Consider the following 1,153,433-nt stretch of genomic DNA (forward strand, 5'->3'; position numbering starts at 1 on the left):
TGGAAGTGAGGAACTACAAATCTAAAACAGATGTGTACATGAACGCTAAAGGTTCTTATGGTAAAATGTCTAAGAGGAATGAAAAAGCGCAACATGCATGAAGATATCAGCAGTTAAATTTCCAGCTATTGTGAGAACTCACACATCATTGTATTATAGGTGTTAGAAACTGGGTTTCTGGTTGAAAGGGGTGTGCACCTTGATTACAAAGGAACCACAATCCTAGTCAGGGTAATTCACAAACTCACCCTACACTAACCTGTGCTCAGTCTCTAGTAGCTTGGCACAGAGCAGTCAGGCTTTACTTAAGATGCGATGTGTAAAGTCCATGTGTAACACTTGAAACAGTAAAAAAAATAAACACCACACAAACAATACCACACCTGGTTAGAAAAATAGAACTTAATGTAATGAATAAAACAAGATCAGAATGATAAAAATTCAATACATTTTCAAAGAATAAACTGTAGAAAAGAGCATCAAAGCAAAAATCGCTACCCAGGGCTATCTGTTTGAGCCAGATTGGGACAAAGTAAAAATTTCAGGCCGACTGGGATGGAGCACCGGAAGGCAACAGGGACCCAGTGAGGCTGGCTGAACAAAAGTACCTTAATCCTGGATTTGTTAATGTCCTAAATACAGGGAGCAGGTGGAAGTGATGCGTCTGTGTTGATCTACACAGTGGAGGCGATGTGTCAATTTTCTCCATGCAACAGTGGCGATGCATTGGTTCCGATATGCTCCAAGGTTGATCCATGCTGGAGAGGCGATGTAGCAACTCACAATGGGGCTGATGCACTGGTTGTAATTCACATTATAGGAGCGATACACCAGTTCTGTTCCATATAGGGCCGGTGATGCATCATTTCAGTTGCAGCAAACACCTTAAACCCGCTTCCAAGGCGCCAGGGCTGGGGTAGCGCCACTTGGCAGGGCAGTCTTACAGATGGCCAGGTGTGGATCTAGATGAGTTAGAAGTCTTTTTATTCTCTGATACTTCAGAAAATAGGAGACCTGTCAACTGACCCTTGGAGTCACGCTGGGTTCTGGGTTATAATGATGTGGGTCCATTCCTTCTTACCCAGGCAAGAAAGATGGCAGGCAGCAGGTCAGCACAGCAAGAAATCAGTTCTTCCAGAGCAGCAGCCCAGCAGAATGGCAGTCCTTCAGCAGCACAGCAGGCCTTCTTCCTAGCAGAGTATCCACAGGTCCAGACATGTACTGACGTGGTAGGATCTGAGGTCCAGGTTTTATACCCAGTGGTGCCTTTGAAACGAGGAAGACTTCAAAGGAGCTTTTGAAGTGCACAGAAGTAATACCTTTCCTGCCATGCCTCCATGCTCTCTACAAGGGGTATGTAGCCCTTTGTGTGGAAACAGAACACAGCATATTCAGCTGTAAGAGTGAGGCTGTGACCAGCTTCTCCCTTCCATCCTGTCCTGATGGCCAATAAGGAACCATCAGGTCTCACCTAAGCTCCCATGTGTGTGTGGCTGTCTAGAGGGAATACACAATGTCTATCTGTCACCCACCCCAGAAAAGTTATCAGAGACAGGCTGCAAACACACAGGGCTAAAACCAGGGAACTGCCAATTTTCAAAAAGTGGTATATTCAAAATTGTAACAATAAATCTGACTTTACCATTGAAAAGGATTTATCATTACAGTTCCATAGGTACTAAACATGACAGATCTAACCACTCACAATCAGAAATTTTAGCGTATAAAATATAATATTGAATCCCCAAACTTATCCTATCATAGGGGTAGGCCTCACAATAGTGAAAAACAAATTTGGAAGTTTTTCACTACCAGGTCATGTGTAACCTAAAGTACAAGTCCTTTTAATTACACAGCACCCTGCCCTAAGGGCTACCAAGGGCCTACCTTAGGGGTGAGTAATATGTAATAGAGGGGGAGTTTAAGGCATGGCAAGAGGTTTTAAATGCCAAGCCTTCATGGCTGTGTGACACTACAAACAGGCTGCAATGGCAGGCCTGAGACATGTTTTAAATGGCTACTTAAGTGGGTGGCACAATCAATTCTGCACTCTCACTAGTAGCATTTAATTTACAGTCCCTGGGCACATACAGTGCACTTTACTAGGGACGCATAATTAAATTAAATATGCAATTAGGTGTGTACCAATTAAACCGTGTTTAAGGGAGTGAACACATGCGCTTTAGCACTAGTTAGCTGTGGTAAAGTGCACAGAGTCCTAAGGCCAACAAAAACAAATTCAGCAAAATTGGAGGCAAGCAGACAAAACTTTTAGGGAAGTCCACCCTAAGGCTGACGGGCTATACCTGATTGTAAAGGGAGTCTCCATTAATGTCAGGTCCCACCCTCACACAATGCCATCTCCGAGAAGCAGGCACATTTAGACCAGTTTTTTTCCCAGTTTATGAGACAGGTGGATTTTAAATATATTAAATCATAAGGTAACTCTATTAGTAATTGCTAAATAAATCTACATCACATTTTACAGGTGAAGGCACCCTACACATTATACAAAAAATTATTACAAAATGTTTTATTATTCACATTCAAATTCTTGCATATGATGTAAATAAAATAAAATATCCAACAATTAAAACCCTAATTGAATCATACAACTTTCTTATCTGCATACACACATCCATTCACTCTCTAATCACTCTTCATTCTCTAATCTCTCTAACACAAAAATGTATGTTCTCCCCAATTTACCCAAATTGTCCAGAGATATAATTGTGTATTAATACATAGAAAGAGCATCAGTATTTACTCAATTCAACTTGTGAAATCGCTATATCGTCTGTCCATTTGCTGGAATACAATGCACAATACTATTAAAAATATACAGGTAGGGATATAATGGTGTAATTAGTTGCCATTTCTTTGAAATTAAATTGCACATTGTTGTTGGATATAAATTTAAAGAGATACTTTGATGTCAAAAGTTGCTGCCTTTTGATGTGCGTTTCGGCACTAGTGCGACTTTTTCAGAAGAAACAATACATGATCATAATATGAAAAAAAAAATACTACATTAAAAACCCCGCCTGTACCAATTGCACACAGAAACAGCAATGTTATCCTAAAGGTTTGCAGCCCATTCGACAAATAAAATCCTGACTCATTCCAGAGACTCAAATCCAAACCCCCCTGTGCAAACAGAAGAAGAAAATACCTTCTAACCACCTATTCATGCTACGATAATCGGTGTGAACCTTAATCCCGGCCATGACATGTATGACACAATCAAAGTGCAAACACCAAAGAATAGTGACCCCTTGAAGACAAACACAGCTGATACTGAATCATAAAGAGATAAAGAAAAAAACATGCGTTGGATGCATTATTGATCATGCAATATGGGTGAAATCTACAAACGTAGATCATACAATCATAAACTCTCTCACCCTCCAGGGTCAGATCATCAACACGGGTGGCTTTTAAGACATAAAGGGGGCGATTCTGACCCCGGCGGTCCAGGGTCGGCGGGAGCACCGCCAACAGGCTGGCGGTGCCCCGCAGGGCATTCTGACCGCGGCGGTTTGGCCGCGGTCAGAACAGGAAAACCGGCGGTCTCCCGACGGTCTCCCAACGGTCTCCCGACGGTTTTCTGCTGCCCTCATGAATCCTCCATGGCGGCGCAGCTTGCTGCGCCGCCATGGGGATTCAGACACCCCATACCGCCATCCTGTTCCTGACGGTTCGCCCGCCAGGAACAGGATGGCGGTATGGGGTGTCGTGGGGCCCCTGGGGGCCCCTTTTGTGCCCATGCCAATGGCATGTGAACTGCAGGGGCCCCCGTAAGAAGGCCCCACAAAGAATTTCAGTGTCTGCTTAGCAGACACTGAAATTCGCGACGGGTGCAACTGCACCCGTCGCACCTTCCCACTCCGCCGGCTCCATTCGGAGCCGGCTTCCTCGTGGGAAGGGGGTTTCCCGCTGGGCTGGCGGGCAGCCTTCTGGCGGTCGCCCGCCAGCCCAGCGGGAAACACAGAATAACCGCAGCGGTCTTCTGACCGCGGTGCGGTATTCTGGAGGGGGGAACTCTGGCGGGCGGCCTCCGCCGCCCGCCAGAGTTAGAATGACCCCCAATATCATTGACAACAATATTGCAATACAAAATGTTGCCAAAAATATATCGAGGACATGAATATCAACATGATATTATATCTATATAATGTTCAAAAATATTGACTACAAAAGTAGTGGACTTAAATATTATCGTTATTAGTGTAAGTATATTTAGTTTAAAATGGTTTAACATGATATCAACTTTAATAAATACATGAACTTTAAAAAATATAACATTTAGAAAAAAATATAGACATATAAAATAAAAAATATATACATAATTTGCAAAACTTGTAATGTTGAAATAAAATAAGAACAATATACATATGTGAATAATTTAAGACCATAATTCACACAATCAATGATCTAATTGGCCAATCAACAGTTGCAACAATTAATTGACATTTTAAAAAGTATCTATTAAATAAACTCTAAATAAAATAATCTACATAATCAAAATAAAATACAGGCTCTATTTGTAGACAATTATAGAATAAATATAATATACATTTCACATCCTAATCCACCACAAATCCAACAACCCGCCATTAAATGAATGAATACATTCAAATAAAAAATCCTTACCTATATTATCAAAGCAAAAATAAAATAACCTATATGAAAAATAATTGAATATAATCAAGATTTAAATAATAATTTATAAAATAACAGGTAATAACACATACCAAAATATGTTAAAAACAATATTATATACAACCATATAAAAACAAAAGTTAAACACTTAAAAAAAGATATTCTTACCTGTGATATTTTGTCTCATGATACTTTTGACATGATATCTGTGTCCAACAATATTTTTACAATGATATTAAGGTTGTGAACCGGCAAGTGTAAGCAGAGGTCAGTGATGGCTCTCTTGGAGATCTATCGGTAGGTTGGAAGGCCTTGTTGGATCTATTTACCCTTGCAGAGATGTGCACAGCTACCCATCGCCAACAGGGGAACAATACAAATCTTTCTTATGCTCAATCAAGAGGTTTTTGACCGGTGGTTTCATGGAGTTCTATGGAGAAACAACGAGGGAGATTTAATTTGTCTCAGTCGCTGTAATTATATTTGTGTTTTGACCACTGACTCCACGTTGCATTTAGCCTAGCAGCACACCGTCGCATTAGTGACCACCAACTTCATATTGCCTATTGACTTTATTTTAGCATTTGTGCCGCCATGTTAAAAGCTGCAAGTAGTTTTCCACGTCATTTTTTTTCTGCTTGTTTTCATGTTCTTTCCCACCAAGGGCTTGGGCTGATAAGAATGTACTAGGATGGCAGGGAATGGTTCTGTTTTGAAGAGGCACCTTGGGATTGCGGCCAAGTCCTGATGTGTTCTTTTCAAAGCTGGCCTAAAGTAATCAGTATTTTTTTAAATAAGAAACCTATGAGGAGGGAGTTTCTAGAATTTTCCTCTCTTGTTTGTTCAAAGTATAAGAGGCCAAGACAGATGGACCGGGGTGTGAGTGATTAAGATCTCAGACATGCTCAAGATGCTGTAGTGTGTCATCCTTCCCATGAGGATAATTGATCTCTCTCTCTCCACGATTGATTCTGGGATCTGGTGATCTGATGCTGATAGGAGGGAGATGAAGCAGATGTTCTCGTGCCTCATGGTAATGCGTATTTTTTAATTCTTGTTATCTGCTTTGCATTGTTTTATATATATATATAATAATAATATATTGGCTGTGTATATAGCAGTGGAGATAAATTTGTACATGTTTTCATTTCATTGCTGTGACCATTTTTAAAAGTGTGCTTTCAGCATGCTGACCTTCCTTTACGAACCTTGTGAAGTGAATTAATAAATGTCTTCTTTAAACTAAGAGCGCATTCTAGAGATTTTTGTCAGTGCATGAGTGTTTCTGCTTGGTCATTAGTGAAGCAAAACATTTTGGCGTAGTCAGACAGTATAAAAGGGGGGTTGGAAGTTGAAAGTGGACGATTTACAAGTGAAAATATGTGTGGCAGAGTTAAAGGAAGCACCGCAAACCTTTTCTGAAAATGCATGTGAAATAAAAATGCCTTATGATGTCTTGGCAAATGTGTTTTCTTGTTTATCAGGATTTTCTAAATATTGGGATGGGTGCTTGGATAAAACAAAATTATTGAATGTTTTCACATGTTTAGAAAAGGTGCTTTCTGAATGTAATGATGTCCCTTTTGTTCTTAGCAGGAAGGTTTGGATACTTTTGCCTGCTTACAGAAAAATGCATGAGAGATGTAAGCAGTTAAAATATGAAAAAAAGAAATCAGGGAAATAATGTACATACACACTAAGGGGGTCATTCCAACCCTGGCGGTCGGTGATAAAGCGGTGGCCAACCTGCCAACAGGCAGGCGGTAAAAAAAATAGAATTCTGACCCTGGCGGGAACCGCCAACACAGCCCGCCACTTTAACACTCCGACCGCCATGGTGGGACAAACAAACAGCGCGGCGGTCACCGCCAACAGGCAGGCGGCAGACAATGTACCGCCCATCCTATCACAACTCACCAATCCGCCACCTTTTCCGGGGCGGGAGCCCCGCCGATAAAAACACGGCGGAAACAGACTACGAACGGGAAAACGCTCACCTCTATACACTCCACGAGGAATCAGGACAGCATGGAACCCGAATTGAACATCCTACCAGCTATTGTCTACCTGCTCCTCTACCAGGAGCACGAACGCCGGCGCAGACGACGACGGTGAGTACTGCACCTACGACACAGGGGAGAGGGGGCGGAAAGGTTACGGGCACACACATACGCGATACACCCCCCCCCAACCCCCCCAAATACCTACACACCAATGCAGAGCAACAAGTCAGAGTGACACCCCCCAAACCCCACGGAATAATGCAAAGACAAAATAAAATGATCATTAAAATTGAAGTATATTATAGCACATTTGAACTAATGTGAAATATGAAATATATAAATAAAATAAATAACATCATGAACAATATATACATAGGCCAAAAGTCCGGCACATTTTGGCAACCTTCCATTGTTCGTGGGCCAATGTGCATAAACACATGGGCAAAGCCCACACACGAGACCCGATTCCATTGGAGAGAACACTGCTGGGGCATCAGATAATAAAACAACAGGCACCTCAGGGGGAAGGGAAGGGGGGGCACCTCAGCCACATGAGTCCACGACGCCAGATCCACGAGGGGCCTCCATGCCCACTGTACCATCCTGGGAAGTGCAAAGCCACAGTCTCTCAAGTCTCACAAGTGGGTGGGTTGCCCACTGCTGCATCCTGGGGAGTGCCAAGCCACAGTCTCTCAAGTCTCACAAGTGGGTGGGTTGCCCACTGCTGCATCCTGGGGAGTGCCAAGCCACAGTCTCTCAAGTCTAAACAGTGGGTGGATTGCCCACTGCTGCATCCTGGGGAGTGCAAAGCCACAGTCTCTCAAGTCTAAACAGTGGGTGGGTTGCCCACTGCTGCATCCTGGGGAGTGCCAAGCCACAGTCTCTCAAGTCTAAACAGTGGGTGAATTGCCCACTGCTGCATCCTGGGGAGTGCAAAGCCACAGTCTCCCAAGTCTAAACAGTGGGTGGGTTGACCACTGTTACATCCTGGGAAGTGCAAAGCCACAGTCCATCAGGTGGATTACAGACTCCACTGGTTATGGAGGAGGCATGATGGCCAGAGTGCTTCGTGAAGCCCTGCCCGACACAGATCCGGCCCTGCCAATGGGCCAGCGGTGCTTGAGATGAAGGGCCCAGCCGAGCGGTGCTTGACAGGAAGGGCCCAGCAGAGCAGTTCAGAGACGGCGGTGCCCAGCGGAGCGGTGCTTGAGATGAAGGGCCCAGCGGAGCGGTGCTTGACAGGAAGGGCCCAGCAGAGCAGTTCGGAGACGGCGGTGCCCAGCGGAGCGGTGCTTGAGAGGAAGGGCCCAGCGGAGCGGTGCTTGACAGGAAGGGCCCAGCAGAGCAGTTCAGAGATGGCGGTGCCCAGCAGAGCGGTGCTTGAGATGAAGGGCCCAGCGGAGCGGTGCTTGACAGGAAGGGCCCAGCAGAGCAGTTCAGAGACGGCGGTGCCCAGCGGAGCGGTGCTTGAGATGAAGGGCCCAGCGGAGCGGTGCTTGACAGGAAGGGCCCAGCGGAGCGGTGCTTGACAGGAAGGGCCCAGCAGAGCAGTTCAGAGACGGCGGTGCCCAGCGGAGCAGTGCTTGAGAGGAAGGGCCCAGCGGAGCGGTGCTTGACAGGAAGGGCCCAGCGGAGCGGTGCTTGAGATGAAGGGCCCAGCGGAGCGGTGCTTGTCTTGCCGGGGCCCTGTTCAGCGGTGCTTGTCACGGCATGCCCTGTTCAGCGGTGCTTGTCACGGCGGGGCCCTGTTCAGCGGTTCTTGTCACGGCGGGCCCTGTTCAGCGGTGCTTGTCACGCCGGGGCCCTGTTCAGCGGTGCGACTCACTGCGGGCCCTGTTCAGCTGTGCGACTCACGGCGGGCCCTGTTCAGCGGTGCTTGTCACGCAGGGGCCCTGTTCAGCGGTGCGACTCACGGCGGGCCCTGTTCAGCGGTTCGACTCACGGCGGGCCCTGTTCAGCGGTGCTTCTCACGGCGGGGCCCTGTTCAGCGGTGCTTGTCACGGCGGGGCCCTGTTCAGCGGTGCTTGTCACGGCGGGCCCTGTTCAGCGGTGCTTGTCACGGCGGGCCCTGTTCAGCGGTGCTTCACGGCGGGCCCTGTTCAGCGGTGCTTGGCACGGCGGGGCCCTGTTCAGCGGTGCTTGTCACGGCGGGCCCTGTTCAGCGTTGCTTGTCACGGCGGGGCCCTGTTCAGCGGTGCTTGTCACGGCGGGCCTCGTTCAGCGGTGCGACTCACGGCGGGCCCTGTTCAGTGGTGCTTGTCACGGCGGGGCCCTGTTCAGCGGTGCGACTCACGGCGGGCCCTGTTCAGCGGTGCGACTCACGGCGGGCCCTGTTCAGCGGTGCTTGTCTTGTGTTCCTAGGGAACCAGATCTGGCCAATATTTCCCGCTCAGTCGCCATCCGACCTTTCGCTTGCGGGGCCCTCCTGTGCTGGAGTCCTGGGCCCGTGGGTGTCCTCTGTCACACCCCAAATGGGGCTGGTGGGGCACTCCTGGGCAGCTCGCCTGCTGCCAGACTTGTCCGCCCTGCTGCCCTTGCCCTCCTTCGCAGAATCTCTGGGGCCCTTGCCTCCCTTTGTGGATGTGCCAGGTGACGGGGCAAGGCTAGTGTCCTTGGGGGCAGCCGTCTCAGGCCTGTCGCGCCGGCCCTTCACTTTTTTTGTTCTCTTCCCAGGGGGTGGGCTGGCTGTCCCCTTGCTGCTGGCCGATGTTCCTGCCCTAGGAGCTGGTGGACTCCAATAGCCCTGAACTATGGTCCTAGTAGATGCAGGGCTTGTGGTGGCTGAGGTGCTGATTGGAGTCTTATGAGATGGAGGGGGTGGGTCAGTTGCTGGAAAGAGGTCAAGGTTGGAAAGGAAAATCAATTTTGAAAGACAGGGAAGGGTAGTTGTAGTGGGTATGGGAGTGGAGGAAGAGGATGTGGTTGTGGTTGTAGGAGAGTCAAGTGTGCTGTCTTTGGGTGCAGGTGCTTGTGACGGAGGCTGTCGTGAGGTGGATGTCTGTTGGGTGGGTGGCTGCCTGCGTTTGTGTAGTTTGGAAGAGGGGGTGACAGACACAGTGGGAGAGGACACAGGGGACGTGTAAATGGCAGTGGGGGTGGTGACTGCACGTGTGCGGAGTGTTCTGGAGGGTGTGCTGGTGATGGACGTAGTGGCTGATGGTGGTGTGCATGCAGGTGTGAGTGGAGACGTCACAGGGAGGGAGGAGGGAGACGAGGAGGAGGGGGACACAGAGGAGGCAGTGGCTGTTGGCATGTCTGCATGTGGATGTTGCTTGTGTGAATGCTTGTGTGATCTGTGGTGCTTATGTCTGGATGAGCTGCCCTTGGGTGTTGAGGTGTGTGCATGCTGGTCAGTAAGTGTGGCTGGGATAGGCAGAGGAACAGGGGAGTGGGACTGGGTGGAGGGAGTTGGAGGAGGGAGGCTGGAGACAGGGACAATGGCTGCCGTCAGTGCTGAGGCCAGAGCATTGAACGATCGCTGATGGGCAGCCTGACCCGAATGAATGCCCTCCAGGTATGCATTGCTCCGATGCACCTCCCTTTCTACACCCTGGATGGCATTCAAAAGGGTAGACTGCCCAACAATGAGCGTCTGGAGGAGGTCAATGATCTCCGCACTGAGGGCAGCAGGGGTAACTGGGACAGGGCCTGAGGTGCCTGGGGCGAAGGAGATGGCCGGCTTCCTGGCCGAGCGGGCACGGGGCGAACGCTGAGGGGCTGCTGGGAGGGCAGAGCTGGTGCGCTGGGTGGCGGCTGTACCTGTTGTAGTGGTGGGCACGGATGTTGCCGCCACCACAAGGGAGCTCCCTTCCGAGGACGTGTCGGTGTCGCTGACGTCTCCACGGGTCCCCGTTGTGGAGCTCCCCTCGCCCTCCGTCTCACTTGTGTACTCGGAGTCGGTTGCATGGCCCTCCGGGGCCATGTGAGATGCAGCTCCCTCGTGCGCCGATGCCACTTCTCCTCCGCCTGATGATGCTAATGCACACATGAACAGGAAGACCAAAAAAAAGGGGGGGGGAGAAGAAATAAAGACATGTTGAGTGCATACATTGGCGACACCGTGGCGGAGAGGACAGACACAGAAGCCCACTGCACTACGCCGCGCACTTGTGGTACACTACTCAATCCCTGGGACATAGCCTACAAGCCTATGGACGACAACTGCACACATAGATGACACAGGGCCATCAATAGCTGTACTAGACACCCTACAGAGGTGGGGGGCGGGGGCACAGGGCCATGCCTCACGGAGGGGCCTAGCCTACAGAAATCGCCCTGGCCTAGGGTTACCCACAGCCCTCCTCCCCCACCGAGGCACCTCCACTGCGCGCAAAGATAGCAGAATGTGCTGGTACTCACCCCCTTGTGTCTGCTGTGATGTCCTCACGCGCCCATCCAAATCGGGGTAGGCCACCGCCAGGATCCGGGACATCAGGGGGGTCAATTGCCGTGTGGCACCCCTCCTAGGTTGGGAGGCCATCCCCAGCAGAGCCTCGGCGGTCTTTCTGCTCCCGCGGCGGATGTCCTCCCACCTCTTGCGGCAGTGGGTGCCCCGTCTGTTGTGGACCCCCAGGGCCCGGACGTCCTTGGCGATGGCACGCCAAATGTCGATCTTCTGATGGGCGCTGACCTATGTGACATGTACAGGGTGGGAAAAGAAACATCGTCACTTTTCTGCATGGTCGATGTGAGTGGCCCCCCCTCCCCAACCTTGCCATGTGGCACATGCTCTCATCTGTCGTGCAATGCATTCCTCATTCGCTCACCTCCCCACCATCGTTCATTCACCCCACTCAACCCAGGCATTGCCCACTGAGCATGGTCCCAGTGTACTCACCTGTTGGTCTGGAGGACCGTAGAGTAGCGCATACTGGGGGAGGACCCCATCCACGAGTGTCTCCAACTCTTCTGAAGTGAAGGCAGGGGCCCTTTCCCCAGTCGCAGCAGCCATTGTCTCTTCCAGACCGAGGTCACAGCAGCACTTGCAGTATAGGTCCTCTCCTGTGGATGATCAGGTCTCGAGTGATTAAGCAGATAGAAAATGGCGGTTACGCCCGCGGCGGTGCGTACCGCGACCGCCGGCGTACATCCTCATTGGCTCCTGAAACCCATAGGGTTCAATGTTAACCAATGCGGCTTTGCACCGCGGTCTTCGACCACCTACCGCCACGGTGTGCCACGCCAGCGCAATGAGCTCACATCACATGGTCACACTTCACAGGTCAGGCAGCTGCCATTTCAAAGGCCCACATGGCTTAATTTCTACTGCGTCACACAGGCCTAGACCTTGCATTGCCACTCATACATGCCATTCAATGCATAGAGAATCGTGTACAGTGCAAGCTGTGTGAACGTACTTGTGGGTTGATTGACTCTGTGCTCCATGTTGTCCTTCCTAGGCACCGTCCGCTGGGACTTGCGAGGAGATGGAGGGCTGTTCCCGTGTACAGACCGCTGGTGGACCTGTCGACAATGGAAGAACGACATGTCATACTCACCTACAGACTTGACCGTGCCACTATACAGGAACTGTGTGCCCAGCTGGAGCCAGACCTGATGTCACCCATCCGCCAACCCACAGGTATTCCCCCTCTAGTGCAGGTTCTGTCAGTACTCCATTTTTTGGCTAGTGGATCATTCCAAACAACAGTGGCCATTTCATCTGGGATGTCTCAGCCTATGTTTTCTAAGGTTTTATCCAGAGTGTTGTCTGCCCTGATGAAATACATGCGGAGCTACATTGTTTTCCCTGAGGTGGAGGATTTGGCTACAGTGAAGGGTGATTTCTATACCCTTGGACATATTCCCAACGTCATTGGTGCCATTGATGGGACCCATGTGGCTTTGGTACCCCCCAGAGGAAGTGAACAGGTGTACAGGAACAGAAAAAGTTATCATTCGATGAATGTCCAGGTGGTCTGTTTGGCTGACCAGTACATCTCCCATGTAAATGCCAAGTTCCCTAGGTCAGTGCATGACGCGTATATCATGCGAAATAGCAGCATCCCTTATGTGATGGAACTACTTCAGAGACACCGTGTGTGGCTAATAGGTGACTCTGGTTACCCCAACCTGTCATGGCTATTGACCCCAGTGAGGAATCCCAGGACCAGGGCAGAGGAACGGTACAATGAGGCCCATGGGCGTACTAGGAGGGTGATTGAGCGGTCCTTCGATCTCCTGAAGGCCAGGTTTAGGTGCCTGCATATGACAGGTGGATCCCTAATGTACTCACCAAAGAAGGTGTGTCATATCATTGTGGCCTGCTGTATGCTTCACAACCTGGCTTTGCGACGCCAGGTGCCTTTCCTGCAGGAGGATGGTCCAGATGGTGGTGTTGTGGCAGCGGTGGAACCTGTGGAAAGTGAAGAGGAGGAAGACAACGGGGACGACACAGACAACAGGGACACAGTGATACTACAATATTTTCAATGACACACTGGTAAGAATCAACCCCGGCATTTTACAGTTACTTACAGTCTCCTGCCTCTCTACTGTCTGACCTATTCCACCAGTGTATGTTAACTGAGTTGTGACTTTCCCTTCCAATTTCAGAGATGTGGCCCCCACTGAGTGACCTCTGCTTTGTTTCCCCATGGACTACAGCTGTATGACAGTGGTATGTTGTCATCACTGTGTAACTGGACATTTTGGCAGCATTATGTTCAATACATTTGTTCACAATACAGGCAGACTCCAGATTGTTTTTGTGCAATAAGTGTTTTTATTAAAATGCTGAATTTAGGGACATGGTGGGAAATCGGTGATGGGTGATGGTGGAGGAATGTCCATGGCAGAGTCCAGCTTTTCAGTCTCACAGGTGCATTGTCCATATGCCTGTGGAAGGTGGAGCAGGGGCAGTTAAAGGTTGGACAGGGTGACAATGTGGGACAGTGGGATGACATCAGGGGGTATCCTTTGCTGGCGGGGGTCTTGACATCCTGCTCTGCCTTCTTCCGAGATCTCAGGCCCCGCTTGTGGGGTGGTTCTTCTTCTGCAGGAGGTGGGGTTCTGGTGGCCTGTTGTTGTGTGGGGGCCTCCTGTCCACTAGCACCGGCGGAGGTGGTTGCCTGTTCTTGGTCCATGCTAGTGACAGGGGCCCTTTGTGGTGCCACATGGTCCCGCAATGTGGTGACAATCTGGTTGAGTGCCCCTACGATGGTGCCCATTGCGGAACTGATGGTTCTAAGTTCTTCCCTGAACCCCATGTACTGTTGCTCCTGCATGACCTGGATGTCCTGGAACCTGGCCAGTACGGTCGCCATCGTCTCCTGGGAGTGGTGGTATGCTCCCATGATGGAGGAGAGGGCCTCGTGGAGAGTGGGTTCCCTTGGCCTGTCCCCCTCTGTCGCACAGCAGCCCTCCCAGTTCCCCTGTTTCCCTGGGCCTCTGTCCCCTGGACAGTGTGCCCACTACCACTGCCCCCAGGTCCCTGTTGTTGTTGGGGTGGTGGGTTAACCTGGGTGCCCTGTAGTGGTGGACACACCGCTGATTGACGTGTCCTGGAGACAGAGGCATGGGCCCGCTGGGTGGGAGCTGTGCTGGTGTTCCCAGAGGGGGTTGGGTCTGCTGTGGCCTGTGGCTGTGTGAGGGGAACCGACTGTCCAGAGGTCCCCGATGGTCCGGGCTGGTCATCTGGGTCCAGGGAGACAGAGCTGCTGTCATCACTGGTGGCCTCTTCTGGGGGTGGGATGGACATTTCTGGACCCTCCTGGGCGGTGTGGTGGCGTTCGGGTCCTGCAGGGGTATAGAGGTATGGTTATTGCTTCAGTGTGTGCCATATCAGTCAATGGGTGGGTGCCCGTGTACCCCAGGGCTGGCATTCCTGTGTGTGGGCGTTTGTGAGGGTGGCTTGTGGGGGAGATGTGTATGTGCAGTGGGCATGCTTTGGTGATGGGTGTCCATGCTTTGTGGACGCATGCAGGTCTTGGTGTTGGGATGGGTGGGTTGTGATGGTGAGCCATTTGCAGGGAGTAGGTGTGATGGGGGTGGGGTGAGGGTGGGGGTATGTGCTGGCATGCAGGTGGGGTGGGGGTGGGAAGAAGTAGTTAAGATTTGACTTACCAGAGTCCATTCCTCCAGATACTCCTGCGAGGCCCTCAGGATGCAGGATGTGCAAGACTTCCTCCTCCCATGCTGTAAATTCTGGGGGAGTAGGTGGGGGTCCGCCGCCAGTCTTCTGCACCGCGATGTTGTGCCTTGATACCATGGAACGCACCTTCCCCCGTAGGTCGTTCCAGCGCTTCCTGATGTCATCCCGATTTCGTGGATGCTGTCCCACAGCGTTGACCCTGTCGACTATCCTTTGCCATACCTCCATCTTCCTGGCAATGGTGGTGTGCTGCACCTGTGTCCCGAAGAGCTGGGGCTCTACCCGAACTATTTCCTCCACCATGACCCGGAGTTTGGCGTCTGAGAACCGGGGGTGTCTTTGGGGTGCCATAGGGTGATGTGGATGAGGTGTGGGGTGGTGTATGTGTTGATGAGTGTGGTGAGTGTGGTGATGTGTGGTGTTTTGTGCGTGGATATTGTGTGGGTGATGGTGTGGTTTGCCTCTGTGTGATGGTGTTGTCTAAGCAGTGCTGTCTATCTCTCTGGCTTTCTGTAGATTTTTTTTTCGAAGGGGTTTGTGGGTGATGTGGGTGTGTGTTTTATATTGTATTGGGTGTGTGGGAGTGTTGTTTGTATGTGTATCAGGTGTGTGTGTTTCAAATTGTCCAATGTGGTTGTGTTTTGTAAGGGTGTGTGTATTTTGACCGCGGCGGTGTGTACCGCCAATGGAATACCGCGGTTGAAAGACCGCCACGTGGATTCGTGGGTCGTAATGGCATGGGCGTTTTTCTGTTGGCATGACGGTGGAGGTTTGGTCATCGCCAGTTTTTCGCTGACCTTTGGTGTGGCGGACTTTTGTGGCTGTCGGGTTTTTGGCGGTTGGCCAGTTGCGGGTCAGAATGACCATGGCGGTTTACCGCGGCCGCGGCGGTGTTATGGCGGTCTTCTGACCGGCGGTAAGCGCCTTTTACCGCCGAGGTCAGAATGACCCCCTAAATACTGTAACAATGCTGTCTTATCAGAATAAGTTATTACAAGATAAGGCTGATATCTACCAAGCCGTCGCAGGGAAAGATGACTTTTTACATTCCAGTAATGAGGAGGTTAAAAAAGGTGGGGGCCAGTGTGAGCTACATGAGCAGAACGTAGTTCGTGCTCAGCCAATACTTAGACGTAAAATACAGAGTATCCCCCAGATTTTGGCAGGAGTTGGAATGCATTATTTAAAAGATTACACCCAGCAAGAAGTTACGAATGTTAAAGATTTCATGGAGCTTTTGCAGAGTAAAATGTGGACAGGAAATAGAGAGATGTTGCTACAGATAAAAATAGAAGATTTATGAGTTTGCTACTCCTCGGACTAAGCAAGAGACACAGCGATTCATGGGATTGTTTGATTTTTGGACACAGCATGACCCTCATCTGTGTAAAATCTTAACTCTTTGGTACTAAGTGACAAGAAAAAAACATGCGTTTGAATGGGGTGAAGAGCAGCAGTTTGCTTTTGATTTGGCAAAAGAAATAATTCAACAGGCTTTAGACTTGTGGACAGTGCAGGAAGGAGACATCCAGGGACAATATGTAGTTTTGAGCAGGTGGCAAACCAGAGAAGAACAGGAGTGTTCCTGGGTTTTGGACTAAAAAATTATCTGATAGGACTCTGAACAACTGGAAAGAGCATTTAAATGAAGCCCTCCAGATTCCGAATAACAGACCATTACAAAGTGCTGAAACTCCCCTGATACAACCACATATGGCCACCAACACCATTGTGTACTGGGAAATAAAACCTAGAGTTTCAGCTCCTTACCGAGCCACACCAGAATCTGCAGGTCTTGACCTACATGCTTACAAAATTGCCCAATGTGTCATAAGCCCAGTGTGTGGAGGGTTGGTGAGGAAGGAGACTGCCTCAGCCCTTCTGATAGTACAAGGAAAGGGAGGTTTTAGTTCAACTCAACTGACTAAAACCCTGTTGCTAAGGTATGGGTGGATTCCCCAAATGGCCCTGCAGAACCTGCTGAAATTATATTCCAGGGCCCTAATAATGTCCTGCTGATCATAAAACTAGGAAAGGAAAATGGGAGCGCATTTCAGCTGACAAATGTTATTTGCAAGAAAGATCATACTTGATTCTTTTACAGATCATACTATGACTTGCCTCTGACCATGAGTGGGCTGTGTGGTCTCCCTTCAGGCGTGTGCGGTCGGGAGGGATAGCACCCTCAACCTGAACCTGATTGATCAATCACGTTGCGCAACACTCCTGCTGCTTTTGAAGTGCAATACCTATGGATATGTGTGGGGCAAGTTGTGCTTCACAGATCAAAGTTCTGCATGGGAATAGTGCAGAGTGCCATGGATGTTCTATCAACCTGTTTGATTGCAATTCTAATGGAACCAACAACATAGCTTTTTATCACCTTGTGACTGCTGCCAGTCACATTAAGGCCCATATTTATACTTTTCTATTGCCGCGTTTGTGTGATTTTTTAACGCAAAAGCGTCGCAAACTTGCAAAATACAACTGAATTTTGCAAGTTTGCGCCACCTTTGCTTCAAAAAGAGGCGCAAATGTGGCGCTAGAAAAGCATAAATATGGGCCTAAATGTATTTAAGTTGCCAGTTGGCTGACTATTCTCATTTGGGAACCTCACTTTTACCTACTTTCCATCAAACATTACAGGTGGACAGTGTACCTTTACATGATTAGGACTCATGATGTATCCATCTAACTCTATACCAACTCGTTATCCTAGATACACTATTTAATTACGTGAAGACTGTGATTCAATTATCATCCCAATCAGAGTGTCTAAGCTTATGTCTTTTTATTGTAGGTGTGTCTGGTTTACATGAATGATAAATAAGTTAATCCCACTTCAATTTCTTTATGGTGATTGCTCTTGTCAATTCATTATGTTGCTGTGTACAATGCATACCTAGTTTGCTTGTAATGTTTTAAAAGAAAAAAGAAAAGAGAAGTTGATTTTAGGACTATAGGGTATATGGGTCATTGGTCAAAAGGGTGGAGGGTAATGATATTTGTGTTTTGACCACCGACTCCACGTTGCACTTAGCTTAGCAGTACACCGCCACATTAGTGACCACCAACTTCATTTTGCCTATTGACTTTATTTTAGCATTAACCACCGTCATGTTAAAAGCTGCAAGTAGTCTTCCAAGTGGTCATCTTTTTATTCTGCTTGCTTTCGTGTTCTTTCCAATCAAGGGCTTAGGCTGATAAGAATGTACTAGGACTGCAGGGAACGGTTTTGTTTTGAAGGGGCACCTTGTGATTGTGGCCATGTCCCGAAGTGTTCTTTTCAATGCTGACCTAAAGTAATCAGCCTTTTTTGAATAACAAACGTATGAGGAGGGAGTTTCTAGAATTGTCCTCTCTTGTTTGTTTAAAGTATAAGAGGCAGAGACCAGATAGACCGGGGTGTGAGTGATTCAGATCTCAGACATGCTCAGGATGCTGAGGTGTGTCATCCTTCCCTTGAGGATATTTGATCTCTTTTCCTCCACAATTGATTTAGGGGTCTGGCTGATAGGGAGAGATGAAGGAGGTGTGTCTGTGCCTCACGTTGATGCATATTTTTGAATTCTTGTTATCTGCTTTGCATTGTGATATACATATATATATATATATATGTATATATATATATATATATATATATATATATATATATATATATATATATATATATACACATATAGATACATATATTTGCTGTGTATATTGAAGTGGAGAATCATTTGTACATGTTTTCATTTCATTGCTGTGACCAATTTTAAGCGTGTACTTTCAGCATGCTGACCTTCCTTTATGAACCTTGCAAAGGGAATTAATAAATGTCTTTTGACTAAGAAGCGCATTCCACAGATTTTTGTCAGTGCAAGATTGTTTCAGCTTGGTCATTAGTGAAGCAAAACAGTTGCTTGCCAGAAAGGGATTACGTTCTTTGATTCAAGATCAGTGAGTCCCAGTCAATAAATGAAGAATTCTCTCTGCAAACCTTGATATTATTGTTTCAGAATGGTGGCCACCTAGTAAGGAAATGTCTGCAGAGGCAAGTGTTCTGAGACCCCCATTTGACATCAAATTAATAGACCAGTTGAGAGACAGGTGGAGAGGGCAATCTGACTTCTGCTATTCTCCAACTGAATGAGTTCTCATTTACATACCTCTAGGAGGTTTTTTTTCAATTAATGTGAAAGCTGGCTCACCCAAAGGGATTTTCTAGAATCATTATGCTGTTCTGGAGAGTATGCTGCCGTAGATAACAAAATTATATTCCTGATACCAAGATATGCTCCAAGATAAATTGGGCCTGCCATTGATATGGGTGGCACACAATTATACCAGACCCTCTACTAGAGGTCTAGTTCACAAAAAAAAAACCTAGGTGCAGCATGACAAGGTCCTATTAGATTATTTGAAGACTTTGACATACAAGAGGCTGATGACCAGAAAGGAGTGAGTTCTAATTCCATTCATCAGTGTACAGAACATTTTCTCTTAGGATTTGCCCACAGTATAGAGATTATGCATACAATTTGAAAATAATTAGGACAATTAGAAAATAGATCTATGGAAACTGGAACTATACAAACACTACTCAGCACATCAGAGAGTTTTGCCTTCGCAGACTCATTTCCTGGATGACGGCACACATCTGGACCAAAGCCATGGTACAGGAAGCACAAACCTGGCAACATGTTGTTTAATTGTTGTGGTTAGGACTCCCCATCTCTCCTGCAATGTTTCTATATTTTTTATGACTTGGTCCTTTTTGGTATGTTTACCTTTTGTCTTCTCATCACTGGTTCAGCTGGTCTTCTTGGTGTTCTTAGGTCTCTGGCTGGTATCAAGGTTTATTGGATGTCAGTAATAGTGGCTTCGTCTGATATGTCTGGTAGCCTGATTTAGCTTTTCACTTTACTATTAGCGCTTTGAAGGGCACGTGGTATTCGTCTCTGTGTAACTGTCTTTTAAAGCTGGTATGTTGGTTCTCAAAGTCCATTACCTTAACTTGCCTGAGCTAAATCCTTAGTCCCTAAAGTCCAGCTATTTAGCCTGTGTTTAAGACAATTCCATCAGAATGAGATTCCAGTCCAATATAAATATCAAAAAGCAAAAATATTATGAGCAGAATATCGACTTACATAATTCTGTGAATGTAAGTGTATAAAAGTAAGTATAGATTTACTATACTTAACTCCACATATAGACATCTTCAGGATGTTTATTTCAGCAATTTATGTAGATATGGAATCAGGAAGAGTAAAACTGTGTTTATTTATCAATATTTACGTAACTTCAAGATATTCTGGTTGTTGATATCTTGGCCACATTTTTTGAAGTCCATATTATTTTACCTGATGTTCTAATACTCAAGAAGATTGGTATGGTACCAGAATATCAAGTTTAAAAAAATTACAAGCAAAAATACTGTTGAAAGAACATTGGCTACCAATATAACGCATGCAAGGTAGAAACCAGAGTGCTTTGACCACGGAAGACTGGAGTGGGGCATTGACATTTGTCTACCTTGCATGATTATATATATAAATGTATGTATTATTTATTTTATTATTATGAGATTCTATCAGACAGCTAAGAAGGGATTTTAACAGAAATTATTAAAATGCAAACCTTCTCCTCCTAGGATTTGTCAGAGAAAGTTACTAACACAAATTACATATCCAGTTTCTCTGCAACCTTTTCACCTGACAAGCAAAGCAGCCGTAATTGTAGCACACATATCATTCTGTATCCAAAATTAAAATGGTAAACTTTATTGCTGCAAAGACATTAATCGGGATGCATTGTGCCCACAGGATCATACAGGAGCACACAGAAAAGAGGTTTCATAATCATGTCACCGTTGTAAGAACTGATAAGCCTGGATACAATGCCTCAGGTATCTGGACGTCTTAACTGAGGTTAAGAACATTTTGGTAAATCTTTTATAAAAAACACAAAAAACGATAGTTGTAACATTGGTTGCCCAGAAATGTCATTGCAGTGGCACAGACTAGGTTCAAGATTTCTCCGACAACAAACTGGAAAGCTAAGTAAATATTTATACCCTGAAACAAAACAATAAGGAGTGTTCCCATCTCCCTCTGGTGTTGAGGGAGTAGTTGCTGGATGAGCTTTTAGGGCTCAACTGCAAGTAGGCTGCAATGGTGGGTTTTAATGTTTCTACACTTGGCCTCATCTCATGTGCTTGGGCTAATAATAGTGTTTGAATGTGTTTCCTCCCTACATTGGCACTCAATGCTGTATTAAGAAAGACTTGAGCAAAGCCAGTCTGTTAGAAATGGGGTCTTTGGTTGGCAGTCAGGTTCCCCCCTGTCCAAGCAAGGACCCCCACTCTAGTCAGGGTAAGTCACACACAATCCAAATTATTCTGTGCCCACCCTCTGGTAGCTTGGCACTGAGCAGTCAGGCTTAACTTAGAAGCCTATGTGTAAAGTATTTGTGCAATAAATCATGCAATAACACAGTATAGCACAACAGAAATACACCACACAGTGTTTAGAAAAATATATAATATGTATCTGATAAGATGCGGGTCAAAACGATTAAAATGGAATAAGTATATGTTGAGGTATCACTGTAAACGTGATATTAAGTGCCTTTAGTCTTTAAAAAGGAATAAATGTCTCTTTCCAGGACAAAGTACCTGGTTTGCATGCAAAATCTCAGCAAAGTACCGCAGAGGAGGAGATGCGTGGAAACAAAGGAGGTGTGCGGCGATTTCTCTGGCTGCATACTGCAATGCGTCATTTAGTTTTCACGCAGGGACGGCTGTGCCTCGATTTCCGACGCTCGGTCGTGGATCCTCTTCAGGTTGCAGGGTTTTCGGACTTTCCGGGGACTTTGCATAGACTTCCAGTGCTGACAGGATGAAGTCACAGGGGCTGCGTTGATCCGGTGGGCGTTATGTGGACATTTCTACCGTATGGCAGACGCTGCATCAATTACTCTCTGGAAGTCAGGCTGCGTCATTCCGGCTCGGCTGTGCGTCGATCCAGTGGGCCGTGCATCAAATTTCCGGTCGCTCCACTGGCGCTGCGTTGATCTTCTCATTGCAAAGTCAGGCTGTGCCCTTCCGGTTCAGCGTGCAGTGAATTTTTCACCGCAGTGCAGGCTGTGTGTCATTTCTGGCAGGCTGTGCATCGATTTTCGCTGCACTAGGAGTCCTTCTTGTAGAGATGAAGACTCTTTGGTCCTGAGACTTCAGGGAACAGGAGGCAAGCTCTATCCAAGCCCCTTGGAGAGCACTTCTTTACCACAGCCAGAGAGCAGCAAGGCAGCAGGGCAACAGCAAAGCAGCATTCCTTCACAGAAAGCAGACAGGTGAGTCCTTTGGGCAGCCAGGCAGTTCCTCTTGACATGATGCGGGTTCTGGTTCAGGTTCTCTTCTCCAGGAAGTGTCTGAGTTGGCAGGGGCAGAGGCCCTGTTTAAATACCCAAATGTGCCTTTGAAGTGGGGAGACTTCAAAGAGTGGCTTAGAAGTGCACAAGGTCCCTTTCCAGTTCAATCCTGTCTGCCGAGGTCCCAGTAGGGGGTGTGACAGTCCCATGTGTGAGAGCAGGCTATAGTCCTTTCACATGTAACTGTCAGGCCCTCCACCCTCCCAGCCCAGGAAGACCCATTTAAAATGCATATTTATGCAAGTGATGCTAAGTATCCTGCGTTTGGGGTGTGTCTGAGTGAATGCACAAGGGAGCTGTCAACTAAACCCAGCCAGACATGGATTGTAAGGCACAGAAGGATTTAAGTGCAGAGAAATGCTCACTTTCTAAAAGTTACATTTCTAAAATATTAATATTAAATCCAACTTCACCAGTCAGCAGGATTTTGTATCACCATTCTGGTCATACTAACTATGACCTTCCTACTCCTTTCTGATCAGCAGCTACCACTCAAACAATATATGAGGACAGCTCCTATGTTAGCCTTTGAAGGGAGCAGGACTCACAGCAGTGTAAAAACGAATTTAGGAGGTTTACACTACCAGGACATGTAAACTACACAGGTACCTGTCTTGCCTTTTGCGTATACAGCACCCTGCCCTATGGGTTACCTAGGGTATAACTTAGGGGTGACTTATATGTAGAAAAAGGGGCTTGGCAAGTACTTTTAAATAGCAAGTCGAATTGGCAGTGAAACTGCACACACAGGCCTTGCAATGGCAGACCTGAAACAAGGTTAAGGAGCTACTTAAGTGGGTAGCACAATCAGTGCTGCAGGCCCAATCGTAGCATTTAATCTACAGGCCCTGGGCACATATAGTGCACTTTACTAGGGACTTATAAGTAAATAAAATTATCCAATTGTGTATGATCCAATGTTACCATGTTTAAAGGGAGAGAGCATATGCACTTTAGCACTGGTTAGCGGTGGTAATAGTGCGCAGAGTCTTAAAACCAGCAAAAACAGTATCTAAGAAATGGAGAGAGGCAGGCAAAAAGTTAGGGGTGACCACCCTGAGGCTGTCAGGTCCTGCAAAATGTAAATAAATACCTGTTTATAGCCTGTAACACAATGTGCTAATAACCAACTATAAAAGGCTTACTGACTTTAACACACACTTTTCACAATTAAGAAGCTAATCTAACTGCCTTTGTCATAATGTTATTTTTGAAAAGCAGACCAGATCTATGACATCGGGCACAACATTTCTATTGCACCACACAGGCTTATAGCTTGTCAATGTAACCAACACACACCTACTGTTTTGAGCATAAACCTTTCCACAAGTCAACCCTCAAACACATAGGACCACATTTGTAACGGATTATCCCATCTGCCAAGGTTGAATCAGGCCCGTAGTCACAAAATTGGTATACATATTTACAGTGGACTAAGCAAAATATTATCTGTCCTAAAACAGCTTAATAAGGATTCCCAATGAACAAACCATCTATATCCTCAGCTTTTCACACTGAGTGACCAACACCAAAACAACTGCCTACTACGGTAATCTATGAGAATCCATGTGGCAAAATAAATATCTGTAGGCTTTATTATCGAGTAATAATAATCTACTCAGGAATGCCTTTCAACTTTCAAAAGCCTAGTGCCTTTATAATAAAACTTCATGATAAACAGATCAGATCTATAGCCATGATCATTGGCTTACCACCATAACAAACTCTCCTGATGCATTGAGTATAAACTTTTCCACAAGCCAATAAGTGCAGTTCACACAGTTTTTTAGTAGAAGCAAATTCAGCCCAACCACATCCAGGACTCAGGGCAACCAAAATGTGGTTTTCAGCCTAACCCTTCTGTAGGACAGTGGCAGCTCTTTTTCAGCTTCACTGTCAAGCCAGTCCTAAAATCCATACAGATTATCGTATGCCTGGGCTCGCTAATGCAAACATGCCCTCTGCAGTATAAACTTTATGATTGCCCTCCTCCTATTCGTGCAACTGGCATAGAAAAATAAACACCATAAATTAAATAGCTATTTAAGACACTATAATGGCATTAAAATATCATACGTTTGTCCATGAAAGTCCAAGCTCAGACAGCTGAATAGACAAAATGATTACTGCTTCGTGGAGGGCAAGCACCTTTTTATATAAGCACACAACGTCTGTCCAATCAAAACATACTCCTGACTACCAGCATGGGGGAAGAACCCTATCCCTGGAGTGCTTCTTAAACATCAGCATGAACAGTGCATTAGTGTCAATCCTGCAGCACATTGTCCACAAATCCATTCTGTTATACACAGCTGTCACAAAGTGGTAAGCAATCTATCTGGCTAAATGTTGTGAAGAGGTTATGTAATCTGGTGTTCAGGTATGTTGGAGAGTTCATAATTGAAGGTTTACCAAAGCCAAGTCACTTTCAATGACTCCAGCAACCTTGTGGTAAAAGATTACAAAAGAGAATGATGACAGATCAGACCACTACAGCACCACAGTACACAAGGGCCTGTTAAATGTCAGCATTTGAAGAAGCCCTTCAAGGTAGCCGGTGTGAATACCTTCACTGTGGTTAAGAGAAAAGGTATATAGGAAACATTTAAGGAGAAACACCTGGCATCTGTCACAAAGACTAATAAGGGACGCCACGAAGGTGAAACAATACCACCAACAGGAACAGCCTAACTTTAACATGGAACTGATGAAAGTTAATCCTCACTTTCAGACTAAGCAGAATCTACTCATGCCCCAATCACTGAAGAGAGGAAAAGCTGTTGATCTGTAGTGACTTTGCGGGATGTGGCCTTCCTTTGGTGATACTCTAGTCTTGCCTTAAAACTGTCCAGGAGCCAGAGCTACACTCCCTGGGTTACTAAAGGCTCACAGACTCCTGTTTGACTACACTTTGGCCCTCATTACAACCCTGGCGGTAAATGCCGCCTACCGCTGTGTTGACGGCCGCCAACATACACTATACAGACACCCACACAAGTCCACCACACCAAAGGTCAGTGACAAACTGGCGATAGCAAAACCCACACCGTTACGCCAACAGGAATAAGCCCAGAGTATCACAACCCACGAATCCCTGCAGGGGTCTTTCAATCGCGGTGAGCCATTGGCGGTACACACCACTGTGCTCAAAATACACGCACACTTACAAAACCACACCACATTTGACGACACACATCTGACACACATACACACACCACACATACACACTCACACTGCTATAAAACACCCACCCACATTACCCACAACCCCTTACAGCAACAAAATAGACATCAGGTAGAGAGAGACAAGCCAGGAGCACCCACTCAATCATAGCCACAGAACACCATCAACCATACACCATTCACGCACATCACAGCATACACCCCAACACATCACCCCACCCTTCATCCCACACATCCTCACACATATCACACACACCACGCCCATGGTACCCCAAAGACACCCCAGGTTTTCTGAGGAGGAGCTAAAGGTCATACTGTAGGAAATCATCCGGGTAGAGCCACAGCTACTCGGATCACAGGTGCAGTAGACGTCCATTGCAAGGAAGATGGAGCTATGGCAGAGAATCGTGGACAGGGTCAATGCCGTGGGACAGCACCCAAGAACCAGGGATGACATCAGGAAGAGGTGGAATGACCTACGGGGGAAGGTGCGTTCCGTGGTTGCATGACACCAGGTAGAAGTACAGAGGACTGGCGGTGGACCTCCCACCTCCTCCCCCACAACTAACAACATGGGAGGAGCAAGTCTTGGTGATCATGCATCCTGAGGGCCAGGCAGGAGTAGCAGGAGGACTGGATTCTGGTAAGTCAAATCTTAACTACTTTATCCCCCCCACCCTACCTACATGCCATCACAAACTCCTACCCCTACCCTCACCCCCATCACTCCACCACCTCACATATGCCCCACTAACACAACCCACCCTTCCCAATACTAAGCCCTGAATGCAACAACAATGCATGGACACCCATCACAGACCTGCATGGAGACCCCAGCATGCCCAGTAGAGAGACTCACCCAGCCCACAAAATTACCACTCACAGAAGGCCAAGCTGAGAGGGAAATCACAATTATACAGGGAGACACACCCAAGCACAAGATGGCACACGCAGACAATGCATTTGCCTTCCCACATGACCCATACTTCACGTCACTTGAGAAGAGGTGCCAGCCACATCCAGTCCCCCACCTGAAGAGGCCCACAGTGATGACAGCAGCTCTGCACGCCTGGATCAGGATGACCAACCTGGCCCATCCGGAGACTCCAGACAGTCGGTTCCCCTGCCACAGTCCCAAACCACCACAGAGCCTCCCCCCTCAGGAACCACCAGCACAGCCCCCACCCAGCGGGCCCATGCCACTGTCCCCAGGACACATCAATCAGCAGTGGTTCAACAGGGAAGCCGGCAGGACTGCTGTGCGACAGGGAGAGGACAGGCCTAGGGAACCGACTCTCCAGGAGGCACTCTCCAACATCCTGGGAGCATACCATAATTCTCAGGAGACGATGGGCCAGATACTGGCCAAGTTGCAGGAGACCCAGTGGCTGCAGGAGGGTCAGTTCCCGGGGATCAGGTAAGATCTAACAAAAATACACACCATCCTGGTCACCATTGCAGGGGTGCTGGCTGACATGGGAAAGAACATGAGGGAGGCAGTGGCACAACAACGGGCGCCTGACACTAGCCAAACTGAGGAACACCCTTCCACCTCCACCGGCGCTAGTGGGCAGGAGGCCCCGCCACTGGAACAACAGGCCACCAGCACCCCACCCCCTGCAGAAGGAGAACCACCCTGCAAACGATCCCTGTGATCCAGGCAGAAGCCAGAGAGCATTGCCAAGAACCCCACCAGGAAATAAGACTCTCCTGATTGTCACCCTTGTGTCCCACTCTGTCACCCTGTCCACCTTGAACTTCCATTGCTCTGCTTCCTATGCCCACTTGGACAATGCACCTGTGATACCAAGAGACTGGACTCTACCATGGACTTTCCTCCACCATCACTCCAGCCCCTGGCACATCCCCCTATACTTATGAGCACCTAAATAAACATCCTTGGAACAAATACCAATCTGGAGCCTGTCTAATGATTAACAAATGTATTAGTACAACATTATCAAAGCATTGCAACTCAAATGTACAGTGAAATATACTTTAGGATGACCTTTGGTGGGCAGTACACATAGCAGGAGCCAGATTGGGGCACAGAGATCTGAAAATAGAGATTCCAAAGGGAACAGTCAATGGCTATTGACATAGGGAAAGAGGCTGCCTTGTACAATGTCCAACAGATAACTGAAATGTAAAGTGGAGTTGCAGAGTCTTACCTGTGTGTCACTGGAAGTACTGCTGTATTATATTTGTTCTGTTGTCCATATCTTCTTTTCCTGCCTCCTCTTCCTCACTGTCCACAGGCTCAACCGCTGCCACAAGACCATCTCCAGGCACATCCTCCTGCAGAAAAGGTACTAAGGCTACGAGATGGACCACGAAGGCCAGGTTGTGCAACATGCAACATGCAATGATGATCTGGCACACCTTCTTGGGTGAGTAGTACAGGGATCCACCTGTCAGATGGAAGCACCGGACCCTGGCTTTCAGGAGGCTGAAGATCCTTTCAATGATCCTCCTCGTACGCCCATGTGCCTCATTTTAATGTGCCTCTGCCCTTGTCCTGGCATTCCTCACTGGGGTCAGTAGCCATGAGAGGTTGGGGTAACCAGAGTCACCTGCAAATATCGAGGAATACCTGTTAACCACACACTCACCCTTAGGGACAACCCCATACTGTTGGAAAATGGGTTATTGGTAAGGGCAGGTAAGTACCTAAACTTAGCAATAGGCCACAAACCTCCACATAGGTCCAGTTAGGTCTCAGTAAATTAAACCTAGCTCAACCCTTGGTAGATTGGCTACGAGTGACAAGGCTTAACTTAGGAGACAAAGTGTAAAGCATTCAAATATCACAAAACAGTAATTAAAACAAACACAGGAAACAGTTTAAAAATCCAAAATCAATTTATAAAAATAGATTATATTTTTATCTTTAGAATGACACCAAAACTAATAAACTCGGATGAGGGGAACCGGAGATATGAATTTTTAAAGAATTAATTATTTCTAGCGCATAGAAGCAACTAGCGCTCAAAGGGTTAAAAAAGGTCACACTGGAAAGGAACAAAGTCTAGAGTTGAAGCCACCCACGAGATAACACCTTCACACTTACTTTCAGAAGTGTTTGATTCAGGAAAGTGGTCCACAGCACCAGCCAACGGTTCAGAGGCTCTGGTGTGCCTCTTGGGGTCTGGGACTACAACTCCCACAATGCACCTCTTCAACTTATGGAGTTGCTCCAAACGTCTCCAAACTTCTGGATCTTCTTCCAGAGGTCCTTTTTGTGTCCTTGAAGTGTCCACAATTTGATCCAAGGTTCCAGAAGCTCTGCGTTGTTCCTTGGGAGTTGGGACTACAATTCCCAGAATGCACCTTGTCAGAATCCTCAAATGGCCACTGGATGCTGGTCAAATGGGCTCTGCTTGCAGGACTTGATGCAGGGGACTCTGGGCAGCTCCTTTGTACCTGTAGCAAACAGGGAGTCCCTTCTTGAAGCAGTATAAGACAGGTAAAGTCCTTTTAGTGGTGAAGCCCAAGTGTGCAGCTGGTGCTGTCCTCCAGAGTGCAGTGTCCAGGTACAGGTCAGGGGTCCTGCAGGGCAGTCCTTCTTCTCCTGTTGTTCTTCCTTGTTGGAATCTGATAGGGATCTGGTAGGGAACTGAGGTATGGGTGCAGTTCTGCCAGTTTTATCCTTGCTCCTGGGTGAAAAGTTGGGGGGTCCTGGTTCTCCAATCAGGGGCAGGGTCCTTCCCCCCGTGGTGACCACTTCCTGGGAAGTGTGACAAAAATAAATCCCAGGGAGCAACATTTCTCAAAAATCCATCTTGGCTGAAAGTGATTTTTGGAGGTTACATCTGGCTGAGCTCACCCACTGGTGTGGCTAAAAATGCTAAACACACCCCTCTCCTGCCCTCTCCTAATCTAATCAAGGGGGCACCTAATTGCCTGGGTTTGCAGGATGTGAGGGTGTTGCTGGGTTGCTCCAAATGTCCTTTCCTGCCTTTGAAGACCAGTTTGGCAGCCCTCCCCACTTCCTGCTTCCACATCTGCTGAGGGGAGATCTCCTCCCCCAGGCACATCTCTTTGTGTGGAGCCAGGCCTCTTCAAACCTTATCAAGGCAGCCTGGCCAGGCAGCCAGAGGCTGGCCAATCAGAGCACAGCAGCAAAAACACTGCCGGGCTGAAGTTGACAACTTTTCAGGTAAAGTTTTAAACTCTTTACCTGAACAAGTTATATTAAATCCAACAACCAGAAGTTGTGGGATTAATTATAAGAATTAATTTGATACCAAACCTCTGGTATCTGTTACTTAAGGGGATTTTAAAAATTAAAATAAAGTCTCCTCATTCTAGCCTATGGAGGCCATTCACTACAATGGGGGAAACATTAATTTGTCTGTTTTACCTCCCCAGGGCTTATAAAACTATTTTTATAAGGTCCCTGCTTACATGGCACCCAGCCCTAGGGGCACATAGGGCACACCTTAGGGGTGACTTATATGTAAAAATAAGGTAGTTTAAGACATTTGAACTACTTTTAATTCCAAAGTCGAATTTGTATGTAACTTTAATTTAAAAGCAGCCAGCAAGGCAGGCCTCCCTTTAAAATGACACTGGGCACCTCAGCAGTGCACCTATTGGTGCACTACCTATGCTAGGGTCCCTAAACCTACATGCTCTTTCATATACTAGGGACTTATAGGTAGGTTGACTGAGCCAATTATAATTAGCCTAATTTGCAAAAAGTTGTCATGCACAGAGCCAGGATATTTGGCATTCACATGGGAGATGTACTGGTTTGCCAAACACACCATCTGCACATTCATCGAGTGATAGCTTTTTTAATTCCTGTAAACCTGTTAATTTCTCCGGAGGTGGGGGGGAACAAATGTCACATGTGTACCATCTATGGCACCAATGATGTTGGGGATATGTCCCAGGGCATACAAGTCAGCCTTCACTGTGGCCAAATCCTCCACCTGGGGGAACACTATGTAGCTATGCATGTGTTTCAGAGGGCAGACAACACTCCGGTCAACACGTTAGAGAACATTGGCTGAGACATCCCTGATACCATGGCCACTGTTGTTTGGAAGGAACCACTTGCCAGGAAATGGAGCACTGGCAGGACCTGCACTAGAAAGGGAGATTCCTGTGGGCTGGCGGATAGCTGACATCAGGTCTGGCTCCAATTGGGCACACGGTTCTTGGAATGCGGCACGATCAAGTCTGTAGGTAATGATAATGTGTCTGTCCTCCATAGTTGCAAGGTCCACCAGAGGTCTGTACACCGAAGGAAGCTGCCATCTCATATTCTGCCTCAGCGGTTGAAGCCTATGGTAGAGAACGGTGGGCAGAGGGTCATATTCCCACATCTATTGCACTAATGTTGATTTATTTACTTTACAGAAACAGTATATGAACTTGAGAGTCAGTTGATGTGCCAATGTCTGCTGTGACGCAGTTAGGTGCCATGCCCTGTACTCCCCTGAAATGGCGGCTGCCTGACCTGTGAGGAGGGACAAGTGGAAATGAGGTAATTGCGCTGGTGTTGTGTGCCGTCGCGGTAGGCGGTCGATGACCGCGGTGCAACTTCGCATTGGTTATCATTGGGCCCTATGGGTTCCAGGAGCCAATGGTGATGTACTCCAGCGGTGACAGTAGGCACCGCTGCGGACGTGACCACCATTTTCTATCAGTTCACTCACTTGCTACCTGACCTTCAACAGTAGAGGACCTACACTGCAAGTGCTGCTGTGACCTGTGTCTGGAACCGACCATGGCTCATTTGTCTGGGGAAAGGGCCCCTGCCTTCACTGCGGACGAGTTGGAGAAACTGGTGGATGGGGTCCTACCCCAGTACATATTACTCTACGGTCCTCCAGACAAACAGGTGAGTACACTGTGAGCATGATGCGTGGGTCATGAATGTATAGCGTGCTGTGTATTTGAGACACATGTTGGGGGGTGCTGAGGCGTCCTGGCCAGAGTGCAGCATGTAAGGTGGTCCATGTATGTGCATCAGGGGATGGATGGGAACTGGTGGGCAATGAGTCTGATGTCCGGACGGGTGAATAATTCCCTTTTCTTCTGTCTTTTCCCTCCAGGTCAGCGCCCACCAGAAAAAGGGTATTTGGCATGCCATCGCCAAGGAGGTGCGGACCCTGGGGGTCTTTGACAGGCAGAGCACCCACTGCCACAAGAGATGGGAGAACCTGCGCCGCTGGGCAAAGAAGACGGCAGAGGCCCAGCTGGGGCTGGCCTTCCAATGAGGAAGGGGTGCTTGTCGCACCATTACCCCCTTGATGTTCCGCATCCTGGCAGTGGCCTATCTGGAGTTGGACGGGCGCTTGAAGGCATCACAGCAGCCACGAAGGGGTGAGCACAGATTCTGAAACTTGACTTTGCGCGTGTTAGGATGTGCCTGGGTGGGGGATGTGGGCTGTGGGTGCCCCTAGGTCAGGGTGAACATGGCAGGGTAGGTCCCTTGTTGGGCAGGCTCTGGAGCACTCATATCCCAATAGTGTAAGTGGGCATCTACTACTGGGCAGGGTCCTGTGGGTTTCTGGTGTGCAGATGCTGGCATTAGGCATTGTACCCCTTGGGCTGGTGACTGTCTTAGTAAATGGTTGGGCATGGCCTAGTGCATAGGGCTGCTCCCTGTGTGTTGTGTTAGCCAATTGTAGTGGTGTTGTTGGCATTGACCAAGTGTTTCTTTGTCTATTCCCCCCCTATTTGTTTTGTCACCTTGTCCTCATGTGCATTAGCATCATCTGGTGGAGAAGCAGAGGCACCGGTGACGGAGGGTGCTGCATCCCACATGGGCCTCAAGGCCAAATCCAATGAGGGTGAGGGCACCAGTGGGATGGAGAGCGAAGGAAGCACCACGACGGGGACAGGAAGGGAGACCACAGACAGCAACTCCTCCTCCGATGGAAGCTCCACCTCAGTGGCGGGCACCTCTGTTCCCACCCCAACAACAGGTACAGCCGCCACCCCCCCTACCAGCACTGCCCTCCCAGCAGCCCCTATGCGTGTTTCCCGTGTCTCCTCACCCAGGAGGGTGGGCATCTCCTTTGCCCCAGGCACCTCAGGCCCTGCCCCAGTCAGCCCTGCTGCCCTCAGTGAGGAGGCTATTGACTTCCTAAGGTCCCTCACTGTCGGGCAGTCAACCATACTGAATGCCATCCAGGGTGCCGAGAGGCATTTGCAACAAACAAATGTATACCTGGAGGGCATTCAGTCTGGCATGGCTGCCCAACAGAGAGCATTTCAAGCTCTGGCCTCAGCACTGATGGCAGCCCTTGTCCCTGTGTCTATCCTCACCCCTCCAACTTCCTCTACCTAGACCCAATCCCCTCAAACCCAGCCTCTCCCAAGCACACCTTCAGACCAGCATTCACCCAAATCACCACACAAAAGTGGCTCAGGCAAACATAAGCACCACAGTTCATCTCACAGGCACTCACACAAGCACCTTACCCATGCAAACACACCAACATCCACTGCCTCCACTATGTCCCCCTCCTCCTCTTCGTCCACCTCCCTCCCAGTAGCATCTACACTCACTCCTGCATGCACTATATCTTCGTTCACTACCTCCATCACCAGCACGCCCATCACAACACACCCCTCACGAGCAGTCACCACCCCCACAACCATGCACAAGTCCCCTGTGTCCTCTCCCAGTATGTCTGTGACCTCTCCTCCCAAAGTACACAATCGCAAGCACCCATCCACCCAACAGCCATCCACCTCACAACAGCATCCAGCCCATGCACCTTCACCCAAACTCAGCAGACAGACACCTCCTACAACCACACCCTCTTCCTCCACTCCCAAACCCTCTCCATCTTCCCGGCCCAGTGTGTCTAAAAGACGTTTCCTGGCAAACATTGACCTATTCCCTCCCCCCGTCCTTCCCCTCAGGCCAGGGAGTCCAGATCCCAGGCCAGCACCTCAGCCACCAAGTCCGCGTCCGCTTGGGTACCTGAAACACTCAGATGATCAAATGGGGCACCCATCAGGCCAGGCAGTGTGCCACCGACCTCTGCAAAGAACCAAACCATTCCGCCACCTGCCAAGGTGAAGAAGGGGACAGCATGCAGCAAGGGCAAGGAGCATGACCCACCCAGCAAGGCCTCCTCCAAAACTCCAGCTGCCAGAGCCAAGGTCCCAGCAGCATCTGCCAAGTTGAGGAAGGGGCAGAAAAGCCAAGCCAAGGCACTTCAGGCCTCGGAGGCTCCAGGTGAGGGCCTGGTGGCCACCATCAGAACCGACAGCCCTGCCACCTGTACCGCGGCCAGCACCGCCAGCATCCCCGCCGCTGCCACCACTACTGTTAGCAGCAGCATCCCCAGTGGGCAGCCGTCCAAGGCTGCAGGAGACGGGCTTGTGCCTCCCTCCACCACTGGCAGCACCAGCACCTGCACCACGGGCAGTACCGCCAGCATCCTTGCCTCAAGCACTGCCGCAAGCACCGCCACTTGTACCGCTGACAGTAGGACCACTACCAGCTGCAGAAGCCCCAGTGTGCATCCGTCCGAGGATGCAGGAGACGGTCTGGAGCCGCCCACCACCACTGGGAGTACCCCCACCAGCACCAGCAATACCACCAGTTTGCAGCCTTAGTCGCCGCAGGATGGAGTCTGGCCCTGCCTCCATGGAGTACCATGCTACCTCGTCCCTGCAAATCTTGTGCCTCAGACACCCTGGTGAGGGAATGTGAACTGCCACACCCCAAGTGCTGGGGAGCAAAGCTCCCTCCAGAACTAGTGGAGATATGCATCCACTCACCCTATCCTTGGCAGGATGAAGCACACTGGGCACAAAGCCTCCTCCAGGACCAGTGGAGAAATGCATCCACTCACCCTATCCTTTGCAGGATGAAGCACACTGGGCACAAATCCCCCTGCAGAACCAGTGGCAAAGCCATCCAGTTGAGAGACTGTGGCCTTGCACTCCCCAGGACCAAGCAGTGGGCAACCCACCCACTTGAAAGACTTGAGAGACTGTGGCTTTGCACTCCCCAGGACCAAGCACTGGGCAACCCACCCACTTGAGAAACTTGAGATACTGTGGCTTTGCACTCCCCAGGACCAAGCAGTGGGCAACCACCCACTAGAGAGACTGTGGCTTTGCACTCCCCATGACCAAGCAGTGGGCAATCCAACCACCAGAGAGACTTGAGAGACTGTGGCTTTGCACTCCCCAGGACCAAGCAGTGGGCAAACCACCTACTTGAGAGACTTGAGAGACAGTGGCTTTGCATTGCACAGGACCTAGCAGTGGGCATGGAGCCCCCTCAAGGAGCAGTGGTGTTATTCCATCTTCGGGCTGAGGTGCCCCCACTTCCCCATCCCCTTGATGTGCCTGTGTGTTTTCGACCTGATGCCCCTGCAGTGTTCTCTCTGTATTGAGGCAGGAGCCAAGTGTGGGCTTGGCCCATGATTTTTGGCCCAGTGGGCCACAGACATTTGCAAAGGACAATGTACGGCCTTCTGTACATATTGAAAATATTTGTATATACTGTTTTTCTATTTGTTACGCATATCTGCCTATTTCTAATATATCACTGGTTTCACTCAATTCCTTTAGTTGTTGCGTTCTTCCAGGGGGTTACGGGGTATAAATGTAATGTTGTTGCATGTGTTTGTGTGTATGGTGTTGTGGGTGAGGGTGGGGGTGGGGGTGTTGCGTGTTGCGTGTGTGTGTCAGTCTCTTTTTCCTTCCCCCTCGCCTGTGTGCTAGTGCAGTACTCACCGTGGTCGTCGCTGCCACCTTTGATATTCCTCGTGTATGAGGAGGTAGAAGACCATCATGGGCAGGACCTGCAACTTGGGGTTGAGTGTTGAGAGGTGAGTGGTTTCCCTTCTGTGTTCTGTTTCCGCCGTGCTTTTGATGGCGTTGGTACCGCCCCGGAAAAGCTGGCGGATTGGCGGGTTGTAATGGGGTGGGTGGTACATTGACTTCCTCCTGCCTGTTGGCAGTGAACGCCGCGGTGTTTGTTGCTACCGCCGTGGCAGTCGGAGTGTTAAAATAGCTGTCTGTGTTGGCGGTTTCCGCCGTGGTCGTGATCCCCTTTTTTTTACTGCCAACCTGTTGGCGGTATAACTGCCGCTTTAACCCTGACCGCCAGGGTTGTAATGAGGACCTCTGTTTCTTCTATCCTTGTAAATGTACTATTTGCCAAAATAAGTTACTGTAGTGCAAGACAGGAGGGCTTCATTAAGTAAAAACAAGTGTGACAAATATAGTCAGCTTTTGTGATTTGATAGCTGAGTGTAGGATGGCATTAGGTAAAGGGCTGAAAGCTGGACCCCGGCTCAATGAGAAAAGCTCTTTTCGAGGGTAAATTCTCCTTATGTAAATACCAAACTTTTGATTACAACATGTCTGTATTTCAAAAAAACATTGTATAATACTCAGCATTATTCATAATGTCCACAACATCTGTTATGATGAAAACTGATGCTAGAACAGAGCGTGTGAGTCCACACAGGCAATTTGGCTTCTAGAGTTTCATCGAGATTCTACTTCTCATAGCTGATGTTGCTGCAGAATTTCTTCAGGCTAATGAAGTCTCCCTGGTCTTACTGACTCCAGGTTCACATGCCAACTTCAACAAATGCTACCTTACCACTTTTAAATTCCAGGGCCCTTGATAGACACATGGCTTCCAGAAGCATATGGGTTTAATATTTCATATCGCGCTTGATACTTTTAAACCTCAGATGTTCCGGATGTTTCCTTGTGTAACATACCATCACGGTCTACACCTGAGCTGACCCTGCTGCTGCAGGCCCCGGGCTGCCATAAACCATTAGAGACCCTTACGACAGACTATAAAAGCAGGCTTCTGATGTTACAAAGGTTACAGACGTGTGTTCTTCATCTGAAGTATTTGTTAAGCATTTGGACTACCTGTCGTCTGCTGCAGCAAAGAGCTAAAATTTCACTCTCCGGTCCTCCAGGAAAATCATTTCCCCCAGTTTTACAGTTTTGGCCATTATGCAGAATTATAACAACCAGATGTTGGATAGTAATTTGGAACTCAAAACCTCTTAATTTGTGACAATACTAGCAGAAAAAAACGTACGCCGTCGCAAAACGTTTCTCTTAGGATCGCTGTGCACGCATAGCAGGCACTATTTTGGCATTTTTGCTGAGTACGACCTTCGATGTTTCTTCATTTATGTTTTCAGCCACAACATGAAGAGGTTCGAGTTGTGGAAGGTGCATATTATCGCAAAGTGGCATTGAGCAAAGACTACAGGGTGCACAGCCTGCCTTGGGTACACCTGGCCTTTTCCAGATCAAGAATGTTTGCTATCCCCTACAGTGGTCTTCAAACTTTTTAATGCCGCGCCCTCCCAGTTGAAAAATAAAAATCATTGGGCCCCCCCTCAGAATTTTTCACAATTATTTTAGAAAGATGGCAATGTTTAAATATGTCTAAACCTATTTAAGCACTGCAGTTAAGTACTGTTACCTTTTTAAAACTGCAATAACATGCTTCTGCTTAAAACAAAGGCCTGTTATCTGTATAATACTTCTTTAGGCCCACCCCCCAGTTTGAAGACCTCTGCCCTACAATATAACATTTGGTCATAAAAGCACTTTGCCTGTCAAATCAGCAAAGCAACTTTGTAGTATTGTTTTGCCATCTGCCACCCCCTTGCGGCCACTCACGTCTGCACCACAAAGGAGCTGCCCACAGTGACTTGAATCTGGCCTCCGGCTTGTGCATTCAGGCACAGGGTAATATGTGGGAAACGGATAGAGAAAGGAAGCAGGGCAGCTGCTCTTTACAAGCCTTCAGAAGTATGGCTGCAAACCCTGAAGGACATATCCCAAAAGGGATCATGCCACTTAGACACAACATGAGGGCCTGCCTCTTCCAAGCGTTCTGTACTCTACGGGACTTCTATTCATTCAATCACTACTGGTATTTTTTGCATAAATAACTATGGAAACGCTGAGAGCCTCTTTGTAAGCGTCCGTCAAATATTTGTTTGAGGGGCAAACAGGAGTATCCGCACGAATCAGTTTTACAAGTAATTCAGTCATTCCACATGCGGTATCACCATCCGTGGTTTCCCAAGGACAGCTTTTGCCTGGTAAAACCTCTTGGACTTTGTCCCCAGAATATGGCATGAATTCATGAATTACCTGCAGTTTTCTCAGTAATTCCATCTTCCATAGGGAAAACGTTGTAATACTACAGTAATGTCCTATCTCGAAAACACCGATATCCGAGGTGTGGATACTTTCTATGATAAATTACCAAAAAGGAAAGGCTGACAAAATCAGAATGAACATCCCTCAGGGTGCTTTGCTAATATGAAGGGGCGGAGGAGCCTGTGGTGGCGGAAGTGGAGGGGCAAAAAAACATGGTGAAATGAGGGAGAGAAAACAGGGTAGAGAAGGTAGAATTAGTTAATTGTCTGTAGAGTGCAGCCAAGAGTGATTGCTAGTGGCTGAGATCAATTCAAGCATTCCTTCCATCACATTGTTGTTTTTGCAGTAGACCACCTAAATGTGATGGGCATGGCCAGAAGTGAGTCCTGTGCTCCCAATGCCACAGGACTCAAGCTGTACCTCACTGATGAGACCCAAGTAGGTTGAAACCAGTCTGGGGTTGCTTGTGTTCCCCTCCACAGGGAACCTGGTCTGGTAGTTTGGGTTGGACTACTCCTTCTGCTGCATGACCAAGACTGATTTGCATAAGACAGGTCTCAGTCTAGAATGGCACAGTGGGAGAGAAACTGTGATCTCAAATGCACCCCAAAGCAATTGCCATTGGCTGAGATTAATTCAAGCATTTCTTCCTTCATCTTGTTTTTTTTTTGCATGAATCATTCTGAAAGTGGTACATGTAGAATAGTAATTTAAAATCTGTCTTTATCATCAAAGAGGGTTTCAAATTACAGTTAATTTAAGCATTTCTCTATATGTTCCCAAACTGAAGTTATTACTTATTAAGTGTAACAAGGTAACCCCTTGTTAGTCTGTAGGAGATATAACCTTCAATAGTAAAAATGACTAAAGGAGTCCTCCACTTCTAGGAGACGTAAAACGTAGGTACACATGTCCTATTTTTTTAATACCACAAACCCTGCCCTGTGGGGGCCTATATGAGGGATGCTGTATTAAAAAGGAAGGTTGCAGCCTGCCAACATGGTTATTTTGCAAGGTTAAAATGCCAGTTTAAGTGTTTACTACAGGGGCAGGCCTGAGACAAATTGACAGAGCTACCTTAATGGGTGGAAAAATTAGTGCTGCAGTCCACTGATAGAATTTAAGTTACAGGGCCTGGATATGTGTAATACCATTTATCAGGGGCTTAGTAAAATAAATGAAATAATCAGGTGTTCACCAATTTTACCATGTTTGAGGGAAAGAGCACAAGCACTTTACCACTGGTTAGCGGGGTAAAGTGCACAGAGTCCTAATGCCAATAAAAACAAGTTCAACAAAAAAGGGGAGTGAAGGCAAATAGTCTAGAGGAATACCAGGACAAGGATGTTGGGTCTAACAATCAATTTCCTCAATATTTTGCATTTTTGTAAATTTGTATCCTTCTGGGGCAGAGAAACAATGGTCAGTGCCTGGGGCCACCTTTTCTCAGATTTTGCAACACCTTCACCATTCATTGATGTAACACATGCATCTACACAAACTCCTTTCCACAGAAAAAACAACTTAAGAAAGGCAACATCTGGATTCTATGTTGTTATTGGATTTCCAAATGTGATTGGAACCCTGGGTCATGCTTATGTTCAGCTAATGCCTTGTTTTATTTATTTTTTACTGGAGCAGGCTTTTTAATTGTTTTAGTCACAACAAAATGAAAGCTAAGCCTGTTGGCTTTGCCAGTGCTTGGTGTATCAGCCACCATTTATCATGGAGTGCACATACATCGCTATTCATCTTTGTGTGAACTTTTCAAATGTTCACGTCATTTTTTAAGAGTGCTGTAAATTAATGTAATATTATCTTTATCTTTTCTCCAAAAGAGACCACAGAGTGCATGTGCATTAATGCTACACGTTTTGACACAAGCGTTACACCCTTAAAGTGCTGCAGATGAAAAATACGGTGTGGTAATATCTTCATCACCAATGGTATTGAAACAGTTTTTTGACTTCTGGAGAGTTGAAATACCTTCATGTGGTAATTTCATGTATTCTTCACAAAAGGTGTGGAACATTTCAGATATTTGCTGTATGCAATACAATTAAGGAATAACACATTGTTCACCAAGATCTCTTTTCCTAGCTGATGAACACGATCAGCGTAAGTGTGCAGATTCACAAGAAGGCAGTGACTCAAAAGAAAGGCAAGCAACAAGGACGTATCTGATCAACAGCTACTTTTAGTTACATGCCAATTAGCTCAAAAGTAGTGTCCAGATCTGACCTGATAGCTCAGCTGTCTTCGAGACGTTTTGTTAATTCATTACAATATGACTCCAGCTTGAAGAGTATTACTCTTTCACCACATACTATTCGGTGTATCTTTACGCCTTTCAATAACTGCTTCCTTTGGAATACATGAACTACTATTTCACATCTGAAAAATAACTAAAACATGAAAATGTTTGTCACATTCAATCGCTTATCTTGCATCTGTTTTCTATAAAGATAACATTTTTTTTGTTATTTTTCGACAGCCCTAGGAAAGTCACTATGACATGTTTTAATCTGATAAACAGCATTTGCGCATGCATGGTATGTAACAGCTTTTGTGAATCCCTGCATTTACAATGTATTGTATTGTAACTGCATTTATATAGTACCTATTATCCCTAGTGAGGTGTTAAAGCACTTTATGCCAGGAAGGAGGCTTTTCCAGAGCCAATGATTGGTAGTCTTTTTTCAGTGCTTATTGTAAATGGAATTAGTTGTGTGCTCTTAATGAAATCATTCCATGCATTTACTACACTTTATATGTGGTAGATTACATTAATTGGGATTAGGCGTGATCTTCAGTGAGAGGTGGGTATGTGAATTCAAGTAAATGGTTGGCTGTATTAACAAGTGAGTAAGAGATTAATTATTGTTAGGTTTTGGGAGTAAGGTTTTTTACCTTTAAAGGAGAGGTTGTGATCTTTGAAGTGAGGTGTGGTCAATCTGTAGAAATACAATAATAGGGATTTAGGCAAACATGCATGTACCTTACAGTAAGCTATGCTCGCAGAGAGGAAGCCTACAAAGGATGGAAAGGAAGAGGAGAGTTATTCAAAAGGCAAAGGTGAGTTGACAATATGAAGTTTTAAGTGAAGGTTACGTTTTTTATGCAGGGCTTTTAGTATTATTATGGACGTTTTTTGAACTACCACAATCTGAGGATGCAAAACTTCCAAAAACTGTATTTGTAAGCAAGATAGTGTTATATTAGATACTTCTGAATGACGTCAGAATCAGACAAGCAGTCTGTCCACTGCAAGGCTACTGCTAGTCTATCTCTTCAGCAAGGACAGCTGATTTGCTCAGGGGTTGGAAGAGTAACAGCATTTACATGGAAATATTGGGAGTTTTGGGCTGTGCTGAAAGGAAGCAGTAATCTCATGATCATATCAATTTGAGATTATATGCTGGGTAAATAATACAACATCAAGAAAGAAATTCTGCAAATGCCGGAGTGGATATTTTATTCTGTTCACCCTTGAAAAGTGGGGCACAGTATTAATTAGAAAGGAAACGTGAGGCGAACCGCCAGACAAGACGGCCACCTGAAATCAGATCTCTGCGCATCAGTGGACGTGTTTTGCACACCGGAATCCTTTTTTTTAATTTAATGGCGTTTTGAACATTTGCATGTTTGTTGGAAGACTTGGTGAGCAGATTACTCTTTTAGAAGCCGTCTTGTTCCTTTTTTTTTTTGTTCTTGAAATGTTTTTTACATTTTACCTCACAGGGCGGCCATTTTAAATCTCAACTACTCATTATTATAGGTGCTCATCTGACTGGATTATGGCTTTTTTGTGAGCAAATTCCCATTTCCTTTAACTAACGCTTCGTCTTTTTGCTGTTCCATCAATATATTTTTAGAGTTTTTTTCCTTTTTGAAGGCTTTTTACCTTATATGGGCAAATTAAAGAAACTTAAATCTTTGTCACATCAGTCCTCTTCCACCAATAAACTCTCACAATTTTTAAAGCTGGATACTTTTGTTACAGCATCTTCTTCTACTGCGTCAAATATGTCTTTGTTATTTTCTTCTCCATCTAAGGCTTCTCAGAGTACTTCTTCAACTCCTCATAAGAGGATTAAACAGGATCCACCTTCACCAGTAAAATCTCCTTCACCGATTTCTCTTGAACTTGTGCTTGATGAAATATGCGAACTGCGTTCTTTTATTGAAGAAACGAACTCTCGGATGCAGAATTTAGATAATAAGTGGTCTCAAATGGAAGTGAGAGTTTCTGATTTGGAGCAAAGAGTTAGTGATGTGCAGGACGAAACAAATAAAATAAAAATTTTGGAGAAGGAAGTAACAACATTAAAGTCACTTACTGAGTGTTGTACCTGGCTTTTTGACAAGGTCATCCCCAAACTTTTTGCCTCCTTCCTCCTATTTTTTCTGACCTGTTGTTGTTGGCTTTTGACCTCTGGGCACTTTACCACTGCTAACCAGTGCTAAAGTGCATATGCTCTCTGTGTAAATTGTACTATTGATTGGTTTATCCATGATTGACTATTTAATTTACTAGGGCCTGTAGATTAAATGCTACTAGTGGGCCTGCAGCACTGGTTGTGCCACCCACTTCAGTAGCCCCTTAACCTTGTCTCAGGCCTGCCATTGCAAGGCCTGTGTGTGCAGTTTCACTGCCACTTCGACTTGGCATTTTAAAGTACTTGCCAAGCTTAGCACTCCCCTTTTTCTACATATAAGTCACCCCTAATGTGCGCCCTAGGTAACCCCTAGAGCAGGGTGCTGTGTGGGTAAAAGGCAGGACATGTACCTGTGTAGTTATATGTCCTGGTAGTGTAAAACTCCTAAATTCGTTTTTACACTACTGTGAGGCCTGCTCCCCTCATAGGCTAACATTGGGGCTGCCCTCATACACTGTTGAAGTGGCAGCTGCTGATCTGAAAGGAGCAGGAAGGTCATATTTAGTATGGCCAGAATGATAATATAAAATCCTGCTGACTGATTTAATATTACTATTCTAGAAATGCCACTTTTAGAAAGTGAGCATTTCTTTGCACTAAAATCTTGTTGTGCCCTTCAATCCACATCTGGCTAGGTTTAGTTGACAGCTCCTTGTGCATTCACTCAGACACACCCCAAACACAGGGTACTCAGCCTCACTTGCATACATCTGCATTTTGAATGGGTCTTCCTGGGCTGGGAGAGTGGAGGGCCTGCCCTCACACAAAGGACTGCCACACACCCTACTGGGACTCTGGCAGACAGGATTGAACTGAAAGGGGGCTTGTTGCATTTCTTAGACACTCTTTGAAGTCACCCCCACTTCAAAGGCACAACTTAGTATAAAAGAGGGCCTCTGCCCTACCTCATCAGACACTTGCTGGAGAAGAAACCTGAACCAGAAACTACATCCTGCCAAGAAGAACTGCCTGGCTGCTCAAATGACTCACCTGTCTGCTTTTCTATTAAGGACTGCTGCCTTGCTGTTGGCCTGCTGCCTTGCTGAACTCTTGTCTGGCTGTAAGAGTGCACTCCAAGGGCTTGGATAGAGCTTGCCTCCTGTTCCCTGAAGTCTCAGGACCAAAAAGACTTCTCTCTTTCACTTGGACGCTTTGTGCGCTGAAATTTTCGACGCCCAGCTTGTTCAGCGGCGAGAAAAACGCCGCACACCGAGGCTGATCGACGCAACGCCTTCGGGACGACCGAAACTTTGACGCACGGCCTCGCAAGGACATCACCACCCGACTTCCAAGGAGAAATCGACGTGACGCCTGCCGTGAGAGTGAAATTTCGACGCACAGCCCAGCGGAACGACGCGCAGCCAGAAAACAAGCAGGAGAATCCACGCACAGACCCGGGACATCTGGTAATCCTCGCGACCCATAGAAGGAGACGGTCCGCGTGCCGGAAAACGACGCACGTCTTCCCCGAGTGAAAAATAACGACGCAAGTCCGTGTGTGAAGGGGCGCAACCGACGCACACACCATTTTTCCTCCCGTAGAACGACGCACGTCTCCCCGCGTGAAAAATAACGACGCAAGTCCGTGTGTAAAGGGGCGTAACCGACGCACACACCATTTTTCCACGCATCTCCTCATCTGCGGCCCTCTGCAGAGATTTTCCACCAGAAACCAGGTACTTTGTGCTTGAAAGAGACTTTGTTTGCTTTTTAAAGACTTAAGACACTTTGGGGGTCATTCTGACCCCGGCGGTAATTACCGCCATGGCGGAGGTTGGCGGTAGCACCGCCAACAGGCCGGCGGTGCTCCGCCGGGCATTCTGACCGCGGCGGTACAGCCGCGGCCAGAAGCGGAAAGCCGGCGGTGTACCGCCGACTTTCCGCTGCCCGTCAGAATCCTCCATGGCGGCGGAGCGCGCTCCGCCGCCATGGGGATTCTGACACCCCCTACCGCCATCCTGTTCATGGCGGTTCTCCCGCCATGAACAGGATGGCGGTAGGGGGTGCCGCGGGGCCCCTGGGGGCCCCTGCCGTGCCCATGCCAATGGCATGGGCACGGCAGGGTCCCCCGTAAGAGGGCCCCACAAAGTATTTCAGTGTCTGCCTAGCAACTGCACCCGTCGCACCTTCCCACTCCGCCGGCTCAATTCTGAGCCGGCATCCTAGTGGGAAGGTTGATTTGCCCTGGGCTGGCGGGCGGTCTTTTGGCGGCCGCCCGCCAGCCCAGGGCAAATCTCAAATCTCAGAATCACCGCTGCGGTCTTTTGTCTACTGCCGGTGGTGTACCGCCGACTTTCCGCTGCCCGTCAGAATCCTCCATGGCGGCGGAGCGCGCTCCGCCGCCATGGAGATTCTGACACCCCCTACCGCCATCCTGTTCATGGCGGTTCTCCCGCCATGAACAGGATGGCGGTAGGGGGTGCCGCGGGGCCCCTGGGGGCCCCTGCCGTGCCCATGCCAATGGCATGGGCACGGCAGGGGCCCCCGTAAGAGGGCCCCACAAAGTATTTCAGTGTCTGCCTAGCAGACACTGAAATACGCGACGGGTGCAACTGCACCCGTCGCACCTTCCCACTCCGCCGGCTCAATTCTGAGCCGGCATCCTAGTGGGAAGGTTGATTTGCCCTGGGCTGGCGGGCGGTCTTTTGGCGGCCGCCCGCCAGCCCAGGGCAAATCTCAGAATCACCGCCGCGGTTTTTGACCGCGGTGCGGTGTTCTGACGGCGGTACCTTGGCGGACGGCCTCCGCCGTCCGCCAAGGTCAGAATGACCCCCTTTATATCACTTTTCAGTGATATCTTTACAAATTCATATTGGATCTTTAATCGTTTTGACCTGCAAATACCCAGATAAATATTATATATTTTTCTAAACACTGTGTGGTGTATTTTTGTGGTGTTATATTATGGTATTGTATGATTTATTGCACAAATGCTTTACACATTGCCTTCTAAGTTAAGCCTGACTGCTCGTGCCAAGCTACCAGAGGGTGGGCACAGGCTGATTTTGGATTGTGTGTGACTTACCCTGACTAAAGTGAGGGTTCTTGCTTGGACAGAGGGTAACCTGACTGCCAACCAAAAACCCCATTTCTAACACTGAGGAGTTGGAAAACAGAAATAGGTGAAACAATCTTCGCCTTTATGGATTACCGGAAGGTCTTGACGGAAGTGACCCGCTTTCATTTTTTGCTTCATTCTTTTCACAGTTAGTGGACTTACCATCTACTACAGTTTTGAACATTCAAAGGGCACATCGTATATGGCATCGTCCTCAGAACTCTCCTTTATTTAGACCAAGAGGAGTGATTATTTTCTTTCTTGAATTTACTGATCTCTTGAAAGTCCTCATTGCAGCAAAATCCCAAAAACAACTTTCCTGGCATGGAAAAAGGATCTTCATTTCACAAGATGTGTCCAAGGTTACAGCAAATAGAAGAAAATAATTTTTGGATCTTCATCCACAGCTTTGTGATTTGGGAGCTCGTTTTGGATTATTCCATCCTTGTTTCTTCAAAGTGACATATCAAAATAAGACAACTTCATACACATCTCCTGCAGCTCTTCGTGATTTTCTGAGATTATTCTCTACAAACTCTATGGAAACAGCTGGGCCCTCTAGACGTTGATTATACAATTCTCTTATTTTACTATGCTTTTGTTGCCATTATCGAGTTGCAGTTGATGGTCCTTCATTTGGAGTTTATATATTACATATATTGATGTTATTATATGTTTTATGTTTATGTTGTTAATATAATTGTTCTTTTTTACAGGCTCCTGGTGTTCTCTTTATTATTACTCTTGCATGTATAATTTGTCCATTGATGTGTTCCGTTTCCTTGCTGTGCCGTCTTCAATCTGTGCTGTCTCCACCCCGTCCCTATTGTTCATTCATATCAGGTATGTTCTTACAGTCGTCTTTATTTGGTATGTACTGTCTTTTCTCTTTCTGTTGAATATATTCCTTCCTTTTTCTTATTGTTTTCTCTTCACTCTTTCTTTCCTTCGTTATTCCTGTTTTCCTATCCCTTATATATTTTCTGCAGTTACTTATTTTACAAGACCTTTAGTGTGTACATATAGTCATGTAACGTAAATTCAGAGTTGTTTCCTGGATTGTCAAAGGTTTCATTAATCCGATAAAAAGGCAGAGAATTTTATCCCAATTAGCTAAATATAATCCAGACTTAGGGGGTCATTCCGACCGCGGCGGTCATTCTGACTTTCCCGCTGGGCCGGCGGGCGACCGCCAGAAGGCCGGCCGCCGGCCCAGCGGGAAAGCCCCTTCAACAATGAAGCCGGCTCCGAATGGAGCCGGCGTAGTTGAAGGGGTGCGACGGGTGCAGTGGCACCCGTCGCGATTTTCAGTGTCTGCTAGGCAGACACTGAAAATCGTTATGGGGCCCTGTTAGGGGGCCCCTGCACTGCCCATGCCTGTGGCATGGGCAGTGCAGGGGCCCCCAGGGGCCCCATGACACCCGTTCCCGCCATCCTGTTCCTGGCGGTTTTTACCGCCAGGACCAGGATGGCGGGAAGGGGGTCGGAATCCCCATGGCGGTGCTGCAAGCAGCGCCGCCATGGAGGATTCTTTGGTGCAGGGGTAAACCGGCGGGAAACCGCTGGTTGCCCTTTTCTGACTGCGGCTTTACCGCCGCGGTCAGAATTGCCCATGAAGCACCGCCAGCCTGTTGGCGGTGCTTCCGCGGCACTCTGCCCTGGCGGTTTTCAAGTCCTTTTACAAGAGACCCATTTGACTGATCCTGAAGCGTTGAAACTTAAAAGAGATAGGGTGGGTAATGTTTTTACTTCTCCTACATCCACAAAGAAAAATTGAGTAATTTTGCTTTGCCATAAAAAATTATCAGTCAATGTTCTGTCTCAGGATTCAGATTCAGATGGTAGATGGCTCTTTGTGAAACTAATTATTAATGGAATTACACAGACTATTGGTAACATTTATGGACCTACTCAATCAGATTATCTTTTTTGGCCTAGCGTTACTAAACAATGTATGCAATGTAATGATGATTTTTTTCTACTTGGAGGGGATTGCAATCAAATTATTGACCCTTTTATAGATAGGCAATCCACAGTCAAATTTTCTCCCCACAAAATGCATTAACAATTCAAGGCACTTCTATCACATTGCAATTTAGTTGATTCATGGAGAATTTCTAATCCTGATAGCAGGGATTTTTTGTTTTATTCTCCACCTCATGGCTCCTTATCTAGACTTGATCATATTTTTATTTCAAAATCACTTTCCCAAAACCTTATTAATTCTTCTATTGAACCCATGGTTATATCTGATCATGCTCCAGTCATTACGGATTTTGATTTACTCCCGGTGCATCCCAAGCCCAATAGATGGAGATTTAATAATTCTTTGTTGCTTGATTCCAAATTTTCCACATCCTTTATTGCTTTTGCAGAGGAATTATTTTAATTCAAAGATGATTCACATATCTCCCTGCAATTGTTATGGGATTCCTTTAAGGCTGCAGCTTGTGGGCATATAATTATTTTTGTTTCTAAAAAAAGAAAAGCTTATAATGCACAACAAAATCTCTACTTCTAAAAATTAAACGTTTAGAACATCAATATTATTCCTCTTCCCCTCCCTTTAATTTGCGAGAACTTATCCAAGCAAAACTGCAATTTAATAAATTGTCCTTGGATAATGCCTCTTGCTTTCTTTTACGCAGTAGTGCCTGCTATTATGAAGGTCGAAATAGATCAGGAAAACTTCTTGCTAATTATTTAAAAGCCCGGAAGCAATGCCACACAGTGAAGTCTATAACTATGGATACTGGTAAATCTCTCTTTAAGGATGATGATATTTTAGCTGAATTTGTCAATTATTATCAAACACTCTATACTCCTGAATCGGTCCTGTGTTCTTCACAGGTAGGTGAGTATTTAAAGAAAATTCCAAATCCCAATATGAAGTTATTTGATGTTTCTTCTCTTGAAGTAGATATTACTTTGCCAGAAATTCTTAATGTTCTTCATTCTCTTAAAAAAGGTAAGACTCCTGGCTCAGATGGCTTTACTGTGGAATTTTTCCTTCATTTTTCAGATTTTCCACCTCCCAAACTTTTATTGCTTTTCCAGTTTTTCTCAGAATCAGGATATACGGGGGCGTTTCAAGAAGCCATTATTTGTCTTATCCAAAAGGAGGGTAAGGATCATTCTTTTTGTAAAAATTATAGGCCAATTTTCTCTACTTAATACAGATTATAAAGTTTTTGCTAAATTGTAAGCCTTACGCCTTGATCCTCTTTTGCCTGCTATGATAGGGAAAGAACAAACTGGATTTGTTAAAGGTAGACTTGCTTCTGATAATTCTAGAATATTTTTTTATATACTTAGTAAAGCATCCACTCTTTCATGCTCCCTAGCAGCAATTTCCATAGATGCTGAGAAAGCATTTGATAAAATAGACTGGTCTTTTCTATTAAAAGCCTTAGCTTGGCATGGCCTAGGGTCCCGTTTCATTTTGTTTATTTCTTTGCTCTATCATTCCTCAATGGCATTGGTTTCAGTTAATGAAAAATTGTCTAGATAATTTTCATTAAGTCAGGGGGTTCGTCAAGGTTGTCCGCTTTCTCCTCCCTTATTTATCTTAGTTCTAGAGCCATTTTTATCCTGTATTAGAAATAATAATAAAATTGAGGGCTTCCAATATGGTGAGAAACATTTAAAACTAACAGTATATGCAGATGACATACTTCTATATATTTCAAACCCTGAAATCTCGATACCATCTTTACTCCAGGAGATAGAAGATTTTTCTTTGAGTGCAGGTTATAAGATAAATGTGGATAAAACTTAAATCCTCCCTCTTACAAAATTTGTTTTGAATTACCGTTTGCTAATACTGGCTTTCATTGGAATTCGTTCAAGATTAAATATTTAGGTATTTGGTTTACCTCTTCCATTAAAAAGTCTATTGAACTAAATATCTCTGATGCTTTAGAGAAAATAGATAGATCCAATCTATTATGGAACCCTTTATTTTTATCTTGGTGGGGCCGTCTTGACTCGATCAAAACGATGATTTCTCTTATCATTTTATATATTTTATCTATGATTCCAGTCCCTCTTCCTGTTACTTTTTTCAAGCAACTTGATTCAAGATTGTCTAAATTTCTTTGGAACAATAAGAAATCTAGAATATCTTTTAGTCAACTTCGCCATCCTAAACAGGAAGGTGGTGCCAACTTTCCTGATTTTCGACTTTACCATAAATCTTTTTATTTGCTTCAAGCTTCTAGATGGATTGCCTTGTCAGGTTCTCCGTTTACCCTTTTATGGCTGGATATTGAATGTTCTTTTCTTCTACCTTTTTCTCCTCGTAAGGTGGTGTCTTTTTCTTATAATATTTCGCTTATCTCCTCCCCGCTTCTTAAACATATTTGTGCTCTTCTACGCTCTCATTGTTTATCTGCATCTGTCACTTGTTCCTCATTTTTTAACTCCCCTCTTTGGCATGATCATCTTATGACTATCAATAAAAAACCTCTATTTTGGAAATCTTGGAAACCAAAAGGCATAGTATGGGTCAAAGACCTATTTTCCAATGACACTCCACTTTCGTTCTCGCAATTCCAACTTCTTTTTAACTGTCCTAACTCCTTCATGCGTAAATATCTTCTTCTTATTAATATTATCCTTGATATTTTATTTTCATTGCAAAATTCCCCTTCTTCTGCGGAGTTGCCGTCTTCTTTGGCTTCCTTTCTTACCTCTTTTCCTACGGCATCAAATATCTATAAAGTTTTTCATTCTCCTATTTTGACAACACCTAAATCTAAAATTGAATCTTGTGGGAATTGGATTTGGGATGTACCTGGACTATTCCTTTCTGGAACAGGATATGGGATAGGTCATACAAAATATCTAGATCAGCTTCTACTACACAATCATTGTTTTTTCTTTATCACAGACTTTATTTTACCCCCTCCACCATAAGTAAATTTTCTGTACCTTCAACTTCATATTGTTGGTCATGTGACAACCAAAAGGGAGATCTTATGCACATCCTTTTTGGATGTTCACCCACTAGCTCTTTTTGGAGGAAAGTTTGGCATCAGCTCACCTCCATTTTTCATTTGTGAACCCCATTATCTCTCTCTGCGCTCTTCCTAGGCACTTTATCTGATGATATTGCTTCAGACGATAACAACTTAAAGTTGTTAGATCTTAAGTTAGCTTTAGCTTTTCGGCAAATTACCCTTCATTGGAAAAATTCATCCAATATTTCCTATAAAGCTTGGTGGTATAATGTGTGCCACTACCATAGGTTTGATACTGCATTTACCTCTTTATGCTCCCCTTCCATTAAAAGAGATCTGTATTGGTTACCGTTGACTACTTATCTTGATGCTTCTGCTTGTAAACCTATTAATTGTTCTCTATCTGAAAATTTTAGGCCACCATAATTGGTTTGCTTTCTCCATGATTGATTGATTTTAATTTTAATTTTATTATATGCTTTTAATTATAGCTAATGCTCTCTAGTTTTTAATATACATTGTACATCTTTTCTTTTTATTGGTGTTGTTCCTTTTATTGTTTCCCCTCGCCCTTCTTTACCTGCTTATCACCCCTTATATTTAAAATGTTAAACAGCTTTTTTCAGTTACCTCCACATTATACTGTTATCTTTGAGATTGACATTTGTATTGTTACTATGCAATTAATATGTATTTGATTTCAATAAAGCTGATTTACCTTAAAAAAAAAGAAAGGAAACGTGAGATCCATTTTAGCTGCCCCTTCTTTAGCATGGCTCAGGATGGGGATGAAGTTAGCCTCTGTTGAAGTGGAAGTGTAAAGCCTGCATTTCTCTGAATTGAGGGTGAAAACCAGACACTGAAGTGAGATAGAATGGATACAGGACTCCCCTCAGATATTCAGGCTCATATTTATACTTTTGTAGCACCGCATTTGCATCGATTTTTTTTGCAAAATCTGCGCAAACTTCCAAAATACAATATTTTGGAAGTTTTCACCGATTTTCCATAAAAAACAACACAAATGCGGCGCTAAAAAAGTATAAACATGGGCCTCAATGTGGATCTTGTTAGGGAGAGGCTGCTGGTTACATGTTTGTTCTGAGCACTGCACGTTTGGTAGGTGGTATGTTTCAGGGGTGGGGGTGCAGTTTCTATTGTTCAAGATAAAAAGGTTTCTAGGCACAGCCTTTCACTTTGTGTCTCTGATTACTGCTACCGCAAGGCTCATGACAACCAGGTGAAGGGATCTCACACTTCATTGTGCTTATGTTGTGGGGGATCCAGGTGTATCTCAGTTATACCTGCTGCAAGAAGCATTACTTAACACAAAGGCTTTATCTGAAAAGGAGTCTGAGAAGGTTTGCGGAATTTCCGGATCTATTTGTGAACTTTAGAAATTTAAAATTCTATCACTCATAAACGTATGAATCAGGATTCTGGGAACTTATATAAGCAAAGTCAGTTTTTTTGCTAGTCCTAGTTATCCAAAACAATATTTATGGATCTATTCCCTTGAGAATGATAAGTATTTAACAATGTTCTATGAAGCAATGTGCACGTCATATCTACACATAGCAAGCGGCTTTATCTTAAAATATCTTAAGATACACTAACCAAGCTATTTAATTGTTATTTGTTGTATGCAAAAAATATGTATCACAGTGAACATTTGCTAATTTTAATTCATCTTAATGCAGCATTTTCCATAAACAAGACAATTGTATAATAGGCTACATATACTCATGTCACATTCCTGTTGAGGCTGCTCACTAGAGAAGGCATATTAAACTGGGTGTGTGGGGTATCAGCGTAGTTCTGCCCTGATTGCTTCTTGGTTAGCAGGATATCACAAATTGGACATTATGGTTGAACAATCCTCCCCCAGATGCGATGCCATGCCTACCCGGCAATCATGTGTCCAGGAAACTATCAAGAGGGCTCCAGTAATATCAGTGAGGAAAATCTTGTGAAAATCAGTGTAGACTTGCACTTTCTCAGAAAATGCTCTGCAGGAAATGTGCACCGTTTTACTCTTCATTTCAGGGGATGGCACAGACCCCCATCAGCCTCACGGGAACAGCAAAAAATATGTTAATGACATAAGAATAAGTGTCGCCTTTTAAGGGGAACTCATGCAAATGCTTTGGGTTACAATGAAAATGTCCAAAACTGCACCCATAAAGTGTAATTAAAAAATGCAAAATTCTCCTTAGGGTTAGCACATGATTCTATCCTAAAGTACACCGATATTGAAGAAAATTGAACATAAGAGTGGAGAACTGTGACTCATGCATTTCATTCCTAGTGTGTGCAAAGAAAAGTTCAGGTCAGGTCAAATTGAAATTCTTGCATAAACCTCGATCATCAAAGAGACCCCACCTGTCCCTCACAGTTTGCAGTAATGTATACCCCTGCATCTCCACTCATTAGTGCCTCAAGGTTTGCACCCAACCTGTGCTTCATGGTGTACAGTAATATATGCCCCCTGCACCTCCACTCACTGGTGCCACAAGATTTACACCCTACCTGTGCCTCACAGTGTGCAGTAATGTATGCCCCTGCACCTCCACTCACTGGTGCCTCAAAGTTTGCAATTGCACCCTACCTGTACCTCAAGGTTTGCAGTAATGTATGCCCCCTTAGCACCTCTACTTACTGATGCATCAAGGTTGGCACCCTACATGTGCCTGAATGTATACAGTAACATAGACCCCATGCACCTCCACTCACTGGTTTCTCAAGATTTTCACCATACCTGCCCTTCATGGTGTGTAGTAATGTATGCCCCTTGCACCTCCTCTTACTGGCGTATCAAGGTTTTTGCATTGGTTGCCACAAGTGGGAAGGGTATGCCCAGACGTGGGTCCCTTGCTCACCATGCCACTGGAATCAAGCTAGCCTGGCTGATGAAGGGTGATACCCTGAAACGGGTCCTAGGATGCTTGTTTTCAGTCCAGGGAGGACCTGGCTTGGCAGTTCGGGCTGGACTGTTCCCATGGAGAACAGGGTCAAGACTGATTTGCATATGGCTGGGTCCAAACTGGAATGGCATGGGTGGCAAACAAAACGATAGATTTAGGCCCAGATCTCTGTACTGGGGTGAATGTTTGACATTGTTCAGCATTCCTTCCATCCCGTGTTCTTTTTGCATTGGTTGCCCCAAGTAGGAAGGGTATACCCAGACATGGGCCCCTTGCTCCCCATGCCACTGGAATCAAGCTAGCCTGGCTGATGAAGGGTGATACCCTGAAACTGGTCCTAGGATGCTTGCTTTCAGTCCAGGGAGGACCTGGCTTGGCAGTTCGGACTGGACTGTTCCCATGGGGAACAGGGTCAAGACTAATTTGCATATGGCTGGGTCCGAACTGGAATGGCCTGGGTGGCAAAAAAGCAATGGATTTAGGCCGAGATCTCTGTACTGGGGTTGAGTGTTTGACATTGTTCAGCATTCCATCCATCACTTTTTATTTTTGCATTGGTTGCCCCAAGTGGGAAGGGTATGCCCAGACATGGGTCCCTTGCTCCCCCTGCCACAGGAATCAAGCTAGCCTGGCTGATGAAGAGTGATACCTTGAAACTGGTCCTAGGATGCTTGTTTTCAGTCAAAGGAGGACCTGGCTTGGCAGTTCGGGTTGGACTGTTCCCATTGGGAACAGTGTCAAGACTGATTTGCATACGGCTGGGTCCGAACTGGAATGGCATGGGTGGCAAAAAAACGATAGATTTAGGCCCAGATTGCTGTACTGGGGTGAATGTTTGACATTATTCAGCATTCCGTCCATCACTTTTTCTTTTTTCATTGGTTGCCCCAAGTGGGAAGGGTATGCCCAGATGTGGGTCCATTGCTCCACATGCCACTGGAATCAAGCTAGCCTGGCTGATGAAGGGTGATACCCTAAAAGTGGTCCTAGGATGCTTGTTCCCAGTCCAGGGAGGACATGGCTTGGCAGTTCGGGCTGGACTGTTCCCATGGGGAACAGGGTCAAGACTGATTTGCTTATGGTTGGGTCGAAACTGGAATGGCATGGGTGGCAAAAAAACAATGGATTTAGGCCCAGATCTCTGTACTGGGGGTGAATGTTTGACATTGTTCAGCATTCCGTCCATCACTTGTTCTTTTTGCATCAAGGTTTACACCCTACCTCTGCTTCCTGGTGTGTAGTTTGGGCCCCAGTCTAGGCCATTCTTTTAATACTGTCTGCTGCTCTCGGTGCTGGATGCGAGTGATGACCTCCCCACTTCAGACACCCTCCTTAACACCCAAACCATTGCAGCACCACAGTGACAAACCACCTGCATCACAGACAGCAGTGGTTCTGGCAATCCAATTCCCAACACCTCAGAGCTGCCACCCATGACAACGCCACTGAACTGAAGCACTAAAGACTCAGGCCCTCATTATGACATTGGCAGTAAGTCCCGCTTACCGCCATGCCGACTGCCGCCAACATACAGCGACCACGGCGGTACACCGCTACCCATATTATGACCCACACATAGCAATCCGTCACTATACAGACACAAACACAAGTCCGCCAGCCCAAAGGTCAGTGATAAAATAGCGGTACCAAAACCCACACCGTCACGCCAACAGAACTACGCCCACAGCATTATGACCCACGAATCACCACGGCGGACATTCAACCGCGGTAAACTTTTGGCGGTACACCGCCTCGCTCAAAATACACACAACCTAACAATACAACAATACATTGGACAATTCAAACTACACACACCTGACACACATACACACACCACACCCACACCACTACAAAACACACACCCACATTACCTACAACCCGTTATGACTCAAAGAAATTGACAACTGAGAGAGAGACACACCAAGAGCACCCACAGAACCAGAGCCACAGAACACCATCATCCATACACCATCCACACACCTCACAGCACACACCCCAACACATCACCCCACACACCACACACATGGCACCACAAAGACACCCCAGGTTCTCAGAGAAGGGTCATGGTGATGGAAATCATCAGGGTAGAGCCACAGCTATTCGGATCACAGGTGCAGCAGACATCCATTGCAAGGAAGATACTATGGCGGAGAATCGTGGACAGGGTCAATGCCGTGGGACAGCACCCAAGAACAATGGATGACATCAGGAAGAGGTGCAACGACCTACGGGAGAAGGTGTGTTCTGTGGTTGCAAGACACCAGATAGCTGTACAGAGAACTGGCGGCGGACCGCCACCTCCTTACCCTCAACTAACAACATGGGAGGAGCAAGTCTTGGCAATACTGCATCCTGAGGGCCTGGCAGGAGTAGCAGGAGGACTGGGCTCTGGTAAGTCAAATCTCTATTACTATCACCCCCCTACCTGCATGCCATCACATAACCCCACCCCTACCCTCACCCCATCACCACACCACCTCACATAAACCCCACCATCACAACCCACCCATCCCAGTACCCAGCACTGCATGCACCACCAATGCATGGACATCACTCACAGCCCTGCATGGACACCCATCACCACAACATTCACAATAGAGAGAGCCACCTAGCCCACAAAATAACTACTCACACAAGGTGAAGTTGACAGGGCACTCACAACCATACAGGGCAACACACCCATGCACAAGATGTCAGACGCAGAAACATTAACACTGCATTTACATCCTCACAGGTCCCACGCCCAACGTCACCGGAGAGGAAGTGCCAGCAACAACCAGTCCCCCCCAGAAGAGGTGCACAGTGATGACAGCTGCTCTGCTCGCCTGGATCTGGATGACCATCCTGGCCCATTAGGGACCTCCGGACAGTTGGTTACCCAGCCACAGTCCCATACCACTACAGAGCCTCCCCTTTCAGGAAACACCACCACAGCACCCACCCAGCGGGCCCATACCTCTGTCCCCAGGACACGTCAATCAGCAGTGTCTCCACCACTACAGGGACCCCAGGCAACCCCACAAACGCAGGACGATCAGGGACCTGGGGTCAGTGGCAGTGGGCACATGGTTCAGAGGACAGAGGCACAGGACAACAGGGAAGCTGGGAGGACTGCTGTGCGACAGGGCGAGGACAGGCCCAGGGAACCGACTCTCCAGGAGGCACTCAGCAACATCCTGGGAGCATACCACCATTCCCAGGAGACGATGGGCAAGATACTGGCCAAGTTGCAGGAGACCCAGCGGCTGCAGGAAAGACAGTACCTGGGGATCAGGGAGGACCTGAGGGACATCCACACCACACTGGTCACCATTGCAGGGGTGCTGGCAGACATGGCCAACACCATGAGGGAGGCAGTGGCACACCAACGGGCCCCTGACACTAGCCACACCAATGAACAGCCCTCCACCTCCACTGCCGCTAGTGGACAGGAAGCCCCGCCACAGGAACAACAGGCCACCAGCACCCCTCCCCTGCAGAAGGAGATCCACCACGCAAACATTGCCAAGACCCCCGCCAGGAAATAAGACTCTTCGGATTGTCACCCTTGTGTCCCACTCTGTCACCCTGTCCACCTTGAACTGCCATTGCTCCACTTCCTATGCCCCTTTGGACAATGCACCTGTGATACAAAGGACTCAATGGACTCAATCCTGGACTCTTCTCCACCATCACCCAAGCCCACTGCACATCCCCATTAACTTTTCAGCAATTAAATTAAACACAATTTGAAAAAGCCAAGTCTGTAGTGTGTCAAATGATTTAAGTATGTATTCCTTTCACAATCTGTAGACATTGCAATTAGACTGTACATTAATGTATACATAGGTATGACCTGTATTGTGCTGCAGTTAATACACCAGGAGCCAGAGTAGGGCAAAGATATCTGTGAATAGACATGTCAAAGGGTACAAAGGGTACAGTATGTGGCCATAGTAGTGGGAACAGCAGCCTGCCAGTGTAAATTTACAACTCAAAACTGCAATGGAAGTTGAAGTTACAGTGTCTTACCTGTGTCTCTGGAAGTACTGTCGAATGATAGATGTTCTGTTGTCCACATCCTCATCCTCTGCCTCCTCTTTGTCACTGTCCACAGGCTCCACCGCTGCCACACACCCATCTCCAACCTCATCCTCCTGCAGAAAAGGCACCTGGCATCTCAAGGCAAGGTTGTGCAACATGCAATGCCACGATCTTCTGGAACACCTTCTTGGGTGAGTAGCACAGGGAACCACCTGTTAGATAGAGGCACCGAAACCTGGCCTTCAAGAGGCCAAAGGTTCGCTCTATAATTCTTCTTGTTCGCCCCTGTGCCTCATTGTAATGTTCCTCTGCCCTTGTCCTGGGATTCCTCACTGGGGTCAGTAGCCATGAGAGGTTGGGGTAACCAGAGTCACCTGCAAATATCGAGGGATACCTGTTAGCCAGACACTCACCCTTAGGGCCAACCCCACACCCATATACCAACACACACTGGGTGGGGACCATGGACTCACCTATTAGCCACACCTGGTGCCTCTGGAGTTGAGCCATCACATATGGAATGCTGCTATTCCTCAGGATATAGGCATCATGCACAGACCCAGGATACTTTGCATTCACATGGGAGATGTACTGGTCCGCCAGGCACACTATCTGAACATTCATGTAGTGAAATCTCTTTCGATTTCTGAACACCTGTTCATTTCTCCGGGGGGGACAAAGGCAATATGTGTACCATCAATTGCCCCAACAATGTTGGGGATATGTCCCATTGCATAGAAGTCAGCTTTCACTGTGGCCAAATCCTCCACCTGGGGGGAATACCATTTAGCTGCGCATGTGTTTCATCAGAGCAGACAACACTCTGGTCAACACGTTTGGGAACATTGGCTGTGACATTCCTGCTGCCAAGGCCACTGTCCCTTGGAAGGAGTCAGTTGCCAAGAAATGGGGCACAGATAGGACTTTCACAAGAGGGGGGATCCCAGTGGGCTGACGGATAGCTGAGATCAGGTCTGGCCTCAATTGGGCACACAGATCTTGGATTGTGGCCCTATCAAGTCTGTAGGTGAGGATAATGTGCCTGTTCTCCATTGTTGCTAAGTTCACCAGGGGGATGTCGCCATCTCCTATTCATCCTCAGCAATTGTAATCTAGGGGCAAAGCAATGAGCATCTGGTCAGTTTTCAACATTTCCTCAATGTACAATGCATTGCAAGTTGTGACCGAAACAGTATGTTGATGTTTAGTCCCAAAATGTGCTTATGTCTGCTGTGACACAGTTAGGTGCCATGGCCTGCCCCCCCATGAAATGGCAGACATCTGTCCTGTGTGGAGGGACAGGTGGAAATGAGTTAATGCCGCTGACGTTTTGCACCATTGCGGGAGGCGGTCGAGTACCGCCTTGCAACTCCTCATTAGTTATCATTGGGCCCTATGGGTTACAGTAGCCAATGGTGATGTACGCCGGCAATGACGGTACGCACCACCGCGGACGTGACTGCCATTTTCAATCTGTTCACTCACTTGCTAGCTGACCTTCAACAGGAGAGGACCTACACTGCAAGTGCTCCTGTGGCCTGTTTTCTGGAAGCGACCATGGCTCGAGTCACTGGGGAAAGGGCCCCTGCCTTCACCGCTGCGGAGTTGGAGATACTGGTAGATGGGGTCCTACCCCAGTACCGATTGCTTTATGGGCCTCCAGACCAACAGGTGAGTACACTGTGTGCACGATGCATGGGGCAGGAATGCATGGAGTGCTGTGTGTGAAGGCCTCGTGTGGGGGGGTGGGTGAGGGGTCCTGGGCAGCGTGCTGCATGTATGGTGGGCAAAGTATGTGCGTAAGGGGATGGGAGGGATATGGTGGGCCATGAATGTAAGAGGCCGGACGGTATGACTGATACCATTTTCTATTTTTATTTTTCTGCAGGTCAGTGCCCATCAGAAAAAGGGTATATGGTAGACCCTGGGGGTCTACGGCAGGCAGAGCACCCACTGTTGCAAACGGTGGGAGGACCTGAGACGCTGGGCAAGGAAGACGGCGGAGGCCCAGCTGGGGGTGGCCTTCCAATGAGGAAGGCGTGCCCGTCGAACCCTGACCCCCCCTGACGTTCCGCAAACTGGCGGTGGCCTATCCGGAGCTGGATGGTTGGTTGAGGCCATCACAGCAGCCACAAGGGGATGAGTACAATTCCCAATATACTACTTGCACGCGGAGGGGTGGTCTCTGGCTGGGGGATGTGCGCCTGTGAGTGCCCCTAGGCCAGGCTGGACATTGCAGGGTAGGTTCCATGTTGGGCAGGGGCTGATGCACTACAACCCCAAACATGCTAGTGGGCATCCACTACTGGGCAGGGATCTGTGGGTCTCAGGTATGCTGCAACTGGCGTCAGTTATTACTGTCCATGGCCTGGTGACTAGCATTGTGACTGGTAGTGCATCGCCTAGTGCATAGAGCTGTCCACTGTGGGTTGTGCACGCCAACGGTGGTGTTGTTGCTGGCATTGACCAAGTGTATCCTCTGTCTCTTCCCCCCCTTTTTGTTTTGTCACCCTGTCCTTCTGTGCATTAGCATTATCTGGCGGAGGAGCAGAGGCACCGGCGATGGAGGGAGCTGCATCCCACAGGACCCATGAGTCTGACTTCACTGACGGTGAGGGCACCAGTGCGATGGAGGGCAAGGGGACAGTTCTGAAAGTGATACCTCCTCTGATGGAAGCTCCATGGTGGTGGCGGACAGCTCTGTGCCCACCCCAACTACAGGTACAGCCGCCACCCCCAGTACCAGCACCGCCCTCCCAGGCACACATTCAGACCAGCATGCACCCAGTACAACACACAGGAGTGGTTCAGGCAAACACGAGCACCACCGGCACTCACACAAACACCATCCAGAAGCAGACATAGCAACATCCATTGCCTCCACTGTGTCCCCCTCATCCTCATCATCCACCTCCCTCCCAGTAGCATCTACACTTACACCTGCATGCACTACATCCTCATCCACTTTCACCATCATGACTATCAGTACACGCCCCTCACTGGCAGTCACCACCCCCACATCCATGCACACGTCCCCTGTGTCCTCTCCCACTGTGCCTGTGCCCTCTCCTCCCAAAGTACCCAAACGCAAGCACTCAGACACCCAACAGCCATCCACCTCACAACAGCATCCAGCCCATGCATCTGCACCCAAACACAGCAGACAGACAACTCATACAACCACTCCCTCTTCCTCGACTCCCAAACCTTCACCCTCTTCCCGCCCCAGTGTCCCTAAGAAGATTTTCCACTCCACCCTTGAGCTCTTCCCTACCCCTACCCACATCATTCACTTTGGGCCAGGGTGGGCAGAACCCAGACGAGAACCTCAGCCACCCAGTCCACAGCCACTGTAGTGTTGGCAGCTACTGCAGGTGTGAGGCCATAAGGAGACATCCATCAGCACTGGCAGTGTGCCTGCACCAGCTGCCAAGGGGAAGGGCAAGGAGGCACCACCAGCTGCCACATGCACCGCACCAGCACCACTGGCAGCAGCAGCACAGCTGTCCGAGGCTGCAGGGGAAGGGCTGGAGTTTTCCCCCACCACTGGCAGCACCACCAACAGCACAGCCACCTGCACCGCCATATGCACCACCACTGGCAGCAGCAGCCCCAGTGGGCAGCCGTCCGAGGCTGCAGGGGAAGGGCTGGAGCCTCCCCCCACCACTGGCAGCACAGACAGCAGCACCGGCACTGCCACCACTGTACAGCCGTCGCCGCCGGCGGATGGACTGTAGTCCTGCCTCTGTGGAGTGTTATGCATCCTGCCCACTGCAAATCTTGTGGGTATGACACACAGGTGAGAGACTGTGACCTTGCACTCCCCAAGTGCTGCATCACAGGGCAAAAAGCCCCCTCCAGAATCAGTGGAAGAAGGCATCCACTCACCCCTTCCTTGCCAGGATGAAGCACGCTAGGCACAAGCCCACTCACCCCCTCCTTGCCAGAATGAAGCACACTGGGCACAAGGCCCCCTCCAGAACCAGTGGAAGAAGACATCCACTCGCCCCCTCCTTGCCAGGATGAAGCACACTGGGCACAAGGCTCCCTCTAGAACCAGTGGAAGAAGGCATCTACTAAAGACTGTGGCCTTGCACTCCCCAGGACCAGGCAGTGGACAGACCACCCACTTGAGCAACTGTGGCCTTGCACTCCCCAAGACCAAGCAGTGGGCAAACCACTCACTTGAGAGACTGTGCTTTGCACTCCCCAGGACCAAGCAGTGGGCAAACCACCCACTTGAGAGACTGTGGCCTTGCACTCCCCAGGACCAGGCAGTGGGCAAACCACCCACTTGAGAGACAGTGGCTTTGCACTCCCTAGGACATCACAGAGGGCATGTAGCTCCCTCCAGGACCAGTGGCTTTGTACAATCTTCCGGCTGAGGTGCCCCCCCATTCGCCTTCCCCTGAGGTGCCTGTGTAGTTCTGACCTGATGCCCCAGCAGTGTTCTCTCCTTTTTGAGGCAGGAGTCAAGTGAGGCCTTGGCCTATGTGATACGGCCCTGTGGCCCACAGACATTATGGACTGGGCAGTGTCCCTCCGATTGTATGTATATAAATACTGTTTTGATTTTTGAGGACGTATTTCTAGTATTTTATCTTATTGCACTCACTTTAATTTATTCCTTTTGTCCTTGTGTTATTCCTGAGGGGTACGTGGTGGATATCTAATGTTGGTGCATCTGGTTGTGTGCATGGTGTTAGGGGTGGGGGTGTTGCGTGTGTGTGTCACACTGTTTTTCCTCCCCCCTCCTCTGTGTGCTAGGTGGCAGTACTCACCGTGGTCGTCATCACTGGCGTTGGTATTCCTGATGTAGGAGGAGGTAGACCAGCATGAGGAAGATCTGCAGTTCGGACTCCATGGCATCGTGGTTCTACCTTGAGCATCCAGAGATGAGTCTTTTGCCTTCTATGTACTATTTCCGCCGTGCTTTCAATGTCGTTGATACCGCCCCGGAAAAGGTAGCAGATAGGCCACTTGTAATAATGTGGGCGGTACATTGTCTTCTGCCTGGTGGTTGGCGGTTATCGCTGCGGTGCTCGTTGCTACCGCCGTGGCGGTCAGTGTGTTTAAGTGGCTGTCTGTGTGAGTGGTTTCCGCCGTAGTCATAATTCCATTATTTTTACTGCCGGCTTCTTGGCAGTATTACCTCCGCTTTATCAAGACCGCCAGGGTTGTAATGAGGGCCTCAGTTGCTTTACACCCCCAAATTCCTCCTACCTTCTGGACTTATCAACAAGAAGCTTCCAGGCAGTTTCCCCAATGCTTCCATAATTACTTTAATAAAAGTCACCAACACTTAAGACTAAATAATAATGTTAATCTAATGAGAGATGCATTCTAATCTTAACAGAAATGTAGTCAAACTTAGAGACATTCTCTGACCCAGTTTTGACTACAATAGATAAAGAATATTCTTAGTACTGTTTTGTCCATGCCCACAATGTCAGATAACCAGGACTTCAGATTTACCACTGTTTCAGATGCCATAAAGTAGCACAGGTAAGCGCAACATGTGAAGGGAGCAGTAGAGAGAGACAAGATTTTACCTTTTTTTTTGTTTGAAAACAATTTTTTCATGTTTTCATTTTATTTGTTTAACAATGAAGAATTGGAGGTGTGGCTTGGTAACGAATCAAAATGGCCACCTGCTAGCTAAGCTCCAACAGGTGCAGTGGCTTTTATTTAAAGAAAAACAGCTGAAGATGTCTGACTGAACCAAGTAGAGAACCTTCTTTCAGTATCATGGCTTCTCTTTGATGCTTTTTTTCCTGTGGCTAAGCACTGCACTACCATGCAGTTTATTGTTTTTGCCTTCTCTCTTAAGGAGCACTCGCCATCTTAGTTTTGGATGCGCTTTCTCCTCAGAAACGCTTGCACATGACATGTCTTCGGGACTGCTTGTTGTGTTTTCACCTAGCAAAAGACCTTCTATTATGCCCATCATGTTTCCAAGACCCAACCACATTTTTATATAAAATGAGGCTCTCAAGATGCTTTTTGTCTGATAACCTTATCTCCTCTGTATCTTCATGTTGCCTTAGAATTTGAAAAATTGATCAGATTGTGCCTTTTGTTTCTGGTTTGTGATTTGCATTGCATGGGGAAGGTTAGAATACACAAGTTAACTGGCAATTTTTTTCTTTAACTGTCTTCAAAGACTCTTCTGATCATTTCATTGATCCCTTGGTAATGGATGCCTCTAGTTCTTCTCCCATTGACAACTTCAGTATTAATTCCTAAATCTGGGCATATGGTCAAACCACCTACTAATGTTAATAAGAGGTCAAAGAAGAATCCACCGTCACTCACTAAACCTTTCCCTGCGTCCTCCATGGATTTACTTGTAGAGGAGATTATGGCGCTCAAACCCTATATGGAAGAAACAAATATATGTCTCCAGGCTCTGGATGATGTGTTTTTTTTATGGATAAGAGGGTGGCAAAAGTTGAGGACTTTGTTAGTGACATCCAAGACTCTTCTTTCAAGTTTGATTCCATCCAAAAATAGATTGATCTTCTTGAGCAACAAGCTGAAGATTTAGAGCATAGAAATAGACAGAATAATGTAAGAATCTATGGATTATCAGAAGGAGTCGAAGGTCCTGACCCTGTCATGTTCTTTCATTCCTTTTCATCTAAAATACTTTGTATGGAGGGTGTTTTGTTCAATAAACAAAGAGCACCTTGACTGGGCCACTTATCCAAATTTGTTTCCTCTCCTAACCCTAGAGCTGAATGCCTCAATTCTTGGAATTTACCCATTTGCCTAAAGTTCTTTCCATCGCCAAGTCCCCCAAAAATTGTTTGGTCTAGTAACACTCTTTCGCAAGATGTCTCCAAGATTATTGTGGATCGTAGGGAGAGATTTTTAAATGTGCAACCTGCACTTAGAGCGTTGGATGCATGTTTTGGCTTGGTACATCCATGTCGGTTCAAAGTCACATACAAAAATAAGACTACTACCTATGATGATCCGGTTAAACTGCAAAAGTTTCTAGATGATTGTAAAGGAGAAGCAACAGAGACAGCTAGATCTTACTTTTCTTAGTTTTACTTACCTATCTATCAATCAATCAGAGAATTTGTAAAGCACACTACTCACCCGTGAGGGTCTCAAGACGCTGAGGGGGGGGGCATGTCCTAAGAAGTCTCCTGAAGGTAAGTAGGTTCTTAGTCTGACGCAGGTAGGTGGGAAGAGTGTTCCACATCTTGGCGGCGAGGTGGGAGAACGATCTGCCGCTGGCGGTTGTTCTGTGGCTGCATGGGATGGTGGTGAGGGCAAGATCGGCAGAGAAAGCTGTCGGGTCAGGGTGTAGAAGGAGAGCCGTCTGTTGAGGTATTCTGGTCCAGTGTTTTGCAGTGCCTTGTGAGTGTGGGTGAGGAGTTTGAACGTGATTCTCTTGTTGATGGGGAGCCAGTGTTGGTCTCTCTGGTGGGCTCTGGTGTGGCAGTGGCGCGGTATGTCCAGGATGAGGCATGCTGAGGCATTCTGGATGCGTTGCAGTCTTTTCTGAAGTTTGGCCATGGTTCCTTCGTAGAGGGCATTGCCGTAGTCCAGTTTGCTGCTTACAAGAGCTTGGGTGACCGTTCTTCTGGTTTCAATGGGGATACATTTGTAGATCTTCTGAAGCATGCAAAGGGTGTTGAAGCAGGAGGAGGAGATGGCGTTGACTTGCTGGGTCATAGAAAGTGAAGAGTCCAGGATGAATCCCAGGTTGCGTGCATGGTCGTTGGGTGTCGGTGCGGTTCCCAGTGTGGCAGGCAACCAGGAGCCATCCCATGAGTAGGGGGTGACGCTGAAGATGAGGTCCTCAGTCTTGTCGGAATTCAGTTTCAGGCAGCTGTTCTTCATCATTCGGCAATGGCCTTCATTCCTTCGTGGAGGTTGGTCTTGGCGGTGGCGGGGTCTTTGGTGAGGGAGAGGATCAGCTGGGTGTCATCAGGGTATGAGATGATGTTGAGGTTGTGAGATCGGGCAATGTTGTCGAGCAGAGCCATGTCGACGTTGAAGCGGGTCGGGTTGAGGGACGAAACCCGGGGTACGCCGCAGATACTTTTGGACGCGTCAGAGCGGAATGAAGGCAGATGGACTCTCTGAGTTCTGCCGGGGAGGAAGGAGGTGATCCAGTCCAGGGCTCTGTCGCGGATTCCTGGGTCATTGAGGTGCCTATGTAGGGTGTGGTGGCAGACGGTGTTGATCGCGGCTGTGAGATCAGGAGGATGAGGGCCAGTGTGGTCCTGATGTCATCAGGTAGTGACGATGAGGGCGGTTTTGATGTTGCGGTTTCTGTGGAATACGTATTGGGATGGTCTATGCCATTCTTGGTGTTTGTATTGCTATTAATATGATTTTGATTTCAAAATTTGCCATTTATATATCTTTCATTCCTTCCCCTTTTAGATTTGCCCTACAGCTCGTTAATATACACCATTTGTATTGAATGTCATTGCCCAACCTCCTGTGGAGTGAGGTTAAGCATTATCATCTTTCGTGTATGGCAACAAGATTACCATGTCCCCTGTATTGTGTCGCAGTTATATGTTATTAATTTTCTCTTATGATACTCTTAGTATTGTTTTGTCCTCCTTTCTCCTTTACTGAGTCATTCTTTCATCTTATCTATCATTTCTCTTTTGTATTTTTTTACCTTATTACTAATATTTGTATGCTTCAATAGTTTGTTACAGCTGAAGTTTTCCTAGTTATTGATGCTCTGATTCTTCAATATATAGCTATTAATGGTGATTTTGAGATTATTTTCTCTATCTATATTATATCAGTTGTTTTTCATGTTCAATATCGTTCCTGGGAATATTAAAGGGCTTGATACCCCTATTAAGCAACAGCATAGTCTTTCACATTTAGCACAACTTAATTCTCAAATTGTCCTCTTGCAAGAATCACATTTATCTTCAGAAGAATTTGCGAAACTCAAAAAACTTTGGATAGGTCATGTTTTTTGTCTCTGGCTTTTAATAAAACAATGGCACTAGTATTCTTTGCAGCAAACATTTAGATATTTCCGTGATATCTCAAGAATCAGATAATTTTGGGAGGTAGAAAATTGTCCAATTAATTATTAACCAGAAAGCCATTACTATTCATCAGATGATGTCTTTTGGAGTAATGCCATCCAAAAATTGATGACATATTTAGATGATTTTTTTGGTGGGGATTGTAATCAAAATTATTCCTTCACAGGAATTCCTCTTCTAAATATATTCCATCGCCATGCAGAAACAGTTTCATAACACGATTAAGCAGCAGTGAATGGTGGAAGCTTGTAGGTTATGTAATCCATTACCTAAAGAGTATACATTTTTTCTCTGGCTCATCACTCTCAATCAATAATTGATTATATATTTGTGAGTCCTGCCTTATGCCAATCCATGATGCATGCAGAAATTGGAGCTGTTAGCTTTTTAAATTTCTGACCATGCCACTGTTCTTGTCTCCTTAGCCCTTGATTTTGTTGACAAAAAAAAGTGGAAGGTGGCGTTTTAATACTGCACTATTGTCAGACTCCAATTTTGTTACCTCATTTGCATCCTTTGGAATTCCTTAGACTTAATATTTCAGATGAAGAATCATTTGCGACCTATTAGCCTTTAAAGATTCGAGATGTATCATTGCTCATGTAGAAAGTAAAAAAACAATCATCCATTAAACATTTATGTCAATCCACTCACCAGATTAAACAATTAGAACACTACCAACTCCTCAGAAATCTTCTATAAGTTAATTTCTGCCAAATTTGAACTTGATGAAAATACTAAAGAAGTAGCTTCTTCCTTTCTGTTAAATACTAGTTCCAAATACTATGGTGGTCAAAATAGATGTGGGAAGTTATTAGTCAACTACTTTTGAAACAGTTCTTTATTAACATTTTAGACATTAACATTTGCAGTAATCTCCCTGCCATGAGCAATGATTATTTAAACACAAAACAGCACATTATGAAGCAACAAGGAGATAGGATAGGCAGGGGTAGGGGGAAAGTGGGAGAAACAGGAGTGGCGAAGGGTAGCTAACAGCCGAATCCAAGCATGTTCATTCAGGCCAGCATACAACCCTAATTCATCCAGTCTATATCACCATGTCCTCCCCTACCACCTGGGGGAGGCCATTGTCAGGTAGTACTGCTTAACTGGATGACATCTGTTGGGGGGAGGGGGTCCAAGCATGATCTGGCTGCTCCTCGTGAGGGTGAGGGCCACCCAAAACTCACCCCACTGTTGTCCCCTACCCAATTCACCACCTCACTCCATCTCTCAAGAGCTCTCTCCCCCCGTTTGTCTGTGCGGACACTCTGGAGGGGCACTCCCTCCATCACTGCCCATTCCAGCACATCAGCCCTCCATCTGTTGCATGACGGGGGCGTTACCTGTGCCTAGTGAATGGCCATACAACACCTGGCCAGCACCAAACCGAGGAGAGCAAATCTGCAATTAATTTTTTGCCCTCTGGGGGCTGCGGTAGAAGGCTGTTTTGGATAGACTGGGTTAGTCGTGTCTTTGTCATCCAGGTCAATGAACAAGTAACTTGCATGTAACTAGTGAGGATTCCCCACGCCTTGCACAAGCATCCTATGAAGTCTCTGAGGGGTCAAGTAAGATCTATGGCAATAATAAAATTGTGTCAGTTTAAATTTAGCAATGCTGCCTGACTCCTGCACCTGTGCCCTAGCCCGCGTTCACTCACCATCCATGATGGTAGAGTCAACGATTCCTTTTGGGACCCCTTCCTGTTTGCTAATGGGTTAACACTAATTTGAAATTGGTGTTAACTATGATTGTTTTGGACAGCATTCACGGTCTCAAAACAATCATACATACCATTTGATTCGGTATTAGGAAAGGATGCTCTGAACACGCCGCTTCCTAATACCAAATCACAAAACCCAAATTGCAATTTGGTAACAAGTTACTGAATCGAAATTTGGGCTTTGTACATCCCCAAAAACATTTTTCTTGTCGCAAACGGGCTGTTTCTGCGAATTGGCCCATTTGAGACTGGAAAAATGCTTTGGAAATGTGGCCCTATGTGTACAATGATTTAACAATAGTATCCTAAATGCAGTCTTATCTTTCAAGAGCAGGACAGAAGCCAGGACCCACCCCTTACAAGTCCAGTCCCCGTCAACCTCTATGGAGTGCCTAACACACTGGTAAACACACTAATCCCAGCCATCCATACACACATACACTAGCATGCACTCCTATATCCTCATAGGAAGTGTGGTACCACTCATTCTATGATGGGTTCATGGGGGGGTGGTGTTTGCAATCAGATGCAAATAGGATTCCCAGCCTGCCCAATAGGTAATCCCTCCCAGGGGACCCACCGTGGTCAAGAAACAACACAGCACAATATTAACTCTGAAAAACAGGAACAATGTTGAGGAGTAAATGTATCCTTCCCCATAAGGTAGCCCATAAAAAGTCACACACTGTTCCAACACTGTGCATAAGCCCTCAGAAAAAGGATGCAGTTTCAGCAATGTCATTCCAGTGGCCTGTGAGGGTCAAGAGAGGCTCCCTGGGCCTGGCAGTGGCTCAAGCAGTGTCACTCCATGAGTGCCAGATGAGGCCAAATGAGACACTATAAGTGTAATGTCTATTGAAGAGCTGTTCAGTGGGCAGTGTCAGTGACTCCTCCACCTGGTCCGATCCGCTCTCAGCTGAGTCAGCTGATTTGACCGACTCCACCAGGGCTTTCGCCTGTTGCTGTTCGTGTCATTGCTGCTCCAGGTGTAATGTGCCATTACTCTGCACCACAATTCTCGTACCAGACGTGGTACTCTGCCGCCTCTGGATTCTCTTCCTGGGAGTAAGTCCTGACTTACATCCTTCTCCAGACCCACCTCAGGCATTCCCAACTCCTCCAGTAGGATCTGGCCATCACCCCTGACCTCCAACCAGTCTCAGACATCCTCCAGTGGTGTGAAAAAATGTGAGCTTCATGAATCACTTTGAGTTTGGGTGGGTGAAGGAGCATATACTGGAGTCCCATTGCCTTCAACTTTTGTTCGACACCAGCAAAGGTATGGCATTAAACTGATCAGATTTAATCTGGTGTCACCATTCCTACGTACTCCTTGCAGGATTGCAGCTCAGTCGTTCATCAGTAGTTAGCTAGCTTTGTGATGATGGTTTGTGGAGTACCCCTTCAAGGGGTGGTGGGGGGGAGTAGCAACCAGTGGGCACATTCTACCATAAAGAATTGAGACAGCCCAGCATTTTAAAGTTGCTGTCTAATCAAGTCTTCTGGAAACAGTTCTGGTGTGGTGTACTAGGTCTTTTCTGGAAATCCCACAAATCACAAATTACATCTGTGAGCCCTTCCTTCCACATAGTCGGCCCTCAATTCCAGTTTGCACGTCTGTGCTTCCAGCACCATCACCATGGCCTTCAAGGACTTCAGTTCCGTCTGTGGCTCGCCAACCTGTCACTCCGTTGTATCAGACCTCTCCGTCACTTTGTGGACATCAGCATGCAAGAGGTTCACATCTAGGGCTATAGCTTCAATATTGGATTGCACTGCTGTGCTTGAGACCTCAATGGCCACCAGAATTTGTGTACCCATGGGTCGTTGTGGCTTCCACAAATCAGTCAGGTCAGGAGTCTGCTGGCACCCCCCAGCTGCCCAGGGGCCGCCAACTGATCTACAGTAGTCTGCTGAGTGCCTCTGTTTTTTTTGTCCTTAACCATTTTTGCCCTACAGAGGTAATGACGCTGGTCAGGATTGTCTACCAGGACTGGTCATATAAAAAACTGCAGCTCCTCCACAAGTATTTAGTGGGCACTCCCACCAGTCTCCACGTCAAGGTAGCAGAGTGCTAGAGGCAAATGTAAGGGAGGCTGAGGCAGTGTTCCCCCACTCACTTTCATCCTCACTGAGTGGGGTTATCGACAGTTGTCAAGAGGCCTTCACTGAGGACCACTCTGGCTGTGGGGAATGGCTCAGTTCATCTAGGGTCAATGTAGGGCCACGGGGGTACTCCAACAGTAGGTGGTAGTTACCGGGGTAGTAGTTACTGTGGCCCCCGCTAACACCAGATGACTGGCTCTCCCCCAACTCCTGACCTCTGCAATAATGGTGCCTGAGTTGAATCCTCCTCTGCCTCACACCAGTCGCGGCTTCCTACTCATTCTGGGAGTTACATCCATGGCACCGTAGGGGGGGATCAGGCGGGCCAAGTAGCAAAGCACAAGGTAACAGCCACAGTAGCACCACGTCCTTTGGCCACCGAACACTTCCCTGCAGGTCACAGCACTACAACTTACAGCTTGGCTAGGGCGGCCTCTCCCTCGCTTTGCCAGGGCTCAGTACTTCAAGTATCCTCCAGGCCTCATAATGGCTGCATGACGTCCCTGCCACATTGGGTTGACAGGCGAGGGAGGACAAAATCTGTACTTATGAGGGGCTGGGTCCCAAGCAGCTCATGCACAAGGCACAGGTCTCTGGCTCCCACAGGTAAGGGCCAGGCTCACTGAGCACTGATGTTCACCATGGACCAGGAGCAGTACGTCAGTCTCCGTCCTACATCGGGAAGCATTTCATTTCCACTGGGGTTGAGTGCTTCATCCAAGTGCAGGCTCAGGCGTGGAGCAGCACCTTCCATGCCCGGCGCCTTCAGGCCACAACATCACCCTGTATTCAGAGCCTGAAAGTGTGGTTCAGAGCACATAAAGGGTAAAGGGCTCTACACTAAGTGCTCTGGAGGGTTATCAAGCAATCCGGTGTGTAGAAACTAACCAAGGAAGGAGGATGCTTAAGGATTCTGCCGGCAGGCTGGGAGCCCTCGATTAGTGCGACGAGTCAACCATCTTGTTGGCTACGCCCCCTATTAGCAAACTAATTGAAGACCAAAAAAGCATTAACCAGAATTTACAGACTCTAATACTCTAGTATTTATAGATACAGATATTTTACATACCTTTACTACATTCTATACAACTCTATATGCTCCAGATACAGACCCTTGATCTGCAGAGTTTATGAACTATTTAAATTCTGTTAAAAAAACCTTTTTCTGTTAAAAAAACCTTCTTGAACGATATAAATTGTGGTACCTACAAAAGGGATATTACGATTCAGACCCTCTACCGTTTGAAACATAACAAATCCCCTGGCCCTAATAGCTCCCCAGTTGAATTCTATGTCCACTTTTTGTCATGACTTCTCCCTCATTTATTACACTCATATAGAATGTTTTTCCCACAAAGAAGCATTCCAAGGCTCTTCCCAAGATGCCTTAATTTCCCTAATTCCAAAAAAGGGTCAAGATCAGTATCGTAAGAACTTTAATCCAGTTTCATTAGTGAATGCAGATTATAACATTCTCTCTAAATGTCTTGCACTACACATTGATCCACTTTTTTGCAAAATTCTTAGGCAAAGAACAGCCAAGTTTTGTTAAGGGTTGTCAGATGTCTTTTGGTAAAATGAATTGGAATTTTGGGCCTGATTCCAAGCGGGAACCGCCAGAAGACCGTACCGCGGTCAAAAGACCGCAGCGGTCATTCTGGGTTTCCCACTGGGCTGGCGGGCAACCGCCAAAAGTCCGCCCGCCAGCCCAGTGGGAAACACCCTTCCCACGAGGAAGCCGGCTCCGAATGGAGTGGGAAGGTGCGACGGGTGCAGTTGCACCCGTCGCGAATTTCAGTGTCTGCAAAGCAGACACTGAAATTCTTTGTGGGGCCCTCTTACGGGGGCCCCACGACACCCCATACCACCATCCTCTTCCTGGCAGGCGACCCGCCAGGAACAGGATGGCGGTATGGGGTGTCAGAATCCCCATGGTGGATTCCCATGGGCAGCGGAAAGTCGGCGGTACACCGCCGGCTTTCCGCTTCTGGCCGCGGCTGTACCGCCGCGGTCAGAATGCCCGGCGTAGCACCGCCAGCCTGTTGGCGGTGCTAACGCCGACCCCGGCCCTGGCGGTATTTACCGCCAGGGTCGGAATGACCCCCTTTATGTTTCTGCCCGTAGATGGTTTGGCTTTGGTCCACGGTTGCTTAACTATATTTTGTTGCTTTATTCTGCTCTTGAAGCCTCTCTATTTCTAAATGGGTTACTATCTCCATACATTTGTCTCTTTAGAGTAGTTAAACAAAGATGCCCTCTTTCTCCACTGATGTTTATTTTGGCCTTCGAGCCTCTTCTTTCCAATTTGTGACAAAATACAGAGATTCAGGGGTTTAAGCATAATCACTGTGTATACAGATGATATTATTTTGTAGGTAGCTAACCCGGAAGTTACTGTTTCAGCATTTTTGTTATAAGCTCAGCGATGGCACATGTGACATTTTACCATTGAATACATTCTGTCAAAAATATATGTTCCAAACAACAACCTTTTTATGGAGTCCCACAAAAATTGTCCTGTGCTGGCAGTGTGTCAGGGGTAGGCCTATGAGGGAGTGAGTCCATCGCAGGACCCATTCAGTATAGTACCATGGCTGTGGTCATTGGTTGGATGCCAGTAGGCAACACCTGTTACAAATTGGACAATTGTGGACACCTGCAAAGCACACTATAAAACACACTCCATTGCAGACCATGACCCTATGCCATTCCACTGCAGAAGACCAGACAGCCAGCTAAAATCACAACATAGGAGACAGGTTTTTTAAATTTTGTTAACCTCTCCCTATGTGTCTTTTTTGTTAAATCCATTTTTTTATCAGTACCCTTCATTTTTTTTAGCACTAGGTTTGTTTAGATGTATGGCAGGGAGAAGAAATCCCTATGTCGCAGTGGGAGAATTATCTGTCATGGTGGATGAAATCATTAGAGTAGAGCCACAATTGTATGGAGCACCAAAATACTACAATTTCCCAGAGAAGGCAAATGTGTACCAGAATAGTTGACAGGGTGAATGCAGTAGCCGACAATCTGTGCACACAGGAGGAGATTAGGAAGAGGTGGAACAACCTACAGGGGAAAGTTCCTTCACTGGCCTCCAAGCGTCACTTGTAAGCCCAGAGCACTGGTGGTAGTTCTCCTCTACCTCCATTACAACTCTTTGCCTTGGAGGAGAAGGTCCTGCAAATCCTCCAACCTGTAGGCTTGACTGAAATCCTATGTATGGCTCCCTAATCACAAATAGAGTCCTGCCTTTAAGGTAGACTTTTAGAATGGAGCAACAACCTTAGCAACACATATATTGCTAATTTTGAATAAACAAAATCTGTTGTTTCATACAAATTACCAGCAGCATGGGTGTAGCTCTCCTTATAACATAATGTAATATGGATAGACAGATTGTGTGTAGTTCCCATGGATCAGGCCTTGCATGGGCTCTGCCCATTAATGTCTATAAATGTATGTTGTTGTGCTTACAAAAACAAGTCCAAAACGACATCCATTTTCACAGGAGAGTATGGTGTACCTAAGTTGTTTTTTCTCCTGTCACATTAAATCCATATGTGAGTATTAGTTGCAAATGTGGTTTCAGCTTTGATAGTCTTTGGAAGTGAACTGTGGAAATGATTACTCAAACAAGTATTGTCCATAGTGTCAACAGATGACAACTACCATCTTATTGGATCTGAAAAACAATAGCGGAATGTACTGTTGGTACACTGTTCTTGACTTCCAAATGCACACACATTTAAAAAACTAGTGCATTTGTCAGTCACCATGTCATGCCATGGATTCAGATATCTCTTCTTGTGTATCTCAACCATGTTGACACCTGCTCATAGCTATATTGACCTGATGAAAATGCTCACAGCATTCATTGTCTGTTGAATCCAAGATCTCCAAAACTGTGTTGTGGTATGCCGAACAGAATCGGTAGCCACACACAACTTAAAATTCACTGTCCATCTGATGACTAATTACAGTTTCATGTGCATTATGAAACCACTTTGTATCCAATGTTTTGCTGCCTGTTAGACCTTGGAATGGTCCAGTACTCCAAACAACTCACCTCTGTGTTGGGTTCAATGCCTATTGCATGTAACCAACAAATATGAACTAACACTTTGGCATTTCAGGACATATCTATAAGGTCAGCACTGGGGTTGTTGTCTGTGTACATCAGGCTGCATGGGTAAAACAATGAAAATAACACAAAGGCCCAATCAGTCAATCTCACTCTCTCTAGGTTTTAGGTTAGCCCTTTTGTAGACAAAGACACATGAAATGCACAAACAGTATTTTAAACATATATCCTCTGTAACCTTCACAGATGCAACCACCTGGTCCAGTGACACATCATCTGCCATCCAAGACACCTCTCCTCCAGCCCAGGAACAAGCCCTAAGTGAGGAGCAAGCTAGTCCATCTGGTCTGTCTGGCCACAAAGATCCAGTGAATCACACCCAGGCCACAGCTACACCTCCTAACACAGTTGCAACAAGGCCTCGGCATGAGGAACCCTCCACTTCCTTGCACCCAGAACCAACACACCAATCCTGTGCTCCCCAGTCCTGGCTGTTGTTGAGCCACCAACCTCTCAGCCTCCCGATCTTCCAGGATGCAGTGGTTTGGGGCATACTTCAAGGGCATAGGCTAGTTGGGGTAGGGTTCATGGGAGAGAAGCAGTGGACCAGCCAAGGAAGGCCACTGGGGTATTAGTTAGCCAGACCACCCTTGACCAAGTCTTGGGATCCGTCCAACAATCCCAAGATGTGATGGGTCAAGTCCTAAACAATCTCCAGGTCATTAAGCAGGTGCAGAGGGAGAACAATGCGGAGATGCAAAACATAAATGCCAATTTGTACTCCTTGACTAGGGCGATGTATGACATTTACCACATCATCTGCAGGGCTTTTCCTATTACGTCTGCTCTCCCTCCTCCACCCTTGAGGGGACAGTCATCTGGACCAGCAGCAGAGATTGGCAACACCACCACCTCCAAGAGACAACAAACCTAATTTACTCCTTGTGTGCCTACCATTTACTCTGTGAACTGTTTCATGGACACATTTACCTTTGCACACAACAGTAGTATTTTGGACATTGGACTTCAAACTCCATTTGGCTCTGCTACCATGTTTCCATCCACTATGATAGATTATTCTTAGTTTAGTTCATCTTATTTTATTTCAACTCACACTTGTTTTTTCATCAGAATAAATGTAATGATAACAGAGTACAACACTCTTGTTTGATCATTTGTTGCATTTCCTATGTCATGCTCATCTCCCACCATCATGTTGTGGAAACTATTAAACCTCCATTTAGGAACAAAATATTGCAATTACAAAGAGGAAACGTGTCATCAAATTTATTGAAAGTAAACAAACAAGACTCAGAATGAATGTGGAACATACTAATGTTACAAACAGGTCCTTGTAGAAATTGAGTCTGGGTTACAAAAACCGCTCCTAAACCCAGTATCTGTAACATTCACAGTTATATGCTTCACTGCTGTTGCTAGCCACTCACCTGAATGCCAGGTGGTTTCGATGGGGTGACGATAATCCTTGAATCCCAATTAGAACTGACAGGGCAGCAATAAAGGACACTGCAACCCTAGGAGTTTCCAAGAGGAAGTGGGGTTGGGATGAGAAAAAAGATCGAAATACCAGGACTTTTGAGTATTCATATTTCACAACTCTGGGTACTGCTGGGCTCAAGGATATCTGGAATTTGGTTCTGGATTCAGGATACTAGGAATCAGGATTAGTCGGATACAAGGGTCTGGACTCGGATTTCTCTGTAACCAAACCACACTTTAAAACAGGAAAAATTAAACAGATCTTTGGAATTAACTAATGGCAAATCAACATACCAATAATTCACACTAGAAACATTCCCCAAAGCTATTCAAGTATTATCCAGGAATTATCATGTACAAGGTTTTCCACTGAGAGAAAATAACTTGGTTAATCACAACAAAACTAGTTCAAATTCTTCAGTAGTTCAAGAGTCTCAAGAGTTCCAGGTTCATATGCAAATATGGAATGGCAATCAGATTATAGTTCTCAATTGTTCCAAAAGTCTTTAGAACACCAACATCTGATTCTGATTGAGAAAACACAGATTGAAAATCAACTATGAGCATAAGATCCAGAAAGGCGCAGCTATTACAAGAAATAAAACTTTTATCTTATGTCTTTTCAGTCGCAAGATTGATCCGAATGTTATTGCTGGCTTTATTGCTGGCTTTAGATAAGTTTGATTAATCAGCGCTGATCAAGATCCCAAATTAAACATAAAAACTTGTGTTACCTTATTTGGGATAGCTTGTGTCTTTGCCAGCGAAAGAAAACGTGTTGGGAGAGACGAATTGCAAGCTGCCTGCCTTTTACAGGTACTGTGGTAATTGAGGAGAAAAATGGAACTACTAGGTCAGAACTCAGGAAGGGCATCACTGTGAGGAGAAGCCTGTCACTGTGAATGTATGGATGCAACTGTGAAGAGAGGGCTGCCACTGCGAAGGGAAGGCTGCAGAAGAGTGGAGACAGGTTAGCATTGCTTCCAAGTTAAACATGGCTAAACAGGATTAAGGGCCAGATGTATGAAAGCATTTTGCATTCGCAAACGGTGTGAATGCCTCTTTGCGAATGCAAAATGCCATTTCAGAATGTATGAAATACATTCTGAACGCAATTTTAAGGAATCGCTAAAATAGCGATTCCTTAAAATTGCGACCCTGTTTAGAGAGTCGCAAATTGCGACTCTCTAAAATAGAAATCGCAAATGAGGATTCCTTATTTGCAATTCCTTAGCACATGTATGAAGCAAATCCTAAATGCGATTTGGGCATTTAGGAATCGCTAATTACCACCAAGTTGAACTTGGTGGTAACCATGTGCAAAATGTAAAAATGCATTTAAAATGCATTTTTAAATTGTACTTGTAAAGCACACATGCCCTTTTGGCATTTGTGCACCTTACATGTCCCATAAAACAATTTTGGGGTGCAGCAGAGGGGGCCTTAGGCCCCCAGCACCCTGGGGTTTTGCATTTCCAAAATTGCGATTTCTGGTTCAGAAATCGCAATTTTGGAAATGCAAATAAATCGCAGATATGGGCCTACAGGCCATAGGTGCAAATGGGGGCCGGTATTGCAATTTGCGATTCGGTAACAGCATTTGCGATTTTTAAGAAAACGCTATTACTGATTCGCAAATGTGATACATGGCACTTTGCGAGTCGGAAATAGCGATTTCTTAAAAATCGCTATTTCCGAATCGCAAAAGGCCTTGATGATACATCTGGCCCTTAGTCTGAAATGCCAGCTTTTATAGCTGGCCCGAACCAGTTGCAAGGAAACACATGGTGAAAACAGAGGAACTCTTTAGTCATTATTGTAATTACATATGTTTCTCAACTGTCTTTTTTCCATTAGGAGGATGAATTAAAGAACCAGCAGTTGTCGACAGTTGACATGTGCTTCCTGGATTATCTGGGTGAGGCCCAGGTGGTTGTAGACAGTTGACATGTACTTTCTGGATTACCTGGGTGAGGCCCGGGTGTTCAGAAGTTTTCTTGACAACAAACATTGGTCTACATCTGATTTAAACATTGCCATTATGAAAATAACTAATTTGTCAAGCTACAGAAGGTTTCAAAGGCATAACATGATTGAAACTGGTACTGTGTTAAGAAGAAAATAAGAACATCTCTGATATCACTTATAAGGCATGACTAGGGCATGACTAGCCCTGCTCAGAGCTGGAACCATGACAACTACCTTGATATCATGGAGGAAAGGGCACATGCAATGGGAACAAATTATATAGGCAAGCTATCCCTGATTCATGACCTCAGTTGGAGTTATACATCCTGTCTTCACAAAAGGAATCCTATATCAAAAACACCAATAGTTTACAACATGACAGTGACAACATTGATTTTTTCTGGGAACTGGGGAATTGTTTTCCTTTGAGGGCATTATTCTCTCTTTCTCTGTCTATGTACTTTTTAGCGTTTTAAGTATTTTAAATAATAAGCACAAGTATTTTATTTTTCGAAGGTTGAGGGCCTGTTAGAGCCCTTCCTTCACTAACCACTCTCATTTGGTATAGACTGTGGTTAGCAGTCCAGCTGCCGGTGGTCACGTGAGCCTCTGCTCCCCTGATCCGGCACTGTTGTATTTTAGACCGAATGCGGCCGCGCAGCGGATGTGGGCGCGCCGAAGACGCGCGTAAGGCAAGCCCGTCTGCCCCTGTCCACGTCCGACCGGGGGGCCCTCACCTGGTAGCCCCTGACCGCCTTTATTATTCAGCCCAATTCCTCCATTTGTTAGCTGGCAATCCGTACTCTCACAAAATAACCCTAGATAATTTGAATGAAAGGAGTTGTGAGCTGTACAACTTGACATCCCAGACCTTAGGTGACGCAAGGGCTCCCGGCATACTCCCATCTATGGCATGTAAAAGACGATAAAAGGGTTTGATCCTAACCAGGGACATGCTGACCTGTGCTTTAATAAATGCTCGTTCTTTGTTTAAGCATAAAATGGAGATTGAAGATTTAATTGTGCAGCACAAACTTGATTGCCTTTTTATTACGGAAACCAGGGCAAAAAATCCTGACTTCATAGAGGCTACGCCTTTGGGATAAGCATATTATACATTGGATAGAACCACTGGCAGAGGAGGAGGATTATCAGTTATTTGTAAATCTCATCTCACATGCCAATGGAATGGGATTATTCCTTCTTCTTAGATATGTGAAGCAATGTATTTTAAAATACGCTAAAACTATTCCACATTATTGGACGGACTTCTTGTTTATCGGCCACCTGGCCCTTATTCCAGCTTTTTGCAGCATTGGCCAAACTTACTAGAACCTCTAACTATGTCAACTAAAGCTATTATTTTAGGGGATTTTAATGTCCATTTTGACGACATCCAGAATGCACATATTAAGGAAATTTTAAGTTTCATGACAGCTTTAGACTGGGAACTAAAAGTTACTTCTGCCTATCTAGCAGGCCATCTGCTAGATGGGATATTTACTTGCGCCAAGGATCAGCTACTGCTGACAAACTCCCCGCTTAGCTGGACAGATCATTATTTATTAACCTTTAGATTTACTGAGGTGTACTTATCCAAGCAACCCAGTTCCAAGGGGAAATTAGTCAGCCACTAGAACCGTATTAAGAAGCAAGAGTTAGGACCAGCTTTGGAGGCAGGCTGGGCAGCCACTAATAAACTGTCTGTGCCAGCCACAGACAGTTTTATTCAGGGAATATTTATTGCTATCAATCAATTGGCCCCACTTAAACCATCTGCTTTGCATGTAACTAAAAAATACAGTAATTCCTGGTTCACTAAGGACCTCAAGATACTTCAAAGGAAATATCGTCAACAAGAACGGTGATGGAAGTTAGATCCCAACTTGGTTGAGAAAGAAAAACTAAGAGATGTTCTTAAAAATTATAAAGAGGTAAGTACTAAAGCTAAATCTGAGCATTTCACTCAGAAGATTAAGGAGGCATCTAAGGCCCCCAGAGAAATTTTCAAAGTTATAAGTTCCTTGACAACCCCTATTCCCCCTTCGGAGTTGGAGAACTCTCAAGAGTTTTGTAATAAGGTGGCTTCCTTCTTTGAAAATAAACTTCTATAAATATACTCTAGCTTTAATCATGCTGAAGGGATGGATGGTGTATTCGATACTGTCAACAGCACATCAGATGTTGACTATCCTCGGTTAACTAATTTTCATCCACTACTTCCTGAGACAATTAAAAAGTTAATGTTAGGAAACAAATCAGGTTCCCCTAAAGACCCTTGCCCCCCCCCATATTCTTCAACAGGACCCTGATCCCGTATCTATTGCTCTTACCCCGGTGTTTCGGAAAGTCTACCCTCCATCTTGGAGGGACGCAACCGTGGTTCCTCTGAAAAAACAAAACCTGATGGAGCAAAACAGGATCTGAGCAATCTGCGGCCTAGTTCTTTATTTCCCTTTCAAGCTAAAATTTTCGAAAAACACATTAATAAGGAATTAGCAAATTTTCTAATTACCTCAGGAGGATTGGACACCTCCCAACATGGTTTCATGCAGGCACATAGTACTGAATCTGCACTTATCACCACCTCAGATACGATTCGCAGGCAGGTGGATGTGGGACAAGGAGCCATATTAGTCCTACTGGACTTATCTGCAGCATTTCATACTATCTCACCCCAGATTGTGATATCCCACCTCTATCAAGCAGGGATTAGGGAGATTGATTTGAAAATTCTTGAATCTTTTTTGAAAGATAGATCGATCACGGTGAGTTGCAGAGACTTCAAGTCACCAGCATATTGCTTACCATGTGGTGTTCTCCAGGGCTCCTCACTTAGCCCCACATTTTTTAGTCTGTATGTCGCACCTTTAGCCAGATTAACTCGTACATTTGGTTTTACGCCTACCTCCTTTGCTGATGTCACACAATTGATCATCCCTGTCTCGAAGAACTGGGAGGAGTCGCGGACCGCTTTAATAACTGTATGCGAAAAGTCAGTAGGTGGATGGACCTAAACTGGCTTAAACTAAATGGCAACAAAACCGAAATTCTGTGCTTCGGTTCTGGCAAAGAATTATGGAATTCACGCTGGTGGCCGCCAGATTGTGGAGTTCCTCCTGCACCTATTGTGGGCACTAGAAATTTGGGTGTCATCTTTGAAAATTGTCTCTCTTTTAAGTTGCATGTTAACCATGTCGTTAAAACCTGCTTCTGGACTTTGAGAATGTTGAAAAAGATCTTTTCTTATTTATCAAAGGAGTGGAGAGGTATAGTTATATTGGCATTGGTAATATATAAATTGGATTATTGTAATGCCTTGATGCTCAACTTGGATAATGCATCACTGAAGAAGCTTCAGCTCATTCAGAACACAGCTGCTCGTTTCATACTTAATCTCCCTTGCTCGGCTTCTTCCAGTGGCAGCTTCAAACAACTGCATTGGTTACCAATAGCAAAGCGCATTAGGTTCAAAACTTTATGGCTGACCTATAAGGCTGTGCATGGAAGTGGATCTGAATATCTAGCCTCGTGATTATATTGGTACAGACCCAGCCGGCAACTTAGATCTTCAGAAGCCTTTCGGATCCAGGTCCCTCGCACCTATAGGGTTAGATGGGGGGACAAGGCTTTCTCGATAGCTGCTGCCAAATGCTGGAACTCACTTCCCCTGTCTATAAGGGAGGAACACAATTTCTTGGCCTTTAGGAAGTTAGTCAAAACTTTGCTCTTCCTGCGTTAATCCATTCTTCTATTTCTTTTCTTTTTGGTTACGGTCAGTCACTTACTCTGTTCCTTGGAGCACTTCGATGCTTTGACCGGAACGCGCTTTATAAATATCAAATACAAATACAAAATACAAATACAAACATTTGAGGCCACATGGCCAGTACAAGACACTGTGGCAATATATGGCACAATGACACATTCACAATTCAGTGGTGTGCCAAGTCAGAGTCCTATCACCTGTGATAAAACACATCACCAGCTACCTCAGCAGACCACAAATTGACAATTTAGCCAATGTGAAGGGAGAACAGTATGCTAGGGCTTGACATACACATCCGGTTTGAGCAACTCAAGTGGCACATATTGCCTTGATGACACCATCACACAGGTAAAAGGTCAGACACAATAGTCAGAACTTCCATGCTATCAGAGTTTAAGTTGTCTTTGGAAAAGATGTGTCCATATCATGTGGGTGTCTGTGCCAGTATGTACACTTTGTACTTCAAAACAGCAACATATAATAGCAAATGTCACAAGGTTGAAAATGTCCAAATGATGATGATATGGTCAAGTACCCTGAAACAAAATAACAAGGCAAAATGTATTTTATCACATATTAAATTGAAATCACTTGACAATTAATAAGGACACACAGACTTTGCACAAGCACAGTTCATCTATGTCATTGACCACATAACTCAATGTAGGATAAATCTGATCGAATAACATATTTGCCATGAACCTTATGCACTGACATTTCTAACAAATTACATAGCTTTCAGATGTGTACCCAGGGCACAAGTTGTACTGATATTGGAGCTTAATATTTGTAAAGGGATACTTACATTCAGGTGAAGAAGTGAGCAATCATTTCTTAATGTAGGTCAACTCCTTCTTTACCAATGACATCTTCATGGGCATTTCAACGTCCTCACCCAGGTGCTCATCAGGGTATCCTGCCTCTGCAATTATAAGGATGTCTTTCCTCAGGGCAATGTTATGGAGAATGCAGCAGGCATCCATGATTTGGCACACCTTATCGGATAAAAAGAGGAAGGGTCCACCGGTCTTGTCTAGGCACCTAAATCAAGCCTTCAGGAGCCCAAAAGCCTGCTCCACTGGCCTCTATGTTCTTCGATGGACCTCATAGAATCAGACTTCCCCTGGCACTGCTGGCTTCCACAGCGGTGCCAATAACCATGGTCGGTTAGGATATGGTGTGTCTTCTACATGGAAGCAACAAATTAACGGATCAGTCACATATCAAATCATTGTCTCTTCCTAAACTAGGATTCAGGTAAAAGATCAACAAGTCATGTTGTACTTACCAACAAGCCAGGCCCTCTCTGGTCTATGTTGTGACATCTCCATGGGTATATTGCTGTAATGTAGTATGAATCAATCATGTCTGAAATGTCTGTGCATGGCAATGTTAAGTCACCCAACAGTAATATCTATAATGTGTGTCTATGTAACACACAAATCCTAATTCATCACAACTGCAGGCCACTGACTACCAGTGGGCTGCATTGTGAAAAGACACTCATTTACCTCCTAACCCTGCGGCCATCAAGACCGCCTTGTTTTTTGTTGCAGTTACCAACCTCTAGGAGCCAGGATGCAGAGCAAAGCAGGTGACAGGGCCCCTGCCTTTTACCCAGAGGAGCTGGAGCTCCTTGCCAGAGAGGTTCTGACCCTATACAGCCAACTCTATGGGACCCCAGAGGAACAGATACACGTCAAATTGGTGAATGTCTCACTGAGTAACCTCTGCCTTTCTGATTCACAGGGTATGTAGTTACAAAATGCACCAATAAAAATGAAGCATTGAAGATGAGCACAACAAAGAATGAATAGCATGAGTGGCTGTGGGTAAAAGCCAAAAGAGAGATTACAACAGGCATAGAGTGCTAAAAATCACTCATTGCTGGATGAAGGGGGGGAAACTGATTTACTGGTTGTCCAAGTGCCTCGACCTAGATAAACAAAGATAATGCATTATTTGAAAATTCATCCACACATTAGTCGAGTCCACTCTCAGAGTTCATCAAATCTTAGATTTCCAGGATTCCATTCATAAATCGATATTGCATGTTACTTCCAATTGTGAATGTTTTATTTATACAAGGATTAAAAACTCTGAGGGATGAGTAGTATAATTACTTTTTTAGTGCAATGCTGCCGTGAATATCATTGACTGACCATATATTGGATGACAACCGTTTTGCCTATTAGCACCTAATAATTAGATGACCGATGGCAAATAAATTGTTGCAATGTTGAATATCACACTTGTGACTGTACAATTTCATAATAAATACTTTAATAACATACCACACTAGCCCTGATAAACTTCCACTGGTTACTGCCATGAGAACGAAACGTGTTGGCAAAGAAGTTCAGTTGGCAAGAAGCTTATTAATTCTAGAATGAATAAACAAAATGGAAATCATATTATGCTTTGGTGGAGGACGCTGAAATTTGTGGTAAAAGTTTTTTTAGTCATATTAGGTTTATTCAGCTGGCCCAAAGGGTTCATAATGTGTAATTTTCTACAGATCGTCCCATAAACTAGAACATGATATTCCACAATATACTAGGTGTACAGGCCCAATGAAAAGAAGCATTTGCCATTCGTTGTGATAACTTTCGCTGTAGGAAAACCCCAAAACCTCTGTGAATGGTATTTAGTACTGTTATACTGAGAGCGCTACAGACCTAATGCTTCAAAATGCATGTTGTCCAGTACAATAGATTCCCCACGTTATGCATTGCACCAATATTGGGAAGGGAGCAGTGCTTAATTTGTGCTTGTTGTTTCCGGTGCTCAGCACCGGCACTTATTTTTGAGGGCGGCGCTTATTCTTCCGCCCCAAGCATTTGCTGCGAGCAAAAGACACACTTGGGAAAGACAGAGGAAGAGAAAAACAAAAAAGCGTCACAATTGGAGAAAGCTGAAAGCTTCAAGAGTAAGTTGAAGGGGCAATGAATGGCTTTAAATAGATTGAAGCGGCCCGAGATGACTTCAGGATCACGCTGCCTCAGTATTCAGTGTTCCCATATTTAATTGCAGCAGCCCCGTGTTTAAGAGGAGGGTTTTGAGCACCAGCGCGGTTCTATTTACAAATTAAGCACTGGAAAGGAGTCCCCCGAAAGTGATTATTCGATCCGAACTTTTAGGGTTATTCTAATTTTGGAGGAGTGTTAATCCGTCCCAAAAGTGACGGTAAAGTGACGGATATACCACCAGCAGTATTACGAGTTCCATAGGATATAATGGACTCGTAATACGGCTGGTGGTAAATCCGTCACTTTTCCGTCACTTTTGGGACGGATTAACAGCTCCTCCAAAGTTAGAATAACCCCCTTTGTGTCTGGTCGGGTCCCTGTCCAGGCCTTCTGCATTATGTCGATTCAACTTCAGTTTCTGTCAGTGAAAGTGCGTCTTCTGAAGTATAGCATACACTCCTGGTAAACTCGGTTTAAGTGCGCACCCTTGAGCCGCCTCTGAAGGCCCGGTGCCCTGCTCGTCCGAGGGCCTGCCCAACAGCTATACCTAGAAGCCGCAGCAGCGCTTGTGGGAGTCAACACGTCCTCAGGAATGTAACATAACTCCGAAAACACAGCCTCTGTCAATAATGGTCCAGGCCCCCGCTGGGCTTGCCAAATTCGCCAGGTCAGGTCTGGAGACTCAGGTGGTCATTCTGACCCTGGCGGTCTTTGACCGCCAGGGCGGAGGACCGCGGGAGCACCGCCGACAGGCCGGCGGTGCTCCAATGGGGATTCCGACCGCGGCGGTAAAGCCGCGGTCGGACCGGCACCACTGGCGGGGTCCCGCCAGTGTACCGCCGCCCCATTGAATCCTCCGCGGCGGCGCAGCTTGCTGCAACCCCGCGGGGATTCCGACCCCCCCTACCGCCATCCAGATCCCGGCGGTCGGACCGCCGAGATCCGGATGGCGGTAGGGGGGGTCGCGGGGCCCCTGGGGGCCCCTGCAGTGCCCATGCCACTGGCATGGGCATTGCAGGGGCCCCCGTAAGAGGGCCCCTACATGTATTTCACTGTCTGCTGCGCAGACAGTGAAATACGCGACGGGTGCAACTGCACCCGTCGCACAGCTTCCACTCCGCCGGCTCGATTCCGAGCCGGCTTCATCGTGGAAGCCTCTTTCCCGCTGGGCTGGCTGGCGGTCTGAAGGCGACCGCCCGCCAGCCCAGCGGGAAAGTCAGAATTACCGCCGCGGTCTTTCGACCGCGGAACGGTAACCTGACGGCGGGACTTTGGCGGGCGGCCTCCGCCGCCCGCCAAGGTCAGAATGAGGGCCTCATTTTCTTCTGAAACCTACAGGATAACTCAATTTTTAGTATTAGGTGTGTGTATAACGTTTTACAGCTTTTAGAAGAATTTTTTGTTTATTTGAACCCTCTTTACGAGTACGAACTGTTTTAAATGCTCCCTGTCGTGGTAACCTGCAGCTGTGTACTCGGTAATCGTGTTTTCCTTGTTGGATGCAATTCTGAGCAGTGCTTGACAGTGAAGAGAGGGACTAATACATTCCGTTCAGAACAGCTCAGTGGGTTGAGAACCTGCTGCGCAGATCTGCGCCCAACATACTGATAACAGGCAGGAATAGCCACAGAGATAATTTCGTTTTCACAATACTTAGGAAAAAAAGAGTGCCAGTCACATAGATAACAACAATTTCTATTATTGGGATGGTCAATATTATAAACAAGCATTTGCAATGCAATAGGGTCTCGCATTTCTCTGAGTTACAGCTATTAGCAGTTGTAAACTCCCAACCGGACTTTTCTTGCCTCACTAAATGGAAAAAAAAACAGCACGATCGCGCTGCTACAGTTCACTCGTATGGACAGTTGAAGACGGCATCCAGGGAGAAAAAAAAAATTCAAAAAAAGAGCTTGATCACGCTGCTACAGTTCACTCGTAGTGAAACCTATCAGCAAAAGTGCCCTGGCAAAAGTGCAATTAACTATGTAACAAGGTCGATGTCATGCAAACCGCTAGACTTCTGCCAAGCGAGATCGCGCTGCGAAAAAAAGTATTCCACAAACCTGACGGGAAACAGCGAGCCTTGCATGTTTTCAGTACTTGGTTGCTGCACTCGAGGAGGGCTAACCACTGGAAAAGGCATGACGTATGCGTGCCTTCCACTAATGAAAGCAAGCAGATTTTGAAAGGCAAGCCCAATGAAAGACACTGACGTAACGTGGATGGGGCTCCGAGCCCTTTTCTATCTACCAAAGCGTCTTGCTTGCGAAGCGCATGCGATGCAGACTCGACCCTAAAAATTAGTTACTTTTTCCATTTGCAGATTCACAAAAAATAAAATTCACTTTGCATTATTCATTTCACAAGAAATATCAACTCTCATGTGCCTTCATATTGAAAACTCTTTCTCTTCTGCCTGATACTTCACATTCACCCACACCTGGAAACACACTTACAACATTGTTACTGACTTGTTCTGAAACTTCTTGCATGTATAAGTTATTTAATACAAATCCAGTTACTCGTGCTAAATTTAAAAATCAAATGTGTTCCAAACACTGCCGCACAGTTCTTAACATAACAAGCATTGGCACAGCTTGTAGGTCTCACTTTTGGGGGCCAGTGGGTTTGCCAGTACCATTTGGTGATGCTGAACGGCATCATCAAAAATAATTTTTTGATGATGCTGTCCAGCATTATAAAATGAAAAACTGAACAATGATGGGGCCATCAATGACTTTTTCAATGTGTAGGTACCTATACACATACCATGCCTACAAAATGATGCGTAATCTCCCATAATTTTGCTGTAATTTTGCATAATTATGCTATAGGAAATTAAGCGAGTTACACTCACCGCTCTTCTACTACCCCTCCCCCCAACCAAGGTTTACTTTGTATTTTTTAATTGTCATTGTCTGGACCCATCAGTTGCATATTGCAAATGGGCTACTAGCTAGTCCTCGGGAATGCTTTCATCTTTTTTAATGGTTGTGACGTAATCAGATACTCATTTTTACATCACCCTCAAGTCATCCGCAATTACCTTAGGCCTGATTCATAAAGGTAAAATTAGACGTTTGGTCTAAACTTAGACCAAACGTCTACGTTTATGACTTTGGGAATTCACAAAGGGTATTTATGAGAAGTATCTTTAGGTCCTCCCTCGGGGCAGATCTCCGCCAAGGAAACAGGAACTGGTCTCCTATCTATCATCCCCGCTGGCCTGCAGAACCCCATCAGTCAGTAAATGGTTCAGAGTACAAGAGCACAACAGATCAAATTTCATCTGTATCTTCTGGTAAACCATATCTTAACTTACTGGGTACGAAGCTCACCACAATTCGAGCAAGAGATTCTGGTAACTCTAAACTTTCACAAGGCTCTCCAATGGGTGCTGAAGGACAATAACTTATTCAAGACCAGTTTACAAATTCACCCAACAGGCTAGTGGCACCAGATGCCTGCAAGTTGAGATGAGAAACCACACTGGAGGAGGAGACAGTCCAATGGAGGTGGTCCAGTCAATAGACAGGATGTTCATCCAGATAGAAAGAACTCAAGTCAGTGTAACTAGCCCGTCTGAAGTTTGCCCCAGCTATACAGGACCGCAATGTTCAAGATAAGATGGACATTAAGGTGGTTGTGGGATATATAAATTAGCAGAGGGGTTCTCTTCGGCTTGTTTGCTCAGCAGATCAGAATATGCACAGAATACATTCTACCATCTCTGAGGGCAGTGTTTCTACCAGGGAGGGGAAATCGCCCTGCAGACCACATGAGCAGAATCTTTCCTTTGTTGGCATCACTATCATTCACTCTCTCAGTATTCCACCAAATTGTGAAGAAATCTGGCTCTCCAGAGAAAGATTTATGTGTCAAAGGAAAATGCTTGCTTTCCTTGCTTAGGCACAATCACTCCACATCAGCAAACATGGACAGTAGATGTAATTTCCTTTCCAAGCTGCATTGTTCTTCATTATGCCTTTCCCCTATACTGTTGATTCCAAGAATACTGCTGAAGATCAAGAAGGATCAGGCAAAGGTATAATTGGTATTTCCTTCTTTAAAGTGATGTCCTTGATTCCCTCTTTTTCTTCAGTTAGCAGTTCGACCCCCATTGGTCAATCCCTCTGTTTCTGTATTCCAGTGGGCCGGGGGAGGGCAGGGGGTTACAGTTGCCTCAGGCAATAGTATCTGGTCTGCAAATAAGGGTATGGTTGTTGAAAGGGTGAATCTGGAGGCTACAGGTATTTCCTCAGATTAGCTTCCTTGATTCAACAATCCAGACAACCATCTACATTAAAGTCTTATTTCAGGGATAAAGATTACACAGATGGAGATTACCATCTGGACGGAAGTATATGTACTACCTCTAGGGAGGGAAGGGGTTACAGCGACTGCTCCTAGCCTCACAGGCAGCCATAACAGCATGGGAGAAGGCCACAAAATGTCCGGGATGGTCCCGCAAAATTACAAGAGAAACGCCCTCGTGGGAGGGTGCCTGGTGGGGAAGCTACAGAGGTTTGGGTTGTGGGACCTCATTGGCGGGGGACCTGTTGGAAAATGGAGATCTTATGCTATTTCCCTCATTGCAATGTGAATATGGTATGCATGCCAACCGGTTCCTGAGATGTGTGCAGATTCGGCACAGTTGGAGTGCAGAGGTGCTACCAGGGGAGGGTATCCTGGAATATGCACCATTAGAAGGGTAGCTTCTCCTGGAGGAACTGGGGAAAGGAGAAGTGTTAGAAATGGGGTCTTTGGTTGGCAGTCAGGTTACCCCCTGTCCAAGCAAGGACCTTCATTCTAGCCAGGGTAAGCCACACACAATCCAAATTATCCTGTGCCCACTCTCTGGTTGTCAAGGTTTACACTGGGCTTACCGTCGAAGTTGATGAGAGTTGGGGAACGACCCCGGTTCCGGCAGGTTCTGCTCTGGCCGAGGTAGGGGCGACCCCTTCCGGTAGCCACGGTGCTGTTTGACAATAGCAAGCCACTACAGTCCGTGCCCTCCAGAAGGAGTCCCAGAGGAAAAACCCCAAAAGGATAAAAAACCTCCAAAAGGAACTCCCTGAAACAGAAGGAGGACACAAGGACGTTAGAACTGAAGATCCGAGAGTACAGGAATACTGGAGACGAAAGACAGGTCAAGAATAACTGGCTCCACAAGAGGAAACCAGCCGGAGCGTGACTACCACCAAAGGAGTGTTGCAACGCAATGAGAAAGAAGCTAAAGTCCCCTTATATACCCATAGACAGGAAGTGAAAAACAGGAAGTAGAATTACCACCATCTTGGATTGAGGAAAAGGTCATGTTTAATGATAGGGAACATGTGCATAGAAAAGGAAAGCAATGCATGCAGGGAAGAGAGGATGTGAACAGCATGCTGGGAAAGGAGGAAGCATGCATAAAAAGAAATCATGTGTATGCAATCGGCTTTTGCCTTTGTGACCGGTAAGTAAGGGACAAGAGGGTTTCTACATTATGTAAATGCACCTAGAATGTTAGGCGCACTAAATGCGCTATACGCGGCAGGTTCGAGACCCGACTCGGAGTCTCTTCCCCTGCCGCGTCTGCCCTCGAGGTGATAAACAAAAGAAGGGAGCGCGGCGAGTGGCGCGACCCCTGACCTGAGTCGCGGCTTCCCCCACGGCCCGCCTGCAAACCGCGGCTTCCCCCGCGGCTTGCCTGCGGGCCATGGTGTTTAGCGAGTGCCGTGTCGCGGCAGCTCATGCTTGCGGCCGCGGCGCGACAGTAGGTCCCCTCCCCGAGGCCCCAGGTTTGTGAGGGAAGAGCCGGAAAAATCGACGGACCAAAAGAGGAGCATCAACCGAATGGGCATCTTCCCAGGAACAGTCACTCATAGGATAGCCCTTCCAATGAATAAGATATTGGAGGCGTCCATGGAAAAACCGAGAGTCACAGATTTCTTGGACCTCGTACTCAGGCACATTATCAATCAACAGAGGGGGAGGACTGGAGAATTGTCTGTGAAAAGGATCAGGAAGGTAAGGTTTGAGTTGAGTTGAGAGACATGGAACACAGGGTGTATCTTCCAAGTCTGGGGCAGGCGAAGACGCACAGACACTGGGTTAATTTTTTTGAGAATCAGGAATGGACCATAATAACGGGGTTTAAATTTGTTCTGAGTAAGTCGGAGAGGTAGAAATCTAGAGGAAAGGCAAACTTTATCATGGACCTGATAGTGAGGAGCCTCACAACGTCTCTTATCAGCCATCTTTTTCATGTGTGACTTAGTGGCCACAAGGTTGGAATGGATAACACGTTGGACACCCCGTAGCTGTCGAACATAGGAGGAGATGGCAGGAAGATTGGAAGTATCTTTCAGGGGAGTTGGGAAGGCCTTAGGATGGAAACCATAAGAGCCATAGAAAGGGGAGACTTTCGAGGCACTGTGTATTGAGTAGTTGTAGGAGAATTCTGCAAGTGGTAAATAGGTAGACCAATTACTCTGCGTAGCATTGCAGAAGCTACGTAAATATTGTTCGAGGCCTTGATTTAGTCGTTCCGTCTGTCTGTTAGTTTGAGGATGGAACCCTGATGATAAGGCCACTTCGATTCTCAAGGTCTTACAGAATTGTTTCCAGAATCGGGAGATATATTGAGGACCCCTATCCGATATAATGACCTGAGGTAATCCATGAAGTCGAAAGACTTCTTGTGTAAACATATGACTTAATTCCTTTGCCGTTGGTAACTTTTTTAAGGCCGTGAAATGAGCCATTTTAGTGAAGGAGTCCACGGTTACCATAATTACTTGATTTCCCACTGAAGAGGGTAAAGCGCACATGAAATCTGTGGAGATAGTGTGCCTTGGACCTGGGGGAACTGGTAATGGGCGAAGTAACCCTACTGGTTTAGTACGGGGTGTCTTGGCTTGAGCACATACAGGACAGGATGATACATAATCTTCAGTATCTGTCTTGAGAGTTGGCCACCAGAAGGAGCGAAGCAAAAGTTCTTGGGTAGCTTTCATTCCTCGATGACCTGCGATGGGGGAATCATGGCACATACGTAAGACTTCAGTCTGTACTAGCTTAGTGGGTAAGAACAGGGCCTTATCATGGTAATAATACCCTTGATCTATATGAACTTGCGGACGCAACTTCTTCCGCTCTGTATCTTCTAGGTGGGAATATTCAGACTTGACTTGGTCTAAAAAAGTCTGTACTAAACCAATGATCTTGTTATTGTCAAATAGGTTCTGTACAGGAGAATCGTTACACTCAGGATAACGTCGAGACAAAGCATCAGCCAGGATGTTCTGAGAACCAGGGATGTATGTGATATAAAAGTCATATTGGCTGAAAAAGAAAGCCCATCGAGCCTGCCGGCCATTTTGACACTGAAAGTTTCTCAAGCATTGTAGATTTCTGTGGTCTGTTCGGGCTTCAAAGGGTTCTTTCGAGCCCATCAGAAAGTGTCTCCATTCTGTGCACGCGGTCTTCAAGGCGAGTAATTCACGTTCTAGCACGGAATAGTTCCGCTCTAAATCGGATAAAATGTGTGACAGGTAGAATACAGGGTGCTCTAAATCATCATCGTCTTGTTTTTGCAGTAAGGCAGCCCCAATGGCTCTTTCTGAGGCATCTGCGACAACAATAAATTGTTTGCTGGTGTCTGGGTGTCGTAGAATAGGAGCTTGAATAAAGGCTTTCTTTAAGTCTTGAAAGGCTAACTCTGCGTTTTGTGTCCAACAAAAGCCCTTCTTTAGATGGTCTTTTTTAAGGGTTTGAGTAATGTAACTGGTTCTCTGGGCAAAGTCTGCTATAAATTGTCGATAGAAATTGGCTAATCCCAAAAAACACTGAGGGGGTCATTCTAACCTTGGCGGACGGCGGAGGCCGTCCGCCAAGGTTCCGCCGTCAGAACACCGCACGGCGGTCGAAAGACCGCGGCGGTGATTCTGAGATTTGCCATGGGCTGGCGGGCGGCCGCCAAAAGACCGCCCGCCAGCCCAGGGCAAATCAACCTTCCCACTAGGATGCCGGCTCAGAATTGAGCCGGCGGAGTGGGAAGGTGCGACGGGTGCAGTTGCACCCGTCGCGTATTTCAGTGTCTGCTAGGCAGACACTGAAATACTTTTTGGGGCCCTCTTACGGGGGCCCCTGCCGTGCCCATGCCATTAGCATGGGCCCCCAGGGGCCCCGCGGCACCCCCTACCGCCATCCTGTTCATGGCGAGTTTGCCGCCATGAACAGGATGGCGGTAGGGGGTGTCAGAATCCCCATGGTGGCGGAGCGCGCTCCGCCGCCATGGAGGACTCTGACGGGCAGCGGAAAGTCGGCGGTACACCGCCGACTTTCCGCTTCTGACCGCGGCTGAACCGCCGCGGTCAGAATGCCCAGCGGTGCACGCCAGCCTGTTGGCGGTGCAACCGCGGTCATTCGCCCTGGCGGTTTTTACCGCCAGGGTTAGAATGACCCCCTGAGTCTCTTTGATGGAAGAGGGAGATGGGCAATCCAATATAGCTTGCACCTTGTCTGAATCCATGGCGACCCCAGTTTGGTTAATGCAATATCCCAAGTATTTTACCTCTGTCTGATCAAACTTGCACTTCTCGGGTTTGAAAAATAAATGGTGTTGTCTGAGTCTCTCTAGAACTTGGAGAACATGTTTAGAGTGTTGCTCTTAGTGGACAGAAAATATTAAAATGTCGTCGAGATTAACAAGCACTGTTTGTTGTAGAAGATCGGAAAAAATAGAGTCCATGAACCTTTGAAAAATGGAAGGGGCATTGGTGAGTCCGAATGGCATTACTCGATATTCGTAGTGACCAAAAGGTGTTCTAAAGGCGGTCTTCCACTCATCCCCTTCTTTGATCCTTAAAAGATGGTATGCTCCTCTGAGATCCAGCTTGGTGAATCTCTTTGCCCCTCTGACCGCTTCCAGAATGTCCTTAATAAGGGGTAACGGGTACCGATCCTTAATAGTGATCTTGTTTAATCCTCTGAAATCAATACAGGGACGCAAATCTTTCGTCTTCTTAGGCACAAAGAAGAGACGAGCCCCTGCAGATGAAGAGGAGGGAGCAATCAATCCGCTCTGTATGTTCTCATCAAGGTATTCCTTAAGAATCTGCTTCTCAGGTTCTGTTAGAGAGTACATTCGCCCAAAAGGAACCACTGTATCTGGTTCTAAAGGAATGGCGCAATCGTATTCTCTATGGGGTGGCAGTTCAGGTTTTTCTGGCTTCTGGAATACATCGGCATATTCTTGATAATGACTGGGTACTCCCTGTAGGACGTTAATAGAACATGCCACCTTAGGGGGTGCTGCTAAAAGACCTTTTGGGGACCAATAATCACCTGCTAGGTAGCAGTGCTGTTGGCAGAAGTGAGAGGATAAAGAAATAGTTCTTGTTTCCCAGTTGATGTAAGGGTTGTGCCGTTTGAGCCATGAGATTCCCAGGATCATGACGTGAAGTGGTGATGAAATTAAGTCAAACAAAAGATTTTCTTGGTGTTTCCCAAATTGGAGACAGAAAGTAGGGGTGGTATACTGTACGGGTCCTGAGGCCAAGAGTGATCCATTCACCGTGGGGACTTGTTCTGGTACTTCCTTAGGTATTTGTGCTATCTGTCGTTCTTTTGCCCATGCTTCATCTAAGTAGATACCACTGGCTCCGCAGTCCAATAAGGCCAGAGTTCTATCTTCCCGGCCATCAGTTAAGTGAAGGATAACTGGTAAAAGGAAAAGAGCAGTCCCTTCCTCCCTGGAAGAACAAATGGAAGGTATTTCACGATATCCCGTCCTCACCCTTCTCACTGAGGACGGGAGCTGGCGTTTCCCAAAGGCTTGGCTGGACGAACGGGGCAGGTGCGAATTAGGTGACCAGCTGCACCACAATACAGACAAAGGGGGTCATTCTGACCCTGGCGGTCTTTTCGCAAGACCGCCGAGTTACCGCCGCGGTGAAGACCGCCGGCCGCGGCGGTATGCCGCTGCGCGTATTCTGACCGCTGGCAGCGTTCCGCCGGAAAACCGCCAGCAGCCACACTGGCGGTCGGCGGGAAAGTGGAGACTGGTCAACCTCCACCGCCACGCCAGCAGAACACCGCCCACAGAATTACGACCCACATTTCTGTGTGGCGGTCTTCTGTTGGCGGTCTTCTGTTGGCGGTCACGTCCCTATGGCTCCCGGAGGACCAACGCACAAGGTAAGTTGATCGTCCGTGAGGGGAGGGGGTGGGGGGGGTGTTGTGTGATGTGTGCGTGCATGGGGGTGTGCGTGTGAGTGTGTAGAGGGGGTGTGTGAGTGCGTGTATGCGGGCGGGGGGTGCTGCTGTGTCAATGGGTAATGTGTGCAGTTCGGCGGGTGCACATGTCTGCATGTATGTGTGCGGGTATGTGTCCCCGTCGTGTATGTGTGTGTGTAGGGGGTGTGTATATGTGCATATTGGGGGTGTGTGCATGTCGGGGTGCGTGTATGTGCATGTCGGGGTGGGGATTTGTAACATCTCTGAGGGTGGCAGGGGGGTGGAGGGTGTGGGGGGAGGACTAGTGGGGGGTGGGGGAGACCCCTATCAGTGCCAGGGAAGGAATTCCCTGGTCCCGATAGTGCCTACCGCCATGGTTCGCATGGCGGTTCCCGACCGCCAGAAACCGCGGCGGTAAGCAGGGTCATGATACCCTTGGCGGTCTTGGGTCGACCGCCGGGCTGGAGAGCGCAACCTCCAGCCCGGCGGTCATGACCGCCGTGGCGGTCGGAGTGGTGAAGTTGCGGTCGATCGCGGCGGTGACCGCCGCGGTCAGAATGCCATTTTTTTTACCGCCGGTCTGGTCGCGGTCCGACCGCCGCCTCTCCGCCGACCGCCAGGGTCAGAATGAGGGCCAAAGTCCCTTCCTTCGTCTGTGTTCTCGTTCACTAGCTGATAAAGGTCCTCGAGCCGTATCGATTTGCATCGGCTCTTCCTTGGTAGCCCCCTTAGGTTCAGGACGCACTTCTTCGGTACGATGAGGGAAGGTGCGAGACCTCACTGAGTTTGATGGCAAACGACTCTTCTTTTTCTCCATTCTTCGCTCATTCAACCGATATTCTATCGTCAGGGTCTGATCCATCAACCCTTTAAGGTTCTCTATTCTAGCAAAGTGCACCAGTTCATCCTTAATGTCCTCTCTGAGACCCCTGCGGAACAGAGTCACCAAGGTACGTTCCACCCAGGAGGTTTCTGCTGCCAATTGTCTGAAACGGGTGATGTATTGTAATACATCTTGATTTCCTTGCTGGATATCGCAGAGAGCTTCTTCTGCTGAAGACTCGAGTCCAGGGCGCTCAAACATCTGTTTAAAGGTAGTGACAAAGTTGGAATAATTAGACAGGCAGGGGTCATTTCTTGTCACTAAAGGAGTGGCCCACGCCAAGGCTGGCCCAGATAGGGCGCTAATCAAATACCCCACCTTGTTCTTGTCTTGCACAAATTGTGAGGGGCGAAAAGCAAAATAAACCGTCAAGGCATCCAGGAATTCTCTCAATTTGTTAGGATCCCCGGAGAAACGAGGTATAGTGGCAGATACCGAGGGAACATCAGTGGTCCTGGATGCAAAGGCTTGTCGATAGACGGTGTTTTCAGTACGTAGCTGTTGGAGTTCTTGAGCCTGTTGTTCTATAGTCATGAGCAGGGTCTGGCTGGTGGGTTCTGTATTCCCCACTGGATTATCCATGGTTCCGGACTGCAACTGGATTTTTGGGCGTTGCAATCTGTCAAGGTTTACACTGGGCTTACCGTCGAAGTTGATGAGAGTTGGGGAACGACCCCGGTTCCGGCAGGTTCTGCTCTGGCCGAGGTAGGGGCGAACCCTTCCGGTAGCCACAGTGCTGTTTGACAATAGCAAGCCACTACAGTCCGTGCCCTCCAGAAGGAGTCCCAGAGGAAAAACCCCAAAATGGTAAAAAACCTCCAACAGGAACTCCCTGAAACAGAAGGAGGACACAAGGACGTTAGAACTGAAGATCCGAGAGTACAGGAATACTGGAGACAAAAGACAGGTCAAGAATAACTGGCTCCACAAGAGGAAACCAGCCGGAGCGTGACTACCACCAAAGGAGTGTTGCAACGCAATTAGAAAGAAGCTAAAGTCCCCTTATATACCCATAGACAGGAAGTGAAAAACAGGAAGTAGAATTACCACCATCTTGGATTGGGGAAAAGGTCATGTTTAATGATAGGGAACATGTGCATAGAAAAGGAAACAATGCATGCAGGGAAGAGAGGATGTGAACAGCATGCTGGGAAAGGAGGAAGCATGCATAAAAAGAAATCATGTGAATGCAATCGGCTTTTGCCTTTGTGACCGGTAAGTAAGGGACAAGAGGGTTTCTACATTATGTAAATGCACCTAGAATGTTAAGCGCACTAAGGGCCAGATGTAGGTAGGATCCAAATTGCGAGTTGCAATTTGCGAGTCCCAGCGACTCGCAAATTGCAACTCGCAATTTGGAATGCAGAAAGGTGTCTCAGACACCTTCTGCGAGTCGCTATGGGGTCGCAAAGACCCACCTCATTAATATTAATGAGGTGGGTCGCAATTTGCGACCCCATAGCGATTCAGGGCACTCATGGGGATGGTGGCCTGCTGGGAACAGCAGACCACCATGTCCGTGACTGCTTTTAAATAAAGCAGTTTTTTTTTTTTCAAAGTGCAACCCGTTTTCCTTAAAGGAAAACGAGCTGCACTTTGAAAAAAAAAAAAAAACCTTTAGTTTCGGTATTTTTCAGGGCAGGTAGTGGTCCATTGGACCACTGCCTGCTCTGAAAAATTATTTTTAATGCCAGACACAAAGGGGAAGGGGTCCGATGGGGACCTCTTCCCGTTTGCGACTGGGTTACCATCCACTTCAAGTGGATGGTAACTGCGAGTCCATTTGCGACCGCATTCGCGGTCGCAAATGGAATTACATCGCATTGCGAGTCGCAAATAGGAAGGGAACACCCCTTCCTATTTGCGAGTCGGAAATGCATTTTGCGAGTCGGTTCCGACTCGCAAAATGGATTTCTACATTGCAAAGTGGCTTTAGCGACTCGCAAACGGCGATTTTCGCCGTTTGCGAGTCGCTAAACCTTTGCTACATCTGGCCCTAAATGCGCTATACGCGGCAGGTTCGAGACCCGACTCGGAGTCTCTTCCCCTGCCGCGTCTGCCCTTGAGGTGATAAACAAAAGAAGGAAGCGCGGCGAGTGCCGCGACCCCTGACCTGAGTCGCGGCTTCCCCCACGGCCCGCCTGCAAGCTGCGGCTTCCCCCGCGGCTTGCCTGCGGGCCGCGGTGTTTAGTGAGTGCCGTGCCGCGGTGGCTCGTGCTTGCGGCCGCGGCGCGACACTGGTAGCTTAGCCCTGAGCAGTCAGGCTTAACTTAGAAGGCAATGTGTAAAGTATTTGTGCAATAAATCATGCAATAACACAGTAGAAAACCACAAAAATACACCACACAGTGTTTAGAAAAATATATAATATTTATCTGGATTAATGCAGGTCAAAACGGTCAAGATTCAATAAGTATACGTTGAGACACACTGTAAAAATGATATGAAGTGTCTTTAGTCTTTTAAAAAGCAACAAGTGTCTCTTGCAAGCACAAAGTACCTGGTTTGCGTTCAAATTCTCCGCAAGGAACCGCAGACGAGGAGGTGCGTGGAAAACGGGGAGGTGTGCATTGATTTTTCCGGCGCACACAGACGATGCGTCATTGAGTTTTTACGCAGGGCAGGCTTTCCGTCAATTTCTGGTATGTAGACTGAGATCCTCTTCAGGTTGCGGGGTTTTCGGTCGCCCTGGGGACGATGCGTTGAGATCCTTCGTGTGCGGGACGAAGTCACAGGGGCTGCGTCGATCTGGTGGGCGATGCGTGGAAATTTCTGCCGCACAGCAGGTGCTGCGTCGACTCCTCTCAGGAAGTCAGGCTGTGTGGTTCCGACTCAGCTTTGCATTGATCCAGTGGGCCGTGCGTCGAAGTTCCGGTTGCAACGCTGGTGCTGCATCGATCTTCTCTTGCGAGGTCGGGCTGTGTCAATCCAGTTCGGTGTGCAGTGATTTTCTCACCGCAATGCAGGCTGTGCATCATTTCTTGCAGGCTGTGCGTTCAATGTCCGCTGCACAAGGAGTTCTTTGCAGAGATGAAGTCTATTTGGTCCTGAGACTTCAAGAAACAGGAGGCACGCTCTATTCAAGCCCTTGGAGAGCACTTCTCAGCACAGCCAGAAGACAGCAAGGCAGCAGGGCAACAGCAGTTCAGCAGCCCTTTGCAGAAAAGCAGTCAGATGAGTCCTTTGGGCAGCCAAGGCAGTTCATCTTGGCAGGTTGCAGGATTCTTCACCAGTGGTATCTTGTCCAGAGTGTCTGTGAGGTAGAAGTGTCTACCTCAGAAGTGTCTAAGTTGGTAGGGTCAAAGACCCTGCTTAAATACCCAAATGTGAGTTTGAAGTGGGGGAGACTTCAAAGAGTGGCTTAGAAGTGTCCTCTCTGCCAGGGTCCCAGTAGGGGGTGTGGCAGTCCTTTGTGTGAGGGCAGGCTACTGTCCTTTGACATGTAAGTGCCAGGCCCTCCACCCTCCCAGTCCAGCAAGACCCATTCAATATGCAGATGTGTGCAAGTGTGACTGAGCATCCTGTGTTTGGGGTTGTCTGAGTGCAATGCACAAGGGAGCTGTCAACTAGACCTAGCCAGACGTGGATTGGAAGGCACAGAAGGATTTAAGTGTAGAGAAATGCTCACTTTCTAAAAGTAGCATTTCTAAAATAGTAATATAAAATCCAACTTCACCATTAAGCAGGATTTTGTATCACCATTCTGGCCATACTAAATATGACCTGTCTACTCCTTTCAGATCAGGATCTACCACTCAAACAGTGTATGAGGGTAGCCCTGATGCTATCCTATGAAAGGAGCAGGCCTCAAAGCAGTTTAAAACGAATTTAGGAGTTTTACACTACCAGGACATGTAGAACACACATGTTCATGTCCTGCCTTTTACCTACATAGCACCCTGCTCTATGGGCTACCTAGGGCCTACCTTAGGGGTGTCTTATATATAGAAAAAGGGGAGTTTAAGGCTTGGCAATTACTTTTAAATGCCAAGTCGAGCTGGCAGTGAAACAGCAAACACAGTCACTGCAGAGGCAGGCCTGAGACATGGTTGGGGGGCTACTTATGTGGGTGGCACAAACAGCTTTACAGGCCCTGGGCACATGTAGTGCACTTGACTAGGGACTTACAAGTAAATTAAATAGGCCAATTGGGTATGAGCCAATGTCACCATGTTTTAAGGAGAGAGCATATGCACTTTAGCGCTGATTAGCAGGTAAAGTGTGCAGAGTCCTAAAGCCAGCAAAAATGAGGTCAGAAAAAGAGAAGGAGGAAGGCAAAAGGTATGGGGGTGACCCTGCAGACAGACCATTTCCAAAAAGTGGTTTCTCTCAAAACATTGAATAGTAACATACCTGTCACTTGGGCTGGCTGCGAGAGAGGTGGGAGCTCAACATGGGGGGGCATGGCGGATATAGACTGGGAGGCCGCCTTGATGCACCAGAGAGAGGTAGCGATAAAGGTACAACTACGACTCTACTATGACAGACAGAGATTACCATGAGTATTGTGTGACAAATATTGAGGAACGTAGTAATAACCTGGGGGAGATTATCCCAGCTGAGCCAAAGTCTATTCTTCTGGGAATCCCTAATGATGTGGACCTTCCGTGAGCCAAATTACTGTTGTATGAACTAGGTCTTATATTGGCTAAGAGGGATATAGCTAGGTACTGGGGCATGAGTGAAACCCCAACAGTACACGAGTGGAGACGTGGTATGGATTTCTATATGGCAGTAGAGAACTTTACCTACCCTAGTAGGGGTTGGCCACAAAAAGTTTACATGGTGTGGGGCAGTTAGCTCAAATATTACTCCCTGGGGTCTCAGGGGTAAGAGGCCAAAAAGCTCTCTGTTATATCAGACACCCAAAGCGGGGTGACACTCAGGGTGTAGCCCAGATAGCTGTTTGTAGGATTCAGCTATTGTCTAATCGGCAATCTGAAGCTAATGTGCATTGGCTATCTGACATCTGGGAGAGGGGGAAAAGAGGGTAGAGGGAGATGCTTTTTCCCAGATTTCCTTATGCGGGCACATGTTTGGTGCCCTATTGGATATTTACTTCTGTTCACACTGCAAAAAAAAGAGATTACTATCTGGAGCACTAATTAGTTCTCTTAGTGTTTTAGATTTTTTTACATATGGTTTCTGTTAGGTCTGGTAACTGCATTTAAGAGTACTGAGTTGGAATCAATAGTACCATTGGTTTGTTAAAGAGTTGTTTTTTTAAAACGAGAACAGTTATTCATTGCCCGTTACCAATCTGGGATCGGATGTTAGTTCTTGTAACCTTACAGGAAGTGCTTTTTGAACCATTAGGGCAGGCATCTTAGCAGTTTCTTCCATATAAAGCTTTGTTTTTGATAGTTGTGAGAAACTGGGTTGTTGGTTGAGGGAGATGTGAGCCCTTCTCAGAAACAACCGCAATCCTTGTCAGGATGAACCACAGAAAGTCCCTAAAATAGCCTGTCCTTAACGCTCTGGTTGCTTGGCATTAGCGAAGTCATGCTTAACTTAGTGGCAACATGTAAAGTATTTATGCAGCATTCAAACAGTAACACATTGAAAACACAGTATAAGAAACCCCCCACGCTAATTTAGAACAATAGAGGGCATTTTCAAAAATTGTTTGACATCAAAACAACAAAAATCCAATAACTAGAACAGGAGTCATGAATTTTTTAATTTTAAAGGGAAAAATAGGGCCTAAAAGATCAAAGCAGCAGCCACTAACTACTAGTCGGACGAGACACAGGCAAAGTCCAAAGTTATGGCTGACCGCAATGAAGCACGGGTCAGTGACAGAAAGTGGATTCGGCCTGATCTTAGAAACTTTTTTGAAGAAAAATGTCTGGGACGGTAAAGTTCAGTGGGACAACGCAGCTGGCAGTGTCTGAGGAGGAGGCGTCGGCATTGGGGAGCCGCTCAATGAGGTCACGGTGAAGATTTCTTTGCTCAGACATAGGCCTCCATTATGAACCTAGCGGTCGGCGGTAATGTGGGGGAAAGTACTGCCAACAGGCTGGCGGTACTTTCCACCATGTTATGACATTGGCGGTTTGGCTGTAGCCAAACCGCCAATGTACCACCCCAACCGCCACAACGGTAACGGCCATGGTTCTTGTGGCTTCCTTACCGCCACGAAAACCATGGTGGTACGCACTTTCAGCGACAGGGAATCCCTTCCCTGTCACTGATAGGGGTCTTCCCCAGTCCCCCCCCAGATTCCCCCATTCCACTCCAGACCCACCCTTCACACATGCCCCTTCCTTCACACATGCACACACGCATACACACACCCATTCCCACATTCACCCACGCATGCATACATCCATTCACACACACATTCTCACACACTTACATACATACACGCAGACACGCATTCACACAACACAACATACACGCGCTCACACCTCCAGACATGCACACACATACAACACGCAACACACACCCGCATACACGCACGCACAGACATACACACACACCCCCACACTCACACACACACCTCCCTCCCCTGTCGGAGCATACACTTACCTGTGTTTAGGGGGTCCTCCGGCAGGAGGCGAGACAGGGCGCTGCTGCCAACAGCAGCGTCCGCCAGCAGTAAACCGCCAGGCTGTATTATTTCTCATAATACGGCTGGCAGCGGTCTACTGGCGTGGCACTGACCTTACCGCCATCCTCTGGCATGGCCACAGCTGGATTTCCGCCATTCTTCTGGCGGAAATCCGGCTGTGTTCATAATACGGCGGACGGCTGGTAGCCGCTGCGACGGTCTTTTGGCGGCCGTCGTCGCGGCAGTAGGTGTTTTTTACCGCCAGTTTCATAATGAGGGCCATAGTCTCTTTTTTGGAGGTCAAAGATCTCCAATGGGGCGAAGCTGCAGGCTGTAGCTGACAAGGGCTCCACGAGGTCAAATACCCTTTCTGTGAGGACCTGCTGAACAGAAGTTTTCTAAGTCCCAAGTTTTGGGCTGTCTGGGAACCTTTAGCCCCACTTCCAAGGGTCCAGGACTAGAGGCTCAGGACCCTCTCAGTCTAGGTCCAGGTGTAGGTTCAAGATGGTTGGAGCCTTTTTTGTCCCCGAGGCTCTGATTAGGATACCGGCTAACTAGCCCTTGGAGTCACTCTGTAAGTCTTTTTTTCAATCATGGAAGCAGGACTCCAGAAGGTGGACAATCGAGCATAGGACAGGCTTCAGGCAGCAGGGCAGTACTCTTGGAACAGCAAGGCAGTCCTCTGAAGTACAGACCAGGCCAACAGTAGCCAGGCATTCCTCTGAGAGTCATTTCACAGGTGCAGAAGTGAACTGAAGAGTGAGTCTGATGCCAGCATTGAAGTGGAATAAACTTCAAGAGTTTCCCCCCCACAGAAATACATGGAATTTCCTGCCTGCTTGCCCTGGTCCCAGGCTGACTGCAGTCACAATTGGCTAGTGTGATATGCTTTGTGTATGACTTGAGGCAGCGTCTTTGAAGTGCAAGTGGGGCTGTGCACAGCTCTGTCACTCATCCTGCTTTAGATGGCCCATCCTGCCAACATCCAGTCTCTCTACTTTATTGTGTGACTGTTTAGGAGGAATACACAAAGGCCAATTGCCAACTACACCTATCCATGTGACACAGAAAACTGACTGCAGGCACCAAATGATTAGGACAAGAACATGCCAACTTTCCAAAAGTTGCATTTTCAGAATTGTGACTCAAAATCCGACTTTACCATTAAAGAGGTTTTTAAATTACAATTCATTAGGCAGCAAAACATGAAATATCTACCTACTCTCACTTATTAAACTTAATAAGGTAACTCAACGTTATCCTATAGGAGAGGTAGGCCTCACATTAGTGAAAAACACATGCAAGAGTTGTTCACTACCAGGACATGTAAAACTTAAAAGTGCATGCCCAATGTTTTAAATACAATGCACCCTGCCCTATGGGCTGTTTAGGGCCTACCTTAGGGGTAACATATATAATAAAAAGGGAGTTTAGACATGGGAAGCGTTTTATTTTACCAAGTTCAATTGGCAGTTTAAGACCGCATACAGGCTGCAGTACCAGGCCCGAGACATGTTTAAGAAGGCTACTTAAGTGGGTCGCACAATAAGGGATTCATAAGTAAATTATGTTGGAGGTGGCACGTTCTGGTTGGCTTAGACAAGGCCCTATCCAGGAAGAACCCACCACTCCCATCAGTGGTGTGTGAATACACTTGCTGTACAACCTGCGCTCACCCTTGTGTTGCTTGGCACAGAGCACTTAGGCTTATCCCAGAGGCAATGTGCAAAGCATTGGCACTGCACTACCATACAACAATTACACTGAGCGTCACAAAAGAGACTTCACAAGGGGGTATATAAATAAAGTTAGCATTTAGCACATACATTAATTAACACAACAGGAACATGATGTTAATCTGGGCATCAATCACATTTAGAAATATAACTATTAGTATTAGGCCCAACTGTGTTAATACAACATTAGCAGTTCATGTGAGAAAAAAATAATACTTTCCCTCCCAGCACCATCATGAGGTGCAACCACGTTGGCATCATGAGATCCACCCTAGCGATCACCCCAATTCAATATGAAACAGTTGCATTCTGGTTATCAACGATAGCAGCAATGTGTACATACAGAGAATCTCTGTACCCTTTAAAATAGGTCCGCAGCCTAGGCTGCACAGGTACACTTCAATGTCAACTGTAATAGTAAACATTGTGTATGGCACCCCCACCATGCAGTGTAGTCAATACCAGGCAATCACTCCCACACACTTGCTCCTCACCACTATGTGGCACCAAGGATATCAGTCAGGCTAGTGCACATGCACTCGCACACACTTGCTTCCAGCACCCTAATGTAGTGCTCTGACATTCGGCAGGTGAGTTGTCAATGAGTTTGCAGACCCCTCTTGGACCCAAACCTTCCTCCACTCTCCAACCAATTCCTACCCCCAAGAACTAGAGATATAGTAACCTTTCCTCGGATACTAGGCCACCCACAGCCAGTGGTTATACTTATTCAGGATCCCGAGGCAAAGGTGCGGTGGGGAGAAAGAGAGAATGGCTGATCAGGCAAGAGTAAACACATGAAGGTTTGGCCACAGCACAGAAAGTTTACTGAGGGGTCTCCACACCAGCCTTCTGGGGTGGGCCCTGTTTGGCAAGGCATGGGGGAGGATCGCCTTGGGACACATGCTGTTCACAGTGGCACGAAGCCAGACATTCCAATCCAAAAATCCCTACCATTTTTGCATCTCCCAGGAACAAAGGCACCATGTCTGGGACGCAATGACTTGGGCCGTCACAGGTGTCCTGGTTGCACACAAAAGTTACCAAATCCACAGCTCCCTGAAAGGAAACACAACGTCGGGTGCACGATGCCTTGAGTCGCACCAGCCAATTCTGATCACCCATGAAGAGTTACCACTTTCTTTGCACTCCAGGAATGGGCACAATGTGCATGATGACCTGAGTCGCATCAGATGATTCCGATCACACACACAAAGTGACCAATACAGTGCCTCCCTGGAATGACACACAATGTCTGGTGCAGGATGATGTGTGTCGCACCAGACCATTCAGTGTGCACACGAAAAATTACCAATGCAGTGCCTCTCTGGAATTAGGAACAACATCTGGTGCGCGAAGACTTGAATCGCGCCAGACAATCCTGCTTGCACAAAAAAAATTATCAATGCACTGCCTCCCTGGATGAAGGCACAGAGTCTGGTGCATGATGACTTGAGCAGCACCAGACAGTTCTGACCATAGGATTAGTTGCAATCCCATACCTCCCTGGAATGAGTCACAATGTCTGGGGCACGATGGCTTGAGCCACACCAGACAAATCTGGTCACACTCAGAGTTAAAAGTTCAGCGGTAGTGCTCAGGATATGTCCCCCACATCCGAACATCGCAAACCAGTGACATGGACACCCCACACAATGAGCTTTCAGTTGGTTGTCACACAAGAGAAATGCAGCACACTTGAAAAAAGCAGGCCATGAGGGGTCCTACACCTGGTGAATCCGCTCATTACCAACCAGATGCTTATGCATGTCGTGGCACTGCAATGAAGGGCTACACTCCTTGAATGTGGGAAGTACGTTAAAGGATCTACACCAGGCAAATATGGTCTCCAGGTGCAATACTTAGTTCTACGCTCACACTGCTGCTACCCGGTGGAATCCAGCAGAAGACATAGACACGTACGAGGGCACCACTCTCTGATACATGTAGAAGGTGTAGGTCCCTCGCATGAGGTCTTTGATGCTCCTGAGACCTCTGCAAAGAACAGAAGGCAAGCCAACAAGCCCTTGAAGAGCACATTTCAGGGTGCCACACTGTAGCAAGCAGTTTGTTCAGGCCAGCCATGATGTAGAAAGGATGCACGGTTCCTCCCCAGGGCAGTAAATACTCCTGTGCACAACAGATTCCTCTGGCAGTGTGCAGCACGCAGTCCAGTGTCTCCGTCCCACGTTCCTGCAAATGTATCTCTCAGTTGCTGAAGTGTGGTACCCTTATTTATACTGATGTGTGCTTTTGAAGTTGGGGGTGGTTCAAAGGGATCTCCTTAGAACCACAGATGTCTCCCCTAAATTTAATTCTTGTCTGCCATGGGGGCGTGGAATGCAGATCTTCATCTTTAGCAGGGCCATGATCCGGCCAAGTCTCAAAACCTCTCCCTTTAATCTATCCAGCCAGGCCTTCAAATGGCAGAGGTCTATTGTTCCAATTACCCAAATTTTATAGCTGTCGCTGGGAAATGCAGAGATTTGTTTTCCCCCAGTCACCAGAGGAATGAAGCTAAATTAAAAAGGCACACAAAAGGAGTTTTAGAATATAGAAATGCCCACTTTCCAGAAGTGGCATTTCCAAGGCATTAATGACAAAACCACGTTTACCATTGGAAAGAGTTTGTCATTGTGAATCCAATGATAGTAAACATTATGAGGCTGCTCCACTGTAATCCACTAATGCAGCTAGGATTAACTGCAAATTTATCCCTGTTAGACTTTTCATCCTTGGCGTGGTCTCCCTTAACTTTTTGCCTCTGTACCCCAGGTTGTTAATGTGTGATGGACTCAGATTTTACTGTTTTTGTTACTCTGGGCACTTTACCACTGCTAACCAGTGCTAAAGTGCAAGTGCTCCTTTACAAAATGTGTATGTAATTGGCTTATCTATGATTGGCATATTTGATTCACTAGTAAGTCCCTAGTAAAGTGCACTAGAGGTTCCAGGGCCTGTAAATCAAATGCTAATAGTAGGCCTGCAGCACTGGTTGTGCCACCCACATAAGTAGCTCTGTAATCATGTCTCAGACCTGCCACTGCAGTGTCTGTGTGTGCAGTTTTAACTGTAAATTCGACTAGGCAAGTGTACCCACTTGCCAGGCCTACACCTTCCCTTTTCGTACATGTCAGACACCCCTAAGGTAGGTCCTAGGTAGCCCCAAGGGCAGGGTGCAGTCTATGGTTAAGGTAGGACATATATTAATGTGTTTTACATGTCCTGACAGTGAAATATTGCTATATTAATTTTTCACTGTTGCAAGGCCTGTCCCTCTCATAGGTTAACATGGGGGCTACCCTTAAATCTGATAAAAGTGTAGATTCCCTTTGGGAGCGGCTGGACATGTGGAGTTTGGGGTCTCTGAGCTCACAATTTAAAAATACATCTATTAGTAAAGTTGATTTTAAGATTGTGTGTTTGAAAATGCCACTTTTAGAAAGTGGACATTTTCTTGCTAATTCCATTTCTGTGACTCTGCCTGTTTGTGGATTCCCTGTCTGGGTCAGTTTGACAGTTGGGCTGGTTGCACCTCACACTAAACAGTGACACAAAGGGAGCTGGGGTGTAGTCTGCATATCCTGATGAGCCATCTGTGCTAGGAGGGGGAGGGGGAGGGGGAAGGAGATGTCACTCACAACTGAAAGGACTGTGCCTGCCCTCACACAATGCAGTCTCCAACCCCCTGGTGAGTGTCTGGGGCCTTATCTGGGCAAGGCAGGATTTCACATTCAAAAGAGACTTTACTTTGAAGTAGGCCTATTTCAAAGGAGAAATTGGGTATAAGAAGCGTACCCAAAACCACAGACTTTAGAAACACTTCTGGAACCAAGAGGAATCTCTACCTGGAGAAGAGCTGAAGAGCTGAGGAAGGAGAGCTGGCCTGTCTGTGACTGTTCTTTGTGGAGCTATCCTGCAGTTGCTGCTTCTGCCAGAGTAAGTTGGCAAAGACTGGACTTTGTGTGCATTCCATCTTGAGAAGAACTCTCCAAGGGCTTGATTTAGAGCTTCCTCCTGTTGTTTGAAGTCTCAGGGACAGCAAAGACTTCTCTTTGTCAGCACCTGGAGTCTCTGGAGAGACTCCTACTCTGCCCTGTGGTGCCCATCTAGTTCCTGGGACCCTGAAAGGAGAAGCTGGCAGCCTCAAGAAAAGGAAATCCACGTACAGAGCGCAGTGCGGGGAAAAGATCGACGCAACTCTGATCTGCCGCTGAAGAAACGACGTACCGCCAGCTCTGCAGCTGAAAAACAACACTCGCCGGAAACGCGACCGAAGAATCGACGCATGGATCAGGAGAAACGACGTGCAGCATCGCTGACTGAGGCTGGGAGATCGCAACCCGTGCTGCGTGCTTTTCGGATCATCGTGCGGCTGGATTTCCGACGCAAGTACCGCTGGGTGTGTGAAAACAACGCAAGGCCTGCCCGGACCCAAGAGTGCTGACCGGATCGACGCATCGCTGTCCTGCAGAGAGAAGAAATTATGCTCCCGACCCGACGAAAGGAGAAACAACGCAAGGTCCAGCTCGTGAGTGGAATCGACGCATCGCAAGCCCTTTTTGATGCACAGTCGCCCATGCGGGGTTATTTTTGACACACCCAAGGTACTTTTCACACTAACAGTGTTAGGGGGTCATTCTGACCCTGGCGGCCGGTGGCCGCCAGGGCCACCGACCACGGGAGCACCGCCAACAGGCTGGCGGTGCTCCAACGAGCATTCTGACCGCGGCGGTTCAGCCGCGGTCAGAAGCGGAAAGTCAGCGGTCTCCCGCTGACTTTCCGCTGCTCGTTTGAATCCTCCATGGCTGCGGAGCGCGCTCCGCAGCCATGAGGATTCTGACCCCCCCTACCGCCATCCTGTTCATGGCGGGAAAGCCGCCATGAACAGGATGGCGGTAGGGGGGGTCGCGGGGCCCTTGGGGGCCCCTGCCGTGCCCATGCCAATGGCATGGGCACGGCAGGGGCCCCCGTAAGAGGGCCCCGCAAAGTATTTCAGTGTCTGCCTTGCAGACACTGAAATACGCGACGGGTGCCACTGCACCCGTCGCACCTTCCCACTCCGCCGGCTCGATTACGAGCCGGCATCCTCGTGGGAAGGGAGTTTTTCCCTGGGCTGGCGGGCGGTCTTTTGGAGACCGCCCGCCAGCCCAGGGAAAAACTCATAATACCCTCCGCGGTCTTCTGACCGCGGAGCGGTATAATGGGGGCGGAATTCTGGCGGGCGGCCTCCGCCGCCCGCCAGAATCAGAATCACCCCCTTAGTGTGTGTTTAAAACTACTCAAAGACTCTTTTTGCATTTTTATTGATAACTTGACTTGTGTATTGTGGATTTTTGTTGTTTTGGTCTTGTTTTGTTTAGATGAATATTTTCAATTTTTCTAAACTGGTGTCATTTTGTAGTGTTTTCATTAAGTCACTGTGTGTGTTGGTACAAATACTTTACAACTAGCACTCTGACGTTAAGCCTACTGCTCTGCCAAGCTACCAAGGGGGTAAGCAGGGGTTAGCTGAGGGTGATTCTCTTTTACCCTGACTAGAGTGAGGGTCCTTGCTTGAACAGGGGGTAACCTGGCTGTCAACCAAAGACCCCATTTCAAACAACCCCCATATTAAGCTATGGGCAAAGCAGCTCTCAAGGATAGTGAAAACACACATGGGTATTCTTCACTGCCTGGGAACATGTGCCCTGGGGCATGCACAAGTCTGCGGGGGCAGGCTGGACATAAGTTTTAAGAACACCACAAAGGTACAAGTGTGCCATTTTGTTCTGGCACGTGAATTAGTGAGGTAGGGGCTATTTTGTGTTCCAAAACATTTTTGAAATTCTTTCCTGTCATGGTGGTTCTTCATCCTAGTCCCAACTTTGTTCTTAAACTTCCTTCAGGTTTCATTTTCCTGTATATGTTCCCTTCTTCATCGAAGGAAGAGCATTTACATTCCCTGCAAGTTCATAGAGCTCTTAGGATCTAGTTAGCCAGAAAGCAGTTGTTCAGGGAAGTAGATTTTATTGTTGTGACCCTTAGGGTTTGCAGGAGAGGGTTAATGCAAGTAAATAAAAGCCTAAGATTGATAGGGTAAGACATTTACAGGGCATGTGGATTTTCAGTCGACAAGAGGAATTTCAGCTTTCTTGGTTGCATTGAAAGAAGCATCACTGTTGGACAGTCGGAATTAGGCAACATGGCTGTCCCTTTTTTTATGAAATTCTGTGTAGGCTGCAGCTGAAAGGAAGTAATTCTGATGCGTTTGATGCCCTTGTTTTGAATTCAGTTTTGAAAGGGTAATTTGATGTATCCACTATAGTTTATTAATAAATTCTTCACAGCATATATAATATGTGTGATGCCGAAGCATATTTTTTAGCTTGTGTATCATCTCATTAAGAAGGGACAGGGGCGAGCAAGTCTGTCTTCTTTGAAACAGTCCAGGTTTCCCATCTCTCCCATCCCGTATTAGGGCCATCTTCTCGGAGAGAGGAAGCAACCATAATGGAACGATAGGAAAGAGTTTATCTTAGATTGGTTAATGTTCTGTCCCTAGGAGCAATTGCTCTGAACTAAGGACTGTAATTAGGAATTCCAGGATTCAGAGTAACGAAGGATACTGTTAAGAAACCGTGGCGTTAATTTGCATCACGTAAAAGCAGTGCAAACGCTCACGCCATCTCTGTCAGTGAAACCTCACAATGAAAATAGGCCCAGACGGGTCCAACGAGAATTTGGCCATGGCGATGGCCTGTATTTGGAAATTCAACTGAAACATCGTTGTGGGAAAATTAGATATTGGAGATGCGGTTTTGCAAAAGCATCACACGTATCATGAATTATATTTCATTTATAGTTTATGAGGCTCAGGAGCTATATCCATTACTTTATTCGCAGCTGATTCGTGCAACAAATACTTTGTGTCTCTTTTGGACACCTTAAAATATTACATAAACCAGTCTTGTCCGTATTTTCAGAACTACAACCTGAGTCGCGCAGCAAGTGAGCCAGAAGGAAGAAACTGATCAAATAAATTTCACTGGTTCCGAAGCATGGAAACAGGAAAATTATGCCAAAGATTGGCTGCCAGATTCATCACACTTCTTTCGCGTTTACTTTATGCACATCTTTCTTTCTCTCCTCTACTCTTTCTTAGATTTTGTCTTCTCCTTTTTTTCTAATCTCAACCTTGAACCTTTTTTTACTCTTTTGTCTGATTCTTCCATGTCCTCTGGCTCGCTTCTTTCCCTCCTCTTTCAGAATATTTTTTGTCGTTTCTCTTTAATGTATGTATAATATATATTTACATATACATGTGTGTGTGTGTGTATATATATATATATATATATATATATATATATATATATATATATACCCAAATCAATGAGTCTTAAGCAGCAACGTGCTCTGACTGCAGGCGAGGAGCTAAGACCACAGCCCTCTAAAGTGTAAACCCAAAAAAAGAAGCACTGCACTCCCCAAAGCTTCATAAACCAACTTCATTTATTTCATGCAGACAGATTTCCATCAGACACCACGACACGTTTCAAAACCATGTTTTTTTCAAGTGGTTTTGTCCGCTGTTTACCAACTATTTCCTGATAATGAAATATAATACACTGTTCCAAAGCTGATACAAGGAAAAAGAAAAGGAGTCCTGATAATCAGGAGCAAAAGTCCTCACACACCACATATGGGTCCGAAAAAGAGGAGGACCCACATTTGGTTCCGCGGCTTCATCATTAATAAAAAGATCTCCGGCAAAGAGCCCCCCTTCGGGGTGTGCCCGTCAGGCATTGCAGCGCCGGCCTGACGAGGAGCCGTCCGATGATGAAGCATGACACCATATGTGGTGTGTGAGGACTTTTGCTCCTGATTATCAGGACTCCTTTTCTTTTTCCTTGTATCAGCTTTGGAACAGTGTATTATATTTCATTATCAGGTTGACTGGAGGTCATACACTGGACCAGATAATCCTCCAATCCCTCCTCTTTATTTGACATACCAACTATTTCCACCTTCATGGATTTTATACGATTGTACGACGAAACAACGACTTCAAAAACAACTACTGCCTTAACAACGAGGTCGGAACACCGACCTCGTTGCTACTACTAATGATTTTACCATGAATGCCTTAACAAGGATATTTCGTTGTAAAGGAATATATGATAAAAGCATTAGCAATAGGCACCATTCACCCTACATCCCTCACCCCACCCCCCCAACCCCACCCCAAAACCTAAAACCCCCTGACCTCCCACCCACTCCCCAAAACCAAAAACGCCCCACCCCCCCAACCCCAACCCCACCCCAAAACCTAAAACCTCCTGACCCCCCACCCCCTCCCCAAAACCAAAAACGCCCCACCCCCCCAACCCCACCCCAAAACCTAAAACCCCCAGACCCCCCACCCACTCCCCAAAACCAAAAACGCCCCACCCCCCCAACCCCACCCCAAAACCTAAAACCCCCTGACCCCCCACCCACTCCCCAAAACCAAAATGCCCCACCCCCCAACCCCACCCCAAAACCTAAAACCCCCTACCCCCCCACCCACTCCCCAAAACCAAAAACGCCCAACCCCACCCCAAAACCTAAAACCCCCTGACCCTCCACCCACTCCCCAAAACCAAAAATGCCCCACCCCCCCAACCCCACCCTAAAACCCCCTGACCCCCCACCCACTCCCCAAAACCAAAAACGCCCCTCCCCCCCAACCCCACCCCAAAACCTAAAACCCCCTGACCCCCCACCCCCTCCCCAAAACCTAAACCCACCACTTACCTTCGCCAACTCCCTTCTTTGTACCTTAACCACGCATGTTCGTTGTTCAGAACATACGTAGTTAAAGCACAAACACCCGGAGTCGTGGTTAAAAAAAGCATTGTTGCGCTTTCGTTAACCACGACTTTCGGAAAAAAAAAGTCGTAAAAAAGGATGTTTCCCATTTTATACTGAATTCTGGGAATGGTAGGTAATCACTTTTTACAACTGAACATTATTTTGACTTAATTCTAACACTTCCGCACCATCCCTTCACTCTTATTATAAATAAATCTTGATGTCATTGAAATTTAGTATTTCGTGATTTATAGCACTTGTGGCAATTCGTGTATTAAAACCGTCATCAACATCACTCTCCTAGATGAGTTGTCATTGTTATCATTCCCAACCCGTTTCCCTTCATGACGTAATTTCATCTGTCATGCATGCACTGCAACCAGACCCCAATGTACATGTGTTCATGTTCTCTTCTTTTTTCCTGCTGCTCTTTTTTGATTTTTTTCTGCTCTCTTTGCTCCCAATTCCTGTACACATCCGACTCATTAGATATCTCCTTATAAGGTTAGGCCTTGCAATAGTGAAACCCGAATTTGACAGTATTTCACTATCAGGACATGTAAAATACTCCAGTACATGTCCTACATTTAAAATTCCCAATACCTTGCCCTTGGGGCTACCTTGGGCCTACCTTAGGGGTAACTTTCAGGTAATAAAAGGGAAGGTTTGGGCCTGGCAAGTGGGTGCACTTGCCAGGCCGAAATGGCAGATTAAAACTGCAAATATAGACACTGTAGCAGCAGGTCTGAGACATGGGCTACTCATGTGGGTGGCACAATCAGTCCTTCAGGCCCACTAGTAGCACAATTTGTATCGTTTTGGTCTTGTTTTACACAGGTGTGGTGTCCTTTTGTAGTTTTTTCACTTATTACTGTGTGTTATGTGCAAATGCTTTACACACTGCTTCTGAGATAAGACTGACTGCCCATGCCAAGCTACCAAGGGGGTGAGCAGTGGTTATCTGAGCAGGTATCTCCCTTATCCTGACTAGAGTGAGGGTCCCTACTTGAACAGGGTGTAAACCGACTGCCAACTCTAACATTGGTTGTCAGTGGCGAGGATAGGACATGCATTTTTCACTTGACTTCCTGTTTTTATGGTGTACTGGACTCATTTTTTCCAGTTTATTGTCTATGCGCACTTCAGAGGGCACCCCAAAGGATCCATTCAAACCCTAAACCCTACTGATTTTACTTTTGTCTCCTTTCTCCTGCCCTCTTTTTTCTTTCTCTTATTTAGCAGGAGAATTTTAGATTGAGTTACAGAAAATAACCTCTGATCAGCATCTTTCGAAGTTTTTGAGGCTTCTGATGAGTGCAAAGGAAAAGAAGCAATATACCTTTTAAACATCAAAAAAGACGAGACCAACCAAAGGAAATTATGAATGACGGGAACTGGAAGCAAATGAGGATGTTCAAGAATGAGTTTAGTAGTCTAATTCGTCCCTGCCAGTACCGGAAATGCTATATTATGCAAACACTGCCTTTGTTTCACATATGAATTTAGGAAGGGTCACACTGAGGTCCTCACAGACGTCTAGCGAAGAGTAAATTAATTGAAGCTGCAGAGCATTGTGCTCAGACATAGGCAAAGAGGGGGCCGCAGCTGTAATTCAAAGATTTTGTCACAACCTCAATCAGTGCACCATAGAAGCACTCTTCATCGATCTCCATGCCCTTGTTTGGATGGAGACTGGGGGTACATGCAACACTCCAGTCCTGAAGTCAGGTATCTAGGCCTGTTAAAACTACATATAAGAACATCAGTCTTTCTGCTGTTCACCCTAAAACAGGTGCTTCACGACCTGCTCAGAGGGCAATATGTGTCAATGGATTAGAGGTAGTAAGGGGCATATTTACAAGCCTGTAGCACCACCGGAGTGTCACAAAAAGTGTACTGTGCATTGCGCCGTATTTGTAAGGCTTTTTGTGGCTTAACTCCATTTTGTAAATATGGCCCCTTCACATGCAGCACTTTGTGTGGAAGGGGAGTAGAATGGGTGTTGCTGTGGGTGTTCCAAAGCAACACCCATTGCATTTTGACACTGCCCCAGATTTACAACAAATCGTAAATCTGTGGCAGCGCCAAAATCTAACGCCACACCAGGGGTGGCATTAGTATGGCGCAATGAGGAGAAATATTTTTATTTCACCTCATTTTTTGCTCTTTCTATGTGTGCTGCATTTTGCAGCACATATAGAAACAGAAAATAGCCATAGACGATTGTTTTTGTGCAGGAAGATGTAGCTTCCTGCACAAAAACAATCTCCCCCACAATGCAGTCATCCTTGCACCATGGGGCAGGGGTGGCTGCATTGGCGCTAGGCAGCTAATTTAGCGTCGGCGCAGAGGGAAACACAGGGATGCACTGTATTTTTACAAATACGGTGCATCTCCGCCTTTCAGAATTTACAGCGCGGCACTGCAAATTTTCTTTGTAAATATGCCCCTAAGTCTCAGAGATATGTGTGTAGTTGGTGCACGTGTAACGCTACAGACAAAGCTGGAAGTAAGTTCATTTAGTGGGTAACATACACATTACATAGCACTGAACGTAAAGGAATACTTTGGTAATTTCTGGTGGCGGAATACATGGGCCGTTGTGTGGGTAATATCCTGTGCCTGAGGATATCCGTATGCCCGTCTAGTAATGAGAGCCTTAAAACTTTCACTAATGTGATAAGCAGTGACTTGGTCGCACATATTGTATGAAAAAGAAGTGGCTGTAGGTGCATAGAAATTAATGCTGTTACGGATATTTTTAGTCTGATTTATCCACAATCCTTCCTCCCTTCTAGTGATTCATAATTATCTAAATTATCAATGCATCTTGCTCTTTAAAACGTATTTCACCCTGCCTTCCTGTGTAGTGAGTGCTGCATACTTTCTGGAGCCTCACAGTAGCTGTCACTGTGTTTTTAAACATCCCACACAGCAGTTTACCTTGTGGGACAAAACATTGCTTCATCGCTAAAAATTCAATCTGAGAAGTATTTCTTTGACTTTACTTCTGTTCAGGCAGACGTAGGAAGAGAGGGTGGGAAGCATACGTGGTGTCGTGGGCAGAAACATAAAAGATGTGAAACCACATTGAATTTTCATTCTCCTTTTCACGTCAATCCCAAATGATGGAGGTAGCTAGGAGACCGTGAAGAATGCTGGCAATAACCGTGAGTCACAAAGCATGACATATACAGTTCCTTGATGATTTACTGTATGAGTAACTTGGCATTTGTTGGAGGCCGGTGGGATGTGCGATGCCCTCTTCTTCTGGCAGTTGGAAGAAAACGACTGCTGCATTTTACAAACGTTTTTATTTTTTACATTTTTTCACGTATGAACGTGGTGGCCATAATGCTTTCATATAAAATAAGAACTCATATTGTGTTGCGTAGACGGATTATTAGTCACTGGCACAAAAAAACTGGCAGTCACTGCTGTAGCTTCCCCAACCACATAGGCATGAGGTTCATTCTTTCGCCATCTAACCAGGGTGACCACAAGACTCCATTTCACTGTCACTCAGCCTTTCCTGATCTGGGCTTCCCTTTTAAACAAATCATTGTTTTCAGGTGTGTTGGTCCAACTGATTCGACTGAACTGCACCTAAGACCAAAACTCGCTGAGTGCACTGATTTGTAAATTTGAGTACAGGACTGAAAATAAAGATGTAATGGCTGACATAAAACAAATATCAGTTTTGTATGCCATGGAGTAATGGACTAGTACAGAAGGAGGCACAATTGATAGTTGTATAAGGACATTCCAACACTGCTCCACCAAAAACCGGGAAGTGAAGGTGGGATGAAGAGAATACCTCATTCCAGGACTCCCTCGGCCACAAACAGCCTAAAAAAATCGTAACCTAGAACTATGAGACGTTTGGTATCTAGAGAAGCACTAGTCCCTTTACGTATTGCTAAGGATTTCAGAAAGGAAGTAAACAATATATCGCTCCTAGAGACACAAAAAGAGGAATGAGACACAAATCATTCATGAATGTACAACTGGAAAGGTTTTTTGTAATATATTGCTCTTTATTATCTTTGCCAATAAATTATAATTTATGCAAAGGTCCTTTTTGCACATTAACAACCTACTGCTGTGCATTAAATCAGCAAGGAATTCATAAAACTCAGAATTTGCCTCAGCTCCCCCTTCTTTACATTTCACCTTCATGTGTGTGACAGCCATGCCTGTTAGTGTTGGTGGGGGGTCCATATGTGTTTCTTCTATACAGATTACATAATGACCAATGAGCTTCAGCTACTGCTTCTCCCTTCATAGTGGTCTCATGTCCGATTTTGCCTCCAGAGCTGTTATGTGCTCTTCCCTTATCATACCTTTTCCCCGCACCCACATTTCTGTTTTTGTAACAATGTCAGCTTCTCAGCTTCAGCCGCTGCCCACTTATGCAATCAGCTACTTACGAGTTAGTCGATTCCCAAGTCATGAATATACGTCATTTCAATAAAACTAATGCTATGTATATAAACTTAGGACCTGATTATGAGTTTGGCAGTAGGACCGCCAGTCCGCCATGTTGGCGGTCTCAAAATGATCACTGCTCTGGCAGGCCATATACTGCAATATTACAAGTTATACAGACAGGACTGCTGACTGCCAAGCAAAAAAGGCAGACCTCCAACAGAGCGGTCAAATGTATGTAGGCGGTCCGACCTCCAGTGCTGTCAGCGCCGGGGCCAACCACCAAGACTATTACAATCACACAGTCACCGTATCAGTCTCCTGGTGGCGGTTAGCCAATGACGGTCGATTACTTCGGTCCATGGGCAGCAAAGTAATAGACAACAGCACTTTGGATGAATTAAAAAACAACACAGCTGACACACATTGCTCCAATGGACAAACCTGCAAAGCACACTATAAAATACACCCCTTCATAGACCACAATCCTTTTCATTTCCAAAGGTAGACAAAGAGCCCAAGCCTCTTCTTTTGTATCGTACATACATTAGGTACCCCTTTTTCCACTATCCCATGGAACACCCTGCACAAACCTTTGTCCGTTCACTCCCTATTCAATTCCTCTGTTCAGTAAGTCTCTATCACCCATTACTTTGTCCACCATGTCACATTCCAAAAATCTCCATTTCTCAGAAGATGAGTTGAGAGTCATGGTGGATTAAATCATAAGAGTAGACACAGTTGTTTCGAACCCAGGTACAGCACACCCCTTTCAGTTGGGTAAAAGAAATGTGGAACAGGATCATCAACAGAGTGAATGCTGTAGGCACCACCCTGGGCACAAAGGAGGACATTAGAAAGAGGTGGAACGACCTCAGGAGCAAGCTCTGTTCCCTTGTCTCCAGCCACCAGCTGCAGGCCAAGAAGACTGGTGGCGGCCTAACCAGTGCCCCATTACAACTCTTTCTGTGGGAGGAGAAGGTCTTAGCCATCCTGCATCCTGACGGCTTGACAGGAATACATGGGGGAGTGGAGTCTGGTAAGTTACAACACACACCATGTCACAAAAATGTATTGTCATGCATGCTCACAGCTCAGCTTTTGCCACTGTCTTGTTCATGTATTTCTCCAAGATCCAACACCCAGAGTATCTGAGATATAACACTGTCAATTTGTATCACTGGACCGAACATCACAGTTACCAAGGGCCATCACATGCCATATGTCCAAATGGTGCCTGTAAATCTCACAATACCAAAAATCACATTCCAGGATCCATGTTATGCCCCAAAATGTAAATGTATGCTCAAACCTGAAAGCACCCTGTATACAGATGTTTTATACACATCAATTGTCAAGTGTTGGGGAGTAGAGGGAATGACCTGACTACAACTCCCAGGAGGTCCTGTGTCTGTATCTGTACTTCCAAACACCATCCCAGTGTTCACTTGCCCATATACTCCTGTTTGTCAACTCTCAAATGACGTTTATTCACCTTGGAGTTTGCCATTTGTCAAGTGTTGGGAAGTAGAGGGACCTCGCTGCCAAGCCCAATAGGCCCTGTTGTTGTAACTACAAACATCAGCCCAGTGGTCACTTGGCCCAATAACCCTTGTGTCTGTACTCTCAATTGCAGGTTACTCACCTGGGAGGATACCATTTCTATAGTGTGTGTAATAGAGGGAGTGATCTGACTGCAACTCCCAGGAGGCCCTGTTGTTGTGATTCCAAACACCAGCCCAGTGTTCACTTGCCCATATACCCCTGTTTGTCAATTCTCAAATTAAGTTTACTCACCTGGGAATATGCCATTTGTCAAGTGTTGGGAAGTAGAGGGACTAACCTGACTGCCAAGCCCAATAGGCCCTTTTATAACTATAAACACCAGTCCAGTGATCACTTGGTCCAGTTAATCCTGTGTCGACTCTCTCAACTGAAGGTTACCCACCTGGAAGGATACCATTTGTATAGTGTGTGTAGTAGAGCGAATGATCTGACTGCAATACCCTGTCATTGTCACTCCAAACACCAGCCCAGTGTTCACTTTCCCATAACCCCTGTTTGTCAATTCGCAAATGAAGTTTACTCACCTGGGAGTATGCATTTGTCACGTGCTGGGAAGTAGAGGGACTGACCAGACTGCCACGCCCAATAGGCTTGTTGTTGTAACTCCAAACACCAGCTCAGTGTTCACTTGCCATTATATCCCTGTTTGTCAACTCTCAAATGAAGTTTACTCACCTGGTAGTATGCCATTTGTCAAGTGGTGGGAAGCAGAGGGACTGACCTGACTACCAAGCCCAATAGGCCCTGTTGTTGTTACTACAATCATCAGCCCAGTGGTAATTTGGCCAAATTGCCACTGTGCCTGCACTCTCAATTGAAGGTCACTCACTTGGGAGGACAACATTTGTACAATGTGTGTAGCAGAAGGAGTGATCTCACTGCAACTCCCAGGACCTCTGTTGTTGTGACTTCAAGCACCAGCCCAGTGTTCACTTGCCCATATACCCATTTTGTCAACTCTCAAATTAAGTTTACTCACCTGGAGTATGCCATTCGTCAAGTGGTAGGAAGTCGAGGGACTGACCTGTTCTGTGCTGTGCAAGCCACTAACCCGAATTTCAGGCGTTCCGGTGGGACGATGACAATTCCCTAATCCCGGTGAGGACTATCATGACTGCGAGGAAGAGTACATTGTCCTCTCGCAAGTCCTTAAGGGGAAGAGGGTTTTGGGAAGAGAAAAAGAGAAAATACCAGGTTCTGCTTCATGGACTGCAGAATCGGACTGCTGGGGATCTTGGTTTTTTTAGGATTCTGGGCTGCAAAAGAATGACTTAATTAATACTTTGAACTTGCATAAACTATTGTACATTGCATACTGTCAGTTATTGTTGACATATTGTGCATACGCTTCTATAAGGCTGAACAAGTTTTTTTCCTCTTTTTACAATACTTTCAGAGTCTCAGAAGCAATGTCCAACCTAAAAACAATAAACTTGACTAAAGGGCTTCTTTGTGTTCTGATGTAATCTCTTGCCAATAATAGCTGTGATAAACTTGCTCTATTTCCAACCTCATAATTCTCAGGGGAGTGCTTGTAACAGGAAATATGTTTTTCCTTAATGTCTGATTAGCGGTATCTTGGATTCCCACCCAAACGATAAATCACGCTAGTTCTTATTGTCATAAATTATTTAAAAGACTGAGCTCTGTTTTGTTTCATTTAAGCAATTAATCTTTCTTTACCTTGAAATTAAGTTACTTGCTTGAAAATTTCAGAAGAACCCAAACTGGGTTTTTTCACCTTTCTTATTTTCTCTCTTTTACAGGAAATACTGGATTGTCAGCAGAAGATGAAAAAGGAGAGCCGGGACTCTGCAGGAAGCAGACTGGAGGACAAGGATCACAGGAACTCGACTGGGGGCTGTCCGGAGGACAAGAAATGCTGTAACTCAACTGGAAGCTGGTCAGAGAACGAGGAACACTGGAACTCAACTGGAGGCAGGCTGGGAAACAAGAAACTTGACTTGCACTGGAACTCAACTGGATATTGGCTGGAGGACAAGGAACTTGACTTGACTGGGGACAAATGAGCAGAGCAATAGGTATGAAGCCAAGCAAGGCCTCAGACTCACAAGTATCCTTAAATAATCAAATATGCACATGTGTCTTTTGGCAGTGGATTGCTTGTTAAGGAAATGAGCAATTAACCACCTGATTGTGGCACATGTTCAATATAGATCACATTGTGAAGAGCACATGTTTTGGAAGTCACATTTAGAGCAGGTGGAAAGGCAGTTGGTTGCTTCTTATGGAAATGCTCAATTATCCTCCTGATTGTGGCACATGTTCAGTGTAGATCACATTGTGAAGAGCACATGTTTTGGCAGTTACAGTTGGCGTAGGTGGAATACAATGTGCATACTCAACAAACATTGGTTATAATAAATGAGGCATTTAACAAGCATTGGTTATTGCAAACTTGATATTCAAGGATGTCATGAATATACCCAAATAAGTCTCAATGTTGTAAGCAGCAGCATCTTACTGTATTCGAGCAATTGGATTTGCTAATGTACCCACAATGTGACCTGACTGCCAAGCCCAATAGGCCCTGTTGTCATAACTACAAATACCAGCCAAGTGGTCACTTGTCCAAATACCCTTGTTTGCCAACTTAGTAGTGAAGTGTAACCACCTGAGATTATACCATTAGTGTAGTGTTGGGTATTAGGGAGAGTGACCTGACTGCCAAACCCAATAGGATCTGTTGTTGTGACTCCAAACAACAGCCCAGTGGTCACTTCTCCGAATACCCTTGTTTGCCACGTCTCTTTATAATTTTACTCACCTGGGATTGACCAAGATACAGATCATGCTCAACTCTGAGACGTGTTTGTCTAGCTAGCTCCATCTTGACTTGCCAACTCAAGATGAAGAGAGTGAGGGCAGGAAGGCCACCTTACCCAGTGTGTTCAACAACTATTTCTAAGGCCTCAATCTGCATCACCAAATTGGTATTGGCAGCAGACACATTCACACAGCACTGTGCACATTATGACTCCAGTCACATGTACAACATCCTGGGTTTGTCTGCATCCCACTCAACTAGACCTCCAAATGGTCTAAGCCATATGTTGTCTCTCCACTGTGTTGGCTGCACTGGTGGTAGGATGTCATTTTCATTCCATCATCCAAAGTGCAACTGAACTGCACATCTCATCAGCTGCTTAGTTTAGGCAAGCTTCACACATGTCATGTTAAATCACCCAATGCCTTGGTTACTTGGCACAATTGGATCACCTACAAATTAACTTGGTCCAAGGTCTCTGCTTACTGTACTACAAAACCTTTGGTGGTAGGTGTCACAAACAACCAGTATCAATGAACATCTCTCATCAACAGGTGGATCTGCCGCTGGGCACAAGGAGGCCACAGAACAGACTACCACTAACCCCCTGGATGAAGCCCTCAGTGACGACAACACTCCTGGACTTGTGCATGTGGAAGAAGGTTCTAGCCCATCTGAGCAATCTGGTCAGATGGCAACAGTGAGCCCCACTGTGCCCACAACATCACCTCCCTGCCCTGTTGCTTCAACATCACAGCAAACCATTTGCCCCCCAACCTATGTCCCTAGCACAGCTTCAATCATCTTGTGCCCCCCAGTTCTGGATTCTGAGGTGCAGCTGCACACTTTGGACACTGTGGTTCCAGGACCCACTTGGGGAGGGTATCCTGTGTCAAGGGCACAGACTTGTGTGGGTAGGGTGCAGGGAGGGATGCTGTAAGTCAGCAGAGTGAGACAACTGGGGCTGCTGTCGGCATGATGGGCATGATGGGCCAGGTGTTGACTGAACTCCGTGAAATCAAGCAGCAACAGAGGGACATGTATAGGGACATGCATGAATGGATGGAGGCCCACAATTCCAACATGGCCTCCCTAACAGGGGTGCTGAGGGACACACACGCAACCCTGAGCAGGGCTTTTCAATACCAATCTCCCCATTCCTTTGGCTCATCAACTGCAGGCCCATCAAATTCGGCACTAGCCCCAGGAAGGGAGGCCCTGCCTCTGTTGCAGCTGATTCCCCCTCCCCCTCAAGGTGGGACGTCCAGCAAATAATCCAGGAGTTGCAGATGACAAGATACCCACCACTGACAGCAACAGACCTCTTCCTAAAGGTCCTCCTTTTTTTGTTTCATTTTCACTCTGCGAACTTATCCTGAACCGACTCGCATTTTTAATGGGAGAAGTACTCTGGACTTGGGGCTTCCAATGGTGTGGCATCTACTACAATGATTTCATTCACCCTGACTGACCCCATCGCATTTCTTATTTTCTGTTGATTTATGACACATATATCTTCTGCTAGTCATAGCTTCACAATAAAATCACCAATCACTGTCTCATTGTCTGCTGATTTTGATTTCATATGTAGCCATGTCGCGATGTCATATGATGTGAACCATATGATGATAATCAAAGGTACTTGTTCAAGATGGGATATGTTGCATGTACACAGTGTACAGCTCAGGATCACAACCATCCCATACAAACAGATACATACAAGTGTCTGGTCAAACTAAAAAATGTGTTACAGTGTCTAGCACATAGGCTGTCAATGTGTCAGAAGTATTGGAAATCAGATATGTTTGAGTACAGACCTCCAGACCACGGAAGGACCGTTGATGTCACCAGCTTGAGTCTTGCCACATACCACATAAAAGTTATCCAACATCACATAATCCAAGGCTCAGAAAGATAGCAGTACAACAGTTTCTGATCATCATAATCCAATGCTCATGCATCTGATAGTCTAACACAAACATATGTCAGTTTTTTGGCACAGGCACTATAGCCTACAGTGTTGAAACACATCTACAGCTAAATGCAGGTCATACAAAAAGAGTGGTTAGCTAATGTGAAGGGGAACTGACTTGCTTGTGGGCTAGGACTACATATATTAAGACCACATGATGACACACATTATGCATCAGGCTCACCAGAGGACAGAAAACAAGTCCAATGGGCACTTCTGAACTTCCATCCAAACAGTGTTCAAGCAGTCACGGCATAGGTCTCCTACACCAAACTCCATGAACTACATTACATGTAATAATCCATGTCCACTTCATATGTCAGAAGAGCATCACATACCTGCCAACGTCACAATTCTGAAATGCCCACATGAAGATGTCATGGTGAAGGTACCTGTACAAAGGATTGAACTAGGAGGTTAGGCTTGAAAACATACATATGACACAAGTCACATAGCAATCATGTGGAAACAAAGTACATTGCAAGGAATCTGAAACAATCAAAACAACATCATCAAGGTGGTGATGTGTCAAAAGCTGGCTAATCAATAAGCCTTTGGCTGATTTGTGCAGCGAATCAACTCCCTAACTGTGTAAAAACACTAAACTCCATATTATCTCACAACTACAGTGTGTTGTACAGTCACAGTCATGAAATCACATGACATACTTACACTCATGAGAAGTAGCTGTGGATGAGATCTTCGCACAAGTCAGCTCCATCCTCTTCACCACTATCATTTTCAGGTGGCATGTCAGGATTCTTACCCGGTGGCACTGTAGGCTCCCCCTCCTCTGAGATGTATGGGATATTCCTCCACAAAGCAATGCTGTGGAGCATGCAGCATGCCACAGTGATGTGACACACTTTCACAGGTGAGTAGAGGAGGGCTCCACCAGTCCTGTCCAGTCAGCAAAATCTGGCTTTCAGGAGCCCAAAAGCCCACTACACTGGCCACTGTGTTCTTCCATGGGCCTTATAAAGTGGACTTCCCATGGTGTAATTGGATTTCTCAGCAGCGTCAATAACCAAGGACAGTTTGAATATGCGAAGTCTCCTGTTAAGGAATGGGACATAAGTGCAACAATGAGTAACTCATTTCATGATTGTAGCACCTGACATTGCTCACACACAATCAGGACTCACGTGATTTACCAACCATCCAGTCCTTTTCTGGTTGCAGTTGTGACATCAGCTGGGGTATCGTGCTGTTACACATAATAAAGGAATCATGGGCTGATCCAGGCAAACGGGCACAGATGTTTGAGATGTAGAAGTCTGCCAAACAGACAACTTGCAGGTTGATGGAATAAATGTTATTTCTGTTGTGATAGACTTGCTCAGTGGCCTGCTGTGGGACCAAACCAACATGTGTGTCATCAATGGCTCCCACCACGTGGGAGGTGAGCAAAACCATAGAAGTCAGCCTTCACACTGGCTAAACCCTCATGTCGGGGGAACCTGATATAGCCATTGATGTGTTTCAACATTGCTGAGACGAAATCGCCCAACACCAGACTGAACATAGGATGGGACATATCACCAGATAACCAGATAGGGCCTTTGTGTGTTGGAAGGACCCTGTGGCGGTAAGTGCAATACTGACATGACTTGAATAATGGGTGGTACGCAGTATGGATTCCTGATAGCTGCACATAGGCTTACATTGTTGCCTGTGGCAGTTATGGGCCAATAGCTGTGTCTGTCGGCGGTGGTGACTGCATATGTTGAGTACGTGTATGCTGCGTTTTGCAAAATCAGTCACTTGACTCCTGACACTGCTGCCAGCAACACCTCCACCACTTCAGCTGCTGTGTGCCGCGTCTGGAAGCAATCATGCCACGTCCAGCAGATGAAAGGGCCCCTGTCTTCTCTCCAGAGGAGCTGGAGAGGCTTGTGAGCGAGGTTCTTCTCATGTATGATCAGCTTTATGGCACACCAGAGGAGCAGGTAAGTATCTGAAATGCACAATTGGCTCCACCCTTTCCCTCCTCACAGGCTACAATGTGCCCCTGTTTGCCAGTTAAACTTCTTGTGTGCCTTTTGTTGCACTTTATGTGGCTTCAATGGTGCAGGTTTTGGAGACCAGTACTATATGTTGTGTTCAGTCACAGTGTGTTGTGTGAGGTTTTTTGAGGCCCTAGATCTTCCTTGGGTTGGATGCACACTACTAGGCAATGAGACTTTACTGCCATACAATGACATTTCTTTGTTTATGGTGGTTGTAAATGTTAAACAATATGTATGTGCATGACAGCATGACCTGGGTATGCATCTTGTCTGAGTCATTTGAGGATCGTGTAAACAATGTTTATTGTGCCACAAATCTTTCACCCCACATCTGGTCTTGCCAAGCTGTTGTCTGGAAGGCATTTAATGACTCACTGTGCCCTTCATATTATCACACAAGCCACATTGCTGATGTCCATATGATGCATTGTCATGTATGGAAGTGAGGGAAATGTGAATGTCATGTGGGTTCTGTATGCTCAGCCTGCAGAGACCATAGCCAGTCAAATGTATCCCCCAGTATGGGACTTACTCTAGGATGTGGGAGAGTCACTGTGGCTATGCTGATGTAGCACTATGCCCACTCCCTGTAGACCTGCAAATCCTGTCATGTGGTCAATATGAGGTTCTAGTGGCAAAACGTGCATTGAATGCCTCAGTCCATTGACTAGATTTGGAATGGGTGCTGAGGTGAATCCATGAACTAGTCCATATGTGCATTTTTGCATCATTTTCAATGTATTTCTTTGACTCATGACAGGTCCCTCACTACCATAGCTCTGTTGTCACCTTCACATAAGTCATATTTGTCCTGTATAGGGGTATTGTACAAATGACAAACCCACAGTGCAGACAGTGTGTAGATTCCTGAAAGGAAATGCCATGTGACTCAGTAGCTTGGTGACATAGCTGAAACTGAACAAAGCACAACTTTCTATGTTGTATGTCAACTCTGTAGGTTAGCAACATATGTTCAAAGGTGTGTTCTATGGTACAGGTACATACCACAGAAACCCACCCTAAAGTGGCATGAATCTACATTTGGTAGGCCACATGTCCACACATGCACATGGAAGACACTTTCCGACCCACCATGCCAGCCCTTTCACTTTCACTCAAGTGTAAAGGTGAAGTCCGTACTATCATAGTTGCCTGCAGGCACCGTTTGCATTTAGTCAATGTTGCAGAATGCAAATGTGTTTGTCCAGTCAGGAGTATGGAGTTTACCCTTCAGAAGCCATTTTGGCATGTATTGTTTCATTGTGGCTCACATAACACTACATGTTGCTGAAGCATGGTCTACCTGATGTCAGTAGGCTTGGTTAATCATTGTACGCCATGAGCAGGGTAGTGGAATAGTCTGCAGATGACTCCAAATGTGTGTAATCATGTCCCAATACGTACTGGCATGTGTCCTTTACACTTGTGATGCGTTGACAAATTGGCCAGTTTGTGCTTGGTGTTTCTGACATGTGTGTGACACAGCCATTTGTGCAAAAACCTATGTTTGTAATTGTTTGATTTGTCACTTGCATCCATACAAGTCAACACCCATCAGAAGAAGGGGATTTGGAGAGCCATCGCCCGGAAGGTGCAGACCCTGGGGGTCCATAGCCGGTGGAGCGGCCACTGTGGGAAGAGGTGGGAGGACCTGAGACGTTGGGCCCAGAAGATCGTGGAGGTCCAGCTGGGGCTGTCCTCTCAATGTGGATAGGGTGCATGTCAGAGCCAGACACCCCCCCAATGGCCCGTATTCTGGCAGTGTCCTACCCGGAGATTGATAAGCATTTGAGGGGAGCACAGCAGCCACAAGTGGGTGAGTACAGGGCATATTCCTGCCTGTCACATCGCCAAGTTGAGGCTCTGCCATCTCCCCCTTACAATAGGGGATGGGTCAGGTGTGGCACACAAGATAAGTAACTGTTTGTGTAGGGATGGTATTTGGTGCATACTGATGTGCCTTACCTATTACCCCAGGGACCTCTGACACAGCCGAGTACACTCCACCATGAAATTGTTGTCCAGGGCCAACACATGGCTGTGTGCATTGATCAATTAAGTAATGTTTGTTATTGTAGTGGGTCTAAATTCTATGGAACACACCACTACTCCTCAGTGTTACAGCCCAAAGAAAGAGAGGTGATGGATTACTGTTCTCATCCATGTGCCTGGTCAAGTGAGTAATTTGGTATCTGCCCCACAGACGCCAATTGTCTTCAGTGTGTGACGAGTGCTGGTACCTCAATACTGTCTGTCATGTGAAGGTGGACAGAGCATACATTGTTCTTTGGGTGCAGCTACAGATCAATACTTTCCCTTAGGAGGTAGGGAATGTCCATTGACATGATTTATGTGTCATGCCTGTTGACAACATTCATTGTGAGTACATGTTAACATGACTCCATTAGGACAATTTTCACATGGTGAAGTGTGCATAATTGATATGTTTCCAGTGTGCCATGAATACCTATATCAGACTATTGTCCTGCTGTCAGCAACATGGCAGGAGTTTGGAGCATCCATTCTTATTATTGCAGTATTATGTATATGAGAGATAGATGTATGCATGACCTTGTGTGGGATCTGTGGGAATGAACTTGGCATTGTTCTACTATTGTATGACAACAGGTAACTGAGGCATGCTCCATGAGGCAAAGCAATGAAAGGGATGAGGTCTCCTACTTGTTCAATGGTTATTGTGATTGCACAACTTCAACCATGCAATTGGAGTTGTCTGAGATTCAGATTTTCCTGTAGGCAACTGTTGACAGTTGATGTGCAATGCATGCATATGGCGTGGTACATGGTGTGGTACATGTATCAGCCACATTGATGTAGTTTGTTGCTGGGGCCTACTTGATGTATTGATAATGTTTGCAGCTGTTGTTCAAGTGTGATCAGGAACATGTAGTGACCCAATTTCTCTTTGTATTTTCAGCATCATCCCAAACAAGTGAAGGAGATAGGGCGGATCCAAGTGGGGAAGCATCTGGCCACGGTACCTCCACTCATGACACTAATCATGACACCACCAACGCAGAGGGATCCAGTGGCCCGGGGGTGAGGAGAGTGCCACAGAGGATACAGCTGAGGACACAGGATCAACATTTTCATCTTCAGGTTCTTCCTTCAGTGGCCACTCCCTAATGGTGGCGGACCCATCAAGACCTGCTCCTGTACCATCCATGCCCACCACCCCCAGTTGCTCCCCACCCAGTTTGCCGTGCCTGCTCACCAAAAAGGGTGGGCATCTCCTTCACCTCAGACACCTTACCCCCAGCCCCTGTTACCCCTGCTGCCCTGAGTGAGGAGGCTATTGACCTCCTTAGGAGTAACTCTGTGGGGCAGAGTGCCATTGTGAATGCCATTCAGTGGTTGGCAAGTCAACTTCAGTAGACAAATGTGTACAGGGAAGACATTCATAGTGACATGTCTGGCCTACAGAGATCTTTTCAGGCTCGGGCCTCCTCAATGACAGCAGCCAATCACCCCCCACATTCCTCCCCCAACCTTACTAATCCCACTCCAAATTCCCTGTTCCCCTACCTGTCCCAAGAACACAGTCACATCCGCATGCACCCATTTCAAAACACACAAGGAGCACACATAGACTCAAACACCACAAGACACGCCAGCATGCAGGGACCCAATAGTCACCCACAGACACCATATCAGCCACCATTTCAACAGACACCCCCACCATCCCCACTGACACACTCGCCACAACCATGAAACCCATAAACCCCACCACAAAAGCCAGTGACACATCCACCACACCCACCATACACCCAGACAATAACTCACAACTCATGGATCCACACACCTCAGACACCATAAACCAAGAAACCACCACAGCACCCACAGACACATCCACCACATCCACTACACCCCCAGACATCACTCTAACACACACAGACACATCCACCATATCCACCATATCACCGGACACCACCCCAACACACATAGACAAATCCACCACATCCACCTTACCCCCAGACAACACCCAAACACACACAGACACATCGACATCATCCACCAAACCGACAGACACCACCCCAACAGACACACACATTCACAACATCCACCAAACCCACAGACACCACCCAAACGGACACACACATCCACCACTCCCACATCACCCAGCACCTCCACCTCACAGCCCCATGCCAATACCACACTCACACACGCAACAGACACCACCCAAACACAAGCATACCTCACTTACGCACACACTCAAGGCATCTACATCCACAGACAAGTCCCTCACTCCCTCAACCTCCAAATCCCAAGCCCCTTCTGATGCCCCTACCCATTTTCCCAAGGGAAGTTACATTTTTGAGCTTGCCCTTTCCCCTGTTCCATCCACCGCCATCCCAAACCCAAGAGGTCCCCACCCGCATCTCAATCCATCCCTTCCACATCCAAGTCCTCCCCTGCCACACCTGCGGCCCTGCAAGCATCCATACCCCTCCCCCAAAGAAGAAGTCCACCCCTCTGAAGAAAAAGCACCTCCCAAACCCACCCTTCCGATATCCGACCCCACCCCACCCATGAATGATCCCTGAGGTGCCTACCTGTCCACTTGATGCTCCTTCCTGTGGAGGTTCCCTGGCAGTGGCTGGAGTCAAGGTTGGGCACAGTACTGTGCTTGGACTTTGTTATGGACTGGGCAATGGCCTCTGATCATAAATGTTTTGGTTCAGATAAATCCAAGCTCTTGTTTTGTTGGGTACACATTTGTCCTGCCATTACATTTTTACCTTTTTGTTGTTTCTGAGTAACTTATGTTGTGTGCATATAGTTGTGTGTGTTTTACCCTGAATGCTGATACATTGGCTGTTGTTTGCAAAATGTGGGCAGTGCTGGTGTCACTCAGGGGACGGGTAGATGTTCGTTGTATGGATATGTCATTTCATTGTGTTCTGTTTGCTTTGGTAAATATTTCATCTTGTGTTGGCCAATGTCAGCATATATGGTGTCAGAATTGTTCCTCTGATATGGATTGTACATTTGTCTTATTTGTCTCATGTGTGGAACCTAGAGTTTTGTTTGTCCCCACATGGAGGGTGTTCAATTGTGCTACCTTCCTTTGCTTTTGACTGAGCATGTGCCCATTTTGATGTGTGTACCTTGCAGCTACATCATCTAGGTGTATAGCCCATGCTGTTGCTGCTGTATTTGCTTTATTGACTTGCACTTACACATTTTGCAGATTGACATTTCACTTGGCTCTACCATTGTTTGTCCTTGAGACAGCTGAAAGGCCAGTTCCTGTAATAAATATTGCTTTAGGGTCATGCACAAGTGTAATGTGTCCCATGGCAGCATCCTTCCATGAGTGCTCGTTAAGCCATCATCCCTATTGTGTAGCCAGTGTTTTCACTATGAGCTTTGGATATTTGTTTCACAAAATATTGTGTATCCAATTGAGCTTCAATTGTTTTGCACAGTGGGTGATGTGTGGGTCCATTACAAGGATGTCCAAGGGCAGGGGTATTTGTGTTCCATGACACAGCCATACATATGTGTCTTCAATCTGACGACAGTCCAAGACATGTGAGGAATGTGAGGGTGTCAGTTGAATTGGTAGATGTAATGTTGCTGTGGTGCTGCTGTTGTGTGACACAATGTTCTGTACACTCCACTGTCCCTGTGCCTAAGATGAGCAGACGTGTGTTTTTGTGAAGTGTGATAGTGCAGTGTCAGTGACCTGCCCAAAGGGGACGTTTGATAGCCGTGTATGTGTCATTCGCTGTGAATGACTCCAACTGTGAATACAATGTCAGGTATACTTGGTGCCGGTAGCATATGCCCCATATTATTTGGATGAGGCACGACAATCTGTTGTTGAGCTTCATGCCACAAGTAGGTTTTTTGTCATACTGTCAGTTGCATCCACGCTGGCATGGATTTTGGACTCCATGGATGAGCAGCAGCGGTGGCAGGATGTGTGTGTTGGGCTCCATGGCAGCACAGGACGTGTAACGCTGCCTGCAGGTGAGGTTCTTCCTTTATTTTCTCCGTTTCAGCCAGCTGGGACATAGCAGTTGGACAGCCACAGTCATGTTGTTGATGAGCAACATCCTAATGTGTCTGGTGGAAACACTGGCTGTGTCGGGCTGTTTGGCCTCCCTCGCCACCATGGCGGTTTGCGCTGCCTGTCGGTGCCGGGGGGACCACAGGGGTCTTTCCTTTATGGGTCCCCGAATGTTGTAATATGGTGGTCCAACCGCCAAGCTGATGGCGGTCGGACCACCGCCATGGCAGCGCACAGACCTCCAAACTCGTAATCAGGCCAAACTCATTATTAGGACATGTTTAGTTTTGTTAAATCTGGCCATGATGCTCAGAAGACACAGAGAGGGGCTCCAGCTTTAGTGTCTTCCCAGGGATCTCCATCAGTTCCTCCAGAGCTTTCTGCCAGTAGTGTTTTATCATATGTCACCGACACAGAGCATGAATAAAATGCACTTCCCCCATAGCAGAGTGGCTATCCATAGGTAGCTCCCTCAAACATGCATGCAACCCATCTGGAGGACAAATAGGTCTGATGTAGGTAATTCAATTGTGTGTATTTCAACCCAGTGTTACAAAAGACCTATCTTACCCTTTCCATGGCTTCTGCACAAGTTTTATGTACTAAAGCATTATATGTAAGGAAGTGTCTGGGGCCTAAATTAAATGTAGCTAGAATACCCTGACAGGTTTTCAACATACCATGAACGTATAAGGCTCCCAGTGTCAACACCCCAGCCTCATCCAAAGGCTTTTATCATGCTTGTTACCAGTCAGTCTTATTATTCTTATTATTATCTTATCTTATCATTATAGCCCATAGCAGGGTATTCACTGCATAACAGAGTGCGCAACCCCTTTGCTGAACATAACGTTTCAAACAATATTGAGTTATTTTTGCAGATTTGTGCAGGTACTTCTGCTTGGTTTTCCCCAACATCAGTCAAGGCAATATTTTTGCTATCCTTAGTTTCCCAGTTATTTTCAAATTGCTCTCAAGATTCTGGCCATCACCCAACCACCTCATTACCCATTGCAACTGGGCCACCACGGAATACATTTAATAAGTGGGGCTACAAGCCCTTTGTGTTCTATTGGGTTGTATAGGGTTTGCAAGGCCACCCCTTTCCTCCCCATTTCCCATACCAAGTCTGTGAAAATACTGTTCAGGTCTTTGAGGAGCCTGCACAGGGGCACACTGGGAGTGCAGAAAAAAAGTAGCGCAACCACATCAGCACAAGCATCTTTGTTATGGCTATCCCACCCATTGGGAACAGCAGTAGCGTGACCCAAAATTTACTCAACCACCTTATTTCTGCCAGTACTCGCCCTAGATTACCTTCTATTAGTGCATTGTCATCATGATAAGCATTCACTCCTACATATATAAAAGAGTAAAATTGCCACTCTCGTCCTCCCCCTGAAGCTGAAGTGCTTTTGGGTTCCATCACGGGGTCTAAGGGAAAAAAGTAGGACTTACTCCAATTTACTCCAAAGTCAGACTTCCCCAAACTCATCCAAGACGTCAATAACCTTAAGGCACTAAGCCACCCCCGGAGAAAAATTAGGGCATAATGCAAGACTATTTGCCCCCTGTCTCCAAACCTGATACCTGAGCTCACTTTTTTGCCTCTTAATAGACAGGCAAGTGGTTTCATGGTAATGGTAAAAATAAGGGGCTATAGCAGGCAGCCATATCTAGTGCCCCTGTTTATGGAGACTTGCTTTGATATTGTTTGAGCAGAGCAAACTTTAGTGGCTGGATTAGTGTATAGTATTTGTAACCACCTCTGGAAGTAAGGCCCCACTCCCGTTACCTCAAGATCCTCATAAAAAACAGCCAACCAAGTGTATTGATTATCTTTTCTATATTGAGAGAGATTGCCACTTGGAGCAATTCTCCTCCTCGTTTACTGCCCATCAAGCCAAAAAAACGGCATATGTTCAGGAAAGTTTTCCTACCAGTTCTAAATTCATTTTGGTCAGGGTGGGCCATAGAAAGTATCATCTCCAACAGTCTGCTTGCGAGCATTTTCCTCAAGAGCTTGATTAAGCAGGGACATGGGCCTTTCTGATCCAATATCAAGGGGATCCTGCCTTGTTTGGGGGATACCACAATTAGTGTCTCTCTCTCTCATAGAAATAGATGTGTCCCAGCTGGGTAGCCAATTCATATGTGTTAAGAATTTTGGGGACCAGCAATATCTTGTACATACTGTACAATTCAGCTGGTAGAATTTCAGCCCCAGGGGTTTTGCTACATGCCATTTGTCCTATAGTATATTGGAAATCCTCTATCAGTAGAGGCTTATCCAATGTTTGCAACTGTCGTAAGTCAAGTCTCAGCACCACTATGCCTGCCAAGTAATCTTGGTAGTTACCCAGATGACTCTCTCTAAGTTCTTCATATAATGTTCAGCAAAGGCAAAATTAGTTTCAGCTAGTGAGATTAGAATTATTGCCTGAGAAGCTCTTACTGTCCATCTAATTTAATGTGTGCGTCCACCATTAGTGGCTAAGCTAAGAGTAGGACTGGTCTATCCCCTTCTGTGTGTTGTCTCATCATTTACTCCCTGTAGTCTACCTGCCCGGGTCTGTCCATCAGGTCTCTACATCTCTCTTTCTCTCTCCCTTTCTCTCAAATAGTTGATTGAGTCCTTGAGTGTGCCCCACCCTTTTTCTAGAGCTTTCTTGATTCTGTGAACCCTCTCCTCTGTGGTCAGAATATCTTTATTCAGCCCCTTCTTCACTCTGTAGGCAGACTTCATAAATACCCTCCTTATTACCATCTTAAAGGCCTCCCATTCTATCATGCTTTCACCAACTGACCCCTCATCCTCTGTGAAATAATCTGCACTAGCTTTACCCACTGTGTCTTGGAAAGAGGTGTCTGCTAGTACCCGGACACTTAGCTGCTTGGTCCTTGGCCTACCACATCCTATTGCCATCTTGAGTGGTTAATGGCCAGACAACGTGAAACCTAGATACTCTAAGTTTAGTGCCTGTGCACCATATAGGAACTACATTAAAATTAATCTAATCTGGTATGTAGGCTATGCACTGCAGAAAAGTATGAGTATTTTTTTGTGTTGGGAAAATGTACCTGCAATTGTCACACAAGTCCCAAGCCTTCAGCCATTCTAGAAAGTATGGTGTCACACAAGTGAAATGGGTCCCCGGTATCGGAGGTGTGGATCTATCAGCATCGTGGTCGGATACACAGTTGAAATCTTGCCCCCATATACTAGAAGACATCACCTCCTGTAGCAGTGAGGGAGTCAAGGATTTCCTTAAACCTGAGTAGTTATTATTAGTAGTGTAAATCATCAGCAACTCAAGCATTCCTCCATCAAGCACTTCCTCCACAATCACATACCTGCCCTACAGGTCTACCTGGCTAAACCTGATCACATACACATTGGCTGGCCCTATCCAAATGAATACCCTCCTAGCAAAAGCTGAGTATGTAGTACCAATAAATTGATCCTTCCACCTTCTTGTCAACTGTTGTAGCTTCACAGCTTTAATGTGTGTTTCCTATATGTATGCAATTGTACTGTCTCAATGGTGTCATTGTGGGGTCTCCTCTTAGCTCCATACCCACTGAAATGCTCTATTTTTCTAGTTGTGCCAGAGTCATTTATGCTCGACCATTAGAACATGGAGTAGTGAGGCACTATATGTATATTGCAGGAACCAAACAGTGGCACTATATAATAGTGTCTGACGATCTGGGTGTCAGGATGGGTCTCTGCATTGATTCCATGTACATGTCAACTGAGCCACCATCTCCAGAATCCGACTTTACATCCTTTTCAGACTGACTGGCATTTGCCTAATTATGACTCTGGGTCAGCATCTCAGCCAGATGTGTAGCTCTGTCCTGGGCTGCCTGTTCTTTCGTGGACCCACTTTTCACTTTCCTGTTTCTACATTTCCTGGAACGTTCAGTAGAATAACCCTCTCTAGGATTTTGTTCCTCTTGGGACACCTCCACATCTTTTCACTGCAGCCATAGTATAGCATCTGAGGAGTGTGCAAAAACTGGGCTCCACTGTTGGTTGCAACCTTAAGTTTAGCTTAGTAAATGACGGAATATCTGAAGCCCATTTGTCTCCCTTATTTCTTGACTACCTTACAATAGTTTCTCAAGTTTTGGACCTCAAATGTGTAATCCAGGAATCTATTGTCCTTCTGCCAGGGTCCTTTTGGTCTGGAGAGTTGCAGAAGGATATATATATTTATATAGTGAAATAGGTGTGCTACCACTGGTTGCAGAGGTGCACAGGGCGTGGTTGGATGTCCTGGGACACAATGTGTCCTCTCAACTGAAAAGTATCTTACTTTTTGTTGCCAGACCATGCAAAAACCAATGTTTTAAAAACAGTTCCATGTTGGGGACCTCCATGGATTCAGGCGTGCCAGTAATGGGTACTCTTTAGCTGTGATTGTAAGAGTCCGAACCTTTTCTTTTAGTTTTGACATTTGCGCATGTAGCTCTTTCACTGTTGGGCAGGGCGACGTGAGAACGATTCACTGTTCTCAACCAGGTCGATCGACTCCATGTGGTCTGCCTTCACTAGGCCCAAATCTAGTGCTACTACATCTTTCTTTACTTCCAGACCATTTTTTGAGTCCATGATGGCTTGCAGTATTTGGTCACATTTACTTGAGTGTTTTTCCAGTGTCAAGCTCACCTGTGTGAGGTGTTTCGTCTGGTCTATAGTTGTCTGTTCCTCTATTTCTCTGACCCACAATTGTTTGGGGATTTTGGGTTTCACCATTTTGGTCTGAATGCCAGAGGTGCTGTCATCTTGTTGCTAAATTATATAAAAGTGTCAATTATTTTTTGTGTTTATGCTACCCTGGCAGGCATTCCCACGCAGTTCTCACGCACTGGACCACCCTTTTTGTATGAATTAGTCAGACCTTGGAATTGTGGTGCTCTATTGTTCACGGGGTAATTGACCTCCTCAGAAACCAACCTGTTTCTGTCTAACTCCAGTTAGACATCTACTTTTGTTTCATGATGTTGCCTGTTTAGTCATGCACTGTATCCTGTGCACTTTCCTTTGTGCTCTAGCTCTAGGGGGCGTGCTTACTGAGCTTTGCTCACAAGGCTCCCCAGTCTCCGTATAGCGTTGTTGCTGTCCAGGAGGGGGCAGCTCTACGTGGAAGGTACAAATTAATGTCTTGCTCTGATGTTATCAAATTGTTGCATGGGTGCAGTCTTCCCTTTGTCTAGCTACTCCACCGGAATACCGTGTACTCCAAATACCCAAACACCACACTGACGCATCACTTTGTCTTCCGTAATTGCGTGAATCACTCTCCCTGCGCGATCTGTCAAGTGCAGCTCTGTTCTGTAAGCCTGACTCCTGCATTCTCTCCATTAGGTGCTCTATTTCGCAACAGGATGCCCGGAGAGGCTTCAAAGGGAAGGAAATGTATTTCCTTTCCTTTGAAGTCTCTCCAAGCGTTTCAAAAGCCGGATTGCTTGCAATCCGGCTTTTGAAACGCCCACTAGACACCAGGGATTTTTTTTTTTTTAAATTGTCATAAGGGAGCGACACCTTGGGCAAGGGTCGCTCCCAGGGGTGGCATTTTTTTGGAAGGCCGGCCTATTATTAGGCCGATCTGCCCCCAGGGGGGCAGAAACCTCTAGGCACCAGGGATAATTTTTTTTGTTTTTTTTGTTTTTTGTTTACTTTTTTGTTTTAGGTGTGGGGAGCGACCCCTTAGGCAAGGGTCGCTCCCCTAGGGGGGAAATTATATTTAGGCCATTTCTGCCCCCCATGGGGGCAGATTGGCCTATTTTGATGAGGCCAATCTGCCCCCAAGGGGGACAGAAACCACTAGACACCAGGGAGTTTTTTTTTAACGTGAATTTCACGCAAGGGGAGTGACCCCTTTGGCAAATTTATTTTAGGCCATTTCTGCCCCACTGGGGGCAGATCGGCCTATTGTTATTAGGCCGATCTGCCCCCAGTGGGGGCAGAAACCTCTAGGCGCCAGGGCAATTTGTTTTTGTTTGCCCAAGGGGGCAGAAACCACTAGGCACCGGGGATTTTTTTTGGGCGCCAATGTCACGTAGGGGGAGCGACACCGTAGGCAAGGGTCGCTCCCGGTGGGGGCTTGAGGGGGGCAAATTTATTTTAGGCCATTTCTGCCCCCCCGGGGCAGATCGTGCTATTGTTATTAGGCCGATCTGCCCCCAGGGGGGGCAGAAACCTCTAGGCGCCAGGGCAATTTTTTTTTGTTTGTTTGTTTTTTTTAGAGATGGGGAGCAACCCATTAGGCAAGGGTTGCTCCCCTGGGCGGCAAATTGTATTTAGACCATTTCTGTCCCCCTTGGGGGCAGATTGGCCGATTTTAGGTCAATCTGCCCCCAAGGGGGAAGAAACCACTAGGCACCGGGGATTTTTTATTTGGCGCCAATGTTATGCAGGGGGAGCGACCCCGTAGGCAAGGGTCGCTCATGGGGGGGGGGGGGTTGGAGAGGGTGGTGGAGCAAATTTATTTTAGGCCAGTTATGCCCCCCCGGGTGCAGATCGGCCTATTGTTATTAGGCCGATCTGCCCCCAGGGGGGGCAGAAACCTCTAGGCGCCAGGGCATATATTATTTTTTTTTGCCCAAGGGGGCAGAAACCACTAGGCACCGGGGATTTTTTTTTTGGCGCCAATGTAACGTAGGGGGAGCGACCCCGTAGGCAAGGGTCGCTCCCGTGGGGGGTTTGGGGAGGGCAAATTTATTTTAGGCCATTTCTGCCCCCCGGGGCAGATCGGCCTATTGTTATTAGGCCGATCTGCCCCCAGGGGGGGGCAGAAACCTCTAGGCGCCAGGGCAATTTTTTTTTTGTTTGTTTGTTTTTTTAGAGATGGGGAGCAACCCATTAGGCAAGGGTCGCTCCCCTGGGCGGCAAATTGTATTTAGACCATTTCTGCCCCCCTTGGGGGCAGATTGACCGATTTTAGGTCAATCTGCCCCCAAGCGGGCAGAAACCACTAGGCACCGGGTTTTTTTTTTTTGGCGCCAATGTCATGCAGGGGGAGCGACCCCGTAGGCAAGGGTCGCTCCCGTGGGGGGGGATGGGGGAGGGTGGAAAATTTATTTTAGGCCATTTCTGCCCACCCTGGGGGCAAATCGGCCAAATTGTTATTAGGCCGATCTGCCCCCAGGAGGGGCATGAACCTCTGGGCGCCAGGGCATATTTTTTGTTTGTGTTTTTTTTTGTTTGTTTGTTTGTTTTTTTAGAGATGGGGAGCGACCCATTAGGCAAGGGTCGCTCCCCTGGGGGCAAATTGTATTTAGACCATTTCTGCCCCCCCTTGGGGGCAGATTGGCCGATTTTAGTTCACTCTGCCCCCAAGGGGGCAGAAACCACTAGGCACCAGGGATTTCTTTTTTGGCGCCAATGTCACGCAGGGGGAGCGACCCCGGAGGCAAGGGTCGCTCCCGGGGGGGGAGGGTTGGGGGTTGGCAGGGGCAAATTTATTTTAGACCATTTCTCCCCCCCTGGGGCCGGCTGAGCTAAAGGCCAAAAACCACAGGTAGGCACTTTGCAAAAAACACCTCTGTTTTCGGTGAAAAAATTTGATGTGTCCACGTTGTGTTTTGGGCCATTTCCTTTCGTGGGCGCTAGGCCTACCCACACAAGTGAGGTACCATTTTTATCGAGAGACATGGGGGAACGCTGGGAGGAAGGACATTTGTGGCTCCTCTCAGATTGCAGAACTTTCTGTCACTGAAATGAGAGGAAACAGTGTTTTTGTGGCCAAATGTTGATGTTTGCAAAGGATTCTAGGTAACATAACCTGGTCAGAGCCCCACAAATCACCCCATCTTGGATTCCCCTGTGTTACTAGTTTTTGAAAATGCGCTGGTTTGCTAGGTTTCCCCAGGTGCCGGCTGAGCTAGAGGCCAAAATGCACAGGTAGACACTGTTTTCTATGAAAAAATGTGATGTGTCCATGTTGTGTTTTGGGCAATTTCCTATCGCGGGCGCTAGGCCTACCCACACAAGTGAGGTATCATTTTTATCGGGAGACTTGGGGGAACACTGGGTGGAAAGAAATTTGCAGCTCCTCTCAGATTCCAGAACTTTCTGTCACCGAAATGTGAGGAAAATGTGTTTTTTTAGCCAAATTATGAGGTTTGCAAAGGATTCTGGGTAACAGAACCTGGTCAGAGCCCCACAAGTCACCACATCTTGGATTCGCCTAGGTCTGTAGTTTAAAAAAATGCACAGGTTTCGTAGGTTTCCCTAGGTGCCGGCTGAGCTAGAGGCCAAAATCTACAGGTAGACACTTTGCAAAAAACACCTCTGTTTTCTTTCAAAAAATGTGATGTGTCCACGTTGTGTTTTGGGGCATTTCCTGTCACAGGCGCTAGGCCTACCCACACAAGTGAGGTATCATTTTTATCGGGAGACTTGGGGGAACGCTGGGTGGAACGTAATTTGTGACTCCTCTCAGATTCCAGAACTTTCTGTCACGGAAATGTGAGGAAAACGTGTTTTTTTAGCCAAATTTTGAGGTTTGCAAAGGATTCTGGGTAACAGAACCTGGTCAGAACCCCACAAGTCACCCATCTTGGATTCCCCTAGGTCTCTAGTTTTAAAAAATGCACAGGTTTGGTAGGTTTCCCTAGGTGCCGGCTGAGCTAGAGGCCAAAATCTACAGGTAGGCACTTTGCAAAAAACACCTCTGTTTTCTTTAAATAAATGTGATGTGTCCACGTTGTGTTTTGGGGCATTTCCTGTCACGGGCGCTAGGCCTACCCACACAAGTGAGGTATCATTTTTATCGGGAGACTCGGGGGAACGCTGGGTGGAAAGAGATTTGAGGCTCCTCTCTGATTCCAGAACTTTCTGTCACCAAAGTGTGAGGAAAAGTTGTTTTTTTAGCCAAATTGTGAGGTTTGCAAAGGATTCTGGGCAACAGAACCTGGTCAGAGCCCCACAAGCCACCCCATCTTGGATTCCCCTAGGTCTCTAGTTTTCAGAAATGCACAGGTTTGGTAGCTTTCCCTAGGTGCCGGCTGAGCTAGAAGCCAAAATCTACAGGTAGGCACTTTGCAAAAAACACCTCTGTTTTCTTTCAAAAAATGTGATGTGTCCACGTTGCGTTTTGGGGCATTTCCTGTCGTGGGCGCTAGGCCTACCCACACAAGTGAGGTATAATTTTTATCGGGAGACTTGGGGGAACACTGGGTGGAAGAAAATTTGTGGCTCCTCTCTGATTGCAGAACTTTTTGTCACCAAAATGTGAGGAAAATGTGTTTTTTTAGCCAAATTTTGAGGTTTGCAAAGGATTCTGGGTAACAGAACCTGGTCAGAGCCCCACAAGTCACCCCATCTTGGATTCCCCTAGGTCTCTAGTTTTCAAAAATTCACAGGTTTGGTAGGTTTCCCTAGGTGCCGGCTGAGCTAGAGGCCAAAATCTACAGGTAGACACTTTGCAAAAAACACCTCTGTTCTCTTTCAAAAAATGTGATGTGTCCACGTTGCATTTTGGGGCATTTCCTGTCGCGGGCGGTAGGCGTACCCACACAAGTGAGGTATCATTTTTATCGGGAGACTTGGGGGAACACTGGGTGGAAGAAAATTTGTGGCTCCGCTCTGATTCCAGAACTTTTTATCACCAAAATGTGAGGAAAATGTGTTTTTTTTAGCCAAATTTTGAGGTTTGCAAAGGATTCTGGGCCACAGAACATGGTCAGAGCCCCACAAGTCACCCATCTTGGATTCCCCTAGGTCTCTAGTTTAAAAAAATGCACAGGTTTGGTAGGTTTCCCTAGGTGAGGGCTGAGCTAGAGGCCAAAATCTACAGGTAGGCACTTTGCAAAAAACACCTCTGTTTTCTTTAAAAAAATGTGATGTGTCCACGTTGCGTTTTGGGGCATTTCCTGTCGTGGGCGCTAGGCCTACCCACACAAGTGAGGTATAATTTTTATCGGGAGACTTGGGGGAACGCTGGGTGGAAGGAAATTTGTGGCTCCTCTCTGATTGCAGAACTTTTTGTCACCAAAATGTGAGGAAAATGTGTTCTTTTAGCCAAATTTTGAGGTTTGCAAAGGATTCTGGGCCACAGAACATGGTCAGAGCCCCACAAGTCACCCATCTTGGATTCCCCTAGGTCTCTAGTTTTCAGAAATGCACAGGTTTGGTAGGTTTCCCTAGGTGCCGGCTGAGCTAGAAGCCAAAATCTACAGGTAGGCACTTTGCAAAAAACACCTCTGTTTTCTTTCAAAAAATGTGATGTGTCCACGTTGCGTTTTGGGGCATTTCCTGTCGTGGGCGCTAGGCCTACCCACACAAGTGAGGTATAATTTTTATCGGGAGACTTGGGGGAACGCTGGGTGGAAGGAAATTTGTGGCTCCTCTCTGATTGCAGAACTTTTTGTCACCAAAATGTGAGGAAAATGTGTTTTTTTAGCCAAATTTTGAGGTTTGCAAAGGATTCTGGGTAACAGAACCTGGTCAGAGCCCCACAAGTCACCCCATCTTGGATTCCCCTAGGTCTCTAGTTTTCAAAAATTCACAGGTTTGGTAGGTTTCCCTAGGTGCCGGCTGAGCTAGAGGCCAAAATCTACAGGTAGACACTTTGCAAAAAACACCTCTGTTTTCTTTCAAAAAATGTGATGTGTCCACGTTGCATTTTGGGGCATTTCCTGTCGCGGGCGGTAGGCCTACCCACACAAGTGAGGTATCATTTTTATCGGGAGACTTGGGGGAACACTGGGTGGAAGGAAATTTGTGGCTCCTCTCTGATTCCAGAACTTTTTATCACCAAAATGTGAGGAAAATGTGTTTCTTTTTGCCAAATTTTGAGGTTTGCAAAGGATTCTGGGCCACAGAACATGGTCAGAGCCCCACAAGTCACCCCATCTTGGATTCCCCTAGGTCTCTAGTTTAAAAAAATGCACAGGTTTGGTAGGTTTCCCTAGGTGAGGGCTGAGCTAGAGGCCAAAATCTACAGGTAGGCACTTTGCAAAAAACACCTCTGTTTTCTTTAAAAAAATGTGATGTGTCCACGTTGCGTTTTGGGGCATTTACTGTAGCGGGCGTTAGGCCTACCCACACAAGTGAGATATCATTTTTATCAGGAGACTTGGGGGAATGCTGGGTGGAAGGAAATTTGTGGCTCCTCTCAGATTCCAGAACTTTCTGTCACCGAAATGTGAGGAAAATGTGTTTTTTAGCCAAATTTTGAGGTTTGCAAAGGATTCTGGGTAACAGAACCTGGTCAGAGCCCCACAAGTCACCCATCTTGGATTCCCCTAGGTCTCTAGTTTTCAAAAATGCACAGGTTTGGTAGGTTTCCCTAGGTGCCGGCTGTGCTAGAGGCCAAAATCTACAGGTAGGCACTTTGCAAAAAACACCTCTGTTTTCTTTTAAAAAATGTGATGTGTCCACGTTGTGTTTTGGGGCATTTCCTGTCACGGGCGCTAGGCCTACCCACACAAGTGAGGTATCATTTTTATCGGGAGACTTGGGGGAACGCTGGGTGGAAGGAAATTTGTGGCTCCTCTCTGATTGCAGAACTTTTTGTCACCAAAATGGGAGGAAAATGTGTTTTTTTAGCCAAATTTTGAGGTTTGCAAAGGATTCTGGGTAACAGAACCTGGTCAGAGCCCCACAAGTCACCCCATCTTGGATTCCCCTAAGTCTCTAGTTTTCAAAAATGCACAGGTTTAGTAGGTTTCCCTAGGTGCCGGCTGAGCTAGAGGCCAAAATCTACAGGTAGGCACCTTGCAAAAAACACTTCTGTTTTCTTTAAAAAAATGGGATGTGTCCACGTTGCATTTTGGGGCATTTCCTGTCGCGGGCGCCAGGCCTACCCACACAAGTGAGGTATCATTTTTATCAGGAGACTTGTGGGAATGCTGGGTGGAAGGAAATTTGTGGCTCCTCTCTGATTCCAGAACTTTCTGTCACCAAAATGTGGGGAAAACCTGTTTTTTTAGCCACATTTTGAGGTTTGCAAAGGATTCTGGGCAACAGAACCTGGTCAGAGCCCCACAAGCCAGCCCATCTTGGATTCCCCTAGGTCTCTAGTTTTCAGAAATGCACAGGTTTCATAGGTTTCCCTAGGTGCCGGCTGAGCTAGAGGCCAAAATCTACAGGTAGACACTTTGCAAAAAACACCTCTGTTTTCTTTCAAAAAATGTGATGTGTCCACGTTGCGTTTTGGGGCATTTCCTGTTGTGGGCGCTAGGCCTACCCACACAAGTGAGGTATAATTTTTATCAGGAGACCTTGGGGAACGCTGGGTGGAAGGAAATTTGTGGCTCCTCTCTGATTGCAGAACTTTTTGTCACCAAAATGGGAGGAAAATGTGTTTTTTTAGCCACATTTTGAGGTTTGCAAAGGATTCTGGGTAACAGAACCTGGTCAGAGCCCCACAAGTCACCCCATCTTGGAAATCCCCTAGGTCTCTAGTTTTAAAAAATGCACAGGTTTAGAAGGTTTCCATAGGTGCCGGCTGAGCTAGAGGCCAAAATCTACAGGTAGGCACCTTGCAAAAAACACCTCTGTTTTCTTTCAAAAAATGTGATGTGTCCACGTTGCATTTTGGGGCATTTCCTGTCGCGGGCGCTAGGCCTACCCACACAAGTGAGGTATCATTTTTATCAGGAGACTTGTGGGAATGCTGGGTGGAAGGAAATTTGTGGCTCCTCTCTGATTCCAGAACTTTCTGTCACCAAAATGTGGGGAAAACCTGTTTTTTTAGCCACATTTTGAGGTTTGCAAAGGATTCTGGGCAACAGAACCTGGTCAGAGCCCCACAAGCCAGCCCATCTTGGATTCCCCTAGGTCTCTAGTTTTCAGAAATGCACAGGTTTGGTAGGTTTCCCTAGGTGCCGGCTGAGCTAGAGGCCAAAATCTACAGGTAGGCACTTTGCAAAAAACACCTCTGTTTTCTTTCAAAAAATGTGATGTGTCCACGTTGCGTTTTGGGGCATTTCCTGTTGTTGGCGCTAGGCCTACCCACACAAGTGAGGTATAATTTTTATCAGGAGACTTGGGGGAACGCTGGGTGGAAGGAAATTTGTGGCACCTCTCTGATTGCAGAACTTTTTGTCACCGAAATGTGAGGAAAATGTGTTTGTTTAGCCAAATTTTGAGGTTTGCAAAGGATTCTGGATAACAGAACCTGGTCAGAGCCCCACAAGTCACCCCATCTTGGATTCCCCTGGGTTTCTAGTTTTCAAAAATGCGCTGGTTTGCTAGGTTTCCCCAGGTGCCGGCAGAGCTAGAGGCCAAAATCCACAGGTAGGCACTGTTTTCTATGAAAAAATGTGATGTGTCCATGTTGTGTTTTGGGCAATTTCCTATTGCGGGCGCTAGGCCTACCCACACAAGTGAGGTATCATTTTTATCGGGAGACTTGGGGGAACACTGGGTGGAAAGAAATTTGTGGCTCCTCTCAGATTCCAGAACTTTCTGTCACCGAAATGTGAGGAAAATGTGTTTGTTTAGCCAAATTTTGAGGTTTGCAAAGGATTCTGGATAACAGAACCTGGTCAGAGCCCCACAAGTCACCCTATCTTGGATTCCCCTAGGTCTGTAGTTTTAAAAAATGCACAGGTTTGGTAGGTTTCCCTAGATGCCGGCTGAGCTAGAGGACAAAATCTACAGGTAGGCACTTTGCAAAAAACACCTCTGTTTTCTTTAAAAAAATGTGATGTGTCCACGTTGTGTTTTGGGGCATTTCCTGTCACGGGCGCTAGGCCTACCCACACAAGTGAGGTATCATTTTTATCGGGAGACTCGGGGGAACCCTGGGTGGAAGGAAATTTGTGGCTCCTCTCTGATTCCAGAACTTTCTGTCACCAAAATGTGGGGAAAACCTGTTTTTTTAGCCACATTTTGAGGTTTGCAAAGGATTCTGGGCAACAGAACCTGGTCAGAGCCCCACAAGCCAGCCCATCTTGGATTCCCCTAGGTCTCTAGTTTTCAGAAATGCACAGGTTTGGTAGGTTTCCCTAGGTGCCGGCTGAGCTAGAGGCCAAAATCTACAGGTAGGCACTTTGCAAAAAACACCTCTGTTTTCTTTCAAAAAATGTGATGTGTCCACGTTGCGTTTTGGGGTATTTCCTGTTGTTGGCGCTAGGCCTACCCACACAAGTGAGGTATAATTTTTATCAGGAGACTTGGGGGAACGCTGGGTGGAAGGAAATTTGTGGCACCTCTCTGATTGCAGAACTTTTTGTCACCGAAATGTGAGGAAAATGTGTTTGTTTAGCCAAATTTTGAGGTTTGCAAAGGATTCTGGATAACAGAACCTGGTCAGAGCCCCACAAGTCACCCCATCTTGGATTCCCCTGGGTTTCTAGTTTTCAAAAATGCGCTGGTTTGCTAGGTTTCCCCAGGTGCCGGCAGAGCTAGAGGCCAAAATCCACAGGTAGGCACTGTTTTCTATGAAAAAATGTGATGTGTCCATGTTGTGTTTTGGGCAATTTCCTATTGCGGGCGCTAGGCCTACCCACACAAGTGAGGTATCATTTTTATCGGGAGACTTGGGGGAACACTGGGTGGAAAGAAATTTGTGGCTCCTCTCAGATTCCAGAACTTTCTGTCACCGAAATGTGAGGAAAATGTGTTTGTTTAGCCAAATTTTGAGGTTTGCAAAGGATTCTGGATAACAGAACCTGGTCAGAGCCCCACAAGTCACCCTATCTTGGATTCCCCTAGGTCTGTAGTTTTAAAAAATGCACAGGTTTGGTAGGTTTCCCTAGATGCCGGCTGAGCTAGAGGACAAAATCTACAGGTAGGCACTTTGCAAAAAACACCTCTGTTTTCTTTAAAAAAATGTGATGTGTCCACGTTGTGTTTTGGGGCATTTCCTGTCACGGGCGCTAGGCCTACCCACACAAGTGAGGTATCATTTTTATCGGGAGACTCGGGGGAACCCTGGGTGGAAGGAAATTTGTGGCTCCTCTCAGATTCCAGAACTTTCTGTCACCGAAATGTGAGGAAAATGTGTTTTTTAGCCAAATTTTGAGGTTTGCAAATGATTCTGGGTAACAGAACCTGGTCAGAGCCCCACAAGTCACCCATCTTGGATTCCCCTAGGTCTCTAGTTTTCAAAAATGCACAGGTTTGGTAGGTTTCCCTAGGTGCCGGCTGTGCTAGAGGCCAAAATCTACAGGTAGGCACTTTGCAAAAAACACCTCTGTTTTCTTTCAAAAAATGTGATGTGTCCACGTTGTGTTTTGGGGCATTTCCTGTCACGGGCGCTAGGCCTACCCACACAAGTGAGGTATCATTTTTATCGGGAGACTCGGGGGAACGCTGGGTGGAAGGAAATTTGTGGCTCCTCTCTGATTCCAGAACTTTCTGTCACCAAAGTGTGAGGAAAATGTGTTTTTTTAGCCAAATATTGAGGTTTGCAAAGGATTCTGGGCAACAGAACCTGGTCAGAGCCCCACAAGCCACCCCATCTTGGATTCCCCTAGGTCTCTAGTTTTCAGAAATGCACAGGTTTGGTAGGTTTCCCTAGGTGCCGGCTGAGCTAGAGGCCAAAATCTACAGGTAGGCACTTTGCAAAAAACACCTCTGTTTTCTTTAAAAAAATGTGATGTGTCCACGTTGTGTTTTGGGGCATTTCCTGTCACGGGCGCTAGGCCTACCCACACAAGTGAGGTATAATTTTTATCGGGAGACTTGGGGGAACGCTGGGTGGAAGGAAATTTGTGGCTCCTCTCTGATTGCAGAACTTTTTGTCACCAAAATGTGAGGAAAATGTGTTTTTTTAGCCAAATTTTGAGGTTTGCAAAGGATTCTGGGTAACAGAACCTGGTCAGAGCCCCACAAGTCACCCCATCTTGGATTCCCCTAGGTCTCTAGTTTTCAAAAATGCACAGGTTTGGTAGGTTTCCCTAGGTGCCGGCTGAGCTAGAGGCCAAAATCTACAGGTAGGCACTTTGCAAAAAACACCTCTGTTTTCTTTCAAAAAATGTGATGTGTCCACGTTGCATTTTGGTGCATTTCCTGTCGCGGGCGCTAGGCCTACCCACACAAGTGAGGTATCATTTTTATCGGGAGACTTGGGGGAATGCTGGGTGGAAGAAAATTTGTGGCTCCTCTCTGATTCCAGAACTTTCTGTCACTGAAATGAGAGGAAAATGTGTTTTTTTGGCCAAATGTTGATGTTTGCAACGGATTCTAGGTAACATAACCTGGTCAGAGCCCCACAAATCACCCCATCTTGGATTTCCCTGGGTTTCTAGTTTTCAAAAATGCGCTGTTTGCTAGGTTTCCCCAGGTGCCGGCTGAGCTAGAGGCCAAAATCCACAGGTAGGCACTGTTTTCTTTGAAAAAATGTGATGTGTCCACGTTGTGTTTTGGGGCATTTCCTGTCACGGGCGCTAGGCCTACCCACACAAGTGAGGTATCATTTTTATCGGGAGACTCGGGGGAACGCTGGGTGGCAGGAAATTTGTGGCTCCTCTCAGATTCCAGAACTTTCTGTCACCAAAGTGTGAGGAAAATGTGTTTTTTTAGCCAAATTTTGAGGTTTGCTAAGGATTATGGGAAACAGAACCTGGTCAGAGCCCCACAAGCCACCCCATCTTGGATTCCCCTAGGTCTCTAGTTTTCAGAAATGCACAGGTTTGGTAGGTTTCCCTAGGTGCCGGCTGAGCTAGAGGCCAAAATCTACAGGTAGGCACTTTGCAAAAAACACCTCTGTTTTCTTTAAAAAAATGTGATGTGTCCACGTTGCGTTTTGGGGCATTTCCTGTCGTGGGCGCTAGGCCTACCCACACAAGTGAGGTATAATTTTTATCGGGAGACTTGGGGGAACGCTGGGTGGAAGGAAATTTGTGGCTCCTCTCTGATTGCAGAACTTTTTGTCACCAAAATGTGAGGAAAATGTGTTCTTTTAGCCAAATTTTGAGGTTTGCAAAGGATTCTGGGTAACAGAACATGGTCAGAGCCCCACAAGTCACCCCATCTTGGATTCCCCTAGGTCTCTAGTTTTAAAAAATGCACAGGTTTGGTAGGTTTCCCTAGGTGACGGCTGAGCTAGAGGCCAAAATCTACAGGTAGGCACTTTGCAAAAAACACCTCTGTTTTCTTTAAAAAAATGTGATGTGTCCACGTTGCATTTTGGGGCATTTCCTGTCGCGGGCGCTAGGCCTACCCACACAAGTGAGGTATCATTTTTATCAGGAGACTTGGGGGAATGCTGGGTGGAAGGAAATTTGTGGCTCCTCTCTGATTCCAGAACTTTCTGTCACCAAAATGTGAGGAAAACCTGTTTTTTTAGCCACATTTTGAGGTTTGCAAAGGTTTCTGGGTAACAGAACCTGGTCAGAGCCCCACAAGTCACCCCATCTTGGATTCCCCTGGGTTTCTAGTTTTCAAAAATGCGCTGGTTTGCTAGGTTTCCCTATGTGCCGGCTGAGCTAGAGGCCAAAATCCACAGGTAGGCACTGTTTTCTATGAAAAAATGTGATGTGTCCACGTTGTGTTTTGGGCAATTTCCTATCGCGGGCGCTAGGCCTACCCACACAAGTGAGGTATCATTTTTATCGGGAGACTTGGGGGAACGCTGGGTGGAAGGAAATTTGTGGCTCCTCTCTGATTCCAGAACTTTCTGTCACCAAAGTGTGAGGAAAATTTGTTTTTTTAGACAAAGTTTGAGGTTTGCAAAGGATTCTGGGCAACAGAACCTGGTCAGAGCCCCACAAGCCACCCCATCTTGGATTCCCCTAGGTCTCTAGTTTTCAGAAATGCACAGGTTTGGTAGGTTTCCCTAGGTGCTGGCTGAGCTAGAGGCCAAAATCTACAGGTAGGCACTTTGCAAAAAACACCTCTGTTTTCTTTAAAAAAATGTGATGTGTCCACGTTGTGTTTTGGGGCATTTCCTGTCACGGGCGCTAGGCCTACCCACACAAGTGAGGTATCATTTTTATCGGGAGACTTAGGGGAACGCTGGGTGGAAGGAAATTTGTGGCTCCTCTCTGATTGCAGAACTTTTTGTCACCAAAATGGGAGGAAAATGTGTTTTTTTAGCCAAATTTTGAGGTTTGCAAAGGATTCTGGGTAACAGAACCTGGTCAGAGCCCCACAAGTCACCCCATCTTGGATTCCCCTAGGTCTCTAGTTTTCAAAAATGCACAGGTTTAGTAGGTTTCCCTAGGTGCCGGCTGAGCTAGAGGCCAAAATCTACAGGTAGGCACCTTGCAAAAAACACTTCTGTTTTCTTTAAAAAAATGGGATGTGTCCACGTTGCATTTTGGGGCATTTCCTGTCGCGGGCGCCAGGCCTACCCACACAAGTGAGGTATCATTTTTATCAGGAGACTTGTGGGAATGCTGGGTGGAAGGAAATTTGTGGCTCCTCTCTGATTCCAGAACTTTCTGTCACCAAAATGTGGGGAAAACCTGTTTTTTTAGCCACATTTTGAGGTTTGCAAAGGATTCTGGGCAACAGAACCTGGTCAGAGCCCCACAAGCCAGCCCATCTTGGATTCCCCTAGGTCTCTAGTTTTCAGAAATGCACAGGTTTCATAGGTTTCCCTAGGTGCCGGCTGAGCTAGAGGCCAAAATCTACAGGTAGGCACTTTGCAAAAAACACCTCTGTTTTCTTTCAAAAAATGTGATGTGTCCACGTTGCGTTTTGGGGCATTTCCTGTTGTGGGCGCTAGGCCTACCCACACAAGTGAGGTATAATTTTTATCAGGAGACCTTGGGGAACGCTGGGTGGAAGGAAATTTGTGGCTCCTCTCTGATTGCAGAACTTTTTGTCACCAAAATGGGAGGAAAATGTGTTTTTTTAGCCACATTTTGAGGTTTGCAAAGGATTCTGGGTAACAGAACCTGGTCAGAGCCCCACAAGTCACCCCATCTTGGAAATCCCCTAGGTCTCTAGTTTTAAAAAATGCACAGGTTTAGAAGGTTTCCATAGGTGCCGGCTGAGCTAGAGGCCAAAATCTACAGGTAGGCACCTTGCAAAAAACACCTCTGTTTTCTTTCAAAAAATGTGATGTGTCCACGTTGCATTTTGGGGCATTTCCTGTCGCGGGCGCTAGGCCTACCCACACAAGTGAGGTATCATTTTTATCAGGAGACTTGTGGGAATGCTGGGTGGAAGGAAATTTGTGGCTCCTCTCTGATTCCAGAACTTTCTGTCACCAAAATGTGGGGAAAACCTGTTTTTTTAGCCACATTTTGAGGTTTGCAAAGGATTCTGGGCAACAGAACCTGGTCAGAGCCCCACAAGCCAGCCCATCTTGGATTCCCCTAGGTCTCTAGTTTTCAGAAATGCACAGGTTTGGTAGGTTTCCCTAGGTGCCGGCTGAGCTAGAGGCCAAAATCTACAGGTAGGCACTTTGCAAAAAACACCTCTGTTTTCTTTCAAAAAATGTGATGTGTCCACGTTGCGTTTTGGGGCATTTCCTGTTGTTGGCGCTAGGCCTACCCACACAAGTGAGGTATAATTTTTATCAGGAGACTTGGGGGAACGCTGGGTGGAAGGAAATTTGTGGCACCTCTCTGATTGCAGAACTTTTTGTCACCGAAATGTGAGGAAAATGTGTTTGTTTAGCCAAATTTTGAGGTTTGCAAAGGATTCTGGATAACAGAACCTGGTCAGAGCCCCACAAGTCACCCCATCTTGGATTCCCCTGGGTTTCTAGTTTTCAAAAATGCGCTGGTTTGCTAGGTTTCCCCAGGTGCCGGCAGAGCTAGAGGCCAAAATCCACAGGTAGGCACTGTTTTCTATGAAAAAATGTGATGTGTCCATGTTGTGTTTTGGGCAATTTCCTATTGCGGGCGCTAGGCCTACCCACACAAGTGAGGTATCATTTTTATCGGGAGACTTGGGGGAACACTGGGTGGAAAGAAATTTGTGGCTCCTCTCAGATTCCAGAACTTTCTGTCACCGAAATGTGAGGAAAATGTGTTTGTTTAGCCAAATTTTGAGGTTTGCAAAGGATTCTGGATAACAGAACCTGGTCAGAGCCCCACAAGTCACCCTATCTTGGATTCCCCTAGGTCTGTAGTTTTAAAAAATGCACAGGTTTGGTAGGTTTCCCTAGATGCCGGCTGAGCTAGAGGACAAAATCTACAGGTAGGCACTTTGCAAAAAACACCTCTGTTTTCTTTAAAAAAATGTGATGTGTCCACGTTGTGTTTTGGGGCATTTCCTGTCACGGGCGCTAGGCCTACCCACACAAGTGAGGTATCATTTTTATCGGGAGACTCGGGGGAACCCTGGGTGGAAGGAAATTTGTGGCTCCTCTCAGATTCCAGAACTTTCTGTCACCGAAATGTGAGGAAAATGTGTTTTTTAGCCAAATTTTGAGGTTTGCAAATGATTCTGGGTAACAGAACCTGGTCAGAGCCCCACAAGTCACCCATCTTGGATTCCCCTAGGTCTCTAGTTTTCAAAAATGCACAGGTTTGGTAGGTTTCCCTAGGTGCCGGCTGTGCTAGAGGCCAAAATCTACAGGTAGGCACTTTGCAAAAAACACCTCTGTTTTCTTTCAAAAAATGTGATGTGTCCACGTTGTGTTTTGGGGCATTTCCTGTCACGGGCGCTAGGCCTACCCACACAAGTGAGGTATCATTTTTATGGGGAGACTCGGGGGAACGCTGGGTGGAAGGAAATTTGTGGCTCCTCTCTGATTCCAGAACTTTCTGTCACCAAAGTGTGAGGAAAATGTGTTTTTTTAGCCAAATATTGAGGTTTGCAAAGGATTCTGGGCAACAGAACCTGGTCAGAGCCCCACAAGCCACCCCATCTTGGATTCCCCTAGGTCTCTAGTTTTCAGAAATGCACAGGTTTGGTAGGTTTCCCTAGGTGCCGGCTGAGCTAGAGGCCAAAATCTACAGGTAGGCACTTTGCAAAAAACACCTCTGTTTTCTTTAAAAAAATGTGATGTGTCCACGTTGTGTTTTGGGGCATTTCCTGTCACGGGCGCTAGGCCTACCCACACAAGTGAGGTATAATTTTTATCGGGAGACTTGGGGGAACGCTGGGTGGAAGGAAATTTGTGGCTCCTCTCTGATTGCAGAACTTTTTGTCACCAAAATGTGAGGAAAATGTGTTTTTTTAGCCAAATTTTGAGGTTTGCAAAGGATTCTGGGTAACAGAACCTGGTCAGAGCCCCACAAGTCACCCCATCTTGGATTCCCCTAGGTCTCTAGTTTTCAAAAATGCACAGGTTTGGTAGGTTTCCCTAGGTGCCGGCTGAGCTAGAGGCCAAAATCTACAGGTAGGCACTTTGCAAAAAACACCTCTGTTTTCTTTCAAAAAATGTGATGTGTCCACGTTGCATTTTGGTGCATTTCCTGTCGCGGGCGCTAGGCCTACCCACACAAGTGAGGTATCATTTTTATCGGGAGACTTGGGGGAATGCTGGGTGGAAGAAAATTTGTGGCTCCTCTCTGATTCCAGAACTTTCTGTCACTGAAATGAGAGGAAAATGTGTTTTTTTGGCCAAATGTTGATGTTTGCAACGGATTCTAGGTAACATAACCTGGTCAGAGCCCCACAAATCACCCCATCTTGGATTTCCCTGGGTTTCTAGTTTTCAAAAATGCGCTGTTTGCTAGGTTTCCCCAGGTGCCGGCTGAGCTAGAGGCCAAAATCCACAGGTAGGCACTGTTTTCTTTGAAAAAATGTGATGTGTCCACGTTGTGTTTTGGGGCATTTCCTGTCACGGGCGCTAGGCCTACCCACACAAGTGAGGTATCATTTTTATCGGGAGACTCGGGGGAACGCTGGGTGGCAGGAAATTTGTGGCTCCTCTCAGATTCCAGAACTTTCTGTCACCAAAGTGTGAGGAAAATGTGTTTTTTTAGCCAAATTTTGAGGTTTGCTAAGGATTATGGGAAACAGAACCTGGTCAGAGCCCCACAAGCCACCCCATCTTGGATTCCCCTAGGTCTCTAGTTTTCAGAAATGCACAGGTTTGGTAGGTTTCCCTAGGTGCCGGCTGAGCTAGAGGCCAAAATCTACAGGTAGGCACTTTGCAAAAAACACCTCTGTTTTCTTTAAAAAAATGTGATGTGTCCACGTTGCGTTTTGGGGCATTTCCTGTCGTGGGCGCTAGGCCTACCCACACAAGTGAGGTATAATTTTTATCGGGAGACTTGGGGGAACGCTGGGTGGAAGGAAATTTGTGGCTCCTCTCTGATTGCAGAACTTTTTGTCACCAAAATGTGAGGAAAATGTGTTCTTTTAGCCAAATTTTGAGGTTTGCAAAGGATTCTGGGTAACAGAACATGGTCAGAGCCCCACAAGTCACCCCATCTTGGATTCCCCTAGGTCTCTAGTTTTAAAAAATGCACAGGTTTGGTAGGTTTCCCTAGGTGACGGCTGAGCTAGAGGCCAAAATCTACAGGTAGGCACTTTGCAAAAAACACCTCTGTTTTCTTTAAAAAAATGTGATGTGTCCACGTTGCATTTTGGGGCATTTCCTGTCGCGGGCGCTAGGCCTACCCACACAAGTGAGGTATCATTTTTATCAGGAGACTTGGGGGACTGCTGGGTGGAAGGAAATTTGTGGCTCCTCTCTGATTCCAGAACTTTCTGTCACCAAAATGTGAGGAAAACCTGTTTTTTTAGCCACATTTTGAGGTTTGCAAAGGTTTCTGGGTAACAGAACCTGGTCAGAGCCCCACAAGTCACCCCATCTTGGATTCCCCTGGGTTTCTAGTTTTCAAAAATGCGCTGGTTTGCTAGGTTTCCCTATGTGCCGGCTGAGCTAGAGGCCAAAATCCACAGGTAGGCACTGTTTTCTATGAAAAAATGTGATGTGTCCACGTTGTGTTTTGGGCAATTTCCTATCGCGGGCGCTAGGCCTACCCACACAAGTGAGGTATCATTTTTATCGGGAGACTTGGGGGAACGCTGGGTGGAAGGAAATTTGTGGCTCCTCTCTGATTCCAGAACTTTCTGTCACCAAAGTGTGAGGAAAATTTGTTTTTTTAGACAAAGTTTGAGGTTTGCAAAGGATTCTGGGCAACAGAACCTGGTCAGAGCCCCACAAGCCACCCCATCTTGGATTCCCCTAGGTCTCTAGTTTTCAGAAATGCACAGGTTTGGTAGGTTTCCCTAGGTGCCGGCTGAGCTAGAGGCCAAAATCTACAGGTAGGCACTTTGCAAAAAAAACCTCTGTTTTCTTTCAAAAAATTTGATGTGTCCACGTTGCGTTTTGGGGCATTTCCTGTCGTGGGCGCTAGGCCTACCCACACAAGTGAGGTATAATTTTTATCGGGAGACTTGGGGGAACGCTGGGTGGAAGGAAATTTGTGGCTCCTCTCTGATTGCAGAACTTTTTGTCACCAAAATGTGAGGAAAATGTGTTTTTTTAGCCAAATTTTGAGGTTTGCAAAGGATTCTGGGTAACAGAACATGGTCAGAGCCCCACAAGTCACCCCATCTTGGATTCCCCTAGGTCTCTAGTTTTAAAAAATGCACAGGTTTGGTAGGTTTCCCTAGGTGACGGCTGAGCTAGAGGCCAAAATCTACAGGTAGGCACTTTGCAAAAAACACCTCTGTTTTCTTTAAAAAAATGAGATGTGTCCACGTTGCGTTTTGGGGCATTTCATGTCGCGGGCGCTAGGCCTACCCACACAAGTGAGGTATCATTTTTATCAGGAGACTTGGGGGAATGCTGGGTGGAAGGAAATTTGTGGCTCCTCTCTGATTCCAGAACTTTCTGTCACCAAAATGTGAGGAAAACCTGTTTTTTTAGCCACATTTTGAGGTTTGCAAAGGTTTCTGGGTAACAGAACCTGGTCAGAGCCCCACAAGTCACCCCATCTTGGATTCCCCTGGGTTTCTAGTTTTCAAAAATGCGCTGGTTTGCTAGGTTTCCCTATGTGCCGGCTGAGCTAGAGGCCAAAATCCACAGGTAGGCACTGTTTTCTAGGAAAAAATGTGATGTGTCCACGTTGTGTTTTGGGCAATTTCCTATTGCGGGCGCTAGGCCTACCCACACAAGTGAGGTATCATTTTTATCGGGAGACTTGGGGGAACGCTGGGTGGAAGGAAATTTGTGGCTCCTCTCTGATTCCAGAACTTTCTGTCACCAAAGTGTGAGGAAAATTTGTTTTTTTAGACAAAGTTTGAGGTGTGCAAAGGATTCTGGGCAACAGAACCTGGTCAGAGCCCCACAAGCCACCCCATCTTGGATTCCCCTAGGTCTCTAGTTTTCAGAAATGCACAGGTTTGATAGGTTTCCCTAGGTGCCGGCTGAGCTAGAGGCCAAAATCTACAGGTAGGCACTTTGCAAAAAAAACCTCTGTTTTCTTTAAAAAAATTTGATGTGTCCACGTTGCGTTTTGGGGCATTTCCTGTCGTGGGCGCTAGGCCTACCCACACAAGTGAGGTATAATTTTTATCGGGAGACTTGGGGGAACGCTGGGTGGAAGGAAATTTGTGGCTCCTCTCTGATTGCAGAACTTTTTGTCACCAAAATGTGAGGAAAATGTGTTTTTTTAGCCAAATTTTGAGGTTTGCAAAGGATTCTGGGTAACAGAACATGGTCAGAGCCCCACAAGTCACCCCATCTTGGATTCCCCTAGGTCTCTAGTTTTAAAAAATGCACAGGTTTGGTAGGTTTACCTAGGTGACGGCTGAGCTAGAGGCCAAAATCTACAGGTAGGCACTTTGCAAAAAACACCTCTGTTTTCTTTAAAAAAAATGTGATGTGTCCACGTTGCGTTTTGGGGCATTTCCTGTCGCGGGCGCTAGGCCTACCCACACAAGTGAGGTATCATTTTTATCAGGAGACTTGGGGGAATGCTGGGTGGAAGGAAATTTGTGGCTCCTCTCTGATTCCAGAACTTTCTGTCACCAAAATGTGAGGAAAACCTGTTTTTTTAGCCACATTTTGAGGTTTGCAAAGGATTCTGGGCAACAGAACCTGGTCAGAGCCCCACAAGCCACCCCATCTTGGATTCCCCTAGGTCTCTAGTTTTCAGAAATGCACAGGTTTGGTAGGTTTCCCTAGGTGCCGACTGAGCTAGAGGCCAAAATCTACAGGTAGGCACTTTGCAAAAAACACCTCTGTTTTCTTTCAAAAAATGTGATGTGTCCACGTTGCGTTTTGGGGCATTTCCTGTTGTGGGCGCTAGGCCTACCCACACAAGTGAGGTATAATTTTTATCGGGAGACTTGGGGGAACGCTGGGTGGAAGGAAATTTGTGGCTCCTCTCTGATTGCAGAACTTTTTGTCACCAAAATGTGAGGAAAATTTGTTTTTTTAGCCAAATTTTGAGGTTTGCAAAGGATTCTGGGTAACAGAACATGGTCAGAGCCCCACAAGCCACCCCATCTTGGATTCCCCTAGGTCTCTAGTTTTCAGAAATGCACAGGTTTGGTAGGTTTCCTTAGCTGCCGGCTGAGCTAGAGGCCAAAATCTACAGGTAGGCACTTTGCAAAAAACACCTCTGTTTTCTTTAAAAAAATGTGATGTGTCCACGTTGTGTTTTGGGGCATTTCCTGTCACGGGCGCTAGGCCTACCCACACAAGTGAGGTATCATTTTTATCGGGAGACTCGGGGGAATGCTGGGTGGAAAGAAATTTGTGGCTCCTCTCTGATTCCAGAACTTTCTGTCACCAAAGTGTGAGGAAAATGTGTTTTTTTAGCCAAATTTTGAGGTTTGCAAAGGATTCTGGGTAACAGAACCTGGTCAGAGCCCCACAAGTCACCCCATCTTGGATTCCCCTAGGTCTCTAGTTTTCAAAAATGCACAGGTTTGGTAGGTTTCCCTAGGTGCCGGCTGAGCTAGAGGCCAAAATCTACAGGTAGGCACCTTGCAAAAAACACCTCTGTTTTCTTTCAAAAAATGTGATGTGTCCACGTTGCATTTTGGGGCATTTCCTGTCGCGGGCGCTAGGCCTACCCACACAAGTGAGGTATCATTTTTATCGGGAGACTTGGGGGAATGCTGGGTGGAAGAAAATTTGTGGCTCCTCTCTGATTCCAGAACTTTCTGTCACTGAAATGAGAGGAAAATGTGTTTTTTTGGCCAAATGTTGATGTTTGCAACGGATTCTAGGTAACATAACCTGGTCAGAGCCCCACAAATCACCCCATCTTGGATTTCCCTGGGTTTCTAGTTTTCAAAAATGCGCTGTTTGCTAGGTTTCCCCAGGTGCCGGCTGAGCTAGAGGCCAAAATCCACAGGTAGGCACTGTTTTCTTTGAAAAAATGTGATGTGTCCACGTTGTGTTTTGGGGCATTTCCTGTCACGGGCGCTAGGCCTACCCACACAAGTGAGGTATCATTTTTATCGGGAGACTCGGGGGAACGCTGGGTGGCAGGAAATTTGTGGCTCCTCTCAGATTCCAGAACTTTCTGTCACCAAAGTGTGAGGAAAATGTGTTTTTTTAGCCAAATTTTGAGGTTTGCTAAGGATTATGGGAAACAGAACCTGGTCAGAGCCCCACAAGCCACCCCATCTTGGATTCCCCTAGGTCTCTAGTTTTCAGAAATGCACAGGTTTGGTAGGTTTCCCTAGGTGCCGGCTGAGCTAGAGGCCAAAATCTACAGGTAGGCACTTTGCAAAAAACACCTCTGTTTTCTTTAAAAAAATGTGATGTGTCCACGTTGCGTTTTGGGGCATTTCCTGTCGTGGGCGCTAGGCCTACCCACACAAGTGAGGTATAATTTTTATCGGGAGACTTGGGGGAACGCTGGGTGGAAGGAAATTTGTGGCTCCTCTCTGATTGCAGAACTTTTTGTCACCAAAATGTGAGGAAAATGTGTTCTTTTAGCCAAATTTTGAGGTTTGCAAAGGATTCTGGGTAACAGAACATGGTCAGAGCCCCACAAGTCACCCCATCTTGGATTCCCCTAGGTCTCTAGTTTTAAAAAATGCACAGGTTTGGTAGGTTTCCCTAGGTGACGGCTGAGCTAGAGGCCAAAATCTACAGGTAGGCACTTTGCAAAAAACACCTCTGTTTTCTTTAAAAAAATGTGATGTGTCCACGTTGCATTTTGGGGCATTTCCTGTCGCGGGCGCTAGGCCTACCCACACAAGTGAGGTATCATTTTTATCAGGAGACTTGGGGGATGCTGGGTGGAAGGAAATTTGTGGCTCCTCTCTGATTCCAGAACTTTCTGTCACCAAAATGTGAGGAAAACCTGTTTTTTTAGCCACATTTTGAGGTTTGCAAAGGTTTCTGGGTAACAGAACCTGGTCAGAGCCCCACAAGTCACCCCATCTTGGATTCCCCTGGGTTTCTAGTTTTCAAAAATGCGCTGGTTTGCTAGGTTTCCCTATGTGCCGGCTGAGCTAGAGGCCAAAATCCACAGGTAGGCACTGTTTTCTATGAAAAAATGTGATGTGTCCACGTTGTGTTTTGGGCAATTTCCTATCGCGGGCGCTAGGCCTACCCACACAAGTGAGGTATCATTTTTATCGGGAGACTTGGGGGAACGCTGGGTGGAAGGAAATTTGTGGCTCCTCTCTGATTCCAGAACTTTCTGTCACCAAAGTGTGAGGAAAATTTGTTTTTTTAGACAAAGTTTGAGGTTTGCAAAGGATTCTGGGCAACAGAACCTGGTCAGAGCCCCACAAGCCACCCCATCTTGGATTCCCCTAGGTCTCTAGTTTTCAGAAATGCACAGGTTTGGTAGGTTTCCCTAGGTGCCGGCTGAGCTAGAGGCCAAAATCTACAGGTAGGCACTTTGCAAAAAAAACCTCTGTTTTCTTTCAAAAAATTTGATGTGTCCACGTTGCGTTTTGGGGCATTTCCTGTCGTGGGCGCTAGGCCTACCCACACAAGTGAGGTATAATTTTTATCGGGAGACTTGGGGGAACGCTGGGTGGAAGGAAATTTGTGGCTCCTCTCTGATTGCAGAACTTTTTGTCACCAAAATGTGAGGAAAATGTGTTTTTTTAGCCAAATTTTGAGGTTTGCAAAGGATTCTGGGTAACAGAACATGGTCAGAGCCCCACAAGTCACCCCATCTTGGATTCCCCTAGGTCTCTGGTTTTCACAAATGCACAGGTTTGGTAGGTTTCCCTAGGTGCCGACTGAGCTAGAGGCCAAAATCTACAGGTAGGCACTTTGCAAAAAACACCTCTGTTTTCTTTCAAAAAATGTGATGTGTCCACGTTGCGTTTTGGGGCATTTCCTGTTGTGGGCGCTTGGCCTACCCACACAAGTGAGGTATAATTTTTATCGGGAGACTTGGGGGAACGCTGGGTGGAAGGAAATTTGTGGCTCCTCTCTGATTGCAGAACTTTTTGTCACCAAAATGTGAGGAAAATGTGTTCTTTTAGCCAAATTTTGAGGTTTGCAAAGGATTCTGGGTAACAGAACATGGTCAGAGCCCCACAAGTCACCCCATCTTGGATTCCCCTAGGTCTCTAGTTTTAAAAAATGCACAGGTTTGGTAGGTTTCCCTAGGTGACGGCTGAGCTAGAGGCCAAAATCTACAGGTAGGCACTTTGCAAAAAACACCTCTGTTTTCTTTAAAAAAATGTGATGTGTCCACGTTGCGTTTTGGGGCATTTCATGTCGCGGGCGCTAGGCCTACCCACACAAGTGAGGTATCATTTTTATCAGGAGACTTGGGGGAATGCTGGGTGGAAGGAAATTTGTGGCTCCTCTCTGATTCCAGAACTTTCTGTCACCAAAATGTGAGGAAAACCTGTTTTTTTAGCCACATTTTGAGGTTTGCAAAGGTTTCTGGGTAACAGAACCTGGTCAGAGCCCCACAAGTCACCCCATCTTGGATTCCCCTGGGTTTCTAGTTTTCAAAAATGCGCTGGTTTGCTAGGTTTCCCTATGTGCCGGCTGAGCTAGAGGCCAAAATCCACAGGTAGGCACTGTTTTCTAGGAAAAAATGTGATGTGTCCACGTTGTGTTTTGGGCAATTTCCTATCGCGGGCGCTAGGCCTACCCACACAAGTGAGGTATCATTTTTATCGGGAGACTTGGGGGAACGCTGGGTGGAAGGAAATTTGTGGCTCCTCTCTGATTCCAGAACTTTCTGTCACCAAAGTGTGAGGAAAATTTGTTTTTTTAGACAAAGTTTGAGGTGTGCAAAGGATTCTGGGCAACAGAACCTGGTCAGAGCCCCACAAGCCACCCCATCTTGGATTCCCCTAGGTCTCTAGTTTTCAGAAATGCACAGGTTTGATAGGTTTCCCTAGGTGCCGGCTGAGCTAGAGGCCAAAATCTACAGGTAGGCACTTTGCAAAAAAAACCTCTGTTTTCTTTCAAAAAATTTGATGTGTCCACGTTGCGTTTTGGGGCATTTCCTGTCGTGGGCGCTAGGCCTACCCACACAAGTGAGGTATAATTTTTATCGGGAGACTTGGGGGAACGCTGGGTGGAAGGAAATTTGTGGCTCCTCTCTGATTGCAGAACTTTTTGTCACCAAAATGTGAGGAAAATGTGTTTTTTTAGCCAAATTTTGAGGTTTGCAAAGGATTCTGGGTAACAGAACATGGTCAGAGCCCCACAAGTCACCCCATCTTGGATTCCCCTAGGTCTCTAGTTTTAAAAAATGCACAGGTTTGGTAGGTTTACCTAGGTGACGGCTGAGCTAGAGGCCAAAATCTACAGGTAGGCACTTTGCAAAAAACACCTCTGTTTTCTTTAAAAAAAATGTGATGTGTCCACGTTGCGTTTTGGGGCATTTCCTGTCGCGGGCGCTAGGCCTACCCACACAAGTGAGGTATCATTTTTATCAGGAGACTTGGGGGAATGCTGGGTGGAAGGAAATTTGTGGCTCCTCTCTGATTCCAGAACTTTCTGTCACCAAAATGTGAGGAAAACCTGTTTTTTTAGCCACATTTTGAGGTTTGCAAAGGATTCTGGGCAACAGAACCTGGTCAGAGCCCCACAAGCCACCCCATCTTGGATTCCCCTAGGTCTCTAGTTTTCAGAAATGCACAGGTTTGGTAGGTTTCCCTAGGTGCCGACTGAGCTAGAGGCCAAAATCTACAGGTAGGCACTTTGCAAAAAACACCTCTGTTTTCTTTCAAAAAATGTGATGTGTCCACGTTGCGTTTTGGGGCATTTCCTGTTGTGGGCGCTAGGCCTACCCACACAAGTGAGGTATAATTTTTATCGGGAGACTTGGGGGAACGCTGGGTGGAAGGAAATTTGTGGCTCCTCTCTGATTGCAGAACTTTTTGTCACCAAAATGTGAGGAAAATGTGTTTTTTTAGCCAAATTTTGAGGTTTGCAAAGGATTCTGGGTAACAGAACATGGTCAGAGCCCCACAAGCCACCCCATCTTGGATTCCCCTAGGTCTCTAGTTTTCAGAAATGCACAGGTTTGGTAGGTTTCCTTAGCTGCCGGCTGAGCTAGAGGCCAAAATCTACAGGTAGGCACTTTGCAAAAAACACCTCTGTTTTCTTTAAAAAAATGTGATGTGTCCACGTTGTGTTTTGGGGCATTTCCTGTCACGGGCGCTAGGCCTACCCACACAAGTGAGGTATCATTTTTATCGGGAGACTCGGGGGAATGCTGGGTGGAAAGAAATTTGTGGCTCCTCTCTGATTCCAGAACTTTCTGTCACCAAAGTGTGAGGAAAATGTGTTTTTTTAGCCAAATTTTGAGGTTTGCAAAGGATTCTGGGTAACAGAACCTGGTCAGAGCCCCACAAGTCACCCCATCTTGGATTCCCCTAGGTCTCTAGTTTTCAAAAATGCACAGGTTTGGTAGGTTTCCCTAGGTGCCGGCTGAGCTAGAGGCCAAAATCTACAGGTAGGCACCTTGCAAAAAACACCTCTGTTTTCTTTCAAAAAATGTGATGTGTCCACGTTGCATTTTGGGGCATTTCCTGTCGCGGGCGCTAGGCCTACCCACACAAGTGAGGTATCATTTTTATCGGGAGACTTGGGGGAATGCTGGGTGGAAGAAAATTTGTGGCTCCTCTCTGATTCCAGAACTTTCTGTCACTGAAATGAGAGGAAAATGTGTTTTTTTGGCCAAATGTTGATGTTTGCAACGGATTCTAGGTAACATAACCTGGTCAGAGCCCCACAAATCACCCCATCTTGGATTTCCCTGGGTTTCTAGTTTTCAAAAATGCGCTGTTTGCTAGGTTTCCCCAGGTGCCGGCTGAGCTAGAGGCCAAAATCCACAGGTAGGCACTGTTTTCTTTGAAAAAATGTGATGTGTCCACGTTGTGTTTTGGGGCATTTCCTGTCACGGGCGCTAGGCCTACCCACACAAGTGAGGTATCATTTTTATCGGGAGACTCGGGGGAACGCTGGGTGGCAGGAAATTTGTGGCTCCTCTCAGATTCCAGAACTTTCTGTCACCAAAGTGTGAGGAAAATGTGTTTTTTTAGCCAAATTTTGAGTTTTGCAAAGGATTATGGGAAACAGAACCTGGTCAGAGCCCCACAAGCCACCCCATCTTGGATTCCCCTAGGTCTCTAGTTTTCAGAAATGCACAGGTTTGGTAGGTTTCCCTAGGTGCCGGCTGAGCTAGAGGCCAAAATCTACAGGTAGGCACTTTGCAAAAAACACCTCTGTTTTCTTTAAAAAAATGTGATGTGTCCACGTTGCGTTTTGGGGCATTTCCTGTCGTGGGCGCTAGGCCTACCCACACAAGTGAGGTATAATTTTTATCGGGAGACTTGGGGGAACGCTGGGTGGAAGGAAATTTGTGGCTCCTCTCTGATTGCAGAACTTTTTGTCACCAAAATGTGAGGAAAATGTGTTTTTTTAGCCAAATTTTGAGGTTTGCAAAGGATTCTGGGTAACAGAACATGGTCAGAGCCCCACAAGTCACCCCATCTTGGATTCCCCTAGTTCTCTAGTTTTCAATAAATGCACAGGTTTGGTAGGTTTCCCTAGGTGACGGCTGAGCTAGAGGCCAAAATCTACAGGTAGGCACTTTGCAAAAAACACCTCTGTTTTCTTTAAAAAAATGTGATGTGTCCACGTTTGCGTTTTGGGGCATTTCCTGTCGCGGGCGCTAGGCCTACCCACACAAGTGAGGTATCATTTTTCTCAGGAGACTTGGGGGAATGCTGGGTGGAAGGAAATTAGTGGCTCCTCTCTGATTCCAGAACTTTCTGTCACCAAAATGTGAGGAAAACCTGTTTTTTTAGCCACATTTTGAGGTTTGCAAAGGATTCTGGGAAACAGAACCTGGTCAGAGCCCCACAAGCCACCCCATCTTGGATTCCCCTAGGTCTCTAGTTTTCAGAAATGCACAGGTTTGGTAGGTTTCCCTAGGTGCCGGCTGAGCTAGAGGCCAAAATCTACAGGTAGGCACTTTGCAAAAAACACCTCTGTTTTCTTTAAAAAAATGTGATGTGTCCACGTTGCGTTTTGGGGCATTTCCTGTCGTGGGCGCTAGGCCTACCCACACAAGTGAGGTATAATTTTTATCGGGAGACTTGGGGGAACGCTGGGTGGAAGGAAATTTGTGGCTCCTCTCTGATTGCAGAACTTTTTGTCACCAAAATGTGAGGAAAATGTGTTTTTTTAGCCAAATTTTGAGGTTTGCAAAGGATTCTGGGTAACAGAACATGGTCAGAGCCCCACAAGTCACCCCATCTTGGATTCCCCTAGTTCTCTAGTTTTCAATAAATGCACAGGTTTGGTAGGTTTCCCTAGGTGACGGCTGAGCTAGAGGCCAAAATCTACAGGTAGGCACTTTGCAAAAAACACCTCTGTTTTCTTTAAAAAAATGTGATGTGTCCACGTTTGCGTTTTGGGGCATTTCCTGTCGCGGGCGCTAGGCCTACCCACACAAGTGAGGTATCATTTTTCTCAGGAGACTTGGGGGAATGCTGGGTGGAAGGAAATTAGTGGCTCCTCTCTGATTCCAGAACTTTCTGTCACCAAAATGTGAGGAAAACCTGTTTTTTTAGCCACATTTTGAGGTTTGCAAAGGATTCTGGGTAACAGAACCTGGTCAGAGCCCCACAAGTCACCCCATCTTGGATTCCTCTAGGTCTCTAGTTTTTAAAACTGCACAGGTTTGGTAGGTTTCCCTAGGTGCCGGCTGAGCTAGAGGCCCAAATCTACAGGTAGGCACTTTGCAAAAAACACCTCTGTTTTCTTTAAAAAAATGTGACGTGTCCACTTTGCGTTTTGGGGTGTTTCCTGTCACGGGCGCTAGGCCTACCCACACAAGTGAGGTATCATTTTTATCAGGAGGCTTGGGGGAATATAGATTGGCAAAACAAGTGTTATTGCCCCTTGTCTTTCTCTACATTTTTTCCTTCCAAATATAAGAGAGTGTGTAAAAAAGACATCTATTTGAGAAATGCCCTGTAATTCACATGCTAGTATGGTCACCCCGGAATTCGTAGATGTGCAAATAACCACTGCTCCTCAACACCTTATCTTGTGCCCATTTTGGAAATACAAAGGTTTTCTTGATAGCTATTTTTCACTCTTTATATTTCAGCAAATGAATTGCTGTATACCCGGTATAGAATGAAAACGCACTGCAGGGTGCAGCTCATTTATTGGCTCTGGGTACCTAGGGTTCTTGATGAACCTACAAGCCCTATATATCCCCGCAACCAGAGGAGTCCAGCAGACGTAACGGTATATTGCTTTCGAAAATCTGACATTGCAGGAAAAAGTTACAGAGTCAATATTTTTCTTTTTCATTTGTTATTTTCTGTAGTAAACCCTTGTAGGATCTACACAAATGACCCCTTGCTGAATTCAGAATTTTGTCTACTTTTCAGAAACGTTTAGGTTTCTGGGATCCAGCATTGGTTTCACACCCATTTCTGTCACTGACTGGAAGGAAGCTGAAAGCACAAAAAAATGCAAAAATGGGGTATGTCCCAGTAAAATGCCAACTTTGTGTTGAAAAATTGGGGTTTCTGATTCAAGTCAGCCTGTTCCTGAAAGCTTGGAAGCTGGTGATTTTAGCACCGCAAACCCTTTGTTGATGCCATTTTCAGGGAAAAAACCACAAGCCTTCTTCTGCAGCCACTTTTTCCCATTTTTTTGAAAAAAACGATATTTTCACTGTATTTTGGCTAATTTCTTGGCCTTCTTTTGGGGAACCCACAAAGTCTGGGTACCTCTAGAATCCCTAGGATTGTTGGAAAAGAAGGACGCAAATTTGGCTTGTCTAGCTTATGTAGACAAAAGTTATGAGTGCCTAATCGCGAACTGCCCCAAATAGCCCAAAAAAGGCCTGGCACAGGAGGGGGAAAAGGCCTGGCAGCGAAGGGGTTAAGAGGCCAAAATCTACAGGTAGGCTCTTTGCAAAAAACACCTCTGTTTTCTTTAAAAAAATGTGATGTGTCCACGTTGCGTTTTGGGGCATTTCATGTCGCGGGCGCTAGGCCTACCCACACAACTGAGGTATCATTTTTATCAGGAGACTTGGGGGAATGCTGGGTGGAAGGAAATTTGTGGCTCCTCTCTGATTCCAGAACTTTCTGTCACCAAAATGTGAGGAAAACCTGTTTTTTTAGCCACATTTTGAGGTTTGCAAAGGATTCTGGGTAACAGAACCTGGTCAGAGCCCCACAAGTCACCCCATCTTGGATTCCTCTAGGTCTCTAGTTTTTAAAAATGCACAGGTTTGGTAGGTTTCCCTAGGTGCCGGCTGAGCTAGAGGCCAAAATCTACAGGTAGGCACTTTGCAAAAAACACCTCTGTTTTCTTTAAAAAAATGTGACGTGTCCACGTTGCGTTTTGGGGTGTTTCCTGCCACGGGCGCTAGGCCTACCCACACAAGTGAGGTATCATTTTTATCAGGAGGCTTGGGGGAATATAGATTGGCAAAACAAGTGTTATTGCCCCTTGTCTTTCTCTCCATTTTTTCCTTCCAAATATAAGAGAGTGTGTAAAAAAGACATCTATTTGAGAAATGCCCTGTAATTCACATGCTAGTATGGTCACCCCGGAATTCGTAGATGTGCAAATAACCACTGCTCCTCAACACCTTATCTTGTGCCCATTTTGGAAATACAAAGGTTTTCTTGATAGCTATTTTTCACTCTTTATATTTCAGCAAATGAATTGCTGTATACCCGGTATAGAATGAAAACGCACTGCAGGGTGCAGCTCATTTATTGGTTCTGGGTACCTAGGGTTCTTTATGAACCTACAAGACCTATATATCCCCGCAACCAGAGGAGTCCAGCAGACGTAACGGTATATTGCTTTCGAAAATCTGACATTGCAGGAAAAAGTTACAGAGTCAATATTTTTCTTTTTCAGTTGTTATTTTCTGTAGTAAACCCTTGTAGGATCTACACAAATGACCCCTTGCTGAATTCAGAATTTTGTCTACTTTTCAGAAACGTTTAGGTTTCTGGGATCCAGCATTGGTTTCACACCCATTTCTGTCACTGACTGGAAGGAAGCTGAAAGCACAAAAAATTGCAAAAATGGGGAATGTCCCAGTAAAATGCCAACTTTGTGTTGAAAAATTGGGGTTTCTGATTCAAGTCTGCCTGTTCCTGAAAGCTGGGAAGCTGGTGATTTTTGCACCGCAAACCCTTTGTTGATGCCATTTTCAGGGAAAAAACCACAAGCCTTCTTCTGCAGCCACTTTTTCCCATTTTTTTGAAAAAAACGAAATTTTCACTGTATTTTGGCTAATTTCTTGGCCTCCTTTTGGGGAACCCACAAAGTCTGGGGACCTCTAGAATCCCTAGGATTGTTGGAAAAGAAGGACGCAAATTTGGCTTGTCTAGCTTATGTAGACAAAAGTTATGAGTGCCTAATCACGAACTGCCCCAAATAGCCCAAAAAAGGCCTGCCACAGGAGGGGGAAAAGGCCTGGCAGCGAAGGAGTTAAGAGGCCAAAATCTACAGGTAGGCACTTTGCAAAAAACACCTCTGTTTTCTTTAAAAAAATGTGATGTGTCCACGTTGCGTTTTGGGGCATTTCCTGTCGCGGGCGCTAGGCCTACCCACACAAGTGAGGTATCATTTTTATCAGGAGACTTGGGGGAATGCTGGGTGGAAGGAAATTTGTGGCTCCTCTCTGATTCCAGAACTTTCTGTCACCAAAATTTGAGGAAAACCTGTTTTTTTAGCCACATTTTGAGGTTTGCAAAGGTTTCTGGGTAACAGAACCTGGTCAGAGCCCCACAAGTCACCCCATCTTGGATTCCTCTAGGTCTCTAGTTTTCAAAAATGCACAGGTTTGGTAGGTTTCCCTAGGTGCCGGCTGAGCTAGAGGCCAAAATCTACAGGTAGGCACTTTGCAAAAAACACCTCTGTTTTCTTTAAAAAAATGTGATGTGTCCACGTTTGCGTTTTGGGGCATTTCCTGTCGCGGGCGCTAGGCCTACCCACACAAGTGAGGTATCATTTTTCTCAGGAGACTTGGGGGAATGCTGGGTGGAAGGAAATTAGTGGCTTCTCTCTGATTCCAGAACTTTCTGTCACCAAAATGTGAGGAAAACCTGTTTTTTTAGCCACATTTTGAGGTTTGCAAAGGATTCTGGGTAACAGAACCTGGTCAGAGCCCCACAAGTCACCCCATCTTGGATTCCTCTAGGTCTCTAGTTTTTAAAACTGCACAGGTTTGGTAGGTTTCCCTAGGTGCCGGCTGAGCTAGAGGCCCAAATCTACAGGTAGGCACTTTGCAAAAAACACCTCTGTTTTCTTTAAAAAAATGTGACGTGTCCACGTTGCGTTTTGGGGTGTTTCCTGTCACGGGCGCTAGGCCTACCCACACAAGTGAGGTATCATTTTTATCAGGAGGCTTGGGGGAATATAGATTGGCAAAACAAGTGTTATTGCCCCTTGTCTTTCTCTACATTTTTTCCTTCCAAATATAAGAGAGTGTGTAAAAAAGACATCTATTTGAGAAATGCCCTGTAATTCACATGCTAGTATGGTCACCCCGGAATTCGTAGATGTGCAAATAACCACTGCTCCTCAACACCTTATCTTGTGCCCATTTTGGAAATACAAAGGTTTTCTTGATAGCTATTTTTCACTCTTTATATTTCAGCAAATGAATTGCTGTATACCCGGTATAGAATGAAAACGCACTGCAGGGTGCAGCTCATTTATTGGCTCTGGGTACCTAGGGTTCTTGATGAACCTACAAGCCCTATATATCCCCGCAACCAGAGGAGTCCAGCAGACGTAACGGTATATTGCTTTCGAAAATCTGACATTGCAGGAAAAAGTTACAGAGTCAATATTTTTCTTTTTCAGTTGTTATTTTCTGTAGTAAACCCTTGTAGGATCTACACAAATGACCCCTTGCTGAATTCAGAATTTTGTCTACTTTTCAGAAACGTTTAGGTTTCTGGGATCCAGCATTGGTTTCACACCCATTTCTGTCACTGACTGGAAGGAAGCTGAAAGCACAAAAAAATGCAAAAATGGGGTATGTCCCAGTAAAATGCCAACTTTGTGTTGAAAAATTGGGGTTTCTGATTCAAGTCTGCCTGTTCCTGAAAGCTTGGATGATTTTAGCACCGCAAACCCTTTGTTGATGCCATTTTCAGGGAAAAAACCACAAGGCTTCTTCTGCAGCCACTTTTTCCCCATTTTTTTGATAAAAACGAAATTTTCACTGTATTTTGGCTAATTTCTTGGCCTCCTTTTGGGAACCCACAAAGTCTGGGTACCTCTAGAATCCCTAGGATTGTTGGAAAAGAAGGACGCAAATTTGGCTTGTCTAGCTTATGTAGACAAAAGTTATGAGTGCCTAATCGCGAACTGCCCCAAATAGCCCAAAAAAGGCCTGGCACAGGAGGGGGAAAAGGCCTGGCAGCGAAGGAGTTAAGAGGCCAAAATCTACAGGTAGGCACTTTGCAAAAAACACCTCTGTTTTCTTTAAAAAAATGTGATGTGTCCACGTTGCGTTTTGGGGCATTTCCTGTCGCGGGCGCTAGGCCTACCCACACAAGTAAGGTATCATTTTTATCAGGAGACTTGGGGGAATGCTGGGTGGAAGGAAATTTGTGGCTCCTCTCTGATTCCAGAACTTTCTGTCACCAAAATTTGAGGAAAACCTGTTTTTTTAGCCACATTTTGAGGTTTGCAAAGGATTCTGGGTAACAGAACCTGGTCAGAGCCCCACAAGTCACCCCATCTTGGATTCCTCTAGGTCTCTAGTTTTCAAAAATGCACAGGTTTGGTAGGTTTCCCTAGGTGCCGGCTGAGCTAGAGGCCAAAATCTACAGGTAGGCACTTTGCAAAAAACACCTCTGTTTTCTTTAAAAAAATGTGATGTGTCCACGTTGCGTTTTGGGGCATTTCCTGTCGCGGGCGCTAGGCCTACCCACACAAGTGAGGTATCATTTTTATCAGGAGACTTGGGGGAATGCTGGGTGGAAGGAAATTTGTGGCTCCTCTCTGATTCCAGAACTTTCTGTCACCAAAATTTGAGGAAAACCTGTTTTTTTAGCCACATTTTGAGGTTTGCAAAGGTTTCTGGGTAACAGAACCTGGTCAGAGCCCCACAAGTCACCCCATCTTGGATTCCTCTAGGTCTCTAGTTTTCAAAAATGCACAGGTTTGGTAGGTTTCCCTAGGTGCCGGCTGAGCTAGAGGCCAAAATCTACAGGTAGGCACTTTGCAAAAAACACCTCTGTTTTCTTTAAAAAAATGTGATGTGTCCACGTTGCGTTTTGGGGCGTTTCCTGTCACGGGCGCTAGGCCTACCCACACAAGTGAGGTATCATTTTTATCAGGAGACTTGGGGGAATATAGATTGGCAAAACAAGTGTTATTGCCCCTTATCTTTCTCTACATTTTTTCCTTCCAAATATAAGAGAGTGTGTAAAAAAGACATCTATTTGAGAAATGCCCTGTAATTCACATGCTAGTATGGTCACCCCGGAATTCGGAGATGTGCAAATAACCACTGCTCCTCAACACCTTATCTTGTGCCCATTTTGGAAATACAAAGGTTTTCTTGATAGCTATTTTTCACTCTTTATATTTCAGCAAATGAATTGCTGTATACCCGGTATAGAATGAAAACGCACTGCAGGGTGCAGCTCATTTATTGGCTCTGGGTACCTAGGGTTCTTGATGAACCTACAAGCCCTATATATCCCCGCCACCAGAGGAGTCCAGCAGACGTAACGGTATATTGCTTTAGAAAATCTGACATTGCAGGAAAAAGTTACAGAGTCAATATATTTCTTTTTCAGTTGTTATTTTCTGTAGTAAACCCTTGTAGGATCTACACAAATGACCCCTTGCTGAATTCAGAATTTTGTCTACTTTTCAGAAACGTTTAGGTTTCTGGGATCCAGCATTGGTTTCACACCCATTTCTGTCACTGACTGGAAGGAAGCTGAAAGCACAAAAAATTGCAAAAATGGGGTATGTCCCAGTAAAATGCCAACTTTGTGTTGAAAAATTGGGGTTTCTGATTCAAGTCTGCCTGTTCCTGAAAGCTGGGAAGCTGGTGATTTTAGCACCGCAAACCCTTTGTTGATGCCATTTTCAGGGAAAAAACCACAAGCCTTCTTCTGCTGCCACTTTTTCCCATTTTTTTGAAAAAAACGAAATTTTCACTGTATTTTGGCTAATTTCTTGGCCTCCTTTTGGGGAACCCACAAAGTCTGGGTACCTCTAGAATCCCTAGGATTGTTGGAAAAGAAGGACGCAAATTTGGCTTGTCTAGCTTATGTAGACAAAAGTTATGAGTGCCTAATCGCGAACTGCCCCAAATAGCCCAAAAAAGGCCTGGCACAGGAGGGGGAAAAGGCCTGGCAGCGAAGGGGTTAAGAGAGGCTTAGAGTTGCCCCACTTACCCCGCATTTACAACTCCGGTGTCCTCATTAAGGGGATCCTTATGTCCTGTGATCCTGTGCTGGGCTGCCGCACCCATCTTAACCCCTGCTATTTGTGCGAGGAATCCTGCCTGAAGAGCGACCACCATGCTTCCCAGCAAGCTCCTGAACAATTTTGCCCAGAAATCACCAGTGAGCCATTGCTGGGATTAAAATTGGTTGCAGTTTATTACACACATTCAAGAAGCATTACATGGTGCATCAATATCACATTTACTCGTCATCAAATGCCCCATGCATCCCCTTTATCATCATGAACCTCTTGTGCTACTCTGTTTGTCTGTTGGTCTGATTTGATCTTGGTAGTGTTCAAGCACTGCCTCTATTCATGTTTGCCTTTATGTAGGCTTCTCGGTCCAGCTGTTGTTTTTGCTGGCCTTCCGTGGCCCTCCCTTTAAATTACATCCTGTGTGCCCAGATTGGCCAGTTTAAAGGTCGCCCGCCAATCCAGGCACACCATTTTCATAGGCTTTCTTTGCCTGATCTGGGCTTCCGTCCCACCCCAAGGGAAGCATTGCATGTGGGCCCCAAACTTGTCCGCCTTGCAGACCGGCCCGCCCTTCAGACTTACAGTTACTTTCAGTTTGCACTGAAATTCACTGCTATACCACCATCCAGCTCTTTTCAGGGCTTATCACAGGGGAAGTTTAAGGTCGCCCTGCTCGTCATGCATTTACACCTTGGAGATGTCAGAGGCCACTCCACAGCAGCAGCTCTGCACTGCACGGGGCTGCCTCGATCTGGGGGCCTGCCTGGCCCTGCAGTTACTTTCGGTTTGAGCTGATGTGTAAACCTTCCTCTCAGAGAGGCATTTAGGGTCTCCGGACAGTCATCCCACAACTTGGAGTGATGCGCCAGGTCACCCCCGCCTGAGGTCAGTCCAGCATGCAGGATTAATTCAGATTCTAAACGGATGAGGATTTCGTCTGCAACTTCTCATAAATGCATTTTATATCACCGCCATCTTGGACTGTGTACAACTTGAACAATCGGGCGCTTCTACTCCACTTCATGCCAATCTGCAATTTATAGGAGCTCAGGTGGCACCCCACCCTGAAAAGACTTTGGGAGAGCAAAAACTGTACCGAAAATTAATTAAGGCAGTAGCATTCCTGGAGTTCAAAGGAGTAAGGGGCATATTTATACTCTGTTTGCACCGAATTAGTGTCATTTTTTTTAACTCTAATTCGGTGCAAAACTAACTCCATATTTATACTTTGGTGCTAGACCCCTCTAGCACCAAATTTATAGAGTTAAAGTCATTTTTTGAAAGTGGAGACCTACTTTGCCTTAATGAGATGCAAGGTAGGCGTTCCTGTGCAAAAAATGACTCTATGGCCTTAACGCCATATTTAGGGGCAAATTTATACTCTGCGGCATATTTATACTCTGTTTGCACCGAATTAGTGTCATTTTTTTTAACTCTAATTTGGTACAAAACTAACTCCATATTTATACTTTGGTGCTAGACCCATCTAGCACCAAGGCCCTGATTTAAACTTTTTTTGCACTGCATTAACGTCATTTTATGACACAAAAGTGGCACAAACTTACAAAATATTGCCCCTTATTTATATTTTTTGCTGCAAAACTGCACTAACTCAGTTTTGCACCAAAAAGTTTACCACCGGCTTGCACCATTTCTGTGCACCAGCCGGGCACCATATTTATGGAATGGTGCAAGCCGGTGCAAAGGGTAGGCTAGATTTAAAAAAAATGACTTTAGTCGGGTGGGGCTGGCAGTGTAGAAGAAGAGGGTTTAGCACCAAAAAATGGCTTTAGGCAGGTTAGAGTAAAAAAAATGACTCTAACCAGATTAGCGTCATTTTATGGTGCTAAACCTACCATGCCACATGACTCCTGCCTTAGAAAAGGCAGGAGTCATGCCCACCACCCCAGTGGCCAGCACAGAGGACAGGGGTCCCCTGGGCATGGCCATTGCACCCGGTGCCATGTATGGGGGCCCATTTCAGGGCCCCCTATGGCACTTTCAAAAATAAAATGCACTTACCTGTACTTACCTGGGATCGGGTCCCCCATCCTCGCAGTCCCTCTAGTGTGGGTCGGGGTGCCCCTAGGGCCTAGGTAGGGCACCTCTGGGCTTATTCCATGGTGTTCCACCATGGAAATAGGGCCACAGGTCCCCTAACACCTGCCCTGACCCAGGTCTTAAAAAATGGGGCAAAGCAAGCTTTGCCCCATTTTTTGACCCCTCCTCCCTCCCTTGCACCATTTTTACATGGGAGTATAAATATGGTGTTAAGGTCATAGAGTCATTTTTTTGCACGGGAACACCTACCTTGCATCTCATTAAGGCAAGGTAGGTTTCCACTTCCAAAAAATGACTTTAACTCCATAAATTTGGTGCTAGACGGGTCTAGCACCAAAGTATAAATATGGAGTTAGTTTTGCACTGAATTAGAGTTTTAAAAAAATGACGCTAATTCAGTGCAAACAGAGTATAAATATGCCCCTTAGCGTCAAAAAATGATGCTAATCTGGTCAGAATCATTTATTTTGACTCAAAACTGCCTAACATTTTTTTTTAAGCTAGCCTACCCTTTGCACCGGCTTGCACCATTCCATAAATATGGTGCCCAGCTGGTGCTAAAAAATGGTTCAAGCCGGTGCAAAACTTTTTGGGGCAAAACTGCCTTAGTGCAGTTTTGCACCAAAAAGTATAAATAAGGCCCTTAATCTATCAAGAGGGAGTTTTTAAAAGATTGAGGACCTGATTTAACACGCACTTGAGTTGCCCTTATGTCACGCAAGGTGATGCAAAGAAATGCAAGTGCTGAAGTGATATTTATAAAGTCCAATAAACCGAGATTTGCATGGCTTTGCATCACCTTTCCGCCGCAGCACAGTGCGTTGCCCTACGTTACACTGTTTCAGGAAAACGTAGCATGGGAGGGTCAGTGGTGTTTGCATGCAGCCACTCATGTATTTTCACACAAACCCGGATTTACTAAAGCCCGTAAACTGAGTTTGCATCAAAAAGGTGCACCCTCTCTAGAGAGGTGTAGCCCGGGAAATATATTTATTTCTCCTATTTATTTTGTCTTTGTACGTGTGCTGCACAAAGAGGAATATGCCTCTAAGGATTGGTGTTGTGGAGGAACCACCAAAAACAATTCTGACTACAACGTAGGCAGCCTTGCATCATGGTGCAAGGGTACCTGCCTTGGCACTAAGCAGCCATAAGTGTGCCTGCGCAAGGAGAGAGCATAAGAGCGCCATATCTTAGTAGATATGGTAAGTATTTTCCTTTTCTTCTCTCTGTCGTTCTCTCACTTTCTCATTTTCTGCCTTTCTCTTCTATCATTTGCCTTTTCTTTTCTTTGTCTCTCTTTCACTTTTCGCATTTTCTGCCTTTTTCTTCTATCACCCCTGATTTTTCCCCTAATGCTTTTTCCTTCCCCCCCTCTTCCTCTGCACCCCTCCCCCTGCAAAGCACCTTTCCCGCCCTCCCGCCTCCCAGCTGACTGCTCCCCCCACTCCCCTCCCCTTTTTAATGGCGGCCGCAGCACTGTGAAAGGACAGCTGCACTGACCTCCTAGTCGGTGTCTGCTGCCGCCTCTGCTCCTCTGGCTGCTGCTACTACTGTCTCTGCCTCGTGCCTGGGACGAACTGAGAGCCTCCTGACTCTCAGTTCGAGGCCCTCCTCCACCCGCAGGCTCGGCCCTTCCATCCATGAGGGACTAGTGGCCATCACAAGAAAGTATTTTCCTTTTCTTCTCTCTGTCGCTCTTTCACTCTTGCATTTTCTGCCTTTCTCTGCTATCATTTGCCTTTTCTTTTCTTCTCTATCGTTCTTTCACTTTTGCATTTTCTGCCTTTTTCTTCTATCACCCATCATTTTTCCCTAGTGCTTTTTCCTTTCTCCCATCTTCCTCTGCCCCTGCGAAGAACCTTTCCCGCCATCCCAGCTGACAACTCCCCCCACTGCCCTCCCCTTCTTAATGACGGCTGCAGCATGGCCACGTCTCTTGCGCGCCACAGGCGTGCCAAAGGTAAGCCCGTCTGCGCCAGTCCTTGCCTGGACCGTGCCCAGCGCCAGGAACCCTGGTGGCTTCAGTTGAGGTCCCCCCCCTTCCCTTACCCATCGCCTTGAGACCCTCACGGGTGAGTAGCCGCACTTTATAAGCATTGATTGATTGATTGATATGACACATTTCTGTTGTCTCCCTTTCACGCACCCCAGCAGCAAGTTCCTTTGATGTGTTGCATTGTGTGAAAGAATAGTAACTCTGGGCCCGAGTGAGCCTCAGCCACATTTAAAAACATGTCATAGGAAACTAAAATGCTAAAACGTGAAATTGATCTCAATGAATTAGAAGACCATGGTGGAATAGAGTAAATACAAAGCCAGAAAGCACATTCTGCAACAGCTCCTCATCCCTTAGTACCAAATTCTAAGGGTAAATAAATAGCTCAAACAAAAGTAGGTCTAACCCTGTGCAGAGCGATAGAGATCTTACAACATTGCTGTGACACCTCCTTCACTGTGTACACATTAACTACATAACTCAATATGAAAGGTAGAGACAAATATGCACATTTTTAAATCGTTCCCCTCAACATTTTATTCATCAAAAACCTGATTTCATTCCATGCCTTTTTTGAACAAGAAAAATACCAAGATACCGAGACACGCTTATCTAATTTCAAGCCCACAGAGCAAGAAGAAAAATCCCAATGGATATTTAAGTTTGTGTTTTCAATTTAATTTTCGTTCATGTTTAGTTTGTATTTTTATAGAATGTTTATAATATTGTAAGCCGACCAGCGGTGGCTCCTCCTTTAGAGCAGAGGAGCGTTGCCCCACTTTAATTCCCCCCCAGAAATGCCCCAGAGATGAAAAATATTGTAATGAAGATCATTCATTACCATTTTATTTTTTGCCAACCCGTCCTGAACTGTATCAGGACGGGGCGGAGCCTGGTGCGTGGCAGTAGTGGGGAGCTGCCTGTGCCCTAGTTTATAGGGCTCATGTCCCTTTGGCCAGCCGTTTTGCGACGGCTAACCTGACATGCGCACTATAAGCCTCTCAACCCAGCTATGTTAGGCAGCTGGGTTGAGAGCCTGCATAGGCCTCCAGTGCCTCAGGAGCACCAAGAGAGGCTTCTCCCTCCAATCCTGGCACTGCTGTCATGCTAGTTAACAGCATGACAGCAGCCCCAGGATTGGTTAAGTCAGTTAACTGGGGCCCTGGACGTGACGCCAGGAGAAGAGGATCGAAGCGAAGAGGACGTGTAGGCGGAAAGCATGCCGAGTACCCTTTTATTTCGTTTATGTATTTCATTTAATGGATGCATTTTTGTATATATTCCCCCATTTGCCCGCCCCTCCCATCGCCGTACTAGCCAGCTACTGCTGCAGAAGGCCACATGTTAAAATGTAACGTAATTAATTCAAATAGATCTAATGTAACAAAAAATGCATCAAGCATTAATGGTGTATAATCCACATAGAGAAACAATCCCACTGCACCTATCAGTCAAAATTATACACCAAGTTTAGCTTCCTGCTGACGCAGGCTCTGCCCTCTTCTCTAGTAATAAAAGACTAATTGGTCTGGCTACAACACTGCTACTGGAGAGGGAGGTCAATCACAATTGAAGGGCCCCTGGACGGCCACCCTGCACAAACCCTTTTGAAACATTAATGCAATACCCGGGTGCTGAGCTGCCTGTTGAGTTACATGCAGAAGAAGGGGGCTTCACCTGCAAACCGGTTCCTTGTGAGGCCCAGCAGGGCGGTGGGTTGCCTGTGGAAGAAGGGGCTCCCATCTGTTCACTGGTCCCTTCTGATACCAAGCAGACTGGTTCCACTGAACTCTTCACGGATGACACCATTGGTTCACACGAGGGGCAGGTACCAGGAATAACTTGCACAGGCCATTACTCTCCCCCCTTCACACAGCAGCAGCAGGAAGCAAGTCCACTTGTACTCATGACTCATACAGAGACATCAGAAGGTGCAATATCTCTGACCACTGGATCTCTAAAGGTTGTAAATCGTTGCCAAGCGACTGATGAACACCTACCCAGGAGGCATTTCAGGAGGCTGTAAAATCAGACCATCCCGCCTGCAAGCGGGCCATCTCACTTCTCATCAGCAACAAAATAGACCACATAGATCTGGAGGATCGGGAAGGGGTGGAAGGGGAGAGCAAAGACCTCGTGAACCAGAAACCTCAGAATTGGAGGAGATGCTTACATTGTATGCGCAAGCCCCCCTTCCCTGAGAAACCTTCCTGGTAGCTGGGCCGCAAGGTTCAGAGGTTGAACTAGGACAGGGTAAAACACCACATATGGACAGTGTTTGGGTGTCTCTTCTGAAGACGGTGCAACTGTCAGTCGAAGCACTACAATATCAATGGAATAAAATGGATAACCAGCTGTCACTTCTCAACACACTGGCCATTTTCGTCACCTGCATCAGAGAAATGCTAAGGAACTTAAACTTGCTAATCAAGCGAGCTTCATTTGACACTTTGCTGGTGCAAGCAAGCTGCACCTGCACCCCAATAGTAGATAAATTATCCTCACTCCCTTCTGTGCTTAATGACCTGCTTAGTGACCTTAAACAATCTCCCAAGTCATCACAGAGAGTGTTATTCCAGACCACAACTGCCAACTCTGAGGCACAAGGCCTGCATCATCCCTATTTGTCAACACCTCCTGCTGAGAGCAGTTTAAACCAAAATGTCAGCAGTCCACTACTAAGAACATTGCCACTTTCTTTGATGGAGCATCGGCAGCTAGTGAAATCAGTTTTCAAACTGGAGACTGCCTCGGAACTCAAAAATCACACTCAATATAAACGGAAGCAAAGGAGGAAAGGTCGGAACAAAAAAATTGCTGCAACAAAACAACTGGGTGTTTACCACCAATTCAGACTAAATGCTAGAAAATCAGAAACAAAACTCTGGGAGCCGGCTCTTCATCCTCAAGACACACCAGTAGCAGACAACCAATCTATTAACGATGCTGATGAAGGACATTTTACTCATTACATCCAGACAGGGCAATATTGCCCCAACTTGGGGGTACCGGAAATGGCTGAAGTTGGAAGATACAAACAATCTTTCATCAGAGTTTGCACTTCAACACAGCAGACGTGCCCATGGCATCGAAGCTGCAGAAACAACTAAACTCTGTGCTCCTCTCAGCAGTACACAGCAAGGCACCTCAGGTGACAACTCTGTTACAGTGACAAGGTCTATCACACAAGGGGGGGGGGGCTTTGAGCAAGAGTACGATAGGATAGTATCAACTTGCCCTCCAGCCTCAACAGCTGGCTCCACTGGCTCATGGAGGTTCAGACTCCACCCACTCAGTACCACAGGGGTTTCAAACACGCTTCACAGGTATTGTCAGTTGCACTGGAAGAAAACAAAACAATAATCCTCACACCAGAGTATGAATCAAAAGGCAACTGGGACGTTCTAAACAGGGGCAACATCCTACGGTTATGATAATCAATTCCAAATGTAACTGACCTAAGTTCAACGGACCTCATGTCAATAGAATTCAACCACGCAGAAAACTCCTCAGAAGCGAAGCCACCAAGGCCATTTATAACACAACTGCAACTGCCCAGAAAGTGCTGACAGAATGCCGGACTTTTAAGAAGTGGGGAATAAAGCTCACCCCTCACTACGAACCAGGATACCCCCCATTCCGACAGAACAAGAGCAGTGGAATGGAAACACAAACCAACTTACTCTGTGCTCAAGGGGGCTCAGAGCAACTTATAATCAAAATCGGTAGCATCAAACAATCTAAAAGGTTGGAAGCCAAATTGACTTGGAGCACTGGATTCCGACTCGAGATGGATCTTGAGAACAATAAATTGTTCACCTCGAAGCCCATGACAAACCCTCGTTCACCCTTTAAGGATAGTCAAGGCCTTCTAGGACTGTGCTTCTGGAATGTCAAAGGCCTTGCTAGCACATCATTAGTCCCTGAATCCTTTCAGTGTGTGCAATCCTTCAACATCATCCTATTTCAGGAGACGTGGCTTGCCAAGACATTTTACTTGGAGGGCTTTATGAAGTTTGTTACTCCAGCTGGCAAAGGAGCAAACATGGTCACCTTCTAGGTGGCCTAAAAACTTACATCTCCATAACAAGAGTAGCCTCAGTAAGGGCAGTTTATTCTAATTCACCAGCAATTAGAGCAATCAAGATCTCAGTTCAGGATCACAATTTTGAAACAGAGGCTGTAATCATTAATGACTACATCTACCCCAAAGGCAGAACAAAGGTTTCTAGATTGCTAGTGGAGGAGCTGCTGAGGTACATGGAGGAGTAAGAAACCTCAAACTTTGTGCTCTCAGGTGACTTCAACATGCATCTCCTAGGGTCCTTCATGTGTTGCCTCAGGGCAGAAATGGCCACGGCAAACTAATTAAAACCCATAGGCAATTACTGGATGACTTAGAACACCTAAGCTTCAGAACTCTCAAAGGAAGGTTCATCTGGGATAATTTTCCGGCGGCCTCATTTTACTTCACTATAGCAGCTCGACATTAGATTACACCTTTGTTACCTCTCACTGTTTCATCCGGTCCACTCGTATCACCTAAGGGATGAGGCAGATAGTAACCACCTCCTGCAAGAGGTGACCTTCTTTGCAACTCTGCCTGAATTTAGTCGCACAGTGTTCACTGTCGACTACAAGAGAATCAAATACTCACAATCTACCAAAGATGGCATGTCAGCAACAGCAATGGAACTGCTACAACAAACAAAGGCAACATCTGACAACCCTTTGAAAATGTGGAAGTGTTTTACTAAAGGGCTGACAAGCACACTCACCACCACAATCAAGATAAGGCCCTAACACAAGCACAATGGGAAACAGGGCAGCACATCTCAGCACAACTAACACATTTAATTCAACTCAAAAGGGTAGTAAATAACACTTTAAGAACCCTACGCTGCAGTCTGGGGGACAGTAGTCTACAAATTGTACTGGGACAACAACAAACGTCGCCCAGGAAGATGCAGTGGGCTATAGAAAGGTCCCAAAAAGACCATCATGGGGCCAAGCTGCTCTCAGATATAAAGCATAACTGCACAATTCTGAGCTATGGCCAACAAGCTATTGCGTCCAGGCCGTGGAGGAGTAACCTCTCACATTTCTGAGGAAATCTGGGCAAACTTTCTTGATAACCATTTTAACAGCAACTATCCAGAAGAGCCTCGAGGCAGGCAGCAGCAGCACTTTTGTCAGCAAATTCCAGCAATACTAATCTGGAGGCAGTCGTCCCAGCAGCAGCCCTGTTTCTCCCTACAGCAGGCCAACCATTTAATTGTTAAATAAAACATGCCAAATTAATTAGACGTTAAATAACAAAGGGCAGAAGAGAATGGGCTCCAGGCCCAAACATCATCCCCCCTGCTCTCTTCAAGTATGAAGTAGAATATTTGTCAGAGGTACCAGAGTCTGTCTTTTACCAATTCAGGCTCGAGGGTGTATCAACTGCCTCATGGAGAAGCTCTACAATCTTGCCCATCTACAAGAGTGGGGATAAATCCGCAGCAAAACACTACAGCTCAGTGGCACTCACTGACAACGAAGCCAAGTATTTTGCCGGGACATTGCTTGAAGAATTAACAACCTGGGCCTCCGACAAAGCTATAATCCAGCTCAACCAGACTGGATTCTCTAAGTTGTTGGGTACCACAACTAACTCCCTAGCCTTATCTCTCCTGATTGATGTGGCAAAATGCTCAAGGATGCCTCTGCACCTTTGCTTCATCGATTACAGGGCAGCCTTTGACCACGTAGACCATAACAAACTATGGCACAAGCTGGCTCACTGGAACATCCCGCAGGCCTTATTGCAGTGGTTCCCAAACTGTTTTGACCCTTGGCTCCTTTGACCTATTGGCCATTGGCTGCGGCTCCCTGTTATGTCACTTTTTTTGATGGGTGGGGGGGATGTAAGCCTGGATTCGGGAGCCCTTCCATTTTTTTCCCTAAAAAATAATTGGGATGAAGCCGATAAGGGGCTTCTGTCATAGGGACTTGTCTTGAGTGACTTGGAGTAGGCACTGACAGTAATCTGCTGCTGCAGGCCAATGCAGAACATTTTTGTCATGCTTTTTGTGCCTGCCACAGCTCTTTCTTCTTGTTCCTGGCAAGTTACAAAAAAAAAAGGCACATTAGCATTTTTGATCTCAGATACTGCAGCACCACACTTGGAAGTCCCACATATGACAATAGATCTGATTCAGGCCTCAAGGGGAGAAATACATTCTTTCCTCTTAAATGTTGACATTTTTGTAATTTCATGATTACCCTCTTTCTTGAGTAGCTGCAGAACACGAACAGAAGTAACGCTCCATCACTGTCCTGATTGTGCCTGACCCTGCTTAAACAAACACCCTCTTTATTTATTAGGCAAGACGTCACGCGCTGGTCCAAACCATTCCAGATGCTGACAGCTGTGGCTTCCATAACACCCCCACATCGGTTACTCAGGGCTGCAAATGCACATTATAAAACCCTAACAAGTTTGATTTTTGCACTGTAATTCTTTCTTTTTCATACTATTGTATGGCTCTGTTCCAAACATAACATCTTTAGAATGGAGCCGTATGGCAGTATGAAAGAGGAAGAATCCCAGTGCAAACTGTGCTTAATTTGAGCCAGTGCTTTCCACAGGGCTTAATTTGAGCAGGTGGTTTCCGTTTTTCTGTATCAAACATTTAGTAAGAGCAAAAGATACATATGGGAAATGTGGAGGAAGAGAAAAACTAAAAAGCACCACACAGGGAGAAAGTAGAAAGCTGCATGAGTGAGCTGAAGGAGTAGGGAGCGGCTGTAAATGGATTAAAGAGGGGCCAGAGAAGGCTCGCACATTTAAATGCAACATCCGCTTGTTTCAAAAGAGCTTTGAGCACCAGCACATTTGTATCTACAAATTAAGCACTGGGTTTCCAGTGGGGGGCACCAACACTTATTTTTAAGGACTGGCACTTAGGCCCATATTTATGAAACGTTTGCGCCGCTTTTGCATTTTTTTTTATGCAAAAGCAGCGTAAATTTACAAAATATAATTAGATTTTGTAAGTGTGCGCCACTTTTGCATTAAAAGAAAATGATGCAAATGCGGCACAAACTTTTCATAAATATGGGCCTTAGTTTTCTGCATCAGGCATTTACTGCGAGCAAAGGTACATATGGGAAAGACGAATGAAGAGAAGGATGGAAAAGCTCCACATTGGGAGAAAGCTGTAAGAGTGAACTGAAGCGGCAGAGAGAGGCTGTAAATGGGTTGAAGAGGCCCAAGATGGCTTTAGGATTACCACTGCCTCAATGTTCTGTGCATGCATATTTAATTGCAGCAGCCATGTGTTTCAGAGGAGAGCTTTAAGGTGTGTTTTTATTTTAAAATAATTAAACACTGAGTGGAAACAAAACAAACAATGGGTTTTACAATTTACTATGTAACATTGCAAAACCCTAACAAGTTTGATTTATTTCCACTGTGATTCTTTCTTTTTCATGCTACTGTTCGGCTCCATTCTAAACGTAACTTGACTTTAGAATGGAGCCGTACAGTAGTATGAAACAGAAACAATCGCAGTGCAGATTATTCAAACTTGTTAGGGTTTTGCAATGTTATGATGTCTATTGTAAAATCCATCAAGTTTGCTTTGGTTCCACTGCAAGCCTTTCTTTTTCATACTACCATGCAGCTTTGTTAGCTGTAGGGTAGTACGAAAGAGACTCACAGAGGAAACAAATCAAACTTGATGGGTTTGACAACTTACAACATAAAATTTCAAAACCCTAACAAGTTCGATTTATTTCCACTGTGATTCGTTCATTTTCATACTCCTGTACAGCTCCATTCTAAATGTGATGTATTTTTAGAATGGGGCCGTAAGGTAGTATGAAAATGAAAGTATTTCAGTGTTCCCTAGAAGTGTGCGGCGCCCCTGGTGAGTTCTGATGGCGCACCAGGGAGCCACGGCGCACACTTTGGGAAACACTGCCTTATTGAATATGCTTATTTAGTTTCACACTGACACATGGGTTTAGGTCAAGATGGACGCCGGAACACATCTCTCCAGACAAATACCAACAACTAAGGGGCTGAAGCAGGGATGTGTTCTCATGCCCGCACTGCTCAGTCTCTTTCTCGTTGATGTGATAGAAAAGGTAAATTCCCTAAGACTAGGGGGCAAGACACTTTCCAGCCTCTTATATGCTGAGGACATGGTCCTGTTGAGATGCAACCAGGTTGGATTGTGATGCCTGCTCAAAGCAACACATGAGTAGTCAACTGAAAATGTCCAATTTAGGGAAAACTAAAACTATGGCAATTATCACCAGTAAGAAAAGAACAACGTCCTGGTAGTGGGCCAAAACATGGATTGATACAGTTGATGAATACAATTACTTGGGATAATCATTGACAAAAATGGCTCATTTGTCCCCCAGAAATAAGTAATAAAACAGAAAGGCCTGGGACTCGTCATTATGCTAAAAAAACTCAAAAGGAAACTGACTTGACCAATGTTGACGGCCCTCCTTAGGGTAAATCAACCAAACTACTACCAACCATAACGTATGGGAGCGAACCACTGAGAGGGAGATACACCAGTATTCTGGACAGCACAATGATGAGAGCATACAGAATATCTTCAATCTCCCAAATTAGACCTCTTTGGCTCAAATCGGGCTGGAGTTCCACCTACAAAAGCAGACCCTGGCCAGACAGTGCGCCTACATAAACTGTTGTAAAAAAATCAACAAGGCATATTCCAACACTTTGAATGTCTTTCTATAACAGAAGCTGCAGAGCAGAGACACGTTGGCTGCTAAAGACTATCTCCAGGAATCACTACTAGTTACCGGGCTAACTAAACCAGCTCTGGGAAACTCCTCTCAGCCAACTGGCCTTCAAAATTCTGGCCAGAAAAAGAATACATTCTCTTTCACTGATTGAAGACAAGGCCACCTTAGCATGCATAGCCCATGCCTGGCTAACCCTAAATATCTACAGGACAATCGCACCTGAACAATATTTCAACACAGGGTACAAGAAAACAGTTAAGTAGAAGTTCCTGAAGTACAGCTTAGGCCTACTCCCTTCCCTGTTACATCTCCCTCCTTGGCAGTGAAAGAGCACACTGAAAGTTTGTTGCCTGTGCAGCAACAGCAAAAAAGACATGGCACATCTAATATTCTCTTGCAAGGAACTAGTGGGGGAATGGAGGCAGCTGCTAAAAGTCCCATTTGATCAAAGAAGTATACACAAGCAGAGGCAGGCAGTGATGGACTAATTCGCTCCAAGGAACCCTCAGCTGAACTGCCAGCTGGTAACATTTCTCATGAAGGTAGAGAAGGAAATGGCAACACAGGACAGTTTGGCACCTATCACCATGACCACCACCAAATCTCAGGGAAGGCCCCTGGCTGATGTGTAATCGCCATTGGGTGGACACAGCTAGAATGTGCATGTGGCTTATAGGAGGTACACACTGTAAGTCGCACAGTCGGACTGCAGCTTCATTCTGCTGTAACCTCCGACTAACTCTTAGGAGGGCCAGCTCAATCAATTGGGCCTCACTAGCGGCTATTAGTCCGACAGCTATGCACTCTTTTAGCACTCTAGAGCTTGCCCTGCCTGCACGTTCTTGATCTGTTGCTCTCTGGCTGCTTGCTTTCAAACTCTTTCTTCACTGCGTGTGAGGGGACCGCGTATCAGCACTCTTAAAACCCCCTCTACCCAGTCTGCAATTTACTGATCTGTTTGCACATTGGCCACTCGCTATGTCCTCTTAACCTTTTCGCTGCAAGAAAGGGTAGTCAAAAAGGTCTGAATCTGCTTGGTTGCACTTTTATGTACTACTTGCACCTTATTCAACACAAGTTTTATTATAATTATTTTAACACACCCACAGCTTTTATTATAACTTGCTTGCTTTAGAGCCAACAACAAGGGTGTTTATACTCCTTTAAACCCATTTACAGCTGCTATAAAACTTTGATGTAAAATGTTATATCTTCTCAAACATATGTGCATGGTAGTTCTCCCCCCCAATGGACATTATGCTCTTTTATGCTCCTTAATGGTTTACTGTGGTCAAGGGTGATCAACACACTAAAACCTAGCTTGCATTTTTCTGTTTGTTTGCACATCAGTTGATGATGTAGATCTATTGAAGTCCTTCAGATCTGCTCGCAGTCACTGCAAGCCTTTATTGTAAGTTTTTAAATTTTTCTAAATTGTTGGGCATTTATGTCTTTTATTGTCTGTTGAACTTTATTGCAAGCGTTTTTAAGTAATAGAGTACATTTAAATAAACGTGTGTAAGAAACTGACCTACCTTGCAGATGTCCCCCAATGTTTGCCCCCTTTAGAACTACTAGATGCTGGTTTTCAACTTTGACAGTGCACTGAGGCCGGCTAATCAGACCTCAGTGAGGGTGCTCTTTCCGCTAAAACAAGTAAAGTGTAAGTGTAAGCCAACTGGCATAGAATTAACACCCCTGTAAGTCCCTAGTAAATGGTACTCCTAGTACCTAGGACATGGGTACTAAAGCAGGTTCCTAATGGCTGAAGCATGTCTTATGCAATCCTAAGGAACCCACTCACAAAATTATACACAGACTGCCACCACAGGCTGTGTGACATGGTGCAAACCATGTCTGAAAACATGGCATGGCTCACTCCAGTGTGCAATGCCAAGTAGACTGCATGGGTTACGTGTAAGGCAGCATGCATTATGCTACATGTGTGGACATATCTGCAAGAGCAGATATGCCTGTGTGATGTCTAAGCCAATTCCTAGACATGACAAGTGAACATGGAAGCTGCCTTAAGGTATGTATGGGCACTGGTCAAAATTAGTTTCACAGCTACATGATGGCTTCACTGAAAACTATGGTCCTTGGTATCAAACACCTGGTATTAATAAAGCCACACTGATTCCAGTGATGGATTTAATAATACACCCAGAGGGTACATTGGAGGTCTCCCTGAAACCTTGTGTGCTGGCTGACTGTCACTGTCTATTCTTCCACCACAGACAGGTTTCTGACCCCTTGCATGGGAGAGTCTATCCTCTTGGAGGCCAGGAACAATGCCTGCTCCGGAAGAAGGTGTTCGCAGCTTCTCCAGCAGGATGGCTAGTGATTTAGCATACCAAGGCCGAGGACTTCAAAGTCCCAGGCACCTTTGATATGCAACCCCGGATTCCCCCAGTCCTGGGAGATGTCACCCCCTGTCCTGAGGCCCATTTGACACCAGGACAGGCAGGTAATGTTACAGGTATGTTGCATTACCAGGCTAGTCACAACCCTAGGGTGGGCTACCTGAAGTGAACATGAAAATAGGAATTTCACCGTCTTGTGTGTAGTGGAATTAGGCACTCTGGGACATGGTCATGTCCACTTCCCACAGGAAGTGGTCATATAGTGGGTATACTGAATCCAAGGGTAAGTAGCCCATTGGCTACTACCCTTCAGTCGCCTTAACACCCCTAAATTCATTATTTAGCTTACCCCCTGCGCCAGGAACTCAGATGCATTGGAGCAAAGAAAAAGGAGGACACAGAAGAGCAGCAAGAAGAAAGAACTGAAGAGTAACAAGTGACTTGGTGCCAACCCAGCAGGCCTGCCTGCTGTCCTCGACAATTGCCACAAAGACAACTCGTTGATCAGCCTCCAAAAGTCTTGGAAGCTGCCAGCACTACAAGAAGCAATCACCATGTCGCTTGGGTCAGAGGAACTGCTTCCCTGCAGGTGTGCTGCTCCAATGTCTGACATAAGAGTCTCTGCCAGTGTGACCCTGCCTGACAAAGCAACAGTGGAATGGAGCCCCACAGCCCGAGGAGGAGTGAACCCACGAGGTCCAGAGACCCTCCAGAGCTGAGCCCCCATTTGGGTTTAGCACACTGGACCCCCCCGTCCATGCCTGCAGCCCCTTTGTGCAGGACATAGAAACCACAAGAACCTTGGACCACAAAAACCTGACACCTGAAAGCATCACTGCACCCGAGCCCCCCACCCCAAGTCAAAGAAGGCCAACAGTTCCAAAGAGGTCCTAAGACCCTTGAGACCTGACCCCCCACTCCCTCTTTGGGTTCAGCCAAACTGGTCACCAGTCCCCACTTGCAGCCTCTTTTCCTCAAGTCCATTTCCCATTAAAGTGAATAAGACACCTGACGCCTCCCAAAGTGCTGCCTTGGCCCTTGCTCCTATATTTACCGTAAATCCAGAAGAACAGTCCTGTAAGTCATTGCCAAGTACCCTTATGCATTATATGCTTCTTTTCCTATAGGATCAAATTAAAGTCAAAGCAAGAGAAATTTCTGTATACTTCAGAACTGCTAACTTAAAAAGTACTTACCCAATAACGAAGTTCTTGGTGTCAAAAAAATATATAAAAATACGTCATTTTTCTAAATTGGTGTGGATGTTATTGAGAGTGTGTATGTCATATATTGACTGTGTGTATGCAGCAAATGTCTAACACTAGCCTAAGCTGCTAGACCACTCTTCCACAGTTAGAACACCTGGGATTTTTAAAGAAAACCCTCTCCACTTCTAAGGGATTATCTGGACTCTTTACACAGCATATCTCTTTTTGGTACACTATATAAAGAGCCAGCTTCCTACAACTTGAAACTTGAAACACTAGTTTTACCACTTCATGGTAACTTTATTCGTTCATGCTCACAGGTGGTCCAAAAAGGCTGTAACAATTGTTTTTAGTTAATTAATGATAAGTGTGTTCACAAATTCTCAAAACTAAGGGAGTCAGATGCAAGGACAACACAATCAGTAATATTTACAAAACCAGGCAGGGGACTATGTGAGCATAATTGCATGGCTTTGGAAAGAAATATAAAGAAACTCAGTGGCTTGTGGAATGTTACATTACATTTGAAACTGGAAGGCATTTCACAAGTGGCGCATAGGTGGTCCCATGCATCCACCCATGATTCTTTTTTGTTTCAGAATTCCTTATTCAGATTTTAGTAATAAAAAAAGACTGTTTAGGGAATATGGTGCAGTAAATGATACAGTAAATGGTACATGGTCACTGTAGCTCGCTAAACACAAGGGTACACATAGGCCTCATGGTGACGAGGTAGGGCAATAGTGAGCGCATGTGGGGCAGCCTGGGGTGGGCAGCAGGGGACATGCTAACTGAGGGGGCCAAAAGTGGGAGGGAGGCCAGGAGGGTTCGAGGTGGTGGGGAAGGGATGGGGGAGGGTGAGGCTAAGGCTACAGAAGGGAGAGAGGGAGAATAAAAAGGGAAGAAGAGGAAAGAGAAAAGTGAGAGTAGCACTGATAGAAATGGGGTCTCTGGTTGGCAGTCAGTTTGCACTCTGTCCAAGCAGGCACCCTCACTCTAGTCAGGGTAAAGGAGAAACACACCTGGGTAACCCCCACGAACCCCCTTGGTAGCTTGGCACAAGCAGACAGGCTTAACCCCAGAAGCAATGTATAAAGTATCTGTACCAACAGACACAGTAATACAGTGAAAACACTACAAAATGGACACCCCACCAGTTTAGAAAAATAGTTAATATTTGTCTAAATCAAACAAGACCAAAACACCAAAAATCCAACATACACAAGCCAAGATATTAATTTTCAAAAGAATAAGAGTCTTACGCCACAGAAAACAATGGAAATGTTGTTGTTAGACAAAGTACCTGATTTGCATTAAAAATAAAGCTGCACAGGCGAGCGTGCGTCTGAATAGTCAGAGATGCGTCGATTCCTTACTTGCAAGTGAGGCCGTGAGTCGTTTCTTCTCCAGTTGGGTCGGCGATGCGTAATTTTTCTTCCTCACAAGACAGCGATGAGTCGATTTCCGGATGGTCACCTCGGGTCCGGGTAGGCTTTGCATCGATTTTTCATGCCCAGCGATATTGCGTTCGAAATCCGCCCGCACTGTGTCAGAAAATGGCACTGCGTGGGGTTTGAATCGTTATCAGCAGCCGCAAGCAGGTGTTAGGCATAGTTTCTCCAGCCTTGATGCATTGATCTTTCAGCTGCGATGCAGGTGAAGCGTCAATTTCAACAGCGAGGCCAGCGGTGCATCATTTATCAGCCACATTGCAGATGGTGCATTGAAAATGTCCCCACACAGCAGTCTGTGCATGGATTTCTGTCCTTTTCCACCAGCTTCACCTTTCAAGGGCCTAGGGACTTGATGGGGCACCACTTGGCAGGGCAGGAGTCTCACCAGAGAGTCCAGGTGCTGGCAGGGGATGTCTTTGATGGCCCTGAGACTTCAACAACAGGAGGCAAGCTCAGTTCAAGCCCTCGGAGATTCTTCTCAAGCAGGAATTCACAACAAATTTCAGTCTGTGTCCTCTTTCACAGACATAAGCAGCTACTGCAGGGTAGCATAACAAAGCACAGTCACACACAGGAGCAGCACTTCTCCTCAGCTTTTGGCTCTTTTCCTTGGCAGAGGTTCCTCTTGAATCCTTGAAGAAATCTGATTTTCAGGGGTTTTGGGTCCAATACTCATAACCCTTTCTGCCTTTGAGTTTGGCGAACTTTAAAGGGAAGTCTCTCTTGTTTGCAAGATCCTGCCTTGCCCTGGCCATTCTCCAGACTCACACCAGGGGGTTGGAGACTGCATTGTGTGAGGGCAGGCACAGCCCATTCAGGTGTAAGTGACCACTCCCCCCTCCAGTCTAGCACAGATGGCCCATCAGAATATGCAGGCTACACCCCAGCTCCCTTTGAGGCACTGTCTAGAGAAGATTCACAAACAGTCCAACTGTCAGCTTGACCCAGACAGGCAATCCACAAACAGGCAGAGTCACAGAATGGTTTAAGCAAGAAAATGTCCACTTCCTAAAAGTGGCACTTTCAAACTAACAATCTAAAAAACAACTTTACTAAAAGATGTATTTTTAAATTGTGAGTTCAGAGACACCGAACTCCAAATTTCTATCTGCTCCCAAAGTGAATTTGCATTTTAATAATATTTAAAGGAAGCCCCCATGTTAACCTATGAGAGAGTTAGGCCTTGCAACAGTGAAGGTCTGCAATCGGTGCCATTCATACTCAATTACTGTGTTGGGGAAACCTAATTATTGTCACTCCTGTGGTGGGAGCCTGAAAGATAAACACATTTGGCATGGTAATATAATTATGTTTTCACTAAATAACTATTCCTATGCAAAATGTCAAATATGCAGGAGTAATCAGGGTAATTTCTCATTCTTCTTTGATGCAGAATTACCGATAATAGCCGGATTATTCGTGCTTGCATAGATACAAGTAATTTTGGGGGCCTCCTACCATAAAAGCACATTTAACGAGTGCGAACGGCAGCTCGCTATTCATTTTCTACTGCATTTAGCACTATTCCTTAGGAGAAAATGCATGCATGTGTCCGTTTTGGAAGCAAGGGTGCATTTTCTGTTAAGAAAATAGTGCTAAATGCCGGGAGTAAGTTGGGGGAAAATCTACCCCAAAAGCACATTTAGCAAGCAGGAGCAGCTCCCCTTGCTCGCTATTTGTGCTCTGTTACATTTAGAGCTTTTTCTTAATCGGCCTAAGAGGGCATTTTTGTGCTAAGAAATAGAGTTAAATACAGAATTACTCTTCTCTCGCATAATTTTGAATAATCTCACTGAATTCTTTGTTAATTCTCTGTGATTATGCTGCATGAAATTACTCAAATTATGCCCACGCCTATAAATAAGACATTGAAGCTGAATATTTCAGTCCTTCCTTCAGCCAAAATATGGGGATGTGAGTTATATACTAAAAACAAGCTTTACATTTTTTTTGTGTGTTCCAGTCTATGCAGTAAAAAGCACTTTTGTGCCATGCAGAGACATGACAGTTTCATGTTTGACATGGCTAACTTCTATACATTATGCACTGGGCTTTGCGGACTCCAGTACATACTTACAGGTCATCTATTTAAATACTTTTTAAAAAGGTCATAGGAGTTTATTTTGATATGTGCCTGCTAAAGCTTCGACTTCAGTCAATCAGGGTTGCAAGTATGATGCCATATTTTAGATTCATGAACACACTTAGGGACAACCCAGTATTCCCCTAGGATCTGGGTACAGACAATGTCTCACTTAAAAATGCTCCTAGAGGAATTGTTTAGATATAGTTTGTGTACATATGATCCAATCTTCAATTAATGAATAAGACAACTCCGTACTGTTAAAATCTAATATATTACTCAATAGAATTCAGGAAGTTAAATTTATTTTTACAACAAATCCAACGAATGCCCATCTCATAAACAACAACACTGTATATAACCCCCCAGATCACAGGATTGAATCCCAACAGAAGATCCAGAAAGGGGTTATAACCTTCCTCATGACACAGTCCTGCACAGTAATTGTCTGGTTTTCAGTCCCAGTTCAAGTAATATCAAGTAACTACAAAATGGACACCCCACCACTTTAGAAAAATAGTTAATATTTGTCTAAATGAAACAAGACCAAAACACCAAAAATCCAACATACACAAGCCAAGATATGAATTTTCAAAAGAATAAGAGTTTTACGCCATAGAAAACAATGGAAATGTTGTTGTTAGACAAAGTACCTGATTTGCATTAAAAATAAAGCTGCACAGGCGAGCGTGCATCAGAACAGTCAGTGATGCATCGATTCCTTACTTGCAAGTGAGGCCGTGAGTCGTTTCTTCTCCAGTCGGGTCGGCGATGCGTCATTTTTCTTCCTCACAAGACAGCGATGAGTCGATTTCTGGATGGTCACCTCGGGTCCGGGTAGGCTTTGCATCCATTTTTCATGCCCAGCGATATTGCGTTCGAAATCCGCCCGCACTGTGTCAGAAAATGGCACTTAACGAGTGCGAACGGCAGCTCGCTATTCATTTTCTACTGCATTTAGCACTATTCCTTAGGAGAAAATGCATGCATGTGTCCGTTTTGGAAGCAAGGGTGCATTTTCTGTTAAGAAAATAGTGCTAAATGCCGGGAGTAAGTTGGGGGAAAATCTACCCCAAAAGCACATTTAGCAAGCAGGAGCAGCTCCCCTGGCTCGCTATTTGTGCTCTGTTACATTTAGAGCTATTTCTTAATCGGCCTGAGAGGGCATTTTTGTGCTAAGAAATAGAGTTAAATACAGAATTACTCTTCTCTCGCATAATTTTGAATAATCTCACTGAATTCTTTGTTAATTTTCTGTGATTATGCTGCATGAAATTACACAAATTATGCCCACGCCTATAAATAAGACATTGAAGCTGAATATTTTAGTCCTTCCTTCAGCCAAAATATGGGGATGTGAGTTATAAATTAAAAGCAAGCTTTAATTTTTTTTTATGTGTGTTCCAGTCTATGCATTAAAAAGCACTTTTGTGCCATGCAGAGACATGACAGTTTCATGTTTGACATGGCTAACTTCTATACATTATGCACTGGGCTTTGCGGACTCCAAGACATACTTACAGGTCATCTATTTAAATACTTTTTAAAAAGGTCATAGGAGTTTATTTTGATATGTGCCTGCTAAAGCTTCGACTTCAGTCAATCAGGGTTGCAAGTCTGATGCCACATTTTAGATTCATGAACACACTTAGGGACAACCCAGTATTCCCCTAGGATCTGGGTACAGACAATGTCTCACTTAAAAATGCTCCTAGAGGAATTGTTTAGATATAGTTTGTGTACATATGATCCAATCTTCAATTAATGAATAAGACAACTCCGTACTGTTAAAATCTAATATATTACTCAATAGAATTCAGGAAGTTAAATTTATTTTTACAACAAATCCAACGAATGCCCATCTCATAAACAACAACACTGTATATAACCCCCCAGATCACAGGATTGAATCCCAACAGAAGATCCAGAAAGGGGTTATAACCTTCCTCATGACACAGTCCTGCACAGTAATTGTCTGGTTTTCAGTCCCAGTTCAAGTAATATCAAGTAACTACAAAATGGACACCCCACCACTTTAGAAAAATAGTTAATATTTGTCTAAATGAAACAAGACCAAAACACCAAAAATCCAACATACACAAGCCAAGATATGAATTTTCAAAAGAATAAGAGTTTTACGCCATAGAAAACAATGGAAATGTTGTTGTTAGACAAAGTACCTGATTTGCATTAAAAATAAAGCTGCACAGGCGAGCGTGCATCAGAACAGTCAGTGATGCATCGATTCCTTACTTGCAAGTGAGGCCGTGAGTCGTTTCTTCTCCAGTCGGGTCGGCGATGCGTCATTTTTCTTCCTCACAAGACAGCGATGAGTCGATTTCTGGATGGTCACCTCGGGTCCGGGTAGGCTTTGCATCCATTTTTCATGCCCAGCGATATTGCGTTCGAAATCCGCCCGCACTGTGTCAGAAAATGGCACTTAACGAGTGCGAACGGCAGCTCGCTATTCATTTTCTACTGCATTTAGCACTATTCCTTAGGAGAAAATGCATGCATGTGTCCGTTTTGGAAGCAAGGGTGCATTTTCTGTTAAGAAAATAGTGCTAAATGCCGGGAGTAAGTTGGGGAAAAATCTACCCCAAAAGCACATTTAGCAAGCAGGAGCAGCTCCCCTGGCTCGCTATTTGTGCTCTGTTACATTTAGAGCTATTTCTTAATCGGCCTGAGAGGGCATTTTTGTGCTAAGAAATAGAGTTAAATACAGAATTACTCTTCTCTCGCATAATTTTGAATAATCTCACTGAATTCTTTGTTAATTTTCTGTGATTATGCTGCATGAAATTACACAAATTATGCCCACGCCTATAAATAAGACATTGAAGCTGAATATTTTAGTCCTTCCTTCAGCCAAAATATGGGGATGTGAGTTATAAATTAAAAGCAAGCTTTAATTTTTTTTTATGTGTGTTCCAGTCTATGCATTAAAAAGCACTTTTGTGCCATGCAGAGACATGACAGTTTCATGTTTGACATGGCTAACTTCTATACATTATGCACTGGGCTTTGCGGACTCCAAGACATACTTACAGGTCATCTATTTAAATACTTTTTAAAAAGGTCATAGGAGTTTATTTTGATATGTGCCTGCTAAAGCTTCGACTTCAGTCAATCAGGGTTGCAAGTCTGATGCCACATTTTAGATTCATGAACACACTTAGGGACAACCCAGTATTCCCCTAGGATCTGGGTACAGACAATGTCTCACTTAAAAATGCTCCTAGAGGAATTGTTTAGATATAGTTTGTGTACATATGATCCAATCTTCAATTAATGAATAAGACAACTCCGTACTGTTAAAATCTAATATATTACTCAATAGAATTCAGGAAGTTAAATTTATTTTTACAACAAATCCAACGAATGCCCATCTCATAAACAACAACACTGTATACAACCCCCCAGATCACAGGATTGAATCCCAACAGAAGATCCAGAAAGGGGTTATAACCTTCCTCATGACACAGTCCTGCACAGTAATTGTCTGGTTTTCAGTCCCAGTTCAAGTAATATCAAGTAACTACAAAATGGACACCCCACCACTTTAGAAAAATAGTTAATATTTGTCTAAATGAAACAAGACCAAAACACCAAAAATCCAACATACACAAGCCAAGATATGAATTTTCAAAAGAATAAGAGTTTTACGCCATAGAAAACAATGGAAATGTTGTTGTTAGACAAAGTACCTGATTTGCATTAAAAATAAAGCTGCACAGGCGAGCGTGCATCAGAACAGTCAGTGATGCATCGATTCCTTACTTGCAAGTGAGGCCGTGAGTCGTTTCTTCTCCAGTCGGGTCGGCGATGCATCATTTTTCTTCCTCACAAGACAGCGATGAGTCGATTTCTGGATGGTCACCTCGGGTCCGGGTAGGCTTTGCATCCATTTTTCATGCCCAGCGATATTGCGTTCGAAATCCGCCCGCACTGTGTCAGAAAATGGCACTTAACGAGTGCGAACGGCAGCTCGCTATTCATTTTCTACTGCATTTAGCACTATTCCTTAGGAGAAAATGCATGCATGTGTCCGTTTTGGAAGCAAGGGTGCATTTTCTGTTAAGAAAATAGTGCTAAATGCCGGGAGTAAGTTGGGGGAAAATCTACCCCAAAAGCACATTTAGCAAGCAGGAGCAGCTCCCCTGGCTCGCTATTTGTGCTCTGTTACATTTAGAGCTATTTCTTAATCGGCCTGAGAGGGCATTTTTGTGCTAAGAAATAGAGTTAAATACAGAATTACTCTTCTCTCGCATAATTTTGAATAATCTCACTGAATTCTTTGTTAATTTTCTGTGATTATGCTGCATGAAATTACACAAATTATGCCCACGCCTATAAATAAGACATTGAAGCTGAATATTTTAGTCCTTCCTTCAGCCAAAATATGGGGATGTGAGTTATATACTAAAAGCAAGCTTTAATTTTTTTTTATGTGTGTTCCAGTCTATGCATTAAAAAGCACTTTTGTGCCATGCAGAGACATGACAGTTTCATGTTTGACATGGCTAACTTCTATACATTATGCACTGGGCTTTGCGGACTCCAAGACATACTTACAGGTCATCTATTTAAATACTTTTTAAAAAGGTCATAGGAGTTTATTTTGATATGTGCCTGCTAAAGCTTCGACTTCAGTCAATCAGGGTTGCAAGTCTGATGCCACATTTTAGATTCATGAACACACTTAGGGACAACCCAGTATTCCCCTAGGATCTGGGTACAGACAATGTCTCACTTAAAAATGCTCCTAGAGGAATTGTTTAGATATAGTTTGTGTATATATGATCCAATCTTCAATTAATGAATAAGACAACTCCGTACTGTTAAAATCTAATATATTACTCAATAGAATTCAGGAAGTTCAATTTATTTTTACAACAAATCCGACGAATGCCCATCTCATAAACAACAACACTGTATATAACCCCCCAGATCACAGGATTGAATCCCAACAGAAGATCCAGAAAAGGGTTATAACCTTCCTCATGACACAGTCCTGCACAGTAATTGTCTGGTTTTCAGTCCCAGTTCAAGTAATATCATGGACTTTCAACTCAGATTGCCAAATGAGGAGGTAATGTCGACGTGTCGGCCTGTGGTAGCAGTCAGAGGTGCGTAAGACCATCATCAGGACTCAGTGTTGGTAAATAATACCCACACTTAAGGAAAAGTAATTATAAAACAGTATGTGTACCGCCTGTTGAACCCAAGAAAACACAACACACACAGGTGTGGATACTAGTATAAGTCACCACCTATATAACAAAGAAAGTTAAAAAAATATTTTAAAAGCATAGCAAACGTGCACCATAAACTACACTGTGTCAGGCTCCCAATCAGAATAGTTATATTCTGCTACTTACAACAGCCTGCAAAAATAGTCTGTAGCAACACATAAGGGGACTTCAACCCACATGCCCAAGTAAACAAATCCACAAAGATTAAAATATTTAAATTGCTTAACCGTCATACAACATACACTCTAGAAAAACAGTGCCTCCATTGCAGCATATTCATACTTTCTAAATATGGGACCGCTAGCATCTGTCTCCATTCACATCCGCTCAACACATGCGAGTCAGAATCAAACATTGCTGGCCTTCCCGGCGAGTTTAAATAATAAAGTGATAGGTTATGTTTCCATTCCAGTGACAATGGCGGCCATCTTAAACTGGTAAAAATGCTTAACTAATACCCAGAATTTAGAGACAGTTGTAATTACGGAAAGTATACTGTTGTGGACCTCAGTAACTTAATAAATAAAATATCCATCTAGGCCGTCAGCTCATTCCTTGTTAGTAAGATACACACGCTACTTGTATCCCTATTGCAGGGATATTCAGGTAGTAACATGTCACATGACCAATGCAATACCTGTGGCGGGCATCTTTAAATGTAATAATGGTCCATCTAAATGCTCTCCGATACTAAATCTACTTTCAAAACCCTGCTGTAGGTAGCCCCAGTGTTTAGCTTATCCACAGAACAGAAAGAAAAGATTGACCCAACCAATTGTTTTCACAGCATTATTAGCCAGCAGTCACAACAACCAATACAACTAAATATCAGAAATGAAAGTACAGATAAAGGGACTCACAGCCCTCAGTCCTGTTTCAACCACAAGAAACAAAAGGACACAATAGAAAACCCTATAAGGGACCAGACCCTCTCTAGTAAAACTGCTAGATATCGATTCAATGTCAGCAATAGCAGGCACAGAACCATGAAAGAAGGTTAAGATCCATAACCCTCTATGTGGAATACTTTACATTAACTGTTCTGTTCAAGACAGTCCATCTATGACGTTGCCAGTATTTGCCATTCCACCTTTTGATTCAGACCCTTTTTAACTGTATCTGCAAGCCAAATCCATCGGTTCTCTTTAATGGTCAACAGGTTGCCCACATTTACACGTCTTTTCGAGGGTTTTATAACATCAAGTACAAACCAGTGCATATCATTGGGGGTATGTTTCATAAGATTGTAATGTTCAACCATAGGAGCATTCACAACATTACACCGTATTCGTGATTGATGTTGAATAATCCATTTTCTGACCTCCTGAATTGTTTTACCATTGTAAAACAAAAAACATGGGCATTGAATACAATAAATAACATTTTTAGAACCAAAATTAGTAAAATATTTTGGCTTCCAAGTTCTCTCATTTAGATGTTTTAACAATTCTAGTGGAAGCACATGCACAGCAGTTCCCACATGGGAAATGTCCAAAGTTTGGTGTTAGTCCCCAGATGTTACTCAGTGTGGATGGTTCTAGTTCAATGAAGGCCCTCACTAGACTGTCTCTCAAGCTTTTTCCCCTTTTTAAGGCAAATAATGGTTCCTCAAGTGGAATGTCAAGAGATACTAATAAATGCAAATTTTTTAAAAATAATCTTTTTATTCCATTTAACTCTGAGCCAAAAGTTGTAACACAAGTCATACAAGAGTGAACAGCTTTCTCTTTGACCTGGAGTAAGGCTTGTCCATTGTAATACTAGGCACGTTTCAGGGATCTTTTATCCAGTCTATATCGAAATCCTCTTTTAATCAATTTGGACATTAGAGTCTTGGCTTCCAAAAAATAGTCGTCTTTCTTGGTGCAATTACGCTTAATCCTTAAGAATTGCCCAAACAATAAATTGTCCCTTAAATTCCTGGGATGATGACTATTATATCTCAGTAGAGTATTTCTGGCCTGGGTTTAGTATATAGGCCTACATACAGCTCACCCTAATCAACTGAAATGTTTAAATCTAAATAATTAATGGAATGGGTATCACACCCCTGGGTAAATTTTATGGTTGTATTTTGCTTATTAATCCATTTGTGAAACTGTAGTAAGTCACTTATTGCACCATGCCAAATAAAGAAGATGTCATCTATATACCGGAGCCATTTTATCATGTAACTGCCAAAAGGATTGCCCTCCTAATAGATGGTATACTCTTCAAAAGTGGCCACATATAGATTTGTAATATCAGGAGCAAAAATAGCTCCCATTGCTAATCCCTTTATTTGTGCAAATAACTCATCCATGAACAGAAAGTAATTGCATTCCAGTGCAATCTGAACACTACTTGTGATAGAATCAATGGGGACCCTATGAGGTCTTGGTCTAGAGTTAAGAATGGTGGTAATTACCTCAAGTGCCTCACCTTGTGGAATATTGATGTACAAGTTTTGTCTATCCATCATAATCAAGATGTCAACCTCAGGATTGAAAGGAGCGCCTTCTATTTGAGTGATCACAGACAGACTATCTCTTGTGTATGACTTGGTTAGAGGTTCAAACGGTTTGATGAAAAAATCAATATATTCTGCAAGTGGTTGTAAAACCGACTGCAGCCAGCCACAATGGGTCTTCCTGGTGGCTTCTTTGTATCTTTGTGGATTTTGGGTAAAACATAAAAGGCGGGTAAGGCAAAATCATCCTTATTAAGGCATATTCCATTTTGCTTAACCACCCACCATGCAGACCCTTATTGGTCACTTCACGAAGTTCACTTCTGATGGATGGTGTTGGATCTTTCTTTAATTTATTGTAATGTGAAGGATTATGTAGTTGTCTTAAAACTTCCTGTTCATAATCTGTTCTATCTTGAATAATGATGCTTCCTCCTTTACCAGCAGGTTTGATAAGTATATTGTTATTGCTGGATAGGGAGGATAAAGCTTCATTTGAGCTCTAGTAAAGTTGGGCTGCACATATTTATGTTCCTTGAATACTTTCTCTACCCCAAACAGAACTGCTTTCTGAAACGTTATGATTTCCTTTGGCATCAAGTTAATCGGAGGAAAAAATGTAGAGGCACATCGCAAGCCTGTGATACTTTCTGGACTCACATGTGGATTCTTGGTAAACCAAAATTTAAGCCTCAATGTCCTAGAATATTTATATAATTAGATGTGAGTAAAAAATTGGTCATTCCTGAGGAGTCGGCACAAGGGATAGACCGGTACTCAAAACTTCAATTTCTTTAGAACTTAACGCGTGGGAAAACAAGTTGAAAATCAGTACCTCTTCCAAACCAGGATTATGTGCCATATTGTCTACCACTCGTAATATTGATTCCTGGTTTGTCTGATCTCTGGGGTGTATTGATTCCTGAACCACCCCGCCTGAAGTTCCTTACTCTTCCATGTGCAGGTCTCTGGCCTCTTTCTAGAAACGTTTGTCTAGAGGTGGAGGGTTCAATATTACGACTTTGGAAGGCCCGCAGTAGAAACAGAGTTGTCACTGTCAGAATCACTAGCAGTATCTGAGAAAGTAACAATATCTTTCTGAGTACCACCAGTATTTACTGTAAAAGTATTTGTTAAAATATGGATATGTGCGCTCCTTACTGTATCTCCTGATGTCTTTTTGTAACGTATCCGTTTTCTTTAGGATATGAGTTCTTTCAAAATCAGAAATGGTAGCTTCTACCTTTTTTAGAGTTTCCTTAGCATTGGTTATAGTTTGATCCACCAAGAACTTTTTTCCTAGCTCTTTTTTTAATCCTTTCTATATGTTTTAGATCCTTTCTGTATGCTCAGGACTATCCAGCTGCTTGAGCATTTGTTTGAAATTTGTTTGAAACAAAACTAAACCCAATTTTAAATTCCTGAACCCAACTGAACTGAACCCAATTTTAAATTCCTCATCATCAACAAAAATAATGTGAACATTCCGTACATGTAATCCCACCAGGATGATATTTGCATTTAAACAATCTGTTAAAACCTTGGCGTGTAGCCCTGTACTTACCAATTTCTTATGCAATTTTTCTAGTTGAGCCAAAGTGGAGTCTTGTTGTGTATTTAAAATTGATGCCCTCTGTTGTCGCAAAGACATGGGCCGCTGGCTATTCTACCAATGTAATCATCAGTGTAAGATAATGTTTCTTGTTCAGACATTTATCCAATTATAACTTCACTCATATGTATTGTGTGAATCTTCACTATAGCCCAAATTTATCCCTAAAGGAGGGCTGTTGGAAGGCAGATTATTAGTAAGGGTTGTGGTAAAGTCACTCTTTTTGGCATGGTTACCCCCAGTTTTTGCCTGCTATCAGTCTACTTAGACTGTTTTCACTGGTATCCTACTAACCAAGACCCAGTGATTGTGCTCTCTCCCTCTAAATTCGGTTGCCTAGGTCTTTTGTGCACTCCACAATTGGTATACTGGTGCCCCCTTCTAAGTCCATAGTATATAGTGCTTAAGTACCCAGGGCTTTGGGGTACCAGGGATCCCCACGGGCTGCAGCATGTATTATGCCACCCCTGGGAGCCCATGCAAAATGTGTCTGCAAGTCTGCCATTGCAGCCTGCATGAAAAGGTGCATGCACCCTTTCACCACAGGTCACTGCACCAGGTTACTGAACGTCACCCCTATGGTAGGCCTTCCTAGCCCGAGGGCAGGGTGCAGGTCCCTGTGTGCAAGGGCACCCCTGCATGAGCAGAGGTGCCCCTATGAACTCCAGCCCCATTGCACTGGACCTCAAAAGTGCGCGGAAACCATTTTTCCAGTGACACCTGTGTCCAGCTACATAATGGGCTTGTTTGGTATCAAACATGTCAGGATCATACCCCAATACTGTTACCAGTATTGGTTGTATGATCCCATGCACTCTGGGGGCTCCTTAGAGGGCCCCCAGTATTGCTCCTACAAGTCTTCTGGGATTTTCCAGGCAGCCCACCTGCTGCCACCCCTCAGAAGGGTTTCTGCCCTCCTGCTGCTCATCCAGCCCAGACAGGGAAAGACAGAACAAGGGATTTCCTGTGGTAGAGGGAGGCAGCACCCTCTCCCTTGGAAATAGGTGTTACAAGGCTGGCGAGGGGTAGCCTTCCTAAGCCAACGGTTTGCTTTCAAAGGCACATTTGTTGCCCTCCTTGCACAAACCAGTTTGCACTAGCCCAGGGACCCCCTGTCCCTGTTCTGCTGAGAAATTGGACAAAGGAAAGGGGAGTGATCCCCCCTTGTCCATCACCACCTGAGGGGTGCCCAGAGCTCCTCCAGGTGGCTACGCTATTCTGCCATCTTGAATCCAAGATGTGTAGAGGCCCCTGGGAGCATCGTAGTGGCCAGGTCAGACAGGTGACATCAGAGACCCCTCCTGATAGGTGGTAACCTTACTAGCGGACCAAACCCCCTTTTAGGGCTATTTAGTGACTCCCTTGAAGGTGGGTCCCCAGATTTGACATGCAAGACTACACCAAGACTCCACTGCATTGTTTACTTCCACTTCTGGCCACTGGAACCGCAACTGAACTCTTCAGGAACCAACAAGTCTGCAACTTTTGCGACGACCTCGCTGTGCAACATTGTTTCTCTGGCTCCTTCCAGCAACTGCAACATTTCCCCAGCTGTGCATCCTCTGACGTTGGCAAGACTTGAGCCTGCACCAAGAAGAAATCTCCTTTGGAGTGAAGGCGTCACTCCCCTGCATCTGCAGGCATCTACAGCAACAACATCCGGCTGCATGGATCTGCTCTCCTCTGTAACTGCGTGGATCCTGCATCACAGGTGGATGTCTGGAGTGCTTCCATTGGCCCTCTCTGCCAGTTGTCCAACTATGGAGATGGTAAGCCCTTGCCTCTCCTTGCAGGACAGTATCCCTATGCACCGCAACTCTTGCAGCTACCAAGGCTTGTTGTCTACTGCTCCAAGGGATCTTCAGGATCAGAGTACTCCCAGACCCCAGCACTTCTTTTTGCCAAGCATAGTTTCCTCTCTGCTGCTCCAGCGGCTCTTCTTCAGGTGTGCTGACTGGGCCTCACTGCGACTTAATGAGCCTGCTGCCAATAAGTTGCCAATGGGGGCTACTACTCCTTCTGCTGACTCTCCTGACCGATGAAGGCCACCCCAGACTCCCCTCCAAGTGTCAAGTCCCCTGGGCCTTGCTGGTCCTCTTCAGCCTTGTAACTCTTCTTTTGCTCCTCTTGCATTTCCCAAGGCTTGTTGGTGGTTCTCCAGCACCACTGACCATTTGAAACCCGACAACTGACATGGGACACCATCTGCACCACTCAAAGGACTTCTCTTCAGCTTCTGGGCTGTACAGCTGGTCTTCTTCTTCCCCCATCAACATGGTTCTTCATCCACAGAAGGGAGGGTAGTAACTTCTGCCCCCACTGGACATTCCATCGTTGACTGGACTCTGTCCCCTTCTTTCTCAGGTCCTCCTCTACTGGAATCCACCTTTGTTTCTCTTAGTCTTGTTCTGTTCTTGTACAATCCTTTTTCCAAGTCCTCCTGTTAGTCCTTGAAGAGACCAGGTACTTACCTCTGCTCTCCTGGTCCATGGGGGTCACTCAAGTACTCACCTCTTAAGGTTCCTAGTTCTTCCAGCTCCCCTCTAACAACTCCATACCCTTGGGTGGGGGGCTTCACTTCACATTCCACATTCCACTTTCTTAGTATATGGTTTGGCCCTCTCCTGGAGCCCTCCCTATTTTCACTAAGTATTGCCAATGCGTGTTGTTTCTATGCTAATTGCTATTGTGTATATAACTAGTGTGTATTTACCTCCAATTACGGGGGGCATGCCTATAAGTATTCTAGTGTTGTTTTACTATAATAAAGTACCTTTATCTTTGTAATACTGTGTGGTTCTTTCATGTGTGAAAAGTTGTTGTGTGACTATAGTTGTATTGCATAAGCTTTCCATGTCTCCTAGATAAGTCTTGGTTGCTCATCCACGGCTACCTCTAGAGAGCTCTGGCTTCCTAGACACTGCCTACACTTTACTAATAGGGTTTGCCTGGACCTGGTATAAGGTGCCAACACCATAGGTGTCCACCACACACCAGGCCAGCTTCTTACAAAGGTAAGTACACACCTACCAGTAGCGACAAGGCCACCAGTCCAATGTTAGTATTCTAGTGTTGTGTTACTATAATAAAGTACCTATATTTTTTTTGTAACACTGTGTGGTTCTTTCATGTGTGAAAAGTTGTTGTGTGACTATAGTGGTATTGCATAAGCTTTGCATGTCTCCTAGATAAGTCTTGGTTGCTCATCCACAGCTACCTCTAGAGAGCCTTGGCTTCCTAGACGCTGCCTACACTTCACTAATAGGGGTTGTCTCGACCCGAAATAAGGTGCCAACACCATAAATGTCCACCACACACCAGGCCAGCTTCTTACAAAGGTAAGTACACACCTACCAGTAGCTACAAGGCCACCAGTCAAGTGTTAGGTCAGCTCAAGGTCTCAAAACATTAGCTCCTGGCTCAACCCCTGGTAGCTTGGCAACGAACAGGCAGGCTTAGTTTAGGAGACAGGTATGTAAAGCATTTAAATACAGCAATATAGTGAATAAGTAAAGCTTAACACACAATAAAAAACCCACACCAATCTATGAAAATAGGAAATATTTTTATCTTTAAAATGATACCAAAACGACAGAAAACAATGTAGGGAACCAGAGATATGAATTTGTAAAGATTAAATAAAAAAAGGTGGTTTCTAGTGCTCAGAAATCAATAGCTCCAACCACGGGTGGGCTAGAGCAGGAGGCCTTGATCAAAATTTTACCTTTGTACTTAGAATCTTTTATGGAGCTTTTCTCACTCGAAGGTGTGCGGTCCTCTCCAGCAAGCCGATTTTGATGCAACGTCATCGGATTGCTTTTCCACGAGGCCCCAGTCAAATTCTGGAAGTCTGAAGCTCGGAGTTTTCATCAGGAAAAACCTGAAATTCAAGCTGGTTTGCGGTTGAAGGTAGTCGGCTTGATTCACGACATCAGGTCGGTCCACTTATTAAGATTTTTCACAAAGTTGCTCCAATCTTCTGGAACTTCTTCCTGAAGTTCCTCTTAAGGGTTAAAATTGTCCGAAACACAAATCTAAGGGTCTAGAAGCTCTGAGATGGTCCTTGGAAGTTTGGGACTACAATTCCCACAATGCACCTGGCCAAATCCTTAAAACTCCACTGGATGCACTTCAGGCTGGGGACTTTTGTGACTGTTGGTAGAAGCAAGCTCTGTTAACCTGTTGCTTTTAGAAAGTCCACTCATGACTCCTTTCTGAAGCAATGCAAAGTCCTTAAGACTGTTGGTCCAGTGTGCAACAGTTACAGTACTTCAGAGTGCAGTCCTTTGGGTTGCAGACCAGGGTTCCAGCAGGTCAGTCCTGCTTCTTCTTATAGTTTCAAGCAGCAGATCTGAGATGCTATGCAGCACCCAGACATTTATTCAATCATCTTTGGGGCCTGGCATGGGGGCACCCCTGTCCGATGAGATGCAGGATGCCACGCAAAAGCATGACAGCTCACTCCAAAGTATGGCATTTGATGGTCCCACAAAGCACTACACTTTAAAATCCAATATCGATGATTTTTCTCCAGCAGAGAAAGACCTGGCTAAACCAGCCTACTGGTGTGGCTCATTCCCATTAACACTCCCCTTCCAGACCATCTGCAAATTCCATTCCTGGGCCTGCTATCTGTCTGTGGGGAACAGGGTGAGGGGGTAGGCCTGGCTGGCATTCCTGTCTGTCCTGTTCTCTTTGAAGCCCGGTTTGATTTACTGATACCCCTTCCTGATCTGGCCGCTGAAGCTGCTGAACTCCCCCCATCAGATAACCTCTGTTCAATGCAGTCCACTTATCACCTCATCAAAACAGGCTGGCTAATCCTGTTGAGGGTGACTAATCAGGAGAGGCCACTAGAAGGCTGGATTTGGGCTTACAGAAAAGAAAGTCCTATAACTTCTGTATTAGTTATGATAAATTCAACAGCGGCAAGTTGTTGGTTGTAGCATTACCAAACTTTTGACTCATTTCATGACTCATTTAGCTCCTTCCTAGCAATATTTATGCTTATATGAAATATTCCAATGTTAACCTGTAGAGCTAAATATATACAAGTTTTTATAATAGGGGAAAATGAAATGGGTAGTTTTACCTTCACCAAGGAATATAAAACATATTTTATTATGTCCCTGCTTATAGTTACATGACACCCCACCCATAAGGTAGATTATCACTTTGGAAGTACCTTTAATTCCAAAGTTGAATTTGCACACATTTTACTGTTTAAAGACAGTTTTTAAAAATGGCATCAGGCAACACAGTAGTGCACACTCCAGTGCAGAAAGTCTACTAGGCCTCTAAATGTCCCTTCCCTATTATATACTAGGGACTTACATGAGTCTGTCATTGCCAATTGTAATTGCGCCACATTACCATATATCTTTTGATCAGAGCACTGGCCCTGGACCTGGTTAGCAGAGCCAGGGGCACAGTCAGGGTCAGTTACCATGAGTATCAGTCAGATAAAAAGGGGCTGAACATACTAAAAGTATGGCTTTCACACAAGGGCTTTAACAAAATAAGCCTTATCTCACTTATTTTGAAGAAACACACACTGGACAATACCATACTGAACCTCTTTCATTCTATTAGTAATCTTCAATACATTAGCTAAATTATTGAGAAAATTATTTTGCTTAAACCAAGACAATCTCTTCGACCTTACTAATCAGGTTTTTGCTTCCACCAGCTATTTTGAAGGGGACATTTTCCTACAAGTTCTGATGAATATCTCACTGGTTTCTGTTACTCAGATCATTGGGCAATGTTGAACATTGTATCTGCTCATATAGGTGTGGTGGAAAAGTACTTAGTTGATTTAAATTATTTCTGTCTGGGCTCATCTAATGCATCCAGTTGGTTATGTCTATGTCTTCTTACAGTGCATATATTGTAGAAAAGGCTGTGGCTCCATCCTTTCACCTCCCTTATTTAAGTGCCAAGGTTTGGTGTGTTCATCCACCAGTATGCAATGACACCCAACTCTAGCTATGAGTGCCACCACAGGCACCACAGGTGGGCATTCAAGGCTTGCAGAGTTGCCTTCTAGGTAGAGACACCTTAATGCCAAAAGCGAGTGTCAATATTCAATCTAAGCATGACATAATTGTCTTGTTTTCATATTGGAAAAAATGCCTGCTTCAGACATTGCTTTCCACACTTGCTACAAATGATAGTGTCCATTAGGTTGCTGAATTTTGGAGCTCACTGGAATATCCCTTAGGTTCTAAAATCCATCCATCCAAGTGCAAATTTCCCAAAATAAGACACAGACAGTTCACTTTCAACTATCTCTTCTCTGCCATGTGAAACCCTTCCTTCCAGAACTTGCTTTTAGGACTACCTGTCAAGAACTCACAGGTGGCCACACTGCTGACTACCCCCCGTGATAGCTCCCCTGACATCTCCTGGGTATTACCACGAGCCCTGATTACAGCACTTAGAGCCTCCTCTGGCATCTGTGCACCCCTGCCACTCGCATAAGGTGTGACCCCCTTTATTTCTGGTCTTCCGCAGATGCCCGACACATTACGTTGACTGCCTGCCAGCCTGCTCTATGGTGCGATAGGGGGTTGGGTTATTTATATGCTGGCAGGTGTGATTACAGCTGTCACATATAAGTGTGCTAAATGTTACTCAATGAGATTCTAAGACTCTGAGATTCACATCTTGTGAAGAAGAGCCTCAGACTCGCGTACAGACAAGCCTGCCGAGGCCTAGCATGAAATGTCGGCTGCCACAAGAGTTCAAGATCTCAGCGACCATTTTAGTTATTCATATTGAAGATTCAGAACGCTTGGCAGGCACCCATTAAGCACTTGCATTCAAGGAGGGAGGACTTTTTGTTTTTACGGTTGGTGGGGAGATCAGGTATATTTCCTAAAAGGGTTGGAGTTATGAACATTACTCAGAGGGCTGACCACAGGCAACAAAGTTTGCAGTTCTATGGGCATTTTATGGGGCAGGTTGTGGGATCCAAGGGCTTCTGTTTGTCTCTCTCTAAGACTATCTGTTGGGCTTCCAATTGTTAGCACTTGAAATCTGTTATTACCTGTCACAATACATAGTAGTGTGGCACTTAGAACTTTTGTGCCGGCTCCTGATGTGGTAATCTGGTGCCTCCGGTGAAAAGCCAAGAACATTTCAGACCTTCACAGTAGAAACATGAGCCAAGGTACCCGACTCAGGGTTGCATGTGGCGCAACTGCTATCTCGCTCAAAGCTAAGGTGACAGCAGCACTACACTAGCGCAAATGATTCAAATTCCTTTATGACTGATCTAAAGTGTTCAATGTGAGGTGCACTACTCTGGGAAGCAGGAGTGCTAGACAAAATTGAAAAAAAAAATACTTAACTGTGTGTTTACCATGCATGTATGCATTTCTGACACACTCTGGCCCAGATTTACTATAAAAACTTATGTGTTAGACTTTTCATCCTTGGCTTGGTCTCCCTTAACTTTTTGCCTCTGTTCCCCAGGTTGTTGATGTGTGCTGGACTCTGATTTTGCTGTTTCTGTTACTCTGGGCACTTTACCACTGCTAACCAGTGCTAAAGTGCAAGTGCTCCTTTACAAAATGTGTATGTAATTGGCTTATCCATGATTGGCATATTTGATTTACTAGTAAGTCCCTAGTAAAGTGCACTGGAGGTGCCAGGGCCTGTAAATCAAATGCTACTAGTGGGCCTGCACCACTGGTTGTGCCACCCACATACGTAGCTCTGTAATCATGTTTCAGACCTGCCATTGCAGTGTCTGTGTGTGCCGTTTTAACTGTAAATTCGACTGGGCAAGTGAACCACTCACCAGGCCTAAACCTTCCCTTTTCTTTCATGTAAGGCACCCCTAAGGTAGGCTCTAGGTAGCCCCAAGGGCAGGGTGCAGTGTATGGTTAAGGTAGGACATATAGTAATGTGTTTTATATATCCTGACAGTGAAATATCGCTAAATTTGTTTTTCACTGTTGCCAGGCCTGTCCCTCTCATAGATTAACGTGGGGGTTACCTATAAATCTGATTAAAGTGTAGATTCCCTTTGGGAGCAGATGGAAATGTGGAGTTTGGGGTCTCTAGGCTCACAATTTAAAAATACATCTTTTAGTAAAGTTGATTTTAGGATTGTGCGTTTGAAAATGCCACTTTTAGAAAGATAGCATTTTCTTGCTTATACCATTTCTGTGACTCTCCCTGTTTGTGGATTCCCTGTCTAGGTCAGTTTGACAGTTGGGCTGGTTGCACCTCACACTAGACAGTGACACAAAGGGAGCTGTGGTGTAGTCTGCATTTCCTGATGAGCCATCTATGCTAGGAGCAGTGCTTAATTTGTGCTTGTTGTTTCCAGTGCTGAGCACCGGCACTTATTTGTGAGGGCTGGGGCTTATTCTTATGCCGCAAGCACTTGCTGCGAGCAAAAGACACATATGTGAAAGACGGAAGAAGGAAAAACTAAAAAGTGTCATAAAGAGAGAAAGTAGAAAGTTGCAGGATGAGCTGAAGGGGCAGGGGTGGCCGTAAATGGATTGAAGAGGCCCGAGATGGCTTCAGGATTACGCTGCCTCAGTATTCAGTGCTGGCAGATTTAATTACAGCAGCCTCGTGTTTAAGAGAAGGGCTTTGAGCACCGGCACCTCTTAATTTACAAATTAAGCACTGGCAAGGAAGGAGGGGAGGAGTGGTCACTCACACCTGAAAGGGCTGTGCCTTCCCTCAGACAATGCAGTCTTCAACCCCCTGGTGAGTGCCTGGGGCCTGTCCTGGGCAAGGCAGGATTTTACATTCAAAATAGACTTTACTTTGAAGTAGGCCTACTTCAAAGGAGAAATTGGGTATAAGAAGGGCACCCAAAACCACAGACTTTAGAACACTTCTGAGAACCAAGAGGAACCTCTGCCTGGAGAAGATCTGAAGAGCTGAGGAAGAAGAGCTGCCCTGCTTGTGACTTTGCTTTGTGGAGCTAACCTGCAGTTGCTGCTTCTGCCAGAGTAAGAGGGCAAAGACTGGACTTTGTGTGCCTTCCATCTTGTGAAGATTTCCAAGGGCTTCATTTACAGCTTGCCTCCTGTTGTTTGAAGTCTCAGGGACAGCAAAGACTTCTCTTTGCCAGCACCTGGAGTCTCTGGAGAGACTCCTACTCTGCCGTGTGGTGCCCATCCAGTTCCTGGGACCCTGAAAGGAGTAGCTGGCAGCCTAAGAGGAGGAAATCCACACACAGAGCGCTGTGCGGGGAAAAGATCGACGCAACTCTAATCTGCGGCTGAAGAATCGACGCGCACGAAGGTGGAGAAACGACGTACAGAATCGCTGACAGAGACTGGGAGATCGCAACCTGCGCAGCGTGGTTTTCGGAACATCGTGCGGCTGGATTTCCGACGCAAACACTGCTGGGCGTGTAAATGCAACGCAAGGCCTGAGAGTGCTGACTGGATCGAAACATCGCTCTCCTGCGGAGAGAATAAACAAAACGCCTGACCCGACCAAAGGAGAAATGACGCAAGGTCTCGCTCATGAGTGAAATCGACGCATTGCAAGCCCTTTTTAACGCACGCCCGCTCGTGCAGGGTTATTTTTTACGCACCCAAGGTACATTTTCATGCTAACAGTGGTAGTGTGTGTTTTAAACTATATAAAGACTCTTTTTGCTTTTTAATTGCTAACTTGAGTTGGGTATTGTGGATTTTTGTCGTTTTGATCTTGTTTTGTTTAGATAAACATTTCCTATTTTTCGAAACCTGTGTTGTGTCATTTTGTAGTGTTTTCATTAAGTTACTGTGTGTGTTGGTACACATACTTTACACCTAGCACTCTGAAGTTAAGCCTACTGCTCTGCCACGCTACCAAGGGGGTAAGCAGGGTTTAGCTGAGAGTGATTTTCTTTTACCCTGACTAGAGTGAGAGTCCCTGCTTGAACGGGGGTAACCTGACTGTCAACCAAAGACCCCATTTCTAGCAGTATGCAACACAGCATAGCAAATAAAGTCACTGCACTGCATTGCACGAATGGGAGAGAACAGAACAGTCCCATATTTGCTAAACTGTGGTGCTGTTCTGCTCTCTTCCTGTGCTGGCGCACTTCTCGCAGTCATACACCAATGAAAAAAGCCTTGGGCCACAGTTCTAGGGTGTCTGCATTGTGGTAATCATAGTTTTTGTACAGAAAGATTCCCTTCCTGTACAAAAACTATGCTTGAAGGAGTTTCCCTTTTCGTATGAGTGCTGTAGAATGAAGAACACACAAAGTGGGAAAACGAAGAGAAGTGAAAACATTTCTCCTTTTCCCATCTGCCTCAAGGAGTTGCAGGATTTTGGGGTGAATCCCTGTCTACAATTCTTTGTAGCTAGGGAGTTGCGTGAAAACCCTTTTATGGTTGCATGGGAACACCTATGCACCATCCATTGAACGCCCCTTGAAGCAATAGGACGCAGGGCAGCACTTTGCGCAGCTTTGCATTGGATCATAATTACCACAACTACACTTTGTGTCAGATTTGAGTTAAAAAAAAGTAACTCAAACCTGACGTAACATGAATGTAAATTTTAGCCCATGTGTGTGTGCAACTGTGTGTGAGTCTATCTCTTCGGCCTTACAGCCTTGGCTATTGCACATGGAGTCACTTCTTTGCAGTACGCAGCTAAACAATTAGAGGGGATATTGGGTATAACTCTTAGACAATTCCCATTTGTATTACAGTGAACTCACCTGAAACAATTTGTGTTCACCCTGAAACAACCTATTGGCTACTACATTTAAATTTTTTCATATGGACAAAAATACTGTATGAAACTCTTATCTCCTGAAACTCTTTACCTTTGCTATTCACATTTACTCTGCTTTTCTCTTTTCCAAAAGACACGTATTCCTTGCATGGTCCATCCAGTCTTCCTTCCAATCATCAATGGTCACAATTCTTTCCCCTGGCTCCAAATGTGTGGTAGGAGGAGATGCAGACAGGTTTTCATTTTTTCTATACATTAGTAAACTATTTGCAGACCTGATACGTGTAATGGTCTTTCTAAGCAACATTCACCCTGTGACCTGTAAGTTGCGCTGATTCAACGCATCAGCCTTTCCTGCTCTATGAGTTGAGCTGAGTTGAGTAATAGTATGTAGAACAATAGTAACACCTGTTATTTACAGCAACTCACAATGTTGAAAACTGTGGTAGCAAGCTCTACTAGCTATGTGTTCAGCATTTGATAAAGTGCTGCTGTTGCCTTTTAGGCTCCTCAATTCGGTTATTCATTAGTTTTTGCAGGGATATCAAAGCAATGAGAAGGTACAAAAAAGTCAACGTCTTAGTGAATCTGAGATAAGAGCTGCAGTTTCTCTTGTAAATTCATGCTCCCATGAATATATCCATTTTTATGTGTTTTCTGAAGTCTGGGTCGGGGACCTGGAACTCCTCATATTGGGAGACCTCTACCCTTGCTTAAACTGTATGAAGACTTGCTGCTTGAGCAGTTGCATGGTTGCAAGCCTTTAACAGTGTCTGTTGCATAGTGGGGTACCACTTTATGCAGGTACCCCAGCCCTTTGCTCCAGCAGGCCTCTTCTACGATGCAGAGAACCGTTAATGTGATATATGCATCCACTGGAAGCAAGTGGAGTACAATCAGAGCCGGGGATGGTTTAAGACATGGCAAAAGTGGCATCCTTTCAGCCCTCCCCCCCCCCCCCCCGCCCCACCCGATAGAGCCAGCTCTGTTCTGCAAAGTCTTGCCTTGATGACCAAAAATAATTTTTCAACAGATTTTTTTAAACACTGTTTTCCTTTAATTTATTTTTAATGTAGGTGATGTGTAGGAGTCAGTTACAGAAGTTTTGCAAAGAAATGTTGCGTTTATGTTTCATGCAACCATAAAAAAGTTTATTTTAGACTACAACAGGACCTCACATAAAAGAAATGGAGGGGTTCTCAGAAATTATTTGCGGCATTATTAAGAGCTTCTGTTGTGTTACAATATTCAAAACACGTCACTATCCCTACATATTACATTTAGAAGTTTGATCAGTGTGCCTGTGCACTGTAAGCTACCTGGCCAAAGAGGACAAGAAAGAGCTGAAACTGGAGCATAATTTTAAAGATGTTCCGAAAGGTGGCCCCAAAATTACATTTGTCCCAGGGCCCCCAAAATCCTTAAGATGTCCCTGTTCAGAACTGGTTTCATAAGGTTGCATTTTTTTAGATGCAGTCACATTCTGCTGACCTGTGTCTGTTACCTTTGCAGCCTGTCACCAAGTTTCCTTTGGGTCCAGCCTACATAATGTTGAAGTACTAAAGGTTTGTTACTCCGAGGGCTATCAGACCTCTTGTTAGCTCTATTGAATAGCCAATGTGAAGAAGTGAGACTAAGAAAAGCTGCTAGAGGGTGGGATTGACCTAAGTGTACAATGAATTCCGTTTCAAAAAGCACTCTCAGGGTTTTGACGCTTAGTGAAGTGACTTGAGGTGCTCCTGAGTTCAGGAACTCACAAAGGACAATAAGTTTGTATTTGCCCAGCACCCACCAGAGTCTCTGTCTTGGCTCTATTTGTGCAGACAAAGCACCCTTTCAGCTAAAGAAAGACATGGCCTGGATACGTGAGGCCAGATTTAGCAACATTTGGCAACAGTTTTGAATCACAAAATTGATCCAAGCTGGCATAAAATGTTTATTTGAAATTCACTTTCCAGATCGAAACTTTACTTGCTTTGGAGAGTAGACCTAAAGTAGCACGAGGACTGATTTGCTTTGCTTTGCATTAAGGGATGTGTTAGAGTGGTACTTGGGCATTTCATGGTTTTTGATACAAAGCCCTATCTACTAACATCTGTAAACAGAGCTTTGGGAAAAAATATATAACCTTTTTTTGGCATCTCACTGAGGTACACAAAGTAGTGATGGGTGGAATTCTTGAATTAATCTCTGCAACTGGTAGTTACTCTGGGCGCCATTCCAGTCCATCATTCTTTTGCCCACCATGCCACGTTAGACAAGAACCAGACATATGCAAATATGTCTAGACCCTGCTCCAATAGAAACAGTCCAGCCCGAACAGACAGACAAGGTCCCTTCGGAAGTAGAACACATGAAACCACAAACCAGTTTGCCCTCTTGGTAGTTTGTTAGTGTGTGCAGCTTGTTTCCAGTGACACACACTTAGCATGAAACCCACACCTGGACATACCCACCGCACTTTGGACGTTACACTATGATACACAAAATAGTGATGGGAAGACTGATTAATTTAATCTCAGCTTCTGGTAATTACTGATAATAGCTATATTGCAGTCCATTGTTCCTATTAAATATGGCATTGTTCTTCTCTCTAATGCAACACAGTGCACCACAAACACTTTGGTTGATGCATTGCTTGACAACTTTTAAATCTGTCCTCTAATGTTGTTTAACAACCAGTAGTAGTTTTGGTTATCATTGGTACACATTTCGCAGTGCACCATCTACTCTCCTAATATCTGACCCCACGGGTGAAGCTTAGTTACTGAGACCATGGGGGTGTGGTTCTCAAAGTTTCCAACTTAAAAATAGTGGGCAACAGGGTGAATGTTTGAGGTGACCATGTTTCAGGATGGACTGTTGCCATGTGGGGTAAGGTCAGTACTGATTTCTATTAGTTGGACTCTGGAGCTGATTCAGAGTTTGGCGGACAGGTACTCTGTTGCAACAGTAATGGAGGACCCTGGCCCCCTAGAATCAAGGTCAGTTCATCCTATTTTGAGTAGTGAGGACTGCAAGGTTTACCCCAATGGAGTAGGTACCATTGAAAGTAAGCCATCTAACTGTCCATCCTGTTTAGAGTGTATAGTCAGGTGGCCTTGTGTGTTATTGCCGTCACCGCCAGGTACATCCTGATGATGAGAAACAGTAAAAAAAAAAAAAAGAAAAGAAAAATAAGCCCTACACCATGGGCGAAAACTGTTATGGGGGCCATTAGTTTTTTTTTTTTCAAAAACGAACTCCTGCGGACATCTGTAAATATGGCGGGCAGAGCAAAGGCAGTAAAGTCCTACACTACTCTGACTGTCTTTATTCCGTCTGCCAACTCCTAATTCAGGCCCTCCACTCAGAATGGATGGTTTGGAATGCTACAACGAGGAATTACCATGGATTAGACTATTTGCAAGCATTTGTCCAAACACATTTTGGGATCTTGATTGTCAGTAGTATGCCCGGAAACCTGAGAATGGTGTACTTTTCCAAGACTACTGCTGCTAATATTTGTGAATTCTAAAGAGTAGTAAATTTACAATGTAGCAAATTGGGTTATTAGTTAAGGGGGGTGAAACCCTACTCAAGCAGCACCCATAGTTCCTCTCAGGGTGAAGTCACAAGCAAACCCCAAATTAGGCTGTGCTTAACCATTTGGTAGCTTGGCACAAAAGCAGTCAGGCTAATCTTAGAGGCCATTTTGCAAGTATTTATACAGCACTTTTAGCAGTAATAAAGTGAAAACTTAATACAAAAAACAAATCTCCCACCAATTTAGAAAATAGAGTGAAGTGTAGTAAATTATTCAACACCAAAACAACATCGATCCAATTAGTAGAACTAGAGATATGCAATTGTAAAGATTTTGTGTCAATCAAGCACTAAGAATCAAAAAGCATCTACCGCGGTTATCTGGTTGGGGTAGACCAGTTCCAGATCCCAAGTTCAGGCCGACCATAATGGCTAACGGGCCAGAAACAGGACTGAGTTCAGTCGGCTGACGATGTACCTTGTGGGCCTGTGCATCAAGGTGTCAGGTCCTTGTGTTGAGATGCACATGCTGCCATAGAGGAGCTGTCAATGAAGCGGTACGATCTGAAGTCCGGTAACGAGATACAACTCACAGTGGCAGAGTCGGTGACAATCCACAAGGAGCTGCAATGCAAAACTTGCATTATCGTCAGGAAGCTTTTCAGAGGGAGAGTTGCGCTGTGATGCATTGCGTAGGGGGCGAGATGCATTGTGATGAGCCATGTCAACATCAGACTGCATTGTAGAAGCCACCCATGCTTGTGAGGACTTGCAATGACATGGGCTGGCATCAAGGACAAGCTGCTTCATGCTGGGCTGGAGTCAATGGTGGTTGTGTTGCTCTGCATTAAGATGCTTAGAGATGCCTCAATCTCAAAGAAACCTGTTCTGTCTTTGAACAGGGGCCCAGCCAAATGTTGCTTAGAGATTTACTGTAGTTGTGGGTCCAAACAGGCAGGCTAAATTCAGCAGGGCAGCCCACAATACAGGTGAGTCCTGGTGTAGCAATAGTAGGCCTTGGGCCGCAAAGAAGTCCTTGGTCAAAAAGAAGGTCAGAAGGGCAGACTTCATAGCTGGTCAGTCCTTTCGTCTGGCAGAGTCCACAGATCTGAAGTGATCTCAAGTTTTGGCTCTGAGGGTCCTCTATTTATACCTGGTGAGCATTTTGAAAAAGAGGAAGCTTCTGGAGTTCTTCCCATATGGAGGTGTCTGGAATTTTCTGCCTCCCTGCCGTGGCTCCAGCTTGCCTAGGGGTACAAAAGACTAGTGTGAAACCTTTTGAGAATGTGCTGAGGCAGAGTCGTTGTGATGTGCATGTGCGGTAGGTGAGAGCTCTGCCTTCCTATCAAGTCAGAGATGGCCTATCCTGCCAGCATCCATTAACCCTTTGTCCCTCTGTCTGGGAGCAATAGACGAAGACCCACTGCCAGCTACACCTAGTCATGTGACCCAGAATACAGGCTGCAGACAGAAAATGGTTGGGATACGAAAACACCAATATTCTGAAAGTAGCATTTTCAGAACTGTGACTTAAAATTTGACTATATCATTGAAGGGGTTTTTAAATTACAATTCTTTAGACACCAAACTCGAGATTCCCACCTGCTCCTTACTGCATCCATCACTTATTAAATGCAACAAGATAATCCTGTGTTATTCTATGGAAGCGGTAGGCCTTACAGTAGTGAAAATCAAATGTAAGAGTTTTTCACTACCAGAACACGTAAAGGTTAAAAGTATATGTCCCACTTTTTATCTATACTGCACCCTGCCCTATAGGCTGTTTAGGGCCTACACTAGTTGTTACTGATATCTACCTTAGGGGTGGTTTAACCCTTTGGGTGCCCAGGACATAACGGTTACTTCCTTGGCTGCACCGCTCGGGTGCCGAGGACATAACCGTTACGTCCTGCACCTGGCCCACAGGGGAGGGGTAGCGCCAGCACTCCCCAGTGGGCCTCCCACCCCCCTCCGCTGGGCAGGGATGGAAGGGGAATCGCTTGCCCCTCCCCTTACACCCAACCCTCCCCAGTGACATCTGATAACGTCAGCGCACGATCGTGCGCTGACCGCATCAGAGGTCGCCCCCATCACGCTGGAAGCTCAGCTTCCAGCATGATCGGAAGAGAAATGCTTGCATTTCTCTTCTGATCGGTGGTAGGGGAGATCAGAGAGGCATCAAATGAAAGGAAAGGCTTTTTCCTTTCCTTTGATGTCTTTCTGAGCATTCCTGCAGCCCAATCGTAAAGTTATCGGGCTGCAGGAATGCCCACTAGACACCAGGGAGTTTGTTGTTTTTTTGTTTACATATAAGGGGAGTGGCCCCTTGGGCAAGGGTCACTCCCCAGGGGGATCATTTTTTTATAAGGCCATTTCTGTCCCCCCTTGGAGGCAGATCGGCCTATATTAATTAGGCCCATCTGCCCAAAGGGGGGCAGAAACCTCTAGACGTCTAGGATTGTTTACTTTTTTCTTTTTTTGTTTTTACAGGTGGAGAGCGACCTCTTAGGCAAGGGTCGCTCCCCTGGGGGACAAATCTATTTTAGGCCATTTCTGCCCACCTTGGGGGCAGATCGGCCTATTTTTCGTAGGCCTATCTGCCCCTAAGGGGAGCAAAAACCACAAGACACCAGGGATTTTTTTTATGCCAATTCCACGCAAGGGGAGCGACCCTTTAGGCAAGGGTCGCTCCCCTGGGGGGCAAATTTATTTTAGGTCATGTCTGCCCCCCTTGGGGACAGATCAGCATATTTCTATTAGGCCCATCTGCCCCCAAGGTGGGCAGAAACCACTTAGGCACCAGTGATTGGTGTGTGTTTTGTTCGAGGGGACAGCCCCTTGATAAAGGGTTGTTCCCCAGGGGGGCACATTACTGTTGGGCATTTCTGCCCCCCTTGAGGACAGATCGGCCTATTTTTGTAAGGCCCATCTGCCCCCAAGGGGGCACTAGACACCAGGGAAGAATTATTTTTTTTAAAACAGGGCGTGGGTAAGGCCATACCCCCACCCCCAAATAAATGGGGACAAAGTTGTTCTGGCCACCAGTGGGCTGATGGGGCAATTACCCCTGATTCACTCCCGGGGGGGGGGGCAGAAAGCCTACTACACGCCTGGGAATTAAAAAAAAAAAAAAATTGTGGGGTGGTGTCTACCAACCAGAATGGGCATGGTTAAACCTGCACTCCAACTAAAGGGGATAACAGTTTTTCAGCTCTCCCCCTGCACACTAAAAGATCTTATCCCAATGGCAAGCAAGAGGACATTTGATTATTTTGGGGTTTGGTTTCACATTTGGGCCATAAGAGCTTGGCTAACTCTCAAAATCGTCTCACTTGTAATGGTGAGGGCTGCACTTTTCGGACTTTGGGACGCTGCCATGTAGAAAAATCTACGAGACCTAGACACATCTGAAAACTAAAAATCTGGATGAGTCCAGGGTGGTGTGCTTCACATGCACCCCACACCATTTTCTTACCCACAATGCCCTGTAAACCTCCAACTTTGCTTGAAATCATACATTTTCCCCACATTTTTGTGATGGAACTTTCCAGAATCTGCAGGAATCCACAAAATTCCTACCACTCAGCACTGTTGCCTCTATACCTCTGAATTCTGCCCCACTTGTCAGCCTAAAAACATTTTTTTTCAAACTGCCCTTCTGGACCCCCTCAATTTTGACATGCTTTTCTTCCCTGTCACAGGCACTTGGCCCACCTACATAAGTGAGGTATAATTTTTATCAGGAGACTGAGGGGAACGTTGGGTGATAGGAAATTTGTGCTGGTGTGGTGATCCCACACAGAAATGTGGGGTAATGTGATTTTTTAGCTAAATGTAAGGATTGCTGAGGATTCTGGGTAAGAAAACACTGGGGGATCCACGCAAGTCACACCTCTCTGGACTCCCTCTGGTATCTAGTTTTGAGAAATGTCTGGGTTTGGTAGGTTTCCTAGGATGACTGCTGACCGCAGGACTAAAAACTCAGGTGCCCCCCCTGAAAAAACAGGTTGTTTTGTAGTTGATAATTGTGATGTGTCCACGTAGACTTTTGGGACATTTCCTGTCACGGGCACTAGGCCTACCCACGCAAGTGAGGTACCATTTTTATCGGGAGATGTGGGGGAATGCTAGGTAGAAGGACGTTTGTGGCTCCCCTCAGGTTCCAGAACTCTGCAGCACCGAAGTGTTAGGTAAAAGTGTTTTTTTTTTAACCAAATTATTTGGTTTGCTAAGGATTCTGAGAAACAGAACCTGGTGAGAGCACCACAAGTTACCCCATCCTGGGTTCCCCTAGGTGTCTAGTTTTAAAAAATGCACAAGTTTGGTAGGTTTTCCTAGGTGCCGGCTGAGCTAGAGACCAAAATCCACAGCTTGGCACTTTCCAAAAAACACATCAGTTTTCAATGTAAATATTTGATGTGTCCTTGTTGCATTTTGGGGCGTTTCCTGTCGCTGGCACTAGGCCTACCAACACAAGTGAGGTACCATTTTTATTGGGAGACTTGGGTAATGCTGGGTAGCAGGAAATTTGTGGCTCCTCTCAGATTCCAATACTTTCTATCACCAAAATGTGAGAAAAAAGTGTTTTTTTTGCCAACTTTCAAGGTTTCCAAAGGATTCTGGATAACAGAACCTGGTGAGAGTCCCACAAGTAACCCCATTCTGAATTTCTCTAGGTGTCTAGGTTTCCAAAATGTATAGGTTTACTGGGGTTTCCAGTTTGCCAGCTGAGCTTGAGGCCAAAATCCACAGCCAGCAAAAAACAGGTCAGTTTTCTTTGGGAAAATGTGATGTGTCCATGTTGTGTTTTAGGGAATTTCCAGTTGTGGGCACTAGGCCTACCCACACAAATGAGGTACCATTTTTATCAGGAGACTTGGAGGAATGCTGGGTGGAAGGAAGTTTGTGGCTCCCCTCAAATTCCTGAACTTTGAAGCACCGAAATGAGAGGGAAAAGGGTTTTGTTGTTGAATGTTGAGCTTTGCAAAGGAATCTGGGCAACAGAACCTGGTGACAGCCAAACAAGTCACCCCATCCTGGATTTCCCTAAGTGTCTAGTTTCTAAAAATGCACACGTTTGGTAGGTTTCCCTAGGTGCCTGCTGAGAAATGTAAGACAGTGTGTAAAAAAGAAGTCTATTTGAGAAATGCCCTGTAATTCACATGCTAGTATGGGGACCCCGGAATTCAGCGATGTGCCAATAACCACTGCTTCTCAACACCTTATCTTGTGCCCATTTTAGAAATACAAAGGTTTCCTTGACACCTATGTTTCACTCTTTATATTTCACCAAATGAATTGCTGTATACCCGGTATACAATAAAAACCCATTGCAAGGTGCAGCTCATTTATTGGCTCTGGGTACCTAGGGTTCTTGATGAACCTACAAACCCTATATATCCCCACAACCTGAAGAGTCCAGCAGACATAATGGTATATTGCTTTCAAAAAGTCTGCCATAGCTGGAAAAAGTTATAGAAGAAAACATGGACAGAAATTGCTCTTTTTTCACCTCAATTTCAATATCTTTTTATTTTTGCTGTTACTTTCTGTAGGAAAACCTTTAAGGATCTACACAAATGAGGTCTTGATGAATTCAGAATTTTGTCTACTTTTCAGAAATGTTTAGCTGTCTGGGATCTAGCATTGGTTTCACATCCATTTCTGTCACTAACTGGAAGGAGGCTGAAAGCACAAAAAACAGTAAAAATGGGGTATGTCCCAGTAAAATGACAAAATTGTGTTGAAAAATGTGGTTTTCTGACTCAAGTCTGCCTGTTCCTGAAAGCTGGGAAGATGGTGATTTTAGCACAGCTATCCCTTTGATTATGCCATTTTCAGGGAAAAAACACATTCTATCTTCTGCAGCACTTTGTTCCCATTTTTGTTAAAAAACAAAATTTTAGATTTATTTTGACTAATTTCTTGGTCTCCTCCAGTGGAACCCACAAACTCTGGGTACCTCTAGAATCCCTACAATGTTGGAAAAAAAGGATGCAAATTTGGCCTGAGTAGCTTATGTGGACAAAACGTTATGAGGTCCTAAGCACGAACTCCCCCAAATAGCCAAAAAAAGGCTGGGCACCTGAGGGGGAAATGCCTGGCAACGAACGGGTTAAAAGTATTAAAAAGGAAGGTTTAGGCTTGGCAAAAGTATATATTTGCCAGGACAATATGGCAGGTTAAACTGCACAGACAGGATACAGTGGCAGGCCTAAAACATGTCTATTAGGCTACTTTAGTGGGTGGCACAATGAGCGCTGCAGGCACACTAGTAGGATATAATTTACAGGCCCTAGGTACATGTAGTACCACCTTACTCAGGACTTCAAAGTAAATTAACTGTGCCAATTGAGCCAATTCTAGAATGTTAAAAGGGAGATCAGAAGCACTTTAGCACTGGTTAGTAGTGGTAAAGTGAGCAAGGGCCTAAAAGCTAACAAAAGTGGGTAAAGAAAACAGGGGGGTGAAGGCAAAAAGTTTGTGGACGGCCCTGCAGAAAGTGCTAAATCCAATATGCATCCATTCAAGGAGAACTTCTATGGGTTCCAATTTGCTACTTTTTTGGTAAATCAGTCACTAAGTGGCACATTTTCAAAGAAGTAGATTTACTGCTCTGCTTTGTGTCACCTGAAGTGAGCACAATTACTGCTTCACTTCAAAGAAATGGCACATATCTGCTTTCCCCATACACTGGGGCACTTTAGGATGCCTAGCGCCAACACAGGCTTCTTTGGGCCATAGTGCAACAGTGTTATAAATACTCAGTGAATCTTTAAGGTAAGATTTATTTGGATAGGCAGGAGGATAATGCACAAACAGAAACGCCTTTCATCACTGGGCTTTCCTTCCTCCCTCTTCCAGGCGCTCCTCTTCAACTGCCCCACATTTCAATCCCCACATTCCAATCTCACTCAGTACTTGTTCATACATCAACAAATACTGAGACCCAACACATCTTCCCTCTTAATATAACAACTAAAAATATAATAACTGAAATAGAAGATTTACACAGGAACAATATGATGAGAAAATAAAAGAATACCTATACATAAGAGTTGAAAACACTACATTAGAACATGTGAATAATATCTGAAAACCCATTCACATGAATTTAAGATTGTACATTAAAAATCTAATTTTAAGTTCTTCTATGCACATTAAGTAAATAATCTTGATATTTGTTCGGTATTTTCCTTTTCCTTGAGGAGACTCTTGGTTTTAGTCCTTCCTCCTTACTGATTGAAATCTTGTTGTTGCATGCACTTATTCCCTTTTTATCTTTATCTTTCATTTCTTGAGCTCTTGACAATTTTTCCTTGTTCCACCATTTTCCATCATCCAATTTAAGTGCATTTTTGCAAATCCTTACAACCATTTTAGGTGCTGAAAATTTTGAGTCTTATTTCTGAATTTTATAGACACCTTTAACTTTTACATAATCCCCCTCCTTTACACAAATTGTCTTTCTCAGCTCCTCTATATACCTGTTCTGAGCTTGTACTCTCCTTTCCCCTACCTTATCTATCATGCCTTTATGAACTACAAATTCCCCTATCCATTGTCTTGTTAATTTGGTTGCTGGAATCCTGCCTCTCAATAATACAAATGGTGAGACTCTTGTATCCGCAATGGGTGTTGTACGCACAGCCCACAACACTTTTTTAAGCTCCAATTTGCAATTTAAATCATTTGCCATTGCTAATTACACATTCTCTTTTATGTCCCTATTGAATCGTTCCACAAGACCATTGCTTCTAGGATGATACAATGACGTTTTTCTATGTTTGATGCCCATATGTACCAAATAATTAGAGAGTTGAGTTGATGTAAACTGACAGCCTTTCTCCATCAAGATTTCATCTGGGATTCCTTCCTGAGCAAAAAACGATTCAAGGAATTCAATGACTTTTGTAGTACTAGGCACCTTTACAAATTTTAGTTCAGGTCAACAACTGTAATAATCTATTAATACTACACCATATTCAACTACCCCACTAGATAGCACCATGGGACCAATAATATCAGTTGTGATCTTGCTCAATGGTTTGTTAGGTACCCTTATTGCCTCAACAGGACTAGGTAACATAACCTGAGATTTATCACTCACAGCACACATTAAACAGTCTCTCACAAAGAGTTCAACACTTCTATCTAACCTTGGCCACCAAAAACTTTCACAGATTCTCCTCTTCATAGCTGACATACCTATGTGTCCTTCATGAGAAAGAGTTAGTACTTTGTTCCTTATGCTCTCTGGTACAACCAATACATTTGATCTCATTAAAATATGATTGACCCCTGGTAATTTTCCAAAAACTTGTTTGTATGCCTCACTTATTTTTCCATTGGGTTACCATTCTGTCCATCCTTGTGAAATGTCATGTTTTATCTCACTTATCTGTTCCTCAGCATCACATGCTTTCCTCCACTCATCTTCTGACATAACATCTTCCAGATGGCAGTCTATATTGCACACTTATTCCTCGTCATCCTCAATCTCTTCTTCACCCTCATTACTTATGCTCAAACTGGGAAGGCGAGAAAGCCAATCCGCAAGTACATTTCTTGCTGCTGGTACATATTCAATATGATAATCAAATGCTTGCAATCTGTACTGCCATTTTGCTATTCTGGGAGTAGCACATTGTCCTCCTTTTGTAGAGAACAACTGCACTAAGGGTTTATGATCTACTGTGACTGTAAATAGCACACCCAACAAATAAGCTTTAAAATGCATAATTCCCCACCAGCACGCAAGAGCTTTTCTTTCTATCATCAAGCAATTAGATTTAGCACCCCTCAAACTACGAGAAGCAAATGCCATCCCTTCATCCTTACCTAGTTTGTGTTGCAATAAAACAGCTCCTAATCCCTTTTGACTGGCATCTGTCATAATTATTGTTTTATCCTTAGTGTAAAATGATTTTAATGGAATGGCATGTGCTATTTCTTTTTTTATTAACTGGAACTCTTGTTCACAATTTAAACTCCATTCAAATTTGACATTCTTTTTCAAAAGATTCCTTATATTATAAGTCTTCTCAGCACATTTAGGGACAAATCTACCATAAAATTATATTAATCCCATATAGGACCTTACTTGATTTTTGTTTCCAGGAGATTGGAAATCCTCTATTGCCTTAACTAACTTTGCCTTAGGTTCTACTCCTTTCTCTGATATTTGATAACCTAAGTAATCAATACACGTTGCATTGAATTTGCATTTGTTTGTCCTGAGTGTGACCCCCTTTTCTTTTAAAATGGACAAGGCTTGTCTTAACCATTCATCATGTTGTCTTTGATCCTCTCCAAAAATCATCCTGGAATGCAACAATTCCATCAAGATCTTTAAATAAACTATCCACACCCCTCTGGTATGCAACAGAGGCTGAAGCTAGACCAAATGACATGTATTTAAATTGGAACAAACCTTCAGGTGTGATAAATGAAGTTAAATGCCTAGACTGAGGGTGAAGACTAATCTGATGGTATGCAGAAGCCATATCCTATAAACTAAATCTACTTGCTTTCTTTAAAGTGGATAACATCTCAGTGATGTTAGGTAATGGATGACGATCTATCCAAATTTACCCACTGTGATCTCGCAAGTCAACACACATATGAATAGACCCATTAGCTTTACGAGCAATAACAATTGGAGTAACCCAATGAGAAGATTCTATTCTTTCTATTACATCTTGTTCACATAACTTGTCAAGCTCTTTTCTTAATTCCACTCGTAAAGCTAAAGGCACCCTATGTACTTTAGGACCAGCATTTTCTCTCAATTTGATTTTGTGGGAAAAGCCCTTGAATTTTCCAAGTCCTTCCTGAAATACTTCAGGATGCTCATTTCCCCATTTATTATTTTTAATGGAAGGTACTTGCGTGTAATCCTTACTTAAAATTACCTGGGCAGGATTGTTAGGATCAAGTAGTATTCCTAATTCTTTTGATCATACCACCCTAACAAACATATATCGTCTTTTGCAACATGCACAGTTCCTTTTACAATACTTCCTTGAAAATTAAATTCAGCTTCATATTCACCCAATACTTCTATTGGTTCACCCCCATAACTCACAGGTTTTATGCAAGAATCTTTAAGTGTAATGTGATTAAAACATTCTCTCTATTTTTGCTCATTCCGAAGAGTGAATGGTGAACCTGAATCAGCCGTTACTCTTATTTCCCTTCCGTCTATAATTAAATTACAAAAATGTCTTTTGGCTCTATTAGACGTTACACCACATATATTTTCTTCCTACAGTCCAAATAAGCTAGTTATAGTTAGAATTTCATCTTCATCACTGGTACATTCCTCGTTACTACTTACATTATCATTGACTACTCTGAGAATTTTGCTAGATGCAGGTTTTCCTTTTGATCTACATACTGTAGCAAAATGTCCCTTTTTCAACACTTTGAACACTTCTTATCCATTGCTGGACATGTATTTGCTTTACCTAAATGGAACATGCCGTCACATCTATAACACTCTAATTTTCTGAAATTTTCGTTTTTGCCTAATGTCTCAGACACTTCTTTCATTCTTTTCTTATTCTTCCCTTTAAGCAATGAAACACTTTGTTGTGAAGATTTTGCATCTGAAATGTTTGTGTTTTCCATATATGACGTTGTGTTTTCTATTTTGGTTAGCTATCTCAACTGCTTCCTCAAGTGTTAAGTTCGGGGTTGACAATAATGATTCTTGCACCTTCCTGTTGTTTGTTTTCTCAAATAGTTGATCTTGTATTATTTATTCTTCACATGCTTTATAATCACATGACGCTGCTAAAATTCTCAAAGTGCCCACAAAGCTTGCAACAGGTTCACCAGATATCTGAGCTCTTTTATAAAATTTGTGTCTTTTCATAATGACATTCTTACAAGCCTTAAATCTAGTATCAAGAGATTTAGTAGCAGAAGAATACTCATCAACATCTCCATCTCCCTCTCCTTCTCCTAACGGAACAATTTCTTGGGGAATGTGTTTTAAAATTTCCCGACCTTCTGATCTCAAACAATGCCAAAGAATGACAAAAAAGTTTTTGTGCGTGAAGGAATCACCATCCAAAGCATCAAGATATGCTTCAAACCCTCCTTTCCACAATTCCCAGTCTGATTCAGAAGAAGCGAGATCCGGTGAAAAAACAGAAGGTGGAATTATTGAATGTTGAATGTTGGAATCTTCAAATAGCTGTGAATTGCAGAACACAATGTCTGTAAGTTACAATCAATAGTGTGAGATTCTCCGTTCTTTATGTAAAATACGTGGCACATTAACCGTGTTATCAGCTGATTCAACAAGAATCATCACTTAATGTATGTGACACACTTGTTATGACAAAGGTGTGCGCATCAACTTTTATATTCAAGGGACAAATGCCGAAAAACAATAATTAGCAACGCATTAGTAGATCATGAAGGTGCGTACTTTGAATTAATTAAAGATGAAAGATGCTCAACACGCTTAATATAACAGAGGTGTGCGTGTCACCGAATAGGAATACCTGAATGTTTACTCACGTTGCTAAGCATCCAACGACACTGCGTACGTACGTTGCTTAGAGCAGAAGAGGACACGCTTAATATAACAGAGGTGTGCATGTCACTGAATGGAAATGTGTGAATGAAATAGTTTACTCATGTTGCTAAGCAACCAACAACACTGCGTACGTGCGTTGCTTATAGCAGAAGACAACACTGATGTGGGGTGCGTAGATGAACCTGATCCTTGGACTCCACGTGTATGTATAACTTTGCTGCGTGTGCAGAGGAAATGACAGTGCTTCCTGATATAATAACAAAAACTTTGTAAATTGGAGCACCGAGCTCCCTGCCGATTCCAGCCACAATCATAAAACAGATCCAGAAGAACACAGCTTCACCTGGAACGAAACCCTGTTCGAACTGCACAGACTGCATACATAGAGAATCGTCCTGCCTGTGGAGTCCCTCGTAACTAATACAAAGACTCCATGAATCTTTAAGGTAAGATTTATTCGGATAGGCAAGACGATAATGAACAAACAGAAATGCCTTTGATCACTGGGATTTCCTTCCACCCTCTTCCACCTGCTCCTCTTCAACTGCCCCACATTCCAATCTCACTCAGTACTTGTTCATATGTCAACAAATACTGAGACCCAACAAGTGTCTGCGTTATGGTCAGGATAGTTTTTGTGCAGGAAGGAGAACCTTCCTTCACAAAAACTATCCTTGGATGTTTTTTCTTTTTGTATGTGTGCTGCAGAATCTAGCCCACATGCAAAGAGGAAATAATAAGGAAGAATAAAAATAATTACTTCTTGTTATGCCAGCCTTAGGTAGACACACCATTTTGGAGCAAAGCCATGTCTGTAACTCTTTGTAAATATGGGTTTGTGTCAAAATCCATAGGTGGATGTATTAATGCTCCTGATAAAAAATAAAAATAAAACTCATAAGTAAAAACCTCTAAGTGAAGGCAAGGTGACAGAAAAACTGACACAGGCATAGCTAACCTAAGTCAGTGTCTTCAGACCTAACTACTGAGTCACAAATGTATTTATTTAGGGATAGAGCACCCAAAAAAAACCCTAAAGCTATGGCACTGCTGAGCCCAACAACATACATAGATGTTGAAAACATACAAGATATACATTATCACTCTTGTGCTCTGCATGGCATCAGATGCCTTGATTACTTTGCAGACATAGGGGGTCATTACAACATTGGCGGTATAAGGTGCTTACCGCCGTGCAGAAGACTGCCAATACACCGCTGCGGCCGCGGTAGACCGCCACAGCTATTATGACACACATCACGGAATCCGCTGAAATTCAGACAGACACACAATACTGCCACACCAAAGGTCAGCGAGAAACTGGCGGAAACACATCCTCCACCTCCACGCCAACAGAAACACGCCCATGCCATTACGGGCCACGAATCCACGCGGCGGTCTTTTAACCGCGGTATTCCATTGGCGGTACACACCGCCGCGCTCAAAATACACACACATCTCCAAAACACCGCCACATTGGACAATTTGAAATACACACACCTGACACACATACACACACCACTCCCACACAACCAATACTATATAAAACACACACCCACATCACCCACAAACGCCTACTACCAAAAATTCAGAGAGAAGGCCAGAGAGACACCACAGAACAGACAACCCCATCACACAGAGGCACACAACACCATCATCCACGCAACATCCAAGCACAAAACACCACATACCACTACACTCACCACACTCATCAACACATACACCACCCCACACATCACCTACACCACCCCATGTCACGCCAAAGACACCCCTGCTTCTCCGAGGAGGAGCGCAGGGTCATGGTGGAGGAAATCATCCGGGTAGAGCCACAGCTATTTGGTTCACAGGTACAGCACACATCCATAGCCAGGAAGATGGAGCTATGGCAAAGAATAGTGGACAGGGTCAACGCTGTGGGACAGCACCCAAGAAATAGGGAGGACATCAGGAAGAGGTGGAACGACCTACGGGGGAAGGTGTGTTCCACAGTATCCAGGCACCACATCGCGGTACAGCGGACTGGCGGCGGACCCCCACCTCCTCCCCCACCACTAACAACATGGGACGAGCAAGTCTTGTCTATCTTGCATCCTGAGGGCCTCGGAGGAGTCGTTGGAGGAACGGACACTGGTAAGTCTAATCTTAACCATCATACCCCCCACCCTACCTGCAAGATATCACACACCCCCACCATCACACCCTCCCCTATCACCCCAATTCCTCACCTATCTACCCATGACACCAACCACCCATCCCAACCCCAAGACCTGCATGACATAACTAAGCATGGACACCCATCACCAAAGCATGCCCACTGCACAGACCCACAACACCCCACAACCATCAGCACACAAGCCCCCACACAGGAATGCCTGCACTGGGGTTCACGAACACCCAACCATTGCACTCCATGAAACACACACATGCAATAATCATGTACTTATACCCCCGCAGGAACCCGAAGGAACGTCACCACACCAGAGGGTCCAGACAACACCACTCCACCCCCAGAAGAGGCCCACAGTGACGACAGCAGCTCTGCCCCACTGGATCTTGATAACCAGGCCGGACCATCGTGGGCCTCAGGAAAGTCGGTTCCCCTTGCCCAGCCACAGCCCAACACCGAGCTTACACCCTCTGGTAACACCAGCACAGCACCCACCCAGTGGGCCCAAACCTCCCTACCCAGGACAGGTCAATCAGCGGTGTGTCCACCACTACAGGGCACCCAGGTGAACCCACCACCCCAACAACAACAACAGGGACCTGGGGGCAGTGGTAGTGGGCACACGGTCCAGGGGACGGAGGCACAGGAACACAGGGGAACTGAGAGGGCTGCTGTGCGACAGAGGGAGGACAGGCCAAGGGAACCAACTCTCAACGAGGCCCTCTCCTCCATCATGGGAGCATACCACCACTCCCAGGAGACGATGTCCACGGTCCTGGACAATGCAGGAGACCCTGCGTCTGCAGGAGGAACAATATTCGGGGTTCAGGGAGGAGCTCAGGACCATCGGCTCTGCCCTGGGCACCATCGTAGGGGTGCTGACTGACATTCAAAAGACCTTGAGGGACACCGTGGCACTCCAAGGGGCCCCTGACACTAGCCAGGACGATGAAATGCCCTCCACATCTGCCGGCGCTAGTGGACAGGACGCCCCGCCACAGGACCAACACACCAGCACCCCATCCCCTGCAGACGGACAACCACCACGCAAGCGGGCCCTGAGATCCAGGAACAGGACAGAGCAAGAAGGCAAGACCCCCACCAGGAAATAAGACCACCCTGATTGTCCCCCCACTGTCCCACTTTGTTACCCTGTCCAAATCGGAACTGACCTAGCTCCACTTCCAATGCCCAGATGTGCAATGTACCTGTGAGACTAATAGACTGGACTCTGCCATGGACATTCCTCCACCATCACCCATCACCAGTTTACAACCCCCCATCATTTTTTGAGCACTTAAATAAACACCCTTGAAACACTAAAAACAAATGGAGTCAGTCTATGATTTGTAAATCTGTATTATCAATTACAGTTTCATCATGGGTTACCCATTGGAAGGCTAACATACCTATGTCACACATCACAAGCCCTTCAAAGATGCAAACAGTTGACACGTAGGTTACCACATTTGTGAAACTGAAATGGAAGGGGACAACTCAGTTAACAAATAGTGAGTGAAATGTCGGTACAGGATAGAGGTAGATGTGTGAAAGTTAATGTAATGGTAAAAATGAAAATGTTCTCACCTGTGTCTCACTGGAAATATTGCTGTATGACTGACTCCCTGTTGTCGTTTTCGTCTTCCTCAGCTTCATCCTCATCACTGTCCACAGGCTCCACAGGCTCCACAGCTGCCACAACACCGTCATCTGGATCATCCTCCTGCAGAAAAGACACCTGGCGTCGCAATGCCAAGTTATGGAGCATGGAGCAGGCGATGATGATGTCGCACACCTTCTTCGGTGAGTAGAATAGGGACCCACCTGTCATATGGAGGCACCGGAACCTGGTCTTAAGGAGGCCGAAGGTGCGTTCAATCACCCTCCTAGTCCGCCCATGGGCCTCATTGTAGTGTTCCTCTGCCCTGGTCCTGGGATTCCTCACTGGGGTCAATAGCCATGAAAGGTTGGGGTAACCAGAGTCCCCCAATAGCCATACACGGTGCCTCTGGAGTTCACCCATCATATCAGGGATGCTGCTATTCCGCATGATGTAGGCGTCATGCACTGAGCCAGGGAACATAGCATTTACCTGCGAGATGTACTGGTCTGCCAAACAGACCATCTGGACATTCATTGAATGATAACTCTTCCTGTTCCTGTACACCTGTTCAGTCCTGCGGGGGGGACCAGAGCTACATGGGTTCCATCAATAGCACCTATGACGTTCGGGATATGTCCAAGGGCATAGAAGTCACCTTTCACTGTAGGCAAATCCTCCACCTCAGGGAATATGATGTATCTCCTTACGTGTTTCAGCAGGGCAGACAACACTCTGGACAACACGTTGGAAAACATAGGCTGGGACATCCCTGATGCCATGGCCACTGTAGTTTGAAATGACCCACTTGCAAGGAAATGGAGCTCTGACAGCACCTGCACGTCAGGGGGGATTCCAGTCGGATGGCGGATTGGTGACATCAGGTCTGGCTCCAACTGGGTACATAGTTCCTGGATTGTAGCACGGTCAAACCGGTAGGTCACGATTAAATGTCTCTCTTCCATTGTCAACAGGTCCACCAGCGGTCGGTACATCGGAGGATTCCGCCATCTTCTCATATGTCCCAGCTGACGATACCTAAGGAGGACAATAGCGAAGAACCAGTCACTATTCCTCCAGGTATGTACCCACAGTTACACACAAGACTACAGCAGACACAAAACCCTTCCTGTATGTGTGTTGAGTGTAGGCCTCAGTATGTGTGATGCAGTTGAAAATGAATCCATGTGGGCCCCTGAAATGGCGGCTGCCTGACCTCTAAACTGGGACAATGGGATTGTGGGGTAACAGCGCTGGCGTTGCACACCGTCACGGTAGGCGGTCATAGACCGCGGCGCAATGCTACATTGGTTAACATTGGACCCTATGGGTCCCAGGAGCCAATGAACAGGTGCGCCGGCGGTGATGATGCACCCTGCCGCGGACGTCACCGCCGCGGACGTCACCACCATTTTCTATCTGTTCAATCACTAGATACCTGACTTTCGACAGGGGAGGACCTACACTGCTAGTGCTGCTGTGACCTCGGTCTGGAAGCGACGATGGCTGCTGCGTCTGGGGAAAGGGCCCCTGCCTTCACTGCACAAGAGTTGGAGAAACTTGTGGATGGGGACCTCCCCCAGTACATGCTACTCTACGGTCCTCCAGACCAACAGGTTAGTACACGGGGAGCACATTGTAGGGGCTAGGCCTGGGTGGACAGGGCTGGGTGGAAGAGGGAAGGGGGCAGAAGTCATACTACAGTAAAGCATGGGAATAAATGGGCCACATGGTCAGAGTAGGGAGGGGGCCACTCACATTGATGGTGCAGTTGGTAATGACTGTTCCTCTTTCCTTGTGCATGTCATGTAGGTGAGCGCCCACCAGAAGAGGGACATTTGGCGTGCCATCGCCAAGGATGTCTGGACCCTGGGGGGCCACCAGAGACCGGGCACCCACTGCCGTAAGAGATGGGAGGACATTCGCCGCTGCAGCAAGAAGACGGCGGAGGCTCAGCTGGTGATGGCCTCCCAACGTGGGAGGGGTGCCCGTCGTACCAAGGCCCCCCTGATGTTCCGGATCCTGGCGGTGGCCTACACGGAGTTGGATGGGCGCTTAAGGACATCACAGCAGACACAAGTGGGTGAGTACACTCTCATTCATCGGACTTTGCGTGCAATGGAGGTGTCTGGGTGGGGGAGGTGGGCTCTGGGTGTCCCTAGGCCAGGGCGAGTTAGGTAGGCAAGGCCCCTCCGTAATGTAGGCCATGTGGCACTCTACCCCACCTCAGTAAATTATCAAGTTGAGGTATAGTTGCCCCTGTGGCATCCATGTGCGCAGATTTCCACCAATGCCATGTAGGCCATATCCCAGAAATTGCATGTGCAGAGGGCAGGAGCGCGGCGTTGTGCATGGGGCTGCTGCGTCTGTCTTGTCCGCCAACGGTAGCGGTATGCCATGCACTAAAACTCTCTTTGTTCTGTCTCCCCCCCTTTTCCTGCTCTCCCTGTCCTTTTGTACATCAGCATCAACAGGCGGAGGTACAGTGGCACCGGAGCACGAGGGAGCTGCATCCCACATGGCCATGGAGGGCCACACCACAGACTCTGAATACACCAGTGGGACGAAGGGCGAGGGGAGCTTCACGTCGGCCACCGGATCACCAACCAGCGACACAGACTCGTCCGCCGATGTGAGCACCCCTGTGGTGGCGGCACCATCTGTGCACCCCACTTCTACAGGTACAGCTGCCACCCCCCCTACCAGCACCCACATCCCAGCAGCCCCTCAGCATTCGCCCCGTGCCCGCTCACCAAGGAGGGTGGGCATCACCTTCACCCCAGGCACCTCAGGCCCTGCCCCAGTCACCCCTGCTGCCCTCAGTGAGGAGGCCATTGACCTCCTCAGGTCACTCACTGTTGGGCAGTCTACCATTGTGAATGCCATCCAGGGTGTAGAAAGGGCGTTGCAACATGGTAATGAATTCCTGGAGGGCATTCATTCTGGTCAGGCTGTCCTTCAGCGAACCCTGCAATCTCTGGCCTCAGCACTGATGGCAGCAATTGTTCCTGTGTCCAGCCTCCCCCCTCCAACTTCCTCCACCCAGACCCAATCCCCTGTACCCCAGCCCATCCCAAGCACACCAACAGACCAGCATGCACACAAGGCAACACACAAAAGTAGCTCAGGCAAACATAGGCACCACACATCCCACAGGCACTTACACAAGCATCCCACCCATACAGACACAGCATCATCCACTGTCTCCACTGTGTCCCCCTCCTCCTCTTCTCCCTCCTCCCTCCCAGTCTCATCTACACACACACCTGCATGCACCACATCTACAGGCACTAGGACTCGCACCAGGACACCCAGCACCACACGCCGCTCACCTGCACTCACCACCTCCACTGCCATTTACAAGTCCCCTGTGTCCTCTCCCAGAGTGTCTGTGACGCCCCCTCCCAAAGTACCCAAACGCCGGCAATCACTCACCCAACATCCATTCACCTCACGACAGCCTCCAGTACCTGCACCTGCACCCAAAACAGCTAAAGTGACACCTCCTACAACCACCTCCTCTTCCTCCACTCCCAGACCCCCTCCAGCTACCCATCCCAGTGTTCGTCAGAAACTGTCCCTCTGTCAAATTGACCTTTTTGCCCCCACCCCCCCTCCAATTCATCAGTCCCGTCGTAGCGCCTCAGCAAAAAAGCCACCAGTACCAGTGGTGTGTGTTCCTGGTTTTTGGAGTGCACCGTCCACCAGGGCAGGCAGTAGGACCCGGAGCCAAGGCACTGGCAGCCCACCCCCTGTAAAGGCTCCGAAATTGGAGAGTGGACGACGGGACCGTGTCAAGACTACTGGTGGGACAACAAGTGAAATGGGATCGAAGGCGATTGGTGAGTCAGCTGTAACTCCAAAAAAGGTGGGGAAGGTCCCGAGGAAGTCTGCCCAGCCTGTTGTGAGTGTCACTGCGGAGAAGTGCGCCATCATTTCCGGCGGTCCAGACACAACCGCCAGCACCGTCGTCACTGGTCCAGAGCCCACCGCCAGAGTCAGTGCCCAGGAGGGCCCAAGTATCGTAACAAGTCCAGAGCCCACCGCCAGAGTCAGTGCCCAGGAGGGCCCAAGTATCGTCACTGGTCCTGAGACCACCGCACAAGACACAGCCCAGGAGAGCCCAAGTATTGTCACTGGTCCTGAGACCACCGCACAAGACACAGCCCAGGCAGGGCCAGGATGCCACAGCCCCGCTGGGCAATGATGGAATGTCATGCCACACACCAATTTCCAGTATGGAGATCGTCATGCCACACACCAATGTCCAGTGTGGAGATCGTCATGCCACACACCAATGTCCAGTGTGGAGATCGTCATGCCACACACCAATGTCCAGTATGGAGATCGTCATGCCACACACCAATGTCTAGTATGGAGATCGTCATGCCACACACCAATGTCCAGTGTGGAGATCGTCATGCCACACACCAATGTCCGTATCAGAACCGCCATGTCAAAGCACCGCTGAACAGTCCAGAGACCGCCATGGCAAAGCACCGCTGAACAGGGCAAAGACCGCAATGTCAAAGCACCGCTGAACAGGGCAAAGACCGCCATGGCAAAGCACCGCTGAACAGGGCAAAGACCGCCATTGCAAAGCACTGCTGAACAGTCCAGAGCCGCCATGGCAAAGCACCGCTGAACAGGGCAAAGACCGCCATGGCAAAGCACCGCTGAACAGGGTAAAGACCGCCATGGCAAAGCACCGCTGAACAGTCCAGAACCGCCATGGCAAAGCACCGCTGAACAGGGCAAAGACCGCCATGGCAAAGCACCGCTGAACAGGGCAAAGACCGCCATGGCAAAGCACCGCTGAACAGTCCAGAACCGCCATGGCAAAGCACCGATGAACAGGGCAAAGACCGCCATGGCAAAGCACTGCTGAACAGGGCAAAGACCGCCATGGCAAAGCACCGCTGAACAGTCCAGAACCGCCATGGCAAAGCACCGCTGAACAGGGCAAAGACCGCCATGGCAAAGCACCGTTGAACAGGGCAAAGACCGCCATGGCAAAGCACCGCTGAACAGTCCAGAACCGCCATGTCAAAGCACCGCTGAACAGGGCAAAGACCACCATGGCAAAGCACCGCTGAACAGGGCAAAGACCGCCATGGCAAAGCACCGCTGAACAGGGCAAAGACCGCCATGGCAAAGCACCGTTGAACAGTCCAGAACCGCCATGGCAAAGCACCGCTGAACAGGGCAATGCACCGGGTAGGAATGAATGGCCCACCACATCAGGCATCCTTATCCCATGTGCAGCTGGGACAGTGACAGGACACTACCGTTCACAGGGAGACTCATCCAGTCTGGGCACCAGTCACCCCCCAGTACCAGTATGGACCTGCATCGACTTGAGAGACTGTGGCTTTGCATTCCCCAGGATGTAACAGTGGGCAACCCACCCACTGTAGAGACTTGAGAGTCTGTGGCTTTACACTCCCCAGGATGGCACAGTGGGCAACCCACCCACTGTAGAGACTTGAGAGACTGTGGCTTTGCACTCCCCAGGATGGCACAGTGGGCAACCCATCCACTGTAGAGACTTGAGAGACTGTGGCTTTGCACTCCCCAGGATGGCACAGTGGGCAACCCACCCACTGTAGAGACTTGAGAGACTGTGGCTTTGCACTCCCCAGGATGGCACAGTGGGCAACCCACCCACTGTGTTGACTTGAGAGACTGTGGCTTTGCACTCCCCAGGATGGCACAGTGGGCAAGCCACCCACTGTAGAGACTTGAGAGACTGTGGCTTTGCACTCCCCAGGATGGTAGAGTGGGCAAGCCACCCACTGTAGAGACTTGTGAGACTGTGGCTTTGCACTCCCCAGGATTGAACAGTGGGCAAGCCACCCACTGTAGAGACTTGAGAGACTGTGGCTTTGCACTCCCCAGGATACATCAATGGGCATGGAGCCCCGTCGTGGATCTGGCTTTGCATTCATCTGGCTGAGGTGCCCCCCCCTTCCCTTCCCCCTGAGGTGCCTGTAGTGTTTCTATCTGATGCCCCACCAGTGTTCTCTCGGATTTTGGTCAGGTATCTATTGTGGGCCTCGCCCATGCATTTTTGGACTGTTTGTGCACGGACATTGTTGTGTACATATCTGCAATACTTATCGGATTATTTATGTAAATATGAGTGATTTTGGAATACATATATTTGGATATTTTTGTATGACATGTATATTGGCACATTATAATGTTTGCCCGAAATTCGCATTGTCTGCATTCTTCCGGGGGGATTGTGGGTTGTTACTGTTCTTTTTGTGACTGCATTGGTGTGTATGTTGTACTATGCGAGGGTGGGGGTGTTTGGTGGGTGTCCCCCTAACTTTTGCCTCCCCCCTCCCCGTGTCGTAGGTGCAGTACTCACCGGTATCTTCTGCGCCTACGTCGCTGTTGGTCGTGAAGGAGCAGAAAGACAAGGGCAGGTAGTATTTGGAGTCCGGCTCCATGGAGTCGTCGTTCCTCGTGGGATGTGTAGAAGGTGAGCGTTTTCCCATACCAAAAGCTGTTTCCGCTGTGTTTTTATCCACGGTGAATCCGCCCCGGAAAAGGTGGCGGATTGGCCTGTTGTGATACTGTGGGCGGTACATTGTCTCCCGCCTGTCTGTTGGCGGTGACCGCCGCGATGCTTGTCTGTACTGCCTTGGCGGGCGGTGTGTTAAAGTGGCTGTCTTTGTTGGCGGTTTCCGCCAGGGTCATAATTCCCTTTTTTTGTCCGTCTGACTGTTTGCGGTATTATCGCATCTTTAACACCGTCCGCCAGGGTTGTAATGACCACCATAATGCCTTTTGATTTAGAAGAAGTTGATCCACTCCACCACTGTTAGAGAAAATTCAGTCCAGTGCTTCAGCCTTTTTAGCATAATGCTGGTAATTATAGCGCCTTAGGCTACCGAAACACAAAGGCAATATAGGACTGCTTTCTTGTCTTCAAATACAGAGAAAAATTATTTTCTCAGTCAGGGTCACACATGTCCTGAAACCTGACCAATGACTGTGAAGGAAAAATGTTTTATTTCATATACAGTATTGCATATACAACTGATCGACTATCTGCTTTTACAAGATTTTATTGAGATGAGACTGACTATAGATTGGTGGCCATGGTTTCTTCAAAAGAGGACAGTGACGGCATGTTTAGGAGGCCAGAGATGACCCTTAGTTAAGAAAAACTGTTCCGAAAGTGTACTTATAGAGACAAGAGTAATTATTTCATGTATTCAGGGGCATGGTACCATCAGAATACAAAATTATTTCGTTTTTTTTAACAGTCGTGTCACCTCCTTCTTCTTCTCAAAGATTTTAGAAGGGCTAAATGCAGATGAAGAAAGAGGTGAGATAGAGGGGGATGATAATGTGATGGTAGTATGTTGTTAGACTTAGAATTACTGATTTTTATTGTTTTGGGCTCAGCGAACATCTGAAGGTTCAACATATGTGAGGGCTTTCTAATGAGATATGTCTAATTTATAGAAAAGAATCTGCTTTCCTTGACAGGAGTCATCATTCATGTGAGTGGTGAGGTAGATTGTATTGATTTTAGTGACTGCTCTGTCACAACCCCTTCTATGTCTCATGAAGTAAGCTTTTTGTTTGGTCAGCAACTTCCACCATTGACAAGTTTTGACAACTTTGTTCAGTCTTGTCCAACCCACTTTTGAACCACTTGTTGATGGTCTTAATAGCAAGCTTTAGATTTCTCATTTATGTAGGGCCAGTTTGTCCAATAACGTCATGGTATATGTTTACAGTAGGGCTTTATGGTCTTCACTTTACGGTCTTCAAGATTGATTGGGCTGTTTCCCAAAGCGTGATTCACAAAGATAAGCTTACTCTCTTGTGTAAGTTTAATCTTTTATGGTATTTTCAAACTACAATTTAATAGTAACTTTACAACTGTGGAAACTCCACAGTCAGGGCACAGAATTTGCATTCAAAGACAGAACAGGCCTACCTTTTTGCGTGTGTATTTCTCCTGCCTGACTGTTTGTGCTTTATAGGATGTGTTCAATGTTGCTTTTCTACGATTTTTTGACTGTCTGGCTTGAGTTTTACAAACGTATGGTACTTAACATCACCATCAAACGTGTAAAAATGTGGTTGTACTGTAACAATGTTGACGAATAGAACATATGCAGCAGTTGGGAATGGTAAGATCAAATAAAAAGCACTAATAGAACAAACACCAAAAGAGTGGGAGCAGGGGTCAGGACTTAACTGCAACAACCCCCCAAAAACCATACAGGGTTAACTGGATAGACAAATTCAGATTGCAAAAATATCAGCTATTCCTTTGGACTGAGCCAATACAGATCGGTAGGATCAGTCTGAGGCCACAAGAAAGGCATTAAGGGCCTGATTACAACTGTGGAGGAGGTGTTAATCCGTCCCAAAAGTGACGGTAAAGTGACGGATATACCACCAGCCGTATTACGAGTCCGTTATATAATATGGAACTCGTAATACGGCTGGTGGTATATCCGTCACTTTAACATCACTTTTGGGACGGATTAACACCTCCTCCAAAGTTGTAATCAGGCCCTAAGTCTCCACATGGCAGTATGATAGCAGTAAGTTGTTTCTGCTGATCCCCCAGAACCAGGAGATTTGAAATAATATGCTTAGGTTTTTACCTGCATGAATAAAGAAGCTCTCTCGCTTTAGACCACCCACACTTCAGCAGGAAACAAAACACCGGCTTGAGCTCCTTGCTCCACAACATCCTGTTGCAGGTCCTGCAGAACTTTGCTCTTTTCACAGTCACTGGCAGACATTGGAAGTCCACAATCCAGATGTATGATAGGCTCCATAAGATCTGTCCTCAGTTATCTTTATTCTTCAGTGTCACTTGCCCTTTAATCGTTCCCTCACTGACTTGCCCCGTTTCACCTCCACGCAGCCAATGCTGCAGTGGTGCATCTCAAATGCAAAATCTCAAGACATTGTTGCTTCTATATTAGCCAATAACCTGAGGTTGGCAGCTCTTTTAAGATAGAGAGGTCTTTGACGTCTACACTTAAGTAAAGTGATGGAGATGTCAGCACAATTCCAAAAATTTGTAATCTGTTCAATTACATCTTTCTAGCAAATAACCAAGACTTCCATTTTGGTAGTCCTCTTTTCCAGGTTTGGCACAGCAAATTCCATATGTAAATTCAAGTGAATATGCCATCCGACTTGCCTGTCAACGTAGTGATGCTAGATGCCACGCCATCCACTTTCGGATGCAATCCTTTAAGGGAGGCTATTGACCCCTATGTATCTCTGGTCATTTCCTGTGTTGAACTATTGTCCTCTCCAAAAGTTAGGATTTTATGCCTTTTTTTTTATTGACTCATCATTTCCTTCCCAGGTTCGGACACAGGACAGGGTTCACCTCGGAACCCAAAGACATCATCTGTGGCATCCCTCAAGGCTCATCCCTCAGCCCTACTCTGTTCAACACCTCCATGACCCCCCTAGCCAACATTGTCAGAACTCATGGACTGAACATCATATCCTCTGCAGAAAAAACCCAGCTCATCCTCCCTCTATCAGAAGAACCATCCACTATGAGGTCGAACTTCCGTCTGTCCATTACCAGCATCGCCAACTGGATGCAAGACAGCTGCCTCAATTTCAACACAAACAAAATAGAAGTATTGATCTTCAGGAATAACACCTCCCCATGGAACGATTCCTGGTGGCCTGCTGAACTAGGACCCTCACCCACTCTACAGACCACGGCCAGAACGACAGCATCATTCTCGACTGCAAACTCAACAAGAAAAACGAGATCAACGCAGTCTCCTCCACCTGCTTAATCACCATTCACGTGCTCTGAAAGATCTTCAGATTGATCCCTGTCAGCACCCGACGTACCGTCACTCAAATCTTCATCACTAGCCGCTTGGATTACAGCAACACATTCTACGCAGTAATCATCACCAACCCCCTAAAGAGACTGCAGACCACACAGAACTCGACAGCCAGACTCATCCTCGGCCGCCCCAAATGGACTTGTATCACAGCTCCACTGTCTCCCCATCCACAAGAGATGTCAATTAAAGATGTTGACCCATGCCTATAAAGCCCAGCACAATCAAGGACCAGCATACATCAACCAATGCATGAGCTTCCACCAACCCTCTAGGTTCTCCCTCCCTTGCTCCAACTCCTTATCCTACCTTGCTGCGAAGTCCTGGAACACCCTCCCACACTACTTCTGTACCTCACCCTCTCTCCAGGAATTTGGAAAAGGACTCAAGACCTAGTTTTTCAACTGATTCCACCCGAACAGATAGCTTTCAGCGCCTGGTTACCCTTGTGGGTGAATAGCAGCATTTTACTAATTCTGTTTCGATTCAAGGTGTCAGTGAAAGTACTCACCAATGTCTGTGTCCGTAGCTACTCCCGCAGCCTGTGGTAGAAGGGGGGAGAGGTTGACCATTTTGACCATGTTGTTGCTTTTGCAGGGCAACGTAAAGTGAGCAGTGCCCATCAGGGCACCCATACCTGATTGCTAAGGCTAGAGGCTTTTGCCAGTTGCAGCTGTCATTTCAGCCACAGGACCTCTACTCATTACTCCTCTCTGACGTCTGTGCAAAGGCTTTTATCCATCAGATTCTGTCCTGTTGTGGAATTTTTGGAGGACAGATTATTGTAAGGAAGAGGGAGATAAATTGATGGTTTTACCATGAGAGTAGCTGTGACACTTTGTTTTTGATCTCCATGTTATGTGTCAACACTAGATTGAACCGGTGTCCACCCTTGTGCATGATGAAGCTAAAAGTTTCAATTTGGTTTTCATAGAGGAAGCCACCTGATGGCTACATTTCTAGAGGGCAATCAATGTAAGGCTGCCAAAAAGATATTTTAAAGTAAAAGGCCAAAGTGCCCAAAACATATAACTTGGCTTCTTTTTAATCTAAAACGTTATTATCACATCTCAGAACTTGTCACTAGTTTCCCAATCAAAGAAAACATCCCTTCGAGGTACTGCAGTTCTTGGCAAAGACAGAACATGGCAATCAACATGGCACCTATGGAACCCTGAGGGAGGACAGTCAGTGTTTCTGAAGCACAACACATCAATGATCTGTATGTTATGATACAAATTATCCCCTTTTGCTGAAATAATCAAAGAACTTTCTCATTTTTAAAGATAACGAGTTAATCAGTTGTAATTTTATATCGAAAAATAATTTTTGATAAATCCAGAACTCTCTCTTTGCAATGAAATCTTATAGCGCCATTCAAGAGACTGAACTGTAAAAGACATTGCAATGCAATACATCAGGCTACCTTGCGAAAATGTCCAGATTTCGCAACAGTCAAAGAATTTGAGATCAATTAAATCTAAGTTTTTTCTCACAGACCCATGTATATATATTTTTGACTCTAACCTGACTAGCGCCATTTTTTGACGCACAACCTCCATGGAAATGCTAAGCCAGGAGTCATTCCCCCGCCTAATAGCCATGCCAAAGGGAGTTCTGTCCCCTGGGCATGGCCATTGGGCACAGTGGCATGTAAGGGGGGCCCCCATGCCACTTAATAAAAAAATAAAATTCTATTTACCTGCAATTTCCAGCTTTCGCAACAGTCAAAGAAATTTAGATCAATTAAATCTAAGTTTTTTCTCACCCACCCATGTATATGCAAGTGAGTTGTTGGCAGAGGGGAATTACTCTCTGGCACATGTTATAAGCTACCTGTGCACATAATGCTTGAAAAAAAACTTAAAATTCGAACATGAACAGAAGGCATTCCTTTTCTGCTCACTCTATGGTTAACCCTTTGTCATTCGTATAAGCCCCTTTAAGATTCTATTTTACACACCTTCATCTGGCCAAACGTATAGGAAGAGAACCTCCACTTTGATGGTGGACGTCATGGTACACCGAAAGACTTTGATTATTGAAGAAGACTGGGACCGCATCACATAAACTGAGCACTCAGTGTGTTAAGACTTAGGCCCATATTTATTCTTTTTGACGCAAATCAGCGCTAGCGCAGATTTGCATAAAAAAGTTTACCGTCGGCTAACGCCATTCCAACGCACCGGCTGGGCACCTTATTTATGGAATGACGTGAGCTGGCGTTGCGGCCTGGTTAGCCTCAAAATAAATGACGGTAACCGGGCAGCGGAGGCGAAGGGAAGACTGGGGGTTGTGCGCCAAAAGATGGTGCTAGTCAGGTTAGAGTCAAAAATATTGGCTCTAACCTGACCAGCGCCATTTTTTGACGCACAACCCCCATGGAAATGCTAAGACAGGAGTCATGCCCCCCGCCTAATAGCCATGCCCAGGGGAGTTCTGTCCCCTGGGCATGGCCATTGGGCCCAGTGGCATGTAGGGGGGCCCAAGTTAGGACCCCCTATGCCACTTAATAAAAAAATAAAATTCTACTTACCTGCAATTTCCAGCTTTCGCAAAAGTCAAAGAATTTGAAATCAATTAAATCAAAAAAAAATTCTCACCCACCCATGTATATGCAAGTGAGTTGTTGGCAGACAATTCCCTCCAAGGGGAATTACTCTCTGGCACATGTTATATGCTACCTGTGCACAGAATGCTTGAAAAAAAAAACTTACAATTCTAACATGAACAGAAGGCATTCCTTTTCTGCTCACTCTATGGTTAACCCTTTGTCATTCGTATAAGCTCCTTTAAGATTCTATTTTACACACCTTCATCTGGCCAAACGTATAGGAAGAGAACCTCCACTTTGATGGTGGACCTCATGGTACACCGAAAGGCTTTGATTATTGAAGAAGACTGGGACAGCATCACATAAACTGAGCACTCAGTGTGTTAAGACTTAGGCCCATATTTATACTTTTTGACGCAAATCAGCGCTAGCGCAGATTTGCGTAAAAACTTTTACAGTCAGCTAACGCCATTCCAACGCACCGGCCGGGCTCCTTATTTATGGAATGACGTGAGCCGACGTTGCGGCCTGGTTAGCCTCAAAATAAATGACGGTAACTGGGCAGCGGAGGCGAAGGGAAGACTGGGGGTTGTGCGCCAAAGAATGGTGCAAGTCAGGTTAGAGTCAAAAATATTGGCTCTAACCTGACTAGCGCCATTTTTTGACGCACAACCCCCATGGAAATGCTAAGACAGGAGTCATGCCCCCCACCTAATAGCCATGCCCAGGGGAGTTCTGTCCCATGGGCATGGCCATTGGGCACAGTGGCATGTAGGGGGGGCCAAGGTAGGCCCCTATTTGGCACTTAATAAAAAAATTAAATTCTACTTACCTGCACTCACCATGAATGGGTCCCCCCATCCATGTGTGTCCTCCAGGGGTGGGGGAGGATGGCAGGGAGTGTCCCTGGGTGCAGGGAAGGGCACCTGTGGACTGCCTCCATGGTCTCCCACCACGGAAATGAACCCACAGGTCCCTTAACGCCTGCCCTGACCCAGGCATTAAAAAACGGCGCAAATCCGGCGGGGCACCATGTTTTAAGGCCAGCCTCCTCCTGTGCGTCATTTTGACGCCGGAGGATAAATAAGGTGCACATGCCTTAGAGTCATTTTTTGCATCCGAACGCCTACCTTGCATGTCATGAACGCAAGGTAGATTTTCACCTACAAAAAATGACTCAAACTCCATAACTTTGGCGCTAGACGGGTCTAGCACCAAAGTATAAATAGGGAGTTAAGTTTGCGCCTAATTTGCACCAAAATAAATTATGCAAATCCGGCGTAAACAGAGTATAAATATGGGCCTTAGAGTCCGATTTAGAGTTTTGCAGTGTGGTTATTCCGTCAAAACAGTGATAGTCGAAATATATTTCGGTGAACAAGATATCCGTTACCGTTGTGATGGAGTAACCCTCTCCCCAACATCATCACAAAACAGGCAATACAAAACGCAACACAACAGCTGCAAGACCTGCACTACAACATAACAAAATCACATTGCCTCTGTTATATGCCAAGCTGTTTATTGCTAAATGATAAATAAAGTTAAAAACAACTAAATTACATTGCCATAAGGTACCACAAAAAGACAGCTGCAGAAAAACACACCACCACCACAGCAAAATGCATACAACAAATAGGCATAAACGCTCTTATAGCTCATTACCACCTGCTAAGTTCTAACTTCATAATACAGTTGTAAAATATGTTTGGAGCAAGCACTGCCATAACATACCATCAAGAACTTGAACTAGAGCCAGCCAAGCACTTTTTCTGATCCACCCCTGGAATTCCTTTCACTTGAGCAAACTCTTGTTCTCCCTACCATCTCTTTTATCAAGATCCTTTATCGACAGAACTCTGAAGTGGCATCCTGTAGTGTCACATGGTTTAAAAAAAAAAACCTTTAAATAAATAAATATCATTATTATGAAAGCTCAACCAAAAATCCTCTCTGGAAGTTTACTACCTTGAAGAGATGTAATATTTCTGAATGTTAGCAATTCCTAAAGGTTTCCAAGAGCATCCTTACAAACATTTGTGAATTCTTACTAGAAGGTACTGTGAAAGGCTTTCTGCACGTAAAATTGTACAAATTATACAATTGCACCTGCATAACTGCCTGAGTATGATTGCCCCTTTTGTTAATCCTCGAACAATGATGGTGTTTGTTACCCACTCCCACCCTGGAGAGGCATATAGTACCAGATGTACAACGGTCAGCTTTTGCGACTTTCAAATTGCGATTTTTTGTGATTCGCAATTTGCGAGTCACAAAAGCAGATGTGCAACAGTGGGTTGCAAGGGACCTGCCTCATTTATATTCATGAGGTAGGTCGCTATTTTCAGTCCATTTGAGAATGGCCAACACTCACAGGGATGGTGGCCTGCTGGGGTCAGCAAAACACCATGTCTGTGCCTGCTTGTTAAATAAAGCAGTTTTTTTTTTTTTAAACGCAGCCTGTTTTCCTTAATGGAAAATGGGATGCATTACGAAAAAAAAAAAGGTTCCTTTTCATTTTTTCAGAGTAGGCAGTTGTCCGTGGGATTACTGCCTGCTCTGAAAAAATGTTGGTGCTCCCATTCACAAAGAGGAAGGGCTCCCTTGGGGACCCCTTCCCGTTTGCGAATGGGCTAGCATCAATTTGAAATTGATGGTAACTGCGATTGCTTGGTGACTGCATTACCTCTCATGGGATCCTCCTCGTGCCAGTCCTAACAAATGAGGCTTGTCCTACACCCAATAGTAGTAACACTGAAGTCCTTCTTTTATTTTTATATATATATATATTTTTTTAATATAAAACACCTCCTCCCCTCTGCTTCGTCCTGTTTTGTTTCCTGTCCCAAGCAGTGGGTTCGCTGGTGGTCCTTTCTTTCGCACTCTCCAAACTGTGAGTACATTTCCCATTTGTGTTTGTGTTCTTTTCGTGTTTTTCTTACCTTCTAGGTCCATGCTGTGGGAGTGCACAGTGGTTTTCTGGTCCCGCTCCAGCAAGCTCCTTTTCCATGTGCAGAGCTGGGTCAGGGTGCTATCTTGCCATATGGAGCACCGCAGCAGCGATTGCCATACTTCTGGTGTTAGGTGTATTTGGGTCACTTTTTCTGCTGTGAGGCTAGATTTGGTTGCCATTGTAGCCTATTTAAAAGGAAGCAACAGTGCTGCTGTAGCTGTCGTGTTGCTTCCCTGTTGTTGGACTTGCCTTACCGACGTTATGGCTAAGCAAGTGGAAAAGCGACTCCATTCCCAGGTTCCTGTGCAGGACAACACTGAGGAGATCATGCATATTTCTAGGGACGATTTGCATTCCTCAGTTAAAGAGGCAGTTGATGCTGCCTTGTTGGAGAAAGACCTTCCTGCTAAGCGCCAAAGGTTGAATGAGAATGTCCTTGATCAAGAGGACTGTAGAGGTTGCTATATCCAGTCTGATCAAGTAAAAGAGGTTCTGTCCCATATTCGTGCTCAGTTGGGATTTTCTGCTCAGAAAGTGGCTGAAGTGGAATTTTTGTCTCAGTACAATGCATCTCCTTCTGACCGTTTGCCCTTCCATGAGGTTATTCACAATCTCCTGCTTAAGGAGTGAAGTGACATTGACAGATCGGCTATTTCTTGTTTTCTTCATAAGAGGTATCTATTAGAGGGCTTTGAGGATAAGTTCCCTCAGCTCCCTAAAGTAAATACGATTTTGGCTTCTATGTCCTCTTCTTCTGCTTTGGCTTCTGAAGATCCTGTCCTCTCTGATGCAGCGGATAAAAAGGAGGAGTCTGCCTTGAAGAAGGCTTATGCTGCCTCTAATTATGGAATCTGCTCTAATGCATATACTGCTTATACTACGCAGACTCTTCTGAAAGACTTCCATGCCTTGTTTAATTGTCTCCAGGCTAATGATGTTCCTTCGGACTTGTTGGCCAATATGGAACTTTTGTCTCAATTTTTGTCTGAAGCTATGTTTTTGGGCCTCCACTGCTGCAAGCTGGTGCTTCCATTGCAGGATGGCATTCCTTGTGTTTGAAATCCTAGCAGTTGGAATCTGGACAGTGTTCCTTTATTTGTAAACTGCATTCTTTGGGACACAAGTTATTTGGTTATTTGTCCGGAACTCAATGACATGATGGAGAAGGCAGCTGAGGAAAAGAAAATTATGCGTCCTTTCAAACAGGGTGTGGATAAAAAGCTAGGGTTTTTCAGACGTGGTGCTTTTCAGTCCACAGAGCGTGGCCCTTTTGTGGAAGGGCTATCGCCTTCGATAATAAATCCTGGCTCTCTTTCTCAGGTACCTCTTCTGGCCAGCAACACAAGTGACTATATGGTAGAGGGGGTCGCCTCAGGGCTTTTCTTCCCCACTGGAAGCAAGTCATCTCCAATGCCTGGGTCCTTTCCGTGGTGAAACATGGTTATCAGATGCTGTTCAAAGATGTAATTCGGCCTCCTCGGTTCCAGCTTAATCCTTCTCCAAAGTCACCAGATCTGTGTCGCAGTCTCCAGGTGGGCATAGAGTTGCTGTTGTTGAAACAGGCAATTGTTCCAGTTCCGGAGTTGCAGAAGGTTTTGGGCTTTTACTCAACTCTGTTTGTGGTCCCAAAACCGGACAGTTCATTTTGGCTCATCCTCAACCTCTTGGCTCTGAACAAATTTCTGCTTGTGGAACATTTCAGGATGGTGTCCCTTCCTTCAATCATTCCTCTTCTCATGAAGGGGGATTTCTTGGCCACGTTGGATTTTCATGATGCTTACTTTAAAGCCCTGATCCATGTGGAGAGTCAGCCATTCCTGAGATTCATGGTATTTGACCAGCACTTTCAGTTTCAGGTCCTCCCTTTCGGCTTGGCCTCTTCTCCCAGAGTGCTCATAAAGGTATTGGCCCCTTTTGTTGCTTTCTTGCATTTGCAGGGTGTTGCCCTTTATCCTTATTTGGATGATTGGTTACTTTCTGCTTCATCTCTTTCAAGGATCAGTGAAATGTGGAGTTTCTGCTGGGAGCCCTGCACGACTTCAGTTTCCTGGTGAATCTTCCAAAGTCTCACCTTGTTCCCTCCCAGTTGAAGATGTTCATCAACACTCGTTTGGATACTTGACTGGGTGCTTCAATTGGCAGTGTCAGACTTTTTGACTCGTTTGCACAGTTCTGTAAGTTGCTAGTTGAGGGTGCAAGGCCTGTTGGCGGCCTCCACTGCTGTGGTCATCTGGGCGGGGTTTCATTTGAAGCCAATTGTGAATCACATCCTCACTCACTTGGATCCCTGCTCCAAGGACTACAAAGTTCTGATTCCTCTTTCGGATCAGGTGACTTGTGTCCTGTCCTGGTGGTTGGTCAGGAACAATCTTTTGAAGGGTGTCCTTTTCCAGTTTCCACCCTCTGTTCTCTTGACAACGGATGTCAGCGAATGAGGTTGGGTTGTGGTTCTGGGTCACCTATAGAGGAGGGCCACTTGGTCTCCGAGAGAGAGTCGTCAGTCCTCGAATTGGAGGAAACTCATGGCAGTGATGCAGGCCCTCCTTGATTTTCAGCATCATCTGCTGGGTCAGAATGTGGTAGTCAGGACAGACAACCAGGTGGCCAGGGTTTACCTCAACAGACAAGGAGTTACGAGGTGCGGGTCCCTCAATCAGGTTGCATCCCAGATTTTTGCATGGTCAGAGACTCATGTTCTCCTCCTGAAAGCGGTGCAAATCAGGGGAGAGATCAGTATTGGGCGGACAGTGTCAGCTGGAACCTTCCGTCCCCTGTGATGTTTCACCTTGCCTGGCCTTTGTTCCTCTTGATTTGCCAGAGGTTCGTGGTCCCTGGCTGGATCTATTTGCATCCCGCACAATGCCCATTGCCATCAGTTTTGCACAGAGCTTCTGTCTCCTCTGGCCTGGGCAGTGGATGCTCTGTCCATCCCTTGGCCGCCGGGGTTGCTTTATGCTTTTCCTCCCATCCCTCTCCTGCCCCGCGTTCTGCAGAAGATCAGGGTAGAGCAATCTCATGTGATCCTCATTGCTCCTTACTGGCCTCGCCGTCACTGGCTTCCTATCCTACTTTCTCTGGCGCGGGGCGCTTTCTGATTCCCCCTTACAGGCCCTCTCCCCTTCATCTTCCTCTCCTGAGGGGCTTGTTGGCATCTCGGTTATGTCTGATGGCTTAGCTCTTGAATGGGTAGGTTTGGTTCAGTTGGGATGTTCTTCTCAGGTTACTTTGGACATTCAGTCTTCCAGGAAGCAGTCTACTTTGAAGTCTTATAATAAGCATTGGAAGTCTTTTACCTCCTGGTGCGATTCCCAATCTGTGGATTCTGCTGTTGTTGCTTCTTTTCGGATCCTGGACTTTTTGCGGATGGGTTCTTGAAGGTTTGGGCCCCCAGCACTATTTCTGCGCAGTGGGCTGCTATCCGCGCTTGTCGCTCTTTTTCTGATGACTTGTCTTCCTTGTCCCCCTTGGTATTACTCTTGCTCCATAGTTTCCGGTAGCAGCGTTGTTAGACCTGACAGCATTAGGGCGGTCACACCTAACTTTTTGCCTGCCTCCCTCCACTTTTGAGATACTGTTTTTGCTGGTTTTTAGACTCTGCGCACTTTACCACTGCTAACCAGTGCTAAAGTGCATATGCTCTCTCCCTTTAAACATGGTAACATTGGATCAAACCCAATTAGGCTATTTAATTTACTTATAAGTCCCTAGTAGAGTGCACTATATGTGCCCAGGGCCTGTAGATTAAAAGCTACTAGTGGGCCTGCAGCACTGATTGTGCTACCCACTTCAGTAGCCCCTTAACCTTGTCTCAGGCCTGCCATTGCAAGGCCTGTGTGTGCAGTTTCACTGCCAATTCGACTTGGCATTTAAAACTACTTGCCAAGCCTAAAACACCCCTTTTTCTACATTTAAGCCACCCCTAAGGTGAGCCCTAGATAACCCCTATGGCAGGGTGCTGCGTAGGTAAAAGGCAGGACATGCACCTGTGTAGTTTACATGTCCTGGTATTGTAAAACTCCTAAATTTGTTTTTACACTACTGTGAAGCCTGCTCCCTTCATAGGCTAACATTGGGGTTGCCCTCATCCATTGTTTGAGTGGTAGCTGCTGATCTGAAAGGAGTAGGAAGGTCATATTTTGTATGGCCAGGATGGTAATACAAAATCCTGCTGACTGGTGAAGTTGGATTTAATATTACTATTTCAGAAACGCCACTTTTAGAAAGTGAGCATTTCTCTGCACTTAAATCTTTCTGTGCCGTACAATCCACATCTGGCTGGGTTTAGTTGACAGCTCCTTGTGCATTCACTCAGACACACCCCAAAAACAGGATACTCAGCCTCACTTGCATATATCTGCATTGTGAATGGGTCTTCCTGGGCTGGGAGGGTGGAGGGCCTGCTCTCACACAGAGGACTGCCACACCCCCTACTGGGACCCTGGCAGACAGGATTGAACTGGAAGGGGACCTGGTGCACTTCTAAGCCACTCTTTGAAGTCTCCCCCACTTCAAAGGCACATTTGGGTATAAAAAAAGGGCCTGTGCCCTACCACCTCAGACACTTCCTGGAGAAGAAACCTGAACAAGAACCTGCACCCTGACAAGAAGAAGTGTCTGGCTGCCTAAAGGACTCACCTGACTACTTTCTGAAGAGGACTGCTGCCTTGCTGTTGCCCTGCTATCTTGCTGCTCTCTTGCTTTTCTGCAGAAGTGCTCTCCAAGGGCTGAAGTCTCAGGACCAAAAAGACTTCTCTCCTGCAGTTGAAATCCCCGTGCGGTGAAAATTCAATGCACCGCCTGCCAAGAACGACGCACAGCCTGCTCGTGGTGAAAAATTCACCGCACGCTGAGTCTGGAATGACGCAGCCTGACTTTGCAACAGAAGATCGACGCAGCGCCAGTGACGCGACCGGAACTTCAACGCACAGCCCTACTGGATCGACGCAAGCCGACTCAGAACGACGACGCCCGACTTCCTGAGAGGAATCGACGCAGCGCCTGCCGTGCGGAAGAAAATTCCACACATCACCTACTGGAACCGACGCAGCCGATGTAACTTCGCTCCGCAAGCCCAGGATTCTACGCATAGTCCCAGGGGCGTCTGAAAACCCTGAAACCCGAAGAGAATCCAAGTCCGCGCACCGGAAATCGATGCAACGTCTTCACCATATGGAAAATAATGGTAGTAAGGGTGATGCTGCACATCTAGGGAGTAAAACCAGTACAGTTAACAAATGTAAATATAGTCAGAGTCTGGTGCCAGATGGTCCATAATCCTGAGGCAAACTGTGCCTACAATTAAAGACACTGTTCACTACAAATTTGGGATCTTCACGTTTTGTTCTCTCTATCCTCAGCTATACTACCAGGGATACATATCCTTGCTACGTGATTAGACTATATATTTCTGTATTCTGTGGTCACATTGTTTTTGTGTGGAAAATAATGACGCAAGTCCGTGTGCGAAGGGGTGAAACCGACGCACACTCACCGTTTTCCATGCATCTTCTCCTCTGCAGTCCCTTGTGAGGATATTTCAACGCAAACCAGGTACTTTGCCCTGCAAGAGACACTTGTTTTTCAAGGAGAACTTAAAACACTTTTTATTGCTTTTACAGTAATACTTTAACTTTAAAGACGTTTGATATCACTTTCAGTGATATGCCTAGATTTTTTTACTTCATCTTTAATCATTTTGACCTACATTTATCCAGATAAATATTATATATTTTTCTAAACACTGTGTGGTGTATTATTGTTGTGTTATATTGTGGTATTGTGGGATTTATTGCACAAATACTTCACAGATTGCCTTCTAAGTTAAGCCTGAATGCTCAGTGCAAAGCTACCAAAGGGTGGGCACAGGATAAGTTGGATTGTGTGTGACTTACCCTGACTAGAGTGAGGGCCCTTGCTTGAACAGGGGGTAACCTGACTGCCAACCAAATACCCTATTTCTAACAAGGGTCCTCCTGTCTGTCAGTTGATTCCTTCATGGGATTTGTCCATTGTCCTGAGGGGTCTGCAAGGGGCTCCTTTTTAACCTTTGGAGGAGGCTGATTTGCTTTGGCTTTCGGCTAAGGCGATTTTTCTGGTGGCCATTACTTCGACCAGACAGTTGGGGGAGTTGGGTGCTCTTATGGCTATTTTTTCCCTACCTGAAAGTCTTCCCGGATAGGGTTGTGCTCCAGTTGGATCCTTGGTTTGTTCCTAAAATTTATTCGTCATTTCATTTTTCTCAGGAAGTAGTTTTGTCTGTTTTTTTCTGATCCTCTTTGTCCCTTTCTTCCACCTTGGATGTCAGAAGGGCTTTTCTGATTTACTTGGATCATACGAAGCAATTTCGGTTGTCTCAGTCCCTGTTTGTGGCTTGTGGTTCTGTCTCCAGGGGTTCCAAGGTTACCAACCAGACTCTGAGTAGGTGGGTCATGGGCTCTTGCCCGTGCTTATGTTGCTGTGGGGAAATCTCTTCCTGCTGATATCCAAGGGAGGTTCACTCGGGCGGTATCCACTTCCTGGGCAGAGGCTGGGGGGTTTCCCTTTTGGAGATTTGCAGGGCAGCCACTTGGTCGTCTCCTCTTACGTTCCACACTCATTACGGTTGTTAGACTTTTCATCCTTGGCGTGGTCTCCCTTAACTTTTTGCCTCTGTTCCCCAGGTTGTTGATGTGTGCTGGACTCTGATTTTGCTGTTTTTGTTACTCTGGGCACTTTACCACTGCTCACCAGTGCTAAAGTGCAAGTGCTCCTGTTTAAATTATATGTAAGTGGTTCATCCATGATTGGCATATTTGAATTACTAGTAAGTCCCTAGTAATGTGCACTAGAGGTGCCAGGGCCTGTAAATCAAATGCTACTAGTGGGCCTGCAGCACTGATTGTGCCACCCACATAAGTAGCTCTGTAATCATGTCTCAGACCTGCCACTGCAGGGTCTGTATGTGTATTTTTACACTGTAAATTCGACTTGGCAAGTGTACCCACTTGCCAGGCCTAAACCTTCCCTTTCCTTACATGTAAGGCACCCCTAAGGTATGCCCTAGGTAGCCCCAAGGGCAGGGTGCAGTGTATGGATAAGGTAGGACATATAGTAATGTGGTTTATATGTCCTGACAGTGAAATACTGCCAATTTCGTTTTCACTGTTGCCAGGTCTGTCTCTCTCTCATAGGATAATATGGGGGCTACCTTTAAATATGATTAAAGTGTAGATTCCCCTAGAGAAGAGATGGACAGGTGGAGTTTGGGATCCCTGAACTCACAATTTAAAAATGCATCTTTTAGTAAAGTTGATTTTGAGATTGTGCGTTTGAAAATGCCACTTTTAGAAAGTGAGCATTTTCTTGCTTAAACCATTCTGTGACTCTGCCTTGTTTGTGGATTCCCTGTCTGGGTCAGTTGACAGTTGGGTTGTTTTTCACCTCACACCAGACAGTGACACAAAGGGAGCTGGGGTGTGATCTGCATTCCTGATTAGCCATCTCTGCTAGGAGGGAGGGGTGGAGTGGTCACTCTCATCTGAAAGGACTGTGCCTGCCTCTGACAATGCTGTCTCCAGCCCCCTGGTGTGTGTCTGAGGCCTTGCCTGGGCAAGGCAGGATTTCACAAGAAGGTGTGAGTCCCCTTTGAAGGAAGGTGACTTCAAAGACTAAAATGGGTATAAGAAGGGCATCCAAACTTACAAACTTCAGAAACACTTCTGGAATCAAGGGGAACCTCTGCCTGGAGAAGAGCTGATCGCTGAGGAACAAGTGCTGCCCTGCCTGTGACTGTGCTTTGTGGAGCTTTCCTGCAGTGCTGCTTCTGCCAGAGTAAGAGGGCAAAGACTGGACTTTGTGTGCCTTCCATCTTGAAGAAGAAATCTCCAAGGGCTTGATGTAGAGCTTGCCTCCTGTTGTTGAAGTCTCAGGGATAGCAAAGACTTCTTCCTGCCAGCACCTGGAGTCTCTGGAGAGACCCCTACTCTGCTCTGTGGTGCCCTTCCAGTTCCTGGGACCCTGAAAGGAGAGGCTGGCAGCCTAAGGACAAAAATACACGCACCGAGCGCCGTGCGGAGAAAAGATCGACGCGAATCCGATCGCGGCTGAGAAAACGACGCGACGCCGGCTCCGCAGCTGAGAAACGACGCCGCAGGAAACGCGACCGGAGAATCGACGCCCGGAGCAGGAGAAACGACGCGCAGCATCGCTGACGAAGGCTGAGAGATCGCAACCTGCGCCGCGGGACTTTCGGACCGTCGCGTGGCTGGCTGTTTCGACGCGCATCGCCGTGCCGAGTTGTTTTCGACGCATATAACCGTGCAGGGTTATTTTCGACGCGCACAGCCCGTGCGGGGTTATTTTTGACGCAAACCAGGTACATTTACACGCTAGCAGCGCTAGTGTGTTGTTACAACTACCTAAAGACTCTTTTTATTTTAAACCTTTAAAAAATCATAACTTGACTTGTGTATGTTGGATTTTTGTCGTTTTGGTCTTGTTTTGTTTAGATAAATATTTCCTATTTTTCTAAACTGGTGTTGTGTCATTTTGTAGTGTTTTCATTAAGTTACTGTGTGTGTTGGTACAAATACTTTACGCCCAGCACTCTGAGGTTAAGCCTACTGCTCTGCCAAGCTACCAAGGGGGTAAGCAGGGGTTAGCTGAGGGTGATTCTCTTTTATCCTAACTAGAGTGAGGGTCCTTGCTTGAACAGGGGGTAACCTGACTGTCAACCAAAGACCCCATTTCTAACATTGGTGACCAGCGGTCGGGATTTGGACTTGTATTTGTACTTGACATACAGTAATTGAGTGTACACTACTGTTTTTGATCTCAGACCACTACGTGACCACATACTACTAGTCTTGTGATTTTTGTTTTTACTTGGACTGTTTTTCTCTGCATTCAGTTTCTTTTTTTTCACTGATCCCGGGATTGACTTTGCTGAAACTTCATTTGAGAACTTGCTTTTCTGTTTTTGGAACTGTGCATATTTTTTTTAACCTCTCATCATGTCTCAGTCTGGAGATGCCCTAGCTGAAACTGCTTTTGATTTGGAGAAATTGGAGAGCTACAAGGTGGCTCAGTTGAAGCAGTTTTGTAGGAATGTTGGCTGTCCCATTGAGAGCTCAGCCAAGAAGGTTGAGCTGCAAAAGGCGCTGAGGGCCTGGGTGGCAGCCAAAGCAGCTGAGGGGCACACAGATGAGGAGCCAGAGGGGGAAGAGGAGTTGCAAGTCACTCACACTGATGTAGTGGGTGGGCCTGCTATGTCTCAGGGGAGAATCTCTAGGGCAAGTAGCAGTGTATCCTCCAAGGGTCTGACACCTGAAGAGTTACAGGACAGACAGGCAGAAAGGGAGTACCAATTGGAGCAGAGAAGGCTAGCCCTTGAGGAGAAGAAGATAACAATGGCTCATGAGCTTAGCTTGAAAGAGATAGATCATAGAAACCAGTCCAGTAGGGATGGTGGCAGCAATTCTACAGTGCAGCCTGAGAGAAGGGTACACATCCCAAAAGACCTTGTGAGGGATTATAAGAGGGAGGATGATATCTACTTGTGGTTCAAGGGTTATGAGTCAGCTCTCCACATGAACCTGGTCCCTGAAGCTCATTGGGGGGCAGCCCTGTGGAAGCATTTTGAGGCAGAGGGGAGGGACACACTGACGGCCTTAGGGGATGCTCAGAGTCTCACCTACCCTGCCATGAAGGAGGCCTTACTTACCAGGTATGGTCTCACCCCTGAGCAGTACAAAGAGAAGTTTAGATCCTACAAGAGAAAGGAATCCCAAACATGGTTGGAATGTGTTGATTCTTATTGCAGGTCACTGGATGGTTGGGTGAAGGGCAGTAAGGTAAACACGTATGAGGGGCTTTACAATTTAATTGCTTGGGAGCACTTGTACAGTTTATGTTTTCCAGAGCTGCGCCAGCACCTCATTGACAGCAAGCTGACTGACCCCAGGAAGCTTGCACAGGAAGCGGACCGCTGGGAGAGCACCAGGGTCCAAAAGAGGTATGGGGGAGACCACGCCAAGGGTGGGCAGGGTCCCTCTCAGACGAAAGGGGGGGGTAAGGGCAAACAGGATGAGTTCTCTAAAGGGCCCCAAACTGATTCCCAGGGTAAGAATTCCCAACCCCCCAGTGAAAACAAGCCATGGTTCTCCAGAGGGAAGCCAATGGCAGGTGGTCCCCTACGTAAGTGCTATTCATGTAACCAGGTGGGTCATGTGAGGGGGGACCCCAAATGCCCCAAAAGTACACCGGCACCCACTGGTGCACCGTCCCAGGGTTTGGCCAGTGTAGCGCTTGGGGAGGAGTTGGTTTCAGGTGGGTGGGAACCAGCAGAAATGACCCTTGTCTCACTAGGGGACAGTGAGATGGTCCAGAGAAACCTAGTGCCTGATAACACTAAGAAGTACAGGCAATGGGTGACCATCAATGGACAGAGGGTGGAGGCTCTGAGAGACACAGGAGCCAGTGTGACTACAGTGAGGAGTCACCTGGTGTCTGAAGAGCAGATTGATCCCCGGGTACTTCACCAAGTAGTTGCAGTAGACAACTCTGAGCGCCTCTGCAGAGTGGCGCAGGTTCCCTTTGAATGGGGGGGGGTCTCAGGTTCCTGGAAAGTAGCTGTGAGTCCAACCATGCCTGTTGATTGTTTGCTAGGCAACGACCTGGAGGATTCCCCTTGGAAGGAGGTGGAACACAGGTCTCACTTGGAGATGTTGGGTCTGCCTGGGTGGGTATGCGTATCCACCCGGTCTATGGCAGCCAATCAGGGTAGTCAAGAGCCCCTGGAGCCTGAAACAGTGGCCCAGGGGACCGCCAAGAAGAGGAAAGGCAGGAGGCGCGGGAAACCCGCCCCAGAAGTTCCCACGGTCCGGGAGGAGGCAGAGCCTGAGGGTGATGCCCCGGAACCTACAGGGGAACAGGTGGCTGAACTGGGGGAGGTCCCTGAGCTGTCGCAGTGGCAGCAGGAAGGGGGACCCACCAGGGAAGTATTCTGCACAGCGCAGAAGGAATGCCCTACTCTTGAGGGACTGCGGCAACAGGCTGCAGCCCAGGCGGCTGGCGGAGCGCCAGGTACTCACCTGATTTATTGGGAGGATGGCCTCCTGTATAGTGAGCCTAAGGTTCCTGAGCCGGGGTCAGCTCGTATGCTGGTGGTACCCCAGGGCTTCAGGACCTTCCTACTGGGTTTGGCTCATGATGTGCCTTTGGCAGGACATCTAGGGCAGGACAAGACCTATAAGAGGCTTGTCTCCCACTTTTACTGGCCCTTGATGAACAAGCAGTCAGCTGCTTATTGTAGATCTTGTCAGACTTGTCAGGCAAGTGGCAAAAGTGGGGGGAAATGCAAAGCTCCCCTCCAACCTTTACCGGTAGTCAGTACTCCCTTTGAAAGGGTAGGAATTGACATTGTGGGGCCTCTGGATCCCAAGACAGCCCTGGGCAACAGGTTCATCCTGGTCTTGGTGGACCATGCCACACGGTACCCAGAAGCTATTCCTCTAAGGACGGTCACCGCCCCCGTGGTGGGACGTGCCTTGATGGGGGTTTTTACCCGCATGGGGTTCCCCAAGGAGGTAGTATCTGATAGGGGTACAAACTTCATATCCACTTATATGAAGTCTCTGTGGAAGGTGTGTGGGGTAACCTACAAGTTCACCACCCCTTACCACCCCCAAAGTAATGGTCTGGTTGAGAGATTCAACCGCACCTTGAAAGGCATGATTCAGGGCCTGTCAGAGCCCTTGAGGCGTAAGTGGGACGTCCTCTTGCCATGCCTTCTGTTCGCTTACAGGGAGGTGCCTCAAAAGGGACTTGGCTTTAGCCCCTTTGAGCTCATCTATGGCCACCCTGTGAGGGGGCCGCTCAGTCTGGTGAAGGAGGCTTTGGAGAAAGCTCCTAGTAAACCACCCCAGGATGTATTTAGCTACATGCTGGCACTAAGAAACCAGACTGCCCGCTTCAGGCGTCTCGCTCAGGAGAACCTGGAAGCAAGCCAGGAGGACATGAAACGGTGGTACGACCAGAATGCCACTCTGGTTGAGTTTCAGCCTGGACAAAAAGTGTGGGTCATGGCACCAGTGGAGCCTAGAGCTCTCCAAGATAAGTGGACTGGGCCTTTTGAGGTGGTGGAAAGAAAGAGCGAGGTCACCTATCTGGTAGACTTGCAATCCCCCAGGAACCCCTTGAGGGTCCTACATGTCAACCGCCTCAAACCACACTTTGAGCGAACTGAGCTATCCATGCTCCTAGCGACAGATGACGGGGTGGAGGAAGAGAGTGAGCCTCTTCCTGACCTCCTGTCTGCAGGAGAGAAAGATGGGTCTGTGGAGGGAGTGATCCTCTCCCCCTCCCTGACTGAGGAACAGCAGAGGGACTGTCGCCACGTGCTGGGACAGTTCGCCTCACTGTTTTCCCTGATCCCAGGAGTCACACACCTGTGCACACATGATGTGGACACTGGGGACAGTACACCTGTTAAACATAAGGTTTACAGGGTGACTGACAGGGTGAGGGCTTGCATTAAGGAGGAAGTCTCCAAAATGTTAGCCCTAAGGGTTATTGAGCACTCCAGCAGTCCTTGGGCCAGCCCAGTGGTCTTGGTCCCAAAGGCTACTGCTCCTGGTGCCACTCCAGAACTTAGGTTCTGTGTGGACTACCGGGGTCTCAATGCGGTCAGCAAGACTGACGCACACCCCATCCCCCGAGCTGATGAGCTCATTGATCGGTTAGGAGCTGCCAAGTACCTCAGTACGTTTGATTTAACATCTGGGTACTGCCAGATTGCCTTAACTGAAGGGGCAAAGGAGAGGTCAGCATTCTCTACCCCCGATGGGCACTTCCACTTCAATGTGATGCCCTTTGGGATGAAGAATGCCCCTGCCACCTTTCAGAGGTTGGTCAACCAGGTGTTGGCAGGACTGGATGAGTTCAGTGCCGCCTACCTGGATGACATTGCTGTGTTTAGTTCCACATGGGAGGAACACCTGCAACACCTCTGGAGAGTGTTAGAGGCCCTGCAGAAGGCAGGCCTCACTATTAAGGCGAGCAAGTGCCAAATAGGGCAGGGTTCTGTTGTGTACTTAGGACACCAGGTGGGGAGTGGCCAGGTGGCACCCCTACAGCCTAAGATTGACACGATTCTGGCTTGGGAGCCTCCCAAGACCCAGACTGAAGTGAGAGCCTTTTTAGGTCTCACAGGATACTATAGGAGGTTCGTTAAGGGATATGGTACCATTGTTACCCCCTTAACTGAGTTGACTTCTAAGAAGCAACCCAAGAAAGTGATCTGGACAGAGGCCTGCCAGAACGCTTTTGATGCCCTGAAGGCTGCCATGTGCACAGCACCTGTGCTGAAGGCACCTGACTACTCCACGGAGTTTGTTGTTCAGACAGACGCCTCAGAGCATGGTATTGGAGCAGTACTCTCACAGCTGAATGAAGAGGGCCTAGATCAACCCGTAGCCTTCATTAGCAGGAGGTTACTACCCAGGGAACGTAGGTGGAGTGCCATAGAACGTGAAGCGTTTGCTGTGGTCTGGGCACTGAAGAAGCTAAGACCCTACTTGTTTGGGACTCACTTCCGAGTTCAGACCGACCACAGACCCCTCAGATGGTTAATGCAGATGAGGGGTGAGAACCCAAAACTGTTGAGGTGGTCCATTTCCCTACAGGGGATGGACTTTACGGCGGAACATCGACCCGGTACAGAACACGCCAATGCTGATGGTCTGTCCAGGTTCTTCCGCCTTAGTGATGAGAACTCCCATGAGGTTGGGTAGTTGCTCCCCACTTTTAGCTGGGGGGGACACGTGTTAGACTTTTCATCCTTGGCGTGGTCTCCCTTAACTTTTTGCCTCTGTTCCCCAGGTTGTTGATGTGTGCTGGACTCTGATTTTGCTGTTTTTGTTACTCTGGGCACTTTACCACTGCTCACCAGTGCTAAAGTGCAAGTGCTCCTGTTTAAATTATATGTAAGTGGTTCATCCATGATTGGCATATTTGAATTACTAGTAAGTCCCTAGTAATGTGCACTAGAGGTGCCAGGGCCTGTAAATCAAATGCTACTAGTGGGCCTGCAGCACTGATTGTGCCACCCACATAAGTAGCTCTGTAATCATGTCTCAGACCTGCCACTGCAGGGTCTGTATGTGTATTTTTACACTGTAAATTCGACTTGGCAAGTGTACCCACTTGCCAGGCCTAAACCTTCCCTTTCCTTACATGTAAGGCACCCCTAAGGTATGCCCTAGGTAGCCCCAAGGGCAGGGTGCAGTGTATGGATAAGGTAGGACATATAGTAATGTGGTTTATATGTCCTGACAGTGAAATACTGCCAATTTCGTTTTCACTGTTGCAAGGTCTGTCTCTCTCTCATAGGATAATATGGGGGCTACCTTTAAATATGATTAAAGTGTAGATTCCCCTAGAGAAGAGATGGACAGGTGGAGTTTGGGATCCCTGAACTCACAATTTAAAAATGCATCTTTTAGTAAAGTTGATTTTGAGATTGTGCGTTTGAAAATGCCACTTTTAGAAAGTGAGCATTTTCTTGCTTAAACCATTCTGTGACTCTGCCTTGTTTGTGGATTCCCTGTCTGGGTCAGTTGACAGTTGGGTTGTTTTTCACCTCACACCAGACAGTGACACAAAGGGAGCTGGGGTGTGATCTGCATTCCTGATTAGCCATCTCTGCTAGGAGGGAGGGGTGGAGTGGTCACTCTCATCTGAAAGGACTGTGCCTGCCTCTGACAATGCTGTCTCCAGCCCCCTGGTGTGTGTCTGAGGCCTTGCCTGGGCAAGGCAGGATTTCACAAGAAGGTGTGAGTCCCCTTTGAAGGAAGGTGACTTCAAAGACTAAAATGGGTATAAGAAGGGCATCCAAACTTACAAACTTCAGAAACACTTCTGGAATCAAGGGGAACCTCTGCCTGGAGAAGAGCTGATCGCTGAGGAACAAGTGCTGCCCTGCCTGTGACTGTGCTTTGTGGAGCTTTCCTGCAGTGCTGCTTCTGCCAGAGTAAGAGGGCAAAGACTGGACTTTGTGTGCCTTCCATCTTGAAGAAGAAATCTCCAAGGGCTTGATGTAGAGCTTGCCTCCTGTTGTTGAAGTCTCAGGGATAGCAAAGACTTCTTCCTGCCAGCACCTGGAGTCTCTGGAGAGACCCCTACTCTGCTCTGTGGTGCCCTTCCAGTTCCTGGGACCCTGAAAGGAGAGGCTGGCAGCCTAAGGACAAAAATACACGCACCGAGCGCCGTGCGGAGAAAAGATCGACGCGAATCCGATCGCGGCTGAGAAAACGACGCGACGCCGGCTCCGCAGCTGAGAAACGACGCCGCAGGAAACGCGACCGGAGAATCGACGCCCGGAGCAGGAGAAACGACGCGCAGCATCGCTGACGAAGGCTGAGAGATCGCAACCTGCGCCGCGGGACTTTCGGACCGTCGCGTGGCTGGCTGTTTCGACGCGCATCGCCGTGCCGAGTTGTTTTCGACGCATATAACCGTGCAGGGTTATTTTCGACGCGCACAGCCCGTGCGGGGTTATTTTTGACGCAAACCAGGTACATTTACACGCTAGCAGCGCTAGTGTGTTGTTACAACTACCTAAAGACTCTTTTTATTTTAAACCTTTAAAAAATCATAACTTGACTTGTGTATGTTGGATTTTTGTCGTTTTGGTCTTGTTTTGTTTAGATAAATATTTCCTATTTTTCTAAACTGGTGTTGTGTCATTTTGTAGTGTTTTCATTAAGTTACTGTGTGTGTTGGTACAAATACTTTACGCCCAGCACTCTGAGGTTAAGCCTACTGCTCTGCCAAGCTACCAAGGGGGTAAGCAGGGGTTAGCTGAGGGTGATTCTCTTTTATCCTAACTAGAGTGAGGGTCCTTGCTTGAACAGGGGGTAACCTGACTGTCAACCAAAGACCCCATTTCTAACAACGGTCTTTCTGTGTATGAAGATCTTGATGGTCATTTTGGGTCGGAATGTTTGGTCTACTGCTGCTAAGTAATTCTGTTTACTTAAACACGTTTGCTGGTGACAAAGTATTGCATCCATGTTTTCTTTCTGCTTGATTACTTCCTCATTTGTTATGACTGGGACAAGGAGGACCCCATGAGCTGTTCCGTTACTTACTGGTAATATTCATTACCCCAATTAGTGGTCCTCCTCGTCCAAGTCCTATTCCCTCCCTCCCTGTTGCACCTTCTTGGTAGCATACAGGATGAGGCGGGGGAGGAGCTGTTTTATAAAAATAAAAACGTATATATATATAATAAAAATAAAAGAAGGACTTCCGTGTTACTACTGTTGGGTGGAGGACAAGCCTCATTTGTTAGGACTGGGACAAGGAGGACCCATGATCGGGGTAATGATTATTACTGGTAAGTAATGGAACATTCCCTGTCGCAAAACAATCATACATCCCCTTGCAACTAGCTATTAAGAAGGGACGTCCTTGGCACACCCCTTTCTAATAGTAAACCACAACCCCTATTTTGCGAGTTGGTAATACGTTACTGACTCGCAAAATAGGGTTGGTACTTGGTAGAAGGCCATGTAGCGGTCGCAAAAGGCGAATTTCATTGTTTATGACCGCTCAATAGCTTTGTACATCTGGCCCTTACTTCTTCCTTGACCACAAACTAAATTTCAGCACATTATCACCCTGCAACCCCCGCTGTTCATCACTGGGTAATCAATTTACTCACGAGAACATTTTCGAGCGATTGTATTTTTTTACGCTTTTTTACGACACCTGCTATGAATGTCGAAGTGGTTTTATTTGTGTAAATACGATTAATTGCACGTGTAAGCTTATTTTCACGTGCAAATAGCTTTGTAAAGAGAGTCTTTACTAAGGTCTGTAACTACATCTACAGTCAAAGCAGCAGAAGCAACGGGGGTGATGGAAACTGACGAAAAAATGGCCAAGGAAAACTATAGCTCAGCATTCGGGGATAAACAGCATGTTTTGTTTGCTGGCAGTATCATCTGGAATAAGCATGTCAGCCAGCCAGAAGTATGGTTTACACCTTTACGATGCTCCGTGTCCTCCGCCAAGGACATACAAAATAAATTCAATTTGACACAGTGTAGTAGAAAATAAGTCCTCCTCTGCTACTTTATATCATTAAATAAGATGGATGGAAATGTTTCGACTGTCTGTTTATTTTCCCATCTGCCCCAAACTCAGTTCTGTGATTAATAGCTAGATATGGCTGGGAAGCCTTGGGGTCGTGCCAGGGAGTGTTTGTGAAGGCAGTTCTCTGAAGTATTGTGCACTTGTAATAAACAGACCCAAACATTGCAAGAACGCCGGACCGCAGAGTGTGCAGGGACGGGGATTCCAAGTGCAACCAGCGGAGGGGTGATTACACAGCCTGATTAACACTCTGTACATAATTGCTCACAGCCGTAGGAGCCTGGGTCAGTTCTTTCACCGGGCGTGTGTTTACCACATTTCAGAACTAGAACTGTTTAGACAGCATCCAGTTCTTGTTCACGTATCGCGCTCTCGCTGTTCGGCTGTCTTGATTTTGTCGCGTGTCCTGCATATTTTAATCGGTTTGAATGGCGCAGGTAGTTTTTCGCTGACACTTTTGTGGCCCTCGCATCGCTGGCGCCTGATCGTTTAGTTATCAGTTGCATGTGCTGATCGGTGTGGCAATACATCAGAAAACGTTGTCAATGCTTGGAAAGCCGGGGGTGCCTTTGCTCCCCCTAACTGACCTGCGTTGCCTGTCACACTCACCTTCACATATCCACAGGGCTTTGTTTACACATAGCTTGCATAATTTCAGCACCTGTAAAGGCCCCCTATGCCTGGGTAACACAGGTGTTGCGGAGGATTGTCAGCAAGTGTTACCTGCAGGAATAAGATCATATCAGGAAAACATTCGTGACACTTTGTTGCTGAGAACTATGGGAGCAAGGAGGCATCCTCTTGCCCCAAAGCCCCTTCCTGTTCGATAGCGCGAATTTAGACCTATCAACACAGCTTTGCTTTAACTAAACTGTCAATAAGTCCATGAAAAGGTAGCAAACAATGTCCTCCAGTCAAGCTTGAGAGACTAGAAATAGCACATGTGCATAGCGAAGATATCCCATAGCCAGGCAGACCCATATTTAATACAGTGGATACATGCATGCAGGAATCTTTCACAAGCATATCACTGACACCACACCAGTTTAATTTGGAGAAAATTATGTTGCTGGTTTATTTGGTGAGATAATGGGTTAACTTACAGGCGATCAAAGGGAAGGCAGAAACTATATGATCTAAGCTAATTGCCCACCTGATCAGCCAGCAAGCACCAGGAATAAGAACGTCTGGTGCAGAATCTTTAGGGTTCACCCACATCTGGACCCCACAGTCCATGAAAATTGATTCACTCCCAAAGAGAGAGTGTTTCCAGGCAAGGCTTCAGTTTATGAGGCTTACATCCGCGTGGGACTAATGGGGCACCACCTCTCTGAATGGCCTTGCTGTAAGGACTCTGAGGGATATTGGCATGAAGCCGCCTTTGGGCTCCTTCTGGTTGCTCTCCACAGCACAATCGTCCTGTAACTCTGTCTGCAACGCAAAACCATAGGACATCACATTATCATCATCACCACATCATCAAAACATCACGAAATTTGTATTACAAGAATATCCACAAACATGACGATCGGGGTAAAGAGTAGGATGGCTTTCGCTGCACAGCATTGACCAAAGAGGAGAGATGTGCAGCATGGCAGGGGAACGCTGCACTAAGCTTCTTTTTGCTCAAGGTGTTGCTCTACATGTGATGCAGGCAGCAACATATGAGCTGAAGAAGGGGCGCAGCACCTGGGACATGAGCAAACAGCTACATAGGAATGAGACAACCATCCTTGATAACAACCAGTGAACACTAGCATCGCAGAGTTAAACCATTTTATTCGCAAATGCTTTTACTTGACATTAGAGACAGTATCAATTTGATTACTTTTTAAAATGTGAACCAGTTATAAATTATTTAACCAAACCCTCGTTTTTAAAAGAGCAGCAACTTAGATAAAGATACCATTTTGGGGCTCCATTACTCTGTGGTTTGGAGGCTGTTTCCCTTATCCACTTGTTGGCATCCTTGCTATCTTATGTCAGGAATGAAAACTGCATTTATATTACTATTAAGACAGAACTTTACATCCTGACAATATATGTCCATACATGCATCACATAGGGAACACCCTTTCCCTGGTCTATGGGTGCACATGCTAGCTCTATTCACTTTACAAAAGTCAGTCAGTTTGGGCTTTCTGGTTGATGGCTGAGGAGGAGATGGTAGATAGTAAGAACACGCATAGGGATAAAAAAAAAGGTAACTTCATCTTATTCTTACAACTTGGCTCGTTTCCTTTTTTCAGCCTGTGAGGAGATTTACAGAACTTAAGAACAAGAAAAAGAGGGTACAAAACAGCATCTGACAGCTTAGATTAGTCAAAGAGGTTTGTCAGAGCTTCCTGGACAAATTTCACACTGCTAAAGGAGAAATCCTAGAAGGCAGGAAATGTATGTAGGGTAGCCCATGTCACCCAGCACATACTTTTGACAAGTGCATGCCTGGAAAATGCCACTGATGCTGGTTTTCCCTGATGGATTATGCCCTAACACCAATGGAGGGGTGGGCTCCCTGCTTGGTGTAGCAATGAGTGAAATACCAAGTTGTCTATCTGGCCTGCGGTGGCCCTAACATCAGAAAAAGTTAGCATGATGAACACAGAAAAATGGTTTGGTCTAGACAAAATGCAATTTAGGGTTAAAGTCCAAATTTTATAGTCTCCCTAGCTGAGGGATGGAAACCTCGGAATACATTTAGAGATATCTTCTTTCAGATGGAACACCAACAGCACTTTCAGAATGGAAGATAATTGAGTGCAGAAAACCACCCAAGGAATATCCAGTTCAATGTCAGGCCATCCCTTAGGGAGTCAGACAAATGCCTCGCTCCACAACCAGATGGCAGGTCTGAGGGGAGTAACTGCCCCCTTGTTTCCTGTTGTACAAAAGTGCTGTGGTGTTATTTGCGTGGATCACCTACACTCTGGATTTCACAGCTCGTAAAAGAGCATTCACTGGCAAGAAGATTGCCGACAACTCCAACACAGTTATCTGCAGGGACATATTTGATGTGTTCAAAAGGCACTGACACAGACTTCCCTGCAGTTTACCCACACTGTAGCACCACTTCAACTAGTCATTCACACAATTTCAGTATTCCAGTATTCTGCCAGATGGAGGTGTACGGAGATTATGTCCATTTTGGTAAGCAGCACCACAACTATGCAGAAATGTAGGAATCGCAGACGCCTCTGCATCTACAAGGCTACCATGGTCATGTTGAGCAAGAAATTGCCTAATGCATTTCGAAAGGATGCTACCCTCACGAAAGGCATTTGCCTGTCTGGACCCAAAATAACTTTTGACTTTGGTCAGAATGATGCCAATGACCAAAGAGGTGGCATTGAAAACAAATGGCATTGTGCTCCAATGGGACTGTTTGCATCCTACCATACACTGGAGGTACTGAATGTGTTCATGTGTTCATTTTAGCACCATATATGAAAGTAGGCAACTTGAAGATGTGCTAAGCACATCTAGCCATTACTTTGGACAGATTCTAATATCTAAAATAAAGTTTGCATTTTGAACTTCTGCAGAGGGGATCTTAAACATCTAAAATGGGCAAAGTCCTTGTTGGACTTTTTTGCTTATGCAGGGTCAGGTTCAAGGAGTTGAGGATGCAAAGGGAGAAGGAGTTGGAAGAAAGGAGGAGGGACTTAGAGATCAAAAAGAGGATTTGGGCTTATGAGCTCAAAATAAAGGAGCTGGAAGTCATAAGGGCTGAGTCCAGCTGGAATGGTGGCAGCAACAATTTTATATCCAGTGCTGCTGAAGAAGTGCACATGCCCAGAGATGTGGTGCCCTACTTGAGGGAGGGAGTTAGCACACGCCAGGAGGTTCAGGGGTATGAGGTAGCTCCAGTGATGCACAGCGTCCCTGAGGTGGATTGGGGAACTGGCATGGGGAGTCATATTCCTACTGGTGGGAGGGACACTCTACTGACTCTAGGTGAGAGTGACAGGGAGAGGGGTTCCCCCCAGGTAGAAGTCCTGGTTATGGAGTGTGAAGACATCCCAGAAGAGTGTGGGTTGAGTGTCAGGGAGAGTCAGGTACTGTCTCACTAGTCTCAGGAGGGTAATGTGGGGTGCTTTTTCAAAGCAGAGTCACTGGATGGTTGGGTGAAGGGTACTTTGGGTAATTCATGTGAGGGGCTGAGTGATGTAATTGCTGGAGAGCATATGTCTAGTCCTTATTTTCCAGAGCTACGACAACACCAGGTGGATTGTGAGTTCTCTGACCCCAGGGAGCTTACAATGGAGGCAGACTTCTGGGTGAGTAACAGAGAGTCTGAAGAGGCATTTGGGGGTGCCCCTGAGAGGAGTGGTCTAGGTAGTTCCCAACCAGGTGAGGTAGGGAAGGATTGTAGTGTCCCAGGTAGGTCCCAGTGTAGTGGGATGGGTGAGGGACCCCATGTGCAGTCTCAGAGGAGAGGGAATGGGGATGGGTTGAGGCCCAAGGTGCCCGAGATCCGGTCCCAGGTCCTGGAGGGTTCCATGAGGGAACACCAGGAGGGGAGCCTAGGCTGTACCATAGGGCCATCTGTTGAGGGAGACCCCACAGTGTCAGGAGAACTTGGGGGGGGGGCGGCTGTAGCCAGCGTCCCACCAGTTCAGGTGTCTGGCAGTACCACTCCTAGTGAGGGGGTGCAGAAGTCCAGACAGAGGGTTGAGAGGGGGTTGCGGACCCAGTGGAGAATCTGGAGGGTCAGGGGTCAGCTCTGAGAGCTGAGCCCCCCATGAATGATCTTGGTGAGACCATTTCTGGGTAGGGGGGAATCCAGACTCTGTCAGAAGGGCAGAGGTCAGGAGACCTGCGCCAGCCAGACTCTTGTGTGGCCCTTGGGGACGGTGTGTCCCTTAAGGGGGGTAAGTGTGCCCCCCTAGAAGTCCTGGTGTGCCAGGCAATGGTTCAACTGCAGGGTGGTGACTCTGGGTTGAATGATCAGGTTCAGGGGGTAAACTCTGACCTGATGGGGGGTAGGTGTGCTCCCAAGGACGTCCTGGTGCTCCAGGCAGTGGTTCAACTGCAGGGTGGTGACTCTGGGTTGGATGATCAGGTTCAGAGGGTAAACTCTGACCTGGTGGGGGGTAGGCATGCCCGCCAGAAAGTCCTGGGTTGCCAGGCGGTGGCCAAGTCTGTGGGTACAGACCCTGGACTGGAGGATCAGGTTCAGGGTGTCCCCCCTGACCTGGAGGAAGGGGCTACTGCTAACAGTGCCCATCCCATGTTGTCTTCTGAGGGGGTCACTCCTAGTTGGGGGGTGCAGGACCCCAGAAGGGAGGGCAGGGGGAGGGAAGCCTCACCCCTGGCCCTGGTCCAACCTGAAGGTACAGACCCCAGGTTGGTGGACCAGTTGCAGGTTAACAGCCCGGCACTGGTGGAAGAACTGTGCAGGACTGCTTCTACAAGCACCCTGACAGTTTTTGACTCTGGGGGTGCCGCTTCTGCAGGAAGGGTACAGAGCCCCAGAGGGGAGGACCAGGGTCAGGTTGTCATCCCTGACCTGGTCGAAGAGAGAGTGGTCAAAGGGTGCCAGGCACCTGGGGCTACCGCCCCCCACTCTCCGCAGTCACAGTGGTTGGAGAGCCCTGAGGTCGGGCTCTCATCCCTGACAGGGGATGTCCGGGGTCAGGGGTTGTCCGGGGCCACCGTGGCTTGCTGTCCTGGTGGACAGAGTTGCCCCTGGGGGGGGGCGAGAGTCACACCCCGGGGTGGAGTGGGCAAAACCACTGTGTTGGCCCTGGTGGTACTATCTGCCCATTGGGATACATCTGTGAGCAAAGTAAAGTTAGGTGCTGCACAGATGGTGTCTGCAGATGTGGAGAAGGGTTCCCCATGGGTTAGCTTAGTGGGCCCTGAGAGTATGGACAGAGGGATCCAACTGGAGTCAGGAAGGCGTAGAACTAGAACATGTCCCTGCTGTTGTGGGCCTGGGTCCTTGTTCTATCGCCCCAATCAGGGAAGTACATCAAGGTATTGATTGTTCTCCCCTGGCTTTAGGCTGGTAGGGGGTCGTGTTGGACTTTTTTGCTTATGCAGGGTCCTCCCCAATCTTTTTGCCTCCTGCCTCCTATTTTGTCTGACCTGTTGCTGTTGGTTTTTAGCTCTGAGCACTTTACCACTGCTAACCAGTGATAAAGTGCATTTGTTCTCTGTGTAAATTGTAATGTTGATTGGTTTATCCATAATTGGCATATTTGATTTACTAGTAAGTCCCTAGTAAGGTGCACTAGAGGTGCCAGGGCTTGTAAATCAAATGCTACTAGTGGGCCTGCAGCACTGGTTGTGCCACCCACATACGTAGCTCTGTAATCATGTCTCAAACCTGCCACTGCAGTGTCTGTGTGTGCAGTCTTAACTGTAAATTCGACTTGGCAAGTGTACCCATTTGCAAGGCCTAAACCTTCCCTTTTCTTACATGTCAGACACCCCTAAGGTAGGCCCTAGGTAGCCCCAAGGGCAGGGTGCAGTGTATGGTTAAGGTAGGACATATAGTAATGTGGTTTATATGTCCTGACAGTGAAATATTGTTAAATTCGTTTTTCACTGTTGCAAGGCCTGTCTCTCTCATAGGATAATATGGGGGCTACCTTTAAATATGATTAAAGCGTAGATTCCCCTAGAGAGTAGATGGACATGTGGAGTTTGGGGTCCCTGAACTCACAATTTAAAAATACATCTTTTAGTAAAGTTGATTTCGAGATTGTGCGTTTGAAAATGCCACTTTTAGAAAGTGAGCATTTTCTTGCTTAAACCATTCTGTGACTCTGCCTTGTTTGTGGATTCCCTGTCTGGGTCAGTTTGACAGTTGGGTTGTTTTTCATCTCACACTAGACAGTGACACAAAGGGGGCTGGGGTGTAACCTGCATTTCCTGATTAGCCATCTCTGCTAGGAGGGAGGGGTGGAGTGGTCACTCTCATCTGAAAGGACTGTGCCTGCCTCTGACAATGCCGGGTCCAACCCCCTGGTGTGTGTCTGAGGCCTTGCCTGGGCAAGGCAGGATTTCACAAGTAGGTGTGAGTCCCCTTTGAAGAAAGTGCGCCGCTGGTGTCGGCTTGTTGGGAACGACTTCGTCACGACGCCGTGTTAACATCTTATCGAAGCATTTTTGTTTCTAAGCGCTATTTTTTAGTTTAATCTCTAAAAATTCATAACTTGACTTGTGTATGTCGGATTATTGTCGTTTTGGTCTTGTTTTGTTTAGATAAATATTCCCTATTTTTCTAAACTGCTGTTGTGTCATTTTGAAGTGTTTTCATTAAGTTACTGTGTGTGTTGGTACAAATACTTTACACCTAGCGCTCTGAAGTTAAGCCTACTGCTCTGCCAAGCTACCAAGGGGGTAAGCAGGTGTTAGCTGAGGGTGATTCTCTTTTACCCTGACTAGAGTGAGGGTCCTTGCTTGAACAGGGGGTAACCTGACTGTCAACCAAAGACCCCATTTCCAACAGTCCTCTTCCCCTTTTTCCTAGGGAGAAGTAGTGGATCTACTATCCCTGTCCTCTTTTAGGGGCAGGACCAGATTAACAGCTTCTAAAATGATGGGCCTATTTACCTCTTGCATAAGTTATGCAGATTGCTCTATGGCAGCTTAGGTGTCGGTGGCCACGGCAGCCGTACAGCATAGCTATTCTTTTCACCCAGGTGTGTTTGGCGATATAGGTCCAGTGATAGTAGTGGGGAGAAAGCCCCCAGCCATGTGGCATGTAGTGAGCCTCCCAAGATAGTGCTGAGGTGAATGCCTTGCCAAGGTGAAAATCATTGGCATGTTTTAAACTTGGTTGAGGCAGTGTGTCATGAACTTCCCAGTTTAGGGGGGGAACACCCAGTGAGATTACCTCAGCCAAAAGGTGAAAATGCATGTTTCATCCTGTAAGAAATTAGGATAGTAATTGTAATAAAGTAGAAAAATGCAGATCAATAATAATAAAAATCTTCAAACAAATTAGAAAAATAGAGTAAAATTTCATTAACTGACACCAAAATGACAAAAATTCAGTACAAGAAACCAGGAGTCTGAATTTTTAAAGTTTTAAGTATGAATAGCGCCAAAGAGCACATAATGCCAGTGATAGTCAATGGTCATGGTAGAACACTGACTGCGATGAAGCACGGGTCTGATACACCAACCAGGTTCATCCTGGGAAAAGATTTTGCCTTCTCAGTCCTTTAAATGAAATCCACCACAGGAGAACACTTCTAAAGCTTCCCCAGGACCTAAAGAGAGGACTTGGAGACTCACAGGTTGACTGGCAGAGGCCAAAAAGAGAGTCCAGTCCCGGTTCAGTTGCCACTGATCAGCTGGCAGTTGCAGGAAAAGGCCTTACGAAGCTTGTTGTGTCCCTGTACCCTTAACAGGAGGTCAGCCTTAAGACTCTTGTGTTGTAATTCTTTATTCAGAAAACCAATAAGACACTACACATAATCTTTCCACAAAGCAAATTATACGAGCCTGACGGTACAAACATTGCAATACAGAAATGCAAAAATGCAAAAATACAGAAACAGTTGGGCATTCTATCAGGTGAAGGTGAACACGAGGGTCCACCATGTCCTGTAGCAAATCAGAAGCTCGATGAAGTATCAGATATACTTGACCATGATGCAGTGAGTGACACCACCCGTATTCTACACTATGCCAGTCTGAATTAGGTGCAGGGCCTTTAGGAATTCGGGTAAAGTGCTGTCAACTGACCCTCCTCAGAACCACCCGAGGCTCTATCGTGCTTTGTCTAGGCCTAGATAGAATTAGCATGGCTGGGACAGGCAAGGAAGTAGGTATAGCTCGGATTGGTGTTCTGTACCTCCAGGATACTCAGAGCCTTCAAATGTGGCACGGGATGATAGGGGAGAGCCGTATATGTATATCCATTAAGGGACGTTGGTGCAGTACCATGGACCTCGAGGATGGAGGTCATGAGCCAGTGGCGGGTAGGAAGAGCCAGGACTCTAGAAGGGGGTATAATGAACAAACAGGACAAAGAAGGAGGGGAAATGGGGGAGGGGAGGGAAGAAGAAGAAGAAAGAGTCAGCAGAGTACATGCAGGGGAGCGGGGGTGCAAGGGAGAGAACCAGGGTGTCGGGAAGTCGGGATGAGTCCGCGGGGGTGGGTAGAGAGAAGGGCAGTACTAAGCAAAGGATAGAGACCCGAGGTGGTCATATTATGTGCCACGGGCATGTACCAAAGGATAATCCGGAATGCAGTGATGGTAAGGGAGGACGGGAAGAGAGGAGGGGGGAGAAGCTAAGAACGAGGGGGTAGCAAGAAGCAAGGGTACTCATCTGGTCTCCGTCTAAAATTAAGAAAAGGGAGGAAAGTGGAGGAGTGAAGGTGGAAGTGACCGAGAGGGAGGGGTAATGGGGGTGGAAGGGGAGGGGGAAGGTTTGGGAGCGTATTTGATGTAAGTGATAGAATTGGGGCAAAAAAAGGGGGGTGGGGGAGGAGAGGGGAAATCTGCCAGTGATGAGGTAGGGTCAGGCCCGAGCGTGGCTATGTGTACAAATGTAGCTAAGACACATCAGGTGGGACGGGCGATGCGTGTGTGTAGCCCCCGAACGGGGTAATTACTGCAATACACCCTGGACCAAGCCGTTAGTATTGGAGCACTCAGTCCTTCAGTGCTGAAAGGAAGGGGGCCCACATCTGAAGGAATACATCCACCTTATCCTGAAGACTATAGATAATTCGTTTATGAGAGGCAGCTTGATACATTGCAGTGAACCACTCTACATAGGAAGGGCAGTTTCTGAGTGCCAGTGTCTGTGGATACACAGTTTGCCCATGGCCAGTGCTCCGTGTAGCAAACATTGCTGTGGTCGGGAAAGGTCATACAAATCACTGGTATCATGCAGCAATAAGAGAGAAGGAGTGAGAGAGGGCGGCAAGGGTAGTGTTTCCCTAAGGGTACACTATACTGATCGCCAGAAATGTTGGATGGCAGGACAATCATGCATGATGTGAGGTAAATCGCAGCGGGTGTGGGGGCACTGCCAGCAGGAGGCGTGAGATAGCAACCCTGCAGACCGCAGTTTCTGGGGAGTCCAGTACCAGTCATGTAGTGTCTTGAAGAGACTGAATTTCAAGCGAGTCTCCCGAGCCCCACGATTCCTTGCCTCAATCAGGTCTGCCCAGTCTTCCAACTAATACTCTTTCTGAAGTCGTGCCTGCCACTTGTCCTTCAGAGGGACCAAGAGGGGTAGGGCGAATAGATGATGGTTCAGTAGGGCATGCATTCCAGGTATGACTCCTCGGAAAAGACCCCAGGTTACCAAGTAGTCGAGCACTGGAGATTGGGAGAGCCGCCAGGGACGTATCCCCATGTGTCTCGCAAGACAATGTTGGAGACGCCACGAGTGATGGGCGGGTAGATCAAATTCCTCCCGGAGATCTGCAAAAGACTTTAATTGGCCATCAGTTAGAAGTTGATCTATTCGCAGAAGGCACTTCGATCGCCACTACTCCCAAACTATAGCATTTCCCCCTATCCTGAAACCTGTGTTGCCACAAAGCTGGGCTCGGTCATGAATCAGGGGATCCACTCCCAGTAAGCGGTGCACTTGCCGCCAAGAGTTCCGCATGGCTCTGATCATGGGATTAATCGGCCGAGGTGGGGTATGTCCTGTGTTGTTGAGCACCTTAAGGCCCAGTAGGGAGTGCGAGAGTGTCTTCTCCACCTCTACCCACAGCGGCGGATCCTGGACTCTCGGAAGAAGGAAGGGCAGTTGCGAGAGGTGTAACGCAACGGCGTAATGTTCCACTGAGGGGAGACCCAGGTTGGATGGTAATGTGGCCCTGGGTAGCCGGGGGAGTAGCGACCCCCAAACAAAGGCTTGGATGAAACGATCTGTCTCTCCGAGGAGGGTCAAGGGGATCTGTAGAGGCAGCATACCAAGAACATAGAGGAATCTCTGCAGTATCACCTTGCGCACAGCCTGTGCTCTGCCCCACATAGAGAGGCCCACATGTGTCCATTTGTAAAAATCTCTTTTCATGCCGGCTAGCAGCGGATCCAGGTTGTCAGCCACCATATTCTCCAATCCTCTGCTGATGTGGATGACCAAATATTGAAGACGCAACTGCTTCCACTTGACCGGTAGGCCCTGCATGGATGCGATTACTGTCACAGGGGATAAGGGCAATGCTTCGCTCTTGTCCCAGTTAATCCTGTAACCAGAGAGAAGTTCAAAGTCAGTTTAGATGGTTCGGAGTGCCGGCAAGGACTTAGCTAGGTCAGTGAGAGTTAGTGGGATATCGTCGGTATATATGTAAATGGTGGAGCTACCACCAGGGATGGGTACTCCGGCAATGAAACGTGATCAGCGGATCACTGCCGCTAAGGGTTCTACGGCCAGCAAAAATAGTAACGCGACAGGGGGCAGCCATGACGGCTCTCCCTCCTGATAGAAACAATGTCAGATGGAACCCACCCCAACTGACCTGTGCTGTCGGCGAATTCTATAAAAAACACACTTTATTGATAAAGCTAGCCCGAGTCTAAATCGTTTTAGAGTTTCAAAAAGGTACCACCACTCTATATGATCGGATGCCTTATCGGCATCCAGGGAGAGGGCAAGGGCCTCCTCCCGAGAGTCTTGTGTCACCCAGAGAGCTTGGAGCAGGGTATGTAAATGGTTCCTAGAAGAACAGGCGGATACGAAACCCACTTGCGTATGATGTATGAGAGATGGGATGACCTTCTTGAGACGGGCCGCTAAAATTCCTGCCAGTATTTTGATGTTTCCGTTGAGGAGGGACATAGGGTGGTAACTGCCGCAAAGGAGGGGGTCCTTACCAGGTGTGGGTAATACTATTATGGAGGCTTTGTTGGAGAGGGGGCAAAATGAACCTGACTGGTCCGCCCCACGGAAGGCCTCATATAGGGCGTCTACCGTATCCACCCCTGTCCATTTATAGAATTCTGTTGAGAATCCATCCTCTCCGGGGGCTTTGTGGTAAGGAAGTTTGGCTATTGTTTGTTGGATCTCTTCTTTACTGATATCCCCTGCCAAAAGAACCCTGCCAGCCTCCGAGAGTTTAGGTATGTTCGCCTTCTCAAAGAAGGTGGTCAGCTTATCCTGGTTTCCCACTGTTTCGGGGGTCATCCGCGATCGCCTGAGGGTGTGTAATAAACGTGCCATCAGTGCTATGCAAGGCCGGAATGGCCAGCGCCGCCTCTCTTTGGTGGAGTTGAGCAGCTAATAATCGTCCTGCCCTCTGTCCATGCTCATAGTGCCGACCTTTCAGTCGCTGTAACGCGTATTCCGCTTGTGATGTAAAGAGAGTATTAAGCTCCAATTTGGCCTGTTCCAGGCGACGTCAGGTGGAAGGGGAGAGAGCTAGGGTGTATTCATGGGTAATCTAGGCTATGCAGTCTTCCAGAGCTTGCTGTTTGTCACGCCACTGGGCATTAGCAATGGCAGGGTCCCTCATGAGTTGCCCCCGTATCGTCGCCTTCACCGCAGCACACAGCAATTGGGGTTAGGAGACCAAGCCACTGTTGTTGAGTAAATAAGTGGTAACATTGGATCACAGTTGCTCTTTCCCCCTCTGTGTTCAATATCTAGAAGTCTGAAGATTCCATGGGTTACGTCCCGGAGGCGCCAACCCTACCTCTAAGGCCAATAAAACCGGGGAGTGTTGGGACAATGCCGCCGGTAAGATCTGGGACTCCCTAGCCGTATGTAACAGCCTGTGGGTGATGAGGAAATAATCTAGTCTGGATTGGGTCCCATGAACTGGTGAGACAAAAGTATAGTCACAGTCTGATGGATGGGAGAGGCACCAATGATCCAGAAGACCATGATCTGAAAGGATATTACCAATAAGGGCCCGGTCAGCATTGTTGCCTACGTCAAGGCCCCCGGACCAGTTCAGAATGGCATCTTGTGCAAGGTTCCAGTCCCCACCTACTAAATACTGAGAGGCTCCAATCTCCGTCAGTAACCGATTCAGAGAGGGGAAAAAAAGGTGTTTGGATCCTGTAGGAGCGTAGATAGAGGCAACACAGACCGTGGAAGCACCCAGTTTAAGCTTGGCAAGGCCATAACGTCCCTTAGGGTCAGACCACGTTTTGAGGAGTCTGAACTATAGGGATTGACGAATGAGAATCGCTACCCCGCATTTCCTCCCCGAACCCTGCATCTCAAAGTGCATGTTCCCAGGACAGGTAAAAAAGACATTGGTTGTGGGAAGTTTTTGTTGTTGTGCCCTTGATAGGATTGCCTGTGGGCTAGGCCCAGGAACTTGAGTAACTTCAGAGAGGCCTGCCCTGTCACAAGCAGATGTAGCTAACACCCAGGCCTACAGCCTTCTTTGGTCCCCTCAGCCAGATTGGTCCCAATCACAGTTGACCTTTGCTGACATCACAGTGTTAAGTCCAGCTGCATTGTCAAACCCTGCTTGACAAGTCTGCTAGGGTTTTTCAAAGTTCGTAAACAGGATGCCAAAACAGTTCTTTTGTGTCTACTGTCTTTTTGTTAAAACCTGAAATTTATCAGGTCAAACTTCTGTCTCTGAGGTTGCTGTGGGTACAGGATCTGCCTCAAATGGGAGTTTAGTGTTAGATGTGGGAAGACAATAGGATTACAATAGTAGACTCCCCATACACACACCCAGCCACCAGAGCCCACGTTTAGTGTGGGGAAAGACTTTCACCATCTTCGAAATGCCCACCATCTTCGAAATGCCCAAAGTGGGCAGGGTTAGGCCCTATGAACCATTACCACATTGGTTAGGGCATCCTCAAATGTCATTGCCACCCACTAGCATGTGCCAGGAATAAATGTGACATCTGCAGGCATCCATTTCAGAACACTTTCTGGACCTGTGGAAGCACAGAAAAGGACTGGAGCTGATGTCTGTGATCTGAGAAGAGCCCTGGAGACTGAACCTTCTCTCTTTCTTGTACCCAGTACTAAGAAATGAACTTCAAGAGTCATAAGGCTGGGGGCGTGGTCTTGCCGCCAAAGAAAATGGCTGCCTGATCAGTGAGCTCCGCGTGCCGGACTGGGGTCGGGGCACAGAGTGGCTGTCGATAGACAGGGGTGCTTCCCCCTGCTGAGTGCTGCCAGAGGGGGTCCGCTTCCCCTATTTGGGTGGCAAGAGGGCTGCTGCAACCCTGCGGCCCTCTGACGCGAGAGAAGCCGCGGCCTGAATTTTCCCCTTGTGTGGAGAGCACACGAGGTGAGAGAGGCAGCCGGGACAGATCCCGACCGGTCACGTGAGGTGAATTGTGGCCCGCCGACATCCAACGATCCCCGGCGATCTGATTGAGACACCCCTGCTCCCGGAGAACACTAGGGAGCAGGGAGTGCCGGAAAGAGGTTGCCTGCAGTCTCCCTCCCCGTGCTGGAGTGGGCTCTATGCTTCAGAGGGAGGGAGACGGACCCCCGGACACTGCCAGAGCGCATCTATTCACCAGAGGGCCACGTGGGGCCTGCGGCACACGAGGAGGGGTGCGCTACAGCTTCCTGCCGCACCAGCTCTATGGACCTATTGCCACCCTCGGGCACGCATGGTCACATATGCATGATTTAACCTACAATAGACTGTCCCCTGGAACAGCGGGACCCGAAGGAAGGGGGCTCGCCATTGTGGAGTAACTGTCAGTGTAAACTGGGTGTTGCTGAGGGGATAGATCTTATGCCCTGATTCTTTGGGGGTGCCCCCTGGCCCCAGTGCGGAAACATCACCCTCGACAATGTGACCGGCCCATATCTAGAGCTGTCCCCCTTGGCACACCCCACCACATAGAGCCAGGACTGGAGCCGCACACCGGGATTGGGCTTGATTGCCACAGGCCACAGTTGGGGAGTTGGCGACGCCTTGGGCCCAACCGGCTCACTGGCACCTGTGAGGCATGCTCAGCCTACCATTTCAAAGTGCAGCTACGACCACATAGTAGTATCGCTGTTGCCAGACCTACTTCGCAGAACACACAGAGGGGTCCCTATGCTGGATTTTCCACTACTAGGAGATGTCTATGCCCCCTGCACAGCCACGACATAGCACAGTAGCCAAAAGGATATCCTGCAGTTCCTCCCCAGGGCCCCTTCTCTCCAGGTGGTGATACCAAGCGGGAAATCATCAGGCACACTCGCTGAGCTATTTTGTCTTAAATTCGTTGTTGACTTATGCTGTGGGGTGTGGACCCACCTTTTGGTGCCTACCTCCTTTCTGAGGCTCCCCCACCCGTCATGCTGGTCCGAGTCTGCTACTGACCACAGATCGCTGGAGGCCATACCATGAGGTCCAACACAGGAGACCGCGTGGCCCACTCCCTGCTTCCCCCCCTCTATAATCATCCATTACACTAGGGAGTTCCTCAGGCAACACATCGTAGCTCCCTCCACCTCCCGCATCCCGGGCCCCCAACTTAACTTACCTCAACTTACCTTAATGTTCACTCTCCGTTCCTCATCTGCCGACCCCAGCTCGAAAATATATACTCCCCCTCCCCTTCCTCAAGGATCTCCACAGGGCTGAGTAGAAATAACGATGCAGAAGTCTCATAATTTCTCTCTGGCGCCATCGACTCCGGCGTGGCAGTCGCCCTTACTTCTCCAACCTGAGACACAATGAGACACACTCATCTTGGTTCTACCACAGATCCCCCCGATCCTCTCTCAGTTCTCTCCCCTGACACAATATGCTCTTCCCATGTCCGCTCTGAAACGTCTGAACATTCCACCTAATGTTATTCACCCCTTGTTGTCTGTTAATGGCCTCTTTGGGTTCCCCTCCTCTCCCCCTTCCCCACCGTGCTCGTTCGGCCCACGGGCCATGCAGGTCCAGACCCGCAGCTCAACAGGGCTCACAGTAGTGATGTATTTGCCTTGGTTACTATAGACCATGAGTCTGTGTCTTTTTTTTTTATCCTCTGATTTCTATTCTATATCCCCCACCTTCCCTCCCCAGCCTCCCCCTTCACTCCTTTCTATCCTACTTTTTATATATTCTGAGTTGGCCTGTCTGCACCCTACTTCCCCCCATGTATTCTGTTCTTTCCTGTCTTCCCTCTCTCTTCGTCTCTTTAATTGCCCACTTGTCCTTATCCTCTTCCCTGACCGAGGTCACCCCTACAGCCCCTCCCTTACCCCACCAGCGCCCACACGCCCTAAGCATTACTGCTACCATAGTGTCTCTTCATTAGGAGCGCCATTGTAAAGAGCACCTCACACTCACTGAGACCTGATAGACTAAGCCTGAAAATTTAGTCTTATCCTACCTACGATCTAAAAAGACAGTCATCGGCCTTCTACAGGAAACACATCTTTCTCCCTCAGAATCAGAGAAACTGCATAGAGACTGGGTGGGGAGGGTGCTCTTACACCCCATTCACACCTATTCAAATGCTAATTACAGGCTAGCAGAAAAGGGAGTGCAAAATGCAGATTAGCTTCCAGGGACTGAAAGCAGGGCTAAGGTAACTTTCTTAGAGGTAACTTTCCTACAGTACGTATTCCTTTACAGTGATAAAAAATTCAATGTCACGGTTTAATTGGATGTTGAATAACAATTAAATAGAGCTCTTGAATATGTTTCTAGCTGCTTCCAAACCGAAATTAGCATTATTAGCAGTAGTAATTCAACCAGTGTTTTTATATGGAGCAGCTAGCCTTGCTACAGTGAAAATAGCAGAGGTTTTAGTCATAGTTACTTAACTTAACTATAATTGGTAATTTGCAATGTTTTTAGAGTTAAAATTTAAAAGTTTACGTGACAGCTTCACCTAATTATAATATTATGTCCTTTAACCTTAGTTTTTTCAGTGAAAAAAAATCTACAAATATAGGTGAAATTATAATTATTTGAGATAACTATTAATGTTAGTGGTTTTGTACGTTTAAAACTGTATGTTTTAGTTGACATTGTTACCTAACTATAATGTCCCTTTAACCTTTGTTTTTTTTCAAAATGAATTTCTAAGTTTTTTTTAAATGTTACATAAGACATTATTTCAGTTCCTAGCCATAACATCACTATAACCTATTTTTTCAGTGCATTTCTATGTTTTTTTTTACCTATAGTAAGATGTTCATTGCAGAGATTTTTTTATACTTTTTTAATACTTTTTACAGGACATAGGACTGAGTCCCATAGATCTAAATTGTCTCCTGCTGCATCTGTGTTGATGGGGCAGCTTATCAGATCATATCTTTCGATCTGTTGGATCCTGACACAGACTTTCTGTGTCTCTGTATACATAGGTTTTGAAACTTAATTTCTCAAAAACTACTGAATGGATTTACACTAAATCACAAAACGCAGACTTGTGCCAAACTTGGACCCATATTTATGATGGTTAGCGTTGCTTTAGCAACATTTATTTTGGTTCTAAAACTGTATATATTTCATATATTTATATTTTGACGCTAGACCCATCTAGCATCAAAATATTGGGGTTAGCGCCATTTCTAGGATGTGCAAAACCACCTTACGTCAATGAGATACAAGGTAGGGGATCCAGTCCTAAACATGGCGCTAACCCCCTAGCGCCATATTTAATTCCCAACGCAAAACAACACTAATTAATGAAGCATACTCAAAAAATGGCGCTAAGTCTGATTAGCATAAAATTGTAATGCCTGGTCAGACCAGGTGTTAAAAAGAGGCTCACACACCACCATTCAAGGAAAACACACAGAAGGAGCTTTGGAAACATTGAGAACAACATGGAAGTTGTACTGCTCCAGCTTGGTACACGTCGCAGATGTCTGTGAAGACAGCACATCCCTCTACCACCACCACCACTGTAGTAACCCCAAACACCACCACAGCAGCCATAAATGTGGTACAGATGTATAGACTCAACCAGGAGCCTGCTGCACCATATTGCGCCACAAATCACGGCAAGGGTGCAAACTCCCCATAACATTCCGCCCATGACAAAACTCCTTACTGTCCTCCATATGATGGCATCTGGATCATTCCAGATAATGGGAGCACAAGTGGCTGGCATCTCCCAGTCATCCTCCTCCGTCCTCCTACCAAAGGTCCTGGGCACAATCCTAAGCCTTACATCCGCCTCTCAAACAATCAGCATCTGCCGCAGCAAACTAAGCAAGGTTTCTATCAAACTGTTGGGTTTCCGCATGTGCTGGGTGCATTTGACTGTACCAATGTGCAACTGGTACCACCCTGCACCAATGGAACACCTATATCAGAACCGCAAGCACACATTCTATCAATGTGCAGGCCATCGTGTTCCACCGTGGGTTCTTCAGCAACATCCTGGTGAAATATCCCAGCAGCGTTCATGACGCATTCATCTATCGTCATTGCACCATCAACCAGCGGTTCCAGGATGTCCAAATGGCGATGGACTACTCTTAAGTAAGCCACCATACCAATCATAACACACAACACATCAGCCATCTAGGACAAACAAGACAAACCCCAGACTACATACACATGGCCAGGGCCACAGAGATGTACAGGCAACAAAACATATGCAACATCCCACACTACACTGCATACATTGCATGCCACAAACATACACCCAAATGTTCATAACACAGCCATACCCTGACTGGCACACCACATGTGGACAGGTGGAGCCAAGTGTCAACATCAGGGCAGTGCGCGCTCTACGGGCGACTAAAATGCAAAAACCCAGTCTTTACACAAGAGCATAATTCATGCATTGTGTTTATATGCATATGTTAACCTTTTGCATTACAGCATTTTATCTTGAAACCACTGTAATTGATGTTTGCAAATAATGTTCTTTTGCAAGGTATTGCTGCAGGCTTACAGAGTGTATCAGGGTGTGGTCCCTTTCTAGGACCTTCTAGAAGCTTTCCCTGCAGCATGACTGGGTGTGGTTTGTGGGCTGGGCCAGACTTTATATAAGGGAGCCAGCCCAGCTCCACATGCTCACTATTCAGAGGTCCCGGTGAAGAGGAGCAGAAACTTCCTGAGCTCTTGTTCTGGAGGCCTACTTTGACCTTCCAGGCCTTGCCCTTCATTGTATTGGCGATCCTTGAACAGGGCGGTAAGACGGAGGTCGGGCTGGGCCCGCGATCCCGTTTTCAAAGGGATTCGAGTTTTTGTGCCTAGCTTTCATGTTGAAAGATTTTCCTTGTGCGTGTGAATGTGTGCTTGTGGTTTTCTGGCATTTACATGTTGGTATTCGAATCAGCAAGACGTGAGATTTATTCTTGCCATTTGACTTTTGAGTTACGGGTTGGCAACAGTGTGCGCGACCATTTCTTGACATTTGCATATTGGTATTCGAATCGGCAAGACGTGCGATTCATTCTTGCCATTTGACTTTTGAGATTCAGGTCGGCAACAGTGTGCGCAACCATTTCTTGACATTTGCATATTGGCTTTTGAATCGGCAAGACACGCGATTCATTCCTGGCATTAAACTCTTGTTATTCAGTGTGCGATACCATTTCTTGGCATTTGCATGGTGGCATTCGAATCGGCAAGACGCGCAATTCTTTCTTTGCATTTAACTCTTGATATTCATTGTGCACTACCATTTCTTGGCATTTGCATGGTGGCATTCAAATCGGCAAGACGCGCAATTCATTCCTTGCTTTTAACTCTTGATACTCATTGTACGCGATTCATTCCTGCATTTAAACCTTGATGTTCAGATCGCTTACAGAGTACGCAATCATTTCATGGCATTTGTATATACTTGTTGGAATCAGCAGTGTGCGCGATTCATTCCCGCATTTAAACCTTGATGTTCAGATCGCTTACAGAGTGCGCGATCATTTCATGGCATTTGCATATACTTGTTGGAATCAGCAGTGTGCGCGATTCATTCCCGCATTTAAACCTTGATGTTCAGATCGCTTACAGAGTGCGTGATCATTTCATGGCATTTGCATATTCTTGTTCGAATCGGCAGTGTGCGCAATTCATTTCCCGCATTTAAACCTTGATGTTTAGATTCGCTTACAGAGTGCTCGATCATTTCATGGCATTTGCATATTCTTGTTAGAACCGGCAGTGTGCGCGGTTCATTTCCCAATGTAAAACTTGGTGTTCAGATCACTAACAGTGTGTGCGATCATTTCATGGCAACTAAAACTTTGATGTGTAGTGTTTCCTGAAGTGCACACATTTATCCTGAGCCTATGGATTTCCTGTGAAGATGATAAATTCAAAATGTGCCGTTCTTTGAGCATATTAAGGGGGTCATTCCGACGGGCCGGGGACCGCGGAAGCACCGCCAACAGGCTGGCGGTGCTTCCTGGGCCATTCTGACCGCGGCGGTATAGCCGCAGTCAGAAAAGGGCAACCGGCGGTTTCCCGCTGGTTTACCCCTGGCCCAAGAAATCCGCCATGGCGGCGCTGCTTGCAGCACCGCCATGGGGATTCCGACCCCCTTCCCGCCATCCTGGTCCTGGCGGTAAATACCGCCAGGAACAGGATGGCGGGAACGGGTGTCGTGGGGCCCCTGGGGGCCCCTGCACTGCCCATGCCACTGGCATGGGCAGTGCAGGGGCCCCCTCACAGGGCCCCATAATGATTTTCAGTGTCTGCAACGCAGACACTGAAAATCGCGACGGGTGCCACTGCACCCGTCGCACACCAGCAACTCCGCCGGCTCCATTCGGAGCCGGCTTCATCGTTGCTGGGGCTTTCCCACTGGGCCGGCGGGCGTCCTTCTGGCAGTCGCCCGCCGGCCCAGCGGGAAAGTCAGAATGACCGCTGCGGTCATTTGACCGCAGTACGGTCTTTTGGCGGTTCCCGCCAGGTGGGCGGCTTCCGCCGCCCGCCGGGGTCGGAATGACCCCCTAAGTCCCTAGTACAACTCCAATTGTTTTTCCACGGAATGTTTCAGATTGTCTTGTCCTCATGTTAAAAATGCAGTGTTTGTTCTGAAACAGTATTCTAAAAGGCTCTTGTATTTCTAGACTGTATGTGATATTTCATGAAAAGCTCATATGAAACATTGGATTAACCCATTCTTGATTTATTCCAGGAACCTAGATTTCATGAGGCCTAGTTCGAGTCTAGTTCTAGACCATTCATATTTCTTCAGTCTAAGTGTTATTTCATGTTCCGAGTATCATTGAACTCTAGATTCAACAGAGTGTTATTTCAAGTTCCGAGTAACATTGAACTCTAGATTCAACAGAGTGTTATTTCATGTTCAGAGTATCATTGAACTTTAGATTTAACAGTGTTATTTCATGTTCTGAATATCATTGAACCCTAGATTCAACAGAGTGTTATTTCATGTTCTGAGTATCATAGAACCCTAGATTCAACAGAGAGTTTTTATGAACCTCAATGTGATTATATCTTGATATTGTGTTGTTTAACCTTTTGCTTCCTACAGGTCTCCTTCCCAGCTGTTCCCTTCCTAATTCACTTTTCCGCACTTGGACTCTCTCAGGGTTTTGGAGCTGTCTAGTGGTGGACATGTTGGGAGTGTACGCAGGCCCCAAGGATCTGGTCTCCCTGACACCAAGTCCTCTTTACATACAGAAGCTGCTTACAAACCACTACAAGTGTCCACAAGTTGACAACTAAATACAGATCTCACACACACATTACACCAAACAAAGTAGCGCACAGGCATGTCAATGGCATAGGCTATAGTCATTTTGAGGAAGTCACACATAGGCACAGTCCTACGTAAACCATGGTGTGCAAGCCTCTGACAGAACCTAAATCAAATGCCACCCAAGTGATACCATAACCTAATATATATCAGCTACCCATACCTGACATACTTGTAGTGTGCACATACACCTGGATGCTGCATTGTGTTGCACACATTCAAATACAAAAGTACCTGCCATTAAATACCATGGGGCTAAATCATGTGAAATGGGCAGCACCTACTCCAGTGCCACCTCATATGCGCCCTTAGTGCCCCCTAACAACACCATGTCCGTTGCAAATACCAGAGATGGTCCACCATGATGCTGAGTCTATAAAAACAACACTAACAATCATGGATGTCATAGTAGGACTCTGTAGGAGTATAGAGGACATAGCTGACCTTACATGCACCATGTTAAAAATAGCTGTGCCCCCTCTCAAAGCCTGCACTTTGCATTTGTAGAAAGTGTCTGTCAGAAATCATGTATTGGAAGTTAACAGATACAACTGCACCAAATTACATCATCCTACTGATGTGTTTTACACACTCATGTACACTCGATGGCTGGCACAGCCATCATCTGCCATAAAGGGTCACAAAGTGTCACACTGCATGCGTAGTGCCACATGGTAACATGGACGGCAGAGTCTGGCTTTGTATGGCACTATGGTGTTTCAACATCTGACACCGTTGTGGTTCTAGGAGGTGATAGGTTCCATCTAACAATAGAACACCGCTTCAGATAAGGACTACACAACACATTTACCTAAATAATACCCATCAACATAAAATTACCCAGGCCCTTGAACCACTAACCAAGAATTTCATGTCCATCAACATGGTCCAATTCAACCATTTCACAAGAACAGGAACATACACTATACCACAATCAAGTCTATGTCACCACTTCAACTAAAAAGTACAACTGCCATGGTATGTCCCAAACCACTATCAACACTTACCAACATATATTCTCTCAATGCTTTGCGGCTGATCAAGTATATAGCCTTGGGTGATGACCCCATTTTCAAATTCCACAACGGTGGAAGAGAGGGCTTACAACGAGGGACACAGGAAAACTTGCAATGTGGTGAAAAGGACATTTGGTCTGAAATCCACGTTCTGGTGCCTGGCCGTGACAGGAGGAAGCCTCTTGTATGCTCCACCACTTGTTTACAAAATCATTCTGGCATGTGCAATCCTGCACAACATTTGTGTCTGGACAAATATCCCCTGGGATTAACAGGTTGATGTCCCTAACAAGGAGGAGGATGACGATGGAGCAGATAATGTGGAGGGGGAACAACTGAACACTGCTGCAGGAGTTCAGAGGAGACTCCACATTGTTGAGAACATCTACACATAGGGGGTGATTCTAACTTCGGCGGGCGGCGGAGGCCGCCCACCAAAGTTCCCCCACCAAAATACCGTTCCGCGGTCGAAAGACCGTTGAGGGTATTTTGGGATTTGCCCTGGGCTGGCGGGCGGCCGCCAAAAGGCCGCCCGCCAGCCCAGGGCAAATCAACCTTCCCACGAGGACGCTGGCTCAGAATTGAGCCAGCGTAGTGGGAAGGTGCGACGGGTGCAGTGGCACCCGTCGCGTATTTCAGTGTCTGCATAGCAGACACTGAAATACTTTGTGGGGCCCTCTTACGGGGGCCCCTGCAGTGCCCATGCCATGGGCATGGGCACTGCAGGGGCCCCCAGGGGCCCGCGGCACCCCCTACTGCCATCCTGTTCCTGGCGGGAGACCCGCCAGGAACAGGATGGCGGTAGGGGGTGTCAGAATCCCCATGGCGGCGGAGCGCGCTCCGCCGCCATGGAGGATTCTGCAGGGCAGCGGGAAACCGGCGGGAGACCGCCGGTTTCCCGCATCTGACCGCGGCCGAACCGCCGAGGTCAGAATGCCCTGCGGGGCACCGCCAGGCTGTCGGCGGTGCTCCCGCCGACCCTGGCCCGCCGGGGTCAGAATGACCCCCATAGTCACTATAGTATAAACATCACATTGTAAATAGCACAAATAAATCACTTTGAACCTGATTCTCCTTGGTCTACTCATTCTCCACTACATCCACCGTGGGAATGTGACTCAAACCTCAGCGAGCAGGTAAGTAACACAAAGGTGACCAGTATGGTGGCAACATCGTTTGTGACATAAGAGAGTCTACTGCCACCATCTCACATATCAAGGACACGCAATTTGCCCCCAGGTGGCGCCTAAAGGTCTAGATCCATGCACCAATATATATCTTGTTCCATCAAGTGGGCAAGGTGCTAATACCTAGCCCATTCACCACAACAACACCATGCAGAACAGGATGAATGCAAGGGGGGCACACATAAGGTAGGTGTTGTCAACAACTGGATCTCAAGGGAGGTAGGAACTGAACACTGTCACAACTAATGGTGACAGTAGCTTTGCCTGGATGGTACATTTGTGATAAGGGTGAAACATCATTGCCAACTGTGGTCCTTCAGTAAATGTCCAGGGATTGTAACCAAGGTCTGATGCTGAACCTGCACAATGTATCTGTGTCCAGGAATGTGTCCTGGCACTGCCATTGGGCACAATCCTAGCACATGGAGGACTATTCCTCACTTATGGCCCACACATGTTGGCTGTAGAGTGTGCAATGGGTTGCCTGACTAAATTATCATCTATGGGTGCAGAATCACTATCCAAACACGTGACCCATAGTCACGATCAATGGATTTATTGGGACAATGCACCAACAAATTGTTATCTAGACCGAATGTAAGCAGAGTGTCTAATTTTCACTATGTACACGAGGTGCACACTTGGCACACAAATCTGCTGTCTTGACACATGCCTAGAGCAAATTCAGGCAAACATGTGAGGACCGATATACGGGTGTATGTCCTAGATAGCAAAGGGTTTGCCAGTATCAACAATTCTTGACATGTCTGCATGTGTACCTAGTATGCTGTGTATAAAGACATCACACAGCACAAAGAAATACACACCACTCATTGTCACTCACATGACAGAATAAGTACATGATAGCAACAGTAAGAAATTGTTCCATACATGTTGTGGCCTCCAACATCGCAATCAGGTGTGGGATGTGCTACTATGTTCAGCATTGTTGAAAAATGTCTGAGACAAAACACCAATCTGAGTGTGAGTAGACCTAGCCTTATATGTAGCATTTGGCAAATGTACTGTATAGCACTGAGATGATTTCACACCTCAATATCATACAGTCATGGTAAGAGTTACCGAGGTTGTGGCATGCTGGAAGCAATGCATACCATATTCAATTGAGGTTGTGGATGGACAGCTTCGAGACACCCACAGATACTTGCAAATACAACACAGGAGGAGAAATGGAAACAACACAAGTGCTGTGGCATGAGTATTGTCATGTGTGTGTGGAACTCATGACATCTGACAAATTCCGTCAATGGAACCACAACTATTAAGTACCGAGTAGAAGGAGATGTGTACATCTTCCAATTACACAAGTCACGTGTTGCATCATGTCCATGTATGACCAGACAATGTTGCTGTAGAAGATGTGTACAAAGTGCAAGAAGTCTAAAGAACAGGAGCAATCTAGGTGACAATAGATGCCTTACCAGTAGTGCAGGAATACACAGAAAAGGGACACACATAGACCAACACTGGCTGTACAACACATCAACAGATACATGTCAACATTTAACATATGTACAGAGAGTGTGGGCAGGTCAGTACAAACCCAGTCATGTTTGGCAGTAGCATACTATGGTATTTGCCCATCGCACGCCACCACAACAAGAGGTTGTGAGAGACAACCTCATCTGTACCCTGACACTTTTCCAAAATTGAAGTCACAACTGATATATAAGCCCAACAAGCTGCCCAAGGAAACAACTAAGGACATCAAATAATGTCACACGTCCCACATGTGCAAGCACGTGGGCTCTATACATGAGAGTGGAAAGCTGACATCAAGTACTGCAGAGGAAAATGTGATATCCTGGTCTGTATGACCACAATTGTGCATGTGTTTGTCTGCTCTGCTGGGAAGTGTGCATAGTTCTGCTGAATAGCAATCATGAAGAGGCTAAGGGCCAGATGTAGCAACCCGTTTGCGAGTCGCAAACGGCGAAAATCGCCGTTTGCGACTCGCAAACGTGGGTTTGCAATTCAGAAATGCATATTGCGAGTCGTTACCGACTCGCAATATGCATTTCCGACTCGCAAATAGGAAGGGGTGTTCCCTTCCTATTTGCGAGTCGCATTGGGATGCAATACCATTTGCGACCGCATATGCGGTCGCAAATGGCATCGCAGTTACCATCCACTTCAAGTGGATGGTAACCCAATCGCAAATTGGAAGGGGCCCCCATGGGACCCCTTCCAGTTTGTGACTGGACCCCAAAATATTTTTTCAGGGCAGGGAGTGGTCCAAGGGACCACTCCCTGCCCTGAAAAAAACCCGAAACTAAAGGTTTCGGTTTTTTTTGAAGTGCAGCTCGTTTTCCCTTAAGGAAAACGGGCTACACTTAAAAAAAACAAAAACTGCTTTATTTAAAAGCAGGTCGCTAACATGGAGGTCTGCTGACGTCAGCAGGCCTCCATGTTAGCGAGTGCCTATACTCGCAATGGGGCCGCAATTTGCGACCCACCTCATGAATATTCATGAGGTGGGTCATTGCGACCCCATTGCGAGTTGCAGTCGGTGTCTGAGACACCGTACTGCATAGCAATTTGCGACTTGCAAATTGCGAGTCACAGGGACTCGCAATTTGCAAGTCGCAAATTGCTTTTTTGCTACATCTGGCCCTAGGTCCCTGCTCAATAAACCCACACAACACTGCTCTCACTACATTAACAAAATACATTGTCAGGGGCCTGATGCATGTGTACAGGGGGCTGAGTAACTGGAGCTCCATTAACTTGTCCATTTACATTCAACCATTGGTTTATATTGCCATACAAATTCACACAGTTGTGTTGATGAGTAGGCTAGCCTGCCATCTATGCCAGACTGCAAGACTGTTACACAGTGGTATGGCATTGTTTGTGACTGTCAAAACAAGCATGATGTGGACAAATTTGAGTACCTAGTTGATGGCATGCACACATATGCCACATATCTTAGCACACAAAAGCCACTGTAATGGCTCAGGCATGGCAATGTGTATGGATTCTGAGCAAAAGGTAACTTAGCACAATAGTAAGGGCATAGGTATCACAAGATCAGTGACTGTAAGAAATGACCTTCAAATGTGTTCTGACATACGGAAACATAGGTGACACTGATGTGACAAGGCATGCATTTGTCAAATGCCAACATGTGTCCATGCAGGAAGGTAGTAATATGAGGTTTCATATCCTATGAACACACCACTGTCGTCATATGTTACAGATATTACAAAACACATGTCAATACACACACTTGGCATATACCAGTCTTCACCAACACATGTGTACATAACATCTCTTGCAACTGAGGTGCATGGGGGTCCAAATGGCACACATGTAGCACAGCAACACAAAGTAAAATCCAACAACACACCACAGAGTGGACACACATGCACACACAAATTGGCAGCATTTACGTGATGTCATTTCAGTCCAAGTTCACTGAATACTGTGAGTAGAAACTGTCATGGTTGTCACATGCTTTACCATGTGTTGGACATAGGCCACCATATATATTGTGTTGTAGGTATGTGTAAATTTCTTTCTCAGACATAACAATGTAGTCCACCCACAAATTAGCATACATACACATGTGTACACACATAGCACACATGTGCCAACATGTATGTGGACATAGTGTAGCTACACATGCACCTATGCACAAGATATGTCTAGTCGCATTCAGCAGGCTCATAAACAAACCTATAGGTTCTACATACCATTGTCACCGTAATGACAGTACTGGACATACATGTACATGTTGCCATAACACATATACAACATTCTTGCACAGCCCATGTAACATGTTAAGTTAATCAGGGTGCACTCAAAACTTATAATGCAAAACTCCATGCAAATTTGTCATGCATCAAAAATTTATGACGCAAACGCATAAATTAAACATTGCAACATTTAAAAAATGACGCCTGGGCCCTGAGCGGCAATTATATATTATATATACACACACAGCTCTGAACGCACCATTGTTTATAATCCACGCATGACCGTCATGCGTCAAAATGTTTCATGCATACGCATATACCATACAATACCCCTAAGCTAAAAGACGCCTAGCCCCTGAGTGTCTATTGCATGTACACAGGCCTTTTCATGCAAATGGTGAGAAAAAATACGCATGACGGTCGTGCTATAAAGAAAATGACGCATGACTGAAAACGTGACGCACACAGCCAGGAAGTGATGAAACAGGACATGCTGCCTCCAAACATGGTACAGTGAGTTCACTTCACAGTCTTATTGTCTGTGACTGAGTGAGGGTGTGTGGAGGTGGTGTTGTAGTTGTATTGGTGCATTCTGGTGTGTTTGTAGTGTTTCTTCTGCTGTGTCTTCTAGGTGTTGTCCTACTGAGGTACTGGGTTTTTCAGAACCGGTACTGATCCGGTAACCCAGCGGTGCCAGGGTACACCCAAAGACCTCGGGTACTTTCCTGATTCAGATTACAGAAACTCAGAGTTCTTCTAGGTGAAGTCAAAGATCGAATTTATTGGCTGCAACCAATTGACAAGTGTCCTAGAAGTACAACAGCATGATTTGTATGTTCTCAGGAGACTGTGTTTCAATGCAAAGTCAGGTTTCCTTATATACAGTTTTTTAAGCTTCAGGCAAACATTCTTGACATTTTGGTTGGTCATTCACATGCTTTCACTACAAAGGAAAAAACAGTGTCATGATGAAACCTTATATTTCATGTCATCCAACCCATAATAAATTACCCGGCAAGGCCTAGTATTTTACATCAGATAAGTGTGGACCCCTAATAAAAACGGGCACCTCCCCCTCGTAAAGTAAGAAGAAGAAAAGAGCAGGTGCAGGTGTGAGCAAGTTAGGCAGGGTGTGTGAGCGATAATAAGGGTTTTATGGCCTGGTGTGCCTTGATGCTATCTGATTCGGCCACTGGGAGAGGGACTGACCAAACAGGTTTGGCCTGAGGCAATGGTTCCAGCTTGCCCAGGTCAGAGAAAAGTCAATCAAGGTGTACGTGTCCTTGGAATCAAATCTGACTGTATTATAAGCCTATGTGAGGGCAACTTTTAAAAATGGCTGCCGTGTATAAAATGGGAGCCACGAGTGCAGGACGAAAATGGCGATTTCGAGGTGAAAACGCTGCTGGAATTGAGCGAAAATGCTCATGCTTAGTGTACTAGTCATTATCGGTCTTTTGATACTAAAATCGTACTGCTGTGGCAAAGTAAATTACATGGGTCCAGAATTTTTAGAACCACAAACCCTCCTTTTGCCCTTACATAGGTAATAAACCTATTCTCATGCTAATCTGAGTCCAGGTCTATGTTTATAAGGCCATGGAGATGTTGCTGGAGCAAAATTCTAGTACTTGGTAACTCTCTCTGGACAGGTCTCCTCGAACATGAAGTAGCACAAAAGGCCACATATGGCAGGACAAAATAAGGAATACCTCTATCTGCAGTAGGTGGCATAAGATCACACACCCAACAATTAGTGATGTTCACTACTAACTAGTGTTGATGCAGAAGCTGTACAAAAGAATTGCTTACAAATTCTGATCTTCTGACCTGCTCATGTTCAGGAAAAGGGTGAAAAGAGTGCAAAGAAACAATAGTAGGAAAAGACATAGGTTGGGAAGTGGGTGCAGAAGTCAATTGAGTAGAGAAAAACAATCCCACCCATAAATGACAACGTCATGTTTAAAAGACACTAGAAAACACGTTATTAAGAACATATAGACAACGGGAGAAAGTAGTGACCACTATTTACAAATGAAATAATAATTTTTCACAACCCTAACCAAAAAGCAAATCCTAAAATTATCTAGTAACATTTTTAGGGCTACTCTGCATTTCAGTAATTTTTGTATGTTCAGGTGGAACAGTGGTGACTCTCATCAATGCTCTAAGGTGAAAAGGGGGTACTCTTTCCACAGAAAATGGACTTTATTCTGCTTTTACTAAACAGAATAGTACTTTAAAACAATGCCAGCAAAACAATCAGTCTCCTAACACCTAGTCTATACAATCACACGGAAACCTCTTGTGAAACCAACTATGCCCAGAGTCCGTTCAAAAAGCCTCTCTGGCAGGCTTCTATTGTCCATCAAATTTTCTTTTGTTGTTTTCTTTCGCATGGGCCTCTCAATTCAGGCCTCTTCGTGAGAAAAGTACTGCTTAGTTGGAGTGCCCTCCTGGCAAACACCCACAGCTCACTCGAAAGTCTCAATGTCTTAAAGCAATGCACCAGTGTCTCTCCTCTGTGGCAGACACTACAAACAATGTGCTCTTCATTGATCAAGGGCACAAATCATCTCGTGCAGACGCAAGCACCATTAATTGGGAAATAGCTCAAGCTCAGCAGCACTTTCAGACTCCAACACTCATTATTTAGTGTCAGAGGACGCTCAAGCTGCTCTTTCATGGGCACCACAATATAGTGCCTTTTTCCAAACTTGAAATCTCCGGTGCACTGCCCTTCTTCCGTTGGAGCAAAGAAAAGGGGGGGTGTGGCCAAAACTCAGGCCAAGGGGCTCAAGGGATTGCACACTGTCAGAGGTTACCAGCACATGACAGGTAGAGAAATGAAACCTCAAAACAGCTCTGCCATCAACAACAGGAATCCTTCTCTTTAGTTCTTTTACACTGAAACTTTGGTTTTGTGATGTCCAACGCCGTCTGATGGAGCAAGTACGATATCATGCGCTGGCGATCGCTGTCCAGCTTTGCTACTTCCTGGGTGCTGAGACTGTAGGGCCAAGACGTCCGTCTTTCATCTGTAGCTGTCACTGATGGGAATTAGGCTTAAATCAATGTCCTGCAGGTTATTATGACTTGATACCCGCAGAATCTAGTGACGTAGGAAGTGTGCCACAGCTGTTAGTTTCCTTCAATTTAGTACAAAAACAGTTCATGGTTTTTAACAAGGGGACTGCAAGCAGGTGGTCTGCAATCTTCAAAGGAGTAGCCATACACCATGGGCATAAAATACAAAGACAAAGGCAGAAGGGCAAAACAGGGTCTGTAGCATCTTTAATTCAGTTCTCTCCATTATTCTCTGCATCTATAGCTACATGAGAATTCTATCTGAATGGATTTCCTCACAAAGTGGCATTGTCTAATGGGGTAAACACATATTTGCCTCAATGATTAAGTCTAGGTGTTCCTCCTTACCTTAGAACATCTCAATAGAGAAATCACATGATACCGATTATCAGGGACATGTAGAAACCTTCCTTTAAAAACTGTGCATCAGGTGCACTATGCAATACAAAGGCTAATAGTCAAATGTGCAAACAAAAAGACAAGAACTAGAGGGTCCTGATATTTGCATGATTAGGACACATCTTATCCCACAAAAAATTAAAGTAGCAGGAACAGAAGGGAACCGAAAACCAAATTAAAATAGACATTGAAAATTCGTCATGTTCAAAAAGGTAAACATAAGATATCTCCTATTGAGATGGAAAACTTGTCTTACTATAATATTGAGTCAGTTAACCAGTCTATCGCTACCCTGACAGTCAGGCTGGAAAACATTGAAGCAGGCAAATTCTTGAAAACCAGTCTGGTCATACCAAAGGGAATTATACATAACATGGGGGTCCCTGGTACATCACTGCAGTCTGGAAATGTGAACCTGAACAATACATCAATAATAATAAAAGGGCTGACTGGTGAAAGGAATTCGAAAAAGAGAAATGGGACTAGGACATAGCTAAAATCTCAATAACTAAGCATGGTGCGACATTGGTCAGGGGAAGTAACCAAAGAAAAAATCTATAGAAAGAACAAAAAAAATTATTTGGGTGATAGTCAGGCATGTGACACAACAGCAAGAGTACGGGTGATACACAAAGGCCAAAGTTACACAAATTTTAACTCTACCGTTGGCGACTACACCATATACGGTACTCCTAGCTAATGTTTCAGTTCCTTCTTCAGGAAAAAATGAAAACCTGGTTTTCTTTTAAGGAACGAAAGCCATATGCTACTTAGGAAACAGAACATCATTAACTAATGTAATATAGAAATTAGGCCACCTTGAGTCACAGATCTATAATTTCATCCTTAGGTCCAATCAAGGATACATAAATGTAGGTCTGCCTGTTCCTTTACGGGAAGGGGCAGTAACGTGACTAACTGCAGGTGACACACTTTGATCCTGTATATCTCTTTTTATTTTCCTTCAATACCATTATAGCCAAATAGACATTCACTGGTGAAGTGTTGTCTTTTATGTTCACAGCATGAAATATCATTATCTGTGGAATTTAGTAACCAGAACAAGTTCAACCAACTGTTGCGTAGCGATGGGCATCGTCATGACCATCCCCTCACAACACAGGGGAGCTTGTAATAGTATCAAAAGCAGCAACAAACATGCAAAAAACAAATAAAAAATAATAAAAACGCACAAAACGTCAAGCCATCAGATATACTAGCTGTGTATCAAGCACAAAAAGCATAGACAAAACAATAGCATGTGTGAATAAGTGGTGACACACAACACCATGTCATGTACTTTATGCACTGTAAACCTGCAGCCCAAAACCCAATATTTGGGCCTGTTTAATTTGTCAGGTTTAAAATCCTTACTCTCCTTTTGACAGTAGATCACCAAGCAATGGAAATCTGCTGTCAAATATAACTTTACTGTTTCTCTTCTAACATACAGGACCAGCAAGAACAATTCATGATAGGACCAAATACATGAAAATAAATTTCCATTACTTAACTGTTACCCTCTTGTCAGTTACTTTGCAACATCAAGCCACCTTAGTTTTACCTTTCTAAAAGTAAAAATTGTTACACTGACACTCCATATTAATTTGGCACCTACAATTTCCACTGTGAAAAATAAGTCTTAATTGGCAAATCGTTCTCATTAAGGCATGTAGCCTTCAAATTTTTTTAAAAAAAGGCTGCATCTTATTTTCTGTCTAAGACTTAATGCAACACTTCGTTTTCTGTCAAATAAAAGCAACTAGCAGGCATCATTTTATTTTTTTAGAGCAGAGACACAAATGTATCAGTTCTGCAGAGCATTTAACATGATGTTGGGACATTCGAAGAAACCCCTTTTTTTTAATATTTTCCCTTTGGAATTAAGTTCTTTAATTGTATTGATGTTCTTCTGGAGAAACCAGAAATCCCACTTTTAGAGGCCCGTAGGGTCATTCTGCATTTCACAGAGACAAGGCCCTAAGTTAAAAGGTCACAGGTGTCAACATGACAGCCTCCTCCATTGTTTATGGGAAAACTAAAGATAGCATCTCAGCAGCGTGACTTGAGCCAGCCTCTGTAGCTCTCCTAGCTTCTGCCACTCTGAATCTGTCAAAGACAGTAGGCCTTCCTATTTTCCTTCTAACCTGCAATAATTCACTCTATTTAAAAAAAAAAAAAAAATTCTTTTTAGGCGCTAAAAAAATTATCTCTATTTCCAGATTATTAAACTACATTTACTGTGAATAATTCACAAACCTTAATAACACACATACCAGTTGTTAGAATAAATGCTTGTTGCAATCCCATGCAATGGTACATATTTCATCAACCTCGAATGAATGAACGTCTCAGTAGGCCCAGCTGAAGTTAGAACCTTCAACCTTGATATTAAAACAAGCCTTTGTACTGGCACATTGACTCATTGAATCATAAGAAGGCACAACCTGCAAATATATATCAAACCTAAATGTATGCATTTACTGAAGCCTGAGACACTTTAAAAAGTACTCTGAATGAAAGAAAATGCAGTTTAAACAGTGCTTTTGCCCAAAATCGACTTTGATATTTTAGGCATTAAAAAATCAATATCCTACAATTTTCTTGCATAATATGCATTACCAGAATGTCTATTACACAATCCATGAGTCAGCCATTGAAAATATTAACTTATACTTTATAGAAATGAGCTTGTTTGCTCCTGCGCCAAGGGAAAATTGCACATACAAATGTCATTTTAGCGGTGCAACATAACTTAAATTAAATTTTAATGTTAGGAGGTCATAGTATAGGTATTAAGCTTTATAAATATTAAAAAACGATTTTGAAAGGCACTTATTTTTTAAATAATTTTTCCATAATTCATAATTTTCTTTAAAAAAAAAAAGAAGAAGCCAAGTATTCTTTTTTTTTTTTTTGATAATTCCACATATAAAAGCAAGCTGCATCCCTTGCCTATTATTTGGGATACATTAACTCACAAGCCTAAGCGCATAAGCCTAACTTGAAATGCGTCACATTTTTGCGCCACTTTCATTTAAAAGGAAGGTTATGCAAAATTCCACCAATGTTTAACTGGGAAAGTGCTGGCTGAATTGAAAATAGATAATTTCGTTTTTTTTTGGGGGGGCCCTATTTATATCTATTGAATGTGTTTTCTAATTTATTAAGTATTTAACGGCAGTTTTGTATATGTGCACAATTGCTCATTCTATAAATTAAAGAGCAACATATAGCTATGTTAGCACATCAAATGGTTCATTTGAGGATTTTTTCTAAGTTTCTACTTAATATTAATTAACCAACATTTTACTTAACAAACTGAAAACATCAAGAAGACCCACAAACACACATTGAGCTCATTTCAGATATAAACAGAAAACACTCAGGACACACAATACAGCGCGCTTTAGCCATTTTTCATAAATAGCGCTGTCGCAATTTACTTACAGAACCGTTTGCAGATCCTAGTTGTAAGTCATATTTACAAGAAAAAAAAAAACTTTTCTCAATTATTTCAGAGAATAGCGGACCCATACTTTATTAAACGTGATGGGGCCCACTCCGTGCTTCACATATAGTTCAAAGGTTGGAGTTCCAATCGGAGGAACCGGACATGATTCCTCCAACCGGGAGTCCCTTTTACAACCAAGACAAAACAAATTTCCAAGTCTGCTAAGACCAGGCATCTTCGCTCACTAGTCTAGCTTCAAACTTCAAAGGATTATCGTTTACGATAGTCTCGTGAATACACGAGTCCTTCGGCTTTGGTACTTGCAAGTTCCAAATCAAAGTGATCCCAAAGGGATACCAAACCAAATGTCCAATTAAGGACCAAACCAAGGCCCTCATTCTAAGTCTGGCGGGCGGAGGCCGCCCGCCAGACTTCCCCCCTCCAAAATACCGCTCCGCGGTCCAGAGACCGCGGAGGGTATTCCAAGTTTTCCCCTGGGCTGGCGGGCGGCCGCCCGCCAGCCCAGGGGAAAACAACCTTCCCACGATGAAGCCGGCTCGTAATCGAGCCGGCGGAGTGGGAAGGTGCGACGGGTGCCCTCTTACGGGGGCCCCTGCAGTGCCCATTCCATTGGCATGGGCACTGCAGGGGCCCTCAGGGGCCCCGCGACACCCCCTACCGCCATCCTGTTCCTGGCGGGCGAACCGCCAGGAACAGGATGGCGGTAGGGGGTGTCAGAATCCCCAAGGCGGCGCAGCATGCCGCGCCGCCTTGGAGGATTCATTTGGGCAGCGGGAAACTGGCGGGAGACCGCCAGTTGTCCCGGTCCGACCACTGCGTTACCGCCGCGGTCGGAATGCCCAAGGGAGCACCGCCGGCCTGTCGGCGGTGCTCCCGCCCCCGTTGACCCTGGCGGTTCTGTACCGCCAGGGTCATAATGAGGCCCCAAGTGTCCAACTAAGGACCAAACCAAGTGTCCAACTAAGGACTGGGAGACGCTCCACTTATACTTAACTGAAAATATCAATGACGTCACCAGAAGACTCGTCTTATCGTTTCGCTCTACCAAAAATCAAGGGTCCAAATCAGGGCGATAGCCAGGGCAGCAGTCCTTCATAGCCGTCGGGAAGCGGGGAACCTCGCAACAAAGACTTTCGGACCACGTCGACATGCAGGGGTCGATGAAGTGGCGGCCTTCCTCCAGAATTTTCCCACGAAGCTCCCCACGGACCTCAGGCTTGGACCGGTACCGCTGGTATCGCCCCACGTTTGGGCGCCAACTGAGGTACTGGGTTTTTCAGAACCGGTACTGATCCGGTAACCCAGCGGTGCCAGGGTACACCCAAAGACCTCGGGTACTTTCCTGATTCAGACTACAGAAACTCAGAGTCTTCTAGGTGAAGTCAAAGATCGAATTTATTGGCTGCAACCAATTGACAAGTGTCCTAGAAGTACAACAGCACGATTTGTATGTTCTCAGGAGACTGTGTTTCAATGCAAAGTCAGGTTTCCTTATATACAGTTTTTTAAGCTTCAGGCAAATATTCTTGACATTTTGGTTGGTCATTCACATGTTTTCACTACAAAGGAAAAAACAGTGTCATGATGAAACCTTATATTTCATGTCATCCAACCCATAATAAATTACCCGGCAAGGCCTAGTATTTTACATCAGATAAGTGTGGACCCCTAATAAAAACGGGCACCTCCCCCTCGTAAAGTAAAAAGAAGAAAAGAGCAGGTGCAGGTGTGAGCAAGTTAGGCAGGGTGTGTGAGCGATAATAAGGGTTTTATGGCCTGGTGTGCCTTGATGCTATCTGATTCGGCCACTGGGAGAGGGACTGACCAAACAGGTTTGGCCTGAGGCAATGGTTCCAGCTTGCCCAGGTCAGAGAAAAGTCAATCAAGGTGTACGTGTCCTTGGAATCAAATCTGACTGTATTATAAGCCTATGTGAGGGCAACTTTTAAAAATGGCTGCCGTGTATAAAATGGGAGCCACGAGTGCAGGACGAAAATGGCGATTTCGAGGTGAAAACGCTGCTGGAATTGAGCAAAAATGCTCATGCTTAGTGTACTAGTCATTATCGGTCTTTTGATACTAAAATCGTACTGCTGTGGCAAAGTAAATTACATGGGTCCAGAATTTTTAGAACCACACTACGTTGTCTTTAAACTTGTCTTTTGTAGTGTAATTTACTGTATTTTGTCTCTGTGTTGTGGGGTGCTTGTCTGGGGTAGAATAGTTGTTGAGGTACTTGGGGTAGTTGGGTTAGGTTTATTTAATTTTTTTGTTTAGGCAGAACTGCATTTGCAGTATGTCTGGGAAGGGGAGGATGCAGCGGATGTCTGCGAATGACCGGGGGGGTCATCTGGTTTGTACAGCACTACCTCCCTTTGATGCTGCAACTGGGTGTCCAGGTTATCCTTGGACACCCCACAGAGGCAGGGCGGCTGCGGGGGGGCAAGATGCTCAACTACCTCACCAGGATATTCGGCACTGGATGGAATGACCACCAACTAAAACATCGATGGACAAATCTGGTGGCAAGGGAGCAGACTCTGCTTGATCATCTTGGAATTGAGATTGGTGGAGCAGTTGGTAAGTCTCACATTTCCATACAAAGTCCTTACTTTTGCATGTGCATGACAGTCGCAGATATGGTTGGATGCTGCATGTCTTGCCTGTGGATGTGGACATGTCATATGCTACCTGTGTGATGAGACCCGGTGCCACCTTAGGCCTGCAAGTCAGATGAACAATGATGAAGCTGATGTTGGGCAGATAGACCATTTTCACTGCACAACCATTACAAGTGTGGTGATGCATGCATAGGGCAACTCGGTAATGAGCAGCATCAAATGAGGCCTGCCCCATGCATCATGTATGGAAGGGGGTCCAAATACCTGTATGGGTGCCATATATATAAGCCACTGCGTAAGTTGGGAAATCCCTTTCTACAATTATACAGGCACTCTGAATAGCTGCTGAGAGCAGGTGTGATATGGGGGCGATGAAAATGTATGAGATGGGCCCCCAATGTTCTCAGTAGAAGTCGTGAGGATCTATTGCAACTCCGGCAGAGTACATCATTTACCTCCGCAAAATAGATCCATTTGGACCCTACCTGCATCATGTTGTGCCTTAATTCTCATTAGGCGCACACATGGCGGGGTTAAGGGGTGCACTGAGGGCCAGAAGGGCTGTATTAATGTGATTTGTGCTGACCCCTGTTGTTCTATTGGCCCCTTTGTGTCATTGGCCAAAGACATGTAAGAGAGCTTGACCATGCACTGCGTCCAGAATACTAGCACTCCCCTGTTACAGTTCCTTGTATATCACATACACCCTACAGTATGTCTATTACCACACACAAGTGCAGAGTCAGTTCCACAGGCCTGCTGCTTCTCATTGACAGTATGGGGCTGCCCTGTATCTGTTCCTTCACTGGCACATCACTCAGTAACCTGCACCAACAACTGCATCCTTGCACCACAGAGCAAATGTTTCTGTGTTGAGGCATTTTCTATGCCCATGTCCTTAGCCGTTCCTGGACAAATAATGGTATACCATGGCAACAAGGCCTGGCCACATGCTATTGGCAAGACATCCATGATTTCAATCAGTCAATGTGCAGGTAGGTACAACTATCTTCACATTAGTTTACTCTCATAGCATTATTGCTCATGTGTATGCCTTGTGATGGCACACATACATTACTTACTTCACTGAAGGATGTATCATGTCATTCCTCAACACCTTGTAATACCCACACAACCCTGGGCAGTAGTTTGTCAGTTTGCTGTGACAATGAGGTAGATGTCTATGACATCCGAGGCAGCTCCAATTGCGAAGGGTATCACAATGGGACAGCCAATACAACAACCATTGCATGCCCTTCAGATGCAATATACAGTGTCAAGCAGTCCCATATGGTCATGGAGGTGTAGAGCTAACAGACCCCTTCATGACAATGCCGTGTATAAATGGTGCAGTGAGAAGCACCACAGGAGTGTCAGGGATAGTTATGGTTTCTAGGCGTGTGAGTCTACATTATCTGAGACTATGTGTGATTGACTAATTACACGTGTTTGTTAGTTGCTCTGCCCTACCACTAGGATGACGTGCTCACTCGGCCTAACAAGTTAACAGTATGCAATGTTGTCCATTTGCTGAAGTGTTCAAATCACACTAACCAATGTTTTCCATCCATGTCTTGCAGGTGGACTTGCACACTGCACCGTGGGAGAGGTTGCCCAATTCGAAGACCCTGATGCATCCGGTAAGTGTCATCTGGTGTGTCATGGGTGCTACTCCAGGGTTTGATGTGAGTCAATCTGAAGTGTAGAATGCCATGAAAGATGGTTTGGTCTGACCAATGATTTGATATCATTGGAGAATGAATGTTGACATCAGGTATGTTGGAATGTTGTGCAATGAGAATGGCTTGCATGTACTTCAAGGGGCATAGTGTGCTGGCATGGAATTGTGTGAAATTGAAATTGTAATGGCTGGCCAGTTAGTCATTTGTGTCTACCATGATAGGTCTCAGGGCAGTTGTCTATACACATAGCATGCCTGTTTACAGATGCTTTGTCACAGCACTATTGCCAGCACAGTGTGCCACACATAGCTTACACTGACTGACCAGATGGTACAGATGTGGGGGACATCTGCAGAGGTCTCAAGGGGGTTTATGTAGGAGACACATACACTACAGGTATCTCAGTACCCTGCAGATGTAATGAGTATGCAGTACGGCAAGGAGACATATTGTGCTGTACAACAATCATTAGTGTACACATTTAGCAGAAAACTAACCTCCAGATAGTTGTGTGAAAAGTCTATGATTCTTCCCACACTAGATCTGAAGCAGTTTTCACAACATGGTCCTGCCACCATGATATTTGTGAGTGATGTAGGTCACATCACATATGCATATGATGTGAATGCTGTTTGTGTACCTGGTACTTTGATGATGTCTGACATGCATGTGCAAATGATGTACAATATTTCTGGATACTGTTGCAGCACCCTCTGCAGGGCCAAACTCACTGTGGGCCTAAGGGCACCTATACAGGCACCATGTGTGTGCCGTTTAACACATGAGCACAATAGTTTTCTCTCACACAGAATCCATTAAATAGCGGCAGAGTAAAATCACAGTAGAACACACCACAATTCCTAAAATTAGTATGGTGCCATCAAGAAATGATTTATATTGTTCTTGAAAAGTATCACCCTCTACAAGTTCTCCTTTTTGTGACCCTCAAAACCTGCCAGTCACTACAATCCATTTCAATGGGGTGTTATCATGTATATTGAGCCCAAGATGGTTGCCATCAACTCTGTTTGAAGTGCTGAGTGCCAATCAGATCTCACAATGCCATCTGTGCTTAGGCTCCGTCCAGATATACAAATGTATTTTTCCTTTAATTTCTCAAAAACTACTAAACAGAGTTACACCAACTAACACAAAGCATTCTTTCTGGACCAAGGACTAAGTTTCTTTCAAACAATTTGTGTCATTTCATCCAGCCTGTATTACAGGTCCTGCCCATGCTGGTCTACCTCCTCATCTACCAGGAATATCAAAGGCAGCGGCGTCAACCAAGGTGAGTACTGAACCTAGTACACGGGGGGAAAGAGAGTGACACACACGCATGCAACATGCAACACCCCCACCCCCTCCCACAACACCACACACACTAACACATGCAGCAACATTACATTTACACACCGTAAACCCCTGGAAGAACACAAGGACAAAAGGAATAGAGTTAAATCAGTGATATTTGAGAAAATAGGCAGATATATGTAACAATTATAAAAACAGTATCTACAAAAATATACAATATGTACATAAGGCCGTACATTGTCCTTTCCAAATGTACGTGGGTCACTGGGCCAAAAATCATGGGCCAGGCCCACACTTGACTCCTGCCTCAATACGGAGAGAACACTGCAGGGGCATCAGGTCAAAAACACACAGGCACCTCAGGGGGATGGTGAAGGGGGGTACCTCAGCCGGAAGATGGAATAACGCCACTGCTTCTCGAGGGGGCTCCATGCCCACAGCAATGTCCTGGGGAGTGCAAGGCCACAGTCTCTCAAGTGGGTGGTTTGCACACTGCCTGGTCCTGGGGAGTGCAAAGCCACAGTCTCTCAAGTGGGTGGTCTTCCCACTGCTTGGTCCTGGGGAGTGCAAAGCCACAATCTCTCAAGTGGATGGTCTGCCCACTGCTTGGTCCTGGGGAGTGCAAAGCTGCAGTCTCTCAAGTGGGTGGTTTGCCCACTGCTTGGTTCTGGGGAGTGCAAAGCCGCAGTCTCTCAAGTGGGTGGTTTGCCCACTGCTTGCTCCTGGGGAGTGCAAAGCCACAGTCTCTCAAGTGAGTGGTCTGCCCACTGCTTGGCCCTGAGGAGTAGAAGGCCACAGTCTCTCAAGTGGATGGCTCCTTCCACTGGTTCTGGAGGGGGCTTGGTGCCCAGTCTGCTTCATCCTGCCAAGAATAGGGTGAGTGGATGCCTTTCTCCACTGGTTCTGGAGGGGGCTTGGTGCCCAGTCTGCTTCATCGTGCCAAGGTTAGGGTGAGTGGATGCCTTTCTCCACTGGTTCTGCAGGGGGCCTTGTGCCGAGTGATGTAGCACTTGGGTTGTGGCAGTTCACATTACCTCATCTGGGTGTCTGAGGCACAAGATTTGCAGGGACCAGGTTGCATGATAGTCCATGGAGGCAGGGCTAGACTCCATCCTGTGGCACCTAAGGCTGCAAACTGGTGGTAGTGCCGGTGCTGGTGGGGGTGCTGCCAGTGGTGGTGGGAGGCTACAGCTCATCTCCTGCAGCCTCGGATGGCCGCCCACTGGGGCTGCTGGTGCTGGTAGTGGTCCTACTGTCAGCGGTGTAGGTGGCAGTGCTTGCAGCGGTGCTTGCGGCGGGGCTGCTGACGGTGCTGGCCGTGGTGCAGGTGGCGGTGCTGCCAGTGGTGGAGGTAGGCCCCAGCACTTCTTCTGCAGCCTTGGACGGCTGCCCACTGGGGATGCTGCTGCTGACAGTAGTGGTGGCTGCGGCGGTGCAGGTGGCGGGGCTGGCGGTGGTGCCTGTGGCGGGGCTGCTGGCGGTGCTGCCTGCGGTGCAGGTGGAGGGGCTGGCGGTTCTGCTGGTGGGCACTAGGCCTTCATCTGCAGCCTCTGATGGCTGAAGTGCCTTGTCTTGGGTTTTCTGCCCCTTCCTCACCTTGCCAGATGCTGTTGTGACCTTGGCTCTGGCAGCTGGAGTTTTGGAGGAGGCTTTGCTGGGTGGGTTGTGCTCCTTGCCCTTGCTGCATGTTGTCCCCTTCTTCACCTTGGCAGGTGGCGGAATGGTTTGGTCTTTTGCAGGGGTTGGTGGCACACTGGCTGGCCTGACAGGTGCCCCCTTTGAGCCTCTGGGAGTTGCAGGTACCGCAGCGGACACAACTTGGTGGCTGAGGTGCTGGCCTGGATTCTGGACACCCTGGCCCGAGGGAAAGAACGGGGGGAGAGGCAGGGAACAGGTCAATGTTTGCCAGGAAAAGCATTTTTAGACACACTGGGGCGGGAAGAGGGAGTGGTGGTAGGAGGTGTCTGTCTGCTGAGTTTGGGTGAAGGTGCATGTGCCGGATGCTGTTGTGAGGTGGATAGCTGTTGGGTGGGTGGGTGCTTGCTTTTGTGTACTTTGGGAGGAGGGGTCACAGACACACTGGGAGAGGACACAGGGGACGTATGAATGGATGTGGGGTTGGTGACTGCCAGTGAGGGGTGAGTGGTGATGGGCGTGCTGGTGATGGAGATAGTGGGTGAGGATGTAGTGCATGCAGGTGTGAGTGGAGACGATGCTGGGAGGGAGGTGGACGAGGAGGAGGAGGGGGACACAGTGGAGGCAGTGGATGTTGGTGTGTCTGCATGGGTATGGTGCTTGTGTGAGTGCCTGTGGGATGATGTGTGGTGCTTGTGTTTGCCTGAACCACTTCTGTGTTTTAATTTGGGTGAATGCTAGTATGAAGGTGTGCTTGGGAAAGTCTGGGGTTGAGGGGATTGGGACTGGATTGAGGAAGTTGGAGCGGGGAGGCTAGATACATGGACAATGGCTGCCATCAGTGCGGAGGCCAGAGCCTGAAATGCTCTCTGTTGGGCCGCCACACCAGAGTGAATTCCCTCCAGGTATACATTTTTTTGTTGCAAATGCCTCTCGACACACTGGATGGCATTCAGAATGGTTGACTTCCCAACAGTGAGAGATCTCAGGAGGTCAATAGCCTCCTAACTGAGGGCAGCAGGGCTGACTGGGGCAGGGCCTGAGGTGCCTGGGGCAAAAGAGATGCCCACCCACCTGGATTAGGGGGCACAGGAAACATGCTGAGGGGCTGCTGGGAGGGCGGTGCTGGTAGGGGGTGTGGCAGCTGTACCTGTTGTTGGGGTGGGCACAGAGGTGTCCACCACTGCCAGGGAGCATCCATCGGAGATGGAGTCGCTGTCTGTGGTCTCCCCTCCTGTCCCCGTCATGGTGCTCAGCTCACCATCCCTCCCACTGGTGCCCTCACCGTCAGTGGATTCGGCCTCCAGGCCCATGTGGGTTGCAGCTCCCTCCGTCGCCGGTGCCTCTGCTCCTCCGCCAGATGATGATAATGCACATAATGACTGGGTGACAAAACAAAAAGGGGGGGAAGAGACAGAGGATACACTTGGTCAATGCCAGCAACACCACTACCGTTGGCGGGCACAACACACAGGGAGCAGCCCTATGCACTAGGCCATAGCCAACCAGTTACTAAGATAGTCATCAGCCCATGGGGTAGAATGCCTAACACCATCAGCTGCACAGCAGAAGCCCACAGGACCCTACCCAGTAGTAGATGCCCACTACCACTATTGGGGTGGGAGTGTTTCAGAGCCTACCCAACAAGGGACCTACCCTGCCATCTTCGCCCTGGCCTAGGGGCACACACAGCCCACATCCCCCACCCAGGTACCTCTTAATGCGCAAAGTCAGGAGTCAGATTCTGTACTCGCCCCCCTTGTGGCTGCTGTGATGCCTTCAAGTGCCCATCCAACTCCGGATAGGCCACCGCCAGTATGCGGAACATCAGGGGGGTCATGGTGCGACGAGCATCCCTTCCTCATTTGGAGGCCAGCCCCAGCTGGGCCTCCGCCGTCTTCCTTGCCCAGCGGCGCAGGTCTTCTCACCTCTTGCGGCAGTGGGTGCTCCGCCTGTCAAAGACCCCCAGGGTCCGCACCTCCTTGGCGATGGCACGCCAAATACCCTTCTTCTGGTGGGCGCTGACCTGCAGGGAAAAGACAGCAGAAAAGAGAATTAGTCACCCATCCAGACCATCAGACTCATGGTCCACGAGATCCCTCCGATCCCCTGACGCACATACATTGTCCACCTTACATGCTACACTCTGGCTAGGACGCCTCTGCCCCACCCCTACATGTGGTTTACATACACAGCACTCCATACATTCATGGTACACGCATCATGCTCACAGTGTACTCACCTGTTTGTCTGGAGGACCGTAGAGTAACGTGTACTGGGGTAGGACCCCATCCACCAGTTTCTCCAACTCCTCTGCAATGAAGGCAGGGGCCCTTTCCCCAGACACATGAGCCATGGTCGGTTTCAGTCACAGGTCACAGAAGCACTTGCAGTGTAGGTCCTCTCCTGATGAAGGTCGGGTAGCAAGTGAATGGATAGATAGAAAATGGCGGTGACGTCCACGGCGGCGCGTGCCGACACCGCCGGCGTACATCGCCATTGGTTCCTGGAACCCATAGGACCCAATGATAACCAATGCAAAGTTGCACAGCGGTCATTGACCGCCTATCGCGATGGCGCACAACGCCAGCGCAATTACCTCATTTCCACTTGTCCCTCCTCAGAGGTCAGGCATCCGCCAGCAACTGATTGTCAGGTTTACATTTTGTTTCTGTAAAGTAAACAAATCATCATTAGTGCAATAGATGTGGGAATATGACCGTCTGCTCACCGTTCTCTTCCATAGGCTTAAACTGCTGAGGCTGAATATGAGATGGCAGCATCCTCCGGTGTACAGACCTCTGGTGGACCTTGCGACAATGGAGGACAGACACAATATGATTACATACAGACTTGATCAGGCCACCATCCAAGAACTGTGTGCCCAAACGGAGCCAGACCTGATGTCAGCTATCTGCCATCCCACAGCTATCCCCCCCTCTAGTGCAGGTCCTGTCAGTGCTCCATTTCCTGGCAAGTGGTTTCTTCCAAACAACAATGGCCATGGCATCAGGAATGTAACAGCCAATGTTCTCCAATGTGTTGACCAGAGTGTTGTCTGCCCTGCTGAAACACATGTGCAGCTACATCGTGTTTCTCCAGATGGAGGATTTGGCCACAGTGAAAGCTGACTTTTATGCCCTGGGTCATATCCCCAACATAATTGGTGCCATTGATGGTACACGTGTGGCATTTATTCTCCCCCCCTCCCCCCCCCCCAGAGAAATGAACACGTTTTCAGGAATAGAAAAAGCTATCACTGTATGACTGTGCAGATGGTGTGTTTGGTGGACCAGTACATCTCCCATGTGAATGCCAAATATCCTGGCTCTGTGCATGATGCCTTTATCTTGAGGAATAGCAGCATCCCATGTGTGATGGGCCAACTCCAGAGGCACCGGGTGTGGCTACTAGGTGAGCCAAAGGTCCCCACATACTATGAGTAGGTGTCTGGGTATGGGGTTGTCCCTAAGGGTGAGTGTGTGTCTAACAGTTGTCCCTAGATATTTGCAGGTGACTCTGGTTACCCCAACCTCTCATAGCTACTGACCCTAGTTCGGAATGCCAGGACAAGGACAGAGGAATGTTGCAATGAGGCACATGGGTGTACATGGAGGGTTATTGAAAGGACCTTCGGCCTCCTGAAGACCAGGTTCCGGTGCCTCCATCTGACAGGTGTTTCCCTGTACTACTCACCCAAGAAGGTGTGCCAGATCATCGTTGCGTGTTGTATGTTGCAGAACCTGGCCTTCAGATGCCAGGTGCCTTCTCTGCAGGAGGATGCGCCTGGAGATGGCCTTGTGGCAGCAGTGGAGCCTGTGGACAGTGAGGAAGAGGAGGCAGAGGAAGAAGATGTTGACAACAGAATCAATATAATTCAGCAGTACTTCCAGTGACACACAGGTATGACACTGTAAGTTCACTTTACATTTCAGTTATCTTTTGGACATTATACAAGGCAACCTCTTACCCTATGTCTACGGCCACTGACTTTAACCTTTGGCATCTCTATTTTCAGATCTCTGTGTCCCACTCTAGCTCCTGCTATGTGTACTGCTGCCCACCAAAGGTCATTCCAAAGTATAATTCACTGTACATTTGAGTTGCAGTGCTTTGATAATGTTGTACTAATACATTTGTGATTCATGTGACAGACTCCAGATTAGTATTTGTTCCAAGGGTGTTTATTTAGGTGCTAATAAGTAGAGGGGGATGTGGAATGGGCTTGGCTGATGGTGGAGGAAAGTCCAGGGTAGAATCCAGTCTCTTGGTATCACAGGTGCATTGTCTAATGGGGCATAGGAAGGGGAGTAATGGCAGTTCAAGGTGGACAGGGTGACAGAGTGGGACAGAAGGGTGAGAATCAGGAAAGTCTTATTTCCTGGTGGGGGTCTTGGCAATGTTCTGTGGCTTCTTCCTGGATCGCAGGGACCATTTGCAGGGTGGTTCTCCTTCTGCAGGGGGTGGGGTGCTGGTGGCCTGTTGGTCCTGTGTTGGGGCCTCCTGTCCACTAGCACCGGCGGAGGTGGAAGGCTGTTCATCGGTTTGGCTAATGTCAGGCGCCCGTTGTTGTGCCACTGCCTCCCTCATGGTCTTGGCCATTTCAGCCAGCACCCCTGCAATGGTGACCTGGATGGTGTAGATGTTTGTTAGGTCATCCCTGATCCCCAGGTACTGTCCCTCCTGCAGCCACTGGGTCTCCTGCAACTTGGCCAGTATCTGGCCCATGATCTCCTGGGAATGGTGGTATAGTCCTAGCATGTTGGAGAGTGCCTCGTGCAGAGTGGTTTCCCTGGGCCTGTTCTCCCCCTGTTGCAAAGCAGTCCTCCCAGCTTCCCTGTTGGCCTCTTGCTCTGTCCCCTGAACCCTGTGCCCACTGCCACTGACCCCAGGTCCCTGATCGTCCTGTATTTGTGTGGTTGCCTGTGGTCCCTGAAGTGGTGGACACACTGCTGATTGACGTGTCCTGGGGACAGTGGCATGGGCCCGCTGGATGGGTGCTGTGCTGGCGTTTCCTGAGGGAGGAGGCCCTGTGGTGGGTTGGGACTGTGGCTGGGTACCCGACTGTCCAGAGGTCCCTGATGGGCCAGGTTGGTCATCCTGATCCAGGCATGCAGAGCTGCTGTCGTCACTGTGGGCCTATTCTGGCGGGGGGGCGGCGGCTGGATGTAGCTGGCACCTCCTCTCCAGTGACATTGAGTATGGGTTCTGTGGGGATGCAAATGCAGGGTTAATGTATCTGCATGTGCCATCTTGTGCATGGGTATGTTTCCCTGTATGGTTGTGATTTCCCTGTCAGCTTGGCCTTGTGTGAGTCGTGATTTTGTGGGCTGGGTGAGTCTCTCTACTGGGCATGCTGTGGTGATGGGTGTCCATGCAGGTCTGTGTTGGGGGTCCATGTTTTGGTGTTGCATGCAGGGCTTGGTATTGGGATGGGTGGGTTGTGATAGTGGGGTATATGTGAGGTGTTGGAATGATGGGTGTGAGGGTAGGAGTTTGTGATGGCATGCAGGTAAGGTGTGGGGGGTAAAGTAGTAAAGATTTGACTTACCAGAGTCCAGTCCTCCTGTGACTCCTGCGAGGCCTTCAGGATGCATAATTGCCATGATTTGCTCCTCCGATGTTGTTAGTTGTGGGGGAGGAGGTGGGGGTCTACCGCCAGTCCTCTGTACTGCTACCTGGTGTCTTGCATCCACGAAACATACATTCCCCGGTAGGTCGTTCCACCTCTTCTTGATGTCATCCCTGGTTCTTGGGTGCTGTCCCACGGCATTGACCCTGTCCACGATTCTCCGCCATAGCTCCATCTTCCTTGCAATGGACTTCTGCTGCACCTGTGATCCGAAGAGCTGTGGATCTTCCCAGATGATTTCCTCCACCATGACCCTTAGCTCCTCCTCAGAAAACCTGGGGTGTCTTTGGGGTATCATGGATGTGGTGTGTGTGATATGTGTGAGGAGATGTGTGGGGTGATGTGTTGGGGTGTATGCTATGAGGTGCGTGGATGGTGTATGGGTGATGGTGTTCTGTGGCTCTGATTGAGTGGGTGCTCCTGGCTTGTGTATCTCTGTGTTGGCAATCCTTTTTTTTTGTTGAAAGGGCTGTGGGTAAAATGGGTGTGTGTTTTATAGTGGTGTGAGTGTGTGGTGTGTGTATGTGTGTCAGGTGTGTGTATTTTGAATTGTCCAATGTGGTGGTGTTTTGTAAATATGTGTGTATTTTGAGAGCAGCGGTATGTACCGCCAATGGTTTACTGTGATTGAAAGACTGCTGCAGTGATTCGTGGGTCGTGATACTGTGGACGTATTCCTGTTGGCGTAACGGTGTGGGTTTGGCTATCGCCAGTTTATCACTGACCTTTGGGCTGGCGGACTTGTGTGGGTGTCTGTATTGTGGTGGAATTCTCAGTGTGAGTCATAATACCCGTAGTGGAATACCGCTGTGGGCACGGTATGTTGGCGGCCGTCAGCACGGTGGTAGGCGGCATTTACCACCACGGTTGTAATGAAGGCCTAGGTCTTAACCATAACATTATCTACTGGCGATCACCAATAGGTAACACACACACACATATACACATATGTGTGTATATATTTATATATATTTATATATATATATACATATTTATATATATATATATATGTATATATATATACACATACTTTTGTTTTTACAAGTATTGAATGTAAATGTGTAGATTAATGGCTTGACCGCGTACCAGCGCAAGCAAGTGATATACGAGGTCATCATAGTAAAGCTTTCAATCCCTGTTTTTGTGTGGTCCACTTTTTCGCTATGATGATCTCATATAGCAGTTGCTTACACTGGTACACTCCCAAGTTGTTCTTTTCGCTCTCAGATTATATTATGAGCTATAATTTGTTTTTTTTACAAAGTTGCATTGTGGATTTAGAACAGCACTTCCCACTCAAAAAGTGTTCCAGTGGAACACTGCCCCGTAGGTCGTCTCTGCTTCTTTGATCATATTAATATCCAGCCTGCATTGGAAATATCTTCTTTAATATGTAGATGAAAAGTGTCTGGGAAATATCGCTTGGCATCAGCAGACCTACTCATGGTTTTCCAATGGCCTGTATTGTCACAGAAACTCTTCAGTCAAATTGCTGTGATGTCAGATATTCTGCAGATCTCGTTCTTGGCCTGTGTATTTGCTTTGTCTCTATAATTCACTTGGCTCACATTATTGAGGAACATTGCCTTAAATCTTTCAGTGTAGTTGAAAAAATACGCCCATTTATCATTTATCACATGCTTTTGTAAAGGAGTTTCTGTCAGGACACTTCACGTTTCTGAACTTTAAGATGTAGAGGACGTTTGTTGTACAATATGCTTCACCCAGATCTCAAAATACATTAAACAATTCCACAATATTGTGCAGTAGGAAGTCGAAAATAATCAGGATCTTCTAAACAAAGCAACCCTTTTGCAGTTTTGTATCGAGATTTTACTCCTAAATGATGGCACAAGCAGAAGTTATTTGTATGTACATTTTCAATGTTAAATGTGTACTTAAAATATTGAGGGTGTGGTTCAGAAGCCCAGAATAATAATGTATTCCGGCATTATTTTAAACTGAAATTGCTGTAAAACTGTAAACAACTAACAAGAAAGGAACACGAAGAAATAGTGAAACTGGCATGTGCCGACCAAAGAAAAGCAATGGAATAGAAGTGACAATGAAACCACCCAAAGATAAGCAATGGGTGGGATCTTAGCCCATGGCAAGCTATCAAATTGTCCTAAATTACAGTGCATGCGCTGTCCCAGATGAGACCTAAATATCACCACAACTCTATCGTGCACGCTTCACTGAGATTCACGATGCCTAATTCTACCTACTAACACTAACTATCTTGAAGATACCCTGTGCTCTGCTTTTAATGGCCACTCCCACTACCATGGTCTACTTATTCATCCTTCCATTTTAGGATATGAAAATATCTCTGTATTACCTCTCTATGCACCAAGGAGCATACCTGACTCCAAATGGTAACAATTAAACACCACTGCCACTTATCAGACGAGCAGAAAGGCACATAACACCCTTATTGTCACCTTTGCTAAAAAGCAAAAGGGAGATACTATACAGCTGTAACCATGTCACTCCAAACCCATGCAAAGAAGTTATTTTTCAATATCAACAAACACCTTAATCCCTCTATCAACACAGCAGGTTTCCATAACCTCATTAACGTCTTTGCTACAGTCTTCCATAATCAGGTAAGCAATATTATATCCACACTTGCTACTCTACAGTATTAGCCTCAACCCCAATCATATTCAGTGCACTCTGTTCACATCAACTCTTTTGTTCTCACATTCTTTAATGGCATTTTACTATCTTTAAAAATTCCAACATCTCTGATGCCCCCTCAGAGACCTTCTGGTCTGATATTGTCAAATCTACATCCGGTCGCCTCTGTTACTCTTAATAACAGTTCACTCTCTCCATCCTCACTAGAGAATATCAACAGTCTTTCAAATCGGCTGTTGTTTTGCCATGCTGGAAGAAAAAGTCACTTGCCTATGGTGACAACCTTTTTGGTGGATGCTCTATAAACCTGTAGCTTTCTTACCTTTTGAATATTCCCAGGCACCAGACTGTATCCTTAAACGCTTGTCACAGCCCGCTTTTGCCAGTAGATGGCACTGACTTCATCTCAGTCCTGGAATTGGGGCAGCTGTAATGTCACTGAAGCCATTTAACACCACCACAGCACACAATTGTCAGATCCTCGTTCAGTTTTTTAACCCTCAGAGACAGAGATAAGAATAGCATCAGATCAGTCATGGTTGTGCAATGCAACAAACTAACTTGGAGGATTATTAATAAAAGCTAATATAGCTATTATTATTACCCTTAAGAAATCTGCTGGTATCCATCAGAAAAATTGTCACAGAAGTTAAGTACCTTTGTATCTGATTGAAACTTTTCGCCCACAGAATCCTCACCTTTTGAATAGAAGGCATAGCAGTACCTCTTCCCAGGTGGTAGTTCTGAAGGAGTGGCCCATCCTCTTTATTTTCTTCACTTCTGAATCTGTGAAGACAGATTCATATTGCTGCATGACAAATCTCAGCCACAGTAACACCCCTAAAAGTGAAGTTGAAGGCTTTGCTCTGTGTACTGAGCGCATATTCTCTCCACGACTTCCTTCTTTGAAAGCCTTAGCACATTTTAATGTTCAGGTGTGACAATTGGTTTACTGGGTAATGGTGTTGAATCCTACTCATGCAGCAACCACAATCCTTGTCAGGGTGAGCCACAAGCAGCCACACATTAACCTGTTCGCATTCCTAGGGTAGCTTGGCACCAAGCAGTCATCTTTAATTTGAGGCAATGTGTAAAGCATTTATGCAGCACTTCAAACAGTAATAACATGAAAACACAAGACAAGTAAAATCCCACACCAATTTAGAAAAATAGAGCAATGTTTAATAAAAAAAATCAAGACCAAAAGAACCAAAGTCCAATCAGTAGAAATGGAGACATGCAATTTTTAAGATTTAAATGAAAATAGTGCCAAAAAGCCCAAAGCAACACTTGTGGCTATCAGGTCGTGCAAGACCAGGGAATGTCACAAGTTCAGGCCGACTATGATTGAGCAAGGAACAGATACAGGGACCTGGATAGCGCCACTGAAAAGATAACTTCTCAGCTCAAAGCAAAGAGTTCTGTTTGCGGTGGTGCTGGCCACAAGGAGCAAGTGTCAAAGACGGTCATTGATGTACCGCAAAAAGCAAGCCCGGTGTAATGGACATTTGTCACAGTAGCATGAAGGTGGTGGGCTGGAGCTTTGCAGCGGCACTCCCGATGAGAAGGCAGTGCTGTAGCACGAAGAGACAGGTTGATAGAACTTTGCACTGGAGGGCTGTATAAGTGACTAGGTTTTCTCGCCAGGGGGCCCCTTCACGGTTGCAAATAGCCCAAAAACTTAAATTCAACCTTTTTGAGGCCACACCAAGAGTCCAGGACCTGAGGGGTACCACTTGCAGCATCATAGATGCACCATTTGGATCTGGGTGCTGGTTCAGGTGGTTGGGAGCCTGTTAAGTTCTTGTGGCTCTGACAACCAGTAGACAAGCCCTTGGAGTCATTCTGGGAGTCCTGGGTTCAGTTGCAGACTCAATCTCTCTGACTCAGGCATGACGGTAGCTGGGCAGCATGGTAGTAATCCAGCAAGGTAGCTGTCCATCAAGGCAGAGGTCTCCCGGGTCAGTAGTCCAGCAGAATGGTAGTCCTTCCAACAGCGCTGCAGTACTTCTTTCTGGCAGAGCCTCCACAAATCCAGAAGTGTTCAGAAGAATTGGTGTCTGAAGTCCAATATTTATACATTGGTCTTCCTTTGAAGTGTGGGAAGCTTCCAGAGGTTTCCCTTTGATGTGCACAGGCGCCTGCCTTCCCTGCCCTGGCTCCAGACTAACTACAGTGGGTATGCTGCCCTTTGTTTGGAGACAGGTCACAGCATCACAGCCTATTCAAGTGTAAGTAGGGCTGTGCCTAGCTTCACCCTACCATCCGACCAGTGATAGCCTATCCAGACACACCTAAGCTAAGCTAAGCTATTGTGTGTGGCTGCCTAGGTGGAATACACAACCTAAGGTGACCACAATTGTCAGCTACACCCAGTCATGTGACCCAGAGTCAGGCTTCAGGTACTAAATGGCTTAGACAGAAAAATGCCAACTTCAGAAAAGTGGCATTTTTTTAATTTTAATGTAAAATCTTACCTTACCATAAGAGGATTGTTCATTACAATTCCAAGGACATCAAACATGAACTGCTTACCCCTTCTCAATTGGAAATTTCAGTATATTAAATTTAATAAGGTAACACCAATTTTATCCTGTGGGAGAGATAGGCCTTGCAGTGATAAATGAATTTAAGAGATTTTTACTACCAGAACATGTAAAACCTTTAATATATACTGCATCCTGCCTTCTAGACTGCCAGTGCCTATTCTACAGGTGACTTGTATGTATTAAAAAGGAAGGTTTGAGCCTGGCAAAAGGTTTGTTTTGCCAGGTGGAAATGGCAGCTTAAAACTGCACACAAAGGCTGCAATGGCAGCCCTGAGACATATTTAAAGTGCTAAGTAAGTGGGTGGCACAACCAATGCTGTTGGTCTACTAGTAGTATTTAATTTACAGGCCCTAGGTATAGGTAGTACCATTTTACTAGGGATTTATAGGTCAATTAAACATGCCAATTGGGTGTAAGACAATTCTGGCATACTTTAAGGAGAGACCACAGGCACCTTAGCACTGGTTTGCTGTTGAAATTCATGCCAAGTCCTAAAGTCAACAAAAACAAAGTCTGCAAAGCCAGCTGGTTCACCCCCACACTCCAGGAATCTAAGCGGCGATGCAGGAGGCTGGAGAAGAAGTGGAGAAACAGCAAGTCCCCGCAAAACCTGTCAGCCTTCAAAACCGCCACAAGATCCCACCACAGCCTGATCAGGTCCACCAGGAAGGATGCCCTACAAGACTGCATCAACTCCGCCTGTCACAACACTTTAGAACATTTTAACAACATCAAAGAATTCTCCAAACACAAGCCGAGACCACCAACATCCCTCCATCTCAGGAACTCTGCAACAGACTGGCCATCTTCTTCCACAGGAAGATCAAGGACATTTACGACAGTTTAGGACCCCAAGATGCTCTGAACCCACCAAAACCCCCCCTGCTAGGAGCAGCCAAACCCCATTCATTCCTCCACACCTGGTCCTCCCTCACGACAGACGACACCCTCTCCATCATGAGCAGCATCCACTTTGGAGCCCCGACCAACCCCTGACCACACTACGTGTTCAACGCTGTGATCGCGCCAGAACTCTGCAAGACCATCAACTGCTCTATTGAAGCAGCAACTTACCCTGAAGACTGGAAGCACGCTGAGATTTGCCCACTTCTAAAGAAACTCACAGCTGACCCGACTGACCTCAAGAACTACTGCCCCATTTAACTGCTACCCTTCCCAGCTAAAGTCGCAGAGAAAGCAATCAACACTCAGCTACGCCAACATATAGAGGACAAGAACATCCTAGACGTCTCCCAATTAGGATTCAGAACCAACCACAGTACCGAAACCACCCTGCTCTCAGCCACAGATGACATATGATCCCTCCTCGACCAAGGACAGACAGCAGTCCTCATCCTCATCGATCTCTCAGCCGCCTTCGATACAGTATCTCACCGTACACTTTGCACCAGACTCCACGCAACAGGCATACGAGGCAAAGCACTTCAATGGATTCACTCCTTTCTGATGGATAGAACACAGAGAGTCAGTCTCCCTCCTCACCTAACAGAACCCACCAACATCAGCTATGGAGTGCCTCAAGGATCATCGCTGAGCCCCACGATGTTCAACATATACCTAATCCCACTCACCCCCATCATCAGGAACTACGGGATCAATATCGTCTCCTATGCTGAAGACACCCAGCTGATCATCTCCTTGACCGAGAACCCATCAGCAGCCAGGAAGAATTTCAGAGATGGGATGGAAGCTCTAGCCACTTGGATGAGGGAAAGCTGCCTCAAACGGAACTCCAATAAAAATGAGATCCTCTTCATAGGACTCTCATTATCTGTCTGGGATGCCTCCTGGTGGCCCTGTACATTCAGCAAACCCCACTCCCTAACAGACCACGTTCGCAACCTAGCCGTCATCCTCAACTCAGCGCTCACTATGACCAGAGAGGTCAACTCTGTCGCCTCCACCTGCTTCCACATCCTCTGACCCCTATGAAAGATTGTCAGATGGATAGCAACCGACTCCCAGAAAACCATGACACACGCCCTTGTCACAAGCAGACTTGACTACGCCAACGCCTTCTATGGTGGAACATCCAAGAATAACCTGAACAAGCTGAGGCAGCTCCAGGATGCCGCCGCCAGACTCGTCCTAGACATACCCGACCAAGAACACTTCACAGAACACCTGGGAAACCTCCATTGACTCACCATCTAGAAGAGGATCACCCCTTCTAGACCTCTGCGCTTGTCCCAACAGTCACTCACCAACGTACTCTGCATAAAGAAGTCCTCAGCGGGTGGAAAATCTTTTTCATACCTGGCAGCAAAAGGATGGAACACCTTATCACCGCACCTCAGACAGTCCCCATCGCTGCCTCAGTTCAGGAAAGACCTAAAGACTTGACTCTTCATCTGATATCTGAGGTCAGCCCTCAGTGCCTTGAGACCCTATGGGTAAGTAGTGCACTTTACAAGCTTGTGATTGTTTGGTTGATTACAAGATGGAAGGCAGAAAGTTAGGGTGAAAATCTACACCTACGTGACACAAAGCACTTCATATTTACTAAACAACAAAACCAAGGAAAGCGGCTTTTCATTGCTTAGTAAATGGCAAAAAGGATTTTGCTTCAGAGTTGCCCCACAAAAGTGACACAACCAAATGCAAAATCATTGTAAATTTGGGTCCGTGTGCTTGCAACTCATTTATGCGCCTCACAAAATTGTTGCTCTCAAAAACTGCAGTTTTAAAAGTCAATAACTTTGACTGATAAATGTGTAGGGGTTCAAATGAGATCCCCATTAAACTGTCTAAACGTGATTCAGGTCCCATTGAGGCATCATAAAGTGTATAGAGGGGAAACATTTATGTGAGCCCTTTCAAACATATGGCGATAATTGGGGGCTTAAACAAGGGAGGCTGGTCAAGAAGGCAAATAAGGGCAGCAATGTAGCCATTCCCAGTACCCACACCACAACTTTGCTTGGGTAGAAATAGAGCAAAATATCAAACATCAGATAGCTGTGCCTTCAGCATGTCTATATCTTGTTTTGTTTACCATGTGACAAAGCATTTACACTTTCCTGAATAGACAGATTTTGTGGAGGCGTGGTGAACCGACTATATGACATTGACCACTTCTCACAGCAAATGAAAAGACAGAGTTGTTCCCACACAATCTCCACACATGAAGGTGGAGGCTCTGGTGGTTGAGATGCGGCATCTGCTTGTTCAAATGGAAACGGATGTCTGCTCTCATAGTAGGCTGAGGGGGGACACAGAAAGAGTTGCTGGAGGTCTCCATTCTACACCTTCCTTGGAAAGTCTGGGGTTATCAGAATGGGTTGGGCCTAGCCCTGGCTCAGCTTCCTCAGTACTCAAAGAGTTAAGGTTATGGGAGCAAATGAGTAGTGAAGGAGAAAATACCATATAATCTGAAACATTTACTTGTGCAATGGAAACCAGAGGGCAAAGAACTGCATACAGTGCACATCATGAGTGGCAAAAAGGTACACCTGAGGAGTGCCCCTCAGGGCAAAGATGTCTTGAACCACTTCCTGAAGCCCCTGCTTGTGTTTAGCAAAATTACTCTGACTCAGCGTTGGTGTTCAGAGAGTACAGGTGGGTGGAACATGTGGAATTTTGGTGACTCTGGGTTACTCTTTAACATGAAGTTCTGGCCAAATTCCGCAAATCACCATATGGTGGATTTTTTATCTTGTGAGACTCCAGAAAATCGGACCAGCCACAGAGATTTGGTGTCCCGTATCGTGATCCTATAATGTGGGCTTTCAAGGTCAGAGGGCTGCTACTCGAGTAGATTTGCTGCTATTTCAGTAGATTTTCCACTCGAGTGGCAGAAAACTGAACTTGAATAGCCACACACTCTTGTGCAACATGGCACCAATGTGCTGATTTTTCAGCACTGCTTGCTCTATTGCCACTAAAGTGCAGTGCGAACAGTGCAAACTGCATATTTTCCACCTGCTGACAGAACACTTTGGAATCTTGCTGAGTTTTTATGTAAGTCTGCAGAATTTCACAGAGTCCTGCTCACCTCTGTCAGAGCACCCCCAAAATGGTTGTCAAACAGCCTGATTCCATATGTCTATGCTCAGGCAGAGAGCTCCATCGTTCCTCAGTAGAGAAGATAAGATCTTACTACTCTCTGCCTGTTGTCATACCACGTCAGGGTCATGTTTTCAGTCAAGATATGGGCAGATCAGTTGCAAAGGCATGGCTGGAAATCCTTCAGTGCCCAGCTTGAGAGGGTTAATGGGCAAAATGTGTTCTCCAGAGAGAAGATGCCTCTCATTTTAAGTTCTTCCACATACGCACCCCACCCCAAGGCAGATGCATCTGTCACTACTGTGTTCTTGTGGAGGGCAGAAGGACATTCCTTGTCAAATTCTCTTCTAATAACCATCAGGAAAAGTCCACTGCAGCATTCATGGGGTTTCTGATGGCATCCAACAAATCGCCCTTGTGTTGAAAACACTGATTACAGCAACAGCACTGGAGGGCCTTTATGTGCTGCCATGCATGTGTGCCCAGTAGAATACAGAAACACAGTAAACCTAACAACTGAAGAACCTTCAGGACTGGAATGTGAGCCCTACTCTAAAAACATTGGTATCATATGCTGCATTTTCAAGCTCCCCTTGAGGAGGAAGGGAAACTCTCAAAAAAGCTCTGCCCAGTACTGCCTTAATGAACAGGAGACACTGGACAATGGGCCAATAATGTGGCAATAATCTCTAAGGGCCAGATGTAGGAAAAAACCAAATTGCGACTTGCAATTTGCGAGTCCGTGCGACTCGCAAATTGCAAGTCGCAATTTGGTATGCAGAAAGGTGTCTCATACACCTTCTGCAACTCGCAATGGGGTCGCAAAGACCCACCTCATTAATATTAATGAGGTGGGTCGCAGTTTGCGACCCCATTGTGAGTATGGGCACTCACGGGGATGGTGGCCTGCTGGAGTCAGCAGACCACCATGTCCGTGACTGCTTTTTAATAAAGCATTTTTTTTTTCTATCTGCACCCCGTTTTCCTTAAAGGAAAACGAGCTGTACTTAGAAAAAAAACCGAAACCTTTTGTTTCGGTATTTTTCAGAGCAGGCAGTGGTCCATAGGACCACTACCTGCTCTGAAAAATTAGTTTTGTTACCATTCACAAAGGGGAAGGGGTCCCCTGGGGACCCCTTCCCGTTTGCGAATGGGTTACCATCCACTTCAAGTGGATGGTAACTGCGATTTCATTTGCGACCGCTTTTGCGGTCCAAAATGAAATTGCATAGCATTGCGAGTCACAAATAGGAAGGGAACACCCCTTCCTATTTGCGAGTCGGAAATGCATTTTGCGAGTCGGATCCGACTCGCAAAATGCATTTCTGACTCGCAAAGAGGCTTTTGCGCCTCGCAAACGACGTTTTTCGCTGTTTGCGAGGTGCAAACACTTTGCTACATCTGGCCCTAATTGAGCAATTTGTTCTAGGTTAGAGGAGTACAGTCCAATCAAGTACAATGCTCTGCTGCCTAATTGACCATATACACACACATATTCCTTCTTTATCCACAAAGTGCCCTACCACCATATATGTCACCCCCTAGGCATATCCATATTAAAACACTGGTTGCATATGTAGAGAAAGCTATACTTTAGAGCTCTCCTTCCATCTATGTTGCATGTTCACACTCTCATTTTGTGTAAGATGTGTCTCATGTAATATTGCTACTTCATCACCCTTGAGTTTCAAATAGGAATATTTCTAATGCCTCTTGGTATGATTACCCAGGCACAGGACATTCAAGGGAGTAGTGTATAACTATACAGCCCTGGCACTGTGTGCTTAATTTGATGAGAACCTATATGTCTCTGCTCGGATACTTTTGTCACTCTCGCAGCCCCTTCATGGCGGCTCATGTCATCTGCCATTCTATGTGCTGCAACTGTGACTCACTCATAGGGCCCCACACCTCATAGTCTATTGTGCTTTTGTAGCTGCCTATGTGGCAAACACCACCCCCCTAACTTTAACTACCTCCCAAAGACCTGGCCTCAATCTTCCCTCTTCCAATGTATGCATAATGAGGTTGGACACACAAAACAATTTTCCTGATGTAACCATGCCCTATCAGTAAAGAGTGAAAATTAAACCATTGTGGCTACATGCTGCATGGGATGAATAAAAAAATGTGCACCAGAATGGGTTAGTGCCACACTAATGCCCACACCCAGCTTCTGTGAATCCCAGTCAGTATGTTTACCTTGTGGTCTGTGCTACCTTGTGGCCATGAAAGGGCTAGCCTTTCAGAGACCTGGTCACACAGCCAGGTTATTCAAATTAGATGGTTATTCATCTATATGAATTTATTTGTGGAAGGTGATCCTTGGACTGTTCTGGATTTTATCCAACATTGTGGCTTTTTTGCTGACTGTCTCATCATCAGTTTCAAGGCTGGAGGACTCAGACAGCTTCAACAGAGCTGTAGCTGTTGCTACAGCTTCTTTACACCCTGCCTGTTGAGTGTGAGTTCACATATGGGTTTTGAGACTGTTTGGGTCCCTCTAGCAGAACTATTTAGGATCTGGGCAGCCAGAGGAGTATAGTTTCACCTCTCTCTTTTCTACACACGCCCATACTTCTTTTGGGTTGGTGAAGGACAGAGACACCTTTGAATTGTCCAAGAGGCCCCAGTGACCTGGCTTCTGCAGGATCTAAAATGGAGTAGTTTGGCTGTGACTTTTCCTGGTGGTTCTCCCGGCCTACAGTCTTGCCAGGACTCTATATACACTTTCAATTGAGAAGAAGTTGGTCTTTCAGGGTCCTTATAAGTAAACCCAGAATTTGTAAAGCATGGCAAATCACCCATGAGGGTCTCAAGACACATAATTGTAGGCATGAGAAGATTAAGTGATTTGCCCAGAATCACAGGACATGGAGCTGACACGAACATGGTTCCCCCAGCTCCAAAGTCAGCAGCTCAGGCTGTTATGCCACATCCTCTCCCTTAGTCTCCAGATCCGAATCCATTCCTTCTTGGCCTCAGGAAAGCCAACAAACCTTATTTTGTTATGCTGGAATCTGCCTTCTGCATCTTCAGCCCTACACTTAAGGAACCGGATGCTTTCCAGCATGTCCACAGAGTTCATTTTTAGTTCAGAGAGCTCCAGGGTGAGCTCCGCAACACAATCCTCAGTACTTGGCAACCTTTCATCTAATTTTCAATTTTTGCCCTCAAAAGTGTCAGGTCTAGTGCAATGGTATCTGTTTTGTGTCTAGGACTGTTTTCTATCAATTATAGTCTTTAGGATGGAATCAAGTTTGCCAGAGCCTTCCAGGCGCAAGAACCCAACTGACTCTGAGCTTTTGGGTTTCCAGTTGTGTTATTACCCAGAAGGGGTGAGATTTAGCAGTGGAAACCACAGCACAGGTCCAGAGCATGTATAGGCAGGAATAAAGAGTAACGTTTCTGCTTTTGCACTAACCAGGCACCCTCGTCTATGATAGTCCATTCACTCCTCCTTGTAGGGTAAGGGTGGTCAATAATGTACCAGATTCTGGACTGATTTAGATTTTGTCAGATGGGTTACTCCATCACAAACGTGACGGATATTCAGTCTGCCATATTATGATGTCCATTGATTATAATGGAATCGTAATACAGTGGATGGGATATCCATCACATTTGTGATGGAGTAACCCCATCCACAACCTCTAAATCAGTCTGTTAGACTGTGCTGTGCTCTCCAACAAATGCTGTTATAAATGAGTGTAATATATCACTCGGGCAGCCCTCTGCACTTACAGGAACCAGGGTCAGTATTATTATGTACACAATGTACTGTGGGTCTCACTGAGCATGTAGGAAGCCCCATAGGCTATTATGGAAAGTTCACCATTCAATGTATTCATTCAACAACCCAGTAATTAACTCTTACTTGAATTGCATACATGTTAAATGAGACCAAGAGAACACTGTATACATAGTGAGCTATAATTAAGTGGGCTTGAACTCCAGCTGATAACGAAGGTGTGCAGAACTGTTCTCACAACACTTTGCCATGGAGTGCTACCTGCAGATGAGCCCGGAATAGTTGTGTCCCCATCAAACCAGGCTGCTGCCTACCTCCAGACCTTTAGAACTTCATCCTCTCTTTAATCACTGCCACATGGGCTGCGGAGCAGGATACCCTCTCTCTGCTTGGGTTATCCTTTACCGAGGAAGCTAGCTGGTCAGTCTTTACTACTACGGGCTCTCTGCGCCCAGCTTGCAGGGTTGGACCTTCCTGTATGTCACATCAGAGCTTGTTGCTGTCAGATAGAAAGATCAGTGTCCTGCACAGCTCCTCAGCTTGGGTGCCCGTCGCGCTCATGCCTGCCAGCTGCAGTGCACCATTACTGTGCCCCGGACCAGGGACCAAACAAGGTGCTGTTGTCTTCTGCCTAGAGTATGCCCACCATTGCAATTGCTGGGCTTTCACATTCAGGAGCCTTGCCCAGACACCGCATCAGTGAATCTTTGGTACTGGCTGCTTCCTGCTGTTTTCTTGCACGTGGTAGGCAGCAATGGGTCCAGTTAGGCCACAGGATTATTCAGATTTGAGGCTGCTGTTTAGGGAGCCAGTGCAGATACATCTCACGCCATCAGCTCCTGGACACCTTTCCCCATGTGAGATAGCTCCATTCTGAAGACTCTATAATAAGGTTGTTTAATCTTTTCAGGACTTAAATGCATGAGACAAATCACAAGATGTTTGCAATTTGTTTCGATCATTGGCAATTGCTCAGAGTAGCATCCCAACCCATCGTTCTTTTGCTTACTGTTAGACTTTTCATCCTTGGTGTGGTCTCCTTTAACTTTTTGCCTCTGTTCCTCAGGTTGTTGATGTGTGCTGGACTCTGATTTTGCTGTTTCTGTAACTCTGGGCACTTTACCACTGCTAACCCATGCTAAAGTGCTCCTTTACATAATGTGTATGTAATTGGCTTATCCATGATTGGCATATTTGATTTACTAGTAAGTCCCTAGTAAAGTGCACTGGAGGTGCCAGGGCCTGTAAATCAAATGCTACTAGTGGGCCTGCAGCACTGGTTGTGCCACCCACATAAGTAGCTCTATAATCATGTCTCAGACCTGCCATTGCAGTGTCTGTGTGTGCAGTTTTAACTGTAAATTCGACTTGGCAAGTGAACCACTCGCCAGGCCTAAACCTTACCTTTTCTTAAATGTAAGGCACCCCTAGGGTAGGCCCTAGGTAGCCCCAAGGGCAGGGTGCAGTGTATGGTTAAGGTAGGACATATAGTAATGTGTTTTACATATCCTGACAGTGAAATATTGCTAAATTTGTTTTTCACTGTTGCAAGGCTTGTCCCTCCAATAGTTGAACATGGGGGCTACCTTTAAATATGATTAAAATTTAGATTCCCTTTGGAAGTGGATGGACATGTGGAGTTTGGTGTCTCTGAGCTCACAATTTACTAAATACATCTTTTAGTAAAGTAGATTTTAAGATTGTGTTTGAAAATGCCACTTTTAGAAAGTGAGCATTTTCCTGCTTATACCATTTCTGTGACTCTGCCTGTTTGTGGATTCCCTGTCTGGGTCAGTTTGACAGTTGGGCTGGTTGCACCTCACTCTAGACAGTGACACAAAGGGAGCTTGGGTGTAGTCTGCATTTCCTGATGAGCCATCTGTGCTAGGAGGGAGGAGAGGAGTGGTCACTCACACCTGAAAGGGCTGTGCGTGCCCTCACACAGTGCAGTCTCCAACCCCCTGGTGAGTGTCTGGGGCCTGGCCTGGGCAAGGCAGGATTTCACATTCACAAGAGATTTTGCTTTGAAGTAGGCCTACTTCAAATGGGAAATTGGGTATAAGAAGGGCACTCAAAACCACAGACTTTAGAACACTTTTGGGGCCAGATGTAGCAAAGGTTTTTACCCATTCTGTGTCTATGGGAATAAGTGTTCGTAAATATGGCCCTTGGAAACAAGAGGAACCTCTGCCTGGAGAACAGCAGAATTGCTGAGGAAGAAGAGCTGCCCTGCCTGTGACTGTGCTTTGTGGAGCTATCCTGCAGTTGCTGCTTCTGCCAGAGTAAGAGGGCAAAGACTGGACTTTGTGTGCCTTCCATCTTGTGAATAACTCTCCAAGGGCTTGATTTAGAGCTTGCCTCCTGTTGTTTGAAGTCTCAGGGACAGCAAAGACTTCTCTCTGCCAGCACCTCGAGTCTCTGGAGAGACTCCTGCTCTGACAAGTGGTGCCCTATCCAGTCCCTGAGTCCTTGAAAGGAAAGCTGGTGAAAATCCAAGGAAATCGACTTTGGACAACTTCGGACCGACGCCGCTGCTGAATCCGGTGATGCCGCCTGCAACCGACTCGGTGAACTTCGCTGGAACACGATGACCTTCGCAGGCCCGACATCGCTGCAGCCCCACCGAAGTCCGTGACTCCGTGGAAGTCGCCGCACCACGTCATGACCGACGCCGCTCGAAGTGCGCGGATACAAAGTTCCGCACAGACGCCGCGATCCCCGACTTCGTGCATCGGCTCGTTGTAATTTCTTCACCAAGGTACTGTACCTGGGGGTCTATGCGACTCCGTGTCCCGTGCTCCTGGCATCAGATTGTTGGGAACGACTCCGTTACGACTCCGTGTTAACACCTCATCGAAGCATTTTGTGTTTCTAAGCGTTATTTTTTAGTTTAATCTTTAAAAATTCATAGCTTGACTTGTGTATGTCAGATTTTTGTCGTTTTGGCCTTGTTTTGTTTAGATAAATATTTCCTATTTTCCTAAACTGGTGTTGTGTCATTTTGTAGTGTTTTCTTTAAGTTTCTGTGTGTGTTGGTACAAATACTTTACACCTAGGACTCTGAAGTTAAGCCTACTGCTCTGCCAAGCTACCAAGGTGGTAAGCAGGGGTTAGCTGAGGGTGATTCTCTTTTACCCCAACTAGAGTGAGGGTCCTTGCTTGAACAGGGGGTAGCCTGACTGTCAACCAAAGACCCCATTTATAACACTTACCATACCAATTTAGTTTGGACCCAGTCATATGCAAGTCAGTCTTGACCCTGCTCCAATAGGAACAGTCCAGAGTGAACTGCTAGGCCTCACTGAACTGGAACACAAGCAACCCAGGACCGGGTTTGGCATGATCCATCCCAGATCTAAGAGAGGGTGATTCATAGTGTTGTTTGTCATTCCCCTTGTGTACTTTAAGTGGCTTCTTATACTCCTCAGAGTACAAGGTGGGTGAGAAAAGCAACATTGAAGTCCAGCCCTGAGGTAGAAAACTGACCCGAGGACAGCAGACTCAATCGCTCCCTTCGGTTATCAGGCCTTGTTACAACTGCCTTTGCTCTAAAAAACCTGGAATTTGTGTTCTTTAACCAGCTTACCCAGTAGCGGTCCTTTAACAATTTACTTGAGCCCTTTAAACATGATTCTTTCTCTCCATTCCACTGAAACAGGTCTCTTGCTTCACATACTTTACTACATTGGGACATAACAACTGCTCTTGGTTGCATCTGATCTAATTAAAAACATCCTTGCCTTTCTAGTTTTTCTGAAACCACTCCTAAAGAGTTCCCCTTACATGTGTATATCACCCAGCACTACTCAGTATGCTGGGCCTCAATCACCATCCACTTGTCATTCTGTAGGCATTAATCAAGGCTGCCTTTCTATGCTTGTTACACTCCTTACTCTTAGCCACTTTCTCTGTGCAATAATCTTTTCATTTGGCTTCTATTAACAACTCTATTTTGAAGCACAATTTTTCTTCCACTTTCGATCTCTTAGGGTCAGATGTACTAAGAATTTCATTGGTTGCAAATATTCCAGTTTGTTGTTTGAGATCAGTAAAATGCTTTTCACTATGTAATAATGCCTTTTCAATTTGGTATCTGGAAGGGCCGTATTGTAGGCATTCCTTCCGAATACAAAATCTGTCTGTTATGTATCAATATTTTGCAACCACAATCTAGCGGTAATATACTGAAATTTTACCGACTTCTCAATGGGGGTCATAGAACATTCACAAAACGTAAAACAAACAGTTTGTTTAAAATTAGTCAGTGGTCTGGAGAACCACTGCCAATTCTTGAACACAACACTCTTTTTAAACACAGCCCATTTCCTTAAGGAAATGCCGACTCATCTTCCGTTTTATCCCCTGGAATGCCCAAGGCTCTCAAGTTATTTCTTCATGACCTATTCTCCAAATCTTCTACCTTGGACAAGAGACTGAAGAGCTGAGAATCATGCTGGAGGATAGATGATTGGTTCTCTCCAAATGCCGTGCGGAGTGCGGCCTGGGATGTCTCCACCTCACAGGGGCTGGTTTGAATAATATCCAGGTTCTTAGACAGATTTCTCAAACCTACCTGAGTCTTTCAGTGTGCTGTTTTCAATGCAAGAGACTCTTTCCTATAGTCCTCCCTATGAAGCAGGAGAAAGTTGTAGATAGCAGCCAAATAGAAGCATCGTATCAGATGATATCTCCCTCACTGAATCACCACTAAGGCCAGAGCAGGTAAGTTGGCAGCTGAAGAGGTAATAGAAAGGATAGTGGATGAGAAAAGAGTTAGTGGGTGTTAGCTCAGTCTCATCAGTGTCCCAGAGGAACTCACCCTAACCTAGTGAGAAATTAGGGCTGAGGACCCCACCTTCAAATGCTGACAGAAATATGTCCTTCAGCTGAGTAGTTGTCAGACCCCCAATACCACTTGAGCTAGACCCGACATTCAGAGGAGCAGCAGAGCCTAAAGCACACAGAGGTGGGGGGGGTCTCGTCATATGCTCTGCCCGGGCATTATGGTCTTGATCATCAATGTTCAATAGGTTACCAGAGTCTAAAAGGGGGTAAAAGGCCTCCTCGGTTTCCATCTTCATGGCAGCAGTAGCCAACGGGGGTGATACCCCCAAGAAAGGTGCCCTCCCCCACAGAGAAGTCTGTAAGATATGGGTCTGTACATTTCCCAGCTCATGCTCCTTCCTTAAGTCCACACAATCCCTTAGTTGAGGAACAAGACACTACCTCTGCTCCCAGAACAAGAGGCTCTGACAGGGAAATATTTTACACTATGTAGACAGACTTGGAATTAACAGATAGATCTGTCCCCCAGGGCAAATATGAGCATTTGAGAGGGCAGCCATAAGCCTATATGTATCCTCAGGGAGTGCTGCTTTATTGCAATTACTTCTTATAGCAGCAGGACGAGGGGAGATATAAGAATCCATAGTATTCCAAGAGCGTGTGGACACCCCTCCAGTCCCTGTACCCCTCATATTCACATCAGGTAACACTAGACCAGGCAATTCAGATTCAGCTCCTTGAGTCTTACAGGCAGATCCAAGCAGGCACAGATCTTCCTCAACAGTGCCTGAGGTGTGGTCGACGGCAGTGGCTAGCTGCGCCGAACTTCTGGGCCTCCAAGAGCCAACAGCATAATTGACTGCAAACTTACTTGGCAGAAGTTGCTTCTTTACAAGCCTTTGTGAGATGAGAGGGATCAACCACCCCCCTTTGCTTCCCCCCTTTGACCAGCATCCTAGCCAAAACAAAGTGAATTAATGCCAGTTGAGGTTCCCAAAAGTTGTTATGTTCACAGGAGTTCCTCGCATTCATCTCTTGTTGGCATTGATCCTCTGTACAGCAGTCCGCCTGGCTGCAAGGGACACAATATAGTAAATACAGTCTAGCATGTAGTCCTGCGTTTTCCTCAAGCCCACTGCCGGCGTAGCAGCAGCTGGACGGCTCACTCAGTTCCTCCTACCTGAGCTGCTGAGAAACCACTGGCTGCAGAACAGAGACACCACCCTCCCTGACATGCTGGGGATCATGGGAGAACACTGACTCTGCTTCCTGCTCACAACACTCCAGACCACCCATCACCTGATCAGGCAGCTGTACCAGGGCAGTAAAAAGAAAAAAAATCAGCTGGGGTGCAGTCTCCCCCCACATGGGGCAGGTGAGTGAGGAAGCAGGGTCCCTAGTAAGCTGATGCCTTCCAATACATTCCAAGAGGGCCCGGGGGCCAAGTGTGCCTAGTCACGAGATGCCATCTTGGTGGTTTATGGTTTCATCTCTTTAGGTAATCTTTCCCCATAGTAAGTGATTGGGACATGGACTGCGGTATACAGAGGGCACATTGTTTTTCATTCAGGCCTCCCAGCAAGGGTGGCCTTCTTGTTAACCCTGTGCCATTCTCATCTATGTTGAAAACTCTATACTGCGCCAGGAGATCTATTGAGTGGCCCCACCCAATTCACCTATTGGGGCCTGTGGGACTGAATGCTTATTTTGACCTGAATTTTATCATCAAACAGTGGTTCTGCGCTTGCAGCACCAGGAATATATCCTGGCTCTACAAATGATAGATACAACAGTCTTTCTCATAGAGGCAGCAACTCTGTGGATCAAATTTGATGGCTAAACGTACTCTTGCTATGATGGTCAGAAGGTGTCAGAGCTGTTAACCAAATGCAAGTCAGGGAATTGAGCCATTTTTCCTTTTTTTAATTCCCATTTTTCCATTCCTTCTTCAGTGCCTGATGGCTCCCGGGTCTTCTGCCCTCTGAAATACGATGTTCTTTAAAAAAAATAATCTGGGCAGCACACCTACTTGTATTGATGTGGGGGTTCCCTACCTGAGGATTGGGTGGTATTACACACTGGTTAAAAATTGAGTTTGGCTATTTAGTGGGTTCATAGTGCTCTTTAGGTTAAGATACATTTGGAGAGGCCCTGGCGTTGTTGCTACATGGAAACATTAGCCATCTAGTGTTTACTGTTTTTTTTTTACTGATGGCCTTACTTTTAGGGCACAGTTCGAGCGGGGTGGGGAAATTTCTCAGGGGAGGGATGGGGGTGATTTGGTGCCAGCATGGGTATGTGGCTCTGTTCTTTGGTTGAGGGGTTTGAAGGGTCTCGGGGTACAAATTGGAGAAGAAACTGGTGGTGAAGAAAATTTGGAACAGTTGATTCTGGGGATCAGTTTCAAAGTATAGGATGGCAGAGGTCTATTGGAAGTGTGTGGGTTTTGAATTGCTCTGATAATGGCTGATGATGACAGTTTTCTTGGCCAGCATCTGTACATTCTCTCCTAGAATAATAATGATGTCAAGACGCCGCATTGCCAGGGAAGAACTAAAATACTCTGAAACCACAAATTATTACCTTCAGGAGGCACATCTCCCGCTGAAAAAACATCACTATTAAAGGGGCTTGGATATAGAGTTTTACTTTGTTTTTCACCTCAGCCAATAGGGGTGTCGCATTTCTAGTGTGGGATAGTAAATGAGTGATGGTGAGGCAAAAGATTGAATCCCGCAGGCAGTGGCCTATTGCGACCATTCGGAAAGATAGTATGTGTTGCCCTACTTGTGTAGTATATGGCCCGAAAGAGGATGACCCGACCACTGTTGACTTCTTACTAGCTGAGCTTCACTTTTGGTTGTCACCCCTTATTATCTGTGTGGACTTTAATGTTTCACATTGCCATCCAATAGTTTCTTCGTATCAGAGTCATGGGAATTTGAATCCACCCCAGTGAGGAAAACAACTCAGGAGGGGTAATGAAACAGCTAATGTCCGCCTATTCACTTGTTGATGCATGGCGCTCTGAGAGAGCCAATGAAGCTGGTTTCACCTTTTATGTTGCTCTCTACAAACCTCTTGTGTATTGATATGTTCTTAACAAGCCACTCTCAGAGCTCGCTTTTGAGGATTCATGTTACCCCAAAAAGTATTTCTGATTACAATTCGTTATCCCTGTTTATTCAATCGAGAGGGCTCCTTCAGTCTCCAGGGGTGCGATGGTGGATATTTGATCGAAGACTGCTCTTGGAAGATGATTATAGCCACTCAATGAACTTGCTACTGAGGGAGTATATGGAGGGTAATATCAAATCGCCAGCTATCACTGTTGTCTGGGATGCGCTTAAGGGTTTCTGCTGGGGACATACGCTGAGGTTTGCTGCTTACCAGTAGAGGGTAGCACTTAGCAGCCAGGGCTGCTGCATTGGAGTGTTAAAGGGGAGTGGCCCCACTATTCATGAGAGGGGAGAGACAAGATAACTAGCAATACAGGAGCTCAGTAGCTCAAGGACTGGCTGTTCTATTTTAAAATACTCAAAATTTGTTTTTTTTAACATGGTTGAGCAGTATTCATGTGTCAGGCGAGGGTCTCTGTCGTCCTTTAGGAATAAGTGATGATAGTTATGTCAGGCGTCAGGCAGGGCCTTGTTTTAGCCTCTTCAATCTTGTCTGCCTCGGGGCGCACACTTAGGTGGCCTGTGGCAGAGTCACCAAAACTCCATAGAGGACCAAGACCTGGACAGGGCGGACTGGCCGATCCTGGTAGGAGTGGGTAGTTCTAGGCTCCTCCCCTCCTTATGTTTTCATCAATGGTTTGAAATTGGGAAGGAGGAGTCAAAAGCAAAACCAATCTGTAGCTCTGACCCATTCTTCACTCATGTGACATATAGTTCTATTCCTGTACTGATAGAGAGTCACTTGCTCGTGTAGTACTGTTGAGTGTTCTAAACTTTTTGTCATGCCTGCTCCCATCCTTCTTGCTCCGGGCTTGCTGTGAACATATCCCTTAGACTGCCCAGTCATCCACACCAGTTGGTCTTCCAGTTCACTGCTAAAGAAACAGGAGCTCACCTCTTTCCCCCTAACTGACTGCAGCACAGAGTACCATGAGGTAACAATAAACAGTGCTATATTTGGCGCTGCGCTTCCTGCTGCTGTTGTCTCAGGATCGGCTTAACCTTCTGTAATTCTGAGCAATTAACTTGATCTCCTTCACCTAAAAAATGAATGTGACCTTGTGTTATGTAACTTGGGCACATGTAAAGTGCTCCAATAACTTCTGGTCAAGTGTGTGCTGTATAAAACTTTGAAAAAGAAACAAAACAAGAACCTGCCCTGACTCAGTGAATTGGACAGCTTATTGGTGTTGGTGTGTTTTTGTGTGTGTGTGTGTAAGAGAAAGAGTGTGTATATATGTTTGTGTCTTGGATGGTGGCGTTGGGCTGAGTGACTGGGAAAAAGGTCTCTGGCACAAAGCATGAAATACCTGAAACGCACATACTACCTACTTCTTAATCTACTGCAGAATCAATGATTTAAATATAAAAACATTACAGAACTTTTAGGGCCTGATTACGACCTTGGCAAATGAATTACTCCGTCACAAACGTGACTGATATCTATTATATCCATAGGATATAATGGAACTTGTAATACGGCAAATGGGATATCCATCATGTTTGTGATGGAGTATCCCATCCGCCAAGGTCGTAATAAGCCTCTTAGGGCCAGATGTAAGAAGGCTTTTGCGCCTCGCAAACGGCAAAAAATGCCGTTTGCGAGGCGCAAAAGCCCCTACGCGATGCTGAAACACATTTTGCGAGTCGGTACCGACTCGCAAAATGTGTTTCAGACTCGCAAATAGGAAGGGGTGTTCCCTACCTATTTGTGAGTCGCACCGCGATGTAGAGTTGATTTGTGACCGCGAAAGCGGTCGCAAATCAACTCGCAGTTACCATCCACTTGAAGTGGATGGTAACTCATTCGCAAACCGGAAGGGGTCCCCATGGGACCCCTTCCCCTTTGTGAATGCTCACAATAATATTTTTTCAGAGCACTCTGAAAAAAACCGAAACAAAAAGGTTTCGGTATTTTTTCCATTTGCAGCTCGTTTTCCTTTGAGGAAAACGGGCTGCAAAGAGAAAAAAAAAAAAACTGCTTTATTGCAGAGCTGTCACGGACATGGAGGTCTGCTGTCTCCAGCAGGCCACCATCCCCGTGAGTGCCTAGACTCGCTATGGGGTCGCAAACTGCGACCCACCTCATAAATATTTATGAGGTGGGTCTTTGCGACCCCATAGAGAGTCGCAGAAGGTGTCTGAGACACCTTTCTGCATAACATTTTGCGAGGTGAAAATTGCAAGTCGCTTGGACTCGCAATTTGCACCTCGCAAAATGTTTTCTACCTACATCTGGCCCTTAGTGATTGTTTTTTTATATTCAAGTAAAGCGCTAAAATATTTTGGAGTTATTACATAAATTTCAGCCTGCATAGTGACTACAACAAACAACTTATGCCCCTCCACTTTCTAAAGTCACCAGCTGGCACTGGCTATTATGGAGGAGACTCAAGCACACTCATCTCTTGGATGCATAGACACTAGCCTGGAGTATAGTATAATCACTACGGATAGGCAGGGGATGGAATTTCTGTCAGTTCAGTTAGCTATTCTGCGAGCATCTCTTAGGGGGAAACAGCCTTAACAACATGGGTCGAACCATGCCGTGCCTTTACAGCGTGGCCCGAACCATGAATGCATCTTTACAATGCTTTACTTAACCACGCAAGTCATTACAACGACTTGCCTTAGGGAAAGCTTTGTTGGACTGATTTTGGACTTTAAGTCCAACACTTTCCCTACTGTGGTGCAGACTGGAGTTGGAATAGTAAATTATACTATTCTAAACTCCAGCGCTTTCCCCAAGGCAAGTTGTTGTAATGAATTGCATAGTAAAGGAATGCGTGTAGAGAAGCATTTGTGGTCTGGGCCGCGTTCTTAAGGCAGGCTTCATAAATGCCTGCGTTGTTCCGACACACAACCCTCTCAGGAAGAGTATATAGGATAAGATAATTAAGAAGTGCCGTGACAGGCAGCTGATAAGTTTTGAAAACAGCAAGGAGATGGGCCAGCTATTCTCCGTTATGGTCAATGATAGCTTTAGTTCAGAGGATTAAGAATGAAAAAGGGGAGACTGTGGCAGATCCTTCTGGCATTAGGGTGGTATTCTAGTTGCTTTATCAAAATATTTATCAGGAGGACTGCTCTACTTCCACAAAGGCTGTGTGTCAATTTATAGGGGGCACATCCATCGTAAGCTGAGGAGGGCTCAGCAGGTGAGATTCAAAGAGCCCATAAAATTGTCTGAGGTGGAACCAGCTATTGGGTCTCTAACTCAGTGCAAGGCCTCCCGTCCTTTAGAACTCTATGTGGTCTTTTCACATATTTGGGATCTTTTCAATTCTCTCAATGTGCTGGGTCAGGTCCTGGGGTCTTGGAAAGAGAATAGTATTGTAATTTAACTCAAAAAAGGGAAGGATCCTACCGTTTGGGGCTTGTATCGTCCAGCCTCGTTAATTAACACTGATTCTAATATCTACACTTGTGTTTTGCCCAATAGACTATCCACAGTGATCTCAGGGCTTGTCGATGCAATCCAGCAAGGATTTGATTCCTGGACATGATACAACATCACATTTCAATACGGCTTATTCAGCTCTTGAGGCTGCCTCTGGGGATGAGGGTCAGTTAGTATGATTATGCTTGATTGAGAGAAGGCCTTCAACCTGGTCTCCTGGCATTTCTTTTGGGTGTTCATGGAGGCTGCTGGATCCGGCCCTCTTTTAATATCTAGAGTCCATCAATGTATGTTGGCCTGAAAGCTGTGATCCGCTGCTCGGGATCTCTCTCAGACTTTATTGACATGTCTCAAGGTACCACGCAGGGTTGTCCCCGAACCCCTGAACTTTTTGTATTATATATCGAGCCATACATTCAAGAGGATATCGATCTGCTGCATATCCATTGATTCATGGTGAAAGTCTTAGCCTATGCAGACAAAGTAGCAGTATTAACTCCAATTCTGGTTACTGCAGATAGGATAGTAGAGGCTTGCATTTGGTTAGGTCTCAGAATAGAAGCTTAACCTTGACCAAACACAGGTTCTGTCAAATATCATCTTTCCTGCCCATGATAAGAGGGGGGTACACTTGGTCACTTATCTGGGAGTAGAACTGGTCCTATGAATGTAGGTCATCATTGAACACAATTAGCGCAAACTATATGAACAGACAGTTAGGGGGTCATTATGTCTTGGTGGCGGTCTGACCGTCGCCCAAGTGGTGGTCCGACCCCTTTGGCGGTGGCCTGACTACCACATTACGACCATTCTGGTTGCGCCACGGTCAGACCACCAGCACCACCAGTTCTCCTTCACAGGAGGGACTGGTGGTGCTGTCGGTCCTAATCTGCCAAGGCAGCACTGCATGTATCCCCGCCGGGTGGATTATGACCCCCGTCTCACCAGCTTTTACATGGCATTGGGACTGCCATGTAAAGGTTGGCAGAGGTGGGGTGCAGGAGGGTGCACGTGAAATGGGCAGTGCAGGAGCCCTCATGGCCAGGCCTGTTGCGCTGTTCACTGCCTGCATTGTAGACAGTGAACAGCACAATGGGTGCTGGTGCACCCTACGCACTGCAACATTGCCGCCAGCTCAATTATGAGCCGGCATCAATGTTGTAGGCTGTTACCCGCTAGGCCAGCGGGCGGAAACACCATTCCCACCCGCTAACCCAGCGGGGAACTCGTAATGGGGCCTGTAGGAAGGCAGCCGCCCTGGCTGCAACCTGAATGTGGGAGTTTGGCGGATGGCCTTTTCTGTCCGCCAAACTCATAATGACACCCTCAATGTCTTCAACAAGTGGAACCACCTGCATCTTAGTCTTATTAGCACGTGTAATCTCATTAAAATGATTATCTTGCCCAGATATTTGTAGTTTTTGTGGTGTATTCCCTTCTTTTTTTCTATGGCTTTTAATAAATAAGATTCCGGCATGCTGGCAGAAGTTCGTCTGGAGCCTTGCTGTAACATACAGCTCTTGCAGCTGGCTCGGGATAAAAGATGAGTCTCCCTTTTTGTTCTGTAGTTTTACTACCTTGCTTCATTTCTGTTTCATCTCCGTCTGGTTGTGGGTAGGAGAACGTTGATGCAGGGCCGCATATTTAAACTGTTTACCTCTGAGGGACTTGATTGCCTCTTCTGTCGGCATGATCGATAACGGTTTACTTCAAAAGAAACTGGTTTAAGATTCTAAAGGTGTTTCATCTATGTTGGAGTTCTCTCAGAAAGATATTTTCACATATCACTTTGTTTAACTGATATAACTGATAAGCCTAATTAGGACTTAATCCTAATTTACCTCTCTGTATTCATCCTAGCTTTCGGGAGAGCTGGGAATTGGCTAAACATTTTACTTTGGGACAAATATTTCACGGAAATGTAGTTGTTTCTTTCGAGACAATGCAGTGGTGGTTTTCCCTTCCCCATATTGGATTTTTTACGTATCTGCAAATTCGACATTTCAGAAGTGGTATTAGCAAAGATGAGATTGGTTGCTCTCAACACTCTCTTAGATTTCCTAATGAGAGCTCCGAAGAAGGGGAACATCAGTCTGGCCTATAGGTTAACTGTGTTGGTTGAATTGGATCATCTAACTGATTTTTTTCAGGTAAGGGCAAATTGATGGAGCAGGTACCTCAACTTAGTAGTAACATGGGGCTCAGTAATTCTCTTGCACAAAGCATTCCTAATGCCTCGCAAACTAAGGTCCAAATGATTAAATGAGTTGATGATTTTTATTATATTCCTCACCGTTTAGGGGTAATGAAGCTTAGAGGGATGATCATTGTTTTCTATGCGGGTGGACAGAGCTAATGCAGTTCATGTCTTTGTGACTTGTACAGTCCTATGTAACCATTGTTCCTTTGCTTTTTGGAAATTCAACAGTATGTTGGATGGGACCCCAAATTAATCTTGTTGGGATATTCACCTGTTATTCCCCAAAATTTCACAGGGCTATATTTTTTCTCTATCTCTCTGGCCAGACTTGTTCTGGCACAATTTGGGCTTGCAAGTGCTGCCCCAAATTCCTTGGTGTGGTGGCATGAGTTTTTGAATACATGTGTTTTGGAAATGTCTCTGTTAGATGATGATGCTTGTAGAAGTAAATTGAGAAAGATTTGGGATCCAGTTCTGCTCTGGATGAGTGAGATACTGTCTGGCCAAGACAACTGGTATCTTCTTTGATGGTTCTCCCATAACGCTTCCTACATTATTTTATTTTACCATCTGTACAACCCACTTCTTTTTTCCCTGCTGCTTTTCAGAAATTATGTAATTTTGCTATTTTATATGTATTACGTTCTCCAATTAAAAAAACTGAAATGCAGGCTTTATTTTTTTTTAAATGAATTATTTAAAAGGAATCACAGACACGTTGGTCTGCTGACCCCAGCAGCTATCCCTGTGTTCTCTAAGATGGCCTGCAATCATAGTGAGCTGCAATTTGTGATTTAATATTCATGAGGTACAATAATTTGCAAACAACTATGATTATTTTTTTGAGACTTGACCTCTTAGTACTCAAGTTGGTTGTAAAAATATTTACAAGTTGCCAAAATTGTGGTCACCAGTATTTTACAACCAGAAATTCTCACATCAGGCTCATCTATTGCCAAATTTGAATGGATTGATGGTTACCATTTGAAATAGGATTGCTCTAAAATTAGGCCTCAATTACAAATGACCTGGAAAAGGTTGACATATTTACCTGATCCAATATCTACAGATACCACGAGTTAAGGCATTTACTGTTTCTAGTAAATACTTAATATCCCGAGTTTCCCCTAGAAAATAGGGAATTACATGCAGAACTGATGGTTTTCAGTCCAAATCCCACAAGCATCGGAATTTACTAAGCATTTAATGGTGGAAAAATGCAGGGTTTTCAGTAAGGACCACACCACTCATAATTTCGATATGTGTGATAGCTCCTGAATTTAAAGTGGCATTCGTAACTGTGGTCTTAGAACCTAATTTGGAATTTGTCAGGCGGGTACCCCATCAGAAACGTGACAGGTATCCCAGCAGCTTTATTACAAGTGAAATATGGCATATGGCACTTGTAATAAGGTGGACAGTACATCTGTCACGTTTTTTTAAGGGAGTACTCATTCATCAAACTCCAAATCAGGCCTTTAGCCTTTCCCTCTTGTGGTACTTGACTTGTGTATGTTTCTTATTGTTTCTCTGTTTTCATTCTAACACACCTAGATATTGCTACTTCAATGTAGATGTGCATAGGTATGCACATAGATTGTGACTAAAGATTAGGACCACCAATCCAGAAGTTTACCAAACTCTCAGTCATTGCTTTAGAATTGGCTCTCTCCCTTGGACGACACTTATACTCAATATGTCATTCTTGAAACCCCATGCGCCAAATGCCTCATGTCAATTGCAAATATCCCCTTCTTACTAGAAAAAAATGTTAAAATTCAATTGCAACCTTACCTATAATAAGATCACCAGTTAAGTGAACAGCAATCTAGTTTGATATCCAAAAGAGGCTCAAAACGTTGACACAACAGACGAGCAACCATATAAGGTAGTGTGATGCTGCGTCCTCTGAGAAGACACTAGCACAGCACCATTGAAGAATGTCACAGAAATAAAGTTTAATGTAGCACATAGAAGAATTCAATAGCATCCACAAATGGACCCACAAAGCGCAGGCAGGAGCCTGAGGTGGTAGCTGTGTCCAAGCAAGCAGTCCAGATGGAATGACTATTGAACAACAGCTAAAACCATAGCAACAGAACAGACTGCATCACAAGGTTAAAAGAAAAGAACTAACTTCAAAGAAGTATAAAATACAAACAACGCTCAGTCAATATAATAAAATAATAATCCCCAATACAACTTCTCCCTTTCATTAACTAAGCAAACTTACAAGCATAAAAGCAATAACAATTCTCTATACATATAATATTCACTATACTTTGAGCACAATACTACTTGAGCACAATACTACTTTCATCCTAAAACAATTAGCTGTGAAATCAGAATTAGATAAGTTAGCATCATTAGGTATTGTCTTCATTGATGTCTTCGAAAATACAATATTTTGATAAAGTAGTTACACTTCTTGTTACTAATTGGTCATTGGAAATACCCATACTATTACTTACATTGTCACTCATATTTAAATCTCAAGGGACACAACCATTATCTTCATTTCTCATTCTACGTTTCTTTTTGTTAATTATCTCCTTCTGAGAAGATAGATCTGAAATCAACAATAGCTCCCTTTTCTACCAACCACATGTTTTATAAGCACACAGAAGGTGTGACTCTTACAATTTGTGGAGGATCAGAAAGGTGAGAGTCACCTTTGGTTGCTGTATTAGGTTTCTTTATCAAAACCCATTCCCCTATTTCAAATGTTTTGGAGCAGGATTCCTTGTCTGTAATGGATTCAACCTGAACATTTTCGTACTTGGGTGCAAAATTGTCTCTAACACACTCATCAATACTGAAACATTCCTCAGTTTTCGTTAACAAAAACGCCTCATGTAGTAAAATCATTCCAACTGGGAGCAAGGGTATTTGTGGAATGATGTTTATTAGGTTGCTGCAAACTTTCTCACACAAATACGCACATGCATCCAAATTAGATGCTAAAGCCGTTTGTATTCTTTCTTTAAAAAAATGTTTTGTAGCTCTGAACTAGACCTGTGGTTCCCAACCTTTTGACATCTGTCGACCCCCACTTTATGATTACTGGAACTCGGGGACCCCCACTGACTCATTATTGGAGTCTGGGGACCCCCGCTAAGTCATTAATGAAAGCTAGGGACATAGGGGGTCATTCTGACCCCGGCGGTCATGGACCGCCGGGGCCAGGGTTGGCGGGAGCACCGCCACAGGCTGGCGGTGCCCCGCAGGGCATTCTGACCGCGGCGCTTTGGCCGCGGTCAGAAGAGGAAAACCGGCGGTCTCCCGCCGGTTTTCCGCTGCCCATAAGAATCCTCCATGGCGGCGCAGCTCGCTGCGCCGCCATGGGGATTCTGACACCCCATATCGCCATCCAGAGCCGCCAGGAACAGGATGGCAGTATGGGGTGTCGTGGGGCCCCAATGGCATGGGCACTGCAGGGGCCCCCGTAAGAGGGCCCCACTTTGTATTTCAGTGTCTGCTTTGCAGACACTGAAATACGCGACGGGTGCAACAGCACCCGTCGCACCTTCCCACTCCGCCGGCTCCATTCAGAGCCGGCGTCCTTGTGGGAAGGTTGATTTCCACTGGGCTGGCGGGCGGCCTTTTGGCGGTCACCCGCCAGCCCAGTGGAAATCCCAGAATCACCGCAGCGGTCTGACGACCGCGGTGCGGTGTTCTGGCGGGGGTACTTTGGCGGGCGGCCTCTGCCGCCCGCCAAGGTAAGAATCAGGGCCATAATCTGTTAATATTGTTTAATTTTCTAAGCAGTCGCGGACCCCCTGAAGAGGCTTTGCGGACCCCCAGCGGTCCCCGGACCACAGGTTGGGAACCACTGAACTAGACCATTTGCTGCTTGGAACCAAAGGGGTGTCTTCTAATGCTTTCTGCCCCATGTAGCCAAAAACGCAGTCATTTTGTTAGACACAAAACAAGTGCCATTGTTGGATACTAACATTTGGACTACCCTCAGTGGTAAAAACTTTCTTCAAACACTCAACTACTGCATTCATGTGGGCACAGCCACAAAATCATAGCAAATCCACTTCGAATAGTAATCTGTGAGAACAATCAGTAATTTCATATTCTTTGAAAGTATATGAAAAGGTCTATAAAAATCTATGCCAATATGAACCATGGTCCCTCAGTTATTGGTTTAATACTTGTTTTGAATTTATTAACCTTCCAATGTTTGTCTGAAACCAGACATTCTGGACATTTGTTGAAACGTTCCACACAGTTATCCATAGCAGGCCACCAATAATATTTCCTTAGTAATTTCTTGGTACCAGACGTTCCAGAATGCCCTTTATGAGCAACAGAAATTAACTTGTCTTTCAAAGATTCAGGTGGTATAGATAGTCATTTCATAGTAACCAGCCCATTTTCAAGAGATAACTCTGCAGAGACTTGCTCATAAGTTGTAAGACCCTTATGCAAATTTCTCACTGGTGGCCACCATTCCAACAGGTTTCTTTACATCAGTAAGTACAGGATCTTCGTCATAAACTAAAATCCAGTCATCTACACTCACACAACCTGAACATTAAAGTAATGCATCGACAGCAGAAGCTACACATTCCGGGATCGTGACTACTGTCAGACTGACTTTCACACTTTATTGGCATACGGGATAAATAATCTGCTCTGTAATTGTTACCACTAGATATGTATTTACACTTGAAGTTGCATTCTTGTAATTTAGACAACAGCCTTACTAACCTGGCTGAATCATCCCCATGTAATTACTACTCATCAGATATTTAAGCGATTTATGATCTGTGATTAAATCAAGATCATGGACTCATAAATAATATGTAAATTTCTGACCCATGCACCAGTCAATGCCCATGCACCGGCCAATGCCTCCCTTTCTATTGTGCTGTAATGAGATTCCGCTTTGGTCAGAGATCTTGTACTGAAAGCAGTGTTGTTTTCCTTGCCTAGATGTGACTGCATGAGAATTGCTCCAAGGCCAATAGAACTAGCATCAGCTATAAATGCAAATCTATAAGTACTACAAAAAGGGTGTAATTTAGGTGCTGTTATATCATGTTTTTGATTAACTGAAAAGCTTTATCATTCTCTTCGGTCCAAATGAACTTCTCTTTCTTCCTCAGGAGATTTCGCAATGGCTCCCCCTAGATGGCATATCCCTGGACAAAACAATAATAATATTCTCTCAGTCCTAAAAAATATCTTAACGAATCTGTATCTTTAGGACCAGGTGCCTTCATGATTGCTTCAATCAAGTCCTTTTTGGTTTTATGCCGTCAACTAGAAATTTGCATTTCTCCTTTGAAACCATCATGCCTTTGTAATTGAGTACACTTGAAATGCCAGAACACTCCTTTTTAATAAAGAATCCAGCAAATTCTGGAAAACGCTAGTGGCCGATGCTAGTCCAAAAGGCAATCTCATACATTTTAAGGCACCAAATGGTGTGACAAATGTAGTAAGATCTTGAGAACATGGTGCAAGGCTACCTGGTGGTATGCCGATCTGAGGTCTTTGGTAGTAAAATATATTGTGCATCACCAATTGCCATCAACATTTCATGAAACTTGGGCAATGGGTGACAGTCTACCATTATTTTATTATTGAGTGAACGCAAATTGGCTCAGATTACGTAATTTGCCATTTTTTTTGTTAATACAATAGCCAAAGCCCACTCTAATGAATCTGTTGACTTAATAATGCCGACTTTGCATAATTAATCCAAGAGTGTTTTCAATTTGTCTCTCACACTAAGAGGAACATGCCTTACTTTATGTTTCACTGGGGTTACTTCAGATATCAGCTTAATCTCATGGATCACATCTTTTACACAACCTACTTTAGGAATCAAAACATTTGGATACTTATCAACAATTCTTATGACATCCTCCAAAAGCTTATCATTAACAACTTCAGTGAATGCAATAGGCATTTCACTTAATGCGATAGGCTTGTCACTTCCAGGTTTCAGTATAATACCCATTTTTCCCAGGTCTCTCCATCCAGCTATGTCACGTCCCTCAACAGCAACATAAATGTTGGTTATAATTTTTTGTCCTAATACAATCAACGCATCTTCAAAATAAGGAAGGATATCAATACCCTGACCCCCAAATGGTGTACATCAGGATCAGTGAGCTTCTTATTACATTTTTTAGAGAAAAATGTCACATCAGACAGTATCGCGATGGGTGACCCAGAATCAGCCATGACTTTTAATGATTTGTCCCCAATTAGTGCAATTCCCTGCATAGCTTTGAAAGACGTAGGATTTGTTTCACTGTCAATGGTTAATTCTAGATTACTGATCATGTTCTCCTGAAACTCATCCACGCCTGGTTCCAGTGTGCTTAGACAGTCTACTGTTCGATCTACAAACACTTTGAAAATTACTCTGTTTTTCACATTCATTGCACTTCCTATTGCCTTCCAGACAGATAGGGTTATTTTCTAGATGCTATTTGGATCCATATCTGTAGCACATTGTTTTTCTTGCATTGACTGTAACAAATGTTCTTTACCACTATCCTGTTGACATTTGTACCCAGAAAGTGCATAAACCGCTTATCATTAATGTCAGTTCCTGTCATAGCTTTGGTAGATATAGTACTATTGCTCTATGCTTTTGGCAATGTCATGGGCCTCGTTAAGAGTTGGATTTCTGCATGCAAGCAGTCTTTCCTGTATTTTTCTACTCAAGCAGTTGAAGACAAACTGGTCTCTTAGATATCTAGCCACATTTTCCCCAATTTCACAATTAGAATCCAGTATGCGCAGGATATATACTCTTCAATGGCCTCATCTTCAAATTGCTTCCTTTTAAAAAAAACTATGATCATTATGTTGGGTTGCTCACAAAATCTTTTCTCAAGTCTTTTTACGGCCTCTCTGTATACATCCCAGGGTTTGTCCTGACCTGGAGGCAGTTCACTCCTTGGTAAATTATCAGAGATCTCCTGTCTAGCGTCTCCAAGTGAACCAAATAGAAGCGCTTTTTTTTCTTTCACTAGAGTAGATTTTACTATCTATAGCCACAAGAAATTTTTCAAAAACTCTAAACCAATTTGGCCATTTAATTAAAGGCTTTCTAGGATTTTGCAGAAACGGGTTAATCTGTACTGGATGTAAGTGATTTACCATTTTAAAATGTAGACAGTTTTCACAAGAATAATATTAAGGAATAAAAGTACGGAATGACATAGAAAAACTAAGATTTATTTGAAATCAAACAAAATGGTTCACTTGCTTACAACGTGTCTGTGGAGTCTTTAAAAATTGTAACTTGTAGTCTCCAAATAGCTTCAATTGAGCCTGAGGTAAAATGTTTATAGGGTGTAAGGATCGGGCACAGAGAAAAATATTTCTGCATTTAATGTGTCCAAGAATGCTTTGCGATGTATGTGAATAGATGTACAAATGCCCCCCAGGATTCCTTGCGTGTCCCGCAAGCAGAATCCGATGCGAGGTGAGCCGGAAGCTGTCCATGCAGTGAGCATGGTGAATCCGTTGCACGGTGAGCCACAAACAATGTTCCACACGGACTGCGTTATAGAACTGCCTCGAAGCAGGAAGCGTTGGTAAATAATGAGAGTTGGTGAGTGCGAGTTTTAAATTAGCATGTCGACGGTAGTAGGGCTGCATAAGGAGGGTGAGCCACCGATAGAATGTAGCTCCTACAGACCAATCTCTTTTTTGAATATCGAGGTCAAAGTATTGGCCAGGGCTCTGGCATCCAGACTTCGAGGGGTGATTACCTCACTTATCCCTCCCGATGAGTTGGGCTTTATGCCCAATAAGAGCGGTGCTTGACAGGAAGGGCCCAGCGGAGCGGTGCAGAGACGGCGGGGCCCAGCGGAGCGGTGCTTGAGATGAAGGGCCCAGCGGAGCGGTGCTTGTCAGGAAGGGCCCAGCGGAGCGGTGCTTGACAGGAAGGGTCCAGCAGAGGGGTGCTTGACAGGAAGGGCCCAGCGGAGCGGTGCAGAGATGGCGGGCCCTGTTCAGCGGTGCTTCTCACGGCGGGGCCCTGTTCAGCGGTGCTTCTCTTGGCGGGGCCCTGTTCAGCGGTGCTTCTCACGGCGGGGCCCTGTTCAGCGGTGCTCCTCACGGCGGGGCCCTGTTCAGCGGTGCTTCTCACGGCGGGGCCCTGTTCAGCAGGGCTTCTCACGGCCGGGCCCTGTTCAGCGGTGCTTCTCACGCCCGGGCCCTGTTCAGCGGTGCTTGTCACGGCGGGACCCTGTTCAGCGGTGCTGCTCACGGCGGGGCCCTGTTCAGCGGTGCTACTCACGGCGGGGCCCTGTTCAGCGGTGCTGCTCGGCGGGGCCCTGTTCAGCGGTGCTTATCTTGGCGGGGCCCTGTTCAGCGGTGCTTCTCACGGCGGGGCCCCGTTCAGCGGTGCTTCTCACGGCAGGGCCCCGTTCAGCGGTGCTTCTCACGGCGGGGCCCTGTTCATTGGTGCTTCTCTTGGCGGGGCCCCGTGGGGCCCTGTTCAGCGGTGCTTGTCTTGTGTTCCTAGGGAACCAGATCTGGGCAATTATTCCCGCTCAGTCGTCATCCGACCTATCGCTTGCGGGGCCCTCCTGTGCTGGACTCCTGGGCCCGTGGGTGTCCTCCGTCACACCCCAAATGGGGCTGGTGGGGCCCTCCTGGGCAGCTCGACTGCTGCCGGACTTGTCCGCCCTGCTGCCCTTGCCCCCCTTGGCCGAATCTCTGGGGCCCTTGCCTCCCTTTGTGGATGGGCCAGGTGACGGTGCAAGGGTGGTGTCCTTGGGGGCAGCCATCTCAGGCCTGTCGCGCCGGCCCTTCCCTTTTTTGGTTCTTTTCCCAGGGGGTGGGCTGGCTGTCCCCTTGCTGCTGTCCGATGTTCCTGCCCTAGGAGCTGGTGGACTCCAATAGCCCTTAACGATGGTCCTAGTAGGTGCAGGGCTTGTGGTGGCTGAGGTGCTGTTTGGACTCTTACGAGATGGAGGGGGTGGGTCAGGTGATGCAAAGAGGTTAATTTTGGAGAGAAACAACTTTTTAGGAGCAATGAGAAGGGAAGGTGCAGTGGGTATGGGAGTGGAGGAAGAGGATGTGGTTGTAGGAGAGTCAAGTGTGCTGTCTTTGGGTGCAGGTGCTTGTGCTGGAGGCTGTGGTGAGGTGAATGGCTGTTGGGTGGGTGGCTGCCGGCGTTTGTGTGGCTTGGAAGAGGGAGTGACAGACACACTGGGAGAGGACACAGGGGACGTGTAAATGGCAGTGGGGGTGGTGACTGCACGTGTACGGACTGTTCTGGTGGGTGTGGTGGTGATGGACGTAGTGGCTGATGGTGGTGTGCATGCAGGTGTGAGTGGAGACGTCACAGGGAGGGAGGAGGGAGACGAGGAGGAGGGGGACACAGAGGAGGCAGTGGCTGTTGGCATGTCTGCATGTGGATGTTGCTTGGGTGAATGCTTGTGTGATCTGTGGTGCTTATGTCTGGATGAGCTGCCCTTGGGTGTTGAGGTGTTTCCAGGCTGGTCTGTAGGTGTGTCTGGGATAGGCAGAGGAACAGGGAGTGGGACTGGGTTGAGGAAGTTGGAGGGGGGAGGCTAGAGACAGGGACAATTGCTGCCGTCAGTGCTGAGGCCAGAGCGTTGAACGATCGCTGATGGGCAGCCTGACCCGAATGAATGCCCTCCAGGTATGCATTACTCCGATGCACCTCCCTTTCTACCCCCTGGATGGCATTCAAAAGGGTAGACTGCCCAACAATGAGCGTCTGGAGGAGGTCAATGATCTCCGCACTGAGGGCAGCAGGGGTAACTGGGGCAGGACCTGAGGTGCCAGGGGCGAAGGAGATGGCCGGCTTCCTGCCCGAGCGGGCACGGGGCGGAAGCTGAGGGGCTGCTGGGAGGGCGGAGCTGGTGCGCTGGGTGGCGGCTGTACCTGTTGTTGCGGTGGGCACGGATGTTGCCGCCACCACAAGGGAGCTCCCTTCCGAGGACGTGTCGGTGTCGCTGACGTCTCCACGGGTCCCCGTTGTGGAGCCCCCCTCGCCCTCCGTCTCACTGGTTAACTCCGAGTCGGTTGCAGGGCCCTCCGGGGCCATGTGAGATGCAGCTCCCTCATGCGCCAATGCCACTTTTCCTCCGCCTGATGATGCTAATGCACACATGAACAGGAAAACCAAAAAAAAGGGGGGGGGAGAAGAAAGAAAGACATGTTGAGTGCATGCATTGGCGGCACCGTTGGCGGAGAGGACAGACACAGAAGCCCCCTGCACTACGCCGCGCACTCGGGGTACACTACTCAATTATAGTGACTTGGCCTACAAGTCTATGGATGACAAATGCACACATAGGTGAGCCCGGGCCATGGATAGCTGTACTTAGCACCCTACAGAGGTGGGGGGCGGGGGCACAGGGCCATGTCTAACGGAGGGGCCTAGCCTACAGAAACCGCCCTGGCCTAGAGATAGCCACAGCCCTCCTCCCCCACCCAGACGCCTCCACTGTGCACTAATATAGCGGAATGTGCTGATACTCACCCCCTTGTGTCTGCTGTGATGTCCTCACGCGCCCATCCAAATCGGGGTAGGCCACCGCCAGGATCCGGGACATCAGGGGGGTCAATTGACGACTGGCACCCCTCCTACGTTGGGAGGCCATCCCCAGCAGAGCCTTGGCAGTCTTTCTGCTCCCGCGGCGGATGTCCTCCCACCTCTTGCGGCAGTGGGTGCCCCATCTGTTGTGGACCCCCAGGGCCCGGACGTCGTTGGTGATGGCACGCCAAATGTCGATCTTCTGATGGGCGCTGACCTATGTGACATGTACAGGGTTGAAAAATAAATATCATCACTTTTCTGCATGGTCGATGTGCGCGGCCCCCCCTCCCCACCCTTGCCATGTGGCACATGCTCTCATCTGTCGTGCGTTGCACTCCTCATTCGCTCCCCTCCCCACCATCTTACATCCACCCCACTCAACACAGGCATAGCCCATACTACGTGCTCCCAGTGTACTTACCTGTTGGTCTGGAGGACCGTAGAGTAGCGCATACTGGGGGAGGACCCCATCAACAAGCTTATCCAATTTCTCAGATGTGAAGGCAGGGGCCCTTTCCCCAGTCGCAGCAGCCATTGTCTCTTCCAGACCGAGTTCACAGCAGCACTTGCAGTATAGGTCCTCTCCTGTGGATGATCAGGTCTTGAGTGATTAAGTAAGTAGAAAATGGCGGTCACGCCCGCGGCGGTGCGTACCGCGGCGGTGCGTACCGCGACCGCCGGCGCACATCGTCATTGGCTCCTGAGACCCATAGGGTTCAATGTTAACCAATGCTGCTTTGCGCCGCGGTCTTCGACCGCCTACCGCCACGGTGTGCCACGCCAGCGCATTGACCTCACATCCCGTTGTCACACTTCACAGGTCAGGCAGCCACCATTTCAAGGGCCCACATGGCTGCATTTCTACGGCGTCACACAGGCCTAGGCCTTGCATTGCCACTCATACAAGCCATTCAATGCATAGCGAATCGTGTACTGTGCAAGCTGTGGTTACGTACCTGTGGGTTGCTTGACTCTGTGCTCCATGTTGCCCTTCCTAGGCACCGTCCGCTGGGACTTGCGAGGAGATGGAGGAATCCTCCCGTGTACAGACCGCTGGTGGACCTGTCGACAATGGAAGAAAGACATGTCATACTTACATACAGACTTGACCGAGCCACTATACAGGAACTGTGTGCCCAGCTGGAGCCAGGCCTGATGTCCCCCATTCGCCAACCCACAGGGATTCCCCCTCTGGTGCAGGTTCTGTCAGTACTCCATTTTTTGGCAAGTGGATCATTCCATACAACAGTGGCCATATCATCAGGGATGTCTCAGCCTATGTTTTCTAAGGTTTTGTCCAGAGTGTTGTCTGCTCTGATGAAATACATGCGGAGCTACATTGTTTTCCCTGAGGTGGCCGATTTGGCTACAGTGAAGGGGGATTTCTATGCCCTTGGACATATCCCCAACATCATTGGTGCCATTGATGGGACCCATGTGGCCTTGGTTCCCCCCAGTGGAAGTGAGCAGGTGTACAGGAACAGAAAAAGTTATCATTCTATGAATGTCCAGTTGGTCTGTTTGGCTGACCAGTACATCTCCCATGTAAATGCCAAGTTCCCTGGGTCAGTGCATGACGCGTACATCATGCGAAATAGCAGCATCCCTAATGTGATGGAACAGCTACAGAGACACCGTGTGTGGCTAATAGGTGACTCTGGTTACCCCAACCTGTCGTGGCTACTTACCCCAGTGAGGAATCCCAGGACAGGGGCAGAGGAACGCTACAATGAGGCCCATGGGCGAACTAGGAGGATTATAGAAAGAACCTTCGGCCTCCTGAAGGCCAGGTTTAGGTGCCTGCATATGACAGGGGGATCCCTAATGTACTCACCAAAGAAGGTGTGCCACATCATCGTGGCCTGCTGTATGCTTCACAACCTGGCTTTGCGATGCCAGGTGCCTTTCCTGCAGGAGGATGGTCCAGATGGTGGTGTTGTAGCCGCTGTGGAGCCTGTGGAGAGTGAAGAGGAGGAGGACGACGGGGACGACACAGACAACAGGGACACAGTGATACAACAGTATTTTCAGTAGCACACAGGTTCGAATCAACCACGCCATTTTACATTTACTTAAAGTCTCCTGCCTCTCTACTGTCTGAGTTCCCCCCCAGTTCCTGTTAACTGAGTTGTGACTTTCCCTTCCGTTTTCAGAGCTGTGGGGCCCACTGCGTGACCTCTGCTTTGTTTGCCCATGGACTTTAGCTGTGTGACAGTGGTATGTTGTCATCACAATGTAACTGAACATTTTGGCACCGTTATGTCTAATACATTTGTTCAAAATACAAGCAGACTCCAGATTTTTTTAGTGCAAGAAGTGATTTAATTAAAGTGCTAAATTTAAGGAACATGATTGTAAAACGGGGATGGGTGATGGTGGAGTAATGTCCATGGCAGAGTCCAGTTCTCAGTCGCACAGGTGCATTGTCCATATGCCTGTGGAAGGATGGAGCAGGGGCAGTTCAAGGTTGGACAGGGTGACAATGTGGGACAGTGGGATGACATCAGGGGGTGTCGTTTGCTGGCGGGGGTCTTGGCATCCTACTCTGTCTTCTTGTGAGATCTCAGGTTCCGCTTGCGGGGTGGTTCTTCTTCTGCAGGAGGTGGGGTTCTGGTGGCCTGTCGTTGTGTGGGGGCCTCCTGTCCACTAGCGCCGGCGGAGGTGGTAGGCTGTTCCTGGTCCAGGCTAGTGACAGGGGCCCTTTGTGGTGCCACATGGTCCCGCAATGTGGTGACTATCTGGTTGAGGGCCACTAAGATTGTCCCCATTGCGGAACTAATGCTCCTCAGTTCCTCTCTGAACCCCATGTTCTGTTCCTCCTGCAGTACCTGGATCTCCTGGAACCTGGCCAGTACCATAGCCATCGTCTCCTGGGAGTGGTGGTATGCTCCCATGATGGAGGAGAGGGCCTCTTGGAGAGTCGGTTCCCTGTGCCTGTCCCCCCCCTGTCGCACAGCAGCACTCCCAGCTCCCCTGTGTTCCTGGGCCTCCGTCCCCTGGACGGTGCCCACTACCACTGCCCCCAGGTCCCTGTTGTTGTTGGGGTGGTGGGTCAACCTGGGTTCCCTGTAGTGGTGGACACACCTCTGATTGACGTGTCCTGGGGACAGAGGCATGGGCCCGCTGGGTGGGAGCTATGCTGGTGTTCCCAGAGGGGGTTATGTTTGGTGTAGCCTGTGGCTGTCTGTGGGGAACCGACTGTTCCGAGGTCCCCGATGGGCCGGGCTGGTCATCAGGGTCCAGGGAGACAGAGCTGCTGTCATCACTGGGGGCCTCTTCTGGGGGTGGGATGGACATCTCTGGACCCTCCGTGGCGGTGTGGTGGCGTTCGGGTCCTGCAGGGGTATAAGAGTATGGTTATTGCTTCTGTGTGTGGCATTTCGTGTAATGGGTGGGTGGCCGTGTCCCCCAGTGCTGGCATTCCCTTGTGGGGGCTTTTGTGACGGTGGCTTGTGGGGGTGATGGGTGTGTGCAGTGGGCATGCTTTGGGGATGGGTGTCCATGCTTTTGGGACGCACGCAGGGCTAGGTTTTGGGATGGGTGGGATGTGATGGTGAGCCATTTGCAAGGAGTTGGTGTGATGGGGGTGAGGGTGGGGGTATGATTTGGCATGCAGGTGGGGTGGGGGGAAAGGAGTAGTGAAGATTTGACTTATCAGAGTCCATTCCTCCGCCTACTCCTGCGAGGCCCTCAGGATGCAGGATGTGCAAGACTTCCTCCTCCCATGCTGTGAATTCTGGGGGAGTAGATGGGGGTCCGCCGCCAGTCTTCTGCACCGCAATGTTGTGCCTTGATACCATGGAACGCACCTTCCCCCGTAGGTCGTTCCACCGCTTCCTGATGTCGTCCCGATTGCGTGGATGCTGTCCCACTGCGTTGACCCTGTCCACTATTCTTTGCCATAGCTCCATCTTCCTGGCAATGGTGGTGTGCTGCACCTGTGCCCCGAAGAGCTGCGGCTCTACACGAACTATTTCCTCCACCATGACCCTGAGTTCTGCGTCAGAGAACCTGGGGTGTCTTTGGGGTGCCATGGGGTGGTGTGGATGAGGTGAGGGGTGGTGTATGTGTTGTAGAGTGTGGTGAGTGTGGTGGTGTATGGTGTTTTGTGCGTGGAAATTGTGTGGGTGATGTTGTGATTTGCCTCTGTGTGATGGTCTACTCTATGCAGGGCTCTCTCTCTCTGTCCTTCACTCGCAATTGTGGTTGTAAGGGTTTGTGGGTGATGTGGGTGTGTGGTTTATATTTAATTGGGTGTGTGGGAGTGGTGTGTGTATGTGTCTCAGGTGTGTGTATTTTGAATTATCCAATGTGGTTGTGTTTTGTAAAGGTGTGTGTATTTTGACCGCGGCGGTGTGTACCGCCAATGGAATACCGCGGTTGAAAGACCGCTGCAGGGATTTGTGGGTCGGAATGGTATGGGCGTATTTCTGTTGGCGTGACGGTGGAGGTTTGGTCATCGCCAGTTTCCCGCTGACCTTTGGTGTGGCGGACTTTTGTGGATGTCGGTTTTTTGGCGGATTGCCAGTTGCGGGTCAGAATGACCGTGGCGGTTTACCGCGGCGGTGTTATGGCGGCCTTCTGGCCGGCGGTAAGCGACTTTTACCGCCGAGGTCAGAATGACCCCCATAGTAATGTGGTTCAAATGTACTGACAGTGAAATACTGCCAACTTCGTTTTTCACTGTTGCAAGGCCTGTCTCTCTCATAGGATAATATGGGGGCTACCTTTAAATATGATTAAACTGTAGATTCCCCTAGAGAGTAGATGGACATGTGGAGTTTGGGGTCCCTGAACTCACAATTTAGAAATACATCTTTTAGTAAAGTTGATTTTAAGATTGTGCGTTTGAAAATGCCACTTTTAGAAAGTGAGCATTTTCTTGCTTAAACCATTCTGTGACTCTGCCTTGTTTGTGGATTCCCTGTCTGGGTCAGTTTGACAGTTGGGTTGTTTTTCACCTCACACTAGACAGTGACACAAAGGGAGCTGGGGTGTAACATGCATTTCCTGATTAGCCATCTCTGCTAGGAGGGAGGGGTGGAGTGGTCACTCTCATCTGAAAGGACTGTGCCTGCCTCTGACAATGCAGACTCCAACCCCCTGGTGTGTGTCTGAGGCCTTGCCTGGGCAAGGCAGGATTTCACAAGTAGGTGTGAGTCCCCTTTGAAGAAAGGTGACTTCAAAGACTAAAATGGGTATAAGAAGGACACCCAAATCTACAGACTTTAGAAACACTTCTGGAACCAAGAGGAACCTCTGCCTGGAGAAGAGCTGATAGCTGTGGAAGAAGTGCTGTTCTGCCTGTGACTGTGCTTTGTGGAGCTTTCCTGCAGTGCTGCTTCTGCCAGAGTCAGAGGGCAAAGACTGGACTTTGTGTGCCTATCCATCTTGTGAAGAAATCGCCAAGGGCTTGAGTTAGAGCTTGCCTCCTGTTGTTTGAAGTCTCAGGGACAGCAAATACTTCTCTCTGCCAGCACCTGGAGTCTCTGGAGAGACTCCTGCACTGACAAGTGGTGCCCTATCCAGTCCCTGGGCCCTTAAAAGGAAAACTGGTGGAAATCCAAGGAAATCAACTTCGGACGACTCCGGACCGACGCCGCTGCTGAATCCGGTAACGCCGCCTGCACCCGACGCCGTGACCTTCGCTGGAACGCAACGCTCTTCGCAGGCCCGACCCCGCTGCAGCCCCGTGGAAGTCGCCGCACCACGTCGTGCCCGACGCCGCTCAAAGTGCGTGGACTCAACATTTCGCACAGACGCCGCGATCCCCGACTTCGCGCAGCGGCTTGTTTTCACTCTTCACCAAAGGTACTGTACTTGGGGGTCTACATCTCATCAAAGCATTTTTTTGTTTATAAACGCTATTTTTTAGTTTAATCTTTAAAAATTCATAACTTGACTTGTGTATGTCGGATTTTTTTAGTTTTGGTCTTGTTTTGTTTGGATAAATATTTCCTATTTTTCTAAACCTGTGTTGTGTCATTTTGTAGTGTTTTTCATTAAGTTACTGTGTGTGTTGGTACAAATACTTTACACCTAGCAGTCTGAGGTTAAGCCTACTACTCTGCCAAGCTACCAAGGGAGTAAGCAGGGGTTAGCTGAGGGTGATTCTCTTTTACCCTGACTAGAGTGAGGGTCCTTGCTTGAACAGGGGGTAACCTGACTGTCAACCAAAGACCCCATTTCTAACATTGGTGGCAGCGGTGGGATTTGGACCTGTATTTGTAATTAAGTGTACACTACTGTTTAAGTTCAGACCACTACGTGACCACATACTACTAGTCTTGTGTTTTTTGTTTTTTTTCTATTTGGACTGTTTTTGCTCTGCATTCAGTTTCTTTTTTCGCTGATCCTGTGATTGACTTTTCTGGAACTTCATTTGGGAACTTGTTTTCTGCACTGGGAACTTTGCACTCTTTTTAACCTTTCATCATGTCTCTACTTGGAGATGCATCAGTTGAAGCTGTTTTTGACCTGAAGCAATTGGATAGTTATAACAAGGCTCAGCTAAAGCAGTTTTGTAAAAATGTTGGTTGTCCCATTAAGAGCTCTTCCAAGAAGGATGATCAGAAAAAGGCGCTGAGGGCCTGGATGACAAACAGAAGCACTGGACGGCACACTGAGGATGAGGAGGAGGATGAGGATGAGGAGGGAGAGCAATCAGTACATAGTGGTATAGTGGGGGACCTGTTATTCCCAGGGAAAGAGTCTCTAGGGCAAGTAGCAGTGTATCCTCCAAGGGTCTGACACCTGAAGAGTTACAGGACAGACAGGCAGAGAGGGAGTACCAATTGGAGCTGAAAAAGCTCAGTCTAGAGATGGAACAGAGAAGGCTGGCCATTGAGGAAAGGAAGTTAGCAATGGCTCATGAGCTCAGTTTAAAAGAGATAGATCAGAGGAGTCAGGCCAGTAGAGATGGTAGCAGCAATACTACAGTGCAGCCTGAGAGAAGGGTACACATCACAAAAGACCTTGTGAGGGATTATAAGAGGGAGGATGATATCTACTTGTGGTTCAAGGGTTTTGAGTCAGCTTTCCACATGAACCTGGTCCCTGAAGCTCCTTGGGGGGCAGCCCTGTGGAAGCATTTTGAGGCAGAGGGGAGGGACACACTGACAGCCTTAGGGGATGCTCAGAGTCTCACCTACCCTGTCATGAAGGAGGCCTTACTCACCAGGTATGGTCTCACCTCTGAGAAGTACAAGGAGAAGTTTAGATCCTACAAAAGAAAGGAATCCCAAACATGGTTGAAATGTGTTGATTCTTTTTGCAGGTCACTGGATGGTTTGGTGAAGGGCAGTAAGGTAAACACGTATGGCTTTACAATTTAATTGCTTGGGAGCACTTGTACAGTTTATGTTTTCCAGAGCTGCGCCAGCACCTCATTGACAGCAAGCTGACTGACCTCAGGAAGCTTGCACAGGAAGCGGACCGCTGGGAGAGCACCAGGGTCCAAAAGAGGTATGGGGGAGACCACGCCAAGGGTGGGCAGGGTCCCTCTCAGAAGAAATGGGGGGTAAGGGCAAACAGGGGGAGTTCTTTAAAGGGCCCCAAACTGATTCCCAGGGTAAGGATTCCCAACCAACCAGTGAAAAGAAGCCATGGTTGTCCAAAGGGAAGCCAGTGGCAGGTGGTCCCCCACGTAAGTGTTATGCATGTGACCAGGTGGGTCATGTGAGGGGGGACCCCAAATGCCCCAAAAGTACACCGGCACCCACTGGTGCACAGACCCAGGGTTTAGCCAGTATAGCGCTTGTGGAGGAGTTGGTTTCAGGTGGGTGGGAACCAGCAGAAATGACGTTTGTCTCACTAGGGGACAGTGAGATGGTCCAGAGAAACCTAGTGCCTGATAACACTAAGAAGTACAGGCAATGGGTGACCATCAATGGACAGAGGGTGGAGGCTCTGAGAGACACAGGAGCCAGTGTGACTACAGTGAGGAGTCATCTGGTGTCTGAAGAGCAGATTGATCCCCGGGTACTTCACCAAGTAGCTAGACAACTCTCAGCGCTTCTGCAGAGTGGCTCAGGTTCCCTTTGAATGGGGGGGGGGGTCTCAGGTTCCTGGAAAGTAGCTGTGAGTCCAACCATGCCTGTTGATTGTTTGCTAGGCAACAACCTGGAGGATTCCCCTTAGAAGGAGGTGGAACACAGGTCTCACTTGGAGATGTTGGGTCTGCCTGGGTGGGTATGCGTATCCACCCGGTCTTTGGCAGCCATTCAGGGTAGTCAAGAGCCCCTGGAGCCTGAAACAGTGGCCCAGGGGACCGCCAAGAAGAGGAAGGGCAGGGGCACGGGAAACCGGAGCCAGAAGTTCCCGCGGTCCGGGAGGAGGCAGAGCCTGAGGGTGATGCCCCGGATCCTACAGGGGAACAGGTGGCTGAACTGGTCCCTGAGCTGTCGCAGTGGCAGCCGGAAGAGGGGCCCACCAGGGAAGCATTCTGTGCAGCACAGAAGTCATGCCCTACTTTGGAGGGTTTGCGGCAGCAGGCGGCAGAGCAGGCGGCTGGCAAGGAGCCAGGATCACACCTGATTTATTGGGAGGATGACCTCCTGAATAGCGAGCCTAAGGTTCCTGAGCCTGGATCAGCCCGTGTGCTGGTGGTACCCCAGTGCTTCAGGGCCTTCCTACTGGGGTTGGCTCATGATGTGCCTTTAGCTGGACATTTGGGGCAGGACAAGACCTTTGAGAGGCTTGTCACCCACTTTTACTGGCCCCTAATGCGCAGGCACTCAGATGCACATTGCAGGTCTTGTCAGACTTGTCAGGCAAGTGGCAAGAGTGGGAGGAAATGTAAAGCTCCCCTCCAGCCTTTGCCTGTTGTCAGTACTCCTTTTGAACGGGTAGGAATTGACATTGTGGGGCCTCTGGATCCCAAGACAGCCATGGGCAACAGGTTCATCCTGGTCTTGGTGGACCATGCCACACGGTACCCAGAAGCCATTCCTCTAAGGACGGTCACTGCCTCCGTGGTGGGACGTGCCTTGATGGGAGTTTTTACCCGCATGGGGTTCCCCAAGGAAGTGGTATCTGATAGAGGTACAAACTTCATATCCACTTATATGAAGTCTCTGTGGAAGGTGTGTGGGGTAACGTACAAGTTCACCACACCTTACCACCCCAAAGTAATGGTCTGGTTGAGAGATTCAACCGCACCTTGAAAGGCACGATTCAGGGCCTGTCAGAGCCCTTGAGGCGTAAGTGGGACGTCCTCTTGCCATGCCTTCTGTTCTCTTACAGGGAGGTGCCTCAAAAGGGACTTGGCTTTAGCCCCTTTGAGCTCATCTATGGCCACCCTGTGAGGGAACCGCTCAGTCTGGTGAAGGAGGCTTTGGAGAAAGCTCCTAGTAAACCACCCCAGGATGTATTTAGCTACATGCTGGCACTAAGAAACCAGACTGCCCGCTTCAGGAGTCTCGCTCAGGAGAACCTGGAAGCAAGCCAGGAGGATATGAAATGGTGGTACGACCAGAATGCCACTCTGGTTGAGTTTCAGCCTGGACAAAAAGTGTGGGTCATGGCACCAGTGGAGCCTAGGGCTCTCCAAGATAAGTGGACTGGGCCTTTTGAGGTGGTGGAAAGAAAGAGCAAGGTCACCTATCTGGTAGACTTGCAATCCCCCAGGAACCCTCTGAGGGTCCTACATCTCAACCGCCTCAAACCACACTTTGAGCGAACTGAGCTATCCATGCTCCCAGCGACAGATGACGGGGTGGAGGAGGAGAGTGAGCCTCTTCCTGACCTCCTGTCTGCAGGAGAGAAAGATGGGTCTGTGGAGGGAGTGATCCTCTCCCCCTCCCTGACTGAGGAACAGCAGAGGGACTGTCGCCACGTGTTGGGACAGTTCGCCTCGCACCTGTGGACACTGGGGACAGTACACATGTTAAACATAAGGTTTACAGGGTGACTGACAGGGTCAGTGCATGCATTAAGGAGGAAGTCTCCAAAATGTTAACCCTAGGGGTTATTGAGCACTCCAGCAGTCCTTGGGCCAGCTCAGTGGTATTGGTCCCAAAGGCTGCTGCTCCTGGTGCCACTCCGGAACTTAGGTTCTGTGTGGACTACCGGGGTCTCAATGTGGTCAGCAAGACTGACGCACACCCCATCCCCTGAGCTGATGAGCTCATTGATCGGTTAGGAGCTGCCAAGTATCTCAGTACGTTTGATTTAACATCTGGGTACTGGCAGATTGCCTTAACTGAGGGGGCAAAGGAGAGGTCAGCATTCTCTACCCCAGATGGGCACTTCCACTTCAACGTGATGCCCTTTGGGATGAAGAATGCCCCTGCCATCTTTCAGAGGTTGGTCAACCAGGTATTGGCAGGACTGGATGAGTTCAGTGCCACCTACCTGGATGACATTGCTGTGTTTAGTTCCACATGGGAGGAACACCTGCAACACCTCTGGAGAGTGTTAGAGGCCCTGCAGAAGGCAGGCCTCACTATTAAGGTGAGCAAGTGCCAAATAGGGCAGGGTTCTGTGGTGTACTTAGGACACCAGGTGGGGAGTGGCCAGGTGGCACCCCTACAGCCTAAGATTGACACAATTCTGGCTTGGGAGCCTCCCAAGACCCAGACTGAAGTGAGAGCCTTTTTAGGTCTCACAGGATATTACAGGAGGTTTGTTAAGGGATATGGTACCATTGTTACCCCCTTAACTGAGTTGATTTCTAAGAAGCAACCCAAGAAAGTGATCTGGGCAGAGGCTTGCCAGAACGCTTTTGATGCCCTGAAGGCTGCCATGTGTACAGCACCTGTGCTGAAGGCACCTGACTACTCCAAGGAGTTTGTTGTGCAAACAGACGCCTCAGAGCATGGTATTGGAGCAGTACTCTCACAGCTTAATGAAGAGGGCCTAGATCAACCCGTAGCCTTCATTAGCAGGAGGTTACTACCCAAGGAACGTAGGTGGAGTGCCATAGAACGTGAAGCGTTTGCTGTGGTCTGGTCACTGAAGAAGCTAAGACCCTACTTGTTTGGGACTCACTTCCGAGTTCAGACCGACCACAGGCCCCTCAGATGGTTAATGCAGATGAGGGATGAGAATCCAAAACTGTTGAGGTGGTCCATTTCCCTACAGGGGATGGACTTTACGGTGGAACATCGTCCTGGTACAGAACACGCCAATGCTGATGGTCTGTCCAGATTCTTCCGCCTTAGTGATGAGAACTCCCATGAGGTTGGGTAGTTGCTCCCCACTTTTAGCTGTGGGGGACACGTGTTAAACTTTTCATCCTTGGCGTGGTCTCCCTTAACTTTTTGCCTCTGTTCCCCAGGTTATTGATGTGTGCTGGACTCTGATTTTGCTGTTTTTATTACTCTGGGCACTTTACTACTGCTAACCAGTACTAAAGTGCAAGTGCTCCTGTTTAAAACGTGTATGTAACTGGTTCTCCATGATTGGCATATTTGTTTTACTGTTAAGTCCCTAGTAAAGTGCACTAGAGGTGCCCAGGGCCTGTAAATCAAATGTTATAGTGGGCCTGCAGCACTGGTTGTGCCACCCACACAAGTAACCCTGTAATCATGTCTCAGACCTACCACTGCAGTGTCTGTGTGTGTATTTTTACATTGTAAATTCGACTTGGCAAGTGTACCCACTTGCCAGGCCTAAACCTTCCCTTTTCTTACATGTAAGGCACCCCTAAGTAAGGCCCTAGGTAGCCCCAAGGGCAGGGTGCAGTGTATTGATAAAGTAGGACATATAGGGGGTCATTACAACATTGGCGGTAAAAGGCGCTTACCGCCGTGCAGAAGACCACCAATACACCACCGCGGGGGCGGCATTCCACAACAGCTATTATGACACACATCTTGGAATCCGCCGAAATTCAGACACCCACACAACACCGCCACACCAAAGGTCAGTGATAAACTGGCGGAAACAAATCCTCCACCTCCACGCCGACAGAAACACGCCCATGCTATTACGACCCACGAATCCACGTGGCGGTCTTTCAACCGCGGTATTCCATTGGCGGTACACACCGCCGCGCTCAAAATACACACCCAGCTCCAAAACACCGCCACATTGGACAATTCGAAATACACACACCTGATACACATACAAACAACACTCCCACACACCCAATACAATATAAAACACACACCCACATCACCCACAAACCCCTACGACCAAATATTAGACACGAAGGCGACAGAGAGAGAGGACAGAATAGACAACCCCACTACACAGAGGCACACAACACCATCACCCACACAACATCCACGCACAAAACACCACACATCACTACACATCACCACACTCATCAACACATACACCACCCCACACATCACCCACACCACCCCATGGCACGCCAAAGACACCCCCGCTTCTCCGAGGAGGAGCTCAGGGTCATTGTGGAGGAAATCGTCCGGGTAGAGCCACAGCTATTTGGCTGACAGGTACAGCACACATCAATAGCCAGGAAGATGGAGTTATGGCGCAGAATAGTGGACAGGGTGAACGCCGTGGGACAGCACCCAAGAAATAGGGAGGACATCAGGAAGAGGTGGAACGACCTACGGGGGATGGTGCGTTCAACGGTCTCCAGGCATAACATTGCGGTAGCGGACTGGCGGCGGACCCCCACCTCCTCCCCCACAACTAACAACATGGGAGGAGCAAGTCTTGACCATCTTGCATCCTGAGGGCCTCGCAGGAGTCGGTGGAGGATGGGACACTGGTAAGTCAATTCTTAACTATCATATCCCCCACCCTACCTGCATGCTATCACACACCCCCTCCCTCATCCCCTCCCCTATCACTACAACTCCTTACTAATGTACCCATGACACAAACCACCAAGCCCTGCATGACACAACTAAGCATGGACACCCCTCACTAAAGCATGCCCACTGCACATACCCAGTACACCCCCCCAACCATCACCACACAAACCCACACACAGGAATGCTTGCACTGGGGTACACAAACGCCCACCCATTGCACACCATTACACATACACATGCAATAATCATGCTCTTATGCCCCTGCAGGAACACGAAGGACCGTCACCACACCAGAGGGTCCAGACAACACCACTCCACCCCCAGAAGAGGCCCACAGTGACGAGAGCAGCTCTGCCCTACTGGATCCTGGTGACCAGCCCGGACCATCGTGGGCCTCGGGACAGTCGGTTCCCCTTGCACAGGCACAGCCCAACACCGACCTTCCACTCTCTGGTAACACCAGCACAGCACCCACCCAGCGGGCCCAAACCTCCCTACCCAGGACAGGTCAATCAGCGGTGTGTCCACCACTACAGGGCACCCAGGGTAACTCACCACCCCAACAATAACTGGGACCTGGGGGCAGTGGTAATGGACACACGGTTCAGGGGACGGAGGCACTGGAACACAGGGGAACTGGGAGGGCTGCTGTGCGACAGGGGGCGGACAGGCCAAGGGAACCCACTCTCCACGAGGCCTTCTCCTCCATCATGGGAGCATACCACCACTCCCAGGAGATGATGGCGACGGTCCTGGACAAGTTGCAGGAGACCCTGCGCCTGCAGGACGAACTGTATTTGGGGTTCAGGGAGGATCTCAGGACCATCAGCTCCGCCCTGGGCACCATCGTAGGGGTGCTGAAGGACATACGGAGTCACAGCCCAGGAGGGCCCAAGTATCGTCACTGGTCAGGAGACCACCGCCACCGTCGGAGTCACATCCCAGGAGGGCCCAAGTATCGTCACTGGTCCAGAGACCACTGCCAGAGTCACAGCCCAGGAGGGCCCAAGTATCGTCACTGGTCCAGAGACCACCGCCAGAGTCACAGCCCAGGAGGGCCCCACTATCGTCACTGGTCAGGAGACTACCGCCGGAGTCAGTGCCCTGGAGGGCCCCGGCTGCCACAGCCCTGCTGGGCAATGATGAAACGTCATGCCACACACCAATGTCCAGTGTAGAAGACGTCATGACACACACTAATGTCCAGTGTAGAGAACGTCATGCCACACACCAATGTCCAGTGTAGAAGACGTCATGCCACACACCAATGTCCAGTGTAGAGAATGTCATGCCACACACCAATGTCCTTATCAGAACCGCCATGGCAAAGCACCGCAGAACAGTCCTGAACCGCCATGTCAAAGTACCGCTGAACAGGGCAAAGACCGCCATGTCAAAGCACCGCTGAACGGGGCAAAGACCGCCATGGCAAAGCACCGCTGAACAGGGCAATGCACCGGGTAGGAATGTATGGACCGCCACATCAGGCATCCTTATCCCATGTGCAGCTGGGACAGTGACAGCACACGACCTTTCACGGGGAGACTCATCCAGTCTGGGCACCAGTCCCCCCCAGTACCAGTAGAGACCTGCATCAACTTGAGAGACTGTGGCTTTGCACTCCCCAGGATGGAACAGTGGGCAACCCACCCACTGTATAGACTTGAGAGACTGTGGCTTTGCACTCCCCAGGATAAAGCAGTGGGCAAACCACCCACTGTATAGACTTGAGAGACTGTGGCTTTGCACTCCCCAGGATGGAACAGTGGGCAACCCACCCACTGTTGTCGACTTGAGAGACTGTGGCTTTGCACTCCCCAGGATGGAACAGTGGGCAACCCACCCACTGTAGAGACTTGAGAGACCGTGGCTTTGCACTCCCCAGGATTGAACAGTGGGCAACCCACCCACTCAAGAGACTTGAGAGACTGTGGCTTTGCACTCCCCAGGATTGAACAGTGGGCAACCCACCCACTGTTGTCGACTTGAGAGACTGTGGCTTTGCACTCCCCAGGATGGAACAGTGGGCAAACCTACCACTGTAGGAACTTGAGAGACTGTGGCTTTGCACTCCCCAGGATGGCACAGTGGGCAAACCACCCACTGTTGTCGACTTGAGAGACTGTGGCTTTGCACTCCCAAGGATGGAACAGTGGGCAACCCCCCCACTGTAGAGACTTGAGAGACTGTGGCTTTGCACTCCCCAGGATGGAACAGTGGGCACCCCACCCACTGTAGAGACTTGAGAGACTGTGGCTTTGCACTCCCCAGGATGGCATAAATGGGCATGGAGCCCCGTCGTGGATCTGGCTTTGCAGTCATCCGGCTGAGGTGCCCCCGCCTTCCTTTCCCCCTGAGGTGCCTGTAGTATTTCTATCTGATGCCCCGGCAGTGTTCTCTCCGATTGTGGTCAGGTATCGTTTGTGGGCCTCGCCCATGCATTTTTGGACTGATGGTGCACGGACATTGTTATGTACATAAATGCACTACTTCTCGTACTGTATATAATTATGACTGATTTTCAAATATATATCTGTAGATTTTTGTATGACATGTATATTGGCACATTACAATGTTTGACCAATTTTCGCTTTGTGTATTCATTCTTCCAGGGGGATTGTGGGTTGTTACTCAATCAATCAATCAATCAGTGAATTTATAAAGCGCGCTATGTACCCGACAGGGTTTCGAGGCGCTGGGGAGGTGGGGGGTGCTGCTAGCGTTCGAAGAGCCATGTCTTGAGGAGTCTCCTGAAGGTGAGGAGGTCCTGGGTCTGGCGTAGAGAGGTGGGGAGAGAGTTCCAGGTCTTGGCGGCGAGGAAGGAGAAGGATCTGCCGCCAGAGGTCTTGCGCTGGATTCGGGGGACGAAGGCGAGGGCGAGGTTTGCAGAGCGGAGTTGATGTGTGGGGACGTAGAAGTTGAGTCTGGTGTTCAGGTAGGTGGGTCGGGTGTTGTGTAGTGCCTTGTGTGCGTGGGTGAGGAGTTTGAAGGTGATCCTTTTTTCCACAGGGAGCCAGTGGAGGTCCTTCAGGTGGGAGGAGATGTGACATCGGCGTGGTATGTCGAGGATCAGGCGGGCGGATGCGTTCTGGATGCGTTGGAGTCGTTTGATGTCTTTCGTTGGGATGTCTGTGTAGAGTGCGTTGCTGTAGTCAAGTCTGCTACTGACGAGGGCTTGAGTCACCGTCTTCCTGGTTCCTGTTGGAATCCACTTGAAGATCCTGCGGAGAATGCGATGGGTGTTGAAACAAGAGGAGGAGACGGCGTTGATCTGTTTGGACATGGTGAGAGCAGAGTCGAGGACGAAGCCAAGGTTTCGTACGTGGCTGGCTGGGGTGGGTGGGGGTCCGAGGGCGGTGGGCCACCAGGAGTCGTTCCAGGCCGAGGGGGAGCATCCGAGGATGAGGACTTCCGTCTTGTCGGAGTTGAGCTTCAGGCGGCTGTTGCTCATCCACTCGGCGATGGATTTTAGTCCCTCGTGGAGGTTGGTTTTGGCGGTGAGCGGATCTTTGGTCAGGGAGAGGACGAGCTGGGTGTCGTCGGCGTAGGAGATGATGCTAAGGTTGTGTTGACGGGCCAGTTGTGCGAGGGGGGCCATGTAGACGTTGAACAACGTTGGGCTAAGAGAGGAGCCTTGGGGGACGCCGCAGATGAGGTTGGTGGCTTTGGAGCGGAAGGGTGAGAGTCGGACTCTCTGGGTTCTGTCGGAGAGGAAGGATGAGATCCAGTTGAGGGCTTTGTCTTGTATGCCGGCTTCGTGGAGACGGGTTAGCAGGGTGCGGTGGCAGACTGTGTCGAAAGCGGCTGATAGGTCGAGGAGGATGAGGGCTGAGGTTTCGTCGTTGTCCATTTGTTGTCTGATGTCATCTGTGGCGGCGAGGAGTGCGGTCTCAGTGCTGTAGTTTCGTCTGAATCCAGATTGTGAGGGGTCTAGGATGGAGTTGTCTTCTAGGAAGTGGGCGAGCTGTGCGTTGACGATCTTCTCGATGACTTTCGCTGGAAAAGGGAGGAGAGAGATCGGTCGGAAGTTTTTGAGATTGTTGGGGTCAGCCTTGGGTTTCTTGAGGAGGGGTTGGATTTCTGCGTGCTTCCAGCTGTCCGGGAAGGTGGCGGTGTTGAAGGAGAGGTTGATGATCTTGCGGAGCTTGGGGGCGATGGTGGCGTCGGCTTTGAGGAATGCGTGATGTGGGCACGGGTCCGTGGGAGAGCCTGAGTGGATGGAATTCATGGTTGTTAGGGTTTCGGTGTCGTCTACTTGGGTCCAGGTGGTGAGGCGGCAGACGTGGGAGGAGTCGTCGGGGGTGGGGTCTGGCGGAGGTGCGGTGTTGAAGCTGTCGTGGATGGCTGCGATTTTCTGGTGGAAGAAGGTGGAGAGATCGTCGCTGAGTTTCTGGGAGGGAGGGACGTCGTTGACGTTGGCGTTAGGGTTGGAGAGTTCCTTCACGATGCCGAAGAGTTCTTTGCAGTCGTGGGCGTTGTTGTTGAGGCGTTCTGTGAAGTGGGTGCGCTTGGCGAGTCGGATTCGTTGGTGGTGTTCACGGTTGGCGTCCTTGAGGGTAGCAAGGTTGTCGGGTGTGCGCTCGAGGATCCATTTCTTCTTGAGTTTCTGGCAGGTGCGTTTAGAGGTGGTCAGTTCGTCTGTGAACCAGGCTGTTTTTTTCTTTTCTTGGTTGGCGGTGGGTTTCTTGAGTGGGGCTAAGGTGTTGGCGCAGTTGAGGATCCATTGATGGAGGTTGATGGCGGCGGTGCTCGGGTCGGTGGGTTCGGGTGGTGGGTATTTGGCGAGTGTGCTGGTTAGTTGGTCTTTGGTGACTTTTCCCCAGCAGCGGTGAGGCGGTAGAGGGATGCAGTGGTGTTCTGTGTTTTTCTTGAAGGTGAAGTGGACGCAGTGATGGTCGGTCCAGTGGAGTTCGGAGGTGTGGCTGAAAGAGATGTGGTTGCTTGAGGTGAAGAGTGGGTCAAGCGTGTGTCCGGCGATGTGGGTGGGAGTGATGACCAGTTGACGGAGTCCGAGGTTGAGGAGGTTGGTGGTCAGTGATGCGGTGTTGGCGTCGTTGTTGTTTTCCAGGTGGAAGTTTAGGTCTCCCAGGAGGATGTAGTCTGGAGAGGCGAGGGCGTGGGCGCTTGCGAGGTCGGAGACGGTGTCGCTGAAGGGGGCTCTTGGTCCTGGAGGGCTGTATATGAGGGTTCCTCTGAGGGTAGTGTTGGGGTCCGTGTGAATCTGGAATTGGAGGTGTTCGGCTGTCTTGAGGGTGTCGTCCGTGTGGGTGTGGATCTTGAGGGTAGATTTGTGGGCGATGGCTATCCCTCCGCCGATTCCGTTGGTGCGATCTCTTCTGGTGATCTTGTATCCGTCAGGTATGGCGATGGCGATGTCAGGGGTCGAAGAGTCGTTCCACCAGGTTTCGGTCAGGAAGGCCACGTCTGGGGCGGTGGTGTCGAGCAAGTCCCAGAGCTCGATGGCGTGTTTTCTTGCGGAGCGTGTGTTGAGGAGGATGCAGTGCAGGTGATTTGTGTTGGTTGTTGCTGGCTTCGTTGTTCTGTTGCAGGAGAAGTTGCAGGTGCGGCAGGAAAAAGGTCCTTTGGTGTGCTTGGGGGTGGCCAGGAAGCACTCTGTGGAGGAGCCAGGGTTGAGGGCGAGGAGTTCGCGGGCCGAGTATCGAAAGCAGGAGGTGCGGGGGCGTGAGGACCAGGGGGGGTGGCGCTGGGCGCGGTCCAGGCGCAGACGGGCTTGCCTCTGGCGCGCAAGCGGCGCGCCCGCTGCGTGGACGCGCAGCACCAGCCATTAAGAAGGGAGGGGGGAGGGAGGAGCAGCTGGGAGGCGGGAGGCGGGAGGGAGCGGCGAATGGGGGCGCGAGGGGGGCGGGGCCGCAGGGAGGCAGCGGCAGGGAGCGGAGAGCAAGGGGGAGTGCACAAGGGGCGAAAACACAAAAAACAAGGCAAAAAAAGTCGGGCACAATTTTAAAAAACAGTCACAATTTGAAAACAGTCACAGAAATACACTACTGGCACAGTATACAATCAGGGAAACAGCAATCAGAGGGGCACAACAGGGGCAGATGCGCAGGAGGCGAGGCGCTTGAAAACAGTAAAAACGCACTTACAGGATGGCGAAAAGTGGCACAAACAGAAGGGGCACGACGGGGGCAGAAGCGCAAGGAGGCAAGGTGCTGAAAAATGAGAAAAACACTTACAGGACGATGGCGGAAAGCGGCACACGGGTCAAGTGAAGCTTACTAGAGCCCACTAGACACCAGGGATGAGGCGCAGGAGGATGCCTGCGGGTGGAGGAGGGCCTCGAACACGCTAGCAGCAGCGTGGGTCAGAGGCAGGAGACAGCAGGTTGGTGCTGCGGATGTGGGGGGCGAGCTCTAGACCTAAAACAGGTCAGAGGTCGCTCACTTGTGACGCGCAGCGCCAGCCATTAAGAAGGGAGGGGGGAGGGAGGAGCAGCTGGGAGGCGGGAGGCGGGAGGGAGCGGCGAATGGGGGTGCGGGGGGGCGGGGCCGCAGGGAGGCAGCGGCAGGGAGCGGAGAGCAAGGGGGAGCGCACAAGGGGCGAAAACACGAAAAACAAGGCAAAAAAAGTCGGGCACAATTTTAAAAAACAGTCACAATTTGAAAACAGTCACAGAAATACACTAATGGCATAGTATACAATCGGGGAAACATCAATCAGAGGGGCACAACGGGGGCAGATGCGCAGGAGGCGAGGCGCTTGAAAACAGTAAAAACGCACTTACAGGACGGCGAAAAGTGGCACAAACAGAAGGGGCGCGACGGGGGCAGAAGCGCAAGGAGGCAAGGCGCTGAAAAATGAGAAAAACACTTACAGGACGATGGCGGAAAGCGGCACACGGGTCAAGTGAAGCTTACTAGAGCCCACTAGACACCAGGGATGAGGCGCAGGAGGATGCCTGCGGGTGGAGGAGGGCCTCGAACACGCTAGCAGCAGCGTGGGCGGGGGTCAGAGGCAGGAGACAGCAAGTTGGTGCTGCGGACGTGGGGGGCGAGCTCTAGACCTAAAACAGGTCAGAGGTCGCTCACTCGTGACGCGCAGCGCCAGCCATTAAGAAGGGAGGGGGGAGGGAGGAGCAGCTGGGAGGCGGGAGGTGGGAGGGAGCGGCGAATGGAGGCGCGAGGGGGGCGGGGCCGCAGGGAGGCAGCGGCAGGGAGCGGAGAGCAAGGGGGAGCGCACAAGGGGCGAAAACACGAAAAACAAGGCAAAAAAAGTCGGGCACAATTTTAAAAAACAGTCACAATTTGCAAACAGTCACAGAAATACACTAATGGCACAGTATACAATCGGGGAAACAGCAATCAGAGGGGCACAACGGGGGCAGATGCGCAGGAGGCGAGGCGCTTGAAAACAGTAAAAACGCACTTACAGGACGGCGAAAAGTGGCACAAACAGAAGGGGCACGACGGGGGCAGAAGCGCAAGGAGGCAAGGCGCTGAAAAATGAGAAAAACACTTACAGGACAACGGCGGAAAGCGGCACACGGGTCAAATGAAGCTTACTAGAGCCCACTAGACACCAGGGATGAGGCGCAGGAGGATGCCTGCGGGTGGAGGAGGGCCTCGAACACGCTAGCAGCAGCGTGGGCGGGGGTCAGAGGCAGGAGACAGCAGGTTGGTGCTGCGGACGTGGGGGGCGAGCTCTAGACCTAAAACAGGTCAGAGGTCGCTCACTCGCGATGCGTAGCGCCAGCCATTAAGAAGGGAGGGGGGAGGGAGGAGCAGCTGGGAGGCGGGAGGCTGGAGGGAGCGGCGAATGGGGGCACGAGGGGGGCGGGCCGCAGGGAGGCAGCGGCAGGGAGTGGAGAGCAAGGGGGAGCGCACAAGGGGCGAAAACACGGAAAACAAGGCAAAAAAAGTCGGGCACAATTTTAAAAAACAGTCACAATTTGAAAACAGTCACAGAAATACACTAATGGCACAGTATACAATCGGGGAAACAGCAATCAGAGGGGCACAACGGGGGCAGATGCGCAGGAGGCGAGGCGCTTGAAAACAGTAAAAACGCACTTACAGGACGGCGAAAAGTGGCACAAACAGAAGGGGCACGACGGGGGCAGAAGCGCAAGGAGGCAAGGCGCTGAAAAATGAGAAAAACACTTACAGGACGACGGCGGAAAGCGGTACACGGTCAAGTGAAGCTTACTAGAGCCCACTAGACACCAGGGATGAGGCGCAGGAGGATGCCTGCGGGTGGAGGAGGGCCTCGAACACGCTAGCAGCAGCGTGGGCAGGGGTCAGAGGCAGGAGACAGCAGGTTAGTGCTGCGGACGTGGGGGGCGAGCTCTAGACCTAAAACAGGTGATATTTGTGAATGCATTGGTGTGCATGTTGTAATATGCGAGGGTGGGGGTGTTTCGTGGGTGTCCCCCTAACTTTTGCCTCCCCCCTCCCCGTGTCGTAGGTGCAGTACTCACCGTTGTCTGCGGCGTCTACGTAGCTGTTGGTCGTAGAGGAGCAGAAAGACAAGGGCAGGGAGTATTTGGAGTTCCGGCTCCATGGATTCCTCGTTCCTCGTGGGATATGTTCAGGTGGGCGTTTTCCCATAGCAAAAGCTGTTTCCGCCGTGTTTTTATCCACGGTGAATCCGTCCCGGAAAAGGTGGCGGATTGGCGGGTTGTAATACTGTGAGCGGTACATTGTCTCCCGTCTGTCTGTTGGTGGTGACTGCCGCGCTGCTTGTCTGTACCGCCGTGGCGGGCGATGTGTTAAAGTGGCTGTCTTTGTTGGCGGTTTCCACCAGGGTCATAATTCCCTTTTTTTGTCCGCCGGCCTGTTTGCGGTATTTCCGCTGCTTTAACACCGTCCGCCAGGGTTGTAATGACCACCATAGTAATGTGGTTTATATGTCCTGACAGTGAAATACTGCCAACTTCGTTTTTCACTGTTGCAAGGCCTGTCTCTCTCATAGGATAATATGGGGGCTACCTTTAAATATGATTAAAGTGTAGATTCCCCTAGAGAGTAGATGGACATGTGGAGTTTGGGGTCCCTGAACTCACAATTTAGAAATACGTCTTTTAGTAAAGTTGATTTTAAGATTGTGCGTTTGAAAATGCCACTTTTAGAAAGTGAGCATTTTCTTGCTTAAACCATTCTATGACTCTGCCTTGTTTGTGGATTCCCTGTCTTGGTCAGTTTGACAGTTGGATTGTTTTTCACCACACACTAGACAGTGACACAAAGGGAGCTGGGGTGCAACCTGCATTTGCTGATTAGCCATCTCTGCTAGGAGGGAGGGCTGGAGTGGTCACTCTCATCTGAAAGGACTGTGCCTGCCTCTGACAATGCAGACTCCAACCCTCTGGTGTGTGTCTGAGGTCTTGCCTGGGCAAGGCAGGATTTCACAAGTAGGTGTGAGTCCCCTTTGAAGAAAGGTGACTTCAAAGACTAAAATGGATATAAGAAGGGCACCCAAATCTACAGACTTTAGAAACACTTCTGGAACCAAGAGGAACCTCTGCCTGGAGAAGAGCTGACAGCTGAGGAAGAAGTGCTGCCCTGCCTGTGACTGTACTTTGTGGAGCTTTCCTGCAGTGCTGCTTCTGCCAGAGTAAGAGGGCAAAGACTGGAGTTTGTGTGCCTTCCATCTTGTGAAGAAATCTCCAAGGGCTTGAGTTAGAGCTTGCCTCCTGTTGTTTGAAGTCTCAGGGACAGCAAAGACTCCTCTCTGTCAGCACCTGGAGTCTCTGGAGAGACTCCTGCTCTGACAAGTGGTGCCCTAACCAGTCCCTGGGCCCTTGAAAGGAAAACTGGTGGAAATCCAAGGAAATCGACTTCGGACGACTCCGGACCGACGCTGCTGCTGAATCCGGTAACGCCACCTGCACCCGACGCCGTGACCTTCGCTGGAACGCGACGCTCTTCGCAGGCCCGACGCTGCTGCAGCCCCGCTGAAGTCCATGACTCCATGGAAGTCGCCGCACCACGTCGTGACCGACGCCGCTCGAAGTGCGTGGACTCAACGTTTCGCACAGACGCCGCGATCCCCGACTTCGCGCATCGGCTTGTTTTCACTCTTCACCAAAGGTACTGTACTTGGGGGTCTACACGACTCCGTGTCCGGTGCCGCTGGTGTCGGCTTGTTGGGAACGACTCCGTCACAACGCTGTGTTAACATCTCATCGAAGCATTTTTTTGTTTCTAAACGCTATTTTTGAGTTTAATCTTTAAAAATTCATAACTTGACTTGTGTATGTCGGATTTTTGTCGTTTTGGTCTTGTTTTATTTAGATAAATATTTCCTATTTTTCTAAACTGGTTTTGTATCATTTTGTAGTGTTTTTCAATAAGTTACTGTGTGTGTTGGTACAAATACTTTACACCTAGCACTCTGAGGTTAAGCCTACTGCTCTGCCAAGCTACCAAGGGGGTAAGCAGGGGTTAGCTGAGGGTGATTCTCTTTTACCCTGACTAGAGTGAGGGTCCTTGCTTTAACAGGGGGTAACCTGACTGTCAACCAAAGACCCCATTTCTAACAGGCAGGCTCTGTGGCACTCCAACCCCAATAGTGGTAATAGCCATCTACACCTAGTCGGGCTCCTGTGGTTCCAGGTGTGAACCAAATGGGCTTAGGCATCGTCCCCCATGGGCATGTGAATTTCCTAAGAACTGTTAGTGCATGGCTTACTGCAAGGGCTACTCCCTGTGTGTTGTGTCCGCCAACGGTAGTGGTGTTGAATGTACTGAACATGTGTTTCTTCTGTCTTCCCCCCCTTTTTGTTTTGTCACCCTGTTCTTGCGTGCATTAGCATCATCTGGCAGAGGAGCAGTGGGACTGGAGCAGGAGGGAGCTGCATCCCACATGGCCCTGGAGGGTGAAGCAACCGAGTCTGAAGCCACCAGTGGGACGGAGGGCGAGGGGAGCTCCACGACGGGGACAGGAGCATACACCAGCGACTCTTCCTCTGATGGGAGCTCCCTTGCGGTGGCGGGCACCTCTGTGCCCACCACATCAACAGGTACAGCCGCCACCCCCCCATCAGCACCGCCCTCTCAGCAGCCCCTCAGCGCGTGTCCCGTGCCCACTCACCCAGGAGGGTGGGCATCTCCTTTGCCCCAGGCACCTCAGGCCCTGCCCCAGTCAGCCCTGCTGCCCTCAGTGAGGAGGTTATTGACCTCCTGAGATCCCTCACTGCCACTACGTCTTCCTCCACTACCAAACCCCTCCATCTTTCCATCCCAGTGTGTCTAAGAAACTTTTCCTGGCTAACACTGACCTCTTCCCTACACCTCCCCCCGTCCTTCCCCTAGGGCCAGGCTTTCCAGGTCCCAGCCCAGCACCTCAGCCACCAAATCCCCAAGCACAGTGGTGCCCGCACCTCCAATCTCATCGGGTGCGCCACCCATCAGGGCTGCCAGTGTGCCACCTAGCGAGGCAAAGGACATTTTGCCACCTGTCAAGGTGAAGAAGGTGCCCACATGCCGGAGGGAGAAGCCACACCTACTAGCAAGCAAGGGCCCCTCCAAACCAAAAGGGGACAGTGGCAAGACACCAGCAGCAACATCAAAGGTGGGGAAGGGACACAAGACGAAGAGCAGTTCAGGACAGGGCATGGGGGCTCCGACTGAGGGACTTGAGTCACCCCTTCTGTCAACCATCACACCAACCTGTAAGGCGTGGACACCGCCACCTGCACCACCACCTGCACCTGCACCGCCACCAGCACCGCCACCAGCACCTCCACCTGCACATCTGCTGCCTCAGCAACAGTCTCCAGCATCATCCCCAGGGTGCAGATGTCCGAGGCTACAGGAGACGTCCTGCTGTGACCCTCAACAGGTGCAGACACCTCCGCCACAGACACCGTCGCAAGCACCACCACCAGCCCTGTGACGTGCTCAGACAGTGCCACCACAGCTGACGTGGCTATCATCCACAGTGGGCAGCCGTCCGAGGCTGGAGGAGACGTCCTGGACCCTGCCCAGCTTCCATGAGGCATGACTCTCATCACTGTTTGCACCTGCAGCTGGCAGGCGAAGCTGCAGCAGGATGGGGTATGTCTCTGCCTCCATGGTGTATCATGCTACCTGTTCCCAGGCAATCTCGTGGCACACACACCCATGTGAGGGAATGGGACCAGCCACACTGCATGTGATGCACTCTGGGCACCAAGCACCCTCCAGAACCAGTGGAGATTCACATCCACTTCCTCAGTCCTTGGCAGGATGAAGAACGCTGGGCATAAAGCCCCCTCCAGAACCAATGAAGAAAAGCATCCACTTCCTCAGTCCTTGGCAGGATGAAGCACTCTGGGCACAAAGCCCCCTCCAGAACCAGTGGAGATTCACATCCACTACCTCAGTCCTTGGCAGGATGAAGCACTCTGGGCACAAAGCCCCCTCCAGAACCAGTGGAGAAAAGCATCCACTTCCTCAGTCCTTGGCAGGATGAAGCACTCTGGGCACAAAGCCCCCTCCAGAACCAGTGGAGACTGTTATCCACTTGTGAGACTGTGACTTTTTACTCCCCAGGATACAGCAGTGGGCAAACCACCCACTTGAGAGACTTGTGAGACTGTGGCTTTGCACTCCCCAGGATAGAGCAGTGGGCAAACCAACCACTGTAAAGACTTTTGAGACTGTGGCTTTGCTCTCCCCAGGACAGAGCAATGGGCAAACCACCCACTGTAAAGACTTGTGAGACTGTGGCTTTGCACTCCCCAGGATAAAGCAGTGGGCAAACCACCCACTTGAGAGACTTGTGAGACTGTGGCTTTGCACTCCCCAGGATAAAGCAGTGGGCAAACCACCCACTTGAGAAACTTGAGAGACTGTGGCTTTGCACTCCCCAGGATAGAGCAGTGGGCAAACAACCCAGTGGAAAGACTTGTGAGACTGTGGCTTTGCACTCCCCAGGATACAGCAGTGGGCATGGAGCCCCCTCGTGGAGCACTGGCATTGTGCGTTCATCTGGCTGAGGTTCCCCCCCCCTGAGGTGCTTGTTTAATTTCGATCTGATGCCCCTGCAGTGTTCTCTCAGTTTCGAGTCAGGTATCTTGTGTGGGCTTGGCCCATGCATTTTGGGACACTGATCCACGGACGATGTTTGAATACTATCCGGACTTGTATAGTTGGTGTACATAATTGTATATAGTGATTTTTGAACTTGCACTATCTGATTTTTCTTGATTACAATTGTTACAATCATTTAATTTTGTCCTTGCGTTCTTCCAGGGGGTGAGGGGGTGTACATGTAATGTTGCTGCATGTATTTGTGTGTATGGTGTTGTGGGTGAGGGTGGGGGCATTGCGTGTTGCGTGTGTGTGTCACTCTCTTTTCCCTCCCCCCTCCCCTGTGTTGTAGGTGCAATACTCACTGTGGTCGTTGACGGCGTCTTTCATGCTCTTGAAAGAGAAGGAGGAAAACCAGCATGGGCAGGACGTGTAGTTCGGGCTCCATGGTGTCCTGGTTCCTCGTTGGGTGTCGAGAGGTGAGTGTTTTCCCTTTCCAGTACTGTTTCCGCCGTGCTTTTGATCGCGTTGGTACCGCCCCGAAAAAGGTGGCGGATAGGCCTCTTGTAATAGTGTGGGCGGTACATTGTCTTCCCCCTGTCGCGGTCGGAGTGTTAAATTGGCTGTCTATGTTGGCGGTTTCCGCCATGGTCGTGATTCCATTTATTTCTGCCGGCCTGTTGGCGGTATTACCGCTGCTTTAACACCGACCGCCAAGGTTGTAATGAGGGCTTCAGTCTTTTGGACAGACTCCATTAATGAAGGAAATTTCTCTGAAATAGGTATCCATCCTCACCTTCTACCTGTAGCCATAAAAAACACTGGGTGCGTAAATTGCTATTCTATGTAAAGTGTGCTGCTATCCCGAGGTCAGATCCATATTAGACAGACACGTCTACAGAGAAGCAGTGGTGTCTCAATAAAGGAATATAGATCTGGCAGCAATATCTCATCTTCAGTTTGTTGTGTGTTTTAATTACAGAGATTTTTGGGGAGTTCAGCATTCTTGCTTGACCCTTATCACATGTTCTCCTGTAATGAGGCATTAATGACTAAGGAAGACAGAATGGTCTCAGAAGCAGGCCTAGGGCATCTGTCCATCATCAAAAGAGGAATACATCTCATGCAGATGGGAGAGGAGTCTGAGCAAATGCCTTCTAGTAATTTACAAGGAGGATCCCTCAAATGTGTAAGGCTTCACAGATTGCTGAAAAGAATAATCAGTTGTTAGAGTGATTGTCTGGCCCTCGGGTGAGATGTCAAGTAGGGTAAAAATCGAAGGTCATCATTACATAAACCAGACAAAAACTAAACGGGGAGGGGGTCATACTTAGACTGTTCGTGTAGCCCCACCCCAGTTAGGTCTTTTTATGATCCTTTGAAAAGTGATTGGTCCAAAATGAAGGATAGAAATGGAGAGAATAATGACCCAATGAAGGGCTACTGTTCTGTAAGAGTCAGAGGTTAAGATAAAGGAAGATCTGGTAGGTTTATGCAATGGAGAGTACAGAGAATATGTGTTTTCGTACCTACTAGGCATACAATCAAAGCCCAAATCCATTGTTTAGTCATAAAAGTTAAACATCTGCATCTTACAATTTCATTGTATGATTGTTTACAGCTCTTTGGGAGTCACCATGTATGGTGGGCTAGGTCTACAGAGGATATTGCCTTCATATGAAAGATTGCCTATGATCTAAAGAGATTTGTGCCAGGCAGTGGGGGATCTCTACCTTTAGTGGAGCCACCCTGCACTACCTTCACTGAGGACAGTGAAGCTTTGCCAAGGAGGCACAATGTTTGATGGGCCTGCTTGGCAGCAATTTTTTCAAGATTAAATTCCCAAACCAAGAGATGATGCTTGAAAAACACATAAAAGCAATGACCCAACATACATGGTGCTTTTTTTCTGTGTATGAGGGTCCTTGAGCAATAGCCCTGTCCTGGACCACCAGTACGCAGAGGCTTCTGACAGACCCAGCACTTTCTTTGACTGCAAATAGGAGGTGGAGGGCACACGTTTGGATCTTCATAATCATTTAGAACTACAGATTTTTCCAGACCTGACCTAAATAGAGACTTATTTGTAAATCTGTTAGAAATGGGGTCTTTGGTTGACAGTCAGGTTACCCCCTGTTCAAGCAAGGACCCTCACTCTAGTCAGGGTAAAAGATAATCACCCTCAGCTAACCCCTGCTTACCCCCTTGGAAGCATGGCAGAGCAGTAGGCTTAACTTAAGAGTGCTAGGTGTAAAGTATTTGTACCAACACACACAGTAACTTAATGAAAACACTACAAAATGACACAACACAGGTTTAGAGAAATAGGAAATATTTATCTAAACAAAACAAGACCAATGTGACAAAAATCCACAATACACAAGTAAAGTTATCAATAAAAAAGCAAAAAGATTATTTATGTAGTTTAAAACACACACCAACACTGTTAGCGTGAAAATGTACCTTGGGTGCGTCAAAAATAACCCCGCACGGATGAGCATGCATCAAAAAGGGGCATGCAATACGTCAATTTCACTCACATGCGAGACCTTGTGTCGTTTCTCCTTTCGTCTGGATGGACGCGTCATTTCTTCTCTCCGCAGGAGAGCGATTTGTCGATCCGGTTAGCACTCCCAGATGCGGGCAGGCCTTGCATTGTTTTTACAAGCCCAGCGGTATTTGCGGCAGAAATCCAGCCGCACGATGCTCCGAAAACCACGCAGAGCAGGTTGCGATCTCCCAGCCTCCGTCAGAAATGCTGCGTGTTGTTTCTCCAGCTCCGTGCGTCGATTCTTTGGCCGCTTTGAATGCGAGCATCGATTTTCAGCCACGAAGCTGGCGGCACGTACATTTTTCAGCCGCAGATCGGAGTCCCGTCGATCTTTTTCCCGCATGGCATTCTGCGCGTAGATTTCTTACACTTAAGCTGCCAGCTTCTCCTTTCAGGGTCCCAGAAACTGGATGGACACTCGAGGGCAGATTAGGAGTCTCTCCAGAGACTCCAGGTGCTGCCAGAGAGAAGTCTTTGCTGTCCCTGAGACTTCAAACAAAAGGAGGCAAGCTCTAAGTCAAGCCCTTAGAAAGCTCTTCTCAAGATGGAAGGCACACAAATTCCAGTCTTTGTCCTCTTACTCTGGCAGAATCAGCAACTGCAGGATAGCTCCACAAAGCACAGTCACAGGCAGGGCAGCTCTTCTTCCTCAGCTCTTCCGCTCTTCTCCAGGCAGAGGTTCCTCTTATTTCCAGAAGTGTTCTAAAGTCTGTGGTTTTGGGTACCCTTCTTATACCCAATCTCTCCTTTGAAGTAGGCCTACTTCAAAGCAAAGTCTCTCCTGAATGTGAAATCCTGCCTTGCCCAGTCAGGAGGGCTGAGTCCAGCTGGAATGGTGGCAGCAACAATTACATATCCAGTGCTGCTGAAGAAGTGCACATGCCCAGAGATGTGGTGCCCTACTTGAAGGAGGGAGTTAACACACACCAGGAGGTTCAGGGGTATGAGGTAGCTCCAGTGATGCACAGGGTCCCTGAGGTGGATTGGGGAACTGGCATGGGGAGTCATATTCCTGCTGGTGGGAGGGGCACTCTACTGACTCTAGGTGAGAGTGACAAGGAGAGGGGTTCCCCCCAGGTATAAGTCCTGTTTGGGGAGTGTGAATACATCCCAGAAGTGTGTGGGTTGAGTGTCAGGGACAGTCAGGTACTGTCTCACCAGTCTCAGGAGGGTGATGTGGGATGCTTTTTCAAAGCAGAGTAACTGGATGGTTGGGTGAAGGGTACTTTGGTTAATTCATGTGAGGGGCTGAGTGATATAATTGCTAATGAGCATATGTCTAGTCCTTATTTTCCAGAGCTACACCAACACCTGGTAGAGTGTGAGTTCTCTGACCCCAGGGAACTTACACTGGAGGCAGACCTTTAGGTGAGTACCAGAGAGTCTGAAGAGGCATTAGGGGTGCTCCTGAGAGGAGTGGTCTAGGTATTTCCCAACCAGGTGAGGTAGGGAAGGACTGTAGTGTCCCAGGTAGGTCCCAGTGTATTGGGATGGGTGAGGGACCCCATGTCCAGTCTCAGAGGAGAGGGAATGGGGATGGGTTGAGACACAAGGTGCCCGTGATCTGGTCCCAGGTCCAGGAGGGTTCCATGAGGGAACACCAGGAGGGGAGCCTAGCCTGTACCATAGGGCTATCTGTTGAGGGAGACCCCACAGTGTCAGGAGAACTTGGGGGGGGGCAGCTGTAGCCAGCGTCCCACCAGTTCTGGTGTCTGGCAGTACCACTCCTAGTGAGGGGGTGCAGAAGTCCAGACAGAGGGTTGAGAGTGGGTTGCAGACCCCAGTGGAGAACCTGGAGGGTCAGGGGTCAGCTCTGAGAGCAGAGCCCCCCAGGAATGACCTTGGTGAGACCATTTCTGGGTTGGGGGGAATCCAGACTCTGTCAAATGGGCAGAGGTCAGGAGACCTGCACCAGCCAGTCTCTTGTGTGGCCCTTCGGGACGGTGTGTCCCTTGAGGGGGGTAAGTGTGCCCCCCTGGTGTGCCAGGCAATGGTTTCACCACAGGGTGGTGACTCAGGGTTGAATGATCAGGTTCAGGGGATAAACTCTGACCTGATGGGGAGGGTAAGTGTGCTCCCAAGGAAGTCCTGGTGCGCCAGGCACTGGTTCAACCGCAGGATGGTGACTCTGGGTTGGATGACCAGGTTCAGAGGGTAAACTCTGACCTGCAGGGGGGTAGGTATGCCCCCCAGGAAGTCCTGGGTTGCCAGGCAGTAGTCCAGTCTGTGGGTACAGACCCTGGACTGGAGGATCAGGTGCAGGGGTAAACCCTGACCTGAAGGGGTGGACGGGTTGCCCAATCACCCTCCCTAGTGTGATTTCAAGAAGTACTCGCCCTGAGGGGGGTGCATAACCCTGACAGTAGGGGCAGGGGAGAGGGAGCCTCACCCCTGGCCCCAGTGCAATCTAAGGGTACAGACCCTGGATTGGAAGGCCAGGTTCAGGGTGTCCCCCCAACCTGGAAGAACGGGCTACTGCTAACAGTGCCCCTACCATGTTGTCTTCTGGGGGGCCACTCCTTGTTGGGGGGTGCAGGACCCCAGCAGGGAGGGCAGGGGGAAGGGAAGCCTCACCCCTGGCCCTGGTCCAACCTGAAGGTACAGACCCCAGGTTGGAGGACCAGTTGCAGGTTAACAACCCTGCACTGGTGGAAGAATTGTGCAGGACTGTTTCTACCAGCACCCTGACACCTGGGGAGAGGGTCTCCAGGAGTGGTAGCAGTAGGTCCTCTAAGGCTCTGACTCCTAAAGATGTGCAGGACAGACAGGCAGAAAGGGCTCGCCGGTTGGAGGCAGAAAAGTTGAGGATGCAAAGGGAGTTCGACGAGTGGAAAAGGGACTTAGAGATAGAAACTATGATTTGGGCTTATGAACTAAAACTGGAAGAGCTGGCAGTCAGGAGGGCTGAGTCCAGCTGGAATGGTGGCAGCAACAATTACATATCCAGTGCTGCTGAAGAAGTGCACATGCCCAGAGATGTGGTGCCCTACTTGAAGGAGGGAGTTAACACACACCAGGAGGTTCAGGGGTATGAGGTAGCTCCAGTGATGCACAGGGCCCCTGAGGTGGATTGGGGAACTGGCATGGGGAGTCATATTCCTGCTGGTGGGAGGGACACTCTACTGACTCTAGGTGAGAGTGACAAGGAGAGGGGTTCCCCCCAGGTAGAAGTCCTGTTTGGGGAGTGTGAATACATCCCAGAAGTGTGTGGGTTGAGTGTCAGGGACAGTCAGGTACTGTCTCACCAGTCTCAGGAGGGTGATATGGGGTGCTTTTTCAAAGCAGAGTAACTGGATGGTTGGGTGAAGGGTACTTTGGTTAATTCATGTGAGGGGCTGAGTGATATAATTGCTAATGAGCATATGTCTAGTCCTTATTTTCCAGAGCTACACCAACACCTGGTAGAGTGTGAGTTCTCTGACCCCAGGGAACTTACACTGGAGGCAGACCTTTGGGTGAGTACCAGAGAGTCTGAAGAGGCATTGGGGGTGCTCCTGAGAGGAGTGGTCTAGGTATTTCCCAACCAGGTGAGGTAGGGAAGGACTGTAGTATCCCAGGTAGGTCCCAGTGTAGTGGGATTGGTTAGGGACCCCATGTCCAGTCTCAGAGAAGAGGGAATGGGGATGGGTTGAGACACAAGGTGCCCGAGATCTGGTCCCAGGTCCAGGAGGGTTCCATGAGGGAACACCAGGAGGGGAGCCTAGCCTGTACCATAGGGCTATCTGTTGAGGGAGACCCCACAGTGTCTGGAGAACTTGGGGGGGCGGCTGTAGCCAGCGTCCCACCAGTTCTGGTGTCTGGCAGTACCACTCCTAGTGAGGGGGTGCAGAAGTCCAGACAGAGGGTTGAGAGTGGGTTGCGGACCCCAGTGGAGAACCTGGAGGGTCAGGGGTCAGAGCCCCCCAGGAATGACCTTGGTGAGACCATTTCTGGGTTGGGGGGAATCCAGACTCTGTCAGATGGGCAGAGGTCAGGAGACCTGCACCAGCCAGTCTCTTGTGTGGCCCTTCGGGACAGTGTGTCCCTTGAGGGGGGTAAGTGTGCCCCCCTGGTGTGCCAGGCAATGGTTTCACCACAGGGTGGTGACTCAGGGTTGAATGATCAGGTTCAGGGGATAAACTCTGACCTGATGGGGGGGGGGGGTAAGTGTGTTCTAAGGAAGTCCTGGTGCGCCAGGCACTGGTTCAACCGCAGGGTGGTGACTCTGGGTTGGATGACCAGGTTCAGAGGGTAAACTCTGACCTGCAGGGGGGTAGGTATGTCCTGGGTTGCCAGGCAGTGGTCCAGTCTGTGGGTACAGACCATGGACTGGAGGATCAGGTGCAGGGGTAAACCCTGACCTGAAGGGGTAGACGGATTGCCCAATCACCCTCCCTAGTGTGATTTCAAGAAGTACTCGCCCTGAGGAGGGTGCATAACCCTGACAGTAGGGGCAGGGGAGAGGGAGCCTCACCCCTGGCCCCAGTGCAATCTAAGGGTACAGACCCTGGATTGGAAGGCCAGGTTCAGGGTGTCCCCCCGACCTGGAAGAACGGGCTACTGCTAACAGTGCCCCTACCATGTTGTCTTCTGGGGGGCCACTCCTTGTTGGGGGGTGCAGGACCCCAGCAGGGAGGGCAGGGGGAGGGAAGCCTCACCCCTGGCCCTGGTCCAACCTGAAGTTACAGACCCCAGGATGGAGGACCAGTTGCAGGTTAACAACCCTGCACTGGTGGAAGAATTGTGCAGGACTGTTTCTACCAGCACCCTGACAATTTTGAACTCTGGGGGTGCCGCTCATGCAGGGAGGGTACAGAGCCCCAGAGGGGAGGACCAGGGTCAGGTTGTCATCCCTGACCTGGTGGAAGAGAGAGTGGTCAAAGGGTGCCAGGCACCTGAGGCTACCGCCCCCGATCTCTGCAGTCACAGTGGTTGGAGAGGCCTGAGGTCGGGCTCTCATCCCTGACAGTAGTCCGGGGCCACTGTGGCTTGCTGTCCTGGTGGACAGAGTTGCCCCTGGGGGGGTGACGAGAGTCACACCCCGGGGGTGGAGTGGGCAACACCACTATGTTGGCCCTGGTGGCACTATCTGCCCATTGGGATACATCTGTGAGCACAGTAAAGTTAGGTGCTGCACAGATGGTATCTGCAGATGTGGAGAAGGGTTCCCCATGGGTTAGCTTAGTGGGCCCTGAGAGTATGGACAGAGGGATCCAACTGGAGTCGGGGAGGGGAAGAACTGGAACATGCCTCTGCTGTTGTGGCCCTGGGTCCTTGTTCTATCGCCCCAATCAGGGAAGTACTGTAAAGAAATGGCTCCCTGTTGCAGTTACCCCCCACTTTTTGCCTGATACTGATGCTGACTTGACTGAGAAGTGTGCTGGGACCCTGCTAACCAGGCCCCAGCACCAGTGTTCCTTCACCTAAAATGTACCATTGTATCCACAATTGGCACACCCTGGCATTCAGATAAGTCCCTTGTAACTGGTACTTCTAGTACCAAGGGCCCTGATGCCAAGGAAGGTCTCTAAGGGCTGCAGCATGTCTTATGCCACCCTAGAGACCCCTCACTCAGCACAGACACACTGCTTACAAGCCTGTGTGTGCTAGTGAGAACAAAATGAGTAAGTCGACATGGCACTCCCCTCAGGGTGCCATGCCAGCCTCTCACTGCCTATGCAGTATAGGTAAGACACCCCTCTAGCAGGCCTTACAGCCCTAAGGCAGGGTGCACTATACCATAGGTGAGGGTACCAGTGCATGAGCACTGTGCCCCTACAGTGTCTAAACAAAACCTTAGACATTGTAAGTGCAGGGTAGCCATAAGAGTATATGGTCTGGGAGTTTGTCAAACACGAACTCCACAGCTCCATAATGGCTACACTGAAAACTGGGAAGTTTGGTATCAAACTTCTCAGCACAATAAATGCACACTGATGCCAGTGTACATTTTATTGTAAAATACACCACAGAGGGCACCTTAGAGGTGCCCCCTGAAACTTAACCAACTAGCTGTGTAGGCTGACTGGTTCCAGCAGCCTGCCACACTAGAGACATGTTGCTGGCCCCATGGGGAGAGTGCCTGTGTCACTCTGAGGCCAGTAACAAAGCCTGCACTGGGTGGAGATGCTAACACCTCCCCCAGGCAGGAGCTGTGACACCTGGCGGTGAGCCTCAAAGGCTCACCCCTTTGTCACAGCCCAGCAGGGCACTCCAGCTTAGTGGAGTTGCCCGCCCCCTCCGGCCACGGCCCCCACTTTTGGCGGCAAGGCTGGAGGGAACAAAGAAAGCAACAAGGAGGAGTCACTGGCCAGTCAGGACAGCCCCTAAGGTGTCCTGAGCTGAAGTGACTCTAACTTTTAGAAATCCTCCATCTTGCAGATGGAGGATTCCCCCAATAGGGTTAGGATTGTGACCCCCTCCCCTTGGGAGGAGGCACAAAGAGGGTGTACCCACCCTCAGGGCTAGTAGCCATTGGCTACTAACCCCCCAGACCTAAACACGCCCTTAAATTTAGTATTTAAGGGCTACCCTGAACCCTAGAAAATCAGATTCCTGCAACTACAAGAAGAAGGACTGCCTAGCTGAAAAACCCCTGCAGAGGAAGACCAGAAGACGACAACTGCCTTGGCTCCAGAAACTCACCGGCCTGTCTCCTGCCTTCCAAAGATCCTGCTCCAGCGACGCCTTCCAAAGGGACCAGCGACCTCGACATCCTCTGAGGACTGCCCCTGCTTCGAAAAGACAAGAAACTCCCGAGGACAGCGGACCTGCTCCAAGAAAAGCTGCAACTTTGTTTCCAGCAGCCTTGAAAGAACCCTGCAAGCTCCCCGCAAGAAGCGTGAGACTTGCAACACTGCACCCGGCGACCCCGACTCGGCTGGTGGAGATCCAACACCTCAGGAGGGACCCCAGGACTACTCTGATACTGTGAGTACCAAAACCTGTCCCCCCTGAGCCCCCACAGCGCCGCCTGCAGAGGGAATCCCGAGGCTTCCCCTGACCGCGACTCTTTGAATCCAAAGTCCCGACGCCTGGGAGAGACCCTGCACCCGCAGCCCCCAGGACCTGAAGGACCGGACTTTCACTGGAGAAGTGACCCCCAGGAGTCCCTCTCCCTTGCCCAAGTGGAGGTTTCCCCGAGGAATCCCCCCCTTGCCTGCCTGCAGCGCTGAAGAGATCCCGAGATCTCTCATAGACTAACATTGCGAACCCGACGCCTGTTTCTACACTGCACCCGGCCGCCCCCGCGCTGCTGAGGGTGAAATTTCTGTGTGGGCTTGTGTCCCCCCCGGTGCCCTACAAAACCCCCCTGGTCTGCCCTCCGAAGACGTGGGTACTTACCTGCAAGCAGACCGGAACCGGGGCACCCCCTTCTCTCCATTCTAGCCTATGTGTTTTGGGCACCACTTTGAACTCTGCACCTGACCGGCCCTGAGCTGCTGGTGTGGTAACTTTTGGGTTGCTCTGAACCCCCAACGGTGGGCTACCTTGGACCAAGAACTGAACCCTGTAAGTGTCTTACTTACCTGGTAAAACTAACAAATACTTACCTCCCCTAGGAACTGTGAAAATTGCACTGTGTCCACTTTTAAAACAGCTATTTGTCAATAACTTGAAAAGTATACATGCAATTTTTTATGATTTGAAGTTCCTAAAGTACTTACCTGCAATACCTTTCGAATGAGATATTACATGTAGAATTTGAACCTGTGGTTCTTAAAATAAACTAAGAAAAGATATTTTTCTATACAAAAACCTATTGGCTGGATTTGTCTCTGAGTGTGTGTACCTCATTTATTGTCTATGTGTATGTACAACAAATGCTTAACACTACTCCTTGGATAAGCCTACTGCTCGACCACACTACCACAAAATAGAGCATTAGTATTATCTATTTTTACCACTATTTTACCTCTAAGGGGAACCCTTGGACTCTGTGCATGCTATTCCTTACTTTGAAATAGCACATACAGAGCCAACTTCCTACATTGGTGGATCAGCGGTGGGGTACAAGACTTTGCATTTGCTGGACTACTCAGCCAATACCTGATCACACGACAAATTCCAAAATTGTCATTAGAAATTGATTTTTGCAATTTGAAAAGTTTTCTAAATTCTTAAAAGTCCTGCTAGGGCCTTGTGTGTTAAGTCCCTGTTTAGCATTGTCTTTTTAGAGTTTAAAAGTTTGTTAAAAGTTTGAATTAGATTCTAGAAACAGTTTTAGATTCTTAAAAAAGTATTCCAACTCTTAGCAGAATAATGTCTGATACAGAGATGCAGGTGGTGGAACTCGACACCACACCTTACCTCCATCTTAAGATGAGGGAGCTAAGGTCTCTCTGTAATATAAAGAAAATAACCATTGGCTCCAGACCTACCAAAATTCAGCTCCAGGAGCTGTTGGCAGAGTTTGAAAAAGCCAACCCCTCTGAGGATGACTTCAACGAGGAAGAAATTAGTGACTTGGAGGGCAATTCCCCCCTTCCAGTCCTAAATAGGGAGACCAGGGCCTCTCAAGCCCTGTCTCCAAAAATGATAGTCAGAAAAGTGGCTTCCCTCACAGGAGGGTCCAGCATTTCTGAAATCACTGAGGATGCTCTCAGTGAAGATGACCCCCTGTTAGCCAGGATGGTCAAAAGATTGGCTTTGGAAAAGCAGCTCCTAGCCATAGAAAGGGAAAGAAAAGAGATGGGCCTAGGTCCCATCAATGGTGGCAGCAACTTAAATAGGGTCAGAGATTCTCCTGACATCCTAAAAATCCCCAAAGGGATTGTAACAAAATATGAAGCTGGTGATGACATCACCAAATGGTTCACAGCTTTTGAGAGGGCTTGTGTAACCAGAAAAGTGAACAGATCTCACTGGGGTGCTCTCCTTTGGGAAATGTTCACTGGAAAGTGTAGGGATAGACTCCTCACACTCTCTGGAAAAGATGCAGAATCTTATGACCTCATGAAGGGTACCCTGATTGAGGGCTTTGGATTCTCCACTGAGGAGTATAGAATTAGATTCAGGGGGGCTCAAAAATCCTCGAGCCAGACCTGGGTTGATTTTGTAGACTACTCAGTAAAAACACTGGATGGTTGGTTAACTGGAAATGAAGTGTGTGACTATGTTGGGCTTTATAATTTGTTTATGAAAGAACACATTTTAAGTAACTGCTTCAATGAAAAGTTGCATCAGTATCTGGTAGACCTAGGTCCAATTTCTCCCCAAGAATTGGGAAAGAAGGCAGACCACTGGGTCAAGACTAGGGTAACCAAAACTTCCACTGGGGGTGACCAAAAGAAAGGGGTTACAAAAACTCCCCAGGAGAAAGTGGGTGACACTAGAAACAAAGAAAAAGAGTCCTCTGTAGGCCCCCAAAAACCAGAACAGGTGGGTGGGCCCCAAGACACAACCCAAAACAAAGGTGGGTACCAGGGTAAGAACTGGGATGCCACTAAGGCCTGGTGCCACAACTGTAAACAGTCTGGGCACCACACCAAGGACACTTCTTGTCCCAAAAACAAACAGCCAGAACAAAATTCCTGGGGTAACCAGTGTAGCCATGGGAGATGACTCCTCAGATGAGGAGGTCTTCCTAGCCTTCAACTGGAAACAGGGCCCAACAGGTGAGTTGGAGATTCCAGAGGGAAGTAGACACTTCCACCACCTACTGGTGAATGGAATCCCAACCACTGCCCTGAGAGACACTTGTGCCAGTCACACTATTGTGCATGACAGGCTGGTGCTCTCAAACCAGTACATCCCAGGTGAGACTGCCAGGGTAAGAGTTAGCCTAGACAGGGTCACTAAGAGGCCTGTGGCTTTAGTGCCCATAGAAGTGGGTGGCACTCTTAGCTGGAGAAGGGTAGTAGTCAGTACAGACCTCCCCCTTGATTGTCTCCTTGGAAATGACTACCCAGAGGTTAGTCAGAGCCCAAGAGAGAAACTGGTCCAGTGCCAGTCCTCTCCCAAGGATTCTGGAAGTCCTGCCTCTGCAGTAAATGCAAGCAGGCCCCAGAAGAAGAAGAAAAGAAAGCAGAGTAGGAAGGGTGGACAACCTTTAGCCAAGGTTACAGCAAGCCAAGGAGATTTTGCTCCAGTAGGGGAGAACTCCAAAAATGGCCCTGATAAAGTCCAACCTGACTCACAAGAAGTCCTGGCTAGTCAGGCAACTGTTAAACCTGAGTGGGTGGCTCCTCAGCTAACAGAAGAAAGAGTGGAAGAAGGGTGTTTACTACAAGATGTGGTAACCCCCCACTCTAATACAGCAGACAGGCAACCTGAACCCAAAGAAGCCTGTAACTTAGCCCCTTCCCTTTTAGGTGAAGAGCTAAAGGTGTGGTTCTGGGCACTGACAGCTGTCAGTGGCCTCTGCTGGGTGTTAGCCTTTATGGCTGCACTATCCTTAGCATGGTGGTCTGACCCCATGCCAAATAGCAAGTTAGGCCCCCTGACCCTATTGGTCATGGTGGGGTTACTCCAGCTCTGGGTAACCTCTCTGGGTAAGCTAGGGGTAACCCTGGCCAAGATAAGGTTAGCAGAGGTGGATACCTCTAAGACCAAAATAGAAAGAATGGGTGGAGACATTGAAGAGACAGACAAGAGGCAATTCAGACTAGGTCCTATCACTGTGGAAGTGGGTCAGTTCCCCAAAGGGAATGACCTGAACAGAAGGATGTAAGGCAGAGTAGGCCCTGCAACTAACCAGCCTATTTCTCCTACTCTTCCTCGCCTGACAGACTAGGAAGACTCTCCCAGCTTGGGCTGAGTCTCCTGGCCTGTAGGCTGGGGGGGGCTTGTGTAAAGAAATGGCTCCCTGTTGCAGTTACCCCCCACTTTTTGCCTGATACTGATGCTGACTTGACTGAGAAGTGTGCTGGGACCCTGCTAACCAGGCCCCAGCACCAGTGTTCCTTCACCTAAAATGTACCATTGTATCCACAATTGGCACACCCTGGCATTCAGATAAGTCCCTTGTAACTGGTACTTCTAGTACCAAGGGCCCTGATGCCAAGGAAGGTCTCTAAGGGCTGCAGCATGTCTTATGCCACCCTAGAGACCCCTCACTCAGCACAGACACACTGCTTACAAGCCTGTGTGTGCTAGTGAGAACAAAATGAGTAAGTCGACATGGCACTCCCCTCAGGGTGCCATGCCAGCCTCTCACTGCCTATGCAGTATAGGTAAGACACCCCTCTAGCAGGCCTTACAGCCCTAAGGCAGGGTGCACTATACCATAGGTGAGGGTACCAGTGCATGAGCACTGTGCCCCTACAGTGTCTAAACAAAACCTTAGACATTGTAAGTGCAGGGTAGCCATAAGAGTATATGGTCTGGGAGTTTGTCAAACACGAACTCCACAGCACCATAATGGCTACACTGAAAACTGGGAAGTTTGGTATCAAACTTCTCAGCACAATAAATGCACACTGATGCCAGTGTACATTTTATTGTAAAATACACCACAGAGGGCACCTTAGAGGTGCCCCCTGAAACTTAACCAACTAGCTGTGTAGGCTGACTGGTTCCAGCAGCCTGCCACACTAGAGACATGTTGCTGGCCCCATGGGGAGAGTGCCTGTGTCACTCTGAGGCCAGTAACAAAGCCTGCACTGGGTGGAGATGCTAACACCTCCCCCAGGCAGGAGCTGTGACACCTGGCGGTGAGCCTCAAAGGCTCACCCCTTTGTCACAGCCCAGCAGGGCACTCCAGCTTAGTGGAGTTGCCCGCCCCCTCCGGCCACGGCCCCCACTTTTGGCGGCAAGGCTGGAGGGAACAAAGAAAGCAACAAGGAGGAGTCACTGGCCAGTCAGGACAGCCCCTAAGGTGTCCTGAGCTGAAGTGACTCTAACTTTTAGAAATCCTCCATCTTGCAGATGGAGGATTCCCCCAATAGGGTTAGGATTGTGACCCCCTCCCCTTGGGAGGAGGCACAAAGAGGGTGTACCCACCCTCAGGGCTAGTAGCCATTGGCTACTAACCCCCCAGACCTAAACACGCCCTTAAATTTAGTATTTAAGGGCTACCCTGAACCCTAGAAAATCAGATTCCTGCAACTACAAGAAGAAGGACTGCCTAGCTGAAAAACCCCTGCAGAGGAAGACCAGAAGACGACAACTGCCTTGGCTCCAGAAACTCACCGGCCTGTCTCCTGCCTTCCAAAGATCCTGCTCCAGCGACGCCTTCCAAAGGGACCAGCGACCTCGACATCCTCTGAGGACTGCCCCTGCTTCGAAAAGACAAGAAACTCCCGAGGACAGCGGACCTGCTCCAAGAAAAGCTGCAACTTTGTTTCCAGCAGCCTTGAAAGAACCCTGCAAGCTCCCCGCAAGAAGCGTGAGACTTGCAACACTGCACCCGGCGACCCCGACTCGGCTGGTGGAGATCCAACACCTCAGGAGGGACCCCAGGACTACTCTGATACTGTGAGTACCAAAACCTGTCCCCCCTGAGCCCCCACAGCGCCGCCTGCAGAGGGAATCCCGAGGCTTCCCCTGACCGCGACTCTTTGAATCCAAAGTCCCGACGCCTGGGAGAGACCCTGCACCCGCAGCCCCCAGGACCTGAAGGACCGGACTTTCACTGGAGAAGTGACCCCCAGGAGTCCCTCTCCCTTGCCCAAGTGGAGGTTTCCCCGAGGAATCCCCCCCTTGCCTGCCTGCAGCGCTGAAGAGATCCCGAGATCTCTCATAGACTAACATTGCGAACCCGACGCCTGTTTCTACACTGCACCCGGCCGCCCCCGCGCTGCTGAGGGTGAAATTTCTGTGTGGGCTTGTGTCCCCCCCGGTGCCCTACAAAACCCCCCTGGTCTGCCCTCCGAAGACGTGGGTACTTACCTGCAAGCAGACCGGAACCGGGGCACCCCCTTCTCTCCATTCTAGCCTATGTGTTTTGGGCACCACTTTGAACTCTGCACCTGACCGGCCCTGAGCTGCTGGTGTGGTAACTTTGGGGTTGCTCTGAACCCCCAACGGTGGGCTACCTTGGACCAAGAACTGAACCCTGTAAGTGTCTTACTTACCTGGTAAAACTAACAAATACTTACCTCCCCTAGGAACTGTGAAAATTGCACTGTGTCCACTTTTAAAACAGCTATTTGTCAATAACTTGAAAAGTATACATGCAATTTTTATGATTTGAAGTTCCTAAAGTACTTACCTGCAATACCTTTCGAATGAGATATTACATGTAGAATTTGAACCTGTGGTTCTTAAAATAAACTAAGAAAAGATATTTTTCTATACAAAAACCTATTGGCTGGATTTGTCTCTGAGTGTGTGTACCTCATTTATTGTCTATGTGTATGTACAACAAATGCTTAACACTACTCCTTGGATAAGCCTACTGCTCGACCACACTACCACAAAATAGAGCATTAGTATTATCTATTTTTACCACTATTTTACCTCTAAGGGGAACCCTTGGACTCTGTGCATGCTATTCCTTACTTTGAAATAGCACATACAGAGCCAACTTCCTACAAGTACATCAAGGTATTGATTGTTCTCCCCTTACTTTAGGCTTGTAGGGGGTTTTGTTGGACTTTTTTGCGTATGCAGGGTCATCACCAATCTTTTTGCCTCCTGCCTCCTATTTTCTCTGACCTGTTGCTGCTGGCTTTTGAACTCTGAGCACATTACCACTGCTAACCAGTGCTAAAGTGCATATGCTCTCTGTGTAAATTGTATGTGATTGGTTTATCCATGATTGGCATATTTGATTTACTAGTAAGTCCTTAGTAAAGTGCACTAGAGGTGCCAAGGCCTGTAAATCAAATGCTACTAGTGGGTCTGCAGCACTGGTTGTGCCGACCACATGAGTAGCTCTGCAATCATGTCTCAGACCTGCCACTGCAGTGTCTGTGTGTGCAGTTTTAACTGTAAATTCGACTTGGCAAGTGTACCCACTTGCCAGGCCCAACCCTTCCCTTTTCTTACATGTAAGGCACCCCTAATGTAGGCCCCAGGTAGCCCCAAGAGCAGAATGCAGTGTATGGTTAAGGTAGGACATATAGTAATGTGTTTTATATGTCCTGACAGTGAAATATTGCTAAATTCGTTTTTCACTGTTGCAAGGCCTGTCCCTCTCATAGGTTAACATGGGGGCTACCTATAAATCTGATTAAAGTGTAGATTTTCTTTGGGAGTGTATGGACATGTGGAGTTTGGGGTCTCTGAGCTCACAATTTAAAAATACATCTTTTAGTAAAGTTGATTTTAAGATTGTGTGTTTGAAAATGCCACTTTTAGAAAGTGAGCATTTTCTTGCTTATACCATTTCTGTGACTCTGCCTGTTTGTGGATTCCCTGTCTGGGTCAGTTTGACAGTTGGGCTGGTTGCACCTCACACTAAACAGTGACACAAAGGGAGCTGGGGTGTAGCCTGCATATCCTGATGAGCCCTCTGTGCTAGAAGGGAGGGGAGGAGTGGTCACTCACACCTGAAAAGGCTGTGCCTGTCCTCACACAAAGGAGTCTCCAACCCCCTGGTTAGTGTCTGGGGCCTGGCCTGGGCAAGGCAGGATTTCACATTCAAAAGAGACTTTATTTTGAAGTAGGCCTACTTCAAAGGAGAAATTGGGTATAAGAAGGGCACCCAAAACCACAGACTTTAGAACACTTCTGGAAACAAGAGGAACCTCTGCCTGGAGAAGAGCTGAAGAGCTGAGGAAGAAGAGCTGCCCTGCCTGTGACTGTGCTTTGTGAAACTATCCTGCAGTTGCTGCTTCTGCCAGAGTAAGAGGGCAAAGACTGGACTTTGTGTGCCTTCCATCTTGTGAAGAAATCTCCAAGGGCTTGGTTTGGAACTTGCCTCCTGTTGTGTGAAGTCTCAGGGAGGGCAAAGACTTCTCTCTGCCAGCACCTGGAGTCTCTGGAGAGACTCCTGCTCTGACAAGTGGTGCCCAATCCAGTTCCTGGGCCCTTGAAAGGAAAGCTGGTGGAAATCCAAGGAAATCGACTTCGGACGACTTCAGACCGACACCGCTGCTGAATCCGGTGACGCTGCCTGCAACCGATTCTGTGATCTTCACTGGAACGCAACGACCTTCGCAGGCCCGACACCCCTGCAGCCCCGCGGAAGTCTGCCACTGTGTGAAAGTCTCCGCACCACGTCGTGACCGACGCCGCTCGAAGTGCGTGGATTCAACGTTTAGCACAGACGCCGCGATCCCCGACTTTGCACATCAACTGGTTTTCACTCTTCACCAAAGTTACTGTACTTGGGGGTCTACATGACTCAGTGTCCGGCGCCGCTGGTGTGGGCTTGTTGGGAATGACTCCGTCATGATGCCGTGTTAACACCTCATCAAAGCATTTTGTGTTTCTAAGCGCTATTTTTGAGTTTAATCTTTAAAAATTCATAACTTGACTGGTGTATGTCGGATTTTTGTCATTTTGGTCTTGTTTTATTTAGATAAATATTTTCTCTTGTTATAAACTTACTTGTGTTGTGTCATTTTGTAGTGTTTTCATTAAGTTACTGTGTGTGTTGGTACAAATACTTTATACCTAGCACGCTGAAGTTAAGCCTACTGCTCTGCCAAGCTACCAAGGGGGTAAGCATGGATTAGCTGAGGGTGATTCTCTTTTACCCTGACTAGAGTGAGGGTCCTTGCTTGAACAGGGGGTAACCTGACTGTCAACCAAAGACCTCATTTCTAACAAGAGGATTACAGGATATTTCCATATTGGCTGGAGTGGTATCAGACCAATCACTACAACCTTAGATTTTTCAAAAAAGAGAGAGGGCTGGGAGGGTTGGGGGCTAGATGCATGGGAGCTGAAGAAGCCAGAAACAATGGCCCACTTACTGAAGGCCATGGCAAGCTGCAACAGTGAAAATGTTGGTTCAGTGGAATCCAGTATAGCTTTATGAGAAGCCTACAAACCTGTACCCTGGGTGAGGCCATCTTGAAAATTGCAGGGACAAAGAATGCTCGGTACAGCAAATGAGGGACATAAAATCAAAAGTATTTTGAATGGATGAATAAAGTTGGTAGAGCATACTTTGAAAATTTCAAAGCAACTGATTGCTAAGAGCGAAAATCCTGGCAGAGAATGATGCAAGAAACATGTACCTCTGTAAACAGAGGCAGTTTGGTGAGGTGGGTATCAAAACAACCAGACTGCTGGTCTTATTTGTCAAAAATGATGAGCTTTTGATAATGGTCCATGAGATAAAAAATATGGAGAGTGTTATCAAATCAGGGGACAAGGAGATTGCTAGTGTTTTTGCCACTTATTTAACAGACCTTTATCAATCCCTACTTTGACGCAGTAGGTTTGAAGATTGATAACTTTGTGAAGGACCTCACCATTTCTGCATTACGTCGAGTGCACCAGATAGAACTAGACTCTTTTATAGAGGTCGAGGACATTACCACACCCATATCAAAGCAACAGAGCTAGAAGGCCATCTGCACCATAGGGTTGCTGGGCATCTATTGCCCCTGTAAACTGAGGCCATCGAGGTGGAGACTTGCAGCACTTATTTGTAAAATAATGCTGGTGCCCAAAGCGCTGCTCAGACCCTCCCAGCTGGTGCTATTAAATATCAGCACGCTGAATACCAAGGCTGCCTATGCCTGAATCCGTTTCCGGCCTTTTTAATCCACTACCAGACGCTCCGCATCCCTTCATCTGAATGAGGTTCCTGCTTTCTACTTGCTGACAGTTTTTCTTTTCCTTCTTCTTTCCCGATTGTGTGTTTTCCCCTCTCTTGCTCCCAGGAAACATCAGATAAGGGAAAATAAGTGCTGGTTCACAAAAATGAGTGCTGATGCCCCCAGCCAGCAACTACCAGCTCAAATTAAGCACTGACGAGTTTCCCCCAAACTTAAGAGTGGATACATTAACCCTAATAAGGAACCCCAGAAACCACTAGTGGAATGCGTCTCCTGTAGGCCAATCTTGTGATTGAATGTTGAGGCCAAGTTTCTAGGCAACAGGTTGTATATCTGCATAGATACACTGATACATCCGGACCAGTTTGGATTCATGTTTGGAAGAATGACTGAACATAATCTCAGGAGACAGCACTCAACCCTAGAATACATGCTTTCATGATGCAGCCAGCAGTGCTTCTATCGCTTGACGTGAAAAATGCAACCAACACTGGTGAATGATGCTTTATGTTAGCCGTCCTTCGAAAATTGGCTTTGGCAATAACGTAACTATTTTACACACTTATGACACCTCTCTGATGGCACTGGCTACATACAACTTAATGCTATTGGGATGTTTACACTTATCTGGGGTGCATCTAATTTGCACTTGAGGACACTAACTGAAGGACTGGAGCAGGAGAGAGATTGGGGCTCCAGGATATCAGCAGGATGACATAGCTCTATAAATAATGAAACATCCAGGATTTGCAAAGTGTCGCAAATCACCCCTGGGGTCCCAAGGCACTGAATTGTAGGCATGGGGAGATTAAGGCGGTCACCGCCAAATGGCCGCTCCACGGTCAGGAGACCGCGGATGCCACTCTGGCTTTCCCGCTGGGCCGGCGGGCGACCGCCAAAAGGCTGCCCGCCGGCCCAGCGGGAAAGACCCTGCAACAAGGAAGCCGGCTCCGAATGGAGCCGGCGGAGTTGCAGGGGTGCGACGGGTGCAGTGGCACCCGTCGCGATTTTCACTGTCTGCAAAGCAGACAGTGAAAATCTTTATGGGGCCCTGTTAGGGGGCCCCCGGGGGCCCCACAGCACCCGTTCCCGCCATCCTGGTTCTGGCGGTGAAAACCGCCAGAAACAGGCTGGCGGGAAGGGGGTCGGAATCCCCATGGCGGCATGGAGGATTTCCTGGGCCAGGGGAAAACCGGCGGGAAACCGCTGGTTCCCATTTTCTGACCGCGGCTTTACCGCCGCGGTCAGAATAGCTCGGGAAGCACCGCCAGCCTGTTGGTGGTGCTTCCGCTGCCCTCCGCCCTGGCGGTCAGAGACCGCCAGGGTTGGAATGAGGGCCTAAGTGATTTGCCCAGAATCTCAGGATGTTGAGCTGACGCCAAGACTCGAGCCTGGTTCCTCCAGGTCCAAATTTGGCAGCTCAGCCCATTACTCCACTCCCTCTCATCCCTATGTCTATAGCTATATGTAGTGGAGAAGAAAAAATGACTGACAGGGTACCAAGATATTTCACATATATGTGGAGTACCCTGGGTCTCTGACTAAATGGTCCAAATCACCCATATTCTGTTTGACTCCATGGATCCTAGGGGCTATATGCTGGTGTCCCATTGGCTCTCATTGTACCAATGAGGCTCCTGGATTTGGGCGGCAGCATCACCTGAATTGTGGGGAACTGAGCCCAATCCCACACCATGTGACAACTGAGTGTGTGGTAAGAAATGAATTGCTTTCCTAGATGAAAGAACAACTAGATAAAGAAAATAAAACACCACCACGAATGTAGCCAATTCTAAAATAATAAAATGGAGCAGAATAAAATGTTGCTAGGCTAAAAGGCACAAGCAGCAGGCCTAGTTGCTAAGATTACCTGCCCAGATACAACACGAAAATGGCTCTACAACAATGGTGCCTGTTGCAAGTCACAGAGGAAGGATTTCAGAATCTGGGGATGTATATCACACGGGATGATGGCGAGTACTACAGTCATAACTTGCAGGAGGCAGTGGAACAATTTTTAGCAGGTAATGTGATTAACAGGCAGAACCTCCGATGTCATTCAAGGGAAGGCCACCATCTACAAAATGGTGTCCTTACAAGGCTCCTCTTTGTACTTCAGAACATGCCTTTCCTTTTTGGGTGGCAAAGAAGTTCTTCCCACAACTAGGTTATGTATGTCACTACTGTGTAATGGGAAAGCCTCACATATATCACTGTCAAAGTAGAATAAAGAAGTTTGTGATGGGAGAACATGACACCCCGATATAAAAAAGTATTACTGGGATGCCCAAGTGGTGCTATAGAAGACTGGATATCAGTGGTGGCTGCTACCAGGCAGGGCTGGTGGGGTAGGATGTAGAGTGGGAGGGGAGGCGAATAATAAAAGAAAAATTTGAACTTAGCTGCCCCCTCGCCTTAGCGTCTCCTGCCACCTCAGTGCTTGCTTTGCTCCCTCCCACCCAATCCAGATGTTTCTCTCATGCTGTTACACAGCATCAGAGACGTGCCAGGATTGGCCTGAGTGGGCTAAAATGCTGCTCAGGGAGGAAGTGGCAGCCTGCACTCGGTCTCCACCTGACTGTGAAATATAGCTCGGGTGGAGAGTTCTAAGAGCACATGTCAGTTTGGCTGGCCTCAGCAGCTGGCCAAACTGACATGCGCACTTAGGCCCAGATTTATGGTGGCCTAGCACCATTCCAATGCCACATTAGCGTCATTTTGTACGCTAATGTGGCGTTGGAAGGGCAAAAACGCTGCACCATATTTACAAAGTGGCGCAATGCTTGCATTGCGCCTCTATGTAACCCCTTGCGCCATATTATGCCTGCGCCAGGCATAATGAATGCAAGCGGGCGTTCCGGCATGAGGGGGGCTGTAAAAATGGCACAAAGGAATCTATGATATTCCTTTGTGCCATTTGTATCGCCATTTGCACTCCTGCTAAGTGCATTGTGTTCAATGGGCCTCTGGGTGCTTTGCAGGATTAGCCTCAAAATATCTGATGTTAGTCCTGCAAAGCGCCGGACTAGCGTAAAAAAATGATGACGCTAGTCCCCTTAACTACTGCCATGGTAAGCTGTATTTTGAGCATGGCGCACACATGGTGTCGTTAGGGGGGCGTTAAGGGGTGCAAGAAAAATGGCGCTGCAGACACTTTTCTTGTGCCCCTTAGCGCATGATAATTTAGCAGTGGGGCGAGGATATTCTCCCATAGATGGCCAGGTGCTGAGAATACATCGCCATGTAATGAATATGAGAGATTGACATACCTTGATATATAGCAGAGGCCTGCCCCCCACCTCGCAGGAGCCCACATGAATGGTGAGACCAATATGGTAGGCATCTATGTATATGATTAAATGATGTAATAGCATGAGGCTGCCACCAGAAACACTCCAAACTGGCACAGTCACATCCTAATTGAGCTGGATCAGTATGTGGATTCTGAAAATAGGGTACAATAGGAATCTCCACGTTTGGAGCTTTTTACATTGCGGATGCCATGAAAACATATGTGAGGCCCGGGGAGGGATATGCCATACACAAATCTATAAATACGCACAGTGGAAATGTGCGCTGAGTAGGTACAAAGAACTGCTGTTCAACTAACAGGTAATACCCCCCTTGAAAACAGAGTTCTGAAGGAACGCCTGGAAAAGGCGACCATTGCACAGGTGTATGAAAATGCAATAAATACATCTCCAGAAGAGATGCTGTCAGTGAAGGTAAGATGGGGGGCGGATTTGGGTCCTCTGGGTAAATGGGAGATGGAAAACTTGCTCCCCATGGAGGTGGCAATTAAAGGAGGTGTTCGCCTAGTACGGAACATATTAGATCATGGTCTAGCTCACAGCAATCGGATTCACACAACTTGCCTTCTACCTGAGAGGGTATGGCATGCATGGTACTCTAGTTCACATTTGGTGGGAGTGTCCAAATATTGCTAAATTCTGACAAATGATTAGAATACAGGTATCAGAAGTATTAGACATACAAATATATTGGGGTTCCATCATTTTGCTATTAGGAATTTGGTGGGTGGAGTGTTACAGGGAGCACTGCAGTATCAAAAGTTGCATTGTGGCACAAGACTAGTTGTAGCTAGACAATATATTGCTAAACTGTGGGATGGTAGGGCAACACCCACGTTCAAGGACCAACATAGAGACATGGACCAGTGTATGGCTGCTAACAGGGAAATATACAAAAGCTGGGGATGTCCCCGGAAAATCTCAAAGGTATGGGATAGATGATGCGAGCTACATGATATGAAGTGATTTATGCCAGCACAAAAGGACACATGGGGTTGAGAAATGGCAGGGGAGAGGGGATGAACAGTGTGCAATCTTACTCCCATGGGTCACCAGCCTGAAACTGTGACTGCAAAAGTGTGACCAATCTTACCCCATTGCTATAGTTGTGCACTGTAATAATTTATAACACCATGTTACCCTGTGCCTACTGCAAAGTAAGATACCAGATACCAAGGGTTCTGTGCACTGTGTGTCTAGTGCCGACGCACCATGGTTAACCATCTTCTAATTCTTGAAAAAAATATTAACTCTTGTTCAAACAACCTGCGAGTGAAGAGGTGCTGACCAGACATTCATTCTACCGAAGTCACTGTTTGTGGGATCTCTCTTCATGTGTTCCGTCACCCCAGTGACTGGATATTACAAACAAACCACGCATTGACAACATGTGCGATTTTAAAACGTCTAATTGCATGACGTGCTTGTGTAGCTGATTGTTCCATAATTCACAAAATTCGACTACGATATTCTCTATCAGGCACAACACTATGGACGTTCATTAAAAGTTTATTTAAACATACAATGTTTTTTAATCAAAATTAGACATTCGACCAGTTAAATGGACAAATTGAAGTATCAGAGGGCAATGTGTGTTCAGCAGGATCAAGGGAACGAAAGAGAGGCGTGCGTTGAAGTGGCAGGTCTCATCCTTTTTCTGGGCATGTTCTTATTTTCATTTCTTGCCTATCTGGCAATACAGGATCATAGAAAGGACCAGACCAAGCACCTGGAAAAAGGAAACATGACTTCACTCTTAGGAAACCAGGCTGGCCAAAACCTCGCCTGCGCACGTGATATACACACTGATGTAAGCAGAACTATACATATCCAATATTTATGTTCAAATGAATGAGAGGAAAAAAGACTATCAGTGCTCATTTCCGTACTAAGCTTGGAAAGCTGTGACTGGCATAGCTTCCCCAGCATACCACTGAGAATGTATGTGAAGCCACAGCTGTACTACTGAATATCAACAGCCAAAATGGAGAGATACATTAATATCGAGGACAAGATATTGAAAGAATATAGGGAAGGGAAGATATACCAACGCTACATCTATATCCCTTGAAAATATATATAACACATAAGTATATATATATATATAGGTGTATATATATATAAATATATATGTATATTTATATATATATATATATATAAATATATATATATATATATATATATATATATATATATATATATATATATATATATATGCAGTTAGATATAGAAAATGTACTTACATACGTGATGACATTTTATTTTTGATATTCTGTCCTCAAGAATTTATCTTGTCGAGACTCTGGTGTTGACATTTAGGGTGCACACCATATTTACACCTGTGTGTGAGTGTATGAACATTTTCCTGAACCAGGCCCTTTAGTTCCATTTCTGGGGAATGCCTTAATGACAAGATGCACTGCCACCTGCCGTCTACTTGAAAACTGCCAGCTGTTTGCTTTCAGTGAACAGGAATCGGCAATCAAACTCGCTTGCAAATGGTGTGAGAGCAGCGATCGGCTTTGCCAATGTCCCACTGGCCATTTTAAGAGTATGGAAAGCAGTGAAAACATTGCCTTCTATACTTTGAAGGTGTCCATGACCTTGTGTCACACAACGTGAATTATTCCGCCCCAACGGCGACGTTAAAAGTGAAAAAAAAGCAATGCAAAACGTCATCGGCAGCTCCAATGATTATTTGGCATAATCTGTATTTAAGAACACTGAACACATTACTACACGTATTAGCAAAGCCAAAAGGCCTGGCGTCTGTATGGCATGCAGGTCAGCTTCAACTCACCCCAGGTCCATTTCCACCTGGACATGCATCGTGAGAAGGGTGTGCAAGTTACTAGCAAGATCAGATCTCCAGGGCAGCAACACTCCTCTGCATTTGAAAGTATGAAAAGCACAAATTACAGAAAGGGCTTCGGTGTCTAACCTCATAGGAAGGCCGAGTCAACTTCTAAAGCCTTCCATATGAAGCAGAAGGGCACAGCTGCCGAGGTATCAGTTTGCTTATGACTGACATTTCCATGTCTGCGGAATGTTATGTGTGACATTTCAAGGCCTCATGTGTGATAATTTCAGCCACACTTTACTTTGAGCCAAAAAGACAGTTGTATCTGTTTAATTAGATTATTTTCAGAAATGATCTCCTTTTACGAAATGTAATTGTCCAAAAAGGACCCTTAAAGCATCAGAGGGCAATGTCTTGTGTCTTAATACAAATGAGTGTCCAACAGGATCAAGGGAAGGAAATGAGAGGCGTGCCTTGAAATAGCAGGTATCAGCTTTTTTTGTTGGCATGTTACAACAGTCTGCAACAGATAAGCACAAGTGATGATTATATTGGAATATCAGACCGAATCCTATGCACCATAAAATACGCGTAAGCTGATACTAGCTGCCTTTCCAGTTGCATCTCAGTCTTTCAAGGCTTGGCCTGTGGGAAACAGCACAGGGGCACTTTAGAACAGTAGGGCTCAACACGTTGGCGCCTGGCACAGAGGACAGTCAGTGAACAAACTACACTTATAGCCTGACACTCAGAGTATAAAGGTGGTAATTCCTCCACCATACTATCCAGATGGCGGAGGATATTCAACTAGTAGATGCTCCTTCGCATTTAGCACTTTTACCAAGAATCTGTGAGTCTCCAATACCAGCTACCTCAAAATGAAGGCCATGAATTACTGGCACGTGTGGGAACTAAGGTAGTGAATGTGAGGTGTTATCTGCCCCCCCCCCTTGTTACAAACCAGCATCATCTCTCATTTCTCATCCCTCCATCTTTCAGTCAAACTTTTTTCATCCTCTCTCCATCCTTTCGCTAACTTTCTAAGACATATCTTTGTCCTCTTTCCATGCTTCACTTTGGCATTCACCTTTCCATCCCTCGACATTTGTTGTTATTCTCCTTTCTAGTTCCCCCTCTCCTCTTCTAGCACGCCGAGCAAGTCCTGCTCCCTTCACTCTCTTTCTATCAAAATCGTTTGCCTTCCTCCTCCTCGCCACTTTACTTTCTTACTCTCTTCCATCTTTTACCTCTTGTCTGGTCCTTCTGTGAATTGTCTCATCTTTCTTCATCCCACCAGCATCTTTCTCTTCTTCTCTATCTCTTTTTCTCCCCCTTTTGCATTTTTTCCTGTTGTCTCTTCCTCCTTCATCCTTTATTCCCCCTTTTGTTTCCTCACCACCTCTTGTCCTTTCTCATCTCACTCTGCCTTCTCAGTCAAACTTGTTTTCATTCTTTTTTCTCCCTCTCCCTTACTCTCACTTTTACTCTCGTCCTGCTCATTTCTTTTTCTTTCTCTCGTCCAATTTTATACCTGTCCATATGTCTTTCCTCTCCTTCCATCCTAACTTTGCTTCTCTTTCCTCTCAGTCACTCTCACTCCCTGTGCCTTCCTCTGACTCTTTTTCTTTTTCCCATTTACTCTCTTCCTGTACACTTTTACCTATTTGGCTGTCTTAATCCACCCGTTTCTCACCTTCTCTCTTCTCACGCTACTTTTGTGGCTCTATTGTTTTCTCAAGCCACTTTTCCCCCTCTTTCGCTCTTCTTCTCCTCCACTCTTCCGACTACTGGTAAATCCTGTTAAATGTTTGGTGTTTTTCTCTTGTGTACCATGACACACCCTCTGTTACATAACTTTTAATTGTTTGCTGTAATGACTGCCGAACCCATGTGTTAGAAGTAGGGTCTTTGGTTGGCAGTCAGGTTACCCCCTCACTCTAATCAGGGTAAGTCATGCACAGTCCAAATTATCCTGTGCTCACCCTCTGGTAGCTTGGCACAGAGCAGTCAGGGTTAACTTAGAGGGCAATGTGTAAAGTATTTTTGCAATAAATAATGCAATAACACAGTATAACACCACAAAAATACACCACAGAGTGTTTAGAAAAAGATATAATATTCATCTGGTAAAATGCAGGTCAAAACGATTAAAATGCAATAAGTATATTTTGAGATATCACTGTAAAAATTATATGGTGTCTTTAGTCTCTTAAAAGCAATAAATGTCTCTTGCAAGCACAAAGTACCTGGTTTGCGTACAAAATCACCCCGAGGAACCGCAGAGGAGGAGATGCCTGGCAAACAGGGAGGTGTGTGTCCATTTCTTGGGCCGCAAACGGCGATGCGTCATTTACTTTTCACGCAGGGAAGGCTTTGCATCGATTTCCGGCGCTCAGTCTTAGATCCTCTTTGGGTTGCGGGATTTTCGGACACCCAGGAGATGATGCGTTGAATTTCGGCGCTGGCAGGACGAAGTCTCAGGGGCTGTGTTGATCCGGTGGGTGTTGTGTGGAAATTTCTACTGCACGGCAGGTGCTGCGTTGATTCCTCTCAGGAAGTCGGGCTGCGTCGTTCCGGCTTTGCTGTGCATCGATCCAGTGGGCCGTGCATCGAATTTTCGATCGCTACGCTGGCACTGCGTCGATCTTCTCTTTGCGAAGTCGGGCTGCATCGTTCCGGTTCAGCGTGCAGTGATTTTCTCACCTCGATGCAGGCTGTGCATCGGTTCTGGCAGTCTGTGCATCGATTTTTGCTGCACAGGGAGTTCTTCTTGCAGGAATGAAGTCTTTTTGGTCCTGAGACTTCAGGGAACAGAAGGCAAGCTCCATCTAAGCCCTTGAAGAGCACTTCTCAGCACAGCCAGAAAGCAGCAAGGCAGCAGGGCAACAGTAAGGCAGCAGTCCTTCACAGAAAGCAGTCAGGTGAGTCCTTTTGGGCAGCCAGGCAGTTCTTCTTGGCAGGTTGCAGGTTCTGGTTCAGGTTTTCTTCTCCAGGAAGTGTCTGTGACAAGAGTGTCTTGTCAAGAAGTGTCTGAGTTGGTAGGGGCAGAGGCCCACTTTAAGTACCCAAATGTGCCTTTGAAGTGGGGGAGACTTCAAAGAGTTCACTTCAATCCTGTCTGCCAGGGTCACAGTAGGGGGTGTGGCAGTCCTTTGTGTGAGGGCAGGCTACTGTCCTTTGACATGTAAGTGTCAGTCCCTCCATTATCCCAGCCCAGGAAGACCCATTCAAAATGCAGATGTATGCAAGTGAGGCTGAGCATCCTGTGTTTGGGGTTTGTCTGAGTGAATGCACAAGGGAGCTGTCAATGGAACCTAGCCAGATGTGGACTGAAAGGCACAGAAGAATTTAAGTGCAGAGAAATGCTCACTTTATAAAAGTGGCATTTCTAAAAGAGAAATATTAAATCCAACTTCACCAATCAGCAGGATTTTGTATTACCATTCTGGCCAAAATAAATATGACCTTCCCACTCCTTTCAGATCAGCAGCTACCACTCAAACAGTATATGAGGGTAGCCCTAATATTAGCCTATGAAAGGAGCAGGCCTCACAGCAGTGAAAAAACGAATTTAGGAGTTTTACACTACCTGGACATGTAAACTACACAGGTACATGTTCTGCCTTTTGTCTACACATCACCCTGCTCTATGGGTTACTTAGGGCCTACCTTAGGGGTGACTTATATGTAGAAAAAGGGGAGTTTTAGGCTTGGCAAGTGCTTTTAAATGCCAAGTTGAATTAGCAGTGAAACTGCACACACAGGCCTTGCAATGGCAGGCCTCAGACATGGTTAAGGGGCTTCTTAAGTGGGTGGCACAATCAGTGCAGCAGGCCCAGTAGTAGCATTTAATCTACAGGCCCTGGGGACATATAGTGCACTTTACCAGGGACTTATAAATAAATTAAATAATCCAATTGGGTATGATCCAATGTCATCAGGTTTAAAGGGAGAGAGCATATGCACTTTAGCTCTGGTTAGCAGTGGTAAAGTGTGCACAGTCCTAAAACCAGAAAAACAGAATCCAAAAAGTGGAAGGAGGCAGGCAAAAAGTTAGGGGTGACCACCGTAAGGCTGTCAGATCTAACACCATGTATCAGTCAGTTGATTTGCGGCCATCAATAAATGTCATGGACTTTACACAATATCAAGTGCAGACACTAAAGCAACTTCTCGCTTCTACATTTATGATGGCAAACAACTGCTCACGTAGGCAGGAGTGATGGATGCGTCTGTGAGACACAGCAACATCCAGAAGAAGGCCCGCTTCCATGGCATCACAGAAAAGTGAAAGTACACTCCTCAGCTGTCACAAAGCAGAACATCTGGGGCTCATACTCTTCATGAAAAGGGTACATGATTGCCATGTCAAGGAGATAATGAAAGACTTCCCATCGTTTTTTGAGAGGCTTGTGTGAATTAAACTTCATATAGACAAATCAATCAGGCCAACAGCTCTCAGAAATAGGTGCGGGTGCCATTTCAACTTTGGTCATTGGTGGAGCAAGAGTTCCAGAGACCAGAGAAGCTGAGGCTGAATGTTGATGCATATGGGCCCACCCCTTTGGTGTCACCCATATTGTAGTTGTTGCCCCGAAGCTGAAACTAGCCATGTGCTAGTTCATCAATACTGACTGCTTAATAACAATACACTGAAAAAGACACCTGCCACCCACAATGAATTATGTCATCACCTGTTTAAACACAATGTTCTCCAAGTTGGACTTAATTTCTGGATAGGACCAGCTCCTGCTGGACCTTGCCAGCAGGTATATCACTACATTCTCCACATGCTCAGGGCTGAGGAGGTATCAGCATTTCAATATCAGGATATCCTCGGCTGCCGAGGTATTCCAGAATGCCATTAGGGAAATACTTTCAGGTCTTGTGGGCATCTTGAACATTACTGATACATTCTCATGAATTTAATCACCCAAAAAGAATCAGTGTCAGCTAGAAACAGTGCTGACCAGACTGCTTGAACACGGTCTCACCCGTCCCCAAAAGAAATACTCATTCTTTAAGAACAAAATTGACTCTTCCGTTAAGTATTCTTGAAAGATGGCCTCTGGGTTGATCCACAGGAAGCCAAAGCCATACAAAATGCTCTTTTTCCTCAGAATGTCACAGAGACGAGGAGCTTTGTGGATATGGCAAAACATTGTGGATAGTTTGTACCTAATCTTGCCAAGATCTGAGAGCTGCAACGAGCCCTGATGAAGTGAAACAACTGATGGAACTGGAGTGCTCAAGCAGAGGCAGTATTCAAGAAAATAAAAGGGGCACTGCTCAAGGATGCACAATGACATATTTCAACCCTGAAATATCCACTGAACTTATTTGCCAGCTCCGTGGTTTGGGGACATGCTAACACAGGAACATGAGCTGGGAGTGTGGGCACACAAATACAGTGGGAGTTTCTTGCCATTAAACGGGGTTGTCTTCACTTCCACCTCTACCTTTGCGGGAGGAAGTTCTGAGTGGTGACACACCACAAGCTGTTGATCCCTTTGAATGCAGGCACCGCTCAGCATCCCCTAGAAGATGAGCCATCCAACTACAGATCCCCAGAGCAGAATAAAAGATGGGCCATCCAACTACAGCAGTATGACTTACAGTTTTCATCAGACCGGCATTACCTTGTATCTCCCCCGAAGGAGAAGAAAGACTTCATCGGGCTCTAGAGCCAGAAGAGGTCATTGAACCTGAGGGAGAGAAAGGTTAAAAAATGCTGCAAAGGCAGAGATGTGATCATCGATCAAATCCTGCCCTGAACCAAGCCCTGCAGGAATACGTGTGTAGGCTCCAGCAGAGAAATGGCACATTACCCAGCCAAGAGAAACAAAATTACCATGGTTGGAAGGAATGTAGGGAGTCCACCGTCCCTATGTGCTGGGAAAAGCACACAGCACGCACCACGAGGCCGGGCATAAAGGGACAATCCCGTAATGAGACACTGATGAGCTGAGCTGTTACTTTTTGGGATGAGGGAGGGCTTGTACTGAGCCTGGGGCCAGATGTACAAAAAGTTTTGCATGGCACAAACTGCGATTTTCGCAGTTTGCGCCATGCGACTCGCACATAGGAAGGGGTGTTCCCTTCCTATTTGCGACTCGCACCGCGATGCATAATTGCTTTGTGACCGCGAAAGCGGTCGCAAAGCAATTTGCAGTTAGCACCCACGTGAAGAGGGTGCTAACTCATTCGCAAAAGGGAAGGGGTCCCCTCAAAGAGTTTACCTCCCACCTTTTCGCTCAGACCCCACCGAGATCATCTGCGGCGTACCTCAAGGCTCCTCCCTCAGCCCGACACTCTTCAATGTCTACATGAGCCCCCTCACCGACATCGTACGCAAGCACAACATCATCATCACCTCCTACGCCGACGACACCCAACTTATACTCTCTCTCACCAAGGACCCCGCCAGCGCTAAGACCAACCTACAAGACGGCATGAAGGACGTCGCAGATTGGATGAGGCTCAGCCGCCCAAAGCTGAACTCGGACAAAACGGAAGTCCTCATCCTCGGCAACACCCCGACCGCATGGGACGATTCCTGGTGGCCCACGGCCCTTGGCACCGCACCGACCCCCTCAGACCATGCCTGCAACCTCGGCTTCATCTTGGACCCTCTTCTCAACATGACCAAACAAGTCAACGCCGTGTCCTCCGCCTGCTTCCTCACCCTCCGCATGCTCCGCAAGATCTTCCGCTGGATCCCCGCCGACACCAGAAAAACCGCGACCCACGCCCTCGTCACAAGCCGCCTGGACTACGGCAACACCCTCTATGCTGGGACCACAGCTAAACTCCAAAAATGCCTGCAACGTATTCAAAACGCCTCGGCCTGCCTCATCCTCGACGTACCCCGCAACAGCCACATCTCCGCACACCTGAGACACCTGCATTGGCTCCCAGTCAGCAAAAGGATCACCTTCCGACTTCTCACCCACGCACACAAAGCCCTCCACAACAAGGGACCGGAATACCTCAACCGTCGCCTCAGCTTCTACGCCCCCACCCGTCTCCTCCGTTCCTCTGCCCACGCACTCACTGCCGTCCCTCGCATCCGCCGCTCCACGGCGGGTGGGAGGTCCTTCTCCTACCTGGCAGCCAAGACCTGGAACACCCTCCCCACCAGCCTCAGGACCACCCAGGACCACTCCGCATTCCGGAGACTCCTCAAGACCTGGCTTTTCGAGCAGCAGTAACCCCCCTCCCCCCTAGCGCCTTGAGACCCGCACGGGTGAGTAGCGCGCTTTATAAATGTTAATGATTTGATTTGATTTGAATGTCACCATAAATGTTTTTTCAGAGCAGGCAGTGGTCCAATGGACCACTGCCTACTCTGAAAAAACGAAACCAAATGGTTTCATTTTTTCTTTTGTATTGCAACTCGTTTTCCTTTAAGGAAAACAGGCTGCAATACAAAAAAAACAAACTGCTTTATTAAAAAAGCAGTCACAGACATGGAGGTCTGCTGTCTCCAGCAGGCCACCATTCCTGTGAGTGCAGGGAATCGCAAGGGGGTCGCAAATTGTGACCCACCTCATTAATATTAATGAGGTGGGTCTTTGCGACCCCCTTGCGATTCGCAGAAGGTGTCTGAGACACCATTCTGCATATGATTTTGCGACTCGGAGGTCGCAAAATCATATCTTGCTACATCTGGCCCTAAATGTACACCTGAAATGGAAATGCACAATTATACTGCCACTTTGTAAACTTAGCCTGCTGCAAAACAATTGTGAAGCCACAGTATACTCACATACTCCATTATTTAACACCTGTTCCGACCACTACAGCTGCTTGCAGGACCACGGACACTACATCACTGAAAAGCGTAAAATTCCAAGACCATGATTTGCTACAAAACACCTTATTGCAACTTACATGTGAAATTCACCTCCTTCCCTCATTGTGGACAGTACCATATTATATGATCTCTCTCCAAAAACAGAAATCACTGACTCTCTAGCACTTACCTCAGCTGGGAAAATGCTGCCTCTGTCTGACGTTGTGTTAGTAGTTTCTAAGCTGCAGTGGGGAACTCACTTTGCTGACACCCGCTCTGTTCAGTGCTGCTCAAACAGCGCTGTGCTCGAGTCATTCGGACAGTTTGGAGACCTCAGGGCTTAGGGCCAGATGTAGCAAAAAGCGATTTTGCGATTCGGAAATTGCGAGTCGGTGCGACTCGTAATTTCCGAATCGCAAAATCGTATCTTGCTACATCTGGCCCTAACTCACTTAGAGAACAACAATTTGAAATAAAACATCACCCAAATGACTTTTCTTTAAAAATGAGTGACTGGCAATTTAAGAAACGAACACACAAATTATTTTAATTTTTCCAACTGTTATTCATCAGAAATGTAATTAAGGAAAGAAAAATGCAGCAAGTCCAGTCACTGCTTGCTTTACATATGCACTCGATACTCCATTGCAAGATGGTCAACATATTTACAAACATTGCAACGCAAATTGACTTGCGCACAGTTCATATTTTTACATATAAACACTAACAAGTAACCAGTCACCAAGAAATGGAAGGAGTACTTCGGGCACGCTCCAGCAATGGCAAAAGCAGAGAAGAAAGCGGCACAGAAGAGCAGAAGAGTAGGAAGCGACCTGCTAGCCAATAAACAGCTAGCAAAATCAAGCGATGTTGGAGTGACGTTTGAATGAACGGGAAGTTTAGCTAAGTAAGGGTGAGTAACTTTACTACTTTTTGCTCATTCACAAAATCCAAGTCTGAGTTGCTACGTGAAATAAACCAGTAGTGAAACCAGTATCACACATAGCCAACCACTTATACAGCAACTTCCTTTCATAGCAAATAATGGAACTCCAAAATTAAAATAAAACCCCATAGGAAGTAATGTTAAATTAAATTAATTATTTCAAATGGTTAAAATATAAAAACATATAATTTAATGTTAAACAATTTGTACAAAAGTACATACGTATTATTTAATTAAAAAATAATTCTCTACAATATTTTTCATGTTTATAAATGCATAATTAAGAATGTATTTTCCTTAGGTGGGAAATTATTTTTTTAATGTAAAGTTCAAAACAAGTAATTTTAGAGACTTATTTCAAAATGAAGTTAATAGAGCTGTGATATATTTTTTAATACTGTTCTACATTTAAAATAAATATATGATCTTAATTTACGTGAAGATTTAATATAAATTATTTTTAACGTTTATTTTTGTGTTAACGTTTTTTAGTATACCCTATACTTTACGATTAGGATGTCTGCATGGTAAAGTACAGGAAAAAAAAGGTTATTTAACTCAAAAATAAATATTTAAATATTTTATGTTAAATATTGGTGGAAATTCTCTTACATATTTTATACATTTATTTTCTCAAACATGTTTTATTAAGTCACAGCAGCGGGTCAGCTTTTCATCTTAAAAATCACTGTAAAATGAATTTAAAACCACCCACAAGATATATATCGTAACAATAACCTATTATCACTCTTTCTATCTGCAACTTTTTGTGACTCTCCTACCATGACTTTCACTATCGTGCGTTTTAGTGGGCCTAAAATGGCAGAGCCTTATCCTGCAAAAGAATCCAACAGCCGTTCTTACTGTAAACCTCCACTTTTAATAGTCCCATGGAAATCACACAATGTTACAAATAATGTTGTGGTTCCCACCCAAAAGATTCTTATTTACAGTAGCAATGTTATCCAACGGGACAGCTCTACCAGGTAGGTATTGACCAGGGTGAAATCAGGCCGTCGACTTAGTCCGGAGTCTTAAGAAAAAAAGCGAAAAAAACACATAGGGGAAGGGTAGGGATACCTTGTCTCCCTTGGCCTGGTGGTGGGTTCTCAGAGAGCCCACACCTGGACCAAAAACATTTTCTTTTTAAACATTTGCTGCAAATCTGCAGCAATATTACATATAAAAACCAAAAAGTGCGGGCTCCCCACTTGTAGGCAAGGGCCGAGGGGGGGACAACCTATTTTTGTTGGGGGAAGGGGGTCCATGGCACCCCTCCCTGAGCCTCTGAGAGGCCCCGGGAACTCCATCCCCTGGAGCCGAGGGGACAAAACAAGAGCGGTAGATGCGCAGCTCTTCTTGCAAAGTCTAACAAGGCCCCGGGGACCCCATCCTTTGAGGCTGACATATTAAAAAGGTGAGGAGGGGGAGTGCCACCCACTCCCCAACCTTAAAAAGGCCCTGGGACCCTATCCAACAGAATCCCATGTATAAAAATGTGAATTAGAGAAGAGAGAGGCCCCACTCCCTGAGCCTTAAAAAGACCCAAGGGACTGCATCCACTGGGGCATTCACTTTAATTAAAGGGGAAGGGCGTGTGCAGCCCCCCCTCCTCGAGCAGTTAAAGGGCCCAGTGACTCCATCCCCTGGGGCCAGCTCAGTGACTGTGTCCCAGGTCGGGAGTCCACCCCGGGACATAGTAGTTTCCTTACCAGAACTGGTGTGGGCAGAGAAACATGTGTGCTCCATCTGGGGGGAGTATTTTAAATCTCTTGCCAAATGAAAGCAAATACTTTTCTGATTACGAGTCTGACCGCCAGATTACAAAGATGGCGGTCGGACTGCCACAAGAACGCTGCTATTACCAGGATCTTGGATCCCATGGCGATAGGGAAAGCCATGATCAATTGCGGCAGTGCCAATGCCACCCACTCCCCAACCTTAAAAAGGCCCTGGGACCCTATCCCCCAGGACCCCATGTACAGAAATGTGAATTAGAGAAGAGAGAGGCTCCACTCCCTGAGCCTTAAAAAGACCCAAGGTACTGCATCCCCTGGGGCATTCACTTTAATAAAAGGCGAAGGGCGCGTGCAGCCCCCCTTCTTCGCACAGTTAAAGGGCCCAGTGACTCCATCCCATGGGGCCAGCTCAGTGACTGTGTCCCAGGTCGGGAGTCCACCCCGGGACATAGTCGTTTCCTTACCAGAACTGGCGCGGGCAGAGAAACATGTGTGCTCCCATCTGGGGGGAGTATTTTAAATCTCTTGCCTAATGAAAGCAAATACTTTCCTGATTACGAGTCTGACCACCAGATTACAAAGATGGTGGTCAGACTGCCACAAGAACGCTGCAATTACCAGGATCTTGGATCCCATGGCGATAGGGAAAGCCATGATCAATTGCGGCAGTGCCGATGTCAGCACTCCTGTGCTGATCACAACCTGCCTTTCCACAGAGCTGTTCATGGTGGGCACCCTGCCATGAAATGCTTAGCAGAAAGGCAGGGTAGGGGCCCCAAACAGGGCCCCAGGGCGGTTCTGCCCATCGGACAGTGTGGCTGGGGCATATGTTGTGCCTCCTATGCATGCACTGTTGGTGCAAACTGTTTGCTGTGCATAAGATTGTGGCTGGCAACTGTGTGTCTGAAGTGTATCTGGTGCTGCACTGCGGCAGCATGTGCTTCAGGCTCACTTCATGAGCTGACCCGTGCTGCTGCGGTGCCACAGCTGCAGACACACCACCAGCCCGGTGGTAGTGTCATAATGCGGTGGTTGAGAGGCCGTCGGCTTGGCACCCTCCTCCTAATTGCCGCATTGGCCACTCACCTATAATTCATGGTGGCCACAAGGGATGGAGTCCCCAGGCCCAAAATATGCACAGGGGGCTGTGAGTCACCCACCCTTTTAAAAAAAAACACACAGCTTTGGCCTAATAGGGCTCATGGAGAGGGACAATGTGGTCAACCATCCTTTTTTTTGTTGAATTTAGCCCTGGGGTTTGCCCTGGTGTATGGGGACCCCAAGTCCCCATGAGGTTGGGAGAGGAGTACCCCATGCCCCCTCCCCTGTTTTCTAATAGAATTTGGCCATGGGGATGGGGTCCCCAGGGACTAATGAGGCTCGTGGGGTTGGTTCCCCTTCCCATTTCATATTTAATTTAGCCTTGGGGTATGGGGTTCCTGGGACCTAATGAGGCTTGAGAAGGGGGGACGCATGCCCCCTCCCCTTAGAATTTGGCTTCAAAGGAGGGTGTCCTTTGGGATCCAAGAAGGCTGGGGGCACACCCCATCCCCTGTTTATTTGCAATTGTCCACAGGGATGAGTACCCTCCCCTTTTTTTAAATGAATTTGCTCCTGGGGGATAGGGTCCACAGGGACTAATGAGGCTCGGAAGAGGGGCTGCAGCACCCCCCATTTTTTATTTGAATTTGGCCATGGGGGAATGGGTCTCAGGGAGGGGGCCAATAGGCACCCCTTTCCTTTTCTTACACAATTTAGTCCCGGAAATGGCTTTCCTGGGACCTAATGAGGCTCAGGGAGTAGGGCCGCATGCCCTCCCTCCCATTAGAATTTGGCCTCGGGGGATGACCCTGGAGTTCAAGAAGACCTGGGGAGGACCTCACATACCCTGCCTACTGTTAAAGTCCATCTGTCTATCTGTCTCTGGGGGATAGGGTCCCTAGGGCCTTTTGAGGCCTTGGGGGGTTGCATAGGGAACTCACAGTTCCCCCTCCCCAATTTATTTGAAATGGCCCTGAGGGATCGGGTCCCGGGGGGCTAATCAAGACTCGGGGAAGGAAGTTGCATGTCCCTCTCCTTAATATATACGTTTTGGCCATGGGGTCCAAAAGCCACCCTTCGCTGTGCAAGCCACAGGATGTGTACGGCATGGGGCTGGCAGCATGCTGGGCGGTTGGCCATAGGGCCTGGCAGTGATGGAGGAGTGGCTTTATGTATGGTAATAACATTTTACATTGTTTTTAAAAAGCCCTAGAAATTCACTGAAAAAAACAATGGTTAAAGTAACGTTATAGTTAGGTGAAATATTCAGTAACCACATAACATTTCAAACAGTTATATTTAAATTTTTTCTCAACTAACTATTACTCAGGCCCTAAGGTAACTAACTATACCTTGCTCCTTCGCCACTGCTAATTCCTCTACATATTACATCACACATGACAACTTCTATGACATTATTTAATTAAATTATTGAGGAGAAAACTATGCATGGTGGGGTGCACTTTATAGGTACCTTATGGTAAAAGTTGTGGTTACTTGAGATAACTGTAACTATAGCTCGTGAATTACTGTGTTATATAGGGTTTAAAATCCTACGTTGTTACTGGGATTCCACGTATAACGTTATTTTAACATTTTTTTTTTTTTTAGCATATTACCTACTGGCGGACACTGGTAGGTAGTTATTGTTAGGACCTAGTTTCCATAGTAATTGACTTATTGGCTGTCAGCTCATCAACCAGGAAGTGCTGGCACCCATCTTTGGACTCAGACTGAGAAAAATATAAAATAAAAAAGAAGGGGACAGGGTAGGAATACCTTGACCCCCTAGGCCTGGTGGTGGGGTCCACTGTGCCCCCGTTGAGGGCTAAAAATGTTTTTTTATTTTTGCTGTGAAATCGTGATGGATCCGTGGATACACAGCATATTTGTTATAAAAAGGCCCAGCTCTCTCCATGCTACTGTACTGCTATTGCTTCTGTCATCTCCCTGCTTTTCCCCCTGTTTTTTGAGGGCCTTCTCCTTGCTTTTACCTCATTTTCACTGATCCCCCCTTGTTTTTTCCTCATTTTTTGAGTGCCTTCTCCTTGCCTTCCCTCGTAGAGAGGGGTTGGATGGTTGCGGGGGATTAGCCACAGGGCCTAGCTGCAGGCCAGGCTCACCAGCCAACCCCCTGCTGCATTAAAAAAACATATAAATTCACTGGAAAAACAAATGTAAAAAGGAAGTTATAGTTAGGAATTAACATTTAAAAACCTTATTAATTCACAAAAAAAAAAAGGTTAAAAGGACGTTAAAGTTAGGGTCAGCATTTAGACACACAAAACCAGAGGAATTCAGCTGTTATAGTCAGAGTTACTTCAAGTAACCATAACTCATGCCCTAAGGTAACTATACCACACACCCTCGCCATGCACTGCTTATTACCCTACATATTACATCACTATTTGCACCATCTATAACATCATTGATAATATCATTGCAACATTTGCAGTAAAAATATTGGTCTGAAAACAGTGGGTGGTGGGTGTGCAAGTTATAGTAACCTCTGAGCACCTGATTCTTTTTTAATCAATGATCGAACTCCCAGAGTAGAACCACAATGGGCTGTCATGCTGCCTCCATGCGTGGCAGCAGACAGTGGGTGCTGCCTTCTAGCACCGTTCATGAGTCAACAGATGGGCAAATGTTGTAAAAGTTGCCAATGGTGGATCACTTTTCTTGCATATCGATGATCAACACAGCGAGCTACTAGAATTAGTATGATTTGCTGGACGCGTTGATCATCAACAGTTTGAAGGCTCCTGGAGCCCCCCGCCCCAGTTTCTCCTGGAAATATCCTCTATTTCATTACCAGGGGCCAGCAGTCACTGAGGCTCTGCTCTCATCATTCCTCCAAGGTCATACCCTGGTCTCCAAACACAGGACTCCTAGTCCTGGCGCAGAGGTATCCTGCTGGTATACCTGGCCTCCCTCCAGGCTGGGATGGGCAGGTGCCCGGTTTGCCGCAGGCATGGAACCCTGGGGCCTGCGTGCATGCTGCATCTGTGGTGCCCCCAGGCTGCCTGCATATATCAACACAACTGGGATGAGAAGGCCACTGAGGGGTGCTGATCACCCTTTAGCCTAGTGGGATTCTGGCTCTGATCCAGGATAGAGCATGGTGCCGTGGCCCGTTGCATCAGCCAATGCCTAGGAGCTGACTTAGAATTAGTGGTGCAGACCAGGGAAATCCAACTGTTCAATTAAAAAAAAAAATTGTGAAGGCCCAAAGTGGGTGTTGTTGAGACGGGCCACTCACCTGAAAAGTAGGATGTCTGCAGGGGTGATGGTATGCCCCTGACCTCCTGGAACACCTCTCAGCACTTCCTGGTGGACACAGAAACCCCATCAGGTGTCCCAAAAGGAAAGGGGGAGTGGAAGAGAAAGAGACAAAACACTGCCACATCTTGCCAGTCCAGCCAGGCACCCTGTATCTTCGTGGGGGCAGGTCGTTGTTGACAGAGTGATAGTAGAGTTACTGCACTCAACTTCCTTGAAACTGAATCTCTCTTTCTGATACGGGTACGGGAGCAGTAGAAGAACACTGGGATGCTCCAGCCCTTTTCTTGGATAATAATAACTGTTGGTACAATTACTAACACTGCATTACCAAAATCCCAAACTGAGTACCATAACAATAAGTACAGTAACACTAGGGGTGGCTTCACAGAGATTCACTGTTGCATACTACAATTAGAACTGTGGTTGCACTTATCATGCACAAGAAAGACAAACAAGGGAATTAATTATACCACGTATAACTTTCCTGCAAGCATAGGGTTAAACTAAAAGGAACAAAAACAATCCAAGAAATACAAATGTCCACTCTGGGTTTATACAGTTAGGGTGGCACAGTTTGGTGCGGTTTCACTGTGGGTGTGAAAACCCCCACAAAAGCAAATTCCTCAAACCTGAAGCACAGGCATGAATGACATAATTTAAATCCAAGAGTTATGCTATTAGAGAAAGAAAAGTCACGTAAATGCTCTTTTAAAATTGCACTGTCACTTTTTGTAGTACTTGAACTCAAGCAGATTTCCTGAGGCACATTTAGGCAAGTAACTACAATAATAATGTAGAATGTTCAGAAATGCATTTTTCTCTTCAAGATAAGCACTCTGCCAAAATACGAGGTCTGAAATACACCAGCTGTTCTAGGAAAGCGCGGGGCTCAAAAAACAAACTCCCTGGAGAATACTAGTCACTTAGCTGCAGTCTTTTCCAGAGTACTGGAGGAATGCCTGGTGACAGCTGGTACAGGAATGAAGAAAATAATTGCCTCAAAAAAGTCCTGAATATGAGGATGACAGCAGGGGCTGGACTGCCAAATCAGATGCTGAGATCAGGAAGCAAAACAAAGCCAAGCAGGGAGGCATGCTTCACTCTGCTATTTATAGCCAATCAGGAAAGCAGTTGAGTTTCCACATGTAGATGAGTCACCACACCCAATTAGAAGCACATGTCTACACCACACCCAATTAGAAGCACATGTCTACACCTGCTCAGATTAGCAAACAAGCATTGGCAAAACAAGCATTGATAAAATCAATTGTGTAACACAGCACATTATGTTTACTTAGAAACATGATGGTTTAACCAAGAACAGAGATATGATTTAACCCTATTCCCTGGGGATGCTGACAGATAACGCAGGAGGCACCTTGGGGATTCCTGACAGGTGTTTTAATGATGTCATTCAGGCCCGGTGCTCTGAATGTCAATGTAAAGAAATGTAATGAGGCGTGGGTAAACGGCCATAGTAACTATGGCTCTCTTATTCACTTCTCGATCACAGTGCCCTTTTCCCCCAAGGGGTCCCGCTAGTAACTATCTCTATATGACAAGTCTTGCAAAGAAGAGTGTGGCAGAGATAGGCTATAAAAGGTTGCAATCATGGTCATTGCTAGGAAAGAGAGAAATAGCAAAGCTAATGAAAAATATGCCAGATGGGGTAGTTCCTCAATTAAAAAACCCTGTTAAAGTGGTGAAAGGAGGTGCTGTCTTTCCCACAAATCATTAACCTCCTCACTAACTTTGTGAATTCTACACCTAGATTCAAAAGCACATTTAACAACAATGACATGAATCACAACATAGGGGGTCATTCCAACCCTGGCGGTCATCGAACGCCAGGGTGGATGACCACGGAAGCACCGCCAACAGGCTGGCGGTGCTTCCCTGCCCATTCTGACCGCGGCGGTAAAGCCGCGGTCAGAAAAGGGGATCCGGCGGTTTCCCGCCGGATTTCCCCTGTCTGGGCTGAATCTCCATGGAGATTCCGACCCCCTTCCCGCCACCCTGTTTCTGGCGGTTTTTACCGCCAGGAACAAGAGGGCGGGAACGGGTGTCGTGGGGCCCCTGGGGGCCCCTGTACTGCCCATGCACTGCCCATGCCACTGGCATGCATAGCAGACAGTGAAAATCGCGACGGGTGCAACTGCACCCGTCGCACCCCTGCAACACCGCCAGCTCCATTCGGAGCCGGCTTCTATGTTGCAGGGCCTTTCCCGCTGGGCCGGCGGGCGCTCCTTTGGCGGGCGCCCGCCAGCCCAGTGGGAAAGCCAGAATGGCCTCCGCGGTCTTTTGACCGCGGAGTGGCCAAATGGTGGTGACCGCATGGCGGGCGCGGTCAGAATGACCGCCATAGTGTCTTGTTCACCCTTCATACTACCTGAAGATGAGGAAGACATTGATCTCAGTGACATACTTCAAGGAACAAAAAGCAGTGAAACATCCCAAAAAATAGCAATGGAATCTTGAGTTAAAAAAGATGTGTCACTATCTCCACATTTGCTTTAATATTAACATTGACCTTCTATTGTTTGACCTTCAAACAAATGGCAAAGGCTTTACATTTGGCTCTTGTGGACCCAAAGAAAAACATGGCAGTACTCAGCAAAAAATGAGAAGGTATGAGTACTCGTGCGAAGATCACTGAACAATTCAGCAAGGCACCTAAATGTCAACAAGACACATGGGTTATTTATAAGCCATCACACAGATAACCTATAGAGAAACATGGCAAACAAGGTAAGTTGACAAACAAAATATCGAAAAGAAACAGCAAGGTAACTGTGGAAAATATCTTTGACTGAACTGTGAGCATCACAATGGTCATACAACAAACTACAAATAATATGATCAGAGCATGGGATAAAAGTTAGACAATTTACCACTTAAATATGCTCAAACGGTTGACCTACTCTGTAAATTCTTGATTCCTAAGCTGCCATATAAATTAGAAATTGTAAACACAAAATCAGAAACTCTGATAGAACTCTATAACAAATAAAGAAAGATCCCAAGAGTTATTCACACCTATCAGCCCCTACATGTAACAGATTGTTGTACTTGAAAATATCAAATGGTGGATTTGCAAAACCAAAGCTGTTTACCACAACAGGAATTGTTAGACCTGGCATCCTTGGCGTGGTTTCCCCTGTCTTTTTGCTCTGCCTCCTGTATTTTTGACTGTGTGCTGGATTTCACTTTTGCGGGTTTTGGTACACTGGGTACTTTACCATTGCTGATCTGTGCTAAAGTGCAATTGCTCCCTGTGTAGATTGTGATTATGACTGGCTATCTGTGATTGGCATATTTGATTTACTAGTAAGTCTCTAGAATAGTGCACCATGTGTATCCAGGGCCTGTGAATCAAATGCTACTAGTGGGCCTGCAGCACTGATTGTGCCACTCACATGAGTAGCCTTGTAAACATGTCTCAGACCTGCCATTGCAATGTTTGTGTGTGCAGTTGTAAACTGCCATGTCGACCTGGCAAGTGCACTAACTTGCCAGGCACAAACCTTCCCTCTTAGTACATGAAAGACACCCCTAAAGTAAGCCCCAGGTAGCCCCATGGGCAGGATGCAGTGTACTTAAAAGGTAGGACAGGTACTGATGTGTTTTATATGTCCTCATAGTGAAATATTGCCCAATTCAGTTTTCACAATTGCAAGGCCTGTGCATCCCATAGATTAACATGGGGTTTCCCTTGAAATATCTCTTAAGTGTAATTTCCCATTGGGAGCAGATAGTGATGTGGAGTTTGGGGTCTCTGAACTCACAATTTCAAAATAAATCTTTTAGTGACGGTGGTTTTTAACTTGTAAGTTTGAAAATCCTACTTTTAGAAAGTGGGCATGTTCTTGCTTAACTAGTCTGTGCCTCTGCCTGGCTGTGAAATACATGTCGGGTCAGGATGACAGTTGGGCTGGTTGTGTATTCATTCTAGACAAAGGGAATTGAGGTGTGACCTGCATACCCGGATGGGTCTTCCTGGGCCAGAGTGGTGGGAGGAGCTGACACATGCACCTGAATAGGGCTGTGCCTGTCCTTCCACAATGCAGTCTCCAACCCCCTACAGTGTGTCTGGGACCGGAGCAGGAAAGGTAGGGTCTTGTGCACTACAAAGACTTTCCTTTGAAGTTTGCCTATTTCAAAGGCTAGACTGAGTGTGAGTATTGGACCCCAAACCCCAGGGTTTTACAACACTTCTGGATCAAGAGGAGACTCTGCAAAGGATAAGATCTGAAGAGCTGTGAGGAGGAGTACTGCTCCTTTGGTGTGTGTAGTTCGCTGGGTTGGCCTGCATTTGCTGCTTTTGCTTTGGAGAGGACATAGACTGCACTTTGCTGTACATCCTGCTTGTGAAGTTTCTCCAAGGGCTTGGACTGAGCTGACCTCCTGTTAAGAAGTTTCAGGGACATCAAAGACTTTACCTGCAAGTCACCCTGGACTCTCTTGCTGAGGACCCTGACTTGCCAAGAAGTGCCGACTCCAGTACCCGGGCCTTGGGAGTTACATTTGGCAGTAAACAAGAAGAGACAGGCACAATGACTCTGGATGACTCCAGAAGCGGTGCCGCAGCCTGAACCTGAAGCCATGGTCCCCGCTGAAGTGCGACGACTCCGACCGACACTGCAAGCCTGACGCCGCTGCAGTGCCTCTAAAGTCCTGCAACATTGTGAGTCCCGAGTGCTGTGCCACTGATGTCTGTGACACTCGAATCTGTTGCTGCGCCTGTGGCCCCGTGGTGTGACCGTAACCCTGAGAGGTCGTCCCATCGCATCTTGACCCACTGGACTCATCAACTCCGCCATCTTGTAAGGAACCGCTGCCTCCCAAAGCCATCTCACCTACACTGCCTCCGTAAGGACCCAATGCCTCACCTCCCTTGCTTAACAGTAAGGAATTGATGCCTCACCTACTGGGTAGCAGTATGGAACCAACACCGCACCAGCTACACCCACTCCTCACCTCCCCAACTATGTGCCACGTCTTTAACTCTGCCTCGTTTCTAAGGAACTTTACCTGGGGTCCATGTGACTCCATCATCGGCACTGCACTCCCTTGTGAGTAGTGCCAGACTGTTGAAAACAACTCCATCATGATGCAGGGATAGCACCAGTTGGAACTAGTGTGTTTCTAAGCGCTTTATTGGGATTTAAGGCTTCAATTACCAGCATGGAGGTCACTAGACTGCCAGACTCTCGGTGGTGGTCTGGACCACCGCAGCTTTGACTGTCTGACTGTCAAATTAAAAGTTTGGCAGTCGGACCGCCAATAGACTGCTGTCTCTGATCAGTGATCCCGACAGGATGACGACAGTTGTGGTTGTAATCAGCCACAGTGGCACTGAAGTCAGCACCACCATGCTGATTGCAACCTTGTTCTACTCCCAGCCTTTTCACTGCATTCTGACCGCCATGAAAAGACTGGCGGAAAACAAGTGCAGGGGGCCACAAGGGGGCCCATGCATTACCCATTCAAATGACATGAACTGCGCAGGGCCCCACTACCTAGCACCCTTGAAATGCACACTGTCTGCCCATTTCAAGGGTGCTGGTGTACCCTGCGTGCAGCAGCATTGCCGCCGGCTCAATTATGAGACAGGAAAAATGCTGCTGCACCTTTCCCACTGGAAAGGTTGTAATGGGGCTGGTGGGGAGACTGCCAGCACTGTGGCGGTCTCCTCGTCGGGAGTTTGGCAGACTGATATTTCCATCCACCAAACTCCTGACCCCCTTAATCTTTTAAAATTCATATCTTTGCTTATGTATGTTGGATATTTGTCATTTTCGTCTTGTTTCACTTATGTAAATATTAGCTACTTTTCTAAACTGTTTTGGTGCCCATTTGTAGGTTTTTCACTGTGTTAATATGTGTGTGTGGTTACAAATACTTAATGCATTGCCTCTAAGATAAGCGTGACGGCTCGTGCAAAGCAAACAAGGGGGTGAGAAGGGGTTATCTTAGGAGTGTGACTCTCTTACCCTGACTAGAATGAGGCTCCCTATTTAGACAGGGTGTAAACTGACTGCCAACTCGAGACTCCATTCCTAACAGGAATCAACACAGTTAACAAACTACTATGTCTAAGAGAGCTTCAGTCTTTTATATTGGTCACACCTTATTGTATGCTTGTTATATAATAAATAATAACAAAATACATTCTATAAAAACAAACAGTTAAAAGAGGGAGGACAGCAGGTTTTGGAATTCTGAATTACTCTTTGCAATTATTTCCACTATCTGACCGTAGGAAGGATGAGCTGATAAACAGGCACATAGCCCTATGCAAGGAGATGGCTCAAATTACTTACAGAAGATTCAAAGCTCAGATTTCTGGGGAATCAAGCACAGGAAATTAAAGGTAAATTAATACATTGCATTGTTTATGTTGAGAGCAAATGTTGTATGTGCAAGAGAGATCTCACGATGGAGGAGTCGATCATTTGCTACTGCCAATTTTGCAAAGATGTTTGTGAGATGATTCCATCATATATCAGGACCATGTACCGATACAAGGGAATAAAGAATAAAAAGCACATGAATACTGTGGAGTATTGTGGAGACAGAACAAACCAATTTGGGTGGCTAGCATACAAAGAATCTCATTTAAGGAATAGCCAAGGGGAACTAACAAAAGTGTTCACCAAAGATGCTACATCTACAGTGAATGATGTGCCAATCCATTGTGAAAACTCACAGGACTCTCAGGGACAGGAGTATGAAAGGAAAGTTAGTTAGTATAGAGAAGTAAGGCAAGAAATGAAATCTCTCACTAACTGCCCCACTGTCAAACTTCGTGTTTCATCATAGGTGGTCAGAGAGTGTAGCTCCAATGTAAAGATTTTGACAAAGAAGGTTTAAGCTTTCAAATGTCATACGGAGGTATGTTGGATCTTATAACATTTTTCTGTCTGTTCTAAGCTCCCATACTCCACACCCTTCCTCCTTTATCTTTCGCAGTCTGTTTGCTAAGGATCAGAGCAGAAAGCGTACAAAACTGTACAAAATGTGAGGCAATCTTTCAATCTCAGATGGACTGTCATTGAAAATAACCCCTTCCAACTCTTTCCCTGTCCCCTCACAATGTCGTTGCTTAAACCAAAGAGCATTCATAGTAACAATCTATGGAGGAATACCTGGATTGTGTCCTGTGAGGCTCAACTGGAAAGCCAATGTAAACTCTTTAGTTTCCTATGTAACCCCGCTGATTAGCTGAAGATATATATTATCACCTCTTTCTTAGATGATCTGGAGAAGATTTTACAACCTCTGCTTGAGAGCACTGACAGGAAGATTGCCATTTCTCCCAGGTATACTCTGATTTGATTTCCAGAGTTTGTGTGGTATTTCCTAGAAGAGCCAAACATTCATATGCATTAAAGTGCACTATTGAGATGTGGGCCTACTTCCAAAGCAAACATTGCTCTCCTGGCCAAAGCTCACTACCAAGAAGATCAGAGGTGGCGAGAACGTAAAATTGGGGAAGTGGATGCAGGCTATGGTGGCTGTTAAAAATATTTGAGGCAAGAACCCTTTAGAGGAGCCCTATCTGCAAATTCTAACTGAGCTTGAAAACCAACAACCAAAATCCAGGATGAAGCAAAGATGATAATACTCAAGTACTGTCAGCTTACAAAACAGCCACAGCGGTTTGGCATAAACACTAAAACACTGGGCTCTACACAAGTACCAACTGTAACAAATTTGGTAAAAATAGAGACCACAATATAAACATTTATACATTGGCTAATTACTTGATGGTCGTTGTCGGAAGGTAGCATCTTTATGGCATAGTTACCCCCCACATTTGCCTGTGTCAGTACATTGGGAGCCTGCTGACCAGGACCCCAGTGTCAGAGCCCTCTCCACTAAATTTAGTTGTAAGGTAATATTTACACCCCAGAATTGGCATACTGGTGCACCCATGTAAGTCCCTAGTATATGGTAGTTTGGTGCCCAGGGCATTGGTACACCAGGGGTCCCCCATGAGCTGCAGCAAGTATTGTGCTACTCATGGGGGCCCATGCAAACTACGGCTACAGGCCTGCCATTGCAGCCTGTGTGAAATGGTGCATGCACCTTTCACTCTAGATATAAGGTTTGCCTTATACCATGGTCACTGCACTCTGACCCTGTAAGTCACCTCTAAGGTAGACCCTTTAGCTCAAGGACAGGGTGCATGTTTCTAAGTGTGAACGCACCCCTGAGCAGGGGTGCCCCAACAAAGCCCACACTCCATTTCCTGGGCTTCATAAGTGCGGGGAGGCCATCATAAGGTATATAGTGGACACTGGTCAGCACGAGGTGTCCAACTACATAATGGCTTCACCAAACATAGGCATATTTAGTATCAAACATGTTGGAATCATGCAACTACGCCGATTCCAGTGCCAGTTGCATGATACCCTGTACTCTGGGAGTTCTCTAGGGGCTTCCCCAAAGTCTATCCCTACAGCCTTGCAGGGTCTGCATGCCAGCCCGTGCTGCTACTGACCCCAGACACTGTTCTGGCCTCCTGCTACTGAGCCAAACTCAGGCAAGAGAAGGCAGAACAAAGTATTTCCTGTAAAATAGAGGTGTGACCACCTCTTTTTTTTAGAAATAGTTGTCCCTGGGCTGGGGTGGGGGTGCCTCTGAGTGCCACCAGACTGCTGTGAAGGGCACATTTGGTGCCCTCATTGCATAAACTGGTTTGCACCACTGCAGGAACCCCTGGTTCCTACTCTGGCATGAAACTACACAAAGGACAGGGGACTGACCACCCCCCTGCCCAGTTCCTCCCCTGGGGAAGTGCACAGAGGTCTGCCAGGTGGCCACTTGAGTTTGCCATCTTGGAAAGAAGATGAGCAGAGGCCCCTGGGAGCATCTGACTGTTTAGTCCAGCTGGGTGACGTCCCTGACCCCCACTGATAGATGGGTCACTGCAGTAAGTGTCCAACCCCCTTCCTGTGTTACTTAAGGACTACCCTGAGGGTTGGTCCCAGATCTATCTGCATGGCATCAGGAACCAACTGCAAATCTCCTCTGCAAGATACTTCTGCAACCTGAACATCAGAACCATTGCTGTTCTTCACTGGAACCAAGTGCAAGACTGTAACGAGTAGGAGGGCTCCTACTGCAGCTTTGTTTCCAAGTTAAGCAAATAATTCTTTATCCCTGTGCCATGCATCCTCCAGAGTCACTGGGACTCTGCCTGCACTTAGGAAAGCAAGAAGGAATCTCCCTTCAAGTGAAGGAGTCACTCCCCTGCATCAGCAGGCACCTCAACAATGATGACCAGCTTGTGGATCATGCTGTCCCACAGACTCTCCAAGGCTCTGTAACACAAGTGGAAGTTCTGTGGCTCACCAGAGGTCTGAACTATCTTCCTTTCAACTGCTGCAGCTGTTTGGCTGGAACCCTTGTGCATCCTGTCTGCTTGTCGTTGAGAAGGCTTGTTGGTTCTTCAGCCCAAAGCCCTCCTAGGTCCGAGAAGCCCTGGTCTCTAGCACTCTCAGCTCAAAGAATGACATCCTTTCTGCAACGTCTACAACATGGGCCTCCCTCTTTGCTGTGCTGTTAAAGTCTCCGTGCGACTCCCTGTGCCTGCTGCCAGAGGGTCCTGCTGGGGATTCCAATGATTCCTGCTAGTTCTCCAACTTGCTGAGGGCTGGCCCCGACCTACCTGCCAAGGTTGGGTCACCTGGACCTTGCTAGTTCCCACAAATCCTGCAAACCCCTTACAATGCTTCTCTGCATTTGCCAAGGCTTGTTGGTGGTTACGCTGACCCATCAGCAATTCAATGACCGGCATGGGACAGCCCCTGGATGACTCCTGGCATCCTCCTGCATCACCTGGACCCCAAAGCTGCACTTTTTTGTCCACTGTCCTACAAGAAGCATCACCAAGAGGGGTGGGCATTACCCTCCTGCACCGCCTGGGCACCTCTTGGTGTTCTGGACTCTGTCCCCACTGTCCTTAGGTCCTCTTCCTCTAGAAACCATGCTTGAGTTCCACCGACTTGGTCCAGGGGTCACAACAGCAGCTGGACTACTGAGATCTCCATTGACTTCTGCAGGAGATTTTGACACAACTTCACCCCTATGAACCTCGGCTCCCTGGTGTAGGTACTCCACGGTTCTGGGTATCCATGAATGGAGGCACTATCCAACCTCACTTGCCCAAATGGGGGTCCTCTGGGAAGGGTCCTGAAACGCGACAATTCCAACCAAGACTTACCCCTGTTAACCTATGGACACTGACCCGAGATTTCAGCTCTGCTAACGGGCGTCTGGAGAGTCATACCTAATTACCTTTGGGGTTTTAGTACTTCCCTAGTCCTAGGGGTCCTTAGCTGGTAGTGTCGGTTGGGAGTGAGTTCTGCATTCCATTTCTATAGTATATGGTTTGCCCTCCCCCGATAGGGGCCCATGTTATTTTATGCCTTTACTTACCTGTTGCTAAGTGTCTTTTTGTATAACCATATCTGCGTATACGAGATATATCAAAGTTTGTTCTAGAGTGTGTGTTATAATAAATATTACATCTTTTTCAAACACTGGTGTGGTCCTTCCCTGTGTGTACACTTCACTGACTGACGTGTGTGGTATTTACAACTGCTTTACACACTCTTAAAAAAGCCTTAGTTACTCTCCAAAGCTACCACTATGAGAGCTCCGGTTATCTAGAGCCTCCTACACTATCAATAAGGATTGCCTGGACTTAATACAAGGTGCCTCACCTGTAGGTGTCCACCATACACTGAACCAACCTCCTACAGTCTCACAGGAACTACCTGAAACTCAAAGGCCTTTCGCACCCTCATGCATTAAAAGCAGGAAATGCAATCCTTCCCACGCGAACCAAATTATTTATTCATAAGCTACTGCACAAAGTTTGTAAATGCTGCCTCAGAAATACCTTTTTATTAACGTTGCCAAGACGAAGGTCATTATATTGTGCACAAGATATTCTGTGAACAGTAAACTTAGTATGATCAAAATTACCAAGGAAATAGATAAAAGATATACTTATTTGATTTTTCCAAGTATTCTTGGATGGTCAGTGCATGTCCATTAGTCTTTGAACTTTTCCGAATCTGCTAGTGCCTTTGTCATGTTACTAAGTATGTCTTGTTGAGATCTTTTAGTTAAATGCTAGATGCCTGAAAAGCAAACGTATTGACAGCCATTAGAAATAAGACAGAAATTTGGGGGGGTTAGTACACTGTCTTTCCAAGTAGAAGAAATCATGCTTCTGAGAAGTTCTTTGTCTCTAGGATCTAGTACTCGTGAATACTGTTAAAGTAGGAGCTTGAAATTAAGTACATCTTGTTGCTTTTGTTTCCCTGCAACCTGTCCTAGTTTGAATTAAGTTATATGGCAATACCTTTGACTTTTCCTAATTATGAGCAATGAATTATTTTGAAGAGTGGTGCAGCCAAGTTCCCATGGTTTTCACACAGAGAGCCGCCAATGAGTTAGTAAAGGACAAGTGCTGGGACTGGAAGCTAAGCAGTCTACTGAGCTCCGTCTCTCTAACAACGAGTTGGTTGTTCAGCTACATAGAATGTAAAGACAATGTAGGGATGGAAGCCTTCCAATTCACCACAATTCTTTCCCAATAGCATACTTTATGCTGCCAACACAGACTTCATATTGTACCGCCGAACCAGTGCTTAATTTGTGCTTGTTGTTTCCGGTGCTGAGCACCGGCACTTATTTTTGAGGGACGGGGCTTATTCTTCAACCTCAAGCATTTGCTGCGAGTAAAAGACGCATATGAGAAAGAAGGAGGAAGGGAAAAATGAAAAAGCATCACGAAGGGAGAAAGTAGAAAGCTGCAAGAGTTAGCTGAGGGGGCAGGGAGTGGCTTCATATGGAATGAAGAGGCCCGAGATGGCTTCAGGATTACGCCGCTTCAGTATTCCGTGTTCGCATATTTAAATACAGCAGCCGCGTGTTTAAGAGGAGGGCTTTGGGCACCGGCACCTTGTTAATTACAAATTAAGTACTGCGCCGAACCGTTATAAATTATAGTGGAGGGAATCTTCTAACTAAGATCAGTGGCACGTATGTGTAACAATGCTAACATAGACAACCAAGGTGCCTCTTGCTGGTCCTACTGTGGCCAAACAGTATGTAAACCCCTGTATTGCAATGTCATTCCAATTATCAATTCAGCTCTTCGTTTGTGAAGCTGGAACATCAACTCAAAAATACGGAATCCCTGTCATGCGAGTTAGAGGGACATATGTACAATGTTATTGCATATATTTATAAGCTTACATTGCTCTGCAATTTCAACGCTGATACTTCTAATTCAATGTAAACTGAAGAATCGGTTATACTTTGGGAACATTTGCATAAACGTTTTTTTCTCTTGAACTAATGTCATTGATCAATTTTCTGTGGTTTTCACATTGTTCAATAAGATTACCTTTAATTGACACGTTGTTTATGTAGTTTATAAATAATACATTTGAATAAACATTATCTATTTGTGAGGTCAAGCTTCGAGCCCTATTTGATTCTGATCAGTCTATTTATATTATCAGTACGTCACTCTTCCATGTATGGTGAAACATATCTAGTGGTTTAAATTTTCCCTCAGAACTAAATTCTGTGCTTGGTTCATTCATCCCCCAAAATGTCCTCCTAGCTATAATTTATTTAAGGATGTGTCCACCAAAGATAGTTTTCCTTTTTATCGCGTACATAAACATTACTTATAAAAACATCGTATTTGACAACATTAAGGTTGTTCATACATTCCAGAAATAGATTTTTTTCTAAAACACATAAGGCAGTTCAGTATAACATTTGCACTATCAACTACAATTCACTGTATACCTCAAGAACTGCTATGTTGAATGCTACAATGATAATTATATTGAGATGATCTTCGACAGCTTGAAACATCACTGATACACACGACTGTAAAACAAGAAAAAGAGTTAGTTACAACTCAAATCAGCACATCCTTGTAGAAAAATACGGCAGTAATCCAATATTGCCTCATTTAAGAGGGCTTATATGCTTTTCTCTCACCTTGTATGTATATCGAATCAAAAAAATGTTTTCCTGCTTTGCTCACATGTAGCATACTTTTTAGAGAGAGAGGTCTTTTATGACCAGACAATTTCAGTTGGCCAATATTTTCAAGCCACTTAATTAAATTTACTCATTGGTTCTACAGCTTCTTGTGAAGGAGAACGTATGTACCCGATTCATAAAGGTATATATGCACCAGAATATTTGCTCACCTAAGCGTAACTTTACACTTATTTGCTAGTAACCATTTCCGAGCAGAGATTTACACCTAGATGTGGACTTATGCATCTTCACCCTCTCACATCACGGAATGGCACCTACTACAATAGAACTTATGAGTGTAAAAGTTACTACCAGTAACTTTTCAACTGTTGATGTGATCTCTGGAACGAAGGTGGAGATTTGTTTATGGGAATGCATAGGGAATATAGTTAACGTTAAAACTATTTCAATGTACAAAATAACTAGAACTAATACAATTCCCCAACACATTAACTCATCTAAATTAATGAGTATTAAATAAAACATCAACTTAAATATATTACTTAAATGAATAAATAATAATTTTTAAATAATAAGTAAAAAATACCCACCCTCATTAACATTTTTACTTTTAGTTAATATCTAATATTTTGTTGAAAGTTATGTGCTTGATTAATTTCAACAAGTTTAGTTTTTCAATTAAAAGTTTCGTATATATAATTTTACTAATTAACTGCTGAGGCTTTGCAACCCAACTCTGCCACCATACTGAATAACCTTTTATTATGTTTTGGGCACTTTTCCTTTAAGCCTTCATAATTTACTTTCAACAAAATGCATCTAGGCTAATTTTGCATCCTTTTTTCCTCAGGTTGTGGATTCTAAATGTACCCAGGGTTTGTGGACTCTCATAGAGGGATCATAAATAGTCAAAATATAGTAACATTTTGGGGGCTTTGGAATCATGGGAAAAACTGCTGTTCAAGAATGCACATGTTTTTTTTCTTCTAAAACCTGCATTAACAAAAGATTTGCTGTGCTGAGAGAACCCTCCTTCCAGTGACTGTTGTAAGTGAACCATTTTTACCTCAACCTTTGCATGTTTCTAAGTGATAATCAATGTTTCATACTTTTTGTGTGTTTTGTTCAGGCTGTAATGCATAGAAAGGCTTTCCCAAAATAACTGATGCAATAAAAGCATAAATGAAAATAAACAGGAAAAGTAGAAATAGGCCACAATGTTTTAGTCTGTAATTTTTTGGATCTGTGGCTGATTTGCAAAAGTTATATAAAGTTATGTCCAACATACCCTTCTGGCTGCAGTGCTTTCATGGCAATGAAAAGGCTGGCAGAGAACAGGTGCAGGGGGCCATAGAAGGGCCTCTGCACTGCCCATGTACTTGACATGGGCAGTGCAGGGCCCCCCTTCCCAGCACCATTGCAATGTTCACTGTCTTCTCTGCAGACAGTGAACATTGCGAGGATGCTGGTGCACCCTGTGGGAAACAGCATTGCTGCCGGCTTAATTACGAGCAGGAGGCAATGCTGTAGCCTGTTTCCCGCTAGGCGGGCGGGAGGAAGCAGAAGTTTCCGCCTGCCGACCTAGCGGGAAACTCCTAATACCTCCAGCGGGGTGGTCGCCACGAAGGCGATGGGCACCCTGTCATAAGTTTGGCAGATGGGCTTTCCCATCCGTCAAACTCTTAATCAGGCTCATAGTGTTTGTTGGTTGTCCTAAAGCATGCGATACCAAGAACCAATAACTAGGCTGCAGCGTATAATGATTTTTGATTGTGTGTTGGCCATGTGTGAATCCGTGTGGTAAATTCTCATGAATGAAAAATAGGTATGAAAGAAACCAATGCACTTATTAAATGTGCTCAAGATACTGAATTTAGGAGCAATGGTTATTTGTACAACCTAGAATTTAAGGTTACCCTTACTATCCTATGATTCAGAGGACATTTTCAAAAATGTGTTCATTCACTGGGTAATAACAAATGTGCCACTATTCTGTGCACCCACACTTCTCCCAATAAAATTAAAACCACACCTCTGTGACTGGACCAGTCACCTGTGACAGAAAAGACCCCAAAATGCATCGTGGAGACATCAAGCTTTTAAAAAAAAAAAGTGAACTATTTTGGTGATGTGGGTATCTGCAGTATTTGGGTGCAGACCCGGCCACCACCCACGGAAACCTATCAAATGCAGACATTCCTGAAAATTAGGCTCCCAGGGAGCTCCAGTCCAGTGTGACTTGTGTGGATCTTACTATGTTTATGTTTCGCTACCGATAATGCCCTGCAAATGTCAAATGTTGGCGAAATGACAGCTTTTCCTCAAATCCCTGTGACGTATAGACCAGGAATCTGTAGAGATCCTCAAAATTCCTATCACCCAGCATTCCCACAGTTTGGATAAAAACAGTACCCCACATGTGTGGGCTTGCCTGTCACCTACGACAGGAAAGGCCTCAAATCCTAATGTAGAGACATCACATTGTGCCTCAAAAATCACACCATTTTGAAGAAATCTGTAGTTACAATAGTTATGCCCTGACTTGGCCACTTTGTAGGTAAACCAACCAAAATCAGACAGTTTGGAAAACTATGCTCTGCAAACATCAAACTTTGGCTAAAACCACACATTGTCCTGACATTTCTGAGAGGTAAAGTCATGAAGTCTGCAGGGATTCACAAAATTCCTAGCAACCAGTGTTTCCACGCTTCTCCCAGTAAAAATTGTACCCCGCTTGTGTGCCTAACATCCAGTAGAAAAAGCCCCAAAATGCCACTTGGAGACATCTTGCACAGAAATTGACCCATTTTGGTGATGTGTGGTTATTGAAATATTTGGGCCCGGGGTTGGCTACCACCAAGGGAAACTGCCAAAGCTAGGCACTTGCATTTATCACTCTACATATTCTTATCCAGAATAGCCTATAAATGTCAAACTTTGGCTGAAATCATGCATTTTCTTCAGATTTTTTGGAGGAAAAGTTCTAGAAACTGTGGGACTCACAATGTTTCTGCCACCCAGTATTCCCATACTCACCTGTGATAAGAAAGGCCATAAAATGCAATGTGGAGAAATCAAGTTATTGGCATGAAAACTGCCCCATTTTGGCAATGTTGGTAGCTGCAGTATTCAGGACTGGGCTCGGCAACCACCAATGAAAACCTACAAAGCCCAGACATCTCTTAGTAGTGGACATACAAAAGAGTCCAGTGTGGTTTGTCTTTAGTAGATCCCACCAAAGTGTCATATTCAGAATGCCCTGCAAACATCATACTTTGGCTAAAATGACAGATTTCCCTCACATTTCTGTAAGGGAAGCTTCGGTAATCTGCAGAATGCACAAAATGTGACACAGAAATCACACACTTCTGATTTGGAGTGTGTAAAGTCAATGTGGTATCAATGATTTTTCACATAGTTACAGTTTTGATCTGCTTCAATGATGTGTTTTGGGTCTATCTTGGCATGGGAGGCAACCTTTCAATAGGGAAAAAATGAATATAGGATGGTAGGACTTGTGCTACTGGCTGGAAGCGCACTCAGTTTCTGTGTATAAATATAGGAATAATAGTCTTTTTTTACCCATATATTGATGGTTGCATTGTATTCTGCGTATGAAACTGTGATGAGATTCACTCGAGCCACACCACCCTGTATTCCCCTGGGTCTTTAAGTTTTCGGAAATGCCTATGGTTGGCAGGGTTTCCCGAATGCAGCTGATCCAGAATCCAAAAAGTGCAGCCATTCACTGTGCCAGGTGAATTAAAATTAGGATTTACCACCTCTCTGATGGCCCTGATATCAAAACTACACTAAAAGGAATGCAAATTTAATTCCACTTGCTATGGAGATGAAGATACTGTAGGTCCCAACTGAGGAGAGGTAGAAAGTCTGTAGGGGGCGTGATGGTTGGTGGTTTAGCTTAATGCAAGTGTGGACAAGCCCATCTCCAGATATTGTTTGTGAAAAAAGATCCCTGGAATCTACTGGGCTTTCTGCCTCCCTGGGGAACAGGTTTGGGGTAGTCCCCACAATTAGCCCATGGGGGGGGGGGAATCTGCTGGTTCCTTGAGGGATTGTGGACAAAGCCCAATGGATGGGCATGTTGTTCTGAACTCTTATTTTTCATTTGGAAAAAAATTGCTTGGTGTCCAGTGGACTTCTCCCCACCCCTGAAAACCCAGGGCAGGGTCAAACATGGAATAAACACCTCATTCATTCCGCCAGGGTAAGAAATATTGTGGCATCATCTGAGCCAGAGAGGCATGGTTCATTTTTTTTTAAATTCCTAGAGTCAAGTCCCTAAGCCTCCCAGTGGCTGATCCCAGGGAGGCAGAAAAGCTGTTTTTTGGGGGGGCTCTTGCCCATGTCCAGGGAGGGCATCCATGCTGCCTAATGGGTAGATCTATTCTTTAGGATCACCCTCCGGAGGTGAGTCCAAACAGGGATCCTCTAGACCCCTTTCCAGTGTTACATGTCCCACAATGATTGGTGCTCTTGTGGTTGAAATGTGCCTCGAGCACCAATTAAATTAAATGCTGTCACCATCTAATGGTATGGACTGCTTTCACTTGCATTGTGTAACTTCAGCATGTTGATTGGCAAATAATAGAAAAAAGTAATACATTTGGGATCCCAGGGAAGCTCTTCCCTCATGTCCTAATATTGTTTCAAAAAAGGAAAAACCTTCTAATGCTCACACCAGAAGGATTTTCTGAAGGGGCTTCTGTGTGGAGGGCAAGATGTTCACGTCCTCAGCACAAAAAAGGAGAACTCCATTTTAAATAATTATATATTATACATACTTTTTTTTTAACATTAGTTACCATGAGGTCTTGTTTTATTTACTTGCCTTTGTTATTTTCTATGGGAGTGTGTTGCAGCATTAGAGGTTGGCCATGTGTGGTGAATGATCACCCAAGGTTGAGTTTGAGTACCTTTACAGCTATTTTGAAACCTTTATGACTATGGTAACTTTAGCAGTGTAGTTTGTGAATAGCAATGGTTTTGCTTATTTGTTAGTGTTTGTATTGACATATACCCCTGGAAACCCTGCTTTAAATTTCCCTAAACCCCCCTCATTTAATAGTCACCATTTTCCCAACACTCCCTCGGTCATTTTCACATTTACTACTAAAACGAATACTTATATGCATAGATCTTTGCACAGGAAAGATAGGAGAGGGAGATGTGGAGGTCTCCAGCACTATGTTAGTTTCATTTTGTAAAACATGAGTAGTACTAGTGTGGTACTACATTATGAATTAGGCTCAAAGAGGCCCTAAGATGCCAGGAAAAAGGCCACTATACTAGTGCTTCATGGCAAGACCATAATTATTGTAAGAAACAGCAGTCCAACAAAAGGCAAAAGCTTTTTTTAATGGTTTAGAACCTACTGCCATACTTGGCTTTGCCACAGCTTTTCAAAGACTGCCTCAGTGGGAATAACCACAGTGAATTTGTACAGGGATAAGTATGTCCAGTATAGTTTAGTAAGTGGGAGCTTCCACTGTGGTTCCCTAGTGGAACCCTTTGAATATTTGGCATTGCCTCATGCGTATTTGATTGCACAGTACTTTAATTTGCTCCAACAGGCCATTCGTCCTATTCTCCCCTACCACTTCTCTTACCAGCAAAGGAAAGTGACATTGCACAACCATGACTGCAGTTTGCACAGCACATTGTCTTAACTTGTTGATGCATCCATTTTGCATCAAAACCTTTTAACTAATTGGAATTGGTTTGCTGGGCTGGATTTGTGTGTTGAAGAATAAAAATGTTTTGAAGACTCTACATTATGGCTCCCATGTATCCATGGACTGAATGAAAAACCTGCCCCCTTGACAAACTGAATGATTTCCTAGTTTATGGCTATATAATCGAATTACCCAGGTGCCCGGTTGTGCTTTGATAGCACTCCCTTCTCTGTTGAGATAGATTGAAATTTTATGTTTAGATTTAATTTTCTTTTGTATGGAAAGCACTAATATAACTGCTACAGCCCTTTGATTGGTAGTAGAAACAAAGGCTCAAGCCAAACTCCAGCAATAATCTGTTGCAATAAGAAGCAAAGCTCTGAATACCCTGCTTCGTGTCTACTATCATTCTGCTGTATTTGGACTGCAGCAACCATAGTTCTGCTGATCAAGAAGGAGAAAATGATTTGTAAAGCGTGGCTTGTCACCCCAGGGGGTATCCAGGAGCACTGTGAGGATTATTGTACGCCAGTTCCTACTCCTCAAAAAGCCATGTCTTGAGCTTTTCCTGAAGTCAAAGGGTGTGCGATGTGCGCAGGTGGGGGGAGGTTGTTTCAGGACTTGACGGCGATGTAGGAGAAGGAGCAACCTCCACTGTGGCTATGTTGAAATCTTTTTTAGAGCGAAGCATCCTGGTAGGCTGGTGGAAGGAAAGTCTGTGGTTGATAAGCTTGAGTCCGATGTTGTGGAGGGCTTTGTATGCAATGGTGAGGACTTTGAATTTTCCTCTCTTGTGCACTGGCAGCCAGTGTAGCTCTCTGTGGTGAGGTGATGTGGGCCCTTCTGATGAGGCCGAGGACAAGTGTTGCAGCTGCATTCTGAATGTTCTGAAGGCGGTGGAGGAGCTGGGGGAGAGTCCGACGTAGAGGGCATTTCTGTAGTCTAGTCTGCTGGTGATAATGGCCTGGATGACCGTCTTTCTGGTTTTTATGGGGATCTATTTGAAGATCTTATGAAGGAAGTGGAGGTTATGGAAGCTGAAGGAGGCCATTGTGTTTATCCGCTGTTTGTAGTGAAGTTTGCTGTTTCGGATGATGCCAAATTTGCGTGCATGGGCCTAAGGGTCGGAAGTTGTCAGAGCGTGGATGACTGCCAGGAATCATCCCAGGGGTGGGGTTGCTTCCGAAGATGATCACCTCCATTTTGTTGGTGCTCAGCTTCAGGCCGTTGGATCTCATCCATTCGGCGATGTGTGTCATGGCGTTGCTGAAGTTGTTTCTGGTGGCATGGTCTTTGGAGAGGGAGAGTATTGGTTGCATGTCGTCAGCGTAGGAGATTATGTTGAGTCCATGGGAGTGGACAAGCTTAGATAATGGCGTCACATAGACATTGAAGAGGATGGGGCTGAGGGAGGATCCCTGCAAATGATGTTCTTCGGTTTTGACATGAAGGGTGGAAGGCGGACACTCTGGGTGTGGCCTGTGATGAAGACATGGATCCAGTTGAGGGCATTGTTTCATATCCTGATGTGGTGGAGTCTTTGAGGTGAGAGGAAAGTAGGAGATGGTGTTGAACACAGCCAAGAGAACTAGGAGGATTGGGCCACTTTCTCTCAATGGTCCAGGAGCATCCTAATGTCATCCGTTGGGACAATGCGGCAGTCTCTGTGCTGTGTCTGGAGCAGAAACAGCATTGGGAGGAGTCTGGCAGGTTGTGTCTTTCAAGTTGTTCGGAGAGTTGTTTGTTGATGGCTTTTTCCAGGACCTTGGCTGGGAAGGGGACAGAGAGATGAGGCAGTAATTTTTTAGCTCACTGAGGTCGGCTGAAGGTTTCTTCAGGAGCAATTTGACCTCTGCTTGTTTCCATATCTCTGAGATGATGGCAGTCTTGATGAAGGTGTTGCAGATGGGAGAAAGTTTGAGATGTAGTGTGGGCAGGGGTCATTGTGTGTGCCAGAGTGGGTTAAGGTCATCAGGGCGGCCATTTCCTGTATGGATAGCATCATCCAGTCTGTGATGAGGTGGCCGTTAGGGTCTTCAGGTGGAGTCAAAAGGTGATCTATGTTGGTGAGTTGCAGAGGAAAGTATGATGCATGGGGTCGGGGTGACAAAGCACTATACTGTAGACTATGGCCTTAATTTCAACCTTGGCGGTCTTTTCTCAAGACCGTAGAGGTTCCGCCGGGATGAAGACCGCCAGTGTTGGCAGTCTTCCACCAACCACATTATGATTGCTGGCAACCCTCCGCCCTTTTTTGGACGGAGAGCCGCCAGCAGCCATACTGGCGGTGAAGTGGAGGCTGCTCCACCGTCACCACCACATCATCAGAACACTGCCCACCGTAATATGACCTAGTATTCAGCGTGGCGGTGTCCTGGTGACAGGGTGCTGGTGGCGGAGCAGCCCCCATGGATCCCGTTCCCTCTCGGAGGATCACCGGAACAGTTGAGGTGATAGTCCGTTAGGGGACGGGGTGGGGGGCGTTTTGTGGTGTGTGCATGCATGGGAGTGTGCGTGTGCATGTGTAGAGGGGTTGTGTGAGTGTGTGTATGCATGCAGGGGTGTAATGTGTGTAAGGGAAATGTAACATGTATGTATGTGTGCATGTGTGCATGTATGTGCACGTGTATGCATGAGTGGTGTGAGCGTGCGTGTAGAGAGGTGTGGGGGGTATGTGTGGGGGTTTCAATGGGGGTGAGGGGGTCCTACTACCTTTGGGGGTTGTAGGGGGGTCGTGGGTGTTGCGGAAGGACTCCGGGGAGGGGGAAGGGGAGACCCCAATCAGTGCCAGGGAACAAATTCCCTGTCACTGATGGTACATACCGCCATGGATTTCGTGACGGTAGAAAACCCCACGAAATCCATGGCAGTATGCGGGGTCCTGATACCGCCGGCACTCTAGTGACGGCCGCCGGGCTAGAGACTGTTGTCTCTAGCCTGGAGGTCGTTACCGCCGTGGCGGACGGTGCAGGACATTGGCGGTTTGGCATATGCCAAACCGCCAATGTCATAATGGGGCGGTAATGACCGCTGGCCTGTTTGCGGTCTTACTGCCCTTTTTCCACCGTCCGCCAGGGTTGGAATGAGGGCCTATGTCTTGGCTTTGTGCAGCTTAGGGGATCATATCTCTTGTTATCAAGTAATAGCTAGTGAATTTAGTGTTCACAATGCCTTGGTTTTGTTATTAAAGGGCTTTAATCAAGTTGTTTACCCTTGTGAATCATATAATGAGTACCCTCCTAAGGGCAATAGGAGACGGTTAAAATGGAATGTGGTGAACCTAGACACTTTAACATTTATTGGATAAAAGGATCACTGAAATAATATAGGAACTAACAATATTGTGTGCAAATATGACTTACAAATATATTGTTTCTCTATCCTTATAAAGGTAAGTATAAAATAATGTATCCATTTGTTTCACACTAATATTAGTGAAAAACATACAAATATATTGCTTCTTAATATATATGTACAGGGAGTGCAGAATTATTAGGCAAATGAGTATTTTGACCACATCATCCTCTTTATGCATGTTGTCTTACTCCAAGCTGTATAGGCTCGAAAGCCTACTACCAATTAAGCATATTAGGTGATGTGCATCTCTGTAATGAGAAGGGGTGTGGTCTAATGACATCAACACCCTATATCAGGTGTGCATAATTATTAGGCAACTTCCTTTCCTTTGGCAAAATGGGTCAAAAGAAGGACTTGACAGGCTCAGAAAAGTCAAAAATAGTGAGATATCTTGCAGAGGGATGCAGCACTCTTAAAATTGCAAAGCTTCTGAAGCGTGATCATCGAACAATCAAGCGTTTCATTCAAAATAGTCAACAGGGTCGCAAGAAGCGTGTGGAAAAACCAAGGCGCAAAATAACTGCCCATGAACTGAGAAAAGTCAAGCGTGCAGCTGCCACGATGCCACTTGCCACCAGTTTGGCCATATTTCAGAGCTGCAACATCACTGGAGTGGCCAAAAGCACAAGGTGTGCAATACTCAGAGACATGGCCAAGGTAAGAAAGGCTGAAAGACGACCACCACTGAACAAGACACACAAGCTGAAACGTCAAGACTGGGCCAAGAAATATCTCAAGACTGATTTTTCTAAGGTTTTATGGACTGATGAAATGAGAGTGAGTCTTGATGGGCCAGATAGATGGGCCCGTGGCTGGATTGGTAAAGGGCAGAGAGCTCCAGTCCGACTCAGACGCCAGCAAGGTGGAGGTGGAGTACTGGTTTGGGCTGGTATCATCAAAGATGAGCTTGTGGGGCCTTTTCGGGTTGAGGATGGAGTCAAGCTCAACTCCCAGTCCTACTGCCAGTTCCTGGAAGACACCTTCTTCAAGCAGTGGTACAGGAAGAAGTCTGCATCCTTCAAGAAAAACATGATTTTCATGCAGGACAATGCTCCATCACACGCGTCCAAGTACTCCACAGCGTGGCTGGCAAGAAAGGGTATAAAAGAAGGAAATCTAATGACATGGCCTCCTTGTTCACCTGATCTGAACCCCATTGAGAACCTGTGGTCCATCATCAAATGTGAGATTTACAAGGAGGGAAAACAGTACACCTCTCTGAACAGTGTCTGGGAGGCTGTGGTTGCTGCTGCACGCAATGTTGATGGTGAACAGATCAAAACACTGACAGAATCCATGGATGGCAGGCTTTTGAGTGTCCTTGCAAAGAAAGGTGGCTATATTGGTCACTGATTTGTTTTTGTTTTGTTTTTGAATGTCAGAAATGTATATTTGTGAATGTTGAGATGTTATATTGGTTTCACTGGTAATAATAAATAATTGAAATGGGTATATATTTTTTTTTGTTGAGTTGCCTAATAATTATGCACAGTAATAGTCACCTGCACACACAGATATCCCCCTAACATAGCTAAAACTAAAAACAAACTAAAAACTACTTCCAAAAATATTCAGCTTTGATATTAATGAGTTTTTTGGGTTCATTGAGAACATGGTTGTTGTTCAATAATAAAATTAATCCTCAAAAATACAACTTGCCTAATAATTCTGCACTCCCTGTATAGTTTAAGGTAATAAATCTTAAATATTTTATGTATATATACCATTAATATATTGTTAAATAAATCTGATTAATATTTAACACTATGGGCCTGATTATGAGGCTGGCATTCTTCAGACTGCCAGTCTCGCGGTGGCAATCAGGACCGCTGCTGTTGTGGTGGTCCAACCACCACATTAAGACCCTGGTGGTTAGACCACCAGGCTTCCGCAGCACCACCAGGATCTATGATCCCGGCTGGTGGCAGAGATCATATTCCGCAAGGGTAGTGATTCATGCAGTGCTGCCCTGCAGATTACAACCTTGTTCTCTGACAGCCTTTTCACGCAGTAACACTGCCATGAAGAGCCTGGGGGAGAACATTTGCAGGGGGCCACAGGGGTCCCATGCACTTCGCATGGGCAGTGCAGGGGCCCCTCTGTCCAGCACCATCACAATGTTCACTGTCTGCAGACAGTCAACATTGCAAGGGTGCTGGTGCACCGGGCGGGCTACAGCATTGTCGCCGGGTCTATTACGAGCCAGAGACAATGCTGTAGCTTGTTTACCCCTAGGCCAGCATGCAGAAACTCAGGTTTCGGCTTGCTGACCTAGCGGGAAACTCTTAATAGCTCCGGCGGGTGCTCCCCATGAAGGCGGTGGCCACCCTGTCGAGAGTTTGGCGGATAGGCTTCCCTGTCCGCCAAACTCTTAATTAGGCCCTACATAAAATATATTCTTATATAGACACACACATATATATGCATGTTTATGTATACATATATAATATAATAATATTACATTAGATGATTTGCTTTAATTCATTAAATATACTACTGTGAAAAGCACATTCTATATCTTTCTATCTGTCTGTCTATCTATCAGACTATTATCATAAATAAACCTGTGATCTATATGATTTGTCATTATCACAAACCTGCATAGCAAATCTCTGCTTCATCTATTATTATGCTTGCAATTATTTATGCATTGCTAGTGCTACTAATAATGTCTTCATTAAGTAGTTAACAGTATCATTTTTTGTCATTATTCTATAAAGCAGACTAAGGGGGTCATTATGACCCTGGCGATCGGCGATAATGTGGCGGTAGTACCGCCAACCGGCTGGCGTTACTTACCGCCACATTGTGACATTGTACCACTTCAACCACCATGGCGGAAGCAGCCGCCGGGCTGGAGATAACCATCTCCAGCCCGGCGGCCACCAATGTGTTGCCTGCGGGATTATGACCCTGCCTACCCCCATGGTTTTTGTGGCATTCGTAACACCACGAAAACCATGGCGGTATACCCTATCTGTGACAGGGAATTCCTATATACATCTGTATGTATGTGTGACTGAGTGTCTGTATGCGTGTGTGTGTGTGTGTGTGAAAGGGGGGTGTGGATGTAGGATGGGGTGGGGGAGTGTTTGGAGAGGTGGGGGGTATTTGTGGAGGTGGGAGGTGGGGGCTTCCTATCAGTCACACTTTGACTCTTCCTTAAATTTGGCTTACATGTATTCATGGCACTTCTTTGGGTCTTATCATCTTCTGGTGTTCTTGGTACTCCACTCTGGGCCATACACTCACCTTGGCTACTTTTTTCAAACATATGTGGTGCACTGCTTCTGTTAATCTCCGTATCACTGGGTCTATTCATTCATTTTGGTTATGGTATTGTGATCCATTTGTAAGGATGGCCTGTCTTATATAATGTATTGTAATTTCCTTTATACTTGATGTAGACTCTGTACTTTGCAGCCTTGAAAAAGTCACATGGTGTGACAAAACACGTGTTGGCTGTCGATGAGTACATTTGTTTGATATATGAATCACTGGTTATTACTGGATTAAGACTGTCAATGTCTGTTCACCTTGTATGGAGAAATGGCAGTCGTCTATTAAAAGATTGGACCAAATTTGAATCTTCATGACTTCTTTTCTTGTAAACCTGCAAAGATTGGACTTCTACTGAGGGCCGTAGGTTTACCTTGTTTTAGTCATCAGTTGTACTCTGTTGAGTAAACATCAATGCCTTGGGGTAGTAGGGCATAGGTAACCCTTCAGCATCACCCTTAAATGTTTGGTTGAACATAACTGCCATTTCATTCATGTTACTACATGACGCTCACAGTATGTGACTATTACCCTCTTTTTTGTTGAGTAATTTGAAATCTAACCTAATGGTCAAGTCAAGTTTTAAATTACTAATTTGTAAATAGCACTTTTAGAAAGTTTACATTTTCCTGCCTAAGCCAAATGTGACTTTCTGCCAGTGTCAAGGGTCACCGACTGTCAATGGTTCTCCTGTAGTGTGACGTGTATTGTTCCCAGACAGAGGAGAAAGGACTTGGGTGAAGGGAGGTGTGGGTCTTCCTGATAGGACGACTGGGGAGGAGCTGTGCCCATGCTCATATTGCACTCTAAAGGGTAGCCTGGGGCTGTACCCATCTCTTCCTGACTTCAGAGGAAGCTTACCTTGTCACTGGCAGATGCAGCTCACACCTGAGCCTCCCTGCCCTTTGTTTCACTAGCCAGGCTGAGACCAAACCCAAGGGAAAGGGAAGAACTGACCAGAGCAGTTTCAAAGTTAGATAAAGGGGTGTCTACCACCCACAGGTTAGCACTGGGCATAAAAGTGGCTTTCCCAGAACCTGAAATCAGAACACTTCTGGACCTGTGAAGATCAGAAGACAGACTGATCTGTTGTCTGAAAATCTTGAAGGAAGACTAGATCTGCTTGCCTTGGACCCAGGGCCCCAGAAGTGACTCCAATGTCAGTTGTTGGATCTCCTGTTTGAGCTAGAGGGACAGGACAAGCACCCAGAGGCCCGTCATGTTTTCCAGCAGACGATATTCAACTGGACCTGACCTAGTCCCCTCTGCCTCTGTGGAAGTGAATCCTGACCCCCAAATGTTGTCCTCAGGGTCCTGGACCATTTCCTGTAGTCAGAATGCACTCCTTGCTACCCAATTGAAGGTTTCTACAGATGCAACACAGCGAGACACCAAGCAATGCACGGCTCTGCAATTATGCAGCTTCTCTCCGAAGGCTTCCCTGGATCTGACACTGAGTGAAACAGAACCCACTAAAGCAGCAGAGCTCCAGACTGAAAGTCTCACTGGATTCAGTATAGTGCCGCAACAAGTGGCACAGAGCTGCGCAGCTCCTTACCAAAGGTTTCTCTGGTTCCGACACCAAGCCACACAATGTCCCACAAAGCCACGCAGTTCTCTACCGAAAGCCTGACTGGCTCTAACACAGATCATGCAGGACAATGCAGAGCCCTGCAGGGTCGAGCCACACAGTCCTTGCTTCAAAGTGAGAAGGGAAGACAAAAGGTAGAACTTTTAGTGGGACAAACCTGGTCCAGTATCCGGCCTGTGCTCCATTGTGGTCATTGTGAACCTGTGACTTTGTCAGGGGCTGGAGCAACGAAATACCAGCAGTTGGCGCTCTGTGACTTTAGATGTTAATTTTACCTAAGACTATAAAAACTCTGAAACCCAGTTCTACCAATTGGATTTTTGTTGTTTAGGTGTCATTTTATTTATTAAAATGCACTCTATTTCTCCTCTATCTTTTTGAGATTTTTCTTGTGTTGTGTTTCCTCTTTATTTCTGTTTGAGTGTCCATAAATACTTTAAACATTGCTTGTAAGTCAAGCCTGACTGATTTTGGGCCAAGGTACCATAGCGTTAGGCACAGGTTTTTGAGAGACACTAGTGGTTCACCCTGAACAATACTGTGATTACTACTTGAAGCAGGTTCTCACCCCCCTTCAATCAATAATCCAATTTCTTGTACACACAATGCACAATCCCACCATGATATGCACCCTGGAGTCTTGAATGGGATTCACAGGCAATATTCTTTACTAGTTCTCCTCCTATCTTTCCAACCAGCATCAGTTTATGCAAATGAGTACTTCCAGGTCATAAAAGATCCCTATCACCTGAGGATTCTCCAAGGTTTTCATACTGTTTCCTGACATCTTCAACTGCTATGTTTAGCCGCCTAGTCCTCTACTTACAGGTAAAAGCATCAAGATTCACCAATATGTCAGATGATACATAACTCTACTTGACAACCTCACCCCCAAAGAACACATTGCCAAAAAAAAGATGACTTGGTACCAGCTATCTCATCTAAAGAAAGTTCAACCATTTCTTCCAGATTGCAATGTCAGAATTGCTGTTAGGGCCCTCATATTATCACATCAGACCCTACTCCACGGCCTCCTAGACTCCACAGCACATTTCACCCAGGGCCTGAAGAAACATGTTCACATAATCCCTATTCTGATGGAATTCCATTGGCTTCACTTGCCAGCTCACATCATCTTAAAAACCAGCCAGATCACTTAAAATTCCATCACGACCAGCAAACCTGCTTATCTTACAGGCGATCTCACTGTATCTGGGAGTGCTCAGGATAGCAGAAGGCAGGACACCATCAGACTGCAGACTATGAATTGTAAAAAAGAAAAAAACAGGATAGAAGGCCTTTTACTTCTAAGCACACAGGATCTGGAACAACATGCCTGTATTCATCAGGACCATCCAAACACTATTCCAATTTGGGAAAGAATTGAAGACTCACCTCTTTACAGCACAATACATTACAGTGCATTACCAATCCACACCCTAGCTTCCTCTACTATTACTAGTTGACTTTATGCTTGTCTGTGACCATGTTCAGGGTTCTGCTCCCTTTGGACTAGGTTTGCACTATAGAAATATCATACACATTCATACAAACATACTAGGGGTGTGATCTTTGACAGGACCTTTTGCTGCACAACCAAAGGTTGCTGGTTTTTTTACAGAGCCAAGGTGCTAAATTCAACTTTGACAGTAAATTGGGAAGCAAACAACAGAATGATATGATAGATTTCCATTTTAGCAAGTGTGCGTGGGCCGTATCTCATGGTGCAGGCATTTGGATCCACATAGTTGTTCAACTTTGCAGAGAGAAGAAAAGAACATTTATAGGAACTCCCAAGCGGTCCTCAAACCATTTTGGTTTGTATATGTCAAGAGACGGATAGGCCTAAGATATCTAGCAGATTGTATCAAAATCACCCCACTAGTCAATATGGAGAAATACTGCTTCCAAGCTAAACCTGAAGATATTATGTGATTAGATGGCTTTCTGAAAACCCAGTGTTTTAGCTATATCATTAAGCTTTGCAATGACCTGGAAAGAACAGGTGTTTTTAACAGTCCGTGGACAGTTCAATGAAAGTATGTTATTTTAGCTAAGAAGTAATTTGCTCATTTCCGTAATCTGGATAGAGAACATCTAGAAGTAAGAAAACCTTAAGTAAGATCTCACATAACAATAGCATCTAAAATGGGTATAGAACCATATTCAACATACATATTAGATACTTTTGATCATTGACTGATGATAAAAGTTTGCCTGGGGTGCCTTTATTTTAAATTAGCCTTTCCCCAAAGGGTAAGCCTCCTTAATTATACTAATCCCTGTCCATGTGACCACTTGTTGATCCAACTCCTATTGCACATTTTACATTAGTGCCCAGAGAAAATATCTTGACCCTTTATTGAGGTCTTGTGGTTAGTTGCAGGCAGATGCAGACCAGCCTTCCTGTACTCACAGCCGTTGCAGTGTCCATTGGTTTGTCCTTTGCCAGTTTTTAATGGCTGCCAAACAACAGAGGTACTTATCAACCTTTCAAGGTGGCACATTTAAAGCTGGTTAAACCTTTTGTTGCCCCATCGGCCCCAGGAAATAATCTTTTAGAATGTTGTCATAACACTGTTTTTAAATGTTATTGTGTGTTTTTAGGATTGTATGCACTGAAATAAATGGTTATGATTATTGTACCAAACCCTATTAATTGAATACATTTTTTGATTAGGATTAAATGTATTTGTTGAAAAGGACAAATATAACCTACGTACAACTCTTTGCCCAGTAGGAAAAAAAAGAACCAGATAATAAGCGAATGTGCAATAAGAAGCAACATATTTGGGCAATACAGAGTTGCTTGAGTTGCTACAGTTTAATTCTTTTCACAAACTGACAATTACAGCTCACTAATCAGGAACTCTGGGTCCAAACAGCAGAACAATGAAGGAACTTCCAGCTCAGGAATACCGTGTTAACATCCCCTGAAAGAGTCCTCCTGGGTCTGCATATAAATCAGTTATATGTGCCACCCTACATCACCTCAGGTCAACAAAGACCTACAAACCCTCACATTACTCATCCATACTGCAAAAACAGCATGCCAAATCCACCTGAGAGAAATGTTTGCCTCCCTGTTCTCAGTCCCACATGGTGGCCCACTAAAGCTGGTAGCACCCATGTCAAAAATTCATCTCAAATAAACATCTTTTTTGGGCCAAGGTGCCAGGACATACATTTGGAAAGAAAAGGAAACAGCTCCATTCTAACAACACAATTTTCACCTGGACTGCCACTCCAGAACTTTGCCTGCGTGATATGATGAGCAAAGAATCACCGGTAATATGCCCTCTCCAGGCTCTCTTTTCCACAGATTTTGGTGAGAGTCTTTAGGTTTTCATAATTGCATCACCATTTGAACAAATCAATGTAATATACATGTGGATAATTATGATGATCCAGTAACATTCAAACAGCTACTGTGGAGAAAATAATTTCACCATTGATCCTAGCATTGATTACACAAACCCACACCCCACCTATGCATGTGAAATTCAAGGACTGCCTTTCTTCAAATGAAGTGTTTGTTTGGTCTTGCTTCCATCACAGTAGCCAGGTTTCACTTTTTACTCAGCTGACAAAAACTGTGTACTAGAATTGATGGGTTTCGGATGCCTAATAGTCTAATTTCCTAAAAATCAATTTGGTGGCATCCACTAGTAGTCTCAGATTATAACCCAATAACATTAAGCATTCAATCAATCTATTTGTAAAGCGTGCTACACACCCGTGAGGGTTTCAAGGCGCCTGGGGGGGGGTGCGGGTGGAGGGGTGCTGCTACTGCTCGAAGAGCCAGGTCTTGAGGAGTCTTCTGAAGGAAAGTAGGTCCTGGGTCCGTCTCAGGCCAGGCGGGAGGGTGTTCCAGGTCTTGGCGGCGAGGTAAGAGAAGGATCTGCTGCCGGAGGAACTGTGCCTGATGCGGGGGATGGAGGCGAGGGCGAGGTTGGCGGAGATTCCGGGTGGGGGTGTGGAAGCTGAGTCTGCTGTTCAGGTAGGTCGGTCCGGTATTGTGGAGAACCTTGTGTGCGTGGGAGAGGAGCTTGAAGGTAATCCTCTTGTTTACGGGGAGCCAGTGAAGATCTCTTAGGTGGGGGGTGATGTTGCTGTGGCGAGGGATGTTGAGGATGAGTCGGGCAGAGGCGTTTTGGATGCGTTGGAGGTGCTGTATGTGTTTGGAAGGGATGCCGGCGTAGAGTACGTTGCCGTAGTCGAGTCTGCTGCTGATGAGGGCCTGGGTTACTGTTTTTCTTGTTTCGGTTGGGATCCATTTGTAGACTCTGCGAAGCATGCAGAGGGTGTTGTAGCAAGAGGAGGAGACGGCGTTGACCTGTTTTGACATGGAGAGGGATGAGTCGAGGATGAAGCCGAGGTTTCGTGCGCTGTCGGTGGGTGTCGTGGGGGAGCCCAGCGAGGCCGGCCACCATGAGTCGTCCCATTCGGAGGGGGTGGGCCCAAGGATGAGAACCTCTGTTTTGTCCGAGTTCAGTTTTAGCCGGGCTGTCTCTCATCCAGTTGGCGATGGCTTTCAGTCCCTCGTGGAGGTTGGTTTTGGCGGTACGTGGGTCCTTGGTGAGGGAGAGGATGAGTTGGGTGTCGTCGGCGTAGGAGATGATGTTGAGGTTGTGCTGACGGGCCACTTGTGCGAGGGGGGCCATGTAGATGTTGAACAGCGTCGGGCTGAGTTTATGAGCCCTGGGGTATGCCGCAGATGATGTTGTAGGCCTTGGACTGGAACAGGGGAGGCGGACTCTTTGGGTTCTGCCGGCGAGGAAGAATGTGGTCCATTCGAGGGCCTGTTCTTGGATTCCTGCTTCGAGGAGGCGGATTTTCAGAGTGTGGTCGCAGACAGTGTCAAAGGCGGCCGATAGGTCTAGGAGGATGAGGGCTGATGTTTCTCCATTGTCGAGGTGGCTTCTGATGTTGTCTGTGGCGGCGAGGAGGGCGGTTTCGGTGCTGTGGTTTCGTCTGAAGCCGGACTGGGAGGGGTCGAGGATGTTGTTGTCTTCGAGGTACCGAGTGAGCTGTGTGTTGACGATTTTCTCGATGACCTTTGCCGGGAAAGGGAGCAGGGAGGTGGGCCGGAAGTTCTTCCAGTCTTTGGGGTCCGCCTTTGGTTTTTTGAGAAGGGCGTTGATTTCGGCGTATTTCCAGCTTTCTGGGAAACTTGCAGTTTCGAAGGACATGTTAATGACCTTCCGTAGGTGTGGTGCGATGGGTGTGTCTGCTTTGTTGAAGACGTGGTGTGGGCAGGGGTCTGATGGTGATCCGGAGTGGATGGAGTTCATGGTCTTGCGGGTTTCGTCGTCGTTGACTCTGGTCCAGGAGGTCAATCGGCTGGAGCGGGTGGAGTTTGTAGAGGGTGGAGTGGGGGTGACCGAGGTGTGAAGGGTGTTGAAGCTGTCATGGATGTCCATGATTTTTCGGTGGAAATCGGTGGCTAGGGCGTCGCATAGTTCTTGGGAAGGGGTGATGTCGTTGGCGGTGGCGCTTGGGCTGGAGAGTTCTTTTACAATCTTAAAAAGTTCTTTGCAGTCGTGGGCGTTGTTTTCTAGGCAGGTTTTGAAGGAGGATCTTTTTGCTAGCCTGATAAGTTGCTGATGTTTGCGTGTAGCATCCTTGAGTGCTGTGTGGTTGTTTGGAGTGCATTCAAGAAGCAAGTTCCTGAGTGGAGCAAGGTGGTTGGCGCAGTCGTTGATCCGTAGCTTGAGGTTGTGTGCGGCGGGTGTCAGGGTCGCTGGGGTTGGCGGGGCGTTTCTGGGCTAGGGCGTTGGTTAGTTGGTCTTCGGTGACTTTGCCCCAGTGTCGGCGGGGTGGTTGTTCGGTGAGGTGGTGTTCTGTCCATTTCTTGAAGGTGAAATGGATGCAGTGGTGGTCGGTCCAGTAGAGTTCAGTGGTGTGGTTGAAGGTGACGTGGGTGCTTGTGGAGAAGATGGGGTCAAGAGTGTGACCGGCTGTGTGGGTGGGTGTGTTGACGAGCTGTGTGAAGCCGAGGTTGGTGAGGTTGTCGGTCAGGGTGGTGGTGTTGGTGTCATTGTTGTTTTCGAGGTGAAAGTTAAGGTCCCCGAGGAGGATGTAGTCCGTGGAGGCGAGTGTGTGGATGCTGGCAAGGTCAGCGATGGCGTTGCTGAACGGTGTCCTGGGTCCTGGAAGCCTATAGATGAGTGTTCCTCTGAGCGTGGTTTTGGGGTCGGTGTGGACTTGAAAGTGTATGAGTTTGGCGGAGCTGAAGGTGTCGGCCGGGAGGGTCTTGACTTCGAGGCTGGCTTTGTGGACGATGGCTATGCCTCCTCCGGTTCTGTTGGTGTGGTCTCTGCGAGAGACCTTGTATCCGTCCGGGATGGCTATGGCGATGTCGGGTGCTGAGGAGTCGTTCCACCAGGTTTCGGTTAGAAAGGCCATGCCCGGGGTGGTGGAGTCGAGCAGGTCCCAGAGTTCGATGGCGTGCTTGCGCGCTGAGCGGGTGTTGAGGAGTATGCAGTGGAGGTGGTTTGTCTTGGTCCTGGTAGGTTTGTGGGCTCTGGGGCAGGTGAAGCTGTAGTTGTGGCAGGAGAAGGGTCCGTGCGTGCTCTTTGGAGAGGTCTGGATACAGGTGGCGTCTTGGCCAGAGTTGAGTGCGCGGAGGGCGTCTGCGTCGTAGTCGTAGCGGATGCTGGGGATGTGGTTGTTGCAAGGTCCAGGGGGTCTGGCACTGGGCGCGGACCAGGCGCGGACTGGCGCAGACAGGCTTGCCATCGGCGCAGTCGCGCAGTGACCGCCATTAAGAAGGGAGGGGGAGGGGGAAGGAGGAGCAGCTGGGAGGCGGGTGGTGCGGGCGAATGGGGGCACAGGGGGGCGGGGTAGCGGGAAAAAGGAGTGGGAAACGGCGCAAAGAGGAAAAGAGGGAAAGAGGGAAAAAAAGGCCCAAAAGAGCAAGAAAAAGATAGAAAAGTATGAAATAGGCTGAGTGAAATAAGTATGAAAAGTGGCAGAGAGTGGAAGCCGAGAAAGGCAGAAAAAAAGGCAGAGGAGAGCAGAGAAAAGCTTGACAGAGCAAGAGGAGCTAATCAGAGGAAAACACTCTAGCAGATCGGGCTCAGGAGGGCCTCGATCCCTAGAAACAGCGAGGGCAGGGAGGGGGAGACACGGGCACGGCTTGGTGGTGCTGTGGGCGCGGGGAGTGAGCTACCTGGCCAAACTAGGTCAGGAGACACTGTTAAAAAGAGCTGTTTTATTTATGCCGTAGCCCTTCACACAGGACATTTACTAGACCTCTTCTCAATGATTTAAATTATAGGTTACATTTTCCCAGGATACTGGAGGAATACATGAACAATAATATGCACACTGATTCTACTAATGAGGTTTGGGATTGCACAAAAGTAGTTACTAGTGGCTCCACTTTTACACATGCTATTTTAAAAGAAAAAAATGATTGATCCAGAGCAGATGAACTGAGAATCACATTACAAAAACTGGAGTCAGAATATGCACTGTAAACTGGGAGACAAAATGACCAACTTACTCAAGAATTGTTATTAAATCAGCTCAATACAATCACAATGCTCATAAACAAAGAACTGTGATATAAGGCAGCTTGTCGACCAAAATTGACTACATTACATTGTTAATAATGATTATATATGAGCAAAATCATCACTTTAAGATTAAAGGCAGTAGAAATCAAGAAGTACATTTCTGGGTTTTCTGATTATCAGGGAAATGTAGCTCACGAGAAAGCACAAATAATCTCCATATGTCTGAAAAACTATGAACATTTGTATGAGGAAGACCAACTGTCTACTGAGGAAGAGATGTTCAAATACGTTAATGAATCAAAATTTAAATATATCACGTCTTTACAGTGCCATATGATTGAAACTCCAATATCCAAGGAGATAGATCAGGCAATTGATAGATTATCCTCTAGTAATACAGCTGGTCTAGACTCTATCACTATAGAGTTTTATAAAACCTTTATTAGTATTTTGTCCCCTCTTTAATCATATCTATTTAATTCAAACGATAACAGCAATAAGATACCCCCTTCATAGAAAGAAGCTCATGTTGTTGTATTCCAAAAATGAATAAGAACCCAATGAACTGCTGCTCATCCCACCCAATCTCATTGATGAATTTAGATTCAAAGATTAATACTGAAATCATAGCCAACAGAATACCTCCTTTGGTTGAGAATTTAGTGGAGCCCATGCAGCACAGCTTTGTACCACAGCAGAATGCCACACTAATCTAGCTGTCTCCATTTTCTCCGTTGTCTCCAGTGTTGCTCCTATTCCTATATGTGGCTGCTTGGCCAGGATGATCCTGCTGATGCCGAAAAGACATTTGACCGGGTCTCATGGCCATTTTTATTCAAATTACTAAATTATAATATATTATGGCGGGACTGAGCCGCTGCTGGGGCCGGGAGGAGGAGCCCCCTTCCTGTTTTTTTGCGCGCGCCCGTACCGCAGGTCGCACTTGATTTGCTGCACAACAGGGAGGCTCCCACAAACGCCAGGGAGCACTCCCGCATGGCGGGACTGAGCCGCTGCTGGGGCCGGGAGGAGGAGCCCCCTTCCTGTTTTTTTCGCGTGCGCCCGCACCGCGGGTCGCGCTTGATTTGCTGCACAACAGGGAGGCTCCCATAAACGCCAGGGTGCACTCCCGCATCGCGGGACTGAGCCGCTGCTGCTGCTGGGGCCGGGAGGAGGAGCCCCCTTCCTGTTTTTTTGCGCGCGCCCGCACCGCGGGGTTGCGCTTGATTTGATGCACAACAGGGAGGCTCCCATAAACGCCAGGGAGCACTCCCGCATCGCGGGACATGCGCGGGCGGCGCCCGGGCAAAGCCCGGGCCAAGGGCGGGCCCATCCTTCGCCCGTCATCGCCAGGAAGAGGCTGGGCTGGGCCCCCCTCTTTCAACTGCTTTCTGAGGGCCCCTGGTTATAAAGGAAAGAGAAATACTAATTGGAATCGAGAAGACAAAGGAACCACTGCCCATCCTGACCCAGACGGCGGCTTCTCTGGGAAACCTTGGAATTTGCTTTCAGCCCCTGGTGGGATACCAAGTGTAGGAACATCTTAGGAGCTACCATACGCTGGACAAACAAGTGACAATTTATCTTTTTCTCTCTTTTCCTTCTTTTCCTTTTTAAATTCTAATTTTATATTCGAACAGATTGCTACCTGGCGGTAAAGTGTTCCTCTCATATTTCACTTTTTGCCAATTTGTTTAATTATTTTAATTGGGGTGGTGCTATTTTTGGTGCACGTAATACAATTAACTAAGCGTACCTTATATACAAATATCTCAATCTTCCCACACCGGACTTAGAGTGACATCACACAAAATATGGGGAAAAGGAAGCACTCAACATTGAGTCACCCCCCAAGCTTAAAAGACAGTACTTCCATATTAAAATACATCTCAGGGGCTATGGGTATGATAGATAAACAAATCGCCAACGTAGAGGGGAAAATCCTGACATCCAAAGATCATACCACCCAATCTCCGATGTGGTGATAACTGATGATTCTACTCGGTGCAATAATGAGGCACTGAATAGAGATGCAACAGATAAAAATGGATGCATTCAAAATATCTCAGATTCAATTCTCTCATTAGATGACCTTTCACCTGTAGCTAAACGCCGAAGAAAGCCGGCGCCAGAGAAGGCAGACAACATCTCTAAAAAATGTCCTAAGAATGATTCGGTACCTACACTCGATAGAAACCCTTCAAAGAAGTCATCTCGGAAGAAACCTCCAATTAAACCAGTAGATACGACTTGATCTCTCCTAGTCAACCTCTGTGACCTAATAAATAGCATGAAATCATCATTCGGGGCCAAACTGGATTCCCTGTTGGAACGCTTAAAAGTGGTGGAGTGCAAGGTTGAGGCAGGCATGGGAATTATAAAGTCTTTACACCCAGAGGCCTCACACGGGCCAAAACAAAACCCAAGCTTAATATTGCCAAATCTAAATTCTGAGCAAAACTCCCAATCCATACCGCTAGATAGGGCTGATGACTCACACTTGTTCCCAAAGCTCCTGACTAAACCACAGTTACCACTCATATCATCAAGTACTAGTCATATACACTCTATTCACAAGCCTCTGACCAGTACACAATCATTTCCACCAGTACCAACTAATAATCATAATCTAGCTACCACATCACCTAACACTCCTTCACTAATTAGGACAAATATTCCCCGAATAGACAAAGGAAGGTCTCAATATATTGAAACAAAACCCCCGAAGTCTACATACTCACAAAGTGATCTTTTACATCTTCCTCCGGAGGCAACTCCATATGTCGTGGTCCTGGTAAATGTTCCCCCTATAGGTGATCAACACCGGGAAACGTGGCCGGCATTGAGGAACAAGGCCCTGAACTGGATAGGAACACGTTTGGGTCCTGGGGGGGTGGGGGTCCTTTTCAATGATATAAAAATGGCTAGAAGAGTCAAGTGGATAGGAAACAGGGAGAAAGTAGTGGAAGGAGACTGTGTGGTTCTTTCATTTAAGACCCCAGATTTGGTGCATAGTATCATCCACAAATTAGGCGTTAGACAAGCCACTTGCCAAGGAATTTCACTGCTACCCTTGGGTTTCTTTTATCCAAGATCTTCGGGGCGTAACTTTAGGAATCTACAATCCGTAAATGAACAAGTACCAAACACCCCGGACTTCAATCCTCTTAGCAATAGATTTCAACCTCTTACAACGCTAGAAGATTTGGATTGACTAACCAGGAACAAGATAGATTTTCCTTATGAATTGGCCCCGGATGTAAATATAGAAAGGCCTACTAAGAACAGGGGAGATGTGTCCCGCGAGATGGTACCTGATAGGAACATCAAAGACACCCATCTGAATCAGGGAAACCGACCCCCTCCAATAACTTATACTCCAGATGACGTACCACCTTTACTACCTATAGAGAAGGCGCATTCCCAACCCCATCAATATATGGAAACAGGCATACTCTACTAGAATGTGGCAGGCCTAACTAATAAGATTAATAACGAGCTTTGGGTGAATTTCATTGAGGATTTTCCTTGTATCTGTCTTCAGGAGACCTGGACATTAAATCCAGTCCATATAAATGGGTACAAGACATTTCATACACCAGCTGTACAGACTAATCACGGCAGGCCAAAGGGAGGCCTATGCACATATATCTCAAATAAGGCGTGGCTACACAACCCAAAAATGCAAATCACGAAAACCTATTATCAAATGATTGAGTGCAATTTGGATCAGAACACGCACCTAGTACTTATCAACTTCTATAATAATGCAACGCCTAGAGAAGTCCCCAAAATTTTTACAGAGATGGGTGAGGACCTAGAGAAAATATGTGCAAGTAATAGATGTGAGACTTTCATTATATGGGGGGGCGACTTTAATGTACATCTTTGCAAGGAACCCACAGGAAAGGTGTGCGGTTGGGATACCGAAGATATCAGCATAGGGCCGCACTTTTCACATACTATCCAAGGAGAGGCAATGAACTCAGTGGCCCAAAAACACAATCAGTCTCTTGTAAATGAATTATTTTTCAAAGAACTACAGTTTAAACCAACCTTTAATGGAAGGGGTGGCAACACAGTTATCGATTATATTTTAATGTCAACACATTTTGCACACTATTTTACTAATTACATAATTCACGACATCGCAATAAGCGACCATTTCCCTCAAAGCCTGGAACTTTCACTAACTCCTGCCACACAGGCTAAAGCCGGAGAGGTAATGATGGCAAACGATATTGTACTAGCCCTGGGTAATGGCTACACACTGAGATGGACTCAGACCGACCCACAGGTATTATTGAAACATATATTACGTGAACATACCCAAGTGTTCCTTGATTGCCTCAGTGATGATACGGCCCCAGGAGAATGCTTAAGTGCTTTCCAACAGATAACCTATGCCATAAAAGAAGCCCTCACGACTAGGACGGGAGGGGCAGGGGGTAAAAAAAGGGAAACCGTCTGGTTTGACCACGATTGTACGAAAGCGCACACGAGATTAAAAAAAGCCCTAAGTGCCCCCATAAGATGTCCGACTGAAATACGTACCTGTAGACTGGCATACAAGACAGCCATAAAAAAGAGGAAATTCGCCTTGAGAGGAAAGTCATGGGACAACTTACACAGAGCTAGTCTGATGAAAGACAATGCCCTCTTCTGGAAAATAATAAATACTCCTGTTCTAGGTGACAATGATACCCCTAGAATGGAAATTGCAATTTCGGAAGAGGACTGGATCATGTACTTTTCTAAGATATATTGCCAACCTAATGACAGAGTTCCTCTGGACCCTTTAAAGGTTCCAGACTTTGAGGAAGATCCACACCTAGCAGTATCACCTCAGTTTACCCTAGAGGAGGTAGTGGAAGCTATAAACACAAGCAAAGCCGGGAAAGCGCCAGGGCCCAATGGTGTTCCAATCGACCTATATAAAGCTAACACCCACTTATGGGGCCCTCTATTGACGCAGGTATTGAGGGCCATTTGCACACAAGGCCCACCATCAACATGGCGTCATTCTATCATTATACTATATACAAAAAGGGCGATTGCCTTAACCCAGCTTGTTACAGGCCAATTTCTCTCCTCAATACATCAGCCAAATTAGCGGGGAGAATAATTTTAAATAGACTCCAAACATGGGCGGAAGGAAATAACATCCTATCCCCAGTGCAGTATGGCTTCCGCACAGGACTAGGTACAGTGGAACAGCCTCTGAATTTAACTATCCTAGTGGGGAAGTATACGAAGACCAGAGAGGGTAATTTGCACCTGGCCTTTATAGATTTATCCTCAGCATTTGACTGCGTTTTGCATGAAAAGTTATGGGACATTCTAACAAGTATGGGGGTTGAACCAACAATAGTCCATTTTTATAAGGGATTTGTATACTGGGTGCAGAGCAAGAGTAAGGTAGGGGAATGCACTAGGTCTTTTGGAATATACAGAGGGGTGCGTCAAGGCTGCGTTCTCGCCCCACTTCTATTTTCATTATACATAAACAACCTAGAAAGTGAATTGATAAGTAAATGTAAAGACCTTCCACAAATAGGCAATCGCTCCGTTCCTGCACTCCTTTACGCAGATGATGCAGTACTCATGGCCAGGACACCGCTAGCCCTCCAGAAACTCCTAACCACTTGTATAAATTACATGACAATCCTGAGCCTCACAGTCAATCGTTCGAAAACTTTCATAATGAACTGTGGCAGGAAACTGAGCAAGTCCTATAATATCACTATTCACGAGGATAGGGTGAAGATAGCTCCCACCTTCTCATACTTGGGCATAATGTTTGACAAACAGGCCACTTGGGCACACTGCGTGAAAACAAAAAAAGGATTATATGATGGAACACCGAATTAAAAACAAATACTAACCTTAACAACGAGGTCGGAACACCGACCTCGTCCTTACTACTAATGATTTTACCATGAATGCCTTAACAACGATATTTCGTTGTAAAGGCATTCCTGATAAAATCATTAGCAATAGGCACCATTCACCCTACATCCCTCACCCCACCCCCCCAACCCCACCCCAAAACCTAAAACCCCCTGACCCCCCACCCACTCCCCAAAACCAAAAACGCCCCACCCCCCCAACCCCACCCCAAAACCTAAAACTCCCTGACCCCCCACCCACTCCCCAAAACCAAAAACGCCCCACCCCCCCAACCCCACCCTAAAACCTAAAACCCCCTGACCCCCACCCACTCCCCAAAACCAAAAACGCCCCACCCCCCCAACCCCACCCCAAAACCTAAAACCCCCTGACCCCCCACCCACTCCCCAAAACCAAAAACGCCCCACCCCCCCAACCCCACCCCAAAACCTAAAACCCCCTGACCCCCCACCCCCTCCCCAAAACCAAAAACGCCCCACCCCCCCAACCCCACCCCAAAACCTAAAACCCCCTAACCCCCCACCCCCTCCCCAAAACCAAAAACGCCCGACCCCCCAACCCCACCCCAAAACCTAAACCCACCACTTACCTTTGTCAACTCCCTTCTTTGTACCTTAACCACGCATGTTCGTTGTTCAGAACATACGTATTTAAGGCACAAAAATACGAAGTCGTGGTTAAAAAAAGCGTTGTTACGCTTTCGTTAACCACGACTTTCGTAATAAAAAAGTCGTAAAAAAGGATGTTTACCCAAAAAAAGATCAGATCATTAAAACAATGGCGGCCTTGAGGATCTTTTCCAAAAAACTAGGGGGGATTTCCCCGTCAAACATGGTAAAAATCTACAAAGCCAAATGTATACTTATGGAGCATGCATCTGGGGGTATACCAACTGCCATGCGGTTCAGTTAGTGGAAAATGACTTCCTCAGATACCTGCTAATGGCACCAAACAGCACGTCATCATATATTAGCCATGCGGAACTAGGGGTCCACTTTGTAATTGATTTGATTAAGATACAGCCTCTATTATTATGGCATAAAGTGTGGACCTCTGAGTACACCGGATTAAACAAGGCCATTCTATCCGACTTCATGAGCCTAATACACTCGCTTAGAGTTCCCTGGCTGAGATATATTATGACCTTTTTTAAAAATATGGGTTGCAAAGACTATTACCAAAACCCACAATCACTGGAAAAAATAACCAGGAGAGAATTGAGGGCTCTGACACTGAAGCACTTGGATGAACAGAGATGGGAAGTGGAATCAAAAAAATCTACAGTAATGTCTAACCAACTAATTCTGTCGACGGATGCCATCCAGCCTTACCTAGTAAGCGTGGTAAATCCTCGACATCGATTTGTTCTCACAAGATTCCGCTTAGATATCTTCCATCGGCTAGTAACTTTTCCGATCATGAGTGACTGGAGTACAGTTTTAAGAGCATGTCCTTGTGATGCGAAAGCTCCCCAATCCACAATGCATGTGGTCCTCTTTTGTAAATTTTATGATATACCTAGAAAACGTTTCTTATTGCCTTTTTTAAGATTGATTAATTTGCGTCAGTGCCGTGACGCGTATTTTATCTTACAGATTTTATCCTCTATTGAAATGTGTGGAATTTTAGCAAACTTTTTATGTACAGTACTCTCTGTCAGGAAGTCTATGGGTGTACTGGATTAATTTTATTTGAACATTTGGAATCTCTGGCAAATTCCTTACTCTTTGGAAAATACTGTAACGAAACTCGATTTTGCACTGATGTAAATTTACCAAGTTTTATATACCTGTCCTTGAACGAATTAAGGATGTGCTTTATTACCTTCCCTATTTATTTATAATTTTCCTTATACTTTTTTATTACTAAATGTGTTACTATTTGATACTTTTAAGGCTTGTTGAAAGTCGAATAAAGTTTGTTTGATGATATATTATATTATGCTATATTATATTATATTATATAGTTATTATATTGTTATATTATACTATATTAAATTATATCAAATTATATTATATTTGGACCCAGGAAGACTAAATGGATCCAAGCTTTATGTAGGAACATCATGTCCAACGTGATCTGTATGAGCACACAATCTAAAGATCTCTTGATTATGAGAGGGACACTCCATGGCTCTCCCCTTTCACTCCAGCTATTTGTGCTCTATCTTGACCTTTACATCAAACATCTTAATCAATCCATTGATATACCTCCGATTTGTATTAATGCAGTGACTAGGACAATTACAGCATATGTTCATGATGCTGCAGTGTTTATATCTTACCTTCTTGCTGCATTACTAGCCATAGAACAAGAAGAAATAGATTTGGTGAAGTTTCAGGGTATCTACTAACCACAAACAAAACCTAAATTGTGTATAGCAGGATGCCACCTAATCAGCAGAGTAGATATGTTACTCCCACCACATATATTGGGTCTAAATTTCATCTTCCATTACAGAAATATTCTAACTTAACCATGTAGCATTTTTTAACACCATAATTCTTAGTTTATCAAAATGGAATAGACTTGCTCAACTGCAATCCCTATTTTACCACAATGTTTGTTTCTTTTCTGAGCCCTACCACTTGCAATTCCCAGCTTTTTTTTCAATAAGGTTGAAGCATCATGCTCCTAATTTATCTGACAATTTAAGAAACCACACAGGGCAATCACCCAGTTGCAACAACTCCTAGGTAAGGGTGGATGGGCTCTGCCCCTTTGAAAATTGTATTAATGGGTATGCTTCTAAATACATTTATCATAGGTAGCTGGTCTTTCAGCTTTTCTTTGGTGCCTTAGAGAACTTTATGAAGATCTAACTCCAGCATGGGGCTTTGAACTAGCATATTTTAAGAAAAGAAGATCAGAAACTTTATTGGTATATTCACAGCTATAGTCGGCCATTGACGGCAATATACCACCCAAGGATAGATTTGTGTTTTGCGCAATTATATGTCATTTTCCAGAAATGTTCCTCAAATTTCTCATGACAATGCAAAAAACACACTCCTTGATTTAACCCAAGCTTGGTCCATCCTGGACAAAATGTCAGTGAAATCATGCAATTCCTGAATTAATTTCTCTAATATTAATTGATCTTACGTACATGAACACCTCAATGATTTATCAAACTTTTATTAAAAGGAGGCTGTATTTCGGACCACTAGTGTTCTGTGGCAAATAGTTGCTGCAACAATCGTCTTTTGACAGTCAGCTGCATTCCTTCCATTTTATGCCAGTCTATGGCACCATATTTGCGACGGTGACAACGTTTCTTCCATTACTAAATCATGGAATTCCCAGTGATGTTGTCTAGGATGTGTAATGCATTGATTGTATTTGAAGTATCGGTAAGCATTTATAAAGTTAGTAACATGAACGTCAGTGCGTTCAAGGAACATGAGTTTCCATTGGAATTTAGAATCCAAAATGTCTTGTCTTGAACAAAGTATAGTTGACTGAAGAATATCTGTTTTGTCTTGGTTAAAACTTGCAACCTGAAACGTAAAACTGTTTTTCAATAATTTCTAGAAGGGTGAGCATTTTATGTTCTACCCAGAAGGAGTTTTCATACCTGATAGTTTTGAATCTGTGGTGAATGATTAGGATCCCTGGTACTATATTATTTTTCTTATGTTTTTATTAATATTTCACATGTGAGGATTAATATTAAGGGTGAGTGGGAACCTCAGAGAAGTTCTCTGTAATATAAACTGTAAAATGGCGCTCCAGTTAATAGAAATAGAGGCTTTGTGGCCATGTAATTTAGATAGAATATGTTAAGCAAATAATAATATAGGGTATGTAAATTCCAGTCTGTCATGGTATTTGGCATGAAGACATAGGTGGATGTGGTCTGCATCATATGCTCATTTGATGTTGATTATGAACAAAAACTTGAAGAGTTTGGAGGAGATATATTTTGCCTTATCTTAACTAAATGTGTTTTGTACTTTATTGAAATCTTCAATCAATGTTTTTATTCTTCACCCATTTCTTTATTTTGTGTGATGAAAACGCCCAACTAAGGGTTGCTTTGTAGGCATCATGATTGTTTTTCCTGATAGGTCAGAAACTTTGGTAGTCTTAAATAAGTCCTCTGCAAAGTTCTTTATGTACCTTACAAATTCATAGTTGCTCCAAAGAGAGACTTTGTTATGCTTGGCAGATGACTGATTTGCCCTCTGCGTTGATGGATATTGGTGCATGGTCTGAAGAAGGTTACATTTGACTTCACTATTGTTTGGGGAATTTAGCCTCTTTTAGAGCACATAGTTAAGGTTTAATGAAAGTGAAATCTTGTGCTTCAGAAGGGTTGTGTTGTGGTTGATGCAATTTTCTTCATAATTCATGTTCTTTACATTAGCTTCTGGTCTGGAGTGGTTGTAGTGAGTTCTTGATTTCTCATCAAGAGGATTAAGGATGGAACAACAATACCTGCCTTTCATTATATTTTTGTGTGGTGGCTCTCTAATAAGGTCTTGAATTTCAAACTTGGTTAATTTAGTCCTGGTGGGGTTCCTGGAAGGTCAGTGGAGGCCATGAACTATGCCAAGTGGCACCATGGCCCTCATTACGAACATGGCTGTCTGGGCCGCCATGCCGGCGGTGGCGGTAATTACCACCACCGGCATGGCGGTCCAGACCGCCATTCAAAGAATGTGGCAGAACCGCCACTTTTGTAACTCACCCAACGCCAGGCTATCGACACCAGGCAGCCTGCTGATGGCGGAGTTCCATTAACGACAGTGCAGCGCTGCAAGCAGCGCTGCCCGCCGGATAATGTTCCAGGTTCCACTAGCCTTTCCCTGGCGGTTTACTCTGCTAGGGAAAGGCTAGCGGAATGGGTGCCTCGGGCCCCTGCACTGGCCATGCACTTGGCATGGGCAGTGCAGGGGCCCCCATGCACAGCCCGTTGCGCATTTCACTGCCCGATTTACGGGAAGTGAAATGCGTGATGGGTGCTGCTGCACCCGCCGCACTGCTACATTGCCGCTGGCTCAATGTTCAGACCCTGAATGATCTTTATGTGGCCGGTGGGGGGTTCTTTTGTTGACCGCCAGCGCCAAACTCGGCGGGTTTTCCCGCCGAGTTCATAATCACCTCCCATGTTTTTTAGTTTCCAAGGAACAAACTCCCACAAATGAAGTCTGTTCATTGAAAACAAAAAAATATTTACTCTAGTGGCCATGGAGTGTTTGCCCTGCATTTGCATTTTCCATGCCACATATTGCCAAGCTTGAATGCTAGCATCATAAAAGCAAAAGCTTTGACTCTTGTTGTGTTGTAGATAGGGGGAGGTGACCGTCACTTTATCCTTTGTGGCTGGAATTATGCATATTTGAGCCAGCACTAAATCGTGGATGTTAGAAGGCAGGTCAGGGAAAATGCAGGTCCATCATATTTGGTGCCCAGGGATGCTGTTGCCTGGTACTTTACATCCTGTAATACAAGATGACCACCATTAAGTTCTAGCCGGCACAACTGCAACGTCCTCAGTAGGTCTGAATGGGCCTGTTCCTCAGGCAGCCTCCTTGCAGGCTTCAGTAGGGTGAGACTTGATCCATATCCTTTCTGGTCCTGGGAATGCTAGTCTCCACACACCAGGTAGATTTTTTCCAGACGTTAAAAGTTTTTTTGATTTTATATAGGGATACATTTTCTTGAGGCATTTTGAAAAACAACAGCCAGTAATCGCTTTCCAGGGATTAAACAGACAGAGACAATGAAACACAACTTTGCATGTATTTATTGAACTGATTACCACTTTTCCTTTGTTTAGAATAAAAATGAACACATTGACCTGATCTTGATTTAATCTACACCTATGTCTGTAAACACCATGAAGCTTGTAAAGGTGAGCTAAATGTACCAAACTGGTTTGGACAACAGGTAGGAGAGCACGCCAGGATTCCTTTCTGCTGACGTTGTCAACGACTTCATGTAATCACCCCGCTCTCCGGCGCGGCTCCACCACCCTCAGCTGATGCTGCAAAAACAAGAGAGCAGCAGATCTGCAGCCAGCAGTGAGCTGAAATGATAGTAAACAACTCCTTTACCTTCTCGCTGCGGTGATATGTCTTGGTTCCCCCACAACTCTCCCCACGTCAAAGACAGAACCCTTTCAAATGGTACAGTGCATACGTTTTCTATTTTATATAGCAAGTTCCAAAAGATTTGCAAGGTAAACAGTAGGACAAGTTTGCAGAAGGACGTTTGCAGAATGTTTTACCAAAGAACCAGAGGCTGGATTAAAATTTCACCAGTGCTAATACGATACACACAGTATCCACCAGCAAGCAGCACATGCTACCTGTTCGTTCTGTGTTTGTACATATGAATTATGTGCTCCCGTGTGCACGTTCTCTGTGCATGTATCTCCCTGTAGTATCTTGCGTCCCCGGACCTGTTGGATGTGCATGCACTCTAAAAAATCCAGACCTGTTGGTTTTATCAATGCTTTTTAAACATAGAAATTCGTAGTCTTCCAATTCAGGGTAATTGGGCCATCTTTTGATGTAGGTACTCCAGGGGCAAGATTTACGCAGTCTGTTTGCATTTCTTAATGGTCCGAATCGCTATTTCGGGCTGTTAAGAAATGCAAACTGGGCTTTTCTTATGTACAAGGCCTTTTTCTTATGTACAAAACCCTTTCTACTGTGTAGAAATGGCAATTTGCAATTCCCAGAATAGGAAATTGTAAATATGGATTTCTTATTTGCGATTCCTATTCTGATGCACCGTGCAGTTCCTAAATGTGACTTGGGCATTTAGAAGATGCAATTACCATCGACTTAAAGTTGATGACAACCAGATGCAATTTCAAAAAAGCACTCAAAAGTGTTTTGTTTTTTTTAAGCTTCAATAGAGCACACACATGCCACTTAGGCATATGTGTGCTCTACAGGTGCACCCCTGTTTTTGGGGTGCACCAAGTTGGACCTTTTGCCCATTGCCATCCTTGGTTTTGCATTTCCTAAATAGCGATTTCCTAATAGGAAATAGGAAGTCGCTATTTAGGAAATGCATAACCGGCCCATTGACTCAAATGCAATGGGATTTCTGAATAGCAAATTCTTAATAGCGATTCCTACTTTGTAGGAACCGCTATTAGGAAATCGGTATTTTAGTCATTTGCATTTTGCATTTCTTAAATAGCGATTTCCATGAAGTCACTATTTAAGAAATGCAAAATTGCACACATCTGGCCCCATGTCCAACGCAGAAGTTCCTCCCAATCTGTGTGATTTTGTAAAGTGATGTAGACTCGATTTGGTCACTGAGCTCCAACGTTTCTTAACATTTTAAATATTTCCAGAAACACATGGACGGTGGGAGGAAATCATAGCCCCTTGTTTCACCATTTCCTTTCCACATTGGTGTGCATCATCAAATGACATAATATATAGGCTCCATTACAACCTTGGCGGTAAATGCCACCTACCGCCATGCTGACGGCCGCCAACATACCGAAACCGCAGTGGTATACCGCTACGGGTATTATGACCCACACATAGAAATCCGCCACTATACAGACACCCACACACGTCTGCCAGACCAAAGGTCAGTGATAAACTGGCGGTACCAAAACCCACACCCTGACGCCAACAAGAATATGCCCACAGTATCAGGACCCACGAATCACCGTGGCGGTCTCTCAACCGCGGTAAACCATTGGCGGTACACACTGCCGCGCCCAAGATACACATACACTAACAAAACAACACCACATTGGAAAATTCAAATTACACACACCTGACACACATACACACACCACACCCACACACTCACACCACTATAAAACACACACCCACATTACCCACAACCCTTCCAATGAAAAAAAGATTGCCAATAGAGAGAGAGACAAGCCAGGAGCACCCACTCAATCTGAGCCACAGAACACCATCACCCATACACCATCCACGCACCTCACAGCACACACCACAACACATCACCCAACACATCACCCCACAAATCCTCACACATACCACTCACACCACATCCATGGCACCCTAAAGACACCCCAGGTTTTCAGAGGAGGACCTAAGGGTCATGGTGGAGGAATTCATCCGGGTAGAGCCACAGCTATTCGGATCACAGGTGCAGCAGACGTCCATTGCAAGGAAGATGGAGCTATGGCGGAGAGTCGTGGACAGGGTCAGCACCCCAGAACAAGGGATGACATCAGGAAGACCACAGGGGAAAGTGCGTTCCGTGGTTGCAAGACACCAGGTGCCTGTACAGAGGACTGGCAGTGGACCCCCTCACTAACAACATGGGAGGAGCAAGTCTTGGCAATAATGAATCCTGAGGGCCTCGGAGGAGTAGTTGGAGGACTGGACTCTGATAAGTCAAATCTTTACTACTATATCCATCACCCTACCTGCATGCCATCACAAACTCCTACCCCTACCCTCACCCCCATCACTCCACCACCTCACAAATACCCCACTATCACAACCCACCCATCCCAATACCAAGCCATGCGTGCAACACCAAAGCATGGACCCCCAACACAGACCTGCATGGACACCAATCACCACAGCATGCCCAGTAGAGAGACTCACCCAGCCCACAAAATCACCACTCACACAAGGCCAAGCTGACAGGGAAATCACAACCATACAGGGAAACACACCCATGCACAAGATGGCACATCCAGATACATTAACCCTGCATTTGCATCCCCACAGAACCCATACTCAATGTCACCGGAGAGGAGGTGCCAGCTACATCCAGTTCCCCCCCCCCCCAAAGAGGCCCACAGTGACGACAGCAGCTCTGCATGCCTGGATCAGGATGACCAACTTGGCCCATCAGGGACCTCTGGACAGTCGGGTACCGAGCCACAGTCCCAACCCACCACAGAGCCTCCCCCCTCAGGAAACACCAGCACAGCACCCACCCAGCGGGCCCATACCACTGTCCCCATGACACGTCAATCAGCAGTGTGTCCATCACTACAGGGACCCCAGGCAACCCCACAAACCCAAGAAAATCAGGGACCTGGGGTCAGTGGCAGTGGGCACACGGTTCAGGGAACAGAGGCACAGGAAAACAGGGAAGCTGGGAGGACTGCTGTGCGACAGGGGAGGACAGACCCTGGGAACCCACTCTCCACAAGGCACTTGCAGAGATCCTGGGAGACCTTGGGCCAGATACTGGCCAAGTTGCAGGAGACCCAGCGGCTGCAGGAGGGACAGTACCTGGTGATCAGGGGGGACCTTAAACACATCCACACCAACCTGGTCACCATTGCAGGGGTGCTGGCTGACATGGCCAACACCATGAGGGAGGCAGTGGCACAACAAAGGGCCCCTGACACTAGCCACACCGATGAACAGCCCTCCACCTTCACCGGCGCTAGTGGAGAGGAGGCCACGCCACTGGAACAACAGGCCACCAGCACCCCACCCCCTGCAGAAGGAGAACCACCCTGCCAACGGTCCCTGCCATCCAGGCAAAAGCCAGAGAACATTGCCAAGCCCCCGCCAGGAAATAAGAGTCTCCTGATTGTCACCCTCCTGTCCCAATCTGTCACCCTGTCCACTTTGAACTGGCATTGCTCCCCTTCCTATGCCCCATTGGACAATGCACCTGTGATACCAAGAGACTGGGCACCAGTAAACATACCAGGAGCCAGAGTGGAGATCTGAAAATAGAGATGCCAAAGGGAACAGTAAGTGGCCATAGACATAGGAAAATCATGCTGCCATGTACAATGTCCAACAGAAAACTGAAAAGTAAAGTGAAGTTACAGTGTCTTGCCTGTGTGTCACTGGAAGTCCTGCTGTATGATATTACTTCTGTTGTCCACATCTTCTTCCTCTGCCTCCTCTTCCTCACTGTCCACAGACTCCACCGCTGCTACAAGACCATCTCCAGGCTCATCCTCCTGCAGAAAAGGCACCTGGCGCCTCAAGGCCAGGTTGTGCAACATGCAACGATGATCTGTCACACCTTCTTGGGTGAGCAGTACAGGGATCCACCTGTCAGATGGAGGCACCGGAACCTGGCCTTCAGGAGGCTGAAGGTTCTCTCAATAATCCTCCTTGTTTGCCCATGTGCCTCATTGTAACGTTCCTCTGCCCTTGTCTTGGGATTCCTCACTGGGGTCAGTAGCCATGAGAGGTTGGCGTAACCATAGTCACCTGCAAATATTGAGGGACAACTGTTAGACACACACTAACCCTTAGGGACAACCCCACACCCAGACACCAACATATACTGGGTGGGGACCTTGGGCTCACCTATTAGCCACACCCGGTGCCTCTGGAGTTGAGCCATCACATATTGGATGCTGCTGTTCCTCAAGAGAAAGGCATCATGCACCGAGCCAGGATACTTCACATGGGAGATGTACAGGTCCGCCAAACACACCATCTGCACATTCATAGAGTGATAGCTTTTTCTATTCCTGAACACCTGTTCATTTCTCTGGGGGGGGACAAATGCTACATGTGTACCATCAATGGCACTGTCAACATCACCATTTATTTATTTACCATTTAGACAGTGCGCGCTCTACGGGCGACTAAAATGCAAAAACCCAGTCTTTATGCAAAGGCATAATTCATGCATTATGTTTATATGCAGTTTGTTAACCTTTTGCATTGCAGAGTTTAACCTTGAAAACCACTATTAATGATGTTTGCAATAACTGTTAGTTTGCAAGGTATTGCTGCAGGCTTACCGAGTGTGTCAGGGTGTAGTCCCTTTCTAGGACCATCTAGAAGCTTTCCCTGCCGCATGACTGGGTGTGGTTTGTGGGATGGCCTTGACTCTATATAAGGGAGCCAGCCCAGCTCCACGTGCTCACTATTCAGAGGTCCCAGTACAGAGGGTGGGGGATGTGGACAGTGGGTGCCCCTAGGCCAGGGCGAACATGGCAGGGTAGGTCCCTTGTTGGGCAGGCTCTGAAGCACTCCAAACCCAATGTTGTTAGTGGGCATCTTCTACTGGGCAGGGTCCTGTGGGTTTCAGGTGTGCAGTTGATGGCGTTATGCCATATCCCCATGGGCTGGTGACTAGTTTTGTAACTGGTAGTGCATGGCCTAGTGCATAGAGCAGCTCCCTGTGTGTTGTGTACGCCAACAGTAGTGTTGTTGGTGGCATTGACCAAGTGTATCCTCTGTCTCTCCCCCCTTTTTGTTTTGTCACCCTGTCCTTGTTTGCATTAGCATCTTCTGGCGGAGGAGCAGAGGCACTGGTGATGGAGGGAGCTCCATCCCACATGGGCCTGGAGGCTGAATCCACCGAGGGTGAGGGCACCAGTGGGACGGAGGGCGAGAGAAGCACCACGATGGAGACAGGAGGGGACACTACAGACAGAAACTCCTCCTACGATGGAAGCTCCCTGGGGGTGGCGGACACCTCTGTGCCCACCCCAACAACAGGTACAGCCACCACACCCCTACCAGCACCGCCCTCCCAGCAGCCCCTCAAAGTGTTTCCCGTGCCTGCTCACCCAGGAGGGTGGGCATCTCCTTGGCCCCAGGCACCTCGGGCCCTGCCCCAGTCAGCCCTGCTGCCCTCAGTGAAGATACTATTGATCTCCTGAGATCCCTCACTGTTGGGCAGTCAATGATTTTGAATGCCATCCAGGGTGTCGAGAGGCATTTGCAACAAACAAGTGCATACCTGGAGGGCATTCACTCTGGCGTGGCAGCCCAACAGAGAACATTTCAGGCTCTGGCCTAAGCACTGATGGCAGCCATTGTCCCTGTCTCTAGCCTCCCCCCTCCAACTTCCTCTACCCAGTCCCAATCCCCTCAACCCCAGCCTATCCCAAGCACACCCTCAGACCAGCATTCACTCAAATCAACACACAAAAGTGGCTCAGGCAAACACAAGAACCACACTTCATCTCACAGGCACTCACACAAGCACCATCCCCATGCAGACACACCAACATCCACTGCCTCCACTGTGTCCTCCTCCTCCTCGTCCTCCACCTCCCTCTCAGTAGCGTCTCCACTCACACCTGCATGCACTACATCCTCATCCACTACCTCCATCACCAGCACGCCCATCACTGCACACCCCTCACTGGCAGTCACCACCCCCACATCCATGCACACGTCCCCTATGTCCTCTCCCACTGTGTCTGTGACCCCTCCTCCCAAAGTACACAAACGCAAGCACACACCCACCCAACAGCCATCCACCTCACAACAGCATCCAGCTCATGCACCTGCGCCCAAACACAGCAGACTGACACCTCCTACAACCACTCCCTCTTCCTCCACTCCCAAACCTTCACCCTCTTTCCGCCCCAATGTCCCTAAGAAGCTTTTCCTAGCCAACATGGACCTGTTCCCTACCCCTCCTCCCCCCGTCCTTCCCCTCGGGCCAGGGTGGCCAAAACCCAGCCCAGCACCTCAGCCACCAACTCTATGTCCGCTGTGGTTCCTGCAGCTGTCAGAGGCTCAAAGGGGGAACCCGTCAGGCCAGCCAGTGTGCCACCAACCCCTGCCAAGGCAAAGAACATTCCGCCACCTGGCAAGGTGAAGAAGGGGACAGCATCCAGTAAGGGGAAGGAGCCACAACCACCAGCAAGGCCACCTCAAAGACTCCAGCTGCCAGACCCAAGGTGACACCACCATCTGCAAAGGGCAGGGAGGGGTACAAAACACCAGCCAAGGCACTTCAGCAGTCCGAGCCTGCAGGTGAAGGCCTGGTGGCTACCAGCACAACCACCAGCACCGCCACCTGCACCACGGCCAGCACCACCACCTGCACCGCCACCTGCACCACCGCAAGCACCGCTGCAAGCACTGCCACCTGCATCGCCACCTGCACTGCCGCAAGCACCACTACTGTCAGCAGCAGCAGCCCCAGGGGGCAGCCGTCTGAGGCTGCAGGAGAAGGGCTGGAGCCTCCCCCTACCACTGGTAGCAGCAACACCTCCGCCGCGGCCAGCACCGCCACCTGCACCACTGCAAGCCCCACCGCAAGCACTGCCACGTGCACCGCTGACAGTAGCACCACTGTCAGCAGCAGCAGCCCCAGTGGGCAGCCGTCCGAGGATGCAGGAGAAAGGCTGGAGCCATCCCCCACCACTGGCAGCACCCCCACCAGCACCGGCACTACCACCACTACGCAGCCATAGCTGCCGGAAAATGGACTGTAGCCTTGCCTCCATGGATTATCATGCATCCTGACCACTGCAAATCTCGTGGGTCTGATACCCAGGTGAGGGACTGTGACCTGGCACCCCCCAAGTGCTGCATCACTGGGCACAAAGCCCCCTCCATAACCAGTGGAGAGAGGCATCCACTCACCCTATCCTTGGCAGGATGAAGCACACTAGGCACAATGCCCCTCCAGAACCAGTGGAGAAAGGCATCCACTCACCCTATCCTTGGCAGGATGAAGCACACTGGGCACAAAGCTCCCTCCAGAACCAGTGGAGAAAGGCATCCACTCACCCTATCCTTGGCAGGATGAAGAAAACTGGGCACCAGGCCCCCTCAAGAACCAGTGGAGAGAGGCATCCACTCACCCTATCCTCTGCAGGATGAAGCACACTGGGCACAATGCCCCCTCCAGAACCAGTGGAAGAAGCCATCCACTTGAGAGACTGTGGCTTTGCACTCCCCAGGACCAAGCAGTGGGCAAACCACCCACTTGAGAGACTGTGGCCTTGCACTCCCCAGGACCAGGCAGTGGCAAACCACCCACTTGAGACACTGTGGCTTTGCACTCCCCAGGACCAGACAGTGGGCAAACCACCCACTTGAGAGACTGTGGCCTTGCACTTCCCAGGACCAGGCAGTGGACAAACCACCCACTTGAGAGACTGTGGCTTTGCACTCCCCAGGACCAGGCAGTGGGCAAACCACCCACTTGAGGGACTGTGGCCTTGCACTCCCCAGGACCAAGCAGTGGGCAAACCACCCACTTGAGAGACTTGAGAGACTGTGGTTTTGCACTGCCCAGGACATCGCTGTGGGCAAATCACACACTGGAGAGACTTGAGTGACTGTGGCCTTGCACTCCCCAGGACATCGCTGTGGGCATGGAGCCCCCTCCAGGAGCAGTGGCGTTGTACCATCTTCTGGCTGAGGTGCCCCCCTCCTTCCCCATCCCCCTGAGGTGCCTGTGTGTTTTCGACCTGATGCCCCTGCAGTGTTTTCTCCGTTTTGAGGCAGGAGTCAAGTGTGGGCTTGGCCTATGTGTTATGGCCCAGTGGGCCACGGACTATTTTTGTGTGGACATTGTCCCTCATTTTGTATATATTGTATATATTGTACATAATGTTTATTTATTTATGAATGTATTACTCTAGAATTCTCATATTACACTAATTTGACTCAATTCCTTTTGTCCTTGCGTTCTTCCAGAGGGTTACGGGGTGTATATGTAATGTTTTTGCATGTGTTTGTGTGTATGGTGTTGGAGGTGAGGATGGGGGTGGGGATGTTGTGTGTTGCGTGTGTGTGTCACTCTCTTTTCCTCCCCTGTCTACTAGGTGCTGTACTCATTGTGGTCGTCGTCGCCGCCGTTGGTGCTCCTGATATATGAGAAGATACACCAGCATGCGCAGGACGTGCAGCTCGGCCTAAATGGCGTCCTGGTTCTTCGTTGAGTGTCGAGTGGTTTCCCTTCCAAGTACTGTTTCTCCCGTGCTTTTGATGGTGTTGGCTGCCCCAGAAAAGCTGGCGGATGGGCGTGTTGTAATGGGGTGGGCGGTACATTGTCTTCCGTCTGGCTGTTGGCAGTTACTGCTGCGGCGTTTGTTTCTACCGCCGTGGCGGTTGGAGTGTTAAAGTGGCTGTATGTGTTGGCGGTTTCTGCCGTGGTCATAATCCCATTTTTTTTACCGCCGGCCTATTGGAGGTATAACCGCTGCTTCAACACCGACCACCAGGGTTGTAATGAGGGCCATAGTATCTTCTCAGCCTTTTTGACTCCATATTTCAAACCGCTGAAATGATGCACAGATAGGACTGGTTATCGAAAGAATAAATCATTGTAGGTACTGCTGAATTAAAGCCCCAATGACTATTAAAAGAAAAGATGGATTTCATACACCATTTTTTTACCTCCATCCTTATGCTTTCTTATTTAGAGTTTGCCAGACAGTGTACTCTGTCACAGAAGCGACAGAGTACCCTGTCACCAACCTTTTGATTTGCCTGCCCTATTTCAAATCGGGGAGACCCCCAGGTTAACGCTAACAGAGTAAAATTTACTCTGTCAGTGTAAATGTTTCTCTGTCAGTCTGAAGAAGTATGGACTGTCAGAAGTAACTATCTGACTGGTATGAGCTGTTAGAAGTAAGTTATCTGATTGTCCACCATTTTTAGAGAGGGCATTGGCTGGCTTCATTCAGTGTATGTCCCCACCCAAAAAAAAAGAAAAAAAAAACTTTTAAAAGTTCACTGTAAGTGTCTTTCACCAAGTATGGACTCATACCAAACTTTTTAAAATGGCTTTGTATGAACCACTGTGATAGCAGCTCATATAAACCCATAGAGTTCACTTAAAGAACAACAGTGAAGGCCGGGTTTCAGAGGTTAACTGTATAGAGAATTGTGATTTTATTAAGGATAAGGATTTTATTAAAGACTAGGAGTCTAGCATTATGGTTAACATTTTATTTACTAGCTTATGAGCAGCATTAAAAACCCAAATCGCACACAACATGAAGTCATAAAACAATAGAATCTTCACACTAAATATAAGTCCCATGCCGTCTATTTTCATCCCCTTTTGTTCTGCTTTCTCAACTAATAGGTCCTGACACAAATTCTTCCATCGTCCTCTTAATCTGTACCTAGTTGTGACTCTGAAATTACAAAATACATACTTAAAATACATTTAGAAAAACATATATTCAGCCTTCAAGCTAATCTTTTCTTGAATTGTGGAAACTGGCTAAGGAATCAATTTTATTATCCCCCAGGCCTGACCTCATCCTGTAATACTCAATGATGTACAGGCCTGAAAAACATATGCAGAAGGTTGAATGACCTTTAGTACATTAACCCTGACAGGCAGCTTGTAATGCAAGGCTTGCCTGAAAGAGACAGCTCATGTGACATGAATTGCTTCATTCGCCCAGCAACAGACAGACATCTCGATGTCCACATAGGTCTGAGGAGAGGTTATGAGGAAGCTGGATTGGTGATGCCTTGGAAAGTCCCAAACGTCTGAGAAATGTGAAGGTCACACTTGTGGTCATCTTGTATCACGCTGCCACCATGAAATGTTATTCTACTGTGATTGGATAGATGCCTAATATATGTGTAATACCATGCATCTCCTGATCAACATCATGCCATGTACTTGATGAAGAAATGATGTTTCAGTTGTTCTGATTGGATGATGTATTTTTACCCTTTTGTGGTTTTCATGCATAAAAGATTGTATTGGAGTTCCGCAATTCAGACTGCTTGGCCTTTCAAGCCACAGTCTCCGTGCACGTATTATTACAAATTTCTGCTTGTACCTTAAGGCTGGCTGGTCTCTGGTTTGTTCCTGAGGGCAGATAGAAAAGGAGGCTTCAACAGAATAATCCTTAATTTCAAGTAATTCATCAACCAACGTATTTTAACACTAAATACTTAAATCCAACTCACCTCCATGGTTGGAGTGGGAGGGATAATCCTAGCGTCCTTGTCTTTAAAAAAAATCATGATTCTCTATACAGTTAAACTCTGAGAATCTGCATTTTATGTCAAGACAGGAGGCTAGCATTATGCATGTTAAAAGTACTTCAATACTAGATCTGCAACCTGCTCTACTAGTCTAAAGTAAAAAGTCCTAAAGACTTTATAATTTGACCAATTTGCTGCCTTAAAGATATCACTTAAGCTTCCTTCTGCATGAAACATTTTCGATCCCACTGGTCCTTGAAATGAATGTGTTTACAATATATTCAGATGCACTCCTGCCTCATTCATGGAACTCTTCACTCATCGTGCAATTGTAGCAGTAGATACTGCACCATATGGTTTCACATAAAATATCAATAAATGATTCATGCCTGCACATATATGTTCACTCACTCTTCCCTCATACACCTTAATACATCTCATTACACACAAATTTGGATGTTCATCAAATCTTGGATAAAAGATTGATTCTGTCATAGTCTTACTTCTTCTCCTTATCTCAAACAACACACCATGTGGCTGATAAAACCTACATGACACTTCTAGAGCTCTTGCATCAGAAACTCTTTTAAATGAAATCAAAGTAAAATTACTAACTTCCACAAGAAAAGTTTGGTTGGCAAATACTTGCTAACTGGCCATCTTTCAAATAAAGAACAAAACAGACAAATATCAAAAAGAATGTTATACTTTCCTCCGGGGGGTTTCTCATTTCATATTCCCTTCATCACTCTAAAGACTAACAGGCTTTTCCTCATGGAGAATCCACCTACACGAGAATGACCAGCTGCTATCACTAATCTATAGCAATTCACAGTCCTATAACTTAAACCTTTTCTATACAATTTGGCTAAAAACTTTACAATCATAAACTCATTCACCTCAACTGGATACAAATCCCTTTCCATGCACCAGCATACCCATATTTTCCATGCGCTCTTATATCTTCTCCTTGTTCCTTGTGCCCATGTTAATACAACAACTTCGAAGCCTCTCCTGATAACAGAGAAAATCTTTCTGATCTCCTAAAATACTCCAAACTAGAAGGCTGCACACCAGTGACTCCACCAAAGGATGCTTTTCTCCATCCACACCCTGTAGAAGCTTTTTGGAAGACTCTATCGACAAAGGATTGTCTACTGTTAATTCCATCACTAACAAATACCAAGCTTGTATCAACCCAAAGGGTGGCATTAACCCCATCTTGCATTTCTGTCTCTTCACCTGCATCAAAACTCTCTGGATCATCTGAAACAAAGGGATTGCATAACCCTGCGTGTCCTGCTAATTGAAACTGATTTCATCCACTGCCAAACCACCTGGATCTGACTTCATGTCCTACCATTTGAGACTGAATTGATCCACGGCCTCCCCACCTGGATCCTTCCTCCTACTCACATACCTTACCAGCTGAGCTTCCAATTGCTGTAATCATTGAAATGATGAGAATTCCAATCTGCTATCACAATTTCCTTTCCTGGCAAATACTGCACTCATGTTTATCTTGTGCTCCATTAAAAATTCCCAAACTCCTTTGTTAATTCTGAAAGTATCTTTGACCTGCTGCCCCTCAACTTGTCTATGTAAGTGATCTGCTTTCCTGCTCTTATCTCATAACCGAGCTTACAGAACCTCTCTGGAATGCACTTCTGAGTTTAAAGAAGACATTTATTGTTAACCACAAGGTTCCTGAGAGACGAAATTAGTAGATTGGAAGCACACGTTCAAAAGTAGTCGCAGCAATGAAAGCAAAATATATCAAAGTACTTCTCAGTTGCAATGTACACAGCAAATATATGTGATTATATTATAGCATAACTTCAAAGCAAAGCATGAAAGTTAAAATTCATCACCGTAGGGGCAAGGCTGTAGGGCCTATATTCAGCTTCATCTTTCTGGGGTCTGCAAGTTGATGACTCCGGTCAACTGCAAGAAAGAGATTTTCTACCCAAACAGGAGACAGGCAACTTACGTCTCCGTTCCTGTCTGAAGTCAAGCAGATTCAATCTACCCCTGCTGTAGTCCAGAGTCATCCTTAAAAGCAAACTCAGTGTGAGAACCGAAGAAACTTGGAGAGTGGCCAATTCTCCCGTGCTCACTCGTTCTCAGACTGGATTGCGAGGTAAACACAAAATCTAAGTGCTCTTATCAGCTAAGGTCTGGTGTGAAAAATACAGCTTGGTCTACCATGTGGAAAAACACGGCTTGGAAAAAAACACAGCTCATCTGCAATGTCTCAACTGCAATGTCTAACCCCACGTTAAAGCCAATAGGCAGCTAACCTAAATATCAAATGTAGGGGCATATTTATACTCCGTTTGCGCCGAATTAGCGTCGTTTTTTTCGACGCAAATTCGGCGCAAAACTAACGCCATATTTATACTTTGGCGCTAGACGCGTCTAGCGCCAAAGTATGAGTAAAGAGTGTCATTTTTTAGCGTGAACGCCTTCCTTGCGTTAATGAGATGCAAGGTAGGCGTTCCCGTCCAAAAAAATGACTGCGAGGCAAATGCGTCGTATTTATACTCCCGGGCAAAAATCACGCCCGGGAGTTGGCGGGGCAGAAAACCCCGCATTTGCTCCACTTTTTAACGCCTGGGTCAGGGCAGGCGTTAAGGGACCTGTGGGCTCAAAATGAGCCCACAGCTGCCCTCCCATGCCCCCAGGGACCCCCCCTGCCACCCTTGCCCACCCCAGGAGGACACCCAAGGATGGAGGGACCCACCCCAGGGACATTCAGGTAAGTTCAGGTAAGTATAAATATTTTTTTTTTTAATATTTTTTTGTGGCATAGGGGGGCCTGATTTGTGCCCCCCTACATGCCTCAATGCCCAATGACCATGCCCAGGGGACATAAGTCCCCTGGGCATGGCCATTGGGCAAGGGGGCATGACTCCTGTCTTTACTAAGACAGGAGTCATGTAAATGGCGTCTGGGCGTCGTTAAAAATGGCGCAAATCGGGTGGAGGCGATTTTTTGCGTCAACCTGACTTGCACCATTTTTAAGACGCCCTAGCACCATTTTTCCCTACGCCGGCGCTGCCTGGTGTACGTGGTTTTTTTCCACGCACACCAGGCAGCGCCGGTCTGATTGCGCCGGCTAACGCCATTCAATAAATACGGCGCCCGCATGGCGCTTCAGAATGGCGTTAGCCGGCGCAAAATTTTAAAGTACTCAAAAAGTATAAATACGGGTCGTAATGTCTAATGTCATGTCAAAGCCAATAGGCAGCTAAACTGAATACAAAATGTAATGGCTAATGCTATGTTAAAGCCAATAGGCAACTGACCTGAATACAGAATGTAATGCCTAACTCCATGTTAAAGCCAATAGGCAGCTAAACTGAATACAACATGTAATGTGCTACTGGAGAACATTGAGCAACTAATATGCGCAATGGTGAAACATTGTCAAACACTCACCCCCAGTCATAGATCTGGGTTTAATCCATCGTTCTTTTGCTCACCATGCCACCCCAGTTTGGACCCAGCCAGACGTGGGTCCCGTGCTTCCCATGCCACTGGATTCAAGCTAGCCTGGCTGATGAGGGGTGAAACCCCGAAACCGGTCCCAGGATGCTTGTTTCCGGTCCAGTGAGGACCTGGCTTGGCAGTTCGGTCTGGACTGTTCCCATGAGGAACAGGGTCAAGACTGATTTGCATATGGCTGGGTCCAAACTGGGGTGGCATGGTGAGCAAAAGAACGATGGATTAAACCCAGATCTATGACTGGGGGTGAGTGTTTGACAATGTTCAGCATTCCGTCCATCACTTGTTGTTTTTGCTTTGTCACTCTAAGTGGGAAGGGTATGCCCAGACGTGGGTCCCGTGCTTCCCATGCCACTGGATTCAAGCTAGCCTGGCTGATGAGTGGTGAAACCCCGAAACCGGTCCCAGGATGCTTGTTTCCGGTCCAGTGAGGACCTGGCTTGGCAGTTTGGTCTGGACTGTTCCCATGAGGAACAGGGTCAAGACTGATTTGCATATGGCTGGGTCCAAACTGGGGTGGCATGGTGAGCAAAAGAACAATGGATTAAACCCAGATCTATGACTGGGGGTGAGTGTTTGACAATGTTCCGCATTCCATCCATCACTTGTTGTTTTTGCTTTGTCGCCCTAAGTGGGAAGGGTATGCCCAGACGTGGGTCCCGTGCTTCCCATGCCACTGGATTCAAGCTAGCCTGGCTGATGAGGGGTGAAACCCCGAAACCGGTCCCAGGATGCTTGTTTCCGGTACAGTGAGGACCTGGCTTGGCAGTTCGGTCTGGACTGTTCCCATGAGGAACAGGGTCAAGACTGATTTGCATATGGCTGGGTCCAAACTGGGGTGGCATGGTGAGCAAAAGAACGATGGATTAAACCCAGATCTATGACTGGGGGTGAGTGTTTGACAATGTTCAGCATTCCGTCCATCACTTGTTGTTTATGCATAATGCTAGCCTCCTGTCTTGACAAAAAAAAACTTTTTTTCTGTATACAATTCCACACAATTAGGTCGACAGTCGAAGATGTAGTCATCCATATTACATCAGGAAGCATTAGAAACAGTATAAGCATTGGAGTCATAACAAGCCATGGAAAGATACTATTATAGAACCATTGACCGTAGAACATATCAATAACATCCGTTGATAGGGAGCGGCCTCAATGCCATTAAAAAAATGAAGATTTTATACAACCTGCATGTAACAACAATTATTCCTGTAAGTGCACACCATCTACTTGTCTGTACTGTCAGGAGGAATGAGTCCTCCCACAGCACATTGGAACTGTGTCAGGAGGGCGGGACTTCCCCCTAGTAGGTTAGGGCTGATGGCAAAATTCCAATGACGATAATCTCACAGCACCAGTGGGGGCTGGGTTGTTTCCCTGCTGAGCGGTAAGGACGGAATAGCAAGAGAAGGGGGTACAGTGCAGCACCTGCATTTCAATTGAAGGTGAATTCTGAATTTAGAGGCAGAGTAAAGGCACGACTTGAACTTCTCTGCCATCCTGACAGCCTTTAATTAATTTGCCAAAGTCTAAATTGGGCCCTAGTTCAGGACTGTTTCATATTCACTGCAGACAGCACTGCTCTGAGTAGTGGTTGCCACTCTGTGTTTCCAAACAGTATACTCTAACTTGCAAAGTTACTGAGTTTATTTGTATGCTGTAGAAAAACAAGATTTCTTCAAAAATAAGGCTGTTACATCGAGCTTAAGAAAGAGTTAAGAAAACTAATATTTCTATGGTTCCAGTGAAGTTCTACGTTGTTGCTTTTCTTTAAAGTGCAACAATGGAAAGTCAATGGATAAAATGTCTGAACTAATGTCACCCACTGGCAAACGGTTGTGGCCACATTTCAGTCCACAATTTTTCACCCACTGTGACACTCTAGCAAAGGCCCACCTTATGCAAATCAGTACCAAAACCGCTCCTACTAGGAATAGTCTGCCAGAACCTCAAGATGAGGCCCTCTCCAGAAGATACCACAAGCCACTCCAGAGTGGTTTCCCCCTTCTTGGAGCTCATCAGTAGGATGTATGCGACAGTGTGCATGGGACCCATATATGGATGTACCCAGCACACTTAGAGTGTCAACTGCAACAACAAGTTGGTGGACGGAATGGTTGAATTAATCTGAGCCACTGGCAAAATAAATCCTGCTTGAAAAAACGGTTCCTATGGATCCAAAGGAATTGTGAGTATAGTAAGCAATCTCTCAAAGCCTGTGGTGATTGCTTTTATATGACAGTAGGGTATTCCTTTCAGTAGATTTATGATGTAAAGATGTGATCAGTTTACTCTCAACACATTTTATTTTCAAATCCAGGAAGACAATTTCTGATCTGCTATGTGTAAGTGTAAATCTTAGCCCTTTACAATTGCCATTAATCCACTGGTTTCATCCGAGCCATGTCAAATCAGAAAGACGTCATCAATATACCATTTCCAAACATCAATACTGTCCCGGTAGGGGTTATTACGAGTGAGAATTTGATGTGTCTCCAAATTGTCCATGAACAGAATTGCAAAATTGGGGGCCACAACTGCTCCCATAGATGTCCCCTTAATTTGTTGATAGAAGTGACCATCAAAAAAGAAAAAATTACGAGTGAGGCACACTTCAAGAAGTTGAATTGTGAACCATGTGGGGATGGGATGTGGGTGGGTTCTGTGTTCAAGAATGTCCTGAATTATCTTGATACCCGCACCCTGTGGAATATTCGTGTATAAGGATTCCACATCCATAGTGCCGTGAACACTAGTGTTTTGACACGAGCAAGAGTACTGTAAAAATGTGACTTTAACTGTGCTTTCTGTCACATGGGGTATGCCTGAGCAATTATGATTTATGGTTTCCAAGACGTTTTTGTTTTCCCACTACACTGTTTTCTTACTTTTGTTTGGAATAAAAATACTGCTTTATTGCATGTTTTCCATAGACCTCATTGTGATTCTATGTAGTATTTAAATGTATAGTCCTTTTATCTAAGGGATCCTTGTTCCTTTATAGAATACTTGCCCCTGGTCCCTTAGTACCTCTGGGTTGTCCCTTGTGTGTTTTGAAACTAGAGTGACACAGCGGGCAAAAAACAATGGGGTGGAATGCTGCTCCAAGCGGTTCCCAGTGGTTGAATTATTTGCAAACATTCCTCCTATCAATTTGTATGTGACTGTTTGTCTCTGAAGTGCTCTGTAATTTGGACTTTCATTTGATCACAAACAACTAGGGGGAAAAAATAGTAAATGCATCCATAGTTTATTCCTGCTAATGGGAACAGATTTACTTAATTTTAGAAATTAAGAAACATTCCAGTAGCACATGTGTAGGATCCTAGGTCACATTATTCATGTTTCATCATGCACATACATAACACATGTCATATATTATTGAACAGTAAAAGACAGTCCCTTTACAACAAGCATTAGCAATGCCAGTATGTCTGATTCATGAATGAAAATACCTTTTGTGTCACTTGATGAGTTCAGGCACTCAAAAGGACTTCCTATTTGCACTCTGTAACTCATCTTTTCACTCATGCATTCATTATTTGATCTACTGACTCATTATCACATTCACACTCTGACACACATGATAAATTAAACGAATACAAGCAGAAAAAAGAAAAAATGCTACTGTTATTAGGCAGTGGGCATATACTTGTACTAATGAAATTAAATATGACAGTCAGGGTCCCTCTTACCAAGGTATTGAACATACCCTATCATTGTTGTAAAGTTCCAACATAGTTCCCACATTTAGAACCACCATGAAGGCCATCTTGGAATTGTAAAACAATGATACACAATGGACAACAGCATTCCATTGTAGTTACCTGGTTTAGAGGAAAGGCCGCATGGGCTTCAGTGTACTCCAGATGAAATGAATGACAAGAGACCCATTATCCCTGCCTAGACAGCTGCAGTATCTTTGTAAGTGAAATTGAAATAAACAGAGAAGAAGCAGATAAATAAAAGTGGAGCTATAAAGGGAGACAAATGAAACTAAAATGAGTGGCCACCAGCCTTGACAATGAAGCATTCGTTATCATGTGGTGTGTACTTGTGATCAGAAATTGTGGTTATTCACATGGCAATAGAGCCAATGACTGACGTGGACTGAACCATTACCCCAGGCAGTATAAAGTCATTGATAGGGGAAGAATCTAAATAACACTCAGATAGACCAGTGGCAGAAGAAGGCTGTCCCAAGGGCATGTATGTATCTATATCTATATATATATATATATATACACACATGGAAATATTAAACCACTAAGGTTTGTCGGAGAGGGTGATTGTAAGAAGCTGGCCTGGTGTGTGGTGGGTACCTGAGGTACTTATTTAGTGAATCCTAGTTTGTTTTAATGGGATAACAGGAGTTAGCTTAGCCTCTGGCTTGCAGACTCGTGCCCCGTCACCTAGTGACTTTTAACATACTTAGCTTGCTCTGTTTTAGCCCATTTAATTATTTAATTCACCTAAGATGGCTGCCTTGTTTATAGTTAGGCCACTTGTTATGCTTTGCATTATCAGTGCCACCGCGCTAAGGCGTCAAGATCAAGCGACAAAGACAAACAAACAGTAGGTGTTCACACTTAGGGATTTTCTCTCTCTATACTTTCGAGGGATTTGTTTATAATAATTGCCGTCCCAAGCATGTCTGTTATCTATTGTTTGGGAACACACCTACGTCAGGGGTCCTGGTAAATCTGTATAAATCCATCACACTTTAGACAGATAATCAGAGGGATTCCGACCAGAGGGCATCGCCACCATCACTGATATCGATGCTGCACGTCGTCTTGACGCTGACCCAGTCTACGTGTCCCTGCGGAGTCTGAGATAGAGACCTCATTCCAAGGTAACGGGGGTTGGGGGCTCCTCTCATGGACATGGCATTGGCAGATTAGGTTTAACAAACCCAGCTCTCCTTTAGGTAAGAGGTTTGGCCTATCACATTAGGGTATTAGGGCATATTACACCTCGTATGTCTTTTACATGCATTGCAAGATGGTGGGGGTCTTTGTAATAATGACTCATCTTCACAATTCTGTTTCTTGCACTATTCATTATCCTAATCATTGCAGCCCATGCAACATATCGCAAATTGCAGTTGTGTTAAAAAACTATTGAAACTTTACTGCATCATTGTCATTGCCTGTGTTTGTATGAGACATGATATATCTGTGAGAAAGGGGTAATCTCCGTTTAACCACAACACTCCCTGAGATGTTTTATTCTCGAGTCCATGCGTAAAGGCTGCCACAAATCACCTTTTACTATTGTGTTTCTGGTGAGGTGCTGCTAGTGAGCCGGTAAGGTTGGGACACGAGTTGCGACTTGTTGTAGGATAGGCATAGTCACCTACAAACAAAAGTACTGTCATCCTCGAACCAGCAATCTTGCCTAGAGCAAGAGTCCAAACTACGACACTTACACCTTATACCAGGTCCAGGTATCCCATATTAGTGTAGTTTACGCAGTGTCTAGAAGCCAGGCTCTCTAGAGGTAGCTGTGGATGAGCCATCAAGGCTTATCTAGGAGACATGCAAAGCCCATGCAATACCACTGTAGTCACACAGCACTCACACACATGAAAGAAAACACTGAGTGTTACAAAAATAAATGTACTTTATTTTAGTGACAAAATAACAAAACTACTAGAGAGGCAACCCTCCAATAGGAGGTAAGTAACAAATGAATACACTAGTTACCAGAAATAGGCATAGAAAGTGGTAGAAAGTGCAAATGCAGTTAGACAATAGTGACCCAAGGGGGAGCCCAAAGCATATACTAAAAAAATGAAATGCGAACAAAGGACCCCACCTAGGTAAGCAGAATGTGTAGAGTGACGCTGGGAGTACTAGGAAACCCCAACGGTAAGTACCACAGTGCCCCTAGTGACCAGGAGAAAAGGAGTAAGTTTGTAGATTTTCCCCAAACCACCCAAAAGGAAGGAAAAGAAGAAAAGGCAACACCCAGACAAGACTACAAGAAACCAGTGGTGGATTCCTGAAGAGGAAGACCTGTGGAAGAAGGGTGATAAGTCCAGAAGTCACAGAAGAGTCCAGGAGGGGTAGGAGCTACTACCCACCCAGCTCTGGATGCAGGAGTTGGTCGACAGTGATGTGAAGAAGGTCACCGCTGCAGCCCTGGTGTCGGTGAAGAGCACCTCAGAGATGCAGATGCAGTCCAATGCTGGGAAAGAATTGCAGTCGGGTGTTGGTGCAGGAATTCCATCAACAAGCCCTGGCAAAGGCAAATGTTGCAGCTGGCAAAAAGAGGAGCTGTTGGGGACCAGCAAGGCCCAGGAGGACTTAACCCAGGAGGGTGAGCCAGAGGAACTCTCAGCAACACAGAGAACCCATAGAAGCATAAAGGCAGCACCCACAGGAGTTCCACAGGAGGGGGACACACACCACGACTGAAGAAGGGCTCCACGCCGCAGGAGAACTAGGCAGAGGGCTGTGTGTCACAGGAAGAAGTGCTGGGGCTTGAGCTACACATAGCCTGGAGATCCCTTGGAGGAGATGCAAACAAGCCTTGGCAGTTGCAAGAGACACAATGCACGGGGGTACTGTCCTGAGTGGAAAGGCAAGGGCTTACCTCCACCATAGTTGGACAGCTGGCAGAGAGGACCAAGAGGACTACTCTGGACCACCACCTGTGATGCAGGACCCACGCAGCTCAGGAGGAGAGGAGATCCACACAGCCGGTCGTCGTTGCAGTAGGTGTCTGACTTCTTCACTCCAAAGGAGATTCCTTCTTCCTTCTCGTGCAGGCTGAAGACTTGCTTCCTTCAGAGGATGCACAGCCGTGGAAATGTTGCAGAAGCTGAAAAGGAGCCATGGAAACAATGTTGCAAGAAGAGTCTTCTTTGTTGATGCAGATTGTCGGTTCCTGGAGGGTCCAGGCGTGGTTCCAGTGGCTTGAGGTCGAAGTAAGTTTGCAGAAGAGTCCTGCTGGAATCTTGCAAGCTGAATCCAAGGACCCACCCAAGAGAGAGACCCTAAAAAGTGATGAAAGGGGGATTAGTCACCTAGCTAGGTGACCACCTATCAGGAGGGGGCTCTGACATCACCTGCCTGACCTAGCCACTCAGATGCTCCCAGAGGTCCCTGCCAACCTTGGATTCAAGAATGCAGAGCATAGGGCCCCTCTGGAAGAGCTCTGCGAAACACCCCTGGGTGGTGATGGACAGGGGAGTGGTCACTCCCCTTTCCATTGTCCAGTTTCACGCCAGAGCAGGGACTGGAGATCCCAAAACCGGTATAGACTGGTTTATCCATGGAGGGCACCAAATGTGCCCTTCAAAGCATACCAGTGGCTTGGGGAGGCTGCCCCTCCCAAGCCATGTAACACCTATTTCAAAAGGGAAAGGGTGCTACCCCCCTCTACCAAAGGAAATCCTTTGTTCTGCCTTCTTGGGCTTGAGCTGTTCAAGCAAGAGGAGGGCGGAAACCTGCCTGAGGGGCAGCAGCAGCTTGGACTGCCTGGAAAACCCTGGAAGACTGGTAGAAGCAATGCTGGGCAGTCCTCTAAGGAGCCCTCAGAGTGCATGGAATCATACTTCCACCACTGGCAACAGTATTGAGATATGATTCTGACATGTTTGATATCAAACATGCCTAGGTTCGGAGTTACCATTATGTAGCTGGACATAGGTGGTGACCTATGTCCAGTACACACATAGAATGGCATCCCAGCACTCACCAAGTCCATGAAAATGTCACTGGAGTTCAAGGGGGCACCTCTGTTAGTGCAGGGGTGCCCTCACACATGGGTACATGCAACCTTCCCTGTGGACTAGGAGGGCCTGCCATAGGGGTGACTTACAGTGACCTGTAATGAAAAAGGGTGCATGCACCCTTTTACGCAGGCTGCAATGGCAGGCCTGCAGAACACTTTGCAAAGGATCCCCATGGGTGGCATAATACATGCTGCAGCCCAAGGGGATCTCCTGTACCCCAATGCCCTGGATACCTGGGTACCATATACTAGGGACTTACATGGGAGCACCAATATGCCAAATGTGGGCGAAAATGGTACACGGTACCAAGTTAGAAGAAAGAGAGCATGATCACTGGGCTCCTGGTTAGCAGGATCCCAGTGAACACAGTCAAACACACTGACAACAGACAGAACATGGGGGTAACCATTCCAAGAAAGAGGGTACTTTCCTACAGTAATATGTGAGATTTAATGTAACAAAATACCTATCAGCACACTTTAATAGAAAATAATTAATAATCGAGCCTTAAATGCCTACTGACTTTAACTCATGATTTTTACAATCAATGTCAGGCCTGCTGCTTTTGTCATGATATTTCATAGTTGGCTTCCAAATTTAACCAACTCAGACCTACTGTGTTGGTCATAAGCTCTCCCACAAGTTATCCATCAGGTACACCATGATATAATTCCAAATATGTCCAAAGTTGCAGTTGTCAGAACAAAGTAAAATCCCTACTAATAGAGCCTACTAATAGAGCGTAGGAGGGATTAACATAGTGCAAGTGTTTTTTTTTTTTTCATGGTTTGTTTGGGTGGTCACCAAATCCTTGCTAATCTGCAAGACTCCATTTAACAAAAGTAGTAGGCCAGAAAAAAGTTAAGTTGCACCAGTGCAAAACTGCATAATTTTGGGAATATCCTATTACTCTTGGTATACAAAATACCCAAAATTGAACCATGATGGCACATTTTATAATTTGGTCTCCTTTTGTAACAAAACTATAGCTCAGGAGCTACAAGGAAAACAGAACAAGAGTAACAGTTGCACTCAGCACTTGTGTTTTCATGCTGTTTTTAATCGTAAAATGCATCATTCCATTGATGCAGTCAAGCTACATTATAGTGCTAAAGGGTGAATTTGAATTTTGTTTAATTTTTCTGAACTTTTGAGTAATTACACAAAAGGAAAGTGCTCAAATTCCGCACATCCCTACAAAATACCTGCCTCCAGGCTTTGGTACAGTGTAATAACAATCCTCTCTTAAATGCCTATTGCCTTGTCCCAAATAGCAAGTCAGGCCTATTTGTTTTGTCATAAATTTTCATTATAAACAGATCACTAATAAGAAATCTGACATAACCTTTCCAGTGAATCAATGAGGCCTACAGCCTTTACTATTGGCTTGACACTAAACCCAAAACAGGCCTCTGAAATGAGCATAAACTGGCAACTGTCATGTGCACAGTTATAAAATTAGAAATATATTCATAATTACATCTGGCAAACAATATACAAACCCTCTCAATAGAGCCTAACAAGAATCATCACAATGAACATATTCTACTCCTATGGTTTGTCAAAGTGGGTGATCAACACCAAAACAGTTGCCTACTATGGTAATCTATGAAATTATGCATGACCAAACACTTGTCTACAGCCGGTAACAATCCACGCTTAGGGGCCTATTGACTTTAACTAATGATTTTCATAATAAATAAGCCAGACCTTCTGCTTTTGTCATACATTTTTATAATAAACATATCCATACCCATGGCACCTGGAAAAACATTTCCCTGCACCCCAATCAGGCCTATAGGAGTTATGATTGGCTTTTTACCATAATCAACTCAACAGTAGTGTATTGAGTTTAAGATTTTCACAAGGCAGCCATCAGGCATGAAGTTATAAAATTACGAATGTATACAACACAACAGTTGGCAAAGCAAAATACTATCTCTCCTAAGAAGGCTTACCAAGGATTTTCACAGTGACAATCTTCTATATGCATGCTTTGCAAGGAGTGAGGGGGCAAACAAACACCAAAACCCTTGCCTACCACAGTAATCTGTGATACTCCTTGCAACAAAATATAGATTTGTGGGCTCTAATAGAGAGTAATAACAATACACCACAATGATTGATTTTAGCATGTGCTTTTCACAATTAATGTCAGGGCTACTGCCTTCATCATAACTTTTCATAATGAAGCATCAGACCTTCAACCTTTTATTTGTCCTGTCACTGAAACCAGCTCAGACCTAGTATGTTAGGCATGCGTTTTCCCACATTGCAACCGTCAGGTATACAGTAGTTAAACTAGAAATATGAGAAATATGTACACAAATACAGTTGTCAAAACAATATAAAATTCCTTCTAATAGAGCCCAGTAAGGATTACCATAGTACAAATCTTCTATCCCATGGTTTGCTCGAGGGATCACCAGGACCCTCATGTACTATGGGGCGACTCAAGGTGTAATAAAAATCCATCCCTAAAAACCTTTTGCCTTTAACATGTGCTTTTCACAGTCAGGAAGATGGGCCCATTTGCTTTGTCATAACCTTTCAATATAAAAGAATCACTCCTAAATAGACTTTACCTCACCTCAGTAGGGCCGTAACCAACACAGCCCTACTGAGGTGCACCTAGGCTAGCAACCATCATGAAAGCAGTTATAAAATAACAAAGAGGTACAGAATTACAGTTGGCAGAAGATTGTACAAGCTGTTTTAACAGGGTCTAACAACAATCATCACAGTGAAAATCTACTCCCAGGGTCTGTCAAAGTGTGTGACCAACACCAAAACACTTGCCTACTACGGTAATTGTTCTGATTACTTGTTACCAATTACCTGTCGACAGATTATAGCATATAAGGGATAAAGTACCCCCTGACATACATTTTTAGGATATTGCAAGTCAACAAGGAGTTCCATAACCATCTAGAGTAATTAAAGCAAAGGAGAAGTTCCTTCATAAGGTTATGGATCTCTGAGTTGACTTGCAGTATCCCTATCATGTTTGTCAGTGGATACTTTAGCCTAAATAATCCATGGTCACACCATCGCCTTTCCCACAAACCACTAAAAGCCTTGGTAAATAGCTCTTTCAGATGAAAGAGTGAGCATGTTTGCAAACATGAAGAATACAAATAAAACCTATTAGGTATTTGTTGCAAACGGATTTTAGAAACAGTTCAACAAAAGTCAGTTTTCTGTTTTTTTTAAAGAAACGGTGCACTAGTACGGCCATTTTTGCCTCTATAGGCCAGCTAGAGATGCCATATTAGGGCAGTATGCGCTCTAGTTGCACCAGGGCTGATGGATAAAAGGGAGCACACTGCATGAAAGCTGTGCGGATGCCCGCAAAGGCTCAGCACTAACACAGCAAAGGCACACCTATGGCAAGCCTGTAGTGCCCATCTGTGTCCTGGAAGCGACTAAAACCAGCCATGCTGCCCGTCTCCCTTTAGTAGGTAAAAATAACCTTACTATATAATAAAGAGGCTCTTTGGATCCTTGCCCCTGCTCATAAATGTGATGTGTCACCATGGGTAATTTTTTGAAAACTAACTACACCAATCTGTGATGTAACTTCCACGTACTATCTAGAAACACTGTTCCTCTGAAAGTTACATTTAACTAAAGAGACACTGGGGGTGATTCTAACCCTGGCGGTCGGTGATAAAGCGGCGGCCAACCCGCCAACAGGCCGGCGGTCCAAAAAATTGAATTCTGACCCTGGCGGCAACCGCCAACACAGCCCGCCACAGTAACACTCCGACCGCCACCGCGGTACAGACAAACAGCGCGGCGGTCACCGCCAACAGGCAGGCGGCAGACAATGTACCGCCCACAGTATTACAACTCACCAATCCGCCACCTTTTCCGGGGCGGGAGCCCCGCCGATAAAAACACGGCGGAAACAGACTACGGACGGGAAAACGCTCACCAAAACACACTCCACGAGTATGGAGGACAGCATGGAACCCGAATTAAACATCCTACCTGCACTCGTCTACCTGCTCATCTACCACGAGTACGAACTCCGGCGCAGACGACAACGGTGAGTACTGCACCTACGACACACGGGAGGGGGAGGAGGAAAGGTTACGGGCACACACATATGCGACCCCCACCCCCCCAAACTATGTACACACCAATGCAGAGCAACAATGCACAGTGACACCACCCAAACCCCCCTGAAAAATGCAAAGACATAATTAAATTGTGAACCAAAAGTTTATATAAAAAATAGACTCTGATATGTATCGGCAACTATGCAAAATAGCCATAACAAAATAATACTATACACACTGCCATGGAGAACCGAGGCAATTAGTCCGCTACATCAAAGTCAAATGGAACAGTCCGTGGGCTACAGTGTAGCGACACAAGGGCAAAGCCCACACAGGAGACCTGAGTCCTTTGGAGAGAACACTGCAGGGGCATCTGATGAAAATACTACAGGCACCTCAGGGGGAAGGGAAGGGGGGGGCACCACAGCCACATGAGTCCACGACGCCAGATCCACGAAGGGGCCACCATGCCCACTGTGCCATCCTGGGGAGTGCAAAGCCACAGTCTCTCAAGTCTCTACAGTGGGTGGGTTGCCCACTCTGCCATCCTGGGGAGTGCAAAGCCACAGTCTCTCAAGTCTCTACAGTGGGTGGGTTGCCCACTGTACCATCCTGGGGAGTGCAAAGCCACAGTCTCTCAAGTCTCTACAGTGGGTGGGTTGCCCACTGTGCCATCCTGGGGAGTGCAAAGCCACAGTCTCTCAATTGGATAACAGTCTCCACTGGTCAAGGAGGAGGCATGGTGGGCACAGTGAACCATAAACAGTGCTTGAGATGAAGGGGCCCAGCGGAGCGGTGCTTGAGATGGCGGGGCCCAGCGGAGCGGTGCTTGACAGGAAGGGCCCAGCGGAGCGGTGCTTGAGATGAAGGGGCCCAGCGGAGCGGTGCTGGAGACGGCGGGGCCCAGCGGAGCGGTGCTTAAGACGGCGGGGCCCAGCGGAGCGGTGCTTGACAGGAAGGGCCCAGCGGAGCGGTGCTTGAGACGGCGGGGCCCAGCGGAGCGGTGCTTGACAGGAAGGGCCCAGCAGAGCGGTGCTTGAGATGAAGGGGCCCAGCGGAGCGGTGCTTGAGACGGCGGGGCCCAGCGGAGCGGTGCTTGACAGGAAGGGCCCAGCGGAGCGGTGCTTGAGACGGCGGGGCACAGCGGAGCGGTGCTTGAGACGGCGGGGCCCAGCAGAGCGGTGCTTGACAGGAAGGGCCCAGCGGAGCGGTGCTTGAGATGAAGGGGCCCAGCGGAGCGGTGCTTGAGACGGCGGGGCCCAGCGGAGCGGTGCTTGACAGGAAGGGCCCAGCGGAGCGGTGCTTGAGACGGCGGGGCCCAGCGGAGCGGTGCTTGAGATGAAGGGGCACAGCGGAGCGGTGCTTGAGATGGCGGGGCCCAGCGGAGCGGTGCTTGACAGGAAGGGCCCAGCGGAGCGGTGCTCTTCTGCACGGCGAGCCCTGTTCAGCGGTGCTCTTCTGCACGGCGGGCCCTGTTCAGCGGTGCTCCTCTGCACGGCGGGCCCTGTTCAGCGGTGCCTATCTTCACGGCGGGCCCTGTTCAGCGGTGCTCTTCTGCACAGCGGGCCCTGTTCAGCGGTGCTCTTCTGCACGGCGGGCCCTGTTCAGCGGTGCCTATCTTCACGGCGGGCCCTGTTCAGCGGTGCCTATCTTCACGGCGTGCCCTGTTCAGCGGTGCTCTTCTGCACGGCGGGCCCTGTTCAGAGGTGCTCTTCTGCACGGCGGGCCCTGTTCAGCGGTGCCTATCTTCACGGCGGGCCCTGTTCAGCGGTGCTCTTCTGCACGGCGGGCCCTGTTCAGCGGTGTCTTCTGCACGGCGGGCCCTGTTCAGCGGTGCCTATCTTCACGGCGGGCCCTGTTCAGCGGTGCTCTTCTGCACGGCGGGCCCTGTTCAGCGGTGCCTATCTTCACGGCGGGCCCTGTTCAGCGGTGCTCTTCTGCACGGCGGGCCCTGTTCAGCGGTGCTCTTCTGCACGGCGGGCCCTGTTCAGCGGTGCCTATCTTCACGGCGGGCCCTGTTCAGCGGTGCTCTTCTGCACGGCGGGCCCTGTTCAGCGGTGCCTATCTTCACGGCGGGCCCTGTTCAGCGGTGCTCTTCATCTTCACGGCGGGCCCTGTTCAGCGGTGCTCTTCTGCACGGCGGGCCCTGTTCAGCGGTGCCTATCTTCACGGCGGGCCCTGTTCAGCGGTGCCTATCTTCACGGCGGGCCCTGTTCAGCGGTGCTCTTCTGCACGGCGGGCCCTGTTCAGCGGTGCCTATCTTCACGGCGGGCCCTGTTCAGCGGTGCTCTTCTGCACGGCAGGCCCTGTTCAGCGGTGCCTATCTTCACGGCGGGCCCTGTTCAGCGGTGCTCTTCTGCACGGCGGGCCCTGTTCAGCGGTGCTCTTTTGCACGGCGGGCCCTGTTCAGCGGTGCCTATCTTCACGGCGGGCCCTGTTCAGCCGTGCCTATCTTCACGGCGGGCCCTGTTCAGCGGTGCTCTTCTGCACGGCGGGCCCTGTTCAGCGGTGCTCTTCTGCACGGCGGGCCCTGTTCAGCGGTGCCTATCTTCACGGCGGGCCCTGTTCAGCGGTGCTCTTCTGCACGGCGGGCCCTGTTCAGCGGTGCCTATCTTCACGGCGGGCCCTGTTCAGCGGTGCTCTTCTGCACGGCGGGCCCTGTTCAGCGGTGCTCTTCTGCACGGCGGGCCCTGTCCAGCGGTGCACATCCAGTAGGTTCAAGGGAGCCAGACCTGGCCTGGACTCCGTGCTCAGACGCCCTCCAACCGTGATGTTCCTGGGCCCTTCGGTGACGGAGTCCTGGGCCCTTTGGTGTCCTCCTTTACAGCTGGGATGTGGCATGTGGGGCCCACCTGCTCCGCGCTCCTGCTCGCTGACGTCTCCGCCCTGCTGCCCTTACGCTCCTTAGATGGGGCTCTCGGGCCCTTGCCTCCCCTAGACGTTGTGGCTGGTGAAGTGGGCGAACTCTGCTCCTTGGGGGCAGCCGTGTCAGTCTTCGCACGGCGGCCCTTGTGTTTCCTGGTCCTCTTGCCGGGGGGGGCTGGATGTGTCCTTGCTGCTGATGGAGGTGTCACTGCTGGCAAAGGGTGGACTCCAGAACCCATGCACAACAGTGACACCCGAAGTTGGGCTGGTGGTGGCTGTGGTGCTCTTGGGACTCTTTGCAGATGGAGGGGGTAGGTCATCGGAGGGGAAGAGGTCAAGATTAGCCAGGAAAACTTTTTTAGGGCCAAGGTAAAAGGTAGGAGAAGTGGAGATGGAAGTGGAGGAAGAGGATGTGGTTGTAGGAGAGTCAGGTGTGCTGTCATTGGGTGAAGGTGCAGGTGCTGTAGGCTGTTGTGAGGTGGATGTCTGTTGGGTGGGTGTCTGCCTGCGTTTGTGTGTCTTGGAAGGGGTGGTGACAGACACAGTGGGAGAGGACACAGGGGACGTGTAAATGGCAGTGGGGGTGGTGACTGCACGCGTGCGGACTGTACAGGAGGGTGTGGTGGTGATGGAAGCACTGGCTGATGTTGGTGTGCATGCAGGTGTGAGTGTCGACGTCACAGGGAGGGAGGAGGGAGACGAGGAGGAGGGGGACACAGGGGTGGTAGTGACTGTTGGGATGTCTGCATCTGTGTGTTGCTTGGGTGAGTGTTTGTGGGATCTGTGGTGCTTGTGTCTGGATGAGCTGCCCTTGGGTGTTGAGGTGTGAGCAGGCTGGTCAGATGGTGTGGATGGGATAGGCTGAGGAACAGGAGACAGAGACAGGGTGGAGGCAGTCAGAAGAGGGAGGCTGGAAACAGGGACAATGGCTGCCGTCAGTGCTGAGGCCAGAGCATTGAACGATCGTTGATGGGCAGCCTGACCCGAATGAATGCCCTCCAGGTAGGCATTGCTCCGATGCACCTCCCTTTCTACCCCCTGGATGGCATTCAAAAGGGTAGTCTGCCCAACAATGAGTGTCCTGAGGAGATCAATGACCTCCTCACTGAGGGCAGCAGGGGTAACAGGGGCAGGGGCTGAGGTGCCTGGGGCGAAGGAGACGCCCGCCTTCCTGGGTGAGCGGGCACGGAGCGTAGGCTGAGGGGCTGCTGGGAGGGCGGGGCTGGTGCGCTGGGTGGCGGCTGTACCTGTAGAGGCGGGGGGCCTGGATGTTGCCGCCACCGCTAGGGAGCTCCCATCCGAGGACGTGTCGCTGCTCTCACCAGCGGTCCCCGTCGTGGTGCTCCCCTCGCCCTCCGGCTCACTTGGGCCCTCGGTGTCTGTTCCTGTGCCCACCGGGGCCTTGTGGCTTGCAGCTCCCTCGTGCTCCGATGCCAAATCTCCTCCGCCTGATGATGCTAATGCACACATGCACAAGAAGATGAAGAAGAAGGGTGGGGGGAGAAAGAGAAGACCTGGTTGAGTGCATGCAATGTCAACACCGTTGGCGGAGAGGACAGACACAGGAGCCGCATGCACTAAGCCGCGCATTCGGGGCACACTACCCCATACTTCTGACTTGGACAACAGGTCAGGAGACGACAAACGTGCACATGTGTGAGGCTGGACCATCAATAGCTGGACTTGTCACCCTACGGAGGTGGGGGCCGGGAGCACAGGGCCATGCCTAAGGGAGAGGACTACACTACAGAAAGCGCCCTGGCCTAATGTCACCCCCAACCCTCCTCCCCCACCCAGACGCCTCCACTGCGCAGAAAGATAGCTGAATGTGCTGATACTCACCCCCTTGTGTCTGCTGTGATGCTCTCAAGCGCCCATCCAAATCAGGGTAGGCACCCCTCCTAGGTTGGGAGGCCATCCCCAGCAGTGACTCGGCAGTCTTCCTGGTTCCGCGGCGGATGTCCTCTCACCTCTTGCGGCAGTGGGTGCCCCGTCTGACGTGGACCCCCAGGGCCCGGACTTCCTTGGCGATGGCACGCCAAATCCCGACTTTCTGATGGGCGCTGACCTATGTGACATGTACAGGGTGGGAAGGAAACATTCATCAACTTACTGCATGTTAAATGTGATTGGCCCCCCCTCCCCAACCTTGCAATATAGCACATGCTCTCATCTGTCGTGCGTTGCACTCCTCATTCGCCCCCCACCCCACCAACTTACATCCACCCCACTCCACACAGGCATCGCCCATTCCATGTGCACCCGGTGTACTCACCTGTTGGTCTGGAGGACCGTAGAGTAACGCATACTGGGGGAGGACCCCATCCACGAGCTTCTCCAACTCTTCCGACGTGAAGGCAGGGGCCCTTTCCCCAGTCGCAGCAGCCATTGTCACTTCCAGACCGAGTTCACAGCAGCACTTGCAGTATAGGTCCTCTCCTGTGGATGATCAGGTCTCGAGTGATTAAGCAGATAGAAAATGGCGGTCACGCCCGCGGCGGTGCGTACCGCGGCGGTGCGTACCGCGACCGCCGGCGCACATCGTCATTGGCTCCTGAAACCCATAGGCTTCAATGTTATCCAATGCGGCTCCGTATAGCGGTCTTCGACCGCCTACCGCCACGGTGTGCTCCGCCAGCGCAGTGACCTCACATCCCATTGTCCCACTTCACAGGTCAGGCAGCCACCATTTCAAGGGCCCACATGGCATAATCTCTACTGCGACACACAGGCCTAGGCCTGGCATTGCCACACATACACGCCTTTCAATACCTAGATAACCGTGTGCCATGCAAGCAGTGGTGAACGTACCAGTGATTATCTTGACTCTGTGCTCCATGTTGTCCTTCCTAGGCACCGTCCGCTGGGATTTGCAAGGAGAAGGATGAATCCTCGCGTGTACCGACCGCTGGTGGACCTGTCGACAATGGAAGAACGCCACTTCATACTACGATACCAACTTGACCGTGCCACTATCCATGAACTGTGTGCCCAGCTGGAGCCAGCCCTGATGTCCCCCATCCGCCAACCCACAGGAATTCCCCCTCTGGTGCAGGTGCTGTCAGTCCTCCATTTTCTTGCAAGTGGCTCATTCCAGACAACAGTGGCCATGTCATCTGGAATGTCTCAGCCAATGTTTTCTAAGGTTTTGTCTAGAGTGTTGTCTGCCCTGACGAAACACATGCGGAGTTACATTATATTCCCTGAGGAGGTTGATTTGCCCACTGTGAAGGGTGATTTTTATGCCCTTGGACATATTCCCAACATAATTGGTGCCATTGATGGGACCCATGTAGCCTTAGTCCCCCCAAAAGACGATGAGCAGGTGTACAGAAACAGGAAGAGTTACCATTCTATGAACGTCCAGGTGGTCTGTTTGGCTGACCAGTACATCTCCCATGTGAATGCAATGTTCCCTGGTTCAGTGCATGACGCGTATGTGATGCGTAATAGCAGCATCCCTTATGTGATGGAACAGCTACAGAGACAACGTGTGTGGCTAATAGGTGACTCTGGTTACCCCAACCTGCCTTGGCTATTGACCCCAGTGAGGAATCCCCGGACCAGGGCTGAGGAACGATACAATGAGGCCCATGGGCGAACTAGGAGGATCATAGAAAGGACCTTTGGGGTTCTGAAGGCCAGGTTTAGGTGTCTGCATTTGACAGGGGGAACCCTGATGTACTCACCAAAGAAGGTGTGCCAGATCATCGTGGCCTGCTGTATGCTTCACAATCTGGCATTGCGACGTCAGGTGCCTTTCCTGCAGGAGGATGGTCCAGATGGTGGTGTTGAAGCAGCTGTGGAGCCTGTGGAGAGTGAAGAGGAGGAAGACTCAGAGGACGACCCAGACAACAGGGACAGAGTTATCCAACAGTATTTTCAGTAGCACACAGGTAAGAATCACACACGCCTTTTTAATTTTCCTGAATGCCTCGTGCTTCTCAACTTTGTCTATGACCCCCCAGTTATTTGAAACTGATGTTTGATTCTCCCTTCCCTTTTCAGTGCTGTATGACCCACTGCGTGACTTCTGCTTGGTTAGCCCATGGACTAATGCTTATTGATCTCGGTATGTGTTCAGCACAAAGTTTACAGAACATAATTGATCGGTAATGTGTTTTACATTTGTAAATAATACAGCCTGACTCCAGCATGATTTCAGTGCATTGCGTGATTTATTTTTGGTGCTAGATGATGGTACATGATATTCACACGGTGATGGGTGGGGGTGGAGTAGTGTCCATGGCAGAGTCCAGTTCTCAGTCTCACAGGTGCATTGTCCATATGCCTGTGGAAGGATGGAGCAGGGGCAGTTCAAGGTTGGACAGGGTGGCAATGTGGGACAGTGGGATGACTTCAGGGGGTATCTCATGCTGGCGGGGGTCTTGACATCCTACTCTGTCTTTTTTTTTGATCTCAGGCTCCTCTTGCGGGGTGGTTGTTCTTCAGCAGGAGGTGGGGTTCTGGTGGCCTGTCGTTGTGGTGGGGCCTCCTGTCCACTAGCGCCGGCGGAGGTGGTAGGCTGTTCCTGGTCCGGGCTAGTGACAGGGGCCCTGTGTGGTGCCACATGGTCCCGCAACGTGTCTTCTATCCGGTGGAGGGCCTGGACTATGCTCCCCATTGCGGTAGAGATGTTGGTGAGATGATTGTTGAACCCCATGTAGCGTTCCTCCTGCTGTGCCTGGATCTCCTGGAACCTGGCCAGTACCGTCGCCATCGTCTCTTGTGAGCGGTGGTAGGCTGCCATGATGGTGGTGAGGGCCTCTTGGAGAGTCGGTTCCCTGGGCCTCTCCTCCCCCCCCTGTCGCACAGCAGCCCTCCGAGTTGCCCTGTTTCCCCCGGACTCTGTCCCCTGGACGGTGTGCCCACTACCACTGCCCCCAGGTCCCTGTTGTTGTTGGGGTGGTGGGTTAGCCTGGGGGCCCTGTAGTGGCAGACACACCGCTGATTGACCTGTCCTAGAGACAGAGCCATGGGCCCGCTGGGTGGGAGCTGTGCTGTTGTTCCCAGAGAGGGTTGGGTCTGCTGTGGCCTGTGTGTGGGGAAGCGACTGTCCAGAGGTCCCCGATGGTCCGGGCTGGTCATCAGGTTCCAGGTCGACAGAGCTGCTGTCATCACTGGGGGCCTCTTCCGGGGGGGGGATGGACATTTCTGGACCCTCCTGGCCGGTGTGTTGGCGTTCGGGTCCTGCATGGGGTAAGAGAGTATGGTTATTGTTTCTGTGTGTGCTATTGTGTGCGATTTATGGGTGCCCTTGTCCCCCAGTGCTGTCATTCCCTTGGGGGAGGTGTTGTGGGGGTGTTTGGGGGGGGGTATGTGCAGTGGTCATGCTTAGGTGATGGGTGTCCATAGTTTGTGGTGGCATGCAGGGGTTGGTGTTGGGTGGGTTGTGCTGGGGAGACATTCTCAGGGAGGATGTGTGATGGGGGGTTGGGGGTGAGGGTGGTGGTGGGGGTTGGCATGCTGGGGGGGGTGAAGTAGTTGAGATTGTACTTACCAGAGTCCATTCCTCCGTGTACTCCAGCGAGGCCATCAGGATGCAGGATGTTTAGTACCTCTTGCTCCCATGCTGTGAATTCGGGTGGTGTGGGTGGGGGTCCCCCGCCAGTCTTCTGCACTGCGATGTTGTGTCACGAGACCATCGAGCGCACCTTTCCCCGTAAGTCGTTCCAACGTTTGCGGATGTCCTCTCGATTTCTGGGATGCTGTCCCACCGCGTTTACCCTGTCCACGATCCGCTGCCATAGCTCCGCCTTCCTGGCTATAGTGGTGTGCTGCACCTGTGAGCCGAAGAGCTGGGGTTCGACTCTTATGATCTCCTCCACCATGACCCGGAGTTCTTGGTCCGAAAAGCGTGGGTGCCTTTGGGGTGCCATGGGGTGGTGTGGATGAGGTGTGGGGTGGTGTATATGGTGAAGAGTGTGTTGGTGTGTGGTGCTTTGTGCTTCTATGTGGTGTGTGTGATGGTGTAGTGTGCCTCTGTGTGATGTAGCTCTCTATTCTGTGATGTGTCTCTCTCTCCTTCGTCTATGATCTTCGGTCGTAGGGGTTTGTGGGTGATGTGGGTGTGTGTTTTATAGTTGGTTGGATGTGTGGGAGTGTTGGTTGTATGTGTGTCAGGTGTGTGTATTTCAAATTGGCCAATGTGGCTGTGTTTTGGAGCTGTGTGTGTATTTTGAGCGCGGCGGTGTGTACCGCCAATGGAATACCGCGGTTGAAAGACCGCCGCGTGGATTGGTGGGTCAGAATGGCATGGGCGTGTTTGTGTTGGCGTGACGGTGGAGGTTTGGTCATCTCCAGTTTTCCGCGGCCCGCTGATGAGGCGGCCTTCCTTGGATGTCGGGATTTTGGCGGTTTCGCCGTTGTGGGTCAGAATGACCGTGGCGGTTTACCGCGGCCGCGGCGGTAGAATGGCGAACTTCTGACCGGCGGTAAGGGCCTTTTACCGCCGAGGTCAGAATGACCCCCACTGTCCCTTGAAAGTCTCATTAACAGAGAGGGACAATGTTCCCTCTAAAGTACCTATGAAGGGAAGGACTCAGTTTTCAGCAGCTTTGATCAATAATAATAAAATAAAATAAAATAAAATAAAAAAATAATAATAAAAATGCTGACCGTGTTTCCAATCTGCGGGAGGAGGAGACATTGGATTTGCTCATTGTGACGGAGACGTGGCTCAACGATGCCTCGCATCCGGCCATTGCCTTGGCCATTCCCAAAGGTGCCTCATATCCAGCCATTGCCTTGGCCATTCCCAAGGGTATTAAGATCTATAAAAAGGATTGGGCGCAAGGCATTGGAGGAGGCAATGAAGCCTTGGAGTGCCAATTCTTTTAGATTGAGGGCCTTGCAGATGCTGAAGCAATGGGCTGCTGTGTCACTCTGTCTCCTCAGCAATCAGTTGCTGGTGTTTTAATTTACAGACCACCAGGACTGGCAAACCCATTTATTGAAGCATTAAAGTCAGCTGTGGCTCACGTGGCTATGAGATATGCCCATTTTCTAGTTTTAGGTGACCTAAATGTGTGTATGGATGAAGCAGAAGACAATGAGGCAAAAGAGAGTAGAGATATTATGCCCTCCTTATATCTTAAGCAATATGTATTTAAATCAAGTAATCAGGCCATTCATGTACTAGATCAGGTATTCTCTAACAGTACACTGCAAGTAGAGGATCCTATTTCTCAAAACTGGGTAGACCACTACCTGATAACATTTTCGTGGCAGGTACCAATCAAAACCCATGCGTCTGGGACTAACTTGCAGAGAGCATTCCATAAAATTCATCCAAAGGAATTTTCTGTTGCCTTGGAAGCTGGCTCTCCCTCTTTCTGGCCAATTAGAGAAGGATATAGGGCTGCTTCATAAATGGATTAGGCATGCCATTGATAAAGTAGCACCACCTTTTCCTTGCAAAACAAGTAGAAATAGGCCTTCTAGTCTGTAGTTCTCTAACTGTATGAGGGCAGAGAAAAAAGATGTAAGACGCTAGAAAGGCAAGGGTGGAAGGAATATAATACAGATATTAAGGAAAGCTATAAAGCAGCTTTTAAGAAATATCATGCTTTAGTTAGAGCAGCTAAACAAAATTATCTAGAGGGCAAAATTGAGAATGCAGAGAATAAAACAAGGAAAATATTGCAATTGTTAAAAGCTTTATGACACTGACAGTGAGTGTAAGGTCCCACCACCTTTCGCTGCACTGTTGCGAGCAACTGGCCACATATTTCAGACAAAAAATCCAGAACATCCAAGACAGTTTGTCCATCGGGACACCGGCAAATATAGAGCCATGTGATCCAGGACAGGTCTTTGCCATCTAATAAATCAATGCAATTCTGATCAGCTTTAAACCATTATCATTGGAGAGCTTGCGGTTAGCCTTGATTTCAGGCTCTCCATTGGATCCATGCCCACCAAATCTATCAGTGGCAGGGGCTTCCATCATTAACCCCTTGTATTCCAGCTAACTCCAGATCTACATCCCTGCTTCCAGCATTCTTTAGGATTCTTGAAAAACTTGTGAACTGTCAGCTTTCCCGTTATCTAGAAACAAACAATTTACTCCATCCTAGCCAGTCCAGTTTTAGGCCCTGCTTTAGTACAGAGACAGAGCTCATGGAGGTCTGCGAACAAATCAAATGCACTTTAGACAATGGGGGAAAGGTTGTTCTGATAATATTAGATCTATCAGCAGCCTTTAAGAGTGTGACCCACTCAAAACTCCTAGTGCGTCTCCAGGCCATAGGAGTAACCGGAGTGGTGCGGGTCAGTTTGCTTCCTGGATGATAGACACCATCAAATCTGTATCCCTTCTCCTCAGAACCACGTGAATTGACAGTAGGAGTCCAACTTTGTGTAATCGGTATTTGACTTCCTTGGCCCTGACTGCTGAAGCTCTTGGGGCAAAATTATATAATATGCTGATGATACGCAGCTGCCATTTTCATATGGTAAGCCTGCCTGACTACAGTTTTTCAGTGGTTGGCAGACCACGAACTTAAGTATAAGCTGTAAAAGCAGACATTCTGTTTTTGGGTAATAGTGCGCCTGAATGATGGCAGACCTCCTTTCCTGAAGATGCGGCTGCTCCAGGCTTGCATTGTACCAAACTGGAGCAGCCTATCTAAGAGCATGTTTTAGTTTTTACCGCCCATGAAAAAACCTGAGATTGGGGAACAAACTTCTTGCTGTAATTCCCAAAATCAGCAGGGCTAGAACGGGAGGAAGGTCACTTACCTAACTAGGAGCCGTTGCTTAGAACAAGATCTCTCTGGAGTTTTGAGCAACAAGCGATGCTACCATATTTTTTTAAAAAGGTTGAAAACTTGGCTTTTTGTGCAAGATTAGTGTTTTTCTAGATCTTCGTTTCATACCTGTCTTTTGCTACACACCAGGACACCCATAGGGGTAGCTGGTGAGTGGAACAAAATGTTTTATCATTTTTCTCACGCGTACAAACAGACAGAATGCTTCAAGCTTTTCTCTTTCTAAGAAGTGCAAAAAAATAACATGTTCTCTCTGCTTGTCATTGCAAAACTAAAAAATAGAGCAGAAGAGAGAAAAGCACTGTTCTGCTTTCATTGCTTTAACCAACTGCTTCAATTATGCTCTGTGACCTGACTTGCTTTTCACCTGGCTTCTGGCTGCAGTTGTGACATCAGAACTCTACAGTAATAACTTATAAAGTTGGGGGGCAGAGGTTTCTTTTGTGGAGCTTCAAAGGCATGGAACGCTTTGCCCATTTTGATTAAATCCTCCATAGAGAGTAATACCAATCCACCCTCAAATTGCTATTGTCTTCAACATATATTTTTCACAATAAATACATCAAGCCTACTGTCATTTCCTAACATTTCATAATAAATAGATCAGGCACTGATACTGATGCCACCACACCCAATTCAGTTCTGCTGTTTTGAGTATAAATGTTGGTGCAACAGGAGCTCTCTCTCTAGTGGACGCACACAACCTCTGCTTCATCAAAGCCTCTATCCAGGGACACGACTGTGTGGGTGGATCCCAAGCCCCTTTCTCACTAGTATCTTGGTTGTTAATATACATTCAGAAGCGTAATGAAACCATTTTTGGCCGTAAAATTAGGCGTCTGATTTAAAACCTCTTTGTGGGTCCTTTGTGTCCTTTATGTTTTACATGTTCTTAGTCATGTAACTTTAAAACACATGGGATTACATTTGAATCTAAATTAATCATTATGACATACCGGTGTAGCCAGGATTCTTCACTCCCCCTTTTACAAATGTGTGCCAAGTATTAGCAAGAGAAACCTTCTTCTTAAAGGGCACTATAATGATGTTAAAGTATCAGCAATTCGCCAAGACCGAAGAAGTGCAGAAAGAAATCCAGCAGTGAAATAACACAAACCTAGTGTTATGTGCCATTCAGGCACAATGAAATCAGTACGTAAAGCATTTATCATTTATAGCTTTCGCTTAGTCTGCATTGCATGCAATATTTACACTCAAATTATGTATGCGGTATGTCTTTTCAGTGTTTGATACTTATGCGTTCAGTCGCCTTAAGGCTCCTGTGCTGAAGCAGCTCCAATAGATCCCCATTAGTATGGCTTTGTCATCACAATATATATATAACATATCAGCAAGGCAGATTAAAGAAAGTTACACATGACTAACATCATGTTTGTACATGTATCCAAACAGTGTGAACAATTATGTCATACGTACCGATATCATTGGCTTGCCTCTCTCCCCTAAAAAGTGCCCTTACGGTGCTTCAGTGGCGTGAAGTGCTTTACGAAAATACAAGAATAAGGGAAAATACAACTTACCTCCCTGCATCTTTACCATTAAGGTATGCTTCTGAAACTGTCTCCAACCACCGAATTTGGCTCATTCACAAGTGGAATGTAGACCATTTTGTAGTGGAATGTAGACATGTTTTGTTTTCAGCAGAGAGGATCTACGTTTACACCTGCCGGGAACGCACAAAATGATTGCGAGGATTCCTGGCAGGCATAAATGCTTTAACTACTGTGGATTCCTCTGCCACGAGTGTAAATCCTAAGCAAGAAGTGGGACGTGGGATCCAAAAGGCATAGTTGGCCTTGCAAGTTTAGGAACGCCCGAAAACTCAAACGTTTGTGGTCATTCACAAACTGAAATCTGATCCTTTCTGAGCCTGGATATGGACAGAGATCCACTCCAGCCAAAGACTCGATTAACTCCCTTTCCATTTCCAGTATGAGAAGAGCACCTGACCACCCGCTGATTCTGCTGAGGTGTAAGGGAAGAAACTTCCGTACAGGAAAAAATGAATTCCCTGTGGAAAAAGCCAAAATGTGCATTTGAACAACATGCTTCATTTCCCCATCTGTGATTCTGTCCAATTGAGAATTATACACATAGGAAATAGGAGTCCGTAGAAAGTGTCACATGACACTGCCAGAAAAGCGCCTGGAAACCTTTCGCCTGGCACAACTTTCCGAGTGTGTTGAAAGGGATATATTTGAGTTCCAAAAAGTAGTAAATTTGCACCGATGCCCAGGCATACGTTTATGGGTGGAGATTGATTACCTTATTTGTGAATTAGTATAACATTTGTGTTACAGCCGATATAAATCCAGAGCACTACAAGGTCTGAAATAGTCTGCTCCAAGGGAAACAAAAAAATAATATTAAATAAAAGACACGATTCAGTAAAAAAAAAGCACAAAACTAGAAAGACCACGAAGGTATGTATGAGTTTGTGAAGTAGTACCCCTGAAGCTTCACATATTCCTTAATGCCTTTGTGAATTAAGCCCAAATAATCTAAAATGGCAATAATCACAAAACGTTCACACACAATTAGTACACACAGAAAGGTCTGTGATTAGCAAATGTATTTTCCTCATGAATGACTGAGTGCAATAATTGTTTGGTTATTGGATAAGAGTTGACTGTCAGTTGTAAGCCATTGACTTTTCTCTTTGTATGTTTGTGTTTCTGGATCACTCCTCAAAAATAAAAAATAAACGTATCTAAGCATAAAAAGAGATAAGTCGTTTGTGTGTTCCGAATCTGGGAGAAGCTGTGGTAAAATAATCATACGAGCATAACGTTTAAGTATACTAAACGATCTTCTGAAGTGGATCTGCTGAAAGTACTGAATCTTCATTTGCCAGAGAAGCTGTGCTAGAAGAGATAATAACTACAGTCTTGACTGTAAGTGGGAAAGGACTACGAAGGTTAATAAACCCACGGCATCAACATAGCATCCTTACTAGAAGGACGGACGAATGGGCCAAAGTGACCTGAATTGATTAGAAGCACCTCCTTTTATCTGGTTTCTAAATGACGTCTCAAGACCAGTGGCATGTTAATGTATAAACAGTTATAGAGGAAGCTTGTTGACAAATACATCCCTTAATAAAACAATCTGCGCAAAAAAAGATAATAAAAAGAGAAAATTATAGTGGTCACATAGAAATGTCAACAACACCAAGTGCCATTTGGTAATTTGATATGCACATTATCTGGGGAGGCTGAATCGTTTGTGGTTGGAGAAGGAGAGAAAAGATGGTCATTTAAAGGATACACACCGCAACAGACCTAAACTGTCGACCCTGAACTCTGCTACAGAAGTGAAAAAGTGGATACCAAGCATTAAAAAAGAAATTGAATATTTCTTGGAGGACTCTTACCTTCGGTGTAAGACTGCTAGGCTTATGATGGCAGCCCATCGCGTGTGGGTGACTGCTCGTACGTCCGTGGAAGCTCGAGTGTGTGAGACGAGAGGCATTTCGGGTTCCGGGTTTCAGGTCAGCGCACCGGAGCGCGGAAGCAGAGCAGAGCGGAGCCGCACACAGCTCGCCCGCACCGGTGAGCCTCCCAGCCTCCGGATCACGGCTCACGGATCGCGGGATCAACCGGGAGCGCCCTACCCATAGCTTGACTGTCAACTGAGCTGCCACCGGTGACCCCAGCACCGTGACAGCGAGCAGAGGAGGACAGCGTCCCCCATCCCCTCCCCCCCTCTGCGGACCCCCGCGGAAGCGGCCCGATCGCGGGTGCGGCTTGCCGGGGGGCATAGGGGCATAGGGGGTCCTTTGCCTGTAAATCTTCGGGTGGCAAGAAGAAGAAAGGACCCCTCAAGGACGGAACACCAGGCACACCAGGCATCAAGCATCAGCATCAGGCTCAGGACACTTGCATTCGGCCCTCTTCTCCAGGTGCTCCAGGTGCTGCCCGCGACCACCCAGCAAGAGGCAAGTGAGCAACAGAGGGCAAAGGGAAGCAAGGGCGGAGGGCGAAGGGGCAAAGGGGGCAAGGAGGACAAGGAGGGCAACAGGGCGGAGGGAAGCTGGTCCAGGCTCTGGTATTGGTCCCACTGCAAGGGCACGCAGCACCCCCCACGCCGACCCACCCTGGTAGATCCACCAGCCAGTCCGTGATCTCGCCCCTCCCCCCCCCTTTGCCCTGCTCCTCCACCCGCCCTTGCCCAGGGCAGCAAGTGCCAGGTGCGGGAGAGACCAACACAACACAATAAGGACTGGCACGGTCCAGCATCTCCGGACTCAGGCCCTCAAAAACTCCAAAACCCCCTGAGGGTGATCGCACACTCAGATATCAACATCTGTTAGAGCCTCTTTTTGGAGGACGGCACTCCTAACTGCCTCAAAACAACAAAAGGCCCAACAAGGCCCTTCTCCCTCACTCCAAGCCCGCCCAAAATCATCTTGCTCCAAGGCAGCAAAACATACCGATCATGAGATCAGGCAAAGCACGAGGCAGTATTACCAACCGTCCAGCAAAACAAGGAAAGAGAAAAAGGAAGGGAGACCTGGCTCTGGATGAAGCAACCCCAAAAAGGAGAGCAAGCAGCGAACAGGATCTCCCCCACCCCCTCCCATGCAGGAGGCAAAACCTAACAAAGGGCACACGCGGGGGAGGCGACCAAATTTCCAGCACGGAAGAAACGATCTGGGGGGAGCCCGGCTTTTGGAAACTGGCGACTCCGCCGGAGGGCTTTCCAGAGACCGTAGCCTCTCCCAAGCATCACAAGATAACCGATTATTTCCCTACTGCTGGTACCATTGCCACCAGAAAAAGGTTCGACTCCCTGGCTCCAACCCAAACAAGTTTTGGGGAAATAACCCCACCCAGCCAAGACCGGCAACAGCAAGGAAGCAGCGAAAAGAAACTCAGAATGAATTCTCCTCCTCCCCCCCCCCTATCGCCAACAGTAGTGATCAGGAAAAATCACCCCACGAAAGTAGACGCATCAAGTATAGTTCAGGACAATGCGATGCCAGCTACCCCTTCACCAGGATCCCTCTACAATCCTAGGCAAGACTTAACTCTATGTAATAAACCCCTAGACGCCACTAAATACCAATGGACATCTAGTCCAGCGAAACTACCCATCCTGGACTCAGAACTGGTAGCAATCGCAGAACATTTAGAACAAGAATCTCAGGAAGGTGGCCCATTCTGTCAAAGTCCAAAACTTCACTCATTCCCAATGTATAACTGTGAAAAAGAAGAACAGGACCTCTGGGGTATAGAACAGGTAATCACAAACGGGCCAGTAAAAACAGAAATAGTGACAGCTGCACAGAAAGTCCCCCATAAAACAACAATAAACAAAGTTCTATCAAGTGGTAACCAAGAGCCCGACTTAAAGTCACAAGCCCCTGTGGCAGTCAGGTCAGAAGAAATGTGGGCTGCAATCCTAAATTCAATGCAAGCAACAGTCATGGCGCTGCAATTTCATTCAAACAAAATGGACATTCAAGTTGACTTGCTAAACACCCTGGCAGTATTTGTCTCCGGGATTGACAGTAAGTTGGAAAAATTAAACGCACTTATAACAAGGGCGCAAGTCACTCACTCTAATGACTATACAATTTGTTCCTATAAAGAGTTAGTAGAAAAGATATCTCAACTGCCGCAAATCTTAGAGGGAATACTTCAAGAAATCCGCTCCACCCGGAAGGATGAACATACATGGCCTAAACCACTCGCCACCATGCTAAAATCTACTCCGAGGGAGCAGAAACAATAAGAGCAGCAGCCCCTTTCCTCCATTGCGCCCGTCTCATCGTTTTTAAGTGAGGAGAGAATATTGGCTGACAGCCGCCAACTAGCAAGTGTCCACTGGGAATCCCATGGTGAATCATCCTCCGCTACAGTCCAACAATAAGCCTGGGAACCCTGAGTTTCCCACAACTCGGACCCTCTCAAAAAGAGAACGAAAGCGGGCAAGGAAGGGAAGGAAGTCCGCCCAACCCCATCAACTCAACTCATCAAAGGACCCATCTAAAGACCAGGCGACGTCAAATGGAGGGTATAATAGAAACATTACTACCCACACAAGTACAAGCTCTAACACAATAATAGATGTGACAACACTCCCAGCCACTGCAGATGTCACCCACTTAACAAGGTCCCCCCTGAGACCTCCCGAAGCGATTGGCACTATAACAAACCTAAGACCAAGCCCCACAAGGGACCAGCAGCGCACAAAACCAAAACCCATTACGCCTGCGCTGCCTCCCCAACTAACACTGGTCAATATGGGCAGCAAGTCTGCCATTAGTCAGAGGGAAGATGGCTATATGGAGCAAGACCCGTGCATAGAGCAAAATCAGTCACGTATAACAGACACGAATACCCTCCAGTTACTCTGGATTCCAGAATTCACCTCCAGGTCCCCCACAGATGTTCTTAATCGCTCTTCGATCTTAAGAATCATAAAAGCCTTACCGGATCTTCAGTTTGTAGCCTCGGAGGACCTGGCAGCTATAAAATGTATCCAAGCAAGAGGCAACCAACACACGGATCCAACACTCACCATCTTCTCTGCACCAGATATCCCAAAGCGGATCTTGAATAGAAAGGACCTATTGAAAGCCTGGGGCATTGAGGTAACCACCTACAAAGGAGACCGCTATCCAACTCCGTTACTAGCCTCACAACACCTGGGAACTCCCAAAGGCACATGGTCGGTTCTGAAAGGAGTACATCAGTCCAGCAGACCCATTGGAGAAAGGTGTAGTGAGGAGAATCCACCTAAGCACCCGCTGACAGTCCAAGAATGGAGAGAAGAAGGGAGGGAAAGAGTGGTCTTGGGTCAACAAAAGTATCCAGATAGGGAACGGGTAGCAATGGTTTTACCCCCAAGACCGATGGGCAACAATTGAATTGGTAAGGATCAACCCGCACATGGCATTTTATCCATTTGCTCCTGGAACGTCGGTGGCCTACGGTCAAAACTGGAGGATCCTGCAGTAATACATTTTTTCAGCTCCTTCGACATTCTACTAATACAGGAATCCTGGGCAATGGAATCAATACCGATAATCGGATTCATGGAATATCTTAGCCCAGCAACGAAAACAAATAGGCCTGGAAGGCCAAAGGGAGGCCTCGCCATTTACGTTAGCACCAGCCTTTTGGTAAAAATCTCTGAGTATAAGGAGGAAGACCAACCTTTACAATTGCTTCAGCTAGACGATTGGGGGAAAAACACACAGGAGCCACTGATTCTGGTCAACACATACATCAATCCTAAAAATAAAAAAATGTAAGCAAACAAACTTTTAACTCAACTATTAAGGATAAAAGGAACAATAAAATCAGCATTCCGGTTAATGTCGGGCGACTTCAATCTCGGCTTATTCCACAACCCCAGTGAGGATCACATCCAAACAGTTGTAAGAATGCCCGCCCAAACCCTCCCAAAAAAACTTAGGAAAGATAAAATAGGGGAGAGTTTCATACGCACCTGTGAATTAGTAGGCCTCTTCGCGCTAAACGGACGGAAGTGCCCGGATATTCCACCGGCATGGACAAGATTCTCTGGGAAGTCGGTCTCCTATCTAGACTACACTTTGGTGTCCCTTGCTTTATATAAGTTAGTAAACACCTTTACCATCATGGACCGCACGGAAAGCGACCACAAACCACAGGTATTTGGGATTTGTGCATCACCGCAAAAACCGGAGAAAGTGGCAGCCCTAAACGGAACACTAGGCTCCGAAAATCTAAAGCGACTCAAATGGTCCTCTGACACCATTGAAAGACAAGCAGAAGAGGCCCTACGGAACCTAGAATCAACTATCACAAGTGGGGCAAAGTTGACAACAGTCTGGGAGAACTTTGCCCTCAACCTCATAAAAAAAGATTCCTTAAGTAACACGAGAAAGGGAGCACAATTGAATCACCGCCAAAGTTCACTTTTACCGCTGCCAGTGCGCAAAAGGAAAGCAACAGTAGGTAAATTATTAAGGTCACTGCGTAAATGCCCAGATAATGGATCAATATTGACCGCCCTTAGAGAGCAAAGGAAATTGTATAAAAGGGTTCTATGGACCTTTAAAAAAGGCCAACAGGAGGCCCTGTGGGCCAAACTACATTTTGCGACCAAAACATCTGACTCCAAAAGATTTTGGAAAATCATCAATACAATAGACAATGGTGCAAAAGCAGGCAATAACGCAAACATAACAGTGGAAGTATGGGTATCCCATTTAAAGTCGCATCTAAAAGAATCGACCATCGTGGGAAGGCCCCCAAATGCAGTTACATATGATTGGTGGGGATCCCAACACCCCTGAACCTTTGAAATTTACGGCACCAGAACTATTAAAAATTATTGGAAAGTCACGAATGGACTGTGCCCCTGGCCCCAATGGCTTACCGCAAGCACTATTTAAACAAGACACGGAAAGATGGGCCAATTTCCTGGCACCAATGTTTAATGAGGTGATCACAACAGGCATTGTCCCGGCATCCTGGAAAGGCTCAATAATCCACCCCATATATAAGGGTGGGAGCGCGCTCTCCCCAAGCAACTACGGACTAATCGCTCTTTTAGACGTTGACCTTAAGTACTTTTCCTGCTGTGTGCTTAAACATCTAGAAGCCTGGATTACAGAGAACAATATTCTACCCTTTAATCAAACCGGGTTTACCAAGCACCAAGGAACATCAACAAATCTTATGGGGGTAGGCTTGATCATAAACAGAGCAAAAGCAAAGGGGACTCCAACTTATTTATGTTTTGTTGACTTTAAAGCTGCTTTTGACTGTGTCCCCCGTGGCAAAATGTGGGCAAAATTACTACATTGGGGGCTGCCACACCCTATTCTAAATGCCATCAAAATGTTATACTTTGATGGGTAAAGGTTCAATTGGGGGAAGGCTCTCACCTATCCATGGCAGTCAAAACAACAGTGGGGGTGAAGCAAGGCTGTGTATTGGCTCCAACACTCTTCAACCTGTACATAGCAGATCTCCCCGCCAAGTTAAATGGTCACTTATCCCACTCTCCATCACTGGGCGGTCAACAAGTATCCAACCTACTATATGCAGATGACCTACTACTAATCAGTAATACCAGAATAGGCATGCAGAAATTCTTAAAGGCATTAGAAGAATACTCAGGTTCTAATGATTTAGAAATTAATCATAAAAAATCTAAAATGATTACCTTAAACCGCAGGCTAACCACCCAAGGTAAATGGCCTATGAATGGGAAAACCCTAGAGGAAGTAACATCATACAGATACCTAGGATTGGTGGTAGATGCTAGAGGTAATTACACGCCACAAAAAGAGGCTATAAAAAACAAGACGCAGGCCCTTACTTACGCCTTTTGCAAGCTAGCAATTTCAATCTGTGGTCATGCTCTGAACACACTAACAGCAGTAATGAGAGCGAAGCTACTTCCATCTATTACCTATGGGACCGAAATAATGAGGGGGATGCAAGTAGGTCTTCTGGATAAACTTCTGATAAAAACCTATAAGCGTGTTTTTCGGCTGCCCGGACGTGCATCGCCAGCCCAGGTCAGATTGGAATTTATGCTGGTCAAACAGTTTTTAGCCCGACCGGCAGCATACATTAAATGCTGCTACAAACTGAGTTGCGCTTCAAAAGGGTCTTTAGCCAATCTAGTCTGGCAGGAAATTATCCTAGAAAGAGGGAACCCCAACTACATAAGGTATCTAGAAAAAAGTAAGAATCTTTTGAACTTAGATGATGTATGGAACCGGTCTCTACCCATCCCTGTTTTCAATAAAGCAGTGAATAAAGCAAGTAAATTACAGAGCTTGTTAGAAGATAAGATCTCATTGGCCAAAAGGGAGCATAGTTGGTTGATTCTTAACTCCTATAAAACATTTAAAGAATCACCACTTATGGCTGGCCCCTACTCACGGAAATCAAGCAATCTTTTCTCATACTTACGCTGGGTGAAGTCCCTACTTTAGACCTCACGCCAAAATGGAAGAAGGAGCGGCAAGTAGGCTCCCAGGAGTGCCGTCTCTGTCATCTAGCAGATGAAAACTTGATGCATGTGGTCTGCATTTGCCCAGCCCTGGCGGCCGAAAGGAGACTCTTACTAAAAAAAGAATTTAACGGTTTAAAAATTAGATCTTGCAGACAAGCTTTAATTGCAGCCTTTAACCCTCGAAATACAATATTGAACATTAGGCTGGTTCAATTTTGGGAAATTTTCACTCTAAAAACCACAGCCTCTCGAAATAACCAACTCAGAGGGAGGGCAGAAACAATAGCGAAATCCCTATAACCCACTTTGAACATCTTAAAGAAGGGAAGGCTCCTAGGTAGTCCATTGGGTTGTTTAGCTTGTGTCATAATAAAGTCTGGTACCAACCACCAGACTTAAGTAGGGGTAAATAAAATCGATAGAAGGTCTCTTCCCACTTTACCCTATTTTTACCAATACCTCATTGGGTTACTGTTTATATTTCTTTGTGGAAGGAAAACTTCATATATCATTTCATTTTAAACACAAGATTTTATTTGGCGCTGTATTTTTTCTTACCTTCAATAAGATTGTTCTGTTGCCCTATTATCAATGCCTTATTGCACTAGTATGTTTTTTCTAAAAAAATGTATGTGGAAGGAAATTTTACTTACCATTTCACCCTAAGCCAAAGAACTGTAATTGTCTTTTTGAACTAAAATTGTTCTGTTATTGTTTACGTGGAAGGAAAAGTTTTATTGTTTTAATTAACTAATAAACTTGTTATTATCTTTAAAAAAAAGATATGCACATTATTTGTCTGCTTACCTTTGAATAAACATTTCTCCCATTTACTTTTGCACAGAAACTTGGATTGTCTTCCACTGGGATACAGTTGCAGCTATCTGGAACTGACTCCGCCCAGTCCAGAAACCCGTTCAGCAAACCACAGCACTGATTCTGAAAAAAGAGTGAAAGGTTGTAGTTATGTAAGCTATCTTTACACATCAGGAGTAGATTTACAGTTTGGAATTTTTGTTAGAAAATTTTACGAGGGAACTTTAAAAAAAATATATAATAATAAAATATGTGCCTGCATCTGTTGCCTGTTGCTTTCACATGCACCTGAAATTGTGACATTATAACATTTTCAACCGTCTCACTTTTGTGAATCCACACATTTCCTACTATTAAGTATTCTACTATGATGCATTTTCTTTTAATTGAATAGCTGTTATTACTGAAAGGATTTGTATATCTGGATAATTGTCCTCTATTCAGACATACAAATAGAATGGTGACTTCCTTCATTTGTAAAGCCTCTCAGTTGCAGCATGGTGAGTACAATGCTTACCGGCTGCAGGATCACCCCAGAAGACCCAATGGCTTGTGATGTGCTGCAAAATGTTCAGCCAACTAACTAAATACCAGTATCCCTTTGACCCATCTGCCCTCAATAAATTAGCCTATCAGAGAACCCAGGCACAAACATATCACTCTAAAAGGCTCAGACACTTGTGATGTGCCCGTACCACTCAATCTATCAGTGATGGTCAGAGGTTCTCTGCCACCAAACACAGACAAATTGGCATATCAGCAAGCCCCAATGTCACTATATTGTTCCATAAGATCTTGCAGCTAAGACAAGTTTCAAGTTGACAAGTAGGCCAGTCAATCACAGCCCAAGGCTGTCTAATCAGTGTCCACCCTCACCCTACTTTCAAGTGACCCCACGGCATTTCATCACACCAATGTCCACAATAAGGTGCAGACCCTGACAGGGGTGTAACTCCTTTGGGCCAGGAAAAACCTACGGCTTAATTCACTGGTCTTAAGTTATGCCATCAACACCATGTGCCTCACAAAACAGATAGCACTTACCATACCCACACTCACATCTAGACAGGGAAACAAACACATGTACACACACACATACACACACACACGCACACACACACCACAAACACACACACAAAAGCTTGCACACACACTCACACCAAACAAGAAACACATCACCATATTGCTCATTAGCATTCATAATCCACAAGATAGCATAAATTCTCCAACTCGCTCTCATCAACACACTTTCTTTGGGCACACAAACTCTTGAAATAACTGACATCTTCCCATAACACAAACTAGATACATGCCTTATCACAGAAACATGTCCTGGCCTTCAGTCTTAGTAAATCCTTAAGACCCACAGCTGCTACTTTCCACTCCCTGTATCTCAGATTGCCTCTTACATACTGATCTAAACATCCTTCTGTAACCAACAAAACTTTACAGAAGAAATTTCAGACCTCATCAACTCTGTCTCTATTCAGCACACCTATCACACATTTCTGCAAGATGTCAATCTCCTGATTGAAGAAAGTGAAAGAATCTCACTACATATTTCTCAAAACTCTGGACATGTTGTAAACCTCACAAAACCCAAGCCGTACAAAGGCAACATCCTCAACCTAATCCTGACAGTCCCAATACACCTGGACTGGACGTACGACTTCATAATCCCTTTCTCCATCCTTTACACTACATCAAAGCAGCAAGGTCAACCAAAAAGGAAAAACAGACATTCTCCTTCTTCAAAGACTTCATCATGGATGCACTCAGAGAAATCATAAACTGTTCAACTATGCTCCTTAATGAATATGACACACCCCTGAAAAATAATGCTGAATGCAATACACCACTGAAAATAGGATCTTCTAAACCTATACCCTTGTCATTATAGTACACCCAAGAAATCGAAGTGAGCAAAACTGAGTCATATGCATACAAGAAAAGAAATGTAGACAAACAATGCCCTTCAACCCTATTCAACTTAAATCTTGCGCTTCAGCATTCAGATCCATCATCATCAAAGCCACCTTCTATAATACTACTATCACAAAAGTGACCAACAGAAGTGAAGCTCTCTTATTCACAGCTGACATCCTATTGCATGCTTAGTTAACCAACATCCTTAACTCTCTCAAGGCCACTGCCTCTGACCATGACATTCTACTTTCATCCATCATAAAATCTCTTCAGGAGAATACTCTCACGCTCCTCCTAAAAAGTATAAAGTCCACACTCAATCAAGGAGCCTTCCTAAATGCCCTCATAGGATGACACTTTACTCCCACCAATCTCCCTGTCCCCAGTAGAAGAAACCTCACCATCCTAAACCACCTTCTTTACCTTGAAAAAAATAATTGAGAAAGCCGCACCCACCCAACTACAAGAGAAGACCATCAAGAATAACAGACAGGATTACTAACCTGGCATTACACCACACTGTATCTACTCTTCAAGGAGCTGACAATGCTTCACTCACCAACAACAGAAATTAACTCTGTCTCTTGATCCTGTTCTGCATCTATGTCCCCGTTGACCCTGTTGACCATTAAGCATGGATTCACCCTCTGTAAACAAGCATGGATTTCTCCAACAAAGTGCCACAATGGATCACTTTTTACTTTGTCAACCAACACCAGTACATCCAAATGAGAATCTCACAACCCAATCTTCAAGGGAGTCCCTAGAATATACCAGTTAAATCAAGATTCATCTATCTGACTATGATACATAATACCTCAATCCTCGTTTGCTCATGATATTCACTGACTGTAAACCTGTCTTGATGCAATGTAGAATTGGAAGTCATATACCTACTTCAAGCTCAACCCAACAAAATAAATGTGAATTCTCTATTACTAACAACAGCAAACAATTAGAGACTCAATCTTGGCTATCCAGAAAGAATCTAGAGAGCTTCTCTCCTGTGCTAATGCAAAATAATTTACATTCATTTTCAACAATGATCTCTATTTCAAAGGACATATAACCAAGAAAATAGCATGGTGGCAGCTCTCTTTCTCATGTAAAATCTAAAGCTCTTCATACCCAAAGCCAGATTTCGAACAACTGTGCAAAACTTGCCCGTCGCCCATCTAGTGGTATGTAACACTCTTCTAAACATGCTCCGTGACTCCAGAGTGGGTCCCCTGAAAACCATTCTGCATGCCAACAAATCTCTGATCAAGTGCCTGAAGAAGTCAGCAACATCATCAAAACCACTGCAGGAACTAATTTGGCTCCCCTGTGCTCCATGCCCACATCTTCTTCCAGACCAGATGAACAACCTATAAGGCTGCCTGAAACAACAATAATGTATACTTTACTGAGCACGTAACAACTTCAGGCAGACAGTCCCACACGAGGAGTTTGGACATCGCCAGACTGAGGATTAAAAAATGCAAAACAGGGAAAGACCAGAGTGCAATCAGTATCTGGATTCACATCCCATCTTCATCATAGCTGCTCTTATCTCCTGTGTCTTCAAAGAGCAGGCAAATCCTTCACAATAGGGCCCTACTTACTACCGACCTCATTGTAAATGCTCTTGAATCAAAAACCTGGGATTTCGTCTGCTGTTCAGTACTCCGTTGCTCCCCATCTAGGTTTGGGATACCAAATACCACTTAATATATACATAAAAGCATCTCTTCAGAATGTACATTGACCAATAAAGAAGGAGCAATAAGGCCCATATTTATACTTTTTCAGCGCCGCATTTGAGTTGTTTTTTGACGCAAAATCAGCGCAACTTACAAAATACAGCCATATTTTGTAAGTTTGCGCTGATTTTGCGTCAACAAATGACACAATTGCAGCGCTAAAAAAGTATAAATATGGGCCTAAATTCAGTACAGTGAAAATAATATGATGAAAAACAGATGGATAGAAATGCAGCCTACATCAGTGTTATATGCAGTGCAGAAAACACTGCCCTTCTACTATTTCCTACACTTTTAGTCCCAGATATTCCTCCTTCACAGCTGGTTAGGAATGCTGACAGTCGTGGAAATGATCTTTGAAGCTCTGTTATCAATGTTCTAACTTGCTCTAACTGCAAGACTTGAAAAAATGCCAGGCATCTGTGCATACATTCTGTGATTCTGTGTCTGGGCTCCCTCTTTGACCTATCTTTCAACAAACATCCCACCCATTTCCAACAGTTTATGAATACAGGATTAAAACACAGCATATGCTTGGGCGTGGGGGGTGACAGGTGTGAATTGTGAAGGATAGGGAGGTAGGACTAAGGGCCTCATTATGACTCTGGTGGTCTTAAGATCGCCAGGGTCGCAGCGGAGGTCGGACCACCGCCAATGTAGGTAGCTTCACGATTAGACTGCCAGCACCGCCAGTTTCTCTCCATAGGAAGGACTGGCGGCATTGCCAGTCCTAATCCAGCAGGGCTGCGCTGCAAACAGCACTGCCCTGAGAATTACAGCCCCCTTCTCTGCCAGCAGTTAAATGGCGGTAGCACAGCCAGGTAACTGCTGGCAGAGGCGGGGTGCCGGGGTGTCAAGGGGGGCCCTAGCACAGCACTTGCACTTGCTTTGCAGACAGTGAACATCGCAACGGTTGCTAGTGCACCCTAGCACTACAGCATTGCCGCTGGCTCTATTATGAGCTGGCGTCAATGTTGTAGGCCGATCCCAGCTGGGCCTGCAAAGAGTAAACAGTTCCTCCTTGTACCAAATTCTCAATCAAAAAAAGAATGGCCTTTACTCTTGACCTATCACTAATCTTGTGCAGGTTCAAGTCCATTCGCAAGAGTAATAAACGGGAGTCCAACTGCAGCTTTAGCAGCAATCTCAAAAATGTGTTCTCTGACCGGAGTAGGCCCTTGACTTGTCTATGACCCCCACAGTTTAGCACCATATAGTGCTGCACCTGTAGCCTGTGCTCTGTACACCTCAAGGACTGGGGAGCCTGGGAACCTCGCAAAGAACTTGATGGTGACAGTGGTACCATGATTTAAAGAGACCACACTCTTGGTTATTTGCTTTCCCCAATCTTCTTTTTCTGATAATTTGATACCCAGGTAGTCAAACACTTGACTTGTACCAAGTGTTTGCCATCCACAGTAATTCTGCACCTATTGGGCTTTTTTACTTTAAAGGTCATGGACTTCGTCTTAGAGTTTTGCTTGCAAAACGTAAAACTCATCAACCAAGGATTGCAGTCCCCTTAATTTATTTGAGGTCAAAAGGGTGTCATCTGCAAATAACAGCACTGGTATTTTCTTCCCTGCCAGGTTAGGTGAATCATTGTCAATTTTCAGCAGGGAGTTTACACTCCTTTTCATAAACAACAGAAATATTGTCAGGCCAACACGCACCCTTGGAGCATCCCTCTACTGACATCTATTTTGGGCCTGAGTTCCCCTTGCGGGCCACTTTGTACTCTAGCATAGTTATCTGTATGCAAACCAATAATTATTGATAATAAATCTGGGGACATTCCTAAAGTGGACAAGGCAGCCCACAACGTGGTTCTTGGAATAACATCAAACACTATAGATCTATAAATGCAGTATAAAGGCTGACCTTGCCTAGTAGCACTACTTTCCACCTGATTAGTTGAAACAAGAAGACATGGTCAAAAGTACTAACTTTTTGTTGAAAACGGGCCTGGAGTTTAGTTAAAATAGAATATTCCACAATCCATGGCAGTAATTTTTCTAAAACTTGTTTGCAAAAAGTATTTTGAAGGTTATCTATTAAACTATTTGGGTGGTGATTAGAAGGGTCATTTTGTGAACTTTTCTTATAGATGGGTACAATTTCTGCACCTTTACAGGTCCCCAGGATCCAGAATCCCTTGAAAATTGCATTAAGATGTTATTATAAGGAAGCCATTATTCGTGATTGGAGTGTTAAAGCTCTACTGTAATTTTGTCAAGGTCGGAGGCCTTTCTGTTTTTTGTGAACTCAAGGCTACTTCAGTATCAGCAAAGGGGAATAGTTAAGATTTTTGGGGGCTGCTTAGACAGGGACTGTAAGAAACTACAGAATACATCAGGGAATGCTCTGCTGAGCAAGAACATAATGTCTGAAAATGACAGTCCCAGTCACTAAAAACAAAACCACTTGATTCTGCTTTTTATAGCCCATTTTACTCTCATGTGTAGCAGATGCCAGAACAGTTTAGTGTCTTTATCTCTAGCTTCCTCAATCAAGTCATCTATAATTGACTTCTCCCATGCCCTTTTCATGGCCCATAATGTTAATCTGTAGCAATTCCTAGCATCTCCAATCATACTTCTATCTCCCAGCCTAACCGCTTCTAGAAGTGCCAGTTTTCTAGCTCGGCAATTGGCATTGAGCCACTTCCGATCTCGAGCCCTGCCAGACCTGCTTTTTATAAAATGGTTTCCGATTTCCTTAAAGAGAACATTATGCGCTTCTAAAATAATGCTAGGGTTTTGAGGGGAAGATAAATAAAATGAGAGTTAAAGAGGCAGGGAGTGGAGTATGACCCCCAGCAAAGATGGCCGCCTGACTCGGGAGCTCCACGCATCGTCAGACGAGTTTCGGTTAGCGGAACTGTTTTTTCGGCAAATAATTTTGGAACGCTTTCCTCAATAGTACTGGACCTATTGGTGAGGACAAGTATTCACTTGTATGCCACTTCTGCGTTTATTTTTGATTACTAACACCTTCATTTGACTGTCCCTCATAGTGGCAGCCATTTTGGATTAATATATGCACCTGAATGGATTTCTTGCTCTCCTTCACTGAAAAGATTGTTCCTATTCTAACATGTAACTTATGACGTGTAGCTACTATATGGAGTTGCCACATTTTATTCCCTATTATTTATGAGCTGCCAGTACTCACTGGGGAAATGTTTTTTTTTTTTATGAGACATCTGTTCGCTGCAACATCATTTAATTTGAATTCATGTTTGCTCTCTTCCTTTTACTGAAATTACTGAGACTTTTGAGTTATTTTAGTCTCAAAATTGCATTGTGCTCTACTCCTTTTGGATGGTTCTCATCGATGAATTTTACATCTGTTTCTTAATGGGATTTAGGACAGGATATGGACAAATTAAAGAAAACTAAAGTTCCCATACATCAGTCGATGCCTTCTTCTAATAAATTCTCACAATTTCTTAAGGTAGATAATTGCCCTATACCATCCACTTGCTTTACTTCAAGAATGTCCTCCGCATCTTCCTCCTCTCCTAAATCCTCTCAGATTATGTCTACGACTACAAATAAACCAGTGAAGGAGGGAGACAGAAGCTGTCTCTAAGGTTCACTTAGCTTACTTTGTCCAAACACTAAAAACCAAAAGAAGTGGACCCTCATAGCATATAATTCCAGGCCCTCTGAGATCTTTCTCAACAGACCCTCAACCATGTATTCTACCCTTAACGGTGAATGTTACCTCTGTCGGGTGATTTTGTGGGCAGCATCATCATGGGGTCTCCATTCACTTCAGTATCCTGCTCTCCAAATGAACTGAAGGATATCTCAGTGAGAAAGTGAGTGAAAGAATGTGAGTTAAAATTACCTCATATCCTAAACTCCTATTTATTAGTGTTGATGTGTCCCATTCCCTTGCTGTGCTGTCATGACCCTGTGCTGTCATTGTCCCTACCCTAGTGTTCATCCTTCTCAGGTATGCTTTTACAGTCGTCACAATTTGACATGCACAGTGTTTCTTTTCTCTGATCTTCTTCCTTCTTTTTTCTTATTGCCTTCCCTTGCTTCCCCTTCCCTTTGATCTTCTCATTCCTTAACTCTTCTATGTTTCTTAAGTTCAATATTTTACAAGACCTTTCATCTGTTTATATTATTATTCACTGTTACATTCAGAGTTATTTCTTGGAATGTCAGGGGTTTTATTAATCCAATAAAAAGGCAAGAGAATTTTATCTCAGTTAGCTAAATATAATCTGGATCTCGTCCTTCTACAAGAGACCCACCTTACTGAACCTGAAGCACTGAAACTTAAACACAACACGGATGGGTAGGCACCCAGCATCGGCAAAGAAGAACGAAGTAGTATTGCTTTGCCATAAGAAATTAACATTGTATGTCGATTCTCAGGACTCTGATTTGGACAGCAGATGGTTGTTTGTTAAACTAATTGTTAATGGTACTCCATTAACAGTTGGTAATAGTTATGGTCCTACTCAAGAAGACTATTTATTTTGTCCTATCATCGCTTAACAATGTATGAAGTATAATGATGATGTGGTTATTTTAGGAGGGGATTGAACCAAAATAATTGATCCTTCTATAGATCGTCAATCCACAGTTAAATTTATACTTCATAAAATGCATAAACAGTTTAATTCACTCCTATTGCAATGTAATTTAGTTGATTCACAGAGAATATGTAATCCAGATAACAGTGAATTTTTATGTTTCTTTCCACCTCATGGCTCCTTATCTAGACTTGATCATATTTTTATCTCAGAATTACTCTCCCAATACCTTATTAGTTCCACCATTGAACCTATTGTGATATCTGATCATGCACCATTCATTACAGATTTTGATTTACTCCCAGTACATTCCAAATCAAATAGGTGGAGATTTAACAACTCTCTTTTTCTTGATACTACTTTTTCCTTTTATTGCCTTTGCTGAAGAATTCTTTTATATTAATGAGAATTCTGATATCTCCCCTCAATTGTTATGGGATTCATTTAAGGCTACAGCACGTGAATATATTATTGATTTTGTTCCCAAAAAGAAAAAAGCTTATAATAAACAGCATCAATCTCTGTTATCAAACATAAAGCATTTAGAACATCAATTTTATTCTTCCTCCACTAATACTAATTTGCAAGATCTTATTTGAGCAAAATTAGTTTAAAAAAATCTCTACGGATAATGCTTCTTCTTTTCTTCTGTGCAGCAGTGCTATTCTGGAGGTTGAAATAAAGTGGGGAAACTTCAAGATACTCATTAAAAAATTCTCAAACAACGTCACACAGTGCAATCTATAAACACCCATACAGGTAATCCTGTTTTTAAGGATGGTAAAATCTTAGCTGAGTTTGTCAAATATTATCAAACTCTCTATACTCCTGGGTTACAGCCAGAGCCCTCTCATATTGATGACTATTTTAAGAAAGTTCAAAATCCTTATAAGAATCTAAATGATTTTTCTTCCCTTGAATCAGATATTTCTTTGTCAGAAATTCTTCAAACCCTTTTTTTTCCATAAAAAAGTTAAAAACTCCTGGACTGGATGGTTTCACAGTGGAATTCTTTCTTCACAATATTTTACTTCCCAGGTTTCTCCATCTTTTTCAATTCTTCTCAAACTCAGGATCTACAGGGGGTACTTTTCAAGAAGCTACAATTTGTCTTATCCCAAAGGAAGGTAAGGACCCTACCTTTTGTGAAAACTACAGAAAAAATTATCTGGTTGATGTAAGCCTCTACTCTTTCATCTCCTTTAGCGGCAATTTCCATAGAGGCTGAGAAAGCATTTGATTGTATAGATTGGTCTTTGTTTAATAAAAGCCTTCTCCTGGCATGGTTTGAGTATTCAATTCATTTAGTTTATTTCCTTGCTTTATCAATCCCCAATTGCATTTGTTTTGGTCAATGGAAAAATTCCTAGCTAGTTTTCATAATGTTGCGGCTTTCATCAAGGTTGTCCAATATCCCCTCTTCTATTTATTTGGGCCCTAGTGCTCTTTTTATCCTGTATTAGAAATTATTCTAAAGTTGAAGGATTCCAATATGGTGATAAACATCTGAAACGTTCTGCCCATGTAGATGACATACTCTGATATATTTCTAATCTTCAATTCTCAGTACCTGCTCTACTCCAAGAGATAGTTGATTTTTCCTCGCTTCAGGATACAAGATAAATTGAGATAAAACTGAAATGCTCCCTCTAACTAAATTTTGTTGTAGACAATCGTTTGATGTCACTAATTTTCATTGGAATATATCAAAGATTAACATACTTAGGTATTTGGTTTACCTCTTCCATTAAGGATTACATTGCCGCAAATATATCTGATTATTTAGATAGGATTGACAGAACCCTTTCGTTATAGAATCCCCAATGTTTATCTTGGTGGGGTCATCTTGATTCCATCAAAATGATGATATATCCCATCATTCTATATATTTTATCCATAATTCCAATTCCTCTACCTGTTACTTTTTTCAAACAACTTCACTCAAAATTATCTACATTTCTTTGGAGTAATAAGAAATCTAGATTTTCTCTCAGTCATCTCCATCATTGTAAACAAGAAGATGGAGCTAACCTTCCTGACTTTTGGGTTTTTCATAAATCTTTTTGTTTACGACAAGCTTCCAGGTGGATTCCCTTGTTAAGATCTCCATTTACCCCGTTATGGTTGGATATTGAATCTTATTTCTTCTGTCATTTTCTCCTCTAGAAGTGTTATCCTTTTCTTCTAATACCTCTATTAGATCTTCCCTGCTTCTTAAACATACTTGTGCTCTTCTAAGAACGTACTATTTATCACCAATTGTAACTCGTACTTCTTTTCTACATTCTCCTTTTTTGGCATAATAAATGCATTGCTGTAGATAAATGCATTATTTTGCAAATCTTGGAAACAAAAAGGTATCGCATGGGTCAAAGATTTATTCTCTAATCATTCTCCTCTTTCTTTTTCACAGTTCCAACAGCTTTTTAATTGTCCTAGCTTCTTTATGCCTAGGTATCGTCTCCTTGTAAATATCCTTCTTGACATCTTCTGTTCACTGCCAATTATCCCACCTTCTACACCCTCACACTCATCTTTATCTCCCATTCTTACCTCTCTTCCCAATGCGTCAATTATTCACAAACATTTTCAAACTCCTCTTCCGACAAGGCCTATGTCTAAAGTGGAGACTCAATGGGAATTGGATTTGGTATGTACCTGGACTGTTCCTCTCTGGAACAAGATATGGGATAGGTCATATAAAATCTCTAGATCAGCTTCTACTTCACAATCATTGTTCTTTTTATATTATAGATTATTTTTTACCCCTTCCCCATAGCTACGTTTTCCATGTCCTCTACTTCAAAATGTTTGTCATGTGACCACCCCACGTGTAACTCCCTTGCCCTGACTAGAGTGGGTAAGTTCTGCCTGGCTGAGGTGCATACCCTAGCCAACCAGAAACCCCATTTCTAACACCCTCCAACTACCTCCTTTTGGGAAACTGTTTGGCTCCAGCTTACCTCAATTTTTCATTTACGTTCCCAATTATCTCACTCCACACTCTTTGTAGGCAGTCTATCTGAAGATATTGATTCAGATTTTGATAACTTGATCTAGGTTGTTAGATCTCATGCTAGCTCTAGTTTTTCAACAAGTTACTCTTAACTAGAAAAAATCTTCTAATATTTCCTATAAAGCTTGGTGGTATAATGTCTGTCACTATCATAGGTTGGATCCTATATTTACTGCTCTGTGTTGTCCTTCAATTAATAGACATATATATTGGTTATGTTTAACTTCTTATCTTGATATTGTTGCTCACAAATTTACTAAATGTTCTGTATCTGAAAATTTTAAACCACCATAAGAGGTTTACTTTCTCTGTCTTTGGTTCTCTTAATCTCACATTTTGCTACATGATTTCAATATAACTAACATTTTTCTAGAATTATATTATAAAGTGTTAATCTTTATTGGTCTTTTCTCCTTAACATTTTTTCCCTCTCTTTTTCTATTTCCTTGTTTAACCCCCAATACTTTCAAAATGTTAAACAGCTTTCCCCTTTGTTTCACATTCTTGTATACTTAGAGTTTATCTTTGAGCTTAACATTTGTTGCTGTTGATATATGTCAATTTTATTTCTGATTTCAATAAAGCTGTTTTACCTTGAAAAAAGAGGCAGTAGTTCTAACAGAATCTAGCGCAGCACCATTGGCCTCTAAAGAATGCCACTTAACTATCCTATTATTCATTGACAGGACTAAGGGCCAGATGTAGCAAGCAGTTTGCGACTCGCAAACGGCAAAAAATGCCGTTTGCGACTCGCAAACCGGAGTTTGCTCTGCAGAAATGCATTTTGCGAGTCGGGACCGACTCGCAAAATGCATTTCCGACTCGCAAATAGGAAGGGGTGTTCCCTTCCTATTTGCGACTCGCAGTGGTATGCAATTCCGTTTGCGACCGCGAATCGCAGTTACCATCCACTTGAAGTGGATGGTAACCCACTCGCAAATTTTGTGAATGGACCCCAAAATATTTTTTCAGGGCAGGTAGTGGTCCCAGGGACCACTACCTGCCCTGAAAAAATACCGAAACAAAAGGTTTCGGATTTTTTTTTTAAGTGCAGCTCGTTTTCCTTTAAGGAAAATGGGCTACACTTGAAAAAAAAAACTGCTTTATTAGCAAGCAGTCACGGACATGGAGGTCTGCTGACTAAAGCAGGCCTCCATGTCAGTGAGTGCCCATAGTCGCTATGGGGCCGCAATTTGCGACCCACCTCATTAATATTAATGAGGTGGGTCTTTGCGACACCGTTCTGCATTGCAAATTGCGAGTTGCAATTTGCGAGTCGCTCGGACTCGCAAATTGCAACTCGCAATTTGCAAAGTACCTACATCTGGCCCTAGATCAATAGTTCTATTATCCAGTGCAAATAATAGGGAATTCGTTATTGCGTTATTGAGCCCTGAAGAAGAAGGATTAGCGTATCATGGTCACTTTCCGACTGTGGGGAGACGTTAAAATCAAGAATCTCAGGCCAGAGTTTGAGATTAATAAAGAGATAATCCAAATGGCTGCTATAAGAGCCTCTACAAAATGCAGCAAGGGGTCTGCTATCAGTTGGAGAGCGCCCATTACATGCGCTGATTCCATGAAATAGAATAAGATCAATCACTTGGTAGGCTACCTTTGAAAGATGCCTAACCTGGGGGTGAATCAATTCCCAAAAAATCCCAATAGGCATCCTCCTCCTTACAGATATCATCAAATAGGGGAGAAGGTTGAAAAAAACATTACAATCACAACCCAATATGATATGCTTACTATTTTTTGATGATTTAAAAAAGTTATCCAAAAAGACCAGAGTAGGGGAGGCTCTACTTGCTTTAGCAGGTCAATTATACACATTAATAATAACTAACAGCTCTTTGCCATTACCTAAGGCAATGCTTAAGATGACACAGTTTTAAGATGTATAGGGGATGGCTTTGACTGGCCCTCGAAAAGAAGTCTTAACACAGCCCTCCCACAGCCCGGCCCGCAAGGGCACATTGTGCCATAGTCTGGTAACATCTGCAGCCTGACCTGAAGGTGTCAGAGATCATCCAGGTTTCCTGGAGCATACATATGTCATAATTATCAATGAAAGCACCCCAGTCGTTTTCCAATAGTTTTAGTTTCAGTCAGCTCACATTCCAACAAACAATTTTCAGGTTATCACACATTTGGGCTTCTGGTTTTGCACACTTTAATCTGAGCGAGCTCAGCACAGTTTGCAGAAGTATGGAAGAGAGATGCACTCCCTGGGCAATCAGTCCTGGGGCTAGAGAAAAGCGTTATTAGATCTACAAAAGTGTCCCTATCATGCAGTTGAGCTGCCAGGACAATAGTGATACACAGGTTGCTTCCATGAGACTTCTTTCACTACTGCTAGTTGTCAATGGCTTGCAATGGTTGGCTCCTTTCCCAGATGGCTTAGGTTTTTTAAGACTGACAGGGGGTGGAGCTTTGAATTGGACTAGCTCCTAGATGGCTGTTCAGATCTAAGGCCCAAAGCCGGAAGCCTTTTTGCTATAGCGGTACTATTTAGAGTGATTTTTATATAATGTCAATTAGTTCCAGGTGCGGGATAAAGTTCAGCAGAAAATATATCGTCTTGTACTACTGAATAGCAGTGTCTAACACTCCTAAACCAATGGGTCGTTTTGTTGATAAGTGACTCCATAGATTCTGATGATCATTGGGTTGGGGCAATCACGGGGACGTTTATCATAAATATCTCGCTATTTGGAGTGACAAAAGAGCAAAAGAAATGTATTCCATGAGATGGTGCTTGGGAGGCAGACAATCTATGACATTCATGGGTCAGGTCCAAAGCAGGGCGCTGCCGCCCAATACTAGTGGTTTGCAGATTCGGTTGCATTTTACTATGCAGGGCAGCAAGCTCACTTGTCAATCTTTGAGGGAATTTTCTTGACATGCTAGGGTGGGAACCTGTATGGTTGATAAATCTAGAAGGGATAGGAAAGTCGAGTCGGTTTTTAGCAAGGCTCTTGGGGCAGCTTCTGGCACAGTAGTTGGCTCCCGGCTGAAGTTCCTTTGATTACAGGAAGCATTGGAATGGGGTGCTTGTGTCTGTGCTGGGTTTGGCTCCAATAGAACGATAAATGGCAGTTACGAAGTGTTTCACAAAGCCTAAGAAACACTTTCTTTAGGTCTCTTACTTCCAGCTATAGCTGCTGAATCAGAAAGATGTTTGTGGCGGAGAGCTCCGGGCTACATGACTCTGCTGCCCCATCCGTTTGAATCTGCATGTCCCTTGATGATATTTTTTTCAGTGAAATGCTGTAGATTGGCTATCCTTTCAAGTGGGGCAAATCTATTACTGAAGGGAATCTACGCAATCACAGAGAACTCTGGCACCTCCACATCATTCAAGCCATCAGGTATTGGGTGTTTAGGATCATGGTTACAGTCCCTGCTTTGAGAAAGATCTTTGCTCTGCGGTCTCTTGTGTTCAAAGTAACTCACCATCTTTCTCTGACCGCATAGCTCCTTTGGGGTGGGTGGCAGTTTGTCTTTGAGCAATGTCTCCACTTTTTCAATCAGATTATCCAAGTCGGTGATCACACAGTATTCAGCTGAATGCTTTGCTGTCCTCTTATGGCCTTCCCTTTGGGCTGATTACCGCTGTGGTGTCCTGCTGAACCCAACCCACCAAGGAAACACAGAGAGGCCGGTAAGGGTGCTAGCGCACCATCTGTTTAATCTTCCTTCTCTCTCCATACAGGCAGTATGTATAGCCACTCCACATGCCCAGTGTATATACACCCTCCCCACTGACTGGAAGTAGTGTCCGGTGACTGGTCCCCTCCTTTCAGTCTGGTCGGTGGGCAGTGTGTTGGTGGTCCTAGTGTCCACTCTTACTTCATTCCTGCCTTCCTCTTGCCCATTTCTGACAGGGGACTCCTCAGTCAAACTATTTACATCGGGGAACTCAGCCAGCAATTATTTTTCTGGTGCAAAAAAATGAGTTTGGCTGCCTCAAAAGGGGTGTGTAAGATGAGAGATAATTTGAAAGTCTGTATAAGGAGGAGATCTCAGTGGGCGGTATAAGTCACAAAGGGTGGCCCAGTCCAGCCTCTTTCAGCTGATGACAGGCCTGATATTCACGAGGGCATGCGCCTAGTCACGGCTTCAAATAACTGCGCTGATTAGACACACCTGCGGCCACCTGCTGCAATGGCTCTTGGTGCCTGTGGTCTCAGTCTGCTGCCCAGGCATGGCAAAGAGAGCAAAATGCTGTGAGGTAAAAGATGTGGGAGCGGGCAAGATTCAGGCTTACCCTGCAGCAGAAAGAGATGCTGGTGCAGGTGAGATCTTAGGTGTCCATGGGTCAAGAAGGGTGGCCCAGCCCAGCCTCTTTAGGCCAATGACAGATGACAATGGGCCTGGTCTTGGTCCGGACTTCGCCCGGGTATGCAACCAGGTGTGTTTTTCACCGCAGGGTGTTAAAAGGCTTTAAATAACTGCACTGATCTGCACTGATGAGACACATCTGTGGCCACTCGCTGCAATGCTCCTGGCGCCTGCAGTCCCAGTTCGCAGCCCAGACACAGCAAAGATAGCGAAATGTCCCGATGTCAAAGGATCTAGGAGTGGGCAGGATTCAGGCTGCAGTTTCCCAGGTGCATGGCCCCTCTGTGCTAAATGTGCATAGTGTATACTTTGAAATAGGAATAGTAAAACTACCCCTGTAATGTCCAATATTGTTGCCAAAATGGCATTGGAGTCAGAAAGGTAAATGTAACCCCTTCTGTGTACAAAACTTTCCCAAATGAAATGAGTTTGGAGAGGGAAGAATAAATATCTATCGCCTTTCCTAAAGTGGTAAAGATTGCAGTGGGAATGGTAAATGTAACCCCGCCAATGTCCAAAACCTTCCCCAATGTAGCTTAATTTGGAGTAGGAATAGTAAATCTCACCACTTTAATGTCCAACACGTTCCCTAAAATAACTTAGATTGAAGTGGGAATAGTAAATGTTACAGCTTCAATGTCCAACACCTCCACCAATGTAGCATAGTGTGGAGTGAGAATAGTAAATTATGCCCCTTTAATGTCCAACACCTTCTCCAAAATGCCATAGATAATAGACTGAAGTGGTATTAGTAAATGTAATCCCTTCAATGTCCAACACCTTCCCAAGTATAGCCTAGTTTAGAGTGGGAATAGTAAAGTATCATTCCATTAATTAATGTAATACACCTTCCCTAAATTAGTATACACTGGAGTGAGAAAAGTAAAAGTAACCATATCAGTGTCCAACACTTTCTCCGGTGTAGCTTTGCTAGAAATGGTAATAGTAAATCGTATCCCTTTAATGTCCAAAACCTTCTGTAAAATGTTTAGATTGAGGTGGAAATAGTAAATTAAATTTCTTCAGTGCCTTCCAATTTTAAATTAGTTTGGAGTGAGAATAGTAAATCAAGCTTGTTAAATGATCAACACTTTCCACAAGAAAGTTTAGATTGATGTGGGAATAGTAAATGTAACCCCATCAATGTCCAACACCTTCCCCAGTGTAGCTTAGTTTGGAGCGGGAATAGTAAACTGTACCCATTTATTGTCCAGCATTTTCCCAAAAACAGCTTAGATTGATGTGGGGTCAGTAAATGTAATCAATTTCATGTCTAGTTCCTTCCCCAGTGTTTGGGAATAGTAAAATTGATCTCTTCAATGTTGAACACCTTTACCAAAATCGCATAGTTTAGATTGGATATAATGCATGTAACCCCTTCAGTTCCCCACATCTTCTCTACTGTACCTTAGTTTGGAATGGGAATAGTCAATTTTACTCCTTTAATGTACAACCCCATCCAAAATGTATTATAGAGTGGAATGGGAATAACAAATTATATTTATGATCATTTTGTACGTTTTTTGTATTGGGTGGAGTATACTGTTTGTATGTTTTAACAAGTAATACACACACTTTTGTTTTACAAATTACTTTATTATTATTATTATTATTATTATTTCTATTATGTTTGTAATATTTTGCAACATAGCTTCACAATGATAGATTTATTAAGAAAAACAATTGTTAATATATTATGTAACATACATTTGCGTTTCCATATATTTACATATTTGTTTCATGTTTAACCCCTTCTCTGCCAGGCCTTTTCCCTCTCAGGTGCCAGGCCTTTTTTTGGCTATTTGGGGCAGTTTGCGCTTAGGCCCTCATAATTTTCTGTACATATAAGCTACCCACACCAAATTTGCGTCCTTCTTTTCCAACATCCGAGGGATTCTAGAGGTAAAAATTGGAAAAAAGGGCTGCAGAAGAAGGCTTGCGATTTGTGCCCTGAAAATGGCATCAACAAAGGGCTTGCTGTGCTAAAATCACCATCTTCCCAGCTTTCAGGAACAGGCAGACATGAATCAGAAAACCACATTTTTCAACACAATTTTGGCATTTTACTGGGACATACCCCATTTTTACTATTGTTTTGTGCTTTTAGCCTCCTTCCAGTTAGTGATAGAAATGGGTATGAAACCAATGCTGGATCCCAGAGAGCTAAACATTTCTAAAAAGTAGACAAAATTCTGAATTCAGCATGGGGTCATATGTGTAGATCCTACAAGGCTTTCCTACAGAAAATAACAGCTGAAATTAAAAAATATTGAAATTGAGGTAAAAAACAGCCATTTTTCTCCACATTCTACTCTGTAACTTTGTTCTGCGATATCAGATTTGTGAAAGCAATATACTGTTACGTCTGCTTGACTCATCTGGTTGCAGAGATATATAAGGCTTGTAGGCTTATCAAGAACCTTATGTACCCAGAGCCAATAAATGAGCTGCACCTTGTAATGGGTTTTCATTCTATACCGGGTATACAGCAATTTATTTGGTGAAATATTGAGAGTGAAAAATAGGTATCAAGAAAAACTTTGTATTTCCAAAATGAGCACAAGATAAGGTATTGAGAAGCAGTGGTTATTTGCACATCTCTGAATTCTGGGGTCCCCATACTAGCATGTGAATTACAGGGCATTTCTCAAATGGAGGTCTTTTTTACACACTGTCTTACATTTGGAAGGAAAAAATGTAGAGAAAGACAAGGGACAAGAACATTTGTTCTGCTATTCTGTGTTCCCCCAAGTCTCCCGATAAAAATGGTACCTCACTTGCGCGGTTAGGCCTAACGGCCACAACAGGAAACGCAACATGGACACAATACATTTTTACATTGAAAACTGACGTGTTTTTTGGAAAGTGCCTAGTTGTGGATTTTGATCTCTAGCTCAGCCGGCACCTAGGGAAACCTACCAAACCTGTACATTTTTTAAAACTAGACACCTAGGCGAATCCAAGAGGGGGTGCTTGTGGGGCTCTCGCCACGTTCTGTTACCCAGAATCGTTTGCAAACCTCAAAATTTGGCCAAAAAACAAACACTTTTTCCTCACAATTCGGTGAGAGAAAGTTCTGGAATCTGAGAGGAGCCACAAATTTCCTTCCACCCAGCGTTCCCCCAAGTCTCCTGGTAAAAATGGTACCCCACTTGTGTGGGTAGGCCTAGTGCCTATGACAGGAATACCCCAAAACACAACGTGGACACATCACACTTTCCCAAAGAAAACTGACATGTTTTTTGAAAAGTGCCTAGCTGTGGATTTTGGCCTCTAGCTCAGCCGGCACCTAAGGAAGCCTACCAAACCTGTGCATTTTTTAAAACTAGACACCTAGGGGAATCAAACATGGGGCGACTTCTGGGGCTCCCACCAGGTTCTGTTACCCAGAATCCTTTGCAAACCTCAAAATGTGGCCAAAAAAAACACTTTTTCCTCACATTTCGGTGACAGAAAGCTCTGGAATCTGAGAGGAGCCACAAATGTCCTTCCACTCAGCATTCCCCCAAGTATCCTGATAAAAATGGTACCTCACTTGTGTGGGTAGGCCTGGTGCTCGTGACACTATCTTGACACATCAAAATTATCAAATACAAAACGACCTGTTTTTGCGGGGGCACCTGCGTTTTTGGTCCTGGGCTCAGCAGCCATACAGGGAAACCTACCAAACCCAGACATTTCTGAAAACTAGACACCCAAGGGATTCCAGGGAGGAGTGACTTGTGAGGATCCCCCAGTGTTTTCTTACCCAGAATCCTCAGCAAACCTCAAATTTAGCTAATAAAATCTCATTTTTCCCACATTTCTGTGTAGGATCACCGCACTGGGACAAATTTCCTACCACCCAACATTCCCCTCAGTCTCCCGGTAAAAATGATACCTCACTTGTGTAGGTGGGCCAAGTGCCTGTGACAGGGAAGAGCCAAAAACATGTTGAAATTGAGGGGGAACCAAAGTGGGTCCAAAAGGGCAGTTTGAAAAAAAACACTTTGAGGCTGCCAAGTGGGGCAGAATTTTTATCGGTATAGATGAGACAATGCTGGGTGGTAGGAATTTGGTGGATTCCTGCAGATTCCGGAAGATTCCATCACAAAAATATGGAAACATTTGTCATCTCCAGCACAGTTGGAGGTTTAGCAGGGCATTAATGGTAAGAAAATGGTGCGGGGTGCATGTGAAGCACACCACCCTCAACTCACCCAGATGTTTAGTTTTCAGATGTGTCTAGGTCTTGTGGATTTTTCAACATGGCAGCGTCCCAAAGTCCAAAAAGTGCAGCCCTCACCATTCCAAGTGGGACGATTTTGAAAGTTAGCAAAGCTCTCATGGCAAAATTTTAAAACCAAAATAATCAAATGTCCTCTTGCTTGCCGTGGGATAAGATGTTTTAGTGTGCGGGGGAGAGCTGAAAGACTGTTACCCCCTTCAGTTGGGGTGGGGTCATAACCATGCCCATACTGGTTGGTAGCTACCACCCCACTATTTTTTATTTTATTTCCTGGCATTTAGTGGACTTTCTCACCCCCAGGGTGGTGGGCAGAACAACTTTGGCCCATTTTTTTGCTTTGGGGTGGGGGTATGGCCATACCCCCACCCTCTTATTTTGAAAATAAAAACTTCCCTGGTGGGCTTTCTGCCCCCCCTTGGGGGCAGATGGGCCTTCCAAAAATAGGCCGATCTGCCCTCAAGGGGGACAGATATGGTCAACAGTAATGTTCCCCGAAGGGGAGCGAATCTTGCCCAAGGGAATGCCCCCCAAACAAAACACACATATACACACACGCCAATCCCTGGTGCCTAAGTGGTTTCTGCTCCCCTGGAGGCAGAGCTGCCTAATAGAAATAGGCCAATCTGCTTCCAAGGGGAGCAGAAATGGCCTAGAATAAATGTGTGTCCCCTAGAAGCAACCCTTCCCTAAGGGGTCGCTCCCTTTGTGTGAAATTGGCACACAAAAAAAATCCCGGGCCTAGTACTTCCTGACCCTCTTGGGGCAGATCAGTTGAATAAAAATAGGCTGAAGAAATGGCCTAAAATAAATTTGGTCCCCTAGGGGAATGACCCTTGCCTAAGGGGCCGCTCCCCTTCCTTGAAATTGACGCACAAAATCCCTGGTGTCTAGTGGTTTCTGCCCCCTTGGGGGACATTGGAGTAATAAAAATAGGCTGATCTGCTCCCAAGGTGGGCAGAAGTGGCCTAAAGACAGTTTGCCCCCCAGGAGAGCAACCCTTGCCTAAGGGGTCGCATCCCACAAAAATAAAATAAGCAAAAAGAAAAAAATCCCTGGTGTCTAGGGGTTTCTGCCCCTCCTTAGCCTAAAACAAATTTGCCCCCCCCACTAGGGGAGCGACCCTTGCCTAAGGGGTCGCTCCCCTCATGTGAAACTGAAAAAACAAAGATCCCTGGTGGCTAATGGCATAATAAAAATAGGCCTTTCTGCCCCCAAGGGGGGCAGAAATGGTCTAGAGTTAATTTTGTCCCCAGGGGAGCGACCCTTGCCTAAGGGGTCGCTCCCCACATATTAAAAAAAAAAAGAAAAGATCCCTCGTGTCTATGGGTATCTGCCCCCACAGGGGGCAGATCGGCCTAATTATAATAGGGGAGCAGAAATTGCGTAAAATAAATTTGTCCCCCCACGGGAGCGACCCTTCCCTAAGGAGTCGCTACCTTTGTGTAAAATTGGGGCCAAAACAAAATCCCGGGCCTAGTGCTTTCTGACCCCCTTGGGGGCAAATCAGCTGAATAAAAATAGGCTGATCTGCCCCCAAGGGAGGGCAGAAATGGCCTAAAAATAAATTTCCCCCCTGGGGAGCGACCCTTGCCCAAGGGGCCGCTCCCCTTATGTATAAATATACATTTAAAAATCATCCACCAGGAATTCCCTGGTACAGTCAATATAGAATGATAATGCTCTTTTTCATCCAGGTAGTGGAGTCTTTTCTCTTTCTTGATAGAATGGGGGCAGGCAAAGAAGATAGGCAGAGTGATGCTTTACCTGAAGTCAAAAGTTATGACCACCTTGGGTAAGGAGGAGGCACGGGTACTAAGAAAAAGCTTTGTCTTGAAAAAGGCAGTATGCTGGGGTTAACAGAAAGCACCTGCAATTCACTAACCTTCCTAGCAGATATTATGGCCACAAGGAAGACTGAATTGATGGTAAGCAGTCTCAGAGGGAAGCTGACCATGGGCTCAAAGGGTAAACAAATTTAAAAGGGTGAAAACAAAGTTAAAATCTAATCAGGGCATAATGAAAGGTATATGGGGAACAAGTGTTGCAAATCTTTCAAGAAATGAGTCACAATGGATAACTTGAACAGGAAGGGTTGATCCAGCAACCGCAAGAAAGCTGAGATGGCCAAAAGATACACTTTAACTGTGCCTAAAGCAAGGCATTGCTGGGCATCAGATAAGGCAAGCAAAAGGGATTCAGACAAGGTTTGCAGACAGAGGATCAAGAGACTTGACAGCACACCAAGCCACAAATTGTCCCATCGGCAGGCATATACACTGTTTTTGTTGAGGGATGCCTGGCAGCCAGAATTACATCACACACTTCTGGAGGGAGGTCAAAAACTCCCAACTGTCACTGCTCAATCTCCATGCATGTAGCTGAAGAGAGTGCAGGTTTGGGTGCAGGACCTTGCCCTCTTGCTGTAAAAGGAGATCTTCCCAAAGAGGACAGATGGTCATGCGCGGGAATTTAGAATACCAGACTCTCCTTGCCCAATCTGGAGCTACCAAGATGACTCATTCCTAGTTGTTTGTGATCTTCTTGAGAACTCGGGGAAGGAGTGGTATCGGCAGAAAGACGTGCAGAAGTTCTGAGCTCCGAGCGAGAGCCATCTTAAAAACTCTAGTGTGCAAAAGTGCTCACACTGCATGTTCTTGGGGATGGCGAATAGGTCTAACCAAGGTTCTCCCAGTGTCTGAAGAGACCTTGCACCACCTCTGGATGGTGATGCCATTTGTGATCCAACAATCCTGAATAGTCACAGGGTTCGATCCTGTAAGATTTATGGGGTATGGATCGTGAGAAACAATGGAAACAAAAGCCCCCTCTCATTTGCCATTCATTCAATACTGGTATATCAATCAGCCCATGAGACAAATCATGTGTGTCTTTGATTTTTTTAAGTATTCAATGTTATTTAGTTGGATTTAGGCACTCAAAAAGGGTTTTAAACAAAAGACAAACAGTTACACCATACTGGAGTCCTATTCACCAATACACTAAGAACATAGTCATTACATATCACAAATCATTTACAAAACAAAAAACAATGACACACATTTAAATTTCAAAATTGGAATGTGCCAAGCATAGTAAACAAAAGATCCAGGGTACAAATCATTTTGTTCTCTTTGTTTACACAACACTCAGTGGTATCCCACAGAGAAGGGAAGGAGGCCTGTTCACAAGTCTATTTACACCTTAGAGGAGTATATATTCATTCAGTGTCAGTTCTTTCTCAAGAATTAATTTGTTTTCAAGTAAGGTGTATTCCTCAACACACCTCTCAATAAATGTCACCAAAGTGTTTTGACCTAAAAAAAAACTAGGTTTTGACTGTGATCCGCGAGGCATTGACGTCTAAGTTTGTCTGCTCTGGCAGTCAGAAAGCCCACCTGAACCACCAAGAAAATGTTGTTCATGAACACCTCCGTTGATTAAGGAAGAAAGACTTCCCTTGCCAGGTAAATCACCTTCAGTTCCAACAGGTTTGTGTGGAGCTGAGATTCCACCGGAGACCAGAGTCCTCTGATCTTCTTCTCTCCCAGTTGGCCTCACCAACCCAAGAGTGACACATCTGTCACCACTGTGAGTTCTGGATGGGAAGAGGGGTCTGCTGCTGACCCAACCTCGGTCTGTCAGGCACTACTGCAGATCTTTTGCCATTCTCTCTAATATCAGGACTAGGTCAGAGAACTTCCCCTGGTACTGCATCCCTTGGTACTTCATATCCCACTGCAAATCCCACATATGCTCATAGAGTCAGTTTCAGTGAAATCCAAGATAGCAGCTGAAACATCAGAAGCATTGCACAAATGTATCCTGGACTCACTGTTCCAGAGGATAGGCCTAAAACTGGACTGTTTCCAGAACAGTTCTGATGAAAGGGAGTACCTGAGAGGCAGGTGTAACTTCAGGTCATTTATAGTAACCCTCAGTAAATGCAGGAGGTCCACTGTTGACTGAAGGTGGGAGATGACTGCCTGTGGTGAGCCTGCCTTGAACAGTCAGTAGTCGAGGTAGGGGAAGTCTGAAACTCCTACCCTCTGCAGATGTGCTGCAGCCACCGCTATCCCCTTGGTGGACACCCAAGGGATGCTAGAAAGGTCAAAGGGGAGCATAACGAATTGATAATGCTCATGGCCCATTGTTTACTCTAAGAATTGCCTGTGAGCATGCAGGACAGGGATACAGAAGTAGGTGTGAAGAAGGTGTCTTCCAAGTCCAGTGCTACCATCTAGTCTGCTGGGTCAAGGGCAGGCATAACCCCAGCCAGAGTGAGCATTTTGAACTTTTACTTTTTCAGGAATTAGTTGAGAGGGCAAAGGTCTAGTATAGGGTGGAGGCCTATGTCTTTTTTTCAACACTAGAAAGTGGTTGGATTAGTCACTTCATACTTCTGATGCTGTTACACTCTAAATGGCTCCTTTGGCCAGAAGAGCAAGCACTTCTTGTTGCAAGAGCTAAAGGTGGCCCTCAGTCAGCCGATCAGGAGACAGTGGCAAGGTTGGCAGGGTCTGTTGGAAAGGTAGAGCCTAACCCTGTTAGACTATCTGAAGCACTCATTTGTCTGAATTTATCTCCCACCAGTGTGGCAGGAGGTGCAGAATCTTGCCATCAACCGGGTGCCATGATGCAGTGGGGCTGCGGATGATTGGGGGGAGTGGATTGGGCAGACCGATGGCCTTGGTTGCCACGAGGATTGTGGGAGCTGTGTCTGTGGTCATAAAAGGACTGATATATCTGTTGTGTGATAGCCCCTACTGTAGCAAAGGCAGGAGCAGACAAAGGAATACAGCTGTTGCAGGGCCATAATGAGCCCCTATGAGCTAGTGGTGGCCCTACTATCTTTATACACTTAAAACCCTAGTCTGCCTTCTTACCAAAAAAGTTGAGTGCCACTCAAGGGCATGTACATAAGGGATGCCTGGACATTGCCAAAAAGCCAGTTGCTCTTTAAATCAGGTGTGACGTCGAAGCATCACAGTGGAAGAAATGGCTCTGCCCAGCTAGTCAGTTGTATCCAATCTGCATCTGATTGTGAACTTCACTACATCCCTCCCATCAGTAATAGCTTAAGGAGAGTATGGCTTGGACATCCTCCAAGACCATAGGCAGCACTTGCGCAAATGAATACAGTATGGGAATGTTGACCCAATAAGCACGCAAAGTTCACTGACCGCAGTGCAAGGCTGGTGGAAGAGAAAATCCTCTTTCCAGTTGACGTCAGCTATAGGCTCTCCTAGAGGGTCAGAACAGACATAGGGTTCTCCAGATCTACTCCAAGTGCCCTTCAGGAGATAGGGCACCCTTTCCAATTCAGGTAATGTGGGCCTGGCCAGCACTGGAAACAACATTGTGCGACACTTTTTCGCTTCTGTATCAGAGTCGTGAAGCACAATGGGTTTGCTGTAGCAATGAGCATTGCACAGTAATGGTCCCCAGAGGAGGTTGTGAAGTCACGGCCAGGGATGATCTGGATCCACCAATGGATCCTGAGGGTCCAGCTGGCACCGGGGATAAACCCGCCAACTGAAACGCAGAGGGAGTTGCTCCTGGACCCAGGGGGCTGTCAAAAAAGGGGACTTATGGCCTCACAAAAATCTTGCAGTTGGGCACAGTTACTCCAGGAAACTTAGGGAAGAGTGGAGTGGACCCTAGCTCAGCAGTGGGCTCCATAGGGACAACCTGGGAAGGAGGCCTGGACTTCTGATGTCCCTCCCACATCTCATCCAATGAATGGGACCAGCGGAGAGAAATTGAAGAATGCTTTGACTTCTTCTTATGGGACATATCTGAAGAAGTCCAAGATTGTGACGATGACTGGCGTGAGCAACTCTGAGAGCAGTTCCGTCGCCTCCCTTGAAAATGGGACCTGGAGCAGTGCGAAGTTGTGTGTCGAGGGGCCAGATGCATCATGGCCGGCTTGTGGATGGCTTTCAGATCCATGATCTTACAATCTGGGCAGGCCTTGGAGTTGTGGTCCTGCTCCAGGCTCCACAGGCACACTAAGTAGGGATCTGTCACAGACATTTGCATGTGACAGTCACAACAAGATTTGAAACCAGGTGTGTTTTTTGTGAAACATGCTTCAAAAAAGATGGGAAAAAAGGAATACTGGTTGTTGAACTCAACAAAAATGTAAAAAAAGCCATGATAGCACAAAAAAGAACATACTGAGGAGGGGTGAAGTGCTGTGTGCAACTATGTACGCACAGTGCACACGACTTCCGGAATAGACGATGCAGGAGCAGATGATGCCAATGACTCCACGCAGAGCCAAACACCACTACTGATGCGCAAGGGGACTGCCCAAAAATGTATGGATCCGTCTGACACCTGAGGAACATTCTAGAGTAGGAAATCTGTGGCTAGAAGTCTCTATCAGATAAGACTAAATTGCCAATCTACCATTTTAGCCTGTTCTGGCCCCAAAACGTTTTAATGCATGGGCAAAATGGGCCTCTTCCATCTGGTCTTGCTCTAGACAACCTGTGTCTGTTTCTATAACTCAGCTTCTCTCCTTTCTGTCAACCTCTACCTTTGACTCCATCTCTCTTTGCCCAGTGTAATCTTAATGATTTTTTTGGGCCGCGGAAAGACATACTTCAGCTGTATTTGTGTGAACCCAGTTGCTGAAAGTTTGTTTGGCATTATGTGAACTTCAATTAGCAGATAATGGGTAAAAAAATTCAATGAAATTATAAACTTATGGCCCCAAAATATGTTTTGCCCTGGGCCCCAAAAATCCATAAGACAACACATTTATGGCTTTACCACTCCACAAGAGCAGTAAAATCCTCATTGTAAGGTAGTGTATGAAGAGCTTTCTTCAGCAAGTCACACACAATGGACTTGTCTATAATAAAGTGAAATAGTACAAACCCCAGTGAGGGCAGGTGATTATTTAAATTAAACAAGGGTTCTGCGTCTGTTGTAGCTGTCTTAAAGCATATTTTGCAACATCTTTCAATAGTGCAATAAGGGTTTGCATTATGGAATCCCGCCCTTGCCCAGATGGCACCAGGGGGCAGAATCCCGGGCTGTTTTGGGTCAACCCCTTTACACTACACCAGATAGGAACAGTTTGATCATTTTGTGACCTTGCCTGATGCCTTCAGCCATTAACTGAACCTCTGGAACACAGAGATGTGCTGAAAATACTGCAGTTTCTTTCTCTCAGCTCCCATGCCACCATTACCTGAAGTAAGTTTAGCACTACAGCACTCTGCCAAGCTTTTTTCTTTCAACTGTAGGTTGTTGGTAACATATAACCTTGAGTATATGACTTTCTTGAGAAACATATGTCGTATGCAGTCTTTCTGACTGAGACGTGATTAAATGAGGACTCTTCCCCAGACATACTGCAAGCCATTCCTCAAGGTTTTGTCATCATTAGACTGGATAGGTTAGTGCAGAAAGGGTGTAGAATTTAAATAATTTGTAAACAAGACCTTCATATCATGTTTTCTGAGCTCCCATAGATGACTGTGAAGTGTCCTTCTTCTCTTTGGCCCTTCCAAACAATTTTGTTTTGTGAGGGGCCTTGATATATTGCCCTCCAGGTCCATTGTCCTATTGTCCATTTTCCTATTATTCCACCTCTTTAGCTGACAGTCTGTCTCCTTTAGGTCTTTGTTATTCCAATTTCCTAGCTGTAGGTGATTTTAACTTACATTTTGACAGTGATAGATGTCCAGTAGTCCATGCACTTGCTAGACCTGGCATCCTTGGTGTAGTCTCCCCTAACTTTTTGCCTCTGCTTCCCAGGTTGTTGCTGTGTGCTGGACTCAGTTTTTGCTATTTGTGTAACTCTGGGAACTTTACCACTGCTTACCAGTGCTAAAGTGCAAGTGTTCAACATGTAAAATTGCATGTGCAATTGGCTTCTCCATGATTGGCAAATTTGATTTACTTGTAAGTTCCTAGTAAAGTGCACTAGAAGGGCCCAGGGCCTGTAAATCAAATGCTGCTAGTGGGCCTGCAGCACTGATTGTGCCATCCACATGAGTAGCCCTGTAAACAAGGCTCAGGCCTGCCACTGCAGTGTTTGAGTGTGCAGTTTTAAACTGCCAATTCGACTTGGCAAGTGTACCCACTTGCCAGGACCAAACCGTCCCTTTTTATAAATTTTTATACATTTAAGGCACCCCTAAGTTAGGCCCTAGGCAGCCCCATGGGCAGGGTGCAGTGTATGTTAAAGGTGAAGCTGACCTGGTCAGTGAACTGCTCTACCTCCTGTGGCTCCACCTTGCAAGTAGAGTCCTCGCTCCCCTGAACTCCTGACCCCTGTCAGGAGTTCAAGGCCCTCCTCCACTGGCAGGCTTCTGCCTGCGCCTCATCCCTAGTGTCTAGTGGAGAGCTCTGCTTTTCTGCTAGTCTGCCTCTCTCCTCCTTTTCTCCACTCCTCTCTCCGTGCGCTCCATGTGTGTCTGTCCCCCCGTGCCCCTGCTGCTGTTCGCTCTCCTGTGTGCCCTTGGACTCGCATCCACTTTTGCCTTTTTGCTCTTTTCTGCACTTTTTCTGCCTTTCCCTCCACTCTCTCTCACTCCCACCCTCCCGCCTCTCTCTCTCCCCCGCTGCAGCTGTCCCTGCGACCCGCCCCACTCCGCTTCCTCGTGCTTCTCTTCCACCACTGCTGCCCCTGTGGCCCACCCCCTGTTTTTGTGCCATTTTCACTCCCGCCTCCCAGCTGTCCTCTCCTCCCCCCCTACTTAAGGGCGGCCGCAGCACGGTAGGTCGAGCAATATCACTAACCTGGTCAGTGAACTGCTCTACCTCCCATGGCTCCACCTTGCAAGTAGAGCCCTCACTCTCCTCAACTCCTGACCCCTGTCAGGCGTTTGAGGCCCTCCTCCACGCTCAGGCTTCTGCCTGCACCTCATCCCTGGTGTCTAATTGGAGAGCTCTGCTTTCCTGCTATGCTGCCTCTCTCCTCCTTTCCTCCACTCCTCCTTGTGCTCCATGTGTGTCTGACCCCCCTGTGCCTCTGCTGCTGTTCGATCTCCTGTGTGCCCTTGGACTCGCTTTCACTTTTGCTCCTTTCTGCACTTTTTCTGCCTTTCCCTCCACTCTCTCTCTCTCACTCTCACCCTCCCGCCTCTCTCTCGCCCCCTCTGCTGCTGGCCCTGCGGCCCCACCCCCCTCCGCTTCCTCACTCTGCTCTCCCACCACTGCTGCCCCTGGGGCCCGATCCCTTTATTCATGCCGTTTTTGCCCCTGCTCCCTCCTCCCAGCTGTCCTCTCCCCCCCCACTTAATGGTGGCCGCTGTACGGTAGGTTGAGCAATACCAGCAAACTTGTCAGTGAACTGCTATACCTCCTGTGGCTCCACATCACAAGTAGAGCTCTCGCTCCCCTGAACTCCTGACCCCTGTCAGGAGCTCGAGGCCCTCCTACACCCACAGGCTTCTGCTTGCCCCTCATCCCTGGTGTTTAGTGGGAGAGCTCTGCTTTCCTGCCAGACTGCCTCTTTCCTCCTTTTCTCCACTCCTCTCTCTGTGCGCTACATGTGTGTCTGCCCTCCCTGTGCCCCTGCTGCCGTTCGTTCTCCTGTGTGCCCTTGGACTCGCTTCCACTTTTGCCTTTTTGCTCTTCTCTGTACTTTTTCTGCCTTTCCCTCCACTCTCTCTCTCACTCCCGCCCTCCCGCCTCTCTCTCTCCCCTGCTGCCCCTGTGGCCCACCCTCTCTGCTTCCTCGCGCTGCCCTCCTGCCGCTGCTGCTGCTGTGGCCCGCTCCATTTTTTTGCACAGTTTTTGCCCCCGCCTCCCAGCTGTCCTCTCCTCCCCCCGTACTTAATGGCAGCCGCTGTACGGCTGCGCCGCTGGCGCACCAAAGACAAGCCCATCTGCGCCTGTCCGTGGCTGGATCACGCCAAGCACCGGAACCCCTGGCTCTCATCTCCCCCACCGCCGCCACAAACGTCTTCATTACAACGCTGCCACCCTCCGCACCCTCAACACCGGCCGCTTTCCCGCCTGCTTTCAAGCCTCCCCGCAGACCACCCACACACCCTTCTCCTGCCCGAACTGTACCTTCACCAGCCTGAACGCCAGCGACCCATCCACCAAGGCAGGACGCAACCATCAGATGTATCCTTCTCAACACCTGCTCCATCCACAAACACGTAGTAGAACTATGGAATCTTATCGAACTCAGATTCCCCAGACATTGCCTTCCTGACAGAGACCTGGCTGAAACCCTCCTCAGCATCTGACATCGTCATAGCCATCCCGGACGGCTACAAGATCACCCGCAGGGACCCTCCAACAAACCAGGAGGGGGCATCGCCATCATCCACAAGAACACCTTCAGGATCACGACCAGCAACGAAGACACCCTCAAAACTGCTGAACACCTGCACTTCCAGATCCACACTGACCCACACACCACCCCCGTGGGACCCTCGTCTACAGGCCCCCCGGCACCCGACAGCAGTTCAGCGACTCCATCGCCAATGTCCCCAGCATTCACATTCTCGCATCTACTGACTGCGTACTCTTTGAGGACTTAAACTTCCACCTCGAGAACAGCACCTACAACAACCACCACCCTTCTCGACAACCTCTCCAACCTCGGCCTCAAACAGCTCGTCACGACACCGTCCCACTCCTCAGGACACACACTCGACCCTATCTTCTCCGCCAGCAAACACGTCTCCTTCAGCCACACCACCGAACTCCACTGGACAGATCACCGCTGCATCCACTCCTACTTCAAGAAACCCACAACACACCAGCACCCACAACAGATTCCCCACCGCAGATGGAACAAGGTCACCGAAAACCAACTAATCACTAGCCTCTCCAGGAACCCACCCACCGACACCACCGACACTGACACAGCTTCCCACAACTTCAGGCAATGGATCGACACCTGTGCCAACACCCTCACCCCAATCAAAAATTCAAAAATCCTTCCAACAGACGCACTGACAGAAAGGCCTTCTGGTTTACCACCGACCTCCCTGAATCCAAGCAGCTGAAGACTCGAAAAGAAGTGGTGCCAAGACCAGACACTGGACAACGACACAGCCTTCAAAAATGCCATCCGCAGACACCACCAATTCATCCGTACCGCCAAGAGAATCACCTTCAAAGAACACATCAACAACAACGCACACAGCCACAAGGAGCTCTTCAACATTGTGAAGGAACTCTCCAACCCCAGTTCCAATGCCAACGACATCCCGCCATCACAAGACCCTAGCCTCCTACTTCCACCGCAAGATTGCAGACATCAATGACAACTTCAGCACTCAGCCCCCCGGCAACCACCAACACCACAGACCGACCAGCCTCCTGCTCTTCTAGACCCACGTCAATGACAACGACACCATCGAAATCATGAACACCATCCACTTTGGCTCACCATCCGACCCCTGCCCTCACCACATCCTCAACAAAGCAAGCTCCATCATTGCACCACAACTCCAGAAGATCATCAACAGCTCCTTCGAGTCTGCCACCTTCCCGGAGAGCTGGAAACACGCCGAGATCAGCACCCTCCTCACAAAACCCAAGGCAGACCCAAAGGACCTCAAGAACGTCCGACCTATCTCCTTGTTCCCCTTCCCAGAAAAAGTCATCAAGAAGGCTGTCAACAGACAACTGACCCTCTTCCTTGAGGAGATCAGCACTCTGGACCCTTCCAAATCCAGATTCATCAGCAAACACAGCACCAAAACTGCCCTCATCGCCGCCACCGATGACCTCAGAACCATACTGGACATTGGTGAAACCGCAGCCATCATCCTCCTGGACCTCTCAGCCGTGTTTTTCACTGTCTGCCACCACACCCTACGCACATGCCTCAGCAATGCAGGAATCCACGACAGAGCCCTGGACTGGGTCCCCTCCTTTCTCACCGGCAGAGCTTAGAGAGTCTGCCTCCCTCCTTTCTGCTCTGAAGCCACCAGAATCATCTGCGGTGTACCCCAGAGCTCGTCCCTCAGCCTGACCCCCTTCAACATCTACATGGCTCCGCTCACTAACATCGCACGATCACACAACCTCAACATCATCTCATACGCCGATGACACCCAGCTGATCAAAGGACTCTGCCAAAACCAACCTCCACGAAGGAATGAAGGACATCGCCGAATGGTTGAACAGCTGCCTGAAACTCAATGTCGACAAGACGGAGGTCCTCATCTTCGGCTCCACCCCCTCCGCATGGGATGACTCCTTGTGGCCTGCCACTATCGGATCCGCTCCGACTCCCACTAACCACGCACAAAACCTAGGATTCATCCTGGACCTCTCACTATCCATGACTCAGCAAGTCAACGCCATCTCTGCCTCCTGCTTCAACACCCTCTGCATGCTCCGAAAGATCTACAAATGGATCCCCAGGGACACCAGAAGAACAGTCACCCAAGCCCTCGTAAGCATCAAACTGGACTTCGGAAATGCGCTCCATGCAGGACCCACAGGCAAACTCCAGAAAAGGCTGCAACGCATCCAGAACGCCTCCACACGCCTCATCCTGGAATCCCCCGCCACTGCCATATCACAGGCCACCTGAGAGACCTGCACTGGCTCCCTGGCAACAAGAGAATCACCTTCAAACTCCTTACCCATGTTCACAAAGCACTGCACAACACCGAACCAGAATACCTCAACAGACGGCTCTCCTTCTACACCCGACTCGACAGCTCCGCTCCGCCGACCTCGCCCTCGCAACCATCCCACGCATCCTCAGAACTACAACCGGCGCACCTTGCCGCCAAGATGTGGAATACTCTTCCCACCTACCTGCGCCAGACTAAGGACCTCCTTCCCTTCAGGAGACTTCTGAAGACCTGGTTGTTTGAGCACTAGCAGCGCCCCAGTGCCCCCCCTCAGCACCTTGAGACCCTCACGGGTGAGTGGTGTGCTTCACAAATTCCCAGATTGATTGATTGATTGATTGGGGCATGTACTGATGTGTTTTACATGTCCTAACAGTGAAATACTTGCAAATTTGGTTTCACTGCGCAAGGCCTATCTCTTTCACAGGTTAACATGGGGGCTGCCTTTAAATATTCTTAAATTGCAGATTCCCTTTAAGAGCAGATAGGAATGTGGAGTTTGGGGTCTTAGAGCTCACAATTTAAAAATACATCTTTTAGTGAAGTTGGTTTTTAGATTGTTAGTTTGAAAATGGCACTTTTAGAAAGTAGGGATTTTCTTGCTTTAATCATTCTGTGACTCTGTCTGTTTGTGGATTCCCTGTCTGGGTCAGACTGACAGTTGGGCTGTTTTTGAATCTCTTCGATACAGTGACACAAAGGGAGCTGGGGTGTAGCCTGCATATCCTGATGAGCCATCTGAGCTAGAGTGGGGGGAGGAGTGGTAACTTACACCTGAATGGGCTGTGCCTGCCCTCACACAATGCAGTCTTCAACCCCCTTGTGTGTGTCTGGGGCCTGGCCGGGGCAAGTCAGGATTGTGTGAACAACAGGGACTTTCCTTTGAAGTTTGCCTACTTCTAAGGCAAAAAGGTCTGTAAGGAGTGGACCCAAAACCCCAGACTTTTAGATCACTTCTGTAATCAACAGGAGCTTCTGCCAAGGAGAAAAGCTGAAGAGCTGAGGGGAAGTGCATCCTCTGCCTGTGACTGTGCTTTGTTGGGCCATCCTACAGTTTCTGCTTCTGCCTGTGAAAGGAGACGAAGACTGGACTTTGTTGTGCATTTCTGCTTGAGAAGAATCTCCATGGACTTGGACTGAGCGTGCCTCCTGTTTTGAAGTCTCAGGGCCGTCAAAGTCTCCCCCTGCCAGCACCTGGACTCTCTGCTGAGTCTCCTGCCCTGCCAAGTGGTGGTGTATCGAGTAACTGGGCCCTTGAAAGGTGAAGTTGGCAGAACAAGGACTGAAATCCGCGCACAGAACACTGTGCGGGGACATTTTCGACGCACCACCTGCCACACGGCTGCTAAAAGATGTGCCACCTGCTTCGCAGCTGAAATCGATGCTCCACCTGCATTGCGGCTTGGAGATTGATGCATCACAGCTGGAGAAATGACTCAACACATGCTTGCGGTTTCTGCTAACAATGCAAACCCCATGCAGCACGGTTTTCCAACACCATGCAACCATATTTCACATGCATCGCCACTGGACGTCAAAATCATTGTGAACCTGTGCGGATCCGAGGTTCCCTGTCTGGAAATCAACACATCAATCTCTTGCGAGGAAGAAAAGTAACACATCTCCTACCTGACCAGAGAAGAAACGATGCACGGCCTCACTTGCTAGTAAGGAATCCACGCATCGCAGACTTTTCCGACTCGTGCTCACCCGTGCTGCTTTATTTTTTACACAAACTAGGTACTTTGTGTAAAATCAACATTTCAGTTGTTTTCTATGGAGTAAAACTCTTATTCTTTTGAAAATTCATATCTTGACTTGTGTATGTTGGATTTTTGTCATTTGGGTCTTGTTTGATTTAGATAAATATTATCTATTTTTTTAAACTGGTGTGGGTCCATTTTATAGTGTTTTCACTGTGTTACTGTGTGTGTTGGTACAAATAATTTACACATTGCTTCTGAGTTATGCCTTTCTGCTCGTGCCAAGCTACCAAGGGGGTAAGCGGGGTTAACCAGGTGTGTTTCTCCTTTACCCTGTCTAGAGTGAGGGCCCTTGCTTGGACAGAGTGCAACTGACTGCCAACCAAAGACCCCCTTTCTAACACTGCTGGTAGGAGACCTGGAAAACTCACAATTCTCCCAGTTAGTCCCTACTTTTACAGATTAGGGCACGCCCTTGAGCTGGTATTTACCAATCTCGCTCATCTTGAAATTCAGTCACCTGGTGTGGTTGGACCATTTTGCAATTCCCATCTATGTATTCTATGATAAGGCACCAGTGAGCCGCGTCCCAACCATAATGTGGACGCGTTAGTTGGCTAAAGTCACCCCTGTGAAATATAGCCAAGTTCTTGGTAACCTATGCTGGATAAATGCACAGACAAGGCCAGCATACAATTGGATGACTGGGTCAGTGGAGCGTCAGATCAAGTTTCTGCTCTTGTGAAGCAAGTCTCCCACAGACAAAAACCTTAGGCTGGGTGGTTTAATAATGAACTTCTCATGCTTAAGAAGAAATATAAGTATCCTGAGTGCCTCTGGCACGGCGCCTATGATCCAGTCTGCAGAGTGGATTACCTAGGTGCTCAAAAAATGTATGACCATCACATTAATCAAGCTTGTTGTGATTATTACGCTAAGAAAATCCAATCCGTTCATAGTACTTTTTCTATTGTTAAATCGCTCACCTCATTGTCCCAAGTCTTGTCTTCCTTTCCACCGTTGGAAGAAAGCCGAAATGCTCCAGCTTCCTTCTTTTCTGAAAAGGTGGTGAATATTTATGCCTCCTTCCCTGCTAAAGCTAAGGATTTCCTGTGTCGTAGTACGTGGTTTGATCTGTCAGAAGACAGTTCTGAGCTCTTGAATTTTAACTCAGTTGACTATGAGGATCTGGCTTCGCGATGCACCTCCATCAAATCTGGCTCTCCACTAGATACAGTATCTCCCTCTATGTTGGAGCATGCGATTGAGGTAGTTCAGCCGGTCCTATGCGAGCTACTGAACTGCTCTGTGGCCTATGGCTGTGTCCCCCAGTGCTGGAAACATGCTATGGTTGCCCCACAACTAAAAACGCCTCTCCTTGACAATGACCTTCTACACGGGACTCAGTCGGGCTTTCGCCTCTCCTATAGTACTGAATCTGCTTTGCTGTTAGCCTCTGAGATATTTCTCCAGATTTTGGATGCTGGTGATACTGTAGCAATTGAAATGATAGATTTCAGTCCACACTGTGTCACACAACATCTTGATTGAGAGACACTGGAGCTGCGGTACTGGCAAAAAAGCTTTGCCTTGGCTTTCCCCCATTTCTGTAAGGAAGAACCTTCCAGGTTTCGCAAAACTCTTTTCATTCTAAGGCGTTCCCTCTGCGGCAAAGAGTTCCTCAAGGTTCTTCCCTGAGTTAAAATCTATGTAACATTTATGTCTGGCCATTAACTTAGGTCATCAAAAGCTTTGGGATTACTATCTCATATGCTGATGACACTCAACTTATCATCACTCTCTCTCAGAATGATAATCATGTGTCTTTCTCTTTATGCCTGTAACTTTCAGAAGTTGTCACCTGGATGGACTCTAATTGTTTAAAGTTGAATGCAGAGAAGACTGAGGAGATAATCTTGGGTAATCAGCCCAACATCTGGTCCATTACATGATATCCTAATAGTCTTGGTTCACTACCTCTCCCCAAGCCAAGGTCAAAAATCTGGGCATATGGTTGGATGATAAACTATCTTTTGACAACCAAATTGCCACATTTGGGGGGAAATACTTTGGGATGTTAAAATTCCTTAAGATAACTCTTTCCCTTTCGCCAGTGTCCCCTCAAAAACTGTAGTCCAAGCCCTGATCATATCCAGGCTAGACTACTGCAAAGTTCTTTATCTAGGTGTGTCCCGATCACGTCTGAACAGACTTCGGGGGTGATTCTAACCCTGGCGGTCGGTGTTAAAGTGGCGGCCAACCCGCCAACAGGCTGGCGGTCCAAAAAATGGAATTCTGACCCTGGCGGGAACCGCCAACACAGCCCGCCAACTTAACACTCCGACCGCCGCGGCGGTACAGACAAACAGCGCGGCGGTCACCGCCAACAGGCAGGCGGCAGACAATGTACCACCCACACTATCATAACTCACCAATCCGCCACCTTTTCCGGGGCGGGAGCACCGCCGATAAAAACACGGCGGAAACAGACTACGAACGGGAAAACGCTCACCAAAACACACTCCACGAGTACGGAGGACAGCATGGAACCCGAATTAAACATCCTACCTGCTCTCGTCTACCTTCTCATCTACCACGAGTACGAAGTCCGGCGCAGACGACAACGGTGAGTACTGCACCTACGACACACGGGAGGGGGAGGACGAAAGGTTACGGGCACACACATATGCGACCCCCCCCCCCCCAATCATGTACTCACCAATGCAGAGCACCAAGTCACAGTGACACCACCCAAACACCCCTGAAAAATGCTAGGACATAATCATATTTGGAATAAATATTTATGTACCAAAAAGCTCCAGAAAATTAGCGTACAACCATGAAAGATATCCACAACAAAACAAATGACATACACATCAGTGTATAACTGAAGTACCAAGTCCTGCACATCCTACGAATTCAGCATGTCCGTGGGCCAAAGTCTTGAGAAACAAGGGCAAAGCCCACACAGGAGACCTGAGTCCTTTGGAGAGAACACTGCAGGGGCATCAGATGTAAAAACTACAGGCACCTCAGGGGGAAGGGAAGGGGGGGGCACCACAGCCACATGAGTCCACGACGCCAGATCCACGAGGAGCCACCATGCCCACGGGACCATCCTGGGGAGTGCAAAGCCACAGTCTCTTAAGTCTCTGCAGTGGGTGGATTGCCCACTGGACCATCCTGGGGAGTGCAAAGCCACAGTCTCTCAATGTCTCTACAGTGGGTGGGCTGCCCACTGGGCCATCCTGTGGAGTGCAAAGCCACAGTCTCTCAAGTCTCTGCAGTGGGTGGATTGCCCACTGGACCATCCTGGGGAGTGCAAAGCCACAGTCCATCAGGTGGATGACAGTCTCCACTGGTCAAGGAGGAGGCATGGTGGGCACAATGAACCATCAACGGTGCTTGAGACGGCGGTGCCCTGTTCAGCGGTGCTTGAGACGGCGGGGCCCAGCGGAGCGGTGCTTGAGAGGAAGGGCCCAGCGGAGCGGTGCTTGACAGGAAGGGCCCAGCGGAGCGGTGCTTGAGAGGAAGGGCCCAGCGGAGTGGTGCTTGAGAGGAAGGGCCCAGCGGAGCGGTGCTTGAGAGGAAGGGCCCAGCGGAGCGGTGCTTGAGAGGAAGGGCCCAGCGGAGCGGTGCTTGAGACGGCGGGGCCCAGCGGAGCGGTGCTTGACAGGAAGGGCTCAGCGGAGCGGTGCTTGAGACGGCGGGGCCCAGCGGAGCGGTGCTTGACAGGAAGGGCCCAGCGGAGCGGTGCTTGAAATGAAGGGCCCAGCGGAGCGGTGCTTGAGACAGCGGGGCCCTGTTCAGCGGTACTCTTCTGCACCGCGGGCCCTGTTCAGCGGTGCCTATCTCCACGGCGGGGCCCTGTTCAGCGGTACTCCTCTGCCCCGCGGGCCCTGTTCAGCGGTGCCTATCTCCACGGCGGGGCCCTGTTCAGCGGTACTCTTCTGCACCGCGGGCCCTGTTCAGCGGTGCCTATCTCCACGGCGGGGCCCTGTTCAGCGGTGCTCTTCTGCACCGCGGGCCCTGTTCAGCGGTGCCTATCTCCACGGCGGGGCCCTGTTCAGCGGTGCTCTTCTGCACCGCGGGCCCTGTTCAGCGGTGCCTATCTCCCCGGCGGGGCCCTGTTCAGCGGTGCTCTTCTGCACCGCGGGCCCTGTTCAGCGGTGCCCATCCAGCAGGTCAAGGGAGCCAGACCTGGCCTGGACTCCCTGTTCAGTCGCCCTCGGACCGTGACGTTTCTGGACCCTTCGGGGACGGACTCCTGGCCTCCTTAGTGTCCTCCTTCCCAGCTGGGATGTGGCATGTGGGGTCCACCTTCTCCGCGCTCCTGCTGCCCTTCCGCTCCTTTGATGGGGCTCTCGGGCCCTTGCCTCCCCCAGATGGTGTGGGTGGTGAAGTGGCCGCACATTGCTCCTTGGGGGCAGCCCTGTCGGTCCTCGCACGGCGGTCCTTGGTTTTGCGGGTCCTCTTGCCGGGGGGGGGGGCTGGACGTGTCCTTGCTGCTGATCGATGTGTCACTGCTGGCAAAGGGTGGGCTCCAGAACCCAGGCACAACAGTGACACCCGAAGCTGGGCTGGTGGTGGCTGCGGTGCTCTTGGGACTCTTTGAAGATGGATGGGGGAGGTCATCGGGGGGAAAGAGGTTAAGGTTAGCCAGGAAAAGTTTTTTAGGGCCAAGGTAAAGGGTAGGAGAAGTGGAGATGGAAGTGGAGGTAGAGGAGGTGGTTGTAGGAGAGTCAGGTGTGCTGTCATTGGGTGAAGGTGCTGGTGCTGTAGGCTGTTGTGAGGTGGATGGCTGTTGGGTGGGTGGCTGCCTGCGTTTGTGTGTCTTGGAAGAGGGGGTGACAGACACAGTGGGAGAGGACACAGGGGACGTGTACATGGCAGTGGGGGTGGTGACTGCACGAGTGTGGACTGTACTGGAGGGTGAGGTGGTGATGGAAGCACTGGCTGATGTTGAGGTGCATGCAGGTGTGAGTGTAGACGTCACAGGGAGGGAGGAGGGAGACGAGGAGGAGGGGGACACAGGGGTGGCAGTGGCTGTTGGCATGTCTGCATCTGGGTGTTGCTCGGGTGAGTGTTTGCGGGATCTGTGGTGCTTGTGTTTGGATGAGCTGCTCTTGGGTGTTGAGGTGTGTGCAGGCTGGTCTGATGGTGTGGATGGGATAGGCTGAGGAACAGGAGACAGAGACAGGCTGGAGGCAGTCAGAAGAGGGAGGCTGGAAACAGGGACAATGGCTGCCGTCAGTGCTGAGGCCAGAGCAGTGAACGCTCGTTGATGGGCAGCCTGACCCGAATGAATGCCCTCCAGGTACGCATTGCTCTGTTGCACCTCCCTTTGCACACCCTGGATGGCATTCAGAAGGGTCGTCTGCCCAACAATGAGCGTCCTTACCAGGTCAATGAGCTCCGCACTGAGGGCAGCAGGGGCAACAGGGGCAGGGGCTGAGGTGCCTGGGGCGAAGGAGACGCGCGCCTTCCTGGGCGAACCGGCACGGAGCGAAGACTGAGGGGCTGCTGGGAGGGCGGGGCTGGTGCGCTGGGTGGCGGCTGTACCTGTAGAGGCGGGGGGCACGGATGTTGCCGCCACCCCTAGGGAGCTCCCATCCGAGGACGTGTCGCTTTCGCTGCTCTCACCAGCGGTCCCCGTCGTGGTGCTCCCCTCGCCCTCCGGATCACTGGTGCCCTCGGTGTCTGTTCCTGGGCCCACCGGGGCCTTGTGTCCTGCAGCTCCCTCGTGCTCCGATGCCATATCTCCTCCGCCTGATGATGCTAATGCACACATGCACAAGAAGATGAAGAGAAAGGGTGGGGGGAGAAAAAAGAAGACCAGGTTGAGTGCATGCAATGTCAACACCGTTGGCGGAGAGGACAGACACAGGTGCCTAATGCACTAAGCCGCGCATTCGGGGTACACTACTCAGTACTACTGACTAAGACAACAGGCCAAGAGACGTCAAACGCGCACATGGGAGATGCTGGACCTTCAATGGCTGTACTTGTCACCCTACAGAGGTGGGGGCCGGGGGCACAGGGCCATGCCTAAGGGAGAGGACTACACTACAGAAAGCGCCCTGGCCTAATGTCACCCACAGCCCTCCTCCCCCACCCAGACGCCTCCACTGCGCAGAAAGATAGGAGAATGTGCTGATACTCACCCCCTTGTGTCTGCTGTGATGTCTTAAAGCGCCCATCCAATTCAGGGTAGGCCACCGCCAGGATCCGGGACATCAGGGGGGTCATGGTGCGACTGGCACCCCTCCTAGGTTGGGAGGCCATCCCCAGCAGTGTTTCTGCGGTCTTCCTTGTTCCGCGGCGGATGTCCTCCCACCTCTTGCGGCAGTGGGTGCCCCATCTGTTGTGGACCCCCAAGGTCCGGACTTCCTTGGCGATGGCACGCCAAATGTCGATCTTCTGATGGGCGCTGACCTATTAGACATGTACAGGGTGGAAAGGAGGAAATCATCAATGGCCTGCATGTTAGATGTAATTGGCCCCCCCCCACCCACTTTGCCATATGGCACATGCTCTCATCTGTCGGGCGTTGCACTCCTCATTCGCCCCCCACCCCACCAACTTACATCCACCCCAATCCACACAGGCATAGCCCATTCCATTAGCACCCGGGGTACTCACTTGTTGGTCTGGAGGACCGTAGAGTAGCGCATACTGGGGGAGGACCCCATCCACGAGCTTGTCCAATTCTTCAGACGTGAAGGCAGGGGCCCTTTCCCCAGTCACAGCAGCCATTGTATCTTCCAGACCGAGGTCACAGCAGCACTTGCAGTATAGGTCCTCTCCTGTGGATGATCAGGTCTCGAGTGATTAAGCAGATAGAAAATGGCGGTCACGTCCGCGGCGGTGCGTACCGCGGCGGTGCGTACCGCGACCGCCGGCGCACTTCGTTATTGGCTCCTGAAACCCATAGGCTTCAATGTTAACCAATGCGGCTTTGTGCCGCGGTCTTCGACCGCCTACCGCCACGGTGTGCCCCGCCAGCGCAGTGACCTCACATCCCATTGTCCCACTTCACAGGTCAGGCAGCCGCCATTTCAAGGGCCCACATGGCTTAATTTTGACTGCGACACACAGGCCTAGGCCTTGCATTGCCACACATACACGCCTTTCAACCCATTGCCATTCTTTAACTGTGCAAGCTGTCTGTACGTACCTGTGGTTTGGCTGACTCTGTGCTCCATGTTGTCCTTCCTAGGCACCGTCCGCTGGGACTTGGGATGAGAAGGAGGAATCCTCGCGTGTACCGACCGCTGGTGGACCTGTCGACAATGGAAGAACGCCATATAATCCTTCGATACCGACTTGACCGTGCCACTATCCATGAACTGTGTGCCCAGCTGGAGCCAGCCCTGATGTCCCCCATCCGCCAACCCACAGGGATTCCCCCTCTGGTGCAGGTTTTGTCAGTCCTCCATTTTTTGGCCAGTGGGTCATTCCAGACCACAGTGGCCATGTCATCTGGAATGTCTCAGCCTATGTTTTCAAAGATTTTGAGCAGAGTGTTGTCTGCCCTGATGAAACTCATGCGGAGCTACATCATTTTCCCCGAGGAGGGTGACTTGCCCACAGTGAAGGGTGATTTCTATGCCCTTGGACATATCCCCAACATCATTGGTGCCATTGATGGGACCCATGTGGCTTTGGTACCCCCAAAAGACGATGAGCAGGTGTACCGAAACAGAAAGAATTATCATTCGATGAATGTCCAGGTGGTCTGTTTGGCTGACCAGTACATCTCCCATGTAAATGCCAAGTTCCCAGGGTCAGTGCATGACGCGTATGTGATGCGAAATAGCAGCATCCCCTATGTGATGGAGCAGCTACAGAGACAACGTGTGTGACTAATAGGTGACTCTGGTTACCCCAACCTGCCGTGGCTACTGACCCCAGTAAGGAATCCCCGGACAAGGGCAGAGGAACGCTACAATGTGGCCCATGGGCGTACAAGGAGGGTGATTGAGCGAACCTTTGGCCTCCTGAAGGCCAGGTTTAGGTGCCTGCATATGACTGGTGGATCCCTAATGTACTCACCAAAGAAGGTGTGCCATATCATCGTGGCGTGCTGTATGCTTCACAACCTGGCTTTGCGACGCCAGGTGCCTTTCCTGCAGGACGATGGTCCAGATGGTGGTGTTGTAGAAGCCGTGGAGCCTGTGGAGAGTGAAGAGGAGGAAGACTCTGAGGACGACACAGACAATAGGGACAGAGTGATACAACAGTATTTCCAGTAACACCCAGGTAAGAATCACCCACGCCATTTCACAATTGCTTCTAGCCTCCTGCATCTGTACTTTCTGTAGTTCCCCACAGATGTTTTTTATTAATTTATGCCTTTCCCTTCCCTTCTCAGTGCTGTCTGACTCAGTACCTGACTTCTGCTTGGTTCGCCCATGAAATACAGCGTATTGACATTGGTATGTTGTCATGACTAATTGACAGAACAGAAATTGAACAGTAATATGTTATCCCTTTGTTAATAATACAGCATGACTCAAAACAGGTTTGTGTGCAAAATGTGATTTATTTACAGTGCTAGATACCGGTACATGTGATTCTAAGGGTGATGGGTGGGGGTGGAGGAATATCCATGGCAGAGTCCAGTTCTCAGTCTCACAGGTGCATTGTTCTTTTGCCTGTGGAAGGATGGAGCATAGGCAGTTCATGGTTGGACAGGGTGGCAATGTGGGACAGTGGGAAGACTTGAGGGGGTATGTCCTGCTGGCGGGGGTCTTGACATCCTACTCTGTCTTTTTCTTTGGTCTCAGGCTCCTCTTACGGGGTGGTTGTTCTTCAGCAGGAGGTGGGGTTCTGGGGGGCTGTCGAGGTGTTGGGACCTCCTGTCCACTAGCGCCGGCGGAGGTGGTAGGCTGTTCCTGGTCAGGCCTAGTGACAGGGGCCCTGTGTGGTGCACCATGGTCCCGCAACACGTCCTCTATCCTGTGGAGGGCCAGGACGATGGTCCCCATTGCGGTCCCGATGATTCTCAGCTCCTCCCTGAACCCCATGTAGCGTTCCTCCTGCTGTGCCTGGATCTCAGTGAACCTGGCCAGTACCGTCGCCATCGTTTCTTGGGAGTGGTGGTAGGCCCCCATGAGGGTGGTGAGGGCCTCTGGAGAGTGGGTTCCCTGGGCCTCTCCTCCCCCCCCTGTCGCACAGCAGCCCTCCGAGCTGCCCGGTTTCCCCCGGCCTCTGTCCCCTGGCCGGTGTGCCCGCTCCCACTGCCCCCAGGTCCCTGTTGTTGTTGGGGTGTCGGGTTAGCCTGGGTGCCCTGTAGTGGCAGACACACCGCTGATTGAGCTGTCCTAGAGACAGAGGCATGGGCCCGCTGGGTGGGAGCTGTGCTGGTGTCGGCAGAGGGGGTCGGGTCTGGTGTGGCCTGTGTCTGGGTGAGGGGAACCGACTGCCCAGAGGTCCCCGATGGTCCGGGCTGGTCATCAGGTTCACTGTCGACAGAGCTGCTATCCTCAGTGTGGGCCTGTTCCGGTGGTGGGATGGACACTTCTGGACCCTCCTGGCTGGTGTGTTGTCGTTCGGGTCCTGCATGGGGTAAGAGAGTTTGGTTATTGTTTCTGTGTGTGCAATAGCATGCGTGTTGTGGGTGCCCTTGTCCCCCAGTGCAGGCATTCCCTGGAGGGAGGTGTTGTGAGGGTATTTAGTGGGGGGGAGGGGTTAGTGCAGTGGTCATGCTTAGGTGATGGGTGCCCATGGTTTGTGTTGGCATGCAGGAGTTGGTGTTGGGATGGGTGGGTTGTGCTGGTGAGACATTGTCAGGAAGGATGTGTGCTGGGGGGTTGGGGGTGAGGGTGGGGGTGTGGGTTGGCATGCTGGTGGGGTGTGGGGGATATAGTAGTTGAGATGGGACTTACCAGAGTCCATTCCTCCGGCTACTCCTTCTGAGGCCCTGAGGATGCAAGATGGTCAAGACCTCTTGCTCCCACGATGTAAATTCGGGAGGGGTGGGTGGGGGTCCGCCGCCAGTCTTCTGGACCGCGATGTTGTGCCTGGAGACCATCGACCGGACCTTCCCCCGTAGGTCGTTCCATCTTTTGCGGATGTCCTCCCTATTCCTAGGATGCTGTCCCACCGCGTTGACCCTGTCCACGATCCGCTGCCATAGCTCCGCCTTCCTGGCTATACTGGTGTGCTGCACCTGCGAGCCGAAGAGCTGGGGTTCCACTCTTAGGATTTCCTCCACCATGACCCGGAGTTCTTGGTCCGAAAATCGTGGATGCCTTTGGGGTGCCATGGGGTGGTGTGGGTGAGGTGTGGGGTGGTGTATGTGATGAGGAGTGTGTTGGTGAGTGGTGCTTTGTGCTACTATGTGGTGTGTGTGATGGTGTAGTGTGCCTCAGTGTGTCTTGCTTTGGATTGTCTGCTGTGTCTCTCTCTCCTTCTCTCAGTAATTGGGGTCGCAGGGGTTTGTGGGTGATGTGGGTGTGTGTTTTATAGTTGGTTGATTGTGTGGGAGTGGTGTGTGTATGTGTATCAGGTGTGTGTTTTTCAAATTGTCCAATGTGGCTGTGTTTTGGTGATGTGTGTGTATTCTGACCGCGGCGGTGTGTAGCGCCAATGGAATACCGCGTTTGAATGACCGCCGTGTGGATTCGTGGGTCGTAATGGCATGGGCGTATTTCTGTTGGTGTGACGGTGGAGGTTTGGTCATCTCCAGTTTATCGCTGCCCGCCGATGTGGCGGGCTGCAGTGGAGGACGGATTTTTGGAGGTTTGGCCGTTGTGGGTCAGAATGACCGTGGCGGTTGACCGCGGCGGTGTTATGGCGGTCTTCTGACCGGCGGTAAGGGCATTTTACCGCCGAGGTCAGAATCACCCCCTTCGTGTCCAGAACACTGTGGCACGTATACTGCTTAATCTTCCCAAACGTACTTCTATCAGGGCTGCACTTAGAAAACTGCAATGGCTCCCACTGAGGCAGGCAATCACATTTAAGGCCCCCGGCTACTGCTACAAAGCCTTATCCTTCTATGGTCCACATTATCTTCAGACGTTGGTTAAACCTTTTGTTCGGTACAGAAATCTAAGTTAGGCTGAAGCTACGCTCGCTAGTAGCCCTAAATTCTAAAGATTCTGAATTGGTGGCAGCTCCTTCAGCAATTTGTCACCCAAAATTTGAATATCACTTCCTCTCGCAGTCCATCAGGCTCCATCTGAAACTCTTTTTAGAAAAAAAGTAAAAACTTGTTTTTTTGGGTCTGCTTGATAATTGGTACAGTGTCTTGTGTGTTCTTTTTTCACAGGAATCAGGTTCCTAGCACTGGGACACTTCATGTGAAGTAGCTATGAGCTCTACAAATTGCACTATTATTATTGTTATTAATATTATTTTTATTAGAAGAAGAAGCAGCTGCAGCCCTTGAAGAGGTGATAAAGGCAGCAGAAGGCTGGCACATGCTACATACATTTAATGAAACTAGGGAAGTGCAAAAATAAAACAATAAGGGAATGTTAAAAAGTTAAGATAAAAGTAAAGCGGATTTATCAAGAAGGTGAAAACAGAAAAGATGGAAAAAACATTTCCTGGCAATGCCTGTGAAAATGAATTATGTTTGAGATGTCCACTACCAAGAACTGGGGAAATCCATCTTACTCTTATGAAATTATTAAAGTTTAGAATTACATGCTCAATTATTTTATAGATACTAATAAGGAAATTGTGGGTCTGACTGAACTGTTTAATACTTTCTGTGCGCCAGATGGCTGGGGGCCTCCAGCATCATGGTGCTTGTGTGCATCAGACGGCCCCCAGCTGTCATCGTACACAAGCCAGGAAATTCCGTTTGGTGCGAGAAGCAGAGGGATTCCCTGCTGCTAAAAACAGTCTTGGGTACTGGGGAATAGCTTCCCCACCTCCCAACACTGTTTTTGGTTTTCAGGGAAATGATGAACAGCACGCACGGCACTCGGGCTATCTCGGCGATTGAGCACTGATCCAGATGGGAAAGTTGGAAAGAGGAGAATCTCCACCTTTTCAATAGTACCCTTCCCAAGTGGATCCCTGCTTCGGGATCTATTTATACACATGTTGGGGTGGGGGTTACACTAAATGGACACTGTAATGCCGCCGTCCCGCTTAACATTTGGCACAATCTTTCTGCCCCCCCCGGGGCACATGTGGTTCAATAACTCCCAATCTGTCCCCCCTCTCCGGATGTCAAGAAGCTGACTAGACACCAGGGATATTTCTTCCCATAAAAGAGGGGTAGGGGCTGCCCACCATAGGCATGGCCATGCTCCCATCCCATATTAAAGGGGACCAAAATCTTTCTGCACCCCCAGAGGGGATGGAGGAAGGGAGCCCAGAATGGGCATGATAGTATCCGAACCCTTCCTAAACACAAATGGGCACAGTCTTTCTGATGGGGATTACCCCTGGTCCTCCCTTGAGGGGGGGCAAACAGCCCAATAGATGCCAGGGACTTGCATAAAAATAGGGGGGTGGAGCCTGTCCACCACCATGGGTATGATTATACTTCCCAGCCCAACCGAAGGGGCTAACAGTCTTTCTGCCCCCACCCACAGACTAAAGAATCTCATCGCAATGGCTAGCAAGAGGACATTTGACTCTTTTGGGTTTTGATTTTACAAATGGGCCAAGAGAACTTGACTAACTCCCAATATTGTCCCACCTGCAATGGTGAGCACCTGCACTTTTCAGACTTGGAACGCTGCCACCTGGAAAAACCTACCAGACCCAGACACTTCTGAAAACTAAACATATTAGGGAGTCCAAGGTGGTGTGCTTCACATGCACCCCACACCAATTCCTTACCCACAATGCCCTGCAAACATCCAACTTTGCCCAAATTCATGCATTGTCCCTACATTTCTGTGATGAAACGTTTAAAATTCGCATGAAGCCACAAAATTCCTACCACCTTGCATTGCCCAATCTGTACCAATAAAAATTTCTGCCCCACTTCCTTGGGTGGCCAAAACAGAGTCAAGCTAAAAACGTATGAAAAAAACTGCCCTTTTGGTTCCACTTTGGTTCCCCCTCAATTTCTATATGTTTTTGGGCCTTCTCTGTTGCAGGAACTTGGCCCACCAACGAGAGTGAGGTATCATTTTTTTGGGTGACCCAGGGGAATGCTGGGTGGTAGGAAATTTGTGGCACCACTCAGATTCCAGAACTTTCCATCACAGAAATGTGAGGAAAATTTGTTTTTTAGAAAAATTCTGAGATTTTCAAGGGATTCTGGGTAACAGAACCTGGTGAGAGCCACTCAAGTCACCCTCTCCTGAATTCCCATGGGTGTCTAATTTTCATAAATGTACAGGTTTGCTAGGTTTCCCTAGGTTCCAGCTGAGGTAGGGCCCAAAAATCACAACTACCCACTTTGTAAAAAATGGGTCAGTTTTGCGTGGAAATATTTGATGTGGCAATGTTGCTTTTTAGGGCTGTTTCGTGTAGCGGGAAGTAGGCGTACCACACAAGTGAGTTACCATTTGTATCAGAAGACTTTGGGGAATGCTGGGTGGAAGGAAGTTTGCACCTTCCTTCAGATTCCAGAACTTTGCATCACCGAAATGTGATCAAAATGTAGTCCACATTTAAGAGGGCTTACCGCCATATATCACCACATTAGCGTCATTGTTTTCACTAATCTGGTGATATTATGGCAAAAACACTGCGCCATATTTACAAAGTAGCTCAATGCATGCATTGTGCCACTTTGTAACCCCTTGCGCTACATTATGCCTACAACAGGCATAGTGAATGCAAGGAGGGCGTTCCCCCGTTCGGGGGGCCGAATAAATCGTGCAATTAAACCTAAAAGATTACTTTGCACCATTTCTTGTAGCATGTTTAACACCTGCACAGAGCAGGCATTCAAAGGAGGCAAACAATTGTTTTCAATGGCCTCAATGTGCTTTGCAGGATTAGCACCAAATTGTTGGCACTAATCCTGCAAAGCATAAACAATCATCTACATTTTTTACGCTAGTTCCCTATGGCACACACATGGCGGCGTTAGGGGGGAGCTAAGGGACGCAGGAAAAGTGGCGCAGCATTGGATGCAGCGCCACTTTTCTTAAATTAAGCCCTGTGTTCTTTAGAGAAATTTTGAGGTTTGCAAAGGATTCTGGGCAACAGAACCTGGTGGGAAACCCAGATGACACCCCATACGGTATTCCTCTAGGTGTCTAGTTATACAAAATGTACAGGTTTGCTAGGTTTCCCTAATTGCCAGTTGAGCTAGAACCCAAAATCCACAGCTCAGCACTTTGAAAAAACACATCAGTTTTCAGAGGAAAAATGTGATGTGTTTATGTTGCGTTTTGGGGCATTTCCTGACACAGGCACTAGGCCTACCCACACAAGTGAGGTACCATTTTTGTCTGTAGACTTGCGGAAACACAGAATAGTAGAACAAGTGTAATTACCAATTGTCCTTTTCAGCATTTGCTCCTTCCAAAAGTAAGACAGTGTGTAAGGAAGAAGTCATTTTGATAAGTGCCCTGTAATTCACATACTAGTATGGGTGTCCCCAAATTCGGAGATGTGCAAATAATCACTGCTTCTAAACTCCATACCTTGTGCACGTTTCGGAAATACATAGGTTTCCTTGGTACCTATTTTTCACTCTTTAAATTTTACTAAATGAATTGTTGTATACCCAGTACACAATGAAAACCCATTGCATAGTGCAGATCCTTTGGCTCTGGGTTCTTTGGGTTCTTGGTGAACCTAAAAGCCCTATATATTTCCACAACCAAAAGGGTTCAGCGGATGTAACAATATATTGCTTTGAAAATCTGCTATAGTTAGAAAAAGCTACAGATGAAAACGTAGACAGAAATGGCTGTTTTTTAACTCAATTTCAATATTTTTTATTTCAACTATTACTTTCCATAGGAACATCTTAAAGGATCTACACAAATGACCCCTTGCTGAATTTAAAATGTCTACTTTTCAGAAATGTATAGCTTTCTGGGATCCATCATAGGTTTCACACCCATTTCTGTCACTAACTGGAATAAGGTTGAAAGCACAGCAAATAGGAAAAATGGGGTATGACTCAGTAAAATGCTAAAACTGTGTTGAAAAATTGGGTTTTCTGATTCTAGTCTGTCCCTGAAAGCTAGAAAGTATGTGATTTTAGCACTGCAAACCCTTTGTTGATGCAATTTACAGGGAAAAAACAAATGTTATTTTCTGTAGCACTTTATCCCATATTTTCAAAAAAACTCAAACATTTGCTGTATTCTGACTAATTTCTCAGTCCTCTCTAGGGGAATTCTCAAACCCTGGATACATTTAGAATCCATAGGATGTTGGGAAAAAAGGATGCAGATTTGGCATAGCTAGCTGATGTCGCCAAAAAGTTATGGGGTCTTAGTGCTGTCACGTAGGTTCTCATTTTCCTAATGAGACTACTGGATTTTGGTGGCAGAATTAGCTGGACTGTGGAGGACTAAGTCTGATCCTGCGCCATGTGATGCCTGTCAGCCTAATCCGGGTTTGTTCCGGCTAACTAGCAGTGCCTCATCTCCACCCAAGGGCAGGGATGACTGGGGCAACCAGGCGCATGACATAAATTTCTTCTCAGGGGAATCAAGGTCACTCAGATCTCATCTGTTTCTCTAAGTTACATTAGTCTCACATATGCAAGGACAATCAGAGGCAGAGTATAGTTCAATAAGGTTTTATTGAAGTAACTGCATCTTAGATAATAAGGTATGTATTGCAATAACTAGGATGATGAAGCACAATAAGTTAAAAATTGTGACAAGGAGAGTAAAACACAAAAATAACGCTACCATATTGTCACTAGAGTTTATAGAGATAGTTCCTACGGAGGCCATGTTAGAGCACAGCATATTAAGCTCTAATTCTGCCCTTCAGGGTTCCCCTGGGAAGACATCATCCCTCATACCTGAGCAAGAGCCCTGTAGTCTACATAAGCAGCTGCAGCGAAGCAATCAGCATACAGTTGTGGTGATCTGCCTGGAATCTCCCTCTAACGTACATGGGTCAAAGTAGTGTTTTTATAATAAAACATCTGATGTTCCCCACGTAAGAGTGTGTATGTTTCTGTGAACACTGGAGACAAAGCGTACCACTTTTGCGGCAACCTATCTTACTGCAGCCTTGAGAAAAGCACAGCGTGAAAGAAATGTCTTGTTTAAAGGTGCAGTGCTGACCTAGGCGAGGACCAGCTAGATGGAAAAAATAAAACGAGACAGCAAATGTGACTGTTGTTAAAATAATATAACAAAGCTAATAAAACATATCTAGGATAAAGTGGACAGCAGCTGGCCTAGTTTGCTAAAATAACGCATACAAAACTATAGATAAAATGGCTACACACCAGTGAGAACTCCCCAAATAGCCAAAAAAAGGCCCGGCATGGGGGGGCTTAGCAGTGAAGGGGTTAATCTTATCTGCTAACATGTTTTGTACTAAAGCTTATAGGGCCTGTGTCACGAAAATGCTAGAGCATAATAGTGAGTAGTAAGTTGCTCTTCAAAACTGAGTACCTGCATTTTCTCTGCACAGAGGTCACGATTCCCAACGGAATGTCTGTGCAGAGACAATCTCACTAGTGTATGTACTGTGCCATCTTTCCTTGGACAACCATTCATGAACATTAAAACAGCAGCGACTCTCACCACATCAACAAAATGATGCTGGTGATTCTTTTTTCATTTTATATTTATTGACCCAGGTTGGATCCCTGCCTAAGAGAAACAAACGTGTGAAAGTGTGTTTTTTTAAAGCAGATAGGTGTTGAGCGTAAAGCCCAACCCTGAGGTACCCCCAATTAATTGATATAAAGGCTTATCAAAAAAGGCAGATGTACGGCTTGTGATCTGTCCTCCAGATATGATTGAAACCATCCCATGGCCTGTCACAGATACCAACCTTGGACAGCCTAGAAAGCAAGGTTTTATGGTCCACAGTGTCAAAGGCGGCTGATAGATCTAACAGTGCCAAGACCCCCACATGACACAATGGCCATTTGCAAGTCATCCATGGCTGAGACTAACGCAGACTCTTCCGTAAGCTAGTCTAAATACTACAAGCACCTCATACAAGAATGAGTGTGAGGCATATTTAAGAGCCCCTAGTGCCCACTTGCACCACATTAGCATGGTTTGGCCCAACAAGGACAAAATCCCCACGCCAAATTTACAAAGTGGTGCAATGAGCCCTTTGAGCTACATTATGCCTGCAGCAGGCATAATGTATGCAAAAGAGATGTTCCCACGTCATTTGTTTCCAGCACTTTTAGTGCCTGCTCAGAACAGGTGCTAAAAGAGGCACACCATTGTTTAAAATAGGCCTCAATGGGCTTTGCAGGATTAGCATCAACATATTTTACGCTAATCGTGCAAAGCTCCGGACTAGCAACAAAATATATTGTGGTAGTCCACTAACTACCACCATGGTGAGCCGTATTTTAAAGACAGCACACACATGGTGGCATTGGGGGGGTGCTAAGGTGCACCACATTTTTTAAATAGGCCCCTATGTTTCCAACTAGTCTGATAATTCTTTCTTAACATATCTTTCCAAAATCGTAACTGGAAAGACAGGCTTGGAGATTTTTAACAGAGAAAGTACCAGGGCCTTTTTCTACGCCTGTATTTTTTCACGTGGTGGGACAATGCCAACCTCCAAAGACTGATTACAAACCGCTAGGATAGATGGCGCAAGAAAACAGCCTGCTCCTTCCAGGCCCTGGTAGGTATTGGGTCTATCTGAAAACTTGTAGAATAACGAAAAATGTTCTCAGTCATCTTGCCTATGAGATTTGAAGAAGCCAGAGGTTGATTAATAGAATCAGAACCAGATAAATCACATAACAGAGATGTTAGAAATGGGGTCTTTGGTTGTCAGGTTACCCCTGTCCAAACAAGGACCCTCACTCTAGTCGGGGTAAGTCACACACAATCCAAATTATCCTGTGTCCACCCTCTGGTAGCTTGGCACTGAGCAGTCAGGCTTAACTTAGAAGGCAATGTATAAAGCATTTGTGCAATAAGTCATGCAATAACACAGTAGAACACCACAAAAATACACCAGACAGTGTTTAGAAAATTATATATAATATTTCTCTGGATAAATGCAGGTCAAAACGATTAAAATGCAATAAGTATATTTTGGAATATCACTGTAAAAATTATATAAAGTGTCTTTAGTCTTTCAAAAGCAACCAATGTCTCTGGCAAGCACAAAGTACCTGGTTTGCGTTCAAAATCTCCACAAGAAACCGCAGAGGAGATGCGTGGAAAACAGGGAGGTGTGCGTCGATTTCTCGGGCCACACAGGGCAATGCGTCATTTATTTTCCATGCAGGGAAGGCTTTGCATCAATTTCAGGTGCTCCGTCTTCGATCCTCTTTGGGTTGCCGGGTTTTCGGACACCCCAGGGATGATGAGCCGAAATCCTGCACTGGTAGGATGAAGTCACAGGGGCTGCCTCCATCTGGTGGGCGTTGCGTAGAAAATTCTACCGCACTCCAGGTGGTGCGTTGATTCCTCTCAGGAAGTCAGGCTGTGTCGCTCCGGCTTAGCTATGCGTCGATCCAGTGGGCCGTGCGTCAACTTTTCTGGTCACTATGCTGGCGCTGCGTCGATCTTCTCCTTACGAAGTCGGGCTGCGTTGTTCCGGTTCAGCATGCAATTAATTTTTCACCACAATGCAGGCTGTGTGTCATTTTCTGCCGGCTGTGCATCGATTTCCACTGCACAGGGAGTTCTTCTTACAGAAATGAAGCCTTTTTGGTCCTGAGACTTCAAGGAACAGGAGGCAAGCTCTATCCAAGGCCTTGGAGAGCACTTTTTCAGCACAGCCAGAGAGCAGCAAGGCAGCAGGGCAAGAGCAAGGCAGCAGTCCTTCTCAGAAAGCAGTCAGGTGAGTCCTTTGGGCAGCCAGGCAGTTCTTCTTGGCAGGTTGCAGATTCTGGTTCAGGTTCTTCTCCAGGAAGTGTCTGAGTTGTTAGGGGCGGAGGCCCTGTTTGAATACCCAACTGTGCCTTTGGAGTGGGGGAGACTTTTAACAGTGGCTTAGAAGTGCACAAGGTCCCCCGTCACTTCAAACCTGTCTGCTAGGGTCCCAGTAGAGGGTGTGGCAGTCCTTTGTGTGAGGGAAAGCTACTGTCCTTTGACATGTAAGTGTTAGGCCCTCCACACTCCCAGCCCAGGAAGACCCATTCAATGTGCAGATTTGTGCAAGTGAGGCGGAGCATCCTGTGTTTGGGGTGTGTCTGAGTGAATGCACAAGGGAGCTGCCAACGGAACCTAGCCGGATGTGGATTGTAAAACACAGAAGGATTTAAGTGCAGAGACATGCTGACTTTCTAAAAGTGGTATTTCGAAAATAGTAATATTAAATCCAACTTCACCAGTCAGTAGGATTTTGCATTGCCATTCTGGCCATACTAAATATGGCCTTCCTACTCCTTTCATTTCAGAAGCTACCACTCAAACAGTGTATGAGGATAGCCCTAATGTTAGCCTATGAAAGGAGCAGGCCTCACAGCAGTGCACAACAAATTTAGGAGTTTTACACTAACAGGACATGTGAACTACACAGGTACATGTCCTGCCTTTTGTCTACACAGCACCCTGCCCTATGGATTACCTAGGGCCTACCTTAGGGGTGACATATGTAGAAAAAGGGGAGTTATAGGCTTGGCAAGAACTTTTAAATGCCAAGTCGAATTGGTAGTGAAACTGCAAACACAGGCAGGAGTGAGACAGGGTTGAGGGGCTTCTTAAGTGGGTGGCACAAGCAGAGCTCCAGGCCCACTAGTAGCATTTAATCTACAGGCCCTGGGCACATATAGTGCACTTTACTAGGGACTTATAAGTAAATTAAATAAGCCAATTTGGTATGATCCAATGTCATCATGTTTAAGGGAGGGACCCTATGCACTTTAGCACTGGTTATCAGTGGTAAAGTGTGCAGCATCCTAAAACCAGCAAAAACTGTGTCCAAAAAGTGGAGGGAGGCAGGCAAAAAGTTAGGGGTGACTACCCTAAGGCTGTCAGGTCTAACAAGAGAGTTATCTAAAGAAGAAGACTTAATGGCCAAATTCATCATTTGGACTCTGGCAATAAAAAAGTCACACAGGCTTTGTGATGGGATCACCACTTGATTAGTACAGTTGGGATTGGACAAAAGAGGCACTATTTCAAATGTCTTTTTTGTCCCATTGGCCACTTCCAGAGTCTCTTTTAGATAAAGCTTGTCTTGGGTACTCCTCTTTCTCCATTCGAATAAGCTTTTTGTAATCCTTTACGCTGTCTTTGCAGCTTTTTGTCCTCTAAAGAATAATTTAGACACCAGGCTTTCTAATTTTTTGCATAACTCTTTGGATTGTCTGACAGTGTCAGTGTACCAAGGTGCTGAGGGCTGTTGGCCAGCCACTTTATTTCTGAGTGGTAAAACTTGATTGAGGGCTGTTGTGACCCAGTGCCGATAGCAGTGGTCATTTTCGTTGACTGTAAGGCTTGCATGATAAGTCACGGGGTTAGGAAGGTTTTAGTAGGAGACAGATAAGATAGGTTAGATCAGGCTCTACCTGGGGCAGCATTAATCATTTTAGGCTGAATGCTCCGGATGCAACAGCCCCGGGTTCTCAATCTAGAAAGCAATAAGTGCATGATCTGTCCAGCTCCGAGGCTGCATTGCTGTTAACTAAATCAGTCCCTCTGAACCAATAACTAAATCTAAGGTACGTCCATGAGTATGTGTTGGCCTTGAGAGAAATTGCTGCCAACCCAAGGACTGTAATAAGCACAATAGACTGATGCCATGGGTCGATCCCTGCCTCAGCCCATATATGGAAATTCCACCAATCGCCAGAAGGCTGCATGCAATAACAGAGATAAAAAGTCTCCAATAGACTGCACAAACAGAGAGAAGGGATCAGGAGGATGATAACAAAGAATACCAGAGACTGACCTGGCCAAAGACAAATTCAAGCTAAAGCCTAGTCTCGGTCTCTCAAACGTGCTCAGTTGATAGAGAATGGTTACAGTTCACCACTCACAAATGTCTTTGCATGCCATTACGTTCCATCTGTATATGCGGGACTGACCAATGGAGGGAGATTTGAAGCTGTCAGGCTGGCTAAACAACACAAGGATTGTCTCCAAATAGAGTGGGAAGACGGGGGACACTGGACATGAGGCTGCACAGACAACTAGGTCCCAGCAGGGCTTCAAAACGTTTGACTCTCATACTCTTGCTAAAGTTATCTATGTTATAAACATACAAGATCTGTTCAGTTAAGTTCAAGTTTATTAATGTTTAGACAAACAGTCTTTAAAACAATGAATACACACTACACATAAAACAATACTCCCCCTTCCCACTCCACCCTGCCCATTCCGAACACCCCTACTATCCACAACCATACCTAGCCTGTTCTACGCAAAAAGATGAATCATACCAACATACCAGTACTGAGATTGCTAGGGCAACCTGAGAGGGAGCTACTAACTGGTTGAGTGACCTACTATAGTACTGCACGGCTGTACTGGGTGCAAAGTGTTGTGATCACAACCTCATGGTCACGCAATGATGCAGCGACATTTACTTATACAAGACTCAGCACACTGGATACACTTAGATTGTCAGCAAATGGCCATGAGTGACCATACGCCTCTTTATTTATCTCCTCTGGTTGCGCCCGGCCCTCAGAAACTGTACATAATATATTAGAGGCCAGATGGCACTCTACATCCCTCCCAACATTTATTTGGCTGGCATAAGTCTTTTAGATACTCACATGATCTTTCAGTCTCTGGCTAGGAGCAGGGTTTGGGGGGAGATCATATCTCTGCCACCAGACAATTTGATCACTCCTGCTTTTCAGGTTGCATGTGTCACAAGCCTCCCCATACAGGGACGTAGATGGCTCTCTGTCTTTTTGAGTTGATACAAGGTCACTGGCAGTTCGCCTTGGGGCACTGGGGCCCACCACCAGGAGTGCTTTCTTCTGGTGATGCTGGTGCGAGAAACCCTTCTCGGCCAGTGTGACCTTCTTCAATAAATGTGTCTTCTGACTCACCGGCAGAGCTGTGAATCTTTTTAAACAAGGACACATTTTGTACCACTGTATGATCTCCTCGCTGCCCTGTGACCATGGTGCTGGTGACCTTCATGATTTGCCAAACCTCCGGCTCTTCCACATTGGACAGCGATCTTGCAGGATGACATTATCCCTGACCTGGAGGGCTTTTGGAATAGTAGATCAGATGGGGTGCAGTTAGTAATGCTTTGCAGAATTTGCCAGTAGGTCTACAGGAACCGATGCAGACAGCATTCTGCGTTCTTCCCTCGATCAAGGCCTATTCTTAGGGCTCGGTTCAGAGTTCTCATGAATCTTTCTAGCTGGTGACCCTGGTCTGCTAGGTCAATCACCCTGGCCCAGAGACTCTGCGGCATCACTGCTTGTCGACCCCTAAGCAGAATGCATTCTTTGCTTTGGCTCAGCTCATTTCACACCCTCCATATCTTGTTCCTGGTAGTTTGTTTCGATCTGTGTTAGTGAATGGGATCCACTGAGGAAATAATGCCACTGCTTCCGGGTGTGGACCCCCTTTGCTCGAGTGATCTCTCGTCCTTTTTGGTCGCATCCTGAATCTCTTTGAGAGTCAGTGCTTGCAGGCATGCTTCCTGCATGATCATTTGCAGAAAGTCCACAGCTGCTTCATCATTCTCTGTATGCAGGGGTCCTTCTGGACGTGGAGGGTGCCTTGACAGGTAGTCAGCAGGGTTATTGGCTCCTGACCGGTAGGTGACTTCAAAGGAGTATGATTGCAGCTGCACAGCCCATCCCTCCATTCTCGGGGGCAGTAGCCGGGCTGATCCAGTGTAACAGATGTATGAGCAGCTTGTGATCGGTGACTACCAAGAACGGCCGACCATACAGATACAGGTGGAAGTAGCTATATGCCTACTGGATGGCCAAAGCTTCCCACTAGATTTGAGCATATCTGGTTTCAGTACTAGAGGGGGCCCAAATGACATATGCAACTGGGACCCACAGTCTGTCTTTCTTCTCTTGTTGGAGCACTGCTGCTAGCCCTACTGGGCTGGTGTCAACCACTAGCTCTGCCTTTCTTTGCAGGTTAGTATACCATGGTGCCATTGTTGAGGAAGAGTCATTTAATGGTGCAAAGCAGTTGCTCGACTTCCTGGCCCCAGTCCCACTGAGCTCTTGTCTTGCTTAGTCTCCTTAGTGGTTCTGATAGGGTGGCCAGATTTGGGGTGAAACTTCCACAATATGTCACCATGCCTAGGAAGCTCCTCACCTGCTTTGGGACCTGGGTTATGGACATGATCCAGATGGCATCTGTTTTGTTGGGGTCCACCTTCAAAACATCACATGAAAATATGGAACCGAAAGTAGAGTGAATGAATATTTGCATCGAATATAGTAGAATGAATATAGTAGAATGAATATTTGCATCGATTGTTGAAGGGCAGCTTTCAGCATCACAAGATGCTCTTCAAGGCTTTACAAGAAGATCAGTATATCATTGCTTATGTTGATCACCCCAGAGAGGGTGTCTCTGATTGTATTTTGGAACACCTCTGCAGTTGACGAGTTGCCAAAATGTAATCTCCTGTATCGCCTGAGGTCCACATGCATGGGAAATGTAGTGATGTGTTGGCTGGCTGGGACAAGCTCCAGTTGATGGTATCCTGCAATCACATCCAGCTTCAAAAATAATTTTGCCCCATTCAGGCCTGCCACAATGTTGTCCATGGTGGGCGTGATGTGGTGGTCTCATTGAATGGCCTAATTTAGAAGTCTTATTTACACACATTGTTGGACTGCTCATGGCTTTTTCTGTTTTGGAGTGATGACTAACAGGGACACCCAGGGTGTCGGGCCCATCACTTTCTCTATGGCTGTTTTCTGCTCCATGCCCTACAATTCTTGCTCCACTTTCAGCTGCGGGAAGAAGGGGACCCTTTGATGTTACAACGCTATTGGTCTTACGAAGTCATCAAGATGCAATCTGATCTGCATTCCTTTCAAGTTTCCCATGCCGCTGAACAATCGGAGAAATTTGGCTAGTAAAGCATCTGCATGTGGCTTGGGCGCTTGTTTGGCAACGGACACTAGTTCTAGATCTTATGCCGTATGGCACCCCAGCAAAGTCCCTGTACCACCCTCAGTGATGTGGAACTTGGCACGGGTTAAATGACCTTCATTTACAATGTCCACTTCTATTGTACCTTTGAGAGGTAGTGGACCTGTACCTCCATATGTGTAGATTTGTGCCTGGCTGGGTCTCAACATTGGCCGTGGTAACATTTGGTCGAATTGTTCTGAGCCCATCACATTGATGCATGTGCCTGTGTCAATAAGCTCAGTTATGCCTCCAATCTCTACTGTGCACATGGGAGGTGGCCTTTTCCTGTTGCCTTTTTCCCAGCAAATGAGATTACAAAGATGTCAATTTCCTCCTCTTCTCAGGTGCCTCCCAATCCGCCGTTGCTTGGCACGTCATCATCTACTGGCTCATCGAGAAATGACTGTCACAGGGCCGCAGTCATCTTCCTTAGATACCCTGAGTTTTGTCCTTGCCTTCCGCTTTGGCAACCTTGGCCTCGGACCAGGTATTTGTTCCGGGCATTGTATTTCAGGCTTCAGTTGCTGCATCCACCACCCTGTTGTCTTGGTGTACTTGGTGGGCAAGGGGGTGCTTGGCATTTCTGGATCACATCGACCCTTTCTTCCTTGATGCTGGTGCTCTTCTGGGACCCACTCTCAGCCTCGCCTTTGCTTGGGGCTGTTTCCATTTCTTTGCTCTGCTAATTGATAGTTCGTGGGACCTGGTCAAGACCAGGGAGATGCATGATTGGTGTAGGATTAGCCCCCAGAGCATAAATGACTTACACCCTGCATTATCGTGGCACATATCTCTTCCTTTTGGTTGATGTTCACACATGTGTACCAGTTTTCTCAATCATGCATAGAACATGTCGACTGACTCCATGTCTGTCTGCTTGTCTTGATACAGCTTGAAATGCTTGGATTGAGCTGTGAGTCAAAGTGCTAGTTTAAGGCTGTTACCGGAGTCTTCATCCCTGCCCATGTTTGGTAGTGTCTCAAAAAGATTGTAGAGTTCTGCAACGTCGATCATTTGATGGCCCCATCCACCTCCAGGGTGGTGCGGAAGTGATGTTGCATTGCCCAGTCCAAGAGTGCCATCTAGGCACTGCCGTGGCTGGGTCAGACAGCTTACTGAACAGTGGCAATGGCTTTAATGAGGCAATTGCATATGGTGCTTGATCAGGGCACTTTTGCCCCAACTGTAGCTCGCTCATGCTTGTTCTTCAGGGGTGTTTGCTCTGTTACCATGTGCACCTTTGTGTAGGTGTCTTCGCTGTCCTTCTTATTGGTTTTTTTTCCCTTCCTTGCTGCTGACTGTATTGTCTCTTCTCCCCCCATCCTTTCTGTAGGTTTTCTTTTTTTTCAGATGTTGATGATGCTTGCACTTCACCTTCCACTTCACAGTGATACCCCATGTTAGACCCGACAGCCTTAGGGTGGTCACCCCTAACTTTTTGCCTTCCTCCCTCCACTTTTTGGACACTGTTTTTGCTGGTTTTTAGACTCTGCGCACTTTACCACTGCTAACCAGTGCTAAAGTGCATATGCTCTCTCCCTTTAAACATTGTAACCTTGGATCACACCAAATTGGACTATTTGATTTACTTATAAGTCCCTAGTAGAGTGCACTATATGTGCCCAGGGCCTGTAAATTAAATGCTACTAATGGGCCTGCAGCCCTGGTTGTGCCACCCACTTAAGTAGCCCCTCAACCTTGTCTCAGGCCTGGCATTGCAAGGCCTGTGTGTGCAGTTTCAGTGTCACTTCAACTTGGCATTTAAAAGTACTTGCCAATCCTGAAACTCCCCTTTTTCTACATATAAGTCACCCCTAAGGTGTGCCCTAGGTAACCCCTAGAGCAGGGTGCTGTGTGGGTAAAAGGCAGGACATGTACCTTTGTAGTTTACATGTCCTGGTAGTGTACAACTCTTAAATTCGTTTTTACACTACTGTGAGGCCTGCTCCCTTCATAGGCTAACATTGGGGCTGCCCTCATACATTGTTGAAGTGGTAGCTGCTGATCTGAAAGGAGTAGGAAGGTCATATTTAGTATGGACAGAATGGTAATACAAAATCCTGCTGACTGGTGAAGTTGGATTTAATATTAGTATTTTAGAAATGCCACTTTTAGAAAGTGAGCATTTCTCTGCACTTAAATCTTTCTGTGCCTTACAATCCACGTCTGGCTGGGTTTAGTTGACAGCTCCTTGTGCATTCACCCAGACACACCCCAAACACAGGGTACTCAGCCTCACTTGCATACATTTGCATTTTGAATGGGTCTTCCTGGGCTGGGAGGGTGGAGGGCCTGCTCTCACACAAAGGACTGCCACACCCCATACTGGGACCCTGGCAGACAGGATTGAACTGAAAGGGGACCTGGTGCACTTCTAAGCCACTCTTGGAAGTCTCCCCCACTTCATAGGCACATTTGAGTATAAAAACAGGGCCTCTGCCCTACCACCTCAGAGACTTTCTGGAGAAGAAACCTGAACCAGAACCTGCACCCTGACAAGAAGAACTGCCTGGCTGCCTAAAGGACTCACCTGACTGCTTTCTACAGAGGACTGCTGCCTTGCTGTTGCCCTGCTGTCTTGCTGCTCTCTTGCTTTGCTGAAGAAGTGCTCTCCAAGGGCTTGGATAGAGCTTACCTCCTGTTCCCTGACGTCTCAGGACCAAAAAGCTGGACTCCTTGTGCGGCGAAAATTTGATGCACAGCTTGCTAAGAACGACGCACAGCCTGTTCTGCGGTGGAAAATTCACTGCACGCCGAACCGGGACGACACAGCCCGACTTCAAAACAGAAGATCGACACAGCGCCAGCGACGTGACCGGAACTTCCACGCACAACCCTACTGGATCGACACAAGCCGACTCAGAACGGCGAGTCGGTCAACGGAATTGACGCAGCGCCTGCCGTGCGGAAGAAAATTCCACGCATCGCCTACTGGAATCGACGCAGCCGCTGTGACTTCGCTCCACAGGCCCAGGATTCCATGCAACGTCCCCGGGGTACCTGAAAACCCCGCAACCCGAAGAGGATCCAAGTCTGCGTGCCAGAAATCGACGCACCGTCTTCCCCGCGTGGAAAATACCGACACAAGTCCGTGTGAGAAGGGGCGAAACCAACGCACACTCACCGTTTTCCACGCATCTCCTCCTCTGCGGTCCCTTGCGAGGATTTTTCAATGCAAATCAGGTACTTTGTCCTGCAAGAGACACTTGTTGTTTCTAGGAGAACTTAAGACACTTTTTATTGCTTTTACAGTAATTTTTTAACTCTAAAGACACAGGATATCACTTTCAGTAATATCCCTACATTGGCTTATTTCAATTTTAATCGTTTTGACCTTCATTTATTCAGATAAATATTATATATTTTTCCAAACACTGTGTGGTGTATTTTTATGGTGCTCTATTGTATTATTGTATGATTTATTGCACAGATACTTTACACATTGCCTTCTAAGTTAAGCCTGACTGCTCAGTGCCAAGCTACCAGAGGGTGGGCACAGGATAATTTGGATTGTGTGTGACCTACCCTGACTAGAGTAAGGGTCCTTGCTTGGACAGGGGTAACCTGACTGCCGACCAAAGACCCCATTTCTAACACCCCACTCCTCATGTGTGCATCAATTGTCTACATGGGAGGGGTGTCTCTAAGTGTTCTAGATGTGACCTTAGGCCTTCATGAAATGTGTGATGCAATATGCAATATGCTGGGCAAAGCAGAGGCATGGAGCTGCCTGTTCGAACATTACTCCCTCTTCCTTGAGACTTCATGTGGGCAAACTCTGATAGGGTTGCATGTAAGTAGGGATGGTCGATGACTTCTGCTCTGCCAGACGTGTTTGCTGAGTTTTGCCCACATTGCACTCCATATGGAGTGTAGAATTCCAAAAAACTCCACCTAGCAGCGAGAAGTGTAGTTTTTACTCTCTCGTGGTTCTCCAACCTAATGTTGGCGAGCAAGAAAAATCACACGGCAAACCACCTCCCAGCGAGATTTCTCAGTGAGGGAAGTCACAGCAGGCCGCTACCGCTCACGTTGAGAAACCTGCCGCTTGCATTGAGGAATCTGCCGCTCGAGTAGAAAATCTACTCGTAAAGCAGAAAGAAGCAGCACCCTCTTTCGCTGCACATTGTGCCATTCTGGTTGATTTTACAGCTCAAGACAAACTCCCTGCGCTAAAAATCATCGCAAGTTTTTTTGCCACTTTGCGGAGTTTCACATAGCAGAACTCTGCAAACTCCACCCAGGCCTATGTGTAAGCTCTGGGTGGGTAAAGACAGTCGGATGAGTTTTAGCACATGTGTGGTGCAGAAAGCCCCTTGTGGCTTTCCGACATGTAGCTCAGCCTGTGGCAGTGATGGTGGAGAAGCAAGCAGGTCTCATGCAGGGCCTTGGGGGAAACAGCAGACATCACTGCAGCATGGAGTATGCAGGGCTGCTTCAGGGACTCAGCTGGACTCACTAACAAGGTTGTGCCTTTCCTTGCAGAATAGCCGGGCCACTGCGCTGGACAACAGCATGTCTTCTTGAGTGGCAGTCGTGGGCAGGCAGGTTGCTGAGTGTAGTGACAAAAGCCAGTAGGGTAACGGGGCATGGCCAGCGCTAGATCGGTGCTCACCAACCTCATTGCCAGTGTTGTGGCCACAACCTTGTGTACACACATTGGCACAGCAACTACTTATACAGGACACAGTACACTGGACACAGTTGGTCAGATTGTCTACCAATGTACGCGAGCGACCATAAGCACCTTTATTTGTCTCCTTGGGCCACGCCTAGCCCTCAGAGTAAGAAACTGCTTCATAGTATAGTAGAGGCAGAGTGGCACTCTACACAGAGTATGTGACGGACTAGGGGGAAAGATATACAAGGTGATTCTCAGGATGAAGACTCTGGGCCTCATTCTGACCTTGGCGGGTCACTGCGCGGTCAAAAGACCGCCGCGGTAATTCTGAGTTTCCCGCTGGGCTGGCGGGCGACCGCCAGAAGGCCGCCCGCCAGCCCAGCGGGAAACCCCCTTCCACGAGGATGCCGGCTCCGAATGGAGCCAGCGGAGTGGAAAGGGTGCGACGGGTGCAGTTGCACCCGTTGCGATTTTCAGTGTCTGCTACGCAGACACTGAAAATCTTGGTGGGGCCCAGTTAGGGGGCCCCACGACACCCGTTACCGCCAACCAGGTTCTGGCGGTCAAAACCGCCAGAACCAGGCTGGCGGTAAGGGGGTCGGAATCCCCATGGCGGTGCTGCATGCAGCGCCGCCATGGAGGATTCCTCAGGCCAGGGGAAAACCGGCGGAAAACCGCCGGTTTCCCTTTTCTGACCGCGGCTTTACCGCCGCGGTCAGAATTGGCCTGGATGCACCGCCAGCCTGTTGGCGGTGCATTCGCGGTCCCCGGCCCTGGCGGTCCATGACCGCCAGGGTCGTAATGACCCCCTCTGTCTGCAGCATCAATATTGCTGTATACTCCTTATCTCATCCTTCCCTTTTTCCCTTTTATTTACATTTTATAAGCCTTTGTACGCAGTTGATATTGACCATGCTATATTTCATATGTTTGCTGTAACTTTATAGCAACCTGACAGTCTGGTCTATTGTTCTAGATAAGTAGCATTGTAAAATAAAAAAGAATAATTAAAAAAACAGAAATACCATCTAATTTGAAAAATAATAGCCACCCTTTCACCTCTGCAGCCAAGACAAGTAGGATGGCTGATTCTACAGCCTTCAGGGAACATACTACCGAAGTCAAATTTCGACTCGCTCGTGGCCCGTTTCCATAATTGATAATGTGTCCAGTTTTGTCCACTATCAAGAGGAGATTAATTCAGCGGCATGTTTTACTAGAAGGTGTGTATTAATTAGCCCACAAGCATGAAGTTTAGCATACAGCAAGGTAGAAAGAGAACTTCTCTCACTCTCCAGACTCTGGAGGTCCAACCTTCTATGTGTCTCCTAGACTCTACCTTTTAAAATATCTCGGCCAATTTGCTATAAGCTGCCACTAAATTAGCTAATATGACTTACCATCTGCATCATATTACAAGATACTTCATTGTTAGACCAACAGGGCAGCATGGCATGGACGGGAGCAGCTTTGTGCTGACTGTTGCGGAAGCATTTGCCTTTGACACGCAGCAGGCCATCTTAAATGGGCTTACAGCGAGCCAAGACTAGAGCGCTAATTAATATGTTAGACTGTACACCAATGTCAGTTTTATCTTTAAAATGGCCCAAAATGCAGATTACAACACGTAATCACCAATTTGTTAAACAATAAAAGAGACTGAGCCCATTTAAAATGTATTTTCGAAGGACTTATTTCCAAGAGTACTGTCCCACAAATTAAATCGTTGCAGCAAAGGAAGCCTCGCCCCCCCCCGTAAACATAGTGTAAGAAGCAATGATGAGGGATTTGAAAAGGATATTTATGTGTGTATTGATCCTACTTATCAAGATATGTAATAGCGAATGGCTTTTCTAAATGAAGGCATTTACATCAAGTACACACATTAGCAAAGTGCAAAATGTATATATAAAACACTGGAATTAAGTTACCTCTGCCTGATAAACTTTCAGCTTGTCTGCAAAAGCTTGATTCTTTGTTAGTGGCACATATGATTGGAGCGCTAGTTGTATATGTTCTTCAATCTGTAAATAAAAGCATAATTATGATTGGGACAACTATCATTAACATAGCAAAGAACTATAAAGAATTGCAAAGGTGTCTTATTAAGTTTACCTTGGGCCGGTACACCACTCCTATGACCCCTGCTGCTATTTCTATTGCCAAGATAATGAAAAGTAACAGGAAAAACTAGGATACAAACACAAAGAAAAACAAAACATTAATGCAGCAGCTTTAAGCCACAATGTTCCAGTTTTATTCAGACTTGCCATCTTAAACTAATATCACCACTTCCCAACAACAACCATTGAACCTTCTCAGGGATAGAAGAGTAAACAATGATGTTTCCAAATGAACATGGGATGGAAGGACATTTGGAATGAACAGCTACGGACATGCAAACAGGATCATTTTCATTGTAGAATTTCTATAAAAAAATGAACGCACATAGAACCGTTTGTTGAGTAAATTTGAAAGCACCAAAACATTGAAACAACACAATTAGTAAGGATATAGGTATGTGTTTGTGATAGGGTACGGGAAACTTTATAATTAATAAATGGTAAGGTAAAATGGGATTCGGCAACGGGAAATATTAAAGGAAATAAGCAGGAAAACGTGAGGTCAGTACTGAGAATCTTTCCCTGTAAATTAATACAAAAAAGTAACTCCGTAATTAGGTTATGCTTCCCTCAAACAAACTGCCCAAGATTTTTGTAGAGATGACGTAAACTGCACATCACTATGCAAAGCAGTCTCAAGATTGTTCTAAACCAGAAAAGAGAATCTCGGGTCTGCCTTGTTGCATGGCAAATCCAAATCCCTTGTACATCATGCCCTCTTACATGACTTAAGACAGACTTATGACTGGATGTGTTAGGGAAGGCAAACTCTTTACTGAATTGGGCTGAAAATGAGCCTGACTGTAACACAGGGAACCTTTGATGAGGCATAGTGTGCTTGAATTAAAAATAGAAATTCTCATTTACAGCACAACTATAGGACTGGAGTTGAACTCGTACAAGATCCCATTGAAGTAGTATATCAATATCCGCCCCACACTGAACCTGAACTTTAGTTCATAAACAATTATTCCGTTTCTGAGCATGGATGCAGGCAGTTATGAAAGTTGTGAAGAGAATATGGTGAAAAGACGTTAAAATCTTGTGTGAAAATCTGATTGCTTACAAAATATCCAACGTGGGATCATAGCTTCAGGATAGATTCATACATACATGAGAAATCAATCCAATGTCATGCTAATGGTTTGATTACTTACCAGTAATCTTCATTACTCTGATTGGCCTTACTCGTCCTAGTACTTGCAATTTGCGTGAATGTGGCTACTCGCTCCAGTATGTTACTTCTTTCCAAGCTATGTCCCTTTCCATACCACAATAGACCCTACCATAAAACCCCTCTCCTCCACCATAACCTCCTGTTCTTGATTTAGGCCATGTTAGGGCTAATGAAGGACACTGGAAAAGAGGGTGGATAGTAAGTACTAGGACAGAGTAAGGTGGTTGGTAAGTAATTTGGCCATTACCTTCTCATCTCTTTCCTCTTCCCATTCTTCATGATTTGAAGTCTGCCAAAGCAAAGCTACTATTTTATCAGCTGAAAAGAACAAACCAGAAGACTTGGATATGGGCAAAAATGAATTTTATCTGCATTCTTCTCACACCCCTCATGCTTCTCTGACATATTTCAAGGTACCAAAATAATAATAATCAAACAAACATTTGTATTTTATCCTGACATGGAACCCAAAAGTACATGAGAACCAAATGCAGCCACTTTCAATGTATTGTGTGTAATAAACGTAGAAGAATAAGCCCATCGGGGCAGCCTTACAAATATCGCCAGTCAAGACACTGCCTATTCCACCAAGAAGGCTACTAGGTCTCTAGTGGAGTGGGCTCTAACAGAATCAGGGATTTCTTTGCCACTATCCCGGTAAGTAAATTATATCGCCACCCTTATCCACCTTCCTAATGTGGAAGAGGAAGGTTTCTGATTAATTTTCACAGTCCTAAAATTGACAAAAAGGGAAGGGAATCTGGCCCGTATATTTGGCTGCTCTATCCATGTAGCTCTCAGCAGCCCTTAGCACATCCAAAAGATAATTCAAAGGACCTATGCTCTCATTGTCTGTTCCAAGCACAGGAGAACAATCTCTTGGCCTCTCTGAAATTTGGATTTTACTTTCAGCAGAACATTTGGGCTCAGAGAGAGAACTATATTGTCCTCAAAAACCTTAGGTAGGGATGTCTACATCCAAAAGCGCTTAACCCACCTAAGCACATAGTGGTGGTAATGGTTACTAGGAAAAGGGTCTTGTAAGAGAGGAACATATCTGATGATGTCTGTAAAGGCTGAAATGGGACCTTCTGCAGGGAGGCAAAACTAAGGTCAAATACCAAGAAGGGAAAGGGCTGCATACCTTTGGTCTTAAACGTTCAAAGCCAGTCAATAGCTTTGCAACTAATGATTCAGTTAGAGAAGGCCATTAAAAGGAGATCTCAATGCACAAATTACAACTCACTGCAGTCTAAGGGTAGCCACACCTAGACACATATGGGGTCATTACGACCCCGGTGGTAATATGGAGGAAAGTACTGCCAACAGGCTGGTGGTACTTTCCTCCATATTATGAGATTGGCGGTTTAGCTGAAGCCAAACCGCCAATGTACCACACCGACCACCATGGTGGTAACTGCTGCCGGGCTAGAGACATCAGTCTCCAACCCTGCGGCCATCACTTGACCACCTGTGGGATTATGACCCATAGGTGGTTTTCGTGGCTTCTTTACTGCCAGAAAACCATGGCGGTAGGCACTATCAGTGACCGGGAATACCTTCCCTGTCACTGATAGGGGTCTTCCCCTCCCCCTCCACAGGTTCCCCCACTTCCTCTCCCCTTCCTCTCCAGACCCACTATTTATACACACCCCTCTCTTCACACTCGCACACACGCATACACACACCCATTCCCACATTCATCCATTCACACACACATCTGCACACACTTACATACATACACGCAGACATGCATTCACACTACTGAACATACACACAGTCACCCCCCCAAACATGCACAAACATACAACACATGACACACACCCACGTACACGCATGCACACACACCCCAACACACACACAGCACCCTCCAGCCCCTATCCTGTCGGAGCACCCACTTACCTATGTCCAGGGGGTCCTCCAGCAGGAGACGGGACGGGGCGCTGCTGCCAGCAGTAGCATCCACCAGCATAACACCACCAGGCCATATTAATACTCATAATACGGCCAGTATCAGAATACTGGCGTGGCGCTGCTGCTGACAGCAGCGCCACCTTACCGCCGCCCGCCGGCATGGCCACAGTCATATTTCTGCAATCCTTCTGGGGGAAATCCAGCTGTGGTCATATTATGGTGGATGGCTGGTAGCCACGGTCTTTTGGTGGTGGTAGCCACGGTTACGGTCTTTTGGCAGCTGTCGCGGCGGCGGTAGGCGGTTTTTACCGCCATGGTCCTAATGAGGGCCATGGTCCCTTATCAAAGCCCTTATGAAGAAATTGTAATCAATCAGATGTTGCAGTGAGTAGATAGGATTTAGGGATCTCTGTGACCACTATGATTCAAAGGAGGCTCAATGATTGTACTATTTGTTAGCAGGCCAGCTTCTGGAGTCTTGGATTGAATTAGAAACAGATAGGGGCAATTCAGTGTTTGGAAAGCCCTCACTCTCAACCCCCTAAACCAATAATCTGGAGAAAGACATTTTCAGAAGGGGAGGACATAAGAGAAAAATCCATTCCAGTTCTACCTGTAGACATTTCAGCAAAGAAAACCAAGGCCTCCTCACCTGAAAGGGGAGAATTAGTAACATTGCTGCATCTTTCCTCTTTAACATTGTTAGGACTCTTGGGATCAGAGGAATGGAGGAAAAGTGTAGGGGAGACCCGTTGGTCAGAGAATCATTAGAGCATCCATGCCCACTGCAATGTGGTCTTGAAAACTCAACAGAAAAAAGAGGTAAAGGGTAATTTTGGCGTGTTGCAAATAGATCTGTCCTGGGGATTCCTATACAGTCTGCATATTTCTTGAACATGAGAGTGAGGGAGCGCAGCACTTATACTCAAAATTAACATGAAATGTTTATGAACTAATGTATAATAATGCCGCATAGAAAATTTATTAATGTGCTTTTGCTAAACGTGCGCTTGAAAAGTGCCCACGGGGAGTGGCCGCCAATAAATATGGGAATTAATGAAACTGACTATTAATAATGAAAATGAGCTGTTAAAGTATGATTTTACACTACTATTAAGAGTTATACATAAGGATTTGCTAATAAATCATTAGACTTTAGTTAGCATGAGTCGAGGCCTAGCTGCCCGGTTTTCATATTAAATGTGTTTTTCTAACGTGCAGTGGCTGACTTGCTGAAGGACATGTACTCGTATTTTTCCAAAGCTAAAGGATGTTTGCAACCGTGGTAGATCAGTTCTCATGAAATTCGACTTAATAGAAGAAATTTTTTTGCTGAATGCAACACTGTAGACTAGTTACAGGTACAAGGTCGCCTGAACCGGTACAGACAATGGACTTACTGACTGAAGATGCGAGAGGACCACGAGAGTATGAAATCATACCGGACATTCTGCCCGCTGGGGACATCAATCATAAGAACCAATAAACTACGTGAGAACTGTTATGGGGTGACAAAATTTGATACTAACACTGTAAACCCATTGGATGAAGACAGAGGGGTGCCAACCCTATCCAATCAGAGATTAGGGGACTGTACAACGGAAAAGGGATAAAAACCTTTGACACGAGGAGCCATTAGGAGATGCCATTGCGAACTTTTGTTATGACCCAGACACTTTGTCACACTGCATAGAGACTTTGCTGTTTGGTTCTTCAAACCATCCTTGCCTTACCTTGCCAGTTATATATCTTTCCTCCTTATGAGGGAAGTGTCCCTTCTTACCCATCTTGTTGAATTCCCTGGCTGATGGCGAATCAACTGCTGTCCTGAGGACGAAGACTGAATCTGTATGCTGACCCATTACGGAGGGTAACTATATGATGATGAAATTGTAATTGTCCGATTGCCTTTCTTTTCTAGATACCAACTGCTTCTTTTGACAGAGACCATAGTTAGATGTTTTCCAAATTAGTGTTACCAAATTGTTTTGCATGAAGCCCAACATGCCAATGCTAATTTGAGGTTAGTTAAGGGGTTCACTGAAGAGGACGCAAATAGACAAATGACTGGTTCAGTGCTTTGTTGATTGATGCACTAACGATACTCTACTAAGGTTAATTCATGTTGACGTCATGCTATGTTCTAATGTTTGTGATCTTTGCTTTGATGAAATCTTATTCGAGTTGCCATATTATGACAATGCTAATATGTTTCATGATTTTGAGACTAATAAACTTGCTAATAGAATTGTAATCAATAGGGAATAAACATCACAAAATCGTACTAAACTGGTGTGGTTATTCATGACTGAAAGGTCATGGTGGTTTCTGAGTCTAATTGATGACGTTATTGACTTGTTGATTGACATGTTAATCAGCTATCTCGTCATGAGGTGTCTTCAATCAGGGTCAAAAGATTCATTGGCCTAAAACGAGTCCCAGAGTGAATAAATTAATTAGATTGGGACGCGTTAGTAAGAGGACTCAGGACAAAGTCCTGTGAGCTCAAACGGGTCCTGCCGAGGTAGTCTGCGGAGTTATTCAGGTGTCACCTGATGTATATGGCTCTGAGGTTTAGGAGGTCGTTCTCTCCGCAGATACAAATTCGCTATGCTAATTGGTTTAGAAGCTCAGAACCTGTACCAAACTGGTGAATTACATAGGCTAAAGTTACAGTATTGTCCATCCGGACCCCCAAAGCTCTCTCCAGTATTAGATAAGAAAAGGTTAGAATGGCTTTCCAGAAAGTCAAGTGTTCATAACAATTGGAAGGTCTCCCCTGTTCTGATGTGTCCCAATAATCCTGAACAGTATGAGTTTTCAGGACCACCCCTACCCAAATCTGCTGGCATCTGTGGAGAGGACTGTTGGGTTGGGCTATGTGAACAGTGAAACTTTGTTTAGAGAGGGAATAATTGTCCACCATGCTAGATTGTCTTGCACTGTAGAAGTTAGTGGGATTAGGTCTTAATAACTCTGATGACAAGGCTGCCAGTGACTCAAGACCCAGAAACTACTGGCCCAGGCAGAGGTGTGCCCAAAGAACATACTCAGTGTTGCTGCCTGAAAAAAGAAAAAACACAAAAATTGTATCCATTACTTAAGGATGCATCAGAATTGAATTTAGTAAGGGGAATAGGGGGTCATTTTGACCCTGGCGGTCCGAGACCGCCAGGGCTAAAAGGACGGAATCACCGCCAACAGGCTGGCGGTGCTTCCAGCCCTATTACGACCGCGGCGGAAGCGCCGCGGTCGCACCGCCGGGGCCGGCGGTTTCCCGCCGTTTTAGGCCCGGCGGTGATAATCCGCCAGGGCAGCGCTGCCCTGGGGATTATGACACCCCTACCGCCAGCCTGTTTCTGGCGGTTTGCACCGCCAGGAAGAGGCTGGCGGTAAAGGGTGTCCTGGGGCCCCTGGGGGCCCCTGCACTGCCCATGCCACTGGCATGGGCAGTGCAGGGGCCCCCTAACAGGGCCCCGGCCAGCTTTTCACTGTCTGCATGGCAGACAGTGAAAAGCGCGACGGGTGCAACTGCACCCGTCGCACGGCCGCAACACCGCCGGCTCCATTAGGAGCCGGCTCCTATGTTGCAGCCTCATCCCCGCTGGGCTGGCGGGCGCAAACTTGGTTACCGCCTGGCGGGTGGCGGTAGCCGCCCGTCAAGGTCGTAATGACCCCCATAGTCTCTCACCATGTTCTCCTTGACAGGAAGCCACTCCCTGGCTTGAGCCTCCTTCTTCACCATCAGAATCTGTACCACGGTCCTGCGTTTATTCTCCTGGGATCAGCACCAGACCCTGCACTGTGTGGAATATAGCTCACATATGCTCCAGTCATTGTAAAGGACTACTGCCTGTTGCTTAGAAACCTAAACTTCTGAAGAGTCTGAATGATCAAAGTTGTATCCTGACTCGACTTGTTGAGAGAAGGTGACTAGAGAAGAAGGTCATCCAGGCAGAGGTAGACTTTTAACCCAAAAGCATTTAAAACCTATTACTGGAGCAGTAGTGCCCTGGGGGAGCTTTTCAAACCGAAGGGCAAGACCCAGAGCTGACAGTGGAAACCTCCCACCACAAATCTGAGAAATATTTGATGGTGAAATGCAATTGGGATGTCCAGTTAAGTAACCTGAAGGTCTATTTTCGTTATGAGAAAGCCCCTATAGATCAAAGGAATAACCCTCTGTAGAGTGTACACCTTGAAATGGGTTGTGGGGATAGAGAGAATGAGGAACCTCAGGTTTATTTTCATTCCTGAAATCCCCTGATGCCTTCTCAACCAGGAAAACCTTTGAATACCACCCCTTACCCCTCTCTGGTAGGGGAAAAGGGAGAATTGCCTCCTTTTTGACTCAAGAGTGAGGTATTGGCCTGCAAAGCTCTCCTCCTGGTCAGGCCGCAGGGCCATAGAGTTTGCAAAAAAGGAGGCTCTGGGAAGTCAGACAATAATTCTATCAGGTAGCCTTGAGCAATGATCTGCTCCATCCAACTCTCTGAAATTAAGTCCCTCCACACCTGTTGAAAGAGAAGTAGTCGATTTCCCACACACCAGCAGGATTCAGAACATAGACAGGATCCCTGTTTGGTGTTTTTCCACCCTGCAGGCTTTAAGGATGAGCCAGATTGAGCTTCCTGTGGTTGGAATGGAATCTGTTGTGGTAAAAACCTTTCCTCTTCTTTTTCCAGCCATATTACCTCTTAATGCCCTCACAGGACGTCGGTTTCCAATGAAAAGGCTAGGAGGGCTTCTGGTTCTTGATAATATTGTCAATACCTCCTCTAGTTCATCACCAAACACCTTTGTGCCTGAAAAAGGTATCAAGGCATGCTGAGAAGACAGTTCTTTGTTGCTTCAACCATCACATTTTCAAATTAAGATGGAGTCTGGCCAAGAATGATCCTGCAGTGTCACTCAAATTGGCAAACATTACCTCAGAAAACAATTGAAATGAGCTTGAATCTCCATTTTGCATAAGCAACTGTGAGAAATCCTTGCCCTCCTGAATGGATACAGGAAAAGCACAGAAGCAGGGACTGGGAAACAAAAACCCCATACATTTCCAACCATCTGGGCAAACAAAGTGCACCATGAGATCTTTTTAGTGTATCCACCACCTCCTTGTTCGTTAGATCTGGCAACACAATTCCATCATTAAGAAGGGAATGTCAGTTTGAAGATGACTAATAAGGGGTCCACCACCTAAGACTGAGGAAAGTCAGTCTCCCCTTTGGCCAACAGCTAAGATCTCATAAATCTGGGAATGGAGACTCTGTCAGGGTCCTTCCATTCCCATTTCAGAAGATTCTGGTTTGCAGGTATTATTGGAACCTTTGGAAATGCAGCTCTCTTAAATGAACAAAAAGACTCTCCACTGGAACTAGGTGGATCTTCCTTCACAGGAGTTGAAGGTCACTGGTAAGATATGATTTGACAGGTTTTAGATAGCCCTTCAAAACATATTTCCCTCTAGGAGTGGAGGAATCTCCAACAAACCCCTACTCCTCACCAGCATCATATTCTGGTGAAGCCCAAGATGAAACCGAAGAGGGATAAGAAATGCAATAACGGGATCTGTTGGAAGAAAGAGGCAACATTCTTCCTCAAAAACAGTTGTATGCCTCTGATAGGGACGTCACCATGACCTGCAAATCTCTCTCAGAAACAGGCAGAGATCTATCACCTAATGCCATGAAAAAATCTCTCTGTAGAAGGAGAAGTATAGTGGAACTTTATCTGATGCTTGCCCGTACTAAAGTTACCATCAGTCATTGTAAAAACCACATACTCACTAGAATTTTTTTCCTTCATATACTTAAGGGGTACAGACCAACTGACCCCTGGACTGCAAGAAGAACACACTACTTCATGCAGAAAGAGGGAAAAAAAACCTCTGCGCTACTTTAAATATGACTCAACATGTTTACAGAATCTACCAAAGCTTTTATGATAAAGAACAGACAAGCAAAGGAAAAGCTAATCATAAAGCCTTACAAAAAGTTCTAGACGAGACCTCTATAGCATAGAAGGGAGGAGCCCCCCCCCCCAGTAAAGGTAAGATGCTCACTAAGAACTCTACACAGGTGGTTCCCAACCTTTTCACTTCTGTGGACCCCCACTTTATCTGTACTGGGACCCGGGGACCCCCACTGAATCATTATTGGAATCTGGGGACCCCCCAATGAGTCATTACTGAAAGCTGGGGACCTAATCTGATAATATTATTACATTTTCTAAGCAACCACGGACCCCCTGAGGAGGCTTTGTGGACCCCCAGGGGTCCCCAGACCACAGGTTCCGATTGTCTCCTAAAGAGCCCTGTATTCCCTTATTTGTAAACTGCATTTCTCCACAGAGCCTCCACAGCATCTGTTTACTTACAAGACCCGCTGAATCTGCTGCCTCATAAACCTAGGGGCAGATTTATGAAAAGTGGCTTTACACCTAGTGCAGCACCACTTTTCTTGCACCCCATAGCGCCCCCTAAGCCACCATGCGTGTGCTGTATTTAAAATACGGCGCACCATGGCGGTATATGGGAGCTAGCATCATAATTATTTACGCTAGTTCGGTGCTGTGCAGGATTAGCATCCAAAATTTTTACGTTAATCCTGCAAAGCACCCAGAGGCCTATTGAAAACAATAGGAGCCTCCCCTTAACACCTGCTCTTAGCAGGCGTTAAAAATGCCAATATATATGATGCAAGGAAATCTCTTAGATTTCTTTGCACCATTTTGTTTTTGGCCCCCCCTAATGGGGGAATGCCCCCCTTGCATACATCATGCCTGGCACAGCCATAATCTGATGCAAGGGGTTACAAAGTGGCGCAATGTATGCATTGCACCACTTTGCACATAAGGTGCACCACTTTGGGCCTTCCAACGTCACATTAGCATTTAAAAAATGACGCTAATGTGGCAATGGAATGGCGCTAGGCCCTCCAAAATATGGGCCTTAGTTTTCACTGCGTACATGGTGTTCAGCAGCAGTTTTTAATGCTAAATGGCTGCTCCTTTGAGCCGCTGTGGTGCATGTGACCAATAAGGAACATTAATGCTGTGCCCCAGTGGCCACTACTATATTTAAAAAAAAGGCATCCACTGCCTCAGGGCACATTGTTTTGATGAAAGAAGTCACAGTGCTACAGCACCCTTGAAAAGAAGAGTTACCACAGCAAACTCCACCAGCCCTGAAAGCAAAAGAGCACAAAAAAAGAAATAAGAGGTCAAGGAGAAGGAGAGAGACTTCATGGGTAAGGTCTACAGGGGTATGGGAAGGGAAACAGCTTTGACAGCAGTGACATAGGGGAGTGAATAGGCACATTCACTCAAATCGTAAGGAAGCGGAAAAAGAAAAAGAGAAGGGGGTAATGATTAGATGGTAGCAGGGGTAGCGTACTGGCCATGAAAGGTTTACATTTCAAGGCAGTTAATGGATCACATGGGAGCTCTGTGTGGTTGGATTCTGTTTTAAGCAGAGATTGTGATTATATTAATTAATTATGCAGAAAGGGGTAATAATCTGTTAGAAAATCTAATCTCAGGTTGTTAACATTAAAGGCTACATTTTCCTTTTTTGTAGCTCTCTTCCATTACACTGAAATACTCCTGTCTAGGAGGAAGTTTCTCTATTCATACTTCCATTTAGTCACTATAGCTATCCTTTTTGTTGGCAAGGGCATGCAGCACCCAGCTGAGTTTTTAGAATCCATTATTACTGCTGGCAGGGTAGGCAGCAGATTGTGTAGGTCTAGAAGCACGTCTGTGTCTATAAATACCTTTATCCTACACAATAGAGGCATGCAATTGTCTTCTTGGTTAATGCAGCACTGCTCCTTCTTAATGAAAAGAACACATGCTGTCATCCAGGCACCTTGCTCCTTGTAAGCCCCAATCTCATTTGTGGAGTGTTCATCGCTCAGCCCCACCCTCTTCAATGCATTCATGATTCCTCTGGCCAACTTTATCCGTGCACATGGCATCAACAATTCCCCTGCGCCGACCAAACACAACTCATGCTCTTCCTCTCGGATGAGATCCCCAGCACAAGAAACAAGTTTACTGCCCATATGACCAAAGTTGCTAACTGGATGAAAGCCAAATGCCTCAAGCGTAACACTGACTAGACAGAAGTAGTGATCTTTGCCAAGGGTGCCTCAAAATGGGACTCCTACAGGTGGCCATCTGGAACTCAGAACTACACAAGGCACCTAAGCCAGGAACCTCAAAATAATTAGTGACAGCAAACTTGGATGCACAACTCAATGATGTCACTGCAATCTGCTTCCACATCCCGAAGATGCTGAGGGAGATCTTCAAATGCCTACAAAGCAACACTAGACACCAATCCCCAATCCCCCTGTCACCAGCAAGTGGGACTGTAGCGAAACCCTCTATGCCGGGATAACTGTATCCAGAACTCATCACTAAGACTCATCCTCGACCTCCCACTCAGAAGACACCTCAGGGAGCTCCACTGGCTCATTTCAAACGCCTCACACACACAAGGCATTTACACGACTTAAACTCAACCTACCTTAACAATTGTATCTCCTTCCACCAACCACCCAGACACCTTCACTCCACAGGACTCGTACTCACACACATCGCATGCATACTTAGAATCCATCAGGAAAATAGGCATTCTCTTACAATGCTCCGAAAGTGTGGAATGGCCTCCGCCTCTAGATCAGAGCCTCCTCCTCTCTTCTTGAATTCCGTGAGAAGCTGAAGACTTGAATTTTTAATTAACCAACCTACCATAGTCTGGGCTAGGCACACACATCTGCTCATCGCCAGGATATCTCATAGGGTGAGAGTGTTCTTTACAAATACGCATTACATAACATAACATGATTCATGAAAAAAATAGCTGACATGCATGTCTTGCTGAAAACAATATTAAACTCCTTTACCAGTGGCATTCTGACTATTCTACTATTCTGTCCTATATTAATATTTTTCCAATGCAGTTTGTGGTCACAAGGGAACAGTTATTTACAGAATAGTTTCCGACATGTCTACGAGGGCCCTTCCCTCGTATGCTGTTATCTTGTTTCGCCTTTTTTTCTTATTATTAGCTTGCACTCTGAGGGGCATATTTATACTCTGCTTGCACTGGATTTGCGTCATTTTGTTAATGCAAATTTGGCGCAAACCTAACACCATATTTATACTTTGATGCCCGACCCCGCAAACACCAAAATTCCGCTGTGTGCATAATTTTCTTGATGTGTGAAACTGCCTTGCTTTAATGACATGCAAGGTAGGCGTTCCCGTCCAAAAAATTACTTGAACACCCGTGAACCATATTTATCCAACCGTGCAAAAATCCCGCATGGCTGGGAGGCAGAGTCCGAAAATGGCCCACAGCCCGATTTGCGTCAAAAATTAACACCTGGGTCAGGGCAGGTGTTAAAATGGGGCAAACACACCAGTACTTAAAGAAAACACACAGAAGCAACATCAGAGCTCAAAAAGGAAGACATGGAGGGGCTATTCATCCAGCATGCACGAAGACGCAGATCACAGGACCAACACCAGCAGCTTCCACCACACCAGCAGGGACCCCAAAGCAGAAGGCAGGAGAGGATATTCCGGACCAGGACAACCCTTCTGGGCCTCAGGGCACATGACAGACTAAACTGGTAAGCCATACAGCAGCTGCTGTGCAACATTGAACCACAGTTGGCACTCAGCTTGCAGACACCCCACATCATTCCACCAGAGACCAAGCTGCTAGCTGTCCTCCACATGTTGGCAAGTGGCTCTTTTCAAACCACTGGTGCCCTGGTTGCCAGGATATCACAGCCCTCATTCTCTGCCTTCCTACCCAAGGTACTGGATGCCATCATCTCCCCCACACCCGCCACATCAGCTTCCCCAACACACAGCTGAAGCAGCAGGAGTCCAAACAGGGCTTCTACCAAATCAACGGCTTCACACACGTGCTTGGTACCATTGACTGCACACGTGTACGGATTGTGCCACCTGCTGCAACCGAGCATCTATACCGCAACAGGAAGCATACACACTCCATTAATGTGCAGGCCATTGTGGATCACCTGGGATTGATCACCAACATTGTGGCAAAGTGCCCGGGAGTGTACATGATTCATTCATCTTCCGCCACTACACCATCAATCAACACTACCAGGATGGACGATATGGAAATGGCCTCTTGTTGGTAAGTACAGAAACCTAGTCATATACACACAGCACAGCAACCCTGTGGACATACAACACATACACTACTACATTGACACGTGGCCAGGAAGACATTGAGGTTGTGACACTGCTAGTCATGTTTGTTATCCTGACCCAATGGGATGCACACCTATGGACAAATGACAGATGCAAATAACAACAGATGCCACTCAAGAGACAGAAGGGACCATATTTAAAACCACACAGTGACAATGACATGGCCTTAACTGGCAGTTCAACTTCGAAGATTAATCTTACAATATCACATCAATAACACTCAATCACACACCCTTCCAACCAATATGTACTGTGTAAGGGGTGTGTAATGTGTTTCGCTGCAGGTCAAACACCATGAGACACATAGCATGATTATGATGACTCTAATGAAGGGGACATGGAATCATTGAGGCAGTACCAACATCTCACATCACTCTTGGGGTGACATTGTCCGCTACCAATAAGGAAGTGGACTGTGCTATGAAAACATGTGGATGTGATATTATTGCAAAGTGCACACTGCTACACATAAATATTGAGACAATTACACATACACACAACAGGCATATGGACCTTCTGACAATTAAACCTTCAACCCCACAACCAAGTTAGCCAGCTTACCTGGAGCAGGTTCAGTAGTATAGGTACACGTTTGCACATGAGCCAACTCAGTGAGGGCACAAAAATAGGATTGCATTGAACTTGTCACACATGGATTTTTTTTCCATTGTCAATTGTCAATACTTCAGTGCTGCCAACTTATGGAGATGTGTTGTACATTGCCACCTAGCCAATCAAAGGGCCTCACTGTTGTTTTTCACATGCTAATACATATGTTGAATTGGATGGGATCTGAAGGCCACATAGTGCAACCGTGTTACCACTGAGAGAGCGTAGTTTAAATATTACATATTAAATGTAAAATACTTATACCTAACGATGCTGCATACAAAATGATCACAAAATATTATTCGCTTGGATGTATTCTTAACGCAATTATAAGTGTGAAGCTGCTATTGTACTCATATACTAATGTCGGTTATAAGAAATAATTGCTTGCATTATGATTAATTGAACATGTTAACACCTACGAGGATTCCGTTTATTAGAATCTATAAGTCTTAAGTTAGCGTGAGTTGAAAACTTAGTCGTGTAGCTCTCATATTAAAGCATATTTTTCTGTTTCTTCAGTGTGCTGACTCGCAAAAGGCCATGACCCAGCATTTGTTCTTTTCTCCGCTTTATGTAACAATGCTAGTTATATTCCCATCCGCTTGCTAGATGTTTTAGTATAAGATTTATACGTTTTGCAACAAATATGGAAACTTTCAAGGACATTCAACCCTGGAAAAGGGAACTTTTGACCTGATGAACGTGCCAGAAAATGAAGTAACCCCGGATGTGCCACCTACGAAGACGTCAATTATGAAGACCAATCAAAGTGTTATAAATTATCATGGAATGACAAGTGCATTACTTAATGTATAATTTGATAGGTTGAAGATAGTGGGGTGTAGCGACTATCCAATAGAATTTTGGGGGAATGTATTGTGAAAAAGGGATAAAAACTCATGACACAGAAGACTCAGAGAACTAGGTAGGGAATTATATCGATTGCATCCAGAAACTCTGTCACTCTGGTGATTTGAGACTTAGACCATCCTCATCCATAGACAGCCCCATTACACTTTCCTCCTTATGAGGGAAGTGTCCCCTGTCCCTTAGACGAAATAGATTGACGGCGATCTAACTGATGTCCTGAAGACGAAGACTGATCCTGTACGCTGACTCATTCTGAGGAGGGTAATTATGACAATTGCTATCGTAATTTGTCTATCTGCTTTTCCTTTCTAGGTACCAACTGCTGTATTTTGGTTAGAGAACCTAGTTAGATGTTTTTCCAAATTGGTGTTCAAAATGATTTTGCATGAAGCCCAACATGCTGATGCTAATTAGTGGTTAGGTTAGGTAATCATTTTGACTGACGCAAATAGAGGTGACTGACATTGTGCCATGCTGAACTAAGACGTATATGAAGTTCTATGCACTCTGATCTGTGTATATCGCACATTGGTGTTTTATGTTTGTGATCTTTGCGTTGTCAAAATCTTATCACAGTTGCTATATTGTGACTATGCTCTTTTGCTTCTTGGTTTTGAGATTGATATTCTTATTATTAGATTGTAATCAATAGGGAATAAAATTCACAAAACTTCAATAAAGGTGTGGTTATTCATGACTAAAAGGTCATGGTTGCGTCAACAGTTTAATCAATGTCTAAAGTAAAGTATATTGTGGTGATATATGTTGATAACATCATTGACATATTGCTTGAAATAGTGATCAGTTATCTCGTTCTACGGTGTCTCACCACTGGGTCAAAAGATTCATCGGCCTAAAACGAGTCCTAATGTGTATAAATTAACATAGAGGGACGCGTTATCAGTTCTGGTAGCAGAGCGACGGTTTGGCCCTTGGGGGCCCTAGGACGGCGATCCATTGTTTAATTTGTTTTTCTGTGATAATGCAATTCGGAGGTATGATGGGTTTCTAAGTTTGCCATGGCTTTCCCGGGATCTTGGAGCCTGCCTGAATGAGTTGGGAATGTTCTTGTCGCCATATTGTGCGTGGTTAGGGTCTTTGCGCTTGCCTAAGCTTATGCATCTTGCAGGTGGTTGTGAAAATTTGGGTATATTTAGGCCAAATTAAGTGTTGTTTAGCAGGAGTGGGCGTACTCCACAGTATGAGAGTATGGAAGTCGGCGTACTTCATGTGAATGTAGCGCTTGTTGCTCAAAATTATCCACGTGGGTGGTTGTTGTGTACGGACCTGTTGAGGTCTAAGACTCCGGAGTATGAAGATAAATGTGGTTTATGTTGTAATCTGTGCGGTTTAATAGGTCAATCGGGCGTGGTTGACAAGCCAAGTTTGAGTTATAATGTGTGTATGAAACCTTCGATGGAGATTTGACAAATTCTAAAGTGCACTAGAAGGAGTCACTGACAAGTCGAGAGTAGAATTTGCGGGTCGAATTCTGCTTGCGTATGCGGGAACTGATAAGGAGAGAGTAGCGCTGAGGCTTCAAGTGAAATCTCTGTAAAGTTCTGAAGCGAATGTGTTACCCTTCCTGTAGTAAACCGACAGATTTGTGTTGTCATTTTAAGGTGCTCGCAATAATTTGCATTAATTTGTGTGAGTTGTAGGGGTCAGTGAGGAGCAGACAAGCCGCAAGACTTTGTCAGCTGCAGTGCGTGTGAGTGTGACGTCAGTGGTGCCGCGCTGAGATAGGTCAGATGTCGAGAGGGGTCGCGCACGGATTGGCTACCGTCCGTGAGAGGCAATAGGTTGAGAAAGGGCGGGTGAAGAGTGTCCTGGGAACTAAGCCATTTCTGATTAAATACGAAATAAGAGAATCGCAAAAATGAATTTTGTCAAAGCATTTAAGAGCGCTCTAAAGGGAGATGTGTATATTGTCGCAACCGATGGGGAACCTACACCACCTGAGGGTACTCCAGCTTATACGGTTATGGAAGAAAAGGGTGTTGCACCTTGTTTATGGATGAAACAGTGGCGCAAATTAACAGAGAAAGAGGGGTGTCTAGCGTTCCCAGAACATGGGACATTTAATCCAAAGGTACTAAAAAATCTAAGGTGGATGTTAAGTACGCAGAAACCACCTCCAAGACCGGCACAATACGAAGCTTTGGCGATCTGGGACTTGATGGATCTTAAACATAGACAAGAAAGGTTTCAGAGAAGACTGAGAAGGGCAGAGAAATCCTATGCAGAGGCTAGATGGGACAATTAAAGCAAAATGTGGAGACGGGGAATTGTAGATGGGTTGAAGTTGTTCCCAGCAATAACACAGGGAGAAGAGACGCAGGGAAAGAAAGCCTCCTGTAAAACCGACAAAGATTCAGGCAAAACTAAAGAAAATAAAAGGTCCTGGGAAGAGGAAGATGATTCAGATGATGAGGAATTTATGGATAGATTGCTACATGATCGTCCGCCACCATATGCGGTGAGCGACAGTACTCCAAGTACTAGTCTGGATCCTGGGAACCAGACGCAGGAAAAGGGAGTTACTGATACAGTACAGACTAGCGATACAGCTTTGATACAGAATGGTGTCAGTGTACCCACTGCACCAGACTTGCCGATACAGTTACAGCCTCCACCGCAGATAAAGAGAATCTACCCTGATGTTCCAGTGCTTGAGACTACTACAAACTTGATAGTGCCGCCAGACCCGATATACACAAAGCCAAAGCTAATACAGATTGAATCGACTCCGAAATTAATGTCTCAACCTCCACCACAGCTGATACCAGGGTATAACCCTGTAGCGGGACCACCGTTAGTACCTGTTCCGGGTACATTGGAACAGACCTATGGTGTTGAGGCCCCAAGAAGTCTGGGTCCAGGTCAGACACCTGCTGCTATATCGTTACCCATTACTGTTGGTCCCCCCGTACCACTGTATGCACAAGGTAAAACAGGGGTGTGTGATCAGGGAGTGATGACACAGGAAGTGATAAGAGGAGGGTCTATGGGAACTCCACAGATAATGGCCCCTGGAGAACAAGTAAATGAGCCACCAAGACCCCTAATGGACCTTAGTCCAGTAGGGGCACCTCTCGAAGCGATGCGTCAAGCAGGATTGGGAGTTTTAACTCCCCAAACCATGAGTACAAATACCTCACACTCTCCAATGATACATGCAAGGAATATTTCACTGCAGCGTTTTACAGTACACCAGTTAAATGAATGGTTAGAGAAAACTTATACTTCACAAAAGACTGCAGTGGCTACAATTGAACCTGAGAAATAAAAACAAGATGAATACTTGAACTTTGTACGACTAGGGGCGGAAGCTGCAGAGTTAATGGAAGGGACAATGGGAGTAAATAGATTGGAGTCCTTCCTACACAGAGGCAGAATTGAGATACTTATGCCCTAAGATTACCAAAGAGGTAGGCAAAGTACATCAGCGATTAGCGAACTTGGCAGACAAATACAATATCGATATTGGAAACACTAAGCATTTGAAAAGGAGTTACAGACTAGATTTTGACTCAAAAGATTTTGAACACATGAGATCTGCAGGCATGAAGGCACATCTGAGAGAACTGTTGCAGAGTGCACAAATTTGGGGTGCATTAGAAAAATGGGAAGGCCGATGGGCAAAGAAAAGGGATAAGGGAAAGGGTGATAGCCCAGGATCTAATCAAGCTAAGACCTCGCCTGATCTGGAATCGGTGAAAATATTGCCTATGAGAGAGACAGCTGGCGGTGTTTTAGTACATGTGCCATGGACTAGAGGAGACATTTTATCTTTTACGAACGATTATCCTAGATTGAGAGAGAAGCCAATTGAGTGGTATCAACAAACGGACAGGTTTGTGAAACTTGCAAACTGTCTCTGGGAAGACTTGAATACTTTGTTTGAGATCATTGTTCCGCCTGATTTGTGGCTCGAGTGCAAGAGAGGGGTAGACTGGCCAATGAAGGAGCCGGCAAGAGATAAGGTGACTGGAGCACCTTCAGAAGAGGTGATGAAATATTATCATAAAGTAATTGAGTTCTTGAAACAAAAGGTGTCGCCGAAGGTGACCGATTGGCAGAAAATCGACCGGACCTCTCAAGAGGTTAAGGAGTCAATACATGCTTATTACGAGAGATTGTTAAAAGCGTTCGAACATTACAGTGGTACTGAGACTATCGAGCTGAAGGATATGAATCACCTTGTGTTTAGATTCGTCGAAGGGTTGAGACCAGAGGTTAGCCAAATGATTAAGAATCATTTGATTTGTTGGCAAGCTAAACCGATTGATGAGGTATTGCAGTATGCAAAGTACTGTAGTGATGAGATCGAGTTGAAGCAGAAAAAGTTAAAGGAAAAGGTGATGGTGATGCAGATAAAGGCTGCACAGGCTGGAATACAGGGAAATGGAGTTCAACAGATGATACAGCTTCAACCGCAAATGAATGGTGTGTTTCAGGCTCAACCAAGAGGCCGAGGTCGAGGGTTTGTGAACCGTGGTTTAGACATGAATAATGTTGTTGTTCAAAATGATGTTCAAGGAGCGAAAAATAGGTCACCATGTCACGCGTGCGGGGGCGTGGGGCACTGGAAACGGGAGTGTCTGAATATGGTGCAGGATGGTGCAGTTCAGCAAAGCACTAATGTTGGTACCTTACAAAATTCACGAGGCCCAAAAATAAGACATCAAAACCCGAATTTTCAGAATAATCTGGTACAAATGCAAGGGGTACAGCCCATGCAGCAAATGCAAATGCCACGTTTCCAATCAATACCAATGCAACCAATGCAACAGCAGATTCCTATGGTGCCTAGACAGCAAATGCAATTACCAATGGCTCAGATGGGACAGCAACAGGTGATGCTTCCTCAGCAGGTCACAGGTCAGGTAACAAATCAAAACAATACTGTGCAACAATTCCCATTACGAGGTGAAAATGGCATGAATGAGGATTGGTCAGATGATAGCTCAGACAGTGAGGAGTGCAGGCTTGCAGCATCCCTAGAGGTGGATCAGAGAGGCCCATATGTAGAAGGGAAGGTGATGGGCTATAAGGTTTCATTCCTGGTTGACACAGGAGCTAAGCGCTCCACAGTTAGAAGTGCAGAAGTTCCAAGATTACCTCTCTCAGGGCGTACTATACGGGTGGTTGGAGTAGCAAATCAGTACCTGACTAACCCGATTACAAATCCAGTACAAATTGAAATTGGCAACTTCCAAGGGCTACATAGATTTGTAGTATGTGATTCAAGTCCAGTATCCCTATTGGGAAGGGACTTACTCTGTAAGACAAAATGTTCAATTACCTGTTCCAACGATGGAATTGAAGTACAGACAAATAGCGACGATGAAGGAGATGAAAGTCAATTTATAGAGGAGGAAGCAGGGACAAATGAAGACTATCCATTGATTACCTTATTCCCAATGCATACTTTGATTGACCTGCCTGTCGAATTGCAAGGAACAGTGACAGAGAAAGTGTAGGATTTGACCGGGAAAGAAGTAGGATTGATAAAAGGGGTAGAACCAGTCAAGACGTCCTCATTGAGGTGTCACAAATAATTGCAGATTTTCTCAGACTGGGAGTCCTGAAAGGAGTCTTGAGCAGTCCGTGTAACTCTCCCATAATGGGTTTGAAGAAGCCCTGTGGAAAAGTCGAATTGTCCAATGCCAAACTACGAGAAACCTTTTCTGTTGTTTTGTCATGAACGTGATGCTTGTTCTTTGTCTGTCTTAACACAGGTCCACGGAGATGCAAATCGCCCTGTAGCATATTTTTCAGCTACCTTGGACCCTGTCGCAGCAGCCTTACCGGGTTGTTTGCGTGCAGTTGCAGCAGTTGGTCAAAGCCTTTTACAATGTGAAGGCATAGTCATGGGATATCCTCTGACAGTAATGGTTCCACATTCAGTTGAAATTCTGTTGACACGAACTAAGACTCAACACATGACAAATGCACGTCTCACTAAGTATGAGACGATTATACTGGGGTCGCCTAATGTCACTCTTAAAAGATGCACTGTACTGAACCCGGCAACTTTGCTTCCAAATGAAAATACAGAAATTAAAGATGGTGAAGAATTTTAACATGATTGTCCTGAAGTGACTGAACTGTGTACCAAACCTCGCCCAGACATACAGGATACCCAGTTAAAAGAAAATGATTGTATTATGTTTGTCGATGGGTCCTGTCTAAGAGATTCTGCAGGAACATTGAGGGCCGGTTATGTGGTATGTACCATAACTGGCATTGTCGAAGCCTCCTGGCTCGAGAGAGTGTTTTCTGCGCAAGTGGCAGAATTGATTGCTCTTACAAAAGCATGCCACGCAGCTGTAAATTTGAAAGTCACTATCTATACTGACAGCAGATATGGATTTGGAATTGTGCATGATTTTGGCCAACTCTGGTCACAGAGGGGTTTTATGACTTCCTCTGATTCCCCTGTGAAAAACGGTGAACAAATAAGAGATTTGTTACACATGATTCAGTTACCTCTCGAAATTGCCGTGGTGAAGTGCAGTGCTCACACCAGATCACAAGATTTTGTGTCTATGGGAAACGGCTATGCAGATCAAGTCGCAAGATTTTGTGCACTAAACTGTATATCGTTTAAGGAGCAATGGGAATTGTTACCACAAACTGAAAACGACACATGTTCAAATCCAGCATTACGAGTGGTTGATACCTTAGACGAACTGAAAACATTACAAGGTCGTGCTAGCAAGGAAGAAAAACGTTCCTGGCAAAGAATGCAATGTGTACAAAGAGCTGATGATCTATGGGTTTCAGAGGAGGGAAAGTTGGTCTTGCCAAATAGCCTTTTGTCACAGTTTGCCCGGCTCTTTCATGGACAGGCACATCTGGGAAGAGATGCCATGATCAGATCCTTTAAGATTGATTGGTTTAATCCAAAATTCAGACATGCCGCAGAAATCACTTGCCACAGGTGCTTCATCTGTCAACAGATGAATGCCGGAAAAGGAACTGTGGTAACTTTGAGCCACATTGGGAGAGCTGGAGGTCCATTCAACAAAATGCAAATGGATTTTATTGAAATGCCTGTTTGTGGAGGATTGAAGTACGTGTTGGTGATTGTGTGTGTTTTCAGTCATTGGATTGAGGCATATCCCACACGCAGGAATGACAGTCTTACAGTTGCAAAACTACTACTCAGGGAACTGATACCCCGATTCGGGTTTCCGGTTTCTATAGAATCAGATAGGGGTAGACACTTCGACAATGAGGTGATTAAACTCCTGTGTGCCGCACTCAACATTGAACAAAAGCTGCATTGTAGCTATCGCCCTGAAGCATCAGGATTGGTAGAACAGATGAATGGTACTTTGAAATCAAGGATGGCTAAAATGTGCGCAGCAACTAATATGAAGTGGCCAAATGCCTTACCTCTAGTGCTGATGTCAATAAGAAACACACCAGACAAGAAAACGGGATTGTCCCCCCATGAAATCCTCATGGGCAGAGCTATGAGATTACCAGCAGTACCTGCAAATGCACTAGTGAATATTACAGATGATATGGTGCTGGATTACTGCAAAGGTTTGGCTGACGTGATTCGCTCTTTTTCTCACCAGGTGGAAGCTAACACGTTGCCACCGATTGGCGATCCAGGCCACTCTCTACAAGCCGGTGATTGGGTGGTTGTCAAGAAGCACGTGAGAAAATCGTGTCTAGAACCACGTTGGAAAGGGCCATATCAAGTAATATTGACGACTACTACTGCTGTGAAGTGTGCCGGGGTTCCCAACTGGATACATGCCAGTCACACGAAAAAGGTAACGTGTCCTGTTGAAGAGGAACTTGAAGTTTCCGGCACAGCAACTTTGGAGGGAGAGGTCTCAGGGTCAGAGAACAGTTAAGAAGGAACTGAGACTACTGGAGGGCCCACTGAGAACATCCTTGTCGCTCAAGCAGTCAATGAGTTCGAGAGAGGTGACAGAGTGCCTATCTCAGTCGAGGCAGCAGGAGAACTAAGCCAAGGAGAGGTTTTCCCAGAAGTAGACGAATACGGGTTAGAATCTGAACCCAATATAGAACCAGAAGAAGAAAGAGAAGGAGAAACTGTAAACACAAATGTGTCAGAGTTTCCCGAACCAGTTGCAGGTCCGTCAAGAGAAAACACTATATCACAAGAGGAGGGTGCTGTCCAACGACCTGAAGGAAAACGTCGAGAAAAGACACAGAGGCGACAATTGGCCAGACAAGCAACTCCTTAAAATAAGGGAGATATCAAATGACACAATAATAGAAGAGAGTGATACTTCTCAAGCAGATGACCTGAGTGAAGGGGAGCAACAAGGTGAATGAAGGTTAAAAAGAAAAAGAATCGCAACCAAGATATACAGGTCCTGAATGGGCATACGCTACAACCTCTGAATGGCAACAAGAATTCCTAGCATTCTGTTTTGATCGAGAAGTACCAGGCCAATATTACGGTACCTGAAAGAGTTAAAAGGAAAACTTGACTAAAATTTGAATTGTGAAAACTGAAAAGAGAGACTAGGAAACTACTGAAAGTGACACTAAAACCTGATTTGACTTTTGAAGAAACCTGATTACGACAAGCTGCTAACCTGAATTGACAAAAGAGGTCCTGAAGTGAGTGAAGACGCTGTAATATACGCAGTAAAAAAATTATACTCAAGTTGATTGTTGATCTGCTATTCGGATTCTATATAAACATGGCTTACAATAGAAATAGTAGCAAGGGAAGTAAGGTGTGTGGTTGGTTAGGTCTTATAATAGGTGTTGTGTGTGCAGTGATAATAGTGGGAGTGATTGTAGGAATGCCATGGATAGAGAAAGAAACTATTAACACTACTTCAAAACCTGAAACTACTACTGCACTAACACCGTGGGAGAGATTTGAGCAGGATGCAAGACATATGCATGAAGGAACTAATGCAAAGGGAGAACTATCTACTAATGTCTTCTATCGCTTACTAAATGAGTATGTGGAAACTATGGATGCGAAAGATTGTTATGTATGTACAAAAATCCCTTCATCTGTGCAGGAGGGGGTTACTTATCATAGCCTCCCTCTTACTTATGGAATTAGTTGCAGCTTGCTACTAACAAGATTCTATAATCAAGAGCATGTGCAATACTTTTATTCAAATTTGGATGTTGTATTTTCCTTTGTGCCTGTGATTGAGTTCTTAAATAAATTAGCTAAAGAGCACGATATAAAGATAGTTAGAGGATTCTTTGAGCCAACACTTACATTTGGCACTGCTTATGCACACCGCAATAATTTGACTTGCTTATTATCGCCTGTAGAGAAAAACTTTTTAGAACACACAGATGATAGACGCAAAGCACTGAAAGAAAGGTTAGAAAAAGGATTAGAGAAACGTACATATGCAAATGATTATGCTTACACTGCAATCAAGACGCAAGGCAAATTAGCTATAGATGCATTACATGTAGGTAGGCTTTGTATATATAGGCCAAAATCTGATCAGGATAATTTGTTTGTGGGAACGAGTGAATGCAGACATGTGTTTTTGTTTCAGAGTAAATGGACCTTTATGTTGAATGGACAAGATCCAGCTATTCCTAGAATCTATTACATCTGTGGGCTAAATGCTTATTACCGTCTCCCTAAGGGATGGTATGGGACATGTTATTTGGGAATAGTATTCCCAAAGATATACCAGATTGATGACTTAAACAAATACCTAAAACGTCTGAATTACAACATCCTAGACAAAAACGAGAATCAGTGGCGGCTGTCATTGGTGATATATTTGGAGCCATAATCCCATCAGTAGGGGTTATCTTGAATTCCATGAAAATTCAAAAGTTGTCTACTATAGTGGATAACATGTTGACAAATTTTACAGGAGCTATACTCCTGATGGAACTAAACTTGCTACAGAAAGAGCTATGACTCTTCAAAATCGGCTTGCTTTAGACATTCTTTTAGCAAAGAGTGGAGGAGTCTGCAAAATGCTTAATGAGCGTCATTGTTGCTCATTTATCCCGGATAACAGTAAGAAAATTAGAAGCATGCTTACTAACCTTACTAGAGATAGTACAGATTTGAAAGATCTGAAAGAACTTGGTGTTTGGGAGAAATTTGGAAAGGGAATTGCCCGAGTCGGAAGCTGGTTTACCAACATTTGGAATGGGATACTTGCAAAAATTCTCATGGGTTTACTGATTGTTTTGATTTGTCTATTAGGACTATGGGGGGCATGTAAAATTAATGACAAGGTAAAAAGAAATTGGACCAAAAGAGCCAGAAGAAATGAAGAAAGTGAAAGAGAGAAAATGTTCAATGAGATATGGGAAAGCTCACATAAAGGGCAAGATGTTGAAATGTGTATTATGCGCAAGGTGAAAAATTAAGATCAAAGAGAAATTTGTGTGATGACGAGCATCATCAGAGGAGGGACTGAGAGAGCGTAGTTTAAATATTACATATTAAATGTAAAATACTTATACCTAACGATGCTGCATACAAAATGATCACAAAATATTATTTGCTTGGATGTATTCTTAACGCAATTATAAGTGTGAAGCTGCTATTGTACTCATATACTAATGTCGGTTATAAGAAATAATTGCTTGCATTATGATTAATTGAATATGTTAACACCTACGAGGATTACGTTTATTAGAATCCATAAATCTTAAGTTAGCGTGAGTTGAAAACTTAGTCGTGTAGCTCTCATATTAAAGCATATTTTTCTGTTTCTTCAGTGTGCTGACTCGCAAAAGGCCATGACCCAGCATTTGTTCTTTTCTCCGCTTTATGTAACAATGCTAGTTATATTCCCATCCGCTTGCTAGATGTTTTAGTATAAGATTTATACGTTTTGCAACAAATATGGAAACTTTCAAGGACATTCAACCCTGGAAAAGGGAACTTTTGACCTGATGAACGTGCCAGAAAATGAAGTAACCCCGGATGTGCCACCTACGAAGACGTCAATTATGAAGACCAATCAAAGTGTTATAAATTATCATGGAATGACAAGTGCATTACTTAATGTATAATTTGATAGGTTGAAGATAGTGGGGTGTAGCGACTATCCAATAGAATTTTGGGGGAATGTATTGTGAAAAAGGGATAAAAACTCATGACACAGAAGACTCAGAGAACTAGGTAGGGAATTATATCGATTGCATCCAGAAACTCTGTCACTCTGTTTGGTGATTTGAGACTTAGACCATCCTCATCCATAGACAGCCCCATTACACTTTCCTCCTTATGAGGGAAGTGTCCCCTGTCCCTTAGACGAAATAGATTGACGGCGATCTAACTGATGTCCTGAAGACGAAGACTGATCCTATACGCTGACTCATTCTGAGGAGGGTAATTATGACAATTGCTATCGTAATTTGTCTATCTGCTTTTCCTTTCTAGGTACCAACTGCTGTATTTTGGTTAGAGACCCTAGTTAGATGTTTTTCCAAATTGGTGTTCAAAATGATTTTGCATGAAGCCCAACATGCTGATGCTAATTAGTGGTTAGGTTAGGTAATCATTTTGACTGACGCAAATAGAGGTGACTGACATTGTGCCATGCTGAACTAAGACGTATATGATGTTCTATGCACTCTGATCTGTGTATATCGCACATTGGTGTTTTATGTTTGTGATCTTTGCGTTGTCAAAATCTTATCACAGTTGCTATATTGTGACTATGCTCTTTTGCTTCTTGGTTTTGAGATTGATATTCTTATTATTAGATTGTAATCAATAGGGAATAAAATTCACAAAACTTCAATAAAGGTGTGGTTATTCATGACTGAAAGGTCATGGTTGCGTCAACAGTTTAATCAATGTCTAAAGTAAAGTATATTGTGGTGATATATGTTGATAACATCATTGACATATTGCTTGACATCTTGATCAGTTATCTCGTTCTACAGTGTCTCACCACTGGGTCAAAAGATTCATCGGCCTAAAACGAGTCCTAATGTGTATAAATTAACATAGAGGGACGCGTTATCACCACCACTGTGGAATCGATTCTGTGTGTGGAAGTATCATGGCACCCCCAGTGAAGACACATGGACACTTCTTTCACATGACATAATGCATAGGAGTACACAATGTACTGCAAGTGTACATAAAAACCGCTGATATCAGGTCAATCAGTCAAACACCAGTTTAGAGAATGAAACAACCCAATGCTGATGGGACATCCTAGAACTCTAGGATTCCACACAATAACACAAACACAGATGAGTCACAGACAACACAAGATAACAACTGCCATGCAAAGTGATAATCATGGTGCAAGCTCCATCAAAAAAATTTCACTCATTTTCTTTTTCAGCTGATCAGGGGTATGGGATCCAGCCATGGATCATGACCCCATTTGCCAACCCAAGCACAGCATCAGAGCGTGCCTATAATGAGGTACATCGGAGGACACGCATCATAGTAGAGAGGACTTTTGGCATCCTGAAGTCAAGATTCAGGTGCCTCGACATCACCGGAGGCAGCTTCTTATATTCACCGGAAATGGTCTGCAAGATCATTTTGACCTGTGCCATCCTGCACAACATATGTGTAAGGAGGAACATTCCCCTCTATGAACCAGACCCACAAATGCCTGAAAAGGAGGAAGAGGAGGATGTTGTCCATCAACATGAGGGGGACCATCCAAACACTGTAGCCGGATTGCGTCGGAGACAACACATTGTACACAACTTATTTTAACTCTAGTCACCATCAACACTGTCTTACCATATGTCATTAAACACCTCACCTCATCACGAAATCATGGACTGGGTAATTATTTATGCATCACATGATCCCTAGGAATCACAATCAGAGTTTAGCCTCATGGAGCATTGCAGATAGACAGATTAGGATACTGAAAAAGCCACATAACATTTGATGGGTAGGAATGTACACCAAACTTCACACAAGGTGGAAATGACGTATATCCTGTCCATTTCACATTTGAAGGGCAATATCCGAGTAGCACAGCTATGGCACACATCCATGTAGGCAACATAGTTCATTGCAGCATATGGTACACAACTAAGACACCATCAATGATAAGTTAAAAAACTGCTTCATATTGAGGCAGTGGATGTGCAATTGCATTGGTAACAGGAATGTATGACCAGACCCTTGACAGCAGTAAGTGTGACATCAGCTATCTCTGCAAGGAGCATGTGTGACAAGAAGTCCATGTAAGCTGCAAATGGATAGCACGAGTGCCCCAGGTATGACATGCATTGCTCATAAGACATGCCCTGTGTATGCCATCACAGGTTATAAGTCCTGCCAAAGGCATGTATTCAGTCTCTCCCCACCCTTCTCTAGGGGGCCCTGTAACTGGACTATTTGTACCCTGATAATCCTTCATCTACACACACCCAGACTCACATTCTGACTCCAGTGTGCTTCCCTCTTTAGTATGGCATGCACTGCCATTGCTGCTGCCTGGAACAGCTTAGAAGCTGCTATTTAATGTATATCCTTGTTGTGCATTGCTGTATAAATCACTTGTGTAACACAGCCCTTGGGTTATTGTGTAACGTTGCAGCCCACAGCACAAATACAGTTTTTATTTTCCACAGTGTTGTTCCAGCTTTTCCCAGTCAGAGTCTGCTCACTGTGCATTTGCCTTGTTCATGTTAGTTCCTGACAGAGCCTGCATCCTGTTAGCCTGATTGGTTCCTGTCTTTGTGTCACCATTGAAGTTCCCTGTGGCTACATTTGTCTCATAGTTGCTTTCCATGCCCTCACTTTCCTCCTGGGGTAATGTGTCTGGTAGGTCTACGAAAAATCCACAAATAGATTGTATAGTGCAATCAGTTTACTTATCGTATCATGGTCTGGGACATGTATTCAAATAGCCTAATCCCGGCCCTATACCTTGTCTGGGTTTCATGTGCATGAGTGACAAACAGTGAGAGTGTACTATGGCTGTATGCTTGGATTGGGTATGGTGCCTCCAGCTGGACTATCCCCATGTGTGTTGTCAATTCCTCTTTGGCTTTCGGTCAATTCTGCTTTGAAGGATACTCTGTTAATGCAGGGAATGGCTCCACATACTCATAACTAGACCTGCACGTAACTGTGACAACATGGAGGCCAATAATGACACAGGGTACACATGGCCACACACGTGAACTGGACACCTTTGTGCAATTAACCACAATAAATATGCTGAACACATGCAGCTTGGTCTGCTGGTCCTCCACTGCCACAAGAGAAACATAGGTCATACATATGACTCAAACTGTGGAGTGACATTACATTTTTGGATTGGTTTTGGGACTCTGTGTCACAAACAAAGTACCTACCTAGCATTTTCAAATGCCTGACTGATGGGTAGTATACAAAAAAGTGACCAGGAAGTGGTATCCAACATTCCAGTACATGTGATGGCTTACTCATTGCTATTATCAACCGTCCTCTATCTATCCTGTGCATAGTTTGTCATGGGAGATGTTTTGTCCCAAAAGTCAAGGAAGTTCACACAGCATTAGATGCTACGTGTATGACAAACACATATATTGACTCATTTCCACACTGAATATCATCCAATAGTTATCCACATTTACAACACATGCATACAAGCACATTATTGAAAGCACGTCTTGTGACGTTCACACAGAGGCCCAACAACAATTGAAATAGCCAATTCACAGACATAAACACACAGGCCATGAGTGAATGTATTAAGTTGCGTAGCCTTGCTATCCTCTATTGACGCACAACCTGCTCAAACGAGGTAATACCAATTTTTATTCAAAATATTTGGGTAGCTGTTGCGTCAGTTGAGAGTGCTCATCCGGTACAACAACATGAGTATTATGGTCTGCAGTAGTGTGGTCTGCCACATGTGCCCAAACACTGGAACACACAATGCAGGCACAAACAGCCTATCGCTGTACAGTTACAGCTTTCATGTACGTTAAAAATGAGAGAAATGACACAAACACAGTATAAGACAGATATTTTGACACCAATGCGTCAAAAAAGACACATATGCGTAAAAATTTGCCACGTATGCGTTGAAAAATGACGCTCACAGACATTATACATCCATTGGGCCCGAGCGCTATTTCCTACACTGTACCCCATGAAATTGGTTACCAATGAAAAATATTTGGAACCATGAATGCGGGGGAATTTTGAAGCATTTGCGTCAAAAAGATTTGACGCATAGCCCGTAAGCGTCATAAACTTTTCACGCATCATACTAAAAACGCACCGCATTTGAGACAGTAAGTGATGTAATAGGATATCTTGGTTACAGAAATGGTACAGTGGGTGTACACAGTGGGTGTACTTTCACTTTCACTTTGAAGTCTGTGATTTTTCTAGATTGTGTGGCTGTGCTGAGAGTTTTGCCTGTCCAAATTGTGCTTTTGTCTCCTGTGTGCCATCCTATTTGTCATCTGTTGTTTTAGTAATTGTCTCAGTTGTTCATTGTAAGTGTATTTTTGTCATATTTAGGGCCTCATTCCGACCCGGACGGGCGGCGGACGCCGCCCGCCGGGCGGAAACCGCCCAAACACCGCCCCGCGGTCAGAAGACCGCGGGGGGCATTTCAACTTTCCCGCTGGGCCGGCGGGCGATCTGCAAAAGATCGCCCGCCGGCCCAGCGGGAAAGCGCCTTCCACGAGGATGCCGGCTCCGAATGGAGCCGGCGGAGTGGAAGGTGTGCGACGGGTGCTGTGGCACCCGTCGCGCTTTTCAGTGTCTGCTAAGCAGACACTGAAAAGCAATGTGGGGCCCTGTTAGGGGGCCCCTGCAGTGCCCATGCCATTGGCATGGGCACTGCAGGGGCCCCCAGGGGCCCCACGACACCTGTTCCCGCCAGCCAGGTTCTGGCGGTGTAAACCGCCAGAACCAGGCTGGCGGGAAGGGGGTCGGAATCCCCATGGCGGCGCAGCTTGCTGCGCCACCATGGAGGATTCCCATGGGCAGCGGGAAACCGGCGGGAGACCGCTGGTTTCCCGTTTCTGACCGCGGCGTTACCGCCGCGGTCAGAATGCCCATGAATGCACCGCCAGCCTGTTGGCGGTGCATTCGCTGCCCTCGGCCCTGGTGGATTCAATCCGCCAGGGTCAGAATGAGGGCCTTAGTGTCTAATTTTGTCTTTGTACTGTTGGGAGTGTGTAGTGGGTATTGTTAGTTTGGGGATTGTTGGTCTGTTTGTGGGTTATTTAACTTTCATTTTCCTCCCTCCTTTCCCTGTATTTTCCTCTGTACCATTTCCTATACATATTATTTTGGTCATGGTGTGTAGGCCACGTCTGGGGAGAATGGGTGAGGAGGAGCTGGGGGCATTCATTTGGCTGGTGTGCCACTTCCTCCCCCTGATGATTGAGGCTGTTGGAAGGGTGATACAGGGCTATCACACGGAGGCAAGGAGGCTCAGGTGGTCCAAGGTGCTGTACCATCTGAGGAGAATTTTCAACACACCGCGCAACGACCACCAACTCAAGCACCGCTGGGCTTACCTTGTTGCCAGAGAGCAAGACCTGCTGGACCACCTGGGTGTGGTGATCGGTGGCCCTGTTGGTGAGTACAATTCAGAATAATGTGCACATATAAATGCTCTGTAGTGACTGTAGCAGATTTGTTGATATGCTGCATGCAATGTTTTTTGACATGTGGAATGCAAGTTAAATATACAGTGGCCCTGATTTATACAATATTTGCTACACATTAACGTCATTTGTTGACACAACAGCTGCATAAGCTTACAAAACACAACTTGATCTTGTAAATTAGTGCTGCTTTGACATCAATAGATGATGGAAATGCGGCTCAAACATATTTTTAATTCATGGTCTGTGAGTGTACCAAGAAAGAGATGTATTTCACAAGCTAAAGCTAGCTAGCAGTCTGAACTATATTCCTGGTCATACGTAAAAAGTTCTTCCTAACCTCAGGTAATATCTTAGGCTGATACTTTGACTTGGTTTGTGCTGCAATTAAATTAGAAATGGATGCCAAAGTAATGCACACAGTTCATTTCTACATGCTTGGTGTTACTTTCCATTGCTGTAGCTTAAAACATGAAGCAAATGCTACAAATTGAGGAATACAAAATATCTCTGGCTCTCCGTTCATTGTCCCTGTGTGCTTTAATTTGCCTTGGGCACAATAGCTGGAACAGAGTTGATGCATTTGCCATCTGTGTCACTTTATAGCCATACAATTCTCATAGGTTATTGGGTCATCATGGGATACCTGAAGTTGGTGATTGCATGGTCACAGTTTATTTCTTGCATGATGTTGTGCAAGGGACTCCTGACCAATTCCATCATACATATAAAGTGCCCAAATACTTTGCTACTTTATGTTTGGTACACCCCTGCTGATCTAGTGCAGCATATGTGCAATAGCTAACTTCCCAGTATGAAGGCCATCACAGACATCGGTGTATGTTAAGATCAGAAGACCAGCATTCCTGTGACTGCTGCCATTCCCAAGGTGCATACAAATTGAAACCTATATCATCCAGATTGCCACAGTAGGACATTTGCTAAACCATGTTTCAATAATGGAACAGTGTCAGTTTGTTGTATACCTGCAGATCACCCAACTTGGCTAATGTAATATGGTGAATGTGTGAATTCCTATACCGATACGGGTACACAGGGCAATGAATGACACATTTCAGGTGCAATGACTACACCTGTGCCCATGTATTCTGTCACAGTTGACCAAAATAGACACTGTCAGCATATATTTCTTTGTTGTATTATTTTAGATAAATGGCCAATACATGTTTAGCGTCAGTTTGTCATCAAGTAACACACAGGAACCCTTGTCATTATGGTGTGATAGGGGGCACATCAGGCTCAGGATACACTGTCAATGTAGCATATGTAACCTGCAGACAACACAGGCCCACATAAAATGGACCATAGAAAGCATAATAATTAATGAGCTAAACTCAACCCACATGAGCATCACACAGTAACTGATTGTCCCTTGATGCACAAGGTACAATACTTGAGTGACTGGCATTGCAGTGCACCAGGAACGTGGATTTGCAGGTCTCTCATAACAACAAATGAATAAATGTAGTATACTCTATAAATGAATCTGCAACCAATTGATGAATCATGTGTGTCACCACATGATTGTTAGGGCCTCTGCATGGGGGCATATGTGTTTGTATCACTCAGTGGAGTGACAGGGTCAATACATGTTTGCAGTTGTTTGTCTGTTGGAGTGTCATCATGCCTGAGGGGCTGGACTATAAGATATAATGTCACACACAGTAATTGTTTCTTCAAAGTGTTGTACAGTGCACAGACATTGAGCACATTTCACCCTTCCATGCTTTACAGGTGGACCTGCCCCCTACACAATTGGAGAAGTGGCTCGATTTGTGGACCCAGGCATATCCAGTAAGTGTTGCTATTTCAGTTCTGTGTTGTGTTTGCAGCTGTTGTGTGATTGACTCCTGTGTGTTGGACACATAGCAAAGTATGATGTGCTGGCACATGATCTGATATGTGACTTGACTGGAGTTTGACTTCTTTCCCATATTTTAGATGGACAATCAGTGGCGTAGAGTCATCATTTGGGATTGTAGTGCAGTGCTGTAGGCATGGTCATGTGAATAGGATGACATTTGTTGTTACATTTCTTGTAATGAAAAATTTAGAGGTAGCCATTTTCATGATTTAGGCAGCAAGTCATACGCTGAATCACACAGAGCAGGGATGCCAAAGTATTACCCTCAGAGTTGAGCCTCCCTGTTAACTAATGAACATGTAGGACTGTATGTTTGAATTCCTAGCTGCATCTAGCTCCACATGTTCTGCTACGTTTATGTGGCACTTGAGTACAATGTCATAGGTGTGCATGCAGCTCAAGCCCAGGTGGGTGCTTGCATCTATGTGTTTGTTGTAGGACAGGTATTGGTGATATCAAATGATGTTGACAAGTGTCCGCAATTAGATACATAAATGTGGATGTGATTGTACAATGTTTGTGTCTATTATATTTGGACACCCTTCTTACCTGTGGTGGACTAACTAAAACCATGGACAGCTGTGCAAAGCTTCCTGGCTGTCCTTTGTGTTTGAAAGTATGTGTTGCATGTCTTCCCCACCGAGGCACAGGCTTAGGGTTATGAAATATGTGTACCTAGGTGTGAGGATCCAAGTGTAGTACACAGACATGTAATTCAGAAATTCATTTGTTCCAACCTAGGATACCCACTCATAATTAGCAACTGCATACCATCCTGGCAATTCCATTTACAAATCACAGATCTTGTGTCCCTTAATTGTCATCCAGAAGATAGTCATTAGTTGGCCTGTCACATGTAGAGGAGTTGCAGCATTTGTTATGTGACTAATGGCAGAACAATGATACTTAGATCATTTAAGTAGGTACACATCTTTTAGAGCATTGCTGTGCTGTTAGATAGGACATGTGTAGGCTGCGTTTGCATGTACTTCCTCAGGGACAATCTGTGATATGTACTGTGATTTGGCCTGTTTAAGCTAATTTTGATGAATGTTTTGAATATCATCAGTAGCTGTATCACACAATGATGTAACTAATGTTTGCTTAATCTTTTTTAACAGCAACCAATATGGATGCCAATCAGATCTGCAAATTCCAGAGGAGGGCAATGCATTACCGCCACATTCTGGATGTTGAGTCTGGGTTCCGCCACATGGCATGGCGTTATCGCCATGAGAGAGCCACAGGGGTCTGGAGGGCATTTGCCCAAGGGGGCCGATCCCTGTCCGCAACAGCCGCCACCACCAGCACCACCACTCCATTCCAAGTGGCACCAAGGATGACAGCCACCACTGCAGGTCCCTCAACAGCCTCCGCTCCTGTACCACTGACAGCAGTCCCTGCACCTCCTCCTCCAAGCATGGCACCGGCAACAGCACAACCCTCCACAACTGGCACACAGACCACCCCTGCTGCTGTCATTGACAATGTTGAATTTCGGAACATGCAACGTGACATGCAACGGATGTTGCGCAGAATGGACAGGCTGCAGCAGGAGGTGTCCCAGATTAACAAGAGAGTGTGTGGGATAAAAAAGATCCTGCGGAGGGCAAATTTATAACTGTTGGACCCTCAGCCATGATTCCCTCCCCTCCCTCCTCTTTCCTGGTTCTTCTATTTAGTGGGTTTAGGGGGCTTAGTGTTAGGTTAGAATAGGCTGTTAGTTTAGTTAGTACAAGTGGGTTGGGGGTGGAGGGTATGATATTTTTACATGTGTTCATTTTTGTGGGTATGATGATGTTGGGGTTTTTGTGTATTAAAATATAAAAAATAAAACAAATATATTAAAAAAATACAAAAAAATATATCATTGTTTAGGTTAAGATAGCATGTGTTTAGGTTAGTAAATGTTGTCCTCCATGTGTTCCGTCATATAAGGCGGGTGGAGGGTTGATGTTTAGAGTGTTTAGTTAAATGTGATAAGTAAGTTTAACTTAGGGTAGTTAGGGCCAGTTGTGGGTAATGTGTAGTTAGGATGTGTTAGGTTAATTAAGGTGTCTCCCCTAGTTTTATTATCCTTTTTTAGAGTTAAATAAATAGTTAGGTACTCCTTTACAGTATGTGTCATATGCTTGGGGATCAGGGCCTTGGCATGAGTGAACAGTGTCAATTTAGTATTTGCATTTGTGTTCCATCCTGCATCCAAATCCCAACTGACCTGTCACATTGACAGCTACACCAAAGCTATTTCTCAATGCATCTGCCACCCATTGCACCCACCACTCAAGGTTACTTTGGTTCCCAATGTGTTGTTAAGTTAAGTCCCTTGCACAACACCATGCAAGTAATAAATTGTGACCATGCAATCATCAACTTCAGGTATCCCATGATGACCCAATAACTTATGAGAATTGTATGGCTATAAAGTGGCACAGATGTTTGGATGTATGCTTTCAATCTGTCATACTTTGAGACCAGATTTTGTCTATGGGACACTGTGGTACGTCTGCCTGCAGCCTTATGTTCATGTGAACCCTGATAAGGTGAGTGATGGTATAATCTTATATAGTATAGTATACATAACTCACACCTATCATTTCTTATATTGTACTGCCAGGTTACTTATTTGTCCGTACACTCGTACACATCCATTCCTGCTGTATGGTGTGTGTGTGATGATATATTCGAGTCAAAAGTCACATACCTAAAGGTTGTCTAGAAGACAAATTTTAAGACATTGATTTTCTGCTTAGACATCCCTTGAAGCAGACATATTCTGACCAACACATTATTATACTGTAATTTTTCTATTTACTTCAGAATTATCCCTCAGGAAGGGCAGGTGATGGCACAATCCAGACCCCAGTGCATAGTTATCAGCCCATAATCTTTCAAGGTAGTTGTATTGACATTCAATGGCCATTGACATGAGGCAAACATCACTAATCTCCCTCACGGTTGATGTATCACATTACACAGAGACAAAGTGGTTGTGTAAGTGCTATTTATATTAAAGTGCTGTAGTGTAATATTTACATAGTCCAGGATTGTGAGTCCATTAGTGTGACACCTTCTATTGTGATACTATATGTGAACATGAATTGCCAATGAGGTAGTGAGAGACAATCACAGAGCATAGTGTCAAGGTAAACAGTGGGCTGGAGAACAGTGCATGTGAGAAGCTGTTGCAAGGTTGGCATGTTACGAAGCGCAGGACCTTGGTTATAAGTGCCCATTTGGCGAGTACTTTTGCTACTGGGTACTCTACGGGCGAAGGTGATATGTTCCACGTCTTCATCTTCTGATGTGTGTGTCGTCTCCTCTGCCCTTGGTGGTGGTAGGTTTGAAGGGGCAACACACACTTCAGTGTTTGAAAACGTGGAGTCAGAAATCCCAGTAGCTGCCAACTGTGGGACTATTAAGGGCAGTACTGCAGCAAGGAGGAGCTGCTGGTTCTTAAGAATAGCAGCTACATCACTGTTGTAGGCAGCCAGGTCAGCCCTGAGGGGGTCAATATTGCGTTTGTGCACGCAGTGAAAGGTTTGGTGTGTGAGGTGTTGTGGCAACTCCCTTCCTGCAGTGCTGATTTCCTTCACACTTTGTTGAAGTTCTTGCAAGATAGATGTTTGCCGTTTCATGGCTGCTGCCTGTTCTGCAGATGACATCATGCACGAATGCACCCCCTCTAGGCTGGCTGCCATATTTTGCATCTCCACCCACACCTCTTTGGCCAGCTCCTGCTGTACTCCAACTACAGTCCTCTCAAAGCTGGTGCCAGTGTCGTCAGAGTCCTCAGCTGGGTTGGAGCTGGCAGGTCATACAATTGGGGTGGTGGATGGGTCCTCTGTGATGGTTGCTACTTCTGTGCTCCTCCTTGTGATTTAAGGTGGGGTCTGGAGGGTTCCAAGGACATCTTGGAGGGTCTGCTGGCTGATGTTTGTCAGCTCGTCATCCATGTCATCAGGGAAGACCAGGACAGGCATATCCCAGGAGAGCCATTGTCCTCTGCAATGAGATATTGTACAATTAGTGTGTCTGTGTTGTGGCGTTTGTAATGTGAAGTTCCTGACTTCCTATTAGTTTCACATTGTGATCTTGGTTCCTGTTCATTGTTCCTGTCATTAAGATTAGCATTCTCCCAGGCCTATGCCCCACCTGCATGTCACATGTAGTGAGGGCAGTTTGGGGAATTGTCTGCGTCACATCCTCTAGATGTAGGGTCTGCCCAAATTGTATGTTGCCACCTTATTGTACAACTCAACCCTCCGTCTACTTCCATTCTCAAGTTGTAGCCTTGCACTGGCTGTGGGTGTTGTGATGGCACTTGCACCACACTTAGGCCCTCATTACGACCCTGGCGGTTTGTAACCGCCAGGGCCGCGGGACGCGGTGGCACCGCCGACAGGCCGGCGGTGCCCCGCGGGGCATGCTGACCGCGGCGGCTTAGCCGCGGTCAGAGAAGGGAAACCGGCGGTCTCCCGACGGTTTCCCGCTGCCCCCAAGGAATCCTCCAAGCCTGGGGATTCCGACTCTCCCTCCCGCCATCCAGTTCCTGGCGGTTCTCCCGCTGGGAGCCGGATGGCAGGAGGGGGAGTCGCGGGGCCCCTGGGGGCCCCTGCAGTGCCCATGCCAATGGCATGGGCACTGCAGGGGCCCCCGTAAGAGGGCCCCGCTTGTATTTCACTGTCTGCATAGCAGACAGTGAAATACGCGACGGGTGCAGTAGCACCCGTCGCACCTTCCCACTCCGCCGGCTCGATTACGAGCCGGCTTCATGGTGGGAAGGTCGTTTTCCCCTGGGCTGGCGGGCGGCCTTTCGGCGGCCGCCCGCCAGCCCAGGGGAAAACTTGGAATGCCGGCCGCGGTCTTCAGACCGCGGTGCGGTATTCCTGCAGCGCAACTTTGGCGGGCGGCCTCCGCCGCCCGTCAAAGTTGTAATGAGGGCCTTAATCTGGAACTGACACAGTCTCTGATATTTCACATCCAGCTATATGTTGCTGAGACCTAGCATATACTATGTATAGCATTGGCATAGCACATTACAGGTGTCAGCATTGGTAGTATGTACTGTTGATGTTGGGGAGTGTGTGCCACATTGGATTGCACTGATGGTCCTAGCAGTGTTCCGTTTCCTCTTCTGACTGTGTGGGTGTGTTTTACTAGCCTGAAACATATGTCCTCCCCCTCAATGCTGTTGTCTTAGCAGTATGACAGTTGGGATGTTGCATGGTGGCATAGAAGCTATTGTGACCCAGGCACATGGTAGACCCTGACATGTGCAGCATGGGTATGACATTACTTCTGTGTACCTCAAAATGTATATGACAATGCCTGATGTTTGTAGCGTCTATGGACATTAGCATTTGACAGGATTAGCACATTTTTATTTATTACAGGGGATTGATAACATTGTCATCCTGAACACTCTAATGTGGGTGTGTTTGATCCATGGGCACGTAACTGCCATTACCTACTTGACCTGCACACACAGCAGAGGTGCTAGTGGCAAATGTTGTCAATGTTAAATTCCACTTGCGGATATGGCCTGAGACTGTTAATTGAGCCCTAGTTCATGTAGCGACAATACCAGCTGTCGTGTGACAGCATGCCAGTTTTACGTTGTACCCTACCCTCCTGGACTGGCTTTGCTTTTCCACCATCCTTGGCATGGCAGCATACCCCAATGCAAAGGTTGTTGGTGTAGTGTTGTGCTGTGCCCCAGGTTTGCCCTGCACAGCCCATGCCCCCGTGCCGTGACCCTTTGCCCTTTCCACTCCCTGATTATCATGACTTATATGCATTCTGTAGTAGGTATGCCCCCCCTGCTTGCAGTTAACAAATAGGCATTTTTGTTCCCCATGCCACTTACCCTGCATCTGTGTTGTATCCTGGTAGTCTGCGCTGTCCTGTCCTTGAATCCCTGTGACGATCTCTTATGGAATGACGGCTGCCACTATCTCCTCCATGTGGTCCAGGGCCTCCTGCGGTGCTGGACTCCCACCTCCAGTCTGCAGTGCTGCCTTCCTGTTCCTTGCCATCTTTTCCTTGGTCCTGCGCTTGCAGTCATGCCAGCACTTCTTGCACTGGGTGACTGTTCTCCGTACTTCTGCCACACTGTTGATCTTATTGACAATTTGTTGCCAAATTGCCTCTCTCCTCCCAATTGGCAATATAGAGGTGACAAAAAGTTGATGCTGGTGTTCCGTCACCTCTTTCAACAGTATTTCCTGCTCCTCTGCACTGAACCAACACTTCCTTTTCTTCTTCTCCCTCTCCTGGGTCTTGTTTGGGTCCTCCTGGCTGGTTCCTGGTCAGTTGTCATCTTCAAGGGGTCTCTCATAGCTTTTGGGATCCATTTTGGCTCTCCTTTGTACATTTTGCTTTGTTTGCGCCGCTTTTTGACGCAATTGCGGCAAAAAAGGCGTGTATCCGGTGTGCGATGTCGTAAACCGGATTAAAGTCATTTTTGCGCGTTAACGTCGTTTTTCTTTACAACGTGGCGCATTGGTTTGAGTAAAAAAAATATGGCTCTAACCAGTGGTTTGCACCGCCGAGCGCCAAGAGCGTCAAAGTATAACTTTGACGCCCAAGCTGCGCAAAGAAATGGCGTTAAACTTTTTGACCCAAAACTGCGCTGGCTCAGTTTTGCGTTTTGCGTCATAAATTATAAATATGACCCTTAGGCCCATATTTATACTTTTTAAGCACCACATTTGCCCCACTTTTTGACGCAAAAGCAGATACAATTGTATTTTGTAAGTTTGCGCTGCTTTTGCGTCACAAAGCGGCGCAAATGCGGTGCTAAAAAAGTAGAAATAGGGGCCTTAATTCTTTTCTACAAAAACCAATACAGTTAGAGAAATTCCATCCTTTAAAATTAGGTGATATCTTTGATTTAGCCGGCCACTTTTATAAATGTGTTTGCTGTATTCAGTGCCAGTTTGACAAATTGTTTTATCATTTATAAATGTGTTAACAAATAATGTTTTTGTACTGCCAAGAATGGCCAGATAATTCTGCTTCTTAAATCTGAAAACATTCTCCACGCATTGTTTTGTCAGGAAATAATTACAATTAAACATACTTATTTAAAATAACCTTTTGAACATTACATTTTTCACACGTACCGTGAGAAGCATGCTTCTGTTCTCCCTTATAGCACCACAGCATCCAAGAAAACCTAGCCCCATAATCAGGGCGCCAACTGCGATCATTACATCAGTGGCCAAATACAAGCCTCCAGTTGAACCCGAATCGACTCCCAATTGCTGTAATAGAATAGAATAAAAGAAAAATAATTGGAAAATAAATGATACAGTTCTATGTGAAAAATGTGTTATTAGAGAAACGTAGGCTACATTTGACAAGAGGAAAGAGTAACATTTAAAATAAAAATGGGGGAATTTATTTTTTCCATTGGTTTGCAATTGCACATTTAGGCGGGAGACAGCTAAACTAAAGCCATTCTTGGCTCCAAAACCGGAAATCTCCCTCGCATGGCTGCGTTGAAGTAGAGAGAGATAAGATTGATCAAAAACCATGATTAATTTGGAGTTAATTGGTAAGCGAATACATTTCCTATTTAGAACAAAATGTTTGTGCCATCAGCTATCTAATACATATTTATTGTATAAGGTGTTTTTTCACAATGTCTCACTACTATGGGAACTTATTCTCAAATGCAGGGCACGTTTAGGCAAATATTGTACCTGGCATTCGCTGAATATACCACCATTAAGGCTATTTTGTTAAATGAGCACAAGGAATACAAGCAAATTACTTACAACGGGAGGAATTCAATGTAATGTATTCACAACAGAGACATAGGGAACCGGGAAGGTCAATTGGAAAGACTTCCTCTGGCCTGCTTGGTGGCCAGGATAGGTCTCAAAACAAACCCTGCATGTTTTCGTGTCCTGCACTCCTGTCGCGGGCAAGGACACATGATGTAGGTTGGCTGGCAGGTGGGCGCTGAAGGAAAAGAAGTAGTCGTAGGGTTCCCCCTCCAGCAGTGATAATGGAGGGCGTTGATCAAGGGTTATGATGTAGCAGAAACGTTAGTGCTGTCCCTCATGTGACAGTAATCATTTATTTGTGACAATTTATGCATTATGTTAATCAAAGTACTAATAGTTTGATTGTAGAATGATGCACTGAGAAGCCTTTTTAATGTGCATTTGTTTAGACTGTAGACATTGACACAAGTGGTTTTGAAGTTTAATTAAATGTTAGAAGGATTTAAGTACCATAATGGTATAATTTAGACTCTACACTAATAGTGTGTAGTAAAATGATATTGAATTTGTAATAATGGTTTAAATAAACATTCATAAAAGCAATTAACTGAGTCATTTTGTTTAAAGTCAATGTAACATGAATGCTAATGGACAATTCATCAATGCAGAATTTACAGTTTACTTATTGAAATGTTTTATTTGATGTATTCATGTGCTGTATTAACTCACTTGCATTAGCCTAAGTGAGGCCTGCTAGGCCCTGTATTCTGTGATTGTGCAGAATATGTCAAATCATTCTGTTAACGTGAACTTTCTTTCCGACTTAGGGCCATATGTACGAACACCTTTTCCCATAGACGCAGAATGGGGAAAAAAAAAACCTTTGCTACATCTGGCCCTTAGTTCCCATGAGAAGACCAGTTTGGAAATAGGCATCTATTGTTCTAGACATAGAGAGTTGTGAGAATTCGACCTGGGACGTGGAACATACTGGACTGTGGACTATCAATTTAAACATTTTTTTCAATCTCGTGTGGAGCTACATGGATGGATGCTATTCTCATGACAGACCTGTGAAAAGATGGAGTAGTCTCAACTTGGAGTCGTGTGATCAATTTCTATTGGATGATGCCCCTTCAAAATCAAATGAATTGTTGTCCTGACAAACCATATTGTTATATGAACATTGATATGTCAATACCCCGTAGGACTTTGACCAGAATTCCATCAGGATCCCACCAGAACCCTTGCAGATTAAGAACCCCACATGCTGAGTCCCATGGAGAGTTATTGTCCTCTCTTCCTTTGCCCCTTTCAAATGCCTTGCTGACACTTAGAGATTTTCCCTCCTAACCCCTACAAAAGACTCTTGACTGAACTTTTGACATGCTGACGTTTTCCCTTTTTACCCAATTTTGCCCACCTTAGTTGGTAACTTGATTACATTTTTCCAAATTATTTTTGTTCTTTTTGTTTTGTTTTTGTCTTTTGCCTGCATGTTTTCCACCTCACACATGTTTTTCCCTGATTAGCTAGCTGGAGGGTTTCCCTGTGCATATATAAACTGAAATTGATAATTTGAAACTGCCTAATGCTTATTAAGATTGAGCAACGTTTATTTTTTATGCATCAAATTATTTTTTTGATGTTTTGCATGGTCTTGCTAAGTGCCTAGTTCTCCTGATGTTAATCCGCCTGAATTTATTTAGTTACCTTGGTCAACACTTGATTATACTGGATCTTTATAACTTTGTCATGTGAAATGTCTACATGACTCTGAGCTTAAGTTTATAATAAATCCCCTAACTTTATTCCTGAATGGAGCTTTCCTTCTGTGGCCGCATTGATCATACTGTGTATTTTAATTGGTTTGGATAGAAATGTGGTTGTATGGTTCTCCCACATCCTATTCAGGATCCAAAATACATTGCCATCAATGAGCAGTGATTTTTGTGAAGGACGGAAATGCTCTTGCAGCTCCAGGGTTACCCTTCATTCAGAGGAATATCATCCTCCATTCTGACGTACCCCCCTAATACACCATTGAAGTAGATGTTAAGTGAACAGAGCGAACTCACCACAGGATATGAACCCCCACCATTAATTCACTTAAGATCATTATCTCCTTATCCATTAGACCTTAGACACTGCTGAGGATTTTGAAATTCAATATTTATTAACCGTTCATTACCATTACCTCTGAACAAAGCATGTCTTATCATTGCAAAGGTGATTCCCTGTGATACTGTATAAAACCAAAAGATGAAAACAGAACACTCAGAGAAAATCCAATTGAATGATGTGAGGTCCACCAGCCCATGATGCCCAGGACACTCACAACATTGTTCTGCCTATGAGGATAATAGGTTCTGGAAGATGGATATCACATCAAGGAAGGCATGACAAGTCACTTCTTGATGCAAGCTTCTTGGCACAATTTATAGCATTGTTTGGATGCAGGAGGATAACAAGTGCAAAAACACGCTGCCTTAAATATTGATTGCACAAGGTACTGTGTATTTGGCACCAGATTATAACCTTAGTGATAAGTAAAAGCTAATAACAAAAGCAAAGAGATTTTGCCCCTTGAAACAGTTTTGAACGAGTAAAAGCTATCCATTACAAGGTGGTGTTAAGTGGCTATATAAAACTACAACAAGTAAATTTGCCTTCAGCACCCAATGGAAGCAACTTCTGAAATGAGAGTCTAAGCTGTTTACAACCATTTTATCCCAAATGACCTAAATCATACACTGCACACAGAAGAGAAACAGTTATCTTTGGCCAGTCCTGCAGCATTAACAATAAATGTTAGACCTGTCGGCCTTAGGGGGTGTCTTCCCTCAAACATTTTGCCTACTCCCCTTCTATTTTTGCTGAATATTGTTTTTGTTGGTTTTAGGACTCTGTGCACCTTACCACTGCTAACCAGTGCTAAAGTGCTTGTGTCATCACTCCCCTCAAATATGATAACTTTGGCTTACACCTGATTGGCATTTTTTATTTATTTATAAGTCCCTAGTAAAGTGGTATATTATACACCCTGGGCTGGTAAATTACATGGTATAGAGGTCTGCCATTGCAGCTTAAATGCAGTTTTCAAATGCCAGTTTGACGTGGCAAAATAAACCTTTTGCCAATCCTAAAACACCCTTTTTAATGCTTATAAGTCGCCCATAGAATAGGCTCTAAACAGGCCATAGGGCAGGGCATTTTGTATTTAAAAAGTTAGACATGTACCTTTAAGTTTTGCATTTCCTCATAAAGAATAACTCACATATTCATTTTTCACTACTCTGAGGCCTATCTGTCTCATAGGATAACTTTGAGTTACCTTATTACATTTAATAAGTGATAAAGTTTGGTTGGGAGCAGGTAGAAATGTCACAGTTAGTGAAAAGGAAATTGTATTATAAAATCCTCTTCAATGCAAAGTCAGATTTTAAATCAAAATTCTGAAAATGGCGCTTTTAGAAAGTTTTAATTTTCCTGACCTAACCATTTGATGGTGGCTGCCGGTCTCCTGGATCACATGCCTGAGTGTAGTTGGCCCTTGTGTATTCCTCCCAGGCACCCACACAATAGAAAGCCTGGGTGTTGACAGGATGGGCCATCCAAAGGCAAGATAGGTGGAGTGGCAGAGCTGTGCACAGCCCCACTTGTACTTCAAGAGACACTGCTCAGCTCACACACAAAATACTTCACACTAGCATAATGTGCTTGCAGACATACTGGGACCAAGGCGGGAAATTCCATCTGAAAACTCCAGACTTTTCTTCCACTTCAAAGGAGTCCAGTGGTTTAAAAGTGGGATACTGAGACCCACTCTTCAGTTAATTTCTGGACCTGCAGAAGGACTCCCAGAGGGCTCCCCTTGTGCCTATGGCCTGCTGTATATTCAGAGGACTGCCCTGCTGCAGAAAGAGGTCTGCTCTGATGTTTGAGACTTGCTTTCCTGCTTGAACCCAAGACTTCCTGAGTAATTCCAAAGCTAGTTGGCTCAGCTCCTGATCTGAGCTTCAGAAACAGAAAAGGTTTCAACCAACTTGAACCCGCACCTGAACCTAGCCAAAATGAGTCCTGACCCTCCAGTCATGGACCTTCGGGAGTGGTTCCTACGGGGTCTAGATAGACCAATTTTGAAACTTGAACTTAGAAAAATTTCTACCAAAAAGTACTCTGAAACTGAGAGGAGACAGGGACCTACCTGCTTGGCGATCGGCCAAGGTGCATTGTAGGTCGGCCTACCTTCATGGCAGCTCCCCCACTGCAGCAGCAAATCCTGTTTAGAGGCTCCTCCCAGAAGGGGCACCCAGTCTTGTAGAGCCCTCATTGACTATAGCTTGCAGCTTTGTCCTGCTACAGATTTTCGACTTCTAAAAAAGCGACTTAGGGCCTGATTTAATATTTCCAGTCAGGTTACTCTGTCACAACAGTGATTGATATCCCATCCGCCAAAATATAAATCCTTATGGATTTAATGGGATTTATATTTTGGCAGATGGGATATCCGGCACCATTGTGATGGAGTAACCCATTCGCCAGGATCTAATTCAGGCCCTAGGTCTGAACATACAAAATCTTCACCACGACTTCGTCCGGCGGCTCCCCAACGACAATGCCTCCTCCTCAGCCACCACCGGCTGCCTTGACCCACTGATCTTTACCTTCTCAAACATCTTTTATTGAAATTTCACTAGGTAAGCACAGATTGTGCTCAATCCACTTTGCGTTTGGGACCTATGCTCCATCGAAATCAGCCATAACTTTCCCCGTTGCCCCAGTCTTGCATGACTAGATGTCAGTGGTTGGCCCTCTGATCTCTTAGGTGCTATTTTTCATTTGAAACTTTAAACATTCCTGCTCCATTCCTACTGATTGGATTTATGTTGTTTTGTGATATTAAAATATACTCTTTTCCTGAAACTGTTGTTGAATTGTTCTGGTGTTGTGTTTTCACGTTACTACTGTTTAAGTGCTATATTAATACTTTACACACTGCCTCTAAGTTCAACCTGAGTACTTTTCTGCCAATTTTCCAATTTCTCCTATTGGTGGTCAGTGGTAGGATCCAGTATTTCTGTTTGTGTGGCACAATCCAGTGATTAGTGTAACACTAAAATCCCAGATAAATAATTTAACATCAATTTTGACCTCTTTTTAAATTCTCTTCGGTTTCTGACTGGCTATTTTTCTCCCTTTTCCAAATGTACGTTTTGCACACCTCCTCTTTGCTACAATGGAGATGGGCCAGCTCAAGATCAGTGAGCTCAGTAAAGCTAATCTGTAGAAGCTCTGCAAGGAGTGGGGGCTGAATGCAGGAAAGAAGACCACAAAGGTGGACCTCCAGAGAAGGCTCCATCCTTATGAGGAGGTCAAGCGGATGCAGTCCATACCAGAGGAGAGAGAGGATGACAACTCTGAGGAAGAAGAAGTTAGAGGAGGAAGAGAAAAAGGGTCTGGCCATAGTCCCTGAGCTGCAGCAGCCTGAGGAGGAGGACCACATGGTTGGCGAAATGGACCCCCCTGCCATACAAGGGAGCAGTGTTTCCTCCTGTATCCTGTCCCCTGAGGAGGTAGCCAACAGGAAGGTTGAAAGAGTATTCAAGCTGCAGCTCGCCAAGCTTAAGATAAAGTAAAAGAGGCTGGCTCTAGAGGAAAAGAAGCTGGCTCACGAGGGGATCCTAAAGGAACTGGAATTGAAAGCCAAGCAAGCAAGATAATCCATCAGCAGTCCAGTGCCCTATAGAGAGGTGAGGGTCTGCATAAGCCAAGACCTGGTGCCCAGTTATGTGGTGGGAGATTATATAGATAAATGGCTTTATGCCTAGAGATAGCTCTGAGGATGCATAGGGTCCTGAAGAAGGATTAGGGAGCCAGCCTGTGATAACATATTCCCTCAATAGAGAAGGATACTCTTTTTACATCAGAGGTGAGGGTCCAGATGAGGTACACTCCCATGAAAGCCATTCTACTCTCCAAGTTTGGGCTGTGCCCTGAGAAGTAGCTCATCAGTTTCGGGTAGAGCCAAAAACGTCCAAATCATTCTTGGGTGGGTTTCCTGGACTTCTCCAGCAACACTCTGAGTGGTTGGATGAGAGGCAGCAAGGTGAATTAATTTACTATGCTGTACAATAGAATTCTGAGGAAGCACATGCTCAGTACCTGTTTTGTAGAGGTGTGGAAACACCTGGATGATAGTAGGCAAGCTCTCCAAAGCTCATTATTGAACCCATTACTTTTTAACATCTACGTTCATCCCTTAGAAGACCTCATAGAGAGTTGGGGGCTCGCCCTTTTTTCATATGCCGATGACAAGTAAATTATTTTTTCGCTGTCTTCGGCCCAGAACCATGAGCCATTGATTTTGAATCTTGGCTTGAAGAAAGTTTTGGGTTGGATTAATAAAAACTCACTTAGGCTCAATGGGAATAAGACGGAGGTCATGACTCTGAGTAAGAATGCAGATCTAAGGGGTCCCAGACATTGGTCAGTTTCTTTAGGGCCCTTGCCTACTCCTGCCACGAAGGTGAAAAATCTGGGGTTCCTTATTTATGTTAATCTGACCCTGTAGGGCAGGTGACAAAAGAAACTGCTACCTGTTTTACAGTTCTTAAATAGCTAAAAAGATTATCTGGCTAATTCCTCCTGCTGCTCAGAGGACCGTTTTCCAAGCACTAATTATATCCAAAAAAAACTATGGAAACATGCTTTTATCTGGGCGCTGATAAGACAACTATTTACTGCCTACAGCTAGCTGAGAAAGCTGCAACCAGATTGCTCTTTCATCTACCTAAATCCGCCTCAGTTTCCCACCTGCTGCAGGAATTACATTGGCTTAGGATCACTAAACTGATCGAGTTTAAGGCTCTCTGCTACATTTTCAAAGTCAAACAGAGTTTGTCCATGCTACATTCAGAAACTGATGAGGCCTTACTGGCACACACATTCCCTAAGTTCTTCTAACCAGTCTCTGTTCACAGTACCAAGATTACGGCTTTCACACGTGAAAGGACGTTTGTTCTTGTACTTGGGCCCAAAACTCTGGAACACTTTGCTGGAAGCTCTAAGGAACTGCAATGTTTGCTCTCTTTCTGCAAAGACCTAAAGACCTGGCACATTATACAACTCATAAATAAATAGACTAAATAAGCGCACTGACCCCAGGGATCTTGCTAAGGAGGCAGGCCTCTGGGTCAGTACCAAAGTGTTCAAGAAATCATGTGAAGGGGATTCCCAAGAAGGTGGTCCATGTTCCTACCAGAAGAAAGAGGAGGGAGATAAAAAAAGGAGTTCTCCCAAGGCCCCCAAAACAGGAGAAAGGACCCAGACCCAATCTGACCAAAGGAAAGTGGGTTTGTGCATAACAACACTGTAATGTTTGTCCCCAAGTGCTATGAGTGTTTCAAGTTTGTAAAAACAAAGGAGAATCCTAAGTGACCCCAGAGGGCACAGCCCTTCACTGGTGGGCATATCCCAGGGTTGGCCAGTGAAGCACTTGGAAAGGAGATGACCCCAACGAGTAAGGGGGGGGTACAGCAGAAGTTACCTTAGTGTCCCTAGGTGTCAAAAAGATGGTCCCTAAAGCTCATATGCCTTCCAATACTCTAAGACAGGCAGTGGTTCACCAACAATGGGCAGAGGGTGGAAGCCCAGAGGGACACAAGAGCCAGTATGACTACTGCCGGGTGTCATTTGGTGTCCTGTGAGCAGGTGATACCCAATACATTCCACTAAGTTGTAGGAGCAGATAACCGTGAGAGTCACTATCCAGTGTCCCTAGTTCCCTTTGAGTGGGTCTCAGGTTCTCTTAAAGTACCTGTGAGCCAGGCCATGCCTGTGGGTTGTCTGTTAGGCAATGACCCAGAGCACACTATCTGGAAGGACATGGAGCTCATCTCACACCCAGAGATGTTGGGTTGCCTGACTTGGTATGCATGACTACATGGTTCATGGCTGCCCAAGAAGGAAGCCTGAAAAGAGGGCCCAGGCAACTTCCAAGGAAAGGAAAGGGAAGTGGGAAACCAGCCACTAAATCTCTTACAGTTCAGGTTAATGGGGAACCTGAGGAGGCTGCCCCAGTGCCTACCGTAAAGTACACTGCTGCCCTGGGAGATCTGCCTAAGCTTGTTGGATGGCACATTGAGGGTGAGCCCACCAGGGAAGAGCTTTGTAAGACACAGAAGGAGTGCCCGAACCCTATAGGGCTTGAGGCAACAAGCTGAGGCTCAGGAAGGTGGTGACACCTCTGAGATCACCTCATATATTCCGAAAATATATAGTGAACCTAAGGCTCCTAGGTATGAGGTTAAATGTGTGTTAGTGGTCCCCTAGTGCTACAGGGCCTTCCCACCAGGACTGGTTCACAAACTAGCTCTGACAGGACATCTGAGACAGGAAAAGACCTTTGTCAAACTCATCTCCCACTTTTATTGGCCCCGGAGGAAGGCAGTCTCAGATACAATCTGCAAGACATGTCTCACCTGCAAGGCCAGTAGGAAAAGGGGGAAATAACTCACACGATTTTTAACCCATTGTGATTCCCCAGTTGGCATTATTCTCCTGTTGCATGTGAACTTGTCATTCAGCAAATGACTATCAGCCCACACTTGTTAGGACTTATGCCACAAAACAGGTTACCATGCTGACAAGGGAACAGTGCTCAGTAGGGGTCTAACAAATCTCTGCGCATCAAAGTAACAGAAGTGTTGGGCTTCTTGTTGTTAGCCCATGCCCTGAGCTGTGCCATTCTGACTGCTATACTATCCTATCTTTCTCTGGTGAGGCTCTCGACAAGTCCTGTTCCAAGAAGGTGCCTAACATTACTAGAGCTATCATGCTAGTTACTCTGGGTAAATGGTTCTTACGCGGGTAGCCACCTTGGGGGGCAGACTGTCAGGTGGTTTCATCGAATGTTGTGAACCGAACATGCATTCATGTTGGGTATGTACATCTTCAGTCATCTGTGATCACCCAAACCCCTCACGCATCTTGCTTTTGCATCCTAAAGCTGAAGCAGAATGCTTCTCCAGAGATCAACTCATGCAGGAATGGGCTTTACTGGACTGTTCATCATAGTATATATCATGCCAAAGAAAGTATTGGAGTCATGAATCCATGACATTGAGTGACCCAGGTCCCCAGTTCCATTTGCTCTCCTCTTCAAATATTTTGTATTGTGGAGAACTTCCCGAGGCTGTGTGTTCCATGTGCTTGTTTTACTTCATCCTGAATAAAATGAGTAAAATATCAGAATACTTCCTCAAAGCGTTTGCAAGGTTCTCTAGGTTGTGGAATAATTCTTTTGTTAATTGTCTCCTCTGCCTTTTTTATTGTACTTTATACACAGTGACAATTGAATCTTACCTACAATCATCCTTTAAATGCATCATTTGAAGTTATGCTCACATATGCAGATTTTCTTTTTTTTAATAAAGAAGCTTTATTGTTTTCCAGAAAGATTTACATGAACATTTCCAAGCCAAGTGATACACATTATTGCATAGCGTCCTACCATGTGCATAAAACTTACTTCGGATTTAATAGGATCACTTGAGTTGGGTTAAAACAATGCAAAAGGAACAAACCAAAGAGAAAAGGTGTGAGAGTTAAATAAAGGGAAAAGAGTGCCTCCTGTCCACGGGTGCTTCGTAATGTGGGTTGCAAATGTTTGGGGCATTTTTGGCGCCCAGCGGCCAGTCTCGATCGCGGGTCTACCCTATGGTAATCGAACCCTCTCAGTTGTGTGTGGCAGGGCTCCCCTGGACCCAATACGCGACTGAACAGGGGGTCCAGGTCAGTGAGTATTTGGGTCTGTCAGTGGAATTGGCATTTCAAATGTAAATTGGGATCCTTTGTAATCTAGTCGTCTCTTAAGGCTTCCCATCCCCCCCAAATCTTATCGTATTTGCCCGGGCACCCCCTGGCCTCATACACCACTCTCTTGTTGTGCACACCAGTCCATCCCCCGTTTCCATTTATTTAGGGATGGAGCTCCCTCTGTCATCCATTTGGTCATAATATCCCTTGTTGCAACCAGACATGCTATTCCCACAAAGGATCTCTTCATTCTTCCCAAATCTGTGTCTCCCGCCACCCCCAGTAGGAACAGGAGCGGTTCGGGAATTAAATCAGTTTGCAGGGCCCCAGAGATTTGTGCTGCAACCGCCTTCCAGTAGTCCTCTATGATCGGGCATAACCATATCATGTGGTAGAAGTCCGCTTCCGGCTGGGAGCATCTTGGGCAGGCAGCCGTGGAGCGGAGGCCTGCCTTGCACAGTCTCTTGGGTGTCATGTATACAGCGTGTAAAAAGTAGGATTGTATCAAACGGAGCCTGGAGGATATAGTTAGGGTACCAGGGTCTGCCAAGGCATCATTCCAGTCTCCCTCCTCAATTCTTCCCACCCACCCCTCCCACTTGTTGCGAAGTCTGGTCATTGGGCTAAGGGTGTTGGAAATCAGCGAGCGGTATATTTGTGAAATTCCTCCCTTGCCCAGGTTGCCCATTAGTACCTTTGCCTCCATTGGCGAATGGTCTGGTATGGGCGTGTCAGTACGCATGTGTGTCGTTAGAGCATGACGGATCTGGAGGTATCTGTAGAACTGCGATTTGTTCATGGAGAAGGCGCTCTGGAGGCCCTCAAAGGATTTCATGTGCGAACCCTCCCAGACATCCCCAAGTGTGGAGATTCCGATTTCGTCCCATTTCTGGAATCCCTGCAGTTTCTTGACCCCAGCCAGGAGATTACCGTGCCACAACGGGGTCTGACCGGTGATTCGTTTCCACCAACCGGTAATCCTCTGAGCCTCTCTCCATCCCAGGAGCGTCACCTTAGTTACCTCCGGGGTGGAGTTGGGAATTGGACATCCATAGAGGGCGTCGAATACTCCTGCGTATTTCAGCGTGCCAAGCTCAAGTCTATAGGCCGGATCCGACCAGCCTCCTCCAACCCAGTCGTTCACCACAATAAGTTGCGTCGCAAGGTGGTAGTAGTATAAGTTTGACATCGCAAGACCCCCCTCGCACATGCTTTGTTGGCATGTAGCGAGTGCCAGTCGCGGGCGGGCGCTTTTCCATAGAAATTGGCGGATCATTGAATCCAGGTTTTTAAACTATTTCTTGGGGATTCGGAATGGGAAGTTCTGCAGCAGATAGAGAAATTTGGGGAGAACCATCATTTTGAAGAGAGCGACTCTCCCAAGTAAGTTAATGGGCAGGGTTTGCCAACGCTGGAGGTCGGTTTTAGCTTTAGTTACGAGTGGTGCCACATTGAGTTCCCATGCTAACTCTGGTACAAGGGAGACTGAAATCCCCAGATATTTAAAACTGTTTCGTCGAATGGGGATGGTCTGCTGCCAATCAATGCAGTCCCTCGCAGGGTGCAACGGGACAAGTAGGGACTTCCGGTGGTTCAGAGTGAGGCCAGATGCCTCAGAGAAAAGATCAAGTATCTGCAGAATACGCGGACCGCTCGTGGCTGGGTTAGCAATGTATAAGAGAACATCGTCTGCATAGAGTGCCATGCGGTCTTCTGAGCCAGAGGGCCAGGACCATCCCTCAATCAGAGGGTCCTCTCTGAGCAGTTTGGCGAGCGGTTCTATCACTAGCGCGAAGAGGAGTGGGGATAGGGGACAACCCTGACACGTGCCTCGCCCTATGTGAAAAGGGTCCGCACAGTTCCATTCACTTGTACTCTGGCCGGCCGTTGTGAGTACAGAAGTTTCATGAGTCTCCTAAATCTGGGGCCAATCCTGTTGCCCTCCAGGACCTGATGTAGGTATGACCAATCCACCGTGTCAAACGCCTTCTCGAAATCAAGGAGGAGAAGAGCTTTTGATAAGTCGGATAGGGTATCACGGTGTGCCAAGGCTAGGTGTAGGCGTCTAATGCAGTGTCTGGTGCTTCTGGTTGGTATGAAGCCGCATTGGTCCGGATGGATCAGCGCTGAGAGGGCTGGTTTTAGCCTTGCTGCGAGGATCGAAGAGAGTATCTTAACTTCGATATTTAAAAGGGAGATGGGACGATAATCCGCACAGTTCCGCGATGGTGGCTGGGTTTTGGGGATCACAGAAATTGTGGCTTGGTCAATACCTAGTGGAAAATGGCCCCTGCTCTCGGCCTCCTCATACATGTTAAGGAGGTGTTGCCCTATTGTGTCGCTGCAGCTTTTATATAACTCTGTTGGTAGGCCGTCTGGGCCGGGGGTCTTACCCGAAGCTAGTGCGGTTATTGCGGTAGTCACTTCCTTCAGGGTTAGTGGCTCATCGAGCGCATCTTTGACTGTGAGTGACACCTTGGGAAGGGTAATTTCGTTGAGATGGGGGGAGTCCCTCTCCATTTGGGTCCGTGGGTGTTCTTTGTACAGGTGTGCATAGTAAGCTGCGAAGCTTTGTGCAATGTCCCTAGGGGTTCTGGAGAGCCCTCCGGACCCGTCCGAGATCTCGGGTATAATTATGTTGGCCAGTGGACGTGTGGCCAGCCAGTGCAGGAGTTTCCCACTTTTGTCCCCCCATCCATATACTCGGGCGATGGAGACCCTCCACATGAGCTTGGCTGATTCTAGGGTGAGGGCTTTGACCTCTTCGCGCATTTTCAGGAGCTGGCGAAGGCCCTGGGCTGAGGGAGAGGCCAGGTGCTTGCATTCGTGGTGCAATGTCCGCGATTCTAGTTCGGCTATTTGGGAGATACGGGCTTGTTCCCTCACTCGGATGAGATGTTTGGCGTGGCCTCTAATTGTTGCCTTACATGCTGCCCAAACCGTGCCCGGCGACTGCACTGAGCCTACATTGTCCTCAAAGTATTGTATCAATCGGGTTTTCACTGCCTATTTGTAATCCTCCTCCTGTAGGTACCAGGCATTCAGCCTCCAAGTGGGTCTGTTGGTCGGGTCGGCATTGCCCAGGCGCACCTGTATAGGTGCGTGGTCGGACACCCCGTGCAGAGGATCTCAACTCCTGTAACATTAACTATGTCTAGCGCTGGGGCGAATAGGAGGTCTATTCTGGCATGTGACCCATGTGCCGCCGACGTGTGTGTGTATTGCCTAGTGTTGGGGTGCCAGGTTCGCCATATGTCACACAAGCTGAGGCTATCCGCCCAATCTCTGAGCGTCGATGCTCTGGACGAGCGGCCGGACATTTTATTTCCTGATACATCTAGCTCAGGGTGTAGTACTGCATTAAAGTCCCCTCCTATTAACGTGGTACCCTGGGGAAGGTCTGCTATAATCTGTTTGAGGGAGGCCAGGAAGGTCTCCAGTTCCGCCGGGGGGGCGTATACACTCACTAGATTTATGGGTCTCCCATGTATCAGCCCAGCCACCATTATGTATCTACCCTGAGGGTCGGCGCGCGCGAGCCTCTAGAGAAGGCCGCGTGATGGACTCTGTCATATCCTCCTCTGGCCAACATGGGGCATCTGGTCCCGAGGAGATGAGTCTCTTGTAGCATAATCGCCGCGGGGCATGCCTGCGCAGGGTATTATATATCGCTGATCTCTTAATTTTGTCCAGGAGGCCGTTTACATTCCAGGACAGAATTTTAATCATTGGGTGCGGCACGTGAACGGGGCGAATTGTGTGTAAGCTGGGCCACACCACAGGGGCGCCCCTCCAGGTATTTTGCAACGTGGGACAGGAAAGAAGAGGAAAGGAAGGAAAAAGGAAAATAAAGTGAACTCTCACGGGTCAAGAAACCTAAGCATACATTAACTTGTAACTGTGGTGTAAACATAACTCCTCCCAACTCCCCCCACCCCATACTTCCACCCAAGAAGCATCTGTCGCCCTAACACCCATTCTAACCAGTTTTATCTACTAAACCTGGCGATAGTGTGGAGTGATGGACCCCTCCTGAAACGGATCTCTTGCAATGTTTGTTTAGAAGGTTAGCCATAGTGGCCCCTTCGGGCTTCAGAACTTAGGCGGTCATTCCAACCCTGGCCGTCCGAGACCGCCAGGGTTGGGGACCGCGGGAGCACCGCCAACAGGCTGGCGGTGCTCCCATGGGCATTCTGACCGCAGCGGTACAGCCGCGGTCAGTGACGGAAAACCGGCGGTGTACCGCCGGTTTTCCGCTGCCCTGAAGCTGCACCGCCATGGGGATTCCGACCCCCATACCGCCATCCTGTTCCTGGCGGTTTCGGCCGCCAGGAACAGGATGGCGGTATGGGGTGTCGTGGGGCCCCTGGGGGCCCCTGCAGTGCCCATGCCAATGGCATGGGCACTGCAGGGGCCCCCTAACAGGGCCCCACAAAGATTTTCAGTGTCTGCCATGGGGATTCCGACCCCCATACCGCCATCCTGTTCCTGGCGGTTTTGGCCGCCAGGAACAGGATGGCGGTATGGGGTGTTGTGGGGCCCCTGGGGGCCCCTGCAGTGCCCATGCCAATGGCATGGGCACTGCAGGGGCCCCCTAACAGGGCCCCACAAAGATTTTCAGTGTCTGCCATGCAGACACTGAAAATCGCGACGGGTGCAACTGCACCCGTCGCACCCCTTCCACTCCGCCGGCTCCATTCGGAGCCGGCATCCTCATGGAAGGGTGTTTCCCGCTGGGCTGGCGGGCGGCCTTCTGGCGGTTGCCCGCCAGCCCAGCGGGAAACCCAGAATAACCGCGGCGGTCTTCTGACCGCGCAGCAGTATTCTGGCGGCTCCCGCCGGCCCTACGGTTACCGCAGGAGTCAGAATGACCCCCTTAGTCTTACAGCAAGTATTCAGTATATACTCGGAGAGTCCCTATCAAGTGCCCTTCCAGTAGGGCTCCGCAGTCCGGCTCCGTCCAAGTAGTTTCCTCAGCCCAGCGCCTGGGACAGGCCTGGGTCACCCTCGCTAGTCCCTTGGTTGGTGTCTCTCCCTTCTGGCATGATTCCCGTCGCTGCCTCTGTGTTCGACTCTGGTGCGACCTCCCGACCTCCACCCATCTGGGCCGTAGGTTCTGCTCCGCCTCGACCTCCGGTTCCGGCACGTCTTCGGCTTCTCTTCCTCTCCCTTCGGGGGAGCATGCGGTCCTAGGCCGAGGCCTCTACTCGTTCCCTAGGCTCTCCGCTGGGCCTCGGAGCCTCCTCTGTCAGCCAAGTCCATGCCTCCTCCGGTGAGTCGAAGAAGTGGGCTTTCCCGTTTAGGATGACCTTCAAGCGTGCGGGGAACAACAGCATGTAAGAGAGCTGCATGACTCTTCTGCTTGACCCGCTCGTAAGACCGGCGTCTGTTCTGTACCTCGCTGGTGTAATCCGGGAACACCAGGATTTTGTGATTGTCCCACACGAGATCAGCCACGTGCCTGGCTTCTGCAAGAACTCTGTCTCGGTCTCTGAAGTTAATAAAGCGAGCTATCATCGGCCCGCGCGGGCCCCCAGGGGGCGGCCGGGGGACCAGTGACCTGTGCGCCCTTTCAATCGAGAACCACAGCGACAGCGACTGGTCTGGCATCCAGGATTTGATCCAGCTCTCCAAGAACTCGACTGCTTTGTTCTCTTCCATTCCCTCTGGAAATCCCACAAAACGCAGGTTGTTCCTCCTGGAGCGATTTTCAGCATCCTCAGCCCTTCGATGGAGTTCGCCGGTTCGGGTTTGCAGTTGGGCCACTTTAATTTTAAGCTCAGCAAGGTCATCCTCCGTCAGTGAGACCCTAGTTTCAACCTCTGTTATGCGGCCCACTGCATTCCTGAGGTCTTGTCTAATGAGGCCCATATCCACACGGACCTCTCCTATCTTGGACTCCACTGCCAGTTGTGAGGACTGAATAGCCATTAGGATGGCGTTTATTCCATCCGGTGTGGAGGCTCCTGATAGCGCCGTGGTCTCTCCATGGGGGGGCGCCGGGACGGTATACTGTTCTATATTCTGCTGCGAGGCCGGGGGTTGCCTGGTGGCCTTGTCCTTTCCCAGTCTGTCTCTGGCTCTCCCCCCGGTCCAGGGGTAGGTCTCTCAGGGGGTACCGGGGATCCCGCCGCAGGAGGAGGACAGGCGGAGAGATGGTCCCCGCTCCGGCCCGCTTCCGGTACGTGCCCGTAGCTCAATATGTCCAACTACCTTTCACTTGCTTAAAATGTCTAACTCTCACTTTGTGTCTGTGTGTGTGTGTATATATATATATATGCATATATATATATAAAACCTACTGGTAGTCTGTAGCCCTCCCAGCCCCCCACCTTGGTCAGCTTGCTGCCCCTGCCCCCATTCCCACCTTCTCTCTGTGGTCTGTGTGTATGCCATTATAGTTGCACTGTTGCGTTCCAATGGTGTGTTGTGCTTCCAATGTCCATCCTCCTGTCCTCATGGCAGGTGGTAGGGGATAAGGGGTATGGCTAGAGCAGCGTGGTCGACTTGTTGCCTCTGCAGTCTTCACCCTTCCGTCAATTATCCGAGTCCACCCTCTGACATCTGCCTCCCCACAGCATTCTAGTGAACAACTAAATTGCTAACTTTCTACATTTATTACAAAAGTGTGGCACGCCTGATGTCATCTTGATGTAATCAAAAGTGTAATTCATAAAGCATTTCCTTTGGAAATTATAAAAATGAGAGGGTCTTATTCCCATAGAAATTATGGTTAGAGTTCTCAAATAGCAACAAAGCACTTTTAAGTTATTTACTCTAGTGCTTTCTTTCTATCTAGTTGATAACTTGATTATATGTTACACTTAAGGTAGAGAATGTGGCTTTATGACCAGAGCTGCAGACTTTTCAACTGGAGAACCAGGTTCGAGTTATGGTGTCATCCTCTGATTCTTGAAAAACCACTTGACCTCCCCATGCCTAAAGCCCAAAAGGAATGTACCCCTTAGAAATATAACTGATGCCCAAATAAAGCACTGTAATACCTTTGGGTCAAGTCTGCTTTATAAAAATCTGCCAAAAAACAGAGAAATTAAATGTTTTGCACACTTCTGAATTTGGGCTAAACTTGGGCTATATTTGGGTGAAATGTGTGCTATATTTGGCTCTTTTTTCTCAGATGGCCATATTGGGAGACTTATTTGTTATGAAGCTCCCTAATCTCCTCATTTACTGCAGTATCACCAGTAGAAAAATCTTTCAGTTTTCCACTTTGATTCCATCAAGCTGGAGGTCAGATGTGTCACACTTTTGACGTTAATTCAGACTGTTAGCACTCTAGTTACACACTAGAACACTGTAGTAAACTGCTGATCACCAGGGAGTTAACTGGCAGTCTGCTGCTGGTGTTGAAAGTGAATGTCCCAGACTGCATGTCAGAATGTTTTAATGAAATAGAAGGGGAAGATATTTGAGAACTCACTTAAAACCTGTCCTAATTTTTCTTTCTACAGCACCAACAATAATTTCAATGACAAAATGAAACCGCTCATTTTGGTTCTTTTTAAATTAAATGTTTTAGGTTTCACCAATTTGATTCACTCTAGATGGCTTCAGGTGTGCCGCACCTTTGTCATATGTAAGATGATTAGCGCACTCCTTGTTCTTTAGAACACTCTGAGAGGCTGCAATAGTACACAAGGGAATCAATTGGCAAGCTGCCCTTTTGGAAGTACATGTAGTACTGAAAATGTCAGGCTTCATTCTCAAATGGCTGTGAATGCACAGAAAACACACTCTTATTTGAGCTTCTGGAGCACCTGCCATTACCTCTATGGGAAATTCATGAGAAAAAGGTTTTCTCTCAATCATGATTCATGAAATCCCAGCAGAAAATCACCTTAGCAACAAGTGAATTACATTGTAACTAAAATCTGTTATCACTCTTTATACCTTCTCCTTTTTGTGACACTCAAAACCTGCCATTTACGCAGTTTAATGGGGTGCTATCATATTTATTAGTTCCAAGATGGCTGTCATCACTTTCTGGTTGAAGTGCTGACAGCCAGTCAGATCTCTCCATGAGATCTGTGCTGAGGCTCTGCTCAGATGTACAATTTTATTTTTCCTTTAATAGCTCAAGAACTACTGAACGAATATACATCAAATCACAAAAAAGATGCTTTCTGGACTAAGAGCTAACTTTCTGCCAAACATCACTCCAAAACTTTCAAGACAGCAGCAGAACCAACTGTTGTATTAATTTTGAAAAGTTTGTGAAGAATTAAAAAACAGCGACAAAAGTTATTGGCAAAAGAAATGCTTTTCCTAACTAGGTCCTAACTATAACTACCTACTGGCAACCGCCAGTAGGTAATATATAGGTGAAGATGTCAGTGCCAACATAACGTTTTGAGCTTAAAAAAATGGAGACATTCTCTAGTTGCAGTTAGTAGAGCTATCAATAACTTGCACCACGACCATGCAGTGCTTATGCCCTTACATATTACATCACTCATGACATTTATGACATCAGGAATGACATCACTAATGACATCACCCAAGCTACTTTTGTAGAAGTTACTCTATAAATGAGTATAGAATTAAAGGTTTGAAAGTAAGCACAACCTAACTCAGAATAATCCAAAGCATCATTATTGCAATTACACATACAACCCCCTAACGTGAGGCAAGGTTGTGTTATGTGTATCATTGACCCTATACCATACACTTCACTGGTAGCTGAGGTCATAAACACTGTTTACGATTGAACTTTGTAGGTAGCTCCAACAATTTTATCTGTGGTCCAGTGTCTGCCCCCTACCTCATTTCTTCAAACACCACTGTTTTTCATTATTTAAAATATTGTCTTTGTCATCTGTGCTGGTAAATAACGGGATAAAGCGGTTGAGTAGGACAAGGGGGGAAGCATTCTGGGAACTAGAAGATGTTATTATGACCAATGACATTAAATGAGGAGATCATGAAAGATGACAATGGTTGTCTAGGTCCCAGTGCAGACCCTATTGAATGCACCTGGACCTTCTGTGAGCCTCAGAGTGCTGTGGCTGGCCATCTTCCAATTGATGTGAGCCAGTGGGCAAGTGTGAACCTACTTACAAGGGCCAGATAAAAAGTCAGTAAGTCAATTTCCAAACAGTCGGAAACTTAGGGCAACAATACACACCTCTTCACCATGCAGAAGACACTCCCATCCTAACAGATGCCCCTCCTAGATCATACTATCCAGAACCTTACTGCACCATTTAGTTATTAGGCTATTTTATTTAAAGGTTTTGTAGAGTGGGTGACTGCCAAAAGAGGTACAGTGGAGCTGAGAACTGACAACCCAACTAATGTCAACCTACATCTTAAATAGCCAAGTCTTCACTTGGGGCCAGATGTAGCAACTTACAAATTTGCGAGGTGCAAAGTGCGAGTCCATGCGACTCTCAATTTGCACCTCGCAAATTGCGGCCCCATAGCGAGTATAGGCACTCGCAAACATGGAGGCCTGCTGTCGTCAGCAGACCTCCATGTTCGTGACTGCTTTCAATAAAGCAGTTTTTTTTTTTTTAAGTGTAGCCCGTTTGTTAAAGGAAAACGAGCTGCACTTAAAAAAAAAAAACGAAACCTTTAGTTTCGGTATTTTTTCAGGGCAGGGAGTGGTCCTTGGGACCACTCCCTGCCCTGAAAAAATATTTTTGGGTCCATTCACAAAGTGGAAGGGGTCCCATGGGGACCCCTTCCAATTTGCGAGTGGGTTACCATCCACTTGAAGTGGATGGTAACTGCGATACCATTTGCGACCCCGTACGCGGTCGCAAATGGTATTGCATACCACTCAGACTCGCAAATAGGAAGGGAACACCCCTTCCTATTTGCAATTCTGAAATGCATATTGCGAGTCGGTACCGACTCGCAATATGCATTTCTGCATTGGGAAACGCGTTTAGCGAGTCGCAAACGGCAATTTTTGCAGTTTGCGACTCGCTAAACGTTTCCTACATCTGGCCCTTGATTCCTAAACTTGGAAAATGATCCACTACAGATTTTGAGATCTTAGGACCCTGTAGAAAGAAGGCTGGGGCATATCCTAGTGTTCTTGAGAGAGAGAGTACACTGGAAAACATTGCCAAATAAATAGGTAAAGAGGCTTGGAAATAGAATTTGCTTCTGCATCCGGAGCCAATTCAAGGTCCGAAAGTAAGCCTGTAGCAATCCTTCGAGGAACTTTAATACATCAAATACACGTTTTAAAACATACAGTCAAATGCCTATTTAAGGTCCATGCATGCTCTTGTCTTCCTATTTTATATGCTGCTCCTTACAAAGATAAATAATTTCTTTTCACCTGATTTTAGTGGCTAGCAGTGTTCCAATTTATGAGGCCGTGTCATTTTAGTTAGAGGTGTGAGAATGATTTAAAAGAGCTTTTGTTTTCAATTAATTCAAGAAAATGTAAATAATCTTTTTGGGTTGCAGTGGGTTGATGTTATTTATAATACCAATCAGAGTTTTCTATTTGGCCCATCATTAGCATTAATGCTAATGTGAGCGCAGTCTTGTTGGGCCGCATTTGTGTCAAAGGATCGATGTTCTTCAAGTGCCACATGCGCAAAGTAGGTATTCGCCGTCAAGGGCCTCTGGACACATCTACTGTTTATCGGCCTTGAGCTGAATCTCACATTCTCCGAGCCATTCTATCGGAGGCAAAAAGAGAATGGTGGTGTGTTCTTGCAGCATATGCTGAGCTCTCGTCCCCAATTTGTGAAGGGATAGTCTTCATAGATGCCAAGGTTTCAGATTGCTCTGTGTGATAGTTTCATAATTTCAATGTGATTATGAGTGACATTTCAACTACTAATAAGTGACACTTTCTCGCAAGCAAAATAAAGCGATGAAGATGCAGGAAAAATAGAAATATCATAATATAGCAAGAATCCTAGACCTCCCGTTGTTCACAAGTGCCACCTTGTGGCCTTTGATAAACACTACTTGGAGATTACCTAGCAAAGAGAGAAACTGGAACAAAAAGGTTTTACCACACTTCATGACACGTTCAATCTCAGGCATTGTGGTAATGCGGGAAAATGACCCAATATGCGTTTATTATAACGCAAGATACGTGACACTTGGCAAGGCTGAATCTTCATGTTTTAGCTATGGTGATGTGTTGATGTCTAATGGTGGTGGAACAAAACTTGAGGGGGCCCCATGCAAAGTACATGGAGGCCCCCTCTGGACTCACTCCTGAGCTCTCAGGCCAGGGTACAGCTACCCTCCTCCCCGCATTGCGGGGGCTGCGGGGCCTTTGATACACCACTGGTCTAACTTGCACATTGTCAGGGCAACAAAATTAGTCACAACATTTTCTTTGTGTCTTTTTTTCAGATAAGCAGGATTTTTAGGGTTTATGTGTAGATTATGATACTTAATAGATGTTTGTGTGAGGCATTTAAAAGGTTTTGAGAATTATTTCCTTTTATTATATCACTTGTTTGCTTGTGACAAGTAATGGACATCCTCTGTCATAAACCAGGAGGTCAATAGAAGGTATTCTGAAGAAGGCATAAGATTTTCAGAAAAGGAGGCAGTAGAGGCAGTACTCCTTAAAATCGAAAAAGATGAGCCTTCAGATGAGGGTTTTAGACTTCGAAGATTAGGAGTACAGAATAAAGGCAAAAGGGGGTAAAGTAAGCAGATTAGAATAAGAATATTGAGCAGAAGAAAAACAGATCAATAAAAAATAAAAAAGGCTGAGTGTTAGAAATGGGGTTTCTGGTTCACAGAGGTATGCTCCTTGTCCAAGCAGGAACCATGATCCATGGGTAAGTCAGATACAAACTAAAAGTTAACCAGTGCTCACCCTCTGGTAACTTTACACAGAGCAGTCAGGCTTAACTTAAGAGGCAATGTGTAAAGTATTTGTGCAACACTTAGAACAGTAAAACAGTGAAAACATCACTCAAAAAGATACCACACCAGGTTAGAAGAAGAAACCTTAATTTAATAGACAAAACAAGACCACAATGACAAAAATCCAATTAGTAGAAGTCAATATATGATTTTTGTTGGACCTGGCCCTTTTTGGCAGGGTCATCCCCAAACTTTTTGCCTCCCTCCCCCTATTTTTTCTGACCAGTTTTTGCTGGGCACTTTACGACTGCTAAACAGTGCTAAACAGTACTAAAGTGCATATGCTCTCAGGGTAAATTGTATTGGTGATTGTTTTTTCCATGATTGGCATATTTGGTTTGCTAGTAAGTCCCTAGTAAAGTGTGCAAGAGGTGCCCAGGGCCTGTAAAATCAAATGCTACTAGTGGGACTGCAGCGCTGATTGTGCCACCCACATGATTAGCCCTATAAACATGGCTCAGACCTGCCACTGCAGTGTCTGTGTGTGCAGTTTTACACTGTAAATTTGGCCTGACAAATGTACCCACTTGCAGGCCCAACCTTCCTTTGTTGTACATGTAAGGCACCCCTAAGGTACGCCCTAGGTAGCCCCATGGGCAGGGTGCAGTGTATGTTAAAGGTAGGGCATGTACTGATGTGTTTTACATGTCCTGACAGTGAAATACTGGCAAATTCGGTTTTCACTGTTGCAAGGCCTATCTCTCTCATAGGTTAACATGGAGACTGCCTTTAAATATCTTTTAAGTGCAGTTTCTCATGGGGAGCAGATAGAGATATGGAATTTCAGGTCCCTGAACTCACAATTTAAAAATACACCTTTTAGTAAAGTTGTTTTTTAGAAAGTGGACATGTTCTAACTGAACCATTCTGTGCCTCTGCTTGCCTGTGGAATCCACTTCTGGGTCAGACTGATAGTTGGGCTTTTTGTGAATTCCCTCTAGACAGTGAAACAAAGGGAGCTGAGGTATAGCCTGTATATCCTGATGAGTCGCCTGGGCTAGAGTAGGGAGGGAGAAGCTGACACTTACACCTCACATAGTGCAGTCTCCAACCCCCTGGTGTGTGTCTGGAGCCAGGCCTGGGCAAGGCAGGATCTTGTGAACAACAGAGACTTTCCTTTGAAGTCTGCCTTCTTCAAAGGCACAAAGGAGTATAAGGTGTGGACCCAAACCCCCAGATTTTTAGATAACTTCTGAATCAAGAGGAACCTCTGCAAAGGAGAAGAGCTGCGAGGTGTAATGCCCCTTTGCCTGTGAGTGCGCTTTGCTGGTGCAGTTGCTGCTTCTGCCTTTGAGAGGACAAAGACTGGACTTTGCTGTGTTTTTCCGCTTGTGCAGTGTCTCCAAGGGCTTGGACTGAGCTTGCCCTCTATTCTGAAGTCTCGGTAGCATCAAAGAGTTCCTCTGCCAGCACCTGGACTCTCTTGCTGAGACTCCTACCCTGCCAAGTGGTGCCCAATCCTGTCCCTGGGCCATTGAAAGGACAAGCTGGTGGAACCAAGGAACCAGGACTGAAATCCACTCACAGGAGCCATGCAGGAGAAAAAAAGACACAGTACCTGCTTAGCGACTTAAAAATCAACTCACCACCTGCATCGCTGCTGCCGAAATCAATGCATCACCCCAACCACTGTGGCTCTTCACCACGTGCGCTGGAATTTTGCGCGCATAGGCACTGGACATCAAAATCACAGTGAACCTGTGCAGACCCGAGGTTGCCTGTCTGGAAATCGGTGCACCGGCCTTCTGCAGGGGAGAAAAACAACACATCGCCTACCTGATCGGAGAAGAAATGACACACAGCCTCACTTGCAAGTAAGGAATTAACCCATCACTGCTCGCCCGTGAGGCTTTATTTTTGATGCAAACCAGGTACTTTGTGTAAAAACAAAGCATCCATTGATTTCTATGAATTAAGATTATTTTTGTTTTAAAAAGTCATAACTTTTCTTGTGTATGTTGGATTTTTGTTGTTTTCATCTTGTTTGATTTCAATGAATATTGGCTATTTTACTAAACTGGTATTGTGTCCCTTTTATAGTGTTTTCACTGTATGACGGTGTGTGTTGGTACAAATACTTTACACATTGCCTTTCAGATCAGTCTGACTGCCTGTGACGAGCTACCAAGGGCGTGAGGAGGGGTTGTCTTAGGAGTGTAACTCCCTTATCCTGACTAGAGTGATGGTCCCTGCTTGGACAGAGTGTACTCTGACTGCCAACCAGAGATCCCATTTCTAACAATTTTTTAAAGAATAAATGAAACTGTAGTGTTTGGAAACATAAAACACCAATTTGAGTGAGGTAGATTGGGTCAAATCTGAAAAGTCAGGCCAACCACGATGGACCATAGGTTGGATACAGGGATCAACCTTGGCCGGATGAAATCAGTACCTTGGTTTGTAGTTGCGTCAACAGTGAGGGAGGATGCGTTGAGCGATGCGAGGTGCTATGAGAAGCCGATGCGTTGTCATCAATCCTGGGGGCATAGGCAATGGGTCGGTTCGGAACCACACAGTCAAGGATGCATCACTGTCGAACCTTTGTGATTAAGGCGATGCGTCGTCATCGAGCTGCACAGCCGCCGATGCAAAGTCCTCAAGTAGTGATACACCAGTGTCAGAGGAGATGCATCGGATCCGTTCAGTGCAATGGCGGTATGCATGTATTTTGGCAGTTTGAGCACTTTATGCCCACTTTCAAGTGCCCAGGATTAGATTGGCACCACTTGGCAGGGCAAGACTTACAGCAAGCAAAGTCCAGGTGCTGTTACAGGTTGTGTTAGAAGTCTTTTGTGTCCCTGAGACTTTAGCAGAACAGGAGACAAGCCTGCAAGCACTTGGAGTCACTCTGGGTTCAAGTGTGATGGGAGTAGTCCTTCCTTAGCAGGGCTGAGGGCAGCAGGCAGCAGACAGCAAAGCAGCACAACAGAAAAGCAGTTCTTCCAGAGAAGCAGTCCAGAGTAGCAGTCCTTGTAGCAACACAACAGTCCTTCTTGGTGGAGTTCTTCCCAGGTCCAGCAGTATACTGAATTGGGAGGGTAGGAGGTCCAGTACTTATGCCCAGTTGTGCATTTGAAGTGGTTCTGACTACAAAGAAGGGTATTTGAAGTGCACAGAGGTCCTTTCTTTTTGCCCTGGCTCAAGACTCACTACACGGGGTTAAGCAGTCCTATGTGTGGGAGCAGGACACTGCCTGTTCAGGTACAAGTGTCAGCTCCTCTCTCCCATCCTGCCCGGGATAACCTATCAACATGTAGATGATCACTCAGTCATACCTACCCTTTCTTTGTGTAAGGCTGTCTACAGGGAGTGAAGGAAACCAGATGTCACCCCATCCAGGATGTGTATTGGAGACAGGCTGCGGGCACACAGGGCTAAGAGCAGCAAAATGCCAACTTTCTAAAAGTGCATTTTCAAAATTGTAATAATAAATCTGACTTTACCATTAAAGAGGATTTATGATCACAATTTATTAGGTACTAAACATGACATGCCTATCTCTTCTCAGTTAGGAATTATAGCTTAATTAATGTAATAAGAAATCCCTTCTATCAACCTAAGAAAGGGGTAGGCCTGAAAAACAAATTTGGTAGTTTTTCAATACCAGGACATGTAAAACTTAAAAGCATGTCTTATCTTTTAGTTACCTAGCACCCTCCCCTATGGGGTAACTAGGGCCTACCTTAGGGGTGACATGTGTAATAAAAGGAGAGCTTTAGGTTTGGCAAGAGTCTTTAAATGCCAAGTCAAAATGGCAGTGTAAACTGCCCACACAAGCTCTGCAATGGCAGACCTGAGACATGCTTAGGGGCTACTTGAGTGCGTTGCACAAGAAGTGATGCAGTCCCACTAGTAGCCTTTAATTTAGAGGCCCTGGGCACGGATAGTGCACTTTACTAGAGAATTAAATATGCCAATTGTGGATACATCAATCAAACAATGTTTAAGGTTGGAAACACTTGCACTTGAGCACTGGCTGGTAGTGGTAAGGTGCTCAGAGTCTTAAGGCCAGCACAAAGAGTCAGCAAAAACATGAGGCAAGTACGCAAAACGTTTGGGCGAAGACCACCCTAAGGATGACAGGTCTAACACTGAGTCAAGCACCAAATTCAGCAGTATTAAGAAGGGTGTCCTAAGCAACATATTTGAGCAAGGTGTCCTTGGTAACACATAAAGAAGACTAGAATCTTGTGACTGGGAGGGTGAATTTGGAATTTGATACCAAGATAATAATAGTACAGAATGAGTTGAATATGATCTTTATCTCTATGAAGGAGTTGATGTAACAAAGTGTGGATGAGGAGTTAAAATGTTCTCCAGTCAAAGGTGTATTAAAACATCCTTAGAGGGAGGACATGAATGAATAGTTTATTGTACGATTAATTACAATCTTCACAATAACAATCCATCGCAACTAAATAGTTACAACCCAACACTTTAAAAAAAAGGTTAAAAGAATAGGAGAAACATCCTGTAAGACAACACCTAATACATTTCAGACATTGGTATAAATAGGGATGTACTAGAGTGAAATATAAATCAAATAACACATTCCAGGGAGAGAGTCTCAGAGGGACATTAAGCATTCTTTCCATAACAACTGTTTGAGAGTTCATTATGCCTCTGCAATGCCAACTTCGAAAATAACAAGGTGCCTACTTGATGTCTGAGAAATAACAGTCCATTGTGTCAGGACCGTGTTAATTTAAAACGTCAGTGAGGGTGCAAATTCGTAGAAGGAGTAGCATGTAATGCGATTGTCTCATTTCATACTTTTAGATAACACATAGGCCCTCATTACAACCCTGGCGGTCAGTGTTAAAGCGGCGGTAAGACCGCCAACAAGCCGGCGGTGAAAAAAATTAAATCATGACCATGGTGGAAACCGCCAACATAGACAGCCACTTTAACACTGCGACCGCCACGGCGGTACAAACAAACAGCATGGCGGTCACCGCCAACAGACAGGCGGAAGACAATGTACCGCCCACACTATTATGAGAGGCCAATCCGCCACCTTTTCTGGGGAGGAACCAAAGCGAACAAAAACACGGGGGAAACAGGACTTGGAAGGGGAAACACTCACCTCTACACAACCCACAAGGAACCAGGACGCCATGGAGCCAGAACTCCAAATCCTCCCTGCAATAGTTTTCCTGCTCCTCTACTAGGAGCACGAACGACAGCGGCGACAACCGCGTGAGTACTGCACCTACAACACAGGGGAGGGTGGAGGGAAAAGAGAGTGACACATACACGCAACACGCAACACCCCCACCCTCACCCACAACAACACACACACCAATATATGCTGCAACATTAGATTTACACCCCTCAAACCCCCCCTGGAAGAACGCAATGACAAAAGGAAATGATTGTAACAATAGTAATCATGCAAAATCCATTAGTCAAAACTTTAAATACAGTATAAACAATTATGTACACCAACTATGCAAGTCCGGATAGTGCACCATTCATAGTCCGTGGACCACTGGGCCCAAAATGCATGGGCCAGGCCCACACTCGATACCAGACTGCAAACGGAGAGAACACTGGTGGGGCATCAGATCGAAATGAAACAGGCACCTCAGGGGAAAGGGTGGCACCTCAGCCGGATGAGTGCACGACGCCAGCTCCACGAGGGGGCTCCATGCCCATTGATGTATCCTGGGGAGTGCAAAGCCACAGTCTCTCAAGTCTTTTCAGTGGGTAAGTTGCCAATTGCTTCATCCTGAGGAGTGCAAAGCCACAGTCTCTCAAGTATTTTCAGTGGGTGGGTTGCCCACTGCTTTATCCTGGGGAGTGCAAAGCCACAGTCTCTCAAGTGGATGCCTTTTTCCACTGGTTCTGGAGGGAGCTTTGTGCCCAGAGTGCTTCATCCTGCCAAGGACTGAGGTAGTGGATGTCTTTCTCCACTGGTTCTGGAGGGGGCTTTGTGCCCAGAGTGCTTCATCCTGCCAAGGACTGAGGTAGTGGATGCCTTTCTCCACTGGTTCTGGAGGGGGCTTTGTGCCCAGAGTGCTTCATCCTGCCAAGGACTGAGGTAGTGGATGTGACACTCCACTGACAGTGGTGCAACATGCAAGCTGGCCAGGCTCCTGGAACTGACCACCAGCCTCGTACGACTGACCACTGGGGATGGAAGCCAGGTCTGCGGTGGTGCCACTGGCTCAGGATGTCGCGGGGCCGCTGGCGGTGCTGGCAGCGGTGTCAGTAGCAGCAGTGCTTACGGCGGACTCTGTGGCATCAGTGCTGGTGGCGGGCTCTGTGGCATCGGTGCTGGCGGCGGGCTCTGTGGCATCGGTGCTGGCGGCGGGCTCTGTGGAAACGGTGCTGGCGGTGGGCTTTGTGGCGGCCGTGCTGGTGGCGGGCTCACTGACTGCGGTGCTGGTGGCGGGCTTTGTGGCGGTGGTGCTGGTGGCGGGCTCACTGACTCCGGTGCTGGTGGCAGTCTTTGTGGCGACGGTGCTGGTGGCGGGCTCACTGACTGCGGTGCTGGTGGCGGGCTCTGTGTCTGCGGTGCTGGTGGCGGGCTCAGTGTCTGCGGTGCTGGCGGCGGTGTCTGTGGTGGAGGCACAGGTGGCAGTGCTGGTGGCGGTCTTGTCCGCCGTGCAGGTTGGCGTCGACGTGGATTGCCCTTTGATTTTCTGGACCTTTCCCACCTTGGATGGTGGCGCAGCTGTCTTGCCACTTTCCACTTTTGTTTTACCTGAGCCCTTGGTGGCAGGTGTTGTCGCCTTCTCCCTCTGGGATGTGGGCAACTTTTTCAGTTTTGGAGGTGGGGGAATGTCTTTGCCCTCGTAGCTTGGGACACTGGCAGCCCTGTTGCTTGGCGCACTCCAAAATCCCGCTATTGCTGGCACCACTGTGCCCGGTGATGTGGTGGCTGAGGTGCTGGGTTGGGACCTGGAAAGGCGGGGGGAGGTGTAGGGAAGACATCAACTTTTGATAGAAAAAGCTTTTTAGACACACTGGGATGGGTAGATGGAGGGGGTTTGGTAGTGGATGTAGGAGATGTACGTTTGCTGACTTTGGGTGAAGGTGCATGGGCTGGAGGCTGTCGTGAGGTGGATGGCTGTGGGGTGGGTGTGTGACTGCGTTTGTGTACTTTGGGAGGAGGGCTCACAGACACACTGGGAGAGGACACAGGGGATGTGTTAATGGTAGTGAGGGTGGTGAGTGCACGTGAGCGGTGTGTGGTGATGGGCGTGCTGGTGATGGAGGTAGTGGCTGAAGATGTAGTGCATGCAGGTGTGAGTGGAGACAAGACAGGGAGGGAGGAGGGAGACGTGGAGGAGGGGGACACAGTGGAGGCAGTGGATGTTGCTATGTCTGCATGGGTATAATGCTTATGTGAGTGCCTGTGGGATGTGTGGTGCTTATGTTTGCCTGTGCCACCCTTGTGTGTTGAGGTGTGTGCATGCTGGTCTGATGGTGTGCTTGGGATAGGCTAAGGTACAGGGTATTGGGTCTGGGTGGAGGAGGTTGGAGGGGGGAGGATGGACACAGGGACAATGGCTGCCATCAGTGCAGAGGCCAGAGCCTGAAATGCTCGCTGTTGGGCTGCCTGGCCAGAATGAATGCCCTCCAGGTATGTATTTGTTTTTTGCAACTGCCTCTCTACACCCTGGATGGCATTCAGAATGGTAGACTGCCCAACAGTGAGGGATCTCAGGAGGTCAATAGCCTCCTCACTGAGGGCAGCAGGGCTGACTGGGGCAGGGCCTGAGGTGCCTGGAGAGAAGGAGATGCCCACCCTCCTAGGTGAGCAGACACGGGACACGCGCTGAGGGGCTGCTGGGAGGGCGGTGCTGGTAGGGAGGGTGGCGGCTGTACCTGTAGATGTGGTGGGCACAGAGGGGCCCGCCACCGCAAGAGAGCTCCCATCAGAGGAGGAGTCGGTGTCGCTAGTCTCTGCTCCTGTCCCTGCCGTGGAGTTCCCCTCACCCTCCGTCACACTGGTGACTTCAGACTCCGTTGTCTCGCCCTCCAGGGCCATGTGGGATGCAGCTCCCTCCTGCTCTGGTGGCACTGCTCCTCCACCTGATGATGCTAATGCACAGAAGAACAGGGAGACCACAAAAAGGGGGGGGGGAGGAAGAAAGACATGTTCAGTGCATGCAATACCGCTACCATTGGCGGACTCTACATACACAGCAGCCCTCTGCACTATGCCATGCACTTAGAGTTCCCTAATTAATCACAGGGACATGGGGTACAAGACCTATGCCCGATTGCTGTACACATGGAAGTCACAGGAGCCTGACTAGGTGTAGATGGCTCTTACCACTGGTAGGGTTGGGGTGCCACATAGCCTGCCTCACAAAGGGTCCTTGCCTACAAAGCTCGCCCTGGCCTAGGGTAACCCACTGCCCACCTCCCCCACCCAGACACCTCCTAATGCGTGCAGAGTCAGATGGATGTGACGGTACTCACCCCCTTTTTGCTGCTGTGATGCCCTCAAGCACCCATCCAACTCCGGATATGCCACCGCCAGGATCCGGAACATCAAGGGGGTCATGGTGCGACCGGCACCCCTCCCACTTTGGGAGGCCATACCCAGCTGGGCCTCCGCCGTCTTCTTGCTCCAGCGGCAAATGTCCTCCCATCTTTTCCAGCAGTGGGAGCTCCATCTGTGGTGGACCCCCACGGTCCGGACGTCCTTGGCGATGGTACGCCAAATATCCTTCTTGTGGTGGGCGCTGATCTAGAGGAATAGTACAGGGGAAAAGGATGATCTTTAACCGTCCGGACCATCACAGTCATTGGCCCACGTTCCCACCCTTGCCCTGACGCACATACACTCACCGTCCGCTCATGCAGGCCTCAGTCCCCCCCCCTGTATCTTTCATCCACACCACTCCAAACAGGCATGACCCATACAGCATGCTCACAATGTACTCACCTGTCTGTCTGGAGGACCATAGAGTAGCGTGTACTGGGGAGGACCCCATCCACTAACTTCTCCAACTCCTCTGAAGTGAAGGCAGGGGCCCTTTCCCCAGACACATGAGCCATTGTCGCTTCCAGACTGAGGACACAGCAGCACTTGCAGGGTAGGTCCTCTCCTGTTGAAGGTCAGGTATCAAATGAGTGCACAGACAGAAAATGGTGGTCACGTCCACGGCGGTGCATACCGTCACCGCTGGCGTACATCGTCATTGGTTCCTGGGACCCATAGGGCCCAAAGTTAACCAATGCAGGATTGCACAGCGGTCTTCGACCGCCTACCGCAGCAGTGTACAACGCCAGCGCAGTTACCTCACATCCCCTTGTCCCACATTACAGGTCAGGCAGCCGCCATTTCAGGTGGTCACACGGCATTATTTTTAAAAGCGTCACACCTATCTACGCCTTGCATACACACAGTGACAGGCACATTGCGGATTGACAAATGTGTGCAATAAATTACTTTTTTTACTACCTCAGTGTTGGCTGACTCTGTGCTCGCTGTTCTTGTCCATAGGGCACGTCTGCTGGGGCAGGTGAGGAGATGGTGGCATCCTCCGGTGTACAGACCGCTGGTGGACCTGTCGACAATGGAAGACAGACACATCATTATCACTTACAGACTTGATCGTGCCACAATCCAGGAACTGTGTGCCCAGTTGGAGCCAGACCTGATTTCAGCTATCCGCCATCCCACAGGAATTCCCCCTCTAGTGCAGGTCCTGTCAGTACTCCATTTCCTGGCAAGTGGGTCTTTTCAAACAACAGTGGCCATTGCATCAGGGATGTCCCAGCCTATGTTCTCATACGTGTTGTCCAAAGTGTTGTCTGCCCTTCTGAAACACATGCACAGCTACATCGTTTTCCCTCAGGTGGAAGATTTGCCTACAGTGAAAGGTGGCTTCTATGCCCTGGGACATATCCCCAACATCATAGGTGCCATTGATGGGACACATGTGGCCTTCGTACCCCCACACAGGAGTGAACAGGTGTACAGAAACAGGAAGAGCTACCATTTGATGAATGTGCAGATGGTGTGTTTGGCCGACCAGTACATCTCCCATGTGAATGCCAAGTTTCCAAGCTCAGTGCATGACGCTTACATTTTGGGGAATAGCAGCATCCCTTATGTGATGGGGCAACTCCAGAGGCACCATGTGTGGCTAATAGGTGAGGACAAGGACCCTATACCGTGTGAATGATTGTCTGGGTCTGGGGTTGTCCCTAAGGGTTAGTGTGTGTCTAACAGTTGTCCCTCGACATTTGCAGGTGACTCTGGGTACCCCAACCTGTCATGGCTACTGACCCCAGTGAGAAATCCCAGGACAAGGGCAGAGGACCGCTACAATGAGGCACATGGGCGAACTAGGAGAGTGATCAAAAGGACATTCGGCCTCCTGAAGGCCAGGTTCCGGTGCCTCCATATGACAGGTGGTACTCTCTACTACTCACCAAAGAAGGTGTGACAGATCATCATGGCCTGCTGTCTGCTGCACAACCTGGCTTTGCGATGACAGGTGCCTTTTCTGCAGGAGGATGGTCCAGAAGGAGGTCTTGTGGCAGCTGTGGAGCCTGTGGACAGTGAAGAAGAGGAGGCAGAAGAAGGGGATATCGACAACAGAAACAACGTGATCCAGCAATACTTCCAGTGAGACATAGGTAAGAAGACATCACTGCCTCCTACATCTCATACAATTGTTAGGCCTATCATATGTCTGTCACTTTCACCCAGTGTATGGACCCTGACTTGTCACTTTGCCTTCTCCATTTCACAGATGTGGGTCCCACTGTGTGACCTCTGCTATATTACCTCATGGACTAGAGCTGTGTGACATAGGTATGTTGACAATATAATGGACATTGCTGTTTTCCTTAGTTATAGCAAATACACATTTGTTAAAGCACAGTCTGACTCCAGATTGTTTTGTGATTCAAGGGTGTTTATTTAAGTGCAAATTAGTGGAGGGGGTTGTAAAATGGTCAGGGGTGATGGTGGAGGAATGTCCATGGCAGAGTCCAGTTATTTGTCCCACAGGTGCATTGTCCAAAGGGGCATATGAAGTGGAGCTAGGGCAGTTTAAGAATGGACAGGGTGACGAAGTGGGACCGAAGGATGAGATTCAGGGTGGTCTCATTTCTTGGCGGGGGTCTTGGCATTGTTCTCTGTCTTTGTCCGGGATCTCAGGGACCGTTTGCGGGGTGGTTCTCCATCTTCAGGGGGTGGGGTGCTGGTGTGGTGGTCCTGCGGCGGTGCCTCCTGTCCACTAGCGCCGGCGTAGGTAGTGGGCTGTTCATCATCGAGGCTAGTGTCAGGGGCCCCTTGTTGTGCCACAGTGTCCCTCCTGGTGTTCACAAGGTCCTTCAGCACCCCTACAATGGTGACCAGGGTGGTGTTGATGGACTTGAGTACCTCCCTGATCCCCAAATACTGTTCCTCCTGCAGCCGCTGGGTCTTCTGAAACTTGGCCATTACCGTCGCCATCGTCTCCTGGGAATGATGGTACACTCCCATGATGTTGGAGAGGGCCTCGTGGAGAGTGGGTTCCCTGGGCCTGTCCTCCCCCTGTCGTACAGCAGTCCTCACAGTTCCCCTGTTTTCCTGTTCCTCTGTCCCCTGAACCGTGTGCCCACTGCCACTGCCCCCAGGTCCCTTATGTTATTGGGTTTGTGGGTTTGCCTGGGTTCCCTGTAGTGGTGGACACACTGCTGATTGACGTGTCCTGGGGACAGAGAGATGGGCCCGCTGGGTAGGTGCTGTGCTGGTGTTTCCTGAGGGGGGAGGCTCTGTGGTGGCATGTGCCAGTGTGTGGGGAACCGAATGTCCCGAGGTCCCAGATGGGCCGGGCTGGTCATCTAGATCCAGTTGTACAGAGCTTCTGTCATCACTGTGGGCCTCTTCTGTGGGGGGGGGAGGTGGACATGTCTGGAACCTCCTGTGCGGTGACGTTGGGTAGGGGTCTTGCAGGGGTGTAACAGCATGATTATTGCATCTGTGTGTGCCATTGTGTGCAATGGGTGGGTCACCCTGTACCCCAGTGCTTACATTCTTGTCTAGGACCTTGTGTGATATTTGGTTTGGGGATCTGTGTTGGTATCTGTAGTGGACATGCTTTGGTGATGGGTGTCCATGCTTTGGTGTTGCATGCAGGGCTTGGTGTTGGGATGGGTGGTTTGTGATAGGGGGACAAATGTGAGGTGTTGGAGTGATGGGGGTGAGGGTGGGGGTATGTGATAGCATGCTGGTAGGGTGGAGGAAAAAATACTTAAGATTTGACTTACCAGAGTCCATTCCTCCTGCTACTCCTGCGAGGCCCTCAGGATGCAGTATAGCCAAGACCTGCTCCTCCCATGTTGTTAGTTGTGGGGGAGGAGGTGGGGGTCCGCCGCCAGTCCTCTGCACTGCAATCTGGTGTCTTGAGACCACGGAACGCACCTTCCCCCGTAGGTCGTTCCACCTTTTCCTGATGTCATCCCTAGTTCTTGGATGCTGTCCCACTGTGTTGACCCTGTCTATGATTCTGCACCATAGCTCCATCTTCCTAGCAATGGAGGTGTGCTGCACCTGTGATACGAATAGCTGTGGCTCTACCCGGACGATTTCCTCCACCATGACCCTGAGCTCCTCCTCAGAGAACCTGGGGTGCCTTTGCTGTGCCATGTTGTGGTGTGGGTGATGTGTGAGGTGGTGTGTGTTGTGATGTGTGAGGGGATGTGTTTGTGTGTGTTGTGTGAGGTGCGTGGATGTTGTGTGAGTGATAGTGTTGTGTGCCTGTGGATGCTAGTTTGTTGATGGTGGTGTCTCTCTCTGTGCTTCTTTCTCAATTTTTGTCATAGGGGTTTGTGGGTGATGTGGGTGTGTGTTATATATTGGTTTGGGTGTGTGGGAGTTGTGTGTGTATGTGTATCAGGTGTGTGTATTTCGATTTGTCCAATGTGGTTGTGTTTTGTAAATGTGTGTGCATTTTGAGCATGGCGGTGTGTACCGCCAATTGAATACCACGGTTGAAAGACCGCCGCGTTGATTCATGGGTCATGATAGTGTGGGCGTATTCCTTTTGCAGTGACAGTGGAGGTTTTGTTATCACCAGTTTATCACTGACCTTTTGTGTGGCAGACTTGTGTGGGTTTCTAGATTTTGGCAGATTCCTGCCTGTGGGTCGTAATAGCTGTAGCAGATTTCCACGGCCACAGCGGTGTGTTGGCGGTCTTCTGCACGGCGATAAGCAGGATTTACCGCCAATGTTGTAATGAGGGCCATAGTGTAAATAATAATCCATAGCATGAACAATGGGCTAGTTACAAGCATTAATGCAAATTCAAATTCACGAAAAGTGCAAAGTGCAGTGCGGACAACCTGTTGCAAACTTTCATACCAGGGAGAAGGGCAGGCCATAGTATCGAGTAACCTTCAAGAGTTAGTGCGAGTAGCAAAAGTGCAATGTAAAATATATAAAGGCTGATACTGAGTTGGAGATCTAGAAACATATTAAGCTTTCCTCTCCATGCTAACCTGCCAGTTCAAATCCTTTATGAAGAGTTGCATGTGATGTAAATTGAGAGACCAGTTATTCTGGTCTATAAATGAATTTCCCTCCTGTCACATATGAGAAGACTGAGAACATGACAGGAAAAAGAAGCAAACCAAGTTGAATTAAAATAAAAAATTTAACCTTCCTTACATCTGCACCCTAACGTAATGATAGTGAGAGGCCCACTAAGGATATTATATATCATTAGAATGAAATTCTTACTGTTTGAAAAGACTAACACACATAATTGATGTCACAGTTGGCACTGGCTTAGCTAAATCATTAACAGACAACATGAACATACGCTTCATCAAAGAAATAAAGTCTATAACTTGCAGAACACCCATGACGAAGGGAGAAAAATTAGAAAAACTTCAGAAATATTACATGTGCTTATCTGTTGGGGAGGCAAATCCACAAAGGAACAATAAAAGTATATTGAAAAGGTCAGTCATCAGGAGGGCACAAATGGAAGACCTGGATAGCCAAGAGGAGGTAAAATGTGCCATAAAAGAACAAGAAGGATAGATATTGGATTTTTTAAACACTAGCTACAAAGTTTATCTCTAAATTTAAAAAGAATTTCATTTATTGCACTGAGCCTAAAATAGTCTGATACATGCCCATAGCATTGCTCAACACAGATGTAAGGATACTCACTAGGATTCTGACGATGCACATAAAAGAGATTTTCATGGCTTTGTCCAGGGCTCACAGGAGCAAGATAATATATTGAGAGCCATTGACCTGGTCAAGAACCCTAATAAAAAAGTGTGTGCCAGCTGTCCTCTTTTTTTTCAACAGATTTGATTGCTTTTCAATTTCACATACAAGGTACATGCCTGAAGATGGCTCCATGTAATTTGTATATTGACGTTGATTGCATATAAAACATCAGACTATGGACACCCAGGGCATTATTAACATAGGATAGAATATGGTAGCACAGCATGCAATAGGATCAGTTCAATGCATTAAAAGTGGTGTAAGCACCGATTGTATGTGACCAAACTACAATTGTCCCGGGAAATTACCCCCCCCACACCAACCCATGGGGTGTGTCCTATTGTAAACTTGCTCTACTCAATATGTTTACTGATGTAATTGTGGGGTCCGAAAGGGAGCTCATGCAGCAATACATGATGACGTGCGATCCCTCATGTGTAGAAATTCCATATTTCATCCCTATAGAATAAGCAGTGTTGTGTATAGGGCGTCCCTTCATAAGTATAACCATTAGGATGATGGGCTCAACTCAGGGGGCACCCTCGTGGCTATCACTTGTCCCCTCTTCAGGGTCTCTGAAGCAATCTACCAGGGCCTCCCATGCTCAGGCTGTCTCAAAAATGCCTCGCCCCCTCTTGGCATCTCGGATTCGGACCTCATCTTCATTGCCCACCCGTTTAATGAGTTCCCTCTTCCATGTTGATGTTTTGGGGCCTTGGGGACTCTTCCAGGTACGGGCAACTTCCCCTCTTCCCAGCACAAAGGCCAGGCCTTGAAACCAACTAGTGACTTTATTCATGGTCGTTTGGGGCAATCAACCCAGGAGACAGTTCCATGCTGTGCATAGGACTCCCCTTTTAATGGTTGTGGACCAGGTTCTGGTGACATCGCTCCAGAAACTGTGCAACTCAGAGCCAGTCCAGAACATATGGTGAAACTCTGTGCCTATTTCTCCGCACCTGGGGCATTTTGCCTCTGCCGTCCCATAATACTCATCTATCTTCCTGAGGTACACTCAATCTAAACCTGGTATTCCTGGTGGCCTTTGCCGTGTTGTACAGCATACTCTCCCAATCCCAGCCTCCAATATTCACCCCAAATCTGCCTCCCATTTAGCCTTTTGTGATGTTAGTGGGACTGTGATGTCTTCCCGCAGTCTCCTGTAGAGGCATGTAACTGCTTTATAGATCCCTGAGGCAGTTAACACGTATTGCAAGCATGCTGTCTGTCTTGGTTCTGATAGCCCGGACTTCCAGTGTTTACAGATAGCTGCTGTAAGGGCCCCATGGAGAAGGAAGTGGCCCCTGGGGAAATCATAGCAAAGGTGGAACTCTTCGAAAAATAGCAGAATCCCCTCCTCAAGGAGTGTCCACAGTGAGGTTGCACCTGCCTCTCGTCAAGTCTCTGCCTACTCCATTCCTCTCTGTGGGGTAACTCCTCCAGAAAACCCAGTGGTATGGCTGGGGAGTATGGGAAGCAAATTTGTTCTTCTCTGAGACTTCTCGTCAAGCAGCGCTGCATAACTCGTAATCCAGCGGTATCTTGAGTCTGAGGGGAACCCGAGTCAGTACAGCGGGCTCAGAGGTTGTTAGGGGTATCTCTCTGCCTGGCTGCAATCTGCTGGCCACCCATTGAGTGAGCCATTGCAATTAAGCTGCCAAGTAATAGGTCTCAAAATCAGTAACCGCCAAAACCCGGCAGTCTTCGGTCTCTGAAGGGTGGTTAAAGCCACCCTCCTGTCACCCGTGCCCCAAAGGAAGGAAACCTGTGTCAAGCTAATCAAGATCTCGAAAGTACGAATGGGGTATCGGGACTGGGAGATCATGAAGTATTATGATAGCCAGGGAAGTGCCACCATCTTATGCAATGCCACCCTGCCTGCCGCAAAGATCGGCAGTGTTCCCCAAAAGGCAACACTAGCTCGTAGGATCCTGATCGCTCTTCCGACATTTACTTCATGCAGGTCTGCTGAGCTTTGATATACATGGACCCCCAGGTAGTAAAGGGATCTAGGCTCCCACTGCAGGGCCCCCACCTCTCCCAGAGGGGGTCTGGGAGTCTGTGAAGGAAACAAACAGGATTTGCGCTAGTTGAAGTGGAGGCTGGGAAGAGAGTCGAAACGTTCTAACAGCATGGAGCCATCTCTCAGGCTATCTTGGTCATTGCAAAGAAAAAGGAGTAGGTCTTCACATACAGTGCTATGTAATGTATGTGGTCTCTCATCTTAAGGCCCTGTTATACTGTTCCTGTGCAGGCGCAACAAGCCAGAGGCTCCATGGTGAGAGCAAATAGCAGAAGAGAGAGGGGAAATCCCTGCCTAGTGACTCTCTCCATGTTAAAGCTTTCAGATAACATCCATCCGGTGCGGACCCTAGCTGATGAGTTTGTATAAAACAATTGAGTCCAGGAAATGAATTCCCAACCTAACCCCAGCCGTGATATGACCCTATAGAGAAAGGGCCATTCTAGGCTATTGAATGTTTTTTCTATGTTCACCACCAATATAACTGCCCTAGTTTTGTCATATGTGTTGTCACAAAGTGTCTTGCACAGGTGATGGATATTATGAGCCATATTGCACCCTGGTATGAAGCCCGCTTGGAAATTATGTGTAGGAGGGGGCATATGAGGTAGAAGGCGTGTAGCCAGAATCCTACTCAAAATGTTATAATCAGTGTTTAACATAGATAACTGCCTATATGCCAGTTTATCGCTTCACTTTTCCACAGTTTTCAGCAGGGGGACTATTAATGCTTTGCGGGTAGACTGCAGTAGAAGCCCTGTGGCCTTGGCAGCATTGAAAATATCAACTAAGCTAAGGCCTCAACGTATGTTGCATAAAACTCTATGGGAAGCCCATCAGTTCCAGGCGTCTTATTTCGAGCCATGGTCCTAATGGCCACTCAGACCTCTTGGATGGTAATTTCATCGCTGAGGGCCTCAGTGGTTTCTCGGGAAAGCTCTGGAAGTTGCAAGGAGGCCAGGAAGGTGCCTATTCACTCCACTGGGAGTTTGGCGGTGCTATAATACAGCTGAGCCTAGTTGGTATAGCATTCGCCACTAATATGTTCTTGGTGAAATTTTCTGTAGCTGTCATCCGCCATAAGCTCCACAACTACTGACCCTCGCTTTGCTGGGTTCACTAGCCATGCAAGCAGGGGGCCAATGTGGTCCCCTCGGAGTGGGCCCACACCATATAGTTTTGGTAGTCAAAGCAGTGTAGTCTTTCAACCTTTTCAGCTACTTTCTCCTTCACTTCGAGCAGCTCAGGCTGCAGCCCCTGGTGATCTGGACGGGTATTCTTGCATGCCCCCAGCACCACCTCAGCGTCCAGGGTCTCCCATAGTAACATTCCACAGGATTCCCACGGCCTCTGAGATGCACTTTCATCTCAGTACTATCTTAAATGCATCCCACTCTGAAAGGTGTGAGGCAGCCGTGCCAATATTGTCCTCAAAGTACTGGGTTATACCAGAGTCCTCCAGGGCCTCTGGACACAGGCACCACGTCGGTATGCAAGGGTGTATCGTCTCCCACTGTATCCCCATCAGGAGGGGGTTCTGATCTGAGGTATTGTGGGAGAGATACTCAGTGGTGTGCACCCGTGCATGGACATCTGGGGTGCATAGGAGAGAGTCCAGCCATACGTGAAGGTCATGCATACCAGAGAAAAAGAAGTTATCATGGTCTTGCGGGTGGTGCAGCTGCCAGAAGTCAACCAATCCACATTCTGTTTACCAATTCACAATGATTCTAGCTATGTGTGAAATTGGTACATCCCTGAGAGGCAGATGGGAGCGATCCAAGTCCACCACACAGTTATAGTCCCCTTCCAGAATTATGGATCTTACAAGATAAGGGGCGAGAACCAGAACCAGAGACAATTCCGCTAAGAAATGAGCCTGATCTACATTGGGACCATATATGCTACCCAGGGCGATGTCACGGCTGTCCAGGCGCCTTGTGACAATCACATAGTATCCGGACAGATCTATTACGTGGCTAGTGTGCTGAAAGAGGACTGCTGCCTATATCCAAATTAACACTCCCCCTTGCATATGCCGAATAGTATGTAAAGTAGGTCTGCCCCCTCCACCTCCTATGGAGCACCAGTCTCTCCTTAGGTGTGTCTCTTGAAGGAGGGTGTTCTGCACTGCGCGCCGTTGCAGGTATAAGTTTACTTTGTACCTTTTAGCCATAGAGTGCATCCCCCTGACGTTCCAAGTGAGAATTTGGGTCGCCATGAAGAGATTGTGTAATGGGGCCAGGGACTGACCTTTGTCAAAGGATTGCATATATCAGAATCTGGACCTTTTCGTTACAAAGAGACTGAGGAGTGGCTACACAGGACATCACAATTTTTCAAACACTGAAGAAGAACAAGAATTTCCCCAACTCCTCCAGAACATGTAGGTCTGCCCTCCTCCTCCAAACTTATGCTACTCAAACAGAAAATAGCGGGAGTACCAAGTGTTCAAATAAAGGGGTCTATGGCCAGCTGGCCATGTCCCGCCCAGTCCACCCCACCAACTGGTAATATTGAAAGTAAAACTGTATAGCAGAAAAGCAAATAAGCCCATAGCTTTTGTGTTTGTAACAGGTGCTTCATCCCTAGGAGCTACAGAGGAGACTATGCTCCCTCTTATAGGTGCAGGACAGCTGGCCCAATTACATAGCTCAATCTTTGTTCTCAAAACATTTCTGAGTCCTGGCCCACCTCTGCCTCCATCGATGTAAGTGTGCCCTCTTCTCCCCAGCTCAGGGCTGCAACAGCCACTACTATCATAGTTTCAAGAGCTTCTCTTCGTCTTATCCTTGAATGCAGAAAAAAGGCTTTGACTGTAACTTGGTGGACTGCTCCTTCCTACAATGAGTCATTGAGGGAATGGTATTTGATCCTAAATATATCCACATGGCCGTTGCTAATTATGCCTGCCTCATGGTGAGATTAGCCTTAAATGGCCAACTGTCAGACCTGTTTTGTTTGTTCAGGGTATGAGACAGAGGTACCCCCCTCCCATTTACCTCTTGCTATGGTAATTGAACTCTTAGTTTGTCAATAAACAGCTTGTCGAAAAAAAGGGGATTTTTTGGACAAGTTGGAAAATAAGAATATTGCTCTTTATGCTGACGATATTCTCTTCACCTTGGGATCACGTAGGATTCTTTAGCCGGGATTAGTAAAAAGCTAGAGCCATTAAAAAAATTCTCCAGCTACAAAAATTATTTTTTTACATCACAGATATTAAATTTAACCTTGTTGTCAGAGGCCGAGTAATAAACCTTCTTGCAGATGGGTAAAGAACTCCATTAAGTACCTCAGCGTCAGAGTGAATTCCAGATGGCTGATTTGTTTGGTCAAAATTACCCACCTCTACTCATGGAAATCCAGAAGACCTCCGAGCCTGTACCCCATTGTGCATCTCCCGTTATGGCTGAGTTGATGATATCAAGATGAAAGTATTGCCTTCTCTCTGAAAATGTTTCGAACATTTCTCATTAAAACTGAGAAACTGTACCTGACACACAGAAGCTTATCTCAAATTAGATGGAGAGCAATGGGTCTGTTTAGGTAGAGGAAGCGGTGCAACTAATACCTTCACAGAATGGGATTGGGAACAATTGAAGAATGTTCCTTTTATCACGCTCTGTGTTCTTTGTTATACTGAATAGAGATTAAGATGTATGTCTAGAACCTGACATGCATGTTCATCTGCATGTTGGGGGGAGGAAGCTTAAGATTCAATATTGCTTTTTTATGTAGTAACAATTGTAAAACTGTATAGCATAGAATCGTAGGGGGGGGCGTGGCCAAGCCAGTGAACATGGCGGAAGCGAGCTAGGAGAGCTCCGCGCGCCGGCCGGCTTACCCGGAGTTAAACGGGGGCTTGTGGGCCGGCGGTGCCCAGTTGGAGGGGGCGCTACACTACTGTGGTGCCCCGGATCGCAGCGATCCTGGGCGCCAGTTCCCGGAGGCGGCGGGAGATGGCGACGAGCTGGGACCACGTGGGTCGGCGGCCTGCCGGGTTCTGGTGACCGGCGGCCGCGGCCTCGTAGCGGCACGCGATCAAAGCGCTGAGGGGCCTGACCGTCAGGGCCTGCCTGCGGGGGGCACCTGAGGGGCCGGCGCCCCCGCAGAACAGAGGAGGAGCCTGAGAGACCGGGAGGCGAGTGGTGAGGGGACTCGACCTCCCGGGCAGAGCGCCACGGCGCCGGAGAGAGGTGCGGGGCCTCCCGGCCATGTGACCTGACTCGAGCAGTCTGCCCCTGACGGGAGAACTTATCCAGAGTGCCTGAGGACCGGAGCTGGCGGCTGGAAACCTTGTGAAAAGTGGATAGAGGTAGGCTGTAAGTGAATTACTGGTGGGGCTGCTCGTGCTTCTGCGCAGCGCCATTCTGGGGGAGCAAGCAAGTGGGCCCGTCCTTTCGGCGGACTGGAGGAGCACCTGCCCTGTGAACGCCGGAGGCGAGTTGACGACGGATTTGCTGCTGATTGCGGAGCTGGCGGCGGAGAGGTGATACTTCCAGTCTCACGGCCCTGGGCAAATTGCGCCATCATGGTGGCTGATTGGGAGGGTGTAGGAACTGGCTTGGAGGACCTGCACTATTGCACAGCTGTCGCATTTACTCCATTGCTCTCCTGACATGGTCCCCCGGAGCTGGTTGAGCACACTGGTGAGCACCGACTGCGCCGCTGGGGTGAGTTGCACGGAGCGTGAAGTGGTGCCAATTTGGAATAACGATAGACTTTGGCTATGGCTGGGACGGAGCGCCTTCGCTCTGGCACTGGAACCGGGAGAGCGCAGGATGCTGCGGCACAGGACAGCCAAAAGCTGGATGCTGTGTTGGCTGCAGTGGAGAGCATCGGCGAGCTCGCACTTCTCTAGAAGCCAAGATTGACAAAGTGGCCAGTGACCTTGTCCTGCTACACGCTGACCACCGCAACCTGGCGGACAAGACAGGTATGATAGAGGTGAGAGTGGATGAGCTAGCGCCGGTGGCATCTCGCTTAGAGGCCAATGTGGGGGATGCCCTGGCGCGAGTGGTGGAGTTGGAGCGCCGTGTGGAGGACGCGAAGGGCCGCACCCGGCGAAATAACATACAAGTGGTGGGCTTGCCGGAAGGTGCAGAGGGCCGGAATGCTGTGACTTACTCAGAGAACTGGCTTAGGGGGCTTAGTTAGTGCCGGAGGGTTCTTTGACCCCTTTTTTTCGGTGGAACGGGCTCATCAAATCCACCACGTGGCCCAGGCCTCCGGGAAGTGGCCCTCGCCACTTCATAATATTCTTGCTCCATTATGTGGATCAAGACATTATTCTCAAATCTGTGAGGTCCTCTCTGCCGCCTCGAGTGGACAATGTGCAAATAATGCTGTTCCCGGACTATACTCTGGCAGTGCAACGGGACCGAGCCTCCTACATGCCCTTGAAGCGCAGGCTTAGAGAGCTGCGTCTGGAGTACTCTTTACTATCTCCAGCCAAGATCCGCATCATAGCCAATAACAAATCTCACTTCTTCACCACGCCAGAGGCCGCATGGGGCTGGCTGGAGACAACAGGTCGCGTCTCTGGCCGTGAGGCGGAGAGGCACACGCCTGCATCAAAGAGAAAGCATGGCCGGGTGAGGTGTGGATGTAGGAGGGGCAATGTGACTGCGGAAGCCGCGGCGCATGCCCCTGATCAGGAGCAGCTAATATAGGAGCGGAGCGAGGCACTGCAGTCGGCAGTGGCGATCAGCTCGTCCCCGAGCGTGTCAGAATCGGAAACTGAAATTTCACAGCCTCCCAGTGACTGTCCTGCCACGCCAGACTGGCTTTCGGAGCTGGGTTTCTTGGATTGCCCGACTGTGACTCCTACCACTGCGGACGACCTCTTCTAGGCCCTGCTGAGACATATTTGGATGGCCAGGACATGCTGTAGCTCCTTGCTTGATGTTAATGGTGGTCCTGGCTCACGGAGATGACATATAACTTTGCACGTGCTGTCTGATGGCCCGACTGCCAGGCAAGAATTGCTATGTTGACAGACTGTGCGGTTTCTAGTGGCGCTGTGGTTGTCTCAGTTCACAGCTTAAAAGCCCGGCTCGCCGCTGGCCCGCCCTCCCCCATAGCCGGGCTGACTGTTTTAGTGCTCGCCTGTTTCCCTGTGTGATCTGGCCTACCCCACTCTCCTACTATTGGAGGATTAACTTGTGTAATTATGTAGTTGAATGTTCAAGTTGCTGGGTTTGGGCGGGGACCGTTTGTTCATCTGCTCTGATGGTATTGGTTTTGCCATCATTTGGGCGGTCGGTCTGGGCGCGGGGTATCTGCCATGTTGCGCGCAGCATTGTGCTTAGGGGCGGGATGTGTGGAATGCGGGCGTGTTAAGCTAAGGCCGCCATGACTTCATATACTGCACTTACTTCGAATGTGCGCGGTATACATACGCCTAGGCGCAGGTATTCCATATATTCGTATCTTAAACGGCACTCAGTCCACCTCTCCTTCTTGCAGGAGACCCATTTAGCACTAGCAGAACTCCCTCGCTTGCAGCTGTGCTGGAGAGGGCAATTATATGCAACAGGCCACTCCTCTTATACTAGGGGAGCCCTGATCTGCATTAAACCGGGTGTCCCCTTTGTTGCGGAGGATCAGATCATGGACCCGCAGGGGAGATTTGCCCTAGTGCGCGGGCGGCTTGCAGGCAGGGCCATAGTGCTGGGCTCAATATACGCCCCAAATGTAGATCGAACTTCCTTTCTGCACACTCTGTCCCATCACTTATCGGGTTGGAGCGACTACCCCTGGTTGCAGGGTGAAGACTTCAATAGTGTGCTAGATATTGATTTAGATCGTTCCTTCCCCCCACTGCCTGTATCACCTACTGTGGCGGCTGCACGCGGGCTGGTCAACTGGACCCAACACTGGCACCTGACAGATATATGGCGGCAGCGTAACCCTGCTGATTGAGTTTACTCGTATTACTCTGCCCCGCACTCCCTGCATGTACGTCTCAATAGAATACTCTGCACGCAGAACCTGACCTCCGCGATTGACGACATGGACTATATGGGTCGTACACACTCAGATCACTATCCGTAGATTGTAGGCTTGTGTTGGGATGTCTCCCCTTCAGCTGTCCCTACCTGGAAGCTCAGACCTGAGCTCCTGGAAGATGCTGCCTTTAAAACATCACTAGAAGTGGCGATCCCGGAATTTTTTTAGCACAATGAAGGTACCCCCTCTACGGGCCTGTTGGAGTGGGACGCCTTTAAAGTCTTCATCCGTGGTCATTGCATGGGGACCCAGTGGAATTTGAGACACTCGGTCGAGCAGGGCCTTGCTCAAATAGAGCGGGAATCATTACGCCCGGAGCGGGAGGCTGCTCGAGATCCCGCAGAGGTGGCGTTGTTATCTAGGGGCCGTGCCGAACGTTTATCTCTGCTTGAACGACTGCGTCGCTTGAACTACGCTGCTCACTTGCGAGAACGCACGCTTCAGCAGACAAGTCGGGCAGACTTCTGGCCTGGTTGATTAGAGGTGATCGCGACCGTGGCCCGATTATGGAGGTTCGCTTGGAGATTGGCCGTTTGTTGCATACACCTGGGGAAATACACTTGGCGTTTACGCAGCGCTTCAAGACCGTGTACGCCTCAGTTGTGGTTGTACCCGAGTGGTCGTGCAACGACTTCCTCTCCGGTGTGGAGCTCCCATGTCTGACGGCTGACCAAAGGAATGCCCTGGAGGAACCCCTTGACCTTACAGAGGTACAGGCCAGTATTCGCGAGCTGGCGTCTGGCAGGACGCCGGGTCCGGACAGCCTGCCAACCGACTTTTACAAGGCGTTTACTCTAATTCTTGCACCCAAGCTTCTCCGCGTCTATGAGGAAGCAGTGCAGTGGGGTCATTTGTCGGCATCTCAGAGGGAGGCGATGTTAGTTTCTCTTCCCAAGCCTGACAAGGATCCGGTTGAGCTGGGCTCATACCGCCCTTCAACTGTGCTCAACACGGACTATAAAATATTGGCCAAAATCTTAGCAATGCGTTTAGCGCCCATCACGCCGGACCTGGTGCACCCAGACCAAAATGGGTTTGTTCCGGTGAGAGACACGTCGTATAACATCAGGCGGCTATTCCGTGTTATGCATTACGCGAGGCGAATCTGGCCACAGGCGGGATGCCTTGTCCTTGACCTGGAGAAGGCCTTTGATTCCCTGGAATGGCCTTATCTTTTCAGGGTTTTGCAGCGGTTCCGCATGGGGCCCCTTTTTATTCATATGGTTAAGCTGCTATACACCAAACCTCAAGTCTGGGTTAAGAAGGGGCGCATTTTATCAGAGCCAGTCAATGTATGTAGGGGTACGAGGCAAGGTTGCCCCCTTTCTCCACTACTCTTCTCCCTTGCTATGGAGCCACTGGCAGCAGTCCTGCGTGACAGTGGTTCTGGTTGGGGTATTCCTCTGGGAGATGGTCTGCACGCGATATCGCTATATGCTGATGACCTCTTATTGTACTTCAGGGATATTTCGCGAATCCCTCCAGGGGTTGGGACCTTATTGCAGCAGTTTGCCTCATTGTCTGGCCTCAGGGTTAATTGGGCCAAGTCCTGCCTTTTCCCCTTTGACCCCGAGCTCTCCGATCCAGAGCTTTGTTTCTCTGGGAGTGAGGTTCCCTGGCAGCCACGCGCATTTCGTTATCTGGGCATCCGCATCTGTCACCATGAGGACAACCTAATAGATGGAAATCTTAAGAGAGCGGTGTCCTCAATCAAATCCCAGATGGCTTTCTGGCAGACATTGCCGCTGTCGGTGGCAGGTAGGATAGCACTATTAAAAATGATAGTCCTGCCACATCTATTATATTACTTTACTAACATACCGCACTAGGGGTCAGATGTAGCAAAATCCGATTTTGCGACTTGCAAATTGCAAGTCTGAGCGACTCGCTATTTGCAAGTCGCAAAATCAGATGCAGAATGGTGTCTCAGACACCTTCTGCGAATTGCTATGGGGTCGCAAAGACTCACCTTATTAATATTAATGAGGTGGGTCACATTTTGCGACCCCAAAAGCGATTCCCTGCACTCACAGGGATGGTGGACTGCTGAAGACAGCAGACCTCCATGTCTGTGACTGCTTTTTAAATAAAACAGTTTTTTAAATTTATTTTGCAGCCCGTTTTCCTTAAAGCAAAACGAGTTACAAAATAAAAAAAAAACAAAACCATTTGGTTTCGTTTTTTCAGTGTAGGCAGTGGTCCATTGGACCACTGCCTGCTCTGAAAAAACATTCTGGGCAACATTCACAAAGGGGAAGGGGTCCCACGGGGACTCCTTCCCTTTTGCGAATGGGTTACCACCAGTGTGACACTGGTGGTATCTGCGAATTGCTTTGCGACCGCATTCACGGTCACAAAGCAATTTAGCATAGAGATGCAAGTCAGAAGTAGGAAGGGGACACCCCTTCCTATTTGCGAGTCGCATTCACAATTTGCGAGTCAGTACCGACTCGCAAATTGTGAATGTGCATCGCGATGGGCATTTTGCATGCCGCAAACTGCGATTTTCGCAGTTTGCACCATGCAAAATGCTTCCTACATCTGGCCCTATATTCCTCCTAGTTCCTTCAAGAGCCTGGAGTCTACATTGAGGGACTTTATTTGGAATGGGGGAAGATGTAGAGTTGCGCTAAGGAAATTGTATTTGCTACTGGAGAGGGGTGGCCTGTTGGTCCCTAATCTGGAGCATTATTATTTGGCGTTCCAGCTCCAATGGTTGTCCAAGTGGCTGGCGGGCCTGAACCTCGCTGACACGGCAACCATGGAGGGCCCTTGGTCCCTCATGCAAGTATTGCATCTATTTCACCCATTAAAACGAGTGACGTTGCCAGAACAGTTATTCCTTAAAGTAGCTTTCAGCTGTTATCGTAGGTCTCTGCGTATTGCTGGGGGGGGGGCGATCCCATTTGCGCCGGCGCTGGCATTGCTGGGCACTCACCGTGGCTCTATAGTTACGTCGGGTCCTGAGCTGCGTGCTTGGCATGAAGCAGAGCTGAATACACTGGGCGACCTGTATGAGGAAGGCAAACTGATATTGTTTCCTGTGCTGGTACAGGAGTTGGGCCTTCCTGCAGGGCAGTTTCTGCTGTATAATTTATTGTTGAGGTCTCTTGCGTCTAAGTGGGGTGACTTGTCTGTTGCTCCTCCCACGCATTTATTGGTACAGTATATACAGGTGATGGGACAGGGACGTCACCTAATTCGATGGTTCACTGAGGCGCTGCGCTTACACACAGCTCGTGAATGCGATTCATTGCGTGCGGCTTGGGATGGAGATGCGACTACCTCGTTCACAGACGCACAATGGAAATCAGCCCTCTCCGGCCATGTTAATATACCACGTAACTGCAGATTCCGCTTAATTCAATTCTATGTCATCCACAGGGCATACCTCACTCCAGCCCGAATAAACAGATATTTTGCTCACCGCGATGCGGCCTGTCCCCGTTGGTCCCACATTGACGCGGGCATGATTCATATGCTCTGGTACTGTCCATCCTTGTACCGCTTTTGGGGGGCGGTGGTAGGTTGCCTATCGGAGTGCGCATCGCAACCGGTCCCGTTCACTTGGGAGACTTGTATACTGGGCCTCTTTCCTAGGGACACGCGGAATAAAGCTGCAGCACGATTTCTAGACCTAGGCCTGATAACGGCCAAGAGATTGATAACCTGTCGGTGGAAGTCGTCTAACCCACCAGCTGAGTGGGCTTGGAAATATTAGTTTGAGGTATGGGTTAAGTATCCGTTATCAGTTAGCTGGGAGGTGATGTTGGCATGCTTGCGAGGTTTGAGGCAGGGCTCGGATGTGGAGGAGGTGGCTTGACCGCTGCAGTGAACGCGTATCTACTCCTGGTGCGGGAGCGAGAGGAGTTGGGTGCTGGAGATTGAACAGCAGACCTGACCTCGGCTTTTGCGCTGTGGGTGTGGTTTATAAAGGAGGCAGGGGTCTGTGGTGTGTGCACGTTTCCGCCCTCTGCTGATGCGAACAGACAGAACAAGGGGGGTTTCTGTGCCCCTGGGGACACGCTTCAGCCCCAGCCTGCTGCTCGTAGAGACAGTCCTCCAAAGTTCGTTTATGTTCTTATTGTCTATTGTGATTTATCTGAAGATACACACTTGAATGCATACTGTTGTACGTATACAATGATCTTCCGGAGTGGTTTAAAGTGACACTGTGGTACCTGCAGCTTTTCAAATTATCCATGAGACTCATGATTCCAGTGTATGGCCTTCTCTGATAGTGCTCGTACATTAATCAATCCTGTTTTATGCGAGTTCCACAATGTGTGGTTGAACCATCTGTTTTAAGCCTTCGCTGTTAATAGTTCCAATGTCTACCTTTGACAGTTGTGCTCATTTAGTATGCTAATAATTGCACACATTTGTTATCCTACTCTTGATGTAGGTCTAAATGTTTTATTATGTTGAAAATACTAATAAACACATTTTCGAAAAGAAAAAAAAATAGAATTGTAGGGCACCTAATTCAGATTTATCTTGATTATGGGTTATTGGTCCTTTTTAAAAATCAATAAAAACGTGTTTGACAAAAAGCTTTAAGAAAACATCCAGACTCAAGATAGATGCTGGTTTTCTCTCAGGCACACAAAAATGTCCCTATGCAGTATGTGTTTGCATTACCCTTGACAAGGTGCCTTGAGGTAATGACAGCAAGGGAAAGGCTGTGTGCTCTCCTGTCATAGGCAAAGACAGAGTTCAACTTCCACAGCTGACTATCAACTGAGTCATGAGCTCCTCTTGAACCAGTACCAGTGGATGAGTTGCTTTTTTGAGTGTGGAGTTAGGCATTGTTAGTCCCCTGGGGCCTCCAATGATCTCATGGAACAAGGGCATACTTCTTTTGGCAGTCAGGGCCACAAGATATCACCTGTAGTCCATGTAGGTTGAGTGTCTGGTAAATTACCATTTCTGCACCTCATACTAGTCCTAGGCCAAAGGGTTGGTTTTTCATTTTAGGAAAACGCCAAAAAGCATGATGGGTTTTGTTGGAGTGTGACTTTTATAATCAATATTAACGTGAAGAGCTTACAAAATAATGTATAACGAAGCTGCAAAGAAAACGTGATAGGATAATATTAATGCACGCATTTGAAATGTGCCCACGGGGTGTGGCCACCAATGTATACGATGACTAATGAAACTGACTAATAATGAATTAATAATGTACTCATGCATGATTTTGTATTAGCATTAAGAGTTATGTATTAAGGTTTTGCAAAACTACACACTAGGCCTTAGTTAGCAAGGGTCTGGGCCTAGCTGCCTGGTCTCATATTAACTGTGTTTTTCTAACGTGCAATGTGCTGCTTTCCTGAAGGACACAACGCTGTACTTTTCCAGAAGCTAGAGAGATGTGTGTAACCGTAGTAAATTCTTTCTCATGGGACCCGACTTACTCAAGGAGACATTCTTGCCGAATGCAACAGTGTAATTCGCAACAGGTGCAAGGTCGCCTAAACTGGTAAAGACAATGGAACTATTGACTGGAGCGACAAGTGTAACTTTTTTTTACCTGACATTCTACCTGTTGAAGACGTCAATCACAGGAGCCAATAACCTACATGAGAACTGTCTTAGGTGAAAATTCTATTAAGGTGTTTGATGGATTATTGGACAGAGATAACGATGCACCAAATATTGCCCAATGGGAAATTAGAGACTTGTTCAACAATTTTAATATAACGGCGTGACACAATGAGAAATCAGCCATTATTGAGTCATTCACTCTGCCGTTCTTAGCTATTCTTTGCCTTTCTGAGAGACTTTGTCTTAGACTTTAAACCATCCTCGCCTCACCCCCTTGCCTAATATGCACTTCTCCTCCTTATGAGGGAAGAGCCTTTTGCTATACCTTACTGAGACTTACCTGTTCTATCCTGGCTGATGGTGAATCGACTGATGTCCTGAGGACGAAGACTGACACTGTATGCCGCCCCATTTGGATGGGTACCTATCTGATGATAAATTGTAATTGTCTGTTTGCCTTTTCTTTCTAGGTACCAACTGCTCTTTTGACAGAGGCCATTGTTAGATGTTTTCCAAATTCATGTTTGCTAAATTGTTTTGCATGAAGCCCAACATGCTGATGCTAATTAGAGGTTAGTCAAGGAATTCAGTAAATCGGGTGCAAATAGACAAACGACTGAATCTTTGCTTTGTTGAATAATGTACTAATGATACTCTGCCAAAGCTGATTCATGTTGACGTTGTGCTTTGTCCTGATGTTCATGATCTTTGCTTTGATAAAGGCTTATTCGAGTTGCCATATTGTAGTTTTTTTGATGTGCTTATTGATATTAAGACTAATGAATATGCTGGTAGATTGTAACAAATAGGAATAAATATCTAAAATCTTACTAGATTTGTGTGGTTATTCATGGATGAAAGGTCATGGTGTGTTTCATTCTTAATACATGTTATTGATTAGTTTGATCGATTAGTTATTGTGGATATTGATTAGGTTATTGATCCATTGATTGAAATGCTAAACGGATATTTTGTTCCGGGAAGTCCCTAAACAGGGTCAAAAGATTCATTGGCCTAAAACGAGTCCCCCTGTAAGTAAATTATCAAAGCTGGGACGCGTTATCAGTTCCTTGGCGGTAATCTTGAGCAGAAGCTTGATGTTTGCAGATAGGTAAGAAAATACCGGGATTCTGCATATTCTAAATTTAGTATGATCACTCTCAAGCAAGTTTAGTAAAGGGGACCCAAGGCTTGTCACACGACATGACAAACTATGTGTTGGACCACAAGGGAAAATGGACCATCTGATGGTCAGTGCAAATGACAACCCTCAGGTCAATCAAGAACTGTGAAATACTGAATGTCCCCCATAGATGTTGTATGGTAGCACTCTCAGTAACCAAGATGATGTTGAGGAGGGTAGTAAGTACCTTCTCTACCTTCCTGCATGAAACATAGAAAGACATGTCACTGGAGGGACTAGATTCCACCAATAATTAGATTTCTGTAGGCAGAATGTGAGACAGTTGGCTGGTGCTGTGTGCACACTCACATTTTGCTCAACCATCCCATGATATATTAGTGTTGATGCAGTTCAGTTTCCTTCTGACCAGTAGGAAAGTAAATTTAGAGAGTCCTATCTCATGCGTGTCCCACCAACATCCAATCTCTTTGGGACCACCATATTAACCATAGCAGTCTGAAAAAGAAAGGTGCCCCACACACTGGACACAATTTCCCCACATAGTGGACCTTAGCAAAGGTTTTTCTGAAAAAAGACCCCACATTTAAAATTTGTCTTCTGAAAAAACATGTGGTGACAGCTTCTCGCTATCGCTCTCTTATCTTTTGGCAAGCAAAGTGTGTCTAAACACCAAAACCTACGCTAGCCCAGCTAAATGTCAGCAATTACACGTGCCCAGTAGAAGAGTATCATAATTTTTGAGACCCCACTTTGACAACTAATTCTACTCCCCAGAGACAAGGAGCTGAAGTAGACAGAGGAACTTAGCAAACAAAATATACTGGCTATCATTTACATTTCAAAGCATGTGGTATAAGGAGGGTGTTCTCGATTACACTCACCAAATTCAAAGTAAATGTGTGAGTTCCTCAATGCTGTAACTCAACAAACTCAAAGGAAACGTGTGAATTCCACTATACTGTAACTAAGACCACCATGAGGAGTCCTTTGAAGGCAACTGCTGCAGAAACTTCCAGAAGCTACAAAAGTGGTTGGGTGCAGCAGAAACATGGGAGGTACACAAAGAGTAAATGGATTGTTGTTGCATAAAGAATCGGCAAGAACCAACTAGTATACTGGTGTAAGGCTTTACGCAAAAAGAGGATGGTAATACTTGTGGATTCTGTACATTGCGCTTAAAGAAAGGGGTAGGACAGATCATTTCAGCGAATTTCAACAATGCTTATTATAGTCACTCGTTTTTCAAATTTGTGGGACAGCATTTGTCTGGTTTTGGTACTTTATTGTTGACTAGAACCAGACATTCACTGTAGCTTTCACAGACAGATGGTCCTTCATGTGTGATATTTCCTTGGGCTCATTCCTATAATAAATCATGTTCAGCACCTATGTTTCATACCTCAGTTCCCACTCTCCAGACTTTAGCCTGTCACAACACCCTGGTGTTGTCCCTTAACAATGTGAATTGTGTGGTACGTAGTACCTTCCCTGCTTACTCTTGCAAACATGCACGTTTCTAACTACTTCTTTCAGCTGTGTCTATCAAAATCCCCCCTTCCATTCCTCTAACAATCATTTGCATCTGCCTAATTGGCTTGGGCAGTGCCCTCTGAATTGCACTGACTACACCTCATATGAAAACGTTGCAGCTGATGCATAACATGGCCGTTCGCCTGGCCAGTTGTCTATAAAATGTATTTGTGTCCCTGATACCCCTCAATTTACACTAGCTTCTTGTGCTACTTGTGCACCTGTCACGATCATTATTAGTGTGTGAAGAGGTAAATGAAGAAGGTTCTGGGGTGCTGCAACGCACTGTAACTCAGTCTTTGGACTTGCCCAAAGCTCTCTTTCTCTAGGAGTAATGGGCTGGGCACAGACTGGGATTATGCGCTAAAATTAGTCTAGGACCTAGTTTTGGCTTTTTTATCTGTCCCTAATGTCAGAAGGGACATCATTTCCTCAGTTACTGCTATGCGAATTCACTTCCTAGAAGAATCTATCACTATATTTTATGAAATTTCTCCAGGGAGGCCTTTCCAGGCCCAGTTCATGTAACTTCAGGACTAGATGACCAAACTGGGATCGTTCTGCAGTGGAGGTTTATTGTGGTTTCCATTTTTTCCCTTCCAAGGGATTCTGGCTCCCCTGTTTTCTCCATTCGTCGTTCTATTGCCTGGTACAGAAGTTAGGGCAGGAGGTACAGAAATTACCTGCTCTTGACTGACAGCACCAGCGCATCTATTTTAAGGTGCTTTGTAGTCCATAACAACTTGTCTATCATCTATGATCTGTCTCAGACCTTTTTTGGGTTGTTTCCCTTTTTAAGTGAGATTTGGAGCAACAGCCCCTGTCCATACCTTCACTGGTTAAACATATAATTTATAGAAGGAACCAATACCAGTCTATTCGGCGGACAGGCTAACTAAACAAGAAGAAACGTAAATAATAGAATACACAGGGAGCGAAACAGTTAATTACCTTTAGCGTGTCCTTGTTTACTCGCATGGCTATGGATATTCCCAGAATAATGCAACCACAAATCTGAAAAACAGAAACAGTTTTTTTAATGTCTGCTGTAAATTACCAAATGTTCCAATAAACTTTCTGTTCTCCTTGCATATGTGCCTTCATAGTTTCCCTTTTTGTGTTTGGATAAGGTTATCAATTCAACACTCTGCTCCTGACCCTTATGAATGTAACTACAGAAGGTTCCCATAAGGTACAAACCTTTCAGGTGCTCCCCAGTAATCCGAGTACATAGCCTCAGTTACATTATAATCATGTGGGTATCTCTGCTGCCCCTGGAGAGACTGGAAGCAGCTTGAAAATCTGGGAAAAAGCTTTCCAGGCCAGCACCATGCATGCCTGGCACATGTGGTACCCCTCGCCCTTCACACTCAGTAAGGGTACCATCTCTGATTTACTTCTTGAAAAAAATAGAAGGCATTTGGTTGGTGTTTTCACTGGATGGCTGAAGCTCATTGAGGGACAAACACCACATGCTAGGGTAACCCAGTAAACCCCAAGAGACTGGCAATGAACATGAGTACACAAAATAATTCCCTGAAGGAGAAGGGTTCTGCACAGTATTATGTTTACGGAATAGTAGTAAAGAACAGATCTGCTCTCCTTATTACATGTAATGAATAGCAAACCAATATTATATTATATCAGCTGGGAGGCATAATTCTGTATCTATAAATATTAAGTACAATGTATTAATTACAAAAATATGTTGATCATTAAGAAAGTTCGTTATAAACACAGGGTCAAAACAATGAAATAAATAAATCGCACTTTCCTGTAGTAACACTGAGATCATACTTGAAAGTCCAAAAGGGTGAGCTGAGGTGCGCAGGATCACCCAATAATATAGTCCTTCCCATAGTTCAAAGAAGATTACGTTAAGGTAAGGGATTGTCACCCTTTGGATAATCATTACTTCATTACTTGACAAAGGTCTACATATTCATAAGAAAATTCAACACTACGTTATGGGTTATTGTTCCTTTTTAAAAATCAGTTTGACAGCAGCCGCTTGCTGGAAGCAGTGTTAATGTTTGCTCTCGCTTGGTGGGAGCTGTCAACTTCCACCAAGCAAAAGCAAACAGCTATCTCCCGAGGGTGGGCACCTCAGGACATAGCAGGAGCGGGCCCTGGAGGATAGCGGTCCCCGTGGTCATTAATGGCTCCAGGAGGGAGGCTGTGCAGCCCCTCTCCTTCACTTGGCAAAAGTGGTGGTGCCTGGGGGATCAGCAGAGCTCCCGCAAAATTATTTAGTGCCCAGCACCCTTGCCCCTTTGACATTGGCAGCGTAGGGGTCCCTCTGCAAAGCAGCCTTGAAATGCGCACTCTCTGCTGCAGTGACAGTGCGCATTTCAAAGGTGCTGGTGCACCCTGCATGTGGCAGCATTGCCTCCGGCTCAATTATGAGCTGTGAACAATGCTGCTGAATCTTTCCCACTGAATGAGGCTGGTGGGTAGACTGCCAGCACCGTGGCGGTCTCCTCTCCGGCAGTTTGGTGGTCAGCTGTTTCTGACCGCCTAACTCATAATGACCTCCTCAGAGTTATAAAAGACCTACATCTTTGTGTTTCTGCAAACACTAGCCTAAAGCTCTTAGTTTTGTCAAGAAGCAAATGGGTTTATCTGAGGACTAGATGCAACCAAGGCTATTGAAGCATAAAGGAAAAAGACCCCTTTCCCAAAAGGTTAGGTGATATCCTTCCCCATCATCTCAACACTAACATTCCCTCAAGTCCTTTGACACGTGATCACTCTGATCGTACCATCAAATTTCATTCACCTTCATCATTAGCACTGTCCCTCTCTCATTTCACTGCTGCCCGTGCAATTTCTTTAAGCTGTGCAGCTGCTTAAACATTTCACCGACCCACTGTTTCAAGTGGAGCAGGTCCTAAAATGAACTTTGGAATGTGTCCCTAATCAGCCCCATGTTCATGCCTTCAAATTTAAAGACAAAAGTGTTGATCTGTTTCCAAAACATTACCCTAAGGTAATCAATGTCAGCAAAGCAGTTCTTTACCTTTCACCTTCATTTAGATTTCATCCTTCATTACCTAAGAGTATTAGATTTTTCCAAATGTGTATCTATAGTTTGATTTTCTTGCAACGTATGACTCTTGTATGTTGCATTGTGAACTGAGTGACACCCCAAGAGTTCAGGCTGTGGGTAGTTGCTTATGACTCAGCACAATTGAGGGTTCTGATGATGACCCTGTGAGCTTCTCATAGTGCTTGAAAGTGGGTCATTAAGGGATTTAGATTCCTTCGCGGTGCCTGCTTGCTGAAACATTTCATCTGCGCACGTGTTGTAAAGGTCCGGCTGTCAAAACCCAAAGTGTTTGCTGTGGCTTGGTTGCAGCAGCCGAATCCCATAATGGCTGCCAACACTTCTTGGTTTGAAGTGTTGGCGACCAATCAGAATTGTGCATTTCCCTGCACGAGCTCGTCTTTGTTTGCGAATACTTTGCGGACAGAGATATACAAATTTGAATTTCCCTACATTTCTCAAAAACTACTGAACGGATTTACACCAATTAACAAAAAGCACAATCTGCGTACCGACAGCTAGCTTTCTATCAAATTTGGTGTAATTCCATCCAGCGGTTTGGGCTGTAGACGTGTTGACAGATCCTACGGGAATTAACATGGGAAAGGCAACGTTTTTTTAGCCCCCTTTTTCTCAGCCCCTGATTGACGGATCACCCTGAAGCTTTCCATGTGCACCAAGAATCACCAGGCCTCTTCTTTTGGAAAGTTTTGTGAAGATTCATCAAACAGTGACAAAGATATAGGCCAGTCAAAAAATACTTTTTCTAAGGAAACATGATCCTAACTTTAACTACCTGGTGGCAACCGCCATTAGGTACTATATCTGGCGATAGCCAGCAGGTAGTTATAGTTAGGATCAACGTTTCCCAAAGACAAAGCAGTGTTTGGCTAATAACCTTGGCGCTGTTTGACGAATCTGCACAAAATTTCAAAACTAGTGTGACGGTTTTTTCGGCTGCTGTCTGGAAAGTTTTGCTGTGATTCTTCAAGTGGGGGCTGAGAAAATGGTGGTAGGGCCCAAAACAATTTTTCAGCATACTATGTTATTGGGGATGTTGTATCTTAGATAGGAGCTGCTGCCTGAACCACTGAAATAAATTGCACCAAATTTGTCAGGAAGCTGGATATTGGTCCGCAGGTCATGCTTTTTGTGATTTGGTGTAAAACTGTCTAGTAATTTTGGAGTTATTAAAGGATCAAAGAAAAAATATATAGATAACTAGGGATGCAGATCCTTTGCGGATCCAAAGTCCAATTGAAAAGAAAAAAGAAAAACCCACACGGAAAAGGCTGGGTGGAGTACAGGTGCAGGGGGCCGCAGCCCTGTCCAGCAGGGGCAGTGTGCATTATGAGGGTGCTGTTGCCCCCTGCAGGCAGCAGCATTGCCGCTGGCTCAATTACGAGCCGGCGACAATGCTGCTGCCACTTTCCCACTGGGTTTTGCCATTCAGCCCAGTGGGAAAGTCTCAATGGGGTAGGCGGGGTGGTAGCCAGCACTGTGGCAACCACCCCTTTGGGAGTTTGGAAGACGGGTGTTCCCGTCCACCAAACTCATAATTGGGCCCTTAGTAGTTGTTTGTACTTTAAATGTTAGCTTTTACCTCATTTGAACACTTAACTACAACGTTGCTTTAACCCTAGTCTTTTTAAGTGAATATATGTATATGTAGAGCGAGAGCCAGAAAATACATAACAGATAACTGTGTAATATGTGCCTAATGTTACCATTGAGAGGTTCTAATGACATTTATAAAGCACAAGGCCAAAGGCTGGGTGGTTTATAAATGTCATTGTGCCACCTGAACCCCAAAATGCCAATATATAAGCATATTACACAAATACACATGTGCTCATTATGTATTTTATATTACAGGATTCATTAATTGATTTTACTACTCTATATCAAGATTAGGTGCATTCGAACATCAACCATTTACAAGTCATTGCTTGCCTCAAACTGTTGATATGCCTGTCAGTGATTTGGGGAATATGCCGTTTTGTTGGGGATAATGTGTTTATAACTAAAATGTGTTGTATGCAGCGATGTGTATTATTATAAGTCAATTTTAAATTCAAAGCTCATAAAGATAATTGTAAGAAAATGAAAAACATCCATTCTAAAATGTGTTTTTCATTTGAAGAATACAGACAGAATGGAGTAGGTTCAACAGAACAATTAAAAAGTAAGGAAATAAAGTGCAATGTAGGACAATGTAACTTTTTGCTGACAGTGTTCTGCATTTACCATGTTTATTTTCACACACTGATTTTATTGATAGATGCTTGAATCAAGTGTGGGCCTACATGGGTGAGCTTCTACAGTGTGTTGATTAATACTCTGAGAACAGCCCTGTCATCATGAAAGTTCTTTTTTCCCAGCACTGAAAGAATGAAGAAATGCTGAGTTAACCATCGTTTTTACCTTTTTATTCGTTTAGAGAAGCTAAATATCTTGTAAAAGAATTCAGTATTGTCCATAATAGGAAATAATTCACAGCCAAGATCTCTTTTCTGTGAAATTATTGTTAAGAGTATGTCACTTGAAAGATACTAGCGAATTAAATTATTTTTAAATTATTAATTGAAAATTAATGCCATTTAAAGTAATTCAATTTAAAGGAAATAATATTTAGAGTTACACGAAATATAAAATAGGATTATTTCTTGTTTACAAATAAGAATTTACTTTACAAATGTATGTATGGGTATGTGTTCAAGGATGGGTCTATGGGTTATAAAGGACTCCTAAGGTTCAGGGAGGGGAGTGTAATATGTTTAGTAAGCTGTTTTTAGGGTTCAGAGAGGGGTAGTGTTTAGAAGAAGTGCACACATTTCAGGTCTGGGTAGTGTACGGTTTTTACAGTTCAGCAAAGGGTGGATTATGAGGAAGTAAGGCATTTTAGGGTTCAGGGATGCATGGTGTATTGCGGTGGGTAGGCATTTTTAGGCTCCAGGGTTGGGCAGTGTATAGAAGTATTAAGGGTTTATAGGATTCAAGGAAACATAGTACAAAGTGTTGGCAGGGAGGGTTTAGGATTTAGGGCTCAGTACTTTATAGGGGTAGTAAGAGTTGTATAGGGTTTGGGATGGGTAGTGCAAGGGGCAGTGAGGGGGGTTTATGATTCAGGGATTCAGGGAGGGGTAGGGTAAATGGGTAGTAAGTGTTATTTAGAATTCAAAAATGGGTACTGTATAGGAGTAGGAAGAGGTTTTTAGGGTTCAGGGATGGGTAGTGTTTGGAGTAGCAAGGGATTTTAGGGTAAGGGAGGTGTGGTATATGGGGGCAGTAGGGTTTTTTTAGGGTTCAGGGATGAGTAGTACATAGGGATGCTACAGGGTTTTAAGGTTCAGGGACAGGTAGTGCATGGGGTAGTAGAAAGTTTTTAAGGTGCACTAGTAAGTTTTTATGCTTCCCTTTTGGGTGTTTCATGCGGGTAGCAAGGAGTTTTTAGGGTCCAGGGACTGGCAGTATATTGCGTAGTAAGGAGATTATAGGCTTCATTGTTTGGTAGTGTGAACCAGTATTAAGGGGCTTTAGGGTTCAGGGATGGATAGTGTATTTAATAATAAGAGAATTTTAGGCTTCAGAGATTGGTAGTGTACAGGAGTAATAAGGGGTTTTTGGAATTCAAGAAATTCGTATGCTTCAGTGATAGGTAGCCTAAAATACTAAATGAAATATAATAAAATTACAAATACCAATAATAACAATGATATTAATAATAATAATATTAATAATACTAATACCAACAACAATTATTAATAATATATAACAAGTAATACTGACATCCCTACATGTGAATTAGAAGCACTCTCAAAGTAATGACCGATTATGTAAAGGTACTCCTTAGGTACTTACCACGATGAAAAGACTCCCAGTGTAAGCACCTGCAAAGCAATGACTGATGTTTGTATCTTCTCCACTCATTCTCACCACTATAAGGGTGGTTTTCAGTGCTAGGAAGATTATCTTTAGTTCCCTTAGTTTCTGTGTGTGGATCGGGGATAATTGTTCCTAAATGTATGCACTGACATGTCCGAACTATGTCAAAGTTTTGTCTTGAAAACATGCATTCTACTCATTAGCTGTGTGGTTTCTTCCTCTGAACAATCATATTCACTATGGATAAGCGGTTCAACATTGATAGCAGAGGTGGGATCAACGGCAAATCTGCCTGGTCAGGTCATGACTGCAATAGAGACTGTTCACAAGAAGATTTGGGGCCTGATTTAGGTCTTGGCGGAGGGAAGTACTCTGTCAAAAACGTGATGAATATCCCGCCCACCTTATTATGATCCCATAATATCCTATGGATATCGCAATATATCTGTCATGTTTGCGCAGGAGTATTCCCTCCAGCAAGATCTAGGTCTCTATTCCCCAGTGGAAGTCTCTGAAGTCACTGAAGTGAGATAAATCTTGGTCCTTTGACATCAGAGGCATAGCCACATAAGGGCTGTGACTCAGCAACTTCCTCAGTAGCGAGAGACAACGTGTATGTATGTATAGGAATGTTTGTATTTTAATTTTATAAACAGCACTAATACACAGAGGTGTGCTGGATGCAATGATCTGTGAGAGGCATAAGGAGAAGAACCAAGGCAAACAAGGAACTAGAGTAATAGTTTGAAAAGATAGGACTTTAAAAGCTCGCAGGATTTCAGAAGATCAGGTTCTGTATGAGTGAATAAAGGCAGATAGTTCCAGGCCACAGCAGTTCAGACAGGAAAGGAGTGATGTCCCAACCATGCTCTGAGGACCTTGGGAACAAAGACCAGGTTGGCAGTGAAGGAGAGCAGCATTCTGGGAGGGGATGAGGGCTTTGTTGCTCACAAACAGTGAGAAACTACAGTTAAGAGGCAAAAGAGATCTGAAAAAGGCTTTGTGACCAAAGCATAAGGGTCTGAATAAGCTGTGGAGGTGTGGGAACTACTCACCAATTTAGGGATATCCAGCACGAGCATGCTGCAGCATTCTATGTTAGTTCAAGCTTGTGCATCTGATAAGAAGGGAGTCCAACAAATAGCTCATTGCATTAATCAAGCATACTTATGATTAGTGTCTCGATAATAAGTTGCCATGAACAGCGGAGATAAAAGCAAGAACTTTCCTTAGAAACTTCATCATAAGAAAGGAAGTGGAGATGAGTTTATAGATATGGGCCTCAAAGGAAAGCTTATTGTAAGGATGACGCCCAAATTGCATGCAATAGTGATAGGTATAGGTAAGGGGCCGAGATTTGGACAAGATGCTGGGATCTAAAGAAGGTCTTTTTAGGAGTGGGATCACTAAAACTTTCTCGCAGGGGTCAGGGAGGAGTCCCTTGAATAGAAACTAGCTGCATACAGATGTGCTCTCCAGTACCATAGTCGGGCCATAAGCTTAAAGAGTTTTGCCAGGCAGGGATCCAGGAAAAAAACTAAGTTAATGGTTTGCAGCTTAGCTAGAATACCATCCTGAAATAATGGCTTGAAGTCTGACCATGAACATAACAGCATGATATTATTCTCCTGTGAGAGGGTGTTAGGAAGGGGGGTTCCTTCCAACTGTCTCCATTCACTTATATTTTCTCAAGCCCTCCAGTGGGCTGTATTATCAATTCTGTGGAGTTGCTCCTGGGAAGTCAGACTACCATCAGCAGTGTATTCTGGATAAGATAGATCATTTAGGAAGTCGGACAGTGGGGGGTGAGTTATCTAGAACATAATCTCACATTGTGCCACAGCAGCATCTGACTGATTTTGCCCTTGTCTCAGTTCAGCTACCTTGGTCACACTACTGTTTGCTTAGCCCTGGCCATGTAGCCTGACATACTGGAAAGAAGTGGGTAAGGAGGTGCCTCTTTGATCTGCTACTAAGGGTACATCTGGCTCCAGTTGTCAGAACCAGATAGACAATTAAATATGCTGAAGCCCACAAAACATTTTACTCAATATGCTATGTTCCAAGTTGAATGAACCTCCATTAACCATCTGTACCTCAACATTGTAAAATATGGCATGGTCAAATATGTCATGATAACCTTGCAAAGCACTGAGATCAAACACTTACCCAAAACAATAAGTTGAAGATAAACATGGAGTACTTCAGGCACTTGCTCACTTGTGCCATTTTGAGAACACTTTGACTTGATGGATAACTAAGGGGAAAAAACAACAGTGCCATTACTTTCTCTCTGTTTACCCTAGTACCTGAGAAAAGCTTTGTCAGTGGTATAAAACACAGCTTGGAAAGTGCACCTGCCTTGGTTTATAAAGTCTTCACTTTTTATTTAAATATATCAAAAGATTAATTGGATTGACTGGGCAAATCAGACACAGCTCCTCTGACGAATTCTCATAATGTGCAGCATTCTAGGAAGGCATGAATTATTAACAGTCCATGTCAATGTACCCAATGACGAAGTGTCCATCAGTAGGTATTCATGTTAGTTTAAAATCAGAGAAATAATCCAAAATATTGATTTTTAATCACACACCCACTCTACGTTCAACATATGTGTATATCGTAAATATACTTTTTACATTTCTTGTAGCTTGTATCCACTTTGATCAATCTGTGGGAAAACATTTCAAAACAGATATCTACCTGCATAACTTTGATTCCTAATGCCTGTGTGCAGATTAGAGAAGGGGACGGAGCTAAAATAAGGAGTAATAAAGTTTTATTTCCACTGAAAATTTACAAAATATAATTATTATCAAAGATAGCAAAGTTAGGCCAATGGTTACATAATTGTATGTAACCTTTTTGTGATAGATACTAGTCTTTGTCAATATTCCTTATTTTGAATTTGAAACATCTCCTTGCCGGAATCTTCACCCATCTTGTGCCATAAATGCACTGCCAGCCATGGATCTTACAGATATTTCTACTCTCCCTGCACCCCAAGAAATGAAGCAGCGGATCCATGATGGAGCAACTCATCATGGAGATGCTAACAAGATGCCACCGCCTCATCTTCCTTGCTCAGACAAAACAAAACTGAGGTAAGAAAAACAAGCAAATCAGAAAAAAACCTTACTGAAGATATAACTTACCTAAAAAAGGGCTGAGGGACAGTTTATAGCACCAGTTAAGAGTATGGAAAAATAGATTAACTAATTTTTTTTAATGAATGATTCTTCCAGCAGACTCCTCATCTTAAAAGACTCATACGGCAGATTTAAAGGAGGAGGATGTTCTGCGATAAGTGGTAAATAAATCATTACATCTAATTTGCAGAACTGCCATACAACAGTAAAGGCCTCATTACATGTTTGGTAGGCCGACTGTTGGCCAGCTAGACCCGTGAGGAGGAGAACGCTGCAGAGCTGGCGGTCTCCTCCCCGGCCCAATTACAATGTTTCCACTGGGCTGACCAGTGGAAACCTCCATATTAGGAGGTTTCCACCAGTCAGGCCAGTGAAAACAGTGCAGCTGCATTGGCCTTGGCTCCTCAGAGAGCCAATGCCAATGCTGTTGCACAGAGGGGGTCCCCAGCACACTCGGAATGCACACTGTCCGCCATAGCAGACAGTCTGCATTCCAAGGGTGCTGGGCAGGGGGGGCACTGCACTGTCCATTGCATGGTTGTTGGAAGTGCATGGGCCCCCTTGTGGCCCCCAGCACTGCCTTTCCACCAACCTTTTCATGGTGGGGATCCCGCCATGAAAAGGCTGGTGGAAAAGGAAGTCGTGGTCAGAACAGCAGTGCCAAACTCAGCAGCACTGAGGCTGACTCCAACTTCGACCACCACCACTACCCCGTCGGGATCCATGATCCTGGCGGTGGCGGCGGTCCCCTGGCAGTCTGACCGCCAGGGTCGTAATCTGGTGATTGGACTTCCAGAAATGCAGCGGTCTGACCGCTACTGCAAGTTTAGCGGCCACAAGACCACCAAACTAGTGATGACACCCTAAGTCACACTTTCAGCATCCGAATCAGGAGAGTATTGTTTTGTAAAGGTTGGCAGGGACAAAGACATTTCAGCCTGACAGATCTCAAAGAAAGGCATCTCCTGCAGAATAGTCATAGTTGGTATTATGACTCTAGTCAAATGACTTCTCAAGCCTTCCGCTGGCTCCTCATACATCAGATCATAGCGTAGTCTGATACACTGACCAACCAAATGATTAATAGTTTGCTTTAGTACTCTCTGCCAGAAATAGCATATAAAACAAGTGTCACCACTAATTCTTGTTCTTTGTATGTACAAATCTACTTTTTGGGATCTCAAAAACATAATCATTCCTCTTATCTCAAAGGATGAAGGGAAAAGAAAAAAATGCCAAAATGTTTTCTGCATCTAGTGAAACAATTGGTAAAACAGATGGTATTGTTCCAAAAACCTCTCTCTCAGGAAAACAATTAGGGTGAATTGGGTTAGAAGAAAGTAACTGCAGCTGTTCAACTGTTATGTTTGAGGTAATGGCTCTTAGAACTCCAATTCTTCGATAAAATTAAGAAGCATAAAGAGTAAAAATGTATAAGCTGGAAAGGAGTTCCGATTATAAATCTCTTTATGGGGCTCCTGCTCTAGTCAACTTTAAATGGCCACTAATCATCAATCTTACTCCATAACTTTAACCCCCTCTGTGCCGAGGACGTAGTGGTTACGTCCTACGGCACAGTGCTGCTGTGCCGAGGACGTAACCACTACGTCCTCGGCACACAGCCCAGAGGGAGCGCTCTCGCTCCCTCTGTGTGCTTACCCCCACCCCCCAAAGTCAGGGATGGAAGGGGAAGCCCTTCCCCTTCCACCCCCGACCCCCCCATAATGACGTCAGCGCGCGATCGCGCGCTGACTTCATTATGGGGATATCGCCGCACAGGAAGCCACTTGCTTCCTGTGCGGCGTTCAGAGAAGAGGTGAGTTCCTCTTCCCGGTGGGTGGGGGGTTTGGGCCAAAGAGGCACCGGGGGAAAGGAAAGGCTTTTCCTTTCCCCCGGTGTCTCTTTGAGCATTCCTGCTGCCCGATTGCATTGCGATCGGGCAGCAGAAATGCCCACTAGACACCAGGGATTTTATTTTTTTGTATTTATTTACTGTGTCTGGCACGCGGGGAGCGGCCCCTTGGGCAAGGGTCGCTCCCCTTTAGGGGGCAATTATTTACGGTCATTTCTGCCCCCCTTGGGGGCAGATTGGCCTACTTTTTAGCCAGATCTGCCCCCAAGGGGGGCAGAAAACACTAGATCACCAGGGATTTTTATTTATATGTGTATTTATGTGGGGGGGGGTGCCCCCTTGGGCAAGGGGCGCCCCCCCCCAAGGGGGCAGAGAATTGTTGGCCCTTGGGGGCAGATCGGCCTATTGGGCAGAAGCCACTTAGGCACCAGGGATTGTGTGTGTAGTGGATGGGGGGGCGTCCCCTTGGGCAAGGGTCGCTCCCCTTTGGGGGGCATGTCTTTTAGGGCCATTTCAGCCTATTATTTTTAGGCTGATCTGCCCCAAGGGGGGCAGAAACCACTAGAACGCCAGGGATTTTTTTTTATGTGTTTATTTTTTGGGGGGGGGGGGGCGTCCCCCCAAGGGGGGCATTGACCTGTTGGCCATTTCTGCCCCCCCCCGGGGGCAGATGGACCTATTTCTTTAGGCCCACCTGCCTCCAAGGGGGGCAGAAGCCACTTAGACACCAGGGATAGTGTGTGTGTGTGTGTTAGTGGATGGGGGGGGCATGGGCAAGGGTTGCCGCCCCACTTTGGGGGCACATGTACCCAGGCCATTTCTGCACCCCTTGGAGACAAATCAGCCTATTATGTTTAGGCTGATCTACCCCCAAGGGGGGCAGAAACCACTGGAACGCCAGGGATTTTTTTTATTTGTTTATTTTTGTGGGGGGGGGGGGCGTCCCCTTGGTCACGGGGCGCCCCCCCAAGGGGAACATTGACCTGTTGGCCATTTCTGCACCCCCTGGGGGCAGATGGGCCTATTTTTTAGGCCCACCTGCCCCCAAGGGGGGCAGAAGCCACTTAGACACCAGGGATAGTGTGTGTGTGTATTAGTGGATGGAGGGGGGCCTTGGGCAAGGGTCGCCCCCCACTTTGGGGGCACATGTACCCAGGCCATTTCTGCACCCCTTGGAGACAGATCAGCCTATTATTTTTAGGCTGATCTGCCCCCAAGGGGGGCAGAAACCACTAGAACACCAGGGATTTTTTTATTTGTTTATTTTTGTGGGGGGGCGTCCCCTTGGTCACGGTGCGCCCCCCCCAAGGGGGGCATTGACCTGTTGGCCATTTCTGCACCCCCTGGGGGCAGATGGGACTATTTTTTTAGGCCCACCTGCCCCCAAGGGGGGCAGAAGCCACTTAGACACCAGGGATAGTGTGTGTGTGTGTGTTAGTGGATGGGGGGGGCCTTGGGCAAGGGTCGCCCCCCACTTTGGGGGCACATGTACCCAGGCCATTTCTGCACCCCTTGGAGACACATCAGCCTATTATTTTTAGACTGATCTGCCCCCAAGGGTGGCAGAAACCACTAGAACGCCAGGTATTTTTTTTATTTGTTTATTTTTGTGGGGGGGGGGTGTCCCCTTGGTCACGGGGCGCCCCCCCCAAGGGGGGCATTGACCTGTTGGCCATTTCTGCACCCCCTGGGGGCAGAGGGGGGCAGAAGCCACTTAGAAACCAGGGATAGTGTGTGTGTTTGTGTGTGTGTGTTAGTGGAAGGGGGGGGGCCTTGGGCAAGGTTCGCCCCCCACATTGGGGGCACATGTACCCAGGCCATTTCTGCACCCCTTGGAGACCGATCAGCTTATTATTTTTAGGCTGATCTGCCCCCAAGGGTGGCAGAAACCACTAGAACGCCAGGGATTTTTTTTATTTGTTTATTTTTGTGGGGGGGGGTGTCCCCTTGGTCACGGGGCGCCCCCCCAAGGGGGGCATTGACCTGTTGGCCATTTCTGCACCCCCTGGGGGCAGATGGGCCTATTTTTTTAGGCCTACCTGCCCCCAAGGGGGGCAGAAGCCGCTTAGACACCAGGGATAGTGTGTTTGTTTGTGTGTGTGTGTTAGTGGATGGGGGGGGCCTTGGGCAAGGTTCACCCCCCACTTTGGGGGCACATGTACCCAGGCCATTTCTGCACCCCTTGGAGACAGATCAGCCTATTATTTTTAGGCTGATCTGCCCCCAAGGGGGGCAGAAACCACTAGAACGCCAGGTATTTTTTTTATTTGTTTATTTTTGTGGGGGGGTGTCCCCTTGGTCACGGGGCGCCCCCCCCCCCAAGGGGGGCATTGACCTGTTGGCCATTTCTGCACCCCCTGGGGGCAGATGGGCCTATTTTTATAGGCCTACCTGCCCCCAAGGGGGGCAGAAGCCACTTAGAAACCAGGGATAGTGTGTGTGTTTGTGTGTGTGTGTTAGTGGAAGGGGGGGGGCCTTGGGCAAGGTTCGCCCCCCACATTGGGGGCACATTTACCCAGGCCATTTATGCACCCCTTGGAGACCGATCAGCTTATTATTTTTAGGCTGATCTGCCCCCAAGGGGGGCAGAAACCACTAGAACGCCAGGGATTTTTTTTATTTGTTTATTTTTGTGGGGGGGTGGGGGGTGTCCCCTTGGTCACGGGGCGCCCCCACAAGGGGGGCATTGACCTGTTGGCCATTTCTGCACCCCCTGGGGGCAGATGGGCCTATTTTGTTAGGCCCACCTGCCCCCAAGGGGGGCAGAAGCCACTTAGACACCAGGGATAGTGTGTGTGTGTGTGTGTGTGTGTGTGTTAGTGGATGGGGGAGGGCCTTGGGCAAGGGTCGCCCCCCACTTTGGGGGCACATGTACCCAGGCCATTTCTGCACCTCTTGAAGACAGATCAGCCTATTATTTTTAGGCTGATCTGCCCCAAAGGGGGGCAGAAACCACTGGAACGCCAGGGATTTTTTTTATTTGTTTATTTTTGTGGGGCAGGGGCGTCCCCTTGGTCACGGGGCGCCCCCCCAAGGGGGGCATTGACCTGTTGGCCATTTCTGCACCCCCTGGGGGCAGATGGGCCTATTTTCTTAGGCCCACCTGCCCCCAAGGGGGGCAGAAGCCACTTAGGCGCCAGGGATAGTGTTGTGTGTGTTTTTTTGTTTTTTTTTGTTTGAGGGCTGTCCCCTTTGGCAAGGGTCGCTCTCCATGGGGACACACTACTAAAGGTATTTTCTGGCTTCCTTGGGGCAGACAGGCCTATTTTTTTAGTAGGCCCATCTGCCCCTATGGCAGAATCCACTTAGGCACCAATTTCTAAATGTTTGATGGTGGGGTGGTTGTCAAATGAAGAAGACTTTGCATTTGTGATAACAAAATGTTTTCCTCCTTTTTGTTCTAGTTCAAAGCTTTTGCTTTATTTGCTGTGGCTCCTTGCGGTTTTGGCGGTGGTTGACCTGCAGTTTGCACAGTTGCATGTTTTAGGTAAGTAAAAACAATTTACTCCAAAGGAGTATTGTTGCCATGCATGAATGACATGTTTGTAGGGGGTGTACTAAATGCAGGATTGTGTGTGAAATTGTCCTTAGGTTTGTGCACAATGATATTTGTTTTGTCTTATTTCTAATTTGCCTTTCTTTCTTTATTTTTAGTGGGATATCATTGGTGATTGCTGTGTAGTTGCTGGTGAATCAAGCTTTTTCAGGCAAGTGAGCAGTATAGTTTTTGAGTTTATAACTCTTACTAACAAAGCTACACTTTGTTACTTGTCTTACACAGTGCTGGTTGTTGGTGGGGAATTTGTCCAGTTAATTTTAGCAGGAGAGATCATGGCTAGCCGCAGGATGACCGATCAGCAGGTGGTTGGTATGCTTTTTGAGTCACAGTCTGATCATGGCTATGGGACGGACTCTGCATCTGAGGCAGAGGAGGAAGTCAGAGATTCTGGCAGTGATGTTTCTGTTGGAGGGGAATCTTCTGATGATGAAGCCACACTCAGTGCAGATGAAGGGCCTGTTTTAGAGGAGGACATTGATGTGCCAATAGTGCAGCAACCTGGGGCTGAAAGGTTTCCCGTTATAAGACCTGATGTCTGGGTTGCCCCAAACATGGAGCAGCCAGAGTTGCCTGCCTTTACTGGTCTCCCGGGGTGTAACGCCAATACAGAGAACTTTTTGCCTATCAATTTCTTTGAGTTATTCATGGATGATATGTTTTTGGAAGAGATTGTTGAGCAGACTAATTTGTATGCGGAGCAGCATTTGAGGGACAACACTTCTAGACTTAGGCCACACTCTTGAGCTGCCCAGTGGATTCCCACAAATTTGGAGGAGATAAAAAAGTTTTTGGGTTTGACTTTTTTGATGGGGTTGATAAGGAAGCCGTCACTGGCTTCTTATTGGTCTACTAGTCCCTTGATGGCAACAGCTATATTTCCAGCGACCATGAGTCGTAATCGGTATTTGCTTCTTCTTAGGATGCTGCATTTTGTTGACAATGCATTAGCCTTGCCACGAGATCACCCAGATTCTGACCGTCTTTTTAAGATTAGGCCTGTCCTTGATCATTTTGTAGATCGGTTTTCGGAGGTCTATGTTCCAGGCAAAGAGTTAAGTGTGGACGAGTCTTTGGTCCTCTTCAAGGGTCGTTTGGTTTTTAGGCAGTACATTCCTAGCAAAAGGGCACGATATGGAATTAAATTGTATATGCTGTCTGAAAGTAGGACAGGATATGTGTATAGTTTCCGTGTGTACACTGGTAGGGATTCCAATATTGACCCCCCTGGTAGTCCTCCCACTTTTGGAGTTACTGAGAAAATTGTGTGGGATCTTGGTAGACGACTGTTCAACAAAGGTCACCATTTGCATGTAGATAACTTCTACACTGGTGTCCAGTTGTTCAAGGAATTGTTTAGAGTGGACACAGTTGCTTGTGGCACAATCCGTTCTAACCGGAAAGGCTATCCAAGGGAGCTTGTCTGTAAAAAACTTGAGAGGGGACAGTGCTGTACCTTGCGGAACGAGGAGCTGCTAGCTTTGAAATTTTCAGACAAGAGGGATGTCTACATGCTAAGTACCATCCATGATGAGAGTACTTCCCCCGTGACTGTTTGGGGCCAGGTTGCTGAAGTGCGCAAACCTGTGTGCATTTTAGATTATAATAAGCACATGGGAGGTGTAGATAGAGTTGACCAGAGGTTGGAACCTTATACTGCTATTCGTAAGTCTTACGTTTGGTATAAGAAGTTAGCACTTCACCTCTTCCACTTAGCAACCTTCAATGCTTTTATTGTGTTTAGGGATAGGTCTCCAGAGTCAAAGATGACATTTGTGAAATTTCAGGAGTCAGTGGTAGAGAGCCTTATTGTGGTGGAACAGGCCAGAGTTCCTAGAGAAGCAGTGGTGGAGGATGTGGCTAGATTGAAAGATCGCCACTTTGCTGAGCACATTCCTCCCACACCCAAAAAAGACTTTCCAGCTAAGAAATGTAGAGTGTGTTTTCGAAGAGGTATCCGGAGAGAGACTCAAATGTACTGCCCAGATTGTCCTTCAAAGCCTGGGCTGTGTGTCGGTGGTTGTTTTAAGAATTACCACACCCAGAAGAATTTCTGGGAACAATCATGAGTGTAAACTCATGTCTGTTTTGTATTTTCATGTGTTTAGTTTCATGGTTAGCATTTCTGTCATGTTCTTAGTTAGAGCTTTTGTGTTTGTAGTTTTGTAATTCTTTCTACTTAGTTAGGGGTTCCTCTGTTTAAAAAAAAAAAAAAAGGATGCCATTGTTTGTGGAGTGGGGCTTGGCTGAGAGTGTACATATTGACTTGCTGTTGGCTACTGCAACACACTGCCAGCCAAACACCAGTCCACACACTCCCATCAGCTGGTGTGATTGTTGTATCAGGCATGTGGGCGTATGTAAGTGATGGGCCCTTGAGTGGCGCTGTCTGTCGATGTGAGTGTTGTAATGTGCTGGGCCCGTGGCTGGCGGTGTGAATGGCCTTGTGTGTGTCATGTATGAAAGTTGTGTGAATGGACTGTAAAGCGGTTGGTGCCTTGTCGCGGCTTTACAGCTCACGAGCTGTGAGTCATTGGTTCAGTTTTTTGCCTTTCAGTTATTAACAGTGCATTTCATTTTTTTGAAAGCTCTTGTTAGTAAAATTTGATCCACTGAACCATCACTCACCCTCGTGCCAAATCCAACCAGTATGTGTGGTAAAAAGGACAAAACCTGCTCCGCTGTATTCAGGCGTCGCAGCACACCTGTGACACGCTAGGTGCCTGAGGTGGGACCCCGATGAAGCATGCCACCAACTTGGTTGGTGGGTGAGGGGTCTTTTTCACATAACCTAAGTGTGTTTCTTTTCAAAATTTTAGTGTTTGGCACATCACGGACGTATGTGGACACATCAAAACGATATATTACAAAACTACCTGTGTTTGGGGGGAGAGGGCACCTATGTTTTTGGTCCTGTGTGCGGCCTTCATCTAGGGAAACCTACCAAACCCAGACATTTTTTTAAACTAGACGCCCCAAGGAGTCCAGGGAGATGTGGCTTGCGTGGATCCCCCAACATATTCTTACCCAGACTCCTCTGTAAACCTCAAAATTTGCTTAAAAAAGCATATTTTCCTGACTTTACTTCATAGGATCACCACTCCAGCACAAAATTCCTACTCCCCAGTGTTCCCCTCAGTCTCCCAAGTAAAATGACACCTCACTTATGTGGGTCCCCAAAGCAGAGTCAGTCTAAAGATGTATAAAAGAATATGTCCTTATAAACTCGCTGTGCTATCCCCTCTATCTCTACAAGTTTTGGGCCTTATTCTGTTGCAGGCACCTGGCCCACCCACAGAAGTGAGGTATCATTTTTATCGGGAGACTTGGGGGAACGCTGGGTGGAAGAACTTTCTGTCACCGAAATGTGTGGAAAATGCATTTTTTTTGCCAAAATTTGAGGTTTGCAAAGGATTCTGGGTAACAGAACCTGGTCAGAGCCCCGCAAGTCACCCCATCTTGGATTCCCCTAGGTCTCTAGTTTTCACAAATGCACAAGTTTGGTAGGTTTCCCTAGTTGCCGGCTGAGCTAGAGACCAAAATCTACAGGTAGGCAATTTGCAAAAAACACCTCTGCTTTCTTTCAAAAAATTGGATGTGTCCACGTTGCGCTTTGGGGCGTTTCCTGTCGCGGCCGCTAGGCCTACCCACACAAGTGAGGTATCATTTTTATCGGGAGACGTGGGGGAACGCTGGGTGGAAGGAAATTTGTGGCTCCTCTCAGATTCCAGAACTTTCTGCCACAGAAATGTGAGGAAACTGTGTTTTTTTAGCCAAATTTTGAGGTTTGCAAAGGATTCTGGGTAACAGAACCTGGTCCGAGCAACACTAGTCCCCCCATCTTGGATTCCCCTAGGTCTCTAGTTTTCAGAAATGCACAGGTTTTGTAGGTTTCCCTAGGTGTCGGCTGAGCTACAGGCCAAAATCTACAGGTAGGCACTTTGCAAAAAACACCTCTGCTTTCTTTAAAAAAATTGGATGTGTCCACGTTGCGCTTTGGGGCGTTTCCTGTCGCGGGTGCTAGGCCTACTCACACAAGTGAGGTATCATTTTTTTCGGGAGACTTGGGGGAACGGTGGGTGGAAGGAAATTTGTGGCTCCTCTCAGATTCCAGAACTTTCTGCCACAGAACTGTGAGGAACATGTGTTTTTTTAGCCAAATTTTGAGGTTTGCAAAGGATTCTGGGTAACAGAACCTGGTCCGAGCCACACAAGTCACCCCATCTTGGATTCCCCTAGGTCTCTAGTTTTCATAAATGCACAGGTTTGGTAGGTTTCCCTAGGTGCCGGCTGAGCTAGAGGCCAAAATCTACAGTTAGGCACTTTGCAAAAAACACCTCTGTTTTCTTTCAAAAATTTGGATGTGTCCCTGTTGCGCTTTGGGGCGTTTCCTGTCGCGGGCGCTAAGCCTACCCACACAAGTGAGGTATCATTTTTATCAGGAGACGTGGGGGAACGCTGGGTGGAAGGAAATTTGTGGCTCCTCTTAGATTCCAGAACTTTCTGCCACAGAAATGTGAGGAACCTGTGTTTTTGTAGCCACATTTTGAGGTTTGCAAAGGATTCTGGGTAACAGAACCTGGTCCGAGCCACACAAGTCACCCCATCTTGGATTCCCCTAGGTCTCTAGTTTTCAGAAATGCACAGGTTTGGTAGGTTTCCCTAGGTGGCGGCTGAGCTACAGGCCAAAATCTACAGGTAGGCACGTTGCAAAAAACACCTCTGCTTTCTGTCAAAAAATTGGATGTGTCCACGTTGCGCTTTGGGGCGTTTCCTGTCGTGGCCGATAGGCCTACCCACACAAGTGAGGTATAATTTTTATCGGGAGACGTGGGGGAACGCTGGGTGGAAGGAAATTTGTGGCTCCTCTCAGATTCCAGAACTTTCTGCCACAGAAATGAGAGGAACGTTTGTTTTTTTAGCCAAATTTTGAGGTTTGTAAAGGATTGTGGGTAACAGAACCTGGTCCGAGCCACACAAGTCACCCCATCTTGGATTCCCCTAGGTCTCTAGTTTTCAGAAATGCACAGGTTTGGTAGGTTTCCTTAGGTGCCGGCTGAGCTAGAGGCCAAAATCTACAGGTAGGCACTTTGCAAAAAACACCTCTGTTTTCTTTCAAAAATGTGGATGTGTCCACGTTGCGCATTGGGGCGTTTCCTGTCGCGGGCGCTAGGCCTACCCACACAAGTGAGGTATCATTTTTATCGGGAGACGTGGGGGAACGCTGGGTGGAAGGAAATTTGTGGCTCCTCTCAGATTCCAGAACTTTCTGCCACAGAAACGTGAGGAACCTGTGTTTTTTTTGCCAAATTTTGAGGTTTGCAAACGATTCTGGGTAACAGAACCTGGTCCGAGCCACACAAGTCACCCCATCTTGGATTCCCCTAGGTCTCTAGTTTTCAGAAATGCACAGGTTTGGTAGGTTTCCCTAGGTGGCGGCTGAGCTACAGGCCAAAATCTACAGGTAGGCACTTTGCAAAAAACACCTCCGCTTTCTTTCAAAAAATTGGATGTGTCCACGTTGCGCTTTGGGGTGTTATCTGTCGCGGCCGCTAGGCCTTCCCACACAAGTGAGGTATCATTTTTATCTGGAGACGTGGGGGAACGCTGGGTGGAAGGAAATTTGTGGCTCCTCTCAGATTCCAGAACTTTCTGCCACAGAAATGTGAGGAACATGTGTTTTTTTAGCCAAATGTTGAGGTTTGCAAAGGATTCTGGGTAACAAAACCTGGTCCGAGCCACACAAGTCACCCCATCTTGGATATCCCTAGGTCTCTAGTTTTCAGAAATGCATAGGTTTGGTAGGTTTCCCTAGGTGGCGGCTGAGCTACAGGCCAAAATCTACAGGTAGGCACTTTGCAAAAAACACCTCTGCTTTCTTTCGAAAAATTGGATGTGTCCACGTTGCGCTTTGGGGTGTTTCCTGTCGCGGCCGCTAGGCCTACCCACACAAGTGAGGTATCATTTTTATCGGGAGACGTAGGGGAACCCTGGGTGGAAGGAAATTTGTGGCTCCTCTCAGATTCCAGAACTTTCTGCCACAGAAATGTGAGGAACATGTGTTTTTTTCGCCAAATTTTGAGGTTTGTAAAGGATTCTGGGTAACAGAACCTGGTCCGAGCCACACAAGTCCCCCCATCTTGGATTCCCCTAGGTCTCTAGTTTTCAGAAATGCACAGGTTTGGTAAGTTTCCTTAGGTGCCTGCTGAGCTAGAGGCCAAAATCTACAGGTAGGCACTCTGCAAAAAACACCTCTGTTTTCTTTCAAAAATTCGGATGTGTCCACGTTGCGCTTTGGGGCGTTTCCTGTCGCGGGGGCTAGGCCTACCCACACAAGTGAGGTATCATTTTTATCGGGAGACGTGGGGGAACGCTGGGTGGAAGGAAATTTGTGGCTCCTCTCAGATTCCAGGACTTTCTGCCACAGAAACGTGAGGAACCTGTGTTTTTTTTGCCAAATTTTGAAGTTTGCAAAGGATTCTGGGTAACAGAACCTGGTCCGAGCCACACAAGTCACCCCATCTTGGATTCCCCTAGGTCTCTAGTTTTCAGAAATGCACAGGTTTGGTAGGTTTCCCTAGGTGGCGGCTGAGCTACAGGCCAAAATCTACAGGTAGGCACTTTGCAAAAAACACCTCTGCTTTTTTTAAAAAAATTGGATGTGTCCACGTTGCGCTTTGGGGCGTTTCCTGTCGCGGCCGCTAGGCCTACCCACACAAGTGAGGTATCATTTTTATCGGGAGACGTGGGGGAACGCTGGGTGGAAGGAAATTAGTGGCTCCTCTCAGATTCCAGAACTTTCTGCCACAGAAATGTGAGGAACCTGTGTTTTTGTAGCCACATTTTGAGGTTTGCAAAGGATTCTGGGTAACAGAACCTGGTCCGAGCCACACAAGTCACCCCATCTTGGATTCCCCTAGGTCTCTAGTTTTCAGAAATGCACAGGTTTGGTAGGTTTCCCTAGGTGGCGGCTGAGCTACAGGCCAAAATCTACAGGTAGGCACGTTGCAAAAAACACCTCTGCTTTCTGTCAAAAAATTGGATGTGTCCACGTTGCGCTTTGGGGCGTTTCCTGTCGTGGCCGATAGGCCTACCCACACAAGTGAGGTATCATTTTTATCGGGAGACGTGGGGGAACGCTGGGTGGAAGGAAATTTGTGGCTCCTCTCAGATTCCAGAACTTTCTGCCACAGAAATGAGAGGAACGTTTGTTTTTTTAGCCAAATTTTGAGGTTTGTAAAGGATTCTGGGTAACAGAACCTGGTCCGAGCCACACAAGTCACCCCATCTTGGATTCCCCTAGGTCTCTAGTTTTCAGAAATGCACAGGTTTGGTAGGTTTCCTTAGGTGCCGGCTGAGCTAGAGGCCAAAATCTACAGGTAGGCACTTTGCAAAAAACACCTCTGTTTTCTTTCAAAAATGTGGATGTGTCCACGTTGCGCTTTGGGGCGTTTCCTGTCGCGGGCGCTAGGCCTACCCACACAAGTGAGGTATCATTTTTATCGGGAGACGTGGGGGAACGCTGGGTGGAAGGAAATTTGTGGCTCCTCTCAGATTCCAGAACTTTCTGCCACAGAAACGTGAGGAACCTGTGTTTTTTTTGCCAAATTTTGAGGTTTGCAAAGGATTCTGGGTAACAGAACCTGGTCCGAGCCACACAAGTCACCCCATCTTGGATTCCCCTAGGTCTCTAGTTTTCAGAAATGCACAGGTTTGGTAGGTTTCCCTAGGTGGGGGCTGAGCTACAGGCCAAAATCTACAGGTAGGCACTTTGCAAAAAACACCTCTGCTTTCTTTCAAAAAATTGGATGTGTCCACGTTGCGCTTTGGGGCGTTTCCTGTCGCGGCCGCTAGGCCTTCCCACACAAGTGAGGTATCATTTTTATCTGGAGACGTGGGGGAACGCTGGGTGGAAGGAAATTTGTGGCTCCTCTCAGATTCCAGAACTTTCTGCCACAGAAATGTGAGGAACATGTGTTTTTTTAGCCATATTTTGAGGTTTGCAAAGGATTCTGGGTAACAAAACCTGGTCCGAGCCACACAAGTCACCCCATCTTGGATTCCCCTAGGTCTCTAGTTTTCAGAAATGCATAGGTTTGGTAGGTTTCCCTAGGTGGCGGCTGAGCTACAGGGCAAAATCTACAGGTAGGCACTTTGCAAAAAACACCTCTGCTTTCTTTCGAAAAATTGGATGTGTCCACGTTGCGCTTCGGGGTGATTCCTGTCGCGGCCGCTAGGCCTACCCACACAAGTGAGGTATCATTTTTATCGGGAGATGTGGGGGAACCCTGGGTGGAAGGAAATTTGTGGCTCCTCTCAGATTCCAGAACTTTCTGCCACAGAAATGTGAGGAACATGTGTTTTTTTCGCCAAATTTTGAGGTTTGTAAAGGATTCTGGGTAACAGAACCTGGTCCGAGCCACACAAGTCCCCCCATCTTGGATTCCCCTAGGTCTCTAGTTTTCAGAAATGCACAGGTTTGGTAAGTTTCCTTAGGTGCCTGCTGAGCTAGAGGCCAAAATCTACAGGTAGGCACTCTGCAAAAAACACCTCTGTTTTCTTTCAAAAATTCGGATGTGTCCACGTTGCGCTTTGGGGCGTTTCCTGTCGCGGGGGCTAGGCCTACCCACACAAGTGAGGTATCATTTTTATCGGGAGACGTGGGGGAACGCTGGGTGGAAGGAAATTTGTGGCTCCTCTCAGATTCCAGGACTTTCTGCCACAGAAACGTGAGGAACCTGTGTTTTTTTTGCCAAATTTTGAGGTTTGCAAAGGATTCTGGGTAACAGAACCTGGTCCGAGCCACACAAGTCACCCCATCTTGGATTCCCCTAGGTCTCTAGTTTTCAGAAATGCACAGGTTTGGTAGGTTTCCCTAGGTGGCGGCTGAGCTACAGGCCAAAATCTACAGGTAGGCACTTTGCAAAAAACACCTCTGCTTTTTTTCAAAAAATTGGATGTGTCCACGTTGCGCTTTGGGGCGTTTCCTGTCGCGGCCGCTAGGCCTACCCACACAAGTGAGGTATCATTTTTATCGGGAGACGTGGGGGAACGCTGGGTGGAAGGAAATTTGTGGCTCCTCTCAGATTCCAGAACTTTCTGCCACAGAAATGTGAGGAACCTGTGTTTTTGTAGCCACATTTTGAGGTTTGCAAAGGATTCTGGGTAACAGAACCTGGTCCGAGCCACACATGTCACCCCATCTTGGATTCCCCTAGGTCTCTAGTTTTCAGAAATGCACAGGTTTGGTAGGTTTCCCTAGGTGGCGGCTGAGCTACAGGCCAAAATCTACAGGTAGGCACGTTGCAAAAAACACCTCTGCTTTCTGTCAAAAAATTGGATGTGTCCACGTTGCGCTTTGGGGCGTTTCCTGTCGTGGCCGATAGGCCTACCCACACAAGTGAGGTATCATTTTTATCGGGAGACGTGGGGGAACGCTGGGTGGAAGGAAATTTGTGGCTCCTCTCAGATTCCAGAACTTTCTGCCACAGAAATGAGAGGAACGTTTGTTTTTTTAGCCAAATTTTGAGGTTTGTAAAGGATTCTGGGTAACAGAACCTGGTCCGAGCCACACAAGTCACCCCATCTTGGATTCCCCTAGGTCTCTAGTTTTCAGAAATGCACAGGTTTGGTAGGTTTCCTTAGGTGCCGGCTGAGCTAGAGGCCAAAATCTACAGGTAGGCACTTTGCAAAAAACACCTCTGTTTTCTTTCAAAAATGTGGATGTGTCCACGTTGCGCTTTGGGGCGTTTCCTGTCGCGGGCGCTAGGCCTACTCACACAAGTGAGGTATCATTTTTATCGGGAGACGTGGGGGAACGCTGGGTGGAAGGAAATTTGTGGCTCCTCTCAGATTCCAGAACTTTCTGCCACAGAAACGTGAGGAACCTGTGTTTTTTTTGCCAAATTTTGAGGTTTGCAAAGGATTCTGGGTAACAGAACCTGGTCCGAGCCACACAAGTCACCCCATCTTGGATTCCCCTAGGTCTCTAGTTTTCAGAAATGCACAGGTTTGGTAGGTTTCCCTAGGTGGCGGCTGAGCTACAGGCCAAAATCTACAGGTAGGCACTTTGCAAAAAACACCTCTGCTTTCTTTAAAAAAATTGGATGTGTCCACGTTGCGCTTTGGGGCGTTTCCTGTCGCGGCCGCTAGGCCTTCCCACACAAGTGAGGTATCATTTTTATCTGGAGACGTGGGGGAACGCTGGGTGGAAGGAAATTTGTGGCTCCTCTCAGATTCCAGAACTTTCTGCCACAGAAATGTGAGGAACATGTGTTTTTTTAGCCATATTTTGAGGTTTGCAAAGGATTCTGGGTAACAAAACCAACCTGGTCCGAGCCACACAAGTCACCCCATCTTGGATTCCCCTAGGTCTCTAGTTTTCAGAAATGCATAGGTTTGGTAGGTTTCCCTAGGTGGCGGCTGAGCTACAGGCCAAAATCTACAGGTAGGCACTTTGCAAAAAACACCTGCTTTCTTTCGAAAAATTGGATGTGTCCACGTTGCGCTTTGGGGTGTTTCCTGTCGCGGCCGCTAGGCCTACCCACACAAGTGAGGTATCATTTTTATCGGGAGACGTGGGGGAACCCTGGGTGGAAGGAAATTTGTGGCTCCTCTCAGATTCCAGAACTTTCTGCCACAGAAATGTGAGGAACATGTGTTTTTTTAGCCAAATTTTGAGGTTTGTAAAGGATTCTGGGTAACAGAACCTGGTCCGAGCCACACAAGTCCCCCCATCTTGGATTCCCCTAGGTCTCTAGTTTTCAGAAATGCACAGGTTTGGTAAGTTTCCTTAGGTGCCTGCTGAGCTAGAGGCCAAAATCTACAGGTAGGCACTCTGCAAAAAACACCTCTGTTTTCTTTCAAAAATTCGGATGTGTCCACGTTGCGCTTTGGGGCGTTTCCTGTCGCGGGGGCTAGGCCTACCCACACAAGTGAGGTATCATTTTTATCGGGAGACGTGGGGGAACGCTGGGTGGAAGGAAATTTGTGGCTCCTCTCAGATTCCAGGACTTTCTGCCACAGAAACGTGAGGAACCTGTGTTTTTTTTGCCAAATTTTGAGGTTTGCAAAGGATTCTGGGTAACAGAACCTGGTCCGAGCCACACAAGTCACCCCATCTTGGATTCCCCTAGGTCTCTAGTTTTCAGAAATGCACAGGTTTGGTAGGTTTCCCTAGGTGGCGGCTGAGCTACAGGCCAAAATCTACAGGTAGGCACTTTGTAAAAAACACCTCTGCTTTTTTTCTAAAAATTGGATGTGTCCACGTTGCGCTTTGGGGCGTTTCCTGTCGCGGCCGCTAGGCCTACCCACACAAGTGAGGTATCATTTTTATCGGGAGACGTGGGGGAACGCTGGGTGGAAGGAAATTTGTGGCTCCTCTCAGATTCCAGAACTTTCTGCCACAGAAATGTGAGGAACCTGTGTTTTGGTAGCCACATTTTGAGGTTTGCAAAGGATTCTGGGTAACAGAACCTGGTCCGAGCCACACAAGTCACCCCATCTTGGATTCCCCTAGGTCTCTAGTTTTCAGAAATGCACAGGTTTGGTAGGTTTCCCTAGGTGGCGGCTGAGCTACAGGCCAAAATCTACAGGTAGGCACGTTGCAAAAAACACCTCTGCTTTCTGTCAAAAAATTGGATGTGTCCACGTTGCGCTTTGGGGCGTTTCCTGTCGTGGCCGATAGGCCTACCCACACAAGTGAGGTATCATTTTTATCGGGAGACGTGGGGGAACGCTGGGTGGAAGGAAATTTGTGGCTCCTCTCAGATTCCAGAACTTTCTGCCACAGAAATGAGAGGAACGTTTGTTTTTTTAGCCAAATTTTGATGTTTGTAAAGGATTCTGGGTAACAGAACCTGGTCCGAGCCACACAAGTCACCCCATCTTGGATTCCCCTAGGTCTCTAGTTTTCAGAAATGCACAGGTTTGGTAGGTTTCCTTAGGTGCCGGCTGAGCTAGAGGCCAAAATCTACAGGTAGGCACTTTGCAAAAAACACCTCTGTTTTCTTTCAAAAATGTGGATGTGTCCACGTTGCGCTTTGGGGCGTTTCCTGTCGCGGGCGCTAGGCCTACCCACACAAGTGAGGTATCATTTTTATCGGGAGACGTGGGGGAACGCTGGGTGGAAGGAAATTTGTGGCTCCTCTCAGATTCCAGAACTTTCTGCCACAGAAACGTGAGGAACCTGTGTTTTTTTTTGCCAAATTTTGAGGTTTGCAAAGGATTCTGGGTAACAGAACCTGGTCCGAGCCACACAAGTCACCCCATCTTGGATTCCCCTAGGTCTCTAGTTTTCAGAAATGCACAGGTTTGGTAGGTTTCCCTAGGTGGCGGCTGAGCTACAGGCCAAAATCTACAGGTAGGCACTTTGCAAAAAACACCTCTGCTTTCTTTCAAAAAATTGGATGTGTCCACGTTGCGCTTTGGGGCGTTTCCTGTCGCGGCCGCTAGGCCTTCCCACACAAGTGAGGTATCATTTTTATCTGGAGACGTGGGGGAACGCTGGGTGGAAGGAAATTTGTGGCTCCTCTCAGATTCCAGAACTTTCTGCCACAGAAATGTGAGGAACATGTGTTTTTTTAGCCATATTTTGAGGTTTGCAAAGGATTCTGGGTAACAAAACCTGGTCCGAGGCACACAAGTCACCCCATCTTGGATTCCCCTAGGTCTCTAGTTTTCAGAAATGCATAGGTTTGGTAGGTTTCCCTAGGTGGCGGCTGAGCTACAGGCCAAAATCTACAGGTAGGCACTTTGCAAAAAACACCTCTGCTTTCTTTCGAAAAATTGGATGTGTCCACGTTGCGCTTTGGGGTGCTTCCTGTCGCGGCCGCTAGGCCTACCCACACAAGTGAGGTATCATTTTTATCGGGAGACGTGGGGGAACCCTGGGTGGAAGGAAATTTGTGGCTCCTCTCAGATTCCAGAACTTTCTGCCACAGAAATGTGAGGAACATGTGTTTTTTTCGCCAAATTTTGAGGTTTGTAAAGGATTCTGGGTAACAGAACCTGGTCCGAGCCACACAAGTCCCCCCATCTTGGATTCCCCTAGGTCTCTAGTTTTCAGAAATGCACAGGTTTGGTAAGTTTCCTTAGGTGCCTGCTGAGCTAGAGGCCAAAATCTACAGGTAGGCACTCTGCAAAAAACACCTCTGTTTTCTTTCAAAAATTCGGATGTGTCCACGTTGCGCTTTGGGGCGTTTCCTGTCGCGGGGGCTAGGCCTACCCACACAAGTGAGGTATCATTTTTATCGGGAGACGTGGGGGAACGCTGGGTGGAAGGAAATTTGTGGCTCCTCTCAGATTCCAGGACTTTCTGCCACAGAAACGTGAGGAACCTGTGTTTTTTTTGCCAAATTTTGAGGTTTGCAAAGGATTCTGGGTAACAGAACCTGGTCCGAGCCACACAAGTCACCCCATCTTGGATTCCCCTAGGTCTCTAGTTTTCAGAAATGCACAGGTTTGGTAGGTTTCCCTAGGTGGCGGCTGAGCTACAGGCCAAAATCTACAGGTAGGCACTTTGCAAAAAACACCTCTGCTTTTTTTCAAAAAATTGGATGTGTCCACGTTGCGCTTTGGGGCGTTTCCTGTCGCGGCCGCTAGGCCTACCCACACAAGTGAGGTATCATTTTTATCGGGAGACGTGGGGGAACGCTGGGTGGAAGGAAATTTGTGGCTCCTCTCAGATTCCAGAACTTTCTGCCACAGAAATGTGAGGAACCTGTGTTTTTGTAGCCACATTTTGAGGTTTGCAAAGGATTCTGGGTAACAGAACCTGGTCCGAGCCACACATGTCACCCCATCTTGGATTCCCCTAGGTCTCTAGTTTTCAGAAATGCACAGGTTTGGTAGGTTTCCCTAGGTGGCGGCTGAGCTACAGGCCAAAATCTACAGGTAGGCACGTTGCAAAAAACACCTCTGCTTTCTGTCAAAAAATTGGATGTGTCCACGTTGCGCTTTGGGGCGTTTCCTGTCGTGGCCGATAGGCCTACCCACACAAGTGAGGTATCATTTTTATCGGGAGACGTGGGGGAACGCTGGGTGGAAGGAAATTTGTGGCTCCTCTCAGATTCCAGAACTTTCTGCCACAGAAATGAGAGGAACGTTTGTTTTTTTAGCCAAATTTTGAGGTTTGTAAAGGATTCTGGGTAACAGAACCTGGTCCGAGCCACACAAGTCACCCCATCTTGGATTCCCCTAGGTCTCTAGTTTTCAGAAATGCACAGGTTTGGTAGGTTTCCTTAGGTGCCGGCTGAGCTAGAGGCCAAAATCTACAGGTAGGCACTTTGCAAAAAACACCTCTGTTTTCTTTCAAAAATGTGGATGTGTCCACGTTGCGCTTTGGGGCGTTTCCTGTCGCGGGCGCTAGGCCTACTCACACAAGTGAGGTATCATTTTTATCGGGAGACGTGGGGGAACGCTGGGTGGAAGGAAATTTGTGGCTCCTCTCAGATTCCAGAACTTTCTGCCACAGAAACGTGAGGAACCTGTGTTTTTTTTGCCAAATTTTGAGGTTTGCAAAGGATTCTGGGTAACAGAACCTGGTCCGAGCCACACAAGTCACCCCATCTTGGATTCCCCTAGGTCTCTAGTTTTCAGAAATGCACAGGTTTGGTAGGTTTCCCTAGGTGGCGGCTGAGCTACAGGCCAAAATCTACAGGTAGGCACTTTGCAAAAAACACCTCTGCTTTCTTTCAAAAAATTGGATGTGTCCACGTTGCGCTTTGGGGCGTTTCCTGTCGCGGCCGCTAGGCCTTCCCACACAAGTGAGGTATCATTTTTATCTGGAGACGTGGGGGAACGCTGGGTGGAAGGAAATTTGTGGCTCCTCTCAGATTCCAGAACTTTCTGCCACAGAAATGTGAGGAACATGTGTTTTTTTAGCCATATTTTGAGGTTTGCAAAGGATTCTGGGTAACAAAACCTGGTCCGAGCCACACAAGTCACCCCATCTTGGATTCCCCTAGGTCTCTAGTTTTCAGAAATGCATAGGTTTGGTAGGTTTCCCTAGGTGGCGGCTGAGCTACAGGCCAAAATCTACAGGTAGGCACTTTGCAAAAAACACCTGCTTTCTTTCGAAAAATTGGATGTGTCCACGTTGCGCTTTGGGGTGTTTCCTGTCGCGGCCGCTAGGCCTACCCACACAAGTGAGGTATCATTTTTATCGGGAGACGTGGGGGAACCCTGGGTGGAAGGAAATTTGTGGCTCCTCTCAGATTCCAGAACTTTCTGCCACAGAAATGTGAGGAACCTGTGTTTTTTTTGCCAAATTTTGAGGTTTGCAAAGGATTCTGGGTAACAGAACCTGGTCCGAGCCACACAAGTCACCCCATCTTGGATTCCCCTAGGTCTCTAGTTTTCAGAAATGCACAGGTTTGGTAGGTTTCCCTAGGTGGCGGCTGAGCTACAGGCCAAAATCTACAGGTAGGCACTTTGCAAAAAACACCTCTGCTTTTTTTCTAAAAATTGGATGTGTCCACGTAGCGCTTTGGGGCGTTTCTTGTCGCGGCCGCTAGGCCTACCCACACAAGTGAGGTATCATTTTTATCGGGAGACGTGGGGGAACGCTGGGTGGAAGGAAATTTGTGGCTCCTCTCAGATTCCAGAACTTTCTGCCACAGAAATGTGAGGAACCTGTGTTTTGGTAGCCACATTTTGAGGTTTGCAAAGGATTCTGGGTAACAGAACCTGGTCCGAGCCACACAAGTCACCCCATCTTGGATTCCCCTAGGTCTCTAGTTTTCAGAAATGCACAGGTTTGGTAGGTTTCCCTAGGTGGCGGCTGAGCTACAGGCCAAAATCTACAGGTAGGCACGTTGCAAAAAACACCTCTGCTTTCTGTCAAAAAATTGGATGTGTCCACGTTGCGCTTTGGGGCGTTTCCTGTCGTGGCCGATAGGCCTACCCACACAAGTGAGGTATCATTTTTATCGGGAGACGTGGGGGAACGCTGGGTGGAAGGAAATTTGTGGCTCCTCTCAGATTCCAGAAATTTCTGCCACAGAAATGAGAGGAACGTTTGTTTTTTTAGCCAAATTTTGAGGTTTGTAAAGGATTCTGGGTAACAGAAGCTGGTCCGAGCCACACAAGTCACCCCATCTTGGATTCCCCTAGGTCTCTAGTTTTCAGAAATGCACAGGTTTGGTAGGTTTCCTTAGGTGCCGGCTGAGCTAGAGGCCAAAATCTACAGGTAGGCACTTTGCAAAAAACACCTCTGTTTTCTTTCAAAAATGTGGATGTGTCCACGTTGCGCTTTGGGGCGTTTCCTGTCGCGGGCGCTAGGCCTACCCACACAAGTGAGGTATCATTTTTATCGGGAGACGTGGGGGAACGCCGGGTGGAAGGAAATTTGTGGCTCCTCTCAGATTCCAGGACTTTCTGCCACAGAAACGTGAGGAACCTGTGTTTTTTTTGCCAAATTTTGAGGTTTGCAAAGGATTCTGGGTAACAGAACCTGGTCCGAGCCACACAAGTCACCCCATCTTGGATTCCCCTAGGTCTCTAGTTTTCAGAAATGCACAGGTTTGGTAGGTTTCCCTAGGTGGCGGCTGAGCTACAGGCCAAAATCTACAGGTAGGCACTTTGCAAAAATCACCTCTGCTTTCTTTCAAAAAATTGGATGTGTCCACTTTGCGCTTTGGGGCGTTTCCTGTCGCGGCCGCTAGGCCTTCCCACACAAGTGAGGTATCATTTTTATCTGGAGACGTGGGGGAACGCTGGGTGGAAGGAAATTTGTGGCTCCTCTCAGATTCCAGAACTTTCTGCCACAGAAATGTGAGGAACATGTGTTTTTTTAGCCATATTTTGAGGTTTGCAAAGGATTCTGGGTAACAAAACCTGGTCCGAGCCACACAAGTCACCCCATCTTGGATTCCCCTAGGTCTCTAGTTTTCAGAAATGCACAGGTTTGGTAGGTTTCCCTAGGTGGCGGCTGAGCTACAGGCCAAAATCTACAGGTAGGCACTTTGCAAAAAACACCTCTGCTTTTTTTCTAAAAATTGGATGTGTCCACGTAGCGCTTTGGGGCGTTTCTTGTCGCGGCCGCTAGGCCTACCCACACAAGTGAGGTATCATTTTTATCGGGAGACGTGGGGGAACGCTGGGTGGAAGGAAATTTGTGGCTCCTCTCAGATTCCAGAACTTTCTGCCACAGAAATGTGAGGAACCTGTGTTTTGGTAGCCACATTTTGAGGTTTGCAAAGGATTCTGGGTAACAGAACCTGGTCCGAGCCACACAAGTCACCCCATCTTGGATTCCCCTAGGTCTCTAGTTTTCAGAAATGCACAGGTTTGGTAGGTTTCCCTAGGTGGCGGCTGAGCTACAGGCCAAAATCTACAGGTAGGCACGTTGCAAAAAACACCTCTGCTTTCTGTCAAAAAATTGGATGTGTCCACGTTGCGCTTTGGGGCGTTTCCTGTCGTGGCCGATAGGCCTACCCACACAAGTGAGGTATCATTTTTATCGGGAGACGTGGGGGAACGCTGGGTGGAAGGAAATTTGTGGCTCCTCTCAGATTCCAGAAATTTCTGCCACAGAAATGAGAGGAACGTTTGTTTTTTTAGCCAAATTTTGAGGTTTGTAAAGGATTCTGGGTAACAGAAGCTGGTCCGAGCCACACAAGTCACCCCATCTTGGATTCCCCTAGGTCTCTAGTTTTCAGAAATGCACAGGTTTGGTAGGTTTCCTTAGGTGCCGGCTGAGCTAGAGGCCAAAATCTACAGGTAGGCACTTTGCAAAAAACACCTCTGTTTTCTTTCAAAAATGTGGATGTGTCCACGTTGCGCTTTGGGGCGTTTCCTGTCGCGGGCGCTAGGCCTACCCACACAAGTGAGGTATCATTTTTATCGGGAGACGTGGGGGAACGCCGGGTGGAAGGAAATTTGTGGCTCCTCTCAGATTCCAGGACTTTCTGCCACAGAAACGTGAGGAACCTGTGTTTTTTTTGCCAAATTTTGAGGTTTGCAAAGGATTCTGGGTAACAGAACCTGGTCCGAGCCACACAAGTCACCCCATCTTGGATTCCCCTAGGTCTCTAGTTTTCAGAAATGCACAGGTTTGGTAGGTTTCCCTAGGTGGCGGCTGAGCTACAGGCCAAAATCTACAGGTAGGCACTTTGCAAAAATCACCTCTGCTTTCTTTCAAAAAATTGGATGTGTCCACTTTGCGCTTTGGGGCGTTTCCTGTCGCGGCCGCTAGGCCTTCCCACACAAGTGAGGTATCATTTTTATCTGGAGACGTGGGGGAACGCTGGGTGGAAGGAAATTTGTGGCTCCTCTCAGATTCCAGAACTTTCTGCCACAGAAATGTGAGGAACATGTGTTTTTTTAGCCATATTTTGAGGTTTGCAAAGGATTCTGGGTAACAAAACCTGGTCCGAGCCACACAAGTCACCCCATCTTGGATTCCCCTAGGTCTCTAGTTTTCAGAAATGCATAGGTTTGGTAGGTTTCCCTAGGTGGCGGCTGAGCTACAGGCCAAAATCTACAGGTAGGCACTTTGCAAAAAACACCTGCTTTCTTTCGAAAAATTGGATGTGTCCACGTTGCGCTTTGGGGTGTTTCCTGTCGCGGCCGCTAGGCCTACCCACACAAGTGAGGTATCATTTTTATCGGGAGACGTGGGGGAACCCTGGGTGGAAGGAAATTTGTGGCTCCTCTCAGATTCCAGAACTTTCTGCCACAGAAATGTGAGGAACATGTGTTTTTTTAGCCAAATTTTGAGGTTTGTAAAGGATTCTGGGTAACAGAACCTGGTCCGAGCCACACAAGTCCCCCCATCTTGGATTCCCCTAGGTCTCTAGTTTTCAGAAATGCATAGGTTTGGTAAGTTTCCTTAGGTGCCTGCTGAGCTAGAGGCCAAAATCTACAGGTAGGCACTCTGCAAAAAACACCTCTGTTTTCTTTCAAAAATTCGGATGTGTCGACGTTGCGCTTTGGGGCGTTTCCTGTCGCGGGGGCTAGGCCTACCCACACAAGTGAGGTATCATTTTTATCGGGAGACGTGGGGGAACGCCGGGTGGAAGGAAATTTGTGGCTCCTCTCAGATTCCAGGACTTTCTGCCACAGAAACGTGAGGAACCTGTGTTTTTTTTGCCAAATTTTGAGGTTTGCAAAGGATTCTGGGTAACAGAACCTGGTCCGAGCCACACAAGTCACCCCATCTTGGATTCCCCTAGGTCTCTAGTTTTCAGAAATGCACAGGTTTGGTAGGTTTCCCTAGGTGGCGGCTGAGCTACAGGCCAAAATCTACAGGTAGGCACTTTGCAAAAATCACCTCTGCTTTCTTTCAAAAAATTGGATGTGTCCACTTTGCGCTTTGGGGCGTTTCCTGTCGCGGCCGCTAGGCCTACCCACACAAGTGAGGTATCATTTTTATCGGGAGACGTGGGGGAACGCTGGGTGGAAGGAAATTTGTGGCTCCTCTCAGATTCCAGAACTTTCTGCCACAGAAATATGAGGAACATGTGTTTTTATAGCCAAATTTTGAGGTTTGCAAAGGATTCTGGGTAACAGAACCTGGTCCGAGCCACACAAGTCACCCCATCTTGGATTCCCCTAGGTCTCTAGTTTTCAGAAATGCACAGGTTTGGTAGGTTTCCTTAGGTGCCGGCTGAGCTAGAGGCCAAAATCTACAGGTAGGCACTTTGCAAAAAACACCTCTGTTTTCTTTCAAAAAATGTGATGTGTCCACGTTGTGTTTTGGGGCATTTCCTGTCACAGGCGCTAGGCCTACCCACACAAGTGAGGTATCATTTTTATCGGGAGACGTGGGGGAACGCTGGGTGGAAGGACATTTGTTGCTCCTCTCAGATTCCAGAACTTTCTGCCACAGAAACGTGAGGAACCTGTGTTTTTTGTGCCAAATTTTGAGGTTTGCAAAGGATTCTGGGTAACAGAACCTGGTCCGAGCCACACAAGTCACCCCATCTTGGATTCTCCTAGGTCTCTAGTTTTCAGAAATGACAGGTTTGGTAGGTTTCCCTAGGTGGCGGCTGAGCTAGAGACCAAAATCTACAGGTAGGCACTTTGCAAAAAACACCTCTATTTTCTTTCAATAATTTGGATGTGTCCCCGTTGCGCTTTGGGGCGTTTCCTGTCGCGGGCGCTAAGCCTACCCACACAAGTGAGGTATCATTTTTATCGGGAGACGTGGGGGAACGCTGGGTGGATGGAAATTTGTGGCTCCTCTCAGATTCCAGAACTTTCTGCCACAGAAATGTGAGGAACCTGTGTTTTTTTAGCCAAATTTTGAGGTTCGCAAAGGATTCTGGGTAACAGAACCTGGTCCGAGCCACACAAGTCACCCCATCTTGGATTCCCCTAGATCTCTAGTTTTCAGAAATGCACAGGTTTGGTAGGTTTCCCTAGGTGGCGGCTGAGCTACAGGCCAAAATCTACAGGTAGGCACTTTGCAAAAAACACCTCTGCTTTCTTTCAAAAAATTGGATATGTCCACGTTGCGCTTTGGGGCGTTTCCTGTCGCTTCCGATAGGCCTACCCACACAAGTGAGGTATCATTTATATCGGGAGACGTGGGGGAACGCTGGGTGGAAGGAAATTTGTGGCTCCTCTCAGATTCCAGAACTTTCTGCAACAGAAATGTGAGGAACGTGCTTTTTTAGCCAAATTTTAAAGTTTGCAAAGGATTCTGGGTAACAGAACCTGGTCTGAGCCACACAAGTCACCCCATCTTGGATTCCCCTAGGTCTCTGGTTTTCAGAAATGCACAGGTTTGGTAGGTTTCCCTAGGTGCCGGCTGAGCTAGAGGCCAAAATCTACAGTTAGGCACTTTGCAAAAAACACCTCTGTTTTCTTTCAAAAATTTGGATGTGTCCACGTTGCGCTTTGGGGCGTTTCCTGTCGCGGGCGCTAGGCCTACCCACACAAGTGAGGTATCATTTTTATCGGGAGACGTGGGGGAACGCTGGGTGGAAGGAAATTTGTGGCTCCTCTCAGATTCCAGAACTTTCTGCCACAGAAATGTGAGGAACCTGTGTTTTTTTAGCCACATTTTGAGGTTTGCAAAGGATTCTGGGTAACAGAACCTGGTCCGAGCCACACAAGTCACCCCATCTTGGATTCCCCTAGGTCTCTAGTTTTCAGAAATGCACAGGTTTGGTAGGTTTCCCTAGGTGGCGGCTGAGCTACAGGCCAAAATTTACAGGTAGGCACTTTGCAAAAAACACCTCTGCTTTCTGTAAAAAAATTGGATGTGTCCACGTTGCGCTTTGGGGCGTTTCCTGTCGTGGCCGATAGGCCTACCCACACAAGTGAGGTATCATTTTTATCGGGAGACGTGGGGGAACGCTGGGTGGAAGGAAATTTGTGGCTCCTCTCAGATTCCAGAACTTTCTGCCACAGAAATGAGAGGAACGTTTGTTTTTTTAGCCAAATTTTGAGGTTTGTAAAGGATTCTGGGTAACAGAACCTGGTCCGAGCCACACAAGTCACCCCATCTTGGATTCCCCTAGGTCTCTAGTTTTCAGAAATGCACAGGTTTGGTAGGTTTCCCTAGGTGGCGGCTGAGCTACAGGCCAAAATCTACAGGTAGGCACTTTGCAAAAAACACCTCTGCTTTCTTTAAAAAAATTGGATGTGTCCACGTTGCGCTTTGGGGCGTTTCCTGTCGCGGCCGCTAGGCCTACCCACACAAGTGAGGTATCATTTTTATCGGGAGACGTGGGGGAACGCTGGGTGGAAGGAAATTTGTGGCTCCTCTCAGATTCCAGAACTTTCTGCCACAGAAATATGAGGAACATGTGTTTTTTTAGCCAAATTTTGAGGTTTGCAAAGGATTCTGGGTAACAAAACCTGGTCCGAGCCACACAAGTCACCCCATCTTGGATTCCCCTAGGTCTCTAGTTTTCAGAAAGGCATAGGTTTGGTAGGTTTCCCTAGGTGGCGGCTGAGCTACAGGCCAAAATCTACAGGTAGGCACTTTGCAAAAAACACCTCTGCTTTCTTTCGAAAAATTGGATGTGTCCACGTTGCGCTCTGGGGTGTTTCCTGTCGCGGCCGCTAGGCCTACCCACACAAGTGAGGTATCATTTTTATCGGGAGACGTGGGGGAACCCTGGGTGGCAGGAAATTTGTGGCTCCTCTCAGATTCCAGAACTTTCTGCCACAGAAATGTGAGGAACATGTGTTTTTTTAGCCAAATTTTGAGGTTTGTAAAGGATTCTGGGTAACAGAACCTGGTCCGAGCCACACAAGTCCCCCCATCTTGGATTCCCCTAGGTCTCTAGTTTTCAGAAATGCACAGGTTTGGTAAGTTTCCTTAGGTGCCTGCTGAGCTAGAGGCCAAAATCTACAGGTAGGCACTCTGCAAAAAACACCTCTGTTTTCTTTCAAAAATTCGGATGTGTCCACATTGCGCTTTGGGGCGTTTCCTGTCGCGGGCGCTAGGCCTACCCACACAAGTGAGGTATCATTTTTATCGGGAGACGTGGGGGAACGCTGGGTGGAAGGAAATTTGTGGCTCCTCTCAGATTCCAGAACTTTCTGCCACAGAAACGTGAGGAACCTGTGTTTTTTGTGCCAAATTTTGAGGTTTGCAAAGGATTCTGGGTAACAGAACCTGGTCTGAGCCACACAAGTCACCCCATCTTGGATTCCCCTAGGTCTCTAGTTTTCAGAAATGCACAGGTTTGGTAGGTTTCCCTAGGTGGCGGCTGAGCTACAGGCCCAAATCTACAGGTAGGCACTTTGCAAAAAACACCTCTGCTTTCTTTCAAAAAATTGGATGTGTCCACGTTGCGCTTTGGGGCGATTCCTGTCGCGGCCGCTAGGCCTACCCACACAAGTGAGGTATCATTTTTATCGGGAGACGTGGGGGAACGCTGGGTGGAAGGAAATTTGTGGCTCCTCTCAGATTCCAGAACTTTCTGCCACAGAAATGTGAGGAACATGTGTTTTTTTAGCCAGATTTTGAGGTTTGCAAAGGATTCTGGGTAACAGAACCTGGTCCGAGCCACACAAGTCACCCCATCTTGGATTCCCCTTGGTCTCTAGTTTTCAGAAATGCACAGGTTTGGTAGGTTTCCCTAGGTGCCTGCTGAGCTATAGGCCAAAATCTACAGGTAGGCACTTTGCAAAAAACACCTCTGTTTTCTTTCAAAAATTTGGATGTGTCCACGTTGCGCTTTGGGGCTTTTCCTGTCGCGGGCGCTAGGCCTACCCACACAAATGAGGTATAATTTTTATCAGGAGACTTGGGGGAACGCTGGGTGGAAGGACATTTGTGGCTCCTCAGATTCCAGAACTTTCTGCCATAGAAATGTGAGGAACATGTGCTTTTTTAGCCAAATTTTGAGGTTTGCAAAGGATTCTGGGTAACAGAACCTGGTCCGAGCCACACAAGTCACCCCATCTTGGATTCCCCTAGGTCTCTAGTTTTCAGAAATGCACAGGTTTGGTAGGTTTCCCTAGGTGCCGGCTGAGCTAGAGGCCAAAATCTACAGGTAGGCACTTTGCTAAAAACAGCTCTGTTTTCTGTGATGTGTCCACGTTGTGTTTTGGGGCATATCCTGTCGCGGGCGCTAGGCCTACCCACACAAGTGAGGTATCATTTTTATCAGGAGACTTGGGGGAACATAGAATAGCAAAACAAGTGTCATTGCCCCTTGTCTTTCTCTACATTTTTCCCTTCCAAATGTAAGACAGTGTGTAAAAAGACGACTATTTGAATAATGCCCTGTAATTCACATGCTAGTATGGGCACCCCGGAATTCAGAGATGTGCAAATAATCACTGCTTCTCAACACCTTATCTTGTGCCCATTTTGGAAATACAAAGGTTTTCTTGATAGCTATTTTTTTCTCTTTATATTTCAGCAAATGAATTGCTGTATACCCGGCATAGAATGAAAACCCACTGCAGGGTGCAGGTCATTTATTGGCTCTGGGTACCTAGAGTTCTTGATGAACCTACAAGCCCTATATATCCCCGCAACCAGAAGAGTCCAGCAGACGTAACGGTATATTGCTTTCGAAAATCTGACATTGCAGGAAAAAGTTACAGAGTAAAACGTAGAGAACAATTGATGTTTTTTTCACCTCAATTTCAATATGTTTCTTTTTCAGTTGTTATTTTCTGTAGGAAACCCTTGTAGGATCTACACAAATTACCCCTTGCTGAATTTAGAATTGTGTCTACTTTTCAGAAATGTTGCGGTTTCTGGGATCCAGCGTTGGTTTCATGCCCATTTCTGTCACTGACTGGAAGGAGGCTGAAAGCACAAAAAATCGTAAAAATGGGGTATGTCCCAGTAAAATGCCAAAATTGTGTTGAAAAATTGTGTTTTCTGATTCAAGTCTGCCTGTTCCTGAAAGTTGGGAAGCTGGTAATTTTAGCACCGCAAACCCTTTGTTGATGCCCTTTTCAGGGAAAAAACCACAAGCCTTCTTCTGCAGCCCCTTTTTCCCATTTTTTTGAAAAAAACGACATTTTCACTGTATTTTGGCTAATTTCTTGGCCTCCTTCTGGAGAACCCACAAAGTCTGGGTACCTCTAGAATCCCTAGGATGTTGGGAAAAAAGGACGCAAATTTGGCGTGGGTAGCTTATGTGAACAAAAAGTTATTAAGGCCTAAGCGCGAACTGCTCCAAATAGCCAAAAAAAGGCTCGGCACAAGAGGGGGTTAAAGGTATGGATTTGGTGCATGTCCTTATGGTGCCCAGATTCATCCCTAGAAATTATGTAGTGAAACAATAAGGCCCTCATTACAACATTGGTGGTATTGACCGGCTACCGCCATGGCGACGGCCGCCAACATACCGCCGCCGTGCCTACCAGCCAGCAACGCGTATTATGACCACCGACGATATTCTATCAGAAATCTAGCGGAACACCGCCAACGGTCATGGCAGCGGAGGCGGTAAGGCGGTGCTGCTGACAGCAGCACCACCACGCCAGAAAAACACAGCAGACCGTATCATGAGCAATGATACGGCCTGGCAGTGTTTTGCTGGCGGACGCTGCTGCTGCCAGCAGTGCCGAGGACCGTCTCCAGCCAGGGGACCCCCTGTGGGGGGGGTGTATGTTTTGGGATGCATGCATGCGGGTGTGAGTCGCATTGGATGCATGCATGAATGAGTGATTGTGAGTGTTGTGTGTTGTCGATGTATGTGTGTGACAAGCTATGTTGGTGTATGTTCTGGTGTGTTGGTGTGTATGTGTGCATGCGAGGGTGGAGGTGGTTATGCGTTTGTGCATGTGTGTATATGGGTGCGCGTGTGGGTGTGTATATGTGCAGGGGGCAGGAGCGGGTGGGGGAGGGTAGGGGATGACTCTGGGGAGGGGGTGGGTGGACGGGGAGACCCCTATCAATGCCAGGGAAGAGTTTCCCTGGCACTGATAGTGCCTACCCCCATAGTTTTCATGGCAGTACAGAAACCACGGAAACCCTGGCGGTAGGCTGGGTCGTAATCCCGAGGGTGAAATGTGACGCCCGCTGGGCTGGAGACCGAAGTCTCCAGCTCAGCGGCCATTACCACCCTGGTGGTCAGTGTGTTAAAGTGGTGGTGTTGGATGGCGGTAACTGCCAGGGTCCAAATCCCTGTGCCGTTGCCCAGGTCATCCCTGGGTGGCCTGTTGCATTTGACACCAACTGTCACTCAGTTTTTGTGTACAGACTTGAAACAACATATGGGGTCATTTACTGAAATGGCTTTACTCATTTCTTTCAGATTAGGGCCACTCAGTCATGTCTCATTATAGGTCAACAGCTAAAACTTTACAGTTTTGCAGGCATACACCATATATACTACCTTTCTTAATCTTTATGTGGCCCATGTAGTAGCTTTAATTATGGTATACCAGCTGCCCTTTATGTGCATGCAGATGACACCTAATAAATTGTTAGAAGTGGACGGAGGATGAGTTTCAACAAGGTTCAATTTTCTTCCAGGTCAAAAGCTGTGGCAGAGTGGATTGCAGAAACTAGCTAGTGTTCCCTGCCTTTTACTGTGTCTTTGTGAGCCAGCCCACTTTTCCAGTTCTACATGGACAAGGTCCACAATTTATCAATAAATTATTCACCTTCTACTATCAAGGAACAGCATTGCAATCCTCATCAGCATACTTCCTACAGGTGTCAAGGATGAAGAAACCCAGACAAAGAAGTAGGCCTTTTGGCAGTAGGCCTCTCAAGTGGAACTCTCCCCTTTTGGACTTAAGAAGGAACATATCTGTTGAAGTTTAGGAAATAGCTCAAAATGTGTTTTTTCACTCTGTAGTCTTTGTTTTCTGTATTGCTCTATGTCCTGGCACCAGGACACCTAATTAATAAATACAAAATACAAATACCTGTTGAGACCTAAGACTGTAGACCCCCCGCATCCTAGTGAAACCTCTTGTGAAAAGAATGTGGAACAGTTAAGATCAAACTTTCACTTAATGAGGGAAACAAAGAAGCGCACTTCTAACATAGAAAATAAGACTGGGCAGCTAGAAGGGGAATTGTTTCACATTTTCACACATGCTAAAATAACTCCTCTTCTTTTGATTTTGGTTTTGGTCCTGAACTGCAGAAGACTCTACAGCCTATGCAACCATTTTGTTCAGGTGGTGCCTGGCCATGATGCTGTAATTGAAGCTTATATGTAAAGATCACAGTTTGCTGAAATAAAAAGATTTTCAGCACTAGGAGAGTATCAATCAGCTTCAAAACATTTCTGTGAAGGTTTTGATCTTAGTGATCCAATAGATGGGTGATGATTTTGTCTTTAAAGTAGGATATCTATTTTACTAATGAAACACTGAGATAACAGATTCTTGAGATTATTGTGGGCACAAAAAATCCACCTGTGGCAGAATACCTCTGTTGTTCCACCACTGGAGACATGTTCCACCACTGGAGACAGTTGAGTAGGTGTTGAGGTATACCATGTTGATTGCTTTCAATAGCTCTGTCTTGATTTCACTATAATCTGAGACTAAATTGTAACATTGTAAACAAGCTTAAGGGATTGTGTTGAACTCTGTCCCGAGGAAAGAAAGCTCTTTCTACTGCAATGGCATTCTAGGTCCTGATACACCTGGGTGCAAGGTGCTAGGAAAATAAAGGATTTTTCTAGGTACACTAAGAACTCTAATTTCTGAAGTTGATCAGATGTCTATCAAAGAAATAATGTATGCTTCTTCATCAAATGAAGTCACTTTCCTCAGCCAGTTCTGTAATTAGAGCAAAATATGTTCCCATTGTATTTACCCCTTGACCATCCACAACCACCAATTACTCTGTGAGCCTAGAAAAGGCTGTACTTTAGTACTGTACAATGGAAGTGATGGGCCACATTCCTGAAACTAACAAACCTCCTGTGGCATTTTCTAACAAGTATATGAAACCATGCGTCTTAGAGGTGGATGGAGATCAACCAGTTTAGGCATTGTAGTTGTTACTGAAGGGCAATCATTTTCAAGTTCTGTTTTCTTAAGAATTAAAAGGCATGAAGTTCTAGATTTGGTCACAATCCCTCCCCCCCATGTCTGTCATAAGGTACTTCTTTTTGCAATTCTTTATTGGGTAACGCATCACAACACATTACCTTGCAAAGAGAGAGAGAGAAACAGTCATGACTGAACGTGGGACACCAGGATAACATGTTCATTGCCTATGCTTGGTCATAAGGCACAATGTTCAGAGTGCAGTGACGAGACACTGTTCCATACATAAAATAAGACAGTGGTTAAGGCATAACCATAAGCTCAGATTCTGCATGGGAGGGCCCTAGTACAACTGGTCAATGTTAAAGGTAGGGACACTCTGGGACGTACGAAGATGTGTGGGGGCTTATGAACAGTGGTGGGGTGGACAGTCAATGGACCTTTTCAGGCATTCACTCAAATCTTCACGGGGGTGGTAGTGGAGACGATGGAGGGATAGGGGAGAGAGGGAGGGGAAAGAGAAGGGGAGGGAAGAGGATAAGATAATGAGAGAAGGGGAAGGCGGTAGATATAGGGGTTGAGGAGGGTGAGGGAGCAGTGGGAGAGGGGGAACACTGCTGTGAAGTACCATCAGTGGGGGCTGACTGAAGAGAGGGTGTAGGGGTGGAGGAGTGGGCATATGGGGTGGGAATTTTTTAGGGTTGGTGCATGTGTTCATGTGAGGCTCTCTGATACATAGCCATGAGCCACTCGTTGTGAGAATGGGGATGGGGGAGTACCAATGTCGAAATATACAGATCTGGGCTGTGGCAAGTGCTGTGTGTAGGAGGCAGGCAGCAGATGAAACAGGTCTGGGGACCCCTCAGTATCATGTAGAAAGTTCAAGGGGCCAGGGAGGGGATTCAGGATTGGCAAGGTTTCCCACTGCATCCCAGGAGTGGCTGAATAGAGGGGCAGTCACATACAATGTGCAAGGGATCGCAGTGGGCATGAAGCAATGCCAGCAGTTTGCGTGGAACAACCGGCCCACTGCCCTCAGTTTCACAGGCTTCAAGAGCCAGTCATGGAGTGTTTTAAAAAGGCAGAATTTCATCTGAGCCTCCCTCGCTCCGCAGTCACGAGCCTCTAATAAGTCTGCCCAATCCCCCATTTCATAGTCCGCCTGTAGCCTCATCTGCAATTTGATTCAAAGGTTGTATCAAAGAGGCAGGGATAAGAGCTGATGGATCAGGAGATTGCTAAAGTTTGACATCACTCCCCGGAAGGGGTCCTAGGTCCTAAGAAAAGAAACCACAGAAGAGGACTGCATGGTCCAATGGCGGGCTCCCATGCTAGAGTAAGGCAGTGTTGGAGTTGTAAGTACCTTCAGGCCTGTTGCGGGGGGAGGCCGAACTAATCGTGGCGCGTTGCGAATGGCTGGTCCAGGTGGGTGATACCTACTGAGCGCCAACCTTCCCAGTCCAGCGTCTTTCCATCAATCCACAGTCTGGTACTGCCCCATAGTGGCACATGCTCATGGAGGTGGGGGTCTACCACAAACAGACGATAAACTTGTTGCTAGGATTTCACCATGGCCTATAACATCGGGTTGGCAGGGCGTAGTGTAAAACCCCATCACCATAGAGCGAGTTCAGTTCCTGAGCACACTGCAGTAGTGTGCGTTCCGCCTGAATCCACATCGGTGGGTCCCATGTCTCGGGGACCAAGTAGGCAAGTTGAGACAGGTGGAGGGATAATGCATAGTGTTCCACGGAGAGTAAGTTCAAGACACATCCAGAGCGATGGGCCATCAGATATATGTGTACTGTGGAAGTGACACCATGCGTACTGCCTGCACTCTCCCCCACAGGGAGAGGCCCAGCTGGGACCATATCTAAAAAGGCTTGCTTCGTGTGTGTGAGCAGGGGGTCAAAATTGTCGATCCAGGCCTCTGTTGAAATAGATGCCCAGGTATATGAGACGTGACAGGGTCCACCGGATGAGGAGATCTGCTATAGCTGCGCTCGTGGTCACACGAGAAAGGGGTAGCGCCTCACTCTTGTTACAATTTACCTTGTAACCTGACAGTGCCGCTAAGTAGGAAAGGATTTTGCGTAATGACGGGAGTGAGCATGGAAGATTTGTGAGGGTAAGTAGGAGATCGTCTGCATAAAACGATTGTGTACTTGCCACGTGGTATGGCGACCCCGATATGAGTGGCATGTGTTAGATAGAGGCTGCCAGTGGCTACATAGCCAGAAGGAACAGCAGTGGGGACAGCTGGCAGCCATGTTGAGTCCTGCATTTAATGGGGAATGGGTCAGACAGGAAGCCTCTGCAGTTCACCTTTGCAATAGGTGATTCGTAAAGCCAGCAGGCCTTGACCATAAAATCATCACACAGGCTGAAGCATTGTATAATTTTAAAAAGGTACCACCATTCCATCCTGTCAAACATCTTTTTAGCATCCAGGAGAGAGCAGAGGCTTCATCTTTCAAGTCTTTGGATGATCATAAGATGTGCATGAATGGAAGGAGATGATTCCTGGATGAACGACTGGGTATGAATCCCACCTGTGTGTGGTGAATGAGGGTCGGGATCACTTTCCGTAGGTAGGCCGCTAGGACCTCCGCCAGGATCTTGATATCCTCGTTGAGTAGAGATGGGCCTGTAGCTCCCACAAAGCAAAGGATCCTTCCCCTGCTTAGGCAAAACTGCTATTATTGCCTTGTTGGAGATGGAGCCTAAGGAACCCGTGCGTTCCAGTTCCCAAAAAGCCTCATACAGGGAATCAACCACATCCTCACCCACTAATTTATTGATTCCTGCAGGGAATCTGTCCTCCACTGGCACTTTATGATAGGGGTGGGAATCCTTCCTCCACTGGCACTTTATGATAGGGGAGTCGAGAGATGGTCTGGGAGATCTTTGTTTTACTAATTTTGCCCTCTAAGAAACTCCTGTCTTTAATGAGTCTGGGAATGGGTATGCCATCAAGAAACGCAGTGAGACAGGTGGGATTCTCTTCCATCTCCAGGGTATAAAGCGTCCAGTAAAAGTCTGCAAATTTGCTGACAATATCTTGGGGATGGGTAAGGATAGCACAGTTTGTGGTTTTGATAGCTGGGATGGCTAGCGCCTCCTCCTGTTGTTGCAGCTGTGCAACACAGAGGCAGATTGCCTTCTATCCCTGCTCGTAATGGTGTCCAGTTAGCTGTTGAAGGGCAGATTCGGCTTGGAGGTCTAAAGGGCGTTGAGATCCATTTTGGCCCATTCAAAACAACGGTGGGGGGCTCCGCGAAGTAAAGGTGGGTGAGGGTTACATTCGCACCCTCCAAGTCCTTCTACTGAGAGCGCAGCTGGGCAATGACAAGAGCTGTGTCCCTCATGAGCCTTCCGTGTATGGTCACTTTTCGCAGCAGCCCACAGAAACTAGTGGGGAGAAACTGAACCCTTGTTATTTTCCAAGTTGGTAGAAACCTTTAGAGCGTAATTGGTCTTTGCCTTGGGGTGTGGGTAACGTGAAAGGTTCAAGCACCAGGGTTTTCTACTCAGAGTGATAAGTCCAAGGTCCAGAGCAAGGAGGACAAGCGAATGCTCCGAGAGCGGAGCCTCCATGATCTGGGATTTTATGACAAGGGCTACCATCCACAGGGAGGTCAAGATGTAGTCTAGCCTAGACTGAGTGCCGTGGACCGGTGACAAGAAGGTATATTCTCAGTCTTCTGGATGGGAGAGACACCAATGGTCCACCAGTGATCAATCATAACATCACCGAAGAGAGCCCTGTCTGCATTGTTACTATGGTCTCGAGGGCCGGTGTAGTCAAGCACTGTGTTGTGGGCCACATTCTAGTCTCCTCCTAGGACGAAATGTGAGACGCCAATCTCTGTCATAAGGCAGTTAATTTGAATGAAGAAGGGTCATTTAGTGCACGTAGGGGTATATATGGAATCGATGCACAAAATGAGTTTACCAAATTTTACTTTGGCAAGGATGTCGTGACCATTTGGATCTGACCAAGTCTTGAGTACAGTGAATGGTAGTGATCGGTGTAGAAGGATTGCGACGTTGCATGTCCTAGACAGTCCAGAGCCGAATGAGGAGTTTGCCTGTCAGCTGCTATACAGTACACACCCCACCCAGTAACAAAGCAGCTTCTCAAATTCCAAGTGGGAAAAGTGGGATCCCTATAATAAGGCGACATCCATGCGCTTGGATTGCAAGTAGTACTTTCTTCTCTTTAATATAATGAGTGAGGCTGTTAACATTCCAGTTTGGAGGAGGACCTTGGGCCCTAGGTAAGACATCTGGGCATGAGGTGGGAAGGACCATGGAAGGACATGTGTTGTGGGCTGGGGGATGAGGGCAATTTGGGAGCGACCAGGAGGGGTGGGGACGGGGAACTAGTGTGGTAAGGAAAGAGAGGTGTAGTGAGAGGGAGCAAGTGGGGATAGGGGTAGTGCGGTAGGAATCCCTCAGCCGAAGTGGACAGGGGGATGTCTGCTACTGTGAGTTATGCGGATGAAAGCAAAGAACGCGAAAGTGAGAAGAGGTAGAAAAGAGAAGAGAGAGGGGCTAGAGGGGGAAGGAAGAAAATGGCAATGAAATGGCTCTGAGCCAAGGAGGTGACCTCCGGGATCTATGGACAGCGGGTCTAAACTTGCATGACTTGTATGCCAGGGGCCACCAGGAAAGGGGCAGGCTGAGGGAAATGGGTAATGCATGATTGGCATATTTGATTTACTAGTAAATCCCTAGTAAAGGCCTGTAAATCAAATGCTACTAGTGGGCCTGCAGCACTGGTTGTGCCACCCACATTAGTAGCCCTGTAAACATAGCTCAGACCTGCCACTGCAGTGTCTGTGTGTGCAGTTTTTAAACTGCCAATTCGACTTGGCAAGTGTACCCACTTGCCAGGCCTAAACCTTCCCTTTTCTTACATGTAAGACACCCCTAAGGTAGGGCCTAGGTAGCCACATGGGCAGGGTGCAGTGTATGTTTAAGGTAGGACATATACTAATGTGTTTTATATGTCCTGACAGTGAAATACTTCCCAATTTGTTTTTCACTGTTGCAAGGCCTATCTCTCTCATAGGTGAACATGGGGCTACCTTTAAATATGATTAAAGTTTACATTCCCTTTGGGAGCAGATGGACATGTAGAGTTTGGGATCTCTGAACTCACAATTTAAAAATACATATTTTAGTAAAGTTGTTTTTGAGATTGTGTGTTTGAAAGTAGGCATTTTCTTGCTTAAACCATTCTGTGACTCTGCCTGTTTGTGGATTCCCTGTCTGAGGTTAGTTTGACAGTTGGGCTGTTTACACTTCTCGCTAGACAGTGATACAAAGGGAGCTGGGGTGTCTCCTGCATTTCCTGATGAGCCATCTGTGCTAGGAGTAATGGGAGGAGTGGTCACTTACACCTGAAAGGGCTGTGCCTGCCCTCACAGAATGCAGTCTCCAACCCCCTGGTGTGTGTGTGTGGCCTGGCCTGGGCAAGGCAGGATCTCACAAACAAGAGAGACTTTCCTTTGAAGTAGGCCTACTTCAAAGGCCAAAATGGGTAAAAGAAGAGCACCCAAACCCCTCAAAAATTAGATCACGTCTGGAAATCAAGAGGTACCTCTGCCTGGAGAAGAGCTGAGGAGAAGTGCTGCTCTGCCTGTGACTGTGCTTTGTGGAGCTATCCTGCAGTTGCTGCTTCTGCCTGTATAAGGAGACAAAGACTGGACTTTTTTGTGCATTCCTGCTTGTGAAGAAATCTCAAAGGGCTTGTCCTGAGCTTGCCTCCAGTTGTTGAAGTTTAAGGGCCATCAAAGACTTCCCCTGCCAGCACCTGGACTCTCTGCTGAGACTCCTGCCCTGTCAAGTGGTGCCCTATCCAGTTCCTGGGGCCTTGAAAGGTGAAGCTGGCAGACAAAGACTGAAAATCCATGGACAGACCGCCGTGCCGGGAAACTTTTGATGCACCTTCCGAGACGCAGACGAAAAACAAAACGCCACTGGCTTCGCTGCTGAAATCTACGCTTCACCTGCATTGTGGCAGGAAGATTGACGCACCCGGCTGCAGAAACGATGCGCAACACCCGCTGACAGAGGCAGATAATTTCGCAGCCCATGTATTGTGTTTTTTCTGATACCATGCAGCAGGATTTTCAACGCAAATCTCGCAGGGCGTAGACAAAACAAAGCAATGCCTGCCCGTACCTGAGGTGCCTGTCCGGATCGACCCATCGCTCTCCTGCAGAGAGGAAAAACGACGCACGCTGACCCGACCAGAGGAGGGACGATGCACGGTCTCGCTTCCGAGTGAGAAATTGACGCATCGCTGGCCTTTTCCAACACATACTCACCCGTGCGGTGTTATTTTGATGCAACCCAGGTACTTTTTCACACTAACAGCATTAGCACTGTTTTCTAAGGATTTAAGGGGGTCATTCTGACCCTGGCGGCCGGTGGCCGCCAGGGCCACCGACCACGGGAGCACCGCCAACAGGCTGGCGGTGCTCCCACGAGCATTCTCCGCCGCGGTCAGAAGCGGCAAGTCGGCGGGCTCCCGCCGACTTACCGCTGCTCGGGGGAATCCTTCATGGCGGCGGAGCACGCTCCGCCGCCATGAGGATTCTGACAGCCCCTACCGCCATCCTGTTCATGGCGGGAAACCCGCCATGAACAGGATGGCGGTAGGGGGTGCCGCGGGGCCCCTGGGGGCCCCTGCCGTGCCCATGCCAATGGCATGGGCACGGCAGGGGCCCCCGTAAGAGGGCCCCTACAAGTATTTCACTGTCTGCTTGGCAGACAGTGAAATACGCGACGGGTGCAAATGCACCCGTCGCACCTTCCCACTCCGCCGGCTCGATTACGAGCCGGCATCCTCGTGGGAAGGTCGTTTTCCCCTGGGCTGGCGGGCGGCCTTTTGGCGGCCGCCCGCCAGCCCAGGGGAAAACTTGAAATACCCGCCGCGGTCTTTTGACCGCGGCGCGGTATTTTGGAGGGCGGAATTCTGGCGGGCGGCCTCTGCCGCCCGCCAGAATCAGAATCGGGCCCTAAGACTCTTTCTTGCTTTTTAATTCATAACTTGACTTGTGTATGGTGGATTTTTGTTGTTTCAGCCTTGTTTTGTTTAGATAAATATTACCTATTCTAAACCTGTGGTGTGTCATTTTGCAGTGTTTTCACTGAGTTACTGTGTGTGTTGGTACAAATACATTACACCTAGACTTTGAAGTTAAGCCTGCCTGCTTGTGCCAAGCTACCAAGGGGTTGAGCGGGGGTTAACTGAGGGTGATTCTCCTTTACCCTGTCTAGATGTAGGGTCCTTGCTTGGACAGGGGGAAACCTGACTGCCAACCAAACAAGGCAAGACTCACAGTTGACAGAGACCAAGTGCTATAGCAGGTGAGTTGTAACTCTTTTGTGATGAGACTCCAGAAAACAGGAGCCCAGTCAGCTAGCTCTTGGAGTCACTCTGGGTGTTGGATTCAAGTGATGTGGTACAGTTCCTCTCACTGAGGCAAGGAGGGCACCAGGCAGCAGGTCAGCACAGCAAGAAAGCAGTTCTTCCAGAGCAGCATTCTGGCAGAGTGTCAGTCCTTGTAGCCAGTCCTTTTTCCTGGCAGAGTAACCACAGGTCCAAAAGTGTACTGAGTTAGCAAGTTCAGAAGTCCAGGTCTTATACCTGGTGGTGCATTTGAAGTGGAGGAGACTTCAAAGAGGGGCTTTGAAGTGCATATACTCACACTAGGGCGTCAAGCAGTCCTTTGAGTGGGGACATGGCACAGCCTATTCAGGTGAAAGTGTGAGGATGTGCCATGCTCCTCCCTCCAATCTTGCCCAGGATGGCCCATCAGGATATGGATGGTCCATTAGTCACACCTAAGTTCCCTCTGTATGTGGCTGTGTAGAGGCACTGCACAAGGCCCGGCTGTCATCCACCCCAGACATGTATTGGAGGTAGGCTGCAGGCACACAGGGCTAACAGCAGAAAAAAGGCCAACTTTCTAAAAATTGCATTTTCAAAATTGTAATAATAAATCCCACTTTACCATTAAGAGGATTTATTATTACAATTCTATAAGTCAGAGGGTTCCAACCTTTTCTGCAATGAGAGCTACTTCTGATCAATGAAAATCATTGAAAATCATCAGGAGCTACTGAAGGCCAAGCAACTCATGCACTGTTTTCGTACACGTCCAGCTTCCTTGACTTTAAACCTAATGTCCATGGAGCCCGAATCTATGACAGGGCTGCCATGTGCATCAGTGTGTGGTTTGTGGGGATGTATGAACATGGGTGAATGAATGGGATATATATATGGGTGACTGACAGGCTGTATTGTATGTACTTGAGGCACAGGACATACCTTTCATCATACATGGCACTGTTACATGTACAACACAAACATACAACCATTTGTGTTTAAATGGGAGACATTTAAAGTGCAGTTCTGCAAAAATGTTCTTAACAAGGAGCATTTTCTGCACTTGATGGAACATTTTTCTGCACTTTAAGGTTTTCCTATTGACAAAATGGCTGTATTTTTTAGAATGTTCTAAATATGGGTGCATGTCTACCAGCCACTATGAACAAAATGCCTGATGTGTGTAAATGCAACACTTTGAAATGGGAGAACATTCAACTGAAGTGTTAACGTTAGGTTTATGTGCATTCCATAAAATTCATCTTTTTAATATTCTCTCATGTCAAAGTGCGGCAATTAAATCAGCAGGTATTTTGCTCCCAGTGGCATGTAGACTTGGTGCCATATTTTTTTATCCTTGCTTTTATTGGCTTTTCAAAATCAGACAATACCAAATGATGAATAGATAGGTAGTCTTTTCGATTGTATGATACAAAAGTGTGCTGTTCGGGGTGACCAGCTGGGAAAGAACATAGGGGGTCATTCCAAGTTTGGCGGGCGACACAGCGGGGGCCATTTCGACTTTCCCGCTGGGCCGGCGGGCGTCCGCCAAGGCAGCGCCCGCCGGCCTAGCGGGAAAGGCCCTGCAACACAGGAGCCGGCTCCGAATGGAGCCGGCGGTGTTGCAGGGGTGCGACGGGTGCAGTTGCACCCGTCGCGATTTTCACTATCTGCTAAGCAGACAGTGAAAATCATGCTGGGCCCCCAGGGGCCCCACGACACCCGTTCCCGCCATCCTGTTCCTGGCGGTAAAAACCGCCAGAAACAGGATGGCGGGAAGGAGGTCAGAATCTCCATGGCGGCGAGATTCAGCCCAGCCAGGGGTAATCCGGGGGGAAACCGCCTGATCCCCTTTTCTGACCGCGGCTTTACTGCCGTGGTCCGAATGGGCAGGAAAGCACCGCCAGCCTGTTGGCGGTGCTTTCCGTCGTCAAAACCGCCAGGGTCGGAAAGACTCCCATAGTGTTCTTAAATCTCAATTAGAATGTACATTTTAACAGTACATACTGTCTGCATTCTATGGGTAATGTTGTTATAGGCAGGATAATATAACAATTGTAGCGGCCATTAAAAACCTAAGTCTTAACTAACAAAACATCAAATTTAAGCATGTGCTGTCCTGAGGGCCTCGCTATTGGGGATCAGAGAGCTCCAGGTGATCATAATCAGTATATAATATCACCTCTAGTGCTCTCCCACCTACAGGCAGGGCCAGAGTGGAGGGGTAATGGGGGAGGAGGGGCCGCAAGTGAGTGTGTGTCTGGGTTCACCTAGTCCAGTTATCTCCCACAGACCAGTATAGTTGGACACCAAGTTTCATAGATACTGGAAACATATTCTGTTCCTGGGGTGCCCACTGCCTCCCTGGTAGTGGGACCTCAACACTTGTGTCACTCCCCAAGTCAACTCCTTGATGTTCCCATGCCATCAGCACCTCTGACCACAGTCTGCCAATGGGCATCGCCTCACCCCCCTGACATACTCCCTAATCAATGCTCTGTCTTCTGCCCTGCCTCACAACATCACAACATGCATCTAGGCAGGCACCATCGGGCCCACAGCATCTGCCCTGCACCAAAGCCAGATCAAGTAATCAAATACCTACCTTCCTGCATTGCGGTCTAGGGCAGTGCTTCCCAACCTGTGGTCCGGGGACCCCGAGGGGCCGCAAAGCCTCCACAGGGGGTGCACGACTGCTTAGAAATGTAAATATTATTAACAGATTAGATCCCTAGCTTTCCGTAATGTCTCAGTGGGGGGTCCCTGGATTCCAAAAATGATTTGGTGGGGGTCCCCGGATTCCAGTAATGATAAAGTGGGGGTCCACAGAAGTCAAAAGGTTGGGAAACACTGGTCTAGGGAACAGCCCCAGCAAGCATGTCTCTGCTGTACAAAGAAGGGCATGACCCAGAGCCTCATTAAGGGTGTCAACCACAACTCCCCAGAATTAGTGGACCGCAGCACAGCTCCATGTCTGAAATCTACATCCAAGGATAAACACTTTGGGCATGGTCTAGGACCCCCCATATATGACCTGTATTCTGTGGGGTGTCAGGTACGTCATGTGTACATAATTGAATTGAATGTATTTCAGCCTAGTGTTCCTGTAGACTTGGCATGAGTAAGCCAACACCTTCCTCCACTCAGAGTCAGACAGTTCCTGCCCTAACAGAGCCCCCCCATCTTGTCCCATCAGTGGCTTTCTGACCACCCCCTAATGCCTGGTAGAGCCACTTCACTAGGTGGAGTATCGCCCCCAATGACAACAAACTGTGGAGTACCCGATGAGTCACTGTTTCTTGACTACTGTCATGCCATAGTTCACCAAACTTGGGCACCAGTGCTTGGTAGGTCAGAAAAGGTCCCAGGGAAGGTCGTATTGGTCTACCAGATCTTCCAATGGGATAAGCATCTCTTGTTGGTAGTAGTCTCCTATCATCACCAGCCCCACCTCCGACCATGTTGTGAGTTGTTGTCATGTGAAGTATGTGAGTGGTTCCCCATGATGTAGTTCCACCATGGGCAACACCCACACATAAAGGGCCATTCCAGCAGACTGACAGATACACCTCAGCCAGCCCCACAAAGCTACCTCCAGGAGTACACCTGACTGGGGGAGCATCACTGCTCTGTTAAGAAGTTTCGCTTGCAGGGCGCCCTGGTTATCCTCCATCCCCATGTGACCCAGTTCCACAAGATGTGCACCATCCAACCATTGTGTAAACCATTGCAACTGTGCCGCCAGATAATATAATTCAAAATCTGGGAAACCCAGTCCCCCTTCAGCTGGTGGATGCCGGAGGATTTCCACGGAGACCTGACCACATCCAGGACCCCAAGTTAGTTATCGAAGAAGTGAGTCTAATCGTTTAAACCAGGTAGATGGAATCTTAACTGGTATATTGAAAAAAAATATAATAATCTAGGCAACATTTTCATTTCAGATAGAGAGATCGGTGCCATGACCAGTAGTTTTAGGGATCTCCGAAATTTTACGCATGATCTGAGTGACCCAAGAACAGTGCCGAGATAAGCATTCTGGAAATCAACCAGTGACTGAAACACTTGAATGGCAAGGTATTTAAAGGACACCAGTGACCAGAACAGGTCCTGTGGGAGAGTCTGAGGTCGCGCAGTTCCCACTGTCAGAGGGAACAAATGCGTTTTAGTTGTATTTACATGTAAACCAGAGTTAGTCACAAAGTCTCTCAACAGGGACAACACATTTGGTGTTCCTTGGGTACTCTCTTCAAAGAAAAGCAGCAGGTCATCTGCATAGAGAGAAATTATATTCTCTCTGCCCTTTAGCCTCACCCCATAGCTCGCTAGAGGTTCATTGGCCAACACAAACAGGAGGAGGGACAATGGGCACCCCTGTCTGGTACCCCTGTAATTCACATATTGTGCTGCAACAGTATCACTTGTTTTCACTCTGGGGTGAGTGTAAAGCAAACTGACCCATTTCACCCAACCTTCCCCTACACCCACTTTATGCATAACAGCAAACAGAAAGTCCCAGCAGATAGAGCTGAAGGTGTTTTCGAGGTCCACCGACATCAGAGCTGCATTCGGGTGGAGGTGCATTTCCGGGTGGTCCTATATATAGTACATTCTATGAAGTTTAAGGAAAGTACTTCTGGTCAGAATGAACCCATTCTGATCTGGGTGTATTAAGGTTTGCATATGGAGCAGTAGTCGCAGTGCTAATACTTTACTGAGAATTTTAAAGTCCATATTCACCACAGAAAGGGGGAGGAACACAGAAGGGGTGTGCCCCCCCCGTTGTGGACTTAGGCAAAGGAATCACTAGTGCATTTCTGATTGATTCTGGTAGGTCTCACAGTCTTAGTGATTCTTCAGAGAGGAGCTCTAACCTAGGGGCCAGGGTAGTAGTCAAAGCAGCATAAAATTCTGCTGGCAGATGGTTTGGTCCCGGTGTCTTACCAAACACCATCTCTCTAATTGCTGTTTCACTCTCCTGAAGCGTCACTAGGCCACCAAGTGTAGTCTGACCTATGGGGTCTAGTTCGTTCAGGATTATGGTGGCCAGGCAATCAGTCACTGCTTTCAACAGTAGACTCTCTGGGATTTCATGGAGTTTTTCATAGTATTCCTGAAAGGTGGTTTTGATGGCCCTCGGAGAATACAAGAGGTATATTGTATTCTCTGTCGTCAGTATCTGTGTAATGAGTTGACCCCAAGTGTCTGACCTAACCAACCATACCAACATTCTGCTAGCTCCACCTTCTTCATCATGCGCTTTAGCTATGTATTCCTTGTAATCAAGGCAGCGCAGGCATTCAAGTGCCGCCTGGTAGTTTTCCCTCAACTCTTTGTGTTGTTCCTGGGCTCCCTCCTCCAACTGATTAATCAGCTCATGCAGCTAGGCTTCCATTGTTTTAAGTTTGTCAGTAAGTTTCCTCTGAACTCCCATCATCTGCCCAATGCAGTGTCCTCATCTCACAACTTTCAGTGCATCCCATTCTATGAGGGTATTGGATGCTGATCCCTGATTATGTTCAAAATAATCAGAAAGAGCTGTCTGTAGGGAGTCTTTGACACAGCTATCTACCAGCAGCAGGGGGATGTTGCTGGACGATTCGACATAGGTTGGAACATTAATAACAAAGGACTATGGTCTGACAATATGCGCCCTAAATACTCTGTGTGTGGTACATATGTTCCCAGTGTAGCAGAGTATGTGATGACTTATCAAGCCTGGTGTGTAAGTTATATTGGTGTGAGAAATATGAGTATTATATCAATATTTGCGAACCTGGTAGTGTTGTACTCTCCAGATCTCTGACAGATCCCAGTGGTGCAACCAGTGCCTAAGGCCCTTCGAGATCTTACTTGCTGGGGCCCCTGACAGAAGCGGAGTGGACCTGTCCAAAATATACATCCACCACACAGTTAAAATCGCCCCCCAGCAGAAAATCCCCATCCTATATTGGCTGGGGGGGTTGACAACCCCCGGAAGAATGCCACCTGTTCTTGATTAGGGGGATATATACGCAGCCCAGTATGATCTCTTTGCCCATCAGTCTGCACTTGACCAATACATATCTACCCTCTTTGTCAATCGAGGAGTGTAAATGTTCAAATGGTGTCCCCGCCCTTATCCATATCAGAACTCCCTGGAAATAGGCAGAGTATAAGGTTGCATAAATCTGGCCCGCCATCTATGGTGCAACCGCTCTATTTCTGCATTCAGTAAATGCTTCTCTTGTAACATACCTATCTGTGCACCACACCTCCTCAAATTTCTGTGAATTCTATGATGTATATAGTCAGGGTAAATCACACACAGTCTAAATTATGCTGTGCCCACCCTCTGGTAGCTTGGCACTGAGCAGTCAGGCATAACTTGGAAGGCAATGTGTAAAGTATTTGTGCAATAAATCATGCAATAACACAGTATAACACCACAAAATACACCACACAGTGTTCAGAAAAATATATAATATGTATCTGGTTAAATGCAGGTCAAAACTATTAAGAACTTGAACTATCACTGTAGGAAAGATAAAAGAAGTCTTTAGTCCTTAAAAAGCAATAATTGTCTCTTGAAAGCACAAAGTACCTGGTTTGTGTTAAAATTCTCCGCATGGGGCTACAGAGGAGGAGAAGCGTGGAAAACGGGGAGGTGTGCATCGATTTTTCCAGCGCACACAGATGATGCGTCGTTGGGGCAGGCTTTGCCTTGATTTCCGGCGGATAGACTGGGGTCCTCTTTGGGTTGCGGGGTTTTTGGATGCCCCGGGGACGATGCATCGAAATCCTGGACATGCAGGGCGAAGTCACAGGAGCTGCGTCGATCCGGTGGGCAATCTGTGGAAGTTTCTGCCGCACGGCTTGTGCTTGTGTCGATTCCTCTCAGGAAGTCGGTCTGCATCGTTTCTTGCTGGCTGTGTGTCGAATTTCTGCCGCCAAGGAGTTCTTTTGCAGGATGAAGTCTTTTTGGTCCTGAGACTTCAGGGAACAGGAGGCAAGCTCTATCCAAGCAGCACTTCTCGGCAGAGGACAGCAAAGCAGCAGGGCAACAGCAGGGCAGAAGACCTTTGCAGAAAAGCAGTCAGGTGAGTTCTTTGGGCAGCCAGGCAGTTCCTCTTGGCAGGTTGCAGATTCTGGTTCAGGGATTCTTCTGCAGTGGTATCTTGTCCAGAAGTGTCTGAGTTGGTAGGGTCAGAAACTATGCTTAGATACCCAAATGTGCCTTTGAAGTGGGGGAGACTTCAAAGAGTGGCTTAGAAGTGCACACGGTCCCCTTTCATTTCCATCCTATCTGCTAGGGTCCCAGTAGGGGGTTTGGCAGTCCTTTGTGTGAGGGCAGGCTACTGTCCTTTGACATGTAAGTGTCAGGCCGTCCACCTTCCCAGCCAAGGAAAGACCCATTCAATATGCAGATGTGTGCAAGTGTGACTGAGCATCCTGTGTTTGGGGTTTATCTGAGTGGAATGCACAAGGGAGCTGCCAGCTAACCCAGCCAGACATGGATTGTAAGGCACAGAAGGATTTAAGTGCAGAGAAATGCTCACTTTCTAAAAGTGGCATTTCTAAAATAGTAATATTAAATCCAACTTCACCTGTCAGCAGGATTTTGTATTACCATTCTGGCCATACTAAATATGACCTTGTTACACATTTCAGATCAGAATCTACCACTCAAACAGTGTATGAGGGTAGTTCTAATGTCAGCCTCCGAAAGGAGCAGGCCTCACAGCAGTGTAAAAACGAATTTAGGAGTTTTAAACTACCAAGACATTTAAACTGCACAGGTATATGTGCTGCCTTTTATCTACATAGCACCCTGCCCTATGGGGTATCCAGGGCCTACCTTAGTGGTGACTTATATGTAGAAAAAGGGGAGTTTAAGGCTTGGCAAGTACTTTTAAATGCCAAGTCGAAGTGGCAGTGAAACTGCACACACAGGCCTTGCAATGGCAGGCCTGAGGCATGGTTAAGAAGCTACTTATGTGGGTGGCACACTCAGTGCTGCAGGCCCACTAGTAGCATTTAATCTACAGGCCCTGGTCACATGTAGTGCTCTTTACTGGGGTCTTACAAGTAGATTAAGTAAGCCAATTGGGTATAAACCATTGTCAATGTGTTTTAAGGGAGAGAGCATATGCACTTTAGCACTGGTTAGCAGTGGTAAAGTGCGCAGAGTCCTAAAACCAGCAAAAACAGTGTCCAAAAAGTGGAGGTAGGCAGGCAAAACGTTAGGGGTGACCACCCTAAGGCTGTCAGGTCACACATCCTTGACACGACCTACCAGCTTGTGATGCTTTGCCCGTAGCAAGCCCAAACCAACTGAGGCCGCCCTGATATCTTGCTGCAACGTACAGTTGGTATCCGCAATTGCGGGCAGGACTTTGTCTAAAAGCGAATCAATGGAGACCTTGATAGGGCCGTCATTTCCTACTTCACCTTGAAGGACAGCGGTGTCTCTTCCGTACCTTGTTTTGCAGGTATTGGTGTTGTTTCTAGGCTTGCCCATTATGGTCCCTTCTGCTCTTTTAGTGGGCCCAAGGGTATTTCTGCAACACCCTCTGGCTCGAGACTGAGTTATAATATGGTGGACCAGATTAGGTTTGTCAAGTAGCTGTCGGTCGCAGGGTGTTTGGGCCCACTTCCCATCACATTTAATCCGGTAGTGAAAGGATCCACTCCAGAGTCTTATAGTTACACTGTTACCGTCCGCTGGCCCAGCGGAAATGTCATAATAGGGAGACAGGAATACCGCCGGCAATGGCGGTATGCTGTCTCGTGCGGCCTCGGCGGTCTTTTTCCAAGACCGCCGAGGTGGTAATGACTCCCAGAATACCGCCATTGCCGGCGGTATTCCTGTCTCCCTATTATGACATTTCCGCTGGGCCAGCGGACGGTAACAGTGTTACCGTCCGCTGGCCCAGCGGAAATGTCACATCAACATTGCAGCCGGCTCGTAATAGAGCCGGCGGCAATGTTGATGTGCAGCGGGTGCAGTAGCGCAGTGAAATACGCGACTGGGCTATGCCTGGGGGCCCCAAGTCCCCTTACCGCCAGCCTTTCAATGGCGGTGTTTACCGCCACGGACAGGCTGGCGGTCGGGGACTCATAATCCCCAGGGCAGCGGTGTTTGCACCGCTGCCCTGGGGATTATGACCGCCAGGCGGAATCCTGGCGGTATATTGGAGGGGCCAGCGGTATTGCCGTGGCAATTGCGCCACGGTCATAATTCCTGGCGGAACACCGCCAGCCTGTTGGCGGTGTTACCGCCACCTTACCGTGGGCTGCCAGGGTCGTAATGACCCCCTAAGTGTTTGTCCCTCTGTGAGAAGCGCTGCCAAGGGGGGCATAGCACATTTTATTACTGCCCCCTCACTTTCCCCTAACTCTGGTCCCTGGTTCTGGATGTTTCCAGCCTCCTCAGCTGCTACACATTCGAGCACAGCAGGCAGCTCCTGCTCTGCTCTAGTTCCCTGTTCATGTCTCACAGCGGAGACCCAGATCAGGCAGCTAGACGCTGACAGTCAGGTCCACTCTCCTCTCTTGGCAAAATTCAACAGCTCCCCCTGTCACTCCGGCACTATGGGGTGGGACGCATGATCCCCAACCGACTCACCTCCTCCAGGCCTCTCCTGTCTGGTTAGTCACCATGCGATGCACTGACCTGTGTGTCAGACCGTGCCCCAGTCACCTTTGTGGTACTACCCCAGCAAGGGACATGTCAGCACTGGGTGGACAGCTGCTCCATTGTCGCAGCTCCCGGTCTCCACAGAGATATGCAGCGTTATTGCTGGCAGGCCATCTTCAGTATTGTTGGGATAAGATTTTCTGCATCCTCTGCATCAGCAGATCTCAATGTGCACCATCTCCGCCATCTTGTTTCTCAGCGGGGTAGCCATCTCAGGCCTCCAAATCCGCCACTCCACCCCTCCTGCTGTTCCAGGATCCCCGGCCGTTATCACCAAGGGGGGTGTTCTACATTCAGCCATGCATGGGGAGTGACTCATGATCATGCCTCAGCATGGATGTTGCAGGATACTGTCAGACTGGCACAGAGCAACCGACTCACGCAACCGCCATTGCTGGCATCCAAGCCACACACCCTAGATGGTGCCATATTTATAACAGAAAAATACAGTCAATTGTTTAAATGGGTGGAATTTTTAGCAAAGAAACATGCTTCATAAAATATTATGTTGTAATTGGCTTAATTAAAAGTAGAAAAAAACATCAAGACTTAGGGCCTTATTTAGATCTTGGCAGCAGGGAATACTCACCCATATTACAATCCGATAATATGCAATGGGGATCGTAATATGGCAGACGGTATATCCGTCACGTTTGTGACGGAGTATTCACCACTGCTAAAAGCTATGTCAGGCCCTTAATGTTTCATAGAATGATTTTTCTTCACTTTAAATTTCACCCATTTTAAAAAATGACTGTGTTTTTCAATTATAAATATGGCTCTGTTGAATCCAGCCACTGGGAGCAAGATTCCTGCTGTTTATAAATCTGACAGTTTGAAATGGGAGAAAATGTAAATGAAGACTTCACTTAATAATTAAGTTAGCTCTTCATTTTAATTTTCTCTCAGTTAAAAGCATACAGAAACATAATTTTTCTCTCACACTCGGAAATTGTGTTGAAGAGAGTTAAACACCCCTTTGCTTCAGTACAGAGCTTCTGTGACTCCCCAGGGTCATTAATCTGAGTGGAGCACTACTCATTATCAGGACTGCTATCTGTAGCCTAATATTATTGTAAAATAACCACAGCTTATACTTAATTTTCAAGGAAAACACAACACTTATTTAGTACAGTTCCTAGTTTAAAAATGAACTCAAGTCTGGGAGCTAATCGAATTGGATTGTTTTTCACTACTAGGACATAAAAAGTATATGTCCTGCCTTATATATACCCAGCACCCTGCTACCTAGGACTTACCTTCGGGGTGAATTATATGTAATAAATGGGGAGTTTAAGACTTAGCAAGGGGTTTATATGCCACAATGACATGGCAGTGTAACACTATTCAGGCTTCAATGGCAGGCCTGGGTCATGTTTTAAAATGCTATTTATGTGGATGGCACAGGCAGTGCTGCAAGCCCACTAGTAGCGGTTAATTTACAGACCTTGAGCACATGTAGTGCAGTTTACTAGGGACTTAAAGCAAATTTAATATGCCAATTAGATATGTACCAATCAAACCATATCATAGGGAGCGATTATAGGCACTTTAGCACTACTTAGCAGGTGAAGTGCACAGAGCCCTAAGGCCAACAAAAACAAATTCAGCAAAAAGTGGAGGGAGAAGGCAAAACATTTTGGGGGTGACCCTGTACAGAGGGCCATTTCCAACAAGGACAAAAAAGAGAACTGTAGTTGCTGTCATCCTACAGAGGAACTCATGGCTAAAACAACTGGTGTCAAAGAATTAGTATTTGGGAGGGTCCCCCACCATGCCTGTGAAGCATACAACACTGTTGACAAAATTAGCAAGCTGGTGATGCCTTCCCCAGAAATCTTGAAAAAATCCTTCTTTCCATAAATCTCCTACATGATCTATTACTTTCTTCTTAAACAGTCCTTCTCCCTCAAATGGCATACCAATGAGGTGAACTTGATTATCGATGTAAACCAGTGGACTTAATTCATGCATGTCTTCTGGGGAACTCATTAATACCCATTTATTTTGGCAATCACACTGACAGTATAAGAAAATGTGTGCACCCCTTTCTTTGATGTGCCAGTGACCCCTCATGTGTTCTGGCAGGCTTGATGTCAACAGCTCTGCCTTCTACCAAAGTGCATGTGAGTGCAGGGTCATGAGACATGTTGTATTTGTCACCCTTAACAGAAAATCCCTTGGTGCGGACACTTTCTGTCCCATGACATGCAATCCTTTAAAATCCTTGCTTGGGGAGACCATGAGGTAGACATTTTTGCATTGGCTGTACCACAAGAATGTAGGAAAGTACCTTCTTTTTGGTATGTTACCCCCAATTTCTGCCTGATGTCAATGTGTTTGACTGTGTTCACTGGGATCCTGATAATCAGGAACCCAGTGATTAGGGTCTCTCTCCTCTCAATTTTGTCACTGCATACTGGTAATCCAGTATTCCACCCAAAATTGGCATACTGGTCACCCCTTATAAGTCCCTGGTATAGTATACTAGGTACCCAGGGCATTGGGGTTCCAGGTGATCCCCATGGGCCGCAGCATTTCTTTTGCCAACCGTAGGGAGCCCATTCAAAGGCTTCTACAGGACTGCCATTGCAGCCTGTGTGAAATGGTGCATGCATCATTTCACTGCCATTCACATTGCACCAGGTCACTTATAAGTCACCCTTATTCCAGGCCTTCTAGCCCTGAAGGCTGGGTGCAGAGTACCTGTGTGTGAGGGCACCCCTGCACTAGCAGATGTGCTCCCATGACCTCCAGGACCCTTTTCCCGGACTTCATGAGTGCAGGGACGCCAATTTACGCTTGCACTGGACATGAGTCACCACCTATGTCCAGCTTCAAAATGGTAACTCCGAATATGGTCATGTTTGTTATCACACATGTAGGAATCATACCCCAAGGCTTTTGCAAGCATTGGTTGTATGATTCCATGCACTCTGGGGGCTCCTTAAAGGACCCCGAGTACTGCCGTTACCGCCTTCTGAGGTTTTCCAGGCAGCCCCAGCTGCTGCCTCCTCACAGACAGGTTAGTTGCACAAGCAGCTCGAGCCTAGGAAGGCAGAACAAAGCATTTCCTTTGGGAGAGGGGTGTTACACCCTTTCCCTTTGGAAATAGGTGATACAGGTATGGGAGGGAGCCTCTGGAAATGCTTTAAAGGGCACAGATGGTGCCCTCCTTGCATAATCCAGTCTATACCGGTTCAGGGATCCCCATTCCCTGCTCTGGCACGAAACTGGACAAAAGAAAGGGGAGTGACCACTCCCCTGTCCATCACACCCCAGGGGTGGTACTCAGAGCTCCTTCAGAGTGTCCCTGGGTTTTGCCATTTTGGATTCCAAGTTGGCAGGGCACTCTGGAAGCATCTGGGTGGCCAGTGCCAGCAGGTGATGTCAGAGCCCTCCCCTGATAGGTGCTTATCTGTGTAGCTGACCAATGCCCCTTTCAGGGCTATTTAGGGTCTCTCTTTTGGGTGTTTCTTCCGATTTGGATTGCAAGACTCCAGCAGGAATCCTCTGCATCCTTTACATCACCTTCTTACTGAAGAAACTGTATCTGGACCCTCCAGGAACTCTACAAACTGCAACAAAGAAGCAAAGACGACTTCTGCAACATTGTATCTTCAGCTCCTGCTAGCAACTGCAACTGTTTCCAGGTGGTGCATCCTCCGAGGACTGCCTATCTTCAGCCTGCACCAGAAGAATGAAGGAATCTCACTTGAAGTGAAAGAGTCACTTCCCTGCTTCAGCAGGCAACCCTAGGCAGCGATCACCGGTGGCTTGGTTCCCCTCTTCTGATGAAGTGCATGGATCCAGCATCACGGGTGGTAGACTGAAGTGGTCCTGACGGTCCTGACGTCCTACTGTCCAACTTTGGTGAAGGTAAGAGCTTGCCTCCTCATGCAAGACAGTACCCCGCGCACCGCGTGTTTTGCAGTTGCCACGGCTTGTTGGCATCCTTCCACGAAGTTCTTCATGCACAGTGCAGCTCCAGCCCCCAGCACTCTGTCCTGCGAAGCACAGCTTCCTGCGTGGTTCTCCGGAGGAGTGGGATCCCTTTGTGTAGTGCTGCAAGGGCCTACTTTTGCTCCTCCTTTGTCCCCGTGCTGTGGGACTCCTGTGCACGCTGCGTGGTCTTCTGAGGGCTTTCTGAGTTCCTAAGAGCTCCCTCTGACTCCCCCCTCCTGGGTAGAGTCCACCAGGTCCCTCCTGATCCTAGACAGTGCCATTTTCAACTAACCACAAGCTTTACATGTGCCAAGGCTTGCTTGCGGAATCCAGTGACGCAAACCAGACTGCATTAATTCATCCGGCGTGGAACGTCTTCTGCAGCAACCAGAAACCCGCATCTGTCTTCTTGGGTGCAATACTACCTGTTGTTCTTCACCAGTGGTTCCTCTTTTGCACCTTCACCAGGGTTAGCAGGGACTCCTGTTCTCCCTGGACTCTTCAGTACTTCTTGGACTTGGTCCCCTTCTTCCACATGTCTTCAGGTCCAGGAATCCATTGTTGGTGTCTTGCAGTCTCTTCTGGTTCTTGCATAATCTTCTTTCTCGTGTTCTTGTGTGTTCTAGGAAAGTTACTGTGATTTACTCCTGCTTTTCTGGGGTGGGTTCTATTACTTACCTTTGGTGTTTTCTAATACTCCCAGTGCCCCTCTACTCACAACACTTGCCTAGGTGGGAAACTGCATTTTGCATTCAACTTTCTTAGTATATAGTTTGTGTTTCCCCTAGGCCCATTTCTAACTATTGTGATTTTCACTATATGCACTGTTTTCTAACTGTTTTTACAGCTATTTCTGCATACTACTGTATATAATTTGTGTATTACTTACCTCCTAAAGGAGCATAGTCTCTATGGTAGTTTTAGCATTTGTGTCACCAAAATAAAGTACCTTTATTTTTGTAACTGAGTATTTTCTTTCATGTGTGTGAGTACTGTGTGACTACAGTTGTATTGCACAAGCTTTGCATGTCTCCTAGTTAGACCTTGGCTGCTCATCCACACTACCCCTAGAGAGCCTGGCTTCTAGACACTGTTTACATTTCACTAATAAGGGATAACTGGACCTGGTATAAGGTGTAAGTACCTTCGGTACCCTCTACAAACCAGGCCAGACTCCTACAAAGACTCATATGAGTAGGGTGAGGTCTGTGCTGTCTTGCACATTGCCTAGTGACTACTGGTACTGTTCAGGCCTTCATCATGCCACTGTAAAGGTATTCATGAGTGTTTCATAGAAGGCCAAACATGTCTCTGAAAGGTGTTAGTTAATCTGCAAACCTCTTAATAAAAATATTCGATTTGGTTTCTTGTATTGACAGAGGTAAATCTAATACCCCTGGTGCCACGGGGGATAGTGAAGGAGATGCAGTAAGGAATTGGGGTATGATTACACACTGCAATACAGGGTAGGAGGGAGAGAGGGTAGCAGAGCTTCAAAAATAGCAAAAGGAGAATTGGTGTGAGACGTTTTTGGGACGTAGAGGGTGACTGGGACTGGGACCATTCATTAGGTGCGTAGGAGCAAAAAGACAGTAAGGATAGTCGAGATGGGCTAGGTGCATTAGGAAAGGGGGCATGGTTTGTTAACATGAGAATACAAGCAGGATCAACTTTAAAAGCTATGCAGATGGGTCCAGCGGCACTCTACTGATAAGTCTGGTCATCAGGTTACACAATAAAGAGGTGTTGCTTGAAGTGCAGACTAGTAGGGCCTCATTATAACCCTGGCGGTCGGTGACTGCCAGGGCTATTGTGGCGGTAGTACCGCCAACAGGCTGGCGGTACTGGCAGCATTATCATGACCGTGGCGCTTCCGCCACGGTCATCTCGCCGGACTGGCGGTATACCGCCATGGCGGTCCCGGTGGTCATACTCCACAAGGGTAGTGCTGCCCTGGGGATTTCGACTCCCCTTACCACCAGCCTGTCCATGGCGGTGTGGCTGGTGGTAAGGAGACTCAGGGTGCCCCTGGGGGCCCCTGTACTGCTCATGCACTTGCCATGGGCAGTGAAGGGGCCCCCAGGCACAGCCCCATCACGCATTTCACTGCCTGAATTTCGGGCAGTGAAATGCCGACAGGTGCTACTGCGCCCGCTGCACATCAGCATTGCCACCGGCTCTATTACGAGCTGGATGCAATGTTGATGTGTCTTTTCCGCTGGACTGTTACCGTGCGCTGGCCCAGCAGAAAAGTCGAAATAGGGAGCCAGATATACCGCCAGCACTGGCGGTATTCTGGCGCCCACAGCCTCGGTGGTCTTTACAAAAGACCGTCGAGGTTTTAATGAGGCTCGTAATCTCTTGTCTGGGTTGCATGTCACAATATCAAGTACAGAAATATTGTGGCACACATACACTGTACTAAACAACATTAGCAACCAATATATCAAGGCGTTAAGTATATAGTGTTAAGTACAAATTTACTATTCTTAATGCCGCATCCACATGCCTTGAAGATATATACTGTTAAAGTATATATACATAGAGTACATAGAGTTAGGTATACTAACTTTATACCTAACTATGAATACTTAGTATATCAGCATGTTGGTAGTGAATATTTGGGCTCTGTTTTTTGAGTAGCATGACATTTAGTACTCAATACTCTTGTTGCGGATATTTTCTGAAGTGGGTGAGGTGGGATGCTTGGTAAATTTTAGTGGGGATGGAGTTCTTCACCTTTTGTTTTAGGGCCCCATAGGGGATGCATAATTTGCTTTCAACCTGTGTGTTCATGTAACAGAATGCATAGCTACACATTATGCCATCTTGTCTTCTTTTCTCCCCAGTTTCCATGGCACATCTGCCTTTCTTCCTTTAATGGGATTTAAAGTGGAGCCCACCGTCTTCATTGAGCCCACTATGCAGGCTGTGTTGTGGTTACAAATGAAAACTGAAAAAACTGAGAAACCTGCATGTTATGTTTATGACCAAAATATGTAACTCACAGCCATGCAAATCATGACTCACATACCAAAAGCAATTGCTCATGACCTCACCCTTAGGGAAACCTATGCAATTATAATCACTGCGAAGTGTCTTACAGCTGAGGATACATATCACATTACCCTTACCACTTAAACAGGGATGACCGTGGATGCAGTATCATAAATGCATTTCGCTCTTCGGTGTTATATATTAATAAAACATATTGTAAGGTAATAAGCGTTACCAAAAGGTAGGTAAACTGTCCATAGCCCTGTGGTTGTGTTCAAGGAGATATCAGGCGTCCAGGGCAGAGAAGAGACTATGCAGTGCTACACCTGTCTCTGGTGAGAGAGAATGCCTCAGAGTCTGTATTGATAAAATGCCAGGTAATGGAAGAGAATACTCCGGAGTCTGCAACAATAATATACAAGGTAATGGAAATGTGCAACAGTGCTCTCGTGACACTATCGCGATTTATATACACCAACTCGAAGTAAGGCATACTTGAGCTAAGCTAAATTTCACCGGTGCAAGGCATTTCGTGCCTCTTTTGGAGTGAGTGCACAAACCATAGAGTATGTGCCCAAAGAAAAAAAACTATGGACCATATGTGCAAAGCTTTTTTGCGTTTGTTAAAAGTTCAACCCACAGATTCTAGCCATTTGTGACTGTAAGAAGGATTCATGGTATGTATGAAACCCAAATTGTGATTTAGTGACATGTTGCCGAATCGCAATTTGGGTTTCTGACCAAATACTGATTTGGTATTTGGAGTGGGGGTCTTTAGGTGGCCCTTTTAAATGCCGATTTGGAATTGGGTGCATTAATATTTTGCCACTTAAATCTGGTCACAAAATATTAATATTTTACTTACTAACTACACAAATATAATGGCAACACATTCACAAACGGGAAAGGGTCCCCAACAGACCAACTGGGAACCGCTTGCCTTTCCTGAATGTTGACAAAACATTTTTAACAGTGGGAAGTGGTCACATGGACTACGGTCTACTTTAAAAAAATGTTACCTCAACTTTTCAGATGTTTTTTAAAAATGCATCATTCTATCCTTTAAAGAAAACTAGTTGCAGTAAAAAAAAAATGTTCGATTTTAAAGCAATCACAAACATATTGGTCTCCTGACCTCAGAAGGCCAACATCCCAGTGATGACTGCCGTTCACGGTGGGTTGCAATTTGCAACCTACTTCATTGATATTTAAGAGGTAGGTCGAATTGTAACCCATTATGAAATTGGTATTTTGAGAACTGACCTAATAATGCACAGGCTGTTTTACAAAAGAGCACACTGGTCACAAAAATACCAGTGGTAAATTGTGACCAGCATTTTGTGACCAGTGCTTTGTCCATGTGTTATTTCCTCCCACTGTTGACGCATGGCTGCCCCATCTTCAAGTTCTTGTAGATCAAGATGTGTATTCTGACAGTGACCGAATAAAGATTTTACACCAACTCCTAATATACATGTAGGGGTTTTCCTGTTTATGGAAGCATCATGAGTGAGATACAAATAACATTGTAACTATGCATGTATTACTATGGAGCTTTCTCCATGAACAAAGTGGTATGCTAAATTATGATAAAATATAAATGTAAACTTTACCTGTATACTACAGTATAATGCACTGTTTTATGTACATTATTGTAGGACACCTCTGTCAATCTATGCAATGCATTTTGCATGATGTGTATAGTAATAACGTTGGAAGCTGCAATATTAGGAAGTTATACATTTTTAGAGGCAAACACAGAGAACAACTGAAAACTAGAAGTAGAGAGAGAATACAGATCCAGTTGTCATCGCCAATTTGACGGAAGTTGTAAAGTGGATGAAAGCCAGCTGTCGCAAGCTTAGATACAGACAAGACGGAAATAGTGAGCTTTGGCAAGGACACCTCACCGTAGGACTCCAACTGTAGGCCAGCCGAACTTGGACCCACACTCATTACCCATGCCTTGAAGCCTTAGAATAATCATTGACAGCAAACTAGACATGATTGCACAAGTCAACACCGCTTTGGTATCCTGCTTCCACATGCTGAAGATGCTGAGGAAGATCTTCAACTGTCTCCCAAGCAACACTAGGAAAACTGACAGTCACCCCCTAGTCAGCAGCACTTTGGACCACGGGAACACCCTCTGTGTTGGGATCTCTACCTTTCCTAGCTTATTCCTCTGTTGTGCCATCTGTTTTAGCTTTAACCTTCTTCCCAATGTGGTAATTTTTCCCCAAATATTATGACCACTATGAGTATTAGAAATTTCAGAGAGCAATACTACTGTAGGAAATTGGGTTCTCAACCGTGGAATAGTGAATTGCCTGGAAAATCATTGATGGTGCTCTGATTTTGGCAAGTAATTCATGAATTATTGACTTTAAACAATACAATTTGCAAGAATGGTTTTAAGACAGAGAATTTTTAAAGGATTACTCTTTAAGTGATGGTGGGGCGCTTGCCAAGTGTCTTTAGTTTTATTGTATACATACTCTGCCATCAGAAGTATGACAAGTTTGCAGCTGAGGTTCTGACTTTTGAGTAGGCACTCACTTCAAGCATTTTCGAAAGAATGTAGCACCTCTCATAGTGATTTTAGGAAGACTGACATATCACAACTTGCATGTAAGAATGACCAGCCCACCAACAGCCCAGGTTATATTAACTACTTGTATGGTGTACAAGGCAAAATGTTGTAGGAACACAGATTGATAATGCAATTTGGAGCAAGCTCTGCACCTACAGTGTAAATAAACGTAGAACCGTCAAACCTGGGAAGGTATGGACTACACTATTCTGAATAGTTTCATTGAGAATAAAATCTACATAGAGAAAGCTCGGAGTAGTATTTAGACTGCAAACATCGGAAATTCAGAAGTAAGGCATTCTGACTGTGTGGCACAGGGCCTCCTCTTGCTTGAACAGTATTAAGTAATGAAAAGAAGACTGCAGACTAGAATGCCTAGGAAGGCGTGCCTGGTCAGGGACATGTGCTGACAAACCATCTAAATACACGTCGTTTGTATAGATATATATTGTGTCATTCTTCCGTCAGTCTGGTAAATCTTTGATCAGGTCTGGCCATGTTACCTTGCTGGAGCGGAAATCCTTCGTACAAAATCCTGTAATCTGGAATATTGCTGCCCCCCGCCCCCCACCGCCTCCTTCAGAGTTACAGAAACGGTAATGAGTAACTATGTGCAGCAATTCACCCAACCGGGAATCCTGCCCAAAGTAGGGTGAAGCATACACCCTGGATTTTTGGCAGATAACGAGATGACTGTAAAACCACCATTTCTTACTGGGGCATTCGAAGGGATGAATGTATTATTCTTCATTAAAATAAGAACAGAGGGAACAGCCAGAACAGTTATTTTACTGCAGTGAAAAAGTCTAATTAGCCGAATTGGGAACAGTGTGTTCTGGGCACCATATGTGTAGCATACATGAATTTTCAGTTACAAGCCAGTTTGAAGAGCTCCGTTTTCAGTTGTCTTCTGAGATGCAATCGGCTTTGCTTGGCTGTCAGGTGTGGCTTCATAGTATGTTCTGAAGAGCTGACTAAACGTGTGAGACAGTAAAACTTTATATGACTGTTTTACTGAAATTGAGAAAAGGACTCTTGCATGGACTAGACTTTTTCTGGATCCGCGAAATGACTGACTGAACCTTAACATTTTACCAAAACAACAGTGCCAGCTAAATTCCTGTTGTCAGTTTACACAGTATGTATTTAATTCCTGTTGCATACTTTGTGTGTTGGTTTTTTGAGGATCAGTAAAATAGAAAACTGTATTTTATGTGCTAATTAATTCATTCTACACCTATTAATAAAAGTAGGATTTGTTTAAAACACAACCTTGCTGGACAGAAAGGATTACACACCTAGTTATTTTTCTTCTTCAAAATATAGGTCAATTCATAGTTGACAGGAGGGATCCTATTTCTTGATATCCCCGAGTCCATACTTTGGGGTACTGAAATCCCATGTATCTGCCTCCACGCTTCTGCCAATTCAACATCCATTGTGATTGAGAAGCAGAGGATTTGGGATGGTACAGAGTGTACTGCAAAAGGGTGTGGGTAGTTTGGTCCTTCACTGTAGAAAGCTTGGTCATTGTTGGTCATTGGGAGCTTGTTTTAGGGCTTTTAGTGAAGGTTTATTGCGTTCACGTCTGCTAAGGTCCAGGTACGCTCTAGATGCCTGATTTTATAGTCTTTGAAGCCTGTTGATGAGGTACATTAGGAGCCTTGAATAAATGACATTGCAATAGCTGAGGCGTGCCAAGAGCATTTATCTTAGCACAACTCGATTAATTCAATGCCACAGTGACCTGTATGGAGCAGTAGTGAGATTCTGACACGTTTGTTTACAATTAAAGCTTCAGGTCTGGATGTAATGACTGGGACACAAACAAGAGGTCAGCAATAAAGATGATTCCCAGGTATCCAATTGTTGGTAAGGTAGTTGGGATTTGTACCGAGGGCAGATACCGAGACAGGTACTGTCACTCCTGGCACCAGAATTTCTGTTTTAGCTTCCTTCATGCACACATGCTGTCAACCAGCAGAACACATGATTGAGGGAAAAGGTGATATTGGCTAAATAATGTGGTTGTTTTCCATCGCAAACGTGTATCAGAGTGTCACTGACATATATCTAGAAGATTACTCTGTGTTGTTCCAGTAACTGTACCGGGAGGCATATAGAGATGTGTGACAGCAGACATGAGATGGGATATTACTGGGATAGGCTGCACATACGAGGATGAATCCACTGCACCAATCCTGGAGAGGAAGGCTTATACCCAGGTCCAGGTAGAAGTAGATAACACTGACAAATGTTCCAGTCTTACCAGAAGAATTCCATAGTCCACTGTGTCACTGGCAACTGAGAGGGTGACGAACGTTGAAACTGATATTTCGTCTTCACCCATGAATAGAATGTATTTTCTTATGTTTGTTATGGCAGATTATATGTCACTTCTTGGTCTTGATCCAAACTTTCTTTCTTTCCATGATTTTGCTTAACGACTGTTATGTTATTTTTGCTCAAAGTAGGTTAGTTATTGGGAGTGCACTTGAGGTTGTGTCTGATCTGTTTCAGGTTAGCTAGTTCCTCACTGAACCATTCATTGTACGCTTTAATGCGCAGTTTAGGCTTTCTCGTTTAGATTGAAGTGAGCATGTCAAAGATGGCTGATTTGTTGTGGCAGTTTATGAAGTAGGAATTTTGAGTCTGCTGTGTTTAGAGTTTCAAGCCTTACCTCATTAAGGGATGTTTCATACTGCTCAGTGCTGACATCTCTGCAGTGCCTGCCCAGGATAGGAGAGATAATATTTCCTCTGTAGGGGATGGGGTCTGTATTTCAGGTTAGAGGTGGAGAGAGAAGAAAGAATGTCCCAACCAGGACAGTGGTTGGACCACTATATTGGTGATATCAAGGTTATGTATGATAACTAGGTGAAAGGTGTCTCTGTCTTTTTGAGTTGGTCCACTTACATCACATGCATTCTGATTGAAACTTAGGGCATCCACACCTTCAACTAAAATCCAGTACTAATTTGGCCTCTGGCCTATCGATCCATAAGGCAAAGTCACGCACGATAAACATTTTCTTGGCCTGGGTCTATACTTGTAGGGTGAATTCCATTTATTTACAGGATCGCAAAAAGGGTTTGCGAGTCGCAATTAGGAAGGGGTGTTGCCTTCCTAATTGCGAGTTGCAGTCCCATGTATGATTGTTTTGTGACCGCAAATGTGGTAGCAAAACAATCACAAAACAATTGCAGTTAGCACCAGTTTCAAACTGGTGCTAACCCATTCTCAAACGGGAAGGGATCCCATGCCTTTGTGAATGGCAGCAAAAATATTTTTTTCAGAGCAGGCAGTGGTCATTTTTTGTTTTTGAAATGCATCTCGTTTTCCTTTGAGGAAAACGCGCTGCATTTAAAAAAAAAAAAACTGCTTTATTTAAAAGCAGTCACAGACATGGTGTCTGCTGACTCCAGCAGGCCACCATCCCTGTGAGGGCAGCCATTCCCAAATAGGTCACAAATTGCGACCTACCTCATGAATATTCATGAGGGAAGTCATTTGCGACCCCATTGGGAATCGCAAACAGTGTCATTGACACTGCTGTACATCAGGTTTTGCGACTCGCAAATTACTAGTCATTAGGACTCGCAATTTGTGAGCTCAAAACCTGAAGTTCGTACATGTGTCCCTTTATGATTTTTAGCTTAATGGTTAGGTTGAGAGATTTAATCAGGTGCTCAAGAATTGTGTTGTCTGGACACATATTTATTGAGGGACATAGCCGTACTAAAGGCAGTCCATTCAAGTTACTCAGCAGCAGAAAAAGGATTATCATTTAAGTTCTAATGGTGTAAAGTGGATAGGTGTAAGCGGAGTCTTCTTGGGTTGCCAGTGAGACCACTGTCAGGGTAGCTGCTAAAAAAGAAGTAACTATGCGGAGACTTGATTCAGCCAAACAGGTGAAAGAGCTCTATTTCAAGGTGGAAATGTGGGTAAGGATTTCAAAGCCTGGTTACGTCACCAAAGGTTGCTTCAAACTTGTCAAACCCATCAAAGAGTCTATTCTCATAATGTGGCGAGTTAGGATAGGCATGTGGGGGACTGATACGTTTGCTGTGAAATGTATGAAGACGAAGCAGTCACAAGAAAGGTCACATAGAAGCTTCTTGATGAAAGTTGGTTTGAAACCTGATTCTTCTATGGACAGAAGTTAAAGTGACACTTTGAGGTCATATATGTACATCTGAGTAATCCATTAGATATCAATAAGAGAACTCCATGGGTTATTGATGTGGAAAGCTCTTGACATGATGTCACTGCAGCCATAGAGGATCTGACTGGGAGAATCAGAAGTTATACTGTTAGACTAAAATGGAAATCATATTTGTCACGCATTCCATAGAGAATATTTTACTTTTATTCCTGGGATTTTTACTGTACAGTTATTTTAAAGGAGAGAACAACTATGTGTTATTCCCAATCGCTTTGTTACTTATTTGACATTGTTGTAGTCAATTGCGTAGTTTTATATTATGTATTCAATGTTGTCATCTCTCATATGGTTACCTTAGCCCCCCATTTATGTATGTTTTCCTCCTCTGAAGGGGGAGGGGTGTTGTACTTTTTCCTTTGTTCCTGAGTCTTTTCCCATCTTCCTTGTTGTTCCTCAGGACTCTTCTGCCATGTGTATCCTTGAAGAAACTTTGTATTGTATTTTAAATCAATTGTCAGTTGTGCCTAAACACTATGCTGGAAAAAGACTTCTACTTTGACCTACTGGTAGGAGTAGTCATTTTAACACATGTTCACTCGGAATCTCATACCAGAAAGATCTTGCTCCCCCATCTAACCAATTAACCTCCTAACTTTCATTTCCAGGAATACAGAGGATAACATCTGCTATCGTTAGTCTTTTTGCCTGCTGGAGTCCCAATTTCCCTAGAAGTTCAATGTCTGTGATCACACATAGAGCTGCTAGACTTTGCCTAGACTTTTAGTCAACCTGAGTGCTGAATCCTAAAATACTAAGTGGAGTAGATCTAATATTTCAACACAGACTGGTTGTGCGTGAATATGGTTCCTGTGTTGTAATCCCCCTACATACTTTTCCACAAGTGGATAAGATCACAGGAGGCTCATTTCAGAAAGATGTGTGAAGTGGAAACTGCCTTTGCCTTTCTTCATAACTTAAGAATCAAGAGCTAGTTGAACCAACCCATGGTTCAACATCCAGGACAATGAGCATGCGGCAAACCATGGCTGCTATAAGTATCTATACATTCTTGGGAGCTCCAATTATGAGATGCTTGTGGTTGTCTAAGAGGTCCTACAAATTGTATCTGATCTCCTTCAGCTGAAACTCAAATACAGGCATCCATTTTGTCACAGTTTAGAGGCTTTTCATGTTTGTTTTTTACAGAGGCTAGAGGTATCTGGCCTCCTGGAACTAAGATTTGGATACAACCTCAAGGGCAGTCCCACAGAAAATTGATGAGGTCCATTGTTTTTTTTAGGTGTAAAGGTGAGGTTGTCAAGTGTGTGACCGGTAAACGTCCTTTAAAAAGTATGTAAATGTAATTTAATCAGGGATGCCTGTAGGAAAGTACTATCTTTCCTGGCATGTTACCCCCATTTTTGTGTGTCAGTTTGTTTTTGCCTGTCTCACTGGGATCCTGCTAGCCAGGACCCCAGTGCTCATAGTTTGTGGCCTGAATGTGTTCCCTGTGTGGTGCCTAACTGTGTCACTGAGGCTCTGCTGACCAGAACCTCAGTGCTTATGCTCTCTCTATCTTTAAAATTGTCACTGTAGGCTAGTGACCATTTTTACCAATTCTGATTGGCCCACTGGAACACCCTTATAATTCCCTAGTATATGGTACCTAGGTACCCAGGGTATTTGGGTTCTAGGAGATCCCTATGGGCTGCAGCATTTCTTTTGCAACCCATAGGGAGCTCAGACAATTCTTACACAGGACTGCCACTGCAGCCTGAGTGAAATAACATCCACGTTATTTCACAGCCATTTTGCACTGCTCTTAAATAACTTTAAGTCACCTATATGTCTAACCCTCACTTAGTGAAGGTTAGGTGCAAAGCTACTAAGTGTGAGGGCACCCTTGCACTAGCCAAGGTGCCCCCACAGAGCTCAGGGAAATTTCCCTGGACATTGTGAGTGCGGGGACACCATTACACGAGTGCACTACATATAGGTCAATACCTAAATGTAGCTTCACAATGGTAACTCTGAATATGGCCATGTAACATATCTAAGATCATGGAACTGTCCCCCCATGCCAAATCTGGTATTGGGGTACCAATCCCATGCATCCCAGGGCTCCAGCATGGACCCCGGGTACTGCCAAACTAGCTCTCTGGGGTTTTCAATGCAGCTACCGCTGCTACCAACCCACAGACAGGCTTCTGCCCTCCTGGGGTCTTGGCAGCCCAGTCCCAGGAAGGCAGATCAAAGAATTTCCTCTGAGAGAGGGTGTTACACCCTCTCCCTCTGGAAATAGGTGTTAAGGGCTGGGGAGGAGTAGCCTCCCCCAGCCTCTGGAAATGCTTTGAAGGGCATAGATGGTGCCCTCGTTGCATAAGCCAGTCTGCACCGGTTCAGGGATCCCCCAGCCCCTGCTCTGGCATGAAACAGGACAAAAGTAAGGGGAGTGACCACTCCCCTGTCCATCACCACCCCAGGGGTGGTGCCCAGAGTTCCTCCAGTATGTCCCAGACCTCTGCCATCTTGAATGCAGAGGTGTGAGGGCACAATGGAAGCCTCTGAGTGGCCAGTGCCAGCAGGTGACGTCAGAGACCCCTTCTAATAGGTGCTTACCTGACTAGGTGGCCAATCCTCCTCTGAGGGCTATTTAGGGACTCTCCTGTGGGTTTCTCTTCAGATAACGAATGCAAGAGCTCACCAAAGTTCCTCTGCATCTCTCTCTTCGACTTCTGCCAAGGATCGACCACTGACTGCTCCAGGACGCCTGCAAAACTGCAACTAAGTAGCAAGAAGACTACCAGTGATATTGTAGTGCCTAATCCTGCTGGCTTTCTCGACTGTTTCCTGGTGGTGCATTCCCTGGGTGCCGTCTGCCTTCACCCTGCACTGGAAGCCAAGAAGAAATCTCCTGTGGGTTGACGGAGTCTTCCCCCTGCTAACGCAGTGTAGGAAAGTACCATCTTGCCTGGCATGTTACCCCCATTTTTCACTGTATATATGTTGTTTTAGTTGTATGTGTCACTGGGACCCTGCCAGCCAGGGCCCCAGTGCTCATAAGTGTGCCTGAATGTGTTACCTGTGTTATGACTAACTGTCTCACTGAGGCTCTGCTAATCAGAACCTCAGTGGTTATGCTCTCTCATTTCTTTCAAATTGTCACTAACAGGCTAGTGACCAATTTTACCAATTTACATTGGCTTACTGGAACACCCTTATAATTCCCTAGTATATGGTACTGAGGTACCCAGGGTATTGGGGTTCCAGGAGATCCCTATGGGCTGCAGCATTTCTTTTGCCACCCATAGGGAGCTCTGACAATTCTTACACCGGCCTGCCACTGCAGCCTGAGTGAAATAACGTCCACGTTATTTCACAGCCATTTTACACTGCACTTAAGTAACTTATAAGTCACCTATATGTCTAACCTTTACCTGGTAAAGGTTGGGTGCTAAGTTACTTAGTGTGTGGGCACCCTGGCACTAGCCAAGGTGCCCCCACATTGTTCAGGGCCAATTCCCCGGACTTTGTGAGTGCGGGGACACCATTACACGCATGCACTACATATAGGTCACTACCTGTATGTAGCTTCACAATGGTAACTCCGAATATGGCCATGTAACATGTCTATGATCATAGAATTGCCCCCTCTATGCCATCCTGGCATAGTTGGCACAATCCCATGATCCCAGTGGTCTGTAGCACAGACCCTGGTACTGCCAAACTGCCTTTCCTGGGGTTTCACTGCAGCTTCTGCTGCTGCCAGCCCCTCAGACAGGCTTCTGCCCTCCTGGGGTCCAGCCAGGCCTGGCCCAGGATGGCAGAACAAAGGACTTCCTCTGAGTAGGGTGTTACACCATCTCCCTTTGGAAAATGGTGTGAAGGCAGGGGAGGAGTAGCCTCCCCCAGCCTCTGGAAATGCTTTCATGGGCAAACATGGTGCCCATTTCTGCATAAGCCAGTCTACACCGGTTCAGGGACCCCTTAGCCCTGCTCTGGCGTGAAACTGGACAAAGGAAAGGGGAGTGACCACTCCCCTGACCTGTACCTCCCCTGGGAGGTGCCCAGAGCTCCTCCAGTGTGCTCCAGTCCTCTGCCATCTTGGAAACAGAGGTGCTGCTGGCACACTGGACTGCTCTGAGTGGCCAGTGCCATCAGGTGACGTCAGAGACTCCTTCTGATAGGCTCCTTCAGGTGTTGCTAGCCTATCTTCTCTCCTAAGTAGCCAAACCCTCTTTTCTGGCTATTTAGGGTCTCTGCTTTGGGGATTTCCTTAGATAACGAATGCAAGAGCTCATCCGAGTTCCTCTGCATCTCTCTCGTCACCTTCTGCCAAGGAATCGACTGCTGACCGCGCTGGAAGCCTGCAAAACTGCAACAAAGTAGTGAAGACGACTACTGCAACTCTGTAACAGTGATCCTGACGCCTTCTCGACTGTTTTCCTGGTGGTGCATGCTGTGGGGGTAGTCTGCCTCCTCTCTGCACTAGAAGCTCCGAAGAAATCACCCGTGGGTCGACGGAATCGTCCCCCTGCAACCGCAGGCACCAAAGAACTGCATCACCGGTACCCTGGGTCTCCTCTCAGCACGACGAGCGAGGTCCCTTGAATCCAGCAACTCTGTCCAAGTGACTCCCACAGTCCAGTGACTCTTCAGTCCAAGTTTGGTGGAGGTAAGTCCTTGCCTCCCCACGTCAGACTGCATTGCTGGGAACCGTGACTTTTGCAGCTACTCCGGCCTCCGTGCACTTCCAGCGGAAATCCTTTGTGCACAGTCCAGCCTGGGTCCACGGCACTCTAACCTGCATTGCACGACCTCCTAAGTTGTCCTCTGGCGACGTGGGACTCCTTTGTGTGACTTCGGGTGAGCACCGTTTCACGCATCCTCGTAGTGCCTGTTTCTGGCACTTCTGCGGGTGCTTCCTGCTGCTGAGAGGGCTCCTTGTCTTGCTCCACACCTCCTCTGTCCCCAGACGCAATTGGCGACATCCTGGTCCCTCCTGGGCCACAGCAGCACCCAAAAACCTTAACCGCACGATTTGCAGCTATCAAGGCTTGTTGGCGGTCTTTCTTCAGGAAAACACTTCTGCACGACTCTCCACGGCATGGGGGATCCGTCCTTCAAAGGGGAAGTTCTTAGCCCTTGTCGTTCCTGCAGAAACTCCAGCTTCTACTGTCCAGTAGCAGCTTCTTTGCACCCACAGCTGGCATTTCCTGGGCATCTGCCCATCTCCGACTTGCTTGTGACTTTTGGACTTGGTCCCCTTGTTCCACAGGTACCCTCGACTGGAAATCCATCGTTGTTGCATTGCTGATCTGTGTCTTTCCTGCAGAATTCCCCTATCACGACTTCTATGTCCTTTGGGGAACTTTAGTGCACTTTGCACTCACTTTTCAGGGTCTTGGGGTGGGCTATTTTTCTAACCCTTACTATTTTCTAATAGTCCCAGCGACCCTCTACAAGGTCACATAGGTTTGGGGTCCATTTGTGATTCGCATTCCACTTTTGGAGTATATGGTTTGTGTTGCCCCTATCCCTATGTGTCTCCATTGCATCCTATTGTAACTATACGTTGTTTGCACTGTTTTCTAATACTATTACTGCATATTTTGGTATTGTGTACATATATCTTGTGTATATTTGCTATCCTCATACTGAGGGTACTCACTGAGATACTTTTGGCATTTTGTCATAAAAATAAAGTACCTTTATTTTTAGTATATCTGTGTATTGTGTTTTCTTATGATATTGTGCATATGACACTAGTGGTACTGTAGGAGCTTCACTCGTCTCCTAGTTCAGCCTAAGCTGCTCTGCTAAGCTACCATTATCTATCAGCCTATGCTGCTAGACACCCTATACACTAATAAGGGATAACTGGGCCTGGTGCAAGGTGCAAGTACCCCTTGGTACTCACTACAAGCCAGTCCAGCCTCCTACACGCAGGCACTAAACCTCTGCTTCACCGGTCCTCTGGGTCCCCTCTCATCTTGACTAACGTGGTCCCTGGAACACAGGACCTGCATCCAAGTGACCCCGACAGTCCAGTGATCCATTTGTCCAAATTTGGTGGAGGTAAGTCCTTGCCTCCCCACGTCAGACAGTAATCCTGTGTACTGGATGAACTGCAGCTGCTAGGGCTTCTGTGCACTTTTGCAAGGAATCCTTCGTGCACAGCACAGCCCAGGTCCCCAGCACTCCATCCTGCATTGCTCAACTCACTGAGTTGACCACCGGCTTCGTGGGACCCTCCTTTGTAGTGTTGAGACGACTGCTGTGCTCAGTTTTCTTGAACCCATGTTTAAGAACTTCTGCAGGTGCTGCCTGCTTCTGCCTGGGTTCTCTGTGTTGCTAAGTGCCCTCTCTCTCTTCATCCAAGGGGCAACCTCCTGGTCCTTCCTTGGCCCGGGCAGCACCCATTTTCTTCAACCCCGACCTTTGCAGCTAGCAAGGTTTGTTTGCAGTCTTGGGCAGTGCAGGGCCCCCACCAGCATCCTCAAAATGCACACTGTCTGCTATGCAGTTCGCAAAATCAAAAAGGGTTCAGTAAAATTTGCAGTGTAATTGGTAATCACTTTTACCAAATGAATTCTTTGTGCATGAGTCCTTTGATCTTGTTTTGATCTTGAGTTCCTTCATCTGAATAAGGCTAAAGGCTATATCCAGGAAGGTCACACTGAAGTCAGATAAGCTTCTTGCAAGGGTCTGCTGGACTAGATTGGTGTTTGGGATCAGTCCTCTTGGTATCTGGAAGTCCAACATTGTTCTGAGTCCAAATGTGTCAGAGGTTCTGAATAATTCATTGTAGATGCCACTAAGGCTCCAAGGACGTCAGAGACAGCAGTTATTGGTCACGACTTGCTCCAGCAGAGGCCCACAGCAGAGTCCAGTCCTCTACCAGTTGCAGCTGGTCACTGGCCACTTTAGGAAAATGGCCTCTTGCAGCTCCCAGTAACCACACAAGAGGTCAGCCAACTGACCCTTGCTGTCCATTTCTTTGTCCTGGGTGCACATGAGAAGGGACCCAGACTCTCAGGTCTCAACCAGCAGGTGCAGCCCATCTTTTATCTTTCCACAGGTCCAGAAAGTGTGTTGGATGAGCCGGTAGTGTGGTCTATTTTTGTACAGTTCAGTAGTCAGTGGTTGGGGTGTCTCCTGGACGCCCCCTATAGTTGGATAAAAGGTTCATGGGGGCAACCCTATTCACTATTACAGCACATCTTGTTTTCCTCATTGCAAAGCATCCCAGAGTGCACATTTCGAAGGGGAATCCTAGGTGGCACAGGGTGTTTGCCCTTGAAGGGAACCTGTGTGCCAGAAAGGGGTGTGTTTAGGGAAATGAGGAGTCCCATCCTTCTACTCTCCCCCAAACTGGTCCACGGGCCAGCTCCACCTCCCAATGGTCTGATGCTCAAATGGCTACCATGGGCCTAATGAACATGGCTTCCCCCTTCTTAGGTTTCCACTTACTGTAAACTACGAATGGGCAGGCTTCACCTCTGTCCATTTGAAGTTAATGAAGTGTTAGTAAAGTTCATGGAATCTCCTCAGCTGCTCTTCCTGAGCTGATAGGGAGCCCCTCCCCTACACCCTGCTAATTCTTTAATTAAGCCTAAGTCATTGTACTGGCCTAGAATCAGTTTTCAAACCTCATTAAGGTAAACCACTAACTCTGAAGCTGCTAGCAGGTAAGCTTCCAGGAGGAAAAGGTAACTTTTGAAAAGTTATTTTTCCTAAATATTTATTAAAAATCAAACGTTACCATTAGATTGGAATTCAATACATATTAAAAATAGTGGTTAAATCATTTTCCTAGCTGGTCCCAAAGCCAAGATAGCACAATTCATATTTTAATCTGTGCTCATAGGATAGCCAGAGCCTTCCACTGTGAAAATAACGCTTGGGGGACTGTCACAGCAGGAACATGGTGACACTAAATTTCTACATGTCCCATTTTAAAATAACATTGCAGCCCCCTTAAGGGCACAAATCCTATATAGGGATGAAATTAATATAAAAAAGAAGGTTTTTTTCCTGTGTCAAAAGGGGGATTTTGACAGGTCGGGTTGAAGGTTTAAACTGCAGCAGTCACGCTTAATTGGCAGGCCTGAAGCCATGCTTTTGTTGTCAGATTAGTAGATGGCACCATCAGTTCTGGTGACATTTAACTTCCCATTACGTGGGTGTAATTTCTATACCATAAACTATGACCCTATAGGACAGTTATTTATGACAATTAGGGATTAGCTAATGTTTACATGGTTTAGGGGTCAGGATATATACAATAGGCACTATACAGATGTGCCTCAGTGTGCAGAGTCTGGACACCAGCAATAACATTCATCAAAAATGGGGGTGACCACACAAAAAGTTACATTTTTCATAGGGCCATTTAGCCACACATGGTGCTCAACATCCCAAGGACTTACCAGGACAGTTTCTTTCATCAGGTTTGTTATATATGTGTTATAGAATATAGTGTAGTATGTAGATAGCAGAGTTATGCAATAGATCCTGAAACCACCCTCCAGACGTGAAAACCTACCTTGCATCAATGAGATGCAAGGTAGGCGTTCCCACCCGGAAAAGGACGATATGGCCTTAGCGCTATATTTATCCAGTGCTAAAATCATGCACAGGGGAATGTGGGCCTTAAATAATGGTGCTAAGCTTGCTTAGCGCCAATATTTAACGCTGGGGTATGGGCAGGCGTTAGGGGACGTGTAGGCATATTTCCATGGTCTTTCCTGGTCCCAGGGACAATCCCACCCATCCCCACCCACACTAGAGGTACACTACAGGATGAGGGACCCATCCCAGGTAAGTCCCAGTAAGTACATATATATATTTTTTTTTCTCATGCTCGGGGGCCCTGACTTGGGGACCCCTGCATGGCGCTGGCCCCAATGGCCATGCCCAGGCACATCCGTCCCCTGGGTGTGGCCATTGGGGTGGTGGGCATGGCTCCTGTGTATACCAAGACAGGAGCCATGTCCATGGGGGTTGTGCGTCAGAAAATGTTGCTACACTGCTTAGAGACATTTTTTTGCCTCTAAACACTGTAGCACCATAATTCGGAGCACAAGCTCCGGTTTCCCCTACGCCTCCCCCACCCTGTTAGCATCCAAGGATGCTAACAGGGCATTGGCACCGGCTAGCGCCATTCCATAAATATGGCGTCCGGCTGGCGTCTTGGAATGGCGCTAGACGGTGCTATACTTTTATCACGCAAAACTGCGCTAACTCAGTTTTGCATAAAAAAGTATAAATATGGGCTATATTTCTATTAAAACCACTATAACATACTCACTCCCATTCATCCGACACAATAACTCACAATCTGATGCATTCCATTCTTTCACTTTCATAAACACATCCACATATTGTATAGGCTTTCTTCTCAATCCTCCTCACAGAATTCTCTTCTCAATACAATTATTTTAATGTGTTCATTCTGTAAACTATTCATTTAATAGCTAAAGACATTATTCATTCATCTAGTGGTCGTAAACATTCTTCTATGTGCGTTGCCGAAAGACTGTAACACAGTATTTTTCCTTTGTTATTTACAACACCGAGTGATGCATTGGACAGCCGCAAGTAGCTGATAGTAGTCCATAAAACTGGTACAGATTATGATCAGTGCAGGGGGGTTATGACATAAAATGTTGCAGCATGACGCTGCAAGCCATCTTGCTGTGCCATGCTGCGTCATTTTGAAAGTGCAAGGATGCATCGTTTTTACAGTAATACGACGCATCCCTGCACTTTCTTCTGAGCTGGCGCACAAACTGCTGTCTAGCGCCAACACAGGCACCTTTGTCCTGTTATGCACGGGTGCCTGAGCTGCAGGGATGATTGTTTACGTGCAGGAAGGGACACCTGCACATAAACACTCATTATTGGCGTTTTCCTCTTTCTATATGTACTGCAGAATGCTGTACACATAGAAAGAGGAAAAAACGGGGAGAAATAGTATTATTTCTCCCCGTTGCACCACTGTTAAAGTGAGCCATCCATGAGATGGCGCAGGAATCTGACGCATTCTCATACTTGTAAATATGGGAATGCATCAGATTCCATCGGATTCTATGGGTGTTGAGTGGGAACACCCACAGCAACACCCATGGGGCGCCCCTTTCACCCAGTGTTATGCGTGAAAGGAGTCCATATTTACAAGGCCATGAAAAGCCATGCAAGGTGGCTTTGCGTTGCCTTGTGAATATGAGTGGGCACATTGCACCCGCGGAGCATCCACAAAAATGACGCTCCAGTGGCTCGTAAATGAGGCTCTTAGAGGCACAGAGTACGGAGCTGCTGCATGCTTCTGTCCTCTTTCAAAGTTTCTATAATTAACACCTTTATTATATGAGTCTTTCACTGTAAAATCTATTCAACCACATATACTGAGCATGTGACTGGTACTATCTCTTGACTTGTACTACTGGTGCCATACACCAAGGTGAATGTAACTTATTTCTGTCCCAACTTGTTTATGACTTTGTAGTTTAGACCTCAAGGAAACAACTGCCCACATTGTTATTTTGCTTTTTGTTATTTTAATTCAGGTGCATGAATCTTTGCTATTTTAGTTAGAATTGATTTTGTTTAATTTCTCAAATTCCTGTTAACTTTTTACTTCTCCAGTATCCTGACCACACTGTCCATAACTTGGGATGGGAGGAGCATTAGGATTCGAGTTGTATAGTGTTTCACCCCTATGTCCTGTATTTTTACATGTAATTATAGTGGGCAGGTGCGTGGGATGCACCCAATACAAGCTCATCTCCCAGATCCCTTGCCTCTTTCAGGATTCACACTGGATTCACACTGTGCACCAGATCACCTACAGCGAGAAACAGCATACAAAACTTAAATACTCCTGCAGGTAGATCTCCCGGCTTTAAAAACCAGGATCATACTTGCTTCAATGCTCAGGAGGTTGCTCCCATGTCACCATTGATCACCATGTCATTGTTCCTTGGACGTTTCGCTGACACAGACTTGTGAACTTCTGCCTAAGCATAACATTGAAATCATGAAACTCATTGAGAACCACAAGTTAAATGTATTTTATGGCATGGAACCATGGACTTTAGAATCCTTGATTGCAGATACTTTTCTGAGAGTGCCCACCACTTACAACATTCTTCATAAATACTACAAATCAAAGGACTTCTGGTGCGACCTCAGGATAGGAATGTTGAAGTATGAATACAAAAGGGTTGGTAGGTGGAGCCATGGTCCTTTCTTCTGGTTCTACCTTTGTACTGCCTAACGGGTTTGGTTGCTACTGGTCTGAGTCTAGTACTGCAGCCACTGGAAATAGAGAATTCCTTTGAAAAATGCCAACATAAGCAGATAATCTCTCTAAAGGGGTGGTAGCTGAAATCTCATGGAGTAGGCTAAATCCATGCTTACCTTGAGTCTCTCTAGTGCCACAATGGCCTTTTTTCTGAACAAGTGAGCTCCCTTGAGAGGAGAGTCCGTCAAATTTGCCTGGACGTCAAGGTAGAAGTTTAATGTACGTAGTGAGGCAAGCCTCTGAAAGAAGCAGAGGTACTCCTAGCCCAGATCACTGAGTCAGCTTTATCCAATCCTAATATGATGAGAGGCATGCTGTCCACCCTGAATCACCTCGTGGAAATCGTCTCTCACATCTTCCAGCAGATGATGTACCATCATATGAGCCATATCTCAAAAGGCGTGGATGTAGGATACAAGGAGAGAGTTGTCGCTGATGTACTTCATACTTTCTGCTAAGAATGTTTTCTTTCCCCAGGCCTCCAGGCATTTTTATTATCTGAGGACCTTCCCAAAGGTCCCCACTGATTGTCCTGATGAGCAGGCTGCCTGAATGACCTGGATCTAAGGTGAAGACGAACTGATAGGAAGGGCAAGCCACCTGGACAGGGTGATTGCTGTGTGCTACCGGCTTGCTGACAGCAGGGCTGAAGTTGGCTTTTTTCAGGCTGCCAGGATCAGGTCTAAAAGGGTATTACTAAAGAGTAGCCAGGGTTCCAGAGTTGGTGCTGTTGGCAAGAGGACTACCATTAAGAAATTAATCTTGACTCCACCATGGATAGCTGTAAATCACCTTAGTAGCCTCAACCACTTCTGGCATTAGAGGGGGAATTCCATATCCAGTTCTGTAGAAGTATCAGGCCACTAGCTGTTGAAAGGCTTTGGTGGTCATTTGCTTGCTCACCACCATCGCCTCCATATAGGCATAGATCCAAAGGTTCTGAGTTGGTTCCAGACAGGTCATATATCTTGCTCAAATAGTCCTACCCTCCTATTAGCGTTGAGGCTCCCTGTGTGATCTTTTCTGGGGTATAGGCTCAGGCACCGGGGCTACTGGTGTCATGTCCAGTGCCGGAGGTGGAGGTGGAAGCGAAGTTGGAGGTAGCTTGGTTGGAAGTGAGCCAACCAAGCTATTGGTGTAACCTTGTGCCAGATCAAATGAGTGCGGAATTGGTGTCGGACTGAGTGGACAGTGCTGAGTGGTGTCACAGCCATAGACAAGAACAACGGGAGACTGAATGAAGTCATGAAGTGCACCAGCATGTCACGACTTACGTGCTGCTTTAACCTGGAGTCCGCAGAACGAGTGGCAAGGATCTTGTTCCTGAATGTTCGGCCTTGGCCCAGGTAGGGGCAACTCTTTCTGGTAGCCACGGTGCTGCAGGCAATGGGTACGCCAAGAGCAGGCCGTGTCCCTCAGAAGTAGTGCCAGAGGGAAAAAAAACCTGAAAGGGGAAAAAACCTCCAATAAAGATAGGTTCCTGCAACTGGAACTAAATGAATAGGTAACAACAGGAGCAAAAATACAGGAAAAAACACTGGAACAGACGAGAACCAGCACAGGATACAAGGAAGCAGGAGCGAAGACACCATCCAAACAGAAAGTGTTGCAGCGCAAGGAAAGAAAGAATCACAGCCCTTAAAAAATACCAACAAACAGAAAGCGACCAACAGGAAGTTCAAGGACACCATCTTGGATAGGGAAAAACACATAGAACAGAATGGATTAGGAGCCATAGAGAGTAGGGAACAAGGAATGCTGGGAAGAGAGGGGTAATATGGGAAAGGGAGAAAACATAAAGGAAGGCACAACAAGACAACAAGAAAAAGAAGAAGAAGAAAAGAAGAACAGGTGAGTCGGGGAGATCAGACCTGCCTGGGAGCGAGGTGCACTAAAAAAGAACGAGGCCCCATGCCCAATTTGGGGCCTCGTAAGGTGCAGAGCAGGCTGGCGACGTGGCGTGTCTTTAGACCGCGTGCCGCGGCCCGAGCTGAATGTTCGTCTCGTGCTGCGCGCACGGCATGGTGTCGCTGATGCCCTAGCAAAGAGGGAGTACCTGGGGTTCAAAAAAACTTCTGGATCTAAACTTGGAGCCTGAAACTCAGGAAAGGCTGCAGCTGGCGTCAGGAACTCAGTTTGAGATGGTCTAGGCACTGTGTTATCCAGGAAGGATGGTAGCAATGCCAACAGGGACCGATGTAAGCCCGGGATCTGGTCTAGTGGAATCAGCAGAGCAGGATCCTTCAGAGAGGGAACTCCGGTTACAAGGACAAAGATCTTGTATGTGTGTCGGAGGGCGGCAAGTTGACTTAACTTCTGTCTGCATATGTTTCTTCAGCATCTTTCTCCTTTCCCCCGAAGAGTGTGAGAAAAGAGACCAACAAAGAGGCTTTCAGCATTGTAGACTGCCATTCCTCTCTGGGGCAGCCATGAAAGGTTTTGCTTCCTGCTCTCTGATGTCCTCCCCACATGCCTACTGCACCATGATTAGCAGGTTGGGGATTTATGGCCCGATCTAAGACACCAGAGGCAGATGGAATGGTGATCCGCTTTGGGCATCTGCTCCTCACAATTCTTACATTTAAACTCTGATTTCTTAGGGGTTTGGATGAGTGGTACTGCATAATGATTTTGTTGTGTGAGGAAAACTCCACAGAAAGTGAAAGAGCTCCGGATTTACATTGAGGGCACAGGAAACGGATGTCATTGTGCTGGGATGGGTATTGTATGTCTTCAGTGATATCATCTGAAACCACAAAATGTCATTGACGTTTCCAGATCCAGTCTGGCACATGCATTTAATCTACATGTGAGGAATCTGCAGCTAGAACTACCCATCAGAATGACAAGTTAACAGCCTCAAAAGGAGGTCTGTTATTGAAGCAAGCTTGCCCATGTGATTACTCTGCCTAGTGCTGTTTGACTGCCACTAAGAAGCTTTTTTAAAAAAATTGACTTGCATCTGCATTTTTCTGGCATAGCTAGTGCTGCCAACCTCACTGATGAAGTCCTTAAGGTAAGTAAAAAACGTCTCATGATCCGCCACCTACGCCTCTGGAATCCACAGATCTGTATGAACATTTCTAACCTTTTATTAAACAAAATCCACCTCATTCAAGCATTCTCTACATGTACTAGAAGAGTAGAAACCTCTAAGTAAAATTTCTCTATTAACATACAAAGTTCCATGCTTTCAGATGGAGTTAGCTCCTTTGACATTTGAGGAATTCTAGATCTGCAATTTTAGTACTTTAAGTCAGGTTTCCCTTGATACACCTAGGGAGCACACATCACGCAACTTGCTGTGATACTGTTGCTTCTGATTTATGTGTACTAATTAACTGGTCCTGTAGTAAAGCATTAGGTCCCTCTGTTGAAGAAATATTGACTTTAAAACATCAGTGGACCTGCATTTTTAATTTCTGCTGATCTATTTTCTGAAATTTGCTCCTTATTAGGCAGACAGTAAAAAAAATGATATTGGGTAATGCTCAGGTGGGATTTCATGCTTTTCAAGACACAGAAGTAGCACTATAAATGACTGTAGATCAGTTGTGCATGAGCTTGGATCAGAGTGTGTTGTGTGTTTACTGATGACATGTATTATGACATGGACAGGTTCCACGTTCCTACATGACATAGTGAGGCTCGACTGTGGGACAGTTGAGACTCTATGCTTGAGGGTGTGGTGGTTTAGTTTCCAGTACCGCTGTAATAGCAAATAAAAGGAAATGTATATATTCCTGTCATCTCTTATCCGTTTGTGGGATAGTGAGGACTACAACAATTTGGTTTAGCGAGGCTTTTCGCAGGCGAAGGTCATGAATGTCATTTGTCATTCCGTATGAATATTCCTCGTCGGATCGTCAAAAAGCAACGGTGTGACTGGCACACTGCTGTATGGGAGGCGGTCTGGGCATCCAGGATTACGGAGAATGATACCACAGGGTTAAGCCCTTTTGTGATAATGAGAGGACGGAAACAGAGAAGTAAATTTAGTTCTGCATGGTTGATGAATGCTGAAGTTGAGCATTGGTCTCCCGACTTAGTAAGGAATAGTTTAGAAAAAACAAATGATAAAACACATGGGCCCTCATTATGACATTGGTGGTAAGTACCGCTTACCGCCATGCTGACTGCCGCCAACATACTGATGCCACAGCGGATTACCACTAGCCATATTATGACACACACATAGCAATCCGTCACTATACAGCCACACACACGAGTCCGCCAGCCCAAAGGTCAGTGATAAACTGGCGGTATACAAACTCGCACCGTTAACGCCAACAGAACTACGCCCACAACATTATGACCCACAAATCATCGTGGCGGACATTCAATGGCGGTAAACCATTGGCGTTACATACTGCTGCGCTCAAAATACACACACACATACAAAACAGCACCACATTGGACAATTCAAACTACAAACACCTGACACAAATACACCCACCACACCCACACACCCACACCATTATAAAACACACAGCCACATTACCCACAACCCATTATGACTAAAAACAATTGCCACAAAAGAGATAGCAAGACCAAAGACAAGACCACAGCCACACACCACCATCACCTATGCACCATCCACGCACCTTACATCACACACCCCAGCACATCACCCCCCACACCCTCACCCACATCACTCACACTACACCCATGGCACCACAACGACACCCCAGATTCTCTGAGGAGGAGCTGAGGGTCAGTCATGGTGGAGGAAATCATCCGGGTAGAGCCACAGCTATTCGGATCACAGGTGCAACAGACATCCAGTGCAAGGAAGATGGAGCTATGGCGGAGAATCGTGGACAGGGTTAACGCCATGGGACAGCACACCAGAACAAGGGATGACATCAGGAAGAGGTGCAAAGACCTACGGGGAAGGCACCAACTCGCTGTGCAGATGGCTGGCCGTGGACCCCCACCTCCTCCCCCACAACTAACAACAAAGGGAGGAGCAAGTCTTGGCAATCATGCATCCTGAGGGCCTGGCAGGAGGGGGACTGGACTCTGGTAAGTCAGATCTCATTTACTATCACCCCCCCCCTACCTGCATGTCATCACAAACCCCCACTATCACTCCCATCACTCCACCACCTCACACACACCCCACCATCACAACCCACCCCTCCCAATACCAAGCCCTGCATGTAACACCAATGCACAGACCCCCATCACAGACCTGCATGGACAGCCATCACTAAAGCATGCACACTAGAGACAATCACCTATCCCACAAACTAACTACTCACACAAGGCAAAGCTGCCAGGGCAATAACAACCATGGAGGGCAACACACCCATGCACAAGATGTCACACGCAGAAACAATAACACTGCATTTACATCCCCACAGGTCCCCCACCCAACGTCACCAGAGAGGCGGTGCCAGCAACATCCAGTCCCCCCCCCCTAGAAGAGGCCCACAGTAATGACAGCAGCTCTGGATGCCTGGATCTGGATGACCAACCTGGCCCATCAGGGACCTCCGGACAGTCTGTTACCCAGGCACAGTCCCATACCACCACAGAGCCTCCCCCCTCAGGAAACACCACCACAGTACCCACCCAGTGGACCCATACCTCTGTCCCCAGGACACGTCAATCAGCAGTGTGTCCTCCACTACAGGGACCCCAGCCAACCCCACAAACACAGGACGAACAGGGACCTGGGTTCAGTGGGCAGACGGTTCAGGGGACAGAGGCACAGGACAACAGGGAAGCTGGGAGGACTGCTGTGCGACAGGGGGAGGACAGACCCGGGGAACTGACTCTCCACGAGGCACTCACCAAGATCCTGGGAGCATACCACCATTCCCAGGAGACGATGGGCCAGATACTGGACAAGTTGCAGGCGAACATGCGGCTGCAAGAGGGACAGTACCTGGGGATCAGGGAGGACTTGAAGGATATAAACACCACCCTGGTCACCATTGCAGGGGTGCTGGCAGACATGGCCAACACAATGAGGGAGGCAGTGGAACACCAGTGGGCCCCTGACACTAGCCAAACTACTGAACAATCTTCCACTTCCGCTGCCGCTAGTGGACAGGAGGCCCTGCCACAGGACTAACAGACCACCAGCAGAAGGAGAACCACCCCACAAACGGACCCTGCAATCTAGGCAGAAGCCAGGGATTATTGCCAAGACCCCCGCCAGGAAATAAGACTCTCCTGATTGTCACCCTTGTGTCCCACTCTGTCACCCTGTCCACCTTGAACTGATATTGCTCCACTTCCTGTGCCCCCTTGGACAATGCACCTGTGATCCACATATCCTGGACATTCCTCCACCATCACCCCAGCCCATTGCACATCCCCCTCTATTTATTAGCACTTAAATAAACACCATTTGAATAAATACAAGTATGGAGTCTGTCAAATGATTGAACTATGTATTTGTTTAACAAGCTTTAAACACTGCAATACAACTGTAAAGTAATGTATACATAGGAATTACCTGTAGTTGGCTGCAGTCAACACACCAGGAGCAATAGTGGGGCACAAATATCTGAAAATAGAGCTGCCAAAAGGGTACAGTAAGTGGAATAGAAGTGGGAAAATCCGCCTGCCAGTGACAATGTCAAACACAAAACTGTCAATGAAAAGTGAAGTTACACTGTATTACCTGTGTGTCATTGGAAGTATTGTCGTATTATTGCACTTCTGTTGTCCTCATCCTCTGCCTCCTCATCTTCACTGCCCACAGGGTCCACTGCTGCACACGCCCATCTCCAGCCTCACTCTCCTGCAGAAAAGGCACCTGGCGACGTAAGGCAAGGTTGTGCAACATACCACATGCCATGATGATCTGGCAGACATTCTTGGGTGAGTAGTACAGGGATCCACCTGTTAGATGGAGGCAACGAAACCTGGCCTTCAGGAGGCCGAATGTCCTCTCTATGATTCTTCTTGTTCGCCCATGTGCCTAATTGTAACGTTCCTCTGCCCTTGCCCTGGGATTCCTCACAGGGGTCAGTAGCCATGTGTGAAAAGGTAGCCTCTCTCTAGCATTGTTACCCCCACTTTTTGCCTGTTTGTGAGTATATGTCAGTGTGTTTTTACTGTCTCACTGGGATCCTGCTAGCCAGGACCCCAGTGTTCATAGTGAAAACCCTATTTGTCAGTGTGTTTTGCCTGTCTCACTGGGATCCTGCTAGCCAGGACCCCAGTGCTCATAGTTTGTGGCCTGAATGTGTATGCCTGTGTAGTGCCTAACTGTTTCACTGAGGCTCTGCTAACCAGAACCTCAGTGCTTATGCTCTCTCTGCCTTTAATGTGTCACTATAGGCTAGTGACCACTTTTACCAATTTAAATTGGCACACTGGAACACCCTTCTAATTCCCTAGTACATGGTACCTAGGGTATTGGGGTTCCAAGAGATCCCTGTGGGCTGCAGCATTTCTTTTGCCACCCAAACGAAGCTCAGACAAACCTTTACACAGGACTGTCATTGCAGCCTGAGTGAAATAACGCACACGTTATCTCACAGCCATTTTTCACTGCACTTAAGTAACATATAAGTCACCTACATGTCTAACCTTCACTTGCTTGAAGGTTAGGTGCAAAGTAACTAAGTGTGAGGGCACCCTTGCACTAGCAAAGGTGCCCCCACATAGTTCAGGGCCATTTCCCGGACTTTGTGAGTGTGGGGACACCATTACACGTGTGCACTACATATAGGTCAATACCTATATGTAGCTTCTCAATGGTAACTCCAAACATGGCCATGTAACATGTCTAAGATCATGGAATTGTCCCCCATGCCAAATCTGATATTGGGGAGCCAATTCCATGCATCCCCAGGGCTCCACTATTGACCCCAGGTACTGCCAAACCAGCTCTCTGAGGTTTTCTCTGCAGCTACCACTGCTGCCACCCCACCAACAGGGTTCTTCCCTCCTAGGGTCTGGGCAGCCCAGTCCCAAGAAGGCAGAACAAAGAATTTCCTCTGAGAGAGGGCAAAGAATTTCCTCTGAGAGAGGGTGTTACACCCTCTCCCTTTGGAAATAGCTGTTAAAGGCTGGGGAGGGGTATCCTCCTCCAGCCTCTGGAAATGCTTTGATGGGCACAGATGGTGCCCACCTTGCACAAGCCAGTCTACGCCGGTTTAGGGAACCCCCAGTCCATGCTCTGGCGCGAAACTGGACAAAAGAAAGGGGAGTGACCACTCTCCTGTCCATCACCACCCAGGGGTGGTGCCCAGAGCTCCTCCAGTGTGCCTCAGACCTCTGCCATCTTGTTTCCAGAGGTGTGAGGGCACTCTGGAGGCCTCTGAGTGGCCAGTGCCAGCAGGTGACGTCAGAGACCCCTCCAGAAAGGTGCTTATCTGACTAGGTGGCCAATCCTCCTCTGATGGCTATTTAGGGTCTCTCTCAAGTGGGCATTTCTTCGGATAACGACTTGCAAGAATTCACCAGAGTTCCTCTGCACCTCTCTCTTTGACTTCTGACAAGGATCAACCGCTGACTGCTCCAGGCCGCCTGCAAAACTGCAACAAAGTAGCAAGACGACTACCAGCGACATTGTAGTGCATAATCCTGCTGGCTTTCTCAACTGTTTCCTGGTGGTGCATGCTTTGGGGGCAGCCTGCCTTCATCCTGCACTGGAAGCCATAAAGAAATTTCCCATGGGTCGACAAAATCTTCCCCCTGCTTCAGCATGCACAAAACGTCAGCGCCACCGGTACTCTGGGACCCCTCTCATCCTGACGAGCATGGCCCCTGGAACACAGGTGGTAAACCCATGTGACCTAGACCGTCCGGTGGTCAAACTGTCCAAATTTGGAGGAGGTAAGTCCTTGCCACCCCTCTCCAGACAGTAATCCTGTGCACCGCGTGAACTGCAGCTACAAGGGCTTCTGTACACATTTCCAAGAAATCCTGCATGCACAGCTGAGCCTTGGTCCCCAGCACTCTGTCCTGCGATGCTCAGCTCCCTGAGTTGATCTCCAGTGTTGTGGGACCTCCTTTTGCAGTGTTGAGACAACCGCCATGTTTAGACTTCTTAAACTCGTGTTCAAGGACTTCTGCAGGTGCTACCTTCTTGTGCATGGGCTCTCTACGTTGCTGAGGGCCCCTTCTATCTCCTCTCCCAAGTGGCGACATCCTGGTCCTTCCTGGGCCCGGGCATCACCCTTTTTCTTCAACCGCGACTCTTCCAGCTAGCAAGGCTTGTTTGTGATATTTTGCCAAAGAAACGACTTTGCATCCTCCAGCACTCTGTGGGACTTCTTCTGCATGAAAGAGAAGTTCCTAGCACCTTTCGTTGTTGCGGAATCTTCAGCTTCTTCCATCCAGAGGCAGACATTTTGCACCTTCATCCGGGGTTTAGTGGGCTCCTGCCCCACCCTGGACACTTTCGCGCCTCTTGGACTTGGCCCCCTTACTTTGCAGGTCCTCAGGTCCAGGAATCCATCTTCAGTGCTTTGCAGTCTGTTGTGGTCTTTGCAAAATCCTTTAACACGACTTTAGTGTGTTTCTAGGGAAATAGTAGTACTTTACTCCTACTTTCCAGGGTCTTGGGGTGGGGTATCTTGGACACCCGTAGTGTTTTCTTACACTCTTAGCAACCCTCTACACACTACACTAGCCTAGGGGTCCATTCATGGTTCGCATTCCACTTTCTTAGTATATGGTTTGTGTTGCCTCTAGGCCCATTGCATCCTCTTGTATTCTACAGTGTTGGCACTACTTTATGACTGTTTTACTTACCTGATTTGGTTTGTGTGTCTATTTTGTGTATTTTACTTACCTCCCAAGGGAGTATATCCTCTGAGATATTTTTGGCAGATTGTCACTAAAATAAAGTACCTTTATTTTTAGTAACTCTGAGTATTGTCTTTCTTATGATATAGTACCTATATGATATACGTGGTATAGTAGGAGCTTTGCATGTCTCCTAGCTCAGCCTAAGCTGCTCTGCTATAGCTACCTCTATCAGCCTAAGCTGCTAGAACACTACTACTCTACTAATAAGGGATAACTGGACCTGGCACAAGGTGTAAGTACCCTTGGTACCCACTATAAGCCAGGCCAGCCTCCTACACCATGAGAGGTTGAGGTAACCAGAGACACCTGAAAATATCGAGGGACAACTGTTAGCCACACACTAACCCTTAGGGCCCACACCATACCCATACACCAACACCAACTAGGTGAGAACCAGGGCTCACCTATTAGCCACACCCTGTGCCTCTGGAGTTGAGCCATCACCTATGGGATGCTGCAATTCCACAGGATAAAGGCATCATGCACAGACCCAGGATACTTTGCATTGACATGGGAGATGTACTGGTCCGCCAGGCATAATATCTGCACATTTATGAAGTGAAAGCTCTTTCGATTTCTGAACACCTGTTCATTTCTCCGGCGGGGTACAAATGCAATATGTGTGCCATCAATACCCCAATAATGTTGGGGATATGTCCAATTGCATAGAAATCAGCTTTCAGTGTGGCCAAATCCTCCACCTGGGGGAAAGCGATGTAGCTGCGCATGTGTTTAATCAGGGCAGACAACACTCTGGTCAGCACTATTGAGAACATTGGCTGAGACATTCCTGCTGCCAAACTCACTGTCACTTGGAAGGAGCCAGGAAATGGAGCACAGATAGGACTTGCACAAGAGGGGGGATCCCGGTGGGCTGACGGATAGCAGAGATTAGGTCAGGCTCCAATTAGGCTTGCAGCTCTGTGATTGTGGCCCTGTCCAGTCTGTAGGTGAGGATAAGATGCCTGTCCTCCATTGTTGTCAAGTTCACCGGGGACCTGTACACGAGGGATGTCTCCATCCCTATTCATCCGCAGCGGTTGCAATCTAGGGGGCAAAACGGTGAGCATCTGGTCAGTACACCATATTTACAAACACTACACTGCATTGCATGTTGTGACTGTAACAGTATATTGTTGGATGGGCCCAAATGGTGTCTATGTGTACTATGATGCAGTTAGGTGCCATGGCCTGCCCCCCCTGAAATGGCGTCCGCCTGTCCTGTATGGAGGGACATGTGAAAATGAGGTAATTCCGCTGACGTTGTGCGCCGTTGTGGGAGGCGGTCGAGAATGGCAGTGAAACTCCTCATTGGATACCATTGGGCCCTATGAGTTACAGTGACCAATGGTCATGTACGCCCGCGGTGACGGTACGCACCGCCGTGGACATGACCGCCATTTTCTATCTGTTCACTCACTTGCTACCTGACCTTCAACAGGAGAGGACCTACACTGCAAGTGCTGCTGTGACCTGTGTCTGGAACCGACCATGGCTTGTTTCATTGGGGAAAGGGCCCCTGCCTTCACCGCTGCGGAGTCAGATGGACTGGTGGATGGGGTACTACCCCAGTACCGAATGCTATATGGGCCTTCAGACCAACAGGTGAGTACACTGTGAGCACAATGCATGGGGCATGAATGCATGGAGTTGTGTGTGAGGGCTTCGTGTGGGGGGGGGTTGGTGGAAGGGCCATTGGCAGCGTGCTGCATGTACGGTGGGCAATATCTGTGTGTAAGGGGATGTGAGGGTTATGATGGGCCATGAGTGTAACAGGCAGGACGGTCTGACTGATACCTTTTCCTATGTGTATTTCTCTGCAGGTCAGCGCCCATCAAAAAAAGGGTATATGGCATGCCTTCGCCAAGGACGTGCGGGTCCTGGGGGTCTACTGCAGGCGGAGCACCCACTGTCGCAAACGGTGGGAGGACCTGAGATGCTGGGCATGGAAGACGGCGGAGGCCAAGCTGGGGATGGCCTCCCAACGAGGAAAGGGTGCCGTTGAACCCTGACTCCCTGATGGCCCGCACACTGGTGATGGCCTCTCCGGAGCTGGATGGGCGCTTGGGGGCATCACAGCAGCCACAAGGGAGTGAGTACAGTGCCCCAATATACTACTTGCGCATGGTGGGGTGGCTTTGGTTGGGGTATGTGGGCCTGTGGGTGCCCCTAGGCCAGGCCGGACATTGCAGAGTAGGTCGCATGTTGGGCAGGGTCTGATGTAAACCTCCTCCAACCAAGGTAGTAGGCATTCACTACTGGCCAGGGGTCTGTGGGTCTCAGGTATGCTGCAATTGGCGTTAGGTATCCCTGTTAATGGGCTGGTGACTAGCATTGTGACTTTTAGTGCATTGCCTAGTGCGTAGGGCTGTTCCCTCTGTGTGTGTGTTGTGTACACCAACGGTGGTGTTGTTGCCGCCATTGATTAAGGGTATCCTTTGTCTCCCCCCTCCTTTTTGTTTTGTCATCCTGTCCTTATGTGCATTATCATCATCTGGCGGACGAGCAGAGGCACCAGCAACTGGGAGAGCTGCATCCCACAGGGCCCAGGAGGCTGAATCCACTGACAGTGAGGGCACCAGTGGGAAGGAGGGCGAGGGGAGCACCACGGCGGAGACTGGAGAGGACAGTTCTGACAATGATACCTCATCTGGTGGAAGCTTCGTGGTGGTGGCAGACACCTCCGTGCCCACCCCAACTATAGGTACAGCCCGGCACCCCAGTACCAGCACCGCCCTCCCAGCCGCCCCTCAGCGTGTTTCTTGTGCCCGCTCACCCAGGAGGGAGGGAATCTCCTTCGCTCCATGCACCTCAGGCCCTGCCCCAGTTATTCCTACTGCCCTGAGTGAGGAGGCTATTGATCTCCTGCGATCCATCTCTGTTGGGCAGTCAACCATTGTGAATGCCATCCAGGGCAGCCCATTTGCAACAAACAAATGCATTCCTGGAGGGCATTCACTCTGGCATGGCGGCCCAACAGAGATCAATCCAGGCTCTGGCCTCCTCCCTGGTTGCAGCCATTGTCCCTGTTTCTAGCCTCCTCCCTCCAACTTCATCTACCCAATCCCATTCCCCTCAAACCCAACCTATCCCAAGCACACAGGCAGACCAGCATGCACACAAGACAACACACACAGGAGTGGTTCAGGCAAATACAAGCACCACACATCATCCAACAGGCACTCACACAAACACCATCCAGATGCTGACATACCAACATCCACTGCCTCCACTGTGTCCCCCTCCTCCTTCTCGTCCACCTCCCTCTCAGTTGCGTCTACACTCAAACCTGCATGCACTACATCCTCATCCACTACCACCCTCACCATCACGCCTATCACTACACGCCCCTCACTGGCAGTCACCACCCCCACATCCATGCACACGTCCCCTGTGTCCTCTCCCACTATGGGCCTGATTCTAACTTTGGAGGACGGTGTTAAACCGTCCCAAAAGTGGCGGATATACCACCTACCGTAGTACGAGTCCATTATATCCTATGGAACTCGTAATACGGTAGGTGGTATATCCGCCACTTTTGGGACGGTTTAACACCGTCCTCCAAAGTTAGAATCAGGCCCTATGTCTGTGCCCCCTCCCCCCAAAGTACACAAATGCAAGCACTCAGACACCCAACAGCCATCCACCTCACAACAGCATCCAGCCCATGCACCTGCACCCAAAATCACCAGAAAGACACCTCCTACAACCACTTCCTCTTCCTCCACTCCACTCCCAAACCATCACCCTCTTCCAGCCCCAATGTCCCAAAGAAGCTTTTCCTTTCCACCATTGATATCTTCCCTACCACTCCGCCCCCCTGTCCTTCACGTCGGGCCAGGGTAGTCATAACCCAGGCAAGCACCTCAGTCACCCAGTCCATGGCCACAGTAGTGTCAACGGCTACTGCAGGTGGGAGAGGATTCCGGGCACCAGGCAGCAACAATGAAAGGGTGCCTGCACCAGCAGCGTCGAGGAAGGGGAAGGAGGCACCACCAGCTGCGACAGGGAAGGGCAAGGAGGCACCACCAGCTGCGACAGGGAAGAGTAAGGAGGCACCACCAGCTGTGACATGGAAGGGCAAGGAGGCTCCACCAACTGCAACAGGGAAGACCAAGGAGGCACCACTACCAGCCTATAGAAAGGGCAAGGAGGCACCTCCAGCTGCGACATGGAAGGCAAAGAAGGCACCACCAGCAGCGTATAGGAAGGGCAAGGAGGCACCACCAGCTGCGACAGGGAAGGGCATCAGCATGCAGGAAGGACAGGAGGCCTGGTGCTGGGACTCATTCGGAGCCCCCACCACCAACCATGGTGGTTCAGCCATCCAAATCTGCAAGGAAAGGGCTGGAGCTCCCCCCACCACTGCCAGCACCACCACCAGCACCGCCACCAGCAGCAGCAGCCCCAGTGGGCAGCTGTCCGAGTATGCCGGGGATGGGCAGGAGCCTCCCCTTACCACTGCCAGCATCACTACCAGCACCGCCACCAGCAGCAGTAGTCCCAGTGGGCAGCCGTCCGCGGCTGCAGGGGATGGGTTGGAGCCTCCCCCCACCACTGCCAGCCCTGCCACAAGCACCGCCACCAGCACCACTGTCAGCAGCCCCAGTGGGCAGCCGCCCGAGGCTGCAAGGGATGGGCTGGAGCCTCGCCCCATCACCAGCACCGCCACTACCACCACTGACCAGCCGTCACCTCCGGCGGACTGTGTGTAGTCCTGTATTCATGGGCTGTTGTGCTTCCTTGCAAGTGCAAATCCTGTGGGTCTGACACCCAGGTGAGAGACTGTGACCTTGCACTCCCCAAGATCTGCATCACAGGGCATAATGCCCCCTCCTGAACCAGTGGAAGAAGCCATCCACTCACCCTATCCTTCCCAGGATGAAGGACATTTGGCACAATGCCCCTCCAGAACCAGTGGAGAAACCATCCACTCACCCCATCCTTCCCAGGATGAAGCACACTGAGTACAATGCCCCCTCCAGAACCAGTGGAGAAGCCATCCACTCACCCCATCCTTCCCAGGATGAAACACACTGGGTACAATGCCCCCTCTAGAACCAGTGGAGAAGCCATCCACTCACCCCATCATTCCATGGATAAAGCAAACTGGGCACAATGCCCCCTCCAGAACCACTGGAGATGCCATCCACTAGAGAGACTGTGGCCTTGCTCTCCCCAGGACCAAGCAGTGGGCAAACCACGCACTAGAGAGACTGTGGCCTTGCACTCCCCAGGACCAAGCAGTGGGCAAGCCACCCACTTGAGAGACTGTGGCCTTGCACTCCCCAGGACCAAGCAGTGGGCAAACCACCCACTTGAGAGACTGAGGCCTTACACTCCCCAGGACAGCTCACAGGGCATTTTGCCCCCTCCAGGACCAGTGGTGTTGTACCATCTTCCGGCTTAGGTGCCCCCCCCATTCCCCATCCCCCTGAGGTGCCTGTGTATTTTTGACCTGATCCCCCTGCAGTGTTCTCTCCGTGTTGTTGCAGGAGTGAGGTGGGGCCTTGGCCTATGTGTTGTGGCCCTCAGACATTGAGGACTGGGCAGTGTCCCTCCATTTGTAAATATGTATATACATTTGTATTTTGATGAACTTATTCATGTTATTTTATCGTATTACACTCAATTTCTTCAAATCTTTTTGTCCTTGCATTATTCCTGATAGGTTTGGGGGTAATATGTAATGTTACTGCATCTGGTTGTGTGTATGGTGTTGAGGGTGGGGGTGTTGCGTGTGTGTGTGTCACTCTCTTTTTCCTCCCCCTCCCTTGTGTGCTAGGCGGCAGTACTCACCGTGGTTGTCTTCGCCGCCCTTGCTGTTTATAATGCATCAGAAGGTAGACGAGCATCAGAAATATGTGCAGCTCGGGTTCCATGGCGTCATGGATGTTCCCTGAGTCCCCACAGGTGAGTCCTTTGACTTCTGAGCTCTGTTTCTGCCATGCTTTTGATGTCATTGGTACCGCCCCGGAAAAGGTGGCGGATTGGTGTGTCATAATAGAGTGGGCGGTACATTGTCTTCCTCCTGGCTGTTGGCGGTTACCGCCGTGGTGCTTGTTGATTCCGCTGTGGCGGTCCGTGTGTTAAAGTAGCTGTCTAAGCGGTTTCCCCCATAGTCATAATTCCATTTTAGTTACCGCTGGCCTGTTGGCAGTATTACCGCCGCTTTATCACCGACCGCCAGGGTTGTAATGAGGGCCATGGTGTTAAACCTATCAGTATTGAAGTGGGTGTTTGGGTTCTGGTACAAAAAACCTTACAGAGTTATAAAAGGGGAGAGTCAGTATTTTGAACCAGAACATGTAATAGAAATTTTACATAATGCTGCTAGACTGGGAAATGGCAAAGTAGGGAATCTTAAACATGTTGCTTTGTAGTCAAATGGACAGGAGAATGAAGGCAGTGAAGTAAATTTGAGAGGGATGATGGAAGAAAGGAAGACCTCTGATTGGTTGGAGGATGAAGTAGAACCGTCGGATAGACATTATGGCCCTCATTATGACACTGGTGGAAAATACTGAAAGCCACCGCGCTGACTGATGCCAGCATACCGCCGGGGAGGTGGACAGGTTATGACACCTACATACAAAATCGACAGAAAACAGCCACAACCACAAATCTGCCAGACCCACTGTACGTGATAAACTGTTGGTACTACCACCCATACCGTTATGCCACCAATACCATGCTCTCCAAATAATCTCCCACAAATCACCACAGCGGACATTCAATGGCGGTAGACCATTGGCGGTGAACACCGCCGCAGCGGATATGGTCACCCAAGTAGAAAACAAGACAACATTGGCCAGAACGAAAAACCCACACCTGACACAAATACACACGCCACCCACCCACCAACAGCACTATAAAACACACACCCACATCGCCCACAATCCTTTGCTAACACTACAAGACGGCTAAACTTTGCAAAGACAATCCAAAAGAGAACTGCACGCATATATCACAACTACCAATTCATCCGACACGCACCACACACCCCACCACATCACACATCACCTTCTGCACAACCTACACACACCACAGAACACCCATGTCCCCACAAAGAGAGAGTACCTGCACAAGAGGGGGCATTACTGTTGTGCAACGGATAGCAGGTAACAGATCAGGCTCCAATTGTGCACACAGCTCTGTGATTGTGGCCCTGTCCAGACGATAGATGAGTATAATGTGCCTGTCCTCCAGTGTAGTCAAGTCCACAAGGGGTCTGTACATTGGTGCTTGCCTCCTCCTATTCCTCTGCAGTGGTTAGTACCTAAGTGACCCAAAAGTAAGAAGGAAGTGACAACAGGAACTATGAACACACTACAGCAGTGTACATGAGCATGCTTGTATGTTGGACACTGGAATTGTCTAGGTGTGTACAGTCGACTACAATGACACACTTTTAAGTCTGTACATGTGTACTAGCATTAGAAAATGGCAACCGCCTGTCCTGTATGTAGCGACAGGTGAAAGTGACCTTACTCCGCCAGCATTCGCTTCATGGCAGGAGGCAGTCTGCACTGCCTTGCAATTCCTCATTGGCGAACATGGCCCTCTATGGAGTATGGAAACCAATGTTGATCAGCACGGGCGGTGATGGTGTTCACGGTCATGGATGTGACCGCCATTTTCTTTCTACCACTTCACTTGATTCCTGACTTTCCACAGGACGACATCACCACTGCGTGTGCTGCTGTGACCTGTGTCTGGAACCTGCCATGGCACGCGCAATAGGGGAAAGGGCCCCAGCCTTCACGTCGGAGGAGTTGGAGAAGCTCGTGGATGGGGTCCTACCACTGTATGGGCAGTTGTATGGGCCTCCAGACCAACAGGTGAGTACACCATGGGTACGTTGAATGCGAAATGGCTGCATAGAAATGTGTGTGTGTGCCGGCAGTGTGTCATTTGGGGGGGTATGACTGGTGGCAGTGTTAATGGAGAGGTATGAGTCATGTGTGTGCCTGATGAGTGTCAAATGCAGTTTGTAGGCCATATGTCTGACAGGCTGGATTGTCTGGTTCATGGTGTCCCACTGTTTATGTTTCCTCTGCAGGTCAGCACCCTTCAGAAGAAGGGGTTGTGGCATGCCATCACCAAGGACGTACAGACCCTGGGGGTCTATAGCAGTCAGAGCACCCTCTGCAGGTAACGGTGGGAGGACCTGAGACGCTGGGCCTGGAAGACCGCAGAGGCCCAGCTGGGGACAGCCTCCCAACGAGGGAGGGGTGCCTCTCGAAGCTGACCCCCCTGATGTCCCTCATACTGGCGATGACCTACCCAGGGCTGGATGTGCGCTTGAGGGCATCACAGCAGCCACCAGGGAATGAGTACAGTGTGTTTGACAACCATATCTGTTGCCTGCCATGGGATTTGGGTGCAGGGTACTAGTCGGTGGATGCCCCAATATGCCAGTTTAGACATTGCTGCATGGTCCAGCTTAGGTTAATTGGGTGAAATGCATATTTTTGATAGCTAGGTACCTGGCTTACCATGGCAGACAGTGCTTAGTTGGTCCCAGTTGGTGTGCAGATGGCAGTGTTTGGCTTCTACCTGCTGTGGTACTTAGCCAATGGTATGCTAGTGTAGTCCATACTGCCCATTCTCAGTCTCAGTGTGTGACAGGGATTTGTATGCCATCTGTTTTTGCCCATGTGTGCTTTAGCATCATCTTGTTAAGGAGCAGGGGCACCAGCGAGTGAGGGAGCTGCAGCCCACGGGACCCAGGAGGTAGAGTCCACCAACGCCGAGGGGACCAGTGGGACAGAGGGCGCAAGGAGCACCATGGTGGGGACAGGAGCTGATACCACTGACTCTGCTTCCTCATCCGGTAGGAGCTCCCTGGTGGTGGTGGACATCTCTGGGACCACCCCAGCTACAGGTTCTACCGCCAGGCCCATACCAGCACCACCCTTCCAGTATCCCCCCACCAAGTTCCCCGTGCCTGCTCACCCAGGAGGGTGGGCATCTACTGCGCCCCAGGCACCTCAGGCCCTGCCCTAGTCAGCCCTGCTGCCCTCAGTGAGGAGGCTATTGACCTCCTGAGATCCATCTCTGTGGGGCAGTCAACCATAGTGAATGGCATCCCAGATGCAGCAATGCAACGCCTTCCTGGAGGGCATTCACTGTGGCTTTGCAGCACTACAGAGATCGTTTCAGGCTCTGGCCTCTTCACTGACGGCAGCTGTTTCTTTTGTTCCCCCCTGCAACTACCACTTCTCAGTTCCAATCTCCTCACCCCCAACCCATCCAACGTACACATTCAGATAAGCATCACACAAGACCCACACAGAAAAACACAGGCAGCACATTTCAGTCCACAAGCACTCACACAGCCAACACACAGATGCGCACACAACATCATCCACTGCCTCCACTGTCTCCCCCTCCTCCTCCTCCCTCACAGTCACATCCACACTTACACCTGCATGCACTGCTTCAACAGTCCATTGACCTGCCACCTGCACTGCCTTGCCCACAGTCACACCAGCAGACCCGCAGACATGCACCCCACACACCACATGCGCAGTCACCACCACCACCATCACCACCTCATGCAGCACACCCACCTCACTTGTAAACACCACATCCATCCACACGTCCTGTTTGCCCTCCCCCACCCTGTCTGCCCCCTCCAAAGACACACAAACGCTCGCATTCAGACCCCCAACAGCCATCCACCTCACACACGCACACTGTTCATGCACTTGCACCCAAGTCCAGCACATCTTCTCCTCCTACAACCACTCCCTCTACCTCCACTCCCGTCCCTCCTCCCACATCCTGCCCCATTGGCCCTAAGAAGCTTTTCCTTGCCCACCTTGACCTCTTCCCTCTCCCTACCCCCAGTCATACCCGTAAGAGGAAGGTCCCATCCCCCAAGCCCAGTACCTCAAGCACCCAATCTGACACTGTTCCACCCCCAAAGTCTCCAGCTGCCTCAAAGGGGCACATGAGTGAGATGCCAGCCCCCCACCCCAAGGACACTCCTCTGCCTCCAAAACAGAGGGCTAAAGTGCAGCCCCTTCTCAAACAAACTACCAAAACCATGGAGCCACCTCCAAAACCAAAGGCCAAGGAGACCCCTCCCAAAACAAAGCCCAAGGGGACCCCTCCCAAGACAAAGGCCAAGTAGACCCCTCCCAAAACTAAGGCCAAGGAGGCCCCGCCCAAAACTAGGGCCAAGGAGCCCCCGTAAGAACCAGAGGCCAAGGTGTCCCCTCCAGATCAGTGGACAAGGAGCACCCTCCATCACCAGAGGGCAAGGTGGCCCCTCCATCTCCAGAGGCGAAGGAGCCCCCTCCAGAAGCAGAGGGCAAGGAACCCTCTCCATCACCAGAGGGCAAGGTGCCCTCTCCAACTCCAGAGGGCAAGGTGCCCCCTCCATCTCCAGTGGGCAAGGAATCCTCTCAATCTCCAGAGGGCAAGGAGCCCCCTCCATCTTCAGTGGGTAAGGAGACCTCTCCATCTCCAGTGGGCAAGGAGCCCTCTCCATCTCCAGAGTGAAAGTAGCCCCCTTCATAACCAGTGGGAAAGGTGCCCCCTCCATCTACAGTGGGCAAAGTGCCCCCTAAAGAACCAGTGGTCAAGGTGCCCCCTCAAGCACCAGTGGGCAAGGTGCCCCCTCCATCTCTAGTGGGCAAGGTGCCTCCTCCAGAACCAGTGGGCAAGGGCCCCCTCCAGAACCAGTGGGCAAGGTGCCCCTCCATCTCCAGTGGGCAAGGTGCCCCCTCTAGAACCAGTGAGCAAGGTGCCCCTTCCAGAACCAGTGGGCAAGGTGCCCCCTCTATCTCCAATGGGCAAGGTGCCCCCTGCAGAACCAGTGGGCAAGGAGCCCCCTCCCAATGAGGAGTGCCCCCCCACTCACCCCAGCCCTCCGCCCCTGAGGTGCCTGCCCATTTCAAACATGATACCACTGAACAGTGATGTCCTGACGTTGTCAGGAGTTAAGTTGGGGCTTGGACTTTGCCCTGTGGGCATTAGAAACTTTGAACCGGCCTTTGGGCCCGCATGTAAATATAAAGTTGTGTATGTTTTTGGATTTGGGATTTTCATCCAACATGGTTGGAACAGAGGTATGTGCCCTGGCTTTCTTTGCTCCTTTACAGTCGATTTTCTCTGCAGCTGGTTCTGGGTGTATGGTGTGTGAGTATGGTGTGTGTTGTGTGTGTGTCACTCTCTCCTGACTCCCTTGTGTGCTAGGCAGCTATACTCACTCCTGTCGTCAGCGTTGGTGCTTCAGGACAGCCTTCGCATGGTACAGCATCGGGAAGACTTTCAGTTCGGGTTCCATGATGGCTGCGGACTCCTCTGTGTCCTGAAGGTGAGTGTCTCCTTTTATATGATATGTTTCTGCCAGGCTTTTGGTGGTGTTACTGCTGCCCCAGAAATCCTGGCGGTGTGCTATGTCATAATATGGTGGGCAGATCCTTGTCTTCTGCCTGCCTGTAGGTGGCTACCGCCGTGTTCAGTGGTTGTACCGCGCTGGCGCTTGGTGTGGTACATTGGCTGTCTATGGGAGGGTCACCACCATGGGCATTATTTAGCGGTCATTATCGCTGGTCTGGCGACGGTAGTACCGCCATCGCCGGCGAGATGGTCACCTGACCGCCAAGGTCACAATGACCACCTATATGTCTAGAAGAAATGAGAAGGATGGTACGACTAGCACTAGTCATGAGGGTAGCATTAGTGAGTGTGATAGTAGTCATTAGGGTAGCATTCGTGAGTGTGATGGTAGTTCAAAGGAAAGAGAACAAGAACCTCTTAATGTGGAATTGAGTGGTGGGAGGAGGAAAGTAACACCTCCTAGTTGGTTGAAAGATTTTGTTGTGGGGCACACCGCAGAAATTCAAGGTCCAATATAGTAACTTATAGCTACATATGTAATTGCATGAATTATTCTATGTTTAGTTGTTTTCTTAAAACCAAATCATATTAGTTTCATTGCTATACATACAATGGCAGTGTTAAGCTTGCTATAGTTTTATTAAGGAGAAGGATGTGTTGGGTGTTCCTTAAGTGTTGGATTTTCTTTAAGAGTCTAAGCTTCTATAGGTTATGGTTTTTTTAGTCTTATCTAATACGTACGCAAGGGTTTATTGAACTTACAATTATTTTAACTACAAAGGGGAGATGTGTTTTGTGTTTACTTATGACATGTATTATGACATGGACAGGTCCTGCGTTCCTACATGACATAGTGAGGCTCGCCTGTGAGACAGTTGAGTCTCTATGCTTGAAGAGCGTGGTGGACCTGTTTCTTATACCGCCGTACTTGCGAATAAAAGGAAATTTATACATTCCTGTCTTCTCTTTGTGGGATAGCGAGGACTACAAAAGAATGCCATTGCTGTTTTAGCCTGTTGGAGCTCTTAGTGGCCTTTGACACATTGCCTCATACTGTCCTTATTTCTCAACTGCATGAGGCCAGTAATAGATAAAAAGTATGGGACAGGCTTTTCTTTTTCTAAGAGGAGTGTCCCCAACCTGTTATTCTGGTCTCACACATTTTTCAAACCACTGGCTTACCCTGATATTATGTAATCTCTTTGCAGCTTCTATGACCATCTTTTTATAGTTTTTTGACAATTTAGAATTTGCCAAGACAAATTCTTTGCATGTCCTTCTAAAGTGCCAAGCTGGATGAATAACAACATTCTCACACTTAAGGCCTATTTTTTAAAAGTAAACTTACATTGTATGGTAAGTTTACTAAATTGTGCTATTTGCAAACTACGTTCTGAGTATTAGGACTCTACACTCCCTATACTTAGGTGTGTGGAGTTCTCTGGAGTTCTCTGCACCGGGAGGCTCTGAAGTCGGGGCTGGGGACTCCGCAGACATTAGTATAGGCGATGCCCAGCTGTAGAACTCCCACGTGTTTGTGAATTGCATTTTGTAGTTCCTTGTGTAGTATTACTAAATGTGCTACAAAGTGCAGGTTGGGAATCAGACCCATCATTCCGAAAAAAAAACACAGACTCCTGAAATGGCCTTAGAACCTAGTAAAAAAACAAGTTTGCAGTCACAAACAGCGATTGGGAATAATATTTATACTTTTTTAGCGCCGCTTTTGCGTCATTTTTTTGACGCAAAATCAGCGCAAACTCCCAAAATACAATTGTATTTTGGAAGTTTGCGCCGATTTTGCGTCACAAAACGACGCACATGCGGCGCTAAAAAAGTATAAATATGGGCCATACTGCATTTATTTATTTGGCACAAGCCAACTATGAGCAAAGGTCCAGATTTCTTTCACAAATCTTTTTCTATTTACTGAGCTTCATGGATTTTATCCACCCATCTTCTGACAATCCACAAAGTTCAGAAAGTTTGTGGATGATAGTGGTTTTTCATAGAATCCAAAACCTGGAACTCTCTCCCACTCCCAATCATTTCACTTCTAGGAAGCAACAGAAAACGTGGCTGGTCAAAGTTTAATATATATATATAAGATTCACTCGACTTAAGCTATGTTGTCCAGTGGTCCGTAAAGTCGGTGAAGTTATCGATGACCAATCTCAGCAGAGGGCGATATTTAATCAATAACATTAATTGAGATCGCCTGGCTAAGAAAATAAAGTAATCATATCCAAACTGATTTATTTGGATCTATGAATTCCATCAAAGTAAATTTGCCCTTCTACTACAAAACCACATATCTCGCCTTTCGGACGGCACAGTTTGAGGGGAAATTATGGGCCATATTTATACTTTTTGACGCAAAACTGCGCTAACGCAGTTTTGCGCCCAAAAAATTAGCGCCGGCTAACGCCATTCTGAAGCACCATGCGGGCGCCGTATTTATTCAATGACGTTAGCCGGCGTTAGCCGCCGGCGCTGTCTGGTGTGCGTTAAAAAAAACGACGTACACCAGGCAGCGCCGGCGTAGGGGGAAAATGGCGTATGGGTGTCCACAAATGGTGCAAGTCAGGCTGAGGCAAAAAAATCGCCACAACCCGATTTGCGCCATTTTTTTACGACGCCCATCCCCCATTGAAATGACTTCTGTCTTAGCAAAGACAGGAGTCATGCCCCCTTGCCCAATGGCCATGCCCAGGGGACTTCTGTCCCCTGGGCATGGTCATTGGGCATAGTGGCATGTAGGGGGGCACAAATCAGGCCCCCCTATGCCACAAAAAAAAAAAAAGAAAATACTTACCTGGACTTACCTTAATGTCCCTGGGGTGGGTCCCTCCATCCTTGGGTGTCCTCCTGGGGTGGGCAAGGGTGGCAGGGGGTGTCCCTGGGGGCAGGGGAGGGCACCTCTGGGCTCATTCTGAGCCCACAGGTCCCTTAACGCCTGCCCTGACCCAGGCGCTAAAATCCGGCGCTAATGCGGGTTTTTTAGACCCGCCCACTCCCGGGCGTCATTTTTGCCCGGGAGTATAAATACTACGCATATGCATCGGAGTCATTTTTTAAGACGGGAACGCCTACCTTGCATATCATTAACGCAAGGAAGGTGTTCACGCAAAAAAATGACGCTAACTCCATGAACTTTGGCGCTAGACGCGTCTAACGCCAAAGTATAAATATGGAGTTAGTTTTGCGTCTAATTTGCGTCGAAAAAAACGACTCAAATTCGGCGCAAACGGAGTATAAATATGCCCCTATATATTTTGACTCCCTTGCCATAAAAGGGCTGCTGGGAAAAGTGGTGAGAGTGAGTTTGGACTAAAGTACTAACTCATTACTGCGGGTTACCTGGTGATCTCTCAAATTGACAACATGGCAGGGCACTGAGCAGCAAAAGCTCACCAGCAAAAACAGCCTGAGAGAGGGGTAAATCAGTGGATGGGATCTTGCAGTGCGAGTTTTTGAGTATTCAGATTGGCAACACAGCAGACACGAGCATACTAATAACTATGTTTTATCATTAATTCATTTTATACTGCTCCTTCATTGTTCTCTATAATTCTTTTTAAAATACTTCCTATTTATTTCATGTATGCAACCAGTTAACTAGTAGAAGCGACTGAATGGGATATTAGTATATAACGCAGTTAAATACAGTAATTTATGCAAACATGCAAGGAGTTTTAGTTTTTGAATCTGCCTAGATTTGTTCCTTACCTTGGTTATGAAGCTTGTCTTGGTAGCTGAATGTCACATAATCTTCGGAAACATACAGAACAAAATGATAGTCATAATCAAACAATTCTAGAACGTAATGACAATTTAGTTCTATGTCACTTTGACAACGTGTCTAGCCTTTGCTTTAGCTAACTAATACATTCTATGCATTTTACTACTTATCTATCTCACGAAAGCTACTGGACTAGGGGCCAAATGCATCAAGATCAGTAATTTTGACTTCCGAATAATGTTTTTACAGAATCACAGTTTGGAAATCCTAATGTATGGAAATTTATATTTAAATTAGTAATTCCTAGTGTTTTGCAAATCAACCTACCTCATGACTAATAATGAGGTAGGTCACAATTTCAGACTCAGTAACGCCCATATTTATACTTTCTTAGCGCCGCATTTGCGCCATTTTTTGACGCAAAAACGGCGCAAACTTGCAAAATATAATTGTGGCCCGTATTTATACTTTTTGACGCTAAACTGCGCTAACGCAGTTTAGCGTCAAAAAATTTTGCGCCGGCTAACGCCATTCTGAAGCACCATGCGGGCGCCGTATTTATTGAATGGCGTTAGCCGGCGCAAGCAGACCGGCGCTGCCTGGTGTGCGTGGAAAAAAACCACGTGCACCAGGCAGCGCCGGCGTTGGGAAAAATGGCGTTAGGGCGTCTTAAAATGGCGCAAGTCAGGTTGACGCTAAAAAATCGTCTCAACCCGATTTGCGCCATTTGAAACGACGCCCAGACGCCATTTACATGACTCCTGTCTTAGTAAAGACAGGAGTCATGCCCCCTTGCCCAATGGCCATGCCCAGGGGACTTATGTCCCCTGGGCATGGTCATTGGGCATTGTGGCATGTAGGGGGGCACAAATCAGGGCCCCCTATGCCAAAAAAAAAATATAATATTTTTTTTTTTTATACTTACCTGAACTTACCTGAATGTCCCTGGGGTGGGTCCCTCCAGCCTTGGGTGTCCTCCTGGGGTGGGCAAGGGTGGCAGGGGGGGTCCCTGGGGGCATGGGAGGGCACCTGTGGGCTCATTTTGAGCCCACAGGCCCCTTAACGCCTACCCTGACCCAGGCGTTAAAAAGTGGCGCAAATGCGGGTTTTTTTGACCCGACCACTCCCGGGCGTGATTTTTGCCCGGGAGTATAAATACGACGCATTTGCGTCGCCGTCATTTTTTTAGACGGGAACGCCTTCCTTGCATCTCATTAACGCAAGGAAGGTGTTCACGCAAAAAAATGACGCTCTTTACTCATACTTTGGCGCTAGACGCGTCTAACGCCAAAGTATAAATATGGCGTTAGTTTTGCGCCGAATTTGCGTCGAAAAAAACGACGCTAATTCGGCGCAAACGGAGTATAAATATGCCCCTGTATTTTGTAAGTTTGCGCCGTTTTTGCGCCAAAAAACTGCGCAAATGCGGCGCTAAAAAAGTATAAACATGGGCCTTTAAGAACCAGAGCCATCAGAAGGATGGTGGCCTGCTGAAGGGTCAGAGGACCACCATGTCTGACATCTCTTTTCAATAAAGCACTCTTTTTAAATTTTAAAGGCAGTCCGTTTCCTCTAATGGTATCGGCGCTGTGTTTAAAAAGAGACATTTATTTTTGTTTTGTTTTTTGTTTAAGAAGAAGCAGTCGTCGTCTGGACCACTCCATCAAAAACTTTTCTTTTACATTTACACAGGGGAAGGGGTCTCCAAGGGACTACTTCTCATATGCGAATGGGTTATCGCTGTAGATTTCTAGTCTGTGTATTATTAATATTTTCTGACCGGAATTCGGTCAGAAAACAATAATAGATTCCATTCTGATTCAGTATTTAGCAGGGACGCCTCTTTGTATTTGGTTGCCAACCAAAATTAAAATAGCATGTTACTGAATTGCAGTTTGGATTTCATGAATGCCAAAATGCTTTTTTGCAGTCACAAATGCACCGATCTGCAGAAGCCAACCAGTGGTGGTGTCTTTGATCCTGGGCCACGAAACTAGGGCACACGATGCTGCGTAAGGTTCTACTCCCTAATATAGGTGATTAGAGGTTTGTTTCAAACAAATCTTTTAGGAATGCATCTAAACTTAAACATGGCAATGCTGATGGAGAATCTCATAAAGCATATGGAGTGAGCTGTGGTATGGCATAATAAGTGCCTAGAGGTCCCCTTGGATGGTTTGAGTATGTTCCTCAGTAAGCTCTGGCGATTCACTTTTAGAATCCCGTGCTTGGCTTTCCTAATTACTGTGTTTGGATATCCCTTAGATAAAAACCTTCTCTTCAGATGCTTGAGTTCATTAGAAAAACTGGATTCCTCACTACAGTTGCACTTCAGTCCTGGGATGTGAGCTGGTGGCATGCAAGATTGAATTACAAGCTGTAGGCTTCCTAAACAATGTACAAAGGATCCAAGTATCCTCACTCTGAAGTGTAAGATCCAAGTATGTTATCTGTTTTTTGTGTGAGTAGTAAGTAAAAAAATGTAGCAGGGGTTATCATTTAGGAAATAAAACAAATTCAGATAGTAACTCTGTGCTACCTGTCCAGACCATGAGTATTGTATATCGTCTACATATCTCCCCCAGAACAACACAAGCCCAATGAGTGTTGATGGACCTTTGGACCAGATGTATGTCTTTTTCTATCTATCCCATATAAAGGTTAACAAAAGAAGGCGAGAATGTTGAGCCCATTGCCCTGTCTTGGCACTGGCAAAACCAGGTGCCATTATGTTAGAAGACATTGTTCTCCAATACAAGAATACAAGAAAGATCATGTCAATCACCACATTGCATCTCTGGAGGAGAGAAAGTTTTGCACTGCTTGTAGATCCATCGTTTGTGGAATGTAATGTCCAATGTCACAAAGCAACACTCATCCTTCTAGGTAACGTCCATAAGTTGGGTAAAAATGGTAGTGGTGTCCCGAACAAAGAAGGCAAGTTACTAGCATATGGTTCGAAAAAAATTTCAATACACTCAGACAGGCGTTCAGTGGGTGAATCAATGCCCCAAATTATGGGTCTACCTGGGGGAAATGGTCCTTTTTTATGGCTCGTGAGTAGGACGTATGTACAAGGTTCTTTTGGGTATCAGATAAATATGTATCTGAATTCCAAGTCCGAAATGAAGCACATGTCCCTCCACACCTCTAGTTTCTTTTCCAGTAGGCAAGTGATGTGCTTCAGGGGACTGCCAGCAATTGGACATATGCATTTGCATCAGAGAGTTGTCTGTCAATTTTACTATTTTAGTCAGATTTGTTCATAATGCCAATATTACCCCCTTTGTCAGCTTCTTTAATAACGATGTTGGAAGCCCTGAAGAGCTGCATGAGTGCTTTTCTTTCTTCTGGTATGAGGTTGTTGTGTGGGAGTCTAGTATGAGACCTGGTAGTGTCTTCCCATGCATGTAGGTCATTGGTTACCAATTTATAAAAGGTTTCAATGGCACTGTCACCCTGAGACAGTGCGCTCTGCTTGTTGGTATAATGATTGCAACTTGTAGCCATGTTACTATGAGGGTACAATTCTTGCAACTTCTAGCCATGTCACTATGAGTGTCGATATCAGCTTGTTACTTGTTTATCCTTCCATAATGTGTGTTCACTAACTCATTTTCTCTAATGGGCCAATAACCTAGCAATCCGTGCGGTTACGTGGGCAACCTTAGATTTACTAGTACTTTAGCACACTCTGTTATTTGCATGTGCCTTTTCTGAGTGTTATGATAACTTTGGGCTTTCACTCGAGATTTCTATGTGACAGTTAACTCTGTGTCCACTGTGCTTTTGTTACAATCAGCAACGTATGTTAGACATCACAGAAGCTCTTTTTGCACCAGCGTCTTTACACCTTCCATTTGACTGTTTGTCTGTTTATTAGAAAGAGGTCTCTTAACAGTTTTCTTCCAACATGGCCCTCACTTTCTCATCTCCTGGGGCTCTACTTTGAGGAACCTATCCTTTTCTCCTTTTCAACGACATTAGTCTTTAGGGGCCAGATGTATCAAACGAATTTGCATTCACAAACGGTGCGAATTGCCGAAATCGGCCGTTTGTGAATGCAAAAACATGGTTTGTGATGCATGAAAGGCATTCGCAGGCCAAAAACAATGAAAATTAGCGATTTTTAGTGAAGCGACATGGTTTTGCGTGTCGCATTTAGTGTCTTGCAATTTGCGACATGAAATGCTGAATCGCTATTTGCATATCGCAAATTGCGAGTCCGAATAGCGACTCGCAAATACAGATTCGGTATTTCACGTCGCAAATTGCGAGACGCACATTGCGACACGCAATACCATGTCGCAATTAGATGCATAAAAAATTCTCAAATTGCGAATTTTCACAGAATAGCCTTTTGCACATGCAATTTACCACGGATTGAAACCAGGTGGTAACCAGGTGCAACCTATATAAGGAGGCCCAGAATGCCTCAGAATCTTTTCCACAATGGCTGCACTCTACGTCAATGCAAGGAGAATGAGGATCTTGGCAGGTTTGAGGAGAGAGAGGAGGAGATAGGAGTGCATTTTCAGAGTGCGCATTACCCTTTTTGACCAGACTGAGGAGGACATTTTTGATAAGTACAGGTTGAGCTCAGCCATGATACTTGACCTGATAGCTGAGCTACAACCCATACTGCAGCGCAAAACACACAGGACTAATAGCATACCCACCCATGTGCAGGTATTATGCTCCCTGCACCTAGTTGCCTCAGGGAGCTATCAAGGGGTCATAGCAGCAGTTGGAGGGGTATCACAGAGTGCCCTCTCTAGATTTTTCAATGCATTTTTAAACGCCATGCTGAGCAGGATACACCAGTACATCAGATTCCCCAACACCCCACAGGAATTACAGCAGACAAAAATAGATTTCTACCAGATAGCACAGTTCCCCCACGTCCTAGGTGCCATAGATGGGACACATGTTGCAATCTGTCCACCATCTGCCACAGAGGGTGTGTACCGCAACCGTAAATACCAACATTCAATGAACATACAGGTGATATGCAATGCCTCCTAATTCATAACTGATCTCGTGGCCAGGTACCCAGGAAGCACACATGATTCGTACATCTTTCGCAACAGCGGGATCCACACAAGACTGCTAGCTGGGGAATTTGGTGAAGGATATCTACTAGGTATTTTCCCTCTGTACAATGGTGCATTGATGGCAGTTTGACGTCAGATGGCTCAGCTACCCATTATACTCTCTGTTCCTTCCTTCCAGGAGACAGTGCCTACACAGTGCGCCCCTACATGATGACGCCCTACCTAAATCCTGCAACACCAGCAGAGCGGAGATACAATTCAGCACACAAGGCAACCCGCAATGTTGTAGAGCACCCCTTTGGCCTGCTGAAGAGTCGCTTCAGATGCATCCACAAAAGTGGAGGGGCACTACATTACAGCCTGGACACGACCTGTAGAATAGTGGCCACAGGTGCGATCTTGCACAATTTAGCTACCACCAGGGGCATACCTGTGGAAACATCGGAGCCAGACTCAGATGAGGATGATGATCCCATACCACCCCTACATCCCGCAGACAGGACCAGTGCAGCAGAGGACAGGCAAAGGTGTGCTGACATCACGCACAACCATTTTAGATGTAAGTAATGACAACACAACCTCACTGACATGTATTCCGGTAGTTAGCACATTTATTACCTTGACTTCAGGTAACATACATGTCACTAGGACAAAGCAATGCACATGAGTCAGACATGAGCCATTAACAGTGTTGCACTATTGTCATCATATTTTACTGTAATTCTACATGTGAAGTTAGTCCCCTGTGGCCATCAATGTCACCTTTTACGACCATGCATTCCACTTGAGTGCGCAGTGGCCTCGCTGGCACCTCTTGTATCAGGCTCACAGGCAGTACTGTGCCTGGCACTGCGACGCCTAGGATCCATCATGGGCACTGCAAGGCTGCTGAGGCTAGATGACTTCTCAGTATCCCCAACTCCCAGTTCACTGGGTGTAGCACTGCTTGTTGCCAGCATAGCATCCAGAACGTTGGTAATTTGGACCAATCACTGGGCAACATCCCGACTGCTATGTGCTGCCTCCACCTGTGCGGCCACAGCACACCGTGATATCAGGGCAGTAGATGTGGCTAGACGATTTACTGATCTACAAAAGCCACTGAACATTCCCATGAGTTGCCTTTCATGCCTGCGGTGGCTAACTTGCTCATGCCTGATCTCAGTACAGAGTTCCTTTATGGCATTTGTCAGTTCCCTGGTGTTCTCCGAAGCAGTTTGCTGTCCCTCATGCAGCTTGCAGATGTTTGTATTCAGACACTCCAACTGCTTGTGCAGCCCCCACATATTGACATTGTATGACTGAAACTGCCTGTGCATTGCCCTCATGTTTTTGTTTTGCAGGCGGTGCACTTTGAGCATACATGCTTCCAGGCCACCGAAGAAGGATGGGCCCTCACCTACATCTGTGTGCTGTGTGTCTGCATTGTGAGGCCTCCTGCAGGGAGTTGAGTGACGCTGGGGCAGGGACTGCTGCCTTGCAGTGGATCTGGCTTCTGGGGATGGAGTGTGGCCTTCATCCTGCATGTCATCGGAGTCCTGGCTCAAATCGTGGAGAGGTAACACCCTTGCCCTGCGTCTGATAGGTGTGATACACAATGACTCGCTGGTGTTGGAGTCGGACAGAGGCTGTGTTTCTGCATCCCCCACAATGGCACATTCTGCTGCTTCTGGGCATGAGCCATCCGCAACGACAATGTGCAGCATGTCATTTATGTATGTATTACCAAATGTGGCACACTGGTAATAAATGTACACTTACATCGTATCACTATGTAGTGGGTGTTGTGTTCTTCTGGGTGTCGCTCTAATTAATTGCATTCTATGTGCTAAGTTCAGCTCTGGGTTGTGGACCACCACTCCCATAAGGCATTTTTGTGCTGCATCTAAGATGTGGAATGGAGTACTTATCACAATGGTTTGCACTATTGCTATTTCCTAAGGGGCATTTGTACATGCACATATGGGGTTACATATCATTATTGGACTTACCTTTACTGGTGCTGGGTGTGCCGGACGTGTCAATGTCAGTGACCCCATTGGCAGCTTCTGGAAGCAGTGTGGACTTCACCAGGTCTTCCATGGGGGCAGAGGGTGTCTGGGTGGATGGTCCGCCTCCTGTGCTCCTTGCCTCCTATAGCCTGCTGGCCACCCTCTCTGTGGCACGGGACACGCAAGTCGTACCACCTCTTGCGTATCTCCTCCACTGAGCGCTGCGCAACCCCCACTGTGCAGATTTTGGTCTGGATGTCAGCCCAGAGTTTTCGCTTCTCACTCTCTGGTACTTGGAGTGAGCTATTCCCAAATAGCCAGTCATGGCTCCTCACCACCTCCTCAGTGAGCACCTCCAATTCATGCTCACTGAATTTCAGCTTCCTCTTCCTCTCTCCCTTCTCCTTCCTATTAGCAGCATTGGCCATGTTGTTGTCAGGTCCTGGCTTACAAACTTGCTCCCTGGGGCTGGTCTGTGACTCTCTGCTGCTCCTGTGGGTGTGGTACCTGTAAACAGCAAGGGCTGACTCACTTCCTGCTTGTGATGTCATCAGGCTGTGCCAGGTGACCGTTTTCACAATTAGCGATTTTCAAATACCAAATCGCAAATGTTTTTGTGATTCGGTATTTGGACCTCGCAATTTGCATTAGCGATTTTTAAGAAATAGCTATTTCCAAATCGCAAATTTGTTACATAGCATTTTGCAACTCAGAAATAGCGATTTCTGAAAATAGCTATTTCTGATTCGCTAAGGCTTTTTTTCATACATCTGGCCCTAAGTGTCTTCCCTGGCACAGGTGGCTTCCTCTCAACCACCTCGCCACTTCTGTGCTTTATTGCACGGAAGATATTTTTGCATCTCCGGCCATATGTATTCTTTTCTTTTCCACCCTCCATAAATAAGCTACTGACGTCCCCTTACTGTTTTTGTCAGCTGTATGGGGGACTTATCAAGGTTTTCCTGCACGCTCCTACTATCAACATACTTTACAAGTATACGGCACCCCATCAATATTGTTTTGGCCTCTATGTGTATTGGGTACTTTTTTGACTCATTGCATGTTTATAGTTTGGTGTTACAAACTTTTTGTTGCACTGTTGTTCCCTCTCCCCTTTTTTTTGTTCAGACTCAGTGCTTCTTTGGAAGCGTGCGTAGAGCCCACCTTATTTGTTACAGACACGTTTCTAACACTGCCTCTTTCACACTGCTCTTACGTTGTCAACATTAATAATACTCGGCACCTGGTTATCAACCTGTTGACGTGTGTAATGCTCAACCTTTCACTACAGAGCCCTAGTCACACAAGTGTTTTCTCCTTGGTAAACGTGCCCTTTTCCTCTTGGTCAGATACATGTGTTTCATTCTCCGGCATTTTGTTGTCTCCATTGAGATGGTATTGACATATTCTTACTGTTTTTACAGACTGTTGGGGGACTCACTAAAGGCTCACCCTTATGCTCTTATTCCTTCCCTCAGGGAGATACTTACATTACCTGCCAAGTACTCAATACTGCACCATTCATGTTTGACTTCCATCTGTATTGGGCACTTCTGGACTTTCTGCTTTTGCATACACTGTTATTGTTAACTGTTGCCCTCCCCATTGCTCCCTCTGTGTTCTTTTGTCTCAGACTCTGTGCTCACTTAAAGCATATAAAGAGGCTTCATGATTAGTTGCAGACACGTCGCCTCCTTTACATTACCCTGACTTCGTTGACATATGGTACCCCTATCTACTTACCTTTGACTGAAGAGCTCTAGTCACGTTGGGTGTTCTCTCTTTGGTTAACGTATCTCTCTCCCTTTGGCTGGTCAACTTTGGTTTAGTCTGTGCACACGTCTCCTGTACTTTTTTGGAATTTCTCTACTTTTCATCAGCACAAGTTGTACATACTTTTGGTTACTGCTTTAACTTTTGTAGTATATTTTGTGTTTTTGAGATAATATACACCGATGACACAAATGCTCTGTTGGGTGTGTTCAGAGTTGAGTGTGTTTATTGCCTCTTATTAATATATTTGTTATACACTGTATCTTTGCAGCCTCGAAAAAGTAGTCATGGACAAAATGCGTGTCGGCTGGATGCTTTTTATGGAATTTACCCCTCAACTTTGTCAATAGACTAACACATTCTTGTGTACTAACTGGAATTATTATAAGGTCTCATATTTGTTTTGAAACTATTTGTCCTACTCTGGGTACTTTACATGTTCATGTTGTTTTGGGAGTTTATCTCACACTTTTTTCACACTAGTTTGGCAGCATTGTGTCTACACCTGTCGAGCAGATTTCTCATATTCTTTGATACATTTTGTACATACGAGAAGTACGGTATATGTCACACCACTGCTACCTCCTTTTATTACACTATAATACACGCATAATTTGAGCTTCTCCAGCTTTGTGCAATTATGAGGCACTGGAATTAAATTAACAAAATGAAGTCGGCATGCTCAGCTGCTACTTGGAGCTTCCAGGCAAATTTACAAAGCCGGATGGGCCTGGGACTCACTTGTTCCTATGGTCACACTCACAGTCAGCTTTGATACTGGATACTTTCTTCAGTTACTTTTTACTCTAGCACATCCAGGTACCAGTGTGAATGTTCCATTAAAAATTAAATACACAATTGTGAGCAGAGATCAGGCCCAGCATCCCAAGGCCATGTGGATCCAGCAACCTACTGTCTCCAATAAAGAAAGAGTAAAGCCCTGATTTATACTTTTTTTGCACCGCATTACCGCCATTATTTGATGCAAAAGTGGCACAAACTTACAAAATACAATTGTAGTTTATAAGCTTGCGCCGCTTTTGCGTAAAAAAATGACGCAAATGCGGCGCTTCAAAAGTATAAATATGGGCCTAGGTGCGCCAGACTCAACTTAACATGGATCCAGCACCATATTGCTTTTCCTCTGCTGCCCAGCCCGCTCGTCTCAGTCAGACAAGATATCACTGTGGCATGTCTCAACCCCCATCAGGGTAGTGGAGGAGTGGGCACAGTGAAGGATGTTATTGTTTCGGTGACTTGTGCCGCTGAGGAATTCTGAGACAAGAGTATGATCTGACCTCTACTTATCCTCCTCCTCCCCCTCCTCCCAGTCCTGGATAAAAACATGATGATTGTTAATATGATTGATGGCGGCAGCGGGTGCTGGTTATGTGTTGTGCTGGTTATGTGTTGTGTTCACACCTTAGTGTCTGAACAAGTACCAGAATGTAATGTGCTGTTGCTAAACAAAACATTGCTAGGCGACGCGATCATACATGTTGTGGGGCCTGCCTTTGCATTTTTAGCACTTTACTACCAAAAGAATTCCTTCACGGACTTTCTTAGGCACTATCGGAGGGATTTACTAAGGAAATAGCACAATGTGGTGCTGCGCCAACATTTGCTGCACCTCGCTGCGTCACTGTAGAAACACAGGGATGCACCATATTTATAGAAATACGGCACACCCCTGTGTTCCCCCTGCGCCAGCGCTAAATTTAGCTGCCAACGCAGACACCCTTGCAGTGTAGTGCAAGGGTGTCTGCGTTGAGAGAATTGATTGTTTCTGTGCGGAAAGGTGGGCCTTCCTGAACATAAAAAACCAACGAGGATGATTTGGCACTTCTATGTGTGCAGCACACATAGAAGTAGCAAGTCTCCATTTTTTAATGATTGTTTATGTGCTGGAAGGGACACCTTCCTGCACATAAACATTCATTTACAGCCTTTTGCTCTTTTTGTGTGCTGCAGAATGCAGCACACATGGAAAAAGCAAAAACGAGGAGGAATAAAAGTATTCCTCCTCATGTACCATGCTAATGCCACCCCTGGGGTGGCGTTAGTTTTTGGCGCTGCCACAGATTTACGCCTGTTGGACCTGGCTTTTTGACAGGGTCATCCCCAAACTTTTTTGCCTTCCTCCTTCTCTTTTTCTGACCTCATTTTTGCTGGCTTTTAGACTCTGCTAACCAGTGCTAAAGTGCATATGCTCTCTCCCTTTTTCAACATGGTAACTTTGGATCATACCTGATTGGACTATTTAATTTTACTTATAAGCTCCTAGTAATGTGAACTATATGTAACCAGGGCCTGTAGATTAAATACTACTAGTGGGCCTGCAGCACTGGTTATGCCACCCACTTAAGTAGCCCCCTTAACCTTGTCTCAGGCCTGCCATTGCAAGGCCTGTGTGTGCAGTTTCACTGCCACTTCGACTTGGCATTTAAAAGTACTTGCCAAGCCTAGAACTCCCCTTTTTCTACATATAAGTCACCCCTAATGGGTGCCCTAGGTAACCCCTAGAGCTGGGTACTGTGTGGGTAAAAGGCAGGACATGTACCTGTGTAGTTATATGTCCTGGTAGTGTAAAACTCCTAAATTCGTTTTTACACTACAGTGAGGCCTGCTCCCTTCATAGGCTAACATTGGGGCTGCCCTCATACATTGTTGAAGTGGCAGCTGCTGATCTGAAAGGAGCAGGAAGGTCATATTTAGTATGGCCAGAATGGTAATACAAAATCCTGCTGACTGGTGAAGTCGGATTTAATATTACTATTCTAGAAATTCCACTTTTAGAAAGTGAGCATTTCTTTGCACTTAAATCTTTCTGTGCCTTACAATCCACGTCTGGCTGGGCTTGGTTGACAGCTCCTTGTGCATTCACTCAGACACACCCCAAACACAGGGTACTCAGCCTCACTTGCATACATCTGCATTTTGAATGAGTCTTCCTGGGCTGGGATGGTGGAGGGCCTGCTCTCACACAAAGGACTGCCACACCCCCTACTGGGACCCCGGCAGACAGGATTGAACTGAAAGGGGACCTGGTGCACTTCTTAGCCACTCTTTGAAGTCTCCCCCACTTCAAAGGCACATTTGGGTATAAAACAGGGCCTCTGCCCTACCTCATCAGACTCTTGCTGGAGAAGAAACCTGAACCAGAAACTACATCCTGCCAAGAAGAACTGCCTGGCTGCTCAAAGGACTCACCTGTCTGCTTTTCTACAAAGGACTGCTGCCTTGCTGTTGGCCTGCTGCCTTGTTGAACTCTTGTCTGGCTGTAAAAGTGCTCTCCAAGGGCTTGGATAAAGCTTGCCTCCTGTTCCCTGAAGTCTCAGGACCAAAAAGACTTCTCTTTTTCACTTGGACGCTTCGTGCGGCAAAATCTTCAACGCACAGCTTGTTCCGTGGCGAGAAAAACGCGCACACCGACGCTGATCGACGCGACGCCTTTGGGACGACCGGAACTTCGACGCACGGCCTCGTAAGGACAACGCCGCCCGACTTCCAGAGGAGAAATCAACCCGACGCCTGCCGTGAGATCGAAACTTCGACGCACAGCCCCGCGGAACGATGCGCAGCCGGAAAACAAGCAGGAGAATCCACGCACAGACCCGGGACATCTGGTAATCCCTGCGACCCATAGAAAGAGACTGTCCGCGTGCCGGAAAACGACGCACGAGTTCCCCGCGTGAAAAATAATGACGCAAGTCCGTGTGTGCTGGGGAGAAATCGAGTCACACACAATTTTTCCACGTATCTCTTTTTCTGCGGCCCTTTGCAGAGATTTTCCACTCCAAACCAGGTACTTTGTGCTTGAAAGAGACTTTGTTTGCTTTTTAAAGACTTAAGACACTTTATATCACTTTTCAGTGATATCTTTACAAATTCATATTGCATATTTGATCGTTTTGACCTGCAAATACCCAGATAAATATTATATATTTTTCTAAACACTGTGTGGTGTATTTTTGTGGTGTTATATTATGGTATTGTATGATTTATTGCACAAATGCTTTACACATTGCCTTCCTAGTTAAGCCAGACTGCTAATGCCAAGCTACCAGAGGGTGGGTACAGGCTAATTTTGGATTGTGTGTGACTTACCCTGACTAGAGTGAGGGTTCTTGCTTGGACAGAGGGTAACCTGACTGCCAACCAAAAACCCCATTTCTAACAATGCCTTTTTGTAAATCTGGGGCAGTATCAAAAGCAATGAGTGTTGCGGTGGAATGCCCACAGCAACACCCATTGCACACCCCTCTGACGCAGAAAACTGCATCAGAGAGGCCCATATTTAGAAGGTGGTGTTAAGCCACAAAACGTGCCTTAGTGTCACCTTGTAAATGTGGTGTACTGCACAGCCTCACCAGAGCGTCACAAAAAGTGATGATCCGGTGGTACTTGGGCCTTGTAAATTTGAGCCTTTGTGTGCAAAGTAACGGTGCACACTAACTGAATCACTATATTGTGGTGTCATTTTCCTGGCTATGTCATGCTAACTGATCTTTCTCTCTTTGCCTTTGCGCAATGTTGTCCAGCCGGGGCACAGTGGGAACTGAACAGTGGAGGAGCAGTTGCTGGGAACTGTGCACAGTCTTTCTACCATGCATCCTATGATCTTGTGCTTGAATTCCATTTCTGACATTATATTGAAAAGTTCATTTGCATTGACGGAAGTGCATTTTTAATTATGGTACACTGAGTATGATCATGCACCCTATAAATATGTTTTAAAACCTTAATTCTCTTTGGACAAGTAAATTCAAATGTGAGTGTGTACTTTTTTTATATCAGTGCTCCACCTTGCAACGTAGATAGCCTCAGCAAGCTTTTTAGGACTACTCTGAACAGGACCAGTCACTGTTGACTGCTCAGCAGAACAGTCAACAGCTTTCCAGGTGGCTTGTGTGTCCTAAACTTTAACATTTTCGTTTTGGGTTTGGGTGGTGTACCTCAGGTACAGAATTAATTGGCGTTGGCAATTGGGCACTATTCATTCTTCCAGAGGGTGAAACAGATCAGTGGTGTGACTTGCAGACAAGTCTGACTTCCATAATAGACGTAGGTTGGTGCTAGCAAAAGGAAACTTAGCAAGAAGTCTGGGGCACTATACTAGCAAAGTAATTTTGCCCTGGATGCAAGCAGAGCGATAAAAAGTTAGTTAAATCAGGGTAATTGCTTTAAAGTGTGTGGACAAATCAAAGTATATCCATTTAATAGCATGTTCTTCTTGTATACTATTACTATCTGGCCTCCTACGTTTCAACTCATCAACTGTGAGCTGAGTTGTATACTTTACAAGTGAATGTACAATTTCAATTGTTCCTACAAATGTTTACTTCCCACACTATACAGAAATATGGGTGGCATGTTTTCCATTATGTATGTTGGGGTTCAGAAGATGAGCACTGTATTAATGACTCAAACATTTGACCACATTGTGTGTTCCTGGGCATTTAATTTTCTCCCTGTATATGGTTTGCTTTCAGTCAACTGTAGGAGTGCATACATAGTACTAAAACTGCATTTAGTAGTACATTTTGTATTAGAACAATAATATAATAAAATGCATCTTTTCCTGTTAGAATCCTGGTCTGCGGAGTCTCTGCACACGTAAGTATACGTTTTAGAAGGAAATGAGGGAGGAGCTGGGATATGGCTGGAAAATGAGGAATACTTACAACTAAAGGGGAGCGGATAAGGGAGGAATAAGGAGGTTTAGGGAGGGTAATGAGGTGTTTGTGAAAGAAAAGGATGTGCACCACTCATAAAAGAGTAAGTGCATTGGTATTCATAAACTGCACTTCTAAAGTTAGTACAGACAAAAAAGGACCCATCGCAGCAGTAAATTGCGCCAGCTCAGAGCTGACGTCTGGCACCAGGCATGCCCGATTAGTGGTACTAAAACATCCTCCATTAGAAACAACAAATAGAGATAGTGATTTAAAACTTCACTTAGTAAATAATGTTGAATTAAATTCAATTATTTGAAATAATTAAAAATATATGTAAAAAAATAACTGAATGGTATAAGAATCTAAAAATAGTACATATTTAATATGTAATTCTACAATATTTTTTATTACAGGATTAATGTAATATTAATCTTTATTAGTATAGTTCTTTAGGAAATATGTATCGCTACTATGTCGTAACAATAAATTACACACATACTCTAAACCTGTTTACCAAATGTATATTTATTCACGATTAAAACTCTCTTGTAAGTTTTACTGTGCCTACCCATCACCATAGGTCATGTCTCTGTCAATCTGTCCTCCATCCCCACTCTGACTCATCCCAAACCCATTCTACTACATTTATCTCCAAAATAACCGTGCCTAAGCTCTTCCCTCCTCTTCCACATCTAGCTCACCCAAACCTCACTTTACTACCATGAGCCAAACAACCCTGATAAATTCTCCCTCATTTATCTCACCTTGACTCATCCAAAACCCCTCCTGCTACTATGATCTCCCTAACCCTTTCCAAAGACTCTTCCCTCCTCCATCTCTCCTTTACTCTTCCCAAGCCTCATCCTAGTATTATAAACTCTCAATTAACACTTCGGGATTCTTCCCTCCTCTATCTCTCCATTCCTCTAGTCAATCCAACAAATAAACTCACATATTGTCTGCTCAAATTAACTCATAATTTTTTTTTACTAAAACTGGAGTCAAATTTCCCTATGCTAATCCACCACTAATTCCTCTAGGGTTCCGGAGTAGACCGCTACTCGACGAAAAGCGCTTTGATGCCTCGTCAGGGGTAGTAAGCGCTATATAAATACTATCACAATTACAATTACAATATAATGCATGTATTTTTAATTATTTCTAGACATTAGAATTTGTTTTGCTTTAGGTGTGAATTTATATTTAATTTAAACTTCAGAGAATACATTTGAATCTAATATAAGATATTTCCATTAAATGAAGATTTGAGAAAAATAAACTTAACAGTATTGAAGTTTTTTCCCTTTTGTTCTACATTTGAAATAAACATATAAAATGAATTCAGTTTCATGTTTAACATAAAATATTTTTTACCGATTGTTTTGAGTTAAGAAAAACTTTTAATTTTCCTATATTTTATCATAAGGAAGCCATGAAGTTGGGCAGAATTCCCTTTTGCTGGCACTCATAAAATCAAGCTCTTTATTCTTCCAGAAGTAGCCATTACATTACCCCTCAGCAATGCTTATGAAGAAAGGGTATTCTCAAAAACAGCAATGGACAAAACTAAAGTCTACCCCAGTTTATCACTAGCTAGACCCTTCCCTTCTAAATTAATGATTCAAATAAACAGGCTTCAAGGTGCAGGATGTCATAGATATTCTCCATCTGAAAATGTGAAAAAGAAGGCAAAAACTGTGCCTTATGTCTACAAGTTACACGAAAGCACAAAATAAAATGTTAGCCTTGTATGTTATTTTGTGACAAATTTTGCCTCAGATTAGAAGTGGCCATAACCGTTATAGGTAATAGGTAGGTTATATGTAGTGTTGACGCAGATATGCTAATTAGAAATTATTAATGAATGTTTATGTGTTTTGATTAACAAAAGCTAATTGAGAAATTAATTGTAGAGAAAATAATGTGCATGTTTGAAAATGTGCCCACGGCGAATGGCAGCCACTTATGTGTAAATTTTACTAAAATAACTAAACATTTGTGAAATAATGAAAATGTATAAGAAGAATGTATGCCATATTGAGATGTATAACCTATGTTTTGCATTATATCGTAGAAGGTAACTTAGCTGAAGTTGTGTCCTACTTGCCAGGCCTCATACAGAAGCAGAATTAATAAACGTACGGAAGTTACTGGTGCCTGCGAACTGTCCATGAACCGTGTGCTTAGTTAGAATTTTCTGCAATGTACCGACGAACAGGAGATGAGGGACTAGGAAATATAACAAGTTTGATGTAAGACAGACTCGATGTACTTTTCCAGGACTCGAACAATAGAAGCACTGACTGGAGAAGAAGATGCAACATTTTCGATACCTAATGAGTCGGATGATGAGGGCATCAGACAGCGAACCAATCAACTAATTGGGGATGGAGAAATATTAGAACTCAAAGATTTCTAAAATTAATATTATAGGTTAGAGTTATATCTGCTGATTGACTGACCAATTAGAAATTAGGGGATGGACTGAAAAACTCTAATAAAAAGTCATCATCATCATCATCCACTTTATTTCGGTAGAAATATACCATAAAAGCACAATACAAAACAGTTAAGAAGATAAAAATAAGACATAAAGGCCCTCATTACAACATTGGCGGTAAAAGCCGCTTACTGCCGTGCAGAAGACCACCAATACACCGCCCGCACGTGGAATTCCGCCACAGCTATTATGACCCACTGCTCGGAATCCGCCGAAATTCAGACACCCATACAAGTCCGCCATACCAAAGGTCAGTGATAAACCGGCGCTAACAAATCCTCCCCCGTCACGCCAACAGAAACATGCCCATGCTATTACGACCCACGAATCCACGCAGTGGTCTTTCAACCGCGGTATTCCATTGGCGGTACACACCGCCACGCTCAAAATACACACACATCTCCAAAACACTGCCACATTGGACAATTCAAATTACACACACCTGATACACATACAAACACCACTCCCACACACCCATTACAATATAAAACACACACCCACATCACCCACAAACCTCTACGACCCAAAATTAGAGACAAAGGCGACAGAGAGAGAGCACAGCAATAGACAACCCCACCACACAGAGGCACACAACACCATCACCCACACAACATCCACGCACAAAACACCCCACACCACTACACATCACCACACTCATCACCACATACACTACCCCACACATCACCTACACCACCCCATGGCACGCCAAAGACACCCCAGGTTTTTGGAGGAGGAGCTCAGGGTTATGGTGGAGGAAATTGTACGAGTAGAGCCACAGCTATTTGGATCACAGGTGCAGCACACCTCTATAGCTAGGAAGATGGAGCTATGGCGAAGAATAGTGGACAGGGTCAACGCAGTGGGACAGCACCCAAGAAATCGGGAGGACATCAGGAAGAGGTGGAACGACCTACCTGGGAAGGTGCATTCCGTGGTCTCCAGACACAACATCGCGATTCAGCGGACTGGCGGCGGACCTCCACCTCCTCCCCCACAACTAACAACATGGGAGGAGCAGGTCTTGACCATTATGCATCCAGAGGGCCTCGGAGGAGTCGGTGGAGGAATGGACACTGGTAAGTCAAATTTTAACTATCATATCCCCCACCCTACCTGCATGCTATCACACACCCCCACCCTCCACCCCTCCCCTATCACTCCAAATCCTCACTAATGTACTAATAACACAAACCACCCATCCCAACACTACGCCCTGCATGACACAACAAAGCATGGACACCCATCACTAAAGCATGCCCACTGCACATACGCATAACACTCCCGAACCATCATCACACAGGCCCCCACACAGGAATGCTTGCACTGGGGTACACGCTCACCCACCCATTGCACACCATGACACACACAGATGCAATAATCATGCTTTCATACCCCTGCAGGACCACTACGTAACATCACCAGACAGGAGGGTCCAGACGTCTCTACCCCACCCACAGAAGAGGCCCACAGTGATGACAGCAGCTCTGGCCAAATGGATCCAGATGACCAGCCCGGACCATCGTGGGCCTCGGGACAGTCCGTTCCCCTCGCACAGGCACAGCCCAACACTGACCTTCCATCCTCTGGTAACACCAGCACAGCACCCACCCAGCGGGCCCATACCTCTGTACCCAGGACACGTCAATCAGCTGTGTGTCCACCACTACAGGGAACCCAGGATAACCCACCACCCCAACAACAACAGGGACCTGGGGGCAGTGGTAGTGGGCACACGGTCCAGGGGACGGAGGCCCAGGAACACAGGGGAACTGGGAGGGCTGCTGTGCGACACGGGGCGGACAGGCCAAGGGAACCCACTCTCCACGAGGCCCTCTCCTCCATCATGGGAGCATACCACCACTCCCAGGAGACGATGGCTACGGTCCTGGCCAAGTTTCAGGAGACCCAGCGCATGCAGGAGGAACAGTATTTGGGGTTCAGGGAGGAGCTCAGAACCATCAGCTCCGCCCTGGGCAACATCATAGGGGTGCTGAAGGACATACAAAAGACCATGAGGGACACCGTGGCACTCCAAGGGGCCCCTGACACTAGCCTGGACGATGAACTGCCCACCACCTCTGCCGGCGCTAGTGGACAGGACGCCCCACCACAGGACCACAACACCAGCACCCCACCCCCTGCAGACGGGGGACCACCCCGCAAGCGGTCCCTGAGATCCAGGAACAGGACAGAGCAAGATGGCAAGACCCCCGCCAGGAAATGAGACCACCCTGATTGTCCTCCCACTGTCCCACTTTGTTACCCTGTCCAGATTGTAACTGCCCCAGCTCCACTTCCTATGCCCGTATGGGCAAGGCACCTGTGAGACTAATAGACTGGACTCTGCCATGGACATTCCTCCACCATCACCCATCACCATTTTGCCACCCCCTCCAATATTTAGCACTTCAATAAACACCCTTGAACCACAAAACAATCTGGAGTCAGTCTGTGATTTTGAAAATGTGTATTATCTATGACAATTACAAAAACCGTTCGAAAATGTAATGTCAACATACCTATGTTACACATCACAAGACCATGAAGGATGCAAGCAGATGACACACGTTGGTAACCACACCTGTGAAACCGTAATGGAAATGTACCACTCAGTTAGAAAATACTACTTCCAATTGACAGACAGGATAGAGGTAGAAGTGTGAAAGTAAATGTAATAGTAAACAAATTGTTCTCACATGTGTGTCACTGGAAATATTGCTGTATGACAGAGTCCCTGTTGTCAATGTCTTCTTCCTCTGCTTCCTCCTCATCAGGAGAGGGCAGCACTATCGTCACTGGTCCGGAGACCACCGCCAGAGTCAGTGCCCTGGAGGGCAGCACTATCGTCACTGGTCCGGAGACCACTGCCAGAGTCAGTGCCCTGGAGGGCAGCACTATCGTCACTGGTCCGGAGACCACCGCCAGCGTCAGTGCCCTGGAGGGCCCCGGCAGCCACAGTCCCGCTGGGCACTGAGGGACCGTCATGCCACACACCGCTGCACAGGTCAGAGACAGCAAAGTCAAGCCCCGCTGAACAGGGAAAGCACCGCTGAACAGGGCAAAGACCGCTGAACAGGGCAAAGACAGCCATGGTAAGCACCGCTGAACAGGGCAAAGACCGCTGAACAGGGCAAAGACCGCCATGGTAAGCACCGCTGAACAGGGCACGCACCGCTGAACAGGGCAAGCACCGCTGAACAGGGCAAAGACCGCCATGGCAAGCACCGCTGAACAGGGCAAAGACCGCTGAACAGGTCAAAGACCGCCATGGCATGCACCGCTGAACAGGGCAAGCACCACTGAACAGAACAAAGACCGCCATGGCAAGCACCGCTGAACAGGGCAAGCACCGCTGAACAGGGCAAGCACTGCTGAACAGGGCAAAGACCGCCATGGCAAGCACCCCTGAACAGGGCAAAGACCGCCATGGCAAGCACCGCTGAACAGGGCAAGCATCACTGAACAGGCCAAACACCACCAACTCAAGCATCGTTAGCCCATGTGTGGCTGAGACAGTGACGGAACTGGGATCGTCACGGGGAGCGTGATGCACTCTGGGCACCAGTCCCCCTCCAGAAGCAGTGGAGAACTGCATCCACTACCTGAATCCTTCACAGGATGAAGCACTCTGGGCACCAGCCCCCCTCCAGAACCAGTGGAGAACTGCATCCACTACCTGAATCCTTCACAGGATGAAGCTTGAATCCTTCACAGGATGAAGCACTCTGGGCACCAGCCCCCCTCCAGAACCAGTGGAGAACTGCATCCACTACCTGAATCCTTCACAGGATGAAGCACTCTGGGCACCAGTCCCCCTCCAGAACCAGTGGAGAACTGCATCCACTACCTGAATCCTTCACAGGATGAAGCACTCTGGGCACCATTCCACCTCCAGAACCAGTGGAGACTGTTATCCACTTGAGAGTCTGTGGCTTTGCACTCCCCAGGAACAATCAGTGGGCAACCCACCCACTTGAGAGACTTGGGAGTCTGTGGCTTTGCACTCCCCAGGAACAATCAGTGGGCAACCCACCCACTGGAGAGACTTGAGAGACTGTGGCTTTGCACTCCCCAGGATGCAGCAGTGGGCAAACCACCCACTTGAGAGACTTGAGAGACTGTGGCTTTGCACTCCCCAGGATGCAGCAGTGGGCAAACCACCCACTTGAGAGACTGTGGCTTTGCACTCCCCAGGATGCAGCAGTGGGCAAACCACCCACTTCAGAGACTTGAGAGACTGTGGCTTTGCATTCCCCAGGATGCAGCAGTGGGCAAACCACCCACTTGAGAGACTTGAGAGACTGTGGCTTTGCACTCCCCAGGATGCAGCAGTTGGCAAACCACCCACTTGAGAGACTTGAGAGACTGTGGCTTTGCACTCCCAGGATACATCAATGGGCATGGAGCCCCCTCGTAGATCTGGTGTTGTGCACTCATCCGGCTGAGGTGCCCCCCCTTCCTTTCCCTCTGAGGTGCCTGTTGTATTTCTATCTGATGTCCCAGCAGTGTTCTCTCCGTTTTGATTGGGTATTGAGTGTGGGCCTCGCCCATGCATTTTGGGCCCAGTGGTCCACGGAATATGATGGTGGAATACATTGGACTTGTATTCTTGGTGTATATATTTGTTTCTAGTGTAAATATATGTATATGAATGTATATATTTTTTATTACTGTTTTTGAATAGATTACAAACGTTCAACTCATTTCCTTTTGTCCTTGCATTCTTCCCGGGGGAGTTGGGGGTTGTTAATGTAATGTATCTACATGCACTTGTGTGTGTGTTGTAGTGGGTGAGGGTGGGAGTGTTGCGTGTTGCATGAGTGTGTCACTCTTTTTTCCCTCCCCCCCCCTGTGTCGTAGGTGCAGTACTCACCATGGTCTTTGTCGCTGTCGTTGTTGTTCCTGGTAGAGAAGCAGGAAGATAAAGGCTGGCAGTATCTGGAGTTCCGGTTCCATGGCGTTCTGGTTCCTCCTGGGGTGTGTAGAGGTGAGCGTTTTCCCTTCCAAGTCCTGTTTTCACCGTGTTTTTGTTCGGAGTGAATCCGCCCCGGAAAAGGTGGCGGATTGGACTGTTGTAATACAGTGGGCAGAACCTTGTCTTCCGCCTATCTGTTGGCGGTTACCGCAGCGGTGTTTGTTTGTACCGCTGTGGCGGTCGGAGTGTTAAAGTAGCTGTCTATGTTGGCGGTTTCCGCTACGGTCGTGATTCCATTTTTTTCACCGCCGGCCTGTTGCCGGTTTTACCGCTGCTTTAACACCGACCGCCAGGGTTGTAATGACCATCTATGAGTGTGAGGATGGCTTGCAGTTTCTGTTAGTATCCAAGGTATAGGACTGTCATGGTTTGTTTGATAGGTTCTCAGGAGCAGTATCCTCAAGAGGCCCACCTTTCGGCAACTCCAATTCTAATTGTATAAATATACAGAGTATCAGACTGGCCAGATGAGGGAAAGGGAATTAGGGAAGGTACTGCGGGGAGGGAGACCTGAAAGCAGAATATAATAATTAAAATTACTTTCAGTTTCACTTCTGGCTTTATGTAAAGGTCATGAGTATTGTAATGATCATTGATATATAAGTATTTTTCATTATGGCGCTGTCTTTAATGCTTTAACACTTGACCAAATTTCACTTTCGGTTTTGTTTCCTGTTTTAGGTGATCATTAAAGGTATAACCTCATCCTAATATTAATATTGTTCGTTATGACATTGATTTCACTGGTTCAGCACTTAACAAAAGTTCACCTTCAATTTTCATTTCTCGCTTTATGACACCATCACAAAATTATGAAAGTCATCAATATATTAATATTATTTGTTACGACTTTGATTTCACTGCTTCAACACTTGACAAAAGGTAATTTTTGATTTCATTTCTCACTTTATGAGAACATCATGAAATTATGAAAATCATCGATATGTTAATACTATTCACTACAATTTTGATTTCACTGGTTTAAAACTTTACAAAAGTTCACGGGGCGCTTCGCCCTGCTATAGACACTCAAAAACCCAAACCTTAAACACTTGAACTTGTTGCTAGATTTCCACTCTTTCGAACCTGTAAATAACCATTGGTCTTCTACCTGACGGTGACAGAAAACATTCGGGGAATTCAGATTGAAAGACGCAATGACACACTGACTCTGACTCTCTAGGGAATGGGAACGAAGAGCGTCCCGGAGACAACACCAGACCTGACCTTCGTCTCCGCTGTGAATAACGCGAACGTGTGAGTGGGGCAGGCTGCTTTTACAGCCTCAGAGGTGGCTGTGGAAACTACTATGGAAACTGTGAAAGGACACAAGGATTATTGCTAAGCTCAACAAGACTTGACAAACGCAATTGATAACTACAGTCAAACTGGGAAAGGACACGATCAACATTGTAATGATCAATAGCCTATGAACATTGACCATGCTAAAACAAGCCTGCAACAGAGCCAACACTCACCACCACTGTCCTGTAATGTACTCTCTCACTGATGTGCACACGTATTAAATCATGTCTGTTACCTCGCCTACATCCGAAGTGGAGGAATCGTGACAAAGACGATGTGACAAAGTGTTTTCATTGTGTAGGCACTCTATGTGACATTAAGAAGTGATCTCAAGTATAGGTCTGCATCTTTGGTTGCCCATAAACATTTGACTTCTATTGATATTGTTGGAGGGGCCTCAGTTTCCTTAGGCTACAAGGTGTTACACTGTTATTTTGCCATAGTCAGCAGGCCATAATCTCAGCCTTTGAAGTATTGAGCTTTAGATGGTTATTCTTCATCCATGTGTTTATGGCCCAAAGGCAGTTATCAAGTTTTAAATTGTGGAGATCTTTCAGAGCATCCAATCTTAAAATTATCTGGGTGTCATCTGGATAGACAGGTGAGGTTGAATTATTTAATCAGATATGGTAAGTGGATTCGATAGATGATGAATAGTAGAGGAGAAATGATGGACTACTACAGGATACCACAGTGTTGGTAATGAGGAGCTGACATGAAAGGTGGTACACAGCTGAGAGGTCAAGAATTCAGTGGGCATTATCTGAACTCGCAATTGATATGTGAAAAGAATGAACAACTGTGCAGGACATTGAGACCTTCATTTTGAATTTGGCAGGTGGCAGGGGCCGCCCACCAAACTCTTTAGAATGGAAACCCACCAGTCCGGTTTTCTGCCCGCTAGCCCTATTATGAGCTTCCCGCTAGGCCAGCAGGCGGAAACAGGGTTTCCACCCCCGGGCCCAGCGGGTAACAGGCCACACATTGACACTGGCTCATAATCGAACCAGTGGCAGTGTTGCGGTGCGTCGGTTGCAACAGCGCCCGTTGTGCTTTTCACTGCCTATAATTCACGCAGTGAAAAGCGCAACAGGGCTGTCCATGGGGGCCCCTACACTGCCCATGCCAAGTGCACCCCATCCCCGCCAGGGACTCATAATACCCATGGCAGCGCTGTTTTCAGCGCTGCCCTGGTGGATTAAGATCGCTGGCACTGCCAGGATGTCGACTGGTGGCAACCTGGAAGTGCCGGCGGTCGGACTGTGGTGGCTCCACCACTGTCATAATGTGGAGGCCAGACCGCTGCTGGACTCGTAATAATGGCCTGAGTCATGTTGTTCCGAAGCAAGCAACTATCATGACTGTTAGGCTTGGCATCCTTGGGGTGGTCTCCCCAAACTTGTTGCGTCTGTTTCCCAGGTTGTTGATGTGTGCTGGACTCTGTTTTTGCTGTTTTTGCAACTCTGGGCACTTTACCACTGCTATCCAGTGCTAAAGTGCAGGTGCTCCTATGCAAAATGTATGTGTAATTGGCTTTCCATGATTGGCATATTTCATTTACTTGTAAGTCCCTAGTACAGTGCACTAGAGGTGCCCAGGGCCTGTGAATCCAATGCTACTAGTGGGCCTGCAGCACTGGTTGTGCCACCCACATTAGTAGCTCTGTAAACATGGCTTAGATCTGCCCTGCAGTGTCTGTGAGTGCAGTTTTACCTGCCAGTTCGACTTGGTAAGTGTACCCACTGGCCAGGGCCTAAACATTCCCTTTTCTTACATATAAGACACTCCTAAGGTAGGCCCTAGGTAGCCCCAAGGGCAGGGTGCAGTGTATGTTTAAGGTGGGACATGTACTAATGTGTTTTATATGTCCTGACAGTGACAGGACACATAAAACACATTAGTACATGTACACGGTGAAATACTGCCAAATTCGGCTTTCACTTTTTCAAAGCCTATCTCTCTCATAGGTTAACATAGGGGCTGCATTTAAATATTATTAAAGTGCAGATTTCCTTTGGGGGTAGATGGACATCGGGAGTTCGGGGTCTCTGAACTCACAATTTAAAAATACATTTTTTAGAAAAGTTGGTTTTGAGATTGTGTGTTTGAAAATGCCACTTTTAGAAAGTATGCATTTTCTTGCTTAAACCATTCTGTGACTCTGCCTGTTTGTGGATTCCCTGTCTTAGTTAATTTGGCAGTTGGGCTGTTTGCATCTTTCTGTAGACATTGACACATTGGGAGCTGGAGTGTAGCCTGCATATCCTGTTGAGCTACCTGTGCTAGGACGGAGGGGAGGAGTGGTCACTCACACCTGAAAGGGCTGTTTTGACGCACACTCGCCTGTGCGGCTTCATTCTGACGCTACCCAGGTACTTTTGTGAAATAACTGCATTCTCACTGTTTTCTAATGATTAAGACTTAAGTTAAAAATTCATAACTTGGCTTGTGTATGTTAGATTTCTGTCGTTTTGGTCTTGTTATGTTTAGATAAATATTACATAGTTTTCTAATCCTGTGTTGAGTCATTTTGTATTGTTTTCACTGCGTTACTGTGTGTGTTGGTACAAATACTTTACACATTGCTTCTGAAGTTACGACTGCCTGCTCGTGCCAAGCTACCAAGGGGATGAGCAGGGGTTAATTGAGGGTGATTGTCCTTTACCCTAACTAGAGTGAGGGTCCTTTCTTGGACAGGGGGTAACCTGACTGCCAACCAATGACCACATTTCTAACAATGACCTTTCCTATTCCTGATGCATAATTGGTTGTCACTACCTAAACCTACCAACCATTGAGAAGGAATGTCTACACCCTGGAGTATCAACAAGTAGTGTACTAGAGGAATCAAGGGAGAGAGTGAACGTAATATAAAACTATAAGAATACATAAAAAGCTTGGGCAATGGGTAAGCAGTTTGCATATATGTCATGTTAGATCTGGCATCCTTTGTGTAGTTTTCCCCAACTTTTTGAAATCTGACTCATTTTTGTTGACTTTAGGATCCTGGGCACTTTACGACTGCTGAACAGTGCTAAAATGCTGGTGCTCTGTACTCTCAACATGGTAACATTGGCTTCTCCATAATTGGCTTATTTAATTTACTTGTAAGTACCGAGTAAATTGCACTATATGTGGCCCGGGCCTGTAAATTAAATACTACTAGTGAACCTGCAGCACTGATTGTGCCACCCACTACAGTAGTCTTTCAAACATGTCTCAGGCCTACCACTGCAGAGCCTGTGCATGCAGTTTTAAACTGCCATTTCGGCCCAAACCTTCATTTTTATTACATGTACATCACACATAAGGTAGGCCCTAGTTAGCCCCAAGGGCAGGTTTGGTGCCTTGGACTCACAATTTAAAATCACAATTTAGGGTGAAGTCGGAATTTAACTTGTAAGTATTAAAATGCCACGCTTAGAAAGTTGGCATGTTGTTACTTTAACCATGCTGTGCCTCTGCCTGTCTCTGAATACTCGTCTGGGGTAGATGGCAGTTGGGCTTTGTGCATTCCCCCTAGCCAGCCACACACTCAGGGAGCTTGGGTGTTCAATTTGTGTACTGATGGACCATCACCAGGCAGATGGATCTTCTGGGGCTTAATAGGAGGTAGGAGCTTCCACTTACACCTGAATAGGGCCGTGCCTCTCCCCAAACATATAGCTGAATAACCCTCCTCTAGAGTGTCTGGAGCCAGGGAAGGAAGGGCAGGTACCTTGTGGACATCAAAGGTATGCCTGTAAGTTTCTCCGACCTTCCAGAACTTGGCCACTAATGTATAACTACCGGACCCCAAACCCAAACAATTCAGATCTCCACTGGAACCAAGGGCACTCTGCCAGGAAGAAGGTCTGCTGTGCTGCCAGAAGGGACTGGCACTCTGCAGCTGCATTGCTGAGTTGTCCTACTGCTTACTATGCGATAGGAGGGACTGCCACTTTGCTACTTGCTTTGCTGTGTTGGCCTGCTGCCTGCTGGTTCTTGCCTGTAGTGAGAAGAACTGGAGGATTTACTCTCTACATGCTTAAATTCAAGATTCGCCAAGGGTGTGCTAGCTTGCCCCCTGTTCTTCTGCAGTCTCAGGGACATCAAAGACTGCTTGCAACTCTCCAGGTGCTGCTGGTCTCTGCCATCTGTGAGTCCTACACTTGCCTGGGGTTCCTCCCTCCAGTCCTGGGCCTCAAAATTTAGTTCTGCAGTTAAAACCTGCAAAAGGCAATGCATTTTCCCAAGTGGGGGAGACAAATTGGAGCATTGCCCATTGATGGTGACTCAGCGGTTGCCCGACAACAGCAGATTCAGAGACTGCAACGCTCTGTGTGGCATACGATGATGTATCACATTCACTTCCATGGACTCCGACAACAAATCAGTGCCCTTAGTGTGGTAAAAATATCAGCACATTGTGCCCCCGCTGTCACATTGCTCTATCAAAGGTACTGCTTCTGCAGATCCTGAGTGGTTTCTGTTGCCAATCCACCCTCCATCACGGCCTTGATTTTGGATTTGCACCCGTCCCTCACGACCTCAAGTAGCCTTTTGACTACTAATGACTTCCAAGCACTGTTTCACATTTAGGGCCTGATTTAGATTTTAGCAGAAGGGTTACTCCATCTCAATGGTGACAGATATCCCGTCCACCGATATAAAAATCCCATTACTTCCTATAGGATTCATATTTCCGTGGATGGGATATCTGTCACCATTGTGTCTGTCAAAATCTATATCAGGCCCTTAGTCTTAAAATAATTATATCTCCACTCTACTTATTGGATTTTTGTTGTTTTGGTCTTGTTTTACTCAGATGAGTATTCTCTATTTTTCTAAACTGATGCTGAGACTTTTTGTGGTCTCTTTCACTGTGTTCTTGTAATTAAGTGTTGCACAAATACTTTACACAGTGCCTCTGAAGTTAAGCCTGACTGCTCTGTGCCAAGCTACCAGAGGGTGAGCACAGGTTAACCTAGGGACTGTAACTGACTTACCCTGACTAGGATTGTGGTCTCTACTTGGACAGGGAGCAAACGTCTGCCAACTAGAGACCCAATTGCTAACATGTCACAAGAAAGCTGACAAAATGTCTCTTCTTGGTCAAGACAAGTGGAAGAAGGAGGTTGGAGTAAATGTGGCTGAGGGAGACTGGTCTGAAATTCTGGTTTTCAATGGCCAGATGTTGAAGAGAGATACTTCTAAGCATATGAACTTTCTTTGTAATATATTGTGGATTATTAGTTGAGAAGCCTTGTGTGTTCTCTGGTAGAAATGTCTGAATCTACATTTATAGAAAGGTGATGAATTATTGTGATGATTGGAAACTATGAAAATAATTAAATACAAGGGGAAAAGAGACGAAATGTCTAATCAGGTCAGGATATCTCCAGATTACAATATGGAATAGTGCTTTTAGTAGCCTATTGGGCTGGGGCAGAGTCATCATAAGTAAGGTACGACTTACATTTGACAGATATTGCTTCTGACTACAGCCTTTCTAGTGGCAATGGCCTACTGTGAAATATAGCCTGTTATGAACATGTGTCTTCTCTAGAGTCTTTATTCTGTTTGCAGGAGACAGATAGTTTGTTAGGTCAAAGTGTCTGGTACCAAGGTTTAAAAACACCTTAATTAGCAGTAGTGTGAATCTGAAATCACCCAATGTAGCCAGCCATGTCACAAAGGGCTGCAATAACGCACTACCTGTTTTGAAAAATGATTTAGTATCTAGAGAACCCTGCCAGCGTCAACACACTAAGGATTTATCTCTTTGAAAAAAATATTGTGGAATCCATAATTGGAACATCTGAGGTTGAAAGTATTTGTATTATAATTGATCTCTTTGAACATCTCCACATAACATTGACTAACGTGCTGATTTTGACATATTGTAATCTCAGATCTGTGTGGTATGAATCTGTTTTTTTAAATGTATTAACTCCTTGAAATTCCTCTTTACCTTTATCCAATTTATGGTCATATCAAATAAATTGCCATTATGAAGGCATATGTAATTAATGTACTAATTTCTTTATACTCTGTTAACATTTGGGGCATCATTTTTATTTGGAATAGTATGGGTATGGTAGGTAATAGGACGTTTATGGATCTTCACTGATTCTGAAATTGCTCTTCTTAAGTTTGTTGTTTGCAGGACATTCTTGATAAGAAGAGGAATTAGGATATATGTAGACCACACAACCTCAGACTACCCTAGGTGCCTTGTTTTCAGAAATGTCTGGACCTTGAGAGTTTTTCTGGGTGTTGACCAAGCCTTGGCCTAAATACAGTAGCTACCTACATTGCCAGACTGGGTCAATTTGCAGGGCAAAACCTTAATGTTTGCTTGTTGTATTTGGAGTCTTTCCTTTTATGCACCATAGCCCAGCCACACAAGTGGAGTGTTTCAGGGATTGGGTTATTGTTCGACGGCGTGGAAGACCCGTTTGGGCAACAACCACAATCCTTCTCAGGGTGAACCACAAAAATCAATAAATTAACCTGTACTTAATCCTTAGGTAGCTTGGCACAAAGTAGGCAGGCTTAACTTAGAGGTGAAGTGTAATGTATTTATGCAGCACACAAACAGTAGTGAAAACACAGCACAGAAAATTTGCCAAACCAGTTTAGAAAAATTGAGTAAATGTTAATAAATAAAATGTTATCAGAACAACAAAAATACAGTCAGTAGAAACAGATATGTTAAGTGAAAATAGTTCTTAAAGGCACATAGTGTCACTCGTGGTCATCTGGTTGTGCTAGGCTAGTAGAAAGTCACAAGTTCAGGCCAAGCATACTGGAGCGCAGATTGGATACAGTGACCTGATCGGTCCAACTGAAGAGTTACCTTTTGAGTCCTGTGCGAAGAGTTCCATTTGTGGAGGAGGAGGAGGCTGCAAGGAGCAGGTAGAGCTTTGTTGATGGTAGTTGCTGTAGCGTGAAGAGCAGATGAGGTGTTGCGAATGGTCATTGCTGTAGCTGCGCATTGGTGGTCACTGCGGGCTGTTGTTGCAGTAAGTGCAGCTCTTGCATTGCCAGTCGTCGCTGGTGGTCACTGTAATACGAAGAGCAGCTCTCACCAGAGATTTGTGTTGGAGGTGAGGTGCTGCAGGGTCTGTTCATGGTTGCGAGGTGCCCAAACATCAGGATTTTCACTTTTTCCTGTGGAAGAGGGGTACTCTATGATGCCAGCCAAGGGTCCAGGTCCTGAGAAGGCACCTGTTGGGGATCAGGGACTCACTCCAATACAGGCCCAGGCATGTCCAGTTGCAGGTCCAGCGCAGCAGATCGTCTGGGAAGTTGCAGGGAGGCCTCTAGACATTGTTGTGCCCCTCTAGCTCTCACAAGAGGTCAGCCAACTAACACTTGGAGTCACCCACGTTAGCCTGGGATGAAGGCAAGCAGGTCCTGTCTTCCTTTTTAGACAACAAGCCAGCTCTCAAGCATAAGAGAAGTCCTCCAGCAGCAAAGCAGTCCTTTTCTTTAATGTCCACAGGTCCAGAAAGGCTTTTGAGGTTCAATATTTATACCTGATGCCAGTCTTTATGTGAGAGGATTCCCTGTCCTACCCCCATCTGTTTCTTTATAGTTCTTCCTCTTTCCCTGTCAAAGCTGCAATCTGTCTGAGGTGGAAAAAGACAGGCTTGGTGTCAGGTTCCTTTGTGTGTGAAGGAGGCAGAGCTCTTCAAAGTGTAAGTGTGGCTGGGTACACCTCCTCCTCAGTCATCCAGCTAGGTTAATCTACCCTGCAACATCTAAATTCCCTTTGTGTTACTATCTGGAAGCAATCCACAAACTACAAGAGCAGATCTATTTATAGTCATGTAACCCAGGATACTGGCAGAAGGCACAAATCGTTTAGATAAGAAAATGCCAACTTTCTAAAAGTAGTGTTTTTAAAATTCTAACTTAAAATCGGACTTTATCATTAAAGAGGACATTAAATTACAATTAATTTGGGTGCAAATATTACGTCTCTTTCAGCTCCCAATTCAAAGTTAGCAGTTATTAAATGTTATAAGGTAACCCGATGCCTTATCTCTATTGAAAAATGACTTTAGCCATTTTTCACTGCCAGGACATGTAAAATGTAGGTACACATGCTCTACCTTTTAAATAACATTCACCCAATCCTAGAAGCTGTTGGGGCTTTCCATAGGGGGTGACCTATGGGTATTTAAAGGGAAGGTTCAGGCATGGCAAAACTTTTATTTTGCCAGGTTGAATGGAAGTTAACAACTGCACTACGGGCTGCAGTGGCAGTGGCAGAGAAATATTTTAAAAGGCTACCATAGTAGGTGGCACAATAAGTGCTGCAGTACCATTCAATAGGGACTTAAAAGTAAAATAAATGTGCCAATTTGGTGTAGGCCAATTTTATTATGTTTGAACTAGAGAGCACAATCACTTTAACACTGGTTAGCAGTGGTAAATTGCACAGAGTCCTAATGCCAACAAAAACAGGATCAGCAACAGAAGGCAAATACTTGGGGGTGACCCTGCAAAACGTGTCAGATCCAACAGGTACTATTGATATTGGGAGAAGTGTAGAAAGGCTGTGTGGCAGGACATTAGAGGATCCCCACAGATTTCATCAGCACAGTCTCTTTTCACTTTTGTTTGATTTGACATCAAACTCAGGATTTGAGTGGACCATTTGCCTTGTGTCCCCACTTTGATTTCCTAAAAAAATACCTCTTGTGTTTTCATCAGAAACTTTTGCTTTTCCAGTATTGTGGACAACCCATTGAAGTCCACCGTGCTGTGAATGTAGCGCACTGTCTGCCATCATATTATGCAATGCACTAAGCAGCTAAAACCCACAAAACCTTGCATCCTGATGAACTGTTCAACAAAACTGGACGACAGGCTGCAGGGATAAGATGGCCACATTGCACTAACTTCTTTGTACCATGGTCGTAGGGACCTTCTGCAGTTCCAGAATGCCTGCAGGATCGTAGCCATCTGGGACTGGGGAACAGCACAAAGCACAGTGACACAACAAAGGTAGGAGTTGCTGTTCATGCACAGCCAAGAGAAAGTTTCAGTTGCTAAAAATGGTCTATAGAGAAGATGGCTAGGAATATCGATGATCAGTATATTGAGGACAAAGTATCAAATTCAAAATATTAACATTTAAATGTAGATTTTCTATCCCTTACTGTGAGTAATGGCCTCTTTTGACACGGCAGTCCCCCACTTTTGGCCTGGAAAATGATGTGGTTTCAAACTGTAAGTGCCCTGGGCCCCTACTAAAGAGTTTACCGGACCCAGATGTAATTCCCCAAAAACTGTACTATGTTTGGCATTGCAGCCACCCTTGTAAGTCCCTAGTAAATTGTACCATTGGTACCTAGGGTATGGGTAATAAAGAGTGCCCCCCAGAGCTGCAGCATCAAATGTGCCACTCTGAGAGGCCCCACACCAGCCTCATGCAGAGTGCTATTGCGAGTGTATCACAAGGTGTATTTAAAAGTTGAAAATGTAACATGGCACCCACCAAGTGTGCCATGCTCATGAACACTGCATGCAATATAGGTAAGTCACCCCTCTGGCAGACTGAACAGCCCTAAGGCATGGTGCACTATAATGCATGCGAGGGCATATGTGTGAATGAGAAAATATGCCCCTACTGAGTCTTTGCAAAACCTTAAGAAATAGTAAGTGTACAGGGACGCCATAGCAAATACATGTGCTGGACACTGGTCATTAGGAGTCCACCAGCTACATGATGGCTTCTCTGAATACTGGGTTGTTTGGTATCAAACCACTCAGAATAATAAACCCACACTGATACCTTAGAGGTGCCATCTGCAAAATCTAACAGCCCTGGCATGGTTGTTGACTGGTCTTAGCCAGCCTGCCACAAACTAACAGAAGTATGTACTCCTGGGTTGAGAGCCTCTGCTCTCAGGAGCCAGAGCACCAAGCCTTTCCAGGGTGGGTGTGTTACACCTCCTCCCCCAGGTATGCACCCTGCACCAGTGGTCACCTCAAAGGCTTTACCGCCTTTGAAATCTGACCTCTGGCTCTGCTGTCAGTAGCAGATGGCCTCCCAATGGTTTTCCCCCAATTTGAGTGGGAAAACTGGTGGGAAAACTTAGTGAGAGTAAGAGGAGTGGCCACCCTCAGCATGCACCATCCCTCATATGTGGCAAGCGATGTGACCACTCCGTTTCATTTTCTGCTATCTTGGAAGGTAGGAAAATAGCATATCAGGGTTATAGAGCACCAGCACCACTTTCAGCCGCGGATCACGCTTGAACCGGGAACTGCCTGAACTTCTTCAGCTGGCCCATAGGACATCTCAGCGACCTCGATCTAAAAATAGGTGACACTTGAGAGAGCATTGCCTGAATTTAAAGTTGTTCCTATTCATTCCTATGGTGCTTAATTATGCATAAATATATATTTTCTAAACTTTGAAAAATCATAACAAAAGAAGTACTTACCATATACTCATGATCTTAAAAATGTAATAAAAATCAGAAGTACTCTTGTAATTTGGTCTTGAGTTATTCTTCTGAGTGTGTGTCCACATTTATTAATACTGAGTACAACAAATGTTTAGCATATCTCCAAGATAAGCCTAACTGCCCACCCACACCACCACAAAAACTAAGCATTACGTGGTCTGCTTTTTACCTCTGGATAATAAATGGGGGCTACTTGGACTCTGCACAGCGCATGTCATTTTTGTACACTATATTCAGTCAGCTTCCTACATTTACTCCACAAATATGTACATGCACAAAATATATACCTTCAAGGTACGTAGATGTAGAGCTATGAATAATAATAGTAAATCAATACTTCCCAATACACACTTACCTTTCGTTGTTCTGTCCTCTGTATTGTTGTTCGACATTATTTTAGAGGTCGATATTTAGTAGTAAAACCAATCACACCAATAATAAATTAAAGCATCGAAAATGATTGTGGGCTTTAAAATCTTTTGTAGTATACCTTTTTGCCCACAAGTATTTGGGAAAGAATGCACCTAGAGTGCATAGCTTTAAGGTTTGGTTATACCTGAAGGCCATGCTAACCTACAAAATATATTTCTGACTATGGCCTGGTTTATATCCTAACAGCTTTGCAGCTGTATCCTCATCTCATAATTAAATGTGATGGCTGATATCTCTTTCTGACCTTGAATTTGTACATCGAATTAACCAACGGGTTTGGGAGTTTTACAAATATACACTCTTTGTTCTTTCCCGACATTTCAAATGCTCTCATTATGTTTTCTTCTCATCATCACATGCAAAATGACTTTGGTCTAGAAGATTAAAACCTGAGCAAACATTATTGTATGAATCATGATTGTGTGAATTACGCCGTGCGTCTACTGAAAGGCATGTAAAGTTGACAAGTTCTGAAATGAAACATATACAGCTTTCTGTCAGCACGCACACCCACCCATGTTCTTGGCTGCCCAACAGATGAGCTGGGGAGAGCTGACACCGCCGTCCCTTTGTAGAGCGCCATGAAAATAAGTGAAGGCAATAACAGTGCGATTGAGCATCTTCATCAAAGAATTTGCAGGTTGTTTAGGTCGCGTGCAAATGTATTAATAAAAAAGAAAAATGTGTTTTGCAAAGAAGCTGTCATTAAATATGAATGTGCGTCTAAACTGGCCATATGAGAAAGGGTTAGGTTTATCACTGGGATGTTGCGAGTGGCAGTTGTATGGCTACATGTGCTTCTGATAAAACAGCAGGAACTTAGGAAATAGGAAAGAACATGAAAGCACTTGAGGAGCAGCAGGAACACATTTCATGTTTTGGTTTTTAAAAATGTCAGTCCAAAAAGAAAATGCTTCTCTGTTAACGCTGTGATCGGGCTTTGGTTTGAATGATGTGTGACTTTCCGCCAAAACAGGCATTTCAATTTATTATGTATTCAAAGGGTGAAATGGAAAACAGCAGCATAAAACATCGTGTTACAGTTAAGGACACCACAACCATAATTTACTACAACTCTCTGGTTGGTAATATACAAACAGACTAAAATACTTTCACAGAAATACAGTTCCAAACAGCCCAAATACTTTTGTAGGATTCGTGATCAATATTTATGCCAACTCAACAAAGCCAATTTTCAGACTTTGCACCAGTTACCCAATCCCATCACTTGCTTAAATGACTATGCTTCCAAGGCAGAACACGTAGATTATAAAAATATTGATACTTCTCTGGATGGTAGGAAAATAGCCTATCAGGGTTATAGAGCCCTGATAGGCTATTTTCATCGTTTTCTCTCTGACTCAACACTGAAGACTAAAGCCAATGCGATTTACCAGTTTGCATGCATATTTTCAGAGTGCCTACTACCCTTTCTACCTAGACGTTGACAAACTGGTTTCGCTCGCAACGTGATTATAATGAAGATAGAGGCCTTTTTACCTGTACTTGTAACCTTTGGGGGGAGGTGCCTACAGACCTCCTCCATGGAAAACGTCTGCTCTGTCTCTCTTAACTAGGGTGGAACATATTTTGAATCTGAATGTAAATGGCTGTGTGTAATAGTAGATGAATTTAAGATTGTGGTGCTTGAGAATGACTGTTGACTTTGTGCATGTCTGCTCAGAGTCATTCTCGGACCGAGAAGCCTGGGCGGTTGTTCGTGCGGATGAGTATGTTGACACAGCAGATACTTTGAATTAGCTCCCCTGCTCCTTTCCCACACTTTGCGTCGATCTGCATAAATAAAAGATCTCTGTCCATGCCCCTGGGTTTGCAGGAGTCCCGCAAAATTCAAAGGCTACAGAAGGGTGGTTAGCATGGTCATAAATAATGGATCTGATGACCAATAATTTGGTTAAAGATTCTTACAACATCCAAGATGGAGTTGCACAGATGTGGAAGTAGAAGAATCCAGAGGTAGCACTCTGCTGATGACTACCTTCCTTTCAGACTTTCAATCCTGGCCTAAGAACTCAAGAAGAATGTGATAGTCCACATAGAGCACAGATGAGCCGCAGGCAATTTGCTGTCTTGAAGTGAAGATTTATTAGATACCATCAACACCGATGTCCTTAGGAGCCGTCCCAAGGAAAACAGCCTCTTAACTGCCACCCATGGAACGCCGAGCCTCGGGCATCGGAACTCGCAGAGAGCAACCTTCCATAAAGGTGCACTGCGTGAATCACTTAGAATATAACACACATCTTCCCCCTTTAACGAATGCAGAAAGATGTAACAACATAATATAACAATAGATATTGGCCAAAAAGAAACAATTTATTACATCACATACTGACTTAGATGTTTGGATCTAACAATGTTCCTTTTAGGTCTACAAGCACTTGCAACTTCTCATTCAGTTGTCCTCTGTCACCTTGTTCATCATAACCCCGAACACTCTCGCCCAAACCCACATTACAAGCATTGTCACCTACACCCATGGTCAAACCCTGCATCTCACCACTCTCACCCCTTCCACAATAATCACCGAAACTATACCCACTTCCAGTATGAACACCTGCATGGGAATTGTCAGGAACCACATAGGAATTGTCAGGAACCACATCAGGTTCCCTGTGATTTTCACCACATTTCTTTTGTTCCACCACTTCCCATTTTCTAACATGATGGCATGTGTAGACACTATGACAACCTTAGAAGTGGAATAAAATCTTGACCCCCCACCACTTCTGCCTTGAGGCCTCTTCACTCTCACTTTTTCCCCCACACAGATTTGCACATCCAAAACCCTTTTAAGAGTGTTTTATCTTATTTTACTTCTAGCTTGCAACTTCTCCACCCTATCTTTAACATGATCAATGTTTGAAATAGATACACCCTTCATCATTTCTTGCACAACCCACCTAGGAGCCAATTCATTGCAAGATTGTCTACCCTTTAATAAAACGAAAGGGGCAATGCCCGTCGTAGCATGTGGAGTGTTATGATAACACCAAATCCTTTCAGCCACCAACTCTTGAACACACATCCCCGCACAAATGGCCAGTTGTATAGTTTCTTTGAAGATTCTATTCACTCTCCCCACCAGGACATTGCCTTGTGGACTCTATAAAGCAGTAGTGAAATGTTTGTGCCCCTTCAAAAACTCAATTATACGATACAATACGAATTGGACACCATTGTGACTAGACACTTAGGAATTCCCTCACAGTGAAACATCTCTTTTAAGAACTCTATTACATTAATTGTGTTTGTCTCTCTCAAACATTTGTAAGAAATCCATTTAGAATGATAGTCCACAGCAATCAACACACACCTTTTTCCCTCATTATGACCCCTGATAGGACCAATGAAATCTAAACCTAGTTTTTCCTAAGGTCTATCAGGATAATGTACTGGACTTAACGGCACCTCCCTCGTACATAAGCTTTTGTCAGCCCCCTTGCACTCACTACAATTCTTGACAGTCATTTCCACCTCAGAATCCATGCCTGGCCACCAATAATACTAATTCAAATGTTTCCTAGTGCCAGTGATCCCTAAATGTCTTTTATGGGCCAACTTAATCAATCTGTTTCTTAACTCACAAGGCAGAACCAAATGCTCCCCTCTCATCACCAGATTATCTTCCACATTCAACTCATCCTTCACCTTCCAAAAGGGTTTAATCTCCTCAGCTACACAACGTTCTCCAGGCCAACCTTCACAAGCATACTTTTTAACAGTTGAAAGAGAATTATCCCTGCTCACCGCTTTATTCCAGGACTGCCTGGAAATAACCCCTTCTGAAACAAAGACTCCATCAATCATCCCTACAACAACATCCTCCGCCTCTGCTTGGTCCTCTTCACTGGTGTTAGTTACTTGACACCTAGAAAGAAAATCTGCCCTACAATTTTTCCCTCCAGCAATATGTCTCATTTTCATATTGAATTCATATAATCTGGACAACAACCTTGTCAACCTGGGACCGTCATTATTAATAATGTTGTCATTTCACAGATACACTAAAGGCTTGTAGTTTGTGGCCACTGTAAACTCTCTCCCCCACACATAAGTCAAAAAATGGTTCGAACCCCATACACAAGCCAAAGCCTTTCTCCCTATTATGCTGTAATTCCTTTCAGCCTTAGTAAGACGTCTAGATGTAAATGTAATGGTATGTTCCCTGCCTTCAACTATCTTGCTCAGTACAGCACCCAAACCTATACCACTGGCATAAACCGTAATAATGGAAGGTACATCATCTCTAAAAGGTGGAAGAGCCGGAGTTTCCATTATAAGAGCTTTCAGTGTAGAAAACACTTGAATCTGCTCCTCATTCCATTCAAACTTTGCCCCACTCCTCAAATGTTTTTGCAGAGGTTCAGTCTGATATGCAACATTCTGCACAAACAGTGAATAATATTCACAAAGACACAAAAATGATCTCAATTGGTCCTTATCTTTTGGAGAAGGTGAATTTTCAATCACACTTAATAGATCTACCTTAGGTAAAATTCCCTGAGCAGAAATTCTGTGTCCCAAATAATCTAGTGACTGAACCATAAATTTACCTTATCAAGTTTGTGCACATGCTCTTGAACTGACTCAGAACCAATCAGAATAAGCCAACACACCGCACTGGTCACCAAGAAGATGATACATGAGTTTCTGGAAAAATTATGCCACTAAAGCCAATCCAAATGGCATACGTAGGAAATGGTAAGCCCCAAAAGGCGTGACAAAAGTTGTGAGATGAAGAGATTCTTTGCTCAGTTCAACTTGATGATATGCCGAATTGAGATCAATAGAGGAAAACACTCTCATACCCCCCAAAGGTGCCAGCAAATCCTGAATCTTGGGCAATGGGAAGCCGTCACCAAAATGTTCTTGTTTAAGGATCTGAAATCCACACATAATCTCAAATCTCATGTCTTCTTAACTGCCATGACATTAGGAGAAACCCATTGTGATGAATCAACTGGCTCAATGACCCCTTCAACACACAATTCATGCAATAGTTCCTTAAGCTTCCCTCTAATGCTTAAGGGCACTTTACGCATCTTATGTACAATAGGAACAGCCTCAGGTTTAAGCACGATCTTATGCTCATACCCTTTAATCAAACCCACTTTGTCTTTGAATATGGCGGCATGTTTGTCTACAACATCTTGCAGAGAACCTAATTTTACATCAACCCTTTCAACTAAGGTATTAGATAGTCTGTGCCCGGCTTAAATACCATTCCAAACTGCCCTTGATCCCTTCACCCCAAAATATTGTAACCTCTCTTAGCCACATATATTTTAGTATAAATGGTTCTATGTTGGTATTCGATTTTCTCATTAAAGTAACCCATCATGTCAATTTCATGACCATCAAATACAACCGTCTTTATGTCTGGTGGTTGCAACACAACTTTCTTCCAATTGAGATAATAATTCTCATCTGAAACTATGGTTATAGGTGAACCAGAATCCACTGTCACGCCTAATAAGACATCCCCAATTTTGATTTCACAAACTGGATCTTTTGAAGATTTGCCAACAGTGTGAAGATTAGAAACAGGGTCTAACACTAAAACATACCTTCTCACCGAGTCAACTTCATCATCATTTGCTTGCCATAGAGGTTGTTGCTGCTCCACTACCATAACCTTTTGAGATTGCTTCCATACTTGTGCAAAATGACCAGCTTTCTTGCACTTCATGCAAACTTTCCCAATTGCAGGACAATTAGGCGCATTAGCTACATGTGATTTAAAACCACATCTAAAATATGACATATTTTTTATATTACTTTCTTTTTATCAGGCGGTGCAGACATAAATACTTTACTTTTAGGCAAAAACATTCTCACATTCTCCACCAGATTCATTTTAGTTTTGCTTAACTCTGTTGATGCAATTACAGATCGTTCAATACCTCTGGCTATTTCTAAAGTTTCATTCAATGTAGGATTTCTACAAAAAAGATTTATTTCTTGAATTCTTGAGTCATAACAGTTCACCACTAATTGATCTATCAGATATTGGTCCAATGGACCTTAGAACTCACAAGTTGAAGTTAATACTCTACGTTCTGCTAAGAAATTGTCAACTGAGTCATGTTGAAACTGCTTCTGAGTGAAAAATGTATGCCTTTCAACAATAATACTAAGATCATCCTTGAAATGGTTTTCAGGTCTGTTGATCACCTCCTTAAAAACATCCCATTGATCAGCTGACAAAGGTTGTGCTTGAGGTTGGTGGTCAAAATTTATTTGTCCTTCTGCTCCCAGGCAATTGTATAAAATAGCTTTTTTTCTAATGGGTGAAAAATTCAACCCTTCAATAGCTACCAAGTAGCTTTCAAAAGATTTGTATCAATGATGCCATTTAACAGTAGAAACGCCTGGTTCAGGCAGAAATGGCACAGGTAAATTTGCAGGTTGCATGGTAAATGAAATCACGGAACAACACTTAAAATAAAAATAAAAACAAACTCATATACTACATTAACCTATATGACCTAACTAACTACAACATACAATTCTCCTACAGTAACAGTTTAACTATATGTAGACTAAACGTTGCAGAGAGTGTGCGAGTCACTGTAAATTAACTCGCTAACGAAGGTGCAAAATGATCAAGTGTCATAAGTCGCTTACATTTCCAGGGAAAAATGTTCTTCCTCAATTGAAATTCGCCGGAAGTACAAGTGTTCGAATCACTGTCGTAAAGAAGTTCACAAGGAGATGTATACACTGAATCAAAACCAGTAAAATTAATACACTGCTTTGAAAAACTTCCTCATACAGGCTGAAGAGCTTAAAGTGTGTGAATCACTTTTGCAGAATAAATCACATGTAGAGGAATACACTGAGTCAAGACCAGTAAAACGGCTTTAAAAAAACGACCTCGTTCAGGCTCCAAAGACAAGGAGCTAAGCAAACATACGCTGCCACGGTAACACTGATTTTGAACTGCAAAAGTAAACACTGAGCTCAAATATCAAATTCCAAATTACAGCAAGGTTTCTCGTTCAGCTCTAATCAGCATGCCTATAGATAACACTGTTTATTCTGACAGCGAAGAGTGAGAAAGTACTTCTCAGTTAAGCCCGGTAAGAAATGAAGTAAGTGAATACGTGAACCATGCCATAAAGCGTAACCACGGCTACGCTGGCTGTGTAACCGATCCAGTTGTCAAATAAGATTGTTAATGTCTGAAAGGCACGCACGCTGACTCAAATAAATTCCGTCATTCAGAAACACCATTGAACCACTGACGTTCATATCTAATATGAAAAAAATCAGCTTACTGGGAATGAAGAAACAAAAATATGCTGTGAGGACCTTATCTGGAAACCTGAAATGCATAGGTTCATGAACAGAAGGTGTTGATAAATGCTTGTCGCCAAATCATGTGCTATTCCACATAGAGTACAGATGAGCTATAGGCAATTTGCTGTCTTGAAGTGAAGAATTATTAGATACACCGATGTCCTCAAAGCCTCTCAACTGCCAACCATGGAACACCGTGCCTCGGGCATAGGAACTTGCAGAGAGCAACCTTCCATAAAGGTGCACTGCGCGAATCACTTAGAATATAACAAAGAAGCATCAGGGAACTTTCCTGTGCGATGAGGGACTGCTAGTTGTTATGGAGGACACTGGACTGAAACTTTCAAAAGAAGTGTCCACCTCTCAGTGACATTTGAAGTCCAGCTGAAGTTTGAGGGGCTGTGGGAGCAATTGTGGAACTGCGTCAGATCCAAGACATGAGGTCACCTCCGGCCAGCGTCTTCATATAAAGTCATACTAAGATATAAAGTTGCCATACCTTCATATATGTGTCGTGCAGATGCTGCTTGGAGTCCAATGAGGGTATTGATCTGGCGCTGCTTGGCATTGAATCTAGCGAAGCTGCCAATGAAGGTTGTTGAAGTCAATGCTTGGAATTGAGTCTAGTGAAGCTTGCATTAGGGCAGGGAGAAGTACTCTCTGACCACAACTAACAATCCATGACCTTGGGGGAAGTGCTTAGAGGTCAGCACTCACTCCCACAGGGGCTAGTAGAGGGGACCAGGTGGAGGTCCAGTTGTGGATAGTCAGTTATAAAGTAGGAAAAGGAATCTGTAAGCTTGTTGTAAGAGGAGGTCAGCCAACTGGCTCTTTGAGTCACTTCTGGGGTCCTAAAGTGAGGACAAGCAGTTCCGGTCTTTCTTCAGGTTCTTCCAACAGCATGGTAGTCCTTCTTCTCATTATTGACAGGTCCAGGATTGTTCTGAGTAGAGTTCTGGGATGCCAATTTCATGTCCAGTACCAGTCTGTGGGTGGTGGCAAACCTTTGTCCACCCTCTAAACCAGCTGTGGGTATCTCTTGATCACCCATTGCGAATGGAGCCAGCCTGACTAAAAAGACAAAAGGGAGACAGCCCTATGCATGGTTGCCATTTTTGATGTTCAAGAAGAAGCTGGACACAAAATCCTGGGACATCCTGTGAAGGAGGGAAACTCCCTTTCTACACCCTTTGTCCACTATCTGAGTCACAATGTAAGCCATAGTGAAAACAACTTTGGAGGTTTTTCACTCCCATGACATGTAAAACATCACTTTCTTTCTGTCCTACATTTAAATAACATGTAATCTGTCCTATTGGGCAATAAGGCCTACCATGGGCCGAAGCATCGACATTGAAAAGGAAGGTTTAAGCCTGTCAAAAGGGTGACTTTGACAGGTTGAATTTGCAGCTTAAAAATTGCACATCCAGACTGCAGTGGGTGGCACATTGAGTACTGCAGATCACTAGTAGCATTTAATATACCATCCCTGGTTACAGGTAGTGTCATTTACTAGGGATTTATAAGTAAACTAATTGTGCCAATCAAGTGTCTGGCACTGTTCCCATGTTTAAGAAGCAGAGGCCGTCACTTTACCCCTGGTTGTCAGGAGTAAAGTGCACAGAGTTATATGGCCAAGAATAACAGGTTCAGCAATGGAGGGCTAAAATCTGGGGGGAAAACCCCACAAAAGATGATCACGTCCAGTAATGACAATTTTCCACATTTGCAGCTACACTTGGACTTAAGTGTAACCGCAACCAGGCACAATCATGGTACCAGGGGAGACAGAGGGAGGTAGGATTCTATGCTTGGTGCTGTCTGAGATGCATAGCAAGATGGTCTATGTGTGACAGGGATGGCCATCCCGTAAAATTTTTGATTGATGCAAGTACTACCAGATACATAGTTAGACCAGTGGAAATTCAAGACTCACCTCTTTTGGGAAAACAAATTCAAGTTGCAGGTTTTTCAAGCAAATGAATGACTAATAAGTTGTCAGTGACTCCCACTGTAAAAACATTATCAACTACAAATAATCATGAGTTCATATTTATTGATTCAAGCCTAGTAAATCTGTTGGGTCGTGATCTCTTGTGCAGGTGAAATTACATAATATATTACACACTGGATGCCGTTTGCATTAAGACAAAAGATTATATTGATTTGAAATTAAAATCTCAATAAGCAATGGTATGTATGTTTCCAGTTCTCACAACTGCAGACTTACCTCCAGACTGAAAACACACTGTTAATAGGTTTGGGATTTTACAGGATAAGAGATTCTGTTGATTAAAAGTGCAGAACCAATGCAAACTGCAGTAAAACCAAATTCAGTGTATCTTCTCAGTCCTCAATATAAACGTTCTCGTGAAGCAGAAGATGGAATTGCACCTATCACTGAGACATTCATTGAACAGGGTATTTTGAGTGAAGTCTGGAAAGTTCAAGTATCACACCTACAATATAATTGTTGAAACCAAATTAAAAATGAAGAGTAGTAAAAAATCTGCACAAAGTAAATGATATAGTGATGCAATGTTGTCCTATGGTACTAAATCCAGCAGTGATTTTATTTGAAATTCCACCAGATGCAGAATGTCTCACAGTGACTAATTTGTGTTCAGCATTCTTCTCTATTCCTCTAGAAGAAGATAGCCAGTTTCTTCTTGCAGTCGGATATAAAAACAGAATCCTCATTTGGTGTAGGTCCCTCAGTCTTTTCCTAAATGCTCGAGAAAGTTTTAGAATCTTTAAAACTTCCTTTTGACTCAGTACTTGTACACTGCATTGATGAGTTGGTGGTTGCATCAAAAACAAGAGTGTTGTAAGTTGGGAACAATTGCATTGTTGAATCATTTTGCTGAAAATAGGTATAAAGTATACCGTACTAAAGTGCAATATTTAAAAAACAGAGCCATTTACTTATGACATCCAATTGAGAAATGAATAAGGAAGGTGTCTAAAAAATGCACCTCTGTGATGCTGAGAATGAGTCATTCTACAACACAGAGTGGAATAAGGGTGTTTCTGGGGGTGGTTGACTACTGTTGCCTTTGTTGTCAGTGGGTTTGCTACTTTTCCCTGATTAGGAAGCCTCTATTGAGACTGACACATAATTATGTAATTGATCTGGTGCCCTGGAAATATAAATGCATGCAAGCCTTCATGGAACTTAGACCCTGCTTGTGTTTGGCATTAGCCCCAGGAATGCCTAACTATGAGAGGGAATTTTACCTGTTTTTTTATGAAAAATAAGGGTGTGCCCTTTCTGTTCTTACCCAACAACATGGTAACCAAAGGAGGTCAATTACATATTTGCCTGCCACACTAGACCCAGTGGCGGCAGCAGCTCTGCCTGGGTGCATGAAAAATATAGCTGCTACAACACTGACCATCAAACAGATTGAAATGATTATAATGAATCACATACTGATTGCATATGTACCACAGTCAATTAAAACACTGTTAACTCACATACGCATCCAGCACGTCACAAGCAGCCATTTAACTAAATATGAGCAAATAATCCTGACTGCAGAATACATATCCATAAGGGGTGCAGCATGTTGAATCCTGCTTCATTACTGCCAGTTTGTAAAGAGAAGAGGATGAAATTAAGGGTAAACATGGTTGAATTGATATAATAGACTTGTGTACCAACATGCAAGTTGTACCATTCAAGTTACTGTTTTCCTTTTGTTTGTTGATGGTCCATGTTTGAGAGACCATCGTGGAGCTCTTCTGGCAGCATGCAGTTTGCACATTAACATATGTTATGGAAGCATTATACTTGTGAAGTATAACCTCAGCACAGGAGGCTGAATTTGCGACCATTGCAAGAGCCTGCTAAGTAGCCAATGCTTTGTGTGTTACAATCTACAGGGATAGTCAATATGATTTTAGACTATTGTGGACTCAGCAGGGGTTCATGACATCTGCTGGCACCCAGGTAAAAATGACCCACACACTTGGCATCTGTTGATTGCATTGAGGTTACTTCGTTACATTGGGTAATCATTTTTCTGCTGAAACCACTAAATACTGTGCTGCTATGTCTACCCAATTACCACTTTCAGATTATGGTTCAGAAACTAATGACTTGGATATTAATAATATAAATACTTTGCTTTCAATGACAATATAGGAGTTGTGGAAAGGGCCAATGGTACAATGAAACCAAAATTTGCCAAAATGTGTTTCTCAATGTCATTAAAATGACCAGATGTTCTTCTTTTAGTCTTGCTTACCATAAGAAGCACCCTGAAAAGGAAGATAGGTTTGAGTGCCCATGACGTTCTTATAGCGAGAGCCATGAGGATTCCTGGTTTTCCATCATCATCTGGTCTTGTGAATATTATTGAAGACTTAGGGGGTCATTACGACCCTGGCGGTCATCGACCGCCAGGGCTGGGGACCGCGGATGCACCGCCAACAGGCTGGCGGTGCATCCAGGCCTATTCTGACCGCGACGGTAAAGCCGCGGTCAGAAAAGGGAAACCGCCGGTTTCCCGCCAGTTTTCCCCTGGCCTGAGGAATCCTCCATGGCGGCGCTGCAGGCAGCGCCGCCATGGGGATTCCGACCCCCTTACCGCCAGCCTGGTTCTGGCGGTTTTGACCGCCAGAACCTGGTTGGCGGTAACGGGTGTCGTGGGGCCCCCTAACAGGGCCCCACCAAGATTTTCAGTGTTTGCATAGCAGACACTGAAAATCGCGACGGGTGCAACTACACCCGTCGCACCCTTTCCACTCCGCCGGCTCCATTCGGAGCCGGCATCCTCGTGGAAGGGGGTTTCCCGCTGGGCTGGCGGGCGGCCTTCTGGCAGCCGCCTGCCAGCCCAGCGGGAAACTCAGAATTACCGCGGCGGTCTTTTGACCGCGCAGCGGTATTCTGACGGCGGTACTTTGAGCCGCCCGCCAAAGTCAGAATGAGGCCCTTAGTCCTGGATTACTGCAAAGACTGAAAGTAGTGAACCCTGACATGACCAAGAGAGAGAGGCCTGGTAAAGAAACATGTGAGAAAGTTGTGCCTGAAAGATAGGTGCAGTGGCCCAAATCAGGTCATACCGGTGACAAATACTGCTGTGCAATGTGGAAGTTTGCCACATTGTATTAATGCATCTCACACAAAACTAGTGTGTCCTGCTGATGAAGAAACACTGACACAACTGATGATTCACTAAGTCAAGTTTGAGCTTGCTACATGGATCCAAAGCGGGAAACAAAGAGTTCAAGAAAGACAAGAATCTAAGGAGAACCACATTCGAGAAAATCCAACTTTTGAAAACCCCAAGTACAAGCCAGAGAGCAAACAGAGCTCCTCTTGTTGCAAACATTATAAATTGAGAAGGAGAAGACTATGAGCCAGGTCAAACAAATGCATTGGAAGATACTGTCATGGCCAAAGCTGGATGGGCTGGAAATGTGAGAGAAGTAAGCAAAGCTTTGCAAAGCAAAGTCAATCTGACAGAAAGTGATGGAAACTCAGCCAAAGCACTAACATAGCTGATTGACAAAGAAGCTGGTGAAGCAGTAATCAGAAGATCATCAAGAGTACAAGTGCCAAATAAGAACTACATAGCTTTTGAATGAGAATATTTCACAAAGATTATGGAGTAAGGAAGATACATTGACTGTAGCAAGTTCAAACTTGACTTAGTGAACCATCAGTTGTGTCACTGTTTCTTCATCAGCAGGACACACTAAGTGAAATCCACTCTAGCCAGGCAATCAAAACCATGCATGCATATAAATTATTCTCAAAATCATTGCTATTTTATTGTATGACAGCATTGTCTTCTGCTTAGCTTTCTCAAGGATCTTTCCTTCAGCATTGGCGGAAAACAACCACCTACATTCTTGACAGCGGCATTTTGAAAGCAACTCCCTAAGTTCAGCAGAAAACAAGGGTGCAAATGGTTTAGTGCAGGAAATTATTTTGGTTCTAAAAGAGACAATGAAATCTAAAAAGGGGGAAACCCAGGTGGCAAAGCTGTCAGCAGAAAAGCTCAGAGAAAGCACTGTACTGCATTTAGATGTACAAAAGGCTCATTCAGAATTAGAAGTGATGATCTTACTCCCATTTCTACAGGTAATAAACTTTGCAGGGATTCTATTGACTTTGAAATGGACCAAGGGAAGACTGAAAAGAATAATATGGTGGTCTGTCCAACGCAAATGGCAAATTTCATCAATAAGTAGGTCAGGATGATTACAAAATACACCATCAAGGGTGTGCCCTGAAGAGGGCATAAGCATCCTAATTCTCTGGGAAAATTCTAGGTTAGTCATTGACTTGAGCAGAGAGGCAGTGTCCTTCCTAGAGGCATCATCAAAATGAAAATTAAAATCCCCTAGTTTAGTGGTGTACCTGAAGTTAAGGTATGGTTCAACAATCTGTCCTGCCAGCACTTAAACTCTTTATTGTGTGGCTGTCTAGGAGGAATACACAAAGGCCAACTTCTAGCTACACGTAGGCATGTGATTCAGGAACAGGCTGCAGGCACCAAATGGTAAGTAAAAGACAAAAACAACCTTCTAAAAGTAGCATTTACAGAATCATGACTTAAAGTTCGGCTTTGGCACTGCAGACACCAAATGGTTAGAACAAGAAAATGCCAACCTTCTAAAAATGGCATTTACAGAATTGTGACTTAAAATGTGACTTTATCATTAAAAAGGGTTTTAAATTACAATTCCTCAGACACTAACCTTGACATCATTATCTGCTCCAGAACCAAAATGATTACTTATTCAATATAATGTTATACTATCGGGGAGTGGTCCTTACAATAGTGAAAAACAAATTTGAGAGTTTTTTTCTACTAGGGCATGTAAATCTTAAAAGTATATGTCTGACTTTTTCAATACAACGCACCCTGCCCTATCCACTGTCTAGGGCCTACCCTAGGGGTAACTTACATGCACTAAAAATGTAGGTTTAGGACTGGCAAAAGGTTTATTTGGACAAGCTTAAACAGCAGTTTAAAACTGCACACACAGGTTGCAGTGCAGACCTGAGACATATTTAAAAGGCTACTTAAGTGGGTGGCACAATGAGCGCTGCAGACCCACCAGTAGCATTTAATTTAAAGGTCCTGGATACAGGTTGTATCACTATGTTAGGGACTTACAAGTACATTAAATGTGCTGTTTGAGTGTAAGCCAATTTCACCACGTTTAAAGGAGAGAGCACAAGCACTTTAGAACTGGCTAGCAATAGTGAAGTGTGCAGAGTCCTGAAAGCCAACAAAAAGGGTTCAGAAAACAGAAGGGTGAAGGCAAGAAGTTTGAGGATGACCCTGCTGAGAGGGTCCAGTCCAATACCTATAGATTGAAATAATGATAAAAACTCCTATTTAAGTTTGCCCCAAAATCCCTGAAAGGATAAAAACTACTGAATGGAGATCACACAAAACAAATGGCTGAGAATCCTATCTCAACTCTACAGTGAAAGAAGAGTCTATAAAAATACATTGTTGAGGCCAAATCCTCTTATATAAGAATGGAAAGAAACTAAGCCAAAAACTGCCCAAAAAATATTTGAAATTGTGATACACCACAAAAAGCCACCTCAGTCAGTGATCAGAATTTACTGTGAAAGAAAAATGTAAGGAGTTTTCCAACTTTTGCTCTGAGAAAGATACATAAATACATTTTCTCCCCCACTAGTCCATTGATCAGAAACCTGAAATTTTGATCCAAGAATCAAGAATCTGCTTTTCTTCAATTAAAGAATCCACACATTAGGATCTGATTAATGTCACTGCTAAGACAAAATTCTCCTAACACTTCTCAGAGCTCATCCCTTTCATAGTGCGAGAGTGACCAGATGTTGATCCTGAAGACCTTAATAATTTTTGTTGGCCAATAACTAACATATCATTCTTGGCAAATTCTTATAAAGCAGTGCACAATCCCAATTTAAAATCTTCCCTGACTAAAAAGAGTTATTAAAGATATTCATTCTGGCTTTAGATCAGGATGCAACACTGAAAATACTACACTGAAAATTGTGGATGATGTCCTCCACATTCTAGAGATAGGGTACTTATGCCTGCATGTCCTCCTGGACCTTTATGTGGCCTTTGGCACTGTGAACAAAAGCTCGCTCCTAAGTATCCTCGAAAAAAAAAATGGGCTAAACGGGGGCAGTCCTCAGATGGTTTTCCTCATTTCTGAGAATCATAGTCAATGTATCAACATTGACAGCATTCACCAAGGCGTTCCACAAGACTCAGTGCCTTCACCTAGACTATTCAACATCTACAACACATTTCTTACATCCCTCTAGAAACAATCCACCCTATCACTTCTACACTTACAACACACAACTTCATATCAAAATCTTATCATCTAAGTTCTCATTGTGATTCAATCATGGATGCCCATGCCATCTGAGACTAAACCGTAGTAATAATGGATTCTATTAATCTCACTTACTGGTGCAAAATTAGCCTAGGAAAAGTCAGTCCTCAATTGCAACCATAATGCAATCGCCTATGCAAAATCCCTGGGCTTCTTCTCTAAGAAAACATTTAAACCACAACATCATACGTACATCATATGTACAAGCTGGCAATGGGGCACATTTCCAACTTGAACTACTCAAAGAAATCAAACAATGTATCCCGGAATACAACACCTAAAATGCTGTCCAAGCCCTAGTACTACCAGAGTTAGACTAAGGAAATTCTCAGCTTTTAGGGTATCCCTAACTGCCACTGACTTCCCTCAGGCAGCACTAACTACACATGGCTGCTATACAAGTCATTAAATACCAGGTAATTAGACTATATCACACATATTCTCATTGCTCTGAACTGGCTCCTCATTGACGTGGGGGATATCTATACAAGCTGGCATGCATCACTCATAGAACACTTTAAGAAGGAATAACAACATACATTGCTGGAAATCTTCAGATCTCAGTAGGGATAATACAACAGAGGAACGAAGAAAATCCTCTTACTGGGATTCTAGTTGTGAAGAAGGCTAAAACAATGAATCAGTTCTTCTCAGGCAGTGCATCTTGAATACGAAACTGCAGGCCAGATATAAGAAATACTTATTTTGTATTTCCTAAATAGTGACTCCTTTTAAATAGCCATTTAGGAAATGTATGTACAGAAAGAGAGATTCCATAAAAGCGCCATTAGGAAATCACTATTTAGGTAATACCAAACTATGGGGGTCATTACAACCCTGGCGGTCTTTGACTGCCAGGGCTGTTTTGGAGGAAGCACCGCCAACAGGCTGGGGGTGCTTCCATGGGGGATTACGACCACAGCGGAAGCTGCCCAGGGGATTACGAGTCCCCCTCCCGCCAGCCTTTTCATGGCAGTTTGAACCGCCATGAAAAGGCTGGCAGAAAGGGGAGTCGTTGGGCCTCTGGGGGCCCCATGCAGCTTTTCACTGTCTGCACAGCAGACAGTGAAAAGCGCAACAGGTGCAACTGCACCCGTCGCACAGCCACAACACCACCGGCTCCATTTGGAGCCGGCTCCTGTGTTGTGGCCGAGATCCCCGTTGGGCCAGAGGACGGAAATCAGGTTTCCGCACTCCGGCCCAGCGGGGATCTCATAATGCCCGCGGCAGGAGTGCGGCCGCATTGGCGGATGCCCAGCGGTCCAACCCGGGCGGGCGGCTTCAGCCGCCCGCCAAGGTTGTAATGAGGGCCTATTTGTTTCTGTGGGCCTAAATGCCCATAGGTATGAATGGTTTAGAGTTTCCTAATTTGCAATTTCTAATAGGAAATCACAAAATAGGAAATGCTAAAGCAAGGGTAATGTTCGGTCTAAGGCCTCCCTTTGCTGCACACCGAAAAAAGTGGTGCACATGTAAAGTGCACACAGGCACTTGGGGCACCTGTGTGCTTTATTACACTTAAAAAAATGCATTTTCAGACACTTTATTTTTAGACTTGAAGTCAATGGTAATTCCATTTCCTAAATGCTCATTTTGCATTTAGGAAATGCTTTGTACATGCGCCAAGAAATCGCAAATAGGAACTCCCTATTTGCTATTCCCTGTTTAGGGAATCAAAAAATATTATTTCTACAGAGTAGAAGTCACATTTGGCGTTTTCCTAAAGACCCTTGTTCACAGCTTTTACAGTTCTTAACAGGACAAAATTGCGACTCACCCCGTTAAGAAATGCAAAAGGCCTTTGCACATCTGGCCCTATACCTCCGCACATCAGGAAAATCGATGACTAAAAAGTGTTCAAGCTGGAAATGAAGGGACAGATGTACAAAAAGCTTCTGCATTTCTTAATGGTCCAAATCAGTATTTCGGCTGTCAAGAAATGCAAAATGGTCTTTTCTGATGTAAAAAGGCCTTTAGTAAATCTCAAATAGGAATTAAATATTTGTGATTCCTATTCTGAGGTACAAAGCATTTCCTAAATGCGATTTAGGCATTTAGGAAATGCAATTACCATCGATTTGAAGTCGATGGTAACCATGTGTAATTTTAGAAAAGCACCCCAAAATGTTTTTTTTCAAAAATTGCAATAGAGCACACAAATGCCCATTGGGCATCCCTGTGCTCTACATTTGCACCACTATTATGGTGGGGCACCAAGGGGTCCTTCTGCCCATTCCCATCCTTGGTTTTGCATTTCGCACATTGTGATTTCCTATGAGGAAAAACCAGCCCATTGACACAAATGCAATGCGATTCCTTATTTGCGATTTCCTAATAGGTAGGTCGCTCCCCCTGCCGCTGCAGCTCCTCCAGCTCCTCCAGGTTCCTGAGACCCACCTCGCAGTAAGTACCCCCCACCTCCCAGCCCCTCGCCCTGCCCCGCGCTACTCACCCTCTCTCCTGCTTCTTTTCTTCCTCTCTGTTCTTCCTCCTCGCTCCTCTTCTGTAATCTTCTTCTGTACTCTTCTATTCCCCGTCTTCTCTCTTCTTCTGTGTGCTTCTCAGCCTCTCCTGTCGCCTCTCTTCTTCTTCATCTTCTTCTGTGGTCTTCTGCCTTCTGTTCTTCGTCTTCTGTATCTTCTTCTGTGATCCTCTGTCTTCTGCCCCTTCGTCTTCTGTTCTTCTGTTCTTCTGTTCTTCTGTCTTCTGCTCTTCTGTCTTCTGTCTTCTGTCTTCTGTTCTTCTGCTTTCTCCGTCCTCCGTCTTCTGTTTCTTCCCGCGCCTGCCCTCCTGCTCCTGCCTCATCCCCCTCCCTCACTCGCCTCCCCCTCTCTATCACCCCTATCTACCCCGTTCGCTATCTGCCTCCCTCACTCCTCCTATCTACCAATCTACCTATCTCTCTATCTCACTATCTAACTCCCTCACTCACCACCTCCTCCTATCTACCTATTTTTCTATCTCTCCACCTATTTCTCCATCTATCTAGTTCTCTATCTCTCCCCCCCTTCCCGCCACCCCCTCTGTTACCTATCTTCCTATCCTCTCACTCTACCTCTCACCCTCACCCACCTCTACAACCCCCCCTCCCCTATCTTCCCAACCCTACTCCTATCTCTCTCCCTAATCTCCTAAACCTCCTAACACTCACCCCCCTCCACCCTTAAACCCCCCTCCCCCGGCTCTTCTTACTCTACCTGTCCCCCCCTCCCTCGCGCTTTCCCACCGCGACCTCCTGCACGCCCCGCCCCCCAGCTCCCATTCGCCCCCAGCTGACCCCTCCCCCCCCACCTCTTATGGCGGCCGCTGCGCAACAGTGGTAGCGACCCTTGACCCAAGGGTAGGTCGCTCCCCCTGCCGCTGCAGCTCCTCCAGCTCCTCCAGGTTCCTGAGACCCACCTCGCAGTAAGTACCCCCCACCTCCCAGCCCCTCGCCCTGCCCCGCGCTACTCACCCTCTCTCCTGCTCCTGCTTCTTTTCTTCCTCTCTGTTCTTCCTCCTCGCTCCTCTTCTGTAATCTTCTTCTGTACTCTTCTATTCCCCGTCTTCTCTCTTCTTCTGTGTGCTTCTCAGCCTCTCCTGTCGCCTCTCTTCTTCTTCATCTTCTTCTGTGGTCTTCTGCCTTCTGTTCTTCATCTTCTGTATCTTCTTCTGTGATCCTCTGTCTTCTGCCCCTTCGTCTTCTGTTCTTCTGTTCTTCTGTCTTCTGCTCTTCTGTCTTCTGTTCTTCTGCTTTCTCCATCCTCCGTCTTCTGTTTCTTCCCGCGCCTGGCCTCCTGCTCCTGCCTCATCCCCCTCCCTCACTCGCCTCCCCCTCTCTATCACCCCTATCTACCCCGTTCGCTATCTGCCTCCCTCACTCCTCCTATCTACCAATCTACCTATCTCTCTATCTCACTATCTAACTCCCTCACTAACCACCTCCTCCTATCTACCTATTTTTCTATCTCTCCACCTATTTCTCCATCTATCTATTTCTTTATCTCTCCCCCCCTTCCCGCCACCCCCTCTGTTACCTATCTTCCTATCCTCTCACTCTACCTCTCACCCTCACCCACCTCTACAACCCCCCCTCCCCTATCTTCCCAACCCTACTCCTATCTCTCTCCCTAATCTCCTAAACCTCCTAACACTCACCCCCCTCCACCCTTAAATCCCCCTCCCCCGGCTCTTCTCACTCTACCTGTCCCCCCCTCCCTCGCGCTTTCCCGCCGTGACCTCCTGCACGCCCCCGCCCCCCAGCTCCCATTCGCCCCCAGCTGACCCCTCCCCCCCCTCCTCCCTCTTATGGCGGACGCTGCGCAACAGTGGTAGCGACCCTTGACCCAAGGGTAGGTCGCTCCCCCTGCCGCTGCAGCTCCTCCAGCTCCTCCAAGTTCCTGAGACCCACCTCGCAGTAAGTACCCCCCACCTCCCAGCCCCTCGCCCTGCCCCGCGCTACTCACCCTCTCTCCTGCTCCTGCTTCTTTTCTTCCTCTCTGTTCTTCCTCCTCGCTCCTCTTCTGTAATCTTCTTCTGTACTCTTCTATTCCCCGTCTTCTCTCTTCTTCTGTGTGCTTCTCAGCCTCTCCTGTCGCCTCTCTTCTTCTTCATCTTCTTCTGTGGTCTTCTGCCTTCTGTTCTTCGTCTTCTGTATCTTCTTCTGTGATCCTCTGTCTTCTGCCCCTTCGTCTTCTGTTCTTCTGTTCTTCTGTTCTTCTGTTCTTCTGTTCTTCTGTCTTCTGCTCTTCTGTCTTCTGTTCTTCTGCTTTCTCCGTCCTCCGACTTCTGTTTCTTCCCGCGCTTGCCCTCCTGCTCCTGCCTTATCCCCCTCCCTCACTCCCCTCCCCCTCTCTATCACCCCTATCTACCCCGTTCGCTATCTGCCTCCCTCACTCCTCCTATCTACCAATCTACCTATCTCTCTATCTCACTATCTAACTCCCTCACTCACCACCTCCTCCTGTCTACCTATTTTTCTATCTCTCCACCTATTTCTCCATCTATCTAGTTCTCTATCTCTCCCCCCCTTCCCGCCACCCCCTCTGTTACCTATCTTCCTATCCTCTCACTCTACCTCTCATCCTCACCCACCTCTACAACCCCCCTCCCCTATCTTCCCAACCCTACTCCTATCTCTCTCCCTAATCTCCTAAACCTCCTAACATTCACCCCCCTCCACCCTTAAACCCCCCTCACCCAGCTCTTCTCACTCTACCTGTCCCCCCCCTCCCTCGCGCTTTCCCGCCGCGACCTCCTGCACGCTCCCGCCCCCAGCTCCCATTCGCCCCCAGCTGACCCCTCCCCCCCTCCTCCCTCACGCTGCTGGCGCGCCCGTCTGCGCCCGTCCGCGCCTGGCCCGTGCCCAGCGCCACGACCCCTGGTCCTCAGCTCTCCCAAGCCCGGCTGATCCACTACGACCCCACCACCCTCCACGCCCTCAACCCAGGGCGCTCTAACACCTGCTTCCAAGCTCACCCCAAACGCACCCATGGACCCTTCGTCTGCAACTCCTGCAAACGCATCTTCCACCACACAACTACCACGACCACCCGCCCACGCGCCATCAACCACCTCAAGTGCATCCTGGTCAACGCTCGTTCTGTCCACAAGCACGCCTTGAACTCTGGGACCTCCTGGACTCCACAGCACCGGACGTCGCCTTCATCACGGAGACCTGGATGAACGCCTCTTCGGCCCCAGACATCGCCACTGCCATCCCCGAAGGCTACAAGATCTCCAGAAAATACCGCAGCAACCAAGTAGGAGGAGGTATCGCCATCGTCTTCAAAGACTCCATCAGCGTCACCACCTCCACCGAAGACACCCCTCTCGCCGCTGAACATCTGCATTTTCAGATTCGCACCGACCCCAGGACCACCCTCAGAGGATCCCTCGTCTACCGTCCCCCCGGACCGCGCGCCCTTTTCAGCGACTCCATCGCCGACTTCATCTCCCCGCACGCCGTCTCCTCGCCGGACTACATCCTCCTAGGCGACCTCAACTTCCATCTGGAACAAAACAACAACCCCAACACCACCGCCCTGCTCGACAACCTCGCCAACCTCGGCCTCAAGCAACTGGTGAACACCGCCACCCACATTGCCAGACACACGCTTGACCCTATCTTCTCCGCCAGCAAACACGTCTTCTTTAGCCACACCTCCGCTCTACACTGGACCGACCACAGCTGTGTCCATTTCACATTCCGACGCAAGACTCGCCACCTCCGCACCCAACCCATCCCTCGTCGACAGTGAAACAAAATCCCCGAAGAGCAACTCTTCTCCGCACTCGCCGTCAACCAACCCACCCTCACCACCGACCCCAACGACGCAGCCCTCAGCCTCTCGAACTGGATCTCCAACTGCGCAGACAACCTTGCTCCCCTCAGACGCACGCATCAACAGGCCATCACCAAAAAACCTCTCTGGTTCTCTGACACCCTCAAAGAATCGAAGAAAACTTGTTGCGCCCTCGAGAAGGCCTGCCGCAAGGACCACACCGCCGACAACATGACCGCCCTCAAAAACGCAACCCGTGATCACCACCACCTGATCCGCGCTGCCAAAAGGAACTTTTTCACCGACAGACTGGACAAAAACAGCCACAACAGCAGAGAACTTTTTAGCATCGTCAAAGAGTTCTCCAACCCCAACGCCAACGCCGTCACGCCATCACAAGACTTGTGCAACTCCCTCGCCACCTTCTTCCATCGCAAGATCTGCGACCTCCACGACAGCTTCGGACACCAGACCCAACCAAGCATCACCGAACCCACACCCCCGACCATCACCCTCAACGACTGGACCCACATCAACACCGAAGAAACCAAAACCACCAGGAACTCTATCCACTCCAGCGCCCCATCGGACCCCTGCCCTCACTTCATCTTCAATAAAGCCGACGACATCATCGCCCCGCACCTCCAGGCCGTCATCAACTCTTCGTTTTCTTCTGCTATCTTCCCTGAATGCTGGAAACACGCCGAAGTCAACGCCCTACTAAAGAAACCTACGGCTGACCCGAGCGACCTGAAAAACTTCCGCCCCATCTCGCTCCTCCCCTTCCCCGCCAAGGGAATAGAGAAGACCGTCAACAAACAGCTGACCACCTTCCTGGAAGACAACAACCTGCTCGACCCTTCACAAACCGGATTCCGAACCAACCACAGCACTGAAACCGCCCTCATCTCAGTCACAGACGACATCAGAACCCTGATGGACAACGGTGAAACAGTCGCCCTCATCCTCCTCGACCTCTCGGCTGCCTTCGACACCGTCTGTCACCGCACCCTAATTACCCGCCTCCACTCCACCGGGATCCAAGGCCAGGCCCTGGACTGGATCGTCTCCTTCCTCTCAAACCGATCTCAAAGAGTTTACCTCCCATCGTTTCGCTCAGACCCCACTGAGATCATCTGCGGCGTACCTCAAGGCTCATCGCTCAGCCCGACACTCTTCAATGTCTACATGAGCCCCCTCGCCGACATCGTACGCAAGCACGACATCATCATCACCTCCTACGCCGACGACACCCAACTTATACTCTCCCTCACCAAGGACCCCGCCAGCGCCAAGACCAACCTACAAGAGGGCATGAAGGACGTCGCAGATTGGATGAGGCTCAGCCGCCTAAAGCTGAACTCTGACAAAACGGAAGTCCTCATCCTCGACAACACCCCGTCCGCTTGGGACGACTCCTGGTGGCCGACGGCCCTCGGCACCGCACCGACCCCCACAGACCACGCCCGCAACCTCGGCTTCATCTTGGACCCTCTTCTCACCATGACCAAGCAAGTCAACGCTGTGTCCTCCGCCTGCTTCCTCACCCTCCGCATGCTCCCCAAGATCTTCCGCTGGATCCCCGCCGACACTAGAAAAACCGTGACCCACGCCCTCGTCATGAGCCGCCTGGACTACGGCAACACCCTCTATGCTGGGACCACCGCCAAACTCCAAAAACGCCTGCAACGTATTCAAAACGCCTCGGCCCGCCTCATCCTCGACGTACCCCGCAACAGTCACATCTCCGCACACCTGAGACACCTGCATTGGCTCCCAGTCAGCAAAAGGATCACCTTCCGACTTCTCATCCACGCACACAAAGCCCTCCACAACAAGGGACCGGAATACCTCAACCGTCGCCTCAGCTTCTATGCCCCCACCCGCCTCCTCCGTTCCTCTGGCCTCGCGCTCGCTGCCGTCCCTCGCATCCGCCGCTCCACGGCGGGTGGGAGGTCCTTCTCCTTCCTGGTAGCCAAGACCTGGAACACCCTCCCTGCCAGCCTCAGGACCACCCAGGACCACTCCGCATTCAAGAGACTCCTCAAAACCTGGCTTTTCGAGCAGCAGTAACCCCCCCCTTTCCCCCTAGCGCCTTGAGACCCGCTCGGGTGAGTAGCGCGCTTTATAAATGTTAATGATGTTAATGAATAGCGATTCCTAATAAAAAGGAATCGCTACTAGGAAATGGGTATCTCTGTAGATACCATTTTGCATTTCCTAAATAGCTATTTCTATTAAGTCGCTATTTAGGAAATGTAAAATTGCATTTTAGTATATCTAGCCCATTCTTCCCAGCGCTTTGGTTCCCATCATAGTGAACCTTATTAACGTCTGCTCTGCTAATCTGCCCCCATTTACTGTACCTACTATTTAACTATTGCAACCTAATGACCTACTTACTGTGTCTTCTGAAAGTTCATACCTTACCTGCTATGTCACTCCTACAACCTCATGACCTACTCGATATGTCACTCTTGGATCCTAAAGACCTACCTAGCATTTAACTCCTACTGCCTCGAATCTTGGTTAATACCTCATGTCCTAAATGCTATATGACACTTACAACCACATGTACTACCTGCTATGTAAAGTCCGTGCTGTATAAAATGACACATAATGGCCTTCCTCAAGGGATTGGGTTGTGATTCTTTGCATAGGAATGTATTCACGGCTGGGCTCCCCCTGAGCCGGGGAAGGTTAGGTGTGCAAAGTACAGGAGAGGAGGAACTGAGATAAATACGATACATACCCTCTGTATTCACAGGCTTTTTCGGCCAAGTCATATTATGTTCAAGGTCCATTATCTGCACTGATGCGCTGTCAAAAGTCATCTCTTTCCAGCGATGTACTCACATTTATGTATACGTTTTTGTCCAGTGCTATGGTACATGACAACTATACGGATGTTTGTAAGTAGCATGAGGTTCCTATTTTGGCACGGGTGTGGAGTTGGCCTGGGATAGCTGCAAATAATATTTAAAATATTTAAAGAGAGTTCTAGTGATATGATAGGCAATCTTAATTGCACCCAATGGTTATGCGCTGACCATTGTGGAGAAAGGTAAATGGCATGCAGCTAGTTTACCACCAAAATCGGAGCCAAGTCAATCATACATGTATGACTACATTATATAGAACATTTAGAGGCACGCACCTGGACTTCTGTCAAATAAGGTGCGAGCTCAGTAGTTGAACATGCATAGATTTGCCTGTAGAAAAAAAAAAAAAAGGAAACCTATATCTGCTGACGCATTGGGAATTCAGGTTATTAGGTGAACTAATCATGAGTGCTGGGTTAGAAACCAATCAGAAAGTCATTCAAAGTATCAGAATTGTAATCCGAAAACAATGATAGTCCAACACAGACACAGCCATCAATTAACATGGGGAAGCTTTATCGAATCACATACGATGTTACACATATATACAAGGGTTTTGCTGCATTGGTATTTTAGTACAGTATTCATTTTCTTAACCAAAAACTGTGCATGCAAGAGAAAACAGGAGAACAGAGATATGCATTTTGCTGGACGGAAGAAAGCGCCTACGAACTGCGATCTGAGATTGTGACATTATTTCTAGTACCTTAGCTCTAAATTTTATTGCTTTTAAATCTGACCAGTAAAACTTTATAAGTTGCAAGTGCAGTATGACTGATGGATTAGGTAGTGAACATCCTCCATGTGTTTGCCAATGCTTGAGATCTGTTTTGAAGCTTAATAAACCGAGGTACGGGCCTCTGAGTCAGCGTCGACCACATGTCGGGGAAAGTGATTTTGCATCGTAGTCTGGCGGTCGTTGGGACTTGCTTTTTTCATGTGCATGCACTCGCCTCAACAGTTTGTCTTGTGTTTAGTACCAGAAATCGAAAACAGACCCTTTGGCTACGACGAACTGTCAAAATGTTTGGCGAACTCTCTTCTAGGCATAACGATCTGACAGTAATTGCAAAAAGGGGGAGAGCAGGTATGGGTGTTTTATTGACTGTCCTCCAGCTCTGCTTGTTCGAAGCTCGATCAGAAACAATTTAGAGATTAGATATGAACGCACGTGTCCCATCGAAGTAAGAGGGGTGGGCGTATGGAGAGGTGTTCCTTCGTGTCATGGGTTGAACCAGCTACAAAGGAGATGAATCTTAAAGTGAGATTAAATAAAAGAGGTCCAGAAAAAGCAATAAACAGAAAGGTAACAAACTCCAACAAGTCTTTTGGGAGAACATAGAGGGAGAACAAAGATGAAGAAAAATAAACCAGCACTGACAAAGCAAGTAGGTTTCACTTATATATATAATACACGCAGACAGAGGCATATAATAAACAGGCATACATGTACACATAGAATATATGCCTGGACCATCACGCCTACAGACACCCAGCTAAATAAAGTTAACAGAACTGCTGGGACCCTATCACACAGACCAACCAATATACAAACATCAATGTATACAGAGTAACAGTCAAACAAAACCATTGAGGCACGGTCTGATATGCACCAGTGCAGCACAGGATGGTGCACAGTAGGATGAGATGTAGGAGGGCCTGGAGTGATGGGCACCAGGGGTAAAGTGCACCAGTGGAGCACTAGTGATGCCCCTCAGTGGAACAATGGGTGATTGCTCCCGAGGGAAGCAATGGGTCATGTGAAAGAATGGGCAGTGGGTGATGTGCCTCTGGTGTAGTGGGGATGCATTGGGGGGAACATCGAGTGATGTGCCTCATGTGAACACCAGGTGATGCTCCTTATCAGAGCACTGGTTGTTGTGCAGCAGGGCAACTGGGTGTTCTTCAGGAGATGGTCCGATTTACAACAGAGACACATGGGTGACGTATAACACAGAGTTCATGTCGATGTGCAGTTAGTGGGCACCAAGTGATGTCAAAGAAGAGTCGTGAAGTTGCTCACCCAGTCCAGGGATAATTCAACACTGTGGTTCCAGTAGTATTATGACTACAAGTAACAGAAAATAGGAAAAATGCCTGGACCAACTAACCGATGTATGCCTGCCATTCTTGAAGTCATTTTCAACCTCTCTTCTGAATGTATTTGACGTATTTGTTTACTGACCAAGAAATACTGTGCTCTTACAAGCCACATTGAAAAGAACCTATTTTGAACGGACATCCATGTACACAGACTACACAGTAGACATGCACATCTCACATAAAGACACACATTCTCAAGTCCATAGCTCAAAGATCCTCATGTGCTTTGGAACACCTTCAGCTATTCTCGGGTTGCTGCCCAGAAGCATTTGGTATGCAGACTTTTTGAAACTGATGCTTATTATGATAAATAATTCCACATTTGGTTGCTATTAAACCTTAACTGTCAGAATATGCAGACATGACATGTAACGCTTATTAACATAAAAAGAAAAACTAAGGCCATTAATTGGCTCCTTCGGGAGTTGTTGCCACAGCCAGGTATATAGGAATTATGCAAAATAACCCAAAGCCCTCTAACAAACAAAGCCATGCACTCAAGCATACATTGCTTTCCAAAAGAGTTTACATTCAATAAACAGTACAGCCATGCCTGCATTACACAGTGGCGGTCTCCACTGAGTAATTATGGCTCAGTTTCATTTTCCAGTTGTTGGAAAATGGCCCTCTCTAAAGTGTCACCCAACACACACTTTTTGCCTTCCTCCTTCTCTTTTCTGACCTCGTTTGTGTTGGCTTTAGGAAATCAGGGCACTTTACCAGTGCTAACTAGTGCAAAAGTGCACACTCTCTCTCCCTAAAACATGATGAATTGGCTCATACCCATTTGGCATATTTAATTTACCTATAAGTCCCTAGTAAAGTGAACTAGAAGTGCCCAGGGCCTGTAAATTAAATACTACTAGTGGACGTGCAGCACTGATTGTGCCACCCACATAAGTAGCTCCTTACCCATGACTCACGTCTGCCATTGCCAGGTCTCTGTGTGCAATTTTACTGTCACTTGGACTTGACTTTCAAAACGTCTTGTGAAGCCTTAAATTCCCCTTTTCTTACACATAACTCACCCCTAAGGTAACCCATAGGGCGGGGTGTTATGTAAGTAAAAGGCAGGGCATGTACTTAAGTTTTACATGTCCTGGTAGTGAAAAACTCTCAAAGTTGTTTTTCACTACTGTGACGCCTGCTCCTCTCATAGGCTAGCATTTGAAATTCCCTTATATGCTTTTAAGTGGTAATTTCTGATCTAAGAAGAGTAATTGCACCATTCTTGGTGTGATTGGAATGATAGTAAGAAATCCTACCTACTGCTGAAGTTGGATTTCACCTTACTATTTTAGAAATGCCACTTTTAGAAAGTAGGCATTTCTCTGCCCTCACTGTCATCTGTGCAGTACAGCCTGTCTCCAATCCATGTCTGGTCTGTGCTGGTTGACAGCTCCCTTTGTGCATTCCAACCAGGCAGCCATAAACACAGGACACTCAGCTGCATTCATCTGCATACAGATGGGTTCCCCTAGGCAGGAAGGGTGGAAGGGCTCTCTCTTATACTTCAAAGACCAGTGGCCTACCCTCATAAAACGGACTGATAACCCACCACAGGCCTCCTGGCAGACGTGGCTGGGTTGAAAGAGGAGCCTGTGCACTTCAGAATCACTCTTCCACTTCAAGTGAACGTTTGGGTATATATATTGGGTCTCTGTCCCCACCAAATCAGACACTTCTAGACCTACAACTGGACTCTGCCAGAGGGACTGCCAGGCTTCCCAAAAGACTCATCTGAACTGCTTTGCTGGAAGGACTGCTGGCCTGCTCATTGCCCTGCTGCCTGCTGATCCCTGACTCTGCTGGAAGAACTCTGCCTTCCTCCTCAAGTGTTCTACAAGGGCTTGGATTGAGCTTGCCTCCTGTTCTGATGTCTCAGAGCTATCAAAGACTTCACCAAAGAGAAGAAAATTCAGCGTGTTTGAAAATTGACGCAGCACCTGCAAAATTTGACGCAACACCTGCCAGATCGATGTAGCGCCTGCCTCGCGGCTGAATGATCACCAAGTCACCTGCCAGATCGATGCAGCACCCGTTGCTTCTGCTCAACGCATTCTGGGTTTTCCACGCATCGGTCCTGGGTGTCAAAATATCCCCGCATTGCAGTGAAGAACCAAGGCTGTGCTCCTGGAACCAACGCATTGCCTTGCAGCTTGGAAAGGAATGACGCATTACCTTTGCCGCACCAGAAAAATCAATACATTGCATTACTTTTTAACGCATCTCCTCCTCTGCAGCACCTCTGCGTCATTATTTTTGATGCATCCCATGTACTGTGTGCTAAAAGGAGACAATCACTGATTCTTAAGGATTGAGACTCATTTAAACATTTTAAAAGTGATACCTTGACTTGTGAAGATTGGATTTTTGTCACTTTGTTCTTATGTTATTCAGATAAATATTATCTATTTTCCTAAACTGGTGTGGAGTACGTTTTGTGTTTTTTTCATTGTGTTACTGTATGAGTTATTGTACACATTCTTTACACTTTGCCTTCCAAGTTAAGTCTGCCTGCTCTGTGCCAAGCTACGATAGGGTGAGCACAAGATCATTTAGGGTGTGTTATGACTTACTCTGACTAGAATTGTGGACCCTACTTGGACAGGGTGTATACCTCTGCCAACTAGAAACCCAATTTCTAACACCAGTGAAAAGGCATGTTTTGATCTATCTTTACCAAGGGTCTCCCACCTTTAGATTAGCAAGACCTACTGCTGATCTATGAAAACTGTCTTGAGTTTCTGCCTTATATATAGATTCGATAGCACAGAAAGGGCATGCCACTTAAACACTTCCCCCTCAAACACCTGCTCCTGCTATAGTCAGCACACACGTCAGAAGAGATGTATTGGGAAAGATTTATCTGTGTGGTCTCCAAGGACCAGGTGCATCTCTTTACACTTCTTTATGAAACCTTTGAGAGTCGAGTGACTCACTCTGGTTTGTGGCCTCTTGATCATGCAATAAATTGGATGACACTACTCTCATTATGAAAGCTAAGCCTGAAAGACTTTGATAATCTTGGTGTCCAGAAATCAGCCCTGCTTTAATTATAAATATTAGGAATAGATACATGCAAACATCATAGCACTCTACCAGTAAATAAGTCACTGCAGCCACCCCAGTATCGGTAAGTATACCTCAGAAACAAAGATGAAATACAAAGTTATCAATGAAGAGATTGCTTTTGGAAGTTAAGTACCTATAAAGAACACAATAAAGAAGACAGAAAAATTAAGGAGGAAAGAAAAAGAGAAAAAGGAGAGAATAACGAAATAAAAGACAAAGATAGGGAAAAGGTGAAAAAGAAAGAAAAAAGAACCTAGGAGAGAACAGAGAGGAAAAGATGGAGAGGAAACAAGAACGGGAGGAAGAAACAGAGGAGGACAGAAAGGAACAATGTAAAACAGAGGAAGAAAGATTGAAGGTGAAGAAGGAATCAGGAAATGAGAGGGAAAAAGGAGAGTTTGGAAAGAGAAATAAGGGAGGTGAGAAGGAAGTGATCGCACAATGAAGAAAAGCTAAAAGGGAATAAAGGGAATAATTAATGGAAAAAATGACAAGCAAAAGAAAAAGGGAAAGAACCCACACTGCAACGCAATAGAAGGTCAATGCACAATATTTTGTGAAAGAAATATCCAGAGCTCACAATGTAAACAATACCTGCACAATAGGGATGGGGGCATCAGGAGCACTCCGGGAAGGTTGCTGTCCTGGAACACATTTGACTTTGCACATGCCCTTAAAACACTGTTTGCACAGGAAGTGGACCTTCACGTATCTCAGCGACAAACAATATTTGAGCCAAGGGACAATCCTATTGTCCAAATGTGTAAGCGCAAGTCAAGAAAGCAAATACAATAGCAACAGCATGGGCCACAAATCTAGATGAAGTAGCTGCAAGGTACACAGATCAAAATTAACACATGGTCAGCCAAACGCAAAGGAAGCAAGCACAAATCAACATCGTCCATGTGTGGACAAACAAAACTCTAGCTTCCACACATGAGACAAATGTACAGTCCATATCAGGGGGACAAGCCTAACACCATACATACTGGCATTGGCCAACACAAGATGAAATATTCACCATAGCAAACATAACACAATGCAATGACACCCCAGTTGGATTAATAAACAAATATCCATACAGTGAACATCTACCCTTGTCTTGGGTGAAACCAGCACTGTCCACAAAGTCACATATTGCAAGCAAAGGCAAATGGTTCAGCGTATCAGGGTGAAGCACACTCAACTGTAGGTATGCAACACAAGTTATTCAGGAACAACAAAAAGGTAGAAACGCATTGGCAGGACAAATGTGTACCCAACAAAAAAAACAACTTGGATTTATTAAATGCATATGCGGAAGAGCAAATGATATTGGCCAGTCCATATGAGTCCATGCACAGTACTGTGCCCAACCTTGACTCCAATCACTGTCAGGGAACTGCCGCACGAAGGGGCATGAAGTGTGCAAGCAGGCACCTTAGGGATCATGCTTGGGTGGCGTGGGGTCAGATATGGAATGGGTTGGTTTGGTTAAGGGGCTTTTTCTTTGGTGGGGTGGGCTTTTTCATTGGAAGAGGGAATATGTGTACTTGCAGGGGGGCAGGAGTGACAGGGGAGGACTTTGATGTGGAAGGGATGGGTTGGGATGTGGGAGGGGGCCTCTTGGGTTTGGGTGGAGAAGGGAACAGGGGAAAGGGCAAGCTAAAAAAGGAAACTCTCCTTGGGAAAACGGGTAGGATCATTAGAAGGGGCTGGGGATTTGGAGGTTAAGGGAGTGGTGGTCTTGTCTGTGGGTGTTGATGCCTTGGGTATGTGCATGTGTGAGGTATGCTTGTGTTTGCGTGGTGTATGTGTGTAAGCGTGGGCCTTTGCACGTCTTGGGGAACTGTGAGGTAGAGGTGCTGGGTAATGTGGGAGTGGTGGTTGTGTGTGTGTCTGTTGAGATGGTATCAGTGGGTATGGTGGATGTGGTGGATGTATCTGTGTGTGTTGGGGTGGTGTCTGGGAGTATGGTCGATATGGCGGATGTGTCTGAGGGTGTTGTGGTAGTGGTTTCTGGGGGTATGGTGTTTAAGGTGTGTGGGCCTGTGGGTGGTGAGGTGTTATCTGGGTGCATGGTAAGTGCGGTTGATGTGTCACTGGCTGCTGCGGAGGTGTCCGTGACCATGGTGGTTGTGGTGTGTGTGTGTCGGTGGAGGTAGTAGGGGTGTCTGTTGAAATGGTTGCTGATGTGGTGTCTGTGGGTGACTGTTGAGTTCCTGTGTTGTGCTTGTGTCTATATATGCTGCTTGTGTGTATTGAGGTGGGTGCGTGGGGATGTCTCTGTGTGCTTGGGACCGGTAGGGGAATAGGGAATTTGCATTAGGAAGCAGGAGGTGGGGGTGTATTACTGCTGTCGGTGAGAAGGCCAGAGCCTGAAAAGATCTCTGTAGGCCAAACATGTCTTCCAGGTACTCATTTGTCTGCTGAAGTTGGGTTGCCAACCCCTGGATGGCAGTCTTCCCCCCATGAGATACTCCTCAGGAGGCCAAGAGCCTTGTCACTCAGGGCAGCAGAGGTAACAGGGGTTAGTGTGAGGTGCTTGGAGTGAAGGAGATGAGCACACTCTTGGGTGAGTGGGTGCAGCCAACTGAGTAGAGAGCAACATGGAGGGTGGCAATAGAACGGGTGGGTGATGGACAAGGATTGTACAGGAACAGGTCCTGATGGGTCTGCCACTTCTAGCAAGTGGCCACTGGAGGTAGAATCTGAAGATGATGAGGTCGATCCTGTGTACTCTCTGACACTCACCTCACCTTCCGGTTTTGTGGTGTCATGACTGGAGGTATTGTGGCCAGATGCTTCCCCACTTCAATCCATCCTGTCTCCTTTCCTTGCCTGGAATGATGCTGCAAACACAAAGAAAAATAGGGTAACCACATGTTCCTGATCTCACTTAAACAACAGCTGTGATTAGCAAACATTATCATGCCGCCAGGTAGGCCCCAGCAACGAACTACATGAAAGTGTCTCCTACAAGTACCACACCATATGCATGCATGCCACATGCTAACAGTTGCCCACAGGAAAACCTGAATCTCAGACAACTCAAATCGCATGGGTGATGTTGTGCAACACAGTAACCATTGAACAAGTAGGAGACCTCATCACCTTCATTAATTTGCCTCATGGAGCAGGCCTCGGTTACCTGTTGTCATACAATAGAAGGCCAATGGCAAGTTCATTCCCTCAGATCCCACACAAGGCCATGCATACATCTATTTGTCACAGACACAATACCACAGCAATAAGAAATGATGCTCCAAAATCCTGCCACTTTGCTGACAGCAGTACAGTAGCCTGAAGAAGGTGAAATGGAAATACTCATGTCACACTGGAAACATTATCAACAATGCACACTTCATCATGTGTAACTTGTCCTAATAGAGAGATGGAGGTTGTACTACTAATATACAATACATTTGGCATGGAAATCTACACTGTAGACAAAATGTGCAAATTCTCAAGGAGATATGTCTCTAAAGCACAATAATCAGCTAGCCCTAGGGAAATCACCTCTACTGTATAGCACCCCTTACAATTTCATACTCTGATTTCATCAGTAGAAGCTATTAGTCCTTTGTATGTTGGAGAGACCTATGGATTCTCAAGTGCTTGTAGCAGGCCAACAACATGTTGCCCAGTGGGAAACTACATTGTCTCCATTTTGGTCCTGAAAACCCAGATGTCTGTGGTTGGATGGTTGTACCCAACCACATATGATTACCACATAACTGCAAGTAACTCCATGATGCATGTCAACGGTCAGGTAACAAACTTTCCACGTTTCAAATGTGAAGAGCTCTTTGCTACATGATGCCACTGTTGGACCTGATCCTTTTGGCAGGCTCGTCCCTTGTCTTTTTGCCTACTTCCTCCTATTTTTTCCTACCTCTCACTGTTGGCTCTAGGACTCTGAGCACTTTATCATTGCTGATCACCGCTAAAGTGCAGGTGCTGTCCCTTCTAAAGTTGGTATGATTGGCTTATCCCTAATTGGCATATTTAATTTACCTATAAGTCCCTTACACAGTGGTATCTCTATACCCCGGGCCTGTAACTTAAATGCTACTAGTGGGCCTGCAGCGCTGCTTGCGCCACCTACTGAAGTAGCCTCTCAAACCTGTCTCAGGCCTGCTAGGGCAGGGCCTGCATGCGCAGTTTTCTGCCACAGGGACCTGGCATCTAAATTTACTTGCCAGACCCAGAACGTACAATTTATTACATGTAAGTGAACCCTAAGGTAGGCCCTAGCTAGCCCTATGGGCAAGGTGCTATGTATGTAGAAGGCAGGACATGTGCCTGGTTGTGTGGCCTGTCCTGGTAATGACAAACAGCCTATTTGGTTTCTCGCTGCTGTGAGTACTGCCTTCTCATAGGACTGCATTGGAAATGCCCTGCCTTATGTCTATGGGGTATTGTCTGATTTATGAGGGGTAGCGTAGGCATGTTTGGTATGGTTGTAATGGTAGTGAGAAATGTTGCTTACTGGTGTAAGTGGATTTTTTACCACTATTACAGAAATGCCACTTCTAGAAAGTGAGCAAGTCTCTGTGCTTATGACTTCAGTGTTTTGCAGCTTGACTCCAATCCACGTCTGGGCAGAGTGACAGTTGGGCTTTGTGCATACTTTTCAGACGCCCTGTACACGGGGAGGGTGGAGGTTTCACAGAGGTGCATCTACATGCTGATTAGTCTTCCTGGGATGAGAGAAGGTAGAGGTGGGGCACACCTGCATTTGTAAAGGCTGTGCCCTGGCCTCACACAATAGGGTTGTTTACCCCCAAATGAAGTTTGGAGCCTGTGCTAGAGGTGAGAGGGGGCACTCCCAAAACCAGTTGTAACTGGTTCGAACCTCCTCTCTCCTTCTTTGTAAACACACTGTATAACTGAGTGTAAGTACAGGGGAATATTCCCCACAACTTTGTGACATCTTGGAACTGGACACAGAATGCTGCTGGAGGGAACCGCAATGGACTGCTGCTGTGCTGACCTGTGACCTGCTTGGTCACTTTGAGGAACTACCTGCAACCCTTTGTGCTGGCCTGCTGCTGGGCCCTGCCGTGGTGTGGCCCCTGCCCTCTGCAACCTGTGAGCATCCACTGTTTAAGCACATGAGGAGCGCTTGTCTTTCAACGGCCATAGCGCCAGGCGAGAGCTTATCTTTATGCCCCTAGTACCTGTTGAGGGCTGTTGCCGTTGTTTGTGTAGCAGTTTGAAAGCACCTTTCTGTTGTCAAAAATCACCAACGAGATTCGGGCGCTATAAATTTCAGGTGCGCCGAAGATGTGCTGTTCACGGTGCCCCGGGACACAAAGAAAAACAACTTGGAATGAGGGCGCTCCTATCAGTGCCCCTGGGGCGAAGCACGCACTGAGGAGTGCCCCCAGGGCACCAACCAGCCCTCACTGGAGTCAAGTCACTGCTGCGGCCCGAGAACCATGAGGAACACTTGTGCACCAGGTCGGGTGCAGGTGAATGTGGGCAGACAGCCCCAGGAAAGAGGGTGACCTCATCGGAGGTCCCCTTTACCCCCAGGGCCATGCCAGGGCCTGCAACGTGCCAAGGACACGCTCGGGGGAGACGTGTTAACCTAGAGCTTGGGAGGCAGCCAGAGCCTCTCCTCTCCTGTCCGGTGGCTGGAAAACCTCATTGAAGGTCCCGACCAGCAGGACGATTGTGCCCATAGTGCTTTGACCCCAGAGAGGCAGGACACGGGGGAGTGAGGGTGAGTCCTTCTTCCCCGGTCGTTGCATTTGGAGCGTGAACGCTCCCATAGTGTTTTCTGGCCCCTGCTGTTTGTATTGGCTTTCCCCCCCCCCCCGGAGGGCCAGTTGCAGCACAGGGGGCCCCCAGAGATCAGGGGCCCCAGGAGGGACCCGTTATAAAACCAGAGGGGGGGCATGTCACCCCCCTACTACCCCAATCATCGGATTTGACCCCAGATAGAGTACACAGAGCACAGGGGAAATGTTGTGTTTGGTCTACTAATTGCATTGTGCACAATATGGTTTATTTTCATATAACTTGGTGTTGTGTTTCCTTTGTGGTGGGGATAGTGTGTCAAGTGTGTTGTGTGTGTTGTGCAAACGCTTTACACATTGCCTCTGGGATAAGCCTGACTGCTCATGCCAAGCTACCCAGGGGGTGAGAAGGGGTTATCTTAGATGTAAGAAGCAAAAGAATAAACAACACAATGGGGGTCATTCTGACCCTGGCGGCCGGTGGCCGCCAGGGCCACCGACCACGGGAGCACCGCCAACAGGCTGGCGGTGCTCCCACGAGCATTCTGACCGCGGCGGTTCAGCCGCGGTCAGAAGCGGAAAGTCGGCGGTCTCCCGCCGACTTCCCGCTGCTCGGGGGAATCCTCCATGGCGGCGGAGCGCGCTCCGCCGCCATGGGGATTCTGACACCCCCTACCGCCATCCTGAGACCCGCCAGGAACAGGATGGCGGTAGGGGGTGCCGCGGGGCCCCTGGGGGCCCCTGCAGTGCCCATGCCAATGGCATGGGCACTGCAGGGGCCCCCGTAAGAGGGCCCCACTGTGTATTTCAGTGTCTGCAATGCAGACACTGAAATACGCGACGGGTGCAAACTGCACCCGTTGCACCCCTGCAACTACGCCGGTTCAATTCTGAGCCGGCGTCCTCGTTGCAGGGGCATTTCCTCTGGGCCGGCGGGCGTTCTTTTGGAGAGCGCCCGCCGGCCCAGAGGAAATGTCTGAATGGCCGCCTCGGTCTTTTGACCGCGGTGCGGTCATTTGGCGGCGGTACCTTGGTGGACGGCCTCCGCCGTCCGCCAAGGTCATAATCACCCCCAATATCAAGAGTACGCCAAGGTACCGCCGCCAAATGACCGCACCGCGGTCAAATGACCGCGGCGGCCATTCAGACATTTCCTCTGGGCCGGCTGGCGCTCTCCAAAAGAGCGCCCGCCGGCCCAGAGGAAATGCCCCTGCAACGAGGACGCCGGCTCAGAATTGAGCCGGCGTAGTTGCAGGGGTGCGACGGGTGCAGTTTGCACCCGTCGCGTATTTCTGTGTCTGCATTGCAGACACTGAAATACACAGTGGGGCCCTCTTACGGGGGCCCCTGCAGTGCCCATGCCACTGGCATGGGCACTGCAGGGGCCCCCAGGGGCCCCGCGGCACCCCCTACCGCCATCCTGTTCCTGGCGGGAGACCCGCCAGGAACAGGATGGCGGTAGGGGGTGTCAGAATCCCCATGGCGGCGGAGCGGGAAGTCGGCGGGAGACCGCCGACTTTCCGCTTCTGACCGCGGCTGAACCGCCGCGGTCAGAATGCTCGTGGGAGCACCGCCAGCCTGTTGGCGGTGCTCCCGTGGTCGGTGGCCCTGGCGGCCACCGGCCGCCAGGGTCAGAATGACCCCCATTATCACATTGAGGTTCATAAAAACTCTCTGTTGAATCTAGGGTTCAATGATATTCTGAACATGAAATAACACTCTGTTGAGTCTAGAGTTCAAGGATACTCGGAACATGAAATAACCCTTTGTTGAATCTAGAGTTCAATGATACTCGGAACATGAAGTAACACTCTGTTGAATCTAGAGTTCAATGATACTCGGAACATGAAATAACACTCTGTTGAATCTAGGGTTCAATGGTACTCGGAACATGAAGTAACACTCTGTTGAATCTAGAGTTCAATGGTACTCGGAACATGAGGTAACACTCTGTTGAATCTAGAGTTCAATGGTACTCGGAACATGAAGTAACACTCTGTTGAATCTAGAGTTCAATGATACTCGGAACATGAAATAACACTTTGTTGACTCTAGAGTTCAATGATACTCGGAACATGAAGTAACACTTAGACTGAGAAAACATGAATGGCCTAGCACTAGACTCTAACTAGGCCTCAAGAAATCTAGGTACCTGGAAAGGAATCAAGAATGGTTAATACAATGTTTCATAGGGACTTTTCATGAGTTGTAATATACTGTCTAGGAATACGAGAACCTTCTAGAACAATGTCCCAGAACAAACACTGCCTCATTACATGAGGACCAGAGGCAATCCAAACATTCCCAGGAAAACAGTAGGAATTGTACTAAGGACTTAAAATGCACATAGAATGTAACATCTTGAATTTAACACCTCTGCAGAAAATTCAAGGGCCCTGGATAATTGTGTGTACTTCAGGAAACCATACACATCAAAGTTTTGATTCCCATAAAATGATTGCGCACACTTTAAGCGATCTGAACACCAAGTTTTAAATGCGGGAAATGAATCGCGCACACTGCCGATTCCCACAAGTACATTCTAATGCCATGAAATGATTGCGCACACTGTAAGTGATCTGAACATCAAGGTTTAAATGCGGGAAATGAATTGCGCACCTTGCCAATTCTCACAAGTACATGCCAATGCCATGAAATGATTGCGCACACTGTAAGCGATCTGAACATCAAGGTTTTAATGCAGGAAATGAGTTGCGTGTCTTGCCGATTCGAATGTCACCATGCAAATGCCAAGAAATGGTTGCGCACAATGAATATCAAGAGTTAAATGCAAGGAATGAATTGGGCGTTTTGCCAATTCGAATGTTTCCATGCAAATGCCAAGAAATGGTTGCGCACAGTGAATATCAAGAGTTAAATGCAAGGAATGAATCGCACGTCTTGCCGATTCACATGTCACCATGCAAATGTCAAAAAATGATTGTGCACAATGAATATCAAGAGTTAAATGCAAGGAATGAATCGCGCGTCTTGCCGATTCAAATGTCAACATGCAAATGTCAAGAAAGGGTTGCGCACAATGAATATCAAGAGTTCAATGCAAGGAATGAATTGCGTGTCTTGCCGATTCGAATGTCACCATGCAAATGTCAAGAAATGGTAGTGCACCATCAATATCAAGAGTTAAATGCACGGAATGAATCGCACGTCTTGCCGATTCAAATATCAACATGTAAATGCCAGAAAACCAAGAGCACATTCACACGCACAAGGAAAAATATACCAACATGAAAAATAGGCCCGAGAACTCGAATGCCTTCGAAAACGGGATGGGGGGCCCAGCCCAACCTCCGTCTTACCGCCCTGATCAAGGATCACCAATGCAATGAAGGGCAAAGGCCTGGAAGATCAAGGTAGGCCTCCGGCACAGGAGCTCAGGAAGTTGCTGCTGCTCTGCATCGGGACCTCTGAATAGTGAGCACGTGGAGCTGGGCTGGCTCCCTTATATAGAGTTTGGCCCAGCCCACAAACCACAACCAGTCATGCTGCAGAGAAAGCTTCTAGAAAGCCCTGGAAAGGGACCACACCCTGACACACTCTGAAAGCCTGCAGCAATACATTGCAAATGAACAGTATTTACAAGCACCCTGAATATAAGTCTTCAGGATTAAACTCTTCAATGCAAAAGGTTAAACAACAGCATATCAACATAATGCATGAATTATGTTATCTCATAAGTGCTGGGTTTTTGCATTTCAGTCGCCTGTAGAGCGCGCACTGCCCTGATGTTGACAGTACTCCCCTCTCCCAAGTGCGCTCTAGGGCCTGGTTTGCCTAGGTTTAGGCGATGAAAACGCCTCACTAATCGTAGAGCATGAATTTCAAAAGTGGAGTCCCATGAGTTACTCTCAGGACCGTACTTTTTCAGAGAGAGCTGCAGTTCATAGGTTATTGGGTTGCCTTGTTGAAAGACGGTGTAAGGACCTGTGAACTTGGGACTAAACATGTGTCTTTTCTTGAAGTCAATATGTCCTGTAGAAAGCCTCATTCTATCACCTGTTTTATATTGAGGTCCTTCACAGTGTTTCTTGTTGTGATGCTCAGCATGCTTTGTCTGTCTTTATAGTGTTGCAATAACACGCCGCCACTTCTTCCATCTGAAGCACCTATTTCTACTGTGACTGGACGGTCAAGATCGGGATGAATCAAGACTGGGACGGTGGAGAAGTCTTCTTTTTCAGCATCCTTGGTTGTGTGGGCTTGTTGAGGATCTATACCACTGGATGTCTGAAGACAGCTTCCTGTGACAATGAGACTTTCAGCCTCTGAACGAGTCAGGATAGGAGTCCTGGAAAAGACTTCCTTTGAAACTGAAAAGGCCTTATCGGCTTCTGGGGACCACAAGAAGGGCTCTTCGTTCTTCCTTGCCCCTCCTCACCAGTACATGATACGTTTTGTGAAGGCAATGTCATTTCCTTTGTCGCGACTATATCTAACGAAGATTCACTCAGATTTAGAACATTCAAAGTTTTAAGACATCTTGTCTTCCAAAGGAATGACTGGAATATTATATTTCTCCCCTACCAGTCTATCTGAGGGTTATGGTAACTCAACCAGGGCATTCTGAGGATGATTCCATACTGAGGAGCGTGAATCACATCAAAGATTACCAACTTGACGTGTTTAGTGTCATAAGTTTGTCCATCACAAGTTATTGACAAAAGCAGGGTCTGTAGATTCACTGGACCTCCAGTTAGGAGCTTGCCATCTGCGGTCTCCACTAACCCCGGTGTTTTCTTTTTCTCACACAAGATCCCCCATTTTTCCACCAATTGAGTATCTATGAAATTCACTTTAGCACCTGAGTCCACTAAAGCTTCTCTTAGGTAGGTGTGTTCTTCTACTTGATATTTCTAGATCCAATTTCAAATACCGTGATTTTCTAAACAGTTTTGTCTCTTCCTAAGAAGGGTCTGTGGTAACTCCCAAGACTAACCATTCCTTGCACTCTGGGGATTTTAGTTTTGTCACAACCTTTTTGGCAACAGCCAATTTGCTCTTTGGTTTTACTGGACACTCTTTAACAAAATGACCTTCCTGGCCACAATACAAGCATTGTCTTTTTTTCCGGCGTTGGTCTTTATCTGCAGTCGCTAAGGACCGCCTGATAGTTCCAATTTTGATTGGTTCCTCATTGTTCTCTTTCTGAACTTGTGATTCTCTGTTATCATGAACACGCCAGGAATAATTCTCAGTTTTTTTGCGTGTTCCACTTCGTTCTGCAAGACGATGATCCAGTCTCAAAACAAGGTTTATTAGATCTTGACAATCAGTAGGCTGTGGGTCTATCTGAGCAAGAATGTCTTTTAACTCGTCCTTGAGTCCTTGGTAGAACAAGGCTGCTTGCTTTTTCTTCAGGCCTGGATGTTTCGGCTACCAGCCGATTAAAATTAGCTAAGTAAGAAACTAGATCTTGGTTATCTTGTAAGTCTAATAGTTCACGATCTGCCGACAATGTCACAGTTCTACGATCAAGCACTCTTTCAAACTCACGAACAAAATTTCTCCAGTTGTAAAGCAGGGGACTGTCTTCACGCACAAGAGGAAATGCCCAGGTGGCTGCGTCCCCAGTCAGGTATGATAACAAAAAGGCCACCCTGGATTGGGCATCACGGAAAACACTTGGTTGACAGGTAAAGTGCAATTCTACTTGCATCAAAAAGGATTGCGTTTTCAAAGGATCACCTGAGAACCGTTCTGGAGGAGCCAGAGGAATGGCTGAAGGAATGTTGAGAGAAATGTTAGTTGGAGGATTACCTCTTGTACCTTGAGGAGGAGGACCAAACCAACCCGCACCCAAAGGACCCTGCTCCATCTTTCCCACTCTTTCCTGCAACTGACTCACTCTCTCAGCTAAGCTGGCGGCTATATCCTTTGATGACACTACCTCTGCTTGGAGCTGCGTGATCACTTTGACTAGCTCGTCCAAAGTGTCCATGCTGAGAACACACGCAAAACCAGGAGGATAATAAATTTGTGGGCTCACTATTCTGTCAGGGAGACCAGATCCTCTGGGTCTGCGCACGTTCCCAACATGTCCACCACTAGACAGCTCCAAGACTCTGATAGATAAAATCACAGAGACTGAGATAGTGCAAGAGGGGAAAAGGGGTTTAGGAAGGGAACAGCTGGGAAGGAGACTTGTATGAAGCAAAAGATTAAACACAATATCAAGATATAATCACATTGAGGTTCATAAAAACTCTCTGTTGAATCTAGGGTTCAATGATATTCTGAACATGAAATAACACTCTGTTGAGTCTAGAGTTCAATGATACTCGGAACATGAAATAACCCTTTGTTGAATCTAGAGTTCAATGATACTTGGAACATAAAGTAACACTCTGTTCAATCTAGAGCTCAATAGTACTCGAACATGAAATAACACTCTGTTGAATCTAGAGTTCAATGATACTCTGAACATGAAATAACACTCTGTTGAATCTAGAGTTCAATGATACTCGGAACATGAAATGACACTCTATTGAATCTAGAGTTCAATGATACTCGGAACATGAAGTAACACTCTGTTGAATCTAGAGTTCAAAGGTACTCGGAACATGAAGTAACACTCTGTTGAATTTAGAGTTCAATGATACTTGGAACATGAAGTAACACTTTGTTGAATCTAGAGTTCAAAGGTACCCGAACATGAAGTAACACTCTGTTAAATCTAGAGTTCAATGATACTCAGAACATGAAATAACACTTTGTTGAATCTAGAGTTCAATGATACTCGGAACATGAAGTAACACTTAGACTGCGAAAACATGAATGGCCTAGCACTGGACTCTAACTAGGCCTCACGAAATCTAGGTTCCTGAAAAGGAATCAAGAATGGTTAATACAGTGTTTCATAGGGACTTTTCATGATTTGTAACATACTGTCTAGGAATACGAGAACCTTCTAGAACAATGTCCCAGAACAAACACTGCCTCATTACATGAGGACCAAAGGCAATCCAAACATTCCCTGGAAAACAACAGGAATTGTACTAAGGACTTAACATACACATAGAATGTAACATCTTGAATTTAACACCTCTACAGAAAATTCAAGGGACCTGGATAATTGTGTGTACTTGAGGAAACACTACACATCAAAGTTTTGATTGCCATAAAATGATAACGCACATTGTAAACGATCTGAACATCAAGTTTTAAATGCGGAAAATGAATCGCACACACTGCCGATTCTCACAAGTACATGCTAATGCCATGAAATGATCGCGCATACTGTAAGCGATCTGAACATCAAGGTTTAAATGCGGGAAATGAATCGCGCGCCTTGCCGATTCTCACAAGTACATTCTAATGCCATGAAATGATCGCGCACACTGTAAGCGATCTGAACATCAAGGTTTAAATGCGGGAAATGAGTTGCACGTCTTGCCGATTCGAATGTCACCATACAAATGCCAAGAAAAGGTTGCGCACAATGAATATCAAGAGTTAAATGCAAGGAATGAATCGCGCGCCTTGCCGATTCGAATGTCATCATGCAAATGCCAAGAAAAGGTTGCGCACAATGAATATCAAGAGTTAAAGGTAAGGAATGAATAGCGCTTCTTGCCGATTCGAATGTCACCATGCAAATGTCAAGAAATGGTAGCGCACCATGAATATCAAGAGTTAAATGCACGGAATGAATTGCACGTCTTGCCGATTCAAGTATCAACATGTAAATGCCAGAAAACCAAGAGCACATTCACACGCACAAGCAAAAATCTTCTAGGTCCGAGAACTCAAATGCCTTCGAAAACGGGATCGGGGGCCCAGCCCGACCTCCGTCTTACCGCCCTGATCAAGGATCACCAATGCTATGAAGGGCAAAGGCCTGGAAGATCAAGGTAGGCCTCCGGAACAGGAGCTCAGGAAGTTGCTGCTGCTCTGCATCGGGACCTCTGAATAGTGAGCACGTGGAGCTGGGTTGGCTCCCTTATATAGAGTCTGGCCCAGCCCACAAACCACACCCAGTCATGCTGCAGAGAAAGCTTCTAGAAAGCCCTGGAAATGGACCACACCCTGACACACTCTGAAAGCCTGCAGCAATACATTGCAAATGAACAGTATTTACAAGCACTTTGAATATAAGTCTTCAGGATTAAACTCTGCAATGCAAAAGGTTAAACAACAGCATATCAACATAATGCATGAATTACGTTATCTCATAAGTGCTGGGTTTTTGCATTCCAGTCGCCCGTAGAGCGCGCACTGCCCTGATGTTGACAGAATGTTGGCAACAGTGATCATACATAAATCATGTCAATGGTCATTCCCTACTTACCAAGGTAAATTATTGGTCTGTAGCTATACCCAAAGAACAATGTATGCTCTGTCACATGTATGATTGTCGCCTTCACATGACAGACAATGGTTAGTCACACACGGAAGACAAGTGGCTTCTGGGGGCAGATGCCAATTTGCTCACTTGACCAGACACATGTCTGAGGACAGTGATACATCACTTCTTTTTCTTTGGGCTGTAAGAGGATTTGTTGTCTGTTTCATAGAATTTAGACCCACTACAACAACAAACATCACTTGATTGATCAATGTACACAGCCATGTGTTGTTCCTGGATAGCACTTGTGTTTTTGGAGTGTACTTGGTTGTGTCCTAGGTCCCTCATAGGTAAGGCACATCAATATGTTCCAAATTTCATACCTACACAAACAGCTACTCATCTTGTGTGTCACATGTGGCCCATCGCCAGTCGTCAGGGGAGATTTCAGAACCTAACACATCAAATTGGCAGTGTGACAGGAAGGAATATGCCCTGTACTCTTCCCATTGTGGCTGTTGTGCTGCCCTCAAATGCCCATCAAGCTCTGGGTAGCCCACCACCAGAATGCAGGCCACTAGGGGGGGTCATGCTCGGAGGTGCACCCCACCCAGATTGGGAGGACTGCCAAAGCTGTACCTCTTTAATCTTCTGGGGCCAGTGCCTCAGGTCCTCCCACGTATCAGTGGGTTCTCCGTCAGCTATGGACCCCCAAGGTCAGCACTTTCCAGGTGATGGCTGTGCAAGTACCCTTCTTCTGTTGGGTGTTCACCGGATTGGATGCAAGAGACAAATCAAACGATTACAAAAACACGTTTTTGCACAAACGGTTTTGTCACACACATGTCAGAAACACCAAGCCCAAAATTAGCAATTTGTCAACACACCACAGGTGTAAAGCACACCTGCTGATAGGTACAGGGGCATGACTACATACTTTTGGAGTTATCTGTAGACCAACCTACTACCCTGCTCATGACCTACAATGACTAATCAAGCCTACCAACATCAGGTAGCCCATGCTCCAGCAACATGTACTGTGATGTGAGCCACAATGAAACACTAAACACCAATGTGTCTTCTGAAGTGTATACTCTTTAGGCCTGGCTAGACAAACACATTTACACTCTGCAAAATTGACTCAATGCATCCAGTCCTTACAGGAAACTACCATAGAACAGACGCCACCCTTACACTTGAGTGACAATGAAAGGGCTGGCAAGGTGGGCAGACAGAGATGGCACCCAACATACAAAGGTATGGGTTGTTCCGTTCCTGCTATGTAACCTATGTTACTGAGCCACATGTTTGTCATTTGTGCAATATTCTTGTACAGGACAAATTTGACTTAATTGAAACTGAGCTGTGGTAGTAAAGGACCTGTCATGAATGAAGGACACACATTGACAATGATGCAAAATGCACACAGATACTAGTTCAGGGATTTACCTCAGTACCCATTCCTAATCTAGTCAATGGACTGAGGCCCTCAGGGCAAGTATTGCCACTAGAGCCTCATATTGCCCATTCGACAGGCTCTGCAGGTTTACAGGGAGTGGGCACAGTGCCACAGTTGAATAGCCACATTGACTCTCCCACAGCCTGGAGAATGTCCCACACTTGGGGATACATTTGACAGGCCCTGGTCTCTGCAGGCTGAGCATACAGAACCTACATGACACTCAGATTACAATCACTCCCATGCATGACAGTACATCATGTGGACATCAGCAATGTGGCTTGTGTGGAAACCTGAAGGGCACAGTAAGTCATGATATGCCTCCCAAACAACAGTTTGCCAAGGCCAGATGTGGGGTGGAAGATATGTGGCATAATACAAATTGCTTAGAAAATCATCAAATGACTCAGACAAGATGCATACTTTGCTCATGCTGTCATGCACATACATGCTGTCTAATATTTACAACTTTCAAAAACAAAGAAATGCCAGTGTATGGCAGTAAGGTCTCCTTGCCTAGTAATGTGCGTCCAACACAAGGAGTAACTAGGGCCTCAAAAAGCATAACACAGCACAATGTGAATGAACACACCATATAATACTGGTCTCCAATACCTGCACCATGTACATCCCATTGATGCCACAAAACTGGCACACAAGAACTCTAATTGTCACACAGGGGTACACTGTAGCCTGAGAGGAGGGAAAGGATGGTGTTGAACAGAGTCAATTGTGCCTATTAGGTACTTATTTGCTTCTCTGGTGAGACATAGAGCTGACCATGCAGTGGAAGGACCTCTCTCACAAGCCTCTTCGACTCCCCTGGAGAGAAGGTAGGGGCACTTTTACCTGCTGGACATTGCATGATTGCTCCCAGAGGCGGCACACAACAGATGAAGTGTGGATGTGTTGCTGGCAGCGGTATCAGGAGTCAAGTGACTGCTTTTGTACAACGCAGCACACATATACGCCACGTATGTGGTAATCACCGCAGATCAACACAGCAATTGGGCCGCGACCGCCATAGGCAACAACATTAGCATATAGCTATGTCCACCACGGTTGGTACCGCCCACCGAGCAGACTACTTCCACTGGGGAACGCGGAGGTTTGTAATGTCCATTGTAGTAGGTCAGGCATCCGTCATTTTGTTGGTTTGAAATAATGTATATGCCCCGTTAAATGCATCACAACAAAAATATATGTTTAGGATCATCACACACATACTAAATCTGTCTTGCTGTGTAGGTCTGACTACACAACTACCAGTGTAGTGTGTTGCAGGGCACAAATGGCATATGACGGATGTGCATGGCCCACCACCACTGACAGTATTTTTGGCCTTCGGAAAAGACTGTCACATTTCGAGGGGCAATTCAGTAGGAGATCATTGGGTGTCACCCTAATCCATGTTGTGGACACGTGTTGACAACCATGGGGGTCACATTTGAACATTGTCTAGTTGACTGCTGTAATGTGTACTGGGTGTAATGTTTTTCCAGTCAGCTTTGTCACATGATATTGTTGGTATGCATCATGTATGTTGCTGTGGGCACAGTGACTGATAATCCAAATGATGTATTTTCACACGTAGGCACCCTAGGAGAGGGAAGATGTGACAACCGCCTGTCTACCGTTCATTGCCAGACCTTCAGACCGGGAGGAACGCCATGTGATACAGCCTACCACCTGAATAAGTATATGGCTATGTCCACCATGGTTGGTACCACCCACCGAGCAGACGACTTCCACTGGGGAACGCAGAGGTTTGTAACGTCCATAGTAGTAGGTCAGGCATCCGTCATTTTGTTGGTTTGAAATAATGTATATGCCCCGTTAAATGCATCACAATAAAAATATATGTTTAAGATCATCATAAACATACTCAATCTATCTTGCTGTGGAGGTCTGACTACACAACTACCAGTGTAGTGTGTTGCAGGGCACAAATGGCATATGACGGATGTGCATGGCCCACCACCACTGACAGTATTTTTGGCCTTCGGAAAAGACTGTCACATTTCGAGGGGCAATTCAGTAGGAGATCATTGGGTGTCACCCTAATCCATGTTGTGGACACGTGTTGACAACCATGGGGGTCACATTTGAACATTGTCTAGTTGACTGCTGTAATGTGTACTGGATGTAATGTTTTTCCAGTCAGCTTTGTCACATGATGTTGTTGGTATGCATCATGTATGTTGCTGTGGGCACAGTGACTGAAGATCCAAATGATGTATTTTCACACGAAGGCAACCTGGGAGAGTGAAGATGTGACAACCGCCTGTCTACCGTTCATTGCCAGACCTTCAGACTGTGAGGAAATCCATGTGATGCAGCCTACCACCTGAATAAGCATATGGCTATGTCCACCATGGTTGGTACCACCCACTGAGCAGACGACTTCCACTGGGGAACGTGGAGGTTTGTAACGTCCATAGTAGTAGGTCAGGCATCCATCATTTTGTTGGTTTGAAATAATGTATATGACCCGTTAAATGCATCACAACAAAAATATATGTTTAGGATCATCACAAACATACTCAATCTGTCTTGCTGTGTAGGTCTGACTACACAACTACCAGTGTAGTGTGTTGCAGGGCACAAATGGCATATGACGGATGTGCATGGCCCACCACCACTGACAGTATTTTTGGCCTTCGGAAAAGACTGTCACATTTCGAGGGGCAATTCAGTAGGAGATCATTGGCTGTCACCCTAATCCATGTTGTGGACACGTGTTGACAACAATGGGGGCACAATTGACCCTTGTCTAGTTGACTGCTGTAATGTGTACTGGGTGTAATGTATTTCCAGTCAGCTTTGTCACATGATATTGTTGGTATGCATCATGTATGTTGCTGTGGGCACAGTGACTGATAATCCAAATGATGTATTTTCACATGTAGGCACCCTGGGAGAGTGAAGATGTGACAACCGCCTGTCTACCGTTCATTGCCAGACCTTCAGACCATGGAGGAATGCCATGTGATGCAGCCTACAGCCTGAATAAGCAAACAATAGCGGATTTATGCCATCAGTTGGAGCCAGATCTGATATCAGCTAACAGCAATTCATACAACATACCACCCATAATTCAAGTCATGTCTTTACTGCACTTCCTGGGCACACGGTCCTTCTAACATACAGTGATCCTATTTGGTGGTATGTCCCAACCTATGTTCAATCTGGTTTCCTCTCAGCAATGTTGAAACAAATTGACAGCTATATCACTTTCCCTCAACGTGAGGATTTAGTCAATGTGAAGGCTGGCTACTATGGTTTTGCCTACCTCCCACATGTGGTGGGGTCCACTGATGGCACAAATGTTGGATTAGTGCCACCGTAGGCCACTGAACAAGTCTATTTCAACAGAAAAACTTCCATTACAATAATATGCAAGTTGTCTGTTTAGTGGATCCCTACATCTCAAACATTTATGCCCAATTTTCTGGATTAGCCTATGATTCCTTTATAATGTGGAACAGCACCATACCCCCTCACAACTGCAACCAGAGAGGGCCTGGCTGGTTGGTGAGTCACATCTGTCCTGAGTGTGTGCTAGCAATGCCAGGTGCTATATTCATGAAGTGAGTGACCCATTGTTGAACTTAGGTCCTGTAGGAAGTTAGCTCTGTATGCACTATTTCAAAGTAAGGAATAGTATGCACAGAGTCCAAGGGTTCCCCTTAGAGGTAAGATAGTGGCAAAAAGAGATAATTCTAATGCTCTATTTTGTGGTAGTGTGGTCGAGCAGTAGGGTTATCAGAGGAGTAGTGTTAAGCATTTGTTGTACACACGCAGGCAATAAATGAGGACCACACACTGAGAGACAATTCCAGGCCAATAGGTTTTTGTATGGAAAAATATATTTTCTTAGTTTATTTTAAGAACCACAGGTTCAAGATTTACAAGTAATACTTCAAATAAAAGGTATTTCATGTAGGAACTTTAGGAACTTTGAATGAGCAAAATAGCATATACAGTTTTCACTTAAATGACATATAGCTATTTTAAAAGTAGACAGTGCAATTTTCAACAGTTCCTGGGTGAGGTAAGTGTTTGTTAGTTTTTGCAGGTAAGTAAACCACCTATGAGGTTCCAGTTTGGGTCCAAGGTAGCCCACCATTGGGGGTTCAGGGCAACCCCAAAGTAACCACACCAGCAGCTCAGGGCCAGTCAGGTGCAGAGGTCAAAGTGGTGCCCAAAACGCATAGGCTTTAATGGAGAAGGGGGTGTCCCGGTTCCAGTCTGCCAGCAGGTAAGTACTCGCGTCTTCAGAGGGCAGACCAGAAGGGTTTTGTAGGGCACTGTGGGGGACACAAGTCCACACAAAAAGTACACCCTCAGCGGCACGGGGGTGGCCGGGTGCAGTGTGCAAACAAGCATCGGGTTCGCAATAGGATTCAATGGGAGACCAAGGGGTCTCTTCAGAGATGCAGGCAGGCAAGGGGGGGGGGCTCCTCGGGGTAGCCACCACCTGGGCAAGGGAGAGGGCCACCTGGGGGTCGCTCCTGCACTGGAGGTCGGATCCTTCAGGTCCTGGGGGCTGCGGGTGCAGTGTCTTTACCAGGTGTCAGGTCTTTGAAGCAGGCAGTAGCGGTCAGGGGGAGCCTCGGGATTCCCTCTGCAGGCGTCGCTGTGGGGGCCCAGGGGGGTCAGCTCTGGCTACTCATGGTCTCGTAGTCGCCGGGGAGTCCTCCCTGTGGTGTTTGTTCTCCACAAGTTAAGCCGGGGGCGTCGGGTGCAGAATGCAAAGTCTCACGCTTCCTGCGGGAAACATGTGTTGTTTCAAAGTTGCTTCTTTGTTGCAAAGTTGCAGTCTTTGGTGAACAGAGCCGCTGTCCTCGGGAGTTCTTGGTCCTTCTAGATGCAGGGTAGTCCTCTGAGGCTTCAGAAGTTGCTGGACCCTGGGAACGCGTTGCTGGAGCAGTGTCTTTAGAAGTGGGGAGACAGGCCGGTAGAGCTGGGGCCAAAGCAGTTGGTGTCTCCGTCTTCTCTGCCGGTTTTCAGTTCAGCAGTCCTCTTCTTCTTAGGTTGCAGGAATCTGAGTTCCTGGGTTCTGGGGAGCCCCTAAATACTGAATTTAGGGGTGTGTTTAGGTCTGGGGGGTTAGTAGCCAATGGCTACTAGCCCTGAGGGTGGCTCCACCCTCTTTGTGCCTCCTCCCTGAGGGGAGGGGGGCACATTCCTATCCCTATTGGGGGAATCCTCCATCTGCAAGATGGAGGATTTCTAAAAGTCAGAGTCACCTCAGCTCAGGACACCTTAGGGGCTGTCCTGACTGGCCAGTGACTCCTCTTTGTTTTTCTCATTATCTCCTCCAGCCTTGCCGCTAAAAGTGGGGCCGTGGCCAGAGGGGGCGGGCAACTCCACTAGCTGGAGTGCCCTGGGGTGCTGTAACAAAGGGGGTGAGCCTTTGAGGCTCACCGCCAGGTGTTACAGTTCCTGCAGGGGGAGGTGAGAAGCACCTCCACCCAGTACAGGCTTTGTTACTAGCCACAGAGTGACAAAGGCACTCTCCCCATGTGGCCAGCAACATGTCTGGTGTGTGGCAGGCTGCTAAAACCAGTCAGCCTACACGGGTAGTTGGTTAAGGTTTCAGGGGGCACCTCTAAGGTGCCCTCTGGGGTGTATGTTACACTAAAATGTACACTATATTCAGTGTGCATTTATTGTGCTGAGAAGTTTGATACCAAACTTCACAGTTTTCAGTGTAGCCATTATGGTGCTGTGGAGTTCGTGCATGACAGACTCCCAGACCATATACTCTTATGGCTACCCTGCCCTGCACTTACAATGTCTAAGGTTTTGCTTAGACACTGTAGGGGCATAGTGCTCATGCACTTATTCCCTCACCTATGGTATAGTGCACCCTGCCTTAGGGCTGTAAGGCCTGCTAGAGGGGTGACTGATCTATACCTATAGGCGGTGTGAGGTTGGCATGGCACCCTGAGGGGAGTGCCATGTCGACTTAGTCTTTTTATCCCCACTAGCACACACAAGCTGGCAAGCAGTGTGTCTGTGCTGAGTGAGGGGTCCCCAGGGTGGCATAAGCTATGCGTGTTGTTTTTGCTTTGTCGCCCTAAGTGGGAAGGGTATGCCCAGACGTGGGTCCCGTGCTTCCCATGCCACTGGATTCAAGCTAGCCTGGCTGATGAGGGGTGAAACCCCGAGACCGGTCCCAGGATGCTTGTTTCCGGTCCAGTGAGGACCTGGCTTGGCAGTTCGGTCTGGACTGTTCCCATGAGGAACAGGGTCAAGACTGATTTGCATATGGCTGGGTCCAAACTGGGGTGGCATGGAGAGCAAAAGAACGATGGATTAAACCCAGATCTATGATTTTGGGTGAGTGTTTGACAATGTTCAGCATTCCGTCCATCACTTGTTTTATTTTGGCATAAGCTATGCTACAGCCCTTAGAGACCTTCCCTGGCATCAGGGCCCTTGGTACCAGGGGTACCAGTTACAAGGGACTTATCTGGATGCCAGGGTGTGCCAATTGTGGAAACAAAAGTACAGGTTAGGGAAAGAACACTGGTGCTGGGGCCTGATTAGCAGGCCTCAGCACACTTTCAAATCATAACTTAGCATCAGCAAAGGCAAAAAATCAGGGGGTAACCATGCCAAGGAGGCATTTCCTTACAGGTCCCATTTCTTAACAGGTGACTCAGCATATGCAAACTGACCTTGGTTATTGACGCCACTGAGGAAACCAACTACCCTTGGGAAGTCCGCTTCTATAAGGCCCATGAAAGAACACGGCGGGCAGTGGAGTAGGCTTTTGGGCTCCTGAAGGCCAGATTTTGCTGTCTGGATAAGACTGATTGTGCACTCCTCTCCGCACCTGGGAAAGTGTGTCAGATGACTGTGGCATGCTGCATGCTCCACATCACCCTGCAGAGGAATATCCCGTACACCCCAGAGGAGGGGGAGCCTGCAGTGCCACTGGGTGATAATCCTGAAATGCCAACTGAAGATGACAGTGGTGAAGTGGAAGGAACTGACTTGCAAGAAGATCTCATTCACAGCTACTTCTTATGAGTGTATATCATGTGATGTCATGACTGTAACTGTACAATGAACTGTAGTTGTGAGAACGTGTGGAGTTTAGTATTTTTTAACATTTAGGGAGCTGATAATCTGCTAAAATCAGCCAGAGGCTGATTGATGAGATAGCTTTTGACACATCCCCGACTGAATAATGTTGTTTTGTTTGTGTCAGATTGATTGTAATATACTTTGTTTTCCGGATGCTTGCTATGTATCTTGTGTCATATGTATGGTTTCAAGCCTATACTCCTTTCAGGGTTGTGACATTGGCAGGTATGTGATGCTATTCTGATATACAAAGTGGAATGGATTGTTCCATCTAATGTATGTCACATAGGTTGGGTGTAGGAGACGTGTGCCAAGGCAGCTCGCACAGTGGTTGGAAGAAGTTCAGAAGTGCCTATTGGACTTGTTTAGTGTGCTGTGGTGGGCCCGATGCATCATGTGTGTCACCAAGTGGTCATAAAATATGTAGTACTAGATCAAGATCACGTCAGTTCCCATTCACGTTGGCTAAACACTCTTTTTATATGACCTGTATATAGTTGTAGATGTGTTTCATCATTTTAAGCTGCAGTGCCTGTGCCAAAACACAGACATATGTTTGTGTCATACCACCAGATGCATGAGCATTGGATCATGATGACCCTGTGATCAGAAAATGTTGTACTGCCAACGGTCTGAATCTTGGATTATATGATGTTGGATAACTTTGGTGTGGTATGTGATAAGGGTCAAGCTGTTGACATCAACTACTTCTATGTTTGCCTATTTTACAGGATAAAATCTAGCAAATCCCTTCCTTCCATGGTCTGGAGGTCTTTACCTGTAAATATGTTCACTTAATCAGTATGAGTAAATCATTAATGATGTCCAATTGTTCAGACCAATTGACAGCCTAAGTGTTGAACACTGTAATAAAACTTTTAGTTTGACCAGATACTTGTATGTATGCGTTTGTTTGAGATGATTGTAATCCTAAAATGGACAAGGTGTACATGCAACATATCCCATCATGAACAAGTACCTTGGATCATCATCATATGGTTCACATGGTCTGAAATATCTATATGGCTAAATACGACATCAAAATTAGCAGACAATGGGGGTCATTTTGACCTCTGCGGTCTTTTTTGAAGACCGCCGAGGGACCGCCGTGCGGAAGACCGCCATTGGTGGCGGTTTGCCCCTCGGCCTATTATGACGGTTGGCAGCTCTCCGTCCTTTTACGGACAGCGAGCCGCCAACAGCCATACTCGCGGTAGGCGGGGAAGTAGAGGTTGCTCCACCTCCACCGCCACACCAACAGAACACCGCCCAGCAAATCACGTGAATCTGCAAAAAAAATAAGAAACGTGAAGAGGTCAGTCATGGTGAATGAAATCAGTGGAGTAGATGCCAGACCATTGAAAGTCCAAAGTTCATAGTACTCCTCCCAACAAACAAGGACATTAAGGAAGAGGGTTATTGCTGGCAGTGGTGGGTGCCTTGCCATCCGTACCTCCTGGATTCTTTGCTGGATGTCCCCACTTGTGGGGGTGGGTGAATCAGCTGCTACAGAGGCAGGGGTGTCTGTGACTGGTTGTTCCTCTGGCAGGGCATCCCTTCATGGTGCTGATGTCGATGGGCCTGCTGCTGATGAGCCAAGGGAAGGGGAAGATTGTTTTTGAAAAGCCCTGCTCAGGGTTGTGTGTATGTCCCTCAGCATCCCTGTTGGGAAGGCCATGTCGGAATTGTGGACTTCCATCTGTTCACACATGTCCCTTTGTAGCTGCCTGATTTCCCAGAGTTTGGTCAACGCTTGGCCTATCACACCTTGGAACTCCTGTTAGACCCCCGAGATATGGCTGGTGGTGTCCTAGCCGACAGCAGCCCCAGTGGCCTACCCCGCTGGCCCACAGAATTCCTCCCCTGTACCCTATCCCCACAAGCCTTACCCTTGTAATAGAAAGGCTGGAGGAAACAGGAGTCATGATCAGCATGGCTGCGCTTAGGTGAGCGCCGTCATGGCTGACCATGTTTCCGATCGCAGTCAGCCCATCGGGAACCATGTTACCGGCAGTGACGGCAGTCTCCTGGTCGTAAATTGGCAGTTAGACCGCCTGGAGTGCGGTGGTCTGACTGCCACCTCCAGTCTAGCAGTTCTTCGACCGCCCAACTCATAATGAGGCCCTAAGTTTTGATGTAGGTACGTCATATGTCTGGTCACAAATTTGAGTTATGAGTTCCTGGCTTTCTGTTTGGAAATCATGGGTACTAATGCTGTTTTCATTGGGCCTTAAACCTTAATAACTTTCTCATCTACAAGCTAGGGTGAAGTAAGCCACTTCTCAGTAACCCTTTTTCAATCAGAAACAAATCAAAAATAGTTTTCCTTTTGAAAACTAATGTAAAACTAATTTCACCAAATGAATAATTTATTCACCCAAATATTCTGTTTATATTACTTTCACCAAATTATTTAATTTCAGATTGACAAAATATTGCCTCCATCCTGGAATCCTCTGATAACCCAGAAAATGTTTGAGGAATAACTGACACGTCTTCAAATGCTACTCAAGAGTCGTGGCCATGGGACTGAAACCATTTCTAGATTCTCCCGCTCCATGACACTCTTCAACTACCTAATCCAACTTTAAGCTAGTGACAATATCTACAAGGTTTCAATCTGACCTACTCTTCCCATGCGCTCCAATTCACTCAGCCTCTCCCCTACTGACAGCCACTAATCTTGTTTATGTTTCATTCAGTGTTCTTTAATAAAGTGCACCAAATCCTCAAAATATTAAAGAACCCTAGATTTAGTTTCACAATTAACGTTCTCACTAGCTCATGCAAACTATCTAAATATATTATTGATCAGTTCCTTATTAAGAATATGTTCAGTTTCATGTGCGTTTTTCCAGTAGAGGTCGGATATCGTCCGTGGCTGCTAGGAGTGCAGTTTTGGTGCTGCGGTTGCTCCTGAATCTGGTTTGAGAAGGGTTGAGGATGTGATTGGTCTAGATGAAGTCGGTGACCTATGTTTTGATCACTTTTACAATTACCTTCGCTGGAAAAAGGAGCAGTGAAATCGGTCTGTATGGCTTCTTCAGTAGAGGGTTTGTCTCAGAGTGTCCAGGAATGTCGCGTGCATTAGGCCTACCCAAGCAAGTGAGGTATAACTTTTATCGGGAGACTTGGGGAAACACAGAATAGCAAAACAAGAGTTATTGCACCTTGTCTTTCTCTACATTTTTTCCTTCCAAATGTGAGACAGTGTGTAAAAAAGACGTCTATTTGCGAAATGGCATGTAATTCACATGCTAGTATGGGCACCCCGGAATACAGAGATGTGCAAATAACCACTGCTTCTCAACACCTTATCTTGTGCCCATTTTGGAAATACAAAGGTTTTCTTCTAGTTTAATAATGCTTTATTGAATAAATTAGCATACACTGGTACAATAGAATAAATAAATTGTAACTAGAAGAAAAAACAATAAAAATCATAATCACAAAGATAATTATATCTATAAGAAACAATTTGTATACACAACCAGACTATAATATTGTACCGTAGAATAATGGCATTTTTAGTTATGTTTTAGTAAAGAAAGAAAGGAAAGAAACGAAAGATTAAAACAATGGAAATGATAAATCACATAGTTACAATAAAGCAACCATTAAGTATTAACAGTAGCATGAAAGGTCTTGTGTTGCGAAAAGAAAGAGGTGAGAGGAAGCCAAAGAAAGTCCCTTTTAATTAACAGTTGAGTAGTATTAGCATTTGCTCGATCCATTCTGTGATTATAACAGATCAGTCACAACAGATATTTTCGTAGTATCTTTCCAATTAGAAGTTATAATTTGCAGTGCACTAGCAATGAGCAAATCAGTCAATTTACCCAGCAGTGGTTGGGAATACCAAACAGATGAAGTACTACCCAAAAAATATGTAATATATTGAAAAGTACATTGATGGAGAAAATCTGATTAACCTTATCCCAAACTTGTTCCCAAAAAGTATGAACTGCAGGTCACTCAAAAAACATGTGCATATAATGACTGTGTTCTTTAGAGCACGACCAACACTTGCTATCTGTAGTAAGTTTAAATTTATAAAGGTCTACAGGAGTATAGTACAACCTATTATAAAAGTAAAATAACGTTTGGGTTGTAGATGCTGCACGGGGTGTTGTATGGAGTTTGGACCATATTTTTTTCCATGTAGATAGAGGAATGTTTTGATTGAAATCCTGCTCCCATGCTAATTCTATTTTAGATTTTGGTCTCACAAGACTGGTATGTGTAAGGGTTCTATATATAAAAGATGCTGGGACTTGTGAGGAAACATTATAAGGTTGGGAATTAGACTGTGTAGAAGAGGAAGCATCCAAAGATTGAGACAATAAGTTATAGAGGATAGCAAAGAGAGTTTGATAATGCACAGCGTAATAAGTGGAGATATGAAATGTCTGTTAAATATCTTGAAATTCAAGTACAGCATTATCTATAATTACATTATCTAAAGTTATAATGCCTTTATGCATCCACTCTTTCCATACTAAAATTCTATTGTGAAATGTGATATAATTATTGTGCCATCTAGGAGTTTGCCTAAGGTTCTCATATGAGGAGTGAGAGGTATGAAGTAATGGTCTGGCAATAGAAACAGAATGAGTTATTATCGGAGAGAATAGAGATTTAGGAGGTTTTGAGAGCCAAACTGCATCTCTCAATGTAAATGGTGTAATTTGCGAGTGTTCCAATTGACTTCATAGAGAGGTCTCTTTATGAAAAGTGGGAGAGAGGGACAACCATACTTGTTTTAAAACAAATGCAGAGTGATATCTTCTAAGGCATGGACATTTTACACCTCAATTATCTCTATATTCCTGCAGTTGGACTAGAGATATACGAGATTTATGTGTGTTCCATAAAAAAATCATAAATAATGCATTTATAGTTTTAAAAAAACTAGAAGGAAGTTTAACTGGGAGCATAGATAAATAAAAATTTAAAATGGGGAACAACATCATTTTAATTGTGGCCAGTCTTCCCCACCAAGTTAAATAAAGAGGATACTATCTGTCAATTAATTTCAAAATCCTTCACTCTACCTCTTTGAGATTAGTTCGAATAGTGTCTTTAAGAGAGTTGGAATAGGATATGCCCAGGCATTTGATATGCTTAGAATTCCAGGTAAACCCAGTATCTTTGAACTTGTCTGGTAGACAGTAAGCATTTAATGGCAAAACCTCTGATTTATCTACATTACGCTTATAACCTGAGACACTTGAGTATTCTTGTAATAATTTAAAAAAATCCGGAATAGTCTTTTGAGGATTGGAGATAAAAAGTAAAATATCATCAGCGTAAACTGTGAATTTAATCTCAGTGTCTTGATGCTTAAAACCATAAAAATCAGACGACCTACGTATTTTCTCTAGAAGGGGCTCAAGGGCTAATATAAATAACAGAGGTGATAGAGGACAACCTTGTCTAGTACCTCTGTGCAGAGGAAAGTAATGGGATTGTTTATCATTGACTAAAATTGATGTAGAGGGTGAAGAGTATAAAAGTCTAATAAGTTTAATAATATGAGGCTAAAATCATGCCATTTTAATGCTCCAAACATAAAATCCCAACAAACTCGATCAAAGGCTTTTTCAGCATCTAGAGTTATGTCAGCTATAGGATCCCTGGATTTAGAAGCAAAATGGATAATATTGAGAAAAGTTCTAGAATTATCCAATATGTTTCGCCCCTTAACAAAACCTGACTGATGAATGTCTATTAAATCTGGGATAAAATGATTAATCCGTAAGGCCAGGACTTTTGCAAAGATTTTACAGTCAACATTAATAAGGGATATAGTTTCAGGGTCTTGTTTTATTTTCTTCTATCACACTGTTTAGCTTACTTCAGCACTGAAGTTCTAAACAATACATTCTTGCTCGCTCTGTGCTTCAGTCAAGGATACAGTCTGGTACATTGCCAATAGACGTGGTAGAAGTTTAGTCTTTAGGGTTCGTAGAAAGTACACATTCTTACATAGGGATGTTTCTTAGAACACCAGCGTGTTAGTTATAAAAACACTTCCCAGTCCTGGTACACGTAAGAGGGAGATTCCGACCAGGAACCCACAACTAGATGCTGACTGCCCTGTTGCAGATGCTGATCCAGATCACAGGCCTTTGCTCAGGTATGAGGGTCGATGTCTTCCCGGGGGAACCTGAAAGGCAGGCTTAGAGCTTCACATGCTGTGCTCACAATATAACTTAGAGAGGGAACGTACTTTAGTTGCACTATGATAGCATTATTCTTATGTTTCACTCTCCTTGTTACTATTTCAATCCTACTGTGCTGTATGGGTCTGGTTATTGCGGCTCACGCCTTGTTATCTAAAATGCAGTTGTTTTATTAAACCAATCTTTAAAACTCAAACTGCCTTTGTCATTTATATATGAGACCACTCTGTGTATGAGAGGACTGGTTCTGACCTGAGTGACCACGACTTCCCTGGGAAGCATGAAGATGTCATGCGCTCGGCTGCCCAATTGTCTCTTCCCTTTGGGAGAGATAAGGCACTGCTAGTTATCCGAGCTCAACCCAGATTTGGGGTGACAAGGGTCCTTAGCCGTGGGTCAGCCTTAGTCCCCCACACTGTGAACGATCTTGCCGCCCAAAAAATCCAGTAGTCTCATTAGGATAATGAGAGCCTATGCGACAATGGCACAGCGGAGTTGGTGGGAGCGGCTCCATTGCTCTGCGTAGCTGGAAAGAAACAACCACTGCGAATCAGAAGAAATAGCATTAGTAGTTCGCCAATCAAAGCCAAAATATTTGGATGACACCAAACACACTTGAAAAGAGCGAATGAATGGCCGACGGGATGACACCGAAGACAGTCTGGAAGATGGACACGAAACCAGACCCGACAGCCTTAAAGAAATGGACAATCCCAGTAGTGCTCAAAGCATTGAATATTCCGGATACCAGTTCTCCAAAGTGCTTGGGAAAGTTGGTATTTAATAAGGATTGTATCTCAGCTGATGATCTCGAAATCTGGAGAGCATACATCTCTTTTGCGGATGTCAATGTGACCTGTTTTTGAAACAATAGCACCTTTAGCCTGCTCAGCTTGTCATAGTTTACATTAATAGTATCTATGTGAGGCCACATGTCAGATACTTTTATCTCTCGTGTGGGGGGGAATAAAACATTTCCACAACACGTAATGATCTTTGAGACCGAGATTGCGTAGGCAATTCCTGGTCGCATGCCGCAACAACTTTGATCGTTCAGTACCACATAACTTCCGTTAGAAAGTACATGAAATACTGGGCGAATCAAAGGGACAGGAGTACCCTTCAGCAAACAGGCCAAGTTTGCGACCCCCACATTGCAAAGACCGTGAAGGGACACCTGCTTGCATATCATTGAATGACTAACAGCAGTCTCACATTTGCTTTCGCTAAGAAAGACCTCAGTTTCGCCGTTCAGACATTTATAATCAAAGGGCAACTCCCACTCTTCCTTAATATAGCTATCTCCTAGTTGCTCATACCTTCCCCCTGCAAGATGTTTCAGGCAGCTTGAGAAGCGAAAGGTCAAAATGGGTAAATTAATTATACCATGTAAGAGCCAGACAGTTGAAGGACTCTCTGCTACCGTGAAGGGAAACTTATCTAATTTTTTTACGTGAAGCATGGTGAAACTAGCCTCCCTTTTACCCATTGTCTGTTGTTCTCTGGAAAAATTAAAAGCAGTGAAGAATTCACTCCCGTTAATATACTTCCATGGAATACGGCCATTTTTCAGTGTCTGTAGAGTGCAACCCAGCTGCATGATGGAACGTAGCTGTGTCTGTCCATGATATAACCGGGACAAGTCTGTCTGAGTGATATCAATAGCAGACGACACTTTATTTGATAGTGAATAAATCCTGTTGAACAGAGTATTTATGCCGTTGTCGACAACCGCTAAAGCCTTCTCTAAATTTTCCTTATCCAATTGCCTTAAATGCGCAGCAGCCTCAATCTGTGAAAGTTTCCAAATTTCACTGTACATAGCTTATAGCAACCTTTTCGAGCGCTGTTTTCTAGGACCCAGCAAGAAATCATGCAAGTCTACATCTTAAGAAAGAGTGTTCAGATGTTTCTTAACTGCAGCTAACGTGTTAGTCAGTACCCATTGCTGGCACAGTTTACCCACACTGTATGTTGTAATTATACCTGTATGTTGACCCGATACAAAGCGAGGGTCTGGCCTGTTAATTGAAAAAAACCCTGAAGAGTTCAGGAAACGTGCTTGACACTCATTAGGGTCAGTGGGCCATATTAACCACCCACCAGGACTGGAAAGTGAAGAATTATAGGTACCAGCCTTAACCATTGCATCTAGCTTTTCCCCGGTGATATTAAGGAAATATTGCCAACCTTTAAACCTTGCCGGAGTGGGGATACTGGGCGTGTTCATGTCGTTAATTTTTGTTAACCCCAGACATGACGTCTGCTGAATAGTATCATTTAAGAAAATCATTTGCATAGGAATCAGGCATGCTCAAAATAGAGCTTCCCTACACTGTATCTGCCAATCTTGTGTTCCCCATACGCTTTTCAAGTCAATAGTGCTCTTCCAGTATTCGTAACCTTCAACTGCGAGCCGGGAAATAAAGGGATCTGAATAAATCAGTTTTGTGTCAGTTAGCAAAATCTTCCTAATTTGTGCTGAGGTATTTTAAAATAATACGACTCTGCTTTTTTTGTATCATGCCCAGAGAAATATGTAAATTTATCATTATAGTATTTTGGGCTCCCCACTGGTGGTGTAGAACAGTGTTCCCACTGTGTGTAGTTTAATACTGGTCTATATCTAGTGGCACGGTGTAGGTAGTAATGTCCCCAATTGTTATAGCAGAACATTTCCCCATAATTCATTGTATGTTCATATACATCATCACTTTCAAAAGCGGAATAGTCCTTCATTTCAGTTAGCATGGAATCAACTGTTTGGACAGCCCAATCATCAGAGACAACATCAGGTGTAATTACGTCTGTCATAGATATTTTGAACACATATGGTATTTGAATAATCTCTGTAGGCCCGTATATATGAAAGGGAAACTTGTCCCACACAATCCCATCAGAAATCGGTATTGCTGTAACATTTACAAGGGACAAGTCTCTTCGGACCTTATGCGAGGACTGATATGGAGTTAAAACTTCATCAACAGGCTCAACAGAGGAGCGATCAGGAATATAGTGACCATTTATGACCAAAAAGAAAACAGTCACAAAACCAATCCATAAAGATAATGCTGAAAATGTCAAACAGAACCATAAATAGTTCTATGGGTAGATTAAATAATTATTTTTAAGCCATTGATACAGCTTACTTCTTGTTGAAACATTGTCAATCACAGTAGTGGATGAGTCTGAAAAAAAGTCATCAATGTCAATGAAGTAGCCAGAGGCAGTCTCTGCAAACTCGGGAGCCGGTGCATTATCTGTACTTTGGTCCAGTTCACGTGGAGGCTCTTGGTAGACAGTGTCAACAGTCTGTGAGGGTTTTTTTAAAAAAAACAGCCAAATCTTGGACAGGAGTGGTCACCGAAGTGGTGACTGGAACTAGCAAGAGTTAATTTTCTGCCCTCCCCATGGTCGAGGAGGTATCTGGAACAGCATTGGACATTGTTGCATAGTCCGTAGTAGTGTTTTTCATCCTACTATGTAGATGTATGTCCTGTTGGGTAGTGAGAGGGGATCCGGAACCACCCAAGGGACCTCTTGGTCAACTGTGAAGGATCGGCCACATGGTGTAGTTTGGTGTCATCAATGGAGATTAATCTGTTAGTTCGAGAGCCAGACACTGGTGGTAAGATGACAGTCCTGGTACCTTGAATTCCCAAGATCGGTACAGGTGCTCTGTATGATGGACCGAATTCCTTCTTCACAATGATCTTCTCACAAACCGGATCCCCAACTTTAGGAATCCAGCCAGTTGAAGTTTTCGCTAAATCCCTTATTCCAAAAGTGGCAGCACTGGTAGATGATTTATCATCACGAAATTGCTGAAGCTCCTGTAAGACAGTGAGACGTTCATTTATGTCAAATGGTGTTTCTGGTGCCACCACACCAGTGGCATTAAGATCTGGGACATACATAGGTATCCCAAAGAGAACCTCATAAGGAGTGCATCCCCCCAAGGACCTTCTTGGCAGATTATTCAGTGCTCACTGGACCCCATATAGGTGATGTAACCAACTGCGGCCTGAAACTAATACTCGAGCTGTTAAGGACTGCTTTAGATCACAATTCCGCCTTTCCACAACAGAATTTCCCTCGGGATGGTATGGTGCGGAGTAATGGAGTTCAACACCCACCGTTCCCATGGTGTCCCTGAATGCCTTAGAGGCAAATGGAGGGCCCTGGTCCGAGTGGAATGCTGCAACCGCATATCTACCGATAAAGATCAGCAAGTCTTTTATAACAGTCCGAGCATCAGCCGACCACTGTGGCCACACCCAAAGGAATCTAGAACAAGAATCTACAGCGACTAGAATATATTTGTATGTACCATCTGGCTGTAAGGGACCACACTGGTCCAGGTACACTGTAGTGGCCTGTTGGACACTAAGAGGGATGTCTGCAGTGGGCGTTTGATATTGCAGCCCTTTATCTGCTGGCAAATGTCACAGCAAAGGACATATTTCTTTGTCCGTCTGCATAGACCAGGCCACCAGAAGCGTGTCTGTAAGAGTGTGATCGTGGCCCATGTACCAGCATGTGCAGAAGTGACACCCTCATGTGCTGCTTTTATTAGATCTAATCTCTGGTCTTTATTGGGATCACTCGATCTCCAACCCCAGGAATTGTTGCGTAGGCAACATTCTGTGCACTTATATGGTAAGTATAGTTTGTAGGGTATCCCTCTGGAAGGGGCTTGACTGCAGCCGAAGCTTTCACGGCAGTCAAGATTTCACTATCCACTCTCGTTTGTGAACGAGTCACTGCAGCCACAGAAGCCGTAACTACTGCTGCTTTGGCCGCTTCATCAGCCAATGTATTGCCAGTACAATGTATGTACTACATGGACACATAGACAATGGGGCCCAATGTATGTACTACATGGACACACTGTAGGTTATCCTTAAGATCAGCCACCCTCTCCCACAATATTTTGTGTTTAATGGTGTTCCCTTTAGAATCTCTAAACCCATTCAGCTTCCGATGATTAAGATAATCATTGTATGACTGAACGCAGTAGTATGAGTCACAGAATATTAAAGTCAGGCTTCCTGGCTCAGTATGTTCGAGCGCTAGTATAAGAGCTTCAAGTTCAGCCAACTCAGCTGTGCAGTCCCCTAAGGTCTGCATGTAAGTATTGTGAGGGTGGTAGACTCCATCTTCCATCACTCTGCTCACAGCTGCACAAGCTGCTGAGTATTGATGTTTAGTACCTACAGACAGTTGTGCTGAACCATCAGTGTATATGACAGTATCGTATCTGTCTAGTGGCAAGATATTTAGAGGAGCGGGATACGCTTGTTCGTTTTGTAGGAGCTCTTGTGTCTGAAGTTTTGGATCAAAAATATAATCGACATCAGTGGCGGTCAGAGACGTTGCCCATTGAATCCAACGTGGATGTAATGCTTTGGCATTGGGAACGATTGCTTTTGTGACAGCTTCTAAGGCCGGCACCGGGGAGACAACAATAATACGTTTCCCCTGGGCAAGTGGACTCTCTTTTATGACGGCCATCTGAACTGCCGTCAGAATCTTTTCTGTAGGTGCAAAACGCTGTTCTGCATTAGAGTATAAATGTGATTTATATGCTATGGGTACTATGTCACCCTCATTGAAGGTGACATAAGTAAATCCAATGGCACCAGGAATTAGTCTGATGACTGTTAGAAATTGGGTTTTTGGTTGGCAGTCAGGTTACCCCCTGTCCAAGCAAAAGCCCTCACTCTAGTCAGGGTAAGTCACACACAATCCAAGATTATCCTGTGCCCACCCTCTGGTTGCTTGGCACGAGCACTCAGGCTTAACTTAAAAGGCAATGTGTAAAGTATTTGTGCAATAAATCATACAATACCACCATATAGCACCACAAAAATACACCACACAGTGTTTAGAAAAATATATATAATATTTATCAGGATAATTGTAGGTCAAAAAGAATAAAGTTGCAATGGGAGATTGTAGAGATGTCACTGAAAAGTGATATAAAGTGTCTTAAGTCTTTAGAATATAAACAAAGGCCCTCATTCTGACCTTGGCGGTCTTTTCGCGAGACCGCCGAGTTACCGCCGCGGTGAAGACCGCCGACCGCGGCGGTATGCCGCTGTGCGCATTCCGACCGCTGGGAGCGTTCCGCCGGGAAACCGCCAGCAGCCACACTGGCGGTCGGCGGAAAAGTGGAGACTGGTCAACCTCCACCGCCACGCCAGCAGAACACCGCCCACAGAATTACGACCCACATATCTGTGTGGCGGTCTTCTGTTGGCGGTGTTCTGTTGGCGGTCACCTCCCCATGGCTCCCGTCGCCTCCCGGAGGACCAACGCACAAGGTAAGTTGACCGTCCGTGAGGGGAGGGGGAGGGGGGGTGTTGTGTGATGTGGGCGTGCATGGGGGTGTGCGTGTGAGTGTGTAGAGGGGGTGTGTGAGTGCGTGTATGCGGGCGGGGGGTGCTGCTGTGTCTATGGGTAATGTGTGCTGTTCGGCAGGTGCGCATGTCTGCATGTATGTGTGCGGGTATGTGTCCCCGTTGTGTATGTGTGTGTAGGGGGTGTGTATATGTGCATGTTGGGGGTGTGTGCATGTCGGGGTGCATGTATGTGCATGTCGGGGTGGGGGTGGGGAGGGGGTTCGTACCACCTCTGGGGGGTGGCAGGGGGGTGGAGGGTGTGGGGGGAGGACTCGGGTGGGTAGTGGGGGGTGGGGGAGACCCCTATCAGTGCCAGGGAAGGAATTCCCTGGCCCCGATAGTGCTTACCGCCATGGTTCGCATGGCGGTTCCCGACCGCAAGAAACCGCAGCGGTAGGCAGGGTCATGATACCGTTGGCGGTCTTGGGACAACCGCCGGGCCGGAGTGCGCAAACTCCAGCCCGGCGGTCATGACCGCCGTGGCTGTCGGAGTGGGGAAGTGGCGGTCGATCGCGGCGGTGACCGCCGCGGTCAGAATGCCATTTTTCTGACCGCCGGTCTGTTCGCGGTCCGACCGCCGCCTCTCCGCCGACCGCCAAGGTCAGAATGAGGGCCAAAGTCTCTTTCAAGCACAAGTACCTGGTTTGGAGTGGAAAAATCTCAGAGGGCCACAAAGGAAGAGGTGCGTGGAAAAAGGGTGTGTGCGTCGATTTCTCCCCAGCACACACGGACTTGCGTCGTTATTTTCCACGCGGGGAAGTCGTGCGTCGTTTTCTGGCGCGCGGACAGTCTCTTTCTGTGGATCGCGGGGATTACCAGATTTCCCGGGTCTGTTCGTGGATTTTCCTGCTTGTTCTCCGGCTGCGCGTCGGTCTGCGGGGCTGCGCATCGAAATTATGATCTCACGGCAGGCGTTGCGTCAATTTCTCCTCTAGACGTCGGTCTGCGGGGCTGCGCGTCAAAATTAGGATCTCACGGCGGGCGTCGCGTCAATTTCTCCTCTAGAGGTCGGGCAGCGTTGTCCTTGCGAAGCCGTGCGTCGGATTTTCGGTCGTCCCAAGAGCGTCGCGTCGATCAGCGTCGGTGTGCGGCGTTTTTCTCGCCGCGGAACAAGCTGTGCGTCGAAATTTTCGGCGCACGGAGCGTCCAAGTGAAAAAGAGAAGTCTTTTTGGTCCTGAGACTTCAGGTAACAGGAGGCAAGCTCTATCCAAGCCCTTGGAGAGCACTTTCACAGCCAGACAAGAGTTCAGCAAGGCAGCAGGGCAACAGCAAGGCAGCAGTCCTTTGTAGAAAGCAGACAGGTGAGTCCTTTGAGCAGCCAGGCAGTTCTTCTTGGCAGGATGTAGTTTCTGGTTCGGGTTCCTTCTCCAGCAAGTGTCTGATGAGGTAGGGCAGAGGCCCTGTTTTATACCCAAATGTGCCTTTGAAGTGGGGGAGACTTCAAAGAGTGGCTAAGAAGTGCACCAGGTCCCCTTTCAGTTCAATCCTGTCTGCCAGGGTCCCAGTAGGGGGTGTGGCAGTCCTTTGTGTGAGAGCAGGCCCTCCACCCTCCCAGCCCAGGAAGACCCATTCAAAAATGCAGATGTATTCAAGTGAGGCTGAGTACCCTGTGTTTAGGGTGTGTCTGAGTGAATGCACAAGGAGCTGTCAACCAAGCCCAGCCAGACGTGGATTGTAAGGCACAGAAGGATTTAAGTGCAAAGAAATGCTCACTTTCTAAAAGTGGCATTTCTAGAATAGTAATATTAAATCCGACTTCACCAGTCAGCAGGATTTTGTATTACCATTCTGGCCATACTAAATATGACCTTCCTGCTCCCTTCAGATCAGCAGCTGCCACTTCAACAGTGTATGAGGGCAGCCCCAATGTTAGCCTATGAAGGGAGCAGGCCTCACAGTAGTGTAAAAACGAATTTAGGAGCTTCACACTACCAGGACATATAACTACACAGGTACATGTCCTGCCTTTTACCTACATCTAGCTCTCTTTAGTGGGGAGAGCTACCCGACCTCCTGGGAGCTCTCATCACTAAGGCGGAAGTACCTGGAGAGACCATCAGCATTGGCGTGGTCAACCCCTGGGCGATGTTCCACCGTAAAGTCCATCCCCTGTAGGGAAATGGACCCCCTCAAGAGTTTTGGATTCTCACCCCTAATCTGCATGAGCCATCTGAGGGGCCTGGGGTCTGTCTGAACCCGGAAGTGAGTCCCAAACAGGTAGGGTCTTAGCTTCTTCAGTGCCCAGACCACAGCAAAAGCTTCTCTCTCAATAGCACTCCACCTCTGTTCCCGTGGTAATAGCCTTCTGCTAATAAAGACTACTGGTTGGTCTAGGCCCTCCTCATTTAGCTGTGCTAGAACTGCCCCTATGCCATGCTCTGAAGCGTCCGTCTGCACGATAAATTCCTGGGAGTAGTCAGGGGCCTTGAGCACGGGGGCCGTGCACATGGCTTCCTTCAGGGCGTCAAAGGCTTTCTGACAAGCCTCTGTCCAATTCACCAACCTAGGTTGTTTCTTGGACGTGAGTTCTGTCAAGGGTGACACAATGGTACCATAGCCCTTGACAAACCTGCGGTAATATCCTGTGAGGCCTAAAAAGGCTCTCACCTCAGTCTGCGTTCGAGGTGGTTGCCAGGCCTTGATAGTTTCAATCTTGGCCTGGAGTGGCTGCACCTTGCCACCACCCACTAGGTGTCCCAAGTACACCACGGAACCCTGCCCAATCTGGCACTTACTAGCCTTGATGGTCAGGCCTGCCTGTTGCAGGGCCTGAAGCACCTCCTTGAGGTGAAGCAGGTGTTCCTCCCAGCTGGAACTGTAGACAGCTTTCTCATCCAGGTAGGCTGCACAGAAGGCATCCTTGCCAGCTAGGACCCCGTTAACCAACCGTTGAAAGGTAGCGGGGGCATTCTTCAATCCAAACGGCATCACCCGGATCTGATAATGGCCATCAGGGGTTGAAAATGCGGACCTTTCCTTAGCCCCCTCAGTCAGGGCGATCTGCCAGTACCCTGAAGTAAGATCAAACTTACTCAGGAACTTGGCAGCGCCCAGCCTGTCAACGAGCTCATCAGCTCGGGGGATGGGGTGAGCATCAGTCCGTGTGACTGAGTTGAGACCGCGGTAGTCCACACAGAACCGGAGCTCTGGCTTCGCACCTGGGGCAGTAGCCTTAGGGACCAACACCACTGGGCTGGCCCAGGGACTACTGGATTTCTTGATCACCCCTAGAGTCAACATCTTGGAGACCTCCTCCTTGATGCTGGCCTTCACCTTATCCGACAACCTGTAAATTTTGTTCTTCACAGGGAGACTGTCACCGGTGTCAATATCATGAACACAGAGGTGGGTCAGTCCAGGAGTAAGGGAGAACAGGGGGGAGAACTGCTCCAACAGCTCATTGCAGTCTCCTTTCTGGTTTAGAGTCAGGGAGTCAGAATGAATGACCCCGCTTACTGACCCATCACCTTCTTGGGCAGAGAGGAGGTCGGGGAGAGGTTCACTCTCCTCTTCAATTCCTTCATCTGTGACCAGAAGCATGTTGATCTCCGACCTCTCAAAATGAGCTTTTAGTCGGTTCACATGGAGCACCCTTAGGGGATTCCTAGGGGTTTGGAGGTCCACTAGGTAAGTGGCCTCCCCTTTCCGCTCCTTTATTTCAAATGGGCCAGACCAGCGGTCCTGGAGAGCTCTGGGCTCTACTGGCTCCATTACCCACACTTTGTCTCCAGGTTGAAACTCTACCAGGGTGGCCTTCTGGTCATACCAGTGTTTCATTACCTCTTGACTGGCCTCAAGGTTACTTTGGGCCTCTTTCCAGAAGCGGGTCATCTGGTTGCGGAGGGCCAACATGTAGCTGACCACGTCCTGAGGGGGTGTCTTTGGAGCTTTCTCCAATCCCTCCTTGACAATGCTTAAGGGTCCCCTGACAGGGTACCCATAGAGAAGCTCAAAGGGACTGAACCCTACCCCCCTCTGGGGGACCTCTCTGTAAGCAAAGAGAAGGCATGGTAAGAGGACGTCCCACTTACGCCTCATGGCCTCAGGGAGGCCACCAATCATGCCTTTCAGGGTCTTGTTGAATCTCTCCACAAGACCATTAGACTGGGGGTGATAGGGTGTGGTGAACTTGTAGGTTACACCACACGCATCCCACAGAGACTTCATGTATGCAGACATGAAGTTAGTGCCTCTGTCAGACACTATCTCCTTGGGGAATCCCACACGGGTAAATATCCCCATCAGAGTTCTGGTCACCACCGGTGCAGTTACGGTCCTCAGAGGGATTGCCTCTGGGTAACGGGTGGCATGGTCCACCAAAACCAGGATGAACCTGTTGCCTAAGGCAGTTTTGGGGTCCAAGGGGCCAACAATGTCGATGCCCACCCTTTCAAAGGGGGTGCCAATGACAGGAAGTGGAATCAGTGGGGTTTTAACCCTTTTTCCTGCTTTACCACTGGCCTGGCAGGTAGGACAAGATCTGCAGAACTTATCTGAGTGTGTCCTCATTTTGGGCCAATAAAAGTGGGTGACAAGCCTGTTAAAGGTCTTGCCTTGCCCCAAATGTCCTGCCAGGGGAATGTCGTGAGCCAGACCCAGTAGGAAGGTTCGGTAACATTGGGGAACCACCAGCGTACGTGCTGCCCCAAAGGCCGGAACCTTAAGCTCACTGTAGAGGAGATCATTCTCCCAATATAGGTGGTGATCGCCAGAGGCGTCACCTGCGGCCTGGTTTGAGGCTTGTTTCCTCAAACCTTCCAGAGTGGGACATTCTTTCTGCGCCTTGCAGAATTCCTCCCTGGTGGGTCCACCCTCAACTTGCCAGCCAGCAAGCTCAGGTAAGTCACCTAGGGTGGCAATGTCTTCCCCAGTTGGCTCGGGAGCCTCCTCGTCAGGAGCCCCGTCAGCCACTGCGGGAACTTCTGGGGCCGGTTTCCTGCGCCCCTTGTCCCTCCTCTTGGCAGCTCTCTGGGCCATCGTTCCAGGCTCCAGATGCCCTTGACTTCCCTCTCGGTCAGCCATGGACCGTGTGGTCATGCAGACCCACTCAGGTAACCCTAACATCTCCAGGTGAGACTTGAGCTCCACTTCTTTCCAAGCAGTATGCTCAAGATCATTGCCTAACAGACAATCTACAGGCATGGCAGGACTCACAGCTACTTTCAGAGTACCAGAGACCCCCCCCCCCACTCAAAGGGAACCAGAGCCACCGGTAGGTGACTCTCGCGATTGTCAGCGACTATGACCTGGTGGAATGTATTAGGGACTATCTGCTCTGTTGACACCAGCTGACTCTTGATAGTAGTCATACTGGCTCCTGTGTCACGCAGAGCCTCCACCTTCTGCCCATCAATGGTGACCCACTGCTGGTACTTGGAAGTATTTTGGGGCATGTGGGCCTTGGGCACTATTTCTCCTTCTCCCAGGGACACTAGGGAAATCTCTACCTGTTCCCCAAAGCTATCTGGGTCCATCTCCCCCCCGAGCGCTACACTAGTCAACCCAGGTGCCTGTCCGGTAGTGGGCGGTGCCCTCTTGGGGCACTGGGGCTCGCCTTTATAGTGACCATACTGGTAACACTCCATGCATTTGGGGTTAGATTTCCCTGACTTGTCATATGTCCCTGGCTTTTTCCCAAATCTGGAAAAGGAAGGGTTGCCACCCCCTCCCTGGGAATTCTTTTGGGGGCCTTTGGAGAGTTCCTTATCTGCAAGTTTATCTCCCCCCTCTTTCTTCTGTTGGGAACCCTGACCACCTTTGTGGGAGTCCCCCCCAGGTACCTTCTTGGACACTCTGGTGCTAACCCAGAGGTCCGCCTCCTCAGCAAGCTTCCTGGGATCAGTCAGCTTACTATCCACTAAGTGCTGGCGCAACTCTGTATAAGTAGTATTAAGCATATGCTCTCTCAGAATCAAGTCATATAAACCTTTATAATCAGCTACTTTGTTGCCCCGCACCCATCCATTCAGTGCCTTACTGGAGAAATCAAAGAAATCTACCCATGTTTGTGTGGTTTGTTTGGTGCTGTCCCTGAATGTAGGAAGTTGGCTCTGTATGTGCTATTTCAAAGTAAGGAATAGCATGCACAGAGTCCAAGGGTTCCCCTTAGAGGTAAAATAGTGGTAAAAAGAGATAATACTAATGCTCTATTTTGTGGTAGTGTGCTCGAGCAGTAGGCTTATCCTAAGGAGTAGTGTTAAGCATTTGTTGTACATACACATAGACAATAAATGAGGTACACATACTCAGAGACAAATCCAGCCAATAGGTTTTGTTATAGAAAAATATATTTTCTTAGTTTATTTTAAGAACCACAGGTTCAAATTTTACATGTAATATCTCATTTGAAAGGTATTTCAGGTAAGTACTCTAGGAACTTTGAATCATTACTTTAGCATGTATACTTTTTACATAAAACACAATAAGCTGTTTTAAAAGTGGACACAGTGCAATTTTCACAGTTCCTGGGGGAGGTAAGTTATTGTTAGTTTTAACAGGTAAGTAAGTCACTTACAGGTTTCAGTTTTTGGTCCAAGGTAGCCCACCGTTGGGGGTTCAGAGCAACCCCAAAGTTATCACACCAGCAGCTCAGGGCCGGTCAGGTGCAAAGGTCAAAGAGGTGCCCAAAACACATAGGCTTCAATGGAGAGAAGGGGGTGCCCCGGTTCCAGTCTGCCAGCAGGTAAGTACCCGCGTCTTCGGAGGGCAGACCAGGGGGGTTTTGTAGGGCACCGGGGGGGACACAAGTCAGCACAGAAAGTGCACCCTCAGCAGCGCGGGGCGGCCGGGTGCAGTGTGCAAACACGCGTCGGGTTTTCAATGGAAGTCAATGAGAGATCAAGGGATCTCTTCAGCGTCGCAGGCAGGCAAGGGGGGGGCTCCTCGGGGTAGCCACCACCTGGGCAAGGGAGAGGGCCTCCTGGGGGTCACTCCTGCACAGAAGTTCCATTTCTTTAGGGGCTGGGGGCTGCGGGTGCAGGGTCTTTTCCAGCCGTCGGGAAATGGAGTTCAGACAGTCGCGGTCAGGGGGAGCCTGGGGATTCCCTCTGCAGGCGTCGCTGTGGGGGCTCAGGGGGGCCAACTTTGGTTACTCACAGTTGTAGAGTTGCCGGAGGGTCCTCCCTGAGTTGGTTGTTCTCCACCAGTCGAGTCAGGGTCGCCGGGTGCAGTGTTGCAAGTCTCACGCTTCTTGCGGGGAGTTGCAGGGGTCTTTAAATCTGCTCCTTGTAACAAAGTTGCAGTTCTTTTGGAGCAGTGCCGCTGTCCTCGGGAGTTTCTTGTCCTTTTCGAAGCAGGGCAGTCCTCAGAGGATTCAGAGATCGCTGGTCCCTTGGAAAGCGTCGCTGGAGCAGGTTTCTTTGGAAGGCAGGAGACAGGCCGGTAAGTCTGGGGCCAAGGCAGTTGGTGTCTTCTGTTCTTCCTCTGCAGGGGTTTTTCAGCTCAGCAGTCCTTCTTCTTGTAGTTTCAGGAATCTAAAATCTTAGGTTCAGGGAAGCCCTTAAATACTAAATTTAAGGGCGTGTTTAGGTCTGGGGGGTTAGTAGCCAATGGCTACTAGCCCTGAGGGTGGGTACACCCTCTTTGTGCCTCCTCCCAAGGGGAGTGGGTCACATCCCTAATCCTATTGGGGGAATCCTCCATCTGCAAGATGGAGGATTTCTAAAAGTTAGAGTCACTTCAGCTCAGGACACCTTAGGGGCTGTCCTGACTGGTCAGTGACTCCTCCTTGTTGTTTTCTTTGTTTCCTCCAGCCTTGCCGGCAAAAGTGGGGGCCGTGGCCGGAGGGGGCGGGCAACTCCACTAAGCTGGAGTGTCCTGCGGTGCTGTGACAAAGGGGTGAGCCTTTGAGGCTCACCGCCAGGTGTTACAGCTCCTGCCTGGGGGAGGTGTTAGCATCTCCACCCAGTGCAGGCTTTGTTACTGGCCTCAGAGTGACAAAAGCACTCTCCCCATAGGCCCAGCAACATGTCTCTAGTGTGGCAGGCGGCTGGAACCAGTCAGCCTACACAGATAGTCGGTTAAGTTTCAGGGGGTACCTCTAAGGTGCCCTCTGTGGTGTATTTTACAATAAAATGTACACTGGCATCAGTGTGCATTTATTGTGCTGAGAAGTTTGATACCAAACTTCCCAGTTTTCAGTGTAGCCATTATGGTGCTGTGGAGTTCGTGTAAAACAGACTCCCAGACCATATACTCTTATGGCTACCCTGCACTTACAATGTCTAAGGTATTGCTTAGACACTGTAGGGGCACAGTGCTCATGCACTGGTGCCCTCACCTATGGTATAGTGCACCCTGCCTTAGGGCTGTAAGGCCTACTAGAGGGGTGACTTATCTATACCTGCATAGGCAGTGAGAGGCTGGCATGGCACCCTGAGGGGAATGCCATGTCGACTTACTCATTTTGTTCTCACTAGCACACACAAGCTGGTAAGCAGTGTGTCTGTGCTGAGTGAGGGGTCTCCAGGGTGGCATAAGACATGCTGCAGCCCTTAGAGACCTTCCCTGGCATCAGGGCCCTTGGTACCAGAGGTACCAGTTACAAGGGACTTATCTGGATGCCAGGGTGTGCCAATTGTGGAATCAAAAGTACAGGTTAGGGAAAGAACACTGGTGCTGGGGCCTGGTTAGCAGGCCTCAGCACACTTTCAATTCAAAACATAGCATCAGCAAAGGCAAAAAGTCAGGGGGTAACCATGCCAAGGAGGCATTTCCTTACACAACCCCCCCCCCCAAACGAAAGAGGATGAGACTAACCTTTCCCAAGAGAGTCTTCATTTTCTAAGTGGAAGAACCTGGAAAGGCCATCTGCATTGGCATGGGCAGTCCCAGGTCTGTGTTGCACTATAAAGTCCATTCCCTGTAGGGAGATGGACCACCTCAACAGTTTTGGATTTTCACCTTTCATTTGCATCAGCCATCTGAGAGGTCTGTGGTCAGTCTGAACTAGGAAGTGAGTACCAAAGAGGTATGGTCTCAGCTTCTTCAGGGACCAAACCACAGCAAAGGCCTCCCTCTAAATGGCACTCCAACGCTGCTCCCTGGGGAGTAACCTCCTGCTAATGAAAGCAACAGGCTGGTCAAGGCCATCATCATTTGTTTGGGACAAAACTGCCCCTATCCCATGTTCAGAGGCATCTGTTTGCACAATGAATTGCTTGGAGTAATCTGGAGCTTTTAGAACTGGTGCTGTGCACATAGCTTGCTTCAGGGTGTCAAAGGCCTGTTGGCATTCTACAGTCCAGTTTACTTTCTTGGGCATTTTCTTGGAGGTGAGTTCTGTGAGGGCTGTCACAATGGATCCATATCCCTTCACAAACCTCCTATAGTACCCAGTTAAGCCAAGGAATGCCCTGACTTGAGTCTGGGTTTTTGGAGTTGCCCAGTCCAGAATAGTCTGGATCTTAGGCTGGAGTGGCTGAACTTGGCCTCCACCTACAAGGTGTCCCAAGTAAACCACAGTTCCCTGCCCTTTCTGGCATTTGGATGCCTTGATAGAGAGGCCTGCAGATTGCAGAGCCTTCAAAACCTTCTTCAGGTGGACTAGGTGATCCTGCCAGGTGGAGCTGAAGACAGCAATATCATCAAGATAAGCTGCACTAAAGGATTCCAACCCAGCAAGGACTTGATTCACCAACCTTTGGAAGGTGGCAGGGGCATTCTTTAAACCAAAGGGCATAACAGTGAACTGATAATGCCCATCAGGTGTGGAGAATGCAGTTTTTTCTTTTGCTCCAGGGGCCATTTTGATTTGCCAGTACCCTGCTGTTAAGTCAAAGGTACTTAAGAATTTGGCAGCCCCTAATTTGTCTATTAGCTCATCAGCTCTAGGAATGGGATGAGCATCTGTCTTGGTGACAGAGTTGAGACCTCTGTAGTCCACACAAAACCTCATCTCTCTCTTTCCTTCTTTGGTGTGAGGTTTGGGGACTAAGACCACTGGGCTAGCCCAGGGGCTGTCAGAGTACTCAATTACTCCCAATTCCAGCATCTTGTGGACTTCCACCTTGATGCTTTCCTTAACTTGGTCAGACTGTCTAAATATTTTGTTTTTGACAGGCATGCTGTCTCCTGTGTCCACATCATGGGTACACAGGTGTGTCTGACCAGGGGTTAGGGAAAAGAGTTCAGCAAACTGCTGCAGGACCTTCCTACAGTCAGACTGCTGTTGGCTAGAGAGGGTGTCTGAGTAGATCACTCCATCTACTGAGCCATCTTTAGGGTCTGATGAGAGGAGATCAGGGAGAGGTTCACTCTCAGCTTCCTGGTCCTCATCTGTTACCATCAACAGATTTACATCAGCCCTGTCATGGAAGAGCTTAAGGCGGTTCACATGGATCACCCTCTTGAGGCTCCTGCTTGTGCCCAGGTCCACCAGGTAGGTGACCTGACTCTTCCTCTCTAGTACTGGGTAAGGGCCACTCCATTTGTCCTGAAGTGCCCTGGGAGCCACAGGCTCCAGAACCCAGACTTTCTGCCCTGGTTGAAATTCAACCAGTGCAGCCTTTTGGTCATACCACAACTTCTGGAGTTGTTGGCTGGCCTCAAGGTTTTTACTTGCCTTTTCCATGTACTCTGCCATCCTTGAGCGAAGGCCAAGTACATAGTCCACTATGTCTTGTTTAGGCTCATGAAGAGGTCTCTCCCAGCCTTCTTTAACAAGAGCAAGTGGTCCCCTTACAGGGTGGCCAAACAGAAGTTCAAAGGGTGAGAATCCTACTCCCTTCTGAGGCACCTCTCTGTAAGCAAAAAGCAGACATGGCAAGAGGACATCCCATCTCCTTTTGAGTTTTTCTGGGAGCCCCATGATCATGCCTTTTAATGTCTTGTTGAATCTCTCAACAAGGCCATTAGTTTGTGGATGATATGGTGTAGTGAATTTGTAAGTCACTCCACACTCATTCCACATGTGTTTTAGGTATGCTGACATGAAGTTGGTACCTCTGTCAGACACCACCTCCTTAGGGAAACCCACTCTGGTAAAGATACCAATGAGGGCCTTGGCTACTGCAGGGGCAGTAGTCGACCTAAGGGGAATAGCTTCAGGATGCCTAGTAGCATGATCCACTACTACTAGGATATACATATTTCCTGAGGCTGTGGGAGGTTCTAGTGGACCAACTATGTCCACACCCACTCTTTCAAAGGGGACCCCCACCACTGGAAGTGGAATGAGGGGGGCCTTTGGATGCCCACCTGTCTTACCACTGGCTTGACAGGTGGGGCAGGAGAGGCAAAACTCCTTAACCTTCTGGGACATATTGGGCCAGTAGAAGTGGTTGACTAACCTCTCCCACGTCTTGGTTTGTCCCAAATGCCCAGCAAGGTGAATATCATGGGCTAAGGTCAGAATAAACTCTCTGAAACCCTGAGGCACTACCACTCTCCTAGTGGCACCAGGTTTGGGATCTCTTGCCTCAGTGTACAGGAGTCCATCTTCCCAATAGACCCTATGTGTTCCATTTTTCTTGCCTTTGGACTCTTCAGCAGCTTGCTGCCTAAGGCCTTCAAGAGAGGGACAGGTTTCTTGTCCCTTACACAACTCTTCCCTTGAGGGTCCCCCTGGGCCCAAGAGCTCAACCTGATAAGGTTCCAGCTCCATAGGCTCAGTTCCCTCAGAGGGCAGAACTTCTTCCTGAGAAGAGAGGTTCTCTTTTTGGTGTTGTGTTGCAGCTGGTTTCCCAGCTGACTTTCCCTTTCTCTTGGTAGGCTGGGCCATTTTTCCAGACTCCAGCTCTACTTTTTCACCCTGAGCCTTGCATTGTGCCCTTGTCTTGACACACACCAGTTCAGGGATACCCAGCATGGCTGCATGGGTTTTCAGTTCTACCTCAGCCCATGCTGAGGACTCCAGGTCATTTCCAAGCAAACAGTCTACTGGGATATTTGAGGAGACCACCACCTGTTTCAGGCCATTGACCCCTCCCCACTCTAAAGTTACCATAGCCATGGGATGTACTTTAGTCTGATTGTCAGCGTTGGTGACTGGATAAGTTTGTCCAGCCAGGTATTGGCCAGGGGAAACCAGTTTCTCTGTCACCATGGTGACACTGGCACCTGTATCTCTCAGGCCCTCTACACTTGTCCCATTAATTAAGAGCTGCTGCCTGTATTTTTGAATGTTAGGGGGCCAGGCAGCCAGTGTGGCTAAATCCACCCCACCCTCAGAGACTAATGTAGCTTCAGTGTGACACCTGATTTGCTCTGGGCACACTGTTGATCCCACTTGGAGACTGGCCATTCCAGTTTTAGCTGGATGGGAGTTAGAAGTGGTATCTTTCTTGGGACAGGCCTTGTCTCCAGTTTGGTGTCCAGACTGACTACAGCTACGACACCAGGCCTTTTTGGGATCAAAGTTTTTACCCTTGTACCCAGAATTGTTTTGTGAAGAGGCTCTGGGCCCACCCTCCTGTGCAGGTTTTTGGGGGCCTGTAGAAGACTCTTTACTATTTTTGTTTTTGGCTGTCTCACCACCTTTCCCCTGGGGAGGTTTTGTGACCCCTTTCTTTTGGTCACCCCCTGTGGAAGTTTTGGACACCCTAGTCTTGACCCAATGGTCCGCCTTCTTTCCCAATTCTTGGGGAGAAATTGGTCCTAGGTCCACCAGATGCTGATGCAGTTTATCATTGAAACAATTAATTAATAGGTGTTCTTTCACAAATAAATTGTACAGCCCATCATAATCATTTACACCATTGCCTTGAATCCAAACATCTAGTGTTTTTACTGAGTAGTCTACAAAGTCAACCCAGGTCTGGCTCGAGGATTTTTGAGCCCCCCTGAATCTAATCCTATACTCCTCAGTGGAGAGTCCAAAGCCCTCAATCAGGGTACCCTTCATGAGGTCATAAGATTCTGCATCTTTTTTAGAGAGTGTGAGGAGTCTATCCCTACACTTTCCTGTGAACATTTCCCAAAGGAGAGCACCCCAGTGAGATTTGTTCACTTTTCTGGTTTCACAAGCCCTCTCAAAAGCTATGAACCATTTGTTGATGTCATCACCATCTTCATATTTAGTTACAATCCCTTTGGGGATTTTCAACATGTCAGGAGAATCTCTGACCCTATTTATGTTGCTGCCACCATTGATAGGTCCTAGGCCCATCTCTTGTCTTTCCCTTTCTATGGCTAGGATCTGTCTTTCCAAAGCCAATCTTTTGGCCATCCTGGCTAACTGGATGCCCTCTTCACTGGAGTTATCCTCAGTGCTTTCAGAGGTGCTGGTCCCTCCTGTGAGGGAGCCAGCATCTCTGACTAGTATTTTTGGAGTCAGGGCTTGAGAGGCCCTGTCCTCCCTAGATAGGACTGGTAGGGGGGAATCTTCCTCCAATTCACTATCATCTTCATCTGTGTTATCCACAGAGGGGTTGGCTCTATCATACTCTGCCAACAGCTCCTGGAGCTGTAGTTTGGTAGGTCTGGAGCCCATTGTTATTTTTCATATTTATAGAGTGACCTTAGCTCTTTCATCTGGAGATGGAGACAGAGTCCAAGGGTTCCCCTTAGAGGTAAAATAGTGGTAAAAAGAGATAATACTAATGCTCTATTTTGTGGTAGTGTGGTCGAGCAGTAGGCTTATCCAAGGAGTAGTGTTAAGCATTTGTTGTACATACACATAGACAATAAATGAGGTACACACACTCAGAGACAAACCCAGCCAATAGGTTTTGTTATTGAAAAATATATTTTCGTAGTTTATTTTAAGAACCACAGGTTCAAATTTTACATGTAATGTCTCATTTGAAAGGTATTTCAGGTAAGTACTCTAGGAACTTTGAATCATTACTTTAGCATGTATACTTTTTACATAAAACACAATAAGCTGTTTTAAAAGTGGACACTGCAATTTTCACAGTTCCTGGGGGAGGTAAGTTATTGTTAGTTTTAACAGGTAAGTAAGTCACTTACAGGTTTCAGTTTTTGATCCAAGGTAGCCCACCGTTGGGGGTTCAGAGCAACCCCAAAGTTATCACACCAGCAGCTCAGGGCCGGTCAGGTGCAAAGGTCAAAGAGGTGCCCAAAACACATAGGCTTCAATGGAGAGAAGGGGGTGCCCCGGTTCCAGTCTGCCAGCAGGTAAGTACCCGCGTCTTCGGAGGGCAGACCAGGGGGGATTTGTAGGGCACCGGGGGGGACACAAGTCAGCACAGAAAGTGCACCCTCAGCAGCGCGGGGCGGCCGGGTGCAGTGTGCAAACACGCGTCGGGTTTTCAATGGAAGTCAATGAGAGATCAAGGGATCTCTTCAGCGTCGCAGGCAGGCAAGGGGGGGGGCTCCTCGGGGTAGCCACCACCTGGGCAAGGGAGAGGGCCTCCTGGGGGTCACTCCTGCACAGAAGTTCCATTTCTTTAGGGGCTGGGGGCTGCGGGTGCAGGGTCTTTTCCAGCCGTCGGGAAATGGAGTTCAGACAGTCGCGGTCAGGGGGAGCCTGGGGATTCCCTCTGCAGGCGTCGCTGTGGGGGCTCAGGGGGGACAACTTTGGTTACTCACAGTCGTAGAGTCGCCGGAGGGTCCTCCCTGAGTTGGTTGTTCTCCACCAGTCGAGTCGGGGTCGCCGGGTGCAGTGTTGCAAGTCTCACGCTTCTTGCGGGGAGTTGCAGGGGTCTTTAAATCTGCTCCTTGGAACAAAGTTGCAGTTCTTTTGGAGCAGTGCCGCTGTCCTCGGGAGTTTCTTGTCCTTTTCAAGCAGGGCAGTCCTCAGAGGATTCAGAGGTCGCTGGTCCCTTGGAAAGCGTCGCTGGAGCAGGTTTCTTTGGAAGGCAGGAGACAGGCCGGTAAGTCTGGGGCCAAGGCAGTTGGTGTCTTCTGTTCTTCCTCTGCAGGGGTTTTTCAGCTCAGCAGTCCTTCTTCTTGTAGTTTCAGGAATCTAAAATCTTAGGTTCAGGGAAGCCCTTAAATACTAAATTTAAGGGCGTGTTTAGGTCTGGGGGGTTAGTAGCCAATGGCTACTAGCCCTGAGGGTGGGTACACCCTCTTTGTGCCTCCTCCCAAGGGGAGTGGGTCACATCCCTAATCCTATTGGGGGAATCCTCCATCTGCAAGATGGAGGATTTCTAAAAGTTAGAGTCACTTCAGCTCAGGACACCTTAGGGGCTGTCCTGACTGGTCAGTGACTCCTCCTTGTTGTTTTCTTTGTTTCCTCCAGCCTTGCCGCCAAAAGTGGGGGCCGTGGCCGGAGGGGGCGGGCAACTCCACTAAGCTGGAGTGTCCTGCGGTGCTGTGACAAAGGGGTGAGCCTTTGAGGCTCACCGCCAGGTGTTACAGCTCCTGCCTGGGGGAGGTGTTAGCATCTCCACCCAGTGCAGGCTTTGTTACTGGCCTCAGAGTGACAAAGGCACTCTCCCCATGGGGCCAGCAACATGTCTCTAGTGTGGCAGGCTGCTGGAACCAGTCAGCCTACACAGATAGTCGGTTAAGTTTCAGGGGGTACCTCTAAGGTGCCCTCTGTGGTGTATTTTACAATAAAATGTACACTGGCATCAGTGTGCATTTATTGTGCTGAGAAGTTTGATACCAAACTTCCCAGTTTTCAGTGTAGCCATTATGGTGCTGTGGAGTTCGTGTAAAACAGACTCCCAGACCATATACTCTTATGGCTACCCTGCACTTACAATGTCTAAGGTATTGCTTAGACACTGTAGGGGCACAGTGCTCATGCACTGGTGCCCTCACCTATGGTATAGTGCACCCTGCCTTAGGGCTGTAAGGCCTACTAGAGGGGTGACTTATCTATACCTGCATAGGCAGTGAGAGGCTGGCATGGCACCCTGAGGGGAGTGCCATGTCGACTTACTCATTTTGTTCTCACTAGCACACACAAGCTGGTAAGCAGTGTGTCTGTGCTGAGTGAGGGGTCTCCAGGGTGGCATAAGACATGCTGCAGCCCTAAGAGACATTCCCTGGCATCAGGGCCCTTGGTACCAGAGGTACCAGTTACGAGGGACTTATCTGGATGCCAGGGTGTGCCAATTGTGGAATCAAAAGTACAGGTTAGGGAAAGAACACTGGTGCTGGGGCCTGGTTAGCAGGCCTCAGCACACTTTCAATTCAAAACATAGCATCAGCAAAGGCAAAAAGTCAGGGGGTAACCATGCCAAGGAGGCATTTCCTTACACTGAACCTCTGACGGTATCCCTCAGGGGTCAGCCCAAACTTGGCAAGTAAAGTGGCTTTCTGAAGTGGGTATGTGTTTTGATCAGGTGGATCCAATGTGAGGAGTGTATCCCTCCCCAATGGTGGTACATAACCCCACATAGCTACCCCCCATTGCCCTTCAGGAACCTCATGAGCCCTTAGTGCAACTTCATAAGCAGCTAACCATTTATCTATGTCATCTCCCACCACAAAACTGGGCACCACATTTTTGGTTATACGAACCTTCTTTTCTCCAGCAGGTCCTGTCAGTATGCTGCCACCATTATTGCTGGATTCAGACTGTCTCGCCTTGATCTCCAGCTCCTTGAGACTCAGTTCATGAGCCAACAATAGTTTCTTTTCAGCCAAAGCTCTCTCAGCCTCCACCTGTTTGGTTGCTCTTTCAGCTTCAGCTTGTTTGGCTTCTCTTTCAGCTCCAATTTGTTTGGCTGCTCTTTCAGCCTCAGCTTGCTTGGCTTCTCTTTCTGCCCTTCTCTCCTCCTGTTGAGTCTCAATTTTCCGTTTTGCCATTTGCAATTGGAACTCCCTTTCTTCTCTCCTTTCCTCTGCGTTCAGGCTTGCACAGAGACACTGCTCCCTGGTCTGGAAGGGGGCACAATTGCAGTGGTAACACCATCCACAGATAGTGAAAATTCCTCTGAGGGGCCATTTTCTGGCTCCTCTTCCTCATCATCCTCTAAATGGGCTTCTGCCCAGGCCCTCATCGCCACTTGAAAGTCCTCCTTTCTGGAGGCCCCTTGGGTGGGTACCCTCAATGCCCTGCAGAATCCTCTTAGTTGTTTGACCGTATATGTATCCAACTGGACTAGGTCAAAGTCCCCTGTCTGAGACCCAGTCAGAGACATGTTGAGTGAGGATTTAGTTTTTGAAAATTGTCAGGAAAAAAACGGATTTGCAAAAAGAGATAAAAACCAAGTTGACCTTCAACTGTGGGTAGGTAGTGAAATACTTAGCTACTGTATGTAACTGCACAAATACAAGTCCTATCCTCACCGCTGATCACCAACGTTTGAAATGGGGTTTTTGGTTGGCAGTCAGGTTACCCCCTGTCCAAGCAAAAGCCCTCACTCTAGTCAGGGTAAGTCACACACAATCCAAGATTATCCTGTGCCCACCCTCTGGTAGCTTGGCACGAGCAGTCAGGCTTAACTTAGAAGGCAATGTGTAAAGTATTTGTGCAATAAATCATACAATACCACCATATAGCACCACAAAAATACACCACACAGTGTTTAGAAAAATATATATAATATTTATCAGGATAATTGTAGGTCAAAAAGAATAAAGTTGCAATGGGAGATTGTAGAGATATCACTGAAAAGTGATATAAAGTTTCTTAAGTCTTTAGAATATAAACAAAGTATCTTTCAAGCACAAGTACCCGGTTTGGAGTGGAAAAATCTCCTCAGAGGGCCACAAAGGAAGAGGTGCGTGGAAAAAGGGTGTGTGCGTCGATTTCTCCCCAGCACACACGGACTCGCGTCGTTATTTTCCACGCGGGGAAGTCGTGCGTCGTTTTCTGGCGCGCGGACAGTCTCTTTCTGTGGATCGCTGGGATTACCAGATGTCCCGGGTCTGTGCGTGGATTTTCCTGCTTGTTCTCCGGCGGCGCGTCGGTCTGCGGGGCTGCGCGTCGAAATTACGATCTCACGGCAGGCGTCGCGTCGATTTCTCCTCTAGACGTCAGTCTGCGGGGCTGCGTGTCGAAATTACGATCTTGCGGCAGGCGTCGCGTCGATTTCTCCTCTAGTGTCCTTGCGAAGCCGTGCGTCGGATTTTCGGTCGTGCCAAGAGCGTTGCGTCGATCAGCGTCGGTGTGCAGTGTTTTTCTCGCCGCGGAACAAGCTGTGCGTCGAAATTTTCGGCGCACGGACCGTCCAAGTGAAAAAGTGAAGTCTTTTTGGTCCTGAGACTTCAGGGAACAGGAGGCAAGCTCTATCCAAGCCCTTGGAGAGCACTTTCACAGCCAGACAAGAGTTCAGCAAGGCAGCAGGGCAACAGCAAGGCAGCAGTCCTTTGTAGAAAGCAGACAGGTGAGTCCTTTGAGCAGCCAGGCAGTTCTTCTTGGCAGGATGTAGTTTCTGGTTCAGGTTCCTTCTCCAGCAAGTGTCTGATGAGGTAGGGCAGAGGCCCTGTTTTATACCCAAATGTGCCTTTGAAGTGGGGGAGACTTCAAAGAGTGGCTAAGAAGTGCACCAGGTCCCCTTTCAGTTCAATCCTGTCTGCCAGGGTCCCAGTAGGGGGTGTGGCAGTCCTTTGTGTGAGAGCAGGCCCTCCACCCTCCCAGCCCAGGAAGACCCATTCAAAAATGCAGATGTATGCAAGTGAGGCTGAGTATCCTGTGTGGGGTGTGTCTGAGTGAATGCACAAGGAGCTGTCAACCAAGCCCAGCCAGACGTGGATTGTAAGGCACAGAAGGATTTAAGTGCAAAGAAATGCTCACTTTCTAAAAGTGGCATTTCTAGAATAGTAATATTAAATCCGACTTCACCAGTCAGCAGGATTTTGTATTACCATTCTGGCCATACTAAATATGACCTTCCTGCTCCCTTCAGATCAGCAGCTGCCACTTCAACAGTGTATGAGGGCAGCCCCAATGTTAGCCTATGAAGGGAGCAGGCCTCACAGTAGTGTAATAACGAATTTAGGAGCTTCACACTACCAGGACATATAACTACACAGGTACATGTCCTGCCTTTTACCTACACAGCACCCTGCCCTAGGGGTTACCTAGGGCACACATTAAGGGTGACTTATATGTAGAAAAAAAAGGGAGTTCTAGGCTTGGCAAGTACTTTTAAATGCCAAGTCGATGTGGCAGTGAAACTGCACACACAGGCCTTGCAATGGCAGGCCTGAGACAAGGAAAAGGGGCTACTTAAGTGGGTGGCACAACCAGTGCTGCTGGCCCACTAGTAACATTTAATTTACCAGCCCTATGCACATGAAGTGCACCTTACTAGGGACTTATAAGTAAATTAATAGTCCAATCAGGTATGATTCCAGGGTTACCATGTTTAAAGGGAGAGAGCATATGCACTTTAGCACTGGTTAGCAGTGGTAAAGTGCGCAGAGTCTAAAAACCAGCAAAAACAGTATCCAAAAAGTGGAGGGAGGCAGGCAAAAAGTTAAGGGTGACTACCCTAAGGCTGTCAGGTCTAACAATGACCAACTTTGTTTTATTGTCACGTGTGTGTAAGTGTTTAGCTTCTAGCATGTCCTGTGGCATTTCCCTAAGGATGCGTGTGTGTTCAACTGTCCAGTGTCTGCTGGAAAAATTGGGCTGAACCAAGTCATAAAGTGGCTTGATACGTTGTGCATAATTTGGAATGTATGTTCTGCCAAAGTTAAAGAAACCTAGTAATGACTGTAGTTTCTTAAGTGTGTTAGGAGGGTGCAGTTGAGCACATTTCTCTAGAAAGTACGGGGCCAGGCTCTTTCCCTCATTTGATAGCTCATATCCCAGGAACAATACACTGAGAAAGGCAATCTTACTTTTCTTAAAGATGAATTTAAAACCGAGGTGTGCAAATCCCAAACTAATACGATCGACCATTGCAAGATGAATGTCCAGGTCGTCGTCTGTGATATATATGTCATCCACGTAGGATAACGCCTCAGAATCAATATCATGTAATATTAATGTTACACGGGCTGAAAATAGCCCCGGGCTGTTTTTATAGCCTTGGGGTAAACAACAAAAGCGTTTCTGTGAGCCAAATGAGAATGCACACAGGTTTCGTGTGCTAAGTTCTGGGAGAAAAAGTCATTAGATATGTCTAATGTTGTTTTATATTTTTTACGCACTATGGGCCTGATTCTAACTTTGGAGGACGGTGTTAAACCGTCCCAAAAGTGGCGGATATACCACCTACCGTATTACGAGTTCCATAGGATATAATGGACTCGTAATACGGTAGGTGGTATATCCGCCACTTTTGGGACGGTTTAACACCATCCTCCAAAGTTAGAATCAGGCCCTATATTGTTTATTAGTGCTGTGCTATGTGAGTTTTGTATAGCACACGTGCGTGTATGACTATTTAAATGTCTGTAATCAATTACTATTCTGTATGAATGGTCCGGCTTTGCAACGGGGAATAACGGGTTATTCATTGCAGATGTACAGGGCTCAATTACTCCCTGGCATTCAAGCTGGGTGAGGATCTCCCTCACCAGAGCTTTCGCTTCATGTTTGACAGGATATTGTGGCTGCGGTTGGGGTGTAGATCTAACAGGAATAACATGACAAGGAGGCTCCTTGTCCGAACCTACATGATTGCGGTATAACGCCGGTGCCTGCTCTAAAGCCCATTCAGCAGCATAGGCTTCTTTTTCTGCTTCCGGAACAAGATCGGAGAAAGAAGGCAAAATCACATCTTCCCCATGCCAGGGCTTACGGACGCGTTGAGGTGGCCAGTCTCTTTCGACAAGTAGGATATCACTAGTAAGTTTATCCCAAAATATCACACTAATGGTACGCTCCACGTCTCCCTCTATCTGAATTTTTAAATCATAAACCCTGTCCGGTGGGAGAACGCGGCCATCAGCAGTTTCAACTGTGATAAAATCGCTAGTTGCTGTTGCATCCAGGTGATCTTTCAGACTCTGGCGACATATTTTGACCTCTGCTGCGCTGTCTAACAGAGGTACTGCCCACGTCTTGTTCCTCAACAGTGTTCTCAAGTGTACTGGCATTTTTAGCTGTCAGTGCTGCTACCTTTTTTCTTTTTAAACTGTGGCTTTTACTGTGTAGTCTTTTCTTCTTTTTTATTGGTAGACTGCGGCGAGTCTTTATTTTGTTTCACATATTCAGGACATCAATCTGGACGGCCCCCTCTCTCGCTACATCTATCCGGTGCGTCCTGAAAGGAACGAGAGGGACGTGAATTAGTATATTTGTCTGGTGTTTTAATGTTCTCCCTATTTCTGAGATTGTATCTCCTTTCGGAGTTCTCCTGGTGTGGAGAATCAGCTCTCTTATTTCTTCTATCTTTGAAATCTTTTTGTTTGTCCCAGCGCTTCTTAGGGCCCTCTTGTGCCTGCTGTGTACCCTCCTTATGGGTGGTACCTTGTAACTCCAATTTCTTTGGCTTGGCTCCCAAACTATCCCTCCCTATACTAGTATAGGTATCGGAAATAATTTTCAGTAGCTGTTTCACTTGTTCCTGGTGTAGAGTTTCCCAAAGATGCTTGTGTGTTGCCAGTGCTACCCCTTCCCCTTTAATATTACTGAGTATTATTGAGGAAACTGCATCAAAGTTACGCATTAATTTCATCCCCAAATCCAAGGCTGGTGCAGCCCGTGCTCATTCTGTATTTGTTTTAACACCACCGGTAAATTGGCAAGTGTCGGGGTACCATGTGTGGTAGTGTAAATAGGAGCGAAGACTGTACCCCATGTGGTGCAGTCATCCACCGAGGGAACCATCCCAAAGGGCAAGCATATAGTGAGCAGTCTATGTTTTTCCTGTGGTCCCGTATGGGGAAACACAGCTTCCAGCTGATTAGTTTTCTGGGCAATCCAGAACGGTATTTTTCCCCGTTATGTGGGTACTTTACCCATGATAGTATGCACTGTTTGTGGATTAATCCCAGTAGCCAATTGGTAACCACCAGGTGCTGTCGGTGCTGGACGCGCTGGTGTGTTCAAAGTTCGCATTACAAACTGAACTAATCGTCTATATAATGTCACTAATTCATTTTATAAATCTCGGAGATCTGCTATTGTCATATTTTGTATGTCTGGGTGAGGTGTGTATGTGGCAAACATAGGTCACGTTGGTCCATCATTACTTAAGGGACCAAGCCTCACTCTTTGTAGTACATGTGGTAGGGCGCCTTCAAACCAGTTCTGGTGCTCTTGGTATGTGAGCGATATTTCATGATACTAGTATGCTCGGTACAGTGGAGGTACGTTTGCAATTTCATATGTGTGGAATGTATGTGTTCTCTGGTCCACCTCAGGAAAGGTGACCCAACAATTAAATGTTTCTGTTTGGTATGCTTTCATTGGCTTCTATTATAAGAGTAACATCCCCGTCCTCATCTGTAAGGCCATGCACTAATAAGTGTTGTGTTACTGCATGTCTAGCATTTTCAGGAATGTCAATGGCAGCAGCCATTTTGTTTATAAAAACTGAACACCAAAATTGGGAGTATAAATCCTTTTATGAGTTCGAGCTCAAACAACCTACAGCTTAATCAGGTGTCACCTTTTTAGCTTAGGAGGAATTTCCCAAAGACCACGGACGTCTCGTTACAATGGTACTTAGGGTGTTGTCTGTGAGACAGTGATAGTCGGGGTATCCGTAAATTAGTGCCTAAACAGCATCGTTGGTGGCGCCATGTCGTAGTTTGGACTCTTGCTCTGGGCAAGACTGCTGGTTTGAGGATGACAGTACTTTTGTTTGTAGGCAACTATGCCTATCCTACAACAAATCACAACTATTGTCCCAACCTAACCGGCTCACTAGCAGCACCTCACCAGAAACACAATAGTAAAAGGTGATTTGTGGCAGCCTTTATGCATGGACTCGAGAATAAGACATCTCAGGGAGTGTCATGGTTAAACAGAGATTACCCCTTTCTCACAGATATATCATGTCTCATTCAAACACAGGCAATAACAAAGATGCAGTAAAGTTTCAATAGTTTTTATTTAACACAACTGCGATTCTGATATGTTGCATGGGCTGCAATGATTAGGATAATGAATAGTGCAAGAAACAGAATTGTGAAGACGAGAGTCATTATTACAAAGACCCCCACCATCTTGCAATGCATGTAAAAAACATACGAGATGTAATATGCCCTAATACCCTATTGTGACAGGCCTAACCTCCTACCTAAAGGAGAGCTGGGTTTGTTAAACCTAATCTGCCAATGCCATGTCCATGAGAGGAGCCCCCAACCCTTGTTACCTTGGAATGAAGTCTCTATCTCAGACTCCGCAGGGACACGAAGACTGGGTCAGCGTCAAGACGACGTGTAGCATCGGTATCAGCGATGGTGGCGATGCCTTCTGGTCAGAATCCCTCTGATTACCTGTCTAAAGTGCGATGTATTTGTATTTGACATAGGTGTGTTCCCAAACAATAGATAACAGACATGCTTAGGATGGCAATTATTATAAACAATCCCTCGAAAGTATAGAGAGGGAAAATCCCAAAGTGTGAACACCTACTGTTTGTTTGTCTTTATTGCTTGATGTTGACGCCTTAGCGCGTTGGCACTGATAATGTAAAGCAAAACAAGTGGCCTAACTATAAGCAAGGCAGCCAACTTAGATGAAATGAATAACTAAATGGGCTAAGACAGAGCAAGCTAAGTAGGTTAAAAGTCACTAGGTGGCGGGGGCAGGAGACTGCAAGCCAGAGGCTAAGCTAACTCCTGTTATCCCATTAAAACAAACTAGGATTCACTACGGTGATACCTATGGTGACGGTGGCCACGGATTGGCATGTCAAGTAACCGTTCTTACATGATATGGGCAAAACGGTTGCACAATTTCTGAGCATAGAATCTGTTGCCTGTGCCTCCTTGTTAACTTTAACTGAAAGGATTAGGCATAGCCCGAGCAGACACTGCAATTTAATCGTACCGGGAGCAGCATTCGGCAAAATCAGCTAAAGATGCGAGCCAAAACGTGCCTGAATGCAGAAGGATGGGAGGAGAACCATTTTCAATATATATGGCAAGAAAAGTCCAGTTGGGAATTTACAATACTACTAGCTCTAACTGGAGAAAATATGAGACCTATTGCATTGCAAATGCTTGTTTAGTTTTGCAAATACAAGCTTTGATCTGCAGCACTTCAACACACACAACACACCCCCTCAACTATGAGCATTTTGTTTTCCTTGGCACTGCATATATTTTTGACAGTTGCTTAAGCTCCTTTATATACTTTCTCACATTCACAGCTAGAACATATGCCCATCACTCTGTACACTTTGCAGTGAAGCCAAGAGTTGGATTTGTCTGTAGGGATAACACAATTATGACCCACTGAATGACACTGTTTGACAGAGCCATGCTGTATATTACTCTATGCATAGAGGTATGCCTGTGTGAATAGGGCTTCTATGACCATAGTTATGCTTGCAATTGGAGGGCAGCACGCCTCTGGGAGAAGAGATTTCTTGCAAGTCATGCTTTTCTCAGACCACTAGTACAGCTGCTTATTATTATTGAGATATTCAATTATGGCATCAGTTCTGATAAACTGGGTAAAGAGTACTAGAGTTTGGTGGAGATGTAATGTTGGTGATGGTTATAGTTTGTGTAGTGGCATCTGATAGGTTTGGGGAGGTATGTGCCTTGGCTAGTGCCATCTAGTACTGGAATCACAAATATTTAGTGAAAGTAACAAACTATATTTCTTTTGAAGTCTCTTTTTTTACCTTCAACAACATACAAATGCATTTTTACACAGCTCAGCCCACCAGACTAACACGCTTGTGGAAGCCTTTTAATGCCTCTTCTGGTTTCAATCAATCAATCAATCAATCAGAATATTTATAAAGCGCACTATGTACCCGTCAGGGTTTCGAGGCGCGGGGGGGAGGATAGCGGTCGAAAAGCCAGGTCTTGAGGAGTCTCCTGAAGGCGAGGAGGTCCTGGGTCTGGCGTAGTGAAGTGGGGTGAGAGTTCCAGGTCTTGGCGGCGAGGAAGGAGAAGGATCTGCCGCCGGAGGTCTTGCGCTGGATTCTGGGGACGATGGCGAGGGCGAGGTTGGCAGAGCGGAGTTGACGTGTGGGAGCGTAGAAGTTTAGTCTGGAGTTGAGGTAGGTAGGTCCGGTGTTGTGAAGAGCCTTGTGGGCGTCGGTGAGGAGTTTAAAGGTGATCCTCTTGTCCACGGGGAGCCAGTGGAGGTCCTTCAGGTGAGGGGAGATGTGACATCGGCGGGGTATGTCGAGGATCAGGCGGGCGGATGCATTTTGGATACGCTGGAGTCGTTTGATGTCTTTGGTTGGGATGCCTATGTAGAGTGCGTTGCCGTAGTCAAGTCTGCTGCTGACGAGGGCTTGGGTCACCGTCTTTCTGGTTTCTGTTGGGATCCACTTGAAAATTCTGCGGAGCATTCGAAGGGTGTTGAAACAGGAAGAGGAGACGGCGCTGACCTGTTTGGACATGGTGAGGGCGGAGTCCAGGATGAAACCGAGGTTTCTTGCGTGGCTGGTAGGGGAAGGTGGGGGTCCGAGGTCAGAGGGCCACCAGGAGTGGTTCCAAGCTGAGGGGGTGCGTCCGAGGATGAGGACTTCCGTCTTGTCGGAGTTGAGTTTCAGGCGGCTGTTGTTCATCCACTCGGCGATGGATTTGAGTCCATCGTGGAGGTTGGTTTTGGCGGTGAGTGGGTCTTTGGTCAGGGAGAGGACGAGCTGGGTGTCGTCGGCGTAGGAGATGATGCTGAGGTGATGTTGGCGGGCCAGTTTAGCGAGGGGGGCCATGTAGACGTTGAACAACGTAGGGCTGAGGGAGGAGCCTTGGGGGACGCCGCAGATGAGGTTGGTGGCTTTGGAGCGAAAAGGGGATAGTCGGACTCTCTGAGTTCTGTCGGAGAGGAAGGATGAGATCCAGTGGAGGGATTTATCTTGGATGCCGGCTTCCTGGAGGCGGGTCAGTAGGGTGCGGTGGCAGACTGTGTCAAACGCAGCCGATAGGTCGAGGAGGATGAGGGCCGAGGTTTCGCCGTTGTCCATTTGACGTCTGATGTCATCTGTGGCGGCGAGGAGAGCAGTCTCGGTGCTGTGGTTTCGTCTGAATCCGGATTGTGAGGGGTCTAGGATGGAGTTGTCTTCGAGGAAGTGGGCGAGCTGTGTGTTGACGATCTTTTCGATCACTTTTGCTGGAAAAGGGAGGAGAGAGATCGGTCGGAAGTTTTTGAGATCGTTGGGGTCGGCCTTGGGTTTCTTGAGGAGGGGTTGGATTTCTGCATGTTTCCAGCTGTCCGGGAAGGTGGCGGAATTGAAGGAGAGGTTGATGATCTTGCGGAGTTTGGGGGCGATGGTGGCGTTGGCTATGTTGAATACATGATGTGGGCATGGGTCCGTTGGGGAGCCTGAGTGGATGGTGTTCATGGTTGTTATAGTTTCGGCGTCGTCCACGTGGGTCCAGGCGGTGAGGCGGCAGGCGTGGGCGGAGACGTCGGGGGTGGGGTCTGGCGGTGGAACGGTGTTGAAGCTGTCGTGGATGGTTGTGATTTTCTGGTGGAAGAAGGTGGAGAGGTCGTCGCAGAGTTTCTGGGAGGGCGGGATGTCGTTGGAGTTGGCTTTTGGATTTGAGAGTTCCTTCACGATGCCGAAAAGTTCTTTGCAGTCGTGGGCGTTGTTGTTGATGCGTTCGGTGAAGTGGGCGCGCTTGGCGATGCGGATTCGTTGGTGGTGTTCACGGTTGGCGTCTTTGAGGGAGGCGAGGTTGTCGGGTGTGCGTTCTAGGATCTATTTCTTTTTGAGCTTCTGGCAGCGGCTTTTGGAGGCGGTCAGTTCGTCTGTGAACCATGCTGGTTTTTTCTTTCCTTGGTTGGCGGTGGGTTTCTTGAGTGGGGCTAAGGTGTTGGCGCAGTCGAGGATCCATTGATGGAGGTTGATGGCGGCTGCGCTTGGGTCGGTTGCGTCGGGTGGAGGGTTTTTGACGAGGGTGCTGGTTAGTTGGGCTTGGGTGACTTTACCCCAGCGGCGGTGAGGAGGTAGAGGGATGCGGTGTTGCTCGGTGATTTTCTTATAGGAGAAATGGACGCAGTGATGGTCGGTCCAGTGGAGTTCGGAGGTGTGGCTGAAGGAGATGTGGTTGCTTGAGGTGAAGAGGGGGTCAAGAGTGTGTCCGGCGATGTGGGTGGGAGTGTTGACCAGCTGGCGGAGTCCGAGGTTGAGGAGGTTGGAGGTCAGTGATGCGGTGTTGACGTCGTTGTTATTTTCCAGATGGTAGTTTAGGTCTCCCAGGAGGATGTAGTCTTGGGAAGCGAGGGCGTGGGTGCTTGCGAGGTCGGTGACGGTGTCGCTGAAGGGGGCTCTTGGTCCTGGAGGGCGGTATATGAGGGTTCCTCTGAGGGTCGTGTTGGGGTCCGTGTGGATCTGGAAGTGGAGGTGTTCGGCTGACATGAGGGTGTCGTCTGTGTGGGTGTGAATTTTGAGGGTAGCTTTGTGAGCGATGGCTATTCCGCCGCCGATTCCGTTGGTTCGATCTCTTCTGGTGATTTTGTAACCGTCTGGTATGGCGATGGCGATGTCCGGAGTCGTTCCACCAGGTTTCGGTCAGTAAGGCCACGTCAGGGGCGGTGGTGTCGAGCAAGTCCCAGAGCTCGATGGCGTGTTTACGTGCGGAGCGAGTGTTGATGAGGATGCAGTTCAGGTGGTTAGTGTTGGGGTTTTTTGTTGTTGGCTTTGTCGTTCTGTCGCAGGAGAAGTTGCAGGTGCGGCAGGAGAAAGGTCCTTTTGTGTGCTTCGGGGACGCCAGGAAGCACTCAGCGGAGGGGCCGGGGTTGAGTGCGCGGAGTTCGTTGGCTGAGTAGCGGACGCAGGGGATGCGGGGGGCGCGAGGACCAGGGGGGGTGGTGCTGGGCGCGGTCCAGGCGCGGACGGGCGCAGACGGGCTTGCCTCTGGCGCGCCAGCCATTAAGAAGGGAGGGGGGAGGGAGGAGCAGCTGGGAGGCGGGAGGGAGCGGCGAATGGGGGCGTGAGGGGGGCGGGGCCGCAGGGAGGCAGCGGCAGGGATCGGACAGCAAGGGGGAGCGCACAAGGGGCAAAAAGCACAGAAAAACAAGCAAAATTAAAGGCAGTCACAATATGAAAAACACACAGTATGAAATACAGTAATGGCACAGTACACGATCGGGGAAACAGCAATCAGAGGGGCACAACGGGGGCAGAAGCGCCGGAGGCGAGGCGCAGAAAAATGAGAAAAACAACTTACAGGACGGCGGAAAGCGGCACACGGGTCAAGTGAAGCTAGTCAGAGCCCACTAGACCCCAGGGATGAGGCGCAGGAGGATGCCTGCGGGTGGAGGAGGGCCTCGAACACGCAAACAGCAGCGTGGTCGGGGGACAGAGGCAGGAGGCAGCAGGTTGGTGCTGCGGTCGTGGGGGGCGAGCTCAGGACCTGAAACAGGTCAGAGGTCGCTCACTCGCGACGCGCAGCGCCAGCCATTAAGAAGGGAGGGGGGAGGGAGGAGCAGCTGGGAGGCGGGAGGTGGGAGGGAGCGGCGAATGGGGGCGCGAGGGGGGCGGGCCGCAGGGAAGCAGCGGCAGGGATCGGACAGCAAGGGGGAGCGCACAAGGGGCAAAAAGCACAGAAAAACGAGCAAAATTAAAGGCAGTCACAATATGAAAAACACACAGTATGAAATACAGTAATGGCACAGTACACGATCGGGGAAACAGCAATCAGAGGGGCACAACGGGGGCAGAAGCGCCGGAGGCGAGGCGCAGAAAAATGAGAAAAACAACTTACAGGACGGCGGAAAGCGGCACACGGGTCAAGTGAAGCTAGTCAGAGCCCACTAGACCCCAGGGATGAGGCGCAGGAGGATGCCTGCGGGTGGAGGAGGGCCTCGAACACGCAAACAGCAGCGTGGTCGGGGGACAGAGGCAGGAGGCAGCAGGTTGGTGCTGCGGTCGTGGGGGGCGAGCTCAGGACCTGAAACAGGTCAGAGGTCGCTCACTCGCGACGCGCAGCGCCAGCCATTAAGAAGGGAGGGGGGAGGGAGGAGCAGCTGGGAGGCGGGAGGCGGGAGGGAGCGGCGAATGGGGGCGCGAGGGGGGCGGGGCCGCAGGGAGGCAGCGGCAGGGATCGGACAGCAAGGGGGAGCGCACAAGGGGCAAAAAGCACAGAAAAACGAGCAAAATTAAAGGCAGTCACAATATGAAAAACACACAGTATGAAATACAGTAATGGCACAGTACACGATCGGGGAAACAGCAATCAGAGGGGCACAACGGGGGCAGAAGCGCCGGAGGCGAGGCGCAGAAAAATGAGAAAAACAACTTACAGGACGGCGGAAAGCGGCACACGGGTCAAGTGAAGCTAGTCAGAGCCCACTAGACCCCAGGGATGAGGCGCAGGAGGATGCCTGCGGGTGGAGGAGGGCCTCGAACACGCAAACAGCAGCGTGGTCGGGGGACAGAGGCAGGAGGCAGCAGGTTGGTGCTGCGGTCGTGGGGGGCGAGCTCAGGACCTGAAACTTTTAAAAAGTAAAACAGCTGAAAAACGTAAATAAAGGGTCCAAAATAGCTCATGTGCCTTCTTTTTGTAGTTGTTGGATTTTGTATCTGCTGGTCCGGTTTAGATGTTGACACCCCCAGATAGTGATGGGTCGGCTTAAGCCTCTCCACAGACACAAGCCCATTCCCAGCATGCCCATGCAGTCGTGGTGCCAGATCTCGTAGGCCAGCTCAAGATCAAGCACACCACCGCCATACTGTGACATCCTCCTCAGGTGCCTTGGGGGCATTAAAGCATTTATAGGGGGCAAAGACAGCTTCCTCTTCTGTTCTTTGGCCATGCTACCCATCACATCTGACACCTTAGTTTTGCCACCTGTATCCTCAAAGCAAGTATCACAAATTGAGGTTGGGGCATCGGTGGACTGTGGACATCATCAATGTAGGGAACGTGCTCCCTTGTTTGGATCAAATTTTTATGGGTATGGGGTACCTTGATGGTTACAGTATTTGCAAGAAGGATACATTTTATAATAACACCTTGCCATATCAGATGGTACAATATCGCATACACAAATGTAAACTCGTATAGACTGTTCGTTTGGTAACAAATGTGGGCAATGTTTTTTGTGTTGTACGCTAGCCCTCCGAGAGTTTAGTGAGGGCAGCAGCGGTGCGATGTGATTGATTTCACTGTGCAATTTTTAATTTGTTGAATGGGCCAGTATGTGCTTTTTAAGAGGGATGCTTGGGTGGGGTGTGCTACTCTCTATTTCAAATTCTTGAATCCCTGGGCCCAATTTTAATACACCTCATTGACCAGCCTTACCTGGGCCAATACTAATAGCAATCTTTTATATTTTTATGTTTTTTAATCAAGCATGATATTCCGCACCTCCGGGTTAGGTTGTAGCCCAGACCTATAGCTTTTATTTTATACTTAATTTTTTTCTAATCAAGCATAATGTTCCCACCTTTGGTTAGGTTATGGCCCACACGTAAAATGGCGACCAAGGACATGAAGGCAACTAAGAGAAGGTAAAGGAGCACCAAATAACCAGTGCTTGAGAGTACTAGAGCTCTCCAAGGTAATGGATGTTGAGGAGACTGGTATCCAGCTGCACAAGTCTTTATGATCAGGTGTCTTCTCAACCACAGTTCTCTTTGGGGTGCAGGGGAGGACGGAAATGAGGCCTTAACCGTCAGCAGGATACTTTTTAATTATTGTCTCTTATCTTCTTATCATGGCACCTAAGACACTACTCGCTGCACTAGGCGGTCCTACTACTCATTCCTTCAAGGAGCTCTGGGAAACAGCAAAGAACCACTGTATTGACTGGGATTTACAAAAGGAGTCTGAGGGTCTAAAAGAGGTGCAACATCCACCTAGCAACTTTCCCAAAAGTCAAAGAAAAGTGCCAAGTTGCTACAGGCATTTCCTTCCAGCTCCCAGAATCGGGACATCGGGGCAGTGAATCCTCAGCTGGTGGCCCTAATGCGGAGGCTGAGTCAGTAGTTGGGCTAACACCGACATCCTTGTGGGTTAACAATGAGTTGTCCTAACAGGTAATTATTAGGTAAGGTACTTAAATTAGTCTACCTACACACCATTTTACTAGTCTCATAACCCCAATCCAAAAGAAAGAGGAGTTCACAATTACATCACAGCGGAAAGAGGAAGAACACAGCGTTCAAAACAAAAAACACAATAAACTTCCAGTTTGAAGTTAATTCAAAACTATCTTACAATTTAATACAGTTATATACATCTTTAACATAAGAAGGTTGCTCAAAGGTATAGAAGAGTAGTGCCAGAAAAAGATGTGCTTGTGCATAAGTACAAAGAAATTAAAATAAATAGTGTGAGCAAAGCAATTAAAAATAGATTCACAATATTTTAGCCTGCCTTACAATTTTCAGGGTAAATCAAAGTCCATCCATGGGGTACAGGATAAAAAATAAAACATTGCAGCACAGTTGAAAATGAAGTCAGTCTGGGCTAAGAGGTAAGACTGTCGATGTTTCAACCCAATAGAAACCTTACAGGTGGGTCTTCATCAAGGCTACAAAGAGCAAATCCATTTGTTCATTTATAGAGGATGTGAGAAATTTCAAGGATCCAGGATAGAGATAGGCTGGAGGAGTTAGACAGCACTAGGTGGATTTTGGAGAGCTGCTCCTTGTGCACATTTTCTGGCACCTTCAAGAGGCCTGGAATAATGGGGCAATCCCACCTTTGGATATTTTAACCATACATGTAAGGGGCACGGACATATCTCCCTTAGGGAGAAAGGGAGTGTGGGATTTGATTTTTGCAGACTTAGCAAAAGTGGGAAAAAAAACTCCCAGGAGCAAACATTTTCTGATCTGAGATCACACCTTGGTCATTATGGCCGAATTTCTTTTGCCACAAGTCTATGAACAAATTGATTAAAAAACGAAGGGGGTCATTACAACCCTGGCGGACGGTGTTAAAGCTGCAGTAATACCGCAAACAGGCCAGCGGAAAAAAAAAGGGAAATATGACTGTGGCGGAAACCGCCAACATAGACAGCCACTTTAACACTCCGACCGCCACGGCGATACAGACTAGCAGCGCGGCGGTCACCGCCAACAGACAGGCGGAAAACATTGTACCGCCCATAGTATTACAACCCACCAATCCACCACCTTTTCCGGGGCGGATCCACCGTGGATGAAACAGCTTTTGCAATGGGAAAACGCTCACCTCAACACACTCCACGAGGAAGGAGGACACCATAGAGCCGGAACTACAAATACTCCCTGCCCTTGTCTTCCTGCTCGTCTATGAACACCAGCAACGGCGGCGCCGAAGACAACGTGAGTACTGCACCTACGACATAGGGGAGGGGGGAGGCAAAAGTCAGGGGGACACACACGCAACACCCCCACCCCCCCGACCCTCACCCACTACAACACACACACCAATGCATTTCCAAACATCACAGTAACAACCCACAACCCCCCCGGAAGAATGCAAACACAAAAGGAAATCAGTTCAACCATTGTAATGTATCAACATACAGTAACCAAATATATACAGATATATTTACACATTCTAGAATTTATACATTACGATTAGTAGAGCAGGTATGCACATATCAATGTCCGTGGACCACTGGGCCCACAAAGCATGGGCGACGCCCACACTAGATACCTGTCCACAAACGGAGAGAACACTGCAGGGGCATCAGATAGAAATACAACAGACACCTCAGGGGGAAAGGAAGGGGGGGCACCTCAGCAGGATTACAGCACCACGCCAGATCCACGACGGGGCTCCATGCCCATTGATGTATCCTGGGGAGTGCAAAGCCACAGTCTCTCAAGTCTCTACAGTGGTTGGGTTGCCCACTGTTACATCTTGGGGAGTGCAAAGCCACAGTCTCTCAAGTCTCTACAGTGGGTGGGTTGCCCACTGTTACATCCTGGGGAGTTCAAAGCCACAGTCTCTCAAGTCCAAAACGTGGGTGGTTTGCCCACTGTTACATCCTGGGGAGTGCAAAGCTACAGTCTCTCAAGTCCCTGCAGTGGGTGGTTTGCACACTGTTCAATCCTGGGGAGTGCAAAGCCACAGTCTCTCAAGTCTCTACAGTGGGTGGTTTGCCCACTGTTACTTCCTGGGGAGTGCAAAGCCACAGTCTCTCAAGTCAATAACATTCTCCACTGGTTCTGGAGGGGGACTGGTGACCAGAGCGCTTCATCCTGTGCAGGACTGAGATAGTGGATGCATGTCTCCACTGGTTCTAGAGGGGGACTGGTGCCCAGAGTGCTTCATCCTGTGCAGGACTGAGGTAGTGGATGCATGTCTCCACTGGTTTTGGATGGGGACTGGTGCCCATAGTGCTTCATCCTGTGCAGGACTGAGGTAGTGGATGCATGTCTCCACTGGTTCTGGAGGGGGACTGGTGCCCATAGTGCATCACGTCCCAGTTCCGTCACTGTCCCAGCTGCACATGGGCTAACGATGCTTGAGTTGGCGGTCTTTGCCCTGTTCAGCGGTGCTTGACTTTGCTGTCTCAGACCTGTTCAGCGGTGCTTTGCCATGGCGGTCTTTGCCCTGTTCAGCGGTGCTTGACTTTGCTTTGTCAGACCTGTTCAGGGGTGCATTGCCATGGCGGTCTTTGCCCTGTTCAGCAGTCTTTGCCCTGTTCAGCGGTGCTTGACTTTGCTGTGTCAGACCTGTTCAGCGGTGCTTTGCCATGGCGGTCTTTGCCCTGTTCAGCGGTGCTTGACTTTGCTGTCTCAGACCTGTTCAGCGGTGCTTTGCCATGGCGGTCTTTGCCCTGTTCAGCGGTGCTTGACTTTGCTGTCTCAGACCTGTTCAGCAGTGCTTTGCCATGGCAGTCTTTGGCATGTTCAGCGGTCTTTGCCCTGTTCAGCGGTGCTTGACTTTGCTGTCTCAGACCTGTTCAGCGGTGCTTTGCAATGGCGGTCTTTGGCCTGTTCAGCGGTGCTTGACTTTGCTGTCTCAGACCTGTTCAGCGGTGCATTGCCATGGCGGTCTTTGCCCTGTTCAGCGGTCTTTGCCCTGTTCAGCGGTGCTTGACTTTGCTGTCTCTAAACAGTGAATCGGTGTGTGGCATGACGGTCCCTCAGTGCCCAGCGGGGCTGTGGCTGCCGGGGCCCTCCAGGGCACTGACGCTGGCGATGGTCTCCGGACCAGTGACGATACTGGTGCCCTCCAGGGCGCTGACTCTGGCGGTGGTCTCCGGACCAGTGACGATACTGGTGCCCTCCAGGGCGCTGACTCTGGCGGTGGTCTCCGGACCAGTGACGATACTGGTGCCCTCCAGGGCGCTGACTCTGGCGGTGGTCTCCGGACCAGTGACAATACTGGTGCCCTCCAGGGCGCTGGCTCTGGTCTCCGGACCAGTGACGATACTGGTGCCCTCCAGGGCGCTGACTCTGGCGGTGGTCTCCGGACCAGTGACGATACTGGTGCCCTCCAGGGCGCTGGCTCTGGCGGGGGTCTCCGGACCAGTGACAATACTGGTGCCCTCAAGGGCACTGACTCTGGCGGAGGTCTCCGGACCAGTGATGATACTGGTGCCCTCCAGGGCTCTGGCTCTGGCGGTGGTCTCCGGACCAGTGACGATAGTGCTGGCGGTGGCGTCCTGGCCAGCGGGGAGGATGGCGGCCTTCCCCGCCGTGCTGCTTCTACCAGACTTTGGAGACTTCTTCTGCGCCTTCACCACCTTGGGAGGAGTCACAGCTGACTCGGCACTCCCCCCGGGACCCTTGTGAGCAATTTTGCCGGCAGGAGTCTTCACCCCCTCCCGTCTGGCACTGTCCAACTTAAGGTGCTTTACAGGGGGTGGACTGGCAGTGCTTTGGCTCTGTGTCACACTGGATGCTCTGGTGGCCGGTGCACTCCACAGACCTCTAACACGGACCACTGGTACTGGACTTTTTTTGGCTGAGGTGCTACTACGCGGCGTATGAATTGGAGGGGTGGGGGTCGTGGCCCAGAAGTCAACATTGCTCAGGAAAAGTTTCTGACGAAGTCTGGGATGGGTAGCTGGAGGGGGTCTGGGAGTGGAGGAAGAGGAGGTGGTTGTAGGAGGTGTAACTTTCGGTGATTTGGGTGCAGGTACTGGAGGCTGTCGTGAGGTGGATGGATGTTGGGTGTGTGGGTGCCTGTGTTTGTGTACTTTGGGACGGGGTGTCACAGACACACTGGGAGTGGACACAGGGGACGTGTAAATGGTAGTGGGGTGGTGAGTGCAGGTGAGCGGGGTGTGGTGCTGGGTGTTCTGGTGCGAGTCCTAGTGCCTGTAGGTGTAGTGCATGCAGGTGAGAGTGTAGACGACACTGGGAGGGATGAGGGAAACGACGAGGAGGGGGACACAGTGGAGGCAGTGGATGTTGTTGTGTCTGTATGTGGGTGATGCTTGTGTGAGTGCCTGTGGGTTGTGTGGTGCCTATGTTTGCCTGAGCTACTTTTGTGTGTTGAGGTGTGTGCATGCTTGTCTGATGGTGTGCTTGGGATAGGCTGGGGTACAGGGGATTGGGTCTGGGTGGAGGAGGTTGGAGGGGGGAGGCTAGACACAGGGACAATGGCTGCCATCAGTGCTGAGGCCAGAGATTGCATGGTTCGATGATGGGCAGCCTGACCAGAATGAATGCCCTCCAGGAATGCATTAGTGTGTTGCAACTCCCTTTCTACACCCTGGATGGCATTCACAATGGTAGACTGCCCAACAGTGAGTGACCTAAGGAGGTCAATGGCCTCCTCACTGAGGGCAGCAGGAATGACTGGGGCAGGGGCTGAGGTGCCTGGGGCGAAGGTGATGCCCACCCTCCTGGGTGAGTGGGCACGGAGCAAAGGCTGAGGGGCTGCTGGGAGGACGGTGCTGGTAGGGCGGGTGGCGGCTGTACCTGTAGAAGTGGGGGGCACAGATGGTGCCGCCACCACAAGGGAGCTCCCATCGGAGGACGAGTCCGTGTCGTTGTTTGCTGATCCGGTGACCGACGTGAAGCTCCCCTCGCCCTCCGTCCCACTGGTGTATTCAGAGTCCATGGTGTGGCCCTCCATAACCATGTGGGATGCAGCTCCCTCGTGCTCTGGTGCCACTGTACCTCCGCCTGATGATGCTGATGCACAAAAAGAACAGGGAGAGCAGAAAAAGGGGGGGACGACGACAGAAGAAAGACAGGTTGAGTGCATGGCGTACCGCTACCGTTGGCAGACAATACAGACACTGCAGCCCCCTGCACTACGACGTGCTCTTGGCCTCTACAGATGCAATTCCTGGGATATGGCCTACATGGCTATGGGTGTTATCTGCCCACATAGATGACACAGGGGCATGTCTACCTGTACTTGGCACTCTACAGAGGTGGGGTGGAGTGGCGCATGGCCTGCATTAGTGAGGGGCCAGCCTACGGAACTCGCCCTGGCCTAGGGAAACCCACAGCCCTCCTCCCCCACCCACACCCCTTCACTGTGCGCAAAGTCCGCAGAATGAGAGTGTACTCACCCCCTTGTGGCTGCTGTGATGCCCTCAAGCGCCCATCCAACTCAGGGTAGGCCACCGCCAGGATTCGGAACATGGGGGTCATGGTTCGACGGGCACCCCTCCCACGTTGGGAGGCCATCCCCAGCTGAGCCTCCGCCGTCTTCTTGCTCCAGCGGCGAATGTCCTCCCATCTTTTCCGGCAGTGGGTGCCCTGTCTCTGGTGGACCCCCAGGGTCCAGATGTCCTTGGCGATGGCACGCCAAATGTTCTTCTTCTGGTCGGCGCTGACCTACATGAAATGTACAGTGGAAGAAGAGAAGTCATTACCAACTGCACCGTCGAAGTGAGTGGCCCACATCCCTACCCTTGCCATGTGGCACATGCATTCACAGTCCTTCATGCTCGCAGAACTCTGCCCCCTTCCATCTTACAATCAGCCCTCGCCACCCAGGCATAGCCCATACAACGTGCTCCCTGTGTACTCACCTGTTGGTCTGAAGGACCGTAGAGTAGCCTGTACTGGGGGAGGACCCCGTCCACGAGCTTCTCCAACTCCTGAGCAGTGAAGGCAGGGGCCCTTTCCCGAGACGCAGCAGCCATTGTCTCTTCCAGACCGAGGTCACAGCAGCACTTGCAGTGTTGGTCATCTCCTGTCGAAGATCAGATATCGAGTGATTGAACAGATAGAAAATGGATGTCACGTCCGCGGCGGTGACATCCGCGGCGGTGCGTATCATTACCGCTGGTGCACTTCATCACTGGCTCCTGGGACCCATAGGGTCCAATGTTAACCAATGCAGCATTGTGCCGCGGTCTACGACCGCCTTCCGCGACAGTGTACAACGCCAGCGCAGTTACCTCACATCCCATTGTCCCAGTTTAGAGGTCAGACAGCCGCCATTTCAGGGGCCCACATGGCTTCATTTACTACTGCGTCACACATACCTAGGCCTACACTCAACACACATACAGGAAGAGTTTTGCATTTGGTGTCGTGTTCTGTGTAGCTGTGGGTCCATACCTGAGATTTTGTTGACTCTGTGGTCGCTGTTGTCCTTCTTAGGCACCGTCAGCTGGGACATTTGAGGAGATGGCGGAATCCTCCGGTGTACCGACCGCTGGTGGACCTGTTAACAATGGAGGAGCGACATTTGATCATCACCTACAGGTTTGATTGTGCCACAATCCAGGAACTGTGTACCCAGTTGGAGCCAGACCTGATGTCACCAATCCGCCATCCCACAGGAATCCCCCCTGAAGTGCAGGTGCTGTCAGTGCTCCATTTCCTCGCAAGTGGGTCATTTCAAACTACAGTGGCCATGGCATCAGGGATGTCCCAGCCTATGTTTTCCAACGTGTTGTCAAGAGTGTTGTCTGCCCTCCTGAAACATGTGAGGAGCTACAACATTTTCCCTCAGGTGGAGGATTTGCCTACTGTTAAAGGTGACTTCTATGCCCTTGGACATATCCCCAACATCATAGGTGCTATTGATGGGACCCAGGTTGCTCTGGTCCCCCCCCACAGGAGTGAGCAGGTGTACAGGAACCGGAAGATTTATCATTCGATGAATGTACAGATGGTATGTTTGGCAGACCAGTACATCTCCCAGGTAAATGCAATGTTCCCTGGCTCAGTGCATGATGCCTACATCCTGCGGAATAGCAGCATCCCTTATGTGATGGGTCAACTCCAGAGGCACCGGGTGTGGCTATTAGGGGACTCTGGTTACCCCAACCTGTCATGGCTACTGACCCCAGTGAGAAATCCCAGGACCAGGGCAGAGGAACGCTACAATGAGGCCCATTGGCGGACTAGGAGGGTGATCGAACGCACCTTCGGCCTCCTGAAGGCCAGGTTCAGGTGCCTCCAAATGACAGGTGGTTCCCTATTCTACTCACCAAAGAAGGTGTGCCAGATCATCATCGCCTGCTCGATGCTTCACAATCTTGCTTTGCAACGCCAGGTGCCTTTTCTGCAGGAGGATGGTCCGGATGACGGTGTTGTGGCAGCTGTGGAGCCTGTGGATAGTGATGAGGAGGAAGCTGAGGAAGAAGACATTGACAACAGGGAGTCAGTCATACAGCAATATTTCCAGTGACACCCAGGTGAGAGCAGTTGTTTACTATTATATTCACTTTCACACTTCTACCTCTATCCTGTCTGTCAATTTGAAGCAGTATTGGGTAACTGAGTTGTACATTTCTATTACGATTTCACAGGTGTGGTTACCTACGTGTGTCATCTCCTTGCTTCCTTCATGGACTTGTGCTGTGTGACATAGGTATGTTGACATAAAAATTTCGAACGGATTTTGTCATTGTCATAGTTAAAACACATTTTCAAAATCACAGACTGATTCCAGATTGTTTTGTGCTTCAAGGGTGTTCATTTAAGTGCTCCAAAATGGAGGGTGGGGTAAAATGGTGATGGGTGATGGTGGAGGAATGTCCATGGCAGAGTCCAGTCTATTCGTCTCACAGGTGCTTTGCCCATATGGGCATAGGAAGTGGAGCTGGGGCAGTTCCAATCTGGACAGGGCAACAAAGTGGGACAGTGGGAGGACAATCAGGGTGGTCTCATTTCCTGGCGGGGGTCTTGCCATCTTGCTCTGTCCTGTTCCTGGATCTCAGGGACTGCTTGCGGGGTGGTTCTCCGTCTGCAGGGGATGGGGGGCTGGTGTGGTGGTCCTGTGGCGGGGCGTCCTGTTCACTGGCGCCGGCGGAGGTGGTGGGCAGTTCATCGTCCAGGCTAGTGTCAGGGGCCTCTTGGAGTGCCACGGTGTCCCTCATGGTCTTTTGTATGTCCTTCAGCACCCCTATGATAGTGCCCAGGGCGGAGCTGATAGTTCTGAGCTCCTCCCTGAACCCCAAATACTGTTCGTCCTGCAGGTGCTGGGTCTCCTGAAACTTGGCCAGGACCATAGCCATCATCTCCTGGGAATGGTGGTATGCTCCCATGATGGAGGATAGGGCCTCGTGGAGAGTGGGTTCCCTTGGCCTGTCCGCCCCCTGTTGCACAGCAGCCCTCCAAGTTCTCCTGTGTTCCTGTGCCTCCGTCCCCTGGACCGTGTGCCCACTACCACTGCCCCCAGGTCCCTGTTGTTTTTGGGGTGGTGGGTTCTCCTGCGTTCCCTGTAGTGGTGGACACACAGCTGATTGACGTGTCCTGGGTACGGAGGTATGGGCCCGCTGGGTGGGTGCTGTGCTGGTGTTACCAGAGGGTGGAAGGTCAGTGTTGGGCTGTGTCTGTGCAAGGGGAACCGACTGTCCCGAGGCCCACAATGGTCCGGGCTGGTCATCAGGATCCAGTTGGCCAGAGCTGCTGTCGTCACTGTGGGCCTCTTCTGTGGGTGGAGTGGAGATGTCTGGACCCTCCTGTCTGGTGACGTTCCGTAGTGGTCCTGCAGGGGTATAAGAGCATGATTATTGCATGTGTGTGTGTCATGGTGTGCAATGGGTGGGTGTGCGTGTACCCCAGTGCAAGCATTCCTGTGTGGGGGCTTGTGTGATGATGGTTGGGGGGGTGTTATGTGTAACAACTTTTCTGGTGGATACATTAGCTACCTGTGGATTCCTCACCTAATGAATACTCCCATGGCACCAGCATTCAACAGAAATCTTCTTCCTAGCTTCTGCACGTCGACGAGGACGTCACATTTGCCCATGCGACGCCGTCTGACGTCATACAGGCAATAAGAGGTCCTCGCCGACGTGCCAACGTCAGTACCAACATTTTTTACGTGCCTGAGAACAATAATCCAATGCAATGAAAGATAAAGGCAACAACTCATAACATTGTAAACTACACATTATTGCAAGAAGATGGCTATAGATTTAATATATCCTTCTTTCTTTTTTTTTTTTTTTTTAAATCAATACATATATACACTAAATATGTATATACAAAAAAAAATATATAAACAAATATCCATATATACATAATCTATTGCAGTCTTAAAGACCAAGAGGAGCACACTCAAGGATTACTTGGTGAGACCAAAAAGGCAACGGGAAGGCAGGTGCGACCGTGAGGAATCCACAGGTAGCTAATGTATCCACCAGAAAAGTCGTTACCGAAGGTAAGTAACTCGTTCTTCTGATGGATACAACTACCTGTGGACTCCTCACCTAATGAATAGAGTCCCAAAGCAGTACCGCGCCCGGTGGTGGGTGCCTGTATGGTCAAACCAAGAAATCCTGCAGCACTGACCGTGCAAAATGGCCGTCCCTTCTAACCTCAGAGTCCAAGCAATAATGCTTCGCAAAAGTGTGAAGGGACGACCAAGTTGCGGCCTTGCAGATGTCGACCACAGGAACACCCCTAGCCAAGGCCGAAGTGGCCGACTTAGCCCTGGTGGAATGAGCTCTAATACCATGAGGAGGATCCTTCTTTGCTAAAGAGTAACACATTTTAATGCAAAGAACAACCCACCTGGAGAGTGTTCTCTTGTGGACTGCCTTTCCTCTCCTCTTGCCCACGTATCCGATGAAAAGCTGATCATCCAGCCTGAAATCCTTCGTTCTGTTTATGAAGAAGCTTAACGCCCTCTTTGGGTCCAAGCGATGAAGTCTCTCTTCTTCCTTTGAAGGATGAGGCGGAGGATAGAACGTGGACAGAGTAATTGTCTGGGCCAAATGGAAGGGTGAAACAACCTTCGGAAGGAAAGCAGCCTTGGTCCTCAACACCACCTTATCCCCATAAAATGTTGTATAAGGGGGTTTTACCGATAAAGCCTGCAACTCACTCACTCTCCTTGCAGATGTTATGGCCACCAGGAAAACTGTTTTAATAACTAAGAACCTTAAGGGGCAAGAATGCATAGGCTCAAAAGGGGACCCCAGAAGGAAAGTCAGGACCAAGGACAAATCCCATTGAGGCATAACGAAAGGTTTTGGAGGGTATTTATTCATAAGGCCCTTCAAGAATCTAAGTACTATAGGAGATTTAAATAACAATGGTTGGTCTGGAAGACAAATGAAGGCCGACAAGGCAGACAAGTAACCTTTAATAGTAGCCACTGCACAACCTTTCTGCGCTAAAGACAAAGCAAAAGATAAAACATCTGACAAATGAGCACGTAAGGGATCAATCTGTCTCTCTCCACACCATACCACAAATTTAGACCACCTATTAGCGTAGATAGTTTTAGTGGAGTGTCGCCTGGCCGCTAAGATAACATCCACTACATCAGGTGGGAGAGAGAAGGAACTCAGGTTGCCCCGTTCAATCTCCAGGCATGTAGGTGCAGACTCTGGAGGTTGGGGTGTAAAACCTGCCCCTGCGACTGCGAGAGGAGGTCCGCCCTGAGAGGGAGACGGAGCGGAGGGCACAGTGAGAGTTGGAGAAGGTCGGAATACCACACCCTTCTTGGCCAATCCGGAGCTATTAAGATGACTTGGGCCCGGTCTTGGCGAATTTTCCTCAATACTCGAGGAATCAAGGGTATGGGGGGAAACGCGTAAAGCAACTGGTCGCACCAGGTCATCTGAAACGCGTCCCCCAATGCTCCTTGCACCGGATACTGGAGGCTGCAGAATAACGGGCAGTGCGAGTTCTCCCGGGTGGCAAACAGATCTATCCGAGGAACCCCCCACAACTGGAAGATTAGACAGACTTGATCCGGATGGAGACGCCACTCGTGGTCGGCCGAGAAATGGCGACTGAGACCGTCCGCACGTACATTCAAGACTCCGGCCAGATGATTTGCTACCAAGCAAATCTGATGGTCCTTTGCTCAGTTACCAAATACTGCTACTAATTGACAGACAGGATAGAGGTAGAAGTGTGAAAGTGAATGTAATAGTAAAAAAAAAAATTCTCACCTTTGTGTCACTGGAAATATTGCTGTATGACTGACTCCCTGTTGTCTATGTCTTCTTCCTCAGCTTCCTCCTCATCACTGTCCACAGGCTCCACAGCTGCCACAACACCGTCATCTGGACCATCCTCCTGCAGAAAAGGCACCTGGCGTCGCAAAGCAAGATTGTGAAGCATCGATCAGGCGATGATGATCTGGCACACCTTCCTTGGTGAGTAGAATAGTGAACCACCTGTCATATGGAGGCACCTGAACCTGGCCTTCAGGAGGCCGAAGGTGCGTTCGATCACCCTCCTTGTCCGCCCATGGGCCTCATTGTAGCGTTCCTCTGCCCTGGTCCTGGGATTCCTCACTGGGGTCAATAGCCAGGACAGGTTGGGGTAACCAGAGTCCCCTAATAGCCACACCCGTTGCCTCTGGAGTTGACCCATCATATAAGGGATGCTGCTATCCCACAGGATGTAGGCGTCATGCACTGAGCCAGGGAACATAGCATTTACCTGGGAGATGTACTGGTCTGCCAAACATACCATCTGTACATTCATGGAATGATAACTCTTCCGGTTCCTGTACACCTGTTCACTTCTGTGGGGGGTACCAGAGCTACATGGGTGCCATCAATAGCACCTATGATGTTGGGGATATGTCCAAGGGCTTAGAAGTCACCTTTCACTGTAGCCAAATCCTCCACCTGAGGGAAAACGATGTAGCTCCTTACGTGTTTCAGCAGGGTAGACAACACTCTGGACAACACGTTGGAAAACATAGGCTGGGACATCCCTGATGCCATGGCCACAGTTGTTTGAAATGATCCACTTGCAAGGAAATGGAGCACTGATAGCACCTGCTCTTCAGGGGGGATTCCTGTGGGATGGCGGATTGGTGAGATCAGGTCTGGCTCCAACTGGGTACACAGTTCCTGGATTGTGGCACGGTCAAACCTGTAGGTGATGATCAAATGTCGCTCCTCCATTGTTAACAAGTCCACCAGCGGTCGGTACACCGGAGGATTCCGCCATCTCCTCAAATGTCCCAGCTGACGGTGCCTAAGAAGGACAACAGCGACCACAGAGTCAACAATTTCCCAAGTATGTACCCACAGCTACACAGAACACAAAACCAAATACAAAACTCTTCCTGTATGTGTGTTGAGTGTAGGCCTAGGTATGTGTGACACAGTAGTAAATGAAGCCATGTGGGCCCCTGAAATGGCGGCTGCCTACCCTCTAAACTGCGACAGTGGGATGTGAGGTATCTGCGCTGGCGTTGTACACCGTCGCGGTAGGCGGTCGTAGACCGCGGTGCAATGCTGCATTGGTTAACATTGGACCCTATGGGTTCCAGGTGCAAATGATGAAGTGCGCCGGTGGTGATGATACGCACCGCTGCGGACGTGACCGCCATTTTCTATCTGTTTAATCACTCGATACCTGATCTTCGACAGGAGAGGACCTACACTGCAAGTGCTGCTGTGACCTCCGTCTGGAAGAGACATTGGCTGCTGCGTCTCGGGAAAGGGCCCCTGCCTTCACTGCACAGGAGTTGGAGCAGCTAGTCGACGGGGTCCTCCCCCAGTACACGCTACTCTACGGTCCTCCAGACCAATAGGTAAGTACACAGGGAGCACGTTGTATGGGCTATGCCTGGGTGGAGAGAGCTGGATGTCAGTAGGAAGGGGGCAGAGTTCAGGGAACATGAAGGACTGTGAATGCATGTGCCACATGGCAAGGGTAGGGATGGGGGCCACTCACTTCGACGGTGCTGTTGTTAATGACTTCTCTTCTTCCCCTGTACATGTCATGTAGGTCAGCGCCCACCAGAAGAAGGAAATTTGGTGTGCCATCGCCAAGGACGTCCAGACCCTGGCGGTCCACCAGAGATGGGGCACCCACTGCTGGAAAAGATGGGAGGACATTCGCCGCTGGAGCAAGAAGACGGCGGAGGCTCAGCTGGGGATGGCCTCCCAACCTGGGAGGGGTGCCCATCGAACCATGACCCCCCTGATCCTGGCGGTGGTCTACCCTGAGTTTGATGGGCGCTTGAGGGCATCACAGTAGACACAAGGGGGTGAGTACACTCTCATTCTGCAGACTTTGCGTGCAGTGGAGGGGTCTGGGTGGGGGAGGAGGGATGTGGATTTCCCTAGGCCAGGGCGAGTTACGTAGGCTAGGCCCCTCCGGAATGCAGGCCATGTGGCACTCCACCCCACCTCTGTAGAGTGCCAAGTACAGGTATACATGCCCCTGTGTCATCTATGTGTGCAGATGACCACCATAGCCATGTAGGCCAGATCCCAGGAATTGCATCTGTAGAGGCCAAGAGCACGGCGTAGTGCAGGGGGCTGCTGTGTCTGTATTGTCCGCCAATGGTAGCGGTAAGCCATGCACTCAACCTGTCTTTCTTCTGTCGTCCCCCCCACCCCCTTTTTGTGCTCTCCCTGTTCTTGTGTGCATCAGCATCATCAGGCGGAGGTACAGTGGCACCGGAGCACGAGGGAGCTGCATCCCACATGGCCATGGAGGGCCACACCACAGACTCTGAATACACCAGTGGGACGGAGGGCGAGGGGAGCTTCACGTCGGTCACCGGATCACCAAACAATGACACGGACTCGTCCGCCGATGAGAGTTCCCTTGTGGTGGTGGCACCATCTGTGCTCCCCACTTCTACAGGTACAGCTGCCACCTCCCCTACCAGCACCGCCCTCCCAGCAGCCCCTCAGCCTTCGCCCCAGGCACCTCAGCCCCTGCCCCAGTCACCCCTGCTGCCCTCAGTGAGGAGGTCATTGACCTCCTCAGGTCACTCACTGTTGGGCAGTCTACCATTGTGAATGCCATACAGGGTGTAGAAAGGGAGTTGCAACACGGTAATGCTTTCATGGAGGGCATTCATTCTGGTCAGGATGCCCTTCATCGAACCCTGCAATCTCTGGCCTCAGCACTGATGGCAGCCATTGTCCCTGTGTCTAGCCTTCCCCCTCCAACTTCCTCCACCCAGACCCAGTCCCCTGTACCCCAGTCTATCCCAAGCACACCATCAGACAAGCATGCATACACCTCAACACACAAAAGTAGCCCAGGCAAACATAAGCACCACACAACCCACAGGCACTCAAACAAGCATCACCCACATACAAACACAACAACATCCACTGCCTCCACTGTGTCCCCCTCCTCGTCGTCTCCCTCCTCCCTCCCAGTGTCGTCTACACTCTCACCTGCATGCACTACATCTACAGGCACTAGGACTCGCACCAGAACACCCAGCACCACACCCCGCTCACCTGCACTCACCACCCCCACTACCATTTACACGCCCCCTGTGTCCACTCCCAGTGTGTCTGTGACGCCCCCTCCCAAAGTACACAAACAGGGGCACCCACACACCCAACATCCATCCACCTCAAGACAGCATCCTGTACCTGCACCCAAATCACCTAAAGTCACACCTCCTACAACCACCTCCTCTTCCTCCACTCCCAGACCCCCTCCAGCTACCCATCCCAGTCTTCGTCAGAAACTCTTCCTCACCAACGTTGACCTCTTTGCCACCACCCCCACCCCTCCAATTCATAGGTCCCGTAGTAGCACCTCAGCCAAAAAAAGTCCAGTACCAGTGGTGCGTGTTAAAGGTGTGTGGAGTGCACCAGCCACCAGGGCAGCCAGTGTGACATGGAGCCAAAGCACAGCCAGTCCATCCCCTGTAAAGCACCTTAAGTTGGAAAGTGCCCGACGGGACAGGATGAAGACTCCTGGCGGCAAAACTGCTCACAAGGGTCCCGGCGGGAGTGCTGAGTCAGCTGTGACTCCTCCAAAGGTGGTGAAGGGCCAGAAGAAGTCTCCAAAGTCTGGTAAGAGCAGCACGGCGGAGAAGGGCGCCATCCTCCCCAGCGGCCGGGACGCGACCGCCAGCATTGTCGTCACTGGTACGGAGACCACCGCCAGAGTCAGTGCCCTGGAGGGCAGCAGTATCGTCACTGGTCCGGAGACCACCGCCAGAGTCAGTGCCCTGGAGGGCAGCAGTATCGTCACTGGTCCGGAGACCACCGCCAGAGTCAGTGCCCTTGAGGGCAGCAGTATCGTCACTGGTCCGGAGACCACCGCCAGAGTCAGTGCCCTGGTGGGCAGCAGTATCGTCACTGGTCCGGAGACCAACGCCAGAGTCAGTGCCCTGGAGGGCCCCGGCAGCCACAGCCCCACTGGGCAATGAGGGACCGTCATGCCACACATCAATGCACAGGTCAGAGACAGCAAAGTCAAGCACCGCTGAACAGGGCAAAGACCGCCATGGTGAAGACCGCTGAACAGGGCAAAGACCGCCATGGCAAAGCACTGCTGAACAGGGCAGAGACCGCCATGGTGAAGACCGCTGAACAGGGCAAAGCACCGCTTAACAAGGCAAAGACCGCCATGGCAAAGCACCGCTGAACAGGTCAGAGATCGCCATGGTGAAGACCGCTGAACAGGGCAAAGCACCGCTGAACAGGCCAAATACCGCCATGGCAAAGCACTGTGAACAGGGCAAAGACCGCCATGGTGAAGACCTCTGAACAGGGCAAAGCACCGCTGAATAGGGCAAAGACCGCCATGGCAAAGCACCGCTAAACAGGTCAGAGTCCGCCATGGTGAAGGCCGCTGAACAGGGCAAAGCGCTGCTGAACAGGGCAAAGACCGACATGGCAAAGCACCGCTGAACAGGGCAGAGACCGACATGGCAAAGCACCTCTGAACAGGGAAAAGACCGCCAAATCAAGCATCGTTAGCCAATGTGCAGCTGGGACAGTCACGGAACAGGGACCGTCACGGGGAGCCTGATGCACTCTGGACACCAGTCCCCCTCCAGAACCAGTGGAGACTGTTATCCACTTGAGAGACTGTGGCTTTGCACTCCCCAGGATAATACAGTGGGCAAACCACCCACTGTAGAGACTTGAGAGACTGTGGCTTTGCACTCCCCAGGATGGTACAGTGGGCAACCCACCCACTGTAGAGACTTGAGAGACTGTGGCTTTGCACTCCCCAGGATAGTACAGTGGGCAACCCACCCACTGTAGAGACTTGAGAGACTGTGGCTTTGCACTCCCGTCGTGGATCTGGCGTGGTGCTGTAATCCGGCTGAGGTGCCCCCCACTTCCCTTCCCCCTGAGGTGCCTGTTGTATTTCTATCTGATGCCCCTGCAGTGTTCTCTCCGTTTGTGGACAGGTATCTAGTGTGGGCCTCGCCCATGCATTTTGGTCCCAGTGGTGCACCGACATTGATATGTGCATACCTGCACTACTAATCGTAATGTATAAATTCTGGAATGTGTAAATATATCTGTATATATTTGGTTACTGTGGTTTGATACATTACAATGGTTGAACTGATTTCCTTTTGTCTTTGCATTCTTCCGGGGGGGTTGTGGGTTGTTACTGTGCTGTTTGGAAATGCATTGGTGTGTGTGTTGTAGTGGGTGAGGGTCGGGTTGGGGGTGGGGGTGTTGCGTGTGTGTCCCCCTGACTTTTGTCTCCCCCTCCCCTATGTCGTAGGTGCAGTACTCACCGTTGTCTTCGGCGCCTACGTTGCTGGTTATCGTAGAGGAGCAGAAAGACAAGCGCAGGGAGTATTTGTAGTTCGGGCTCCATGGTGGCCTCCTTCCTCGTGGAGTGTATTAAGGTGAGCATTTTCCCATTGCAAAAGCTGTTTCCACCGTGTTTTTATCCACGGTGAATCTGCCCCGGAAAAGGTGGCGGATTGGCGGGTTGTGATACTGTGGGCGGTACATTGTCTCCCGCCTGTCTGTTGGCGGTGACCTCCTTCCTCGTGGAGTGTATTAAGGTGAGCATTTTCCCATTGCAAAAGCTGTTTCCACCGTGTTTTTATCCACGGTGAATCTGCCCCGGAAAAGGTGGCAGATTGGCGGGTTGTGATACTGTGGGCGGTACATTGTCTCCCGCCTGTCTGTTGGCGGTGACCGCCGCGCTGCTTGTCTGTACTGCCGTGGCGGGTGGAGTGTTAAAGTGGCAGTCTATGTTGGCGGTTTCCGCCACGGTCATAATTCCCATTTTTTGTCCGCCGGCCTGTTTGCGGTATTACCGCAGCTTTAACACCGTCCGCCAGTGTTGTAATGACCCCAAAGTCCCTAAAGTCAGACTCCATCTCATATAGACTCCAATTCCATCTTAGTTCATGGAGACTGCCATCTACCTTTTCTTACACAATGGAAGCTGCCATATTCCCTGATTCTTTAGAATCATTGTCATGTCTGTATTTTACACAGATGTTGCCAGACCTTATCTTTCTAGGAAATGTGATATCATCATGTTCCTAGATTAATGACAGATGCAACATCTAATGCTACATTCGTCTGGATCAAGTCTCTACTCATCACCATGTTAAGGCAGAATAAGAACACATACAGACACATAATCAGAACATAGTCTGAATTGACATCCTTTTGCCTTATTTGTTTATAGGAAAATGTCTGGGATGCATTCTTTGATGCACACAATCATTATCAGACATTTCTAAACGTATGTAAATGTATTTAGAGACCCAACCCAGAAGGGGAAAACTTCCACAGAAAAAAAGTTTTTTTGTTAGAAAAACCCTCACCCACCAGGGTTACCCCTCGTGGCATGCTTCATCATTGGGTTTCCTCCCGTTCTGCTGCAGAACGAGGCGTTCCGCGACCGACGGAATACATGGTAGCACTGTTGGTATCAACGATGTGGATGCTAGAAAAGGATAGGAGTGGAGGGGTCTAGGTAAGTTAAAAATACTACCCTCTGGATGATATTACTAGTTTAATATGTCTCACAGGGTTGGTATGATTAAAGAGGGTGTCAGGAGGGTGGGTATATTATGTACATGTCCTCCTTAGGACCGGATCCTTTTCTTGCATCCACATCTTTGGTTGAGAGTTGGGTTTTTCTAAAAAAAAAACTTTCTTTCTGTTGAAGTTTTCCCCTTCTGGGTTGGGTCTCTAAATACGTGTACTGAAGCTTCAAGGAGGATAGACCCTGCCCCTTTAATCCTCCTTCTCCCCCTTTGTTTGGCATTTCTAAACTTATCTCAGAAATTCTAATTTCTGATAAGACTTAAGATATAAGGAATGGACTGCCAGTTGACCACTTCTCAGGAGAGGTCCTACACCCAGATTATCACCCGAGATTCTGCCAGAGACAGTTCCACCTGCTGTCAGCACACTTCACACTTTGCAGATGATGCATATCGCCTGAAGCTAAGCCAAGTCCTGGAGGAAGACCTACTGACTGCTGCCCCAACGGCTGTTTGCCCTTCATAGGGACCACTATCTTCGTGCCTCCATTGATAAAGACGACGTTTGCGGTGCATCTCTCCTCCACGAGAAACTCTAGAATGCACGTTGTTCTGTCTTGTATGCTATCATAGTATAGCGCATATAAGTAGGCATCAGGGTGCTAAGTTATTAGATGACATTTTAAATGACATTTTAGCAATGCTGGAAATGTTCATTTTGTTCTTGTCATATATAATGTGTCTTCTTGCTATTTTTATAATATTCTGTGGAGTTGGTTTAGATGTACTGAGCTACAGATTATTCCTGTAGTAATAAATACTATCAACTTAAAAGTGTTCATTCTTCTAAGTACAGTGTGTGTGATACTGTGAATAATGAAATAAGGTTTGTTGTGATTATTTTACCCAAAAGCAATACTTGTATCTCAATTGCGCATTGACTAGGGTCTTGCAAGACTACTATAACTTGTCTTTTACATTCATCGCTGGCGCAATAAACCAATTTCACATGTGTCACCTGTGGGTGGGAAAGCACACTGTGATGTTAGTCTAAAATCAAAACTTGCGCAACATTGTGAGCACATTACTTATAAGAGCATGACAACAATGTTGACCACTGAAGGCATCATGTGGCCAGTGATAAACCCCCTCCTGACACATGCACAATTAGTCATTCTTAACCAACGAAAAATCTAAAGAGAACTGGATTAACTGTACCCTTCCCCTCAATTGTGAACATATAATTTGCTTTTCCTTTGGTGCTGCCAGTATGTCAGCAGCTATGCATTCCTCCTTCATATTTAAGTGTGAAAATACCACACAATTGTCCGCTTTAAATAGTGGAGTGTTTTTTAAACTTAGAGAGACTGCTTCCTCCTCCCGTCCGAATTAGAAATCACTGCAATGCATAACTCCCGGCACCCTTACATACTCTGCAGTAATCTCTGAAGGGTATACAAGTGCATTGCAGTGTATTCACTGCAGAGTGATATGCAGTGGTTTCTAAACTTTCCCCAATAGGGTGCATTTCAGACTAAGAAACCATAAAACCCTATGCCCACTCCGCCTGCTGTGGAATTCCTCAGAATCTTGTGAAATTTTAATGGAAATCCTCAGAATTCCATGGAATCAATCTCCACCAATTCCACCCACTTATACTAACAACACATTGGGGTGAGGGAGTAAGATTTAGGGGGTCATTCCGACCCTGGCGGTCTTGGACCGCTAGGGCCGGGGACCACGGAAGCACCGCCAACAGGCTAGCGGTGCTTCCCAGCCCATTCTGACCGCGGAGGTAAAGCCGCGGTCAGAAAAGGGGATCCGGCGGTTTCCCGCCGGATTTCCCCTGCATGGGCTGAATCTCCATGGCGGCGCTGCAAGCAGCGCCGCCATGGAGATTTCCGACCCCCTACCTGCCATCCTGTTTCTGGCAGTTTTTACCGCCAGGAACAGGATGGCGGGAATGGTGTCGTGGGGCCCCTGGGGGCCCCTGCTCTGCCCATGCCACTGGCAGGGGCAGTGCAGGGGCCCCCTAACAGGGCCCCATAAAGATTTTCACTGTCTGCTTAGCAGACAGTGAAAATCACGACGGGTGCAACTGCACCCGTCGCACCCCTGCAACTCCGCCGGCTCCATTCGGAGCCGGCTTCGTTGTTGCAGGGCCTTTCCCGCTGGGCCGGCGGGCGCTCTTTTGGCGGTTGCCCGCCGGCCCAGAGGGAAAGCCAGAATGGCATCCGCGGTCTTCTGACCGCGGAGCGGCCATTTGGCGGTGACCGCATGGCGGGCGGCGACCGCCGCCCGCCGCGGTCAGAATGACCGCCTTAGAATTCTATTTCCAGCCTAAAAAGCATTTGGGAAAGTGTAAACATTTAGGACATCAAATTTACAATTCTAACTTCAGTTTAACAAATACTAGGAAGTATATGTACTGGGAGAGGGGCAGATTTAATATTCCATTCCATCTGCTGTGGAAAGTGCTTACATTGTGAGCGGGAGTCAGATTTATATTGCTGACTCCAGCATCACAAAGATTGGGGAAAGTGCATGCTTGGTAGGGCTGGGGGGTTGAGGTCCTAATTACTATTCTCCGAACTCTAATCTAACACACATTGGGAAAGTACATATATTTCGGGGGAAGGGTATGATTTACTATTCTTACTCCAGTCCAACTAAAGTTTGGGAAAGTGCATATATCTGGTTGGGTGGCACATTTACAATCTTGTCTCCAGTCCACCATACGTTAGTAAAAGTGCATACTTTGTCGATTTCAGTGATTTGACGAGTTTAAATAAGAGCCATAACTCACTTTTTAACTCACGTTTTGAGTATGGTTTTTCAGTGAATATATATATTTATATAACGTATTATATTACATGTTTATTTTGAGTTGATAAGCTTATCTTTAAAGTCAAGCTGACAAAGTTCACTGATTGGAATTAAACTGTTTAGATTTTGTTTATCTTTCTTGAATGAACAAAATACAATTCGGCAAACATTTAGCAGGGTCCCGCTTACAGTCGAGTATGTCAAGTATTGAGCAGATCCTTTGGAAAAGAGGGAGCAAAAATAAATGGGAAGGTAATTAGAATTGCATTCGCTAATAAAATTGGTGCTATTCAAAAAATCTGCTTGAATTTGGCATTGATTTGTTCAAAAAGCAATGGTCACAAATGGTTACAGTCAACATTTTATAATTGATCAACCGGAGTTTTCACAAGAACTGCATCTTTTTAAATGTTATGGAGAATTGTGATATGCAATACCATTGGGAAATGCTGCATAGGGTCGAGTGCGCGCAAGCGCTCTGGACCATGTTGTAATCTCTCTATGGGCTTCTAACCAGGCCCATGTCATGCCCCTCATTTTCATTAGTTTGTGGGCTTGTGTTTTAAAAATTGATTGATTCCATTTGTGAAAGGCATGCATACGTCATGCCTTTTCCGGTGTTCAGCCCTCGAGCGCACCGGTAAACTACTGAAAACATACAAGGCTCTGTGTCTTCAGCTGTTTTCTGGACTACTTTATCTTTTCCTTCTCCTGCGCAGCTCAATCGCACTGGGCAGAAGTCGAGTACTTTGCATGACATCGACCCTGTTACATGGATAATTGCACTTTTTCTGGTTACATGGATAACTGCACTTTTGCCGGTACCATGGATAATTGCACTCTTGTCCATTAGTTTCACTGCGAGCGAACCTCTATTTCCTTTTCTGTGTCTCCTTCACCCTCATGGCTACCATCGGCTCACATATGTGAAACTTTTCGATTAGGAGTTTACAACGCTAATAGCTCTAACGCGTGCAAACACGAAACCAGTTGCATTGCAAATGCTTGTTTTAAATTATCCCCACTTAATCTCCAGTGTTCCGATTTTTTTTAGCTCTCTTGGCGTTATGTATAAATGGCAATACAAAATGTACATATATTTCTTGTAACTTTGTAGGCTGCATAAGCTGTGCTATATCGTTCATATTGCCTCCTTTCAAAATTGCATTCCAGTCATAAGATAGATAACAAGAGGGTAGATTTCGGGGAGGCAATATGTAGTACTCTATGGTCATTTTGGTGGCAGAATAAGGCCATTCTCTTTCAACTGTCTGGAAGCTGCGTCGTTCTGGAAAAGACCCTTTGTCTTCTGCTTGATGTAAAGTACAAAGAATTGGCTCCACAGTGTTAAGTTCTAACTCACAAAAACATGTCCTCCTCGAGTATGAAATTGTCCAGGATCCTTTAATGTTATCCAAACAGTTGATTAATTTGAAGTAGGTAATTGAGTTCAACTGTATTACTAATCCGAAGAAGATGAATTTCGCCCCTCCCTAGACATTGATGTTCACCCACATGGAAGGAATTATGGATGAAGGAAAAAAACTACATATTCATTGTTGTGCAAAGATTAATGTCGGTAAAATATGGATGCACAGATCTGTGAAGGGAGAAATTTGATTTGCGTATTCTTTCCTTTCATTTTTTTATCAATAAGATAAAATATCTGGGCAGTTGATCAAAACACCGATGTGTCCGTGATGGTCGGGAACATGATTGCCAGAAACGCTCCCTCCATTAAGTGTGCTTACCATGATATGCATTATAATAGATGCACATTGGGTTTTTAAAATGTGTCTTTCAACTCGGTACCACAGAAGAGCGTCATGGGCATTGTGGGTAAAAGCATTATGTTACTCAACGCAGGCAACAGAAAAACATGGAAAGCCTTTTGGTACAAGGACTCACGCAGTTTTGTGCAACTTGTAAAATGCAAGTTGCGTGGCAGAAATCATTTCTTTCCTAGGCTTTAGTGATGTGGATCTCCACCTCACCACAGGCACTCTCGTGGCCACCCTGCAACCCTTTTATTGTGAGAAAGTGCCAAGGAGGAAGAGATGCTATTGTATCATCTGAGCCAAGGGCTGGTAAAGCACCCGGTATACCAGCCTGAGCAGGGGGTCAGTTTATGGCTCTTATGAACTTGCAAATGTGAGTCCTCAGTTGGATTCACGAGGTGAGCAGATGCAGAAACTAACAGATAACGTAAATAAGATACCATGACAGGGGGCCAAAGGATGAGAAAACAACCAAACATAGTCACAGAGGGAGAGAGAGGAGCCATGTAAATCAGAACGAAAGGATGGGAGGCAAATCTGGTGAAATAAGGACAGAAAGAATGATGCAACGAAGGAAAGAAAGGCAAATGAGTGAGAGCCTGAAAGAAGCGAGGAAAGGAGAATTGAAAGGGGAAAGAAAGAAAGCAAACAGAAAGAAAGGAGAAAGAAGGCTATAAGGAATAAAAGGAAAATGGACGGTAGAGAAGGTAGGAAAGAAGTAAGGACATTTTCCTGCCTAAACTGTAATCAGGGAGCTTGAACCAGGACTGCAGAGACGGCGTCACGCTCATATGTACTCCTTTCATCCTGTAGAGGCTCCTCCGTAGGACTGGAACTGGCACTCTGCTATAGCCTTTCATGGCTATCCCTGCAGATCGGGCGGCCAGGACCAAGATTCTGGATGTATTCCTGGCATGTCCTGCCTTCTCTGCAGGACTGGCTATCGGCAGGCAGAAGTGACCCTCACTGTATCACACAGCGGTCTCGGCGGGCACCCATCTTGCGGCAAATCGAGCACCGGTGGCCCGTACGGAGCATGAGTTTGATGCTGCTTCTTTGAGTTAAATTTAGTGTTTAGTTCGCTTTACATAAATCCTGTCTTTCCTTCTGCCGGCGCTAAACAGTGAGCAGGTATATCGTGGAGGTGTACCATGGAGAGACCTCGGAGGGGACGGAATGCTACTAGCCCCCAGCCCACTGCTAGGGCTGCTTTCATCTTGATCTTTAATTCAGAGCATACAGTCCTCACCCCTAGCCTCAGATCAGGTTCCTCCTTGAGCACAAAGGGTAACACATCTACCTTCCTCTTTTCTCACTTTTCTAATAGACACAGGCCTCCAAGATTTGCATACACTTCCAATACTTTAAGTTGAAGTCAAAATGCCAAATAACTGCAAAGGAAGGCACTGAGGGAGAGATAGCATTGACTCTAACTCAATATGATGAAACTCATACTGAATCCTGTTTAGTGAAGCATCTTTGTTTAAAAATCTATTTTGGGAAACTCTTATATGAAGAGAATCTTCTTTGGTGTCAAATTGTGACTTATTAAAATGTATTCTTTTAAATGATGAAGCAGTTCAAACGTGGAGACACAGGTTCGATTGACCATAACTGCTAATTACCTGGCCACCAGGTAAATGGGGTATTTTTTCCTGTTTTTCTCAGCTGAAGGCTATCTAGTAGAAAGTATTTACTGTTTGGCTGGCGCTCTTGTAAATAGCAGAGAAACTTCACTAGTTACCCTGCCGCTGGCTAAATAAAAGAGATTCTGCACAGTTGGGCCGACAGCTATGCAAGTAGCAGAAAAACTTCACCATTTACCCGGCCGCTCTCTAAGTAGTAAAGATTCGCACTGATCGGCTGATGACAATGCAAATTGCAGAAAAAAATAATTATTTACTCAGCCTGGCTAAAAAGTAAAGATTCTACACTGTTTGGCTAGTGGCCCTGCAAAAAGCAGAAAAGCTCAATTATTTTCCTGGCCTCCGGTTAAACAGTAAAGATTCTGTACTGTTCAGCTGACAGCTGTGCAAATAGATGAAAAACTTCACTGCTTACCTGGCCACTGATTAAATAGCAGAGATTCTGCACTGTCCAGATGACAGCCATACAATTAGCAGGGAAACTTAAATATTTGATAGGTAGCTGCTGACTAAATAGTAGACGTTTTGTGCTGCCCAGCTGGCATCCATGAAAATATCAGAAAAATGGCACTATTTAACTGGCTGTTGGCTAAACAGTAGAGATTCTGCACTGTGCGGCTGGCAGCCATGCAAATACCAAGAAATCTGCAGTATTACCCACACATTGGTTAAATAAGAGAGATTCTGCACTGTTCTCCCTGCAACTCTGCAAATAGCAGGAACACTTAAATATTTACACAGCTGCTCTCTGAGTAGTAGAGATTCTGTGCTGTTCGTCCAGCAGCCATGCAACTATAAAAACTTCTCTATTTACCCAGCCACTGGCTAAACAGTAGAGATTCCGCACTGTTTGGCCAGCAGTGGTGCAAATGGCAGAAAAGCTTCACAGATTCTGCATTGTTTGACCAGCAGTTTTTAGAAAACTTCCCTCCCATCTTAGGCTGCCAACATCCTGTCCTAGAGGGACTCCTTCCCGTATGCAAATTATTTACCACCCCAACTCAGGGGTTGTTAGCTCATCCATGGTTTTCAATAGCAATTGCAGTCACAAGCTATCAATAAATTCCTTTCTCAACTGGAAAGGGGGTAGAGGAAGCCCCTTTCATGAACCCTCCTCTTTGCAATTCAGAAACAGTTGCAAAAATAATTTTACTAGTCTAAAGAAATTTCAATTTCTTAAAAAGGGTTTTGTACATAATGATCTAAGTATTTATTTGCCCATAACCCTTATGATTCTGCGACATGAGGCCCTTAGGGCTAAAAGTGGCTTAGGTGCAGGGGCTAACTTAATGGTCTAAAGGTCCAAAATGTTTGAATATTTCCAAGTTATTTTGCAGACATGACACAGAATCCCATTCCTTTACACCGTGGGCCAGGACATAGCGTGCTTGGAAGGTCCTTTATGAAGCTGTCTTGTGCTCCACAAATGCTTCTACTCCTTTACCTTTACCTGCAGATGTGACCAATGATAAAGATGAATCAAACCTTTGAATGACCCGTCAAAGCTGATTACTTGTCTAGAGCTATATACTCTCTCTTACTCAAGCCCTGGGAATGTAAAAGGGCCAGATATAGTATTACCGAAAGGCTCCATGTTACTAGAACACCACTTTTCTGCAGCAAATCAGTGTATTCTGGAATTATTAATTCTGGTTCAGTTCAATTCAACAAATAAAAGACTCAAATACCCGAAAACTATGATTTGTAAAAAGCAAAAAACAGAAATGGAAATAATGTATCTGTTGGACCTGGCTTTTTGACAGGGACATCCCCAAACTTTTTGCCTCCTTCCTCCTATTTGTTCTGACCTGTTGTTGTTGGCTTTTGACCTCTGGGCACTTTACCACTGCTAACCAGTGCTAAAGTGCATATGCTCTCTGTGTAAATTGTACTACTGATTGGTTTATCCATGATTGACTATTTAATTTACTTGTAAGTCCCTGGTAGAGTGCACTACATGTGCCTAGGGCAGGTAGATTAAATGCTACTAGTGGGCCTGCAGCACTGGTTGTGCCACCCACCTCAGTAGCCCCTTAACCCTGTCTCAGGCCTGCCATTGCAAGGCATGTGTGTGCAGTTTCACTGCCACTTCGACTTGGCATTTAAAAGTACTTGCCAAGCCTAGAACTCTCCCTTTTTCTACATATAAGTCATCCCTAATGTGTGCCCTAGGTAACTCCTAGAGCAGGGTGCTGTGTAGGTAAAAGGCAGGACATGTACCTGTGTAGCTATATGTCCTGGAAGTGTAAAACTCCTAAATTCGTTTTTACACTACTGTGAGGCCTGCTCCTTTCATAGGCTAACATTGGGGCTGCCCTCAAACACTGTTGAAGTGGCAGTTGCTGATCTGAAAGGAGCAGGAAGGTCATATTTAGTATGGCCAGAATGGTAATACAAAATCCTGCTGACTGGTGAAGTCGGATTTAATATTACTATTCTAGAAATGCCACTTTTAGAAAGTGAGCATTTCTTTGCACTAAAATCTTGTTGTGCCCTTCAATCCACGTCTGGCTAGGTTTAGTTGACAGCTCCTTGTGCATTCACTCAGACACACCCCAAACACAGGGTACTCAGCCTCACTTGCATACATCTGCATTTTGAATGGGTCTTCCTGGACTGGGAGGGTGGAGGGCCTGCCCTCACACAAAGGACTGCCACACCCCCTACTGGGACTCTGGCAGATAGGATTGAACTGAAAGGGGGCTTGGTGCATTTCTTAGACACTCTTTGAAGTCACCCCCACTTCAAAGGCACAACTTAGTATAAAACAGGGCCTCTGCCCTACCTCATCAGACACTTGCTGGAGAAGAAACCTGAACCAGAAACTACATCCTGCCAAAAAGAACTGCCTGGCTGCTCAAAGGACTCACCTGTCTGCTTTTCTACAAAGGACTGCTGCCTTGCTGTTGGCCTGCTGCCTTGCTGAACTCTTGTCTGGCTGTAAAAGTGCTCTCCAAGGGCTTGGATAGAGCTTGCCTCCTGTTCCCTGAAGTCTCAGGACCAAAAAGACTTCTCTCTTCCTCTTGGACGCTCCGTGCGCCGAACTTTTCGACGCACAGCTTGTTCCGCGGCAAGAAAAACGCCGCACACCGACGCTGATCAACGCGACGTCTTCGGGACGACCGAAACTTTGACGCACGGCCTCACAAGGACAACGCCGCCCGACTCCGCAGGAGAAATCGACGCGACGCCTGCCGTGAGATCGAAACTTTGACGCACGGCCTCGCAAGGACAACGCCGCCCGACTTTCCAGGAGAAATCGACGCGACGCCTGCCGTGAGATAAAAACTTTGACGCACGGCCTCGCAAGGACAACGCCGCCCGACTCCGCAGGAGAAATCGACGCAACGCCTGCCGTGAGATCGAAACTTCGACACGCAGCCCCGCAGAACGACGCGCAGCCGGAAAACAAGCAGGAAAATCCATGCACAGACCCGGGACATCTGGTACTCCCCGCAAACCACAGTAAGAGACTGTCCGCGCGCCGGAAGACGACGCCCGACTCCCCGCGTGGAAAATAACGACGCAAGTCCGTGTGTGCTGAGGAGAAATCGACGCACACACCAGTTTTCCACGCACCTCTTCTCCTGTGGCCCTCTGAGGAGATTTTCCACCAGAAACCAGGTACTTTGTGTTTGAAAGAGACTTTGTTTACTTTCTAAAGACTTAAGACACTTTGGGGGTTATTCCAACTTTGGAGGAAGTGGTAATCCGTCCCAAAAGTGACGGTAAAGTGACGGATATACCACCAGCCGTATTACGAGTCCATTATATCCTATGGAACTCGTAATACTGCTGGTGGTAAATCTGTCACATTTGGGACGGATTACCACCTCCTCCAAAGTTGGAATAACCCCCTTTATATCACTTTTCAGTGATATCTTTACAATTCATAATGCAACTTTGATCGTTTTGACCTGAAGATACCCAGATAAGTATTATATATTTTTCTAAACACTGTGTGGTGTATTTTTGTGGTGTTATGCTATGGTGTTGTATGATTTATTGCACAAATGCTTTACACATTGCCTTCTAAGTTAAGCCTGACTGCTCGTGCCAAGCTACCGGAGGGTGAGCACAGGCTGATTTTGAATTGTGTGTGGCTTACCCTGACTAGAGTGAGGGTTCTTGCTTGGACAGAGGGCAACCTGACTGCCAACCAAAAACCCCATTTCTAACATTGGTGATCAGCGGTGAGGATAGGACTTGTGTTTGTGCAGTGACATACAGTAGCTAATTATTTCACTACCTACCCACAGTTGAAGGTCAACTTGATTTTTCATCTTTTTTTTGGCTTTTGGTTCTCTGATGTCCTCCTGGATATACTATTGATATTTTTGGACTTGGGATTTTGGTTCTTGCTGGTAAAATCTTATCAGAATGGGATTGTGTACCTACTCATTCTTTGTTCGTACTGACCACCTCACTAAGGCTGACCTAAGGAAGCTTTGCAGAAAATGGGGCCTTCCTGTAGCAAGGAGATCTACTAAGGCGGAGATGCTACATCACTACATAGTCTGGGGGGAGGAAAGATGGGCAGAGAGGGAGGCAGCAAGAAACCAAATGACTAAGTACCCCTCAGATGAGGAGGAGGACTACGCACCTGAGGAGGAAGACTACTCAGATTTGGACAGTGACCCAGAAATAGATGAATGGCTCTGAGGTCAAAGGCGACAGGAGCAACAATTAGAGGAGTATCTTGCAGAGGTTGAGGCAAAAAGACTCTTAGCCCTGGAAGAGGAAAAGATTGCAGCTCAAGAGCTGAGCTGTAAAGAGCTGAAACTGGAGGCCGGAAGGGCTGAGTCCAGTTCAGATGGTGGCAGCAAAAATCTTGCATCTAGTACTGCTGAAGGAGGGCACAAGCCCAGAGATGTGGTGCCCAACTTGAAGAAGGGAGTTGACACACCCCAGGCGGTTCAAGGGTATGAGGTAGTATCCGTTATGCACAGGGTCCCTGAGAATGATTGGGGAACTGGCACAGGGAGTCATATTCCTACTGGGGGGAGGGACACTTTACTGACTCTAGCAGAGAGTGACAGAGAAAAGGGTTCCCCCCTGGTGGACGTCCTGGATATAGAGTGTAGAGACATCCCAGAAGAGTATGGGTTGAGTGTCAGGGACAGACAGATACTGTCTCACCAGTCTCAGGAGGGTGAAGTAGAGTGCTTTTCCAAGGTTGAGTTACTGGGTGGTTGGGTGAAGGGTACTGTGGTTAATACATGTGAAGGGCAGAGTGATGTCATTGCTGGTGAGCATATGTCTGGTCCTTATTTTCCAGAGCTACGCCAACACCAGGTGGAGTGTGAGTTCTCTGACCCCAGGGAACTTACAATGGAGTCAGACTTCTGGGTGAGTACCAGAGAGTCTGAAGAGGCATTTGGGGGTGATCCTGAAGGGAGTGGTCTAGGTGGTTCCCAACCGAGTGTGGTGGGAAAGGATTGTAGTGTCCCAGGTAGGTCCCAGGTCCTAGAGGGTTCCATGAGGGAACACCAGGAGGGAAGCCTAGCCTGTACCGTAGGGCCATCTTTTGAGGGAAGCCCCGCAGTGTCAGAAGAACTCGGGGGGGGGGTGACTGTAGCCAGCATCCCAACAGTTCTGGTGTCTGGCAGTACCCCTCCTAGTGAGGGGGTGCAGAAGTCCAGACATAGGGTTGAGAGGGGGTTGCAGACCCCAGTGGAGGACCTTGAGAGTCAGGGGACAGCTCTGAGAGCAGAGCCCCCCAGGAATGACCCAGGTGAAACCATTTCTGGTTTGGGGGAAACCCAGACTCTGCCGGATGGGCAGAGGTCGGGAGACCTGCGCCAACCAGACTCTTGTGTGGCCCTTGGGGATGGTGTGTCCCTTGTGGGGGGTGAGAGTGCCCCCCAGGAAGTCCTGGCATGCCAGGCAAAGATTCAACCTCAGGGTGGTGACTCTGAGTTGGATACCCAGGTTCAGAGGTTAAACTCTGACATGGTGGGAGGTAGATGTGCCTCCCAAGAAGTCCTGCTGTGCCAGGCAATTGTCCAACCTCGGGGTGTTGACTCTGGGTTGGATGACCAGGTTCAGAGGTTAAACTCTGACCTGGTGGGGGGTAGGTGTGCCCCCCAGAAAGTCCTGGCATGCCAGGCAATTGCCCAACCTCAGGGTGGTGACCCTGGGTTGGGGAACCAGGCTCAGAGGTTAAACTCTGACCTGGTGGGAGGTAGGTGTGCCTCCCTGGAAGTCCTGGCGTGCCAGGCAATTGTTCAACCTCAGGGTGGTGACTCTGAGTTGGATGACCAGGTTCAGAGGTTAAACTCTGACCTGGTGGGGGGTAGGTGTGCCCCCCAGAAAGTCCTGGCGTGCCAGGCAATTGCCCAACCTCAGGGTGGTGACCCTGGGTTGGGGCACCAGGCTCAGAGGTTAAACTCTGACCTGGTGGGAGGTAGGTGTGGTTCCTGGAAGTCCTGGTGTACCAGGCAGTTGTCCAACCTCAGGGTGCTGACTCTGGGTTGGATAACCGGGTTCAGAGGTTAAACTCTGACCTGGTGGGGGGTAGGTGTGCCCCCCAGAAAGCCCTGGCGTGCCAGGCAGTTGCCCAACCTCAGGGTGGTGACCCTAGGTTGGAGAACCAGGTCCAGAGGTTAAACTCTGACCTGGTGGAGGGTCAGTGTGCCCTCCAGGAAGTCCTGGCGTGCCAGGCAATTGTTCAACTTCAGGGTGGTGACTCTGAGTTGAATGGCCAAGTTCAGAGGTTAAACTCTGACCTGGTGGAGGGTCAGTGTACCCTCCAGGAAGTCCTGGCGTGCCAGGCAATTGTTCAACTTCAGGGTGGTGACTCTGAGTTGAAGGGTCAGGTGCAGAGGTTAAACTCTGACCTGGTGGGGGGTAGGTGTGCCTCCAGGAAGTCCTGGTTTGCCAGGCAATGATCCAGTCTGAGGGTACAGACCCTGGGCTGGAAGACCAGGTTCAGGGTGTCCCCCCAGACCTGGAGGGAGGGGCTACTGATAACAGTGCCCCTATCATGTTGTCTTCTGAGGAGGCCACTCCTAGTTGGAGGGTGCTGGACCCCAGAAGGGAGGGCAGGGGGAAGGAAGCCTCACCCCGGGCCCTAGTCCAACCTGAAGGTACAGGCCCCAGGTTGGAGGGCCAGTTGCAGGTTAACAGCCCTGCACTGGTGGAGGAATGGTACAGGGCGACTTCTGTAAGCACCCTGACCGTGTTGGACTCTGGGGGTACCGCTCCAGGAGGGAGGGTACAGAGCCCCAGAGGGGAGGACCAGGTTCAGGCTGTCATCCCTGACCTGGTGGAAGGGAGAGTGGTTAAAGGGTGCCCAGCACCTGGGGCTACCGCCCCCCACTCTCCACAGCCACAGTGGTTGGAGAGCTTTGAGAGGCCTGGGGCCTGGCTCTCATCCCTGGCAGCTGTCAGTAATCACTGTGGCTTGCTGTCCGGGTGGACAGAGTTATCCCTGGGGAGGGGACAAGTGTCACACCCCAGGGGTAGAGTGGGCAACACCACTGTGTTGGTCATGGTGGTACTATCCTGCTCCTGGGATACATCTGTGAGCAAAGTAAGGTTAGGTGCTGCACAGATGGGATCCGCAGGTAAGGAGGAAGGTTCCCCATGGGTCGGCTTAGTGGGCCCTGAGAGTATGGACAGAGGGATCCAATTGGAGTCAGGAAGGCGAAGAACTGGAGCATGCCCCTGCTGTTGTGGGCCTGGGTCCTTGTTCTGTCGCCTCAAACAGGGAAGTACATCAGGATAGTGATTGTTCTCCCCTGGCTTTAGGCTGGTAGGGGGTCATGTTGGACCTGGCTTTTTGACAGGGACATCCCCAAACTTTTTGCCTCCTTCCTCCTATTTTTTCTGACCTGTTGTTGTTGGCTTTTGACCTCTGGGCACTTTACCACTGCTAACCAGTGCTAAAGTGCATATGCTCTCTGTGTAAATTGTACTACTGATTGGTTTATCCATGATTGACTATTTAATTTACTTGTAAGTCCCTGGTAGAGTGCACTACATGTGCCTAGGGCAGGTAGATTAAATGATACTAGTGGACCTGCAGCACTGGTTGTGCCACCCACCTCAGTAGCCCCTTAACCCTGTCTCAGGCCTGCCATTGCAAGGCCTGTGTGTGCAGTTTCACTGCCACTTCGACTTGGCATTTAAAAGTACTTGCCAAGCCTAGAACTCCCCTTTTTCTACATATAAGTCATCCCTAATATGTGCCCTAGGTAATCCCTAGAGCAGGGTGCTGTGTAGGTAAAAGGCAGGACATGTACCTGTGTAGTTATATGTCCTGGTAGTGTAAAACTCCTAAATTTGTTTTTACACTACTGTGAGGCCTGCTCCTTTCATAGGCTAACATTGGGGCTGCCCTCATACACTGTTGAAGTGGCAGCTGCTGATCTGAAAGGAGCAGGAAGGTCATATTTAGTATGGCCAGAATGGTAATACAAAATCCTGCTGACTGGTGAAGTCGGATTTAATATTACTATTCTAGAAATGCCACTTTTAGAAAGTGAGCATTTCTTTGCACTAAAATCTTGTTGTGCCTTTCAATCCACGTCTGGCTAGGTTTAGTTGACAGCTCCTTGTGCATTCACTCAGACACACCCCAAACACAGGGTACTCAGCCTCACTTGCATACATCTGGATTTTGAATGGGTCTTCCTGGGCTGGGAGGGTGGAGGGCCTGCCCTCACACAAAGGACTGCCACACCCCCTACTGGGACTCTGGCAGACAGGATTGAACTGAAAGGGGGCTTGGTGCATTTCTTAGAGACTCTTTGAAGTCACCCCCACTTCAAAGGCACAACTTAGTATAAAACAGGGCCTCTGCCCTACCTCATCAGACACTTGCTGGAGAAGAAACCTGAACCAGAAACTACATCCTGCCAAGAAGAACTGCCTGGCTGCTCAAAGGACTCACCTGTCTGCTTTTCTACAAAGGACTGCTGCCTTGCTGTTGGCCTGCTGCCTTGCTGAACTCTTGTCTGGCTGTAAAAGTGCTCTCCAAGGGCTTGGATAGAGCTTGCCTCCTGTTCCCTGAAGTCTCCGGACCAAAAAGATTTCTCTCTTCCTCTTGGACACTCCGTGCGCCGAACTTTTCGACGCACAGCTTGTTCCGCGGCAAGAAAAACGCCACACACCGACGCTGATCAACGCAACGTCTTCGGGACGACCGAAACTTTGACGCACGGCCTCGCAAGGACAACGCCGCCCGACTTCCCGGGAGAAATCGACGCGACGCCTGCCGTGAGATCAAAACTTTGACGCACGGCCTCGCAAGGACAACGCCGCCCGACTCCGCAGGAGAAATCGACGCGATGCCTGCTGTGAGATCGAAACTTTGACGCACGGCCTCGCAAGTACAGCGCCTCCCGACTTTCCAGGAGAAATCGACGCGACGCCTGCCGTGAGATCAAAACTTTGACGCACGGCCTCGCAAGGACAACGCCGCCCGACTCCGCAGGAGAAATCGACGCGATGCCTGCTGTGAGATCGAAACTTCGACGCGCAGCCCCGCAGAACGACGCGCAGCCGGAAAACAAGCAGGAATATCCACGCACAGACCCGGGACATCTGGTACTCCCCGCAAACCACAGTAAGAGACTGTCCGCGCGCCGGAAGACGACGCCCGACTCCCCGCGTGGAAAATAACGGCGCAAGTACGTGTGTGCTGAGGAGAAATCGACGCACATACCAGTTTTCCACGCACCTCTTCTCCTGTGGCCCTCTGAGGAGATTTTCCACCAGAAACCAGGTACTTTGGGGGTCATTCTGACCCCCGCGGGCGGCGGGAGCCGCCCGCCTGGAGGGAGCCGCCATATGGCCGCTCCGCGGTCGAAAGACCGCGGAGGCCATTCTGGCTTTCCCGCTGGGCTGGCGGGCGACCTCCAGAAGGCCGCCCGCCAGCCCAGCGGGAGACCCCTCCCCACGAGGAAGCCGGCTCCGAAAGGAGCCGGCGGAGTGGGTATGTGCGACGGGTGCAGTGGCACCCGTCGCGAATTTCAGTGTCTGCAAAGCAGACACTGAAATACAAAGTGGGGCCCTCTTATGGGGGCCCCTGCAGTGCCCATGCCATTGGCATGGGCACTGCAGGGGCCCCCAGGGGCCCCACAACACCCCATATCGCCATCCTGTTCCTGGCGGGCGACCCGCCAGGAACAGGATGGCGGTATGGGGTGTCAGAATCCCCATGGCGGCGCAGCAAGCTGCGCCGCCATGGAGGATCCTGCAGGACAGCGGAAAACCGGCGAGAGACCGGCGGTTTTCCTGTTCTGACTGCGGCTGAACCGCAGCGGTCAGAATGTCCTGAGGAGCACCGCCAGCCTGTTGGCGGTGCTCCTGCATCCCCGGCCCCGGCGGTCCTTGACCGCCGGGGTCGGAATGACCCCCTTTGTGTTTGAAAGAGACTTTGTTTACTTTCTAAAGACTTAAGACACTTTGGGGGTCATTCTAACCCTGGCGGTCCAAGACCGCCAGGGCTAAAATGACGGGGGCACCGCCAACAGGCTGGCGGTGCCCCGCTGGGCATTCTGACCGCGGCGGTTTGACCGCGGTCAGAAGTGGAAAACCGGCGGTCTCCCGCCGGTTTTCCGCTGCCCATTTGAATCCCCCATGGCGGCGCAGCTCGCTGCGCCGCCATGGGGGATTCTGACAGCCCATACCGCCATCCTGTTCCTGGCGGTTCGCCCGCCAGGAACATGATGGCGGTATGGGTTGTCGTGGGGCCCCTGGGGGCCCCTGCAGTTCCCATGCCAATGGCATGGGCACTGCAGGGGCCCCCGTAAGAGGGCCCCACAAAGAATTTCACTGTCTGCATTGCAGACAGTGAAATTCGCGACGTGTGCCACTGCACCCGTCGCACCTTCCCACTCCGCCGGCTCCATTCGGAGCCGGCGTCCTCGTGGGAAGGTAGTTTTGCACTGGGCTGGCGGGCGGCCTTTTGGCGGTCGCCCGCCAGCCCAGTGCAAAACCCAGAATACCCTCAGCGGTCTTCCGACCGCGGAGCGGTATTTTGGAGGGGGAAGTCTGGCGGGCGGCCTCCGCCGCCCGCCAGACTTAGAATCACCCCCTTTATATCACTTTTCAGTGATATCTTTACAAATTCATAATGCAACTTTGATCGTTTTTGACCTGAAGATACCCAGATAAATATTATATATTTTTCTAAACACTGTGTGGTGTATTTTTGTGGTGTTATGCTATGGTGTTGTATGATTTATTGCACAAATGCTTTACACATTGCCTTCTAAGTTAAGCCTGACTGCTCGTGCCAAGCTACCGGAGGGTGAGCACTGGCTGATTTTGAATTGTGTGTGACTTACCCTGACTAGAGTGAGGGTTCTTGCTTGGACAGAGGGCAACCTGACTGCCAACCAAAAAAACCATTTCTAACAGTATCCCAGTAACATTGAGCAAACTAATGTTTAAGGTGATTTTATCAAAATAGAACCAACTGCTTAGGACCCCCTATGAAGTGACCAATACAGTATAATTGAGAGCCTTCATTCCAATCACATGGCAGAAGTAAGAAAAACTATGGGCCTGGTCACACATCACTTCCATTCCTGATGCATCTACAACTTTGCACGGCTCAGAGCTGACACATCGCCTACATCATCAGGATCAATGCCAGTGCATCGTCTCCCTTGCTTCTCTCATCTTTTTCTTCACATCGACACACCTCCAAATCAAGTTTTTTTTTTCAGCAGACCAAGGCTTGTCCCTGTATCTGATCCGGGCTCCACCACCGCTGGCTTGACTTTTCAGATTTGATCCAGTCTAGCCCAAACAGATAGCCCCTGTTGGTGCTTTATACTTCCAAGCACTACAACTAAGTTTATTCTTTAAAAATACATATCTTAACATCTACTTATTGTATTTTTGCTAGTTTGGTCTTGTTTTGTTCATAGAAATATAATCTATTTTTCTAACTTGGTGTGGAGTCTTTTTGTGGTGTTTTCACAGTGTTACTGGTTGGAGTGTTGCACAAATACTTTACCATTTCTTCTTACATTAAGCCTTACTGCTTATGTGCCAAGCTACCAGAGGCTGAGCACAGGTTCATTTAGGGTGTGTATCTGGCTTACCCTGACTAGGATTGTGGTTCCTGCTTGGACAGGGTGCATACCTCTGCCAACCAGAAAACCAATTTCTAACAACCTCTATATGGTCCCTTGCCTTAATGACCCTATTTTACCTACTGCTGACTTGACTTTCCACGGCTCTTCCTCCAACATATCATGATACTCTTAGCACAGGTGCTCCTGCTCAATGTCATCTTGGACTAACTTGTCCAATTTATCCTTATACCCTTGTTTAGGTCATCCTTTTCTTAGCTGGTTTTAGCCACCCAGCTTGGTTCTCATGGATCCTGTCATCCTGGCCTTCCTTGTCCTGGTCCTCTTTTCCCCCTCACCCTGGTCCTGCTTGTTCTGGTATGCCAGGTCCTGATTCTCTGGGCCATTCATGAATTGAGCTTTCTTTTCCCATTGGTTGGGGTGTCACTGATCCTCATAGCTCGCATCCTGTAGGAGCGGGTTGCCTGCCCACCTCCTCTTTATTCTTCAGGGCCTGTTCTCCTAGTCTTCTCTCACTCTCAGTTTGGTCTGCCTAGCGATTATCTTTCTATTCCTGGTCCTCACAGTCCGGTTTCTCTTCTTGGTTTTGTGCTCATTACACTTGATCCTTTTGTTCCTGGTACTTCTCGTTTGGCTTTTTGTTTTTGGTTCTGGTCATTCTGGCTATCATCATCCTTTCAGGCTCCCTTTGCCGAGCTCTTCCTTTTATTTCCTGATCCTATTGACCCACATCCATTTATCCTGGTTCTTCTGATCCTTATCACTCTGCTCATCTGACTCCCAGTACATCAGTTCCTGGTCCTGCTAGCCCCACGGTCTACCTGGCTAATTCTGTCCTGGCCCTCTTAGGCCTTACCCTCTTTGCTCTTGTCCTCCTACTTTGGATCATCCTTGCCCTCCTAGTCCAGTGCCTTGTCCTCATAGATCTTCTGACATTGCACCCAATCGTCAGGGCCCTCTTGGTCCTGGTTCTCATTACTTGGGTCCTTCTGAGCTACATTTTGGTCCCAGGCCTCCTGTTCATCCATTTCCAATCCCCTTAGTCTGCCTGGCTCTGGCTGTTCTTGTTCTCCTGATTTTCCTCACCATTGCCATGCTACACCCAGGTCTTGGCCTTTCTGCTCTACCTTGTAATCTGGGCTCTGGCCTAGAGTCATGGTCTTCTTGGCACTCCTAGGCCTGTTCCTGGTCCTACTGGTGCTGATCCTTCTAAACCTCCTTTCTCTGGTCATTCTGGTGCCTGGTCCTATTGGACTCTTGTCTTTTACGGGATCTGGCCCTGATCTTCTTGGCTCTGTTATTCCTGCTGCTTGTCCTTGTACTGTTACACAAACCCATCATGGTTCTCCTTTATCTGATCCTTCTGGTCCTGGCCATCCTGTTGCTCATCTTCCTGCTAACCATGTGGTCTGGACCTCCGGGCTGTGATCATCCTGCTGCTTATGTCCCTGATTCTCCTTTTTCTCCTCACCCAAGTCCACCTGGTCCTGGTACCCAAGGTCATGATCATCTTTGCCTTGATTGCACTGGTCCCCTTAGTCTTTTTTTGCCTGGTCCTCTTAGAACTTTTCCTTCTGACTCTGACTTCCTGTGTTCCTGGTCTAAGCACCTGGAACTCCTGGCCAAGGTCATGCTAATCTTGTTTTCAATAGTCCTTGTCCTTCTGGAGAGTCTGTGCCCATTATCCCTGATCTTACTCCTGCTCCTTATTGTTTGGGATCTCCTCCACCTAGTTTTTCCGGACCTGACCAAACTGTTATCTTAGTGTTGGTCTTGGTAGTCCTGGTCATTCCTGTCCTGTGGTGCTTGTTATCATAAACGTTGCCTTTTGGCCATGATTACACTTCCTGGTTCACCCCGTTTTGGCCCATCTGGCCCTTTTTCTTTGTGGTTCTCTTTGCCCTTTGTGATTTTGTCCTGGTTCTCCTCACCATCAACCTCCTTGCCCTGGTACAGTTGGTCCTGGTCCATCTTGTTTCTCATGTCCTAGCACTCCTAGTCTTTATCCTTCTTGTTTTGTTTGTCCTTGTGCTCCTGGATCTGTCCCTTGTCCATTTAGTGCATCTGGTACTGCAGCCATTGATCCAGGTCCTGTTGATCCAGGTCCTACTTGTTCAGGTCTGTCATAGGCACCCAGATGTAGACTCCCTTCCCATAAAGGAGAAAGACAAGTTTGTACCCTCTAATGTAAAAGGATAGGCAACGTCTAGTCTTCACATGGCCATATGAAAACATAGAAGCTGGTTCTCTGGATTTGACTTTGAGGTAGAATTGAGCCCCAATGTTTGATTTGAGGTAGCAAGGCTTCACAGATACTCCTTTTACTTATAATGTATGCTTCAGAAACATGCTGAATGACTCAAGGCTTAGTTTTCCAGAGACCCCTCCTGTAAAGACCCTTCCAGTAAAGGTCAGGCAAGAAGAAGAACCTCTCAGTGGCCATTGGGAAAACTTGGAGGGTACAAAAATACTCTCTTGTATCTCCTCCTGGCTAGGCAATGCGTGCTTTCAACAAAGATGGTCTATAGCATCTCCTTCTGAAACTGCCTGGTTAGTCCAGTGATTCACCTTACTTTGACGTTCCTGATGAAGCAACGTGCTCCCTCAAACCTCTGACGCAGCGGCTTCTGATGGTTGATTATAAAAAGAATTAAAAACAAATAAAATGCAAAAGCCTAAACAGGCATGCATGTTCATAGCTAAACATTTGCTAGAGTTGTGTCCTTGGACTGTGATAACGGTGCTTGAGTGAAAGCTGGCAATGACTCAAGAGCATCACAGATGATCAGATAACATACTCGGAGTTCCTTATACTGTATTGTAAATTGGAAAGAACAGAGCCAAATTGAATGGTGTGAACTGATCACATGTTCCAACATATTAGAACTGTTGCTGAGCTCTAACCCATTGGAACTACAGAGTTCCGTACTACCAGAGCTGTTGCCAAGCTAAACAACCTTAAAGTTGACACGGTACCTAGATAACAGTGCATGGTTGGTATAGGGGTGGGAGTGTTGCCTAATGCTCTTCTTTATTGTGCAGGAATATGGGTGATAATCAGGGCCAGCTTTAGAACTGTTGGCGCCCCCCGTGCCACGGATTATTGTGGCGACCCCCACCCCATGACCTCCTCCACGGTTTGACTCACTACCACCCAGCAAATGTGCCCCTCATCTCTCCATCGCTCCCCTTTCAGATACATTCATGTGTTTTAAAGGACCTGTAAAGGCTGGCTTTACTAATCCACTCAGCTATCCACATAAAATATAGGGGCATATTTATGATACCGTAGCGTTATTCTAACACCACATTAGCATCATTTTTTATACTAATGTAGCGTTAGAAAGCCAAAAACGCTGAGCCATATTTACAAAGTGACGCAATGCATGCATTGCGCCACTTTGTATCACTTTAGGCTACATTATGCCTGCACCAGTTAGGGAGGGCCCAAAAAATGGCACAAAGAAATCTGACAGATTTCTTTGCATAATTTTTTCCGGCACTTTTAAAGCCTGCTCAGAGCAGGTGTTAAAAGGAGGCGTCTGTTGGTTACAATGGGCCGCTGGGTGCTTTGCAGGATTAGCATCAACATGTTTTACGTTAATCCTGCAAAGAGCCGGACTAGCATAAAAAATCCTGACGCTAGTCCCCTAACTACCGACATGGTGCGCCGTATTTTAAATATGACGCACACATGGTGGCTTTAGGGGGAATCTGAAGGGCGCAAAAAAAGTGGTGCAGCACTGTGTGCAGTGCCACTTTTTTCAAATATGCTCCATAGGGCAGTGCTTAATAAAAGGTGTTGGTGCACAAAGCCCTCCTCTTAAACACGCGGCTGCTGCAATTAAATGTGTGAACATGTAATACAGAGGCAGACCTGATTACCTTCAGGAGACTTCTCAAGACCTAGCTGTTCGAGCAGTAGCAGAAGAACCCCCCCCTCCCCTCAGCGCCTTGAGACCCTCACGGGTGAGTAGTGCGCTTTACAAATTCCTGATTGATTGATTGAGCATATTCCTGAAGCCATCTCGGGCCTCTTCAATCCATGTGCAGGCACTCCCTGCCCCTTCAGTTCACTCTTGCGGATTTCTGCTTTTTCCCATTGTGATGCTTTTTTGTTTTTCTCTTCCTCCGTCTTTCCCATATGTGTCTTTTTCTCGCAGTAAATGCTTGAGGCAGAAAAATAAGCGCCGGCCCTCAAAAATAAGTGCTGGTGCTACGCACAGAAAACAACATGCACAAATTAAGCACTGCCATAGGGGCATATTTAAGAGCCCCTAGTGCAATTCTAACTCCACATTAGTGTCATTTTTTTTACATTAATGTAGCGTTCGAAGGCCAAAAACGCTGTGCCATATTTACAAAGAGGCACAATGCATGCATTGTGCCACTTTGTAACCATTTGTGCTACATTGTGCCTGTGCCAGGCATTATGTAGGCAAAGGGGGCATCCCCCCATTAGGAGGGCCAAAAAAATGTGGCAAATAAATCATTAAAATGAGGCTTCCATTGATTACAATGGGACTCCGGGGGCTTTGCAAGATTAGCCTCAAATATTTTTACGCTAATCCTGCAAAGCGCTGGACTAGCGTAAAAAATGTTGATGCTAGTTCCCTAACTACTGGCATGGTGCACCGTATTTTAAATATGATGCACACATGGGGCCTCATTCTGACCCCGGCGGTCACGGACCGCCGGGGCCAGGGTCGGCGGGAGCACCGCCAACAGGCTAGCGGTGCTCCTCAGGACATTCTGACCGCGGCGGTTCAGCCGCGGTCAGAACAGGAAAACCGGTGGTCTCCCGCCGGTTTTCCGCTGTCCTGCAGAATCCTCCATGGCGGCGCAGCTTGCTGCGCGGCCATGGGGATTCTGACACCCCATACCGCCATCCTGTTCCTGGCGGGTCGCCCGCCAGGAACAGGATGGCGGTATGGGGTGTCGTGGGGCCCCTGGGGGCCCCTGCAGTGCCCATGCCAATGGCATGGGCACTGCAGGGGCCCCCGTAAGAGGGCCCCACAAAGAATTTCAGTGTCTGCTGAGCAGACACTGAAATTTGCGACGGGTGCAACTGCACCCGTCGCACATCCTCCACTCCGCCGGCTCCATTCGGAGCTGGCATCCTCATGGAGGGGTGTTTCCCACTGGGCTGGCGGGCGGCCTTTTGGCGGTCGCCCGCCAGCCCAGTGGGAAACTCAGAATCACCGCAGCGGTCTTATGACCGCGGAGCGGTGTTCTGGAGGGGGGAACTCTGGCGGGCGGCCTCCGCCGCCCGTCAGAGTTAGAATGACCCCCATGGTGTCGTTAGAGGGGCGCTAAGGGGTGCAAGAAAAGTGGCGCTGCACACAGTGCAGCGCCACTTTTCTTAAATATGCCCTATAGTTCTGTTTTTTGCAGCATGCATATTAACCCTCTATGCTACTTTATGTTGAGTCAAAACTGCCACTAGGTGAAACTCAAATCTCTCTCCCTAGCAGGAACATTAATCACAAGAGGTATCTTGACATTTCAATTGTTTCTTGAAGGCTAAACGCACAAGGAACTTTTCAGCAGGTGCTTCTAAATCGCAAGTTTCGGAAGTTATTGCTAAACACTGTGCCCCCTGAGGTCAGCGCCCGGTGCGGTTGCACCGCTCGCACCGCCCAAAAGCCGGCCTTTGTGATAATCCTCCGGACACTACTAGTCCAAAGTCGCTTTCCATAAGAGGTGAGTCTTGGTGGTGAATCAAGGGTGAATCTAAGCCAGTCTATGGATTACCAGCCGTTGATTATTTTATTCACACTCCCATTTCCTTGAGTGATCTCCCAAGCAAGCAGAATTCCTGTTCTCTTGGGAGAACAGAGAGGGGAGTGGATGGACTGTCTTCAGCCATGGCTCCTGCTGGGCCAGAAATACAGGTTAGTGCAAGTTTGCGGGGCTTGGCTTCTGACAGATTGCCTAGGCCACTTACTTACCCAACCTGAGCAATGGACACTAATTGTGTTCTGACCACTATTTTGGAGACTGTCATGTGTCTGCAGTTAGAGTTGCAAGCTTTGCAAGCTGAGAGTCAGCCGTTAAGAAAGTAATTGGGGTTGGTGTGGAGCGAAGTAGCAGGGCTATCCCACAAGGGTAAACCAGATAGCGGTTGAGGTGGGGGAACTTCAAACCATGGACATTACCACCACCCCTAGTGGTGTGTGGGACATCCTCAAATCACACTACCACATCTTCTTTTTTGGAAAGTGGAGCACAGGGAACTTATTTGCACTCCCCCTTTCCACCTCAAACATCCATAGTACCTCCTATTTCTGCCCATTCCATTCAGGTTGTCCATCCGCAGTTGGCTCCTCCAGAGCATTTTTATGGAGATCCTAAGAAATTTGGAATTTTAACTAACAAGTGTAAGCTGCATTTCCTGTGTAAACTGGTGGCATTCCCACATGAATAAAACAAGACCGCCTTTGTGTTATCTTACCTGGGGTAAAACATGGCTAGTTGCTCAATCCAATTATAAAATTGAGCAAAAACCCCACCTACTCGCTTTAAATAGGTAACTGATTACTTTACGGCAAGAGTCACAAAACCCCTTGATTTATGCAACCACTGTCAACAGATTGTCCAGTGGTAAAACACATCTCTCTGTTTTAGTAGGACTTGCAGAGTGAGTTAAATGACATATTGGCTCAGTTTGTAAATTTGCCTGAAACCTGCCAAGAACTAATAGAGTTGACTGTGCAATAAGATCATAGATTGCAGATTGCAGTAGAGAAAGGACGGCAAGACTCAGTGAGATCCTAAGCTTATAGTAGTTCCCCCTAAGACTGTGAGTGACAAAGGATCTAGAAATGGTAATGGTGTTGAACCCATGCAAGTAAATGGGGTCTGATGACCTTTATTTTCTGAAGAAATTGAATAAAGAAGGAAATTGAAACTTTGCATGTATTGTGGCAAGAGTGGACCTTTTATTAAAGATTGCTCAGCTCAGGTGTAAAACTATTGACAACAAGAGTCAGGGAAAAAGGCAAGCAGTAGTTCAAAAGGGCTTAGATAAAAAAACAGATTAGGAAAACTAGACCTCTCGGATAAGACAGAGGGCCCTTTTCCTGGAAAGGAAGATGTTGAGACCTCAGCTGTCCTGGCCAATACTCAACAGAGTTTTGTAGCCCATATAAATTTACACATCCAATTGTGGTTACCTGATGGATAGCAAGTTAGAATTCCAGCACTGCTAGATTCAGGAGCCACTGGTTATTTCATCAACCAGAGTTTTGCCCAGATACTACACATTTCCTGTACCTAAAAGAGTACTCCAGATCCTGTCAAAGCAGTAGATGGAACTGCTTTAACCTCAAGGCCAGTGCGACATGATACATGATAATGCAATTTGGGGCTGACCATTTTAAACATATGCAATTCTATTTAATTGATGCCCCACAGCTTAAAATGATACTAACTATGCCATGGCTCACATTGCTTGACCCCAGAGTCCCCTGTGCTACCCGCTCAGTGACAATGGACTCTCAATTTTGCCAAAAACATTGCGGAAGAGAACAAGTATTTACACAGGAAACCTCCAGCAAGACATATTACGTATGGTAGTATAGAATCCAAGATATGTTGTACAACCACTCTTCCGAGTGCTTCTCATGAGTACCAAGCAGTATTTGGTAAACAAAGAGCTAGTCAACTCCCCTGTATTGAGACTATGATTGCTGGATCGACTTGGTTCCAGGTGCAACTATTTCATGCAGTCATATTAACGCTCTAACAGAACCTGAAACCCAGCATTTACAGAAATATTTTAAAGAGAATGTAGCCTCAGTGTTCATTCAACCTTTACAGTCTGCAGCATCTTCACCTCTCTTTTTCATTCCTGAGACAGGAGGGGAATTATGGCACTGTATACATTATAGAGCCATCAGCCGGGTAACAGTGAAAAACAGATATCCGTTGCCTCTCATCCAGTTTTGCTGGATCAACTTAGAAGGGCTAAGAGTTTTACCAACCTGGAGCTCCAGAGGGCATACTTGTACACATTAGACAGGGAGTTGAATGAAAGTCTGCATTCAGGACCAAGTTTAGCCTATTCGGATATCAGGTCATGCCCTTTGGACAGTGCTCTGGCAACGTTCCACTACTTTGTGGATGATGTATCTCCAGTATACCTAGATGTGTTTTCCATCATCTATATAGACAATATTTTAACCTATTGAGAAACTATACAATAACACATAACTCATGTAAAGGCAGATCTGGAGCGGTTGCAGAAGCACAGTCTATTTGCTAAACATGAAAAATGCTTTCACTTTGTCACTGAAATAGAGTTCCTATGTAATGTGATTAATCCAGGGGGAATCGAAATGGATGATGGAAAAATATTGGCAATAACCCAATGGAAATCTCCAAGTAGTGTCAAAACATTACAAAGCTTTTTTGGATTTGCAATTTTTACAGATGTTTATCAAGGATAGTCCAAGCCAACACTCAGCTCCTGTGAAAGATGTTCCATTTGTGTGGATGAAGGAGGCAGAAAAGGCCTTCCAAATGCCCTCATAACCAGTCTACTGGATTATGTCAACGCACTCTATGCAGGCACCTCCAAATAACTCATTCAAAGACTCCAGTCAATCCAGAATGCAGCTGCCTGATTGATCCTCAACCTTCCCAAGACAGCCAACATCACTGAGCACCTGAAAGACCTCCACTAGCTCCCGGTCCAGAAAAGAGGCAATTCAAGCTCCTAACCCATGCCTACAAAGCCCTTCATGACCAGGGACCTGCCTACCTGAACCTCTGACTGCACTTCCAGCATCCCTCTAGGAACCTCCGTTCTGCACACCGGGTCCTAGAAAAGATCGCCCGCGTATGCCACTGCTGTACCGGAAGACACTCCTTCTCCCATCTCGCCGCCAAAGCCTGGAACACCCTCCACCTCTGCATCTCACCCTCGAGGACCAACTTCAAAAAGGGATTAAAGTCCGGACTCTTCGAATGAGACTCGCAGCAAAGCGCCTGAATACACTCGGAGGTGCACTATAAAAATACAACTTGATTGATTGATTGAATGTTGAAAAGACAGATTATACAGGCTTCTGGTCTGCAACACCCGGATGTTAACCTACAATGTCTTCTAAAAGCTGATGCTTCTCACTTTGCAATTTGCAGGGGGTTCTCTCCCAAAGGCATCCAAAAACTAAACAACTGAACCCAAACTATCACTAAACTTTCACTGACAAAAAGTAATTAAATGCAGATTCGAATAATGGCATCACAACTAGGAGCGGCTTGTGGTGCTTTGTAGGGGCGGGGCAGCACGTGGGAGGGGATTAATTAAAAAAAAACTCTTACCTGCATCTTCACCGCCTCCGCTGCCGCCACCACTGCATCGCTCCTCTGCTGCAGGCTGCAGGCTGCAAGCACAGGGTCCCAGCCTTCCCTGCAGTCAATCCTGACTCTCAGGCAGACTGGGAGCCTGCTCCCTCCAGCCCAGCAACATAGTGCCGGGCTGGAGACAGCACAGTGCGCATGTTTGTTTGGCCAGCCCGAGACGGACGGCCAAACATACATGTGCAATGAGGGGGAGTGCTGTGCTGTGCACTCCCCCTCAGTGTTCATCACAGCCTGGAGCACCACCACTTTTACTAGAAAATGATAAAAAACATAGTTTATTATAGTTTTGTAGTAAAAGGTTTGCAGCTGCTGCTGCTAGCGGGGGCGACGCTCCTCCACCCTAGCAGAAGAGGCGCCTGGTCACAACCTAATGGGGGCAAGACATACAACTGAAATTTATTCCGATCCATTGAAATTTGCAGTTTCGAAAATCAGCCACAGCGCTCAACCCACAACAACTTCATTGATCCTTTTTCTTTTCAGACTTTTATTTTATTATAAAATATGGTCCTGGACCACAGAATGGAAAGGCTGATGCTCTCTCCCGGTCCAATGCCCTGACTGATGAAATCAAAAAACCAAAAACATCTCAAGAACCCCCTTTAATCTTGTCAAAGATAGCCTCTGAAGCCAGTAGCATGGTGCTTGTTACACACTTTGATGACTTCTTAGCTACCTTTAAGGGACTGTCGCATAGGTTCTCATTATGCTAATGAGGCTACTGGATTTGGGAGACAGGCTCACATAGATTGTGGGTACTAAGTATGATTCCACACCACATGATGCCTGTCGGCCTAATATGGGTTCTCCGGCTAACTAGCAGCACCTCATCTCTGGCCGAGATGATTGTGGCAACTTTGCGCATGACGAGAAAGACTCCTCAGAGGAATCGTGGTCGATCAGGTCCCATCCCTTTCTCCCAATCACCAAAAGTCTCATATAGGCAAAGACAACAGAGGCAGAATATAGTTCAATAAGGATTTATTGATGTAACTGCATCTTAGAAAAAAAGGCATGTATTGCAATAACTAGGATGATGAAACACAATAAAAACAAACAGGTGACTAACAGAGTAAAATACAAGAACAGTCCTAGTGATATATATTTCTCCTACCTACACTATGTTTGAGCACAGCGTAATAAGCCTAATCTGCCCTTTGGGTTTCCACCCCGCAGGGGTTCATCATCTCTCATACCTGGAGGAAGAAGCCTGTTGTCTAGAGAGACACCGTCCCTATGTGGATGAGGGGTCTGGCGGTCTAAGCAAGTAGCTGCAGCAAAGCAATCAGCAACCAGCATACAGTCGTGGTCATCTGGCTGGAATCTCTCTTTAACGTGTCTGGGACAAAGGTGTGTTTTATAATAAAACAGCTGATATTCAAAGAAATGGTCCCCACGTATGAGTGTGTGTTTTTTCTGTGTATGTTGGAGACACAGCACCCCATGTTTGTCATCAATCCTATCTGACTGTAGCCTTGGAGAAAGCACAAAGTGAAATAAATGTCCTACTAAGAATGTGATGCTTTCCTAGGCGAAAGTACAATGAGATAGTGGAGAAGTGTGGCTCAATGGTTAGAGCGGCAGACCCTGAAGCAGAGATCTGGCTCAAGACCAGGGATCAAGTCCCGCTTCGGCAGGTCTTGGGCTCAATTCCACTTGACCAGATAATTCTCGCCTCGGTGCCTAATCTAATTCATGGGTCCCACTCTGCAACTCTGGGCAATAGCTTGCTTAATCTCCACAACGGCCCCAACAGTGCTTGGATGCCTGGCTTCACCCTGGGGGTGCTCAGGAGTGGGCGCCTCACAGGGAAAAGCCAGGAGGGGTTCCATAGCGGTATGAGTACAGCGCCTTGAGACCCTAACGGGTGAGTAGTGCGCTATACAAGTGCTAATTTACATTTACATAAAGAAAAGAATACAGCACCGCAAATGTGGCTATTGCTAGAAAAATAAAGCAATGCTGAATAAAATGTAACTGGATTAAAGTGCACAGCAGCAGGCCTAGTTAGCTAAAACAAAGTTTCTAAAACATGGCTAAAATATCTATACAACAGAATAGGTACAAATGCATAGATGCTAAAGCATGGATACAGGAAGACCCAGATAAGAGGCTGGAGAAGGTAAATCTGTTATATCATCGTACCCTGTACATACACGTTGAAACAGCAGGTTTTAGTCTGGGTACAGGAATAAGTTTTAGGTGAGCATATTGCACTTCATAAGACAACAGCAGCTGTCCAACAACACCTTTGGTCACCTACCTTATACCAGGATGTAAAACAATATATAAACAATTGGGCGATTTGTGCTGAGGGGAAGGCTGAACATAAAAAAACCTTTAGGGCTATTACAGTCCATTCCAGTGCCACCAAGCCTCTGGCACACTGTGTTGATGGATTCCATTGTTAAAATGCCAGGTAGCGAGGGAAACATGGTCATCCTTGTGGTAACAGATCAAGTGAAGAAAATGGGACATTTTATTGCTCTGCCTTAATTACAGACAACCGTCAAGTTAGTACACATAATTTCACAACACTTCATCAACTTACATGGCATTCCTACCGTACTCATAAGAGACAGAGGAGCTCAACTCACTTCATGCTTTTGGCAGAAGCTGTGAGAATCCATGCATATAAATGCTAGGTTATCAATGAGTTTCTATGCATAGACAGACGGGCAGCGGCTGCCATAAGAGGGAGGTGGGGGGAGGAGGAGTCAGCTGGGGGTGGGAGGCGGGAGGGAGGGCGACGAATGGGAGCGGGGGGCGGGGCCGCACGGGTGGCAGCGGCGGGAAAGCAGAGGGCGGGGGGCGGGAGGCCGGAAAAAAAACAGAGAAAATGGGAAGAAAAGGGGAAATTCACAGAAGACAGAAGAAAAACGAGGAGCTGGACAAAGAGAGAGAATGCAAAGACCAAAGAAAAAAATTAGTGTAACCATTGTAATATATTAAAATCCAGTATGCAAAAATATATATATACACTATAAACAAAATGTACACCAACAATAGTAGTCCAGGTAGTGCTCCATTGAAGTCCGTGGAACACTGGGCCCACAGGGTATGGGCGAGGCCCACACTCAATCCCCGAACATGACAGAGAGAACACTGCAGGGGCATCAGATAGCAATAAAACAGGCACCTCAGGGGGATGGGAAAGGGGGGCACCTCAGCCGGTTGAGTGCACGAAGCAAAATCCACGAGGGGGCCACATGCCCAATGTTCCATCCTGGGGAGTGCAAAGCCACAGTCTTTCAAGTCTCTACAGTGGGTGGGTTTCCCACTGTTCCATCCTGGGGAGTGCAAAGCCACAGTCTCTCAAGTCTCTACAGTGGGTAGTTTGCCCACTGTTCCATCCTGGGGAGTGCAAAGCCACAGTCTCTCAAGTCTCTACAGTGGGTGGTTTACCAACTGTTCAATCCTGGGGAGTGCAAAGCCACAGTCTTTCAAGTCTCTACAGTGGGTGGTTTGCCCACTGTTCCATCCTGGGGAGTGCAAAGCCATAATCTCGCAAGTGGGTGCCTTTCTCCACTGGTTCTGGAGGGGGCTTGGTGCCCAGAGTGCTTCATCCTGCCAAGGACAGAGGTAGTGGATGTGATACTCCACTGGTTCTGGAGGGGGCTTTTTGCCCAGAGTGCTTCATCCTGCCAAGGACAGAGGTAGTGGGTGTGATACTCCACTGGTTCTGGAGGGGGCTTGGTGCCCAGAGTGCATCATCCTGCTCGTGACGGACTCAGTAGCGTCAGTGCCCTTGGCGCTCATGGGCCAGGGGTGCTTTTTGTGGCGGTGCCCTGTTCAGCGGTGCCCTGTTCAGCGGTGCTTGTGGTGGCGGTGCCCTGTTCAGCGATGATTGTGGCGGTGGTGCCCTGTTCAACGGTGCTTGTGGCACGGTGCTCTGTTCAGCGGTGCTTGTGGCGGCAGTGCCCTGTTCAGTGGTGCTTGTGGCGGCGGTGCCCTGTTCAGCGGTGCTTGTTGCGGTGGTGCCCTGTTCAGCGGTGCTTGTGGCGGCGGGGTCCTTTGCAGTGACTCAGCTTCTGGAGGTCCTGTCTAGCCCAGCGGGGCTGGTGCTGGTGGTCCTTCATGGCCCAGTGGGGCTGGTGCTGGCGGTCCTTCATTGCCCAGCGGGGCTGGTGCTGGCGGTCCTTCATGGCCTAGCAGGGCTGGTGCTGGCGATCCTTCATGGCCCAGCGGGGCTGGTGCTGGCGGTGGCCTCCTGGGCAGCTGGGCTGGTGGCGTTGGCCTCCTGGGCAGCAGGGCTGGTGGCGGTAGCCTCCTAGGCAGCGGGGATGATGGCGGTCGCCTCCTGGGCAACTGTGCTGGTGCTGGCGGTGGCCTCCTGGGCAGCAGGGCTGGTGGCGGTGGCCTCCTGGGCAGCAGGGCTGGTGGCGGTGGCCTCCTGGGCAGCTGGGCTGGTGCTGGGTGTGGCCTCCTGGGCAGCGGGGATGATGGCGGTCTTCTCCACCGTGCTGCTCTTCCCAGACTTGCTGACTTTCTTGCGGCCCTTCCCCACCTCGGAAGGTGTCGCAGCTGACTCCACACTCCCACCTGTACCCCTGGGAGCGAATTTGGTGACTGGAGTCTTCCCCCTCTCCCGCCGGGCACTGGCCAACTTTTGATGTTTGACAGGTGGGGGACTGTCCGTGCTGTGGCTCCGTGCCACACTGGCTGCCCTGGTGGCTGGTGCACTCCAGATTCCGGTGACTACAGGCACCACTGGCACCACTGGTCCCGGAGATGTTGTGGCTGAGGTGCTAGGTTGGGACCTGGAGAGTCGGGCCCTAGGAGACAGATGGGGTGGGGGAGGTGAGAGAAAGAGGTCAAGGTTGGACAGGAAAAGTTTCTTGGGAACAATGGGACGGGTAGCTGGAGGAGATTTGGGAGTGGAGGAAGACGTTGTGGTTGTAGGAGGTGTTCGTTTGGTGACTTTGGGTGAAGGTGCATTCGCTGGAGGTTGTTGTGAGGTGTATGGCTGTTGGGTGGGAGTGTGCCTGCGTTTGTGTATCTTGGGAGGTGGCGTCACAGACACACTGGGAGAGGACACAGGGGACGTGTGAATGGCAGTGGGGGTGGTGATTGCACGTGATCGGGGTGTGGTGGTGGGTGTGCTGGTGATGGAAGTAGTGGCTGTAGCTGTAGTGCATGCAGGTGTGAGTGTAGACGAGACTGGGAGGAAGGAGGGAGATGAGGAGGAGGGGGACACTGTGGAGGCAGTGGATGTTGGTGTGTGTGCATGTGTGTGATGCTTACGTGCGTGCCTGTGGGATGGTTGGTGATTATGTTTGCCAGAGCTTCCCTTGTGTGTTGACGTGTGTGCATGCTGGTCTGAAGGTGTGCTTGGGATAGGCTGAGGTACAGGGGATTGGGTCTGGGTGGAGGAAGTTGGAGGGGGGAGGCTAGAGACAGGGACAATGGCTACCATCAGTGCTGAGGCCAGAGTCTGAAAAGCTCGCTGAAGGGATGCCTGACCAGAATGAATGCCCTCCAGGAATGCATTTGTTTGTTGCAACTGCCTTTCTACACCCTGGATGGCATTCAAAATGGTAGGCTGCCCAACAGTGAGGGACCTGAGGAGGTCAATGGCCTCCTCACTGAGGGCAGCAGGGGTGACTGGGGCAGGGGCTGAGGTGCCTGGGGCGAAGGTGATGCCCCTCTTCCTGGGTGAGAGGGCATGGAGCAAAGGCTGAGGGGCTGCTGGGAGAGCGGTGCTGGTAGGGGGGGTGGCGGCTGTACCTGTAGATGTGGGGGGCACAAATGTTGCCGCCACCACATGGGAGCTTCCATCCGAGGACAAGTCCGTGTCACTGGTGTCAGCTCCTGTCCTTGCCGTGGAGCTCCCCTCGCCCTCCGTCCCACTGGTGAACTCCGAGTCCGTAGTGTCACCCTCCAGGGCCATGTGGGATGCAGCTCCCTCCTGCTCCGGTGCCACTGCTCCTCCGCCTGATGATGCTAATGCACACAAGAACTGGAAGACCACAAAAAGGGGGGGAACAACAGAAGAAAGACATGTTGAGTGCATGCATTACCGCTACCGTTGGCGGACACAACAGACACAGAAGCCCCCTGCACTACACCGTGCACTTGGGCTCCACTGTTCTATCCGTGGGACATGGCCTACAAGGCTATGGGTGACATATGCACACATGGATGACACAGGAGCCTGACTAGGTGTACTTGGCACTGTACACAGGTGGGGTGAAGTGCCACAGGGTCTGCCAGAACAAGGGGACCTAACTAGCACACTCGTCCTGGCCTAGGGAAACCCACAGCCCACCTCCCCCACTCAGACACCTCCACTGCGCGCAAAATCAGCAGAATGAGAGTGTACTCACCCCCTTGTGGCTGCTGTGATGCCCTCAAGCGCCCATCCAACTCCGGGTCCGCCGCAGGATCCTGATCATCAGGGGGGTCATGGTGCGATGGGCACTCCTTCCACGTTGGGAGGCCATCCCCAGCTGGGCCTTCGCCGTCTTCTTGATTGATCGGCGAATGTCCTCCCATCTCTTACGGCAGTGGGTGCTCCATCTTTGGTAGATCCCCAGGGTCCGGACGTCCTTGGCGATGGCACGCCAAATATATTTTTTCTGGTAGGCGCTAACCTACATGAATTGTACAGGGGGAAAAAAAAAGTTATTACCAAATGCACCATCACAGTCTTTGGCCCCCATCCCTACCCTTGCCATGATGCACATGCACTCACCGTCGTCTCATGCTCACCTCAATCTCCCCCCCATCTTTCATCCACCCCACTCCACACAGGCATAGCCCATTCGGCATGCTCCCAGTGTACTTACCTGTTTGTCTGGAGGACCGTAGAGTAGCGTGTACTGGGGGAAGACCCCATCCACGAGTTTCTCCAACTCCTCCGATGTGAAGGCAGGGGCCGTTTCCCCAGACGCACGAGCCATTGTCTCTTCCAGACCGAGGTCACAGCAGCACTTTCAGTGTAGGTCCTCTCCTGTCGAAGATCAGGTATCGAGTGATTGCACAGATAGAAAATGGCGGTCACGTCCGCGGTAGTGCGTACCGTCAACGCCGGCGTACATCGTCATTGGCTCGTGGGACCCATAGGGTCCAATGTTAACCAATGCAGAATTGCGCCCCGGTCTTCGACCGCCTACCGCGACAGTATACAACGCCAGTGCAGTTACCTCACATCCCATGGTCCCACTTTACAGGTCAGGCAGCTGCCATTTCAGGGCCTACGTGGCTTAATTTTTCACTGCGTCACACATACCTAGGCCTTGCCTCAACACTCACACAGGCCAAATTTCGGATTATGATTCGTGTTCTGTGTAAGCTGTGGGTAGGTACCTCTGAGTTGGTTGACTCTGTGCTCGCTGTTGTCCTTCATAGGTACAGTCCGCTGGGACATGTGAGAAGATGGCGGTATCTTCCGGTGTACAGACCGCTGGTGGACCTGTCGGCAATGGAGGAAAGACATGTGATCATCACCTACAGGCTTGATCGTGCCACAATCCTGGAACTGTGTGCCCAGCTGGAGCCAGACCTGATGTCAGCTATCCGCCATCCCACAGGAATCTCCCCTCAAGTGCAGGTGCTGTCAGTACTCCATTTCCTAGAAAGTGGGTCTTTTCATACTACAGTGGCCGTAGCATCATGGATGTCCCAGCACATGTTTTCCAACGTGCTGTCCAGAGTGTTGTCTGCCCTGTTGAAACACATGACGAGCTACATCGTTTTCCCTCAGGTGGAGGATTTACTTACAGTGAAAGGGGACTTCTATGCCCTGGGACATATCCCCAACATCATAGGTGCCATTGATGGGACACATGTGGCTTTGGTACCCCCGCAGGAGTGAACAGGTGTACAGAAACCGGAAGAGTTATCATTCGATGAATGTGCAGATGGTGTGTTTGGCAGACCAGTACATCTCCCATGTGAATGCCAAATTCCCTGGCTCAGTGCATGACGCTTACATTTTGAGGAATAGCAGCATCCCTTATGTGATGGGACAACTCCAGAGGCACTGTGTGTGGCTATTAGGTGAGCACCTGGAAGCAAGTCAGTGGGAATGGTTGTCTGGGTCTGGGGATATCCCTCCAGGTTAGTGTGTGTCTAACAGTTGTCCCTCGCCATTTGCAGGTGACTCTGGTTACCCCAACCTGTCATGGCTACTGACCCCAGTCAGGAATCCCAAGACAAGGGCAGAGGACAATGAGGCCCATGGGCGAACTTGGCGGATTATAGAGCGGACCTTCGGCCTCCTGAAGGCCAGGTTCAGGTGCCTCCATATGACAGGTGGATCCCTATTCTACTCACCAAAGAAGGTGTGCCAGATCATTGTGGCCTGCTGTATGCTTCACAACCTAGCTTTGCGACGACAGGTGCCTTTTCTGCAGGAGGATGGTCCATATGGCGGTGTTGTTGCAGCTGTGGAGCCTGTGGACAGTGAAGACAAGGAAGCAGAAGAAGAGGACATCGACAACATGAACTCAGTGATCCTGCAATATTTCAAGTGTGACACAGGTAAGAATACAAACCTGCCTACTACATGTAGTTTAACACTACTACCTCTCTACTGTCTGTCGTTTTCACCCAGTGTATGGTCACTGAGTTGTCACTTTCCCTTACAATTTCACAGATGTGGGTCCCACAGTGTGACATCTGCTTTGTTTCCTCATGGACTAGAGCTGTGTGACATAGGTATGTTGACATTAAATTTGAAAGAGCATTTTGACACTGTAATTGCTAATACACTATTTCGAAATCACAGACTGACTCCAGATTGTTTTGTGCTTCAAGGGTGTTTATTTAAGTGCTCAATATTGGAGGGGGTTGTAAAATGGTGAGGGGTGATGGTGGAGGAATGTCCATGGCAGAGCCCAGTCTATTAGTCTCACAGGTGCATTGCCCAAATGGGCATTGGAAGTGGAGCTGGGGCAGTTTGAGGATGGAAAGGGTGACAAAGTGGGACAGAAAGATGACATTCAGGGTGGTCTCATTTCTTGGCGGGGATCTTGGCATCGTTCTCTATCTTTGTCCTGGATCTCAGGGACCGTTTGCTGGGTGGTTCTCCCTCTGCAGGAGGTGGGGTGCTGGTGTGGTGGTCCTGTGGCGGTGCCTCCTGTCCATTAGCGCCGGCGGATGTGGTGGGCAGTTCATCGTCCAGGCCAGTGTCAGGGGCCCCTTGTTGTGCCACAGTGTCCCTCCTGGTGTTGAGTACTTCCTTCAGCACCCCTATGATGGTGCCCAGGGTGGAATGAATGGATCTGAGTTCCCCCCTGAAGCCCATATACTGTTCCTCCTGCAGGCGCTGGGTCTCCTAAAACCTGGCCAATACCGTTGCCATCGTCTCCTGGGAGTGGTGGTAGGCTCCTATGATGTTGGAGAGGGCCTCATGGAGAGTGGGTTCCCTTGGCCTGTTCTCCCCCTGTCGCACAGCAGCCCTCCCAGTTCCCCTGTGTTCCTGGGCCTCCGTCTCCCGGACCGTGTGCCCACTACCACTGCCCCCAGGTCCCTGTTGTTGTTGAGGTGGTGGGTTAGCCTGGGTTCCCTGTAGTGGTGGACACACTGCTGATTGACGTGTCCTGGGGACAGAGGTATGGGCCCGCTGGGTGGGTGCTGTGCTGGTGTTTCCCGAGGGGGGAAGCTCTGTAGTGGCCTGTGACTGTGTCAGGGGCACCGACTGTCCCGAGGTCCCCGATGGGCCTGCCTGGTCATCTAGATCCAGTTGGACAGAGCTGCTGTCATCACTGTGGGCCTCTTCTGTTGGTAGTGTGGACATGTGTGGACCCTCCTGTCCGGTGACGTTGGGGTCCTGCAGGGGTATAAAAGGATGTTTATTACATCTGTGTGTGCCATGGAGTGCAATAGGTAGATGACTGTGTACCCCAGTGCTTGCATTCCTGTGTGGGACCTTGTGTGGTGGTGGTTTAGGGGGGGTGTATGGGTATGTGCAGTGGCCATGCTTTGATGATGGGTGCCCATGCTTTGTTGTTGCATGCAGGGCTTGGTGTTAGGATGTGTGGTTTGTGATGTTGGGACATTTGTGAGGAGTTGGAGTGATGGGGGTGAGGGTGGGGGTATGTGATGGCATGCAGGTAGGGTGGGGGATGTAATAGTTAAGATTTGACTTACCAGAGTCCAATCCTCCATCTACTCCTGTGAGGCCCTCAGGATGCAGAATTACCAAGACCTGCTCCTCCCATGTTGTTAGTTGTGGGGGAGGAGGTGGGGGTCCGCCGCCAGTCTGCTGAACCGCAAGGCGGTGTCTTGAGAACACGGAGCGCACCTTCCCCCGTAGGTCGTTCCACCTCTTCCTGATGTCATCCCTATTTCTTGGGTGCTGTCCCACTGCGTTAACCCTGTCCACTATTCTGCGCCATAGCTCCATCTTCCTAGCTATGGAGGTGTGCTGCACCTGTGATCCGAATAGCTGTGGCTCTACCTGGACGATTTCCTCCACCATGACCCTGAGCTCCTCCTCAGAGAACCTGGGGTGTCTTTGCCGTGCCAGGGGGTGGTGTGGGTGATGTGTGGGGTGGTGTGTGTAGTGATAAGTTGGGTGATATTTAGTGGTGTGTTGTGTGAGGTGCGTGGAAGTTATGTAGGTGATGGTATTGTGTGCCTGTGGATGCTTGGTAGTTGTTTGTGGTGTCTCTCGGTAATTGTGGTCGTAGGGGTTTGTGGGTGATGTGGGTGTGTGTTTTTTATTGTAATGGGTGTGTGGGAGTGGTGTGTGTATATGTATCAGGTGTGTGCATTGTCCAATGTGGCTGTGTTTTGTAAAAGTGTGTGTATTTTGAGCGCAGCAGTGTGTACCGCCAATGGAATACCGCGGTTGAAAGACCGCCGCGAGGGTTTGTGTGTTGTGATAGTGTGGGCGTATTTCTGTTGGCGTGACGGTGGAGGTTTTGTTTTCGCCAGTTTATCACTGACTGGTGTGGCGGACTTGTGTGGGTGTCTGAATTTTGGCAGTCTTCTGCACGGCGGTAAGCGACATTTACCGCCAATGTTGCAATGACCACCTCTGTTCCTAGTTGCATTTTTGTGAACATTTAATTTGAAAGCCGACTCCTCAGTTTTGCTTTTAAGCTTCTGCAAATATTTTCATCTAATCAGAAGGCACCTGGGAGCATTATACATAACCTCATATTGTTAATTACTGCAAACCTGTGTATACATTATCATACTGGGACAACTGTCAACAGTGCATCCCAAGCTTACAACATTTCCTTAGAGTACTCACCCTAAAAATAAAGGGTTTGCGTTAATGAACCAGAAATATAAGTTCGTACAGCATTAACATATGGACTCAAATATTACCTTAACTGGATACAGTGCCCTTCGTTGATCCATAATGTAATACCGTAAGCTGTCAGCCAAAGAGTTTGTGCTTCAGGGGGTTAGGTCTACTTGTCCCAAGGACAAAATAAACATGAAAACGTATTGCCCCTGTCCTTTATAGCACCCTCTAATCTATGACCTCCATGTCCTGCTAACCCTGGTCCTTTCTGGTTGTGGTCTTCCTGGTCCTGGTCCTTTAGCTTCTGGCCTCTTGGTTCTCCTTGGTATGATGTCTGTGGTCTTGGCCCTCCTGTCACTGGTCCTTCTTTCCATTGGTCTCCTGGCACTGGTCCTCTTTGGTTTGTCTAGCTGGGTCTACTACTCCTGTCCTCATTCCTATGGTCCTGGTTGGTGCACAAAGGTTCTCATAGCAATCCTTGTTGTTATGTTTCAGTGCCTTCCATTTTCAGTTTCATCAACCTCTGGTCCTTATGTTCCTTTGGGCCCTTGTCAACTGGGTTCAGATCCCCTTGTTTCAAATCCTGCTGCTTGTTCTGATTCTTCCCACCCAGGAACCCTACTGCTGAGTTCATTGTCCTGTTCCTCATTGTCTATTAGTCCCTTAACCCCTCTGGCCTTGGTAACCCTGGTCCTCATAGATTAGGTTTCCCTGACTAAAGCGCAAAATATCTGAGTGCCATATCCTGAAGCTTCTGTTTGATTTCTACATGTCCTATGTGAATATTAAAATAGCATTATTGTTTTTATTCAAAATTGATTTTATGTTTTTTCATCTGTAAATAGCTTAGTTTAATTCATGAACTTTCCTTTTTACAAACTATTGTACAATTTTTATATACACTTACCTTTAAGTACTTCACACATACTGCATCCCCATTATTAGATGGCCACCACACTACCATTGCCAGGAGTCCCTTTTTTTCTTTATGGCTGGCTGGACAAAGACCTTGTAGCAGAGACAATGGGATGTCCGGGAACTCCAAGATGGCAGACACCCTACTCCCAGATGCAAGGACGAACAGCGCACTAGCTGTAAACATGCTATCCCATAAATGGGAACAGGATGATGATGGAGGTGGAGTGTGATAGAGAACAACAACCCAGGAAGAAGACGGAGATGGAGCAACTGAGGTGGCAGCAGTAATGGAGACCGGAACGGGAAAGTAAAATGTGGAAACAGAGGACCCACTAGTGGCGAGAGAACTGACGTGTCCGGGAGAAAGGACGTCAACCTTGAAGAGCCAAAAGGAAGGTACCATTGCATACAGAAAATGTAATTCACATTTTGGATGAGGCCAGAGGACCATTTCAGCCCCACCTCTAGCTAGTGGTAGGGCTACTGAAATTATGTGATTCAGCAGCCTTTTTTGCATAATTATGTATGTGCCTCACTTGCCACATACTCCATCATCTGGTTCATAATGGTGGAATTTAATAAAAATATATTTAGTTCCTTGCTCAAGCTGATCATAAGATATTAAAAATGCTACCACACATAGGCCCTTTACACATTTACGAGTGGACAGGGTCTCAGCTGTAACTTCTTGCTTTCCCTTGCAATGCCTGCCACTGCCTTTGCAATCCTTGGCTTCAGAGGTGACAAAATCAATGCAAAGAAATCTGGTGCTCCGCATGCCATATTGTCTGCCTGTTTTTCATTATAATAATAGTGAATAATATTCTGTAGAGAGAACACTTAGGGCCTATGGTGGCAGCTGTGGAAAGTATAAATGGTTTTAAATGCATTTTGTATGCATGCTTGCAGATGAGATTGTGTTTAAGTCAGGGAGAGCGTGCACATGTGTGAGAAAACATTTCTGTATGTGTAAGCATGCCGGTGTGAGTGGAAGGGAGTCAGAGTTAACTAACAGGTAGTGAATGAGATTGAGGCCCAGATTTTTTTGCTCTTTGAAATAGGCAACATTGCGCACATGTTGCTGCAGCCCTTGGGTCAAAGGTGGAGAAAAAAAGTGTACCACATCTAATAAGATATGGTGCATTTTTCTCCCCTGTATGCTGACACACTTTATGTAGCCATGCACTAGCGTATATATAGCCTTTTGCCAGAGTGCAAAGTGTATTGATTTTTGGAAACAATGGCTTTGCACTGGAAAGGATCACTTCTACTGCATATAGTTTAAATACTTATAGAAAAATCTATGGGCCTCATTCCTACTTTGGCGGGCGGCGGTTGCCGCCCGCCAAGCGGGAACCGCCACTTGGCCGCTCCGCGGTCTGAGGCCAATCTGACTTTCCCGCTGGGCCGGCGGGCGCCCGCCAAGGGAGCGCCCACCGGCCCAGCAGGAAAGGCCCTGCAACACTGAAGCCGGCTCCGAATGGAGCCGGCGGTGTTGCAGGGGTGCGACGGGTGGAGTTGCACCCGTCGCGATTTTCACTGTCTGCAATGCAGACAGTGAAAATCTTGCTGGGGCCCTGTTAGGGGGGCCCTGCACTGCCCATGCCAGTGGCATGGGCAGTGCAGGGGCCCATGGGCCCCAGGGGCCCCACAACACCCGTTCCCGCCATCCTGTTTCTGGCGGTGAAAACCGCCAGAAACAGGCTGGCGGGAAGGGGGTCGGAATCCCCATGGCGGCGCTGCTTGCAGCGCCGCCATGGAGGATTCTCCCAGCCGGGGGTAATCCGGCGGGAAACCGCCGGACCCGGCTGGGCGACCGCGGCTTTACAGCCGCGGTCGGAATGCCAAATGAAGCACCGCCAGCCTGTTGTCGGTGCTTCCGGCGACCTCCGGGTTGGAATGAGGCCCTATGTGTCAGAGCTTTTGCCACTTTGTATGTATGCTGGATTGTCCAGTTGGAAAAATAAAAAATGAAGACAATTTTCCCTGTCATGCCTGCCTCAAGAAGGCACGAGGTTTTGGTGCAAATTCCTATCTACCAATGTTTGTGTTAGAGTGGATCTCTAGTTGCCACTCAGTTTACACCCTTTCCAAGTAGGGACCCTCACTCTAGTTAGGGAAAGAGAGATACCCAGCTCAGATAACCCCTGCTCACCACCTTGGTAGCTTGGAACAAGCAGCAAGGCTTATCTAAGAGGCAATGTGTAAAGTATTGCACCAAAACACACACTAACACAGTGAAAATACCAAAAAAGGACTCCACACAAGTTTAGAAAAATAGCCAATATTATCTAAATCAAACAAAATATCTAACATACACAAGCAAAGGTATGAATGTTTAAAGTAAAAAGAGTCTTAATCCATAGAAATGAATGGATGCGTTATTTTAGCACAAAGTACCTGGTATGCATAAAGCTGCATGGGGGTGAGCGGGCATTGGAAAACCAAGCGATGAGTTGATTCCTTACTCGCAATTGAGGCCATGTGCCAATTCTTTCTCTGAAGAGTAAGCGAAGATTGGTTTCTGGACCAGCAGCCACGGGTCCTTGTGGTGGTGTTGAAAATGTTGACACTCAGGGACGATGCGTGCACAGTCCGGACACACGGCATCGCTGAATTCATGCTGAGAAAAGCGATGCGTCCATTTCACTGGTGCTGTGTCCATTTTTTAGCTGCGGTGCAGCCGGTGTGACGATTTTTCTGCTGGTCAGCTCTGGTGCGTGGATTTTGTCTCTGGTTCTCCTTCCAGGGTCCCAGGGACTGGATGTGGCACCACTTGGCAAGTCAGGGGGTCTCAGCAAGAGAGCCTAGGTGCTGGAAGATGAAGTGTTTGATGTCCTGGAAACTTCTTAAAAGGAGGCAAGCTCAGTCCAACCCCTTGGAGAATCTTCACAAGCAGAATACACAGTAAAGTTCAGTCTTTGTCCTCTCTAAGGCAGAAGCAGCAACTGCAGGCCAACCCAGCAAAGCACACACAGCAAAGGGTCAGTACTCCTCACAGTTCTTCATCTCTTCTCCTTGGCAGAGGTTCATCTTGATCCAGAAGTGTCCTGAAAATCTGGGGTTTCAGGTCTGCTACTTATACTCATTTCTGCCTTTGAAGTAGGCAAACCTCTAAGGAAAGTCTCTGTTGTTCACAAGATTCTGCCTTGCCCAGGCCTGGCCCCAGACACACTACAGAGGGTTGAAGACTGCATTGTGTGAGGACAGGCACAGCCCTTTCAGGTGCAGGTGTCAGCTCCTCCCTCCCCCTCTAGCACAGGAAGATCCATCAGGATATGGAGGACACACCTCAGCTCCCTTTCTGCCACTGTCTGGGGGGAATTCACAAACAGCCCAACTGTCAGTCGGACCCAGATGTGGATTCCACAGCCAGGCAGAGGCACAGAATGGTTAAGCAAGAAAATGGCCACTTTCTAAAAGTAACATTTTCGAACAGACAATCTAAAACCCAACTCTAGCAAAAGAAGTATTTTTAAATTGCGAGTTCAGAGACCCCAAACTCAAGATCTCTATCTGCTTCCACTGGGACATTGCACTTAAAAGATATTTAAGGGTAGTCCCTATGTTAACCTATGGGAGAGATAGGCCTTGCAATGGTGAAAAACGAATTTGTCAGTATTTCACTGTTAGGACATGTAAAACACACCAGTACATGTCCTACCTTTTAAATATGCTACACCCCGCCCACGGGGCCCACCTACGGCCTGCCTTAGGGATAACATACACGTAGTAAAAGGGAAGGTTTGGCCTGGTAAGTGGGTACACTTGCCAGGTCAAATTGGCAGTGCAAAACTGCACACACAGACACTGCAGTGGCAGGTCTGAGACATATTTACAGGGCTACTCATGTGGGTGGCACAATCAGTGCACCTCTAGTGCGCTTTACTAGGGACTTACCAGTAAATCAAATATGCCAATCACAATTTATACAGGGAGCACTTGCACTTTATCACTGGGCAGCAGTGGTAAAGTGCCCAGAGTGCCAAAACCAGCAAAAACGAAGTCCAGCACACAGTCAAAAATATAGGAAGCAGAGGCAAAAAGACAGGTGAAACCACACCACGAAGCCAGGTCTAACACTTTGTTAATAGAGATTTGCATCAAAACCCATGAGTGGTTGCACAATGACGGCCATGCACCATCCACGGAACACCCCCTTGATATAAAATAATGCAAAGCAGTGCAAAGTGCAATTTTGGGTTACTTTGTGATACTATCCAATGCAAATCCTCAATTGTTGTGATATTAAGCTCGTGTGACATGCCTTCCTGGAAGAAATCATAGTTAGGAGTCCTAAGATGTCACTTCCTGTGATGTCATTAAGGTCCACAGGTATGTGATGTCACTTCCACTTGCTACTCCTGGCATTTTGGTGAATCGACGCTTGCGCATTTTCAAATATTAATTGGTCACCTTTCAGTTGCTAATTGGTGTATGTAGATGTTAAATTGATACTAGTAAGGTAATACTCTTTCCCAGACAAGCTTAATATGCAAAAATGACAAAAGGATGATGTAATATTCTCACAAAATGAGCAGCATTATGCTGAATGATTTGTTTTTTTTTGCTGTGTAAATTAGCCCACACTGTCGCATAATTTGATCCTCACCTGCTGCGTTATCCAACTGCTATCAGGTATATCATTCCTGAAGTGTTCCCACACTCATTTTGATGCCACACCCACAGTGATTTTGCACCTAAATGCAAATATGCATCTAATTGTTTTCTTGCTCCAATATGTGAATTATTCTCCTAAATGTATTTCAAGGCTCCTCCTGATGTAATGCCAGGGATGATTGTGAAGCTTTATATGGTTGTGCACCCAAATGTTGATTTGCTGTTCATTTGGCTTTCATAGGCTTTAGTAGCACATTTGATCACGTGGACAGATCCATGCTCGGGGGGAGGATGGAGATTTAACTAATATGGGCTTAGATCCTTCATTGGTAGATTTTCTATGAGCTTTGCAGACAGATCGAAGGGCATTCAATACTTTTGGTGATAAGGGTGAATGGACTAATCTTTCGAACTTGGATTGAGGTGCCCAACCTTTTTTTGTTGTAAATTAATAATTTAAAATCTTTTTTGTTAAAGTGTAATCAAGAAATGCCTTTCGTGCAATACAGCCTATACTAGTACTGCTCTATGTGGGAAGATGCTGTACTTATGTCTCCCACCGCTAATGGGCTCAAAAGTGTAATTGATGTATTAGTATTTTTTATCGAAACCCTAGATTTGGAGACAAATTTGTTGACAAGTTATATCATGACTTGTGGGCCTAACACTTTGAAATCTAGAGGTATCTCAGTCAAAGAAATGCCAATAGGCAAAGTCAGTCATTTTTCCACACTTCTGGATGACGTTTAGGTTTATTAGTTTGGACTTATTGTCTCACTCTTAGCCAACAAAGATCCTTCCAATCTGTATACTTTTGCTACCAATATTGGTAGCAGGTCTATTCCACCTTTACTAGAAACCTAAAGAAGAAAGTGCTTACCGACTTCAACGTTTGGTGCTTGTATTTCGGGTTATAGCCATGTCAACAATCATGAAGTACAGGAAAATCAGTTTGTCAACTTTTCCCTGCCTTACCTCCAATCAGCTCACACTATTTTGCTAATGAGGAACTGGGGTTAATTTATATTAAGGATTATATTAAATTTGCCCTGGTGCTACAATGTATGTCGGTGTGGTCTAATAAACATGCAAGATGAAATAGACAAATAAATGCTGAATGTTTTACTTGTGATAACAGCCTTAACATTCCTTGGCTGTATTAAATCTCTAGCGGAGGAGCGAAGCAGACCCTCTTTATTTCATATATTCTTCTATTTGAAAGTCAACAAAGGATACATTTTGGGTAAAAAAGTTATAGATGAACAAATAGGTGTTTTCTGGGAGAAGCAAAGGAGCAGCAGATCCATTGTAAAGACTCTAAATTATATTACACTGGATTTTAAGCCATAGTACTCATTAGTTTCACAGTTTTGGGAGACAACCCATTTGACCAGATTTTGATTAGGTACTATAGCTAGTTGTCTCGCATTTGAGCTAGATGAGTATAACAATGCTTCGATTAGTATTTGTCCTTCCAATAAAACCTCTCCCCCAACCTTGTCACATTTTTTTAAAGTTATCATCTGTTTGCAGGACATTTTTAAATTCCTGTGTTGAAGAAGCACAACTTCGATAAATGCAGATGCAGACCTGCTCCATGCTACCTATAAAACTGGGATTGTACTTTGTTTAGCTGTGGGACTTTTTAAAAGATGCAGTTTGTAACTTAATTGTAGTGATTTTATTTTAACATGAGTGATTTGTGATATGTCCTTGCATGATTTTTTAAAAAAATAATTGAACAATGATTCTTCATTTTGTTATTGACTGCTTTACTCCGTAAGGTGATACCACAAAGCACAGTGTATCATTTTTCACCCAAAAGTGACTTTACACCTTAATATGATTTGCCTGTTAAGCGTTTTGTACAGTTTGCTGATGTTGATCCTTAGGTGATGCAGTACCTCAGTGTGCTGTCATCGAAATTTAATGTCATACTGAAATACATCTTTTAGGGATATTGTGGCTTTTTCCTATAACAAATAGTAATGTATATAAGTTGTTCATAATAGCAGAATGGTGTAAGTGTCCAGCTATAACACATGTTTACAGTTGTTGTTTTAAACCAAAGGAAATAAGTAAAGTATAGGTAATCCCCCTATGGTAAACGTAGTGCTTGATTTAGAGTAGTCCGTGGACGTTTTGCAAAATTACTAACTGAGTTTTTTGTAGACAACTGTTAATGCTTACATTATTATATTAGGCAGTCAGTAGTAGATGTGATAGCTGAAGCCCAACATATTCAGTAAAATAGTTGGACAAAAATAATAAAACATAAGTAAAATATGTCCATACTTTCAATAGAATGCCAACGTATAGCGAACTACACATGGATAAACATGTAAATACTTGGATAAGGTCCCTAAAGTAATGGTGATCAATTAGTCACCAGTGCGATGTACATCTGACATTAGTATGTCATAAATGGGCAATTAAGTTTCCTGGTGCAATAAGTTTATATAGCTCAAAGTTGTCAACATTTAGCAAAACCTTAGAAAATAGTAATCAGGCAACAGACAGAAAATAATAAATACCGGTGTGTATAACAGCCAGTCAAAGCTTACTGTTCTGCAGTTGTGCCTACGTCATCACTCATGGTCAGTGAAAACCAAAGCTGCTTGTATGTATCTCTACTGTCTCTATAATCAGCGACTAATGATTCACCCAGTTTCCAATAATAATATAAATTTACTTCAGAACTCAATCTAATAACTTATTACAGTTTGGTTCTGACGTCACAATGCCTGCTGTCAGAGCCAGCAGCCGGGGGGAAAGGCAGGCCAGGTCATGGAGCAAAATTAAAGCAGCTGTTTTAAATATCGAAAAATGAAACATTGCTATTCTTTTTTTGTGCTGTTTTTCTAGCATTACATTGACAAGATGAAAGGAGATATGAATTGCAACATGCTTATTTGTGCACCCTTAGGTAATTACCAAAACGTTAGAAACTTTCTGCATGTTTATACTGCCCCCTATAAAACAAAAACTTAATATATTCAATTGCTTCTCATATCTTTTTCAAGCAAATATCTAACAGCTTTTTTGATGTGTTTAATATTGCAGTAGAGATTATATTTTTAATCTTCTTGTTTGTAAACATGCTCTTTCTTTCAAATGAAAGAGCTATGCACAATGGGTTCACATGGTTTGTGTGAAAGGTGATAGTATGACCATGTATTATAAGGAATAAAGTACCCACTGCTGTACATGATAGGCATATTGCTAGTCACCTCAGAGTTCCCTTACCTAATAAAGGATCTACCCAGTAACTTGCAGTATTCTATAAATGTGCGGCAGGAGTACTTTATCCCCTATATAACCTAACTTCCATTTCTGCCCTTACCTATCAGTGACTGGGAATTAGCACTCACCCAAAGTATTGCTAGTAAAAATACAAAGATACTCATATATCCCCCCCTCAACTACTACACCATTGTACTTTCACTTCCCACAAAAAGGGGTGAGACTGAAATACCAAACCTTTATGTTTCAAACGCATTAACAACAAGCACTGGCAAAGTCAGGAGTTCTGTGTTTAATGTGCTAAAATACGCAGAGGCATGCACAAATAAATACAGAGACTGTCTGCTATGTCTACGTGCAGTGTGTCTTATTCTGTGGTCCTCTGCCTGCCAAATTTAGAAATGTCTGGCAGCCCAGTGGACATCTCTTGTATTTCCAGGAACCAGTTTTCTGTGGCGGTTCCATGTGAATGTATTGAAAGTTTGATGGATGACTCTGTCAACATGATGGAGCCATACATCTTTTATTTGCAAAACCAAAATCCTGCACTGCCTCCTCGCCACTGGAGTTTTCTCACAAGGCGTGGGATCATTTTGCAATTTTCACTGTGCCTTACAGCCAGGATTTTACTTGGCTATGACGGACAGTGAAAAACCTGCCATTTGCTTGCTCACATTAAATAGGGCAGACTGACAAACGGCAAAGTGTCTGATGGCCTCTTACTCCATTGGGCCGTCAGAGTTGTATGTCAGCAGCAGAGACAGATCAGTCTCTGTTGCCGGCATACTGAAGGTCTCCCAGACTTTAAATGAGTTTTTATTGTGATGGAGTACTCTCTTGGCCAAACTCTATGTCGGGTCCTTCATTATTATGGCCCTCATTACAACCCTGGTGGTTGGTGATAAAGCGGCGGTAATACCGCCAACAGGCCGGCAGTAAGAAATATGAAATTATGACCACGGCGGAAACCTCTCAGAAAGACAGCCACTTTAACACACTGACCGCGAGAGCAAAATCAACAGGCACCACGGCGGTAACCGCCAACAGGCAGGCGGAAGACAATGTACCGCCCACTCTATTATGACTGGCCTATCCGCCGCCTTTTCTGGGGCGGTACCAATGACATCAAAAGCCTAGCGGAAACAGATCTCAGAAGTCAAAGGACTCACCTGTGGAGACTCAGGGAACAACCACAACGCCATGGAGCCCGAGCTGCAAGTTTTCCCCATGCTCATCTACCTTCTGCTTCATTTTGAACACCAATGCCGGCGAAGAAGACCATGGTGAGTACTTCCGTCTAGCACACAAGGGAGGAGGGAGGAAAAAGAGAGTGGCACACACATGCAACACATACACCCGCACCCCCAACATCATACACACAACCAGAAGCAGCAACATAGCATATCTACTCCGTACCCCTCAGGAATAATGCAAGGACAAAATGATCTGAAGAAAGTGAGTGTAATATGATAAAATACTATGAATAAGTGCATCAAAATCAAAATGTATGTACATATTTACAAATGTAGGAACACTGCCCAGTCCTCAACGTCCAAGGGCCACAGAGTCACATCACATAGGCCAAGGCCCCACCTCATTCCTGCAACAACACGTAGAGAACACTGCAGGGGCATCAGGTCGAAAATAGACAGGCACCTCAGAGGGACAGTGTATGGGGGGACACATCAGCCGGAAGATGGTACAACCCCACTGGTCCTGGAGGGGGCAACATGCCCTGTGCGTTGTCCAGGGGAGTGCAAGGCCATAATCTTTCAAGTGGGTGATTTGCCCACTGCTTGGTCCCGGGGAGTGCAAGGCCACAGTCTCTCAAGTGGGTGGTTTGCCCACTTCTTGGCCCTGGGAAGAGCAAGGCCACAGCCTCTAAAGTGGGTAGTTTGCCCACTGCTTGGTCCTGGGAGTGCAAGGGCACAGTCTCTCAAATGGGTGATTTGACCACTGCTTGGTCCTGTGGAGTGCAAGGCCACAGTCTATCAAGTGGGTGATTTGCCCAATGCTTGGTCCTGGGGAATGCAAGGCCACGGTCTCTCAAGTGGGTGGTTTGCCCACTGCTTGGTCCTGGGGAATGCAAGGCCATAGTCTCTCTAGTTGCTGACTTCTTCCACTGGTTCTGGAGGGGGTATTGTGCCCAGTGAGCTTTATCTTGGGAAGGATGGGGTGAGTGGATGGCTTCTTCCACTGGTTCTGGAGGGGGCATTGTGCCCAATGAGCTTCATCCTGGAAAGGATGGGGTGAGTGGATGGCTTCTTCCACTGGTTCTAGAGGGGGCATTGTGCCCTGTGATGCAGATCTTAAGAAGTGCAAGGTCACAGTCTCTCAGCTGGGTGTCAGACCCACAGGATTTGCAGGGGCCAGGCCGCACAACAGCCCATGGATGCAGGATTACACACTGTCTGCCGGCTGTGAAAGCTGCTCAGTGGTGGCAGTGGTGCTGGTGGCGGTGCTGGCAGTGGTGGGTGGAGGCTCCAGCCCTTCCCCTGCAGCATCAGACGGCTGCCCACTGGGGCTGCTGCTGCTGGCAGTGGAGCTGGTGGTGGTGCTGGTGGCAGTGGGGGAGGCTCCAGCCCTTCCCCTGCAGCTTCGGATGGCTGCCCACTGGGGCTGCTGCTGATGGCGGTGCTGGCAGCAGTGGGGGGAAGCTCCAGCCCTTCCCCTACAGCTTCGGACAGCTGAACCACCATGGTTGGTGGTGGGGGCTCCGAATGAGTCCCAGCACCAGGCCTCCTGTCCTTCCTGCCTGCTGGTGCAGGCACATTGCCCTTCCTGTCAGCAGCTGGGCATTGGTCCTTGCCCTTCCCTGTAGCAGCTGGGGGTGCATCCTTGCCCCTTCTTTGTAGCAGCTGGGGGTGCCTCCTTGCACTTCCTTGAAGCAGCTGGGGTGCCTCCTTGCCCTTCCTTGAAACAGCTGCGGGTGCCTCCTTACCTTCCTTGCAGCACCTGGTGCAGACACCCTTTCAGTGTGGCTGCTTGGTGCCCGGTATCTTCTCTCATCTGGAGTAGCTGTCGATACTACTGTGGTCGTGGACTGTGTGGCTGAGGTGCTCGGATGGGTTATGACCACCCTGGCCCGATGTGAAGGACGGGGGGAATGCCAGGGAAGAGGTCAACGGTGGAGAGGAAAAGCTTCTTAAGGGACATTGGGGTGGGAAGAGGGTGAAGATTTGGGAGTGGAGGAAGAGGAAGTGGTTGTAGGAGGTGTCTGGCTGCTGATTTTGGGTGCAGGTGCATGGGCTGGATGCTGTTGTGAGGTGGATGGCAGTTGGGTGTCTGAGTGCTTGCGTTTGTGTTCTTTGGGAGGAGGAGGCACAGACACAGTGGGAGAGGACACAGAGGACGTGTGCATGGATGTGGGGGTGGTGACTGCCAGTGAGGGGCGTGTAGTGATAGCCGTGATGGTGATGGTGGGAGTGGATGAGGATGTAGTGCATGCAGGTGTGAGTTTAGGCGCAACTGGGAGGGAGGTGGCTGACGAGGAGGAGGGGGACACAGTGGCGGCAGTGGATGTTGGTATGTCTGCATCTGGATGGTGTTTGTGTGAGTGCCTGTGGGATGATGGGTGGTGCTTGTGTTTGCCTGAACCACTTCTGTGTGTTGTCTTGTGTGCATGCTGGTCTGCCTGTGTGCTTGGGATAGGTTGGGTTGAGGGGAATGAGATTGGGTAGAGGATGTTGGAGGGGTAGGCTAGAAACAGGGACAATGGCTGCCATCAGAGAGGAGGCCAGAGCCTGTATTAATCTCTGTTGGGCCGCCATGCCAGTGTGAATGCCCTCCAGGAATGCATTGGGCTGTTGCATTTGGGCTGCCAGCCCCTGGATGGCATTCTCAATGGTTGACTGCCCACCAGAGATAGATCGCAGGAGGTCAATAGCCTCCTCACTCAGGCAGCAGGGCTAACTGGGCCAGGGCTTGAGGTGCCTGGGGCGAAGGAGATACCCACCCTCCTGGGTGAGTAGACACGGGAAACACATTGAGAGGCTGCTGGGAGGGTGGTGCTGGTACGAGGGTGGTGGCTGGACCTGTAGTTGGGGTGGGCACAGAGGTGTCCACCACCACCAGGGAGCTTTGGTCGGAGGAGGTATCACTGTCCAAACTGTCCACTCCAGTCTCCACCGTGGTGCTCCCCTCGCCCTCTGTCCTACTGGTGCCCTCACCATCGGTGGATTCGGCCTCCTGGGCACCTGTGGGATGCAGCTCCCTCCGTCGCCGGTGCCTCTGCTCCTCCGCCAGATGATGCTAATGCACATAAGGACAGGGTGACAAAACATAAAAGGGGGGGAAGAGACAAAGGATACACTTGGTCAATGGCTGCAACAACACCACCATTGGAGTACATGACACACACACACAGGGAACAGTCCTACGCACCAGTCACAATGCTTGTCACCAGCCCATGGACATGGACACCTAACACCAATTGCAGCATACCTGAGACCCACAGACCCCTGCCCAGTAGTGGATGAATACTAGCTTGGTTGGAGGAAGTTTACATCAGACCCTGCCCAATATGGGACCTACCCTGCAATGTCCGGTCTTGCCTAGGGGCACCCACAGGCCAACATGCCCCACCCGGATACTACCCCACCATGCGCAAGTTGTATATTGGGGTACTGTACGCACCCTCTTGTGGCTGCTGTGATGCCCCCAAGCACCCATCCAGCTCCGGATAGGCCACCAGCAGTATGCGGGCCATCAGGGGGGTCAGGGTTCGACGGTCACCCCTTCCGCGTTGGGAGGCCATACCCAGGTGGGCCTCCACCGTCTTCCGTGCCCAGCTTCTCAGGTCCTCCCACCATTTCCGACAGTGGCTGCTCTGCCTGCCGAAGACCCCCAAGGTCTGCACGTCCTTGGCGATGGCATGCCATGTACCCTTTTTCTGATGGGCGCTGACCTGCAGAGAAATCCACATAGGTAAAGGTATCATTCAGACCGTCGTGCCTGTTGCACTCATGGTCTACCATAGCCCTTCACAGCCCCTTACGCACAAACATGGCCAAACATATATGCAGCACGCTGCCCAGGGCCCTTCCACCAACCCCTCCACACATGAGGCCTTCACATGCTAATCCATGCATTCATGCCCCATGCATCGTGCTCACTGTGTACTCACCTGTTGGTCTAGAGGCCCATACAGCATTCGGTACTGGGGTAGGACCCCATCCACCAGTCTCTCCAACTCCACCGCAGTGAAGGCAGGGGCCCTTTCCCCAGTGGCACGACCCATGGTCGAATCTAGAAACAGGTCGCAGCAGCACATTCAGTGTAGGTCCTCTCCTGTTGAAGGTCAGGTAGCAAGTGAGTGAATAGATAGAAAATGGCGGTCACTTCCGCGGCGGTGGGTACCGTCACCACCGGCATACATCACCATTGGCCACTGTAACCCATAGGGCCCAATGATAACCAATGAGGAGTTGCACGGCGGTTCTCGCCTGCCTCCGGCAACAGCGCACAACGTCAGCAGAATTACCTAATTTCCACATGTCCCTCCATACAGGACAGGTGGATGCCATTTCATGGGGGGGCAGCCCATGGCACCTAACTGCGTCACAGTACACATAAGCACCATTTGGACCTATCCAACAATGTACTGTTACAATCACAAGATGCAATGAAGTGTAGTGTTTGGAAATATGAGATACTGACCAGCTGCTCACAGTTTTTCCCCATAGATTGCAACCACTGCGGATGAATAGGAGATGGAGACATCCTTCTGTGTACAGACCCTTGGTGGACTTGGCAACAATGGAAGACAGGCACATTATCTTCACCTATAGACTGGACAGGGTCACAATCACAGAGCTGTGTGCCCAATTGGAGCCTAACCTGATTTCTGCTATCCGTCACCCCACCGGGATCGCCCCGCTTGTGCAAGTCCTATCTGTGCTCCATTTACTGGCAACTGGCTCTTTCCAAGTGACAGTGGGCTTGGCAGCAGGAATGTCACAGCCAATGTTATCAATAGTGCTGACCAGAGTGTTGTCTGCCCTGATTAAACACATGCGCAGCTATATCGTTTTCCCCCAGGTGGAGTATTTGGCCACAGTGAAAGCTGATTTCTATGCAATGGGACATACCCCCAACATTATTGGGGCAATTGATGGTACACATATTGCATGTGTCCCCCCCCCCGGAGAAATGAACAGGTGTTCAGAAATCGAAAGAGCTTTCACTCAATGAATGTGCAGATAGTGTGCCTGGATGACCAGTACACCTCACATGCCAATGCAAAGTATACTGGGTCTGTGCATGATGCCTTTCTCCTGAGGAATAGCATCATCCCATATGTGATGGCTTAACTCCAGAGGCACCGGTGTGGCTAATAGGTGAGCCCTGGTTCCCAGCCAGTGGATGTTGGTGTATGGGTATGGTGTGGGCCCTCAGGGTAAGTGTGTGTCTAACAGGTGTCCCTCTATATTTGCAGGTGAATCTGGTTACCCCAACCTCTCATGACTACTGCCCCCCTTGAGGAATCCCAGGACAAGGGAAGAGGAACGTTACAATGAGGCACATGGGCGAACAAGAAGAATTATAGAGAGGACATTCACCCTCCTGAAGGCTAGGTTTCGTTGTCTCATCTCACCGGTGGTTCCCTGTGGGTGGTTCCCTGTGCTGCTCACCCAAGAAGGTCTGCCAGATCATCATGGCATGCTGTATGTTTCACAACCTTGCCTTACATCGCCAGGTGCCTTTTCTGCAGGAGGATGAGACTGGAGATGGCCGTGTGGCAGCAGTGGACCCTGTGGACAGTGAAGATGAGGAGGCAGAGGATGAGGATGAGGACAACAGAAGTGCACTTTTAATTGACAGTTTTGTGTTTGACATTTGTCACTGGCAGGCTGATTTTCCCTCTTCCATGGCTCCTCACTGTACCCTTTGGCTTCTCTATTTGCAGATATTTGTGCCCCACTATCGCTCCTGGTGTGTTGACTGCAGCCAACTACAGGTCATTCCTATGTATACATTACTGTACAGTTGTATTGCAGTGTTTATATCTTGTTAAACAAATACATAGTTAAATCATTTGACATACTCCATACTTGTATTTTTTCAAAGGGTGTTTATTTAAGTGCAAATAAGTAGAGGGGGATGTGCAATCGGCTGGGGTGATGGTGGAGGAAAGTGTCAGGGAGAGTCCAGTCTATGTGGATCACAGGTGCATTGTCTCAGGGGCCATAGGATGGGGTGCAATGACAGTCCATAGTGGACAGGGTGACATGGTGGGACACAAGGATGACATTCAGGAGAGTCTTATTTTCTGGCGGGGTCTTGGCAATAGTCTCTGGCTTCTGCCTGGATCGCCGGGACCGTTTGCGGGGTGGTTGTTCTTCTGCAGGGGGAGGGGTGCTGGTGGCCTGTTGGTCCTGTGGCAGGGCCTCCTGTCCACTAGCGGCAGCAGAGGTGGAGGGCTGTTCATCGGTTTGGCTAGTGGTAGGAGCTCAGTGGGGTGCCACTGCCTCCCTCATTGTGTTGGCCATGTCTGCCAGCACCCCTGCAATGGTGACCAGGGTGGTGTTTATGCCCTTCAAATCCTCCCTGATCCCCAGGTACTGTCCCTCCTGAAGCCCCTGATCCTCCTGCATCTCCTGATTCTCCTGCATTTTGTCTAGCATCTGGCCCATCATCTCCTGGGAATGGTGTTATGCTCCCAGGATCTTGCCTACTGGAGAGTCAATTCATCTGGGCCTGTCCTACCCCTGTCACATATCAGTCCTCCCAGCTTCCCTGCTGAACTGTGCTTCTGTCCCCTGAACCGGGTGCCCACTGCCAGTGACCCCAGGTCCCTGATCATCGTGTTTTTGTGGGGTGGCCTGGGGTCTCTGTAGTGGTGGACACACTGCTGATTGACGTGTCCTGGGGACAGAGGTATGGGCCCATTGGGTGGGTTCTGTGCTGGTGTTTCCTAAGGGGGGAGGCTCTGTGGTGGTATGGGACTGTGCCTGGGTAACCGACTGTCCGGAGATCCCTGATGGGCCAGGTTGGTCATCCAGATCCAGGTGTCCAGAGCTGCTGTCATCACTGTGGGCCTATTCTGGGGGGGGGCGGATGTTGCTGGTACCTCCTCTCCAGTGACGTTGGCTGGGGTACCTGTGGGGATGTAAATGCAGTGTTATTGTTTCTGCGTGTGATATCTTGTGCATGGGTGTGTTGCCCTCTAATGTTGTTTTTGCCCTGGCAGATTTTCCTTGTGTGAGTTGTTATTTGGTGGGCTAGCTGTTTCCCTCTAGTGTGCATGCTTTAGTGATAGGTGTCCACGCAGGTCTGTGATGGGTGTCCATGCATTGGTGTTGCATGCAGGGCTTCGTATTGGGATGGGAGGGTTGTGATGGTGGGGTGTGTGGGAGGTGGTGGAGTGATGGGAGTGAGGGTAAGGGTAGTGGTATGTGTTGGCATGCAGGTGGGGGGGTGATAGTAATAGAGATTTGACTTACCAGAGCCCAGTCCTCCTCCTACTCCTGCCAGGCCCTCAGGATGCATGATTGCCAAGACTTGCTCCTCCCTTGCTGTTAGTTGTGGGGGAGGAGGTAAGGGTTCACCGCCAGTCCTCTGTACAGCTAGTTGGTGTCTTGCTGTCAAGGTACACACTTTCCCCCGTAGGTCGTTCCACCTCTTCCTGATGTCATCCTTTGTTCTGGGGTGCTGTCCCACAGCGTTGACCCTGTCCATGATTCTCTGCCATAGCTCCATCTTCTTCGCATTGGGTGTCTGCTGCACTTGTGATCTGAATAGCTGTGGCTCTACCCGGATGATTTCCTCCACCATGACCCTTATCTCCTCCTGTGAGAACCTGGGGTGTTGTTGTAGTGCCATGGGTGTAGTGTGAGTGGTGTGGGTGAGGGTGTCTAGGGTGATGTGCTGGGGTGTGTGATGTAAGGTGCGTGGATGGCGTATAGGTGATGGTGGTGTGTGGCTGTGGTCTTGTCTGTGGTCTGGCTATCTCTCTTGTGGCACTTGTTTGTATTCATGAAGGGTTGTGGGTAATGTGTGTGTGTGATTTATAGTGGTGTGGGTGTGGTGTGTTAATGGGTGTCAGGTATGTTTAGTTTGAATTGTCCAATGTGGTGTTGTTTTGTAAGTGTGTGTGTATTTTGAGCGCAGCGTTATGTACAGCCAATGGTTTACCGCCATTGAATGTCCACCCTGGTGATTCATGGGTCATAATGTTGTGGGTGTTGTTCTATTGGCGTAATGGTGTGGGTTTTGTTACTGCCAGTTTATCACCGACCTTTGGACTGGCAGACTTGTGTCTGTGGCTGTATAGTGACGGATTGCTATGTGTGTGTCACAATATGGGTAGCAGTGAATGGCGGCAGTCAGCATGGCAGTATGCGGTACTTACCGCCAGTATCATAATGTGGGCTAATATGTTTAACTGAATTTGTTGGATGTAAGCACAGCACCAACAATGTTGTAACAAAGGCCCCTGCAGCACCCGTGAGCTGGGGGGTGAGCTCCAGGTCCCCCCTCGTTAGAGTACGCAGGGCTGAAACCTCCTGTGTGAGTCTGGAGGGGGCCCTCTATCTACTTTGCAAAGGGGGGACCCACAAGATTTGTTATGCCACTAAGCATCAGGGTGATTTCAATGCGTAGTCAGATGCATTTTATGTAATGAGAGACAGCTCTTTATTAATTGTTATACTTGTGGTGTGACTCTGATACAGAAGTTGAACTTGGCACTGTAAAATCTCAAAGAAATAAAACTTTAAAGGGACAGATGAAAAAGTAAAACAGAATAAATATATAACTTGAAAATACAAATTGTATTCCACCACAAAAAACAACTTTATAAACAAACAATCCACTCACAAAACAGATTATGCACAGTAGTAATATACAAAGACAGATGATTAGAAAGGGCCACATTTTATGGGGATCATTACACAGCTCTGTTAAAAGAATTGGGGGGTCATTCTAACCCTGGCGGTCCAAGACCGCCAGGGCTAAAATGACGGGGGCACCGCCAACAGGCTGGCGGTGCCCCGCTGCTCATTCTGACCGCGGCGGTTCAGCCGCGGTCAGACGTGGAAAACCGGCGGTCTCCCGCCGGTTTTCCGCTGCCCAAATGAATCCTCCATGGCGGCGCAGAAAGCTGCGCCGCCATGGAGGATTCTGACACCCCATACCGCCATCCAACCGCCAGGAACAGGATGGCGGTATGGGGTGTCGGGGGGCCCTGGGGGCCCCTGCAGTGCCCATGCCAATGGCATGGGCACTGCAGGGGCCCCCGTAAGAGGGCCCCAAAAAGAATTTCAGTGTCTGCTTTGCAGACACTGAAATTCGCGACGGGTGCAACTGCACCCGTCGCACCTTCCCACTCCACCGGCTCAATTCTGAGCCGGCGTCCTCGTGGGAAGGTAGTTTTACACTGGGCTGGCGGACGGCCTTTTGGCGGTCGCCCGCCAGCCCAGTGTAAAACACAGAATAGCCGCGGTGCGGTATTCTGGAGGGGGGAAGTCTGGCGGGCGGCCTCCGCCGCCCGCCAGACTTAGAATCACCCCCTTGGTGTTATGCTATTCCATTTTGATTATGTACACAGTTAACAGAATATGCTTCCAGGCAGCATGCACAAAAATATGAGCCACCTCTGAGTCTATGACCTTAGTGCCCATTAACCCTTTAACTGCTAGGCTTTTTCACCCCAGTCCTGAGGCCTTTTTTGGCTATTTGGGGTAGTTCATGCTTAGGCCTCCATACTTTTATTCCCACATAAAGTATCTACACCAAATGTGCATCTTCTTTTTCCACATCTTGGGCATTGTAAAAGTACTGATGGGTTGTGGATTCCCCTGGATGGTCTGAGAAATTGTCTGAAATATAGCTACATTTTGATTTTCTTCCTAATTTTTGTACTTTCAACCTGCTTCCAGTTCGCGGTGGAAACCGGGGTAAACACATGGGTGATCCTGTAAAGCTATAGATTTCTGAAAACTAGACAAAAGTTTGAATGCAGTGTAGCTCGCTCAAGGCTTTCTCAAAAAACTAACTACCGGAATAAACAAAAATTGAAAAAGAGTAGGAAAAAGTGACCATTTGTGATAACATTTTCATCTCTAACTTTTTGTCACAATGGCCGATTTACGAAAGCCATGTCCCATTATGTCTGATATACTCTTCAGGTTGCGAAGATATATAGGATTTGTTGGTTGTTCAAGAACCCAAGGTACCCCGAGCGAAGAATTCAACAATGGTTTTTTCATTGTGTACCAAGTATGTAGCAATTCCTATGGTAAAATATGTAAAAGGTGAAAGTGAAAAATGGGTATCAAGGAAAGCTATGTATGTGTGAAATGGGCACCAGATATAAAGTTTAGGAGCAGTGGTTATTTGTACATTTTTTAATTTGTGGGTACCGATAATGGCATGTGATTGAGAGGGCATTATTCAAAAAGTCTTCTTCCTTGCACACTGGCTTACATGTGGAAGGCAGAAATGAAGAGGATTCCAATTGGTAATAAAAAAAAGGCTTTATGTCTCAACATGTCTTCCAATAAAAATGTAAGCTCACTTGTGTGGGTAGGCAAAGTGTATCACATTTTTCCACTTAAACTGACCTTTTTTTATTTTTGATAACTAGACACCTAGGGAATTCCAGGGGAGAGGTGTGACTTGCATGGCTTTCTCTGGGTTTCCTTACCCACTAGAATTTGCACTTTGACTAGCAACACATATTTTCTTCACATTTCTGTGAGGAAAACTTCTGGAATCTAAGGGGGAGCCACAAATGTCCTACCACCCAGCATTTTCCCCAAGCCTCTTGATAATAATGTTACCTCAATTCTATGGGTAGGTCTAGTGCCTGCAACAGGAAACGGCCCAAAGCACAGCATGGACACATTACATTTTCCCACTAAAAATGGACCCCTTTTTTGCAATGCCGGTAGCTGTGAATTTTGGGCCTTAGCTTAGCTAGATGCTAGCGGAATCCTAGCAAACCTGTACATTTTTTAAAAATAGACACCAAGGGGATTCCAGGTTGGGGTGACTTGCATGGCTCTCACTAGGGTTTCTCACCCATAAGCCTTTGCAAACCTTATGCTTTGGCTGAAAACACACATTTTCCTCATATTTCTGTGAGGATAACTTCAGGAATCTGTGGAGAGCCACAAATTACCTACCAAATAGCAGTCCTCTAGGTCTCCCAATATAAATGGTATCTCACTTCTGTGAGTAGGCCTAGTGCACACAACAGGAAAGGGCTTAAAATGCAACATGAAGACACCACATATTTCTACTGAAAACTGAGCTTTTTTTACAATGTCGGTAGCTGTGGATTTAGAACCTTGCTCAGCAGGCATCTCACTTAGTAGGACTTCAGATAATTTAATTGTTAAAAAAAATGATGTTTACTGAGTTTGCCTGAAGCTACCCAAATTAAATTTGCTTGATCTCTGCAGCTTGATGTCCCACCCAACATGAAAATGACATCAGGCTGAACGGAATCGTATTTTTCTGCTAGAAGCTGGGTGTCAGTGAGGAAGCACGGAAACAGCCACTTGGTTGTATCATTTCCTTTCCCCTTCTACTAGAAACCTGCTAGGGACAGGAAATGGAGAAGGTAAGTAGCTACCATTCCCGATCCAGTACAGCAGCACAAAAGGCCAGAGCAGTTCATGACTAATCCCCCACGACCTGGCCCTTTTTTTTAATGTTACCGAAATTGAAACCTAGTCCACATCAACTTCACAACATGCCATTTTACTGGGAACCGTCCCAGGTGCCACAGGACAGAGGCTTCTCTAGATTCACAGGACCTTCTCCAAACACACAGCTTTCAGGAGTTCCCCAACAGGCCAATCAGACAATGCATTGGCAGCTAAGATCTTAGGTTTCCTGGAGGGGTAAATATTAAACCTGGTTTCCTTGGCCCAGGACCTATGCTTGCAGCAGAAATACAAGAGAGGGTAATCCTGGCCCCCTGATATACCACTGTAAACAAATTGGTGTTCTGAGATTTTCATTTTTGGTTTGTGTTTTTGGATCATTAGAGAAGTCATTTAGCTTGGGTAGACATTGCTGATCCGGGCCTAATTTTTCTGGATGAAATTTTAAAAAATGGCCGATGATGATGTAATATTTCATGAACCATGAGGCCTATCTACTTCAATTTACTGTCAAAAAATATGTTTTCGGGGTCAAGTAGTCCTATAGAAACAGACAATAACACCTCGGATAACCATTTCCACCTTTTCCAAAATGGTGGCTCTACAATGATTTATTTTAGCCATCATATTGGGAATTTATTTTAATATTGCTTTTTGTTTCAGGTTTTCTGTTGATTCAAACTTGTAAACATGAGCAAAGCAGGTGGCAGCAGTGGATCGTTACCTCTTGACAAAATGTTGCTAACTGCAAAATCTGTGGGCTCCTTAAAAAAAATGTGTCATATGCCAAACAAATCCCAAAGATCAACTGAGGCTGAACAGAAGAGAGTTCGAGATGCTGCACAAAAATGGCTAGACGAAGTTCACAAACGATTGAAACTGATGTGTGAAGAGGATTAAAAACATTATCATTGTAACAAGTGCTACAAGTTGTATACAATGTAAAAAAAGCCTAGAAAAAATTAATCAGAAACCAGTGAATCACAACAAGAATCCGAGTCTTCGGAGAAAGCAATGACAAACATACCGAATGCCTATTCACTTAGAAGATCAATGGCTACCACTCGTTCACCTCCGAACAACTGATCAGAAAGCAGAGGATCTTCAATGTGTTATCTGTGGTTTAGCCAGAACAAGGGCCAAAGGAATTGATGAATGAACAAAGTACTGAGTACGTGAGTCTCAAAGAGCAAACACGTTTTTCTCTGCAGCTAATTTCTTCCAAGATGAATTTTTCAGCTGAGTAGCTGATCCAAACAGTGAGGGGAATGTATTTGCAGCGGATTTGTATGCCCACCCAAACTGCATGGGTGCATACATTCGAGAATATACAATGAAGTTATGTGACCAGGCATGCTTTTGCCCCTTTATAATACGTTTCAATCAGCCATGAAAGTATTAACCTCTATTATTTCAAAAAGTATGCCAAATAATGAAAACATGTATTTGTATTTACACATTTGAGAAATAACCTGTACATTCAATATGTGTTCTTAATCACTAGCATCCAAGTCAGCTTGTGAAGTTATAGCATCATTATAACTTTTGCCATGTGGTAAAATAATGTGACAAGCAGAAGCTCTTCAGTGCGACGCTCTAGAGTTTAGAAAACAATTTCTCCTATATAATATTGAAATCATATCTCACAATTACCTCTTTGTTCATCTTTCCCATCTTCGTCCTCAACCATGATGAGTCCCTACTCCAGCAGATACAAGTACTCTTCTAGCCTAAAGCCCTTTTTAAGTTCTGAAAAGGAAACGGTAATACAAGAGGGGACCCCAAAAATCCTCTTCTCGCATTCAGGCTTTGAGTGTTTTTACATCCAACCTATGTTACTAATGTTTTTCTTTACTATTTAGGAAGTCCTGCTTGTTGCCCCTGCAGCACTTAGCTCCCACTTCTTTAAAGCATTTCTGATTCAGAAGATAAGGATGTATGCTGATTACTTGCTACCTAATTATTCTATGCTGCATTTTTGTCAGAAGCTACACACTACATGGAGTAATCATGCATCAGATAGAGGTATTTGTAGCCTGCGGTGAAGTCTCATGCACTCCCATAAGAGGATGCAATATCATCACTGTGAGTGATATCTTTCTGTTTTGGCTGATCCTTGGGTTCCTTTGCCTAATGTAAGTCTTCTGCTACCTGCCATTTCACCTTCTTTTTACCCTGTAGCTTAGATACATTTTATTGAAGAGACAATGGTCTTTGTTTTAAATAAACATTTACCTGTTCCTCCACCTCCTTTGACTGATACTGATTTTTAGTAGTTATTGACGATTCAGTCACTGTGGATAACTTCAACACTGAGATGAGTTGGTGCTACTTATAAAATTAGGTGCTGAAGGGGGCTGTTTCTAACCTATTTTCCATTTTGGGGCTTCTTGACGTTTCCCTTCCTTCTATGTCTGATAAGAACAGGACAAAACAGTCCTCCCTTTGCTAAATACATTCTCTCAGTCTCACAGGCTCTTCTTCTTTACCAGATAACCTGGAAGGTTTTAATGCAGGAATGGAAGAATCTTTAGAAAACCTCTATTACTACTTACTGGACAAAGATGTAACCACTGAATGAGTTTGAGCAGGTTTTCCCTGATGCCATGCCACCTTGTCTCAATGGTCGTTTGCCAAGCGGTAGTAAAGATTTGAATAGGGTTTACCTGGAGACTACTGCATGGTGATATAAAAGTCAGACGTATGCTGCATACACTGCACAGTCCCTAATGTCTGATTTATGGGCCTTGATTTCAGTTCTAGAAGACGGATCAAGGTTTGCTGTCCTATTGCCTATTACTGAAAAACAACTTCAGTTTACTTCATTCCTTTGGATTCTCTTAAAGCCACTGCCTTGACAGACGCCTTTGTGCCAGCTGCCCTTTGAAAGTTTGGGCTGCACAAGTGTAAGAAGGATTGAGGGTAGAGGAATCTACTACTGAATATAATTTTTTGGGCCCAGCACGTTTTTGTTCTGATTTAAGGTTTGGTGGGCACAGTAAGGACAGACAGGGAGGTGGAGGACTTTACGTCCGCCTCCCTGCTTTTACTTTGCCCAACAAATTTAGATATGTGCGTCAGCCCAAAGGATATCTCTATACATTTGCAGGAACTGCTAAAATGGTAGTTCCTGTCAACGTAGGAATGGTTTGATAGATGACACTCTAAAAAATGATGGATGGCCGTCAAACTTTTCCAGTGTTTTTTACTTTTCAAAAATAAGCTCTCAAAGGGGGAGTTGTAAAATAAAAAACTAATGACCCCAACACCATGGGAGTTTTCTCCCATGGTGTAGAGGTCATTTTGTTTTACAGTCCCTCACTGCACGAGGATATACCTGGTGATGATGGACGGTAAAATAAATAAATAGGGTGACTGTCAGATGGCCTACTTCTGACAGCCTTTACTCCCTTTGGCCTTCAGAGGGAGCTATACCAACAGAGTAAATTTCTCAATAAACCTGCAGTTCCTCCCACCTTTAAATTAGGTGACGGATTGATAGATTGGTAGAGAGGGTACTGCATCTGTGTTGCGATGGAGTATTCTCTATGCCAAACTCTAAATCAGCACCTCTGCCTCAAGTACAAACCTCATTGAAACATTTCCTCAATGCTTGGACCCGGGATGTTTCAGACCATTCTAAACATCAAAAGAACTGATATTCTATTAAGTTTACTCCTGTTTCTCCTTTCCTTATTCAGTCCAAATCCTTGACCTCTAGATCCTGGGACATATACTGTGCTTCACCAAGGGGTCCTGGATCTTGCACAGAAGAATAGCAACTCCCCTGTCCAGTCTCACATATAGGACTAGAGTTTTCTCAATTCTCATACTCATTCCCTAGCTTTCAGAACATTTCTGCCCATCATCGGTCTAAAAGACTTGAACATCTTTGTCAAAAATGTTTAGTTTCCTGTAGATAACACTTAAAGAGATCATTCTTACTATCTCTCCAGAAGATAGATGACAAGGTGTCCATACTTCCATATTCCTAATCAGAAGGACTACCAATGCATGTTGAACTTTGCCATCCAAAGGGAACACTTCCAATATCAAGTTTTGCTCCTTGTGTTTTCAGTTAAAATCTCTAAATAAAATCAGGATGATAAATAAAACCGACATAGACATAGCAGGCCCAAGTTAGGGTTCTTAGATCCAACTACTGAGTCAAACATTTGCACCCCTGTAGAGGGAAGTGTCTGCCACCCCTAGTGCCAATCTACACTTGACTCTATCCCTAATGAGCATGTGCTTCTTGTTAGGTCAACAAATGTGGCAGCCAATCGCTAGGTGAACTGTAAGGCGGTATTCAATCACTCTCTTTGGGTGTAGTACTTCATTGAATATTCACCTGAAGATCTTATTTCCCTAACTGCAAGTAACATTCCGGGATAGACAATGGGGGTCATTCTGACCTCGGCGGTAAAAGGCGTTTACCGCCGGTCAGAAGACCGCCATTGCACCGCCGCGGCCACGGTAATCCGCCACGGTCATTCTGACCCGCAACTGGCAAACCGCCAAAAACCCGACATCCACAAAAGTCCGCCACACCAACGGCCAGTGAAAAACTGGCGATGACCAAACCTCCGACGTCACGCCAACAGAAATACGCCCATGCCATTCCGACCCACGAATCCACGTGGCGGTCTTTCAACCGCGGTATTTCATTGGCGGTACACACCGCCGCGGTCAAAATACACACACCTTTACAAAACACAACCACATTGGACAATTTGAAATACACACACCTGATACACATACAAACAACACTCCCACACACCCAATACAATAAAAAACACACACCCACATCACCCACAAACCCCTACGACCAAAAAAAACGACAGAAAGCCAGAGATAGACAGCACTGCTTAGACAACACCATCACACAGAGGCAAACCACACCATCACCCACACAATATCCACGCACAAAACACCACACATCACCACACTCACCACACTCTACAACACATACACCACCACACACCTCATCCACACCACCCTATGGCACCCCAAAGACACCCCCGGTTCTCAGACGCCGAACTCCGGGTCATGGTGGAGGAAATAGTTCGGGTAGAGCCCCAGTTCTTCGGGACACAGGTGCAGCACACCACAATTGCCAGGAAGATGGAGCTATGGCAAAGGATAGTCAACAGGGTCAACGCTGTGGGACAGCATCCACGAAATCGGGATGACATCAGGAAGCGGTGGAACGACCTACGGGGGAAGGTGCGTTCCATGGTATCAAGGCACAACATCGCTGTGCAGAAGACTGGCGGCGGACCCCGCCTACTCCCCCCGAATTTACAGCATGGGAGGAGGAAGTCTTGCACATCCTGCATCCTGAAGGCCTCGCAGGAGTATCTGGAGGAATGGACTCTGGTAAGTCAAATCTTAACTACTTCTTCCCACCCCCACCCCACCTGCATCCCAAATCATACCCCCACCCTCACCCCCACCCCCATCACACCTACTCCCTGCAAATGTCTCACCATCACAACCCACCCATCCCAACACCTAGCCCTGCATGCGTCCACAAAGCATGGACACCCATCACCAAAGCATGCCCACCGCACATACACATCTCCCCCACAAGCCACCCTCACAAAAGCCCCCACACAGGAATGCCAGCCCTGGGGTACACGGGCACCCACCCATTGACCGATATGGCACACACAGAAGCAATAACCATACCTCTATACCCCTGCAGGACCCGAACGCCACCACACCGCCCAGGAGGGTCCAGAAATGTCCATCCCACCCCCAGAAGAGGCCACCAGTGATGACAGCAGCTCTGTCTCCCTGGACCCAGATGACCAGCCCAGACCATCGGGGACCTCGGGACAGTCGGTTCCCCTCACACAGCCACTGGCCACAGCAGACCCAACCCCCTCTGGGAACACCAGCACAGCTCCCACCCAGCGGGCCCATGCCTCTGTCTCCAGGACACGTCAATCAGCGGTGTGTCCACCACTACAGGGCACCCAGGTTAACCCACCACCCCAACAACAACAGGGACCTGGGGGCAGTGGTAGTGGGCACACGGTCCAGGGGACAGAGGCCCAGGGAAACAGGGGAACTGTGAGGGCTGCTGTGCGACAGGGGGGGGACAGGCCCAGGGAACCCACTCTCCACGAGGCCCTCTCCTTCATCATGGGAGCATACCACCACTCCCAGGAGACGATGGCGACGGTACTGGCCAGGTTCCAGGAGATCCAGGTCATGCAGGAGCAACAGTACATGGGGTTCAGGGAAGAACTTAGAAGCATCAGTTCCGCAATGGGCACCATCGTAGGGGCACTCAACCAGATTGTCACCACATTGTGGGACCATGTGGCACCACAAAGGGCCCCTGTCACTAGCATGGACCAAGAACAGGCAACCACCTCCGCCGGCGCTAGTGGACAGGAGGCCCCCACACAACAACAGGCCACCAGAACCCTACCTCCTGCAGAAGAAGAACCACCCCGCAAGCGGGGCCTGAGATCTTGTAAGAAGACAGAGTAGGATGTCAAGACCCCCGCCAGCAAAGGATACCCCCTGATGTTATCCCACTGTCCCACATTGTCACGCTGTCCAACCTTTAACTGCCCCTGCTCCACCTTCCACAGGCATATGGACAATGCACCTGTGAGACTGAAAAGCCATGGACATTCCTCCACCATCACCCATCACCGATTTCCCACCATGTCCCTAAATTCAGCATTTTAATAAAAACACTTATTGCACAAAAACAATCTGGAGTCTGCCTGTATTGTGAACAAATGTATTAAACATAATGCTGCCAAAATGTCCAGTTACACAGTGATGAAAACATACCACTGTCACACAGCTGTAGTCCATGGGGAAACAAAGCAGAGGTCACGCAGTGGGGGCCACATCTCTGAAATTTGAAGGGAAAGTCACAACTCAGTTAACATACACTGGGGGAATAGGACAGACAATAGAGAGGCAGGAGACTGTAAGTAATTGTAAAATGCCGGTGTTGTATTTTACCTGTGTGTTATTGAAAATACTGTTGTATCACTCTGTCCCTGTTGTCTGTGTCGTCCCTGTCGTCTTCCTCCTCTTCACTCTCCACAGGTTCCACCGCTGCCACAACACCACCATCTGGACCATCCTCCTGCAGGAAAGGCACCTGGCGTCGCAAAGCCAGGTTGTGAAGCATACAGCAGGCCACGATGATATGACACACCTTCTTTGGTGAGTACATTAGGGATCCACCTGTCATATGCAGACACCTAAACCTGTCCTTCAGGAGGCCGAAGGTCCGCTCGATCACCCTCCTAGTACACCCATGGGCCTCATTGTACCGTTCCTCTGCCCTTGTCCTGGGATTCCTCACTGGGGTCAATAGCCAGGACAGGTTGGGGTAACCAGAGTCACCTATTAGCCACACACGGTGTCTCTGTAGCTGTTCCATCACATAAGGGATGCTGCTATTTCGCATGATGTACGCGTCATGCACTGACCCAGGGAATTTGGCATTTACATGGGAGATGTACTGGTCTGCCAAACAGACCACCTGGACATTCATCGAATGATAACTTTTTCTGTTCCTGTACACCTGTTCACTTCCTCTGGGGGGAACCAAAGCAACATGGGTCCCATCAATGGCACCAATGATGTTGGGAATATGTCCAAGGGCATAGAAATCACCCTTCACTGTAGCCAAATCGTCCACCTCAGGGAAAACAATGTAGCTCTGCATGTATTTCATCAGGGCAGACAACACTCTGGACAAAACCTTAGAAAACATAGGCTGAGACATCCCAGATGAAATGGCCACTGTTGTTTGGAATGATCCACTTGCAAAAAAATGGAGTACTGACAGAACCTGCACTAGAGGGGGAATCCCTGTGGGTTGGCGGATGGGTGATATCAGGTCTGGCTCCAGCTGGGCACACAGTTCCTGTATAGTGGCTCTGTCAAGTCTGTATGTGAGTATGACATGTCGTTCTTCCATTGTTGACAGGTCCACCAGCGGTCTGTACACGGGAACAGTCCTCCATCTCCTCGCAAGTCCCAGCGGACGGTGCCTAGGAAGGACAACATGGAGCACAGAGTCAATCAACCCACAGGTACGTTCACACAGCTTGCACAGTACACGATTCTCAATGCATTGAATGGCTTGTATGAGTGGCAATGCAAGGCCTAGGCCTGTGTGACGCAGTAGAAATTAAGCCATGTGGGCCTTTGAAATGGCGGCTGCCTGACCTGTGAAGTGTGACAATGGGATGTGAGCTCATTGCGCTGGCGTGGCACACCGTGGCAGTAGGCGGTCGAAGACCGCGGTGCAAAGCCGCATTGGTTAACATTGAACCCTATGGGTTTCAGGAGCCAATGAGGAAGTGCGCCGGCGGTCGCAGTACGCACAGCCGCAGTACGCACCGCCGCGGCCGTGACCGCCATTTTCTATCTGCTTAATGACTCGAGACCTGATCATCCACAGGAGAGGACCTATACTGCAAGTGCTGCTGTGACCTCGGTCTGGAAGTGACAATGGCTGCTGCGACTGGGGAAAGGGCCCCTGCCTTCACTTCAGAAGAGTTGGAGACACTCGTGGATGGGGTCCTCCCCCAGTATGCGCTACTCTACGGTCCTCCAGACCAACAGGTAAGTACACTGGGACCATGTTTTGTGGCCAATGCCTGGGTTGAGTGGGGTGAATGAAAGATGGTGGTGAGGGGAGCGAATGAGGCATGCATCGCACAACAGATGAGAGCATGTGCCATATGGCAAGGTTGGGGAGGCGGGCCACTCTCATCGACCATGCAGAAAATGATGATATTTATTTTCCCACCCTGTACATGTCACATAGGTCAGCACCCATCAGAAGATCGAGATTTGGCGTGCCATCGCCAAGGACGTCCGGGCCCTGGGGGTCCACAACAGACGGGGCACCCACTGCCGCAAGAGGTGGGAGGACATCCGCCGCGGGAGCAGAAAGACCGCGGAGGCTCTGCTGGGGATGGCCTCCCAACCTAGGAGGGGTGCCACATGGCAATTGACCCCCCCTGATGTCCCGGATCCTGGCGGTGGCCTACCCCGATTTGGATGGGCGCGTGAGGACATCACAGCAGACACAAGGGGGTGAGTATCAGCAAATTCTGCTATATTAGCGCACAGTGGAGGTGTCTGGGTGGGGGAGGAGGGCTGTGGCTATCTCTAGGCCAGGGCGGTTTCTGTAGGCTAGGCCCCTCCGTAAGGCATGGCCCTGTGCCCCCGCCCCCCACCTCTGTAGGGTGCTAAGTACAGCTATCCATGGCCCTGGCTCACCTATGTGTGCATTTGTCGTCCATAGACTTGTAGGCCAAGTCACAATAATTGAGTAGTGTACCCCGAGTGCGCGGCGTAGTGCAGGGGGCTTCTGTGTCTGTCCTCTCCGCCAACGGTGTCGCCAATGCATGCACTCAACATGTCTTTCTTTCTCCCCCCCCCTTTTGTTGTGGTCTTCCTGTTCATGTGTGCATTAGCATCATCAGGTGGAGGAGAATTGGCATCGGCGCACGAGGGAGCTGCATCTCACATGGCCCCGGAGGGCCATGCAACCGACTCCGAGTTCACCAGTGAGACGGAGGGCGAGGGGAGCTCCACAACGGGGACCCGTGGAGACGTCAGCGACACAGACACGTCCTCGGAAGGGAGCTCCCTTGTGGTGGCGGCAACATCCGTGCCCACCGCAACAACAGGTACAGCCGCCAACCAGCGCACCAGCTCCGCCCTCCCAGCAGCCCCTCAGCGTTCGCCCCGTGCCCGCTCGGCCAGGAAGGAGGGCATCTCCTTCGCCCCAGGCACCTCAGGCCCTGCCCCAGTTACCCCTGCTGCCCTCAGTGCCGAGATCATTGACCTTCTCCAGACGCTCATTGTTGGGCACTCTACCCTTTTGAATGCCATCCAGGGTGTAGAAAGGGAGGTGCACTGGAGCAATGCATACCTGGAGGGCATTCATTCGGGTCAGGCAGCCCATCAGCGATCGTTCAACGCTCTGGCCTCAGCACTGACGGCAGCCATTGTCCCTGTCTCCAGCCTCCCTCCTCCAACTCCCTCCACCCAGTCCCACTCCCCTGTTCCTCTGCCTGTCCCAGACACACCTACAGACCAGCCTGCACACACCTCAACACCCAAGGGCAGCTCATCCAGACATAAGCACCACAGATCACACAAGCATTCACCCAAGCAACATCCACATGCAGACATGCCAACAGCCACTGCCTCCTCTGTGTCCCCCTCCTCCTCGTCTCCCTCCTCCCTCCCTGTGACGTCTGCACTCACACCTGCATGCACACCACCATCAGCCAGTACGTCCATCACCAGCACACCCACCAGAACACTCCGCACACGTGCAGTCACCACCCCCACTGCCATTTACACGTCCCCTGTGTCCTCTCCCACTGTGTCTGTCACCCCCTCTTCCAAACCACACAAACGCAGGCAGCCACCTACCCAACAGCCATCCACCTCACGACAGCCTCCGTCACAAGTACCTGCACCCAAAGACAGCACACTTGACTCTCCTACAACCACATCCTCTTCCTCCACTCGCATACCCACTGCACCTACCCTTCCCACTGCTCCTAAAAAGTTTTTCCTCTCCAAAATTAACCTCTTTGCATCACCTGACCCACCCCCTCCATCTCGTAAGAGTCCAAACAGCACCTCAGCCACCACAAGCCCTGCACCTCCTAGGACCATAGTCCAGGGCTATTGGAGTCCACCAGCTCCTAGGGCAGCAACATCGGCCAGCAGCAAGGGGACAGCCAGCCCACCCCCTGGGAAAAGAACTAAAAAAGGGAAGGGCCGGCGCGACAGGCCTGAGACGGCAGCCCCCAAGGACACTACCCTTGCACCGTCACCTGGCACATCCACAAAGGGAGGCAAGGGCCCCAGAGATTCGGCGAAGGAGGGCAAGGGCAGCAGGGCGGACAAGTCCGGCAGCAGGCGAGCTGCCCAGGAGGGCCCCACCAGCCCCATTTCGGGTGTGACGGAGGACACCCACGGGCCCAGGACTCCAGCACAGGAGGGCCCCGCAAGCAAAAGGTCGGATGGTGACTGAGCGGGAAATATTGGCCAGATCTGGTTCCCTAGGAACACAAGACAAGCACCGCTGAACAGGGCCCCGCCGTGACAAGCACCGCTGAACAGGGCCCCGCCAAGACAAGCACCGCTGAACAGGGCCCTTTAAGACAAGCACCGCTGAACAGGGCCCCGCCGTGACAAGCACCGCTGAACAGGGCCCCGCCGTGACAAACACCGCTGAACAGGGCCCCACTGTGACAAACACCGCTGAACAGGGCCCTTCAAGACAAGCACCGCTGAACAGGGCCCCGCCGTGACAAGCACCGCTAAACAGGGCCCTTCAAGACAAGCACCGCTGAACAGGGCCCCGCTGTGACAAGCACCGCTGAACAGGGCCCCGCCAAGACAAGCACCGCTGAACAGGGCCCTTCAAGACAAGCACCGCTGAACAGGGCCCTTCAAGACAAGCACCGCTGAACAGGGCCCCGCCGTGACAAGCACCGCTGAACAGGGCCCTTCAAGACAAGCACCGCTGAACAGGGCCCCGCCGTGACAAGCACCGCTGAACAGGGCCCTTCAAGACAAGCACCGCTGAACAGGGCCCCGCCGTGACAAGCACCGCTGAACAGGGCCCCGCCAAGACAAGCACCGCTGAACAGGGCCCTTCAAGACAAGAACCGCTGAACAGGGCCCCGCCGTGACAAGCACCGCTGAACAGGGCCCCGCCAAGACAAGCACCGCTGAACAGGGCCCTTCAAAACAAGCACCGCTGAACAGGGCCCCGCCGTGACAAGCACCGCTGAACAGGGCCCTTCAAGACAAGCACCGCTGAACAGGGCCCCGCCGTGACAAGCACCGCTGAACAGGGCCCTTCAAGACAAGCACCGCTGAACAGGGCCCTTCAAGACAAACACCGCTGAACAGGGCCCCACCGTGACAAGCACCGCTGAACAGGGCCCCGCCGTGACAAGCACCGCTGAACAGGGCCCTTCAAGACAAGCACCGCTGAACAGGGCCCCGCCGTGACAAGCACCGCTGAACAGGGCCCCGCCAAGACAAGCACCACTGAACAGGGCCCTTCAAGACAAGCACCGCTGAACAGGGCCCCGCCGTGACAAGCACCGCTGAACAGGGCCCTTCAAGACAAGCACCGCTGAACAGGGCCCTTCAAGACAAGCACCGCTGAACAGGGCCCCGCCGTGACAAGCACCGCTGAACAGGGCCCTTCAAGACAAGCACCGCTGAACAGGGCCCCGCCGTGACAAGCACCGCTGAACAGGGCCCCGCCAAGACAAGCACCGCTGAACAGGGCCCTTCAAGACAAGCACCGCTGAACAGGGCCCCGCTGTGACAAGCACCGCTGAACAGGGCCCTTCAAGACAAGCACCGCTGAACAGGACCCCGCCGTGACAAGCACCGCTGAACAGGGCCCCGCCAAGACAAGCACCGCTGAACAGGGCCCTTCCTGTCAAGCACCGCTCCGCTGGGCCCTTCATCTCAAGCACCGCTCCGCTGGGCACCGCCGTCTCTGAACTGCTCCGCTGGGCCCTTCATCTCAAGCACCGCTCCGCTGGGCCCTTCATCTCAAGCACCGCTCCGCTGGGCCCTTCCTGTCAAGCACCGCTCCGCTGGGCCCTTCCTGTCAAGCACCGCTCCGCTGGGCCCTTCATCTCAAGCACCGCTCCGCTGGGCACCGCCGTCTCTGAACTGCTCCGCTGGGCCCTTCATCTCAAGCACCGCTCCGCTGGGCCCTTCATCTCAAGCACCGCTCCGCTGGGCCCTTCCTGTCAAGCACCGCTCCGCTGGGCCCTTCATCTCAAGCACCGCTCCGCTGGGCACCGCCGTCTCTGAACTGCTCCGCTGGGCCCTTGATCTCAAGCACCGCTTCGCTGGGCCCTTCCTGTCAAGCACCGCTCCACTGGGCCCTTCATCTCAAGCACCGCTCCGCTGGGCCCTTCCTGTCAAGCACCGCTCCGCTGGGCCCTTCATCTCAAGCACCGCTCCGCTGGGCACCGCCGTCTCTGAACTGCTCCGCTGGGCCCTTCATCTCAAGCACTGCTCCGCTGGGCCCTTCATCTCAAGCACCGCTCCGCTGGGCCCTTCATCTCAAGCACCACTCCGCTGGGCCCTTCATCTCAAGCACCGCTGGCCCATTGGCAGGGCCGGATCTGTGTCGGGCAGGGCTTCACAAAGCACTCTGGGCACCATGCCTCCTCCATAACCAGTGGAGTCTGTAATCCACTTGATGGACTGTGGCTTTGCACTCCCCAGGATGGATCAGTGGGCAATCCACCCACTGGAGAGACTTGAGAGACTGTGGCTTTGCACTCCCCAGGATAATGCAGTGGGCAATCCACCCACTGTTATCCACTTGAGAGACTGTGGCTTTGCACTCCCCAGGATAATGCAGTGGGCAATCCACCCACTGGAGAGACTTGAGAGACTGTGGCTTTGCACTCCCCAGGATGGTACAGTGGGCAAGCCACCCACTGGAGAGACTTGAGAGACTGTGGCTTTGCACTCCCCAGGATAATGCTGTGGGCAATCCACCCACTGTAGAGACTTGAGAGACTGTGGCTTTGCACTCCCCTGGATGGTACAGTGGGCATGGAGGCCCCTCGTGGATCTGACGTCGTAGACTCATGTGGCTGAGGTGCCCCCCCTTCCCTTCCCCCTGAGGTGCCTGTAGTTTTACTATCTGATGCCCCTGCAGTGTTCTCTCCAATGGAATCAGGTCTCGTGTGTGGGCGTTGCCCATGTGTTTATGCACATTGGCCCATGAACAATGGATGATAGCCAATATGTGCCAGACTTTTGAGCTATGTATATATTGTTCATGTTGTAATATATTTTATTTTTATATTTGATATTTCACTTAACTTCAAAAATGCTATAATATACTTAAATATTAATGATCATTTTATTTTGTCTTTGCATTCTTCCGGGGGGTTTGGGGGGTGTCACTCTGACTTGTTGCTCTGCATTGGTGTATAGGTATTTGGGGGTGGGGTGGGGGAGTGGGTGTGTCGCGTCTGGTGTGCCCGTAACCTTTTCTCCTTCCCCCTCCCCTGTGTCGTAGGTGCAGTACTCACCGTTGACGTCTGCGCCAGCGTTCGTGCTCCTGGTAGAGGAGCAGGTAGACAATAGCTGGTAGGATGTTTAATTCGGGTTCCATGCTGTCCAGATTCCTCGTGGAGTGAATAGAGGTGAGCGTTTTCCCGTTCGTAGTCTGTTTCTGCTGTGTTTTTATCGGCGGGGCTCCTGCCCCGGAAAAGGTGGCGGATTGGTGAGTTGTGATAGGGTGGGCGGCACATTGTCTGCCGCCTGCCTGTTGGCGGTGACCGCCGTGCTGTTTGTTTGTCCCGCCGTGGCGGTCGGAGTGTTAAAGTGGCGGTCTCGGTTTGCGGTTCCCGCCATGGTCAGAATTCCATTTTTTTTACCGCCTGCCTGTTGGCGGGTCGGCCGCCGCTTTAACACCGACCGCCAGGGTTGGAATGACCTCCAATGTGACTAGAGACTCCTAGAGCAAGATGTTTCCCTCATCCACTGGCTGCTTCCTGGGGATTGAATTTTTTAAGAGCTTTTTCTGAGGAAGTCTTGGTTCCCCATTATCAGGAGTGTTTATTCTGGTCCAGAGTGAACTCTCCTGTATGTTCTGTGTCCTCTCTGGTGGCATCTTCTGTCTCTCATGTCACTCCTTTGTCTCCAATTGAGGTTTTGGCCTTTGTAGTCTAGGATAGTCTAGTTTGCATTCTTATAATAAGCAGTGGGGTGGCATTCATTAGTGGTGTATAGCTAAAATTTGGATCCCCTTTTTCTCTGATCCACTTTGTTTTCTGAAAATCTTGTGGTAGGGTTTTGGGAAGGAATTATCTGTCTCTCTTCTTCATTGTCAGTTGGCAACCTCTAGAGATTTTGTTCAGTGTGGGGTAATTGTTGCCAGCATCTTGATCTTGTTCTTTGCCTCCTTAGAGGTTTTGATTTATGTAGACCAATGGTTTAGTCTCCTGTGCCTTCAAGGAATCTCCAGAACTAAGTTCCTTTTTAACCTTTGGAGGATGTGTCCCTTGAGATCATCTCAGCGAAGGAGATTTCCATTGTAGCATTTACATCTGCCTGTTGATTTGGAGATATTTTGACTATTCTTATTCTGAGCCTTTTCTTCGTTTGTTTCTAGAAGGTTTGGTTTTGTGTATTTCTCTTGATGTAATGCTGAAGTTTTATCTAGTTTTCATCTTAATCAGGTCGTTGGTGTTCCATATCTGAACCCAACCCCCTCATCAAATGAAGAGTGCACCTGGCATAGTTTGAATGTTGGCAGAACTCTTTGGATTTACTTACAATATATCTCAATTTTCCATAGCTCTGACTGTGTTTTTTCATACTTCTGGTGCAAGACCTAAGGGGAAGAAGCCTTCTGTATCTATCTTTAGATGTTGGGTTTGCCCAGCTATCTCCTTGGCTTATTATGTTTTTTTATATTTCTTTTCCTGCTCCTGTTCTTGGATGCTCTGCTTAAGGTACCTATGCTTCCTGGGTTGTAGCCTGAGGGGTTTTCTTGGTTAATATGTGTATAGTGGTTAGTAAGGCGTCCCCAAAAACCTTCAATCAACATTACAAGTCCAGGTTTTGGGTTGGATTCTAGGGCATGTTTTGGTTCTGCTATTTTGGGGTCTGTCTCTGTATAATGTCTCTGCCTAAGCCGCAGTTTTTATCAGCAATTGTGGGTGCAACGTTCTTTCTATGGTATGTGTTACATTAATGCCCAATACTGCGTCTTTCTATAATTTCATTCGATGAGATACAAAGATGAGACACAAAGTGGTAATGATTAGATCACTGACTAGTAATCCTCATCAAACTGAATCCACCTCCTCCTCGTCCCACTCCTACGTCCCATACTTGGGGCTGGTAAGTATGGATATATTTAAATGTGCTTGTATATTTTAAAGGATTTGTTGTTGATTGCGTTCCCTCTTATACCTCTCTTTTGGGTAGGTGTTTACAAAACTTTTTGGTGAGTTTAATGGGGGCCTGACCAGTTTAGCAAGCGCATACTACAACATACATACTAAAGGCCCACCGTGCCAAAACACTGGGGATTAATCAGAACTCTCGGCATCTGCTCCCTACTAAGTACTTTGCAATGCAAAAAATCTAGTACAAGAGTACAGACATGTCTTACCATTGCATTCTGTGCAGGAGGGTGGCTGGGCAGTGGATCCCTACATGTTTTAAACTTCATTTCACCTTTTCCTATAGCTCAGTTGCACCAGAATTAGTAAGGCTGTACATGTAAAAAACAGTTGGCTTACAGAGACAAACATAAAATGAACGGCCTAAAACAATTACAGTTGAAACAGATTCATAAACTATAATTCTTTGCACAGATTGCACATTAAGAAAATTGTGCCAGTAAACCTAGACAAAGTTGATTGGAGGAGTGAAATAGTGTGCTCACAGGATCAGGCCAAGTTGAAGGAAATGGTTTTCAGCATTTTCCATAAGCCTACAGCTTGGGTTGAGTCAGAGACTGAGAGCTCCCTCCAGAGGCTTCTTACATTCCCAGGGAAAGATTAAGGGGGTGATTCTGACCGCGGCGGACGGCGGTCGCCGCCCGCCAAGCGGTTCCCGCCGAAAGACCGCTCCGCGGTCAAAAGACCGCGGCGGTCATTCTGGCTTTCCCACTGGGCCGGCGGGCGACCGCCAAAAGTCCGCCCGCCAGCCCAGCGGGAAACACCCTTCCCACGAGGACGCCGGCTCAGAATGGAGCCGGCGGAGTGGGATGGTGCGACGGGTGCAGTTGCACCCGTCGCGAATTTCAGTGTCTGCAAAGCAGACACTGAAATTCTTCGTGGGGCCCTCTTACGGGGGCCCCGCGGCACCTCCTACCGCCATCCTGTTCCTGGCCGGAGAACCGCCAGGAACCGGATGGCGGAAGGGGGTGTCAGAATCCCCATGGCGGCGGAGCGCGCTCCGCCGCCATGGAGGATTCTCAAGGGCAGCGGGAAGTCGGCGGGACACCGCCGACTTTCCGTTTCTGGCCGCGGCTGAACCGCCGCGGTCAGAATGCCCAGCGGTGCACCGCCAGCCTGTTGGCGGTGCTACCGCCGACCTCCGCCATGGCGGTAATTACCGCCAGGGTCAGAATGACCCCCTAAGTGTAGGTGACGTTTTGCACTTAGAAGTTTGCTCCTGATGCCGTATTGTCATCCACAGTATGATAAAGCTGCAAGACCCTATGTTTACATATGCCGTTCTTCTTACTGCCTGCTTCTGAACCACAGACCTGTAAGAGATGATACATGTAAGTGACTTCCAATGGGAATGTGTAAATACAAAATAAGGTAAGAGTATGGATTGCTTAAGAGTACACAGAACATTGCATCCCAAATGGTATCTTTGCAAAATCATGTTTTATTCTTCTTGGAAAGAGGCAGTAGATCAGCGAAATAGCACATAGGGTGCCAGTACAATAGGTTACCGATAGAATATCATGTAGTTTGCCCACTAAAGTAAGTGTGAACTATAGCCTTTGTACCAGTAACTCTGTCAGGCAGTTATAGTCGAAAAGCACTTCATAGGAATGATGGTGCCTGGATACCCTCACAAGTGAGAAGTCGCTTCTACAAGTCAACTGATTGATTGATTGATGGTGCTGATATAGACTGGGATCCATCAGAGGCACTTCATACTGATTATTCTCTGAGCCCTCCTGTGCTGCACACTGGGGTGTGATCTTTGACATATTGTAACCTGACAGTGGCATGGGTTAGTTTCACCTTAGTGGCCCTGGAGAAAATGGAATTAAAACATAAGCAGCTCTTGAAATGGGGAATAAGTGGCTGTTTTCAATGGTTTGAGGATGAATGCAGATACTATCAATCTAACCAAAGCTTTCCTCCAGGTTCTCTGTATCTGTATTGTTCCTCAGGTAGAGGGAGAGCTCGGAAGAAAGACCACACTATAAATACTAAGCTGTGTTAACAAAAGGTTAGGGTCAACTTCCCAGAACAGGTAGCAAACAAGATAAATTAATCAAAGTTGCCTTCCTCCACATGCAGCAACACCCTGTGTTGGAAATGGCCCATTCTGCAAGGTTCTACCCGGATTTTTTGCCTTTCTCCTCCTATTTTTCTGACCCTCTTTTTGTTGGCTTTAGGACTCTGGGCACATTACCACTGCTAATCAGTGCTAAAGTGCATGTGCTCTCTCTGCTAAAACTTGGAATAAATGGCTTACACCTATTTGGCATATTGAATTTTCCTGTATGTCCCTTGTAAAGTGGTATGTAATATACCCAGGGCCTGTAAATTAAAAGCTACCAGTGAGCCTGTAGTGCTGATTGCGCCAATATAGAAGTAACCTTTCAAACTTGTCTCAGGCCTGCCACTGCAGTGCCTGCATGTGCAGTTTACTGCCACATTAACTTGCCAATTCAAACTACTTGCCAAGGTCTAACCTCCCTTTTTACTACACCTACATCACCTCTTTTATTATTTTAGCCCTATAGACAAGGCACTGTGTAAGTAAAAGGTAGGACATGTACCCTTATGTTTTACATGTCCTAGTACTGACAAACAGCCTATTTCATGTATCACTACTGTGAGTGCTGCTCCTCTCATAGGTTAATATTTAGAATTCCCTTATATATGTTTAAGTGGTAATTACTGATCTGTGAGGAGTAGCGCGGGCATGTTTGGTATAGTTGGAATGGTAGTGAGAAATTCTGCTTACAGATATAGTTGGATTTTACATTACAATTTTAGAAATACCACTTTTAGAAAGTGGGAATTTCTCTGTGCCTATAATTCTAAGTGTTTTGCAGCCTGACTCCATTCTAAGTCTACGGAAGAGTGACAGCTACACTTGGTGCATACTTTCCAGACAGCCACAACACAGGAGGGGGTGGGTGTGACAGAAGAGACATCTCCATACTGATAGTCATCCTGGGCTGGGGAGAGGGAGGGTCGTTCACACCTTATGTCAATAGGCTGTGTCCTGCCCTCACACAATGGGCTGAATTATCCTCTACTGATGTCTGGAGCCAGGGCTGGGTTGAAAAGAATAGTTACACTTGAAGAGGTTCCTTTGAAGCCACCCCCTGAGCAAAGGCATTTTTGAGAGTGACTATAGAGGCTCTGACTCCATGTTTCGGGAGTACTTTGGAACTGGGATTGAACTGCTGCCCAAAGGATTCATCTGGACAGCTGTTCTCCTGTTGCCCTGCCATCTGCTACTGGTTGGGTGGCATAAGGAACTCACTGGATTACTTTTCTGCTTGTTGCCCAGCTGCCTCCCTGACTTTGGTTGCACTAGGCCCTGTGAAACTGCCAGGAGACATCACACCCAAAGACTGCTGGTCTGGATGTGCTAGCCTACCTGCTTTCTGCATCTCTTGTGCTTCCCATCTGGGTGCTCCCCCAGTGCTTGAAGGCCTATCCTGTGACTTTCAAATCCACACATGGAGATTGTTGTGAACATCACCATGTCTGGTTTATCAGCACGGGCTGTAGTGCTATATTTTTGGGCCAAACCTGCGCTTCATGAGAGCATTATTTTGTGACCCAGCGCACGGAGAGCGATTCACCTGGTCTTTGTATAGCGCATAGTGAGCGTGGTCATTAGTCCAATTTTGCCATGTTCAGGGGCTGGGTACTTTACCTCCCCCACCCCTTTCTTTTGTTTGGATGCTGCCCCCTTCTAAGGGAACACTGCGGCACCAAGAAGTCTTGTTACAGGCCTTTGATGTCTGGCAACCCCGTTAGCTTCAGGAATGTGAGGCCTCTGCTGATGCCAAGGGACTCGTGTGTCCTCAGCACCCTAGATGCCAAGGAGAGGAAGGTGGTTCACTGCATTGTTAGCCCCCGACGCCAGCAGGAAAACTAGAATGGGTCACAGAGACTTCCTCCAACTGACAGGTACTGTGGGACTGGTGAGCTGGCACCTTCTGTCTGTGTGCATTTCTCTTGGGGCAATTTGGCTGTGGTGACTGGGGCCTGGCCGTACCACTCATAGCAGCTGTACTGCACACATGCGGGTAGCTATGCTGTTCATTGTGCACACCGAGAGACCAGGGAAGATTTTCCCTCCAATACTAGTCGGGTGCACTGGTGGGCCTTGTGCTATCCTTGATCATGCCATGGGGTACAATGGGACCAGCACCAAGGCGTTTCCCCACCTAGCGTAAGGGGAGCGCTGGTGCTCTGACATTCTAAGATTATCTGTGGAGACTCCCCCAAAAGTTACCATATACAGGAGAGGTGCTCCTGTGCTCCACTGTTAGTGAATGTGACTTCTTGTGACATATTCTTTTGCAGTTGCCTCACTGGCGAAGTACTTACTCCCTTTTTGTCATTCCAGCCTTATTTCGACCAGGGTCACGAGGGTGACTCCTTTATTTGCATCCCCTGTTTATAACGTGATATGGTTATAATGTGTACTCATTGCTTCTGAAGGGACATTTTATTATTGTACCTCTGGCAATGTTGTTCATGGCTACATGTCGTTTTCTGTATGAGCCTTCCACTAAGTCTGCAGGATATTACATTAGGTGTAGCATTGGTAAACTTTGCATTATCAGAATATGGACCCTTATTACAATGATTGCATATTATACACACTTCTTATGATTATTATGATTTTGGTCTGATGGCATATGTTTGAAATATAAGCGCATATTTTTATATAATCCTGTGTGGAGTCCCTTTTGTGGTGTATTTATTGTGTCGCTGACATGAGTGTTTTTCACAAATGCTTTGCACATTGCCTCTGGAGATAAGCCTGACTGTTCTGTGCCACAGGTTATCTTTGGGATGTAACTTACTTCCCCTGGCTAGAGTGGTAGGTTCTGCCTTGCTTACGTGCATACCTTAGCCAACCAGAAACCCCATTTCTAACACTCTGTTACTCCCAAATTAGTGGTAAATTTTGGTAACAAAGGATCACGCAGTAGGGACCCCAATAACATCCCAAAATTCATATGCTTATCCTCATCCAATCAGTGGTCATTTGCATGGTGTGCTTTTATTTTACCCTGTTTGTTTGTACAAGTAGTTTATTAAGGCAGGGGGTCCAATTTAGACTATGGTGATCTCGTCTCTGTCAGTCAGATTAGTGGAGAACATTTGTCTGCCACCCTGCTAGACAGAAGACCACCACGACTCAGGGGGGATTTCTGTGCCTTCAGACAAAGCGCCATTACGACGGTTCCTCTGTGGGCACTCAAAGCAGAAGTTTTTTTGATAAGCAAAACGTTAATGACATCCACACCTAGGAGTTCCTCTTAGGCTGTGGGGTCATTAGTATTTTTTTTCTGTTGTGCCAAACAGCAAAAAAGGAACATTATACTGTCCGCTCTGAATAGGTCAGTAGGTCTAATGTTTGTACATCAACTACTCCTGCTCCCTAAAGCTGTTGGTGTAGGTTTTACATGGCAGAGACAGCTGGGCAATCTAACTCATAGAAGAGCAGGTGGAACGACGGTTTGGCGGACAGAGTCCTGCACCAAACTCTAAAGCAAGGTCTTTTAAAACTATACAATACAACACAGAAAGTCGTAATTTCAATATCATTTCTTCAACTTAATTAAAACATTGCCCTAAAGCAACTGCTATTAGTCCTGGAAAACCTATTGCGTCAGTTCGATATATATTACATTTTTAAAACAGTTGTCAAAGATAAAAACAATGTAAGGATGAAAAGAAGAAACAATCTAATAGGACATGACAAATACCTTCTTTTACATGTATACCACAAGCGCAGAACGGATGGTATTTCTCAGTAGCTGTTGAAATTGGCTGGTAACAGACTTTAAACCTACCCTTGTGTATAAAACCGACAACTGCACTCTCCTTTCTGATAAACATCGCAGACAAGGACATGTTTCTTTCTTAGCAGATTCTAACTGAAGTTTTGCTAATTAAACATCCCTGATCTGGTTCAACACCAGCCCTCCTTGTACCTACCTGTAGTAGCCCTTTTAAGTTATGCGCAGGTTCAAATAAAAGATTTCAACCCGCATAGCTTTCAGAGTTGCTTTACTTTCTTCAAGGGCCAAAGCTTTGCAAGAAGAAGAGATGTTAACTGAATCTCCAGCATGGAGCAGATACAAGAGCTGGCAAACATGCGTTTGGGTACAATATATACATTATATCTCTCTTCTGTCCAAAGCGAGAGTGTATTCTAATAAATATTTTAGAGATCAAACTGAGAAGAGGAATAAGACAATAATTTTCAGCGGCCTCCTTATTTCCCTTGTTATGGTAAGCTTAGTTACTGCTCCTTTCCATGAAATGTGAATTGTCCTACCGACACAATCCTTGTACCAATGAGAGAAAGCACTGTCGACAGCCAACTGCAAGTGCATCGTCAGCCTTGTCAGGCGCAGCTGCACAAGAAAGCTTTATTGGGGTTATTTCTTCAAAGATCAGAGAAAGATCCATCAAAGAAATAGTTCTTCATCTTTAACAGATTCGAACTCTCCTTGCATCGTCTGAGCTATCGTCGAAAGGAAGATAATCTTTCCAGGTAGCTTCTGGTATAGCACATGCCAAAACTGTGGCATTTATATTCCCATAAAAACAATGTAGCCGCAGCCAAGAGGCTTGTGAACGCCAGGAGTATTCTGCAACCAGCAGTTCTCCACGCTCGCTCTCAATGAAGGAAAGCTTCATTTTCTTCAAAAGCCTCTGATGTTGGATTAAAAAAAATGTGAGCAGTTGATCATCTTGTCATGTTGTGTTATGTTACGTCACATTATGTTATGTTAAAGCTCCTGTCACTTATAAAGCATGGTATCACTGAGGTCTGGGCACTGCCTGAACGAAATTCTCGAATTCCAAGGTTATTAAGGAAATGGGTAGTTTTAAACCCAAACTTTAAGATGACATCTGAATGTGAGACTAAGGGCCAGATGCAGCAAAATTTTACGAGTCGCAAATGGCCCGATTCGCTATTTGCGACCCCGATAAATCGGAAATGGGATGCAAAAACCCGATTTCCAACTCGCAAAATGCGATGCGAGCCAGTACCGACTCGCAAAATTTGCGACCCCATTTTGCAACATGCAAATAGGAAGTCGCAATTTGCGAGTCGCAAACCATATGCAATAGCAACTCGAAAATTGCGACTAGACGCAAAAAGCCCATTTTGCATTTCCAATTTACCACTAACTCAGAGCAGGTGGTAACCATTACCAAACTATAAAAGGAGACCCAGAAGGCATCTGGGTTACACAAGATGGCGGAGATATACCTGATAGCAGTGAGGAGGAGAGCCCACGCCGCCCAGCAGAGGAGGGGGAGGAGCCAGAGACAGGAGAAGATTTACAGAACAAGGCAGACACTCTTCCAGCAAACTGAGGAGGAAATTTATGACAAATATAGACTTAGCAGCGCAGCTATACTAGATTTAATAGATTTACTCAAACCACAGCTAGAACGCCAGACTGTGCGCGGTTGCGCCATCCCTATGCATGTGCAAGTGCTATGCTCACTGCACCTCTTGGCCTCGGGTAGCTATCAGGGGGTCATTGCTGTGGCAGGTGGGGTATCCCAAAGTGCACTATCAAGGTTCTTCAGGGCATTCCTAGATGCCATACTCACACACGTGTCCTGATACATATACCTACCCAGAAATGAGGCAGAAATCAACAGTACCAAGTTGGACTTTTACCGGATTGCCAACTTCCCCCATGTCATAGGGTGTGTAGACGGGACACATAGTCAAATATGCCCTCCTGCAAACCTGGAATATCTGTTCCGCAGTAGGAAGGTTACCCACTCACTCAATATTCAGGTGGTATGTGACGCCCATTATGTCATCACTGACATGGTTGCTAAGTTTCCAGGCAGTACTCATGACTCCTAAGTTTTTAGGCACAGTGGGATACACCAACGCCTGGAACGTGGGGAGTTTGGAGACAGACGGATACCTCCTAGGTAGAGCTGACTACACCTTGAAGACATGCACACCGGTCAATGTGCAAACCACCCATGCCTTGCTAACAGTGTACGTTTTGTGCCCAACAGGTGACAGTGTGTAAAGAAATGGCTCCCTGTTGCAGTTACCCCCCACTTTTTGCCTGATACTGATGCTGACTTGACTGAGAAGTGTGCTGGGACCCTGCTAACCAGGCCCCAGCACCAGTGTTCTTTCACCTAAAAATGTACCATTGTCTCCACAATTGGCACAACCCTGGCATCCAGGTAAGTCTTTTGTAACTGGTACCCCTGGTACCAAGGGTCCTGATGCCAGGGAAGGTCTCTAAGGGCTGCAGCATGTCTTATGCCACCCTACGGACCCCTCACTCAGCACAGACACACTGCTTGCCAGCTTGTGTGTGCTGGTGGGGAGAAAATGACTAAGTCGACATGGCACTCCCCTCAGGGTGCCATGCCAACCTCACACTGCCTGTGGCATAGGTAAGTCACCCCTCTAGCAGGCCTTACAGCCCTAAGGCAGGGTGCACTATACCATAGGTGAGGGCATAGGTGCATGAGCACTATGCCCCTACAGTGTCTAAGCAAAACATTAGACATTGTAAGTGCAGGGTAGCCATAAGAATATATGGTCTCGGAGTCTGTCAAAAAGGAACTCCACAGCTCCATAATGGCTACACTGAATACTGGGAAGTTTAGTATCAAACTTCTCAGAATAATAAACCCACACTGATGCCAGTGTTGGATTTATTAAAAAATGCACACAGAGGGCATCTTAGAGATGCCCCCTGTATTTTACCCAATTGTTCAGTGCAGGACTGACTGGTCTCTGCCAGTCTGCTGCTGAGAGTCGAGTTTCTGACCCCATGCGGTGAGAACCTTTGTGCTCCCTGAGGACAGAAACAAAGCCTGCTCTGGGTGGAGGTGCTTCACACCTCCTCCCTGTAGGAACTGTAACACCTAGCAGTGAGCTTCAAAGGCTCAAGCTTCGTGTTACAATGCCCCAGGGCACTCCAGCTAGTGGAGATGCCCGCCCCCTGGACACAGCCCCCACTTTTGGCGGCAAGTCCAGGAGAGATAATGAGAAAAACAAGGAGGAGTTACTGGCCAGTCAGGACAGCCCCTAGGGTGTCCTGAGCTGAGGTGACTCTGACTTTTAGAAATCCTCCATCTTGCAGATGGAGGATTTCCCCAATAGGGATAGGAATGTGAGCCCCTCCCCTTGGGAGGAGGCACAAAGAGGGTGTACCCACCCTCAGGGCTAGTAGCCATTGGCTACTAACCCCCCAGACCTAAACACGCCCTTACATTTAGTATTTAAGGGCTCCCCAGAACCTAGGAACTCAGATTCCTGCAACCTAAGAAGAGGAGGACTGCTGAGCTGAAAAACCCTGCAGAGACGACGGAGACACCAACTGCCTTGGCCCCAGCTCTACTGGCCTGTCTCCCCCCCTTCGGAAGAAAACTGCTCCAGCGACGCTTTCCCCAGGACCAGCGACCTCTGAATCCTCAGAGGACTGCCCTTCTCTAAAGGGACCAAGAAACTCCCAAGAACAGCGGCCCTGTTCACCAAAGAAGCAACTTAAAGACAACTGCATTTCCCTCCAGAAGCGTGAGACTTGCAAATCTGCAACCGACGCCCCCGGCTCGACTTGTGGAGAAACAACACTTCAGGGAGGACACCCCGGCGACTCCGAGACTGTGAGTAACCAAAGTTGTCCCCCCTGAGCCCCCACAGCGACGCCTGCAGAGGGAATCCCGAGGCTCCCCCTGACCGCGACTGCCTGACTCTCAGATCTCGACGCCTGGAAAAGACCCTGCACCCGCAGCCCCCAGGACCTGAAGGATCGGAACTCCAGTGCAGGAGTGACCCCCAGGAGGCCCTCTCGCTTGCCCACGTGGTGGCTACCCAGAGGAGCCCCCCTCCTTGCCTGCCTGCATCGCTGAAGAGACCCCTTGGTCTCCCATTGATTTCAACGACAAACCCGACGTGTGTTGGCACACTGCACCCGGCCGCCCCCGTGCTGCTGAGGGTGTACTTTCTGTGCTAACTTGTGTCCCCCCCAGTGCCCTACAAAACCCCCCCTGGTCTGCCCTCCGAAGACGCAGGTACTTACCTGCTGGCAGACTGGAACCGGGGCACCCCCTTCTCCATTGAAGCCTATGTGTTTTGGGCACCACTTTGAACTCTGCACCTGACCGGCCCTGAGCTGCTGGTGTGGTAACTTTGGGGTTGCTCTGAACCCCCAACGGTGGGCTACCTTGGACCCAAATTTGAACCCCGTAGGTGGTTTACTTACCTGCAAGAACTAACAATTACTTACCTCCCCTAGGAACTGTGAAAATTGCACTGTCTAGTTTTAAAATAGCTATATGTTTTTTATTTGAAAAGTATATATGCTATTGTGATTATTCAAAGTTCCTAAAGTACTTACCTGCAATACCTTTCATGCAAAGTATTACATGTAGAATTTGAACCTGTGGTTCTTAAAATAAACTAAGAAAATATATTTTTCTATACAAAAACCTATTGGCCTTGAATTGTCTCTGAGTGTGTGTTCCTCATTTATTGCCTGTGTGGATGTACAACAAATGCTTAACACTATTCCTTTGATAAGCCTACTGCTCGACCACACTACCACAAAATAGAGCATTAGTATTATCTCTTTTTGCCACTATCTTACCTCTAAGGGGAACCCTTGGACACTGTGCATACTATTCCTTACTTGAAATAGTGCATACAGAGCCAACTTCCTACATTGGTGGATCAGCGGTCGGGTACAAGACTTTGCATTTGCTGGACTACTCAGCCAATACCTGATCACACGACAAATTCCAAAAATTGTCATTAGAAATTGATTTTTGCAATTTGAACTATTTTTCTAAATTCTTAAAAGTCCTGCTAGGGCCTTGTGTTAGTCCCTGTTAGCATTTCTTTTAGAGTTTAAAAGTTTTGTGAAAGTTTGAATCAGGTTCTAGAACTAGTTTTAGATTCTTAAAAAGTTTTCCAACTTTTAGAAACTTAATGCCTGGTGCAGATGAGAATGTGGTGGAACTCGACCTCACACCTTACCTCCATCTTAAGATGAGGGAGCTAAGGTCTCTCTGCAAAATAAAGAAAATCCCAATTGGCTTAAGACCCTCCAAACAGCAGCTCCAGGAGCTTTTGGCAGAGTTTGAAAAAGCCAACCCCTCTGAGGATGACAACCCAGAGGATGAGGATAGTGACTTGGAGGAGAATTCCCACCTTCCAGTCCTAACTAGGGAACCCAGGGACCCTCAATCCCGGATTCCAACTGTGTTAGTCAGAGATGCTGCTTCCCTCACAGGAGGGGCCAGCACCTCTGTAATCACTGAGGATAGCCTCAGTGAAGATGACCTCCTGTTAGCCAGGATGGGCAAAAGATTGGCTTTAGAGAGACAGCTCCTAGCCATAGAAAGGGAAAGACAAGAGATGGGTTTTGGTCCCATACATGGTGGCAGCAACATAAATAGGGTCAGAGAGAATACTGACATCCTAAAAATCCCCAAAGGGATTGTAACAATATATGAAGATGGTGATGACATCACCAAATGGTTCACAGCTTTTGAGAGGGCTTGTGCAACCGGAAAAGTAAACAGATCTCACTGGGGTGCTCTCCTTTGGGAAATGTTCACTGGAAAGTGTAGGGATAGACTCCTCACACTCTCTGGAAAAGATGCAGAATCCTATGACCTCATGAAGGGTATCCTGATTGAGGGCTTTGGATTCCCCACTGAGGACTATAGAATTAGGTTCAGGGGGGCTCAAAAATCCTCGAGCCAGACCTGGGTTGATTTTGTAGACTACTCAGTGAAAACACTGGATTGTTGGGTAACTGGAAATGAAGTGCATGACTATGTTGGGCTTTATAATTTGTTTCTGAAAGAACACATTTTAAGTAACTGCTTCGATGAAAAGTTGCATCAGTATCTGGTAGACCTAGGTCCAATTTCTCCCCAAGAATTGGGAAAGAAGGCAGACCACTGGGTCAAGACTAGAGTAACCAAAACTTCCACTGGGGGTGACCAAAAGAAAGGGGTTACAAAGCCTCCCCAGGAGAAAGTGGGTGACACTAGAAATAAAGAAAAAGAGTCCTCTGTAGGCCCCCAAAAACCAGACCAGGTGGGTGGGCCCCAAGACACAACCCAAAACAAATGTGGGTACCAGGGTAAGAACTGTGATGCCACTAAGGCATGGTGCCATAACTGTAGACAGACAGGGCACCACACCAAGGACACTTCTTGTCCCAAAAACAAACCCCCTAGCAAAATCCCAGGGGTGACCAGTGTAGCCATTGGGGATGACTCCTCAGATGAGGAGGTCTTCATAGCCTTCAACTGGAAAAAGGGCCCAACAGGTGAGTTGGAGATTCCAGAGGGAAGTAGACACTTCCACCACCTACTGGTGAATGGAATCCCAGCCACTGCCCTGAGAGACACTTGTGCCAGTCACACTATTTTGCATGACAGGCTGGTGTTCTGAAACCAGTACATCCCAGGTGAGATGGCCAGAGTAAGAGTTAGCCCAGACAGGGTCACTGATAGGCCTGTGGCTTTTGTGCCCATAGAAGTGGGTGGGACTTTTAGCTGGAGAAGGGTGGTAGTCAGTACAGACCTCCCCCTTGATTGTCTCCTTGGAAATGACTACCCAGAGGTTAGTCAGAGCCCAAAAGAGGAACTGGTCCAGTGCCAGTCCTCTCGCAAGGATTCTGGAGGTGCTGCCTCTGCAGTAACTGCAAGTAGGCCCCAGAAGAAAAAGAAAAGAAAACAGTGTAGGAAGGGTGGACAACCTTTAGCCAAGGTTCCAGCAAGCCAAGGAGATTCTGCTCCAGTAGGGGAGAACTCCAAAAGTGGCACTGGTAACGTCCAACCTGACCCACAAGAAGTCCTGGCTAGTCAGGCAACTGTTAAGCCTGAGTGGGTGGCTCCTCACCTAACAGAAGAAAGAGTGGAAGAAGGGTGTTTACTACAAGATGTGGTAACCCCCCACTCTAATACAGCAGACAGGCACCCTGAACCCAAAGAAGCCTGTAACTTAGCCCCTTCTCTTGAAGGTGAAGAGGTAAAGGTGTGGTTCTGGGCACTGACAGCTGTCAGTGGCCTCTGCTGGGTGTTAGCCTTTATGGCTGCACTATCCTTGGCGTGGTGGTCTGACCCCATGCCAAATAGCAAGTTAGGCCCCCTGACCCTGTTGGTCATGGTGGGGTTACTCCAGCTCTGGGTAACCTCTTTGGGTAAGCTAGGGGTGACCCTGGCTAAGATAAGATTAGCAGAGGTGGATACCTCTAACCCCAAAATAGAGAGAATGGGTGGAGACATTAAAGACACCGACAAGAGGCAATTCAGACTAGGTCCTATCACTGTGGAAGTGGGTCAGTTCCCCAGAGGGAATGACCTGAGCAGGGGGATGTAAGGCAGAGTAGGCCCTGCAACAAACCAGCCTATTTCCTCTACTCTTCCTCGCCTGACAGACTAGGAAGACTCTCCCAGCTTTGGCTGAGTCTCCTGGCCTGTGGGCTGGGGGGGGGGGGGGCTTGTGTAAAGAAATGGCTCCCTGTTGCAGTTACCCCCCACTTTTTGCCTGATACTGATGCTGACTTGACTGAGAAGTGTGCTGGGACCCTGCTAACCAGGCCCCAGCACCAGTGTTCTTTCACCTAAAAATGTACCATTGTCTCCACAATTGGCACAACCCTGGCACCCAGGTAAGTCCCTTGTAACTGGTACCCCTGGTACCAAGGGCCCTGATGCCAGGGAAGGTCTCTAAGGGCTGCAGCATGTCTTATGCCACCCTAGGGATCCCTCACTCAGCACAGACACACTGCTTGCCAGCTTGTGTGTGCTGGTGGGGAGAAAATGACTAAGTCGACATGGCACTCCCCTCAGGGTGCCATGCCAACCTCACACTGCCTGTGGCATAGGTAAGTCATCCCTCTAGCTGGCCTTACAGCCCTAAGGCAGGGTGCACTATACCACAGGTGAGGGCATAGGTGCATGAGCACTATGCCCCTACAGTGTCTAAGCAAAACATTAGACATTGTAAGTGCAGGGTAGCCATAAGAATATATGGTCTGGGAGTCTGTCAAAAACGAACTCCACAGCTCCATAATGGCTACACTGAATACTGGGAAGTTTAGTATCAAACTTCTCAGAATAATAAACCCACACTGATGCCAGTGTTAGATTTATTAAAAAATGCACACAGAGGGCATCTTAGAGATGCCCCCTGTATTTTACCCAATTGTTCAGTGCAGGACTGACTGGTCTCTGCCAGCCTGCTGCTGAGAGACGAGTTTCTGACCCCTTGCCGTGAGAGCCTTTGTGCTCTCTGAGGACAGAAACAAAGCCTGCTCTGGGTGGAGGTGCTTCACACCTCCCCCTGCAGGAACTGTAACACCTAGCAGTGAGCTTCAAAGGCTCAAGCTTCGTGTTACAATGCCCCAGGGCACTCCAGCTAGTGGAGATGCCCGCCCCCTGGACACAGCCCCCACTTTTGGCGGCAAGTCCAGGAGAGATAATGAGAAAAACAAGGAGGAGTTACTGGCCGGTCAGGACAGCCCCTAAGGTGTCCTGAGCTGAGGTGACTCTGACTTTTAGAAATCCTCCATCTTGCAGATGGAGGATTTCCCCAATAGGGATAGGAATGTGACCCCCTCCCCTTGGGAGGAGGCACAAAGAGGGTGTACCCACCCTCAGGGCTAGTAGCCATTGGCTACTAACCCCCCAGACCTAAACACACCCTTAAATTTAGTATTTAAGGGCTCCCCAGAACCTAGGAACTCAGATTCCTGCAACCTAAGAAGAAGAGGACTGCTGAGCTGAAAAACCCTGCAGAGAAGACGGAGACACCAACTGCCTTGGCCCCAGCTCTACCGGCCTGTCTCCCCCCCTTCGGAAGAAAACTGCTCCAGCGACGCTTTCCCCAGGACCAGTGACCTCTGAATCCTCAGAGGACTGCCCTGCTCTAAAAGGACCAAGAAACTCCAGAGAACAGCGGCCCTGTTCACCAAAGAAGCAACTTAAAGACAACTGCATTTCCCTCCAGAAGCGTGAGACTTGCAACTCTGCACCCGACGCGCCCAGCTCGACTTGTGGAGAAACAACACTTCAGGGAGGACTCCCCGGCGACTCCGAGACTGTGAGTAACCAAAGTTGTCCCCCCTGAACCCCCACAGCGACGCCTGCAGAGGGAATCCCGAGGCTCCCCCTGACCGCGACTGCCTGACTCTCAGATCCCGACGCCTGGAAAAGACACTGCACCCGCAGCCCCCAGGACCTGAAGGATCAGAACTCCAGTGCAGGAGTGACCCCCAGGAGGCCCTCTCCCTTGCCCAGGTGGTGGCTACCCCGAGGAGCCCCCCCCCCCTTGCCTGCCTGCATCGCTGAAGAGACCCCTTGGTCTCCCATTGATTTCAACGACAAACCCGACGTGTGTTGGCACACTGCACCCGGCCGCCCCCGTGCTGCTGAGGGTGTACTTTCTGTGCTAACTTGTGTCCCCCCCAGTGCCCTACAAACCCCCCCCCCCTGGTCTGCCCTCCGAAGACGCGGGTACTTACCTGCTGGCGGACTGGAACCGGGGCACCCCCTTCTCCATTGAAGCCTATGTGTTTTGGGCACCACTTTGAACTCTGCACCTGACCGGCCCTGAGCTGCTGGTGTGGTAACTTTGGGGTTGCTCTGAACCCCCAACGGTGGGCTACCTTGGACCCAAATTTGAACCCCGTAGGTGGTTTACTTACCTGCAAGAACTAACAATTACTTACCTCCCCTAGGAACTGTGAAAATTGCACTGTGTCTAGTTTTAAAATAGCTATATGTGTTTTATTTGAAAAGTATATATGCTATTGTGATTATTCAAAGTTCCTAAAGTACTTACCTGCAATACCTTTCATGCAAAGTATTACATGTAGAATTTGAACCTGTGGTTCTTAAAATAAACTAAGAAAATATATTTTTCTATACAAAAACCTATTGGCCTGGAATTGTCTCTGAGTGTGTGTTCCTCATTTATTGCCTGTGTGTATGTACAACAAATGCTTAACACTACTCCTTTGATAAGCCTACTGCTCGACCACACTACCACAAAATAGAGCATTAGTATTATCTCTTTTTGCCACTATCTTACCTCTAAGGGGAACCCTTGGACTCTGTGCATACTAATCCTTACTTGAAATAGTGCATACAGAGCCAACATCCTACACAGTGCATATGCACTATGTCCATGGATACTGACTCCGTACTTAACACCCAGCAATGAATGCGAGAGGCAATACAACAGTGCACATAAGAGGACCAGGAACATCATAGAAAGAACCTTCGGACTGCTGAAAGCAAGGTTCAGATGCCTCCACCGAAGTGGAGGTGCCCTCCAGTATACCCCAATAACGGCATTCAAAATAGTTGTCGCATGCGCTATCCTGCACAACATTGCCACCCGACGTGGGCTACCTCTCACCCCTGAAGACCCAGATTCGGAGGATGAAGAGCAAGAGCAACCACATCGCCATCATGGGGATAGGAGCATCGCAAATCAAGGCAGACTGAGACGGGAACACATTGCAAACCAATACTTTGGAAAGTACGTGCCAACTTCTACCATGCTCACCAATAGAACAAACAGTCCATGTGTTAAGTGGAAAGAACAAATGATTTAATAAGTGCAAATAACCAAACTATATACATGAAAAAACAGTTCAGGGGCTTCCATAGTCCACCTGGCATGGGACACATTGACATCATGTGCCCCAACCCCAGGGACAGTGTGGAGCTCACACCCTACGGCGGGCTCGACTAGCCTGGCTGGTACTAGGTGGGTCAGCAGTGCTCTGCCTTGTGCTTCCACTACGTAGCACCCTGGTGTCACTGGCAGAGACACTGCTGACAGTGGAGCCCTCCTCACTGTCTTGTGGGGTGTCGCCTGTGCCCCTGGCCACCTGCCGTGCCTCCATTAGGTCTATTGCATGGTTGATCCGGCCCAGTCCCCGTGCCACATCACCCGCAAAGTGGCCCATGTCAACCTGGAGGCTGACTGTTCGCCTAGACAGCCCAGTTGTGTTAACTGCCAGCCTAACGATAGGGGAGGCCATCCTGTCCAGGCGTTGCAGCAGCTGGCGGTCCCTGCGCCGTGCACTGTCACTCTGCGTTAGCAGTCCTGCCACCAGTTCGCGCATAGACAGTGCAAGGTCACCTGTGTTGTTCCCAATGACCTGCAGTTCTGAATGCACCTGCTGCATGCTGATGGCATGGTTTCTCTCAAAGCGCTGCAATACCCCACTAATCCTCCTTAACTGTTGGTTTTGCAGGCGCTGACCCCGTAGCAGTTGGGCCTCCGTTGGTGTAGTGGAGGCAAGCCCTGACTCTGCCTGCTGCTCTGCTGTTGTCATCCTGCGTCGCCTGCGCAGCGGTGGAGGCCCTGTAATGTCTGACGTGGCACTCTGGCTTGTACCTGGTGCAGGCTCCAACACCACTGTTGCAACAGGTGTTTCCAGAGAGGGCATGGTGTTGGTGGTGCAGGTGGGAGTGGTGGCAGGTCCTGTTGTCTCCTCTCTGTGCTGGCTGACCATTGGCACCTGGCTGCTTGGGCTGGTGGGGGTGTCTTGTGGGAGACCTGTGGGACATGGGGAACACACTGTCAGTGTCTACTATCAGTTAAAAACTTCCTAATAAACAATTGCCTATGAACTGCCTATTTGACTACATTGCCCATAATGCACCATTCTGGTGTTTGCTACTCTGAAATGGAGCTATCTTGGTTGTGCATGCCCCTGTGTACATGGTGGGTGGGGGTATGGCATTGATGGGGGTACATCCATATCACATGGTACTCACCGGTTGATGGTCCTGGCTCAGAGGTGTCCAGTTCTCCAATTCCACTGACAGCCTCAGGCTCAAGGGTCTCCTCAACCCTTTCCTCCCGGGGTGTGGGTGGTGGTATGGTAGATGGTCCCCCTCCTTTGCCTCTCATCTCCCGGAGCCGCTCTGCCACCCTCTCCTTGGTCCGGGAGCGCAGTTCATACCACCTCTTCTTAAGTTCTTCCACACTCCGGTGGCTGACCCCCAGGGAGTTTACCTTGTCCTGGATATCCTGCCAAATTCGTTTTTTTTCTGTGTCTGCCACAGTGAGGGCTGCCCTGCCAAACAGCTCGTCATGGTGCTGACAGCACTCATCTGTTAGCACCTCCAACTCCTTCTCAGCAAACTTGAGCTTCCTTTTCCTGGGAGTGTCAGCCATGGTTGCTGGAGCTCTGTTAGCTGTGCTGCAGTTAAAAAGGGTGTGGTCCTCCGTCCTCCCAGGTGTATTTGTAAACTTCCTGGCTGTGATGTCATCATCATGTGCCAGGAAGTGTTTTCCTGAGTGTTCTGAAGTGATTTCTAGAGTGTTCTGCAGCACCTGCTTTCAATTTTCAGCACAGTCGCAATTTGCGACACCCACTCGCAAATTGCGAGTCCGTTTTTTGCACGGTCGCGACTCCGGGTGTGAGTCGCAAATTGTCCGCGCACTTTCTACCTGAATTGCAGTTAGCGACTCGCAAATTGCGAGTCGCAAATGCTCGCAATTTGCGAGTCGCTATTTTTTACCTACCTACATCTGGCCATACATTTTTTATGGATCAATTCTGTTTATTGAAAGTCGCGTAAGTGAAATCAGTATGCAGCCAATCGCCTATAACCCCGAAGGGCCGACAGTGTATCGTATAGGACAGCAGAAATGTACACAGATGATTGCCCACAACCCGGAGGCCAGCAGCGTCGTTAGCATTGGCGACCAGTTCATTCACTTAATATCAAAACTACCCCCCCACCACTCTTCCTTCCACCAATGTGGTTAAACTTTACTACGCAGGAGCGGATCGAATCTAAGAATGGAGTGCCTGTTGTGTAAAGGTGCTAGGGGAGTTACGTTGCTGTATTGGGGATGGGACATTCTGGGGGGATAACAACCTTAACAATTTCAGGTAGATAGGGCAGGTAAGTTCATTGAGTTCCATGGAAAATATATGTATGAAGGAGGCCCAGTCTGTGGCATAATCTTCCAACCGTTGGTCCAGAGTAAGCGACATTCTCTCCATGCCTAAGATAAACCATAGCTTATGAGCCAGGATGTGTATTGTGGGATTTTATCAGATCCTCATAGGGCTAGGATTACTTGGTGTGCAGCCCCTAGTGTTTGTGCCATGTGCCGACCCCTGTGGGAGTGTAGAGGATTAGGGAGTCCGAACAACATATATGCTGGTAAGCAGGGGATAAAAGTCTCAAAAGCCCTGTCTATGTCATCCAGCATCTGTCCCCAGAATCGTGAAAGTTTAGGACAGTGACTTAGCAGATGAATCAATGTTCCTGTCACCCCTCATCCCCTACAGCATTCTTTGAGGTGCCCTGGAAGCCAAACTTCTATTCTAGCCAAGGTTAAGTACCAATAGGATACTATCTTATATGCTGTCTTTGTACTAGAAATATTATGTCCCGTACATCTGGCTCTGTGGTATACGTCCCCCCATTTGGCATTGGACATGGTCCTGCCGAGTTCATCTTCCCATCACCATTGCCCCGCCGTACGAACCTTGATCTCCCCCTTACCGAGGATGGCACACAGTTCAGTGATCAAGTGCTTGTCGCATTATCACGTCATGGCAGTTCTCAGAACAACAACATGTTTTATTATAAAACAACACACTGACACAAACTAAGCCAAAGGGGACATTCTAGCCAGCCATCTTATGTTGCACCACGGTGTTGCAGCTCTTCTGGACTTGGCGCCTTCTCTCCATCCCTTCTGGAGGACTCCCAGCAGACCAACAGGCCCACCTGCGTATTCCTCTGGTATGCGGGTGGGGCGTCCTTGCAGAGACCAGTATGGGCAAATTAGGGCTTACGCTGATATTGCTCTCATGTAGATAGCAATAGGAACACATTCCAAGTCGAACCTTCCTCTTGCTACCAGCATAGACCTACGTGAAATGTATACCTGAGATGAGATTGGTAATTATTTTTAAGAATTAACAAGATGGTTCACAGTTGCAGCAAGACTATTTTGTGACGGGATAACCTATAAAGGCAAAACTGATATCAGTAGGGAGCTAATATTTCTTGTAGTACCTTCTTGTATGCTAGTTTGCAATGTCTAGTTGTGTTTAAGTGACACAAGAGCTGAAAGGGTATTTTACATAAATCAATCAATCATAGACGCAGGTGATGATGGAACACCAATAAAAGTAGGCATTGAAGAGTGTAAGACCCATCCACTTCTAAGTCTGCATTTGCACTATTCCTTTCCAATGGATTGAGATAAGTCAATGTCAAAGTACAAACTGTCTGACATACTGATTAGGCATGGGATGATGATATTCACAGAGGCAATTGTGGCACTGGGCTGTTTGTCTAGAGCAGTATTTCTTAACCTGTAGTCCCGGGACCCCTTGGGGTCCACGGAGCATGCTCAGGGGGGTCAGCAAATGTTTAGAAAATTAGATAACAATAACAAATTAATAAACTGTATATAAATGAAGAAGCAACATTTCAAGTTGAAAACTCTAAAACATTATGTAAATGTGAAGGCATTTGAAACTGGAGGTTAAAAATGGAATCTGATTTTGGTGTTAGCGGTTGGGTTATTTGGTTACAGCAGTGATGGATATCCTGTCCATGGAAATCTAAATCACAAATGAAATAATGGGTTTTAGATATCGGCAGACGGGATTTCCGTTACCACTGTGATGGAGTAACCGGTCCACCAATATTTAAATCATGCCCCTAGTTAGTATCCTCAGATTGAGTCGTTGGGGCAGTGCACCAAACAGAATGTAGTTTGGATGATGAGTGGCCTAAATTGAATTTTAAAAAGATCCAATATTCCCATTAAAATCAACAGTGTGATTTTTTCTGTAAATGTATTTGTAAATTAATTATAATTTTTCATAATTTATGTATTTAATGTATGCTTGTTGCTGTATTTTCTGTGTTTTACTTTGTGGGTCAAATCATCGAAAATGCTTATTCTGGGGTTCCTAGCTACCAGTAAGGACTCAGTGGGGATCCTCAGATTCAAGTAATGTATCAGGAGTAGTTCCCGGGTTCCAGAAATTATTTTGACGGACGCAACGGATATCCTGTCCGCCCTATTACGATTTCCATAGGATATAATGGGATTGCAATACGGCACGTTTGTGATGGAGTAACCCCCTCTGCCAAACTCTAAATCAGGCCCTCAGTGGGTGTCCACAGACGTCAAACATTAAGAACCACAGATCTGGGAGTATTATTGCTGGGTCTCTATAAGCTGCACTTCTTTCAGTCAGTGTGCACAAATCTTTGCTGCAAGGCAGAACTTATAATGCCTTTAATATGTTTTTCCCACAAAGGATTTAGTAGGATCAGCTATGAAGGTTTGGGATCTCTCAGAATGAGTGCCAGTTTGGGGGGACGTAATTGATTAGAGAATAGAAAAAAGGTCCTTCAGGGGTAATGTCCCCTTTACTTGTGATTGCTCTTCTCATACTGAAGGATGTGAGAATGTGTCTGCACAATGATACATCAGTGAGACAGGGAAGCAACAGGAACTTTTGCCCTTCTGACCTGTATCCCGCTCAGTCAGGGAAAAAAACGTTTCCCAGGGGACTAGATTGTTTCATCGTAATTTTACTACACACCGAACTGGTTAGTGTATAATGGTGATTTTCTTCAAAAAATAAATCTGATTTCATTATAGCAATCCCTTGATTTTTTGGCTTTGGCTAACTGGCTGTATTTGTGAGATGATGTTCTAACTAGGCAGCGCTCCGTGTGGCACCGCCAGTCAAAATGTCATTGATCAAGGGTCTTTTGTCCGCAGTTCTTGACAGGCACTTTGCTTCTTGTGTTGACAGAGGCTTGAGAAGGGCTTCCTGTTTACTCAGGCTGTTTTTATAAAAAAAAACACTGTGGACTTGCCGTTGATAATATTTTCCTCTGTGATTTCTATGAGCCTTGCTAGTTTATAATGCATTTCGGGATTGTTGACTTAAGGCATCAGGGCTGCCAGGGTTATTGATTGCAGTGTAAGTCCAAGTAAGTAGGGATGGAATGCTGTGCAGTATAATCAATTACATCAAATAAAGAGTTAAGAATATAACCTTCTGCGGCCAGACTAGGGGATGCCGATGGTCGGGTCTTTCATATTGCACAGAGGTTTGTAACTTTCTGTAGATCAGAATTCCTACTAGAGAATGCTGTTATAACTAGAGTGAGTACCACAGTTGGCAGGTGAACCTGTGTATGCCAGGTGCCATTATTTACTAATTTTTGTTCAGTTATTTGCTGACACCAAACCCTGTATATCTCATCTGAAACAAGGAGAACGTTTCCTTTTTTTAATCCTTTTCTCACAAAGTTACTGTGACCAGCGCTTTCATTCAGTATTGCCAAGGCTAAATTACGACATTGGTGCCTAGCTCTGCTTGCCCATGTAAAACCCTTACTGCCTACAGAAACTTCAAAATGCGACTATCAGGTTTGTGTTCGGTCTCACGACGTATGAACGTGCTAACCCGTGTCAAAATCAGGTACACTGGCTGAATGTCAGACAACGAATTTAGTTCAAGACAGTGTACATCATGCATAGGTCTGCTCCATTACTCCTATCACAAAAGCTTGAAAAATACATCTCAGGCTGTCAGCACAGGTCTTCCTTTTCTCTAACATTTGCAATTCTTAAGTTTAGATGCAATAACTGGATTAGCTGTACCTTCCTTTATCAACCTAGGGCCAAGAGACACTATGGGGGTCATTACGACCCCGGCGGTCGGCGATAATGTGCTGGCTGGCTGTACTTACCGCCATATTATGACATTGGAAGGTTGGCAGAAGCCAACCCGCCAATGTAACACTCTAACAGCCACGGCGGTACCAGCTGCCAGGCTGGAGATATCCATCTCCAGCCCGGCGGCCGCCATTGTGCCACCTGCAGGATTGTGACCCCCCCGCCGCCATGGTTTTCATGGCATTCGTAACACCATGAACAACATGGCGGTAGGCCATATCAGTGACAGGGAATTTCTTCCCCGTCACTGATAGGGGTCCCCCCTTCCTCTACAGTTACCCCCCTACCTCTCCAAACCCCCCACCCGCCCTACATTTACACCCCCCCTTCACACACACACATGCATACTCACACCCATCCCCACATGCTTACATGCATGCATACATCCATTCACACACACATCCGCACACACTTTTAAACATACATGCAGACACATTCACATTTCACTACATACACGCACTCACACGTCCGTACATGCACACACGCATTCAACACTCAACACACGCATGCATTCATGCACACACATACATTCACACACCCCCACACACAACCACAACATCCCCTTTCCCCTTCCCCAGTCGGAGACCCGACTTACCTGGATCCAGGGGGTCCTCCGGCAGGAGACGGGACAGGACGCTGCTACCGCCAGCAGCGCCCACCAGCAGAACACCGTCAGGCTGTATTATGGGTCGTAATACGTCTGGCGGCGGTCTACTGGCGTGGCACTGCTGGTGGTAGCAGCACCACCTTACCGCCATCCGCCGGCATGGCCACAGCCAGATTTCTGGTCTTTTGGAGGCCATTGCCGCGGTTGTAGGCGGTGTTTACCACCAAAGTTGAAATGAGGGGCTATATACGAATGATACAGCACTCCATAAACAGAAATAAATTAATAAAAATAGTGTGTTAATAAGGAGTATGACAGAAGAGATCAGCAACCAAGCTGCCTCGTGCGTTGATCTCTGCAGCTATGGCTGGGCTAAATCATAGATTTGATTGAAAGCTTTATTTCAGCGGTACAGGAATGACCCCTTGTTAGCAATGGCCCTTTCTGCAGACTCACCCCAAACGTTTTGCCTTCCCCCTCCTCTTTTTCAAACCTTCTTCTTGTTGGCTTTTAGGACTCTGTGCACTTTACCACTGCTAACTAGTTCTAAAGTGCTGGTGCTCTCACCTTAAAATTTGGTAACAGTGTTTTAGCCAAACTTGGCATATTTAATTTACTTGTACGTCCCTAATAAAGTGCACTTTATGTGCCCAGGGCCTGTAAAATAAATGCTGCTAGTGGGTAAACAGCACTGATTGTGCCACCCTCTACACCAACCCTGTAACCATGTCTCAGGCCTGCCACTACAGAGCCCATGTGTGCAGTTTTAAACCACCATTTCGACCTGCCATTGTTACATATGTCACCTATAAGGTAGGCCCTGGTTACCCCCAACTATTTAAAAAGTTGAACATGTACTTTTTAGTTTAACATGCCTGGTAGTGAAAACAGCTAAATCTGTTTTTCACTACTGCCAGGCCTATCCCTTCCATAGGTTAATACTGGGGTTACCTTGAAGCATCCTTTAGGTGTAACTTTCAATTGATAAACAATAGAAATATAGAGTTTGGTGTCTCTGGAAAATGTAAAATCACGCCTTATGGTGAAGTCAGATTTTAAACTGTAGGTCAGAAAATGCTGCTTTTAGAAAGTTGGCATTTTCTTACTTTAACCATTCTGTGTCTCTGCCTGTCTCTAAATACATGTTTGGGCTTTATGCATTCCTTCTAGATAGTCACACACAAAGGGAGCTGGTGTGTGACACTTGCATCCTGATGGCCCATCACCAGACTGATGGATCATTAACTGGCTTGATGGGGGGAAGCGCTTAGCACTGCCTCACTTGCACCTGAATAGGGCTGTGCCTCTCCTCACAGAAAGGGTTTCATACTCTCCTGTAGACTGTCTTGAGCCAGGGAAGGAAGGAGAAGGACTTTGTGATCTTCAAATGCCTCTTTGAAGTCTCTCCCACTTCAAAGACACTTTTGGGTATGAGTTGCTGGACCCCAAATTCCGCCAGCTCAGAACTCTACTGGAACCAAGGACATTCGGCCACGAAGAAGGACTGCTGTGCTGCCAGGAGGGACTGCCACCCTACAACTGCATTGCTGTGTTGGCCTACTGCTTGCTGTGTGCTCTAGGAGGGACAGGCACTTTGCTACTTGCTTTGTTGTGTTGGCCTGCTGTCTGCTGCTTCTTGCCTGCATTGAGAAGGATTGGACTTGTTCTCTACATCCCTGCATCCAAGATTCTCCAAGGGCTTGTTGACTTGCGGCCTGTTCTCCTGCAGTCTTCAGGACATCAAAGTCTGCCTGCAACTCTCCTTTTCCTGCTGGGATCTGCATTCTGTGAGTCCTCCCCTTGCCTGACGTGCCCCCTGTGGTCCTGGGCCTCAGAAATGGGTCTGCAGCTGATTTCTGCAAAAACCGATGCATCATCTTGATTGTGTGGAAAATATTGATGCATCATGATTTTAACATTAATGCTTTGCTCCATCAAAGGTACTGGTTCAGCGGGCCTGGTACCCGGCCTACCCTCCATCGCGGTCTGGATGGATTTTGATTTGCACCAGTCCCTCCAAACCTCAAGTAACCATTTTCACCACTAGTTACTTCTAAACACTGCTTTCACATTTAGGCTCTCATTACAAACCTGGTGGTCGGTGGTAAAGTGGCAGTAATGCCACCAACAGGCCGGCGGTAAGAAATATGAAATTATGACCACGGCAGAAACCACTCAGACAGACAGCCACTTTAACACACTGACTGCCAGGGCAAAATCAACAGGCACCACAACAGTAACCACCAACAGCCAGACGGAAGAAAAAGTACCGCCCACAGTAATATGACCCACCTATCCGCCACCTTTTCAGGGATGGTACCAACAACATCAAAAGCCTGGCGGAAACACTGCACAGAAGGGAAATGACTCATCTCTGGACACTCAAGGAAAAACCACACCGCCATGGAGCCCGAGTTGCATGTCTTCCCCATGCTCTTCTGCTCCACTATAAACACCAACGGCGGCGAAGACAACCACGGTGAGTACTGCTGCCTAGCACACAGGGAAGGGGAAAGGAAAAAGAGAGTGACACACACACGCAACACCCCCACCCCCAACAACACACACACAACCAGATGCAATAACATTACATATTCACCCTGTACCCCTCAGGAATAATGCAAGGACAACCAAAATAGATTAAAAAGAGCGTAATAAGATAAATATATTAGTAATATGTGCATCCAAATCAAAAAGTATATACATATTTACAATACAAGGGACACTGCCCAGTCCTCAATGTCCATGGGCCACATCACAAAGTCCAAGGCCCAACCTCACTCCTGCAACAAAACGGAGAGAACACTGCAGGGCCATCAGGTCGAAAATAGACAGGCACCTCATGGGGATGGGGAAAGGGGGGGCACCTCAGGCGGAAAATGGTACAACACCACTGGTCCTGGAGGGGGCAATATGCCCATCACTCTGTCCTGGGGAGTGCAAGGCCACAGTCTCTCAAGTGAGTGATGTGCCCACTGCTTGGTCCAGGGGAGTGCAAGGCCACAGTCTCTCAAGTGGGTGATTTGCCCACTGCTTGGTCCTGGGGAGTGCAAGGCCACAGTCTCTCTAGTAGATGGCTTCTCCACTGGTTCTGGAGGGGGCATTGTGACCAGTGTGCTTCATCCTGGGGAGGATGCGGTGAGTGGATGGCTTTTCCACTGGTTCTGGAGGGGGCATTGTGCCCAGTGTGCTTCATCTTGGGCAGGATGCAGTGAGTGGATGGCTTGTCCACTGGTTCTGGAGGGGGCATTGTGCCCAGTGTGCTTCATCCTGGGAAAGATTCAGTGAGTGGATGACTTCTCCACTGGTTCTGGAGGGGCATTGTGCCCTGTGATGCAGATCTTGGGGAGTGCAAGGTCACAGTCTCTCACCTGGGTGTCAGACCCACTAGATCTGCAGGGGCCCGGCCGCATAACAGCCCATGGATGCAGGACTACACACTGTCCCCCGGCGGTGAAGGCTGCTCAGTGGTGGCAGTGGGAGTGCTGGTGTCAGTGCTGGCAGTGGTCGGGGGAGGCTCGGGCCCTTTCCCTGCAGCTTTGGACAGCTGCCCACTGGGGCTGCTGCTGCTGGTAGTGATGCTGGTGGCAGTGCTGGCAGTGGTGCTGGTGGCAGTGCTGGCAGTGGTGGGGGGAGGCTTCAGCCCTTCCCCTGCAGCCTCGGACGGCTGGCCACTGGGGCTGCTGCTGCTGGCAGTGGTGCTGTTGGCGGTGCTAGCATCCGTTGGGGGATGCTCCAGCCCTTCACCTGCAGCCTCGGACAGCTGCCCACTCGGGCTGCTGCTGATGGCAGTGGTGCTGGTGGCGGTGCTGCCAGTGGTGGGGGGAGGCGCCAGACGTTCCCCCGCAGCCTCTGACGTCTGGCCCACCATGGTTGGTGGTGGGGGCTCCAACTGAGTTCCAGCACCAGGCCTCTTGTCCTTTTTGCCTGCTGGTGCAGGCCCCTTGCCCTTCCTGCCAGCAGGTTGGGACGGCTCCTTGGTCCTCTTCCTTTTACCAGCTGGGGGTGCCTCCTTGCCCTTCTTTGCAGCAGCTGGGGGTGCCTCCTTGCTCTTCTTTGCAGCAGCTTGGAGTACCTCCTTGACCTTCTTTGCAGAAGCTGGGGGTGCCTCCTTGCCCTTCCTTGCAGCACTTGGTACAGGCACCCTATCAGTGTGGCTGCCTTGTGCCCAGGATCCTTTCCCACCTGGTGTAGCTGTGGACACTATTGTGTCCCTGGACTGGGTGGCTGAGGTGCTTGCCTGGGTTCTGACCACCCTGGCCTTATGTGAGGGACTGGATGGGGAGGGCTAGGGAAGAGGTCAAAGGTGGAGAGGAAAAGCTTCTTAGGGACATGGGGCGGAAAGAGGGAGATGGTCTGGGAGTGGAGGAAGAGGGAGTGGTTGTAGGAGGTGTCTGTCTGCTGTGTATGGGTGCAGGTGTATGGGCTGGATGCTGTTGTGAGGTGGATGGCTGTTGGGGAGCTTGCGTTTGTGTACTTTGGGAGGAGGGGGCACAGGCACAGTGGGAGAGGACACAGGGGACATATGCATAGATGTGGGGGTGGTGACTGCCAGTGAGGGGCGTGTGCTGATAGGTGTACTGGTGATGGGGGTAGTGGATGAGGATGTAGTACATGCAGGTGTGAGTGTAGATGCAACTGAGATGGAGGTGGACAACGAGAGGGCGGGGGCCACAGTGGAGGCTGTGGATGTTGGTATGTCTGCATCTGGATGGTGTTTGTGTGAGTGCCAGTGGGATGAAGTGTGGTGCTTGTGTTTGCCATGTCCACTCTTGTGTGTTGTTCTGTGTGCTTGGGATAAGCTGGGGTTGAGGGGAATGGGATTGGGATTGGGTAGAGGAAGTTGGAGGGGGAGACTAGAAACAGGGACAATGGCTGCCATCAGAGAGGAGGCCAGAGCCTGGACTGATCTCTGTTGGGCCGCCATGCCAGTGTGAATGCCCTCCATTTGTCTGTTGCAATTGGGCTACCAGCCCATGGATGGTATTCACAATGGTTGACCGCCCAACAGAGATGGATCGCAGGAGGTCATTAGCCTCCTCACTCAGGACAGCAGGGCTAACTGGGGCAGTGCCTAAGGTGACTGGGGCAAAGGAGATGCCCACCCTCCTGGGTGAGCAGGGATGGAAAACATGCTAAGGGGCTGCTGGTAGGGCGGCGCTGGTAAAGGGGGTGGCAGCTGTACCTGTAGCTGGGTTGGGCACAGAGGTGTCTGCCACCACCAGGGAGCTTCCATTGGAGGAGGAATCCGTGTCAGTACTGTCCCCTCCTGTCTCCGCTTTGGTGCTCCCCTCGCCCTCTGTCCCACTGGTGCCCTCACCATCGGTGGATTCGGCCTCATGGGCCATGTGGGATGCAGCTCCCTCCGTCGCCGGTACCTCAGCTCCTTCGCCAGATGATGCTAAAGCACATAAGGACAAGGTGACAAAACAAAAGGGGGGCGAGACAAAGGAAACACTTGGTCAATGGCTCAAACAACACCAACGTTGGTGTACACGACACACACACACAGGGATCAGCCCTATGCACTATGCTAGTCACCAGCCCAGGATAGGGACACCTAACACCACTTGCAGCATACCAGAGACCCACAAACCCCTGCCCAGTAGTGGATGCCTAATAGCTTGGTTGGAGGTATTTTAAATCAGACCCCTGCCCAACATGGGACCTATGCTGCAATGTCAGGACTGGCCTAGGGGCACACACAGACACACATCCCCCACCCGGATACCACCCCGCCATGAGCAAGTTGTATATTGGGGCACTGTACTCACCCCCTTGTGGCTGCTGTGATGCCCCCAAGTGCCCATCCAACTCCGGATAGGCCACCGCCAGTATGCAGGCCATCATGGGGTCAGGGTTCGACAGGCACCCCTTCCTCGTTGGGAGGCCAACCCCAGCTGGGCCTCCACTGTCTTCCATGCCCAGTGTCTCAGATCCTCTCACCGTTTGCGACAGTGGGTGCTCCGCCTGCCGTAGACCCCCAGGGTCCGCACGTTCTTGGTGATGGCACACCATTTACCCTTTTTCTGATGGGTGCTGACCTGCAGGGAAATGGACAAAGTCTGACCATCCTGCCTGTTACACTCATGGCCCACCATGCCCCTTCCCATCCCCATTAGCACAGACATGGCCCACCATACATGCAGCACGCTGCCCAGTGCCCATCCACCAACCCCCCCTACATTAGGCCTTCACACACAGCACTCCATACATTCACGCGCCATGCATCATACTCACGGTGTACTCACCTGTTGGTCTGGAGGCCCATACAGCATTCAGTACTGGGGTAGGACCCCATCCACCAGTCTCCCCAACTCCGCAGTGGTGAAGGCAGGGGCCCTTTCCCCAGTGACACGAGCCATGGTCAGTTCCAGACACAGGTCACAGCAGCACTTGCAGTGTAGGTCCTCTCCTGTCGAAGGTCAGGAAGCAAGTGAGTGAACAGATAGAAAATGGAGGTCATGTCCGCAGGGGTGCATACTGTCATTGCCGGCGTACCTCACCATTGGCCACTGTAATCCATAGGGCCCAATGTTAACCAATGAGGTGTTGCACAGCGGTTTTCAACCGCCTCCCGCAAAGGCGCACAGCGTCAGCCGAATTACTTCATTTCCACCTGTCCCTCCAGACAGGACAGGCGGACGCCATTTCAGGGGGTGGGGGGCAGGCCATGGCTCCTAACTGCGTCACAGTACACATATGCACCATTTGGACCTCTCCAACAAAATACTGTTACAATCACAACATGCATTGAAGTGCAGTGTTTGGAAATAAGAGATACTAACCAGCTCCTCACCTTTTTGCCCCATAGATTGCAACCACTGTGGATGAATAGAAGATGGAGATATACCCCTGTGTACAGACCCCTGGTGGACTTGGCAACAATGGAGGACAGGCACATTATCCTCACCTATAGACTGGACAGGGCCACAATCACAGAGCTGTGTGCCCAATTGGAGCCTGACCTGATATCTGCTATCCGTCACCCCACTGGGATCCCCCCTCTTGTGCAAGTGCTATCAGTGCTCCATTTCCTGGCAACTAGCTCCTTCCAAGTGACAGTGGGCTTGGCAGTAGGAATGTCTCAGCCAATGTTCTCAATAGTACTGACCAGAGTGTTGTCTGCCCTGATTAAACACATGTGCAGCTACATCGTTTTCCCCCAGGTGAAGGATTTGCCCACAGTGAAAGCTGACTTCTATGCAATGGGACATATCCCCAACATTACTGGGGCAATTGATGGTACACATATTGCATTTGTCCCGTCCCCCCTGGCGAAATGAACATGTGTTCAGAAATCGAAAGAGCTTTCACTCCATGAATGTACAGATGGTGTGCCTGGCGGACCAGTACATATCCCACGTCAATGAGAAATATCCTGGGTCTGTGCATGATGCCTTTATCTTGAGGAATAGCAGCATCCCATTTGTGATGGCTCAACTCCAGAGGCACAGGGTGTAGCTAATAAGTTAGCCCTGGTTCCCACCCAGTGGGTGTTGGTGTATGGGTATGGTGTGGGCCCTAAGGGTTGGTGTGTGGCTAACAGTTGTCACTCGATATTTGCAGGTGACTCTGGTTGCCCCAACCTCCCATGGCTACTGACCCCTGTGAGGAATCCCAGGACAAGGGCAGAGGAACGTTACAGTGAGACACATGGGCGAACAGGAAGAATTATAGAGAGGACCTTCGACATCCTGAAGGTCAGGTTTTGTTGCCTCCATCTAACAGGTATCCCTGTACTACTCACCCAAGAAGGGGTGGCAGATCATCATGGTATGCTGTATGTTGCACAACCTTGCCATACATCGCCAGGTGCCTTTTCTGCAGGAGGATTAGGCTGGAGATGGCCGTGTGGCAGCAGTGGACCCTGTGGACAGTGAAGATGAGGAGGCAGAGGATGAGGATGAGGACAACAGAAATGCAACAGTTTGTCAATACTTCCAATAGAGAATAATAGGTACGAAAATGTAACTTCACATTTAATTGAGTTTTTTGTATTTGACATTATCACTGGCAGGCTGTTTTTCCCACTTCTATGGCCACTCACTGTAGCCTTTGGCATCTCTATTTGCAGATATTTGTGCCCCACTAACACTCCTGGTGTGTTGACTGCAGCCAACCACAGGTCGTTCCTATGTTTACATTTCTGTACAGTTGATTTTTAATGTTTAAACCTTGTGAAACTAATACATACTTAAATCATTTGACATACTCTATACTTTTTTCCAAAGGGTGTTTATTTAAGTGCTAAGAGGTGGAACAGGATGTACAGCACTGGTGGACTGTACAGCAGTGGGCTGGAGTGATGATCGAGGAAAGTCCAGGGTATAGTTCCAGTCTATTTGTATCCCAGGTGCATTGTCCAAGATAGCATAGGAAGGGGAGCAGTGGCAGTTCAAGGTGGACAGGGTGTAAAAGTGGGACAGTAGGGTGACAATCAGGAGAGTCTTATTTCCTGGTGAGGGTCGTGGCAATTGTCTTTGGCTTTTGCCTGGATGGCAGGAAATGTTTGCGGGTGGTTCTCCTTCTGTAGGGGGAGGAGTGCTGGTGGCCTGTTGGTCCTGTGGCGGGGCCTCCTGTCCACCAGCGACAACAGAGGTGGAGGGCTGTTCATTGGTTTGGCTAGTGGGAGAGGCCCGATGGGGTGCCACTGCCTCCTCATCGTGTTGGTCATGTCTGCCAGCACCCCTGCTATGGAGACTAGGGTGGCAAATATGTTTTTCAAGTCCTCCCTGATTCCCAGGTACTGTCCCTCCTGCAGCCGCATGTTCTTCTTCAACTTGTCCAGTATCTGGCCCATTGTCTCCTGGGAATGGTGGTATCCTCCCAGGATCGTGGTGAGTGGCTCCTGGAGAGTCGGTTCCCTGGGCCTGTCCTCCCCCTGTCTCACAGCAGTCCTCCCAGCTTCCTTGTTGTCCTGTGCCTCTGTTCCCTGAACCGTGTGCCCAATGCCACTGACCCCAGGTCCCTGATCGTCCTGTGTTTGTGGGGTGGCCTGGGGTCCCTGTAGTGGTGGACACACTGATGATTGATGTGTCATGGGAACAGAGGTATGGGCCCACTGGGTGGGTGCTGTGGTGGTGTTTCCTGAGGGGGAAGGCTCTGTGGTGGTGTGAGAGTTTGCCTGGGTAACCGACTGTCCTGAGATCCCGGATGGGCCAGGTTGGTCATCCAGATCCAGGCGAGCAGAGCTGCTGTCATCACTGTGGGCCTCTCTGGGGGGGGACTGGATGTTGCTGGCACCTCTTCTCCGGTGACATTGGCTGGGGGACCTGTGGGGATGTAAATGCAGTGTTATTGTTTCTATGTGTGACATCATGGGTGTGTTGCCCTCTAAGGTTGTTGCCCTGGCAGATTTGCCTTTTAGTGAGTAGCTATTTGTTGGGCTAGGTGATTCTTGCCAGTGGGCATGCATTGGTGATAGGTGTCCATGCAGGTCTGTGAGGGGTATCCATTCATTGGTGTTACATGCAGGGCTTGGTATTGGGATGAGTGGGTTGAGATGATGGGGTATGTGGGAGGTGGTGCAGTGATGGGAGTGAGGGTATAGGTGGGGGATTATGATGGCATGCAGGTGGGGTGGTGATAGTAGTAAAGAGTTGACTTACCAGAGTCCAGTCCTCCCCCTGCTCCTGCCAGGCCCTCAGGATGCATGATTGCCAAGACTTGCTCCTCCCATGTTATTGGTTGTGGGGGAGGGGCCGGGGGTCCACCGCCAGTCCTCTGTACAGGTAGTTGGTGTCTTGCTGCTGTGGAACGTACCTTCCCATGTAGGTTGTTCCACCTCTTCCTGATGTCGTACTTTGTTCTGGGGTGCTGTCCCACAGCGTTGACCCTGTCCTCGATTCTCCGCCATAGCTCCATCTTCCTAGCAATGGATGTCTGCTGCACCTGTGATTCAAACAGCTGTGGCTCTACCCGGATGATTTCCTCCACCATTACCCTCTTCTCCTCCTCAGAGAATCTAGGGTGTCATTGTGGTGCATTGGGTGTAGTGTGAGTGGTGAGGGTGTGTGGGGTGATGTGTTGGCGTGTGTGATGTAAAGTGTGTGGATGGTGTATAGGTGATGATGTTATGTGGCTCTGGTTGTGTAGGTGCTCTTGCTGTCTCGCTCTGGTATGAATTCTTTTTAGTCGTAAAGGGTTGTAGGTAGTGTGGGTGTATGTTTTATAGTGGTGTGGCTGTGTGGGTGTGGTGTGTGTATGTGTGTCAGGTGTGTGTAGTTTAAATTGTCCAATGTGGTGCTGTCTTGTTAGTGTGTGTGTATTTTGAGCTGGGCGGTATGCACCACCAATGGTTTACCGCCATTGAATGTCCGCCGCAATGATTCCTGGGTCATGATGCTGTGGGCGTAGTTCTGTTGGCGTAACAGTGTGGGTTTTGCTACCGCCAGTTTATCACTGACCTTTGGGCTAGCGGACTTGTGTGTGTGGCTGTAAAGTGGCGGATTGGTATGTGTGTGTCATAATATGCTTGGCGGTTGTCTGCAATGGCAGCATTATGTTGGCAGCAGTCGGCATGGCGGTAAGCGGGATTTACCGCCAATGTCATAATGAGGGCCTTAATCTGTGAAAAGTCACATATTAACTTAAATTGATTGGATTTTTGTTGTTCTGGTCTTGTTTTACTAAGATAAATATTATTTTTATAAACAGATGTGGGGTATTTTTGATGTGTCTTTCACTGTGTGACTGTAATTAAGTGTTGCACAAATACTTTACACATTGCCTCTTAAGTTAAGCCTTTATGCTCTGTGACAAGCTACCAGAAGGTAAGCACAGGTTAATTTAAGTTGTGTAACTTACTTACCCTGACTATGATTGTGGTCCTTACTTGGGCATGGTGCATACCTCTGCCAACTAGAGACCCAATTTCTAATTCCCCTCCTACTAAATAAAGAATGTTATCTTACACGAGACAGGGGTACGATGCATGTCTTTGATGGGAGATATCACCCGAAGAGCAACCTTGCTACCACCTTCTGTGTGAAAAATAGGGGGCTGGAACCTGAGAAAGGTGACTGCCACTTCATTTCCTATTCCCCTAGAAGCGGGGGCTAGAATGAGGTATTTAAATGAGTTTTCCAAAATGGCTTCAATGCAGATACAGTTTGAATTTTTAGGGCGGTCTACATCCCTCCGGCCTTGTCCTCTGGGAGTTAGCAGTTTGCTTTAATTAAAAAATGATCCTTACTTTCCATTCCAAATTAGGGATGGTGAAGGAAACTGAATGTACATCGTGATTTGCGTTGGGGGAAGATGATTGCCACTCAATGCCCTGGGATGGCCTCTAAGGTAAGGAATTACCTTATGTATTTTCTGCCACCATTATTTCTGAAACTTTGCAATTTTGTTGATGGTCCTTAGACTGTCCTCCGGATGTCCTGTTGCCTACTCTGATGGCCCATGTGGTTGCTTGTTAGAAGACTATACTGTTAGATCTTGGCTGAAACCTTTCCTTGCTGAAGCGCTTCATGCTTTCCGTATGCTCCTGCCTCTACTCCCAGAGGCATCTACCTTACTGACAGCACACCTCCATATCTTCTTTGCCTGCTTATCAGCATATTGTGAGTGGAGTGCTTATCTTTTCTTGTTGCTGGGTTGTGCCCCATTGATCTGTATCACTTTCTGTAGCTGGAGAGTCATGTTTGCCCAAGGCTGACATCCAGGTCTTCCATACGATGGTAACACTTCATGGCTATGCCTTTCTATGGATAAATCAGGGAGCACCCAACTGCCAACTAAGAAAGAACATTTCTTTACTGTCTTGATGCTGGACCTGGTCCACATTGCAGGGTTAATCCCAAGGTTTTTGCCTTCACCCCTCCTGTTTTCTGAACCTGTTTTCGTTTGCTTTTATTATTCAAGTCCTGGGCCTTTGGTATGGCTGAAAGGAGCAGAAGTTAAGCTTTTGGGCACTTTGTGACCATATATGGGCCCGCTTGCACTAAGAAGCTCTGGCAACCCGACTCTTCATGCTCCAGCAATGCCCTGCTGCAATGCTGGCCGGCTCTTCACACTACACTGATGATGCTCTCCCTGCTTTTCACAGTCCACACCACCGTGAACAGGACTCTTAGCATGAATTTGAGAAGGTAAACTTCAATGGGCCCAATCTGGTGACTGTATCCAACCTGTGCTTCATCATAGTTTGTCTGAAAGTGTGACTTTGACCTGGTCCAGAGTGACCAGATATCCTAAGTTACTTTTGGTTTTATTTTCACTAAAATATTTAAAAAATCATAACTCTGGTTCGACTAATTAAATTTCTGTTGTTTTGGTCTTGTTTTATTTAATTAAAATTGGTGTGGGGTCCTTTTGTGGTGTGTTTCTTACTCTGTACTGTTTAAAGTGCTACACAAACATATTGCCTCTGAGTTAAGCCTTATTGATCTGTACCAAGCTAGCTGGGGGTTGAACACAGGTTAATTTAGGGTTGCTTGTGACTTTACCTTGAGGATAATTGTGGTTGCTTCTTGAGAAGGGTTTTCCCCCTTCCCTTATAAGCAGTATTCCAATTTCTTACAACTGCTATTTCAACCTGGCAAAATACACCTTTTGCCAGACTTAAACCTTCCTTTTAAATATATATAAATCACCCCTAAGGTAGGCCCTAAAAAGCCCACAGGGCTGGTTGTATTGTATTTAAACTGTTAGAAATTGAATTTTGAGGTTTACTGTTCTGGTAGTAAAAAAATTCTTAGATTCATTTTTCACTACTGCTAGGCCAAATTTAGTAAGTGATACTTTTTGCTTGGGAACAGGTAGAAAGAACGTGTTTGATCCCTAAAGAATTGTAATTTAAAATCCTCTTTAACAATAAAGCCAGATTATAAGTCAAAATTCTGAAAATGCCACTTTTACAAAGTTGACATTTTCTTGTCCTTACCATTTGGTGGCTGTGGCCTGAGTTCTGGGTCACATGATCAGGTTTATTTGCCAGTGGGCCTTTGGGAATTCCTGCCATACAGTGATGCAAGGGTAAGTAGGTGTTGTCAGGATGGGCCATCATGCCAGGGAGTGACAGAGCTGTCACTTGCAACATTTGCACTTCATAGTGGCTGCCCCAGCTCACTCACAAAGGACTTCACACTAGTCTATTGTCACCCCAGACCCCTTGGAGCCAGGGCAGGGAAAAGAAGGGAATTCCAGAACCAGTTAATGGGGGGAGGTCTAGAAGTTTCTGTTGCTTCAAAGCTGACACCAGGTATAAATATTAGACCCTGTGACCAACTCTTCAGAACCCTCCTGGAGCTATGGAAACTACAGAAAAAGGACTGCCCTGCTGTCAGAGGACAGCCCTGCTGCTTGAGTCCTACGCTGCTGTCTGAGAGTAAAGACCGAACTTCTGCCTTCACGCCAGGCTAGCTGAGTGACGCCAATAGTCAGCTGGTTCACCTGTCTGAGCTATAGGAACACAACAAGCTACAGAGGCCTCCCTGCAACTGCCCAGATTATCTGCTGCAATGTGACCTCTAACTGTATTTGCCTGAGCACCTCTTGCCTCTGCAAGAGTGAGTCCTTGATCCCCAGGTGGCGCTTCTCCAGGTTCTGGGCCCTTGGCTGGCATAAGAGTGCACTTCTCTGAAGAAAGTGTGGAAATCCTGATGTTTGGGCTCTTCAGGACCGCTTTCTCCAAGATACTGCCCCGTGCAACACTGCCTATGCAAAGCTCCAGTAGACTCAACTCTTCGCCCTTCAGCAACCGCCACAGTTTTTTGGTAACATGAGATCTGCATTTAGCTCTACAACATCGACAGCTTGCATGAACGCCAATGTAAAGTTCCAGCAATGACTGTCCACAACCTCCAATAGGATGTTCACAAAACAGCAACAATTGTCCAAGACAACCCGGCCTGCTCTTCACGCTACAGAAATGACCATCCACTATGCTCTTCCTGCTCTTCGAGGCCTTCTGTGCCACAAACTGGACTGGACTGGACAGGTAACTCTTTCTGCAGTACTAACCTGGTGCCTATGTCCGTCCCGGGCTCAATTGCAGTCAGCCTGGACATGTGTCTTTCACATGATCTCGCACAACCAGATAACTGTGAGTGGCACTTTGTGCTTTTAGGCACTAGGCTTAGATAAAATCTTTAAAATTGCCCATCTCGTGTTCTACTGATTAGATTTTTGTCATATTTGTGTCAAATAACTTATTCAATTTTACTCTATTTTTCTAAATTAGTGTGCATTTTTTTTGTTGTGTTTCACATTATTACTGTTTAAGTGCTACATAAATACTTTACAAGTTGCTTCTGAGATAAGCCTGACTTTTTTTATGCCAAGCTACCAGAGGATAAAGCACAGGTTAATTAAGCGACTTGTTTTGGTTCACCCTGATAAGGATAGTGGCTGTTGCTTGAGAATGGCTCACACTTCCCCCAACCAACAACCCGATGTCTCATATTTTACTTGCACTTAAACAATCTAGAGTGTTTAATCACAACATGAGGAAGACATGAGCACGGTTTTTGTCAGAACTAGGCTCTGGAACTGCATCCTCCCATATGCCTTGCACAGCAATTGGTGTATATTCAAAAAGAACATAAGGAGATACTGGACAACAGGGGATTACTGCCTTTTCCAGTGTCAGGATACTTCAATTCGATTTACTCAGAAGCAGAAGATAACTCCTCAGTCCCGACCCGAGCTACTCACAACGAATTTTAATCCTTTGTGCTGAGTATCCTGGAGGGGGAAAGGGGAATGGGATTGTAGAGAGACTGCCACAGAGATGATGAACGTCAGTACTCAGTCTGCCTCTTCACGTCTAAGATTGGATGCAGCACCCTGAGTTCTCTGTAGCCTTGCTTCTCTCTATGAATGATAAGCTCTTTTTAAAAATGCTTATTATTGATTCTGGAAGAACTTCTCAACCTTTGTAAGAGATTGGTTTTATGTTGCTATATATATATATATATATATATATATATATATATATATATAGTTGGTGATAATGCGTTCTCCAAATCAGCTGATGTTAGTTGGTTTCTACTTTACATTAGAGAGTTCAATTACATTTATTGCATTGGTAATTCTTGCTTGTGAAGGTTTGTTTCTCCTGTCTTATTTTGACTTCTGTCAATACTTGTATTTGTAAATGCTTGTTTATTATAGTTCGTTTCTTCTTTCTTACTTCGACATCTGTTGATAACTTGTCTTTGTAAATGCTTGTTTATTAAAGTTTGTTTCTCTTTTAAACTCTACTTTGGTTTATTACCATTGCATTTGTAAATGCTTACTTGTTAACATGCATTTCTCCGTTAAAATCGTCCGTTGTTTATAACCTTAATATTTGTAAATACTTGCTTGTTAAAGTTTGTTTTTCTTTTGACTTTGGTATCTTAAACAGGAACCTTGTAAACATAAGGTTTATTCATACATTAAACTCTGTAGCCTTGCCAAACCTCCACTGGAACGGTCTACTATCAAACTCCTTGAATAAACCTTGACAATATTTATCACGTTTTCTGTAAAACAGTCTTCAAGGGTAATTTTACCTCACAGAAGTTTCTGCTCTGAAGTGCGCTCTCTCTCCACACAGCTGATTCCTGTCAGACCTCAGTTGAAGTGCGAAGCTTCCAGCTGGGAAGCTCGTAACCTAGCAACCAACCGATTGCAAGACTAGAACTGTAACTAACCTTCAGGACTCACGACGGGCATCTTGAATCTTTTCTTCTTGATTCTTCCTTTGAAATAAGCGCAAGATTACTCTCCAAACCTTCTTCCAGTTTGGGCTTTGCTGTCTCCACTGAGGATATCTCTTTGATTTTCTCAAGCATTTCTTTGATTTGATTTGGCAAGTTTGTGTGGTCATGAAATCCAGGAACAGATAGACACTCCTGGAATTAAAGGTATCCCCAAGGTATGGAACTCTAAGGCCTCCTCTCCACTCTCTCTTATGTTGGCAGGAGTACAATGTGACCAGACCCCGCACGCCATAGATCCTATGGACTAGGCTGGATACAAGGCAATAGCTTTAAGTACTTACACTAGCCCAGGGTTGGTCCTCAAAACAACTGAGAGAGCCAAGATTAAACCTTTTCTGAACAAGTAGTGTCACAGGTCAAACAATGTAAAAATGTATTTCAAAATAACTGAATAACTGAAGTATGCAACTACACATGTGTCACAAGCTGCTCCCTCTGTTGTACAGCTGTATGAATCTGTGTGCCTTCTGGAGGTAGTTTACTGCTGATGGTATCCTCACCCTGTGATCAGTCAACCACACAGGTGACCATGGAGAAACAGTACAACAAAGGAGTGGGGTATTCCCAGTTCTGAACTCATATGTCATCTCTCATTCGTTAGGAGGCTCCTTGTCACAATTTGATCTGGAATGGCCCTCAAATGTCTTCTATCTTTCTGACATGACAGGTGAAGCTACTAACTCCAACTCAAGGTAGAAGATACAACCAGGTTTAGATACTATTCCTGCAGTGTAAGCGGGAGAGATGGAACTTGAAGGAGATTTTAAGGATCCAGGGGGCTGTTTTAGAGAATGCTGTCATGGGGTCTCAAAGTGAAGAAATTTGCAATGGATATCACTGCAATTAACCTAATGACCGCCTGGGACTTCACATTCATTGCTAATAAAAACACAGATACTGAAGATCTGTTACTTTTAACAGCTAAAGAAAATCAACAGCCTCATAGTCAACAACTTTTTTAAACGATTGCCTAATTACTGCTTATCAGGAATAAAACCAATGGAATCACATACCAGTTAAAAAACGCAGTCTTAAAATGCAAGCTGTGGTTCAGAAGCTTTCAAAACAGGTTGACAATGTGGTCTGTCATGTTCTAGAGATTGCACAACAGTTTGGGCCAGTCAACCACACAGGTGACCATGGAGAAACAGTACAACAAAGGAGTGGGGTATTCCCAGTTCTGAACTCATATGTCATCTCTCATTCGTTAGGAGGCTCCTTGTCACAATTTGATCTGGAATGGCCCTCAAATGTCTTCTATCTTTCTGACATGACAGGTGGAGCTACTAACTCCAACTCAAGGTAGAAGATACAACCAGGTTTAGATACTATTCCTGCAGTGTAAGCGGGAGAGATGGAACTTGAAGGAGATTTTAAGGATCCAGGGGGCTGTTTTAGAGAATGCTGTCATGGGGTCTCAAAGTGAAGAAATGTGCAATGGATATCTCTGCAATTAACCTAATGACCGCCTGGGACTTCACATTCATTGCTAATAAAAACACAGATACTGAAGATCTGTTACTTTTAACAGCTAAAGAAAATCAACAGCCTCATAGTCAACAACTTTTTTAAACGATTGCCTAATTACTGCTTATCAGGAATAAAACCAATAGAATCACGTACCAGTTAAAAAAAGCAGTCTTAAAATGCAAGCTGTGGTTCAGAAGCTTTCAAAACAGGTTGACAATGTGGTCTGTCATGTTCCAGAGATTGCACAACAGTTTGGGCCCCTAGAGAAAAGCTCAAACAGGATAGACAAGTACTAACTGAGCAAGCAACCACATTTTAAGAGATATCATTGAAACTAGAACATCTTGACAATCAGGTCCATCATGAGAACTTTCACATTCTGGGTAGAGGGGAGGCGGCAGAAAGGTAGGATTGGAGCAAAATGAGATTTTCAAAAGAGTGTGTGTTTTTATTCCATGATTCAGGACCCTCAAGCCTTTACAGTTTGTTTGTTTCAGAAAGTATTTCCTCAATTTTCTGACTGGGATGTGGATACACAAATTCAATGAGCTCACTTATTCTCTTTACAGCCTGTTCAGGTGACTTAACCGGGGATTAAATCTCAAGCAATTCTCATCTATGTACTAGTTGAGATAAATGGTACTGGGCAACCATGCCCATCAAAACCCATATTTGGGCCAAATTGAAAATTCTCTATGACCACCACACATACTATGCTTCCTCCTGAAATAAATGCTTAGGAATTATAAGTAGCTGACGAAGAAGGGCAACCTTGGATGACAACATATACTATTGATACTGGAATTTCCAAAATGGGAGAGGCATTGAGTCTATGTTGTGATAATAACATACCATAAAATTGTGTGACTAACAGCTTTAGTAAAAAAGGAGGAATCGTGAATGTATAGGGTTCCAGCGACAATCAAGCATATAATTGCATCCTTTAATATAAAGGTTTGTTGGTCTACAATAAAGGGTGTTGAATGAAGATACATGATTTATTCTAAGACACATGCACCCACTGATCGTAAATAAACGTCTTTTGTTGTGCTCTAATGTGGTAAACCTGTAGGTTGCCTATATGCAGATCCACTCTCGAACAATACTGGACCACAACTCTAAGTTTAGGTACGGTACCTGAATCATGGAATAAAAACACATACTCTTTTGAAAATCTCATTTTGCTCCAATCCGTTATCACCAAAATTACAGAAAGACTTGTCAATTTCCACATCTGCTTACTCTGTATGTTATCCCTCTTGTCAGTCTCAAATAATCCCTTGGTTTGTAGTTCGACAGTTGTGCTGATGATACACAGATAATTCTCTGACTTGATGGCAAACTGGCTAATCTTCAAAACCAATTTAAAAACTGTCTTTGCTCAGAAGCCCAATGGATGGGCTTAATTTCCCTTAATCCTAATTTTGGCAAGACAGATGTGATCTTCTTTGGAAATCCCTCGATATTGTCACATAATTAGTAGCCAAATTGTTTTAGCCCTCTCTTACCCCCTGTCCATCAGATATAATTTAGGCAATATTTTGGCCAACAACTCTTTTTAAGGCCAAGTCAATAAACTTCCTTCAACTTGCTTCCTGATTATGAAAATGCATAAGGAAAATGCTTCCCCTTGTTCCTAGCACAACCAGAAAAAACTTGATTCAGCTTCTCATTTCATCCAGGCTAGACTAGTGTGACTCTTATTTTGTGCCTGGTTACTTACTTAAGAGACTGTAACTTTCAGTATTTGGCCATTTGTCTCATTCTTTTCTTAGAAACTTGTTGTGTTTTAAAATGTGCTATTGTAATTCGTTGTTGGGGGTGGGCAGTGTACCTTTATGGAATGCTGGGTGCGTGGAGTTCTGATGACTTCATCAGCTCCCGAGTCAGTTGCTGTACTTGGAGCTGTGAGGACGTTGGTGTTGAAGTGGAAATAAACTTCGTGATCAGGAATATTCCTTCTCCGTTTTTCCCTTCTTTTGGATACAACATAAATTGGCGACGAGGATGGGATCAACACCATCCGGACCCACGTAACTGTTATGATATTCATTTCTTGTCCTCACACTCTTTTACTTCATTGTTATATTAAGGGGAAATCTTTCAGCTGACAGAGTATGCTGGTGTTTTTAAATCTATTTTGAAGCAGATTACAATCTGTTTGTGTTCCTCATCCTTCTTCGTTCAGGTATTTTGTTAAGGGCCTTTGCCTGCTTGCGCTCGACAAAGTCCTCTGGTTTCAGTTCCTGTTGCCTAGTTACGCCTGATCAACAAACATTCTACTCAGAGGAACCGGTTTAACTCTTCTTTGTTGCTGTAGTTAATGCGACATTGGGTTAAGACATCAAGAATATTTTCTTTACAGAGATTGAAATCTACATATTTTTAAACAACGTGGAGCAAATTCTGGTTCCTGTAGTTTATGTTCCGGGCACGTTCTAGGTTTTGGTTTACAAACAGTGATATATAAATCCGCAAATCGTCAGAGGAATTCTGTATTCCTCTACTGTGTCTATTCATATAAACAAAGAAAACCTGTGCTGGACTTTCTGCACCAGAAAATAAGAATCCACTATCATGCGGACAGGTGCACAGTAATTCGCGCACTCTTCATTTTAAGTGCACCTTGTGGATTCGTACATATTCTGGTATTTATTTCACTGTTGCTATTGAATGGAGGATATTTCTACGCAATTGCGGATCTTTTCAGTGATTCGTACACTTCTATTCTGACTGCGAGAAAATAAGAATCCACTATCACGCGGACAGGTGCACAGTAATTCGCGCACTCTTCATTTTAAGTGCACCTTGCGGATTAGTACATATTCTGGTATTTATTTCACTGTTGCTTTTGAATGGAAGATATTTCTACGCAATTGCGGATCTTTTCAGTGATTCGCACACTTCTATTCTGACTGCGAATTTACAGTGAAAGTACAAATTGTATAGACATGTGTACTTAAAATGTTATGCGCACAGTGATTCGCACATTCATCTGCTTTTCTGGATCTGCAGACCTGTGAATCTGTTTGCAATATTTCACGCACGTATCACGACTACTCTACATTGAAGGCAGTTGCAGATTTGTACAGTGATTCGCACACTTATTCAATTTTTATCTTTAGTGGTGTCTTATTAGTCATATACACGTTCATATAGTGTCTATTCCTCGGTATGCAAACAGCAAATTTGCCACTGGCATTTTTGCCTGAACCTGGTATTCCCACGATAAAATGGCAACACTTGTTCAAGTCTTTTGAAAGTTACTTAGTGGCGATAGATGGGGTAAATTTTTCTGCGGTTCGAAAGAAGGCGATTTTGTATAATTGCCTTGGTACAGAAGGTCAGAGAATTTTTGATCATCAACCCCAAGTGCAACCTTCATCCAGTGATGGTTGGGATGTTTTTACTGAAGCTGTAAAGAGGTTAGAAAATCATTTTAAGGATGACCTTAGTATAATAGTTGAAAGACACAATTCTTTTACTCAAAAACAATTCCAACATGAATCGATTGATAATTTTGTAGCTGAGCTTAGGGTATTAGCAGCCACTTGTGAATTTTTAGGACCCCTCGATCAGTACCTAAGAGATCAGTTAGTGGTGAATTGTTATGATTCTAGAATCCAAGAAAACATTTTATGTTGTAGAAATCCATCTTTGTGTGAAACACTAGAAATTGCTAGAGGCATCGAGCATTCAGTAACAGCTTCCAGAGAGTTAAGCAAAATGAAAGTAAGTCAGGCAGAAAATGTGAACATAGTTTTACAGAAGTCTAAGACAGTTATGTCGCGCACTCCAGATTTAAAAAAAAATAATGCTAAAAGTTCACTATGCTTCAGATGTGGTTCTAAGTCACATGTTGCCAATTCCTCAAATTGTCCTGCACTGGGGAAAGTGTGCATAAAATGCAGGAAGTCTGGTCATTTTGCTCGTGTATGCAAGCAATTGCAAAAAGTAATGTTAGTTGAGCATCAGCAAGCCATTGACAAGCTGACAGATGGAGGGGAGGTGGACTTTTCAAAAAGATGTGTTTTGATTGTCGATGATATTAATTCTGATTGCAAATTTTCTAAGGATCCAGTATGTGAAGTTAAAATTGGGGAAGTCAAGCTAAGTGTCACTGTGGATTCAGGCTCACCTATTTCAATTGTATCTGATACAAATTATCATTCACATTGGAGTAACCTTCCCTTGTCAGCTCCTGAATAAAAACAGTAGCTTTTGATGGTCAAGAAATTGATATGATGGGGTATTTCTTAGAAAGGATTTGTTATCAGCAGAAGACTATTAGTACAAAAATATATGTAGCCAAGAGAGGGTACAATATTCTGGGGTGGAAAGATCAAGGACAATTTGGGATGGTTCTGAGACCGGGTTCTGAACGACCTATCACCCTGATTGAGAAAATTGGACATAAAACTTGATACTCTTAAAGATGTCCTAGACAAGCATACTGTGATTTTCAGGGATAAGCTAGGCTCTGTAAAAGGTTATGAGCATAAAATAATTCTCAAACCTGATGCGATACCTGTGGTACACAAGGTGCGTAATGTGCCCTTGAGCATCAGAGGGAAGTTAAAGGAGCACCTACGTGAGCTATGTGCTGATGGAGTCATTGAATCGACTAATTTGTCTCAATGGGTTTCTCCAATTGTGGTTGCAGTTAAGAAAACGGGGGATTTGCGATTATGTGTGGACTTGAGGTCTTTGAACAAAAATATTCTAGTTGATTGTTTCCCGTTGCCCAAAATACAGGAGTTATTGGCACGATTGGGGGGTATGAAAGTGTTCTCCACGATTGACCTCAAGTCCGCCTATCATCAAGTTGAGTTGAGTAGGGAGTCTCGTTCTCTTACAACATTTGTCGTTCCATTTGGGGCTTACAGATGTTTGCGGATGCCTTTCATTTTAGCTTCCGCAGCATCTGTGTTTCAGAAGCTAATGTATCAACTGTTTGGGAAAGTACATGGAGTGTTGGCATATCAGGACAATATTCTGATAGGCTCAGAGTCTATTCAGGAACACATACACAAACTTGATAAAGTCCTAGAAATTCTGGAAGATCACGGGATTACGGTGAGAAAAGAGAAATGTCAATTCATGGTTGAGACGGTTGAATATTTAGGTCACACAATTTGTGCACAGGGAATCCTACCCAAGAAGGACTTATTAGGGGCTATTGGAAATGCTCCATCTCCTAATGATAAGGACCAGTTGAGATCCTTTTTGGGTCTTTGTGAGTACTACTCGCGATTTGTTCACAATTTTGCGTATCTGACAGAGCCATTAAGGAAGTTGTTGAGGAAGGGTGAGAAATTTCAGTGGCAGGATGAGCAGGCTCAACCCCTTCTTAACTCTTAAGACTCTCATAATTGAGGCTCCTGCTCTTCATCCTTTCAATGAAGACGTACCTTCTGTCATTACTGTGGATGCGAGTGGGATTGGCCTAGGAGCTGTTTTAAGTCAAATGATAGGAGGCAAGGAATTTACCATAGCTTTTGCGTCCAGACGACTTTCTGAGGCCGAAGTGAATTATAGCACAATCGAGAGGGAGGTACTAGCTTGTGTTTGGGGTGTCAACCATTTTTCAATGTATGTTTGGGGGAGAGAATTTACTTTGGTAACAGATCACAAGCCATTGGTTTATCTATGGAATGACAACATTTTCAATATGACTAGTCCTAGATTGACCAGGTTGTTGGCTAAACTGTATGAGTTTAATATGAAAATGAAACATATTCCTGGGGAGAACAATGATAGAGCAGATTTTCTTTCCAGGTGTCCGGTTCACAATCCAATTGAGGGGAAGCAAGACGGAGTGTTTGTTTCTGGGGAAGTCATTTCCAGGCAGGTTTGGGCGGAAGCTATGAACAAGGACAATTCTCTATTGCTTCTTAAAAATATATTTGTGAGGGTTGGCCAGCAGGGAATGGCGTTTTAGAAGTAATAAAACCTTTTTGTAAGGTTAGAGAGGAATTGAACGTGGAGGACGACCTTGTCATGAGGGGGGAACGTTTGGTACCTCCTAATGAATTAAGGCACAAGTTGATACAGCTGGCTCATGATGGGCATTTTGGAATCACTGGCACAAGGAAGAGGTTGCGTTTATATTATTATTGGTGGCCGGGTATGGACACAGAGGTGGAATTTGCAGTTAAGAATTGTAGCATTTGCAAGAGGGCGGATAAAGGTTTGCATACTAGAGAAGTGCCTTTGTGTCCTGTACCGTTTCCTGATAAACCTTGGCAGAAATTGGGATTGGATTTCATTGGTCCAGTTGGAGGTTACAATGATGGAAAGAAATATGTGTTGGTTGCAGTAGATTATCATTCCAAATGGGTTTCGTACAAGTTTTTAAGAGAACCTAATACCACCAATGTGATTGGATTTTTAAAAGAGATCTTTCATTGGGAGGGTATTCCCAGGTTTTTGGTCACAGATAACGGGGTGCAATTTGTATCGCACCAGATGGTTGAATTTCTGAGAAGACTTAATATTAAGCATCTTACAACTGCATTGTATAGTCTGCAGGGTAATGGGCTTGTTGAGAGAGTAAATAGATTACTCAAGGAAACTATTCAATTGGCCATCAGGTCAGGGAAGAGTATACAGGAGATGGTGGCAGAAAGGATAGGGTGTTATCACACCACACCACATTCTTCTACTGGTGTTGCTCCTTTTGTACTTTTGAAGGGTAGACATTCTTGCAATGAACTGTCTCCAGAGTGGGTTGTACAGGAAACTTTAGGGGGTGTTGTTGCTTCTGATATCAATCAGGTGAAAGACAAGGTGATTAAGCAACAGGTCAAGAGCAAATTGAGATATGACGATCTGAAAAGAGTTAAGGAGGTTCAATTTGGTATAGGTGATGTAGTTAGAGTAAAAAAACCTCAGGGGAAGGGAAAGGGATTGTCAAGTTTTTTTCCCACTGCCAAGGTGGTCAGAGTATCCAAACATTCTGTTATGGTTGAGGGTGGCAGATGGTGGAATAAGAGGAATGTGGCGAAAGTGACAGATGTAGCCCCTGGGGTAAAACATTCAGGTGTTTGGGCTGATGTTGAGTTGAAAGATAGTGGTTATGATGGCGGTGCCTTAGGTAGAGGATCAGGTGAGAATGTGGGGTGTGGTAGTTCTCCACATGAAAGAGGATGTGTGTTTTCTGGGCAATTTAGTGATCTAGCAAGAGGGTCAGGAGAAGACATACGAGAAAATAACATGCATGACGGTCGTGGAAATTTTGGCATAGAAAATACTGCAGGGGTGATGGGTGAGGGTGAAGTTGAAAGGTTGGAGGAAGGTGCTAATCTGGAGGGTGTGATGGGTAGGCCCAAAAGAAATGCTGTTAGACCCAAATATTTAAATCAGTTTGTGACGTATTAGGTATGTAGGGAGGCAGTGGGATATTGCCTTTATTGCTTATGTACAACTTGCCGTTATTGCTTGTTTTTCATTTCTTAGTCTATGTATAGAATGTTTAGAATGTTTATTGGGATTTTTCATTTCCAATGTATCTTTTGTATATTTTATTGTAGCATAGTAGGGAATGTGTAACATATGTGTTTGTATTTGTTCTGTTTGTTAAGGGGGAAGATGTGTTGTGTTTTAAAATGTGCTATTGTAATTCGTTGTTGGGGGTGGGCAGTGTACCTTTATGGAATGCAGGGTGCGTGGAGTTCTGATGACTTCATCAGCTCCCGAGTCAGTTGCTGTACTTGGAGCTGTGAGGACGTTGGTGTTGATGTGGAAATAAACTTCGTGTTCAGGAATATTCCTTCTCCGTTTTTCCCTTCTTTTGGATACAACAAAACTTTTTTATACTTTTCAAACTGTGCTCATCATACAGGTCATACAAGCATCCTTGTTACCTCATATATAACACGGCTGTAGTACCCACTGTGACAGGTAGCTTTAGACACTTAACATAGCTGGTATGGGCACTTTATGGCCAGAATATACATTTCACTCAATATCTGCTCTTCATTGATGTAATGTGTCTACTTGTCTCAGGGGTTGTACCCCCCACCTATCAGACCCCTCTGTGTATCTGTGATGCTCCTCACACCTTCTCATACTTCCTCTGTCAGTCGCAGCTTCAATAGATTACCTTCTCAACATGTTGTACCAATCTAAGTCTGACTTCCAGTCTGTAAGTATGGATAGGTTGGTACTTCCCCACACTGTTGCAATGTTTCTCTTGGCTACTCCTGTAGCGAACCGCAGCCATCTCATTTGGTGTGTTTTCCAGGTCTCCTCTTCCGACATTGATAAAAGGAGCCATTTGTGTCTAATGGCAGCTCAATTGACATAACTTGAGACATGGTTTCCACCTCTCCCTTCCAATAAATCTGTATTATTGGGCACTCCCAGAGGATATGATAGAAGGTGCCTTCAAGCCCACACCCCTTGAGGCATCTCAACGTGGGCACCCAGCCTATCTTGGTCAGTCAAGTTCTGGAGTAATAGGATCTGTGTAGTATTTTGAGCTGGACTAATCTGAACCTTGTACATATTGCTATTTCACATGGGTTTTGAATTGCTTCAGACCATTCCTCGTCTTCAAGATCGCCCAAATCTCCCCATGCTTCTCTCAGCTTCATCAGAGGGAATTAAAGACCAGCTTTCAATAGATTACAGTGACCGCTATATTCTGAATATATTCCATTAAAAGTCGATCCTCAAGCTGTGATGCCTCCGGGAGCTGCTCCCCCATCAATATGTGTCACGGAAACGCATGTCCCAGCTGGATTTATGTATAGTATTTTGAATCTGCCAATTAAAATTCTTGCCTAAGGGATTCAAATGTTATATAGGCCTGATCCCTCCAAACATCTCCCAGATGTTCAATACCTATAATTTCTCTGCTCTTAAAACTTTTCAATCCCCCCACCTCACTTAGATGATCACTGGCCTATAAGGGTGCCCTACTTCTGATCCTATTGTTGAAACCCAGTAGTTTATATGCCTCCGTACATGCTCGGACTACCGTATTAGAGTGTTCTGGTAGTCCTCTCTCCCTTTCCTTCCAATAAAGGATCACTTCATAACCACTACAACCAATTGCAGCTCTGTCCACTCTATATGACAGTTCCTGGCTATCAGAAAAAGCCCAGTCGTTGATCACCATCAGTTGTGTTGCCCAGTGGTACCTATTGATGTCTGGAATCGCGAGTCCCCCATCGTACACCCTCCTCTGAAGTTTGGCTAAGGCAATATTTGGTATCCTTCCCTGCCACAGTAAGGATATGAAAGAAACTCGGGTGGACCTTGTAATATATCAGGCGTGGCTGTGTCATCATCTTACATAACGCTGCTCGGCCCATCAGGGATAATGGGAGCGTGCTCCAGTGGGTAACATCACTTTTCAGCCTCTCCAACCATGGGAACAGGTTGCTACTCAAGAACTCCAGTTGGTCCTGGGTGATATATATCGTGAGGTATATAAACCTGGCTTCAAACAAGGGTGCCACACCCCCCTTAGGGAGCTGTGTACCATCTCCTGACATAAGGAAGATCAATGATTTCGTCCAATTAATTCTATAGCCCGAGTAGGTGCCAAAACGGTCAAATATATGCAAAACTGTTCCTATTGAGCGGGCTGGGTCAGACAAAAAAAAAACAAATATCATTCACATAGAGTGATATTCGCTCCTCACAACTCTCACTACAAATCACCCCGCAATCAACGGATCTTGTCTTATCCAGGCCGCTAACAGCTCAAGGGCCAATGTAAATATCATTGGGGAAAGTGGACACCCTGTCTTGTGCCCTTTTGTAATGGGAACTGTTGCAACCTGCGAGCGCCTGTCACCCCATAAGAACCATGCTTTAACTGAGGGTGGCTAGTTCTGACAGTAAGAACTTTGATGTGTGTAATAAAGATTGACTGTTATCCCCCTAATTTAGTATTGTTATGAACCAGATCCTCCTAAAGAACTATGGGGGTCATTCCGACCCTGGCGGTCCCGGGGACCGCGGAAGCACCGCAAACAGGCTGGCGGTGCTTCTTGGGCCATTCTGACCGCGGCGGTAAAGCCGCGGTCAGAAAAGGGCAACCGGCGGTTTTCCGCCGGTTTACCCCTGGCCCAGGGAATCCTCCATGGCGGTGCTGCTTGCAGCGCCGCCATGGGGATTCCGACCCCCTTCCCGCCATCCTGTTCCTAGCAGTTTTTACTGCCAGGAACAGGATGGTGGGAACGGGTGTCGTGGGGCCCCTGGGGGCACCTGCACTGCCCATGCCACTGGCATGGGCAGTGCAGGGGCCCCCTAACAGGGCCCCATAATGATTTCAGTGTCTGCTTTGCAGACACTGAAAATCGCGACGGGTGCAACTGCACCTGTCGCACCCCTGCAAATCCGCCGGCTCCATTCGGCTTCCTCTTTGCAGGGGCTTTCCCGCTGGGCCGGCGGGCGATCTTCTTGAGATCGCCCGCCGGCCCAGCGGGAAAGTTGGAATCACCGCCGCGGTCATTTGACTGCGGTGCGGTGTTTGGGCGGTTTCCGTCCGGCGGGCGGCACCCGCCGCCCGCCGGGGTCGGAATGACCCCCTATGTATCTGTGAAGTCGTCTCCTCAGTCTGATTGTTGCCGGTCCATCAACTCTCCAAACTGTTCCCCAGTGAACCCAAGAAGTAACTTTTTAGTCCCCTTAAGGTTCTCACATGTCCTTTAGCGAACCTCCTCAGTTGTTCCGCTCGTGGCTCTCTGGTCTTTGGCACCTTCGTGGTGTGTCATTCTCCAGCCCTCGATCCAGTCCCACAACTCCTCTGGGGAGGCAAAGTGCCACGACTTGCCCCCCTCCATCACTTGCAGGCGTGCCGAATATAGCATCATGTACTGGATACTTTTGCCCTGCAGGGTCTTTTTGTCTTCTTCAAAACTTCACCTCTGCTTTTGGACCTGCAAAGTGAAGTCTTGGAAAAAAAACAACTGTTGCATTTTCAACCTGTAGGTCCCCATGTGTGTGGGCTGCTTGCAGAATGGCATCTTGGTCCCTATAATTCAGTATCCTAACTATTATAGTCCTGGGTGGGGCTCTGGGTTTCGGCTGCGACCCCGGTGTCCTGTGGGCCCTCTCAACTGAGAACAATTTGGACAATCGTTTAGGCTTCAGGGTATTTAGGATAAGATCCTCTAAGAAGAGGTCCACACTTGGGCCCTCCATGCCCTCCAAAACCCCTGCCACTTGGACGTTGTTGCACCAGGCTCTTCCTTCCTGATCTTCCAGCCTGGCGTTCATAAACGTGTTCTGCTTCTTCAGGGCTTCAACCTGTTCCTCCAACCATTTTGTTGTCCTCTGCAGGCCTTTTATGTTCTCCTCAGCCTTTGTTACCTTCTCTGAGATTTAACCCAGGCCAGCCCACAATAAACCAACATCAACCGTTTCTGTGTCAATTTAGGCTCTTTTAGATCTTGGGTTGAAGACATTATTTCATGCAGTGAAGGCTCAGCCATACATTCGACCATCTGTCCCCCATCTCCACCCACCGCTGTGCCAGTCTGTCCTCCATGCAAAATCATGGTCACAGTGTACTTATCTAGTTTGTTGGATTGCGTCTGATTATTGCCTCAATGCCTGCCTATGTATTTTGCCACCCTGGGGGACCCCTCACAAAGCACATGCACAGTGCCTTTGCAGCTTATGTGTGCTGGTGGGGAGAAAAAGACAAAGTCGACATGGCACCCCTCTCAGGGTGCCATGCCCACAAACCACTGCCTGTGGCGTAAGTCATCCCTCTAGAAGGCCTTACAGCCCTAAGGCAGGGTGCACTATACCACAGGTGAGGGCATAACTACATGAGCAATATGCCCCTACAGTGTCTAAGTCCATTCTTAGACATTATAAGTGCAGTATGGCCATATAAAGTATATGGACTGGGAGTCTGTCATTATGAACTCCATAGTTCCATGATGGCTCCGCTGAAGTCTGGGAAGTTTGGTGTCAAATTTACCCAGAGGGCATCTTAGAGATGCCCCCTGTATTTTAGCCAAACTTCTAGTGCAGGACTGACCAGTCTGTGCCAGCCTGCCACTTCCAGACGAGTTTCTGACCACACGGGGTGAGAGTCTTTGTACTCTCTCTGACCAGAAACAAAGCCTGCACTGGGTGGAGGTGCTTAACACCTCCCCCTGCAGGAACTGTAACACCTTGTGGTGAGCCTCAAAGGCCTCTTGTTACAGTGCCCCAGGACAATCCAGCTAGTGGAGATGCCCGCCCCTCAGACAAAGACCCACTGTTGGCGGCAAGTCCGGAGGGAAAATTAGGGAAAACAAGGAGGATTGACCACTTCAGCTGGGACCACCCCTAAGGTGTCCAGAGCTGAAGTAACCCCATCCTTGCCAAATCCTCCATCTTGGTTTGGAGGACAGGGACCAACAGGGTTAGGTCTGTGTCCCTCTCCCCAAAGGGAATGGACACCGGAAGGGTGTAGTCACACTCAGGGACAGTAGCCATTGGCTACTGCCCTCTGACCCCTGTAATGCCCCTAAGTCCAGGATTTAAGGGCTCCCCTGAACGTAGTTTATCAGATTCCTGCCGACCTCAAGAAGAAGAACCAAGATCTCCCATGGACAGCGGCCCTGTCCAGAAGAAAACACCAGCAAAGGACTGCAGACCTGCTCCGAATCTGTGAGACCTGCCCACTCTGCACCCGACACCCATGGCCTGTGTCCAGGTGGTCCAACAGAATAGAGCTGGTCCCCAAGTTATTCTGAGCAAGTGCCCAACCTGGGTTGACTCCCCGTCCACCACAATGACGCCAGCAGCCTAATTCCAGAGGACCCCCCTGACCGTGACAGAACCAGATGAAGATTCCCGATGTCAAAAGGTACTCCTGCACCTGCAGCCCTCTGGCCTTGGGAATCTGACCTTTAGCCCTCCTTGTCTAGCCTGTGGTTTTCCAGAACCAACCCCCTGGATTTCACCTGCAGCATCTTTGTGACCCCGGGGTTCCCCTATAGGAAAGCATTCGGAGCCCGACACTGTGTTTGCATCCTGCACCTGGCTGCCCCTGCGCTGATGAGATTGTGTTTTTGGTGCTGACCTGTGGCCCCCCCGGTGCTCCTCTAACCCCCCAGGTCTGCCCTCCGAAGACATGGGTACTTATCTGCAAGCAGTCCTGATTCCAAGTGTCCCCAGTCTCCATAGGAGCCCATGCTAAAACAACCTCAACTTTGACCTCTGCTGGCCCTGTGCTACTGGTGGTGGGTGTTTGAGGTTAACTTGAACCCCAACCTGTGGACATCCTAACCTCCGGAGACTGGAACTGTAAGTCTTGTACTTACCTTCAAACTGTGCTAACTTTTCTTCCCCCTAGAACTATTTCTGAAAATTGCAGTGTCAACTTTTAAAACTGATATTTGCTATTTTCTTGAAAACCATTTAACTTGCCAAATTGAAACAAAGTGGTATTGATACATGTGTTGGATACTTACTTGCAAATATACTTGCCTGCAACTTGAATTGTGTGGTTCTAGAAATAAAGTAATAAAATATATTTTTACAAAATAAAACCAATTGGCCTGGAGTTAGTCATTGAGTGTGTGCTTCATTTATTTCCTGTGTGTGCACAAGAAATGCTTTGCACTACCCTCTGATAAGCCTAACTGCTCGACCAGACTACCACAAAAGAGAGCACTAGTATCATCTACTTTAGCCTCTGTTAAGCCTCTGAGGAACCCCTGGACTCTGTGCACACTATGGCCCTCATTACAACCCTGGCAGTTGGTGATAAAGTGGTGATAATACCGTCAACAGGCTAGCGGTAAATACCACCAAATTATGACCTTGGCGGAAAGAGCTCAGATAGATAGCCACTTTACCACACCGACCGCCAGAGCAGAAACAGCCACCACCACGGCGGTACCCGCCTACAGCCAGGCAGAAGACAATCTTCCTCCCACCGTATTATGACAATCCAATCCGCCACCTTTTCCAGGGCGGTACCAACGACATCAAAAGCCTGGCAGAAACACTGAACAGAAGGGAAATGACTAACCTTTGGAGACACAGGGAACAACCACGCCACTATGAAACACGGGCGGCAGATATTTCCAATGATCTTCTATGTCCTGCTCCACCACGAACACCAACTACGGCAGGGATGACCACGGTGAGTACAGCCACCTAGCACACAGGGGAAGGGGGAGGAAAAAGAGAGTGACACACACACGCACAACTCACACACTCCCACCCCCAGCACCATACACACAATCAGATGCAGTAAGAAAACATATTGACCCGTACCCCTCAGGAATAATGCAAGGACAACACGAATAGACTAAAGTGAGTGTAATAAAACAAATACATCAAAAATAGGTACATCCAATCTAAAAGTATAAACATATGTACAAATCAAGGGACACTGCCCAGTCCTCAATGTGCGTGGGCCACAGGGTGGACCAAAGTCCAAGGCCCCACTTGTCTCTTGCAACAACATGGAGAGAACACTGCAGGGGCATCAGTTCGAAAATAGGCAGGCACCTCATGGGGACAGGCAACGGGGGGCACCTAAGCCGGCAGATGGAACAACACCACTGGTCCTGGAGGGGACAACATGCCCTGTGCTTGGTCCTGGGAAGTGCAAGGCCACAGTCTCTCACGTGGGTGTCTTGCCCACATGCTCTGGAGGGGGCAACATGCCCTGTGATCTTCATCCTGGGGAGGATGGGATGAGTGGGTGGCTTCCCCTCTGGTTCTGGAGGGGGCATAGTGCCATGTGATCTTCATCCTGGGGAGGATGGGGTGAGTGGGTGGCTTCCCCAATGGTTCTGGAGGGGGCATTGTGCCGTGTGATCTTCATCCTGGGGAGGATGGGGTGAGTGGGTGGCTTCCCCACTGGTTCTGGAGGGGGCATTGTGCCCTGTCATCTTCATCCTGGGGAGGATGGGGTTAGTGGGTGTCATACCCACTGGTTCTGGAGGGGCCAACGCGCCCTTTGCTTCTGATCCTGGGGAGTTCAAGGTCACAGTCTCTCAGCTGGGTATCATACCCACAGCATTTGCAGGGGGCAGGCCCCACAACAGCCCATGGAGGCAGGTCTACAGAATGTCCTCCCGTGGTGATGGCTGCTCAGTGGTGGCAGTGGTGCTGCTGCAGCTGCTGGTGGTGGCTGTGGGGGAAAGCTCCAGCCTATCCCCGATAGCATCGGACAGCTGTCCACTGGTGCTGCTCCTGGTGGTGGTGGGCGGAAGCTCCAGCCCATCCCCTGCAGCCTCGGATGGCTGCCCACTGCTGGTGGCAGTGCTGCTGGACGTGTTGGTGGGGGGAAGCTCCAGCCCATCCCCTGCAGCCTCGGACGGCTGCACACTGGTGCTGATGCTGGTGGTGGTGGGGGGGGAAGCTCCAGCCCATCCCTTGCAGCCTCGGACGGCTTCCCACAGCTGGTGGCGGTTCTGCTGCTGCTGGTGGTGGTGGGGGGAAGCTCCAGCCCATCACCTGCAACCTCAAACGGCTGCCCACTGGTGCTGCTGCTGGTGGGGGGAAGCTCCAGCCCATCCCCTGCAGCCTCGGACAGCTGCCCACTGCTGCCTGCGGTGCTGCTGCTGGTGGTGGTGGTGGTGGGGGAAGCTCCATCCCAACCCCTACAGCCTCGGACGGCTGCCCACTGCTGGAGGTGGTGTTGCGGCTGCTGGTAGTGGTGGGGGGAAGCTCCAGCCCATCCCCTGCAGCCTCGGATGGCTGCACAATAATGGTTGGTGGTGGGGGCCCCTTGTCCTTCCTGCCTGCTGGTGCAGGCCCCTTGCCCTTCCTGGCTGCAGCTAGGGATAGCTCCTTGCTCTTCAGGGCAGCAGCTGGTGCAGGCCCCTTGCCCTCCCTGGCAGCAGCTGGGGATGGCCCCTTGCCCTTCCTGGCAGCAGTTGGGGATGGCGCTTGCGCTTCCTGGCAGCAGCTGGGGATGGCTCCTTGCCATTCCTAGCAGCAGCTAGGGATGGCTCCTTGCCCTTCTGGGCAGCACTTGGGGCAGGCACCCTTTCCGTGAGGCTACCTGGTGCCCTAGATCCTTTACCACAACAAGTTGCTGTGGACACTACTGGGTCCATGGACTGCGTGGCTGAGGTGCTTGCCTGGGTTTTACCCACCCTGGCCAGATGTGAAGAGCGGGGGAAGGGGTAGGGAAGAGGTCAATGGTGGAGAGGAATAACTTCTTAGGGACATTGGGGCTGGAAGAGGGAGAAGGTTTGGGAGTGGAGGAAGAGGGAGTGGTTGTAGGAGGTGTCTGTCTGCTGTGTTTGGGTGCAGGTGCATGGGCTGGATGCTTTTGTGAGGTGTATCGCTGTTGGGTGTCTGAGTGCTTGCGTTTGTGTACCTTAGGAGGGGGGCGGCACAGACACAGTGGGAGAGGACACAGGGGACGTGTGCATGGCTGTTGGGGTGGTGTCTGCCAGTGAGGTGTGTGTTCTGATAGGTGTGCTGGTGATGGCGGTAGTGGATAAGGATGTGGTGCATGCAGGTGTGAGAGTAGACACAACTGGGAGGGAGGTAGAAGAGGAGGGGGACACAGTGGAGGCAGTGGATGTTGGTATGTCTGCATCTGGATGGTGTTTCTGTGAGTGCCTATGGGATCAAGTGTAGTGCCTGTGTTTGCCTGAACCACTCTTGTGTGTTGTCTTGTGTGCATGCTGGTCTTCCTGTGTGCTTTGGATAGGTTGGGGTTGAGGGGAATGCCATTGAGTAGAGGAAGATGGAGGGGGAGGGTGGAAACAGGGACAATGGCTGCCATCAGAGAGGAGGCCAGAGCCTGGATTGATCTCTGTTGGGCCGCCAAGCTAGGGTGAATGCCCTACAGAAATGCATTGGTTTGTTGCATTTGGGCTGCCAGTCCCTGGATGGCATTCACAATGGTTGACTGCCTAACAGAGATGGATCGCAGGAGGTCAATAGCCTCCTCACTCAGGGCAGCAGGGCTCACTGGGGCAGGGCCTGAGGTGCCTGGGGTGAAGGAGAAGCCCACCCTCCTGGGTGAGGGGGCACAGGCAACTCGATGAGGGGCTGCTGGTGGGGCGGTGCTTGTACGGGGGTGGCAGCTGTACCTGTAGCTGGGGTGGGTGCAGAGGTGTCCGCCACCACCAGAGAGCTTCCATCAGAGGAGATATCTGTGTCCAAACTGTCCACTCCAGTCTCCACCGTGGTGCTCTCCTCGCCCTCCGTCCCACTGGTGCCCTCACCGTCAGTGGACTCTGCCTCCAGGGTCCTGTGGGATGCAGCTCCCTCCATCGCCGGTGCCTCTGCTCCTCTGCCAGATGATGCTAATGCACATAAGGACAGGATAAAAAAACAAAAAGGGGGTGAGAGACAAAGGAAAAACTTTGTCAATGGCTTCACCAACACCACCGTTGGCGTACACAGCACCCTCACACACAGTGAACAGCCCTACACACTGTGCAGTGTACTACCAGTAACAATGCTAGTCACCAGGGCATGGGGAGGTACACATACTGTCAACTGCAGCATACCTGGGACCCACACAGCCCTGCCCAGTAGTGGATGCCTACTAGCTAGGTAAGAGGAATATATCATCTGAACCCTGCCCAACATGAGACCTACTCTGAGATGTTAGGCCTGACTTAGGGGCAACCACAAACACATATCCCCCACCCGGATACAACCCTACCATGCGTACGTTGTAATGATGGGAACTGCACTCATGCCATTGTGGCAGCTGTGATGCCCTAAAGCGCCCATCCAGCTCTGGATATGCCACCGCCAGTACAGGCCATCAGGGGGGTCAGGGTTTGACGGGGCCCCTTCCTCATTGGGAGGCTATCCCCAGCTGGGCCTCTGCGGTCTTCTGTGCCCAGCGTCTCAGGTCCTCCCACCGTTTCCGACACTGGGTGCTCCGCCTGCCGTAGACCCCCAGGGCCCACATGTCCTTGGCGATGGCACGCATATACCCTTCTTTTGATGGGCACTGACCTGCAGAGAAAATACACACAGGGAAAGGTATTAGTCAGACTGTCGGGGGAGCAGGCCCTGGGTTATAACTGCGTCACAGTTCACAATTGTACATATGGGACAAATGCCACATATACATATCAAAATAACATCATGCATTGTACTGTTGTGGCTACAATGTACAGTTCATGACTGACTCCTCACTCTTTTGCCCCATAGATTGAAGCCGCTGCGGATGAACAGGAGATGGAGACATTCCCCCGTGTACAGACCACTGGTAGACTTGGCAACAATGGAGGACAGGCATATTATCCTCACCTACAGACTTGACAGGCCCACAATCACGGAGCTGTGTGCCCAACTGGAGCCTGACCTGATATCTCCTATCCGTCACCCCACTGGGATCCCCCCTCTTGTGCAAGTTCTATCAGTGCTCCATTTCCTGACAACTGGTTCTTTCTAAGTGACAGTGGGCTTGGCAGCAGGAATGTCACAGTCAATGTTCTCAATAGTGCTGACCAGAGTGGTGTCTGCCCTGATTTAACACATATGCAGATACATTGTTTTCCCCCAGGTGGAGGATTTGGCCACAGTGAAGGCTGACTTCTATGTAATGGGACATATCACCTACATAATTGGGGCGATTGATGGAACACATATTGCATTTGTGTCCCCCTGGCAAAATGAACTGGTCTTCAGAAATAGAAAGAGTTTTCATTCCATGAATGTCCAGATGGTGTACCTGGAGGACCAGTACATCTCCCACGTCAATGCGAAGTATCCTGGGTCTGCGCATGATGCCTTTATCCTGAGGAAAAGCAGCATCCCAAATGTGATGGGCCAACTACAGAGGCACAGGGTGTGGCTAATAGGTGAGCCCTGGTTCCCACCCAGTGGATGTTGGTGTATGGTATGGTGTGGGCCCTAAGGGATAGTGTGACGTGTGGCTAAATGTTGTCCCTCAATATTTGCAGGTGACTCTGGTTACCCCAACCTATCATGGCTAATGACCCCTGTGAGGAATCCCAGGACAGGGTAGAGGAACGTTACAAAGGGGCACATGGGCGAACAAGAAGGATCATTGAAAGTACCTTTGGCCTCCTGAAGGCCATGTTTCGGTGCCTCCATCTAACAGGTGGATGTCTGTGCTACTCACCCAAGAAGGTCTGCCAGATAATCGTGACATGCTGCATGTTGCACAACCTTGCCTTGAGACACCATGTGCCTTTTCTGCAGGAGGAGGAGGCTGGAGATGACTGTGTGACAGCAGTGGACCCTGTGGACAGTGAAGATGAGGAGGCAGAGGATGAGGATGAGGACAACAGAACTGCAGTGATTCGACAATATTTCCAATGACGCATAGGTAAATCAGTGGTACTTCACATTTCATTGTCATTGTTTTTTTTACCATTGTCACTGGCAGGCTGTTATTTCCCACTTCTATGCCCACTTACTGTACCCTTTGGAAACTCTTTTTGCAGATGTTGGTGCCCCACTATCGCTCCTGGTGTGTTCACTGCAGCCAACTACAGGTCTATCCTATGAGCACATTACTGTACAGCTGAATTGCAATGTTTGAACCTTGTTAAACGAATACATACTCAAATCATTTGACATACTCCATACTTGTATTTTTTCAAAGTGTGTTTATTTCAGTGCTAAGAAGAAAAGCAGGACGTGCAATGGGCTGGGGTGAGGATGGAGGAAAGTCTAGGGTATTATTCAAGTCTATTTGCAGCACAGGTGCATTGTGCAAGGGGGCATAGGAAGGGGAGCGATGGCAGTTCAAAGTGGACAGGGTGAGAGAGTGGGACACAAGTGTGACAATAAGGAGAGTCTTATTTCCTGGTGGGGGTCTTGGCAAGAGTCTCTGGGTTCTGCCTGGATCACAGGGAACGTTTGCAGGGTGGTTCTCCTTCTGCAGGGGGAGGGGTGCTGGTGGCCTATTGGTCCTGAGGCGTGGCCAGTCCACTAGCGGCAGCAGAGGTGGAAGGTTGTTCAGTTGTCTGGCTATTGGCAGTGGCCCACTGGCCTTCAAGTCCTCCCTGATCCCCTGGTACTGTCCCTCCTGTAGCCACCTGTTCTCCTGCCCGTTGTCCAGGATCTGGCCCAGCGTATCCTGGGAATGTTGGTATGCTCCCAGGATCCCAGTGAGTGCCTCCTGGAGAGTTGGGTCTGTCCTCCCCCTGGTGCACAACAGTCCTCCCAGCTTCCCTGTTGTCCTGTGCCTCTGTCCCCTGATCTGTGTGCCCACTGCCACTGACCCCAGGTCCCTGATTGTCTTGGGACGAGGTGTGCCCTGGGGCCCCTGTAGTGGTGGACACACTGCTGATTGACGTGTCCTGGGGACAGAGGTATGGATACGCTGGGCGGGGGCTGTGGTGGTGTTACCAGATGTGGGAGGCTCTGTGGTGGTGTGTGACTGTGCCTGGGTAACCAACTGTCCGGAGGTCCCTGATGGGCCAGGTTGGTCATCCAGATCCAGGTGAGCCGTGTCTCTGTCATCAAGTTCAACACATAGCTTTATTTGGTTACTTTCAACCATAAAAGCAAAACAACCAACAATTGAATAAAAAAGGAAATAGGAATTAAATTAAAAAGGGATAAGAATAAAATAAAAACATATGTTTCAGCCTTAAAACACATAAAATTATTTTCCTTAAAAATGCACCTAACCCCCTAATACCTATCATTTAAGATAAACATGGGGTTTTATTTCAGTCTAGGTGTGTAGTTAAAATTTAGCAACTAAAACACTTTTTTTTTTTTTTTTTTTTTATTTGGTCCTCATCATCATTTTTCCCCAGAAAATTAGTACGTATATGGCAGGCAGCTACAATAAACTTGCTAACCGCACAGGATAGAGGGAGAGAAGTTTCCCTCATCATGATCCTTAAGGCAACAATACAATGTCTTGCCCCCATATTCCTGCACACAGGTCGTAACCACTTCCGTCGCACAATCAAATAAGCAGGGCATATAAACATAAAATGTACAATAGATTCTGAAATGTGATTACAACTCGGACAAATATCAGGACTTGGAGTCGCACTCCGTGTACTGCCATAGGATTTAAGAGGCAGACAACCATATCTGAACTGAATATATAGACTCTTACTTAATGGGTCAAGAATTGTATCCATAAATGGTTCCAGATACGGATACCATTTAAAATCAAAGAATTGTGAGGTCAATCTGCCGTGTGTTGAGCACAGCAGGTAGTTTTCTCTGACATATGTCCAGTAAACAGTTTTCAAATGATTCTTCCGATCCTTCCTTATACTTTCTGGATGACTCCAAAACTCACTAAGACCCAATCTGTGAAACCATTTTGAGATGTGGTTAAACCAGGGAATGGTAAGTACATTTGGTCTATCTGGAATGTCTTGAATAGACTCCTTGTATGTGGATAGCTCAGAGGTGGTCCATACACGGACCCAGAAAAGCAATGGTCGTAGGGCAATTACATCTGAGATGAGTGAGAGGCCAAGGTCCCAGAACATAGGCAGCAGTGGGGTACTGCGAGGACAGGCCAAAGTTGACCTTACAAAGTTGTTTTCCCCCACTGCAAGCTTGCCAGTGTTCGAGGACCCCCAAATTTCTGCCCCGTAGACCGCAGCGCTCTGTGCCTTTGCTCAGTAAATTTTTATAGTTGGAGTAATCACTCTCTCAGAGGTAGACTTGTGAAAGCGTAAAATGGCCCCAGATCTCTGTGCCAGAAGAGCTAAATTTTTATCGATTTGGGCCCCCCAATGCAGATTGTTGCTAATTCTCACCCCCAAATAATCTATAGAGCTTACCATACCTAGGGGGGTACCATTATAGAAAATTGAGTATCTCTTAGTGGAGCCACAGCCCAGGGTCATGCGTTTAGTTTTGCTATGGTTGAGTTCAAGTCCATAGTCACCACAAAACAAACTAAACTTATCCACAAGTACCTGGAGACCCATAGGAGTTCTGGAGATCAGGAGGGAATCATCAGCAAATAGCAACATTGGAATTTTATGGTTGTTCAAGGATGGAGCATCATTTTGGCAGTTGGTAACGACTTGCACCACCTCGTTGATAAACAATGTAAATAGTGTTGGGGCAAGAACACAACCCTGGCGCACTCCTCTCCTAATATCTATTTTGTCGGTGAGTTCCCCCTGCTTACCCCATCTGACTTGTGCAAATGTTTTTTCATGTAATCTTTGAATTAAATGCACTAAATTTCCTGGGATACCGATTTTATTTAGTACTCCCCATAGTTTCTCTCTTGGGACAAAATCGAATGCAGATCTTAGATCTACAAAAGCAACATAAAGTTTTTGCTTAGATAGGGTGACATACTTCCAAAATAGTAATGACAGCCTAAAGACTTGGTCCATAGTGTTAGTTTTAGGCCGAAAACCGGCCTGTAAGGGGGATAAAATTTGGTTGTCTTGGATCCAATCGGTAAGCCTATCTAAGACTTGCTTAGCAAACGTCTTCTGAAGGATATCGATAAGGCTGATTGGTCGATAGTTTACAGGTGAACCTACATCACCCTTTTTGTGAATCGGTATTATTTCTGCGCCACGCCAAGAATCTGGAATAGGGCTACCAGCTGCTATGGCATTAGACAATAAATTGATGTACCATGCCCATATCTTTGGTTCTGATTTAAACAGGTCCCCTGGGATCTTATCTGGACCAGGGGCTTTGGCTGGCCTCAGAGAATTAATTGCAGCTGTTGTTTCGGCTAAGGTAAAAACAATACTCTCAGTTGAAGTCTTGTTAACGGCCCAACACTCATCATATCCAGGGTCCTCCAGAGCTTGCGGTGCAGGCAGAGCATAAATTGCAGAAAGATAGGACACCCATCTTTCGGGCTGTATGTACATACCAATGTCATCATTGCCCCTTTTCGAACTAGAGGTCAACAGCCGCCAAAAGGAACTATCATCTTTGTATTTGACTGCTGCAAGCAGCTTCTGCCATATCTTATTATCCCAGTCTTTTTTTGCTTGTTTCAGGGCATTAACATACCTACGTCGGGCCTCTTTAATAGCCACTTGGGTAGGGTTTTTTACAGCCTCGTTTAAATTAGATCTTGCTTGCACACAATCCTGATTATACCAATCCCTACGAGGGGTGTCAGTAGGTCTCGTTTGGAAGGGATTTCCCTATAGAAGATACCCTGTATGGAATCCACCAATTTATTGTGGATAGCCATAATGGGAATATCAGAGGCTTCTTGTTCCTCATAATCTGCAAAGAGTTTAAAAAATGATGAATATATTTCCCCAATCAAATACTGGTTGGATTCCACCTTTGGCCAGCAGACCCGAGAGCGTCTATGGTTCAGGTAAGGGAGTGGGACGTTAGTGATCGTTATGTGCTGGACTCTTAAAAATGCATGGTTGGTCAGTACAAGGCACAGAGGATTATGATCGCTATCCAAGCGAGGTAAAATTTCCATGTCCAGTGAACTTGACCATAGCCTAATGTCCACCAGAATATAATCAATAGTACTAAAGGAAAGCCCTCGCTTGAAAGTGATGGCTCGCTCTGAATCAGATTTAGTGCGGCAGTTACATTCTCTCAGGCCATATTTCAGACAAAGGGAAGACAACTGAGATGCAACGCGCGAAACGGGCAAAAACGCTGTTTCCTTAGATTGGGGAATACCCCAATATTCGTCCTCCTCAGTAGTCAGATTGCTGATGGTGTTGTCCAACACAAAAGAACAATTAAAATCACCTGCTATAATCAGAAGATCTGAAGGGTCCAGAAGCTCTATATAATCCGTCAGCTGGGTGAGAACAATTGATTCTGACCCACGGGGAAAGGATCTTGCATAAGTATTCAGAACAATCATCCTGAATCCAGGTCGGAATGTGAGTTGGACACCCAGCAGATCATAGGAATTAAACTTTCTGTCTCTGTCATCACTGTGGGCCTCTTCTGTGGGGGGGCTGGCTAGTGCTGGCACCACTTCTCCGGTGACATTGGCTGGGATACCTGTGGGGATGTAAATGCAGTGTCTGTGTGTGACATTTTGTGCATGGATGGGTTGCCCTCTTTGGTTATATTTGCCCTGGCAGCTTTAACTTGTGTGAGTTGGTATGTGGTCGACTAGCTGATTCTCTCCAGTGTGCATGCTTTAGTGATAGGTGTCCATGCAGGGCTGTGAGTGGTGTCCATGCATTGGTGGTGCATGCAGGGCTTGGCATTGGGATAAGTGCGTTCTGATGGTGGGGTGTGTGGGATGGAGTGGGGTGATGGGAGTGAGGGTGGGGGTATGTGATGGCATGCAGGTAGGAGGGTGATAACAGTAAAGAGTTGACTTACCAGAATCCAGTCCTCCTACTACTCCTGCCAGGCCCTCAGGATACATGATTGCCAAGACTTGCTCCTCCCATGTTGTTAGTTGTGGGGGAGGAGGTGGGGGTCCACCCCCAGTCCTCTGTACAGCTAGTTGGTGTCTTGCTGCAATGGAACGCACCTTTCCCGTAGGTCGTTCCACCTCTTCCTGATGTCATACCTTGTTCTGGGGTGCTGTCCCATGACATTAACCCTGTCCACGATCCTCTGCCATAGCTCCATCTTCCTAGCAATGGATATCTGCTGCACCTGGGTTACAAATAGCTGTGGCTCTACCTGGATGATTTCCTCCACCCGGATGAGAATCTGGGGTGTCGTTGTGAGGCCATGGGTGTTGTGTGAGTAGTGTGGGTGAGGGTGTGTAGGGTGATGTGTTGGGGTGAGTGTTGTGAGGTGCGTGGGTGGTGTATAGGTGATGGTGGTGTGTGGCTTTGGTCTTGTCTGTGTCCGTGGTGTCTGTCTCGTGCCAATAGTATGTAATGGTAAAGGGTTGTGGGTAATGTGGGTGTGTGTTTATTAGTGGTGTGGGTGTGGGGGTGTGGTGTGTGTATTTTGAATTGTCCAATGTGGCGTTGTTTTGTTTGAGTGTGTGTATTTTGAGCACTGCTGTATGTATAGCCAATGGTTTACCACCATTGAATGTCCACCGTGGTGATTCGTGGGTCATAATGTGGTGGGTGTAGTTCTGTTGGCGTAACGGTATGGGTTTTGATACCGCCAGTTTTTCACTGACCTTTGTTGTGGCGGAGTTGTGTCTGTGGCTGTATAGTGACGGATTGGTGTGTGTGTGTCATAATATGGTGAATGGATATCTGAAGCGGCGGCGGTATGATGGCGGCAGTCAGCATGGCGGTAAGTGGGATTTACTGCCTATGTCATAATGAGGGCCTATATCTCGTTTTGATATAGTATATAGAGAGCCCTGCTTCCTACAATTAGCAACAAATACATCTGCACAAAGCAAATTTATTGGTGCTTGTATTGGACATTAATTATGGAATTATACTCCTTTGTTTTTACGTTGATGTAGTCCCATCATCTACATTTTAGTTAGAATTTCTACATGGTGCCCTGTCCAACTTTAAACAAACCCCTAACATGGAAGTAGAGATTTATAAAGAGCTGTTTACCTCTCAATTTGCTTGCCAAACAAATCAGAGGCAAAGTGACCAAGTCATGTAATCAACATCAATGTTATAAAGTTGTGCATTTAAAACAATGGGAAAGATCCCAGTATTAAAACTGAAAGAGAAGGAACTGATGCTGGCAGTCTACGATAATGCCGGATGTGAAATTTGAGAACCCTTTGATGTCAGGAAAGCCTTGTGAGACTAGTACTGTGATTTGCATACAGAGGTAGCAGCTTATCCTACTAGAGTGTATGAACATTTTCTACAAAGATTTAATAGAATAGGACTACCTTAGACCCTGTCACTCAAGCCACACTGGAGTCGCTTATTAGAGTAAAGGAAGTTACTACTGCAACAAAAATGTCCTAGCTGGGAAAGCACTGGAAACTGATTCCATTGCCTTAGTTTTTTATAAATCATTTTCTTATCAACTCATAAACATTTTCACTGAAACTATAATCAATTTTGGCAAACAGCATAAAATGTCACCATCAAGGAAAGAAACTAAAATGAAAGAACAACAAAGACCCCAATAATTGTGTCTAATGTTGTCCTTTTTCATTCATAAACTCATATGAAAAAAACTTGGGAAACTACATTTCACATATCACAAATCAGCTAGTTTACCTATGCAATATTGTTTTGTTCCACATCATGATACCAAAGCATATACTAACATGACAATTTTTGTATTTGATACATAAAGTCTCCAGGATAGGAGCTTGGATGTTCCTGTTGGAAACAAAAAAGGCGTTCAACCAAGTTTCCTGCCCCTACCTCTGGTCTAATTTTGCTGAGCAATAATTGGGCCCTAATTACCTCAAACACATCAAAAAACTCTATCAGGAATTCACAGCAAGGGTTATATGTATAGAGCCAAGTTCTCAGATATTTAATACTACCTATGGGCCAAAGCGAGGGTGTCCTTTCTCTCCTTTTTTAATCTATATCTGGAGTTCTACTTCTGACACCTTGGAAGCGCTGCTGCTACTCCTCAAGTGGCAAGACGCCAGATCGCTGCCTGTGGAGACAATATTGCTTTCTTCACATCTAACCCATGTCTCCTATAAGCTGTGCAACTGTACCTGTGCAGCCCGCCTTCACCCAGTACCTAGTTCTTCTCTGGGAGTGCGCACACTGCACACACCAAAGAGATTTTACAAGCTGCTTGCTTAACAAGCATTGGCAAAACCATTAGGTCTTTCATATGCAAGAGCTATTGGCTTTGTCAATGTATTTTAACCATGTTGTACAGCAGCGTGGCTGCTGTGCACCACGTCTGAAAGGTAGAATAATAAGTGCTATGATGCGGTCAGCGGTGACCACGAGGGGCAGTGATCAGTTTTCTTAGTAGGGGGTTATTCTCAGCCTTCACAAAAGAAAATCAGAAAAACAAATGACAGTACCACCTTGTCACCAAATGTAAGCCAACAAAAAATATAAAATACACATTTACGCATCACTTTCTTTTTAAAGGGGGGCATGAAATGTGAGCCACATGCTGATGGTGTTGGGCAAAACCAAAATTATGCAGTAATAATAAAAACAAGCACTTGCAATGCCAATTGGTCTCGAAAATGCGAGAGCTGTTGACTTTGTCAATGGTAATATGTTTTAGCTCTCTGACTACGTCGTGCACCAGCTGGATACCTTAAATACCACATAACATGAAGTGAGCTCAATTCCTGTATCCCAAATCACCAAGCATTGGCAAAGCCAATAGGTCTTGCCTATACAAGATCTATTGGTTTTGTCAATATTTGTACCCGCTTGGCATAGCAACACTCAATAAAAAAGACACTCAAGAGATGCGGCAATGGTGACCACAAACTGCAGCCTGAGCAAGTAGACAGTAACAGATGTTGGAACCCAGAGAAACCACTCTCTGTGTCTTGAATGATGGGAGATTTATGGTGTGTATCCATGACAATGTATGACCTTTCCTCGGACAGAATCCCATTATCACGAGAGCTGCAGCAAAGCTAAACAATGAAGTCACAGAGACTGTGTCAGTCTATCTGCTCAGATTGCAGCTGGCAACATCTGTTCGTTCTCAAAATTACCTGTCAACTAGTGATAAAATTAGACTGGTAAACAGACAGAAAAATCATACACCTGCACTTCTGACAAACACAATAAATAAAATTTTGCATGCCACTGCTGTATTCATACACATCATGCCAGTTAGATGGCTGTACACATTTCTTACAGTAGCTGCTCTTAAAATTGTCATGTTAAACAACTGCATGTTAGAGACTTTCCGATAGTACTCAACGTAGGTCGTCACAGACATATCCATTTTGCATTACTCTGGGGTTCATCCATGGCTTTTTCTGTAAAAAGATGGTGCAAAAATCTATCTTGAAACACGGAAGCAGTAGTAACACCCCAAAGTACAACCAAGCAGAACCAAGTTGTAAGACGTTAAAAACAAAATAATCGCACAGATTTCCATTTGTGTCTAATTTCTTTTCGCAACATAAACATTCCCTGTGAGATGCTGCATTAAATAACTTGTCAAAAATAGACCCAAAACATGTCCACTCCTTATAAAACAATGAGAAGCATGTCAGTGAGTTAGCAGCTATCACTGTGCATAGTGCTATTTCGTCAGGCTGCCTCGAACATCCAGCATTGGTGAAGGGGAGGAGCGTGTAGGCGCAACATGGAGAAAGTGTACTTTTCATAATAAATGTATTTGCTGCACTGAGGTCACAGTTAAAAAAAGAGAGGAAGAAATGTAAAGCATTGGCAAATATAAAGTGCCATGGCGCTACCAGCTATCTTGGCTTTTCTTTCTGGTGTGGGATAGGACGAACAAGCAGCAACGACAGGAGGAGGCGCTGGCAGCAACAGGGAGAAGGGGTCAGTAGGAGGTGGAAAAACCAACACTTTCTAACCAACCCTCAGAGAGAATGAAAACAGTGATTCTGAGGAGGGCTTGAAAAACGGGACAAGATAAGCAAAAAAAAAAAAGCAGGAGCGTCAAAGTATATGAAACTGCAATAGCGTTTCAACACATCAGTCCTCCTAACATGTGGTGCACTGGTCACCCATTTTAAAAAGAAAAAAGTAGTCCTGAAATTGAGGATAAATGGCTGCTGTGTAAGGGTAAAAAGTAGTTTGGCAGTGCGCTCGTGGAGGGCTAAGCACTGTAAGAGGAATGATGTATGCATGCCCTTCACGAATGGGGATGCTGCAAAATAGAGCAACAATGGTGCCAGTGAATGGGGAGGCTATGGGCTGACTGAAGCCTGCGATGTAGATTACATCAGTCTCGGTTCGAGATGCGCATGCGTGTCTAGAGCCGAGCCCTAACAAATGATAACTGCTATTTGTAAAGGAGTGTGAGGACTACAGTCTACTTAAAGCAGTCTGAAGTTGTCATAAGCGAGAGGCATCATAGCATGACTTCAACATCTGATACACACAAATACATAAAGGTGTTCAAGGGCAAAAAATCACTTGTGTAATTATTTCAACTTTGAACTAAAGTTTGCTGTGTTGGCCCCACATGAAGACAACATCAATAAGGCCATGCAGAGCAGAAAGCGCAGTGCGATCTGTATTTGTGTAGCATCTTGAAACCCACGTGTGTTGGTTTCAGGCACTTTTTTATCTTGCCGGGTGCGAGTTGGTAAGAAACAATAGGGGACACGGCAGGCGGACCAGACAAGCAACAACGCAATAGAGGGGTGGAAGGAAGGGACAAACAACAATGCAGAGGGTAGAGGGAGGAAGGGGCTGCAAGGAAAAAAAAAGTACCTCCGAAAGCGGTAAGCACTGTAAAGACATTAGGTAGGGGAAGCAGTACTTGGGACATGCTCCAGTATAGGGTCAAACACAATAAAAGGAAGAGAAGTATGTACGCGCTGGCCAACGAGAAGCAAAGAAATGAGAATGACAACAAACCCAACTAATGGTAAACAATGGGTGGGCTCTAAACAACTAAGGGGCATATTTATACCCTGTTTGCACTGAATTAGTGACATTTTTTTTTAACTCTAATTCGGTGCAAAACTAACTCCATATTTATAATTTGGTGCTAGACCCCTCTAGCACCAAAGTTATGGAGTTAAAGTCATTTTTTGAAAGTGGAGACCTACCTTGCCTTAATGAGATGCAAGGTAAGCTTGCTTTGCCCCATTTTTTAAGACCTGGGTCAGGGCAGGCATTAGGGGACCTGTGGGCCTATTTCCATTATGGATTATTTAAGGGCTTAAGCATGAGTAGAGTCAGAGGAGTTATGGGTGATTTTAGGGTTTGGGTGGGTAGATGTAAAAAGAGGTATGGGTGAATTTAGAGTTCAGGGGTCCATTTAGGAAAAGGGGGGTAAGGGTGATTTTAGGGTTTAGGGGTGGGTAGAGGTAAAGGAATATAAGCATGATTTGGGGGTTTATGGGTGGGTAAAGGTAAAGGGCGGTAAGGATGATTTTAAGGTTCAGGGGTGAGAAAAGGTAAAAGGAGGTGAAGGTGATTTTAGGGTTCTGAGCAAAGGGTGATTTTAGGAGTGGGTGGGTACAGGCAAGTGAGATAAGGAACTTTAGAGTTCAAGGCTGGGTAGTGTTAAATGTAGTTAAGGGTTAATTTAAGATTTGGGTGGGTAGGCATAAAGGGAGGTGAAGGTAATTTCCAGTGTCAGGAGTGGGTATACATAAAAGGAGCTAAGGGTGATTTAGGGGTCGTGGTGGATAGAGGTAAGGAAGATAAGAATGATTTTAGTGTTCCGGGCTGGGTTGAGGTGAAGAGAGGTAAAGGTGATTTTAGGGTTCAGTGATGGGTGCAGGTAAAGGGAGGTGAGGTGATTTTAGCATTCAGGGATGGGAAGAGATAAAGGGAGGAAAAGGTGATTTTCAGGTAAAGGAAGATAAGGTTGATTTTAATATTCAGAGGTGGGTAGAAGTAAAGGGAGGTAAGGGTGTTTTTATGGTTGAGATGCGGGTAAAGGTAAAGAGAGGTAATCGTGGCTTTGAGGTTCAGGGTTGGGTAGAGGTAAAAGGATGTAAGGGTGATTATAGTATTCTGAATGGGTACAGGTAAAGGGAGTTAAGGATGATTGTAAGTTTTCGTTGGTAGGGGTAAAGGGAGGTAAGGGTAAAATTAAGGTTTGGGTGGGTAGAAGTAAAGGGAGATAACAGTGATTTTACGGAACAGTGATAAGTAGGTAAAAGTGATTTAAGGGTCAGTAATGGATAGAGGTAAAGGGAGGAAAGAGTGATTTTTGGGTTCAGGGATGGGTACAGGTAAAGGGTGGTAAGGATGACCTAAGCATTCAGGGATGGATAGAGAAAAAAGGGAGATAAGGGTGATTTTAGGGTTGAGGGGTAAGTAGACGAATACAGAAGCACGGGTGATTTTAAGGTTAAGAGGTGGGCAAAGGTAAATAAAGGTAAGGCTAATTTTAGTGCTCGGTGGGTAGAGGTAATAGGAGGTGAGAGTGATTTTAGGGTTTAAGAGTTGTGTTAGACCCGTCAGCCTCAGGGTGGTATTAGCCCAAACCTTTTACCATCACCCCTATTATTTTTCTAATCTTGTTTTTGTTGGCCTGTATCCAGTGCTAAAGTGCTTGTGCTCTCTCCCCTAAACATGGTAGAAATGGCTTCCACCCAATTGGCATATTTAATTAACTTGTAGATCCCAAGTAATTTGGTACTCCATGTACCCAGGGCCTGGAAATTAAATGCTACCAGTGCGCATGCAGCACTAATTGTGTCACCCACTTAAGTAGGCTTGTAAAAAATCTTGCAGGCTTGCATTGCAGCCTGTGTGTGCAGTTTTAAACTTCCATTTTGACCTGGCAAAATAAACCTTTGCAAGGCCCGAAACCTACTTTTTTAATACCCATAAGTCACCCCTAGGGTAGGCTTTGAACAGTTCAGATGGCAGGGTGCAGTGAATTTATAAACTTGGATATGTACTTGTAAGTTTTACATGTCCTGGCAGTGAAAAACTCTTAAATTAGTTTTTTACTACTGCAAGATCCACCTCTCCCAGAGGATAACTTTGGGTTTCCTTATTACATTTATCAAGTGATAACGTTCAGTTAGGAGCAGGTAGACAGGTTGAGTTTGATGTCTAAAGAACTGTAATCAAAAGCTCCCTTTAATGGTAAAGTCTTTAAGTCACAATTCTGAAAACACAACTTTTAGAAAGTAGATATTTTCTTGTCCCAACTATTTGGTGTCTGCTGTCTGCATCCTTATTGTTAGAAGCAGCTCAGTCTGGTTGGCTAATGCGTGTGCTCAGCCATGCAGAGAGCGCTACTCCTGTTCAGGCTGGCCAGGCACACCTGCTAGATAACATGGGCTCACCCTTGGATAGCTTAGCATAGAGAAGTCTGGCTTATCTTAATGGCAGCGTGTAAAGCAACAGTACAGCACTTTACCACAACACCCCAGCTGAACAACCCCAAAAAGAGCCTTCACATGGGTTTCTATAAATACAAAGCTTGTATTCAACACAGGCACATTATCAACACAATTTGATTACAATGTGACCTCAGCCAAAAAGTCAATGAGCACACAACGCACTATAATAGATAATGTAAATGTGATCATGAATCTCAATGAACAAAGCAATACATGATAATAAGCCCCATATCATTGGACATCAATTATTGTCTACACATTGGAGAAAAAGCTAATTCCCTCACCACAGCCACATAAGATGCCCACCTGCTGTCAGAACTAGGCCCACCTTCACGTTCCCCCACAATGAGTGCATCACGTGTAATTCAGGGTGTGCCCCAGGGCCGGCAGAAACAGCAAAAACTTATACCACAGTACTCACACTCTCCTACCCAGACCCATGGCCTCAGCTGCACTATTAAAGTGCTATGTCAATCTTAGGACCTCCCTGGCAGAACCCGAGTGCCCAGCAGCACCACAGTGGTCGCCCAGCACTCACTCGTTCTCACTCTGACTCACTCCCTCACACCACATGCCTAGGCACAGGGCCTGGGTATCAGTTGGCATGGGTGTGCACGCACACACCCTCATACGCAATCACTTCCGGCACCTAATGCTGTGCCCTGATAACTAGCAAGTGGATGCCCATCTGCTTTCAAACGCCCTGGGTCCAAATCCACCCTCTACCTCCCACCCAGCACTCTAGTCACCCTCACCCCACAGAGTATGGTACTTTCCCCTGGAAGCCGCCCTAGACAACTCAGGTTGTACACAAGAAGTTACCAGGTCGTGCCTTCAGACAGAGGCACCCTGTCTGGTGCCCGGTAACTTCCGAGGGCCCCCCAGACAGGTTTGATCTGAGGTAGAAACTGCTCAGTGCACCCGCAAAAAGAGGACACTAGTCAGGGATACAATAACTTGGGGTTCCCTGATGGCACAAGGTTGCTCTAACCAAGTCCTGGCTTTTGTATCCCTCTGGATTGAGGTACTCCATCTAGTACACTATGACCTTAGCCATACTGGACCCTCAGTCCAGACAGTCACACTAGAAGCAAGCTCCGTTGTGCAGTACTAGGTCAAGTTCCGCACTCCTTGGGTTGTGCCCGCACCTCTGAGGATTCCAACCTATGAACAGACACAGCACACAATGAGCATTCACCTGAGGGTTATACGAGAGAAATGCTCCACACTCGACCTTTATGAAGCCCCAGCATGGTCCTGCAATATTGATCCATTCACTTCACAAGCCGTCTCAGGGTGCAGTGGTCCTCACTTTGAAGTGCCACACACTACTCATATGTGTAATAGTTTGCTACCCCACACCTGATTTGCCTGGTCTTCCAGGCTTCTTCCTTAGGCCATACACACATTTCTCCTGCCAGGTAAAATCCATCACAATGTACACGCAATAGAGGGCACTGTTTTCCAGATATTACCAGTCACGATGTAAGCCCCACTCCGGAGGTCTTTGATGTCCCTGATACCTCCACCGAGAAGAAGAGGCAAGTCAACCTGCCCTTGGAGAGTTACTTTCTGGATGCTGCACAGCAGAAGGCACTCAGCCACAGACCAGTCTCTAATCTGGAAGTCCCCTTGGACAGTGATCCTCCTGGGTACCCAGATTCCTCTGAAAGTGCACCGACACGTTCCAGCTGCATTGGTCCAGCCTATCCGTACGTGGTACTCTAAGTTGCAAATGTTGAAAACCCCAATTAATACTAGGTAAATGCTTTGAAGATGGTTGTGGATGAAGGGTATTCCTTTGAACCACAGATTCCTCCGCTAAATTTCCTCCCTGTCCTCCCTGGGGTTGTGGAATGCAGATTTTTATCTTTATGGGTGCCAGGCTCTGGCTTCAGGAGACCAAGTGTCACAACCTGTCCCACCGTCTATCTCACCAGGCTCCAAATGGCAGGGAACTGTTGTTCTGGGGTCCCAAGTTTTATAGCGGTCATCTGAGCAACGTGCAGATGTGTTCTTTAATCAGGACCAATGGAATGAAACATAATTTATGAGGCACCAGAACCAGTCCCGACTTAGAAATGCCAACTTCCCTAAAGTGGCACTTCTAAGGAAGTGATGAAAAAACTACTGTGATCAACGCCGCAGGTTTATCATCCTGAGTTCAATGGTACGAAACAGTATGAGGACGCTCCCCTGCAATCTAATATTGCAACCTGAATTAATAAACCTTGGCTTCCCATATGATCGTATGGCTAGAGCAACTCTCAGGGGTTGTGCGAACACGTGTGGGTGTTCAGCACTTCCAGGGCATGCATTCCCTAGGGGCACGCACCTTCCTGCTAACACAGGTGACACTTCAGTTCACCCACCAATATCGTGCTTGTGCGCCCTGGGTTTACCTAAGCCCACAGGCTCTGTTCCTATCAGGATTAGGAAATAGCCAGGTGTAAATATGCACACTATGGTCATTACGGCCATGCACACCACCCTAAATGGAACCACTCCACCCAGCCGTGACCATGTACTCCCGGGGTCAGAGAGGCTAATCCCTCCCATCCATACCTGGCTCTGAAAGGGTACTCTAACCTCGCATCCTGGTCTCAGTGCTAGTCTCAAATCATATGGAAGGCGTGTGCGCTTTCACACTGTATTGCCAGGGGGAAAGGGCTCTGAGCCCTAGGCTCTTGGATAGTATGATTCCCTGATGCAGTTTAGGCATGTGCCGGGCCACTGCCCCGGCCTTAACTCGCAAAGGGAGTCCCTGCATGTACTGAGGCACGGGTGAATGCTTTACTGTGGTCTACCCATGGCCAGCAAGGTGCAGTGCACCATATGCGGGCTTGCCCCTTCCCCACTCTCCATAAAGGGCATTAAGGTTGATTTTAGGGTTCAAATGTGAGTAGAGGTAAAGGAGATGCAAGGGTGATTTTAGTGTTCAGAGACCGGTAAAGATAAAGAGAGGTAAGGGTCATTTTGGTGTTCAGGGATGGGTAGAGATAAAGGGAGATAAGCAAGATGTTAGGGTTTGTGATGGGTAGGGCAAAGGGGTGATTAGAGGCAAAAGGTGTTAAGTGTGATTTTTTGATTTAGGGGTAGTTGGAGGTAAAGGGGGAAGAGTGATTTTAGGGGTCACATATGGCAAGAGGTAAAGCGATATGAATGATTGCAGACTTCAGGGGTTGGTAGAGGTTAAGAGAGATAAGGGTGGTTTTAGGGTTCATGGCTGAGTAGAGGTGAAGGCAGGTAAGGGTTATTTTAAGGTTCAGGGATGGGTGGAGGTAAAGTGAGATGAGGATTATTTTAGGGTAATGGGATGTGTGTGGGTATAGGGAGAGAATGAATGTTTTTAGGTTTCACGGCTGGGTAGATGTGTAGGGTGATAAAAGTGATTTTAGGGTTCAGAGATGAGAAAGGGTGAGGGAAAGGTGGTTTCAAGGGGCAAGAGTGGGTAGAGGTAAAGGAAGATAAGGGTGATTATAGGGTCCAGGGTTGGATAGAGTAATGGGGAGATAATGGTGATTTTAAGGTTCAAGGATAGGTAGAGGTGAAGGGCGTGGAGGGTGATTTTAGGGTTCAGGGATAGGTAGAGGTAAAGGAATGTAAGGGTGAGTTTAGCATTGAGGGATGGGTAGACATAGAGGGAGGCAAGGGTGATTTTAGGGTTATGTGGTGAGCATAGGTAAAGGGAGGGAAGAGTGATATTAAGGTTCAGGTGTGGGTAGAACGAAAGGGAAGTAAGGGTGATTTTAGGGTTTAGGTGAAGGTAGTGCTAAAGGGATTTAAGAGTTAAATATAAACCTTTTGAAAGCACTGCATGTTTTATAACGAATAAAACATCCTCTAATAATGAGGTAACCAACAAATAAGTAAATGCAACACAACATCAAAGGTTAATTCAGAAAAACACATATTGTAGAACAACAGTCTTAACAGAAGGGAGTGTGTTTACAGCTTCATCATCAATAAAAGCAACAGGCAGCCAAAATGTATGTCTTGGAAATTGGTCACATGCAACAAAGTTTCCTTATTCTTAATTGTTTGCGTTCAGCTCTTGGAAATACCAGTAAGCGCAAGCTTCAGCTTTGATGGTTTCAAGTCGCCTTGCACGCAAAAGCAAAAAAACAAAACACAATCCTAGAGCAAGAAGCATGGCGGAGCAGCAATCAAAAAAGCAATCAGTACCTGTTCCATGCTCCAGGGAAGAACACATTGGGGCAAAGTGAATTCCAAGTGAAGCCGGCACGCTCTAACACGCACCAATAAAAATGATGAAAGTAAGAGTGATAATGAAGCCAACCAAGGGTAAGTAATGTGAGGGCAAAAACTCTTTAGAGTTTACATTTTTTAAGAAACAACAGATCAGAACAAACAGTAGTGCATGTGCTGCCTCGTGCAAGGCTGAATAAGAGGAATGTCTTTTCAACAGAGGCTTTCTACTTTGTGAGGCCTGTTGATGGACGGTGGTTAAGTTCAGTGTGTATTGTTCATCAGAATGCTTTTACCTTGCGCAGCATCTCTTTGGAAGACCGAGGTCTTCATCTTTATTGAGGTGCATTTGGAAGTAGGAGCTCTAATCTCACTTGCATCTCAGCAGAGAAAGAGCTTTTTAATTTCATATTTTCACCTCGAAAGAGTAGGGGGGCTATACATACAGCACGAGACTTGCTATCGAGGACTCTGGGCCGGTCTTGTTCCAATAACATGTTAGCTCACATGACAATGGCTACCTATGGTTGTAAAAACATACAGCACCAACCCCTTATGCCCATTCAACATTGGGGTACAATATACAGCAGAAATAACAATGGTTCTGGGGTCCATTTCAACTTGTGTATAATCAAAACCAAACTTTGATCTATGCATCATCCATTCATAATGCTGTTTATTTTTTAACAAACACAAGACAGTTGTCATAATCAAGTGAAAGGCAGACGGTGCAGTGCTCACAAAGTGCAAAGGTGCATTATTTACAGTGATCCATATACAGTAAAGGGATGCCAGAGAATTACCAGTAAGTAAAAAAATCCACGATACAATCATTTGTTATTGTGCACAATATGAACAATTGGACAATCCAATTAAAATTTCGACCCACATACTAATTCAAAGAGGTCTCATCAGGAAGAACATGCCGTCTGACTTACACCTCCAAGCACGCCATGTATGATCGCTGCTGGGGTACAGTTTAAATCAGTGTCTCCATCAATGCTGGTTTTGGCACTAATTGCACTAAATTGTGTTATACCGATTTCAAGCTGTCTATTGAATAAATATAAGACTCAGATGCTGGCTGATTCATATCTCACGTATAAGGACGGTGACAGAGTCGTCTCTTGAGTGTCTTTATTTCCTATGGGATAGATCTGATTATTTATCTTAATTATCAAAGCCTATTAAGGAATTCTGCTCCTCAGATGCAGACATTGAACCAATTAGCCATATTCCGACTTTTGAAGTCTGTTTAGCTAATTTAATTCCAAAAAACGTGACTCGAGGTCCTTGGAGGCCGACAATCTGAATTGCAGGATGTTTATAATGCCTCCACCTTCGTCAATTAATAGACATAGGGGCTGGAAATGAGGAATAGGGAGAAAAACAAGAACAGACAGACAATAAGACAGATGATAGAAAACATAGGAAACTAAACTGCACCTAATAGAAAACGTAGGCCCATATTTATACTTTTTTAGCGCCGCATTGTGGTCATTTTTTGACGCTAAAGCGGCGCAAACTTGCAAAATACAATTGTCTTTTGTAAGTTTGCATAAAAAAAGGGCGCAAATGTAGCGCTAAAAAAATATAAATATGGGCCGTTGTGCGCCCAAGATGGCTGCACAAAAGGAGAGCAGGAAAAACGTCATCCAACAAAGCTGACTATTCGTTTAAAAGCACTAGCAAGGAAGGCACAGTATACTGGTTGAATACATGCCTTGGAGTTGGAGATCTTTTGAAACCTGGCACTGATATCTAAAATGTAACTTCGATAGTGGGCTGCAAGTAATTTAAACATAATAACATAACCATAATTTTAAACGGACAATTGTATGCGGGCCTTGCTTAGAGGCCGGGGTACAATTATTGGAAGAGTTATCTGGAAGCCAGGTGAGGAGAGCAATGGAGAGGAATGACAGAAAAAGGAGAGAGTGGTGTGGAACCAGGGTCAGCAAGGAAAGGTGTCAAGAGGGAAAAGAGGAAGCGGAATGCATTCCATTCGAACACTAAAAGTCAAATGCTGTAGAATCATGAACAATGAAAAATTGTTCTCTGATGTCAGTAGTAGAAGGATACAACCCATCCATCAGAAAACTGTGAGCCTGAAATGCTCCTGGGAGGGTCAAAAACAAAAATAGGGAGGAAAGCCATCAATCAGGAATATACAACTGTGTTGTTATACTTTAGGTGTTGCTACATCGGACAGTGACTTCAAATTAGAAACACTGATGTAGGCAGCTCTGAAATCGATTTCTGAATCTTTTTGTTGGCCTGAGGACTCTGAGCACTTTACTACTGCTAATCAGTGCAAAAGTGCATGTGCTTCTCCCCTAAACATGATAACATTGGTGTATCCACAATTGGCATATTCAATTTACATGTAAGTCCCTTGTACAGTAGTGTACCATTAACCCAGGGCCGGTAAGTTGAAGGCTACTAGTGGGTCTGCAGCACTTAAGTAGCCCTGTAACCCTATCTCAGGCCTGCCTATGCAGAGCCTGTGTGTACAGTATCACTGCCACCCCAACGTGGCATTTTAAAACTTTTGCCAAACCTTACAACTCTCCTTTTCTTACATAGAAGTCACCCCTAAAGTAGGCTCTAAGTAGCCCATAGGGCAGGGTGCCATGTAAGCAAAAGGCAGGATCTGTAATTTTAAGCACTGATGGCCTCGTAATGAAAAAAAAACTAAAGTTCTTTTTCATTACTGTGAGGCCTGCCTCTCTCATAGGCCAGCATTGGGAATTCCTTATAATATCTTTAAGCTGTAATTCTTGATCTAAGGGTAGTGGCTGCATCATGTTTAGTACCATTGGAATGGTAATAATAAACCCTCTTTACTGGTAAAGTCGGATTTATTATTACTATTTTAGAAATGACACTTTTAAAAAGTGGAAATTTCTCTGCACTCTCTGCCCTGGGTGCCTACAGCCTTTCTCCAATACATGCGTGGCTTGGGCTAGGCGACAGTTTCACATGTGCATTCCCTTCACACACCCACAACACAGGATACTGAGCCACATCTGCATTCATCTGCATACTGATGGGATTTTCTTGGGGAGGAGGCTGGGAGGGACTCACAATTACATCTCAAAAGATAAGGGCTGGAGTTCACACAAAGGGGCTAATTACCTCCCACTGGCTGTCTGGAGCCAGGACTGACCTGAAAGAGGGACCTGTGCACTTCACCAGTATTCTTTTGTAGTCATTTCCAACACCAAAGACACTTTCCTATATAAGTACTGGGCCTCTTGACCCACTAAGACAGTACACTACTGGACCAAGAAGAAACTCTGTTGGAGCCAAGGCTGCTGTGACAAAAGGATTGCCACTTCGCTGAGTCTGACTATCCCCAGGGACTGATGGCTGCCTTGTTGAGCTGCCATACTGCCTGCTGACATGGGCCCTGTCAAGAAGAAAGTGTTACACATCTCCAGAGTGACTCCACAGGCTTTTGGCACCCAATGCATCAATCAGTATATCACTCTGAAGACGCAATACAACCAGCACCTGAGTCAGCGCCAGCCAGCTGAGTATCGTCGGGGGTGCGAGAGTGCTGCATTCAACACTTAGCACCCCAGAGTGATTACTGTGCTGCCACAGACGCTACCTACTGGGCAGACACCACCTGACAGAACCACCAGAGTGTGTGGCACCGGGACTGCCTTATCAGATTACCCAAGTGCGTGCTCTCCCTCCAGCCCACAGTCAGCACCGCAGACACCCGTCATGGCCTGCTTTGGGCCCGGGCGGCCCTGCTGACAGCCTACGAAACAACATGGCCAGATTGTCTGCAGCGTATCAGCCGTGTCCGCGGCAGTGAGTGCTTTTCCCTATCTGCCCGAACTGCAAACCCTGCCCCGGGTGCCGTATAGAGTTACCCAACCCCCAGCTAGACATGAGCAAACCACTCTGGCTTGCACAATGCCCTTGCCACCCCAAGTTCAACACCAGGCTATTGAAAATCCACCTCAGTGACATTAGAAATAGTTCTCCAATGGGGGCAAAGCTCTGAGACAGTATAATTTAAATGCTCTTTCTCTTACCATACCACGTCTAATAGCACTGCAGTTCCCAATTCTTACTCACAGATATTGGCATAAGTTATATGGCACATGATACACAACGGATTCTAACTGTTTTATATTTGAAGTTTACTATGTAAAGAGTCCCTTATTTTTCTAATCTTGTGTCGAGTCTTTTCTGTGTTGTAACACTGTGTTGCTACAAGAGTATTGCACAAATACTTTACACACTGCCTCTGAGGGTAAGCCTGCCTGCTCTATGCCAAGCTACCAGAGGGTGAGCACAGGTTATCTTAGCATGTATCCTACTAGCGCTGACTATAGTGGTGGGTTCTGCCTGGCTTAGGTGCATACCCTAACCAACCAGAAACCCCATTTCTACCAGGGCCCAGCACTTTTTTTTCTGCATCAAATATTTAGCGAGTGCAAGAGATGGAAAAACACACAGATCGGAAAGATGTAGGTACAGAAGGATGGCCAAACCATCATCCAATCATGAGCAAGTGGCAGACTCAAAGTCCACTCTGAAATACAAATTATGGATTGGAAATACCAGGTCTACCTACCAACAGTTAAAACGATCTGTAGCAAAGACCTATAAAAGGGGAAAGCATTCATGTCCTGAAATCAAACTCAGTATGACAGATACTACTGGTAAGCAAGGATAGCTCTCAAGCTACTAAGAACTCTTGATCTCAAAGATTCTCAATGAGGTAGTTCATATTTTGCAGCATATAGCAAAATGTCTAAACCAAATAAATAAAATTTTAAGCCTATATAATACTAGTGTTTTATTGTAAATCCAAATCTTAAACCTTTCTCTGACTAAATAAGAACTATCAAGATCGAAAAGCTGCATTCACAGAATCTCATACAGCACAACCAAAACGTCTACTAGGGCAAAATCTTCAAACCAGGGGCTCACTGCCTACTCTCACTGAAACTTTAAAAAAGGAAAAAACAGTGCAGTTTCCTGTAAGGACATTAGTTTAAAACAATTTTATTGGTTATTAGCATTGATCACAGAGAGTATAGCAACGTGTGCTCTAAACTCAATGCAACCAAGAAGAAAACAACAGTCCACTCAGGTATTCACCAGATAAATGCACAAATCAGCACTGACCACACCAGTACAAATAAATATCTCAGCATCTAACCCAACAATATACAGCACAGCAGTGTGCAAGCAATTACCATCCCACAATTGCATCAAATCCCCCAAGAATATCCAAACAGTGACTCAAGTGGGTGTATACTGCATCCCATGAGGCGATGAGGAGGTAAGAAGAACGAGGAAAGAGGCCGAGAGTTTGGGAGTTTGAGGAGTGGCCACGGACTGCCGGGCCGGACCACTTGTTGTATCTGTTCTTCTGTACTGAAAGACAGCTACAGCGAGGACCAACAGGAGAGCGGTGAGACGGGGGTGCCAAGGCTAGAGCCTCAGGTCCCGCTGAGTGGCATGGAAGTGGCCGGCAGTAGGCCAGTGCAGCTTGGTCCCTCAGCAGGCTCGTTAACCATATATTTGGTTTGCTTCCCCCAGGCATCAGGGGCCCTTGCAGTGGTACCTGGTCTTTGCCACCAGTGCTTTTCTGTTATTTTGTGTTCTCCAACTGCCACATGAGCCTCCCTTCCCCCCAGTCAGGTATTAGGTTAGGAGAATACTAGGAGTGTGGAGGACGCAGGGAACCTTTCACTTTTATGTTACTTTACTTCACTCCTTGGAGTACCAATGAGCACTATTGTTCATTATTGAGCACTGAGTATTACTGGGCCCTGGAAACTGTCAGGTACTTTACATCCGCCCCACGCAATTAGAACCTGCCCCTTACAATCATTGCTGAGTGAATTTACACTGCATTGTACTGTATTGTAGTAACCACTAACTACTCACAATAAAGGTGCCCATCTTCACCTGTTGTAATCACTGATGGTTACTCATGGGTTATAAAAGAAGTAGGTTTATTAGCTTAGTTGTAAGTAACAGATAAAGCCCCACAAGTAACAGCATCCTGCCGCTCAGCCCTTCTCACTCCAACTGTCCACTCATCCAAGCACAAACACTGTCAATATTCCAACCATACAATGACCTCACTCACTAGCTGAGCAGCAGGGAACATTAAGGTAGTAGGGAGAATGCATAAGATATCAAGAGGCCACAACACATCTCCCCCCTCATGAAAACAATGAAATATTGAACAGAAAAAGGCAAAACACCACCATAAACCTTCCTTCAAAATTATGACCACCCCATTGAAATAAACAGAACAGATTTACAAACATTCTCTGATTAACTTCAATACTCCAATGGGAAGTAAGATGCTAAAACACAGTTAATCAATACATTCCACAAATTCACACTACAAATGTACAAATAACTCAAAACTTCCCCACTCACCCAACATAGAACACTAGCTACTTGTTCCCCTCCACATTACGCACACTATAATAGGACCAGCCGGTTGCCTTCCATAACTCAACACTCAACAGGACTAAAGTTTCTTTCACCTCTACTGCAGTGGGGTGTAACCACGTACCCCCATCACCATACACCTAAACAGAACCAAGGTTTCACTTACCCTCTACTGCATTGGGGTGCATCCACATACTCCAACCACCCTGTGCTCAAACAGGACCATGGTTTCAGCTACCCTCTACTGCATTGGGATGTAACCACTTACCCCCTTTAACATTGAGCTTAAGGACCTGCTCCAACGAACCCCCGCCATCACAGGAGTTCTGCAACTCACTGGCAACCCACTTCCTTTGAAAGATAGAAGAAATACAGACCAAGATACTAATATCACAACATTAAAATGTCACTCTGCACATGTGACTCTAACATCCAACCTTAAATTATACTTCTCCAAAAACAAGCATAGCTTTGAAACTTCAGCCCAATATACACAGACAAAATATGGAAAACAACATTTCTTGTAAAATAACATTAGGGTGCACTTCCCATGTGTAACATACATGCCACGACTCAACAACTTTAAAATATGTCAGTAGCAACATAACATTTCTCAATTCAATACAGCATTATTTATTAATTTCAGCAGCGGCAAGCACTGTCAGCATGAACATAACATTACCCAATTCAACCCAATGCATCTTTAAAATCTAGTAAAGCAGCATTGAAAAATACACTCAAGCAATATATGGTTAGGCGTGAAATGCACATGACAGTATATGTAAAGTTAAATTATTCCCTGGAAAATATTTAGATACTCCACGCCAATCAGCAACTTCTCACCCGAATACATTGCCACCATACATTTTATTCAAATTAAATGCGCACACAGTTCTTTACCCTCGTACGAAAAATTTGCACACGTTCTCCACTTCACACAAGCTGTTCCCATGTGCCAGGTCGGCGCTCTACTCTTCCTCTCAGAAAGCTTCCTGGAAACAGATCAGGTACCCAACGATCTCTCTTGCAGAAGAGGGGGCAGGAAACCCAACAGCCCAGTCAACAGGTAGACTGTAACTGTTACTCACAATGTGTGCCCTTAAGCACAGCACTTCCAGTGGCTGTTGCACAGGTTCAGTTATCACTTTTCAGATAGTGTTTAAATGCTGACACCAGTTGTTCCTCCAACTGACTTTCCAATAGGTTGCCAAATGTTTAGTGTAATACATTTTTAACTCTGTACACACGTTGTTCAGCAGACCATTTCATCAATATACTCAGTCCACCCAAGCAGGTACAACAGGCTCCATGCACAGCTGAGCAGACCACCTTCTCAATCTGCAGGCCACTGCACTCCCTGTTTACTGTGCATCTAGGAGATTAAACAGCTTGCTTTGAAGTTAAACAGGTCACACACCCTCTAACGTCTGTTTAGTACAGGCTGGCTGGTAGAAAAGCCAAAGGTGGGACTTCCAGGCCGTTCTTCTTCACTCAATCTTCAGTTCTTTTTGCTTTATTTTTTCCTCTTAGATTTTCAATCTCTCTTCTCTTGGTTTTCCTCTGTAATCTGGTTCCTCCTTAGATTTTCTGTAGGTTCAGTTTCTTTCTTCTTTCATGTGCTTGTTCTTCCTTAAATTGTCGCCAGTGTTGTAATCAATGATGGTTACTCATGGGTTATAAAAGAAGTAGGGTTATTAGCTTAGTTGTAGGTTACAGATAAAGCCCCACCAGGAGCAGTATCCTGACGCTCAGCCTTTCTCACTCCAATTGTCCACTCATCCAAGCACAAACACTGTCAACATTCCAACCGTACAATGACCTCACTCGCTGGCTGAGCAGCAGGGAACATTAAGGTAGTGGGGAGAATGCATAAGATAGCAAGAGGCCACAACATCACCCAGGTCTGGGCGTTCATCCTCTCATCAGCCCTCGGAGGGCCCAACATCTACTGACTAGTGCCTCCCCCTCACCTCAGTTTCTCCCTTCTGAGGTGTGCATTGTTGAGCCAGCTTCCTACAATAACTAAGTCAACAAGGTAGGGCTTGGCATGCCAGTGTCTAGTGGCTACGAACTACAAGTCATCTGCAAGCAAATTCCTCTGGGCAGGAGGGCCTAACTTCCACTGATATCGACTGACTACTGCCTTCTTCCCACCTCGGTCTCTCCCTTCTAGACAAGAGGGTAGGGCATGGCAGTGCCGTCTAGTGGTTACGATCTACATGCCATCTGCAGGAAAACTCCTCTGGGCACTGCCCACGACATGCATGCTCATAACCCCCTACCCTGATCGGAGGTGGGGTGTGGCAGTGCCATCCAAACAGGTACCACCACAGCTAGCAGCAACACCTTTGTCCGGTAGTCTTCAAGGCAAGTAAGTCCTGCATAACAAACTATTCGCTCCTGTACGACTTTGAAGATACTGGTTTGTTTCAGTCCTTTGTAGAAGTGGTCTATTGCTTCAGCTACTATACCTTCACTTACCAATGCGGTATGGGTGAACAAGGGGGGTCACCCCCAACAAAGCATGAGGGGAGAAAATGTAAGAGGAAACTGCAAACAACCCAGTCCCATAAACAAGCACAACTGGGGCTTCCCCTCATCAAAATTGACTCTGTCAAGGAGATGGTCAGGGAGGGCACAGCGAGCAGCAGCCCTGGAGGATCCAGAACAAATTAGTTAAGAAATGCTGCATGGATCCATCACAACCAAAAATCAATACAAAATTCAGCTTTCCAAAGGATGCAGGGTCAATTATTTCCTCAAGTGATAGTGGGATACAGGGCTTCCAGCCCCCTCTCCAACCCCTGGACACGGGCAAATCAAACAATGGCACCTCTCTGGCCCTGAAGGAAAGTAGGGATGAGGGTTCAGGCACTGTATTGACCACAGCACCTGGCCAGACACTGTTTAGGCAAAACAAGTTCCTGGTCAGTGCGGATGTGATTGCCACAGACGAGCAGGTTATAGAAGCAGTTCAGGTCATCCTGGGCGGTCTTCAGCCCAGTATACTAACAAGGAGCCTTGCTACCCCAATACCCAGCTCTGCCAAAGTAGATAAATCACATGAGTACCAAGAAGATCTTAGTCCTTGCAATTGTCAAATGAACGAGCCAATAAAAACTGATAAGGACGCCAGTCTAATCTCCCTGTGTCCCAGCCTCTTTCATTCCCCGAATTTGGAGGCCCAAGTCTCTAGCACTCCCATCCAGCCATCCTCTGCTTCCTTCCCTTTCCCAAACTGTGGCAGGCTGCATCCTGTCAATTCCAACAACAAGGAGAGAATCCAGGAGCTTCCACAGCTGACATAGGTCCGGACATTCAGGATGCTAATGTAACCAGAGAAACAAAGATTAACTCAGGTAACACTGATCGGCCCAACACTGACAGTGCAGGGGCTTCCCTCCTTAATACCATGCAACATTTGGTCACAGGCCTCCAATATCAATCAGACAAAATGGACGTCCAGCACCTTGGCTGTACTCATTGCAGGCATAGATGAGAAGCTGGGAAACCTGAACTCTCTCATTAAGCGGGTCCAGTCTGAGCCACTTGACGTGCTTTCGAGCTGTGGATGCGGATCAATTGTGGACAAGCTATCCTCACTGCTTGACATGCTTACTACTCTCTGTGATCCCTTAGATCAGAGGCCACAGGCTCTTTGGCTTCAGCACCAAAGTGGGAGCAAGTTTTCCTTTAACCCACTGAGGCCCTTCTATCAGCTGCCTCAATCACCTGCTCGGAGCAGCACCCCAGCATTCAGACAGCTGATAAAGGGCATGGACTTAAAGCAGGCCATCCTATACCTACACTCTTTACAACTTGCAAACCTCTCCGCTTCCAGCCCTGCAGGAGATCCTGCCTTGGAGAGCGCCCAAGAAATAACAACTTAAACAAATGCAGAGCAAATGAGACTCCATAGGAGGAAAGGCCAGAATAAGAAACTTCCTGTAAACCATGTCAATGTCTACCCTCTTTTTAAGCTATTGGTAGATCCAAGACAGAGTGCAAAAGCAACTCGGGCCTCTCAGTCAACAGATTTGCAAACTGAACTTATAGGGGTCAGTGACGTGAGTACAACTGCTGGCACCTCTCAGAAGCAAGGTACCGCAGCAGGGCCTAGAAGGGGTCCCACCATGCCCTCCTACCTGGGGACAGCAGCACCGGGCCTACTGAAGTCATAATCCAGCAGCAAGGCCTGGCAGCAGGCCTCAAACAGGGATCCACTGTGTTCTCTGTTCTTTGGGCAGCACCATATGAGGCAAAGCGCATTGAAGGTATTGTTCACAAGCAATGCTTAGAGAGGACCCTTCCATTGTGCCTGGGGGCACCAGACAACATCTATGAAAGTAATGCTCTCCTATCCAGCTTCCCTAATGGGCCCCTTATGGTCAGCACCACCCAGCAAAATAAAACACAATTATGGTCATGGCCAAGGGGACAGACTCCTTCAATGGTGAGCCCTCGATCAACTACTCCATGCAAAGAGGTAAGGCTTTGACAACTAGGGTTTTATGCTAGGAAGTTGGTTGGTTCAATGCTGTTAGCTCTACAGAAACCTGCCCATATCCTCTTGCATGTGACCTAACAACCCAGGGCACCATTCTGACAACATCTTGCTGACTGCAACAGGGTCTACAGGTCTACAGCCAGGGGACAGGAACTCAGAACCTACCGAACCTCTAGAGGAGACTGTAGTCCTCACATTAAATGCCAATTGTCCAGCAGGCACATCACAGCACCGGTCGAGGCACATGTCAGGCAATGAAATGCCATCCCTCACACAGGGCGTAGAGCCCCTGGCCACCTCAACTCACCAGCCTCAGGTTCTCTATAACTACAACTCTAATCTCAGTGCACATACTTGTGGTGCTCGCTACCATCTTCTGCCCTAGGATTATGTTAGCGGTCAAAACCACTTAGGAGGATACCAGCTTACAGATCAATACGCACACTGTAATCTTGGGGCCCCCAACGCAAGTCTAGAGGAAACTGGGACATATTAAACTCCTGCATCCCACCAAAGTATAGCTGAAGGAAGTCAGATAGTATCGTCTTGAGCATTACCATGGTCATCAGTCCCTTACGAATCTCATTGCGCCATCAGGTAGGCCACCAGCGGAGTCCAAATGTCCTTAGGATGAGAGTGTACCGGCATCAGCCACCAATGGGTGTCACGTTGTTTCTGGCAGTATGCAGCATCCTGCAGCCAGTGGTCTAGCTGGGGTGCGAGATGCTGACACCAGTGGAGGGTCACCCTATGCTAAGCCATCAGCAGCAAGATAGCAATGAGTTTACGCACGTCAGCAGGGGCATCTTTTACATACCCAAGTAGTGCAGTCATCGGTGTCTGCGCAGGCACTAATTCGGTAGTCATCTAAATAGTATCAAAAACTACAGACCAAAATCCATGACTCTAGGACACCCCCATGACAAATGCGAGAAGTAAGCAATGGGTGCAACGCAGCATAAGAAACATGGGTCATCAAGCAAGCCCATCCTGTGTAGCTCTGTGGGTGTACAATATATTTTGTGCAGGTATTTAAAATGAACCAAACAGAGCCTGTAATTCGGGGACAGGGCCTGGGATTGAGAGCAACAGCATCACCATTGTTCCTCACTGACAGGGGTTGCTAAATCTGCCAACCAGGCAGCTTGTGCAATTTGTGTGCGGAGAGGCGGCGTATGCTGCATCATAGTGTAAAGGGGAGTGATGAAGCTGAATGGTGAAGGGATATTGAGCATAACCTCAAAGACAAGTAAGGACGGGGAGGCCATGAGAAAGGGATCATGTATGGCGTGCTGAGCTGCCCAGAGCTGATGATAGGTAAGTACATCCAGAGGCATGGAGGAAAGGGTTATCCGACACTCGCTGCGGGGGAATGAAGGTCCCCTCTAGATAAACATCCCCAAAGGTCATCTTTTGCAATCATCGTAGGTGGCTGCGAGCGTCCACATCTGCAGTAACAGGAAGCATGGGGTGACTCACAAGTGGCACTGCCGGGGCATACTAATGGTCCAATCTCACCCAGAGATTAAACCTGCCCTACGCACAAACTATATTAGCCACAGTGTTAATCATAGCATGTGGGTGCAGGTGGGCGGGGGTACGAAGCAGCTCACAGCAGGCAGAGGATCATGTTTGGGTGCCGTGTGCGGCTGGAACTGAGTGGGGAGCAGCCAGTAATGAGTAAATTGTGCCTGAGCAAAATAGAAATAGAGATCTACACCGGGGGCGCTGAGCCCACTCTGCTCCAAGGGGAGAGTCGGCACCTCCCATGCCACCCAGGATTGTTTTCCTGCCCATGCTAATGTAGGCAGGAGAGTTTGGAGGCATCTGCGTAAGTGAGCCATCACAGGGAATGGGAGATTAATAAAGAGAGACAGAAATTTGTGGAGTTTCACAATTTTGGCCAAAGCGATCCTCCTAATAAGGGACAGCAGCAGTCTTGCCCATGCGGACACTCAGCCCTGGAGCTATGTCATCAATCGGCCATAATTTGCATTGGCATAATTCATCCAGATCTTGACTGAGACAAAGCCCAAGCTTTTTAACTAGGTCAATCACCCAGGTCATGGAAACTTCAGGCTCAAAGGCCTGCCTGGCATTCGTGAGTGGCAAAATGATGGATTTAGATTGCTTAATTGTAATGTCAGAAAAACCACCAAACTGAATAATTTTCCAAATGATGGGATCCAAGTTGGTCTGGGGTCCCAAACATACAAGGCAAGGTCATATGCATACATAGAGACAAATATTCTTCCAGGGGTGAACGCAAGCCCATAATGTGCATGGTGTATCTGCATTTGAGAGTCGAAGAACTCCACTGCAACAGCAAAGAGTATGGGCAACCATAGACAGGCCTGCTGTGCCCCCGCCTGATCACAAAGGGCGGATGTAATCACCCCATTAACACGCAGTCAACCTACAGGTAGAGCATGGAGAAATTTAATCAGCTGCAAAAAGGTATTACTGATTCAAAATCGAGCCAGGAGGTGGAAAAGATAGGGCCACTCAAGCAAATCAAATGCCTTATTGGCATCTAGCAGTACCTCCACTCCAAGGTGAGGGTTAACCGAGTGTAGGAAGGCAAAAATGGTTCACAGATTGTGTGCTGTCAAATAGCCAGGTACAAAACTGGATTGATCTGGGTGAACAATATGCAGTAACAGGGGTAGAAGCTGGGGAGCAATCATTTTTGCCAATATGTTGTTAGCTAAGTTGATCATGGAAAGTGGTTTGTAGAAGTCCCAGCGCTGGGATCTTTATCAGGTTTCAGGATGGTAACAATAAGTGCTTCCCGAAGACAGGATGGGAGGAAGCCGGTTGATAAGAATTCCCTGTACATGGCAAAAAGCTGGAGGGAAAGTAGTGGAGCATATTCTTCATAGAAAGCTGCTATCAGGCCATCTAGACCTGGGCCTTATCTTCAAGCTAATCATTAATGATCTGTATGACATCCTTCACCATGAAAGGTTCATCTAAGAATCGATATAGCCTGTCATCTAACCTATCAGCTGCATGGAATCAAGATAGGAAGTCAAGTCAGACAGGGTAAGTGGCATGGATGAGGTAAGTAGAGTAAAAATTGGTGATAATGCACTGTGTAGCTGCTTTTGTTGATCATTCACTAGCTTTACAATGTGGTCACTTGTCCAAGGTTTTTGCATCAGGCCAGACAGTATTTTACTCACCATATCGCCCTCTCTGAGCGTGCACCTCCCTCCCCAAGTAATATGTCTCTTGTAGTGCTGCTGCTGTAGTCTAAGATCTTTCTCCAGACGGACACAAGGATGGTCTAATTGTTAATGGCAAATAATTGGAGCTCCAAAGCCCTGATGTCAGCTTCCAAATGTGCAAGCTGTCCATGTAGCGTCTTAAGCTTAAGTATCCCAGGCTGTTTAGCAATACATGCCCCACAAATAACTACCTTAAAATACTCCCAGAGTGTAGATGGAGACTCTACAGACTGCTTTTCTGTTCAAAGTTTTCAATGATGGCTGTCCTAATGAGCTGGCCCTACACATGTGCCCTCTGCTATAGAGGCGTGGCGAGTACGCCAGATGCCAGTGAGATAATTGTCCACAATTAGGGTGGACAGCTGAGCCTCGTCCCCCGGATGCAGACACCAAGAATCACTAGCCCGGTCCTCACATACGTCTTGCACCACATTGAAATCCCCCCTAGAGCACTGCTTCAGGGCTCATTGTGCCAGCTAGCCACCAGACTTCAGCAAAAAATGTAGGGTCATCAATATTTGGGCCATGAAACCAATATCAGTATCAGAGGGTGCCCCTGCAATGTGCCCGACAGGATGACAAATCCCTGTGAATCACAAAGCACATGGCGGCTGTGCCAAGGTAAACCCCATCAGATAAGCACAGCTACTCCACATGCATAGTTGGAGTAGTGGGGCACATGCGACTCAGCGAACCAGCCGGTCTGCAGGCACATCCGGATCGAATCAATTAAATGTACTTCCTGCAGTAGACAGACATCAATATGGTGTCGCTGCAGGTAGGCTAGCACATACCGCATGTTATATCGCTCATTCAATCGACCAGACAGTCCAGGTCAAGCATTTAATAGAAAGTGTCAGTACTTAGGGTGGCAGATAGTCATATATGCCAAATAGCGCACCTGGAGCAAATGCATCTGTGGTGATGAACAGCTGAGTGGCAAGGAAAAGGAAAATTAAGATGAAATAAACAGCAGTAGACAATGCCTTAAAACACAGCCTCACCCACCCACTTCAGCCCCCTAATCAGGCCGAATTTCCCTATTGCTCCCCCCACACAGAAAGGCAGAACCATACATCAAAACAGTAAAGGGCAACATCCCCAAGGGGCAACAAGAGGACACAGCGTACACCCCAGCCATAAAATGGCTGAGTGGCCAGAAACAGGAAATAAAAGGACATGCTAGGATAATGTGTCCGTCGTCTCCACAGCCCTCCGGATGAAATGTCACAACAAAACAGTCAAGCCAAGGTCGGTCAGCGAGGTCTCCAGTAGGTGAATTATGTGCTCCTCATGTTTGGGAGTCCACCCCATCCCATGGTCATTGAAAAAAACACCATCATGATCTTCTTTTCCAAAGGTTTATTTCAAACCAGCAAGATGCTACCAACCCTGCAGTTCCAGCAGCTAACTGTCACTGCTCACAATCTCCACCTTCAAACACATTCCAACCCGTTGCTTAGCAATAATTGCATGTCTAACATTCTACAACATAACCCAACATATCTCCCTCCTCTAATAAAATACAGTAACTAATACCTATAATTAATAAAAATTTAAAAACAAACAGATTAAAACAAAATATTGAATATGGTTATAAAAGTTTCACCCATCTAGAACTTTGGCTAACTATAAATGTTGCCTTAGACAACGTAATCCTTCAAATAGTCTGGCCTCTTCACAACTCTTTTTCCTTTTCCTCCAACACCGTTCCACTCCTTACTTTAATTGTTCTTCACCACAGTATCCACATTCCATCTCCTTCCATCCTCCAAAACCTCACTATACCCACTCACTTTCGTTATGTGTTTGGGCACAGACCACTTGGACAAGCCTTTCTTCGTCTTTTCCCAATTGTTCGCACCCAATCATCTACCGCCAAATTACGTTCCATCACACCACCCAACCCTCCACCTTCATACTTCTCTTGCATTTATGTGACACGACTCATTAGTCTTCCCTCATTCACTCTCTCCCTACCTGCCTTGCCCATCTAACCTGGTACAGCTTTGGTACAAGGTTTCCTACCCTTCAATAACATAAACAAAGTCTCCATAGTAAGAGAATGTGGAGTGGTGCGGTAACTCCATAACATATCCTTGATTTCCTTCTTCCAATTCAACCCATTTTGCACAGCCAACTGAATGTTCTCCCCTAATACTCAAATTAATCTTTACACCAGTCCGTTCTCCCTGGGATGTGCAATGGCAGTTTTGATATGTTTAACACCACAGCTCTCCAAATAATTTTCAAACTCACATGACGTAAATTGCGGACCATTATCAGTCACCAACACTTCGGGATAACCTTCCCGCCTCCATATCTCTTCACAAAATTCAATGATCATACCCCATCTGACATCACGCACTAAACGGACCTCTGGCCATTTGGAATGGTAATCCATCATCACGATCGCATAGGTTCTACCACATCCATCCAATTCAAATGGACCGCACACATCCATACCCACCTTCTGCCATTTCTCACGTGGAAAAGGTGTGGGGATTACGGGAGTACTCTTCCCAATATGCGTTTTATCACTGCATGCAACACAAACAATTTCTAACAAACCTTTCAACTTCATGATCCATGCCCGGCCACCAAAAATCCTCTCTAGCCTTCCTCTTCATACCTGACATTCAACCATGGCCTTCATACAAAATCCCCAATACTTTCTCTCTCAACTTGCTCAGTACAATTACTCTGTCACCCCTTCTCAAAACACCATTTTGCTCCGATAATTCCTACCACACGCTCTTAAAATCAGATAACACGGCTGCCACATCTTCCTTTAACTCCCACCAACGTTTGTCCAAATTGTTTTTTAACACTTGCATCTGCACATCTTTTTTCATCTCTGTTTTCCATACACTCTCCTCTATAGCTTTTGTTTCAATAACTTGTATGTCCACCACTACCCAATCTTCTTCACTCTCCACCCCTTCAATCGGTAGTCTAGATGAACAGTCAGCATTCACATTTGCTATGCCCGGCACGTATTCAATTATAAAATCATATTCCTGCAGCCTATACAGCCATTTTGCAATCTGAGGTGACGCACGACTGGCACCCTTCGTCGTAAAGATGTCCACCAAGGGCTTATGGTCAGTTCGTAGTTCAAACCTTCTTCCCCAGACATTATTTAAAAAATGTTGGACCCCCCACAAACAAGCAAGAGCCTCTTTTTCAATTGGAGAGTACGTACTTTCCGCACCTCTAAGCGTTCTTGATGCAAATCCAATCACATGCTCTTTCCCTTTCCTCACTTGCATCAACACTGCGCCTAAGCCATACATACTAGCATCCGTGGATATAATCGTATGGTCATTTGTTACAAATGGTTTCAACTCCACTGCATTGATGATATTGCACTTTAACATATCGAATGCTTGTTGGAACTTCACAGACCACTCAAATTTCTGATTTTTCTTCATTAATGCCCCTATTGGTTGAGCAATGTCAGCAAAGTTCTTTACAAACTTTGCATAATATTCAGCCAAGCCCAAAAATGATCTCAACTGATCCTTATCCACAAGGCTCGGCACCTTTTCAATTGCCTCCATTAAACCAACTCTTGGCTTTATACCATCACCAGACACAGTATGACCCAGGTACCCCACGGTACCGCATTCAAACTTACACTTCTTCATCTCGACCATCAAACCAGCTTCTTCCAGAATCGAACATACCCTTCTTAACACGTCGTTATGCTTATCCACATTTTCTGCCCACACTAATACATCATCTTGAAAGAACTTTACATTCTTAACATTTCCCAATAAGCTCTGCATTACCCTTTGGAACACTGCCAAATCAGACGCCAACCCAAATGACATTCGTAAAAATCTAAATGCCCCCTCAGGTGAAATATAAGAGGTGAGATGCCTTGAATCTGGATGTAACAAGATTTGATGATACGCATTGAACAAATCAAGCGTAGAAAACACCTTTCCACCTTGAATGCTAGTCAACAACTCATTAATGTTAGGAATAGGATGTCTGTCAATCCATATCTAATTGTTCAAATCCCTCAAGTCCACACACATTCTAATTTTGCCATTGGGTTTCAGAGCCAACACCACCGGATTCAACCATTCAGACAATTCCACTTCTTCTATCACACCCAACTGTAGCAATCTTGCCAACTCGGCCTTCAATGCATCCCTCAACACCAATGGTACCTCTCTCACTTTATGCATCTTAGGTACAGCACCTTCTCTTAATACAATCTTGTGTTTAAACTTTTTCAGACAACCCAACTTTTCTTCAAACAACATCGGGAATTCCACCTTCCATCTCTTCGCCTTGGGATCATCCTACAACATAGTCAAAACCTGTTCTTCAGTATTTGGATTCAACACAATATTCAACACCCTTTGCTCATTCCACCCCAACAAACACCTTCCAGTCTCTACTACATACACACAACACGTGATTTCCCTCTGTTTAAAACCCACTGTTCCAATGGAAACATCCTATAACAGGTATCTTACTACCTCCATAACCAACCAAATCAACCTCAGAGGTAGCTAATTCCACCTTACCCACCTTACCCCACGTATCTTTATCAATGAGAGTATATGGGGAACAAGAATCGACCCACATGCCAGTGGATACACCATTTAAACTCACAATACATTTCGGGGGTCTGTAACGACCATTGCCTAACAACAAAACATTATTTTCGAACAATTCTTCTTCTGGGGTGGCATCATTTAACATGAACACTTGTATGCGGTCACCATCTTCATCCGAAGACATTCTATCCCCCTTATTACAATCATTCTGCAAGCAAGTTATACTTTTCTTCTTAGACATACTTTAGAAAAATATCCCACTCTGTTACAATTGAAACATTTGACATTCACCGCCGGGCAATTCCCAGAGAATGCCAAATGCCTCACACTACCGCATCTGTAAAAAAAAAGATTTCCCTTCAATTTTACTGTCATTTTTACTGCTCTTGACCCTGTCAACCTCCTGCACTGTAACATGCTCTGCATCATTCTTTCCAAATTCCTTAATGCATGTTGAAGTGTCTTCAATACGTCGTGCAATGACAATCGCCTCCTCTAAAGATGAATCCTTTATGCTTAAGAGCTTCTCTTGAATTTTTTAATTTCTAGTGCGGTTTATCAGCTGGTCTCTAATTATTTCCTCGTGCAAATCCCTAAACTTGCACCTATTTGCCAATGTCCGTAAAGCACTAACAAATGGATCACTCGATTCACTAGGCGCATGCATTCTAGAAAAAAAATTGTGACGCCCTACCACAATGCTTACTTTCTTACTAAAATGATTTTTTAATGTCCCCATGGCCCTAGTATATACATCATCACCATCCACCTCCTCGTGAGACCCTTCACCACTCACAACAAAACTATCACATGGTAAAGTTTTGAACACTTTCCTGCCTTCCACTCCCAGATTATGGCCCTCATTACAACCCTGGCGGTAAATCCTGATTTCTGCCGCGCTGAAGACCGCCAACATACCATTGCAGCGGCAGAATTCCGCTACAGGTATTACGACCCACATCTCGGAATCCGCCACAATACAGACACCCACACAAGTCCGCCACACCAAAGGTCAGTGATAAACTGGCGATACCAAAACCAACACCGTCACGCCAACAAGAATATGCCCACACTATCACGACCCACGAATCAACGCAGCAGTCTTTCAACCGCGGTAATCCATTGGCGGTACATACCGCCACGCTCAAAATACACACACACTTACAAAACACTAGCACATTGGACAATTCCAAATACACACACCTGATACACATACACACACCACACCCACAATACTATAAAACACACACCCACATTACCCACAAATCCTAACAACGTTAAATTTTGAAGAAGGCCAGAGAGAGAGATTAGCTAACACAACACCAGCATCCACAGACACACAACACCATCACTTATACAACATCCACGCACCTCAAACAACACACACGAACACATCCCCCCACACATCACAACAGACAGCACCTCACACATCACCCACACCACATCATGGCACCTCCAAGATACCCCAGGTTTTCTGAGGAGGAGCTCAGGGTCATGGTGGAGGAAATCATCCCGGTAGAGCCACAGCTTTTCGGATCACAGGTGCAGCAGACGTCCATTGCGAGGAAGATGGAGCTATGGCGGAGAATAGTCGACAGGATCAACGCAGTGGGACAGCATCCAAGAACACAGGATGACATCAGGAAGAGATGGAACGGCCTACGGGGGAAGGTGCGTTTAGTGGTATCCAGACACCAGATTGCTGTACAGATGACTGGCGGTAGACCTCCACCTCCTCCCCCACAACTAACAACATGGGAGGAGCAAGTCTTGGCAAGACTGCATCCTGAGGGCCTCGCAGGAGTAGCAGGAGGACTGGACTCTGGTAAGTCATATCTTAACTACTTTATCCCCCACCCCACCTGCGTGCCATCACATACCCTCACCCTTACCCTCACTCCCATCACTCCATCATCTCACATATGTCCCACTATCACAACACACACATCTCAATACCAAGGCCCTGCATGCAACACCTATGTATGGACCACCATCACCAAAGCATATCCAGTACAGATATCCATATATACCCCAAACCAACTACCACAAAAGGGCTAACACAATGATGCAAGCACAGGAGTAGAGGGAACCTCACCCAATGCACAAGATGGCACACACAGATACTAAATCTATGCATTTACATCCCAACAGGACCCATACCCAACATCACCGGACAGGAGGTGCCAGACATACCCAGTCCCCCCACAGAAGAGGCCCACAGTGAGGACAGTAGCTCTGCACGCCTGGATCAACATCGGGCACACGGTTCAGGGGACAGAGGCACAGGATAACAGGGAAGCTGGAAGGACTGCTGTGCGACAGGGGGAGGACAGGCCCAGGGAACCGACACTCCACGAGGCACTCTCCAACATCATGGGAGCTTGCCACCATTCCCAGGAGACCATGGGCACGGTACTGGCCAAGTTTTAGGAGACCCAGCGGCTGCAGGAGGAACACTACCTGGGGATCAGGGAGGTCTTGAAGTCCATTAACAACACCCTGGTCACCATTGCAGGGGTGCTGGCAGACCTTGTCAACACCATGAGGGACACAGTGGCACACCAACGGGCCCCTGACAATGCCTGGACGATGAACAGCCCTCCACCTCCGCCGGCGCTATTGGACAGGAGGCCTCGCCACAGGACCAACAGGCCACCAGCACCCCACCCCCTGCAGAAGGAGGATCACCCAACAAATGGTCCCTGAGATCCAGGAACAAGACAGAGAACATTGCCAAGAACCCAGCCAGGAAATAAGACCCTCCTGAATGTCAACCTTCTGTCCTACTTTGTCACCCTGTCCACCTTAAACTGCCATTGCTCCCCTTCCTATGCTCCATTGGACAATGCACCTGTGAGACCAAGAGACTGAACTCTGCCATGGACATTCCTCCACCATCACCCCAGCCCATTCCACACCCTCCTCCACTTACTTGCACAGAAATAAACACCCTTGAATCACCAAAGAATGTGGAGTCTGTGCTTTCACAAATGTGTAATTGCAAAATCTCTGGAATATAGCAATGTCAATGTACTTGTTCACATACCAATGTTACACAGCTGTATGCCAGGAGTAAACATAGCAGAGGGCACAAATTGGAACCCAGATCTGTGAAATGGAAAGCCAAAGTGACAAGTCAGGGTCCATACACAGAGTGAAAAAGGCAGACTTATTCTAGGTCCTACAATAGTATGAGATGTGGGAAGCAGTTCCATCTTCTCACCTGTGTCTCACTGGAAGTATTGCATGATGAAGTTGTTTCGGTAGTCTACATCTTCCTCTTCTGCCTCCTCATCTTCACTGTCCACAGGCTCCACAGCTGCCACAAGACTACCATCAGGTCCATCCTCCTGCAGAAAAGGCACCTGCTGTTGCAAAGCCAGGTTGTGAAGCATACAGCAGGCCACGATGATCCAGCACACCTTCTTCGGTGAGTAGTATAGGGAGCCAACAGTCAGATGGAGGCACCGGAATCTGGCCTTCAGGAGGCCGAAGGTGTGCTCGATAATCCTCCTAGTTCACCCATGTGCCTCATTGTAGCGTTCCTCTGCCCTTGTCCTGGGATTCCTCACTGGGGTCAGTAGCCATGACAGATTCGGTTAACCAGAGTCACCTGCAAATATCGAGGAACAACTGTTAGACATCCTCCAACCCTTAGGGACTCTCCCATACCCTGACACCTATGTCAACTGTGTTGGGACCTTGGGCTCACCTATTAGCCACACAGTGCCTCTGGAGTTGCCCCATCACATAAAGGATGCTGCTATTCCTCAGAATGTAAGCGTAATGCACTGAGCCAGGATATTTGGCATTCACACGGGAGATGTACTGGTCTGCCAAACACACCATCTTCACATTCAAGAATGGTAGCTCTTCCGGTTTCTGTACACCTGTTCAATCCTGCGGGGGGGAAATGCCACATGTGTACCATCAATGGCACTAATGATGTTGGTGATATGTCCCAGGGCATAGAAGTCACCTTTCAATGTGGGCAAATCCCTCACTTGAGGGAAAACAATGTAGCTGCCCATGTGTTTCAGCAGGGCAGACAACACTCTGGACAACATGTTAGAGAACATTGGCTGAGACATCCCTGATGCCATGGCTACTGTTGTTTGAAAAGACCCACTGGCCAGGAAATAGGCTCCCCACTGGAGATGATGCTGGGGACTGTTGCTGAGGCAGCAGACGTGCTGGTGGCGGTGCTGTTGGTGGTGCAGGTGGCGGTGTCCACCGTCATACAGGTTGGTGTTGTGGTTGACAGAAGGGGTGACTCTGGTCCCTCAGCCGGAGCCTCCGTGCCCTGTCCTGACCTGCTCTTCGGCTTGTGTCCCTTACCCACCTTTGATGTCGCTGCTGGTGTCTTGCCACTGTCCCCTTTTGGTTTGGAGGAGCACTTGCTTGCTGGTAGGTGCAGCTTCTCACTCCGGCATGTGGGCACCTTCTTCACCTTGGCAGGTGGCAGAATGGCCTGCTCCTTGGCCACCCTAGGTGGCACACTGGCAGCCCTGATGGGTGGCGCCCGCGATGAGACCAGAGTTGCTGGGACTAATGTGTTTGTGAATTTGGTGGCTGAGGTGCTGGGCTGGGACCTGGACAGCCTGGCCCTAGGGTAAGGACGGAGGGGGGAGGTGTAGGGAAGAGGTCAATGTTAGCCAGAAAACGTTTCTTAGACACACTGGGACGGGAAGATGGAGGGGGTTTGGGAGTGGGGGAAGAGGTAGTGGTTGTAGGAGGTGTACGTTTGCTGAATTTGGGTGAAGGTGCATGGGCCGGAGGCTGTTGTGAGGTAGATGGCTGTTGGGTGGGTGTGTGCCTGCGTTTGTGTACTATGGGAGGAGGGCTTACAGACACACTGGGAGCGGACACAGGAGATGTGTGAATGGTAGTGGGGGTGGTGAGTGCACGTGAGCGGTGTGTGGTGATGGGCGTGCTGGTGATGGAGGTAGTGCATGCAGGTGTGAGTGGAGATGATACAGGGAGGAAGGAGGAGGATGTGGAGGAGGGGGACACAGTGGAGGCAGTGAATGTTGGTGTGTCTGCATGGCGATGGTGCTTGTGTGAGTGCCTGTGGTATATGTGGAGCTTATGTTTGCCATGTGCACTCTTGTGTATTGATGAGTGTGCATGCTGGTCTGATGGTGTGCTTGGGATAGGCTGAGGTACAGGGGATTGGGTCTGGGTGGAAGAAGTTGGAGGGGGGAGGCTGGACACAGAAATAATAATGGCTGCCATCAGTGCTGAGGCCAGAGCCTGAAATGCTCTCTGTTGGGCCGCCTGACCAGAATTAATGCCCTCCAGGTATGCATTTATTTGTTGCAAATGCCTCTCAACACCCTGGATGGCATTCAAAATGGTAGATTGCCCAACAGTGATGGATCTCAGGAGGTCAGTAGCCTCCTCACTGAGGGGAGCAGGGGTGACTGGGGCAGGGGCTGAGGTGCCTGGGGCGAAGGAGATTCCCACCCTCCTGGGTGAGCAGGCACAGGAAACACGCTGAGGGGCTGCTGGGAGGGCGGTGCTGGTAGGGGGGTTGTCGGCTGTACCTGTTGATACACTGGGCACAGAGGTGCCCGCCAACGCAAGGGAGCTCCCATCAGAGGAGGAGTCGCTGTCGCTGGTGTATGCTCCTGTCCCCATCGTGGAGCTCCCCTCGCCCTCCGTCCCACTGATGCCTTCAGACTCCGTTACTTCACCCTTCAGGGCCATATGGGATGCTTCTCCCTCCTGCTCCGGTGCCACTGCTCCTCTGCCAGATGATGCTAATGCACGCAAGGACAGGGTGACAAAACAAAAAGGGGGGGGCAGACAGAAGTGACACATGGTCAGTGCATGCAACACCACTACTGTTGGCGGACACAACACATAGGGAGCAGCCCTATGCACTAAGCAAAGCACTAACAATGCAGGGGAAAAGCACATGCCCAAGGGGGACTCTGTCTAGACCCATTTCATGCACAGCTGGAACCCATGGGAGCCTGACTAGGTGTAGAGGGCAAATCCCACCTCTGGGGTTGGAGTGGGAATGAGGCTGAAAATCAATGGTCTGTCCTGGCCTAGGGGAACCCACAGCTTACCACCCCCACCAAGACACCACGTCAAGCACGCAGAGTCAGCTGAATGAGAGTGTACCCACCCCCTTGTGGCTGCTGTGATGCCCTCAAGCGCCCATCCAACTCCGGATATGCCACCACCAGGATCCGGTACATAAGTGGGGTCATGGTGCGACGGGCACCCCTTCCACGTTGGGAGGTCATCCCCAGCTGGGCCTCTGCCGTCTTCTTGCTCCAGCGGCGCAGGTCCTCCCATCTTTTCAGGCAGTGGGTGCTCCGTCTATGGCACTCCCTTGGCGATGACACGCCAAACACCCTTCTTCTGGTGGGCGCTGACCTAGAGGAAAATTGAAGTTATGATGGATGTTACTCTCCGGTACAGTTCTTCTCACACATTGCCTAAAAACCTTCCACCCTGGCCCAGACATACATACACACACACTATCCTCACATGCTGGCCTGTCCCCCCCCTTCCATCCACGACACTCCATACAATCATGTGCCAGCCACCATGCTCACAGTGTACTCAAATGTTTGTCTGGAGGACCGTACAGTTGCGGGTACTGGGGGAGGACCCCATCCAATAGTTTCTCCAACTCCTCCGAAGTGAAGGCAGGGGCCATTTCCCCAGACACTGTAGCCATTGTCCCTTCCAGACACAGGTCACAGCAGCACTTGCAGTGTACGTCTTCTCCTGTTGAAGGTCAGGTATCAAGTGAAGGAACAGATAGAAAATGGCAGTCACGTCCGCGGCGGTGCGTACCGTCACCGCTGGCGTACATCGTCATTGGCTCCTGGAACCCATAGGAACCGATGTTAACCAATGCTGAATTGCGCTGCGGTCTTTGACCGCCTACTGCGACGGTGTACAACACCAGCGTAGTTACCTCATTTCCCCCTGTCCCACCTTACAGGTCAGGCAGCCGCCATTTCAGGGGGCCACATGGCAGGCCAAATAACTGCATCACACCTATTTAGCCCAGGAATACGGACAAAGGCACATAGAGAAAATGTAAAGTTTTTGCAAACCAGCCTTGTGATACCTAAGTGTTGTATGACCCTCTGCTCACCGTTTTCCTCCATAGGGCACGTCCGCTGGGGCAGGTGATGAGATGGCGGCATCCTCCGGTGTACAGACCCCTGGTGGACCTATTGACAATGGAAGACAGACACATCATTATCACTTACAGACTTGATCGTGCAACAATCCAGGAACTGTGTGCCCAGTTGGAGCCTGACCTGATGTCAGCTATTCGCCATCCCACAGGAATCGCCCCTCTAGTGCAGGTTCTGTCTGTACTCCAGAACCAGTGGAGAATGACATCCACTACCTCAGTCCTTGGCAGGATGAAGCACTCTGGGCACAGAGCCCCGTCCAGAAAAAGTGGAGAATGACATCCACTACCTCAGTCCTTGGCAGGATGAAGCACTCTGGGCACAAAGCCCCCTCCAGAACCCGTGGAGTTTGACATCCACTACCTCAGTTCTTGGCAGGATTAAGCACTCTGGGCACAAAGCCCCCTCCAAAACCAGTGGAGAATGACATCCACTACCTCAGTCCTTGGCAGGAGGAAGCACTCTGGGAACCAAGCCCCCTCCAGAACCCGTGGAGTTTGACATCCACTACCTCAGTCCTTGGCAGGATTAAGCACTCTGGGCACAAAGCCCCCTCCAAAACCAGTGGAGAATGACATCCACTACCTCAGTCCTTGGCAGGATGAAGCACTCTGGGAACCAAGCCCCCTCCAGAACCAGTGGAGACTGTTATCCACTTGAGAGACTGTGGCTTTGTACTCCCCAGGATACAGCAGTGGGCAACCCACCCACTGGAGAGACTTGGGAGACTGTGGCCTAGCACTCCCCAGGATACAGCAGTGGGCAAACCACCCACTGGAGAGACTTGAGAGACTGTGGCTTTGCACTCCCCAGGATACAGCAGTGAGCAAACCACCCACTGGAGAGACTTGAGAGACTGTGGCTTTGCACTCCCCAGGACCAATCAGTGGGCATGGAGCCCCCTCGTGGAGCAGTAGCGTCGTCCGTTCATCCGGCTGAGGTGCCCCCCATCCCCCTCCCCCTGAGGTGCCTGTTTATTTTCCATCTAATGCCCCTGCAGTGTTCTCTCAGTTTCGAGTCAGGTATCTTGTGTGGGCTTCGCCCATGCATTTTGGGACACTGATACACGGACAATGATTTGATTAATGTTCGGACTTGTGTAGTTGGTGTACATATTTGTATATACTGATTTTTTTAAATTGCCCTATCTGATTTTTATTAATTACACTCGTTATAATCATTTAATTTTGTCCTTGTGTTCTTTCAGGGGGTGACGGGGTGTATGTGTAATGTTGCTGCATGTATTTGTGTGTATGGTGTTGTGGGTGAAGGTGGGGGTGGGGGTGTTGCGTGTGTCACTCTCTTTTCCCTCCCCCCACCCTGTGTTGTAGGTGCAGTACTAAGCGTGGTTGTCGACGGCGTCTTTCCTGCTCCTGATGCAAGAGGAGGAAGCATAGCATCGGCATGACTTGTAGTTCGTGCTCCATGGCGTCCTGGTTCCTCGTTGGGTGTCAAGAGGTGAGTGGTTTCCCTTCCAAGTCCTGTTTCCGCCGTGCTTTTGATAGTGTTGGTACCCCTCCGGAAAAGATGGCGGATAGGCGTGTTGTAATACAGTGGGCGGAACCTTGTGTTTCCGCCTGTCTGTTGGCGGTGACCGCCGTGGTGTTTGTTTCTACCGTCGTGGCGGTCGGAGTGTTAAAGTGGCTGTCTATGTTGGCGGTTTCCGCCATGGTTGTGATTCCATTTTCATTTCCGCCGGCCTGTTGGCGGAATTACCGTTGCTTTAACACCGACCGCCAGGGTTGTAATGAGGGCCTATGTTTTAACAAAGCTAATTTCCGTTTAGCAGTAAAAATAGCTCCACCTAAAGCCTCCAAATACGTTTCGAAAGCCTGTTGCCAATCTTCCCACGGCATGTTCGGTTCACCAGGTGGAGCCAAGAACGTGGGAGGAGGCGTTATTGACTGCATTGCGTATAAACGAAAATAACAAAGCAAAACAAAATATTATAACCAAATAAAGTTTCAACACAATATTTAAATGTTCACCAAACAGTTACAGTTGTACCAGTCTACCGATTTCTTCACTCTTCTTCTCAATCGGGACAGAATGCTCCTTTTTACCTTCTTGATGAAAGTCACTGAATTGTGATGCTTCTCTTAGGAACAACAAAATAAAATGTTTTTTTTTTCAATATATTTTTTTATTTCCTTTAGTCCGCAACGCGAGGAAAAAACAAACAAACGAAGGCACTTTCACCCCTATGAAGTCAGCATCAATTTATGAACACTCGTTCCTTTCTTTAGAGATGGTTGCCCTTGTTACGGCAACGTGAAGCAACGCAACACTATTCAACTTTGGTTGCCCTTGTTACGGCAATGTCAAACCTCTACGTCAGATCCACTCGACTTCCTTTCGTCCGCACGGCACTCGCATGAAGACTTTGGCGCGCGAGCAACTCCACATCGGCACTGCAAGAATACGCCGGCACAGAACAGACCGGCGCAAGCTGGTTCACCGTGCGGGGTGATGGCTCCCATGTACGAGTCCCTCCACGGCGCAGGACCTCCCAACGGCCGCCATTCGACGATACATGGCTGGGGAGATCAGCATAAATGTAATCTGCAGGGAAATGGCTTGATGATAGGCAGATCCATACTCCGAATGAACCTAGCTGCGGTCTTTGGGTCCATCAAATAATATGTTTTCCCGCGATGCAGAAAGCATAGCTTGGTCTGCCAGGTCAAGGAATATGTGGCGTTAAATTTTTGCAGTGAATGTTTCACTGAAAGGAACTCACAGCAGACAGCCTAGACAGCCACGGTCAATTCTGGGAAGAAGGACTTGGTGTTCCCCTTGTACTGGATGGTTTGGTGCTCCCTGGCTCCCTCCCAGTGTCCCTGTCCCTATAATTCAAGAGTTGAGCAAAGATCAGGCATGCATAGCCCCAGGAGATGGGGCAGAGGCGCAAGGTCCGATACACCCTCTCCAGTATAAACATTGTGAAGATATTATCTCCAAAGAGGGACTGCAAAATATTTTCTACAAGGTCTCTGTCCGATCCATCGCCATTGATTCAGGGTGGCCCAGAATGCACAAGTTATTTTGGAGCCAGCACACTTCAAGATCCTCATTATACCATTTTAATAACCTCAACCATTGTTTCCATGAGAAGTAACTGTTCATCAGCAGTAGGCTGTGTATCTTCAGTATCCGACGTACGGTGCTCAAGCCGATTAATACACGCCTTAGGTCTAGCTACGTTTTCTTTAAGGCAGTCAAATCTGTCAGCGAGCAGATAAATCTTTGAGTCTGTGGTATTCAGGCTGTGTTTCAGTTCTGGGTACATTGAGCAAATGTCTTGCGCATCCCCGGTCTTCTCACAAGGTTGCGTATCTAGTCTATTGGCATCAGGGCCTGATTCCGCAGTGGGCTTGAGATAGTGTGACTCAAAAGAGAGTTTAGTTTGCCTGTTGTCATGCTTTTCCATGGTGTGGATAAGGGAGTTCAAGGCACGCACTGCACAAGATCATCAACCCCAAGTGGGGTAGGGGTCGAAAATGCTCCGGGTCCTACCACTCCCCAGATGCAGTCAACCAGGAGGCATTAGCATTAGCAGACCCAACCAGAATACTCACCGGGATGCATCCCAGGCAGGGCCAAAAGGACAACCCGACCCACCTCAGAAAATGGGGGTCATCCACTATTCTTAATCCAGGAGGGCCGGGCACCAAAGTACAAGACTCCAGTTGTGCTGTGCTCTCTAGGCCCTGCCACACCCCAGAAGTCACTTGATGGGGGGCATAAGCAAGCAAGAGGCACTCAGTAGAGGCTAGTGGGCGGGCCACCAACATAAGGCTCACCAGTGGAGCCTGGCTAAGCGGTGGCCATCTTGCAGCCACGCTCCCAGGCATCCCCTCCCTTTAAGGGCATTTAAAAGCAATCATAGGCTTCAGGGCACAATCCCTATGTTTGCCACCAATCAAAGGGAGTTTGAATTTAGGGCCTACCTTGTGAGTATTAATCAGGCCGGTTGGACTGCAAACCACAGTGATTCCCTATTTTGTGAGCTGAAATGCCAATACATAAGGCTGGTTTCTAAAATAAATTTCTGGCCACAAAAAGAAGAGTTGCAAAATACAACTTGAAAATTAGTACAGCTGGCCTTTCAAGCACTGTAAATCACAGATATTATTACTTACTTTAAAATTGTCAATCAATCAGATTAAACCTTATTGGATTTGAACCTGTGTCCATCAATCCCTAATCCTCAGCAGTGGTTGATGAATGTTTGATTAATTGAGCTATAACTCAGGCTTCAAAACAAAGGTGTTTTTCAAATATGCTGCATGCACATGTTTAAATCATAAACATGAATGCATGCCCTCCTAATCGCAACGTAGAATTAACACTTCCTAGCCCAATGTGTTCCGTTTTCTTCTTACTAAACATAGGTATACTGTACAATATTATAGGTATTCCTACGTCCCCTAGTGAATGCAATTTTTTTCCCCTTTATGCACCATTTCCACAAATTGACTTTATGCACCTAACAAGGTTTTTCAAGGCATGCCTTCACTCTAGCCAGTGCTTAACTTCAGCCGGTGGTTCAGGGGCCCAGCAGTTATTCTTTCGCATCAAATATTTAGGGAGTGCAAAAGATGGACAGACGCATTGGTAAAAAAGACGGAGGAACAGAGGATGGGCAAACTGTCACAAAGGGGGAAAGCAGGAACCTGCAGGGGTGAGATAAAGGGACAGGGAGTGTCTGGAGTACTGTAATAAAGACGACCAGCCTTGATATTTGCTGCGCCGATGTTTAATTGCGTCGGCTGAGGACTTCAGAGCAGAGCTTTGGCACGGATCTCTCTCTTTCATAAATTAAGCACTGACTCAAGCTTTAATCCCTTGGCACAGACCCCAATCTAATTTCTTACCTTTGCTCATGTTTTAGTACTGTTTAAATTGAGGAGGCATTTATCCAGTGTCAGTGGTGAAGCTGGGATTGGAGCGTTAATATTATTGTACTCCATAGCAGCCACGTAGGCCTTGTGTTAAGAAATACCTTTCAATGGTAGCAGGTCGAAAACTTGGATCTTTCTATTGGATTTAGTCTGAAGCAAAAAGACCAGCTTTCTATTTTTCAGTTTGTTAAATTGTGCAGTCCTGGGCAAAATTTAATTTCCATATTTTAGTAGAAACTGGAGCGCACTTTAATATGCTAGCCTTTCCTAGTAAGCACTGCATCAATCAGCAGATGTTTACTTCCACCATTAAGGCTTTGCCCCGAGTCCCGGTCTTTGGCTGTTTGAACATCCCCACCCCCTTGCTGTACTTGACCTGATTAAGGCACCTAGGGCCAGATGTGGCAAAGGGTGTTTCCTATTCTATGTCAAAGGGAAAATGTGTTGTACATATGGCCCTACACTTTTGGTGAGGAGTGGATATGCTAAAGGAGCGGTGTGCCCATCTTGCCTCTAACGGCTGGCCTGGCTCCAGTTATACTTCAGACCTTTGTTCTTGACACTGAACTCCCTCTAGGTCCTAGGAGAGAGGGCGGTGGGCAAGATGAGGAATGTCAAATTTCCTAGCTAACGAGAAGGAAAGATTCAATTCTATTAAGGACACGGAGGCGGAAATTCTATGTCAGGACCGGAGGCGAGGATTATGCAGATCTTTCTTCACTCTTTATTAAACAGCAAGTTCAAAGTTAAACAAAAAACACACAAAAGAATACAAGTTCCATGAGTCCGCCTCCATGGCAACCAGTGTCCAATGAGGATCCACTCCTGACTCTCGTATAAATATCCTCGAGCACGTCACTCGTCCTCTTTCTTCACTGCTCAAGCCAGATAAGTGCTTTTCTGCCTCTGAGTTACATACTTTAAATTGTTGGCTGTTCAGCTGCTTGCGCACGTTCGGCTTTGTTTGATATTCGCTGTGTTTATTTTTAGCAACAGGCGTTGCTAGTGACGCGTCTCTCAGCGCGGCAGGCTGTCAGCCCGAGCGCTTTTGTTGTGAGAAACACATCGGGCCCGGTAGAGGGCGCGTGCGCAGTTGATTTTTCAACGCGCATTGAGCGTTCAAGCTCCTCAGCGCTCGACGCTTGTGTTTTTCCTCAATTAAGAGGAATTTGCAGTGCATACGCTCTGTGTTTTTCTTTTACCCTACCCTGCTACACTGCTTGCAGTAAGACTTAGACCCCTTAACAGGGAAGATATTGTTCAGCAGATAGCTGATAATTTTCTTTTGTTTGACAGAGTGGGGGTAGGGATTACCCTTTATAAAAATAAAAAAATTGGGGTGTTCTCTGTCACTATACCTGAGTCTCAGGATGCAGTCCACACAGGACCACAATTCTTTTACCAACATGTCCCCAGGTGAGGGCCCCTCTCACTGTGTCCTACCCCATGGGGTTGATGTTATGTTCTCACAGGCTATCACACAGGCCCTTGCTCCCCTTAAGGAAAGTGTGGTGCTGCTCACGGAACAGGTTTCCAAAGGGACGGGGATGTTTGGTGGGACAGGGGCAGAGGGTTGTTCCTCTACCATACTGGCCCCCAAGAAATCACAAGCGCGACGCGGGTCACCTTCAAGACGTTGCGGTACTTTCCAATGCCTTCACTAAGAGTGCGCGCGTTCATAAGCGCATACCCTCCCTGGAGGGTTTGCTACCCGGGGCAATGGGTGAAAGGTTTCACCACATATGGGACCCTGATAATAGTTCACCTAAAGGCATCACTGGAGACTCAGATGGAGATTCCTCCTCTTTGGAGGGCAACGAGCCCGGCCACCCTTGGCACCCTGGAGCTTCCATGCCAGACCCTTCGGACTTAGGAGATTCTGACTCCGATATGTTTGAACAGGACGGGATTTACCATCCTCGTTCCTTGGAGTGGCGTCCGGATCACAAGGTGGCTGAATATGTCGCAAGTAAAATTTGGCAGCCTCTAGATAAGGAGGTGCGAGCCCGCTTAAGGGCGGAATGTCCACGTCCGACCTTATTGGACAAGGTGGTGGTCACGCTGGATATTGATCCAAAGATGTGTACCTTTTTTGCCAAGTACACCAAAAACCCTAAGAAGGGTATTGACCGATCCTGGAGGGCATGCCAGGATAAACTCCTGGACGTGTTGGGTCCCCTGACACAGATAATTCAACTGGCGGAACGTGCCAAGCAGTCAAACACACCCCTTCCGACTAATATCGTTGCGGGGAGGGCCCAGAGAGCTGTCTGTCTCCTGGGCAATGCAAACTGTGCCATTTCGGCTGAAAGGCACAGATCCTTGCTCATCAAAATAGACCCCAAATTAGGGGAACTTTCTAACTCGGAGGCAGGGGTTATTGCACAAGGCAATTTATTTGGCGACCCCTTCGTTAAAGAACTGGGAAAATTTGTTGCCACTTTTTCTGCCCTCGACAAGGCGCAGTCGTCAATCAAAAAGATATTCCAGAGTAAGGTTTTTGGTGGGGCCGGATGAGGCAGGGGCCCGATCTTCCGTCTGCCAGTACCAAGAAGGCCCCGGTTCCTTCAGAAACACCGGTTGGCGGGACGGTCGCCCAGGAACGTTCTTCTCCAATAGAGGCAGGGGAAAAGGCAGGGCGAACAGGATCGCACGAGGAGCAAATAACGCCCCATGAGGACCTTCTGGTAAGGCTTATCCTTTTTCCCCTCAAAACTTTGGAGGGAGGTTACGTTTCTTCAAGGACAATTGGAGGCGCATCACCTCCGATGCTTGGGTGCTGCAGACAGTCTCCGGTTTTCAGATCGAATTTTGGGGAACCCCATCCCAGGAGACGCTGCCCACGCCCCTAATATTTTCAGTAGCGGATTCCGAACTCATAGATTTAGAGGTCCAGGAACTCCTCCACAAAAATGCCATATGCTTCGCGTCTCTACATCCCAGAGGTTTCGTAAGCAACATTTTCTTAGTAGAAAAGAAGGACAAAGGCTTTCGCCTGGTTATCAATCTCCAGGCATTCAACAACTGGGTAATATACAGGCACTTCAAAATGGAGGGTATTCATATGCTCCGAGATCTTCTGTTACGGGGAGATTGGATGGTCCGACTGGACCTCAAAGATGCATATCTCACAATTCCTATTTTTCCTCCGCATCGCAGGTTTCTGCAATTTATGTGGAGAGGTCAGGTGTTCGAGTTCACCTCTCTCCCCTTCAGTCTGTCATCAGCACCATGGTGCTTTACCAAACTCCTCAAACCCGTAGTGGAAGTACTGCGTTCGCAAGGGATCCGTCTCATCATTTATCTGGACGATCTTCTTCTGATGGATCAATCCAGGTCTCAACTTATATCCAATGTGAATACAACTATTGTGCTATTGCAGGAACTGGGTTTTGTGATCAACCAGCAGAAGTCAGACCTTCTACCGGCCCAATCAATGATATTTCTGGGTTTCCTCATAGACTCCCGGTCAGCATCTCTCAGTCTTCCGACCCAAAAGATATCCAAAATCAAGAAAGAATTAAAAAAGGTCCTGCGGCGCGACAGGATCTCGCTACGTCAGGTAGCCAGAGTAGTGGGCTTGCTTTCCTCCTCAATTCAGGCCATATTTCCAGGTCCCCTCCACTACAGGGCCCTTCAACGCCTCAAAGCTTTTCACCTTCATCGGGGGTGACGTATTCCGAATTAATCTCCCTTTCTCCGGAGACGAGGTCGGAATTACATTGGTGGCTAGACCACATGGAAGCATGGAATGGCAGAGCCATTTTCGGAGCCTCCCCAGACCTGGTGATAGAGTCAGATGCCAGTCGGCAGGGATGGGGAGCGCGTTGCGGGGACATCTCGTTCGGGGGACGCTGGACCCCTCAGGAGCTCACCATGTATATCAATTGTCTGGAACTCCTGGCGGGTTCTTTTGTGATCAAGTCTCTGACGCGGGACAAAATCTCCTGTGTGGTTCTCCTGTGGATGGACAATGTGTCCGCGGTGCAATACATAAATCGCTTGGGGGGGGACACGATCTCGGGCCCTAGCGGAATTGGCAAAGGATTTTTGGCACTTTTGCCTCCAACATCAGATCTCCGTCACTGCGGAGTATCTTCCGGGGTCCCAGAACATTATGGCATATTGGAACTCCCAGTTTTTGACAGATTCCAGCGATTGGCAGCTGGATAACTCGATTTTTCGGGTGATCATGGATCGATGGGGTCCTTGTTCAGTAGGCCTGTTTGCATCCAGGTGGAATGCCCATCTACCCCTATACTTCAGCTGGCGCCCGGATCCGGGAGCAGCGGCAATGGATGCGTTTCTCCAGAAGTGGGGGCAACATCAGGGGTATGCTTTTCCCCCCTTCCTTCTTATCCTGAGGGTTGCGGCTCAAGTTCACCATCAGAAGGTGACAGTGGTCCTGGTAACCCCCAGGTGGAGGTCCCAAGCGTGGTTTCCGACTCTGCTGGAGCTCTCATGCAAGTTGCGAATTCGTCTTTCGGTTTTTCCCTCGATTCTCCGGGACCCTACAGGCCTCTTTCACTCCCTGGTCCTTCAAGCCCATTTATCTCTAATGGCATGAAAGATTTCAGGTCTCAATGGCAGGACTGCCGACTTTCGCAGGAAGCTAAAAAGTTCATCGCACAGGCCTGGGCTCCTGGGACAAACAAACGGTGTAGATCCGCTTGGAATAGATGGTCTCGTTGGTGTGTGGACAAACATTTCGATCCCATGGGGGCCCATATTACCGACATCATCAATTTCCTTGCAGAATTAGCTGAGTCTGGTCTTGCTTATTGTACAATAAATTATTTTAGGTCAGCAATTTCGGCGGGTCATCCCCCTCTTGATAACCGCCCGATCGGTGCACACCCTTGGATCTGTAAACTTCTAAAAGGTATTAGACTCTCCAGACCTCCACAACCCAGGTACGCGGAGCTCTGGGATGTCAACCTAGTTCTTTCTCTATTATCCTCGTGGCAAGATAATGAATATCTTTCAAGGAAAGAGTTGTCGGCTAAACTGGCCATGCTGTTGTGCCTTATTTCAAGTAAAAGGGTATCGGATGTTCGAGCCCTAGATGTATCGGCTAGAGTGTTTTCTCCGGAAGGAGTAACCTTTACCATTTCTAGGAGAACAAAGAATAATACCAGGTCAGTATCCTACCCTGCTTTCTCTAATTCTCCAAAATTATGTGTGATACGATGCCTAAAAGTCTATGAGGGGGTAACAGCGGAGCTTAGACCTCCGGGTGAAAACCAATTGTTGATTTCCTTGAAGAAACCTTTTAAGGCAGTTTCCTCCCCTCCCATTGCCAGGTGGATCAGATGGTTTTTAGCCGAATCAGGTATCAATATACAGGTGTTTGGAGCACACTCTGAGGCCCTGGCCTCAAAAGCCATCCAGTGGGTGGTAGGTTAGAGGACATTATGAATGCAGCTGATTGGTCTTCTGAGTCTACTTTAAAAAAGTTTTATTTTAAGCCAATTCACAAAGCAACCTCCTTGGTGGTGAGTAAGCTTTGAACTTGCATAATCCTCCCCTCCGGTCCTGACATAGAATGCAAGATTTCCTAGCTATCCTGAAGGAAAGTTTCAATTCTTTTAAGGACATGGAGACGAGGATTATCCCACCCTACACCACTCACTACTCACTGTTTTTCCCACCCGAAGATTTATATGATTTCGTAATAAGGTGGTATATTTACATTTATGTACATAATTGCATGGTTTCTTAACTGATTACATGTTAATATTAACTTGGGAAAGTTTACACCCTTCCTTACTATGTATTCCTCTCATCCGAATGTCTAAGATTTATATGACCTTCCAGTTTTTGTCGCTTGGCTTGCACACTCGCCATGGCTTTTCATCTGCTTTAATCAGTCAAATTTTTTCATAGGATCCGAGACTATGACCACTTGAAACATCTTGGATTCCTTTCGCAGTGAAGTCGGGGACGAGTGACGTGCTCGAGGATATTTATACGAGCATCGGGAGTGGATCCTCATTGGACACTGGTTGCCATGGAGGCGGACTCATGGAACTTGTAGTCTTTTTTGTGTTTTCTGTTTAACATTGAACTTGCTGTTTAATAAAGAGTGAAGAAAGATCTGCATAATCCTCGCCTCCGTGTCCTTAATAGAATTGAAACTTTCCTTCACTATAGCTAGGAAATTTCGCATTATGCATAACTTTCTTCACTTTATCAATACAGCAGATTCAAACAACAAAAGAAAAAGTGAAAGACTGTATGTCCCATGAGACCCACGGTATCCGAGTCCAAAACAGTCCAATCACAATACAGTCCACCATATAAATAGGTATGACATCCCTTCCTGTTCCTCTTCTTCACTGGAGAAAGTTGATCTTGATTGTAATTCTAATCCAGTCCTTGGTTATTGCCTGTGTAGATTGAAAAGTATAAACCACATTATCCCATTCTTTATTTATTAAGGTTATATTACAATAAAAACCATAATGTTGAAAGATAATGATTTATTTTTAAACAGCACAGTAATATAGATGCATGCAAATGAAACATTTAAATTAATGAATGAATGGTATTTATATAGAATTGAATTGCTTACTGGTAATATATTTCTGTGGGAGGGAGACGCTTTTAATGAAAAAAGTGCCTTGGTTGGATAATCCTCACCTCCGTCTCTTTAATAGAATTGAAACTTTCCTTCTCGTTAGCTAGGAAATTTCTAATTCTATGTCAAGACCGGAGGTGAGGATTATGCATGTTTAAAGCTTACTGACGACCAGAGTTGCGGCCTCTAAGATTGGTTTAAAGGTTTAATTTTTTTAAAGTGGATTCAGATGTCCAATCTGCCAAATTCATGATATGTTCCAATCTACCACCCACCTGAATGGCCTTAAATGCCATTGCTCCTCTTGTGGAATGTGCACTGAACCTGGTCTGGTATCCAATGTCATGTCTTCGTACGCTTTAGTACATCTGACTACACATAATTTAGGATTATCTGGGAAAGCAGGATAGGATACTAACCTGATATAAGTCTTAGTCCTCCTGGAGATTGTGAAGGTAACTCCTTATGGAGTGAAGACTCTAGCTGTCAAATTTAGGGCACGTTCAGAGACTCTTTTGCAGGATATGAGGCTTAAAAGAATGGCCAATTTCGCGGAGATAGGAAATGATTATCTTGCCACTGAGAAAGAAAAGTTAAAACTACGTTAATGTCCCAGAGTCCTGAGTATCTGGGTTCTGGGGGTTTAGAGAAGCGAATGCCTTTCATTAATTTACATTTCCATGGGTGTTCGCCTACTGGTTTGTTATCAATGGAAACTTGCCCAGCAGAAATTGCTAATCTAAAGGAATTGACTGTACCATAAACTAGACCAGATTGAGTAAATTCAGCTAGGAAATTCAGGATGTAAGTTCTGCCCCCAAGGGATTGAGATGTTTCTCCATACGCCATTTCCATCAGATCCAAGCTAACCCATATCTCTTGGTGGTACTTGTAGCCTAGACTTGTTGTATGAAGTTTGTAGCTTCTTTTGATAGATGTTCGTTCTTCCAATGTCCCCGGAAATCCTCCAGGCCATGAGGGAAAGATGGCCTTGATGGACTAGCAGGTGAGGAGAGCCTTGATGGTCTAGAAGTAATGAAAGGAATGATGGTAGTCTTATTGGGTGATCCCAAGATAATTCCATCAATGCTGGGAACCATGCTTGAGACTTCAATATCGGTGTCACTAGCACCAAGGATGCTATTTGCCGTCTGACCTGAGCTGCTACTCTGGAAATCATGATAAATGGAGGGAATGTATAAGAGAGATCCTTTGACCAGTCTTGGAGAAAAGCATCTACTGCAATCTCTTCTGGGTCGGATCGCCAGCTGACATATCTTGCTAATTGGTGATTCAGTGGAGAAGTAAAGAGATCTAGGTTGCAAGGACCCAATCTGTCCATTAGAGCTAGAAATATGTCCCGATCCAGCTTCCAGTCAGTGTTTTCCATAAAGTTCCTGGAGTTCCAGTCTGATACAATGCTCTTGATTCCTGGAAGATATTTTGCTGTTACAGAGATTTGTTTCTGAAGGCAATAGTGCCAGAAATCCTTTGCTAATTCTGAGAGGGCTTTTGATCGATTGCTCCCCAGGCGATTGATGTACTGGACAGCTGAGGTGTTGTCCAGCCTCAGGAGAATGGAGCAACATACTTTGTCCTTTGTGAGAGATTTGATTGCAAAGGATCCCGCCATGAGTTTCGGTCAATTGATGTGAAAAGTTAGGCCCTCCTTACAACCCTGGTGGTTGGAGTTAAAGCGGCGGTAATACCGCCAACAGGCCGGCGGTAAAAAAAATGGGATCGTGACCACAGCGGAAACCGCCAACACAGCCATCCACTTTAACACTCCGACCGCCACGGCAGTAGCAACAAACACCACGGCGGTCACCGCCAACAGACAGGCGGAGGACAATGTACCGCCCACCATATCACAACCCGCCTATCCGCCTGCTTTTCTGGGGCGGTACCAACAACATCAAAGGCACAGCGGAAAAAGGACTTTGAAGGGAAACTACTCACCTATCAACACTCAATGAAGAACCAGGACGCCATGCTGCCCAAGCTGGAGGTCCTGCAGATGCTGGTCTACCTCCTCATCTACCAGGAATACCAAAGGTGGCGGTGGCGACGACCACGGTGAGTGCTGCACCTACCACATAGGGAAGGGGGGAGGAAAAAGAGAGTGACACACACACGCAACACTCAACACTCAACACCCCCACCCTCACCCACAACACCATCCACACAAACACATGCATCAACATTATAGTTACACCCCGTAACCCCCTTGAAGTACGCAAGGACAAAAGGAATTGAGTTAAATCATTGATATGTTAGAAATAGGCAGATATACGTAAGAATCTGAGAAACAGTATTTACAAAAACATACAATATGTACATAAGGCCGTACATTGTCCATGCAAAATGTCAGTGGGCCACTGGGCCAAAAATCCATGGGCCAAGCCCACACTTGACTCCTGCCTCAATACGGCGAGAACACTGCAGGGGCATCAGGTTGTAAACATACAGGCACCTCAGGGGGATGGGGAAAGTGGAGGCGCCTCAGCCGGAAAATGGAAGAATGCCACTGTTCCTCAAGGGAGCTCCATGCCCACAGTGATGTCCTGGGGAGCGCAAAGCCACAGTCTCACAAGTGTCTCTAGTGGGTGGTTTGCCCACTGCTTGGTCCTGGGGAGTGCAAAGCCACAGTCTCTCAAGTCTCTCAAGTGGGTGGTTTGCCCACTGCTTGGTCCTGGAGAGTGCAAAGCCACAGTCTCTCAAGTCTCAAGTGGGTGTTTTGCCCACTGCTTGGTCCTGGGGTCCACTGGTTCTGGAGAGGGCCTTGTGCCCAGTGTGCTTCAGCCTGCCAAGGATTGGGTGAGTGGATGCATATCTCCACTGGTTCTTTAGGGGGCCTTGTGACCAGTGTGCTACATCATGCCAAGGATTGCGGATGGCCTTCTCCACTGGTCCTGGAGGGGACCTTGTGCCCAGTAATGCAACACTTGGGGTGTGGCAGCTCACAGTCCCTCACCTGGGTGTCTGCGGCACAAGACTTGCAGGGATCAGGTTGCATTATAGTCCATGGAGGCAGGGCTGGATTCCATCTGGCGGTGGCTACGGCTGCAAACAGGTTGTAGTGCCGGTGCTGGTGGGGGTGCTGCCGGTGGTGGAGGGAGGCTCCAGCCCTTCTCCTGCGGCCTTGAATGGCTGCCCACTGTGGCTACTGCTGCTGGTAGTGGTCCTACTGTCAGCGGTGCAGGTGGCTGTGCATGCGGCGGTGCATGTGGCAGTGCTGGCCGTGGTGCAGGTGCCGGTGCTGCTAGTGGTGGAGGGTGGCTCCAGCCCTTCTCCTGCAGCCTCAGACGGCTTCCCACTGGGGCTGATGCTGCTGTCATGGGGCAAGCAGTGGTGCAGGTGGCGGTGCTTGCGGAGGCGCTGCTGGCGGTGCTGGCCGCGGTGCAGGTGGCAGGCCTGGCAGTTGTGGTGGTAGCCACCAGGCACTCACCTGTGGCTCTGGCAGCTGGAGTTTTGGAGGAGGCCTTGCTGGGTGGTTTGTGCTCCTTGGCCTTTCTGAATGCTGACCCCTTCTTCACCTTGGCAGGTGACGGAATGCTTTTGTCTTTTGCAGGGGCTGGTGGCACACTGGCTGGTCTGACGGGTGCTCCCTTTGAGGCTCTGTGAGTTGCAGGTACCACAGCGGACGGCGACTTGGTGGCTGAGGTGCCGGCCTGGGTTCTGGACACCCTGGCTTGAGGGGAAGGACGGGGGGAGGGGGAGGAAAGAGGTCAACGTTTGCCAGGAAAAGCTTCTTAGACACACTGGGGCGGGAAGAGAGAGAGGGTTTGGGAGTGGAGGAAGAAAGAGTGGTTGTAGGAGGTGTCTGTCTGCAGAGTTTAGGTGCAGGTGCATGGGCTGGATGCTGTTGTGAGATGGATGGCTGTTGGGTGGGTGGGTGCTTGTGTTTGTGTACTTTGGGAGGAGGGGTCACAGACACACTAGGAGAGGACACAGGGGACGTGTGCATGGATGTGGAGGTGGTGACTGCTCGTGAGGGGTGTGTTGTGATGGGTGTGCTGGTGATGGAGGTAGTGGATGAGGATGTAGTGCATGCAGGTGTGAGTGGAGACGCTACTGGGAGGGAGGTGGACGAAGAGGAGGAGGGCGACAGTGGATGTTGGTGTGTCTTCATGGGTATGGTGCTTGTGTGAGTGCCTGTGAGATGAAGTGTGGTGCTGGAGCCACTTCTGGGTGTTGATTTGGGTGAATGCTGGTCTGAAGGTGTGCTTGGGATAGGCTGGGGTTGAGGGGAGTGACCCTGGGCAGAGGAAGTTGGAGGGGTGTGAGGCTAGAGACAGGGACAAGGGCTGCCATCAGTGCAGAGGCCAGAGCCTTAAAATGCTCTCTGTTGGGCCGCCACACCAGAGTGAATGCCCTCCAGGTATGCATTTGTTTGTTGCAAATGCCTCTCGACCCGGGATTCAGAATGGTTAACTGCCCAACAGTGAGGGATCTCAGGAGGTCAACAGCCTCCTCACTGAGGGCAGCAGGGCTGACTGGGGCAGGGCCTGAGGTGCCTGGGGCGAAGGAGATGCACTGTTGTCTGCCCTGCTGAAACACATGCACAGCTACATCATATTCCCCCAGGTGGAGGATTTGGCCACAGTGAAAGCTGACTTCTATACCCTGGGACATATCCCCAACATCATTGGTGCCACTGATGGTACAGATGTGGCATTTGTCCCCCCCAGAGAAATGAACAAGTGTTCAGGAATAGAAAAAGCTATCACTCAATAAATGTGCAGATGGTGTGTTTGGCGGACCAGTACATCTCCCATGTGAATGCCAAATACCCTGGCTCTGTGCATGACGCCTTTATCTTGAGGAATAGCAGCATCCCATATGTGATGGGCCAACTCCAGAGGCACCGGGTGTGGCTAATATGTGAGCCCAAGGTCCCCACACAGTATAACTTGGTGTCTGGGTATGGGGTTGTCCCTAAGGGTTAGTTGGTGACTAACAGTTGTCCCTCGATATTTGCAGGTGACTCTGGTTACCCCAACCTCTCATGGCTACTGACCCCACTGGGGTCAAGGACAAGGGCAGAGGAACATTACAATGAGGCACATGGGCGTACAAGGAGAATTATTGAAAGGACCTTCGGCCTCCTGAAGGCCAGGTTCCGGTGCCTTCATCTGACTGGTGGATCCCTGTACTACTCACTCAAGAAGGTGTGCCAGATCATCGTTGCATGTTGCACAACCTGGCCTTGAGACGCCAGGTGTTTTTTCTGCTAGAAAATGAGCATAGAGATAGTCTTGTGGCAGCGGTGGAGCCTGTGGGCAGTGAGGAAGAGGAGGAAGAGGAGGAAGAGGAAGAAGATGTTGACAACAGAAGCAACATAATACAACAGTACTTCCTGTGACACACAGGCAGCCTGGTTTCCCTATGCCTATGGCCACTTACTGTACCCTTTGGCATCTCCATTTTCAGATCTCTGTGGCCCACTCTGGCTCCTGCTATGTGTACTGCTGCCCACCAAAGGTAATTTCAAAGTATATTTGACTGTACATTTGACTTGCAATGCTTCGATTATGTTGAACTAATACATATTTGAATCATTTGACAGTCTCCAGATTTGTATTTGTTCCAAGGGTGTTTATTTATGTGCTCATAAGTAGAGGGGGATGTGCAATGAGCTGGGCTGATGGTGGAGGAAAGTCCAGGGTAGAGTCCAGTCTCTTAGTATCACAGGTGCATTGTCCAATAGGTTATAGGAAGGGGAGCAATGGCAGCTCAAGGTGGACAGGGTGACAGAGTGGGACAGAAGGGTGACAATCAGGAGATTCCTATTTCCTGGAGGGGGTTTTGGCAATGTTCTCTCTCTTCTGCCTGGATCGCAGGGACCATTTGCGGGGTGGTTCTCCTTTTGCAGGGGATGGGGTGCTGGTGACCTGTTGTTCCTGTGGCGAGGCCTCCTGTCCACTAGCGCCGGCGGAGGTGGAAGGCTGTTCATCGGTTTGGCTAGTGTCAGGGGCCCATTGATGTGCCACTGGCTCCCTCATGGTGTTGGCTATGTCACCCTGCACCCCTGCAATGGTGACCAGGATGGTGTAAATGAGTTTGAGGTCCTCCCTGATCCCCAGGTACTGTCCCTCCTGCAGCCGCTGGGTCTTCTGCAACTTGGCCAGTATCTGGCCCATGGTCTCCTGGGAATGGTGGTATGCTCCCAGGATGTTGGTGAGTGCCTCCTGGTGAGTGTGTTCCCTGGGCCTGTCCTCCCCCTGTCGCACAGCAGTCCTCCCAGCTTCCCTGTTGTCCTGTGCCTCTGTCCCCTGAACCCTGTGCCCACTGGCATTGACCCCAGGTCCCTGCTCGTCCTGGGTTTGTGGGGTTGCCTGGGGTCCCTGTAGTGGTGGGCACACTGCTGATTGACGTGTCCTGGGCCTCCTGGGTGGGTGCTGTGCTGGTGTTTCCTGAGGGGGGAGGCTCTGTGGTGGGTTGGGACTGTGGCAGGGAACCGACTGTCCAGAGGTCCCTGATGGGTCAGGTTGGTCATCCTGATCCAGGCGTGCAGAGCTGCTGTCGTCACTGTGGCCCTCTTCTGTGGGGGGACTGGATTTAGCTGGCACTTCCTCTCCGGTGACGTTGAGTAGGGGTCCTGTGGGGATGCAAATGCAGTGTTAGTGTATCTGCGTGTGCCTTGTGCATGGGTGTGTTTCCCTGTATGGTTGTGATTTCCCTTTCAGCTTTGGCTTGTGTGAGTGGTGATTTTGTGGGCTGGGTGAGTCTCTCTTCTGGGCATGCTGTGGTGATCGGTGTCCATGCAGGTCTGTGATGGGTGTCCATGCAGGTCTGTGATGGGTGTCCATGCATTGGTGTTACATGCAGGGCTTGGTTTTGGGATGGGTGGGTTGTGATAGTGGGGTATATGTGAGGTGGTGGAGTGATGGTGGTGAGGGTAGGGGTAGGAGTTTGTGATGGCATGCAGGTAGATTGGGTGGGGGATATAGTAGTAAAGATTTGACTTACCAGAGTCCAGTCCTCCTGCTACTCATGCGAGGCCCTCAGGATGTATGATCGCCAAGACTTGCTCCTCCCATGTTGTTAGTCGTGGGAGAGGAAGTGGGGGTCCACCGCCAGTCCTGTGTACTGCTACCTGATGTCTTGCAACCACGGAATGCACCTTCCCCCGTAGGTCCTTCCACCTCTTCCTGATGTCATCCCTAGTTCTTGGGTGCTGTCCCACGGCGTTGACCCTGTCCACGATCCTCCGCCATAGCTCCATCTTCCTTGCAATGGACGTCTGCTGCACCTGTGATCCGAATAGCTGTGGCTCTACCCGGATGATTTCCTCCACCCTGACCCTTAGCTCCTCCTCTGAAAACCTGCGGTATCTTTGGGGTGCCATGGATGTGGTATGAGTGATATGTGTGAGGATGTGTGGGGTGATGTTTGGGGTGATGTGTTGGGGTGTGTGGTGTGAGGTGCATGGATCGTGTATGGGTGTTGGTGTTCTGTGGCTCAGATTGAGTTGGTGTTCCTAGCTTGTGTCTCTCTCAATTGGCAATCTTTTTTTTCGTTGAAGGGTTGTGGGTAATGTGGGTGTGTGTTCTATAGTAGTGTGGGTGTGGTGTGTGTATGTGTGTCAGGTGTGTGTATTTTGAATTGTCCAATCTGGTGTAGTTTTGTAAGTGTGTGTGTATTTTCAGCACAGCAGTGTGTACCGCCAATGGTTTACCGCGGTTGAAAGACCTCTGCGGTGATTCGTGGGTCGTGATACTGTGGGCGTATTCCTGTTAGCGTAATGGTGTGGGTTTTGCTATCGCTATTTTATCACTGACCTTTGGTCTGGCGGACTTGTGTGGGTGTCTGTATAGTGGCGGATTTCTCTGTGTGGGCCATAATACCCGTAGCGGATTACCGCCCCGGTCACGGTGTGTTGGTTGCCGTCAGCACGGTGGTAGGTGGCATTTACCGCCAGGGTTGCAATGAGGGCCTTAATTCTTCCTCTGACCATCTGCCTCCCATGGAAACCTCCCCGCATCTGGCTCCCATCCCAGATGACTGGTGCCTGATTCTATTATTATGTCTGGAGATGTGTTGAATATTGCTGTTCCATTCCAAGCTTCCATGTGGTCTATCCACAACTGGAGTTCCGTTTTGCCTTCGGGGATAAAGAGATTATTTCTGAGTAAGTTAACCCTTTCCGGAGATGAGACGCTTTTTGTCTCTGCAATGCATGGTAATGTAGGGGACCTGGAAAGATGGACAGAATTGAAGAGGATCGAACTCCTACTCTCCTGGCTATTTGACAGAGAGAAACTTGTCCCTTCTGAGAACCTACTTGAGTTCTTTTAAGGCTGAGTGATGCTGTGGCTGAGTTTATGAGGAATCTCAGAAAGATAATCTGTTGGGTTGGGATTAATTCCAACTTTGATTTGTTGATGACAAAGCTGAGATTCTGGAGGAGCAAAATAGTCATGTTCAGATTGTATCTCAGCTGAGTTAAGGATTGATCCATCAGAAGAATGTAGTCCAGATATATGATCATCCTTATTCTCCTGGTTCGAAGGAAATCTACTACTGGACGTGAAACACCAAGGGGCTGAGGATAGATCAAAAGGGAGAGCCCTGAACTCGTATATTTGCCCTTTCCATGCAAACTGAAGAGATATGCTGTGAGGCAGAAAAATGGGAACTGAAAGATATGGATCTTTGAGATCCAACCTGACCATCCAATCTTTGGGGAGAAGTATGTCTCTCAATAGATGAATACCTTCTATCTTGCAGTGATGATAAAATATCCACTCATTGAATTCTTTCAAGTTTATGACAGGGCGGAATCCTTTGTCTTTTTTCTCTATCAGAAATAAGTTGCTCAAAAAAACATTTAAGTGAAGTACTGACGTGCAAGTGGCTCTTTTCTGTAGAAGTTGTTCCACTACAAAATCTATAAGTTTGTCTCCTGTGTTCGGAACACTAAAGGTCTGGGGCAAGTCTGTTGGATTGGAGATCCATACAACTCGATGGGAAAACCCCACACTGATTGAAGGATCCATGGATCCTTTGTTATCGTTTCCCAGTTGGGAGCATATCTCAGAAGTCTTCCCCAAAGAGCTTGAGGGGAAGAAGGGATAATGCTTACAAGAATTTCCTCCTGGTGCGTTAGCTCCTCCTCTGATGTGGTTGGATTTGCCTCTGCTGGAACCTCTGGAGGGATATAAGGTTCCCTAATGACCATCAATCCACCCGTTGTGCCTTTTGGGATATCCTGTGGAGGGACCTTGTGTAGGAGAGTAGCCTCTTTCTATCTTGTGTACCCCCACTTTTGGCCTGTTTGTCAGTGTGTTTCACTGTATTCCCTCGGATCCTGCTAATCAGGACCCCAGTGATTATGCTGTCTCCTTTAAACTTGGTTGCTGGAACCATTTTCATCCCACCGCTGCCACCAATGTAGGAGGCTGGCCTGATATGTGGTGGATACCTATGGTATTTCACCTTATTGGTTGTTTGTTATCTATTGTTATTTTCACTAATTACACTGTTTTATAACTGTTTTTATGCCTTCTTCTACATAATAGTGTATATAATTTGTGTATTACTTACCTCCTAAGGGAGTATAGCCTCTATGGTATTTTTGTTATTTGTGTCACAAAAATAAAGTACCTTTATTTTTGTAACACTGAGGCCCTCATTATGACATTGGCGTTAAATCCCGCTTATCGCCGCGCTGACAGCCGCTAACTTATTGCCACGCAGGCGAATATCCATTCACCATATTATGACACACACACACACCAATCCGACAGAATACAGACACATATACAAATCTGCCAGACCAAAGATCAGTGATAAACTGGCAGTCCCAAAACCCACACCGTTACGCCAACAAAACAACGCCCATCACAATATGACCCATGAATCACCATGGCGGACATTCAATGGCGGTAAACCATTGGCAGTACATACCGCCACGCTCACAATGGACACCTATAAACAAAACAACACAACATTGGCCAATTCAAAGAACACACACCTGACACCCATACACACACCACACCCACACCACTATAAAACACGCACCCACATTACCCACAACCCCTTACGTACAACAATTGCCACCAGGAGACTGAGAAGGAAAGCACAGAGACAACTAAACACACATACCACACACACCCATATACCCCTCACGCACTCCACATCACACCCCAACACATTACCCAACACATCAACACACATCACACAACACCCATGGCACCCCCGTTTCACTGAGGAGGAGTTAAGGGTCACGGTGGAAGAAATTGTCAGGATAGAGCCACAGCTCTTTGGAGCACAGGTGTAGCATATATCTATAGCAAGGAAGATGGAGCTATGGCGGAGAATCGTGGACAGGGTCAACGCTGTGGGACAGCATCCAAGAACAAGGGATGACTACAATAAGAGGTGAAATGACTTACGATGGAAAAGTTATGTTCCATTGCAGCAAGACACCAGCTCGCCATACAGATGACTGGCAGTGGACCCCCACCTCCTCCCCCACAACTCACAGCATGGGAGAAGCAGGTTCTGGCAATACTGCATCCTGAGGAACTCACTGGAGTTGGTGGACGACTGGACACTGGTAAGTCAACTTTCAACAGTTATCACACCCCATACCTGCATGCCAACACACAACCTCACCCTCACTCCCATCAGTTCAGCACATCCCACATACTCCACCAACACATCTCACTAATCCCAATGCCAGGCCCTGCATGCGGTACCAATGCATGGACATCCCTCCCACCCCTGCATGGACACTCATCACTAAAGCATGCACAACATAGGGAAACTAACATAACCACAATACATGACCATACACAAGCAAAAGCTGGCAGGGCAACACCAACCATAGAGGGGAAGTTAGGGAAGTACAAATGTCATACACTTGAAGTATAATACATAGTTAACATCCCCACAGGTACCCCAGACAATGTCACTGGAGAGGAGGTGACACCACCATCCAGTCTCCCAACAGAAGAGCTCCACAGTTATCACAATTTCTCTGGACTTTAGGATCTGCATGACCTACCTGGCCCATCAGGGACCACTGGACAGACGGTCACCCAAGCCCACTCACAGACCACCACAGAGCCTCCCACATCAGGAACCAACACCACAGCACCCATCCAGCGTACCCACACCTCTGTCCCCAGAACACGTCAATAAGCAGTGTGCCCACCTGTACAGGGACCCCAGGCCAAACCTCGCACACAAGACAATCAGGGACCTGGAGTCAGCTGCAGTGGGCACACCGTTCCGTGGACAGAGGCACAGGCCATCAGGGACAATGGGAGGACTGCTGTGCGCTAGGGGGAGGACAGGAGCAGGGAACCAAGTCTCCGGGAGGCACTCTCCAAGATCCTGGGAGCCTACCAACATTCCCAGGACACGATGGGCCAGATCCTAGACAACGTGCAGGAGAACAGGCAGCTGCAGGAGGGACAGTATCAGGGAATGAGGGAGGATTTGCATTCCATTAACACCGCCCTGATCTCCATAGCAGGGATGATGGCAGACATTGCCAACATCATGAGGGAGGCAACAGCACCCCAGCAGGCCACTACCACTAGCTAGTCATCTGAACAGCCCTCCACTTTCACTGCTGCTAGTGGCCAGGAGGCCCCGCCACAGGACTCACAGGCCACCAGCACCCCTTCCCCTGCAGAAGGTGAACCACCCCGCAAATGTTCCCTGCGAGTCAGACAGAAGCTAGACACTGCCAGGAAATGAGACTCTCCTGATTGTCCCCCTTGCGTGCCACTCTGTCACCTTGTCCACCTTTAAGTGCCATTGCTCCCCCTCCTATCTCCCCATGGACACTGCACCTGTGCTGCAAACAGACTCGAACAATATCCTGGATTCTTCTCCATCGTCACCCCATTCCATTGCACTTCCCCCCCTATATTTTAGCACAACTATAAACACCCTTGGATAAAAGTCGACTACTAGTATTTCATGTATTGCAAATTTGTATTAATTGAAACAGCTACAACCATTGCAAATGAACTGTACATAGAATGAGCATAGAATGAATGACCTGTTGCTGGCTGTTGTGATCACATCAGGACAATGTTGTTATATCACCAACATCTGTAAATGAATATCCATAGGTAACAGTAATTAGGGGAAAGAAGTGGTTAATTTTAGCATGCTAATGCCACACAGGATACAACAATAGTCATAGAACTGTGAAGGTACACTGTTTCACCTGTGTGTCATTGGAAGTACTGATGGATCACCAATGTTCTGCTGTCCACATCCTCATCCTCTGCCTCCTCATCCTCACTGTCCTCAGGGTTAACTGCTGCCACAGGGGCATCTCCCGTTTCCTCCTCCTGCGAAAAGGTACATGGCATCTGAGGGCCAGGTTGTGCAACATGCAGCATGCCACTACTATCTGGCAGAACTTCTCGTGTAAGTAGCACAGGGATCCACCTGTCAGATGAAGGCACCCGAACCTGGCCTTCAGGAGGCCAAAGGTCCTCTCAACGATCCTTCTGGTTCACCCATGTGCCTCATTATGACGTTCTTCTGCGCTTGTCCTGGCATTCCTCACAGGGGTCAGCAGCCATGATAGGTTTGGGTAACCAGTCAATTGCAAATATTGAGGGATAACATTTAGCCACACACTATCCCATATGGCTAACAGCATAAGCACACACCAACATATACAGGGTGGGAACCAAGGCTTACCTATTAGCCACACCGTGTGCCTCCGTAGTTGTGCCATCACATTTGGGATGCTGCTATTCCTTAGACAAAGGCATCATGCACTGACCCAGGATATTTAGCATTGACGTGGGAGATTTACTGGTCCGCCAGGCACACCATCTGCACATTTATGGAGTGGAAACTCTTACGATTCCTGAACACCTGTTCATTTTGCCGGGGGAGGGGGCAAATGCAATATGTGTTCCGTCAATCGCCCCAATTATATTGGGGATATGTCCCATTGCTTAAACCCTGCCTTCACAGTGGCCAAATCCTCCACCTGGGAGAAAGCAATGTAGCTGCACATGTGGTTTATTAGGGCAGACAAGACTCTTGCCAGCACAATAGAGAACATTTGCTGTGACATTCCTGCTGCCAAGCCTACTGTCACCTGGAAAGAACCAGTTGCCAGAAAATGGAGCACTGATAGAACTTGCACAAGAGTGGGGATCCCGGTCAGATGACGGATAGCTGATATCTGATCAGGCTCCAATTGGGCACACAGCTCTGTGACTGTGGCCCTGTCCAGTCTATAGGTGAGGATAATGTGTCTGTCCTCCAGTGTAGCCAAGTCCACCAGTGGTCTGTACACGGTGGTATGTCTCCATCTCCTATTCATCTGCAGCGGTAGGTATCTAAGGGACACAGGAGTGAGTAGGCAGTCACATTTTGAACAACTATACCACAACAGCAGTCCACATCGTGCGAACATGTTTGGGGACAGTGGAATTTAAAAGTATGTGCTTATATAGCCTGTGACACATGAATAATCGATAGGCCTGTTCACCCCCATGAAATGGCGACCGCCTGTCCTGTGTGGAGGGACAGGAGGAAGTGAGGTAATTCCGCCGACGTTGTGCGCTGTGGCAGTGGGCGGTCGTGAACCACTGTGCAATTCCTCATTGGTTTATATTGCGTTCTATGGGGTACAGTGGCCAATGGAGATCTACGCCGGTGGTGACGGGATGCACCACCGCAGACTTGACCGCCATCTTCTATCTCAATCCTCACTTGTTTCCTGACCTTCCATAGCAGAGGACCTACACTGCATGTGCTGCAGTGACCTGTGTCTGGAACATACCATGGCCCGTGTGACCAGGAAAAGGGCCCCAGCCTTCACTTCTGAGGAGTTGGAGTGACTGGTGGTTGGGGTCCTACCCCAGTACGGACTGCTGTATGGGCCTCCAGACCAACAGGTGAGTACACTGTGGGCATGATGCATGTGGCATGAACGCATAGAGTTGTGTGTGAAGGCATTGTGTAAGGGGGTAGGGCGGATGTCCTCCTGGTGGTGTATATGTTGTGCTCTGGGCTATATGTGTGCCAATGGTGATGGGATCGGGTATGGTGGGCCATTTGTGTGACAGGCTTGACTGTTTGTCTGATGGTGTTCTCCTGTCTGTACTGCCTCTGCAGGTCAGCGCCCATCAAAAGAAGGGGATATGGCATGCTATTGCCAAGGAGGTGCAGACCCTGGGGGTCTATGGCAGGCAGAGCACCCACTGTCAGAAACGGTGGGAGGACCAAGACGTTGGGCATGGAAGACGACGGAGGCCCAGCTGGGGATGGTCTCCCAACAAGGAAGGGGTGCCCGTCGGACCCTGACCCCCCTGATGGCCTGCATACTGGCAATGGCCTACCCTGAGCTGAATGGGCGCTTGAGGGCATCACAGCAGCCACAAGGGGGTACAGTGGCTATCATTACAACTTACGGCTGGTGGGGTGGTATCCGGGTGGTGGTTGTGTGTCCTTGGTTGCCCCTAGGCCAGGCCAGACATAGCAGCGTACATCCTCTGGTGGCTAAGGGTTTGAATGTAAAGTACTGCTTACCTAGCTTGTTAGTATTAACTTCTGGGCAGGGCTGCGTGGGTCCCAGGTGTGCTGCAGTTGGCAGTGTGTGCCCCTCCTCATTCCTTAGTGACTAGCCATTTCACTGGTATTGCAATGCATAGTGCATAGGCCTGTTCCCTGTGTAAGAGGGTGCTCTGTACACCAACAGTGGTGTTGGTGAAGTCATTGACCCAGTGTATCCTTTGTCTCTCTACTCCCCTTTCTTGTTTTGTCATCCTGTCCTTATGTGCATTAGCATCATCTGGCGGAGGAGCAGAGGCACCGGTGACAGATGGAGCTGCATACCACTGGAGGGGGCAACATGCCCTGTGCTTTGTCCTGGGGAGTGCAAGGCCACAATTCCGGGAGTGGGTGTCTTGCCCACTGGTTCTGGAGGGGGAAACATGCCCATATCACTGTTCTCGGGAGTGCCAGGCCACAGTCTCTCTAGTGGGTGTCTTGCCCACTGGTTCTGCAGGGGGCAACATGCCCTGTGCTTTGTCCTCGGAGTGCAAGGCCACAGTCTCTTGAGTGGGTGTCTTGCCCACTGGTTCTGGAGGGGGCACATGCCCTGTGCTTTGTCCTGGGGAGGGCAAGGTCGCAGTCTCTCAAGTGGGTGTCTTGCCCACTGGTTCTGGAGGGGGCAGCCTGCACAGTGGGCCCTGGAGGGTGGACTACATGGCATCCAGTGGCGGTGATGGCTACATGCTGGTGGTGGTTGGGAGAGGTAACTGGACAGCCCCTGCACTCTGTGATGGCTGCATGCTGGTGGTGGTCGGGAGAGGCTCCTGGACAACCCCTGCACTATGTGATGGCAGCACATCCACGGCTGGTGGTGGAAGCCCTGTGACAGCTGGTGGTGGTGGCAGTGTTTGGCTGACAGCTTCTGCTGGCGCAGACTGCCTCTTCTCCTCCTGGTCATGGGTTGGGGAATCCCTTACCCTTCCTGGCAGGGGTGGATGGGCTCTTCCCCCTCTGCCTTGTCGTGCAGGCTCCTTCCCCTTCTTCCCAGCTGGTGCAGGACTCTTCCCTTTTATCCCAGGTTGTGCTGCCTCCTTCCCCTTCAGTGTTGTTGTTCTGGTATCCCTACTACCATGAGTAGGTGGTGCTACCACTGCCCCCGTGGACTATTTGGCTGAGGTGCTGGGCTGTGTCCTTGCTACCCTGCCCATAGGTGCAGGACGGGGGGGGGGCTAGGGAAGATGTGAAGTTTGGCAAGGAAAAGCTATTTAGGGACTTTGGGGGTGGGAGGAGGGAGGAGTAATGGGAGTGGAGGATGAGGGATTGGTCGTCGGAGGTGTATGTCTGCTGGATTTGGGTGCAGGTTCATGGGCTGTATGCTGTTGTGAGGTGGATGGCTATTGGGTGTCTGAGTGCTCGCGTTTGTCACCTTTAGGAGGGGGGACAGACACGGTTGGAGAGGACACAGGGGACGCGTGCATGGATGTTGTGGAGGTGTCTACCAGTGAGGTGTGTGTTCTGCTTGGTGTGGTGAAGGTGCTGGTAGTGTATATTGATGTAGTGCATGCAGGTGTGAGTGTGGACATAACTAGGTGGGAGGTGGAGGAGGAGGAGGAGGAGGGGAGATAGTGGAGGCAGTGGATGTTGCTGTGTCTGCAACTGAATGGTGCATGTGTGAGTGCCTATGGGATGAAGTGTGGGGCTTGTGTTTGCATGTCCCACTCTTGGGTGTTGTCTTGTGTGCATGCTCATCTGTCTGTGTGCTTGGGATGGGTTGGGGTTGAGGAGAATGGGACTAGAAAGTGGAAGTTGGAGGGGGGACCGGTAGAAACAGGGACAATGGCTGCCATCAGAGAGGAGGCCAGAGCCTGAATCGATCTCTGTTGGGCCACCAATCCACTGTGAATGCCCTCCAGGAATGCATTGCATTGCTGCATCTTGGATGCAAGCTCCTGGATGGCATTCACAATGGTTGACTGCCCTACAGAGATGGATCTAAGGAGGTCAATAGCTTCCTCACTCAGGGCAGCAGGGCTCACTGGGACAGGGCCCGAGGTATCTGGGGCAAAGGAGATGCCCACCCTCCTAGGTGAGTGGGCATGGGCAACTTGCTGAGGGGCTACTGCGAGGGCGGTGCTGGTGTGGGGGCGGCGGCTGTACCTGCAGCTGGGGTGGTCACAGAGGTGTCCGCCACCACCAGGGAGCTCCCATCGGAGGAGGTATCAGAGTCTGTGTTGTCCCCTCCAGGCTCCACTGTGGTGCTCCCCTCCCCCTCCGTCCCACTCGTTCCCTCGATGTCGGTGGACTCTGCCTCCAGGACAAAGTACAGGGCATGTTGCCCCCTCCAGAACCAGTGGGCTTGTTCCTGAATCCGGCTTAGGTGCCCCCCTCCCCTTGAGGTACCTGCCTATTTGACAACTGATGCCCCTGAAGTGTTCTATCCGGATTGGTACAGGATTCGAGTTCGGCCATGGACTGTGCTCTGTGGCCATGTGGGCCCTTTGAACTATGGACTTGACAGTGTTCCATTTTTATACAAGTGTACATATCTGTTTCATGGACAAATCTGATGCTTAATTTTGATGTTGAACTGATTACAATCACTTTCGTCAACTCCTGTTGTCCTTGCATTATTCTGCTGCTTTTCGGGGTCAAATTGTTTTTGTAATGCAGCTGGTTGTGTGTATGGTTTGTGTGGGTCAGGTGTGTGTTGTGCATGTGTGTGTGTCACTCTCGTTTTCCTCCCACCCTCCCTTGTGTGCTAGGTGGCTCTACTCACCGTTGTTGTCTTCACCGGCGTTGGTGTTCCAGGTGGAGCATAGCATAGAAGATCATCGGGAAAAAACTTGCAGTTCGGGTTCCATGGCAGCGTGGTTTTTCCCAGTGTCTCCAATGGTGAGTCCTTTTACTTTTGTGCTGTTTCTGCCAGGCTTTTGATGCCATTGGTAGTGCCCCAGAAAAGGTGGTGGATTTGTGTGTCTTAATATGGTGGGCAGAACTTTGTCTTCTGTCTGTCTGTGGGTGGCTATCGCCGTGGGTGACTGTTGTTTCCACCCTGCTGGTCGGTGTGGTACATTGGCTGTCTATCAAAGCTATCACTGCCATGGTCATAATTTTGTGGTAGTTACTGCCAGCCTGTTGGCGGTATTACCGCCACTTTATCACCCACCGCCAGGGTCAAAATGAGGGCCTGAGTGTTTTCATTCATGTTTGTAAGTACTGTGTGTGACTACAGTGGTATGACATGAGCTTTGCATGTCTCCTAGATAAACCTTGGCTGCTAATCCACAGCTACATCTAGAGAGCCTGGCTTCTAGACACTGACTACACTACACTAATAAGGGATACCTGGACCTGGTATAAGGTGCAAGTACCATAGGTACCCACCACACACCAGGCCAGCCTACTAAACCTTGATGGTAAAAACAGCCAGAGGAGCGACCCTTTCCTCGTCTGGCCGCAGCAAAAACCCTAGCAGAGAAAATCTTTTTTGATAGCAGTTAGGGCCTTGCCTAAGGCAGAGAAGGTTGCTACAGACTTTCCAAATTTCTTAATAAAAGGATCTCCATAGAGGTTGCCTTGGGCTATAGCTCCGCTTCTGATGTCACCAGTTCCCAAAGTTTGGGGTCTATTTTAATGAGGAGGGATCTCCTGCGTTCTGCAGCCAAAGCACAGTTCGCATTTCCGAAGAGGCACATGGTCCTTTGTTCTCAACCGCCGATAATATCAATGGATAATGGGTTTACAGATTGTTTAGCTTGTTCAGCCAACTCGATGATTTGGGTTAGAAGGCTAACAACATCTAGAAGTTTATCTTGGCAACTCCACCAGGACCTATCAATTCTCTTTTTTGGATACTTTATATATTTGCTAAAAAAGTACATAACTTAGGATCAATGTCAGGTGTAACTGTCACTTTGCCAGGAAGGGAAGGTCTAGGGCATTCTGCCCTTAGGGTCGCCCTGACATCTTTTTCTAAATGTTGGAAAATTTTATTGGCCACATAATCAGCCACCTTAGGTTCTGGAACCCATTCAGAGGATCTGGGATGATATATATCTGAAGGGTTTAACATGTCAGATTGACCAATGCGTTCATCTGGAGAATCAGGGGAAGAAGAGTTAGGACTCCAAGGTCTTCTCATTTCTTGTTCCTCATCAGAGGAGAATTCGGCATCTGATACACCCTCCCCTCCATGGGGGACCTCAAAGAAAGGATCTAGATTTTTTGCAATGAAGTTGCTCATTTCTCCATGTTGGTCTTCCTCCCGGTAGGTTCAGATGTTTAAGCGTGTGCATACTCTTATGGAAGGTCTCGGTAAGTTCATCGGAAACCTTCTAGGTGTCCTACATCACACTTAGTAGCATTCTTTCCCCCTGATTTAATACCACTAGGACCTGGTTTAGGTTTAACAGGTTCATTAAAAACCCCTGGAATACTCTTATCGAACTTATCAACTTGTTTCCAAAGAGGCCCAAGCGCATTAGAAATGTCCATGGAAAGCGCTTGATTCACCTCTGGGGGAAGGCGTTGGGGAGGCCACTCTTGTTCTGTATCCTGAAAGGATGTACTTTCGTTGCCAATATTATGGTCCATATTATGAGGGTGAGAGCACAGAAATAATATCAGTAGCAATAAAAATTATATATATATGTAATTAAGAACATTTTAAATTTTAATCTCACATAAAATTTCACCCAAAATACATTTATCTGGAGAACCCCTCTTGCTGGTGGGCTTTAAAAATGAGTTTTAAGAAAAAATATAAACACTACAAGGTGGTGCTACCACATGAGAAAATGGCACTGTAACGGTGTTAATATTGAGGGTTTGTTCAGGGAAATGATTCACCTGAAAGGAATTCAAATAATTTCCTGACAGGGCTTCCCCAAAGGAAGCATAGTAATCAGCTGAAGCACTCACATGAAGCAGCTTCAGAGACTGCAGACGCGCCTGACAGGTCGCAGAGTTGCATGCACGAGCGCCCTCGCAGGACCAGTGGTGAAAATAACAAACAAGTGCTCGGGGAAAGCCTACTGCGCTAAAGACCTAAAATAGATTTCCAAGTATGAACGATAATATTATATACAGAAAAAACACTTTTCCCAAAGGCAACAGTACGTCACTAATGGGAAGTAGTTAATGAAGGAAATTAGCTTAACTGACGAGCAGTGAAGAAAGAGAAACAGGAAGGGATGTCATACCTATTTATATGGTGGACTGTGCTGTGATTGGACTATGTATGTACTCTGATAGCATGGGTCTCATGGGACATGTAGTCTTTTACTTTTTGCTTTGTTCTTTGAATCTACTGTAATAATAAAGTGAAGAAAGTTATGCATAATCCTTGCCTCCGGTCCTGACGAGGCCTCACCTGCTCAGTGGCTGCTGGCCATTGATAGGTTTGAATTCTCTACCTTCGTTGTCAGTGATATTAGTACCTGCTCCCTCTACGGTGACACAGAGGCTGTCATCAATATGTTCAGTGGGGGTGGCACCTGCTGGCTCTGGCTTTCTGAAAGATGACACTCCATAGTAGCCAATTACTTGTACAGTGCTTTAGTGTCCACTGCTTGCATAAACAGTGATCCTTTAGTGATTACACCTCAATTATGGCCTAATAAGAATACCCCCATTGGCAAAATAATGGTTGTGTATCATGTGCAAGGTCTTTAAACAAATTACCTCATTAATAATAAACCTAGGACCTGTAAGGGCTGGCTTCAAAGGATGGATGAATGCTAGACAATACAATCTCTCTTACTCTGGGAAAGGCTTACCGTTTCCTGATTATCTCCTGGCCGTAGTAAACGTCCATGTGAGTTCTGTAGTTATCCTGATGTTGGGTTCATAACTACCACTGAGTTTGCGGTTCCTATATCCTCGCAAGTAACACTCCTGGGATTCTCTTTGCCCTTCACTCTAGGGGCCTGATTTATGAAACGTTAGCACCGCCTTTACGTCATTTTTTGACGCAAAAGCAGTGCAAACTTACAAAATTATATTTTGTAAGTTTGTGCCGCTTTTGCGTCAAAAAGTGACGTTAAGGCGGCACTAACTTTTCATAAATCAGGTTCTAGGTGTTTGACTCTGTAAGCAGTAAGCCCTAATATAAATCCCATGTTGTGCATTAATAGTCAGAACCTTCTGTGTCCCAAGTGAACATGCTAAATAACGAGGCACATTAAAAACTCTTTCACAAAGACTGTTGTAGGAAATTGGGTTACTGGTTGAGTAGGGTGAACCCTACTGTTGGGAATGGCCCTTTCTGCAGGGTCACCCCAAGCGTTTTGCCTTTTACCCTCTACTCTTTGATGAACTTATTTTGTTGGCCTTGGGACTGACTAAATAACACCGCTGACCAGTGCTAAAGTGCATGTATTTCTCCCCTAAACATGGTAATGTTGGTGTATACACAACTGGATATTTAATTTACTTGTAAGTCCCTTCTAAAGTGGTGTACCATATACCAAGGGCCTGTAAATTAAATGCTACTAGTGGGCCTGCAGCACTGCCTGTGCCACTCATATAAGTACCCCCTTAAATATGTCTCAGGCCTGCCTCTGCAGGGCCTGTGTGTACAGTTTTACTGCCACTTCGACTTGGCATTTAAAACTCTTTGCCAAGCTTTAAACTCCCCTTTTGCTACACATATGTCATCTCTAAGGTAGGCTTTAGGTAGCCCATAGAGCAGGGTGCTTTGTAAGTATAAGGTAGGGTACATACTTTTACGTTTCACATGTCCTAGCAGTGAAAAACACTAAGGCCTACTCCTATAGGTTGACATTGGAAATTTCTTATTGTGCTTTTAAGCTGTAATTCCACATTGATAAGGAGTAGCTGTGTCGGCCCATATTTATACTTTTTGACGCAAAACTGCGCCAATGCAGTTTTGCGTCACAAAAATTAGCGCCGGCTAACGCCATTCTGAAGCGCCATGCGGGCGCCGTATTTATTGAATGACGTTAGCCGGCGGCGCCGTCTGGTGTGCGTTAAAAAAAACGACATACACCAGGCAGCGCCGGCGTAGGGGGATATGGGGCTTGGGCGTCAAGAAATGGGCCAAGTCAGGTTGAGGCAATTTTTTCGCCTCAACCCGATTTGCGCCATTTATTTTCACTCCCAACCCCCATAGAAATGACTCCTGTCTTAGCAAAGACAGGAGTCATGCCCCCTTGCCCAATGGCGATGCCCAGGGGACTTCTGTCCCCTGGGCATGGTCATTGGGCATAGTGGCATGTAGGGGGGCACCAATCAGGCCCCCCTATGCCACCAAAAAAAAAAAAAAAAAAAACTACCTGAACTTACCTTAATGTCCCTGGGATGGGTCCCTCCAGCCTTGGGTGTCCTCCTGGGGTGGGCAAGGGTGACAGGGGGTGTCCCTGGGGGCATGGGAGGGCACTTCTGGGCTCCTTCAGAGCCCACAGGTCCCTTAACGCCTGCCTTTTGCAGGCGCAAAAAAACGGCGCAAAAGCGGCCGTACGTCATTTTTTTTGACCCGCCCACTCCCGGGCGTGAATTTTGCCCGGTAGTATAAATCCGACGCACATGCCTCGGAGTCGATTTTTTAGACGGGAACGCCTACCTTGCATATAATTAACGCAAAGTAGGTGTCCACGCTAAAAAATGACGCTAACTCCATGGACTTTGGCGCTAGATGCGTCTAACGCCAAAGTATAAATATGGAGTTAGTTTTGCGTCGAAATTGCGTTAAAAAAACGACGCAATTCCGGCGCAAACGGAGTATAAATATGCCCCATGATGTTTTGTAACATTGAAATGGAAATGATAAATCCTCTTTAATGGTAAAGTCAGATTTAATATTATTATTTTAGAAATGCCACTTTTAGAAGGTGGACATTTTTCTACTCCTACAGCTCTGTGTGCCTGCAGTCTGTCTCCAAAACACTTCTGGGATGGGTGACAGCTACACTTTGTGCATTCCCTGTAGACAGCCACAAACACAGGACGATTAGATGTGTCTGAGTCCTCATCTGCATTTATCTGCATTCTGATGGCTCTTCCTAGGCAGGAAGGGTGGGAGAGCTGACACTTACACCTGAATAGGCAGTGCATATCCCCAGACAAAGGACTGATTACTCCCTACTGATTGACTGGAGGCAGGGCTGAGGAAGGAAGGATACTTATGCACTTCAAAGACCTTTTTTTGAAGTCACCCCACTTCAAAGGCACATTTGGGTGGAAGTACTGAGTCTCTGAACCCATCAAATCAGACATTTTTGAACCTACAACTGGACTCTCTCCAAAGAATTGCTATGCTGCTAGACTGCTGGGCTTGGAAGATCTTCTATTCTCTGTTGTTGTTCTGCTACCTTCTAGACTCTGACTTTGCTGAAAGAGGGTAGGCCTCTGCCTTCTACTTTAAGTGTGCTCCAAAGGCTTGTTGGCTTGCCACCTGTTGCTTGAGACTTAGGGATATCAAAGAGTCTACCCCTGCTCTTATGCCCGGTTCACTAAAAGTGGAATCAAATACTTGCATCACAGAAACCACATCTCCTGTCTTAGGGTAGCAGAACCGGCAAATCGGCCCAATTGGAAGAGTAGAATCGGTGCATTGCTCTTGGAACCAATGCTTGGCCCGGAGAGCCCGACACATCGGAATCACACTTCGCTGCCATATCAGTCTATGGAGATCAAAGCATCCCTTGACTGCGTGAAGAAACCCGGCGCATCACACTTCAGAACTATCACATCGTGGCTCCAGCGCTTGTCTTTGGAACTGATGCATTGCCATCAATACATGGGATAGATTGTCGCAATGTCATCCCTACGAAAACTTGATCAATGCATTTCATCGCGTATCTAGCTGTTGCAACCAGGAGAGACCTGTGTGGGACCTGGAGCTGGCCTGCGCTCCATCGAGGTCAGCCCAAAATTTGACTTTGCCCAGGTCCAGCGCAAACTAAAGTAACTCCTAACAAGCTATTTGCTTCTAGGTGCTAGAAGTCTTACATTCTTCTAAAATTCACAACTGGTCTTCTTATTGGATTTTTTGTTGTTTGATCTTGATTTATTTATGGAATTATTGTCTATTTTTTTATACCGGTGTGGAGTCTTTTTGTGGTGTTTTCATTGTGTTACTATGTGTGTTGCACAAATATTTTACACATTGCATTTTTAGATAAGCCTGACTGATTGGTGGCGAGTTACCAGAGGGTGAGCATAGGTTATCTCTAAGTGTACATCTAGCTTGGGAAACGTCCTTAACAACATGTCCTTAAGGACGCAGACGTTTCCCACGCAAGAGTAACCACGCTTGCCTGAACAACGCATGGCTTTTTCTGCGCCTTAACCATGCATGTACTGAACTGCGCATATGCGTGTTTAAGGCACAGAAAAAGCCATGCATTGTTCAGGAAAGGAAACGGAGGATGCAGTGAGGTAAGTGGGGCTGGGGCAGGGGTGGGGGTTGGGGGATTGAGGGTGGACTAAGGCATTGGGGTGGGTGGCGGGCTATTTTTTTTTAAGAGGTTGAGGTAGGGTTTTTTGTTATTTATTTCATAAGGAGAGCAGCCCCTTGGGCAAGGGCTGCTCTCCAGCAGGGCAATTTGTTTTTTGGCTGTTTATTTGTGGGGAGCGATTGGCCTATTTTTATTAGGCCAATCTGCCCCCGGGGGGGCAGAAACCACTAGACACCAGGGATTTTTATTTTTTTGCGAAAATTTCATGCAAGGGGAGAGACTTCTTAGGCAAGGGTCGTTCCCCTGGGGGGGCAAATTTATTTTAGGCCATTTCTGCCCCCCTTGGGGGCAGAGCTGCCTATTTTTATTAGACCGATCTGCCTCGAAGGGGGGCAGAATCCACTAGGCAACAGGGATTTTTTTTTGCTGCAATTTCACGCAAGCAGGAGTGACCCCTTAGGCAAGGGTCGCTCCCCTTGGGGGGCAAATTTATTTTAGGTTATTTCTGCTCCCCTTGGGGGCAGATCGGCCTATTTCTATTAGGCCAATCTGCCCCTGGGGACAGAAACCACTTAGGCACCAGGGATTAGTGTGTGTGTTTTGTTTGTGGGGGCAGCCCCTTGGGCAAGGGACGCCCCCCATGGGGGCACATTACTGTTGGCCATATCTGCCCCCTTTGGGGACAGATCGGCTTATTTTTGGAAGGCCCATTTGCCCCCAACGGGGGCAGAAAGCCCACCAGAGACTAGGGAAGATTTTTTTGCAAAATAAGAGGGTGGGGGTATGGCCATACCAACACCGCAAAAAATGGGGCCAAAGTTGTTCTGCCCACCAGTGGGCAGATTGGGCAATTACCCCCGATCCACACCCCGGGGGGCAGAAAGTCTACTAAATGCCAGGGAATTTAAAAAATAACTAGTGGGGTGGTGGCTACCGACCGGTATGGGCATGGTTATGCCCCCACCCCAATTGAAGGGGGTAACAGTCTTTCAGCTCTCCCCTGCACTCTAAAACATCTTATCCCACGGCAAGCAAGTGGACATTTGATTATTTGGGGTTTTGGTTTTACATTTGGGCCATGAGAGCTTGGCTAACTCTCAAAATCGTCCCACTTGGAATGGTGAGGGCTGCACTTTTTGGACTTTGGGACGCTGCCATGTAGACAAATCCACAAGACCTAGACACATCTGAAAACTAAACATCTGGGTGAGCCCAGGGTGGTGCGCTTCACATGCACCCGCACCATTTTCTTACCCACAATGCCCTGAAAACCTCCAACTTTGCTGGAAATCACACATTTTTCCCACATTTTTGTGATGAAACGTACTGGAATCTGCAGGAATCCACAAAATTCCTACCACCCAGCATTGTCTCATCTATACCAATAAAATTTCTGCTGCACTTGTCAGCCTAAATTCTTTTTTTTCAAACTGCCCTTTTGGTCCCACTTTGGTTCCCTCTCAATTTTGACATGTTTTTAGCTCTTCCCTGTCACAGGCACTTGGCCCACCTACACAAGTGAGGTATAATTTTTATCGGGAGACTGAGGGGAATGTTGAGTGGTAGGAAATTTGACCCGGTGTGGTGATTCCACACAGAAATATGGGAAAAATTAGATTTTTTAGCTAAATTTGAGGTTTGCTGAGGATTCTGGGTAAGAAAACATTCGGGGATCCACGCAAGTCACACCTCCCTTGACTCCCTTGGGTGTCTAGTTTTCAGAAATGTCTGGGTTTGGTATGTTTCCCTGTATAGCTGCTGAGCCCAGGACCAAAAACAGAAGTGCCCCACCCCGCAAAAAAAGGTAGTTTTCTATTTTATAATTTTGATGTGTCCAGATAGTGTTTTTGGGCATTTCCTGTTGCGAGCACAAGGCCTACCCACACAAGTGAGGTACCATTTTTATCGGGCGACTTGGGGGAACGCTGGGTGGATGGAAATTTGTGGCTCCTCTCAGATTCCAGAACTTTCTGTCACCGAAATGTGAGGAAAAAGTGTTTTTTTAGCCAAATTTGGAGGTTTGCAAAGGATTCTGGGTAACAGAACCTGGTGAGAGCCCCACAAGTCACCCCATCTTGGATTCCCCTAAGTCTCTAGTTTTCAAAAATACACAGGTTTGGTAGGTTTCCCTAGGTGCCGGCTGAGCTAGTGACCAAAATCCACAGGTAGGCACTTTGCAAAAAACATCTCTGTTTTCTTTGGGAAAATGTGATGTGTCCAAGTTGTGTTTTGGGACATTTCCTGTCGCAGACGCTAGGCCTACCCACACAAGTGAGGTACCATTTTTATCGGGAGACCTGGGGGAACGCTGGGTGGAAGGAAATTTGTGGCTGCTCTCAGATTCCAGAACTTTCTGTCACCGAAATGTGAGGAAAAAGTGTTTTTTTAGCCAAATTTTGAGGTTTATAAAGGATTCTGGGTAACAGAACCTGGTGAGAGCCCCACAAGTCACCCCATCTTGGATTCCCCTAAGTCTCTAGTTTTAAAAAATTGCACAGGTTTGGTGGGTTTCCCTAGGTGCAGGCTGAGCTAGAGGCCAAAATCCACATGTAGAAACTTTGCAAAAAACATCTGTTTTCTTTGGGAAAATGTGATGTGTCCACGTTGTGTTTTGGGGCATTTCCTGTCGCAGGCGCTAGGCCTACCCACGCAAGTGAGGTACCATTTTTATCGGGAGATTTGGGGGAACATAGAATAGCAAAACAAGTGTTCTTGCCCCTTGTCTTTCTCTACATTTTTTCCTTCCAAATATAAGACAATGTGTAAAAAAAACGTCTATATGAGAAATGCCCTGTAATTCACATGCTAGTATGGGCACCCCAGAATTCAGAGATGTGCAAATAACCACTGCTCCTCAACACCTTATCTTGGGCCTATTTTGGAAATACAAAGGTTTTCTTGATACCTATTTTTCACTTTTTATATTTCAGCAAATGAATTGCTGTATACCTAGTGTAGAATGAAAACCCACTGCAAGGTGCATCTCATTTATTGGCTCTGGGTACCTAGGGTTCTTGATGAACCTACATGCCCTATATATCCCCGCAACCAGAAGAGTCCAGCAGACGTAACGGTATATTGCTTTCAAAAATCTGACATTGCAGGAAAAAGTTACAGAGTAAAACGTAGAGAAAAATTGCTGTTTTTTTTACCTCAATTTCAATATTTTTTTATTTCATCTGTTATTTTATGTAGGAAACCCTTGTAGGATCAACACAAATTACCCATTGCTGAATTCAGAATTTCATATTTTTTTCAGAAATGTTTAGGTTTCTGGCACTGTTTTCACATTCATTTCTGTCACTGACTGGAAGGAGGCTGAAAGCACAAAAAATCATAAAGATAGGGTATGTCCCAGTAAAATGCCACAATTGTGTTGAAAAATTAGGTTTTCTGTTTCACGTCTGCCTGATCCTGAAAGCTGGGAAGCTGGTGATTTTCTCACTGCAAACCTTTTGTTGATGCCAATTTCAGGGAAAAAACCACAAGCCTTCTTCTGCAGCCCTTTACTCCCATTTTTTTTTTTTTTAATGAAATTTTCACTGTATTTTGGCTAATTTCTTGGTCTCCTTCAGGACAACCCAAAAAGTCTGGGTACCACTAGAATCCCTAGGATGTTGGAAAAAAAGGACGCAAATTTGGCGTGGGTAACTTATGTGGACAAAAAGTTATGAGGGGGCCCTGCCCCAAATAGCCAAAAAAAGGCCTGCCACCTGAGGGGGAAAAGGCCTGGCAGCGAAGGGGTTAGTAGCTATGTTTATGAATTTATGATATATTTTTTTGTCTATATTCAAAGTTTTATTTAAGAAATATAGGCACATTCCTTTTGTATGAAAATGTCATTGATTGTTATTTCTTATTGTATTTGGTCATGCTATCACAAAACATCAACCTGCACCCAAGACATTGCATGAACACACTACTACATAGCATTCCACTGCTGGATTCCTGTGACCTCCCTGGCGGGGCCCGCTTGTCTTGCTCTATATTTTTTTCTGTCCTATTCATGGATCTTCACAATTTGTCATGGAACTTTAATGGTATTGCGCTATGCCCATTGTTTCCCTTCTGTCCTAATGCTCCAGGAGACACATCTGATGGGCACTCGTTGCCCCTTTCTTCTCCATCAAGGTTATAACAGGATCTATCATGCCGAATATGCTGAAGGATACTGCAGGTTGACGATCCTCCTTCATCATTCCTTTCCTATGACGGTTACCCATGAAGGTTACCCACGTAGCTCCTGATCCTCAATGCCAGTCATTGCGGGTAGCAAGGAAGGCCACATGGTGAATCTCAGATGTGTCTATGCTCCCCCCAGTGTCTTTCATTCCTTCTTAACTCACTCACCGATGCAATACTGACACTGCCTGGCAGCCTTATGGTGATGGGAGGAGAATTCAGTGCAGTTCCTGTCCCGGAGGTGGACCAAGCTGGTGCCCCCTCTGTTCACTGCTGTGTTGTTGCTTGAACTGGATGACTGCTCTTGGGTTATGTGACACCTGAAGGGGGTGGGATACCTGGCAGTGGCATATCAGTCACACACCGCTCTCATGCATGTATTGACCTGATTTTAATGCTTGCAACTGACTACCTGCTGGTGTCCCAAGCATGGATTCTCCCACAAGGGATCTCCAATAATGCCCCTGTCCTTCTACATTTAGGTGCTACGAATGACATCCCACACCCCATGTGGAGGCTTAAAGCCTGGCATTTTCAGGATGAGACATACTCTCAAGTTTTCAAAGATGAAATATGGGTGTATTTTTAGACTAACACTGGTACACTGTGCTCCACTGGCACCCTGTGGTTGGCTTGTAATCCACCATTTGAGGATATGCCAAGAGAATACAGGCGTAAACACCACCTCTCCCTGGAATGACTCGTGGTGGCCTGCCGACCTAGGGCCTTCCGCAACCCCACAAAGCCATGCAAGAAGGCTTGGAATGATCATGGACAATAAACTCAACATGAAGAAGCAGATCAATGCAGCCCCATCTTCCTGCTTCCTCACCCTCCAAATGTTTTACAAGATATTCAAGTGGCTTCCAATGAACACCAGACAGACTGTCTCACAGACCCTCATCAGCAGCCGACTAGACTACAGTAACACCCTACACACCAGACTCACAATGCAGCTCACAACAAGACTCCAAATCATACAGAACACAGCAGCCAGGCTCATCCTGGACCTCACAAGAGGGACCCACATTTTCCTTTACCTGAGGACCCTCTACTGGCTCCCTGTACGTCAATGATGCCAATTCAAGCTGCTGACATACACCTACAAAGGCTTGCACAACCAAGGACCCGACTGCCTGAACCACCAACTGAGTTTCCACATCCCCTCCAGACACCTGCGCTCCGTCTCTTTTGCGCACACCACCCATATCTGCTAGAGCACCTAGAGAGGGCATGCAGTCTTTTAAATTGTAGCAAAAACCTGGAACAGCCTCCCTGTCCATCTAAGAACTTCTCCCTCTATCCTCAAATTCAAAAGAGTCTTCAAGACCTTGCTGTTCGATTGAGGACCCTGGCAGCAGGCACAGCACCTGGATATCCTCATGGGTGATAAGTGTACTATACAAATTTACTGACTGATTGATTAGGGAGAAGGAGAAGGTCAAACTCCATCATATAACTCAGCTGGAGCCTCGTACACTTTGGCTCGATCCTCCAGGAGAGACATTTTGACAGCTGATCAAAGCTGAGATTTGCCTTCTGTCGATTGAGGAAGCATGGCAAATAAGGCGTGCCTCAACAGCAAGGGTATATGGCTGGGAGACAAGAATGGCAAACTGTTATAATGGTTGGCTACGCAGCCTATGACTGGTTGATTGATAGCTGAAATATTGGACGGCAGACACCAGCACTCAACCCGAGCTATTGCCCAGACGTTTGCCGAGTACTATCGCTGCCTCTGCGGTTCCATGGCCACCGACTGAATCTGACGCCCCCTCCCAGACAACATACCACTTCCCCAACTATCACAAGCTGAGAAACATGCTCTTGACCAGCCCCTTATAATTAAGGTGATTGGAGCTGTTATCTCTGTCCTGGCATTGGACAGAACACCTGGCCCTAACAGGTACCTACCGAATGCTACGCTAAATATAGAGTAATTCTAATCACTCTAGGCACTAATACTGTCACGCCTGGAATATGGAAATTCCCAATATGTATGCTCACTTAAATTAGTCCTTAAGAGACTTCAGGTGGTTCAAAATGCTGTGGCCAGGGCTATTTTCAAGCTGCCCCAGAAAACCTCAATCAAAGAGGCAATGGCATTTCTGCACTGACTTCCGATAGAGGGAAGAATGAAATTTAAGGCTCATTGCATCACTCACAGAGCAGCCAACCAAAAGGGACGTAAACTGATTAGGGATCTTCTCACTCCCCACACTCCTAATAGGACACTAAGGTCCTCCTATACTGGTCTGCTGAAGGTCTCTTGCATTCAGAGAGCCAGATGGAGAGGAGTATCATCCTCTTACATATTCCATAAAATCTGGAACACCATTCTGAGTGGACTGAGAATAATTAAATTATTTTCAGGGGATTTCTTCAAACCTGGCTTTGGCTGACTAGCTGAAATACACGGTAATAGAAATGTGAGTGTTTACTTTCACAGCGTGGGGAAGCTCCTGGGAGCCATGCGTTCTATAAATTCACATAAGATAAGATTCTCGCTGGTTCGTTCCAACTGGAAATTGACATGGCCACTACTGTTGTCATACCGAAAATGCACCCTCCCACCCCATTACATGTGCAGCTTATTGACCAATCTCTTTAGTCAACTGAGAAGTCGTGATTTTTATGACAGTCTTGGCCTTACACCTAAAAAGAGTTCTCCAAACTCTCATACACCCTGACCAATGCAGGGTTATGCCTGCCTGAAGCTTGAGACACTGGAATAGACAGCTTCATGTAGGCCTCACCCTTCACCACCTGCTTATGCCCTCACTGGTCTTACTCCTCATAGACTTTGAGAAAGCATTTAACACAGTGGATTGGGGATACCTCTCCCAGGTCTTGCAAAGGGCAGGGATTGGCCCCCCACTGTTGTAGCTTTGTTCAAGTGCTTTACTCTTTTTCTGACTGCGCAGGTACAGATTAATGAGGTGGTCTCTGACATGTTCCCCAGATGCCACTGCACTCAACAGAGCTGTCCATTGGCATTGAGTTCACGCTCGGCTCATTCGATACGATGCACAGGTGGGTGGCTGGGAGTAGGATACAGGACATGAGGAACGCATTGCACTGTATGCGGATGATGTCCTTTTGTTCCTTTCTAACCCTGAGACAAGTGGCCCTCACTGTCTCCACCTCCTCCAGCTCTTTGCAGAGACATCTGGATTACAAATTAACACCACAAAGTCGATATTGGTGCTACTATCATCATCACAGAAGTGTATTGATTGGTGAACTATCATACCTATACGTCAGACAAGCTTGCATTACCTTAGTATACAGGTGGCACTGCATCCCACATTGGCTTGGTCCCTCAACTTCACCCTGATGACTCAAAGTGTTAAGGCAGATTTGAAAAAGTGGCAATCCCTCCCTCTTAATGTGGTGGGCAGGATAGCCCTTTAAAAAATGATGATGATGCTCAGATTTTTACACCTCTTTCAGAACTTTCTGCAGGTGACACCCCACCTTTGGTTGAGAGAGATCAAACCCTTATTGACATCCTTTCTCTGGTATAACTCTAGGTAATGCTTGGCCTTTGTGAACTGCCATCACGCTCCGTCTGATAGCGGCTTAGGTATGACCAACTTATATCTCTATTATGTTGCATCACATCTTCTGGTGATAAGTGGGCGATGGTTAATCCAGCGTACAGGGTGGAACTGACTTCACTGGGGTTTAACTGTGTCATGACCCTGTTATATGGGGCATGTGTCTCCACCGCCAAGGTGGAAGTGACCCAGGGAATTTTTCTTGGTTGGTGGGCCGCACTTCACCACACTCAAAACGCACTCAACAGACTACTTAATGGCCAGGTAAATGGTTGAGTGAGATGGAAGCTCTGGAGGGCTTTGCCTTTTGGGACGTTATTGGCATCTCAGAACTGGGGGGCACCTAGTCTGGTACTGAACTGTGCTTCTTTCAGGAACTTTAGTCCATGTATGCGCTATCACCAATGCAATTCCATAAATATCTTCAACAGTGGCATGGTTTGCAAACACACATTTCAAACGGCATGCCTTTACCTGAATGTAGTCCCATGGAGGCTAAGATCCTAACTGGTGCATTGGAGAACGGTGGTGTTCTTAGGTATGCCATACTCTGGTTATTACTGCCCCTGCCACACTGGAGCTTTTGTGAACTTTGTGGGAAGGATTGGTGTGGCACTGGAGGAGTTGGATTGGTGAGACGCAAGAATTGCCCTCCCCTCTCCCCCGCCGGGTCAGCACGATTGCCTCTAGAGTTTGTTTGGTACAAACATACTATTTATATTGTGCTTTCCTCACTCCAAACCAATTATGTAAGGCAGATCTCCTTTCAGGTCCTGCAGGTTTTCATTGCTCACATGCCCCTGTGGACTTCTACCACATGGTTTGTACCTGCCTTGTAGTGACACAATACTGGACGAATGTGGTTGCGACACTGTCCGCGGTACAGGGATGGGAAGGGAGGTTGAGCTTTCACCAAGGGTGCTGCTTTTAGGCATTTTTGAGGCCACTGGGAGCTCAAGGGCTGACCGGGTGCTCATGGGGACAGCCACTATGGTCGCCAAGCAAGACAGCTGCCTACTGGAGGGGTCCTGGGCCCCCAACACTGCCTCAGTGGCATTGTGGAGGGGACTGCTGTGCCCAGCTTTAGAAACTGGTCAATGAGGCCAGGGGATGCCCTTATAAGCATACCCGGATTTGGGGAAAATGGTGGGAGCCCTTTGGGTTGGGTCAGCCACTGTGACTGCAATTGTATGATGAAAGTTCACTTCCGCTGCCGGTTCCATTGTGGAATTGTTGCCTTACCTATACTCCGAATGCCATTTAATGTTGTTGCTCTATGATTACTGAAAATGATGTAACTAATTCTGTATTAAAACAAATAAAATTGTTTATAAACAAAATGTGGGAGCCGTAAAGATGACCCCTTCAAAGTCTTTCCCTCTGATCCCTCTGAAGTCCAACATTTTCCTTACTGTTCCTAAGATTGAATTGGAAATACTATATTGGACCCCGCCACAGTCCAATACTTTCCCTGTTGGTGCAAAGACTGGTGTGGTAATAATAAATCTGACCCCTCTAAAGTCCAACATTTTATCTACTTTTGCTTCACACTGGAGAGGGAGAAGTAAATCTGACCCAACCAAAGTGGATCGCTTTTCCTATAGTTCCTTGGTCTGGAGTCGGAATAGAAATATTAACCCTCCAAAGTCCATCACTTTCCCTGCGGTTGCTACTATTGAAGTGGGAATCTTAATTTTTACCCCCTCCAAAGTCAAACACTTTCTCTACTGTTGCTAAAATTATTAGAATAGCAATAGTAAATCTGACCCCTCCAAAATTCAACACTTTCCCTACTTTTGCATAATTCAAGTGGTAGCAGTAACTCTGACAACCACAAATTCAATCATTTTCCTTACTGTTGCCCAGATTGGACCAGGAATAGTAAATCTGACCCATCCAAAGTCAAACAATGTCTCTAGTATTGCTTATGCTGGAGTGGCAATAGTAAATCTGACCCTTTGAAAGTGCAACACTTTCCCCATTGCTCCTCAGATTGGGGTGGGAATAGTAAATAGGACCCCTGCACTGTCCAACACTGTTCCTACTTTTGCTCAAATTGGAGTAGGAATGGTAAACATGCTGCCTTCCGGAGTCCAACACGTTCTTTACTTCGCTAACATTAGATTGGGAATAATAAATCTAATCTCCCAAAAGTCCAACACTTTTGCTTGTTTTGCTTTCAGTGGAGAGGGAATAATAAGTCTTATCCCTCCAAAATACATCACTTTCCCTACTTTTGCTTACGTTGACGCAGGAATAGTAAATGTGTTCCCTCAAAAGTCCAACACTTTCCCTACTGTTGTTAAGATTGGAGCAGGAAAAGTAAATTTGACCCCAGTAATGGTACCTTTTCTTGGTACTGCTTAATAAGGCATTTTAATATTTTTTCTATTTTTTTTTATTAATTATACAATTAAATAATTTTCTTTTTCTTGGCTTTAAAAAAAAATGTTTTTAAATAATTTACCATTTGTTGTATATTGTTTATTATTTCATATTGATGTCATTATTAATTGCAATTTTTTTATTAATTAAATATACACTTTTAATTTTGAATTTATATTAATTTTTAAATGTATTTATTTATTCTTGTTTGTATTATTAGTTTAAACTTTAATATCCCAATTAAATTAAATATAATACTATATATTAAATCTATATTTTGTCCACAATATTTTTGTTTCAATATTTTTGCAGTTATAGAAGCGATATTTTGGTTCCTAATATTTTTTCCACATTATATAGGTATTGTTATACTTATGTTAGCGATTTAATGTCATGCATCCCCAAGAGTACCAGCCCCATGTATACAGATTTTCTTATGACACATAATCGCAGAATTTGTTGAAGAAGAATACCATCATCCAAAATAACATTTTTTAAATGTAGATCAATGAAGCTTGCACAGGAAACAGCAGATTTAGGTATTTAGGTTTCATTGAATCCGTGTTGGAAAACCTTTATGCTTTGCCGTTTAGGTGTAGGTTGAGTGTACTTATTGTTTATTGTAAAGTATATAATGAGTTACGTCAGTTTGCGATTGTTAAACTGGGGGTGTTACCCTGTTGTGCAGCTCTGCTTACAGTGACCAGTGGCAGCCTGGTATTGTCATTCATATCAGATCACTCAGGTAGTCCTTACCCAGGGGTACTCAAGAAAAACGCATGCATAGTTTTCAAACCTTAATGTTCTAAAAATCACTGTAAAGGTTACAGCGAGTGCCCTTGCATCTCTCTAGAATGAAAGTGCAAGAAAACGCTCCAGCCAGGCGCAAAGGGCAATGTTCAGTTTTCTCGGTTCATGTCAGGATCCGGCCGTGGTTTACTTCATATCTGCAAGATCTGAGAAAAGTCTAGAAAGATCACTGCATTGGCGAGTGAGAAACAAATCTCACTTTTGACTCTGACAGCATCTTAATCCGCCTTTGGTTTATTCATCAAAGGAACACCGGTTTGCGAAAAATCTTCAGCTTGCTCCTTATTGTGCAGCGCGGGTTCCTGCAGTTGTTCCACAGTCCCAGGTTTAAAACTGGGAATACGGTGATAATATCACGCCCAGAAATTACTTTATCCCACAGTATTGGTAATATTCACTGCCGTATTAGTGCTGAAGTTCTTTTGCGCATCTCATGATGCTTTACCGAAGATGTATTACATGTTCCATTTTATAATCCTGTAAATCAGTTAAATCTATTTTTATCCCAGTTTCTCCTTTGAATATTTCGTGGCATCTAATAACACTCCTGGCTCGGCGGGAGGAGGGAACGGTTATTTATTCCAGCATTCCTCAGCACATCAAGGTTTCTATTGGAGCTCTTCCCAAAGGAAAGAAGAGCCAACGGGGTCTTAAGGAGACTTTTCCCCTTCAGTGAAACGAATTATCTGGATTTAAGGTACAGTGGAAGCTCAGCTGGAGCTTATTAGGCTTCAAGTAACTCTTCAACTCTACCCAACCAATGATTTCCAGACAAGGGTCCTGATACAAGGATCGGGTGAAGTGCCTCTCTCCAGAAAGGTCTGGCACTGTGATTTTCCATGATGAAGAGAGACATAGGCCCCGATTTATCAAAAGTGATGCTACAACTAGTGCATCACCACTTTTCTTGCACCCCTTAACTTCCCTGTAACTCCACCATGTGTGCGCCATATTTACAATATGGCGCAACATGGTAGAAGTCAGGTGGACTAGCATCATAATGTTTGAGGCTAGTCCAGTGCTTTGCAGGACTAGTGTAAAAAATTATGACGCTAATCCCGCAAAGCACCCAGAGGCCCATTGAACACAATTGGGACCTCTTTTTTTTTAACACCTGCACTTAGCAGGCATTAAGTTAAAAAACTGCTGATAAAAATGGAGCAAAGGAATCTCATAGATTCCTTTGCGCCATTTTTATGGCCCTCCCGAGCGCCGGAACGCCCCCCCTTGCATACATTATGCCTGGCGCAGGCATAATGTGGCTCAAGTGGTTACAAAGTGGCGCAATGCAATATGGCACTGCATTGTAGCCCTTCCCATGCCACATTAGCATAAAATAATTACGCTAATGTGGCACTGGAATGGCGCTGAGCCACCATAAATCTTGGCCATAACGTTTTGGTAGCAGTAATAAAGTGCTATTCAATATGATTTTTAAAAAGTGTTGTATATTTATGCAAGCATTTTAGCACCTTGCTTTACCTAATTTATTTCTCTTGATTTACAATAAAAGGGTTTTTCCATTAAAACTTCCCACCCAGCAGCTGACCGTTTCTATGACACAAAAGAAGCTACCATTCCAAGACTGGAATGGTAAATGTTTGTCACTTAGATGGTAAACAAAAAAAGACATTCAGTCAATTTATTGCAAAATCCATCATACCAAGAGATTAGTCCTTTATAAACGATTTTTTCATGTAGGCTTCACTTACATTCATACATAAGCAAACTTAGGGCAGTATTTTGAGGTTGAATGAAAGCAGAGCATTTGCCAAAAGAAAGAAGTGGGTGCTTGGTCTACCAGCCTTGCAGTTCACCTTTCTCATTTTGGAGGCGGGAAAATTGACAGGTTTCTGACTGCAGAGCCTCAGCTGACTTTGCCACAGGAAACCTTTATCAATGACCCCTTCACCGGTGCTACTCGTTTATGGTGTGAATATGCCTACCTATTCTTTCATTAATCAATCAATCAATCAGTCATACCATTTGTAAAGTGCACTACTCACCCATGAGGGTCTCAAGGTGCTGAAGGGGGGGGGGCTGCTGCTACTGCTTGACATCCAGATCTTGAGGGGTGTCCTGAAGGTTAGCAGGTCCTGTGTCTGTCACAGGTGGATAGGAAGAGTGTTCCACGTCTTGGCAGCGAGGTGGGAGAACGATCTGCCACCAGTGGTCGTTCTGTAGATGCGTGGAATGGTGGCAAGGGCAAGGTCAGTGGAGCGAAGCTGACGGGTCTGGGTGTAGGAGGTGAGTCGTCTGTTGAGGTATTCTGGTTCGGCATTATGCAGTGCTTTGTGAGTGTGGGTGAGGAGCTTGAACATGATTCTCTTGTTGATGGGGATCCATCTACATATCTTCTGACGCATGCGGAGGGTGTTGAAGCAGGAGGAAGAGACAGCGTTGACTTGCTGGGTCATTGATAGCGATGTTTTCACAAAAACAAACCCCACTTTTGGATTTTTTCTCATTTCTCATCAGTGATGAGGGAATCCCCCTTGCTGTAGTGGCTTCCGAACAATGCATTTTTGCTAAAGGTGCCCCTATTGTGCTGCTGAAAGCTCTTCCGGTGCAACTGTCTCACCGATGTGGTGGGGAACTGTAGGTTTTGTATGAGGACATTAACTGGGTTGTCGGACAGGGCTCCTTCGCACACATGTATTTGCTCATGGGAAATCTGATACAAAGAGTACACCCTCTTGAATTATTTTTTTATTCACAGGGAAAATATTTTGCCTAATGAGAAACCTATTACCTACACCATTATAAAATGTGAGGGTAGTCCTCTCCCCATTTCCACTTTGGATACTCCTTTCTCCTACCCTTGATGGGAGTTTACCTCTGAGTAATTAAAAGAACAGTATTTGCTTGCAAAAGATTCCAAGAAGCCTCAAATGCACACCCTTGTAGGTATTGCCCTTGTGCTGGAATGGCCATTTCCTGCCCCTGAGAGCAGATTTACTCCCATTCAGTATTAAAACATAACTTCATGACGTATGCCATGCTGGTGTAATCGTAGGTGCACCTAGGGTGAAGAAGAAATCCAATCCATGTACCATCATAGCAAAGTCTCAATGTTGGCACCTTACATGAGGATGATCTTGATTGGCGCAATTCCACCAGTGCCCAGCGCTCTCCTGTTGATCAAAACATTATCTGTTACACCTCACTTCTTGGATGTCTTTCACTGGTCTTGAGCTCTTTAGAAATGCTTAGGAATTTTGTAAAGTGTCAATCCAAGAATTTTGCAAGTTCTAAATAGTCCTGCTTTTTATTTAAAAGAAAAGAACACAAAGTGATAGCACGTTAGGCCTCCAGACTTTAAAAACATGTGAAAGAATTCATCTTTCTACAACTTTTGTTATCCAAATAGCTAAGATTGCTCTCTTGAACGTACATGGCTCACTGTAGTTCAAAAGTTACTAAACTATTTGTGCTCTGACGCCCACGTACTAGGTATTGTCCTGCCAAATGAACCTAAAACAAAATCTAAACAAGTTGTGGATAAACAACAACATCAGCTCATTAGTGCAGCCTTTCAGAACTTCATGCTGAAGCACAACATTCGCTCGTGACCGAAAAGCCTTTGAGCCTGGCCAAAACACTTCATCATTCTGTGTCATTGTGTGATTTAAAATAACTTGCACTCTAACCTTATGATGCATGTTCCTCTTAGGAGTCGGAGGCCGTTTGGAATGTTTTCCCACTGCCAAAGTTTCCCACCTTTGCCTGATTCACACAAAGACAGTTAAAACCTGTGATTGAGTGTCTGTTGACGATTTCTTGGTACAGAATTTCCAGAGGGCGGGACATCCTGAATAGGGTTGCCACTGCTTCCTGACAAAAAACTTTTTTGTTCAAGTTCTAAGATGCCTGCAAGGGCCTGGACATGAAGCTTAAATAGGGCTTTATATAACTTGTTTGGAATTCATTTTTAACATGGCTTTTCTGGCTTTGTTTACTTTATTAGTCAGTGTTCATTAATACAGCTCAACCCAAAAGGGCCTGTCACCAGCTAACAAAGGAGGCAGCTGAGTTTGGGGAACTCTGGGTATAAGTGAAATCACGATAAGACTCGTTGTTAAGTAAGATTTGAATGGTGGATGATCGTATCATGGATCAAG

Source organism: Pleurodeles waltl, chromosome 4_1 (genome assembly GCF_031143425.1).
Source record: "Pleurodeles waltl isolate 20211129_DDA chromosome 4_1, aPleWal1.hap1.20221129, whole genome shotgun sequence".
NCBI classification, from domain to species: Eukaryota; Metazoa; Chordata; class Amphibia; order Caudata; family Salamandridae; genus Pleurodeles; species Pleurodeles waltl.